This window comes from Chelonia mydas, chromosome 3 (genome assembly GCF_015237465.2).
Source record: "Chelonia mydas isolate rCheMyd1 chromosome 3, rCheMyd1.pri.v2, whole genome shotgun sequence".
NCBI lineage: Eukaryota > Metazoa > Chordata > Testudines > Cheloniidae > Chelonia > Chelonia mydas.
Genome location: NC_057851.1, coordinates 87321170 through 88387680, shown reverse-complemented (window position 1 = coordinate 88387680; position 1066511 = coordinate 87321170). Strand labels below are relative to the sequence as shown.

The 1066511-nt window shown below is 42.2% G+C and overlaps 8 protein-coding genes and 3 long non-coding RNA genes across 39 annotated transcripts; 5 read left to right on the top strand and 6 right to left on the bottom strand.

Moving 5' to 3' along the window:
* The first annotated feature begins 14454 nt into the window (after positions 1 to 14454).
* MCM9 (minichromosome maintenance 9 homologous recombination repair factor) lies at positions 14455 to 83918 on the top strand. Of its 9 annotated transcripts, XM_043542850.1 has the most exons (14): positions 14795 to 14956; positions 14994 to 15005; positions 16815 to 17133; positions 25631 to 25947; positions 32572 to 32653; positions 34968 to 35168; positions 37542 to 37667; positions 38936 to 39055; positions 64850 to 65024; positions 69785 to 69987; positions 71897 to 72100; positions 73970 to 74052; positions 79349 to 79494; positions 81695 to 83918. In XM_043542850.1, exons 3-14 carry the CDS (start codon positions 16824 to 16826, stop codon positions 83313 to 83315), a joined length of 3588 nt encoding a protein of 1195 aa, XP_043398785.1. In that variant the 5' UTR covers positions 14795 to 14956; positions 14994 to 15005; positions 16815 to 16823; the 3' UTR covers positions 83316 to 83918. The 9 variants fall into 9 exon arrangements, with proteins under 9 accessions (XP_043398786.1, XP_037750632.1, XP_037750633.1 ...); XM_043542851.1 differs by lacking the exons at positions 14795 to 14956; positions 14994 to 15005 and adding an exon at positions 14455 to 14485 and having other exon boundaries at positions 16817 to 17133; XM_037894700.2 differs by lacking the exon at positions 14994 to 15005 and having other exon boundaries at positions 14796 to 14960; positions 16817 to 17133.
* ASF1A (anti-silencing function 1A histone chaperone) lies at positions 44699 to 60834 on the bottom strand. The gene is made up of 4 exons (XM_007069682.4): positions 60489 to 60834; positions 55644 to 55759; positions 48218 to 48394; positions 44699 to 45167 (listed from the first exon to the last, which is right to left on the bottom strand). The coding sequence occupies exons 1-4, from the start codon at positions 60595 to 60597 to the stop codon at positions 44955 to 44957; spliced, it is 615 nt and encodes a 204-aa protein (XP_007069744.2). The 5' UTR covers positions 60598 to 60834; the 3' UTR covers positions 44699 to 44954.
* A 72415-nt stretch (positions 83919 to 156333) lies between the features above and the next one.
* CEP85L (centrosomal protein 85 like) lies at positions 156334 to 471386 on the top strand. Of its 5 annotated transcripts, XM_027819166.3 has the most exons (14): positions 156334 to 156368; positions 181157 to 181193; positions 245741 to 245902; positions 298023 to 298807; positions 347410 to 347531; positions 368632 to 368749; positions 371461 to 371637; positions 378383 to 378535; positions 380060 to 380214; positions 381965 to 382082; positions 382579 to 382629; positions 390310 to 390417; positions 390890 to 391103; positions 392439 to 395529. In XM_027819166.3, exons 4-14 carry the CDS (start codon positions 298097 to 298099, stop codon positions 392600 to 392602), a joined length of 2091 nt encoding a protein of 696 aa, XP_027674967.2. In that variant the 5' UTR covers positions 156334 to 156368; positions 181157 to 181193; positions 245741 to 245902; positions 298023 to 298096; the 3' UTR covers positions 392603 to 395529. The 5 variants fall into 5 exon arrangements, with proteins under 5 accessions (XP_027674967.2, XP_043398783.1, XP_043398780.1 ...); XM_043542845.1 differs by lacking the exons at positions 156334 to 156368; positions 181157 to 181193; positions 392439 to 395529 and adding exons at positions 220135 to 220500; positions 470799 to 471386; XM_037894695.2 differs by lacking the exons at positions 156334 to 156368; positions 181157 to 181193 and adding an exon at positions 220136 to 220500.
* On the bottom strand, positions 296788 to 322062 carry PLN (phospholamban). 10 transcript variants are annotated; one of them, XR_005224682.2, is made up of 4 exons: positions 321911 to 322053; positions 320276 to 320347; positions 304767 to 304891; positions 296788 to 296967 (listed from the first exon to the last, which is right to left on the bottom strand). XR_005224682.2 is itself a non-coding variant. In XM_037894697.2 (3 exons), exon 3 carries the CDS (start codon positions 312393 to 312395, stop codon positions 312237 to 312239), a length of 159 nt encoding a protein of 52 aa, XP_037750625.1. In that variant the 5' UTR covers positions 312396 to 312520; positions 320276 to 320347; positions 321911 to 322053; the 3' UTR covers positions 311138 to 312236. The 10 variants fall into 10 exon arrangements, 2 of the variants coding, with proteins under 2 accessions (XP_037750625.1, XP_037750626.1); XR_006289561.1 differs by lacking the exon at positions 296788 to 296967 and adding an exon at positions 310078 to 312520 and having other exon boundaries at positions 300366 to 304891; XR_006289563.1 differs by lacking the exons at positions 296788 to 296967; positions 320276 to 320347; positions 321911 to 322053 and adding exons at positions 310078 to 312520; positions 316732 to 316863; positions 319529 to 319590 and having other exon boundaries at positions 300366 to 304891.
* Positions 471145 to 855750, bottom strand: SLC35F1 (solute carrier family 35 member F1). The gene is made up of 8 exons (XM_037894694.2): positions 854737 to 855750; positions 623705 to 623880; positions 533528 to 533655; positions 522281 to 522440; positions 518410 to 518566; positions 508019 to 508071; positions 503379 to 503533; positions 471145 to 475596 (listed from the first exon to the last, which is right to left on the bottom strand). The coding sequence occupies exons 1-8, from the start codon at positions 854907 to 854909 to the stop codon at positions 475372 to 475374; spliced, it is 1227 nt and encodes a 408-aa protein (XP_037750622.1). The 5' UTR covers positions 854910 to 855750; the 3' UTR covers positions 471145 to 475371.
* LOC122465037 lies at positions 698178 to 720923 on the top strand. The gene is made up of 5 exons (XR_006289566.1): positions 698178 to 698229; positions 698480 to 698484; positions 707636 to 707802; positions 710507 to 710621; positions 719528 to 720923. It is a non-coding gene; the product is annotated as an uncharacterized LOC122465037 (long non-coding RNA).
* Positions 730803 to 734112, top strand: LOC122465036. The gene is made up of 2 exons (XR_006289565.1): positions 730803 to 730879; positions 733993 to 734112. It is a non-coding gene; the product is annotated as an uncharacterized LOC122465036 (long non-coding RNA).
* A 38514-nt stretch (positions 855751 to 894264) lies between the features above and the next one.
* On the bottom strand, positions 894265 to 915796 carry LOC122464816. Of its 2 annotated transcripts, none has more exons than XR_006289208.1 (3): positions 915609 to 915796; positions 909255 to 909365; positions 894265 to 894387 (listed from the first exon to the last, which is right to left on the bottom strand). It is a non-coding gene; the product is annotated as an uncharacterized LOC122464816 (long non-coding RNA). The 2 variants fall into 2 exon arrangements; XR_006289207.1 differs by lacking the exon at positions 894265 to 894387 and adding an exon at positions 902528 to 902777.
* Positions 915797 to 943463: 27667 nt separating this feature from the next.
* NUS1 (NUS1 dehydrodolichyl diphosphate synthase subunit) lies at positions 943464 to 969378 on the bottom strand. 4 transcript variants are annotated; one of them, XR_005224680.2, is made up of 6 exons: positions 968736 to 969366; positions 958217 to 958339; positions 951396 to 951548; positions 947772 to 947871; positions 946009 to 946301; positions 943464 to 944304 (listed from the first exon to the last, which is right to left on the bottom strand). XR_005224680.2 is itself a non-coding variant. In XM_037894691.2 (5 exons), exons 1-5 carry the CDS (start codon positions 969121 to 969123, stop codon positions 946211 to 946213), a joined length of 855 nt encoding a protein of 284 aa, XP_037750619.1. In that variant the 5' UTR covers positions 969124 to 969366; the 3' UTR covers positions 943464 to 946210. The 4 variants fall into 4 exon arrangements, 3 of the variants coding, with proteins under 3 accessions (XP_037750619.1, XP_037750621.1, XP_037750620.1); XM_037894691.2 differs by having other exon boundaries at positions 943464 to 946301; XM_037894693.2 differs by lacking the exon at positions 951396 to 951548 and having other exon boundaries at positions 943464 to 946301; positions 968736 to 969378.
* Positions 969379 to 973423: 4045 nt separating this feature from the next.
* Positions 973424 to 997831, bottom strand: LOC102936416 (nephrocan). Its single transcript, XM_007056777.2, has 4 exons — positions 997759 to 997831; positions 989455 to 989590; positions 982317 to 983218; positions 973424 to 976023 (listed from the first exon to the last, which is right to left on the bottom strand). Exons 1-4 carry the CDS (start codon positions 997803 to 997805, stop codon positions 975576 to 975578), a joined length of 1533 nt encoding a protein of 510 aa, XP_007056839.2. The 5' UTR covers positions 997806 to 997831; the 3' UTR covers positions 973424 to 975575.
* Positions 997832 to 1007869: 10038 nt separating this feature from the next.
* GOPC (golgi associated PDZ and coiled-coil motif containing) lies at positions 1007870 to 1061563 on the top strand. 4 transcript variants are annotated; one of them, XM_043542844.1, is made up of 9 exons: positions 1007988 to 1008366; positions 1026591 to 1026755; positions 1029432 to 1029455; positions 1041367 to 1041542; positions 1043037 to 1043202; positions 1055414 to 1055509; positions 1056702 to 1056866; positions 1057598 to 1057778; positions 1058293 to 1061563. In XM_043542844.1, exons 1-9 carry the CDS (start codon positions 1008172 to 1008174, stop codon positions 1058409 to 1058411), a joined length of 1287 nt encoding a protein of 428 aa, XP_043398779.1. In that variant the 5' UTR covers positions 1007988 to 1008171; the 3' UTR covers positions 1058412 to 1061563. The 4 variants fall into 4 exon arrangements, with proteins under 4 accessions (XP_027674968.2, XP_043398779.1, XP_043398778.1 ...); XM_037894690.2 differs by having other exon boundaries at positions 1008254 to 1008746; XM_027819167.3 differs by lacking the exon at positions 1029432 to 1029455 and having other exon boundaries at positions 1007870 to 1008746.
* The last annotated feature ends 4948 nt before the right edge of the window (positions 1061564 to 1066511 follow it).

Sequence of the window (1066511 nt, the reverse complement as noted above, 5' to 3'; positions counted from 1 at the left end):
TCCAGAATACTTGATGCAAACTTTATTCCACATTATTTTTACTGTCTTTCATGTTCGATTCACATAGGAACCTGCATTACCAGATTAGACCATTGTTCCATCTAGACTTGTGTCCTACTTCTTGTAGTTTGTGATGCTTTAGAGAGAGAATGAGAGAAAACTCCTTTATGCCACTGGTTAAGAGCCCAGTCCTGCAAACCCTTTCTCTCACATGTAGTCTTTCCTCACATAACCTTCTTACCCTCATATTAGTTCCATGGGAATACTCTTACAAGGGAAGATTTTCAGAATCGGGACCTATTTGTGTAGTACTGTTTATGGGACTGGGCAAATTCCTTCTTAGCTCCCATGAGTGACATTTTAGCATTTTGATGCATGAGATTAGCTTATCTGTATCATTGTAGCTTGTCCAAATATAAATGTTGTTAATGGTAATAAAATTGACTATCCCTTTTGTTGTTAAAATTCTATCAAGAAAGTTTGGGGTTGTTATGTATCAACATTAAATGTTCAAATAAATTAACAAGTAGCAAAGTACACAGGCAAACACAAAGAGACACTTTAACACTATACGCTTGGTCAAAAGCATAGCAAAACTATGGTTTAGTCAATATTACACTTCTCCAGAGAGAGTGACATGATAAGGGAATGAAGTTCAGTGATGAACTGCATTTGACATCATGGAAAAATGTAAAGAAATCCCATGAACAATCACAAGGTTGTCTTAAAATTCAGCCACAGGGTCACATTCTCTTCTTCAAGCTGGACCCTTTTTTCACTCTTGTGGTACAAAAGAGCTAGAAAACTGATGGATATCCCCAGTTGGCAGAAAACTGTTGTGGCTGACTCTTCCACCAGTCCCCTTGTAACCTACCAGCAGAGGGGACATGGAAGTGTGGGTCATGGCAGCTCTGGTCAGCACTGCCGACTGGGCTATTAAAAGTCCCGTCAGCGGTGTTGCCCGGCTAAGGCAGGCTAGTGCCTACCTATTCTGACACCGCACTGCACCCCGGAAGCGGGCAGCAGCAGGTCCGGCTCCTAGGCGAAGGGGCCACAGGGCTCTGTGTGCTGCCCCTGCCCTGAGCACTGGCTCCGCACTCCCATTGGCCAGAAACCATGGCCAATGCGAGGTGGAGGCAGTGCCTATGGGCGAGAATCGCGCAGAGCCGCTTGCGTGCCTCTGCCTAGGAGCCGAACCTCCTGCTGGCCGCTTTCAGTGCGCAGCGCAGTCCGCGGTGCCATGACAGGCAGGAAGCCTGCCTTAGCACCTCCACTGCGCCACTGACCAGGAGCCACCAGAGGTAACCACAGCCCCAACCCTGCACTCCAATCCTCTGCCCCAGCCCTGAACCCTCTCCTATTCCCCAAACCCGGCCCCACTCCAGACCCTGCACCCCCAGCCCAAAGCCTGGACCCCCTCCTGCACCCCAGCCCAGAGCACCCTCCAACACCCTGAACATGGCCCTACCCCACAGCCCTCACTCCCACACCCCAATCCCTCATCCCCAGCTCCATTGGGCATGGACACCAACAATTTTCTTCAACTGGGTCACCAGAAAAAAAGTTTGAAAACCACTGCTCTATTCTCCCCCTGGGGGCCAGAGCCAGCTGGTGTACTTTTAAAACATCCCCAAGGCTATTCAAATTATGCTGGGCCCACGGCAGGCACAGAACAGGCCCTGGGATCAGCTGACTCCTTTCCCCTACATACTTTAAGCTACCCCTAGCAGATATTGGACATAGCTGAGAATTTGGCCCACAGTTCAGTATTTGCTTTGGTGACTCTTAGCGGTAACAGATTCCACAAGTTGATTATATATGCTGTATAAAGAAATATTTTTGTGTTCTATATTTACTGATTTAACTTGTTCTTTTGTCCCTCATGTTCTGTTATTATGGGACAAATAGCTCAAACAGATCAGTTTTCACTATTTTTGTTATTTATATGATTATTTTCACATTCATTTACAAGTATAAATAAACCTTAATTTATTGTAGAAATTGTAGAAATCTTGGGACACCCAAAACATAAAATCAGGAACATGTAAAAGATGGAGAAAGTATACAAAAGCATTTTTACATTCACTTTTTTTAAGATCAGTGTTTACTTGTTCATCAGTTAAATCCTATTTAACTCTGCTTTCCAAGGTAAACAATCCTAGTCTTAGGTTTCAGAGTAACAGCCGTGTTAGTCTGTATTTGCAAAAAGAAAAGGAGTACTTGTGGCACCTTAGAGACTAACCAGTTTATTTGAGCATGAACTTTCGTGAGCTATGAAGTGAGCTGTAGCTCACGAAAGCTCATGCTCAAATAAATTGGTTAGTCTCTAAGGTGCCACAAGTACTCCTTTTCTTTTTGCGAATCCTAGTCTTAATTTCTCATTTTGTATAAACTTCTAGCCATCTTTGTTTCCATTCTTAATGGATTATATAATTTTCTTCATTGTTAGGTTGGGATTTTAAGTTAGACAGCTAGGCATTATGCCTTTTGTCACGTACTGACCATTATTTCTTGCATTTTGAGGTTAGAGCAACAGCTGGGTGAAGTTTTTGAGAAAAATAGTTTATTCACTGAAAAATACAGTTTAAGGTCAACTGAAACTATTTGCAAATTTGATAGACATTTAATGAATAGTATCAGCCAAAAAATAGTTTTTAGGGCTAGATTTGTTCTTAGCTGCCATTCATAGAAGAACTGCAGGCCCCGCCCAGCCCTTTATCACCCCATGGCTAGAGCACTCACTTGGGATGTGAGAAACCTGGATTCAAGCCTCTCCTCCCCCATTCAGAGCAGGGAGTTGAACATGGGTCTCCCAAATCTATGGTTAGTACCCTAACCACTGGGTTATAGGCTATTCTGGGGTGAGTCTAAAACTTTCCTGTTGAATCTATTCTACTTTGTATAAAATAATTAAATAGTGATTGGCCCAGAGAGAGATAATGATGCCATACCCTGCTGCTGGAGGGACTCCCATGGATTCCAGTCCCTGCTCCAATTAATATTTATTTATATAAAGTCGAACAGCTTCAACAGAGAATCTGAGACAACTGCACGCCAGAATATTCTATGGTCTAGTGGTTGGAGCACTTTCCTGGAATGTGGGAGAGCCAACTTACAAGTAAAGCAGAGTAGAGATTTGAACCCAGTTCCCTGACATCCCAGGTGAGTGCTTTAACTATGGGGCTAGTGTATAATCAGCTTGTCTGCCTTTTCTAGTTTTATGAATGCTGATTCCAAATTTCCTTTGCTTTTAATGTAAAAATTAAAAAAAAAGAACAGCAGTAAAATAATGCCAGAAAACTAAATGTTTCATTGAGTTGATCCAAAACAATTTTTTTCTGGTTTTTTCATTGAGAAAAATTGATTATCCACCCAGCTGCCAGGGGTCTGTTTTGATGGTTTACACTTGAAGACTGATGGAACCAAAGTCATCAAAGGAATTTTTGGTTCATCTAGCTGACCACTCTGGGATTTTGACTTACAGGGTGTACTGCAAAGCTCATTTGTTCACCAAGGCAACTGAAGAGATTGGAGCTTGATGGGATAATTGTTGATGGGGGATGCAGGTTTGGTGAGGAAGTTTTGCTAGAGCTTTTTCTTAGGGTTGCTGTTGGTTTTGTTGTATTGTTATTTTTCAAAATGTCAAAAGTATCCAGAATAGTAGTTGGACACCTTCTTATCTGTTACTTAGCAATTTATTTATTATTATTTATAAGTGTAGGATAACTAAACCTGTTTTTCCTTACAGGAGCTGTTGATGTGTCCCCATTAAGTTATATTTACTCAAGCATTATATTATTACTCTCTCCTTAATCAAACTCTCAATCAGTTTTCCTAGGATTTTGGTTAACTACTTTTTTGAAGTTTGGCACTGCAGTAATTCCTGTTTTTATTTAAAGCAATTTGCAGGCAAAAGCTTTAAAATGGAGTTTAGGTTGAGAGGAAAGAAAAAACAACTCTCTCCTTCTCTGAAAGACAAAATCTTCACTGACTGGTGTTCTTTTCTCCAAACCACTAAAAACAATTAGTTTGGAAATCAAAGCATCACTTTTAATTTAAAAAGGTTCATTGCAGGGTGATTTGCATAAGTGCACATGTAATTATATGCACAGATATGCATTCAAGCCCATAACTAATTTGCCTTTCAATTTACAGTACTGTGATTGTGCATACACAAAGCCATTTGTGCACTTTATGATAACTGCATGCACAAATTAGGCAACTGCACACACGCACATGTGCATGCACAACTAAGCAGGTGTATTTTTGAAAATCAGGTAACCAGCGTCACCCATGCGGCCTTATTTCTGTCTCTGTATCACCATCCTTTCAATGTGAACTTAGGGACAATATAATGCTTAAACAGTACAAGGTTTTATATTACCAATAACTCCTGAAATTAAGAACATCTCTTTGCAGGCATCTTAACCTGAATTTTAGTTGTTATACACTGTTACATCTGTATTATTTATGTATACAGAACTCAAACAGCAAATAAATACTTGACATAGGCCCTTCTCCAAAGAGTTTTAAACCTAATTTTACAGGTGACAGAATAGAAGAGACCGTAAGAGGGACAACTTTCCTGTAATGTCTTACACTTTAATCCTGCACTGAGCTCCACCCAGGTGCATGCCTGAGCTCACCTGGAGTACCAATTAGTCTCACAGAAAAGTTAATACTGGGCCTATCACCATGACAATTTGGGGTTATTTGCAGAATTGAACACAACATAGAAAGCTACTCACAACAAGAGGAAGCGTTAATACAATTAAAAACACTTCTGCTGGAAATATTTGTATCTATGCTGATAGGAAACAAACACATCAACCAAAAGCTAAGGCAATAACAAATAGGTCTAGCATCGTTCCCTAAAGCTCACTAAAACCTGACTCTGTCCCAAAGGTGAAAGCTCATGGAGATCACTAGGTTGGATTGTCCTGACAAGAGGAATACAGAATTGGAATAGAGTGCTGATATTTAGGCTGTTTTAAGTGGATAGTACTACTGTTTGTATTATTTCCCCCTCCCCACTTTCTTCCTGCCCTTAACTATGCACGGTGAGAGTCTCATATACTAAGCAAAAATGAAGAGCAAGCCGTATTTATACCCTAGTTGGGTGAGATTCCATTTTCCAATCTCAGTTGCAGGCAGATGGATTGAGCTGAGCTGGTTGGAACCTTCCTTTTATGTTTGAGGGTGAGATTCACGCAGTGGGGGATTGGAAACTGCGCTGTGGATAGCCAAGGAGGCTGCATGGCTAGTATGGAAAAGGAGACCTCAGGGAGGTCTATGGTGAGATATTTTGTTTACCTATTTCCATAGCATGTGGTTGGAATTCAACTGGTTAGTATCTCCATCCTATTTAGGTCTTTAGAGACTATGTAAATTGGGTTGAGGAAATTACCAGTGAAGGTGAATGTTGTTTGTGATAGGAAACCAATGAAGTTGACTGGTAGGGATGGTGTGTGAAAGTTTCTTCAATAATCCCTTCTCTAGATCCCATGAATTGGTTCACCACTCTTAACTTGCAGGATGCTTACTACCATGTGTTTGTTCATCCTGCATACCGAAAGCATCTGCATTTTATCACCAGTTTAGAGTCCTACCATTTGGCTTGTGAACAATTCCAAGGATTTTTACCAAATGTCTTTTGGTGGTAGCAACTCATCTGAAGTGACGCGTGATATATACCAGTATTTCAAAAACTGAGTGATAGATGGCCACTCACTGCAGCAAGTCACAAATTACATTCAAACCGTTCTCCATCCATTCTCCTGGGTAGGCCTGAGGACTAGCCGAGACAAATGTACTCTTACCCCTATTCAATCAGTAAAGATTATGGAGCAATACTAGAATATTGGAATCCACATCAGCACACCATCCTCAAAGAAAGTTTGGCACAATATGTCATCTCATTTCCAACCTTCATTCTCAGCCAAGAATTTCAGTGAGAATCTGCCACGCTTGCTATGACACACAGCTGCTTGTACTTAGATCCCCCCTCCCCTTCATAGATTCATAGATATTTAGGTCAGAAGGGACCATTATGATCATCTAGTCTGACCTCCTGCACAACGCAGGCCACAGAATTTCACCCACCACTTCTACAAAAAAACCTCACACCTATATCTGTGCTATTGAAGTCCTCAAATCGTAGTTTAAAGACTTCAAGGAGCAGAGAATCCTCCAGGTCTTTGCCCTCTTGAAATCTGTTTACCAACTGGTTAGACATAGCATGGACTTATCTATAGTGGTCCCTCCACAAGTGCTGACATCTCTGTTTTGGAGGCCAAAAACTCAAAATGCCAGCTAACCTGTAGTGTTTCAATCATCCTACCCCTGCCAAAGACTCTTGTTACAGATTGCGCCAGCATGGTTGGGGTGCACATCTCGACAAACTTCAAACACAGAGACTGTGGTCCAGGACAGAGTCTCAGTTGGACATAATTGTACTAGAACTCAGAGCTGTTCACTTAGCCTGAAAGGCTTTTGTACCTTTCCTGCAAATCACAATCATCCAAGTCCTGGCAGACAGTATTACGGGAATGTATTACATAAACTGACTCGAAGAAGCAAAATCATCCCCCTTATGTGAGGAAACTATCTACCTGTTGGACTGGTGCATCATTCATCAGATCAACCTAACAGCCCTACACTTACTAGACAGCCAAAAAAATGTAGTGGATAAGATCAACAGGAAGGGCTCCTCTACACACAAATGGATTCTCAAAGATTTGGTTCCTTTTACAATGGGGGATCCCCACTATAGACTTCTTTCCTACCTATGTCAATGCAAAGTACTTTATATTTTCCTCCCAGGGAGGAGAGGGTCCAAACTCTCTGGCAGATGTATTCCTGATCCAGCAGGAATCCTATATCCTTTTCTTCCATCCCAGAGGGGATATTTCCAGTGCTCTCAAGAAGATACAACAGCATATGGCTGAGATGGTGGTGATAGCTCTGGCCTGGGCTTATCAATTCTGGTACTCCAACTTGTTGCACCTGTCAAGCCAACTATCTCCTCTTCCACTTCAAAACCATCCAGATATCATTTCACAGAACCAAGGTTTCATGTTATATCTTGACCCAATTTTTCTACATCTGATAGAATAGAGGCTAGTTGACTAAATTCTGTTGATAGGACTGTCAGTGGTAGCACAGGACATTTTGATCCAGAGCAGAAAGGCTTCTACAGGATTGACATACAAAGCTAAGTGGAAGTGTTTTTCATTGGGTTCCATTCAGAGACACCTTCAATCTTTGGAATCTTCTGCTCCTGTTAGCTTGGATTATTTATTGTCTTTGAAACACCCAGGTCTGTTGATTAGTTCTTTTAGAGAGCACTAAGCTGCTATCTCTGCCTATCATCCGTCTTTTGAGAGTCAATCAGTGTTTTCCCATCCCACTGTATCAGTGTTTCTAAGAGCCTGTTTCTTGTTGTTCCACGCAGTCAAGAACCTCTTTCCTTGCAGGAACTTGAATGTGGTGCTTCTATCATTGATGAAATCTCCTTTTGAACCCACATCATCATGTTCATTATACTACTTTTCTATTAACACAGCATTTTTGGTGGCTATTATTTTGGCTTATAGAGTGGATGTAATCCAGGCTTTGATGGCAGGCCTTATATACATTATATTCTACAAGGACAAGGTTACTCAGACCACATCCAAAGTTTTTGTCAAAGAGGTTTTGGATTTTCTGATTAATCAGTTTATATACTTGTCTGTGTCTTTTCCTAAACCTTATGAATCTCCTGAAGCAGTTATGCTTCATACACTCAGTGTTTTCTTTTTGCCTGTTTAGAACAAAAGCTGCTTCTTAAACCATCAAGGCTTTTTGTAATTTTTGGAGACAAACCTAAGGGGTTGGCTATTTCCTCAGAAAGGCTCTGTGATGGTGTCTATCAGGCCTTTGCTGCCTGACAGACATCCTATACTATTCCTAAGGCCTGGTCTACACTGGGGGGAGGGGCATGAGCTAAGTCGGTCTAAGTTACACAACTTCAGCTATGAAAATAGCGTAGCTGAAGTCAACGTACTTAGAGCTACTTACCGCAGTGTCTTCACTGCGGTAGGTCAACTGCTGACGCTCCCCCATCGACTCAACCTACACTTCTCGCTCCGGCGGAGTACCAGAGTCGATGGGAGAGCACTTGGTGGTTGATTTATCACATCTTCACTAGACTCAATGAATCGACCCCCTCTGGATCAATCGCTCCGGAGGTAAGTGTAGACAGAAGCTGCAGCCATGAACGACTAGATACTTCACCATCAGGAAAGAATACTTTGTCATCAATTGGGCTGTAGCGGTAATACATTATCTTTCAAGGGTTCCCTTTGACTTAATACTGGAGCATGCACCCCTTAAATGGAGTAATGAAGTACACTAATCCTCCCCTTATTCAAGGGTATATGATACTGCAAGCACATGGCTTTTGTGTATGACATTGACCGGATACACAGAAATAGAATACACACTTCTCTTTCCAGATGGTGGGATTATTGCAGAAGGGAGAGATCGGACCCTCAGATCCATTCTCCAGGGGGAAGTGTGTGTTGGAATCTATCAGGCCGTCTCTGCCCCCTGTGAAGGTGTTAGTGCCCTGACACACCCTGCTCAGGCCAGGTTGACAAAAAGACATAATTGTTTAGAGCCCTAAAAGGGTCACGGGAGCAAGGAGGCCAGTTAAGAAGGCTTGCCTGCTTCTTCTCAGGGCAGTGTGGGGGTGAGACTAGGACAGAGAATTCCTACACATTAAACAAACTACCTCCTTCCTCTTGGATTAGGAAGCACACTGCTACAGCTCAAACAACATCCACAGCATGTTTATGGGGAGTCCCTATTTCAAAAATTTGTAGCATAGCTACTTAGAATTCTATTGATACATTCTCCATTCATACTCCATTGTGGCAGCTTCTACAACAGATGTCCAGGTTGGCAGGGCTGTTCTGGGGTCATTATTTAGATAGGGGTCCTATTCTCATTCTCCACTAGGGGGTGACTGCTAGCCATTCATTTGAATCCATGTGTACAAATGCTGGAATAAATATGGTTATTTACAAGGTCTGTCGAGCTGTTAAAAAATTAATTGCAATTAATCGTGATTTTTTAAAAATCATGATTAATCGAGCAATTAATCACGATGTTCATAATAGAATACGTTTATGTATTTTTGGATGTGTTCTATATTTTCAAATATATTGATTTCCATTGCAACACAGAATACAAAGTGTACAGTGCTCACTATATTTATTTTGATTGCAAATATTTGCACTGTAAAAAACAAAAGAAATAGTATTTTTCAATTTCCCTAATACAAGTACTGTAGTGCAATCTCTTTATCATGAAAATTGAACTTAGAAATGTAGAATTATGTACCAAAAAATAACTGCATTCAAAAATAAAACAATATAAAACTTTAGAGCATATAAGTCCACTCAGTCCTACTTCTTGTTCAGCCAATCGCTCAAACAAATTTGTTTACATTTGCAAGAGATAATGCTGCCTGTTTCTTATTCACAGTGTTACCTGAAGTATGCCCGTTCATGCTTCAAACACCATTCCAGAGGCCATGGATCCATGCTAATAACGGGTTCTGCTCAATAACAGTCCAAACCAGTGCGGACCGACACATGTGCATTTTCATCATCTGAGTCAGATGCCACCAGCAGGTTGATTTTGTGTGTGTGTGTGTGTGTGTGGTAGTTCAGGTTCTGTAGTTTTCGCATCGGAGTGTTGCTCTTTTAAGACTTCTGACGGCATGCTCCACACCTCATCCCTCTCAGATTTTGGAAGGCACTTCAGATTCTTAAACCTTGGGTCAAGTGCCGTAGCTATCTTTAGAAATCTCATATTGGTACCTTTGCATTTTGTCAAATCTGCAATGAAAGTGTTCTTAAAACACACAACATATGCTGGGTTGTCATCTGAGACTGCTATAACATGAAATATATGGTAAAATGCAGGTAAAACAGAGCAGAAGACATACAGTTCTCCCCCAAGGAGTTCATTTTCTCAAATTTAACTAATGCATTATTTTTTTAAGGAGCGTCAGCATGGAAGTATGTCCTCTGGAATGGTGGCTGAAGCATTGGGCATACAAATGTTTAGCATATCTGGCACGTAAATACCTTGCTTTCAGGTGACATTGTAAATAAGAAGCGGGCAGCATTATCTCCCGTAAATATAAACAAACTTGTTTCTCTTAGCAATTGGCTCAAGAAATAGGACTGAGTAGATTTGTAGGTTCTAAAGTTTTACATTGTTTTGTTTTTGAATGCAGTTATGTAACAAAAAAAATCTACATTTGTAAATTGCACTTTCATGATAAAGAGATTGCACTACAGTACTTATATAAGGTGTATTGAAAAATGCTATTTCTTCTATAATTTTTACAGTGCAGTATTTGTAATAAAATATAAAGTGAGCACTGTACACTTTGTATTGTAATTGAAATTATATTTGAAAATGTACAAAAACATCCAAAAATATTTAATACATTTCAATTGATATTCTATTGTTTAACAGTGTGATTAAAACTGCAATTAATCATGATTAATTTTAATTGCACTTAATTTGAGTTAATCCCGTGAGTTGACTGCAATTAATCAACAGCCCTATTATTTACCTTTCAATAACTATGGCTCTTCAAGGTGCTTTTGCCCTCACATATCCTATGATCCACTCGCCTTCCCTACTGATATGAAATCTTTTAATAGTAGAATTCTATTTTGATGAAGGAACTGAGTAGTGATTGGAGCTGCTCTGCCCTTTATGACCTCAGAGGGGCGATAGCAGCGCACATGCACAGCCCCAGTGGACTCTGAGCTCATGCACATGGGGCACACATAGTGGGATCTGTGAGGACAAAAGCTTCTTCAAGAACCCATTACGGTAAGTTAAATAACTTTTTAAATTTGTGTACATAGGTCTGGTTTGTATCTTTATTCCAAATTACCTGCATGGAAGTGGGGGCTAGCAGTAAAACAATTCATTGCCACCTCATGTGGTGCTTCCCCAGTGATTTGCAAGGTAACATGGGGGGCCGGGGGATAAATACTGGGCTTGAAATAAATATCTAACTCTGCTACAGTAACCACAGCAGTCTATATAGTTAAGATCACTGTATTATTTAAAATAAGTAAAAAAAAAAAAAAAAAACCACTGAAATTAATGGACTACTCATGTAAGTAAGGCAAGCAAAATACTGTTTTGATGTATGTGAATTAAATAACCTGAAAGTACAAATTCTTTTCCTACAAATCCTTTTTGTAATCCTTTGTTTCGCATGTGTTGACTTTTCTCCATGTATTTCAAATTAAGTTACAATTAAAGGTTTTCATTTCCTTTCTTGTGCACTTTTCTCACAGACTATTTTAGCGCAGCCCTGGTAATAGTGTTGTGTCTGGTGCCTTTGCAACCTTAGATTACTGAAGGAGAATTATACACATTTTTTTTGTGAAGATCTTACACTAGCAACTGTTTGGGGGATACAGGTTGTTTCTATTTTAATTTTGCACCAGTTAATCATTCATCAACTGCCAACAGCATCCAAAACACCATTGAATGCAAGGTCTCTGCAATGAGCATCTTACACTAGAAGGCTCAGATCCTGCAAACACTTATGCAGATGGGTAGTCCCCTAGGGTAAGTGGATCTACTCACATGCATAAAGTTCTTTTTCCTTTATGCCACTTTTTCTGGTGAGGATGACAGCAACAGCATGGAGAGTAGGAAGGACCACATCTCCTTTTCCTCCACAACAGGTTCTAGTTCCTCATGGGGGATTCTCCAGCATGCCTAGTAGAGTTCCAACAGAAGCCTCCCAAGGGGCATCCTTATCAGGTGCCTGAACCACCTCAACTAACTCCTCTAGATCCAGAGGAGTAGCATCTCTACTCGATGGCCGTCCCATATAGCCGAGCTCCTCCCCCAATCTCGGAGTAAGTCCAGTCACCCTGCAGAGAAAGCAGTTGCAGGACTGGGGCACAATCAAACAACAAAAAGAAGACACACACACTCAGTGATACGAGTTTATCTTTGGCCCTGATCATCCATCCCTTGAAGTCAACAGAAGCAGGATTAGGATTTAAGAGCAGAGCATTTAAAATGTTGTTGGTGGATAACAGCACTTTTAATGATATAGGAAAGTAGTTGTGGGCTAAATGAACGTTAGAGGAGAAATCTGACTGAAGAGTGGATAGGGGCCTAGTGCATGGGGATTGGAATGGAATGTCAGGCATGGGGAAGTATGTGAGGTTTTGCTTTTTAATTTTAAAATGTAGTAAAAAGATTTAACTGAAGTATTACAACTAGTTAAATACATAAACATTTTTTCTCCCCTTTACAAGCTAAATGGAACACATCACAAATACTCAGATGAAAAGGAAACTTATGTTTAACACCTCCCACTCCCACCAAACAAACAAAAAAACAACTTGTGGCTGTGTCCCAGTCCCTGCAGCATAAAGAAGAGAAAACTGGCTTGCCTATCAGCCTGACTGGCTTTAGAGACCAAAATTCAGAAGACCTCGAGGTATCTGTCCAACTATGGGGATAGGGGACATGAGCCTAACTAAGCTTCAGTTAATTGGGAGTTTTATTTAAATGGAGCACTACTACAATTGCATTTTCTCCTTTATCTATAACTATCTGTAGTTCTCACAGCTTGCCTGAAAGGTAAGTAACTGTAGTATCCTCATTGTACGGATGAGGAAACAATCACAAACAACAAACTTCCCTGAGCTCAAGCAAGATGGCTGTAGAAGAACTGCAAATTGCATTTGGATCTGCTAACACGAAGGTCTTTTTGGCATTGCTGACAGTGAAAAATCAAAAACTTCTGTAGACAAAGTCTTCCGTTACAATAGACAATTAGTCTGATCAAAAAGAAAAGGAGTACGTGTGGCACCTTAGAGACTAACCAATTTATCTGAGCATAAGCTTTCGTGAACTACGGCTCACTTCATCAGATGCATTCAGTGGAAAATACAATGAGGAGATTTATATACACCCAGAACATGAAAAAATGGGTGTTATCATACACACTGTAAGGAGAGTGATCACTTAAGATGAGCTATTACCAGCAGGGGAGCGGGGAGCAGGGGGAGAAAACCTTTTGTAGTGATAATCAAGGTGGGCTATTTCCAGCAGTTAACAGGAACCTCTGAGGAACAGTGGTGGGTGGAGGGGGGAAATAAACATGGGGAAATAGTTTTACTTTGTGTAATGACCCATCCACTCCCAGTCTCTAGTCAAGCCTAAATTAATTGTATCCTGTTTGCAAATTAATTCCAATTCAGCAGTCTCTCTTGGAGTCTGTTTTTGAAGTCTTTTTGTTGTAATATTGCGACCTTTAGGTCTGTAATCGAGTGACCAGAGAGATTGAAGTGTTCTTCGACTGGTTTATGAATGTTTCAGAATAGCAACCGTGTTAGTCTGTATTCGCAAAAAGAAAAGGAGTACTAGTGGCACCTTAGACACTAACCAATTTATTTGAGCATAAACTTTCATTGGATGAAGTGAGCTTATGCTCAAATAAATTGGTTAGTCTCTAAGGTACCACTAATACTCCTTTTCTTTTTATGAATATTATAATTCTTGACATCTGATTTGTGTCCATTTATTCTTTTACGTAGAGACTGTCCAGTTTGACCAAATCAGTTTGACCAGACTGACCAACTGGACAGTCTCTACGTAAAAGACTAAATGATGATCTGACTGGGGAGGCTCTGGGGCTCTACACTTTGGCTGGTGAGAACATCTACTTTAAAAGTTCCAAACCTGCTAAAAGAACAGGAGCACTAACAAATTTAATTGAGCATAAGCGTTCGTGGGCTACAGCCCACTTCACTGGCTGCATAGAATGGAATATATAGTAAGATTTATATATCTACACACACACAGAGATAAGTTGGAAAAAGAAAAGGAGTACTTGTGGCACCTTAGAGACTAACATACAGATAAGGTGGAAGTTAACTAATTAGCCTCTCACAGTTTGTATGGTAACTTCCACCTTATCTGTATGTGTATATATGTAGATCTTACTATATGTTCCATTCTATGCTCAAATAAATGTTAGTAATAAATGTTAGTCTCTAAATTAGCCACAAGTCCTCCTGTTCTTTTTGCGGATACAGACTAACACGACTGCTACTCTGAAAACTGCTAAAACTGACGGTTACTTGCTGTTGGGGACAAGTTTAAAACATTTTAAGCAGAACTGTTAAAATTCATTTAAAACGATATTTTTTAAAAAACCCACATGTAATCCTGCTTCTTGCCCTCTATTCCTTTACCGACTATCATGATTGCCTCTGCTGGACATCTCGTTCTTCCTTCAATTCCCGCCCCCCACGGGTCTCCTCTTCTTATCCCAGCACGACAGCTCGGATTATTTTTATTTCCACAACGGTTCAGATTACTACCCTCCGTGCAATCGGAGGAGAGCCTGGCTCCTGGGGGGGAGGAATGAACAGGGGTAAAAGGCACCGGCTGAAAGATCGGGGGGGGAACAGAGAGAAGCGATGCGCATCGGTGGCTTGCCCTGGCAGGGCTCAGCACCCGCTCACCCCGCGGCCCGGGGAAGAGCCCAGGGCCGCCCGAGAGGCCCAGCGCGGCTCCCCCTCCAGCTCCCCGGCTAGTAGCACAAACTGCCCCCTGGCAGAATCCCCTCTCTGGGCTGCAGCCTGTGCCTCTACCCCGGCCCCGCGGGCCGCTCCCGGGCTCGCTCTGCTCCGCCTGCTGGGGGAGGCTCTCTCCTTCTCACGCTGCTCCCAGGCACGTTTCCGGCTCGCTGGGCCCCGCTCGCCGGCAGCCGGCCCGGGCGGGGAGCGGAGGGGGCGGGACGGAGCCGCTTCTCCTGCCGGGTGAGGGTGGCCGCTCAGGGTCGCTGCCTCGGTGCAGCGCGGCGGCTGCCTGCGAGAGCCCGGCTCGGGAGGCGGCGGCGGCGGCAGGTAACCCCGGCGGGGTCGGAGAGCGAGCGGCCCGCGGGGGCAGGCGCTGGAGCAGGGGCCCTGGGCTCAGCCCCAGTGAGGGGCATTGCCCGCGCCGCAGGAGCTGCGGGGAGAAACTTTGCGGCTGGGAGTTCCCCGCTCCCCGGAGCTGGCCCGGCCCGGCGCCACGTGCCGCGCTCCGCGGCCCCAGCCCCCCAGGGGCCGGCGGGATTGGCTGCCCTGGCCCAGGGAGGTGGGGCTGCGAGGTTCCCGCGCCGCCGCCGCCGACTTGTGCCCCCTGCCTGCGGCGGGGGAGGCGCCCCTCAGGCCTCGCTGCCTCTTCGGCCCCTTTCTCTCACGTTTGTGTGTGTGTGTGTGTGTGTGCCCGTGCCTGCGCCCGCGCCCGCAATGCGCTAGGCGCTGCGCAGACACAAAGGCAGGCCTGCCCCCTTCCCCCTCCCCCGGGGCGGGGGTAAGGCTGCCTCGCTTCTTCAGCCCCTGCTTTTCCATTTCCCTGGTAACGGTAGTCACAGCTGGACAGGCCTGAGCGGGCTGGGGCTCTTGACTCCCCGGTGATGGCACTTAGGGGTTGCACACTTTGTAGCTTCTGTGGGCTGAGCTCATTGCACATACCAGCGGTTCCTTGTGTCTCTTCATTTGCCCCCTACAAGTTTCATGTGTGCCACCCTCCCATCCCCCGCTATGTCATGGACTCCCTGCACCCCCGCTTCACACACACCCCCACTTTAGAGCTCTGTGTGGCCCCTATTTCATCTTCCCCATACCAGCATCCCCCATTCTTGCCCCCCTTACTAGGGTCTCTGTGTGCCCTCCATTCCCCCCCCCCATTTGCCCCTTCCCCCTATGTCAGTGGCTCTTTGTGTGACCCCATTTGCTCTCATGGCAGGACCCTTCATTCCTCCTCCCATAGCAGGGGCTCTGTGTGCATTCTCTATGCACCCACCCACCCCCCATTCTGATTGGATGTGGCATTCAAAAGTTATCACTTTACACATTCACAGAGAAATGCCATCATGCTGAATGGAGGACCTCACTACACTCAGCCAATCAAAGAACATATTTATGTTACATATGTTCTGTCCATTAGGAAGTTTAGAAATAGGAATGTCACAGGAACCACAGACCACCTGGTCTTTACAAAAAAAAAAAAAAAAGTTTTGATTAGTTGTTAGTTTGTTGGTTGCCCAAAAGTCATTTATACTTAAGCAAACAAAAACTCGCTGATATTTGTTCCATTCACACTGACTCAAAGGCAAACATTCCAAGTTCTAAACTTCATAGATGTTAAACTTGAGCAAGAGAAGGTTCCTGCTTCTTTGCAAGTTGCTGCTATAACAGGTTTATTATGTAATTATAGTTTATTATTTATATTTCAGTAGCACCCAGAATGTGTTAGGCATTATCTACAAATATAGGGAAGACGAATATAGTCACAGCCCTGAGGAAGTCAATCCGGCAAACGTGCCCATGCTTGACTTTATGCATGCGAATAGTCCCATTGTAGTTAAGTTTGTAAAAGGCCCTAGGACTAATGAGAGGCACTTAATAGAAATTGAAATAAATATCTTAAATTTTCATTGATGTCAATGAGAGTTTTCACTGAGTAAGGTGTGTGAACTAAGACTCTTAGCTAAAGATAATATGCATGATTGCCATATGGTATTTTTTATTCATAATTTTCAAAGCAAACTATCTTTATCCCAGTTTAACAATTTTTTGTCATGGCATATAATGTACTTAGTGTAAAATAGTTTACATTGTTCACTTGTGACCCTAACAAAAATATTCTTTAAAAAAAAACCTGATTTTTAGTTTTTGAGATCTTTAATTAAGTTTTTTCCCTTTTACAATTATAGGTTCAATATGCTATTAAATGCTGACCAAGTAAACCTAACTGGACAAGTGTTTGAATCCTATGTTTTGGAACATCACAGGAATGACATCTTGCGTATCTTAAGGGAAAGAGATGATGAGGGACATTACCCAGTCGTTGTTGATGCCCTCACCCTTTTTGAGACCAACATGGAGATTGGAGAATATTTCAATGCATTTCCAAATGAAGTGCTCCCTATTTTTGATAATGCATTGCGCAGGGCAGCCATGACAGCTCTGCAGTCTGCTTCCCAGGCTCATGATTTTAGCATTAAGCAGAATCTTCATGCCAGAATATCAGGTGAGTCATTGAGGTGTGTAATTCCATGAGATGTTGTGGATTAATGTTTTATTAACAAAGGGTAGTATTTACAAGAGAATTGGGTGCCGCCTAATCCTGTAGGCATCTAAAGTTCCTAAAGACTGAGCAGTCCACTGGTTAGGGCTCAGAGACCCATGTTCCATTCTCTCTGCTTCCCATCAGGCAGAGCGGGGATTTGAACCTAGGTCCACACCTCCTGGGTGAGTGCCATAACCAATGGGCCAAGGATTATACGGGGGCACCAGCACTACTTCCTCTTCCTCAGTTTCTCTTGTCTTGTCAAACAAACCTGATTTCATTCTTGGATGAGATTACTAGTTTGATAAAGGTAACTACATAGTTGTAATATACTTTATATTTCTGTAAGGTGATTGACTTAATACTTATGACATTCTAATTAAAATTAGCACTATAAAGTGTCAATAGAACACATATTAAATGATTATGAACTGGCTAATTGACAGATCTCAGTAGTTGTTAACAGGGAAACATCATCAAATGGTGTTGCTAGTGAGCTTCTGTAGGGATCAGTATGAGGCTTGACATGGTTTGAGATTTTCATCAGTGATCTGTAAGTAAATATAAAATCATTGCTGATTAAATTTGCAGATGACACGAAGATTGATAGGATGGTGAATAATGGTGGGAACGGGTCAGTGCAGAGTGATCCGTATGCTGGGCCCATTCAAACAAAACACATTTTAATATAGCCAAAGGCAAAGTTACACATCTCAGAACAAGGAATGCAGGCCATAACAACAGCATGGGGGATTGTATCCTGGAAAGCAGTGACTCTGGAAAGGATTTACTGGACTTACTGAACATGAGCTCCCAGTGTGATGCTATGGCAAAAAGGCCTAATGCAATCCTTGGATGTGTAAACAGAGAAATAGCAAGTAGGAATCGGGTGGTGATTTTACCTCCGTATATGAAAATTGTGCAACTGATATTGGAATACTCTCTACAGTTCTGGTATCCACATTTTAAAAAGGATGTTGAAAAACTGGAGAAGGGTGTAGAAAAGAGCCACAAACATTATGTCAGGGCTGGAGAAAATGCCTAGCAGTGAGTAACTTAAAGAGTTCAGTCTGTTTAGTGTAGCTACAAGAAGCTTCAGAGATGACTTAATTATGGTGTATAAATTCCTTCATGGGGAGAAAACACTAGGTACTAAAGGGTTCTTTAATCTAACAGAGAAAGGAATAACAAGAATCAGTAGCTGGAAGTTGAAGCCAGACAAATTCAAATTGGAAATAAATTTTTAACAGTGAGGGTAATTAACCATTGGCGCAAACTACCAACGGAATTGGTGAATTCTCCATCTCCTGATGTCTTCAGATCAAGAATGGACGCCTTTCTGGAAGATATGCCTTAGCCAAACACAAGTTATGCTTTAGTCAAACACACGTTACTGCGCTCAGTGCAGGGGTAATTGGAGGAAATGTAATGTCCTGTAATCTACAGGAGGTCAGACTAGATGATCTAATAATCCCTTCTGGCCTTAAACTCTGTGAATCTATGAGAGTCAACAGAGAACTGCTGTTTGTCTAAGAAAAGCCGAAAATGTAGTCCTCATTAACAAAGCCAAAGAAACCCCCAACACAATTTGCAACAAACTAGTGCTGCCTCTATAAAGCCCTGCATGAGAGAACAGAAAACTTTCACGAGATAAAAGGCTTGGTTACAATTAAAGGAGCATTATTTGAAATTCTCAAGACCAGTGCAGAGAAAGAAAGTTGTTATAATTACGGTTTTTTATTTGTGTTACAGTTATAATATTAAACTTGATTTAGGTAAAATTATATTAATACATATAAAATCTCTTGGAAAAAAATTACATTACTTGAACTACTGAATTATAAAGACAAATGTACTGTATCAAATACAATATGGTCTACAACAGCTAGTAAGATGGAGGTGGGGATGGAAACTGAGGAACAGATGAGTATAATGATAATCTAAGGTCTTAATGTGTGGAGCTCATTTTAGGATCAGGGCTTAAACCAAAACTTGTGTATTTATTTGTAGTACTGGGACAGGCGAGTCTAGGCTGACCCATAATTAAAGGCCTGCCCCTTCAATTGAAAGTGAGGAACCAATAAGTCCTGGCTGATATTTATTGCTGGGAACAACAAAGGATAAAACAGAACAGGAGTGAGGATAAAGGTTGAAAATCAGGGTTTCAGAGGGGGACACCAAACAGAGAACCTAGAACAGCACTCTCCGCTACTGCTCCTCAAAGGTGTCTGAGGAGTCAATGGATGCTGCCCAGAGGAGCTGTGCCCAGAGGCCTGAGCAGACAAGGGACTAGTAATATACCCTACAGTTGCAGAGCACCCTCCTGTCTAGTATCGTCCTCCTGGTATGATGGATGGCCATCTTGGCCAGTGCCAGGATGAAGTTGACAAGAAGGTCCCGCAACATTGTGGGACCACAGATGGGGTATGCAAACATCAGGGAGGTGCAAAGAAAAGTGCAACCAGAACCTCAGTAGGAGAGGAGGGTGCATCCTGGTGCACTATGTGTTCTCTCGCCGCAGAAGGGACAGATATTTAGGGAGTCTGTGAACTGTGCCAGGTACATGCCCATGCTCATGGCTCCATGGAGGAGCTTGCAACTAATATCCCCAGTGGGTCATAGAACCAGAGTGAAGTACAGACTGGCCCACCAGAGTTCCTCTCCCTCTTCAGGCAGTAACAGGTCTCTCCATTTGGTGAGGAGGTGAGACACAAGGGTGAGGAAGTGGATGGTTTGAAGAACGAGTGTGTACAGATGTTTTCTGGCATGTCTTGGAGGCAAACTGGCTAAATGTCATTCAGGCAACTCAGGCGGCCTGTTGGGGGTGACCGGGGAAGCTTGCAGTCCCGATGCTGAGTTGTGGAGGGCCAGGAGCAAAGAATGGGCGGGGAGCACCATGCCGCAGGACCTTCTTGAGGAAAGTGAGAGAAGCAAGAGGCAAGGCTGTCCTCGCCTACTGCAACAAATGACAGCAGACACACAGGGTGGGCAGCCCCACGTGCTGGCCACGCACCACAAGGTCCACCCAGTCCTTCAGATCATAGTCCAGAAGGTCTCTGGTTCTGGTGTCACCAGCCAGGACTGTCCTCTGACACCAATCAAGACTCCATCCCCTGCACATTTATATGGGGGTTATGTAGCAGGGGGTCTGTGAGCAGGTCCTCCACCTCAGTGGCCACTATGGACCTGGTTGCTGACACTAGCTGCCAGGTCCTGAGGAGGTCCTGGTATAAGACTTGCAGCTCAGAGAGGTCTCAGGGGAGAAAGGTGCAAGCCCAAAAAGAGCAGTGGACCCACACCCCACCGGACAACATGGTGCATGGGTGAAAGGGAGACTGCCTGCCACCTGTCCTCAACCATCAGACCACAGCTCTTAACCCAGTTGTCTAAGGCAGAGGAAGCTGCTGAACAGATGGTTTGACAAGCCTCCACCCACAGCAGGTCTCTCAGGTCTTGGGTCACAAGGAGCACATTGTCAGCATACGCCAAAAGGCCCACCCACAAGTCTGTCTCCCAAAGCATCAACCCTGTCATCCTGTTGCAGAGGAGGCAGAGGAAGGGCTCAATAGTGATGGTATAGACCTGCTCAGACAGTGAGCAGCCCTGGTGCACCTCGCAACGAAAGGTGACAGGTTCAGTGAAGCCCCAGTTGAGCTTGACCAGACACTCCACAGAGGCCTACAGCACCTGTAGAAACCCCATGAAGTGGGGTCTGAAGCCAAACGCCAGCAGAGTACCTGTGAGATATCTGTGATCCATCCTGTCTGACGCCTTCTCTGGTCCAGGGACAGGAGGGTGAGTGACAGACCATCCCTGAGTGCTAGCTGGAGTAGGTCCCAGACCAGATAGTTTGTCAAAAATAATCCAGCCGGGGATGGTCTAGGTCTGGTCAGGGTGGTTTGTTCCTGCTAGCATAGACCCCAACTGCAGTGAGATGGCTTTGACTATGACTTTGTTGTCTGTGCTGATGAGCGAAACTGGGAGCCAATTCCTGAGGTCGTGGAGGTCCCTCTGTTTAGGCAACAGGGTGACCATAGCCTGCCTACACTACAGGGAGAGAACCCCACTCCCCAAGGACTCAGCCCAGATAGTTGCGAGGTCTGGGCTGATCACTTCCCAGAATGTGTGGTAGAACTCCAGAGTCAGCCCGTCAGTCCCTGGAGATTTGTTGGTGGGGATCAGACAGAGGGCCTCCAAGAACTCGACCAGAGTGAGAGGTTACTCTAACCAAACCTGGTCCCCTGCACTGACTGTAGAGAGTTCATCCCAGAGGCATCAGCATCTATTGGATGCAGGGAGAAAAGGCTGACATAAAAGGCCTTGGCCCTTCCCCGCATCTCAATCGACCCTATGAGACTCTGTGAGAGGTGTGCCTTCGTCCACCAGGAGGCTCGTGGAATGCTTTTTGGCTCCCCTCTTTTTCTCCAGGGTATAGAAGAAGCAGGAGTTGCAATCCATTTCCTGAAGATACTTGATGCAGGATCAAACAGAGGCACCCAGGGCCCTGAGCTCATCACATTTTTCCTGACACTCTTTGCAGAGGGATGGATTCCTGGGGCAAAAGGCCAAGTGCCTCTTCAGTTCTAAAACCTCCTGCTCCAACTGTTCTAATGCCACATCCCACCGCCGGCTGGCCCCTCGGGTGTAGTCATGGCAGAAGAGCTGGTCACATACCTTCCCCACATCCCAGCATTTCTGTGCTGAGGGAAAGGCATGCCTCTGGCTCCTCCAGGCCAGCCAGAACTCCTGGAAGGATGCTGCGAAGCCCACATTCTCCAACAGACTGTTAATTGCAATGCCAGTAGGCTGGCTCCAGCTGGTCAGGTGTTAGCGAAGCCATTATGTCCACCAGATGGTGGTCCAAGAATGGGTCCAGCCTGATGCTGGAGGTATGGACCCAGCAAGATGTGAAATCAAGAAATGTAAATGCAGTCCAACTGGGAGTGGCACAATTGAATATCCTTGACCCATACATAAGTGAAGGTGGTGGAGTTGTCCGGGTGGTAGCCTAACCAGGGAGTGATGGTTGACAATCTCTCTGAGAACGTCCAAGGTGGCCTAGCACTTCTCTGTCCCGAGGTGGTCCTGTGCTTCCACGGTAGTGTTAAAATTTACGTTCAGGATCAGGCACTTATGAAGATCCAGAGAGCTGAGGAAGGCAGATGCCTGCTGATAGAACTGCAGTGGCTCTGGGCCCATTATGTTAACCAAGAAAAGCCTGTGTAGGAGTCAGGAAATTCCATGAGTATGCACCTAGTTTCAGATGCATTCTTTCATTGGTGTGGGGAAGCATTGCACCTCAACCCTTTATGAAAGTAGCAGGGTGTACAGCAGAGAGTGGTTAGTTGATACTACTACTTCATTCCTCTCTAGCCCTTCAGCAGCATGGCTATTGCAGGTGCTTTAGTACAATTCAGGTACATGGTTAAAAGATGGTTGGGGCTACAAGACAGAGTTATATTTTAATCAATTTGGGGATAGTTTATCTGCATTGTAACTCGTCTGACACTATTGATTTTTGTAGTGCAGATGGGATCTTATCTAAACTGCTCACTTTAAAAGCAGAATACATTGTTGGAAGAAATTATCAGTAATAAAAGAACATTTCATCCTTTTTGTCACAATGTACTGTCCTTTCTATTGACACTAAATTTGTTGTCAAGGTGTTGATATTGAAAGCAATGCCATGCATGATTACTTGAAGTTGGTTACTCCTAGAAGCCAGGAGTTAGTGGTTTTCTATGCTGGCCAAGTGTGATTGCAGCTTTTCCAAAAGTTACTAAAATATTAGTGTTCTGCCTCGAGAACTCCTGGCCTTTGAGCTAAGGGTTTCAGTTTCCCATTACACAGAGTGATATCAGGCCTGAGGTGCTTATGATAGTTTCCAAGAAGATATCACTCTGATATAAATATATACTGTACTAAAATCCATCAATTTCTTAATATAAGATTTTGAATGTTGGTTTATTTCTTAATAAAAAATTGCTGAAGCATTTATCAGCTGTTAGTAGTATCAGACAGAGTTAAAGTTTATTAATTAATATGTTGTTATATAAACCTATGTCCCTGGATTTTGAGGGTATATGTTTACTTAATCTTTCAGTAGTGTCAAGTTAGAAGAATCAGTTATACAATATACAGTATCTGGTGTTTCACCCCACTAAACCTTGTTTCAAAAAGTTATCATCATTATACACACATGCATTCAGGAATGTAATCTGAATTGTGATTCTGTCTTTCATAATCCTAGCAAAAAATAAAACAATTTGCCACCCATTTTACAATTTATGCAGACTTTATGCAACTATTAATTTTGTGATATAAAAGGGATGCATGGCCTCTTTCTTACCAGTTCAAAGTCATGAAATGTGATGTAGCTTCCTTTTTCTAAACCAATTTTCTGATTGCATTTGCACACCTCCTTTCTTTATAATGACCATCTTTTTTTACTTGTAGTGCTATGGGATTATAGATTACGCTACCAAAGAAGTAGTGGATGGTATAGGAGTCAAATAATTTTTGGATAGACCATACCTACAGAAAGGCTGATTATTGCTCTAGGAATAAAAATGATGGGCTACATGGATTAAAGATTCTTTCAGCCTAATTTCCTAAGGATGCTATCTTCCATTAAATGGGCATAAGGGACTAGAAACGTTTTGATTTGTGGGGTTTCTCTTCATTCTTCCAAAGTGGGTTAGTAGGGCACTGCCTTCCTCCCGCTATGGAAGGGGCAGGGGTTACAGCCCTGACCACAGTGGAGAATATAGTTTCTGATTTAACCAAAGAAATAAATGTTCTTGAATAGAAAAAGGATGTTTAGGAATCCAAAACTGGGTGAAAGCCTCTTTCTCTTTTGGATGGGGGAGGGGGTGAGAGCACCTTAGCATATGCACTGGTTTGGGTCAGGTGGGGTGAGAGAAGCTGCACTCAGCTGCACAGATCCCCTCTGCTTTAGGGGGAATTAAAAGATAAGCTTGTCTATCTGAAGTTTTGCATTTTGCAACTATGAATGCATAAGATTTCCTTTCACTGCAAATCTGTTCATGGATGAGGGAGTTTTTGCTTAATTACCATTAGCCTAAACACCAGTATGTGCTCAGTAGCAAAGCATATATGTAAAGTTGAACCTATAATGTTATTACTAACGCACTAAAACCTACTCAAGGACACATGTATACCTCAGGCAAAGAGTTTGGGAAACAAAGTAAAATGAATGGATTGGAGTCTCTGTATTGCTCAAAATACATTAATTTCCTTCCAAATCTAGTCTCTCTCTCTCTCTCTGCCCCACTGATGCTCACTCAGACAGTCATGCCACAAAGATGTACAGTAGCCAGCTGAAGTGCTACAGCTTTCTCCCTGGTGACAGATGTGCTATGCTTTATGAAGGTTATAGAATTCATGCCCGTTACTGGAAAAAATTATGCCAAAGGCAAAATTATAAGGAAATACATTGCTCTCCAGTGTTCCAAAGAAGCGGGGAGGGGAAATTCTGTCACAGTTACACAATAATTACTCACTTTACTGTGTAATATTAAAGAAAATAGTAACTTCCTAGGAGGCAGCTATTAGTGTTATCACATATCAAGTATTATAAAGTGCATTTATTTTTGTAAAGGAGTTGTAGGCTGTTGAGGTACATTAATCTTCCTAGCTAAGGATTTTGTCCTGCATGGTTCTGAATGCCTTATGGCAATTGAATGGAGGGCTCAGCGTCGGCTCTTAGGGTAGAACTAGAGCAGGGCAAATACTGCAAAAAATGTACTATGACTGTTCATTTGAATTGATAAGTGAACATGCTTCAGGTGTGTTCATAACTCCTTTGTATTTGTTTTCTGTCAGCTTTCCTGAAAGTGAGTTTTACTAGTATTGATCCTAGAGGAAAGAGAATTTTAAGGTCAGATGCTCAGGATGTGAATTTTAAATTTGCGTATCTTGAGGATTCACACCAGATTATGAGTTATGCTGGTTTAACCAGGAAAACAATACCATATGATTTATATGGCTGATCACGGATAAGCAGCAAATTTGATATTTCAAATAGGAAGTCATAGAAGGTGATAAATGAAAGTCATAGAGTAAATGAAACTCACTAAAAGGTCATCAAATAATTTCAGTTAATAAATTCATTTGAGAAAAAGCCATGAACAGGAGAAAGAAAAAACCCTCAAATCAGTCACAATAAATTACTGCTTAGCTTTTGGTCAGAATAGGATTGTAATGCTGTTATATTTTCTCTCCGTGTTAATTCTCTTATGTGTTTTGATATTTGTGACTAGTATGTCAGATTAATGAAATGTCCATGGATGCTATTCGTATCTGTCTTTCTCTCCTTTTCCAGTTGAGAAAACATCTTTGTACCATACACTGCTAGTGGAGATACATTTCATGTTTATAAACTTAGACTTGGGGTCTTAATAATGGTCTTAATAATGTCTGTATTTTTATTTAACAGGTTTGCCTGTTTGCCCTGAGCTAACCAGAGAACGTATCCCTAAAACCAGAGATGTGGGTCACTTTTTGTCCATTACTGGAACTGTTATTCGTACCAGTCTAGTGAAAGTCCTGGAGTTTGAACGGGATTACATGTGTAACAAGTGCAAGCATGTTTTTGTGGTCAAAGCAGATTTTGAGCAGTACTATGCTTTCTTCCGTCCATCAACTTGCCCTAATGGAGAAGGCTGCAATTCATCTAAATTCACTTGTCTCTCAGGAACATCCTCTGTTCCCACCAGCTGCAGAGACTATCAAGAAATCAAAATTCAGGAACAGGTAAACAGAAAAATAGAGGGAAGAGGAGGAATAAAATAAATGAATCATGTGGCAAAATAAATTATGCTAGTTAAAGTACTACGGCCTTTGTTGCTAGTGTAAGCAAGTGCAACCCTAATAGAGCTATACCTGCTTATGCCAGTGATGAATTGTTTCCTTGTAACTAATAAAAGATTTGTTAACATGCTACTGTAAGTGGAAAAGCTGTATAAACCCTTTACTGTTATTTAGAACAATTGCCCGGGTGAGAGGAAAGCTACCAGACACCTTTATCCTGTAATTCCAAAAGTTCAAGCTTAAGAGCTAGAAAAATGAATATCCACAGAAACACGCATGCAAGTTTATTCCATTTGCTATATGATTGTTATTTGAAGTCATTTTTATGCATCATAAGAAATACTTACAGCCAATGCGTGGATTAAATTAGGGTGTTCATAAATTAAGTACTAAGTGTGTGTAGTCCATCGGTTCGACGGTGACGTTTTCATGCTCTCTCGTTGTGGATTCTGGAGTGACTCTGAAGTCCAAAGCGTGACGCGCATGCTCACGAGCAGATCGGGCAGACAAAGTCATTGGTGAGTGTCTGGGTAGCTATAGCAGTAATATGGCGCTTTTCCCTTGCAGCTAACAATCGGTTATTTCTGTCCTCTTCAAAGACTTGAAAAGCTCTGAATGCTGTGTGTTGCCAGGCTGATCTATTTAATGCAGCCTTCTCCAGATAATCTGGTTTTATTGCACCAGAGCGTGTGCTGTTCTTGGTGCTGTCCTTGTAGCGCTTTCTGGGGCAGCCTTGATTCCGGTGTCCTTGTACTGATTCTCCATAGAAAACTTTTCTGGGGAGTCGATATTCAGGCATCCTAATGATGTGTCTAACCCAGCGTAGTTGGGCTTTTATCAGCGTGGCCTCGATGCTTACGGCATTTGACTTTTGGAAAACCTCCAGGTTGGTGATTTTGTCCTGCCAACGGATCCCCATAATGGTGCGCAGAGATCGCATATGGAAAGCCTCCAGCTGTTTGATATGCCATTTGTATGATGTCCAGGTCTCACAGCCGTAGAGGAGAGATGTGAGCACAAAAGAAATATAAAGTTTTATTTTTGTTGAGAGCGTTATGTTGTGGGATTTCAGGACTTTGTTACGTAACTTTCCTAAGTACTGAGAAGCTTTCTGTATCCTGTTCGTGATCTTTGTAAAGAGATCAATCACTGGAGATGTTGCTGCCGAGATAGGTAAAACTGCCAACTTGCTTTAGTTGGATTCCACTAATGGATATGCTAGGGGATATGGCACAGAACGGTGAAGATGATTGGTGCAACACCAGTTTTCTTCAGGCTGATTGTGAGGCCAAACAATTTTGATGCTTCAGCAAAGCAATCTACGATACATTGGAGATCTCCCTCTGTGTGTGCTAGAAGGGCACAATCATCTGCAAAGAGTGCTTCTCTTATTAGTAGTTCTGTTACTTTTGTTTTTGCTTTAAGCCTTGTGAGATTGAAGACTGAGCCATTGTGTCTGTATCTGATGTATATGCCTCTGTTGGGCCCATCTGTAGCATGGTTGAGAACTCGAGGGAAGAAGAGGTTGAACAGTACAGGGGCAATGACCTTGTTTGACTCCATATGAAATGGGAAAGGAGTCAGTAAGATCTCCGTTAAAAAGTACCTGACCTTGTATCGCCTCATGAAGTAAACGAGTGATCTTTACCAGTTTGGTGGGCAACCAAGTTTGCTGAGGATCATCCATAATCCTTCTCTATTGACTGTATCAAATGCTTTTGTCAGATCGATGAAAGCACTGACCAGATTCATGTTTTGTTCGATACATTTTTCTTGTATTTGCCTAATACTGAAAATCACGTCTATGGTGCTACGACCAGGTTTGAATCTGCACTGAGTCTCAGGTAGATTGGCTTCTGAGACAGATGAAATCAGTCGGTTCAGGAGGACATGAGCAAAGATTTTTCCAGCGACAGATAGGGGAGCTATCCCACGGTAGTTATCACAGACCACTTTGCTGCCTTTATTTTTAAATAAAGGAATAATTGTGGCATCTTTGAAGTCTTGTGGCATTTCTTCACTGTCCCAGATATCAGTAAGGATCTTCTAGAGCATTGTTACCAGTTTTGGACCCGCAGATTTATATATTTCTGCCAGTATTCCATCTCTGCCCCGAGGACTTTCCTGAGCTCATCAAACTGATTGTCTTTTCTATTTTTTCAAGTGAGGGTGGTAAATCAAGGTGGTGCTGAATAGGCTTTTGAAGTATTAGATTAATAGCACTTGTTTCAGCTGAGGATGGTGTGTTCTGTAACTGGCTGAAATGTTCAGCCCATCTCTGTTCCATGCCATGTTTGTCTTTGATGACTGTCCTGCCATCAGCCATCATGAGACAACCTGTGCCCACCTTTGAACGTCCATAAACTAGCTTCAAGGAATCAAAGAACTTCTTTGTTTCATTTGTTTCTGCATATATTTGAGTGTCTTCTGCTACCTTCTCCCACCATTTATCTTGTATCAAGCATAGTTGTCTTTGTGCCTTGTTTTGCAGGTGTTTAAATCTCTCTCTCTTTGAGGAGGACTGAATATCATTTTGCCAGATTTGGAAAGCCTCGTTTTTTTCTTTCAAGAGTATTGTGTTTTCCTCATCATTTTCATCAAACCAGTCCTGGTGAGCCCTTTTCTTCCATCCAGGGACGTCAGTTGCAGGCTTTCTATTGTCGCTCTAAATTCCTCCTATGAGACAGGGTTATCACCAAGGTTGGTTTCTAGTGCACTTTGTAGTTTGTCTTGATAGGATGTATAATTTAGTTTAACAATATCCTAACACCCCTTATGTCACATTGTCGGACAATGATGGAATCTATTAGATGCCATTGTTTGGATCTGGGATGGATCCATGTAGTTTTATATTTGTCTTCTTGTCTGAATATGGTATTTGTAATTGTCAGGCTATGCTCTGTACACTTGCTTAGGAGTAGGAGACCATTTTTGTTCATTTTTCCAATGCCGTTTTTCCCAGTGACACCTTGACAGTTGTTGTTATCTTTAGCTATTCTTGCATTAAAATCTCCTGGGATGATTAGTTTGTTACTTTATGGTATTGATGAGAGAGTCGAGATCAGAATAGAACCGTTCCTTAGCATCATCAGGGCGTGTTAAGGTGGTTGCATATGTACTGATGATGGTAGCAAATCATGACTTATTTAGTGGTAACTGGAGTTTCATGAGTCTTTGGTTAATGCCTATTTGAAGGTCTTCGAGACATTGCAATAGTTTGGTCTTAATGGCAATTCCCACTCCATGGATTCTGTCTTTGTCTGGTTATTTTCCCTTCCAAAAGAAGATGTAACGCCCAGCCGGTTCTATAATAATGCCCTCGCCTGCCAATCTAGTTTCACTGAGTGCTGCAATGTCAATGTCATACTGGGCTATCTCTTTGGAAAGGAGAACTGTTCTTTCAAATTGAGAGGTATCGTCTTTGTCTATCATTGCTGCTTGGAACATCAGGACTATCTGTAGTGTTTTTTGGTTATCTTTGGCTTTCGACTGCATTGGGGATGATCCACCAGCCACGGTAAGATGGCCGGATTTAATTTGGGCAGGCAGTGTTTGAGGCACCTTTTCTAGTCACTTCACTTAGAAAGGGAGAGCAGTGCAATCCTAAAAAGGGCTGCTCTGTCACCAGGGGTGTTGCCGAGCTCCCCTGCTGCTTTTGGGTCAGGGATGGGCGACCAATGTCCCAGGCCACCTGCATGCAGGCTTGTGGCTACAACTACCAGTAATCATGTTCACCTGTCGCTTTGCCACTCCCCCATCACCACAGGACTTTTGAAGAGAGATGGCCATGAATGACATGTGTGTGAAGTTGATTAAAATGGAAGAGTCGTTGCACTGGGACAGTCCCATTCTCTTGGCTGCTGAAGCTTTGCTCAGTGGCACAAAGACTGTTACAGCTGGAGGCGTCTTTAGCTGCAGTGGGTAACCATGACTTCTGTAGTGCCCCATTATGCCTTTCGCCTTCCACAATACGTTGCTGCATAATACAATACTAAATATATGTTGTCTATCTAAGGGCTTTGCTACACAAGGAGTTATTTCAGAATTGTTAAACCCGATTAACTCTTCTTGATTAACTCAGTATGTATACCCTCTTATTCTGAATGAGAGTACCTTATTCCAAATTAGCTTAATTCACATGGAGTTAATCAGAAATAGTTAATCTACTTTAAATTCCTACGCTATCCTATACTGGATTAATCTTCCTGTGTAGATAAACTCTAAACCAACTGTACGTTTGTTTTATATGTGATCATGATACTTGAGATGGCTCCCATGGAACCAATTTAGCCCAGTTATGGCAAATGCCGTCTCTATGGGTGCTGTTGCTGCAAGAGCAAATCTGCAGATCTCTACCACTGCCAGTCTGCAGCCACCTACAAAAATGGTCACTGAACATTTTGCTGTCCAAGGCAACATGCAGTCATTTGTATGATAGTCAGCCCGGAGGAGTGCCTATGATTGTTGCATAACTGGGGAAGTTATAATAAAAACTCAGTATAATGGGGACATACTTGGTCAGTGCCAAGTGGTTAAGAGATGCTTAACCAAGTAAAAAATAGGTGAAAAATTCTAAGTTCTACAAAATTTGAAAAAAAGAGAAATTTTAGTTAATATTTCTATTATTGTATTTTTGTTGAGTACAGTAACTTATTCAGACTTCTTTTAAGTGGCCTCTTCTCTTAATTGGGATGATTTGATGTCCAATTTAAGAGAGCTCTGAGATGTGTGTACGTATACATCATATATACAAAAATAGAACTGTGTAGAGTGAGAAATGAAAAATATTTTAACAAATTAAGGATAACCAATGACTGAAGAAGTTAAAATATTTCTGATAGCATGTTCCCTATGTTGCATATTCTCTTTCTGCTTATTTCAGATTTTTAGTTTTTATTAGAACTTTAATTTTTTCTTTTACTGTGTCGCAAATATCTGCACTGTAAGACAGTTTCATCAGTAGTATGAACCTATTAATATTAATGGAGTTACATCAGGGATTAAATTGACTCTGTATATACGATCTGTCCTGTTTAGTGCTGCCAGTAACAAATGTTTCTGCCACCAGTACCCACAGAGATGCGAGTTGCCTGTAGAAATAAAGTAATAGACAAAAATGCAGAAACAATTTCTAGGCGCTGGAGAATTAATTAACCTAAAATTGTAATATGGATGAGCATTTGCTACAAAAGAAGTAGGTACTTCAGATTACTATTCTGTCCGCAGAGTACAATTTAACAATTACAGCTGGGCTTTGTGAGTAACTAGAAAAGACGTGCTTTATATGGAAATCGCCTGTGACTAGATTGCATAGATTTTGCCTTGGAGGAAAAAAAATACGACAATTACTGATGTACTTGTCAATATGTATTCTCCTGGTTGTGTTTGATTTGCTTTTCACCTGCTGTTGGTTTAGTCTTTGGGATTTAAGTGTAAACTTCTTTCCGTCCCTGTCAAATCTTGATTAAATACCTTTAGTGAAGTGGCATCTTCCAATATATACAGTTAAGAGGAACTGTTTAATTTTTAAGCAGGCATCAGTGCCTACAGTAAACTTTGTTTATTGAAATCATGCCTAAAGTAATTCTCAATTAATGTAAAAAAAAGTTCATTTTTTTACAATTATCTTATTTTTGTAGGTTTCAGAGTAACAGCCGTGTTAGTCTATATCCGCAAAAAGTACAGGAGTAATTGTGGCACTTAGAGACTAACAAATTTATTAGAGCATAAGCTTTCATGGGCTACAGCCCACTTCATCAGATGCATAGAATGGAACATATAATAAGAAGATATATAAACATACAGAGAACATGAAAAGGTGAAAGTTGCCACACCAACTCTAAGAGGCTAATTAATTAAGATGAGCTATTACCAGCAGGAGAAAAAAAACTTTTGTAGTGATAATCAAGATGGCCCATTTCAGACAGTGTGAGGATACTTAACATGGGGAAATAGATTCAAGTTGTGTAATGACCAGCCACCCCCAGTCTCTATTCAAGCCCAAGTTAATGGTATCTAGTTTGCAAATTAATTCTGGTTCAGCAGTTTCTTGTTGGAGTCTGTTTTTGAAGCTTTTCTGTTGCAAAATTGCCACTTATATATATCTTCTTACTACATGTTCCATTCTATGCATCTGATGAAGTGGGCTGTAGCCCACGAAAGCTTATGCTCAAATAAATTTGTTAGTCTCTAAGGTGCCACAAGTACTCCTGTTCTTATTTTTGTAAAGCTTTATCCAGCAAGACGTTGAAGTTGTTCAGCACCTCCCAGAATACGGCCCCTAGAGATAATTTAAGGTCCAGTTCTGTTTCCATTGATGTCAGTGGCAAGATTCCCCTAACTTAATGAGAGCAGCTGCATGCTCGTTGTATGAGTTCTGTGAGAGAAACTAAGGAGATATTCCTTTGCAGGGAATGAAAAATAAAGTCTTTGGTGTGCAGAATAATGGTTCTGTTGCAAACCAGGCTGGCATGGTTTGGCCAGTTTGTAAACCAAAGCAACAGCATGTGGTGGTTTGATGGCACCTGCCTGTAATAAATGCATACACTTTTTCTTGCTGTCTACTAGATTCAAAGGCTATCTGTCGGAAGCATCCCTCGTTCTATGGTGGTTGTCCTGGAAGATGACTTAGTGGACAGTTGCAAGTCAGGTGAGGACAATGGAGTGTTCCCATGTAAAGTTATATGTAGTTTCAATTACACACATTTGTACCTCGGGTGTTTTCAAGTTTATATTTCATTTGAAAGAAGGCATCTCCAATAAGGGTGTCAGTTTTTAGGGCTTGTCTGGTGGGAAACGCTCATGTATCACTTTGTTGTTGTGCTAAGTCAGTGTGTTAACATGGCAAATTAATTCTGTTGCAGAAAAGACCATCCCCTTGTGTGACATCATAACATTTTGACAGAAAAACATTGCTATGCAATATTTCATGGGCTCCATAAGTTATTTTGAGACCTGTAAATGTCAGGATACTGAATCTCCTTTACTAAACTGGTGACAGTACTAACAGTTTAGTGTCCCTTTGGTGGTTTGGGAAACCATGTATCATAGCTTCCCGTCAAAGAAAGGTTGCAGGTAAAATGTCAGCTTAGTGTGCAGTGACCGTCAAAAAAGCAAACAGACCATTAGGATGTACAAAGAATGGGATAGAAAATAATATTCAGAATGTTATAAGTCCATTGTATAAATGGATAGTACCCCTTCCCCAGCAATACTGTGTTCACTACTGATCACCCACTCTCAAAATGATACAGAGGTCAAGGTTTACCAAAGTGGCTCTGGCCGCTGTTGTAGAAAGGAAACAAAAGCTAGATGGTATAATCCAATATAGCAGCTTCTATGTAATTGGCTGAGACTGATCCAATATATCAGCAAATAAGAATGAAGTGGGGGAAAGGAGGGCGCACAGAGCCCCTGGTGTGGGGGATGGGGGACCCTGGAATGAGGACAAAACACAGGCTCCTTGGGATATAGGGAATAGGGGACAGTGGTATGCTGGGAGAGGGACATGGGGAACACACGAGTCCCTTGGCATGTGGTGGATAGGAAATGGGAGGCACACAGAAACTATGGCGGGTGGAAGAATGGAGGACCTTGGTATGGAGGGGAGGTAAAAATGGGGGAGGCACACAATGTGGCATGGGGGAGAGAATGGAGGACAATGTTATGGGAGGGAGGAATGCACACACATTGCTGCTGGCACGGAGTAGGGCAGTGGTTCCCAAACTTGTTCCACCTCTTGTGCAAGGAAAGCCCCTGGCGGGCCGGGCCGGTTTGTTTACCTGCCGCGTCTGCAGGTTTGGCTGATCGTGGCTCCCACTGGCTGCGGTTTGCTGCTCCAGGCCAATGAGGGCTGCGGGAAGCGGCACGGGCCAAGGGACGTACTGGCCGCCGCTTCCAGCAGTTCCCATTGGCCTGGAGCAGTGAATCGCGGCCACTGGGAGCCGAGATCGGCCAAACCTGCGGACGCAGCAGGTAAACAAACCGGCCTGGCCCACCAGGGGCTTTCCCTGTACAAGCGGCGGAACAAGTCTGGGAACCACTGGAGTAGGGGGTTGGAGGAAGTCCCTGAAATAGAGAGGGATGGGGGAGGGTGCACACCTGGAGCTTGTGTGGGGGAATGGAGGAATGCAAGGAGCCCCTGATGTGTCCAATACATTCAACCTGCGGAAACAGCAAAGTGGTTGTATAGAGCTATGGCAACTTCTGAATGAAACCAATAGCATAATGCACAGAGTTCCACTTGTGATTTAGATGTCTGTATCAAAACAAAAGAGCAAGTGGAAGTTTTAGTATTTACAACAATAGAGGTTTTTGACTAATTATATCCGCAAATCAAAAGGCATGACAAGAATACAAAAAAACAGAGATGGAATTATTTAGTAAAACTATCAGATGAAATTTGGTCCAGTTTTAGGTTTAATAAGGCCCAGTGAAAATTTTCTATGAAATATTGCAGCGTTTTTATGAATGCATGAAACCTGAAAGTGAAATGGACTATAAACAAACCTTAGATTAAGTAGTCTTATTTTTATTGACTGAAGCAAAAGAGATGAAACAAGTAAATAAAGAGCATTAATAGTAGAAGTAAATAATATACTTTTTAGATGTCACTGTTGCTTATTAAATAGGTAAGGAATTTTTAAAGTAAGTTTTTTAACCTGATAGTTTTTCTTTATAACCCTTAAGACAGGTTATATTCATTTCTTTTGTTTGTTTTAGATTCACAATTTTTTAAAAAATGATTACAAAATATTAGTCCCAGTTTTTATTCATAGACATAAAAAAGGCTACATGATGTCACCTATTTTAGAGATGCAGTAATTAGAGTAAATTCTTTTTTCTAGCAATATCTGCTCTACAAAGGCCTAAACTGTCCTATTATGTTTAATTTAGCTGTTAATTTATGTATCTGCATATACTGAGCAGGATGTTATTGTGGCTAATTTTGTCCTTACTCGCAGGTGATGACATCACGGTGTATGGCGTGGTAATGCAGAGATGGAAACCCTTCCACCAGGATGTGCGCTGTGACGTAGAGATTGTTTTGAAAGCCAATTACATTCAAGTGAACAATGAACAACTGACAGGGGTTATAGTTGATGAGGAGGTTCAGAAGGAATTTGAAGACTTCTGGGAAAAACATAAGCGTGATCCCTTAGCAGGTTTGTAGATGAAAGTGAAAACAGGAACTGTGCTTGGATTTTTGCTGGAGACAACACTGAAAATTATATTATTGACAACGTTTTTATTTCATTCCCTTATCCTACACTCCTCCTTGGAAGCTATTGGCCCAGTTGTAGTGCACCTTCAGATCCCATTCACTTCAGGTGTGTTGTGCACTCAGCTCTCCTGCTGCTCAGACCATGTCTCAGTCTGTCAGAGCTTGTCTCAGGCAAACAAGACAAACCTCCAAGAACTTTGTTTTAAAACTGTGTAGAGCATGTGTTTGTGTGCTTGTTTGTCTTGTCATGGCAGTTTAAGGAATAATTTCTTGCTACCCAAAATTTCCAACAAAGGAATATAAAATTCTTACTTGAAATGAATTTAAAAATAGGACACACTTAATCCACACCAAAACTGTATTTCTGTGATTTTTCTTTTGAGCCTTATGCCATTGTAGTTGCTGCAGTGTTTTATGTAGCACTTAACAGGGAGTGAGCCTGAGTCAGAAATGGTAAGAATATTAGAAAAAACACAATGCTGTTATGTGCAACAAGAAAAAAAACACAATAGGTCAGTCGCAGCACTGTGAAGCGATCGTTTGGGTCAGATCTGGTTTAGTCAGCATTGCTCTGTTGACTATGTTAATAGCTTAAAAATATGGTTCTGTGTCTCTGTATCCCATACTTCTGTGAATTGAATTGGGATTTATTTATGTATTTATAACAAGTCACACACCTGAGTAATATTAAAACCAATCTGTTTCTATAACAGTTTTACATATTAAAAACACCTTTAATTCTTAAACTACAGTTCTTCATACAAGGTCTGTCCTGCTGGCATCTTCATAAAAGAAGCAAGATATAACTAGTCTTTGAGGGAAGACTTCATAGTCAGATAAATAAGCACACCAGGTAGCAAATACATTAGGCAATTATGTGCTGTCTTCTTCATGGCCACATACACATTACCTCACAGGAATGCAAACACTTTCATAAAATGTTATTTTTTCTCCCTTGTATTGTGGAGTGGGTTTTGGTGGGTTGTTTTTGTTTTAAATTTGAGCAGCTATGGTTAACTGATGATCTGTGTTGTATAAACTCTAACCGGCTACCAGAAGTTTTGTATGTGCTTCGTTTATACAGAGAGCCTGGTTTGCCATTGTGTCATTCTGGATTTACATTGTGGTCCCTCCCGTTGCCTTCATTGGCGTCATGCTGGCATAAAACTAGAGTAATGCAGTGGTGAATTATGCCCTGCATCTTAACCATGCTGCACAGCCCATAGGTATAGCACATCACATCTTACCCAAAGTGGGCCCCACCCTATCCTTAGTATCCTTACCTTCTACCTTTGTAATGGTAAATCCATTAATCTAACACACCGTGTCTTCACACACTTACTTCCAAGCAGGGCCGGCTCTACAGTTTTTGCCGCCCCAAGCAGTGAAGTAAACTGCCGCTGCAGACAGCAAAAGAGAGAAGCTGCCGCTGATTTGCGGCCGCGGCCAGCGGAACAGAGAAGCTGCCGCCAAATTGCCGCCGCGGCGGAAATACTGCTGCCCCTTTCTAACTGCCGCCCAAGCACCTGCTTGGAACACTGGTGCCTGGAGCCGGCCCTGCCTCCAAGTATAAAACATCCATTTTAGGGATTCACAGCACTTCCTTTTCTTTAAGGTTGGTTGCTCAGCTCTGTGTGCTAACAGTGAAGGGTAGTGTGTCGCCCCAGAATCTTGATCTCTGATGTGCTGCTAATGTCAGTGCTTCAGAGGGCAGAATTAATTCTATTACATCTGTTCACTGCCAGCAAAATCAGCTGAACAGATTAGAACATTTCAGTGCTTGAGAGAGTATATGGACAGTGAGGGAAAGACTACATAGAAAAGGGTGAGGAGATAGGGAGATTCAGTAAAATAAAAATAGAGAGAGATGAGCCAATTTTCTGCGTCATGTACAGTACAGTATATCTTGGCATTAAACGTTTTTTTTAAATCAGTGGAGCTATGCCAAATTACACCAGCTGTGTATCTGGCTCTCTGGTTCCTGTATGCACACAATGTACTAGCATTCAAGAGGATAAACTGAGGGGCTATAAGAACTTGTCTTCTGTGGTTTCATCTGTGAACTAAAGTATTCAGTTTTAGGACTTTGTACTGGTGCCCAGCATCCAAGTGCCTTCCACCTTAAACTGGCATAGCAAAGTCCTTATATTGATTTACATCAACTGAGGATCTGGTTTGATGGCATTTAGTCTTCAAAGTGAAAGATGTTTGGGTCTAACAGCTGCTTTGGGGGTTTGCCTGAGGAGAGTGTGTTAATTTGCATCAAATTTGACGTTAAAACAGTGCTGAATGCCTTTTTTCACTTCTTTTCTAGGGAGGAATGAAATTTTGGCTAGCTTGTGTCCCCAGGTTTTTGGATTATATCTGGTGAAGTTGGCTGTAGCCATGGTGCTTGCTGGGGGTGTCCAAAGGGCTGATGCTGCAGGAACTCGAGTGAGAGGTTAGTATTCTTGTTTCTAATAGTACATTTCTTCCCACCATACATACAAACATTCAAAATGAATATTAGAACAAATAAAGCTGCAGAAACATAATCGTTCTGGGTGAGAATGTTGTGTAATCAGCATTTGGGTTTCCTATTTTTAGTTTTATTTTTTAATTTCATTTTTCCAAAATAACTTGAGTGATAGAAACCAGTTTTCAATGCCCCATTGAATAAAGTATTAAAAGCAATCATTTTAGGTAAAACAGAGGCTCAGATAAAAAGTAGTTTTATAAATGACATTTTTAAATGATTTGGTAGTAGCACATCCCTAATGGTATTTGGCATCAGAGTGGAATATTAATATTTCCATCGTGTGAATCTCTATCCTGCATTGAAGGGAAAAAATAAGATTCCTAATGCCAGATTTTTCCATCTGTGATTGTCAGCACGTTTCTCTTAGAACTGATACTGTAAGCTATCTGCCTGCTGATTCTCCTTCTGTTGTTATTACATGACAAATGTGCCAGGTGGTATGTAGGTCATAGACTATGTAGTCTAAAATAATGTGTGTATATACAAGTACGGAATATATGTTTTTAAAAAATGCTTCAGCAGCCAAATCAAGTCATATATATCCTTAAAGTGAAGTCACTTTGTTTATATTGTTTATATAAGATAATTAAATCATTTTAGAAGTTTTTGATGAAGTACTTAATAACCAAAATATTTACTTTTGTAATTGCTTTGTATTTGGAAATTACTAAAATTCATGATTATTCAACTTCAATTATTATCTAAGAAGAAAAAAGGCTGACTTTATTGCTTATTTGTACAATAATTCAAGTAGTTAAATATTGGGATCATAACTAAGCAGTGGTTCCGATTCCCTTCATTACTCAAGGTGGGAGTGAAAAATTTACCATAGCTGGCGTCTGCAAAACTAGTCTATTAAAATATGAAAACTAGTAACTGGATGACCCTATAAGGCTGGATATGTGATTATTTTAAAGAATCTTTTATGATGAGAATTGAGTTTGAATGCTGCAATATGATTAGGTACTACTTGTGAATTATACAGTTTTATCACTGTCTGAGCAATGTTAGATATGACAATATTGCACCTGAATTATTTATTGTATCATATGTTAAGAGGTAAATTTTATATGAAGAATTACAATTATTATTTTAGTTAAAAACTTCTATGTCTTGTCTGTCTTTATAAATGTAGTAGTCAGTATGCCACCCAGGCAACCTCAAGCTTTGTGTATTTATTTTTTCCAAAGGTGAATCACATCTTTTGTTGGTTGGAGATCCTGGCACAGGGAAATCTCAATTTCTCAAATATGCAGTAAAGATTACACCACGATCTGTGCTTACTGCAGGAATTGGATCTACAAGTGCAGGTATCTGATGTTCCAGGTGTGCCAAGCAGGGTGTGCTCTTAATTTTTATTACAGTTTATCTGGGAGTCTGCATCTAAGCAGAGAGGGGTTTTATGTGTGAGCAATGATATAAGCTACTCTTGATTGTATTAATATAGTCTCTAGAAAAAATTACCATGGAACTGGACAAGTGAGGGCTGGGATGGCTCCATATAGATCATTGGGAATACATCAGCCATGTAGCTATTTCTCCTGTGGTGGTACAAACTTGCTTCACCCCAGCCCCTGCAGTGGGATGGTGTGGTAGGATCTCTGTCAGTGGATCCTCATGGACCCTCCCCCAAAGGATCATCCTACGGATGTTGCTTTTTGCCTTTTTTTTTTTCCCCCCTGCAGAAAATTATTCGGGCCTATATTTGTTCTTTTTCTGGCTTTTTCGATTCTTCCAGAATGAGTACACACTGTGTGGCTGTTACATGCAGTAGGATCATTCTCTTTCTGCTTAACTGAGACTCCTCCTCTTTTCTCTTCCTCTCCATGTTTTGGGTGGATGGCAGGCTGAGAGTCAGTTCCCTGCTGTGAGGCACTGCCTTGTGCTGCTGAAGCCTTATCTCGACTCTGGCCCATAAAGAAACATCTGAAGAGCAAGTTTTTTCTCCGTTAGTATGGCCCAGATGGCATCAAATGCCAGGGGTTGTTAAGAACTCTTCCTGAGGGACAGTACAAAGCCTTAGGTCCTTCTTCCACCCTTGCAAATTACTCAGTTTGAACAAAGTGCTGTACTATCAATATATGCAGGAATCCATATATACCTCAGGAGTAAAGTAAAGTACATCAGTGAGGCTCTTAAAAAGAAATGAAACCCCCATGCCCCCCAAATTCCACTGCAGGTACATCACTTTTCCAACTTTAAACTCTTATGGTAACGCCTGTTACCATAAGAGATAATGAGGCTCACATCTGGCTAGCTGTGCAAATTACTTCTACATTCACTTCAAAACCGCTTTACACTGCCAGTGTGGTGTCAAGGCACTTTAGTGTAATTGAGAATAAGACTCTTTTAACTGCTGAATGAATAGAATTACTGAATGAAGTTCCTTCAGTCTTGCTTTGGATCTTAGAAGCAATTTATTAAAAGAAATATTATCCTAAAAGCAATTTATTAAAAAAAACCACATTTATTGAGCTGTCCAAGTGTAACTTCCAAATGGAATGTATGAGGTAAAACTTCCTTTTGCTTTTGAAATTTTATGTTCAAATAGCTGGAATTTGTCAGGAAAAAGATCACCTTTGTAATAAGATCAAGCACTAAAAATGCTGTTCCTAAAAGACATGTTTGAGAGACATGCTCTGTTAAACTGAGAGAGTATAAAACTGAAATTGGTACTTTCCTTAACCATAATATATAATATGATAATTAAGCAATGTGCAGCCAGTATTTTAAAAATGGGTCTCCTCAAAAAAACTTGCCCTCTTTGCCTTGGGTAAACCCTGGGTATTAAAGAGAAATGGGGGTAAAATGGGGATTCTGTTAATTTACAAACAGTACAGATGCTTTCCAAAAGGCAAAGAGAAGGTAGTGGAAGAGTGCTTCCTGAATCAGAAAGAGGTGCTAAGCAAAATACGGATAGATGTTTGCTAAGTGACTCCTTGGAGAAGGGGCCCCCCCTATGCTTTTCTGGTGGCATATCTATTAAGATATTTAGTGGGCTAACAATGACGTGAAGTCAAGCATGTGCTTGAGACCTTGATCTTTAGCGTTCAGTTTGACTGGCTGAGGACTTGGAATGAGTACTCTTTTTTTGGCCACAGTGTTTTCTTTTTTTAAGTGCATTGTTTTTAGACTGTTTATACTTTTCTCCCTAAAACATTGACTTTATGAACTAATTTTTTATGCAGCAATTCAAATAGATGCTCAGAATGGTAATGTTTTGAGAGTTGTTAAATCAGGTTGCTTTCCTTGTTAATTATTTTACATGTATTATCCAGTTCCTGTTTTGTGTGAAGAAATAATTTCTAATTTGCAGGTTTTTTTCCAAGGTAGAAAGACCCAATCCAGGAATCCTATATTAAAAAGTAGTTGGTCACAATATAAAAAATGTGAGTCTCAATAAAAATATATAAATTGCTGACTGTTCATTGTAGGATTGAGAAATACTGCAGGGCAGTTACATGGGTACCTAAGGGTTTTCTATATGGTTACCACCCATTATTGTAGTAGTCAAGAGCTGCCCAAGAAAATGGTGAGCTTGCTGCTGGAGCAGTCAGTCTTCAGCTCTTTTCCGCTCTCTGGCAGAGGAGGATATCCATGCATTTTGTTTGTTTGTTTGTGGTCTCTTCTTCCACCTTTAATCTGGTGATTGTGAAAAAGCATTGTCATAGAGGAGGTTTTGAAGTATGTCCTGAAAGTGATCAGACTCTGAATCGGTCTGACTTCTTCTGGAAACTCGTTCAACAGCTGTTGCCCCATGTGTCAGAATGATATGTCCCCAGACTCTCTCATGCTTTATGGGGTTTTTGAGTGTGTTGTCTCATGCAAGAGAGTTGTTTGAGTGGGTCATGAATGCAGATGTGGTAGCTAATGTAGCTGGTCTTGATCTATTGATGACCTTGAAGATCAGGATTATCAATGGAAGTGGACTGGGTTGGATCACAGCAGCCTATCACAATGGGGGCGTGAATAACCATATTATGTATGATTTGGGGTCTCTACCTTCCTGCTATCTTCAGACCCAGATCCAATGAGTTGCAGTAATTCAGTTTGGAGATGATAAATGTATGGCTCACTGTGACCATGTCCTTGCCTAGGAGAGAGGGACAAAGCGTCCTAGCAAACTGGAAGGTGAAAGAGGACATTTTACTACAAGGTAATGCTACCTTGTCTGCTAGGACAACTCCTCTTCATACAAGAATCTCTATCAGGGATATGACACCCTTGCGATGGGGATTTGCTTCATCTGGAAAAGTAAATGCACAGCAAGGTGTCATCAGTTTATTTTTGATATAGGTCCTGTGTAGATATTGAGAAGGGAGGGGAACATAGAATTCATCCCTCTGGGAATCCACAGATGAGGGCTAGTGGTGGGAAGAGTAGCTCATCCCCTTATCACTCTTTTGGTCCTGAAATTGTAGTGCTGCATTGTCTACTCAAGCTATGTCATGTACAGGCAGTCCTCAGACTTACGACCACAACTGGTTCCTGAAAATTGCGTCATAAGTCAAAATGTCGTAACTTGGAACTGCAATCCACTCCATTGCGCGACCAAGCGTCGTAAAGTCTAAACCAATTGTCGTAAGTCGAATCAGGGTGTCAATTCAGAAATGTTGTAAGTCAAACATCGTAAAGTCGAGGACTGCCTGTATCAGGTTAGCTGTAATGAAAGTTTCAGAGAGGTCAGGTAGTATGAGCATGGAGAGAGAGAGCCTCAATTCATTGCCATATTGTTTAGTGCCACTAGGGCTGTCTCTGCACTGTGCCTTGGCCTGAAAATCAGTTGTGAAGAATCCATGATGTTGGCAGGTGCTACGTGATGTTGGAGTTTGGGTTCTAAATGATTTTGCCTAGAAGCGTGAGGTTGGAGGGGTGACCTGTGTCACGTGTTTGTATCTGGATGATCAGGCACTCTATTGCATTGTTCAGGAAGAAAGGAAAAGTTATTTCTCTGAAGGAGACTTTGAGAAGCTGTTAATAGTGGACATAATTTCTCTTCTCTGGCTTTCACCGTACATGAATTTGTTTTGCAAATGGTATTCCACTATTCGTAATGGATACTAGTATGTGATGGGGCCAGATTCTGTCAGGGCAGCGGGGTGATTAATGCCATCCAGTCCATCTTCAAGTGTACAGCCTCAGTGAGTTCCTCCTAAATACAGTTGATCTTTTCTGCAAATTAGGATAGGAGCTTTTCAGAGCACTCAGTGCTTGGGTCTAGTCTCTGGATCAGGGGTCCCCAGTGGGGTGCCCATGGGCACCATGGTGCTCACCGGGGCATTTTTATGCGCCCGCAGGACACCCCGCCGCCGAAATGCTGCCGAGAAGCATTGCCGGTTTTCAGCGCCGACGCTTCTTCCCGCTGCCACTTTTCGGCACTCGCCACAGTCTTCTGGGAATAGCAGTAGCAAGAAAGTTTGGGGACCACTGCTCTGGATGCTGCAGTCTGGGATGATTAGCTTGGTGGAATAGTTCTGTTGCCACTGTATTGTAGTTGTGATGGTGGTAGACCCAATTATTTAGTTTGTGAAAAGGGAAAAAATACCATTAGGCATTGAACTCTTACAGTCTTTCAGTGCGAATGGGGCACCTAATTGTCTGTTGTACCTTTGAAAAATCTACGACTGTATTTATTTGAAACGCTGAAGGGTTTTTGTTGTTGGTGTGTGTACACTGAGGAAATATTCACAAATTTTGAATCAGTTTATTCATTCAATGCACTTTCTGCCCTAGGTGGAAATTTGATCAAAAGTGTTTATTTAAAAATGAAGACAATCTCACAAATGCCCTGAAATAATAGAAATTCTTACTAGTTAGGGCACATGCATCCTTACTAAGCAATATTGGAGGATAAGAGAAAACGCTCCCTATTTTCTTTTAAGTGATCAATCATCATGGGGTTTACCTTCCTTGAAGAGAAATAAGTCTTGGAACGTAACAGGTTCACAGTGTCAATGGTTCTTGTCAGGCTGATTACAAATGTTATATCAGCTATAGGTGTGCATAATCTATTCACCTTTTTGCCTTGACTCACATAATAAGATTAATGAGAGGATTTGGAAGAACAGCTAAATCGTTAGTCTTATAATTATTAAATATCTCAAATCTGTGCAATTACTGCTTGGTCTTTAGCTTCAAGATCTTCAGGTCAGGTATTGTATGTGCACAGTGGTATCATAGTGGAGCCTGAATCTTAATTTGTACCTTTGGGTACTACTACAATACAAAGACAACAAAATTGTGTATTGAAATGTCTTAAACCCAAGATGTTTTATGAAGCTAAGGTAGGATGAAGCACTTGAACCTCTTATTAACTATCTAAACAGACTACATGAATAAAGAGGCTTTTAAAAAAGTGAATGTACCAGGCTGTGATTGTACATATAATCCCACAGAGAGCAATTTTTTTTCTTACTAAGTATTCATGCTATATCTTTTGAAGTTTAAATTTTGTAATTGCGTGAAACCTTTCAACCAATTGTGCAAGCCATTAACATAGTTGAAAGAGAGTTCTTCGCTGCGCCCACCTACTCCAAATGAAACATTGTTCTTAACAGACTATATAACACGACTTAATAGCAGCAGGAGAAGATTTTAAAAAAATCAAGTCCTAAAATCCCAGATAGCAGATGGCAGATCTCAAATTGCATGCTCTAAGTAACAAGTATGTGCCTTGAAAGGCATAGACGTTTGCACCTAAAATTATACTGTGCTGTTTTCACAGTAGAGAACATTTTAGGATTATTTTTTAGAGATAAAATGCAAAGAAAGGGGGGGAAAAAGTTATCAAAAAAGACAGCTTTGTTCCTAACCTATTATTAAAGGTCAATGAAATTGTATTCAGCATTATTGATATTAGGGATGAGGCCAAGTGGTCACTCTTCCATCTGTGCTTAAATATTTTTAACTTTCTGTTCTTTAGGTTTTTAATTGTATTTACAGAGAAAGAGAAAAATAACACATATGCTTTAATCAGATTAAGTTTAGAGCAAATAAAATAACACATTAGAGAAAAAAAACTACTTAAAAATAGTTGTATTTATATTCCACAATTCGCTCAAATACTGGTTTTTTCTTATAAACTTTCTACAGGATGTTTTAAAACAACTTCTTCACGTTGTTTCTTGACTATGTACTTAAGGAATTTCAGGCAAATAGTTCTGGTTGTTTTTACAGCTTAACACATGTACAGTATCAAAACGATGGTAGTCACATGCAGTCCATATGGGATTCTAACATGACATTTAATGAATTTTCTGATGTTGACCACCCCTTTGATGCTGAAGGTAGTGCATCTGTAGAAAGAAGTGACTGTAGATTTGGGTTACTGCTCTCTGCATCTTCCAGTTTTTCAGTGTTGTCCTCCCAGTTAATGTGGAATCTTGTGACTCTGGGGTTAGATGCCAAAATATTCCTTTGTAGCTGGAGGAGGAGAAAGTATATTAGTCGTGTGTGCATGCAAGATTTCTGTATAAATTTGTACAAACATAACTAATCTCTATGAATTTATGGCACTTGAACTTTAATCTACAGATGCTGCTTATGTATCAGGAATAGATGTTTACCATACAGAATCAATCCATCTAGTCCAATATCCTGCCTCAGTGGCCAAACTCGCTTCAGAGGATGACAGAGCCCTCATCTTGCACCAAGCTAAATGTACCATGCTCACCCGAAAGGGGTAGATTTCCTTCTTAACATCCCACCCTAAACATGAGATTTGAGTGTGTTTATCTTAGCTTGCATATATACAAATGTTCAGCACAGAATTAAATTATCCAGTCACAGTAAAAAAAAAAAAAAAAAAAAAATTCTAGTCACAGTCTGAGACACTAACCTGCAGCAGTGAATTACACAAACTGACTGATTATACAGTGTACAAAGTAGTACAGGTAATACTGTTTATTTGCTCTAATTACATCCATTGTCTTTGTTCTTGTCTGATCCTGCAATCCTTCCTCAGGTTTTTTTTTTCCCATAAGTGTGCTTTAGATCACATTTTGATCTTGACTTAATTGTATTTAATTTAATTCCTATTAAAAAAAAATATCTGTAAACTTACTTAGCTTTGGACCAAGAAGGTGAACTGGCCCCATTTAGATAGTATTGTTGACCCTTATTTTTCTTTTGACAAGATGACAGATGTGTGTGTATGGATATAGCCAAAAAATGGATTCATTTTTCACTGCCTCCTTTCTACTTTTTAATTAAGATACTTTGGAAAGTTTGTTGTTAACTATTGAAAATGTGCATATTACAGCAGGGTTTAAGACACCAGAATCTCCCATGTTGCAGAACCATCTGCCCTCATCGTGAAAGCTTAGCTTCCTTAGCAGTGTGAGTTCTGTGGCTCTGATTCTTGCACACACACACTCTTGCCAAATGGAAGGCAGCAATATACACCGTCCCTCAGAGTCACTGCATATGGATCACAGTACAATCAATTAATTATTAAACTAGTCATGGGAAAACTCTGTCCCGGAGCTAAAAACTGACCTTTTTCTCTAAAGAAAAAACGGTCATTGAGTAATTCCTCTTACCCAAATTGACAACTTTTTATTTTCAAACTTGATCTGCTTACTTCCCCTTCAATTATAATATGTTTTTAACCAATGCATCTTCAACTCAAACTAAATGTCTAAATTCTGCACAGAAGAATTCTAATTTAGCCAAGGATTCTGCACTTTCATCGTTTGCCCTGCCACCAAAATTGCTAGATAAAATTAAGAACCTCCTGGGGTATTGGTGAGTGAAAATAGTTCAAAAGAAGTTTGCTGCTTCTTTGTTAAAAGCAGAGTTAACTTTGCATAAACAAATGATACTAGATTATAGTAGTAGTTGAGGGTTTTTCTGTTTTGTTTTAGTTCAAGTATTTGTGAAGAAACTTGGATATTCAGAGGCCAGAACTTTAGCATTTACACCATAAAAAATGGCATAAAAGGAAATGATTATAAAGGCAAAAATAAAAAATGGGGGAAAGAGAGGAACATATTGTAGATTTAAGGTGAAGCTTTTCAAAAGTTAATAGCAACTTTGGGTGACCAACTCGAGGCCCCTTCAAGTGGCCTGATTTTCAGGAACTGCTATGCACCTGACCCCTGAAAATTAGACCCCCGTAGGGTGTCTCAGGGTAGGCACACCAAATCACTGGTCACTTCTGAAAATCATGGCCTTAAGTGTCTTTTAGTGATCCACAATTTAAGTGTAGTTATATCGGGTATCATTTTTTGGGAATGCATGGCTTTTCTCTGGCCTAATTATTGCAATACATGTATTATTCTGGTCCACTCTTCAGATTGTTTCCTATTATAGGTAAATGATAGGATGGTGTTACAGTTTTACCTCATTACCCTCTCCCATTAGCCTTTTAACATCAGTTTATATACATTACTTCCTTAAATTTCCATGCAATTAAAGGCCCTGACCCTGACAAGGTGTTCCATGGAGGCAGACCACTGTGCCCTCATAGAACCCCAATGACTTCCACGGGGGTCTGCCTATGTGGAACACTTCGCAGGTGAACAGATATGTGCCAATGCCCTCCCTCTGTGCGGTGCTGTGTTCCAAATAATTCTTATTTGACAAGTCATTTTAGTGCTAGTCCTGGTTTAGTTTGACAAAAAACAGACACTTTTTTTAAGCTCATGTTCTTAGTTTAGATTTTGTGTTTTGATTTTTTTAAGTCAAATATGTGACTTATCAACTACGTGTGATTATTCAACCAACTTTAATCAGAACAGTCTCCACAGCCCAAATTTGGCCCATCTCCAGTTTTTGTTAATATGAATATCAATTATGATATTTGTGATACGGATATTTGTCCATTAGGAAGTGGAAAGAGACCAACAACTCCTTTCACATAATCCATGTAAAATGGCAATAGCTTCCGATCACTACTGATCTGGGAAGGATTCTGGATGAAAGACCCTGTATCCCAATCCCCTTCAAAACTATGATAACTACGTGTCACCTTACATTTGTTTTCTAAGTCTTATTTTTGCTTGATTTGATGGCTAGTTTTGTATGGCTAAAGACAGTGATACTCAGACTGAGGCTCACAAGCCGCAAGTGGTTCTTTAATGTGTCTCCTGTTGGTCATTGCAGCACATGATATTAAAATACTGTGATTTAATTATTAACTTATCGGGATGCTTTTGCTATGTTATTAACCAATTGTAGTTGATAAAATAATAATAGTTGGTCAGTCATTTTGCTGTGAGAATTATATATATAAATTAAATATTTCCCCAGCATACTGTTTAAATACAAATATATAGTACTATAGTAAATGAAATGATGAATTCACACTACTGTGGCTCTTTTGGGTAATGCTGATTGCTAATTTGGTTCCTGAACCACTGAGATCTGAGTATCACTGGCTTAAGGAATTGTTTGGTTTTGTTTTTTAAGAAAGAAAGCCTATTATGTTAAACATTCTTTGGATACATGACCAGAATAAGAACATTCCTTACCTTAGAAAAGTCTGGTTTTACTGGAGGATTCTCTCTCAATTCTGTTTCAGTATATTCATTGTTTACATAATAGCCGACTCGAATAAATTCTTGGCCTCGGTAAGTGCATGTAATTAACACAACTGTTACACCAACTGCATCTGCATCTGGAATAAGTCCTGGATTAGGAGCGTCAGCCTAAAATGTAAAAGGAAAAGGTTATTGAAACAATACAGATTGATCTGCCTCATCTCCAGTTGTATGCCATATGGAGATCTAGCAGGGGGCCGTAGGGTTGTATGTCACATCCATCATGTGGTTTAAGCAATGGCTGTGCACAAATTTTAAATTGATGATTCATGCATAATTGGGAGATAGAGTGCAAGCACATCTACACTGCTCTCTCAGTAATTGCAACCTTGGATTTAGGGCACTACTCTCTAGAGATACATAGCAATTCAGTCTCCAGGGTTTATTTGTTTTTTGTTGCTTCTGAAACCTATATGAATAGTCACCTTTTGCGTCTTAAATGGGTTTTTTTGACCAGTTACCAAGTAATCTGTAGTTCGGGCAGGTGTGCTAATATCCCTCAAACCCTGTTGTGCCACTGTTCTCCACCCCAACCTTGAAAGATTATCCTTGCTGGTTTATTTTTCATGAGGTCTGTGAGGTTACATTGGGGTGCATATGTTGTCATAGCTGATAGATTAATCTGGTAAGGAAAAACTGAAAATCATACTTCAGCAAGAAGAGGGGACTGAATTGCAGTGAGGTTTGAGCTATTCCACAGGCTAATGAGAGAAGGAACCAGTATGTCTTTTGCCTTTAGGGTGTCCAAGTGCCCGGTTTTCAACTGGAAAGTCCGGTCGAAAAGGGGACCTGATAGTGTCTGGTCAGATCTACTGACCGAACACCTAGAGTCTAGTTATTGTATGGGGGGAGGTGCGGAGGTGCCGGTTCATCACCAACTTCAGCCCCCCACTCATCCAGGGCCACCTCCTACCTGCATTGGGCAGCTGCAGCTCCTGGCCCCAGCTCCGCAGGAAAGTCTCTCCTGACCCAGGCGGGCAGAAAAGGGGAAGAGCAGCGAGCAACGGGGGAGGGGGAGAAAGAGGAGCAAACGGATGACAGGACCTCAGAAGAAGAGGTGAGGCAGGGACCTTGGGGAGAAGGCGCAGACCAGGGGAGGTTCCGGCACTCTTGCTGGAGTGTCCGGTTTTTAAATATTACAAAGTTGGCAACCCTATTTGCCTCCCTCCCCATAACTAAATTTGTTACAGTGTGTGTTGTTAAGTGCAACTCTCTCGTCACTTGGAGAGAATTTCTGACGCATTTTCAACTAGTAACTCAGGCCTAATTAATATGCATTAATCTTTCTAAATGATCTAGCAGTGGCAGTCTAGTTGTTAATAAAAAAAATGTGCATCATAAAATGGGGCTCAACCTCAATCTTCTGAAATGCTTTTTGGCTGTAATTTATTGTTGAATTTTTTTGTTTCACCCTAGACCTAGGACTTGTAACAATGCATGTTTCTTCAAGGGATCATTGCTTAAACTGCTTCATATTTACAAATTTTAAAAAATTCAAAAGCAGCAATTAAGGACTTCACTATTGCTGGGAAAGTTACAGCCAAACATATTTCTAATATTTTATTATACATGCTAGTATAGTATAGTACTGTGGCCTATTGAGCTGCTTGATCATATGTCATTGGCTCCTGTTTCCTTGATTCTACAAGTATCCATAAACCAACCTAGACACCTTAACTAGGGTCTGTGGCTACTGAGCAGAAGGAAGAGATGTTACACCCCTTGGGGACCAGTGTGGTGGGGATAGCCACGCAGTATTATCCAAAATCAGGCAGGGACCAAGGCAGCCAGGCAGTATATCCAAAATTGAAAGACTATGACACAAAATGAGTTACACCTAGCAAGGGAAATAAAAGGGAGTAAGAAAAAATTATAAATACATAAGGAGCAAGAGAAAGATGAAGGAACATGTAGGTCTACTACTTAGCTGGGAAGGAGAGCTAACAGATCATATCAAGAACGTTGAGGTGTATAATGCCTGTTTTAAGTCCATCTTCACTAAAAAGATTAATGGTGACCAGATACTTTACACAATTATTATTAACAAGAAGGGGGCAGGAACACAAGCCAGAATAGGGAAAGAACAGGTTAAGTAATATTCAGGTGAGTTAGATATACTCAAGTGGACAAGACCTGATGAAATTCATCCCACAGCACTTAAGGAACTGTCTGAAGCAATGCCAGAACTGCTAGTTCTTATCTTCAAGAACTCATGGAGGACAGGTGAGGTTGCAGAGGACTGGAGAAGGGAAAATATAGCACCTATCTTTAAAAAGGGGAACAAAGAGGACCCAGGAATTATAGACCAGTCAACCTAACTTAGCTACTTGGAAAGATATTGGAACAAAAATATTAATCAATTTGTAAGCACCTAGAGGACAACAGGGTAATTAGCAATAGCCAACATGGATTTGTCAAGAACAAATCATGACAAACCAACCTAATTTCTTTCTTTCACAGATTACTGGCCTAATGGATCAGAGGGAAGAAGTAGATGTGATAGATCTTGATTTTAGTAAGGCTTTTGACACAGTCAGTTCTACATGATAATCTCATAAGCAAACTAGGGAAATGTGGTCTAGATGAAATTACTATAAGGTGGGTGCACAACTGGTTGAAAGACTAGTTATCAATGGTTTGATGTCCAAATGAAAGGACATATCTAGTGTAGTACTATAGGCGTCTGTCCTGGGTCCAGTGCTGTTCAATATTTTTAAAAATGACTTTGAGAATGGAATGGAGAGTATGCTTCAAAATCTGCAGATGAAATCAATGAGGGAAGGGCTGCTAGCACTTGGGAGGGCAGGATTAGAATTCAAAACGACCTTAAAAATGGAGAGTTGGTCTGAAATCAGTAAGATGCAATTCGGTAAAGACAAGTGCAAAGTTCTATTCTTAGGAAGGAAAAATCAAATGCACAACTACGAAATGAGGAATAACCAGCTACGTAATAGTGCTACTGAAAAGGATCTGGGGGTTATAGTGGAATATGAGCCAACAATATGATGCAGTTGTGAAAAAGGCATATATCATTCCAGGCTGTACGAATAAGAGTGTCATATGTAAGACATGGGAGGTAACTCTCCCATTGTACTTGGCATTGGAAAGGCCTCAGCTGGTGTACTGTCTCCAGGCCCTGGCACCACACAGAAAGACATGGATAAATTTGAGAAAGTCCAGAGGAGAGCAACAAAAATAATAAAAGGTTTAGAAAACCTGACCTAGGAGGAAAGGTTAAAAAGCTGGGCATTTTAGTCTTGGGAAGAGACGACTGAGGGGAGACCTGAGAACAGTCTTCAAGTATGTTAAAAGCTGTTATAAAGAGGATGGTAATCAATTGTTCTCCCTGTCCACTGACATAGAAAGTGGGACAAGAAGTAATGGGCTTAATCTGCAGTAAGGGAGATTTAGGTTAGATATTAGGAAAAACTTTCTAACCATGAGGGTAGTTGAGCGCTGGAATAGGCGTCCAAGGGAGTTTGTGGAATCCACGTCACTGGAGGTTCTGGCTTAACTCCACTTACTACAGTTATGCCACCAGAAAATTTGGCCCTATATGAAAATATACATACTTGTGCACATACAATAATTGCTTCTTCACCTGCCAATGAAATGCAGAGGCTTCTGGGGAGAGATTTAGCAACTCCATCGATGCACAACAACAGATTTATACAGAGTGTGAAAATAATGCCTTGAAACTGCAGGGAGCATTTAAATAGGCAGAATTTAATTAAGCAAATAGTGTTATAGAAAGGCATGGCCCCATCTAAACTAGGAGAACGAAGCGTTCAGCAAACATTTGAAGTCTTTAAACCACGATTTGAGGACTTCAATAGCTCAGAGATAGGTGAGAGGTTTTTTGCAGGAGTGGGTGGGTGAGATTCTGTGGCCTGCATTGTGCAGGAGGTCGGATCATAATAGTCCCTTCTGACCTTAATATCTATGAATCTGCGTTCTAGTCTGTTGCATTCTATATGGGTTCTTATATAGCACTCATCACCGCAGTATCTTAGTACCTTCCGGTAGTGCATTAAGTGATGCGACCCAAAACATCTGTCACATGTTGTGTGTTCTCTCAGTGTTGGTTAATGTGCATTAACACATTTTTAAAGCCACTTCGCACCTGGCATAGACAAAGACTAGTGACCTTTAAAACATGTTATCTGGTCATGGTCATTAGCTTGTCCCTTACTAGTAACCACAACCAGTTAACATCTTTTTTAAATGCCACTGTCTTCATCTATACTAGGTACAAAGCATTGTTTAACAATGTGTTAGTCAACATATTGACAGGTTTCAGAGTAACAACCGTGTTAGTCTGTATTTGCAAAAAGAAAAGGAGTACTTGTGGCACCTTAGAGACTAACCAATTTATTTGAGCATAAGCTTTCGTGAGCTACAGCTTATGCTCAAATAAATTGGTTAGTCTCTAAGGTGCCACAAGTACTCCTTTTCTTTTAGTCAACATATGTAAACTATTTAGATGTTTGCCAAACTCACCTAATTTTCCTAGTCTAAACAGCACCACCAAGTCACACTTTTGTGCAGAAAGTGCTGAGAGATCTTTAATGTCCACAGGTGTTCAGAACTTTGATTTTACATCGTATCAAAAGATTGCACCTTCAGCAACACAGCATCCTATGCTGGGGCGTTGGTTCAGTTACTGACTCAGAGGGAAGAAAATACTGCCTACTGAATCACCAGCATGACTTCCTGCAGTGCCCTGCTTTGTTCTTGGTAGCAGAGATGTTGACTTTCTAATGTGCAGGGCAGGGTGGGGGGATGCTCCCTGGGCTGCTCCCTGGCCCCCACCCCCACTCCACCCCTTCCCCCAAAGCCCCACCCCTGATCTGCCTCTTCCCGCCCTGTTCCACCCCCTCCCCCGAACGTTCTCACTCCTCCCCACTAGTGCCTCTTCCACGCCACGGAACAGCTGATCACGGGAGGCACTGGGGGGAAAGGGGAGGTGCCGATCGGCGGGGCCGCTGGCAGGTAGCAGGTACTGGGGGAAGGGGGAGCTGATTGGGGGGGCTGCCGGTCGGTGCTGAGCACCCATTTTTTTTCCATGGGTGCTCCAGGGCTGGAGCACCCATGGAGTTGCCACCTATGCTTGGTGGTCTCCCATTTAATTATTAACCAGGCCCAGGCCCTCTTATGAAATTTGATGATCAAAGTTTAATATACTTTGGGCTGCAGGTACTTTCCTAAAGAAAAAGGTAGGAGAACTTCACTGTGTTACAGGAGAGCTTGTACAGAATCTTGCACAGGATATATTCCAATATAACCAATGTTCTCTATGCTTAACTCCTAGTTTGGCTGAGATGAGATAAATATTCATAGTTGAAACATGATAAATGATTCCTTCCTTAGTAAATTTCATATCTGGGGGACATGTGAAGTCTGGACAATCAGGGTTACCTGTATAACATGACCAAAATGTGCCTCTTTAGATAACCAACATCAGCTCTTCCTCCTATCTCTCTCTACCACTAGCAACATTTATAACTTAAAAAATATTAATTGTAATTTTTAGTTTTAAAAATGAATCATGGAATCTTCACCCAAACTAATGTATCTTTAAAAACGCAGAGGCATAAATGCCAGCTAATCTTTTTGAGCATTGTACCACACTGCAACCTGTTTCCAAGGGCATCAGAAGGCTACAGACCACAGAAGTTACATAGTAAGTTTACACATTTACATAGTAAGTTATGACTAAAGGGTTAAAATCTGATAGAGGAAGAAATTGAAATAAGAGAAGTAATTTATCATACATCTGCTTTATTTGTAGTGGGGAGAAAATAGCCCCATTATTGAAACCTAATTAATAGGGAAGTGCATAAAGAATGATTTGTATATAAAAGGCTCTTAAATGTACCACCTTCCTGCTCTTATTGCTGTGCTTTTGACCTACCCTGTAAAATAAAGTTTTCCTTTATCCGAAAGTTTCAGATGTGCTCTGAAGCATTCGAATAATTGGGATTTACATGCTTATTCAAGATGCCTTAGACATTTTCTACACACACCATGACACCACCCTTAAAACAATTGTATAAACTGTCAGAAAGATAGAAGCTCATTCATGTCTTCAGTTATTTTCTTTAGTTATATGCGTGAACTCCAGTGTATCTTTGCCATAAAATCACAGCAAAGTGCAGTTCTCATGTGGGAGCAGAAGTACAGTTCTTCCGGAAGGAGCTAATTTTAGTTTTAGTCTGACACTTCTGGCAGTGCATTTTAGTCCCGTTTTACCCGACGAGGCTAGCATTGGATAAAAAGAGGCTGTGCTGAACTGAGGCTATGTCTACGCTACAGTAGCATACCTACAGTTGTGCTACTGTAGTGTAGTCACTTGTTTTCCGTCACTATAGTCAATCCACCTCCTCAAGAGGCAATAGCTAGGTCAATGGAAGAATTCTTCAGTCAACCTAGCTGTGTCTCTACTGAGGCTTAGGTCGGCTTAACAATGTCTCTCAGGGGTGTGTGAATTTTTCACACCCCTGAACGACATAGATAGGTTGACCTAAGTTTTAGGTGTAAATCAGCCCTAAGTTTTAGGTGTAGACCAGGTCTGAGTCATGGTTTTGTGATATGGAGAAAGCACCACTGAGAATTAAAGTGAGACTGAAACCAGACCAGTGCATAAAGCCACCTCACTGCCATTCTCTCCCCATTTTCCCTTAGGTACTGCCTTATTTGTAACTCTTTGGCTTTGTCAGTTGGTAGCTCTTAGGATTTCCAAACATCTGAAAATTTGTGGGTGAATCCTAATCTTCATGTGTCTCCCTGACGTGCTTCAACGCTACATTGAGAATCCCAAACTTATTTCAGGACTTGTGACATTGTGTTGCATCATGGCATGAAGATCCAAACATCACAATGCAATATTGTGTTGCTGAACAAAGATAAATAGATGGCTGTCCTGTTGAGTTTTACCATGAGCTGGTCACTGGGAGAAGGGGCCTAGACTAACCTTTTATACCCAAAGTTTCCCACAATTGCTACCCCCACCACAACCTCACCAGTGGTACAAATGTTGGGAAGTGCTATCAGAGACCAGCTAACTGGCATTTTTAACTACTGTGTTGTCTAACTTTGCCCTGTCTACACTAGCCCCCTCCTCCCATTCCCTCACTGATACCACAAGTGGAGCTGTAGCGGTAGGACATTTCAGGAAAAACAAGAGCTCATGCAGACAAGGCCTTAAAGTCAGGAACAGCAGATTTAAGAAGCTGACACAAAACGGTGTGTGCTAGGAAAAAAATATATTATTGAAATGCTGCTTTGCTTTAGGCTGTCCCCTTTAAACATCGAATTAACTCAATTGTTTTAGAAATATTGAAAATAATAAACTTACCTGAAATACAAACATGTGCCTTCCTGCAGGAACAGGTCCTACTAAAACGGAGTCTAAAACTTGATCATACTCCTCACTTTCTGCTGAACCCACATAAATTATTTTCCATTCCAAATCTACATTAAAACAAAAACAACATTTTTAAAAATGCCCACAACTTGCACATAATTTAATTGTCTCTCTTTGAACAAGTCAGTCCATAGCTCCAGCTGAGGGTCCCAGGTCTTGCTTATTTAGGACTTCAGTCCAAAACTGCCTCCATAGCTGCTGGTCCATAAAGACTAAAGGCTTGTCTACAAGGGGAAATTTACTAGCATAATTATACCACTTTAGTCATACCAATACAACTCGACATGAGCTTTCTAAGTTGTACAGCCTTTGCTGCCAACATTATTCAGAAATGGTATGCCCCCAGGAAAGGGCCATGACGTGCCATTTTTGGACATAGGCTTCTCATGGATGGAGAGAGAGGGACACTGGACATAGTGACAGTAGGGAATAGTGATGTGTGGAAAGTGAAGAGCTCATTTACATGAGGTAGCCATGACACACACCCACACAAAATTTATATTGTGATTACAGAATACTCTCAGTAAAGGTTTTGGTGTTTGGATGTAACTGAATCTTGAGCTGGAATTTATAACCATTTTATGTAAAATCTAATGTATTTTATTGTTTCATAATACAATTTAAAGAAACCAAATAATACTAACAGTTCATAGGTTTCCTGGCCCATTTGTATTGCTGTGCTTTCTCTCTGCCCCCACTCCCTGTTTAAAAACTGAAACTATCAACTACCATCCATTAGCTCTTACTTCTGCTTATTTTTAACTTTTACTTTCTGGTTAAAACACACACATGGCAGAACTAACCTGCCAGAATTCTTGCATTTTGAACAGACAATAAAAGGTCACTGATGGGTTTTTCTTCTTGAAAGATGCCATTTGTGATGATTTACTTTTTTTAAATTGGAACTTATTTGAAAATCTGTTTCAAAAGAGTGCCTTGAAAAAAAAACCCTAGTGTGACACATTTTCATCTTGTCTTTCAGTATGGAACAATGCCCTGATCATGCGTATACCATCATTAGCGCATACTCCTGTGCTATTCCATAGTCTTCAACAAGACGCACTGCACTGGTGCAAACAGGAGTCTATGCTAGGCATTCCTGATGCAGGAAGGTGCCTAGGGAGGTGGTAGAATCTCCTTCCTTAGAAGTTTTTAAGGTCAGGCTTGACAAAGCCCTGGCTGGGATGATTTAAATTGGGGATTGGTCCTAGATGACCTCCTGAGGTCCCTCCCAACCCTGATATTCTATGATTGGAGCCTAAGGGCTTGTCTACACTGGGAATTTACAGCACTGCAACTTTCTCGTTCAGGGTGTGTGAAAAAAACACCCCCCTGAACGCAGCACGTTTCAGCGCTGTAAAGCGCCTGTGTAGACAGTGCCCCAGTGCTGGCAGCCAGGACCACAGAAGCCACGTTAAAGCGCTGCCAGTGTAGACTAGCCCTAAGTAAGGAAGAAAATGCAACACTGTAACACAACTTTGCTGCTTTATGATTTGAGTCACTATTTTTCATCATTTAACACAGCTTTTTTTGTATGTTTATTTTTTATACGGCATAACTCATAGGATTCAGGAAGGCATTTCTCTCCCCTTGTATAGCACAGCATAATTTTCCAGGTTCTGGATGGGAATTATTTGCCTACCTTTGAAGTACCTGGTATTGGGTACTGCCAAGACAAGATATCAGACTAGACAGGCAAATGGTCGGATCCACTTCGGCAATTCCTATGTAAATATGCCACACATAATTGAGGAGTGTTGTGTAGGCCAGGAAAGTTCATAGCACATCCATTATAAGCCACTGTTCCAAAGCACTGTATAAGTCATTCTGTACTGATAGTTTACAACATCTCAGACTAGGCATAATATGGGAGGGGGGGGGCCAGAGGGAGTAAAAGCTACTTCATAAATTATATGCTAAAAAGATAACTATCAAATCCTACTGATGGGCACACAGTCCTAAACAAGTAACTTTTAAAATAGTTTTGACTAAATAAATGAAAGTTAAAAAATTTAATTGGCAAGGGATTGGTCTGATTTGGAGAGGAAAAAAATACAATGAATGATCAAGACATTAGTGTTTGAAAATTAAAGCAAGGATACACCTTTCTTCATAAAATGTATGAAGAAAAGAAGATTATCTGTAATAATAATAATTTTAATGACGTATATCAGGGATTCTCAAATTTCATTGCACTGTGACCGCCTTCTGACAACAAATTTAAGACATGACCCCAGCGGGAGGGGCGGAGCCAAAACCCCGCCACCCTGGGTGGGCAGAGCAGGGGCTAGAGCCCAAACCCCACTGCCCTGGGTGAGGGTGAAGCTCGGCCTTCAGCCCTGGCTCCCTGCAACTCTAATGCTGACCCTGGCGACCCTATTAGGGGTCCTGACCCACAGTTTGAGAACTGCTGACTTATATGAAAGATCAATATCTGTGGCCATGTGGAGGTGGACACACAGTGATTGGTGGTTATGCGAAACCTGTACTTCTCATTCTCAGTTGAAAACAGGGATAATAATGCAAAAAAAATTGAAGTAAGCCATCTTTATTTCTGCTCGTTTAGCCACTAATCAATCTGGCCCAACTTTTATTTAAATCCATCTAGTGTTGAGTGTGATGCACACAAATAGGAAGGGAGGGTTGAAGTCTTTGCAGCACTGGTGTAATCTGTGTCTTGTCTGGAGCACCACCAATTAAACAGGCTGCTGCATTCTGCACCAACTGTAGCATCCAAGTAGTCTGAAAGAGTAGCACCATGGCATAGATGCCTTGTTTACACTAGAGAAATCTTTAAAAAATTTCTCACCACCTCAGCACAGGTGTTTCCCACATACCTGTACAAACAATGGCAGCTGGCTTAAACTAACACTTCTACCACTGGTTTCAGAGTAGCAGCCGTGTTAGTCTGTATTCGCAAAAAGAAAAGGAGTACTAGTGGCACCTTAGAGACTAACCAATTTATTTGAGCGTAAGCTTTCGTGTAGCTCACGAAAGCTTATGCTCAAATAAATCGGTTAGTCTGTAAGGTGCCACTAATACTCCTTTTCTTTTTACTTCTACCACTGAGAAAACTGGTGAGCTGCAATAATGCTAGAGCAACAGTTAGAGAATTTAAAGAAAATCTTGAGTGTAGTCAGGGCCTCTACGGAGAGTACCAGCAAGTATGATCATTAGACCAAATGCATTTTGTGTAAGCCACCAACACATAGTAAAATAGCAGTGACTGAAAGTTACAGATCTGGGCTGGATTTGAACTGGTGACACAAAGGTACAAAACACTCCATATTATCCCATTACCAAAACTTTGAACTGTTTAGTCCCCCATAAAATGAAAACAAAAATAAGTATGTTCATTTCCCCCTACCCCTTAAATGTTGGGATCCCCATGTATCAGATGCCAGTGACAGTGGTGGGGTGACTAGCACCTATTGGATCTGTTGTCTTCACGGGGCACAGAGAGTGCAAGCTGCAAATCAGTTGTGGCCACAGGCACTCCCACTCCTCTCTCCAATACTTAAGTAACTCTCAGACAGGTCACTAATAGCTTGCTTCATTCACCTGTTGTGCCAGTGCTCCTGAGGGAAGCCAAAGGAAGCCCATTCCCAGTCCACAGTGGTGAGACCAGTGGTCCCAGAGGGCTCCTCTGGCCAGAAAAGAAACAGATTTTGCTTTCTGCTGTAAAAATCCTGCTTATTAACTTGCAGCACTGGCCCAGTACACGGTGGGGTCACTGCTGTGAACCCTTCTGGACGATTCCTGCAGAATGCTGTAGTATTTGGTGAGAGTAACCAGCATTGGAGGAGTCGCTGCTGAGCGATGCAAGAGGTTAAATGCCTAGTCCACCCTCTGTACCCGGCAGTGGGTGGGGACACTGCCGACCTCACTCCCTGCACAGTGCACCCCGCTCTGTATAGGCTGGGGAGCAAAAGACTAGGTGTGAAGACTGAACCGGAGATCCCCAGCTGGGAGGACATAGCATGGTACACCTGGACCCCCCCGGCCGCCAACAGCAACTTTCAAGTGAGTTCTAAAAATATTATTTCCTTCCCCCGCCCTCCCTCTCCGGGGGGTTTAGTACCCACAATACTACTAAATCTGTAAAGGGATCCAGTCGGCTACTTAGTATTTTACAAAATGTCTGAAAATAATCAAAGTGCTGCAGCTACCTCTGAATCTCTACTTTAAGCAACCCTCCCGCCGCCCCCTGAAAGATTTCCCCCCCCCAAAAAAATTCAAATCGAATGTCAAGACAATGAAAATATTTCCTGGGATGTGTTTTTCCTCACTTAGTGTAACGTTTCAGCAGCATATCACGTTGCTCTGCTCAGCAACAGTTCACCTCAGCAAAAGGGATGCATGCTGAGATGTGCTCGTTAACCCCTCGTACACACACCCTCCCTCCCCACACACACACCCACACACACAAAGCTGGCAACATGGCCACCACCACTCAAACAAGTTCCTGGCAACTTAAGCTTACGTTACAAAATGCAGTGTTTGGAGCCGAAATACAGCAGCACTCAACTCTGCAGCAGAGGACACAATCATCAACTTTCCCTTGCCTTTCAACCTAAACGCGCCAGCCTCAGACAGAGCATTGCTACACAGCGTTTATCAGATGCCTGCCAGCACATCCTTGCCTCTAGTCGCACCGAGGCAGAGAAGGAGAAACTGTTAAATAGTAGAAGCAGGCCTTTGCAAAGTTTAAACCTTGTAAAACCAGAAACCAGTAGTCCTGGGTTATAAAATCCGTACTGGGAAAAATCTACTCACCTTCAGACAGATCCTCTATGCACTCAAACGTGATTTCGAATTGAAAAGGATTGTAGAAAGGAGAAGGATTATCCAACACCACTACATTGTTCACCTGAACCTTTGCCATATTTTGAAAAAAATACAAACAATAGGAAGAGGGTGTTAATGCAGCACAATAAAGTCCAATGTGTTATTTTTCTGTGAAGCACAAACTCCAGGGCTAGTACTTGATCAAGCTTGTAGAGCTATGACTTGAGAAACTTTTTTTTTTTCTTTTATTTACACCAGGAACACTCCACACTGTTTTGCAGCTTTCCTATTTCACTAAACTACAGCCCATTCTGCTCTGTTAACTGGCAGCCCTGGCGCTGATTGGCTGCACACTGAGCTATGACCCTCCTCCTGAAGCTTCCTGAAAGAACAAGATGGGCTCCTTTGCTCTGAACGGGCTTGAAAATATCAGCTGCTGCTCCACCTGCTGGCCCAGAGTAGGGGAAAGGCTTAGAACAAAGTGGCATGACTGACTCTGGGAGGAATGGAAGAAGGAAGGGCGAGCTCATTTGACATTGCTGGAGCACTGAGCCCACAAAACGTGTGCAAGGGCATCCATGGCTCGAGTTGGCTGTTTTGTTTTTTCTTCCCCTTACTTTATTTAACCCCCTCCCTTTTTTTTCTTTTTTCTTTTTCTTTCCAAATCCAAAGTCTCTGTGTGGCTGGATGTTGAATAGAATTATTTCATAAGGAAAACAAAGATGTAGTTGCCGATTTTTTTTTTTCTTGTGCTAGTTTTAAATCTGTTAACCCCAGTGGCTTTACTCCTGATTTACAATGGTGCATCTGAAGTCATGAAACCCTGACATGAGTAGTCCTTACTGAGGGCTTGTCTACTCTTAAAATGCTGCAGCAGTGCAGCTGCACCACTGTAGTGCTTCAATGTAGATACTACCTACGCTTGATGGGAGGGCTTCTCCTGTCAGCGTAGGTAATCCACCTTCCCAAGAAGCAGTAGGGCTCGCTAGCCCTGGTCTAGACCAGGGGTTAGGTCAGGAGCCATGTCTCTCCGCGGTGTGGATTTTTCACACCCCGGAGAGATTTAGCTATACCAAAGTAAATTCCTACTGTAGACCAGAACTCATACAATTAAAGCCACTGAAGTCAATGGCACTGTTAACTTGACAAGTGAATAGGTGAAGAAGGGCTGTGGGCTCAAGCTTATGTTATGTTTGAGGGCATGCTTTCCATAAATGGCTTTTCAGTAAAAGGGATGCTAGATTATGAGGATGTGGAAGAATAATTATTATAGGCCCTGATCCCACAATGAGCTCCACCGTGGGCATAGGGGGCAGCCTGCACAGAGCTCACTGTGGGTTTGGAGCCTCAGTGTTTAAACAGTATTGATCCTCATTTAAGTACCTAAAGAAACGTCAGCTTTAGGAAAGCTATTGCACGAGCATTTTCTGCCAAAAGCAACCTTCATTCCCTACAACTCACCACCATGGCAAACTTAGATGTGTAGAAAAAAAATCAAAATGTTTTAAGGTGAAATCATAAATCAGGAAGTGAGGTACAATGGGCTTGTACATCCCATCAAGGTCCATGGAGAAGGGGCCTTCTGCATGAAGATCTCACTCTTTGCACATGGAGAATGGGGCAGTGACCCAGATCTGTGGCACCAGGCTCCTTATCTCCAGCCTCTGAAGAGAGCAACTGGCAGGGTCACGGATCTGTGGCTGGGGAGGGGACAAGATGGGCAGGGCTTGGGTGCAATGCTAATTGTCTCTCCCAACTCTATGGGGAACCTACCCACAAGTAAATACAGGCTCAGGCTGTATTAATTTCTGAATTGAGCCTTTGAGTGTACTAGAGTGTCTACGTAAGACAGTGTTTTGGGGGCTACTGCCTGCCTGGAAAGCCTGAGCTATGCTGACAAGGAGCCACAGCAGAGCTGTAGAGGGCTGGAGGGCAGTGCTGGGGCACAGAGATTCTGTGTGGAAGCCGTTGGTCTTCAGCAGATCCCTGAGGTCACAGTGAGTTTTCCTCTCAGATGGCTCCCTCCTGTACATTTTTCCAGTGCAGGGGGCAATCTTGGTCTGTATTTACAAAGAAATTATACTGTCCTGAATATGTGATCAGTGTTTACTAGTACTTTCTATACCAGGAGTGGGCAAACTTTTTGGCCTGAGGGCCACATGGGGGTATGGAAGTTGTATGGTGGGCTATGAATGCTCACAGAGTTGGAGGTAGGGTGCAGGAGGGGATGAGGGCTCTGGCTGGGGGTGCAGGCTCTGGGGTGGGGCCAGAAATGAGGAGTTCATGATGCAAGAGGGGGCTCTGGGTTAGGGTGGGGGGCTGAGGGCTCTGGAGTGGGGCTGGGGATGAGGGATTTGGGGTGCAGGAGGGTGCTCCACGCTTGGACCAGAGGGTTCAGAGGGCGGGAGGGGGATCAGGGATGGGGCAGGCTGTTGGGGCATGGGGGAAGGTGAGGGCTCTGGCTGGAGGTGCGGGCTCTGGAGTGGGGCTGGAGATGAGGGGCTTGGGGTACAAGAGAGGGCTCTGGGCTGGGATCGAGGCATTTGAAGGGTGGGAGGGGGTCAGGACTATGGCAGGGGATTGGGTGCAGGGTAGGCTCAGGGGTGCAGGCTCCAGGCAGCGATTACCACAAGCAGCTCCCTGAAACATGTCCCCCCTCTGGCTCCAAGGCATGGCCAGGCGGCTCTGCACGCTGCCCCGTCCACTGGCCGCGTTTCCCAACCAATGGGAGCTTTGGGGGCGGCACCTGCAGAACCGCCTGGCCACACCTCCACGTACTATGTAGCAGCCAGAGGGGGTCATGTCGGTGGCTTCCTGGGAGCTGCGCGGAGCGGGGCAAGCCCTCAACCCCGCTCCTTGGCTGGAGCACTGGAGCGGGGCAAAATCCTGACCTTGCTCCCCGGCAGGAGCTGAGGTCCGGATGTGGCCCATCCCTGTTCTATACCTATCTATCACAGTGCTAGAATTTATTTTGTTTTTTGTAATTCTGCTATTTAAACCAGCAAGGTGATGTACTGCCTACGTTGTCCTGCAGTTAGTACGGTGAATTAAAACCCAAGGGAACTAGGGAGGACGGTTCATCACAGTGAGTTTCCCTAAAAAGCATGCAATATGTCAGTAAGAAATTTCTATTTTCATTGACTCTTCACTGACTATTGGGAGTACAGAACTGCACTGACAAGAACTGTATACCCGCCAGAAGGTTGTGATTTCTGGTTCCAGTGCTCCATTAAGGTCCTTGGGCCCATTGCAGTCCTAGCGGGAGGATCTTTGGACTGGATGTGGCCCTAGCACTCCATAATATCTTTAGGAGCTATGGAGTGTGGGTTATAGGACCATTTGTGATTCAAGCAGTGATGGAGTGGAGAAAAAAGAGCTGGAGAGGGAGAACAGGGGGAACTAGACAGAAGAGGTAACAGATAGAAGAGAGATCAGGGGAAGGGAGAAGGAGAGTTGCAGATGTTTAAGGATGGGTGGCCATCCTAGTAGTTGGAGCTGCAACCCCAAATTCCCTCATGTTACATAAATACCTACTAGTACCATTGTCCTAAGGTTAACTCCTCTTCAGAACTAACTACTGTATGCGAGAAAAAAAACTGACTCACTGGAGAAAGTGAAAATTGAATAGTCTTGATATGTAAACAAGAAACAGGTCAGGCAGCAGTTCAAACTCTTCATGCACTCAGAGCTGTGAGGCTTAATTCCAGCAGTGTCACAATCATCAGTTTCCATTTGCAGATGCTTTGGAGAACTTTTTCTTTGGTTTTAGTTCCCATGTATTTCCACTCTCAGGTTTCACTTTAAATTTTATGTTCAAATGAACCCAAAAATCAAAGGGAAACTCTGTCAGAACAAGTTCAAAGTTTAGTCCATCACTTTTGTTTCGTGAACTGAGGAGTGGGTCTCTGTTAAAAGATATGTTGAAATATTTTTATTTTGCAGAGTTTGTTGCATGGCCTTTTGATGCTTATAGATGCTTTAAGTGTGGATAGTGGGTCAGACGTATTCCTGGTATAACTTTGCTAATATCATTGAGTTTGCTTGACTCGATGGATTTAGTCCTCTCATCCTAGTTCCTTTTGTAAATTTGTTCATATCATAAAACCATCACCTCAAAATTTGGCATGGTTGGCAGATTTTGCTCCACAGACCATTACCTGGGCTCTAATAGATGGGATGTCATACCAGTAGGTCTGAATTGAGGTGCTTTAGCAGAGCTATGCGTTGAAGCTTGCACATTGCCTGCATTCTCTCTTCCTGGCACTAGCTAGTGTATTTAATCCCTCCCTTTCACTCAAATGCACGCACACATTTTTGAAAAAGATTGAATTGAAATAAATATTCTTCAGGTTTGACGGTAACTGCGGTGAAGGATTCTGGAGAATGGAATTTGGAAGCTGGAGCCCTCGTGCTTGCAGATGGAGGTCTTTGTTGTATTGATGAGTTTAATAGCATCAAGGAACATGACAGAACCAGCATACATGAAGCGATGGAGCAACAAACCATCAGTGTAGCTAAGGCAGGGTAAGTGGCATTTAAATACATGTGATGAAATAACAAAATGTCTTTCCCCTGAATTCCAAAATATTAAAATGAATGTTAGATCTAGATTTGCCCCCTCACCAACTTAAATATTTCCTATACTGTACTATACATTTTTGTGTTAAAAGATACTCTTAGACTGTGAGTCAGAATTTCAAAGGAGGGTACAATGGACCAGTGGATGCATATAAATAAAATACTTATGGATCCCCTGCATCATCTTTGGAAAATCTGGCCATTGCATATAGAGAGGGCACTTCAAGAAGAGTGTTTTGGAGGGTGGGGTACTGTGGGGAGTGAAGCAATTTTTAAAATGTGAGTTGCAGTTCAGAAGCCAGGACTGAAAACACTTTTTTCTTTTCCCTTCATGAATAGCAAATAATTAGTCAAGCAGCAAAAGAAGAGGGAGCAATTCCTAGGCTGCTCGCTTTTATATGGTGGCCCATCTAATGAAAGAGACTACTGGCCACTAACCTGTGAAGAGGAAATAGTATATGCTACTTCTGAAAACTTGGATTTTTTAATTCTGTGGCAAGTGAAGCTACTGGCCAAATCCTCAGTCTGTCCACAAAGGAGACAGACAGCCTCCCTAATAGAACAGCTGGAGATTTCCCTAAGGTAGCAGAATCTCTGGCTGGCACAGAGCCAGCATAGCCAGTTCTATCCCACCCTCTCTGCAGTTCAGATGTGTCAAGGGTGGAAGGAGGTGGGCCCAGGGCAGTTTGCATGCCAGTGATCTTGGTCTAGCAGAAAGGCTTCAAAGGTGTTGTGACTGCCTGTGTAAGTTAGAGCAGTCTTGAGGCTGCTCTAAATTACACCAGGGACTGAATTGGCCCATAGCTGTCCTCAACTTTGGGGGGGATACAAAGCTGGTTTTAAGCCACCTTTGTCCCTGCCTCCTCTGGTCCTGCTATTATCCTAGCTTGCCAGAACTTGATGTTAAGGAGGTAGGTCTTCTTAAAGAGCCCACTCATAAATGAGTTATTTACATAACTAAAATCCATTAACTGGTTTATGAGGCACTAAGTTCTTAGCTATGTAGGAATGCCATTGTTTGACAAGACATGCAGACATACTGAAAGAGTGCATTTACCTCAAAATCTGAGGACTGCAGGGTGCTGCAGGAGTTAAATTTGAAGAATGACCTTGCAATTAAGTGACCTTGCTACCTGAGGTGACTGCACCAATTGATCTCCTTTGTAGACTCTGGTGCCAGCAGACTATGCGCAAAAAAAAAAAAAAAGTCAAACCTGGGTACCTAAAATTAGGTTCCTAAACCCTAAATTTAGGTACTTACATACAAATGGTCTGGTTTACGAAGGCATAGAGCCCCTGCACCGATAATCTGGTCTCCTGTCTTTCATCCAAAACTTTCCTCCCATTCTCTGTTACTGATGAATGTACCACCATTCCCCCTGTCACTGATGCTTGGAACCTGGGAGTCTTCAATTCCTCCCTTTCCCTTTACATCTAGACTGTGTCCAGTACCTCGCTGGTTTTTTCCTGCATAACATATATCTGAAATCAAACTTTTTCTTCCTGTCCAGTCACACACAACTCTTGTCCAGGCCCAAATCGTCTCCTGTGCTGATTGCTGTAATCTCCTCCTCTTTGGTATCCTGATATCCACATCTTCTTGGCCTTTCAAACTGACTCCCTATTTTGAATATCTCCACTGACTCTCCCTTTTCCACACACATCAAATTCAAGCTATTTGCTCTTCCCCCCGCCACACACACAAGGCACTTTATGCTCTGTCCCTCCCTCCTTATTTGCCCCTGTCTCTTTTTAGTTTTTCCTGCACCCCACATCCTCAGCCAATGACAACAGCTTTGAGACCCCATTCATCTGTTCCTTCCACAACCATCCCAGGGTTTTTTCCCACATTGCCGTATGCTGAATGGCCTTTCCTCATTTAAATCCCTCCTCAAGACTTGCTTCTTTCACAAAGGCTACAAGAAATTTGCCAAGTAAGCCACTGATCTCATTCAACTTACAAAAGCAAGCCAACAAACCTACTTCACCACCTGGTGCACTAACTTGCTCTGAGTTACTGAATCCCTAACAATATTGCCTTGGTCCTGATTGTGGATTTCTGCTAACCACCTCCCTTTTGGTTTAACCTTTGCCCATGTTGGAGTTTACAGCTCAGCTCACAGTTCTTTTCAGCATAACTGCAACTGCCTACTGTGCATACGGGGAAAATCACCTCAGAAGCGTTGTGCGGACACAGTTCACTAGGGGCAAGTCCCACTTTACATTAACCTTACACAGACACAACTGCCCACAGCGAACGTAACAAACATAGCAGAGAATAGATCCTTAGGTTTCTAGCCCAGACTGTTGCCTTCCAAATGTGAATCAAGTATAAAATGATTAATTTCTGTCTAAGCCTGGAAACAGACTGAAAAATATCTGTGAGATAAGATGGGTGAGGTAGCATCTTCTATTGGACCCAGGGCCGGCTCCAGGCAACAGCGTTCCAAGCAGGTGCTTGGGGCGGCAGTTTGAAAGGGGCGGCAGTGTTTCCGCTGCAGCAGCAATGCAGCGGCGGCTTCTCCATCCCACCGGCCGCGGCGGTAAATCGGCAGCAGCTTCTCCCTTTTTCCATCCGCAGCGGCAGGTTTTTTTCACTGCTTGGGGCGGCAAAAACGGTAGAGCCGACCCTGATTGGACCAACTTCTGTTGGTGGGAGAGACAAGCTTTTGAGCTACACAGAGCAGTTCTGGGAAAGGTCCTGAGAGTGTCACAGCTAAATACAAGATTAAACAGATAGTTTAGCATAGGTAATTAGCACTTGTTCTAAGGGACCATTCAAGGTAAAGTGGCCATTAACACCACTGTAGTCACAGGACAAAAAGGGGGGTTAGTGGGTAGAGACTGTTCTAATAAGCTCCCCCCCACCCCACCCCCAAAAAAAACACCTGTAAATCAGAACAGACAGCCCCATTCGCTTAAACTAGCCCTCTGAAACTCAATGAACTTAAATTTCAACACTGTTAACCACTTCACTGCACAATCATATAGCTAACTACCCTTATCTCACAATCCCAAACTGTGTTCCATGTTTTCTGGGGTCTTCTGCCAAGCTGCCAAAACCTCCAGAGTCCCCTCTAACAACTTCTCACAGGTAGCTGTGTGTTTGTTGTCAGTGCAAAAATCTGTAGCATAATGAACATTAAAACTTAGGAGCAGAGTAGAATAGAGTGAAATTAACTTTCAAAATACATAAACCAAGGGTACAGAGTGGCTCATTTCCATATTTAATTCAATATGAGCAACTCCAACCAGGTACAATGGCTGCTCCTTTTTGAGCAAGTCAGTAGAAGTCACCAGCGTCTAATAGTTAAGGTGTGCTGGGGCTCCCTCTCCTGCAGCCCTCTGCTCCAAACTGTGGGAGGGCTGGAGCGGAGGGGAAACCTGGCTCACCACTGTTGCTTTTTGGGGAGGGGGGTGCCCAGTCAACCTAAACAATTACACTCTTCAGAATGGTATTTAACGTAATCCAATGACCTAACACTGAATCTGTTTTCAACTTTTTCTTCATATTTACCTTTTTTATATGAGCAATTCGAATAAAGCAGGACACAATATCTCCAGTGTGCCAAGTATCCGCTCATGAAGGTGTTGCCTACAATGAATATGCAAGGCTGAAAGTGTGCCTTGTCCTCTTGTCCTGATGACCTATTCCAGCAGTATGGATGGGAACTCCCCATGTACTTGAACCATGCTAATGGCTTGGACTTGCTATGGTTTGATTCAATCTATGCTATTAAATAGATCCATGTTTTAACTGGGTCCCCTGATATAGCTGATTTTGTTTTGTAGAATGGAACTTAGAACACAGTTTTGCTCTCAGCACACAAAGCTTCAGTCACTTGCTTTACAAAGAACTGTATTTACTTTGGTATTTTTAAATAATTATAACATTACACAGAGAAGTAAATGTTGCTTTGTTCATTTAATCTCTCTTTGTACTGGCTGGGAACCAATGCTCTTTTCTTGTGGTGTGTACTGTAAATCAGAAAGCTAAGATTATTGGCGCTAACCTACATTCAGGTTCTGGACATGAGGTAGCAGCTAGCCTGGAGCTGACTGGAAATAGGTTGGTGATAAACCAAATTTAGAATAACTCTTCTGTTGCCTTAATGAAGGATTGTGCTATGACTACTGGGACAAAAGTGTCCCACTGCAACTAAAAACACAGGAGCCAAGACAACATGATTCAAGGAGAAAATACCTTTTTCACTGTAAAAAAATATGTAAAATGCTTAGCCATAGGAACAGTATATAATATATATATATATATATATATATATATATATATATATATATATATATATTTCTTTTTTTTAACCCTGAATTGAGATATCTGAGCTATTAGCGATTATCTTTGAAAAGTCAAAGAAGATGGGTGAGATTCCAGAGAACTGGAAAAGGGCAAATACAGTACCAATCTATAAAAAGGGGAATAAGGACAACCCAGAGAATTACAGACCAGTCAGCTTAACTTCAACACCTGAAAAGACTGATTAAGCAATCAATTTGCAGACGCCTAGAAGATAATAAGATAAGTAACAGTCAGCATGGATTTGTCAAGAACAAATTGTGTCAAACCAACGATTCTATGATTCTATGAATGGTGCTATGCAATCATAAAATATGATTATTTTATTTTACTCAAAAATTATTTTCTATATCCAATGACACGGAATAGTGATGTACATCATCTTTGTCTTTAGCTTAGTGTGCAAGCTGAACACAAGAACCACTATATTGGCAGCAACAAATCCAAAAGGCCAGTATGACCCTAATGAATCAATCTCTGTGAACATAGCCCTTGGCAGTCCTCTGTTGAGCAGATTTGACCTGGTCTTAGTATTGCTAGATACGAGAAATGAAGACTGGGATCGCATAATTTCTTCTTTCATATTGGAAAACAAAGGTAAGAATAGACTCTTTGAATGTATCTAAAGCTTCTCCTCCGCACTGACCTTTCCCAAATGTTCTACAGCCCAGTTTTGGAGTGACCAGTTTAGTGACTGAAAGGGTAGTTGAGTTGATTTTCATTTGATCCTTGATTTCATGCACGGTGCCAGTTGTGATGTGGTTGCCTGTCCATTAGGAATCGGACAGAGACCACCAATCCCTGTCACCTAGATCAGTGGTTCTCAACCAGGGGTCCGGGGGCCTCCTGGGGGGCCGCGAGCAGGTTTCAGGGGGTCCGCCAAGCAGGGTCAGTGTTAGACTTGCTGAGGCCCAAGGCAGAAAGCCGAAACCCTGTTATGTGGGACTGAAGCCTGGGACCCTGAGCCCTGCCATCTGGGGCTTAAGCTGAAGCCTGGGCAACTTAGTTTTGCAGGGTGCGTGGGGTTCCAGGCAATTGCCCTGCTTGCTATCCCCTAACGCCGGTGCTGACTTTTATATGCAGAAAAGAGTTGTTGTGGCACAGGCGGGCCGTAGAGTTTTTTTTGTAGCAGGGGGCCTCAGAAAGAAAGAGGTTGAGAACCCCTGACCTAGATTACTAAACACTTGTCAGATGGTGACAACTTTCAATCAGCCTCACTCCATGCCTGCCCCTTCTACCATGTCCTCCACACCCCCTTCCCTTCCCTTTCCATTTAGCTGACCCCCTACTAAGTAACATACCCTACAAAGTAAAAGTGGAACTAACATGACATTTGCTGCCCTCATATTGTTCACTCGGCTTGTTTGTTGCCCCTCTTCCTCTACCCTGTCTTGTCTAGTTAGACAATATTGTGTCTTGATTCCTTGTACTCCCCATGTGTCTGTACCATCAGTTGTGTCTCTTGTCCTATACTTAAGACTGTCAGCTCTTTGAGGGAAAGACTGTCTTTGTGTTCTGTGTTTGTACAGCATCTTGCACAATGAGGTCCAGGTCCATGCCTGGAGCTCTGAGGTGCTACACTAATAATAATGAATAAATAAATAAAAAGGTGAGGAAAATCTTCTTGCAGTCTCTCCTCCAGTGCACACCTGTGCCACATCTGGCACATAATGATTGGCCCTATAAAATATGTAAGACAGCTAGAGGAGATAATCATATATTTATGTGGTACTTTTCATCTCAAAGATACCTGGGTGTTTTGCAGACTGAACAAGCTGATAAACAGTGAGCCTGATCTTGCTCCCATTTAAATTGATAGGAGCTTTGCTGTTGACTTTACTAGGAGCAGGACTGGATGTTGGAGCCTGGGGTGAAACACAGCAATGTTACAAAACACTTCAGGGCAAGAACTTGCAGCAGAGCATGAGCAGTTTAAACAATGGGGAAATTAGGTAGGTAGTGTAGTCATAGAATCATGCTGGGCATGTGTAAACTTGCATGTAGCTTGATCTGAGTGCAAGGTTAAATTGTAAACAATGACATGACAGGTTGTGGACTGGAGACGATGTTTTGGGGCTAGGTAAGCGCGAACACCTTGAACTGATAAGCTTGAAATGTCATTAAGGTGAGGACATCAGCAATAAATCCTTACACAATCTGCAAAGCAGTTGGTTCTTACATGAACCCTATGATGTCCAAATCGATTCAATTAAAGAAGTATAGATGTTAGGAGCTAGGAAATAGAACACGAGTGACACGCTGGACAAGGTGTTCTGGATAAGCTGAGTGGAAAAGGTCTTGGAGAGAATCCCAACGGATAGAATGTAATAACCCACTCTGGAATTTGGCCAAATCATAGATGAGCTAAGAGAATGTTAGTCCCTTTCTGCCCAAAATGTAATAAAATCTCATTTTACGTTCATTCACCTATTTAACAGGAATTTTTAGGAAAGCATTTTATCTCTGTCATTGTTTTGAAGTTACTGACTGAGCACTTGTTATGCAGGATGCCCAAGCAAATCAGAAAACCTCTGGAGCATGGAAAAGATGAAAACCTACTTTTGTCTTATAAAGAATCTACAGCCAAAATTGTCTGATGAGAGCAACCTGATTCTTGTCCGTTATTACCAGATGCAGCGGCAGAGTGATTGCAGAAATGCTGCCCGAACTACCATTCGCTTATTAGAGAGTTTGATACGCTTAGCAGAAGGTGAGCCCGTGGCAGTTTTTGTTTTTCTGCCTAATAATTAACTTTTTTTTAAAAAAATGGACATGTTAGAAGTGCAATTATAGTTCATAGGTTAAGTAGTGACCTTACAGCTAAACTAGGGATGGATGAACCACCTGGAGTTTTAGCATTAGTGAATCTGTAGGTTTTGTGGGGTTTTTAGATATACAAAACTAGTTTGAATTTTAATTTATTATATTCCCTCCCAAAAAAATGTAAATCGGTGTAAGAAGTTAAGTTAGAGGGAAATGAGCAATGATTAATTACATCCAAAGGACCCAATACTGCAAACACCCGGCTCATGATGTCAGTTATCCCAATGAGCTCACAATGACTGGCTCCTTTATAAATCTAATAAAGCTGCATATGTCCATTGTAGCTAATTGTGTAAATATATTTCTGGGCAGAGATTTTTAAGCAAGAAATGTGGATTAATTAATTAGTTAATATTTGCACAGCACTCTAAAAAAGTAAAGGAGTACATAAATCACATTTTACTTAATGCCTGGCTCAGGGTTTATTTCTTTAATTTTGGGTCCAATCTTGCACATTTCAATCACATCCCACTCCTGCTCAATCTGAAGCCAGAGGGATTATTGCCTGAGGAAGGCATAAGAAAGGTGTAAGGATTTGGCCCTTATTATCCCATAACGTTACTAAAAATAAATATTTCATTTTAAATACCAAGAATGCAGTCCACATTGTGTACTAACGTGCTACAAAATTTCATTTTAAAATCAAAACTTTGAGTTTTAAGAACAAAAAATAAAGGAAGTGTTAAATATCTAGGGTAATGTTCTTTTATTCTTTAAAATGGCTTAACAGTTTTTGAAAATGAATCTTAAAAGAACATACAGTAACTTTGTATAACAAATTTTAGCCCAGAGTGATGTTTTATTTTGTCAAAGATGTCTCTCTTATTAGTCAGTTGTTCCTATTTGAATTTCTTTGTGTGTGTGTGTGTGTGTGTGTGTGTGTGTGTGCGTGTGTGTGTGTGTGGGCGGGGGCCAAGGGGGAAGATTGTTTTGTTTTGTAAACCTTCCTATCATTTAAAGTCTTTATCCTGCAGATACTTTCATGCTATTTATGTTATAAAGTCTTTTACATGAGTATGCATTTGCAATATTGGGGCGTTAACTAGAACTTTATATTTTCAAAGTGTTATGAAAAAGTACCATTTTTCTTGCTTAAAAATGACTGTCCAACAGCATAATTACACAACCAACCACAATGGCTTAGTATGGTGAATTATTTGCATTATATCCATTCATAAAATTAATTCTATTTGGGGTAATGGTGGTTATGGGAAGCAAAGCAGGAGAAAAAAAATATGGAAAAAGCATGTTTAAATAACATTAAGGCTGTGACACAGACCAACAAAAGAAAGGAAATGCAAAGTGCAGACTATTGTTCAAATCATGCCTTTTGTCACCCAGAATGAAAGGTTAGCTTTAATTTTAAATTTCCTTCTTTTTATTAGTTTGTGTTGCTATCAATACATTTGGATAGATAAATATTATTTTATACCACATTTATCATCATGGTATCTGAACATCTTACAGTTATTTAAATGTAGCCTTTTGCTTTTCTTTCTTCCAATTCCTTCAAACTGTCATTGAATCTCAAATCCAGAAGACACACCTCATTTCTAATTAGGGGAGTTAAGTTTTCCCAATTCTGCAGACACTTATGACAGTGAAGTCAATGGGACTATTTTTATGCTTAAAGTTAAACACATGCATAAATGTTTTCAGAATCAGGCCTGAATTTGTTAGCCTCTGGTTGCTAATACAAACAAATGCTTTTCAACGTCAATAACTTCTTTTTTTAATGCTCATTTATTTTTGCTAGCCCATGCTCGATTGATGTTTAGGGACACTGTAACTTTGGAAGATGCTATAACAGTGGTCTCAGTGATGGAATCGTCGATGCAGGTAAGCTTTCTTATAGGAAATGACACTACTACAATCCCATTCTATATGATTCGATCCATTTAAGGAGACTACTATGTATAACACTCTCCATCTCCTTGGAGAACAATCCATTTTAATATTCAGACATTGAAATATAATTGAGTTGAGAAACTGGGTTATCATAGATGGATGGATGAATGACACTTGTATTTTTTCAGTTAGACATTAGCTATTATATGTGAGAACCAAAAAAAGATTTGAGTTTTGAAAAAGTTTTAGAAAGATTAACAGGTGCCAGAGCAGTGTAAAGGGACTGAGCATAAATGAGAAGCAGGCCCAGAACATTTAGTCGTCATCATCATAGTTTGTCACTCCAAAATTGTAGCCAAGACGTGGTGGTGTCACTTATATCAAATAGTTCTTTGGGAGAACAAGGTATTGACAGGTAGCACTGCATCCGGCAGGATTCAAGTATTTGCCTAGACTTTCCACATTCATATTTGCAGCATTCCATTTTGTCATATTGTCACCATCTTTGCCACCCCAATTTGGAGTACATCATTGTTTTTGTTTGAAGTCAGTCCCTGGGGGGAGTTGTTCTATAGGAACCAGGTTCTCCCAGAGCATCAGCATTTCCTGCCATTTTGTTACTCTGTAGCCTTCCATGGTGGTATTTTGGGGTAAGGGATTTTCAGGGGCGAAGCTCTTTTTGGACTTCAGTCTCTAGTGTGGTGGAATGTGTCCGAACAGTGGATGTCTTGACACATGCACCTGTTTTTGTTTCTCCTTTTTACTGAAGACATCCCATCTTACAAATATTCGTGCAATTCATGTGAGGCAGTATAGTGACACCATGGGAGATGGTTTCAAAGTGCCTGTGATGATCCTACAGGATTGACTGAGTTCAATATCAGTTTTGTGTGCATGGCCCAAGCAAGACCATACTGATGTACAGTATTCTGCAGTCAAGTGACACAGACTGAGACGGATTGCTCGGAGTGTTTTTGGAATAGCTCCCCATTTTGTGTTGGCCAGTTTCAGGAGTATACAATGCCAGGAGTTCACTTTCTTTTTCAGCTTCTTTATGTGCTCTTTGAATGTCAGTATTCAGTCTAATGTGACCCAAGGTACACCAGATATTCATAGTGCTCAAGGATTGTACCATCCTGCAATATCTGGAAGTCTCACTTGACCTGGTGGTATTTCAGGTGGAAGGTGCACACTTGTGTCTTACTGGAGTTGGCATTTAGGAACCATGTGCAATCGTACTTTCCAGGCACCACTCAGGGAGCCAGTTAAAATGTGCTTAGTATCTTCAAATCTTTCCAATTGAGTGGCAATTCAAAGAGCATCAGCATACATTTAATCTTTGCACATGAGGGGATTCTGCTTGGTCATTTGTGTAGATATTAAACAGCAAGGGTGATAGCACTGAATCGTGGGGTAATCCACTCTGCAGAGTACATCATCAACTCTTCTGACCACCCATATCGACAAAGAAACATTGATTTTCGAGCAGGGAGGAGATGATGTGGACCTTCTTGCTATTTCTCAAAATTCTTGCTTATTTCACTAAAAGTGCATGATAGTTCACAGTGTTTAGTTCAGATAGGAGACGAATGAGAAGGGAACATAGTAAAATTTTGCAAAATAATGAATGGTATAGAGAATATAACTGGGCATTCCTATTTGTCATTTCTCATAATACAAAATCAAGGGGACATTCAATTAAAATGAAAGGCAACAGACTTAAAACCAATAAAAGGAAATATTTTTTACGCAATGCATAACTAACCCCTGGAACTCATTGTCAAAAGATATCATTCAGGCCAAGAGCTTATACTAGATAGGCTATTTGAAGGGATATAAATCCTTAGGGTTCAGGGCATAATCTAGCCACTAACAGAAGCTAGGAAGAAACATCCCCTATGAGTAGGTTATCCCCAAATTATCCGTGAGGGGTTTTTAGCACCTTCATCTGAAGTATGTGATACTGGCTCTATCTGATCTAATAGGACATTTCCCGTTTTCTTGTACAGGTTGGTATCTCAAGAATGAGAAACCATATATGCAAATGATACATTTTATGTAGCCCCTTTCAAGCAGAAAGACCTCAAAGCATTTTCATAGAATCATAGGACTGGAAGGGACCTCCCGAGGTCTTCTAGTCCAGTTCCCTGCACTAAAGGCAGGACTAAGTGTTCTCTAGACCATCCCTGACAGCTGTTTATCTAACCTGCTCTTAAAAAATCTCCAATGACAGAGATTCCACAACCTCTCTAGGCAATTTATTCCAATGCTTAGGAAGTTTTTCCTAATGTCCAACCTAACCTGCCCTTGCTACAATTTAAATCCATTGCTTCTTGTCCTATTCTCAGTAGTTAAGAACAATTTTTCTCCTTCCTTCTTGTAACAACCTTTTATGTAATTGAAGACTGCTATCATGTCACCCCTCAGTGTTCCCCTGACTAAACAAACCCAGTTTTTTCAGTCTTCCCTCATAGGTCATGTTTGCTAGACCTTTAATCATTTTTGTTGCTCTTCTCTGGACTTTCTCCAGTTTGTCCACATCTTTCCTGAAATGTGACATACAGAACAGGACACAGTACTCCAGCTGAGGCCTAATTAGCATGGATTAGAATAACTTTTTATGTCTTGCTTACAACACTCCTGCTAATACATCCCAGAATGATGTTTGCTTTTTTTGCAACAGTGTTACACTGTTGACTCATATTTAGCTTGTGATCCACTATGACCCTTAGACCTTTTTCTGGTGTACTCTTTCCTAGGCACTTGTTTCCTGTTTTGTATGTGTGCAACTGATTGTTCCTTCCTAAATGGAGTACTTTGCATTTATCCTTATTGAATTTCATCCTGTTTTCTTCAGACCATTTCTCCAGTTTGTCCAGATCATTTTGAATTTTATTCCTATCCTCCAAAGCACTTGCAACCTCTCCCAGCTTGGTATCATCCACAAACTTTATAAGTGTCCTCTCTATGTTATGATCTAAATCATTGATGAAGGTATTGAACAGAACCAGACCCAGAACTGATCCCATTTTATAGACTATGGCTGTGACCCTGCTGCTTTTTCTCAGACAAAGCTCAGAGAGGTAGATATCCAAAGGCACAAATGGCAGTTGGGCCTCTATGACCTGCCACTAACTTTTAATGTGAGTTAGGTGAGTAACTGGCACTTGTGCCTTTGAAAATGTGTCCCACAATTGCTTCAAATGGAATTTTGCTTCTTCAAGAATTACAGAATCTGACCCTATACAGCGTAGAAAGATTACTACAGTCTCTGCTGAAATGCAGCCACTAGAGGGTTGGAACAGGCCAGCTTTTTAGCAGCATGCAGCAACATTACACAAAGGGTAAGTTAAGAAGTGATGTAAAATAACATTTTCAAATAAAACTGCAGTGGGAAGTTAGTGAGACAGGATATAATTACCAGATTAGAATTTGACAGGATACTGGTTTTAAATCAGTACTGTTAAAAATCCTGCACACACTCTTGTATATACAAGACCATCTTTAATTACCGCCTTTTTTTTTTTTTTCAATTTGATGAAATAACAGACTTAAATTAATATACACATTACACTCAAATTTTCATCCTCTCAGAGTGTAGAAAGAAAGTAAAGTTGTTTGTTTCATAATTGTATATTACTCTTTTATTTATGCATAGCCCTATACTGTATGATTGACTGAGGGGGTTCTGAAATGCATAATTAGCACCTGTCTAGTGGGTGTCAGTGGGAGTTTTGCCTGAAGGATTGCAGGATTGGGCTTGACATTAGTTGTTATGCTCTTCATAATTACCCCAATATGCCGAATACCTGCGTACCTCAAGACCACTATGGGGGCCATGTGTTTTCAACCACTTGTGACGTGCGAATTTTCCCTTGTAACAGCTTTTTCTTGAAGGGGGCTCATTTATTTTTATTAAAAGATTTTTTTAAAACAAACAAGAAAAACTGTATTCATTCAGTACCTGAGATGGTTGAAATCTCTCACTCTGTCTCTCTGAGGACTTAGATGGCCCACAACACCATAGTATCTGAACATCTTTCTCTGTGTGCTAATCACTGGAAATGATTAGGGTTGCTTATAATTACAGTAGTTCATAGTTCCTTAGTATCTTGTTCTCTGCTTCCCTCTTTTTTTTTTTTTTTTCCCTTGGTTAACAACAGCATTTGCTACTTACTTTTTCAACCTGTTTTGTTGGGATTTCCTTTATTTTCTTCACTTTTGTCCATTGAATTTGGTGAGAGACCCATAGTTTCTCTCAAAAAGCTTTCTTATTTTCTCTCCAACTGTCAATTTTTAGAGTGTGGGAGGGTGATGGAAACAAACAGGTGTTTGAATAATTCTAGAGGGGCTGGCGGCTGCCACCTTTCGGCTTTGCAAAGACGGAATCAAGCCTTGCATTTGTAACTCCTACAATATCCTACCCCATCCAGTGCAAAACCAAGGGTCATGGTGTTTAGCTCAGTAGTCATGTATTTCTTCTGGTCCTCTTGAGCAGCTGACTGGCTGGTTGGCCTCTCTTGTTCTTACCTCTTTTTATTTCGTTGTCTTTACCTTTTATTCCACCTTTATTTTTCCCCTATTCCCTGTTGTCTATCTGCCTCCTCTTATCTCTCCTTCTTGATTCGTTCCGTTCCCTTGCTCTGTGTCCTCCTGTTGTCTTGCCTGTCCCTCTTTCCATCCCACATTTTACTCTCAGCCTTGATTTACTCCAAAGTTTGCTCTCTGACCTTCTTACCTCCATCTTTCATTCCATGATTTCCTCTCCTTATCCATCTCCTTCTCCTCTCCCTTGCTTTCGATTTGACCCTTGTACTTCTCATTTTCAGTCTCCTTTCCCAGCTCCTCAACCCTCACGTGCACATCGCTGTTCTCCAGTTGTTGGGAGCACTGCTAACTCCTTTGAGTGGCTGAGAACCTCTGGTGCTCTGCTTCTTGTTCTGCCTACATGTGTATCAAACAAAGAGCTAAATGCTGATCAGAAGTGTTGAACGTTTGGACTGGCCATGTGACAGCTGGATGGGCAGCACTCCTGTATTTTTTGTGTAAATCCAAATAATAATAATAAACAAAGAGTCTGACCTTGCAAACACTTATGCATGTACATAACTTTACCCATGTGAGTTGTCCCGTTGACTTCTATGGAATTACTTGTGTGAGTAAAGTTACTGGGTATTTGCCACATCAAGTGCTAAAATAGCCAATGGCAGGTTGTAGATAAAACTGTCTTTGGTGTTAAAATCTGATGCTGAGTAACCAAGATGTTTCCATTCTTTTGGTGGCACAGGGAGGTGCACTTCTTGGAGGCATCAATGCACTGCATACCTCATTTCCAGAAAACCCAATGGAGCAGTATCGAATGCAATGTGAACTCATCCTGGAGCGACTGGAGCTGCAGAATCTTCTGCATGAAGAATTCAAAAGACTTGACAGGTGATAATATGAAGATTAACAAAAGAATCCAATAGAGTAAAAGGATTGCTGACAATAACTGTACTAAGAGATTCAAAAAAATAGAATTTGACTTAGGAAAGCGACCTTCAGTGGAGTTGAAAAAGCAGGGGATTTTTAAAGTAGCATACTGAGATCATTACAATATCATTTTTCATTCTGGGATTATTGAATTTATGGAGGGCTAAATAACAATTTAATGATTTCTCAACATACATCCAGATAAATTTAATCTAATTCCAGTAAGGTCAGAAAGTTGCTCATTGTGGCTGAATGATTAATTTTATTAACCTTTTGATTCCTGTTTGTTAAAGTACAGCAAGCTTTGCTTTATTTTTTTTTTTAAAGGTTATTTTATGTTTGGCTGGTTGGGATCCCTTCCTTTGTGATAACAGGTGATAAGTCTGGATCAAAGTTATTTTTTTGGGTGATATATTTTTCTTGATACTGAAAATATTTTAGATTCTCACTGGATGGTCATCAACTTTTAGCTCATTGGTATCATCTTCGGAGAGTCTATTTGTTTTAATAATAGAAAACTCCTTTTAATTTATTGAGGCTGAGGCAATAATAATCTAAAGAAAAATAACTTTTGTCTCCTGAACTGACAGCAAGCTCCATAAGAAACACATACTTGTTTTTATTAAAGAAAGATAAAAGAATATTGTTTAAAGGAATAAAAGCAGCTGTGAAAATATGAATTTCCCTTGAAAAATTTTCAGCTCTGTTTTATAACACAGCGTAAGTCACATTCCAAATAAGCATACAGAGCAATAAAAGCAACTGAAATGAAGATGAAAGTGAGCTAGCTCCAAGAGACCAAAGCAAGTTTTAAAGTAAAAAAAAGTTCACATCATTTTTGCTGCTTTTTTTTTTTTTTTTAAGATCCTTTCTACCTTGGAGAAACCACATAATAATTAAATGCCTTACATTTATATAGCATCTTCTGTCTCAAAGGATACACAAGCCATATGTAGTACACAGGAATTATTTTACCCACCACTGAAATGCAGTCACTTCTGAGATGGAACATGGCTGTTGTTTATTAGTGCATAAAAATACTGATTTAGGACATGAAGTGAGGAAAAATAGCATCTCCAGTTAAAATGGGTGAGTTTATCCGGAATACAATTAACCAGACTGATATTTGGCCAGAACACTTCTGTTGTTTCGAAAAGAGCTATGGAAATGAAAACAACCACCATAAATGGTGAGAACCTGGTTTCACAGAGCATCCAGAAAACTTCACCTCGAGCACTATAGAGCTTCTTAACATGTTGGTTCCATAATCACTCTGAGGGAAGTGAATCATTTACTGAATCACCAACAACCACTTCTTCGTGCAGCATCTAAATTTTCTTTACCTGTCTCTCTTCTAAGGTTTGACCCTGCTTAGCATGAGATCTGATGAGATCATAGTTCTAGGAAGTGTCACTGCAGGGTGCATCACTCATAAGCACTACAGGCATTTGTGATTCTGTAAACCCATTTTTAAAAAATTGAAATCAAAGACCATAACTCTGGTTAACTTCTAGAACTTGTTGGTATATCTTGATGCAGGGTAATGATCAGGATACGTTATGTATCTACTCTTTAAAACAGTAACCTTTTTGCCTAACTCTAACTGTGTGTGTCACATGGTGAATAACCCAAAAAGAGAATATGCACATGCAGAAAAAAGGACTTAAGTAAATAATACTAAATATAAATTATATTGTCAAATGGAATAATATATATTTTCATACTAAAATCCACTTTTTGTTTGAACAAAGTACACAGGAAATTTGCAAGAGTGAACCAAATATGGCTGTAAATGCTAGTATTTAATAAGTATGGACCAACTTCTGCCACCCTTACTCATGCTAAGTAATGCCTTACTTCATAAATAGTTCTCCTCATGGAGAAAGGCACTCCTTACCATGAATAAGGCGGCCAGATTCTGCTACTTTAATGCAGGAATCTGCTGCAAGAGCAAAAGGAGATCAGACATTGCTGCACTACGTTCTATATGGGCCATAGTGATTCTATTATGCTGCTGGATTAATTTGCAGCCTCTCTACTCTTATTTTTATATAATATATAAATATATTTATATAATAGGAGCAGCTAAGGAGAAAAAGGAAGAAAAATGAAAAATTAACCTACTTACCTGTAAACATATTTTTTCCTCCTCATCCGACAGATCACAGAATGAAAATTCATGCCAGCTGCAGCCTGGAGAGACAAGCAAAAATACTACTCTTGGATCCTTAAGTGATGACACCTTTGGGCAGTCAGAGCAAATGTCCCAGACAGAACTGTCAGACCAACAAGGGAATAACTGCAAACAGCAAAATTCTTTGGTCAAAGGGAGAAGTAAAGCTGATACACATCTAGCGCGCTCAACTAGCCAGGCAGCTGGTAAAAACAGAGATACAAATTACCTGAGTAAACACAATGAGAGCAGCAATGATGGCAGCTTGACCTGGTTTGACAGCATGGTAGATGGCAACATGGATGCTGAAGAAAGTGTTCAGCAGTCCCTAATCCGCAAGAGACCTCTAGATAATTTGGCTTTGAAAACACTGAATGATGAATCCTGTTCTAAAGAAAAAAGTGATTCAAGACAAAGCAGGGAAACTGGGATGGGACAGTCACTGGCAATTGTGGACCTCAATGTTACTTTTAGACAGGATGTAGTTTCTGGTATTGATGAGAAAAGGACAAAAGGACATAAAAATCTTTATTCTGAGGCTAATATTAAAGATCCAGCCTCAGCAAGTGCTAGTGTGCCTGATTCCATGGTGACACAACAGGTCTCTAAGAAGTGGCAGAGATTGCGCACAGAGAGAGCTCACAATTTTTGTGCAAGTACACAAGACCCCAAAGTAGACACCCTTTCTTCTGGGTCAGCTGCTGACTGGAAAGACAATGGAGGAGTTCCTTCAGGCGATATGAATAATGTTTGTGCGATAGGAAAGAGTAGGAATAATGTGCCAGTAGTAGCTGAGAAGCTGGTAACTTCTATGAGAAAAAGAAATAAAGACCAAATTGTGAAGGAAGCAATGGCAACAGGTTCCCATGAGCCGGAAATCACTGAGACTGAAGGACCTCCAGTGGCTAAACTGGCTAAATTTTCATTCAGACAGAGGACAAAATTTGTTCATTCTTCTGAAAATATGAGCAATGCAGAATTGCCTCCCTCACAATCAGAGGCTGTTTTTAAGCCTCACAGGGTTTTGAGAACTGTAGCAGAAGGGCAAGAGCCAGAGGAAGAATGTTATTCCCCTGCGAAACACCAGAAAAAACTAACGAGTTTAGGAAACAATAGTTTGGAGAAGAGACCCCCTGATAATAAAAGAAAGGAGCAGCAGCAAAATGAAACCTTACAAAGAGAAATCAAAGAAGCTACAACTGGACACTCAGAGACCAAACAAATCGCAGATATTAGACACCATGCTGTGTTAACACCAACTGCCGGGAAGAGCAGGAAAGCAGAGGAAATGTCTGGTGGCCTGAGCCCAAAGAAGGTGTGTTCCAGCACATTAGCAAAACTAGCCAGGTTTTCCTTCATGTCACCTCCTGAATCAAAATCGGAAAATCCACCGTCACTTAATGTTACCAGCAACAGCAAGGAAAGCCAGGGACTACCTCTGAAGACCCACGCTGAGAGCACCAGCAGCAAAAGAAAGTGTTTTGGACTGGGAAATGCCAGCAATAAAAATGTGGTCACAGGAAAATCTCTCTTCTCAATAACAGATTTAGATGATGCCACGTTCGATTTTGATTGGGATGAAGAAATTAGGAAAAACCCAAGGTCATAAACCATACTACCTTTCCCCAGCCCCGATCCACCTGTCATTATCAATATATTACTGGGAAACAATATCACCCATATTAATTATTTCCAAAGCTTTCAGACAGCACCTCAGCTGGCATAAATCAAAATGTTTCTTTTAAATTATTGGAGCTATGTCAATTTACAGCAGCTGAGGATTTGACATACACCACAGGTCAGATGCTACCTTTACCTCTCTAATTGTTTACAAGACTGTTTATAATATCTGTTGACTGTTTCAGTTGACTTGATATAACTTGAAAACTCAAGTGATTTGTAATCATATTCAGAGTATAGTGGTACCTGCAAAAGAAGCAGGGTTAATTGACATTTTTTTTCTTAATTCATCTCATAAACCACACACCATTCTAACTGATCTTGTGTCCCATGTACCATTTATTTCAGTCTTTTGAGGACAGTGTTAGCAACATGGCGAAGCAAAAGCTAACCATGTAGTTATATTTTGTTCCTCCTTTACATGCCTTCTCCCTTGATGCATTTAGTGATATTGTGATATACTATAATGTTGTGATATGTGTTCCTGTGTTATCAATATAAAGAGAATTTTGCTCTGTCTGTGGTTACTGTGGTCCATTGTCCTTCTGATGTGTTGGGAATGCCTGCTTTTTTTATTTATTTTTTTAACCACTGGTCCAGGCACTTGTTAATAGGATCTTGCAGCATGCATCTTGTCCATGACACAGTGATGGCTTGTGCTGAGTACTAGGATTCTGTATGCATTTTGGTGTCACCAATGTCTATTTTTACCTCAGAATTACACCTCTCTTCTAGAAAATCCCCCTGAAGATAGATCAGTGGTTTTCAAACTTTTTTTCTCGCAACCGAGTTGAAGAAAATTCTTGATGCCCGCGACCCAACGCAGCTGGGGATGAGTGGTTTGGGGTGTGGGATGGGGCTCTGGGCTGGGGGTGCAGGTTCTGGGCTTGGACTGGGGATGAGGAGTTTGGTGTGTAGGATGGGGCTCCGGGTTTGGCGGGGGCTCAGGGCTGTGGCAGGGGGTTGGGGTGCGGGAGGGGGTCAGGGCTCAGGGCTGGGGATGCAGGAAGGGCTCTGGGTTTGGGGGGGGTTCAGGACTGGGGCAGGGGATTGGGGCACGGGGTTGGGGCATGGGCTTACCTCGGGCGGCTCCCAGTCAGTGGCGCAGCGGGGGTGCTAAGGCAGGCTGCCTGCCTGTCCTGGCACTGTGGACCGCACTGTGCCCCGGAAGCAGCCAGCAGCAGGTCTGGCTCCTAGATGGAGGCACGCAAGCGGCTCCGTGCGGCTCTTGCCCGCAGGCACCCCCCCACCCCAGCTCCCATTGGCCGGAGTGCAGAGCCGAAACTCAGGGCAGGGGGCAGTGTGCGGAGCCCCATGGCCTCCCCACCTAGGAGACGGACCTGCTACTGGCTGCTTCCAGGGTGCAGGGCATTGTCAGAATAGGTAGGGACTAGCCTGCCTTAGCCAGGCAGCACTGCCAACAGGACTTTTAATGGCCTGGTCAGCAGTGCTGACCAGAGCCGCTGCGACCCAGTGCCTTACATTCCGCGATCCAGTACTGGGTTGCAACCTGCAGTTTGAAAACCACTGAGACAGATGGCATTCTCCCAGTGGGATAGCACATACAGAAATGCTTGTTCTCACACTATGCTCATAGTTCACACCCTTTCATGCCCTGTGAGATTTGCAGAACTGTTAGACCCACAAGGGAATAATTACAAACAGCAAAATTCCTTAGTCAAAGGGAGAAGTAAAGCTTTTACACATCTAGTGCCCTCAACTAGTCAGGCAGCTGGTGATAACAGAGGTACACATTTCTTGAATAAACACAATGAAGGCAAAATCCCCCAAAGGGTGCCATAAATGTAGTCAGTTTAACACTTTCTTTGGCTAAAGGAATTTGCCAGAATCCTCTCCAGACATCTAGCTTAGAGAATACTGTAGATCCTTTCACTTTCAGGAGGAAGTCATTCAGTGTTGGGAGGATAGATTTTTCTCTCACAACTCCTTCATTAAGTCTTTTAAAATCTACACTGATTGCTATTTTCCATTTTGCTTTATAACTGATACCATTGGGGCACAACATATTGGCTCAGAGATTTTCTTGATTATGCCAATCCATTCCATTCTCTTTAACTCAGTTTCCACTTTATGAGATAAGAATCCGGTGAGGTGTACGTACAGTATATGGTTCACCACTGTCTCTTAAGGTTATTGGTACTGGATTTCTTTTCAAAAGTCCAATATCACCAAATATTCCATTGAGTTCTTCCACCTTTCTCATTAGGCCCATCAAGGTTGCCACACACTGGCTGAGAAGGCTGTTGGTCTCTGGTCCTTTGATTACATACATTATAAATACATAGCTTTTGTCTGTGTAAGTTGTTTCTGTGATAAACTGGTCCGTGCAGTTCAAAGTACCTCCAGGGCTAATCAGAGCTGTATCAGGTGACTTCAATGCTAGCGGGGGTGCCAGAATCAGGGGAGACCAGGGGGGCATGGCCCCCCACTTTTTAAAAATAGGAGGGGTATGCCTGCCCACTTTTTAACACTGGCATAGTTTGGGTGGCAGGAGGCCGTGTTGCCCCTCCAAACTGCAAGCCACCGGGAGTAGGGTTGCCAGGCATCCAGTTTTTGACCCTGGAGGCTCTGGTCAGCACTGCTGACACGGCCATTTAAAAGTCCAGTCAGCAGTGCAGCGGGGCTAAGGCAGGCTCCCTGCCTGCCCTGGCTCCGCACGGCTCCCGGAAGCAGCTGGCATGTCCTTGCCCCCGCCCCGAATGCCAGCTCCACAGCACCCATTGGCTGGGAACCGCAGACAATGGGAGAGGCAAGGGCAGGGACTACAGGCACGGGCAGCACACAGAGCTGCCTGACTGCCCCTGAGCCTGGGGCCACAGGGACAGGCCAGCCGCTTCCAGGAGCCACCTGAGTTAAGCGCCGGCCAGCTGGAGCCCGCACCCCAAACCTGCCCCAGCCCTGAGCCGCCTCCTGCACCCTAACTCCCTCCCACACCCCAAACCCCTCATCCCTAGCCCCGCCCCAGAACCCGTACTCCCAGTTGGAGCCCTCACCCCCTCCCAAACCACAGCCCGGAGCACCCTCCTACACCCCAAACCCCTCATTTCTGGTTCCATCCCAGAACCTGCACTCCCAGCCGGAGCCCTTACCCTCTCCCAAGCCCCAGCCTAAAGTCCCCTCCTACAATCCTAACCCCTCAACCCCACTCCCAGCCCAGAGCCCCCTCCTGCACCCAAGACCCCTCATCCCTGGCCCCACCCCAGAGCCCGCACCCCCAGCTGGAGCCCTCATCCCCTTCCGCACCCCAGACCGGTGAAAATGAGTGAGTGAGTGAGGGTGGGGGAGAGTGAGCGAGGGAGGGAGTGGGGACGGAGTGAGTGGGGGTAGGGGTTTGGAGAAGGGGCAGGGCCTCAGGAAGGGGCAGGAAGGGTGTTTGGTTTTCTACAATCAGAAAGTTGGCAACGCAATGAGGCAGGCACACAGCCCCTGCCCATGATGCCAGCCTCTTCCTGGTGCGGGGCTGAGATGGGTTTTAGCCGACCCCCCTCACCATGGGTCCTGCCCTTGCTCCTTTTCCCCCTGAGGCCCTGTCCATTGGCCTGGCCAAAAGCTGGAGCCGGGCCGTGGTAAGTGCCACCCAGGGAGCCCAGGCCACTGTGGTGAGCCCCGGACCCTCCACTTGTCCTGCTTGGAGGTCTGAGGAGCCCCAAAGCAGCCCCTGGCCTGTGTTCTGCCCCCCTCCTCCCCCAGGGCACGCCACCCAGAGCAGGTGGAGGGTCCAGGGCTCCCCACAACAGCCTGGGCTCCCTGGACGGCTCTTATCTCTGCCTGGCTCCAGCTTCCATCCTGGCCAGGGGATGGAGCCTCGTAGGAAGCGGAGGAGCAGGAGGCAAGACTACGACTCCCCCACTTCTACCGAGGGTTTGGTGCTCCAGATGGAAGGAGATTGTAAGTCCCTTCTGAGATGACTGAGACATCTGTCCTGAGTAAGTTTTAAAGTCAATAGTCTTGCCATGAATATTCAGTTTCACTCTCTAGGCAGGCTCTGTGACATCCTAAATAACAGACCCCAGAAACAATGGATCTTGATTTTCTGTAATACGAGTCGACTCCGACTGCTTTTATGTGGAAAACAACTGCAGAATGTCCATATTTCATGCATTTACTACACAGAATCATAGAATATCAGGGTTGGAAGGGACCTCAGGAGGTCATCTAGTCCAACCCCCTGCTCAAAGCAGGACCAATCCCCAACTAAACCATCCCAGCCAGGGCTTTGTCAAGCCTGACCTAAAAAACTTCTAAGGAAGGAGATTCCACCACCTCCCTAGGTAACGCATTCCAGTGTTTCACCATCCTCCTAGTGAAAAAGTTTTTCCTAATATCCAACCTAAACCTCCCCCACTGCAACTTGTGTGTCTCTGGCTGGACATGCATCATCTCTTGGGATATGACTTTTTCCATAACTTGGTCATGTAGTCTGGAATTTGTCCTTCTTAACCTGGGGATTCTCGCTCCTTGCTTCAGGGGTTTTATGATAACGACTTTTAACACGCAAGTGTCTGTTAATCTAATTTCAGGTTTTTCAAGTTGCTCCTGAATTTTTTGCTGTTTGTCTTGTTCAGACTGCTTTGCTTTCTGTACAGCTGTGGCTAGGGTTAAGTCTATCTTCAGTTATAGCTGCTGTGAAAGATTTTTATCTGTTAATCCAGTAAACTGCCTGTCTCTGATATTTTCATGTTTTGCAATCCCAGAATCACAGTTTTTAGCCAATACATGGAGAGCTCTTATAAACCATTAAGCATTTCCCCCAGTTTCTTGAATGCTCTGGTGGAAACATGCTCTTTCACAAACCACATTTCTCCTAAGTATAAAGTGTGCATCAAACATCACCGGTTTCACAGTTATCTTTGTGACTGTCTTCAGTAAAATCAAAGGATTTAAAGATATGCTCTGCCTGCTTTCCCATATCATAAATTAAAGAAGACACCTGTATATCTCCAGTTTTTTGTGGAGTTTGTTTGCAATGTGAAATCTTGCAAAATACCGGCTTCCAGTCTGTCCATTCTGAAGCTTTGTCAAAGCGGATGTTCTCTGGAGCATTGAAGAGTGGCATATTGATGAGATCCTGAAACCTTTATTGCTTTGGTCCTTCTGTGTGCAATCTTTGTTGCTGTTTTCCTTCTGTTTCTCTTCTTAGTTTACTTCTGGCACCATGTCATGTTCCTGTACCAGAAATGGACTGGCTAGATAGGTTCCTTCTTAGCGAGGTGCACACCAGATATGTTCATCATAAGATCCTTTGAGCTCTATTATAGTGGAGCTATATAAAAACTATATAATTGGGATCATTTAAGCACTCTAAAATCTGTGTAACCCATGGGGCAATGTGTTATGCTTTCAGACTTCCAGGCCCACTATTTCTTTTTATTTTTTTCTTTAACTAATTCTCTGTTTTGTTATCTCATAGTATGTCCATAATTTTTCAGTGCTTAGGGTTCATTCCATATATGGAACAATTTTTTTCTATGCTAAATGCAGCAAGGTTCTCATTATGGGAGGAATATAGAGCATAGGTTACCTTAAAGATGTTTAAAAGAAAGTCATAGGGGAGTACATTTGTTTGTAGCAGCAAATGCAGGCACCAAATCCTGTGAACACTTATGCACATGTGTAACATTACTGGTATACAGTTGCATTGAAATCACACGTGTGTGTATCTTTGCAGTATCAGAACCTAAATGTAGAAGCTACAGCAGAAGTAGAAAAGAGCAGGTATAGCAAAGCTTTCTGGCCCTTTAAAGTACATCTACCCTGCACGCTTCTTTCTGCAGAGTGTAGTGTACATACACATGTAGCCCTCCTAGCATGAGTATCAATAGCAGTGTGGATCATGAGTCATGGTTTAGGCAAGTAAAGACATGCCTGAGGGGTGAGGGTACGTACTAGAGTACATACCCTACATAGCTCTATTTACCCAAGTCATGCCTCCCCGTCTACATGCTGTTTTTAGCAGTGTGGTATCCCACAGCTGGAGCCTTTCCCTGCCACAGGAAAAGACTCAGGTACTGGCGGAAGGTTCCAGCAGTGGGGAAAGGCTCTGCTAGTTCCCCAACACTGCAGCCTTTCCCTGCAGCTCCCCATTGCTGGAGCCTTTCTCTGCTGCATTCCCCCTGCCAGAGCCTTTCCTGGCCACAGTAACCACTTAACCTTCTCTTTGTTAAGCTAAATAGATTGAGCTCTGTGAGTCTAGCACTATAAGGCACGTTTCTAATCCTTTAATCATACTCATGGCTCTTCTCTGTTGCTGCTATTCTCGCAGGAGCTCTTGCTAGAGATCAAATTGCACAATGGGTATAAAATGCTGCCAGGGCGGGGGCCTTCCAGCTTCTCCACCAACCCCCAAATGCCAATGAACTCTGTGGCCACCAGCCCCCCAATTAATTATGCATTACCCTCCATCCCCATATCCGTTCTGTGCCCCCTCATCGACTCATTTTGTGTCCCCAGACCTCAAAACTGCCCTTACCCCCATTGCAGCTCCACTCCTCCTGCAGCTGTGGAGGCTCAAGGTGTGGAGCAGAGGGGTAGAGAGAGAGGGCAGCTCCAGACCTGAGAGGAGAGAGAAGCAGAGAGCCATGGGGAGGGAGCCCTGAGCTGTTGGACTGTTTCCCCTCCCTCCTGTACTCATCCTTCCTGTGAAAATGATATTTCTTCACCTTGTCCCCCCTCCTTTATCCAAACACTTCTGGGTCTGTGGTGGGGGGGCTATACCTGCCTCCCACAGCAGCTCTGATCAGCTGTTCTTCCCCAGGAGGTGGGAAGTCAGCCAGTGAGGGCTGCTGGGCAAGGCTAGAAATCTCATGAAGGCTGGAGCTTCTCTCACCATTGCCCGACTGGCTCCAGCTGAACCAAAATTATGCTACTGCTGATGAAATTGTGATAGTTGGCCACACTGTGTCCTTGGGAACCCAGGAAGTGGCCTTGGGAGGGGGAAACAGGGAAGCTGACATTTGGGGGCAAACAGCTCATAGGGTAGAGGCCTGTAGAAGAAAGAGCACAGGCTGCAAGTGTGGTGCAAAGCTGCTATAATGCAGCCCAGTATTTGGCACATGTGTTTACCTAAGTACTTTAAATGATAATTAGTGTATTGTTAAATCTGACACACAATTGAGTCTCTGTGGCATACTTTATCCTGTGTTTGCTTGTCCAGTGGGAAATTTACTAATGCATTTACTAATGTTTACAGGTAAATGTGAATCCTAAATTACCTTCAGTGACTTGTTTGTTACAGTCCTCCTTGTAGCTGGATGCTCTGTAGAATCTTGTCTTTGTTATTTGCACAGTAAGCTGAGAATAGAGCTATTACGGAAGGCACAGCAAGTCCTTGGAGAGGCTCCATTGCACTTAGAAGGCCTGATTCTCTTTTCACTCGCTTAAATTAGGAGTAACTCCAATGAAACCAAGAGAGTTATTTTGGTGTAAATCTAGTGTGAGGAGACTCAGACCCACATGTTCTCACTGAGAACTAATAAAGGCAGAACAGCACTAATTATAGTATTCAACTAATAAGACATGGGGAAGGTAACAGCCAGAAAGCACTGACAAGACTTTTCTGAAAGAATGTAACCATAAGGTAAGATTCACTGCCCTGCTTCACTCCCTGTGCACTGTTCAGGCCATTCAAAGGAAGTGGAAAACACACACATTTCCAGCAAAGTGCTGAGCCAGCATATACCCACAACCCTGTTCTACATCCCTATAGCCCTGGTGTAAGGGGCATGGCAAGAGCACACTGTGCGTCTGTTATCCTCAGCATCTTGAATGGTTCCTAGAAGCTTCTGTAACTTACACCACTGCTATATCAGGGAGCTATAACCAACTCCCATCCCTGCCATGCCAGGAGGACTTCAGTGGCAACAGAATCTGCCCAATGTTATCGATATCATCCGGGAAATGGTATGTCACTGACTGAAATAAAATCAAAACACTAGCCTTGATTCTCCATTGCCTTGCACCTTGTTAATCATTTATATCTGTGCAAAGTGGATGCAAAGCTCTACCAAATCAGAGTTTTACATTCATGCTGGAGCTAGGGTGACCAGATGTCTCGATATTATGGGCTTTGTCTTATATAGGTGTAACCCTTCTGCCCGTCAGAGTTGGCAGCAACAAGGGCCGCGTTCAATATCTAGGGGATTCATTCCAATAACACAATGCAAACCGGCTCGAGCCCCCACCCAGTGACCTGGGACAAATATATACCACCCCCGCTGGGTGCCTCCAAGAGGCAATACTTCCCCTCTCGCAAGCACATAATCTGAGTGTAGCAAAAAGCCTTTTAATAACAGAGAGAAACAATGTGGCATTATGTTGGGGAACCACCACCAACAGGATTCGTAACACAACCCATGAGCAAAAAAAACCACCCCAAGCAAATTGGGGTGTGTCCTTTCCCTTTGGTTCTTGAGTCCAGCAACCCCAAATCACCCAAAGTCCCAAAAGTCCAATGACGCAAAAATCTCAGTCCCTGGTCAGGGCAGCCCCAGAGTTCGAAAGTTTATCTGCAGAGCTTTACCTCCCAACCTGGGTGGAGATGGGGCGGGGAGAGAGGTAAGGGGTACCTTACATGATCTGAAGCTGACCGCCCCACAGCTCCATAGGCCTTCGCTCCGCCAGCCGCCCCACGAACTGCTTCGCTCGGCTCCGCTCCTCCACTCCACCAGCCGGTCCACGAACTGCTCCGCTCCACGTCCCACAAGCAGCTCCCGCTGTCCTATGAACTGCTCCACCAGCCTGTCCACAAGGCACTCCAGCTGTCCCACAAACTGCTCCACAATATATCTTCAGGCTCCCCCACTACTTGACACAGTGCTCAGTGATTTCAGCTCTTTGGTGAATTCAGCTTGTAGTATGGGAGCCTCAGTGCTGGTGCACCATTAGTCCAAAGTGAGCTCAGCAGCCTGTAACTAGACTCCTAATGGAATCAAAATTAGCTCTGATATTCCACAGAGGAGGAAGTACAATTAGCATGTAAGGCCCTCACCCAGGAGCCCATGCCACCAAGTATTAATACTTATCCCCAGCCTCTCTCAATTCACAAGTTTGGAACCCATGCACTTGCGAGTGCCTAGCGAGTGCTACTTAGTTGATGGTGAGTCCCTCCATCATAACAAAAGGCCAAGGACAGTTCCACTGTCCTTGATTTCCATAATCAGGATAATAACAATTTATTCTTCCTGCCCCAATAACAGAGACACTGGGGATCCCACAGCAGCCAAAGTGACCATTTGGGCAGCTATGGCCTCATTCTAGGCGGGGTGGGTGTGCCTATGCAAATGAGATCGGCCCCTGAAGTTCTTTTCCACAACTTGCCACACCTCACCACCAGATATCAGGGTGGAGCTCATCCTGACACTGCTTACATAGGCAATTATACACACACACACAGGAAAAAAAAAAGTCCCAATTTTTCAGACTTACAATCTGCTCACCCTAGCTGCAGCTATCATTTTACATCCACTTTGCTTCCAGGCAATAGTGAATTACTAAACTGTCCAATCAAAACAGAACAAGTAACTCTGTCTTTAAAGACCAGAAGCCAGATTGTCCGCTAGTGTAAACTGATCTTGTTCCACTGAAATCAGTGGAGTTACACCCATTTGCACCAAATGAGGATCTGGTTCCAGGAACTTTAGGAATTTTCCTAAATCTAGTTGCAAGGAGTCTGGTTGATTCTCCCCTTGCACCACCTAAAATCAGAAGCACCTTGGTGGAAATCAGTGGAATTACAATAGGGTTAAATCAGCGGGGAATCAATATCAGACCCAAATTTCCTACATATTCCACATATTGCTGTGAAATTCAGAAGGTTCTGTTTCTACTATTCTATTTGCAGCAAGAGCGTTGCACGATAAATTCTATTAGGGTAAGAGGACTACAAAGTGAAATAGAGTGGTTGTATTTAAGGAAACGTGAAACACTGAAATACAGAGAGCACTGTATCCAACATGACTGTGATTTGCCTCCTAAAGGATTTGGCATCCCAATCCCTTAGGTGGCTTTGAAAATATTAACCTGTAAGTAGAGTATTGAAATAAAGTAAACAGCACAATAACAAAACCAAGTTATTTTTCACAAGTGAGGAATTTTTTCTGTTTTGGTAAAATTTTAAATGGAATTCATAATTAAATACAGTTTATGCCACAGCAGGAAGCCTTTTTTGTCCAAGAATATCAGGTTAATCATCTTGGTGGACCAACTCAGCCATCTCATTGACTAAACATCCCCAGATGCTTTATTACGTAATCAAGAATTCTCTTTCAAATGGTTAAAGCCTTCACTTGGCTCTTTGCTTGGCAAGTCTGCAGTTCTCTGGAGACACTATACAGACTTGTCAGTCAAGGCAGGCTGGGCATGGCCACAGCTCTGAAGGTCTAGCACAGGGGTTCTCAAACTTCATTGCACCAAGATCCCCTTCTGACAACAAAAATTACTTCACGACCCCCAGAGGGGTGACCGACCCTGAGCCATCCGAACACCACTGCCCCAAGTGGGGGTGGGTGGTGGGGCAAAGCCTGAGCCCCACCGCTCCAGGAAGGGGAGCCAAAGCTGAAGCTCAAGGGCTTCTGACTCAGGCTTCGGCCCTGGGCCCCAGCAAGTCTAAGCCAGCCCTGGTGACCCCATTCAAATGGAGAGAACTGCTGGTCTAGCAGAACAGCTAGTTCAAGCTGCCTTCAGCTGCTGCAGGCTCTAGCAGTCCTTTCGATGAGCAACCACACAACCAAAAGGGATGTCTCTAGTCTGAAACTTCAGCCAGTTAGATTGTAAGTTTGTGGTGCCTATTCTCATGTAGAGGAGCTCGCTGCAGCAGACCACTGCAGCTCGCCTGGGAAGGCCTCTCAGCAGAGATGAAAGTGGGCCAGTACAGCGTACCAGTAAGAAGTAGTCACTGGTACCGGCCCATACACAGCCAATGTTAAGCTGCCCCTTTTGCGCCCCGCCCCCCCGGCTGCCAATGTGCGGGGGGAGGGCAAAGGGGGACAGCTGCCTGGCGATTTAAAAGGGCCTGGGGCTTCTGGCCACCGCTACCGTGGCAGCGGCTGGAGTCCTGGGCCCTTTAAACCGCTGCCGAGGCCCCAGGCGGCGCGGGCTGGGCAGCATGGAAGGGCTGGCTGGGGGAGGCTGAACCCTAGCCCTGCCCCTTCCACCCGAGGCCCCGCCCCTTTCAGGGGCCTGGAGCCGGGCCTCCGCACCGGTAAGTCTTTTATCTTACTTTCACCCCTGCCTCTCAGGCACCCACCAAGCAGCAGAGAGAAAGAGAAAGATGCAGGGGAGGGTGCAAAAATGCTCAGGCTCCCTCTCAGCCTGTGGGCTGCCTCCCCAAGTGGCCCACCTGACCCCCATAGGTTGCCATTCCCCACCACTTTCTTACCCTCCCTTAAGCCTCTGGCTGTGTAGGGAGGAAGAGAGAGCGTTCCACCCATAGAGTAACAGACAGGTGGTTAAGGGGCTGTCGGTCACTGTTTACATTTATCCTTTTTTCTCTGCACCCTCTATAAAAGTGTGGGTCAGTGTGGCGGCGGGTGGAGCCCCCCCCTTTAGGGAGGCTAGCCTCAGGCTCCGCCCCTTCTGCCCACGTCCTCCCCATGGCCAGAGGCCAGAGCCCCGAGCCCCTCCCTCCCCAGAGCACACCCCACCCAGCCGCAGGAGCCCCGGGCTGGCTGAAGTCTAGAGTGCCCCTTCCCCCCTCAGCTGGAGGAGCCCCAGGTTGGCTGCAGCCCGGAATGCTCCTCCCCCGCCCCCAGCTGGCTGAAGCCGCGCCGTGCCTCCCCGCCCCAGACCCAAGCTGCGCAGGGGAAAAGTGTCTGTTACGGTGCTTTTGATATGCTCCATGCAGGTTCCGGGGCGGCTGAGGAGGCGGTATGTGCCTCCTCAGCTACCCCAGAGCCTGCATGGGGGATAATAAAACAAAACCTTCGTGGCCAAACCCCGCAACCAGGATTTCCGGCGGCCGTGGCCGCAGCAGCACCGGGCGAGGCAGAGCCTCCCCTGGCCTATTATACCCATCGCCTAGGCGTCAGCCCTTATCCAGCATCACCACCCACAAGCACTCAAAAATCATGAGTTGGGTCCCAAACTCAAAAGACTGGCTTAATAAATCCCATTTTTAAAAATATGTCTCTTTCATTGCCTCTGGGCTGTTGTACCTCTGGGGCTCACATTTTCAAGCTTTTCTCTGCCACTTCATTTTCCTCATGAAAATGAGAATTTTCAGGTAATCACATGACTCCAGGAGTTGGGATTTTAAGAAAAATACCAAATATTGTGAGACTTTCAGTAAAACTGTGCCAGTTGCTCTCTGGGCTTTTATGAGGCAAAATGGCTTCTGCTATGTGCAGGCCTTGCCTGCCACTTCACATTATCAGATGCTGTTTTTAGTTGCTCATAACTTTGACAAATTTTCACTGCATGGACTGAAATTTTCCATGCCAGGTGTCTGCCTTAGGCTGGACTTTTTTGGAAACTTTCATCCATAATAGTTCAGCTGTTTCCAAGAATGAGGCTAGGGAAAAATACATTGTTTTGCTCATATTGCATTCTGGTGACCTTTTCGGTGGGAAGCTCTAGTGCCTCAATACATTGGAGTTGAAATTTGATTGCGGGTGGCCTTTGTGTCAGGGATGTGGCTTTCGTGATCCCCATGAAAATCCACCCAAATTTGGCCAAGTTACAAGCCTTTGAAAAATTGCAGTTAGCAAAACGCTCAGTAGAGACTTCTTTGATTTTTTAGCTGCTAATTTCCCAAAAGATCCCATCTGTATGAGGCATGCTTCAGCGTGGGGCTAAGCAGAACTTTCCCTACAAATGCAGCTCCAGGCTGCTGTAAGCCAGGCACCAGAACTGAGATCAAAGAGCGTCTCTTCTGTGCTCCCAATGGTCCCCTACTGGTGCCCAGCAGCCCAGGAAGTGTGGAGGTGGAAGTTGCCTTATTTGACAGCAGAGGACCTGTGGGGGAATGAGATGGAGACAGGAATTGGGGGCTTGGGGGGAGGGGGGCAGGCAGAGACTGGGACTGGCTGGGCAAAGAGACTGAGACTGGAAGCTTGGGATGGAAACAGAAGTCAGTGGGACTGGGAGCCAGTGGGTGGAGCAGTGACTGAGTTCCGATGGGGAACTGGGGGGCGAGGGGGAGGGTGACTGGGACTAGCTGAATAAAGAGACCATGACTGGGATTCAGTGGGGCACAGAGATGGAGATAAAGGGGAGGCAGATCAAATAAGGAACCATGTGGGTGGAGGACTGGAACAAGGAGCTGTGGGGGAGGGAGGGTAGTGACATTGGGCAAGGAATGTAGGGTGAAAGGAATCTGGGACTGAGAGCCAATGAGGATGGGAAACATTGTGTGTGTGTGCGGGGGGGGTGACTGGAGGATGGGGCAGGATGGAAAGAAATGGATCAGATGAGGAACCAGGACAGGGGACATAAAACAATGCTCTCTCAAAATGACTGTAGACAATTATGCAGTGGTGGTGTAGCCATGTTGGTCCCAGGATATAGAAGTTGGTCCAATAAAAAAAAAAAAAATTAGCTCACCCAGCTTGTCTGTAAACATGTTAAAAGTGAATAAGATCATTTTAAAGACAACATAAAATAAACATATTATACTAATAGTATATACTGTATGAATCTGGTTCATCAAAACCAAATGTTTGCTACCACAAAAAAAAAAACAATAGCAGTTGAGTTGAACCTTAGTAATCACTGACCTTAGCAACACCTATCTGTTGAAGGTCCTATTTGTGCATAGGAATGAATCAGCGTTATTGGACACTTACTGATCCAGACACCATTTCAGCATAAGGTTGTCTTATTACCTTGGCTAGGGCCTGATCATGTAGCCGTTGAATGGTGCAGGATCAGACCTTTACTGAGCCACATACCCATGATCGTAGAGAAACCATTTTACAGATGACAAGGTGCACCATGGGCTAATGAAGTCACTAGAGCAGAGAGAGTCCCTGTGGACCTGATTTTGAGAGGAAGGTGGTTCCTACAGCTCCCATTGATATAAGTGAGAATTTCAAGTACACTGCATCTTCCAGGATCAGGCCCTATGAGATGAAAGTCTGTGGTGTTTGTTATCCCATGGGACTATTGATAACATGAACCCTATTATATTGTGATAGTAATCCTGCACTTACTTGTTTTAGCATCAGCACCAAACTCCCTTTCCCAGCTCTTAGCATAAGGAATAATACCAAGGTCTAGTATTATCTACAAGACATTAAAGCAATGCACTATTTCCTCTAAAGTAGCGACAATTATCACTGGAATTATGCCTTAAAACTCACTTCAACCTATTTTTATGAGCTACAGTAGGGAGATCATTAGGAATAGCATTTAGTCTCATTTTTTAAATAAATAAGATTTTACCTATTTTTCTTATGAATTTGGCCCCTTAACTTGTAATTGAGGACTCTGATCCTTTTTAAAGCTAGTGAGTATCTAAAATTGCAGGTGGAGGCGGTAGGATTGGTGGGTACTTAATACTTTTCAGGATCAGGACTTTATAATGGCAGTTCACTCTGATCCAGAGAGACAAGCTGGGTGAGATATTATAGGTATTACCTCATCCTTATCTCTCTAATTCCTGGAACCAACACAGCCACAACAACACTCTAATTGATCAATTCAATTACACTATATATATACATATACACACACATTTAATTCTATATAACTGATAACATGAATGATATACTGTAAAAATGATAAAACAAGCAAACATGGGACTAAATTATGGTATGTACCTGGATGCGACAAAGTTCCTGCTCTACCTTGGTGGGTCTTGCGCTTATTGGTGGATTTGCTCGCCTTGGAGCTTCATGGCAGCCCTCAGCTTGGCCGTTTTTCCTGAACCCACAGTCCAGGTCGACTCCTCCTGTGTCTGACCAGGAGTTGGGAGGTTTGGGGGGAACCCGGGCCTGCCCTCTACTCCGGGTTCCAGCCCAGGGCCCTGTGGAATGCAGCTGTCTAGACTGCCTCCTGGAACAGCTGTGAGACAGCTACAACTCCCTAGGCTACTTCCCCTTGGCCTCCTCCCAACACCTTCTTTATCCTCACCATAGGACCTTCCTCCTGGTGTCTGATCATGGTTGTATTCCTCAGTCCGCGTTCTCACTCTCAGTTCCTGGTGCCTCTTGCTCCTAGCTCCTCACACACACACCACAAACTGAAGTGAGCTCCTTTTTAAACCCCAGGGGCCCTGATTAGCCTGCCTTAATTGATTCTAGCAGCTTCTTGATTGGCTGCAGGTGTTCTAATCAGCCTGTCTTAATTGTCTCCAGAAGGTTCCTGATTGTTCTGAAACCTTCCCTGTTACCTTACCCAGGGAAAAGGGACCTACTTAGCCTGCTCTCCTACTGCTACCCTCTGGCCTGGGCTTTTCTTGCTTTTTACCCCTGCTTTCAGCTTCCCCCCCTGACCGGGCCAGACACTCTCTCCCTTTCTTTTCTTTTGTTGTTTTTTTTTCTTTCTCCGCTGTTGCTAGAGTGCTGGCCGGCTGCCGGCCGGCTGTTAGCCCCCCCGCCCGCCGTCGGACGCTGCTGCTGCTCCAGCTAAACCTCCGAGGGGGGGGCCTGCTGACCTGCTCCCAGAAGTGGGGGAGTGGAAGGACCCAGCCCCCAGACGCAGCCGCTTGCTGTTTGTCTGCGGACCCGTCTCCGGTTGAGAGGAATCTTATCACTTGTTCCAGCATTTCTGGAATGCAAAAAAGAAAACCTGGAACAGACAAAGAAACAGACGTCTACCAGAGGAACACTGCCGGGGGCCCAAGACTGAGTACCTTTCGAACTGTGCTCTCGTGTGGGGGGAGGCTTTGACTGTGTCATGACTGTGTTTGTAGGGACACAGGGGGTGTGGCACGGAGCTGCCCCCCGATCCATCTGTGTCCTCCCAACCCCCACACTACCATCTTCACAACTGCTTCCTCCACCGTCATTGCTGGCTGTTTAACATCTGCCTCTGGACTTAGCTGCTCGCCCTGATTCCACCGTGTGGGCCAGAAGCACCAGTCAACCAAACAGGACTCTCTGGACAAGCGTACGGTGGTTCATGTGCCCCCCCCCCAAACTGCCCATCCCACAGCCTGTCCCTTTTTACCTGACCCCAACTCCTGTTAACCACCTGCCACCACCCTCGCTGGGGCATCGGCAATGGAGGGCACCGGGGTGACCTCCGCCACTGCTATGCCCACCGCCTCCCAGACTCTCGGGGAGCCCCCCCAGCCGGCGGGAAAGGCCAGGGCAAGAAGAAGGGGAAGGGCCCCGCTAAAACTACCAGGCCCTCCGTGGCAGGGGCCACCCCCACTGCTGTGGCCCCGCCACCGACCATGGTGTCCCTCCCCGCTGCCCCCTTCACCAGCTCTGCGGGTGTCCCTCCCTCCCCCCAGGACGTATGCTCGGGCAGCAGCAGCCCTCCGACCTGCCGCCTCGTCATCTCTCCCACCCACCGCCTCCGCCACCATCAACAGCAGCCGGGGCCCCTTCCCCACCATGACAAGGAAGCACGGTGTCCGATGCCTGCTGGTGCCTGCCTCGCCCCACGTGGAGACCTACGTGCGGGCGTTGGCGAGGGTGGTGGGGCCCTCAGCCATTGTGGTGGCCTCCAAAATGTATAGGAAAGTCGTCTTCTTCTTAGCATCGGAGGCTGCCGCCTAGGAGGCGGTGGAGAGGGGCCTGGTGATGGGGGGGTGTTTGTCCCCCTAGAGCCGCTAGAGGACCTGGGCGTCTGCCTGGTCCTGACCTCTGTCCCTCCTTTTCTACCCAATGCTGCCCTGTTACCCGCCCTTTCCACCCTGGGGAAACCTGTTTCTGTCATCAGCCCTCTCCCGTTGGGCTGCAAGGACCCCACCCTCCGTCACATCTTTTCCTTCCACCGGCAAGTGCAGCTTCTACTGCCGTTGGCGGCGCGTGACAGAGAGGCGCTTGAGGGGTCCTTCCTAGTCCCCCACCAGGGGGCCCATTACCGGGTGTATTTCTCCACGGGGGAAGCCCGGTGCTACCTCTGCCGGGCGTCAGGGCATGTCCGGAGGGACTGCCCCTTAGCCCGGCAAGGAGGGGCATCTGGGATCCCCGAGACCCGGCAGGACATTGGCCCCATCATTGCCGACGCCCCTGGCCACCCGATACCTGAACCCGCCCCCGCTCCTCTTCGGACCACCACTTCTCCCGCTCAGGCCCAAGGGGCACCTCCCCTACAATGCCCAGACGAGCTCCTCCGCACGGACTACAAAATCGTAGCGAAAGCAATCTCGCTGCGGCTAGGGTCTGTGCTGGCAGACATGATCCACCCAGACCAGACCTACACTGTCCTGGACCGCAGTATCTTTGATAACCTATTTATGGTTCGGGACCTTTTGGAACTCGGGCGTAGAGATGGTCTGTCATTCGCCCTCCTGTCCCCAGATCAGGAGAAGGCGTTCGATAGGGTGGACCACGGGTACCTCCTGAGCACTCTGCAGGCGTTTGGCTTCTGACCCCAGTTTGTGGGTTTTCTCTGGGTGCTGTACACTTCCGCAGAGTGTCTGGTTAAGCTCAACTGGACCCTGACCGAACCATTTAGCATCGGGAGAGGAGTATGGCAGGGGTACCCCCTCTTGGGCCAACTGTACGCTCTGGCGATTGAACCCTTCCTTTGTCTCCTCCGCAGGAGGTTGACAGGGTTGGTGCTGCGGGAGCCGGAGCTGCAGCTAGTCCTGTCAGCGTACGCTGATGACATGCTCCTCGTGATCCAGGACCCCTGCGACTTGGCGCTGGTGGAGGCTTGCCAGGCCATCTATTCGGCAGCCTCCTCCGCCCAGGTTAACTGGGTCAAGAGCTCTGGCTTGGCGGTAGGAGACTGGCAGCAGGCAAGCTCCCTCCCACCCGCGCTTCAGACCATCCGGTGGAGCGCGGGTCCGCTGCTCTACCTCGGCGTTTACCTTTCTGCCACGCATCCCTCTCCGCCGGAAAACTGGGAAAATTTAGAGGACGGGGTGATAGAGCGGCTCCGGATATGGACGGGACTACTCCAATGTCTCTCCCTCCGAGGGAGAGCGCTGGTGCTTAATCAACTAGTCCTGTCCATGCTCTGGTACCGGCTCAACACCCTGGTCCCGGCCCCGGTTTTCCTGACCAACCTCCGGACATCGATTCTGGGGTTCATTTGGTCAAGAACGCACTGGGATCCTGTAGGGGTTCTTCATCTACCCCTGAAGGAAGGAGGATAGGGCCTGAAGTGTCTATGCACTCAGGTCCGTGTCTTCCGCCTCCAGGCCCTACAGAGGCTCCTCTATGGTGCAGGCAGTTCGGCGTGGAGCACACTGGCGCACGCCATCCTGCGCCGCATCCGAGGGCTCCGATATGACCGGCAGCTCTTTTATCTCCATCCGGGAGGTCTTCCGCGAGACCTCTCGGGGCTGCCGGTCTTCTACCAGGACCTCCTCCGGACTTGGAAACTGTTTTTAACGACCAGGTCCGTGGCGGCCACCAAGGGGGTAGATCTCCTCGTGGAGCCCCTGCTACACAACCCCCAGCTCCGTGTGCAGGTGGCAGAGTCCCGCTCGGTGTGCCAGAGCTTGATCCTGGCAGAAGTCATGAGAGTCGGAGACCTCCTGGACTACGACCGGGGAGACTGGCTGGATTCTCTGACTCTCGCCCGGCGCATGGGGCTCTCCAGACCTCGCACCCCCCGGCATGTACTTCAGGAGGCGAAGGCCGCTTTGCCGCCCGCTGCTCGAGCTTACTTCGACCGGGTCCTGCTCGAGGGCATGCCCCGCCCACCCTCTACCCCAGGCCCACCGGACCTTTTAATTGGACCCCTGCCCCGCAGACCCAATCGACCCCCTCACCCCTTCACTGCGAGCCGGCTGCATGAACTGCAGCCGGTATGCTTCCAAACCGCGCCAAGGAAACATCTATACACGCTCGTGCTCCACACCCTTCACGCCCTCACCCTAGTATCCCGCCCCGACACAAAGTGGCGAGACCTTCTTCCACCTTTGGAGGGTGAGCAGCCCCGGTGGGCCAGCCTATATTCCACCTTGGTTCCGAGGCCCGTCGGGGACATCAGTTGGCAGCTCCTTCATGGAGCTGTGAGCACGGGCAAGTACTTGGCGTGGTTCACCCCCGTCCCAGATACTTGACCCTTTTGTGGTGTGAGGGAAAACCCTGGCGCACGTATATTTGGAGTGTGCCAGGCTGCAGCCCCTGTTCCAGCTCTTCACAAATCTCCTATTACGTTTTTGGTTGCATTTTTCCCCTCACCTTTTTATTTATGCACTCCCCATCCGTGGCCTCACAAAGTCACGGGATCTCCTAGTTAACCTCCTCCTGGCCCTGGCTAAAATGGCCATCTATAAAACCAGAGAGAGGAGGTTGACCGATGGAGTTTCCTGTGACTGTGGGGCCGTTTTCCGATCCTTGGTCCGTTTACGTATCCGGGCGGAGTTCCTCTGGGCGGCATCCACCGACTACCTTGATGCTTTTGAGGAGCGGTGGGCGCTGTCCGAGATTCTCTGCTCGGTGTCCCCGTCCGGGTCCCTTTGTTTGACCCTTTGATTGGGGGAGAGAGTAAGGGACCCCAGTCCCAGCCATTGCTGCTGCAGACACCACCACCTTAGAGGGGTCCTTTCACATGTGAGTGCACTTGCCGCCCCCCCCCCCCGGATTGTCCAGCCCACAGCCTGCCCCTCTTGTTGGGTGCTTTCAGAGGAGGGAATTGTTGGTGACACTCGGGCATGGCGCCAGGTAACTCAAGGGGGTGGAAGACCACGAGAGTCGATGAAGCCCCTCGCTCTGGGCCAGCAGGTAACTCAGAAGGGTGGAAGACCACGAGAGTCGAGGAAGCCCCCCGCTCTGGGCCCAGGCAAGCTTGAACACTTCCCTCCCCTGAAGCTAATGAGAAAACAATTGTGATTGGTTGCTATGTTACACATTGCATATGCTGCTGTTTTTACTTTGTAAGTGTGTTATGCAAATAAAAAAATATCTTTTGCTTCAAAAAAAAAATTACTCTCCCATAGCCATCTGGCCCGACCCTGTCACATATCCCCCCCTCTGCTCAACACTACGGGGCTGGGCAACTTGGGATGTCAGGCAGTGTACTCGTGACAAGCCATCTGCATTGCCATGGTGGCTTCCAGCCCAGTGTTGTATAGTGAATTAGAAAGGTTTTAGGGTCAGGAACCATCTGATCACCCTTGCGTTCTTCTCTTTATTTCGCTGCATCCACTGGAGGGGTGCATGGTCGGTCACAAGGATAAACCGTCGTCCCAGAAGGTAATAACATAGTGTTTCCATGGCCCATTTCACAGCTAGGCACTCTCTTTCAACCATGGCATACTTCTGCTCTCTCGGGAGGAGTTTCCTGCTGAGGTAGAGGATTGAGTGTTCTTCATCTCCGACCATCTGTGATAAGACAGCTCCCAATCCTACTTCAGATGCATCTGTTTGTAAGATGAATTCTTTGTTGAAGTCTGGGGCTATAAGCACTGGGTTACTGCAGAGGGCTGTCTGTAGATCCATGAATGCTTTCTCTACGGCATCTGTCCACTTCACCATGTCTGGACCCTGGGCTTTTATAAGGTCTGTCAGGGGACTTGCTCTGGTAGCAAAATGGAGAATAAATCATCAGTAGTACCCCACCACACCCAGGAATGCCCGGACTTGCTTTTTCTGATTCAGCCGGGGCCAATTTTGGATAGCCTCTAGTTTGTTTAGTTGGGGCTTGACCATGCCTCTTCCTACAATGTAGCCAAGGTATTTAGCCTCGGCTAGCCCTATAGCACACTTGGCTGGGTTGGCTGTGAGGCCAGCCTCTCTTAGCATCTCCAGAACCGCTTCCACCTTTGCTAAGTGGGTTTCCCAGTTGGGGGTGTGAATAATCACATAATCCAGGTATGCCGCTGCATAACTGGTATGGGGCCGTAGGAGCTTGTCCATAAGACGCTGGAAGGTGGCAGGTGCCCCATGCAGTCCAAAAGGAAGAACAGTATAATGAAACAGACCCTCTGGTGTAGAGAATGCCATCTTTTCTTTCGCATCTTTGAAAAGGGGAATCTGCCAGTATCCCTTTGTTAAATCAAGGGTGGTCAAAAATCGGGTATTGCCCAGGCGGTCAACTAAGTCATCGATATGGGGTATGGGGTATGCATCGAATTTGAATATCTCATTCAGCCAGCGAAAGTCATTACAAAACCTAGTGGTGCCATCGGGTTTGGGCACCAACACAATCGGGCTTGACCACTGACTGTGGGACTCTTCGATGACTCCCAGCTCCAACATCCTTTTTACCTCTGCCTTGATCTCCTCCCTTTTTGCTGCTGGGACCCGACAGGGCCTTAAAGTTACCTTTGCCCCAGGGTCTGTGATAATGTGGTGATATGCTTCAGTTGTCCGGCCCGGTTTGGTTGAAAACATGTCCTGGTATCGGTTGATCATCTCAGTTACCTCCTTCTTCTGGTTTAGTGTCAGATCAGTGAATAGCCTGATCTGCTCCTGCATATTATTTCCCTGGATCGGGGTCTCTTGGGCCACTACACACGCCCCTCGTTGGTGCCAAGGCTTTAAGAGGTTAATGTAATTAATTTGTTCTTGTTTCCGGCGTCCTGGCTGCCGCACCTTGTAGGTTACTTCCCCCACAGGTTCAACCACCTCATAGGGCCCCTGCCTTTGGCCCAAAAGCTTGCTTTCTGCCATGGTTACCAACACCATCACCCGATCCCCTGGTTGGAACTGTCGAACTTTTGCCTGGAGATTGTAATGGGTTCACTGGGCCTCCTGCGCCTTTTCCAAATGTTCCTGTACAATAGGAGTGACCCGGGCTATCCGTTCTCGCATCTGCAACACATGGTCAATTATATTTCTCCCCTCATTGGGTTCCTCTTCCCAGATTTCTTTTGCAATATCTAGTATGCCACGGGGGTGGCGTCCCTATAATAATTCAAAAGGGGAAAACCCAGTTGAGGCCTGAGGTACCTCCCGGACTGCAAATATAAGGTAGCGTAGTAGGGTGTCCCAATCCTTTCCATCTCGACTTACCACTTTCCTTATCATTGCCTTGAGGGTTCGGTTAAACCTTTCTACCAGCCCATCGGTCTGCGGATGATGGACTGAAGTTCTCAGGGTATGTATATGGAGCAGCGTACAGAGGTCCTTCATTAGCTTCGACATAAATGGGGTACCTTGGTCTGTTAATATCTCCTTTGGTAGCCCCACTCGGGCAAAGATCTCCACCAACTCTTTAGCTATCGTTTTAGAGGCCATGTTCCGCAGGGGGACGGCTTCTGGGTAGCGAGAAGCATAATCCAGAACGACAAGTTTATAGTGGTGGCCCTGGGCTGTCTTCTCCAGGGGTCCCACTAGATCCATGGCTATTCGCTTGAAGGGGACCTCTATGATGGGAAGGGGTACTAAAGGTGCCCTCAAGTGGGAATGGGGACTGTGCAGCTGACACTCCGGGCAGGACGCACAGTACCTCCGCACTTCTTCACGGACTCCGGGCCAGAAGAATCGTCGCAGGACCTGTGCCGGGGTCTTCTCTACCCCCAAATGCCCCCCAAAAAGATGACTATGGGCCAGACTTAATACAGCATTTTGGTGTTTTTGAGGTACTAGGATCTGCTGTACCTTCTGCCCCTGTACTGGTGCAACCTGGTAGAAGACATTCTTCTTCATTATAAAGTAAGGTCCTGGTCCCTGGGTTTTCCTTTCCATGGGGACCCCATCTATTTCGGTCACCTCCTTCCTAATGTTGTTGTACCTTCGGTCTTCAGCCTGGTCCCGTCCAAAATTTCCTCTCCCGGGCCTAATCTGCCCGAGATCTAGGGGGCCAGTCTCTGTTGCCTCTATTGGTTCAGAGGCGTTAGGGTGTGGGTCAGACTCGGGTGCTTCTCCCTCCTGGGTGGCCTCCTACTTGGGTCCGCCTACCTACGAGAGCGACCCTCTGGCTTTGGGCCAGTAGTCGGGTTCCCAAGGCCTTAGCTGCCCTTTTTTCCCTATTCGTCTTTCTACGCTGTCTGGGAGTGGAGAACAAATCTGGGGATATTTCAGAGAAGGTTGGGGGTTGACAGTCTACTGTGGATGCCTTATACTTTCAGGGCTTCCCCCTTTCTCCAATTCTCCTACCGGGAGTAAGTCTCCAAACCCTGGGAAGTCCCTCCCTATGAGCACTGGGTATGGGAGTTTAGGGACTACACCTGCTGCTACCTCAGTAGTATTCCCCTGAATCTCGATTTTTACTGGGATGGTGGGGTAATAACCAACTTTCCCATGGACACATGTTATCGCTGTATGCTTAGCCCACAGCAGCTGACTACGCTTCACAAGCTTCCCCGAGACAAGCGTGATAGCACTCCCTGACTCAACCAGTGCTGTGGTCTCTACCCCATTTAGCTTCACTGGTCTAGTGTACATATGTGGGGTTAGTGAGACCCCCACAAGGTGGATTAGGGAGCATGGGTCTGCCCAGTTCCCCAGGTTCCCCAGGGAAAAGGGACCTACTTAGCCTGGGGCTAATATATTTGCCTTCTATTACTCTCCTATAGCCATCTGGCCCAACCCTGTCACAGCAAGCATACTGTTTCTCTCCTACCAATCAAATGAGTCTGTATATATCTTTAATGCATACCTATATTGTATTGTAGATGTAATTACCACCACTCATAGCCCCATGTACCTACTACAAGTATGAGCCATTCAGAGAACATACTTACATTAATAGCAATACCACTTTAATCCCTTTATCAACCCCCCGTAACATCCTTCAGTGGTTTCCGTGTTGCAGTTTTTCTGCAGAGCAGCCTCTTGTGTATTTGGGAGGGCAGGAGCCAGGGTTGTGGTAGCCATTCTATGCCACGTACTCCACCAATAGTTCAGGAACATATGCTGTTTTGCTGACATGGTCATATGTGCACTGTCAGCTAGAATCTGGTTATATTTTAATTAGACTTTAGATGCTTCTTTCAGTACTAAATAACTACATAGTTTAAAACTCTTTTAAATGGCTGAGGGTTTTTTTCTGTCCTGTTACTATCAGAACATCAGTCTGAATTTCATGATTATTGTGAAGTAACAAAGTGTTAAGTATTGCAATGTAATCCCCACAATTATTATAACAATAAATTAACTAAAAACCAAAGAAAGAAAGACAAAGTCTATAAAAGCAGAACTAGAATGGTTAATTAATGGATTAAACATGAAACAGATCTCCCAAGTGAGGTTAAGTACCATCCTATGCTATAGGGAATACAATTATTGATGGGCAGATGAGGTAAACGGAATATTAAGTGCTCAGCATTTCTTGTGAATGAGGTAATAGTTTCATTAATAATAAATGCTAATTGCTTCATGTCCCCTGGGTACCTGGTATTACCTGCATTATCAGTATTTAGAATAGTGCCTTCCTGTTATACAGAAGATTTAAAAGCTCCCGTGAATAATATTATTCTTTACTAAAAGAAAAGCACATTCAGTTCTCATGGTTTCATGCCACCAATTCAGCTTATTAAATAGTTGGTCAGTTGCTGACCAACTCACACAGAAGTGCTACAGCTGATGATCAGGCTGACCCTCTTTAATCGTACTTTCCCATCCCAAGCCTGGTCATGGACTGCCTCTAACTGCCATTCTTCATTCAGAAAGATAAACTGGAGAGAAATGAGTTTGGTTATTTATTATTATTAAATGTGCTCAGTGTCCTGCATGCACAGAAGACCCAATTCCTGGCCAAAAGAGGTTACAATTTAAATGAGAGACTGTACAGTTCAGAAATGTAATAGAGGTAAGCAGGGTCTGTGGGTGTTGAATCCTGGTCCACAGGCATCTTAAGCAGTAGTAGATGCCAACTTGCTACCCAGTGCATTGCTATAGTTAAGAAAGAAGCTGAACCCCAACATAGGACTCCAGTCAAGAAATCTGATTGGCAGAATGCTGGGTATCCTGATTGGTTCACAGCTTCTATATAAACCCAGCCGAGGAACAGGAAGTTGTTTATGCAACTGGAATCTATCTTGTTCTGGATCTTGTGCTTCCTGCCCCCCGGCTTTGTGGTTCTGCTCTCAAGTTTGTCTCCTGCTTCTAATCTCCTGGTAACCTTAACCTGCCTGTCTCCTGACACTCAGCTTTTGGTTTCCCATCTGGGCTGTCTTGGACTCTGACCTTTTGGTGTCTGACTCTATGCCTGCTGCGACTGAAAGGTCAGATTGCCCATGTCCTGGCCATGACAAGGGGAATATGGAACACATTTAAAACTATGCAGATATCTGAGAGAGCACCATCACAAGGCTTATTCAGCAGAATTATGCTTCCAGAGTGATTGTAAAGGGAAGACAATGGTCACTTGGTCCTTGAGAAGAAGGATGCGATTCCACGCATAAAGGATGGCTTGGGAAAAGGTGTGATGTGAGTAGAAATATACAAAAGGCTTGGCTAGGAAGGAGGCTTAGGAAGATCACTGGAAGGAAGAGGGAAGCTGGTTAAAATAGTCGTAACACAAAATAAAAGTAGCCTTGTTCCAGGAGAAGCCCTACTTACAAACTTGATGCAGGAATGCACTTAAGCATGTGCTTAAGTCCTTCGAAGACCCTAACGACTTGTCTGTAGTGGAGTTATTCCAGAATAGGTATTTCAGAATAACTCCATGTGTTCCAGAATAAGGCCAAGTCTAGCCTACAAATCTTTGCTGGCATAACTACATAAGGAGTGTGGAAAAACTCTTCCCCCTCCCATGATACTGCTGTACCAGGGAAAATCCTCCATGTACATATGGTTTATACAGGTAAGTCTTTTTGTTGGTATCACTTGCCTCATTTGAGGAGGTGGCTTAACTCTCCCAGTTATTCTCCCAAAAAATAATATTTTGCCAATATAAACTGATTCTGTACTAGGGGGGCTTTGCCCATATAGTCATATTGGCAAATTCTTTGTAATGTAGACTAACACTGACAATGTCAACACATGGAGTTACTCAAGAATAGCTAATGTGCTTTAAATTCACACCCTGCTTTCAGCCAAATGAACTTCCAAGTGTAGAGTAAGCCCTAAACCCATTGCACCTATCAGCAGCTTTAAGTAGCATCAAAATTAGGGCTGGTCTGAAGAAGCAGGAACTTGGAAGCTCTGAGATCCATTCCACATTCTTCTGTGCCACATTTTAAAACTCATATTAACTTCAGTGGGAATAGAATTAGGCCAGCACTGAGTGCTTTTGAAAATCCTACTTGTGGTTTGGTACTTATTTAGCACAGACCATATGCTAGGTGCAAAGCACAAATATAAACAATAAGATATTGTACATGGTAAACTAGTGGCCAAAATTGGTAAACAGGGGCCTAAAGCACAGCTCCTAAATCCGTATGTAGATGCTAAAGTGGCCTGATTTTCTAAGATGCTCAGAAGCCAGCAGCTCCAACTGAAGTCAGGTGCTCAGCACTTTTGAAAATCAGGCCACTTTAGCATCTACATACGGGTTTAGGTTTGTGCCTTTAGGCACAGGTTTTGACAAATCTTGGCCATTGTGTGTTACATTACAAATATTGCTCAGATATTTGTTAACCTGAATTTTTGTATCTGTAATGAGTGTTTGGTGAATATTGTCCTGGTAGTTGGAATGACTTCATTGTGAGTGTTTATGAATTTTTTTCTTCAAAATTGCAGCTTCTAAACACTTGCTGAAATGTATTTTTAGTGCTTAATAAAATTACTGATGACTTGACAGATCAACTATCATGATAGTCTGGTATAGTGCTTAAAACAGCAGGTTGCATTTGTTGTCATTGGTTTATCTTCCAATGTTATGTAGTGTTGTAGCTGTCTTGGTTCCAGGATATTAGACGCAAGGTGGGTGAGGTAATACCTTTTATTGGACTGACTTCTGTGACCTGAAGAAGAGCTCTATAGGTTGAAGTTTGTCTCTCTCACCAACAGAAGTTGGTCCAATAAAAGATATTCTCTCTCTCACTTTGTCCGATTTATCTTATCAGCTGGGGCCTGGCTTACAGAGAAGCAGACACATCCCTTTCTTTCTGTTTCTGTGATATCCATCTCTGTAAAGGGGTTTGGGGGATGTGTGTGTATAAAATGCTGATTTTTCTCTCAATGTCATGCCTAGATTATGAGAATTATATTTGGACTTTCCTTAATGGCTGCAGGTGGCAAATCAATGCAATACCTACAGAATTTTATCTTTGCAGATCTGTTTTCACAAGCCATGGATAGTCGGGGGAGAGGGGGAATGCAGTATTAGTTGCTCTGAAAGAGTTTATAGTGCTAGCATCTTCCATAGGAATGTTTTGTGTGTGGAGGAAAGACACAGAACTATAGTTGAACTTTTGATATATCTCGTTTTAATTGTTCAGAAAACCTTGCTGCTCTTCATAAAAATGTTAAATTCAGTTTTTATGGAAACTTACATGGTTGTGCTCAATATTTTCAGCTGCAGGAAAACACTACACCCAGTTCACCTGGATCCAGTTGGGGGCCCAGAGCTCTGATATGGGGGCCCCAGATTAGTTTGGGGAGCTCAAGTGAGGAGATGTGCAGTAGGGTAGGAGGAAAACTGCATCAATCGGAATGTTCCCTATCCTACTGCAAAAATGTCCAAGAATGGGGGTGTGGCCAAATTAAATGAGTTAATTGTATGCTACTTAAGTTTTTGGTGTCTTTTTGTTTTGGGATCAGTTGTTAACCATCTCCTCTCCTAAAATGTTATATTTTGCTGATGCAGGATGGCATTTGAATTCCATCACAGATCTCTCTAAATGGAGTCTATAACCAAATGTTTGGATACTTTGCTCCACGAATTACTATATAAATGTTGAACAGTAGCTGTTTGTGTTGTAGTATCACCCAAAGACACTAGCCTATATGGACCCAAATGCTCTCCCTGATCTAACCTACTGATCTGTAAAACCATTATCCAGACTTCCTTTAAACGCCTTCTTAAGAAGCCCAAGTAGGATGATGCCTAGGGGAAACTGATAATAGCAAGGTAGGTAACTATTGAGAATTAGACTGTGATTGGTAGTTAAATTCAAGCTGCTTTGTTATTCCTGCAGGAATTCTGTGCCAAAAAATTAAAAATTCTATGCATAATTTTAAATGATGGATATATTTATCAAAATAATACAATATAATCTCACCATTTCAATTATTTTGGTAATTTATTTCAAAATATCTGTCAACAAGTATGTCTGTATTGTTACAGACAACAAACAAGTTTCAGGAAATATTTTTTGTCAAACAGATTCCTTACTTGGCATATTAATACAGAACTTTGAGTAATACATTTCTGTATTTTAGTTTAAATGAATTTTTTTTCCTTACCCCTAAGAAGCAGCGCAAAGGTTTGGGCAATAGGGGGAACTGAGGGAGAGGGAAGTAATTGCTGGGAAAGAGCCTGGGAGTGAATCTGGAGTGGTATTGGGTGTGGGTGGAAGAAGTATGGAACAGGGTTTGGGGATGGGGAGGATTGTTAGGGAGTTGGTCAGCCAGGGTCTGCATGGTGGAGGCTCCCCACTAGCCTCTCCCATTCAGTCAGACACATCTGCCCCTGTTCTCATGTGGCCCTGCACCCCCACTAAACCACCCCCACTCTCCCTGTCCCCATGTCACCCTGCACTGTCACCCTGCACTGCCACTCCTATTCAGCCCCTGGCTCAGTGTTGTCACCCCACTAGCTCCTGTGCTCCTGCCCCAGTCTGTCCCACCCTCTAGCTCAGGGGTGGGCAATCTTTTTGGCCTGAGGGCCACATCTGGGTGGAGAAATTGCATGCAGGGCCAGGACAGGGGGTTGGGGTGCAGGAGGGAGTGTGGGGAGTGGGAGGGGGTGCAGTGAGGAAGGGGCTCAGGGCAAGGGATGCGGAGTGTAGCAGGGGGCTCAGGGCAGGGGGTTGGGGTGCAGGAGGGGTTCGGGATCTGGCCTAGTGCCATTTACCTGAAGAGGCTCCAGGGTGACAGCAGCACGTGCCAGGGCAGGCTCCCTGCCTGCCTGTCCTGGCCCTGCGCCACTCCCAGAAGCAGCCGGCACCTGAGGAGTGGGGGGGGGAGGGGCAGAGGGCTCCATGTGCTGCCCTTCCCTGTAGGCACCTCCCCCAAAGCTCCCATTGGCTGCAGTTCCCCATTCCCGGCCAATGAGTAGCTGCGGGGCGTGGTGCCTGGAGGCAAGGGCGGCACACAGAGCCCTCTGTGCCCTCCCCCGCCCGGGGCCGCAGGGATGTGCCGGCCACTTCCAGGAGCGGCGCAGGGCCCACAGCACCACAGGGGTGGCAATCCTGCAGGCAGGATTCAAAGCCCTGAGAGGCTGGATCTGGCCCGCAGGCCATAGTTTGCCCACCCTACTCTAGCCCTTCTGAACCCCAGTCTGTGTGATACCCCAGCAGCTCCATGGGCCCTGCTCTGTCCCCCACATATCCCATGCCACCTCACTTGGCCCTGTGAGGAAGGCAGCCTCCTCCCCCTCTCCATCTGGCTGCTCTGGTCTGTGAGCCGGCCACCCTTTCTTCTGGTGCCACATCAGCCCCTGGTGGGTGAAATGTCTAATTGCAGCATGACCCCTCTGTTTCCCTTCTCCTCCCCATCAGAATCAATTGTTTTGTGGGGGGGGCATTAACTCTGCACTTGCACAATGGTGCAGAATTCCCCCCAGGAGTGAACTGTCTCTGGTCCTGTCACTGCCATCCTTATCCTCCCCTTCATATCATTTCATACCCACATGTTACTACTTACTTTAAATTAGATTATAAACTTTTCAATGCAAGGATGACTTGTGTATAAGCACAACACCAAGCATAATGCTAGTCCTGCTTGGGGCCTCTGGGTGCAACTACAATGGAAATAGGGCTGGAAGTGAGGCTGACAGCAAAGGACTATGTGTTAGATTAATCAATCCACCCCAGTTACCTTTTCTCAGATAAGAAGCTCAATCTATTTAGTTGAAGTCTCTCATTGTAAGGCAAGTCTACAAAAGTCATTCTTGTAGTTCTCTTCTGAATCCTTTCCAGTTTGTCAATATCTTTATACATTGGGGACAAAATAGTCCAGTAAGGGTTTCACTAATGCCAAAGACAGAGGTGATATCTACCAACTCCCACTTGAAATTCCCCGGTTTATACATCTGAGGATCACACTGGCTCTTGTAGCCACTGCACAAGAGACAAAAAACAACTAACTTCAGTCACAACTTTGAAGTGCTACAGTTGGGCAAGAATAACTAAAACTACTGTTTGTCTCCTGCACTAAACCAAGGGATTTATTTTCTAGAGACAAAAGTGTCCAGGCTTTCAAATTTAGGAGGCAGTATGCAATTTAGTCTCATCCCTGAATTTAAGAAACTATAAACACAATAATGAAACACATTTGGGGACCTGAAGAAAAGATAGTTGGCTGTATATGTTGGTTTGGGTCTTGGAAACTAGAAATTTTTAAAATCCCTTGTACAAAGACATATGTAGTCAAAATGAGAAGAAGATAGTAATAGCAGTGACCTGTGTAAGATAGAAACTCTGTCCAGTGTATCTGTATTTCCTGTGGACCTTTAGTAGGTTGCTTTCTTTCCAAATCATGTTAAACTGTGGAGCCACTTTTTTCAGTTGGGGAATGGTCTCCTGTCAGAAAATCAGCTTCTTGAAAGACCTATATGTCTCACTGAGCCTTTCCATATAGTCTACCAGATCAGTCTGTCAACACTAGGAATGTTCCTTTCCTTGGCAATAGGACTGCCAGTTTGTCTTCAGCTTTTCTTAGGTCTGTTTGTGTTTACATCTCCAATTGAGAGTCTTGCATGTATTTAGCTAGCTGTGCTGCTAGTGATAGAAGCCCAAGATCCTAGAGGTATTTTAGTTATGATGTATTTACTACTTGTAAAAACTGTGGGAATGCGAGATGGGAGCTATTTCACAAGCATAAAGCAGAAGATAATCGCCACTTAAATGTCATGTATTAGCAAGGAGATGAATATCAACTTGGACAAACAATGAGAAAAATAAAAGGATTTTAGTATATTCATACACGTATGTGATTACCTGAGCCTATGGGTTTTATTTGTCATAGTGAGTGGCACAGATGTCATAAGGAACAAATGTGTTAACTGTGTGCCTATTTCATAACTCAAAAGAACATTGGTTCATAATCTAGATTCTTCAATAGTCAGATTAACGTTGTCCCTTTTGAAAATGGGACTTAGGCTCCTTAGTCACTTAAGATAATTTTTTGAGCTATTTAGTCATTTTAAGTACAATCCCCAGATTAGTTTAGTTAGAAATACATTGGAGAAGTAAAACAGTATCTGTTATGGTTATGTCAACTTAATTTATAATTCTTTCAGTTCAAGCATTTAATCTTAAAATATGAAGTCTAGAAATAGCTTATCTGATTTGGTAAGGGATTTCAGAACTTTAATCTAAATGCTGCAAAACTTTTCTTTTTAAACCCTGGCATATATAAAATCCATTATTCCTAACATTTAAAAACCTTTTTAACCTATTGTTCCACAATAACTTCTATTTAAAAGTCTTTAAACTTAGTAAAACAACAAAATTCAATTCTCTTCCTTTATGTACAACCCTGCCAAACTGATACTGCTGAGAGACTATCTCTCTACAATTTTCTACTTTTTTATCCAAACTGCCACTGTCAATGTCTCATCTATTATATCTGAGACTTGTGGGGTTTCTTTAAATTGGTTCTTATTACTGCCACAGAAAAGCCATTACCCTGGGCAAGGTGTGGGATTCTGGTTCCAAAAGTCTTAATTAGTTCAGTGTGTTGGTTTGACTTCAATAGTAGTATTGAACATGTACTAAATGCAACTGTCAGTTTCTAGAACTAGGTATGTTTTGGTTATTCAGGGTGAGGTTTTTCAAAAGTGTCTATAGGCTAGACTATCCTAAAAGGATTTAGGTGCCAGAACAGACAAGTGCTTAAATCCACCATGTGGTGCCACTGACATTTTCAAGTTACAGCTCAGGAACTGCCTAACCTTCTTTGGTGCCTACACTTTCATTGGTAGGCACTTTCAAAGCACCCTACGTGCTGCTGTTGCTGCCACTGCTCAAAGCTCTAGTTCAGGCTGAAGCCCCGAAGTGGGATTTTTAAAGTAGGTAAATTTGGAGGACCTATCTTGCCTGGTTGGAGGGGCAGCACTTTGCCCTGTGCCCCAGGACATATTTTGTGGGGACAAGTGCTCACTGTGTGTGTGTGTGTGTGTGTTGACTGCTTAGGTGCCTAACTCCAGAAGTGGGATTGTTACTGAGGATCTGAAGGGAAGGAAGGCAGGCATCTTTCTCTGGCCTGTCAGCCAAGTGCAACAAGTCAGTTGCTTAAGTGCCTAAGCACCTCTTCTCAGCACTCCAATGCTGGCTAACTTAGGAGGCTCACTGCTTGGCTGTCTTAAAATCCCATTCTTAGGTGCTTAACTATCCCCATGCACACTAAAGAGCCTAAATGGAATAGTGTGGCCTAACTTGGGGCTAAAAATTCTATTAGGCAGTGGGCTCATAGATATTAAGGTCAGAAGGGACCATTATGATCATCTAGTCTGACCTCCTGCACAATGCAGGCCACAGAATCTCACCCACCCACTCCTCCAGTAAACCTCTCACCTATGTCTGAGCTATTGAAGTCCGCAAATCATGGTTTAAAGACTTCAAGGTGCAGGGAATCGTCCAGCAAGTGACCTGTGCCCCATGCTGCAGAGGAAGGCGAAAACCCCCCAGGGCCTCTTCCAATCTGCCCTGGAGGAAAATTCCTTCCCGACCCCAAATATGGTGATCAGCTGAACCCTGAGCGTGTGGGCAAGACTCACCAGCCAGGTACTACAGAGAATTCTTTCCGGGGTAACTCGGATCCCACCCCATCTAACATCCCATCACAGACCATTGGGCCTATTTACCATGAATAGTTAACATGATTTTGGCAATTAATTGACCTGTATCCCATCATACCATCTCAGGCTCTCATGGGGTTAGGTTGTTCAGCTGAGCAATGATTAAATCCCTTTACAAATCTGGCTCCAAGTGACTTAACTTTCAATGGAACTTGTTTTCTTATCAGAATTTTGCTCCTAAATTACTTAACTTGAAAATACTAGCCTTAATTACTAACTTGTCTAGAGCCCATTGGTAAAGCAAATACAGAAAAGACTATTATAATCCAGACTGCCTTCCTGCAAAATACAGTCTGTAGATTCATGCAGTAATTCCTGTAGCTAGCCCAAAACTTGTGGTTGGACAAGAGCATCTTTTAGGAAAACATCAATCTTGATTTTTTGGAGACCTCGTGCTAGAGTATTCCCTTGGTAATCTGTTCCAATGGTTAATTACTTTTCCTGTTTAAATTTTTACCTTTCTTCCAATTTGAACATTGCTTACCTCAGTTTCCAGCCATTGGTTTTTGCTTTTTCGACCATAAGGGAAAGAGCCAAGATCTACAAAAAAGGAAAAATGAGTTTCCTGTGTTAATGCAGATAGCAAAGATGCCTACAGTGTCTTCCAGACAAAAAACCCCCAAACTCCCACATGCTGAAAACAGTAAGAAAGAGGAGCAAATGCAGAAAATCTGATCACCTCTGCCTTGATAGAGATTACATGTTATGCTTTAACAAGTTACTAAAGGACTGCAGTCATTTTTGACGTTTCAGAGTAACAGCCGTGTTAGTCTGTATTCGCAAAAAGAAAAGGAGTACTTGTGGCACCTTAGAGACTAACCAATTTATATGCTCAAATAAATTGGTTAGTCTCTAAGGTGCCACAAGTACTCCTTTTATTTTTGAGGTTGTATTTTGAATTCTACTGTGGATCTTTTTTTCCCCTCCAAGGATACCAAGGAATCTTTGATTCACTTGTCAACTAATTTGGAGGCAAAAGAATGAAGGAAATATTAATGAAAAGTATCAGTAATAGCTGAATGTCCATTCCAGAACCTCCAGAATTTAAAATTGTTTTCCATTTAAATAATGGTTTGTGCTTTGCTTCACAGTGATTACACAAGCAAGTCCATTGTATTGTGACACTAGTGAAGATTTAAAAGCTCCACTTTTGTGGAGTGGGGAGGCCACTAGGGAAGAAAAGGAATGTCCTTTTGCTTGGCACTTTCAGCCTTCAGCTTTACTGTGTCCTAAGAAATAATGTAACTAGTACAGCTAGCTTGGCTTCCAGTACGTTTCTGGATGCATTTCAAAATGTTGGCTTTGATCAACAAAGACCTATCTGCTTTGAGTCCTGATTATCTCAAAGCCTAACATCTCTTCTCCTGCACTATCCCAACAGTTGATATCAGCTTAGGAGCTCTGACAAGCACTCCCCAGCTTTAAACATGGGGAGTCTAGTGTGTAGGCCAGGCAGAGTAAAACCTTCCCCATGTAGTTCTCTTAATGTATTCTGTATAATCCCTGGCACCTGACTGAAAATAAAAATGTTCATGAAAAACCACTAGCCTAGTATCCAATTAAACTAAGAGCTTGAAAATCTTAGATCACTTCCTAGAGAAATCCCCTGAATCACTCTTCAGAAGATGGAGATTGGGAGGGCTGTGTGCACACATGCTTTATGTTGGGGTAATTAGAGGGATCTGAACATCTGAGACCCCTTTCTTATGCCTCCCTTGATCTTCAGAAGGAGAGAGACATTTCAGACTGATGGCTCCTGTGGGAGGGACCTTTGTGGTTGCTATTCTGAGCAATTTTCTTGACCTGCTGGACTGAGGTCTACAAGGGGGCATCCCAGGTTCTACATTTTAAGGGAGATTCCTGGATAGGGCCCACAGACAAGCTGACCCTACTCCATGGTGGGCACCAGGCTCCAATCCTGGACATTCAGAGGGAGTACTCCCAATGCCTCACATGGGCCAACACAGTGATGGACTGATATAGCTAATCCCAGCCAGCATTGAGCCATTGCATGTAGGAAAAGACTGGGCCCAAGGGTGCCTTACCAGGCTCTCCTTTCTCTGTCTCTAGATCCCTGCCACCGCAGCAGTAACAGAGGAGGGGCTCTGCAGCTGCTCTGCAGTCAAGAGATGTGGCTGAGCAGGAAGCTTCTCTGGCTCTTTGATACTGTGCTTCAATATACACTGCTTCCTGAGAGCTCTCCTGCTTCGGGAGGCTGCTAGAAAGCCTGTCCCTGTCTGAGCACTGGAGAGCAGCCTGGGTCTCCACAGAACAAGTACAGATCCCTCTGGATCCCTAGTTTTGAACCTGTGATCTTCACTCCTAACCCTGTTATTTCTTAGTTGTCACCCAAATTCAGCTGGTTCCTGGGTCCAGTGGTCCCTCCCGCAAGGCTGGAGGGGTCTTTAGACATGGGTGGGCTTGTGCCTGCCCACCTCCCAGGACTTCCAATAAGTCCTCACTCCAGAGACTGGCCAGTCTGCTCTGGCTGCCCTGCTGGCTAGAGCTGTCCCCCAGGCTGTTTTGGGGAAGGGCCCTGCTGGCCTGCCTATCCTCTGGAGAGGAGTGACTGACCCCATCACCACCATCCCTGGGTCTCCCCTGGCTGGCTAGCTACTACTGCTTTGGAGCCTGCTGCTGCTGTCGAGGATCACCCCTGCAGGACATTGTGGAGGGGGTTCTTGAACTGAGGGACTTTTAACATCTTCTCTCCTGGGGTGGTGGTAACTCCTGTTCTTGTTGTTTGAAGCAAGGGGGAGAGGCATGGAGCCCTCCCCTTCAGCCAGCTGCATTCCCCCCCCATTACTGCCAGACCTGCTCTTTGCCCCTTGACGTGGCTGTTCACTTCCCCCCTTTAATCACCTGGGACTGTTTGCAGCAGCAAGCAAAAAGACTGAGATACACAAGCGCACGTGGGCACATCTGCCCCCCCGCCCTCCCTCCGGACTTGCCTTCCCTTCCCCAGCTATGTTTGGCTTGGGGACAAAAAAAGAAGGAAGGGGAAAAAAAACAGGCACAGATCTCCATGCAGGCACCTAATCAGTGGGGAGGTGCATGAGACAAGGTCTGGTTTTCCTTCTGCCATGCTGAACTCAGCAAAGCGATTCCTAGCAACTGAGGAGAAATGGAACCCTCTTTACTGATAGACACTCCCTGACAGTCTGGAGATTTTAAGCCTTTTCCCCCCTAAATCTTGTGGTTCCTCAGAGATGGAGCCACGCCTCCCTGCCTCTGTGGACAGGTTTGGTCTGTCCGAACAGAGCAGAATACCTCAGTGTCAAAGATCTGTGGGCCTCGTTATGCCAAGAAAGCAAATGGTCAGCTATGACGTGGAGAAACTTTCCTAATCAGGCCCATTTTGAATTACAAGGTGTCATAAATATAAAGGGAAGGGTAACCACCTTTCTGTATACAGTGCTATAAAATCCCTCCTGGCCAGAGGCAACCTCTTGTTACCTGTAAAGGGTTAAGAAGCTCAGCTAACCTGGCTGGCACCTGACCCAAAGGACCAATAACGGGACAAGATACTTTCAAATCTTGGGGATAGGGGCAAGGCTTTTGTTTGTCCTCTTTGTTTACATGGTTGTTCTCTCTTGGGACTCAGAGAGGCCAGATAGAAATCCATCTTCTCCAACCCATCCTAATCCAAGTCTCCAATATTGCAACCAGTATATGTAAGCCAGGCAAGGCGGATTAGTTTATTTTGTTTTATGTGAATTTTCCCTGTGTTAAGAGGGGGGTTTATTCCTGTTTTCTGTAACTTTAAGGTTTTGCCCAGAGGGGGATCCTCTGTTTTGAATCTGAATACCCTGTATTTTCCATCCTGATTTTACAGGGATGATTTTTCCTTTCTCTTTTTTAAAAAAAATCCTCCTTATAAGAACCTGACTGATTTTTTTCATTGTTCCGAGATCCAGGGGTTTGGGTCTTTGATGATTTTGTAACCAATTGGTTAGGATATTATTCTCAAGCCTCCCCAGGAAAGGGGGTGTGTAGGGCTTGGGGGGGATATTTTGGGGGAAGACGTCTCCAAGTTCTCTTTCCCTGTTCTTTGTTTAAAACGCGCGGTGGTGGCAGCATACTGTTCAAGGACAAGGCAAAGTTTGTACCTTGGGGAAGTTTTTAACCTAAGCTGATAAGAATAAGCTTAGGGGGTCTTTCATGCTGGTCCCCACATCTGTACCCTAGAGTTCAGAGTTGGGAAGGAACCCTGACACGAGGCTATTAATTTAACAAGTTTGCAGAAGTGACTTGTGTTTAAGAGAACTAGAATTCAGTACACTTCCATGAAACAAGGATTAGAAAACCATCTAGCCTGGACTAGAAAAGCCCTCAGCAAAAGGGAAAGTCATAAGAAAAATAAAAGGGTTTGTGTATTCATAACACGAGATTATGCATGACTGAAGAGTTGGGATCACTTATATTAAGGGTGACAGAACACAGATGATGTGGGGCAAGGAATTTCAGCTTCTGATTATGTTGAAGTTCAACATCTCTTCTCCTGCTTCATCTTAACTGTTGAGATCAGCATGGATGCACTTGCTGGCAGTCCTCAGATTTGAATGCTGGGAGGCTGGTGGGCAAATAGGGTTTTCACTTGGAACGGGGACCCCTTCACCTTGAATTTGTTTCTACTGTAGCTGCAACACAGCTCAGGCTTGTGGACTCCCCAAAAGCAGACACTCCTACTTTCCTATAACATTCAAATGGTCATTGAAGGAGTTAAAAGATGCTTTTGTTCATGAGAACTATAGGAGCTGAATGAAGACCACCAAGTAGTGGTGGGATGATACCTTTCAGTCAGTCAGGTCCAATCTAGTTTGTATGGAAGTCAGTGGAAAAATTTCTGCTGACTTCAGTGGGAGTTGGATCATACTCTTATCAAGGTCTTTAGAGTCAAACCAGTGGGCTGGAGATGAAAAGCTCCTTATTCTATTATCAATCCCCTGAGTTAACAAGACTCCTAACTTTTATAAAACTTTTATTCACATCATCTGGAAGTAGAAGTTACCTCTTCTGTAGGTAAAGAGGGAAATTTAAGGGAGCATTTTTTAATTAGTGTAGTAATTTAAATGAGGGCTGTCAAGCAATTAAAAAATAATTGCACTGTTATAGAATAATAGAAAACATTCAAAAAATTTAAATTGTATTCTATATTTCAAATATATTGATTTACATTACCACCCAGAATACAAAGTGTACAGTGCTCACTTTATATTTTTATTACAAATATTTGCACAGTAAAAACAATAAATAGTATGTTTCAATTCACCTACAACAAATAATATGCCATCTCTTTATCATGAAAGTTGAACTTACAAATGTAGAATTATGTGTATTAAAAAAAACCTGCATTCAAAAATAGAACAATGTAAAACTTCAGAGCCTACAAGTCCATTCAGTCCTACTTCTTGTTCAGCCAATCACTCAGACAAACAAGTTTGTTTATATTTGTAGGGGGTAATGCTGCCCACTTCCTGTTTACAATGTCACCTGAAAGTGATAACATGTTTGCATGGCACTGTTGTAGCTAGCATCGCAAGATATTTATGTGCCAGATTTACTAAAGATTCAGATGTCCGTTCATGCTTCAACCACCATTCCAGAGGACATGCATCCATGCTGATGACAGGTTCTGCTCAATAATGATCCAAAGCAGTGTGGACCAACACAAATTTATTTTCATCAGTCAGATGCCACCAGCAGCCGCTTGATTATTTTATTTATTTAGGGTGGTGGTTCAGTTCTGTAGTTTCTGCATCAGAGTGTTGCTCTTTTAAGGCTTCTGAAAGCATATGCCAGTCCCCATCCTAATCAGATTTTGGAAGGCACTTCAGATTCATAAACCTTGGGTTTAGTGCTGTAGCTATCTTAAGAAATCTCACATTGGTACCCTCTTGTATTTTGTCAAATCTGCAGTGAAAGTGCTCTTAAAACAAACATGTGCTGGGTCATCATCTGAGACTGCTATACCATGAAATATATGGCAGAATGTGGGTAAAACACAGAGCAGGAGACATACAATGCTCCCCCAAGGAGTTCAGTCACAAATTTAATTAACGCTTTATTTTTTAACAAGCATCATCAGCATGGAAGCATGTCCTCTGGAATGGTGGCCAAAACAGAAAGGGGCATACTAAAATGTTTAGCATATCTGGCACATAAATACCTTGCAATGCCAGCTACAAAAGTGCCATGCGAATGCCTGTTCTCACTTTCAGGTGCCATAAATAAGAAGTGGGCAGCGTTATGTTCTGTTAATGTAAACAAACTTGTTTGTCTTAGCGATTGGCTGAACAAGATGTAGGACTGAGTGAACTTGTAGGCTCTAAAGTTTTACATTGTTTTTCTTGACTATTGTTATGTAACCAAAAAAATCCACGTTTGTAAGTTGCACTTTCATGATAAAGAGATTGCACTACAGTACTCATATGAGGTGAATTGAAAAATACTATTTCTTTTATCATTTGTACAGTGCAACTATTTGTAATCAAAAATAGTGAGCACTGTACATTTTGTATTCTGTTCATTGAAATAAATATATTTGAAAATGTAGAAAAATGTTCCAAAATATTTAATAAATTTCAATTGTTAATTGCACTGTTAAACAATAGATTACAAGCACAATTAATCGTGAGTTATTTTTGAGTTAATCACATTAGTTAACTGCAATTAATTGACAGCCCTTATTTAAATCAACTCCTTTAGAAACAGTTATGTTCCATCTCTAAGTTTTTGTGATGTCACTGAAATAACATTGTAATCCCATTAGTTTAATGTAATAATTAGAAGCAGAATGTTGGTCTATTAAGCATTATCTTGATTTAAACCACCATCTCTAAATGCATTGGTACTACTACCATTAATGTTTATATCAGCCCTGCTAATGCAATCATTGCTTGCAACTGAGCAGTTTTTTCTCTAGGCCAATAGCTTTCAAACTGGGGTATGCAAGCTCTCGTCAGGGGTATGCAAGGAAAAATCCTGTAATGACAGACAACACATTTTATTTAGTAAGACTTGGCAATCTAATCATAGATAGGGGTATGTGGTAGACTACATTTGGAAAGAGGTATGCAGCCTAAAGTTTGAAAACCACTGCTCTAGGCTAAAATTTACCATATGGGGTTTCAGATTAGGTTGAAATCTAAATACTAATGGGCTTATCCTTCTGTGATGAAAAGGAATCGAAGTTCTATCGTTTCGAAGATCTATCTGTCCATCTAGAAAACAAGAATTTTAAAAAATCCTTTCCATGCAGGCTTATGCTGGCTTTTTTGAAAACATCCCCACACAGGCCTTTAAGTGTAGATTTCCTATAACAGTGTGTGTGTGTGAGACTATCTATATATGTGGAATGTATATAAACATTTTGAAATGTATAGCATGTCAGATACCAGTTACTCTCCAGAACTATAAGCTCCATGGGGCAGAAGTATTTTTCTGCATTATGCCTAGCATATACAAGCTACTAATTTAAATTAATTTACATGTTTGTAATACGTTCCCAAGCCCTTAACACCTAAAACAAGCAAGTACAGATCTGGATAGCAAACAACTTAAACCTATTTCCTCAGTTTTACACACCTTTTTTGAACACAGTATGTTCAAAATGTGTCCCCCTTAATGTTTTGTTTTCTTTACTTTGTGGGACAGATTTTCATGTGTGCTTATGCATGAACAAAGTTATACATTTATGTCTGTAAATGCCATGACTGCATATCCAAATGAGCTATCCCTAGGCAGATAGCGAAGTGTCAATGAGTAGGTTCATCAGCAAGGAAAGGTAAATATGAAGTTCCTAAGTCAAATCACTTCAAATTTCTTTCTTCAGGTGTCATTTTATCACCAATTGAAAGATCCTAAAACAGAACAAAGCAACTCAGCCATCCACCTCTCCTGGATATTGTCTCAGTCCTCACCTCTCCTTATAGTGAGCTTAGGATATTCATTGGTCCCCCACAGGCTGATTGACTCAGACAGGATTCTCTGATCACATGACCTGTGGCTTCTCACTCCCTCCTGGGGAAACTTTCCCAGAATGCCTGCTCTCATAGAGCCCGAGAGTTGTAACAAGCACCCACTATCTGTATCCCAAGGCCCTGTACTCTTGTACAATGGCTGTCTGTGTATAGAATCATAGAATATCAGGGTTGGAAGGGACCTCAGGAGATCATCTAGTCCAACTCCCTGCTCAAAGCAGGACCAATCCCCAACTAAATAATCGCAGCCAGGGCTTTGTCAAGCCTGACCTTAAAAACCTCAAAGGAAGGAGATTCCAGCACCTCCCTAGGTAACGCATTCCAGTGATTCACCACCGTCCTAGTGAAATAGTTTTTTCTAATATCCAAGCTAAACCTCCCCCACTGCAACTTGAGACCATTACTCCTTGTTCTGTCAGGTGTAGGTAACTTGTGTGTATCAGTGTTACCAAATCTCATTTTATCATAAGACTTCATATTTGGTGTTTCTATTAAAGCCCCAGCTTTTGGAGTCATGTTACTAGGTGAGAATGTCATCTCTTTTTTTTTTTTTTTTTTTAAAGTGTCCATTTCTGGTCCTTATAGCTTAAAAAAGAGAGCTTGAAAATGTAGAACCTCCAAAGACTCAAACTAAGTCAAAATAAAAATCCAACATTTATATGTTAATCTTATGATTTTTAAGCTAGATTCATGATTTTTCAACGGTTGTGTTTAGCAATACTGTATTTGTGCGCATACACTAGCCATAGGTGTGAATCATAAGAAAGAGGTCTTTCCTAGAGGAACACCAGAGGAGTCCTCCCTGTAATCTCACACATGCAACTGAACTTTTTTTAATCATGTGCCAATACCTGGAATTATTTTGTCATGTGCTTAGGAGTTAGAGGGGGAAGAGTAAAGTAAAGATTAATTTTAGGCCAGCAGAGGGAGCTCCAAAGTGGGAATTCTTTTGTACGTTTCACTGTTGAAATTCCTGCTTGAGATGTTCTCTGGGAGAATGCTATTTTATTAATATTTGAACCCTTCAGTGGCTTTCATTCCCTTCTCTCAGTATTCCGACTCTTTGAACGCAAAATCTAGTGGCTGTGGTAGGTGCAGAAAGGTATTTAGGAAGCTGGTGGGGTCAGTCTGGGGTGGGAAGCAGGCACAGCTAGGTCTCCTAGCCTAGAGAGAAAGGGGTATGTTTGGGGGAGAGGAGGTGTGGCAGACAGGAACTGAACCAAACAGCCTTGCACTGACATAGTCACAAGGACCCTCTGCTAGTCGAACAATTTAAGGCTGCCTGGCAGAAGCTTCAGATTGTGTTAGGGCTACAGATGGCTCTGGTAATCAGGTAACTGAATCTGGCTTTTTGACATGTTCCCCCCCCCCGCCCCCTTCTCCTTTTGATTTTCAGAGGGGGTGAACACCCAACAGCTCCCACTGAAGTCACTGGGACCAACTGCATGTCTAACGCTTTTAAAAATCAAGCCGCTACTTTAAGTGCCTAAATATGGATTTAAGAGCCTAACTTCAGGCTCTTATTTTTTTTAATCTCTGCCATTGCATTCTAAATAATATCTGATAAAACTAGGGCTATCAAGTAATTTAAAAAAATTGTGCAATTACAAAGATTAATAGAATACCATTTATTTAAATATTGGATGTTTTCTACATTTTCAAATATATTGATTTCAATTACAACACAATACAAAGTGTACAGTGCTCACTTTAGATTTTTTGATTATGTGTATTTGCATTGTAAAAAGGACTTTTTTTTTTTTTTTTTTTTTACAATTCACCCTAATACGAGTACTGTAGTGGTGTAATCTCTTTATCATGAAAGTTGAACTTATAAATTTAGAATTATGTACAAAAAAACTGCATTCAAAAATAAAAGTTAAAATTTTAGAGCCTGCATGTCCACTCAGTCGTACTTCTTGTTCAGCCAATCGCTAAGACAAACAAGTTTGTTTCTATCTACAGGAGATAATGCTGCCCTCTTTTATTTACATCACCAGAAAGTGAACAGGCATTTGCATGGCACGTTTGTAACCAACATCGCCAGGTATTTATGTGCCTGATATGCTAAACATTTGTATACCCCTTCATGCTTAGGCCATCATTCCAGAGGACATGCTTCCATGCAAATGACACTCAGGGCTGGCCTTACCATGCGGCGAACTGAGGTGGCCGCCTCAGGTGCCAGACTGGGGTGGGGTGGGGGGGCACCACTAGGACCCAGAGTGTAGAAAATTGTGTCTGCTGCTGGTGCATATGTATTCTCTCTGCTGTAGATGCATAGAGATGGTGGAGTGCTGTGCTGGAGGAAGGAGGACACAAGAGACATAACAGGCAGGCAGGAGAAAAGGTGAGTGGGAATAATAGAAAGTATCAGGAGCTGCAAGGAGAGGGAGGAGGAGAAGGAGCCTCTTATGTACCTCTCTAGCACCCCCAGGAGCCTGGACTGATTAACACCAGCTTTTCAGGGAGCTTCCTGTTTCCTGCTGCTTCCCTGAACCCACTTGAGGAGAACAGGCAGTCAACTGAAGTAGTAGGAGCCAGTTAGGCCCTTAAGACGCTGATATCTTCCCTCACTCAGGCCCTGCTACCAGCCTGCTTATTTGTCCCCTTCAATTGAGTGTTGAGAGCCACTATAGCTGGCACAGAACAGCAGTCATGAGTGAAAGAAGAAAACGCCCCTCTGGGGCAGCATTCAGAAAAAAAAAAAAAAAGAAAACAAAGCAAGCTTTTCTATCTAAGCAGGAAGGAGCTCTCCTGAGATACATAGACACATGTTCACGGTGAGCCTTCCGGCCCCAGTGAGGATGTGAGTGGTGAGGAGATGCCTGATCTTCCAGTCAGTCAGAGTGCAGGTGACCTGGCAGCTACTGCAGCATCCTTATCTCCATCTCAAATGGATGAAACCATGCATATTCCTGAAGAAAAGTGTAGATCAGAGAAGAGTGTGGTGGAGGCGCAAGAAACAGCTGCTGCTGAGTTTAGTTCCTTAAGTCTAGATGATCCAGGACTGTGGACCCACTTGAGCAGTATCCTGAGGGACTTCCTTGTACTGCATGGGCCACAGCAAGTGAAAAACTTCATGTTCCCCAAAGACAATGAAAACAGAAGTTCCATCCAACACATTACTGGTGTGAAATCCCCAATGGTGACAAAGTGGAGAGGCCATGTTTTATGTACTCAAAACCCCAAAATGCTGCATACTGTTTTTGTTGCAAACTCTTCCAGTCTAATGTTCCAGCCACATTGGGTTCTACAGGAACAAAGGACTGGAAAAATCTGGCTAGAAATCTGGCATGCCATGAGAAGGCAGCAAATCACCAGAGAGCATTCCATAGGTGGAAAGAGCTTGAGATGAGACTAAGGTTAAAGGCCACCATAGATCAGCATCAAGAGAAGAGTGCATCAGACTCTCTTTACTGGCAAAATGTTCTGAAAAGGCTCATTGCCATTGTGAGAATGCTTGCTACTCAAAACCTAGCATTGCGTGGCACTTCAGATCAGCTGTATGTGCCAAACAATGGAAACTTCCTTAAAATTGATGGCTGAGTTTGATGCTGTACTCCAGGAGCATCTAAGTCACCACCCAAGAAATGTACACACACCACTACCTTGGAAAAACCATTCAAAATGAGATCATACAGTTACTGGCAACAAAAGTCAAACAGAAGATTGTGGCTGAAATGAAGTCAGCAAGATATTACTCTGTTGTTCTGGACTGCACACCTGACATCAGCCATACGGAACAAATTATTTTAACGGTGCGTGTTGTAACAGAACCTAGTGAAAATGTCCTGCAATGGTGACTGTCAGGGCATTTTCTAGAATTTATTGACATTTGATACTACAGGAGCTGATATGGCAAATGTTTTTCTTAAAAAGCTGGAAGATATGGGAATTCAAATAGCTGACCTGAGAGGTCAGGACTACAATAATGGTGCCAACATGAGAGGAAAGAACAGAGGAGTGCAGAGACGGATCCAAGAGTTAAACCCTTGAGCTTTTTTTTGTCCCATGCAGTTCTCATTCATTGAACTTGGTGGTCAGTGATGCAGCATCACCTTCTAGTGAGGTTGCTGAATTTTTTAAATGTAATTCAAAGCATCTATGTATTTTTCTCTGATTCAACTCATTGATGGCAAATTTTGAAGCAATGTCTGGGAACATTCTCTCTGACACTGAAACCACTGAGTGCCACACGATGGGAAAGTTGAGTGGAAGCGATTAAAGCCTATCAAACACCAAACTGGGAAGATAGACGATGCCATAGTTGCCATTATGGAGGATAATGTTATGACAGGAACTGTTCGTGGGAGAACAGTGGCAGAGGGAAATGGAATCAACAGAAACATACATAACTTCAAATTTCTGTGTGGCTTAGTGTTGTGGCATGACATACTGTTGGAAATGTTGTAAGCAAGAGACTCCAAGGTGTTGACCTTGATCTATCTGGAGCAATGGAACAACTGGACAAAACGTCATACCTACAGTCTTACCGGTCAGATGAGGGATTTCAAAATGTTCTGAAGAGTGCACAGAAGTTGGCAGAGGAACTTCACAGTGAAGCTATTTTCCCACCCATTCAAGAATACAAGAGTCACCGAAAAAGAAGACACTTTGATTACGAGGCATGGGATAATCCCATAAGAGACCCCAAACAACAATTCAAAGTTGAATGCTTTAACCAGGTGCTAGATGGTGCAATACAGTCAGTTGAACATTTCATGCAGCTCAAGGAACACAGCAGTATATTTGGGATGTTGTATGATATTCCAAAACTCCTCACTATACCTGAAGAAGACCTACATCAGCAATGCAGGGCACTAGAGACAGTGACACATGACATGCATGATATTGATGCGAGTGATTTAGGTGATGAACTGAAAGCCCTTTCAACATACATTTCAGCAGGATCAACTCCAAAGGCTGTTCTGGAATATATGTGCACAAATAAGATCACCACCCTCTTTCCAAATGTTTTTGTTGCTCTGTGCATACTTCTAACACTTCCTGAAACAGGTGCCAGTGGAGAACACAGCTTCTCCAAGCTGAAGTTAATAAAAACACATCTACGCTCCACAATGACACAGGATAGGCTGGTCGGCCTTGCAACCATCTCAATAGAGCACGAGCTGGCCCAGACTGTGGACCTTCAGCAGGAAGCAGTTCAAATCTTTGCAACCAAGAAGGCATGGAAAGCACCACTTTGTTTATCCGAACAGATAAAAATGCCAGTGTTTACTAAGCAGACAAGAAAATTACATTTGCTGTTCAGGCGTTTGAAAGTTAAGTGTTACTTAAAATGTTTGAACAAGGCATTTTAAGTTGTTAGTTCTCCTTTATTGGGGTAGGTAGCAGAGCAGTACCATGAGAGGAGCAGAACAGGAAGATAGCAGAACTGAGACCTTTCAAAGTTTTGGCCCAAGCAAGGGGGCATGGGGGCATCATTTGAGCTCCCCCGCCTCAGGTGCCAAAATGTTGTGGGCCGGCCCTGATGACACTCGTTAAAATAATGCATTAATTTAAATTTGTGACTGAACTCCTTGGGGGACAATTGTATGTTCCCTGCTCTGTTTTACTCTCAATCTGCCATATATTTTATTTTATAGCAGTCTTGGATGATAATGCAGCACATCTTGTTCATTTCAATTTCACTGCATATTTGACAAAACGCAAAGAAGGTACCAAAGTGAGATTTCTAAAGATAACTACAGCACTCAGCCCAAGGTTTAAGAATCTGAAGTACCTTCCAAAATGTGAGAGGGATGAGGTGTGGAGCATGCTTTCAGAAGCCTTAAAAGGGCAACGCTTTGATGCGGACACTACAGAACCTGAACCACCAAAATAGAAAATCAACCTTCTGCTGGCAGCCTGACCTCAGATAATGAAAATGAACATGCGTCAGTCTGCGCTGCTTTGAATTGTTATCGAGCAGAACTGGTCATCAGCATAGATGCATGCCCCCTGGAATGGTTGAAACATGAAGGGATATATGAATCTTTAGTGCATCATGCGATGCCAGCTACAACAGTGCCATGAGAACACCTGTTCTCACTTTCAGGTGACATTGCAAACAAGAAGTGGGTAGCATTATCTCCTGCAAATGTGAACAAACTTGTTTGTTTGAGCAATTGGCTGAACAAGAAGTAGGACTGAGTGGATATGCAGGCTCTGAAGTTTTACATAGCTGCACTCAAACAAAACAATGTCAGAAATCTACATTTGTAAATTTCACTTTCATGACAGATTGTACTACACTAGTTGTATGAGGTGAACTGAAAAAATAAGATTTTATTTTTACAGTGCAAATATTTGTAATATATACTTTGATTTCAGTTACAACACAGAATACAATATATAAGAATGTAGAAAACCATCCAAAATTAAATTTCAGTTGGTATTCAGTTGGTTTAACACTGAGATTAAAACTGCAATTTTTTTGAGTTAATCGCATGAGTTAACTGTGATAATCAACAGCCCTAGATAAAACATGAATTCTAGCAACTGCAATAAATGTTTAGTTAATTCACGTTCATTTACATGTCCTGGGTATTTTTAAATCACTTCATTTGGGGCATCATGATTAGTGGCTGTTTTTCTAAAGTAGGTACCCCCCCATTCTGTGGGAAAGACTGAGTTACCTTCATGGAAAAGGCTAACTCCTCAAATGGAGTCGTCTTCTGACACTGTGCCAAGCAGAGAGCTGTGAAGTCAGATCAAGTTATAATTTTATCAGCACTTTAAAACCACAGCAGAATTTCCCCTTCAAGTATTTTCCAGAGAGGCAGAGTTGTAATCACCAACCCTTCACATGGATTCTCCCTCATTTTAATGTTATGTCTTGCCTGGGTGAAGGAGTTCTTTATTAAATAAACTTAATTTTCGGGAAAAAACCTCAAATATTCCCCTCCCCAATGTGAATTTACTGTCAATTTAGAGGTGAAAAGTGTAGTAAACTTGTTTCCTGCATTAAACATTTCTTTCCTCTGCCTTCCTTTTAACATCATTCTGTGTCATAGTTTAACACTGCACCTAATTTTCCTCCCACTTACTGAGAGTTACTCTGGTTTTGTACAAGTGTATTACTAACCCCCAGCAGTGTGTTTATATTAAAAAAAAAAAAAAGTGATAATTCCCCCAAAACACAAGACTGGCTTAAATATCCTGAGACTTTAAAAAATAAAAATTTTTTAGATGTTTTGTCTGTCCTGGCTTTTGACCTCCCCCTGCCCATCTGTTTGATACTGAGGGTTGAAAATGCAACCTTAAATGCAAAGAGTGTGAACACAAACTATAGGCCCTGGATGCCCAGAGCACAACATCCCTAACTGTTGCCCTCCTACTCCCAACATTGGCCAGAGCTCTCTGGCTACCTTATCCTAGCAGGTTACTGCAGTCTACTGCTTCCCCCCCCTCTCCACCCTCTGAGCAAGCTGAAGCAACCCACCACTCCCACAAGGCAGGCTGCAGCAACCTCTCAACTTTGCCCACCCAAAACACTGCGTGCTGGCAGGATTCCACAGCCTCCCAGCAGGCTCCTGCAGTTGCCCCTGTGTCTAGGCTGCATCGGCGGAAAAGGAAGTGTGGGCCAGTGGTCAAAGTGCTTTCCTGGGACTCAGGGGAGTTGGGTTCTATTCTCTGCTGTACTATAGACGTCCTGTGTGACCTTAATCCACGTGTGCTTCAGTTCCCTATCTGTAAGAAGATTGAAGTGCTCAAATATCAGTCACAGGGCCATACAACTACCAAAGAGGGAGGAGGCTTCTCCTGGAGTTCTCCCTTGCTGCACTGGGGTGGTGGGAGGGGGATGGGGGGGGAGGCTGCTGCTCCCTAAATTGAGGCAGGGGGTGTGGAGTAGCTTTGCCCTACTCATTCCAAGAAGCACAGCAGTCTCTAATGACCAAAAAGGGAAACTGCAGGTGGCTCAGGCAAAATTCCTAAATTGTCTGTGTTTCAACATGAGATTACAAGAGCCCCTGGCCCCAAATTACAGTGCAGTATACTCACATTTATCTGAAAGGCTTTACCTAGTATCCAAGCCTCTGCATTATCTGAATCTCTTCCTTGTCCTCCACCATGGAGAGCTGAAAGTGCATTTTTGCATATTTCATGTGTATGTGACTTGTTCTGTCTTGAAGCGTGCTGAGGTTATACTAATGCAGCAAGTGAGAGAACACCAAACTTGTAGCAGTTTATAGTACTTTTTTCCCTCAAAATGTAAATAGCATCTGGTCTCATGTTAAAACACAGGATTTTGAGTCAGGCAAGGTAGGTTCCATTCCTTCTCCACTGACTGTGTATAAGTTTAGGAAAGTCATTTAGCTTATTTGCCTCAGGTTTCACATCTGTTAACTGAGGCAAAATAAAACTTCCTAAAATTGGCAACCTCCTAGGAGAACAGTGAGGCTTCACTAAATAATATTAGTAAAGTGCTTTGGGATTCGCAGGCTGAAGTAAAGTATTAGCACAATCATCAAGGAAGATGCCACCCTTCTGTTCTGAAAGCAAGGGATGGATTAATTGGTTTGTCCTTGTTGCTTCCTGTGACTTTCCCAAAACAGCTTTGTATCTGCTGGACAGTTAATACTGGTCAAAACATTAACTCATCCTCCCTGTCTTCTGCACTGATGTCGGAGGATGACTAATGGTACCCAGCTCCTAGAGAAGCCATGCTGCCACATGGAAGGGTAGCTGTCATCACAGCATGTCTACATCACAGAACATTGCCACCTTTCCTAGCATGACCTCTGGATGCAAGTTGTGTCCCAGCTGAGAAAGTTTGTCCTTTAAGAATCATCTTAACCTCTTACCATTTTGAGACCAGCTTCCTCAACAGGAGAGTTGGGGAAATCATTTCTGAGGTTAGCTTACTTTACAATGTCCTTATATCGTGTCTGAATCTGCCCCTCTCTGGTCCCCGAATTCAGCAATTCTTGCTACAAGACCCTTTACCATAGCAACAAGAGTCATGAGCTGCTTGCACAATGATGGTAGCTGGCCCTGAGCCAAGCAGTCTTATTTTGTGTTTTAAGCAGGGTGGGGACTATCCACTTTAAATCTACGACTGGTTTTCTGCCTCCATAGTTTCACTGAGGTTTTTATTCCAAGTACGTGCTGGCTTCCTCTAGGTCTTTGCTTTATTGTTAATTTTAGAAACTAAGGATTTTTAGTTTGTTTAAATTTAGTCCACTCACAAGTAATTAAGGAGCTTACTTCCCCCATGTGCTGAACTCCCATTCAGTCCAATCTCCCTTCTGTGCCTTGTCAGTGACTCCCTCAGCTTCAAAGGGACTCTTGCTTGCTAGCTAGCATTGTATTTCTATCTAACCAGCACAGTGCACAAGGAAGGTACCCAGTGATGAGCTGCCAAAATCTTAACAACGGGTTCCCTCCTCACCCCAGGAGGGGGTCGTTGCCCACCCCCGCCCCCCCCGGGACTCCTGCCCCATCCAACCCCTCCCCCACCCCCCGTGTTCCTTAATGACCTGGAAGAAAATATAAAATAAAAATGTTAAATAGTGCAGGGCAAGAACTGATCCTGGTGGACCATACTAGAAACACACCTGCTAGGTAATGGTTCCCCGTTTACAATTACATTTTGAGACTTATTGGTTTGCCAGCTTTAATCCATTTAATATGTGCCATGTTAATTTTTCATTCTATTTTTTAATCAAAATAGCATGCAGTACCAAGTCTCATACCTTACAGAAGTATTTTTATCAATTTATAATCTAACCTAGAAAAAATACCAATTTAGTTTGACAGGATCTATTTTCCATAAACCCATGTTGATTGGCATTAATTATACTGCCCTTCCTTAATCTTTATTAATACAGTCCCATATCAGCAACTCCATTATCTTGTACAGGATCAATGTCTAACTGATAGACCTATTACATGGGTCATCCCATTTACCCTTGTCAGGGTTCCTTCCCCACTCTGAACTCTAGGTTACAGATGTGGGGACCAGCATGAAAGACCCCCTAAGCTTATTCTTACCAGTTTAGGTTAAAAACTTTCCCAAGGTACAAACTTCGCCTTGTCCTTGAACCATATGCTGCCACTACCAAGCGTTTTTAAACAAAGAACAGGGAAAGAGACCACTTGGAGAAGTCTTCCCCCAAAATATACCCCCAAGCCTACACCCCCTTTCCTGGGGAGGCTTGAGAATAATATACTAACCAATTGGCTACAAAATCAAAGACCCAAACCCCTGGATCTTGGAACAATGGAAAAATCAGTCAGGTTCTTAAAAGAAGGATTTTATTTAAAAAAGAAAGAAAGAAAGAAAGGTAAAAATCATCTCTGTAAAATCAGGATGGAAAATACTTTACAGGGTATTCATATTCAAAACACAGAGGAGCCCCCTCTGGGCAAAATCTTAAAGTTACAGAAAACAGGAATAAACCTCCCTCTTAACACAGGGAAAATTCACATAAAACAAAATAAACTAATGCGCCTTGCCTGGCTTACCTATACTGGTTGCAATATTGGAGACTTGGATTAGGATGGGTTGAGAAGATGGATTTCTGTCTAGCCTCTCCGAGTCCCAAGAGAGAACAACCATGTAAACAAAGAGGACAAACAAAAGCCTTACCCTGCCCGCCCCCCCCAAGATTTGAAATTATCTTGTCCTGTTATTGGTCCTTTGGGTCAGGTGCCAGTCAGGTTAGCTGAGCTTCTTAACCCTTTACAGGTAACAGGATGTTGCCTCTGGCCAGGAGGGATTTTATAGCACTGTATACAGAAAGGTGGTTACCCTTCCCTTTATATTTATGACAACCCTTTTTTATAAATATTGGCACAACAGTAGCTTTCTTCCAGTTTTCTGGAACTTCTCCAGTATTCCAAAACTTATTGAAAATCAATATTATCAGGCTAGCAAGCTCCTCCAACAGCTCTTTTGAAACTGTTGGGTGCAAGTTACCTGGACTTGCTGGTCTAACTTTAGTAGCTGCTGTTTAACATTTTCCTGAGATAGTATTGAAATGGAAAGTGTGTGGTCATCCTAGACATCTATGTTTCCCCAAATACAGAACAGAAATATGTATTGAACACTTCTGCCTCTTTTGCATTATTATTATTGATAATTCTACCATTTCCATCTAATAATGAACCAATACCACTGTTAAAATTTTTATTCCTAATATACTTAACTCTATAGATTTCTCCTTGTGTCCCTTTCCTTCCCTTATCAATTTTCTACAATTCATACCTTCTGATCTGTATTCATTATCAACTTCTCGTTTCGTGTATGTGTGTTACATATATCTTCCTCTCTTTCCCTCTAAACCAGGTTGTGGGTGTGTGGTCTGGGTTTGTTTTGTTTTAAAACCAGTACTGCCTTCTTACTTGATTGTGGGGTTTGGGCATAGAGATAAAGGGCTGAAAGGGACCTTGAGACTTCATCTAGTCCACCCCCCTGTGCTGAAGCAGGACCAAGTATACGTACACCATTTTTGGCATGTGTTTGCCTAACCTGTTCTTAACCCCCAATGATAAGGATTCTACAACATCCCTTTAAAGCCTATTCCAGTGCTAACAATTCTTATAGTTAGAAGATTTTTCCTAACATCTGATCTAAATCTCCCTTGCTGCAGATTAAGCTGATTACTTCTTGTCCCACCTTCAATGGACATGGAGAACATTGATCATGGTCCTCGTTCTAACAGCCCTTAACATATTTGAAGACTATTGTCAGGTCCCCCCCCAGTTATCTTTTCTCAAAACTGAACATACTGAAAGGTTTTTTTAACCTTTCCCTCATAGGTCAGGTTTTCTAATGCTTTTATTAATTTTGTTGCTCTGCACTGGACAGTACTCCATCTGAGGTGGCCTTGCCAATGCTGAGTATAGTGGGACAATTACTTCCCGCATCATGCATATGATACTCTTGTTAATCCACAAATTTTATAAGCAGATGCTCAACTCCATTATCCAAGTAATTTAATGAAAATATTTACTATTGGACCCACAAGAGACCTCTGCAAGATCACTAGAAGCATCCTCCCAGTTTGACAGGAAACCATCTATAATAAAAAGAAAAGGAGTACTTGTGGCACCTTAGAGACTAACAAATTTATTTGAGCATAAGCTTTCGTGAGATACAGACTAACAAGGCTGCTACTCGGAAACCATCTATAATAAAGTGGCGTTTAAACAATTCCAAAGCTCATCTCCAGAGAGATTAATTGTGGAGTTACTTTGTTACTTATAAAGAGGCTCGTTTGTGCCTGGTGCTATGACTGCTAATCCTTTCCCCCAGCACAAGAGTCCAAACTTCTACATGTGCTATTGTGCCATTTTAAGAGGCCAGCTATCATCCTTGTCCCTTTTAAAGATCTTTCTCAGAAGCACAGACCAACCTTGTTCACGCTAGACTTCTCCCCACCATTGCTACTGCTGGTGGCTCTGCTGGGACAGCAATAGTAGGAACATTAACAGAGACACAATGCAGGTAGCTGATGGCATTTTAAACTGTGTCATCTAGACTTGCTCTAAAGTGGTTAAAATGCTTTAACCACTTTAGAGCCAGTTTACAACAGTGTTCCCACCATGGCTCCAATGAGTAGAGCTGAGCAACAGTTCTAACATACAGCCCTGGCATAAGATCCCTCAGTGACCTCAGGATAGAGGAGAACAGGGCATAGCAGAGTCCCTAGCCTGCCTCCAGTAGGCCTCTCTCCTCTTCCACCAAGGTGGTTAGGATGGCTTTCTACCTGTGGAGTGCTCCCCTGTGGAGGGGAATTCTCTTCCGCAGAGCTTTTATTCCTCTTTATGCTGCTTTGTGGATTTAGCAAACCAGGGAATCCAGCCACAAAAGTGTAGGTATAGCCATATTTCCTGAAAAAGTAAATTAGAAACATAAGGAGTGAATAGTGTTTGTGATCTCCAGGGCTGCTGTATTATATAGCTGCTCTTTCCTTCATACTCCCTCCCCGCCCCCTTATCACACACTTCCTAGCTCACACCTGCCAATCCAGTAGCACTCTTCATGGTGAGACTCTGTGCTCTACAAGGGATTGCAGTGTATGGCAATTGTTAACAGTGATATGTCATCTTAAAATCCACTTCTAAATCTGTGTGACTCAGATAATTCAGACCAAATGTTAGAATGTTTTGCTGCAGGAGCCACTTTTCATTAAGATCTGTCTGCGATGACTTTTCGAATGGATACATGTAAATTACTAGGAGAACATTTTGGGTTATTGCTCCTTCTCTTTTCCTTTGCAAAGGATTCCATTTGTAAGAACTAAGGGTATGTAACACTGAACTGTGCTCCTCCCAGTGAGCAGGTGAAGGGAAAGCAGTAAAGCAGAGGGAGATTGATCTTTGTAAAATCAAATTACTTCCCTTAAGTACTCAGTGGCTGGTGTATTTTTCTAGCATCACACTGTACATGTGATATTTCCTGACTTGTACTGTTAAATTGGAGAGGAGAAACACAGTCAATATTACAAGCTGATAGGAAAATTACATTGTTACCTGGCTATGTCTTTAATGGAAAGTTTCAACATATTTTGTACTTCCATAGCATCTTCTGCTGATCCCTTTTGGGGTGGGGGAGTTAAAATGTATTCTAGTTTCTTTCGACTATAGTAAATAATGCTCACAAAAGAACATTCACACAATAGATCAAATTCTGGTCTGCTGTAAATGTGTGTGACTATCTTTGAAGTCGACGGGGGATTGATGGACTCGCATACATACGGGCTGAATTTGGCTTAAAGTCTGCAGATTTCTCATCTCATTAGTTCAGGTTGCACAAAAGCCTTTTGGAGAATAACTCCAATGATCTGTGAGTAGCAGCAGCCATTTCAAATGCTGCTGTCTTAAACAGAAATCTAAAGCAGCAGGGGAGGCAGAGCTGAGAGGTCACACTTACTGACTCTTCAGTGACAAGATTAATATTAATGGATTAGAAATCAAATTAGCCACCCACTCTTCTTTTAGCAGAAGTTGGTATGTCAAGGGTTACTGCATCTCCAGGGAGTACTCGGGCTCAGGTGGCTGAAAAACCTGTCATGCCTTAATGCAAAATAAAATGTTGGCCCTATTTTTTCCCCTGATTTCATAAATCCTAAGGAAAAAAAATCCTATCACTTAGTACCAGTCCTCACATTATCCTAGCCAATTCCATCTGTAGAGATCCTTCCACCTTAATTGAACAGATTTCTTATCCAGATTGGTAGCCATCTGACAGATACTGTTATGTGACTGTCAGGAAATTGACTGCAAATCACTATTATATTTATTTAAATGAACCTTTTTCTCCATTCAATTTTCATTCATCTTCAAAAGCTCATGTGCCTCCTGGGGATATGGCTCAAGGTCAGCATTTGGACATAAAAAGTGTTGACTTTTTTTGGTTTTGGTTTTTATTTTTGAGGTTGTGGCTTTTTGGAGGATTTTTTTAATGCAGTTTCTTTTCTTATTTGGTCATGTTGCTTATTCATCTTTGTGGGGATTCATATACTTTTGGGAGGTACTCAGGAATCTTTGGATGTTTGAGAGCCACAATTATTATTTGTTAGATCAATAATGATCGGAAGGAATGTTAAGACCTGCATCCTGCCCCTGTTCTCCTTTGCAGCATTGCATAGGATTTGCCATACTGGATTAGACCATAAATCCATTACGTCTAGTATCCTGATTCTGGCAGCTTAGCCAACAACTGGTGTTCCAGAGGAAGGTGGATGTTTCCTAGAATGCCAATGATATAGGTTCCCTCCTACTCTACAACACAACCAGCTCACACTATTGTAATGGTGTGAAACTGTGCCTACGCAGCTGTTAACGGGGTTTCCAATTTTGTTTAGCTAAGTTGATTGGAAAGAAGCATCTTCTTCCATCGCATACATGGAGGCTAAGAGCTATATGCATTCTGGGGACCTTGCAGAGGCAAAGGACTCTGTACAGAAGGTCTTTGGTGGCAGCTGCCACACAACAATGGGTCCTTAGATTGTATTAACTTCTTGTGTGTTGAGGAAAGAGGAAAAATCTAGAGGAGTCTAGTTTTCCTTCTTCTATTCCACAGCAGGAAATCCATGAAGCGATTTCCAGGATGTTGAGGGAGAAGTGGAAAGTGTTTCACTCTTCTCCAGAGACAAGCCTCCCTCCATGCGTGGACATAGAGTGGAGTATGGGTAGATTCTTGTCTCAACTCTTTCCTGGTTCTCCAGCTTTTCAAGCGCTTTGGAGATGAACCAAATCGGTAATTTCAATGGTGTTATCTCTGCAGGGAGAGAATTTGAACTGGAGTCTTCAGGAGTGTTGCACTTGACAAATGCTGTTAAACAGCAAGGTCACGGAAGGGCTCAGCAATGGATTTTTCTATGACTAACCATTATCCATAAGGCCCAGAGCCACACAAGGGCTTAGTGATTGCAATGATCAGCATTGCAATGCCTAACTTTCAGGCACCTAGAAAATCACAAACAATAAGATTCACAAAGCCTTAGTTATGTACCTAGGCTCCCTGTCCAATGAGTGGGGAGAGAGAGAGTTGCCTTAGACTGGGAACCACAAAAGTCAGCACACTAGGCTCGGAGCGGTGTAAACTAGTCAATAATTGATGCAGACGAGAGGAATGTGTGCTAAGCTCTGCCCCTCTGAGGGTTAGGCACCTAAGCTCTGGCTGCAGGGAGACACCTGGTTTTGCTTGTGATCCACAGCTGGGAACCCTTCTCTTTGAGTCAGGTGTTTTAGGTGCCTAAGCAGTTCTTGTGAGAAGGAGTTACGCACCTGCCTAGCTCACCCAAACTGGCCAGAAGAGGAAAAGAAGAAGGTGGTGGTGCTGCGTCTGTGTAACTTTTAGCCCAGTGGTTAGAGCACTCATTCAGGATGAGGGAAACCCGGGCTCAATTCCCCCCTCTGACTGATGCAGGGAGAGGATTTGAACAGGGATTCTCTCAGGAGAGGGCCTTAATCGCTGGATTATGAGACATTCTGATGTGAGGTTTCTCTCAATCTCTCCTGTGGGAAGTTGTTTCACTTTGTATAATACTTAGATGGGGTCAACCAATATCATAACGAACCCTTGAGCAGAGTCCTTGCCTTTCCCCCTTCATGAGTGCTTTAGTAACTAATCAATTCTAAGTTTGTGAGCAATTTATGGGGACTCCCAAAGTGTCACTGGAGGAATTCTCGGTGGAAAGCTTAAGGAAATGAAGCTTTTGCTGGAGCTGTACTCCGCTCCCACCCTTGTTGATTATTAGATGGGGCAGAGAGCACCTCTGTACTGTTGAAGTTTTGGGTAAGTAGCTTATGCAGAGGAAGCAACACAGTGACCCTTCTTATCCCACTTCATCCAAGGATGGAAGCAGAGCATTCCTTACCCTCTAGACGAGATATAAGACTGGTTGCCTGAGTCTCAAGTACAGCTAACGTTTTGGTATTTCACAGGGGTGCTCTGAGGATTAATTCATTAACTTTTGACAAGTGTACATAAGGGATAGGTCAATCTATTTGGGTTAAATAAGAAACAACTCACAAAACCAAAGAACAAGTGAAATAAATAAAGCAAACCTTTTGGGGGTTTGAGAATTTTGCTTTCAACTTTCTCATGCCATTTGCTGGGTTCGGTTTCATTTCAGCAGCATTTTATAGGCTCAGGGTTCTGGTTGTTTGAATAAGGCCTCAATAAGTAGTCATCATTTTTGAATGCTTATCAGTATCAGTATCAAATTTCTGAAACTTTGGAGGTTTGACCCTCTGAAGTTTTTTTTAAACTGGATTCAGGAGTACAGACACATTTTAAGAAAAGTATGAGGATGTCAAATATTTTTGAGCTGTTATTAAAAAAAAAAGGCAAGACAACTCTGTATAATACTTTTCAGAAAGAGGCATTGCCACGTGGCACCATCCTCAACAATACTTAAAGCTTCTTTTATTCTTTTTCCTTTTGCTCACACTCCAACTACTCAAGGCAAAGCACAGAAGACTGAAAGCTGCAAGTTTGGAGTTTGACATTTTCTGAGTTCTGGCCATCCTAAAATCGAGGCGCTTAAGGGATTTGTTTTATGTTTGGCCAAGATTTACAGCACACACCCAGTCCTTCTCCCGCTGCAGTGAATAGGAGTATGCCATTGCTTTCAATGGGAGCAGGAGATGGCCTTTACTGGTTTTCCTCAAACTTAATAAATTAGAAGCCATTCAAAAGAAAGCTGTTATGTTATTTACAAATACGTATGCTAGAAACAAACCAGGTACCCAGTGCATGAAAGATTTGAATTTTTTAAAATTTATATTGATGGATCAGTAAGGTTAAATTTTCAGTTTCATAATAATTTCTCTAGCCTGGCTTTAAAAATACTCTGCTATTCAAACTGTTAATTATATATGCATGTTTGGAACACAAGGTAATGTTGGGTTATAAAAACCATGCTGATTCATTAAACAATTAGCTGAGACTGAGGCTTCATTGTACTAGGCATTGTGCCACGCATTATGGGAATGATTAAACTTTCAGCTGGGCGTGTAAATTCCCAACTCGAGGAGACATACTAGCTAGCTCTAATCAAACTCACATGCTAAAAATAGAGTGTAGCAGTGGCGGTGGAAGTGGTGGAGGAGGGGGCTAGCCACCCAAGTACATGCCTAGTTTCTCAGATGGGCACATACTCAGGGATGGCTGCTCCTCCTGCTGTTTATGCTACTGAGGCTCTGTTCTGTTTTTAGAGCACTAGCTCGATCAGAGCTAGCACAAGTAAGTCTCCATGAGCTCTAAAAATACCCTAAAAGAGACAGTCTTTGCACCAAACAGCTTATGTTCAAAACAGGCAAAGGGTGTGAGGGGAAAGGTAATTGAAGTAACACGCCCACTGTGACAGAGGTCAGTGGTAAAACACTGGGAATAGACCGAGTCTGCTGCTTCCTAGCCCAGTTGTCCTGTCTATTCTCTCACATTGCCTCCCATCAACTAAATGATTTATTGCTGGAGTTACTTACTTGTGTACCAGTTATACTCACTTTGGGAATCTGATTAATAAATATTTAGTGCCTCCCATTTGGTAATCAATTTATGTTACTATTTTTGCTCCCTATTAAAACCCCTGGAAAAGGATTGGTATGTTAAACATCTTTGTTGGTGAGTTCTATTTATGTACTTCAGTGCACCATAAACAGTGTAACACTGGTAACTGAACACTTCATTTTTGTTTTCATTAGGATTAATGGGGAGCTACACCTAAAATAAACCATTTTTTCAGACTGACATAGAACTAGAGGCCCTGATTCAGCATAGCACTAAAGCACACACTTAAAGTAAAGCATCGGTTTAAGTCCCACTGACTTGAAGTTAAGCATATGTTTTAAATGCTTTGCTGAAAAGGGATGGGCTTAAGCATATCCTTCAGTACCCTGCTGAACCAGGGCATCTGTTTCATTGCTTTGCTAAACTGAGGCCAAAGAATTGTTAGATGAGATGGATGGAAGGAATTAAAGCCTTTACCATGGAGTGAAATTCACCCTGTGCTGTTTTTAAAAAAAAAAAAAAATCATAAGATCTAGGCACCATTTAAACCCTCAAGCTAGGGCTTGTGCTGGCCTTCTGGACAGCAATGAATTTCATCCTATTTGAACAAGACATGACATTATTTGTCTCATCTCAGTAAAGTCAATGGTAATATTTTCATTGACTTTGATGGAAGCAGGAGCAGGCCCTTTATAGGGCTTTAGCATTCATCATGACATTTACACTGATTACATTCTGCCTATATTTTTGTAGTATACCCAAGAATGAAATAGTCTATACCCATGTCAGTTTTCAGACAGCAACATTCCAGGAAACCTTACTAAATATATCACTAGAACCCATCAGTTATATTTCTATAGTCTGTAATGTTTCTGGATGTTCAGACAACATAATAAAATAATAGCTATACAACTTAATATTGATGTGACCAAACAGTCACACACATACTGATATGATCAACAGTACTATCCAGTGCTAATCTGACTCTTTTGGAATATATGTCACTTCAAACATGCTAACCATATATTATGGAAAATAATAATAAATATTAGGTGCCACAAAATAATTCAAGGAACCTTTCTCCAGAGAATGTGGTAACAAACTGCCCCAATTCTGCTATTCTGACTAATACTGTCACTATAAAGGGCTTTGATGTGCATATTTTATATCCTAGATATTTAGGAATAGAAAATGGGTAGGGTGAAATTATCACAGTTCAAAGGGCCTATGCAGGTAATATGCTTCCAATCCTCCCCATATTTATATAGGAGCATCTCATTGCAGTCAGTGGGAGCTGTGAACGTGTTTGAGGGCAGAGTTCAGCTTTTGCAGGAGTGATGCATGGGACATGGGCCTCTGGTCTGGAGTGAATTATCCCAAACATTTCAAAGGAGAGATTTATCAAAATCATATGGACTGTAAACTGAAATGAGAAAGGAATGAAAGAAATCAAGGAAGCTCAGCCACTGCAAATCACATCTCCCAAAGCAGAAAACACTGAAGCCAGATAAGAAAGCAACCCAGGAAGATAAGCTGGGAGCCAAATGCTGTGCTTGTTAACAGGGAAAAAAAATCAATCGAGAGCTTGGTGTCTGTGTATGCAACTGCCAGACTTCACCCTTGAGCCCCCACTTCTCTATTGCAGAAGCATATGGAGACAGCATGTCATCAACTGGCAGGGTTAGATGCTGTGTCAGACCTAGCAGCAATTCTGAAAGGACTAAATTCTGCCCTTACTCAGAGAGGCAACTCGAGGCTTAGGCAATACTTAAATTCCACTTGAGCCCTCAGGGAGGAGTTCTATTGAAGCCATTGGGATTACTCTCCGGAATAAGGGTAGCGCGATTTAATCCAAACTGTCTGGGAACTTCAGAACAGCATTTTGTTTTGGTTTTTTCAAATGCTCCTGGTTTCTTCTATTCCAGGAATATGAGTGTTATGGTAAAGAGCTACCTGATGATGCTGACTGAACCAGTGTTAGTTTCATTTAATCACAGACTACTTGATGATGGTCTTGAAATATACATTATATATTCCTTGCCCATGTCTTCCAAAGATAGTGTAATATGCTGATGGATATTGAAAAAGAGCAGCTTGAGCTGTTATGGTTGCAATTAAACACAGTTATGTCAGACTCTTGCTGACTGTGCAGAAGGATACCTTGACTGGTGAACAACCATTTGTCAAATTTATGGCATGATATGTTTACTAAAACAGTGGGATTAACTCACAGAAGATGCTGTAAATGATACTTGTTATCCTAACCGGACTGTTGTACTAATACCATTGCACTTCTTAAATATCTTGGAAAAGCTATTGGTAAAATGTGTTTTCAAGCCCCATGAATGTCTGTTGTTCTTATAAAAAGAAAAGGAGGACTTGTGGCACCTTAGAGACTAACAAATTTACTTGAGCATAAGCTTTCAGAGCTACAGCTCACTTCATCGGATGCATTCCGTGGAAAATTTTCCATGGAATGTACCCGATGAAGTGAGCTGTAGCTCACGAAAGCTTATGCTCAAGTAAATTTGTTAGTCTCTAAGGTGCCACAAGTCCTCCTTTTCTTTTTGCTGATACAGACTAACACGGCTGCTACTCTGAAACCTGTTGTTCTTATGTTTGTTTAGAGTGAGTTTTAGTGCTAATGAAAAGTGGGTAATACACACTCCTAGCTAGAATCTTGAGTCATGAATAACTGGTAATGCAAGCTTCACTGTAGGTAATTTGGCTCGTATGTTCAATCCAGCAGCTTTCCAGCTGTTGCAGTCTTGAGTTTTTCCTGCGCAACATGGATGTCTTTATTTATAGGGAGGATTCTGATGTAGGGAAATGTTCAGTGGGTTGAGACCTCCAAACTCTTCACCTGTGACTGAAGCTAAGGCTTGCATCTTTGCCTCAGGATGTGCTAGCTCATTCTCAGCTGCTGTGCAGATTTGGATTGGCTTCCATGGGACACCATATATGAGTGACCTGGAAGCTAGTCTATGACTAGGCCCATAGCAGCTCCAGTGAGGGACACCTCCTTACAGAACCCCTGTTACACAACCTCCATCTCCATGTGCAGGTGGTGGAGTCCTCTGCCAGAGGACGGTCTTGGCTGATGCCATCAGAATTGGAGACCTCCTAAACCAGGGGTCAGCAACCTTCAGTATGTGGCCCATCAGGGTAATCCACTGGCGGGCCGTGAGATATTTTGTTTATGTTGCCCATCCGCAGGCATGCCTCCCTGCAGCTCGTAGTGGACGCAGTTTGCCATTCCTGGCCAATGGGAGTTGCGGGAAGCGGCAGCCAGCATGTCCTGTTGGCCCGCCGCTTTCCACAGGTCCCAGGCTGGGAATGGTGAACCACGGCCACTGGGAGTTGCAGGGGCCATACCTGCTGATAGTCAACGTAAACAAAATGTCTTGCAGCCCGCCAATGGATTACCCTGATGGGCCGTGTGCTGACGGTTGCTGACCCCTGTCGTAGGCGAATCGGAGGGAGTGGGTGGACCACATGGCACTCAGCCAGTACATGGGGTTGCCCACGCTGCACATTCCCTGTCATGTGCTTCAGGAGGTGAGGGTTGCCTTGCCTCCTGCTTTTATTGCTTTTCTAAAGAGGGTCCTGTGGGATGGTGCTCACCCCTGGCCTCTAGAACTTGTCATTGGACTCCTGCCCTGTGAACCACCCCATCTGCCCCTGATACGCAACTTGAGTCACTGCATGACATCCAGCTGGTTCTGTCTCCAAACTACACACAGAAACATCCACATGTGATCATGCTTCATCCCATCTACTCCCTTGCCTTCATGTCTCATACTGACACCAAGTGGCAGGAATGCTGCCGTCTAAGAGGGGCGAGGAACCCCAGTGGGCCAGTGTGTACTCCATCCTAGTTCCATAGCCCAGCAGGAACATCAGTTTGCAGCTCCTCCATGGAGCCATACACACAGGTGTGTACCTGGAGCTGTTCACATACTCCTCTGACAGCTGTTCTTTCTGCGTCAAGAGGGAGACCCTGGAACACATCTATGTAGAGTGGGCCAGGTTGCAGCCAGTCTTCAGGCTTCTCCAGAACCTCTTACTGAGACCGTCATGTCAGCCTCCTGGTGCTGGCCAAGATAGTCCTCCACCATACCAGGAAGAAGCTGGATAAGGGATGTGCTGTGTGACCATGGGGCCTCTTTCTGGGCCCTCATCCAATCACACCTCCAGGCAGAGTTCCTCTGGGTGCTGTCCACTGGCTCCTTAGACACCTTTTGAGGAGCAGAGAGCACTGTCGGTGATTTTCTGCTTGCTTTCCCCCTCTGCAGCTCTCTGATTTTTTTTAACCTTTAACCTTCACTTGTCATTTGTTGTCTGCAGCACTCGCTTGTGGCCTGGGTCCAATGGCTCCTCCCCCATTGGAGGGAGCAAACCTCTATCTTTGGGTGGGCCTAGATCCACCAACAAATAGTACACACTAGCAGATTACATTACAGGACTGGGGGCCTTTATTTGAACTCAGATATTAGAAATTAAAGATGAGTGCATCAATGATTATCTAAGAGTTAGCTGCAATTCATTTTTGTGATCTCGTCCTAATATGCACTATATAAATATATGGGTCTGTGCTTGGAGGTGCTGAAAAATGCATACTAGTAATGTGCTCATAATAAAAAGGGGGAAAATCTCCATTTTAATAGAGAGTTGCTGAAAATATTGCAATTTCCTTTTGAGTCTAAAAGCCCTAGCTAGGCCAATAGGGGTTTAATTGTCAAATTTTAGGCAGTATTACTGTATTCTGGTTTACAGCCATGCTATGCACAGTTTTGATTGTTGTTTTCATACCCTAATCTTTCTGGCTTTTAACCTCTCATGCCTCATTGCTCAGCAATGGATTTTGATTCCAACAGAGGATTTTACTACCCTCCATAAACAGAAGTTTGGGAATAACATTTTAAATTAAACAATTAATTATTGCAATGCTCAATTTATTGGCATTCCCACTCATTTGATCCATAGGCTACAATTTGGTACAAAATACAGCAGCTGAAGTCAGTGATTGTGACTCCGATTTTTCTCCTTTTGCACTGGTTACTAGTTAATTTTATAACTACCAGTAAACTTGAACATAAATCCCATAACAAAACAGGAACTAGTGTATCTTTATGAATCAGTGGCTTTTTATACTCTGTGCTGGATCAGCTGATACAAGGAGACCTGAATTTTTATTCCCAAAATGGGTTAACTTGGATGGTCCCTCATTTATCTGTTTGCACCTATACCATGGAAGTCATTGCCTATTACATTAGATATGCCTTTACTTTTCACTGGTTTATTAACAATAAATGACACCTGGTCTCTATAATGCCACTATCCCTGAAGCATTTCAAAGTACTTTGAGACTCAATCTTTGTAAACTTATAAACATAAATTGGACGGAAAGTTTAAGCAATTTGTCCAACATCCTATAGTGTTAGCTGAGACTACAACCCATAGTAGTGACTCTTCCTTTGCTGCTTTAATCACTGGAGCACACTGCCTCTTCATTTAAGATTAAGTGTTAAATGCATTTGTTTTCATGATCTTTCAACTCATTTACCTCTGCAAGAGAAATTCACTTTTAATTGACTCACTGACGATATGGGCAGGAAAACTTAGGTCAAATAAAACAAAACACTTCTTGACTTAGCAGGTCACACCGAGGAGTTCACTGGTGCAGGAGGTGAAGTCAAATGCTTTGACTGGGTATGAAAAACATCTGAATAATTGAGTATTTTTTGTCACCAACATTTGGAGATCTGATCGCTCCAATAATATGAGTGGTCAAATCAAAGGGCATAAGCTGATTGCTGGTGGGATATGGTCAGTTTTGTTTTTTGTTTTTTTTAAACTCATAAGTGCAAGATTTCACAATAATGGGGGTTTGAACTTTCTCTAAAACATAAGGTGTAATGGTTACTGTTGAACACAAGATACTGGCCTTGATGGTGCTAACCTGATGGCCTGATCGCATATTGCAAATGTTAGATTTCTAATTTTAAAGTTATAAAATTACTCAGCATAATGTTTTTGTTGATCTATTAAATACAGGAATATCCATTTAGATTTAGAGTGAAATTCACCTCTGTAGGGGGCCAGCAAAACACGAAGGGCTTGTCTACACAGTGCGGCAGTGAGATCTATGGGGGTTGTGAATTGTAGAGCGCTCTTATAGGTTGTGCTCCACGTGGACCCTGCTGGCATGAACTAAAAGGTACCTAGTGTGCTTTAATGTACCTCTGACCTATATCAACACGAACTAGGTCCCTTTTAGTTTGTACCAGCAGAGTCTACAGCAGTTTCTGCACAACACAACACAGTGGTCTATCAGGGTGCCAATTGAAAAGCACACTGCAGTGCCATGTACACAAGCTGTTCGGGTATGTCTATATGCTGCAGTCACAGCATGTGATTGCAGCTTGAGTAGGTATGCCTGAACTAGCTTTGATCTAGCTCGCTTGGGTCCCGGAGCAGAGACACTGCAGCAGTGTGAGCTTCAGCCCAGCCTAGTCCCACCAGTAATTATCCAGGGTTCTGGCCAGGCTTGTACAGTCCATGCTAAAGCATGAGCTGCCCATGGCTTCAGTGCTCTGGGACCTGAGCTAGGTAGAGCAAACCTAGCTCGAGTATACCTAGTCAAGCTGCAATCACCCACAGATTGCAATGTAGACACACCATTAGACAACCTCTAGCTCAGGGGTTCTCAACCTTTTTCTTTCTGAGGCCCCCCACAACATGCTATAAAAACTCCACAGCCCACCTGTGCCACAGTAACTGGTTTTCTGCATATAAAAGTCAGCATTGGTGTTAGGGGGTAGCAAGCCAGGCGATTGCCTGGGGTCCCATGCCACAGGGCCCCCCGCGAAGCTACATTGCTCAGGCTTTGGCTTCAGCCCCAGGTGGTGGGGCTCAGGGCCCTGGGCTTCAGCCCTATGCAGTGGGGCTTCAGCTTTCTACCCTGGGTCCCAGCAAGTCTAATGCTGGTCCTGTTTGGCGGCCCCCCTGAAACCTCTTGCAGCCCCACAGGGGGCCCCAGATCCCTGGTTGAGAACCACTGACTAGCCTTCATTTAAGCCCCTGCTGTAGAGTTCAAGTGGTGCGTAGGCCTTTTGCTGACCTCTGCACAAGGGTGAATTTCGCCCTTAGAGAATACTGGATCCTTATTCCATGGAATACAATATCTATTGAAATTTAACTATGTAGCAGAAAAGAACTTTAAAAGTTTTAGAAGTTCTCAGCATTTAGGCCTTTGTTCAGCAAAGCAGTGAAGCACATGTGTAATTTTAAGATTAGAAATAATCCCATCCCTTTTCAGCAAAGCACTTACTTGTTTAGATCTATTGACTTCAATGCATATATAATATTTCTTTTTCTTTTGGCTGAATAGAGGATGGGATACTCACCAGCCTGAAGTTAAGCACTTGACTTTCTGAAATGAGCATCCTTTTTGTCTTCAACTTTCTGTGTTTAGCTTTTGATTAAAGGTGATTTGTTTAAGTTTGAGCTAAAACTGGTTCAACCAATTTTAAGAATTGGGCACTTCATGGCTGGGGAAGGCATCCCCACTAGCAAAGCTCTTTATGTACCCAGGAAAATGGTTCTTCCTGAGATATGAAGGCGAGAGGCTCCATCCTGTAGACCCCCGAAGGTGCACAGGATAGGGTGTTCTGGTAGTGGTTAGCCAAACAACTCCAGAATTTCTGATATATCAGCAAAATATTGAAGTCCCGAAGGACTTTTTTTTTTTCTTTCCTAACTTTAAAAAAAAAAATCTAGGAAATTCCATAGGAAGAATGACCTTCAGAGAACAAGAAGACTGCACCAGTAAGCATTCGGATGTAAGGAGATGCTAAAGTTTCACACACAATCTTACTCAGCCCCTGTTGTGTATGTGGATAATGACACGGTTTTTAATTGCGTGATCACATACTATTTCTTAAACAATATACATTTTTTCTGCAAAGTGTAGCATTTTGTAGTACCCTACAGTGGTCTCTGAATGCCGAGCAGTGTCCTTGAAAGTCATTTCATTTAAATACAAAAAACCCCCACAGTGAATAGTATTTACTCAACACAATGCAGGTTTAGTATAACACAGAGTAATAGCGAAAAAGTTGCTAAGAGAGGCCACTCTAGTTTGCAGTTAGTTACTATCTTAGTTAATGGCTTCATCCTCTATATTGCATCTAAGGCAAGCTATACTGTGCATAGGTCAATTTGTGTAATAGTTTGTGTGGAATAATTTACTAATAACCATTTGTGATTTAATTAACATGCAGTGACTCTCTTATGAAATCTTTATTGGAAAGACTCATTTTAATGTGCATTCCAAACTCAGTTCAGACATTTGTTACACTCTAATTTGCACAGATAGTTATTTCTGATTTTTTTTTTTAGGATACATTTACATTTCAAACAACTAATTGGCAATTTTCGTACACTTTTTAGTGGGCAAGGGAGGCAGACATCTACTGCCAGAATTCTAAGTGACCTTTTTTTAAAATACGTAGTACGATCACGATTCATCATGCCATATTCAGCTTTGAAGAGGTATTCTCAACTGGTATGTAGAACGTCTAGTACCAGTGATGAAAAGGATGTTGCAGTGGAATAGTGATAAAAGTTAACAAGACAAACCTCTTTACCTTGTAGCAGAATATGATCCAGGTGGCGAGATTATATCTGTAGTTATCAGAAAAATAGCAGTTGTCATTGAGCAGGTCAGAACAGGAATTTGGACGTGATGAGTGCCCCTGGGGACAGTGCCATATTTTTAGAGAGCTTATAATGACTATTAAGTGTATAGGGGCTAATACATTGCCTTCCTAGTGGGCTAGGCTACGTATGAAGAGCTTGATCCCATTGAAATTCATGGCAAAAGGCCTATTGACTTCAGTAGGAGCAGGGTTGGTCTACAAATGAAAACTAATTAAAGATAAATCGTGGTAATCAATTCTAAGACCTAAAGCCCAGATTCTGCGACGATTTAGTCTAAGTGTTTGCAGGATCAGGTCCTCAGGTAGGAAATAAATTGTCACTAAAAGGAATGTATCATAACTGATTTTTTTCAATTTTTTTATTAGAAACACCTGTCACCTCTTTAAAATCTCCATTACTGTGAATGTGTCTGGTGTCTCTAAATGCTGCTATTCTATTGCTTCACCCCAGCAGGAAGTCCAGTCTGCTGACCTAGATTGTGATAAAGGAAGTGCTAATCAGCAGATTGGCCATGTAAGGGCTGAATTGGGAACATTGGAAACAGAATTGAGCAGTTTAATGGGAAACATACTTTAGTGGGGGATGATGGGGCAAATTAATGAATCAGGGGCAATTAGTATGCATGCATTTTTGCAGGTGCAAGTTTAAGTAACCACATTTCAAAATTTGCCGTTGGATTGCAAATCCTGTCCTTTTACAATACTATGGATCAATCCATTGGTAGTGGGATACTTTTATATTTTTCCACTTCTTTTAGTTAAAAATGCACTACTGGATTACTGCCAAATAGATGATTGTATCCCAGCTAGGTTAGTAAATATCCTGAAATGACTGTGTGAAATTAGGTGGCTATTTTTTTTTTAACTTGCTAAAAACCAATCAGCAGTTTGAAGAAGATGCATGTAATATTGATTCAGATATAGAACTTGCAAAGAACTATAAAATGTGCTGTAGGGGGGAAAAACCTGCCCCAGTGGTGGGGGAGGAGATGGACTAGACAATTGTGTTTAGCATGTGTTTTTAGCTCTTAGTCCAGTGCATCGTTACACTCTTGGTTTTCACACCTGAGCTCCAGAAAGTGAAATGCTGGTTTAGCAAATCAGATTATTCTGAGAACTGATGGAATCATTCCAAGTAGAAAACAATAAGATATGGCTACTCTGATTTGGTTGAAGGTGGAAAGCCTTATGTCCAAGTGAGATCTCTTGGGCAATTGCACAGGAAGTATTCAGCCTAGGAGGACAATGATCCAACACCTATCTCAAGGAAATCAATGATAGTAATAAACTGCTAACCTAGAACCATAAAGTTAGAAGGGACCACAAGGGTCATCTAGTCTAACTCCCTTGCCAAGATGCAGGGTTTGTTGTGTCTAAACCATCCAAGACAAAGGGCTATCCAGCCTCCTTTTGAAAACCTCCAGTGAAGTAGCTTCCACAACCTCCCATGGCAGTCTGTTCCATTGTCCTACTGTTCTTACAGTTAAGAAGCTTTTCCTGAGATTTAATCTAAATCTGCTGTGCTGTAGTTTTTACCCACTGCCTCTTGTCCTGCCCTCTGGGGCAAGAGAGAACAACTTCTCTCCACTTTTTTTTTTATAGCAGCCTTTCAAGTATTTGAAGACCGCTATCATGTCTTCCCCTTAATTTCTTCTTTTCCAAACGAAGAATACCCAGTTCCTTCAGCCTTTGTTCATATGGCTTGCATTCCCGCCTTTGATCATCTTTGTCACTTGCCTCTGGATCCTTTCCAGTTTCTCCACATCCTTTCTACACACTGGTGACCAAAACTGGACACAGTCCTATAGCTGAGGCCTAATCAGCACTGAGTAGAGTGGTACTTGCATGTTATGCCTCTGTTCTTGCAACCAAAAATTGCATTTGCTTTTTTTTGCAACAGCATCACCTTTCTGACTTATACTGAGGTTGTGATTCACCACAATTCCCAGATCCTGCTGCCAAGCCAGTTTATTTGTGCATTGGGAAGAAAAACAGAAGTGTAGCACCTTACATTTTGTCTTTGTTGAATTTCATTTTGTTGTGTCTAGATCAGTTCTCCAATTTACCAAGATCCCTCTGAATTTTAGCTCTAGATCAGTTCTCCAATTTATCAAGATCCCTCTGAATTTTAGCTCTAGTCTCCAAAGTGTTGGTACCACCCCACCCCCCCCCGCTTTGTGTCATCTGTAAATTTGATCAGTATGCTCTTTATTCCTAGATCCAGGTCCTTGTTAAAGATGTTAAACAACACTGGACCCAGAACAGATCCCTGTGGAACCCCACTTGAGACCGCTCTCCAATCTGATAGTTATTCTTTGTTTGTGGTTGTTGAAGTCTAGATATATTATGTCCACTGCATTCCCCTATGCACCAAACCAGTTACTCTGTCAAAGAAGGAAGCTGGTTTGGCGTGATTTGTTCTTGGTAAATCCATGCTGGTTGCTAGTGATCACCCCTTCATTCTCAAGGTACTCACAAATTGAATGTTTTATACATTGTTCTAGTAGCTTCCCAGGTATCAAAGGGTCTCCTTCGATGTCTGGGACCTGTTACAGTGCTGTTTGAACTGGTTTGTTAAAGCACACCATGACACCTTTGTGTGCACTAGCAAGGTCTACATAGCCCAATTAATGCACAACACATCAATGCACTTTAAAAATCCCACCCTCATAATGCACATTGCTGCACAGTGTAGACAAGCCCTTAGAAGTTTGCTTTGAGAGTTCTAGTGCCTAGCTTCTGTACCCCGTTCTTCCCACCTCCTCCTGTTCAGTTGATACACATGCAGTGAGATTGATTGGAAAGTGGTGATGGGGGGGGGGTGAGGAGGAGGGACTTGCATGAGAAGGAAATAGAATAATGTAGGCAAAGGAATTAGAGAGCAAAATGCGAGGTAAGAAGGAAATGGGGCTGGAGATGGAGAAGCTACAAGAGAACAGAAAGAAGAGAGACCCTAAAATACTGTAATAAGAAAAAGGGGATTGAAGGCAGGGAAAGGGAAAAGAAAGACAGATGCAACCAAGACACAGTAAGTTATGTTCTAAAATATATATTTATTAGAAACCTGGTTGAGCATGTTCCAGTTAAACACAGGAAAAACGGAAGTAAAGAATGGAAAACATAAAAGAGCAACTTGAGGGAAACCAGAGAAAGTAGAACTCGAGAGAATTTTCTTTTTAAATTAACACTTGGTCAGTTTTAGAAAGGCAGCACACTGACTGTTCTGGGAACTTTCATTCCACTGAAATCATCTAGTAATCACCTCTCTGTTCTTTCTAAGGCTATGTCTACCCTGCACTTTGTCGTTAAAACTTTTGTTGCTTGGGGCGTGAAAAAGACACGCCCCCCCCCCCACACACACACCCGAACAACAAAAGTTTTAATGCCGTAAAGCGCCAGTGTGGAGAGCACTTTGTTGGTGGGGGATGCTCTTCCGGCGACAAAGCTACGGCCCCTTGTGCAGGGTGGTTTTATTTTGTCGCCAGGACCATGCACCTTACAATGGCATGGCTGCAGAGGCACAGCTGCACCGTTGTAAGGTGCGCAGTGTAGACATAACCTCAGTCTGCCTCATTCAATGATAAGCTCTCCACCTCAGCTCCAGCTCCATTGTTTGTGCCTCAGTCCTGGTTAGACAGAACTACTTCCTTCTATCTGTGCACCCTAAGAGCCAACACCCCAGCAGATTTTGTCCGTACAGGTAATGATAGTGGGAGGTGGGAGCCACTAACTGGACTGGCAGGTACATCACAAAGTGGCTGTCAAGCTGCACAGAAGCCAGCATGGCAGGTGCACTAGGTGGTGTTGAGAGTTCTGTGAGCCCTCAAACTCATTTCTCACTGTGGGAGCCTCTCAAATCCTCAGACCACCTCTGATCACAATGGGGGAGTATTGGTATCACTCAATGGGGAGAAATAAGAAACACTGAGTGCTGTTTCACTGAAAGTAGGTAAAATGACTTCCATCTGTGATGCTCCAAGTTCTTTTACTTGTATTATATCACAGAGCACTGCTAATTAGCTTTAGTTCCTCCTACAGTTCCTTTTTTTATTTGCTTCTTCAGTGTGGTTCTGTTCTGAAACATGACTGTAAATAGGGCCTCAGTTTGATAAGTAGAAATTTTTCTGACCACTGGTCTTGCAAATGCAGCCTTGCATATGAAAGGGCATCTGTTCTTTCTGGCTTGTGCATTATCCCCAGGCCAGTAAGAGAGATTCTTAAGGCTAGTTTGTCCTCAATTAAATTTGTGTAACCTGTGTCTCCTAGTTCTGCCCTCTTTTACATCTGTGCCCACACCAAGATTGTGCAGGTGTCACAGGGGATGCGGGGAATTTGGCCCTGCACTTTGAATTTAGTAGTTAACGTTTCATTCACTTGCATGCATATTTCATGGCTGTGCTGCTAGAATGCATATGCCTTATCTGTCCAGCCATCTGACTGGATGCTAGCAGAGTTTGACAAAAATGTAGCTTTGAAAAATAATAAATCTTGATGAGGCAATCCAATGATTGAAGCATGCCACACTGCCTGTGCTTTATGCTGTTGTCTGAACCGTTCCATGGGATCACAGCCCTAGATACATATTTCTTTATGCTGGATATTATTGTAGATTATACGGGCCTGTAGTTTCAGGTGCCAAAACAGAGGGGAGGGTGCATCTCCTTATCAAGAGCTGTTGGAGGCTAGTACACTTCCTAGCAGGAGGACTGCCCTAACTTGTGTCCCTGTTGCAGTGGGTAATTTCAGGGGCACAGAATCATTGGGATGCAATTTTACCCCAGGCACACACCCCTCCTTCATACCATCTGCCTTCCCCTTCCACTGGCCTGGCCATACTCCCTGTGCCCAGGGCTGCTGTTGAGAGAGCTCTGCACCTGGTGTAGGGCCCTCTCCACAAGGGATAATCAATTTGGGGGCATACACCAGCCCTACAGCCCTTTCCACCAGACTATATATATCAGAGAACAGTGATTAATCTGGCCCTATATAAACAGCAAATAGTAAAAGGCTAGTAGTGCCTTTAAAAGCCTAAAGATAGCTGCTACCATGAATGTGGATGTTTTCCATTAATATGGATAATAAATAACAATGCATCTATGATGTGAGTCTCAAAGATCCTTAAAAAAGGTGAATATAGTTATCCTGAATAGATAGCTGTCATGAGCAGTACAGGCTTTCCACAGACAGGTCTCATACAAGTCTCAGAACAAGTAACTTTTCTCTGCATTCTGTCAGTTTTAGATTTGCATGTAAATTCTGTCACCCAGAAGGGTGACCGTCAGACTGTGACTTAACACCCCAAGGCTGACTCCCTCTGCAAATTGCAATGGGTGGTTTGTGCTACATTCTATAAGCTTACCCATGACCACCACAATTTCCTGTTACAATAATTTGAACAGAGGAAGTTATGCAGAAAACAAGTAAGTTTGCTGTCTTAATTTCTCTGTATTTGATTAAGAATTTTATCTTAATTAATGATGCTTGTTACAGTTTATACAGAGTGCTCCCTAAACTGCAGTATGGTTTGGAGGGGGAAGGGGCTTGTGAGTCAGACAAATACGCAAGCTAATTTCAGAAGCATTATAGTCTTCTCAGCATGTTGCTCACGAGCAGCTGTATAAGGTTCCAGGAGACTCTTTCATTTACAGTGCTGAAACTGAGGAAAGTAGCTTAAATATTCAGCTGCGAGATATTACTGCAGCTGGGATTTCTGATAAGCAAACTGAGCCTTTTGCCATTACTGTACGATTGTCAGTGTTCCTTAAAGGCAGTAACAAAAAAGCAATTCCACGTGATCCAAGCCAGAATGTTTTAAAAGTGACAGTTATTTATATCTTTTGTTGACCTCTTTATATACTACTGGGGTGCAAGCTGGAGACCGCTCTTAATGTTCATAAAACAAGTCATTCAATATAACGGATATCTGTACCTTTTTGCTAATAGTCATGGTTTCCTGCCTGTGTAAGAGGAAATGGGGTGGAGGGGAAAAGCAAGCAAGTCCTCCATCTGACACTCAGATAACCTGTTCAGAACGCACATGCATTCTGGTGCCGTTCATAAGAGACGTTCTTGGTATGTCTGTTTATCTGTCTCCTTTGCCATTGCAGCTACTGCACTGCAGTTAGAAGCTTAAATCCTCATTGCATATATAACTTTAGTTCCCAAACAAGAGGCCAAACTAGAGAGAGAATATTAGCTGCTGTATTTTTTCTGGACACACAATGCCTTTGTGAGGCATGTTGTGGGAAAATTTGGGTTGCTATGCAGTTGTTTTGCTGGTAATATGGGAACTGAGCCAAGCTAGAGCAAGACACGAAGACTGTTCTCATTAGTCCACGTAACAGAAATCCTCAGCAGTTATTTTGCTCTCTTCAGTTTTCCTTTATGTCTGTGCATTTCAGAAAACTGCAGCTCCCTGCTAGCTGTGTCGATGCTGCTGTTTGGGCCCGACAGGCCTTCTCAGAGAACTGCTGCTACATGCATTTCAGGCAAAATCATAGTCAGAGTTTTAGGCCAGAAGGGACCACTAGATCATCTAGTCTGATTTCCTGTACATCACAGGACACCAACACCCCCCTGCACCTGTACACTAAACCCAACACCTGAAATTAGACCAAAGCATTACAGCCCCTAAGAGATTAAACTATTATGCACCATAGGCAGAGAATAGGAAGGACTGAGGTGCCCCAGTGCTCAGGACCCCCGCAATACCAGGGAAATCCTGAGGTCTTTACTCAGTTTAATTCTATCTTACTCAGACAAAACTTCCACTGGCATCAATGGATATGAATGGTTTTAGAAAATGAAAACCAAGTAATGAACTAAAAATGTAGCAAATACTAAAGTTAGGGGTAAAAAAATTCTTGCTTAGGTCAGAGCAGAAAGGAAGGTAGAAAACAAATATTTATTAATATTAGTGCCATTTGCACTCACTTTGTCTTTATCTTCACTTTGTATACCCATTCAGCTAACTCTGCTTAAGATCAAACAGACTAGAACTGCTCTGAATGCCCACTGTATCCTAAATATACTAATTTAAATAATCTTTAGCTGCATATGTAGTGCTATGCAAAGGCCAAAGGAGACTCCTGGTAGTTTGTGTGATGACCTGCAAGCCCCTGAGTCTTGTAGAGGCAGCCTTGCTAATTGGAACTAATTTCAATTTCTGAGAGAACATAGAGGATAGGGTATAGCCATTGGGTAATAAACTACTGCATTTCAGTAAAGAGTGAGAGGGAATCTTAAGCACTTTAGTCATAGAATTAGAGATGCAACTCTAGCTGACAGCAAGACAGAGAGCAGCACCCTGGAAGACTCTCCAAATACTGCAAAGACACCCCAATTGTATAGAAATAGGATATTTTTAGCACCATTACTCAGCTTTTAAAGATTCTCCATTGTCCCCTTTGAGTCTGGGGAATATTTGTCACAAAAAATACCTTTACAATTGCCATTACTTGTCACCCTTACTGGCAGTGTCTAAGGACTGAATGGGCATGGAAAATGGACTAACCTCTCACTCTAACGGTATGTCAACATTGCAATTAAAAAACAGCAGCTGGCCCATGCCACCTGACTGAGTCTCGGGCTAAGGGGCTGTTTAATTGCAGTATAGCAGTTCAGGCTTGGGCAGCTGCCTGAAGTCTAGGACCCTCCCACCTCACAGGATCTCTGCAAACCCAAGTCAGCTAGCATGGGCCAGCCATGGGTTTTTAATTGCAGTGTAGACATACCCTAAGAGGTAGTCGGCCTGAAGCGTGGGGTAGATTTCACTCCCACTACACTTACTGTACATGTTCTTTGGATAAATCAATGTTTTTTGACTTCCAGAACTATCAACCAGGCACCTTTTACATACATTACATTCACATTTCTTTCTTGTCAGTGGCGGATTTAGAGTTAGTGGGGTCCTGTGCTCCGCTTCACTTTTGACCCCCCGCCCCCACCCGGGGACCCAGCCAAGAAAAAGAACATTCTCTCTTTTCTTTTTTTCTTCATCCTCCTCCTATTTTATAAGTAATAGGAAGTCAATGAAAATAAAGTGAGGTACCGTGATTGTTTTTGTAGTCTAACTTTTTTTCCACAGACCACCTGAAAATTGCTAAGGGACGAGGCAGACCACTTAATGATCTTTCCAAATATTGTTTGTACCGTTAGCTAACTATTGTAAAGTGCTTTGGATAAGAGCACTTTATAAAAAAACATTGGGGTGCGGGATCTGGCCAGGAGTTAGGATGTGGGAGGAGACGCAGGGCTAGGGCAGAGAGTAGGGGTGCAGAGTGCTTATCTGCGGCAGCTTCTGTTTGATGCGAGGGGTGCAGCTGGGGATGGGGGGTGGTGCAGGAGCTCCTGTTTGGCGCTCAGGGCAGTGGTAGGGATGCGGGGTGGCAGGAGTCAGGGTGGGGGGGGGCTGGGTTGGGGGGGTGCAGAGTCAGGGAGGTCAGGGGTTGGGGGTGCATGAGGGGGTGTGCAGGAATCAGGTCTGGGGGTTGTGGGGGGTGCAGGAGTGAGGACATAGGGGTGGACCAGGTGTGGGGGGGGGGCACCCCAACCACCTGCCCTGAGCGGCTCAGGGCAGGGGGTGGGGGGGCAGCGTATAGGGGATGGGAAGCTCTGGGCTGGGGCCGTCCCAGTCGCGGCCGCTGGGTTACCTTACCTGGCTGGCTGGTGGGTGCATCCCTGCCCTGCCGCTGCTCCTGTTCGCTGCCAAAGGGAGCTGCGGCGGCGGCAGCAGCTCATGAGAGGTGAGACCCCCTGGCCTGCAGCTCCCTTCCCCTGGCATTTTTCCAGGGGCACCAGCAGCAGGGCACGCCAGGGACTGCACCTGTGCTGCCCGGTGTCCACAGGAGCAGGGCAGGCACGGACAGACGCCCCATCAGGGGAACGCACGTGCCTCCCCTACAGCGCGCCCCCCAGCCAGCCCCTCACCTGGCTGCCTGCTGTGGGACGCGGGGCCGCCAGTGCCAGCCTGCGGGAAGAGGCCTGGAAGCCAGCAGGAGCTTAGCTCACCGGCTGGGAGAGAGCACGGCTCTTAAACGGCTCCCTCCCTGCTCTCCCTCACAGCTTCTGCCCCTGCAGCCATCCCGCCGCCCCTGCAGGTGGTGCTGGGCTGCCCGGCCCTGGGGCCCATGCCAGGGCACTGTGTGTTTCGTTGTAAATCCGCCTCTGCTTCTTGTTTTAATATGGGAGTTGTCACAAGTCAGACCCCCAAAATCGTGAGATTTTTTTTTAGATTTTTTTTAGATTTTTTAAAAAAGGATGATATTGTGGTTTTGGTTTGTCTTTTTATTTTTGATCTTCCCCCAGCCCATCCCAGTGTGGGTGTGTAACGGGTGTTACCTACTCTCCCAAATTTATTAAGGTGGTTTCTGGCCCCGTTGCAGGAGGTCTCACTCCCACATCTGCCAGTCCCCTGCCCACGAATTCATTCTGCCCCCAGCTCCCCATCAACTCTGCATTCATATCTTCCAACCCCACCCCCAGCCTGAGCTCTGCTCCTCCTACAGCTCCTGGGCTGGAAGAGTCTGCAGTTGGATCCTCTCCTCCCCCTTCCCAGGCGGGGTGCTGCAGGGAGAGGGAGGAGGGGAGCGGAGGTACTGTTCCTTCCCTGTTGCTCACAGGAAGGGATGGGAGAGGAAGCTGCAAAGCTGCCCTAAGATGTTGGACTCTTTAGCTCTGTCCAAGGTGGGGAGTGAGAACGGTCTTGGCTCCTCAGGAGATGGGGGAGAGCTCCGCCTGCTTCTCACAGCAGCTCTAATTGGCTTCTCTTCCACAGGTGGTGGGGCAGTGCGGAAAGGCAATCAGAGGAGTTTTTCTCCCAGTCAGAGCTTATATTCTTCTTGCGCCATTGCCAGACTGGCTCCAGCCCCAGCTGAACTCTCAAATAAATTGTGAGTTGGCAACACTATAATAGAATTGACAAGAACAATAGCCCTCCCTCAATGCTACTGCGTTCTTAGCTAGTATCTCCCAAGATGGTCAAGGTAAAAGATAACCTTCTACACACATGGCAAAACCTAACAAATCCAGCCTGTGACTAGGGCCAAGCAAGTTTCAAAGCCAAGAGCCCACAGAGAGAGCACCTTGCAGGCATCCCCTCCCTTTTAAAGAGAGGGGGCTCCAGCTTGACTGCTTTCCTGATCACAACCACGGCTGTGTGGTGGGAGAAAGTAGTGTCTCAGGTGGCCTCTAAATGTAAACCAGGCACTAGAGTTGAAAGGAACAAGCAGCTGGGTTTCATTTCTGCAGCAGGAGGCTGGGATGAACCTAAACATCCCCTGGCACATGCCTAAACACACTCTTTATGTTTGTCAGCCAGCTATGCACCAATGATGCTGTGGTGGTTTCAGGTTATATCTGGAGGAGGGAAAGGGAGAAAAAATTGCTTTTCAGGCCCACCTAAAAATGCTAGGACCAGCTCTGCTTGTTAAAATGTTTAGCCTTTTCTGAGGCTGGAACTGAAGCTGCTGCTAACACAGCCAGGCAACTGTCAGCCCATGGATGCCCCTGCTCTTGCTATGGCAGCTGTTATAAGGGGAACTCCTTTCCAGTGTCCCTCACCACTACCTCCAATAGTGTATTGGGGATGCACTACATACTTCCTGCACCACCCTGCTAGCTGCTCCACTTAGTGGGAGTTCCTGCTAGAAGCTGTGTTCCCTGGCCCAGCCAAGAGTTTGGGAGGGGTTAGAGCCTGATAAAGCCAAATCCTCTATATGAGCCTGGGGAGACCCGCTCCCTAACCCACCATCTAGGACAGACCTCCAGCAATCAGGGGAGACCCACCTATCTGAAGAACCAATCCAGCCACCCAACCACATGACCAGAGTGGACCCATCCACTCTATGAATCATAGAATCATAGATGAAATCTGATGAGGTTCAACAAGAACAAGTGCAGAGTCCTGCACTTAGGACGGAAGAATCCCATGCACCGCTACAGACAAGGGACTGAATGGCTCGGCAGCAGTTCGGCAGAAAAGGACCTAGGGGTTACAGTGGATGAGAAGCTGGATATGAGTCAACAGTGTGCCCTTGTTGCCAAGAAGGCCAATGGCATTTTGGGATGTATATGTAGAGGCATTGCCAGCAGATCGAGGGACGTCATCGTTCCCCTCTATTCGACATTGGTGAGGCCTCATCTGGAGTACTGTGTCCAGTTTTGGGCCCCACACTACAAGAAGGATGTGGAAAAATTGGAAAGAGTCCAGCGGAGGGCAACAAAAATGATTAGGGGACTGGAACACATGACTTATGAGGAGAGGCTGAGGAAACTGGGATTGTTTAGTCTGCGGAAGAGAAGAATGAGGGGGGATTTGATAGCTGCTTTCAACTACCTGAAAGGGGGTTCCAAAGAGGATGGCTCTAGACTGTTCTCAGTGGTAGCAGATGACAGAACAAGGAGTAATGGTCTCAAGTTGCAGGAGGGAAGGTTTAGGTTGGATATTAGGAAAAACTTTTTCACTAGGAGGGTGGTGAAACACTGGAATGCGTTACCTAGGGAGGTGGTGGAATCTCCTTCCTTAGATATTTTTAAGGTCAGACTTGACAAAGCCCAGGCTGGGATGATTTAGTTGGGGATTGGTCCTGCTTTGAGCAGATGAGCAGGACTAGATGACCTCCTGAGGTCCCTTCCAACCCTGATATTCTATGATTCTATGGTTCATCCCCATCCCCACCCACACCAACCACCACACAGCCAGAGGAGTGATGTACTTGCCACTATCACTGTTGCTGTGAGAAAAAATTGCCAGATAGGGTACCCGCCTGGGGAATGAGATCATGGTAGGTCAAGAGTTACTGGCTAAGGGTAGAGGATGAGGGGGAAGTATTGAATGATTTTTAACAGATAAAGAGTAGAGAACCAATGGCTTTGAGGGGAGAAATCATTTGATTTATTTTGGTTATTTAAAAGAAAGACTGGGATCAATGGACTCTTTTTTTGAAGGGAAGATGTGGTGGAAGGCAAAATATTTTACTCACAAATATCACATATATTGATGACTGATGGAAAAAAATTGGGGGAGCTTCTTGTTAAAATTTTGGCACCACATTGCTATCCATGTGGTAAGAATTATGTGCATACTTGCCAGTGATATAACTGGGAATTGCAGCAGAAGTGCATTCATTAAGAAAAGACAGATACATCTCTCATTGCTTTCATAATTTGCTAATATTTGCAGCAGCTGCTCTCCACAGAGTTCTAGAATCTTCCAAGTGAGCATTAAACCTTTAAGAAAATATCCTTAAGTATTGTTCTGCCTGTAATTTTAACTTGATGTTCATGTGCCACGTGTTGTGAGGAACGAGGATACAGAGCATTGCATGGTGACTATTTTAAATGTTATTAGCCTTCACACAGAATAAAATGACTCTAACGAAGTCACTGAGAGATTGTTAAAAGCTTGTCAACAGGTATCCATACAAAATATTGATGGAGAATCACATTTTGCAGTGAAATCCACCAGGGAGAAAAGCTACACGTTGCAAAGAATTCAGTAAAAGTGCCGGCAGTAAGTTGACATAATTGGCTACATTTAAGCTTTTTTCCCTGTTCCCCCCTTCTTTCATTTAAGTCAATAAATTACACATTCAACTAACTGCATCATGGTTATAATTGTTGTCTTGGAGTCTGCTTCAAACCAAGGATTAGGCCCTTCCCCTCCCCATCCACATGTATGTGTATACAGTCCTATTTTTTGCCAAATCCATTATCTCAGTCATCTGAGATAACAAAAGTAGCTACCCATAGAAAGTGGTGATGTGAAAGGTTCAAAAGCGTGGAGTTATTTTGATTTAGGGTGTTAGGCAATAGTAGAAATAACAGAGGAACCAGTGTTGAAGGGGAGTGGAGACATTTTGTAAAGCTGGGGATGGGATTTTTATTGCCTTCTCACTGCTGCAGTTGTAGAAATGTTTTTATAATGTTCCCCATTCCTTCAAAACAGCAAATTATAACATAAGATCAAGAGATAGTCAAATGAGCTGATTGGCTACTGTAAAGGCTTGTACATGCCAATTGTGGCTACATAATGCAGAAGAAAATCCATATGCTTTTTTTGGTTCCACTTTCAGTTTGTAATAGCAATAACCACGACCGTTCAGGCCATTTCCTGAGGATTCAACGATTGGCTGGAGTTAATATTCCTCACCTGGCCCTTGCTCCCAATCAGTCATTAATCTTCAGGAAATACCCTCCACTTCAATCATTATGATATTATAAAGGTCTGTAAAATCAAGAATGGCATGGAGAAAGTGAATAGGGAGCTGTTATTTATCCCTTCACGTAACACAAGAACCAAGGGTCACACAATGAAATGAATAGGCAGCAGATTTAAAACTAACATAAGGAAGTACTTCTTCACAAAGTCAACCTGTGGAACTCATTGCCAGGGGATGTTAAGGCCAAAAGTATAACTGGGTCCAAAAAAGAATTAGAGAAGTGCATGGAGGATAGGTCCATCAATAGCTGTTAACCAAGTTGGACAGAGACACAGCCCCATGCTCTGGGTGTCCCTAAACCTCTGACCAGAAGCTGGAACTGGATGACGGGATAGATCACTTGATAATTGGTCATTCCCTCTGAAGGATCTGGCACTGATCACTGTCAGAAAATGGGATAATGGGCTACGTAAACTATTGGTCTGGCCCAGTATGGCCATTCTTACGTTATTACCTAAATAATCTTCGTGCAGATCACTACACATGGTATTCCGATGTGAATAATACAGCATGGACAACAGATGGGGTGCGGCAATGTAAATGGGGAGGTGGCATTGAAGGGGAGGGCTGGGAGTCAGAAGACAGGAAATGAAGGGCTCATGAAACTACGGCACAGTCTCTGCAGAAAGGGGCAACATGTGCGCAGCACCTGGAGCTCAGCCACATGAGAAGGTATGTACCCTGGAGTTTACAAAGTAATGGGGCGGCGTCTCCTCCCCCTCTAGGGACAAAGGGGCTGAACCTAACATGGGTCTGATTGCCCTGCAGAGGGCGGGGGAATGCAGTGATATCCTAGGATGAAGAGTTGGAGACAGACATCTGGACACTGGGATGCCCAGAAGAGCAGTGACCTCCTCACAGCACTGAGACCTCAGTCCTGCCAGCTGATCCACTGGGGCTCTGAATGGACACAGGGGTCAGCATGCCCTGCAAGACCAGAGCCTAGGTTTCTAATATTGTAGTTTCAGAGTAACAGCCGTGTTAGTCTGTATTCGCAAAAAGAAAAGGAGGACTTGTGGCACCTTAGAGACTAACCAATTTATTTGAGCATGAGCTTTCGTGAGCTACAGCTCACTTCATCGGATGCATACTGTGGAAATCGCAGAAGACATTATATACACAGACACCATGAAACATTACTAGCAGGAGAGTGGGGTGGGAGGAGGTATTGTTTCATGGTGTCTGTGTATATAATGTCTTCTGCGATTTCCACAGTATGCATCCGATGAAGTGAGCTGTAGCTCACGAAAGCTCATGCTCAAATAAATTGGTTAGTCTCTAAGGTGCCACAAGTCCTCCTTTTCTTTTTGTTAATATTGTAGTATCCATCATTGTATCCCTCATTTCAAGTTGAGGGTCACTGGCCCTCATTTCAGAGTGATGGGATTGAGAGGTGTATGGTTAAATATGGCATTTCCTAACTTCAGAATGCTTGACCTAAATAATGTTCTTAGTATATTTATATTGTGATAGACCCAGGCCAGTTGGGTACAGCAGAGTAGTAGAAGGCAGATATACTGGCCACTGGATAAGCAGTTTTCTGTTCCCTGAGTGACCAGAGCAGGGGCTGCTCCAGGCTAGGGTGGACACATGACTCCAGTTAGCCTGCAAAGAGTCAGCTGAAGCCATTAGGCTAATGAGAACACCTGACTCCAATTAACCTGCAAAGAGTCAGGTGAGGCTGTTAAGCTAATGTGAACACCTGACTCTAATTAAGGCCTCTCTGGTACTATAAAAGGACTCACTCCAGTCAGGCTGAGGAGAGCCAGGGAGTGGAAGTGCAGTTGAAGGGCTGAGTAATGAAGATACCCTCAAGCCACTGGAAAGGGAGCCCTAAGGTAAGGGTGAAGAAGGTATTAACAGAGAGAAGCGGGGAAGCGGCCCAGGGAAATGTAGCAACTCTGGCAGTGAAAGGTCAGCTGTCAACAGCTGCTGCTATTAGGGTCCCTGGGCCGGAACCCGGAGTAGAGGGCAGGCCTGGGTTCCCTGCAACCCGCCACTACAGAAACACCTCCTAGGAGGGCAAGACAGGTCCCTGTCAAGACAGGAGGCTAAACTGTTCTGGAATAAGCTCATAAGGACAACAGAGACTGTGGGAGTTTTCTCACCAACCTCCTTGCTGTATTATGATGAAAAGAGCTCAGTAAACTGTACCCTGGCCCCAGAGAGAGAAGGGCTACATGGAGGGTCAGTGAGCCTCTGAGGCTAGCATAAACTGCCTGGAAGTGCGGGACCCACGGGGATGGGGTCGGAGCTCTGCCACTATATATATATATATGTAATATAAAATAGAGAGAGAGAGAGGAATATAAATTTGCAATTTTTGAGATTATAGGAAGGAAAAGCAAAATTCAGTTATCCCCAACTGCCACCTGGTGCCCTTGACAAATGTAAATGAGATGACTACTTGTCTACTTAAAATTCCCTTGTAATTTCCGTTGGATTTCAGTCTTCGCTTTGGGTATTAAAACTCTACTGTAGTATTCGGTGCCCTGTGACTATGGCTATTGCATCCAGTTACAGAAGTGACTGTATTGAAAGTGGGATGTGATCCATATGCTTTTGTGTATCACTATTTAGCTCTGTAAAAAGCCTTGAGTCTTTTGAAAGATGCTGTACCCAGGAATAAATTCCACTTCCTGTGCAGGGCCCATAGGGTCAATGTACCTGTATAAGGATATGTCTACACTACGAAATTAGGTTGATATTATAGAAGTTGATTTTTAGAAATTGATTTTATACAGTCGATTGCATATGTCCACACTAAGCACATTAAGTCGGAGTGCGTCCTCACTATCTTGGCTAGCATCGACTTCCAGAGCATTGCACTGTGGGTAGCTATCCCACAGTTCCTGCAGTCTCTGACACCCACTGGAATACTGGGTTAAGCTCCCAATGCCTGATGGGGCAAAAACATTGTTGCACGTGGTTTTGGGTACCTCGTCAGTGGCCCCTCCCTCCGTGAAAGCAACAGCAGACCATCGTTTTGTGCCTTTATTCCATGCAGATGCCATACAACGGCAAGTGTGCAGCTCACTCAACTCAGCTCGCCGCTGCTGTTGTGTCCTGGGTGCTGCTGGCAGCAGAAGATGCAGTAGGACTGCTAATCATCGTCATGCACTGCTTCCGCTGCAGCTCTGCTCTCCTGCTCTCATGAATCCACCTCACAGGTCTTCTTATCGTTCTCTATAAATATCTATTCTTGTGGCATCCATCATCAGCCACTGCTTCTGCTGCAACTCTGCTCTCCTGCAGTCGCCATATCACGACAAGCATGGAGCCCGCTCAGATCACCGCGGCAGTTATGAGCACTGTAAACACCTTGTGCATTATCCTGCAGTATGTGCAGAACCGGAACCCGCAAAAGCAGGCGAGGCGGTGACAGCAGCGCAGTGATGAGGACATGGACACAGACTTCTCTCAAAGCACGGCAATTTGGACATCCTGGTGGCAATGGGGCAGTCATGCCGTGGAATGCTGATTCTGGGCCCAGGAAACAAGCACAGACTGGTGGGACTGCATAGTGTTGCAGGTCTGGGATGATTCCCAGTGGCTGCAAAACTTTTGCATGCATAAGGGCACTTTCATGAAACTTTGTGACTTGCTTTCCCCTGCCCTGAAGCGCAAGAATACCAAGATGAGAGCAGCCCTCACAGTTCACAAGCAAGTGGCGATAGCCTTCTGGAAGCTTGCAATGCCAGACAGCTACTGGTCAGTCGGGAATCAATTTGGAGTGGGCAAATCTAGTGTGGGGGCTGCTGTGATCCAAGTAGCCAACGCAATCACTGAGCTGATGCTATCAAGAGTAGCGACTCTGTGAAATGTGCAGGTCATAGTGGATGGCTTTGCTGCACTGGGGTTCCCTAACTGTGATGGGGCCATAGACGGAACCCATATCCCTGTCTTGGGACCAGACCACCTTGGCAGCCAGTACATAAACCGCAAGGGGTACTTTTCAATGGGGCTGCAAGTACTGGTGGATCACAAGGGATGTTTCACCGACATCAACGTGGGATGGCTGGGAAAGGTACATGATGCTCGCATCTTCAGGAACTCTGGTCTGTTTCAAAAACTGCAGGAAGGGAATTACTTCCCAGACCAGAAAATAACTGTTGGGATGTTGAAATGCCTATAGTTATCCTTGGGACCCAGCCTACCCCTTAATGCCATGGCTCATGAAGCCATACACGCATCCTGGATAGTAGTAAGGAGCAGTTCAACTATAGGCTGAGCAAGTGCAGAATGGTGGTAGAATGTGCATTTGGACATTTAAAAGTGCGCTGGTGCAGTTTACTGACTCAGTTAGACCTCAGCGAAACCAATATTCCCATTGTTATTGCTGCTTGCTGTGTGCTCCACAATCTCTGTGAGAGTAAGGGGGAGACGTTTATGGCTGGGTGGGAGGTTGAGGCAAATCGCCTGGCCGCTGATTACGCACAGCCAGATAGCAGGGCGATTAGAAGAGCACAGCAGGGCATGCTGCACATCAGAGAAGCTTTGAAAACCTGTTTCATGACTGGCCAGGCTATGGTGTGATAATTGTTTGTTTTTTCTCCTTGATGAAAACCTGCTCCCTTGGTTCACTCTACTTCCCTGTAAGCCAACCGCCCTCCCTCCCTTCGATCACCGCTTGCAGAGGCAATAAAGTCATTGTTTCAAAATCATGCATTCTTTATTAATTCATCACACAAATAGGGGGATAACTGCCAAGACAGCCCAGGGGGTGCGGGAGGAGGGAAGCACCGGGTGGGGTGGTGGATGAGGGAAGGACAAGGCCACACTGCACTTCAAAACTTATTGAATGCCAGCCTTCTGTTGCTTGGGCAGTCCTCTGGGGTGGAGTGGTTGAGTGATCGGAGCCCCCTGCGTTCTTAGGCATCTGGGTGAGGAAGCTATGGAACTTGGGGAGGAGGGTGGGCGGTTACACAGGGGCTGCAGTGGCGGTCTGTGCTCCTACTGCCTTTCCTGCAGCTCCACCAGACGCCAGAGCATATCAGTTTGATTCCCCCAGTAGCCTCAGCATTGCATCCTGCCTTCTCTCATCACGCTGCCGTCACCTCTCATCTTGCTCCCACCACGTCTCATCTTGCTCGTCTCTCCTGTCTTCGCATTCATTTTCTGCTTTCCTGGACTCTGACATTGCTTGCCTCCGTGCATTCTGCTGAGCCCTTTCAGTGCGGGAGGACTGCATGAGCACAGAAAACATTTCATCGCGAGTGCGTTTTTTTTCGCTGCCTTATCTGCGCTAGCCTCTGTGACAGAGATGATAGGGGCAGCATTGAAACATTTACAGCTGCGGGAGGAAAAAAAGGGAGAGTAGTATTTAAAAAAACATTTTAGAGAATAATGGGTAGACTCTCTTTCACGGTGAACCAAGCTGTTAACATTACAAAGCACATGTGCTTTTGGTACAAGATCACATTTTGCCTCTTATATTGAGGGCCTGCCGGTTTGGTGTGAGAGATCACACACGCAGGGCTGGGGAACAGAATTCAGCTTGCAGGCAGCCATGATAAGCCAGTCTTTCAGCTTCTTCAACCTTCATAACATGTGGGAATGGTTTCCAACAGCAGCACCCTCCTTTCCCATACCAAGCACCCGTTGGGTTGGCCATTTAAAAGAAGGGGGTCTGTACTGGCCACGAATGCATCCCAAGTCTTCAGGGCAAATTTAATCATTAAACACGCTTGCTTTTAAATCATGTATTATATTTGCAAAGGTACACTTTGTAAAGCCGGAGAGGTGCCTTCTCCGGCTTCATAGGCCGGGAGCCCGCCTAGGGAGGGTATTGGCTCCAGGGTGATAAACAGTTCCTGGCTGTCGGGAAGAATGGTTTCTCCACTTGCCTGCTCTGCGCTATCCTCCTTTTCCCCAAAATCCTCATGCCTGTTGCATGAGACTCCCCTCTTGCAGGTGTCCACGAACAGAGGTGGGGTAGTAGTAGGGATCCCCCCTTAGAATTGCATGCAGCTCATCATAGAAGCAGCATGTCTGGGGCTCTGACCCGGAGCGGCCATTTGCCTCTTTGTTTAGTCTTTTTTGGTAGGCTTGCCTGAGCTCCTTAATTTTCACACGGCACTGCTGCAGGTCCCTGTTGTAGCCTCTGTCCATCATGCCCTTGGAGATTTTTGCAAATATTTTGGCATTTCTTCTTTTGGAACGGAGTTCTGATAGCACGGATTTGTCTCCCATACAGCGATCAGATCCAGTACCTCCCGTTCGGTCCATGCTGGAGCTCTTTTGCGATTCTGGGACTGCATGGTCACCTGTGCTGATGAGCTCACCACGCTGGCCAAACAGGAAATGAAAGTCAGAAGTTCGCGGGGCTTTTCCTGTGTACCTGGCTAGTGCATCTGAGTTGAAAGTGCTATCCAGAGCAGTCACAATGGAGCACTCTGGGATAACTCCCAGAGGCCAATGCTGTCGAATTGCGTTCATGCTACCCCAAATTCGACCCAACAATGTCGATTTCAGCGCTAATCCCCTTGTCGGGAAGGAGTACAGAAATCAATTTTAAGAGCCCTGTAAGTCAACAAAAATGGCTTTGTCATGTGGACGGGTGCAGAGTTAAATCAATCTAACGCTGCTAAATTTGACCTAAACTTGTAGTGTAGACCAGAGCTAAGTAGGACTTAAGTGATACATAGGCTTTGTGCAAGCCTCTGTATAGGAGTGAATTTCATCCTGTCTGGAAGAATCTTCTCTGATGCTTGTGCCTGCACCAATAGGAGGTGCTAGGCAACCAGGCTGCACACCAGAATGGGGTGGAGGAGGTTGCTTAGCAACAGGAAGCTACAAGTAGATGAGCTCTGTTGTGGGCTGCATGGGCATTCTGTTCTGAGCTATGCAAGGTGATCCAGAGATGAGAGTCTGAACCATAAAATGAGGGAGTTTCAGAACCAAAGACACACAAGTAGAATGAAAGAGAATAAAGAGACTAACAAAAGAATGTGAGTGATTAGCAAAAGAAGACAGGGACCTAGAGAGATGACACTGAGGCCTATAAGAGAAACTAAACAGAAAAACCAAGACCAAAGAGAACCATTCCAAAAAAGACACAAAATATGTACTCGAATGGAGGCCTTGCTGGTATGCATATGTGTATTTCAAATTATGCAGTATACCATTTTAAATGTTCTTATATCTGTTCATTAGATACTTTGCTTTAGAAATCAATTTTATTTATATTTGCACAAATAGGTGTTTGTGTGTGCATATTATTATTATTTGTATCCCAATAGCACTCACAGGCCCCAACCAAGAATGGGGCTCCATTGGGCTAGGCATCACAATAGCACAGAATAAGATGGTAAGCTCTTCAGAACCGAGACTATCTAAATAGATGAGAGACTTGGATGATGCTACAGTGTACAAGTATACATCCATCTGATTTTGTTGTATGTATCACCTTTCACTAAAACTTTTTTAATTTAGATTTAAGATGTTCAAATGTATTTCTTGTTAATGCAATCTCTGAAAATCAAGGAAATCCCCAGTTAAGACATTAACATGCAACCAGCCTCCATTCACATCTTATCAACTAAATAAAATTATCCTATTTTATGATTTCCTTGAGATTTAGTGATTGCATTGATAGTAAAAACTTTTTACCAACCTTAACTTTATATCAATCAAGCTTTTATGTTGGACATGTCTTTACTTTTTTTAAAGAGTATGTGGGCTAGTACAGGGAGTTGAGTGGGACATGAGTAGAAATGCAGAAAACAGAGGGTGCTAAGCTGGAGATGGCGGTAGGTGGTGATGATAATAGGAGAGGGCTGGGGTGTTGGTTGTGGACAGGAAGGTCAGTGGACTATGGCAGGTGGCATGGGAGGAGATGTGGTTTGCAGGTGAGGCTTAGGGGGAACAGGGCTGAGAGAGGGAATGGGACTACTGAAGAATTTACAACAGAAAAAGACCAAAAGCTCACAAAGGGGAGGGGAAAGGGCAAAAATAATCCTATCCCATGTGGTTAGGGAGGGTAGCAGAAGTCATTTGGACTATATTCCTCTGTTGAAGGCTAAACTGCAAAGTTATATTTTTTGTTCCTGCAAGATAGTAAAAAGAACAATGGTCTCTACTGTATTTTACAATCCATCCAAATTCACTGATTTTGTTTCACAATTTATATTTTTCATGTTCACCCAGCATACTAGCTGTGTGCATTCTTTCTTGGGCCATTACTGTAAACATTCTGGACTTCCTTTACTTAACAGCAATGTAATAGTTGAGGCCATTGTGCCTCTATCTTTAATACACTTGCTGGAAACTTTATTCTTCATCACCTTTATGAAGTTTACCATCCAGAATAGTGTCCTTGTCTTTATGGCAACTGCCCTCCATTTTTATACCTTTCTGTTTTGGCTGGGTCATTATCTCAGGCTTTGTTCAGATAAATATTAGTTTAATCCACTCATTCTTGTTAAATCTATCTTACTGAACAGGGATCTGCTGAAAGTTTCTTAATCATCCCTCTGGTTTTTTGTTCGTCTGTCTCTGTGTCAGTCTGAGTATGTGTATATATAGCATTTTAATTTTTTGTGTATTTTTTGTCTGTTACTCATTCACAATCCACATTTTCCAAAGATGGTTGCAAAAGCATTTCCACAAAAAAGCTTGCATGTGCAAAATCCCACATGTAAAAATCTGCACCAGAAGTGTGTTTCAGATTCCAATATATGTGTGGGTAGGAACCCCAAACTTCACATTTAGCAACATTTCAGGGGCGTGAAAATGTATTAAACAAATTGATGACCAATTTTGGAGTTAGTGTGGTCTAGTGGATGTGGCCCTAGCATGGGAATCAAGAGACATGGGTTCTATTCCCGGCTTTACCACTGACCTGCTGTGTGACCTTGGGCAAGTCATTTCACTGACCTTTGTTTCTGTTTGCCTCCTGCTCGTTAGTTTAGAAACCAGTTTAATTAAATTGGCACAGCTCTCATGTGGACGGTCTTATTTCAGTTCAATAATGCCTTAGGTCAATTCTTATTAAATTGGTAAGGAATCAAGAGTTACGCCAAAGTAAGTAAATTGGTTTCTAAGATTTAGTTAAATTGATTCCACTTTCTTCTGTGAATAAAGCCTACAGACTTAGCACACTTGGGTCCCAAGCTTGGCTGAGGCCTATAGGTGGTGGCATAAACCAAGTATTAAACTAAACTTCATTGACAAATCTTCCATCCGTTTCACCTCACTGTTGCAGATTTCCTTGGCACTGTCAGAACTAAGGGCTTTACCTTAAACTGCCTGGTGTCAAATAGCCACCCACATAGGCTCATCATCTACTAATGTCCCAAACTCATGTGGGGAGGGGCGGGTTATGGACAAAATTACAAAGGCCAAGGCATAAAACAAGATGAAACTAACTAAGGACATAATGGGTAACAAGAACATTTTAAAAAATACACTAAAAGCAAGTGGAAGACCAAGGACAGGGTAGGTCCATTTCTCAATGAGAGGGAAAGACAATAACAGAAAATGTAGAAATGGCGAAAGTATTAAATGCCCTTTTTTTGTTTCAATTTCCACTAGAAAAGCTTAGCAGAAAGCAGATGACTAACATAGTGAACATCTGTGTAAATGGGGTGGGATCTGAGGCTAACATAGGGAAAGAACAAGTTAGATGTCTTCAAGTGGCAGAGTCTGATGAAATACATCCTAGATCAGTGGCTCTCAACCTTTCCAGACTACTGTACCCCTTTCAGGAGTTCGATTTGTCTTGCATACCCCAAGTTTCAACTCACTTACAAACTGCTTGCTTACAAAATCAGACATAAAAATACAAAAGTGGTACAGCACAGTATTACTGAAATTGCGTACTTTCTCATTTTTACCATATTATAATCAATTGGAATATAAATATTGTACTTACATTTTAGTGTATAGTATATAGAGCAGTATAAACAAGCCATTGTATGTATGAAATTTTAGTTTGTACTGACTTTGCTAGTACTTTTTATGTAGCCTGTTGGAAAACTAGGCAGATATCTAGATGAGTTGATGTACCCACTGGAAGACCTCTGTGTACCCCCAGGGGTACACCTACGCCTGATTGAGAACCACTGTCCTAGACTAGTTTCAGACTAGCAGCTGTGTTAGTCTGTATTCGCAAAAAGAAAAGGAGTACTTGTGGCACCTTAGAGACTAACCAATTTATTTGAGCGTAAGCTTTCGTAAGCTACATCCGATTAGGTGAGCTGTAGCTCACGAAAGCTTATGCTCAAATAAATTGGTTAGTCTCTAAGGTGCCACTAGTACTCCTTTTCTTTTTGTCCTAGACTACTTAAGGAACTGGCTGAGGAGATCTCTGAGCCATTAGCGGTTTTCTTTGAGAACTCATGGAGGATGGGAGAGATCCCAGAGGACTGGAAAAGGGCAAATATAGCTCCTATCTATAAAAAGGGGAATAAAGACAACCCATAGAATTATAGACCAGTCAGCTTAACTTTGGTACCTGGAAATATAGTGGAGCAAAAAATCAAATCAGTTTAAGTACCTAGAAAATAACAAGGTGATAAGTAACAGCAGGGATTTGCAAAAAAGAAATAATGTTAAACCAACCTAAAAACCTTCTTTGACAGGGTAACAAGCCCTGTGGATGTCTGGGGAGCAGTAGATGTGATATCTCAACTTTAGTAAAGCTTTTGATACTGTTTCACATGACTCCCATGAGCAAAGTAGGGAACTATAGCATGAACTAACATACTATAATGTGGGTGCAAAACTGGTTGGAAATCCATACTCAGAGTAGTTATCAATGGATCAAAACTGGAAGGGCATATTGACTGGGGTCCCTCAGGGATCTGCCCTGGGTCCAGTTCTATTCAATATCTTCATAAATGATTTGGATAATGGCAGAGAGAGTACAACTATAAAGTTTGCAGATGATACCAAGCTTGGAGAGGCTGTAAGCGTTTTGGAGGACAGAAGTAGTATTCAAAATGATCTTGACAAACTGGAGAAATGGTCTGAAATAAAGAGGATGAATGAAATTCAATAAGGACAAATGCAAAGTACTCCACTGAGGAAGGAATAATCAACTGCACAAATACAAAATGGGAAATGATTGCCTAGGAAGGAGAACTACAGAAAAGGATTTGAGGGTTGTAGTGGATCACAAACTAAATATGAGTCAACAGTGTAATACTGTTGCAAAAAGACCAAACATCATTCTGGGATATATTAGCAAGGCTGTTGTAAGCACAATATGAGAAGTAATGCTTCATTTGGAGTATGGTGTCCAGTTGTGGGCACCACGCTTTGGGAAATATGTGGACAAATTAGGGAAAGTCTAGAGGACAGCACAAAAATGATTAACGGTCTAGAAAACGTGACCTATGAGGAAAGATTGGGGGAAAAAATTGAATTTGTTTAGTCTGGAGAAGAAAAGACTGAGGGGGGCATAGTAGTAACAGTCTTCAAGTCTGTAAAAGGTTGTTAATAAAGAGGAGGGTGATAATTTTTCTCCTTATCCACTGAGGACAAGAAGTAATGGGCTTAATTGCAGCAAAGGAGATTTAGGTTGGACATTAGGAAAAACTTCTTGAATGTAAGGGTAGTTAAGTACTGGAACAAATTACCTAGGGAGGCTGTGGAATCTCCATCATTGGAGGTTTTTAAGAACAGTTAGACAAGTGCCTGTCAGAGACAATCTAGATAAAATTTATTCCTGCCTCAGTGCAAGGGACTGGAGTAGATAATTGATTGAGGTCCCTTCCAGTCTTACATTTCTATGATTTTTTTTTCTTCTCCCCCATACCCTGTTGTAGAAGTTGCAACTCATTCATGGATACTCAAGTTCTAGTGCTTTGATAGTAGGTGTGTACCTTTCCTAAACCCTGCATATTTCTCAAAAGGCAAAGAGCTTTTACTTAGGCTTTGCTCAAGGGATCAGGACTTAGACTGTTTTTCTGAGGGAATATCTGTAGGGTCAGGGGATGAAATGTTGCATGCATCTCTGGCCTGTTAATGGTTTCCTTCTATATATGAATGCCAAGGCCAAACTAAAGAGACAAGGTACGTGAGGTAATCTCTTTTTATTTGACCAACTTTGGTTGTAGCCATGTCGGTCACAGGGACCGACATGGCTACAACTTCATTGCATAAAGCCAACCTAAACACGTTAGCAAAAGTAAGTGTTATAGGGAAGGCAGGAAAGTTGCATAGTATGCACTCGCAAAGTTCTATTAACATGATTTTATTTTTTGTCATAGTAAAGGACTAATAGAGCTTGAATTACTTTATTGGATGAATGTTGATGCTATGAAGCTACATCTGATCACCTTATTAATCAAGGGCTACATTTTGAGTGGTTCAGGAAAGGGGCATTTGTTTCAGCTTATCTTCTGCCACAGAAATCTCTGTTATTATGATTACAATTACATTATACATTTATGAATAAGTTAGTTTTGACTGGCTATTTTTTAAAAAAAATATCCTTAAATGTCAGCTGTCTAGCAACCTGACTGACAGGAACACATTCTGTGTGGTATCTTTAAGAGGTAATATCAGTGAAATGGAATCTTGTCACAAGATAATGGTCTCCTGCTGATACATGAATGCTCAGGCATTTATGGAAAATATATGCCAAGGCAAAGCCAAGATGTTTATTTTTGGAGCAGGAGATGCTAGTTCTGTGCTCTTGTTTGATTAAAAGAACGTTTCTGTTACACCCAGTGATCATGTCTCTGACGTAAAGTAGAATCAGACAGTCTGGTCTTGATTTTCATTTATGCCGAGGCCCTTTTTGCTCTGCTGAGGGGCCATAATATAATTTAAAATTAGACTGTTGGTGTAATGGCTGTTGATGAAGCCAAGTGATAGTTGATTTCTTTACCACTGTAGACCTGCTGCATTCTGATTGGGTTAGAGAATAGGACGCTCTTGTCTAATTGGTTAAAACACAAGCTTATCTATAAAAGCCATGATCCATAAAGGACCTTGTCTTACATTACAACTCTTCTAATTTTGCTCATCTACTGTGGCCACTGTTGGTGCAAGAGCCTTCTTATGCTCAAATACATTTGTTAGTCTCTAAGGTGCCACAAGTACTCCTTTTCTTTTTGCAAATACAGACTAACACGGCTGCTACTCTGAAACCTTCTTTACAGTTACTGCCATCCTCAGCAAGTTTTGTGCATCTGTGCTTCTGTCTAATCTTAATTAACATCACTGCTGAACTTATTTTTCTCCATTTGACCTATACCTTTTCAATATTCCACTCCCTCTGCTATTACCTGTCTCTGTAGTAGTGCTATTTAACTTAATAAAGTGATCTGGGATACAGTTTGTGTGAAAAATGCTAGATAAAATCAAGTGTACTCTAAAGTCAGATTAGAGTACTGTACTTTTTAGCAGAGTGCCTGATTGATTTACAAGACAATAATTGCACAGCCTTTCAGTAATCTGATCATAAAAAAAACCAACCCTGCTGCTACTGTGGATTTTAGGACAATGAACATATTATTTAACTGAATATGGCTTTAAAAGTGTCAGATGTTAATTTTAAAATATCCCAAACATTATTTTAATCAAGTTGATGGGCAGCCCTTTCCCTGAGTTGGTTTTAACCCCTTTCTGAGTGGAGCAGGGTGACCACCCTGATACACGGTGTTTGCGCATTCGCTCCGTAGGTGGACCCTACCAGTCTGTTCAGGAGACAGTTTCTGCTTTTGGTCTTTTCAGCTACCTTAGTGAGATGGTATTTGTACGTGGGTGTGGGATCTTCAGTGACCCCTAGATACACTGGGTTTAAATCATGAGCCAACAACTGATCACTCAAGATGTTAACCTCAAGTTAGCTCTGAGCATGGTGTAAGTGGAAGCATGTTGACATGTCTTTGATGTACTTGATTTCAGTCTCCATTTCTTGCAATACTCACCTAAGGCAGCCGTATCACTGTTCAGGTTCTCTTCAGTCTTTTGAAAATCTTGGTCCCTTGTGGCCAAGCAGTTATCGGCATACATAAACTGCCTGGAGATGGTGTTCAGTAGGTCATTGGTGAATACATTAAATAAAGTTGGTGGCAGCACCCAGCCTTGTGGGAGTCTGTTCTTCTGCAATCTCCATGTCCTGGTTTTGTGGCCCAGACCCACCTGAAAAGTCTACCTCAGAACATCAGCTCAGTTGTCATAGCAACCTATTAAGAGGAACTCTTAACAACTTATGCGGCAGACAAGTATGCCAGATGGTGTCATATACTGCTGTATGGTTAAAGACAGCTTCAAGTTATCATCTTCTCTTGAAATCTATTCTCAAATGTACATAGTTAGTGCTAACACTTAGTCACAGGTTCCTTAGTTTGGTCGGAAACCTGCCTGATTCTTACTCGAAACTTGTTCGGTCATGGGTGAAATTCTCTGTAGAATTATCCACTCCAGGAGTTTATGCCTACAACTCAGGAGTAATATTGGGTGATAGCTTGCTGCTAAAGAATGGTCTTTATCTGGCCTTGGTAAAGCTTTCACCTTAGATTTCTGCAATATCTTGGGTGTCATATTTTGACGTATGACATGGGACATGAAGATACACAACAAGTGTTTTGGCTTTTCTTCCCAAGATGTTGTAGTAATTCTGGTGAAAGCCACAGGCTTTCCCTGTTTTTATGGATCTCATTGCCAATTCTATTTCTTCTCTTGGGAATGTTTGGAAGTTTTCATCTTGGTTGAGCTGTGGAAATGGCTTGTAGTGATGCCACTCTTGTCTGACACCTCAAAATTGTACCTTTGTTTGTTGGTCAGGTATGTGGCAACACTGTTTGGAGAGATCTTCTGTCGCCATGTGTCTCATGGGTTTTGTGCTGCATTGAACTTCCTGATGAGTGTCCAAGCTTTTCTGCTGGATCTTGAAATGTCCATTTCTGAGAACTTTTCCAGTGGACTCTTCAAACTTCTTTCAGGCTATTTAGCGGAGCGTTGACTATTTCTGGATCACCAGATTTTTCATACTGTTTAAGGAATTCTGCACATTCTTCATCCAGACATGATCTTTAGATTTTTTTGGTAGCCATGGGATATGGACTTTGGCATAGACATAAAGATTGCTTTTGGTGCATCCTTGAATATGCTTGATCTATTGAGATGTTATGCAGGATACAGACTGTACACTGGTCAATGAGTTTAGTGTAATTGGCTCAGTCTGCCTTTCTGTAGTCCCACCATAGCCCTGGGCTAGTGGTCACTATAGGTATGGTAACCCCTATTTGGATTGGGAAAGGGCGATGCCAGCTGTGGGGGAAATTTCCAGATGGCTGGTACGGGGCAGTCTCCAGCTGAAGTGACACAACTGTGGTCGGGGGAGTAGCCCTCGTTCCAGCAGGAAAAGTAAAAAGTTGCTGGTCTGCTTAGGGTCACAAAGAAATTGTAGTTCATTGAGGGAGGTCCAGTTTGCAAGGTCCATCCCACTTTGATCAGATTCTCTATAGCCCCAGGTAGTGTGGTGGCTATTAAAGCCTCCAGCATAAATGGCAGGATACTGGAATGATGGTTGAACAGAAGAAAGCCATAACTGATTAAGGGGCTTGTAGACATTAGCCATTTTAAACTTACTGATCCTTATGATATCAGAGTAATCAGATGTAGCTGGTAAACTCTCCATCTCAGCTAAATTAGATCTTGCATAAGTGGCTCTGCTGTATTTTTCATGTAAAGTGTAGTTTATAAAGTCAAAACCAGACATTATGAACTGATTGGCAATAAGAGAATTAACCTGGGTTTCCTGAAGGCAGATGACATTGACATTGTGTTAGGAGGCAACATGTTCAAGAACAGAGGGTTTTGTAGCTGATAGTCCCTCGAAATTGCACTTTAGCATCTTGAGAAGGGCCAACATTTATAACATTTACATGAAATAAGTTTACACATACATTGTCAAGTCCCACCATGTTCTCCAGCAACAGGAATCCTCTGCAGAGGCTTCTCACAGCTCTAATCCTCTGGAATAGAAGGATTCTTAAGAATGACCATTCTCTTTGGTTTGGAAGGTAGAGGAAATCATTCCCAACCTTTTAGAAAAAAAGGGATACTTAAGAGTAGAAGGGATCATTGTGTATAGTCCACTCCTGCGCAGCTCCTCTAGAATAGGAAATATCCTCAGAGAGAACTACGCATGCCTATTCCCCCCCTCCCCCCCCAACCCCCTTACTCCAGAGTAATAGGGAGTCTTACTGGACCCATGCTCAGTGCATCTCCCACTTAAGAGAAGAATGACTGAGTGTGTGATGCTGACAGTCCAGTTCTCTACTCCTTCTGGAGCAACACTGAACTTTTGAGGCCTGGATTCTTTTCTGAACTACATGTGTTTTACTTCACTGTCTTCAGGGAGGGATCAGGCCTGCTTGTGAGTGGGAGTCTTGGCTGAATTTCTCCAAAGCGTGGGATTGTCACAGAAGCAACCTAGCATTTGTGGTTCAGGACATAGCTTATTTTTTCATGAGTTTTTCAGGTGTCGGGGAAAAAATAGAAGAGTTTATTATTATACCCTAATGGAAAAGTCCAATAGAATTGAATTGGGATAAAACTCTTAGGGTCCTATTAGAAACTTAGCGTTTTACAGAAACTACTAGAAATATTTATAGGGCTTGATTTGCCATTGCCCTGCACCTTGTATAGTCCTTTACACTTGTGCAAAGCAAGAAAATGGGCATAACATACTAGTATTTATTTGGTAGTATTTTTACACCCACTGTACACAGATGTAAGTTACTACACAGGTGCAGAGCAGTGGAAGATCAGGGCCATATAATGTAACAGGGTTTTGCTGGCTTTCATTAAACTCTGCTATAGAATCCTATAGCAGGGATGTAGTTCTCTTTAAATTTTATAAAATGGCTCAGAGCACACAAAGTTAATACTATTATTTTAAATTCCATGGGACATGAGGGAAACAACCTTGGTTGTGCTCTCTGTGTGTGTAATATGCATATATCAGACTTTTTTAAAAAAAGAAAGTTAATGTTTTGCTGGTTTTCTTTTCTTTTTTTTTTTAGAGGAACTACTTTTTGGTGGAAGAACTCTGTGATTGCGGTGAGTCAGACTGCATAATTACCACTACTGCCAGTATAACAAGGATTGTGATAGAATTTCTAAATTAAAATATATGTTCAATTTACATTACAAAATAGTTATTGATAAAGAACTGGAAAGAGAACAAGCTGGAGAATTTGATCATATACAAAGCTCCTGGTCTAGACTATTTAGTGGAGGTACTTCATGATTTTGTATTGTGTTTACATTTGTATTAAATATCTAGAACAGTTCTCAACTTTTTTTACCCAAGACCCCAAAAAACACTTGTTTCATGGTATGACCCACAATCACAATCATTTACAGCTGTAAATGACTCTTACTGGGGTAACAGCAAGAAACTAGTACTGGACTTGGGTGGTTGGTTGTTGTGAAGGGTTGAGAGTGTTTGGGTTGCTGGGATAAGACTGGTGGGTGCTAGGGTTTCTGGGTGGTGGTGTCTGAGGGCCCTCTAGGGGTACATGTTGTTGGGTGCACTAGATGCTTTTCCCTCATGGACTCCTTCTCTTCTTACCCACTCATAATCTACTCTGGAGTAACGTGCCATCTCAGAATGCTGTGCACATCAGGAAAAATGTCTTCACAGTGAGAACCACTGATCTGTAGAGAGACAAGATAGATGTTACCTCACCCACCTCGTCTCTCTCATATCCTGGGACCAACACTGCTACAATGACATTGCAAACATTAATCTGTAGAACAGTTTCCATGGGGAAGTGGTAGAAGCCCTATTGCTTGGCATATTTAAAATGAGACTTGGCAAAATAATGTACAGTAAGGAAAAATTCTGTTTTTGTAGGAAGATGGACTAGGTGACCAAACAGGTCTTTTCTATTTCTACTTGTTATGATTTGGTGAAATAGTAAATGGGATAAAAGAGTTGGTAACTTATAGATTTAAGAATCCATCTTTGGGTTCTAGTAATATTAGAAACTACTGAATAAAAGTGATGCTCAAGAAATTCTGTTAATTTTCATAGTTGGTGTGTTGCAGTTACCAGAAAGCTTATGTAACTGATGTCTTGATTTCTAACATGGTGTGCTCACTAAATTTCACAAATTTGAAGCTTGATTAGTGGCCCTACAGGACAAATTATTTATTCAGTTACTAATCTAGAGTAACTTCACTGAGTTCAATGGAGTTCAAATTTACACCAGTGTCACAAGGCGCCTCCGTTGCTACTTGATGAACCTCACTACCTGGCCAGTTCGGATGGTTTCACAGCCACAAACACACACCGGGCTGTGTATTTTTCACCAAGGTGTGCATTTTTTCCCTTCTTACATACTAATATTGTGCAAGACAGGCTTGCAGCAACTTTCCCTGCAGCCCTCACTCCCCAACCCAGGCTCATTCTCTGAACTTCCTTCTGAGCTGCCCTTTTTCTTGTTCCTCCCCTTATATCCTCCCCAGTTAACTTGTTAGCACAGCGATTGTCACCCTGGTGCTCACCGTCCCCCAGCAGAAAGTGTATAATTGCCCTGAGCTGGGCCTGCAGCAATGTCAGGGATCAGGGGGCTGCTGGTACCAATCTCACTTACCCTGGCTGTGACAGGGTGCTATCTGGCTTTATGATTTTAACTATCTTTACAGTTAAATTTGCCACTATGCAAATATTATGAGTATGTCTGCAATTTACTGAGTAATTTTTAGGAAACAACTCTAGGTGTTAACAGTGAAAAGAATAGAATCCTGAATATTTGATAGGCAAAGTTGAGAAGTTAGACAATACTTTTGGGCACAAATAAATGCTTTTTTCCCATTCTTAACACAAATTATAAAAGTGCATGCATTATGCAATGATTAGTGGACAGTTTTGTACATACAGATTGTTAGAACTGGCCTTGTAATTTCAACTTCTCTCTTCTTCGTTCTTTTCTTTCTGTTTTTAATTATCTGTTTTATCTTATTGGATTCTGAGGGCAAGACGATAAATCTTTTTAGAAATCAGAAGCTCTCAGTGAGAATCCATTCATTTAGTCCTTTGTGTCACCCAGGTGTGGCTTAGTGCTTGCAAAATCCTCCCATGCAATCTAAGGTTGGTATAAATCCTCCTGCATCAGAGTTTAAGATAATCTCTAGTTAGCTGGGCTGGTCTAAAAATGATGCTGTTTCATTGAAACCAAAATGTTTTGTGGAAACATGTCTGTTTGAATGAAAACTTCATTGGGAAGGTTTCTCAATCCGGGATGGAATTCCTGGAGACAGAGAGAGAGAGAGAGAACCCAGACTAGCTTGGTGTTTAGGGTTCTCTGCCTATCTCAGAGAGGGGACTTGAATCTGGCTCTCACACATCCCAGGTGATGCCTTAACTGCCAGGCTATTGAGCATTTTCTCTCTCCTCACATTGGAACAAAAATACATTTTGAAATCTTGAAATTTTTCATGAAATGGAATTGTTGTTGACTAGCCAGCCCTAGTCAGAGGGAAACTTGCCCTAGGGGCAGGTTATCCCATAACTGCCTACTGCAGGATTTCTTGTACCTTACTCTGAAGCAGTTGGTACTGACCACTATTGGTGACAGGATGTCAGACAAGATGGACCAGTATGTCTGATCCCAGATGGCAATTCTTGTATAACTTTTTAGGAGGATTAGAGAAAGTGCAAGAGACAGTGGAGAAGGATAATCACAACTGGAAACAAATAAAATATAAATCAGAGATGGACCTTAGCCAGAAAGTTTGTATTCAGATCTGGATCTGAACTTTCCCAAATTCAGGCGTATTCAAATCCTAAGTTTCCAACTGGCTCTTTAATAATAATAATAATTAATAATAATTTAAAAAAAAGTAAAACATAGGCCTAAAAAAAGAAAAACACAAAGCAATGGAGGAAGAAGAGTAAAAATAAAGGAGTGGGGGGGGGGGAAGAAGAATATGGAACAAATTTATCCATCCAGGAACTGTTATTCTCCCCTGGCCACATTACGCGTGTCTCTTTTCTGGCTTGTGGTACCTTAGAGACTAACAAATTTATTTGAGCATAAGCTTTCGTGAGCTACAACTCACTTCATCTGATGAAGTGAGCTGTAGCTCACGAAAGCTTATGCTCAAATAAATTTGTTAGTCTCTAAGGTGCCCCAAGTCCTCTTTTTCTTTTTGCGGATACAGACTAACATGGCTGCTACTCTGAAACCTGTCTCTTCTGGCTAGTGCCCCTATGGCTATTAAGGTAGGTATTCCTGCCACTTTCTGTTTCCCACAAACTACCTCCCAGCCAACTTTCTGTAGCTGGGGCTCTGTCCATGGACTCATGCTTGAAATGTTGGCTGAATCTGGCCCGAAGAATAAATGATCAGGTGATAGAGAGGTTTGTCCAGTGCTGATAATATTTTTGGAGATATTATGCTGCATACAATTAAAGACTATTTAAAAGGGTGGGTATTCCTGTTTAGTTGCTAATGACTATTTTTACAGACTCTGAATATGGGAGGGTGCACATGCTCTCTTGTCTCTTTTCCTGTAGAAATAATGTGGAACAGGAAAATAAAGATAGAAGCTGAAACATATGGGTAATTGTTGAACTAAGAGTGAAACTTAATGTGGAAAGTTAAACAATACAACTGGTTAATGGTCCAAACCATTGCCAAACATAATACCTTTTGAATGCTCTGAAAACAATTCATAAACATGTGACTGTTGAAAGTCTGTTTTTGTCTACTGTTTGTTTTTGTGACTTTTTGTTACAGATATGAGATTGCGTCAATGTATTTTCCATTAGTTCTCCAGTCTTTTACAAACGGAGCACACACATGTAGTTCGGCCAATAGACACATCACCTTTTGAAATCTGTGCTTTTTCTCCCTACCTATAAAATGTTCCTCCTGGGGAAAAAAACATTTTAATAATTAAAGAACAGTTTATTATTTACAGGCCAGATTGGGACTCTTAGGCACTGCTGTGCACTGGAGGCAAGGTGGAGCTGCATCCTCTTATGAGGACTTCTGTAGGCACAGTGCTTCAGGAAAGCGCACTGCCTCCTGGAGTTCCTTGGCACACGCTAAGGAGCATTCTCCCTGAGCTCTTTGTGGCTGGTGGAGACAAGGTGGGGACAGAGCTCCTTTGAGCTGCTTAATGCTCTAGAGGCTGCTAGTAGAGCTGGTCAAAGATTTACTGATGGAATGCCCTTCTCTCCGAAAATACAGATTTGACAGAACAGTTCCAGGGGAATGTATCAATCTTTTTTTTTCATCAAAATTTTTAGCAGAAACCAGGCACAGGGACAAGCAGCTCCCCAGCCACTCTGTTGGCGGGATCCTGGGTTCCCAGGCTCTCAGGTCAGCCACCTCCCCAAGCAGGTCAGGGGAAACCAGGGAAGCAGCTGCCCAGGGAGCCAAGAAGCCTGAGGAGCAAGCCAAAAACCCATTATTGTTCTCCCAAAATGGAATTTTTCACAATTTTTGCCTAGTGAACAATTTTGAATTTTTGACCTTTTCATCCTGATTGGGATGAAAGTTTCTTTCAGAAATTAATTTTTTTGCACAACGGAAATTGCCTTTTCTGGATAGCTCTAGTTACTAGTAAGGAGCAGCCCCTGAGCTTAGAAGAGTGCATGGACTACACTGAGCCCTCCTCACCTGCTCTCTGCAAGGCTCACTTCTTCAGGCCTCAGTCTGGCCCAGCATGTGCATCATAGTGTATTAATTTGTATCAGTTACTGTCAAACTTTTCTGGGGAATATTTACCATCCCCCAGGATCCCAAATTATTATTCCTGAATTTTGGTCCCGTCTGTGAAGCAGTCCTTTGGAGATCTGTGTCTGACAAATGGTTTCTGAATGGCCACTGGTGCTGTGTATTTAGCCAACATCCCCAATTAAATGTCCAGAAAAACCGTGCTGTTTCTTCCAGGTTTAACCATAACTTTGAAATCCAGATGTGTATTTCTCTGTATAAATTGTTTTGGGGGGGCAATTAACCCAAGTAACAGATCTTGCTGCTATGGATTTTTTGCTTTTAATCTTCTAATTGTGCACATATATTGGAAACGTATAAAATATAAAACAAAACCCCATATCCTAAAACCATGAGAAATTTAGCTCTGATTTAAGTATTCTGTGGGAATGCAAAAAGAAAAGGAGTACTTGTGGCACCTTAGAGACTAACCAATTTATTTGAGCATAAGCTTTCGTGAGCTACAGCTCACTTCATCGGATGCATACTGTGGAAACTGCAGAAGACACTATATACACAGAGACCATGAAACAATACCTCCTCCCACCCCACTCTCCTGCTGGTAATAGCTTATCTAAAGTGATCACTCTCCTTACAATGTGTATGATAATGAAGTTGGGCCATTTCCAGCACAAATCCAGGTTTTCTCACCTCCTTGTTTCACTCCCTCTCCCATTTCCGGGAGTGTACTATAGTGTAAAATCCTGAGCAGAACAGTTTTTTTTCCATTATGACATTGTCATAACACTATGTCAAGGAAAATAAGACTGGCCCCCCTGGCAATATCATTTCTGCTCTGCTGGTCTGCTGATGTAATTTTCTCTGACAGATTCTCCACACCCTGCACAGTAAGTTTGTAGTGCTCTGGAGAGGTTACATTGCAGCTGCGCATGCTGTAGCTGATTGATAATGATAATAATACTAATTGAAATCTGTTGTCCAAAAAGTACAAGTAATGGTGCAAGCTTCCCCACTAATATGCTTTAGTCTTCTTTTGCAGGGTGAGGGTATTCCATGCTAGAATTCGTCATCTATTGAACACTTGTTTCTCTACTGAGACTGACAACAATGATGCCAATTTTGTGGCATGGTCTTCTGGTATGGTGGGTGTCACGCTGTCTGGAGTGGCTCATGAGTGAGAATACCAACCTCAAGGCAAACTGCTATGAAGCAGGTCACAAACCCCAAACTGGTTGAGTTCTATACTTAGATTTCACCAACCAAATAACAAGTGTAAACTGCCCACTCTCTATGCAGCCTTAACATGGAGCCACAGACAGTCCCCTTTGGCATTCCCATCTATTGTGCCACCTAAGCAAGCTTGACTCTGTGATAGTGTCACTTTACACCAAAGATCACAAAATAGTCAGGTTTTTCCCAGTCCCAAAGGACCAGTCACTTACCTCAGGTCAGTTTGCACCTTAGATCTCTCACTGGACAACTCTTGTAGCCAATCCTGTAACAAACTAACTACAGGTTTATTAACTGGAAAAAGAAATAAGGGCTTGTCTACACTTACTGGAGGATTGACGCTGCGGCAATTGATGCATTGGCGGTCGATGTAGTGGGTCTAGTGAGGACCCGCTAAATCAACTGCCAATCTCTCTCCCATTGACTCCTGTACTCCACCTGATCGAGAAGAGTAAGAGGACTCGATGGGAAAGCATCTCCCATTGATGTCGCTTAGTGTGGACCTTGGGGTAAGTAGATCTAAGCTAAGTCCATTTGAGTTACACTATTCATGTACCTCAAATTGCGTATCTTTGATCGACTTTTTCCTTTATTGTAGACAAGTCCTAAGAGTTATTTACAAGATAAAGGCAGATAACATACACACACAATGAGTTACAGTCTTAAATTCCAAATGATGATAGAAATTTCTATAATATGCAAATTGTATATGTCTTTTAGGGTTAACCCACTACATGGTTGGGGACTACTTGCTTATGCTTAGAAATCCTCACCCCTCAGAGTCCAAGCAGCAAAGGAATAAAAGTTCTCCTTAGGAGGCATTTTTATTCCCTTCTCACAGAGTTCAAGCTGTGATGGGATGAGGGCTTGGGCATGTATCCTCTTCAGGGCTGTGGGGGAAGCAATCAACAAAGTCTTTGTTCCACCATGGCCTACTTGGATTCAATAGTCCTTCCTGAAGTGCAAGAGATAACACCTTCTGCAGGAAACCAGCAGTTTGCATTAGATCAGTAGTTCTCAAACTTTTTTTTTTAAGGACCACTTGAAAATTGCTGAAGGTCTCGGAGGACCACTTAATGATCTTTCCAAATGTTTGTACCGTTAGCTAACTATATGGAAAAAACCCCTTAATAATAATTTTTTTTTTGTTCTTCAAATAAAAGCACACAACTTACATTTTAATATCAGTCGTCTTACCTTTCTAATGCAATGGATGTGCCCTCTCTCCCCTGCCGCGGCAGCCCCCGAGCTGGGGCTGGGAAGGAGGGCCATGTCTCTCCAGCAGCTGCAGCCTTGGAGCTGGGGAAAGGCTCCTCTTTCTCTGGCCACCACAGCCCTGCACATCCCAAATTCCCCCCAACCCCTCTTCTCACCCCACCGCCTCCTCCCACCTACCCCCCTATTGCCCCCAAGGCCACCACCTCACCTTACATGTGCTTCTCCTCCAGGGTCCAGGCACCTAATTAGTGGAGCCACGCCTGCGTGGCTCCACTAATTAGGTGGTGGCCCTTCATTCTCTCATGTGTGGCTGCCCACGTGCGCACCATGGAGAGAATTATCCGTGGATCACCTGAATGGAGCTCAGACTAGTTTGAGAACCTCTGCATTAGATTAAATTTATTTTCGTGTTTGGTGAATTACAGAGTTTCAGAACAAACATCTTTGTTTGTATTACTTTATAGCAGGGATATAGAGGACATAAGTGAGATGAATGCTTGCAGCAACTCACAAGCATTTCATAAAGTGTAAATATTATACACACTGAAATAAGTCCCATACCTATCTTGACAATACTACACACAGGTGAAACAGACTGGTTTCCAGCTATGCCTTTGTGAGGCCTAAGGGCCTTGGCATGAGCGGGAACCTGGTCTGCCAGCATCACAGTGGATTTCACAGTATGGTCATTGGGAATCAAACAACCATAGCATGACCAAGTAATTTCACATAGACTAGTGACCATCTGTCAATGACAGAATCTTTTGTTTAATATTTATATCAAACATGATTCATGACTGTGTAACTCCAGTTCTACTGGTGCAACTCCATTGATTTCAGTGGAGTTGCACCAATATAAAACTAGTGAGTAATACTGTCATGATTCAGGCTTCTCAAATGGATTTATGTTGGTGAAAGATTTGTATCTCTTTTTATCTGACCCATGAGGCAGCTCGTTTCAAATACTCTACACTTTCTGTAGTGCATCCAGTTTAACAAGCTACCAGTTAACTGAAAGGCCCAGATTACAGTACTCCCCAAACAATTCTAGTGCATGGCAATGTTGATCATATTTAACTGCCTCACACCTCTTTGCCATGCAGTCATGTCAGTTAAACATTAATGGTCAGACAGAAACACTTATGAACACACATGCTACAAAGTGTGTGTGTTCCAGGCTAAATGCAATTTTCCAGTACACGTCAAGACCCATTCATTATGCAGCCAAATATTTTACCACAAAAGCATAAATCTTATACTCAACCATGAGATTTTATTTAAGAACCAAAGACATTTGTCATGATGATTTACTAGAAAATAAAATATTTGTCTCCTAGGACAAAAATATATATTTAACCATAAAATGTAACTAAGTGAAAGGGAAAGAGGACTTTATTGTTTTTCTTGCTCTAAAGAAATACAATTCCAATTTTTAGAAATGAAATCATTTCCATGAATAGCTTCCGGTCAGTGAAATCCTCTTTACAAAAAATTGACATGGACAAAAACAATTTCCAACAATAGCCACAGCTATTAAACATGCCTCGCAGTTGCAGACATATATTAGATTAGTCAAAAATTAAATTATTCTTGTAGAAATTGCAAACTTCTAAAAATTGACATTTTCTTTATCTACTGATGCCAGGATAGGTGCAGTAAATAATGGGTTCCACAACCAACATTTATACTGGAAGATATTGCAAGAAGGCAAAGGTTGGAGTGCCAACTTGGTTGGTTGGTTACATTAAAAATATTTGTTTTTCAGGATCCAAAATATGAATATAATTTCCATGTAGAGTTCTAAAGCTTATCTTGTCTTTTAGAGCATCATTCATTCTGGGGTTCAAAGGATTTACAAACCAACAATTAAGTCTCCCAGCACCCCTATGAGTTAGGGAAGTATTATCCCCATTTTGCAGATAAGGAAAGGAAAATTAAGCTTGTGCCCTGCCCTACCCAACCCCCACCTTTTTATTTATTTTTGCTCAGAAGAGTTACAAACCCTAGATTTAAAATATATATATATATATAGTGTGTGTGTATATATGTACATATACACACACATCCTCATTTTACTGATTTGTGCTTAGATATTGTGGTGATGCACACCCTACAGATACCTTGGATAGAAACTGAAGCAAAGAGAGGTTAAACGACTTGCCCAAGTCCCACATGGAGTTAATGGCAGAGCCAGGAATAACCCAGGTTTTCTAGTTTTCAGTTCCAGTAGACGACAGTACCCTCCAGTGTGCAGGCAACCTTTTCTTTTCGCAAATCAGTGCAGCCTAAAATAAGTCCTTCAAAACTGTCAAACTCTTCCACTGAACCCAAATGAAGAGCACCCCAAATTTTGACCCTCTATGAAGGAAACTGTATCCTCTCCATATAAAAGAAACTGTACTTGAACCAAGGCTTCACTTATTGTACAGAAGATTCTAATCAGCAGGCCTCAGAGTGGGACCCTTTATGCTTAAGGCCTGCATACAATTGTAGCTAGGATTTTTATTTACTTATTTTTTATGGCCTATCTGGAGCTGTGTGGACATTGAAATTCACAAAGCATGCTTTTTCTTTACAGTATTCCAGTATGTAGAATAACTAAGAGACCCAGAAACTCTGAAAAGATATCTTTCCATGGCTTATACTCAGACCTTCCATTTGTTACCAGACACATACAGCATTCATTTCTAACAGTAAATGTCATGCACACAGTAGCTCTGCTGTGGGTGTGAAAACTAGTTTCATTTCAGCTGTAGCCGTAACAGATCAGATTACATCCCTCTGTGCGAAACTGTACAGCCCAAAACATGTTTTGCAGGGGCGATTGAAAATCGCAGTTAAACTGACCTATATCTTAAGGATTTTCAGTTGTCTACCTGCATCTAATTAGAGGACAGGCTGACCAGATAGCAAGTGTCAAAAATCGGGACAGGAGGTAGGGGGTAATAGGTGCCTATGTGAGAAAAAGACCCCAAAATTGGGACTGTCCCTATAAAATTGGGACATCTGGTCACCCTATTAATAACTTATTTATCAAGCACCGAAAAGTGAGCACGGCCCTTCACAGTTATAAAGCAGGAGAGGTCTCTCTCCCAAAGTATTTGCAAACTAAATGAGAGCTTGCAGACTGAGGGCCAGATTGTGTCCCGTGCACAAGTGGACAGTGGTGCACAGTGATTAGGGAAGCCAAAAGGAGCCTTCTCTATCTTGTGTGGCCTGTGTAAGGGCTGGACAGAATCGTACAGGAGCTGCTCCATACCGACTCGAAAGGCTGTTTGGCAGACCTGAGATGTGTCATTGCTCCGCCCCTCCACCCCCCACCTCCATCGCCCTCCCACACTGAGCAGCCATGCAAAGTGGTGGGGAGTAAAGTTATACCCCCCCAGGGGAACAATAGCAGGCACCAACCTTCAGCACAAGGCTGTACCTAAATGGTACAATCAAGTCACAAATATGAGGTTAAGTAACTTGTCTGAGGTCATGCAGTGAGTTAGTGGCAGAGCCAGGAACAAAATCTAGTCTTCTGCCTTCCATTTTTTCTTTCAGTGCACTGTGCTGTATAGGACTGTTTCTAATACAGTGTGGGCTTAAATAGCCAAATGGTGATTACAAGAGATGGGTTGCTGTATGCCTGTTCACTTTGACAATATGGGCTAGTGCTCCATAGCAGTAAGCCAGCTCTGCACTGAATGAATACCCTGCACATCCCCAGTGGGATATGAATAACTCTCAGTTCCTTCACTGAAAACTCAGGTGTGCAGCACCTCTTTTAAAAAATAGGTCACTTATTTAAGTGCCTAAATATCGATTTAACCAAAGTAACTTACTATAGGCCATAGCCAGTGGGTGAGTACCTCTTTCTGACTGAGGTGGTTATTATAAAATTTTTACAGCCAGGTAAGCTATTTCATAGGATGGCTCAAATAGCCCAGTGATGGGCCCTGTATAAGTGTCCGGATAGACAGAGAACCTAGAAAGATCTTTATGAAGCTTAATTAATTAGTGTTTGTAAAGCACTTGAGATTCTTTGTTTAAATGTATTATAGAAGTGCAGTTCAATGTTTGTTCTACTCTTACTATTAACAAGAACTTCAGTATTAGGTTGCTTCTTTAAGAAATTGGGATATGCCATTTCAACTAGAATATCATAGAAAACTTTGTCTTATTGTCCTCCAATTTTAGTTAGAGAACTAACATTTTTGTTCAGTTTATATTACTGAATATGCTGGAAGACCTACATTTCTAGCAGTACTAAGCTACTACAAAACGGAAGAAAATAAAGCATTAATTTCTAAGACATGCATAAACCCTCAGACACATAGAAAAGCAACAGAAAGAGAACAAGATTAAATTCAAGTCACTCATGACAAATTTTTGGTATCTTTGGTATCTTATAATTAGGCAAGGACTAAATGAAACCCTAGACCAAACTTTGGGTGATTGGAAGGGAGGTTGGAATCTGAATTTGGATCCTGATCTGAATTTCACAACCTTCTTCTGTAATGGACTGAACAAAAACCCCAGAACCAAAACACACCTAAGTAAAATCCCGCATCTGAATTTTGTATCTCAGGCCCATCTCTGAACTTTCCCAACATATGGGATGTATGTTGAAATCCATGATTCTGGTTCAGGTCTGTCCCTAAAACTTCATAATTTGTGGTTAGTTTCCTATCAGCCTCATGAAACTAAAGGGAAAAAAGGGCCTGAGCCCTCTCCATCGACTTCAATGCCCTTTGGATTAAGACCTAACGGTACTGGCGAGAGCTAGGTATTGTCTGGTTAATGGCTGCACAAGCTCCTCCACGTAGTTCTGCCAAAGCAGCTCCTTCCTAAATGGTCCTTTTCTAGTGCTCAGCCTCATTTTAGCTGAGACTGCCACATGTGATTCATTAATTATGCCAATATTGGGTCATTTTGACAAAAGTCGGCAGAAGCCTAAGATGTGACTACCAAACTCATTTTCACTTGTGGGTTTGAATATAGGTCTTCAGAGAGGAAAGGTCAATGCACAGTGCCAGCTAGCCCTTTAATAAAAAAATAAATCATATGTATCAGGAGACCTTGTATGCTAAGTTTCAGTATGGAATGACTTTTTTTAGCGAAGTTGTAAACCTCTGGAAATGGTTTTATAATGGAAGCAGTGACAGGTCCTGAGCTATGGTAACTCAAGTAAGTGTGATTGTAATAATACCCAGAAGGAAATGTCCAGTATGTTGTGCTGCTGCTTTCTGTTGGGTCCTCCACACATCCAGCAATGAATTAAATGCAGGAAAGGAGAGCAGAGGACTGCGTATGTGCAGGGGGGAGGGAAGAAGGAAGGAAGGGAGAGTGGAGTTTTTAGAGCCGTGCTCTTTTGCTTTCAGAATAGCTCGTCATTGTTTTTCCTGTTTCTTAGAAATCTGCAGTGTAGCCAATGATCAGAATCAGCTGTTGTGCTTTGAATCTATCTGTGTCTGTTTACTGTGAGCACAAAAAGAAGTCATTAGCTTGTGAGCACACTGAAAAGCATTGAGCAATGATGTGTTTTGAAAGAAGGGGACAGCTGAGCCTTCTGGAGGCCACAGTGAAAATGCAGCATGCCAGTTATAATGGGTCTCCTGATTACTGTTGCTTACGATCATCTACACAGACAGTTTTTGTTTACATATTTGATTTTATGGTTCAATCCTTTTCAAAATATAATAATAAAATGTTGCCCCCCACAAAAAAGATTTTCAGAATTTTTCTGACCAAAACTGTATTATCAAAGAGCTAAAAAAACTACCTTGTATGGTTACCAGACCAAGCCAATATTCCTCCACCTAACATCTGCTATCAGAATACAGCCAGTAAACTGATCACCAATGTACAGAAAATCCAATACTTGCCACATTTCAGGGATATATGGAATGCGCCCTATCTGGACCGTGCCACACACTTTCCATCCAGCTAATAGCATCATTAGCTCACTGTAGCGTAGTGGTTCTCAATCAGTGGTACACGTACCCAGAGGTCTTCCAGGGGGTACATCAACTCATCTAGATATTTGTCTAGTTTTACAACAGGCTACATAAAAAGCACTAGTCAAGTCAGTAAAAACTAAAATTTCATACAGAGAATGACTTGTTTATACTGCTTTATCTACTATACACTGAAATGTGCGTACAATATTTATATTTCAATTGATTTATTTTGTAATTATATGGCCAAAATGAGACAGTAAGCAATTTTTCAGTAATAGTGGACTGTGACACTTTCGTATTTTTGTCTGATTTTGCAAGCAAGTAGCTTTTCAGTGAGGTAAAACTTGGGGGTACGCAAGACAAATCAGACTCCTGAAAGGGGAACAGTAGTCTGGAAAGGTTGAGAGCCACTGCTGTGGTGGACAGAATGGGAGGGAGCCTTTGCCACTACTAGGAACTCCATCATCATCATCAGGCTGGATGAATGGCTACCTGGCATTGGGCTTCCACACTGCCTCTGGAGCCAGCTCAATTGGTTCAGGTGTGGTGTGGTTCACACCGCCAAGACTAATCTCGCCTGGGGCATGCAGGAGCCCCTGTGCATCTGTAGTGCTGTGGAGGATGCTGCACACATGCTGGATGGTTGCTCTTTTTGTGTTTCCCTAGAGGTCTTCTCAAACTGAACACTGCTGGTTCAGAGGCCACTGACTGGCTCAAGGCCAATTAGTTGGTTTTTTGTTTTCTTTACCCTTGTCTTACTTGTTTTGCCCCCATGCAATATATCCCCTCAGGGATCACTTTCTTCCAGAAACCCATACCCTTTAGACTAGTTGACTGCTCAGAGTCAGATCTCTTTTCTGAAAACTTGAACTCCAAGACAGCTAGTGATTTACCTGGAGTATCATGATGGGGGTCCTGATGATCCTAGAGAAGTTACTGGGCATTTTGCCGTTGACTTGATTTGGAACAGGATTGGGCCCCAGGATGGATTGAAAGGATTGACTGCCCAGATTGAATGAAAACAGGAGAAGGGGGAGGGAGAGAGTAGGCATCAAGCTGCTTGTTTCTTATGTATCTGCCTCAGCTTTACATAAAAAACTGACTTCAGGATATGGAAGTGCCAAAAGTTACTACTAATAAATTTATAAAATGGCATTGCTTGATGGTAATAGATAAATGTCTCTTCAGCCAAAGGAGTTATATTTAAGTTTGTTATTGTTTGTGCTATACAAGTCACACATAAACTTTCAGAACCTCCTGGGAGGTGCCTGTGTTTTATATCTGTGAAGCTAAAGGGGCTTTAATTATGGTTTGGAAATTAGCTTCTTTTTAGTTGTCTTCTTAATTCCCATCATTCCTATCCTGCAGATTGTGGGAAACTACCAATTTTTCTGTAACTGTGTCCCTTACCATTTGCTCTAAGCCCTAGCATGATCTCACCATTTTCATTTCATCCTTCAACTTTCTAGCTCCCTGCCTCTCCTTCCCCCACCAAGAACAAAAAACAGAAAGAAAACCTACTGAACCACTTCCACTGTTATAATATAGAGCTCCTTTCAGGGTTATACATCAACACTGCTGCCTAGGTCAGCCAGGAAGACTTATCATTCCTATGGTACATCTTATATCCTTATCTTCTTTCTGGAGAAAAACACACTATTTTCACCAGGCAAATTGACATTCTGCTAGCCAGGACTAACTCACTAGGTTTGAATAATGAAACGTACTTTTAGTTTCTATAAAGCCTCTACACTTACTAATACAGCTTCTCTACATATCAGCAGCTTATCAGAGTGCTTGGAAGACAGGGTTCAGAGTGATTCTAGGATCAGTGATTCTCTTCAGAGGGGCAGGTATTTTAAACATCATCACCCATACTTTTTCACTTTAGCTAATATAGAAATCAGAAGCTCAAAGAATGTGCGAAACAGAGATAATTAAAGCTGCTTATGCTCTCCCAGTATGTATTCACCAGAATTATTTTTGGACAATAGGTTTGGTAGGCACACACTGATTAGTCATAATTATGTAACTGTTGCAACGGAACCAATTTTTTATATGAAACTTGTTCAGATCAGTAAGCTACACATAAGAAAATTTTACATCTAGCCGATCTGTTTAGCATGGTTCAGAGAATAAGACCCAGGACTGAGGTCCGGGTTCTCTTCCCAGCTCTGCCTAGACTTTTGTGCCCCTCATTTTCATCATTTGTGAAATGGGTATAATGATACTTACTCTCTTTTGTGAGGTACTCTGAGATGAATGGATAAAAAGTGCTATGAAAGTGCAGAGTTTTATTATTTAGTTTCTAATCAAAGGAGATAACCAAATGAGTATGGAAGAAATTTTAGGCCATTATGCCGTTATGGCCTTACTTGGAGTAGGAGCCCCTGGGGAAGAAAGTCTTTTGAGTCTTGAGTCACAGTGCCTCACAGAACTCCTGGGGAGCACACCTACAAGGTATGGAGAGGGAGAAAGGATGGTCCAATGGATAGGGAACTGTTCTAGGACCTCAGGGGCCTGGGTTCAATTTACTGCTCTGCCACACACATTCTGTGTGACTTTGAGCATGTCACTGTGCCTCAGTTTTCCACCTGTAAAATAGAAATTTAGGACTAGGAGGGACCTTATGAAGTCATCTAGTCCAGCCACTGTGCTGAGACAGGACCAGCTACACCTAGAGTGTCCCTACCAGGTGTTTGTCTAACCTGTTCTGAAAAACCTCCAGTCATGGAGATTCCACAGCATCCCTTGGAAGTCTATTCCAGTGCTTAACTGTCCTTACAGTTAGCTACACGCCATCACAGCAGCCTATTCTAAACCAGCCCTGAAAGGGTTAACTGTGCTTTGCAGGCTGAGGAAGGCCCGCCCCTCTGACTGTACTGGGCATGCTCAGCAGAGTATAAAAGGAAGCAGCCCAACTCAGCCTGGGTAGGCTGCTGGAGGGGGAGGATGCAGATTGTAGGCCCTGTCCAGGGAGCTGCTACAGGCCCTGACTACAAAGCCACAGCATGCAGAGCTCCAGATAGACTCCAGGCTTCCTGCTGAGCCCAGAGAAGAGACCGCACCGGCAGGAACTACACCACTTGAGGACCCCAGAGCCCCATGGGAACCATGGAGCATCGCTGAGGGAGAAAGGGTAGGAAGCAGCCCAGGGGACTTAGACTTTTCTCTGGTGAATGAACTGGGGAACCAGTCAGTATGGTTTGGGAGGATCTCTGCTGACTCAGTGGTGAGCATTCCCACCACTGCCAGGGCCCTGGGCTGGGACTCAGAGGAGTAGGGAGGGCCCCACTCCTCCTGCCTTGGGTGCCCCACTTCCCCAATGAGCCAATAGGCCACACAGTACCCCAGAAGTGGGTGCACTTATTGACTCCGGCCATTAGGTCATGCTGCCTTGAGTGGAAGAGTTGCTTTACTGACTCCAGCCATTAGGACAAGCTGCTCTGAGAGGAATGGCCGCTTTATTGCCTCAATGGCCTGCAGGGATTGGGCCGGGGAACTACTTTGTGGAACTGCCAGTGCGTCTCACTGAGATGGGGCCTGGTGATGAACCTGAGGTGTTCCTCATCACCTTTCAGTGGGTTGCGATGGCTGCCCATTGGCCCCCAGAACACTGGACCACCCTGCTGGCCCCCTATCTGACTGGTCAGGTGCAGAATGCTTACTGCAACCTTGATCCTCACAAAGCCTTGGATTACTTCTGAGTAAAAGCTGACAGATTACACTGGCATTCGCCTGGAGACCTACCGCCAGTGGTTGCGCAAAGAACGTTACCTGCCTGAAGCCTGACCACAGGCTGTGGCCCAGCAGTTGTAGGACTATTACTGGAGATGGCTAAGCCCTGAGAACTTAACCGGGCCCCAGATAGCAGAAGCCGTAGCCCTAGCACAATTCATGCAAATACTGCCGGCAGGGGGAAAAGAGTGGGGGCCATGCCATTGCCCCACTATCCTGTCCAAAGCTGTCTTGCTAATGGAGGATTACCTGGCCATGGAAGGATCAGAGTGACAAATCCCTAAACCAGAGTGTACAGTGGGGTGGAGACAGAACCCTGATCACAAGCAATTGAGGCCTGAAGTAGCAAGATCTCGGAACAAACTTAACATCACTCGGCCCCCACTGACCACTAGTGGGAGCTGGGCAACGCATCCTACCCTAAGGGGGGAAGCGTCTTCCCCCAGTACATCGGAGACTCCCACCCAGCCTGCGCACTGGAATGCCTACGGGCCACTGCTATGAGTGTGGGCAAGAGGGGCACTTTTGGAGAGAATGTCCCTTTATGGATTGTGCCTATGGACAGGTGTGGACAGCAAACCTCTAGGCTTGGAAAAAGGGTGTGGCTAAACTCCTGGTGCCCGTATGGGTAAATTGTATTGACTCTGGCCATGGGGCCATACTGACACATTTTATAGTCAGGGTCACAAACACAGGACCTAACTGACTGCTATATAGTTTCCCCTCCCACTTCTTCTCACCCTACTGTTGTAACAACCAGGCAAGGTACTAACAAACTTCAACAGGACTTTATTTTTAAAGTGGAAACCTCTTTACCAAGCTGCTGCTGCACTCTTGGTAGCTCACCCAGCCTCCTCAACCTCTCCCCCCTTCCTGTTTCCTGTCCTTTCAGACTCCCAACAGCCAGTGCTCCCAGTTCTAATAATTACAAGCAGCATCTAAACACCACACCTATGTGACCTGGCACATGGGACAGACTGTACCTACCCCACGACCACTAGATACTAAGAAAAACTTTATAACTAAGTGAGAATAATTCTTCCCTGCTTCACATGGGTGTCGTGAGGATAAATACATTAAAAGATTGGGAAGCACTTTGGAATTTACTGATGAAAAGCTATTTACTATTATAAATAGTATGTATTATTTTTACTACCCCATTTCTTTGGAGGTTGCAGTATGCACACATGCCTTCATGGCCAGCTAGCTCCACAACGTCCTCACCTACTACCTGTCTTTTTTGTAGTGACAACAGGATCGCTAGCCCTAAGGAGTCCTTTCATTCAGGGTAGTTCAAGGGGCTTCAACTGTTGCCAGTCTCTGCATGGAAGACAAAAGGAGAAGAAAGGCTTTTTGCTTCTCTCACTCTGGAGAAGCAGGAGCAGGCCATGATGTGCAGATTCCACTTCCCGGAGTCACTAGTGCCTTAATTCATGCCACACTTACCTTGATCTAGCTGATTTCAGCAATTAAAAGTAAACATAGCCAAGTCTACTGCTCTGTTGCTAAATCTACATCAAAATAAGTGTCCAGATTTTCAAAAGAGCTCCTTTGAAGTTAAGCTCCTTTTTAAAACTTGGCCTGGTGTGTTAGTGGCTCTAATTATACAATTGTTCCTGTCATCCTATCATGGCTTCTTATATTATACATACCCCAAACCCTTCTTTGTGGGTAGTATCACTGGAGACACATGGATCAATAGAATTCACGTTTCAAGCCAGTACATTTCCAGTAAGGGCCTTGATGGTCTGGTAGTTGGCTATGCACCACTGTCAGATACAGTTTAAATCCCACCCACTTTACCAGTATCCATGGTGATTTGGAGGGCAGTTATAGATTAGATTGGGGAGGACTGGTTTGTGATGGTTCGTCTGCAGTGCCATGGAGGAGAGAGTTCCAGTGACCAGCCTCTAACTTTCCAGGCTGGGAATGGCTATAACTGTCAGTAGACAAGAGTTTGCCACTCTTCAATCTTGTCATATGGGCCCTCTTGAATGTTTTGTATACATCATGTAAAACTATGAACCTGGTAGAAAATGTGACATCTTTTATTCCACATGAAGTAAATTATAATGAATGACCTTCAGCCCAGAAAGTTGCATTTGGACTTTTTTGGTTTGTGGATTAGAATTTGTCAGACCAATACATGTTGTTCCACTCTCTATCTTGTCCTTTTATTTCCCCCAAGAACAAAGCTACAGATGTTTTCTGCTGTTCATTTAGTGCCATCTTTCCTGAACATTCAGTGGACTGTATTTTTCTGTTGTTCCTATGCATCCCTCATATCAGTGTGGTGGCCCAAGTGCAAATGGGAGCTGAATTTGTCCCATTATTCCCTTCTGATCTGATCCAAAGCCCTTTGAGGTAATGGAAAGACTACCTCTGATTTCAGTGGGTTTGGTTTCAAACCATTATTTTGCTATGTGATTATCTACTTATTGTGGTCCCAATTCTGCACTCATATACAAAGGAAACACCCTTTGACTCCAGTGGGAGGTTTGCTTGTACAGCAATGCAGGATCTAAACCTGTATTTGGAACGGAGCATAGAGTCAGTGGATAATGATAGATAAACTTCAAAAGGTTCATGTGAGGTAAACAACTAAACTTCTGGTGGTTCATCTGAATTATTGAATCTCCTGGCTCTGCAAAATTGGTCTGAAAATCTTACAAGGCAAGCTTTGTTGTGAGATTTCTGTTACTTTATGGTTCCATTCGGGCCACAGACTCTGTATTTCTCCTCATGGTAGACTGATACTTCTGCAGAGGCAGCTGGGGATATGAAAAATAATAAAATAAAAAAACACAGTTTTCTGGACTTTTTCAAGCCACAGAGAATGTTCAGTTTGGATTTTGGTAACATGGTTGGTTGTGTTACTTAATCAAGATCAATTTTTCAATCTCTACTTAATGGGCTGTTTTTTTAACTTAGCCTGAAAGTGTAAAGTTAGGGCTGGAAAACACTACAGAGTATTTTTAATTTAGATTCTGCATTTAGAACCCATGACTTAATGCTTTAACATTGCCTAGCATATTACTGGCAGTACCAGAAAATAATAAATAAATATTAACATGACAAATTGTGCTGTTTTCAAAGACATGTAAGAACATAATTTTAATATGTGGGTCAATTTTCCCTTTTTTGCATTTACTCTTGATCAGCATCCCTGGTACATTAGGAATTGTATCTCGTTTTTTCCTAATTGCTTAGATAAGAGTCAATATTTTGTGGATTCACATCATTGTCCTTGTATCTAACAGTGGAAGATGATCACTTACTGCAGTTATTTTGTCTGCTTCTTGTTTGTGCCCTCTTCTGCCCCCTTCCTCCCCCCCCCAACCCCCCCCCCCCCCCCCCGCAATACTTTGTGCTAAGTAAAGGCCATGACATGGTGACTGCTGGGAATGCATTCCAGCAGGGACAATATTATGAAAGGCTCAAATAACATAACTCCAGTGGAGTTTTCAACAAGGGCTTCCATGAATGAGTTGTCCTTACTGAGAGCCCATTGAAATAGTCTGCAGATTGGAATGTTGTGCATAACTGGCCCTTACATTCTCTTATTACTTGTCTGTTACTATCTCTTGTAGCTTCTTAAAGTTGCAGTTTCCTGTTTAGTCACCATAGTTTTCTCATTGTCAAATTCACATCAGGGAGCATATCTACAAAACTGTTTATAAGTATATGTCCAATCATCTGGAGAGGTTAATGACTAGAAGAGTTGAAACGGAGGAAGATGTAGAAGAATTTAAGCAAAAAACACAAAACAAGGTATTATTTGATCATCCATTTCTTTTCACCTTAAATATACTTGCCATATGAATCAATGGTAATGAATCTGTTCTTCAAAACTAAGGATGCTGCTCCCATACTCTGATTTTCTCAGGCAGATCAAATAAAAATCTAATCACTTGCTGGAAAGAGGCCAATAGCGGTGAAGAGAACTTAACTTTCGACCTTTCAACGAGTAATACAGGAAACCATCAAATCTTTTCTGTATCTACCAATACACATTAATTGGAAGAATTAGTATTCCTTCGTTTCACTTTGCATTGATTTACTCAGATGTCCTTATTTGGGATGTCCGAGTGAAAAAGCACCATTCAAACAATGTAAAACTGAGAGCTCTACAATGCCTAGAATTGATAGGATATTTCCCTACTGTTTAAGTTCCACTTACAACTTTTAACGTTTTTCTGTGTTTCTTTGTAATGGGTGCACTCACCTCTTGAGCACCTCTTAGCAGCTGGGTGGGATACCACCATCCTTTTGTCACCCCGCAGCATACTCTGTAGTCTGCCAGCTGACCATGGTGGGTTTTCCATGGCTTGGCCCTCCAGCCAAGTCACAAAGTCCAAATGAACCCCTTCTGGGGTAGTAAAGAGTCCAATAAGTGAACTGTTCTGATGCTCTTGCTAGGGTCTTCAGCCCCACTCTGGGCCCTTTAAATTCAACCCTTTGTTCAGGCTCTCAAATAAGTCCTGTCTCCTTCTTCGGGTTTATGCCACTGTAGCCAGTAAGGGAACCCAGGCTTGCTTACTACTCCAGGTTCCAGCCTAGGGACCATATAAACAGCAGCTATGCCCTGCTCACTTTCATTTCATTGCAACTTCTTCACTGGGGCTCATCCTAACAGGCCTTTTTTAGTTTTACCCCTAACTCAAGGCTGAGGTGCTTGCGCCCTCTCTCTCTCCCTGCAAACTGAGCTTAAACAAATGCAGCTAAAAACAAATCCTCAAGTTCTTTTTGGCCAGAAGGGAACTCCCCTGCAGCTCCTTTTATCTGAGCCTGCTGGACTCTGATTTGTTGCTTCTGTGAGGCCTCACTAGGCAGGCCTGGAAGACCCACCTTTGCTGCTCCTTTCCTGTCACTTTGATGCTTCCTGGGGTGGCGTGTAATAGAACTGTGGGGCCTCCTGTAGAGAGCCACAAAGGCCAAATACACCCTGTCACATTCCTCAACCCCTTAAATCTTAATCTTTCCTACAGTTGAATTTTATCTTGATTTCCTGTGACATCACAGAAATACATTTAATATTCATATGGATTGATCCATGTTTCCCCTTGGTAACTTAGCAATAGTTTACTGAAACTTGCAGTGAAATGACATCAATTTTTTTTCATTCTTGCTTTACCTCCTTTTAATTAAATAATTCCTTGATGTTTAGTAGTTTGATCTCTCTCTCTCTCTCTCTCTCTCTCTCTCTCTCTCTCTCTCTCTCTCTCATATTTATCTTAAATTGTCTTGCCACAGATTGTGAAGCAAATTTATCAGAAAGGCTTTCTTCCCAATTAGAACTCTTAAGCAATATGTTAAAAGTAGAATACTGGAGAGTCAGCTCTGCAGCCAACTGAGAGACCAGTCTACTTTTAATAAACACACTCTTGTCCTGGCTAAATTTAACAAGCAAGTCGGCACCAACGCAGTATAATTATATTGTTGGGTGTATGTGTACAGCATGTGTACAGCCCCTGTGCCTGGTGAGATAAATCCAGTTGGCTGTGAGGCAGCACTGAATATTATAGTCCTAATTTTGCTTGTCATAGTCAGATACCTTGTTTTGGCTAAACACAAATGGGGCCTGTCTAGAGGATTTGTATTTGTTTACCAATTTATTTTGAAGTTGCTTTAAGAAGGCTGAAGTATTCATACGTGTAGTTCAAGTTATAAGTACTGTGCTTTGCAGTCTCAGTGATAATAAGACTGGCTAGAGAGAAGTATTCAATAATAGAAAATCCTGTCCTTTGCTGGGTACCTTCCATGCTGTGGAGAAAAGTGACCAGTGTGGTTCCTCTGTGCAAAAAATAAGGTAGGTTTTGGGAACTATGCATCCTGATCTGTGGTGGGTTTTGACCTAAAAAGGTCTGGAGGATTTAGCCCATCAGCATATACATATAATCATTTCAGGCACAAACCAGGCCATTGCACAACAGCACAAGTTGGACAAGGAATGAGATATTATGGAAAGGATATTGGGTAAATGCCTACACTTAGGCAAAGAACTATGGGATCTTTGAGTAGATAGGACCTTTTTTTAACATCTCATGTGAAAGACCCCTCTCTCTTTTTTATATATATATGAAAGACTGGACTTATCTGAGAGCCTGAACAAGGGGTTGAATATACATATGAAATTTATTATCCTGAAAGTATGATGGCTAAGTTAATAATATTGCTGGAATTTCAGCAAGTGGGTAAAGCATTTAGGAATTTCAGACCTCCATGTTAACACAACTAACTATCCCCACCAATAATGACTTAAAGTCTCTGATCTATTATGAGCCATCACAGATCCCTCTACTAGACACTCGTAAATCAGTTTGTGTTACCTTTTGGTCACAAATCCATACGTTCTTTCAATGTAATAGACACATGTAGAGCCTGATTCTCCTCTCAGTTACACCAGTATAAATCAGAAGTAACATCAGTAGTCAATATGGTTGCATTACTGTATTTAAGATTATGAAAGGCATATTAAACACTGATCTGTCATTCCATTTTATATTGTCCAGTAATACGAGACCAAGTTGTGGTGGAGACTTGATAAAGTTCCTGGCATTTATATTTAAAACAAGTTGAAGGAAATACTTCCTAATCAGTAATTGGCCCATTTAATTTACTGTCCACAGAGAACAGAGTTAATAGGTCAAATTCAGAGCTAGTGTAAGCTCCATTGACTTCAGTGATGCAGCAAGATTGGTTTTGGCTCAAATACAAGTGGCTGGATAACTCTCTGACAACTAAAATTTGTACCAGAGCGGTAGCTGTGTTAGTCTGTATCCACAAAAACAACGAGGAGTCTGGTGGCACCTTAAAGACTAACAAAATTTATGCCCAAATAAATGTTAGTCTTTAAGGTCAACAGACTAATATTTGTAGTTATTTTGTCTAGGTTTGGGGTAAACAAATCCCCATGCTTCAGGCTATAAAGCTGATAGTGACAGGCATTCAGAAAGAATTTCTACTCTGATGTATTAGTACATGATAATACCTGCCAGCTGCATTACGGTATTTTTCTTGCCTTCCTCTGAAGGATCACTTAGTGTTGCTTGGCCTCTCAAATGTCCATAGAGTTCTATGACCGTTTTGGGTGGAACAAAGAAAACACGTTCCGTCTCTTAACGTCCACTCTCAGAAACAGAAAAGCAACTGACCGGATTAATGATCTGATCCTCTGTTTCAATTTATAAAACCAGGAAGTGTGTGCTGTAGGTTTGATTTTAAAAATCAAGATTTTAAATACAAAATGTTAAACCCTTAGCCTTTGCTATTTTAAGCCCCTAATATGAAAGTTGTTCCATGTGGGTGCAGAGGTTCCACCTTTTGTAGAGCACTTGCAACATCAGAGTTTTGCAATATGAAGGCACTCACTCTCCATTGGCTTGTCCTTTTGTGAGTCATTTTTACCTGTGTGAAGTAAATGCAAACCAGCTCATGCAGAAGTAATACTGCATCTCATCCAATTTAAAATCCAAACATTTCCAGTGATTAGAGCTGGTCAAAAATGAGAATTTTGACCTCCCAAGGAAACGCTGATAAATTAACATCTGTTTTCATCCTGAATCAGGGCAAAAAGCTGAAATATCAGAATTTTTATTTTTTCATATAACATTCCAGAATTGAAACGTTTCGTTTTGGCTCAGTTTGACATTGAACTGTGTCCGCCTGGGCTGGTGTGGTGCCTCGTGAGAGTTGTAGTTTGTGTGTCTCATGGCTTCATTCTCCTCAGTTGGCAAAGGTAGCTGACTGAACTACGTCTCCTATGAGGCACCGTGGTCTCATCTCTGGTTGAACCACTATGGTATACTATGGGAGCCTCATGACCACAATGCATATGAATGACAACTCCCCTGAGGTAATACAGCAGCACAGGTGGACCCAGATTAATGTCACAGTAAGTGACCCAAAACAAAAGGTTTCAATGTGGTGTGTGAAGGTATCAGGGATACCATTCCTCTGGGATCAGAGGCCTGCTGCTGATTAACCCCACCTGCTGCACCTGAGAAAAGAGCTAAACTTAAGTAGCTGATCCCTATAAAAGAAGGCAGCAGGACATAGGTGCTGAAACTAGGAGTGCTGCAGCACCCATTAACTTGAAATGGTTTCCATTATATACAGACTTTATAGTTGGTTCAGTGGCTCTCAGCTCCACCACAATAAAAATTGTTCCAGCACCCCTGCAGCAGGAAATGGAGTGGGGAGCCTGTAACACCCTCCAGAAAGCCAAGGGGCTGTGCTCCCAATGGACTGCTACTAGAGTTACTGCAGAGAGGAATTGCTCCAGAAACCGAATAGATAGTAGGGAGACTGTGTAGTTCTTTATTACAAAAGCAAGAACCAGGGACTTTTGGGTTGCTGAAGTTATTGGTGCGAGGGAAAGATTTGGGGAAGGGACTATTCAGCCTGCAAAGACTTTTGAGGGAAAAGTCTGAGAGGATTTGATTGTTTTGTTAAGGCGGGTTAAAATAAAACAACTAACCATACTGGAAATTGCTTTCCTGGATTCTGAGAGAGAGCTCAGACAGAGTTTTATCCTAGGGTGTGAGTGGCTCAGCAAAAGCAAAACCTGTGCCAATAGGAGGAGGGTGCTGTAAGATAGGCCCTGCCCCCCTACCCCCCCATACTTTATAGAGTGAGTGAATCTAAACATTTTTGGTCATCTGACTTGAAATGAAATATGTTTTGATTTGCCCAATATAAAATCAAAAATCTGCAAAATATGGATTTTCTTGCTGTTGAAAGAACGAGGAGTACTTGTGGCACCTTGGAGACTTACAAATTTATTTGAGCATAAGATTTTGTGGGCTAAAACCCACTTCATCGGATGCATGCAGTGGAAAATACAGTAGGAAGATAGATAGATATACACACACACACACACAGACACACACAGAACATGAAAAAATGGGTGTTGCCATACCCACTATAACGAGAGTGATCAGTTAAGGTAAGCTATTATCAGCAAGAGGGGAAAAAACCCTTTTGTAGTGATAATCAGGATGGCCCATTTCCAGCAGTTGACAAGAAGGTGTGAGTAACAGTAGGGGGGAAAATAAGCATGGGAAAATAGTTTTACTTTGTGTAATGACCCATCCACTCCCAGTCTTTATTCAAGCCTAATTTAATGGGGTCCAGTTTGTAAATTAATTCCAATTCAGCAGTTTCTCGTTGGAGTTGGTTTTTGAAGCTTTTTTTGTTGTAGTATTACCACTTTTAGGTCTGTAATCGAGTGACCAGGGAGATTGACGTGTTCTCCAACTAGTTTTTGAATGTTATAATTCTTGACCACTGATTTGTGTCAATTTATTTTTTTCGGTAGAGACTGTCCGGTTTGGCCAATGTACATGGCAGAGGGGTATTGCTGGCACATGATGGCATATATCACATTGGTAGATGTGCAGGTGAACGAGCCTCTGATCATGTGGCTGATGTGATTAGGCCCTATGATGGTGTCCCCTGAATAGATATGTGGGCACAGTTGGCAACGGGCTTTGTTGCAAGGATAGGTTCCTGGGTTAGTGTTTTTGTTGTGTGGTTGCTGGTGAGTATTTGCTTCAGGTTGGGGGGCTGTCTGTAAGCAAGGACTGGCCTGTCTCCCAAGATCTGTGAGAGTGATGGGTCGTCCTTCAGGATAGGTTGTAGATCCTTGATGATGCATTGGAGAGGTTTTAGTTGGGGGCTGAAGGTGACGGCTAGTGGCATTCTGTTACTTTCTTTGTTGGGCCTGTCCAGTAGTAGGTGACTTCTGGGTACTCTTCTGGCTCTGTCAATCTGTTTCTTCACTTCCGCAGGTGGGTATTGTAGTTGTAAGAATGCTTGATAGAGATCTTGTAGGTGTTTGCCTCTGTCTGAGGGGTTGGAGCAAATGCGGTCGTATCTTAGAGCTTGGCTGTAGACAATGGATCATGTGGTGTGGTCTGGATGAAAGCTTGAGGCATGTAGGTAAGTATAGCGGTCAGCAGGTTTCCGGTATAGGGTGGTGGTTATATGACCGTGGACACTACAGTGCTAATAAGCGATGAAGTGGATCTCTTGTGTGGACTGGTCCAGGCTGAGGTTGATGGTGGGATGGAAATTGTTGAAATCATGGTGGAATTCCTCAAGGACTTCTTTTCCATGGATCCAAATGATGAAGATGCCATCAATGTAGTGCAAGTAGAGTAGGGGCATTAGGGAACGAGAGCTGAGGAAGTGTTGTTCTAAGTCCGCCATAAAAAATGTTGGCATACTGTGGGGCCATGCGGGTACCCATAGCAGTGCCGCTGACTTGAAGGTATACATTGTCCCCAAATGTGAAATAGTTATGGGTGAGTACAAAATTACAACCACCAAAATTACAACAAAGTTTAGCCACCACGTTTGCCATGATATTATCGGGGATACTGTTCCTGACAGCTTGTAGTCCATCTTTGTGTGGAATGTTGGTGTAGAGGGCTTCTACATCTATAGTGGCCAGGAAGGTGTTTTCTGGAAGATCACCAATGGGTTGTAGTTTCCTCAGGAAGTCAGTGGTGTCTCGAAGATAGCTGGGAGTGCTGGTAGCGTAGGGCCTGAGGAGAGAGTCTACATAGCCAAACAATCCTGCTGTCAGGATGCCAATGCCTGAGATGATGGGGCATCCAGGTTTATGGATCTTGGGTAGCAGATAGAATACCCCTGGTCGGGGAGGGGTGTGTCTGTGAAGATTTGTTCTTGTGCTTTTTCAGGGTGTTTCTTGAGCAGATGCTGTAGTTGCTTTTGGTAACCCTCAGTGGGATCAGAGGGTAATGGCTTGTAGAATGTGGTGTTAGAGAGCTGCCTAGCAGCCTCTTGTTCATATTCCGACCTATTCATGACGACGACAGTACCTCCTTTGTCAGCCTTTTTGATTATGATGTCAGAGTTGTTTCTGAGGCTGTGGATGGCATTGTGTTCTGCATGGCTGAGGTTATGGGGCAAGTGATGCTGCTTTTCCACAATTTCAGCCCGTGCATGTCGGTGGAAGCACTCTGTGTAGAAGTCCAGTCAGTAGTTTTGACCTTCAGGAGGAGTCCACCCAGAATTCTTCTTTTTGTAGTGTTGGTAGGAAAGTCTCTGTGGGTTAGTATGCTGTTCAGAGGTGTGTTGGAAATATTCCTTGAGTCAGAGACATCAAAAATAGGATACATTTGATGGGAAATTCCTGACCAGCTGTACTAATTACTTTCCCGATCGAGACTCCTCATTCTAAAGCAAACACATTCTCCCTTGTCTTGCAGTACCAATGCTCCTGTCATAAAGCCCATGAGCCTGTTACTTAAATATTTTTCCATGTAATGTTTGAATTCATGACACTGGAATTCCGTTTAGACTGAATCTAAAATCTTGTGACTTAGAATCCAAAGGTGTTTTTTTTATTTTTTATTTGTTTTCTGGCAATGCTTTTAAGGTTCACATTTTCAAGGTTTTTTCTGCAACCATGAGAACTAGAAAGTTACTAAAAAAAAAAAAAACCTAGAGAACCTGAAATCTGAGATTCCTATCTAATAACCTGATTCTGGGAGTTTAAGAAAAACACCAAATATTGTGTCACTACTGACAAATCCTGAGCTCTGGCAACATGGAAATTCTGAATTTTTATACCCAATTTGTACTGGTGTAAATGACTACATAAGATGAAGGGCAAAGGAGAACTAGGCCATAAGAATGTCCACACTGAGTCAGACCAAAGGTCCTTCTAGCCCAGTATCCTGTCTTCCGACAGTGGCCAATACCAGATGCTTCAAAGGACAATCATCAAGTGATCCATCCCCTGTCGGGCAGTCCCAGCATCTGACACTCAGAAGCTTAGGGACACCCAGAACATGGGGTTGCATGCCTGACCATCTTGGCTAATAGTCACAGAGGATAAGTCCATCAATGAACTTACTAATTCTTTTTTTTTGAATGCAGGTATAATTTTGGCCTTCACAACATCCTCTGACAATAAGTTCCACAGGTTGGCTGTGCATTGTGTGAAGAAGTATTTCCTTTTGTGTGTTTAAAACTGCTGCCTATTAATTTCATTGGGTGACCCCTGGTCCTTGTGTTATGTGAAGGGTAAATAATGCTTCCTTATTCACTTTTTCCACACTGTTAATGATTTTATAGACCTCTATCATATCTTCCCCTTTGTTGTCTCTTTTGCAAGCTGAACAGTTCGTCTTTTTAATCTCTCCTCATATGGAAGCTGTTCCGTACCCAAAATCATTTTTGTTGCCCTTCTCTGTACCTTTTGCATTTCTAATATATCTTTTTTTGAGATGGGGCGACCAGAACTGCATGCAGTATTCCAGGTGTGGGTGTACCATGGATTTATATTGGGGCATTATATTGTCTGTATTTTAACTATCCCTTTTTTAATGGTTCCTAACATTCTGTTAGCTGCTTTGACACAAATAGATAGGTCCAATATATTTGTGTTTTTCATACTGTTATGAGCTGAGTTAAATCTTGTTATGGATTGAGTTAAAACCTCATTGAAACTGATGTGTGAACATGCCCTTCACTTAAAAATAGTTATGAGAGACAGTTAAGGGGCCCCATCTAAAAGAAGGCCTAATAGATTCTGCCCAGAAATCAGAATGGTATGGGTAGGGGAGGTCTACTAGTTATTGTTCTGACCAGGAGGGTGTGTCTGTGAAAAAGACAAGTAGTGGGGGTTGAAAGGGAGAATTGGAAGGGGGACAGACAAGAAATTGAGAGACTGAGGGTATGTCTATTGGGACTATAGTGGCATATATACAGTGCCATAGGAGTGCTGGCATAACCTCCGAGTGAAGATGCAGCCTAGAGTGATGGAAGGGTTTTTTCCATCACTGTAATAACATCATTTTCCTAAATGATGGTAGCTAGTCAGTGGAAGCAATCTTCCATCAACCTAGCAGTGTCTACACTGGAGGTTAGGTTGCCACAGCTATTGAGCTCAGGGATGTGGATTTGTCTCACCCCTGATTGATTTCTACATCAACCTAAATTAAGGAAAAGCAAGAAATTAAGCCAAGCAGGAGCCTGGAAGCACGATGTGACCCTAAGAGAAGCCTGGGTCTGGTGCTGGCTAAAGAGGCTAGGGCCCACAAGCAAGATACTATCCCCTGGTTGTGGTTCCTCTTACATTCAGAGAAGCAGGACTTTGTACATTCCTTGTAAATAAAAAAAGATTGCATCAAAGAAAATACCAGACTCAATTGTCAATTTCTTCTCCCAATTGCAACTACCTTCAAAGCCCCAAACTTCAAGTAGGTGCTTGGGTTTAAATAGGGGTAACAATATGTAAGATATCCAGTTCAATTTCCTTATAGAAAAAGTCAGAACAATTATGTAAACACCTTTTTCCACAATGCACATTTTGTCAATATGGGTTGATGCAGCTTGCTGTTGGTGCAGTACAGCACACAGAGTGGACCCAGTGGAGTGATTCAGCCTTTCACAGGCCAATCTCTGTTTATTTCTGTTGGGATGTGTTTACTGGGTGAGCTAGTTTGTTTTTAATTATAATCCCACCTGTACTGGGTTAAATATATCACTTTGTATTTGAATCACTTTTCTCTAAACCAGAAATAATTTGCTTTTGGGTTTCTATGATGGTGTGAAGGTCAGACTTAAAATTTTGTACACTACTCAAATAGTCCACTTGAGAAAGTTGTACTCTTGGGGGGAAAAACTTATGTTGTTCACATAGAATCATAGAATATCAGGGTTGGAAGGGACCTCAGGAGGTCATCTAGTCCAATCCCCTGCTCAAAGCAGGACCGATCCCCAATTAAATCATCCCAGCCAGGGCTTTGTCAAGCCTGACCTTAAAAACTTCTAAGGAAGGAGATTCCACCACCTCCCTAGGTAACACATTCCAGTGTTTCACCACCCTCCTAGTGAAAAAGTTTTTCCTAATATCCAACCTATATCTCCCCCACTGCAACTTGAGACCATTACTCCTTGTTCTGTCATCTGCTACCACCGAGAACAGTCTAGAGCCATCCTCTTTGGAACCCCCTTTCAGGTAGTTGAAAGCAGCTATCAAATCCCCCCTCATTCTTCTCTTCCGTAGACTAAACATCCCCAGTTCCCTCAGCCTCTCCTCATAAGTCATGTGGTCCAGTCCCCTAATTATTTTTGTTGCCCTCCGCTGGACTCTTTCCAATTTTTCCACATCCTTCTTGTAGTGTGGGGCCCAAAACTGGACACAGTACTCCAGATGAGGCCTCACCAATGTCGAATAGAGGGGAACGATCACATCCCTCGATCTGCTGGCAATGCCCCTACTTATACATCCCAGAATGCCATTGGCCTTCTTGGCAACCAGGGCACACTGTTGACTCATATCCAGCTTCTTGTCCACTGTAACCCCTAGGTCCTTTTCTGCAGAACTGCTGCCTAGCCATTCGGTCCCTTGTCTGTAGCGGTGCATTGGATTCTTCCGTCCTAAGTGCAGGACTCTGCACTTATCCTTGTTGAACTTCATCAGATTTCTTTTGGCCCAATCCTCCAATTTGTCTAGGTCCCTCTGTATCCTATCCCTACCCTCCAGCGTATTTACCTCTCCTCCTAGTTTAGTGTCATCTGCAAACTTGCTGAGGGTGCAATCCACACCATCCTCCAGATCATTAATGAAGATATTGAACAAAACCGGCCCCAGGACCGAGCCTTGGGGCACTCACTTGATACCAGCTGCCAACTAGACATGGAGCCATTGATCACTACCCGTTGAGCCTGACAATCTAGCCAGCTTTCTATCCACCTTATAGTCCATTCATCCAGCCCATACTTCTTTAACTTGCTGGCAAGAATACTGTGGGAGACCGTGTCAAAAGTTTTGTTAAAGTCAAGGAACAACATGTCCACTGCTTTCCCTTCATCCACAGAGCCAGTTATCTCGTCATAGAAGGCTATTAGATTAGTCAGGCATGACTTGTCTTTGGTGAATCCATGCTGACTGTTCCTGATCACTTTCCTCTCCTCTACGTGCTTCAGAATTGATTCCTTGAGGACCTGCTCCATGATTTTTCCAGGGACTGAGGTGAGGCTGACTGGCCTGTAGTTCCCAGGATCCTCCTTCTTCCCTTTTTTTAAAGATGGGCACTACATTAGCCTTTTTCCAGTTGTCCGGGACCTCCCCCGATCGCCATGAGTTTTCAGAGATAATGGCCAATGGCTCTGCAATCACATCCGCCAACTCCTTTAGCACTCTCGGATGCAACACATCCGGCCCCAGGGACTTGTGCATGTCCAGCTTTTCTAAATAGTCCCGAACCACTTCTTTCTCCACAGAGGGCTGGTCACCTCCTCCCCAGGCTGTGCTGCCCAGTGCAGTAGTCTGGGAGCTGACCTTGTTTGTGAAGACAGAGGCAAAAAAAGCATTGAGTACATTAGCTTTTTCCACATCCTCTTTCACTAGGTTGCCTCCCTCATTCAGTAAGGGGCCCACACTTTCCTTGACTGACTTCTTGTTGCCAACATACCTGAAGAAACCCTTCTTGTTACTCTTAACATCTCTTGTTAGCTGCAACTCCAGGTGTGATTTGGCCTTCCTGATTTCACTCCTGCATGCCCGAGCAATATTTTTATACTCATCCCTGGTCATTTGTCCAATCTTCCACTTCTTGTAAGCTTCTTTTTTGTATTTAAGATCAGCAAGGATTTCACTGTTAAGCCAAGCCGGTCGCCTGCCATATTTACTATTCTTTCTACACATCGGGGTGGTTTGTCCCTGTAACCTCAATAAGGATTCTTTAAAATACAGCCAGCTCTCCTGGACTCCTTTCCCCCTCATGTTATTCTCCTAGGAGATCTTGCCCATCAGCTCCCTGAGGGAGTCAAAGTCTGCTTTTCTGAAGTCCAGGGTCTGTATTCTGCTGCTTTCCTTTCTTCCTTGTGTCAGGATCCTGAGCTTGACCATGTCATGGTCACTACCTCCCAGGTTCCCATCCACTTTTGCTTCCCCTACTAATTCTTCCCGGTTTGTGAGCAGCAGGTCAAGAAGAGCTCTGCCCCTAGTTGGTTCCTCCAGTACTTGCACCAGGAAATTGTCCCCTACATTGTCCAAAAACTTCCTGGATTGTCTGTGCACCGCTGTATTGCTCTCATAGAAAAACACAGAAAAGAAGTAACTGAGGAATAGAAAAACAAATTGTCATTTTAATGTCAATCATTCCCAGTATAGACTTTTTGCAGAAATAGTGCTGTCTGTCGCTTTTGACAGAATATAAAGGAGTTTCACGGCCTAATACAATACTAGAAATAATCTGTATTCTGGTTGAACAATAGCTAGGTATTTAGCATTGGCTTGTTAAAGAAGATAATTCTATTGGATTTGGAAGCAAGTATGTAGAATTAATGCACAGCAGATGAAGGGTTTTACTAAAAGAAAAGTGCTGCTGTTACTTGTCAGATTGCAGTTTGACAGTTTTATAACATTCTGTCTCTATTCAGGAAAAAAAATCAAGTATGGGATGTGTGAATCCACTTACAAATCAGTTTAATACGATATTAGTGGAGTAACATCTCCTTAGCACCAGCACTTCACTGTTGTTTTCTACGATTGTTTCTCTTGTTTTCTGCCACAAAGGAGGAGGTTTTTGGTCACAAAATCCTGGAGCAGGGGTAGGGAGGAGGTTTTCAGTTCCAGATCATAAGAAGTCAGGCCCATTCATTGTCTGTAGCAGTACATTCCACAACAATTATACTTGGACTGGGCCTGCTTCCACCCCTACATAAGTCAGTAATAGGGTTACATCTTTTTCTTTCACACTCATTACACATATTGTTTTATACTCCACTTGAGTTGGTGAATAAACTGCACTCAGGGCAACCCTGAGGTAGGCAAAATTTTAACTGAATTTAATGGGAGTTCAAGGCTGGAGCCCCTTTATAATACTGCTCTATATTTTATTCCTTAGAGAAACAAAAAATGTGAAGACAAAAGTTAAAATCTATAGATGGTCCCAAAACCCTAGATCTGAATTCTGATACTTTGGGATGTGCAAAAATCCAGATGTGGATTTTAGGCTTTTAGAAACTGACAAAGTGCTGGTCATTAAACTGCTTTATGCTTTTTTTAACATTTTATTTAGATTTTACATTTTAAGATAGAAATGTACAACTTTTCCCTACAGCACCATTGTCAAGCAAGCTGGGAAATGAAACAAGAATATTTTAGGAGGACTTGTGGCATCTGATGAAGTGAGCTGTAGTTCACAATAGCTTATGCTCAAATTTTTTAGTCTCTAAGGTGCCACAAGTCCTCCTTTTCTTTTTGCGGATACAGACTAACACGGCTGCTACTCTGAAACCAGGAATATTTTAGTTGACCTAAATATAATATGGATTGGTATTTTACTTGAAGCAATAGTATGTTGTAATCTAGCAAACAAAAGTCTTCATGGTACATAAGCACATAAGAATGGCCATATTGGGTCAGACCAAAGGTCCATCTAGCCCAGTATCCTGTCTTCCTACAGTGGCCAATGCCAGGTGCTTCAGAGGGAATGAACAGAACAGTTAATCATAAAGTGATCCATCCCCTGTTGCCCATTCCCAGCTTCTGGCAAACAGTAGCATTTTTAAAAAAAATGCTATTCTACCTTTGGTCCCAAGCACCCTCTGTGGGCCTATGTTCACTAGAAGAAATGGGTCTTCTTAATAGGTGTTAGCTAACTCATTTTAAAAACTTACTATAGACAGCGCAAGGGGTATTTTAACATATCAGCTGATTGTTTTGTAACCAAGGAGGGAGCATAAGGTCCCCACTATAACATGTATTAGCTGATCAATACAACTTTCCCTGTCTACAGTAAGTTTTAATGTATTAACAAACATGTTTTTAAAAAGGCCACATTTATCCTTGCATGGACAGGCCCTGTGAGATATACAGAGGAGCAAATGAAAATAAACATACCAGAGCCCACACAGCATATTCTCCTTCTAGCCCATGAGCTCTGCAGTTATGGCTATGTGGGATGATGGGGATGGGCCTGCTAAGAATGAGGGGAGTTGGGATGCATCCCTACTTAATGGCATAGTGTCCTGAAGACTCCAAACATTTCCAAGCTGAAATCTGTGTGGGAGTTCATGCTGGCTTTAACCGCATTAACTAACTCAGCCTCCCCTCTGCAGGAGGTTCAATCAATTTAGCAGCATAGGTTTTCTATGAAGTTTTTGAGAACTTAAAAAAATAATTTATTTTGAGACCTTGTATTATGGTACAGAGTATCCAGGACTGTGTGTATGCAGCAAAGAGGAAAACAGACTTTATTAGGGAGTGAGTAATGGATTACGGAGCGAAATCTATGCACTGACTTTAATTTGGCTTAGTTTCTAGACTGATATTCTCAGATAAGTAGTAAAAGAGGCACTGGTAATTAAATTCAGTGACTATAAATCAGAATGTTGTCAAAAGGATCCTAATGACTCAGGTGATAGCAGGTTAATGCTTAATTCCAAATATGTACAATTATACTGTTTCCCCCTCACACACCAAGAAAAAAAAGTACAGATGCACCAACTCAGATACCTCAAAACATGGGAAAACACTTTGAGCCTAATACTCAAACTCCGACTGAAGTGAATGAAGTCAATCCAGTGGTGTGTCTTGTACCACCTTTACTATTCCTTCTTACAGCTCCTTTTCTATGATCTGCTCAGGATTCTGAGAAGCTACTGTTAAAGGGAAGTAAATAACAGATTCACAAAAGCACCTTATACATATGTCATGATATGAAAGAACGGACATCACACCTTTTCCCAGTCATATTTCCACCTGGTCAAAAAGTCTTTGGGCCTCTGTATTGTGTTGTAGGGTCAGAAACTTTCAAGCTTCACTCCAGTTTGGTATCTTTCTTCTCCTATGGGAGATTTTTCTTCCACAGTCTTTACTTGATGTTAAAAAAAATAGCCTGTTTAAAACCCACGTTGCCTTCTTCTAACTGAGTTAAGTACAAGTGCTGAACCAAAGTACAGAACATACAGATAAAAACATTAGTTGTTCTCTCAAAGGCAGTATGTAGAAAAGTCTTTTAAGAGCATTTGAATCAGTGCCACTGCATAATTTTGGGTCTTGTATGTATTAGAAAGCAGCTTGCTACTTATGCACCATCCCAACATTTAAGATTACCTATAATGCTCTTGTAACTGTCCTTTGACTTGAACACAGGAGTAAGGCTAGGGGTGGGAGATAGGACATTCTTATGGTTTGATGGTAGGTCCAGGATTTAGCTTCCCTCATAGATCTGCCCAAACCCAAGTTTGTTGCCTTTCAAGGCTGCAAAGCTTATCAGTATTGTATCACTCAGAACTTTACTGAAGGGAGGTGATTTGAGTGTATTCAGGAGTTCTTTTTGAGTTAGACATCTGCCAATTTTAGTATTTGCACTTTAAATGATTTGGATAATGGCATAGAGAGTACACTTGTAAAGTTTGCATATGGTACCATACTGGGAGGGATTGCAAGCACTTTGGAGGACAGGATGAGAATTCAAAATGATCTGGACAAACTGGAGAAATGGTCTGAAATAAAGAGGATGAAATTCAATAAGGCCAAATGTGAAGTATTCACTTAGGAAAGAATAATCAATTGCACAAATACAAAATGGAAATGACTTCCTAGGAAGGAGTACTGCAGAAAAGGATCTGGGGGTTATAGTGGATCACAAACAAAGTATGAGTCACCAATATAATACTCTTGGAAAAAAACCGAACATCATTCTGGGATATATTAACAAGAGTGTTGTAAGCAAGACATGAGAAGTAATTCTTCCAGTGGAGACAGTCCAAAGGAGAGCAACAAAAAATGATTAAAGGTCTACAAAATATGACCTATGAGGAAAGACTTAAAAAAATGGGTTTGTTTAGTCTGGAGAAGAGAAGACTGAGGGAGGACATAACAGTCTTCCAGCGCATAAAAGGCGCTTATAAAGAGGAGAGTGATTAAATTGTTCTCCTTAACCATTGAGGACGGACAACAGGTAATGGGCTTAAATTGCAACATGGAAGATTTTAGGTTAGACATGAGGAAAAACTTCCTAACTGTAAGGGTACTTAAGCACTGGAACAAAACTACCTAAGGAGATTGTGGAACCTCCCTCTCTGGAGGTTTTAGAGAACAGGTTAGACAAAGACCTGCCAGGGAGGGTCTAGATAATACTTAGACCTGCCTCAGTGCAATGGACTGGAGTAGGTGACCTAATGAAGTCCCTTTCAGTCCTACATTTCTGTGATTCTATCTGTTGTTTGTTAGCCAATGTACACTTGCCCAGAAGCCTCTACCTAGAATGAATGCTTAGAAACTATTTTGTGATACATGCATTACAGACACCTAGAGAGATAGATCAATGTGTTTTTGCTGAAGTCCAATCTATAACCATTAGATTCCCCATAATGGGTTAAAATAAGAAAATAAAAGATAATTTGTGTTAATCAGCTTACCATTTAAAAACAAACAAACAATTCACTGGATCAGCAAGAAGTTACATAAGGACAGGGTTTGTTGCTTGCTTGAATGTCTCCAATGAATACATACTGTAGCGTTCGATCTGACCCTTTGTTTAGGCTACTACGCGTTTATACTGTGCTCATCACAGGGTATAGCGTCTGAATCCGTCACTTCCATTGTCTGGATTGTAGTGGTCTACTGTTGTGAGAATGGGTACAATAAAGCATGTACACTGGTTTTAGCAAAATATTTTTTCTCAGCCACAATCTATGCATCCTTATTTATTGACATGTATTTCCGTTGGAGGTCAGGTTAAATTTTTTTCCAGAGGTACATTTAAAGAAGGGCCAACTGAGACACAGTTACTCTAACATCTCCTGCAAACCAATAACAATGGAATGAATATGCCAACCAGTTGGTGAAGAATTCTGACAGGGGTTTGGGGGCAGGCAGAAGCTGTGTTCTGGGGACGTAGCTGTTTCCCTTTTTTTGATTTATTTCAGGGAGAGCTAATTCATTATTTGCATTTTTTTTCTGCTGGATGGTCATAATTTGTGATTGTTAGGGTACTTAGCGATTTTTGTGAGGGCCTCTTTAGTGTTCTTAAAATAAATACAAATTAGTTGCAATTCTTATTGCTCTTCATCTTTTTTTCTTCTGCTATTTGAAGCAGAAAAGTAGATGGTAATCATGTATTATTATCATAAACTCTTCTAAGTGTTTAGGGGTTGGATTCAAGTGTATTGTGAATATTGTAGCTTTCTTTCATTTGGCAGCTGAAATGTCTTTCTAGTGCAAGCTTGTGAATGAACCCAACGTAGGTTCTTGTCATCATAACACAGATCCTTTTTCTGTACATTTATTGTTATTTATACATGATATTAGGTAGTAGGGAGGAGATGTAGGCTCCTCTGCTTTGTGCTGGGCAGTAGCTAGTCATGGTGGACTTTTTGGAGGGGTTACAGGTCTGCCTGTATTAGCTGTAGGTGGAAGGGGGCTCAAGGAGTGACAAAGGCAATGTCTGATACATTGGTGCACCCTCACACTGCAAATGAGTCATTAGCCTCTCCCACTATCATCCCAAATTTTTACTGCTACTCTCTCTATGCACCTGGCAAGGTTCTTCTGGTAACTAGTTTGGGAAGTTACAGGAGGGAATCAGTTTTCAGATCCCTCTGTATTCAGATTTCACCCATGCGGCTGTCCTTTTAATTCTCCCTGATCCTGTATTAACTATGTGAGGAATATAGATGGGATCTTTGGGGCAGAAGGCAGTGGAAATGCTTGGGGAGTGGGAGGAAGGATTGGGAATATACAGTCCTGGATTCTCCCAGTTCTCTTTGTCCTCTAAGGTAAATTAAATTGAATAATTTTGAGGTCTTGTAAAAAACAAAAAGACAACCGCTCCATGAAACGCAGCTGGGATTTTAAGGCTCCCAGGCTGCAGATATGAAATCCAGCAGTGGACATGGGGGAAGGCACAGAGAGGAGATAAGGGGTAGCTGAGTGGCTACAGCGGGTATCCTAGGCGGGGAAAGCTAGAGGGGCAGATATGTATTGGCGGGGGCGGGGTACCAGCTGGGAGGGGCGGACACAGCCCCAGCCCCCCAGTCGATGGGCGCAGGACTCCCCGCGGCCGCTGGGCTGCTCCGCCGGCGCCCCCTCCCCCTGGGCCGGGCTCGGCGAGCGGCTCCGCGCCCGAGACGCGGCAGCATCTGCTGGGCTCCCGCCCCTGGCCCCGCCCCGCTGCCGGCCGCGCAGGAGGAGGCGGCGGCGGCGGCGGCCCCGGCATAAAGCAAGTTTTGTCCCCGCTGCTCCAGCCGCTGCTGCGCCCCGCGAGGAGGCGGCGCGAGCCCGAGCCCCGCCCGCGCCATGGCCGCGGCTGCCCCCGGGCCGGAGCGGGGAGACAGCGCGGCCACAGCAGCCCGGTAACCGCCCGGCCGCAGCGCCTGGCGCCTTCGCCCCGCCTGCCCGGCCGCGTCCGCCCGCGGCTGGCCGGGCCCCGCGGCGCAAGGCGGGGAAGCTCGCGGTGCTGCTGGGCTCGGGGCCCGGCACCATGTGGGGCAGCGGGATTCTCCCTGAGCTCGGGGACGGCGGCGGCTTGCGCAGCTACAAAGCCGGTAAGGAGCCCGCCCGCCGCGCATCCATCCCTGCCTCCCTCCGGCCGGGACCCTGCCTCCCCCTGCCCCGCTCCCTTCCTGGGCGGCCCCTGTCCAGCGGGAACGCCGCGCTGCCTGGGGACACCTGGGCACCGCGCTGGGTTTGCAGAGAGCGACCCATTTCCAGACCCCGCTTCTCTCCCCGCTCCCGGCTTTAAACAGATGGCCGGGAGATTGGTCTCCATGCCCCAAGTCTGGCTTTGGGGCAGACCCGGCCCCACAACCAATCGGTTCTGTGTAGTGCTTCAAAAACAGTCGCAAAAGGATGGGGGTGGAGGGGAGAATAATAGTTTTGGGGAGGTGGCAGAAGGTCAGGGCAACTCATTTGTGGTGGTGCGTTTGCAGACAGGCTGCTCTGTGTAGAGGGGCATTTAAGGGAGCCATTTGAGCTGAGGAAATGCAATTAGCTCGGGCCTATATTTAGGGTTGATCATAATTACTTTTAAATCTGCGACTGAAAAAAAAACCCTCCCCCACCAGACACCTCACTTGTTTCTCTGCAAAGGGAGAGAGACAAGTTTGGGGTTGGAGGAAGAGTCCTCATTGCACGTCTGTGCTTCTTTTGCACATGGCAAGAAGAGATCTAGTTAATGAATCTTTAGTCACTGGGTATAATTGACGCAGCACTGGTACAGTGACTGGAAACATAGTGATAGCTCTGGGTCAATTGTTGTTTTTTCGGTAGTGTAACTTTTCAGGATATATGGTATCTTGGCCAAATTCATCACTGGTGTAATTCAATTGAAAATGTTTCTAGAATGTGAAAGGATAAAAGGATGAGAATAAGGGAAGGCCAGTTTTCTTGAAATCAATGGATTTCCACCAGAGAAGAAGCTGGCTCATTGTGTTTAGATGTGTTGTGTATATCTCTATTTGTAATTAAACAATGCACTATGTGATCCCCTTGATTCTTCTTGCGCTGATTGCTGAAATGACATTGTGTTATATCCAGTAAAGTACCCATCTTTTATTATTAATGTGGAACAGTTTGGTCACAGTGCTGGGAACTCACTGTATGTGGCTGTAGGCACTTGAAAATACTATCATTCTTTTGCAACATTAGTAGTTATTTTATATCTCCAATTAGCTGGATTTAGAGATAAAAATATAAACTGCCCACAGTTGCAGGAGAACTAACTGTTATAGATTATACAGATGTAGTTTTCAAATACCCCTTTTTTGTATCATTTGCTATTTAGTTAGCTGGAACATAGAGGTGGTGACAACCTGATTTTTATCTAAATAATCTGCTTTTCCTTAATTCATCCTAGAGGATGGAGGACCTAAATGATAGACGTCATTGCCCGTATGCGTGGTTCTTGTTTCAGATTTGGACTACGACCAATGTTTTAGTCAGGTTTTTTTAACATTGTTTTGGACCTTTAATTTTAGTGTAACTTTTATAACTGTTTCTGGCCTGCATTTGAACTCTGAGTTTCTACAATTGGCAAGACTTTTTCAGATTGATATTTAGAATTGAATTTTTAGAGACGATTTTGTAATGTATCGATCTCATGAATAGGACAACTCATGGGAGCAAGAGCTTTCAGGATTGGGCCCTCTGTGGCAAATAAAATAAATGGACTGACTGCAGAGCGCTTTAGACAGTTTTCTAGAAGGGGGAGCAATATCATGCAGTTCTTTTTCAAGCAAAGCTCTCATGATTTTGCTCCCTAGTCTAGACTAATACATCATTGTCAAAGTGTAGGGCTAAATTCTGCTTTCTACTACTCTGGTGTAAACTGGAAGTAATGTCATTGAAATCAGCCTACTGTGTTAGTTTTGAAACTGAGATGCATAGTTTTAATTTTGGAGTTGCAACATGGTTGCAAAACATCTGTCTCTTTCATTAAATGGTATATAAATAGTTGGCATAGTTAAATGGCAATATTGTTTGCTTTTGAGCTGACATGTTTTTGCTTGAAAATATAAGATATTTCTAGCAACTGCCTGAACCTCCACAAATAGTCCAATGTGTGCTCACGGTAATCTGAAAGAAGATGCTGTTGTTTCTATACTGGTAGCAAGAATTATTAATCTTTTAAAAGTATGTATAACATAATTTGCTAAGGCTTAGTTATTCTTTTGTCTAGTTATCTATTCTTTTGATAGGAAAAGTTGTCATATCCTACATAAAATCAAAGGAGAAAACTGCCTGGGGCCTAAATTTTTGGAAGGTCTAAGTGCCTGTGGATTCCTTTGGAACTGCAGGAACTTGGCAGCTTTGAGAAAGTGGCCATAATTATTTGAAATCTGGTGGTACAAACAACAGTACTTGGGCAGTGTATAATATCAGTTGTTACGATCACTAAACTTAGAGCCAGATACAAAACCTTTTCATGTTAATGGGAGTCTTTCCATTCACTTCAGTGGGCTTTGGATCAGGCCCTTACTGGCTATGTGAACACTGCAGTCTAATCCCAGGATTCAAACTCAGGCTCAAACTTCACCCCCCTTCTGTCTATACACAAATCGTACTAAGCCAGGGCTCAGGAGTGACTGGGAGTGAAGGGTCTGAGCCTAAGTGAAGCTGGGACCCAGGGTTCAAACTCTATAGCTTTGCAATAGAGACTTGTGCTTTGGGAGTCTGCCAAAAGTATTCCACTATCTCACAGGCTGGATTTCATTGTCCTTTTCCCCGGGGACATCCCTTCTACATTAAATTGGTATATTTGGAGGGCTAGCCAACTGTTCTTTTTTAGTCCTGAAAAGGGCGGTTTGAGGAAGTATAATCATTGCTATGTTCACTGGAAGGGAGGTGGGTATATTCTGCAGCTGAATATTGTACGCCAGTGTGGTCTCTCAGCAGTCACACTAAACTCCTTGATACTCAAGGATCACTAATAGGATGCGCATAGTGTCAGTGATGCTCAAATCTGCTCCAGTTGACTGGCTCCCGGTCCTATCGCCCATCCAGCCTACACAGATTAGAAGAGCTTCTCAGACATCTCGCTTTCTGAACCATGTTAATGCAAACGCGAGGATCCCGCTGCACGATGACCTGCAGAACCTGCCAAAGACAAGATTAAAATCCCGCAACCCTCTATGGAACCGTATCAAGACCCTTACACCCAACTTCAATGCTGAGGCTCAATGGAGAGTCACTTGGAACATTTCAACTGCTCAAAACAAACCGCTCATTGATCCTGTTGAGGAACCACCGGATCTCGATTTATGTCAGAAAGACTGGTGCAGATTGAATTGCATAAGGACATCTCATGGGAGATGTGGACAAATCCTCTTTAAATGGAAATGAGGCAAACACCTGTATGCAACTGTGGTCACCAGGCACAAATGATGGAGCACATCATATCTGAGTGTCCCCTTCGTTCTTTTGCTGGGGGCCTGACGGACATTCACCAGTTCACTGCTGTGGCAATGTGCTGGCTATCAAACTCAGATGTAAATTTGTAGTTGTTGCTACCTACCCAAGCCATACAAAAAAGGAATTTCCTTGTCCTCTGAACAATCAAGTTTTCCCACGCTGCGCCACAAACCAAGGGCTGGAGCAGCCTCGTTTTGGGAGGGTGCTAGGAAATCTGGGATATGGGTGGTTGGACTCGGGGCTGCATAATGCAGTGTAGACCCTGGGTCCCCTGGTTCGGGACCCAGAATTCAACAATTCCTAACCTGGGGTTACAAATGAGTGTAAAATGTTCAAGCCCTAGGTTAGCAAACCCAGGGTCTGCTAACTTGAGTTCTACTCATCCTGATCTTACGTTGCGTTGTAAACATACCCACTGTGTCTGCACTGGGAAGTCATTTGGTTTAGGCTAAACTTAAACTGTATGTTCTTTTTCTGCGTTTGAATCAACCGTCACGTGTCCCTTAGTCCATGAATGGATGAAGGGTTTACTCATGTTTGTTCAGCAAATCTCAGTTCTGATAATCTTTATCTCAGCAGTGTCTGCAATATTCTATAAATTACTTCCCTGTCTGATTTCCATCCTCCTTTTCCACCCCCTCCCCCTCAGTAGTGTTGTTCTTTTGGAATAAAATGAGTTGAATAAAAAGGGACTTTGCATTTCATATACTATAAGAGGCAAATGTGTAGTTTGGCACAACACAGAATTACAGAAGCATGGTTAGTTAGAAAGTGAACAGAAGATAAAGGTCAAGTGTAACCTTTGAGTTCTGATCTCTGAAAAAATATTTCCATCACAGACTGAAGAAACTGCTGCAGTTAAGTGTGTCCATAAATAGTATTGAGTAGCAAATGAAAGGAGTGTAGTTAGAGGTGCACAGCCATTCTGATTCGAAATTGATAATGAATGCCAACGCACTTTGCTGTTAGCAGATCTGATATTGTTTGTATTGATACAAGGAATAAAACTGAGACTATTGAAACGGTATGGTGTCGTAAGATAATGGTCTCTTACTGGCAAACAAAAGTTAAAGCATTATTTTCAAAGTTGGAGATTTTTGTCTTATGACAGTGTGCCCCCCTCATCCCCCCAGTTATATATCTCTCTTGGACCAAGTGATTGGTATAGATTTTTATATCTTTTTGTCTGTTGCACATTGGTGCAGTAGAGTTTTGAAGACTGCAACATTATTGATCAGCTGTTATTACATTTTGATTGGTTGACACACACAATAGATCTTCTCATTAAATCAGTCAGAATAGTTTATCCATGAAAACATAATATTTTGTTAGAAGTATATTCTATATACGTGGAAAAATTCTTCTTTAGTAAAGTACGTTGATGGGTAATACCATCCCCTTTTTTCATGAAAAATCTCATGGTCTACTTAAAAACTTAGATACAGAGTGTGGAACCCTATCACTTTTTATATAACTGGATCATGAGATTTTTTTTCTGTGAAAGATATAAATTCATTTTAACTTTCTTAAAACACAATGGGACAGATCAGTTCCTGGAATGTACACCACGGAGTAATTTGGCCCTTGTATTAAATGTTCAGGTATAACCTAGATAAGTTATTCTGTTTCCTTTCATATTTATTTTCTGGAACCAGTAAAGTAATTGTCTTTATAGGTAAACTGCAGTGATACACAACATAAATACCCAGAATGCTTCGGAAAATTTCGAAAGTCTAGCTGTCTTTGAAGTCTTCACTCACATCCTGTTTTGTTTCCAAATTGTTTTCATTCTGCAGTTTAAGGGAATTTTGCATTCTGAAATGAAGGTAGACATTAGCTTGTGCACAAATTTATGTTCCCCTTTATATCCAAGGATTAAATGATAAACATTTACACCATGGCAAATAGAGCTGCCAAGCTAAAATCAGTCTAAGGTCTGTTAACACTTGTCTATTGTTTGAAAATCGAATAATAATTTTTTTTAGAATTTAAGTTGGTCACTTTCAGACCTCTTTGCAAAAATTATTACTCATAAAGACCTTGTAAGTTAGATAAGTAATTTCTCTTGCATCTCAGTTTACCCCTCTGTAAAATAAAGAGTTTTTAGTAACTTGCTGAAGACCACACAGGGAGTTTTGAAAACTGACTCCCAGCCCCAAGCTCAAGCCTCTAGACTGTAGTTTGAATTGGGTAGGCAATTGATGACACACTTCAGGCTGTGAAAATGTTCATCTGCATCAACAGTATCCACCAGACAAACAATCATTCCCTTAGACTGTGTGTGTTCAGTATGATATAAATGGCTGCAGGGACTTAGACAACTGCTTAATGATTTATTTGTAGTGTGTTTATTACCTTAAATAAATGGGACCATCTGTGTTCATACTGTAGTTAGCAACCAAAACTGGATTGTTGTGGCCATGGGGCTCTGTATGTGAGGAAGGTGTATAAGGTTTGGCTACGTTCTCAACAAACTTGAAATAAGGAAGCTCCTAAGGGTGTGATTAACATCGTAAAGAAACAACTTCCTGAGTCTTGTGACTTGTAATACATTAGGAATGTGATTAGTTCATATCCACAGACCCCTGAGCTGCCTTGTTTCTCTTACTTAAACCATAGACATAAGCTAGTATGTGTAAGAGTTAGACAGCCTACTTAGTGATGTCATAATTAAAATTGTGATAAGGTTGCAACTCATTGTGAGCTTTGCTGGTGTTATAACTTTCTGAACACAACTGCCTAGTGGCACTAATGAAACTTTGGTGCTTAGTTTGTACCAAAGAGAGAGAAGTACTTGGGAAAACTTAACTTAGTTCTTTTTGGGGGTGGGGAGGCTGGGGTGGGGGAAAAGATCCAGTCATTTCATTTCTGTAACAAGTTTTGCTCATCAGTAATTCAAGTTCAGCTGCTGAGGATGAGATGGTCCTCTAAGCCTGCAAGGAGGCAGGCTTATCTTTGCATGCTGGGCAATAAATGGTGAGTTAATGTCACCCTATAGAGTGGGCATCATATACATATTTATTCCAGACAAATAAAATCGTCATATTACGGAATGAATGATTATCGGTGTTTACAAACTCAGTATGACAATTATGGGAATGGACATTGAGGCGATCTCTTTACTCTCCCTCAGTAATGATGAGGTAAACTGAGATTCCTTGTTGGAATGGTAGTTACTGATAACTCCTTACATCTCTCCACAAAGCTATAGCTTTTCAAAACATTAATTTTAAAGCTGTGTATATTCAAGTGAATTTGTACTACAAAACAGCAATGTCTTAAGAGGTTGAGTGCAAAGAATTAGTGGTTCTACAAAATGCAAAAGTATAAGAGCAGTAATACTCTCTTACTCAGTGGCATTTAAGGAAGGCTGAAATCTTTTCAATTGTATACTCTCACTAAAAACTCCTGATCTGACAGTGGACTACTTTAGATAGGATTACCAAAAAAAAAAAAGTGACTCTTTAAGATACTCTGCTCAGAAGCATTGAATTAAGTAATAATAAAGTGAAGTCATCTCACAATACAAATCAGAACTATATATTAATGGTTTGCCCTGGGCAGCTATGTCTAGAGTAAGAAAAGTCTGTCTGTCTATCTGTTTAAACAGGTGTTTATTAACTCATGTTAACTACTAACATGTTAAAATCATGGAATAGACTAATCAGGCAAACTGTAGTTTTAACAAATGTTAGCTAGTGAAAGCAAATCTTAACTGGCATCTTAAGATTTACCTCAGCCAGCTAGTACATGTTAAAACTGCACTTACCTGGTCTATATTAGGATATTAAAATTTAACATGAGTGAGCTAGTGTGTTAAAAGTCCACTTTTTTTTTAATAGTATGGATAAAGCTTATGTGTCTGCCAAACATAGTGATAACCTGTCTTGAAAGCACAAATGAAAAAGATTTGTAAATCTAATGGTTCTGGAAGGACTTGAAGTTGTAGGAACAAATGGTTGTGCTGCCATTGTTGGAAGCAGATTATGTATGTTGTGGATAGGTTATTATAGGAAGAGGAATAATTCTACACTTGTCTCCAGTATCAACTGTTCTGCCTTCCACATTCTTTAGAAGCCTGTCTCTGCATTGCAACCTGCCTGAGGCTTAACAGTGGAGGAGTTAAAACCACTTGTTAATTCTTATGGTGGCCCACTTTGTACAGCTGTAGTTAAGAAGAATTTTTTTGCACTCTGCCCTTTGTTGTAAAGTGTTTGGTGACACACAACTGTGCTGTGAACTGAAAGTTTACACTAAAAACTCTTACACATGCCACGGCGAGGGAGAGGGGGAGAGACTCCCCTTCTTCCCAGCCCCAGCTCCAGGCTTGGAAAGAGGGCCATCTCTCCCCAGCAGCCGCAGCCCTGGAGCTGGGGAAAGTCTCCTCTTTCTCTGGCTGCCGCTGTCCCTTCCCACCTACCCCCTATTCTCCCCAAGGCCACCACCTCACCTTACATGTGTGTCTTCTCCAGGGTCCAGCCACCTAATTAGTGGAGCCACGCCTGCACAGCTCCGCTAATTAGGTGGGTGGTCCTTCATTCTCTCGTGTGCAGCCACCCAGGCGCATGCCTTAGAGGGAACTATCTGTGGACCACAGTTTGAGAACCTCTGATATAAGTTATTAGAAAATATGCAGAACCTAATCTTGAGGGGTGTAGAGGCTCCTTACTTCTCTGTAGGGGAGATTTTTGCTAATCTGGTGGTCTGGCTAATTTAAGGATGGTCAAGACTGGCCAGGAGGAGCTGCAAAGCATTTGCTCAGCCACTCAATCACTGGAACCTATAAAGGCTCAGAAGTAGGGGGTTGAAGAATTCATGCAAATTTACTTAGAGCTGTGACCAGCCTTGTATGGGTCCTGGCCGTTTGCTCTTCTACACCCGACAATTAATTACCCCGCAGAGCTGCCTGTGAAAGGTTAGGCTGAAGGATCTAAGGATTTGGGGTCCAAGGTAACATTCTCCAAAATAGCTGATTGTCTGTCAGCTGGCTCTGCTGCCAGAATATTCAGCATCCTACTGATTTTCCAGCATTTGTCAATTGAGTAGCCCCCAGAGGCATGACCTGGGAGGTGCTGCTTCTTCCTGATGTCATTCCCCTGTGATCTCTGCTGCCATGTGGCAAGCATGTGGACAGTGTAGAAAGTGCAATAGTGCATACGCTACCTGTCCTCCCTGGGAAGAATTTCCTTTGTTGAGGTGCACTAGTCCCTCAAGTTTCACCTGGTGCACAAACTCCTGTAGCAAGAAGGAGGATGAATCAAATTTTACAACTACATGAGTCTTTCCAATAGCCTCTTCACACCGATTTGGTTCACCACTACAGTCCATCTGGTGACTTTAGGAAGTAGATCTTCAGCTGCAGACTCCCACATGGAGGTCAAGGAGAATGAGGAGAGAGGAGCAGTAGAAAGAAGGATCATGATGTTAACTCCAGGGAGTAAGCAGCTTTAATGGCACTGGCAGATTGGAATTGGTCCAGAATAGTATTGTATGAATGGGGGTTAAAGTGATAAGGGAAGACAAACCCTTGGCTGAGAAAAGGCAGGCTAAAGACTGAGTGGCACTAATGTCCTGATCAAGGGAAGGATTTTTTTAAGAAGGGGCTGTACAGCAGGTAGTAGAGAGCTGGGAAGTTACCAGAGAAAGAAGAGTGGCTTGTGATGTTAATCACTTTCTCTTCTGCAGCTGTCCGTGTAATCCCAAACCCTTGTGTATCTTTGAAAACTAGCCAGCCATGGAGTGACTGAGCACTTGCTCCCCTCCTGCACATTTAGTGACAGAGGCTGTGAAATTTCCAAATGCAAATTCATTTATAATGCATGGAAGCTTGTGGTAGGCTTATAAATTAGCATTTTGTTCAATACTTAGATTATATCATATAAGAACTGTCAATGTTCCAATAAGCAAAAAGGATTTTTGTTAGAAACATAATTTTCATCTTTTAATTAAAGAGTCTTAATGTGCAGTATCCAAGCAAGAATCATTCCTAAGTCACTCAGAAACCTTGTCTGAGACTTTATCATCAGTTATCCAGTTTTTAGTGTCTGGTTCACCCTTTTTACAATAGGGCATGTCCAGATGGTGTTGGAAGTCGCAACTTTTTCAAATATGTTTCAGGGTAAATTGGGCATCTTTTCAAGATTGTTTTTCTTTAAAAATGGCAGCTCTTCTTGGATGCCTGCTCTGCAACAAAGTTATCCGTAAGTATGGACAATCCTGATCCTTAGGAGACTTGTTTTATAGTTGAGAATTAATACAAAAGAGACTTAACTTTATACAGAATTCTATGACTCATATTAATCAAAGGATGAAAGTGTCTGTGAGTAGAAGCTCAAAGGGATGGTGACCTAGCTACACATCCAACAGGGTGGTAATATTTACCACTTTATTTTTTAAAAAATCTCTCTAGTAAAACTGATATGGAAAATAGGGCTAACATTTGTACTCTTATATTCATGATGTTCTGTAACTTCATGCACCACTTCTTTTGATGTAACTAGAAAAAGGACTTGGTAAGATCATTGTACCAGAAGAATCATAATTAAATCATATAGAAGATTTTACTGTATATAAAGCCATTAAACAGTTGAGAAAGAAGTAGCTGTTGGTAGCCTGGGTGGGGTTAAGGGGAATATTTGCCATCAAAAGTAAGCAAACCCTTTGACGCTGTTATTCAAAGGAAAACTGAATGTTTATCTCAGCTCTGTGGGGGCTTCCAAGATGCTGGCATGCAGTGGATTTGGAGGGGAGCTGCTGAGTCAGAGGTCCTAACTTGACAAAAAGTGCGTGTGTTTAAATCATCTTAGTTGAACACAGTTGGAATACCCAGTTAAAGTGCTGCTAACGTGTTTTGAAGATGTGTTAGCTGGCTGTGTTGTAGCCTCGTTTTCCCCTGTGTCTTAACAGGACTGTTCAGTCCTGTTAAGCTAATGTGATTGAAAAATGCACCTTTTATTGCCTGTCTGGACTTGCCCACAGAGGATACATCAGTTATTGGGGTGGAGTGGGAGTCCTGAAATGATTCTGTTCCTGCTCTGTAGCTTGGGAGCATTTCTTCATGCATGTCCCCTTTCCCCCTTTGAAATTTCCTAGTGGCCAGCTCACTTACTCTGGCTAAGTGCTGGGGAAAGGATTTCATTCCAAATGCACCATAGCAAGTGTAAAGAAAATTGGTGTTTTTGTTAAAATTGTAGGGTGAAATTCTGGCCCCATTCAAGTCAATCTCAAAGCTCCAAGTGACTTGAAAGGGACCAGGATTTTGCCCCTTGCACTCAGGTGTAGAAGTTGAAAAATGTGGAAATTCTTTCATGTTTCAATAGAAATACCTGATATTTGAAGATTACTGACCAATTGTAATACACTTCCTACATCCCATTTTTACATGGCTGTTCTTTACAGTCAAGGTTATTTATAGGCCTTTGTTTATAATGAAGACGACGGGTGTTTTTATTCTGTTTTTCCCCAAGTCCAGAGCACCAGCTTGGCAAGAGTTCTTCTGTGATTCACTCTGTTAGCAAGTGTGAGAACCTTCTATAAAGCTACTGAAGTTTTGTTGACTGACTCGTAGTAGACATGACTACTCACTCCACCCTGTATATAGGGAGGTGGGACTGGCTCTTTAAAGAGGAGGAATTAGGGTGCTAGGACGAAGGAGGTTCTGGAGGGAAACCCTAGGAATGGCCAGGCTGTGAGAGGGCACTTGGGCACAGGTTTATGTTGTGGTGGTGTTTTTGAGTTTCTCAGTAAAGCCAAGCCCTGGGAAAGGGCTAAATTTGTACACTGACTTGGGGGTCTGAGTGGTCTTTTGATGGTGGGGAAGGGGTTCTGCTGTTCACGTACAATATGTCTCATTTAATTGACTTCAGCAATTGGCTGCATACCCAGAGGGCCCAGTGTAGGAAGTGTACACAAATACAGTGTAAAACAAAATCTAAAACATTTTTTATTATTAATGCTATGAAAAGAGAGGTGTCTAGTAAAGCCATTTTTAACTGATAGGCTCTCTGAATTTAAAAGGAAGACTCCCAGTCTGCAGTAATCAGATTGAATTGAGAGCAAAAGTGGAACAGTGGGGTAAAGAGTGCATTGAATATGAAGACAAGGAAGCGAGCCAGCATAGCAGACATGAGGTAATTTATGGAGTCTTTTGTGCCAAATGTAAAATAAGAAACATCTGTAGTCTACATTTCTAAATTTTGCTGTGTGCTAATAGGCTGTATCTGGAAGAAAGAAAGGAACCCATATAAATGTGATCAGCAAGTGAGATAAAATCTCGGCTCTACTAAAGTAAACGGCAAAATTCTCATGGACTTCGGTGCGGCCAGGATTTTACCTGTGATTGATAGGATGAAAGCAAATCTTTATAGTTGTGTGTGGGGTGTATATATTCACAGATTATAAGGCCAGAAGTGACACTATGATCATCTGGTCTGTCATTCTGCATAACGCTGGCTAGAGGACTTCCCTTAATTCCTGTTTGCAGTAAAGCATATCTTTTTTTTTTTTTTTTTTTTTTTTGAAAAACATCCAGTCTGGATTTAAAAAATTTCCATGTAAGGTAAATCCACTGCAACCTTAGTAAGCTGTTTCAGGGGTGGTTAACCCACAGTGAAGAAACTAATGAGTAAATAAAATTTTTAAAAATTGCACCTTATTTCAAGTTTTGTGTGTATAATTTTATATATATGACTTGGTTGTAAGCTAGAATGTGACATCTCACAAATGGAACCTAATGCCTTCGTATAATCTTTATATGTCTGTCTGTCTTTGTTTTGTTTGTCTGTGCTTGTGCCTTTAGATTGATATGATCTCCACCAGAAAGGGCTTGAAAACTTGTCACTGACCTAGTATTGTACAGTGGCTTATGCATTTACAAAGCCATGTAAATGATGACTCTGTCTTGGATGCTATTTTAAGATCAAAGTCAAACCATTGTATTTTGTATTACTCCTCCCCTCTTCTCCCCAGAGGGTTTTTCTCTTCTCTGGAAACACGAATAGCTTAAAATCTTTCATAATTTGTGAAGTTCATAATTAGATGTTCCATGTTATTACAAAGAGAGTTATATATTTGGAAATGGCTTCTGGGGATATGTAAAGAATACTGTACCTGTAGCCATCTGTATGCAATATGGCTTAATTGCATTAAAGGGTTCTAGAGACAACATGAGAGCTAAATTTTAAGTAGATTATTCATATCACCAAATCACAGAAGAAATTACATGAATTTATAGTAATTTTGGGTTATAATATTAAATGTAATTGGTCTAGAATACTGTTCTAGTTGAGTAGTAGTGATTTAAAGCTGCAAGTGTGGGAGTTCAATTAGGTAAGACTTCATGCTTTCACCCTCTACTCTCCTGGATTCCTTACTCTCCTGGGTTTCTCTTCTCCTCTCTACTTTGTCATTCTTCCTTCCCTTCTCACATCTTATCTCTGTTCACTTGCTTGCATTATGTGAGGGTCTTCTATTACATGATCAAAAAACTGGGAAATAGAATATATTAATGTGTGAATGTGTAACTCATCGATTAAAACAAACAAGATACAGGTACGGGCCTTTTGTATACAGAGGGCGATATGTTATCGGTTTACATGGGTAAAATTGCTAGAGTTTCCCTACAAAGTTTTTCCAATTGTAAAAGGGTTTTATAAAGAGTGCTGTCTTACCTCTATCTACAACTCTGTAAGCTCCGTGCTAAAATACATAAAAGATTATCCTCCCTTTTGTCTCAGTAGTCTTCCCCTTCCCACTCCTCTTTCTTGTTTTTCCCTTCCTTCATCTTATTTACTATTTATCCATTTTCTCTCCTTCTTATTTATAGTAACCTTTTAGAGCAGTAGTGCGCAAACTACAGCCTGTGGGCTGGATCTGGCCCGTCAGGATTTTGGATTGGCCCATGGGATAGCCACCGCCGTGGGCCCCGCACCACTCCTGGAAGCGGCTGGCACCACGTCCCTACAGCGCCTGTATGAATGGTGGGGGGTGGGGGCAGAGGCACAGTGTGCTGCTCTTTCAGGCAGGCACTACCCCCCACAGCTCCCATTGGCCGGGAATGGGGAACCGCAGCCAATGGGAGTTTTGGGGGAGTACCTGCAGGCGAGGGCAGCACATGGAGCCCCCCCTCCCCCCCGCCCCGGGGACATGGTGCTGGCTGCTTCTGGGAATGGCACGGCATGGGGCCAGGGCAGGCAAGGAGCCTGCCTTAGCCCCGCTGCGTGCCACTGTCGCTCCGGAGCCGCTCAAGGTAAGCAGCGCCGGGCCAGAGCCTGCACCCGAACCCCCAACCCTTTGCCCTGAGCCCCTTCCTGCACACCTCACACTCCCTCCCACACCTCACACTCCCTCTGCACCCCTGTCCCAGCCATACATTTATGGCCCTGCATGCAATTTCCCCACCCAGATGTGGCCCTCAGGCCAGAAAGTTTGCCCACCCCTGTTTTAGAGTATAAGGCCAGAGGGGACCACCAGATCATCTAGTTTGACCTCCTCTATAGTACAGACCACCAGCACCTGTACACAAAAGCCAACAACCAAAATTAGACCCCAGTATTGTAGCCCACAGGAGACTAGACTATTATGTACCGTTGACAGAGATTAGGAGGGACTGAGATTCACCAGTGCCTGAGGTCCCTGCAATAGCAGGCAAATGATTAAGTGAGAGAGACCCAGATAATCCTGGCAAGTGACTCATACCCACAAGCTGCAGAGGAAGGCAAAACCCCTTAAGGTCAGTGCCAATCTGACCTGGGGGAAATTCCTTCACAGCCCCACATATGACGATCAGTTAAACCCTGAGCATGTGAGCAAGAACCAGCCAGCCAAGCACTGACAGATAAACTGTTCAGTGCCACCTCATAGTCCTGGCCTTTCTCCTCCAGTGTCCCATCTCCAGCCATGGCCATCTTTCAGAGGAAGGAGATTTAAAAAAAAAAATTAGGTCCTAATTGAAGTACTGCAGAAGCCTTGTTAAATAAAATAAATGTGTTGAAATAACAAAAGATAAAAATCTAGTTACCATTGCTGAATGTTTATTGCTTGAAGCCTGTCCTAATGCCTTTTCCAGAGTGCATGAACATAGTGACTTTGCCATGCATTGCTGGTCACCTGACATGCATAAACCACCCCTCCCATGCTTCCTGATAATTTGTCCATCATAAGCAGAGAAAAACCTTCAGAAGCAGACAGACTAGAGCAGCCAAAGTAACACTGTGGCTCAGTAGTGCTTTATTAATGAAGCTAACCACAGAGGTAATCTGAGTAATCCATGTGACTTTTAGTCAATTTCCCTCTTGCCCGATGGTGACTTAATGCAGAAGAATTCTGTTTAGCTCTTCATATATAAATCTATAGCTTGTCGTCTGCTAATGCTGCAAAGATCAATACTGTGTGTGTGCGCACGTGCACACACACACGAGAGAGAGAGAGAGAGAGAATCCTAAAAGGGGGGGAACAAAACCTGTAAAGAAAAATAAGACAGAAAATGCAGTAAAAAGGAAGGACTAAATTGTTCCTTCCACACACAAAGCTTCAGGAAGGGACTTTGCAGAGATTTCATAGACTCTTTCTTTGCAGAGATTTCCCCACATCTCCCTGTTGTGGGCAGTGAGATGAGAAGTCACTCCCTAACCTGGAGGATGACCAGCGATCCAGGGAGGCATTCAGGGCCATCTGCATGTAGACCCTGTACTTCCACAGCAACTTCAGATCCTAGCATGCTCTCCCTTCCCCCAGTTTTCTCTTTTAGGAGCTGAATGACCCCAGGCTCCTTTTTGTCGATGGTGGCCATCAGGGACATCCTTGGAAAGGTTATTACAGCCTAGAGCTGTGCTAGCTTCTGCAGAGTGTGTGGGGACGATTTCTTCGAGTACTGTACAAACATATTAAAAGACACAGTCCAAATTCCTTTATCCTGAAAGATGATCATCACCTTCAAATTCAATTGAGATCCGTAGGAATTGAGGACTCCTATCAACCTGCAGGGTTTGATTCTATTAAAGCTAATAAATTTATTCTTTTTGTTACTTTACAAGGTCATATTTTGCTATGTGTAAGATGTTTTGGGGCCTGATTGTGCTGAAGTTAATGGAAGTTTTGCCACTCATTGCATTGTGAGTTTGAACAGGTCTATAAATCATAATAGATGGCTGCCAGTGAGTTATAAGAAAACAATTTATGGAGTGGAGGGTTTCTGGTGCTATAGTAAACCACGAGCTTTTCTCTTATGGTGTGGGATCCCACCAGAATCCTTAGATGGATTGTTTATAAAATTGCATTAATATACTATATATGGATTTGCCATTGTTTCTTCACCAAATTGGGATTTAATGTTGTGCAGAAATGTACCTTGTTTCTGTAGTTAGAAGTGAAGTAGTGCTTCCCTAATAATTTTCAACCCCCTTTAATTTGAGAGGAGTAGAGGACTAAACAATATCTTATCAGTTTTGAGGCAAATTGTAACTTGCTTGAAACACAGTTTTACTGATATGCAAACTTTTTTGGCTTTAGAATAATATTAATCTGTTTTATCTATGAAGAATGGTGTTTTTATAGACATGTCTCAGACCTGAAACGTTATGCACACCTCTTCTGAAGTATACATAGAAGGACACAGGTCTTATTGTATTTCTTTTTGTATATTTTCTTAACTTGTACATGTAATCTGTTAATTTATATGACTACTCTTGTTGAGTGAGCTCTATTTCTGCACAAGGAACAAGAACTTCTCTGCTGAATGTCACCTTAAAAGACATGTTGGAGGGGAGCTCCCAGCCTGCAGACTATAAATATATATAGGAGGGGCTTCTCCACAGTTGCTGACCATATAGGGCCAGTAGGGTAGGAGATACCTGCCAGCACTTTCTGAAGGTGTGCAGAATGGGAGCTTAGTTCCTGCTTGATTTGTCTGAAGTGGAGTTCTTAACCCTCGGCTTCTCAGAAATTGTGCATGTTGCAAGCTCTGCTGTTACAAACATTGTAAACTGCACAGGCCAGTTCCAGTGCAGTATTGGCCGCTCGATGGTATTGATAGTATTGTCAGCAAAAAGTGGAAACAGCAACTCTGTACATATATCCTAAATTATTATGGTGGAAAAGTGGTGGACATTCCCAAACAAATCTTTCTTAAAGAAAAGTTGTTTGAATGCTGATTCCACTACCTCGCTGTGCGAGCACCAAAGAAGCCGCAATCTTTTCTAAAACAAACAAAAATCTACATACAAATAGTTTCTAGAACCTGAAACTTCAGTAAAGTGTAGTTAAGATATTTAGCTAATTTCACATTGCCATCCCAACTTGTTCACTTACGCTTCAAACCAGCTGCATCATCCACCCAAGCTTAATTTTATGTGGTTTCTCTTTCTATAGAGGAGCAGAAAGATTTGTAACAAAGTATACTGCATAGTGATTTTTGGATAGACGATAAGCATAGAAAGAACCTGCTCCCAGGACATTCAGTCTATTCTTAGTAGCAGCAGAAAACCCTCTACATGGAAATGCTATACTGCTTACCTCCTGAGACATTTGAAAATCCCATTCATCCTGGAATATCCTCTCTTTCAGACAGACTTGAAGTCTTCAATCAGTTCTGTAAGATATGCTTGGCAGCTGTTGATGCGTTCCATCTCCCTGTTGAGGGCTGCTCAGTCTTTACCCATCCCGTGACTATGAAGCTCCGGAAGGACATCATAAAGAGAGACCCTCCAGTTTCTAAACTGATCTCTGTCTGAGCATTGTCCCCCCTGCACTCATCAGGCTATCTTTTGGCTTCCTGTTCCCACCTGCACCTCTCTTGGAAGGTGGCCTTCCTTAAGGTTATGACCTCCACTAGGAGGGTAAGGCAGGTTGGGGCAAACCCACTAGACACAGGCTTTCACAGGTACAAAGTTTCTTTGAGACTCCATCCCGAACTAATCCCTAAGGTGCCTTCTGAATTTCACCTTAACCAGACTGTTTGCCTTCTAGAGTTCTACTCAAGGCCTCACCTTAGCACTGAAGAAGTCAAGCTTAATTCTCCGGATGTATGCAGGGCCCTGGCCTTCTGTTTGTGCCAGACAAGACCCTTTAGGAAGTCTCTGAGATTATTTGTTGCTGTCGCTGTCAGAATGAAAGGAGAAGCTATATCTTTGAGCAGCTACTTGCGATTCTGTACACACCTTTGCCAAGCATTGTGCTCTGTTTCAAACTTCAGCTTCAGACGCTTCTTTTGGCTCTGGTATCCTCTGCTGTGTAGTACAGAGTGCTTCCTCACACCTCCTCCTCAGTGAGCACTGGGAGTCATCCATAGGAATCAGCACTTAAAGAAGAAAGGAAGGTTGCTTACCTTTCCTAGTAACTGGAATTCTTCAAGATGTGTAGCGCCTGTGGATGTTCATGATCCTCCTTCCTTCCCCGCTGCTTGGGTCCTCTTTGGATTCATGGTAGAGCAGGGACTAGAGAGGTGACTGACAGTTGGTCTGCACTGCCCCTTGTGCCCTCTATTTGGAGCAGGAGGCGGCACTGGCACAGATCAATGGATGCAGCTCTTGAAGTGTTTCTGGTTCTGGGCTCATGGAGCACATGTGCACCCACAGTGAATACTCATAAGGATCCACACATCTTGAACTCCAGTTACCCTAAGGTAACTAATCTTCCTTTCTTTGTAACCATTCACTGTTCCTCCACAGGAGTATTTGAATCGAAAGTCACTCCAGCTATCGTATTTACAGTCCAATGTATAAAGCAAATGAACTTTTGAAGAAAGACTAACTATGACAAATTAGGGCATGGTCATGTTTAATTTCAGCATAGCAAGGTTCCTCTTAAACTGTCAAAGAATGTTAAAATTAATGTTGGCTGTCCAAGCTGACTCATTTCTGGTCACAGTTTTGAAATTGCTGTGTCAAAAGCCGTGTCAAGGACCGAAAATCTGGTATTCTATAGTTTACAATATAACTTACCCATTTCAGTATTTTACCAATTTCATAACAAGGGTGGAAGACTTCAGCTGTTGCTTGTAGTTTAGTGTCTAAGTTCATTAACTCCTTTATTGTTCTTATTGTAAAAGCAACTTTTTATCAAACTCACTAAACTGGGATTCTAAAACCTTTCTTGTGAAGGTTATTCTGTTATATACATGCATAAATTTATGCACAATTATATTAAAATCTACACCTGCTGCTAAAATAAAGTGCTGATGCAGCCAAAAAGCTGGCTAGCTGTCTGTCTGGTATCTGAATACTTTATATGTGACTCTTTCTGTAGAAAGGTTAAATTTTATACAAAAGAAGGCAATGAATGTTGAGCTAATCTGTCTCAGTAAATACTAGTCCACTTCTGCCTCTGTATACACTTGGCTGTCTACTGATTTTATATTTAAAATTATTTTTATATTATATATAAACACTCATGGTGGTAAGACAGCATCTTATCTTTCATTTATTTTGTCTGTTCAGCCTTAGAGAGCAATAATTAACAGCTCTTGATAAACTAAGCCTATTCTAGACATAGAATCCTGGGAGTGTTTGTTTTTTGCTCATTGGAAGGAATTGCTACCTGATCTGGCCATAATTCTGATCTTTCTGGAACAGATTTTTAGTGCACTTATTTGTAAATCAGATCATCTTCATGAGATAAAACTGGTCAAACTGTAAAATATTGCATTGATGTCTGACTGGTGTGATACTTGCTGGTGTTGTGTGTGTCTCACCCTCCTCCTCCAATTAGGCAAGATTGGCAATTTATGTTGATTGGCTGGTTTAAGATAAGAACAGCAGGGTAACACAGGTGCACTGGCAGAGCAGTGTGGAGAAGCTTGCGTATCATCTGCCCATATTAAGCTTGGCTCAGTTACATTAGTCCCTCACTCTTATATATATATATATATATCACAAATTCACAAAGTAGTGTTGAAGAGGAGGTGGGGGCTATGAGACAGTGTATGTGGTGATTGTCATGCAATTTTATTTTAAATACTCCAAGCTAATGAATTTTAAATAATGAACTGAATTAATTCAGCCTGCAAGGATTTTTGTTTGTTTGTTTTGTTTTGCTTTCTTAACTGCCTTAGTTTAGAACTGGGGCTTTGTATCTTTACACTTTAAATTTGTATTGGTTACAATTTTAACTTTCAGCTCTTGAGACAAATTTTTTCTCGGGACTCAGTTTAATAAACTGGAGTGTCTTATTGCATTCTGCTTTTTTTTTTTAAACAATTTATGGCAGTGGAGTAAATTAACTATGAAAAGCTACCACATGTGTACAGTACTTACTCTGCATAATAGTTTTCATCTACAAAATGCACCAGTGGGATAGTAAGAGGAAATAGGTTTCAGAGTACCAGCCGTGTTAGTCTGTATTCGCAAAAAGAAAAGGAGTACTTGTGGCACCTTAGAGACTAAGGTGCCACAAGTACTCCTTTTCTTTTTAAGATAAAATAGTAATTTTCATTTTTTCATGGCTAAGACCCTTTGTTTTCAGTTTTTACTGATTTTTACCAAAAATATTGAAATCTGGGTTTTACAAAACTGTTACTTTGGTTTATATTGATTTTTTTTCTCTCTAATTTTGGATCACTCAAATACATTGGTGACCATAATATAATTAAATTTAACATCCCTGTGGTGGGGAAAACACCATAGCAGCCCACCACGGTAGCATTTAATTTCAGAAAGGGGGACTACACAAAAATGAGGAAGTTAAAACAGAAATTAAAAGGTACAGTGCCTAAAGTGAAATCCCTGCAAGCTGCATGGAAACTTTTTAAAGATACCATAATAGAGGCTCAACTTAAATGTATACCCCAAATTAAAAAAAACACAGTAAGAGAACCAAAAAAGTGCCACTGTGGCTAAACAACAAAGTAAAAGAAGCAGTCAGAGGCAAAAAGGCATCCTTTTAAAAGTGGAAGCTAAATTGTAATAGAAAAGAGCATAAACTCTGGCAAGTGAAGTGTAAAGATATAATTAGGAAGGCCAAAAAAGAATTTGAAGAACAGCTAGCCAAAGACTCAAAAAGTAATAGCAAAACCATTTTTTTATGTACGCAGAAGCCGGAAACCTGCCAAACACCCAGTGGGGCCACTAGACTATCGAGATGCTTAAGGAGAACTTAAGGACAATAAAGCCATTGCAGAGAAACTAAATGAATTTTTTGCATTGGTCTTCACAGCTGAGGATGTGAGGGAGATTCCCAAACCTGAGCCATTCTTTTTAGGTGACATATCTGAGGAACTGTCCCAGATTGAGGTGTCACTGGAGCAGGTTTTGTAACAAACTGATAAAATAAACAGTAATAAGTCACCAGGACCAGATGGTATTCACCCAAGAGTTCTGAAGGAACTCAAATGTGAAATTGAAGAACTACTAACTGTGGTTTGTAACCTATCCTTTAAATCTGCTTCTGTACCAAATGACTGGAGGATAGCTAATGTGATGCCAAGTTTTGAAAAGGGCTCCAGAGGTGATCCTGGCAGTTACAGGCTGGTAAGCCTAACTTCAGTACCAGGCAAACTGGTTGAAACTATAATAAAGAACAGAATTGTCAGACACATAGATGAACATAATTTGTTGGGGAAGATTCAGCATGGTTTTTGACGATGCATGATTTTCCTTTACAGTCTACTAGAATTCTTTGAGGGGGTCAACAAGTATGTGGACAAGGGGGTTCCAGTGGATATAGTGTACTTAGATTTTCCGAAAGCCTTTGACAAGGTCCCTCACCAAAGGCTCTTAAGCAAAATAAGCCGTCATGGGATAAGCGGGAAGGTCCTCTCATGGATCAGTAACTGGTTAAAAGATAGGAAACAAAGGGTAGGAATAAATGGTCCGTTCTCAGAATGGAGAGAGGTAAATAGTGATGCCCCCCAGGGATCTGTACTGGGACCAGTGTTGTTCAACATATTCATAAATGATCTGGGAAAAGGGGTAAACAGTGAGATGGCAAAATTTGCAGATGATACAAAACTACTCAAGATAGTGAAGTCCAAAGCAGACTGAAGAGTTACAAAGGGATCTCTCAAAACTGGGTGACTGGACAACAAAATGGCAGATGAAATTTGATGTTGATAAATGCAAAGTAATGCACATTGGAAAACATAATCCCAGCTATACATATAAAATCATGGGGTCTAAATTAGCTGTTACCATGCAAGAGAGAGATCTTGGAGTCATTGTGGATAGTTCTCTGAAAACATCCACTCAATGTGCAGGGGCAGTCAAAAAAGCTAAAAATGTCAGGAATCATTAAGAAAGGGATGGATAATAACACAGAAAATATCACACTGCCTCTATATAAATCCATGGTACACTCACATCTTGAATACTGCATGCAGATGTGGTTGCCCCATCTCAAAAAAGATATATGGGAATTGGGAAAAGGTTCAGAAAAGGGCAACAAAAATAATCAGGGGTATGGAACAGTTTCCGTATGAGGAGAGATTAATAAATTTGGGACTTTTAATCTTGGAAAAGAGACAATGAAGCAGGAATATGATAGAGGTCTATAAAATCCGTGTCTGGTGTGGAGAAAGTAAATAAGGAAGTGTTATTTACTCCTTCTCATAACACAATAACTAGGGGTCACCAGATGAAATTAATAGGCAGTAGGTTTAAAACAAACAAAAGGAAGTATTTCTTCACACAACACACAATTAACCTGTGGAACTCTTTGCCAGAGGGTGTTGTGAAGGCCAAGACTTTAATAGGGTTCAAAAAAGAACTAGATAAATTCATGGAGGATAGGTCCATCAATGGCTATTAGCCAGGATGGGCAAGGATGGGGTCCCAAGCGTCTGTTTGCCAGAAGCTGGGAATGGGCAATGGGATTGATCACTTGATTACCTGTTCTGTTTATTCCCTCTGGAGCACCTGGCATTGGCCACTGTCGGAAGACAGGATACTGGGCTAGATGGACCGTTGGTCTGACCCAGTATGGCCGTTCTTATGAAAATACTGATTAAGAAAATCCAGTCCATTACCTTAGGTAGCTGTGTTTTGTTAATAATCAGTTAGTCTAAGTGTAAATGCAAGGCTGTCTGTGAAAGCAAGACAATAGTAGAAAATGTATATACCTACACACGTGTGTGCATATGTGTACGTACTGTTTAATGTACAGTTCATGCAATAAACTACATCATTAAACGTCTTTTTACTTTCAGTACGCTTACATTTTCTCTTTGTTGCTTTTTTTTCTGTCATCCCGTCCCCCTCTATCAAACCCGATAAAACTGGGGTGGTGATTTTTTGCACCAATTGTTTCATCCATGTAAAAATTTTGAAATGGAAACACTGATAAATTCCCAGATAATTTAAACAAAAATGTAGGGCCTTGTTTATGGCACACCTGACAGTTTAGACACCTGGAATTACATCATTTAGATGTGCTGCATTCCTTAGTGGCCAGACTGTACCTGGCCCCTGCTATGGTATGTAAAGAAAAAAGAAGCTTTCTTCCCTCCATCCCCCATATTCTGTCTCCTGCAAGTAGGCCAACTGCAGTTGCAATCACTGGGCATGTCCAGAGCGGGGAAAATAGGTGGTTCTAATCTAGATTGCTTCTTGTATAAGCTTTGCATTGGGCATAAAGGTGGTGTGTACTTAGTTTATGACTGGGATTTTTCTTCAGTTCATATGTTTTTGTGTGTTAGGCTGCAATATCAACAAGAAACTTTTGTATTACTTTTTTGGTATTTGTATCTCTTTTCTGTAACTTCTGCTTTGTTAAAAGAGGAAATAAAATGCAAATCTTTAGCAGGATGTTAATTACCATGAGCAGCAAGAGAGATGGGCAGTGTAGCGAATTGCTGGGAATGAACTGAAGGAAGGATATAACGGTAATTCTCCCTATCACTGCTGTGAGGATGTTTTGTGGCTGGTGGGGGGACAGGACAATATATGTAGTGGTTTGGGCAGGCAGAGGTGTTTGAGTTTGGGGGGAAGACAGAAAATGTAGAGGAAGAGGGTAAAGAACACTGTGGAGAAAGAGAAGGAAATGACAGACTCCGACAACAACATAGGAAAAAGATACACAATTATCTTTTATTAAGAGGGAAAAATGGGAGGTAACCAGGAAGGGACTGGTGGTGTAAGAAAAACGAGAGATATGTTCAGTTACAAATTCTGAAAATGTATTAAATAGTTGACATTGTTACAATTAACTACTGTATCCCGGAAACAGTATCCAGCTGTCGTATTCCTTAAATCACTAGTTCTCAAACCAGGGGTCCGTGAACCCCTAGCGGTATGCAGGGGTCTTCCAGGGGGTACATCAATTCATCTAGATATTTGCCTTGTTTTACAACAGGCTACATTAAAAAGCACGATCAAAATCAATACAAACTAAAATGTCACACAGACAATGACTTTTTTATACTGCTCTATATACTGTACGCTGAAACGTAAGTACTGTACAATATTTATATTCCGGTTGATTTATTTTATAATTATATGGCCAAAATGAGACACTAAGCAATTTTTTTCAGTAATAGTCTACTGTGACACTTTTGTATTTTTATGTCTGATTTTGTAACCATGTAGTTTTTAAATGAGGTGAAACTTGGGGGGTGGTACACAAAACAAATCAGACTCCTGAAAGGATTACAGTAGTCTGAAAATGTTGAGAGCCACTGCCTTAAATTGCAGGAGGTAGGGCATTTTAGAGGCATGGTGGTATACGTGTTTTCGCTGTGGCTAGTAGGCTTGTTAGATGGGTATATTTTACTGTCAAAAACTACTTTATCAATTCATTAGCTGCATTCTCGTTTCTGTGAACGACAGATCACTGTGGTTTGGGGTGTTGTAATGAACTCAAAAATTGTTAAATGACCTGAAAATACCTGTGAGTGGCATGTGAGAATGGTTACTGAATGTGGGACTAACCTTTTGATGATCACTTACTATTGAAAATGTGGTGTGTAGTTAATTGCTAGGTCAGCATATAACAAGACCTATGCTGTGCACTGCTTTTCAGTTTTTAATGTCTGACTTCTAAGTAGACGTACAAATCTGGTTGTCAATATTCTACCTGGAAATATGCTTAACTAGACTATGTTGGTTACTGAAAGTTACTTTCTGATGGACATCTGGGTTAGCATACACCAGGTATGCATTTGATCATCCTTATAAAGTGTATACTCTGGGGACTAATTTTGTTAGCATGGCCGCGTACTCTGCATAATCTGTTTCATAATTTCTGCAGAACTGTGCTTTACAATCCAATCTTTGTTTCTTTAAAAAAGAAAATCTTAGATCCTGTGATTGTGAAAGAAACCTTCCAAATTTAAACAGTGCATTGATATTTTCCTGAGCCTGTAGCCAGCTTGAAATGGTAGTTTTGAGAGATCTGAGCTGCCCCATTTATCTGTCTTTTTAAACTTTGAAACTTAGTGTTGACCAGTTAGATGTCAGTGTTAAGTGTTCCAGTAATGATTCATTTTAGCAAAAACATTCAAGCAGCTTGATTATCATACAGCTTGAAACTACTGTACCTTCCTTGCATTCAAGTACCAAAGGCTTCCACCACCTTCTACCCAGCTTCCATCTTCTCCTCTTACAGCTTCCTCAGCGCAACACAGTTCTGCGGCGTGTTGATGAGTGAATTTAAGGCAGGCAACGTACAATAATTTTAAATCTCTTGCTACAATCAGTGCAGTTTTGTTGGTTGTTCATGTTCAAATTTAAACCAGTAAAAGAGTGTATTTTTATGTTTACCTGAAATGGTTGGGGAATTTCTAGTCTGCTACTTTAAACTGCCACAGTTAACTGTTGCTACAGAACCATTTAGGCAAACCTTGCCAAAGAGTACACAGAGCCCTGATTGTAACTTTATTCCTAACCAGATAGTCACTATTGACTTCACTGGTCTGTATCGGGAATGACAGACTTCTGACTTCCTTCTCTGTAGGCCCAGATTACTCCTCTGCGGGATGGTTATCTGGTACTGAATCACTGTGGCAGGCCACAACCATTCCATCGAGCAGCCGAAGTAACCATATCAGAAGACACAGTATAGCTTCTGACAGCGGGGACACAGGCATTGGTACCTCCTGTTCTGATAGTGTGGAAGGTGAGTGAAGATTTCTTAAATTCTGAAGTTAATCAGTCTTGGTGAGAGAAAAAGAGATGAACTAAGAAGTTTTAAAGGCCAAATGTGTCTTAAAATACTTATTTTTCCAATATTGTTAAAGAACATGAAATTGCCAATTTTTATGATGGGTTGAGAAATTGGTTTGGTTAGATCTGATTAATTTGCATTGTATGGGCCTTAACTTCTCTGTATCAAAGGTTGTCTTCTGTTGCGTGGGAGTAAAGATAGATAGATAAGTCACAGGACTGGGAAAAAGATGGAGAAAGGTCTTATGTCTTTTTTTTGCCTTCTGTTCAGGGGAATACAAATTGCATTTTAATATGGGGCATCACATGAACTGGCAAAATTCATTAAGATTATCCAAAAATATCTAGAGAGGGATAAAACTAAGTTTGGGCCATATCATTTCCCCAAGATTCCTCGAACTTGCTGCCATCACAGAAGATGTATAAGGGGTTTAGCCACTACAACAGTAGTATCCCTATTCCCCCTGCATGGAGGGCTCTCCCTGGAGTTCGGAATTGCACTGGGGCAGCGAATGGGACAAGAATGGGTTAAGCCTGTGTTGAGCAGTGATAGGCCACAGGGATGCATGGTCCCCTTACCCTAGAAAACCCTGTTGGAGGAAAGGAAATACAGGTTGGGGCTATGTTACTTTTTTTCTGCAGGGCCTTTCTGTGCTTGGATCTCTTTAAAAGGAATCCTGGGACCACTGAACCCTGGGAGAAGGGAGATAGCATGGGAGCCCTTGAGTCAATATAGAGGCATGGGTCTCTGTATGACTGCTCCTGGCCTCCTGAAGATGGCCTTGGATCCGCAGGGTTTGAGGCTGTAATGCCTCATTGCAAAGGGGGGCAGTCCTTTCTTACCCATCCCGCCACCCCCCATGCTGATTTGAAGAGGAGCTCTGGAAAGGAATTCTCTCCATCTCCTTATTCCCTTCCTGTGGGTTTAGCTGTAAGAAGGGGTAATCTGGTGCTATATTAAGAGACTCGGAGGTGATAACTGCTGTACAAAGAAGACATGTTTTCTGTTGGCTAATTGCAATGGATTTGTACTCTGATCAGTGTGCATTCTTAACTCTGCTTTGTGTCAGAGCTTGTTGGAGAAATCCTCTGTAATAATTGGGCCTATGTATTTACCCTAATTGTCAGCTCAACTGTAAAAAGTAAGTAAAAGTTTCTAAAAGGTCACAACTATTAATGGGGGAAAGCTTTAAAAGAGACAAAGATTAAATTAGTCAAAATAAAAAGGCCAATTAATATAATTCAAGAACTGTGTTAAAATTCTGCTTGGTAAGCAAGACAGTGTAAAACCCAAAATCAATAAACCAAAATTGGCTCGTTTAAAAACTAGGCCTAATTTGTAAACCAGATAATAAAGGGATTAACTATTTCACCCATCATTCCCTTTTGAGTTCCTTAAAGAGAGATTGTTTTGGGGCGAAAAATTGGAATGAGTTTCACCATTATGGTTGCTGCTACTCCCTGCGTCTCCTGGGACCCCAAGCATTTGTCATCTTGATGTCAAATGTCATCTTGATGTCAGGAGATGTCCTGACCAGAGAGGGACCCAAATGACATCTCCACCTCTGCCAGCTCTGCAATATCCCAAACGCCTCCTGGGTTGTGAGACTTTGTATCTCTGTTACCCATCTGAGTGTGTCCTTTTCCTTCCCCACCTTATTTCTTCTTTTTTCTATCTCTCACCTTTTTCCTTTTGTCTAATAACAGTCCAGCTTAGCCAGGCAAGACTATATTTTGCAAGACTACTGTAAGTCTGTGACTAGGAAAAGACAACTGAAAGCAATACCCTAAATAGCCCAGTGCTGGTACAAGTTTTCCAGGTCTCAGAATGGCTTATAAGACTATGTGCTGTGCTTGTGTTTCTCCAGCACTGAGGTTGCAATTGAAAGTAAGCACCAGAGACAGAAGCTGCATTTTCTCTGTTTTTCTTTTCTTTCCCTGTTTGTGGGGTTTTTTGTCTTGTCTTCTTCTAAAATACAAAATCCAAGTCTCACAACACCAGTAATGCAAGCTCCAGCTGATCTACTAATTTCTTCCCCCTCCCCCCCCCCCCCCAAAATTACCATTTTTGGTACCCTCTAAAAATCTGTCAGGCAAGGGTGGAGGGTTTCTTCTAAAAACTCGCTGTAGGTTAAAACAAACAAGCCCTATGGAATACTTTGACATTTCAAATGCTTTAACTGTTCTCTCCCCCCTTCCCTCTTTTCTGTATTTTTTGATAAAAGGTTAAAGTAATGTTTAATGGTGTGTTTGCCATGGTACTAAGCAAGCTAAGGTCTCTGTATACCAAACCCCGAACTTTGTTTAGCACTGTTTAAGCGTAAACAGTAATAGGGTCTTGTTAACTCCTTTAACCTTTGAGCCTATATATTCCATCTAAATTAATACACTTCCTTTCTTATTTTTCCAAATACTTATTTGTAAAATATGGTAGGGTTATGTAAAACAGATTATTCATTAGCTAGTCTATGAAGAAATATAGTTCAGAAAAAAATTCAGTAACCTAGATGATAGTTCTGCAGTACTGGGATTTTATTTGATTTTTTTAATTTGCCTTTTCAAACCTTCTTTATTGATTCTTGCAAATGTAATTGCAGTAATACTGAAATAATGCTTAGTTATGCAGCATTAGGGTTCTAGCCACACCCCTTACTCAGGCAAAGCTCCCATGAAATTCTGTGGGATCCTTGCCTGAGTAAAATGTGTGGATAGAGTCCAGAAGTATTACTGGCCCATAAGACCAGAAGAAGAGGTATTGTGTATGCTTGAAAGCTTGTCTCTCTCATCAATAGAAGTTGGTCTAGTAAAAGGTATTACCTCACCTGCCTTAGCCCGTAATTTTGCTTTCTGATCCACCCATTGTATTTCTCTTTGCTTATACACAGATACAGGCATTGCAGAATAGTGAGTCAAGATCCAGGCTTGGATAAAAGCACTTTTTTCTTTTTCTTGTTGGCTTCCCCATTTGAGGGGCAGATGGGAAAGAGAGGGGATGAAAAAGCAACTACTGTAAAACTTGATTTAAGGGGTATTATCACTTTAAGAGCTACCTTATATATCTCTGGTTTTGACCTACTGTTACAAGAAACATCTCTTATTTTCAGTTACAGCAATCACATAACATCTCTATATTTTTTCAGTTTGTATATTTTGTGCATTTGGTGGTGATTTACATACAGTCAGTTTCACTGTTTCCCTTAGTCCCCTGGCTTGTTAGCTGTTTGAAAACTTGCATGACAGTGCAGAGGAAAACAGGAAAAATGTGGTTGTAAAATACAAGTTGGCAGGAGGACTGAGGGGATAAGTAGTACCTGAACGTACTTCTTTGTAACTGACTAAATTTAAAGTTGACTGTGTTTTTTTCAGGAACAAATTAGAATGGCTGATGCAATTTCGATAAGCTTGCCAGGGCCGGCTTGTAGTTATAGACTCTCTACTCTAGCCATCTGTTTTCAATGTGGGTGCTAGGGAAATAGCCCTTAGGGAACAGACTCAGCAGAAAAGATTATTGTCTTTGGACAACTCAGCAAATCATTATAACATCTAGCAATTCAAGAAGACTGAAATGTGAGTTTCTCGCTTTTTCTGAAGCTACTAACAATCTATTCTTAACTTTAGAATTACAAAAATGCATTTTGTTAATGTTAACAATATCCTTGAATTTTTTATAAATAAAAGATTTGTTCAGAGCTGTAGTTATTAGTAAATGCAGTAATATGTTGTCTGATGCAAAGACTGAAATTCAAGTCAGTTTTTTTAAAGAAGATCTGTTTTTCTCTTTCACTATTACGTTTTAATAATTTCTTTAAAAGGTGGTAAAATCAAATTTAAATATTTATTTAAACTAGTTCGGGAGCATTCTTCTTTCATTCTGGAATTGTAGAGTTTAAAGGGATAGTCCCAAGTAATTTTTTTTAGACTCAGAATTAATTTCAGATTGGGGGCAGAAAGTTTTTATAATGCCCAAGAGGAAGAGAAAATATCACTTAATGTGTAGTTGTCCTCCTGCAGGATTGGGAGCCCAATCATAGTATTGTGCTAGTATATGAAAACCAGGAAACTGACCGGTCTAGTTTCATTGTTCACGTTGAGCAAAGTGTGTATAGGGGAAAGTAAAGACTCTTATGTGTTGAAAAGCTAACAGGATTTAAAATCTGTTCTGCGATAATCATCTGATATTAGTAAAGATTTGTATTAACTGTATTTATCGTTACTCAGAGTATCCTTTTAATCTTTCTGCCAACAAGTGGTGATGGACATGAACTTGTTCGCTGATTCAAATCCTTGTTCAGAAGTTTTTTTTGTTTGTTTGTTTGTTTGTTTTTTTACCAAATGTACATTGTGGCCAAATTCTTAATAATATTTCTACTTGGAGCAGGAGAAAAAATTCCAGAGGTGGGTGCCCCATCACCTGTGAGCTGAATAATATGCATCTGATGAAGTGAGCTGTAGCTCACGAAAGCTTATGCTCTAATAAATTTGTTAGTCTCTAAGGTGCCACAAGTACTCCTGTTCTTTTTGCGGATACAGACTAACATGGCTGCTACTCTGAAACCAATAAATATATTATATAAGTCTGGCTTTATTTTAAAAAAATAGCTATCCCTCCTGACTTTATGTAGTAGCTAACTCTCCAGCAAAGATTTGTGTGAGCTTATTAACAAGAAACCTTTTTTCTCATGGAATGATTTTCTTTAGAGTTAGGGTGACCCGATAGCAAGTGTAAAAAATCGGGACAGGGAGCCGGGGGGGGGGGGGGGGGGGGAGAATAGGTGCCTATATAAGAAAAAGCCCCCAAAATCGGGACTGTCCCTATAAAATTGGGACATCTGGTCACCCTATTTAGAGTTCATGTACTTTCTGAAAAGGGCGGGAGGGGATTTTAGGATATTCTTCTTTATAAGCACTGTAGATTCTATAGAGGCCTGTGAAGATGATTCCTTGCATTTCTTTTGGTGAGTATAGGAGGCAGTTTCCTCGAAGAACTGCATAGAAGAAGAGGTTTTAGTGGGAGACAGTGCTGGAAATCAGCTGATCAGCACCTCATGGTTGGCTGAGGCTCTCAGCTCCATGACAGGTGGGGTGAGGAGAGAGAACCAGGAGAGAGGATACCCTCTGGTTACCAGAACATGAGGCTGAAGGCAAGCAGGCAGACCCTGTGGAGCCCCTCAGGGTGGGAGATGATCCTACTTGGTAGCTACCGGAGGCCAGAGTACCCCAGTGTGAAGCCTAACCAGATGGTTTGTGTTCTTTTTTGCATACTTTTCTTGTTGTTTGTGAAGACAAGAGAGCCCTGAATAAAGGGACAGAAATTTAACCTGGGTGTGGCTGACTATCTATCCATCCCCAGCTGGTGACTAGGGCCACTAGCATACAAAGGGTTACAACACAGCTGGTCCCAAATGGCATCTCAATATGAGTCAATGTCTACGTGCAGCATTGTGTTAACATTTTAGAAGCCATGGTGTATTTTACCATCTTGTGCCACAGGATGTATCCTAATGAATGTGGTCAATTCATACAGTCAGGAGTTCAAACTCACTGGAGCTTCCAAAAAATGCTAATGTGGAGGGAGACAACTTTTTGGGTGGCATCATGGTGAATGTTGCTGCATAACAATTCAAACAAGATGTATGTTCATGCCCATAAAACGTGATCTGAAGATGTGATCTCTAACCCTTTTTTTTTTTTCTTCAGAGATAGTTAGTTACTGATTTAAAGATGTAAAATAGGATCGCCATTTACCTACAGTAATGAATAGTGTGACCTGGTTTTATATACCCACGCTACTGCCTAAGTCTCCCTTGCTGGGAACTCATTACCATCATTCTTTTCTAGCTACTATATCTTGACAATATGTTCTTTCAAAACCTAATATAACTTAGGTTTCCCTAGCAATTTTGTTTAAATCCTACTAAAGAATAAATATGTCTCCAAGCATTAAGTACTTACTTCTGTTCCCTCAAGAAAAAACACTTTTACCTAGCAAGTGGTGACAGCATCTCCTTTTAAAGAAAACAGTTTATTGTAAATTTAGGTGAAACACATTCCTGACTGTCAAGATAGATAATATCTATCCAACAAAATGGAGCTTACTCACAGGAGCAGAGCATTGCTTTTCAAAGGAAGGAAACCCAGAAAAGAAAGGCTCTAATACGCTTCCCCCCCCCCCCACTCCTGGCTTCCCTGTTCAGTCATGGAACTGCTCCATCAATTTCTGTCTGTGACCTGCCAGGATCCAAAGGCTCAGGGATTGACTGTTTAACTTGGGATAGTACACAGATTTCAGCCTCCAGCTTTGCTTATTGCTTAGCTGGAAACTAAGGATGCAATACATTCTGAAATTAGAGTACCCTGACGACAGTGGGAGCTAATGACATTTGCCAGCTCAAAGGAGGTTCTCCTCATCTCCCAAGATTCAGGCCTCTGTGCTCTTACAGTACGTCATCTTGAATTACATCAAGATGGATGGCTACTCTATGACTAAGATTTGGAGGTGTTGGTAGTTGAAAACACCACCCCCCAACTACCTCTTTTTAAATAAATAAAAAAAGCTTCAGTCTTTAGACTACACTATTAACTTTGTCAGATCAAACTTATTTCCTAACCCTGCACTAAGCTACGGTAAGCAAATACATTCATTAAGTCATCCTTCAGTCATATAAAGAAAAGGGAGGAAGGGTAGAAATAAGGCAAAGAAACTGCTTGAGAAAGAAGAGAAGAGGAAGTTTTGAAATAATGGAAATCATAATTTCACAGCCGCTGCAGGCTGTGGCACATCCCCCATGTGTACAAGGAAATGTTGCTATCAAGTTAAGCTAATTAGATGTAATAGTGATACAGAAAAGTTCAGCTCAGAATGTGAGGCGAGATTCCTTTGGACCGCAAATCATCCTTTAAAACGAGCTCCTATTCTATAGTTTAATATTCCGAAGAATCCAACTTTGTGCGAAGAATAGTGACAGTACATCTCACGTTAAATCTCATCCTTTGAACAAAGCAACATTTAATTAAAACAGAGTAATGTATATCTGTATTGTTTTTTCTGGATAATGCATCTTTTTTAAAGTTCAGCAGTAAAGGTCAAAAAATGGAGAGGTTGTTCCGCTTGCTAGAATTGTGACACTCCTCCCAAAGGCCACTTCCACAGATAACTAAGGACCGTATTTTCAAAGTGCACACGCACAGAGAAACATTGACTCAGATTTGTATACAACAATAAGAAGGGGCATCTATCTAATGCTCAAGTGTTTCTACTGGAAAGTATTCAAAAGCAAAAATAAAGTTATTCAGCAGAACATGTCTCCCCTTCCCAACATACGTCTTCAGAACTTGTGCATGCTCATGCCTATATGCATTACAACCCAACTTGCATGCATACGATTGTGCTCTAAGATTTAGATCAGAATTACCCAGTTTATAAATATGTTTCTGCCATACAGGAAGTCCTTTTGTAGAACAAGATGTGTCAGCCTGCCAAAGCCTGGAACCCTATGAATCACCACTTTAATACCTACTTCATGTACCCCTCGTATTTAGATGGTAGAAGTCTGTTTCTGAATTGCGTAGGTGTGTCGGTGCAACATTGGGGAATAACCTTGTTCAAGTTGACAGATGCCTGAAAAAAGATTACCTTGGTTTCTCACAAAAAGCCTGACCCCAAAATTTATCAAGAAACTTAATTTGAAGCTGAGTTTGAAAATGCTTAAAGTGGTAACAGACTTTAAGGCTTCCCAGTGGCTTCTGTTAAAATAGATGTATATTGGAATAGTCAATACATAAGATAACAGATATCAAGTGACACAATGTGGTATTAGACTGATGGATAGAGAGAGTGATCAAAAGTGGGGATAATGCTGATATTGTTTGTGGGGAGAGAGAATATTATTATGGTTTTGTATGGACACTATGGATTTGTATTTTTAATGTCTTATTTTTTGCAATTCTACGTGTTAAATTCCTATAGAAGCACTTAAAACCCGGTACAGGTACTTCAGTTTAGATAGAGGAGAGAAACTATAACCTGCAAGTTTACCATTGTGTTTCATGCAGCAGAGGGCTCCTAAAGACTTATTCAAAGGCTTGTTTTCGCAATCCTTTTCTGTTTGCAAGCTTACATAGATTTCAGTGACAGCTGTGCAAAGGTAGGAAATGCAGGATCAGGCCCTCTAAACCTCGCAGAGTCCTGGAGCTGGGGCTCCAGCCAGAGTTTGTACATGTACACTGCAATTAAACAGCCCCACAGCCTGCAAGCCCAAGTCTGCTGGCACAGTCCAGCCGTGGGTTTTTAAGTGCAGCATAGACATACTCTGAGAGACCAGCTTGCACAGAACTACACCAGAATTAGGGGTGGGGGAAGTGAGCTTTAAGGTACTTTGTGTACACTGCAGGTATCTGGAATAACCACGTTAACCTCTTGGTTGTGTATAATTACATAATTTTAAATATGGCTTGCAGCCTTACTTGAACTAATCATATGACTTCTTTTAATTCCTTGCATTATAATCAAGGTACTGCAGCTAGCAGTAGAGTGAATATAATCATTTGTGTTATAGGAAATGATTTTCTTTCTGCTAAGCATGAGAAGCATTGTTGATGATGGCTGAAGTTTCAGCTCTTAATTTTACAGAGAAGACGTCAAAGCCTTTGTAGATGGCTTTGCAATCATTGCTTTATCACGCTAAATTTACACTGCTGGCAGACTACTTGACTTCCTCCTTTTTATTTTGGTCATGTGAACAGATCTCTGTTATCACTGTAGAGCTGAACTAATTATGATGGAATACTCCATTGTATTGAATGTAGCTTAAATAGTGTGTTCTATATATCCTTGATTTTAATTATGATTTTTATTAAATTAAAAAGTTGCTTGGAAACAAAGGCTCTGATTCTGAGCTTTCACCCATGTAAATAGAAGGGTGACTCCACCAAAGTCGTGCATAAAAACTGCTCTGATAATAGAATCTGTCCCAAAGCCTTGCTTCGGAATTGCATATTACTCTATACTTTCTCGATAACCATAGGTACAGACTTCTTTTAGATGGGTCTCATCAGTGGTGAAGAAATTAGCTTGTAAATGCAACGTTCACAGATTATTCCATTTTTTTACACTAATAGAGAGGTAAATGCTCTTTCTTCCCCTCAAAACCCTGCAGAGGAGGAGGTAGGTGTGTGTGTGTGATGCAGAAATTATATACGTAGAACAGTGAAGGAAAATTAAAATAGCCCAGGTTTAGGGGGAGGGGAATGGTTTGACAATCTGAGATGCTTGAAATTAAAAAAAAAAAAAAGGAAAAACACTTGGGCACCTGCTTATTGGATGCTAAATTTGCGGAACCGAAATGATTAGAAGCAATAGCTCGATCAAGTTCTGTTTTGATTAGCTTTTCCATACAGAATAGAAAGGACTGTGGCAGTTACTATGTAGAGAGCTATGACTAAAGTTCTGTGCCTATTATTTTTAAATACTTTTTTTTTTATATTGTCACTGTATTTATTTCCTACTCCCCCTGCTGTAAAAAGCTTTTACAGACTCAGGCCACTTGTTGTAAGGAAAATTTCTTTATACTTGAAGTACAGTGTGTGTGTGTGTGTGTGTGTGAAGTAGTGAAATGGAAAGGTTTGCTATGATGACTGCGTGTGTGTCAGCTGCAGTAATATAAATCTGCATTGCAGAAATCTAGTCCGTTACAGAGACATAGCTTCTAGCTTCCAGTATTGTGGAGGAAAAAAGAAGTCCTACGTTGTAGAAATCTGCATTTGAATGTGTACCTGGCTAGTTGTAACCTACTCCATGAAACATGCAAATTAAGAGCATGATCACTGAGGGTTTATTCATGTTCTTTCATACATTTATCCTGGAAGTTCAAATATATTTATTTAATCATAAATACAAACACTAGGACAAATCTCAATAATCAGATGTTTAATTTTCCAGTTCCCCTTCATTTTTCTCTGTGCCACATTGCTGTTTACTACTGCTATATATTCCTCATGGATTGAGACTGGGCAGAGGACTAGAAAATTTAATTTGTAATGAGCAGCCCATTCAAGGGTGGTGATGGACATGAGAGAGAGAGAGCCTAGCAGGAATTTTTAATAGCTGTCAGATATTCTCTTACAGACAATATTTATTTTTATAAATCAGTACATTTTTCATTTTCTCATGAACATTGTTCTACAAACTAAAGGTGAAATCCTCTTTCTCTGTGCAGTCTGAGCAAACACGCCTTGTGCTTGGGGTTAAGAAGGTGTGAGGGACATGGAATCATGGATTAAGTGCCACCTGTGTTCCACAGTGTTTGTGGTCAGTGGGTCTTTGAAATTCCTGGATCTGCTGGGCATGCCCACCCCTCTCTCCCAGTATAACTATAACCATGTCTCTCAGCTACGAAGAGACCCACTAGCTTGTCTTCACAGTGGACAGGGGCAATGAAGCCCTCCAGGGGTTCATGTAGCAGGACCACAGTGGTCCCTCCTTTTTTTGCCATTCTTCAGTTTTGGAGAATTGCCCCTGAAGGGCTTGAGTCTTGATTTCAGATAAATGTATTTTTAATAGCTGATTTTTTTTTTAACAAGGTAGTTGGTGGTGATGCAGCTGTAGCTCCTGCCCAGTGTCTAGCAGTCAGAGAATGCTTCCTAGTGTAAAAATGAAACACAACTTTCTCCTAAGCTACAGAACTGTAACAATACTTTCAGTATCCCATGTGATATGTCAGTACTGTATCATAGGAAGTGTTTGATATCTGATGAATAGAGCTGAGTTTAGTTTCTAATCCTTGTAATTTAGCTATCTTAATGTAAACTTTTCAGCAGGGGAAAGTATTCTGGCAGATTTTTACATTAGAATCACACTGCAATTTACAAATCTCTGCACCTTCTTTATGTGCATTCCTGAGATCTCTCATAACTTTGCTATCATTACACTCTAGTATTTTTTCCATAGCTCTGAGTTTTAGAGCTGAGGTGTTAGAGAAGTTCTTATTTCAAATTCTAACTATGTTCGAGAGGCACCAGTGCCAGTTAATGTTGGGGAGAGGAACAGAGATTCCACTTCAAGTACATGTTCTTAAATTTGTTTTATATTTGAAATTTTGAAACTTATGGCTATTGTCCATTTTGGTTTAAGCTGATGTAGTCATTCTGGTACAATCTGTCATTGTGAAAGCGCAGGGAAAACTCCTCATCCATCTTTTTGTGGGTACTTTTTTAAAAGTTACTGTGTTCTTTGAGGATATGCCAGATAGACCCATGTGACCTGGTTTGAGCAGCAACAGTTGATGATTGGGTACAGAACAGGGCTGAATGAAACTTGTTGCTTAAGATTTGTCTTCTCATAGCTCTTTTGCAAACAGACAATATCAGCGGTATAAACGCTGCTGAAAAAAACAGAGCAAAATTCATGAGGCTTTCTGTTTCCTGGTGACTGGAGAATCGTCAGTGAAATGTCCCAGGAACTCTTCTGATGATGGGAAAAGGGTTAAATCCTGATAGACTTTGAAGAAAAATTAAACTACTTTAAAAAGAAATTTTTTTGTCAAATTTTTAACATTTTATTGAAGAGGAATAATGGAAAAATTGTATAGACCCAAGATAAGTCTGAATACTCTTAAAGTTTAAGGTCTGTTGCTAACAGATTTTTAAGCCTTTATGATGTCTCAAACATTTAAAAAATATGTACACTGAAATTTTTTTTAATTCTTAAAGACACAGGGTTGTAAGGCAAATATTTTTATTTGGCATTAAATCGGGATTATGTCTTCGTGTGATGGGCTATGCATACGTCGTCTTGGGGCACATGACTGAACTGCTTGTATTTTTCTGTTTGTTTTTAAGATGTAACTTAGTTGGAATTATTCTTTTCTTGTCCGCGTGCAGGTTTTGAGTCCAATATTCTTTCTTCACTCCGAGCCGAACTTGCATAGGGAGAACAGAATATCAAAGTTGCAGTGGAGCAAGTGGACAGGAAAACAGAATCTTGCCCTCTGAGAGAGACCTTGTGTAAAAAAATCTTCTCATTACTGTGAAATCCTTAAATGCTCCCCTACCTCCACACCTCTGACAAATCTCCTATGATTAGGTGATCATATGCAGGCTACATAGAGGTTTATTGGCTTATTTTAAGACCCTTTATTGAACTGCAGATGGTCAGAATCTTTTAAAGTGCTTACTTCTCTATTTGGAAATTGCCTGATGTGAAGGGGGGAAAAAACACTTAAAAAGATATTTTTGTATTGAGATTTTCTGCTCTTTTGCTGTTAGAGTAATACTATGTGTTTAGCCAGATGTATTATAATTTGGTTATGAAAACAGATATTTGTGAAAGATGCCATGCATAGCTTTTTAGATCATACAAACATTATTTCACATTTTCTTCTCCAGAAAAAAGTGGTGGTTCATAATCTTACGAGTAATAGCCTTTCCCAAAATTTTTGGTTGTGCAAATCAGAAAAATAATAAGTGATAGTTAACCAGAAAATTCCTTTCTGGTTTAGCCATTTTGTGGTCATAGTAGGTAGCTGAGACATTAAAAATTAAAAAATAAATCCACCCCAATTCCTGGATGCACATAAAAAACCAGTCAGAAATGTATTCTTTTTTTGGGGGGGGGGGGGCGGAGAATAACCTGAGGGAAGAAACTACCTAAATAAAGTATTTGACTTCTTCCTAGACAGTAATGTATTCTTTGTTTTATAAGTTAGTTTAGTCTTCCCTGATGCTTAATTTTATGTTGAACGATGCTGCCTGGAACCTGGCAATTTAGTGAAGGAAGCAATAGGATTTCTTTTTGAAATTTTAGTTATAGTCAACCTGAGGTCTTAAGAGAAATCTATTTTGTTTTGTAAGTGAAGCTGTGATTACAAAGCAGCCCACCTACTTACCATTCTGCTGACAAGGATCCATTCTCTATTGCAGAAATCATACTCAGGGCCCAGTTCTATTTCCATTGAAACAATGGGAGCTTTGATGTTCACTTGAATGAAAATAGGACTGAGCCCTAATTTTGGCTCACAGTTTGCTTTCTCTTTGCTTAGTGAACATCCAGTACTCCAGCAAAGTGCAGATAGTCTTCTGTGTGTTTTTGTTTTGTTTTTTGTTTTTTTTTTCCCACTGGCAGAGTGGAGACGAGGAAATGTGAAGTATATTTGCTGACAGCTGTCTTTTGTTTGTTGCTTTTATAAATTCCAGATCCTTACATTTGTACCATCTTCCCCCTTATTCCGTGCACGTCCTTCAAGATTTATTTTTTCCCAGCAGCTATCTTTTTTTTTTTTCTTCTTTTTCTTCTTCCTCTTCTGGGTTTGAACAGACAGGGCGTAAAGAGGTTGCTAACATGCTAGGCAGCCCACGAAAGCTTGTAGACTGGATTCCTAACCAGGTGCACAAGGGGTTGCAGAAATTCTTCTCCCCCTGTTCCCCACTGCCTCTTCATGCCCCTGGAAAGAGTACATTCCCATTTGGAAGCAGAGGCTCTTCTCCCATTCCACCACCATTGCAGCAAGCAATAACTACCTAAAAGGGAACAGGGCAGAATGAAGGTGGAGCTCTGGCCCCAAATCCTGCTGCACGAGGACATGGCATAAATCCCTTTAAATATGTGTTGGACCTAGCACTGAGCGCCGAGAAGGAATTCTGGGTGAGTCACTCATTCTTCTTCGGGTCCTTGCTGTAGGCCACCTGTCTGTACCTCATCTGGCATATTCCATGCCTTAAATGCCACAATCAGGCTCAATATCTCAAATGAAAACACGTAGTAAATTTACACATTAGTGTAAGTTGCTCCCCAATATGTCTAAGGTGCATACTTCTAAACTGCATTATCCAAAATTAGCACAATTTCTCTCAACATCTGAGAAGGAAATTGTATGAGAAACTTTTATGTTTATTCACTTAAGTATTTATTTTTGATATTTCTACCCAAAATTATGCATGGCTCAACAGTCTAGCATTATCTTCTATGTCTGTAACGTCTAGATTGCTAAAGAGCTGGCCAGAGGACACGTTTTATGTAATGGCTCTTGCTGTGTAGAACAAATACACTTCCTTGTATTTGGGCTGCCACTGCTAAAACAGAGCACAATTTATTATTTTTGATATGGGCCCATGAATCATAAGCGTAAACATCCTGTGTATGTTTAGTGGATTATGGGAAACATGGATAGACTATTAATGGTACATCCTTTTTGCACCAGGTTCAGCCCATCACTATCAGAGGCTAAAAATAATTCGTATTTTCATATACAGAACGGTTCTTGTAGACTGACATTACGAGTTAGTTTGTTTTCAATTCAGAATAAGATTTTCAGCTTTCTTATTATCTCTTTCTTATTATTTTATTGCAGGATCACCCCAGAGATCCCAGTTAGTATTGTGGCCCTTTATGGAAGGTGCTGTACAAGCAGATACCCTTTAACCTTTTTAACTGGGTGAAAAAGGCATTTTAAAGTAGTGTTACTCTGAAAAGCAACACTGTAAAAGTGTTGCCTTCTTAAGCAACAGATGGGCTTCCTGTATGTAGTAAGAGTTCTCTCTGCTGATAGTGTCAAAAAAGGTTTTACTCTTGTTAGCATTGCAGAGCTAGCACAATGAGTGAGTGATCTGGATTCTGTTCCTCCTTGTGCATCATCGGTAGAGCTGTTTTTTCAGGGGACCTACAATTCGAAATTGGTTACTGTTGTGCAACCATATTCTCATCTGTTTGTTTTGCACAGGTGTGAGTGAAAGGTTGGTTTGGCCAGCAGAAACTTTTATTGTTAAAGATGAGTGTGAGGAAAAGAATCCAACTGGATTTGCAGTGTCCAGCTTGAATTTGTAGTACTGTCAATAAGAAAAAAAAATCTTTACTTGTAAACTGAGTATGTTTGATTGAGAAGTGATGGCATGCCTATGTCAAAAGTCAGTGATGTGAATACTTACAAAACAGGGCTTATTTCTGAATTCCCAAAGAGAACTCTGAGACAGATTTGACTGTGTGTAAGTGGGAGAGAGGGATTTTAAACTCCATTATTGATATGTATCAAAGCAATCGTTCGAAAAGCATCAGCTTTTACGGGCCATTAATAAGTACTGAATCTGTGCTACAGGAGAGATCTTATTATGCGTAAACTACTTCTGTTCTAACGTACATGAAACCCTAGAAATGAAAATTGGGGGTTTGAATTTTAATGGACAGTTAAAACTAACTTGTGAATTTGGCCAATCTTTAGATTCGAAGAGGTGGCAGGCATAATTATAACAGACACTAAAAGCATTATTAGTTCTGTGGCCTACAGTTGAGAATCAGAAGGCAGCTGGCTCAATGCCACAGCTGCAAGTAGTTCTGTTTTGGCAAGAGTCCTGGATTTTGAGCTTGTGAACTGGGTTCCCAGTGAGCATCCAGAACTTTTGTGCCTGGCAGGCTCCTCGCTCTCTGCTTCGCTCTTCCAGAGGTGGTCCTGGTGAGCCTTGCCAAACCAGTTGCTTATTCCTTTACCCAGCACAGCTGCTGGAAAGACTTAGGTGCTGATGGTTATTTTTTATGAGGGGAATGAAGTGGGAGAGAGAGCGCTGGGTTGTACTAACAGTGGTCGCTACACTTAGCGTTGGAGGAGAGGGAAGACAGCTGCCGATGCCGCTTTTGCAATCAGGAAGATGGAAGTGAGGAACAGAGTGACTGAGCTGCAGGATGGGGGAGCTGGGAGGCCATGGACACCTCATCAGTATCAGGGAAGCACGGGGGCAGCAGCAGAAGCAAAGGAGCCCTGAAAAGCGTTTGTGGAAGGAGGTAGAGAGGGGAAGGTGCAGAAGAATTTACTGACTTGCGTAAATGATATAAGAATTACTTTCAAAATGTCTCAATTTGCTGGAACAGTAGGGCCGAATCTGAACAGAATGGATGAATTCTTTCATCTTTCCAAGACATGTAAATTGCAAACCATGGAATTTACGTGTGTGTGTGTGTGTGTGTGTGTGTATGTGTGTATATGTATGTATAAAACCATAAGAGTGAGGCCCTGTTTGCACTGCATGGACACAAAAGCCCACCTTTCTATAGAGACCTACTTATGTGTGTAATTATGGGACTGAAATTTGGAAGGTCAGTTGCATGAATTGGGTATTTGCTTACTATTTTGCTGCTTTCCCTATACCTCAAATATCTAGCTTTTTTTGAATTGTCCCTGGAAAAATGTTTGACATGTTGACAGCTATATCCAGTGGTCATACAAGCACATGGATTTATGCTGATCCTTCAAAACTGGATCTAACATTTGGTTCTAATTCTAGCTTTCATTTCATAAGATTAATGCCGCTGTTTATGGTCTTTAGCTGGTTTCTTTCTATTCAGAAAAACATTGCATTTGCTGTCAGAATTAAATTAGAAGGTAAAGTTATGAAAAATGCTCAGTTACTGAATATTGAATTCAGGCTTACATCTTGGCTTTAATCAGAAAAGCTATGCTAAAAATCATGCTTCATTCTTCTGCTACTTATAGGGTTGCCACATGTCCGGTTTTCACTTGGACAGTCTGGGTTTCAGCTTGTGTATCCGGGTGTCACTTGACAAGCCTGGATGTCTGGTTTTTGTTTTTTTTTTTAATCTGTGGAAAAGATGGCAACCTTAAGGAGAAGGAAGGAGGCAGCGCAGCAGCAGCCTCTGCCTACGGGTCCAGGTTGCTTATGCGGCTTGCAGCGGTGCATGACTCTGTGCAGCCCACAGGTGGCAAGCAGGGTGGCCTTGGCTGTGCTGGTGAAGGTCCTGTGAGCGACTGGCAGGGCCTTAGGGGGAAGAGACTGAGCAGGGGCAAGGCCTCATTGAGTCCGGTTACCAGCCATTAGAAAGGTGGCAATCTTAGCTGATTAATTTTTTTTGTTTGTTTTGTTTTTTTGTTTAAACCAAGCAAACTGTATAATCAAACTATTTAATCTAGCCAAACCAGTGCATTTCTTCTCTGCATAAGGGAGCAACAGCAGAGATCCCTTGCAGGGAAGCTCTGCAGGGAGGCTCTGCAGCCTCCTGGTTATAACAGTAGATTTAAGGAGGAGAAGTGGGTATGTTTCCCACACTTGAGAGCATACCGAATAGATCCACAAATAGGCCCCATTCCTTTTAGTGAGTGCTGCAGAGGAAGACTCGCACACAGCCCTATTTTAACTAATTTGGCTCCATGCAGGCACACAGGTAGGCTTATGTAGTGCTTGCTACAGGATTAGGGCCATGGTATGGATCCATATGACCAAAACACTGCAAAAGATGGGTTGAGAAGGCTGTATTGTTCCAGCAGGAGCCTGAAGGGAGACAGCTCTGCAGGTATGTAGGGCCTGTGACGCCTTTTAGTCTTCAAGCTGCCTGCCTTTTACTGCACTGTTGCAGACCACTTTCATGCAGGGAAAGCATTCTTACTCTGCTCACATTATTCAAGATAGAATCTTATGTGGTCTGTGATGTTTAAAAAAAACAAACACAAACAAATCCTTTTGACGTGAACACAGAAGACATAAAAATGGAATTATGGAAAATAGTCAGCCCTGTGCATTTATCTCAGTAGAGATGCTAACGCTACTTTGGAAATAAATGACAAATTGCTGATTATTGGATCTGAAAAGTAATTCTTTAATTTTATCACAGAAGTAATAGATTGCAGATTACTAACTACTTCTAGAGTTCTTCTGCATGCAGCTTAGTCTGTAACTATACTGGGGACTTGAATGCTCTCAGGAAAGGAGTAACAATATTGATTAAAAATTAAGCGGATGAGCTAGGGAACATCTTTCATTACTTCTCAATTTGAAAGTGATGAATTTTTGGGAACTTTTGGGCCTATCATGAGCTCTTGCATGATTGTAGGGAGTTAAGAGTACCGGAACTTGCATGATCAGGCTCCCTATTGCTTTAAAAGGTAAATTGATAGCCTGGGTCTAAGTAATGGTCATCAGTTACTTAAACCCATTCTCTAGCCATACATTATTCATACGATATGTCAGCACTTCTGAATTCACTGATTTAAAAATGGGATCTCAAAAGGAGTCCAGTTAAGGAGCTGGAGGAAAGTGGAGTACTCTACCATAGATTGGTTTCAGAGTAGCAGCCGTGTTAGTCTGTCTCTAAGGTGCCACAAGTACTCCTTTTCTTTCTACCATAGATTAAAATTCCCAGGAGAAAAAGAAAGTTGTTGAAACTAAAGCAAAGACCAGAGAGTGCAGCCTGGTTACATGCTAGGTGATGCAGTTGTCTTCCGTGACTGCATGTCCTATTGATTTCTGGTTTGGAGACTGCAAGCGTTTAAGATTCTGTCACAGATGACTGCAATTAGTCATCTCTAATCTCTGTATAGATAAATCTCCCCATTGTATTTTCCACTGAATGCATCCGATGAAGTGAGCTGCAGCTCACGAAAGCTTATGCTCAAATACATTTGTTAGTCTCTAAGGTGCCACAATTACTCCTTTTCTTTTTGCGGATACAGAGTAACACAGCTGCTACTCTGAAACCTGCAATTAGAGGGAAAACAGGCTGGCTGGAAATTAAAAATTTCTTTGTAGCCCAGCCTGCTTATTTTGTTTTGGACTGGAGTTCGGAAAAGAAGCTTCTAATTTTTGTATTATACTTTCTTGGCAACAGTTAAAAGTATTCTACAGAATAGCACCATGACGTGCTTACTCCTTATCAAAGTTAAACTTATAGGGCTTTTGTTACACAGGAGACAGAACATAGGAAAGCAATTTGTGAGCAGGTATAATGTCACTCCTTGCATGACAAAAATCTAATACTAATCTTACTTATTAAAAAGGTATAAAATAGCGATAAGCGTATTGGGCTGGCCCTCTGTTCTTGAGGTAGTGCCCTACACTCACTGGTCCATGCAGATCAGTTTTTACTTTGTGATCCTGGTCTCTGTAGACTGGGAGGAGAGGGTAATGTATTCAGTTTCTAGTGGATGCAATGGAATAGCAATATCTTAGTGAGCAGGAGTGTGCACAGAGGTGACACTTCAGATGACTTATGGAGAATTGTTGACCAGTTCAGAAGAATGTTTGATAGTTACACTGGGGAAAATCCTTAAGTCCCATTAAGGATATAGAGGGCACTTGTGTGGTGAGAACTTAAAGTGCATGACTTAGATTATTTGTACTAACTATTAATGGTAAAAGGATGCTTGAAAATGAAGTCCAGTGATTGCTAATAAATACGATAATGCAATGTTGTGGTAGCTATGTTGATTCCAGGATATTAGAGAGACAAGCTGGGTGAGGTAATATCTTTTATTGGGCCAACTTCTGTTGGTGAGAGAAACAAGCTTTCAAGCCACACACAGCTTGAAAGAGAACAGAAGTTGGTCCAATAAAAGATATTACCTCACCTACCTTGTCAAGTAAAGTTACTCCAGTCTGAGTTACTCAGCATTGCCTGTCTTAATTATCTGGATATTTAATTAACAGCTGTGGTAACTTTTCCAAAATAGGATTATTTGTGCTCTACAGTAGATCACTAGGTCTTGTCCAGACTCATATTATATTTTGCTACAAGCTTAGTGATGGCCCTGAAAATTAAAGGTCATTGGTTTATTTACAAAATATTTTTGTTACTAGTGTATCCTTAGCACTATAGCTTAGTAACCTTAGTAAGATGATGCAGTTGGTTGATCTGAGTGAGAAAGTCTCAACAGTTGTATGTCCAAGTTCTTTATATGGAAGTTAATGGTGCTCCTAACTTGTCAGATCACCTAAGAGGAAACAGTTGTTGAGTTTGTAGTGTTAACAAGTGGAATTTTCTACTGTTGTTGCTGTCTTATCATGACATTGGGGTGTTTTTTGTTACTATACAACATTAACCTGAAAATAAACGCAATGGAATGAATTACCTAGTCCACTAAGTTTGCTTTGCAACCAGTAAGTGGCATAAAGCAGCCTTAGAGTGCAGAAGATAGCCAGTGGAGAATTCACCCTGTACAGAGTCACTCTCTGCTAGTTTAAAACTGGCAGAGGCAATCCTACCGCCTCTTACACCAGCCCCTGTCCTCCTATCCCTAGCAAAAGCCCCATTTCTATCTTGCTTCTGAGACCATGTTAATTTTCAGTCAAGACTGGTACTGTCTACTCCGAGCAAGTGTTCTGCAGAAAAGTAGTTAGACTAGACAGCACCTTTTGTCAGCATGCAGGAAATTATTTGAAAGAACATGTGAAACAAGTTAATATACAAGAATTCTAGCTCTCTGGAATTTAAAATTTCTACTTTTTTTTTATTATTTTTTTTCATATAAACTAATATTATTATTAGACTCCACAAGCACCGTTTTCTATTTGAAATTAACAACGGACTTGGTGGTATTTGACCAGATTCTGATACATGCATTTTCCAGTACAAAGCTTCAAAAAGCAAACCTGTAATTATTTTCAGATAGCAGCGTTTAGAATGGCAATTGGAAAAGGAGTGAATGCTTGCTTGTGAGTAAATGAACACAGAAAACAGGTAAGGCCCAGAGTTTGGCATACACATGGGTGATATTGCCCAAACAAGAAGGTAAACAAACTAGTCTTGTTGGCTCTTATTGCAGTGAGAATAAAGGAGGCGGGGTAAGGGAAGGAAATCAATTATCAGATTGAGCAAGGAAAGTTTAATAGTACATGAGATTATTTTCAAGTCTGTGTTGACCTGATCCTGTAGTCCTTAACTTGGGCCAAACTGCCATTGAAGACCATGGGAATTGTAAGTAAGGTCAATAGAAGCAGGTCCTGAGAAGGAACAAGCAGTTGTGACCCTCTTCAAAATCTGGAAACTTAGGCTATGTCTACATACAGACCTTATAGCGGCACAGCTGTACCACTGCAGCTGCGCCTCTGTAAGGGTCTCCCATGTAGGTGCTCTGTGCGAATGGGAGAGAGCTCTCCTGTCGGCATAAGCAAACAATCCCTCACAAGTGGGGGTGGCTATGTCGGCGGGAGAGAGTCTTCTGCTGACGTAGCACTATCCACACCAGTGCTTCTGTCAGTGAAACTTATGTCGGTCAGGGGTGTATGTTTTCACACCCATGACCGACAAGTTTTACCGACAAAAGTGGTAGTGTAGACATAGCCGTAGTCTTTGTGTGGAAAAACACCACAAATTTGTTCTTTTGGTTCGTGTTACTGTTAGGGGGAAAAACACTCATGAATAAAGCACAGAATAGCGCTTTTTATGGTGCTCATTTGCATTATTTATAAACGTTTGCAATCTATTGTCTAATCTAGCTTCCAGATAACTCATTAATGTGGTGATTGATGGCTTCTGTAGGACTGGATGGTCCTTGTTCCTGTAATGTGGGCAGAATATTCAACATTCTTTTACCATGTCACCTCCTCTAATCTTCACATTCTATGAAACCTACTTACATACCAACTCTGCAGATTAGCTGGCAGATTCACTGTTTGTTCCTATTGTTTAGTTAGAATTGGAGTCAAGATGACTTGTGTGGTCCATTCAAACAGGTTAATTGTACACTGTGGAACTTAGAAGTCCATAATCTATGTGGGACAGTTGACTACATAATTTCATTTCCATAATGATGCTGCAAAGCAGGAAGTAGCAGGACTATCATGTACCATGGCCAAAAGAGGATTACAGATGTCAAATAATTTATCTAGAACTGCTGCTGGGATTCCAAAGGTGATGAAGACACCTTACAGGTGGAAGGATGCAAGAAATAGTCCCAATAATATTTAAAAAACAAAACTTTAACATTCCTAAAATAGGTTTTCAACAATAGTGATGTGTATAGAATACATGGACACTACTTTTTTAACATTAATATTGCAATAGAGCCTAAATGCCTCAACCAGATCAGAGCCTGGTTGTGCTGGGCCCTGTGCAAACACACATTAAATGACAGACTGGGCCTTGGCATGAAGGTTTTCACAGCATTTGTTTGAGATGATCTGCATAACTTTCAATCCTGGCTCACTACCCATGAATAATATGAGCATCCCAAACCTGTGCTAGTGAAACACTTCCAGGATGCACACCAATATGTATTGCCTAATATTGTGTGTCCATGCTACAGAAATTGTTAATATCGTAATGTTTTTTAAGTTAACTAACTGACTAGATTTTAAATTGGATTTACATATTGATGTAATACCTCCTGTATTTGTTTGCTTTGCCCTCTGCAGAAAATTGTACAAACTATCAGCAGTTTGGTGCTTATAACTCTGTGCATTTAACAATAACAGAAAATGTGGAAACAGCAGAAGTGCTAAATGACTTTTTTGTTTCAATTTTCACCAAAAAGTTTAGTAGCAGTTAGACATCTAACTTAATGAATGCCAGTGAAAACGAGGCAGGATCAGAGGCTAAAATAGGGAAAGAGCAAGTTAAAAATTACTTAGACAAGTTACAGAGTAGCAGCTGTGTTAGTCTGTATCCGCGAAAGTACTTGTGGCACCTTAGGGACTAACAAATTTATTACAGCATAAGCTTTCGTGGGCTATGCCTCACTTCATCGGATGCACAGAATGGAACATATAGTAAGAAGATAACTTAAGTTTTTTATCTATATCTATATCTATATCTATATCTATATATATATTCACACACACAAATATACGTACAGATAACTTAACTTTATATATATATCTTCTTACTATGTGTTCCATTCTATGCATCCAGTGAAGTGAGATGTAGCCCATGAAAGCTTATGCTCTAATAAATTTGTTTGCCTCTAAGGTGCCACAAGTACTCCTGTTCTTTTAGACAGGTTAGGTGTCTTCAAGTCACCAGGGCCTGATTAAATACATCCTAGAATCAGGGTTGGCATTAGGGGTGGGTCATCCAGGGGGACCACCCAGGGCGCTGTGGTCAAGGGGGGTGCCATCTGGCAGTGTAGAGTCAGAAACTACTCCCGGTTGGCAGGGGAGTGCTGCAAAATCAGAGGTGTTGCATGGTAGGGGTGTCCAGGTTTCTCCCTGCTTCCTCCTGGCTGAGGAATGATGGGGAGTGGGGGAAGTGATGACTCATACTGCTCGCCCGTGCTCCCCGAGGGGTCTATAAGAGGGGAAGTGAAGAGCAATGTCAGGCGCTCCCTGAATCCAGGTCACTTTCCCCACCTGTGCTGTGAGGCTAGCATCAGGAGCTGCTGCTATCCTGCTCTCCCCTTATGCAAAATGATAAGGACAAACTGGAGAAATGGTCTGAAGTATATAGGATGAAATTCAATAAGGACAAATACAAAGTATTCCACTTATGGAGGAACAATCAGCTGCACGCATACAAAATGGAAAATGACTGCCTAGGAAGGAGTACTGCAGAAAGGGATCTGGGGGGGTCATAGTGGACCACAAGCTAAATGAGTCAACAGTGTAATACTGTTGCAAAAAAAGCAGCCATCGTTCTGGGGTTTATTAGCAGGAGTGTTGTAAACAAGATACAAGAAGTAATTCTTCCTCTCTGCTCCATGCTGATTAGGCCTCAACTGGAGTATTGTGTCCAGTTCTGGGTGCCGTGTTTCAGGAAGGATGTGGACAAATTGGAGAGAATCCAGAGAAGAGCGACAAAAATGATTAAAGGTCTAGAAAACATTACTATGGGGGAAGAATGAAAAAATTGGGTTTGTTTAATCTGGAAGAGAGAAGACTGAGAGGGGACATAACAGTTTTCAAGTACGTAAAAGGTTGTTACAAGGAGGAGGGAGAAAAATTGTTCTCTTTAACCTCTGAGGATAGGACAAGAAACAATAGGCTTAAATTGCAGCAAGGGTGGTTTAGGTTGGACATTAGGAAAAGCTTCCGAACTGTCAGAGTGGTTAAGCCCTGGAATAAATTGATTGGGGAGGTTGTGGAATCTCTCCAAATGGAGATTTTGAAGAGCAGGTTAGACAAAACCTGTCAGGGATTGTCTAGATAATACTTAATCCTGCCATGGGTGCAGGGGACTGGACTAGAAGACCTCTCAAGGTCCCTTTCAGCTCTGTGATTCTATCTATATATGTAATGTTTGGCATAATTTTTATGTAATTTACTTATGAGTAAAAACAAAAGTAGATAAAACACCATGGTAAAAATGTTAACTATATATCTATTTTTAAAAAGAATATTTTGTATGTTCAATATTCAGATTTCTCACCAGACAAGTTTTGTGTTTTTACACCTGCCCTATATTTCCTGGCTGGGATGATTTAACTGGGACTTGGTCCTGCTTCGAGCAGGGGGTTGGACTAGATGACCTTCTGAGGTCCCTTCCATCCCTGATATTCTATGATTCTATGATTTCACCATTTCAGTTATGCTATTTTCTGTCAATTTAAAGTGAGGTTAATTTCTCAGAATTTAGAAGGATTTTATAGAATGTGAAGCACATTGCTTCAATTTATCAAGAGTCATTTGTGTCCTTCTCTCTTCTGCCCTTAAGCTGAAGTGTATCAGGAGCCCATTACCTCCTCTGTTTCCTGAGCAATGATGTAAAGCTCTTTCTCTGGCTTCTAAAATTGCTATCCTGTGCTAAGTTTCAGATTTCACCCTTGTAGCTTGGATGTGGGCCGAATGCCATTACAATTGCTGTGTTAGGGGTTTGCTGCTACTCTTAGGTAACACAAGAAAATACATTAGAGACTGCATTGCGCAAAATGGCTCTTTTTTTCCCTGTGGTGCAAGAATTCTTCTAATTATTAATGTCACTAGAACAGAATGAACATCATTTTTTTTTAACTAATCATAGCAAGGTGACTGTCTAAAATGTTTCTGTACTGGTGACCAGAGGGTTTGACTTCATTTTAGAACTAGAATTTAGGTTGTGGGTCTGTATCTTCTTTTCTCCCACACATATATTGTGCATTGAACAGTTCATGTTCATTGTGTGATTCTTTTTTAGTGAAATTTTATTTCTAATTTTGGGAAAATACTGTGCTTGTAGAAACAGATTTTTGAGGTGTTCCTTGGTGGGATGTTGAGCAGAAAAGAAATTTTGTTATGTATTTTTGGGTAGCATAAACTACTTGGAATAAGGTGCTTGGATACCATGGTGCTGAGTAAGGCAACGATTGTCACAGAGATCACGGAATCCGTGACTTCCTGAGATCTCTGTGATATTGGGGGGTGGGGGGGAGGGGCCCTGCGACTGACTGGCTGCCGCTGCCGATAGGAATCCCTGAGCTGCCCGAGTGCCGCTGCTGGCAGGCCCCCTCTCCGACCCCCCATCCGCAGCTCTGAGCAGCAGGATTCCAGAGCTGCTTAGCTGCCACTGGGGGGGGGGTGGACTCCTACAGCTCCCAGCCACAGTGGGGACCTTGAGCTGCCCAGCCACCGCTGCTGGCAGGGGTGCCCCCCCTCCGCAGCTCTCCAGTCGCCGACCATGTCAATGTTGTTTAAAGATTGTGAGTAGTTTGAAACAGTCTTAAGGCTGCTCAGAAGACATAGGATATAATCCTGCTCTCAATGAAAGCTGGGAGCTTTGGACTTGACTTCAGTGGAAGAAATATCAGACCTTTACATTGGTCTCTGAGTTCATTGGCACAGCTCTTTTCTAAATGGCTATCCATTTTATTCCGACATAGTCTAGAACTGAAATCATATTAGCCTTTCTGTGTTTATCGTTAATGCAGTGCCTGTTTAGTCTTCACTTCTCCTTTCCTTGTAGTAGACTTTTTGATTTTTCCAGGCAGATTTCAGACAATCTGCTCTTTTGGGGACAGAAGTTTGTGCTGGCCTTTCCTGTAATTGGGAGTGTCAATATCCGAGCATGTCTAACTAATTGACTTACAGATACAAACAGGTAGCTAGATGTCTAACTACTACTATTAATGCAGAAAAATTGATGCAGCCACAACTATTTGCAGGTGAAAAACTGCCTGCAAAAGTGGAAGAAATCCTTGAAAATCAAGCTCTATAGATTGCTTACACGTCTGAATTTTTCCGATTGTAGTAAATATGCAAGTCTTTAGCAAGCTTTCTACAAATGTTTTATCACAAGATTATTTTTGAAGGTGAAGGGTAGAAAAGGAAGCAGCCATGGCACCTGAGCCCTCTCCAGATTGTAAATCCCATCAACTTAAGTGGGAGGAGGATTTAGCCGTAAGAATAGCACGAGCATTAAGGCCACTAAATCTTTCCATTGGTATGAGCGTTTTATTTGTATTTGTTGAAGCAATTGGCTGACCTTTCCTGGAAAAGCTTAGTTCAGCCTTCAGTTTTTCTAACAGGATCATAGAAATTTTGAGTCCATTCTCTTAATGGAAGTCTCCTAGACAAGAGGATGTACTGCATGTTAAACTGATACTGCCTTAATATTGTATTGTAGATCCACAGCAAAGAGAAAACCACTGTAGACCAATAACGGAATGCTGAAAACACACATGGATCATGGGTCTAGTCATCATATTTGCATTTTTTACCCCCCAGAACAAACCAAAACTCTAGGCAGGGCTTGAGGTGTGAGTATAAAAACTGATAGTGCCTGCCTGCCTCCGTGTTGCTAATTTGTAAACCATTGAAGAGTTTTAGCATTATTTTTAAGGAATACTGTGCTGTGGAAATGACGACTCTTGCAGCAAAAGAGCAATTTTAAAATGTTTTTGTAGGTTTTTTTATTAGCCATCTTAGAAATTGGAATTGAGAGAGAGAGAGAGAGAGAGAGAGAGTGTGTGTGTGTGTGTGTTTTCCCATCTCCCATTTTGAACTTGTTAAATAGTAGATCTGTGGTCCATTTCCTCCAGTGCCCTGTCTCCAACGGCGGCCAGCACTAGATGCTTCAGAGGAAGATGCAAGAACCCTCACAGGGAGCAAATGTGGAGTAATCTTTTATAGATTAATAGATTTGTTTGGCCATAAGCTTTACCCACAAAAGCTTATGACCAAATGAATCTGTTAGTCTTAAAGATGCCACTGGGCTCCTTGTTGTTTTTGTGGATACAAACTAACACGGCTACCCCTCTGATACTTTTAGAGATTGTAATAAAGATTGTCTTCAATCCTGAAACATAAGAAAAGAAACCCTCTCTCCCTTCCCATACCTTTTAATTATCATTAACTATTATTGCTTGGGATGTACTTGTTATCCATATAATTGTCACTTCCCTCTTTTTGAATCTTGATGGTAAGTTTTTGGTCCCGACATCATCCTGTGATAACAAATTCCACAGACTAATTTTGTATTGTGTGAAAAATGTTTCCTTTTTATCAATTTTTGAGTTTATCAACTTTAAATTTCATTGAATCTCTCTCTCTTGTTCTTGTGATATGAGACAGAGAGAACTGATGCTCCTGGTCTTCTAGACCATCCGCTATTTTATATACTTTTATCATGTCCCCTCTTATTTGAAGGGTAAACAATCCTCTTCTCTTTAATCTCTCATCATATGAGAGGTTTTTCCATCCCAATAGTCTCTTTAAATCCTCTGTGCCTTCTAAAATGCAGTTTCTTTGGAAAATCAATGTTTCATTTGCTTTTGAGGTATTTTCAGATCTTAATATTTCTTATTGGTGCCTTGCTCCATACTCTTTTATGGGTCTCCCCCACTTAACTGAGACCAGTCAGACTACAGTTGAGGCAAGATTACTTGGTTTGGTTAGAAATATTAGGGATGAATTTTTCCTTCGTGTTTCTATAATTATTACTGTTTGTAGACTTTGGGGTTGGTCCCAGAAGATGGCTGCACATTCAGTGAATGAATTTCAAGAGTTGCTGGTAAAAGTAATCACAGTATTAATTTTTAGGCAGCTTTCCAAGTAAACAAGATAGGCATTGCAAAATAAAATTGTTCATGGGATTAGAGGATGCTGCTGTTCTTTTTGTGTCTTTGGTTTAAGAATATATACTTCTTTACATTTTAAGGGTACCCCTAAAATTGCTTCCTAATGTACATTATAGCTCAGGCCATGTTGTGCTTTCTTTAAAATTGCCAACCATGCCTGGGAAGAATTTGTTCTACTATAAACATGTGTGTTCCTCTCTAGAATGGCTCATCAGGATATAGGATTTCGTGCTATCTTCCCTTTGGCTAAAGCTGGGTATATGGTCAATCGCAGAACCCACACTTCATTATCATACAGAAAAGAGAGTTTGTTGCATAAATAAACTGGGCAATTTTTTCATCAGTTACCTCTTTTTATAATCTACTGGTTCTTATTACAAACTTATCTATGGTTGTTTCTGGATGATGGAAATTTTTTTTCCTTTTTGCTACAGGTGATATTACTGTGGCTATCTGACATACATGATGTGACTGAAACACTCTAATTGGCAGATAACTCTGAAACTGTGGAAAATGATGGTGATCTTGAAGGTGGATAGTCTTCAGAATCCTGTATGTTAAGGATGGATTCTCCTAAACAAAATATGTCAATGAAGTTATTTAATTATTATTACCGTACTGCTCATTTAGTATTACTCATTGCATTCACGGACACTCAGTACTACTTTAAAGGTGAAATTGTAAAAGGAAGATCTGCCAGTTTCAGCTATTTATTTTTTATCACAACTGCATCTAAAATGATAGTACCATAGAGTAACAACTATATTTTTTGCTCAAATATGAGAATTCAAGAATAGTCCAGAAGGAAGACAGGCAGTCCTTAAGAAAGAAGTATGAAATAAAAAAGTTTACCCATCTGAAGATCCTGCATGTTCAGACATGTTCCTTTCATCGTCTTCAAGGCAGCTTCCTCCTGAGAAGGAAACTTACCATGATGTTGTTTCATCGGGCTAGCAGGCCTTGCATTTCTTTGTTGCACTGTTTGCATTTTGCATACATGTCTTACCCAAAGGTTGAGGAACTTCATTAAAATATTCCCAAACTGGGTCTTTTTTATGACTTGCTGCCATTATAGATTTCCCTTCTAGTGAGAGAATGGTATGGTAGATCTCAAATCAATGAAAGCTACACTCAGAAAGATCTCAAGACTTCTGGAATATGCTGCTCAAACAGTTTCAGTTTTGTTTCTACTACCTGTCACTCTCTTGACATGTTTATCTCCAGACTTCTTCTCCTTGTCTAGATTTATTCTGCCTCCAACAATCTTCTGTTCATTGAACTTGTTGAAACTTTTCACTTTTAGAGAGACGTAAGGGATTGACTCTGTGTACACCGATTTGCAGAGGAACAATAGGATTGAGGTCTGTTATTTCTCACCTCTATATATTTATTTATTTAAAAACATTTTTGCTGTTAACAAGCATGTTCTCTCTGGAGAGACATATCCACAGTTTGAGAACTGCAAAACTAAGCATCTCTGATGGTATCTTCTGGACTGAGCACTGAGTCCCACTGGGTAGATCGAAAGATTAGCCTAAATAATCTATACAGAAGCTCCTGGAACCCCATAAGATTGGGTCCCTAATCCATGAACCAATGGAACTCATTTACAAAACTTTTCTTTAACATTACATGAATATATTGTCTCATACTATAGAATTAGAATGTATAGTCCCTATTTCATGATGATATAACTTTGAGCTATAATGTATCTAAATTAAAACTATCTTTAGATAGGTTTTTTCCCTCAAAAAGAATTTATAAAAAAAATCTGATTTAAATACGATTTTTTTTTAACCATTGATTTTTATCCACCCTGCAGGCAGATAAATCTATGATCTTTTGGAAAGGTCTAGTGCTCAACAGACCATCTACATACTTTTCTTCCTCAGCATTTCATTATTGCCAGAATCCTATTATTCACTTCCCAAATGCACACAATCTTTCTGCAGGTAACACTAAAGAATTGCTAGCTTCTCATATGACTTCAGTTAAGTAGGGTCAGACTGCAGTGACTGATTGTCTGCCATATTAAGGTTTCAGATAATACCATTTTAGAATATTTGTTCATTTTTGTTTGTTTTATAGCTATATTTGTGCCCTCAATAAGAGACTATGCCCTAACATCTACCTATAATGTCACATGCAGAAATGTGCATTTCTTATGGAAAACTGCAGTGAATCATTGTGTAATTCATGGAAGCAAAGCCACCCAAATGGGTCTTGAAGCTTTGGATGAGATGAATGATAGCACATGGGAATATTTTTAGCAAATCACCATGCGAAACACAGCATGTATAGATGGGGGTAAATGCATTTTCTGGGGGGGGGGGTGTGTGTGTGGGGGGGAAATGTTAGCCTCCTATTTACTCCTTGGTATCTTTCTCCTGTTCACATATTTGTACTATCTTCCCTGTTGCCCTTTTCCCTTGGAATGGTTACCAAGGGAAAAGGGAAGCATGGGTGTGTCATTCTTCCCTAGCCACTTCTTCTCACTCTCGGTTAATTGTAACACTAAAAGCGGGGAGCAGATCATTGTTGGGAAGGGGTGAGGGTGCCTTCTCAGGCTTCACCTCACTTTTAATACATTTATGTTCTGTTCTATATAGATTTTGATACAATGCTTATCACCGTAGTATCTGAGCGCCTTCCAGTATTGCATCAAGCAACATGCCAACGCATCTTTCACATGTTGTTTGTTCTCCCATTCCTGGTTATATGACTTCTCCTTAGAGTATTGCTTTTTTAATTTTTTGAGATAAAGGGACACTGTTAATCTAAAAATCACCTATCTTTCTGAAAGTTGTATATCTACTGTTTAAAAATAATCCTCAAAATTACTGGAACAGAAGGAGATTAGGAGTGGGGAGGGAGTTATCATTTGTCTCTGTTTTTTCTGTATTTCTTTCTGCTTCCGATAGGATTTTGTGTGTAGTAATTTTTACTGTTTTTCTTGTTGTTGGTCATTTGCACCACACTCCTGCATTGATCTTGTGGGTGCTCCGAACTCTGCAGGAGTTTGTATATCAGTTAACTATTGGAGCACCAACACTGATGCTGAAACTGAAGAGGCAGTAGGCAAGGGAGTGAATAGAGAGAACGAGGGGAGGAGAAAGTGTGAACAAGTGTCTCTTGTGGCACGGTATCACTCTTGGGTTGATCCAAAAGACCCTTATAAACCAAAGAAGGGAACAGGACAAAAGGGTGCTTGGTCACAAAATTTACTTTTAAAAAATTAGTCATTTTAAAAAAAATCAAGTTGACAACATTCCTTAGTGTGTTGCTGTACCGGAATTACACTTAACTAATTCTTAGTGTGGATGTTTGGTTTTTTTTGACGGGAAAACCAGAAAAAGAAAAAGTAACACACTGATCTATAAATAGTGTTCACAGTGTACTAGTGAGATCAATTTACCCATCGATGGTGTAGCTTTATTTAAACATGTTTTTTAATTTACTTGCTGAAATACATTTTAAGATATACATAAGGTTATGTTTAAACTAGACTTATCGTGTGCGTATGAGCTGGATGAACAGATCAGAGCAGCAGCCCTGCTTTCACTTCAAACGGCCATCACATAGTTAGACTCAGAGGTTATTTATAACTTGTTTCCACTGACTGCGCGATAAGTGAAACTTACTTTTGGACTTGCTTGATATTTTCTTTGGTTTCTCTTTGATCAGGTACAGGGATATGAAATTTTTTCTACGACTGTAAAGAAAGAGATGGTATAGTATCTATCCTCTCTCACAATGTGCAATGGATGCTTTTTAAAATAATTCTGCCATTCATGTCCCTGATTAAAACCTCCCTTTTAGATAAACAGCTGGATAAATCCAATTAATAAGAAAAACACAATACAATTATGATGGATTCCCTGGGGTGCAACCTGGAATTGGGGTACTACTTTGTCCACTGGCTTTCCAGCCTGGACTCCCTTTCACACTGTGGTGTTGTGACAGGCTACAAACCACTCCATGTACTGCACTTACACAACCATCCACAGGCAGGGATACAGCCAGTTGAGTTACATGAATGCTTCTCCTAGCCAATCATGAACTAGCAACACAGAGGCTTCAGCCAGTTTTCCCGGCCTAGGACCTCAGGGCTGTACCATCTTGCCCTGGACAGAAGCCTGACCAGTGTAAGTTTATTACCCAGTCCACCCCTCCCTTAATGTGGAGAGGACTTGCACCAGCCCTTGTAACCAGAGCAGATTTCCCAAGCACTTCAGCCAAAATGCACTGTTTTAGATAAAATATAAAACAGATTTATTAGCTACAGAAAAATAGATTTTAAATGATTATAAATAATAAGCATGCAGATCAAAGTTGGTTACCTAGAAATAAAAATTGCGATCTGAGTTCTATAAACAAAACAGGATTTAAATCAAGAAGTTTCCCCCGGATAGATAATACAGGCAGGTTACAGATCTTCACTACACAGGCTGGGACTCTACTTCAGATTGGGACCACCTCCCCGGTTCAGTCTTTGTTCTCCAGATGTGTTTCAAGGTGTAGAGTTGTGTGGGAGTGAGGGCCAGTGATGATGTCACTTCCTCTCTTTTATAGTTTTTTTTTTTCCAGCTTGCTCGAAAGATCCTTTGCTATGATTGTGACTCAAGCAGTCTCCATTGTCCATGTGCTATCTCTGTGAAGTCTCCATTGTATACAGTTCCTGGGATAGTCCTTGGGAGCGTGGATTCATTTAATGGGCCATCAGCAGCATCTGGCTGCTCCATTGTTGTACCTGAAAGGCTGGTTGTGGGTGTTCCCAACCTCACAACATATTTCAGTAACACACACATAGCAAAACATGGTAACTCCACATACAATGACAGCAGATGCAATCAAACATTAAAATCCTGTAAACAGATCAAGACTTTTAAAATGATACCTGTCATAAATATAGAGGGAAGGGTAAACACCTTTAAAATCCCTCCTGGCCAGAGGAAAAACCCTTTCACTTGTAAAGGATTAAGAAGCTAGGATAACCTCGCTGGCACCTGACCACAATGACCAATGAGGAGACAAGATACTTTCAAAGCTGGAGAGAGGGGAGAAACAAAGGGTCTGGGTCTGTCTGTGTGATGCTTTTGCTGGGGACAGAACAGGAATGGAATCTTAGAACTTAGTAAGTAATCTAGCTAGATATGCGTTAGATTCTGTTTGTTTAAATGGCTGAGAAAATAAGCTGTGCTGAATGGAATGGATATTCCTGTCTGTCTCTCTTAAGGTTTTGCCTAGAGGGATTCTCTGTGTTTTGAATCTGATTACCCTGTAAGGTATTTACCATCCTGATTTTACAGAGGTGATTCTTTTTACTTTTTACTTCTATAAAAATTCTTCTTTTAAGAACCTGATTGATTTTTCATTGTTCTTAAGATCCAAGGGTTTGGGTCTGTGTTCACCTATGCAAATTGGTGAGGATTTTTATCAAGCCTTCCCCAGGAAGCGGGGTGTAAGGTTTTGGTGAGGATTTTGGGGGGAAACGAACTTTCCCAATAATAAATACCGGTTAGACGTTCGGTGGTGGCAGCGAAAGTCCGAGGGCAAAAGGTAAAATAGTCTGTACCTTGGGGAAGTTTTAACCTAAGCTGGTAAAAGTAAGCTTAGGAGGTTTTCATGCAGGTCCCCACATCTGTACCCTAGAGTTCAGAGTGGGGAAGGAACCTTGAAAATACCTCACAAGGCAGACTTTGTACACAACATATCATAATTATATGGCAGTGGTGAACATGGGGGTTTCAGGGTACTGCTTTGAAGCACAGCATGCCACACACACCCTCCTTTAGTTTAGAATCATAGAATATCAGGGTTGGAAGGGACCTCAGGAGGTCATCTAGTCCAACCCCCTGCTCAAAGCAGGACCAATCCCCAATTAAATCATCCCAGCCAGGGCTTTGTCAAGCCTGACCTTAAAAACTTCTAAGGAAGGAGATTCTACCACCTCCCTAGGTAACGCATTCCAGTATTTCACCACCCTCCTAGTGAAAAAGTTTTTCCTAATATCCAAGCTAAACCTCCCCCTCTGCAACTTGAGACCATTACTCCTTGTCCTGTCCTCTTCTACCACTGAGAATAGTCTAGAACCATCCTCTCTGGAACCACCTCTCAGGTAGTTGAAAGCAGCTATCAAATCCCCCCTCATTCTTCTCTTCTGCAGATTAAACAATCCCAGTTACCTCAGCCCTCATAAGTCATGTGTTCCAGACCCCTAATCATTTTTGTTGCCCTTTGCTGGACTCTCTCCAATTTATCCACATCCTTCTTGTAGTGTGGGGCCCAGAACTGGACACAGTACTCCAGATGAGGCCTCACCAATGTCGAATAGAGGGGAACGATCACGTCCCTCGATCTGCTCGCTATGCCCCTACTTATACATCCCAAAATGCCATTGGCCTTCTTGGCAACAAGGGCACACTGCTGACTCATATCCAGCTTCTCGTCAACTGTCACCCCTAGGTCCTTTTCCGCAGAACTGCTGCCTAGCCATTCGGTCCCTAGTCTGTAGCGGTGCATTGGATTCTTCCGTCCTAAGTGCAGGACCCTGCACTTATCCTTATTGAACCTCATCAGATTTCTTTTGGCCCAATCCTCCAATTTGTCTAGGTCCCTCTGTATCCTATCCCTGCCCTTCAGCGTATCTACCACTCCTCCTAGTTTAGTATCATCTGCAAATTTGCTGAGAGTGCAATCCACACCATCCTCCAGATCATTTATGAAGATATTGAACAAAACCGGCCCGAGGACCGACCCCTGGGGCACTCCACTTGACACCGGCTGCCAGCTAGACATGGAGCCATTGATCACTACCCGTTGAGCCCGACAATCTAGCCAACTTTCTACCCACCTTATAGTGCATTCATCCAGCCCATACTTCTTTAACTTGCTGACAAGAATACTGTGGGAGACCGTGTCAAAAGCTTTGCTAAGGTCAAGAAACAATACATCCACTGCTTTCCCTTCATCCAGAGAACCAGTAATCTCATCATAGAAGGCGATTAGATTAGTCAGGCATGACCTTCCCTTGGTGAATCCATGCTGAGGCATATTTTGCACAAAACAGATCAGAATTATATGACAGTGGTGAATATGGGGGTGCCAGGGTGCTGCCTTGAAGCACAGTTTACCACAATAGTCTCTTAATTTTCCAAATACTGAATTCTACATAGCTATTTTTACTTTCCTCTGAATAGCCTACCTTTGTGGAGCAGGCATTCTGGAGTACATCTATTTGTTCAAGTGCTTCCTGATGTCGATTCCATTCTAGGTGTGTGCGTGGCCATGTGTACGGTTGTCAGATATTTTTGCCTTGGCAGTATCTGTACGGTTGGCTGCGGTACTCTCTTGAGTGCCACGCTCATGTGCTGGTACATTAGGTGCTGCTGACCCTACGCCCTCTCAGTTCCTTCTTACTGCCCGTGACGATTGGTTGGAGCACCTCATCTTGCATTGCAAGAACATTCGTGGTTCTTTACAGCCCATTGTCTATCTTCATTGTATATAGTTTTAGGTACTTAGCCATTAAGTTAAATGTTAGGTAGTTTGGTAGTTAGTCTCGGCTGGGACTTCACCCTGGAGTGGGGCATGCCCCGTTCTCCTGGCTTCAAACCATGCTTGTCATGCAATGGGCCAATGCCTATTAGCGACCCCCATGACAACTGCTTGAAGTGCTTAGGGGAGTCCCATAGAAAGTACAAGTACAGAATCTGTAAAAGCTTTCGCCCTAGAACCCAGAAGGAGCGGGATATCCATTTGAGGGCCCATGTCATGGAGGCTGCACTTTGTCCTGCGTCAGAGCCCCCGAACGCATCACCGGCACTGGGCTCTGCCCAGCACTGATCCCCCTCGCTAGTGCCTAAGAAGCTGCAAAAGAAGAAGAGCACCCTGGCACCAGAGGGAAAAGGGGCTTTGGGTAAAGGACCTATGTCAGGCCATGTGCCCGCTCTGGGGCTTCATGGGGGTACTGCTGTGTTCGGACCACCCAGCCAGACCAGGGATCCAACTCCCGGGAGTGGCAGGGGACTCGGTCTTCTCCTAGCGCCTTTGTTGCCCGAAGCAGCGCTGGCAGCTAAGGAACAAGCAGGCTGACTGTCACAGCAGTCGCCACGCCAGGCACCAGACTCAGCTAAGACCCCAGCACCTAAGGACGAGCCAGTCATGGGACTGCCCCATAGGGCAGTGAAGCACCCTCCATCCCCAGACCGCAGGCATTGATCCCCATCTCCAGAGCCTAGGACCCTGGCACCGTACCCTCGGTCTTTGGTCAGAAGGCCCAGATCCATGACATTGTGCTCCCTCCTCTCCCCCATGGGGCATGGGACACCGGAGTCAAGGCACTGGTCCCTGTATCCTTGGTACAGGTGAGCTTCCCACCAAAGATTGCCACGGCGCAGGTCACCTTTGCCTAGATGGTCTCCCAGACATAGGTTCCCACTGGGGCGGGATCACTCCCCATCACAACACCGGTCTTCACCTCCCCCTTATCACCCCCTGGCCAGGCACCGATCCTTGCCCTCCTCTCACTGATCGCTGCCCTGGGTCAATCAGCAAACTCAGGCCTCAGTGGCCCCGCCTTGGTTGCTGGTAGGGCAATGGTCTGAGTCGGAGCGGGAGTTCAGCCCCTCACCAAAGAGGGGTGAATTAATGCTGACTTGTGAGACCGGTGTGGCATCTGCAGCAGTGTGGCAGCACAGACAGGTGGCCCGCTCAATGGCCATATCAGATCCCGTGGTGCGTGCCCGTAATGTCAGTCCCATATTCCCACCAGTCTTCCACGGCCGCCTCAGAAAAGCCTCCTCCGGGACCAGAGTTGGAACACTGCACTGAATATGATGTGGGGGCATCGCAGCAGGCTCCAACACCTAAGGAGCCATCCCCGGAGAAGGAAGGGGAACTTGCCCCTCCCCCGGCAGTGCAATCATCGTCGTCATTGTCTCCAGATGAAACAGTGGCTGGTCCCTCCCAAACGGGCAGTCCCCCCTGACAATTTCAAGGATCACCAGGTCCCCCTTAAAAGGGTGGCTACCAATTCGAACTTAAATATTGAGGAGTTTGCAGAGGAGTCCGACGACCTCTTTAATGTTATATCCTCCTCCACCCTGGCCCGGGTTGCCACTTAAGATTGCCAAATCGCTGTGGCAGACCCCCCTCTTCCATTCCGCCTACTTCTAAGAAGGCGGAAAAGAAGTATTTTATGTCCCTGCAAAAGGGTTCAAATATTTGTACACGCACCCTCCAGCGGCATCACTGGTCATGTCTGCTGTTAATGAAAGGGACAGGCAGGGCCATGTCAGTGGCATGCCAAAAAATAAAGATGCCAAGAGATTGGATTTGTTTGTCAAAAAAGTTGATTCCACGAGCAGCCTACAATTTCATGTGTCTAACCACCAGGCCCTGTTAGGCAGGTACAGTTTTAATATGTACAAATTCAAGGAGGCCCTCCCACAGGACCAAGCTTAGGAGTTCACCGCTTTAGTAGAAGGCGGCACAACGGTGGCGAGAGGGGCGCTCCAGATGGCCTGGGATGCTACAGACTCTCCTCTGAGCTCACGGACTCAAGGCTCCATAGCCTTGAAGGCCCCCGTGCCACCCTCCACTCCTTGGGCCTTTATACTCCTCAGCGGGCGAGGAAGCTGTTCCATCCTCCATCTCCTCCGCCTCCCCAGTCTAGGTCCTGGGGGCCTCCCCAGCTGAGCACCTATAGGAGAAAGGGTAGAGATGAGGGGTCAATGCGACAGCACCCATCGTCTTCCTGTTGGTCTACTCAGCCTGTTCGGCCCGCCCGCCCTCCCCGAACCAAGGAGGCTAGAAGCAGACATGGTGTGCTCGAGAACGGCGACCCAGTCACTTCCCAGGATCCACCCTCCCGCTTTTCCCTTGACCACCTGTCCCCCTTCCGGTCAGCCTGGTCTCAGCTGACCTCAGACCATTGGGTGCTTGAAATAATATCTTCAGGTTACACCCTGCAGTTCATGGCCATCCCTTCCTCTGATCCCCCTTCCCCGTCCCTCTTCAGGGACCCTTCTCAAAAGCAACTTCTCTTCCAAGAGGTCGAGAACCTCCTGCACCTGGGGGTGGTGGAGGAGGTCCTTCAGGACATGAAAGGAAAGGTGTTCTGCTCCCGCTACTTCCTAATCCCGAAAGCAAAAGGGGGCCTCAGACCCACTTTGGTTCTGGTTCAGCACGTTGCTGGACTTCTCAGTGGCTGCTCTGTTACAGCTACTGCTCAGGCCGGACCTGCTGTCCCAAAACCATGGCAGTCTTCTGCATCCAAACCTGACAGCGCTGCACCTAACGGCTTGGCTGCTGCATGGTTAATGCAGAGGAGCAGGAGTGCTCGGTCAGTGTCCAACAGGTCCTGTTGGGCAGCAGAAAGCCCTCCACCAGAGCAGCCTACCTGGCCAAATGGAAGTGGTTTGCTTGTTGGACCTCTGATAAAGGCATTCGGCCTGAGTGGGCCTCACTGCAGTTAATCCTGGACTACCTTCTGCATCTCAAGCTCCAAGGCCTGTCCCTTTCATCGATCAGGGTCCACTTGGCTGCTGTCTCGGCCTTCCATTCACTGCTTGAGGGTAGGTCGGTTTTCACCCAGGACGTGACTGCCAGGTTCCCCAAGGGCCTCGAGTGCCTCTGCCTGCTCGTCAGGGACCCTGTCCCTCTTTGGGACCTGAATGTCCACCTGGTTGTCCGTCCACATGTTCATGTCCCATTACGCACTTACCCAGCAGGTCCAGGACGATGCTGGCTTCGGTAGAGCAGTACTGCAAGCTACCAGACCAGGGGTTCTCAAACTTCATTGCACTGCGACCCCCTTCTAACAACAAAAATTACTACACGACCCCAGAAGCAGGGACTGAAGCCTGAGCCCGCCTGAGCCCCGCTGCCCTGGGCTGGGGGGCTGAGCCCTGCTACCTGAGCCCAAGGGCTTCAGCCCCAGGCAGGGGGCCTGTAACCTGAGCCCCGCCATCCAGGGCTGAAGCTGTTGCGCTCGGGCTTTGGCCTCAGCCTCAGAAAATCTAACGCCAGCCCTGGTGACCCCATTATCCACCGTCCTGCCCTTCTGTCGGAGTTGCTGGCAAAAAGGAACTGAGAGAATGTAGGGTCATCTGCGCCTAATATACCAGCACATGAGCGCGGCCCTCAAGGGGGCACCACAGCCAACTCTACGGATATTGCTAAGAAAAAAATCTTTGACAACTGTGCACATAGGCGTGCACACACATTCCTTGAATGGAATGGACATGTGCAACACATCTCTAAGAACAACAATTACGAAAGGTAGTAACTTTTTCCTTTATAGTCTTTTGACTACCCCAGGTTATTGTTCAATAAATGACAGCTGTCTGATTTGCCTCTGACTGCTGTGTCCTGCCTCCACCACAGAAGCCACTTTTAGATGACCTTCCAGTTGTATGCATAATACGTAGGCCCTTAATTCAGACACAAAACATAATTTGTCCTTCGGTATCAAGGGCCTCTTAAAAATTACAGTAACCATCCTTTCGTTGAATTTTCTTGAAAAATAAATCTTAACTAAAACAGCAAGTGTGGAGGTTGGATATGTTGATTTGTAAAAGAAAATATTTAACGGGGGAAAAATAAGCAACAAAATTAGAGTGGGAATCGTATTGAAATTCTTAAATTACAAATTTTAAATGTATATATTTTCAGAATGGGGGCCCAGAGTTTCTTTATGCTGAGGCCATTTAGTGTTGCACTGTCTCTGCAACGCAGGTGTAAGGCCATTATCATAGGTGCCGACTCCAGGGGTGTTCCAGGGCTAGAGCACCCATGGAAAAAAATTAGCACCCATCGGCAGCCAGCTCCCCCCTCTCCCCCCCCAGTGCCTCCCGCATTCTGGCAGCCCTGCCGATCAACTCCTCCGCCTCCCGCGCCGCTGCAATCAGCTGTTCTGCGGCATGCAGGAGGCCCTGAGAGGGAGGGAAGGGGGAAAAGCGGGGGATGGGGTGCACTTGGGGGAGGGGATGGAATTGGGTTGGAAGAGGTGGGGCGGGAAGAGGTGGGGTCAGGGTGCGGGCTTGGAGGAGGGATGGGGTGGGGGCAGGAAGAGGTGGGGTGAGGGTTTGGGTGAAGGAGGCGGGTAGAGGCGGGGTCTGGGGTGGAGTGGGGGGTTGAGCACCCCCAGGGCCCAGAGGAAGCCAGTGCCTATGGCCATTATAACTGGCAACAAGCAGATCACCTTGCCTAGGGGAATCCTATGAATAGAGTACAGCCAGTGTTAGCAGCTACCCACTGGCTCCTGAACTGGAGGCATGGCTGGGGCTTCCCTGTGCACTTGGGATCCATAGCTGCCATAAAAACTTCTTGGGGACATTGATAACCAGTATGATTTAGAGCAGCCTTCCAGTTGCCCTTGACCTATGCTAAGGGACCAGCCTGATGCACAACTGGCCTCAGACTCAGGGACTGCAAAGATGGGTTAAAGGCATCTTTGGATCCACCCTTCTCCTGAATTGCACTGTGTACTCCTCCGTTGCAGCTGAAGATCAGGAGGCTTGGCCCGGTTTAGTGGTAGGTAGGGCCCTACCAAATTCACGGTCATAGGATTTTAAAAATGATAAATTTCATTATTTCAGATATTTAAATCTAAAATTTCATGGTGGTATAACTGTAGGGATCCTGACCCAAAAAGGGGTTGTGAGGTGGGCGGAGAGGTTGCAAGGTTATTATGTGGGGGTGGGGTCACGGTATTGTCACCCTTACTTCTGCACTGCTGCTGGTGGCGGTGCTGCCTTCAGAGCTGGGCAGCTGGCCAGCAGCCGCTGCGCTCCGGCTATCCAGTTCTGAAGGCCGTCCAGAAGTAAGGGTGTTAATACCGTGACTCCTCCCCAGTAACCTTGCAACCCCCCCAATATCCTCTTTTGTGTCGGGACCCCCAGTTTGAGAAATGCTGGTGAAATCTGTGTAGTACAGGGTAAAAGCACACAAAAGACCAGATTTCACGTGTGAGACCAGATTTCACGGTCCATGACCCATTTTTCGCAGCTGTGAATTTCGTAGGGCCCTGCTCCATAGGATATGTCTACACTGCATTTGAATATCTGTAGCTGGACCCTTGTCAGTGGGCTCAAGCTTGTGGGGCTTGGGCTCTGGGGCAGTAAAATTGTGGTGTAGGTGTTTGGGCTGGAGCCTGAGCTCTGGGACCCTATGAGGAGGGTCCCAAAGCCTGGCCTCCAGCCTGAATGTCTACACTGCAGTTTTACAGCCTCTCAGCCCAAGTCTGCTGACCTGGGCCAGCCATGGGTGTTCAGTTGCAATGTAGACATATCCTATGAGTTTACAGGCGGAAGGGACCACCAAATCATCTAGTTTCTACTGCTGTATATCATAGGCCACTAAATGGCAAACAGCCAAAATTATACCAGACCATTGCAGCCCTTGAGAGGCTAAACCAGTGTGGGCAACAGGGAGAGTACGGGAATGATTGAGGTGTACTGGTTCAGGCAGTTTAAAAGTAAGATGAGCCTTCACCCTTATCTCACATCAGATCCTTACTGAACCTTTTTTCAGGTTCAAATCCCCTATTTGCTGTTCTCATTTTCTTCCAGAAGCAGCATGCAGACAGTTTCAGGAAGACGGAGGCGATCACTTCTTTCCTCACTCGCTAACTGATGGGTTTTATCTTCAATAAGAACTTACTGGGGAGCTTTCAGAGGTTGGGATATGTATCCATTGCTTATCCTACTGAACCTTGAAACCTTTTTTGAGCATTGTCACTAATCTGGGTAGGCAGTTACTATAATGTTTTATGTCTTGCTTAAAAACACCCTCAAGGAGCAGCTTTGATTGATATATATTCCCCCCCCTCCCCAGAATGTATATGAGAGTGCCTTTTGAAAAGTCAGCTTTCCCATGCTGAATCCTGGGAGTTCTGCCTGTACTTCTCAAATGGCTCTGAATTTTTTGTTTAATCAAAAATTCTCTTTGCAGCGTCTGCCTGGTCCTGTCCCTCTGAGACTAGGGTTTGCAGAGCACAAAATATTGTTAGGTTTACATTTTATAGTTGATCATTCCTTTTTAAAAGGTTTATTTGTTCAAATCCACTGAAATGTTTTTTTGCTTCTTGAGATTTGCTTTATTTTTTCCAAGAGCCCCTATTTTTTCCTTTTAATGAGCAGAAAGTGAAAGACTTTATGCTTGATCCTTTCAACATATATGTACTGCATATTTAAAATGGAGTATTAATGTGATGTAATTTGGATGTACATCATGTTAGATCACCCAGTTTCATCTTCACTTGGAGCATAACTTCAGACCATATTTGTAATGAACCATGTGTATGCAGGAGAATGAGTATCTCAACCAGGCGTGTCTCTTCTCAGTGTCTTTTTTTGTTTTGTTTTGTTTTTTTTATGTATTCGGTGCAGTACTCCTGAATTGAGAGGGTGTCTGTTTGCATTTTGCAAGCTAGTTAGGTAATGGCTTCTAAAGATCAAAGTAGAGGGTTCTTCCCCTCTCCCATGACATGCTTCAGCATGCCCAAATGGCAGCAGTGTTTCCACAATGTGACCATACATTTATGTCCATGCTTAAGAGGTCTTAAGAGATGTGATTCTGAGAGAGCCATCTTTTTCTTTGCCCCATTACTTTAAAGAAACAATTCTAGATTACAGCAACCAAGGCTATAATATCACCTCAGGAAAAACGTGGTGTAAAATTGAAGGTTATGTGGGGATGAATCCTGAAGCACAATAATGATGGTTTTAAATAAGTCCCTGGTGATGATGCTTTGTGGCATTCTGCACAGCATGTGTGAATGCCAGGGGTTGGGAGATTTTATGAAGAGAATGGACTTTAAAAAAGAGAAATACCACCATTTAACATCCTAACATTACCGTTTAAGATGAGTGCAACACTGTTACAAATACTAAGAAAGTAAACTTTCTACAGCATGTCCTCTGCCAATAGTGTGTGTTTTGAGGGGGAAGGGTAGATCTGAACGTAGCAAGGGAGCTTGTATGTACTGAAAGCAAGACCTACGCAGAAGGAAGACAGAGGTGAGTGATTTAACTAGTCAATCTGTGTGATATTGGAGTGAATAAAATCTGATTTGCCTAACTAATCAGTTATGACTTTCAGCTTAATTCAATGAAATTTTACTTCATGTACTTAATTTAGAAATAAAAGGGGTAGGTATTTGAGTTTTGAGGTAAGGACTGAAGAGTAAAGCTGAGTGTAACTGGGATCCTTGCCATCTGGCCAAACACAATGCCATATAGCTGATAACCTAGCAGGAGGAATTGTGGGAAATGGGTGAGGAGTGACTTTTGGCAAGAAGGGAAGTGGGGGAGGGGTGCATACCAGGCATTTGCTGCTCCCCTCTGTAGGACGAATACTCATTGGTTCCACCAGCAGCTACTGAGTGTTGGTGGCAGTACTAATATTTCAGCGTATGTATGACTTCGATACATCTGTAGGTAGATGGAATTTCAAGGGAAATAAAAACAAATGTAACAATCATCCTAGTTGTGATTTTTTTCACCATATCTGAGCAGCAACGTGAATTACAGGCCCTGAGCAGCTGTTGATAAGCTTGACTTTAGGACTTTTGTTTTTGTGTGTCTTGTGAATTGTGTGTGCTTTGAATGACTTGCCTACCAAAACAAACCAAATTGTGATTTAAAAAAAAAAAAAAAAATCACCACTTAAAAATGACAGAAACATTGTAGACTACATCCAATATTCTAGGGAGCAGTTTAGAATAATGTGATGTATTGATTCTGATTTGTTTGCAGTCCATTGCTTAGGTAGACAAATTCTGGTCAGCACAATGACTATGTAATTACTTACTCGCTACCAGCAGTGCTTCATTTTCTTAATTCGCTTTTAGAAATGGCCCTTATCAAAACTGCTTCCTATCTCAAGCGATCATGTAAAGACCTAGAATGTGACGTGTTTAAATATTGCAGCGATAAGCACTATGGTACCGTTTTTCTTTTTGCTTTCCCTCTTCCCCCCCCCGCTCTTTTCTTAGTAGTAGTAGTCGTCGTCGTCGTATTTTACATGTAGAGTATACATTTTAAAAACGTTTTTCCCTAAAAAGTCAAGACACGATTCACTTTGTTTTTAAAAAAGCTTCTATATTTAGCAGCTAGACAAGGAGTTCAGACTTGCTGCCTATAACCTTTGGTGAACATGCCCTCAGATACAAGGGAACTCTCATGCAGGATCAGATTCTTTGTCCATCTAGTTCAATATGTTGGTTCTGACAGGGGACAATATAAAATGTTTTAAAGGAGCGTTCATGAAAACCCATAATGGACCTATACAGAATGTCCAGGCCATAGGAGAAATTTCTTTTTAATTCCCATTAGTTAGTAATAGGTTTGTGCTATTAATCATTTTAATCTGATCTAATGAAAGTCATTATCCATATAAATGTATAATCCTTTTTCAGATCTTGCTGATCTGTTGCCCTCAATGAGTTCCACCAGTTTATTATGTTGTATTTTAAAAACTTCACATAAATACCCCTTCTTATCAATTTGAAACATTTTGCCTTTCAACGTCTTTGGCTGTGCCCTCGTTTTTTATGATGGTAAGTAAAAGTGCCAGTTTAGTTCTTCTTTACCAGTTGTTACTTGCTGTATCTTTTGTCTCTTCTCTTAACTAAGTAGTCCTTATTGTTTCAAATTATCCTTGTACAGAAGTCGTTACACACTTTAGTTTTTCTCTTCTGTGTCTGGACTCGTATTTTTATTATATAAAGATAGATAGCTAATATCTCTGTCTGTTTATATTTTTGGGAGATACTTGTTTGAAGGAATATGTTTATTTTCCTGCAGTAATTACAAGTAAATCATCCTTTTAATGTTTTTGGCATGCTAAAATTTGAAAGTAGTACAGAGAGACTCCAAAGGATGTGTGGTGAAGTACATATGTAAATCATCATAGTGGTATCACCGTTGGCAGCTTTTTGTTGAATCATGCAAATGCATTTTTGCTTTTAGAGAATGGTAAATCAGCCTTTTCAGTGGTCTTTTTTTGTTTGGACTGGTTATTTGCTTGTCCAGTTTAAGGTCCTCCAACTGCTTTGCAGTGGCTTATCCCCTCTACATCAAGGCTTCCCAGTCCAGCCATAATCGTCAGATAGATGGAAACAAAGGAAAACACATGGCTTGTGGCTGCAGCGCTAAAAACTTTCTTGACAGGGCCCCAAATCTTCAATTTTGATTAAATCCTCATCCCTAGCTCAAATTCTCATTGTTCTCAGCAACTGTTTAGAGAAGGCTTGCACAGGCTCCCACCCCCTCATGAGCCAGATGTGATGATTTATTGCAGAGAATGTGTGAGTCATGATTTGGCTGGTTTTAAATCACTTGTGGCTGTGTCACAGAGGTCTAACTAAGAGTTGCAGCAAGCATTGTTTGGAGAATCATTCTGAAAAGATGACGTGCAGCTGAGCACAGAACTTCTGTGCACCCCAATTTAAGGGCTTTTTTAGCAAGCTCTTAGGATAGGAACGTCTGCCTTCTCTAAACCTTCTGATTGCTAAGAATATTTTTATTTCTGTAATAAGTACTTTCTTGGATCAGAGAGGTAGTTTAAAGTTTTTTGCCTACTTTTTAATACCTGCATTTTCTTCAGTGATCAGGACTTCCTAATTATAGCCCAGATAAAATGCCAGACTTGAAAGCCTCTGATACTAGGAAAGCCCACTGATTTCAGCAGCACTGGGGATGTACGTGCCACACAGTATTGCTCTTATTAAAACTGCGCAAATGAGTTAAGTGGTTGCTCTGGCTTTCTGAGAGAAGAAAACACTTTGGTACCGATGGGGAAACTGTGATAAATAGGATGCATCCGATGAAGTGTGAGCTGTAGCTCACGAAAGCTTATGCTCAAATAAATTTGTTAGTCTCTAATGTGCCACAAGTCCTCCTTTTCTTTTTGCACATACAGACTAACACGGCTGCTACTCTGAAACCTGTGATAAATAGTGCCACACTTACTCATAAATGAGGTCTCTTAAGCAACTAGTTTCACTTTACCTCTAAAATGGCAAATTCAAGTTCAATAATGTAGGATTTTGTATACTAACCAGTATAGTATTATCAAAGCACCACATATATAATTTGTAGCCTAATTACTACATCTAGTGAATTTTAAAACAAAATAATATGGTGGTAGACAGGGTGGTTTTGATTTTAAATCACTAGCCAGGAAGACTCAATTTAATCATGGATTTCTACATAAAAGTGCATTCTTGTTGGTTGTTATAACCTTAATACATATTCTTCACAGGTAGAGGAACTTCATTTAAAATATTCCCAAACTGGGTCTCTTTTATGGCCTACTGCCATTGTAGGTTTTCCCTTCTAGTGAGAGAATGGTACGGTAGATCTCAAATCAATGAAGGCTACACTCAGACCTCAAGACTTATGGAATATGCTGCTCAAACAGTTTCACTTTTGTTTCTCTTTCCTGTCCCTCCCTTCTCACATTTATCTCCAGACTTCTTGTCCAGATCTATTCTGCCCCCAACAATCTTCTATTCATTGAATTTTTTTGAAACTTTGCACTTTTAGAGAGAGGTAAGGGATTGACTCTGTACACAAATCTGCAGAGGGACAATAGGGTTGAGGTCTGTTATTTCTCACCTCTATTTATTTATTTACTTATTTATTTATTTAAAAACATTTTTGCTGTTAACAAGCATGTTGTATCTGGAGACACAAATCCACAGTTTGAGAACTGCAAAACTAAGAATCTCTGATGGTATCTTCTAGACTGAGCACTGAGTCCCATTGGGTAGATCGAAAGGTTAACCTAAATCTATACAGAAGCCCCTGGTACCCCATAAGATTGGGTCCTAATCCATGAACCAATGCAACTCATTTACAAAACTTTTCTTAAATATTACATGAATATATTCTCATACTATAGAATTAGAATTTATAATCCCTATTCCATGATGAGATACATTATAGCTCAAATATATCTTTATCTTTAGATAGGTTTTTTTCCTCAAAAGCATTTTATCAAAAAAGTCTGATTTTAAAAAAAAATCCAATTTTTTTTTTAATCATTGATTTTTTTTTTATCCACCCTGGTGGTAGATGAGTCTTTCTTTCCTTAACTAAGTCCCAGATTTTTCTGTTTTCCCTGTTAAAAATGTGCTCACAAACACCTAATATGGTATAAGGAAGATGCATAGTTCAGCTCCCTGTCCTGCTTTAGATGTTAGGATTATTGGACATACCAGGAAAAACACAGAAACCTGAACATAGATTTAGCAGGTAAAGAATTGAAGTTCTTCTTTAAAGGTAAATAGTTTGGGACAACTTCAGTTTTTATTCACTAAATAGATAAATTAAAAATGTATTAGTAAACACAAGTTTTTAATTATATAAACATTCCTATGTGGTTGGTGATGGAGAGAGCAAGCAGAGGGAGTACAGTGTTGGAAGCACTGGGATACTGTATAACAACCAAAAAATGTTGTTTTTTGCCAGTTTCAATCTTGCTGCATACTATCCAAGACACGTGGAAAGCACTAATTCATTGGTATCACTGAAGTCAGAATTTGGCCCATATTTCCCCTCTTGCAAGTCTCCCTCCCTCCAGAAAGTGAGTTGGATAAGACTTTCTAGCCACTCCATCCCCGGGCCATAATTTAATATATGTGATGTATCTGACTCAGAAAGTGACCCAGGAGGTTCCCTTAGTTATTTTAAATCAGTATTTTGATTCGCCTAAAGGGACAATATCAATGTTAAAAATAATGTTTTCTGATGTTGTGTTATAAACTTTATTGAAGAGACAAGGAATAAATTGAGCATGTAGGAGGATAAAAAATGATCTGGGCCTTCTCTCAAATGAGAATTCTGCCTTTTTTTTTTTTTTTTTTTTTAAATGGGACCAGGATTGAGGCTGTTCCCTTTGATTTCATCCCAGCAGTGCAGTGCTGAGAATAAACTAATTCAGAAGTATAATACACTAAGTAATAACTAGCACATATAAAATATACCCCTGTCTAGTAGCTGGTTGTACTCTTTTGACGTATATAAAGAAATTGTACAATTTATTAAGGCGTAATTCCGGAGATTCCAAATTATCTGTCTATTTGACTTGTTGGTTTGGGCAATAATTGTTTGTCACGAAAATGTTGTACATGTTAGCTAGGTATTTTAGGGAATTTTATGGCGGGGGGTTAAGAAAATAGGATAATTGGAAAAGCAGTTCATTTTATTATATACCATAGGATATGATTATGATGTAGTCTTAGAGGAAACCCAGGAATAACTTCCTCCATTTTTTTCTGCTTTTTTTTAAATTTTATTACCAAGAAGATTGTTTAACAGAATTTTAAGAACCTTGAGCCAGTAAGGCAGCATCAATAATAATGCCTGTAAACTTTACATGAAAACTGATTCAATAAAATGGAGCCTATTTGATGAGAAATGCTGAATTCTGAATGTTGTGTGGGTTCCAAATTTGGTCTTGTTGTTGGATGAAGTAGTGCTTTAATTCCTACCCTTACTCCTGACTTTTTGTAAGGAAAAATTTGTGTTTTGGATTAAGTCCTTTTTCTTGGTTGGTTATGGCTAAATGGAACAGTTTCATTGCCACAGGAGAAATATCACAATTTAGGGTCTTTCTGATACTTTTTCTGGGTGATTCTCTTTTTTTCTCATGTGGGTTTTTTTATTTATTTTATTTTTTTTTAAACCCCATGCAGATTTGGGCTGTTCCATTTTTAAGGTTCTTTCCATAAAATCATTGCCCCATTTGCATAGCCTGTGGCATGGGTCCCTGAACTTCCTGGGCTCCGTAGTAATGGAGGCTCCAGCCTATTCCAAGGGTTTACTTTCCTATTGGAAAAAAGCCGCATAAGAACTTATGTGGCTGCCTTGTCCTGTTCCTCTTCCACTCTCTGACTTATTCCGTTGCCAGGTATGATGTCTGTACAGAACAGACTACACCAGCATTTTACCAGTGCATGTGATTTCTTCTTGAAATCACTGCTAGCTGGGGTTTTAAATGGGTAGCACAGCTCAACATGTCTTCCTGGTTCACTGCTCTGAAAATGGATTTCAGCCAAGAGAGGCAGGCACTAGGCAGAATATTTCTTCCTCCAAAAAAGAGTGGAAGTGGGATGGGGAGGCAATTTCTTTTCTGTCCCAACACCAGTGCAGGGAATGGGATATCACAAAGATTAGTGATGGGAGTGGGGAGACAGAGATCCCCAAACCGTAGGTGTTCTCCTCTACCCAAGTTTCTTTCCCCCCCTGCCCCCCTTTTTTTTTAATCCTGCAGGGCCCAACCTGCTTTCCATGGTAAAGCCATGCAAGGAAGTTACTCTAGCCCTGTGGATGTTGTCTTTTTCATATTTTCTTACATAGGTGTGCGGGAACAATGAGAGTTGAGAGAATTGTGCCTGTGAATGGGGAGTAGGAGTGTTGAGGAATTGGGTGCTCCTTGTTATTTAGGTTTGTAGTAAAAGAAAGTGTCTTTCCCAAAGCTCAGTCACCCCCACAAGCAGCATCTGCAGAGTGCTGGTTCATGTTAATTGATTTGCCCTTGAACCCTGATCATGACTGGGCTAGTTTTGTGGCTCCCCAGGAACTCTGGTACTAATTGTAAGGATTTTGAGGAGAAAAAACAGTAAAGACTTTTTTTTTTTTGTCAAAAATGTAACCAAAAAGTCTCATGGAATTTAATTTGCAGATGGTTGAGTAAGTAATAACGCTTTAATGAGCTTCAGAGTGGAACAACATGAGATCACGGGTAAGGTTAAGCCATGTGACTTAATGGAAGCTGGTGAGAGGATTAGCTGCTTACTTCTGGTTGTCTACAGGCTCTGATGCTAAGCAGCAGTTGCTGGCTATGGGAGAGCTGTCAGTCGGATCCCAGTAACCTCTGCCTCACCTTTTTGTTATTTTCGCTTACCAGTCTCTCTCTGAACAGTGTCTCCCTGATGTCCTCTGTGTACATTTTCATATTTCCGCTTGGGGTTGGAGATGCAGGCATAAGTGCAAGAAATGACAGTATGATCCTTTGATTGTATAGATACCCATTTAAGTAGCTATATATCTATATACAGTAACCCCCTTAGAAAAAACTCCACTTAACTTTAGAGTGAAGTTGGCTAAACTGTATAGTCCGCCAACTCAGACTGTAAAAAGCAAGGAAACAGTTAAGTTATTCACCACCTCGTGTACACTCTATCAATCAGTTCTCCTTCTCAGTCTCTGCTGCCCTCCTTTTACAACGCAGAGCCTGAGCATCTTCACCTACATCACAAACAGCTAATGGGTATCCTCACACTGTAGCTATGTGTCTTGATTATTTGTTTAGGCTTGGTGTGGCCTCCCTAAATTATGCTGTATGCAGATCTATGTGGTTTTGTGTCGGTAATAAGCAAAATGTAGTGGCTGCAATGTTTGTTTTTTTCCCCTGTAATATTTAGGGAAAATTTCCTCAATGGGTATCTGGTGTTAGTATTTGTTTTTAAAATTTATTATTTATTTTTATGTAGAAATTTCAGAATTGAAATGTGTTTGTTTTTATATATATAGCATGTTCAGCAGGGGTGTGTGCAGGAATAAAAATTGATCCCTTTTGGGGTGACAAGTTCTGTGTTTTCCTCCCTGCAGCCTCAGGGCCGGAGGAGCTCCCCACTCATGCTCAACCCCTCATGCGGTACCAGTGCCCCCCTCTTGACCAATCTTTGTTGCCTGCTCTGCTCACTGCCACACTACTATTGGTTAGGAGGATTGTCACTCCGTATCATCTCAGCAGAAAATTGGTGGAGACAGAGAAGAGGGTGGGGTGGGTGAGCTCTGGAGAATGCAGGCTCCTGGCAGAGGGGAGGGATCTGGCTGCCCAGTGCTGTAGCTAAGAGCTCTGCGTGGGCATGCACTGCAGTACAAAACATGGGGGGCAGGTGTCTTTCCCGCCCCCCCTCCACCCCAGACCCAGGGTTGGAGGGCTTTCTCTCCCCCTGGGGCCAGAGGAGTTCTGTGCCCCAACCTATTACACGGATGGAGAGGCTGTGCCCCTGCTTGCCCCAGTTTGTGCATGCCCCTGATGCTAAGTGTTAAGCATGTAGTACAACGTGTTACATGGACATTGGACTTGACCTTCACAGCATCACTGATCCTTTACAGCTCCATTTTCTCCTCCATAGTGTGCGTGTACACACTTGCACAGCTCTTTTGCTGATCAGCCTGCTTCCTTGTCTTCACAGGATGTCTGGTGAATCAGGGATGGTTGTTGACAGTGAGAGAGAATGGCAGTAGCTAGCAGAACTTGGCTGTTTCATTGCAGAATCTTAGCGTAACTCAATTATTTTAACCTAAATAAAGGGAATAATTGTTTGTGGTTTAATTTGAAAATGTCATAAGTGGCTTATTTCAAATACATTGCCTGTATGTATGAGGTTCAGAGAGAGAGAAATTTGGAATGACTGATTGTTTAACTAGAGGAACCAAAAAAAAATGCACATTTCAAAAAGGGAGCACTTCAAATTGTTTCCTCTGCAAAATTTAATAAATATATTGCAAACAATATAATGCATAGAAATTCATTTTTTCTTGAAAATTTATTATTTCATATTTGGAGACTAAGTATGATTGATATGTGGCTGAGGGAATTTTTAAACCTGCTTTAATTAAAAATTTCAGTGCAGTCTTAATTATAGAGTTGCTACTGATATCTCTGTAATATGCAAACAATCAAAAATATTTTTCCCACATTTAAGAGAGTCTCTACAGCCTACCACTTATGTCGGCAAAAGTTATGTCGCTCAGGGGTATGGGGGGAAAAAAAACATTCCTGAGCGACATAAGTTTCGCTGGCATAAGTGGTAATGTACCGAGCAGTATGTCAGAAGCTCTCCCACCGACGTAGCTACTGCTGCTCGTTTGGAGTGGTTTAATTATGTTGATGGGAGAGCTCTTGCCTGTCAGCATAGAGCAGCTAAGAGAGATCTTACAGTGGCACAGCTACATTGGTACAGATGTGTCGCTGTAATGTAGTGTAGTGTAGACATAGTCTAAATAGAAATCTTGGCAACTTTATGACAGTGTTTAGATGAAAACATTCCCCTGAAACACTGGCAACCCAAAAGAAAAAATAGTAGTGAAACTGGCCAGTGTACACCATTTTCTTTGTCCTAACTTTGCAACATTCACAGAAAGGAAACAAATGTTTTTTATATGGGTTTCAGATTTATCAGTTTTAATAACTCTGTTTCATGGAATGTGTTTTTAATATGACTGTGTCCCATTAAGAAATTACTAGAGGATATGCCTGCTGCTTTAGCATTTCGTCCTGAGTTTGACATTTGATCAGTATTGCTGGCACAGCTTGTGTTGCGTTTATTTACTTGATAAATCTTTTTTTTCCCAGATCATTCAACGTCAAGTGGTACTTCCTTGTTTAAGCCCAGCCGATCACTGGTCTCTATTCCCACTGCCCATGTGATGCCGTCTAATGCCAGCTCTTCACTTTCCAAACACAGGGAAGCTCTGAAGTCTGACTGCTCACAATGGAGTACAAACCTTTTACGGTCAGGAGGAAGTCGAAATCTGGACATAGTGGACAACTCTCTTGACATGAAGGATGTGAGGCCTGTAAGGAAATGGTCATCCTTGTCTAAACTCAGCACACCAGATAGCTGCAGTCAGGATGAAAGTGTCCTTTCAGGGGACTCCAGGTCTAGTACTGACAGATCAGGGAGAGACAAGACCATCTCACCACAATTAAGAACAAATGGGCCAAGTTGTTTGCATAATAGCATGGAGTTGCTAAAAGTTGAGGACAAAGAAACTGGGAAAAAACGATCTTCTACGTTGGATTGCAAATACAAATTTGAAAGTTGCAGCAAGGAAGACTTTGGTGTTTCAGACACCTCAAATAGGAGACATGTCTTTGACATGACCTACAGTGCCTTACCTGAAAGCAAGCCCAACTCAGCCAGCTGTGAGGCTTTGGGGCATCGATATGCAACGCTGGGGCAGCAGGCTATGAACGGGGTACCCATTCAGCCTTCAGTGAGGACTCAGATGTGGCTTACAGAACAGTTGCATGCAAATCCTCTGGACTGTAGGACTGCTGAAGAGACATATGGTTTGGCAGCTTGGCAACTGCAGCAGCTTGAAGATCTTACAACGGGAAGTGAGCACCCGATGCAGGTAAGAATAGAAATTTGGTGTTTGCTGCCATCAGGTGGGCAGCAAGAGACACCGCATCCAGCATGTTTTTATTAAATGTTTCAGGTGGGGAAAGTATTCTTATCTCATCCAGTGCTATTGTTAGTTTTTAAACTTTTAAGCTGTTTGTATAATTTAATGAAAAACTGACTGCACTAGAGCTTCATTATTATCTGAGTGCCAGCAAAGTGTGCTCCAGTTAATTTTTACAGCTCCTGGCAGTTAATTATACCAGACAATTTACCCAATCTATATGAGAGCAGCATCTATACTTTCTGCAACTGTGTAATATATAGGGTATATCTAGTCACATTTTTGTGTCATTTTAAAAGAACCTTCAGTTGAAATGGTGTGATATATGCTTGAATGGACTTCATAATCTGAATTGATTTATAAGGAAGCGCCATTTCTTTTTTACTTGAAACAGATTCATAGTAGACAATGACCCTCACATACTGCAAGGTTAGTTACTTCATAAATGTTCCTAATAGCCTCATTTATAAACCACACTCTGATTATTAGTGTTGACATGTTATAACTTTCTAATCTCTTCTGTTTTTCTAAAAAAATCTAAGCATTCAAGATTGTCCCCCTCTATTTTGTATGAAGGTAAAATTTAACATGGTTTAACAAAAATAAAGCATTACATATATTAGAATTATTATTTCAAAACATATCCACTTATATGCATGTCTCTTTGCAAATACTGCCGTCAACACAGCTCAGAATAATTTGTGTTCAAGGGCAGAACAAGGACAGGGAAAACAAACAACAGTTTTTATCACTTTGGCTAAGCTCAGTGATGCTTCTGCTCTTCTAATTTTCAAGATTGTAACAAATCTAAGACACGATTTTGTTTAAAACCTTTTGTATGTTGTCTTTAAAATTTTTTGGAGTCCATTTCTCTCCAACTGTTTAAAAATTCAGTTCCCTTTATCAGGCTGTAGCTTTAGGGGAAGTGTTCCGAACTGTCATGCAGGAGACCAGCATTCGATTGCTGAGCTACTTAGCCCTGGTCTACACTACAAACTTATGTTGGGCTTCTCCCATCGGCATATTTACCAAGAGGTGGAGTACCTAAGGCGACGGGAGAAGCTCTCTCCCATCAGCATAGGTACTGTCTTCACTAAGCACTACAGCCGTGCAGATGCACTGCTCTAAGTGTAGACAAGTCCTTACTCTGACATTTGAGGCTAGCATAGGGTGGGAATACTGAGGAACTGTGCACAATTGTTTGGAGTACAGTGGGAGCATTGCTTAACAACAGCAGAAGCATTTATGCGGCTGATTAATGAGTGATGTCTATAGAGCACATTTCAAAGCCTACCTGGTCTCCTTCAAGTGAGAGGTTGGGGTTGTGGCTCACATGAGGAACACTTGAAGAATGGGGAAATGTGGGTAGGGGAGCATTTGCAATGGCTCAAAGCCTTTTAGAAGCAATGTAGCAGTGTTTGAAGGAGGGAGAACAGTTTCCTTCTTTTAACGCTTCAGTGAGAACTTGGTGCTGTTTTAAAATCATCTTATTGCAACAACCTTAAAATGTTTCTGCAATAAAATTTATTTATTTGTAATGCTTTTTACATATTGAATACTGTCCAAACAGTAGAATCTCCTGAAATTGATTTGCTACTGTTTCTGAAATTTAAAAAATCTTAGTTACTTTTATTTAAAAAAAAAAATAGTAAAGCAGTGATACTGTGTAGAATACAATAACAGGATGATAAACTTTATTTTCCTTTTCAGAGTAAGGAATTTCATTTCATGACACTAGAGATCATTTTTGCTGATGGTGACAATCTTTTAACAGTGGAATAAGAAATGTGCCATCTGCTTGGAAGTATGTGTACTGATTGAAATGCAGTGATTTTCAGAACAGGCAGAGAGAACCCACATATGCTGTTTCTACACTAAAGAAAACACAATTATAACCAAATTTATCTTTGACTAAGAATGTAGATAGAACAATGATAACTTGCCCTGAACATTACATCAGAAAGTATGTGCAGAAAAGTTGGCCAATTAAACACATTCTGTACTCAACTTCAGGCTATGTGGAAAGCATCTTTATATTGAAACTGTAAACAAAATAAAATAAAAAAGAGTGAAGTGGATCAACAGATTATATCTTCTTCAAAGGAGATGCATATTGCTTTGAAGAGATTACAAGATATTCACCTGAAGCTATAATATCTACACATGTGTTGTGAAACAAATTTCAGGGGAGGTTACTAGTTTCTAAGTGTGTCTCTGATATTCTGTAACATCATGGGAGTGTTCTTGAGGTTGCGTTCACCAACATGTGCTGTTTTGAGGGCATGTCTATCATCAAATCCTTTAAGGTATAAACAGACCTTCAAGAAGCAGATATTTTTTTAAACATAAGGTTGTTTTCTTAGTGAACTAGGAAGATCCACACACTATTCTCCTGCCATCAGGCATTACGCTTAGTTATTCCCTACTTATGCCTAATGTTCCAGCACACAAAAATCCCATTTTTTAGGTAACTTTTTCCACAGGACAGTGCTGCAGGATTAGGCCCTTGTTAGGGCAAAATTTTAGCCTCAGATGCACGACCAAGGCTCCCATTGATTTAATTGGAAACCAGGCATAAAATTTGGAGTGGAGAATATGCCCCATAAGGCTGTGAAAGGTTTGACCACGAGTATTTGTGAATAGTAGTTTCTCAAACCTTGATACTGTTCATATAGAGCTGAATGCTGTACAGCAGCACTAGAAATAAGATTTAAAATGAAAATACTTTGTCTTGAAAACTGCAGGAGGGCATACAGTAAGAAATGTTTCAGAAAGTTGCAAACCTGTGTATTAGTACTATGTACTAGGTGTCTTTGGAAGAATTATACCTTCCTTCTCTTTTAATATACAGTATGTTTGTATACTTGGTGAGAAGAGGCTTCTTTAGACTACCCTGACTTGCATCTGACTCTAGTATTGATATAATAGGTGGAAGCCATGGTGGCTTTAGCAGGGGTTCATGGGTTGAGTTGGACCCACAGAAATCTTGAAACCAAGGATGCAGAAACATCCTGCAGGAATAACTGGAGGAGCCATGTTTGCTCCTTTGCACAAGAAACCACATGCAGCTCCATAGGCTGAGTCCTGGCCACATCACTGCATGAAGAGGTCAGAGCTACAGAGGACCAAAGGGAACTCTGGGGTGGGGTTGGTTCTCCAGGCACTTTGTGGGGCAGGGTTGGATGCTGGTTCATGCTGGCTTTCTCCCCATTCTGAGCAGCTGGGTTTGGATGATGAGTGGAGCCCCCTCCCCCACCATTTCCTGGGCAGGGTCTCACTGCCTTGAGTAAACTGGGACTGGCCCCAGGGCAGCTGTGTGCAGTGAAGCTGGCCCTATGCTGAGGCCAGGCCTATGTCCTCACCACACACCCAACAGCCACCCCCAGTGCTCTCATTGTATCATGCTCTTTTCGTGTTTATTTTTTTGTTTTGTTTCATTCCGCAATTACACTTGAGTTTAGTAATTCATCTGGGAGGCTACATCTGTGCTGGATGGAAGTTACTTTGTAGTCTGGCTTTCCCCTTAATTTGTCTGTTTGCCATCTTCCATTAACGAGGTGCTTAGCCCATATCTCTGTTTAAAGTACGCATAGGTTAATATTAGAGCTGTTCGGGAAATGAGACTTTCGTCTTTTGGAAAATTTAGACAATTCAGAATTGATTTGCATTCCAAATCAGAATGGAAAGTCAAAATATCAAAACATTTTGCAAATCAAAATATTTCAACTTGTGAATTGGAAGTATTCAACTAAATGTCTATATTTATGAGCAAAACAATCTGACATGTTGAAACGACACCACCACTCTTCCGATGGACATTTTGAAATGTGAAAAGTAGTTTCATTTTGAAATGTCAACTCATAATATTTTTACCGTGGTCCCATCTGTTCAAAAAATTGAAGTCTTTTCTCAAAATCAACATTTCTCCACAGAAAATTTTCAATTTTTAATTAAATGGTATTTTCAGAGAATTTTTCGTGCTAAAAACTTCAGTCTCTTTTAGTTTAATCAACATTCATTGTTGTACCTCACTGAAGTTGCTTTTTATATACTGTTCATTGCGAAGTAGGTAGTCTTGGGATTTGACAACTAGGGATTCATCTTAATACAATAAATGATTTTGAATACGTGCTGATGGCTGATGTGTAAATCCAATCTTGACCATTTTTGATTATTAAAAATATTATGCCTCTGTTTGCTGCAGAAGACGTGTTACTCCCAGTAGCTCATACAAATTTATATTCTGTATTTTAAAGATGTATGTTTTACTATCTGTCTCAAACTTGTGCAGTGTCACTGTTTAGTTGATAAACAGTTGTTGCATTCCTCCCCAGAGGTAGCTACACATTAGCGCAGGATGGTGAGATTCTTGTATGCTTTGTTTGTAAAGTGATTTGGGATAAAGAGTGAAATATAAATACAACCCACAGAGTCACCGTTTTTTTTTATGTTTTTTTTCTCCAAATTGTCTCTCTTGGTAGCTGTAGTTTATATATACACAGTACATTCTAAAGCGGTCTACGCAGCATACCTGTGAATAGGCATGTCATTAGAAAATTATAGCATGGTGGTTCCTTTTGACTGCAGTGGGCTTTTTGTTTGGATTTGGTATACTTCATGTTATCGTAATGTGTCTGCACAGTGAGACTCTAAAAGGGTTAATTGAAACATTAAACAAGCATTGCTATAATTTAGATCTCTTGTATATGAATGTACAGACATTTTATAACAGCAGAATATCCTCCAAAATATCAATCAAAATGTGATAAAGTGCTTATAATGAAGTAGCTGGGTAACTTTTTGTCTTTGAAACATACATTGACAATCAATACAGAAATTGACAATAGAGTATCAACATAGAATTTACAGTTTTACAGCTTGTTGCTATAGATGTCTTTTTTTGGTTTTTGGAAAGGCTGTTTAAATACCTATTGCACATACATCATTCGTAGACAGGTGTGAAAAGCTTTAATTGTAAGTATCCAGTCGGTCCCATCTACTATTGCGTGAAACTTTCAGAAAACTTCAGAGAGACTGAAGTAGAGTATGGAAACTTGATAGTGTTTTTTCTATTTTATATTACCTCGTTGTTGCTCAAAATTTTAAGCTTAACAGCTGATGGTTGGTGAAATTCTTTCAATACTGATGCATAATAGAACTGCTTGCTGGTTTTTTGTTTTTGTTTTTTCAAATGCTGCAGTGGATGGTACGCCTTTTAAAAAGCTGCAGTTAATATTGTGTTATATTTGAACATGCATGACAAATCCTGTAATCAGCTGGTGGGGTTTGCTTTTGAATAGCCACAACAGCATTTTTGTTTTTCTTTTCTGTATGTAATCTGATACTTGCCATCAATCAGCTTCAGGCATCTCTCTTGTCCTTTTTCAGGCCTGTGTTTCAGTTTTCTTCAGAGAGGCCTCTCTATGAAGATTTCATTTTTTGTTATTTCTGTTATCCTCTTCGCAGAACTTGTGCTCCTAGGAGACTGCCACCTTTGATTCTTAGTTGTTTAAATACAAGTAATCAGTTTATTATACCAGTGGCAAGAGAACTGTGTATTCTTAGATACAGTGACCTTTTATAGCCAGCATGGAACTATACACTTTTCTTAGCCTTTGGCAAGTATGTTGATTGTTTTGCTTTTAAGCTATTTTGCTGTAGAGTAGATACATGAGCATGTAATATTCTTACAGTTTATAGACCCTTCTCTAGCTTATGCAGTCTTTACATCTTATGTTCAGATAGTTTGAAGTGTTAAGTTATCATTGCAAAAACAGAACCTCAAGGAGATTCACATGAGTTTAACAAGGATAAACATGAGCACCAGAACCATAACAATAAGCAGGAAATTAAGTAGCAAGTTGAGGCCTCTGTTGTTAGCAAGATCCATACTCTGCACTAGACTGACCTCTTGTGCTTGCAGCTGAATTCTTGATTGTAGCTTCTGCCGGTTCAGTTGCAGTAGTAAGAAATTGGGATTCGCATGTATTTCATCCTGTTCTTAGTTTTCTACCTGTCCTCAGTTTTTGCCACCTAAGAGAAAATGGTTTGTTCACAATAACTAATAACTTATACTCTTATGACTGGTAATGTTAATCCTCTACTTTCTGAGAAGAGCAGCTAGTTTGGAAAGATAACTTGTTTGACTTACTGATATCTCCTATTTTGCTACTGCTCTTCTAAGGAACAGACCCATAGTAGAAGAAATGGGGATTATGTAGCAATTCTATTTAAAAACAAAAAATGTCTGTGGTACTGTCCAGGCAAAGCTCTTGTCAAGGTCATTTATGGAATGTATGGGTAATAGTAATGGGGCTGAAACTTCCTTTAAGGCCCATTATATTTCAAAAAACTGGAAGCTTAAAACTTTTTGGAAGAACACTAAAGTTTCAAAAAGTGTAAAATTTCCTAACGTGGGTCAAATGCATCTTTGCAAATAGGGAAATTTCCTGCCCTTCTAAGGTTTTCAGCATTGTGTGGCACAGCGAGCAACACCCTCTTATTTTTGCCAGCAATGTGTTATATAAGATTTATTGCAGCCTTGCAAAAGCCTTTTTAAGAGCCTCGTTTGAGTTGGCACAGGCTACATCTTTACTGCTTTTAATAAACATATACGCAATAGTTTATTTAAAAATGTAATAACTTAGCAATTGTAAAAACAAAACATTAGACAAATAGGACTGCTCAACGCTATGTACTAAATCAGGGTGGGCAAACTTTTTGGCCCAAGGGCCACATCTGGGTATGTAAATTGTATGGTGGGACATGAATGCCCACAAAATTGGTGGCTTGGGTGCGGGATGGGATGAGGGCTCCGACTGGGGGTGCGGGCTCTGGGGTGGGGTCAGGAATGAGGAGTTCAGTGTGCAGGAGGGGGCTCCAGACTGAGGCAGTGGGGTTGGGATCCAGGGGGGGATGTGAGGGCTCTGGCTGGGGGTGTGGGCTTGGGGTGGGGCCTGGGATGAGGGGCTGGGAGTCCAGAAGGGTGCTCTGGGCTGGGACTGAGGGGTTCAGCGGGCAGGAGGGGGGATTAGGGCTGGGGCAGGGGATTGGGGCACAGGAGGGGGTCAGAGGTGCAGGCTCTGGAAAGCGCTTACCTCAAGCAGCTCCCAGAAGCCACAACATGTCCCGCCTCCGGCTCTGTGCGCTGCCCTGTCCGCAGGCACTGTCCCACAACTCCCATTGCCTGGGGTTCCTGGCCAATGGGAGCTGCGGGGGCAGTGCTTGGGCAGTGTGCGGAGCTCCCTGGCTTTCCCTACACGTAGGAGCTGGAGTGGGGCATGCTGCTGCTTCTGGGAGCAGCGCGGAGTGGGGCAAGCCCCTGACCCCGTTCCCTGGCTGGAGCGCGGAGTGGGGCAAGCCCCTGACCCTGCTCCCCGGCGGGAGCTTGAGGGCCGGATTAAAACTTCTGGAGGGCTGGATGCAGCCCCTGGGCTGTAGTTTGCCCACCTCTGTACTAAATGCTGCTAAAACTTCGTTTAGATGGCAAGCCATTTGGGGGGTGGGAGGGGGATTGTTTATGGTTGTCAAATACATAAAGCTAGTAGCTTTTTGGCATTTTTGTACCTTTTAAAAAAATAGTGATCTGATTTTTATAAAATAAAGTATGTGTAAGAGTTATGGTCCGGATATTAAAAAGAAATATTTGAGCCTCTTTTAAACCATTACAAATACTTTAGGTGATTGTTTAATGAGAACACTGATCTTGACAAAAGTCTCTATACGTATGCCATCATACTTCGTTTTTGCACTGTGGGCATAAAAATATGTTGCCGTACCTCCTTCTGCTCCCAAGAAATGCATTTTAATTTACTGGTTTTAATGACAAGCTTTTGATTTATTTATTTATATATAAAGAGAGAGTGTTCCACTACTACCTACAGCATTGCTAAAGTATGACATCTTTAAAAACGTGAAACTTCATTATAAACTTTAGGGATGGGGCAGACTGAAGATACAAAACGCTACATAGAAATATGGTTATCCGTGTTTTTCAGACCATTTACAAACATTTTCTGACTTAAGAGCTAGTCTCGTAAGTACTATTTAGTGAGAATATGAATATCAGAATCTGGCACCAACATGCCACAGGCCGAATTCAGTGTGTGTGTGTGTGTGTGTAAATAGCTATGTGCGTATTGGTGCATCCACAAGTAGGTGGAGCCTGGCTTACACCAGACACCCATGCACTGTGGATTATTCTGCATTGTGAGACAGTGGTGGTTATGCACCTTTGCAAGAACAGTGTCATTTAGTCCTTTTCCACATTAGGTTCTCTCTCCCCTAGTGGCAACAGCAGCCACTGGCAGAACTAGCCTAGAAAAGGTGAAAGTACTGGTGCCCTTTTTAATTATCCAAGGTTTAACTGCCTCATGGTTTAGACTTGGTCTGAGCAGAACAGATAATGCTGAAATGGGTCAGATCTTCAGCGGGTGTAAAACGGTAACATCAGTTTACACCAGCTGATGATCTGGCCTAAAGGCTGTAAACAGGGAATCTTACTATATAGTTTTTTAAAAAAGCATAATTCTGATCCTGACTAAATTCTTTCCTGGGATGGAACTTCTGCTGATTATAGTGGAGTCATGCTAGAGTTAAGAGTTCTTGACTCTTGAGTTTTCATTTTTTTTTTTCCCCAAGGGCTGATCCAAGATTATTGCTATATATTTTTTTCTCCTTACCTATGTGTAAGATAAACTAGAAAAAAATTGCCATTGCTTTACTGCAATCTACCTAATCGATTGAGTACAGAAATGAAAACTCCCAAAATCAAAAGCCACCTAAGGTATTTGGAATTCTTATTCTTACAGAGTGAACTGTAGTGTCGTTTAATTAAACTCACTAGATTGCTTGTATACCCTGAGTGAATTAAATCTATTTAAAATTCATTTAGGCATAATAAAGTAAGCAAATAGCGCTAGTCAAAACAAACAGCACTATAAAGAATAAAAAAATTTTACATTGCTTAGTTCTTTCACATGACTTTATATAAGTAGTTAGAATTAACTCTTCTAAACTGGAGTGTATTTGAACATTCCTTGCTTTTGTATTAATATTTTATCTTCAAATGTTGATTTTAATAAGTAGAAGTACAATAAAATGCTTATTTTAAAGGTCCGATAACTATACAAAGAGAAAGGTCTTATGTACCCAAATTTGAAAAAAAAAGTTTTATTTATCTTTGGATTCCACTGATATTTACGGTATAAAGTATGATAGAAATGTTATCGTATTTTCTTCATATCAACAGAATCCCAAGACACACATGTATACATTATAGATTTACATTGGTTCAAAATGCTAATAGTGTTTCAGTTTAAATTCATTTTTTCTTGTTTAAGGTTTTTTGAATTTGTATGAAGAAAATTCTATTTGTACTGGGGTTTGCCTTCTAATGTAAAAAAACTGACTCCTCTGAAGCCTGTTATCCCAACAAGGAGTTCCCTGAATGTATGAGTTCCTCTTGAGAGCAAACTAAAACTGGAAACCCTATATCCAAAAAAAATCAAAGACTTGTAGCTTTGGCTTTTCCCACTTCTTCTGAAGGGACATCCCAACATGTTACAGGCAGATCTTTTAAATGGTTACTATACAGTTACTAGAATCTCCTCACGAATTTGTGGGGCAGAATTGAAAGATGTGGAATAGATCATAAGATCACTTAAACATTTTAATTATGAAGAATAGTCTTATATTCACATTAAATTGTATGTGATAGCACATCTTTGTTTTTAAATTCATTGAAATTCTACCTAGACATTTCAATAAACAATTTTTAAATAACAGTAACAGTTTTTGCAAGCAAGAATTATAAGGGTATTTGTTTCAAACTGTACTCCACTGCATTTACAGTTTCACCAAAAATAAGGCATTCGTGCCTGGTTTTAACAGCGGGATTAGGCTGAGGGGACACACATGCTTTTATGTGAACCTAGTATTTATAAATGCCTTTTGAAACAGGGATTCTTTTACCAGTCTTCAGTGGTGCATTCAGGATTCTGATATGTGCTTGAGATGCAAGAGGCAGTATTGACTACTGTCTTTCAAAACAAAGGAAGTTGAAGGATAGCTGAATCCATCAGTGCCTGAATTGGCCAATGTATAGAAGCTATCTTTTTATTGCCTGTAGTTACCAACTTCATTCTATCCTGCTGACCTGTGTATCTATCTGCTTTATCTAGGTAGGGCATCACCTTAATATGGGTATGCAGGCTTGCACCAAACCAAATATTAGGCTAGTTCCTCATTCTGTTTGACTTCCCATATTTTCACTGTCATCAACCATGGTCTTGTAACCTTAATTCCTGGGGCAAGTTATTCTCCCTTGATGTTTGCATGAAACTCCCTTTGACATCAAATATAAATTGCACACACAGAATACAGTAGAATGGAGTCCTTTAAATATGAATGCTTTTTGACTGATACACTAGATTCTTGTTTTTCCTTCCTTTTAAATGCTGCTGGAATAGATCTTCTGAATATTAAAGATAGGCAAAAAGTGGGGAGAGGGAACTGTAATCTAACGCATAATAATCCTTGTCAATTTCTAGTGACCTTCAGTATGAAACTGATATTTAACTTCAGTATTTCGAAGTCTTGCTGAACCAAATAGACTTCAATTGAAGGTTTTGCTCTTGAGAGATCAATAAATTCTCGAATTCAGAAGTTCTCAAACTCTTTTATTGTGCGACCTATCTGTTAATAGGTAATTATGCAAACTGCTTCCCTTCCTATCCAGGATAAAGTGGGCCACCTCCTTTGCAATCACACAATGTCCCTTTGGAAAACTGGTACTAGGAAAATATTTGTGTGTTTAGCTGTTCCTTAATGTGCTTTGACTGCTGGAAACAAGAAGAGCTAGCACTGTGTGAACTGCCAGCTCTCTGCAGACCATTAGCAAGAGCTCCATAGATTGCCATGATCCATGGACTAGTTTGGGAACCACTGCTTTATTTTGTTCTTGATGCCTGCAAAATATACCTTCCCTGGGAAAAGGTATGGTATAAAATTTACAACATAATGACAGATGGGTAGCTTTTCATTCTAGACAATCACATTAGAAACACATCCCTAGTCATCAGCTAGCTGGGAGCAGGCCTATGTTTTGTTTTTCTGACTGATTTCTGACCATCTTGATCTCACTAGAAGGTGAATTTGGTTCAAATACTATACTGATGAGCTGCCTCAAATAGAAAGGGTTTGGATAAGCAGTGAGTTACCTTTAAAAGAAAAGCATTATTTTTTCTTGTACTGTATCCAGCTTGGGTAAGTTTGATCAGAATAATGGAAATGACCTGGCTGCAGAATAAAAAACCCAAATTTACTTTTACTTTATTATACCAAACACAAAAGCCTCTCTGACATAGATAAATGCTGAATTTCCTGTATTCAAGTTTCTTAATGTAAAGGAAATTACATTTCTTTGTGCAAATTATGGTACATGTAAAGTGCGGTAGATAATAATTTGCTGCTAAAGCTATGTAAAACAAAAGGATCTTGAGATGTCAAGGCTAGGGTTCCCAACCCTCCTGGTTTCGCCAGGAGTCTGCTGGATTCAGACTCTATCTCCCGGAGGCTACTGAAGCCAAACCAGGAGATTTTAGGCGCTAAAAGTCCAGCAGCTCAGGGGGGCTAATGCAGGTCTTTCTGCCTGCCCTGGCCCCATGCCACTCCCAGAAGCGGCTGGCATGACCCTGCGGGGGCGAGTGGGGTCTCCGTGTGCTGCCTGTGCCCCGAGCTCCGACTCCACAACTCCCATTGGTCTGGAAATGTGGCCAGTGGGAGCTGTGGGGGTGGTGCCTGCAGGCAGAGGCAGTGCATGGAGCCCCCTGCTGTCTCACAGGGGCCGCAGGGACGTGCTGGCCGCTTCCAGGAGTGGCGCGCAGAGGGACCAGCGTACGGACCCCGTAGCCTTGCTTACCTCGGGTGGCTCCCGGTCGGTGGCGCAGCAGGGCTAAGTCAGGCTCCGCCCCCACAGCTCTCATTGGCCGCACTTCATGACCAGCGGGAGCTGCAGAGTTGGCACTCGGGGTGTGGGCAATGCGCAGAGACCCCTGCCCTCCCCCAGGGCCGCAGGGACGTGCCAGCCACTTTCAGGAGCAGCAGGGAGCCTGCCGCCTGAGGTAAGTGCTGCCCGGCTGGAGTCTGCACCCCTTCCCCCCTCTCACATCCTAATCCCCTGCCCCAGGCCTGAGCCCCTTCCTGCACCCAGACTCCCTCCCCGAGTTTGCACACTGCTCCCCTTCCTCCCTCCCCTACCCCAGGCTCATCCCCAGCCCAGAGCCTGCATCCCCTGCCCCAGCCCAGTGAAAGTGAGTGAGGGTGGGGGTGAGCGAGCAACAGAGAGTGGGGAAATGGAGTGAGCAGGATGGGGCCTCAGAGAAGGGGAGGGGCAGGGGTGTTTGGGTTTGTGTGACTAGACAATTGGCAACCCTATTCAAGGCACACTTTTGGCTGCTGCTTGTTTTGTTAGCCAACTGAACATGAGTGAATGCTGTTCTCTTAATAGGGTGGTTGTTTCTTGATATACCTTGAAAAGCAAATTAAAACTCTCTTTGCAAATGCCAGTTTGCTTCAATACACATCTTTTTAAAACTGAGTCACAAGTCACGTGAAAAGATATCAGACAGAATTGAAGTTTTGGTATTACTTTTCTTCCCATTAATCAGTCCTAAATCCCTTCCTCAAATAGGAAAAAAGAAAAAGACAATTTTATATCTGGGAAAAGGTTTCTTTAAAATAGCTTCTACTTCATTTTTCAGGGTTCTAATCATAAACTATTAGAGCAAGTTAAATAATTTCAATCAACAGTGTAACATTGTAGCATCTTGAAGTGGAACAGAAAATTTTCTGGAACACGTTGAAATCTAAATGTGCCTGTGCATCATTTTGGATTGATCTGGACTTCTATAAGATATTAAAATATATATCCAATATCTAAAAAGATTTACAGTGAAATTTTTAAAGCATGCAGGCCCAAAAGAGAGAGGTGATTGTTTTTAATATTGTAGTTGACTTGGCTGAAACACTAACTGAATAACACAATTAATGCCCTTCCTTACTTCCATGAAAAAGGCACAGATTTTCCAACATTCACATGAGATGCCTCTTAGCAAGGTGAACAAACAAGTTAGCTCATGGACAGCTTTGTACCAGTAGGTTTTAAATCACTGTTCAATACAGAAGAGCTTTTTAATGTGTTTACAATGGCTAGTCCGAAAATGGTGCCGTGGGGTTGACGAGACTGTTTTAGTCCAACTGCTTGACCTGCTCACATGGGTGTTCTTGCCTTGGGAGTTTCTTGTTTAGTTCTTTTTTTCCCTTTTGTTCTGGCTTTCTTATAGGATAGTGCAATGGGAAGCAAAGATGGTGTGGAACTTCAGAGAAGCATCACAAGGATACAGATAAGCAAGAGGCATATTAAAATAAGACAAAAATTTATAAAGAGCTCCTGGAGCTTTTGGCGTGTGTGTGGGTTCACCTCAATAGTTGAGGCTCTCCTCATGGCAGAGCGGGTTATGTGCTGAACCTTCTCCATGGCAACAGGAAAGCAGAGAGCACAAGTCAGGTTTTAGAAGAAGTGCAGGTAAAAAACAGAAGTTGTCAGGAACAGTGCAAAGTGGTTATTATCTTCTGTTTTTGGTTTAGAGAATCTGTGTGGAGCTGGGAAAGCAGGAAAGTGAAGAGTTAGAAACACAAAAGTAAAGTGTTTTGATCAGTGCAAGTGCAGATTGTATTCGTTATAATAGTGCCTGAAAGAAAAAGTGAAGTTACTTTCCACAGTCTGCTACACATTATTTTCACTTACAAAAAAAAAAAAAAGATTTTCAAGACAGATAAGACTTAGTGGAATTGCACATGCAACCTTATGAGTGAGTTATTGAGTGCCTGCAAATCCAAGGTGCAGGCCCATTTATGAGATAGAACTTGTGGATGCTCAGCACTTCTCAGAATCGGTCCAGCAGGGCCTAATCTGATTCCCTTCAGAGTCTATGCAAAGATTCCCCTTGTCTTCAGTGGGAGTTGGTTCTGGCCAATTAAGAGGCAGGATGGTCTTGTGGATAAAAGCCACAGAACATGGAGTCAGGAAATTCTGATTCTTTTTCTGGTTGTGTCACTGACTACTTATGTGACCTTGGACAAATCATTTAGCTTCTCAATGCCTCATTTTGGAGGGGGAGCGGAAAAACTAGTCTTGTTAATGAATTTCTTTCCAAGTAGAAAGAATTTCAAGTGTAAGCAAATGCTGTGGCAGCATCTAATACGTATCAGTGATATGGGGAATTTCTAGTAAAATTATCTTGAAGGACTGGCAGTCTGAGACATGAGACTTTTCTTCTCTGAAAGTACTAACGTGCACTAAAAATTCCATGCCCAAAGGCAGAGAGATGATGCTGCAATAAATGCATGGGAAAATACAACTTTTTAATTTGTTAGTGATAGATAGTGTTGCTTGAAGTGCTTTTTATAAGAAATGGGGATGCAGTGCTTTTAGGAATGCAAGTTATATTGAATTTTAAAAAAAAAAACCCAGAACACGCTGTAAGCTCTTCAGGGCAAGGGGCTGTCCTTTTGTTATGTGTCTGTTCAGGGCCTAGTACAATAAGGGCTTGATCCATGGCTGGGGCTGGTAGGCACTACAACAGTACAAGTAATTGATGATAATGATGGTAACTGCAAGCTGCCCTTGGATAAATACATTTATTCACCATAAATTTTTATCCTAGCAGAGAATTTGCCTCTCTATGTTTTATATTACATTTATCTCTATGTATGCAGTGTAGCTGTAGCCTTATCGGTCCCAGGATATTACAGAGACACGGTGGGTGAGGTAATCGCTTTTATTGGACCAACTTCTGTTGGTGAGAGAGACAAGCTTTCAAGCCATACAGAGCTCTTCTTCAGCTCTGGGAAAGGTTCTCCCAGTGTCACAATAAAATGCAAGGTGGAACAGATCGTTTAGCATAAGCAGATATTGTAAGGGACCATTCCAGGCTGCCAACTACTTATGCCAAAGCAGTGATTCTCAAACTTTTGTACTGGTGACCCCTTTCACATAGCAAGCCTCTGAGTGTGACCCCCCCCTTTATAAAATTAAAAACACTTGTTTATATATTTAACACCATTATAAAAGCTGGAGGCAAAGCAGGGTTTGGGGTGGAGGCTGGCAGCTCATGACCCCCCACATAATAGCCTCACAACCCCTGACTGGTCCCAACCCCCAGTTTGAGAACCCCTGTGCTAAACAATCAGTTCCACCTTGCATTTTGCTGTGTTTCTGGGAGCATAAGAAGGGCTCTGTGTAGCTTGAAAGCTTGTCGCTTACCACCAGAAGTTGGTCCAATAAAAGATATTACCTTGCCTGCCTTGTCTCTCTCTGTGGCAGATATACTTTCTCTACTCCTGACCCAAATAAGTTTATTCATAACAGCTATATTTTAAGATACATAGACTCCTGCCATCGCATCCACGTAGAGTGGGGGAAGACAAATCCTTAGCAGTGACCATCCCACAAATGGCATCATAATTGCTGTGTGAACCGTCCTGACTGTAAAAGGGGGTAAATGGAGAGCAGCATAAAGAGGCTTTCGTTACACATGGATGCTTCCAGATCCATGAGCTTGCTTGCCGATCTGGCTAAAAGGATTCATAAGAAATATCATAAAGTGAACTTCATGAAAACTGTCAACCTATCTTTTTTCTCTTCTCAAAAATCTGTCAACAGGAGAGGAGGATAAGGGGCTGTTAGTTCATATCCACTATTATTGTATGCCGTGACAGGGATCTGTTTTCAGCATCGAAGACTTAAATAGCATTTCAAAAACTGACACAAAAATCAAATTGCACCTAGATATATTAATAGCTTTGGTTGGTTGAATGTGGTGACATCTTTTCCTAAACTTAGATTCTACAATTTTGGTATATGACATCAAGAGCTTATTTTTAGTTGCCACTTTAATTTTTCAGCTTAGTTTGACTCTAGATAGATGAAAGCAGGTATAGCATAAAGACTTAAAGTACTTGCCGGCATATTCTTTTCAGTTATTTGTCTGGTCTGTGTCTCTCTTGTGTAAGTGCAATAAAAGCAAGACAGACGTGCCAGAATTCTCAGGTGACTTGACTGAAAGTTTATCCATTCGCCTAGCCTAGTAGGGGCTGAGATACACTAAAATGTTTATTCTGTTCCAGATGAGGTATGATAGTTCAAGCACTAACCTGTTTATACTGACACAAACAAGTTTGTTCAAGCAGTGCATAAGTTGATACTTCAGACGACCATATTTGCTGGGAATTAGTTCATCACAACCTTCTGTGCTATTATTTAATGGCCACCAAAATTCAGAGAAGGCCCATCATTTAGTACGGTCATATTAAAAAAAGTTAATGGTGATTTTTTTTTTTTTTTTTTAAACCTTTGGAAGGAGAGAGGAAATGTTGTTAGTGAAATAGTCATTGGGCTTGATTCTCATATACCACTCTGGCTGTGTAAAGGAGCCTTAAAGTGAGATAGTGGCATAAATGAAAATAGGTACCTTTGTGTTTAAAAGATTCATATTTTGAATGCTCTGGAAGAACCAGATGTAAGGAGTTCAGAATTCAGTAATTAGTGTTGCTGTGCTAGAGAACCTATGTGAAGTTCTTAAAGAAGCACCAGCAGGGTTTCAGAAGCAATTTTGAGTGCTCCTGTCTTCTCCCTACCTAACATGTCTCCGTTTGGGAGAGGTTTTCTCATCTACATATAGATTTATATGTCTAGACTTCAATACGTGTTTCGCTACAAGGTGCTTGGTTTCAGCTAGCAAATGCACGTTTTGCTTGTTAATCTTCCCTGGATGTGCATTAAGAGAAATAGACTCATTAACACAGCTGTGTGTGGATAACAAACAAGGTCAAAAGGCACAGTCCAATATTATATCACGAAGAATCATTTAATTAAAATGAAGGCCTATTCTTGCCATATATCATAACAGCATAGAAATGCCCAAGTTTAGATCTGGTGCTAATGTTTTAGGTCAATACTATGATGAAGCCTTGCACACACAAAAATGTATCTCAAAAGCCAAAAGTGGGAGTTTCAGCAGGAGGGCAAATTATATTTGAGTTCTTATGTGCCAAGTGATATTGTGTCATGTGCAGTACTTTCCCGCGTTGCCCAAGAAACAAACCTTTGGCTCTGTCATTCAATGGGTGTGTTCACTCATCTGGAAGAGATGTAGTGTCCACACTTCATTGTTTCAGGAAAAGGCCACATTGCCGATCCTACATGTGTGTAAAGGTTACTTTATAGTTGCTGTCTTACAGTGGTTCAACAGATCAGTGACTGTTCTCCTAGCTGACAAGTAATTATTGTAGTGATTGCGTGTGGTTATTTTTATCCATTTCTGAGTACCCTTCATACTGAGAGGAGGTGTGTGAACAAAGTTCAAAACTGTAGGCCAAATTCATTCCAGGTATAAGTATATTGACTTCACTTGGGTCACACAGGATAAATTTGGCTCCATTGGAAACAGTGATTTTAGACACAGTTTACTCATTTCCTGTCATATGTTTACTAAATGTGGAGTTATATCTGTGAAATAAAAGGGATTTGACATGCATGCATGATTTACTATCTTTCCATAAAACCAAACTAACTTGTGGCATGGAATAGTAAGACAGGCACAGGAAATGAACAGTAAGTAATGAAGTATTTCACAGTAATTTCATTTTGGTAGCATGGCACAAAAAGCAGTAATCCTAGTTGCTTCCTTTTGAAAATGAACAATTTAGTGACCATCAGTACCTCAGAGCAAAAATGCTAGTGAGTTATGCGATCTGTGGTTTATGTATATTTTTGGAAGCTATTATCTAAAATAATCCAGCATACAACATACTTTTGGATTAATTGTTGTTCCTTTGGTCTTTCTACATGAAATCCCATTAATCCTAGTTGAGATGAGATGCTCTCTATAAATTCAGGTGAGGAAGAACTAAAAGGTCACGGTTTGACAGTGGGAACTCAGCACCTCAAAAGCAAAAGAGAGCTAGTTAAGTATCTAGGATTAAACACTGAACATTAGCTGTGGGAGTGTAGTTCTGGAGCCCCCAATTACAGTTAGATGCGCAGCGTGCAGATCCAAGAGTAAGATTGAGAATACAATTTGCTACTCTGCTCATGCATAGAAATCTATAGGCAGTGCAGAGATCTGCCTGTTGATATTCCCTCCCTGACAGGATTTTGCTCTATTTATAGTTCCTTAAAAATATGTCTAATCCCAGCATATGTAACCTCCTTTTCAGCCAGTGACTGTATTGATCCATTTAATTTTTGAAAACCTACTATGTCCTTCTGAAGTCTCCTTTTTTTCAGTCTAGGAAGAAGGGGGAACATTAACTCATTAGACCACTAGAGGTCCTGTGTCTACTGTTTATGCTCCAGTTAGTTCAATAAAACAAGTGTTTATAAAAAAAAACAAAAAAAAAAACAGGACTAGATCATAGGTGGTGGGTGCTGGAGAGGCTCATAATGGCATCTAGCAATTTTCTGAAGTGGAGCAATGCTCTGCCAATGGTCCACTGGTTCTTTGGTCACTAGCTGGATGTCTGTATATCCACCCACAGCATAAGAGCTTTCCTGTATCGCTATTCAAGTCTTGTAGAACCTCTGGTCGGAATTCTTTCTTGTTCTGATTCAAGTGTTTCAACTAGAGAAGAGTTCTGATCAAAGCAGGCCACTGTAGGAAAGGACTAGCACTGTGGGCACAATAAGTTGTTCCCACACCATGAGAAGGGCAGTCATCTGATGGGAGCAACCTGAACATCAAAAAAGGGAAGCTGAATTGGGGGAAGAGAATGGATAGAACTGTGTAAAGGATGGAGACTAGAGAAAAATAGATGTCATGGTAGGGGGAGATGGAACACAGAAATAGAGTATGGGGAGAGGAGAAATGGAGCGGGAGATCAAAGGAATGAAGGGGCCAAAATCTACAGAGAGGGAAAGAGAAACAAGGGAAAAGGCGGGTGTAAAGAAACAAGAAGAGACAAACTGAAGCTGGAGTACAGAAAACAGTTCATGAAACAGTAGACTGAATCCATCTTGCCAGAAATAGCAAGGACCAAATTTTTAAAATTGTTTGGGGTCGCTTTTTGTTATACATTATTCTTACACTTTGATTTAATGATGGATGAAGGGGATACTTAATTTTTATATTTACACACACACGCACATATAATAGTCTTCTGATGATAATATTGGAGGATCTTAACTGAATTTTCCTGCCTGGTATTAAGAATCTTTTGTGCAATGGCATTTAAATCAGACTAATGGATTCAGTGGTTAAGATGTCATAAAACAGGCTAAGTTCAGCTATTTCGTTGGCCATTTTCAGGGGCTCGGTGAATTCCCCCCACCACCCTCCTTATTTTGATTAATTTTGCTGCTGCTCTTGTTTCAGAGGCAAAATAGCTATCAATGAGATAGAGCTTCTTCCTAAATCATAAGTTGCTGAGGACCAACAGAGGCTAAAGTCTAAATATTACACTGATTGGGTCCTGTAAATACCTAACAGATATATATTTTAATGTAATTACTCACTCAATGTCTGCAACAGTTCTAGCTGTGCATACATAGCTTAGATTCTTGTTTCTGAAAGTCACCCAGCATGTCTCGAATGGCTATACTGATCATCATTGAATAAAATTAGTAATGATATTGGTATGATATTGAGTTGTCATACTCATGATATGATATTGAGTCATTAGAATGGTTTTGTGGTTGACTCAAATCTGAGTTAAATTCCTAGCTCTGCCATAGACTTCCTGTGTGATCTTGGGCAAGTCCCTCAATCTCTCTATGTATCAATTCCCAAACCTAAAAACTAGGGAATAATACCACTTGCTTTTTTCCAACTTGTTTGTTTGACTTGTCAGTTTAGACCAGCAGATCTTTGAGAATGGAGCTCTCTCTTAATGTGTGCATGTACAGCATCTAGTACAGTGGGTCTCCAGTCTCAGCTGGGGTTCTAGTTGCTCCTGTAGTACTAATAATTGATAACAGAAATAGAAAGCACGTAAGTGAAAATAGAATTGAGGCAAAGATAAAGCAACGAGAAACAATTTTTCCTTCATAATCTTCTTAAGAATGGTTTTGGGATAGGGTAGGGGGTGAATTCAAGTGGTTAAAAAGTGATTTGATGTGCGGACAAGTCCCCAAAAGCATACATATATCGCTGACTCTGTTTTCCAAAGCTCGGTCCTCAACTGGCATACATTTATTGTTCGATCAAATGCCATTAAAAACAAACAAAACAAGGTGTTTATTCCTATGTGGATGTGTTGGGAGCATTTGTCACTTGCTGCTGATCTAAAAGGCACAGTAATAAGCACATTTTTGCTCTCTGTAATTATGGGCCCATCTTAATGAGCTTCACATTTACCGCTAATCCTACATTGAGGAAGTTCTATTCCTAGCTTTCCTGCAGAACAAGAAATAAAGTTCTATTGGAACACCTTGCCAGAGGATGTTGTGAAGGCCAAGACCATAACAGGGTTTAAAAAAAAAAGAACTAGATAAATTCATGGAGGATAAGTCCATCAATGGCTATTAGCCAGGTTGGGCAGGAATGATGTCCCTAGCCTCTATTTGCCAGAAGCTGGGAATGAGCGACTGGAGAGGGATCACTTGATGATTACCTGTTCAGTTCATTCACTCTGGGGCACCTGGTGCTGGCCAGTCGGAAGACAGGATACTGGGCTAGATGGATCTTTCGTCTGACCCAGTAGGGCCGTTCTTATGTTCTAAAGCATCCAAAGTAACAAATTTTAGAGCAATGATCTACTACGTAGGCTGTAACTTGTCTCTAGACATCTATGAAACACTCAATTTTTCCTTCTGCAGTATTTACAAAACTGTCTCTAAATATTAATAAGGTATCAGACAATTAAACAAATAGATAGTTGCTGTTAACTGTAAGTCAAATGTAGAATATTACATCTGTTTAAAAACATTGTTTTCATTATCACCAATACTTTTGTTGTTACTCAGCATTCTTGGACATCTACAAAATGTGTTATTACCCATGCAAGCTTTGGGATTATGTAGAGATGATAGTCACATTCTAACCTAATGTAAATCAGCATAACTCCACTGAAGCCAGTGGAGCTATATTAATTTACATCAGGCAAGAATCTCACCTGATATAGCCATGGATGTATTTTTATAAAGAACTTAATAATACAGGGCAGCTAAGTGCTATTGCTCTGTCTCTGTGTGTGTGTGTGTGTGTGTATTATATACACAGTATAATAACTCACATTTCTTGTTTATTTCTTAAATATAATTACTGTAACTTAGTTTGAGCAAATCCCTATCTTTGTATGAAAAGACAAAATATTTGGTTTTAAATAAAAATATTTAAAAGGAAAATAAAATGCTGTTACCTAAATGTCCCGAGACAAATGCCTCTTGCAGGCAAAATGAGAAGTACTACTGCTTCCTTCTGGAAACAACTCCTATAACAGAATTACATAGTCTTCAACTAGTTATATGATGCAAAGTTCACCATATGAACATCAGTGTGTTCCAGGAATAGAGTTCTAACTGTTCCCTGTTCGCACATGGATGATGCATCCAAATACAAATATCTGGGTATATTCTTGATGAATACATTGCACACACAATGTTAATGGAATTGCATGCAGGCACTCCTAAGAGTGTTGGGAGAATATACTTCTAAATACAAAATATACAGTAGAACTCTCTGGTATTCATGGATCTTATCCTAAAATGTAAACATGCATATATGAGGTATGTATCGATAGAAATACAGTGCTACTCTTAGAACAGATATAGGTTTAGAATGTACTTAGTCCATTTTTGTGTTTTGCAGTCTCCTGACGTCTTAAAAAAATGATAGATTTCTCCCTCTTATTTAGGAAAATTCTTATCAGATTCCTAGACTTATGCAGTCATGGTTCTTTGGATTTCTTAACAAAATAAATTAACATGAAAATACAAAAACAAATGTAAGAAGTGACAAAAAAAGTTTCTGTTTACCAGACATGGTCCCTTATTTTACTCATTTCCTTTAATTAATAAAGTGTATTTTTGCTCTATATGTTCATTATAAAAGGGTCAGATTTTAAACAGCTAAAACTTTTTCATGTGGGTTTTTTTTGTTTGTTTTGTACAGTGCCCAAACACTTGATGGATGGAAGGATACTTTATTTATAAAAATTACTTTTGATGTTTGAGAATCTTAGCTGTATTTTCCTGCTAGGTATTAAGAATCTTTTGTGCCAGTGTATTTCAATGAGACTAATGGATTCAGAAGCTAGTGTAGCCTAAAAAAAGGTTTTAAGTTCAGGTTATATTGGCCATCAGAAAAAAAAAAAAAAAAAGAAGCCTTAAAAAGATTTCAGAATTGAGACATAGTACATTAAAATTTGAATACTGCAAAATGACTAAGGATCAGCATTTTAACACTTCTTTATAATCAAAATAGGGGTCTCTATACATCACAGGTTAATTTAAAAAATGTCTATGTGCTATATAAGTGAATCCGTTTTTCTGACTTAAGAATAGGAAGGTGAACTTTCCTTATGTTGGGTTGCTCGTGGGCAACTAAACCAAAAGTAGAAACCCTCAAAACCAAAAAACAGTAATGTAAACTCTTGAATTAAAACTTACTTTTTGATGAGAACAGAAAAATTCGGTTTGAATTTTAAAACAAAAGCAACAATAGCCAACAAAAACCTGAGTAGAGGTATGGGAGGAAATCATTAAGACTTCTGGTGGTGTGATGTTTGCTTAACCCATTCCCCAAGGAAAATATAGCTTCATATTAAAAAGAAGCTGATGATTTTTAAAAACAAAACTATCATCCTGTTTTTTCCATTGCAGTATTTTTTTGGCTTGGAACAGTCGTGCCTAAAATCTCTCTACTTTTTAAAAAAGCAGCTGTAAGGGTTGGGTTTTATTTTAAATAAGCATTTATAATACAGACTGCTAATTTTGCGTAGAGCGGTTTAGTTTGGAAAACTAAAATATAATTGTAATAAGAAGAGATCCCTTACCTCTGCTGATGATTGTTAGTGAATTATAGGATAATGTGTTCTGAGCTGTGGGAAACTTTGCCTGGACTTCTCTGGCAACTTGTCTGAGTCTGTCACCAAGTTTGTAGGAACAATTGAAGAAGGTGGAGGGAAAAAATAACAAAAGTTTGAGGCAGGGCTCATGATGTCATGCAGGAATTCAGAAGTTGTGATTGGTTACAACATGGCCTTCCAATACAGGGAAGTTGCTCATCTAAACTCATTGTAGCAGTAATGTTAGCACTGGGGAAAGGGGTTTGTTTTGTTTTGTTTTTGCCACATTCTTTAAGAAAGTGGACAGGAGGAAAGCAGTCTGCATGGCAATGAACTGAAGAACCTGAGCAGTGATATGATCCAGTGTTTGGAAATGTGGAGATGAGGCTGCATGCAAATATGTAGTATTTTTAGTAACTTATATAAGATTGTGATTAATTAAGAAAATGCTAGAAAAATCTTCAAGATGGTGAATTTGCTACAACAATGATGAAATATTTTCCCATAATAAAATCCCCCTTTGACTATTTTGCTTTCGTATTAATTCTTTTTTTTTATGGGTCTTGAGCATCTTCACAAGCTTTGAACCATTTTCATTTGTTAAAAGGGGTTTACTAAGCTATGTGGTGTGTATCGCTTTTAGTGTGGTTATGCACCTGGTTATGCACCTGACCTCTTTACGTCACAGTATGAGTATCCCTATTGTGTTCTCCAAAACTTTCCTTCCCTACCCCAGAGGAACTGATGCAGTTTGTGCTTCATTTCATCTCCACACCCACAGACTTGATGTGGGGCAGGATTTTGCCCCAGATAAACTGAGATGCTTTTAGCTCTCCGCATATGCTTAAAATAGTTACTTCTCTTGCCCTGTACCTCAAACCAAATTATATTGTGGTCAGATATGATCATTTTTTATAAGAAAGCACAGAGCGGATTTGGCAATATAGTAAACAGAGGAAGATATGCTCCCTGCTCTATAAACCATGCAGCTTAAATAGACAGAACACAAACCAGACACACAATGTGCTGAGAAAAGGATTCTGTCTTGCTGCATTTTTTTAAAAATATAGTGTTTGCATTACTTTTTTTGCACTGTTTTGATGAGCTTCTCTTGACTTTACCTTTAGTTAAGTGAAGTCAGATCCTGTAAAAGTGTTACAATAACTTTAACACAACCAGAGCTTGAAGCTTTTATCCTAATATAGTAAATTTGACAGTTTTCTATTGCCCTTTAGTATCAGGAACAGAAAATTTAAGGTTACATGTTTCAGTTTAAAGTTAATTGAATGTCTCCTCAGTGAATGGTGGTGGTTTTTTACTTGTGCTTAAGACCTCATAATTCACTTGTAGTGGCAATGTTAGTATTATGGATCTCTGACATCTCAGGAGAAATGTATTTGCCCTTTATAAAGGAAAGCATCCTATATTTATCACAGGATGCGGTCCTGCAAAAAGTTCATTTACCATTGATGGGTACATTATGGTGCTGTTCTTTTTACTTGAGGCAAAATGAACCACTTTTAGCAAAAGTACTTTCTTTAACTTAGTCAGCTGCTTCAATTCTGACTTTAAAGTGAAATGTCCACTGTTAAAATGATTAGTGTTTGACTACAACACCCAGCATAACATTAACTATAATTTAAATCCATACCTTGTACAGATGGGCATAGCAAAAGTGGTGTTTTGCACTTATTCATTCCCAGATTTTTAACTTGTCTTTGTTGATTTTGCTGCATTGGTCTGTTACTGCCACTTTAGGGGTGTGTCTGTGTATGCTTCATAAGGATTGTTTTTTTCATATATGGTGTTGTGACATGTTGTTGGGAAGAAAAAAATTGCCTTCAGTCTAGTAGTTTCATCTGTTTTATTAAAATTTGATACTTTTTTTGTTGTGTTTAATTTATGACCAGGAAATAAATGAGAGAGTAGTACAAACAATTAAAAGGTGCCTTCAGAGGAATTTAATGAATCTCCTCTGTGTATTTCTAAAACCATTTTAGGACTCTCTACTCCAGAACCATTTAAAATATCTGAATACATAGTACAGTTTCAGACTAAGTGAATGCTATGAGTATATCCACTGTGAATCTTGTGTCGATCATACCGATTGTAGACCGATTGGTTTTAGATTAGACAAGTTGTCACTGTAGAACTTTGTTAAACTTCAGTCTGAAATTTCCTTTTGTGTCACATGAAACCTGGAAGAGGGGGCTCAGTTATCTGTGTAGTCTTCTGAAAATATCTGAGGTGCTTCCTGCTGACCTACTAGTGCAGTAAGGCCACCAGTTGTACTTAAATGCATACTGCATTCTTCTGATTAACTCTTCTGTGTCTGTATTACAAGGTGCTCAGCCACAAATGAACTAATTTGGGACATGAGAAAAGCAAAGGTTTAAAAAAGGAATACGTGTTGGAGGCTTTGGCGTGGCTTCGTTTTCTTCTCGGGAACAAAAATGTGCAGCTGCTGCTTGCCTGACCTTAAATGGAGAAGAGCTGGACTCTCTCCAGGGGGATTAGAAATCCACCCCCAGAGCATGTTTGTGCTCTTGTATTTAGCGATCCGGTTGCTCTTTGGGATAATATCCAAAGAGCAGAGGCATTTTACACTTGGTGTAGCAGCTCCTTATTTAACTAATAATAAAAATTTCCTTGAGGTTATTTTGTCTTTTCTGTGTGTGTGTGTGTGTGTGTTTAAAATTCTAGATACAGACGTCAGTCACCTGTACTATCTTGGTAAAAACTCTGAGATGTTGGTGTTTGTTTTCTATAATCTATGGTGATGGATAGAAGTGAACTAAAATATATTATATAATGCAAGCATAGTCTGGTTTTGTGGTTTTAAAGTAATCAGAGAAATTCAGCACTAAAACCGAATGCCAATGCTGAGGCCTTCGCACAGTTGTGCCACTTTTTTCTCTAATAATATTTGGTAAATTTAAAATGTATCTTTACTCTGCCTCTGTAAAAAGGGCATAATTGAGAGTCCAGATCTCTCTAGGATTTCAGTATAACATGTTCAGTTATTATATTTTTGTTTTTGTTTTTTTCCTGTCAGTGATGCAAACTCACCTTGAGAACTCAGTCTGAGTTCCTTTGTTTTTGTGTCTTGTCACCAGTGTAACACATGATCGACAAGCCAAATGCTGTTCTTGTTAACCTCACTGTTTGTGTGTTTGCACAGGTGTCACTGATGGTAATTTAGGAAACACTTTTGTTGATATCTGGTGTTTTTTTACTTCGGTTAGTCCTGTAGTGCAAACAGTGATGAAAACTTTTTTGTTACTGAACGTGGCAGATACGATTCTGAAAGCATAGAAAGAGCTAGTTCTTCAACTGCTGTAAATCCGCCTAGTCCCATTAAAGCCAATGTCCGTATACAGATTTACACCGGCTAAAGATCTGGCCCAAAAGCAGATGTGGTAAGCAGGTGTCACTTTACTTAGTAGTTTAACAACAGAATTGCACTTTAAGACAGTTTCCTGTCTATGAATTTTTCTTGCTTGATTTTGGTGGTGAGGTTTAAGAATACTGTCCTGACTTCAGTGGGTCTCATGTCAGATTCTACTTCTTTTAACTGGGGGGGGGGGGGTGTTCAGGCTTTGTTTGTTTGTTTAACTTAATGTATTAGTGAAGCATCTAGTGAAACATGCAGTAGCAACATAACCAGAGTTCATGCTTCAGGAATAACAAAAAGATCAAAGTTATGATGTTAACATATAATCCTACAGAGTCTGATTTTAGTGTTTTTGTTTGTTTTTAATCACAAAAGCTATATAAATAGGTTGTACTCCATAGCCTGCGGGGTAATTTAATTAGTCATTTGCTTTGAAGATAATTAGCAGTATTCTGAATTTTCTTCCATTGCTCCATTGCCCTTCACCACATCACTCTGGGATATTCTTTTTTTACCCTATCTCTTTGTTGTTCCCCTACCTCGTGCTGCTTTCAGACTATTGTTACAACATGCTGTATCCAAGTTAAAGGAGACAGAACAGTCACAGAGAGTCCTCTCTAAGAGAGTCACCTTTCCTGCTTCATAGATTGGCTTACAGGGAATTGTGTGGAGTGTTGTGGAGGAGTCCTTCCTTCCTCACACCTGTGCCCTGAAGATCAAGGCCCGTCATCTTAGCATCACATTTATTGTCCTCTGGTAAAAAGGGTGAAAGTTCTTAATGATTTCATAAAATTGGAATGTCATTAAAGTGCTGGCTTTATTTTTATTTTTAAATGTTACTCTGTCATCGATAATAGCAAGGTAAAATGATAAGTCTTTGGCTTTGTACCTGTTTTCTTAAGTATACATAAGCATATGGGTTTAAAATCTTATGGAACGTAACTGAATAGAAAAGTCTCTCGTCATCGGAGCTGCAGCATCACACATCTCTCTGGGACTTTTTTTCTCTTGGAATGCTAAAGGCTCTAACAGTATTGATTGTCAGCTTTGTTACTAACAGAAGACCGTTTCTGAAAAGGTCAGCTCTAATATTTACATTACCTTCAGTCTTATGGGCATGAACTTTTAACAAGTGCAGTAGATTACAGTGTTAACAAGTATAATGGCACCTGTTATGTTCTTTGATACTTTGACCAATTGGTAGGATAGAGGAAGAGGATCAAAGAAGATTTTTGGCTGGGTCTTGTAGTATGTATTCATAGTGGTTTCCCAGACCTCCAAAATATACAATTTATTTTCCTTAGACAGTGCATATTTGACATAAATTGTACCCAGGTAATACCTTATTTTTACAATAAATGTTAGCACCATAAAAATCTATATTCTGTAAAACGTTTGGTTCCTTTTGTATCAACACATTTTTTGACTATTTAAGTCATGGTCAGTTTATTTAACCTGTAAATTAAGAGAACAATTACACCTGCCTTGCTGCCAGAAAGCAACATGATACAGCAGAGAACGTTCAAGGAAAAAAGAGATTTGCTTCAGTGCTTTTGGTTAACACAGTGCTTGTTTTTTTGTTTTTGTTTTTTAATAATTACAAAATCTTCAAACGCATTGTAATTTTGAAGTTTTAGTCCTCTCAGTTGATTAGCTTAGTTTATTTGCATGAAGTGATGTGCTGAGATACTTGTAACAAAGAAACCGTGTTGAGTGTCTTTCAGATAAACTGTTCCAGGAAGCACAGAGATTAGTTGTGTTATTTGACATGGTATGAGTGATGGATGAACATAGGGACAAAGGCATATGAAGGAGAGATAAGACTTGAAGGCCATGTTTCATTTGCCAAGTGTGGTGGCACTGGATTATCTCCACTTTAACAGCAATTATAGAATGGAGGCCAGAGATTGTGTTTTGGACTTCAGCTGCTACATATCTTCAGTAGTAGATTGTCTTTACCAGGGGGGTGCTCAAACTTTTCCAACACATTAGCAATACTCAGGAGCTTGAGAGTCATATCACAGAGAATACTGTAGTAGCTAGTTTCATCCTAATATGCAGTAGTACTCATGGAGGGCATGGGTGCCCTCATGCAATGCTCCATCTGGCTCCAAGGGGCACTTCATTCAGATTAAGATGGAGGTGGCATAAAGAGGTCTTTTAGCTTCCATGGATTTACTCCTCAGACGGAAATGGCTGTATTTGGCTTGCAGGCTACTTGTTTAGTCACCCCTGCTTTACCAGGTGCATATGTGAAATATTGAACTCGGAAATTTTAACACTTTTTCCAAGTTGAAGAAATTGTCATTTACTCCCCTCTCTTTTCCTCCCCCACTATCTTCATCTCGGTTTAGTATGGGGTGGTGATACAAAGATGAGCGAAAAGCTCTTGGTGGATTACCAGCCATTAGCCATTTCTCTTTTTGTTTCACAAATAGTTATAAATAAAATATTTGGTTAGTTTTTACAGTTTCACTTTTTATACAGAATTTCTCCAGCTAAATAATAATTGTTGACTTCTTGCCATTCATTTCACATGTACATGGGCAAGAAAAAATACTGAAGACTCTATTTGAAATATAGCTGCTTCCTGTGAGGTGTTCTGGTAACACCTAAGGGAGGGAAAAAAGCCCAGCTCCTCCTACCGCCCTACCCCTGAATACTTGTGAGTTTGAAATTGAAACTTGTGAGTTTGAAATTTCTCTGAGCCAAAGTGTTCAAAACTTTGGAGTATTTGGATGCACCATTATAGAAAGTGTCAAACTGTGAACTTTAATCTGGGACTCTAGTTTGGATCCATCTCTAAGCAGTCAGAACAGATTCCAATGGAAGCCTGATAGTACTGTTTGTTTTATTACATGTATACTGCTTCCTATCACTCAGCGAACTGGGAAAGTACGCTGTATAGAGTCTAGCGAATCCTTGTACTGTTTGAAATGAAGGGGAGTTTTCTTTTTCTTTTATAATTATTTAGGTTATCACCAAAATTCTTTGGCTCTCCATCATTGAGGCTTTTCTGTTGAATCATTTGAGAGAAATAGTGGATCAGATATGTGATTTGCATTCCTTCATATCACTTGGGTATTTGAAAAGCTGCTATCCTCTGCTTTGATTGCTCCTATTAAATGACAAATTGGAAAAAAATAATTAAAAGCTGTGATTTTCTTAATCTTGAAAAAGGTCTATAGCTTCTGGACCATGTTAGCTCTTCTGCCCCAAACTTGAGTATCTGCAGCACTATACAAGCCACCTTCTTCGGCTGTTTTATTTACAGGAGAATATCCTTATTCTCACTGTAGATTGGAAATTGTAGAATTTTTCAGAGAAATTAGTCACTTTTAGCTTTCTAATGATAAATCGTAGTATATTAGTAAAATGTGCTAACTATACTATATTCTTGGAAATAATAAAACTTCATTGCAGCAGCGATTATTAAGGGCCTCTACATGCTATTGTAATACAAATAAATAATAATGTGTGTGTGTGGGTGTGGATTACAAGTTTCACAGAGTTCATCCAAATGCTGATTGGCTTGATTTGTGGCAGTTAGTTTACAGTGGTAGCCAGTATATTACCCCTGGGGGAATTCTGCACCACTGCGCACATGCAGAACTCATGTCCCCTGCAGATTTCTTTGCCTCCCTGGAGAAAAATGACTTTCTGACAGGGAAACAAAGGGAAGCGGCAAGAGCAGTCTCACCCCCTCCCCAGCAGCCAGGTTTTTGTTCTGTGCACTCAGAACAGCTGGTGGAGAGGGAAATCACTGTGGGGGGAGAGGGAGCTGGGCTGTCGACACACTGGCCGGTGGCTCCTAACCTGTGCTGGGCTCAGTTGCTAGTCCTGGCTGGGCTGGGGGCAGGGGAGGATGGGACTTCCTCTTCCCCAGCAAGGAGCGGCTGGACCCAGGTCAGACCAAAAACCTCCCCTGGCTACAGAAAGCTCCGCACCCCCACCTCCTGCCCCCATTGCTCCTCAGTTGCAGGGGGGTGGGCGTCATTGTACGGGGAGCTGCTCGCCATACTTGGATCCCCCAAACAGAGACTTCCCTGCCAAACCTCATCCCCACCCTCTTGCAGCCTGAACCCCCTGCACATGAAACCCCACCCTGCCAAGCCTCACCCCCCCTGCATCTGGAGCCCTCCTGTACCCAAGCCTCACCTCCCTGCATCTGGAGCCCTCCTGCACCCAAGCCCCACCTCCCTGCATCTGGACACCCACACCTTAACCCAGACTACCCCCCACTGAGCTCCCCACACTCCAACCCACACCCTGACAAGCCCCATCCCCCCTGCACCTGGACCACCCCGATGAGCCCTCCAGATCTCCAACCCACTGAGCTCCAACCAGCTGCATTCAGACCTCACACTGCATCGAGACCCACTCTCCCAGCACCCAGATCCCACCACTGGGTCCCCTAACTAACACACCCTTGCTGAGCCCCAACCACCTTCACCTGGTCCCCCCTGCAGAATCCCTTTCCCCATGAACCTGTAACCCCTCAATGAGCCTTTGTATATCCACCCCCCCGACCTGCCTGCCCGCAGATTGCCCCACACAGAACCCTCTTGCCCCATATCTGGATCCCCCCACACTAAGCCCCTGCACACTAGGATCCTGTCAGGCTGAGCCTGCCTGCCTCACACCTGGATTCGGGGCCAGGGCTTGACATGCATGCAAGAATCTGTCCCTCTCACTTGCTATCTTGGTGCCTCTGGCATGGAGGGGAAGGGCACCGTGTTTCTGGGGCAGGCCCAGCCTTTGCGCAGTGTCAGGGTCGGGTGCAGCCTTACCACCAAGTCTGTCCTGGGGCGGGAGGGCTGCCCACCTCCGTGCAGCCAGTGGCCTTTGCTCCGCACTGCTGTGCTGGAGCCTCCACATTTATTTATTGACAAATAAAATTTGCAGAATTTTAAAATATTGTATGCAGAATTTTTATTTTTTTGGCACAGAATTCTCCCAAGAGTAGTATATTAAGTACATGAGTATGTTTGTGCATGTGTTTTGGTATGTGGCAATCTCTTTTTTTTTTAAAAAAAAATCCTAAATTCAGGAGACTGATGATGGGTTTCAAACCTGTTGGATGCAGGCATGCTTATAGAGCATTCATATCCAGATTACTAAAAGTTCCAAAGTGAACAGTTGAGCATACTTCCTTCGCAGCTGATAGCTGTGCTTGTGCTTAGTTCTGTCATTGGGGAATTTGTGTGGTATCCCTTCATGGTTTATCAATCAATAGAAATACTCAAGAGGCAGAAGGATCCAGAGAATTTTATACAGATTATTTGGATCTCCAAATTTCCATATAAATCTACCTGGCTCCCAGCTGTTCCTCTCCGCACGTTAAGAATTTAGTGATCTTGCTTAGATATCTTCTCACCTTTCTTAGTGGGAAGAGTGTAGCAAAGTAAGACAGGTATCACAAAGGACTGTTAAAAATATTTTGCCTGTTGGCTGCAATAATTTTCCCAAGTAGCATGTTGTTCCCTGGTATAAAACATCCTCCACGCATCCTGAGGTTTCAAGTATGCGCGTATTACAATTGTATAAAATAAATGTATTTAAAAAACAAAAACCCTTTATAACCTCTGTAGTGTCTTTTTAAAAAAAAGTTTTAATTCATTCCTTCGTCTTAAACCATCCTTACTTGACTGCCAAAGACATACAGAAGGGTTCGCACTTGGGGAACTGGCCTGTCTGTGCCAAGTATTGCTTCCTTTCCAATGAATAACATTACATAAATAAGGAAATTGGTCCAGATAGTGATCAGGAGGATGTGTATTCCAGTGGGTAGGACACTGGACTGGGATTCAGGAGACCTGAGTTCGATTCCCATCTCTGCTCCAAGTCTGCTGTGTGACTTTGGGCAAGTTGCTTTACTTTTTTGTGCCTTAGTGTCCTGATCTGTAAAATGGGGATAATATGCCTAGCTCTTGTCTAAAGTTCTTTGAGATCCACTGGTGAAGAGCACTATATAATGGGTAGTAGGTATCATGCATTAGGAAGTGGAAATTATTAGAATCTTTCTCCTTGCCTTAAGAAGCCTTCAGGGCCTGAATTTTGGTATTATCCAACTAGACCTTCCTGCCTCTGACGTCTCTTGCAAGGAAGGAAAACACTTTCACAGACAGACAGGATTGCCCTCAGATGGACCCACATATCGAACTGCTAGTTTTGTTAGAGACAAGTGTGTCTCAAGTACCCCTCATAATGTCAAGTGGAAGAGGTTTGCTATGTGAAGTGAAGCCAAACAGTTAGAAACTTTCACTTATTCCACACACAATCTGCTTAACTCTATTCCACACTTGTCAGAGTCCTAGTTGTATGGATTTTCTGTCAGAGGCCAAATTGGTTGCAATTTTTAGTCCATTATGAACCTGTGAAAGATTCAGACCAGAATTTTCAAGTGTCCTCTGATTTTGAGACATCTTAGCCTTGATTTTTTTAGAAGTGCTGAGCACCCAAAACTCCAGCTGATGTTAATGGGAGAGGTGGATGCTCAGCAACTCAGAAAAATCATGCCCAAGGTGGGTATAAAATAGTCTAGAAATTCTGGCCTAATTTCTAGGAGAAATTCTTGAATAATTGCTATTTGTGTAGTGCTGTAGGCTATACATGGCACTGTACAGAAATGAAATACAGTCCCTGCCCCGTGGAACTTGTAGTTTAACGATGTTCCTAGGATACTAAACTGTTTGGCTGGTAGTCTGAGGCCCAGATTGTTCCCCTATATGGTAATACCCTCTGCCCATCCCTGGCAGCAGGGTCAACTGCAGAGATAAGTAGTGACTAATTATTACATGTGCTAGATAAATTAGGGATGTGGAGATATTGACCGCACATACTTATCCCCTAACTGGATATAGTTCTGTTCAGATCTTGTTTAAAGATGGCTGTGTTTAGGAGATGACACCTGATAAATGAATTTACAGGCACTGGGAATTTTTGGCAGTTCTTTTGCCAGGACTGTTATTTATTATGCTAATCATAATGGTTTCATGGATTATCTTATGCTCCCACTCATTCACTTGTTTTAGCCATCTATTGTCTCTATCATAGGTATAGACTGGAAAATCTTTGGGGCAGAGATTCTTTATATTTTGTATGTACAATGCCTAAAACAATGGGGCCCTGATCCCTTATTGGGGTCTTTATGTGCTACTCCAGTGTTCAAAACTACTTATGGTAAATCAGCTATAACTCTTTCCTGACCTTTTTGAGTGCATGATTTTTTGGTCTTAATGTTTGTGCTTGCTTTTCACAATGAATAACTATATTTACATTTTTTGTGGTTATGCTGCTTTCTAGCTCAGAAGAGTGGATTGAAGAAATCATTTTAGCAACTTGTATCATACACAGCTTCAGAGAATAAAGAAAAAAAATCACAGCCGTTCACCCAGTAAAGCCCCTTTTGTCTCCAGAGTGTTTCAATAAAAAATGTTTGAATTTAAATGTAATGGGAAGATAATATGATCACTTAATAAAACAAGTGCTTCTATACTTAGGAAAGACAAACTTGTTATCTGTGGAAAATTCCAGGCACTATTGGTCTTCACATCCTATTAAGTGGCACCTAGAAGTGTGTTGTGCTCATAACATTTGCCAGAATATAAATGGAAGGGGTATCTGAACAAATTAATATTGGTGTTGGCTCAGACTTTAAAGGAATGACATCTCTCTTGCGTTTGTGTGTCATGGTTTTATTGTTAGGAGGTCAATATGCAGAAGGAGGTATATAATCAAGTCCACAACTCCGGGAATTCCTCTTTCGCGATGTAAGAGTGTGCTGGCTCAGAAGTGGCATAGATGAGAAAGTTGTGGAGCATAACGGAGTGCCTGACACCATGCCACAAATGAGACAACATTCTTGTGCCATGACAGAGTTACCCGTGACAGTGTGTATCTGTTATGTACCTTGCAAAACTGTATTGTCAGAGTTAATATTCTTTTCACTTGTTGGTTAGGTTTTTTTTTAGAGATCTTGTTATTGGTAAGAACACCACTGGTGCCATTCTTACAGTAGAACATGCCATGAGAGGAAAACTAATGTTCTCACCACCCACGTGGGTATCCGTAGCTCCAAGTGATACCTTTTTATCTAGGTATTCATACTGAACTCAGTACCATCGTGATGTGTGCAGCGTAAACACACAGATATGTAGATTAGTGGATGGATAGATTCTGAGCAAAATAAAAATTACTTGGATTATACACTGTATGGGGCAGCAGAGACCATCCTCATTATCTTTGCATAGTGTGTAGCACAATGGGGTGGGGACCACTATGTGCTGTTGTAACCCATGCCTGCTTGGTGTTACAGTCAGTCCCCTTCTAGTGGCACCTAGCCCAGCTAGAGATTGATGAATCTGCTATATTCTTGGTTAAGAGTCATGTGGCTTTTAGCTCATGCAGAAGTCCTACGGTCGATCCTGCCTGCCGACAACCAGGGTCTGTAGTGATACAAAAACTCAATAATAAGAATATTTTGAAAAATCAAAAATACTTTGAGTGGTCTCTGGATATCATTTTTATGTAAACACTTTTATTTTAAATGTTTCTGGGACATCAGAAATATTCAGCTATCACTCATCCGGCCTGGTAAGGAATATGGGATCAATATGCCAAGATAATTATTTGCAAATGGATGGTATGACGGGTTTTTCTGAAACCTTGGTCAAAACAATCAAACACGTAAGCCAAAACTTCCAGCACCCAATTCTAAACCAGAAATGCCAAAGATGCCCTTCAGTCCATTTTCTAGTAGAAACTAGCCAAAGGGATAGCTTTTGTGCAGTGAAAGTTAGGATCCATTTGCAGTTTAGTGTTCACCGATTCTTACAATCGGGAGCTGACCCCTACTTGTGGCTATCCAGACACTTTTGAGCAAGATGCTGTTATAGGGAGAACTCATTTCAGTGCAAGGGCTCCCTATGCACCCAGCTGTGCTTAGAGTTCAGATAGCTCATAGGGCCTTGCACAGGTCTCTTCACCGGGTAGGTTTACTCGGTTTATCGGGGGATTGCCTAATTCAACACAGCGAGGCCTAGCTGTATTTCCCTCCTGAGCAGTTCTTCACGTGGTTGCACACATCTATTCCAAAATGCCAGAGCCAGAGAATTTTTTGCAGCAGTATTTGTCGAGGAGACACATGTATCTTGCACCTCCTTATGGCCTCTTCGGAGGCTATATCAGGTCAGTGCCTTCCTGACCCGCTGACTTCCTTCTCACTGCTCATTGCCTGTGTCAGAGCCCACTGTGAGGATTACCTCATGGGTTTTCTTCTGTGTAGGTAGCTAATTAAGGAGAAAGCTAACCTGTCAACAGTTAGTTAGCAGTTCACACTTGTTAAGTGTTTTTTAATTCTTATTTTATACTTTCAAGTTTGTTTTAATAGTTGGTTTCGATGGTAGGCACCGGTGGTAGGAAGCACTCACTAGGCTTGAGGCACTGCTTATCGTGTGGGGTGTCTGTCGCTAATAGTGACCTCCATACATGGTACCTTTTATGCCTCTGTGAAGGGCACATTAAGATGTGAATGGCAGTGAAAATATTCGGGGGGGAGGGCGCGGTAGGGGACTGAATCTGCCCCTCACTTCCCCTGTGCAGCTGCTTCTGTCCTGTGGGGCTGGGCCTAGCTCTCTGCTCCGCAGCCCGTTGGCTCCAGGCACTTGTAGATTTGAAGGAGCCTACCGCAGTGTCATTTGCCACATGCAAATGCATGCAGGTGGGGCTCAGTCCTGCTGCTACTGGATGCAGGGTCTCAGGATCACTCCCTCCATAACATAAATGGGTTCATTGGCCTCACGTAGTCATGGAGCTGTTCGTGGTAGTGAGTACTATGTCCAGTAATAGGTGCCAGCAGTGTCAGACCCTAAGGGTATGTCTACACTATGAAATTAGGTCGAATTTATAGAAGTCGGTTTTTTAGAAATCGGTTTTATATATTCGAGTGTGTGTGTCCCCACAGAAAATGCTCTAAGTGCATTAAGTGCATTAACTCAGCAGAGTGCTTCCACAGTACCGAGGCTAGAGTCGACTTCCGGAGTGTTGCACTGTGGGTAGCTATCCCACAGTTCCCGCAGTCTCCGCTGCCCATTGGAATTCTGGGTTGAGATCCCAATGCCTGATGGGGCTAAAACATTGTCGCGGGTGGTTCTGGGTACATATCATCAGGCCCCCGTTCCCTCCCTCCCTCCCTCCGTGAAAGCAAGGGCAGACAATCGTTTTGCGCCTTTTTTCCTGAGTTACCTGTGCAGACGCCATATCATGGCAAGCATGGAGCCCGCTCAGCTCACTGTCACCGTATGTCTCCTGGGTGCTGGTAGACGCGGTACTGCATTGCTACACAGCAGCAGCAACCCATTGCCTTGTGGCAGCAGACGGTGCAATAGGACTGGTAGCCGTCATCGTCATGTCCGAGGTGCTCCTGGTCGCCTGTGTGAGGTCGATCAGGAGCGCCTGGGCAGACATGGGTGCAGGGACTAAATCTGGAGTGACTTGATCAAGTCATTCTCTTTAGTCCTGCAGTCAGTCCTATTGAACCATCTTATGGTGATCAGGCAGGTGATACGGATTGCTAGCAGTCCTATTGCATCATCTTCTGCCAAGCAGCCATGAGATGTGGATGGCATGCAGTCCTTCTGCACCGTCTGCTGCCAGCCAAAGATGTAAAAGATAGATGGAGTGTATCAAAACAAGAAATAGACCAGATTTGTTTTGTACTCATTTGCAAACCCCCGCCCCCCGTCTAGGGGACTCATTCCTCTAGGTCACACTGCAGTCACTCACAGAGAAGGTGCAGCGAGATAAATCTAGCCATGTATCAATCAGAGGCCAGACTAATCTCCTTGTTCCAATAAGAACAGTAACTTAGGTGCGCCATTTCTTATTGGAACCCTCCGTGAAGTCCTGCCTGAAATACTCCACCCCCTTTGTTGATTTTAGCTCCCTGTAAGCCAACCCTGTAAGCTGTGTCGTCAGTCGCCCCTCCCTGCGTCAGAGCAATGGCAAACAATCGTGCATCTGAGTTGAGAGTGCTGTCCAGAGCAGTCACAATGGAGCACTCTGGGATAGCTCCCGGAGGCCAATACCGTCGAATTGTGTCCACAGTACCCCAAATTCGACCTGGCAAGGCCGATTTAAGCGCTAATCCACTTGTCGGGGTGGAGTAAGAGCCCTTTAAGTCGAAATAAAGAGCTTCATCTTGTGGACAGGTGCAGGTTTACATCGATTTAACGCTGCTAAATTCGACCTAAAGTCCTAGTGTAGACCAGGGCTAAGATTGCATACATTGCAACTGTAATGGAGTGCTAAACTGTATTGTACAGATCAACCATTAGGTGATGCTGTGTGTCACATACCTCCTTAAAGCTCACAGTAGCTATTCCTGGCAGTGCATTAAAGAGTCTTATAGGGTTTACATCTGGTCGGTCTCTCTCTCTCTGGGAAGGAAGCTCTGTAGACAGTCCATATCTGGTACAGAAGCCAGGACTGCTAGTAGCAACCTACCGTGTACAAGGTGTACATGCAAAAAGAAAAGGAGGACTTGTGGCACCTTAGAGATTAACAAATTTATTTGAGCATAAGCTTTCGTGAGCTACAGTCCACTCCATCGTTGTACATGGTGACAACAACCCATTACACTCACTTAAAGCAAATGCCCATTTTGAGCTCTTTCTTGTACTCTTTAATTGGTGCATTTAGTGCAATACAACTAACCTTCAGAGATCCTAAGCCCTTACAGATGACTTGATTGATAAGTTGATATTTCCCTCTGTATTCCCCCTCATTTGGCTCATGTATCTAAAAATTTAAAAAGTTCAAAGTCCTACTGGTGAACATGTCTGTTAAGCCTCTAATTATTTTATGTCTCCTCTTCTTCCACTGTTGTTGTTCTGAAAATAAAGTATGGCTAAGCAAGTGAAAGTTAATTTCATCTTAATGAAAACAAAATAGTTTGTATGTTTCCGTCCTGTTACTTCGTACAATATATTTTTATATTTTCTCTCTCCTGGTTCTTTTCTTTCACTTTTATATTCTGAAATAAATCAGTGTGAATCATGTCTTATGCTTAATATACCATTCCAGTTCATGTCTAGGTAAAACATTAGTACTAAAAAAATTTCACTGAATGTTTTGGAAGAAATGTTGCTTTTACAATGCAATATAGTGTTGTGTACATTGTTACCTTTTCATATTTTTTTTCTATTCAAAGCCTTATTCTATTAGTTATTGAGTTGCTCACAAAAACAGCAATAGTAGCATTGTTGGTCACAAGCTGACCTAAGTAGCATTTTTCTTTTTAATATATATTTTTATTGAATAATGTTAAACAATTATACAATGGAATTCAAGAATATAGGTCCATATAATAGAGGCAAATTTGACCAACCTATCAAAGCAAAACAACTATTTATCACTATTAAATCTAAACAACAACTACAAAGACAGGACAAGAGGGAGGAAAAATACTTTAAACAGTATTTTATGTACTACTTTCTAAACTATATCACTTTAGAATCTGTTATGTACAGTCATACGAGATTAGTGCTCAAAACAATGTAACACTTAAAACTGGGAAATTAAACTTGTATTGTTTTTTGCCAACTTTAGACTCCAAATTGCCAGTGCTAATTTTGACTTCTGTGAAGTGGGGTACCAATTAATGCAGCTGTCATTCTAGCCTTTTGTTCTGCAGAAATCCCTTGTGTGCACATTCATATGGACCCTTTTGTAATTATTAGTGGGCATGTTTTACAGTATATGTGCTCCTTAAGTAGACACTTCGGTAGACACAGTGGGGTGAATTCTGCCCACAGCTACACCTGTACAATCCCAATCATAGACATTAGGAAGAAAAAGACCTATTAAGTCATCCTCACCATCTCTCTGCTAGGACAAGCTTATTCTCTATTTTCTCTAGAGTTTTTTGTCCAACGTAGTTTAAAAAAAAAAAAAATTAAGTGATTTGGTTTCCAGCACTTTCTTTGGGAGACTTTTGCACTACCTATTATATCTCACTGTCATTAGGTTTTTCCTGGTGTTAGCCTACATTTTCGCTTCTGTAATTTCATCACACTACTTAGTTGTGCATGGTGCATGCACCAATTAAATAATTTCCTTCTTTCCATGGAAATAGTTACAGACTGTTACGTCTCTCCAAACTATGCATGTGGTCTCTTAATCCTTCCTCATAAATCAGTCCTTTCGGGTCCCAGATCTTTTTGGTTGCCTTTCTCCAAACTCCCTTCAGTACCTCAATATCTTTCTGTTATGTGGTGCCCAGAACTGAACATAGTATTCCACATGGGTTCACACCAGAGCTATATATAAAGAGGTTATCCTCTTCTTCTCTCCTCCATAATGTGATGATTTTGTGTATGGAGCCCAAAACTGCATTAACCTTTTTTTGCAGCCACATTATATTGCAAATGTGTCTAATTTTTATTGTCCATTTTTAACCCACGATCTCTCTCATAGCTGCTTTCCAGGTTACATCCTCACATCAAGTATACGCATTTCCCAAGTTGTATTAGGGCGCATTTTTCCAAGCTGAATTTCATTATTTCCTGTTGCTGTTTTCTGATCTTTTGGATGACTCACTTTTCTTCTTCACTTAATAAAGATGTTAAAGAAGACTGGACTTAACAGCAGTCTCTGCAGAGCTCCACTAGATACTATTGACTTCAGTAGGGTTGCATGGTTATAATTTAGGACAAACTGTGACCCAGAGTGTGCTGGATTTGCAGAGGCATTAACAGATTTTATCACCCCTTAGGGTTTGTATACATGGAACATACACTAGAGGGATGTGATTTGCATGTTGCATGTTAACTGGCCCATATAGGTCCTGCTAGTATAAACTAAAAGTTCCCTAGTGTGCACTGATATGGTGCTGTTTGAAATAGCAGTGAAGAGTGGTGGCACAGACTTCAAGTCGGGCAGTACACACACACACGGGATTCTGAGTACATACTTGCATTGCTAGCTCCACATCTACGCTGCTAATTTTAGCAGTGCTAGTGCAGGTAAAGCCATGTAGGTATGTCTGCTTGAGCTACAGTCACACCTCAGATTGCAGTGTAGACATACCCCTAGTCTTTCCTGTTAAGAATTTAACAAATATGTTGCTAAGTGGCGGCACATTTATCCTTGTATAGCAAAGGCGCTAGGTTCAGTGAAATAGTAGTTGGTTAGAATTCAAACACTGCAAGTCAGGATTATTGCATTCTGCTCCTCGTTCGGTCACTGACTTCTGTGTGACTTTGGGTGTAAGTCTCTGAACTTCTCTGTGCTTCATTTTACCCATCAGCAAAATAGGTATAGTAGTTCTCTACATTACAGTGGTGTTGTGTTAAAGAGCAATTCCACTCCTATATGCTTAGCCTGAGTAAATGGATCGATCATAGAATATCAGGGTTGGAAGGGACCTCAGGAGGTCATCTAGTCCAACTCCCTGCTCAAAGGAGGAACTATCCCCAATTTTTTGCCCCAGATCCCTAAATGGCCCCCTCAAGGATTGAACTCACAACCCTGGGTTTGGCAGGCCAATGCTCAAACCACTGTGCTCTCCCTCCCATGGCTGAGAAGAGGTATGGGCAGGTGACAGGCGGAATGGTGTTAAAGAAATCCCCGCACGCTTTTTGCTTCAGACTATGGAGCAGCCACGGAGCGGAGCTAAATCAAATCCACTACCAAAGCCCTAACCTTACCCTGCCCAGAGGAGGAGAGAACAGAAGTGTCTCTCTGCAGGAATAGAGCTTCCAGCCTTACTTCCCTCCCCCCCGCCCACTCTAACCCTTTTAGGTTGATATGGGAACTGTTGTGGAGTTGAGGTGCATGCCACACAGGTTTATGGTTTGCTCCTCCTCCTAACTCCTACACCACCCCCTCCTTACCTCCCTCCCCCTCCAAAAAAAAAAAAAAAAAAAAAAAAAAGAAAAAGAAAAATCCTGCTACTCTTGTGCAGCAGAGCTGCACCGGTTCCATCACCTTGGCCCCTCTGCAGAGGGGGGTATCATGCCCTTACATGATGATGTCTGTAAATTACATTGTTACAGAGGGGCTATGTACAGTCCATAAAAAGTGTAGGGTTTTGAAACAGCTGTTTGGACTGCAAGCAACTGGTCAGAAGTGTCATTCACTTAAACAATATAATTTTGGCTTCTTGCTGGTTGTGCGAAACAGTAGTGGGCAGCTGGAAACTTTACTGTTGTAAAGTAGAACTTACTTATTAAAATACAACTTTCAGGGAAGATTATATGAAAAATCATTAACTTTTTTTTCAGCATAGGCCCTCAGCATTTTGGCCCCATCTAATTATATGTGCTGAGCTACTCAGTGCTTTCTGAGGCAAAAAGCATGAGCATGGTTGAGGAGGAGATTTTAATATTGTCATTGAAAACTGGACCCCAAATACTGCTTGGTTAAATTATCTGAATGTTAATATCTTGGGAGTCTAGAGAGAAATTCTTTTCCCACTGTTAGAAAACATGATGGTATCGGTCAGTAATTTGTGTCCGAGCAATAAATATTTTGCATATAAGCCAGTACAGCAAAGATTTTTTTTTTTCCAGCAACTAGCTGTGTCTCAGCTGTGACTTGAAGGATTGCCAGGTCCTGAAAGTCAAGGCCAAGCCCTTGTTCAAAAACAAGCTAGTGGGGCTTTGGATGTCCGTGTGCAAAGGATACTGTTTTAACTGAACAGATGTTTTCAATCTGAGTTAGATATGCTTGGAAGAGGTGCCAGCTAGCAAAAATAGTCATGTTTTCTAGGGGCAGTTGGAAATGAATGCTGGGTGTTTCAGACGGGCATCTTTTCTCGTTGCAGTGGAGGGTGACGGTGTTTGAAGTGGGAACGTGTTGTTGGCTTTACTGGATATGCTGTTAAAAACAAACTGTATTCTCATTACATGGTTTGAGGGCTTGAAAGGACAAAAAGTTCTCAAATGTAATTGGACCACCTGTGTTTCTATCATGGCACAATTCAAACTATTTAGAAAGCTGTTGAGAGTATTCAACACCATGTGCTCTAAATGAGTGAAGTGAACCTTTGTTATTCTGGGCCCTATTAAAGTATTTATAGCACAGAACAAAAAGGATACAAGAAATGGAAAAATAATTTGTCAGTTTGGAATGACCAGTAAAAACACCTAGGTTTGATAGGTTTCATAGAAAATTATGATGCTCTCTAAACATTGTGTACATCTATGAGAATGGATATGTTCCAATAGCAGAAAGTTTGTTTGTGAAAGTCCTGTAAATAGACCTTTGGTACTGTATGTACATATATTGACACATCCCCCATTATATAGCAATTATTTGGCAAATCATTAATCATTATATATTTAACTTTCCAGTGTGTATTCTGTCTTGTTTTCAAGTGGCATTGACAGGTCACTGACAGACGCTGCACATGGTCGTTTTACTCTGTGAAGTAGATTTTGTGTTGCTTTTTGCTTGCACATTACTACATTATTTTGTAAAGCTATTTTTGCAGTGGATTTATGTAGTGGACTTGTTTTGAAATATTCAGCTAGAAAAATATATGGAAGCTTCCATATAATTTTCAAATAAAAGGGGCAGGATTTAAATTACTTACTTTAATCTCTGCCTCCCCCCCCCCCCCCCCCCCCTTTTAGGTGCTTTTCTAAAGAGTAGGGAGTTGCACGCTTTGTAGCTTGTGTAATCTTAGCTCATTGCACACACCAGGTGCTCCTTGCATTTCTCCATTCCTCTCCCACAAGCTCACTGTGCCAACATCTCTTTTCAGGGACTCCCTGCAACTCTCCCATACCAGGGTCCCTCATCCCTCCCCCATAGTAGCATCTCTGTGTGCCCCTCCATCCTTGCTTTTCCCCATACCTTCCATTCCCCTCTATGCCAGAGGGCTCTGTGTGCCTGTTTCCTCCCATAGTAGAATTTTCCATCTTCCCTGCCCCCCATGGCAGAGACTCTATGTAATCCTTCATTAAACCTTAACTCCTTCATCCCCATGCCGGGGTCCCCCAACATCCCTCACCCACCAGGAGTTCTCCATGTATGCCTCCATTCCCTCTCCCCCCTCCACCAGATATCTTTTTTCTCTCTGGGAAAGGAATAAAAATATGAGACGGGAGTATTGTTATGCTATAAAGTGTAATGGGTGCCATCAACCACTTCTTTGATCTATAGACAATTGGAGATGTGCTTGAGGCTTGGTGTGCTAAAGACCTGGCAGAAAATTCATGTGCCCCCATTTCACCCTTTTCAGGTTTTTGATTTCTCCTGGGATCAATAGGGTGCTGGTCATTGGTGCCTAGAACATTCCCTGAAATTTCGGACTTGATTGGATGTGGCATTCAAAAGTTACCTCATTACGGGCAGACAGACAAACTGAAATGCCATTGAGTTGTGCATAAGGCTGTCTAAATTTGGCCAACATGTTCATTCTCATTGGTCAGTATAAGAGCCAGAACTTGCCTTGTTCAAGCAATGATATGACATTTATATTCATTTACAGTCTTAATTTATATATAGTCATTTCATTATGCAAAATATTTTAGGAGAGAAACTGAAGAATAGTTTTGCTAGTTGAAAGTACAAGAGGAACTTTATGTAAAATTGCCCTCGTTGGAATCTGGTCAGCATACCCATTCCCTTGTAAAAAGTGTTTTAAGATCTTTGACTGCAGTTGCTCAGAGTCTTTTTGTTTTATGTCTCCTTTGGAAGATATGCCCAACAATTTAAATAATGATCATTATACCTAGCTCTTACGTAGCATTTTTCATCAGTAGATCTCAAAGTGTAGATCTTCACAGTAGATCTTCACAAATTCTGTGTCATGCCTATTGCTTATGGGGCCAGATTCGAACTAGCAGGGCTCATCTACACCAAGAAGTTAATTCGGATTAAGGTAGGGTACAAATGAAAATTGCATAGCTATTCCAGATAAACTTCAGGTTATTTTATTCCAAAATAAGAGAATCCACACAGGGAGTTAATCTGGAATATCTATTTCAGAATAATTCCCCATGCAGACAAGCCCTTAACTCTTTTGATGATGCCAGACCCTGCCATCCTGTGACAGAATATGCAGACAGGAAGTTGCCTCCATTCAACTTCCCTTCCTTTTACTCAGACACTCAAGGGAACATCTGTAGACTGGCTGTTTTGGAGACAGGAGGGAGAGAATGCCTTTGGGAAGGCTAGACTCCATACCATAGGCGTCGACTCTGTGGGTGCTCCAGGGCTGGAGCATTCATGGAAAAAAATGTGCAGGTGCTAAGCACCCACTGGCAGCCAGACCCCTCGCCCCCGCCAGCACCTCCTGCCCGCTGGTGGCCCCGCTGATCAACTCCTCCCACTCACTCTCAGCGCTTCCTGCCCGCCATGGTGAACAGTTTTGCGGCATGCAGGAGGCTCTGGGAGGAAGGAAGAAAAGTGGGGATGGGGCATGTTCAGGGGAGGGGGTGGAACTGGCCGGGAAGACATGGGGTGTGGGTGGGGACTTGGGGGAGGGTATGGTGGGGGCGGAGCTGGGGGTTGAGCACCTCGTGGGCCCAGAGGAAGCTGGCACCTGTGCTCCACACCCATGTCATGTGACTGGATTGAACCTCAAACTTTGGAGAATCTGTTAACACTTATTTTCTGCTTATATTAACTTATTTTTGCTTTCTTTTTATAAACCTTGTCCCTCAAGCAAAAGACCTTGCTGACTGCAACTGTATTTTTTGTTCCAACGATTTATTCCACCAGTTGACACACTGTCATTAATGAAATAGGCTGCTGTATCACACAGCAAGAGTTGTGATCTCAGCGTTGACAATTTCATAGCTATGCAGTGCGTGGGACACTGAATCAAGATATCAAACTAATGAGTTTTCTTAGGAAGGCAGAGAATCCCTGGCTCTGAGAGGCAGGGAAAGGTGCTAAAATAGGGAATCTGATCTGGTAAGATTCAAGATTGTTTCCTCTCTCTGTCTGATTGTAGCCTAAAAGGGTCCAGTAGCTGGGGTAGGAGGCAGGCAGCTCTGTAATGGGAGAACCAGCAAAGGAAATGCTATATGCCACCAAATATGGCCACCTTTTACTGATTTTTATTATGCAATCCAGCCTCTTGTCATTGGTACAACTAAGTTTTGTAAGGCATGCTTTGTTTGACCATGCAAAACAGATTCTGTTAGTGTTTTTGCATTGGGCATAACATCCCCTGCACCAGACCTGGAAAAAAATTGTTGGAGGGGATGATGGGACAGTGATTTTAGGATCTTGTGAGAAGCAAAGACTAATGAGAGGGAGCTGGTCTGACTTAGATTGAAAGGCCAATATCCACCCAGGGCCTCAAAGATTCTTGACTTTTGTAACTTATCAAAATAAATGTGTCTCAGTACCTTTTTAAAAATTTTATTAAGCCACTTGAAAATAAAATCAAGAAAACACATCACCAAAATGAATATTACTAATAATAAATCAAACTAAAAAGAAAACAATGCAACTTTCAAATCAATACCAAATCAACTAGTTAAATCATCAAATTAAATACTAAAATTTGCTAATCTTTGTCACAGGTCCTAATGAGCACCCCTCTCAGCCACGCACTAGGACTGATGGGAGGACAATCCAGCCCTCTGTGTGCTGAATTTAAACCCAATTTATATATATTTTAAAGGTACATATATTCATGGGGATTACATAATTTTTTTCATGCAATTCATTGGAGGTGAAATCTAGTGGTTGGCTGAAGGATGATAAAATGATATTTGAAGATCTCAAGATGCCAAGGGCTAGATTCACACAGGGGATTTAGGCCTTGAAACACTTAACTCCAAGGTGCCCGGCTGCCTAGTGAGAGTCATAGCTCCTAAGCAGGCACCCAGGCTCCCATATGTTTTATGAGGAGAGTTAGACACCTAAGAAAGGGATCCACAGAAGCCAGCAAGTTGAATGGGGAGCCTCCGAAGATAGCAGAGCGAAATGCAGAGGAAAGGAGCAGGACTTAGGGCCCAGATCCACAAAGGTACTTAGGCACCTACATAGCTGCTGGAACTAGGGCTGCTGGGGGTATGTGGAAGCACCCCCTGGCTTGAAGTGGTTTCCGTCGTGTACAGAGTTTTTACAGTTTGGTTCAATTGCTCTCAGCACCCCCACTATACAAATTGGTCGAGCACCCTTGGGCACCTAACTCCCTTTGATCTGGTACCTGACTAACAGGCCAGAAGGAGGCACCCGTCTCCACTCTGGATTCCCAGCCATGAACCCTCTCCTGGAGTTAGGTACTTAAGCCAGTTCAGCCCTTTTTTGAGAGGTGGGGAGAGAAAGATACTTTCTCTCCCTGTTGTAGCCAATAGCCCAGTGGCTAGGCACTCCCCTGGTATGGGGAAGAACTGTTTTCAAACCCCTGCTATGTCTGATTTGGAGCAGGGATTTCACCCCAGGTCTCCCACATTCCAGCCAAGTGCCCTAACCACCAGCCTATTGGGCATTCTGGAACACGGTCTCTCTCCTGTTGGAGTTGTTCCTCTATATAAATATTCATTGGGCCAGAGAGAGAGAGAAAGTGAGAGACTGACTCTATAGTCTGGCAGTTAGGGCATTTCCTGGGATATGGGAGAGTAAGGTTCAAGTCTCTGCTTCAGTGAATATTTAACTATTTATACAAATTATACAGCTTCATCAGGAGAGAGAGAGATACCCCAGAATACTCAATAGCCTGGGGCACTCACCTGCATGCAGGAGACCTCGGTTCAAGTCCGTGCTTCAAATCAGGCAGTATGCAAATTCAAACCTTGGTCTCCCACCTCTCCCATAGGAGCATACCCTAACCACTGGAGCTATTGGGTACACCGCAACACATACTCCTACCTGCCCTCAACATTGCCAACGTGCACATCCCCACAGCCACAGAAATTCCCAAACTGCTCACCCCCAGCAGGCTTCTGTGCAGGTTAGGCATGCTCAGAGCATGTCTGGGATTGGCTCTGCTGGGGAGATCGGTGGGGAAATGCCTAGTTTGAGGATCTCACCAGGGCTTAAGCTGCGCATCAGGACTTGTGCAGCTTTTTGTGCATGTACACCAGAGGGAATGTTGGGTGCCTACGGGGTTAGGTGGCAGCTGATCAATGATTTTGTGAGTGTTAGTGGTGCCTAAAATGTTGGAGTCAGGCACCTAAGTACCTTTGTGAATCTAGTGCCAAGTGCTCTAATACAGTGGTTCTCAACCAGAGGTACACAGAGGTCTTCTGGGGTACTCAACTCATCTAGATCAGTTTTTCTCAACCTGTGGGTTCCAACCCCCAGGGGGATCATGGGATAGGTTTAGGGGGCTCCCGAGTGCAGGGCCGGCATTAAGAGATGGCAAGCAGGGCAATTGCCCAGGGCCCCACGCCACAGGGGGCCTTGCAAAGGTAAGTTATATGCTTCAGCCCCGCTGCCTGGGGCTCGGGCTTCAGACAAGGCTCACAAATGAAAAACAGGCTCAATTATCACACTGAAATGTAAATACAATATTTATATTGCAATCAGTTTATTTTATAATTATATGGTAAAAATGAGAAAGGAAGCAATTTTTCCTTAATAGTGTGCTATGACACTTTTTTGTATTTTTATGTCTCATTTTGTAAGCAAGCAGTTTAAGTGAAGTGAAACTTGGGATATGCAAGATAAGGGGTTACAGTAGTCTGGAAAGGTTGAGAACCACTGCTCTAATACCATCAGGAAATCTTTTGATTCTGCTCAAAAAAACTGCAGCAAGTGCATAAAAATGTGTATCAAATTTTCAACAGTATTTCCCTTAACCACAATATTTGATCTCTTAATGGCCTTTTTTCCTCCAGCTCTAGTTTCAGAGGATATTGCCTTAACAATACTTTCAGAGTAATCTAAGATGAGTTTGAAAATGGGATCTTTTGGATCAAAGTTTCTTTGCTTTTTTAAAAAAAGTTAACTTTACTGTATGCTTAATTCTTTGCTCAGTTTTCCTTTAAGTAAAACTGCAAAATTAAATACAAGAATGTTTTATGTTTCAGAAAGAACTTTACAGTTGAAACTCATAGAACACGGAAAAAATTCTTACAATTACTGTTCTTTGAACTAATCTATATCATTTTTTAAAATGCAGGTTCTGACTGGGTCGTCTCGTCAAGGTTACACAGGTACAGGCTATCAGGATTTCAGTAATTGGGAATCCCTTATGAAAATCAAAGAAGGGTTGCTAAGACAGAAAGAAATTGTGATTGATCGGTGAGTAATCCTTTCTTGTCTTCAATTGCTGTGTTAAGTAATAGACCAGATTATTGACATAGAAAGTACTATAGATGTTGACTTTCAGAACGACCTGGTTCAAAGAAGGTTTTTAGGACTCAGTCGTGCAAAGACTCATGTACAAACGGGACTAGTCAGTGTGTGCAGTTGTGTGCGCGTGCGTGCCTTTGCAGGATCAGGGACATAGTGTAATTTGTCTGTCTTTTCATTGACATTGGTTGAGAGAAAGGCAAATGAGATCATTGTCTAGGACTGTTGCCCCTAAGATTACAAAAAACAGATCTTTAAGAAGCTGTCTGTAAAACCTTAATTTTCCTTTTTTCAGGCTGAACAATTCCTTGAAAATGACTTGGAGGACAAAAATTGGTTATTTGTAACCCATTCTTGAGATTTTTCCCTATAAAAAGTTAAAGGGGGGGTGAATGCTACAGTTGTTCAATGATATAATCAAACCAAGCTCTTAAAGATTTGAGAAATTGGCACCATAGAGTTATGCAAATGGTAAAAGTGCATTCAAACATTCCTATGTGTTATTCAGAGAATGATAAATCCAGAATAAATGTCTAGATAAACACTTCCTTATAATCAGTGGTATGAAACAATCAGAAGAGGACCGTGATCAAGACAGGGTGGGTGAGGTAATATATTTTATTGGACAAACTTCTGTTGTTGGGAGAGACAAGCTTTTGAGCTTACACAGAGCTCTTCAGGTGTGAGAGACTAAGGCCTGGTCTACACTACACGGTTAAATTGGTGTAAGCTACCTTGTGTTGATCTAGCTGTGAAAGTGTCTTCACTTAAATTTGGCTCCCACCGACATAAGTGCCTCTCTATACTGATTTAGTAACAGCACCTCTCCAAATAGCGTAGAGTCATAGTTGATGTAATTAGGTCAATGCAGTGTCAGTGTTGACACCGTATTGTTTACATTGACTGTTGGTGGGCTTTCAGGAGCTGTCCCACAATGCCCGACACTGACATTACAGTCGATACAAGTGTTCCTGGTGAGGACATGCGCTGCCGACACAAGAAGCCAAGTGTGCATACACACAAGCGATTGAATAACTGCGTTGGTTGTGTGTCAGCGTCAGCTGGGTTGACATAATTTTGTAGTGTAGACATGGGCTAATTCAAAGTGTCACTGCTAAATACAAGAAGAACAGGAGTACTTGTGGCACCTTAGAGACTAACCAATTTATTTGAGCATAAGCTTTCGTGGGCTACAGCCCACTGCATGCAGTGGAAAATATAGTAGGAAGATTTTATATACACAGAGAACATGAAACAATGGGTGTTATCAGACACACTATAACGAGAGTGATCAATTAAGGTGAGCTATTACCAGCAGGAGAGAAAAAAAACCTTTTGTAGTGATAATCAGGATGGGCCATTTCAAGCAGTTGACAAGAATGTGTCAACTGCTTGAAATGGCCCATCTTGATTATCACTACAAAAGGTTTTTTTCCTCTCCTGCTGGTAATAGCTCACCTTAATTGATCACTCTCGTTATAGTGTGTCTGATAACACCCATTGTTTCATGTTCTCTGTGTATATAAAATCTTCCTACTATGTGGCACCTTAGAGTCTATTTTTCACTGCATGCATCCAATGAAGTGAGCTGTAGCTCACGAAAGCTTATGCTCAAATAAATTGGTTAGTCTCTAAGGTGCCACAAGTACTCCTGTTCTTTTTGCAGATACAGACTAGCACGGCTGTTACTCTGAAACCTGGTAAATATAAGGTTTGAACAGATTGTTTAGTGTAAATAGTTAACACATTTGAAGGGACCATTCAAAGTGAAGTGGCCTGTTAACACCTCTCTAGTCATAGAGAGAAAAGGAGAGGGGGAAAAGCAGCTAGGGTGGTGGTGGTGGTGGGTTACAGATTTGTAATAAGCCATAAATCCAGTGTGTCTATTCAGACCATGATTTTTAGTATCTAGGAAAGTTATGAGTTTAAGCTACCAGGCTCCTCATTTGACAGTGTTGTGCAGGTTTCGTTTGAGGATGAGGACTGATAGCTCAGATGCAGAGTGATCACTTTGTGAAAGGTTTCAGGGGGTAGCCGTGTTAGTCTGTATCAGCAAAAACGACGAGGAGTACTTGTGGCACCTTAGAGACTAACCAATTTATTTGGGCATAAGCTTTTGTAGGCTAAAACCCAAGGTGTTCACCTATAGGTGATATGGACGTTTTATAACTTTTATAATTTTTCTGAGACAGTTTATTCAAGAGCATAGTGATTGTCTGGTTTCACTCATGTAGTTGCTAATGGGGCATTTAGTGCATGGGAGGAGGTACACCACATGTTGTGATATGCATGTGTAGGGCCCGTGAATCTTGAAAGGTGTGTTGTGGGGGTTGTTGATCATTGTAGCCGTGGAGAAATGTCTGCAGATTTTGCATCTGTTGTTTTGACAGTGTCTGGTTCCTCTTTGCGTTGGTGTGCAGCAATCTGCAGTTGAATGTTACCTTCTAGGTTTGTAGCAGTTTCTGAAGTTTTTGATGTTTGGCTGAATGAAGCTTTGAAAGACAAAATGTGCTTTTAGGGAAAAATCTAAGTTTAATGAAGCTCATGTTAAAGGAACAGATGTGAGCTTGAGTCATGAAGTTTGGATCTGAATGTCAAAGAGCATTTGGATACTGGGTTTTTGGTTTTTGTCCATCTCTAATAATGGACTCTTGCCTCTGAGGAGCTGGTAAAGGTGTGTAGGCTATCCTAATTGTGAAGTGTTTGAAACCTCGCATTAACAATTGGTGTACAGAACATAGATAATTATATAAGATAGAGATTGGCCAACTACAGGAATGATGGATGTTTGTTATGGAATATTTTACTGCTCTGTTATTTAATGCCAATGACTCTTTTCTTCTAATGCATTTGTGTAGCTCAGCTGGACACAACTTTTTGAACCCAATAGAATTATGTCCCATACGTAATCTGTTCAAGTGGGCTGACTCATTTTAGTCTTTGACTGCTACAAAGAGGAAAATAGTATGTACCATTTTCTTTGAGCCACTATCCTCGTTAATAGAATATGATAGTTTAGATTACAGCATGTAGTATCGTTCCTGGAGCAGCTTCTGTGTCGCACCTCCAAGAGGCACAGCACAGAACTCTCAGCCAGGGGAAGGGGTGGGCTAAGGTGGCTTTAAGCCACCCTGGCATCTTCCTGATTCGGGCCTATTCCAGTGGCTGGAGAGGCCCTGGGCATAATTTACATAAGCCTGGGGGAGGGGAGCAGGGTCCGTCTAAATTATGGCTGTCTCTCCAGTTCGCTCTATGTTCAGCTCCATTTCTGCAGTGCTATGTGCTACAGCCCCTCACCTGACATGCTCTTCCTCCTTCCAGTGCACCTTCTACCTCAGCGCTTGTGAGGGTGTCTATGGAGCACAGTCTATAGCTGTCTCTCAGTTCCAGTGACAGAGGATTTTTTCCCAGCCAGATTAGGGGTTTACTCCACTGTGGCCATTTTAGCTGGCATCTCACCTTATGTGTTTGGATTTTAGAGGATGGCAGCTAACATGGTTTTCATGTTTCTACATTTCTTCATTCCCCTTCTGTTAAACATTTCATGATTACAACTGATCATGAACTTCTATTCGACTAAAATGACTTTTTGAATTCTAACTATCTGATTTTGTTCCTTTTTTTCTTGGGATGGCCATCAAGTATTTTTGCCTGGCAAAAAAAGCATTTTTACCTGGCATTTTGAATGGCAAAAAGTCTGACTACTGTAATTCTCAGCCCTTTTCCCTCTGTAGCAGTGTTTAATTTAGTTCTCCTCCTCCATGTTCTGTTTGCAATGATGACAGGAAATACAGGTCCTTGTGCATCTCTCAGAAAAGTCTGTTACGCTGATTACTTCTTATTCAGCTAAATGTGGTAGAATGCATAATGGAAGCTATTAAAGGTGCACAACAAAACCTTAGTGACCTCACATTCATTTGCTTTAAGTAGATACTCAGCACTAGTGTTAAGCATGTAGTGAATTACCATCATGCAGCTTAATAACACTATGCAGGAAGGATTTCCTCCTGAGTAGCAATCCTTCATTTTGGCGAAGTGCTTGCTTTAAAACAATCTGTAAATCATTATTTTTAAAGCCAATGATTTGAGATATTTTTAAATAATCTAACACTTATATTTTTGTGACGTTTAAAGTTGAGAATTAAAACCGGCTTTCTTTTAACAGTTTTTACAAGTTTTGACAGTTACAAAACTAACCAAAAACAGTATATAACACTGGCTCTTTTAATGTAGCAAACAAGGTTAGGTTCCTGTTTCATAGTGCAGAAATATGGCACTATTGATCATAATTGGTGTTTTGCACTCCATGTGAAATCCTGTGAGGTGCCTTTGGTTCATAATATTTATCTCTAATAATATCTTTCATCTACAGATTTCAAAGCACTTGCACAGGTAGGCATTATCCTGGTTTTGCTAGTGGTAGGCATTATCCAGGTTTTGCCAGTGAGGAAACTAAGGCAAAGAGGGACATGGGGAACCAAGGGTAGAGTTAGGAATAGAACCTACATCTCCTGACTCAGCCCTATATTATTCTGCCTGCAGGACCGTACTTTTAACTCATTTTTGGAAGGATGTGTTTACACTGGGTATTAAAAAACAAAACCAGTCATTGTTAGCACTGGTGTTCTATGGCCAAATTGCCCACAGTTCAAGTTGATTCTTAAATTGCAGACTCTGTGCTTAGGGAAAAGGAGGAAAAACTCATTTTGTTTCTTGTAGTTTTGATTGTAGATGCTTGGGGGAGACAACTTTTTATGTGTTTTATGGAGGCCTGTGAGGTTGTTGGGGTCTCTCTTTTAAACCGTGGTTGACATTGAGCTAATGTAAAATCCAGTTGGTAACAAACTGGTAACTTGACAACACCAGAAAGCTAGTTTAATACAAATGCTTTTTCTAAAACACCTCTTTCCTCATCTATCTGGAAATCAGAGCAATGCTATAGTGCTGGCCTTCCACATAATGGGCTGGATTTTCTTCCCCGGTGCTCTCATCCATCCCACCTGTTCCCTGCTGCCCAATACAGGACATAAATAAAAAGGAGCATGGCTGGGACATATCGATCCTACACCAATCTCTGGCTTCTGTTTCAGTGCTGGGGACATTCATAACAGAGTAAGTTGTTTTTAAATGTTGCACTTACATTGTTCTGACAGTGCTAGGGATTGACCCTGCAACGGTTGTCTAGAATTGGGAGAGATATAAATCACCTTTGCACCTCCCACCCAAATCTACAGCATGTGCACTTTGGTCTAATGATGTGCAGACAATGGATGTTTTAGATTTAAAATCGCTTTGGATAATTCAATGTTACTTTACTGTTTAAAAAAAAAAGAAAAGAAAAAAAACAACCCTGCCACCTCCTTCCACCTGAGAAGAAGCAAAAAACAAGCACTCTGGATCAGAAAACTGGACAAACATCCTTTTCTGTGTCTTAAGCATTTGAAATATAGTAAAAGCTGGATAGCTGAAATCAAACCAGTTTCAAGTTGTCTTAAAAGTACTTCAGTGAATAGTGCTCAGTATGCACAAAAGTGCATTTTGGTAGTTTCCTGTCAGTGGAAAGCTAAATATTTGAGTAGAATTTAAAAAAAAAAAAAAAAAAACCCACCTGGTTCCATTTGTAATAAAAAAATTGGTTCACTTTTTATTCCAGTTATATGTTGACAGGTTTCAGAGTAGCATTCGATGAAGTGAGTTGTAGCTCACAAAAGCTTATGCTCAAATAAATTGGTTAGTCTTTAAGGTGCCACAAGTACTCCTTTTCTTTTTACCATCGTGAGCAGCAGATTTACTAAGTGAGTAGTTCAAAATCAGTTGGAGTCCCATTCTGTAGATCAGCTTGAAAGCTGAGCACATATGAACACAATAGTATCAATAAGTAGATAAAAGGCAATTATTTTCATTTGGAGTATTGAAAAGGTACTTCTTAATGCCTCAGAGACTGAGATCAGTTTTTATTCAGCCATGAAGACAGAGTAAAAACTGGTCCAGATCCATCTCCTCTTCTGAGGAAAATGCATGAGAGGCTATGAGTGCATGCACACACAACCAGTGAGAGAGATGTACATGGTCTTTCCCCTCCACACACAGGTTCATGAGGAATGATCGAGCCCTGGATTAGGATTTGCCTTAAGAGCAGATGTGCTGCTGCTATTGTAATGTTTACAAGCTGAATGCTCTACTAGGCACAGTACAAAGTAGCTTGAAAACATAGCCAAACCTGGATTGTTTTCACTTTATTGTGTTATTTCTCAAGGATTTTGTTTTGACATGTGACATCATCTTATTTTTAACACTAGAGGGAGCAGCGAGTTCTTCTATTGATTTGGTAAATGCCAGTGTCGCATTTGAATTCTGCAAGCTTCTGTTTTGCTTTGTATATTAAAAATGTTAAAATTATAACCTTGTTTTATAATATTTGGAGTGGTTCTGAATTTGACCAACCATTACAACCAATGCATCCGATGAAGTGAGCTGCAGCTCACGAAAGCTTATGCTCAAATAAATTTGTTAGTCTGTAAGGTGCCACAAGTCCTCCTTTTCTCATTACATCTAGGCATTTGCAATACAAAGTTAGGCAATACTGGCACTAATTGTCTGGCAGGAACTATGTGTAACGGTTGTATGAGTAAATGCCAAATATTTGAACATATGACATAAGCTACTGAAAATACCACTGCACTCGGCAATGATTGCAGTGTTCTCTTCCAAACAGCTTAGGGGCATCCAACAGCTTATTTTTAAGGAAAGGTAAATGTAAAGGTTAGAATTTTAGTGACTAGCTTTCATTCCTCAGGGTATAATAACGTTTAGATTCTTAGAACAGCTGCTAAATCATTGGCTTCATACCCCTAGCTGAATTGTGTTTAGAGCTTTCATTTAGACGGCTGAATTAGATCCATTTTCTTTCCTTTTGTGAAATTATTTTGTCTTGATTTGTTGACATCATACTGTGTGTGATTGGATCATGTGCATGTTACTGCCAGTATCCATTATTCAGTGCTTAATTGTAGCTCTCTTGATTTGAGTATTTTGTCAAGGTCTACAGTATTACTGTGTGCATAGAAATGGCATTTTGAAATAGTAATTTTTGCAGTGATTTGAGAAAGGGAGGGTAGTGAATTCATGAATGGCCTGTTCAGAGGCATATACTCCTTTAGATATGAATGTGCAACAGTCTGTGATGTAAATGGGAGTTCCATGCATTAGATCAAGACCAATATATTTATGGCCCACTGGGAGCATGTTATAAAATTTTACTCACCCACACAGTCAGAATAATGCATTTTTGGAAAGCAACTGAGTAAAATATAATTGGCTTTTTCCTTATCCTAGATCATTTTTCATAAGAGATGAGTGTGAAGGTTTTGTACCTTGACTAGTAAACTTTCATGGTGATTTTGTCATTTAAAAAAAAAAAAAATCATGTAAGCTCAACCTTTCCACAAGTGGCTACAACTTAGATCAATACAATGGAAATGAAGATATTAAAAAGTCTTTCTCCACATTTTCATAGGCTACATAGTAGATTTAAACTTGGTGTGAGATTTGAAGTATGCTGTATCTTTTTTTTAAACCTCTAGTTTTTTTAGCACAAGACCAATGTGAAACAGCACTTCTCACCCTTCCACTGATGTCTGTACTCTTCTTTAGAAAACTACAGAACTCCCACAATGTTGTGGAGGAACCAGCCCTTTTTCTGAGCAGACAACTCTGTGTATCTTTCTCCCTTTCCACCTTCTATATATTCCCTGTGGTAGTTATAGCCATGTGATAAATAGCAAAGCCGTGTGATAAAAAACAGTTGTTGTGTATACCTTTGACTGCCTCACCTGCACTCTCACCACTAACCATTTCCTTTGGGCCTTATTCTAACACTCATATTTCTAGGCTGCTCTAAAAAGCAGCCATGTAAAAAAAAAAAAAACATTCCAGATAAATGTTTCCTCCTAACTTCCAAATGTGGTATTCCTTTCTCCATGCCAAAATTAAATTCTCCAGAGGACCAGGAATGAGCAGTGTTCAGTTTGAACCAATGGCAGGTTTAAGGTAGCTCATGAAGAAACCGGGGCTTTATTTCATTACAAATGAGGACCTTCTCCACTGCCATCCCTTATCAGTGATCAGAGCTTTAGGATTTGGTACTTGGAGGTCTTGAGATACTGGACTTGAGAGACATGATACTTTTGGGTATGAAAAACTTACTTTACATCATTTTTAGAACTTTCTAAAATGTATTACTTACCATTTTCCTCCCTCTCAGTGCTCTGTGCATTTGGACTCATCGTCCCAAGAGAACCCAGCTTTACCAGCAAAGGGATATGAAATATTGTATCCATTTTAAAAAATCTCTATAACAGTTTCTCTGAAACAGGGAGGCGATACATTATATAAAAATTATTGGCCCTCCTTTCAAAATTACCTGCATAATTCACTCATGGCTTTAGCATTCCTGAGTAATGAGGCCACATTATTCTATCATGTATATCCTGATCTTAACGGGCTTTTGTGTGCTATCCCAATACAACAATAAATAATAATATAATGCATCTATTTCTCAGTAACTTGTGACATTCCAGTTGCCATTTGATCTGTTATAAAATTGGTAATATCCCTGGCCAATGGATAAAGCTCCTATTCCTAAGTTTTGAAATTCTCTAAGGTACTGGACCTTAAACCTGACACTGGTGTAGAACTAAATATTCCGATGAAGAGACTCGGACATAAATTTGAAAGCGAAGACGGAAATATTTTTCTGGGAGGCTGATTTAAAAGAATGAAATACCCATCCCCCCAGCTCTTTGAGGCTATTAGTAATGTTAGGACAATCTCCCTCAGGATTTAGATTAGGGGTGAGAAAGCAGGTGAGCTGGTTAAAGGTGCATGATGAATGCAATTTATTACATAGATATCACCTCCAGTTATGGGGTGGTGTGCATGCTCTGTATGCATACATGGATATATGTAAAAGGTGTGTGGCTTTAATTAGCCAGCCTCAAGGAGACTGGTATGTTTTGAACGTGAGAAAGCGACGTTCGTGTCCATTCTGTCCTCCTAACATTTTGGGAGAGAGTCAGAAAGAATTTTTATCTTAAACAGGCCTGTTTATTAATACTGGTCACTGGAGACAATCCAAGATCGCTCACATCCTGATGAATTCCACTCTGAAAATAATGTGCAGTGCCCTTTGTGCCATGTGGAATATTAGCTACTAATGTGAGATTTTCCGGTGAGATCTTTATTTAAGCAAAAGAGATGAGGTGCAAATGAAATGCAAAATCAGCATTTCCCGGCACTTCATAGATATTAAGGTCATAATGGTCAGAAGGGACCATTATGATCATCTAGTCTGACCTCCTGCACAATGCAGGCCACAGAATCTCACCCACCCACTCCTGTGAAAAACCTCTCACCTATGTGTGAGCTACTGAAGTCCTCAAATCGTGGTTTAAAGACTTCAAGCATGACAAGTGAGAATGAGGATATGGAGGTAGATATTACCATATCTGAGGTAGAAGTGAAACTCGAACAGCTTAATGGGACTAAATCGGGGGGGCCCAGATAATCTTCATCCAAGAATATTAAAGGAATTGGCACACGAAATTACCAGCCCATTAGCAAGAATTTTTAATGAATCTGTAAACTCAGGGGTTGTACTGTATGATTGGAGAATTGCTAACATAGTTCCTATTTTTAAGAAAGTGAAAAAAAGTGATCTGGGTAACTACAAACCTATTAGTTTGACATCTGTAGCATGCAAGGTCTTGGAAAAAATTTTGAAGGAGAAAGTAGTTAAGGACATTGAGGTTAATGGTAAATGGGACAAAATACAACATGGTTTTACAAAAGGTAGATCATGCCAAACCAACCTGATCGCCTTCTTTGAGAAAGTAACAGATTTTTTTAGACAAAGGAAATGCAGTGGATCTAATTTACCTAGATTTCAGTAAGGTGTTTGATACCATGCCACATGGGGAATTATTAGTTAAATTGGAAAAGATGGGGATCAATATGAAAATTGAAAGGTGGATAAGGAAATGGTTAACAGGGAGACTACAGCGGGTCCTACTGAAAGGTGAACTGTCAAGCTGGAGGGAGGTTACCAGTGGAGTTCCTCAGGGATCAGTTTTGGGACCAGTCTTATTTAATCTTTTTATTACTGACCTTGGCACAAAAAGTGGGAGTGTGCTAATAAAGTTTGGGAGGTATTTCCAATTTAGAGAGAGACCGGGATATCATACAGGAAGATTTGGATGACCTTGTAAACTGGAGTAATAGTAATAGGATGAAATTTAATAGTGAGAAGTGTAAGATTATGCATTTCGGGATTAATAAGAAGAATTTTAGTTACAAGCTGGGGACGCATCAATTAGAAGTAACAGAGGAGGAGAAGGACCTTGGAGTATTGGTTGATCATAGGATGACGATGAGCTGCCAATGTGATATGGCCGTGAAAAAAGCTAATGCGGTCTTGGGATGCATCAGGCGAGGTATTTTCAGTAGAGATAAGGAGGTTTTAGTACTGTTATACAAGGTACTGGTGAGACCTCACCTGGAATACTGTGTGCAGTTCTGGTCTCCCATGTTTAAAAAGGATGAATTCAAACTGGAACAGGTACAGAGAAGGGCTACTAGGATGATCCGAGGAATGGAAAACCTGTCTTCTGAAAGGAGACTCCAGGAGCTTGGCTTGTTTAACCTAACTAAAAGAAGGTTGAGGAGAGATGATTACTCTCTATAAATATATCAGAGGGATAAATACCAGAGAGGGAGAGGAATTATTTAAGCTCAGTACCAATGTGGACACAAGAACAAATGGATATAAACTGATCATTGGGAAGTTTAGACTTGAAATTAGACAAAGGTTTCTAGCCATCAGAGGAGTGAAGTTTTGGAATAGCCTTCCAAGGGAAGCAGTGGGGGCAAAAGACCTATCTGGCTTTACGATTAAACTTGATAAGTTTATGGAGGAGATGGTATGATGGGATAACATGATTTTGGCAATTAATTGACCTTTAAATATGCATGGTAAATAGGCCCAATGGCCTGTGATGGGATGTTACATGGGGTGGGATCTGAGTTACCCAGGAAAGAATTCTCTGTGGTATCTGGCTGGTGAATCTTGCCCATATGCTCAGGGTTTAGCTGATCACCATATTTGGGGTCAGGAAGGAATTTTCCTCCAGGGCAGATTGGAAGAGGCCCTGGAGGTTTTACGCCTTCCTCTGTAGCATGGGGCACGGGTCACTTGCTGGAGGATTCTCTGCTCCTTGAAGTGTTTAAACCACTTGTCTCTTTCATAACTCTAGCTGTCCTTTACTGTTCGCCATATTAATTAAAACTGGCATACTCAGAACAGATTCTTCCCTATGGTCTCTAGCATGCCCCTTAGACAGAGTCACACCAGCCATCTTGTCAGATGGAGGGAGTGTGCCTGCTGTTCCATGTTTTCATGGGGAGTGGCATGCTACCTTTTGCATAGCAGGCCTGCTTTGAAGACTGGTGCAAGGGGAATGATGTATGCATCGAGAAGGAACGGTCCCTGCCATCTCTGGAGTCCCTGCACTCCAGATAGGCCCTTACTTGAGGGGCACAAGGGGAAGCTGGTGCATTAGCTCCCACATATACACAGCTCCTGTGCACCTGCATAAGGTATAAGGATTGTCAGAATATGGCCCTAAATTACAATGTCCCTGTGGGATTAGGCTGCTGTGAGTGAGACCTGGATTGGCACAGTATATTAAATGCTGTACGTATCTGTCCTGGGGTGCACCACTCCCCACTGGTCTGGTTCCTCCTCCTGGTCGCTCTGGGTATTAGTTCTTGAGACAGACGCCCCCATCCGCAATTTGCATGCTGTCAGTCCAATTCTGGTCTGCAGCTCCTCTCGCTCCAGAACCCTCGCTCCAGGACAGGGGTGGGCAAACTTTTTGGCCTGAGGGCCACACTGGGGTTCCAAAACTGTATGGAGGTCTGGGTAGGAAAGCTGTGCCTCCCCAAACCGCCTGGCCCCCTCCCACTTCCTGCCCCCTGACTGCCCCCCTCAAACTCCCCAAACATCCAACTCCCCCTGCTCCTTGTCCCCTGACCGCCCCCCCGAGACCCCACCCCCTATCCGACCCCCCCCCAGCTCCCTGTCTGACCCGCCCCCATCCACACCCCTGCGCCCTGACTACCCCGCCCCCGGCACTCCCACACCTATCCAACCTCCCCCCTCCCCTGTTCGCTGACTGCTCCCTCCCGGGACCTTCTGCCCCTTATCCAACCCCCCAACCCCCTTACCATGTTGCTCAGAGCAGCATGTCTGGCAGCCGCACCGCCCGGCAGGAGGCTGCGGGGGAAGGGGGAACAGCGGGGGGAGGGGGGCACTAGGCTCCCCAGCCGGGAGCTCAGGGGCTGGGTTGGACGATCCCATGGTCCGGATGTGGCCCGCAAGCCATAGTTTGCCCACCTCTGCTCCAGAGCCCTTCATGACTTAGCCCTCTGGAGTACAGTTCATCAGCAGTCCTAGGTAGTCTTCCCATTCACTGCCTTAGTTATTCCATGCCCTCAGGGAACCCAGGCCCACCCTATTCTCCATGTTCCAGTCCAGGGACCCTCAGCTCAGCAGTTCAGGGTTTCCTCCCTCTGCCGTCACTGCTCCTTCCCTGGACTGCTTCCTACCACCCTGGTTCCCCTTCTCTCTCTGGGAATACCAGCTCCAAACCTCCTCTCTCTTCCCAGTGAGAGACTGCCCTTTCCCAGCTGCCCCCATCAGTTTCCAGCTACTTGGCTTTATAGGCTTGGCCTGTTCCTGCACAAGGTGGGCCTGCTCACAATCACTTCATTCCCTGTTCCCTGGCTCCTCCGGGTGTCTGGAGTTAATTGGCCTGCCTGGCTACCTTAACCTCTTCCAAACCTGTGTGGGGTGGACATCCTATCACAGTATCCTTTCTTGCATCAAGCTGCATTTAACAGGAAACCCTCTCAACTGTGCAGCATTTTTTAGCTACCACTCTGTCACATCACCTCTGTGAGGCCAGGGACAAAGCCAAATGACTTCGAAAAGACAGTTCTTTCATAGGCTGTGAGCAGACCTGGGAATGAAGACCATCATAAACCTCATCTCCTTCCATTCCAAGTGCAAGACATATTTTTTAACCTTGCCTTTGCTGATGTGAATACACAGCAGTGGGTACATTTAAAAGCAAGAACAAAAAAGCCTTAAAAACGAATTTCTACCAAAATAAAACATTGCACGGTGCACACAATTCTTCCTCGAAGAGAGGGAAAGAGAATGATTGATACATGACAGATGTTAGCATGTCACTTAATGCATGATTGTGAGGCAATCAGCTTCTGTGGTTATGACATCAGTATAAGAACCTTTATAGAACAGAACCAGTTCTCACAAAATGCCAGCCAATCATCGTGAACCTACATTACCTCGCTCTGTGAATCTTCCCAGAGATGCCGCTGAGCACAACTTCAGGCAAAAGGTAAATGGCACCGTGGAAACTGAAAACTGCTCTACCAGTGCTGAACTGGGCCTACAGACGTCTGTAGCTCATGGTTTCAGAGTAACAGCCGTGTTAGTCTGTATTCGCAAAAAGAAAAGGAGTACTTGTGGCACTAAGTACTTGAGTACTTAGAGACTAACCAATTTATTTGAGCATAAGCTTTCGTGAGCTACAGCTCACTTCATCGGATGCATACTGTGGAAAGTACAGAAGATCTTTTTACACACACAAACCATGAAAAAAATGGGTGTTTACCACTACAAAAGGTTTTCTCTCCTCCCACCCCACTCTCCAGCTGGTAATAGCTTATCTAAAGTGATCACTCTCCTTACAATGTGTATGATAATCAAGTTGGGCCATTTCCAGCACAAATCCAGGGTTTAACAAGAACATCGGGGGGGGGGGGAGGAAAAAACAAGGGGAAATAGGTTACCTTGCATAATAACTTAGCCACTCCCAGTCTCTATTCAAGCCTAAGTTAATTGTATCCAATTTGCAAATGAATTCCAATTCAACAGTCTCTCACTGGAGTCTGGTTTTGAAGTTTTTCTGTTGTAATATCGCAACTTTCATGTCTGTAATCGCGTGACCAGAGAGATTGAAGTGTTCTCCGACTGGTTTATGAATGTTATAATTCTTGACATCTGATTTGTGTCCATTTATTCTTTTACGTAGAGACTGTCCAGTTTGACCAATGTACGTGGCAGAGGGGCATTGCTGGCACATGGTGGCATATATCACATTGGTGGATGTGCAGGTGAACGAGCCTCTGATAGTGTGGCTGATGTGATTAGGCCCTGTGATGGTATCCCCTGAATAGATATGTGGGCACAGTTGGCAACGGGCTTTGTTGCAAGGATAGGTTCCTGGGTTAGTGGTTCTGTTGTGTGGTATGTGGTTGTTGGTGAGTATTTGCTTCAGGCTGGGGGGGCTGTCTGTAGGCAAGGACTGGCCTGTCTCCCAAGATTTGTGAGAGTGTTGGGTCATCCTTCAGGATAGGTTGTAGATCCTTAATAATGCATTGGAGGGGTTTTAGTTGGGGGCTGAAGGTGACGGCTAGTGGCATTCTGTTATTTTCTTTGTTAGGCCTGTCCTGTAGTAGGTGACTTCTGGGAACTCTTCTGGCTCTATCAATCTGTTTCTTCACTTCCGCAGGTGGGTATTGTAGTTGTAAGAATGCTTGATAGAGATCTTGTAGGTGTTTGTCTCTGTCTGAGGGGTTGGAGCAAATGCGGTTGTATCGCAGAGCTTGGCTGTAGACAATGGATCGTGTGGTGTGGTCAGGGTGAAAGCTGGAGGCATGTAGGTAGGAAAAGTGGTCAGTAGGTTTCCGGTATAGGGTGGTGTTTATGTGACCATCATTTATTAGCACTGTAGTGTCCAGGAAGAGGATCTCTTGTGTGGACTGGACCAGGATGAGGTTGATGGTGGGATAGAAATTGTTGAAATCATGGTGGAATTCCGCAAGGGCTTCTTTTCCATGGGTCCAGATGATGAAGATGTCATCAATATAGCGCAAGTAGAGTAGAGGCGTTAGGGGACGAGAGCTGAGGAAGTGTTGTTCTAAGTTAGCCATAAAAATGTTGGCATACTGTGGGGCTATGCGGGTACCCATAGCAGTGCCGCTGATTTGAAGGTATACATTGTCCCCAAATGTAAAATAGTTATGGGGAAGGACAAAGTCACAAAGTTCAGCCACCAGGTTAGCTGTGACATTATCGGGGATAGTGTTCTTTGTGTGGAATGTTGGTGTAGAGGGCTTCTACACAGGTGGCCAAGTTCTGTGAGGTGTGGGAAACGTTTCCAGAGCTCTGCCATGTGTCAGAACTGGTGGCCCCAGCTCTTGGCTGTTCTGCCTGCTCGAAGCATGAATGCAGGCAGGCAGAATGTAAAGAGAAGCAGCTGATCTTTTGAGACGAGTCCTCCTCCTACCACATACTTTGATATCAGATAGATTAGTCCTAAGGGTTATGAAGAAGTCTTAATATTGGCATGTGTGTTAGCGTAGGTTGATGAAGACAAGATAGTGCTATGTATAGTACAGTCTCCAATTTCTGAAACACATTATTATCTGACATAGGGTTATCTCCTTTAACATCTGTTAAATGCATTGAATAAATTTGTACAAAGGAAAATTTTAGCTAATAGGGAAATTTCAGTGTCCCGCATGACATTTGAATAACTATGGCTGTATTGTATATTCCTTCCTCATTGTATAGTATTAAGTAGAAGTATTTCTTTTATGTAACCTGCATATACTGTTATAAGTAATTTTTTTTCTTTAAGTTGGATTCAGATGCACTTTAAGACATATTAACTGTAGCCTCTAATTAGCTAAAACAACATTTGGTATTGTCGGGCTGAGTATTATTATAATGTGTCCAGATAAAACCAGGTCTTTATATGAACATCCGTGGCTAGTGTTCCCTCCCCTACACCGTCAAGCACCACTGATCCACAGGAATTAAGACATTGTTGATGCCTGAAAGTGATTTGCAAAAATGAAAGGTATTTGGTGGAGAAATGGCAAAGAGAAAAGGATTTTACAAAAGACTTGCAGATTGTACAAAAGGTGGAAATAGAAGGGAACACATCTTTTCATGAAAAGTAAAAGGGTTTACTGTAGGTATATCAGGATCTTGCATGTGGCATTTGGGACTTGGGAATCTAATATGTAGGAACCAGGTGTAGTCTGATGCACGCGTTGGGTAACCCCTCTGACTTCAGTTGGGTTGCACGCTGGACATATCAAGATTGAATGTGGCTTTTGAGATTTATAATGATGGTTGGTGTTTTTAAAAAAAAAATTGGGAGGGGGAGGTAAGGGGACCAACAAAGAACATACCCTCAGGATACTGATTTGAAATTTTGTAGGAGATCAAGGGAAGAGAAAGATATTGCTATAATCAGAATATAACAAGCAGATCATGTCTGAGAAGAAAAACACATTTTAAAATTCATTTTACCCCCCAAAAATGAAACTGCCACACTGCAGAATTTTTCTGTGGAAATTGAATATGGTATTCTGGGTACAACAGGATCTTTCATGTTGTTAAAGAGAAGCTTCAAAGCTTTCTCTTCTGCTCCTGGATCAGAGCTTTCTTTATGCCTTGAGGAAAAGGTGAAAAGATTTGAGATGTCTTGCAGACTAAAATCTTTTTGAAAAGCAACTTCAATGTTATATTTGTATCAATTATTTGGCAACAAAAGTAGACCGTAATACCTCCTTTTAATGAAGATTCCTTCATAGGTATCACATATATACACATATATAAAATATAAAACACTGCTCCCAAAAAGGGTGCTTTCATTTCTCAGTGTTTGTTTTATATAAAAACATAGCTTTGCTTCCCTTGAATGCAGCTCCTTTAACTGGCACTTTAGAGGTATGCAAGTCATTTCTGCTCACCCCCTTTCCTCAGGCTGACCCTGCTGGCATACACAAGAAGCCAAGTCTGAGATTTAAAAAACAAACAAACCAACCCCAAAACTCTTTTTTAATTATCTTCTGGCTCACAGTAGAGAAACTGAGCTGAAGTAACTAAAAGTCCATGTATTAAAAGTAACGTTGTTGGTGTCCTTTCTTTTTTCCTACACTCAGTATTGAATTTTGAGAGATGGCCTTTCATGAGAGAATGGTGGTCCTGTAAATGAATGAGATTGTTTTTTCAAATTGCATTTTTCAGCCAACTATAGCTAAAATGTATGTCTGACTGCAATGAAAACAAACAAACAAGGAAAAAAAAAACATGACCACAGAAGATAATTTGGGGATAGGGGTGTGAATTTGAATTTTTTTTTCCCAAACATCAATTTCAAAACAAAAAATATCAGAGAGCTCTAGTTTTGTCCTTTATGAAGACAGAGCACACTGTTAAGGTGATTAATATTAAAGCTGACCTAGTCTAATAATAGCTCCGTCTGGAAGGTGAAACTAGCTATCTGTTTCAAGGTTGGTTAATTGTTTTGGCCTACCAACCTTGATATTAAACTTTGCCATTTATCTGAGCAGAGGTTTGAAAAGAGCCTAAAGAGTCTTCTTGAAAGTGCTAGAATTATTAGCTGAAGACAGGCAGGCTGTCAGGTATAGTATTTCCACTGCCATGCATAGGCTATATTTGTGAGGTCATCTGAACCTCTTACACACACTTTTTTTTAAACAAAGCCCTCGCAGCCTGTGGTTATATAGTGGATTAGTCGTAACAGCTGTGGGGTAACAAAGGATTAAAACTATCCTAGCATATGACAACATCAGCAATGAAATGCACGTGGTGTGAGGTCTTTCATTGTCAGAGAACTCCAAAGACTTATAGGATTATATGCATATAGTGAATATATTTCTATAACGTTTGTTTTTCATTCTTTGTTCATGAATAGCCATCAATTTTCATAGTTTTGTTTTCCTATGGCCTGAAGTTAGTTTACTGTAGAGAGTTCATCTTCAGGAAGACAGTTGCACAAGAATTACATCATCTATGAAAACCTTTCCTTGATGTCTTTCGTTGACAAGGTTTTAGGATGGCAGATAAATTCTAACTACGCTTTGCAGGCTGAACAGAAAAATATTGAGACAAATTCAATCCACTGTAGTCATTTACACCAGGGATTAATTTGGCTCATTTTATCTTCCTCTGGGGATTAGTGGGAAGAGAATTGGTTTAAAAAAAAAAAAGTGATGTATTTTGAAGTTCAGTGGTATTTTTAAATGCTCAGTTCAACTGTTTAGTATCTGTTCAGGAATGCAAATGTAAAGCAAATGTTGAGATATGATCAACCAAAAGAATAGGAGAGTGCAGTTGCTTCAACAGTTGAGTCATGGTTACTTACATAATTTAAATCAGACTTGGTGAAAATGTTCTAATTAAATACGTATGCACAATAATGACTGTTCACCTTTTATCGTCCTACTTTGACCTCAGGTTAAGAGGTCTCATATTAAATGAGTTTGCTGAACTTGGTTCTGCCCATCCTTTGTGATTGTGACCAAGAACACAACAGAATTTATGAAGACCTCATCATCTCTTTCGTAATGTTGTGTGTCTCTTTCGAGTAAAGATCACATACTCTCTACGTTCAAATCCTCTCCCTCCATGCCAGGATTTGCAGCTCTTGTTATTACTATTATTTGAAATGCAATAGTGCATAAAGACCCAAATCGAAATTGTTTATTGTAGCATTCCCCCTCTTTTAGAGCAAATTTATTTTTTCCAGTGTTACTCATTCCTTCTTAACTGGGCTCATTCCTTCCACATAGGCTGGGAAGGAGGAGGAGAAGTGGCTAAAAAAATATTGTTTCATTGTATCATAGGACATCTTGAAATGTATTTATTCTTATGAATTATATTTAATGAATGGTCTTAATATGCTGTACAGTTAAGCCTTTCTTATATGTTTTCCATACATTCCAATACATGTATAATATGTACCACACCGTATGCAACAAACATTTTTTGGGACACGTAAATTTACCTTTTTTTAAGCAGCAAATCCCTCTTTGAGGTGGAATAAATGGGACACAGTCTGTTCATGGCCAGCTGGGTGAATTTTCCTGGCTAAAAAAAAATCCCTCTAAGTGGGCTTTTGTGTGTGTGGTTTTACTTTTTTTTTCTCCCATGATTTGGCCTCAGAGACTCCTTACCTAACTAATCAAGGATTCCTTTCCCTAACCAACTTTTCATGTTTTTTCCATTTCTTGCTGTTTTACTTTTATTAAAAGCTTTTGATGCCTCCTGGGAATATTTGGAAGACATTCAGTTTAGAAACCACTCTGGTTATGGATTATAATTTTTATGGGTGTTTTTTTTAAGCTGTTTTGCTCAAAGGTGGATCTCTTTCCTTAGAAATTAATCTGCTCCTGCTGTTTATCCCCACTCACCGCAGGATATAATCTCCAAAGAATTTAATTGTGATGTCACAAATAGGTTTGTGAATTTAGATGATGTATAAGCAGCAGGAACAGATGAATACTTAATCAATGATCCTGTTCCCCAGCAAATCCCTTCTAGTATAATAAAACAAAACCAATCAACCAACCAAAGAAAACCAACCAACCAAAAACACCACAGAACAATACAAAAAGGGTGGAGGGGAGAAAAAAATGGAGGAGAAATACAAAGAATGAGAGAGATGCAGAATTTTTATTGTTTCTAAATAATGTCCCACCAAGGTATCTGTGTCCCTTTAAGGTTTTCACCGGCCAGTGTGACAAAGCTGATTGTAGTTGACCATAGGAAGCCCTGTCTCTGAGGAAAGAGATTAGTGGACTTCTTGGGCCATATGTATCTCTGATGTAACTCCATCGACTTGTAAATTGACATCCAGGGTTGTGTTTGGCCCTCTAACCATAGTAGTTCAAATCCAGTTATTTTATAAATAGTGGTATAATTTATGCCTCTGGTGTAAACTGGTGGGAAGATTGGTGCAAGCAATAAAGTAGTTTAACTTGTACAACTTTGATATCTAGTGCTGTGTAAACTTAAATGCACTATAGCTCATTTGTCAAGTAGTCAGAAGAGAAAATAGTAAGCAGAAAAAGGAACTAAAAGGAGGACCTTAGGTTAAACACTGCCATCCTTATTTTATGGTCATGGCTTTTCCTTTTAAACTTTCTTCTGCCCCCTGTTGGTGTGTAAATTTCAGTTATGTGAAAAAAGCATAACATGCAACCAGAGGAGCAAAAGCAGGTGTAGCCCTGCCCCTTTTCTAACCCCTGGTATAAAAGACATCTCTATTTGTCAAATTCATGGTGGTCTCAAGACACACTTCCATAGGAGTTCCACCTGGATTCTCCAGGCTGAATTTAGCTCATTTTGTATATGCTTTATGGGGAATATATGTGACCATGTATCTTAGCAGAAGTTGGATAGGGGGTGGGGTCCTAGGAATGGGGGGACAGGGAGCAGAGGGGGTTGGATGGGGTGCGGTCCCGGGGGGCAGTTAGGGACGGGGGTCCCGGGAGGGGGTGATCAGGGGACAAGGGGGGGGTTGGATGGGTTGTGGGTCCTGAGGGGCCTGCCAGGGGCCGGGGGTGTGGATGGGGTCGGGGCAGTCAGGGGACAGGGAGCAGGGGGGGATGGTTGGATAGGGGGTGGGGCTCCGGGAGGTCAGGGGACAAGGAGCAGGGGGGGTTGGATGGGTCGGGGGTTCTAAGGGGGGCGGGACGTGGGAAGGGTCAGATAGGGGACGGGAGCCAGGCTGTTTGGGGAGGCACAGCCTTCCCTACCCGGCCCTCCATACCATTTCGCAACCCCGATATGGCCCTCGGGCCAAAAAGTTTGCCCACCCCTGGCCTAGTGGAACTCCAGTTCTGGCCCTAATCTGGATTAATTTCAGATAGGCTGTTGTGGGAAATCCCAGGGTTACTATAGATTCATTATGGTGAAACATCTAACTTTGGCCAAGTGGAGCCTATAGTTTTCTGTTTCACATGCCCAAAGTAAGTTGAAGGTTGGTCTTTATTGCTAGAGTGTTATGAAATATAAATCTTCAAGATTCATGGTTTTCTCTCCATCTCCCCACCCCCCAAAGTAATCTGACTTTATGTATTACAGGCAGAAGCAACAAATTAACAGTTTACATCAGAAGATACGGGAGAATGAATTACGGGCTCAACATGCCAGGCTGAGCCATCTTGTGAATTGTGAAGAATCTTACGTGACTAATTTACAGGTAAAATGGTTATCTTTGTTTAGGTATTTCAATATATATTAACTGAACGCATCAGAAATACCTGAGGGCATGTTCACAGTTCACTGCAGGCCAAAAACTAAAATTGTTTAAATTGTTTGTCTGTAATAATGCCTAATACTCATACTTTGCATCCATTTCAGAATGTTCTGTTAAATGTCCTTTTCTCCAGTAATTGCAGAAGTGTTTAAATTAAGTATTTTTATAGTAAGTAAATTTTGTGCTTAACATTAATTTTACTATTGTGTGTGTGTTTGAAATCTGAAAAAAAAAAAGTGTGTTGTGAAGACTGAGGTTAGAGCCATCATAGTATTCAGCCAGCAGAGGGATCTCTAAGACAGGGTGCAGGGTAATGTTAGAGATGAAGTTAAATGAGGAAGAGATATAAAAAAGAAGAGGTTGAACAAAAGTAACATTACAATGTTCGCTATAGTGTCAGAAGTTCAGCACCTTAAAATAAATGGAAAAGATGTAGAAGCCTGGGCTGTGATGGTCAAGCAAGGGACCAATGGAGTAACTTTGCATGGCAGAACAAGACAACAAATTTGGCAGGGACACTTAAATAGGACCTGGGATAGTAGCCAAAGATGCATCTAGAGGGAAGGTGGTGGTTGGGGCGGGGAATGACAATGGCAAGCGTAGACAAAATATTCTCCTATCCTGTATCACCTTAACCTTTTTGTTGTTACAATCAATGGACCAGATCCTCAGTTCATGTACTTAAGCATAACTCCAGTTATGTCATTGGAGCTATAGTGATGTACCCCAGCTGAAGACCTGGCCCAGTGTATGTATAAGCCCATAGAAAGAGGAATCTGAATGCCTGATCATTGGCTTTTTGGGGCAGAGAATTTAGCATGCCTGTAAGCTAACAAATGTATTGACTGAAATGGAAACACCATGCATTGTTAATTATTTAGGGAAAGATTTTCAGGTGCCTCAGGGATTTAGGTGCTTAATCCCAGCTGTAGGCACTTTTGCAAAATCTCCTTATTTTGTAAAATTATTTTAAAATTGTAAACATGCTTTTCTATACTGAAATAGTTACCTACTAGAGATTGGATGGATGTGAGTTTGAAGAAAAAAGTATTGACTTTTTTTTCTACATGAAAGGGGCAGTGACCCCAAAACCTGCAAGGATGTTCTGGGTTGGTTTTATTTATTTTTTTAGCAAAAGGGTGTTGCACACAATTGTATATATAATCATGTAAATAATAAACTTTATGTAAAATGTTAATGAAGGCTTTTCATAATTAATAGCATTTTTAAAATCAAGCCTCAGAGGATTTCTGCTTTAATTGGTTTATTCAGCATCTATTCCTGGGAGTTATTTTTCTTAACTGTATTCCTCATACATAGTTTAATCTTTGAAAAGATTTTAAAAATTATTCTGAATATTTTGTCCGTTTTGTTAAAGGGACGTTGTTAGCTCAAAAATCATGTCTTTTAACAAAATCAAATTGCCTCATAAATTCCAGTGTAGATTATGGAAAGGGAAAGATTTTTTTTTAAAAAAAACGCAATTTACTTTTCATCACTCATGCTACCTGGCTCCATTTTGTGCTTCTCTCACCATGGACAGTGAAAACAGAAATGTAATTTTCACTCCTGTGAAATGAGGAAGCAGCTTGGTGCAGTAGATAGAGCAGCAGATATGAAACATAGGTTCTGTTCTTGGCTCTGCCACTTCTGTGATCTTGGGCAAGTCACTCCACCTTTCTGTACCTCAGTTTCTCCATCTGAAATATAGGGATAATCATGCTTACCCTCTTTCAAAAAGCTTCTAAAGATGTAAGCACCATTGCAATATTTTGGTTTGTTCATAGTCATTTGTAGTCTGGCTTGCTTTTTGGGTTATAGTGCAGTGTTTGGGGTTGGAAACACTACAGATGTCTTGCCTTCTGTAAAAGAAAAACATAAATTTGGAGCCAAATTTGACATGACCTTGTCCCTTTAAACATGTTATGGAGATCATCATAATTTTTCATTTTAAGGTCTGATTGCCAAATTCAGATATTCTCCTGCTCCACAAAGTATAACTTCCAGAAATTCATGGTGTATTAGCTTATTTTTTGACAGGTTTCAGAGTAGCAGCCATGTTAGTCTGTATTCGCAAAAAGAAAAGGAGTACTTGTGGCACCTTAGAGACTAACCAATTTATTTGAGCATAAGCTTTCGTGAGCTACAGCTCACTTCATCGGATGCATCACTTGCATCCAGTGAAGTGAGCTGTAGGTCACGAAAGCTTATGCTCAAATAAATTGGTTAGCTTATTTTTTGATGCTTATAAATAGCTCAGACATCCGATATTGACTGAAAATTAAGTCCCACTCTATCTGCGTACAAAAAAACGTGGTGTTGTATAAGAGTATGCCTTCCCTATGAGCTTAAGTTGCGATTCCCCTGTTTGTGCTATTTACAGCCGTGCTAGCTTGCTGAGAGCTGGCATGAGTATGTGTACGTGAGCAGGGGAGTCACTGGGCTTGTAGTGTAGATGTAGCCTAATGAACACCAGTGCAGTTATTTTTCGTAGCTTGTGCTGTGTCACCTCTCCTCAGTAAACATGTTGTAGCATGTGTGCATTTTCTTTGTAAGCCAGGCACTGTATTTTTAAATCTACCAAGTGAGAGGGTTTTCTCGAAGAGCTAATGTCAGCTGTACTTTAACTATACTTTTTTTTCTTGTTTTTAAAGCATCCACAATATGAGATCACATCATTGCAAGCTCCGTTTTCAGAAAGATCGGTATCCCACTGTGAGGAGCTTGAGCAAAAGCTTGCATCAGTTGAGAATAAGGAAATGCAACTCAATGAGTTTCTCAAGCAAATTTCAAACAAATCCAGTGAAGAGAAAAAGAAGATGGAAGAGAAAGTAAGTGGCTTTCATGTTTAGATTTCACCTTTTGTGCCCTGGTGTATCAGAACTTTTTAAGTAGAAAGCAACTAATGTGTAGGCTCTAATTTATCCTGTGGTGTCTATAGCCAGTCCACAATATGGCATTTAAACATGCCGGGCCTGATTCACCACTTGTTCCAGTGTTACATGGTATTATGCAATTACTTGATTTCAGTGGCGCTGCACTGCGTGAAACTGGAGTATCACAGTGTGACTCATGCCCAGTAGAAGTGTACCAAACTTCAATCCTGTCAATAGAGTGGCAGCATGATTTCCCTGTCCAGGGTGAAAAGGGCTTTTGGTTTTTCATTTTAAAAAAACCCTCTTGGACAGGGGCAGTCTTGCTATTTGTATGTGTGTTCAGTGCCTACTGCAGTGAAGCCCTAGGTGTGACTGTAATACAGGTAACAAATAATAATAGCCAAACAGATGCTATATACTGCCACAGGTACCATAGCCTGTAGCAGTTTTTTAACATGGCTGCCACATGGATTGGAACTTGTTAATATGGATGTAACTCTGGAAACCTTTTTTTAAAAATGCCTGTGTTGCTAGTCCTCCCTGTCAAGGTTCCTTCCCCTACTCTGAACTCTAGGGTACAGATGTGGGAACCCGCATGAAAGACCCCCTAAGCTTATTTCTACCAGCTTAGGTTAAAACTTCCCCAAGGCACAAAGTCTTTGCCCTTGCATTAGGTAAAACGCTGCCACCACCAAGTGATTTAACAAACAATCAGGCAAAGGACCACTTGGAGTTCCTCTTTCCCCAAAATATCCCCCAAGCCCTTACACCCCCTTTCCTGGGGAGGCTTAAGAATAAACAAGATGAGCACAAATCAGCCTTAGATTTTTAAGACCCAAAAAACCCAGTCAGATTCTTAAAAAACAGAACTTTATTAGAAGAACAAAAAAGATAAGAGAACAACACTGTAAGATCAGAATGGAAGATAATCTTACAGGCAGTCAGATTCAAAACATAGAGAATCCCTCTAGGCAAAACCTTAAGTTAGAAAGAGACACAAAAACAGGAAAACGCATTTCCTCCAGCACAGCAAATTTACAAGCCAAAACAAATAAAACCTAACGCATTTTCTAGCTAGATTACTTACTAACTTTACAGAAGTTGAAGGGCTTGCATCCTTGATCTGTTCCCGGCAAAGGTATCACACAGTCAGACAAAAGCCTTTTTTCCCCCCTCCACATTTGAAAGTATCTTGTCCCCTCATTGGTCATTTTGCTTCAGGTGCCAGCGAGATTACCTTAGCTTCTTAACCCTTTACAGGTGAAAGGATTTTGCCTCTGGCCAGGAGGGATTTTATAGCACTGTATACAGAAAGGTGGTTACCCTTCCCTTTATATTTGACACTCCCTAAAGTGGAACATTCAGAACAGGGGCGAGAGAATGCTGGCTGAGGGAGCAGTAAAAACAACTCACTAAGATAGCATTAGCCTCTCCTGGAGGGATGAGAAAACTATAGGCAGCTTCATTGGTGTTAGCCCGAATGTAGATGGCTTTCTCTGTTCCAGCTGCCATTTTCAGCACCATATTAATTAAGCTTGCTCCCTGCAAGCATATATGACCTGGTGCTAAAATCACCCATCTTCATTATGGGTTTTGTGGTTACTAAGGCGAATGGAGCCAAAGAGGGACATTTTCTGTTAAAATTCCATGGTGTCAAGAAGGCGGTAGGTTTGTAAGCACAAAGGCTTGTAACAGTGTGTTGAAATCTTAATTTTTGTTTCTTTATTACTTTCAGTTGAGCACGTTCCCTTAGAAGGAACATCGCCTCCTCTGAGCAATCCTGGATACATCTTAAAATACGCTACACCAGTGGTTTTCAAACTTTTTTATTGGTGACCCCTTTCACATAGCAAGCCTTTGAGTGCAACTCCCTTTATAAATTAAAAACACTTTTTAATATATTTAACACCATTATAAATGCTGGAGGCAAAGTGGGGTTGGGGTGGAAGTTGACAGCTTGCGACCCCCTGAGGGGTCCCAACCCCCAGTTTGAGAACCACTGCGCCACAGAAACTGACAACTCAGTTTATTTTCAAAACTCCATTAAATCATGTCTACAATAGAAAAATTACCATTGCTGATAAGTGTCAGCAGAATGGATCTGAACCTCTCTTGAATGTTTGAATGGTATTCAGAAACCAGTTAAAACCTGTCGCTGACACTGTTTTCAGCTCATGTCAATTAAGTTTGCTCAGGGTGTCGCTTTCAAGGAAAATGGTATCCATGTGCCTCAGCAGTCTGAAAATTCATGTGATTTGAAGCACTTGTTAACGTGAATAAACGAACATATTTTTTTAAAAAATACCGTGGAAAGTTTGGCACTAGAACTGCTGTGTCTAATACAGCAGACACAAGTCTCATATAAAGAAAAGGAGTACTTGTGGCACCTTAGAGACTAACCAATTTATTTGAGCATGAGCTTTCGTGAGCTACAGCTCACTTCATCGGATTGGTTAGTCTCTAAGGCGCCACAAGTACTCCTTTTCTTTTTGCGAATACAGACTAACACGGCTGTTACTCTAAAGTCTCATATACTCATTCTGCCTTCCAGAGTGAATATGCCAAACCCATGAGTGAAAAGCTGCTGCCTCCTCTCGGAGAGGTGCAGCGTAGAAATTACAGTGCAAGACAAGGACGGCTCCCGATTCTGGGCTGTTCTGGGAGTTGGGCAGAATCTCTGCAGCCTAATTCTCTACACAACCATGACTTATTCCCTAAGCCTTATCCAGCCTGTGGACTGAATGAGGCAAGGATCCTGTGGAAAAAATATGTGATCATGTAATTAAATGAATGCATTAAAGTAGGATGGGATTGTAATCGTAGAAAGGAGGGAATACAGGGCCAGAAAGGGCATGTGCTGCTGTAGGGACACAGCTGACATGCGGTCTGAACTCTAGACTGGGGACTAAGTCTAGGAGGCAGCCTATCTGCATGACCTTTGTGCCCCTGATCAGTGACTGAGGGATTGATGCTGGGGGTATGGAAATTATTTTGCTCATCTAGGGATGATAAAGTTGATCGTTACTGAGAAAGGTGTTGAAGTGATTTCTGGTTGAATTCCTCCTCCCCAAAGGCTGTGGAAGGGATCTCCATTCCAAGGCAAGGGGTGGGGGATTGAAACAAACTACTAGTAAGGGAAACCTCTTCTCCCCCTGCTGCATACAAGAGGACCAAATTAAGGTTTCATGGGCCACCTTAATACTGACAATTAACACTAACTTTTGAGGGCCGACCTTTACAGGAAAAATAATTCTCAAGGAAGCGGGGAGAGGACACTGGGGATGTGGAGATGGAAGGAAGGGGAATATCAGTGGCTGACAATCCAGCTAATAGAGGGAGAGAAGCTACAGACTGTGATTGCAGGAGAGGACCTCAGGTTGTGGGTGCAAGAGGGAAAGGGAGATGTGGAGAAGGCCATTATATCTGTCCCTGAAAATGCAGGAGGATTTTAGTGGGCCAAACAGTTGTGCAAAACCTCACTGAAGAAAGCACAAGCCCAGCATCCCCTAAAGGAAGTATGTCAGAGGAGCAAAGGCATTTTGGAAGGTCATAGGTTTGGATGTATCTCCAAATACTTTGGGGTTTTATCTGGTAAGAAATACCTTAGAACAGCCTGAATGCTGTATTAGTTTTTGAGGCCCTGATAATTAAGAGATTCATATCAAAACTACCGTAATCTTAAAACGTCACAGAATGTGTATATAGCCCTCCCGTAGCCCCCAGGATCCTGACTTGTTTAGAAAATTGTCCCTAAAAAAGCTTTTCCGATGTTGTCAGCTACTAAGCACTTTTATAGACTCCATCATTAGACTCTGACATTGCCAGTGTCACACATAACATTTGTTTTTCAGCAAGATGAATGTTTCCAGCACTAGACACAGAAACACCAATTGTATTTGATATTTTAAAGGGTTACATTTGACACTTATTCATAGTGACACATGTTTCTAATCCTGTAAATTGCTAATCTGTTGATCTGAGCAATATGGGTAGAGTTTTCATTAAATCAGATCCTGAGTTTGAAGACAGGTTTTGAGCAGTCTTTTTTTTTTTTAAGTCCTTGTTAATAAAGCAAGCGCCAGGAATGCGTGTATGCGTACTGATCTTGGCTATCAAACATAGCAAAGAAATTATTTTGCAGGCTGAGGGTGAATTAAGATTCCTGTAGAAAGTCAGCCTTAACAAAGCTGCTATTTCATTGTGATGTCCTCTGATGTAGTTGTTGGACTGTGTCAAGGTCAATTTTTTGGCTCAGATTCCTATTGGGTTTAGTCCTGATAGTTATGTATTTGAAGCTGTTTTTTAATTCCTGTAGCTGTTGCACAAAATAATATCCAAAACAAAACATTTAGGACATCTGTCTTGAGAAGATGTTATCTGGCCACCTATTTATATTGTGTGTATATTATAAAATGAGAGTTGAAATAACATTTTGTAACTCAAGAAGAGTATCATGAGTAAACCTCTGTTACTGGCGTAGTGGGTAGAGCATTGGACTCAGGAAACCTGGGATCTGTTCCTGGCTCTGCCACTGGCCTGGTGGGTTACCGTGGACAAGTCACTTGACCTTTGTGCCTCATTTGCCCCTCTGTAAAATGGGCCTAATGATAGTAACTTCCTTTGTAAAGCACTTTGAGATCTAATGATGAAAAGCACTGTTTAAGAGCTAGGTATTATTATCACTGCACTACCTTTAGGCACCACATGAATCAGGACTCCATTGTGCTTGGCAAGCACATACAAACGGTCCCTGCCGGAAAAACAAGACAGACAAAGGACAGGAGGGGAAACAGGCACAGGGATGTGAAGTGACTGCCCAGTGCCACACAGCAGGTCAGTGGCAGAAGCAGGAATAGAACCAAGTCTCTTGACCCCCAGTCCACTGCCCTATCTGAGGCCATGCAGTTTGTTGTGTACATGGCTTCAAAACACAGTATTTACCCAAGAACTCAGAAGCATGTATGTGTTATAAGTTTTTGGGTTGTGTTGTTTTTAAGTAGGGCCGAATGCTCTAGTGGCTAATGTGTCACAGATCAAAGAAAGCTATCTCAATTTATACAGAATAAAAAAGCTCAAGAACTAGGAGTCAAAGTGGCTATGTTGTGTGATGCTATATGACTCAAACACACAAAAACAGAGCTGTTGCCCCTTGGCTGAGTAGCAAAAATTCAGGGTCTTGCAGAGAGGTTTCCATTTGGATGAAAAATTGGTGGCATAGTATGAGGGTATTTTCTTAGTGCAGTGGTCACCAAGCGGTCAGTCGCGATCAACTGGTCGATCCTAGAGGATCTCCCAGTCTATCACGATCTCCAGTGGCATAGCATGGCTGCCGCTAAGGCAGACTCCCTACCCCGGCCCCACGCCACTCCTGGAAGCGGCCAGCATGGCCACAGGGGCAGGGGTCTTCCTCTGCTCGCTACCCTTGCCTGCAAGCACCTTCCCCGCAGCCCCCATTGGTTGGGAGAGCTGCGGGGGTGGTGCTTGCAGAGAGGGGCAGCATGCAGAGCCACGTGCCCCCACCCCCCAGCAGGGGTGCGTTGGCCCCTTCCGGGAGCAGCGTGGGGCCAGGGTAGGCAGGGAGTCTGCCTTAGCACCCAGCCATGCTACACTGCCGACCAGGAGCTGCCAGAGGTAAGTGCTGCCTGGCGGGAGGCTGCACCCCAGCCCTGAGCCCCCCTCCCAGAGCTCACACCCCAAACTCCCTCCTGTATCCTGCACCCCAACACTCTGCCCTGGCCCGGAGCCCCCTCCTGCACCCAAACTCCCTCCTAGAGCTTGCACCCCAACCCCCTTCCCCAGGCTCAGCCTAGAGCCCCCTCTCACATTGCGAACCCTTCAGCCCAGAGCCCGCGCCCCCTTCTGACCTCCTACCCCAGCCCGGTGAAAGTGAGTGAGGGTTGGGGAGAGCGAGTGATGGGGTGGGGGTAGATGGAGTGAACAGGGCGGGTCTTTGGGGAAGGGGCGGGGCAGATCCTGGGTTGCCCTTAGATTCAAGAAGTGATCTTGGGCATAAAAAAGTTGGAGACCACTGTCTTAGTGTAATATGTTTGTAAATAAACATATTACACTAAAAGTACACTAATCTTGTCTGCCTGGATAGCAGTAGGAACAAAGTAGCACATAGACAGCTCTTCTACAGTAGCCTCATACCAGGCTTTGCATTATCCCAAGAAAGAATTCTCTGCCTCTGTGTTTTTTCTCTTCAAGGACTCTCATAGACTTGCAGCAAAATGCAGACTCTCTGTTGACTGTCCACACAGTAATTTTGTTCCAGTTCTCCCACTCCTAATATTTTTCATGTCTCTGACCACCAGGCATGCACACAGAGCAAGCCAAAAGAGTGAGAAACTTCCTAACACTGTGGGTAATTGACATAAAAAAAGAATGTGTTAAATAAGGATGTTTTCAATTCTGAAGCAGTGGGTCATATAAACTGAGGTAAAACAATTGTAGCTTCACATATGTTTGATATAACGCAAATATTTAAAGATGGTAATTGTTCTGGGTAGGAGATACTGGATTTAAGCAAAATAAGTGACTCTTTGGTGTAATTTTCTGTAATAACTAACCTTTACTTCTGGCTAAGAATGTAGTTTCTAAAGATCTGCTGAGTTTTGAGAATTTGGAAATAGATTCTTCATTATCTTGTACTGGTTTATTTTCTACCACAATAAATTATGTAATCTTATTACTCTTTTAGCTTAAAACCAGAGACAGATACATAAATAGCCTGAAAAAGAAATGCCAGAAAGAGTCTGAACAAAATAAAGACAAACAGAGACGAATTGAAACCCTAGAAAAATACCTGGCTGACCTGCCAACGCTGGATGATGTAGAAAGGCAGAGTAAGCAGGTAAGGGAGAAGTATCTGGTTTTAATAATACATAAAAGGAGAGTTACAGATATAAATATATTCTGTGACATGCATTTGTGACTGGGGTCCCAGGGGAGCCACACTGAGGTTATTCAATTAGGGCAAACTGTAAAGAATGGGGCAGACAATCCCTAAAGCTGGTGGATATTCCAATACTTCGATTTACCAAGCCAGCACAAAACAGCTTCTGTAATACCTTACTGGTTACCCAGAAGCCAAAACATAGTTCCCTTAAAGCAACCCAGCCTTGGGCTTCCACCCAGATGCCCAAGTCAGATATGATGAGGATTACTGAACATTTTATTCATCATAGAAGAAAGTTATACCAATCCCTAATGATTGGACAAATTAACTTCCAAGGTAATGAATATTTCAGATCTTACCCATATACATGCTTACAGCCAATTCTTCTTAACTAAACTAAAATGTATTTAAAAAGAAAAGAGTGAGTATTGGTTAAAAGATACATACAGACATGAGTACAGTTCTGAGATCAGTTTTATAGTAGAGATGGTGAGCTTTGTAGTTGCAAAGAGTTCTTTCAGAATCTGTCCATAGGATACAGTCCAATGTTCATATTCAGGGTGATCCAGGTGGGACTGGAGATCTCAGACTTAGGACTCAAGCTTCTGTGTAAAGCATCAAGCAGATCTGAAATAAAAAGGATAATAACCCAATGTTTTTTTTATACAGTTCCAGGCCTTCTCTTGACAGCTCAGCGTTCTTAAGTGAACAATAGGCAAGCACTGAGACTTTGAAGTAGACATATTTCCTAAGCATCACCAGTAATTAGCTATATGGATTAACACAAGGCAATTGCCCATTTTCAACCATTTGCAGATGATTTGTTATACATTTCAAAGAGAAATGAATAAAGTGATATCACTATATTTACAAAAAGAAAGGGAGTACTTGTGGCACCTTAGAGACTCACGAAAGCTTATGCTCAAATAAATTTGTTAGTGTCTAAGGTGCCACAAGTCCTCCTGTTCTTTTTGCGAATGCAGACTAACACGGCTGCTACTCTAAAACCTGCCACTATATTTACACTTCATTTAAATGTTAAGATCTCCTTTTGATCTCTGAATTAACAGAATACAGCATAGACAGGAAGAGTTTGGTTACATTGTTAACCTCCAACAATATATACGTAAACACACGCAAAAACACAAACATTATCTACCAATATGTTTCTAAAGGGTTGAATTCAGGTCATTTATCTTGCGAGATGCTTTACCCTTTCTGGCCATGTGTCACACCATTATTGATTGTTTTGCAATTCCTCTTTACTGAATTGCAATGTGGATCACATTTTTTCCTCACCTGATTAGAAGACAAATATTTAAAGTGTTAAAAGGTGTTTTAACACTGTAACAAGGATAATTGTAATAGAGTTTAGTGCACTGTAGTTGGAAACAGTCAAAACGAGGCTAAAAGTATATTCAGAAGATAAGTGTAAAGCTGGGGCCTGTAGTATCTGACTATTTGGATGTATTGTCTTAGCTGCATATTCTAGAAGAGAAGAACAAGCAACTCCAAGAAACAGTGACCGATTTGGAGAAGAAGCTTGGAGAGACTAGAACACAGTGTAGAGAGAAAGAGCTGCAACTCATGTGTCAGAAAAAGAAAGAAAAAGACCTGGTCACCACAGTGCAGAGGTATGAATACCTACTTGATACTCTGGGACTGTTTCAGCGTGCTTGTTGTTTCAAGCTGCCGAATTCTTTGCAGCTTTACTCCAGTACGGTGTCAATGACTTTTGTGTCACACTGGAACGTATTACCACACAGAGGGTGACAGTGTGACACAAAAGTCATTGACACTGTACTGGAAATATGATGAGATTTCCTTTGTATCATGTTACAAATGATACGATAACAGAGGAGGGGCTGACTCTCACCAGTGTCTTTCTGAGCTGGCAGCATGGAATAGTGCCTGGTGGGGGTTGGGTAGAATAAGCGTGTGCAGCAAAAGAGCATTGTTCAGAGACTCCCAGCATTCCAAACTAATAAATAAGCCTGTACTGGACTGTAGGAAAGCTCAGAAGAAATTAGTTGAGGGGTAAGCTAAGCGTGGGTCAAAGGGTCAAAGATTTAAAAATCCTGCATCCATGTCCTAATGGGGAGGTATTTGTTCTGAAGTGGGAGGATATTTACAGGGACATTTAACTGCAGCTTGTGCCCTATTGCTGGCCTTACATAATCATAAAAGAACAAATTGGGCAGATTTCCATGGAAAAATTCCAGATGGATGATTGAATGAGACAATGTTGTTATGGTGTATGTTACATTCTTTATACTACTTAAAGGCATAATTTTAAAAGGAAAAATATCAATTGGAGTTATGTGATGAAGACCGCCAAAAGAGAGAGGTTATGGAAAGCATAATTTCTCATAATTTGGGGTGGATGTCACTTTAGTTCAGGGCCCCTCACTTGCCTAAATGTACATGCCAGTAGCAGTCTAAAAGTGTGTTACTGATGAAAGGCTAGCCAGTTGGGACATCTAGTCAGGCAGATCACTGGGCACATTGTTTCCATCTTACAGCTGATGCACCCTTTTATTTGTGCCCGTGTAATCTACCGTGGTGGTTTTTGTCTTTCCTGAAAGCCTACAAATATTTGAAATGATCTCTGGCTTCTATATTGGAAAACAGGATTGTCACTGTAATAAAATACACTTATTTTTGAGAGCTGCTGAGGGGGAAAGCTCTGGCAGCATATAGGGGCTTTAAATGAACTGCAGGGGGCTGGGAACATTCCTGTGGTGCGTAAACAGTGTAATGGCTGAGATTTGTGGCTTTATGCTGCCCATCATAGGGGGCAGGAATGACAGACCATAGTGCTTGGCACTGTGGGCAATTCTGGACTGCAGTGGAGCTCATAGGGACCCCATAGGCAAATTGAGTAAAGCTGCTGTAAGAACAACCCCCAGGACTGCTCTGACTAATGCTGGAGCGGTTTCAGCCCCCACAGCAGCCCATAAAATGGGCAGCACAAAGGTGTTTTAAAGTCACATTTGTTCCCCTCCCTCTGGGTGCACCTCTGGTGCCATGCCTCAAGAGATGCAACACAGAATCTGGTCCAGGATTTATTTTTTTAACCAGGCAACAAAGTATTAAAAAGGTGCAGTATATATTGGATTAGTAATAAAACTTTCCTGTGTATTTAGATTGATCTGTTCTTGTTAGTGACATGGTGACTTGAAGAAATCCAGGATTTACACCTGTCGGTTTACTTATACATGAAGCTGGAATCTACTTGTAAAGTCTTGGTGGGTTTGGTGAGAGACTGGGTGATGTTGCTTATGGTGGTTTTTAAACCCTCCACTAGAACATTTTGCAGTTTTGTTTCCTTGTTTTCCCAATACATTGACTAGTTGCTTTTCCATTCTTATCTCTGAATTGCAGTTTGCAACAGAAAGTAGAAAAATGCCTGGAAGATGGTATCCGCCTCCCCATGTTGGACACAAAACAGCTTCAGAGTGAGAATGAATGCCTCAAAGAAAAGAACGAGAGAGCCCACAAGGTCAGTCCATGAAACTGATTAGATGAACTGTCAGCAGCGTCCACAGAATGTCCAGTTGTGTTCCTTTGTCTTCTTTTTCTCTCACTCAATTTTTCAAGTGTATTGCTGATTCCGGTTTTTTTTCAACACGTGTTTTATGGGTTAGTGCATTTGTTTTGCATGAATCTCAGTTGCACAAGAAAATGTAAACCATTTTTGGTCAAATAAAATACAGAGAGACTTTGTTTTTACCAAGAAACTGGCAGTAAGTTAATTGTGATTGTGTAATTAGTAATTTCATGATGAAGATTGCTGTGAGTGTTAAGCAGTATTTCTCTCTCTCTTTTTTTTTTATTATTTACTTCTTCGAGGATAGGTCATTTGAGTTAGGGTTTAGACATTTATTAAAAAAAGAGGGTTGCTAGATCAGAAATTATAGAGATTATTCTACTTAAAACTCACAGGGTCTATCATCTTTTTGAATGTGGCACTTAGTCATATTTCCCTTTTTTTATAGGTTATAGACAATCAACAAAATCAGATAGCTGGGATGATTTTAGAAATTCAGGTAAGGAAATGTATATATTTTGCCATTGGTTTAGTCAGCTGCAGTTTATGATAATGTGCTATTAAAACACAGATATACAATATCTGTCCAGATAGGAGCTTGGAGTAGAAACATCTCCTTAACCTTAATTCAACCTTAACTACAGTTACCTGCATTCCATCGTAGCATCCTAATTTATTCATTATTGATGTTTTACAAAGTTTCTTTGCATTGGCCATATAATTTGGTGGAAAAAACATTAAACAATAAATGCAAATCTGTGAAGTAGTATGTGGTTTCGCTAACTTCATAACTGAATTTAAATTTCAAGTGTGAGCAAAATGAAATTGGGCAACTGAAAGTCCTAATATTTATTAATCAGTAAAAATAAGCTTTTTAGCACTTTGCAGATAGAAACAAATTGGATTCCCAGCATAAGGTGGAAAACTGCCTCCCTCCAAGCTGCCTTATGCTGATGGTCTAAAGGATGTCATGTCAGATATCCTCAGAGTGGATTATATCACTTTTGGTGCTATTGATATGACTGCACACTCTTTAACAATGCGTCATGGGACAGGCACAAATTGTAGTCAGATAAGAAAAAGAAATGCACATTAAACACCTAAATATTGAACACTAGCAGTTGCTCTAAGGCTGCAGTCTTGAATGCATGGAAATCTAACAGGAATGGGTTTGAAATAAAAGCCACTACTGATGAGTTGCTATAGTATGAATGATCTGGCATACCTATTAACAAAAATAAGTAAGTTTCCTTCACTTACTTTCATAAAATAACTGATTAATTTTACCCATCAGTTGGACTGACTGTTTAGTAGCTTAACACACTTATGCCATCACGATGTATTCCTGGATCTCTCCAGTTCCCCTATAGTTTTAACCTCCTCATTCCATCTACTTCCCTGGTGCTGGATAAATCGGTGGATCTCATTAATATATGTTGAGGGTCTTACGCTGAGTCAGATTGTGTGTTGAGGTGGATTAGGACCAGTGGCTAGAAGCTCTGCTTCATTTATTGGTACCAAGGCAAGCATTGCCCTAACCTGAGCCCCAGTAACCATTCTATGTCCATTGTCAGAGCTTGCTGCTGTTGACAACCTATTTTTAAACAGTATCTTCAGCACAGGATGTTTGTACAGTTAAGAGGTGGAAAAAGGAAAGCTTGCATACCTGACACTTGTGCCCAGTGTTCTGTCAGCTGTAGCTGACAGGCTGGTTCTGTTCTCACACCATCATAAGTCAGGTCTGACTCCACTGAAGGCAGTGGAGTTACACAGGCAAAAATTGGTTTTACATGAAAGGAGAATCTGACTTCTTATCTCCATAATGTTGCTGAAGATGCTGTCAGTTTGTTACCTGCTGCATAAGTACTGGGTGTGCAATGTAGAAAACTTTCACCCTTAGAAAATAAGTGAGGGTCATAATGAGTTTAAAACCAAACTAGGTATGAGGACCAGGATCTCAGGTGCAATGGGGTACCCGTCAGCACACCCTCAGGGCTGACAACAGCGGGGACAGCCAGATTGCAGCATGCTCCACACATACTCCTGGTTTGGGAGTCCTGGAAAAGGATGGTGGAGAACTAGCTACGCCAGCTCTATGCCAACAAAGGATTTGGCATGCCTGGGGAATCCTCAGCTGTCTATTTAGGGCAGCTTTAAGTTGCCTTTTTACTCCCAGAGCGGTGCAAAGAGGACTCTGTGAGACCAGGAATCTTGCTCTCTCCATTAAAACTTCTCTATTTTTAAATTGGGATCTCTTTCTTGTCTTCCTGTTTGTAAGAGAGGTGCTTGCCCCTGAATCGCGTCTGCTTCCAGTTTCCTGTAAGCAGCTCTTCAGTGCCCCGTTTGGTGGCAACCCAAATAATACTCTCTCTTCCCATTAGAAGACTCCTAGATACAGAGCACCAGCACTTGCATCCATGGAGATCCATAAACACCCCCCAGAAAGATCCACAGTGAGCCTTAGGGACCAGGTGGTAAGCACTAATGGCCTGCTGCAAATGGGAGGCTTTCAATTGATTTCAGTGGGTTTTGGATCAAGGCCCAGCAGACCACCCCCAAAAGAACAAAAATTGAACTTTAGAAGCGGAGAAGCTCTCTAGCCTATTTCTCTATGGAGTCAGCCCCCCAGAGCACCCAGATTCCCCTCTATAGACCTGCTTGATGCCTCGTGTGCTCCTCCATTGTCATTTTGTGCTTCTGTTGAGAGAGGAAGGGAGAGAAGAAATATGGCTGTTTCACCAGCCCCGTTCCTCCCCAGCCTGTTCCAGAATAGGGAGTCATAGGCCGCTCCAAAGGGGGATCAGCAATTTCAGGCTTGTTGACTTCACAGCTGAGTAACCCACATATCTTGGCAGGACTGTTTTTTCTTTTTCCTTCTCCCCTCCCCTGCCATCTTGATATTTTTGTGGGGGTGGAGAAGAACGTTTCAGTGATTGTTCCTGGCCACCAGGGTTCCATATTTACTTGACCTCTGACCTCATCAGTCATTATGTAGCACTTGTTCTCCTGTCTCCTGCTCCCGCTGGGAGTTTAAAGGAAATTGCAGGTGAATTGTTAACATCACTAGAAGAGGGAGGATTTCTTTCCAGAACCAGGAAGCACAGAATGTGGTTAAGCAAAAACCAGACTAATAATACCTTTTTGAATTTTACTTATTTACTCAGTGAGTTCATCCACAATTTAAAATTATGCTTTATACGTGTATTTTCAGTTCAGTATTTTCTTTAAAAAGTAGCCCCTCAAATATTATTTTTGATATTTGCCTCCTGGAAGTATCAGCTGAAATGAAAACAAATCCTGCTCCAAACAACAATTTGTGACCATTTTAATTTCCTGTTTATTTGTAATGGTTTTGATCTTCCTATTTTTTTTTTTATTGTGAGAGATTAATGTCTTGGTTACTTTTGAGATGTTGTTTTGCATGCCGAACATCTTCAAAAATAGAAAATGTAGATGGCAGTTGCTTTTTTAAAATTCCGGTTCAGATGATTAAAGTAGATTGTCACAGAACTAACATTTCCTTTAGGAAAAAATAAAAATTAAAAAGGATAGAAAAGCCAGATTGTACAGGGCACTCGTTATCTAACGCATATCTGGCATTCCTATTGTTGGTGCTATTTGTGTATCATGACTGATGGGATTAACACAACTGAATTTTAGCTTCATACAGAAAATGTATAAAGTAAATCACACAGCGAGAGGGGAAGGGAAAACCTATAGTACTGTGTGTCTGGGATGGTAAGCCAGTGGGCTTGTATGTGAGTGGGCACTTAGACATGAAGCTCCTACCCAAAGTAGGATTAATAATTAATACAAGTTTCCAATTTTAGTGATCCCTGGCAAATGCCAGTGACTCATGAGCTGATGACATACATATGATTCAGTAAAAAGAAAAGAAGTCCTTGTGGCACCTTAGAGACTAACAAATTTATTTGAGGTGCCACAAGGACTCCTTTTCTTTTTTGCGGATACAGACTAACACGGCTGCTACTCTGAAACATGTGATTCAGTGTAATATAGAATTGTATGTGAAATTATTTCCAGACTATTCATTGGTGGAGTGTGACTACAGTTATACATAAGACAAATGACAGAGAGAATTTTGAAAATCAAATGGGAAAACTGAATAGTTCCTTTGGACATGTCTTTTTTTAAAAAAAAACAAACTTGTAATGTGCATAGATGGGATGAACATAAAACAAAGAATGTAAACATACATTCAGTGTGACTGTTGAATGTAAAAACCTCTTTTGGTTGATATAAATGAACAATATCTGGGGGGTCTACATCAGGGATGGGCAAACTTTTTGGCCCGAGGGCCACATCGGGGTTGCGAAACTCTATGGAGGGCCGGGTAGGGAAGGCTGTGCCTCCACAAACAGTCTGGCCCCCACCCCCTCCCGCTTCCCGCCCCCCTCAGAACCTCCAACTCCCCCGCTCCTTGTCCCCTGACTGCCCCCTCCCAGCCCCACCCCATCCAACGGCCCCCTGTCCCCTGACTGCCCCCCAGAACTCCCTGCCCCTTATCCAACCCCCCCGCTCCCCAACCCCTTACCATGCCGCCCAGAGCAGTAGGAGCTCGCAGCCACGCCACCGTGCTCCCTGGCAGGAGCGGTGGCCCAGAGCGCTGGCACACAGCGAGCTGAGGCTGTGGGGGAGGGAGGACAGTAGGGGAGGGGCCGGGGGCTAGCCTCCCTGACCGGGAGCTCAAAGGCCGGGCAGGACGGTTTGCGCACCTCTGCTCTACATGGTGATTTAGCACACCACTGAATAAATTCTCTTATTATTCACCTTTTAGAAGTTAAAATGTAAATGTAATAGGGAAGACAAATCCTCTGTATTTGGTTCTGGTGTGTCAGAATAGGGAAGCAGCAGCACCATTCTTCATTACTTTCAGGTTAATGCATTTGGAAAAGCTCTATGCTATTGGGAGTCAAATGGGCAGTGGGTTAGTGCATTAGCCTTTGAATGCAACTCTCAGAGTAATTTCATATTCAGTCATAAAAGGAATTAGTTGATCCTAAAACTTCATGGGCATTTTTCTGTGCCCCAAAAGCACTGTACAGTTTGGAACAATTCAGCACAATTTGCCATGGCTGCTTCAGTTATTGCTCTTCTTTTCCTTGAGTTCTTCATATCCTCAAGAAAAACTATTAGAGAATTGGGATGAAACCATAAGGTTCCTATTGAAATTGAACTATAGAACTTAATAAAGAACGATTAATCTTACTTTTTTTTAACCATCTTCTTAAAATTCTCTGAGAGAGAAGTGATTCTCTATTACATTTTACAGGACCTTTCCAGGAGTCCACATAAGAAAATATTCTTCTGAGCCAATGCCATTCCATACATGGGCTAGCATTGTGTAGTAAGCAGTAATCTATGGAGAACCCATTTTAATTCTTGCAACACGACCTTGAGTTCCACTGGCCTGGAAAGGTTAAATCAAAATAGTTCCACCAGCGAAGAAGTATGCAGCACTGCCACGTATGCTCCTACTGTATTTTGAGCAAGATAGGAGTTGATTGACATCAAATAATTGGAACTGGCAACAGGTTTTACATATTAATGTGCTGATCAAAGGATATAAAGGAACCTTTGGGTGCACTGCGAGAGCATATCACTGGGCTTTGAGAGCAATAACATTACCAACATGAAAAAAAAATCCCTTTTTGAAGCTTTGCAAGAGTCTGTGGTTTAGAGCCTTAGGAGTTTATATAAGCAGTAGCTCAGCTTTATTAATATTCTGAGTGAGGCAGTTTGACTGCTTCTCTTTCTGGATTTGAGCCAAATAATCCTGCAAAGCATATAAACATAGATAAGGGAAATCATCAAGTGGTGAAATAAGTCTGCATGATACTGACAAAGATAACTAAGGTCATACTGAATTGCAATATATATCCAAGTGGAACTATGTATGTGGAGGTGTCTCTTGGAACCCAGAAGTAATCTCTGTAAGCGGGAACTAGAAACCCACTACACCAGCAAAAGATGACGCATGCACTTAATCTGAAATATTAATATTATTTAGTGATGTACGTTTTCAGAACTATACAAACATTAACAAATTCCACATATTTGTGGAGAGCAGGATTATCCGTATTTTCGAAAAGGAGAACATGGAATATTACGTCACAGTGACATACAATAAGTACAGATAAGTGTTTTAGATGAATGGAGTTTGACAAATGTTTATAGTCTGATTTTATATATATATATAAAAAGCTAGGCAAAGGAAATAAAGCAATGGTGTGAATTTCTCATGAGATCAAGGTCATTGTCTCAGATGAGCTGATATTGCAAAAACTTTGACCCAATTAGGGGTGAAATTTGTCCTGTATCTGTTTTCCACAACTTTAAGAAGCTTTATAAAATGGATTTATTGTTGTTTAAGCATTAAGCTGTCAAAAAGACAGTGAGGTGAGACCACTAAAGCACACTCACGAGCCGTTGACTCAGCACCATTGGAGGAGTTGATCATAGAATCATAGAATATCAGGGTTGGAAGGGACCTCAGGAGGTTATCTAGTCCAACCCCCTGCTCAAAGCAGGACCAATCCCCAATTAAATCATCCCAGCCAGGGCTTTGTCAAGCCTGACCTTAAAAACTTCTAAGGAAGGAGATTCTACCACCTCCCTAGGTAACGCATTCCAGTATTTCATCACCCTCCTAGTGAAAAAGTTTTTCCTAATATCCAACCTAAACCTCCCCCACTGCAACTTGAGACCATTACTCCTTGTCCTGTCATCTTCTACCACTGAGAATAGTCTAGAACCATCCTCTTTGAAACCACCTCTCAGGTAGTTGAAAGCAGCTATCAAATCCCCCCTCATTCTTCTCTTCTGCAGACTAAACAATCCCAGTTCCCTCAGCCTCTCCTCATAAGTCATGTGTTCCAGACCCCTAATCATTTTTGTTGCCCTTCGCTGGACTCTCTCCAATTTATCCACATCCTTCTTGTAGTGTGGGGCCCAAAACTGGACACAGTACTCCAGATGAGGCCTCACCAATGTCGAATAGAGGGAAACGATCACGTCCCTCGATCTGCTGGCTATGTCCCTATTTATACATCCCAAAATGCCATTGGCCTTCTTGGCAACAAGGGCACACTGTTGACTCATATCCAGCTTCTCGTCCACTGTCACCCCTAGGTCCTTTTCCGCAGAACTGCTGCCTAGCCATTCGGTCCCTAGTCTGTAGCGGTGCATTGGATTCTTCCGTCCTAAGTGCAGGACCCTGCACTTATCCTTGTTGAACCTCATCAGATTTCTTTTGGCCCAATCCTCCAATTTGTATTGATCTTTTTGGTCAATGTAGGAATCAAATCTGAGAAGCTGAGAATTTATTAGCAATAGGTTCATAGAAAGTTATTGCTGGTTTGTAACTGCTAGGATAATCATTTGGACAGCTGAAGTGACCCAAAAGCTATTAAATTATTTTACTTTGCAGCCACTTGTTTAATCAGGATTCTTTCACACACCCCCCCCCCCTCCCTACTGCACAGTTCAGGTATTTTAAAAATAATTTTCTAAAAAATTACAGTAACTGCACTATATCAAGAGTGGTCATCAAAGGCCAAAAAAGGCCTTTGATCTGAATTTAGCATCAAATTCTGATAGTATTCTAAGGAGGGGTTGTCTCCATAGTCTTAAAAATGGAAAAAGAAAGGTGAAAAGAACTTCATCTTGTTAGTGACAATGAAATTAGCACAAAATTGACACTTAGTGGGCGTTAAGACATTCCTCGTATAAAAAGGAAATAGCTGCTTGGAATTAATTATAGTGAATAGTAATTTTAGACTCCATGCATTTTCCCCTACTTAAAATCCACAGGTATTTGTGTTTATTAAGAAGACACTTATTTTAAAGGTTTTTCTGAGGTTTCTGATATTACTGTAGAAATCTACCATGATAACTTAAAATTTTCTCTGACTAGAAATAGTCCGTATCCTACAGAGATTTGCTCCCCAACTGACTGCTAGAGGAAGCTGTTCCTATCGCTAAATGCCAAGTCATTTAACGCTGATGGGAAGGTGGTGAAATAAATAGATGATTTACTGTACTTGTTATGTTTGGATTTACTTGTTCCTCAACAAAATTTATCCCAATGGACCACAATATACCCCAACTGACAAGATACAAGAATTAAGGCACTTATTCCTGTTTTTATTCTATCTAGTCTATGGAAGAAAAGCTTTTGCAAGGGAAACTGACAATGCAGAAGATGACAAATGAGATGGAAGAAAAAGAAAGGCATATACAGCAGTTAAATAAAACTCTGCTTGAAGTAAGTAATTAGAAACCCGTGATAAAAATATTTCTACTGCAGTAGGGCTTTAGATCCCAGTCAGGGCCCCACTGTGGTAGGTGCTCTGTAGGTATGTAGTAAAGAGACAGTACCTGCCCTGAAGAGCTTACTATTTCAGTTAATGACAAGACATGATAAATGAATGAAACAGACAAATGGGTGGGGATTTATTGCCATTCACACTTTGAGTGAGTGCTCTAGCCTGGAAGCTTTGATATGGATGGTTTATTTTTAATTTTTAAAATCAGATTAGGCCCTAAATCTGCCATTTAATAAATGCCGTCATTTATCTAAGTCCATTCAGTTTAATTCATATTGTTCACTGTTTGAAACCAAAAACATGCTGCTTTTTTATATGGTGAATGTTTTGAGATGTCTACAACTGGTGTGGGCTAGTATTAGATGACAAAAATGACACAGCCCTTTTCTTTCTTTATTTATTTTCACAAAGAACCAAAGACTAATGGAAGAGAATGCCTTTTTGAGGGAGCAGATACGCCAGATGGAACAGTCCAGACAGCCAGTGTCTGAAAAGATGCCAGTGGCTGACCAGTTGTTCAAAGAAATGTCTCATTGTTTGTTTGACTTGAAAGCACTATGCAGCATTCTTACCCAGAGAGCTCAGGGCAAGGAGCCTAACCTCTCCTTACTGCTGGGAATCAGATGTAAGTGATATTATCATACAATATTTATACTGTACTTTGACATTGAGAAACCCCAGTCTATAGCAATGGAATCTAGTTTGGGCTGGCTGAGACCTGTACTTTCTGGTCACCATGTAAAAAACTAAACATCACTCTTTCTATAGTTTTCAAGTGTTCTTGGTCATGCCGTTACTATTCCAGGCTATTAAGTATTTCCTGTTAATGTCCTTCAGGTTATAAGATATACAGGAGGGGCAGAACTCAGCCTGATAAAATGTAGTAATTCCCCATGTGCTTCTTACCACAAAGATCCCAAAGCTCTTTTCAAATGTATATGATATGACCAAATCATAATCAGGAACCACTTTATAGAGCAGTGCCATCTTCTCTAAGGTGAAATGCAGCAGCTGTTTGACAGCACACAACATACCCAATAGGTTAGGAGAAGAAGTGGAGAAAATTATATATGTTAGCATACTTCCAGATGAGCCAGTATACTGGCATTAATGCACATAATTTTACAGTGCCATGTGATCTTGAATAAGTATAAGTAGTCAAGACTCCAAAAGGGATGCTTTCAGTAAAACAGGTTTACTACTAATAGAAACCACTTCCTGAAGCAAATAGGTATTGCACTGAGATCTCCCAACTGATTATTAATCTGACTTGATTTTGTGAGCTCCAGTAGGATCACAACATGAGATGGTATAAATTAAAGAAAATACTCTAGGACCTCACTAATTCTCATTAACAGAGAGCTGTTGCAGACCAGCCATGGTTATGGACTAGTGAGTGTTGGGGCAGGAATCGACACATGTGTAGTTCTCATTTCTGTTACCTACGCAGCATTTGAAGGGGTTGGCCGAATGGTGGTTTTACTCTGTGAGGTCCCAAGGGAGCGTTAATTGCATCTCTGTTTGAGATACCTACTCTTGCTATTCCAGGCTTCAGGAAGGACACATCCTGCATGCATTGCCCTCCACCAGGTTGCCCAGACCCGTGTTTACCTGCTTTTGGGCTGTGCCCCAGACTCCTGGGGAGAAAGTTGTGCTGCCACCGCCCCTCCATCCCACCCAGCACGCTTTCTATTGGCAGGAGCCCCCCCGGAAATTGTGGAGTCAATCTGGCCTTTAGGATTTTCCATAGCCACTTTGAAAGAGCTACAGTAGATTCAAAAATTGAATAGTGTATGGTTTTAAGTGCACTAAGTACTGCATGTGGATGGCTTTTCATTATATTGAAGCAGTTTTTGTCCTGGTATCACTAAAAACCAAAGGTGCCCTCTTCGAAGTGAATGAATGCGTAAGCTTTCATGTGGTTGCAAGGTAAGCTCTAGCTGTGTCTTGTTTTTCACAGCAATGAGCTGTTCAGCTGAAGAGAATGAGAATTACCACAGCACAGAAACTCTCACCAAGAAACTCTCAGAGGTGTGTCAGTTACGGAAGGATATTGATGAACTGAGGACTCTAATATCAGACCGTTATGCTCAGGACATGGGAGACAACTGCATTACCCAATGATAACATTTTGGTCTCACAGCAATGACTACATTATTAAATGCTGCTGTGTTACAGATCTTTGCATTTCTATGAAGGAGCCCTATGGGAAGACTGCATACTGTATAGGAGCTGCACATGGGTGTCTCTGCTGGATCTGAGGGTTGTGCATAATTAATTTGGGGGATGGTGGGGAAATCATAATTTGAAGAGTGGTACAGATCTCAATAAAATCTGTGTTCTCCAAGCTACTGAATGTAGGACCAAGCTGTGAAGAATGTTCCCATTAGAGATGTAAGATTTTATTTCCTCCCTCGTGGCTCAGTTAAACAATTTGTATGGTTATATTGTTTTCTGGAGTCAAAGCAAAGTCTCAGAAAAAGGCACTGTTGTTACTACTGTACTTACTTTCCTTCATCAGCGGTTGGAATTGCACTGTCAGAATTGAAAGGCTGGAGTGACAGGTTCAAGCACCCAAAGGTGTAGAGAAAAAATGGACAGTGGAGCCAGATGCTTCTGCAAAACACATCATGTTGGAAACGGCAAATTGGGGTGGTCTTAGACGATAACAAAAGGTGGTTGCTCTTTTTATAATTGCCTCGTGAATTAGGTAAGGGAAAGAAGGGGTAGTTTTAGCAGCTGATCCTGTTGATTATTAGAGTTTTTATTTTATCCAGCAACAGTCTAGGCAGACAAACTGTATGTGAATGTGGTCCCATCAGATTTAGATGTTAACCTTCTTCATATCGCCATCTTTTAACATGTTGCTTAAAAACTTTGTTTCAGTAATATGAAGACTTCGTGACACAAACCCACGAAAGCCAGCAGCTGTAAGTCTTAAGACTGGCTTTCTGTCAAAAAAAAATGACACTGGAGACATCTCATGGTGTGTGTACTGTAGTTATTTTCTATCTACAGCCTCTGTTTTAAATGTGTTCAGCCTCTATATCAAAGGCCCAATCCTGCAGGCCTCCTGAAGGTAATGAACACCCTAAATCCAGTGGGTCAAGAAGAGTGGTTGGCACCGTGCAGCATCTGGGCCCCATACACAATATTTTCTGCCTCTCAGTGCTGAAAGCTCAGAATGCTATCCACAGACTCTCTCATTTTGTGTGGTGTGCAGGACTTGTAGATTTTTCCAGTCCTGTAGGAAAGGATTACTTTTTAAAAAATAAAGGAACACATCGTTATCCAGTACAAGACTGCCCTGCAGGATAGATAGAATATTAGCACTCCCGCAAAAAGCTTCTGTGATCAGAATTTAGCTGGGTAACTGTAAAACAAGGATACCGCTATTTCACTGGAGACAAACACAGCAAATAAATTCTGCCTTCAAATGCTGACCTGGCCAAAATGGCTGTCAAGCTGCATTATTAATGTTAAACAGACAATGAGAAATGATCATAAAAGACTACAAACGCATTTAAAATTGAAAAAGTTTTGAGAGCAAATAGCTGCAGCTTGCTTGTGCAGTTATTACAGCTGACAGTACAGTGCTGACAGCATTAGATATCTTTTGTTAGTAAGCTTATGGGCAATGACAAAGTAGGCTGGAAGACAGCAAACTGTAGTAAAGGAATGGCTATTTTCAGTTTTTCTGACATTAATATCTATATTTAATTTTCACTATTTGTTTAAAACAGAAAAAATAGCTTAAGAATAACGTGGATTGACATTGCTGATTTTAATGTTGACATTTTCAGCTTTCTGTTTTGTGTTACAAAGTGTTAAAATGTCATTGTTATGAACTTAGAAAAGACTGACCAGAAGATTTTTAAATGACTAACTATTACATGGGTTTATTTATTCAACAGGTCTTGCTTGCTAAACTGTCCCTACACCTGGACTAGTTCTGTGAAAATCTATTTTAGTGTTTATATTAATGGTTCTCAGTATTTTTCAAGTGCAGATTTACTCAGATTGAAGCAGCAACTTTGGGAGCATTAAGTCTTCCATCCTTACAACTGAACAGCCTAATCTTTACATTTTAAAAAAATCAGCCTATGAAAGGGAAATGTATTCCTGTTTTAAATCGCGTGGGCACATATTGGAGGGATAGCGTAGTGTTAGAGAAGGGAACAGCAGGTTTTTATCTGTGCCAGGTCCTCCCTGTGTGATGCTCAGCAGGTCATTTAATCTCTGTACCTCAGTTTCCCCATCTCAAAAATGGGGATACTGCACTGGGGAGTTTTGATTAATGTTTATAAAGCACTTAGAGATCCTTGGAAAGAAGTTGCTATGATTCAAAAGTATTATAGAAAGTTCTCCCAGTATGAAAGTCTTGATTTTTTTTTTTTTTTTTTTTAGTTGCACTATTGTGAATGATACTGTAATTCTGCATCTTTTCTCTTTGGTATATTAGAGCGCCAATTGTATTTACATTAAAATACAGAGCACTTGATTTTTAAAGTAACACACTGAGTTTATCTGCCTCAGTCAAATTAAAGCAGGGAGAGAAATGGCAGATGTGATGAGCCAAAGATACAAATTACTGATAAGGTTAGAATTAAGTGCCCACAAGAATAAGTATTTTTCCTTTTCTTTGATTTCTTAAAATTGGGCCTGCTGTTGTAGGAGCTATTGCTATATATGCATCAGTTTACAGATGTCTCCAAACAGAATAAGCTTTGTCTGAGTAAGATATGCATGATTGTTTAACTGGTTAAAAAGTAGAGCGTGTGTGGTCTCATTTGACATATTTAATATGATATGGTTGATTAACAAATGTTAACAGTGGCATTACTGAAACTGATTTAGTCATGACAACTTTTTGCCATAACTTAGAGACAATCTCAAGGGCTAAAAAAAGTCTGAGTGGATACTGTACCATTTTGTCTATTAGTGGACTTTCAGAGAAACAAGTACAGTAATTTTTGTATAGTTTGTCTAATTTCTACAATCCTTTAAGTGATACTTACAGTAAATAACTACTGTATTCAAGAATGTATTTTGAAAATGGCATAGAAAGGAGTTGTCTTTGGGCAAGCTATAGAAGATGCTATGTATTTACTGTTTATAAGTAGTTCAGCTCAATTGTGTAAACTTAACTTAGATTCTTAACCTCAGATGTGTAGGTTTGTAGTGATGTGGTTCTGTAATTTATTGAGGTTGCTGTAACCACCAACTCAGGCGACAACATTTTAAAACTGCCAGTAGAGTAGCTGTAAGAGCCAAAGTTATTTTGCTCTGCTCATCTCTGAAGATTTCTTACCACTTTTAGTTAGAGGGGAAAATAATCCTGCTTTCTACTTTAAAGATAAGAGGGTGCAAGGAAGGATGGAAATCTCTCTTCAGGTACCTGACACCTGAATTTTGCCCTCACTTATGTCCATGTACCCTCAATGACATAAGTGGGGTTGCATGGGCATAACTGGAATTAGAGTTTGGTTGTTTTAATAGAACAGGTTTTTCTGCTGCGTGGGGAAATATTTAGATTGTTTGAATCAATCAACCAACATTTTTAAAATATGAAAACAAAACAGTGGCTATTGACAATTATATAAACGGATTTTATATGACTAGCTGATCAGCAGTATTAAGTCCACTGCTGCATACCTTTGTGCCTTTTGTTGCCTACAGTAAATGTATATAGTCCCAATGAATTTTACTTGAGCTAGAAGAATGTCAATAATTATTGCACCTTGTTTGCTTGAACTACGGATCTTTTGTTTTTAAGTTTTGATAGTAAGGAGTCTCTTACATAATATCTAGAAATATGTACTAAATGCTATAGGTACTAAGCCTACATCTTGTAAGTTAGATGATTTTTAGCAGTCCAGTTTTTCTGTACAGGAAGAGTGAGAGGGAAATTCAATCAGAATGATAATTTTGTATATATTAACGACAATATATCATTGGTAATCGGTGGGGAGGGGGAGCTGAGGCTACCTTTTAAAAGCACAGCTGACACATGTACTGGCTCAGTCCCCAAAGGCTGGTAGTTATGTAAATTGGGTTCTGTTTTTGAACCGCCCAGAATACCTCATGTGTAAATAGAGTTGTCATGACTTAATCAAAACGCATTCAGTGTAAAAAGTAAAGGAGCCACTGGGTGGCTCACCTTTAGCTCTGTTGTTGTTGCCTCTTTTTGTAATTTTTTTATAGTAGGGTTTACAGCTAGAATTTTGAATGCCAAAGTTCTATTTATTAAATAATAAGTTTTCATTGTTAATGGCTAGTATTTTTCCACTGGAATTTTGTTTGTTGTTTGGGATTTGTATCTACAGAGCAAAAATAAATTTTGTTACAAAATTACTGTTTTTAATCATAATTTATACTGTGGTAACACCCGGCTAGGATTGATGCCTCACTGTGGTAGGCACTATACAAAACAGGAGCCAGACATGGTCCCTCCACTGAAAGGCCAGCAACATAAAAGTAAAAGTAGAGAGAAAAGATACCAGTACATACCAACTGTGACACATACTTAGACAGAAGGAAGAAAATTACTCACCCATAATACTTTTTTTAAATAGTTCTCTCTTCTCCTATCCTACACCAAAAACAGCCTAACACACAGAAAATCCATTCCACCTACCAGGAAGCAAGCTGGCACAACAGTTGTCACTCTTGGACACCAAATACGCATCTTCACCATTGCTATTCATATACAAAACCCCCACTCAGCTGCCACCTAACCCTGTAAGTGCCTAGATTCACTTGGAGCTTAAACTTTTTGCAGTAAAAGTGCCCATGTTTCTGCCTCTGAACAGGTGTGCTACTGCCCCACTCCAGGTGTCCAGGTGCCTAAGCCCTAGTGCCATTCATAAACTTGGGGGAATAGGCAGCCTCTGAGCATACCTACCATATCAGGCCCTGCAGACAGGCTCATAACTCCACACAAAATGCCTATTCGGGTCGGGGGAGGGAATGAGAAACTAGGACTTCCTTCATTACCTTTAGCTTAGTAGTTAAGGTACTTGCATGCAATGTGGGAGACCCCTGGTATTGGTATTTTTATCTAGAATGGGGCGGGGGGGCATGCTCATTTGCTATCATACAAGGCCTTTGAAATCTTACTTTTTGCCTAGCTGTTAAGGAATCTTAACATAAGGAGGCTCCTTGTGCTTCTAGCAGATATTTGGGCTGCTCTGAAGTCCTTCATCCCCTAGCCTAGGAGATATTCTGGCTGCTACAGAGCCCAGCCAGCAGGCGGAAGAATCTATGCGCTATTCTGGCTAAGAGTCCAGAGGTGGAAAGGTGTAAGAGAACATGCAGGCCAATGAGCAATAGCAAAGGGGGGGGGGGTGTTAAGATGACTCTGTGCAGAGAGGTAAAAGGATTGGCCAGTTGTTGAAGATCATTCCCAAATGGGTCATGATCTGGGTCCTACATCTCAAAGTTGCTCAGAGCTCCAAGCTGCATCCATTAATACAGGTCCTGTCACAGGACTCAACCATGTGGAGTTAATCAAAGAGAGATTTGTTTGTCCCCACTTAACACAGGTTCATAACCAGTACAGCCAGACACTACTTAAACACATGAAGCCGCAGACAAGCCAAAGGAGAATGACCAACTCCAAATGGCTTGTTGCCTAAAGCAAAGTAAAGAGAGAGTGTTTGTTTATATTCACCTCCTGGATCCTTGCAACTCCCTGTAAGAACTCTTCTCCCTCCCTTCTCTTTGGTCTTGGCTTTGGACTTTGTGTGAATCTTTCCCTCAGAGACAACCTCTCAGTCAGCCACCATCTCACTTCCCAGAGCTTGCACAGAAATTTTTTGTTATGCCTACCTGCCAGAGACACCACAAAATTCACCTCTAATATAATTAGCCAGTGTGTTATACACATTTCACATCACTGGGAGTTCTCTAGCCCTCTCTCTGGACTGCTAATGAGGTGGTACTCATTAAATGAAACCCCCTCTGTCTTCTGTATTAACTATGTGCTGGGCAACATATATCCCACTTTTCCATAAGGCTGAGCAGTTCATAAAAGATTAACTTCAGGAGAATGTGATGAATAAATCTGTTAAAGCAATTTTAATACTTAAAAACCCCCATTTTCCTCAGTCTAAATATAGTACTGCTAGTGTACACCACAAAAACACTACAGGTCCAAACATGGTGAGTGGTTTTTCTGTTTTGTGTATTTTTTACAAAACACACACCTCAACTGTGACAGCTAAACCTGCAATAGATTTTGCAGTGGTTCACTATGGCTGAAGAGTCATTTGGTCTGTAAACAAATGACAGCAGTGTGAGCTGGTGTATGTGAAGGTGTGGGGAAGGAGATAGAGAATTCTATGATACTCAGTTCGTGTGTGTGTGTGTTACTGTGGCAAAGCTTAGTAAAATTCATCTTTCTCTCCTTGTGCTTTATTTGACTTTTGCCCAATTGTTTGGGGCTGCTTTTCTAATTTTTCCTCTTGCCAGGACTTTACCCAATATTCTCTTGAAGTCAATAACTTGAAAAGTCTACCGGGACACCTTTTAGAAAATTCAATATTTTCAGCTAATACACCTGGAATGTTTTATAAACAGCTTGGCAGGGTTAGCAAACATGGGCAGTAATGGACCTGAGAGTTAACTGGATTTGTTTGTCTCGCCCCTCTGAAAGCTATTACCTAGAGGGATGGCCAAGAAAAAAAGATGCTGAAGGAAAGAAGCACATGACTAAGGAGAGGCAGAGTTCATTTGTTCCTGCTTTTTTAAAAAAAAAAAAAAAAATTCCTCTGGCTTAGTCCCAGAATTAATACTTGTGATGATGCTAAAGGTTTGCACTGAAATAGTTACTTTACATTATGAACAGCTCCTTTAATATAAGAAAATTGAAATTTTTAATATCAAAATCTCATTTTTATATATATTAAAAACCACAGTAATCCAGTTTCTTGTCTAATAAAATCTGGCAAATTAACACAATACTACATGAAACTCAATTGCACAAAGCACTCATATATATGCTGTAGAGCAGTGGTTCTCAACCAGGGATACGCATACCCCTGTGGGTACACAAAGGTCTTCCAGGGGATTCATCAACTCATCTAGATGTTTGCCTAGTTTTACAACAGGCTACATCAAACACACTGGCAAAGTCAGTGCAAACTAAAATTTCATACAATGACTCGTTTATATACTGCTCTGTATACCATACGCTGAAATAAAGTACAATCTTTATATTCCAGTTGATGAACGTTATAATTATATGGTAAAAATGAGAAAGGAAGCAATTTTTCAGTACTAGTTCACTGGACACTTGTATTTTATGTCTGATTTTCCAAGGAAGTAGTTTTTAAGTGAGGTGAAACTTGGGGGAATGCAAGACAAATCAAACTCCTGAAAGGGATGCAATAGTCTAGAGCCACTGCAGTAGAGAATAATTTGTGACTGGCAGAGAGATGCACCAGATAGCAATAATGTGAGATGGTTATGATTCAAGAGAGATGACTACAGTCACAGTTGCAGAAAAGTTAGCTTTACAGTTGGCCACCGGCTCCAAAATATATAACCTAGCGAAACAGTTCTGTAACATTTCAAAGGCTGAACCAAAACTCTATTTCCACCTGCTGAAGCCTCAATTAGTAGAAAGAGGTTCTCCAAGTGACACTGGCCATGCATCTACATTTGCAAAGGCAGCTAGGTGGCATGACAATTCAATGTATTAGCATTGCTTCTGTTTGAGGTCTGAATTCATATCTGGCACTGTACAACTGAGCTCTATACAACTTGACTGACTTTTGTGTACTGCCTCTTCTTAAATTTGCAAGGGAGCAGCAGCCATTTTATGAGGCAGAGCTGATCATAGAATATCAGAGTTGGAAGGGACCTCAGGAGGTCATCTAATCCAATCCCCTGCTCAAAGGATCAATCCCTAACTAAATCATCTCAGCCAGGGCTTTGTCAAGCCTGACCTTAAAAACCTCTAAGGAAGGAGATTCCACCACCTCCCTAGGTAACCCATTCTAGTGCTTCACCACCCTCCTAGTGAAAAAGTTTTTCCTAATATCCAACCTAGACCTCCCCCACTGCAACCTGAGACCATTACTCCTCGTTCTGTCATCTGCTACCACTAAGAACAGTCTACATCAGTGGTTCTCAAAGCCAGTCCGCCGCTTGTTCAGGGAAAGCCCCTGGCGGGCCGGAGCAGTTTGTTTACCTGCCACGTCCGCAGGTTGGGCTGATCGCAGCTCCCACTGGCCGCAGATCGTCGCTCAAGGCCAATGGGGGCTGCAGGAAGCGGCGCGGGCCAAGTGACGTGCTGGCCACCCTTCCCGCAGCCCCCATTGGCCCGGAGCGGCAAACCGCGGCCAGTGGGAGCCAAGATCGGCCGAACCTGTGGACGCAGCAGGTAAACAACTGCTCCAGCCTGCCAGGGGCTTTCCCTGAACAAGCGGCAGACCGGCTTTGAGAACCACTGGTCTAGATCCATTCTCTTTCGAACCCCCTTTCAGGTAGCTGAAAGCAGCTATCAAATCCCCCCTCATTCTTCTCTTCTGCAGACTAAATAATCCCAGTTCCCTCAGCCTCTCCTCATAAATCATGTGCTCCAGCCCCCTAATAATTTTTGTTGGCCTCTGCTGGGCTTTTTCCATGTCTTTCTTGTAGTTTGGGGCCCAAAACTGGACGCAATACTCCACATAAGGCCTCACCAGTGCCGAATAGAGGGGAATGATCACATCCCTTGATCTGCTGCCAGTGCTCCTACTTATTCAGCCCAAAATGCTGTTAGCCTTCTTGGCAACAAGGGCACACTGTTGACTCATATCCAGCTTCTTGTCCACTGTAACCCCTAGGTCCTTTTCTGCAGAACTGCTGCCTAGCCATTCGGTCCCTAGTCTGTAGCGGTACATGGGATTCTTCTGTCCTAAGTGGAGGACTCTGCACTTGAACCTCATCAGATTTCTTTTGGCCCAGTCCTCTAATTTGTCTAGGTCCCTCTGTATCCTCTCCCTACCCTCCAGCGTATCTACCTCTCCTCCCAGTTTAGTGTCATCTGCAAACTTGCTGAGGGTTCAATCCATGCCATCCTCCAGATCATTAATGATATTGCATGTTAGAGGATTGCAAAGTTATGCTCCGTCATGGAGACTTAAGGAGAGAGAACAAAATTAAAGTACATTTACTGATAAAATATCTTTCCTAATGTTGATTTTACTGTATACACAAACTATTATTTATTATTAATGGAATTAGTTTATCAAAATTTACAAATAGGCAAAGTAAGAAAAATGCTGTTTGAGAACAAGTCTGATTTAAACATTGTCAATATCACATCAAAATATACAAAGCAAATATCTTTAACAGTTAACTTCTTGAGTCTCCACGTCTGTCATTAAATTGTCTAAGCCACCATAATTTCCCACAACTGTGAATATTTAAATAAAAAGAAAAAAAATTAAAAATAAGCGTTATTATCCACTAAAAAAAAATTTTTTTTCAAAGTAAAAATTGAATTTAGCCAAGCCTAAAAAATAAGTTATTTCAGGCTGAACACACAGGGCTGTTCTCTGGATTTTTATTTTATTTTTTTTAAATCCGTAACATGAAAATGGAACGAATTCAAATAAAAAAAAAAAGTCACCACACAATTTGGCCCAGCTAGCATCTTATGTCAGTCCTTGAACACTGAATATAACAGCGAGGGTAATGCAGATGAGACTAGAAGTGCACTGAAAGAATTGTGTACGGCTATTTTTCTAGACCCCACCTACCTTCTCAATGTCTGACTCTTTCACACAATAATATTAAAGAAAAAACTAAAAATAAAAACCATTTGAGTGATAACCAATAATAATAAAATCTGCTGGAAAACATCACGCACTATGTGGCGCTGCTGGTGAGCTGCACAGAGCAGGCTCTATGCTAGTTTGTTTTGGACTTTCTAAGACAAAACTCTGAACCAAAGAACCACATTCTAGCCTCAGATACCGACGGTCCTGCGGTTCCATCAGTTACACACACACACACACAATCCCATGAAGGGCTGAATGAGGTTACAAATGGTTCGGCTTTTCTTACCTTTCTGTCTAATGTTTTGATTTTTCACTAACTTGCTAGCTGTTTCTCTTTGGAACCCTACATGTAGAAATCCAGTCTGCTAATTAAAATTTGCATGCAGATACTGAATATAGCTGGTTACTTGAAATATGTGCAGATACCAGGCAATCTATTGCCCCTTACTTGAAGCATACTACTGATCTCCCAAGGTAGACAAGTCATTTCACACACTATGATCACAGACACAGTGGGTGCAGTTACATCATCAAACTAGCAGGAGGATAATAAAGCTCCTCATGAAGAACATACAAAAGGTTGCCTTGAGGAAATAAAATGTGTAGGTCGTATTGTGTATAGTATAGGACTGGCTACAGCTATGAAGTTGTACACAGAATTGTTTTGGTGAGCTAAGATGGAAAACATCAAAGCTCTTTACATACCTTTGTACACAACAGAAATGGTAGATTGTGGATTTGGATAGAGACCTGATCCTGTTCTAAGGACTCCAGTGGAAGCAGCAGAAAAAAAAAATCCCAATTTCAGTTCCTAGAGAAAGAAAAGAGAATCTGCACTAGAAACAAGTCAGACCTATGAACAGGAAACAAAACCACTTTCTCCGATGCCTAAGAATTCCTTACACGTTAATCCCAATAGTATACTTTTAGAAAGCATTATCATCTTTTTAATAAATTTTAAACATATCACTGACATTTTTTTGGTTCAGGCTACCTCCTACAATATTGATTCAGTGATGACACAAATTAATTGCTATGCTCCTTTCCATGACTTCTGTATTTATGATTTCAGTGCTGTAGAGACATATTATAGAAATCAATTTGTCTGTGAGCTTTGAACAGGTAATATGGGTAATACATTACTTTATGGTCATTCTATAGACCATTTAATCATATTCACAATCATTAATTTACCAAATGCACTTCACATGACAACACCTTCACTTTTTTTTTTAATTCAATGTACTCCTAAAGGTATATAAATTAGACTCATTAGAATTAGGAATGGAAAAGACCTATTCATCTATCTGGGTTCATTCATTTATAACGGCAGGATATGTTAGGAGTTGCCAAAATGACCAAAGTTCTATGTAGTCCAGGATCTCCAACAATGGCCATAATTTCTTTTGGCCCCTTAAATTTCTCTCGTCTATGATCAATAGGTGTTTCCCATGTGTTTGTCAGTACACGGCCCACCAAGTGCCCTACTTGAACAGAGGGTCCCAAGTAGGGTAGGTACCAAGCTCACTGACTTCATCTCAGGGGATAGGAACTGTTTCACCTCATAGGATTGTTTGAGAATTTTGCACAACTCATATAAAAGACTCAAATGGTCCAAGTACACAGAGAGAGGGGAAAAAATCAGTCGAAAGACTAACAACCAAAAGCTGTAGCATCTAGCCTTACACTCTGCACAAAGACAGGATATATCTTAGTTACAGGGAACTAAGCCACCCCACATTTTGTCCAGAATGCATTTTTTCACTCCCCTCTGAGTCTTCTGGCTGTGCAGTCTGTTAGAGACACATAGTTTTGGTTCTTTGCCCCCTGCTCCCAGCAAGGAGTTTTGTACCTTTCAGGTTTCTTTGATTATGGTACAGCCTCATAGCAGTCTCGCCACCTCTTCTCAGGGTGGTGGACTCCTTTTGGCCTGTTCCCATATGCATTCAGGACTGTACTCCATGGTTTGGTTAAATAGCGGAGGGCCAACAACTAGCCTAACCATACTCAAGGGCAGCCAAGAATTCTCTCTGCTGCAGGAGATTCCTTGGGTGGCACAGTACAGCATAGGACAGACAGTAGTGGTGGAGTGCATTGTGCTCTGCTTAATCCTTTGCTAGTAAAGTGGTCACTATGGGTATCCTTATACAAGTGCCTGGTTTGGACACAAGGTGGCCCAGGTTGGTCGAAACAGACAAGTGTCTTAAAGCCACCTTTGCTCCTCTGTCCCCAGACCTTTCCCCTACCTTCCAATGAAGACTGAGCATCAGTGCCTGTTCCTTTGCATCTGCTCACCCCAAATATCGCTTTGATGGTATATTCACATAACCGGAAGTGTTCAGCTCATACTTGCAACCTCTTATCTGAGTGCTGGGCTGCTTGTTTTGGGAGAATATTCGAAGTGCTAGTCTAGCTGCCAGCTTGTTGTCTTCTTTGCATCTGTGGCTAACATAGCAGGACTCAGTTCCTACACTGTTGTCTTACTAATAATTCTATGTCCAATATAAATGATTGGCAGAATCCAGCCATTACTTCACAAATGGTAGTAACAGGTCTACAAAAACCCTCCCTGGAAAATTATTTAAAAAAACCAAACAAACGAACAAAAAAAAAACCCACCAAAAACATGCCCCAAGAGGATGTTTTTCTACACTCAGGCAGATGCTGGTGGGCTTTTGCCCTGACTCATGAGCGTTTATATCTTTTACTGAAAAAAATATTAAGCTAGTACAACTCAAGGACCTGTCCCTGCTGTCTAGAGGTCTGCTAAGCAATGAAACATTATGAAGTGACTTAGATTGATGGCATACTCTGTATGGCTTGGAGACATGCTATATACATAATACCGTGACAATCAGTTCATTAGTGACATTATCCTCCATTATTTTAATCAGTCCATGAAAGAGTGAAGACAAGTAATGGGATGGTTAGTTTAATTATTGTTTAAACATTTCATTAAAACTGATTATATCAGCCTTAAACATTTCTAGCCTCCCACTCAAACTTTGGTAAGAAGTGAGCGAGTGTATTTTTGCATATGAGGTAGTACAATTTCAGAGGCCTGGATTCTGTTTGCAGCATTCAAGACGATGTCTGAGGTGGAAAGCAGCCTTCAAGACAATGGATGTGGCTCAGTCTAAGCCATCATGGTGTGCAATGCTGTCCATTTGAGTAGAAGCCAGCCTCTTCGCAAAAGCTGATATGTCAGCGACAGCTGTTTCTATGATGTGGCAGTGGGAGGTGGGGGGGAGCTGAAGACTTTAAAGCTTTTCTCCAATTTAAAAAGAAAATTGTTTTCTTGAAATCCTGGCATTGCAGAAAATACTGGATTCTCCCCAAGCTGCGGCTGTTGCTCCAGCTTTGAAGGTCAGCACGTAGAACAGCTTGAAATAGTTGATTGTCTGAACTGCAAAAGGCTTAAAAGATCCTACTAGGCCATAAAACCCAGATGTCTGTTCATACTGATTTTAAAATAGAGAACAAAATAATTAAATTTAAAATAAATCCTGTATTAAAAAAATAGGGAGCAAATTAAAGCCTAAATATGGCCGTGACCTACACCTCCTGTAGCCCTATTCATTTCATTACGGTTGTATACCTGGTAAATCAAGACAGAATTTGACATAAAAGCCCAAATCAAGAGAGGTGCTTGTTTCTGTCATGGGTTATTTTTCTGTGTACCCACCCACTGTGCATGAAGGAGAAATAATTCTATGATGAAGTATGAGTATTCAAAATATGTAAGTAACTAACATGTCAACTAACGGTGAGGGAGAGTAGCTAATGATAAATGTGAACCCATTTAATAGCGATCACTGTACTTCTGAAAGTTGCTTTGTTTTCCCCTTCTCTCGGTCTACTCACATGCCACACTTCACTGTAGCATCTGAATACCTTACTGTCCTGTTGTTCAGGAATTCTTTGATTGGGATTGGCAAAGAGCTGATGTCCTGCTGCCTTTCCCCTATGTTTCCACCTTCTAACCTACATTTTTGTTTTAAAAAAAATGCATTAAATACTTTCCTAATATTACATTTCCATGCCAACTGTTGGTGCTGATAACTAATGCTGGACCACAAGGGCCATTGGTCTGATCTAGTATGGCACTTCCTATGTCCCCTCTGCCGTGCCACAGAGATGATATGATCTCAAATATGACAGGATGTGTTCCCCAAGACCAACCTCTCTATTAAGACATGGTCCACGTTAGGAAGAAGTTTGAGAACCCTTGTTCTAATACATATAATAATTTCAGCCTCTTTCTAAGCTTGTGGCATAGCTGGGGTGACTATCTCCTGAGCCACTCTGTTCAGTTTTTAAGAGAACAAATAAATATTCAGCACAATGAGATCTCAAACAAAAAAACTAGATGAAAAATCCCCATTTTTTGCAGTCTCAGAGAATCAAAAGGACCAAACTGCCATGAAGACTAAACTAACCATCCCTCCTGTGCTGTGCAGAAATCTGGACTAAACAGTGTAGTATCTAAGTGCTAGATAAGCACTGACAACCTCCCCCCCCCCCCCCCCATGGGTATTTTTATTTTTTTTTCATTGGATTTTTTTTGTTTTGTTTTTATTCATGCAACATAGAATTGAAAAACAAATGCCCGCAGCTTCCATCAATGAAATGATTGGATCAAAATATACATGAAATTATGCCATGGTGGGGGGGACGACCCAAACTTACTATACCACTGGATAAGTCTTGTTGGGGCAGGCAACACACCTAGACAGAGGAAAACTCCAATTTCAAACCAAAACGTGTCAGGCTTGGACAGCCAACCTGTAAAGCTCGTCCAATAGATGTGATTGTGTGAACCACATAGGACTAATGCGTTCCCTGCAAGCAGCATACAACAGTCTTGTCTGACTGTGGCAAGGGCTGCTAAAGTTAAAGAAGGGAGTTAGTAAGCTGGAATGTAGGAACGTTGATTTGAAGAAGTTTGGAGCGATGTGAAGTCTCGAAGAGAAAATAGTGCCCGTGTACAAGAGACCAGATGGAAAGGTTGCAAAGCCAAGATACCGATAGAGGTTACAAAATTCAGGAGGTTCAACCTTCTGAAAGGACATTGGCATTATGATGGATGAAACCATGCAGCGGCATAGGATAGTGGTTACCAGAATGTCAGACCAATTGCTGACTGTAAAACTGTGTTGCAAAGAGGTAACTATCCATACAGTAAGTGGGAGAGGATCAAAAGGTAAAAGAGGGTGTGTTTTGATGAGTTGTTGTGCCTTACCAGAAATACACTATCCAATCAGAAGGTAATTATTGGAGCAGATGTCTATACTACCGCTTAGGTAGATGTAAGTTGCGTCGCTCAGGGGTGTCAAAAACCCACCCCCTTGAGCAACATAACTTACATCGACAGAGTCTTATCACGTCTTCACTGACGCTGATTTAGTGCAGTAGTGAAAAGCCCCTACCTGCATACGTTGGAACTGTGAAGGTGGACATGAAACAGTCCATGGAGGGCATGACCTTGGAACTGGAAACTTAGAGGGGGAAATAACCCTATAGCCTTGTCAATTTCAAACACACACTTTCAGAAGAGGGAAAGCCATCTCAACAAGTCCCAAATTGAGTTCCTTTTAATCATAAATAATAATAGTAATAATTAACAACAACAGAGAGATCAGGAATAATCAATTGTAAGATAATAGTTGGCAAGTGCATTGTGAGACAGCACAGAATTCTCCTTGTGGTATTCAGAATGCAGAGACTTTGGAAGCACCTGAACTCCTGGGCACTGGAAAAGCCTAAGTGGTGGAAACTTAAAGATGAGAATGAAAAAAAAAAAAACAACCCTTCAAAGAAGGAGCAATGTGTAGATTTCCTGACTGCACACCGGAATGCATGGAGGACAATTGGTTCAAACTCAAGTCAACTTTGCTGAAAACGGCATATGAAGTCCTAGGAGTGATTAAACCAATGCCAGAAAGGATAAGAGGGGAGATTTGGTGGTGAATCCACTGAGGAAAAAAAGGTAATCTTAAAAAAAAAATGGCAGGCCAGTAGCAGTGATAAGATGGCATATACAGGAGCACAAAAGGAGCCTAAAAGATGTTGTGACAGCCAGAAGTATAGGCTGTGATGACTATATAACCCACCAGGAGGCCATGAGGGAGAGACTCACCAAGTCAAGAAAGAAAATGAGGGATGTGAAAGAGTTTGCTTACATTAGAAATGAATTTGGTAAATTGCAAACAAATGATGAATCAATGTTTGGAGTGATAATTTTGAAAGAGTGATGAATGAGGAGAACCGAAGGAAACCAAACTGGTGCATGGCAGATAAAGGAAGAGGTTACAGAGGCACTTAAGCATCTGGGCCAAATTAAGTACCACAGGAGCCGGTGAAATTGAGAAGGGAAGAAATCAAGTATCTTACAAGTTTGTCCAACAGTATTCTTCAGAAAGGAACAAAGCCAGATGAATGTGTAAAAGCTTGGTGGTGCCTATTTTTAAAATCAAACAAGATATTACACTGTGTGCTAATTATCATCCAATTAAGCGGATGTCCCATGTTATGAAAGTATAGGAGAAGATTACTGAAGAGCATCTATATAGAACTGTTGAAATTTGGAAAGGTATAGATTCATGCTGGGAAGAGCACAATTGATGCCATATTTGCATTATGGATCCTCAGAGAAGTTTATAGAAAAGAGATGGCAACCGGGTATGGTCTTTGTGAATTTGGAGAAGGCATACAATCATGTACCAAGAGAACTAGTTTAGTGGGATTTCTGATGGAGAGGTGTGCCAGGAAGATATATCCATCTTATCCAGGATATGTATGCTGGAGTGACTACTGCACTCAAAACTAAATGGGGCTACAGTTAGAGAATTTCCAGTAAACGTTAGCCTACATCGGGGAAAGCAGTTTTTTGTTTGCAGTTGTCATGGGTGCAATAAGTGAGACTATACAAAAGGAAACACCTTGGAACATGCTGTTCATGATGACTTAGTCAGATATATGTGGAAGATTAAGACCCAGCAAGCCAATTGCAACATAGCTCTGAGTGGGCTGGACTTTGAGTGAACACTGGTAAGACCAAGCCGATGATAACAGAGAGGAGGACTCACTATATAGCATATCACAGGCAGAGAGCTTAGAAGAGAGTGAAAGAATTTAAATACCTAAGGTCAATTGCTGTGGATGATGCTGTCCTCCCGAGTGATGTCAAGCATCGTAAAAAAGCTGTGTGGTTCAAAAGGAGGGAGCTGACTCCAGTTCTCTGTGACAAACAAATGCCTATACAGTTAAAAGGAAAAGTGTAAAAACCTGTAGTTTGACCCATCTTAACGTTCTAAACAAAGACTTGGCCAGCCATAAGAAAGAAAATCAGTGTACTTTCTGCCATGGAAACGAAGACAGGGTCAGAGGTTGGACACTTCATGATAGGAAAATAAATTAGGTTGTTTGTGGCCGAATGTGGCTTGGTCCAATGTATGACAAGTCGAAGGAGGCTAGGCTACACTGGTAAGGGTATATCCAGCAGAGACTGGAGAGCGGAGATGTTGGTAGGGTGGCTATGGATTGCGGATGGAAGATGACCAAATGGCAGACCAAAGACTTGGGGCATCAGTGGACCTCAGAAAGACCTATCTGCATGACAGTGTAGTGTACAATCATGAGTTTTGAAAGAAGGCTATAAAAGCCACCAACCCCAAATAGGGAAATGGCTGGAAAGAAAAAGAAACCACCCTTGGAAGAGGCCATTTACCAAAGCAACAGACCAAGTCAGAGACTTTGATCAAATGTGGCTCCCTTCTACCGATCATGTGGGGGAAAGAACTGCTTGGACCAAGGATTGAATCTATTACTCTCCCCTAAATAAGTGAGAAATTATACTGCACTGAATCTAAATGGGTCTTTAGCTAGCTCTGTTCCCTCTGGGTGGGATGCAATTAGTCAGTCACGCCCAGATGCAAAGCATCACTCTACTTGCTTTTCCCCCTTCTCTAGAAGGTGATGGGGGGAGGGGTGTAACCCCATCACACATACCCATGTCAGAACTGCAGTTTTATCAGTAGAAGGGTAACATGATCACACACTTGACTGAGACAATCCATCTTGTAGAGGGCAGTGATACAAACTGTGGGAGACCAGTCAGAGAAACGTTGTGTATTAGCTAATCTAAGGATGGGCACCAATTTCAAAAATCAGATTTGGCCTTAGCATTTGGGAGTGTTTAGAACTGAGGTTTTGAGTCAGGCCCAGCTTTGAACCTGACTGCAGCTTTACCATCACTTACTAAAATGGGTAAGAGTATTTGGAAGTTGACAAGGAAGGGTTGGATTCACAAAAGGACTTGAGGTACCTAAATCCCAGAAGCAAGTCCCAGTGAGATTCAGAAACCCCCCACTCAGCTGCCCCCTGAATCCCTTAGGTGCCTAAAATTGCTTGGTGTCTAAATTTTTGCAGTAAAAGTTCTCTAGGCACATATGTTTCGGCCTCACTGCACGTGCATGGCATCCCCATGCCAGGCATCTGGTCACCTAAGCCTCAGAGTAATACATAAACTGGGGGGGAAACTAGGTGGCCTGCCACCTAACTCACCTCCAGGCCTGATCTGGTTGGCATGAGCCGACCCTACTTACCAGATTGGGTCCCTGTAGGCAAACTTACACAAGACAAGACAAGACATGTGGGAGGAGGAAAAGAAGATCTCCCTCATAACTTTTAGCATAATGGTTAGGTTACTCACCTGAGATCTTGGAGACCGTTGGTTTAAGTCCTCCCCTCCCCTCCTTTGGGCCAGAGATCTGCCACCACTTCACGGATGAGTGCCCTAATTACTGGGCTATGGGATATTCTGCTGAAGTTGTTCCTTTGTGGATAACTAGCTAGCAGTCACTGGAGTTGGAACCGGGTCCTGGGTCTCCCACCTCCCAGGTGAATACTCTAACCACCAGGCTAGAGACATTCCCATGTGCATAAATTCACTTTCTCGCTGGCCCAGTGGTGAAGCTGCTACGCTGTGGATAAGTAATGAAAGAACCATTGGTTTCTTCCTCTTCCTTTCATCCACCCCCATCTTCCTACAAAAATGGCACAGGAATCTGACTCCCAGAGAGGGTTTGCACCTATTGAAGCACTGGGGATGGGCGGGTGTGGGCTTGCCCACATCTGAAGCCCCCCACCCCCACCTCCAGCCTAAGGGAGGAGTCACCAGACCCAGGCATCAACTAAGCACGGGAGACAACTAATGAACAAAAAAAAAAAAAAAAAAAAAAAAGGGACAGGAGTGAGAGTCACAGTAGGACACCGAGCAGAGAGCCCCCAGACAGCGCATACTGCTCCTCAAAGGTGTCCAGTGGGGATGGGAATAGTGTTTAAAAAAGTAACCGTTTAAACTATTACAATTGTATCGTTTAATCATTAGTGAGTTCATAATCTACCCCACGTATACATTATCTTTGTCAAGTGTCTTTACTAACAACATAACCAGACAGTCCTGTGTGTAAAACCCACTTTTTTGTTTAACTTTTACCTAATATCCGTGAGCTGCCCCAACCCACAAAAAGTCCAATTAGAATTTCAACTCTACTGCTGATTTTTGTTAATTTTTCTTAACATGTTTACATGCTCTGGTGTCAGTCTTGTGTGCAGCTGATTATTGGGTTAGGCGACACCATCTGCAACTGGATCAGATGGTGTCGCCTAACCCAAAGCTGTGTTTGTTTTCTTTCGAGTGCTTTTTCAGCTACGGTGCTTTGGTGCAAATGTGCAACTAGTCTACTTGCAGCTGCAACAGCATGATCCACACTACTTGAAGAAAACCCATCATTTATGGCTAGCTGCAAAGTATAGGCAAAACAATTGACAGATTCCTATGTAATATACCTGGCGAGCACAATGTTGCTTGCATTATTGTGTACACACGCCAAGACATGGCTTGCCAGACCCCATCTTTCCACTACAGTGTTTAATTTTTCAGCAAGGTTTTCTGCTGTGTCGTTCTGCCATACTTTCGGTTTGTAGAACTGCAGATCGAAGCTCTCAAATTTCAATATAATGGTAAGTGACAGTCATGTAACTTTCTGTAGTTAATGCCGTCCGGCAGCCAGTGGTGAAAGCAACTTTAACAGCATTTTCCCAATTTTTCCCAGACAGACTTTACACAGTCTTCATCGCACTTCTCTAGTCGCGAGGTTATAGTCGGTCTCACAGGCATACGGTATTCAGATTCTACAAAACTCATCAATGCACAAAAACCTGTGCCCTCAACAACACTTATAGGCAGCATATCTGTAGTGATCATGGTTAAGGCTACGTTTTAGTCATGAGTATTTTTAGTAAAAGTCATGGACAGGTCACGGGCAGTAAACAAAAATTCACGGCCCGTGATCTGTCCATGACTTGTACTATATAAGCTGACTAAAACTTGGGGGGGGGGGGGGGAACGCAGGTGCTCTGTGAGGGATGGTCCAGTGGCACCGCAGGTGCCGGGGCACGTGGCCCGGGACCCCCACCGGTGCTGGGGATAGGGAGCCGGGCGGTGGCATGTGGCCCAGGACCCCTGCTGGGGGTGGGGTTGGTAGGGCTGGCAGGCTCCTTAGCCAGCTCCGCATGTCCGTGCAGCTCCTAGCAGGGAGGGAAGGCCGGAGGGGGGGGGTGCTCCCTGCGCTGCCCCCACCCCGAGCTCTGACACTGCAGCTCCCGTTGGCCAGGAACTGCAGCCAATGGGAGCTGCAGGGGCAGCACCTGTAAGCGTGGGCAGCGTGCAGGGCCCCCTTGCTCTTCCGCCTAGGAGCTGCAGGGACATGCCAGCTGCTTCCGGGGAGCCACCCCCAATCCCGAGGTGAGCGCTGCCCCACACCCAAACCCCCTGCCCAGACCCTGAGCCCCCTCCCACATCCAAACTGCCCCAGTAATGGCCAGTGCTTCTGGCCCAAGGGCTGCCTGATCTGTTCGGGCAGCCCCAGAGCAAGCCACACTGGCTGGTGCAGAAGTCACAGAGGTCACGGAATCTGTGACTTCCATGACCTCCATGACAGACACACAGCCTTAACCATGGTGCACAACAACTCCATTAGTTCAAGAAAATGCAACATGTGAAAAAAACTGTCAGAAACAAATGTTGTCAGCATCGTTTGATTTTTGCCTTCTTTTTCCACAGGAAACAGGGATGTTTCAGCTTCAAATGGTTCAGCATTGCTCCGGTGCTGTTTGCATACCTTAGCTCGGTCTTACACAGTTTACATTTAACGGTGTCTTCTGTTATTTTTGTGAAATGATTCCAGGCATTACTCCTTTTCGATTGCTCCACCTTCACTGTGGAAGAATAGTTACCAAAAATCGCGATAACCTACATGATGTTGTTTGAAGGTTTAATGCTACCAAAGTGTGATGTCAGTTCCATAGCAACAGTCCTAACACTGCGGAACTTAGTTCTGTTTACACCAGTGGTTCTCAAACTATTGCTGCTACTTGTTCAGGGAAAGCCCCTGGTGGGCCAGGCCAGTTTGTTTACCTGCCGCGTCTGCGGGTTCGGCCGATCATGGCTCCCACTGGCCGCAGATCACCGCTCCAGGCCAATGGGGGCTGCGGGAAGCGGCGTGGGCCAAGGGATGTGCTGGCCACCCTTCCTGCAGCCCCCATTGGCCTGGAGCGGCGAACCACAGCCAGTGGGAGCCACGATCGGCCGAACCTGCGGATGCGGCACGTAAACAAACCGGCCCAGCCCGCCAGGGGCTTTCCCCGAACAAGCGGTGGCCCTAGTTTGAGAACCACTGGCATACGCTATGAAATGGAATTGCTGTGGCATTTTGAATGTGCACATTAGGTATTACAATGTCACAAAATTAAATTTATCAATCTGTTTTAAACATTTACTGAATACATTAATAGTAAGACTGATGTTTATCAGCTAACTGTTTAATATTTTATATCCCGGGAGACAGTGGACACTGCACAGAGAAACATGGCCCAGAGATGTGACTTAAGGGAGGATCTGAAGTAAGGGTGCTCTGCAACTATGGGGCTCCCATCCACCTTCTTCCTCCTGGCATGCTGGACGGCCATATGGCTGGTGCCAGGAGGAGGCCCCATGACTTTGTGGCCCCACAAATAAGGTGTATATAAATAAGGAGATGCAGGGAAAAGTACAGCCAAAATTTGAGGAGGAGGAGCTGGAAAAGGGGCTGCAATCAATGTGTGCCAGGGTCTCCCTCTCACCACAGAAGAAGAAGGTGTTAGGAGAGGTTGTGAACTGCACTAAGTATACGCCTGTGCTTACGGCTCCGTGAAGGAGCCTCCAACTATTATCTCCAGAGGGGGTTTGCAGCTGAAAATCTCAAGCAGAGGGAGGTGCCTTCCTGTAGCCTGGACCTAGATGCCTACCTCTGAAAAGGGGCAGGGCTTTGCACACCACGCTTGGCTTGGCACATCCTAGTAGCTAGTTTAGGTGACAAACCACCTAGCATGCTGGCTTTTGTGAATCCCATTCTGAGGCACCTCTCCCTCCCCATTCACTGTAAAGAGAGCTAGGCAACAAACTCAGGCTTTGTGAATCACCATGATTTTCTAGACCCCCTAGAAGTTAGGTGTGGTGACGCATAGTGACACCATGCCTAAATGTCTTTGTGAATCTAAGCTCACAGAGGAAAAAACTTGTCATTTTCTCTCTAGGTACAGTAGGTTGTTTCAAATTTAAAAAAAAAAAAAATCAGGGAAATAATATGCGTCACTTTAGATCTGACATTAATTTGCCAATAAGTGTAAAACTGACATCAATATCATTACAAATATGGGAAACGAAACAGGAATCTGGTTAAGTATGAAGGCAACTTACTTTGGATTAATATTAAAACATTGTTTCTTTAAAATAAAAAAAAGATTAAATTAGGAAAAGATGGCCAGAGACAGTTGTTAAAAATTCATCATATTAAATTCAACTGGAAATAAAATGAATTCACTGGGGAATAAAGACTGAATGTCAGAACAATACCAAATATCCCCTTGTGCCAAGAAAACCTAAACTTCTTGCCTGTGCTTCATAATTCAAAGAGAAGAAAGTACATTCCATCAAAGTCTTTCTAACAAGCAGATCCTGTTCCTTTTCCAAAGGGAGATCAGGGAAAGGCTAGAGAAGTTTCATCAAAAGCTTTGCTAACTCAGAGCCAAACTGTTTGATACCTTATCAAAACCTCGCATTCCTATAAGCTTCACTAAGACACACAGAGTGCTCCAAAGACATAGGCCATAATCAGACGCCCCCGTCACTGACGAAGACAGAAGCCATTAATGAATATGTTTGGGGGAGGGATGAGAACAGAGAAATAAACATATCTGAAAGCCCCAGAGTGAAACTATATAAGTTATGGCCCAATTTTGACAAGCCTGGGCCACTCTGATGAATGTATATGGATGCAGCAATGAACCTGCACCTTGTCTTGTCACATGAATGCACAACTACACATCGCATTGTGCAAATATTAGCACATGCCAAGGCAGAGGTTTATGATTAAGTGCACAAACATTTGAAATACAGCCCTCTAGCTGCAGTAGCTGTATGTAGATCACTTATTGCCCAGTAAAGTATAATGCAGTATATGACCTGCAAAGTGGGAGCCTAGTAAGTCTGGAGCACCATAAGCATGAGAAAACATGGCATTATCATACTTCAGATGCGGTAATTCTCAGTGCTATCATCAATCATTAGGGCCCTACCAAAATTCACGGCCACGGAAAACGCATCATGGTCTGAAATCTGGTCTCCCCCTGTGAAATCTGGTCTTGTGTATATATAGTATAGCTTTTACCCTATACTATACAGATTTCACGGAGGAAACCAGCATTTCTCAAATTGGGGGTCCTGACCCAAAAGAGAGTTGCAGGAGGGTCGCAAGGTTACTTTAGGGGGGTTGCGGTATAGCCACTCTTACTTCTGTGCTGCCTTCGGACCTGGGTGGCCGGAGAGAGGGAATTGCTGACCGGGCACCCAGTTCTGAAGGCGGCACCCCGCCTGCAGCAGCACAGAAGTAAGGGAGGCAACACCATGCCAGGCCACCCTTACTTCTGCGCTGCTGCTGGCGGCAGCTCTGCCTTCAGAGCAGGGTGCCTGGCCAGCAGCCACCGCTCTCCAGCTGCCCAGGTCCGAAGGCAGCGCTGCTGCCAGCAGCGGCACAGAAGAAAGAGCAGCAGCTCCGCAACGCCCCCGCCAATAGCCTTGCGACTCCCCACAACTCTTTTTTGGGTCAGGACTCCTACAATTGCAACACTGTGAAAATTCAGATTTAGATAGCTGAAATCATGACATTCATGATTTTTAAAATCCTTTGACCAAAATGGACGGAATTTGGTAGGGCCCTATCAATAACAGTCAGACTCCTCTAAAAGAGAGCTTCAGGGAGGGCACTGGAGTGAATGGAAACATGCCTCTTGAAAAGGGACTTTCACACTGAGGCAAACTTGGAAAGTCATTTATACAATAAACTATTTCCTTTGACTGTAATTTTCTGTCTCTACTTTGTTCTCACAGCAGATCTGGGTGTTTAAGAGTGTTGTTCTTCCTTATACTGTAGGTTCTCATTCTGGTTAAGTCTCTAGTTAAGCGAGACCCTCTGGAGTGATAGGCAGTCTCAAAAGATTTGGCAAAGCAGTTTGGGAAATTTAAACCCTTATTTAAAACAAAGCCCTCTGCCAGCCTACTGGAGTGCGGTTTGGAGCCTATGAGCAACCTGCAGCCATTCCAACCTCTCCACAATAGACTCTCAGGACCTTGCATCATTTTCTTTGATCCTCTAATCCACCAGGCTCCTGGTGCTCATTGGCCCTCCCTCTCATGAACTTCCCCCACAAGCCCTCACTATTTCACAAGCCATCGTCCCCCTTGGACAGGCTCCTAGTGATTATTCCAAGTAGCATCAGAGAATTGTGCCAAGTTTATCAAGACTCCTTGCTTCCTGTAAATCTTATTTCCTGTCCATGTTTCCCCACTTCATGCCCCAAGAAACTACCCAGCGCACAGTCCAGCTTCTTAGACTCTACAGTATGGGAATGATTAGAAGGCCTTTAAGTAATTAAATTTATCATTACAGATAATTTAGTCTAGTGACTGCAATGTCAGCTTAATTATTCATGTGATCACTGATCTGGTTACTCCAAAAACTATTCTATTTCTCTTGCAAGAAGTAGTGTTTATAAATTAGCCATTGGTCTTAGTTTTAATTTACCACCATGAGAACAGCTGCAAGCTTGCCTACCCTGACACTAATACATTTGTACAACCAAGCCAGTTGTCTAGCCTGTAACCCTTCCCATTCTGATACTGATCTCTGATACAAGGCAAAAGAGACCAGACTGACATAAATAAAGCTTCTTTATGATAAGAAGAAATCAACAGCTGAACAGCTATTGGGGTCAATGGTAAAATTCCCATTGAGTTCAGAGGGAACATGGTCAGTCCTTCTATCAAGGAGAATAAGAGGAGTGAGTGACTCATACGCTTATCATTATTTTTTAATTTATAAAGACATTGAGAGTGACCAGGTTTGGACAAATTCCTTACAAGAAAGTGCTACAGTATCCTGGAGTGAAGGTCCATGCTGTTACCTTGCAGCAGGGATAATGCAGTGTTTTGGGCCATTACAGTTTGTTGAATTAAAGGGTGTGTAATGAGATTAGTTTGCAATATTGCAATGCTCGGCATTTAGTAACAGGTGTCTATTAGTAACAGATGTCTATTGATAGATCAGGGATGCCATTTGCCAATCTGAGAAAAAGGCCACATCAAACTTGGTACCTTAGAGACTAACAAATTTATTTGAGCATAAGCTTTCGTGAGCTACAGTTCATGAAAGCTTATGCTCAAATAAACTGGTTAGTCTCTAAGGTGCCACAAGTACTCCTTTTCTTTTTGCGAATACAGACTAACACAGCTGCTACTCTGAAACCTGCCAAACTTGGTGTATCCCAGAGGATCCATGAGAGGCCAGGGCCATGCACGCAGAGGCCCTATGGTTCTGGAAGCTACCCTCCATCCTGGCTCCATTACACCTGTGCTACCAACTATTTGCGCCTGCTCAGATGACCCCAGAATGTGGGGTGTTCCCACAGAAAGGATAAATTAGTCCCAATCTGTATCACCTTTCCCAGGAATTTTTCTTTAGGGCTGGAGGGGCAATAATTCCACCCCTCAAGTCCTGCCCCCTCCCATTTCCTCTCCCTGGGCCACCCATTCTCTTTGAATGGAAAGGTAATTATTCAGACAAATGTGCTGATTATGGAAATTCACATTCTTTTCTTTGTAGAGTTAGATTAACAAGAACGTGTACATTGCATAGGCTAGTATTTGGGTAACTGACTCCAGCTCCTTCTCATTAGGTTTTTAGGGCCCTCTTATGAGAGGCAGGATAAAGAACACTGATGAACTACAGAGAAGAGTTCTTTCCATGGGGAACAGTAAGTTGCTCTGTTCTTTGAGAAAAGTCAACAGTTGCGTTGAATTACTCAGATTTCTTTCTTTTAAAAAATATGCATGAGACTTTAATCTTTTCTGAGACAAGACTGAGTTCAGAGCAACCAGAGATGACCCGTACCTGTTGGGGGGGGGAGGGGGAGAAACAGAGTGAGGGCAACAGCTTCAGATGATGTTACTGAGCATGCTCACTACATGCCAAGCAGCAACTCAGGGGGTTGACCCTGCGTGCCCTCCCATGCGTCACCTGATAGAGCAACCCAGCTACCTTTATACTAAGAGACATTCGACATGTGTCATGTGAAGATATTTATAAAGTAATCTATACACTAAACAAAGTAGTCACTGAAAAGCACAATCAAAACAAAAAGATTAGGTACTTTGATAACTAATCAAGTTCATACAATATTTCACAATCTTCCTAAGTTCAAAAAGATGCTAAAACAGTAATACATTTCAGAAGTTTAGTTAAAAGCAAGTTTAGTTAAAAAATTACTACACAATAAGTAAATAAACTCTTCATCATGGATGTTCCTGACAATCTCCAAACCCCATTGTTCTCAGAGTTCAGTGAGACAGGAATTTCAGATTTCTCAACAATGGAGTTACTCCACATATACACCTGCGTAATGGAGTCAGATTCTGGCCCCATGTATCTTGCTAAATTAATAAGGCAATTTTTAAACTCACAGTAGTGCCATATTTTATAAAATAACTTGTTCCAGGCAAAGCACACAACCTCTGGAGAGCATCAAAATCTTCGAGCACTTTAGCTTCTGGATGATAAAACTGGTACCTCAAATATAAGAAGTTAATTGCCACTTAGAGACTTTCTTGTTCAATGTATTCTATTTGAATTACACATCTTTCAGAGCAACATGTATTATTCATCTAATGGACTTTTACACGGAACACAATTGTAGAATAACCTTTCTAAGACCTTTCACGTTTGCAAGAACCTTAGAAAAAGGAATTGTAACTAGTATCTTTTGCTACACATTTTTTAGACATTGGAGTATTAAATACATTTTAAAAAAAGTCATCAGAGCGAACCCTCACGTATAAATATAGCCAGGAACAGCAAATAAGGTCTTGATTCTTCCCCGCACCCCATAATGCAACAGAAATCAGCAGCAGGTTAGTTAGTAAAGGTCAGACCAGCACTTCAAAGATCACAGTGAAAAAAAAGATACTGCAAAGCCCTGACAGATATTTTATGCAATATACACACGGTATAATGGCAAGGATAACCTGAAATAATTTCTCATTTAAAACAGTAAAATATCAGCTTATGACAGAATCCACAGATTTCTGGCAACATATAAAAAGATGCTTTGGTTTCTACATGAAAGACATTCCCTATTTGGATATTGGAGTGTTCTGTATTATTTATGCAAATTCATGTCAATTTTTTTTCTTTTGTTTCAAGATCTGCTCCTAAAACACTGTTATGGAAATTCTCACATGCTAACTCTACATGCATATCCCTGAAAGGACAGCAGCACCATTACAGAAGCCAGCTCAGAAAAGCTGCTAGCCAGAGAGCCCACTGTCATGTTATTTATATTTTGATAGCACCTAGTAGTGCCCGCCAAGGTTGGGGTCCCATTGTGCTAGTTGCTGTACAAACACATAAGAGACAGCCCCTGCCCAGAACCGCTTCCAATCTAAATAGATAAGATAGACTGAACGGGGAGAAGGGGAGTATTACAATCCTAAATTTTAAATATGGAACTGAAGCACAAAAGATGAAGAAGATTCCTTGCCCAAAATCATACAGGAAGTTTACACAGACCTGGGAGTTGAACCCGGAGCTTGATGCCCAAGCTAATGCATTAACCACAACACCATCCTTCCTTTGCTAGTCAAGATAATTTACTTTAATTGTGTCCTTCATACAGAATATCTCAACACTTTGCAGATAGTAAAATTGTGAGCCAAAGAGAAAAGGCAAGCTTTAAGATGAAATTTAAAGAGCAAACTAGTCCAGGGCTGCCCAGAGGATTCAGGATTTGGCGGCGGGGGGTCCTTCCGCTCCGGGTCTTCGGGGCATCTCGCCGAAGACATGGAACGGAAGGACCCCCACCGCTGAATTTCCGGAGCAGAAGAAGTGGCGGCGGGTCCTTCACTCTGGGTGTGTTCAGTGGCACTGAAGGATCTGCTGCCGAAGTGCCGCCGAAAACTCTCGTGAGGGCCCCTGTAGGGCCCAGGGCCTGGGGCAAATTCCCCCCCCCCCCTCCTTTGGGCAGCCCTGAACTCGTCAGTGTCCAGGAAAGGGGATAACGTGTTGAAGAATGAAGAAAAGGAAAAATTCTGACTGAGATTTATTAGATTAGGAAATAATCTCCCACAGAAAGTGGTGGAAACCTGTTATTTAGGACTTTTAAAGTAGGCTAAACTAAGCACAAGAAAATGTAGGATAGTAAGCAAATTCGCACTAACAAGTGAATGGACTAGATCAGCAGTTCTCAAACTGGGGTCTGAGAGTCATGGCCAGGGCTGCTGGCCTCATTGATCAACTCCTCCCCCTCCCTCCCAGCGCCTCCTGCAGGCTGTGGAACAGCTGTTCAGCAGCATGGGAGAGGTGTGGGGGAGGAGCGGGGATGGGCACGCTTGGGACAAGGGGTGGAAAGAGGCAGAGGTGGAGTGGGGGCAGGGCCAGGGGCTGAGCACCCCTGAGGAAAATTAGAAGCCAGCTTGGGGGGTCCACGAAAAATTTAAAATCAAAATGGGGTCCTGAGGGTGCTACAGTTTGAGAACCGTTGAACTAGATCATCCCATAAAATGTCTTTCCTATCTCTAATTTCTGTGAAAGAGTTCTAGATAAAAAAAAGAGACACAGCAAATGTGAAAGAACAATCTCAGTCCCTGAAGACCAAGATGCAGCAATCTTACTTTATGGAAGAGGAGTCCTGTAGAACTGAAGAGAGATTAAACCAATAGGGTTCTACAGAATTTTTTCTAATTTAAAAGAGACTATGCTTTCATTAGAATTGTTAAAGCTGTAGAATTAAAGAGAATTATGAGCCTAATCAAAGCTCATTGAAACCAACAGAAAGACTATTGAAGTCAATAGGAGTCTATCTTTCCCATCTCATGAAATGTACATGTTAGATAGTCATTCTCCATTACATTCCTTAGGGCTGGGTCATAAGGCTATTTTCAAGCCTGAGTGAAAGTTCTGCCTCAAGGCACTTTCACTGGTTCTTTCCCAGAATTATTTGACATGAACTATGTGAAATAGACTGGGCCTAATTTATCCATGGTGTAATTCCATTGATTTTAGAGGACTTACATTAGGAGAAGAATTGGCTCGTTGATGAGTTTTTAAACTATTTTCAAATATTGTCAAATTATGAAAAAGTTTCAGGGAGATTTAACCCCCCCTCCCCCTTTTGCTCCCTTTCCTACCCTTTTGTTTTGAAAAAGGGAAGTGCGTTTCTAGTGACACAAGAACACAGGAATTGCCACACTGGGTCAGACCTGAGGGCCCTCAACTCCAGGATAGGAGAGTGGCCAGAATCAGGTGCATCAGAGAAAGGTGTAGGGACCTTGCAATACGCAGATGTAGGATAACCTCCCCTTCTCACAATTAGGCCTCATCTCAAACTCCGACAGTTAAGAGACTGACTGAAGCAGGAGGATTAACGGCCCTTCCAAATTAACTATTATAATGGTGGATATTCTAATAGTTAATGCTAACAAATTTTGGCCTTTTTGGCTATCAAATTTCTAGCCCTTATGTCTGTGGAGATACTTCAAAAATATGAGCGGAATGTAAACTGATGCAGTGACTCCCGTCTGTATCTGCAGACAACCTGAAACAGCGGCTCTAAAATGTATAAGCTGTCCTATTAATCGCAACCAAGAGGAGGCTATGAATCTGTGGCCATGGGATCCTGCATTTTTTCTCATACCACAAAATGGAGCATATTTGCCATGGAATTAGTCATTTTTCTGTAGTCTGTCCCCATGTTCTTTTTTCTGTCTTCCTGCCCTGCAACTTTCCCCTCAGTGGGCATTTAACTGGATTACAGTACATGCTCACTACACTGTTCCATGAAGCTAGGTAGCAGGGCAGTCCAAACAACCTCCCCTTTCTGCAGTCTTCTGTGGCTCTGCCCCTTGCAGCCTGACTTTCCTGTCTTGTGGACTCAGACCCACACATGCACCACAGTACTTAAAAGGAGTTGTTGCAGCAGCTGGCAAAGGATTCTGTGGCATGTATATGACCATTAGAGGGAGGGAGCTCAGAGACATTTGGAGACCAAATGTGCTTTGGAACTTTGAACATTCAATTCTTTCAGACAAGTTGGATTGGTGTCACTATATTGCGCCACTGGCGGTGTCCAGACCGTGACAGGCAAACACTGGGGCTTTATGACTAGAATACGGCCTTTTTCACTCTATGCCATTTAGCTACAGTATTCTGGTCAACGCACCAGGAGAATTTGGTGGCAGAGAAGAGGACAGTAGAATTGAAAAAGATATTTGATGAGGTTGTAAAAATGGTGAATTTGATTAAATAAATTGTGACATTTATTAAAGGTAAACCCAATGCATGCCTCTCTCCTATTTTATGTGAAGAAATGAGCTCTCAATACCAGTAGCTCCTCTTACAAACAGAATGAAATAAATTGGTTTTCACACGGCAAAGTTTTGAATCATGTATTTGAGCTCAGAAAAGAGAGTGAAGGATTTTCCTTATTGAAATGTAACTCTGCCCATGCAGAATACTAACCAGCATTGGCTTGCTCGGAATGCTTACATACAGGGGCAGAATAAAACATGGGTTCTCAACCTGGAAGTTGCAATCTGATGTCTGGGAATTGCAGCCACCCTGCCTTTCCCATGGGGCTAAAAAGAAATGGAGGTGGGTTCTGGGACATTCCCAGTATGAAAAGGTTGAGAACCAGCATTCTAGGAACCAATGTTTATTCACACACATTTACAGATTTTAATAGATCCATTCTTGTGTGTATTGGTTGCACATTTGCAGTGCGGTTTTTAAAACCAGTAAGTCATGGCTTAACTCTGCTCCCAATGAAATCAATGGGAGTTTTACCACTAACTTCACAAGAACATTTAGGCCAATGCTGAGTGCTTTTGAAAATCCTTTATTTCTGCCAGATTCAAAGAATAGTGCTCAGCACTTATTGAAATCTGCAGATAAAAAAGCATTCTGTGCAAAAGGGGAGTACATATGATTTTCTCCATTTTACAGTTGGAGAAACTGATGCAAAGAAAGATTAAGTGATTTGCCCAAAGTCAGACAAGGGAAGAACTGGGAACAGAGCCCAAGTCTCCTAATTTCAAGTCTGCTCTATCCTCTGAACCACACTGCTTCCTACTGGAAAAAAACAATTTGTAGATGTGATGTTTTATGTTATCTTTTTTAAAATCTGGATTGCAGTTAGATGCTACAGTGGTCTTGAGGCATTTAGGAGCTGGAGTGTATGCATGTACCTTTTGTTAGGTGTTTGGATTTTTTTTTTTTTAATTTTTTAGACTACTAAGATAGAAGTCAGTTAATCAATCATGAATCAAATATTAACAAACGGACTTGGGCAGAGACATTTCATTCCAGCCCCTCTCTCCATATTGTGTCAGAAGCAAGCACAGAGAAGGCAGAAAAGAAGAAGGGAGAAGGTTAGAAGAAGAGCCATTCTGATTATTCCTTCTACAGGCAACCTAATCCAGAAGATGTCACCAGAACAAAAGGAGTGCTTAGTACTCATAGAATAAGGAACATTCATGAAAGGATTTATAATTAGATAAAAACTGCAAACAGATCATAAAGTAGGTCTGAGAAACTGTTAAATAAAAGCCACTATTCTTGAGAGCAGATAATAAGCTCTTACGACAGCAAGAATTTTGGTATACTATTAAACCATTAAAACTGTCAACTGACAGGAAGTTGCCTAAAAAGCTCATGCTGATAAAATGGTTAGAAGAATATTGTTTCAAAAAGTTGGGAACAGACTATTTTTACAGGGTCACTGGGTTCTTGTCTTTCAGTAAGTAATAAAACACAGGTACAGTAACCAAAGAACTGGATTCTTTATTTTTTCACCATCGTTAACTTCTCTCACTACTTTAGGCTTCTCTGTTTCCTTCTTACTGATAAATCACTTCAAATCAGAGTACGCAGATATTTAAAAGGTATATTAACAATCTGCTACAAATGTAGCTTTTGTATCTATAGTATCTTATGAGCAATATATCTATATTTACAAACAGAGGAATAGTTTCAACACTTATTAGCAATGTTCCAGCAATCTGCTTCACGGTCTTAACAGCTCGTGTTCACTGACTCTAGCAGTAGACTCAGGTTACAGTTGTATAGTAGCCTTAGAAGATAAAAATGACCCTGTGATTACACAGTTCCTTAGGACTAACTGGGAAAATCTGCAATGGAAAGACAAGGGTGATCAGGGATGTCCATAATTCAAAAGGAAACTAAGACAACAAAATGTTAGTTTCCATCTGAAGGAGACGTACCCTGGATAATGCCTTCATCGTTGTATAGGAATCAAGACAACAACAGAAGATGAGGTTTGATTTGTTTGAGGCCAACTCAGATCTAGGGTGTGTTTGGATTTGATGGTACCAAAATTTCTCAATCTGTGCTTTCAAGATTTTGCCCAAAGATGGCAACAATTTTGCCACATGAACTAATATCATACTATTTCCACCATCCTGAATGATGAAATCTCAAAAGAACGTCTGTTCCTATGAAATTTCCACCTTTGTAGGATGAAATTTCCTAACAGTTGTTCCTGTTCAATTTTGTTTAATATAAGTATCTATCAATACATGCAAAATGCACTCCTCACATAGAGCCAAAGAGCTTTAGCTTATCCTCAACCGGAAATGGAAAAGGTGTCCCTTCTGATTTTGCACGGAGACAGAATCAAAACCATAGGAACGGGTCTAGATTCATGGATTTGAACATGAACTACCCTGAAATTCAAAGATGTTGGGATACAAGGTTCCAGATTTGGCACATTTTTTGTCAAAATTTCAGCAAAATAATACAGAATCTATTACTCTATCAGAAAACAGTCCATTTTCTAAAATTGCTTTTTATCCTTCTGCTGCACAGTCAGTCTCCAGAGCCATATTGAAATACTCCTCCACTATATACAAAATATGTTTATATGTACAAACTTCAAGATACCTAAACACCTTCTAGTGCATTGTTGCACAAGAAAAATCATGTGTTTGAGACCATTTGCTCTTACAAGGCTTTAATATGTAATGTCATAAATATCAATCAATCCATCAGGAATGACTTGGAACCAGAGCTCTTGAGAAGAATGTATTTACTTTGGTGTCAAGAAGTGCATAGTACAGATCTTGGCCAGGGAACTTTAAAAAGTAGGCAAAGGATCGTAAGAGCTAATGAACTTTTGAATTAATACATTCAGTCAAGACATGAAAGAAAGCAAGGCTCGCTGACTAAAAGAGCCTAGTTTGGATTCAGAAGAAGAGGAGCAGTTTCTCCAACAATTACCATGAAATAATTAAAAAAAAAAGAAAAAAAGTTTAAAAGAAAGGGTTTCCATCATATATTGGTCTTCAAGAATCTGTTTCATTGTATATTTTAAATTCCAGGCTAGGACTAACAGGTAAAAGTCAGCATCTTAGATATAGCCTCAAGCTTTCCATATTCAAATGGTCCTGCTGGCAAAACAAGTCAGGAAGTTACCTGCAATCATTCAAGAATCATAGAATATCAGGGTTGGAAGGGACCTCAGGAAGTCATCTAGTCCAACCCCCTACTCAAAGCAGGACCAATCCCCAATTTTTGCCCCATATCCCTAAATGGCCCCCTCAAGGATTGAACTCAACCCTGGGTATAGCAGGCCAAAGCTCAAACCACTGAGCTATCCCTCACCCCCCCACCCCCCACCCCAGAAGTCAATGGTGGTATACTTGATAACACCAGGGCATAAGTTGCCCCAGTATTTACAATGGGCTGCTTATTTCCTGCAACTATTCAAGTATCGGACTGGTTTAGAAAGTCCAGGACAAGGTGGCTGAGGTATATCAAATTTTGCCATCTGAAATGGAAACTATAATATTCTGGGACCAACATGGCTACAACAACACTGCATACAAAGTCTGTTTCAGTCATTTCTGCTACTCTGTCTATACCCCAAATGACAATTTTTGAATGGAAAAAGAAACATTCAGAATGTTTTAAACTGAAACAAGCACCGGAGAGCAGGTGAGGGATGAAGTTATAGGAAGGCTGTCCCTGGTAACTGAGGAAAAAATTCTGCCTGTGGTTACACATACATGTGATTACATGAATGTAAATGGAGGCACAAGTTGGCTCTAAGTACCTTTCTACATTTCATGTCGGGAGGTCAGATTGAATGAAAGGTCACTTGCCTTGCCAAGAGGTGCACATCCAGGATTTCAGCCATACACAAGCTCTTGTCTTGCAAATCCACTAGTCAATGAAGCACAGAGAACGTAGACGTATTTATATGCCAGAGAAGCGATCCTGCTTTACTCACAAAATCATTTCTCTTTCCCCTTTCCACAGGCTAGGAGACAGCACTAAGCACATTTCTATTTACTTTTAATTACTATTACTATTTATTACTTTTAAAAAATACACTGCAGTTTGGGCAACATTCTCTCTCTTCTTCATCAGCAGTATCAGGTATCACTAAACAAGACAAGGCACTAGAGAATAAACTATAGATAGAGGACAAACCAGCAGGGTGATCAACGAGATCTTTTCCATTTTCCCATCTCTATTATTGTTGGTACACACAGACCTCTACAAGCAGAGCTACTGCTGCACAGAGATGAGAATACACTGATATCAATGTTCTATAGTAAGGCTCAACCTCTGCTCTTATCTTTCATTAGATTTCCAATCCCATTCTCAGTAGGTGTTACTGCTCCGTTTGCTGTTGGACTTTGGACAGTGAATATACCATCCTGTTCCACGATTTGCAGATAAGCGTAGAACTCTTGAATGATGCATCTGTGAGCAAGGTGTTCTACTGGTTACCTTTTGCTTCGCACAGAGAATGTTTCTTCAGTATTTCTGACCAGCTAACCCCCATCCCTGGGTGGGCGAAATACGGTCCTGCTAACAGCACACTCTGTCTCTGTCCAATCCCTGGCTAGCCTGTCAGCTCTCTCTGATACTCTCTAGGAAGCCTCCAGCCACTTGATCAACTCTACCCTTTTCTAAACCCTGGGGTTTCTCAGCTCTGGCAAAATAGCTATGTCTCTGGGGTTGGGCAGCCCTTCATTGCTATAAAACTGACTACTGCATTTGAAGGATTGCTGGGATGCTCCTTATCTGAGCCATTGCTTTACCTTTTCTGCTTGGTTCTTCTAACAACCCCTTTTGATTTAACTGCATGACACGTACGTAACCCATCATAAACTGACACAGAGGAGTACACCATATTCATACAAAATAATACAGCTACTTCCCAGTTTGTCGCAGGTGGAGAGTTTTGTGATGTGGAATCTTCTCCACTAAGAAATAGACTGAACCAGCACCAATTCATCATCTCACATACATAGTAATAGAGTGTCTTGAGATGTTGTTAATGTGCTGTTACATAAATCTTGTCTGGATTTGAATGGGTGACAGACGAATAGCAGTGCATTACAGAACCTATTTCCTGAGTAACCTCAGGTGAGGCATCTTAATTTTCTCCAGATAAACTGGATTTCCAGCTATCATGCAGATATTATGGAAGAAAAGAAGCATATATAATACTGCTAGCATTTGCTACCTCCTCTCTCCCAATAATTCACTTCATTGATCAACTCTCACACACACACACACACACACACACACACACACAATGCCTTTCTGAATGTTTGTTTAATTTGGGAAAAGTTTTAAAAAGCACAACTGCATTGACATTTACACAATACTATAAAAACATTCAAGCTGTGATGGCAAATTTATATTCTTCCATGTTAGCATTATCTTCACTATAAATACACCTACAAAACATCATGGGACATTGCTCAGTGGTATCTGAAAACAGTTTTTTCAGGAATTCTTCATTTAGGGTTGATGTAAAGAAGAATGTAGAATAGTCATAGAACAGTGTGCATTCTCTCATCTTTCCTCTCTCTGCTTTTATTATTTACCTCTATTTTGATTATGACAACGGCTCTTATTAATGGAAGAGAACATCCATCAACTCCTAGGTTATGTCTACACTATGGAATTAGGTCGAATTTATAGAAGTCGGTTTTTTAGAAATCGGTTTTATATATTCGAGTGTGTGTGTCCCCACAGAAAATGCTCTAAGTGCATTAACTCGGCGGAGTGCTTCCACAGTGCCGAGGCAAGCGTCGACTTCCGGAGCGTTGCACTGTGGGTGGCTATCCCACAGTTCCCGCAGTCTCCGCTGCCAATTGGAATTCTGGGTTGAGATCCCAATGCCTGATGGGGCTAAAACATTGTTGCGGGTGGTTCTGGGTACATATCGTCAGGCCCCCGGTCCCTCCCTCCCTCCGGGAAAGCAAGGGCAGACAATCGTTTCGCGCCTTTTTTCCTGAGTTACCTGTGCAGACGCCATACTACGGCAACCATGAAGCCCACTCAGGTAACCGTCACCGTATGTCTCCTGGGTGCTGGCAGACGCGGTACTGCATTGCTACACAGTAGCAGCAACCCCTTGCCTTGTGGCAGCAGACGGTGCAATACGACTGGTAGCCGTCATCGTCATGTCCGAGGTGCTCCTGGCCACGTCAGCCGGGAGTGCCTGGACAGACATGGGCGCAGGGACTAAATTTGGAGTGACTTGACCAGGTCATTCTCTTTAGTCCTTCAGTCAGTCCTATTGAACCGTCTTATGGTGAGCAGGCAGGCGATACGGATTGCTAGCAGTCGTACTGTACCATCTTCTGCCGGGCAAGCAAGAGATGAGGATGGCTAGCAGTCGTATTGCATCATCTTCTGCCGGGCAGCTATGAGATGTGGATGGCATGCAGTCCTTCTGCACCGTCTGCTGCCAGCCAAAGATGTAAAAGATAGATGGAGTGTATCAAAACAAGAAATAGACCAGATTTGTTTTGTACTCATTTGCTTCCCCCCTCCCCTGTCTAGGAGACTCATTCCTCTAGGTCACACTGTAGTCACTCACAGGGAAGGTGCAGCAAGGTAAATCTAGCCACGTATCAATCAGAGGCCAGACTAACCTCCTTGTTCCAATAAGAACAATAACTTAGGTGCACCATTTCTTATTGGAACCCTCCGTGAAGTCCTGCCTGAAATACTCCTTGATGTAAAGCCACCCCCTTTGTTGATTTTAGCTCCCTGAAGCCAACCCTGTAAGCCGTGTCGTCAGTCGCCCCTCCCTCCGTCAGAGCAACGGCAGACAATCGTTCCGCGCCCTTTTTCTATGCGGACGCCATACCAAGGCAAGTATGGAGGCTGCTCAGCTCACTTTGGCAATTAGGAGCACATTAAACACCACACATATTATCCAGCAGTATATGCAGCACCAGAACCTGGCAGAGCGATACCGGGCGAGGAGGCGACGTCAGCGCGGTCACGTGAGTGATCAGGACATGGACACAGATTTCTCTGAAAGCACGGGCCCTGCCAATGCATGCATCATGGTGCCAATGGGGCAGGTTCATGCCGTGGAACGCCGATTCTGGGCTCGGGAAACAAGCACAGACTGGTGGGACTACATAGTGTTGCGGGTCTGGGACGATTTCCAGTGGCTGCGAAACTTTCGCTTGCTTAAGGGCACTTTCATGGAACTTTGTGACTTGCTTTCCCCTGCCCTGAAGCGCATGAATACCAAGATGAGAGCAGCCCTCACAGCTGAGAAGCGAGTGGCAATAGCCCTGTGGAAGCTTGCAATGCCAGACAGCTACTGGTCAGTTGGGAATCAATTTGGAGTGGGCAAATCTACTGTGGGGGCTGCTGTGATGCAAGTAGCCCACGCAATCAAAGATCTGCTGATATCAAGGGTAGTGACCCTGGGAAATGTGCAGGTCATAGTGAATGGCTTTGCTGCAATGGGATTCCCTAACTGTGGTGGGGCCATAGACGGAACCCATATCCCTATCTTGGCACCGGAGCACCAAGCCGGCGAGTACATAAACCGCAAGGGGTACTTTTCAATAGTGCTGCAAGCACTGGTGGATCACAAGGGACGTTTCACCAACATCAACGTGGGATGGCCGGGAAAGGTACATGACGCTCGCATCTTCAGGAACTCTGGTCTGTTTCAAAAGCTGCAGGAAGGGACTTTATTCCCAGACCAGAAAATAACTGTTGGGGACTTTGAAATGCCTATATGTATCCTTGGGGACCCAGCCTACCCCTTAATGCCATGGCTCATGAAGCCGTACACAGGCAGCCTGGACAGTAGTCAGGAGCTGTTCAACTACAGGCTGAGCAAGTGCAGAATGGTGGTAGAATGTGCATTTGGACGTTTAAAGGCGCGCTGGCGCAGTTTACTGACTCGCTTACACTTCAGCGAAACCAATATTCCCACTGTTATTACTGCTTGCTGTGTGCTCCACAATATCTGTGAGAGTAAGGGGGAGACGTTTATGGCGGGGTGGGAGGTTGAGGCAAATCACCTAGCTGCTGGTTACGCGCAGCCAGACACCAGGGCGGTTAGAAGAGCACAGGAGGGCGCGGCACACATCAGAGAAGCTTTGAAAACCAGTTTCATGACTGGCCAGGCTACGGTGTGAAAGTTCTCTTTGTTTCTCCTTGATGAAACCCCCTGCCCCTTGGTTCACTCTACTTCCCTGTAAGCTAACCACCCTCCCCTCCTCATTCGATCATTGCTTGCAGAGGCAATAAAGTCATTGTTGCTTCACATTCATGCATTCTTTATTCATTCATCACACAAATAGGGGGATGACTACCAAGGTAGCCCAGGAGGGGTGGTGGAGGAGGGAAGGAAAATGCCACACAGCACTTTAAAAGTTTACAACTTTAAAATTTATTGAATGACAGCCTTCTTCTTTTTGGGCAATCCTCTGTGGCAGAGTGGCTGGTTGGCCGGTGGCCCCCCCCACGGCGTTCTTGGGCGTCTGGGTGTGGAGGCTATGGAACTTGGGGAGGAGGGCGGTTGGTTACACAGGGGCTGTAGTTGCAGTCTGTGCTCCAGCTGCCTTTGCTGCAGCTCAACTATACACTGGAGCATACTGGTTTGGTCCTCCAGCAGCCTCAGCACTGGATCCTGCCTCCTCTCATCACGCTGCAGCCACATTTGAGCTTCAGCCCTGTCTTCAGCCTGCCACTTCTCCTCCCGGTCATTTTGTGCTTTCCTGCACTCTGACATTATTTGCCTCCACGTATTCGTCTGTGCTCTGTCAGTGTGGGAGGACAGCATGAGCTCAGAGAACATTTCATCACGAGTGCGTTTTTTTTTCTTTCTAATCTTCACTAGCCTCTGGAAAGGAGAAGATCCTGTGATCATTGAAACACATGCAGCTGGTGGAGAAAAAAAAAAGGGACAGCGGTATTTAAAAAGACACATTTTATAAAACAATGGCTACACTCTTTCAGGGTAAACCTTGCTGTTAACATTACATACACAGCACATGTGCTTTCGTTACAAGGTCGCATTTTGCCTCCCCCCACCGCGTGGCTACCCCCTCAACCCTCCCCCCTCCCCGTGGCTGACAGCAGGGAACATTTCTGTTCAGCCACAGGCAAACAGCCCAGCAGGAACGGGCTCCTCTGAGTGTCCCCTGAAGAAAAGCACCCTATTTCAACCAGGTGACCATGAATGATATCTCACTCTCCTGAGGATAACACAGAGAGATAAAGAACGGATGTTGTTTGAATGCCAGCAAACATACACTGCAATGCTTTGTTGTACAATGATTCCCGAGTACGTGTTACTGGCCTGGAGTGGTAAAGTGTCCTACCATGAAGGACGCAATAAGGCTGCCCTCCCCAGAAACCTTTTGCAAAGGCTTTGGGAGTACACCCAGGAGAGCCGCGAATGCCAGGGCAAAGTAATCCTTTCACATGCTTGCTTTTAAACCATGTATAGTATTTTAAAAGGTACACTCACCGGAGGTCCTTTCTCCGCCTGCCGGGTCCAGGAGGCAGCCTTGGGTGGGTTTGGGGGGTACTGGCTCCAGGTCCAGGGTGAGAAACAGTTCCTGGCTGTTGGGAAAAGCGGTTTCTCTGCTTGCTTGCTGTGAGCTATCTACAACCTCATCATCATCTTCTTCATCCCCAAAACCTGCTTCCGTTTTGCCTCCATCTCCGTGGAAGGAGTCAAACAACACGGATGGGGTAGTGGTGGCTGAACCCCCTAAAATGGCATGCAGCTCATCATAGAAGTGGCACGTTTGGGGCTCTGACCTGGAGCAGCCATTCGCCTCTCTGGTTTTCTGGTAGGCTTGCCTCAGCTCCTGAAGTTTCACGCGGCACTGGTTTGGGTCCCTGTTATGGTCTCTGTCCTTCATGCCCTGGGAGATTTTGACAAAGGTTTTGGCATTTCGAAAACTGGAACGGAGTTCTGATAGCACGGATTCCTCTCCCCATACAGCGATCAGATCCCGTACCTCCCGTTCAGTCCATGCTGGAGCTCTTTTGCGATTCTGGGACTCCATCATGGTCACCTCTGCTGATGAGCTCTGCATGGTTACCTGCAGCTTGCCACGCTGGCCAAACAGGAAATGAGATTCAAAAGTTCGCAGTTCTTTTCCTGTCTACCTGGCCAGTTCATCTGAGTTGAGAGTGCTGTCCAGAGCGGTCACAATGGAGCACTCTGGGATAGCTCCCGGAGGCCAATACCATCGAATTGTGTCCACAGTACCCCAAATTCGACCCGGCAAGGCCGATTTAAGCGCTAATCCACTTGTCAGGGGTGGAGTAAGGAAATCGATTTTAAGAGCCCTTTAAGTCGAAATAAAGGGCTTCATCGTGTGGACGGGTGCAGGTTTACATCGATTTAACGCTGCTAAATTCGACCTAAAGTCCTAGTGTAGACCAGGGCCTACATAGCCAGTTTATTCCAGAGCCCTCCCATGCCTCAGTCTAAATGGAATTAGTGTTTGACATGCCTCCTGAACGGCTACAATTACTCCTGTGCTATACTCTCCCCTCATCCAAGATGATTGGAGAGTTCACTGCTTTATTGGCAGACATGATTCCCCCAAGTCCATCTGGAAAGATTTCACCAGCTTCCTCTCTTTCTCTTATTGGGGAAGATGAATTAAATATTAAGTGTACTAAAAACACATCTAACTCTGAAGCACCCCGTTTCAGTTTCATCCTTCCCCCTATGCAATGAAGTTATGTGAAAAACCAGACCGAGTGTTTGAAAATCACTGAATTATGATTATGGAAAGCAGACACTGGAGGTTATACTCATTATATTGCTCTAGTTCTGACTACTATATCAGAGTTGGGTAATTTCTACATTTTCTTACATAAATGATTAAATACCAGTATTAAAAGACTCTTAAGGGCTTCTTACAAGCCTCCTTTGTCAACAGCCTAAATCAAATAACTTCTTTTTTTAAAAAAAAAATGAAAAGACACTGACTTTTTATTGAGCAGTTTAAGGTTTGGGTTTTGCTCTTCATTTTCATTGTGAGAGCGAACATAAAGTTACTCATCTGCACTGATAGCCCTTTTCAATTTAGCAAAAAACTATTTTTCCCTTGCATTTTGACCAGAACTAAAATTAACATGGCAGTTTTTAAACAGAAATATACCTTATTGTACCAGGATCTTTTAAAAATGAAGCATAGTTCTGGGAACAGGGTTTGTTAGTTAGTTACTTCTCAAATGACAGAACAGAGATCACAAAAAATTGCTCCTATGGGCTACATTTTCTGATGACTGAGTAGAAAATTTAAAACAAGAACTGCTTGAATCCACAGGACTCTGTATATCAGCCCAAAAACAGTACATTTTTAAAATGGGATAAGTAACTAGGTACATACTGCAGCTGTTCAGGTTATCTGTTTTCCATTAGAATCCATGCAATCCCGTTTAAAATATATCAGATAGCAGGTGAGGGCAGTCAGCGATGTTTTGAACATTCAGAAAAACTACCTTCAGTAAAGACACAGAGTCAGAATAAACCCACAGCTGACATCATTTATAGCAGTCTTGCTATTGGGGCTTTGGCTGCCTGCCAGAACTGTTTCAGTGATTATCAAAACCCACATTTCTGATTTCAGCAATCTGTATAGCATGCCAATTAAGTCTTCATAGACTTGGGAGTCAGATCTTGTGAGTGCCCAGCTCAGGGACAGACAAGGCATACTAAGCATGAAATCTCAAACATTTCTATTATTTTTCACTATGTAGGTTTAACCTTGCAGTATGAGGAGTCTAGAAGAGTCTTTTGTATTAAGCTCGCAGTCTGTTCACCTAATCTCACTAGATGTTCAGATAGCTTGATCTTGCATAATGCACAGTCTCTTGGCAAAATTTGCACTACTAGGAATTCTTACTTTATTTTCTATTCCAGAGGGAGGGGAGGTTTGACCACAAAAATGGGCCTCTGGAATTCCTCAGTTCTAAATCTTGCCTCTGACATAGCCCCCTCTGTGACTTTAGGAAAGCAAATAAGGTAATTATGTATTTCAAAGGGTATTTGAGAATTAATCAGTTTGATCTCAGCTGTAAGTGACAAATAGCACCCTGTGTTACACCTCCTCTCTGAGAGACAAAATGCCTCCTGCAGCTTCTTGGTGCATAGTAGAGGTGTGCCCACCTGCTACATCTCTTAAAGGTGGCCACTGTGTGTAGGTGAGAGCAGTGCCCCAGTAAGACAGAGAGAGAGGAAGCTGGTAAACTCTTTCCAGATGGATTTGGGGGAATCATGCCTGCCGATAAAGCAGTGAACTCCCCAGTCATTTTGGATGAGGGGAGAGTATGGCACAGAAGTAACTGTGCTGTTCAGGAGGCATGTCAAACGCTAATTGCATTTAGAAGGAGGAATGGGAAAGCTCTGGGATAAACTGGGTATGTAGGAGTTGATGGCTGTTCTCTTCCATTAATAAGAGCAGTTGTCATACTTCCCACCTCCATTGGTGTGGCTTGCCCCAAAGAAGGGCAATAGCAGGGAGCCATTCCTGTGCTGGGGGTGTGGGGGGCTAGGGTAAGCATCAGGGGTATAAACATGCCTGGCAGCTGAATTGGACTGGCTTTTTCCATGCCTTGGCACATCTGCATAGAGGCCATTCGCAATCTGGCTTCTGCTGTTTTTTCATGAGCTTGGAAAATAAAAACCACTCGACATTATTTTCATACCCAAAGATTTAAAAAAAAAAAAAAACTACACAACTGTTTGGCTTGTTAGAGTTAATGAAGTGATTGACAGAACTGCAGAGCTCTCTACTGAAAGAGAGGTTCTGATGTTAACAGTGTAGTGTTGCTTCTCATCATCCATGCTTCAGTCAACAGCCATACCATTCATTGTACCACCCAGTGATTGATACCACCCAGTGCTTGACAGATTTGGTCCACTTGGACTAAGCCAAGACCATCAAACTTATTTGACTCAGAAGCAAAGTGTAAAACTGCAGATGCAGAAAATTGGACTTAAAAACTACTCAACTCTGTGAAGAGATCATAAACGCAAGATTAAAGCTTTAAAATAAATGCAAAAGCCATCTCCTGTATTACGTATTTCTCAGTTATGCCGTTTTAAATTCTCACACAACAACAACAGAACAGGCCATGTCTGTATGTTGATGCACTAACCTATGCTGAAGCTCAGCAAGTAATTAAAAAAAACCCTCTAGAATGGAAAACCAGATACCAGCATCTAATACTGAGTTGGGAATCAATATTTCCTTCCAAGAAACTACTACAATAGAATGTTACTAATTTGTAATAATTACTATTGTCAATCCAGTTTAGCATTTTGGCTCATCCTACCTCAAAAATATAACCTCTACTTGCTCTTCATTAATATACAACTATGTACAGGGGGAATTAAGTGGAGGAAGTACCTGGGGGACAACCATTTTGAACTTGATTCTAACGGAGGAATTAGTTGTGAATCGATGGCTGAAGGCAATTCGGGTGCAAGTGATCATGAAATAATGATTTCATGATTCTAAGGAAAGGAAGGAGTGAGAGCAGCAGGATAAGGACAATGGACTTCAAAAAAGAGGACATTAACAAACTCAGGGCGTATCTACACATGAAGAACTGCAGCTGTACCGCTACAGCGTGTCTGATGAAGATGTTTTATGCCGACAGGACAGAGCTCTCCCATCGGCATAATAAAACCACCTCCACGAGCAGCAGTAGCTAGGTCAGTGAGAGAACCTCCCCCACCAACATAGCACTGTCCATACACCAACATAAGTGCTGGTGTAGCTCATGTCACTCATGGGGGTGGATTAGTCACACCCCTGAGTGACATAAAAGTTATGCCGACATAAGCTCGGGTGTAGACATAACCTCAGAGAACTGGTAGGTAAGGTCCCATGGGATGAAAACCTAAGGGAAAAAAGTTCAGGAGAGCTGGCAGTTTCTCAAAAAGACAACAGTAAAGGTGCAACAGCAAGCTATGCTGATATGAAAGAAAGATAGGAAGAACAGTGAGAAGCCAATCTGGCTCCATCAGGAGGTCTTTAGTGACCTGGAAGTCAAAAAGGAATCCTACAAAAAGTGAAAACATGGACAGATTGCTAAGGATGAGAATAAAAGAATAGCACAAGCATATAGAAATATCAGAAAGTTTAAGGCACAAAATGAGTTACACCTAGCAAAGGACATAGAAAGCAATAAGAGTTTCTATAAATACATTAGGAACAAGAGAAACAAAGAAAAGTGCACGTCCTCTATTTAATGAGCATCTATTTGATGCTAATAATGAATGATGTCAAGAAGGCCAAGATGTTTAATGCTTATTTTGCTTCAGTCTTCATTAAAAAAGTTAATGGTGACCAGTTACTTAACACAATTAATATTAACAACAAGAGGGAAAGAACACAAGCCAAAACAGGGAAACAACAGGTTAAAGAATATTTAGAGAAGTTAGATATATTCAAATCTGCATGGCCTTCAAGCACTTAAGGAACTCTCTGAAGCAATCTTGGAACCGTTAGTGGAAGAGTAATCTGAGAATTGATTTAGGGCTTGTCTACCCTTACAGCACGCAGGTGCACTGCTGTAGCTGCACCGCTGTAGCTATGTAGTGAAGGCTCTACCTATGCCGACGGGAGAAGCTCTACCATCAGCACTCCACCTTCCTGGGAGGTGGTAGTTATGTCTACGAGAGAAGCCCTCCCGTTGATATAGCGCTGTTTACATCAGGCGTTCGGCTGGTATAACTGCGTCACTCAGAGGTGTGGATTTTCCACACCCCTGAGCAACATAGTTTGTAGTATAGACTAGGGGTAAGTCTCTTAAATATTTGCTGAAAAGTAGAAGTAGGCCGAGACATCTGGGTTTTCAGTTAGAATCAGTAGGTTGAGGATTACTGACCTGGAATTAGTGAGTTCTAAGGTGCTACTGAATAAGAAAGCAAAGACTTTTTTTTCTTTTATGCACACCATTTAAGGTTGTTTAAACCCAGAACCTAAATTCTTAACCAAACTCTGGGCGATACATATACATTAGCCATCTCCTTCCAACTCCAGGGTTATTGATCTTGAAATAATTCATGCCCCTGCTTTTTGCACAGGTAACTCACACAGTACCTGTATATGCCCACTACTTTAGCTATTTGTTGTTGTTTTTGGAATAAGCAGAATCGTTTAGGTAAAAGTTCCATCATTTTCTTTTTCAAATGGCTTAGTTATCTGGCATTAAGCCTGACATCTTTTGAAGCCTTGTTATCTTGTAAAACCAGAACAGCAACACACATGGTACAATTTCCCAGCACGCAAGTCACAAGATTCACAACTCAGAGTTATAAATGGCAAAAGACCGTTGAAATCCTTTTTTAAATTATAATGAAATTATCAATGCTTACAACAAAAAGGTCCTTTTACTTACTAATTCACAGGCTCTGGGAATAGTGTTTGTTAGTTAACTACTTTCTGCAGAACATGCTATTTTTGATGTGACCTCTAAAAAGGGGAAGCGGAGAACAGAACAGCCATCAACCCTCCTGACTTTAGCCTTCTAAAAAAATTGATTTTTGGGAGTGTAGTGAATTAAAAACAAAATAAGACCAGATATTTGCCACCCATGCACAACTGTTTTGAAATATACAGAGTGTGAGAGAGAAGTTACTTGACAGTGTCCCCTTTTGTGTCTGAACATCTTTAAACTATAGTTCTCCAGTAACCCATTGCCTAGTATAGCCTATTTTAATGAAAGTTTTAGTATGGGCACCAGCTCACTGATCCAATAGCTGTTATGCTAGGGAGCAGGATTTGATCCCTCACCACCTAGATAGCAGGGGCTGAAGAAGATTGCAGAGCCATCTAGCTCAGCTCCCGGGAAAGGGAGAGCTTGATGTCACTATGTCACTTTAGCAATTCCCTTTCATGGATTTGTGGAGTAGCAGTGAAAAACTCCAGAGGAAGCTGCATCTTTTCCAACAAGTGGGGTGATATGCCAAAAAGCCTTTGCTGTTGGGTGTGGTCAACAGTTTAATACTCCTTTCTCACCCCCAACCAAAATTTTAAAATAAGAGTAGGATCAAGATCTGTCCCACAGTGCATTACCCTTTGTCTTTTTAATCTTCTCTAGTTATGCTCCAGAATCAATGCAAGAGAAGATTCACACATGAAGAAGCTGTGTTGTATTGTCTGGATCTCTAAATACACAAATAGCAGATATCAAACTTTTCCGTCTGACAGGCCTGAATCATTCCCTCATGGGTTACATACAGTTAGGTCTCCATACTATACAACACCATAGAGATTCTGCAAAATAAAGTGGCAATTTCACAGATTGTCACTATAATTGCCATGTCAGAATACAAACAATTTAAAGTCCTAAAGGGTGAATGCAATCTACATGTGCTTGAATAAATCAATTAATAATGCACTGAAATGATAACCAGGTTTCCACATAACAAACTTGATTATCCACTTCCAAAGTCTGAGCGCTACAGTAGCCAAAGCCAATTTAGAGCCTTAAGTCACCATCCTATACAATCACACCACCACAAGAGAGCACTTGTTCTGAAAACTGGACTTAGTTAAGCTTTTCTTTGCTGGACAGGTACTTGTTGGAACAGTTCATTTCCAAAACTTCTGCACACTTTCATTCTAAAAAAAATTACAATCACCTTGAAACAAAACATCAGTGAGAAAAGCAAAAGTTCGCACAGATTTAATTTTTGTTGCAGTGCAGTGGCCACAAATCATGGCAACGTTAGCCTTACCCAGTGGAGAAACCATGTTAGAGAAAAATGTAGGAGCTCTCTCTACAGCATTCCTACTCCTTGCCAGTCTGGGGAGCTCACTGACTTGTGTGACAATATATGCCACTTACCATCAAGCTAGCTACCCAGATTTGTCATTTTAAGAAGTGCTTTTTTTTCCTTTCTAGTCCAACCACACTATGGGTAGAGCCCTTCAAATGCACGGGTATCTGCCTTATATCCGTGGACCATTTTTGAGGATGGCAGCTCGGATGCGGATACAAATTTTGTATCTGCGCAGGGCTGTGCGGCACACACTGACCAGAAAGGAGCAGGTGTCACCCACCCTGCAGGCTCCAGCTTGGCTCTCTGAATCATGCAGCAACGGGGATAGCCTGCTGGGCATTCTGAGAGTTGTAGTCCCCAGCTTGCTTGGATGGAAGAGGTAAACTACAACTCCCAGAAGGGAGTGAGCCAAGCGCCATTTTGAAAGAGGTGTGGTTGTAATTTAAACTAGCGGGCGGCAAGGACATGTGCTTTGAAGAGAGTAGTTACCACCACTCTTGGCCCGAGCTGGGGCTGCATGCATTACAGCCCCCACAGCTGCATAGGGGAGTCTGAGTCCACCCCCACCACCGCCACTGGGAGGGCACAGCTCAACACAAGGGCTCAGGATTGTAGCCTTCCTATGCAGAATGAGAACGGAGGTACTGTGGGGGCAGAGCAGGCGGCGGGGCAGGAGGTCTCTGGGGAGAAGTGTGGGGGGGTTGGGGATTGAGAGCTTAGCACAGCCCTGCATCACTGCTGCGCAGTGACCTGTGGAGCTGTTTGGAGCCCTGAAAATCCACGGATATCTGCAGCCGCGGAGGTGGATATCCACGGACAACTTTTACGGATTGGATGCGGATACACATTTTTGTCTCCACGCAGGGCTCTGGGATCAATTCTGCAAATGCTGAGCACCCTCAATTTTCAATAACTTCACTAAGAGTTGGGAGAGCTCAGCTGCTCACAGGACTGATCAGCAACCATCTCTGGAGCCCTACATATCTATTTGTCATCTTTAGAACATGAGGTGCCTTATATTCCTGTGAAGAAATTTACACCAGCTCCAGAGGGCATGGGAGAAGAGATCAGCTTTGCTTAGGGCTGAAAACTCTGCCACAACAGTCCTAAAAACAAATGAAGCATTCTGCTTATTTACGGCCTAGATGCTTCTTTCTGTCTGCAATATATTGGATTTTGTTTTACCCAGGTTCTCGACCCCTTTGGCCAATCTTCCATTCGAGAAACGGTCTGTAACATGAAGAAAAAAAAAAGATATTGAACATCACAGCCTGTACTTCCCTAGCAGGAAACTTTACATTTGGTGCATGTTAGCCACTAAAGACAGATTATCTGCAGATGTCTGGTACATGTATGAAAGATTCACCAAGAGGTAGGGAAATAGCTACAGGAGTCTGAATTTGCAGTGCTGACAATGCAGCCAGGCCATCCCTTCATGGCCTTATTATTAAAGAGATTAGCATGCAGAAATCAAACTGATACACTGAGCCGCTTCAATATTTTTTTCATTTCACAGCAGAAAGTTATTTTCTGCTAGTACCTTACAATGCATTCAGTAAGTGAGGGGAGGGATACCTTCCTCCACAACTCTGTCAGTTACTCCATCATTATTCCACTTACCAAGGCATACCACCAAGGCATCATACTTTGCTCCTCTCTCCATTCCCTCCCCAAAATTCTAGCAATTGCCAAATCCTGTTCATTGTTCTTCCTCAACATTGCGAAAATCTGCCTTTCCTTGTCTACATCCAAAAAACTTGGCCATGTCTTGGTCATTTCCCACCTCAGCTACTGAAATCTGCCTCCCTCTTGCCTGTAACTTCTTAATTCACTCCACGCCAGCCCATCCAAAATCCTGCTGGCAAAGCAATCTTCACCACTACTCTGACCATGCAGCTCTCCTCATCAAATCCCTTCACCCCTGTTCATAATCTTCTGTATCAGGTTAAAAGAGAGTTGCTCTTTTGGGTAGTTTGATCGTTCTCTGTGTATCTGGGCCATGTAGCTGCGCCGTGGGCCCCTAAGTAAGCAGCTGAGACAGGTTTGTTTGTTGGTGTCTTGGTAAGGGCCACTTGACTCTGATCTTTGGACTTTTAATTAACCCTGCTGTTTAAAATCTCTGAGTGGTCAATTGCTCCCTCATCATGAGGGGCAGAGCTGAGCTAAGCAGGGAGACTTGGTATAAAAAGTTACTTGCTAGAAGAACTTGAGAGCAGCAAACAAAGGCAGCTAACAGGAGAGTTTTAAATGGAGATTGGAAAGGGAGCACGAGAGGCTTTCCTTCCAGGTCCAGCTCTATATTCAACTCCATAATGACCAGCAATGAAACAGTGGTTGAGACCTGCAATGCATGTGCCATGTTTTCTTTCGTGCTTGAGGGCAGAAGGGACTTTCCTGTATATGAATGCAAGTTAGCAGGAGCGCTGCAAGAAAAGATTTGTGGAGTGGAAAGGCAGGCGGAGATGCTGTAGAGAAGCTGAGCAGTTCCTAGACAATCAGGGTTTGGGAAACATCAATACCCCAGGTTCAAGGAAGAATAAAACTGGCCACCAAGAAGTAGGAGAGAGAGGAACTCAGAAAGGAGGCTGGGCAGTTTGTAACCACCAGAGCCAAGGGGTCAAGGAAGAATTCTACGTGTCTGGAGACAGATGAAAATAGGCAGGCTGGGGCCACCAGAGCAGGGCCACCAGAGAGGAGAGGATCAGGAGGAATTCCAAACTGCTAGAAGTTTCCAATCAATACCAAGTCCTCAACATAGAAACTATGGAAGGTCTCTCTGAAGATCCACCTGATCCAAGGGCCCAGAGAGATGTACAAGGCACATCTGTGGATGGCTCCTCAGCCTAACCTGTAAGAAAATCAAGCTTACCCACAAAGAGACCTCCAACGAGCCATGGATGATAGATGATCCTTGCTGGGGATTCTACACTAAGCAGAATGAAACAAACATTTTGCAAGAGACAGAAAGACAACATGGTGTACTGTGTTCCTGGAGCTGAGACATGACACATCACTCTAAGATTGGATAGGCTTTTGAAGTTGACAGGCCAGTATGTACTGGGGATTATTCATATAGGTAATAATGACACTGTGTCATGGGATCTCTTACAGATAATAGACAACTTCTGGGTACTCAGAAGGGTGCTGAAAAAGAACATCCAAGGGAGCTTCTTGGAGATCCTTCGTGTCCCACAAGCAAAGGAAGACAGAAGGCAGAAGATTCTGGAAGTGAACCACTGGCTAGGTAAGTGGTACAGGTTGGAGGATTTGGGTTTTGTGGAATGTTGGTCCACCAGCTATGGGGAGAGAGGCACTGTAGTTTGGATGGCCTCCATCTCAGTAGAAGGGAACAAAACTTCTAGGCGACAGACCAACTAGCGTAGTGAGAAGGGTGTTAAACTAATAAAAGGAGAGGGTAAAAAGAGGGAAGAAATGAGTACTCAGCACAAAAATCTAGATGTTGAGAATAAAATTAATCAAGGAACCAAATGACATGCAGAGAATAAATTCTTTAGGTGCCTATACACTATTGGTAGAAGCCTGGGTAACAAACAAGTGGAATTGGATTTACTCATTTATAAGCATAAATTCAATCTACTTGATATTACTGAAACCTAGAGGGATGATTCATATGACTGGAATGTTTATAATGAATGGTTACAACCTATTTAGCAAGGATCAAGTGGGCAAAGGGGGAAGTGGGGCACTTTATGCAAAAAATGGCCTGTTCCCAAGTCACTGCTAACTTTGAAGAAAATTATCTTGAAAGCTTTATGGATCGTTGTCCTAACTGATAAAGTACCAAGCATTAGCTGGTGTCTGCTACAGGCCACGAAAGCACACAAAGGAACAGGTCTCATGCTGACAGCACTAAAACAACCTTGGATTTTCTAAATATTACAGATAATATAGTCTCAAAAAGCATTGCATCTAACATGGAGGAATTCTGTATCTGACTTGTCTTGACAGATAAAGAGGAGGTGATCACAGAACTAAACATTAGTGCTAATTTAGGTGCAAGTGATCATAACTTGATCACATCTGTTATATATATACACACACACACCCCACACACATACTTGGGACTTTAAAAGGGCCAATTTCACAAAGCTGAAAACAATTATAAGCTAAATCAATTGGGAGGAAGAATTTAGATCAGAAAAGTGTGTATTATAATTGAAAATTGTTTAAGAACACTTTTGTTGCCCAAAAAGCCACAAACTGAGGAAGAAGACCATACTATTTACAAAAACTAACCTGCTTAGAGGGAAAAGTAATTGGTATTGGCCAATTACTACATAGAAATAGTAGAATTATCAATATAGAATAATAGAATTATCAATAATGATGCAGAAAAGGCAGAAGTGTTCAATAAATATTTCAGTTCTGTATTTGGGAGAACAGCCAGATGATGTAGTCATATCATATGATAATTACAATCTTTCCATTCCACTTATATCTCAGGAAGATGATAAACAACAGCTACTGAAGTTAGACATTTTTAAATCAGCAAGTGCAGATGACTTGCATCCAAGAGTTTTAAAAGAGCTGTCTGATATCGTTGGACTGTTAGTGTTGATTTTCAGTAAGTCTTGGAACACTGGAGAAGTCCCAGAATACTGGAAGAAAGTTAACGGTATGCCAATATTTTAAAAGGGTAAATGGGATGATGCAGCTAATTACAGGCTCAACTGTCTGACATTGAGCCTGAGCAAGATAATGAAGCGGCTGATACAGGACTCAAAGAATTAAAGGAAAGTAATATAATTAATGCTAATAAACATGGGTTTATGGAAAATAGATATCATACTAACTTGATATCTTTTCACCCCCATAGATTCCAAAACCAGAAGGGACCACTGTGATCATCTAGTGTATCTTGTATAATACAGGCCATAGAACTTCTCCAAAATAATTCCTTTTGAACTAGAGCATATCTTTTAGATAATCTTGATTTAAATATTGCCACTGTTGGAGAAGCCACCACCCTTGGTAAATTGTTCCAAAGGTTAATTACTCTCACTGTTAAAAATTTACACATTATTTTCGGTCTGAATTTGTCTAGCTTCAACTTCCAGCTATTGGATCATGTTATACCTTTCTCTGCTAGATTGAAGAGCCCATTATTAAATATTTACTTATATTTAATACTTATAGACTCTAATCAAGTTATCCTTTAACCTTCTCTTTGTTAAGCTAAACAGATAGAGCTCCTTGAGTCTATTACTATAAGGAATGTTTTCTAATCTTTAATCATTCTCATGGCTTTTCTCAGAAACCTCTCCAATTTCTCAACAGCCTTCTTGAATTTTTGTGGACACTAGAACTAGGCACAATTTTTCAGATGCAGTTACACCACTGCCAAATACAGAGGTAAAATAACTTATCTGCTTCTACTCCAGATTCCAGTTTATGCAGCCAAGGATTACATTAGCCCTTTTGAGCACCCCACTGGGAGCTCATATTCAGATGATTATCTACCATGATCCCAAATCTTTTTTGGAATCACTGCTTCCCAGGATAGTGTCCCCCATGTAAGTATGGCCTACATTCTTTGTTTCTAGATGTATATGCTTACATTTAGCCATATTAAAATGCATGTTGGGAAGCTGGATGCAAGCAATGTGATCCAGATTGCTCTGCATCAATGACCTGTCTTTGTCATTATTTTCCACTCCCCAAATTTTTGAATCATCTGCAAACTTTATGAGTGATGATGTTATGTCTTCTTCCAGGTCACTGATAAAATGTTAAATAGCATAAGACCAAGAGCAGATCACTGCAAGACCCATTAGATACACACCCGCTCGATAATGGTTTCCCATTTTACAATTACATTGAGAGCTGTCAGTTAGCAAGCTTTTAGTCCATTTAATCAGGATTGGATGTTGTTCTGAAAGATATACTGTAATACAAAAGGAATTATTTTGGGGAAGTTCTATGGCCAGTGTTATGCAGGAGGTCAGACGAGATTATCTCAATGGTCTTTACTGGACTTGGAAACTACGACTCTTGAAAAACTTTGCATATTTCTGCTCCTGCTAACAGCTCCGCTTTTTTCTTGTCTTTCTTGCTCCCTTTGCTTCCCCCAAGACCGCTGTCTAACTATTCCCTGTGTATTGTTCTCCCACTGTAATCATCCTTCCACACCATCCACTTTCTCTTCAATCCAGCTCCTATTTACAATGTTTCTTCCATGAACTCCTTGGAGAGCACCCTTTTAAGGCTTATGATAAATCATAATATTAAAATGAAAGTTGTTCCATCTTATCTGTGTTCTATGATAATACTCTACAAACAAAATGGACAAAGTTATCAGTCTAATTTAGACTGTAAATTCCTTGGGGCACATTAATAAACAAAATAATAAGCAACAGACTATGAGAACACTCATATTACTGGGTGCCATAATTGTTATGGCTTATTTATACCAATAGAGTTAAATTTAAGTAAATTGCTAAACATGAAGAAAATGGTTATCAGTAACCAGATATCTATTCAGAAGCACTACTTTTAAAAGAGACTATCCTAGACTTTAGAGAGACCAGGTGGGTGAGGTAATATCTTTTATTGGACCAATTTCTGTTGGTAAATGAGGCATGTTTCCAAACTACACAGAGCTCTTCTTTGGGTCTGGAAAAATCCTAGTCTTTGTCCATTTCACAATGGGTAGGCGTCAACATCACCAAACCACTTCCGTACTACAAATGGCAGATTTGTTGACAATGTCAGCAGAAAGGTCAAAGGCTGAATGGTTACAGAAGTTAAACTACCATCTCACCCCTAGCAATGGTACTTTCAGGTCAAGATTGCCGCATGTTGGTGTAATGGGGCTAGGGGTATCGTAAAATGGGACACTATCCCACCCTGTTATCTCGATGGGACAAGAAGCAACCCATCTCTCACTGCCCCCGGTTTTATCCAGAGGAACAGACTGGTACTGGTATAGTTCTCTGCTTGTGGGAAGGGGTGGTACACTAGTAACTCCAGAGACTTTCCTTCCCCCAATCTACCTAGGGAGGCTTGCCTACTGGGTACCCAAAACACACTGGGATTTGGTGTAAGGCTACAACTCAATTACTCTTCCTTTTGGGGGACCTCACAGATGCTCATGAGACCCCGGGACTGAGCCTGAACACTGAAGACAATGGCGAAGGAGCTTCCAAATCACCTCACCCTCCTCTCCAGTTGCTCCTCTTATTCACATCAGATCCATCTGTGAGGTGGAGTGTTCCCACTCTGTTACTAGATAGGAAAGGGGTGGGCAAACTTTTTGGCCTGAGGGCCACATCTGGGTGGGGAAATTGCATGCAGGACCATGAATGTAGGGCTGGGGCAGGGGGTTGGGGTGCAGAAGGGAGTGCGGGGAGTGGGTCTGGTGTGCGGGAAGGGGCTCAGGGCAAGGGGTTGGGGCGCAGGGTGTACAAGGGGACTCAGGGCAGGGGGTTGCGGTGCAGGAGGGGTGCAGGGCAAGGGGTTGGGGGCTCAGGGCAGGGAGCTGAGGTGCAGGAGGGATGCGACGGGGCTCAGGTACAGGAGGAGGCTCAGGGCAGGGGGCTAGGGTGCGGCAGGGGGCTCAGGGCAGGGGGTTGGGGTGCAGGAGAGGTGCGGCAGGGGGCTCAGGGCAGGGGGTTGGGGTGCAGAATAGATTCGGGGTGCAGGCTGCAGCCTGGCACCACTTACCTTCAGCGGCTCCAGAGTGGCAGCGGCGCGCAACGAGGCTAAGGCATGCTCCTTGGCTGCCCTGGTCCGGCGCCATTCCCGGAAGTGGCCGGCATCACAGCCCTGCGGCCCCTGGGTGGGGGGGCAGAGGGCTCCGTGTACTGCCTTCGCCTGCGGGTACCTCCCCCGAAGCGCCCACTGGCAGCAGTGCCCCATTCCTGGCCAGTGGGAGCTGTGGGGGGCAGTGCCTGCAGGCGAGGGCAGCGCCTGCAGGCGAGGGCAGCACGCAGAGCCTTCTGCTCCCCCTCTACTCCTCCTTCCTCTCCCAGGGGCCGCAGGGACACAGTGCCGGATGCTTCCAGAAGCAGCAGGGGTCCAGGGCAGGCAGGGAGCCTGCCTTAGCCCCGCAGCTACACAGGGGTGGCAATCCCGCAGGCTGGATCCAAAGCCCTGATGGGCCGGATCTGGCCCATGGGCCATAGTTTGCCCACCCCTGAGATAGGGTTATGTTATTTATTGAAAATCTAACTGGGGTAGTAACTTTATCTAAAACAAAACTGTTAAAATGGGCATGCACACAAAACACCAGATCAAATCAAACATGTATCTTTATCAGGAAGAGCCTGAAAATGGGAGAAAAATTGTTAGCAGTTTTCAAAATATACTAAGCCGTTCAAAGGTTTTAAAATATACTAAAGCAATCTTTACACTACTTCCTATACCCAGACGAAAAGACACACCAGACTATGTACTCTACATGTATACATACAAAAACCCCCACTTTAAACAGTAACAGTCTCTTTTGTGGGGTGGGGACACTTGGCTCCTCGGTTTGATAGCCCCAGAAGAGGTGTGCGATGAGGACAATTCCCCACCCACCAAGTTATGGTGGTCACTCAGAGCTCCACACAAATTACCCCAGCAGTGTCCAGACCTCACCTTTTTCCTCTTTTTGTGCAAGCCCCAAATGCTCCCCTACAACAGAAACAACTGGTTTGAAAGGTCTCCAGATGCTGTTCCCCAGGTTTTAATGAATGAAGACGACCCAACTCTCAAGCAGGTGAATGCTATGGCTGAGTACACTGCACCATCCCACCCCATTCCCTGTAGTCAAAGGTTGACTGAAAATGATTAAAAGAAAAAAAATCCTCCTCTGAGCCCCCAACTCCCTTGACTGCTGGGAGGTGGAGGCCACTGTTGTCTGGGCTGTGCACAACTCACACAGGTCTTTGCCCCAGGACTGGACCAGAAACACACACCCCCCCATGTCCCGTAGAACTGGCTGAAGTTACCACACAGGACTTGCTGCTTTCTCTTTTATTTAACTTTTTTTAAATGCTCTTTTTTTTTACTCTTTAATAACATTCCAAACTAGGTCTTTAAAATCATCTCTCCTGTCTAAACGTAACCAAAAATCTCTTTTCTTTAATAACTTACCTCTATTCTTTCAAACTAACCCTTTAAAAACAAAAATCTATAATTTTTCTTTAAGTTCTCTCCTTCTATTCTTTAATAACATTCCAAACTAGTCCTTTAAAATCATCTCTCCTTACTAAACCTTTCTTTCCTTTCTTCCTCTAAACCTAACCAAATCTTTTTTTTAAAATTCCTTTCCTTTGAGCTCTCTCACTTATTCTTTCAACTTTTCTCCCTAATCAACCAACCAAACATATCAAAAGACAAGCACGCAACATTCCCCTGACCAAACAAATTTTTTTTTAATTTCAAAATGGCTGACAGCGCCAAACCTCGACACCAATGGAAACGGGAATGAAGGGCGGGATATAAACCCAAAATGGGGCGTGGAAACCTGTCAAAAATACATGGTGATGAATGCTATCAAAGTATATACTACAAATGTTCAGTAGATACAAAGCTGGGACAAGTGAATTTCTGGAGATGGACAAGCATACCCATGCCCTTGGCCTGACTATTCATAACATCAAGGCTTCCTAAAAAGGGATTTTTGATATAGAGTCAGATGTGCATTTCACATGCAGAAATGTAGATCTTCATGAGACAAAACAAAATAATGATCAGGATTTATTTGTACTACCTGTTGCTAACAACAGAATACAAAGCCTATCACCTCTACATTCCTGCCCAGACTGGTAATGGCAGAAAGTCTTTACCTGTTGGCTTTCTTATCCCTAGAGGTGGGCTAAGGTATGAGTCCAGGCTGACACTTATCCAGCCTTGTCTCTTATCACATAACTCTCCCATCAACCCCTTTGTTAATGATGGCTGTCGCTTGGAAACAACTCTTTCTTCGCTTCTCCCACAACAGCATTTTTTTCATCGTTATGCATCTTCCAAATGGAGTGTGTTCCCTGAGCTAGTCCACAAAGCCCCTAGTCTCTTCAAGATCCACTGACTACAAGAAACTACCACAACTAAGGGAATTAAGGATCATCTACTTTATTTTTTTTTTTTTTTAAAAGATGAGAGAGTGAGGAAATCTTGTATTGTGCTGTATCTCTGCTGTACCTGTGGCCTCTTGGGAGCACCAACACTATGATGAAAATGTTTGTTCCAGATTTCCAACAGCATTTTTAAGGTTTGTTTAATTTTCAAATTCTTTGCGAGTTTAAATAAAGCCATAGCCCTTCTCAGCACTCTCAATATGCTAAGCCACTTTAAAAAGAGCAGAAAAACATTTCACAGAAAATCCTACTAGGTATTTAACACTTAGAAACTGTAAAACTACTAAGCTAATTTCCTTGAAACTTGGGCTGTTCTCTACATCTCTGTGATGTCTATACAACAACACAGGCTTGAACAAATTCCATTCAAGCCATTGTTGAGTTGTACAGGAACAAATTCTCTCTTTTGAACACATCGACCAGATGTTTGGTTTTGCCTTTGTTTTTACACCCTGGCTTAACTGACTTTGCTGAAACCTTCCAAAACTATCTGCCTCAGACAGGGTACTAAGCATGTGACTGAAAAAGGGGGATGATGGGAGCTGTATTTCAATCAATCATCACCACTATAGTACCCACAGAGGGGTAAACTATCTCCCTAACTGGGGACTGGAGATTTTTTTTATGTTATAGTCTTTTTAGAAATATCCCACTCCTCACACAAACCTTGAAAAATCTGTTAACAATAGCCAGGGTTAAATTTTACCACATGATGCTCCACAATGTGCTGCTTATTGAGGAGGGTCATAAAACTAGCCCCCAAATTACAGCCCTGTTTAACAAATACATTCAAAATTGAATTTCTAAAGACAATACATTATATGCTGCGATATGAGCACCAAGGCTGTACTCCAATGAGATACTCATACTAATGAGAAAACTAACAAAATAAACTATTATACAGGGTCAGATTTTGCCCCCCCCCCTTACTCACATGAGGAAGGCCTTACTCCACAAGTAGTTGCATCAATCTAGCCCTAAAATATTTAGATTTCTAGTCTCAGTGCACAGAATATGTTGAACCAGTCAGTGGGCGCACTGAAGGCAGCTTTTCTGAAGAAGTTTGTACATTTTAAGGTCCTAGAGCATACTCACATTAGTTGAATTCATGGTTGGAGACAAATTTTCCCTTTTGTGCTGTACTAGATGTAGGTTACATACCAATCAGGTAGTTAGGGATTATGCCATTAACTGTAACAGGAGCAAAACTGGGCCCTAGTAATAATTTTATCCTCCAGGAGTGGCTGTATATATTAAAATGTCATTTGCTAGACATGGACTTGTACTCTTCCTGCACTTTTTGTTATAGTTCGTTATTGGCAAAGTAATGTGAGACTGCTGACATGGAAGCATAAATATTTTATTAACACATGAAATATGTTGTACATCATGCACACAAGCTAAGACTTACAGCTCACTGCTGACTCCTAATGAGTTTTTGCACATATGCCAGGCGAGGTTTCACAAGCAAGGGGGGTTCTAATCAGATCTGTTAATCATTCACTAATATATAAAATGACTATAGGAGAGAGCTTCTTAAAGCTCTAATTTTGTAATATGGTTTTACAGATGCAGTCTTGAGATGAACTATAAAAAGTGAACATTAAACATAACTCAGTATAATTAACAGCTATAATTTCCATTTTGTATTAATACAAAACTATTCCAAACCTACAACTGCAAACAAGCATCTATGAACCTTTTTGCAAGTCAATCCTGAAGTAGGACTTAGTAGTAACTGTACCTCACCATTTTTGGATATATTCTGTCTTGTGACCTGATCCAACTCCTAGTGAAGTCCATGGAGAGACTCATCAATTTCACTGTAAATAGGATGGGGCCATCATTATTGGTGGAGAAAAAAAAGTAGTCTAATCCTTTCACATTTTAAGCAAGATCATCAGTATGTATGCCGTAGGCCCAATCTACTCCCATTAACATCAATGGGAAAAGCATTAACATCAATGGGAGAAGGATTGGGACCTATGAAAGATATCTTAATATAGCTATTTTTTATTACATGAATACTGCTAAACAGAAATCAAAGAAATTAGAGATCATAAATAACTGATAGATCATCAAAACCATCCATCTAATCAAAGAACTCATATATACTGTTCTTTATGTATATTCTTAAGTACTTTTCCTAGTGTAGGTTTAAACATCTCAAGCAACATGTTTTCTCACACTGCCCTTGGAAAACTATTTTACAGTTTGATAGATCTCACTCTGAGCAACTTAATATGTAATCTAACGTTTCTTTTGCTCAATTTCATCCCACTACTTCTAATTATATCCCCAACCACTCCTTGGAACTTAAAACTTCCAGATTCTCAGGGAGCGTTCTAACATCCCTCCATAGTTGTAATTTAGCCTATCTATAATTTTAAAATCCTCTCTCATCACAAATCATTCTTTCCAGTCCCTTACTAACATTTCCCCTTCCTCTCTGCATTTTCTCAAATTTGTCAACATCTTTCTGGTACTTAGGGTTGGAATCTACTCTTCATGCAGTTGCACCAAAGCAGAATTTGGCCCATACGGTTTAACTTTATAAAGCATTAAATTCAGGCTCAGATGATTGAAAGACTTAAGGCTTGTAGCTGAACCAACCCACTTTGTCAGAGTAATGCCTCCCACAGAGAAAAGGGATTTTCATTATTTCTAACATAATGAAATTGAACTCCAAACATATACACTCCACAACCATGTGTGAAGTTGTCTGTAATAGAAGTTGAGTCTGAAGACTGTGTGTGCATGTGTGTAGAACAGCCAAGCATCAGCAGTGTACAGTGAGTTTTCAAACACCATGACCAATATACCTGGTTACATATATAATCAGATATCCTAGATAGCAGCACAGGCCTTGGGTTAGAACAGTCTGTAAGGGTAGTGGTAAAGAATGATTTGTCAAGTGTTTCAAATGAGAAGAAAGAAACCACAACAGTAATACTAATAGCTACTGATAAATTTTTGGCTTCAGGGATTGATAGAAAATGATAATATATTGTAGACACTCTAAATCAAAATCAAAGCCTTTGGTAGCCTTTAAGAGACAATGGAATCTATGCATATGGGATAAATTAAGCTTTATGTAATAAACCTGTATTATGGGCATAGGGATATATTAAATAACGTTTATTTGACTAGTATGGGGCAACTATTGAGGTATTGGGCAAGCCATTAGCATTTTGCAAAATAATTCAGAAAGCAAAGAACTCAGAATGGTCTGTGCAGCAAAAAGTTTGCACAATTCACAGTATCAAGCACAGTGTACTGGCTTCTGTAGCTGTTCCCAAACTTAGTGATGGAGTCCTCTGTGTGACAAAGTGGCGGATAAGCAGGCCGCTACTGCTTGCCTTCTATCATCCCATTACACCACAGTTCTGCTTTTTTTCTGTCCAGTCTTCCTCTTCTCCATTTCTACCTCCATCTTTTTTTTCTTTCAATGTATTTGCATTCATTTTTATCCTCATCCCTAAGTACTCCCCGACAGAGGCAGATTAGGTTTCCTGGGGCCCTGGGCCAGAGCAAGTCAGGCGCCCCTCCCCACTCCTTCTGCCTGCAGCCCCACTCCCATTTCGCCCCCTCCGCCTGCGGTCTGCCCACAGACCCACCCCTTTCTGCCCCTTCCTGGGTCCCCCCAATTCCTCGCCCCACTGCAGCCCCACAACCCCTTTTGCTCCTTTCTGCCTTCCCCTTCCCCCCGCACTGCAGCCCCAAGACCGGAGAAGCTTTGTCCAAGCCACAGGCACAGCGCGGAGTGAGAGCTCCTCCAGTCCCAGGGCTACAGTGGGGCCTTCCCCTGCCACCCCCTGTGCTTGTGCCGGGGACAGGTTGGGGACTGCTGGTGGCGGGCTTCCCCCACCTGCTGGCTGCTGCCTCAGAGCAGGGTCAGGGGGCCACTGGAGAGAGGCTTCCCCAGCCCAGCGCTGCTGCCATGGAGCGGTGTCTTCCCCGCCCTGCCCCGCCCCCAGCAGCCAGGGCTCTGGGCTTCCGCTGATTGTGGATTTTTTCCTGGGCCCCCCAGTTGGCATGGGCCCCATTGGCCCAGTGGCTAATCTGCCACTGCTCCCCAACTCCATTCCCTCACTCAGCAGGCTACATGCTGTTTGAGGTATGTAGCCATGTTCACATGAGCTGTTCCTGTTGTCAGCTGTATAAAGGACTGCTACAGGGGCAGAGGTGCGGGGAGGCGGAGAACGATGCTCTCTGTGAAGAATTGGGCTGAATATAGGGCTATGTAACTTTCCCCAACCTCAATGCTCTTCTTCCTTGTTTTGCATTTCACTTCTAGTCCACATCACCTCTGGATTAGTCCAATCATGTGCCCCTTTAGACTGGGAAATGTTAGGCTGTGACCATGTACCACCCACCCCCTACTGGAAGGGATTCTAAGTCTGCCAGAGGCTTTATCATTTTGCCTCTAGTAGCCAGCCTGAAGAGAATGCAAGTTCCACTACTAATTTTAGTTTGATGAATTGCTGAGTTTTGTTTTGTTTTTAAATTCTATCATAGATGTGTAAAGTATACAAAATGGGCATCTGTTGTATAACTCACATTTTTCTTTGGTATGAACTTTTCCATTTAACTGTAAAAGGGTAATAAAATAGACTCAATATTTGGGTTGTGTTACTAAAATAAAATTGAAAGGATTTTGTTAACCTTTTAACAGATGCCTGAAAAGAGAGAGAGTAAATCCAGCGCAGGTTCTTATTTAACTGGTAGATTTATTTACATCTGCGGCATAAACACTAGAAACCCTGTGTTTCTAACTCTATAATAAGAAACATTTAACCACATTTTCAAGAACTGTTTTAATAGTCTGAAGTGTTCTTACACATTTGAACTCAGCCAGGAAAATTAAAAGGGAAGATTTGTGTTAAATCATTTCTGTTGACCCTCCATAATATCTGCACAGTGATTTGTCAGAGTAGCTCTAGCCATTCAGTCCATTAAGAAAAGATTTGACACTTACATATTTAAGCCTTCCAGTATATTTGCATTAAAAGCAGTTGTATCTACTGGACACCCAGGCATTCTATTCATAAGCTACTTTTGAAACAAATCCTGTGTTTGAATAATCACAAATGAAAAGTTAAATCCTGAAATTTAATCGCATTCTAAATTTTCACTGCTGTCACTTTGGTTTAATGGACTGAACATGGGGGAGGGGGGAACCCTACACAGCAATAAAATCCCCAGGGAAAGAGAGAAATTCAGATACAGCAAAGAGTTTCTCTCAAACAATTAAATATATTTTTGTAGGAGTCCTTTAATCTTAAATTATAACCCTGCACAGTTGTTAGATACTTTGGCAAAATGAACTGTATTTTCAAAGTGTATTAATCCCCAGACAAAGAATCACCCTGTGAAAACTCAAATTACAAAAATAATAATAATAAATAATAATAATAAAATAATAATAATGTAAAACTATTTTTTATCCCATCATAAGAAAAGCCTCATCATAACTAATGTGTGGCCATTAATAAGAAGTAAGCTTACAGTACGTATCATATTTTATTCTTTGTGATGATCTCTTAATCCATTTCCAACCTTGGATCTTTGCAGATTTTGAATTGTTTATATCTAGTAGTTTACAGAGAGCGCCTGTTAATCTTCAAGCATATCTTCAACATAGAAATATGGTACTTTCAAATGGGAAGGAGGAGATAGGGGAGGATAGCTGAATATGGAATTATGTGAGCTAGAATCTAGTGGCAATCTCTTTATGTGGGGGAATGGGAGGAAAAAAGGGTAAGTGTATTTTGGACCAAGTAATTGTATGAGAAGAAATTCTCAAAATCCAACTACAGATAAATGTGGAATCTCCATCACTGGAGGTTCTTAAGAACAGATTAGACCAGTGGTTCCCAAACTTTAACAACCCGTGAACCCCTTTCACTAAAATGTCAAGTCTCGTGAATCCCCTCCTAAAAACAAATATTTCCAGGGATTTTCTCCCTTACCTCAGCATAAGTTATAAAAGCAGTGATCTTGGAAATATAAAATTTGTTTTTATGACATGCTTATTACACGCTATTTAATTATTAATCATTACAATATTTTTATTACATTATGAAAACAGCAACACTCTTCCAAGATCTAACTTTTATAGCTTGTATCACTTTTGATTAAGCCTGTTATAAGACAAGGCTCCTATCAGAGGTGCCAGGAGGAAAAAAAAAAAAAAAAAAAAGAGGTGGAGGGGCAAAGCCCCCGGGCACCCTGAGGCCTGGGGGGCACCACCAAAAAAAAGGGGGGGGCGCCACAGGGGCCGCCAGAAAAAAAGGGGAGGGACCTGTGGGGGGGGGCCACTGACGCAGGGGAGGCATGTGACCCTCGTCGCTCCCCCATCCTGGTGCCTCTGGCTCCTATGTTTCATCAAGGAGTATCAGATGTGAAACAGCATGAAGGTATTTAAGAAGCCAACTCAAAGAATTCCTCCGACACAAGCATTCAGGTCTTGAGCAGTCCAGGCAAACAATGCATGTTACAACAAAGCTTAAACTTGTTCTTCATAATAATTTAAAAACAGTAGCAGCCTATTTAATTTTAAAAACAGCAAAAAATATCCACCTCCCTTCCTATTTCGTATAGGGCGTCTTGAAGTTTAAATCTCCTCAGTGTGATAGATATTGCTTGCTTTGATCTGCTTAGCTCTTGGAAGTCCCCAAGGATCCGGGCTGTGGGCCCCATACTGTCCAAGGTCCCTATGGACAGCTCTGTCCGCCATTAGGGAATTTTCCCCCAAGGACCCCCTGTAACATTTCATGAACCCAGGGCTGGCTTTACCATGAGGTAAACTGAGGCGGCAGCTCAGGTGCCAGACTGGGGGGGGGGGCGCCACTAGGACCCAGAGTGTAGAAAATTGTGTCTGCTGCTGGTGCATATGTATTCTCTCTGCTCTAGATGCACAGAGATGGTGGAGTGCTGTGCTGGAGGAAAGAGGGCACAAGAGACATAACAGGCTTGTTTTTAAAATAAAAAACAAGTATCTAGTAAAGGATAGTTAAGTGTTACTTAAAGTTTTGAACAAGGCATTTTAAGTTGTTAGTTCTCCTTTATTGGGGTAGGTAGCAGAGCAGTAGAACAGGAAGAAGGCAGAATTTGAAACTTTTTCAAAGTTTCGTCCCAAGCAATGGGGGTATGGGGGCGTCATTTGAGCTCCCCGCCTCAAGTGCCAAAATGTGGTGGGCCGGCCCACCAACGGTTCATGAACCCCAGTTTGGGAACCACTGAATTAGATGAACACCTGTCAGGAATGGGATAGTTCTGTCCTACATTTGTAGGATTCTATGAATATAATATACAAACACCATTTAAGGAACAGTACCGACAGATCTTGTCTAAGCCCTGGTCTACACGCAAATAGCGTAGCTGAAGTTGGCGTATCTAAGGTCAACTTACCTGGCCATGAGGACGGCGGCGAGTCGACCGCTGCCACTCCCTCGTCAACTCCACTTCTGCCTCTCATGAGCTGGAGTCGATGGGGAGCGCGTTCAGGGATCGTCTAGATAAATCGATCCCTGATAGATCGATCACTACCCACCGATCCAGCGGGTAGTGAAGACCTGCCCTTAGTGTGTTTTTTAAAATAAAATGTACAAGGGAACGAGTTATGTCCAATGAAGAATTAGTGTGGACTTGTCAGGCAGAAAAAATGTGCAGAGAGGCAAGACCTTGTGTATACCTCATTAAACCTCCTCTTGAAGTGTGGGATGTTTGAAATCTCGGGGTTTTATGGCTGCTGGGGGATTAATAGTTCAGTCTGACTGGGATACCAGTGAGAGCTGCACGAGCAGCACAGAGCTATGGTAAGTTCTTACAAACCAATAAGAAAAAGTAAGTTGAGGGGAGAGGGCTCAGGAGGCTGATGCGATTGAGAAAGGTGAAAAAGGGCAAGTTTAATCAGATTTGTGATAAAAGGGACAAAATCCCCCAGGTTTTACTACTTCACTGGATTTCGGTTTGTGTTTTTAACTTGAATTTCAGCTGGGGTTTCAGTGTGAGACAAGCTCTAGATAAAAATTTGGGTCATCAAACCAAACCTGACTTCCCAGAGCCCTATTTGGGATAAGGGCAGGAAACGGCACATCTAAAGCTTGCTAACACAACAAAGTGGGCCTTAAAACAGCCTCTCAATCTAGCCCTTTAAAAGCTGCAAAGCCACAGTGCTTGTTTTTAAAATAAAATAAAAACCAAGTATCTGGTAAAGGAGAAGACCGAGTTCTGTGAATTAGCAAAAGTGCAAAGCAGGACTGTCACAGAGAAAGAAGAGGTCTAGAATGTGTGTTTTATATCAGGAGAGTGGCTTCTATTGTTTGGTTATTAACGGGAAGGATAAGTTCAGAACCCAGGTAGTGTTTCCCCACCAATTATTAATACTGTACACAAAGGTGTATTAGATGACATTATGAGAACAAAAGAGGTTCTCAAAATACATCTGTGATCTGTGTTTTTGTTTCTGATAGTGAACAGTTCACCTCCTTGAAATAACATGCCAAACTGGGTATACCTCATAGCTTGCCACAAGAAAAAAAAAATCAGCCATAGTAATTTAGTTTACAAAAGCACTTTTTATATTCACCTAGCACATGGAATCAGCTCCATTCCACCGTGATCATGTAACTATGTAGTGGGATGGCCTGAGAATTCTGTAAGGTGAGCAAATTTTGGGGGGAGGGACATGAAAGGAGGTAAACAAGACAAATGACTCATCTAATACAAACTGTGTGTAGTGAGGACTTCATTTCTACTGTAGCACGGAGGGTTGGGGTAGGAATGGAGTTCAGCTGCTTGTGCTGGGGTCCATGTATTGTGTTCCCACCTTTCAAAATGTTTTGTGAGGGATGAGGGCCAATAGGCCCCATCATTAATGGGGAGCCGAGTGTGCACTGTAGTGAATGTTAGCACTTACACAGTACTCTACAGACATTAATTGTCACAACACTTGTTTGAGATGCCTTGTATTATTTCCCCTTTCTTACAGATACAAAGGCAGAGAGATTAAGTGCCTTCATATGCAGGAGCACCTTGTGCTTAGTATGCTGCGTCGTACCCTATTCAGCTGCCTTCCTTCCTGCCAGAGTTCAAAATGGCTATCACTGGTGGGAAAATGGCAGCCGTCATGCCATCAGTGGCAGTTTGAGTAGCCCTGTCCTCAATAGCTGCAAACTTGAGATGGGGTCCTCTCTCTCCTTCTAACACCTATACCCACAAAAAAAGGAATCTATGGTCTTAGTGTCAACAGAGCCCAAAGCACAGCCCATTGTGATTGTAAAGAGAGCAAAATAACGCATTATCTCAAAAAAAAAAACACCTTTGAGCCCTAACTCGGTATACATTAATTTTCAAGGCTCTCTCTACAAAAAAGGGCTGGAAATTAGAAAAATATATTCTGAGATTAGCCATGATAATTAGTGTCCCTCAAATGAGAAGCCAGAGATGGGATGAAGGAAAGAATGAGTTTCATATGTCAGCTCTGACCACAAAGCTGTGATCCTCTGGAGATCCCCCTTCCTGATTTTAGATGAGAACTGTGGGATAGCCAGAGAACGTGGGAACGGCATATTTCCTAGGTTTACCACCCAAGTTCAGTGCATGCTGGGGCAGAATTTAGGAAGTTTAGTCAGTGTTGTGTGAATACTTAATTCATATACATCTAAGCTATCCCTCATGTCAAGGGGCATCCCACATTCTATTCCCAAAGGTAACTACGTACTATACAATATAAGTGTCCCTTCACTTTTATATTTGAAAAGAATCATGAAACTTAGGTTACAGAAAAAATTATTTACACTAAAAGAAATTACTCTCACAGCATTTTAATTTTCCTGTATGAACAGTTTTTTTAGTGTTCCTCATTTTGGGTCTTTGTCACACATTGCATCCCTCGTTCAGGCTGTAGCAAATTGGGAAGCATGCTCAGAGAGGGCAGACCAAAAAAAAAAAAATCAGTTAAAGTCTACACAGATATTTTATGTACCTCAATATCAAGTCTGAGTGCCTTGATTTAAGGTTTAGTCAAGTAACTTGCTGCCTAAAAAAGGCAAGATGACAAAATTAATCAATCAAAATTAAGAAATTTGATATAATTTTATAACTGAGGTACAGATGAATATTCCATTTGCAATGAAAGGCAAAGCGGCCTGGCCAGTGCTAAGGAAAGCCTTAAAAACATCCTCCCAGGACTACTTTATACCACTCAAATACAGAACACTTTAGTGGCTAGCAGCAGGAAATCTTAGCTGTTGGGGTCAGGTGGGCTAATTACATCTTTTTCCAACCAGCAATGAGAGACAAGACTGGAATTGGTCTCTCAATTGCTATATACCATCATGTCCAAGAACAAGCCTTTTAAGGAGGAACTATTATGGACTAGGATGAGCAGCAGCATTTGTTCAGGCCAGGAACTCTTCAGTGCATGTGCAGAATACGCTCCACGTCAGAGGGCATTTGAGTATAATGTCCACAGTGGAATTACAAAATTCTACAGCTGCAAAGTTTTGGATTCAAAACTTTAGTAAGCAAGTTACACAGTTTTCAGACACTGGTTTTCCTAACATGTTCTCTTTGTTTCTGAAGTGAAATAGTCTTTTGTCAAGAAAATGAGTTATTTGAGCAAGTAGCTCATTTTGAACATATTGGAGAAACAAAAAGAACACAAACAAAGGCCACCAAGGAGAACTTCCTAGAAACTGGGGAGAAAACAGCAGAATCCCACTGTGACATCTTCTATAGACAATTGCCAAGCAGGTCTAATTTACCTTGGTCTTCTCTTAAACACTATAGAGACGGGAGCTATAGAAATACCCAAAATGATTGATTAGATACTTTCTGATTCATGTATTTTATACACCTTATAAAGAACAGACAGTAGTTACCAACCTTGATGTGTTTCATCAACATATTCTTTATTCATTCCTTAAATCTTATTTATCATCTTGAAACTGGATAAGAGGAAAAAGGGATCATCAACCAAATCAGTGTTTGCATATTAGAGTTCCAGAAAAGGTCAAAAACTGCAGCTGTCTACTGTAAGATAACATTTTATACAGATTGCTCCATATGTACAGGTGCCCAAAGGCATCCTTAAGGGTGAGAGCCGCACAGGAATTATTAAAATCCAAACTGAGACAGAGCAGTTAAAGGGAAACATCTAGTTGACGTCAAAAGTGCAATGCATCATTTCAAGAATCCTCTTTGTTTATGTATTCTCAGTGGTTACCCTTTCTCTCTAAATGCAAAATCCATTAGGCTGCTCCTATTTTTAAAAATAGAAGCAACAGATATAAATGTGCAAAAGATTCAAGTATCCCTGGCAAAAGCAATTCAATGCTTGCATTTGTTTTATGTAAAAGAATATAAGAATACCCATAGTGGATCAAACCAGTGGTCCATCTAGCCCAGTGTCCTTTTTTCTGACAATGGCCAGCACCAGATGCTTCAAAAGGAATGAACGGAACAGGGCAATTATCAAGTGATCCATCCCGTCATCCAGTCCCAGATTCTGGCAGTTCGAGGTTTAGGGACACTCAGACCATGGGGCTCCATCCCTGACCACCTTGGCTAATAGCTATTGATAGCCTATCCTCCATGAACTTATCTAACTCCTTTTTGAACCCAATTATACTTTTGGCATTCACAACATTCCCCAGCACTGAGCTCCATAGTTTGATTGTGCGTTATGTGAAGAAGTAATTCCTTAAGTTGTTTTAAACCTGCTGCTTTTTAATTTCATTGGGTGACCACCACCACCACCCCCGGTTCTTGTATTATGTGAAGGGGTAAATAAGACTTCCTTATTCACTTTCTCCACACAAGCCATGATTTTATAGACCACTGTCATATCCCTACCCCCAGTCATCTCTTTTCTAAACTTAGCATTCCTAGTCTTTTTAATCTCTCCTCAGATAGAAGCTGGTCCATGCTTATCATTTTTGTTGTACCTTCTCTGATTCCCATACATCTTTTTTGAGATGGGGTGACCAGAACTGCACACAGTATTCATCAGTGTGTTTAAAAATTAATAGCTAGGCTATACAAAATGCGGCAAAGGAACTACGTATCTCAAATACTTTCTCACCATTATTTTAAACTGCATTTATTTAATGGCTTTTAGATGTTGAGTAGTATCAAATATATCCAACTAAAAAAAAACCAAACAAATAATTTGGAAGATTTTTATATAAACTCGGGTTGATAGCAACTGAAGACTGTTACCACAGTGGGTTGGCTATCCCACGATCGCCCCTCTTTCCCCAGAAATAGCACTGTTGCCACTAATTAGCTGTCTCAGAAGACAGAGCAAAGACTGAGTTGATCTGCTGTAGGTGTCATCCACAAAATGAAGTGAGCTAACAGCAGGCCTGGTGTAGTTATAAGAAATATATGTTTTTAATATCACGGGGACTAAGACTATAAGTTTAAAGGCGCAGTATAGAAACCAAATTATTTGGTGTGGAGCCCTTCTCTGTTTAAATGTTTGTGATATCAAGTCAATTTTTCAAAATTGAAAAGGCATTTTGTACCCTAAATCCTATTGAGTTTCAGTTAGGCCATCAACTATATGTTTTGGCAGATTGAAACTCCTTTCTGTCCATATTTAATATACTATTATTTGTAAGTATATATCTTGAAAATCAACTTTACACACACAAAGCCCAAATAGCTATCTTTGAGCAGGGAACTAAGCTGGGGGGAGGGAGAAGGGCTAGGAATTAAACTCTCTACCACAACCCCTGAACAGGCCAAAAGTTGCAAGTGACTATAATTTCATTGTGAACTTTGAACAGATGATGCTAAGAAGTGAAAGTATTACTATTGCTTCCTTTCAAGCAAGAGGAACTACAAAAATGTGCATTTTGTGAGGTGGATACTATGGTCTTAAAAGTAGAAACTGCCAAGGAAGACAGCCTTAGTGCTCACAATGGATGGAAATGGTGAATGGTGATACTTCAGCACAGAAATCGTTCTCCATTATACTATTATACTTTTTCTGGTGTATGCGGTTATGTAAGTGTCTGGGTCTTTTTCCTGTGTACTGCACCTTTACATTTATAAAGATCAGAATACTCAAGCTTTTATTTCTGTTGTTCACAGATAAATACTGTGCAGAGTATGGATGTGAATAGAAACTTTCAACATTAGTAGTCACAATCCTTCCTTTAGTGTACATTCATATATATCGCAACCAGGGCTTTGGAGTAGAGTCCGGAACTGGAGTGCGGAGCAGCTCCAGAGCAGCGAAGCTGCAGGTTTTTGCCTGGAGCTGAAGCAGAGCCGGAGCACAGCTCCAAAGCCCCAGTTGCAACGTGTGCTTTACTTCCACCTGACCCGATATAGCAAAGTATATCCCATATGTAGAGCCATCAGAAGCTCTACAGGTGGAAAGGGGAAACAACTGAATCAATGCACTGTGAATCACATGGATACAGAGATGGAGCTTTCCTAGTGCAGGGTTGAAAAGCCCCACAACTCCGCCATCCCTTCAAAAAAAACAAAACAAAAAAAAAATCACCTGCTACTTTGAGATTTTACCTTCCTGTCCCTCTTTCCCTTGGCCTACTGCCAGCCAAATAAAACTCAGGTCAGAAAGAGAACATTAAACATGGAGACTGGGAATTACCTATTCCGCAAAATGTTAACATGACCAGGTGCAGTTTCATACATTTTTGAAGATTTTAAAACATTTTCAAACAAAAAAAAATGTAGGTAACAAAAGTAAGCCTGCCTATACTATCTGGAACTCTAAACTAGAATAAAATGCCACTTTCAAATCCCCATACAACCCAACCATAGGATCCCAAACACTCTCACTAATTTCCCATCAAATTATTTTAAAAAGAAAAGTCCATAAGCCACCATGAATATCATAAAACAAACACTAACCCAAACAGACTATCCCTTCCCCTGTAAGCAGGAACACCTCTCTCATTCACAGTCAACATCATCTCTTCAAGGCTGCCCTACAGAATATATTCCCTGCGGCTCCTATCTAAAAACCAAAGGTTTATATTTAGTGGGCAAGGAATTCAGCACTAGAGTCAGTTTGGGGGGGATTCATTTTTAAAAATTATTTATTTATTAATCCCTTTTTTGGGCTGAAAACTCTTGCTTTTAATATATATTTATGTAAGCACCCAAAGAGACAAGCATTATATACAGTCAAAGAGTACTGTGTGAAGGACTGGAATTACAGTAAGAGAGGTCCAGTTCAGGAGAAGTCTGAAGCAATTATAGGACAATGTGTCAAAGACTAGGTACATTAGCTCAGTAAGAGCTAGAGGGAATAACATTATGATGTGAAAGGGCAGGTAACGTTACAATGTCATTAGAAACTGATGGGAATTATGTTACAATATGAATAAAAGTCTCCACTTTATGAGGTTAATAGAAGTAAATGGAAATTACATTATGACGTGAAGGAGACCTGTTACCTTACAATGTCAGAAGCAGAATCAAAGAAAATTGCAGCGAAGAAGAACATGCCCCTTACTACATCTATAGAAGTTAAGGCAAAATGTGTTTTCTTTCATTCAAGCTTAATCCTGTTGAGGGCAATCAGCACCTCATGTCCATGAACCTCAGCACCTTGCAGGCTGTAACTTTGCCTGAAAAGTTTGGGGACGGGTGCTGGGGACAACTCCCTTCCCCACATATTATAAGGTCCCAATTCCATGGGGCTGCTAGGTTCCCACTAGCCTCTCTCTCGCCTATCTCTGAAACAACCCACATCCTCTCTTCCCTACACCATGAACTCCCCTCATCACTTCTCTTCCTCTCCTCCCTGACACCCTTCTGCCATTTCCCCTTTTTCCTCCCAGAATCCCCTAATTCTCTCATCTTCCTCTCCCAAGCCCATACTCTTCTCCTTCATTCCCTGAAAGACCCCACCTCACCCATTTCTCCCCCAGTGCCCTGCTTCTTCCAATATCCCTCTACCAGCAAGATGTCACAGAAACCTGGACCCACTCTGTCCCCAAGATACCACTTATCACTCCAATTACTGCTCTCTTCTTCCCAAGGTCCCCAATTATCCCTCTCCCTGATTTCCCAGCTCTCCCAGTCAAGTCTCTGGCTCCCTCTCCCTACCCCCCAGCTCTCCCCTCTTCTGTCCCCAAGGTCCCACTCTTGTTGCTCCCTTCGCAAGGCAGCTGCATGCCCCCAGCTCTCCTTTGCACATATCCACAAGGTTCCCCTTGTCCTCTCACAGGCTCCCCCTCCCCAAGAATTCCCCTAGAATGGCCCCAGTTTCCAAGAGGCCATGCAGATCTCTCCTTCCCCCGCCTCAGGTTCCCCTTCTCCCCTTGCCCCCATGCCTGCTCTTCCACCCACAGGGTTCCTATCCCCAGCCCAAGTGCCTCCTCCAGGTGTCCCCTCCCAAGGAGCAAACGCCCAAGGCACCCTAGGCTGTCTGCTAAAAGGGAGGAGAAGCTGCTGCTGGGTGGGCAGCCAGTGGCTTTAACTCCTGCCTCCCCTGCTCTCAAGCCCTGTGAGCCAGGAGGGGAGAGGCCCTGGCAAGACAGAGAGAGGCACAGGCCAGCTGTGGAGAGAATCTCTCTGCAGGTTCCTGCAGGCCCAGGGAGGCTCCTACTCAGCTGGCCTGGGACTGGGGCATTCCTTCCTGAGCACCCACTTCCCAAAGCAGCAGCCCCAGCTTAATATCTGTTCTTTCTGGTCCATCCCTACCCTCCTAATTTGGCCAAAACCAGTGGGAAGAGGGAAAGACATTGTTGTCCCCCCGAAGCTGAAAGCTGGGGGAGGGAGAAATGCCCTCTTTCTATCTCCCTTATAATTGGGCCTATGTAGCTCCCCCCACCCCCCCATCTACTGGCCCAGTATGAGGTTGTTCAAGCTAGGGTAAGGCTGCCTTGTGGGCAGAGGGGACTTTGTATCAAACAACCCCCTTACAACCACGTCCTAACTCCCACAATAACTAACCCCCAAACAAAGAAGCCAGTGTTCTCCTGTGGTGTCATTTAAACCCCGCTCAGGGTGCTCTTGAAACCCTTTTTGTCCTACCTGTAAAGAAACACTGAACAGGATTACAGTCCAGCAGCCTCCACTCTGCTTGCCTGCCTCCTGCTCCCAGCTTCAGCCAGTGCTGAAACTTCCTGCTGGGAGGGGCAGGGGGGACTTCCTTTCTGGCAGGAACCAGGGAGTTTTTCCAGCATGCCGCCATTTGTAGTCCACAACTTGTAGTTCCCCTGGCAGCTGTTGAAGCACACTGGACCTTGGGCTAGACATCTGTATTAGTGTCTCAAACTCCCTTTTACATCCTGCCCTGCAGCAGCCCACAGTGCTCCACATAGCTTCTGATTGTCCCACTTCTGAAGCTGGAATCAGTTGCAAATCCCCTCATTTGCGGCCTATGTGCTGGCCTGTCCCTGGTACATAAGCACAGTACTGTGATTACTGATACTGCCATGTCAGGACTGGGGGCCCATTTTTCTGGGTGCTGTACAAACATACACAAGACTAAAAACCATTTGCATGAGAAGTTTCAAGTAAGTGGATCAGGCGGGCCACATTAGTAAAATGGAGGCAGCAGAGAATAAAGTGCTATCAGTGGAAAAGTAAGGAAAGGCAGCATTGTCAAGGGCCTTGAAGTGAAAGCAAGTAGTTTGAACTTGAGGAAGTCAAGCAAAGGGAGCCAGTGTAGCGATTCAAAAGAGGCCGTGAGTGGTGTGATGTGGTCAGTGACACGGGCAAAGAAGACGGTCTTAGCCAGTGTCATTGGCTGAGTAGAGGAAGGTAATGCGGGTGTTAGGAAAGAAAACCAGGCAACTCTAAAAAAGCAGCTACCTGATAGTCAAAGAAGTGAGGTGCCAGAAACCTAATTGTTAGAGGGCTGGATCACAGCCTTCTGGTTTATATAAAGCCATATTTCCTTTTGTTACATGCTGTATGCAACGTAAACCTCAGGAATAAAACTAGAGAGAGAAAAGTTGTTCATTGAAAGATTTTTTGTGTGTGCCTTTGTTGGCTGGGGTGCCAGGGCCACTCGCATACCTGTTGTCCCATCACCAGTGTGAGCCCCCAATTGGAACCTATGTCTGCCAACATGTCTAGGTCACTATGTGAAAGCAAGTAGCTTTGCTCTTTCAAGGCACCTCATCAGCTTGACCAGTAATTGAATCCTAAATGCAGAGTAAAGTGTGGTAAATCTGAATTTTAACATAGACTTAACTGACTAAAGTTGTCATCCTGTTTTGTGAGGCTTCTGTTAATTTTAATGAAAAAGAAAAGAGAAGTAGTCTTGGGGACATGCAAGAGTGATGAAATCCATCCAACCAGTTACATGTATGTGTGACAGATCTATTTAGCTTCAAAAAAATCTATTTAATGCCAAAAACTACATTAGAGAATTCAAACAAAAGCTCCTGGGGAGCCATGTAATGAGACTACTTTGATTATTCTTGTGATTAGTCCATTCCCCCTTCCCCCTCAGGACTTTCATTTAGAAAAGTAGTCTTTTTAAGAGTATGCACATTTGGATTGCTAGTTTGCTGTGCAACTGGCAAGAGGCCAGCCTTCTGCGAAACTTGATGGTATCCGAGGAAACAACTAGCTGAGTTAAATATGTGCAGTCCAGCATGATTTTGATCCAGTGCCATAGATTTCCAGAAATTCTACATGTATAATATCCAGTCCCATCTACTATCAGGTTAATTATTCTGGATGTGAAGTGTCTCTAATATAATGTCATGATCCCACAGATCGGTGGTTCTCAAACTGTGGGTTGGGAACCCAAAGTGGGTAGCGACTCTATTTTAACTGGGACACTAGGGCTGGTGTTAGACTTCCTGGGGCCGAAGTGAAGCCAGAGCCCCACCACCCAGGACTGAAGCTGAAGCCCGAGGACTTCAGCTTTGTCACCCCCCGTGCTGTGCAACTGGGACCAGGCTTTGGCTTTGGGCCCCCCTGCTCTGGGCAATGGGGCTCGGGCTTTGGCCCCCCCCACCTGGTGCATCAGGGCTCAGGAGAGCTTAAGCTTTGGTCCCCCTCTTGGGGTCATGTAGTAATTTTTGTTGTCAGAAGGGGGTCGCTGTGCAATGAAGTTTGAGAACCCCTGCCATAGATCTTGAAGCTGAATACACAGGGTTCCCACTCAGCTGTTAGCTTCCATGTTCACACTCAGCAGCTTGCTACTAATCAACCAAGCAGGAGAGACCATGTAACCTGAAGTAAGATCAGGAAGGGCTTCCCTGGGCCTGATTGGAGGAACACCATGAAGTCTGATTGGTCAGGACTTCCTATTTAAACTCCATGAGACTCTGGCCAACTGGGTTTCACTGGGTTGCTACATTGGACCCTGCTTTCCTCTCTGATGCCTGAACCCTGCCATGCTACTCATCCTTGCCCCTGGTCTCTGAATCTGGCTCTGACCCTTGCCCTGAATCCTGACTATGATTCTGGCTTCAACCACTAGACCTGTTCACCTATGTCCTGACCCTGACACACTGTAATTAAATTACTTACGACTTTAGTGCTCAGTGATCTTGTAGACTCAAGTAGATGTCCATTACCCCCAACCCCCTCTATTTTGGCAAGGGCTTGAGTAGAAGTCAATGTGTTATCCATGGAAAATCCAGTACTTTGTCCCTGACAGGTGTATACACATCCTTCAAATGAAGGATAGAAAATGGCCTTGTATTGACATTGACAGCAGCATGACATTTATATTAAAATTGCATGAGCCTACTCTGACTAAGAATGTGGGGAATAAAAAGCAATATTTTTAATAAATATATTTGACAGTTAAGTATTAATTGATGTTGGTAGCAATAGACAATTGCCTGTGGGACACTGCACATAATCAGTAGCCACTAAAATGTTGACTGTAACTCAAGGTTGTGAAGTGAAATCATAAAATACACTATTCTGAGAAAATGACATGAACATTTTTTGAATCTAAAAAATGTTAGCCTATACACAAAGGGCCAGATTCTGAGCTCATTTATGCTAGGGGAAATCCAGAGTAATGCCATACTATTTTTTTTTTTCATTTAGAAACTAACTTTAAGGGAATACTGTTAAGATGAGAAAAAAAGTAAATAAAGTATTTAAAAGAAAATGATAGCACTACCTTAGCCTATTAAAACGGGATGCATTTTAAAAATGCGATTAAAAATGAGAATGCATTTCAAAAATGGGCCTGATTCTTTACTTCTTTCAATTTCGCCCAGATTTTGGCTCCTGTTCTGACTACTTGACACCACTGGGGATTCCCCATTATGTGAGGAGAATCTCCAGGGGACATAGAACAGCCATAGCATCTATGCTTCTCCTTTCCTAGCCTCTGGCCTACGGAATGGTTCCAGAGGAGGAGGGCATGGCTAGAATGCCTCTATACGCTAGCTATCCCACACTGCTGGAATGAACCTCTTGGGGCTATGGGCTGTTTTATCTTATGCCGGAGACTGTACTCATCCCTAAAAAGCTCCAGGAGCCATAAAGGCATCATAAAGTTTTCTCTACCTGCCCTCAGCTCCCCAATCTGATCTTGTGCCAAGCACAGGTTGGCTGGACCAAAGAATTTGGACCTTGCACGGTCACTTTATAATTGTATAAACTGCATTGAAAGTGAGTGTAAAACATGACCATTCTGCTTTGTTAGCATTTTATACCCATTTTGCACTCACTATCCACAGCTATAAATAGCTACGCGATGCAGAGGAGAATCAACCCTCTTAGTTACATTTTTGCATTTCTTTAAGCTTAAACAGTGAAACTAGGGTGGTCTACTTAGTTGCCCTTTCTATTTGCAGATAATATCACTTCCTGATTCTCATGCATTGGCACCTTTCTATGAAGCAGTTGGCTTTGGATTTCTGCCATTGTAGGGTACTGTTGAAATAAAAACAAAACAAACAAACAATAATTACTTGTTTTCCCTGAGAAAAGTGATACTAATGAAAATGTTTCCTGTCATTAGGTTTTGACTAAATTTTTAAATAAAACATTATATATGTTACTTAATAGTGTTCCTTTCATACTGAAGCATGTGTGATATCATTCATGTGAAAATACTTCCAAGTAAACAATTATTTATAGAGTAATTCCAAGCAATCGCTATTATTAGGATTCATACAGGCAGAGGTCAAGTTCCAGCCAGAAGGAGAAGAGAGATTTTTAATGTGGTGGATGCAGGGATATGCAGGAGTGGAGGAAAATATATAGCAATTATTAGCACACTCAAACCACACACACTTACCCATTACTTAAAGACACGATAAAATGCACAAATTTACACTTGCTAATCTGGCACTGAATAAAAGCATGCATTAGCCCAGAATCTCTGGCTTTATGATCTGTGGAACTCCATCCATCTGCAATTGGGCTGATGTGAGAAGAGGGTGTGAAATGGCATCAGGTCACCAGTTTCTAGCCATTTGCATTCCCAGCACAGCGGCAGGAGATGGCGGGAATCTGGTGGTGGATTTTCTTACAGGAATGCCATGCAAATAAAACTGGGCAGACACACATCCTGACAAGTATCCTTGAAAGCTTTGAGTGCACACTCTAGGGTTTCTTCTCTTCCTTCTTCCCAGTCTTCTCTGAAGAATCTCCAGTCTTATCTTCCCCCCCTCTGCCTGAGGCTCCCTCCCCCAACCCAGGCTCTTTTCCCCTCTGATATCTAATTTCCTTCACCTTTTTTCCTTCCCCCCATCTCAGGAGCTTTCCTGGAACATGGCTGCAGTATAGAAACTGGAAGCAGAGCACCAAAGAAGGAAGCCAGGAGAGATGGCTGCAGCTGCCTAGCAACAGAAGCACCAGGGGCCCCTGACACAGGAATAATACTGCTCCTAATGAATTCCGGATAGTTATAAGTGATTTCATGAAGATGGCTAAAGTCAGGCTTGTGTAGACATGGCTGTGTAGCAAAGATATGCTGCCTACACTTGAAAATCATCCAGGGATTTTAATTTTAGAGCGCCTCCTGCTAAATATTCATATTTCAAGAAAGTCATGTCAGGTTATTTCACAGGCAAGGAACCAGGCAAAGAAACTAATAACTCTGTTTCATAAAGCATTTATTTTTTATTTGAAAACATTATACAGGCATTACATTGCCACAGCCAGTCCATATAGGAGCATGCAAATATCAAAACAGAGAAAGGTTTGTTCAGCTTAGTGCAGGAGTTTGGGGACGGAGTGTTTTTGTTTGATTGGTTTTGGTTCACATTTCCATTTGCAGTGCCAAAATTAGTGTGCTTAATTATGACATTTAACAATAAAATCCTACCCATGGGGTAAAATTTATATTTGTAGCTAGCTTGGGAATACTAATTTTTTTTTAAAAGAGAAAGAAAACAATACTACACGCTTGTCAAAATGTTAATAGCACAAGTTAGCAATATCTAAACTATACATTGAAACTTTTCCATATGACACAGTGGTGCAAAATTTTCAATTGCTTTGTCTATTGTTGTGTATTTTAAAAGTTTATAGCTGGAAAAAAAGACAAGTTCTGACTCCCAGTGCAGGTCTCCATCCAGTAGCAGAAAATTACATCAGCCTTGCTAAGAACCCCTCACCGCCAATGGGTAGCAGAGCTTCAGTTTGTTCAAGAAAAAGATATACACAGAGCTGGTGAAGTCCTAATTCAACCAGTAGAGTTGCTGCCAGTCGGATAGCTGAACCTTGCTGGTGTCCACTGAGGTCTGGAATTGCAGGAAATTAAACATCTAGAAATAATAGTTTTCCCTGCTGGACCTCAGCTTTCATTCAACAGCGTATTTGTAAAGCTATACTACTCTTTTCCTTTGAGGTCCATCCATTATTGGCAAATTGGAACAATTCAACACATCCTCTTTAGCTGGAGACAAAAAAACAAAATAAAAATAAAAATAAAAAAAATCAACCCCATACTAAATTATCCCAATACCACGAATCTCTTCATGTGCAAGAACACACAGGATGGTTGTTGAGTGCACAGTGCATATGTGAACAGTTGCAATTTATTTCCATACAATTAAGTCATTTAAGATATCCCATAACAATTGTTTCAGATGGCACCTCTTAGCCATCAGTTGATTTCAAACCCTTATATGCATAAACTCCTGGGTCAGTGAGCTGACCTGGATATGCCTTCGATCCAGTTGTTCCTAGTAAGACTTTAATAAACATCTACAAATTATTGTAATAAAAATGAGAGAAGAGAGAGAAAAAGACTAAAAACATTTGGCTTAGAAAATAAATACTAAGAATGAAGTAAACCAAAATAATTATGCAAAATGAAGGAATGTAAACATGAAACAAACATGCACACAAACACTCCCAGTCTTCAGAGGTCTCAAGACTAACATGGGAATAATGCGCAGAGAAAGGTATTTAATTGGTATAAAAGGTAGCAAAAAGACTGGGAGATGACAGGTGCCCACCAATGCTCTTTAGGGTACCTGAGAGAACAATGACAGTTGTAACGAGAACATATTGCAGGGGCTTGAACTGTACAGTGACTACACAAAGCCCATGCACCAGTTAAGCCCTGATTTGAGGACTTCAGTGGTTCCTTGGTCTTGTGCTGGCCCTCTGCACAAGGATGAATTGACGGGTCACCTATGTCCCACTTAAAACCTATTTTGAGGTCTTAACTGGGAATGGAGAGGTCAAACAAACAGAGATGAATGTGAAAAATCTCGGTGTCACCAACTCTTGTAATTTTAGAGTGTGAACCTCACTATATTTGCAGTTTTCAGAGTAACAGCCGTGTTAGTCTGTATTCGCAAAAAGAAAAGGCGTACTTGTGGCACCTTAGAGACTAACCAATTTATTTGAGCATGAGCTTTCGTGAGCTACAGCTCACTTCTCTTAAAGCCCCAGATCCTGGAGTCATATTATATGAAAACCTCAGCTTTTTTTTTCTTCTTCTTTTTAAGGTTTCCAGCCCTTATGGTTGCAGGGGAAAGCCTGAAAACATGACCACTAAAAGCTCCCAACCAGAAGCAAAATAAAAAGAACCCAACTTTTTTTTTAAAAAATCTCATGATTTCTGAACATGTGTGTGTGGGGGGGGGGGGGGGGGGGGTTGACAATATTACAATCCCCTCTTCCCCTCTTTTTCAACTGCAGTGGGATCATAGAAGGCAGCATAATCATGATGAGACGGACTGTGTCTCTCTTCCTCATCAACAGGAAGAACGAGATTAAACAGATAGTCAGTAATTTATTAGCATATTGGCACGTCGCCATTTTTATACTTGTATGCAAACTTCCCTCAGGCTGCTTCAGAGAAGTCCTTTTTATAGCTTTGCAGAACAAGACTATAAGACAATTGTTACTTCAGCAGAAATCCATCCTGCTTGGTTGATTTGCCTGGCCTTTTCCAATCTCAAGAGTGTACAGTTTCTTTTTCTCATAGAAATAGGTGAGTTGTATTTTTTTTTACAGAAAGCCCTACATTTTCATTTAAAACTGACTTCTTCAGAGTAATGTCATTCAACTAAAATACATTTCATATGCCCACCAGCAGAAAATGCAGCAATTTACCACAACCTTGCTGCAAACCCTGTTTTCCAATACAATGAATATATAAAAGCTATTATAATAATATGTCCTACTTCCTTGGCTCCTTCTTTCTGAAGATCTTAAAGCACTTTAAAAAAAATTTAGACCTGTGAGGGAGGTAAAAATACTCCTGTGAGGGAGGTAAAGAATTACTATCCCTGTATATACAGATTAGGAAACTAAGCCACACAGAGGTTAAATGACATGTCTAAGATCACACAAGAGGTCTGTGGCAGATCTGTGAATAAAACTGAGTTCTCTTGAATCTCTATCCTGTCCTTTAAACACAAGACTATCCTTCCTTTCCTTAATTTTAAGAGGAAAATGGACTGATGATGTATGAAGCAATGACTTTTGTCTTTCACTCTGCTCTTAAAAGGGCAAAAAAAATCAAGACAGGTTATAGATTTGCAGTATTCTGCTTCAGATTCCATAGAAGTGTTTTAAATGCTCCACATTTCTGATGAGTTTCCTGCAGCAGAAGTACAGTGGTAGAGCACACCCTTATTTTAGAGGGACTGTCATATTCCCTGGTGAATATCAGAACACTGCTAAATTCTTCTACTTTTGTAGATAAATGAAAAATAATTGGCTATACCTCTCTGGCATGAATACCATCATGCTGCTGCAGTACCACCAGCAGATGGGTCGGTCTTATTCTTAATATTCATGAGTTCACTACATTATCATACTAATATTTATGATTGTGGCACAAGAAGGTTCTGATGAAAAATTTACATATTTCCAGATTAGCATGGTTAGGAAAAGGAAGTCAAAGCCTCCTGTACCACAGGACTGAGAGAACTGGAATAGTAGAAGGCTCCTGAATATGCACTGAGCATTGAAAATAAATGCCCTGGTCTGACTGATATATCATTACCAATGAGAGCTACAATATCTAGGAAAATAGAAAATGAAAATTTGTTACAGATTTAATTTTAAAAGTAAGAAATGTGTTCTGTTTTTGTTTCTGCAGGTTAGACAGAGCTACAGAAATGTAATTCCCGTGTCACCTGGTACAGAACCTCAGCCACCAGGAAATCCTCCATGAAACATAAAAAGGTCAATGCTTCAGTAATTCACTTCTGTAAAATATAGAAAGGCTAAAATGCTCATTTTACACCTATTCCTAGAATAGAGACTGATATTGTAAATTGTCCCTCCCCTGCACTCATAGCAGAGATTACATATAAGGTGGGCTACCAGATAGATAGTACAGCTGAACTCATTAATCCTTTCTCCCAAAAGATCCAGGTGCCACCAAAAATGCATCAGGGTGTAGCTACCAGAAGTATCCCACTTATTTGTGCAAAACAAATACATTTTAAAAAGAGAGAAAATAACAGTGACTGTACAAGTGGACTTGCTGTAAAAATGTGGCTTTTCCACAACTCTGTGTGGCCTTGGCAAAGTATCACACAATAGGTGCAAAAATACCCTTTTGATTTCTGTGTAATTTCAGCTTGCATTTTGAATATCTTCACAGGTAGTTTGATAGTGAGCGATTCACATAGAGCATTCTGTTGAGGCCAGCATAGTACTAAATAAGGGACTGGCACCCCTTCGCAATGTACACCCAGTGACAATTAGTTTCTAACTTTTACAGGCTTTCCCTATTTGCTACCTTGAAGCTCACCTGTGTAACCGTACCCAGTAAATACCTTTCTCTATGTACAATACAGGGATCATGGATATACAAACTCTACTGAAATCATCAGTGGGAGACAAGTGCCTGGGATTAGGCAACTCTGACATGAGGTTCCTCTTCTGTCTCCTGGCTTAGACTGGTATACGTTACTGAAGGTTCCAGCTGTCCGGTTGCTGGCAAGTCTACAACAGGTCCTGAAGGGTTTCGAAACTGCTTGTACACCCGTGGATCCTGGGCTACGTACGTGGAGGTGGAGGAGTACAGCACCAGCCCAACAAGGATAGTAAAGAATGACAGCAGATAAAGTCCTGAAAACTAAACATAAATAAGGGTTAAGTCATTAGAAAGTTGCACTGATTATTTGTGCTCACAAGGGCTAGTGGAAAATTGCAGGCACAGATCCTTGTTTTTATATGCACAGCATAGAGCACTGTTAGTCATTCCTTGTTTCACTGTAGATTTTGAGGAGATACTCTTGCTGGAAGTTTGTTTCCATTACTCATGCCTCCTATTTTATCAAAAATATGAGTGCAATTCTCCTATGGCCCTAGCAATAGGTAAATATGAGACTGTTAACTGGAACTCAGAAGATCTGGGTTTTGTTCTCAGCTCTGACACTTATCAGCTTTATGACTTTGCCCAAGTCACTTCCCCTCTCTGGAGTTCAGTTTCTCCCTCCACAAAACAGGGATAATGCTATTTACCAATATTTGTAAAATGTTTTGAGATCTATGGATGAAAGGTGCAGTTCAAGTCTGAGGTTTTATTGTTTTCAAACCATGTGTCTTTAAAGTATAAGACACACAGTCGGTGCTATATAAATAGCAATGATATCATAAATTTTAAAAAGCATTTAAAAAGTACCCTTAGAAAATATATTTTTAGGTTCTTTTGACATTTACTTCACCATATATTCGTGCCTGGTGGTACATCAGTTTTTATTCACCTGGATGAAAGCCCAAGGTAGTTCACTTGCAGCAATAAATATTTTGTGTGTAAGCTGAATTCAGAAAGCAGATAATAGGGCTGCACATGCTTTAATGTGATTTCAGAAAAGTCAGGGATTATAGCTTTAAGATGCCCTGGGCTGGCTTCAAAAGGTTGGAATGTACACACAGAAGATCAGATGTTTATCCAAAGCTTGAGTCTGCATAATCTGATAGGCAATTTCACAAGACCAGACCTTCTTTTGAGTTTTCTGATATATCCTGCTTCAGGTTGGGCTGGAAATATCACACAAATAGACTTTCTGGCAATATTTCAGCACTTGTCGGTGAGGTAGAGGCAGGAACCCAGAAGTCCATAGGAATTAGAAATAAAGTATTTGATCTTTAGTCCCCTGTAAGGTCACTGTATGCTGCTCGAACAGCACAAAGTGACCTTAAAGCGGCCCTAAAGGGGCAGCTGAGAATTTCCTTAGCAATGGAAGAACGTTTTGATGGTGGAAAGGTGGCATAAACAGCTTTATGTTGTTTGCTTCTCCCACATCAGCAGAAGGAGTGTGAATTATACCGGAGCCGGAGCACAATGTACTCCGCTAATTTCCAGCCAGTGGAATGGTCCCTAGTGGGCCATTCTAATTGGCATAAGTCAGAGCAACCATGTGGCCACTCCAGCTTATCTAGGATCAAAAGAGAAGTAAATGGGGCTTAAAGTCACCTTTACGCTCATCCTAAGCTGTACCAACCATGAACCCAATAAAGGAAGAAAAATTAACTTTCAGAATCTTTAAACAGTACACTTGTAGAAATGGGCAAAGATGTGAGGTGAGGGTTCATGCACACCCCTAATCAACTTCCCTACTGGGAAGCCCCCTCTCACAAAGCAATCAAAAGTGATCTGAATTCAAGACTCACCAGAGGACAAACCGCATGGCGCAACTTGGTAGGTCAAAGGACATAGAACTGATTTTGTATTTAGCAAGAGTTCTAAAAGTGCAAGTGTTCAGCTGTGGTCAGGAATACAAGAATGAATGAAAATGCCAACAGCTAACTACAATCGTGTAACCAATTATGGGCTACCTTCTGAACAAAAGGGAGACACAAATCTGTTCTCTAATCCTAGCTGATTATGGAACTTTGACAGGTGCCAAATGTGTTTCTCTTGGTTCATTTAGATGCAGTGCTAGAAGGCCAGACTGAGTTAAATTATTCACGCAAGAGCTTCAGCAGTTCTGCCCCACTTCTTTATGCTTGTAAGGAAATAATTTTGTCAAATACAAGTTTTCTTTAAAGGTGCTAACTTTTTGCTGTTATTAATTTGCTATCACAGCACTGAGCTACACAGCTTGTGTCCAACATTTCTGCTTGTGGTTAATCCTACTGCATTTGGCATTTTTCAGAAATAGCCCCTTTGAGGGCTTTTGAAAATGCTAGAAGCATAACCCCGATGATAAGTCTGTATCTGCTTTCATTTTCCACAGTGAGAGTGTAACAAATACACTTCAGAAGGGAATGCACCATAATGGGGAAAGTTTAAAGCATGTCAGAAGGACTGTAGATGGAAAGAAGGCAGGGCTCTGCTTTTCGTCAGTCATTAATTGCTTTTTTCCAAGCATGTCACCAGGTCTTCACGTGTCATCTGGCAGTGTGATCTGATGTAATCACCCAGCCAAAAACACAATGCAGAATGCGAGAGCAAATCTGCTGAAAGATTCCTTCCATGAGTCACAAGCTTGCAAGGAGTGGTTGGGCAGAGATCTCCCCCCTGCGGTAATTAAACCCCAAGTCAATCGATCCAATGTCTTTTTCCTCTCTGTTTCATTTTAATTTTCACTCCCTGTGGACACCTCAATTCTCTCCTTTTCTCCTCATACATGAATTCTGGCACCTCTTGGCTGTAGTAGAGGGTCTGCTTTTCAGTGGACCCTTCTGTCTACAAATAAGCCCAAACTAAAACCCCAGGCACAAACTTTCCAATAACCATCCAGACTTCAGGAGTTTTACTTTGGGTTGGCAGTTGAATTTCATTTCTGTTGCTGCAAGCTAAGTCAAGACACCCCTGAGCACCAGAAACTGAAGAAGGTAGGCAGTGGGGAGGACAGACCTGCATGCTCCGAACCCCATATTCTGCAAGGGCCTATAAGTCCCCTACCCACTGCCAAATGCCTGGCTCCTTCACTGAGTTGCCAGGACAATTGCCAGTCACAGGGATAGTGGGGAAAAGCAGCTCAGGGAGCAACAGCATCATACAGCTTCAGCAGCCTTAAAAAAATGGAGCTGAGCACAAAACTGTTTTGGGGTGAGAACCCACACCGAGAACTCATCCCTACACTATGGAAGCTGTGGGGTACAGATATCCAGGAGTAAGCAGGGAGAGACAAAGAGGACGAGGGGAGAGATGACAGAGAGAGAGAAGACAGCCAGGGGTGGAGGCAGGAAAGGAAAGGTAACAAGGGAAAGGGGAGAGAACAGGGAATTTTGAAAATTACATAATATTTACAAAAATAAAGCCTATTTTGACTGCATCCCTCTCCCCACTTTCACATTGTTGTCTGGGGACAGGATGAGGGGAAAAAACTAACAAGATGTGCCTCTCCTTCTCTGGATACTTTGTTTATATGCGGTTATCCTCTCCCCCTGCCCTTTGTCTGCTTTTGTCATTTGAAAATGGTAAGCTCTTCGGGGCCAGGGTTATCTCTGAGGCTATGTTTACACTGCACCACAGCACAGACTATAGGGGTATGAATTGCAGAGCATACCAAGTGTTGCGCACTAACTTCCTCATGAGGACACTGCTGGTGCAAACTAAAAGGTACCTTGTTCAGGTTAACACAGTCTTGTTGAAAGAGGACTATGTTAACATGAACTAGGTACCTTTTAGGTCACACCAGCAGTGCCGACACGGGACAGTTAGCCCTCAAGACTTTGGTGTGCGCTGCAATTCAGAGCCCTGTAGCCCACACTGTGGCAGAGCGTACAAAGCTCTGAATGTCTAGATTACTTAGTGCAATTAGGCGTTACAACAACAAAATATAACGATAATCTTTAACACATTCCTAGTTGGAAACAAGAAGTTACAGGCTGGAGCTGCATTTGTTTCTTTTCTCTCTTTTCTATCATAATCACTTTCTTAGAAGTTTAGTCTCTGGCTCTCTGCAGTGCTAAGGTGGTAAGAGTAGTTAATAGCATTGCTGGAGTTTCAGCCTATTTCATTCAATGGAGGTAAAGCATATATATATAGCAGGCCAGTGAGGGAGAGCAGTCATTGATTATCAGATAGTTTCTCCAGCAGCTTTTGGGTCTCATCCAAAGCCCATTGAAATCAATGGGAATCTTTCCATTGATTTCATGGGCTTTGAAATCAGCACTCTGAAGAGATTAAGACATACTATGTTAACCAAATGAAAATTGACTACAAATGCTATTCACTGTACAGAGTTTGTTAGATTCCCCAAATAAAATTTTTTTGTTTTACTGAAACTTGTATACATTGAAGTGCTCTACTGCTGTATCTGTGTAAGGAATTTTTATCTTGACCCGCAAACCTCATTCCCTTTAGATTCAGTATTAATAGACAGTAAAAGAAACAACTTCAAAAACAGCTGTTCCATAAACTACTCTAAGAAATGGAGTTTGAGTGCATCACTTTGTATTGCTACCCTACATATAACTGAACTACTGGACTGTAAGTTCTCATAGGTTATGTAATTACTCTTTTTGGGTGAACCATTGCTTGAAAAAGATATTGCTCTTCATTTTTCTAACTTATCTCTCTTTTTCTACAGTCAGATATGACTCAGAAGCCCAGCAAAAAATATAAAAATTAGGGCTGTTGATTAATCACAGTTAACTCGCACAATTAACTCAAAAAAAATTAATCACACAGTTAAACAATAGAATACCCATTGAAATTTATTAAATATTTGTGGATGTTTGCTGCATTTTCAAATATATTGATTTCTGTTACAACACAGAATACAAACTGTACAGTGCTCACTTTAGATTATTATTTTTGATTACAAATATTTGCACGGTAAAAATGATAAACAAAAGAAATAGTATTTTTCAAGTCACCTCCAACAAGTACTGTAGTGCAATCTTTTTTATCGTGAAAGTGTAACTTACACATGTAGATTTTTTTTGTTGCATAACTGCACTCAAAAACAACGTAAAACTTTAAAGCCTACAAGTCCACGCAGTCTTACTTCTTGTTCAACCAATCGCTAAGACAAACAAGTTTGTTTAAATTTACAGGAGATACTGTTTCTTATTTACAATGTCATGTGAAAGTGAGAACAGGCGTTTGGATGACACTTTTGTAGCCGCTATTGCAAGGCATTTATGTGCCAGATATGCTAAAAATTCTTATGCCTCTTCATGCTTTGGCCACCATTCCAGATGACATGCTTCCATGCTGATGATCCTCATTCAAAAAAATGTGTTAATTACATTTGTGACTGAACTCCTTGGGGGGAGAATTGTATGTCTCCTGTTCTGTTTTACCCGCATTTCATGTTATAGCAGTCTTGGATGATGACCCAGCACATGTTCGTTTTAAGAACACTTTCACAGCAGATTTGACAAAACACAAAGAAGGTACCAATGTGAGATTTCTAAAAATAGGTACAGCACTCGACCCAAGGTTTAAGAATCTGAAGTGCCATCCAAAAGTTGAGAGGGATGAGGTATGGAGCATGCTATCAGAAATCTTAAAAGAGCAACACTCCCATGCGGAAACTACAGAACATGAACCACCAAAAAAAAAATCAACCTTCTGCTGGTGGCACCTAACTAGGATGATGAAAATGAACATGCGTCAGTCCACTCTGCTTTGGATCATTATCAAGCAGAACCTGTCATCAGCATGGACGCATGTCCTCTGGAATGGTGGTTGAAGAATGTCCATATGAATCTTTAGCGTATCTGGCACGTAAATATCTTGCAACGCCGGCTACAACAGTGCCATGTGAATGCCTGTTTTAACTTTCAGGTGACATTGCAATCCAGAAGCGGGCAGCATTATCTCCTGCAAATTGTAATCAAACTTGTTTGTCTGAGTCATTGGCTGAACAAGAAGTAGGACTGAGTGGACTTGTAGGATCTAAAGTTTTACGTTGTTTTATTTTTGAATGCAGTTATTTTTTGTACATAATTCTACATTTGTAAGTTCAACTTTTATGATAAAGAGATTGCACTACAGTACTTGTATTAGGTGAACTGAAAAATACTATTTCTTTTGTTTTTTACAGTGCAAATATTTGTAATAAAAATAAATATAAAGTGAGCACTTTACACTTTGTATTCTGTGTTGTAATTGAAATCAATTTATTTGAAAATGTAGAATAGATCCAAATATATTTAAATACATGGTATTCTATTATTGTTTAACAGCATGATTAATTGTGCGATTAATCACAATTATTTTTAATCGTGTGATTAATCACAATTAGTTTTTTAAATGATGTGATTAATCACGATTAATTTTTGTAATCGCTTGACAGACCTAATAAAAATACTCTAGACTTGTAGATCTCGCTGAGACCCATTTCCATCCATACTAAACAGGATAAAAATGGAACATTAAAAATGGAATATGGCAAAAAATTCTGTAGTTCTAGTTAGTTAAATATTTATAGGTGGAACCCCCCCAGAACCTTGGCAACTGGACACCTGACAGCAATGAACACAAAATTCACCCAAATTAATATAACCAGTGGCAACATCATCTCATGGAGAGGAAGGATGATCTCCCATAGTTCTTGGATGATCTAAGTCACTTAATCTCTCTGTGCCTCAGTTCCTCATTAATAAAACAGGAACAATAATACTTACCTTCTCCCACCATCTGTCTGCCTTCTCTGTTTGGATTGCAAGGTCTATGGAGCAGGGACTGCCTCTTAATGTGTGTTTGTATAGGATCTAGCACAGTGTGGCCCTGTTCTAAGTTGGGCCCTTTTAGGAGCTATTGTTTATTTAGGAGGTAAATAAACATGAACAACAATTAAGTCAGGGAAGCAACTAAGCCTTGCCCTGCCTTCTGGAACTTCCTAAATCTGGGTTTTAATAGGCAAGAGGGAGCGAGTTAGAAAGGAGGAATCTCTCTACCGAGAACACCCTGCCACTGATCCTGCAATGTTCAAGCAGAAGAACAGCAAATGATCCAGTCATTTGTAACTGCGGTGATGGGCCAGCAAGAGGGAGACAATCCCCCAGATAGTTAGCTCTTTAATCAAATTATTTGTTTTAAGCAGGTGCCTCACAACTGGCATTCTGCCCTTCCACAGGGAAGCATTAGCAATCTCTGTCTATAATGAGCTCAAAACTTCTCTGCTGTCCTTGACCAGTGCAAAGATCTATCTCAGTGGTGGTGGACCACAATTTCCCTTGAACAGTGGTTCTCATCTCATTTTTCATACTGCCCCCCCCTTCCAAATGTGAGAAGAACCAGGGGGGCAGGACCCCTAGGCTGAGAACACTTGCCTTAGTTGACCTAAGACCACACTTAACAAAAAACAGAATGAAACTCAGCAACAGAAGGTCGTATATTTATAATCTCCAGCCCTGATACTGAATCCACAGCACTGGCCAAATCAGTCAGGAGAAGCTAGCTGTTTTTCAGTGCAGTAGATGGAAATTTCCTTACAGTGAGAAAAGGAACTCTGAAACAGAGCTAAAGCCAGCTGGAATCACCACGCTGCCTATTTTTGCTAGGGGGACCTTTGCTGATACTATGGCAGATAAATGATGGAGGATTAAAATGAACTTCTCTGTGTATTCTCATAGATAGGTCAGAACCCTCCATGGGGTTAATGGTAATTACATGGATGAGGGTAGCACCTAGAGATCTCAACCAAGCCAGGCTCCATCCATTATGCTGGGAGCTACATATACACACACGAAAAAGAGACAGTTCCTGTCCTGAACAATTGATTTCCAGCCTGAATTGGAGCTGTAAATGCTGTAATGTAGTCAGGCTGAATGAATGCTTCATGTTGCTCAGTATTGACCACTTCTACCAATTAATGAGCAGTGCTGGTGGGTTTCTAAGGACTCTCATCCAGACTTCTTTAATCTGAAAAAGGATGACAGGCACAGCATGGGCCTTCATGACATAAAGACATGGAAACATAGAAATATCCTGCTGGATCTGATAAGGATGCAGAGATCTCTTCTATAGAGAAAGAAACTAAATACCACTGTTATAGTTACCTTCCTACTCTCATCATCATAATGAACATTTATGACATTCCCCAAAACATGTGAACTAGTCAGCACTAAATCAGTCTATACATCACAGCCTGACAGCTGCGCTTGACAGCAGTTAGTAGAGGATCTATCTAAATCTCAGCCTAATCCAAGCCCTCAGTGTAGATTACTTGATGTTACTGAAATTTGCAAAATATTAGAAAGCCATAAAGATTACTTCTCCTCACCTTATTCAGTACCTGCAGTGAAAATAAAAACTATACAACTAACACTTTTAAATTTTTGATTTATAAAAAGTGTATTTTATGTGCTTGTCACACTGAAGATAATCATACAAAACAAGGCCTAGATAACATGTATGACATGACATGCTCGGAATATGCAGCAAACCTACTGATTTTGAGTGGCTGGATGTTTCTGCTATATATCCTAGGGATGTTCCATAGGGAATTGATGCCAGAATACATTCACCCAGTCACGGTTAGTGGAAAAGATAACATCATATGATTTAGCTGCATGACCAGGGGTTCTAGGCAATAGTTCTGATGTGTGGTTACTATAGGCTCCTGCCAGGACACTGGTGAAGCACTATGATCTCTAGTTATGGGTGGAAATGAAAGTTCCTAAAAACTCTGTGAAAGTCTGTTCTTGCAATATATCTTTCCCATCTGGATCCATGAAACTAGACATTTTGTGGAAAAGCCTGATAGTGCAAGTTTTCCAAATTAACTGAGGTTTGGATAAAAGCATCTGAAGTTCTGGGTGCTTATCCAGAATGAACCTCTAAACCTTTCAAAGTTTGTTCTTATCCCCACTTGATATCCTTGTGCCTCAAAACAGTGTTTCTAAACCCTTTTGATACTAGGGGTCAGCTTGCAAACTTCCTAAACTGTGTCAGGGAGATCTCAGGGACTGGCGCTGGTCCATACAGATCAGTCACTGAGGAACACTGCCTCAAAATAATCCAGTTGAGAAACTGGGTGCAAAGGCGGGTTCTTGCCGAGGAGCAAATAGTGCTTTGGATTTCATCTTTCCTGAATAACTACAAAAAAAGTAGATGAAAATAAAAGGAAAAACTATTAAAAGGAGGAAAATACATTTCTGGGTCTGACGAGAACAAGTCATTCTGCATATATCATGAAGTTAGAAGGGAAATCAGAACAAAAGGAAATAAAAGTGTGTTTGCAGTGCAGCTAAGGGAATTTCTGCTCCAAGAGGGAATTTGCAGACAAGTGCTTCTGCCTGTTACTGCTGAACAGAGCCACATTGTTGCTGGCACTGGGGCAAAAAAATAGCGTAAATGACAAAGACAGACAGATGTGCTTCTGCAGAAAAGCCCACACAAACAAAGAAACTCAGTGATTTGCTAATTTTGGTTTTGCACTAAACCATCATGATAATGATCATCACCATTATTTTTTATGGTTATGAAAATGCAAATTCTCTTTTATCCAGCCCATTGAACTGGAAATAACCTGCAAGAGCAGTGCAGATTTTTCCGATGGGGTTCTCCAATTACAATTTCATTTCATAAGAATAGCGGCAGTCTAAGCCTCTTAGGGACTGATATGAAACATCAGACTACCAGCTGATGGCAACCTAACTGTGTTTCTTAAGTCTTGAGATGAGAAAATGTCTATTAGATGACTAGCTGAAGTCAGAAAACTTGGAGATATTATCTGCCTCATATTAAATGATAAGCATCTGAAATGTAAGAACTGCTACCTTTTTTCCTCTCCAGTTGGGAAACGGTGGAGAAGCAAATCATTTCAACAAGAATTAACAATCAAACCAGGCCAATTAATCCATGAAATGTTAACCCTTTTAAAGGAGTAACCTCCTGAGAACATGCTGATGAAGAGCAACAAAATCTACACAAAGCCTTTCAGTGGAGCACAGTTCATGTCATTCCATATTCCTCTTTACATGCTTGATGCTGTCAGGACAGTCAGTCCCCAGCGGTGCTTTATTCTAATCAGCAATCCTGTGTAGTTTGGTGAGGCCCTCTGTTTTCAAAACTAACTCATTTTGCAGCATAATCTGCACAGCCGATCAAATCAGAGGCCAATGAGTTCCCCCTTGGGTAATTTCACACATGAGTACATTAACTGACTGAGCTAACAGAACTAAAAACAAATTTCTCTCATTATCTTTATATGGCAGACAGACATTTCCACTTGGGTTGATGAAATGATCGAGAGTCTGAGCTTGTTTGTGCGCTGCTTTCTATTTTCATCTCAAATACAGCAAATGAACTGCACTATGACAAAATCCAGAAGTTGCATGGAATGAGTTTTCTCTGTGGGATGCAAGTCTAGTCAGTAAGAATACCTGTTACAGCTGAAGGTTCAGATATCTGGAGGTTTTACATAAATGGCCTAATGACCTAATTTGCATATCCGAGAATTATGCATTATCTTATTTACATGAATGACAGCAAATGTCCTAATTAACAGCATTTAAGCCTGACAAGGCTGCAGCTTGGAATGAGCTCTAGGAACATAGCAGTTCCTGTCTTTCTCTGGCATCTCCCTGGGTTCGTGTTCAGCTCCTTCAGGCTCTGCCCCTGTCTGTCCCTTGCACTGGACTGGATGGAGGGCTGTGGTTGCGTGGCTATCCCCCAGTGCTGGCTGCTGCCGTCCTGGCCTTGGAGGAGGATCTGGCTGCTTCCTGTCATTGGCTAAGGTTGCTCTGGCTGGGCTTCTGGTCCCTAGCTGCCCCTTGGCAGGGGAAAATTTTTTCTGTCCCTGCCTGCTGTTCCCTAATTTGGGAGGTGGGAAGCTATGGCCATGGCCCTGAGCTGTGGTGGGCTCTGGCTCCTAATTTCTGGTAACTGGTCAGGCTAGGAACACCATCTCTGTCCATCCCGGCTAACAGCCATTGATGGACCTATCCTCCACGAACTTATCTAGTTTTTTTTGAACGCTGTTATAGTCTCTGGCAAGGAGTCTCTGACTGTGCGTTGTGTGAAGAAATACTTCATTTGTTTTAAATCTGCTGCCTATTAATTTCATTTTGTGACCTCTAGTTCTTATATTATGAGAAGGAGTAAATAACACTTCCTTATTTACTGTCTCCACACCAGTCGTGATTTTATAGACCTCTATCATATCCCCACTTAGTCGTCTCTTTTCCAAGCTGAAAAGTCCCAGTCTTATTAATCTCCCTCGTATGGCAGCTGTTCCATACCCCTAATCATTAGTGTTGCCCTTTTCTGAAGCTTTTACAGTATATCTTTTTTGAGATGGGGCGACCACATCTGCATTCAAGCTGTGGGCATCCCATGAATTTAATAAGGCAATATGTGGGCATACCATGGACTTATATAAAGGCAGTATGATATTTTCTGTCTTATCTATCCCTTTCTTAATGATTCCCAACATTCTGTTCACCTTTTTGACTGCCACTGCACATTGAGTGGATTCATAGATTCATAGATTCATAGATATTTAGGTCAGAAGGGACCATTATGATCATCTAGTCTGACCTCCTGCACAACGCAGGCCACAGAATTTCACCCACCACTCCTACAAAAAAAAAACCTCACACCTATATCTGTGCTATTGAAGTCCTCAAATTGTAGTTTAAAGACCTCAAGGAGCAGAGAATCCTCCAGCAAGTGACCCGTGCCCCATGCTACAGAGGAAGGCGAAAAACCTCCAGGGCCTCTTCCAATCTGCCCTGGAGGAAAATTCCTTCCCGACCCCAAATATGGCGATGTTTTCAGAGAACTATCCACAATGACTCCAAGATCTTTTCCTTGAGTGGAAACAGCTAATTCAGACCCCACCATTTTATATGTATTTAAAATGAACTAAGTTCTAGGCTGTGTCACGATAAAGAATCATCCCAGTTGAGGCTTTATAGGTCCTCCTATGTCCTCTGTGACTTTAATCATTGATATCCTGCCCAAACCATAGAGATACAGCCGGGATCGTGCCCTCAACTCTGCAAGTCAGATTTCAGATTTCACAGATGATGTCATTACAAAGATCCTACTGTGCAGGTTCCTTCCCAAATACTTACCTCCTAGGACTGTGTGTTTATGTGAGAGAGCTCCACTCTCATCCTATCTTCTTTTCTTTTCTTCTTCCTTTCCTGGGAGTTGAGTAGGCGATAAGGTTAAGAAGACAACTTTCTCTCCTCTGCTCCCTTCTTCCAGCACATCACAGGAATTGTGAGAAATGAGTCTGTGTTTAGTACATCTGAGGTGGCCACCACACTGTCTAATTCAAATACATCAGGCAGAAGGCGCCTGAAAACAATGTATTTACTCACACTCTCTATAGGGTTGTTTGCACAGGAGAGGGTTTTTTTCTGTAAAACCTAAGATATGATTTTAAACTGGTATAGCTAAGCCAGCATGATTCCCTGAGAGGACACTCTTACTTCAGTATATGAGGACCCCTTTCTGGTATAGCTTGTGTTGCTTGGGAAGGGTTTTAAGATTAACTGGAAAAAGCCACAGAGGGAAGATGTGTATATATACACACATCTGTATAACAAAAACTGGTAAAACTTTTCCCATGTAGACAAGGCCTAAGACCAGGCAGAGTGCTCTGAATGGTTCACAACCATTAGATACAACAGGGAAAGCTCTTGTAAAGTTTTTTTCATTTCTTAGAGGCAGAGCAAGTGGAGTGCTGATCCATGGGACTATGTGGTGGGGAAGCAGAACTCTCAGAATCAGAATAAAAGCAAGAGGATCACCCGAATGAACTCCAAAGATCTTAGTTTGAAAACAACTTACTGTGTAGCTAGAAGATGATTTTACTGTAATACATCAAGATACCTATAGGTGTGCAAACTCTTTTACATTGATAAGAATGGGAAAGAAACTTGCATATGTAACCCATGCTTCTGTCACTGTCCCTTTTAAACAGCAGTAGTCAGATGATATTTATTTTTGCCAGAAGAGTGGAGCAACTGTCCATGGACTCCAGCTAATCTGGGACTAGCAGGTAATCAAAGGAAAATGTTCAGGAGCCCTTGCAGCATGCTCAGTAGGGTATCTCGAAGGGTGGAGGCCATTTCCACTCCCAAGAGTAAAGTAAAAAAGGCACCCAACTATTCAGTTGTTTCAACCAGACCCAGAGCGAGATAGCCATATCAGAGGGGAGGTGAAGATCTCTGTCCTGAGGGCTGATGCTTACAGGGCTGTTTCACTAACTGCAGCAAGAAGATAACCATAAGGAGAAGGATACCAGCCAAGTCAAAGAAATGGATGCTTGCTGCCTGTTCAGCTCAGGATGGTGCAGGGACAGTAATACCAAATCAGGGGTGCATGTTTTAAATGCGTAGGATTTGTGGCCGGTGTACGTTTTGGTACTGAAGAAATCTATATGTTTGATACTTTTTGTTATTTCCATAGTATTTGCTGTATTAATGTAATAATAAGATTGCATTTAGATTCATGAGGAGTCCTAGTTAACCCTCAAAACTGACTTCTTATAAATTTGAAGATTTTTTTTAAGTTTGAGTAACGCTACTACATGCATTATGGTGTTTTTGTTCCAAACCGGAGCAACTCAGGGTATGGGCATCCATGACTGTTCAAATCTGCAATTTTTTCTTATGTGTTATTATCCACAGGTAGAAGTTCTGCTGTCAGAACAGACTGAACCAGCTCATTATTCCTACAGTAAAATGGAATTATAGTAACCACGTGTTTATTCAAAGGTTAGTTGGTTACACATAAGCTCCAGGTACCTATAGTACTGACCTTCTGAGACAAAGCCCACTAAACCAAATTAGCACACAAAGAAAATCAAACAAAATAGATATTTAAATGCTCATAATACTATGGGAATAAGCACCATAGAAATGCTTCTGAATAACATATACTCCCCTCCCGTACCAATTAATTTTTTAATATTTTCCAGTGATTCATTTTATCAGCTGTCAGTTATCATGAGCGCTTTTTGTTTGTGTGCCTAAGAATTTAATAATGCACCAGCTGCCTGCAGTAATCAATTCTATATAGCTGTATTTGAGGCTAATGGTGTTCAAAAGCAAGGTTACTGCAATTGATTCTTCTTGGGGCCTTTGTTTATACGTTTTCTGCTGAGTGTTACAATACGTGCATCGAGCATGGCTTCATTAGAATGGCATTCTTTATCTCAGTTGTACAACTGGAGAATATTCCCACACTGACACAAAGAACCTGCAGCTGCAATTCATTACCTTCAGTGTAAGTTACTGTAAATCACCTGGGGTAGGGGGATGGGGGGAGGGAGGGAATACGATGCCATGTTTTCTCATTAGGATTCTAAGAGTTTGGTGTGTTTGCTCCTGAGGACATGACTGAAAATGTCAGACCCTCCCAAAGCCTTGAACTGAGTCAACTCAAACATATTCTGCCACTCTTGCTTGTTCCCTCTTCTTTTCTTGCCCTGCATCTGAATCTTTTCCGCACCATCAAATCTCTCTTAGGGCACAAACGAGGTTCTGCCACCCCTATCATAGGCTACTCTTTGGTGTCATTATGTTGTTGAGTCCCATAAATCCCCCCTCTCTGAATACTGTTTGACAGAGGAATTCTTTCAGTTAGCCCTGTTTGTGTGTTCCTCAAGCTGCCCGATGAAATGCCTGCCGGGGCAAATGCTCTGGCTTCATTCTTAATGCACGTCCCAGATAGTTCCATCTTCTATTCTGGATAACTTTAGTGATCCAGGGTGTTGAATTCTCTGATGAATCCCAGCATTTTTGACAAATTCCATAAAATACTGAATATTTTCCTAAGGCATTTGCTTTCAAAGGCATTTAGACATCCGTCTATACCCTTTGTGGATTTCCAACTTTATCATCCATATAAAAAGGCTGAAAAAACATTTGAATTGAAGATTCACAGTTTGGTCTTTAAGTGACAGATTTTTTGATGACCAGATCTTGTTGGTCAGCTGCCTCTTGGCCAATTTGTGACATTATTTCCTTCTGGATAGTTCCACTGGCTTGCATGTGAATACCAAGGGGTGAGAATTGACCTACCTTTCATATCCCTTTGCCTTCTAATGTACTGTTAAATCATGCAATGTTTTTGTTGTATCTGTCTACACTTTTTCTCATGAAGTCAATGGCAATGCCAAACAGGAGAAGTGAGAGACTTCATCTTTGTTTGTCACCAGTGTCTATGTAAAACCATTCTCATGAATTGCTGTGTGAAATTTAGTTGACTTGCTTTCCAGAAATTCATGCAAATCTTTTTCTTTGATTCTATTTGCATGTATTTGCATTAGCCCAACCCCTAAAATTTCACAAATAAATCTGAAAACAAACTGAAATTGAGCAAAAAGGTCTACTAAGCTTTGCCTGGTTTTGGGTGGAAACTGCTGAATTTCAAATGGCTTCCATCCAAAAACTGGCCCATCTATACTGGAAATTCAGCTCATGTTCACTGACACTTTTACACACCCCACCCAATTCCATCTGCAAGAATTAATTACTCTGAATAGGTCAAGATCCATAGAGGTGGGATGGATCAAGAAAATGCAGATGGATAGAAAAGCAGCATGACCATGAAAAGGTCAGTATGGGCAGGCTGAGCCCAGGGGACTGAGCCCAGGACCTGGCCAGACCAGGCGAGGGTACCGAGATGGGCCCTGCTGGTCTGGTTAAAGATTGAACGTAGGGAGGACTGCTGAAAGGAGACCAGCTGAGGGTACCAAGGTGGGCCCCAGTTGGGGTGTTGAAGAAGGTATTGCTTCTGGGAAGAGGCCTTAGGGCTACGGCCCCATACCAAGGCCAGGAAAAGACTGTATACCCCAGAAGGTGGGGAACAGCATATGTGGCTTGGCTGGAGGGCTGAGTCGCTGAAGACCCACCAAGAGAACCATCAACTGGTGGGTGCCCACAAGAGACAGGTGCCACCCCACTGAAAGAACTAAAATCAAAAACAGGCTCACACCCAACCAACCAAAAGGGGGCTGTCCAGGAAAGGTGGGTGCCACCCTGAAAAAAGACTGTGATTGCAGGCATATCAGTCAGAGAAAGGGGGTGCCCATGAGAGGTGAGTGCCGACCCCATTACAAGGACAAACTATGAAGTAGGCAATGTCAGTCCTTTTTCCATTCTCCAGGAAATACTGCAACAGATGAGCTGCATTTTGAAAACTGAAGTGAAGAGTCAAGTAGAAAGTGGAGGAGAGCAGCTCATAGTTTCTACTGAATGTGAAAGTGCAGCTATTAGCTGGCATCATAGAATCACAGGACTGGAAGGGACCTCGAGAGGTCATTTACTCCAGTCTCGTGGCAGGACTAAGTATTATCTAGACCATGCCTGACAGGTGTTGTCGAACGTGCTCTTAAAAAGGAGGATTTGCTGCAGGGATTGGTTATCCCTGAAGAACGTCTAGATTTCCCCTTGGAAATCTGTCTGGGTGTTAATACAGCTTGGATTCTTGGGTTTCTGAGTCTTCTGTGAAGCTGAAAGGGACATAGCCACACGGTGCTAGGGGAGAAATGGGCAGTGGATCTGTGTGGAGGTTCAGTCAGCCTTGCTGATAGCTTCTATTTCAGTGGAGTTGAGGAGTCCTTTCTTGGAGGATCCTCAAGTCTGCAGGGTGAGGAGCTTTACTCTTTCCCACCTCCACACCTCACCAATCCCTTCTGCTTTAGGTGATAGTTTACAGCTAAATCTGTAAGATCAACCTCTTGGAGTTTTGCTTCAGTTCTGTCCCATTTCTCCAGGCTTCTTTCTAGGATTAGGTAATCAAATGCACAGTCAAATAGAAGTAAGGTAAGTAAGCAAGGTAAGAAGTAAGGTAACCTAACTGTGAGAACCTGTTTTATGTAGAGAAAAAAATATTGACTAAGATCCTGGGGTTCATCTTTGTATCTTTTAAATAAATACCATAAGACCAATAGGTTCTATTAGGACACTTGCAACCTTGGTTCAAAATTTCATCTGGAAATCAGTACCTCTTGGACTAAAAGGACACGATTTTGGCAATGTACCTTCCTTCCCAGAAGATAATTGTTTTGAGAATGTAAATCTTTCAGCTCAAGTAAATCTGAGCAAACAATTGGACAATGGACAACACAGCTAATTTAGATTTTTTTCCTCTTCCCAAATTGTCCATGAACAGACTGATTTTACACATTTGTTTGCTACTTGTACCTCTTCAATTCATTTTCATTGCAAATATTCTTTTGAAGTAGTCAGTATCTGCAATGTGATATTTGAGATGTCTGACTGGTCAGATAAGTCACATGCTATTGCTTCTTTACCCTGACTGGATAGATTCACCTTCAAACTATTTCTGCTTCAACCTAAAATTAATGTTGTTTCACCGCAAATTTCATTTTTGATTAAATGAATTTCAGTTAATTCAAAATTCCTGTGAATATCTGTATGAACAAAACTGCACTTGAACAAATGATCATGAAAAGTGTTTATTTTAAAAGGAGTGCAAATGTATTTAAGTTGAACTATTTACTATTCTCCCATCTTTCAGATCATCCACAGTCTTGCTTAAAAATTAAGATTACTAAATTACACAAGTTGGACTCACCAAATAGCACTTCAGCATCTCTGATGCTATTATATTCTCTACAGTACCCTTTTGGGATAAACATAGTTAAAGAATTCCTTCTGGTGATAGGGATATGCAGTTCAACACAGACACACACACACACTACTTCAACAAGGCAGTAATACCTCTGCAGGGTGTAGGTCCGGGGTGTAATAAGGTTTTGTGTCCATTTTTAACATACTAGAGAAGCAGCATCTTTCTCTCTTTCAGAGGACAGCAGGTTAAAAAAAGCTACTCTGGCCAATGATCTACTGATGCTCAAAAAGAAAAGGAGGACTTGTGGCACCTTAGAGACTAACCAATGTATTTGAGCATGAGCTTTCGTGAGCTACAGCTCACTTCATCGGATGCATACTGTGGAAATTGTAGAATATCATTTCCACAGTATGCATCCGATGAAGTGAGCTGTAGCTCACGAAAGCTCATGCTCAAATAAATTGGTTAGTCTCTAAGGTGCCACAAGTACTCCTTTTCTTTTTGCGAATACAGACTAACACGGCTGTTACTCTGAAACCTGATGCTCAAAAGTAAGGCCCATAGTAGAGACATCACTACAATTTGATATACAATTTTGGAGTATTAAAGTACAGAACACTGCTGTCATCCTTAGTCTTTATCAATCGTATACTCAATCTAGAATAATAAGAGGTCTAAATCATGGAGTCAACATACCATTAATCTTGTATCAGAAAAAAGGCAGATGTAGCACCCTGACCAGGAAGTAGATGCAATCAAAGGCTTGGTGTTGTGTTACACTAATTGTGAACAGTCTTTTTAAAACTAAAATCCAAAAATCCAAATTGAAACAATTCATTAAAACATTATTTTAGCCTATGGCAATTGATGTTTATGAAGTAACAGCATCTGAAAAAGTGATTTATTGGAACTGAAACCTCCATATTACCTTCTGCGTTAACAGTTGCAGCCTATTATGCAATGCATTTTGATGGCCAGAAAATGGCAGTTATAAATTATTTCACAATTCATTGGTTTATGATTTATGAATAATACATTTAAATACAAGATAGCATGCAAAAGAAGGAGCAGTCCCTTGATAATGCAAGTTTCTCAGAGAACTAGCATCTCAGTGCAAAGTTGCGAACAATCTACGGTCAGACTATGAAATGTCTTGTTAGGGAGCATGTTATTTTCCATTTTGCGCCCTCCCCTGAAGTTCACCTTAGAATTTTATACTATGAGTTAGTGCTCTATAGAGTCATACTAGAGGATAACCTGGTATGGTACTACCAAAACTAGCTCCTGTGTCCTTCCAATGAAGAGAGACCAAAGAATGACCAGGGGCTCTCATTCAACTAAAAACACCTCTAACTCTTTTGAATTGCAGCCCAGTTTTTCAAATTTGATTTTTCTCTAGAATTGGTCTCTAATTGACTAAAAAAATTTTCAGGCATTGATTTGGAACTCTGTCTGCTCAGATGGAAGGCACCCTAACAGCACAATTTCACCGTGTTGCTTAATAGTAACTGCATTATTGAGGGAGAGTTACAGTAAGTGGAATTTCATAGTTTGTAAGAGAAAGTAAAAGTAATATAAACTATCAGGCTGCTATATATCGTCAATAGCTTGAATCACTAATAATGGTATTTGTCATTAGCATAATTATTATGAAATATTTGTAGTGGTAGTGCCCAGAGGCCCTTATCAGGATAGGGGCCCCATTGTTTTAGATTCTGTTCAAGCTCATAGATAGACATAGTCCCTAGCTCAAAGAGCTTGTAGTATAAACTTATCCATAGAGAAAATATCCTGAAATACAGGTTCTTGACATTTGAAAAATTGGTGGATAACTGTAAACAAATGTTTGGAGTTATAATAATTTGGCTGCGATAGAAATGGAATTGTGAAAGCTTGCCTGTTCTCAGTAGTAACATCTGACCCACACACCTGTATTCATTTATAATCCCATTTCTTGTCTCTGCTGGCCCTTATCCCTTGCACTATCTGCTTAGCCTTCCCTGACTCCCACTCAGCCTAGAATAATGGACCAGAGGCAGAGCACCTGTCAGATCTTGAAATTTAGTGCTCAATCCATTGGCAACTGAAAGGAAAGAAAAATCTCCCATTGACTTAAATCAGCCTTGGTCCAGGCCCTTAGTGCGGCAGAGGAGAAAGCAACTTGTCAATTGGTTCAAACCTTTTCTCCTACTCTGGTTTACAAAAAAAAAAAAAAAAACCCACCCCAAAAAGCAACACCTTTTTCTGAAGCTGTTTGGTCACTCTCCGATGTTTAGGACATTCTTTCAAATGATCAATTTGACTGACTATTGCTAGGGGAAAAAATAGACAATATAACCATCTTTTGTGAACAGAAGAAAAAAGGGTGTTTGAACTCTTTGTTGTAAAGTACTTTGAGGTTTCTTATTGAAAAAGTGAAGGCTGAAGAATTCCAGTGTTTTTAACCATGCTAGCGCCTAACTGCTTCATTTATATTCTTCATATGTTAAAATGGAGCATATATGGGGGGTCATAAGGCAGCCTTCTCTATAGTCCTTAAGTTACCAAGTACTTTTAGATTTCCTTCTCAAGTATCAGATTTTACCAATTTAGGATGTGACCCCAAAGTCCATTGAAGTCGACTGAAAGACTCTTATTGACTTCATGGGCCTTGGCTCAGACATTTAGAGACTTTTTTTTTAACTGAAGCTCCTAATTCTTTTGTTGCAATTCTAGGGGGTTTTGGGGGTTTTTTTTTTAAAATAGCTTCTTACTCGGGGCCAGATTGCTCAGTTAAGCCAATGTATATCCAGAGCTCATTGGGGTTACTTTGGATTGACACTGGCATAAATGAGATCAGAATCTAGCACTCTGTTTGTACTTTTTTATCATGTTAGAAAAATAGCTTTTTATTGTTTTATTTAGGTTCCTTGAACTCTCTATGAAATACCCGTCCACAGTCTTCAACAGAGAAACTCTGATATTAGAGCTAATATGAATTATGTCCTCTTCTGAACCTATAACACTTACAACGCTCTAGTACTAAAAGGGTTTTGAATGTCAAATGTTTATTTGTGCATTCTTGATTCCTTTGTAATCCCTATTTGATTAGCTTTTACAGCAGGATTTGTGACTTTTTTGGTTATCCACGTAATAGCCAAATTGTCCCGATTCATAAATTGTTGCTATGTCCAGAATATCTGAATTTTCATGGCTAAATCTTGGATAAAACAGAATTTGCCAATTCAGAATATAATTTATTGTGGTTGGCTTGCTAGGTAATGATATAATATAGTGTGACTGGGCCTGCTGATGCAGAACATAATCAGCATGCATGGTCTAGCTAGTGGAAAATGTAAAATAAACTGCTTAGATTATTTAGTGAGAATACAATTTACTTAAAATAACTAAAGTACAACATATGGCTTGAAAATGAAGAGCATGAAATTTTAAAAGCTGACATTAACATTAAATTAAGGCTGAGACAAAAAAAAATACCAAACTATAAAAAAGCCAAACAAAAAACCAGGAGAAATAATAAACCCAGGGATATCATATATTAATTTCCTGGCATTGATGGTACTGGTGCATCAGTGACAGCCAGAGAATACTGTATTCTACAGTTGGGAAATTAATGGTTTGATGGAAATAGCCTTTGTCTAATAAAACTGATTTAATCCTTTGAGGAGATTACTAATTTTGTTCATAAAGGTAACTTGATCAAGGGTAAGCAAACAATGGCCCGCAGGCTGCATCCAGCCTGCAAGCTTTGAAGAGGTTTTAAGCCGCCTGTGAGCTCCCGCTGGGGAGCGGAATCTGGGGCTTGCCCTGCTCCGGGAACTTCAGCTGGGGCTCAGGGTCGGGGAGCCGCATCAAGCAGCTCCTGGAAGCTGCCGCATGACCCTGCTCTGGCACTCCAGCCTGTGTGCAGGGTCGGGGGCTGCATCACATGGCTCCCGGAAGCAGTTGGATGTCCCCGCTCTGGCGCTCCAGCTGGGGCGCAGGGCCGGGGGGCGCACCATGCGGCTCCCAGAAGCTGCGGCATGACCCCCCCGGCTCATACGCACGCCAATGCCCCCTGCAGCGCTCCAATGGGAGCTGCAGGAGTGGTGCCTGTGGACGGGGCAATATGCAGAGCCAGCTGGCCACGCCGCCGTGTAGGAGCCAGAGAAGGGACATGCCACTGTTCAACATGTTCTTCAGTGATCTGGAAGTAAATATAAAATCACTGATGATAAAATTTGCAGATGACACAAAGACTAATGGTGTGGTAAATAATTATAAGAACAGGGCAGTCACATAGAGCGATCCAGATTGCTTGGTAATCTAAGCCTATTCAAACAAAACACATTTTAATACAGCCAAACGCAGTCATACATCTATGAACATGAAATGCAGGCCATACCTACCAAATTGAGGACTGTATCCTGGAAAGCAATGACTCTGAAAAGGATTTAGGGGTTACAGTATACAAACAACTCTCAACTTGAGCTCCCAACGTGATGCTGTAGAAAAAGGGCTAATGCGATTCTTGGATGTATGTACAAAGGAACGGTGAGGAGGAGTATGGAGGTGCTTTTACCTCTATGTGGCACTGGTGGGATGGATACTGGATTACTCTGTACAGTTCTGGTGTCCACCTTTTAGAAAGGATGTTGAAACATTGGACAAAGCACAGAAAAGAGTCACAAAAATGATTCAAGGGCTAAAGAAAATGCCTTACAGTGAGTGACTCACAGAGCTCAATCCGTTTATTTTATCAAAAAGAAGATTGAGAGGTAACTTGATTACAGCATGTAAGTAAGTACTGTCATGGGGAGGAAATACTGGGTGCTATAGGGTTCTTTAATCTAGCAGAGAAAGGCATAATGAGACCCAATTGCTGGAAGCTGAAGCCAGACAAATTCAGATTGGAAGAAAGGCACAATTTTTTTAACAGTGAGGTTGATAAACCACAGGAACAAACTACTGAGGGAAGTGATATAATCTCCATCTCTTGATCTTCTTAAATCAAGACTGGATGCCTTTCTATATATATAGGAGGTCCATTATAGCCTTTAACTCTATGAATCTCTTAAATTATACTTTCCAGGGTCATGTGACTAAGGCTACCTTGATGTCCTTATTTCAGCCCATAGTATGCCTAGGCATTGCAATACCGGTATAGTATAAAAATATCTTGCATTTATTTAGCATCTTCCATTCTGGCTGATCTCAAAGCACTTTCCAAATCTTGGATATGGAAAACATCTCCAAAACAGAGCTAGCTTAGTGTGGAAGGTGAAAGCTTTTTAAGAGACTACAGCAATATGACACAACAGCTTAGGGCAGGAGATGAAGAACTAAAACTGCAAGATGAAGGCAGAATGTAATGCAAAGTAAATAACATCCCGTCTACCGGTGCTTCATACTAACGGGCTACCTGTGCTGCAGGACATTGATAAAATGCATGTGACTCTGAGGGGGCATAGCTCACTCTATTGTTGCCTTCACTGTTTGATGTCCATACATTTTCTTTTATATAGTTTAAAAAAAATTAAAATTCCTTATATATAAATTGTAGTTAGTCTGAAATATAGCAGCAACCTTGACACTATAATGAAACTAAGGGACAGAATGTGGCTGGCCCTGCACAAGTGTGAATGGCAGGAGAGAGGGCAAGAACTTACTCTCCCGTTACACACTTGCATAGGGGACAGACATAATCCCAGTGTGAATTGCAAGAACAGGGGAAGTATTAGCTTCACAGACATTTCCACACAGGAAGAGACAAGTAACTTGGAATGAAAATGAAGGCTTTACTATAAGACCAGAGACCTGATTCTCTCTCTTCTCTGTTCCCATCTCTGATCCAAGTAACTTCCATTAAAGTACTGTATATGGGAATTACTCATATCTAAGGCCCTGTTTTAGTCATGGGTATTTTTAGTAAAAGCCATGGACAGGTCACAGGCAATAAACAAAAACTCATGGCCCATGACCTGTTCATGACTTGTACTATATACTCCTGACTAAATCTTGGGGAGTGGGGCGGTCTGGAGGTGCCATGGGTGCTGGGAGGGAGACCCAGGGGGGTGTTGCGGGTACTCAAAGGGCAGCCTGGGGGGGGACTGTGGATGCTCAGGGGGGCCCGGTGCTGTGGGGAGTGGGTGGTGGTGCACGGCCTGGGACCCATGCTGGTGCTGGGGTGGGGCGGGGGGCGGGGTTTGGCAGGGCTGGCAGGCTCCCTACCAGGCTCCACGCCTCCCCAGAAGCAGCGACATCCCTCAGGGGAACCACAGTCAATGGGAGCTGTGGGGGCAGTGTCTGCAGGCAGAGGCAGCGCACAGAACCCCGTGGCCGTACCTCCCCCTAGGAGCCGAGGGATATCTCTGCTTCCGGGGAGCCCCCCACAAGGTAAGAACCACCCAGAGCCCTCATACCCTCCCATGCCCCAACCCCCATCCCCCCATCCAAACTCCTGTTGCTGCTGGGGACGGGGAGCAGTGGCCCGAGACTGCCCAGCAGCAGCTGGTGCAGCTGGCCACTGCAGAAGTCATGGAGGTCACTGAAAGTCACGGAATCCATAACTTCCATGACCTCCATGACAAACTTGCAGCCTTGCTCATATCCAGTGGGAATGGGACAAGGTGACAAGGTCCTGTTTTGATATGGTGTTGTTGAAGGGGAGGTGCAGCCTAGCCTGCCCTCTACTGGAAGTTTCAGCTTGGGACCTGAAATGGAAGCAGGCACCCACTCCAAGCATCAAGCCTTCTCTGCTTCCTGACTCAGGCCACTTAGTTCCACTGCTTCCCTCTCTTCCTTGGGGTGTATGTATGTTACCCAGTCTTTGTGGCTCTTTATATCTGGTCCTCCAGTCAAATGAAGCCACCCATACTTGGTGTACCATCCCACAATACAACTGACCACTTAGGCCAGACTGATCTGTTCACTCACTGCAAGAGGTAAAGTAAGCCAGGGTCATGTAACAAAAAAATCAAAAGAAATGAAGTCCAAACAAACTGCCTCCTCAGTCTCCACCATGGGGACTCCTCAGACTGGAAGGAGAGAGGCAGGCTGTTTCCCTGCGCACCCCCAAGTTGCTACCTCTTCCTGCTTAAGTATGTACTCTGATGTGCAGGCTGAGTAAAATCCACAGGTTATAATAGGACCTCTGCCTGGCTCTGTTTGGTGGGAATTAAGCCTTTCCCTGGCTGTGTTAGCATGGAATTTACCCACCACATCACAGCCTATATAGCACTCATTTTCCCTGCCACCACCAATGTATTTCACAAAAGCTAAAAAACAAGAGAGAGAGACCTAGAGAGAGACCAGAAGAGTGTATGGCCTGATTCAATATGATAGAAATAGGAAAACCAAACAACTCCTTTAATTCCTTGTTTTAATTCTGTTTTAGGATCCTGATGGACCTTATTTTTCAAGTAGGGAGATGGCTAGATCACTCTTGAGAGACAGGTCAAAGGGTTGCACCTGGGCCAGAAGAGTCAGAAGGCAGGGGGATAAATGGAATGAAAATTTATGCTGTGCTTAAGATGTTAATTCAGTAAGGAGAATTATGCAGCTACTTGACAGGGCATTGATAAATATCTTTCTCTCACAAGCAGAACATTTGGACTCAGTTACTGATTTAAAAAAAAAAAAAAGACTTCCAGAGCATTTAGTTGGCAGAATTCGAATAGTTTGATTTGTTTTTTAAAAAGAACTGCAATTTGCATACTCAGTTAGAAATCTATCTCAAGTTGCAAGCCACAAATAATTATATTTTATTAATATATAAAAGTCACTTCTTACATTATTAATCCTCCATTAGAGTTGAGTCTGAGATACATGTTATATTTTTTGTTTACTACAGACTAACATTTGGGGACTGGCCAATATAATACAGAGACACTAGCATATGGGGTGCATATAATACCTATAGATGCTGGTTTATTTATAAGCATACTGTCCTGTATATCAAGATAGCATGAGTCGTTGTTGTAAGAAGATAAAATATTAAGAAATCAAAACACTTCAAATATAATCTCTTCTTCACTTTGGTTTCTGAGGCTGTAAGCCCAGTAAAACTCATTTCCTGTATTTTCCACGGATTTTCATAGATTTACTGCTGTAGGTGCAATAAAGCTGTCAGGCGATAAAAGTAGTGGCACAGGGAAAAATCATAACTGTTTCTTGAAAGCCTCATAAAATTATATTCTGTAAGGGGCACTAAACCACTCAGATGATTCTAATTTAGCATAAAGCCATTTGCTGTGGAGTGGGGCTTCACCCATTGGTCAGCACAGCAATAAACAGAAAGAACCGTGCATCAGAAGAAGAGGTACAGATGGGCTGGGAACAGAACAGCTTTTCTGAAACTAGAAAACATGCACTCCTAGAAGGGGAATTAATTTAGGTCATTTAATGCATATGTATGAGATTTCATTATTTCATGCAGGGAGCCCGCTTTACAGCTCTCCTTCATATAAAAATCATACCTGAGAGTAAACCAGAGAAAAAGACCAGAATAAGGATCAGAACAAGAGAAATTAATTTGATATGTAAAAAATATTCAGACAGCTAGAGCTGGAATTTTAATCCAGTTCTTTTACCAATCCCTTTTCCTCTTTTTAAATTTTCCTCCCCAGTGATCATGAAGATTGTGAAAGGAGACAGATTGGCAGCACTGAGATTGGTACTGCATTGGTGTAGAGGCAGGGCAAACTTCTCCACACTTCCCAACGGGGCTTCCAACTGCAGGGATTATTTTACTATTGTTATTAATTATATCTCTCCTGGTAGCAATCACCATCTCTGAGTGGAGACCAAGGCCCCATTGTGCTAGGCACTGCACATATGCATATAACAGAAAATGCATGCCCCCAAGAGCTTATGAATGTGGGTCATTCTTCATGATAATTCAGTCCTCAAAGTCTGGGCTGGGACTGCTGGCAACGATATCAATTGATTATTTTTTTTTAAATTTATTTTATAGAAATGAAACAAAAATGGAACCATTTATCCATCCCGTGCACTTTAGGGTTCAGGTAAAACTGGACCAAGATCCAGCACCAGGGTTTGTTTTGCAAAACCAAAATCACACATCTTTTTGTCCATCTCTATCTGGAGCAAACATGGGCCAAAACTAAAATCACATGTCCAATTCTTGCTACCCTGCGGAATTATAATGATTTGGACAAAATGGGACCTGGATCTGATTCTCCTGTTGTGGAATATGGATGGCTTTGCTAAGGCAAAATGACCAATGACATTGTGAAAGCAAATCCACCCTGGGTTTGTCCATCTCTGTTTTTTGTGATGTGGCTACTTGTCCTCAAGAAACTGGACTGACACAACTAAGCACATTTCACTATACGACTCCAAGCAGCCATCAGATAGGAGCACTTTTCAGTCACTAGTGATTTGAACTGGTGATCTAGAAGTAAGGGACTCCATATCCCTTAATCAGTCCTGTGGTCCAGCAAGTGCCCTCTACAGTGTGTTTTTAATTTAGTTTTGGATTCCATATGCATCTTCATTTGGTATCTGCAATGCTGTTGAAGAGTCATTAGCATGAAATAATAGGCAAATAAGAAATTTTGTTCTTGGGTTGGGCCCTGAAGTTTTGCATGTGGACATTTCCTCACCATTCATATACATTAAACCCTTACTCTGGATTGTTTGCCAGGCCAGCATCATCAGGCTTTCATTTTCCTCCACTAGTTTCCAGGCCACCATTTTCCCCATTAAGTCACCTCCCTTTTCTGAATAAATCACGGCTACACAGCAATCGCCTCCAAGAGCATAATGCCATTTTTAAGATGGCCACCCAGGGAGGGTTGTGAATAGTGTGACATAATCCCTTGCAACTGGAGGCCTAGAGTGTGGCCTTTGCCATGTTCTAAATATCAGATGGCTTGAGAGCTAGAGGTTTGACTTTATCATAAGTCTCCTTCACATTCTGATACACTAACAGCCAAGCCATTGGGACAGCTGACAAAAAGGACATTTTTGCAGCTATGTTTTGGACAGCTAAGAGACATCATGCAAAAATAATTCAACAGTTAAAACTATTTCAGATACAGTATGAAACAAAAAACAAGCTCATCACCTTGCAAAAATATGTTAAGGGATCTGTTAATGGTTTATAAAGTGACTTTCCCCTCACACACCAGTTTGGCTCCTGTCAAGGATGGGGGTGAGGGATTAAGTAGGCATGGAGACTGAATTAGCTTCTCCCTCAGAGTGGTAATTTCAGAACAAAGGAGAAGCACACAAAAAGTGGTTTACATTGGGGGAAAGGAAAGTACTGGGAAGACTGCACTTTTAATAAGTAATAACAGATACATCAAAAGTTCTCCACTTCACTGCATAGACCCATCAAAAAAACAGCAGTTCTCGTTGTGGTCCTTAGACTGATTCATTTCTCTGCACTGACACTACTTCAGACAGAGTCATCATTCAAATACATAATCTATTCAATTTACCTTGTAGTTAAAGAGGAATAATCCACAGAATAGGCTGTACAGGTCGGCTGTGAGCAGGGAGAGGTTGACTGCAGTAGCACTGGTTTTCTTAATGACCACTGGCATGAAGCTGTAGAGGCCAAACATACAGGCACTAAAGCCAACATACAGCAACCCTGGGGGAAGAGGAACAAGATAAAATGATCTACCACAGTCTATCCAAAGGTCCAATATTGCCTGAATTTGTGTGGTGAGAAAGAAGAAAGCCACACTGTTTAAAAAAGAATTAAGAATATTTTTTTCAAAGAACATTTATTTAAATTATTAACCTGTGTATATATTTATAGACATACTTGGAGCATTAATATAAATATGTACTATACCAGTGGAAATGTAAAATTCTCTAATAAATCATGCAATCGCTACGAATGTCTAAATCACACAGGACCAGATCCCCAGCTGATATAAGCTGTTACAGCTCCATTGAAGTCAGTGAGCTACATCAATTTAAATCAACTGAGAATATGACTGATTAAATATGAGAAATGTGTACCAAAACCTGTGTACTAAGAACTGTTTTGCAGATATCTTGCCTGGTGTGGTATAAATAGCGTAAGTCATCATGGCAGACTACAGGTTTTTCATTCATTAGGACAATCACACAATCAATAGAACTTGGTGTCTAATTCATAATGAATTATTTATTGAACAAATTACACCTGTTCTTCTGTTTTTGAATTGTCTGTGAGCTCATCACAATTTATTCAAATGTGCTGGATATTCAAAATTATTCAAATAATACATTCTGTGAATAATTTTTGGCCTGTAGCTTGTTTGACAGGGGTTTGCTGTGAATATTCTAAATTAGAAATTCATGCTGTTTTGATTGGGCACATAGTTCGTATGCTGCCCGCTGGATGCCCATGTTTTTGTGCCCTGACTGGATGAATGCAATTCTTCAGTGCTGCTACACCTTGACATCAGATGCTATGGTTGGATAGCCCATCTGGGTTGTTGTCAGGCAGTCTGCATTGAGACACTGAAGTTTCTCCATGACATTTAGAGCACCAGTCACTCAAGCAGGTTTTCATCAAAACTCTCTTCACTCATTCAGAAGATCACCAGGTGACTGTGTGTGGCTGGCTTCATTTTTACATAAGAGAATATTTCCATCCCCTCTTAGACATGTTAAGCAGCTATGCTGTGTGTCTTGCAGATGCCACTGCCATTGAGCAAGAAGCAAGCAAACTACCCATCCCAGTGCAGATATTGCCTTTTCAACATTTTGGACCAGTCCAATAACACAAAGTGTTTTGTAGTTCCCATGAGAATAGCTTTACTATTAAAATAGTATCTTCTATTAATTGTGAATTCCTCTTAATGGGAAATGAAACAGTGTGTTTTGGGGCATCCCCCAAACTGGACCTAATCCTTTAAGGTGCTGAACATGCTCAGTTCCCACTGAATTCAACAGGAGTTGAGAGCATTCAGCACATTGCAGGATTAGACCCATAAAATGGATTATACTGCACTTGCAGATAAAGAACTGTCCAATGGACAGGGCACTGGGCTGGGAATAAAGAGACCTGCAGTCTGTTCCTGGCTCTGCCACTGATCTTTCATGTGACCTTGGGCAAATCCCTGTACAACTCTGTGCCTCTATTTACTCTCCCATCCTTCATCTGTCTTGTCTATTTAAATTGCATGCTTTTCAGGACAAGGACTGTCTCCTACTATGTGTCTGTACAGTTCCTAACACAGTGGAACATCTAGGCACTGATGTAATATAAATAATACATTCTATTAAAAAAGTAATTTCACTTAAAAAAAACATCTGAAGCCCTACCAGGGAAGAATTCACAACAGCAATTATTTGGTGGTAAATCCCAAAGCAAGGTTTTTTTTTTTTAAAACTCAACTTCTCCACTCATCTGCACTCAAGCAAATGATAATTCCACTGCTACTGGATGTTGCAATGTGTGCATGAACTAAATTTAGACTCATGCTAGCCCTTCAGAGGCATTGACTTAAAACTGCAGAGAATCTGATACCCAGAGCCTTGAAAGTACAAAATAAGGAATTAACTGATAATAACAATGGATAAAGTCCTGCTGATTTTGTATCTTTTTTTTAAAAAAGCTACCCAGCAAACAAATGCTACCATAATACTCATGGTTTGGATCTCATAGAAGCAGTTCAACAGAAGTATACCTTTGTATAAAACATATATAGTGGTCATCCTAAAATATCAGCAAATGCCCATAGTTACCACACATTGGTATCTGAGATATCACAGTTTCAGTCTATACTTAGAATATGAAATCACTGTTGTGAATGTTGTATGGTAGGTGGCAAGAGGCCATCTTTCATTATTTATTAGGTTGCCTGCTATGACTTTATCACTACCATTCAAAGGGCTGAAGATTTAACTGTGCTAGGCCACAGGTTTAAATCTGCTGCACAGGATAACTATTTAGGACAAGCAAGGTTGTGTCCTCCTTGATATAGTCTTGTCAATCACTACTTGACAAACTTACAATGCTGCCAACACAATGGGAAATGCACCAAGTACAGTAGAAGCCAGGGAAGAATTCAAAACTATACAAAGTTATCATCATTTTATCCATGTTCTTTGGCAACTCAACCACATTTCGAATTATTGCACTCACAAAACAAGTACAGCTGTACACCATTCTTGGCAGGTTGATTTCCTCCTTCTACTCTTACAAATTGTGACTAACTTGGGAAGACATTTTAATGGCACTGGAGACCACCAAGTGTGACTTTATTTTAAGGGCACACTTAACTAATCCTGAATTACAACAGAACTCTTGTGTAGCTACACATGACATCCACATAACTCGGAGATGAATTCACTATGATGATTGCTAGTACCATCAGTTACAAATTAATTCATGATCATAGGCTTCTTAACATGAAGAGTTACCAAGCTCTGCTAGAGTTTTGTTAAGGATCTCAGACGAATGAAAGCAAATGAATCTACAATCTGCAGCATGGTTTGTTCCTCAGCTGATACTTTAACTGATTTGTCATTTAGTTTTCAATCTCGTGTAAAATTTCCAAGACTTGTAGTGACAATGCTTCATGACAGATGCATTGCTCTGTTAAGGTTTAGGATAACTAGAGGAAATGGTGACTAAAGCAGTAAAGAAAGGAACAAACTACCATGTTACTTATCACTCCACTTCTCAGAGATTCCCTATATAACCAGCTGATTTCCATACTTCTGAGGTGATACCTTGATGCTCATTTTGAAACTAGATTAACAAGATGCTGTTGCTGTATAATCAAAGCCTGATCTCCTGCTCAGTATTTCAACCTCTTGCACAGAATGTGGTATTGTGTGTTATCAGCATTCAACTAAATGCTTCTATTGTCACAGATGCCAACCGTGATGTTTTAGGAACTATCTGTCCCTAAATGTTGATTTTTCAAAAAGGGGAAATAATTTGCTTGAGTTACCAGAACAAAATCTTAGACTCAAACTCATTTTCCAACTTGAAAAGGGAATAAGCCACCCAGTGTGCAAAGTGAATCACTACAAGTTTCATAGTCCAGCTATGCTGGAAGGACAGGTGGCATTGGATGTGGTTTAATCAGGCCACAACTTTATTCTTAACTGTTTGGGAGTAGTTGGCAGATAAATGTATAAAGTGCAGGTTGTCATATATACTTGGGGGGGCTTCCAACAGCCCTCCCCCTTACCCATCCTGCACCCCAGCCGACCTGCTGTTGGAACCTCGCCATCTCCGCTCCTCGAAGGAGGGGGAGTTGGCTCCCTGCTGTGCAGTAATAAGAGCCCCGAATCCCCCATGTTTCTGCTTCTTTAACAAATACCTCCTTTAAATCCTTTACCAATCCATTTTATCTGGTCCAAATAAAAGAGGGCTTTTCCTGACTGGCATGGACCTCTATAGTACCCCTTCTCTTCTGGTCACCTGGAAGGAGGGATGGGTCAATGTTCCCACACGGACATGCTCTGCAGCATCTGTAAAAGTTGCTCCATTCCTCTCTAGCCCCTTAATGAGGTACACACCTTCCTCCAACAAGCCAAACAATGGTGCCCCCACCTCCCTCTTAATATGCAGTATCGTCATTGTGATTAATGCTACCAAAAACTTACTTGAAATACATGTCTGTTACAACTCACCAAGTTCACTTGGAGGGCAATTAACTATCTGCATGCAGAAATGCTCCTCTGAGAAAAGGTTTTATGGACCTGCGAAATCCAGTGCAGGCAATTTTCTTTTACAGTTTTTTGTTAAGTTCTGTTTTCTTTCCTTTGCACTGAGTGTAAAATGTTGGCTTTTAACAACCACTATGGTTATTTGTCTCAGTGCTGCACTGAATCTTGGAATGAGAAGCCTGTTATTGGTGAGGTCACCCTGCTACCAGAGTGATTTACTTACGACATTCACATGCTTCTTCTCTGCCTAAAGCCTAATGGTGCAGGGAATATATAATATGGCAGTGGGAGAAGTGGGGGCATAGATCATTTCAAAAGGTTATGAGACATGGAGTTCCAACCTTTGACAGTAGCTTGCTTGAATATAGCAAACCTTGCCTCCTTTAGCCCTCCCACACTCCTCCCTGTTGCTTTCTTCAGCAACAGTCTTCAATGAAGTGAATTATCTTCTTACCTATTTGCCAATCCCAGGGAACTTTTAACAACTCCTTGTGTTCCATTATTGCACTGGAAAAGAAAAGAAGGCAAAGTTTGATGGGAAGGAACAGAACTTAAATTACTTCCACTCATGCAATTCATATGGTGGACAACACAAAATGAATAGCCTTATAACAACAGACTCTGGAAACAGCTATACAGATCAAATGCAGTCGGACCTAGATAACCCACTTTGGTTTTATCCCTATATCTGTGTGTTGGAAAGATCTTTGTGCAGTTATCAGATTTTATAGCATGTGATTTGCCCTGGTTTATCTCCAAATCTCTGGCTGTTAATCCAGAACTGCCCACCCCCCACCTCCCCCTGCACTTTCATACCGACCTGACCTTTGGGACTTAATATTCTTAAAGCTCTTGAACTTTAAGGATTGATAATGTATCTGCATGAGTTATACACTCTTCAAAGCTCCTCTGCAGTGTAGAATAAATACAATGATGAGTAAATCACAGACTTGAGGTGGCAGATTTCATAGAATGGTCTTGAGGAAAACATCCAGTGCTACAATTTGTCAAACGTTAAGAGAGAAACCACGTAATCATCGCAATAAAACTCAAGAAACAAAACTAAGGGTGGGCCAAACTGAAGGAGTCCATTCAGGATTTAGTTTCAAGGTTAACTGAATTTTAGAAGCCCATTAACACGAAGACCCTTATTATTTGTGTTATTGTAGTGCATAGGAGTCCCTGCTATGGACCAAGACCCCATTGTGCTAGGCACAGACACAGAACAAAAAAGCGGTCCCTGCCCCAAAGAATTTATAAAGACAAAAGACAAGAGATGGATACGAATAGACGGGGGAGTATAAGGAAATAGTGAGGTGCCAATAAGGCCCCCCATGCTCTAATGATGGGATCCTACAGGTCAGGACTCCTCCTCGCTAGTTCGCCACTCAACTAGCCTTCTCTGGCCTGTGATTTGGGGATGAAACCCTGCTGTGCAGGGCTCTTATGAGTTTTTGATTCTTAAAGTGAAGATCCCCCTTTCCTCTCATTTACAGAGAGGCTTAAAATAATTCTGAAACAATTTTCAAAAAGCATAATATGCAGCTACCACTTTTCTTTATTATTATTATGAGTTTCCAGCTGCACTCACCAGGCACAAGACAAAAGGAGGCACGGTTCCTGTCCCAAAGAGCTTGCACTCCAAAAAATACAAAACAAAGAGAGAGATGCATGGGAAAAGAAAGGGGACCCACAAACAAGTGATAGAACACACTATGTATGCTTCAGAGTTTTCATGACAATACTTTTGCTTAGCTTTCTAATATATAAATATTTAAGAATATAAGAATGTCCATACTGGGTCAGACCAATTGTGCATCTAGCCCAGTGTCCTATCTTCTGACAGTGGCCAATGCCAGATTCTTCAAGAGGGAATGAACAGAATAGGGCAATTTCGAGTGATCCATTCCCTGTCATTCAGTCCCAGTTTCTGGAAGTTGGAGGTTTAGGGACAACCGCAGCATGGGGTTGTGTTTCTGACCATCTTGGCTAATTGGCATTGTTGGACTTATCTTCCATGAACTTATTTAATTATTTTGTTAACCCAGTTATACTTTTGGCCTTCACAACATCCCCCGGCAACAAGTTCTACAGGATGACTGTGTGTTTGTGAAGAAGTATTTCCTTTTGTTTGTTTTAAACCTGCTGCCTATTAATTTCATTGGAAATTTAATTTTCCCTACTTCTTGTGTTACATGAACGGGTAAATAACATTCTTTCTATACCATTCTTGATTTTATACACCTCTATCATACCTCTCTTAGTTGTCTCTTTCTTAAGCTGAACAGTTCCACGCTTTTAAACTTCGCCTTGTATGGAAGGTGCGGGGGTACCATGGATTTATATAGTGGCATTATGTTATTTTCTGGCTTATTATCTAGCCCTTTCCTAATGGTTTCTAACATTCAGTTTTTTGTTTTTTTTACTCCTGCTGCATACTGAACAGATGTTTTCAGAGAACTATCCACATTGACTCCAAAATCTTTCTTGAATGGTAACAGCTAATTTAGACTCCACCATTTTGTAGGTATAGTTGGGATTATGTTTTCCAATGTGCATAACTTTACACTTATCAACAGTGAATTTCAGCTGCCACTTTGTTGCCAAGTTTAGTGAGATGCCTTTGAAACTCTTCACAGTCACTTTTGAACTTAACTATCGCGAGTAATTTTGTATTGCCTTCAAATTTTGCCACCTCAGTGTTAACCCCCTTTCCCAGATTATTTATGAATATGGTGAACAGTTCAGAACCTTGGGACCTATTTATTTACCTTCATCTGAAAACTAACCATTTATTTCTATCCTTTGTTTCCTACCTTTTAACCAGTTACTAATCCATGAGAGGACCTTACCTCTTATTCCATGACTACTTAGTTTTCTTAAGAGCCTTTGATGAGGTACCTAGTCAAAGGCTTTCTGAAAGTCCAAGTCCACTATATCTACTGGATCACCCTGGTTGATACCCACAAAGAATTCTAATAGATTGGTGAAGCATGATTTCCCTTTATAAAAGCCATGTTGGCTCCACCCCAACATACCATGTTTATCTATGTGTTTGATAATTTTGTTCTTTACTATAATATCAGCCACTTGCCCTAGTACTGAAGTTAGGCTTACTCACCTGTAATTGCCAGAATCACTTCTGGAGGCTTTTTAAAAAATGGGTGTTACATTAGCTACCCTCCAATCATCTACAGAGGCTGATTTAAGTTAGTAGTTCTGCAATTTCATATTTGAATGTCTTCAGAACTCTTGGGTGAATACCATCAGGTCCTGGTGACTCACTACTGTTTAATGTGTCAGTTTGTGCCAAAGCCTCCTCTACTGACACCTCAATATGGGACAGTCCCTCAGATTTGTCACCAAAAAAAAACAAAAAAACCCCAGCTCAAGTGCAGGAATTTCTCTCTTCCTCTGCAGTGAAGACTGATGCAAAGAATTCACTTAGTTTCTCCTCAACGGCCTTGTCTTCCTTAAGTGCTCCTTTAGCAGCACCCTGACTGTCCAATGGCCCCACAGACTCTTTAGCAGCTTCCTGCTTCTTATGTACTTAAAAAAAAATTCTGTTAGTTTTTGTGTCTTTTGGTGTTTGCTCTTTCAAATTCTTTCTTGGCCTGGTTTATTACACTTTTACATCTGACATGCCAGAGTTTATGCTCCTTTCTGTTTTCCTCACTAGGATTTTACTTCCAATTTTTAATGAAAGTCTTTTTGCCTCTAACCACCTGTTTTATTCTGCTGTTTAGCCATGTGGCATTTTTGGTCCTCCATTTTTTTTATTTGGGGTATACATTTACTGTAAGCCTCTATTATGGTGTTTTTACAGAGTTTCCATGCCGTTTGCAGGCATTTCACTCATTTCACTTGTGACTGTTGCTTTTACTTTCTGTTTAGCTAGCTTCCTCATTTTTGCACAATTTTCCTTTTTGATGTTAAATGCTGCAGTGGTAGGTGTCTTTGGCACTTCCCCCCCACCCACAAGGATATTAAATTTAATTACACCATGGTCGCTATTATTGAACCATTCAGTTATATTCACCTCTTGGACCAAATCGTGTGCTCCGCTCAGGACTAAATCTAAAATGGCGTCTCCCCTTGTGGGTTCCAGGACAAGTTGCTCCAAGAAGCAGTCATTAATGTTGTCCAGAAGTTTTATCTCTACATCCCTTCCTGAGGTGACATATACCCAGCCAATATGAGGATAGTTGAAATCCGTCATTATTATTGTGTTTTCTGTCTGTAATCTCCTTGAGCATTTCACAATTACTGTCACCATCCTGGTCAGGGGGTCAGTAGTATATTCCTACTGCAACACTCTTATTGTTGAAGTATGGAATTTCTATCCATAGAGATTCTATAGCACAGTTTTATTCATTTAAGATTTTTACTTTATTTGACTCTATGCTTTCTTTCACATATAGTGCCACTCCCCCACCAGTGCAATCTACTCTATTGTTTATATATATTTTGAACCCTGATATTACCATGTCCTGTTGATTATCATCATTCTAATACGTTTCTGCTGTGCCTTATTATATCACTATCCTCATTTAATGTCAGGCACTACTGTTCATCCATCTTCGTATTTAGACTTCTAGCATTTGTATATAAACACTTGTACATTTTGCCAGTAATCAGTTGCTTGCCTTTGTGTGTTATATTTAAATGGGACTCTTATGTTTGACTGTTCCTCACTAATTCCTACCTGTATTTTATCAACTTCTTTCCTATCCACTTTACTAGGATATAGAGTTTCCCCTTTAATAAACTCTTCCCTAAGGGATGTCTCCACCCGAATTGTGTGCTCCATCACACCTGTGAACTTTACTCCAGCCCTTAATTTTAAAAAATCTTCTACAACCTTTTCATTTTACATGCCAGCAGGCTAGTTCTGTTTTGGTTTAGGTGGAGCCCATCTTTCCTGTATAGGCTCCCACTTTCCCAAAAGGTTCTCCAGTTCCTAATAAACCTAAAACCCTCCTCTCAACACAGTTATCTCATCCACACTTTGAGACCCCACAGTTCCACCTGTCTTTCTGGCCCTGTGCATGGAACAGGAGTATTTTAGAGAACACTACCATGGAGGTCCTAGACTTTAATCTCTAACCTAGCAGCCTAAATTTGGCCTCCAGGAGCTCTCTTTTACTTTTCCGTATGTCACTGATACTTACATGTACCATGACCATCAGCTCCTCCCCAGGACTGCACATAAGTCTACCTAGATGTCTCATGAGATCTGCAACCTTTGCATCTAGAGGGTAATTCACCATGCGGTTCTCCTGTCATCATAAACCCAACTATTCATATTTCTAGTAAGCAAATCTCCCATCACTGTTACCTGGCTCTTCTTAATAATGGGGGTTTCCTCCCCAGAAGGAAACCATGATGTCTCTAGAAGGAAGTTCCAAATATAGAATCATTTCCCTATGCTCCGGCTTGATGTTCTCCCTTCCCTGAGATTTTTATCCTTTTCAACAGCACAGACGCTGTCAAACTGGGGGTGGGACCACTCTATTGTGTTTCCTGAAAGTCCCTTCTATGTACCTCTCTGTCTCCCTTAGCTCCTTCAGTTCCGCCACTCTAGCCTCAAGAGCTCATATTGTGTCTCTTTGGCCATGAGTTTCTTGCATCAAATGCACATATATACCATGTGCCCATTCTGCATTCACTGCAATAAACTGGAGAGCATCCACTCTGTGATGGACTTCTGCCTGCATTCTTTTTACTTTTGCAGGAGTGGTTTTGGGGTTTTATTTATTTATTTTTTTTGGGGGGGTGGAGTTATTGGCCTAAGTTTAGAGTATGTTTGCTAGGTGTCTTCCTCCTCTCCCCCTTTCTCTCATACTCATTTCCCTTTTTCCCTTACCTCCTGTGTGTTTTTTTTCAAGAGGGCTTTCTGACGCTCTTCTAGTAGTTATGTTATAGTCCCTCAGCCACCTCTCCCTCCTACTGAACTCTCCCTACCTAACCTTGGTATCTCACTCTGTCTTATGCTCTCACACTCTGTCATGGAACTCTCTCTGCTTGAGAGCTGGACCTGAAAGGAATGTCTTTCAAACTCCCTCACAAAACTTCCCTGTTCACTAGCTTCTCTGATTGCTGTGGAGCTGGCTCTTTAAACCCTTGTTCTACCTGAGTTAGCCCCGCCCCCTTATCAAGGCATCCTAAGGAGGTTAGGAATCAAGAGATCGCAGTTAGTAAGCTCATTAGTAAGCTCTCAGCCTAGCCTAGCAGGCCACTTGGCTCAGCACAGAGCCCCCCAAAACAGACCATATTATAATCTTCAAGCAAGCAAGCAATATTTAAAGAAAGAGAGACAAATTACTCTACGTTTAGTCATTGCAGTAGAGGTGTGTCTCCAGGAGGGGTTTCAACAAGGAGAAGGCTGTGATTTTGTGGACTAGCTCAGGAAGGGCATCCCATGTATAGAGGGCAGCATACATAGAATAAGGCAAGGCAATGATTGTTGAAGAAGCAAATGGTGCCTCAAAGCTGCAGAGCAAACAAGGAGATGAGGGTAGGGAGACAAGAGGCTAAGTGGCCCAGTACTCTGGAAGTTCAAGTGTAGAGGATGAGGGTGGGAGACAATGATGAGAGGAAGACAGAGAGCTAGGTGTCAAAATCAGAAGGGGAAGTTAGTTGGTGAGAAGAGGCCTGTTCATGATCTATAACAACTACATGGTAAATGAGGGGGACATACAACCTAATGGAGTGTTGTTCCACAGAACATAATTTACTGCCATATACTTCTTCTGTATTGCCGTTTCCTGACCTGGGGCCTTGCAGCAAAGTTCTTAGATTTAACTTCATTTAAATTGTTGCTCAGCAGGGTAACCTCATGAGTCGCAGCATTTTGTTTTCAAGACAATCCTGGGGGACAGCCCGTAAACAGAGACATACGTCTCATGCATACAAAGGCACGTATAATTCCATTCTTTTATAGACAAACTGATCTCATTATTTTATGCACAGCATTAGATTTACAAATATATCAATAGCAAACAAATACATTTTCTTCCTCCTTTCCCTGCCCCCCCCCCCCCCGTCCTCAGGATGCAACTCTCCAGACAAGAGTAAGCTAGAATGAAATATTGCAGCTTTACTATCAAACTCACTCTTCCTCACACTAGGTTTTGTAGTAGATGCTTCATTTTTCAGTCTGTTTTATGTTTCCTCACTACGGTGCCCAGATTAGCATCCATTAATTTCTATCCCAGCACCCACGGATGCCAGCAAAATAGGTGCTGCTGCTGACGTGCTGGGCAACTGTCTAATTTCCAAGTCAGATTCCTTCTCCAGACTAGAACAGGAGGACTTGTGGCACCTTAGAGACTAACCAATTTATTTGAGCATAAGCTTTCGTGAGCTACAGCTCACTTCATCGGATGCATACTGTGGAAAGTGTAGAAGATCTTTTTATATACACACAAAGCATGAAAAAATACGTCCTCCCACCCCACTCTCCTGCTGCTAATAGCTTATCTAAAGTGATTACTCTCCTTACAATGTGTATGATAATCAAGTTGGGCCATTTCCAGCACAAATCCAGGTTTTCTCACCCGCCCCCCCCCACAGAAACCCACACTCCTGCTGGTAATAGCTTATCTAAAGTGACCACTCTCCTTACAATGTGTATGACTTTGTCCTTACCCATAACTATTTTACATTTGGGGACAATGTATACCTTCAGATCAGCGGCACTGCTATGGGTACCCGCATGGCCCCACAGTATGCCAACATTTTTATGGCTGACTTAGAACAACGCTTCCTCAGCTCTCGTCCCCTAACGCCCCTACTCTACTTGCGCTATTTTGATGACATCTTCATCTTTTGGACCCATGGAAAAGAAGCCCTTGCGGAATTCCACCATGATTTCAACAATTTCCATCCCACCATCAACCTCAGCCTGGTCCAGTCCACACAAGAGATCCACTTCCTGGACACTACAGTGCTAATAAACGATGGTCACATAAACACCACCCTATACCGGAAACCTACTGACCGCTATTCCTACCTACATGCCTCCAGCTTTCACCCTGACCACACCACACGATCCATCGTCTACAGCCAAGCTCTGCGATACAACCGCATTTGCTCCAACCCTTCAGACAGAGACAAACACCTACAAGAGCTCTATCAAGCATTCTTACAACTACAATACCCACCTGCGGAAGTGAAGAAACAGATTGATAGAGCCAGAAGAGTTCCCAGAAGTCTCCTACTACAGGACAGGCCTAACAAAGAAAATAACAAAACGCCACTAGCCGTCACCTTCAGCCCCCAACTAAAACTCCTCCAACGCATTATTAAGGATCTACAACCTATCCTGAAGGATGACCCAACACTCTCACAAATCTTGGGAGACAGGCCAGTCCTTGCCTACAGACAGCCCCCCAACCTGAAGCAAATACAGACAGCCCCCCAGCAACCACATACCGCACAACAGAACCACTAACCCAGGAACCTATCCTTGCAACAAAGCCCGTTGCCAACTGTGCCCACATATCTATTCAGGGGACACCATCACAGGGCCTAATAACATCAGCCACACTATCAGAGGCTCGTTCACCTGCACATCCACCAATGTGATATATGCCATCATGTGTCAGCAATGCCTCTCTGCCATGTACATTGGTCAAACTGGACAGTCTCTACGTAAAAGAATAAATGGACACAAATCAGATGTCAAGAATTATAACATTCATAAACCAGTCGGAGAACACTTCAATCTCTCTGGTCACGCGATTACAGACATGAAAGTTGTGATATTACAACAAAAAAACTTCAAATCCAGACTCCAGCGAGAAACTGTTGAATTGGAATTCATTTGCAAATTGGATACAATTAACTTAGGCTTGAATAGAGATTGGGAGTGGCTAAGTCATTATGCAAGGTAACCTATTTCCCCTTGTTTTTTCCTACCCCCCCCCCACCTCCTCAGATGTTCTTGTTAAACCCTAGATTTGTGCTGGAAATGGCCCACCTTGATTATCATACACATTGTAAGGAGAGTGGTCACTTTAGATAAGCTATTACCAGCAGGAGAGTGGGTTTGTGTGTGTGTGGAGGGGGGGGTGAGAAAACCTGGATTTGTGCTGGAAATGGCCCAACTTGATTATCATACACATTGTAAGGAGAGTAATCACTTTAGATAAGCTATTAGCAGCAGGAGAGTGGGGTGGGAGGACGTATTTTTTCATGCTTTGTGTGTATATAAAAAGATCTTCTACACTTTCCACAGTATGCATCCGATGAAGTGAGCTTTAGCTCACGAAAGCTTATGCTCAAATAAATTGGTTAGTCTCTAAGGTGCCACAAGTACTCCTTTTCTTTTTGCAAATACAGACTAACATGGCTGTTACTCTGAAACTTCTCCAGACTGTTCCCAGCTATTTTAGATCCTCATTGCACTGAAGTAGCTAATAATCACCCACAGCTTTTCAAGCTATGCTTATATCAATGTAATGCAGAAAACTCAAATGGTGTATCGTATTATTATTTTAATACAATATATCGTGCTTTTCATCCATAGGTTTTAAAGCAATTTATAAAGGAGGTCACAGTATCAGTACCCCCATTTTACAAATGGTACAGATGTAAAGTGAGCTCCCAAAGGCAAGCAGCAGAGCTGGGACCAGAACCCCACTCTCCTGAGTCACAGCCCAGTGCAGTCTCCATCAGGCAACACTGCCTCCTAGATGTGTCTAAGTTGACATACACTTAGTAAGACTCCACATTGACTGTCTTCAGTATCATTACCTATTGCTGACCATGTATAGCTAGGCAATAAAAATGATTTTCCCCAAGCAAATCAGACATTTTTACCAGTTCTTACTTCCTTAATGAACTTTACTTGTGCAGCGAGCAGTTGATTTCAAACACTTAAGTTGTGCCCAGATGCCACAACAATGGGTATACAAAAATAATAAACGAGCCTACTAAACAAATGCAGTTGGTTCAGTGGGACTCAATAGGGATTTATTGCTGATCATTCTCTATACTTGGAGTCTGGGCAAATCAGCTGTGCAGATAAACCACCAGTTTTGATTAATAATTACAAGTTATTTTGGGCACAACAATAATCAGATCTGCATAAAATTTAGCAATATTACCTAGTGATGGTTTGGGGTGGTATTTTCCTTTACCAGACACATTTTCAAAGGCTGGAACCTACTCTCCCGCTACAAAGCCTGCATCTGGAGTGCAAAATGGACACTTGTGCACATCACTACCCATTTGTGTGAATATATGTGGCTTTATGGGGGCAGTGGGTATGCCTGCAATTCATGAGCCAATCTTTTGAACATTTGGCCCTTTCTGTGTTATCACTGCAAAGGAACTGTTTCTGTGTTTTCTTTCATAGTTTTCTAAATATCATAAATAATTTACATGGAGTAAAATTATTAATGAAATACCTTCTGGAAGAGCCAGTGTTTCCATCTGCTTATAATTCTAGGTGACTTTTTATAAACATGAATCACAATTACAGATAGGCGTAGCCTGCATCATTCCTAATATAGCTCAAGATGCTAAACTGCCATTTGTCTTGAAATAACAAATTGATAGATGTAAAATAGTATCCACCTGTTTACATGTGGTTCTTCTAGAACACAATTCACTGTAGTGCCTCAGTGCAAATTTAGATAATTATTTAGATCATTGCTGAAATTTACTGACCTGACAGGAAATATTAAAACTGACCAAGTAAAGACTTAAAACACAAGAGTTTAAACAGTCTACTCTCCACAGTAAATGTCTGGCTAAGAAGAAAGGGGAATGAAACGAAGAAAAAGCTAACTGGTGAATTAAGTTCAATAGGCTCAAACCGCAAACCCTCTCACTTACAGCTGAATTCCACTGAAGAAGGAGCCAAACAGCCCAATCATGCCCAAGAACTCCACCCGACTCATGTTTCGGACAATGTACTCCTCACAAACATTGGAGATGCCGTAGAGTGTTGCTCCACCTAGTACTAAGAGATCCCCTATCAGCTTATTTTCACCTAGGAATAAATGGAGAAAAAACACAGGAGGCTTCAAAATAATGATCATTTGCCTAGAACTATTGCAAGCTCTTCCCCACAGACTCGAGACCTAGCAAAATAGCCCACATCTTTGTAAACAACCTGCATGCAAATATACTGTTGTTTACCCATTTGCATTCAAAATGTAAAGGAAACCTAGCAGAGACAGAGGGAGAGATTTAATTGTTTTGTGAAGGAGAAAAACTGGAGGAGAAGATGACTTTGTAAAGCCCAGAAACAAAATAGCACATTTCAGAGACTAACCTTTTTTTGGTTTTTGTTGTGGAGTATAGAGCAGTGATAATGGAGATTTTTACACTGTATTTAACAACTGTAGTGCTGTCTAATGTACCGGACACAGGGAAAAACATACCTGCCTGATGTGTATTGCCACCGAAGTACTGGCATTCTCAAAGAGCGTTTGAAACCTCCTTAACTCTTGGAGGCTTTTATTTTTATTTTAGCAGAGAGCTTTCAGGTAGGTTTATTCAAGTTCCAGCTATTCCAGAAACCTTAGGCACTGATCCTGCAAAGACTTATGAGTGTGATTAACTTAAACCATGTGACTAATCCAGATTATTTCATTAGGACTATTGGCTGGACCACGTTGAAGAGATTTCAAAAGAACCGTGTTCCATCAAAATATGCAGTTCTGTCAACAATGAAATAATTTGCAAAATAGAGTAGATTTTGTCAGAATTTCATTTTGGAAGAAAATGGAGAGGAAAAGAGTTCCAACAATGTCAAAACATCCCATTTTAACACTTTTGCAACAACACAGTTTGATTTTTCATTTTGAAATGACTTTTCATTTTGAAGTATTTTTTTATTTGCATTATAGTGTGAAACAGCACTATGTTAAAGTGCATTAAAGAACTGCTAGTTCATGCCAGCAGAGTCTATACAGACCAACTGACCTGCAACACTTTAGAACCCTTTAGAAATCACACATCTTTAGAGTGCATTACCCCGCCATGTAGACAAGCCCTTAGGCACCTAGGTAACTTTACTCACATGAGTTCAATGACCCAGAAGTCCTAAGTCTTCGTAGGATCAAGCCCTATGTTGTTATAAACACAATTTCTCATTCAGCAGATGCCTAGCACATTTTGGGAGACTGTTAACATAGTAAATAATATCTTTATGAGAGACTATGCTACAGTGATATCAGGTATGTCCTGTAAGTGTATAAGTTCACTGCCCTTGAACCTAAACAGTTTGTGCACAGGAGGAGAAGGGATTTATTGATAAACAATAGAAGTGTACTTGTTTCTGGTTCATCCCCTTCTTTTGTTTGCCTAGCCATGGAAAATATCCTATAAACAATGCAGCACTCTTTAGTGAAGAGCCTCCTGAAGCCTTTTATTTCACCGCCAGCATTTATTTATTTATTTATTTAGAGTCTGTCTTGACCGCTTTACATAAATAGAACGAGCTCATTCATTTTACTTCATTAAAGGGGACACGTAACATAGAAGTCATTCCCTGAATTTTAATAAAGTCATTTTACAATTTTAAAAGGGCTGTGATACTTGACATGAAAGGCAGATGCTTGTGGTTGAATTTCTTCTCCTTGCATACCAATAAACACAGATACTGACAGTCCTTCAGGTCCAAGTCTGCATTAGAAGCAGGCAATAATGCATGAGTACAGAATGTTCTGGGATCAAAATACCTAGAAGCCTTATCTTTATAGTACCAATGAATACGACAAATAATACCTGCTTCTTGCCAGTAACCTGCCAAGTGACTACTTCAATCTAATGGCTTACTCTAGTTAGTATGGGACTATCTCTAACTTTTTCTTTCCCTAAATAGAACAAGTGAAGTCAAATGAACTAATTAAAGTTGCTAGGGAGGAAGGGCACATAATGGATTCCACAAAAATTTAGTTTCAATTTAAAAGTTTCCTCACATTCCTCCAGGCTCCTGTTTCCAAGTTTCCTGAACAGCAATCTCTATAGCTGCACACCTGCTAAGGAGCAAAGGATAGAACCCCTGTTCCCTGGCTCCTTTACCTCAAAGGCAGATCTTTTAGTACCTTCCTAAGGAGCTTGGAACCCCACTGGACAGACTCCTTTTGTGTACGGTTCTCCCTCCTTCCCGCCATTTCTCACAGCTGCTTCACTGGTCCCTGAATCTCTGCATGCCCTCTCTACCCTGGTCCACAGCCCTGTAAGTTCCCAGTGAGCCACAGCCCATCCACCCAGTGAGGAGCAGGTAAATTGGTAGCCAGCATGTTTCCTTTGGTGCCTGAGGGTGAAATCCTGACCTTGCTGATGTCAACAGGTGTTTTGCCCTAGACTTCAATGGGGCATTGTGTACAGCAGTTGCGGAATATCTCTTGAGAAATGTTTAAGGATCACAGAGGGGAGCGCTGCTCTGGTGCATCTGAGCTCAAATATTTAAGTCATTAAAGATATACTGGACCATTATGACAATGAAAACTGCTTAAGTAAAAGGAATGAAAAAAATTGCAAGACACTATAGGTGTTTCTGTAAGAATGTAGAAGCATTGTATAATATTGTATTGTATTAACTAAGAAACAGACTATAATCTTGTAACTAAGATTACAATCCATTACACACATGCCCATGCAACCTTAATTTTGGCCTTTCCTGACTTTTGAGTGTAGGCAATACTGCTGTTTTCTGAATGTAACTTTATATTTTGTATAGAGTTTTTCTTAATGCAGCTCTGATTTGCTGATTCATGGGACAGAACAGATCTTCTTTTTTGTAACTGGGACAGAGGTGCTTCTTGGGTAGGGAGATGAAGTGAAAGTCTTCAGGACAGGAAAAGAGAAAGTGACGGGACAACACAGGCTGGTCTGCTCTCTATAAACCTGCTCAGTTTTTGTTCAGTAGCATCTTGGCAAGTGCAGTTTTCCCTGCACTTACATTTGTATTCAGAACACTGACTTTAAAATCCCAGTGCATTATGCTCAGCTCAAAATTCAGTACTTATAATTTAGAATGAAAACGGCATCCAAATGACAATTTTTGAAAAGAACTTGTTCTCTTCCCACATCAGTTGGGCTGGCACTAGAAAAATCAATGTGACAGAAGATATTGATTGATGAAATGTAGTCCCTTCCATACTGCCCATCAGTGTGCTATTATTGTGGCTAAACACACATTATTCATATAATCCACAAAAAAGCATGTTTTACATATAAACAAGTCATTTCAGGTATGATGCAGGCATCTCCACAATTAACCATTATTTCAGGTTTGGTGCAGCACACGATGGAGATTGTTAATTTGTGGGTTGGATGTGTCTGAGTATGTGACCAGTGAAGTAGGCTGTGTGCAGAAAGTGAGCAAAAGGGAACAGAAGTGAGAAAACAACCTGGAGGGGCTGAGAGAGAATAGGGGGCTGTAGCTCAAAGATGCAGCCAAAGAGCTGAGCAAGACTGCTGCTGAGGCTTGAAGTAAAAGTGTTTCAAGTCATCTCCCTAAGTGGCACTGACCCTCATTAGTTGGGGTCATTTTATTCTATGGCTCCTGCCCTCAATGAATGGATGTTGAGCCATTGAGATGGCTGAAAACTCAGAAACACATTTAAACCCACACATGATCTCTTGGGGCCTTTCCCCTCTTTGCCCCCTTCCTACCCTCTCGGATCACCTCAGTGTTACATAGCTTTCCTTGAATGAAAAGCCAATCACACAAATGTATCCAAAGACTCACCTGCTCCTTGTTGTCTCCCGACAAGGACGTCTGCTCCTGCCATGCAGCCCATGCCCAGAATGCAGACCACAATTCCAATGAAATGAACTGCCTTGTATCGGACCAGCAGGAAGAACCAGGACAGTAATATCACCACTGGGATAACAAAACAATCTAGGAGCTGTCAAGGAGGAGGAGAACAACAACAAAAGAGCATTGCTGCACAAGTTACTCTAAAAACACTAACCTATTAACGATTAAAGGAGCAGAACAGAGGACTATTTACTGATAGTTTTGCTTTCCAGAAACAGTGTGATCTAGTGGTTAAAACACAAGACAGGGAGCAAGGAATACTGCATTTGATTCCTGGCTGTGCCACTGACTCACCATGTGACCTTGGTAAGATCATCCAAGGCCAGATTGTCGGTAGTGTTCACCATCCACGATTTGGGCCACATTTTGAAAATCTGGGCACAAGTGTCACAGTGAGAGCTGAGCACTTTTCAAAATCTAGCCCTTATTATGGATGATGAGCACTCGAAAAATCAAGCTCTGAGCTCTTCTAAAGAAAAAAAATCAGACCATTAATGCATTTCAGTTTTCTCATCCATAAAATCTGGATAGTACCTCTTTCGAAGGAGTCTTGTAAGAATTAATCATTAATTGGCCTGATTTCCAGAGAGATCTACCAGCTAAGAAAATCAGATCAAATGTTTGTAAAAGAGCTACCAGCATGTCATTGAGAGCCAAAGACTTTGAGCAAAATATTTGTAACTTAGAAGCCTAAGTCCCATTTTCAAGAGTGATTTAGGCCCAGATCCTCAAAGGAACTCAGGTGTTTAACTCCCATTGGAAACAATGAGAGTTATGTATCCAAATCCCTTTGAGAATCTGGGCCTTACTCATATAGAAGCTTAAATCCCATTAATTTACTCCTTAATACTCAAGTAACTTTTGAAAATGGGACTTAAGCTCCTAAATCACTTAGCTGCTTTTGAAAATTTTTAGGAGAAAGTATAATGGACTTTACATGAAACTGGTTGTCCGACTTAAGTGATGGGTTTTCTGCTTCCATAAAAAGGTATGTATCCGATGAAGTGAGCTGTAGCTCACGAAAGCTTATGCTCTAATAAATTTGTTAGTCTCTAAGGTCCCACAAGTACTCCTTTCCTTTTTTCATAAAAACAGTGGCTCACAGTACAGTTAATCAGTAAAATGAAAAGGTAAAAGGTATGTCTACACTATGGAGACCGTACTGGAATAGCTATGCCAACACAGTTCCATAGTACAGACTTAGTCTACACTAATAGACGTATCCCGCCCCCCCATCAGAGGAACACCATCCCTGAACAATGTTAGCTATGTTGATTGAAGCATTCTTTCAGTGACCTGGCTGTGTCTACACTGGGGGTCGGGGTGGGATCTGTTGGCATTGCAATGTTGATGAGGGGTATGGTTTTAACCCACCCTTCACCAATGTAGCAATGCTGATTTTGAAAGACATGAAGTGGAGTTTGGTACCCAGTGCCACTAAATTTCAGTGAGAGCTGGTGCTGAGTCCCACTTTGTGACTTTCAGAATCTCTCCCTGAGTGTTTAATTGCAAGTTATATGGTTGTAAGGCAAGGTATTTCACTATCTCGCTTATCCTTAAAGAAATTTATTACTTAGGGCTCCAGTATATGTAGATTGTCTGTGAAACACTGGGAAGTTTTATTCTATGTATTTCTCTACACGTTATTCCCTTAATTTTTTAAATTTGGGGGGATGCAGGGTGGCTTTTTTCCATTGGAGTAATGGGCCTAGCATCTGTACGTGTCTGCATTCTATTCGCTCAGTGTCGATAACCATTAAACTTAGAAAATATTACTGAATAATTACTATATCCCACTAAACTTTTGCTGCCACATCATGGAATTAGCAAAATATAATTTCTGACTGGGAATGGAATCCTGGATAGTTTTCAAAGAATTTCAGTGGCTAAAAATGTTTCCTTATAATATAGGTACCTATGCATTCAGCACATCCATTGGTACTTCACTTTGGGATGAAGGAATAAAAGAGTCAATTTTTTAATTTAGATCAAAAAATATTCTCTCTAGCCTAGTCAAAGAAACAAGAGCATGCAATACAATAACATTAATTTCAAAGGCTTCCGATTCAGGAGTATCAGCACCATTTTGAAAGAGAAAAACATCAGAAGTGGTACATACAGCGACAAGGATATGTGGCTCAAACTGCTCCCCAAAATACTGGGGAGCAGAATCAGAAATTCTATTACAAACATATATTAGATTAATACACAGCTACAGCTGGACCAATTAAGGACAGAATTTCAGCCTAAAAACGTTGACTAAAAAGCAAAATAAAATGCCAAGATGTGTTTCCGTTGCTCGGCTGCACTTGCAATTTTTATTATGCTTCTGAATTCATGTACTAGGATGAACAATAGCACAAGCATGAGCTTAACAATTCAAAATGATATGTGAATATGACACTGGAGGATTTTATTGATCTCCTTACTTATGGTTTCAAAGTGGAAAGTAAGCTTAAAAGAAGGTGAGGCTGTTTCTCTAAGTACCATGTGCCATGAGGATTCAGATTTACACAAGAGAACAGGCATTTCCTGATCTGTCACATTAGAAATGACCAAAGGGGAACTGCCAATTAGAAGAGTGGAGGCGGGGGCAGAGAAATCCCTCTCCACATTCTACAGTACCTCAGGGCCAGTCACTGACAGGTGGCAGCTGTGAGGGGAAGCTCTCACCACATGATTTGCTTGAGGGCATTGCTAATGAGGAGCCCTAACACAAGGAAGGGAGTGTGTAATTGGCAGAAAATTCAATGAATGTTTGGAAAGGAAGAATCAGCTCAGCTGTTTCTTGCTGTTCTCCACTGGGAGTTTGCTGACCAGCACTTTTTCCTTTTGATATTGATACAGATCAGCAATTACTCCTGCACGTTAGTGACCTTATTTCTAAGGCTTTCTCTCTCCCCTTTTCCAGAGACTTACAATACATTCCAGCTACATCCACGCACGCACACTGGGTTTGCACACATAGGAGAATAGATGTCACTGTCAGCAAGAAGGTATATGTTCGCAATTCACAAATCTGATAACATACAGTAATTGTTAAAAATGTTATCATCAGTGGGGGAAAAAAATTTCTCTCAAATGTCTGTTATCAACCTTGGCTCAGAGGCAGTGCAATGTCTTTCAATCATCAACCACCTACAGAAATTTTATTAACATAAGAATATTAACATATTGACATAATATTAACATAAGAATATAAGATTTACCATTACCACACCAGAACTAACTGATTCGTTAGTCTGGTAACCTGTCTCTCAAAATGGTTTAAATCAGAATTGTCACTAGAGGAACCCACAGAAGGGGATAGCAGGGTCTAGGTAAATTGAACCCAACCTCTATCTCAGTATCATGTGCAAGGAATGTTTAAATTGTGTGCACCGTATTTGATGACAAGTTTACCATCTTCCCATGACAAAAAGAGAAATTTTATTTGATGATGTCTGACCTGATTGTACCCTGGGTTTGGGCTTCTTTATAACATTTTAAATTAATTTTCCCATTGTATGCACATTTAAAAATTAAACAAAAAATCAACTGCATCCTGGAAATGGAAAAATTAGGATGACAAGGTACGTGCTTGTCAAATATCAACCCAGGACCAACTTCACACATTTCACGATAATCATTTGTTTTAAAAAAAGCATACAGTGATTAGAACTTCCTGAAGATAATGACGATAATGTGTCCCTTTGGATTAAGTTTGATAATGTAGAGACATTTCCCTGGCAACAAAGAGACAAAATGTAGAAAATTATACCAAATGGGCTATACTGTAGTCAGTCAAACTGCTGTCTGATGACTGACCCTTATTTACTAATAATAAGTTAAATACCATAACTGAAATATGAGTGAGGCATAAGTCATCTTGTCACAATAAGTACTTCATATTCAGGAAAACAACATTTGTGCTTTTAGAGGTACCCGATTTTCTTAATGATTGGAGTAAACAACTATTCTGGTCTGTAAATCAATCATAATGATTTATTTTACAGTGACAAATCTTGATATTGAAAGACAGGAAGCTTTTAGGGAGGTATGATGACTGGGTGAAAACTGCTCATTATACTCAACATAATTTGCTCGTTCTCTTTTGCATCACAGTTAATTGACCAACAAAAAGAGCCAGGCAGCAAGCAATACACAGCTTCACAGTGTATTTTATCTGCAGGAATCAGGAATTATGTTCATTTTTCTCTTTTACCAAATAGGTTTATTTTTAAAAAAAAGGACACCCTTTTTCCCATGCAAAAATAAACCTGAACAACTGCTTGGCAACATGCACTAATCGCATGCTAAATTAATTAATCACAATCTGTTCTGTCCTCTAATTACAGATGTAAAATCAGCATAATTCCTGGGGAAAATATGCAATGTAAGGAATATTACATGCATTGACTATGTGCTGACTGATGCTGCTCCAGTGTAATTAAGACTGCTGGGTTTGCACTGTTCTAGTTAATAATTTATGGGTCAGATCCTGAACTACTGATGTAAGAGTTTTGCTATTGACTTCAGTGGCATCAGTATCAGACTTTATGGGTGAGATCCATCAATAGACTTAGGCACTGCAACACGGAGTGTCACAGAGCCTAACTTCCTGGTGCCTGGAAGAATCGCACGAACAAGACTGCGATCCACAAATCCGAGTTAGGCATTTAGATTCCTTATACAATGAATGGGGAGAGAGAGGTGCCTAAGAATGCGATCTACAAAAGCCAGCATGCTAGGCAGGGAGCCACCTAACCTAGCCTATGGGAGATGCTGAGGAGAGGAGTGTCCTAAACCCTGCCCCCCTTTTGGAGATGGGTGCCTAAGTCAGGGCTGCAAGGAGGCACCTATCTTTGCTTATCAAGTCACAAATGGGAACTACAGAGTAATTCTTTCTCTCTCTCTCTCGCCCTATGACTGTTCCACTGTGGATAAATACTTAAATAGTCATTGGGCCAGAAAAAGAGAAAAAGAATGATTCTGTAGTCCAGTGGTTAGGACACCCACATGGGAGGTGGGAGACCCCAGGTATCGTCCCCCTGCTCCAATGACTCATTATTTATACACAGTGGAACAGCTTCACCAGGAGAGACTGAGGGAGCCCACAACAGAATATCTCAAAGCTCAGTAGTTGGAGCACTCTCATGAGACCCCCTATTCAAGTCCTTTCTCCCCCTCTGCTAGAGATAGGGGGATTGAATCTGGGTAACCCACATCCCTGGTGAGTGCTCTCACCACTGGGCTAAAAGTTACAAGGTGCGCACCATCTGTTCCTCTAGCCACATTTTGAATGGGAACCAATCTAGTAGGTGTGCTCAGAGTCTCCGGGATTAGACTCTGCACACGAGATAAGAGGACAAATGCCCATCATCTCCTGGTTCATGATTCATTCTGGTGCTTGGGCAGCAGTTAGGCATCCACAAGCATGATCAGGGGCAGAAACACAGACACAGAGGGGACTTAGGCACCAAGTAAGTTTAGGCCCCTACAGGGTGAGGCAGCAATTTTGTGGGTTACAGAGGAGCCAAAACACGGACAGAGGTGTGTATACCCAAGACGTAGACCCCTAAGGTTGAGGCATCTAAATACCTTTGTGGATCCTACCCTATGTGCCTATTGTAATGTAACAAGGGTCTAACCTGTTTCTACTGTTTTAATGCTGAAAGGAGGCATATGTTTGTACACAATAGCATAGACATGTTTAAATATATACAGAATTTCAGCCTAAAAAGTGGCTTGTTATGCTTTTCATTACCATCTCCACTTCAGTTTGCACATCTCTCCTCATAAAAGCACATATACGCAATTTCAACTATATATCACACACACAAATTGATAATGAAAGCATCTCTTAATGAGTTATGACTGTGTCCCATCCTCCTCTCCCCCTCTCCCCCTGCCTTGAGCAGAACCATCAGCACTTCACATTGGATGGAACTGGGAAGAGATCTGCATCCATGTGGTCCAAGGTAAGACAAATCTTTCAAAGTACCTCATTGTTCAGCTCCTACTTGTGGTCCTGGTGGAAGTGTCTTCTCAGAGAATCTGCTACTGTGTTCTGCAGTTCTGGCAGGTAATCCACTGAGATCTCTATGTGTGAGATATGCACCAATTCCATAGTTTTATGGATTCTGCACATAAGGTCATAGAATCATAGGGTTAGAAGGGACAGCAAGGGTCATCTAGTGTAACCCCCTACCAAGATGCAGGATTTGTTGTATCTAAACCATCCAAGACAGATGTCTATCCAGCCTCCTTTTGAAAACCTCCAGTGAAGGAGCTTCCACCACCTCCCGAGGCAGTCCGTTGTATTGTCCTACTGTTCTTACAGTTAAGACTTTTTTTCTGAGATTTAATCTAAATCTGCTGTGATGTAGTTTGAACCTATTGCTTGTCATCCTGCCTCTGTGGCAAGAGAGAACAACTTTTCTCCATCTTGTTCCTCCTTGATGATTTATATATAATACATTGCTTCTCTGTTGTCCAGCATTGCTCTGATCAAGTGGCCCCGATGTGGGGTAAGAAATGATGGTAGGCACAATGGACTGCCCTGATATGGAGGGTGGTTTCCTGGTGGATCCATTTGCCTTGAGCTGTGAAGTCCTGCAAATATGCACCCCAGCCCAGCAGGAAGTCATCTGTTGTGATGATTTTTGCAGGAGGGTGGGGATGCAGGAATGGAAGTCCCACATAGATCTTTTGGGGATTCTTCTACCAATTGAAACAGTTGAGGACCCTTTGAGGTATTGACACCTGCTTGGATAGACTTTGTTTGTTGGATGCCTAGACTGTTCTCAGCCAAGTTTGAAGATAGCAGGAGTGTAGTCTTGCCACAAAGATATTACAAATGTACAGGCTGCCATGTTGCCCAGGAGTTGAAGCAAGCCCTCACTGTGGCTTGTGGGCTCTACTGTATTGTGGAAATAAGGCTGGGAATTGTAGCAAACCTGTGTGTGTAAGTGTGGGTAAGTATGCTCTGGTGGTAGTGAAGGCCACAATGGGCCCAATTAAGGCAATTCATTGTGTAAGTGTGAGAGCTGACATTTCCAAGCTGAAGCCCAAGTAGAAGAATAGGGGTAGGATCTTGTTGCTTGCTGAGAAATGAGTGACCCTTTACAAGCCAGTCATCCAGGCAGGGAAAGATAATTATTTCCATCTGGCAGAGATGGGCTGCTGTGGCTGAAAGGATCTTGGTAAAGACCCTGGGGTAGTGGAGAGGCCTAAAAGTAGGACACCATATTGGTAGTGGTCTCTGCCAATGACAAAGCATAGAAAATGTCTGTGGGAGAGGTGTATGGCTATAAAAAACAAACCAGGCATCCTGAAGATCAAGGGAGACAAACCAATCTCCGATTTCCAAAGAGGAAATTATATCTGGCAGGGTTACCATTCTGAACTGTTGAGAGAGGATGAAGGTGTTCAAAGTCCTGAGGTCCAGAATTGGTCTCCAACTCCAGGACACAGCCCCAAAATCAGAGCTGCCAGACCTCCACACCCTGCCAATGACACTATGCAGAAGCGGGAGTTCCCCAGATGACCTGATCCTGACTATCCATCAAGAAATGTTCATCTGCCTTATTGGGAGTGGTGAGCATTGTCTGCTTAGCAGGTGCATTCTGTTTTGATAATTGTTAATAAATAGAGGTTAAGTAGGATATTACTGTGTAAGGCTCTTTCACTGGCAAAAAACCCGTAAACCTGTAAAAGATTAAGCCTTCAGTCCACAAGGAATGGGTGCTTGCTCTGAGCCCGTGGAGGAGCAGAGCCCAGAGAGGAGTAAAGTTAGGTGCCTTTTGCCTGGAACCTTAGAAACTGGGAAAGGGTGGGGTGCCTAAGTCGACCGGGTTACGCCTTGAGCCCTAGGAACTAGGTAGCAGTGGAAGCCTTGAGCCCTAGGAACTAGGTAGAGGTGGGATGTCCTAGAGTGTGCGGGCAACAAATTTAGGTTAAAATTGGGTGCCTTACAGTGTGTGTAATAGAGAATTTTGTGCAGGTAACACTCCAGAGGCACTGGGTCTGGTACTGACAGTAAAACTACTTGAGGTTGCTTACTAGAAGGCTTCTCAGTATGCGGCGTGGTCTTTTTAGTCAGTGCCAGATCTCAGTACTAGAGGAGATAGAAGCATCAGTGGCACACATGCCAGGTCATTTAGTCTCCTTGGTTCCAGTTTGAGAGGTGACTTAGCCCTTCTCTTGGTTTCTTCCTCTGGAGAATGGGGTCTCTTTTTTTAAATGTCCAGACAACTCTGAAGGATCCCCAGGGTCTTTGCTTACCAAAGCAAAAATATTCACAGAGGTGCACTGGGCAGTAAAGCCAAAATATGGGGGTGGAGAGATTTGGACCCTGTGGGTCTCAGAAAATGCTCTATAAGATAGAGTTATAGTTGGTCCTTCCTCCATTTTCTGCATCTGCTTTTGAATCCAGAGCGGCCCTTACATTTGGAAGGGATGTGAGTCTCTCCAAGGCAGTGGAGGCAGATAGAATGCCTGTTGCTGCAGGGCAAAGACCTGGTCAGGGTTTGAAGTCCAGACTTTTGGGCATAACAGTTTAGGAAAGCTAGAGGCGGATGAGTCAGAATGCTGTCCCAACAGGGCAAAAAAAGGAGGAAAGGGGGAACCCCTCCGCCCAAGCACACATTTTTGCTAAATAACCAAAAATAAAGAAAAGCTAAGGAAAAAAGAAAGAGAACAATTAAGAGAAGAAAACAGCAAGCTGCATGGACAGCTAAAATGGACATTGTGACATTCCACATCAAGCCACAGGCAATTGAGAAGGAATGGGAGCCACAGTGGGCCTGCCCTTCATATATATTTATCCTCGCTCTGGAGCACAAGAATGTGCAAGGCACAATGGCAGACTAATGGACACTGCTGACAAAATCTCTGACCAACAGTGCACGGACGCACGCACATCCTGAAGTGGAAGCACCCACAGGGAAAATAACTCAAAGAACATACTTTTATTGTTGGTCTCCAGATGTCTACAAATCTGAGGTTTTACTATCTTCGTTTTTATCATGCCAGTCAAAGGCTTGAGTGCCCAAAGAATAAATTACCATATAAATCACCATTTAGAAAAATGGCTCTCCCTTCTGCAATGGTCTCTTTTTGATGGCTCCGTATGCATACACTATAGTACTGCGGCACAGAGCTTTGAAGAAGCAGCCTAAAGAGTTGTTTGATGTGAAATAAGGAAAACAATTAGTACCAAATACTACAGCAGAACAGCATGTACTGCACTGCATGTAGATAAGAATCAGAGACTAATCAGGGCTAGCCTAAGTGGTGAGATTGTGTTTGGCTGCTGTGCTGAAGACCTGGATTTTGGAAATGAATGTGAGTTTCTCAGTCTTTAGACATTTAGGTCCAAATTTTCAAAAGAGCTCAAAGCCAGACTTTCAAATGTTCAGCACCCATGTATTCAAAGTTTGTTTCCTGCCAGCATCATGAAGCACATAAACATTTACAGAGATCGATGCTCTACCATCTCGGAGAAAGATAGAGTGTTATTCTGAGGCCAACCAGATTGGAAAGGGTATTTCATCTAATGAAACAGAGCCAGATCCCTTACTCATGGTGAACTACACCAAACTCTGCAAGCAATCTCATTGAAACTCAAGTGTGAGTAAACGGAGAGAGGGAACAGAATCTGTCTCATAATGCTATTTGACAAAACGGGGAAGAACCGAGCTGGAAGGCAAAGTTATGTATGTTTGTATCACACACAATACGTTTAATAGAAAACTTTATAACACTGGTAAGATGAGCATGATGTAATATCTTGTAAATACAGTACCGGGAAACTGAAGTTCAAAAAAATATACTGTATGTGAATATTGAGTCTAGACCTAAACAACAAAGTAATTAATTTGACAACAGTCATGATATTTGAATTAATTATTTTAGTTACTTACCCAGTTTTTAGAACTGGAAAAATAATTCACAAACCAGGCTGCTGAAGCACATTTGTGTGAGTGGATGAGAAAGGTAGAAACATAGACAGATACAAAGACCTATAAAGACCAAGTACAGGGGGTTGTGTGCCTCTATAAGTAGTGTAGAAGCTTGCTCAGGGAGATCTATACAAAAATAGTAATACTGATTTTGGTTTTATTATGATAGATTTTTCCATTCCACTAGGTATAAAATAACAGAGTTATTTGTGTGTTGGGGGGGAGGGGTTGTTATTAGGTTCTCCTTTGAAAAGGTGCTACAGGTAATTTTAAATATGTATTTGTGTTTCAAAGAAGTCTGAAAGCCAAATTCTGGCAACAGAAGCACTTATAGTTACTCACATTGATTTCAAGTGTTTCATATAATCCTTAAAACTGCAGTTTTCCCCCATTCTTGCTTCTTATTCAGGCAAAATTCAGTTTTTTCCCCCAGCACTGCTCACTCAACCATGAAAGAGATATGTTCATAATTATCTCTGCTTTTTCAGGACACTAACCGCTGCTTATTTATTTTACTGGCTTTATAGCAAGTTTCAGGCAAGTAAGGTATAAATACGATCAGAATATCTAAGGGTGCCAGGCTATTTAGACATTATATAGAGTGCAAATGTGTTTTATTTCTGAATGATCAACATCAATTTGTGTAGCCATGTCCAGAGATATACATTTTCCATTATGAATTTCTATTACTTTTTCTCTCCTACAATGGAAAAACCTAAATCTTTAAAATTTACAGGCTATACCTTTAAAGAAGACTGTTCCTATTGTGTGTGTGTGTTGGGGGGAGAATTATGGGGTTTTGTCTTGGGATTTTTTGGTGATTTTTGGACACGGCAAACTGTGCCTGAAAGAAATGCATGTGATTGCTTGATTGAGGGCATTGACAAAAATGTGGTTGTAATTTTCCAATTGCAAACTGAGTCTACACAAATGGGTATTTACTCTTTAAAATATATTATTAAAGGACCAAGCCAAGTAGCTTAGCCCCAAAATGTGAGAATGCGTAATTTACACAACATTTTATTTTTCTACAGCTTGCAGAATGGTCAGCATTAAAATTAGCAAAAGATTAAAACAAAAAAGACATCATTTTATGAGTGTGAGACATTGTAAAGAGGAGGACAAAGAAGGAATTGGGTTCCTGATCCTGCCGTGTTGAAGTGAATGGGGACTGTACCATTGACTTGGTGCAGAATCAAACCCTGAGAGAGGAAATAATTTGAGTACTTACCTGTACACTAGTAAGAGTGGTGTATTGGTAAGCTTTGACTACCAGGTAATTGGCTTCTATATCTATTATCCCCAGGATCATGTACTTCCACCATCTCCGTTTCAAAATTGCCAGCAAGTTTTCTTCTCCTGTGTCGGTAGATAAAAACAAAGAAACAATTACATATAAAGAGTTAGAAACACACGCACAACAAGCTATATCTCATGAGAGATTATATCTTATGCAATCAAATTAGTGGATAGATTCAATAGAACATAAATCCAGATTGTGACTTAAATATAGTTAAAACTGAAATATTTACAAGGTATTTTAGGTAGGTAAAAACTAACACATTGTTTGTCTTGCAATTCAAATCAGTCAACACCACAAAGCAAGGTGGTTGTCTGGGTTTTCAGTTCACTTGGGTTTTAAAAACTTACCAAGAAAAATGATTTGAGCTTCAACAATTTTTGGTAATATTTCCTAAGAATATTTTGTTGTTCAGTGTATGTATGCAAGCAGGGCCAGCCCACAACATTTTGGCACCTAAGGCGGTGAGCTCAAATGATGCCCCCATGTCCCCTTGCTTGGGCCAAAACTTTGAAAGGTCTCAGTTCTGCCTTCTTCCTGTTCTACTCCTCTCATGGTACTGCTTTGCTACCTACCCCAATAAAGGAGAACTAACAACTTAAAATGCCTTGTTCAAAAATTTTAAGTAACACTTAACTTTCAAACGCCTGAACAGTAAAGGTAACTTTTCTTGTCTGATTAGTAAACACTGGCATTTTTATCTGTTCAAATAATCAAAGTGGTGCTTTCTGTGCCTTTTTTTAAAAAAGATTTGAACTGCTTCCTGCTGAAGGTCCACAGTCTGGGCCAGCTCATGCTCTATTGAGATGGTTGCAAGGCCGACCAGCCTCTCCTGTGTTACTGTGGAGCGTAGATGTGTTTTTATTAACTTCAGCTTGGAGAAGCTGCGTTCTCCACTCGCAAATGTTACAGGAAGTGTTAGAAGTATGCGCAGAGCAACAAAAGCATTTGGAAAGAGGGTGGTGATCTTATTTGTGCACATATATTCTAGAACAACCTTTGGAGTTGATCCTGCTGAAATGTATCTTGAAAGGGCTTTCAGTTCATCACCTAAATCACTCGCATCAATATCGCGCATGTCATCATGTGTCAACACTGTCTCAAGTGCCCTGCATTGCTGATGTAGGTCTTCTTCAGGTATAGTGAGGAGTTTTGGAATATCATACAACATCCCAGATATACTGCTGTGTTCCTTGAGCTGCATGAAACGTTCTTCAACTGACTCTATTGCACAATCTAGCACCTGGTTAAAGCATTCAACTTTGAATTGTTGTTTGGGGTCTCTTACGGGATTACCCCATGCCTCGTAATCAAAATGTCTTCTTCTTCGGTGACTCTTGTATTCTTGAATGGGTGGGAAATAGCTTCAGTGTGAAATTCCTCTGCCAACTTCTGTGCACTCTTCAGAACGTTTTGAAATCCCTCATCTCACCGGTAAGACTGTAGGTATGACTTTGCTTTGTCCAGTTGTTCCATTGCTTCAGATATAGCAAAGTCAACACCTTGGAGTCTCTTGCTTACAACATTTATTTCAAACAGTATGTCATGCCACAACACTAAGCCACATAGAAATTTGAAGTTATGTATGTTTCTGATGATTCCATTTCCCTCTGCCACTGTTCTCCCACGAACAGGTCCCGTCATAGCATTATCCTCCATAATGGCAACTATGGCATTATCTGTCTTCCCAATCTGGTGTTTGATAGGCTTTAATCGCCTCCACTTGACTTTCCCATCATGTAGCCCTCAGTGGTTTTAGTGTCAGATAGGATGTTCCCAGATATTGCTTCAAAATTTGCCATTGATGAGTTGATGCAGACAAAAATACATAGATGCTTTGAATTACATTAAAAAATTCAGCAACCTCACTAGAAGCTTATGCTGCATCACTGACCACCAAGTTCAATGAATGAGAACTGCATGCGACAAAAAAAGCTCAAGGGTTTAACTCTCGGATCCGAGTCTGCATTCCTCTGTTCTTTCCTCTCATGTTGGCACCATTATCATAGCCCTGACCTCTCATGTCAGCTATCGCAATTCCTGTATCTTCCAGCTTTTTAAGAAGCACATTTGTCATACCAGCTCCTGTAGTATCATCAATGTCAATAAATTCTAGAAAATGCTCTGACAGTCACCATTGCAGGGACATTTTCACTAGGTTCTGTTGTGGTTATAAAACACACCATTAAAGTCATTTGTTCCATATGGCTGATGTCAGGTGTGCAGTCCAGAATGACAGAGTAATATCTTGCTGACTTCAGATCTGCCACAATCCTCTGTTTGACTTTTGTTGCCAGTACCTGTATGATCTCATTTTGAATTGTTTTTCCAAGGTAGTGGTGTGTGTACATTTCTTGGGTGGTGACTCTTCTTAGATGCTTCTGGAGTACAGCATCAAACTCAGTCATCAGCTCCACAATTTTAAGGAAGTTTCCATTGTTTGGCACATACAGCTGATCTGAAGTGCCATGCAGCGCTAGGTTTTGGGTAGCAAGCATTCTCACAATGGCAATGAGCCTTTTCAGAACATTTTGCCAGTAAAGAGACTCTGATGAAATCTTCTCTTGATGCTGATCATCTATGGTGGCCTTTAACCTTAGTCTCATCTCAAGCTCTTTCCACTTATGGAATGCTCTCTGGTGATTTGCTGCTTTCTCATGGAATGCCAGATTTCTAGCCAGATTTTTTCCAGTCCTTTGTTCCTGTAGAACCCAATGTGGCTGGAACATTAGACTGGAAGAGTTTGCAACAAAAACAGTACGCAGCATTCTGGGTTTTTGAGTACATAAAACATGGCCTCTCCACTTTGTCACCATTGGGGATTTCACGCCAGTAATGTGTTGGGTGGAAACTTCTATTTTCATTGTCTTTGGGGAACATGAAGTTTTTCGCTTGCTGTGGCCCATGCAGTACAAGGGAGTCCCTCAGGCTACTGCTCAAGTGGGTCCACAGTCCTGGATCATCTAGACTTAAGGAACTAAACTCAGCAGCAGCTGTTTCTTGCGCCTCCACCACACTCTTCTCTGATCTACACTTTTCTTCAGGAATGTGCATGGTTTCATCCATTTGAGATGGAGATATGGATGCTGCAGTAGCTGCCAGGTCACCTGCACTCTGACTAACTGGAAGATCAGACATCTCCTCAACACGCACATCCTCACTAGGGCCAGAAGGGTCAGCGCGAACATTTGTGTCTATGTGTCTCAGGAGAGCTCCTTCCTGCTTAGATAGAAAAGCTTCCTTTGCTTTCTTTCTTTTTCTGAATGCTGCCCCAGAGGGGCGTTTTTTTCTTTCACTCATGACTGCTGTTCTGTGCCAGCTATAGTGGCTCTCAAGACTCAACTGAAGGGGACAAATAAGCAGGCTGGTAGCAGGGCCTGAGTGAGGGAAGATATCAGCGTCTTAAGGGCCTAACTGGCTCCTACTACTTCAGCTGACTGCCTGTTCTCCTCAAGTGGGTTCAGGGAAGCAGCAGGAAACAGAAAACTCCCTGAGAAGCTGAGGTTAATCAGTCCAGGCTCCTGGGGGTGCTAGAGAGGTACATAAGAGGCTCCTCCTCCTCTCTCTCTCCCTGCGGCTCCTGCTGCTTTCTGTTATTCCCTCTCACCTTTTCTCCTGCCTGCCTGTTATGTCTCTTGGGCCCTCCTTCCTCCAGCACAGCACTCCACCATCTCTGTGCATCTAGAGCAGAGAGAATACATGTGCACCAGTGGCAGACACAATTTTCTACACTCTGGATCCTAGTGGCACCCCCCCACAGTCTGGTCCTAGCGGCGCCTCAGTTCGCCTCATGGTAAGGCCAGACCTGTATGCAAGTCCTGACTACAGAATATAAATATGATGTAAAACTTGATGCAAGAGGGTCTCACTTAAAATAGGAGAGCAACAGCATTTAAGGGTATCAGAGTAACCAAGCAGAACAGTAACAGAATAATCAGACTTATTATAAATTTAAAGGAAAGTTATTGTGATCTTAGGTGCAGATTCAAAAATTTTGGACTAGTTTAGAGAAAGGTTGCACTGAGACAAAAACAGAGTTTTCATGACTGGTAGCTTTGCTTCCAGAATCAATTTTTGCGCTACCAGATTTGTTCTGCAATGCCCTGGCAATGGAATTCAGTCACACAATACTTAATTTCTACTCTTTGAAGACTGTCAGCACAACATGGCTTGCAGATCAAATCCATGATTTCAGAAAGGTCAGACAGTTCTAATGCTGGGCCAAGGATTATTACTGTTCTCAGTTCAAAAGAAACCAAACACACATTCACTGGGGACAGTTAACCCTCTTATTTATGTGCAATGTGGAAGCACCTGCAGGGCCTCAATCATGACTGGGACCCCCTTGTGTGAGGAGTTGTACAAACCCATCATAAGTGACAGCCACTGCCCTAAAGAGCTTACAGTCTAAATATGGATATTAGAGCTGACCTGAACCGCTGTCAAAAAGCTTGACCTGAGCAGGAACCATTTGGGAAGTTAGAAAAAGTTCCATCAATTTAATATTTTTGTGTGTCTCCACATATCCTTTTAGTGTCAGCTGTAATCACAATTACCAATGGGCAAAATAGGATAAAAGATAAACTGAACATTATTCCAAACGGACACCAAAACTTTTAAAAGGTTTGAAAAAGCTTCATCGGCTTTCCCAACTGCACCCCCATTATTCTTCATCGTCATGCGTGCCCATGCATTTCTAGGGTCCAGCTGAAACTGGTAACAGATGTGCTACCATCTCCTAGGAAAAGCTGGCCTTTTGGCATTTCTGGAACAAGCTGGAGGAGGACTCTCTGAAATCTCATGAGAATTCTAACCTACCATTGCGGATGAAAGAGGCAAATACTTCAGATACTCATCCAAAAGCTTGGACGTGAAATCCTGGCTTAACTGGAATCTATAGGAGTGGTGCTATTGACTTCAATGGGGCCAGGATTTCATCCTGAGCATTTTCCCCAATCAAACCTGTGATTCATAGGACTTTTGCTCATTAAGAAATACACTCAAATGTACTCTTTGCAATGAGGGTACCATGAGGCAGCATCCTAATTATTTGCTGTACTGGCAGTGACATTGAGAATATAACTTTTGGTAGGTTAAGACCAGACTTTGTTTACTTGCAGAAAGAAGCACAGAAACAGCAGGAGTCAGGAATGTGATTACTTTGGCCAGATGACATCCAATAAGTAATTTAAGAATCTGGATTCGAATAAGTTGGTCCCTTCTACTACATCAGACATTTCCATTAACCTTTATGCTTTAAGTGATTTGGGCCGCAAAAACATTCTGGTTTATGATGCTGCATAGCACAATATATTTGAAACATGCTATAACTTTAGGCCTCTGTGTTGATTTGCGGATGCAAAAGAGAGTAACTTTTTCCTTTGAGTCTGCTTATTTTTTGAACATGAAAGTGATGAATTTTCAAAGCAGCACTTGGGGATTTAGCCACGTGATTAACATCAGTGCAAGTCACGCAGGTAAATCGTTTCCCAGGATTTTGAAAATATATCCCCAAAAGTTACAGTGCCAAAATTATTTGACATACCCTTAAAACACCGCATTGAAAAGTGCCAGTGTAACGAAAAAGCATATTAAAGCTTTGAAGTAATATTTTTCCTTACTTTTAAAGAGAGTTTAAAAATAAAGAAATCAAATTCTGGAATGTTGTTGGGTTCACTGAATCATGTACTATGCTGCAGTATTAGTGGGGGAATTAATGCTGATCCTTGTCAATATTAAAGTTCTGTTTCAGCAAAGCACTTAAGCACCTGCAAGGCCAGCCCTAGATGTGGTACCCCCAGAAGTTGGCACTCAGGACAACCATACTCCTGTGCCTGCTCTTAAGGGTGGCCCTGAACACTTGCTTAAATCCATGCCTATCCAGGGGAGCACATAAGCATGAAGTTAACTTTGAGAAGATGTCGAAATCTCATTGCACATGCCTCAACTGTTTTCTGAATTGGGGCTTAATTCCTGTGCTCCAAATAGATATGGGGTGCTCGAAATAGAACGAAAGAAAAGACCAACGCAGAAAAAAGTGGTTTAGATTGAAAGATCAAGACTCTCTTAAAATATGAAGTGCTTCAGTAACTTTAGATTGCTAAATTTAGGGCAAAGTTATTTACAATTACATTAGGGCCCTCTTTCTCTTTTATAAATTGTACTATTGGGAAGCGAGTTGCGCATCAGGGGAGTTGACACCACACTGAACTAATTTAAACGTGAAGGGTCTATTGTCTTATAAATGCAGAGGGGAGGAAAGTTTACACAGCTGACTACTATCAATGCTACCGGGAGTTCAGTCATAGATCGCCCCGCACCAACTGCAGAACTTGTGAAATTAATGGAAAATTACACTAAAGGCTGAAATAAAGAATCTTAAGAAGTAAAAAAAGTATTAGCTTGCACTGGGAAGTCACGAACAGCAAATCATTTGCTCTGAAACAAACCAAAGTGAGGCAGGTATCGTGAAATAGATTACCATGGCTTTAAATAATTACATTTACATATCAGATAAGACAGATACTCATAATCTGACCAGGATGGCTTAAATTATAGTACAACACAATATAGCCTATCTTTACCAAACGGACCCCCAATGAACCAATGGGAACATGTTTTCTCCTTTCTTCCTCTTTTTTTGTGATTTAATGTGTATTGTCTTGATTTAAGGAGTACTTGTGGCACCTTAGATACTAACAGCTCACGAAAGCTTATGCTCAAATAAATTTGTTAGTGTCTAAGGTGCCACAAGTCCTCCTGTTCTCTTTGCGAATACAGACTAACACGGCTGCTACTCTGAAACCTGTCTTGATTTAGTATCACAAACTGAGAAGAGGAAGTTAAACAGAGAATAATCTATAATACAAGACTTTGTGTTTATAATCCTGCATGTAACATACACAATCATTTTGAAAAAAAGGAAACACATTAAGAAAACAATGAAAGAACAGCAAAGGTCACCACAGAACCCAAGTTCAGGAAAAGCAGAAATAAGACAGAGAAGATTAAATGAGTAAATAGACTAGAAATATCTACACCATTGCTGGGTAACAAAAGGTGTAGATCAACAATACTGTACACTATATATCATATTACTTGCAACTCTACTATCAATCGCTAACATAATAAACGGCGACCACAAGAGTCCCAAGGTTCATTTCTCTTTCAAATGCCAGAGGTTCATGAGGTGTCAGTTCTGACAGACTATATTACCAGTTCTCACTTTGCTCCTGGCTAGACCTTCACCTTTGGAGAGACAATCATCTGGCCATGAGATCAGTCCACAGAAACAGGTTCTGGTGTTTACACAGCTATTTGTTAAAACTAAGGCGAGCCGGGAAGAATATTTCTGGTTTTCACACCAAGTCTTATATCTAAAATAAAGCTTCTCCTTGTGCGCACATTATTCCAAAAGACTCTCTTTTTAGGGAATTCTACACGAAGGTAATAGAGATGTTGGGGTGCCTCCCCATTGCCAACAGTTCTCATTATTACTTTAAAAAAAGCTAAGAGGGCCCCAATGCATGTAAAGGCTAAGTTGTGCTACATAGTCAATAAATGTAAATTGAAAAGGTGATTTTTTTTCCATATTGTGCCTTCTACTCTGCACTTAAGCACATCAACAGAAATTTCCAAATCTACATCCCAGTCAGCCCCCAGACTGTCCAAACTCACTTCTGAAACTGTAGGGCTTTTATTATTACTTTAGCTTGCCCTTGTCTCAAACATTGTGAGTCCATATGTGAACCCCCCATGTAGAAATAAAACCTCTGGCAGCTCCAAGCCTGGATGTTAACCTCTGCAAAGTGTTCCCTACATGAGATGGACTGGTTGTAATCTAAGGGTATGTCTACACTACGAAATTAGGTCAATTTTATAGAAGTTGAGTTTTAGAAATCGATTGTATACAGTCGATTGTGTATGTCCCCACTAAGCGCATTAAGTCAGCGGAGTGCGTCCTCAATACCGTGGCTAGCATCGACTTACAGAGCGGTGCACTGTGGGTAGCTATCCCACAGTTTCCGCAGTCTCCGCTGCCCATTGGAATTCTGGGTTAAGCTCCCAATGACTGATGGGGCAAAAACATTGTCGTGGGTGGTTTTAGGTACATGTTGTCAGTCAACCCTCCCTCCCTCTCTCCGTGAAAGCATCGGCGGACAATCGTTTCGCGCCTTTTTTCCTGGGTTACCCGTGCAGACACCATACCACGGCAAGCATGGAGCCCGCTCAGCTCACCGCTGCTGTTGTGAGCACTGTAAACACCTCGCACATTATCCTGGAGTATGTGCAGAACCAGGCTAAGAGACGCCAGCACGAGGACGATTGTGATGAGGACATAGACACAGACGTTCCTGAAAGCACGGGCTGTGGCAATTGAGACATCATGATGGCAGTGGGGCTGGTTGATACAGTGGAACGCCGGTTCTGGCAAACAAGCACAGACTGGTGGGACCGCATACTGTTGCAGGTATGGGATGATTCACAGTGGCTCCAAAACTTTTGCATGCTTAAGGCCACTTTCCTTGAACTTTGTGAGTTGCTTTCCCCTGAAAGCGCAGGAATACCAAGGGGACAGCTGCCCTGACAGTTGAGAAGCAAGTGGCAATAACCCTGTGGAAGCTTGCAATGCCTGACTGCTACCGGTCAGTTGGGAATCAATTTGGAGTGGGCATGTCTACTGTGGGGACTGCGGTGATCCAAGTAGCTAATGCAATCACTGATGTTCTGTTATCAAGGGTAGTGACTCTGGAAAATGTGCAGATCACACTGGATGGCTTTGCTGCAATGGGGTTCTCTGTGGTGGGGTGATAGACGGAACGCATATCTCTATCTTGGCACCGGACCACCGTGCCAACCAGTACATAAACCACAAGGGGTACTTCTCAATGGTGCTGCAAGCACTGGTGAATCACAAGAAACATTTCACCAACATCAACGTGGGATGGCCGGGAAAGGTTCATGACACTCATGTCTTCAGGAACTCTGGTCTGTTTAAATGGCTGCAGGAAGGGATTTACTTCCCAGACCAGAAAATAACTGTTGGGGATGTTGAAATGCCTATAGGTATCCTTGGGGACCCAGCCTACCCCTTGCTCCCATGGCTCATGAAGCCGTACACACGCAGCCTGGACAGTAGTAAGGAGCAGTTCAACAATAGGCTGAGCAAGTGCAGAATGGTGGTAGAATGTTTAAAAGCTGGCTGGCGCTGTTTGCTGACTAGGTTATAACTCAGCGCAACCAACATTTGCATTGTTATTGCTGCTTGCTGCGTGCTCCATAATACCTGTGAGAGTAAAGGGGAGACGTTTATGGTGGGGCGGGAGGTTGAGGCAAATTGCCTGGCAGCCGATTTTGAGCAGCCAGACACCAGGGCGATTAGAAGAGCACAGCTAGACACACTGTGCATCAGAGAGGTTTTGAAAACCAGTTTCATGACTGCCCAGGCTATGGTGTGACAGTTGTGTGTATTTCTCCTTGCTACAAACCCTCCCCCTTTGTTGATTTTAATTCCCTGTAAGCCAACAACCCTCCCCCCTTCAATCACAGCTGGCAAAGGAAATAAAGTAACTATTGTTTTGAAACCATGCATTCTTTCTTTCTTAATTAAAAAAAGAGTGAGATAACTGACAAGGTAGCCCGGATGGGGTGGGATGTGGGAGGAGGGAAGGACAAGGCCACATTGCTTATTGTAGCCACACTACAAATCAGAACTGCTTGAATGACAGCCTTCTGTTGCTTGGGCCATCCTCTGGAGTGGAGTGGCTGGGTGCCCGGAGCCTCCCCCACTGCGTTCTTGGGCGTCTGGGCGAGGAGGATATGGAACTTGGGGAGGAGGGCAGGAGTTTTACAATGGATGCAGCGGGGGTCTGTGCTCTTGTTGGCTTTCCTGCAGCTCCAAGAGACGCTTCATCATGTCCGTTTGCTCCCCCATTAGCTTCAGCACCGCCTCCTGCCTCTGCTCTTTGCGCTCACTTAATGCTTTCCTGGCCTCTGCCACTGAATGCCTTCATGCATTAAGCTGTGCCCTATCAGTGTGGGAGGACTGCATGAGCTCGGAAAACATGTCATCATGAGTGCTTTTTTTTCGCCATCTAATCTGCGATAACCTCAGGGACGGAGATGATAGGGGGAGCATAGAAACATTTGCATTTGGGGGGAGATAAAAAGGGAGAGCAAAATTTAAGATGATACATTTCTGAGAACAAAAGGGAGACTCTTTCACAGTGAATCAAGCAATTCACAGCAGACAGCATATGTGCTTTAGGTACAAGGTCGCATTTTGCCTTTTATATTGAGCGCCTGCCAGTATGGTGACACATCACAAACAGCTGAGCAACAGAATTCAATTTCCAGGCAGCCATGGTAAGCCTACTGGTACGCGGGGTTGGCTTCTTACGCCTTCATAACATGTGGGAATGGTTTCAAACTGCAGTGCCATCCTTTCCCATAGCAAACAATGCCGGTTGGGTTTCACATTTAAAAGGAGGGGCTGAGGTTTTCGGGTGGATGTGCAGCACACGCCTCCCCCCCCCCCCCCCGCGTGGCTATTCTTTGGGATGATCCCTTCATCCCTCCCCGCGCTGCGTGGCTATTCTCCAGGATGATCCCTTTTAGCCAAGCGCAAACAACCCAGCATGAACGGGGTCCTTTTACTGTTCCCTGACAAAAATTCCTCTATTTCAACCACGTGCCCATGAATGATATCACTCTCCTGAGGCTAACACAGAAAGATATAGACCGAATGTTGCTTGAACGCAACCAAAACCCAGGACAATTCACTGCCATTCTTTGTGCTGCAATGATTCCAGACTACTTGCTACTGGCTTGGCGTGGTAAAGTGTCCTACCGTGGAGAACGAACTAAGGCAGCCCTTCCCAGAAACCTTCTGCAAAGGCTTTCAGAGTACCTCCAGGAGAGCTTCATGGAGATGTCCCTGGAGGATTCCCGCTCCATCCCCAGACATGTTAACAGACTTTTCCAGTAGCTGTACTGGTCGCGAATGCATCCCAATTCTTCAGGGCAAATCAAACATTAAACACTATTGCTTTTAAACCCTGTTCTGTAGTTACAAATGTACACTCACCAGAGCTGCCTTCTCCGGCTTCAGGGTCGGGGTTCCCGCCTTGGGCGGGTATTGGCTCCAGGGTGATGAAAAGGTCCTGGCTGCTGGGGAGAACGGATTCGCCGCTTGCCTACTGCACATTCTCCTCCACCTCCTCCTCATCCACAAAATCCTCCTCTCTGTTGCATGAGACTCCCCCCTTGCAGGTGTCCATGGACAGTGGTGGGGTAGTGGTAGGGTCCACCCCCAGAATGCTGTGCAGCTGATCATAGAAGCGGCATGTATGGGGCTCTGACCCAGAGCGACCGTTTGCCTCCTTTGTCTTTTGGTAGGCTTGCCTGAGCTCCTTAACTTTCACGCGACACTGCTGTGTGTCCCTGTTGTAGCCTCTCTCCACCAAGCCCTTTGCGATAATGGCATATATATTAGCATTTCTTCTTTTTGATCGGAGTTCAGTCTGCACAGATTCTTCTCCCCATACAGCAATCAGATCCAGTGTCTCCCTTTCAGTCCATGCTGGAGCTCATTTGTGATTCTGGGGGGAACTGCATGGTCACCTGTGCTGCTGAGCTCACCACGCTGACCAAACAGGACATGAAATTCAAAATTTCCCGGGGCTTTTCCTATGTACCTGGCTAGTGCATCGGAGTTCAAAGTGCTGTCCTGACCAGTCACATTGGAGCACTCTGGGATAGCTCCGGAGGCCAATACCGTCAAATTGTGTCTGCACTACCCCAAATTTGACCCAGCAAGGTCGATTTTAGCACTACTCCCCTCACTGGGGAGGAGTACAGAATTCGATTTCAAAACCCCTTTAGGAATGGGGTTGGTTGTGTAGACGCATTCATTTTTAAATCGACTAAATGCAGCTAAATTCGACCTAACCCTGTAGTGTAGACCAGGGCTTAATCTCAGTATCCTCTGACATGCATTTCTTCAAGGCCAGGACTCATGGACATCTGCTTGTCATTCATATTCTACACTTGCTGAGGGTTATGTAAGAGTTTTCGGTTTTTGGTCAATCTTTTGGGGAAGAAATTTACCTATCCTTCTGACACCTCTCTGAAGTGGAAGATGAGGAAGTTGACTAAGATCTCCCAAAAGAACCATTCTGTAATCCACAAGAATAGCAATCCATAGCGGGACCTCCTCTTAGAGCACCATTGTTCTTCATTGCCTCCCCTGGAAGTCTGTATTTTCCTCCTCATTGTATTCACCCTAACCTGAGAAAAATAACTGCCTTACTTTGAGACTTCCTAAGACTATATTCTTCTCTGTGTTCAGAGAAGCAGAGTCCATTCCTTGACTGGGTATTCTCAGACAGAAATTGTGGATACCCCAGTTGGTGGTAGGCCGTACATCAGGTTGTTTTAGTTAGTCTGGGAATTCCAGAATTTTGGAGACTGATCTCAGTCAATGCTCAATGGGCTAAGTCTTGATCTCTCTGGTGTTCCAATTAGGCCTGAGACTGAAAACATCCTCCTTCTCCAGTCAGTGCATTACAAGCAGACATGTCCAGAGCAGAAAAATGGGACTACAGCTTGTGTTTCAGCATGTGGAGTACAGACTTCATTGGAGGGTTGATCTGTTTTAATTAGCTCTGTACTCCAAGGTTTCTGAATATGTTAGTGAGCATGAGAACTCGCAGGTCCCTAACAATAGGATACCCTATAACAATATGCAACTTGTTTACTTTTTGGGGTGGAAGAGGTACAAAAGTTATTGGAGACATCTATATTTTCTCTTTCTCATTTTTTCTTTAAAAAACTTTAAGCAGTTTAAAATCCAGAATACTGAAACACTTTGCAAAGGACTTCAGTAACACAGATAGACTGCATAACCAATGATGAGATGGGCAGATTGATTAAATAATGGAGTGGTAGATCCATAGCCCAAGATGAACAGATATATCTATCCTCTGTTTGTAACCAAACACACAGATTTTTTATCAAGTTGGCATTGACTGAAGAAATGCCTGTCATGCCCAGAATCAGCTGCATCAATTGCTAAAGACATGTGTTTGCAATTATAAGAATGTCCAAGACCAATTACTGTAGGTTTTCTTCATGGAATATTGATCATTCATTGAGAATCAGCAGCACAGAATCCTTTCATCATGTGTAAAGACTTTATAAATGGACTAGAGACATCACTAAAGGAATCCCCTTGCCAGTGAGGCTTTGGCGATGTGTTTGTTACTAGCTTCAGCTTCCAATCATAAATTACTCTGTCTGTGGTGCTCAATCAAACCTAGCCAGAGTACATTCCCTTAAAAAACAAATCTACGGACATGACATCTGACTGAATAGCATACAGACAAAGCGATGTTTGGATGGAAATAAAACCAGCTACACTTTTAGCTGATATTCTCAGTTGTTGTTATGCTTTCTCTGTTTCTTTTGCTTTCACCATCCTTTCTGGACTAATGACAGAACTTAACACAAAAGAAAACAAAACAAAAATGCTTATTTTGAGAGTGGTGTTTAACCTCAGATACAAGCTCTATCTTTTCCAGAGATATTCCAAACTGCAAAACACCAGGTTCAAGTGGGAAGGCTCTGCGCAGTGAACAGCAGTGATGAAAGGAATTTATGAAGCAATTGTACAGCAGGGCTGGAGCTTGGTTTGGATTCACTGTGGGTGTCAGTCTCCCCCTGGCAACTTGGGCAGTGTATAGAGATTCAGCAGGACTGAAATACTGAATTTATTCCTGACAAAAATCTCCTGATTAAACCGCATTTTCCTTCATGCAATACTTTTTTGCTTTCATTCACATGCTGCATTTCCTGCTATTTGGTTTGCCAGACTGGACTGCCTTCAGATCATGGAAACCACTTGGCATTCAATAATTATTTATTATATACAATATACACACCAAGGCAGTCACATTTAGCACTTGTCTTAATTTCATGATTTTTGTTTGATTTTTCCCCCCAGTATGATCATCTATTTTACTAACATTTCCTTGATACGCTAGTTCTTTACACATGTTGTTTATTAATCCTGACTAAATTGATCACCAAGAAAGAAATCTTCTCTAAGTATATGTGAGATAGCTATTTTCTACAAGTATTTTCATGAGATAGCACCTGAGCTGGCCAAGCACTTGGGGCAGTGAGCTACTTCCCCTGCTTCCCTCTCTGCTGTCCTTTCCAGGCATGCCAAGGAGTGCCAGGAGGAATGCGGGGTGAATTTGATTCTACATGCACCCTCGTGATGGCCTGTGTATCATGGTACTGTGACAAGCACTAATAGTAGTACCCTGGTCTCTGACGTGGCTGCAGCCTGAGGGAGGCTGCAGGCTCAGCTATGACCAATTGAACACTTTCTGTTGGGGGATTATGAGAACCTGGGTGGTAATCACTGGGCTAATGATGTAATTGGGAGGATATAAGTGGAAAGAACTGGAAGCAAGGGGGAGCTTAGAAGGTGAAACTGGGCTGAGGAGTGAAGGCTGTGGGGAAAGCACCTCTTGCTGTAATCTGGCAGTACATTATTATACTTTGCAAGGAAGAAATAAATACACACACGATGAGCAGGGTAACAACTGGGTGTGTGTTTGTGACAATGAGACCACGTGAACTGGCCAGACAGTGAAGTAGCAACCAAGGGGCCCTGTGACATGTCGGGGCTTATCTGGGATCATTAACCCTCTCAGCTGAGAGAAGGAGACTTGAGGGGTGACCTGTGCGAAGGCAGGAGATCCGGGCACAATGGATGAGATGCTGTGCTGGCTAGTGGAACAACAAAAGGAGATGCAGAAAACACAGCTGGCGGAGAGGCAAATACTTCTATTGTATTTACTGGCAGTAAATTTACTGGTAGTAAATACTGGCAGGCAAAGCAGCAACAAATGTTACAAGAATTCATCAAGGAGCAGACCCAGGTACACCAACAGCTCCTGCAGAGGCTGGTGAGTTCCATTCAGGGGACTGGAAATCTAACAGTGAGCCTTAGGCTATGTAAGATGGTTTCAGGGGATGGCCCCATTGCCTTTTTACTAACCTTTGAGTGGGTGGCCACTAGCACTGGATGGGACAAGGATGCATAGGCACTTCGACTAGCCTCCTATCTGGCCGGTGAGGCTCAGGTGGTCTATATGCCCTGAGTGAGCACCAGGCCAAGGATTATGATACACTGAGGGCCACTATTTTACACAGGGTGGACCTGTCCACAGAGAAATACCACCAAAAATTCAGAGCAGCCAGATAGAACAGCGGGATACATCACAGAGCCTTTGCACAGAAGCTGTCAGACTGGGCCACTTGATGGTTACAGCCAGATAGATAGGACACTGAGTCCCTAATGGACTCTGTTATTCTGTAACAGTTTACACAGAGTATCCCTGAGATTACAAGGGTCTACATAGATATTAAGGTCAGAAGGGACCATTATGATCATCTAGTGTGACCTCCTGCACAATGCAGGCCACAGAATCTCACCCAGCCACTCCTGCAATAAACCTCTCACCTATGTCTGAGCTTACTGAAGTCCTCAAATCCTAGTTTAAAGACTTCAAGGAGCAGAGAATCCTCCAGCAAGTGAACCGTGCCCCATGCTACAGAGGAAGGAGAAAAACCGCCAGGACCTCTTCCAATCTGCCCTGGGGGAAAGTTCCTTCCCGACCCCAAATAAGGAGATCAGCTGAACCCTGAGCATATGGGCAAGATTCAACAGCCAGATACCCAGGAAAGAATTCTCTGTAGTAATTCAGATCCCACCCCATCTAACATCCCATCACAGGCCATTGGGCCTATTTACCATGAATATTTAAAGATCAATTAATTACCAAAATCATGTTATCCCATCGTACCATCTCCTCCATAAACTTATCGAGTTTAATCTAGGTTTGGAGGCATCAGCCAGAATCATTAGAGGCAGAGGTAACATTAACAGGAGTATGCGGAGGCAGACTTTCCATGGAAAGAGCTCCATACCCCTATGACCAAGGACAGGGGAAAGAAGGTTGAAGAACCTCATGCAGTGAAGCTCAGGAAACGGATACAAGGGGCAAACAAGGGTGCCCCAGCTGCCCACACACCAGCTTGCTATCAGTGCAGGGGCAAAGGGCATGTGAAGAGAGAGACTGCCCCCTCATGGACTGCAGGTTTTCAGAGTTCTGTGGGTGGACAGGTGTAAAAGGGGGATGAGAGGGGCTGGGATAAGGATGATCCCCGTCAAAGTTGACCAAAAAATGACAATGGCATTGTAGATCCAGCGGCAGCATGTTCCCTCATACAGAGCAACCTGGTTAGGCTGCAGAGGTGACAAGAGGGGGCAAAAGAAACTATGCACACATGGGGGGGAAAGAGCACTTATCCAGTGGTGGCTATCCCCTTGGCAGTAGAAGGAAAGTTTAGATGGCCGTGCGTAGGGATAGTAAAGTCATTGCCTGACTTGGTAATGTTAGGAACAGACCAGCTCTCATTCCCTTTATGTAAAAAGGGTAGACAATGGGGGAAAGGGATCCCAACTGGTGGGTTTAAGAGTAGCAGCTGTGTTGGTCTGTATCAGCAAAAAGAACAAGGAGGACTTGTGGCACTTTAGAGACTAACACATTTATTTGAGCATAAGCTTTCGTGGGCTAAAACCCACTTCATCGGATGCATGCAGTGGAAAATACCTACATATGTAAGTACCTACTGTATTTTCCACTGCATGCATCCGATGAAGTGGGTTTTAGCCCACAAAAGCTTATGCTCAAATAAATTTTAGTCTCTAAGGTGCCACAAGTACTCCTCGTTCTTTTAACCACATATGTGTTTGTGACTGAGACCACGTGAACTGGCCAGGCAGTGAAGAACGCTGCATAGCAACCGAGGTGCTCTTTGACAGGCACCACTAAGTCCTAATTAAGAAATGAAGTGATTTTTGACAAAGTGTGCTTAAAATGTTGTGTTGGGTTTTGTTAGCAGCTATTTAATTCAAACATTCTGTAAGCAGGTGTAAGAAAATGTATTCTTATTAATGACTCAACTCCATTTCTAAGGATGCAGTCAGCTCCCAATCCACTTTTCTGGACCCACAACAGAAACAGGAAAGGTAAGACATTGTGACATTTCCAGATAAGACAAAGCAGAAAAAAATTGGTTGCTTGTTTGCAGGGGGGATGTTTCATGCGCTCTGTTCACTATAAACAAACAAAAAGAGGCACAAATCTACTTTGTTCCTATGCATGTTGCCTTTAGAATGAAAATCTAGAATTTCATTGTACAAATATATTTAGATTGTATGATCTTGGATGGGGGCCAATCTGTTTTTTGGTCTGTGTTTGTACAGCACCTACCACTATTTGACCCCTGGGGGTCCTAGGCACAAATAATAATAATTTGAAAACCAGAAGATGCAAAGTCTAGTTTAATAAGAGCAACATTTTCAAAGAATCCATGGGACATGCAGTGGTGCTTGTGGGGATGTACTTGTGTGAGAGCACAGATTAATGCCTACTTTTGCACGCTCTTGGGTGGAGGTGTGGGACCATCTATTTTTGTTCTATGTTTGTCTAGAGTACTATTACTACAGAACTGAGTCCCTTTAAGAAGGATGAGTTTAGGGCCTATATTCCCCCACACACATTTTCATAAGTGATTTACCTACAGTTTTGCAGTGTTTTCCTTACACATACTCTGAAGCCTATATGCAGAAGTTCTCCTAGTGTATGAAAGCTGCACTCTTGCCACTGTTGGCTCCAATCAACAAGTAGGCTGCTTTGTAAGAGAAATGATTTTTACATCACAAAGAAGGATTTACCCCCAGGAGATTACAAAATTAAGAGGTCTTATCTGTGCAATGCCTATCAAAACCACACATGGACATGTAGAATCCTTCTCACATTCATTTCCACAGCTGCAGAGGAGTCTTTGACAAAAAACAGATTTAATTCTTTGTGCGTGGATTTGGTATCTGGGTAGAATAATGGATCTGATAGGCTTCAGAGTTTAAACATATTGCCCTTCCTCTTCTCATCTGCCATAGCCATCCAATTTATTTCACTGCAATCTGGATAACAGCTTGCTATTTAAGTGAACGTCACCAGAAGCCCTATGCTCCCCTTCCGCTATACATCATGGAATAGAGCAAAAGGGACCTCAATGCACAGAATAGTATTGCTTGGAGGAGTACGGCTACATAATGATGTTTCTCCCCTGCCCCACCTGCTGCGTGGGAGCGGAGCATCATGTAGATGAGAGAGTGGCCACAGGAGATGGGGGTTGGAACCAGGATCATCCAGTCAAAATGGCAGGTTTCTTTAGATGGCAATCTCAGGGTAGTGACTATGACTACCTACCTATAAGGGTACTATGAAAGTGATAGTACCCTTTCTCTCAATGGTTTTCACGTATTTCAGAGGGTTTGGACACATACCTGTCTTGGGATTTAGCCAATAATAGAATAACATCTGTGTTAGCTAAGCTGCCATTCCAGCTGGTGGGGAGATAAGGGAGGGACTGTGTAGCAGCTATGTGGAACTTCACCTCCATATTATAACCTGAACTCTAAAAGATCTGAGTCATTCCTGTGTATTCCTGTGGCTATCATACATGGAAAAAAATTCTGGCCTGCTTCCTGCCAGCCCACTGGACCCAATGGGATGATGCAGCAGGCTTGTGGCTCTTCAAAAACTGCACAGCTATGGAGGTCTGTGGTCTTATTCTGAGAGGGTTTTTTTATATATATATGGCCCCATGATGCTTGTTTACTCCTTCATAGTTATTTGTATTATTGATGGGTCAACAACAACTGCTGTTTGTTTTATTGGACTAAAGATAACACACTGTCACCAAATTATTCATGGTCATAGAGGAAAAAGTCATCTCCTTACAGGGCTGTTCTGTTCTTGCTTTTCAAAACACTCAAGTGTATTCTGTTTAATGTATTCATGACTATTTTATTCTGTTCTGCTTTCATTATGTACCACACTTTCTTTAAGCCTTTTAGGAGAGCACAGAACTTCTCAACTTGTTTTCTCCAACACCAGTACTTATTCAACTCTCTCTCACATTTCACTTGCTTGCTGCCTCCACTAAAGAGGCCAAGGTAGACTAAGGTTGAACTTTTGTGTGTGGCCTTTCTCAGTTACAGGGAGACACCTCTCTAAACACACACTTGTTATGTATTCTTGTAGTCATTATTGTATGCCACTTCTGTGGAAGAATCTGGCCACCTATGTGGCATGAGAAGGTATTGAAGAAATGAATTATCCAAAATGGACTATAAGAAAGGTTGTAGGCCAAATCCTTTTTAGACTGTTAGGACAGAAAAGTGCTTGTAGTGCACTTAAAAAAACAGAACCCATATCTTGATTGGGACTTCTGGCAGTTACAGTAATATTGGTATTAAATAACCAGATAGCAGCAGCCTCCCCCCTGCATATGTTCATCATGAGGAAGCACCTCTCGGGAAACAAGGGGTGGCCTTCCACTACCTTCTATCCTCGGTAGTCATGTATACCTGTGTAGCATGGTTGTAAAATGCTCCCTTTCTGACTGGTATGTGTATCCACTTTGCCCAGGTATGACTATGAAAGGAGCAAGGAAATGGATAATCGTGGCCTGAGAAATGAAGGCATGTGTGGATGGACATGGCAATAAGCAATGGCATAACCATATGCTAGAGTGCAACATATTGTAATTCACACCACCCCCTGGAGACCTCCAAGTGCAGTCGCACAAACATCACTCAAATGTGGATGTGCAACAATGGACTAACTCTATGTATGAAGTGCCAGACATATTTCCAGTCAATCAGTGATAGCGTGGCTTTACTCAACAACTAGCCCATTTGACAGTAACTTCAGATGAGTGCGTATATATACACACACTAGTCACATTGGTTTGTAACTATTTTGTTGAGTGGAATATAAATAGTTCATTATTTGGACCTCATAACAAGCCAACTCATAAGTTAGGACACATCTCGACTGGCATAGTACTTGTACATTCATACAGTGGTACACTTTCTCTTCTTCCTAAAGCCAGCTTTCAGTAGCACTGCTGGTTGAACTAGCACATGAGTGCAGTCCATCACACCAAGAAGGTTGGGGAATTATGCATACTGATAGAGTCTAGCTTTTACAAAGTTATGCTCCTTGTACAACATGGGAAATCTAATTAAATGCTCAGTGTGGATTAGCTTAATTTTATTACAGTGGTAAAGGCAGCTTGGTACTAGGAACTGGTGTACACCTAGCCTACCTCTACCCACCTACAGCAAGAATTCCTGTAACTGGTACAGTGATACATGGCTTCCCCTGCCTGTAGAAGGTCTTGCTATCTGCCTAAATCTTGTCTGCAGGATGGGTGCAAGCAGATCACAAAGAGCTATTCAGATTCATCTTCCAATCCTGAAGTAGTCAATACACTAAGTATCTGTCATCTCCAAAAACCTACAATGTGTTCTGTAAATTCTCACAATTAACGTGATAGTGCAGCTGTACCATGTCACCTTGCACAGGGGGCACAAGGATATAAAATATTTCCCATACCCACTACAAGAATCAAGAAAGCATGAGTCTTAACATACTGGGACACCTAGAAGTAGAACCCGTACAATGGTAAAGCACATTTATACCTTCCTTTTTCCACCTAGTCTTCATGAGACCTAAAAATAGGGGGCCACAAATAAACAGTGATACTAGCAGTGAGCAACCTTATTACCAAAAAAAAAACTTTAGTTAAAAGAAATTTGCAGAATGCCTCCTGGTTGTTTATCATATCATGCTTTCTGTTTCTCAGCAGGAATTAACCACAGTATCCTTTCCATAATACTGATGATTTCTCACTCACTTAGAAATACACACTCTTGTATCAACAGAAAATACAGCACCATTACAAAATCTATTTGACTGACAACTGCAGGAGAAAGCCCTATGATATGGTACTGTAGATGTAAGAGGCAGAATGGTCCCGCTTTTGTGGGGAACTTTCCTGGCTTCTGCACTACCCCCGTGATGTGGGATAGCGAAAGGATCTGAATCCTCGCTCCCATTTCCTTTACTCAGAGGCTTCCCTACCTGTGAGGCCTCCCCTTCCATGTCTGGCAGAGTCCTCGTAACCCCAACAAGGCTTGGCCAAGGTTTCCTGGGGGGCTAGACCCCCAACCCTGCTGCGGTCACCTAGGACAGGGGCTAGGGTTTCCCCACTCCAGGATACTCTCTCTGCACTGGGCACTTCTCTGACCCTCTGATTATTACATACAATTTAAAGCAAATGCAAGTTATTTAATCAACAATTAATTAAAAAAAGAATAAGGAAAAATGGGAAAGGTGAAAGGAAAACACATCACCCTGCTTTGTGGCTGGAAACATCACAAACAGTGTCTCTGGAACATCAGGGCAGTTCACAGTCTGTTCCTTGTAGATCCCAGGCCTCCTTCTCAGGCCCTGGCTGTGCTGCAGGGATGCTGAGGGTTGGACACTTGCTCGGGTGGTGGCCACACACGTCCAGGATTTGGGTGGTGAGACCCTTCTTCCCAGCGTCAGCCCCCCATCGGGTTAAGATCCCCCTCCCAGTCTGGCCTGCAAGGACCCTTGGCTGGGGGTGTCTTTCTGCGCTGGGCCCTTTGTCCAGGGTCCCCCCTTGGCTGGCCCCAGTTGCTCACCACACCTGGCTCTGTGGCTGCCGCTCTGCTCCTAGCATAGGATCTGCTCTCCCTGGGCTGCTTCTGTGACTCTGCTCCCAACTCTGACCTGCTTCCTGGACTGCTTTTCTGGCCTTTCTGTATCTGGCACAGCTCTGCTCCCCAGCTCAGCTTGGGCCCCTGCTTTCTCCTTAGCTCCGCCCTGCTCTGTCTGACTCAGGCAATTCCAGCTCACACGGAGGAGGGGACCCCCCGGCCTCCTGACTCCCTGATTAGCCTGCCCACCCTGTCAATCAGGCTGACCTGGAGCATTGGCCTCTCCCCATTGTTCCTGGGGACTGTCAGTCTCAGGGTCCTGATTTCCCATGGACCCTTCCCCTTTTAGTACTGGAAGCTAGCAACTAAAATACCCCCACTGAATGTTAGTAAGGGGGAAACAGTCCCCTCACATAGAGTTAGAGTAGTAGGGAGCTCACATCATGCAACGAAGATGAAGGAAAGCACAGGTCCGTTACTTAGCAGGGAAGAAGAGCTAATAACAGATGACACCAAGAAGGCTGAGGTGTTTAATGTATATTTTGCTTCAGTCTTCACTAAAAAAGTTAATTGTGACCACATGCTTAACACAATATTAACAAGGGAGAAATAATGTTAACGAATATTTAAATACGTTAGATGTATTCAAGTTGTCAGGACCTGATTAAATTCACCATAGGCTACTTAAGGAACTAGCTTTGTAAACACCTAGAGGATAGCAGTGATAAGCAATAACCAACATAGATTTCTCAAGAATAAATCATGTCAAACCAACCTAATTTCCTTCTTTGCCTCATAGGTAGTAGTTATCAATGTTTCACTGTCAAATTAGGAGGAGGTAACTTGTGTAGTTCTCCAGGAGTCTGTCCTGCATCAGGTACTATTCAATATTTTCATTAATGACTTGGATAATGGAGAGTATGCTTATAAAATTTGCAGATGACACTAAGTTGGGAGGGGATGAAAGTATTTTGAAGGCCAGAATTAGAATTCAAAATGACCTTGACAAATTGGATGAACAAGGTAGAATTCAATAAGACAAGTGCAAAGTATTACACTTTAAAACGAAAAAAATTAAAGGCACAGCTACAAAATAGGGACTAATTGGCTACATGGTAATACTGCTGAAAAGGATCTGGGAATCTTAGTGAATCACAAATTGAATATGAGTCAACAATGTGATGCAGTTGCTAAAAAAGGCTAATATTCTGTGGTGTATTAACAAGAGTGTCATATGTAAGACATGGGAGGTAATTGTCCTGCTCTACTTGACCCTGGTGAGGCATCACCTGGAATACTGTGTCCAGATCTGGACATCACACTTCAGGAATGATGTGGACAAATTGGAGAGAGTCCAGAAAAGAACGTTAATTATCAAAGGTTTAGAAAACCTGACCTATGAGGAAAGGTTAAAAAAACTGGGCATGTTTAGTCTTGAGAAAAGATGACCTGTAAACAGTGTTCAAATATGTTAACGGTTGTTATAAAGAGTACAGTGAGTGATCAATTGTTCTCTATGTCCACTGAAGGTAGCATAGCTGGGACAGAGGGACGCTCAGGCATAGTCTGTATAACTATTACACCCCTCTGCTTCCTGCACATCAGCTTAACTCTTTGCTAAAGCACAGGTCAGAATTCTGTCCTTTCAGAAAACAGTACACAAAGTTAAATCTTGGCTATTGTATGTAAATACCTGATAAACAGATGTTAATAGTTCCCAGTCAATTTCAGAGACAGAAAACCATACACTTTCTTTGTAAAAACAAACAATTAATGCACACAGAACACATTGTAAAAAGTATAAAACATTGTAAGTAGTACTGGGAATACTATGAATAAACACAGTAAATCTTCTGGTGTTCCTTATACAGATTTTCCCTCCTTTTGTTTCTGTTATAAGTATTCAAATATGAGGTTTCAATATAACATTTTCTGTACTCTAGCACATGCATCAAAACATATTCCCCTCTCATCCTCTCTGAGATGACTTTCAGTCTTTACAGTCTGACCGTAGAATGCAGTGGGTGTCACCTGGACTCTTCAGAACTTGTAGAATGGCAGCATCTCCAGTTACGTCTACATTGTAGCTGGGAGTGAGCCTCACAGCTAGGTAGACAGACTCCTGCTAGCTAGGCTCAAGCTAGTACTAAAAATAGCACTGTGGATATTATGGCTCTGGTGGAGACTTGGGCTATCCACCCAAGCTCAGACCCAGGGGTCTGCAGCTGCCCAAGCTGCAGCAACATCTATACTGCTATTTTTAGTGTATTAGCTCAAGCCAAACTAGCAGGAGTCTGTCTACCTGGGCTAGGAGGATCACTCCCAGCTGCAGTATAGACAGACCCTTCAGAACCCTGTCAGCAAACAAACAGTCTGGGACCCTCCACAACGAGCAGCTTTCCAGTCCTTGGGTTAATAGTTGACTGGTCCTCTCTGTAGCTGGTGAAATAGAAACCTGTAGCCTGTATCCAGAGTGGTACAGAAAATGGGACCGAGCCCTCACAGTGAAAACTATTCTTGGTTCTGAATCAATCAGTTGCTGACTGGGTCCACAAGGCTCTTCTGAACTCTACTTATAACCTTCACCACCCCTTGCTCTCTGATTTGCTCAGTGCTCAAAGGGTGACGAGCATATGATCTACCAGGTGGGTTGCCCAGAATGGAAACTTCCTATATGGTTTTAGAACAGCTACTTAAAATATCTAGTAACTACCACACTCTGTTCTGTAAGTTTCTGTGTCTTTTTGATTTGCCCTGTTCTGCTCTTTGCACATGTGTGAAGACAGTATCCAGCCAAGATCTACGTCTCCTCCCCTGAAGAAATAAAATAAAATGCTGCAGTATAAAGCATGTGGGTTTACATTAGGACAAGAAGTAATTAGCCTAATCTGCAGCAAGGGAGGTTTAGGTTATAGTTAGAAAGTTTTTTCTAACATCTAAGGATGGTTAAGCTCTGGAATAGGCTTCCAAGGGAGGCTGTGGAATCCCCAATAATGGAGATTTTTAAGAACAGTTTAGACGAAAGCCTGTCATCAGGGATGGTCTAGGTTTATTTGGTCCTGCCTAAGCGAGGGGGATGAACTAGATATGTCGACATCCCTTTCAGTCCTACTTTTCTATCATTCTGTGTGCACTTTAATATTAAAAGAGTAGAGATCAATCATCTGATGAGGTAATCAGGCATTATTTAGTGAATTATAAGCATAGAAAACCATTACAGGCTCCCCTTTTAAGCATTTAGCATCACCAACAAAGACTTTACTGTTTAACTATCCATTAGGTTTCAGAGTAGCAGCCGTGTTAGTCTGTAACCGCAGGAGTACTTGTGGCACCTTAGAGACTAACAAATTTACTAGAGCATAAGCTTTTGTGGGCTATAGCCCACTTCATCGGATGCATAGAATGGAACATATAGTAATATATATATATATATATATACACACACACACATACAGATAAGTTGGAAGTTACCATACAAACTATGAGAGGCTAATTAGTTAAGATGAGCTATTATCAGCAGGAGAAAAAAACTTTTGTAGTGATAATCAAGATGGCCCATTTAGACAGTTGACAAGAAGGTGTGAGGATACTTAACTTAAGGAAATAGATTTTACTGTTTAACCATCCATCAGTTTGCTCAGTAGAACATTTTCTTATGGTCACTAATGTGTCCAATTCAGTCACTGCAGAGATTTCATAATTCTTTCATTATTTCACTCAATAGTCACACCTGTGAATTTATCCTCATCTGCTTACCCATCTATATCATGGTCAAAGCCTGGAATTAGATCAGTCATGCACCAATTACTCAGCACATGAAAAACAGAGTCAGTGCACCTTCCCTCAACATGCAGCTGCTAAAAGTGACTGATATTAAGTAGACTAAACAAAAGGGACAGAGCATTTTCATTATTTTATAAGGCAGATAGTTATGTTGGTATGTCTAGCTCTGAGCACCATTTCAATACAATGCCTAAGGCAACTGAAACCCAATCTAGATGATCCAATAGATTCCACCCTACCCATTCCAGTAAAGCAGGGTGCACTGTGTTTACACAAGCCAACTCACCAACAGAGCAGAGTCTCAGGCAGAGTGAAACTACATAATGCAGGATCAGGCAGTCAAAAACTAAGGATGCTGTTGACCTCTCACAGAGGAGGCATAATCTCAATTTCAGTGCTGAGGAATCAAACATCATGGTAGACACAGTGCTGGAGAATTCTGAAATCCTGTTTGCCAAGGACAATAAAGCAGCCCCACAGGCTGTGAGATGAGCTGAAAAGTGAACTATTAGGAATGCAGTAGAGACCATTCCCATAGATCACTGTGTGACATTCAACATCACTGCAGGAAAAAAAGCTTCCTGATATGAAGAAAAACTAGGTGGCAATTATATGGCTGCAAAAGCCCAGATGATGAACCTCCACGTGAATTGATGCTCCCTTGATGGAAGGAGATGGCAACAGATGTTGATCACAGTACTATCCAGGGGAAAGCCCAAGGAACTGAAATCCCGTCTAAGAAGTATTAAGGTACAGTTGTATGTTCAGTGTGTGTTCATGTTCTTGTATCTGCTATAGAAAACCTCACCAATACTTTTAAAACATCTCATTGTGTTTCTCTGTTGCCTTGCACCCTGTGAATGCAAACTGGGTGTAAAACTATTGGGTCTGAATGGCAGAGATTGACACCTGCTTTGCACATGTGTGAACAATTACACAAGGTGCAAGTCAGAGGAGACTAAAGCCTTCTGTGGTCATTTAGTGACATGGCCAATACTAGACCAGGCTGCCCCACATCACTTTGCATCCTTAAGAGTAGATTTTTAACGTGAAATGTCCACTTACTGTAAAGGTTCAGCACCTTCAACCAACTTTTATTACCACTGACAAGTACTTCAATGTGCATACAAACCACATTTATGGAGGGAAGCTCAGTTGGATCAATGTCTGCTTGGAAGTCCATTCAAACAATACCAGCAGCACAATCCTGACCTGTATCAGTGGCTGAATAAATGATTGTGGTTAGCACTTTTATACTTTTCACTCTCACCCCTCAAACTACTTAAAGTACCTTGGTATTTATCTCAGTAGCAGTATGAGTAGTGGGTGGGTTTTCAATTCTAAGCATCTGCTTAGGCTTTTGTGTCTCTCAACTTGGATTCAGTGTGAAAGTCACTGTGCTAAAATGGAATCTGATCATTGCACTGCTCATCTGTGCTGTGGTCAGAAGCCATCTGGATAAGTAAATATTACTGGAGCCATACTCCATCCACACCATCACTATTCTGCTCACGCCTTCTCATCTCCCTGGCATCTAGGAACACCATACATTCACCAATTTAAGCCCCAATGCAATGACATGTATATTATCTCAATGATGGGACTGTGTTTCTCTCCACCTGTTAAGTGTGGCACTTAGTTTAGGCAAAAGCTAAAAGCCAGAGTATGTTCTTCTGTGAACTAATGAGATTAACAGAACTCCCAACATGATATAAACTAGAGAGCAACAGAGGAGGTGATTGTAAACCAATTACAGCCACAGACAGACTTATGGGAGAGTCAATACATTCTTTCCCTGCATGCAATTACATTATTCTGTTTTTTTTTCTTTCCCTGTCCCACAGCCTTTTTGTGGAATGCCCTAGTGGTCCTTCCATGGCTTTGACACATTCCCCCCCCCCCGCAAAAAAAATTGCATAACCACAGCCCCCTTTCTACATGAAGCAGTAGCTGTCCTGTTCCACATACACTTCTTCGGCTACTTTACCTTGGGAACATGCAGCATTAGCACTTCCTGATACTTTGCTTCTGAGTAAATTCTGAGTCCCCTCACTTTCTACACTACATTTTACTTGGAATGATCTGGTCCTTAGTTATGAGTTTAATAATTACTTTATTCCATTTTGAGGTTCATAAGGGTTTCTTTGAAGGCAGGAATAAGTAACAAATTGTTCTTAGTTCAAGAAAAGGGACCCACCAGTTCTGAACCTCATGTTGTGACAGCACATGATTGCAGTGCTATCATAACCTCCTCTTCTATTTTTCTGTCCCTTGTTACACCTTGGTCTGTTTTATGTAACTGATGTGGAATTTGTAATACTTATGCATAAAAACATACAAAACCTCCCACAGGATATGAAATATTACCTCAGATGGAATGTCTTAGTGTGGTTAATTACATCAAAGGCGTTGATCTCAAACAAAGATACATGTATGATATTTACCTTGCTCCCATCCCCCCTCATGGAGTCTATGCCCGTGAAACAGGGAAAAAAAACTGTACTGGACTAGAGAGGGAGTCCATGATGGGTAAGTAGTCTCTCAGCAAATCAATGTTAGAAGTGGAGTAGTCCCTGCCACCCTGAGCAGCCCACTTACGCACTGGAAGTGATATACAAATGGCCTGCTAACATGTTATTTTATTTATTATTACTAGTACAGTTTCAATTTATATGCATGGTGATACACGTATTCCAAGTGGAGGTAACTTGCATGGAGGGACTTCAGAACACCAGTAGGTAAAGTCCAACATAGTCAGACAGTTTACTTCACCCATGAGGTGACCAGTCATTCTCCTTACGCAGTTACAAACTCAGGGCATGTAACATTCCTGACTTCAAACTGAAGGAGATAAAAGTCAGACCATTAGCTATAAACTTCACTACCTCAGTTGCCAACCCCAGTGCAATACAAGATGCAAACAGTGTCCACTCACAAGTACTGAGTCAGAAAACAACTGGGTAGGTCCATGGTTGCCATTGTGGCCATAAGATCTTTGGAAAACACTGAGAAACTATCATCCACAAGGATGCTGAACTGACATAAAATAAGAAACCCAGGTAAGGATCAGATTGGGGAAAAATGTGGTGGCACTATTTCAAGCTCCACCCACAAATATGAGCTTGTCTGCATGGGGAGTTATTCTGGAATAGCTGTTCCTGATAATCTATACATGAAAATTAATCTGGACTAAGGTAGGGGGATGCATTTAAAGCAGATTAAATATTCTTAATTCTACGTGTAGACACTTTTCTGTATTTGTTTAATCCACTTCCAAAATGGACTACAATAATTCAGAATAAGGCACTCTTACATACATACAAATGTATGGAATAAGAGCAGAGACTGAATCGGGAATAGTTAATCTGCTTTAAAATTCACACCCTACCTTATTTCAGATTAAATTTTCATGTGTAGACAAACCCTAACCTTCATGTAAATCATCAATGCTGCTCACAGTAGATTATGCAAGTACCCAAAATATGATCACACAAAGAAAGAAGTAGTGGGACTGCTAAACACTGAGGATGGGATGGAGATTAACGATAATCTAGACATGGCCCAACACCTAAAGAAATAATTTGCCTCAGTGTTTAATGGGGATAATGAGGATCGTAGGGGCAGTGGCAGGGTGGGTAATGGAAATGAGGATATAGAAATAGAAATGACCACATCAGAGGAAATCAAACACAAACAGTTTAATGGGACTAAATCAGGGGGCCTGGATAATCTCCATCCAAGAATATTACAGGAACTAACACATGAAATTGCAAACCCAGCACAGCAAGGATTTTTAATGAATCTGTAAACTCAGGGGTCATACCCTGTAACTGGAGAATTGCTAAAATAGCTCCCATTTTAAAGAAAGGGGGGAAAAGTGACCCGGGAAACTACAGGCCTGTTAGTTTGACCTCAATTGTATGCAAGGTCTTGGAACAAATTTTGAAAGAGAAAGTTAAAGGCTTAAAGGTAAATGGTAGTTGGGATAAAATACAACACGGGTTTTACAAAAGGTAGATTGTGCCAGACTAACCTGATCTCCTTCTTTGAGAAGATCACAGAATCATAGAATCATAGACTTTAAGGTCAGAAAGGACCATTATGATTGTCTAGAATGACCTCCTGCACACTGCAGGCCACAGAATCTCACCCACCCACTCCTGTAACAAACCCCTAACCTATGTCTGAGCTATTCAAGTCCTCAAATTGTGGTTTAAAGACTTCAAGGTGCAGAGAATCCTTCAGCAAGTGATCCGTGCCCCACACTGCAGAGGAAGGCGAAAAACCCCCAGGGCCTCTGCCAATCTGCCCTGGAGGAAAATTCCTTCCTGACCCCAAATATGGTGATTAGCTAAACCCTGAGCGTGTGGGCAAGACTCACCAGCCAGACACCCAGGAAAGAATTCTCTGTAGTAACTCAGATCCCACCCCATCTAACATCCCATCACAGGCCATTGGGCATATTTACCATTAATAGTCAAAGATCAATTAATTGCCAAAATTAGGCTTTCCCATCATACCATCCCCTCTATAAACGTATTAAGCTTAGTCTTGAAGCCAGATATGTCTTTTTCCCCCACTGGTCCCCTTGGAAGGCTGTTCCGAACTTCACTCCTCTGGTGGTTAGAAACCTTCATCTAATTTCAAGTCTAAACTTCCTGATGGCCAGTTTATATCCATTTGTTCTTGTGTCCACATTGGTACTGAGCTTAAATAATTCCTCTCCTTCCCTGGTATTTATCCCTCTGATATATTTATAGAGAGCAATCCTATCTCCCCTCAGCCTTCCTTTGGTTAGGCTAAACAAGCCAAGCTCTTTGAGTCTCCTTTCATAAGACAGGTTTTCCATTCCTCGGATCATCCTAGTAGCCCTTCTCTGTACCTGTTCCAGTTTGAATTCATCCTTCTTAAACATGGGAGACCAGAACTGCACACAGTATTCCAGGTGAGGTCTCACCAGTGCCCTGTATAACAGTACTAACACCTCCTTATCTCTACTGGAAATACCTCGCCTGATGCATCTCAAGACCCCACTAGCTTTTTTTCACAGCCATATCACATTGGTGGCTCATAGTCATCCTGTGATCAACCAATACTCTGAGGTCCTTCTCCTCCTCTGTTACTTCCAAGTGATGCGTCCCCATCTTATAACAAAAATTCTTGTTATTAATCCCTAACTGCATGACCTTGCACTTTTCACTATTAAATTTCATCCTATTAAATTTCATCCTATCAAGATAACTGATTTTGTAGAAAGGAAATGCATAGATCTAATCTATCTGGATTTCAGTAAGGCATTTGATACAGTTCCACATGGGAAATTATTAGTTATATTGAAGAAGATGGGGCTTAATATGAGAACTGAAAAATAGATAAGGAACTGGCTAAAGGGGAGACTAAAACAGATCATAATGAAAGGTGAACTGTCAGGCTGGAGGGAGGTTACTGATGAAGTTCCTCAGGGATTGGTCTTGGGACCAATCTTATTTAACATTTTTATTAAACACCTTGGCATAAAAAGTGGAAGTGTGCTAATAAAATTTGTGGATGACACGAAGTTGGGAGGTATACCAATATGGAGGAGGACTGGAATATCATACAAGATGATCTGGATGACCTTGTAAACTGGAGTAATAGAAATGGGATGAAATTTAATAGTGCAAAGTGCAAGATCATGCACTTAAAGACTAACAACAAGAATTTTTACTATAAGTTGGGGATGTATCAGTTGGAGGTGACAGAGGAAGAGAAAGACCTGGATGTATTGGCTGATCACAGGATGACTATGAGCTGCCAATGTGATGTGGCTGTAAAAAAGGCTAACACAATCCTAGGATGCATCAGGCAAGGTGTTTCCAGTGGAGATAGGGAAGTGTTAGTACTATTATACAAGGAACTGGTGAAACCTCATCTGGAATACTGTGTGCAATTCTGGTCTCCCATGTTTAAGAAAAATGAATTCAAACTGAAAGAGGTGCAGCGAAGGGCTGCTAGGGTAATCAGAGGAATGGAAAACATACCTTATGAGAGAAGACTCCAAGAGCTTGGCTTGTTTAGCCTAACCAAAAGAAGGCTGAGGGGAGATAGGATTGCTCTCTATAAATACATCTGAGGGTAAATACCAGGGAGGGAGAGGAGTTATTTAAGCTAAGTACCAATGTGGACACAAGAACAATGGATATAAACTGGCCATCAACAAGTTTAGGCTTGAAATTAGACGAAGGTTTCTAACCATCAGAGGAGTGATATGAAGGATTGAGACAATCCTAGTAGAACTCAAGCCTCTGGTTATAGGGAGTCTTTAGTAGGGGGATTAAATGAAACCTGATGGCTACACCACCATAGTGTTCCTTATTATGTGCGACAGTTTTTTTTTTTACAGTGTTATTTTCTGATACTTATTTTGTGCTGTTGCACAAGCTCTAGTGATAGGTAAAATTTGAGTCAAGATATCAGAAAAGATTCTGTTGTCCTTCATCCCAGATTTGGTAAAGACAGGGGACTGATCCCAATAGATGCTTAACCACTCTTTGGATTAGGACATGGATAGATTAGCCTCTTGGAACTTGAAAATATACATGCACATCTTCCCAAGTGTCAATTTGGCTGGCAATCTGGAAGATGCCAGTATTTAAATGGTTAAACACAGATGCTGTAGTAGACAGAAGGGGCGGGGGGGAATCAACAGCTATCAACACCACATTCTGTTCTATTTGCATTTCCTTTCTATGGTACAGTGTAGCTCAACCTTGTCTGACTAACCTGTTGTGCTGGGTATGACATACGTGTAGGTACTAAGATGGATGTCCCTGTGTCATGCCTTCGGGTCAGCCTGCAGCAATTCAGGATAGGACCTTTTGTCATACTTTTGACTGTGCTCACCAAGTGGCAAGAGTCCTGAGGCAGCCCTTACATTCTGCGTCATTAGTTATCACCCAGTTCTGTGCTGAAGCTCACAAAATTGACAGATTCATATGCAGCGATCAGGAAACATCAGGGCGAATTACTGGGAACTTCCGAGCAACAAGCACGGTCACTCCTCACTTATATGGAAGGGAAAAGAGGCAATTGTTCTGTGTCATTAAAAAGAACAAATACAATTTTCTCCAGGCTACTTTACCCTTTACAGAGGGAAAGTTTAATACAAATATATTTTTCTTTCTACTCCCCTTTAAACCATATTGAATCAGATTACTTTGCCCTTATCTTAGCACACAATAGCAATTATGCTGTAAATAGGTTGATATTAACGATATCACAAAATTTGATTATTTTGATTATTTTGTCCATTACATCCTACACAGACACATTCAAAGTAATCGACCCACACATACATACAAACAAAATAATCATATCCTGCTCCTTTTCACCATGCTGCTGTGATCCTAGTTGGATATTTAAGGTGGTACAATCCATGCCTTCTCTTACTCCATCTACTCTATCAAGGTATATATAATACAGCAGTCTCCTCCCATGGCTGGTATTCCTCCTCTTAGGGCTTGTCTAAATGAACACTTTAGGCAAGCTGGAGTATGAATCTGCACTAGCTTGCTGCACACTAGCTAAGTGTGCATGTAGCGGGGCGAGCACCCAGCTCTGGAGAGAAAGGGGTTATACCAGCTCTGGGAAAGGGCTGCCCCAAGGAGCCAGTCAGGCAAAGGCAGGTAGCAGCCAGTCCAGGCCTGGGAGGGCTAGTATAAAACAGGCTGCGAGTTAGGAGGCAGGCAGTCTCACTCCAGCCTTGGGGTGGGAAGGACCGGGTTGCCTGGGAGCAAGGATACCTTCAACAGAGCAGTGCTGGGGAAGGGGCAGGCTGAGCTGGGGAACTCAGGCCTGGCGACCTCCCAGGTTGAAGCCTCACAGGAAGACCTCAGGAGGTACTGGGGCTGCAGGGAAAGGCAGCGGGTCCAACCCCCTAGCCAATGATGAGTGGCCACTGCAGACTACAGTTTGCCCCTGAGTAAAGAGGCTAGATGAGGACTGGCAGTGGGTCACTGAGGCGAGGTGGGCTCAGGGGAGTGGGGTTCCCTGCGTGAGGGGCAGTACCCCAAGGTAAGGGGCACCGTGGTCCGGGAGGGGCATGGGACCTATATGTGGTGGAAATAAAGGGACTGCAGAGGGATAGGTAACAGAGGGAGAGACACCGGCCCATAGAGGGCACTCCAGGGCTGAGAGAGCTAATTCCCAGACAACCAGCAGGAGGCGCTACGCCAGTGAGTCAGCCCAATTTGCTACACAGAGCTTTTGAACTACCCTGCTTTGAAATGGGAGTGGATTAAAAGGCACAAGGCTCCAACAGATTTACTCTGGATGTATACCTGTGTAATTCAAAACAGGACTGGGCCATTATTCTTTCCCCACTGAGTGTGTGTTTCCCTTTCCCTTCAGGAAGAAAATCTAAAAAGACAAAGAAATCATAGGATTTTCAGTTCACAGCTGGGACTGGTGTGTCCAACAGTCAAGAGAGTAAAGGATTCCTGCACTAAACCAAAAGAGAATTCAAACTCTAATCCACTGAGCTGCCATTAACATTTTTCTTCTGTACATTTTTACTTTAGGGAAAGAAAAGGATCTTTCTTTTTCACTTGACTGCTTTGTTTCAAACACTGAAAATAGTTTGGTTTCTGGTCTGAATTTTATTGAGATGGCAGTGATTGGGTGTCAAGGATAACACCAGAGATCTGAAAGGTGCTTGGAGTGAGGCCTACTCAGTATGCTGACAGCAGAGACAGGTATCTCCCACTACACAGAGAGACTACATTTGCATATTAACTGCATTGCATATTAACAACACTTTGCTTTGAGAGCCTCAGTTGAAAGGCCCTATGCACGTGACAAACTTTATCTGTGAAAGGACGAATTCATTAATTATCCCCATTTCAGAGATGCGGAAACTAAGGCAACAGGGTCTTGCCCAAGGTCCCCCATCAGACACCTGGAAAGCCAGAAGTCCTGACTTCCAGGTTTGTGTCCTAACCCTTAAGACCCTTCTCTTTTGGTAAACGTATGGATATCAACATGTGAATGGCCAGTCCCCAATAAGAGGAAATGCACACTGTCAAATCTCCCTTAACAGCGAGTTACACTGTGGCCACCTGAGAGTGTTATTTCTGAATAAACTCATTCTAGTTGTTTCCGAGCCCTGGATTGGCTGTGTGTTCATTTCCATTCTGACACAACAGCTACCCTTGTGGAAATCTATCCCTACCACGCATAGAGGAAAAGTGGTTGGTGCAAAAACATCAACCTAGAGTCTCGGTCATGTAAGGTTTGCTAGTTAATGCGACAGGCAGAACTCTGACACAAGATTGCCAACCAGGTTCTTATCATGAGAAGAATTTATTCAGAAAGTCTCTACTATTCCTCTTTCATGGCCCACTACTGCCTGTATGTCTCTGATGCCGAGCAACATGCCTCATCTTTGCTGTGCAAGCAAATAACCTTTCATGTGTATTCTCTCTGGTGTTTTCATTATTACAAACTCAAAAAATGCCCTTTTCTCATATGCATGTTTAATTTCTCCCTTTTTGAGATTCCAGGCAGCCCAGCAAAATTTAGACTGCTGTATTCTGAGCTTTCATACCTCATCTACCTCAATGTCTGGCACTCTAGCAAAATATAGAGAACCTAGAAAGGGAACAAGTGCTTTGCCAAATAATGCATTGCCTCCTTTAATTTTATTTTAACTTTAATTGACCACTTCTGACCATCAACCTGTGCCGCAAAGCACAATTTTGATACATTGCTGGCACTCACATACTACTTCCCAGTATCACTTAGCTACTTGTGAAAGAAAGAAAGATCGAACGAAACAGCCAGCTGTAACCATAGGATCAAAGTCATACTAACAAGAGGAAGAGGGGAAAGATTATGATGAATGTTAGCTGGCAAAGGCATCTTTCCTAAATAACTGTAAACATTGTAAATATTGATCTTACAGAAACAGTGTTTTGAACTTTTAAATTCTCACCAAGGATATTACTGAACAGTGTTTGCAAAGTTTGAGTAGTTCATAGTATGTCTAATTATCTTTCAAGGTGGAAGGAAAAAAAGTATTTAATAAGGGATCATCCACTACTACTTCGCTTTTGACCCAGTACTTTTATGAGGGGCCTACATCTTCATAACAGTGTAGAATTTTTTTTCTCAATTGCCTTTTTTCCTTCAGTGCACAGCAACAATGATATGTGCAAGTATTGTAGCTGTAGAAACATTGATCTTGTTTAAGATATTAGACTGTTTGCTCCAGCTGTCTTGACCAATCATCCACCCATCCACAGACAGCGTGAAAGCTGCTGCAAATGTGCATAACATACATAACATACTGGATCAGTCATCAACAGCATTTTAATATTTGGTCCATTATATCCTAATGTGAAAGCATGTGCTTCTGCACACATCTGGCAGCTGGGCTGGAATACAATTCTTGGTGATGTTTTCACACCCAGGTTAGGTTTATTAGCACAGACCTCAGAGTGATACATGTGTCTCTTCTGAAGAATGCTCAGCTGAAATCTTGGAAACATCCATGATCTGCTTGCTGCCTACCAGCAGCCAGGACAATGCAGGGGGCTCGAGCTGCCTGCAGTAGTGTTCATTGGTACTGTGGACAGTTGTTTAAGCAGTGCAAATTAAATCTGTAGGAGAGGACCACATTGTAGACAGATGCTTGATATTTGCCTCCCCGCCCAACAGAAATAATCAATTACTACACTGAAGACAATTAACAGCCTCACTTTGAGTTTTATGGAAAACAACTTAATCTTGCAAAATTATTACAAAAGCACACACTGTAATATTTGTAATGAAGATTGAGTGAAGAACATAGGACATTTATCTAGTTAATTCGATAGAATTAACTGCCAGATTGTAATGAATAAATATGTACACAAACACTGAGCTCAAGTTTCCCTGGACACAGTGAATTTATTATTACTACTACTATTCTACAATGGCATGCGTCTGATTGGCAGGGATTTCCAGCCTTTTTGGGCCACCGTTCTAGTTTATCTGACGAGCTTGGCAATGGCAGCTAGTGCCCACCCACGTTTCTTTCAGTAGTGTGAAGTGCAATATGATTCAACAGAGGCTTATCATGAAGAAAAATGTGGGGGCAATCAAGTGTACAGCTGAGACAACCAGTCACATAGTCTCAAATATCAGTCTAGCTACACATACAAATGGCTGGAAGCCACAAAGTAGAGAATATACTAAACCAACTATAATAGTATCATCTTAGTACCATACAAGCTGAAGCGTGGTGCCTGTCTTCCACATTACAGCACCTTTTACAAACTAGCTTTCCTAATACTCTTAGCAATCAGCACAAAGCATAGAATTAGTGGTACTTATGCCATTATAAAAATACTTATAAAAAAGGATTTAGGCAGAAATGGTCCCTTTCTCAAAGAGCTATTTACACTGATGTCATACGAGAGAATCTGGCCCGTGACAAAGTAGGCATGAACCCTTTAAAGCATGGTAGGGTGCTTGAATGTGCAGCACTGTGGCAATGTATATTACACAACAGTGTGTGATAACCTTGGATTAACTTGTAATTACTACCATGAATTTATTGTAGCATTTGTAAAAATCCTGCCTTTATTTGGCTGTACTGCTCTGGGGCTGGGAGTGTGCCATTGGATGGTGTGTCCCAGAACAATCTGCTAGTGTATCACAAGATAACTCAGGGCTTCCTGGGGAACAGGGGTGGAACATGCAGTAGGATGCACTTTACCACTGCTCTGGTAAGGATAATCATGTACCCTGGACTAATACACAGCAACGTACGTGTTGGGGGTCTGATCATATCCCCTGACCAATGAACATCACTTTATGGATGTTGTGCGGTACCAAGGAAGCCCCCACCCCTTAGTATGTTCAACTGCTAGATTAAAATCCTGCCTTGTGCTGCATAGACACTCCATGCACACCCTTCATTCCACCCCTTCCGAGCACTCACATGCACGAATAAGGAACTGTCCCTATGCTGGACCCATACTAGGAATTAAGTAAACTGAAACATGAAAAATTTATCTGATGATTTGTATGTGAATTTCATTTCTACTGTCAGGCGTTTTTAAATCTTTTCTATTTTTTCAAATTTAAAAAGGGAGGCAAATGTGTCAACATATTTACATCTATGAGGCCAAACTCTCCCTTCCACAAAACCAACAACCTGGGTGCCAGGTATTGTGCTGGTTCTCACAGAAGGCAAAATTTATGTTAAACCCCCACCCACCAGCCACTCAGTTCTGCAGCATCTGAATGGCTAAATCCCTAGAACTGCTTTTTTGCCAGATTTTGGTACTGTCCTGCTGCTGCTCTCCTTTAGGAAAATACAGAGGTTGTCTAGCTGACAGCGCAACTAAGGCCCCTCTTTAGACCTTATCTGGCCGAATCTTAACATGAAAACTTTTACAGCTGATTTATTTCCAAAGGAATGTGTAACCCCATTCAGGACAAGTAAGAAAAAGAGCAAACAAACAAACAAAAAAAAAGACAGAGGTAAAGAATCTGAGTTATTTCAAGGAAACAAAAACCCAACTGGCTCCTTCTTTATTTTTGATTTGCTTCTTCACAGTTTGCACTTCCAGGTCTTCAGGCTGCTCAGCAAACTGCACAGCACTTAAGCATCATGAACTTCTTCCATGTATAATGAATGACTCATGCTAATAAAAGCTGAAGTTCTGAAGAACGCCCAACAGATTGGTAATGGATACAGTGTTTTTCATCTATGCCACAAGTTCATAGCTAGCCCAGGTGAGTAGTGATAAAAAATAATTACCATCTGGCTGGCTTTTTGTAGCCTGTATGGAATGAGTTTCAGTCCAGTTCTTAGCAGGACTGGTGTCCACCTCAGAAAAAAACACCACCACCACCACAGGCAGCGAGTAAAGCTGGTCTCATATTTTAGACACTGAGGAGGGACCCAAGAAATGAGAGTTCATTTCCTGGCTCTACCACAAACTCCGTGTGGGACTTTGGACAGTTCTTAATCTCTGCATACCTCAGTTCCCCATCTATAAAAACAGGAAAAATTCTTCCTTGCTTTCATCCTGTGCATGTCTTGTCTCTTCAGACTGAGACAGATAGTGTCCCTTATTCTGCGTATGTATAGCCTCTAGGTGGTTGGGGTCTCCAGATGCCACTATAATACAAATAGTTATTAATAATAAATAGTTTCAGAATGCCAAAGAATGAATGGAATGGGAATTAAACCATCCACCAACCCCTCCATATCGTCTCTCCAAATCAAGACTGAAGCATATTTGCTAGCTGAGGTCACAGGAGCGGCCAACCTGAGCCTGAGAAGGAACCAAAATTTACCAGTGTACATTGCCAAAGAGCCACAGTACTATGTCAGCAGACCCAATCAGCTCCCTCCACTCCAACCCATAGGTCCTCCTGCCTGCCAGCAGCCCCGGCAATCAGCGCCTCCCCCACCCTCCTCACACTTCCCGCCTGCTGTGATCAGCTGTTTCATGGTGCACAGGAAGCTCTGATGGGGAGGGGGGAAGAGCGAGGGCATGGCAGGCTCGGGGGAAGGGGTGGAGTGGGGGCAGGGCCTGGGGCAGCGCAGGAGGTTGAGCACTGAGCAGCCCCCGGGACACTGGAAAGTTAGCATCTGTAGCTCCAGCCCCAGAGTCAGCACCTGAGCAAGGAGCCACATATTAACCTATGAAGAGCTGGATGCGGCTCCGGAGTCACAGGCTGGCCACGCCTAGATGAGGAGATGTCAGTGTAAGGAATCTTACACTGCTGCTGCCAATGACAAAGTTCAAAAGAAATAAAGGACTTCCGTGTATAAAGAACTGCAGTCTCCAGTACTGTCAACCTGGCACCTTTCACTTGCACTGAAGTCACTTAAGAAAGAAACTGTAGTTATCCTCACAGCACTTCTGAGAGGTAGGGAAATGTTATACCTGATTTTCAGATAGGGAACTGTGTCACAAAGAGACTAAAAACTTTCCCAAAGTCACACAGAAAATAGGTGGTGGATCAGGGACTTAAACCCGGGTCTCCCAACTCCTAACCATTGAATCATCCTTCCTCAATGATTACGAGCTAAGCAGTGGTTACTGGAGTGTAATGCAATGTTTTACATAGTGTGCACTCAAACACCTAGTGCATATGAGCTTCTGGATCCAGTCCTGGTCCCATCCAAATCACTGCGTCTCATTGACTCTAATAGTGCAGGATGAGGACCCTTACGAGATATGTTCTAAATAAACTAAAAATAAAATAATCGTATGCTTGTGCAAGTCCTGGCTTTGGCTGGGGTAGACATCTCATGAAGCAGAGTGCTTTAGTGATTTTGGTGGTGACCTGATTGAATACAGACAATCCTAGAAGTCTTGAAAGAAAATCTGTGATCTCAGAGAGCAACTGCCATCCCCAAGAGAGTTATTTCAGATCTGAACTCCACCACCATAGATGTGCAACTCTTGGTCATACTGCTTTTTATACTACTGCATTTGTCAGGCTTATAGCTGGACATTCCAGTACTTATCAGAAATATTCTGATATTGACTAGGGACTTAAGGATTGGATCCTCAGAGCTGGTGAAGTCTCTCTCTTTCTTTCATACAGTATCATACACAAAATCCATTTCAAGTAGGCATGAGTGAGCTGATCATAACATTTTCAAATGATAAAGTTTGTTTGGTCAGGGAGACGGTCTTTTCAGTCTAATTATCTGCAAATAAAAAGGAGGAAAACCTGAACCAGATCTCACTATAAATTGACAATGGATTCTTGCTGTATCCCTGTTACTGTGATCTTGTATCAACTACAAGCCTGGATTCTGTAACACCAGGCAGTGCTGAGAGCGACCCCTTTCCACAATGTTACACATCTTGGTTTAACTTACTTTCCAGTCTAGTTGTCTTGTCATTACCACATACTGCAGCCTGTCAATATAAGTGCTGGAAGGCCTTACAATCCAAGATTTATGCCAACAGTGCTATTGGTATAATGATTCAAATTGCTTCAGGAGCGGTCTTGTTGGTGATCAATATGAAAAGATGTATCATCTTTTGTGAGTGAATTCATCTGGGAAAGGCAGATCGCTCATCAGAAAAAGGCCAGTTGTGTGTTGCTATAAAGCCCTATAGCTATTTATTCTCACGCAATCTTACCGTCCCATATCTTTGTGCATTGGTTCGTTGCACATTTTGGGTGTTGAACAAAGTTTTGGCAGCTACAACATGTTACTTCTTGTAGATAAGGCAGTGATGAGCTGCCAACATCTTAACAACGGGTTCCCTCCTCACCCCACGAGGGGGTCATTGCCCACCCCCGCCCCCCAGGACTCCTGCCCCATCCAACCCCCCCGTGTTTCTTGATGCCCCCCTAGGACCCTTGCCCCATCCACCCCCCTCCCCTGTCCCCTGACTGCCCCCAGAACCGGGCAGGAGGGTCTCGTGGGCCACCGTAGTGGGTGCCCACCCCACCCCCAAGAGCCAGAGGGACCTGCCGGGGGGCAAGGTGGGGAGTTCCGGAGGTGCTTACCTGGGGCAGCTTCTAAGAAGCATCTGGGAGGTCCTTCTGGCTCCTAGGGGTCGGGGAGCGTAGCTGGGGGGGAACAACCGCTCCCCCACTGCTCACATCAAAAGTAGCACCTTAGGCGCCGACTCCCTGGGTGCTCCAGGGCTGAAGCACCCACGGGGAAAATTTGGTGGGTGCAGAGCCACCACCGGCAGCTCCCCACCCCGCGCATGGACCCAGATCACCTCACCTCCGCTCCGCCTCCTCCGCTGAACGCGCTGCCCCGCTCTGCTTCTCCGCTCCCCCCTTCCCGCGAATCAGCTGTTCGGCGGGAAGCAGGGGAGGGCAGAGAAGCAGGCCGCAGCGTCACACTCAGGCTGAGGGAGGCGGAGGTGAGCTGGGGAGGGGAGTGGTTCCCCTGCGCCCCCCCGCCCCCAGGTTACCTGCTGCAGTGCGGGCAGCCCTCCTCGCACCCCCCTGCCCCAGCTCACCTCTGCCTCCCTGGGCCTGAGCAGGAAGCTGTGGCCTGCTTCTCAGCCTGCCCCAGCTTCCTGCGCGAACAGCTGATTTGCGGGAAGCCTGCGGGGGCGGAGAAGCAGAGCGGGGCGGCGCATTCAGGGGAGGAGGCAGAGGCGGAGCGGAGGTGAGCTGGGGCTGGGAGTGGGGCGGGGAGCTGCCGGTGGGTGCTCTGCACCCACCAAATTTTCCCCTTGGGTGCTCCAGCACCCATGGAGTTGGCGCCTAAGGCACCACTTTTGGACGGTTAAATTTAGAAGCCCTTTTAGAACCGGTTGTCCCTCATGGAACAACCGGTTCTAAAAGGGCTTCTAAATTTAACAACCGGTTCTAGCGAACCAGTGTGAACCGGCTCCAGCTCACCACTGAGATAAGGTAATACATGCAAATTATGCATAGGAAGAACAGCTTAAACATTGTGAGGTGCTCAGATACTATGGTAATGGAAAACATAAAAACTTTGGATAGACTTATGATGAAAGAAGTGCCTTAGAATTTAAACTTGCTGAACAGCTAAGCCAATGACTCTCAAGCCTGTTTTGTATACCCCAATTACTCAACTCTGAGCCTGTTTCTGGACCAAGTCCTGTAGTTCTTACTCAGGTAAAGCTCCCAATGAAACCGGCAGTGTAGAATTTGGTCCTGTAGTAGTTTTATGTTGTGTCCCCATTTTGCAAATGAGCGGACACAGGCACAGAGAGGTTACACAACTTGCACAAGGTCAAACAAAACAGGCATTTAGATATTGTGTTAGTGATGGAGGGGGCCATGTAAACACCTCGATACAGAAAATGGCAAATCTCCAAGATTTCACCCAGAAAGTTTGTGTCTCCCTTTTTTTGGGTCCTGGGCTTTAACCATAAGTCTGTCCTTTCTTGCACTGGTGTTGAAGTAATAAGTTAGAGAAGAAACAAAATAATCCAGAACAGAAAAATGATAAAACTCTACAATTGTTTATCTTACAGAAATCTCAGGAAGGATGATCTCAGATCATGTAAAATTTGCTGAGTAAGGGTCTTGTCCTTCAAATAGTTTCTCCAAGCCTATTATTCAATGGAAATACACACAGTATTAGGTGTGTGCATCAGAGTAACTATCACCAAGACTGGCCCATTAGCTAATGAAACTGAACAGTTATTAAATGAATGCCTGTACAATCCCTATAATTATAATTATGACTGCATTACCTGGCCTTGTCTGTTCTAGGCCCTGAACATTAATACAAGGATTCCAATTAAGAGTTAAGTGAACAAAATGGCTCAGAACTGATAAGCAATGCAATTCCTGGAAAAGGACTGGTGCACCCCATATGAATATCTGAACAAAAAGAATTCTTCACTCTGTTTAACTTAATCAAATTGTTTGTCTCTCTTTTTTAAGATCCTTGTCAGAGGAGCCAATTTGAAATAATTAATTCTGGACTGACTTCAAGACAATAGATAATGTAAGTATATAGTCATCTGCACATGAACAGAAAGAAGAGGGGGTCAAAATAGTGAAGAAGAGGAAAGTGGGCTATTGGGTAAAAGATAATAAGGACAACAGGAAAGGGTTACACAAACTGATGACAATAGAAACAGAAGTAAACAAAGGAAAACCAGGAAATGCTTAATAAAAAAGGCTATGTGGTCAAATTCAGGATCAGGAGCTTAGGCTTCAAACTTATATTGTGTAGTGTGTAGGTAGACTGCTTCACATGCCACACAACATAGGATCGGAGACCTTGGTTGTAGTTTGTTTGGGGCACAGACTTTGTTTTCTTGTGTGTACATAGCCTATTAAATCTAAAATATAATAAGAATCTTCAAAATACCAAAGATGGAACAGTTCCTTTTTACAATTGATGGAAGGTCTCCCATGCATTTTCAAACAGCAAAGTGAAGCGTTCAGCAAGAATTTATTATTATAATCCAGATTTTGTCTCTGTTTTAAATACTTCAAAACAAACAAAAACAGATGATACTCTAAGGAAAAAGCATTGAGCAGATATGCTCTAATAGTACATCTTTTCCAGCTCTAAATGATCTTATTCTATTATTAGATGAAAAATAAGCTTTTCTTTACATTTGCCAACAGATAAACCACCTAATCGGTGTTGCTTCTGAGTTTATTTGCAGTTTTCTATGCAATATTTACTCCCTTTTTAAGATTGCTTTAGTACTGCTGGCAGGTTTATGTGTATTTGTTACACTGTATGCTATTGGGCTGATAGCTGAATAACTCCCTCCCAGGGATGGTGATCGACACAAATCAAGAGGCAGAAGGGAAGGTTAGCCTGCAGCAGAAATCATAGACACAAAAAACCTCCATGGTGGGAAGTGAGAGAGCTGCCCAGGAGGAGGAGAACTCACACAAATGGACTTCCTGTTGCACAACAACAATACCTGTTCAGGAGATATTTATAGTTTTCTGGGAGAAAGAGGGATCTTGTGCTTTCTAAGATTTTGAGAGTTCATGATGCATTCTAAGGCATAAATTATATGGGGAAGCCCTGGACTAGGAAGGAATGGGAACAGTGGGCTCTGCTGATAGGATGTCAAGTCTTTCTTTGGCCTAGGCAGCCCAGTTGACCCCTCAAATGGAGTCTTGGTACTGAATAGGCATATCTGCCCTCTGCAGATATGATAAGGACCAACTTGGCATCCCTTCTGGACTTCATAAATCCACACATAAGAGTCTAAATTAATGAAGAATTACATCTTCTTTAACAGGATCAGTTCAATGGCTAATTATTTTCTAACGTCTGTTATCACAGCCATCACATTCCACAATAATTACAACACTCTGCACTTATCTCAAAGGATCTCAAAGAACTTAACACACGATTTAAGCCTCACAACAATTATGAATTCAATTTTCTCCTCTGAGGAACAGAGAGATTAAAGGCAAAATTCTCAGAAGTGGCCACAGATTTCAGGTGTCTCTATTTTTCAGTGCCTGGGAATAAGCATGGATATGTTTAGGTCAACAGGAGGAAATTTTGGACATAACTATGAGGGGTTGAAACTGAGGCTTAGAATAGGACCTTGACTTTAACATTAAGTATGGAACCACTACTAAGTAACTCAATAAGATACAGGGTCAGATTGTGCCTCATTCTTTTCCAGGTTGATGGAGAAAATGCTAGGGCTTTCCTTTTGTGGTCTGCATAAGGGCCAGGTATACTTGCAGTCCTTTCACCCAGGGGTGCTCTTGGACTGCTCTCTCTGTACTCTCCTTGGGACTACACATTGCTCAGAGTGGGGCCAATGTGCCTGGGAGAATATACACCCAATAAAATGGTGTAGCAATGGGAATGACCCTCCTATGCACAGGGAAGACATTGGGAGGCAAAAAATCTCTCAGTGCTGTCCCTAGGTGAGGTGCCTTCCCAATGTGAGGCTGTGCCTTAAAGATGCAATTGAGCCCATAGTTTATTAGCTGACAAAGTGCTTCGAGATCATGCAAGATGCCACAGTTGTGCCGGGCCACATCACAGAACCACAAATGGCAAAATGTTTCTCCAGGTTTGCAGACGAGTGAAGCACAGAGACGAGGTTCCAGTGCTGGCTGGCTGTAAGGCTAGTGAATGTCCCACTTCCCACCAGCCAGTGAGGGAACAGCAGCACTTTATCCTCCTTTTGCCCCAGCACTCACGTAAGGTCTCAAACAGAACTACATACATTGGTGCCAACTCCTGCTGCTGCTCAGGGCGCTAGGCCAGGCAGTCACAACTCTCATGATACTGCAAGTGCCTCATGCATGAGGTGGAACCTGTTTTCTCTTGAGCAGTACTGGATGGTATGTAGGAAGGACACCCTTCTCCTCAGCTGCAGCTCTTTGGAGAGCAACTAGGAAGAGGAGCTAGCTGTGACATACCCAGGGTACGAACCAGACTAACAAGTAGCTGTGTCACCCCTACCCTCTTACCTGGGGTTTCCTTTACAGTGCTTTGTTGCTGTAACCTCCAGCCTGGACTCCTCACAAACAGCCTCCAGTATGCAAGTCACTCCCAGCTCTGTGTGTGTTTGTGTGTGCGCACGTGCTCTAAAGCCAGCCAGCCACACCTTGGCTCTTCCCAGCCTTGCTTATACTGCACTGTGACCCTCAAAACACTCCCAGTCTTAGATTTTACTCCAGAAATGTATATCCTGTCCTGCCCAGCTCTCTCCTGGTCAAGAGCAGTTCATATAAAGCCTGTATTTCTTTAAGCTGGGAATGGGTGACAGGGAATGGATCGCTTGATGATGTTCTTTTCATTCCCTCTCAAGCACCTGGCATTGGCCACTGTTGGAAGACAGGATACTGGGCAGATGGACCATTGGTCTGACCCAATATTGCCGTTCTTATGTAATAAAAATAATATGAACACATCTTGTTACCCCAAGTGGAGTTTCACAGACTTTTCAATTTACAGACTGGATTAGATAAAACAAGTAACAACTACAAAAGGGATAGATTCTAAGTGAGTACAAGTAATAAGGTATAGAAATCAGAAATGGTTACAAGACAAATAAAGATGAAATGCAACTGGTGCCTAATTTAACAAGCTACATTAAATTCAAAGCAAAGTTTTTCTCATCACATGCTCTCAGAAGTGTTACTGACCAAATTTCTTAGGCCAGGATCCCTTCTCCAGTTCAATGGCTGTTTCCTTTGTCCCTTCTAGTGCACTGAATCGATGGACAGAGAGAGAGGGAGGAGAGGTGCCTTGGAGTGTTTGTCCCTCTTTTTTATAGTGTCAGTCCCCCTCTTGGAAAACATTTCCAGCTGAGATTCTGGAGACAAAAAGTCTATGGAGAAGGATGTTCCTTTCTGCTTTTCATCACCTGTTTGATGTTTCTTTGTCTACCCTTCCTGCTTGATGACTCTGTTTACTGCTTAAATGCAAATAAAGCAGAGCACACATTCCTTTGTTTAAGACAGACCTATTAATATAACCATACAGTGGAGTCATAGAACTTTACATATAACATTGCCACACATATTTTATTAGGACAATATTGACCAGCAAATTATGAGTTTTCAAATGATATCTTACAAAGCATACTTTGTACAAAGATTATTACAACAGTTTTTAGGCTGTGGACACAGGGGTACATTCCGTCACCAGTATGTTCTGTCATTTGTACAAATAGCCCTGTTTCGGAGCTCCAGTAAGCATCCATGCTGATTCTACTACATCTATCAGTGGCTCTTCAGGTTCACTTACTATTTGTGAGGTCCTGGAAGATAGTGCTGGGGAAGAGTAAACAGGGAGCAACTCCTCTAAAGTTAATGGAGTTAGATCAGTGAGATCAGAATTGGTCCAATATTTCTACAACTGACAATACTCCTATCCACAGCTCAGGTTGCTTATTAGATGCATTTACAAATACTGATCTAGTCTTTCAGCTACTAGTGTAGGTCCTACAAGGTTACGCCAATTAAATAAAATTCTCTTTACGGTAAATGACAGGCTTCTCTCTGCTCACCTGATGATAATGAAAACATCAGGCAATATAATCAAACTCAGGAGGATTTCTCCACACAAAGTGACCTGCTCTACCCAATCTATCATTCCAGACAAACAAACAGACCCAGAGACTGTTTTCATGACTAATGTAATTACTCTGTAGGATCTGTTGTTTGTGTAGTGTAATGGTTCTTTCACCTGTATTAAAAATAAATTACTGTAGGTCCGCATTCTGCCAAGTCAATAATGACAACGTATCATCAATTCTCTTATCATGCAATGAGACAAAACTGTTTGGAATTAGAGACCGCATTAGAAACATAGTGCATTAAAAAAACAAGCATGAGAAGTTTCTGTTTCAGTATTTTCCTTCATCTTCTCCTTACCATCCCAATCGCCTTCTGTTTCTGGACAAAATGCAAACTGGAACACTATGAATGGCAATAATAGGGTTGAAGTCTCGTGTGTGGCCATCAAAATTTAATTTGGAATGCTGCTGATTTCTTTGATTTCTTTGTTTCGTAAGGGTACAAAGTCCCAATTGAACACATGCCTCCTCTGAGTGAGCCAGAAAGTTAGTTTAGCCAGGCCACGTACAACAGCCAGATGCATGCTATTTAAAGGGATATTTTTCTTGCACAGCCAGGTGGGGATCTTATTGGCATTCAGACTTTGCAGCACTTCACGGTGGGAAAGAGGTCTTCTGCAGTCATTACTCTGCTACGGTGTCTGTTACTGACAGCACTTTCTACTGGCTCTGATGGAGAATCAAAATGTCTCTCCCTGTAGCATCATTCACTTCCCCCTTTGTTGCTTATGGTTTCTGTTCTTCATCCAATCCACATGTGCAGCCACACAAAGCAATCACGCAGAGGATTGCTAAGAGTTAGTGGCCTCTTCTGAATATGCAATAGATATTCAGAGTGTTGGTTTTGCTTTGTTGCTGTGGAATAGGGGAGGGAAGTGGCTCAGTGAAACACTGGCTTGATCAGCATTTTGCTCATGAAAGGCTTGTGATCTGTTAGCCCACAGATGGTCAACTTCTGACTGGCATATAGAACTGATGTTTAGTCACATGAATGATTTTGATAGCGGAGAGTTAAAACTAATGAGACACTGCTTCTCAAATAACGTGCACCTGCACTTAGCTTGAGAAATGACTGAGTATCTTCCAAACCAATGTGCACTACAGTATTTAGCTCATGTGTAAGGGAGCTTAATGTTACCCACAACATGTTTAGAGTTTAACCCTTTCAGGTATGGCAGTTGTGATTTCTCATGGCTGAGGTGCCCCAAACACCAGCTGAGGGCATCCTGGAGATCCAGATTTCCAGCATTAGGAGGTAAATATTTTGGATGTTTTGTTTTTGAGTACAGTTATGTAAGAAAATAATAATTCTACATTTGTAAGTTGCACTTCCATGATAAAGAGATTGCAGTACTTGTATGAGGGGAATTTAAAAATACTATTTCTTTTGTTTCTTTTTTACAGTGCAAATATTTGTAATAAAAAATAATTTAAAGTGAGCACTGTACACTTTATATTCTGTGCTGTAATTGAAATCTATTTGAAAATGTAGAAAATATCCAAAATTTATAATAAATGTAAATTGGTATTCTATTATTGTTTAACAGTGCAATTAAAACAGTGATTAATCGTGACTTTTTAAAAATCTAGTTAATTTATTTTTCATTAATCGCATGCATTAACTGCAATTCATTGACAGCTCTAGACAATACCAAATATCACAAGACTCGCGATAACATTCTGAGAGTTGGCAACACTGCAGGATATGTGGATCTGATGAAGAGCACAGATCGGTTATGGCCCCTTGTGTGCTCTTGTGCATGGTGGTGCATGGAATGAAGAATGGGGTGATGCCAATGGATCTCCTTTTACATGCATCTCCCAACCATTATCCTCTGCATAGGTGCCACTGGAGCTACTGTAGGGAGGATTCTTTTCTCCACTAGCCCTACAAAGACCTGAATAAACAATGCAATAACCTGGGCTATGTGTTTGGGGAAGGATTTGCTTCTAGGGCATAAGATCACAGATAAGAACTCAATGAGTAACAGATCATATTTTATAAGGAAGCCAACACGCCAGTTAAATATTTGAGAAGATGATATTTTCATATTCAAGAATCATGCTCTGTCTTCCTTCTTGTGGGGTTCTTGTGGCTTCTGACATCATCTTTATACTTTCATTTATCCCTACATATTTTTAGGGGCATTCACGTTTTATTAGGTAGATCTTATTTATATACACATTTTGCTTAACAAATTCATATTCTTTGTTGACCACCAGTCTTTTAGCTGTTCTGTCTGCAGGAGTATTTTCAGAACATTACAGTCATCATCATCATGTGCCTCGGATAAGCAGAGCTATGAAGACTTCACTCAACCTTTTGGAATTGTGCTACTGATTACATGAAACATGAAGTTTAAACACTAAGGTTCAGGTTCTCAACTGGTGTAAATCAATCAATGCAGCTCTAATGAAGTCCCCAGGGCTATGCTGATTTATGCTACCTGAATATCTGGTCTCCTAAATATGAATTATTTTATAATCTTCCAGAATAACATAAAACTGCCACATTGTGCAAACCTTCAGAAGCCTTGAAAAATTATCCATGTTTCCATTGCATCTTGCAGGTAGTTATTGTTGAATCAGGACCTTGGAGCTTTTGTAAAGACCATGCATTAAAAATGAACAAGATTGGCAAAGCAAATCATAGCACACGGGTAAAGCATCAGAGACCATCACTGGAGAGTATGATGCTGGGGCAGCACTTAGCAGAGGCTTGAGGGGGCTCAGTGGGAGAGGCTCTGTTGAGGAAAGGAAAGAGAAAGAGGAAAGGATAGTGGTGCCTGGGACAGATATAGCAACTGCACACAATATTTTTGGGGACCTTACTCTATTAAGTGTATGAATGGTTTATGTATCACTGCAGGCCAGGGACTGTATGTAACTTCAGGGGGCAGGGAGGGGTGCCATACCTCTGGCAGGGACTAAGAACAGCGGGAGGTGATATAGGTGAATCACTCAGGTTGTAAAAAGAAAAGGAGTACTTGTGGCACCTTAGAGACTAATTGGTTAAGGTGCCACAAGTACTCCTTTTCTTTTTGCGAATACAGACTAACACGGCTAGTACTCTGAAACCTGTCAGGTTGTAAACACTTCCAACAGGTACCTCTCCTGGGGAGGCTTGTACACAGAGGTTCAAACTGGATTTTTGCAGAGACCAACAGACAAAGAGGATATTTAGCATAATAAGGCTGTGTTTAAACTGACTCAAGGTCACCCTTTCGATTCAGCAAATGGACAGGAACTCTGGAGCATGGGGCATGGGTCACTTTCAGGTTTAAACTACTGTAAATGGTGGATTCTCTGTAACTTGAAGTATTTAAATCAGGATTTGAGGACTCCAGTAACTCATCCAGAGGTTAGGGGTCTACTACAGGCATCAGTGGTGAGGTTCTGTGGCCTGCAATATGCAGAAGGTCAGACTAGATTATCATGATGTTCCCGTCTGATCTTAAGGTCTATAAATCTATGACCTCTGTCCAAGGCGCCCCAACCCTTGCAGAAGGGTTGGAAAATCTTTGGCCTTCTAGGGCCCCATAAGACTGGTGGATGACATCTGATAAGCTTTCAACAGGTATATAGGAACTTTTATTGGTTTTTTTACATGTTTTCTCTATAATGTGTTATCTTTAAGAATAAAGGTGCTTGCTTAGAAAGCTGTGTGGTGACTTGTAACTTCTGGCCAGACACTGGTCATAACCTTCTGAGAGAAAGCAAAATACTGGTGCTGGTTGTTAAGCAAACTGGCTTTCTATGATATCACAGCATAAGACAGAGTGCAGTACAGTCTTAATACAGTCAGGAGAGAGATGTGAGTCTCAGCCCAAGCAGGGCCATCCTTAGGATTTATGGGGCCTTATGCAGTATTATTAAACAGGTGCCCCTATGCCCGATGGCACCCAGGCTCACATGTGTATTTTAGATAAGGGTAGTCTTTTGAAGGATTTATTTAAAAAACTATATGTCTGAAGATCCAAGCATTTAAGGCTAAAGATGAATATTCAGATTGCACATCTAAATATTTATGCAAGGATTTTTTTAGAGATGTGACTTTATACTCTTCTGCAACATACTAATGAAATATTTTAAAGCAAATTTTAAACTAAAGCCCTGTAGACTAACATGTTCTGAGTAAATATTATAGTAATGCAAAATGACAGGTTTCAGAGTAGCAGCCGTGTTTGTCTGTATCTGCAAAAAGAAAAGGAGGACTTGTGGCACCTTAGAGCCTAACAAATTTATTTGAGCATAAGCTACAGCTCACTTCATCGGATGCATTCAGTGGAAACTGTTTTTTCAGTAAATTCTGAAACTGACAGTATATACCTTGGGGGTGGGGGGGTGGCAAATACCTGTTAAATGGCTTCATTATCACTTGAATAATGACAGGTTTCAGAGTAGCAGCCGTGTTAGTCTGTATTCGCAAAAAGAAAAGGAGTACTTGTGGCACCTTAGAGACTAACCAATTTATTTGAGCATAAACTTTCGTGAGCTACAGCTCACTTCATCGGATGCTGTAGCTCACGAAAGCTTATGCTCAAATAAATTGGTTAGTCTCTAAGGTGCCACAAGTCCTCCTTTTCTTATCACTTGAATGGCTCTTTAACAGTTTCAATGTTGTGCTAATAGATCTGGCAGGCTGGAAGGCTTTTTCAAGTTTTAAGTACTAGATCGGCTCTGGAGGAAGACTCACCAGGCTGCAGCAGTCAGCTGTGGTGGGAGCCTGCAGGAAGGGTCAGAACAGGGATAGGAAGAGGTGGGAGGGTGGACACTAAGACCCACGGGTGCCCCAAATTTTCAGGTGTCCTACGCAGCTGCATACGCTGCGTATGCCTAAGGATGGCCCTGTGCCCAAGAGAGGTGATGTTGGCTAGGAGCCAGAAACTTTAAGTGTGTGGTCCCTTGGGGGCACTTACAGGGAATACAGATGGAGTTACCCTGACAGTGCCCACATTCTCTCTCCCTTGCTTTTGTGCAAGTCTCCTGTTGCAAGGCCACCTGGGCAGTGACATCTGAGTGTGTCAGGGAATGAGAGCAGAGGTAGTGAGAAGCAGTGAGATTTAGATGGTCAGACAGCTATCAGCCATCTGGCCATCAACCCACCATCTCAAAAAAGATATACTGGCATTACAAAAGGTTCGGAAAAGGGCAACTAAAATGATTAGGGGTTAGAACGGGTCCCATATGAGGAGAGATTAAAGAGGCTAGGACCTTTTCATCTTGGAAAAGAGGAGACTAAGGGGGGATATGATAGAGGTATATAAAATCCTGAGTGGTGTGGAGAAAGTGAATAAGGAAAAGTTATTTGCTTGTTCCCATAATATAAGAACTAGGGGGAACCAAATGAAATTAGTGGGCAGCAGGTTTAAAACAAATAAAAGGAAGTTCTTCTTCACTCAGCGCACAGTCAACCTGTGGAACTCCTTGCCTGCGGAGGTTGTGAAGGCTAGGACTATAACAGGGTTTAGAAGAGAACTGGATAAATTCATGGAGGCTAAGTCCATTAATGGCTATTAGCCAGGATGGGTAAGGAATGGTGTCCCTAGTCTCTGTTTGTCAGAGGGTGGATATAGATGGCAGGAGAGAGATAACTTGATCATTACCTGTTAGGTTCACTCGCTCTGGGGCACCTGGCATTGGCCACTGTCGGTAGTCAGGATATTGGGCTCGATGGATCTTTGGTCTGACCCAGTATGGCCATTCTTATGTTCTTATGTTCAGTTTCTTCCCGCTCATCCTGATTATTTGTACCCAACCCTATGAAGAGGGCAGTAGGGGTTGAAGAGGAAGGATGCTCAGCCACAGATCCCATGCTGTTGGCACCCTTGGAAGAAAAAAGGACTTGCCCCTCTAATCCTGTACCTCCACACCTAGATAAGAGAAAGTGTTTTACTACTGATGACCTCTGATCCAGGCCTTGGGAGAGAGCAGAAAGTGATTTGCTTCTGTACCACCCCCTGCTTTGGTCCTCGGGAGAAGAAAAATTCCCTGCTGCAAACCCTTCCTTCCCCACATTGCTGCGTGAAGGAGAGAGAATCATTGTTTAGAATACTTGGGACAGTCTAGTTTGTGAGAGGACAAGGTTTAGGAGGTGGGGCCATAGAGAAGCCTGCAAGGGAGAAATTGGGAGCTGCTGGGTAGGACAGTGTTTTGAAGTGTAAGTCCCTCCATCGCAAAATGTCAGGTCAGCGACAGCCTACTAATACAGTCAATCACCAACAAACCTATAGGTCAAATTTTGAAACCTGGCCTCTAATACTCCCCCACAAAATGGAATGGCTACTTGTTTGCATGCATAAAGCTGTATTTGTCAGGCATAGCAGATGCAGATAAGTTCAGTATTAGAAGCTATTGTTGAAAGACACTGGAGTTTGGGGGTGGGAACCAAAACAAATAAAAACTACAGACTTTGTAGACTGTTCATAGAACTCCTATACATTTATCCAAATACGAATATTGAGAAAAATCTTTAACTTTGAACAGAGTTCTGAGTACATTTTAAGCATTACAATTTATACTGGCTTAAAAACTGTTGTGACATTATAGTCATGTTCCATTTTTATTTTGCTTTGTACTGGCACTCGTTTGTTAGTTCTGAGTTCCGTAAGCAATCACTGAGACATGAGAAGGAATGAAATAATGCATGCCTCAGGAATGAATAACGTATTATTAGGCATGAGATTGAAAAGTAAATGATGTCACAATATGCATGATTACAGAGCACACAGTATGATGGTGTAGGCTTGCAATTTATGATTGGTTAAAATAATTACAATGAAATTACAATTACAAAATTATTACAATGAAATAACAGCTTTTAAAACAATTATTTCCTTCTGACACACTTTACTGCACTTAGGGTTGCCACCTCTGGAGGTATAAAAAAAGCAGGCTATCCAGAATGATCCTGAGCCTATAAATTTGTACTGAGCATCCTTACTGACTTTCCAGGATAGCTATGTTAAAAAAAAAAAAAAAAGGATCCTGCGAAAACTTGGCCAGGTGGAAACCTAATTGCAGTGCTGCCAACTCCTGCAATTTTGTCATAAATTTTGTGATACAAATATTCCTCTTAAGGCCCCAGTTCCTGGAGTCAAGTGATTACATGAAAATCTCAGCTTTCATTTAAAAAACAAGTCCTCAAGTTTTCAGAGAAAAGCTTGAACATGTGACCCAAATATATCCTAAAGGTTCAAAAACAGGGTGTCAAAAAAAAAAAAAGAACAAAAAATGTATAATCTCTAAAAATCTAGGTTTTAAGCCAATTTCACAGGACCTGACTCACGATTTCTGAATGCTTGCTGTTGGCAGTATGGTTACTGGGAACACAAAAGGAAAATAAATTCCCTGCATAGCCACAATATACAGTAAGTGCTACAATATACACAAAGGTTTGTATTAGATTGTATTAGGTTTATACAATATACTATAAGGTTTGTATTAGAAGGAGGCCTGAACCAAATTCCTAGAATTTGGAAACTGCGAATGCTTGAGCCTAGCTCCAACCTTTGTGCTAGTCAGCATCTCTGTAGTTAGCTAAACAAAAACCCGATATCCAAACATCCTTGGACTTTGAAGAAGTTCGCAGATTTGTTCTGCATCTATATTTAAACATCAGAACTTAGTTAAGTAAATACCAAATCTACACAAAAACCTAAAACCCAATCTAAAAACCAAACGAAAAAAACCCAAACAGATCTACAAAATACTTTCTATGATACAGTTTAGCCCTTTGTTTCTGTTGTGCAGTCAGTAGTCCCTTACATGATTACTTTTGTTTAGGTCAGAAGTTAGGTGGACTGTGTGTACTGAGCCAGAGAAAACCACTGAGTACATCTGTGATCAGTAAGCTCAATTTCATCGAATATAATGGGATTCTTTATTAAATCCCGGTCTCTTCTCTGCCATGAGAGACACCTTCCATGAACAAACGAATATTGGAACCCAAAATATACTTTGCAAAAGCTATCTAGCCACCACTTATACGTGATTGAGGGGTTCGGAACATGTCAAACCAGGCTAGATATTAGCCCTGGTACTGTGGAAATGGGGAGTCAAATGTAGGACCCTCACACACACAGATCCAGCAAAAGCTGAGGAGACTTCCATAGGAAGGGAAATCTCAGTTCACCCCAGTCCCAGTGCATGAAGAAACAGGTTGGCAACAGGAGAGGTAGAAAAATGATTACTCTGATGAGGGAAGGTCTATGCCACAATCCAGGCACTTTCATCCCACCTTCCTATCTTGGGCAGTGGCTGATACACCTGCATATCCTAATTTATGAACGCTATTAAGAAAATTGAGAAGTTTGAGGTGGGTTCATCCTGAGAGCTAGCAGTCTTGGCACCAAAATTCCAGCTGACAAATCAGTCCACCTATGCGCATCAAGTGAAGTGCAGATCATTAGCCCCAGACAGAGAGCCTGAAGCAGATATATGTAATTTCAGGAGTATTATCAACACTAGCCTGGCTGTTGTTAGGATTACCCAAGAGTAAATGAATACTAGGATAATTTAAATACAATTAGCATAACTTGAGGTGAACATGAGTGGTCATGACAATTTAGGGCAGGCAATAGCCATGTTCCCAAGCCAAGTTTCTGTACAGGTTCACTGATGAAACAAACCATATAAAAAGTTGATTCTGTAGGCAAATGCATATTTTATTGACAAACATTAGAGACAATGAGCAGATGGAGAGCGTACTCTTCATGGCAAAATGCCAGGTAACTTTTTTTTTTAATGTGACATTTTTGGACTCAAATCTCTACTGTCCTCAGCTGCTCTCCACTGGTCACAGTTTTAGCTGCACAATATGGAAGTGCTTTCTGAATCAGTATTAGAGAGGCTATGAAGTGCAACCTTTGTTCATTATTTACTTGCACTGCATAAATCTGCACTTCACGGACAAAGTTCAAAGTATTTTGGTGCATTGTTGCAGTTTTTTTCTAGTAATTTTTTCAGTTATACTTGCACTCCGATCAATTAGACTGCCTCGTATTAATGATTTGTTTTTTAATAAGATCATTCCAATTCACTTGGTCAAATAAGCACTCTGGATACTTTTATTGAAAATTTAACTCTTCATTCTCCCTTGTCTTACTATGTTAAATTGACAACATTTTTTAGACACTAAGGGTCTAAATTTTAAGATGTCACTAGTAGTTTTGGTTGCCTCTGCTTTTGGAGGCCCAACTTGAGACACAGAGGTCTGATTTTCAGAGGGTGGGTGCTCAACACTTCCTGACAATCAGGCCTTCTAGAGCGATGTCAAACTGGGTACACAAAAACAGAGGCAACCAGAATAACTAGTTACTTTGGAAAATGGAGGCCTGTTGTTTCTAAACTACTGACAGAGGTTTGGAACAGATGCTAAATTAGGCTTGTTGGTCTATGAACAACATGGCCAAAACTCAGCTAAAGTAAGTTCACTTTTTATATCTCATAAATATTATCTATAGCTGGGTATGGTATGGCAGTTCTGACCTCCTTGTTGTTCTTGTACACTTCAAGAAGGACTGCTGAAAATAGTAAATAACCAAAAACAGGCTAGCAAAGGAACCACCTGACCATATAAAACTTGATAGCTACTGAAGCAGCTGGCTAACACAAAAGGACAGTCATTTAAATAATCAGTTTACACAGGCATTGTTAAAACTAATGTGGTTCCCTTCCTCAGTTTATAGCTCCAATATATTATTTGGGGCCAGATCAATCCTAATTCCATCTGGATTATTTTAAATAAAAGGTGCTGGTTGACTGATCTGGAAATGGATAAATTGCTGCTTTGGGGGCAGGGGGGAAGTCTCTTGTGTATGGTCTGTTTGCTCCAGTAGCAAACATTGATGAAATTAACAAGGCCTCAGTTTGCCCCTTTCTATTGTGTCATCTAGGAGATAAGTAAAATACTCATAATAACCCCTTAAATGGTATTTTTCCACCTGTAAACCTCAGAGCACTCTACACAGCTAGATAAATATTATAAATATTATTAACCCTATTTTACTGTTGCAGAAATGGAACCAAAAAAGAAGGTATGTGAATTGTCTAAGGTCAAACAGCAGCCTAATGGCAGACCTGGGGATAGAACCTAGATCTGATTCTCAGTCAGTGCACTGTCCACTGAACCGTGCTGGCTTCCACGAGGAAAGACACACAGTCTCCTTTATTCATGGCGCTAATGGCTCTGTTTTTTGGGAACAAGCAAGTGGAGAAAATTCTTCCTCAAGGTTAGGCGTAGGAGTGGGAGGTTTGAAATAATCTGTATTTCATTCCCAATTGGTGTTTGTGTTGTCATCGTTGGCTCTCTTTAGTTTTAAACATCCAACAAATTGATGTATTTGCCAGTGTTTATTGTTTAGTTAAGAGACCATCACTTTCTTTCATCTGGTGTGTTCCTTGCCATTGGGAGTTCACATACATTGCTCTCTTAGCATACGTTTTATGAGAGCATGTTTCATAGCAACCGCTTTTTCGGATGCCTCCTCCATAAATTCCTTCTTTTCAAAGAAGTATTTGTGGGGATCATCACAAATTTGAGACAGAACTAGAAAAGATGAAGTGCTTTAGGCCAGAATCACAATCTACAGTCCCTTCTTCATCAGCAAAGAAAAGTCCTGTCAATACTGGACAATAGCAGTATTTCTTTACATTTCTGTAATTCATCACAAAGCTTCCAGTCTCAAGAATCTAAGGCAGTCAAGAATGCAGTCTATCTAATTAACTGACCAATTCAAAGGCCTGGTCTACAGTACGAGTTTATGTCAGATTTAGCAGCGTTAAATTAAATTAACCCTGCACCCGTCCACACAACGAAGCCATTTTTTTTTTTTTTACATAAAGGGCTCTTAAAATCGATTTCTGTACTTCTCCCCAACAAGGGGATTAGCGCTGAAATCGACATTGCCATTTCAAATTAGGGTTAGTGTGGACGCAATTTGAAGGTATTGGCCTCCGGGAGCTATCCCACAGTGCACCATTGTGACCGCTCTGGACAGCACTCTGAACTCGGATGCACTGGCTAGGTGTACAGGAAAAGCCCTGGGAACTTTTGAATCTCATTTCCTGTTTGGCTAGGTGAGCTCATCAGCACAGGTGACGATGCGGCGCTCATCAGCACAGGTCACCATGCACTCCCAGAATCGAAAAAGAGCTCCAGCATGGACCAAACAGGAGGTACTGGATCTGATCGTTGTATGGGGAGAGGAATCTGTGCTTTCAGAACTACGTTCCAAAAGATGAAATGCCAAAACATTTCAAAAAATCTCCGAGGCCATGAGGGACAAAGGCTACAGCAGGGACGCAACACAGTGCCGCGTGAAACTTAAGGAGCTCAGACAAGCGTACCAGAAAACCAAAGAATCAAACAGACGCTCCGGGACAGAACCCAAGACATGCCGCTTATACGCTGAACTACATGCAATTCTAGGGGGGGGCCGCCATGACTACCCCACCCCTGTCCGTGGACTCCGATGATGGGGTACTGTCCGCCATGCCTGAGGATTTTGCTGATGGGGAAGATGAGGAGGAGGAGGACGAGCTTGAGGAGAGCACACAGCACACCGTTCTCCCCGACAGCCAGGATTTTTTTATCACCCTGACTGAAATACCCTCCCAACCCAACGAAGCCGGAGAAGGGACCTCTGGTGAGTTCACCTTTTTGAATATAATGCATGTTATAAAAGCAAGCATTTTTTAATGATTAAGTAGCCCTGAGGACTTGGGATGCATTCGTGGCCAGTACAGCTACTGGAAAAGTCTGTTAACGTGTCTGGGGATGGAGTGGACATCCTCCAGGGACATCTCCATGAAGCTCTCCTGGAGGTACTCTAAAAGCCTTTGCAGAAGGTTTCTGGGGAGAGCAGCCTTATTCCATCCTCCACGGTAGGACACTTTACCACGCCATGCTAGTAGCAAGTAATCTGGTATCATTGCATGACAAAGGCTGGCAGCATATGGTCCCGGTGTTTGTTGGCATTCAAGCAACATCTGTTCTTTATCTCTCTGTGTTATCCTCAGGAGAGTGATATCGTTCATGGTAACCTGGTTGAAAAGGGGAATTTAATTAAGGAAACATTCAGAGGTGGCCGTTCCTACTGGGCTGTTTACCTGTGGCTGAAAAGAAATCCTCCCTGCAGTTAGCCACGTGCTCGGAGGGAGGGGTAAAATGATCATCCCAGAGAATTGAGTGGGGGGGAGGGTTAGTTTGGTTTCTGCTGCTGCACGTTAACAGGAAAACCACAGCACTAACTGGCCAACTCAACGTGCTTTGCTTGGTATGGAAGAGGAGGGTGCTGCCGTTATGAAGATTGCAGAAGCCGAAAGACTATGGCTTACCATGGCTGCCTGCAGGCCGAATTCTGCTGCCCAGAACTGTGTGTGTGACCTCTAACACCAAAGCCGCAGGCACTCAATATAAGATGCAAAATGCAACCTTGTACCAAAATCACATGTGCTATGTAATGTGAATAGTGTTGTTCACTGTGAAAGAGTATAGCCATTGTTCTGTAAAATGTATCTTTTTAAATACGTCACTCCCCCTCCAGCAGCTGCAAATGTTTCAAGCCTCCCTCCTCCGTCTCAAAGGCTATCTCAGATAAGGCGGCGAAAAAAAAGCACGCGATGAAATGTTCTCTGAGATCATGCAGTCGTCCGGCACTGACAGAGCTCAGCAGAATATGAGAAGGGACACAATAGCAGAGTACCGGAAAGTGGCCGATGAAGGTGAGGAGAGGTGGCGGCAGGAAGATCAGAGGAGGCATGAGGCAAAGCTGGGGCTACTGAGGGATCAAACGGACAAACTCCGGCGTCTGGTGGAGGTTCATGAATGGCAGCAGGATCACAGACTGCTGCTGCAGCCCCTGTTTAACCGCCCTCCCTCCTCCCCAAGTTCCATAGCCTCCTCACCCAGATGCCCAAGAATGTGGGGGGGGGGTAGAGGGGGTAGGCTCCGGGCACCCAACCACTCCACCCCAGTGGACAGCCCAAGCAACAGAAGGCTGTCATTCAAGAAGTTTTAAAGTGGCCTTTTCCTTCCCTCCTACCCTCCTCCCACACCCCACCCGGGCTACTTTGTGAGTTATCTGCCCTTTTTTATAATCAATTAATAAAGAATACATGTTTTTTAAACAATAGTGACTTTATTTCCTTTGCAAGCAAGCTGTGATCGAAGGGGGGGAGGGCAGGTGGCTTACAGGGAATTTAGAGGCAACCAAGGGGGCGGGTTTTCATCAAGGAGAAACAAACAGAACTGTCACACAGTACCCTGGCCAGTCATGAAACTGGTTTTCAAAGCTTCTCTGATGCGCAGCGCTTCCTGCTGTGCTCTTTTAACTGCCCTGGTGTCTGGCTGCGCATATTCAGTGGCCAGGCGATTTGCCTCAACCTCCCACCTCGCCAAAAATATCTCCCCCTTACTCTCACAGAGATTGTGGAGCACACAGCAAGCAGCAATAACAATGCAAATGTTGGTTGCGCTGAGGTCTGAGCGAGCCAGTAAACTGCACCAGCGACCCTTTAAACGTCCAAATGCACACTCTACCACCATTCTGCACTTGCTCAGCCTATAGTTGAACAGCTCCTTACTACTGTCCAGGGTGCCTGTGTATGGCTTCATGAGCCAGGGCATCAAGGGGTAGGCTGGGTCCCCAAGGATAACTATTGGCATTTCAACATCCCCAACAGTTATTTTCTGGTCTGGGAAGTAAATCCCTTCCTGCAGCCATTTAAACAGACCAGAGTTCCTGAAGACATGAGTGTCATGAACCTTTCCCGGCCATCCCACGTTGATGTTGGTGAAACATTTCTTGTGATCCACCAGTGCTTGCAGCACCATTGAGAAGTACCCCTTGCGGTTTACGTGCTGGCTGCCCGGGTAGTCCAGTCCCAAGATAGGGATATGCGTTCCATCTATAGCCCCACCACAGTTAGGAAATCCCATTGCAGCAAAGCCATCTAGTATGACCTGGCCATTTCCCAGAGTCACTACTTTTGATAGCAGCAGCTCAATGATTGCGTTGGCTACTTGCATCACAGCTACCCCCACTATAGATTTGCCCACTCCAAATTGATTACCGACAGACCGGTAGCTGTCTGGAGTTGCAAGCTTCCAGAGGGCTATTGCCACTCACTTGTGAACTGTGAGGGCTGCTCTCATCTTGGTATTCTTGCACTTCAGGGCAGGGAAAAGCAAGTCACAAAGTTCCATGAAAGTGCCCTTACGCATGCGAAAGTTTCGGAGCCACTGGGAATCATCCCAAACCTGCAACACTATGCGGTCCCACCACCCTGTGCTTGTTTCCCATGCCCAGAATCGGCGTTCCACGGCATGAGCCTGCCCCAGTAACACCAGGATCTCCAAATTGCTGGGGACCGCAATTTTAGAGAAATCTGTGTTCATGTCCTCATCACCACGCTGCCGTCGCCTCCTCGCCTGGTTTTTCAGGTGCTGGTTCTGCATAAACTGCACGATAATGCGCGAGGTGTTTACAATGGTCATAACTGCTGCGGTGAGCTGAACGGGCTCCATGCTTGCTGTGCTATGGCGTCTGCTCAGGCAATCCAGGGAACAGGGCATGAAATAACTGTCTGCTGTTGCTTTCATGGAGGGAGGGTTGACTGACAACATTTACCCATAACCACCCGCAACAAATTTTTGGCCCCATCAGGCATTGGGAGCTCAGCCCAGAATTCCAGTGGGCAGCGGGGACTGCAGGAAGGGTGGGATAGCTACCCACAGTGCACCACTCGGAATGTCGACGCTTGCCACGGTACTGTGGACGCACACAGCCGAATTAATGTGCTTAGTGTGGATGCATGCACTCAACTTTATACAGTCTGTTCCCAAAAATCAACTTCTGTAAAACTGAAGTACTTTCGTAGTGTAGACATGGCCAAAGACTGGTTAGCTTCGAAGAAAAAAACAACTCATTCTAGGAAGCTTATTATACCTAGCTGGGATAAAGAAGCCAAATGAGCCACTGGACTGAGGAACAGAAAACACTGTTTCATGGTGCCAGTCTAATAGGACTTGCCCCTATCTAGACCTACCAAGCATGAGTAGTTGCATTAACTAGTTATTTTGGAGTTGGACTCCAAAAAGAATGGGCAGAGTGTAAACTCAAGAGTTTGACAGCAGAGGTTCTCAGATTTTTTCCACAGCATGGGCCACATCTTTATAGACATTGTCTTATGGAACACTGCCCTTCAAATTTGCAATTGGGAACACCTCCATTCCCAGTCATGATTGCATCACATCCCTGTGTCAACTACAGCAATTGGTTCCACAGGAAAGTAATTGTGTATTGTTAGTTGCCTGGAATGAGATGGGCATTTTGTAATTTTTGACAAAAAAAAGTTAATCATGATTATCCAGTTTTGCTCTTCATTTCACCTCCTCTGCTTGATCTGCTCAATTCCTCTCAGCAGTACAGAGGAGTGCTTATACCAGGCGACCAGCCAACTCTCCACAGACTGCAGTTTGTTGACCTCTGTACTAGAGGACATGAAGAATCTCTGCCAGAACTGGCTGAAAACCCTGAACAATTAGGACATCAGCTAAATCAAGAGGCCCCTGAGGAACTACAAGATAGCTTAGTGTAAGACCAATTTATAAATTCTTAACTTTGTAATGAACCATAAATTGAAGATAAAACAAATCTACTATATTTCCTAAAGAACAAAGTAGTCTATGATTAAAAAAACTTGTTTCACCAAGAATTCTATAAATTGTTATAGAATTAAATGTTGCCATTGTGAACAAGAAAGCCAAAAATCAGGAAGAGAATAAAGCACTGCATCTCCATTCAAGAACAACCAGCATTTCACTAAGGCAGAAGATTCTAATTAACTATGTTTGAGGAGCGTAGTTTTGTACTCTAAAGCATACAGTGGTCCTAACTGCATAACAAAAACTTGTAAAATCTACAACATTGAAGGAAGCTCAAGCAGAGATTGTAAAACAGAAGCTATACAATGCACTTCTACAGTGGAAACAGGAACAAACATCAAACAAATATGTTTAAACCAAAAGATTTCTGTTTCACTCATACAATCTATTAAAAATATTAAATACTGAAGAAACTACTCTACTGCTATAATAGAAATTGATTGTGATGTTTGGGTGGCCAATATCATATGGATCAATGTATTTTGGAATTTTATTTTCTACTTGTGTGATGCAAATAGCAACTCATGATCTGAAGAGATGTACTTCCAACAAATATTAGTATTAGTTCTGCATATCCAAGCGATGGATGGTTGTTGGCTGTTCTCCACATCTATTGGAGTCAAAAAGAGAGGCAATACTACCAATAGAGTTTGTTACACAAACTACATTACAGGAGAATCAGGGAGTCCTGGAACCTTTTCAAGAATCAAATATTAGTAGTTGGAATCTGTTTGTAAAAAGCATTAGTAGAATTAAAATAGTAACTGTTACCCAGTGAATCATGAATCTAACAGAAAGATGAACACTTATTGAGTTCCCTGATCTTAAAATTTATCACCATCATATGCAAAGCACTATAACAAATGGTGGTTAAAATGTAATAGAAGTTGAGCTTCAGCATAGGTTAGATCTATCTATGCACTAGATCTAATATTCTTATAGGAGATTTAAAAGTAACCCAAAGGGCCTATGGCAGAGACTGTTAAATGAGTGGCTCTATATAAAAGACTGCTTGCTTGTTTGTTCACAGATCTACATTTGACTAAACTTTCTTTAAATAAGACTTTCTTAATAGTTTTTGCCTTTGCAGTTTCCAGTAGAGCTAATAGGAAAAGCTGAGAAGTTCAGTGACAATATTCAAATGCACTTTTAGCTTTAAATAGATTAAATAGAGAAAATCATTAGAGACCATTCATATTTTCAAGACATAGTATCCTCAAACAGAGATAAAATTAGGTCTTCAAGGTAACCTCATTTGTTGAATAAATTTGAGTTCTGTATGAAATATTGTCTTACCCCAAGTTTTTAGTTAAACACAGTAAAATAACCTGGTTGTTTAGAGAGTTCTGAGTGAGGTTCTTATCAGGGCCGGCTCTAGGTTTTTTACCACCCCAAGCAAAAAATTTGCTGCCCCAAGCTCCGAGAGTGCAACTGCCCAAGCAAAAAAAAAAAAGGGGGGGGGCGCCGGAATGCCGCCCCTGGAATTGTGCCGCCCCAAGCACATCCTTGCTTTGCTGGTGCCTAGAGCCGGTCCTGGTTCTGATCTCTCTCTGGGGTATTTTTTACATTTTCAGCCAGAGGAAAGCTCAGAATGGACTACACTATGCTTTGTAAACATAGCTCTGAGTTGGTGGCAATGCAAAGGCAGTGAGCTTCCTTATGCACAGTGAAGAATGCAAACTGATACCACCTTTTAAAGCATGCAACATATGCCACGATGGCCACTAGCTGCACTGTTCAGTGCATAGGGTGGCAATGGTGCTTTCATTCCACCTACCCTTTGCCCTTTCGTGTCCCCTTTAGGATGCTTGGTTTCCTTGGAGAATTAATGAGAGCAGCTTCTAAGCTCCCTTGAGCACAGGGACTGCTATTCTGCCCAGTCCTTAACTAGACTATGCAAGGGAAAGCTCCTTACTTCCTGACCCTCACTGCTCCCCATCAGTGTGTATCGGCAGAACGGCATGGCAGAATCCAGCCTCCATATAGCAAATGTAGACCTTTATATAAAATGGGCCTTTTAATTTTCCTCTTAAATGGAAACTGTCAGCTTAAAAAACACATTTAAAAAAATTTCCTTACAAATTTCCTTTGTTCTACAAGTACTACTTTAAATTATTAACACAGAAAGAATGTTTAAAATTGATTTACAGTTCCACTCTGTGCTATTTGTTTAATTATCACATTTTACATTCTGGTTGGTCAATGAAAATAGATTAGTCAGTATCACCATTTATAGTTACCTTCTAGTCTATTACACTGCTCTCAAGTTTTCATGCACTAGTACAATGCTGCAGCTTTGGGTTACTCCAAGAACATATATTTTAAAAACAAACCCAAGCCACCAATTGGTAAACCCATGTTCCAAGGTTAATTGGACTGTACTTTCTCAAACCCAAGGGCATGGCACTTCTCTATAGTCACATGATACTATAAATGAAAAACAAAACAAGGCACACCCCAAAACACAAAGAATCACCCCAAGCCCCATAAGAAAAACAAAACAAAAAACGCAACTGAATTGCAACTTCTCTCCCTCAATACCTAGAAACTAATAATAATTCCATCAACAGCATGAAAATACAAGGCAAAATTATAATCTGAATAGTCTCCCATATAGAATACCATAAAACGTGTAGGGACACACATACACACCTTTGAATTTCAGAAACAGATGACAGAATAACATTTCTAAAAAACACTGGGCTCAGTTCTCCTCTTGCAAATTCTGGTATAAACCAGAAATAACAGCACTGGAATAGATGGATTTACACAGATTTAAGACTGATGTAAGCAAAAGAAGATCAGACCTGATCTTTTTTTCTGTTAGGAAAAAATCAGTAAGGAAAACAACTAAGTAAGTGTCACCCACCAGACTGTGTGCATGTGTGGTGGTGGGTGGGGGGACTCCAGGGGCCCCTGCTTTTCTCCACAGAGATGCTGCTTAAGCTCTAGCTCAACTGACTGAAATACCTTGGCTTACAGGTGCCCTTAAGCATTATTGCTGATGTCATTTGTATGATTACAAGCTGTGTTCACAGCAATAAAATAAAGCTAAGCTTGGGTAGTATTAATGGCCCTACTAATTACACTGCTATAAAAAGTTTATGGGTGATATAAATTTCAATATTATTACTATCATGCTATGGTACTGGCTTTAACTATAGGAAAACTGCTTCAAAGCTGATCTCCATTTGCACTAATCCACAAGACTGGCTGAAGACTAAGTGGATGGAGTGGATGGCAGTTGTAACTCTGCAGCAGTAGATCATGTACCAAAGTGATGTCTCAATAGTATGGCATAAGCTTGGCTAGCAGGGAGGGCAAGACAGCCCATCTCACTTCTCAGTGCACCAGTAGGCAAACTACGGTGACTGTGTTAGTCACCTCTGAGATGGGCTTAGTCAGCAGCGTTAGTCAACCTGCTATTTCCCCGGGTCTGCCACCACTCTCTCCTGTTCCACTATGGCCAGGTAAAGCACATTTCTCCTTCTTTGGAGCAGCAACAAGGCAAACTGCTGGGCACATTGATCCCCTATGCCATCCTATTCTCAGTATAGCTGCTGAGCAGACTGATCGTCTATGTCCTCATCGTCAGTATTGGCAGCCATAAAAATTCAAAAATCAGGAGTCAGACCCCAAAATTCACGAGATTAATTTAAAAATCATGAGAGCTGAAAATACTAACATTTCAGATTCTTTCTATTTGCTTTTGGTATTTGAGCCTTTAGGTTTCATGTTTACAAGCTTTTCTCTACAATCATGCTAGAAATATACTTCTTTTTAAAATAAATGAAAGCTGAGATTTTCACATGACTTCAAGATCTGGGGCTTTAAGAAAAACACCAAATCTAATAAGATGCATGATAAAACTGTAGAGGTGGCAATGCTGTGCTCTACACCAGTAGATAATTCCTTGGCCCTTGTCTTCAACATGCTCTGTTTCCCCAGCTGCCCATGATAGAAGACAAAGATGAAAAATTTGCGCTACATGACTTGACCAATGTTACAAGTGAGTTGGCAACTGAGAATAGTAGCCTTGGGACCTGAAATGTGCTACTTTATAAATTAGAACATACAGAGTCTAAACAGGATCCTAAGGATTCCCTTGCCTTCAGATTAAAAGGCCTGGAAATGCACTCAATTACCATGAGAGGGATGCATACTTCTGATGTGACTTGTTGTCAGTATGGAACTCTCATTCTACAACACTGAAACCAAAAACTGTGCAAAACTCTTTACCAGAATTTCCTATCCACAAGGGATTATTCTTTCAAAGAAAAATGTATTGGCTTTGTTTCCATGGCAGCAGTCAGGAAAATGTTATCTCACCTGGAGAAACTATACCAGTGTTCAAGGTGAAATACTTAATACATCAAAGTTATATACATTATTATTTCCTTACTTATATTTTAATTCCAAAGGTTGAGCTATAACTTCCATTTGCTTTGGTAGAGCACAAGGACTCTAAAGCAAATCATAATTTTCCACATTAATGAATTTCCTGACTGAAAAAGGGTATTTTTCCCCTCCAACTTTACCTATATGAAATTCTTTTTATAGCTTATGCATAAATCAAAGCTCGTGCTGCTGGGGTAATTTCATTTGTGATACAGAGATCACCTCTTGCTGATGTAGTGAGAAGGCAATTTCAGAACAGAAATAATGCACTCGTCTAAAATACAGCACAGCTTTCTGTCTCTCTCTTACTCCCCCCACACCCTCCTGCCCAAGACAAATATTTGACCCAGTCCTGATATTCTTAGTCAGGCAAAACTCCCACTGATTCATTCAGTCAAAGGGACACCATCAGGATTGGGCACTATGGTGCTATGGCTGTTAGTTTACAAAAGTGCTCTAGTGTGGTGCCATCCTTCACCAGGTCATTCCTTCCAGAGGATTTCAACTGTTCCCCCTAGAAATAATAAGCAAACTGTGTGTGTGTGCGGGGGTGGAGGGGAGAGATTACAATGCACATTTTTACTGACATGGCAGAGGCGGAATGAGTAGGGAAGGAGCTACGGTCTAACTCAAAAGCAGAAGCAGTGCTTGAGGAAGGATTCAAAAGGAGCATCTCTCAGGTCAGTTAGGGAGGGCTTCCGTAGGGGACTGCATGGAAGAAAGCGCAAAGATAGCTATGGATAAAGCAGGCAAACAGGAGGTTGAGGCTGACATTACTGGAGGGTCAGAGGGAAAGGGGTCTGAGTAAGAAACAAAACCAGAGAAGTAGGAAGGGGCAGAGTTATGAAAGGTCTTGGCAGTGAGGACAAGAAGCATAAACTTGATGTGATGGAACGAGTGGAGTCAGTGGAGGAAGCCATTGATCCTCGATTTAAATTAACACCTTCATATTAAGCAGGCAGGGAAAGGAGAGCTGTGCATATGATCATGCTGCTAGCCTGTTCAGTACTTTACCTATTTGATGGTCCAGTTTCCACATCACACTGAGAACCCTAGCTTTGTTCCAGCTGACGTTGAGGTCTTAGTCTCACTTGCTATTGCTCCTAGTCTCAATTTGTTATTTTTTACTTTATTTGTTCTGTTTGTCCGTGTGTCCATGCAAATCAACTCAATGGGTTTAGGGAGGAAAAACCTTAATTAGTGTGCCTGCAAAGTTATGCAGAGGGGACAGTGCAAATCATTCTAATATGTACCACTGCTTGACACGGGTGCAAAAAATTAAATCATTTTCTGCTCCACTTCACTTTTTGGAAGGTATATTCAAATTAAAGCACAATTCTAAATTCCTTCAACATACCAGGCCACTTCTGTGTGCCCCTTAATTAGAATGGAAAGACACTTGTGCCTACATTTCCACCATGTCCTCAGATAAGAGTAGATACTGCCAGTGCAGGAGGAAGCCCAGTTTCTCTGCTGAGTAGAAGGATGTCCTAATGGTGAGGGAGGTAATACTATAGCAGTTCTCTGAAGGAGAAGTCATGAGGGAGGAGTCATGAGCCTTGTCTTTAAGACGTGTTACAGAGGTAGTACATCACATATCTGTGATATTGCTTGGGACATTCTGCCTTTATAATAATGGTGAAACCACACTACATGCCCAGAAACCATGCAAGTATCTAGAGTCTATGTCTTCCACAAGCTCAGACCTCTTGAGAACGAGGGATCTCCCTAGCTGGTTTGCCAATGTGTCTGTGATTAGGTGATTTTGCATCATGGACAATCTGCAGATTGATGGAATGGAACCCCTTCTTGTTCCTGTAGGCCACGGTGATGGTATACATCCCTGTATTCACACCCTGTACACTACTGTAATAATCTTTGTACAAAGTATGCCTTTTAAGGTATCATTTGAAAACTCATAATTTGCTGGTCAGTACTGTCCTGATAAAATACGTGTGGTTACACTGTATGTGAAGCTGTAAGATTCCCCTGTATGAGGTTATTAACACAGGTTTCAAACCCCACAGCCCTGCCCAGGCAGAAGTCAGGTCTGTCCTAAACAAAGGTAGGAATGTGTGCTTGCCTTAATTTGCATTTAAGCAGCGTCATCAAGCAGGAAGATAAAAAAAGGAAGGTCAAACAGGTGAGGGAAAAAACAGCAGGGAATATCCTTCCACATAGACTGTCTCCTGGGTCTCAGGTGCAAATGTTTTTCAAGAGGGGGGCTAAAACTACAAAAAGAAGGGACAAACACCCCAAGACACCCTCCTCTCTCTTCCTGTCTGTCTCTGACACCTAAAAAGACAAGGAAAACTGCTGTTTCACTCTTGGGGTGGGGAGGGTTTCCTTACCTGAGAGTTTGGTCAGTAATCTGCTGAAAGAAAAACTTGTGGTAAGAAAAACTTGGCTCAATTCTTATATAGTTTGTTAAATTAGGCATTGGTAAGCATTTTATCTTTATTTTTTTTTTGTAACCACTTCTAACTTTTATGCCTCATTAGTTGTACTCATTTAAAATCTCTCTTTGTAGTTAATAAACTTGTTTTACTGTTTTATCTAATTCAGCTTGTTTAAATTGGAGTACTCTGTTTAATATAAACTGGCATATTATTCCCTTAAAGGAATAGCAGACTTCATTTATTTGTACTGTCCAGGAATAGGCTGCGTAGTACAGGACATACATTTCTGGGGGGAAGATCTGGGACTGCGGGTGTGTTGGGGTCACCCTGAAGCATAACCAAAGCTGACAAGAGCCAGGGTGTTGCTGGCAGGCTACAGTTACACACAGACACTCAGGGTGTGATTTGCATGCTGGAAGACTGTTTATAAGCAGCCCAGGTGGGAGCTACTACAGCAAGGCATTGTAAAGCACCCAATGTTGCAGGGCTTGGGTAACAGCCCCCCACTAGTCTGGACTGTGCCCCAGTATGTCACAGCCACCTCATTGCCTGGGAAGCCTGGACTGAAGGGAACAAGCGCACTTCTTAGCACTCAGGACCGGACATGAGAACTATTTGGAGTCATGAAACTCTCTCATGACCTTGATGCTGTCCAGACTCAGAGGAATTTATTAAAATAAACCCTCCTGAGAATGGCACTCAGGAAGTACTCCGGGCAGACAGAAGTAGCCGACTGGCTTTTTGAGTTTTCCACAACGATTCCCTAAAAGGGACCTGTTTCTGTGGACTGTTGAACAGAGGCACCGACTTCCCGAGCTGCCAGGGGGTTCTCGTCCCCCGTTCCATCCCAGAACCTGCCCCCACTCCACTCCTTCCTCCAGTCCTCCCTGCCCCACCTCTTCCCACCCCCACTCCGCCTCACCCCACCTCTTCCCACCCCACCCCTGCCCTGTTCCACCCCCTCTGCACCTCTTCCTGCCCCTGCTCCTCCACCTCCTGAATGCTGCTGAATAGCTGATTGCGGCGGGCAGGAGGCACAGCAAGGGAGTGGGAGGAGCTGATCCGCGGGGCCCGCTGGTGGGAGGGCTGTGGGGGGAGGAGAGGGAGCTGATCTGTGGGGCTGAGCACCCAGTACTTTTTTCCCCTGGGTGCTCCAGTCCCAAAGCACCCACGGGGTTGGCACTTATGCTGTTGAACTTTTGTCACCAACCACCCAAGGTTTAGAGAACATGGTTACCAGGAATGACTCACTCTCCAGATCCTCTTCCCAGAGATTCACGACAGATTGTATATTACATCTGTACCTGGGAACACTTGTTCTACTGGCAAATAGGAGAGAGCTAACTCCTGGCCTCTATTGCCTATAGTGGGGATAATGCGGGGCTCTATGATGTCCCCAGTGCACACAGGCCTTCTTTTTTTCTCCTCGCTGAGCCACATGTTGGTAACAATGTGGGCAAAGGAGTGCCAGAGAATACTGTCAAGTGAATATCTGTCAGTCTTTTGGGACTCTGGATAAATTGAGCGCCTAATAAGGCAACATGGGGGAGCTGGTATGGTCTGCTCCCCGGTGCAGGTGCATTTTCTGGTGCAAAATATGTGAACTTCATGGGCCCTTCCACTTATGTGAGCTACTTTGAAAATTTATTTGCAGGAGCATTTTCTGGCCAGGCCCCCCAGAAGCTTCCCTTCCCAGGCTTAACATTTTGGGCCCACATTCTAATTATACTTAGGGCTTTCTTGGACATGACCTCTTTTTGGTCCTCTGATCTCTGTCTGGGTGGATTTTTAAAATATGAACAAATGTCCATTAATTTTCCTCACTCATCCTTTCCCCCCGACTCCAACATTGATTCTTGTAGAACTACAGTTCCCAGTGTTCCCTAATAGCAGCGTGCATGTTTACTGGATTTGCCACCTTACTTCTGAGCTGCTGGTGCTGGTGGCGCTGCCTTCAGAGCTGGGTGGCTGGAGAGAGGCAGCTGTTGGCTGGGTGCCCAGCTCTGAAGGCAGCACCACCGCTGCCAGCAGCAGCACAGAAGTAAGAGTGGAATGGCATGGTATTGCCATGGAAACTGTAATCCCCTCCCCCTCCCTTTGGCAGTGTCTTCTATTTGGGAACTTGAAATACGGTAGCCCTAAATATACCCAACTGGCACCTTCCTCTGAAAAAGTGGTATGGGCACAAATACCACTTGTTCCTGGTTACTGCTCTTGTAATGGTTCAATTTGGTGGCACAATGTTTGGAAGTTGAGCTCAAGAGGTCTTCTTAATTTCTATGATAGTATAATTGTCCCAACCATAAGCAATTCAGGAAGAGAAAAAAAAACCTCTCAGTTCTCAATCATTTGAGGCTCTGAAGTGTACACTATTAAGAAATGTATAATCTCTACTTTTAAAAGGACAATATTAATACATAATAGAAATAATTCTTACTTAAGGAATTAATTTATCATGTTCCTTACATGGAAATAGTGTATTCAAAAATACAAATTTTCTGTTTTCCTTCTCACACTGAATGAGTTTTCAATTCAAAATTTACCATCAATATCTAGCTTAAATGTCTGCAATAAAGATGCTCAGTTTAGTTTCCACAGCTAGACAATTCTACCCTAACAAATGTGAAGGCCACTAAGCAAAATTGCAAAAAGCAGTGCAGATATCTAGAACCTGCTAATTTAGATATGTTTTCTTCACAAGTAGTCAATACAGTTTGACGCTGGTTTGTTCTTCCTATGGAGTGATGACTGCAGAGAAGTAGTATTGTAACTTAGTGCACTACATAACAACATTGATTTTTCATCTTATTGATCTGGAAGAGACAACATACAGGTAATTATTTCTGTTGTTTTGCAATTCCACACCTTTCTAGTGGTACCAGTCATTCCTCTCCTTGTTCCCAATTTTTGATTGAAAACAACTGTTTTGGGGCTTCTCAAACTGCTGTTTTCTTGTGTATCCATGATTCTAACAATCCCACTAAACAATGCTCAGTCCACCACAGGCTAATCCCTGAAAAACTAGTGTGCACCATTCAGAGATGCTCAGAACAAAACCAACAGTAATATATCCTGCAGAGCCTGTCAGAGAAGCTTCACTGACTACCTTTCAATGGTGAAATTCACAGGACACAAGCAGTCCCTCGAACACACAACTTGTGATCACAAAGTGGAAATAGAAACAGAGAGACACAGGGAAACACAAGGCACATTGAAAATCCAAGGAGAAATGACTCTAATGAATTTGACAGAAGAAACTGAAAATGAATAATTATTTCTATTTCACTGTTCAAAATATTAAGAAATATGGAAAAGACACTTTCTCAGACTCCTGACAAAATGAAATCTATTAAAAAGTATGGAAGAAAAACTGAGCATTTTGAGAGAAGTGAGAGACAGCAATAAAGTCTTACTGAGCCAGAGCCATTAATGTAAGCCTTTCTGTGTTCGCTATAATTTTAAAAACAGCACCGTTTACTTCTTAGAGTTCTATGCCTATTTCCACCTTGAGGATTACCCCTGACTTCCCTTGAAGAATATGACACAGTTATCCTGATAAATTGGTGGTGATCCATTGTTTTTTAATCTAGAGAATATTGACTCTCAAATAATTCCATCACCCAAAAAGACAACACCTCTCTCTATAGACTTGCTCACAGACACAATCCCCATAAAACAAGAACTGAAAGATACATAGGCATTAAAAATACAACATATGTTATCTAAGTCAGTCTACCTGGCATGTATTTCTGTGGTCAAAACAAAATGATTCTTCTATAGGGTCTACAGGAGCCATTTTCTCCTCTACAATTATGCACTATTTCTATTGATGTTAATGGTAACAGTGGTGTACCCAATGGAAAAGTTGTGGATAAGCACTCTAACTTTTGGAGGTTCAACTATGCCTAACTGTTAGCATCATGATGCTGTAATGTGGAAAGCACTTGATAAGTGAGATCTCTATTTTAAAAGAAAAAGAATCTTTCATTGGCAAAAACACTATAGTACATTCCATGGTTATCTGTGTATCTTTGAGAATGCTGAAGACGATATTGTTCTGAGAGCCTGACTTGAATTCTTATCTTGAAACAATCATACATTATTTTTCTTTGCTGTGTCATTTTCCTTTAAAGAATCATGTATGTGCTATTTTCTTTTTCTGTGTCAGTTTTGTCTTACTTCACTGTCATATTGTAGAGAAATCTCCTCCTGATAAGTACAGATCACTGTTTTCTAGAAATAAAAATAAAAACCCAAACCCATAGCTATACAAAATCCACACTAAATCAACCATGACTAGATTACATTTTTTTAATTTGCATTCAAAAATTTCAAATACAAGGGGAAAAAAGTAGGCATTTCTCAGAGTGCTGATGATCTCAGCCCATCACATGCTACCTGTCAATATCCATGCACAAGTATTGCCAGTCACATAAAGGAAGCACACAGTAACCACTGACATTTTAGCAAGTCTGATGCTGCAGCTGTAATGTAGGGCAGGAAGTTTTCTAATGCCACTTTTGTTTCGTTACTTTCAGTCAGACACATAGCTGGCCCCACTGAAGATAATGGCAAAACTCCCACATGTTTCAGTGAGGTGAGGATTTCACCCAGACTGAACAATTATCACTTTAGGATAGGTAAAGTGTACCACTCTCAAAAACTGCACGTAAGTCCTTGGTATTCTATAACTGTCAAAAGCAATGCAGTTACATTAGTAATGGTAAAAACCATTACTCCTCATAGTATAGTTTTTTCCCCTTCCCACTAAATATTTATTAAAATACAACAAATTGATGTAAGGAGAAAAGGTGTAACTCACAACCCAGTGGGAAAGGGAGGCTATTGTGATTGCAAGCCACCTTTGTGCCCTTCAGCTCACCGACTGCTCCAGGGATCGGAGAGGCCCTTGGCATAACTTAAACCGGCTCCCAGGACTCTTAGGGCAGCCTGGGGAGGCAGCTCTAACTTAAAGCTGCAGCACTGTCTGGAATCTCAGTAGGGCTGCATGCTACAGCCATCCTTGATGTGCTCCTCCCACCCCGCACTCCACCCCCAACATACCCTTTACCAGGACTTGTGAAGGGCTCCTCAGAGTGCAGCTTTATGGCTGTCTCCTACTGAGCCTCCTTGCTTGGTGAATCCTCCCCTAGCCAAAACTGGGGGCCCTTTATGTCACTCCTGTCCTTTTACCTGGTGTAAAGGGGTGGGGAGGATCTCACCCAAAAGGTCTTTGGTGCAAGAACCTGTTTCGTAGTATGTGCTTACACAGTGCTTAGCACAATAGACTATTATGTTTAATGGTGTTTCTAGGTGCTACAGTAACAGAAATTAATAATAAATACTACTAATACTTATTTACTGAAGTTACCTATGCATCAAGGGAAGGCATTCTAGAGCCAGATCCTCAGCTGTGGTAAACCACTGTAGATCCATTGAAATAAACAGAGTTACACAAATTTACACCAGCTAAGGGTCTGGCCTCTATATTAAAGGAGGAAATATTTAGAACATCCCATTCATTATATTTGCTCAGATTTTCTCTCTAGCTAGCCCCAAAGAATGACAGCACTGCACATTCTGTCATCTCAAACCATGGAGAATGAGCAGTCTAACCCATACTGTGACACTCAAGCAAAAAAGAACCAAACACCAATGAAAAACAAATAAACAAAAGAAACACACACGTTACAACATTATCCTACACACACTAAAGAGACACCAGCGGAGGCTAAGTAAGTCAGTAGAGCTATGCCAATTTACATCTACTGAGGGTCTGGCTCTGATTTTAAAATCTCCTTTAAAAACAGATAATCAGTTTGTTAGATGAAGAATCACCAACACATGCACCAGTTTTATTTTGTAAAAATTCTATTACCTCACCAAGATCATTAGGTTGAATAATATCTCCTATTTAACTTTAAAATGGTACTGCTGTAGCTTGATTTCAACCTCTATTTGCTGTATTTCTGGAATCAGTGCCAAAAATGCATCTCTGACAAGTGATGGTCACCTGCATTAGGTGTGGAAAAGCTAAGGACCCAGTTGTTTCCCCTAGATTTGCACACATTCTCCCTCTCCTGAATTGCCCTGGGGTGCTGAGGCCCACACCTGGGTTCTTCCCTTCCCCATGGAGGACTCTCTCCACTGGTCTGTGGATCTCTGCAGTGGGAGAGATAGGCTGGGGAGAGAGGTGGATTTGCATTGTACTTCTGCTGGCCCTGTCATGCTAAGGCTGGAAAGATAATACACACCTAGAGGTTGTATTACTTTTCTTTGGCCTCTTCTCTGCTGCTGGGAACCTACCTCCCCCACAGTAGAGATCTTGGGGGTAGTTGCTACAAGCAGAAGCTTTGAAAATTATGGAGCCACACTACCAGAGACCCAGGGCTGGCACAGAGCATCCACACTGAAGGTCCTAGCCTCCCCTTCTCACCCCTTCCCCCCATCAATATATACTAGGATCTGCATGGATCCCAAGGGATCTGTGAAGTTTGTGAAAACAGCCCATGTGCTGTTTGACAGGGCAATGCCATGCACCCAACAGAACAATTTGGGAGAAATCTCCGAGAGAACACCCTTTTTCCTCCTCAGCTCCCTACCACAGGTCTTCCTACAGACTATCACTTCAGAATTATGAGGTAAAATCAGTTGTCTTGAATGACCCTATTGGATAAAACCACAGTGCCTTTTTGTTTATGAGTCTGATCCAACTCCCATTGAAGTCAATGGAAGGACTCCACTTGACAGCAGCGATCAGGCCCTACAAGAAAGGCTAGATGTGAGCAAAGAGCTAGGCCCAAGGAATTCCCTAGTTCTAATTGTGACTCAGACATTGACTCCCTCTGTGCTTTTGGGGAAGCCTCAGCTTCTCTGTTTCAGTCGTCTAATTGGCAAAATTGGGATAATAGTTATTGTATTTCATTCACAGGTATTTTGTAAGTATGAGCACTTAAATGTTTATAAACATTTTAAAGATGAAAAGCTTAATTATTGTCATAGCACTGGCACCCAGAAATGTGACAGGACCATAAAGGGATCACGCTTTAATGGCTCACAGAAGAGCCAAAATAGAACAGAAGAAAAATGAATGTCTCTATAAAAAGACTGAAAAACTCTTAACACACTGATTTACAGAATATTTGTAAGTTTCTGTCCTGAAGATGCATTTATTGTATAACTGTTGTTACAAGATTACGTTGATAATAATGCAGTTAAAGGAGGAGGAAATTGCCATTTGTGTCATTGCTCGGCAGAAAATGTGTCATTACAATGAATGGGAAATTGTGAAATAAATCTAAGCCCTTATCAGCTGCCATAGCTTTCTCTTCCATTGGTTCATACGATCTTTTATGATGCTTTTTCTAGGTGAAAGAGGGTAAAGTACTTTGGTTTGCGTTAAGCAAAGTTACTCCCAGTAGCACCACAAGTACTCTTTATATCACTAGCATCTTGTCAACAGAAGACAATGAAATTAGAAGAAGAAAAGAAGCAAGTAGGCTGTTTCCCATGTAAGATAAACACATTTTACTTCCAAGCCTGCACAAAAAAATATGATCTGCATAGGGGCTCTACTGCGGGTCTTGTGTACTGCCTGCAATTGGGGTCTACAAAACTGGATGCTGCTGAGTCTTTGATTTAATGAAAACATAGGGAGGCAATTCAATTCACTGCAGGGACCACTTTGTTCTTTCATTATGATTCTTTTTTAATGAGAAAGACGATTGCAAAGATAAACTCTATTCCTCTGAATTTTTACACTAATTATATACAAAGCACCATTCTGGCAGAGCGGGACTTATCTCCTTCAGGCAATATAGTTATCATCTTGTAACCACACTTCAAATCTCCTGTATGAACACTAAAGCTACGTGCAGGGAATGTGCATTGCCCTATGCTTGCTAGCAGCTTGAATTGATGAATATTTAAAGATTTCCATAAATTGCAGGCAAAGACTGATGCTGGATAAAATGGGAGGCAACAGTGGCCTGGCATTTAGATTACAGCAATAGAATCAGAGGTGCATTATTTTAGCAAAACCATTAACTATTCTCAATAGGGTGGGAAAAGATGGTCCTTGCTGTAAAAACAACAGCACTTGAAATGTTTATGTAGCCGAAGAAAAAGAGATGGAGCCATGCACTAACGCTATAAAGGACAGTTATCCCTTAATTGCAAAGGAGACATACTGTTTGGAGTTGTACTATATTTGTGATTGAGCCTCCACCTCTAAAAAACGAACAGTTTATTGTAGGATAGAGTAGGGCAGTCTTGCAAAGCTAGTGAACCACTTTATCCTCAAATGAAATCCCAGAGAGTCACAAAATCATCTCAGCACAATTTTCTATTCTGTTCATGTCCTTATACTATACCTGTCAGTGGGGTACCCAAGTGTTTTCCACACATGCCTTAAGTGACACGAGTAGCATCTGGCTTGTAGCATTTTCAAAAGTGTAGCCTCTTTGACCTGCAAAATCTGTGACTACCTGCCTGAGACCATGTCATAAATATAAAGGGAAGGGTAAACACCTTTAAAACCCCTTCTGGCCAGAGGAAAAACCCTTTCACCTGTAAAGGGTTAAGAAGCTAGGATAACCTCGCTGGCACCTGACCAAAATGACCAATGAGGAGACAAGATACTTTCAAAGCTGGAGGGGGGGGGAGAAAAAAAGGTTCTCTCTGTCTGTGTGATGTTTTTGCCGGGAACAGAAAGGAATGGAGTCTTAGAACTTAGTAAGCAATCTAGCTAGATATGCGTTAGATTCTGTTTTGTTTAAATGGCTGATAAAATAAGCTGTGCTGAATGGAATGTATATTCCTGTTTTTGTGTCTTTTTGTAACTTCAGGTTTTGCCTATAGGGATTCTCTGTGTTTTGAATCTGATTACCCTGTAAGGTATTTACCATCCTGATTTTACAGAGGTGAGTCTTTTACTTTTTCTTCTATTAAAATTCTTCTTTTAAGAACCTGATTGATTTTTCATTGTTCTTAAGATTGGGTCTGTGGTCACCTATGCAAATTGGTGAGGATTTTTATCAAGCCTTCCCCAGGAAAGGGGGTGTAGAGTTTGGGAGGATTTTGGGGGGAAAGACGTTTCCAAGAGGGCTCTTTCCCTGTTATATATTTGTTAGACGCTTGGTGGTGGCAGCAATAAAGTCCAAGGGCAAAAGGTAAAACAGTTTGTACCTTGGGGAAGTTTTAACCTAAGCTGGTAAAAATAAGCGTAGGGGGGTTTTCATGCAGGTCCCCACATCTGTACCCTAGAGTTTAGAGTGGGAAAGGAACCTTGACAGACCACAAATCCTGTAGTTAGTGGCACAAGCATTCGGACTGCACCCACATTGTGAACTGCAGGCTCAGTCTAACCACTGAGGATGTGTGTCCTCAACCAGGTTGTCACTGAGGATTTGTGACCTCGATCAGGCAGTCACAGGTGCAAATATTGAGATTTTCCCCACAGTTCAAAGGCTGGCACATTTTACAGGTTGGCTGAAAACCTGGGCCTATCTGATCATGTTTGCACCATGATGTAGCTCTGTCATCACAACTTGAACTAGCATCAGGACAAAAACATGACAGCACAGTGTTATGCCAGGATTATATTTTAGTTCTCCGCAACTCCATCAGACACATTAGAATCTCCCTCTTCCTCCTAACTTACATCTCTGGATGGCAGAGGCAAGTGGGAGGGTGTGTTAGTCCTTTCCCCCCACTCCTCTTCTTTTCCTGACAGCTGAGATGGAAGGAGGGACCTTGGTAGTGCTTCTCCACTTGTTCAACTCTTCCTTGCAGCCTCCCTTGCATCAGACCGTGCTCCTTTCAGCAGCTTTCCACTCACCCTGACAGAGATCAAGTGAAACAAGAGCACTGGTCTCCATGTGATCTATATGCAGGACCCCACAGAAGAAGCGTAACTGATACTGGGAAAACACCACCATGGTCAGATCTTGGCTCTATTCCTTGGGGATCATCATGGGTATTTGAGCATTTGTACCATTATTGCATGGCACACAGCATTCAGACACACCATTACTGTTCATACATAACTGCTGCAACCAGAATCAAAGAGGAGTCCTTTCAATATTTACTACTATCTGTATCACATGATGTTTGTTACACCAATGATTTACTCAAATAATATGATGCAACAGGATGGAAATGCTATGGTGTGCCACCATCTCTAGGATCAAAGGGAAAAAACCACTTTTTTTTAAAAAAGATGGGACGCAGGACATGGATTTAGACAGCAGGTGTGTGTAAGCTAAGACTCAGGGGGATACCATCTTCAAATCAAAGTGATAAAAAGAAGGTAGGTAAAGCAGCTCAAAATCATCAACACCTATGCCTAATGTCTAGGACCAGTATTCCTCTCTGTAAGTGCATATTTATAATCTACTAAATCTGCTAGCAGAGCAAAAGGCACCTGATGAAAACTGACTAGAGCCCTGAGATGTTTGGTCCCTCATGTGGGTGAAAAGAATGCAGAGGCCTATGTAGTCTTAGTTTGTGTATCTTGGTGGAATAAAGGCAGTTGACAAATGACAAACCCTCAGGGTAAAAGAAAACTCCCAACTGAGAGGAGGCAAAAATAAAAGACACTCAAAAAACCAACCAGTCAAAATAAAACAGGAGAAAGGTCAGGGCTAATGTGTTTACCCGCTCCTCTCACATATGGTGTGGAATAAATCTTGTTCCATTGAAATCACATCATTTTCTGTTCTGCGGGTGAAGAAAATTAATAAAAGATATCTTTCCATTTATGGGAAGGGAAATTTTCTACGGTAATTAGAAAAGTATCTCAAAGGAATAGAATCTGCAAGTCCTTTACAAACTATACATACAGGAATCATTTCATCCACCACTGAACTGCAGCCACTGCTTGAGTGGAACAGAAATTTTTTTATACAACACACAGCAACATTATTCAACAACTTAAGGCGGGAAATGAAAAAAAGGTACCTTATTCAATTGAAACTACAGGGAAAATTTAAGCAGCCACAATGTAATTATCCAAATTGGATTGGATAGGAAACTGGATCTATTATTACTATTGTTTAGATTGCAGAAGTGCTTACAGCATTCCAAACAGAGAAAGACAGTTCTTGTCCCCAAAAGAGTATAAACTAAATGACAACTCTTACTCCTGGCAAAAAGATCCATGGAGCTTTAAACTATAAATTGTCAGGAATCAGAATTGCAGTTTTATTTCTCATCCACTAACTGAATTTTATCTGAATAAGATCAGGGATCTTCAACTTATAGCCAAAGAGACTCATAGAATCACAGAATATTAGAGTTGGAAGAGACCTCAGGAGGTCATCTAGTCCAATCCCCTGCTCAAAGCAGGACCAACACCAACTAAATCATCCCAGCCAAGGCTTTGTCAAGCCAGGCCTTAAATACCTCTAAGGGCGGAGATTCCACCACGTCCCTAGGTAAACCATTCCAGTGCTTCACCACCCTCCTAGTGAAATCGTGTTTCCTAATATCCAACCTAGACCTCCCCCACTGCAATTTGAGACCATTGCTTCTTGTTCTGTCACCTGCCATGACTGAGAACAGCTTAGCTCCATCCTCTTTGGAACCTCCCTTCAGGTAGTTGAAGGCTGCTATCAAATCCCCTCACTCTTTTCTTCTGCAGACTAAATAACCCCAGTTCCCTCCGCCTCTCCTTGTAAGTCATGTGCCCAGCCCCCTAATCATTTTCGTTGCCTTCCACTGGACTCTCTCCAATTTGTCCACATCCTTTCCGTAGTGGGGGGATCAAAACTGGACGCAATACTCCAGGTGTGGCCTCACCAGTGCCTAACAGAAGTGAATAATCACTTCCCTCGATCTGCTGGCAATGCGCCTGCTAATACAGCTCAATATGCCAGAGGCCTTCTTGGCAACGAGGGCACACTGCTGACTCATATCCAGCTTCTCCTCCACTATAATCCCCAGGTCCTTTTCCACAGAACTGCTGCTTAGCCAGTCAGTCCCCAGCCTGTAGCGGTGCATGGGATTCTTCCTTCCTAAGTGCAGGACTCTGCACTTGTCCTTGTTGAACCTCATCAGATTTCTTTTGGCCCAATCCTCCCATTTGTCTGGGTCACTCTGGACTCTATCACTACCCTCCAGCATATCTACCTCTCCCCCCATCTTAGTGTCATCTGTGAACTTGCTGAGGGTGCAATTCATCCCATCATCCAGATCATTGATAAAGATGTTGAACAAAACCGGCCGCAGAGTGCCAACTGGCATACTGAATAAATGTATCCCATACAATTTGGCATTCATGGTTGAAAGACTAGTGAAGTTACAGGAAGTGCACTATCCACTGATAGCTACAAAGTAACACACAGTAGGGGCAACATGAAATTTTGTTATGAGAATTCCAAATGCTAAAATGCCATTTTGGTGCTGATCCCAAGTGGTAATGCATGCATTGGCTGTTTATTTTTCAAAATACAGGGTTAGGCTGTGATTTTAAGCACCTAGCCTTGCGTTGGGGTAGGTGGAAGGGACCCTCTGCAGTGGGAGCTCCAGAAAGAATCCTGGGCCTCGAGGGCAGTGCTTGCTTCTGTGGGAACTCTGCTAACCTTTAGGACGTCTGTTGGCCTGTGTGAGGTCTGGGTCATGGCCCCAGGCTCACCCTGCCCCCACAGGGAGGTCAATACTGCTGCTCTCACAAGTAGAGTTGTTTGGAGGACCAAAACTCCATTTTGTAATAACTGTTGAGGTTTTTGCAAAAAGAAAAGGAGTACTTGTGGCACCTTAGAGACTAACCAGTTTATTTGAGCATAAGCTTTCGTGAGCTACAGCTCGCTTCATTGGATGCATACTGTGGAAAATACAGAAGATGTTTTTATACACCCAAACCATGAAAAAATGGGTGTTTATCACTACAAAAGGTTTTTTCTCCCCCCACCCTACTCTCCTGCTGGTAATAGCTTATCTAAAGTGATCACTCTCCTTACAATGTGTATGATAATCAAGGTGGGCCACTTCCAGCACAAATCCAGGTTCCCTCCCCCGCCCCCAACAAACCCACTCTCCTGTTTTGTAATTTGTTTGCATTCTGCACTGGAATCAAATCAAAACCTTTTGAATATTTTGTGCAAAACCAACGTGCATTGAAACATTTGTTTCCAAATTGAAAATCAGACTTCTTCAACTTGGATCTCTCACTCTTTCCCATCAGAAGTGATTAGAAAGTCCTGGACTGCACAAACCTTCCCACTGAAAACTTTAGCCAAATCAATATGCCTCCACAAAATGTTTTGGCTTTGACAAAAACAGCCTATTTAGACAAAACCACATTTTATTGATAATGTTCCTGCATGTCCCAGCCACATTATTATGTGTGACCCAAACACAGAGGTGCCAACTGTGGGGAAAGCTCCTTAGATATCTAGTGGGGTAGCCTATGCAATCCAAGCTATAGGATCTGGCCCTTAAGAAATTAAAAGATAAATGCAGTTTTACTACTAGAATAAAATTGACCAATAGAAGACATAGTTGTTTTGACTGATCACCAAAGGGCAGAGGTACAGTACAGTGAAATAGAGCAACTCCTGTAAAGGTTGTCTTTTCATTCAAACACACTGTAGAAGAACCCATATGAGTAGCAGATAAATTAGGAATGCACATATTAAGACACTGAGGTTATAGGTCAAATCCAAGAAGGAAATCGATATAAAATAAACCTTCCAATAACACGTGGCATGACTTCAGCTGCTAACAGTCTCACAGGAGGCTAAAACTCATCTTCCATGGCACAGGTCAAATCTGGTTATATGCCAAATCTAAGACATTACAGTGCCTCTAGGAAGAATTATATTTCCATTGACGTTTGGCATGACCTCATCACTTAGCGCTGTAGAAGGAGGATTCATCCAGCTTTATATACATTCAGACAACCCCTCTGAATCAGCAAGTTATTGCCCTGATTTTTCCACCCCTATGCATGCTAGGCAGGACATACTGAGCAAGTTGTCTTATTTAAATCATCACAGAGTAAGGCGCTACTCAGTATGAGTAAAGGCAGAATCTGGGCCCCTGAGATTGATTTTTTTTTCCTTTCTGTTCAAAATAGATACCTACTTTCTCTCATCCCTTAATTATTTTACAGTGTTATTATATGTGTTATATTCACTTATAACATACTTGGTGGCTTTTAGAAAGGATTCATTTTTGCCTACAAGCTGCTGATGCCTCCACCACAATGTTGACTGCTGACAATTAACACCTCTTGGGCCACTATGCACAGTTTCCCATTTATTGCTTTTTCAGGTGCTAAAGCTGATCTCCCCAGGTTTCTTTTCCATCGCTCCACTTCACTGACAGAAGGATGATTACATCTCTCTCTTGTCCTCATTGTGTAGTCACCTCGAACACAAATGAGTATCCACAAGTGTCATGACAGGATCCCTCTAAGCAGATTCCTTTGCAGATTAGGGGGCAGAGCTGTGATAAGATGAGGTACAATCTTTTTCCTCGACACAGAGGACAAAAAATAGGTTTTGGCACAACAGTGAACAAAATAAAAATGGGCTTGACAGCAAGTTACCCAGGAAGGAAGTGCTACATGCTGTAGATTTCATTAATATTTATCACAGTTTTGGAAAAATCAGTTAGATTATACATAATGATATTTAGTCATTTTATGATATTGCATTAACAACATTTATTGTTATAACATTGATTTAGCTACATGCACACAAAGAAATTGAAAGGAAAAATTTAGAACTTAATACTTCAATACTGGTACTTCAGTAAGGGTATGCTAATGTTAGCTGTTGTGTGTGTGCATTCTAAATAACTAATAAGCTTAAAGTTGGTCTCTTGTGGAAAATGGAAGGCTGACTTGTATGATTTTGTGAAAAAAAGATTCCTAAGCTAACAAAAAATCCCCCAAACAAAATAATTGAGATAGTCAAGAATTTTCCCATCAGAATGTCATTCTGATGGAAAATACAGTTTCTTCAGAATTGAAATTTTGCATAGGAAACTCTTGATTTTACTGAAAATATTTGATTTTCCTGATAGAAAAATCAAAATGAAATATTTCATTTTGAGACACTGATCCAAATCAGAATATTTCATTTTGTCAAACTGATCCAAATTATTTTGTTTCAAAGCATTTCAACAAAAAAATAAACTGCCTTTCCATATCACGGTGTTGCCTTATAGGAGTTGTAGCCATGTGTCTATTCACATAGTCAAAGTTAAATAGATGCTTAAAGTGCTTTGCTGGACTGGGGCCTGAGTATTCAGCATTTTGTAGGATTAGGCCCTATCAAGGTTCCTTCCCCACTCTGAACTCTAGGGTACAGATGTGGGGACCCGCATGAAAGACCCCCTAAGCTTATTTCTACCAGTTTAGGTTAAAAACTTCCCCAAGGTACAAATTTTGCCTTGTCCTTGAACCCTATGCTGCCACCACCAAGCATTTTAAACAAAGAACAGGGAAAGAGCCCACTTGGAAATGTCTTCCCCAAAAATATCCCCCCAAGCCCTACACCCCCTTTCCTGGGGAAGGCTTGATAAGAATCCTCACCAATTTGTACAGGTGAACACAGACCCAAACTCTTGGATCTTAAGAACAATGAAAAATCAATCAGGTTCTTAAAAGAAGAATTTTAATTAAAGAAAAGGTAAAAGACTCACCTCTGTAAAATCAGGATGGTAAATACCTTACGGGGTAATCAGATTCCCTGTAAATACCTTACAGGTAATCTGGAGTACTGTGTCCAGTTTTGGGCCCCACACTACAAGAAGGATGTGGAAAAATTGGAAAGAGTCCAGCGGAGGGCAACAAAAATGATTAGGGGACTGGAACACATGACTTATGAGGAGAGGCTGAGGGAACTGGGATTGTTTAGTCTGCGGAAGAGAAGAATGAGGGAGGATTTGATAGCTGCTTTCAACTACCTGAAAGGGGGTTCCAAAGAGGATGGCTCTAGACTGTTCTCAGTGATAGCTGATGACAGAACAAGGAGTAATGGTCTCAAGTTGCAGTGGGGGAGGTTTAGGTTGGATATTAGGAAAAACTTTTTCACTAGGAGGGTGGTGAAACACTGGAATGCGTTACCTAGGGAGGTGGTGGAATCTCCTTCCTTAGATATTTTTAAGGTCAGGCTTGACAAAGCCCTGGCTGGGATGATTTAGCTGGGGATTGGTCCTGCTTTGAGCAGAGGGTTGGACTAGATGACCTCCTGAGGTCCCTTCCAACCCTGATATTCTATGATTCTATTATTCAAAACATAGAGAATCCCTCTAGGCAAAACCTTAAGTTATAAAAAGACACAAAAACAGGAATACACATTCCCTCCAGCACAGCTTATTTTACAAGCCATTAAACAAAAGAAAATCTAACACATTTTTTAGCTAGATTACTTACTAACTTTACAGGAGTTGGAAGGCTTGCATTCCTGATCTGTTCCCGGCAAAAGCATTGCACAGACAGCCCAAACCCTTTGTCGTCCCCCGCTCCAGATTTGAAAGAATCTTGTCCCCTCATTGGCCATTTTGGGTCAGGTGCCAGCGGGGTTACCTTAGCGTCTTAACCCTTTACAGGTGAAAGGATTTTGCCTCTGGCCAGGAGGGATTTTATAGCACTGTATACAGAAAGGCGGTTACCCTTTCCTTTATATTTATGACAGGCCCATAAGAAGTTTTAAGAATAGATAGGGAATTCCTTGGTTGGGAGGATCTCCAAGCCTGAGCAGCCATACCCAGTTACGGAAAGAACTGACTCAGATAGATTATACTTTAAGCAAATTTGAAATACTGCATTTGGTACCCAGATATGAAGGTGTTGGACATCCTATAAAAACCTAAGACTGACAGACAGCTAGATCCTTAAACATGTCCAGAAGGAGAGTGGAGGAGCTCATGACTTTTCCTTCTACAGGAAATCAGTATTTTTCCTCTTTCTAGATTGATGCAGATATCTAGCATGCTAGAAAGCACAATTCTAACTGTTCATGCTAACTGCTGTTGTGAAAACGTAGGGCCATGGAGCATGAGGCCACATTTATGGTGTTGTTTTACTATGTAGTAGCAGGGACAGATTTTCAGCTGGAATAAGTTGGTGTAGCTCCATTGTCTTCAATATAGCTATGCTGATTTACCCAAGGTGAGGATCTAGCCCTGAGTATTTTACACAAAGTTAAAATAAGCAATACAGTGGAGCTATTTATTGTGGCTAAACTAGCTGTGCCACTCTAAGAGGTAAGAGGGAACAGGAAGGCTGATCTGGAAAGATGGGGGTGGGTGGAGGGAAGGAAGTGAACACAGGTGCTAGCAAGACTGGAGATAGAAGTGGGCTATTCAATATGGCAGGGGGGAATTTTCCCCTTTACTGGAAAGATGGTGGACAGTCAGAGAAGGCCAGTCCACACGGGATTCAGGACAAATCTAGATTTGGAAGAGTTCAGTAAAGAAAGGGGAGTCCCACGCAGGGAAGTTAAGGATGCCCCCAAAGAAGTTACTGGAAGCAAGTGTTGCAGTTCCTCAGTGAAATTCTGTTTAGTTTCTCAAGTGAATGCCTCTATATATGCCTATATATTCCTCCCAATCCATTCAGAAAGCAAAAAAAAAAAAAAAAATAGGGATGATGTTATTTTTGACTTTTACAAATGTTTTCATGGTTTGTTTTCTGAAAGAGAAAGATGGGGTCATTTAAGAAATCTTAAATTTTGCATATGAAATAGAAGAAGCTAAGCTAGAAAGAAGTTTTCTGATGTGCCCGGCACTTGGAATTGAATCAGTCTGTACAAAACTAATACAATTACTATGTGGTTTTCATCTGTTAATGATGCCAAACAATTAGAGCTGCTAGAAAAACTGTTCTAGTCTAACACACAAATAAAGAATTGAAATAAATACACAAGCAAAAAACCCAATGTGGTGATTCTTGGGAGCAAAGCCATATTTAGGCCTGACAGAAGCCTGCTGTGGATTTTAAGAGTCTGTTCTGATAATGTTTAACAGCATATGTATAAGTAGAACTATGTATGTGTAAGAAATTCCAGAGTATGTGAGAAGAAAAGAAACTAACTGAAAAAAGCTAGAAAAGACTGGATTGAACTAACACTATACCTGTACTGGTCAGGAAGGAGAGTTAACATGGGAATGAGAGACTAATTCATATGTCTAAAAAAAGATAACAAAAACTTATTTCAGCTTGTGTAACAAAGGGAGGTTGAAGCTGTACTATCCAGTGCTGAAGGTGACTGTGATGAGTTTGTCCTAATGAGCTTCCCACTTGTAAGTAATTGATCACTACTTGCTGAGTGTTTTGCCTTAATAGATATTTATTAGACCCATCTGCTGAGTAAGTGAATCCCAATCCAACAGGGTTTTGTCACATGGCAGTATTAAATGGGCAATAAATGAAATGGCCATGTGCTGCTGTAGTGCTCTGTAGGAATTGTATGGAATGTGCTTGGATTACCGCTCTCCCTTCTTCTCTGTCCATTCCTTGTCCAGGATTTTTCTGGGCATCCTGCCAATTCCAGACATTCCCTTCTGGTAGCCTCTGCTCCAGGCTATTCAGTGGGTGCCCTCCAACTCTTGCTGTCATTCTTCTCTGGACCAACTTTAAATAGCAGCCTAATTTAAACACCTTCCATGACCACTGTCCCTCTGGGTCATGCTACCTCAACACCTATGTCCTCTCGTCTAGAATAATTGTGCATATGGCACCAAGTCCTACCCACTCCCAACTTACTTCATGAAGGCTCTTCCCACTGCCACCTAAGTGAAGGAAATGAGGATGCATTCAAATCCCACTACATCAGGACTTGCAAGGTTTGGCTTAACTCCCCAGCTCTGCTACAGATTTCCAGTATTACCTTGGGCAAATAACTTAATCTTTCTGTGCCTCAGTTGCTCATCAGGCAATATTAGCATCCCCATTTTACATTCTCCCAGCCTTTGTCTATCTTGTTTACTCAGCTGTTAGCCCTGCAGGGCAGGGACAGTCTCCTACTGGATGATCGTTCCTGGTCATGGTGCATTAAGTGTTGGTTTGTGTACCAACAGTCTAATCCACAAAGTTAATCCTTCTTTCTTTCATTTTATACTAGATACCTGTCCATCTGTGGATGGGCCAATTACCAAATTTTCATACCTCAGGCAAAACCATATATTTTTGGCACATTATTTTCAAATTGTGTTAGGATCTTCTGGGGAATTACGTATTACGTATTGCTCTTCATAGAAAGTTTTAAACAGTTTCAAAACTCAGTGTATGATAGATACGATAATAGTGTTCTAAATCTAAATGTGGAATGGCATCACAGGATATGTCCCAACATAGGGCAACATTTAAAATAAAAAAGATATTACCTCGCCCACCTTGTCTCTGCAGTATTTGGTAACATTTTCAAAAACACTTAAGTGCCTTGAGAGCCCAAATCTCATTGAAAGTCCTTACTCACTTAGGAGCCTAAGTCCCGAGTTACTTTTGAAAATGAGACTTTTAGGCTATAACAATTCTGTAAACTGTTTGGTAACAGTTGTGCAAGATCTACACTTGCACTTTCCAGCACAACAGTTTAACCACGGTTTTCCAGAGAGCCTTTGATAATGTTTCCCCAACCCAAACTGAACTGGGAAGGCAAAGAAAGGCTGAGCAGCAACTTCCTGGAGAGAATTCCTAAGGATTGACATTCTCAGAGATCAGCATTCACCAGTTCTGAACATTTTTAATAGATACCAAGTTTTAGAACACTCCGAAACTTTCCAACTTGCAATCTAGACCTAAATGAAGTATAGGAAACAGGAAGAAAGGAGCAGGAAGAATGTTCACATGGAAATAATCAGGCAGAAAGGATACAGATTTTTCTTTCACACAACACTACTGTATTTGTTATTTATTAAAATAGTCCTTTCTAATGAAAGTTTTTTTCCCTTTCATCCAGAAAGTATATAATTTTTAATGTGTTGTGGAAAAAAGGATCAGTTGATATACATAGAATAAGAATGTCATTAGATGCTTTTGGAAATTTTACACTTTAGCCATTCAAGAGCCTAAGTTCCATTTTTAGGAGCCCAAAGCTCATTTTAAAAAAGGATTTATGAAAATAGCTTTGGGCTCCTAAATCATTTAGGTGTTGCAACGCTAAGCACGGCAATGCCTAAATACCTTTTAAAAAATCTGGGCCTAAGTCGAATTGAATGAAAGGCAATGGAACTTAGGCTCCTGAGTGAGTTAGATGCTTTTAAAAAACAGGATTTGAGTGCTTTGGAAAATGTTGTCCACAGTGACTAGATCAGAGGTCCTCTACCTGTGGGGTGCACCCCCCTAGAAGGGTGTGGAGGAATGTTCAGTGGGGCATGGCTGGGGCCTGGGCCAGCCCCCATGGGGGGCAGGGAGGGAGCACCACGCAGCTCCGCTCCTGGCCCTGGCCGCTGGGGCACCAGAGGCTGGCACCAACCCCCCGGGGGGAGGCTCCGCTCCCACCCCCACCTCTGGCCCTAGCCTTGGCCCCCTTACCCCTGTCTGTGTCCCTCCCTCCCAGAGCTGTGGCCCTGCTCCTGGGCCCGGCTCCAGGGAGCGGGACGGGGGGGGTGGGATAAGTAAAAAGTTTGGGGATCACTGGACTAGATTCTACAAAATAGCTTACAGAAGCTACCTCCCTTCCAAAGAATGGTACTTACCTTGTCTGACAGCTAGTGTAGTGGTGTAGACCAAAAACAGGAGGATGTAATTGAGGAAGCTCTGAAAAACAGGAGTGTTGGCATGGAAATCCTCTGACAAATACTTGCTGGTCAGGCCAATGCCACAGATAAGAAGGGACAAAACCTGGCCAAGAGCCACAGACAGCAAGAGCTCCCTAAAAGAAACAAGAAAAAACACAGACATAAAACACTCAGCCTCTCAGCCATCCAAGAAATTCTTATCCTCCTCCGAGGAGCGTAAATCCAAATGAAAGTGTTAAAACATGGGAAGAAACATGATGGCCTTGATCTGTAATGTACCTGGTAGGAGTTGTCTAATAAATATTACCATCTCTTTCCTCAGCATTTACTGAAATACTTACCAAACACACTGGCTTTTGTTCATGTATTATAAAAACCTCTTGATTATGGAAGAATAACAGTGAAATTTCATGCACACAACACAAGGGGAAGATTTGGTGGATATAGGCCCATATAGTCTTAAAACTTCCTCGCCCCTTTCCCCAGGTTTGCTTGTGTGTGTCTCAAAGGAAAGGCCCAGGAGTATAATTTCACATTTGCAATACAATGGAAGTGTATAGCTGTCCCAGTATTTAGTATGTGTCTCTCTGTATACAAAACCAAATAGAGAAAAAAACCCATTTTATCATGTTTCTAGATCTACATTTTTATAAAATAAAATGTATGAATGTACTGGCTTCCTTCGTTTGTTCTTTCATCTCATTTCCATTTTGCTTTCATTTCTTTCCTTCTACTGTATATCTTTTCTTCAATCTTTTTCACCTTCTTGTTTCTCTCCTCCACTCTTTACTTTTCTGTGGATTTTTCCTCTTTGAAAAAATTCTTTTCATCACTTCTTTTACTCCAAAAAACTTCCTTATCTGAACTGGCTTCTTGCTTCAGTTTATCCTTCCATTCCTCATCCCCACCATTTGCCTTTTTCTTCCTCCATATTCCTTCTTTCTTCTGCCTCCCCCTCTCCTGTCCAATACTCCGCCCTCTTCCCTCCTCCCCGCCCCGCCATGTTCTCCCTCAGCATCCTCATCAATTTCTCCTTCCTGCCCGTCCAGTCCTGTTTCTTTGTTATCTCTTTGCACCACAGTTCATTTCAACCCAGATAAAGAACATTCAAGTGTTACTTGCTTGTGCTTCCAGCTTTGTTACAGGATATTTTACACGTGCAACATGGGCATCATTTTTTGAAAAATGTACCCTTGAGACGAATTTACTGAGACCATACCCAGACACTATTTTGTCCCTACAGTTGTGCTGATGCCAAGTCTATTCCATGTCTGTGTCCTGCTCAGGGTGGGGGTGGGGGTGAAGCAGGGGGGACAGGCAAGGCAGCACGTCAGTGTGGAACACTGTTCATCTGTGATGAAAATCTTTTTCGTACACCACCATCTCCAAATATTAAAAATCTTTCAATGTTGTTTCCCTCTCCCTGCCATATCTCCCTCAGAGTGACTGAATATTTGGCAGCTGTGAAGAGCTAGGCTACAAAGACCCCTTTCTTAGTAACCTCAGGTGTCAGATTTGTTTCCCCCTTTCTCAAGCAATCCTCCTTCTACTGTGTCTTGGTGCCAGTCATGGTATGAAACAACCAAACAGGCCCAGGGAAGCACAAGCTGTTGTATAGCACCTTCTCCCCCTTTCCCCTGCCCATCTCCCTCTCCCACACCAAAAAAACCCAAGCAATCTGACAGAGAGAGAACAACCTTCACTGTGCTAGATCCTGCACTCTTCAGGAAGTTTTTGGATTGGTGGAATCTAAGATCATGTGACGTTGCACTCCATATGCTTTATGAAAATATGCTTATGAATGTGAGTATGATGTAACTGGAATATGCTTTATGCAAAAAGTGTCTTGTAAGGTATCATTACAAAGCTTATAATCTACTGAGTGTGTTCATCTTATTTGTTTGCATGTATTATTTCTATGTCTGGAGTTAAGAAAATAAGATATAAATTTGTATCACTGATGTAAACATATTAAGTGGAGGCCATGAAGGGTGCTTCAGAAACAATCAGTTATAAATGGCCTTAGTTACTTGAAAGCCTTCCTGTGTACGTTTGGGCCAGCCCATCGGGAATAGAGACTTGGGTGTAACAGTGATATGTGACCATGTCACCTGATAATGAAATCCATCTTAAATCTGGTACTTTTCCATTTAGAAGGAGGGATGGGGACCCAGAGAGACAAAGGATTCCCACCTTGTGCCAAAGCTATAAAAGGGGGTGGAGCAGGACAAAGGCGGCTGTCAGTCATGAGAAAACCCCTTCTTTCCACCTAAGATGTGAGTATGATGCTGGAACTAACAAGGACTATACCAGGGGAAAGAATAGGACCCAGATTAGGAAGAAGTCTAGTCTGTAAAAGAAGCTTATTGGAACATCTCTGAGAGTGAGCTATTACCTGTAATCAGTTTCTTAATGTATATGGGGAAAGCAGTGGATGTGATCTATCATGACTTTAGCAAAGCTTTTGATATGGTCTCCCACTGTATTCTTGCCAGCAAGTTAAAGAAGCATGAATTGGATGAATTGACTATAAGGTGGACAGAAAGTTGGCTAGATTGTCGGGCTCAACAGGTAGTGATCAACGGCTCGATGTCTAGTTGGCAGACGGTATCAAGCGGAGTACCCCAGGGGTCGGTCCTGGGGCTGGTTTTGTTCAACATCATTATCAATGATCTGGATGATGGGATGAATTGCACCCTCAGCAAGTTCGCAGATGACACGAAGATGGGGGGAGAGGTAGATAAGCAGGAGGGTAGGGATAGGGTCCAGAGTGACCGAGACAAATTGGAGGATTGGGCCAAAAGAAATCTGATGAGGTTCAACAAGGACAAGTGCAGAGTCCTGCACTTAGGAAGGAAGAATCCCATGCACCACTACAGGTTGGGGACTGACTGTCTAAGCAGCAGTTCTGCAGAAAAGGATGTGGGGATTACAGTGAACGAGAAGCTGGATATGAGTCAGCTAGTGTGTGCCCTCATTGCCAAGAAGGCCACCAGCATATTGGGCTATATTAATAGGAGCATGCCAGCAGATCAGGAGAAGTGATTATTCCCTTCTATTTGGTACTGGTGAGGCCACACCTGGAGTATTGTGTCCAGTTTTGGTCCCACCACTACAGAAGGGACGTGGACAAATTGGAGAGAGTCCAGCAGAGGGCAATGAAAATGATTAGGGGGCTGGGGCACAAGACTTACAAGGAGAGGCGGAGGGAACTGGGGTTATTTAGTCTGCAGAAGAGAAGAGTGAGGGGGGATTTGATAGCAGCCTTCAACTACCTGAAGGGGGGTTCTAAAAAGGATGGGGCTAAGCTGTTCTCAGTGGTGGCAGCTGACAGAACAAGAAGCAATGGTCTCAAGCTGCGGTGAGGGAGGTCTAGGTTGGATATTAAGAAACACTATTTCACTAGGAGGGTGGTGAAGCACTGGAATGGTTTACCTAGAGAGGTGGTAGAATCTCCATCCTTATAGGTTTTTAAGGCCTGGCTTGACAAAGCCCTGGTTGGGATGATTTAGTTCAGGGGTGGCCAACCTGAGCCTGAGAAGGAGCCAGAATTTACCAATGTACATTGCCAAAGAGCCACAGTAATACATCAGCAGCCCCCCATCTGCTCTGCCCCCCCCACTCCCAGCACCTCCCGCCCACCGGCAGCCCCGCCGATCTGCGACTCCGCCTCCTTCCCCGCACCTCCTGATCAGCTGTTTTGTGGCGTGCAGGAGGCTCTGGGGGGGAAGGGTAGAGGAATGAGGGCATGGCAGGCTGAGGGGACAGGGCAGAAAGGGGTGGAGTGGAGGGGGGCGGCAGGGCCTGTGGTAGAGCCAGAGGTTTAGCAGTGAGCAGCCCCCGGCACATTGGAAAGTTGGCACCTGTAGTTCCAGCCCCGGAGTTGGTGCCTATACAAGGAGCTGCATATTAACTTCTAAAGAGCCGCATATGGCTCCGGAGCCACAGGTTGGCTACCCCTAATTTAGCTGATGTTGGTCAGGGGATTGGTCTAGATGACCTCCTGAGGTCTCTTCCAACCCTAAAATTCTATGATTCTAGGCTTAGACTTGCGTGTTTTGTTTTATTTTGCTTTGTGACTTACTTTGTTCTGTTATTACTTGAAACCATTTAAATCCTACTTTTATACTTAATAAAATCACTTCTGTTTATTAATAAACCCAGAATAAGTGATTAATGCCTGGGGGGAGCAAACAGCTGTGCATACCTCTCTATCACTGTTATAGAGGGTGGGCAATTTATGAGTTTACCCTGTATAAGCCTTATACAGAGTAAAACGGATGTATTTGGGGTTTGGGTGTCTGGGTGCCGGAGAGGTAACCTGCTGGGCTGTTTTTGGTTAAAGTCTGTAGCTTTGGGGGCGTGGCCCAGACCCTGAGTCTGTGTTGCAGCAGGCTAACATGTCTCGCTCAACAAGGCAGGGTTCTGGAGTCTCAAGCTGGCAGGGAAAACAGGCTCAGAGGTAATTTCAGCACATCAGGTGGCAGTCCCAAGGGGGTCTCTGTGACTGGACCCATCACACATATAACCACTCCTTCCACCCTTACATCTTTCACTCAGATACAAAACACGCCTCTGTGAAATAAAGACATCCAACTGGGATGGTGTCACAGGATGGCTGGGCCTTGTAATTAAAAACAGATCCAGATCCCCTGTTCTAGAACAGGTGCTCACAGTCGAGCCAGTTAAGGGGACAGGGCTGCACCTGGGCTATAGCAGTCAGAGGGAGCACACTGAAGACAGAGCTACAAGGAACTGTGCAGTAAAGATGCAGGAAGAGAGGGTCTCTGAATAAGGGACTGGGGCTGGTTAAGAAGACCCAGATGGAAGGTGTGTTTATCCTTTGGAGAAGGCAGGCCGGGCTTTGGACCTTCTCCAGCTGCTTAGACAGCAGAAAGAGACAGTGCTTTGGGGGCTTTGCCCAGTTTAAGACTGGGTTGAAGATTTTTTTAAAATTATTATTAATAGAAAACTCCACACCCAAGAAGGGCTGTGAGTGGATGAGCAAAACTGCAGGCAGTTCTATTTAAGGAGCCCTGAAGAAGGGAAAACTGAGGCAGACACTGTAGCGGCACTCCTGGCCACGAGAGGGTGCTTGGGCGGTGGCCACCATGTTAAAGATGCCAACAGAAGAGACTAGTATTAGTGCTAAAGAAACCACATATCCATAATCCTTGCTACTGCTGCCCATTGATGAGATACTGTAAATGTGAAGACTCACTGAAATTTAGGCAGATCCATCTCCTAGACACTTGTAGTCCTTTTTTATCCATTTAGATGCTGCTTCAATTACTGTCTTTTCTCTAAAATGGAGGTTCATGCAGCAGCATCCTCTTGTTACTCTATGCTAGGGACCTTTATAGGTGGTGCTTGAATTGCGGAGTTAAATGCATGACATATTCCATATATGGCCATTGGCAAGCATCACATAGATACATAACACATCTACAATAGAACTATTGTGGAGGCAAGTGCCTCAGTTTTTATTCTCTTACTCAGAAAAGTGGACACACTCATTTTATCACTCATGGAAGGAGGTTAGCAATAGTGTTTTTTGCTCCACATGGTGGTCCACTGCTGGACACCACTAATCTTGGCAGATCCTTCTTTTATTGAGAGGCATGATGATGTGGCCCTCATGAGCAGTGTGTGGATAAAGTCAGACCTTGGTTCTCTTCCTCTCCAATTTCTGTCACCTTGGATTGATAGGCTATCCCAAATCTCACATAGAAAGTAACTGGTTAATTTGGCAGGGCTTTATGTCAGAATCATTGCCATCCACAGGATAAGCTTCAGGTCTGCCAACAGTCATTTCTGTCTAAGTAGAAGTGAAATATTTTCCAACAGCTGGTTCATTAACATTTCATCCTGCATGATACCAAATTCACAAGTGAGAATTCTTCTCTTAAGACACCTATACAACTGCCTACAGTCCTATTTATAGGATGTCCTCTACTTCTAAATGTAACATTTGGTAACAATATTAATGGTTACTTAGCAGTTCTGCTGATTTTTTCAGTGCAATTGCATATTCTGTGTTGGTCTTTGTAGCTACAGATGGGTCAGTGTTCAGTTAATTCTTTGTCCTCAGCCCCTCGGTGATGCAGTAGAATAGCTTTTCATCTCTGCTAAATATTCAACTCTTGCATTTGCTATTAATAGGGTTGCCAACCCTACAGGATTCCTGGAGTCTTCAGGAATTACAGATTAATCTTTAATTAAAGATTGTCATGTGATGAAATCTCCAGGAATACATCCAGCCAAAATTGGCAACTCTAGCTATTAAACATCCTTAAATCAGCTCTTACTATTGCCTCCACAGTATGGCTGGAATTCCCAATGGAGACAGAAAAGCAGTTAAAAGTGCAATAGAATTAGAGAGGGGCAAGAATCAAGACTCCTCCTCTGAAAGTACACAAATTTTCGGAACAGTTTGGATGTGGATCAGAATATTATCTCTAAACAGAATTCACCTTTTGAATATAACCAATGTAAACAAAACCCATGTCCCTAGAGTCACTGAATCCCTTAAAGCACTTAACAAAAAAGTATCTTAAAATTAGTGCTACAGAACAACAGAAAGTTCTTCTCTAACCTAGGAAGTGAAGACTAAAATCATATAGCCACACCCTGTTGCAATATATCATGCACTCAGAAACAACATGGTCAAGCCCTACTGTTTTTGCTTCCCTCCCTCTGGCATATTCCATCTCCAAAGTAAGAGTTCTACTGAATAAGGTGGCTCAAGGGAGAAAGGCTGAAGTCTCTTAGCCTCCTAATTGCCATTGATCCTCTTTATAGTCCAGCTTCCTTTTTTACGTCCCACCTTTCTTTTGTTTGAGTCTTGCTTCTGAGCTTGATCACATAGCTTTCTGACTATACAGTACTGCACGGGTTGGAAGGTAGGGGAAGGTGTGGGAAGGTGTCCTATAAGGTCTTTTCCATCTTTCATTTCTATTATTTTCTATTTAGAGCGTCAGCTTTTCTGTGCAGGGACTCTCTTCTACAGCAATGAACATAGTGTTAACGTTTAACAAAGTATTATGAATGATTAAATGGTCATGCATTTATTGGAAATAGAAAAAATTCATGTAGTCCTTAAATTGCATCAGCACTCAAAATACTGGACTGTACAAACTCAAGATGGGATTAGAAAATTATATTGTGTGCTTCCTCCAGTCAGAACTTGGTTTATGATTTTGTGGATGGCATGTGAGGCAGAATGGAACTCAGCCTGCTCTTTGATAGCTGCTCTGTCTCTGCAGCATAAACATTAATCAATACTTATATTTAATAATATGCAGAAATGGCTCAAACGAACACGGAATGCAGATCTCCTGAGTAGGGAAGGCCATTCTATACAGGGCCGGCTCTAGGCACCAACAAAACAAGCAGGTGCTTGGGGCGGCACATTTCTAGGGGCGGCACTCCAGCACAGGCCATGCCGCCCCTTGAAATGTGTCCCTGCCGCCCCAGCTCGCCTCCGCCTGCTCCCCTGAGTGCGCCACCGCCGCTCGGCTTCTCCCCCTTCCCTCCCAGGCTTGCAGCGTGCCAAACAGCTTTGGACAGACTCAGTAACATCTCTTTCAGTTTTAGGGTAATACTTAAACTGTGGAAAACTGGGAAATATTTTTATAAATATCATATGCCCCTCAGTGTGTGTGTGATACTACCCTGCCTTAAAGCATAATTAGATCAATAATTAGATTTGTCAGAAGCTGGGAATGGGTGACAGGAGATGGATCACTTGATGATTACCTGTTCTGTTCACTTGCTCTGAAGGACCTGGCATTGGCCACAGTCGGAAGACAGGATACTGGGCTAGACGGACCCAATATGGCCATTTTTATGTTCTAAAAAGGTTAAAGAAACCAGGCAGAAAAGGTAAAAGCACAGTGACCTAGATAAGGAGTGTCCCCTCAAACACAATAGCCAGTTTTACAGCCATGAGGAGTCCTGGCAACAGGGCTGTTTGCCAAGGCTGAGAATCTGAAGAGATCAAAAGACACTGGTCACTGAAAGGACCTACCCTACAGAAAAGGACGAAGTTGTCTTTGGCTACAGACTGACACAGAAACACTGACTGTGAATTAGAGGTTTGCAGTGGGGAAGCTGTAACTTGGTCACCAAGAGAAAGGAGTATACAAAGGCTAAGTCATCTCTACCCAGGGGCCTGAAGGAGTCACCAAGTGTAAGAAAGCATTATTTATTTATTTTAAATCCATTTCTTGAGGGCTGTGTACTTTTTCGCATATAAATCATACTTTGTTTTGAAGAATCTGCTTCTGTTCTCCTTCATACTGTTACTGTCCTGAAGGGAACTCATACAGGTGCCAAGTCCATTGGACCTGCTGTGTCACATGGTTGGCAACTAGGGTGGTGTGACCAAATGTCCAGTTGGATCACAGGGTCCCACCCCAAAGAGAAGTAGAGGCATGGGCCTGCCACTTGAAAGTGGACTGAAAAGTGTCTCTGAAGGGGCAGCCTACCCAGAGACTGTGGCACAACCATTGAAAAGAAATTAGTTCTTTGGCTGTGGAAAACCTATTGCTTTCTTCAGAAAAACCACCACCAAACAAATCCAACGATTACTTAAATCCGTTCTCTGAGTACAATGAGTCCTTTTTTAAAGTCTCACAGTGTGGCTGAAACATGCAATATTTCAGAAACCCTGTGTTTTAACTGCAATATTTTTCTAAGTCCTTTTTGATGCTTCCAGCCATACATACAGAGTATGTCACAAAGAGAATGACTTCTTCTGTTAGCCATCCGTAGTACACGTCCATTAAGCAAGTGCGACTCATTCATAAGATGAAGAAAAGTAATAGTTTTTGATTGGGGGGCCTCAGTATACAGCATCAAAGAGAGACTCACTACAAAAATGTTAAAGATGGAAAAGGGGCTTTCGGTGTGTTTCCCCAGTTTCGGAGCCTACTCTTACTATTTGTGTTTTCTGTTTCTCTACCCCTTATCCCATTTACAAGTCATAATAGAGCAAGCCACCATAAGCTCTTTCCCTTTTCCCACTCAGGCAAAGGGGGGCACCTCATTCTCCACTGGTCCACATTAAGACTTTAGAATTCAAAACAATTTGAACATTTTCTACTCTCCTGTTGAATAGCTCACACTGATGATTCTCCTCCAATGATGCTTGGAAGAGGAAAGTTAGGACCTACTTCTTTGATATCTTGTGGCCCATTGAATTCAGTGCTGTATTATAATCATAACTCCCTCTAGATGCAGCATAAATCCATTTCAATCTAACCAACACTGGCAATTTATTGGTACCAGTTTTACTCAAGGTGTGGCAGCAGTAGCTTGAGTAGTGTGACAGAAAGCCAGAATTACACCCAAGCCATTTAGTGGAGGCAGCTAGCCGTAAATACACTGAGTTTGATTTATGGTGTTTTGAAAGAGATACAAGCAAATAATTCTTTATAAACTCTATCCTCATCCCAGGATAATCTCAATATCCTGCCATTCTGAAATTTTAGTACAATTGCAGCTCAGCATCATCTCATCCTCTAAACTCTAAGCACTGCACTACCGTTTGGAAAGCTAAAAAAGCCACACATTGTGTTAGAACTCCCAGAAGAAGATGAAAGCTGTGAGACAATATCAGAATGGCTTATAAAGTAGAATAATTCACAAGGGGCCTGATTCTGATCTCTCTTACACCAGTGTAAAGGAGTTAATGCTACTAAAGTCAAGGGAGTTACAGCAGTGTAAAACCAGTGTGAGAGGAGAAGGCAGTCCAAGCCTGGAACAGGAAGCCATTTTATTCTGCTTAAAACTTCTGTGCTTGCAGTTGGTATGTGCTGGTTTTTTTCTTTGCTACTTTGACATACTGGTGTTTCTATAATTGTTCCCCCCCCCCCCAGTTATCAGTCATGTGGACATTGGAAACCCTAAAGGCAGAAATTCCCATAACAAACCACTCTAAGGTTAGCTTCTCAGCACCTGGCACGTACACCCTACATGACATATAGCTGTTAGATTTCCTCAGGTTCTCATACAATTCAAAGTTTCATATCGTTACAGTTTCCCAGTTTATTCTGCTTTGTGCGGCTTGTTTGGCAGAAGAATTTTGCAGCAGTACATTCAGGGTGCCAGCCATTGTGTCCTGTAGCTGCGGTACTCAGCAGGCAAGACAATAGATGGACAACCCACATCAGTAACTGGATTCCCAGAGACCACAAGCGACTGCTGGGCAGAACGAAAATGCGCTGGGCTGATATCATGACAAAACTTTGGCCAGAAATGGAAAGAACGTGCTTTCAAAACAAACAAAACAGAATGGTATGGCATTGGCTTGCATTGGTGGAGGGAAGGACAAGGACAAGCCTGACAAAGGTGATACCGTTACAGCATTCAGTTTGAACACCAGACCAGTACAACTCTTCTCCATAATAGTAAAATGCCTTTTATGACCCAACATCAAAGTGGGATTACATTCTGAACTGCTTATAGGGGCAGCATACAATGCTAGTGATATCAGACCTTTTTTTGCTGAACCAATGACCTACAAAGGTGGCTGAAGGGCAATGTTCCCTCTAATTTTTGACAGGCCGTGTGCGCAAAAAATTTCTTCTGTGCAATTTGTTGTGCTTCTGTGCAAATTTTTGTGTGCGCGGTGTTTCGCTGTGTGTGCGGGGTTGGGGATCTGTGTGTGCGCGCACATGCGCACAGCTTAGAGGGAACAGTGTGAAGGGTTTGAATACTCAACCCTGATTATTTGGTTTGGGAAATGCTTACTTCCATTGGGTTATTGACAATTCTATTTTGAGCACCATCCAGGTCAATTTCCTTGTTAACAGATTCCCCTCTTCTCGTTTTTACTTGGCCCCATTTCATTGCTAGGTCCTCATTGCATCACTTACAACATACCTTAAAGGGTGAAATCTCCTGGTACTTTTAATCTCCAGAGATTGGAAAAGTACCAGTCCCTCAACATAACTCAATCTCTGCCAGACAGGGTCTGAGCCTGGCAGATTGTCTCCTGACCCGAGTCTTTACCAGGTGAGCAGCAGTCTATATAATAGTTTCATAGTATGGTGTAAGAACAGGCATAGAGGTAGAAATATACTTCAGAGACTGAGTTATTTATCAAAATATTATACGGATGTATTTTGAAAGGAAAGAAGGATCTCATTTGGAGACTGGTTACTGTTAACCCAGATTAAAATTGATGAGGGCCTGTATTTCATTTGAGTGCATGGTTTTACCAAACTACCTTTGAGGGCATTTTAATGTATTAATATAAACAGCAAAAGAAAAGAGATCACTATCTCAAAAATTTTAGTCTGAGTTCATTAGGAATTTCATGTTCCTCTGTGACTATCAGACCAGCTTTATTTGAAATTTTTGAATATGGATGTGGCACCCTAACTTTAGGTACCCATCGTTAATTTTGACTTTTCTGTCACTTTCTATCTCAGGAAGAAAGGGAAAGAAGTATGAACATAAGAATGGCCCTACTGGGTCAGACTAAAGGTCCATCTAGCCCAGTATGCGGTCTTCCAACAGTGGCCAGTGCCAGGGAATGAACAGAAGAGGTAATCATCAAGTGATCCATCCCCTGTTGCTCATTCCCAGCTTCGGGCAAACAGAGGCTAGGGATACTATTCCTGCCCATCCTGGCTAATAGCCATTGGTGGAACTATCCTCCATGATTTTATCTAGTTCTTTTTTGAACCCTGTTATGGCCTTCACAACATCCTCTGACAAGGAGCTCCACGGGTTGACTGTGTGTTGTGTGAAGCAATACTTCCTTTTATTTGTTTTAAACCTGCTGCCTATTAATTTCATTTGCTGACCCCTAGTTCTTGTGTTATGAGAAGTAGTAAACAATACTTCCTTATCTACTTTCTCTACATCAGTCACAATTTTATAGACCTCAATCATATCTCCCCTTAGCCGTCTCTTTTCCAAGCTGAAAAGTCCCAGTCTTATTAATCTCTCCTCATATGGAAGCCGTTCCATACCCCTAACCATTTTTGTTGCCCTTTTCTGTACCTTTTCCAATTCCAAGTATGGTTTGAACCCAAATGTCAACACAAAAATAGGACCCTGCTGCTGCAGTATGGAAAAGCTCTTAGGGACACACCAGGAAAATGGACATCACTACAGTATGTTGCCACATTCACCTTACACGTATATAAGCGGCACTGAGAAGTTTAATTGATAGGCTGCTTCTAAAACCTTCTTCATGCCAACTAAAGCATCTGGCCGGTTATCTTTGAAAGCTGGGGCTACAGATTTCTAATAATTTTCAGTCTGGCACACAGGAAAGCCTCTCAGCTGTTCTGTTTGATTTGATACTGCCTCTACCTAAAGGGAGAGAGACAGAGATTTTGTATGTATTTAGTAAGTGTTTTTCCCTGTTCATTCTCACTTTTACTCCATTCTTATGTGTTCACTACACAGGGAAGAAATCCTGCAAGATGGCACATACAAGCCTCTCAGCCGGCACACCTCTCCCAGCAAGACAAGTTTTAATAGCAGAAATCTTCAGTTAATACATTAAAGCATCTGTATCAGCTTATGACAGTTTACATAAGTGATCACGACTTCCAAAAATAAAACGTTGAAAGCAATGAAGAGCAAGCAGATTTCTGTGCACAAGTGCTGTTAGCAGTTAATGGAGTTGGCACCTAAACTACATGTATGATATTAATCAACTATTCTCATCATGTTAATTCTCAATGATTACATTAGGCAATGCCCTGTGTAATTGTAACTGTTATAAGATTAACATTTAAAGGCCTCTTTTACTTTTTACAGTGGCACAAATAAACCTTTCAGAGCTGCAGAATCATAGGTAATAGCCATCACTGGACAGTGAAATAGCAAAGCTTGGATCCCACCTAATACCATAAGAATTTTACTCAAATATTTACATAAAACTCAATGAGTAAAGTTCACCCCTGTGGAGAAGGTCAATACAAGGCCTCTCCATCACTTAAGTCCTACTGAATCCTTATTTTGAGGTCTTACGTGGAATTTAAGTGGTACCTAGGCTTTATGCTGGTCCCCTGCACAGGGGTGAAATTCACACACTAAGTATTACTGACCACTTGCAACTCCCTCGGACTTCAATGATGCAAGTGGTCAGCAGCACTCCTTAGGGTTTTGAAAAATTAAACATCAACTTATTAATACTCATAACTGGGCAACATAATGAACTTCTGGCACTTTGATCAACAAGATGACCTGAAAAACTTTAGGCCTCGAATCACAGACTAAAGTTTAAGGAAAAGCAACAAAGTTACAGTGGGAAATTGCTATTAGAATAAAGCGTTGGCCATGAGGTTTTAGTCTTCTGTTTTCTACTATATATTATCTAAATTAGGAAGGATTTTCCAAATGGTTTGAGCTCTTCTGTGAAGGTCAGAGGTGGGTCAGCAATTTCCTTTTCACAGCACTGGTTGTTCTGTCCCCTCCTGCCACCACTTTCTCCAGGTCATCCTCTTCTCCTTCCTGTCACCTTAGCTTTGGACAAGGAGAACTGAATCTTAGAAACACTTCATTCCTTCATCAGTGCATTGAAACCTGTCTTAAATGACCACCCACTGACAAAAAAAAATTAACTGCTGAACAGAGGTGACCTTGTTATAGAGATGGAACAGAAATGTGTACTTCAATATGCTTGGGGAATCTTTAGGACAATCTCTTAAGACCGGAGATTTCCTAAATGTTTCCTTTTTCTTGTATGTTTCACTATGCTGTAATTCTTATAAACGGACTTCCACTAGTGAGCTTTTATCTAAACAAGTTTGTGTTTTTTCTCTCTTTCACACACACAAGTAAATGGTCTAAGGCTGTTCGCTGAAAACATAGATCTTGCTCCTCCCCTTTCATACAGTTGCAGTGCATTGCCATGGCACTGGGGGAGTCTGCTGCTGTGATTGCAAACACAAACAGCACTTTTCATCATTATGTTTTTTTAAACTAGAAGCATGTTGAAAAACAGTAAAAGAAAACACAAGGAGAAGCCCTCAGGGCTCTTATTTAGACTGCCCCTGAATTCAGTCTATTCTAGGCAGAATCAGACATTTTTTAAAGTAACTTGTCAACAGACATCCTACCAATGAGCTCTTCACGGGAAAAAGGTAAGTTATTCCTAAAACCCATAATACTTTCAGTTTTAAAACTGACGGTTGTCTGTCAATTAGAGACGTACTGTAGATTAGGCTATCTAGAGACCAGAGCAGGACTACTTCCAAAGCATGTGAGAACCAATTTAGTGGAGGTGTATTTACATATGGTTCTTGGTAGTTTATCTGGTGGTGAATGATGCAAAGTTGTAGACCTTTTGTCCAGCACAATGATGTTTTTCTTTTCTGGAGGTCAGTTAGTCTCCTAGATCTCAATGTAACTCAAAGATCTATGGTGCAACCTTCAATTGTCCTCCTAGTATTGACGTAGAAGTCTGCCCACTGCAACCACAGATTCCACATCAAAATCTCCATCTTAATGGGAATAACTAACATTATCATTTGCTTTTCCAGTCATGGATCTTGAAATGCTTTATAATCAGTAAAGAATACTTTTTTTAAATAGGTAACATTCATTTTACAGATGGGTCAGCAGAGGAATGGAAAGGTTACATGACTTCCCTAATTTGTAGTTTCTCCATACCAAAGATAAGAGTGGCTGAAATTTTATCGAAAATAGGTACACCCTTGGGCTTCAGACAATATACTACCAGCCCCCTTAGATGGGCAGAGTTTGAGCACCCCTGTATTACAACTAAAAAAAAACCCAGCACACATACTTATGTTGGGTTGTTAACATTAGCTTTACTCTTTTGTAAATGAACTAGTTTGAGCTGTTAGCTCTTAAGGGAAAATAGCGTGTAAAGTGACTGATGGCTATCTGCCTCTTGGAGGAAATAAAGCTCTGTCACTTTCCATTGGTTCATCTCACTATCAGCAACTTTTATGCCTGAAGCTCAGGACATTATAAATACAGCAAAGTGGTAAAACTGGATTTCACCAAGTGATGAATGTCTTTGGATAAAATGAGAAATAGTTTTAAAAGTTTCCAAACAGCTAAGATCGACAGCTGCCATTTTTCTAGGAGGTACACAGCATCAGTAACAGGTGTGGGTAATTCCCAGAGGTAAGGGGGAGGAGAGGGGGGAAAGCTCACCAGCGCCCTTACAAGTATATCTTTTACTGTTTCCCCTTTGCCACAACTGCATAATGGGCTAGTGCAGTTTAAAATTGTGGAGCAGCAGGTCCACAGACTTATTCCTACAAATATTAAGGGACAGCAGGTAGTGAAGGAGGCAAGCAGCATCACAGAGAGACACTCATCACCTATAAAAACAATTCCAATTTGGGACTCAGATGGGAAGAAAGCTGGAATGTGACTGATTCATCAGGCAGAGAAGGTACATATGACCTAATTTATTGTGGTCCTAGAAAATTACATAGTAACCCTAGAAAAAGAATACTCCTGCTGGAATTCTGCGACACTGTGCAATGCAGAATTTGTGCAGAATTAATGTATCCCGCAAAATTTTATTTTTTCACACAGAATTTGTGATTTCCACCAAAATGCTCCCTTTTCCGGTTTTGCGTGTTTCAAATGTATTAGTTATGTGTATATGCAATGTCTTTGCCCACACATGAGCTTGAACGCACCCCCTTCCCTTAGCTTCCACCTAACACTGCACCCCCCCCCCACGCCCCGAGCACACCTACCTGCACCTGGCAAGGGGCATGCCTACCACCTCTGGAGATGCAGGGGCGTTGACTTGCGAACTATGTACACAACCCAACCCAACCCAACCCAACCACACACACACACTACGCTGGGTCTCCCTTCCTCATGCTAACCACCCTCTATCCTACAACTAAACTACCACTAACCCTCACCAACCCTCCTCCCACTACAGTGGCGTGACCTAAAAATCTTACAATACACATAAAAGCTTGAACAAGACATGACAGATAGACACAAAAGTGTCCTTAAGGACGCTACCACCCTTTTAGGCTAGGTTGTTACAATACTTTTGTATAACGACTTTGCTTAAATGAAATATTGAATTTCACTGAAACAGAAGATAAGTGTCAACAAAGATACATCAAATTCTGTATTAATATGCCTAGAAAGGAATCTAGTGTCAAAAAACATTTCCTGAATCTTCTTTATTGTCTGTATTGTTACAGACATATTTGCTGACAGGTATTTTGAAATATATTACCAAAATAATTGAAACCGGTGTGATTATATTGTGCACAACATTTTAATTATTTTGGCACAGAATTCCCCCCAGGAGTAAAAGAAACATCACAGTGATTATGTGTAATTTCAGATCTCAATAAAAAAGTTTTGTAGTGACTCTTCCCAGCTCTAAGAACTGTCTCACACATCTCCTATACTTCCCCAAATATGAGTGAGTCAGAATATTTTGACCTTACACAAACCATTCTCTCATAAATTAAAAAGAACAGGAGATGTCACCCTTTCAGAAAGGAAAAGATCAAAAGCACTGCAAGGAGGTGTGTGTATATGCCAAGGAGAAAAAAATTACATGAAGTAGTTAGTCATAGAACCGAGAGAAAATTTCACTTAATTACATAAGCTGCATAGCAACATAGTGAAGGAAATTTTCAGATGTGCTGAGCCCTGGTCACAATCTTTGCTGGTGCAACTTGCAGTTGCAAATGTTGTGCCTGAATTTTCTTAAAATGTAAAATGAAGTCTAAGCACAAGCACTTCTAATGAGCTGATACCTACCCACAACCAAGTAGTTGAAGGGGTATGTAAAGGACTGGGGTCTATCTTATAACACCCTCTTCCCGCTGGACCCAGGTTTACTCTTGCTAAGCCAGCTCCCTCACTGGGGAAATTCTGTCTGGAGCCCTCTCACAGAATCCAGGGATCCATTAATTCCTCCCCCCATTTATTTCAAGTCTTCTTAAGAAAACAAGATCAAAGCTTCACAGACTCTTCCCTCAGAGTCTGTACAGGGTAAGTAATCCCTTCCCCAAATCTGTCCTTCACCCCCTAAGTGCATCAACTCAAAATTTCCTGGTTCTTGCCTCAGAGCCTTAGTAATTACAGGACTTCCCACAGTCTCCCTTCTGCCCATTTGTTTCTTGGAGCAGTTCCTCACTGTGATTGCTCTAGCCACAGCCCCTGGTCCCTCAGCTTTCTATCAAGTATTCCAACTCCCCCCTCCGTTTCCTGCTGCCTTCTTTTATGAGGATCAGCCAATTAAGTTGCGGGTCTTTTCCCCAGGTACAAATTGCATAGGTGCAAGTTTTCACTTAATAAAGAAGTGGCTGACTTTTAGAAAATTAGAGCTAATAAGTAACTTAACAAAGAGGAATTTTTATATTAACAAATACACTGTGTTTGGTGTTTTTGTTATTAATTATTAATTATTATTATTATTAGTTTGCAGTAAAATAGCACCAAAGGACTACTGATCTGGAAGGTATAATTTTCAGCTCAAGGAAACATGCCTGTGGTAGCTCTGATGAGCTGTAGCACCAAAAAATAGAAGTATAGCTGTAGGGGAGGGACCAGCTGCCTCGAAAAGATATGTACTTGGAGGGGCCAGCTGCCATTCAAGACAATAGGTATGTACTTGGAGGAGCCAGCTGCCATCCAAGACAATAGGTATGTACTTGGGGTGGCTAGCCTCTCCTGCTCATCCTTCCACCCTGCAGCGACACTATTTTTAGCACAGTAGCTAAATCAGAGCTAGCATGAGTATGTCTATTCAAGCTGGAATTTATACCTTCCAGCTCCAGTACAGACATACCCTAAGAGATTATTCTTGCCTCAAAGAGTTCACAATCTAAATAGACAAAAAAACATAAGGAATAGGGGGAAGGATATAATGTGTAAGTGGAGCAAACAGTATGGTTGCTTGCAAATATCCATCTAATGTAATGATCTGATTGTTGTTACATCTGTCTTTTGCCTGACTAGCGGAAAGTATTTTTAATGTTTATGATAATTATTACACTCTTTTGGGAAGCTACTGATAGTGTTTTTATTTATATTTATTTCAAATCTATAACCAATGGAGTCAAAATCTGCTCCAAGATACGCATATGCAACTGACACTGGCTTCAAACTTCTTTCCAGCAAATTTCTGCCACCAGCCATATGCTAAAAATAGGTAAAAACTTGCGGGAGGGGGCAGGGGGAATCCTTAAATTGCACCCTGAAAGTTTGTCCCTTAACTGTACCACTGCACACTGAAAGACCTAAGAGATAGTCACATTACAATTTCACTGAAGTCTGGTCTACAGAGGGTCCCAGTTTGGTAATAAGCAGCATTTGCTGCTACATCTTTCCCCAGTCACTAATCACTTCAAAGGAGATATTTGTACACCTGTGGCTAATTCTGACCTAGCCTCTTCAGGGCCCTGCTTCCATGTCTCCCTTCACTATTTCCTACTTTTGGCTGCTATTTCAGAAGGTTCATTTCTCTGCAGCCTCTCAGAAGGGAATAATCCTCAAAGTTGTTGCCTCATGAAGCTTGTGGGGAACACAAGATATCAAGTGTAGATTGGTTACAACTTTCAGACGTTTGGATGCCTAAAGTGTATCCAAATGATCTGAATCTTTAAGGCCTGTCACTGCTCAGGTTTGTTTCTGGGGCAAAATTTTGATTCTCAGGGTCTTCTTGGATCACCTGCTGTTCTGAACACTCAGATGACAGAAGTGGCCAACAGTCTATCTGCACTGAGCAAAAAGGTCATATCTTTCCTTTTCAGATGGGAACCTCACCAGTTATTCCTACCTTTTTCACATCAAGGCTGGATTACTACAATGCAACACCTGAAGACAAATTAAAAACCTGAGCTAGTGCGGAACATGGCTTCTTGGTTTGCCTAGTGGTATTGCTCTCAGGGAGCACATTACGCTTAGGCTTTTTGTACTGTACTGGCTTTGAATTTGTTTTCATGTGCAATTCAATGATTTTCATGATTTTGATCATGGAACCCCTAAATGGTTCAGGTTTCTGTTACCTTAGAGACCTCAGCCAACATTTAAAAATAATGACTAGTGATTTGGATTTTGTCCAACTTGAGGCACCTTAAAGGAGCCTTATTTTCACAGAGTGGGTGCTCAGCCCTTCAAAGTGGTCTCAAGTTGGGCACCCAAAATCACTAGCTGCTGTGGAAAATTGTGGCCCTCCTTTCTGCTTCTGTGACACTGTGTGTAGTGAGCCTTCAAGAAGTGCAGCATATAAACTGATCCTACATTTCTAAAGAAAGGGACTAATGCAAAATATTGCTTCCCAAATAAAAATGAAGTGTGGATGATGGTAGACTACATGTTTTTACTGTTTGCACCACAAGATCGGCATGTCCTTTCCTCACAACATATACTAAAGACAGTCATTATATTGCAGAAACCATTAACAAGAGTATAATAACGGGAAGTCCACAGTCAGGATTTTGTGTTTAAATTCCTATTTTATGGAAAAATTGAAAAAAGTATTGTGAGCAGGAACCAGAATTGCAGATAATTTGTCTATTACTAAAAATAAGTCCTGCTCTCTTAATAAGGAGAGCCCTTCAATTTTAGGTACAAGTTAAGAATGAAACAGGTCTAGTTTATTGCTTTCCCCTTCAGCTCCAAGATAAATCTCTCCCTTTCTCCCTGCCTTTCAATAAAGTGAGACAGCATGACTCTTTCTGACAGCTTTGAAAATGTATTACAGACTTGACACACGTTGATGGAACACACATTAAAAAAAAATAGGGCACTGATCTCATTTTGCTGCTTTTAATAGAGTTTAAAATTGCAATGTGTCTTAAAGGGTTTATTCTTAGTATACATATAAAGTTCGAAGGTGACAGAGGAAGGTGTCAGCTGCAGATTTCTGGAGGGTAACTCAGAGTAACTCCTGGCCTGTGGGACAGTGCTGTGGTGATAAACATACCAAAGCCTCAGATGACCCAAGAGATGATCATGACGACTCACTTAAAATAAAATGAAATCTCTGAAGAAATAAGATGTATACGGTCTTCATGTAGGAGATAAACCAAGTCTGTGCTTTTGATAGAGTATTTATTTATCTACATTCACTACTTTCCAGCTGGTTTTACTGCAATTCCTCCACAAGTCCTCCCACTTGGGACATGGGAGTGACAAAAAATGTGCTTTAAAGTGGCAGCCGAGGATTCCCCCAGGTGGATGAATCTTTGAGTGGTGTAAAAATGCTTTACATTTCTCACTCCCTCTGCGGTGTAGATGGCATGATGTGGATGGGTGGTGGGCCAGAGGCCAATGTCCTCTTAGGATCCTGGAACAGTAGAATGGATCATAAAGAAGATGTTTCTATTGCTGTAAATTAGAACAGCCCTCAGGCTGCACTAACTTATCATGGGAGCTGAATCAGGCTCATGGTGATCCTGGGATTATGGTGGACAGAGAGGTGTCATTACACCACCTTTGCTTCCTTACACATCAGGTATGCCAACCTCCACTCCAGAACACCTGAGGATTTAGTATATATGTTGTCCGGGCCCCACTGCAGCAGTATATAGGCACTTCAGAAACACAGAAATAGACATGGTCCTGCCCAAAAAGTTTACAAAGCCTTCCTCTATGGTGTCTGAGCATGGGCCAGTGGCATAAATCAGAATAATATGACGAATTATCTTAAATTCCACTACAAGACACCTGCTTTAAATTGCTCAAAATTGTTTGTCATACATCTCCAAAACCTAATAAAAGCTCACTGAAAAACAGAGATGCATCCTGATCACTAAACACATTTCTCTCAAGCAAAGCTTCTTTTGCCTTTCAGTCACACACACAGACACATACAAATGCTTTCACTAGCATCAGCATCATCTGACTAGTTTGCTTTTTTCCTCCTAGCTTCTCAGACTGAGCCCGAATCTATTTTCTGTGGTGGAGAGAGCAGAAGGAAGGCATGTTAGTCCAGCAACAGCAGAGTAGGTTGTCAGCTGGACAGAGGAGAAAATGGGAGGAAAGAAACGGAGGTGCAATTGGGGAGTGCAAGCAAGGGGAAAAGTGGTTGTATGCCTTGCCTATTTAGAATGTAAGCTCTTCCGGGTAGGGACTGTGTCATCAATTGTGTTTGTACAGTGCCTAGCACACTTTAGTCACCAGCGTAACAAATTAATAATAATAATAATTATTATTATTATTATAGCATCAATGCTCAGTAACACCTACGGGTAGTATCTTTTAAAAAAGAAACAGGAACACAATATTATTCAATAGAGTTTACCCTGCATTCAAGGATGTTGGCAAGAGGGACTTGAAAACTTTTAACAGTGAGACTGTAGCAAGCAAAAGGATACACTGGAGGGCTGCTTTGCATGAGTCAAAGAGGCTGAAGGGAGGTGGTTCAGAGAGAGGATGTGATGAGAGCGAAGAGGAAAGAGCAGGCCTCAAGTGCTAGTAGTGTGCTGGCTTCATCCTCTGGCCCTGCACCTTACGCCTGCATTATCTGTGGCAAAGACACAGGAATTCGAGAGAGAACACGGGTGAGGTAATATCTTTTATTGAACCAACCTCTGTTGCTGAAAGAGACAAGCTTTCGAGCCACACAGAGTTCTTCTTCAGGTCTGCAAGATGAACTGGACTTTTTAGCCACTCATGAATGACACACAGTAACTGAACTTCTTTGGCACTTACACTGTCATCTTTCAAGACAAAAATCTGCCATTATTATCTTGCAGGACAGGAGATCCCCTTTGGGAAAGGAGGAATTTAAAGGCTCTACTTATAACCAAAGGATGGAACATCAGCCTCAACTCTGAAGTTCCTTGCCTTTCTGAGCTTGTCAGACCATTAAATGTGATTTGAATATAATATTATACGTTTAGTTTCCTATTGATTTAGTCTTTCATAGTTTAAGAGAGACAAGAAAATAAAGAAGGGAAGAAACACTCCTCTGAGAGGTGAGAGAATTAAATGATACCACTTATCACATGCAGCACACACATTACTTAAGAGATTATGTTCAATAGATTATATTTGCTATGTGTTGGTATGCAACCTACATTTGGTTCTTTATTCCAGAAGATTGGTTAGTTAATGCATGAAATAGATTATCTTGGAATGAGCATATAGAACTGTAGAACAACTTAATTGCTTTTTTTTAAAATCGGTGAAGCACATTAGTTTTGCATATTGTGCCATGGTTTACTTGTCAATTATGCTGATATTTAATTGAACTGTAATTAAATTACTCTACCACAAATAGTTTTGTTGAAGTTTGAGACAAACTTTTGTTCAATCAGTTTTGTTTGGCTCAGTCTTCTTGTACAGCAGATTTTTTTGGGTGGAGGGGGAAAGCAGAGGGTAAAGGAGGGTTAAGCAAAAAGGTTTTGCAGATGCAATTCAGATATGAAAACCATCTGACATGGCTAAAGTTAGATACAAATAAATCAAATATTTAGTTTTTTCAAGACACAGGTGCAACATAGTCTTTTTCCAGTTTTGTCAGTAGTGACAGGGTTTTCCCCTATACACCTCTCTCCTTTGGGTCAAATTCTGTTCTCCTTTTCATCTGTGCAACCACCTTAATGCCAGTAGGATTGCACAGGGGTAAGGATCTGATCCAAAGCTGACTGAAGTCAGTGGGCATCTTTTGCTATCTTTGAACATCAGATCAGACCCTAACTGAGAAGTGAATTTCCACTGTGTCTACTTTTTGGAACACAAAAGATTATTTATAAAGTGTGTATATATTTCTATATATACATACCATGCACAGAACTGAGCATGCAAAAATAGAAGTCAAGTTGAAGCCTGGATAAAAATTGGGCCCTAAATATTATAACACAGGTTTGTTGATTTCTAGTACATATTAAAGGGAAATATCAGACTTCACCAAGGAGTGCAACAGAATCATCTGATGTGCAGAATAAGTTCAGTGCTGTGTTATGGTACTTAAAAATGTTTACTTCTTTTGCTAATACTTGTTATGTACATTCAAGGATGTTTGAGAGCTATCAACAGAGGAGATGAGACATTAATCTTATAACTAACTGTGTGCTTGTGTTTAATTTATATGGTTTTATTATTTAGTACCTATGTCAATCACTTTATTTGCCTGCAAATCATTTTCTCATACAATTTTAATGAAAGATGCTATGCAGAAATCCATCAAATTATTGAAATTAGAGCTGGGAAAGGCCCATTTTATCATCTATTCCATCCTCTAGTAGTTTAAAATAGATCAAGAGATGGAGCTTCCACCATTTCCCTAAAGAGACTGTTCCAGCCTGAGAGGTAGCATGCTCGTCTAGAGAGAATAGGGCACTACACTGTGAAGCAGGAAACCTATGGACAGATCCTCAGCTGGTGTACATTGTCATAACCAAGGATCTGCCCCTGCATTCTGTTTCCGCCTCTGCCACTAACCTACTGTGTGACCTTAGACTACCTAAGCTCTCTGTGCCCCTGTTTATTCTCCAGTCTCTGGCTGTTTGTCTATTTAGGCTGTAAACTACTTGAGGCAGGGACCATCTTATTATGTGTAGTACTTTGTACGTTGGGGCTTCTAGGCATGAATCTGATACATATAATACTAAAACTCACTGTCCAGAAACCTCTCCTGATATTTAGTCTACACTTTCTTTTTGTACTTTAACTTTATGTACCCTCTCAGTTATCACTTAGCTTTGTTTTGTGTTTAGGATTATTTTTCTCAGCATATAATTACTGATGTTTTCGCCAAGAGAATTCTAACTTTCTTATTTCCTGCCTGTGTTCCTAATCTTTCATGGTCCTTTTGCAATATTTCGGTGTCCTGCCACCACAAATATCATTAATTTATATGTAAATTACACAACTAGAGGTAGGTAAAGCCCTTACTTAAGGCATGTGATTTGGGATTCTCATGCTAAAAGGACATACAGGCTACACTCTATTTTAACCCTCCTATGTTCCTAATAAATGATCATCTTGTTTCCTCTACCTCTGCAGATGTAGTGACAAGAAAAGCAATTTGATCCAGGGCCTGGGGGCACAGACAGGGAAAGCACTTTTATTACAAAAAGACAAAAATCTCAAAACAACCAAAGGGTTAATTGAAAGTGGAAGGAGTAGAAGGGAAAGTTAAAAGAAGAGGCTTTAACAAATTAAGGAAAATCATCACAAAACAAACTATATGTTCTTACACCGAAGGAGGGGGAGAGGAGAGGGAGAGAAACTATAACCATTCTTTCTTAAGGGTAAGAGGGGTTTTCCCCTTTCACCCACAGTGGTATTGGGGATTCAGGCACCAAAAGCAGTGAATGCCAGAGCTATTCATGCAGAGGCCTTCTACCTCCACAATGCCTCCTAGTTACCGACTGCTCCCTATGGCAGTATGACTGCCTCTGGAGCTGTGTAGTCTGGGGTTCACGGTTGCCGGTCAGTGCCCATGGAATTCTCTCTCAGGAGGCATTTCACTGTAATTGCTGGGTAGCCAATTCCAATGAGACGCCTCATATCCCACTAGGGTTACCAACTCTGACTGAAGCTATTCCAGGAGATTTTTTTTCCCCAAAATGACATAGTGTCATTTTCTTAAAATATCCTATTAAAATCTCCTGGATAGTTTTCAACAGTAACCAGCAGATTGATGCTGATTCTGGGAGACTCCAGGCCAATCCTGGAGGGTTGGCAACCCTATGTCCCACTGCTGTGGCTCCAGCCCGACCCTCTCTCTACCCCCAAAGTCCGATCCCCCTGGAGGGGTTTCTGCCAAGGCAGGGAAAGGAGCACTTCCATTGCCCTGATTTCCTGTTTTATGCATCTTTGTGTTTTCTCTCTTTTAAGGCTTCACTGGCACAGCTTATGCCAACCCTCACACTCCATTCTCTCTGCTGCTGACTGAGAAAACAACAGTAATGGGATATAACCTCATCAGGCATTTGAAAATGATGTCCATTTATCACAGATCTCTCCCTTTTTGTCCATTCTTTTCAGCTCTCCAACCCTCCTTCTGGCCTTTCAGGCAAATTCCTGAATATACTGCAGAAAATGTGTGTTAAAAGAAAACATTCACTTTAGTAAAAAGAAAAGGAGGACTTGTGGCACCTTAGAGACTAACCAATTTATTTGAGCATAAGCTTTCGTGAGCTACAGCTCACTTCATCGGATGCACGAAAGCTTATGCTCAAATAAATTGGTTAGTCTCTAAGGTGCCACAAGTCCTCCTTTTCTTTTTGCGAAGACAGACTAACACGGCTGCTACTCTGAAACGACTTACTTTAGTGAATTTGTCCTGCAGATACAATTATGTGGCTATAGTTGTGATCTATCTGCATGGGGCTTTCCCGTTATTATTAATATACACATGAATCCCCAGGTCCTGAGACCAAAATAATCCACACGGGACAAATTTACATGATAAGAAATCAATGGAGTTGTGGCTAATTATGGCACCAGTGAAACTGACTCTATCTCTCCATTTCCAAACACTCACCAGCCAACTGACAGGGCTCTGACTGAATAATAAAACAGGACAAAAAGGGACCAGGATTTTTAAAAAATGAATTCTATTATAAGGTCTTCATGTGATGGAGAATTCACACATTCCTCGGTAAATTATTCCAATGGTTAATTAATTTTGTTGTAAAAAATTTGCACCTTATTTCTAGTCTGAACGTGTGTAACGTCAGCTTCTAGTCATTGGACCTTTTTATTCCTTTGTCAACTAGATTAAAAAGCCCTCTATTATGCAGAAGAAAGAAAGAAAAAGAAAGAAAAATCCCTCTATTAACTTGCAGAATAACTGGAAAAATGAAAAAAAAAAGAAGTTCAGTTACCATGCAAGAAAATCGGCTTTTCACTAAAACTCATAATTCACGGAGGATATGTAGCTTGATGACACCATAGCCAATTGTGCTCAGTGATATCTGGAGACAGCTTAACAAGAATGCCAATCAGGAAAGCACTCAGAAAAGCTCCTTGCTGAAAGAGGTTTTTCCCGTGAAGCTGTATGTTAACACTATAGTTAAAATGTATTAAAAGAAAATGGAAGTGAAAAGAATCACTCTAAGGACTTAGTCTAACTTTTTTTTTCTTTTAACTAGTTTGTGCTCCTTGGCATTTCCATTAAAAAACACAGATTCATAAATTATATAAAACCAGAATGGACCACTGTAATCTGACGTCCTGTACAACACATCATAGAATGTTCCTGAATTAATTCCTCTTTGAAATAGAGCATATCTTTTAGGAAAGCATCTAATCTTGCTTTACAAATTTCCAGGTATGGAGAATTTACCACAACCCTTGGTAAGTTGTTGCAATGGTTAATTACCCTCATTATACATTTTTACCTTATTTCTATTCTGAATTTGTTTAGCTTCAACCTCAAGTCATTGGATCTTGTTATACCTTTAACTGCTCATTGAAGAGCCCTCCATTTATCAGATTTCTATTCCCCATGTAGGTACTTACAGATTGTGATCAAGTCAGCACTTAACACTTTCTTTGTTAAACTAAACAGATATAAGCTCCTTCAGTGTTTCACTGTAAGGCATATTTTCCAATCCTTAATCATTCTTGTGGCTCTTCTCTGTGCCCTCTCCAATTTATCAACATCTTTATTCAATTGTGGACACCAGAACTGGACACAGTATTCCAGTGGCCAGAAACAGTGTCCTAATATAACCTTTCTACTCAGACTCAATAGTCCCCTGTTTATACATCCAAGGATTGCATCAGCCCTTCTGGCCACAATGTTGCACTGGGAGCTCATGTTCAGCTGATTGTTCACCACGATCCCCAGGTTCTTTTTAGAGGCCTACATTCTTTGTTCCTAGAGGTATAACTTAATGTTTGGCCATATTAAAAGGCATATTATTTGTTTGCGCCCAGCTCACCAAATGATTGAGGTTGCTCAGTATCAGTGACCTGTCCTCTTCATTATTAACCACCCCCCCCAATCTTTGTGTCCTCTATCAGTAATGTTTTCTACCAGGTCATGGATAAAAATGTTAAATAGTATAGGGCCCAGGACTAATCCCTGTGGGACCACACTAGAAACACACTAGCTCAGTGATGATGTCGTTTACATTTACATTTTGAGACCTATCAGAGTTAGCCAGTTTTTAATCCATTAAATGTGAACCATGTTGATTTTGATTAAAAAACTAGGATGATACAAAATATCATGTGGCACTAAGTAAAATGTCTTACAAAAATCTAAGTATATTCCATCAACTCTATAAACTTTGTCAACCAAACTTGCAATCTCATTAAAAAAAGATATCAAATTAGTTTGACAGGATCTATTTAAAAAAAACCACACCTTTTGAGTGGCGTCATTTATATTCTTCTTCTTTAATTCTTTATTAATTAAGTCCCTAATCAGTTGGTTCCATTATTTTGGCTGGGATCGATGTCAAGCTGGCAGGCCTATAATTATCCAGGTTTACACTTCTATGTTACACTTTTTTATAATATTGAAACATTAGCTTTCTTCCAGTCGTCTGGAATTTCCAAAGTGTTCCACGATTTATAGAAAATCATCATTAATGGTTGAGAGAGCTCCTCCACCAGCTCTTTTAAAACTCTTGGATGCAAGTTATCTGGACCTGCAGATTTTAAAATGTTTATCTACAGTAGTTGCTGTTTATCATCATCCTTAGTTACCGTTAGCATGGAAAGTATTCCATCATCATAATATAACTATATCTGGATTTTTTCCAACAAAACAGAAATTTGTACTGAACTCTTCTGCCTTTTCTGCATTATTATTGACAGTTTTACTATATCCATCTAGTAATATACCAATACCGTTGTTAGTGTTACTTTTGTTCCTAATATACTTGAAAAAAATCCTTCTTATTGTCCATAACTCTGCTGGTCACGGATTTCTTCTTGTGTCCTTTTGTTTCCCTTATAAATTTTCTACAATTCTTAGTCTCTGCTTTATATTCAGCTCCATCAACTTTCTCTTTTTTTTCCATTTGTTGCATATGGTCAAACTTTGAGGCTCTATTCAAATACACAAGTCTTGAAAACATGGCTGACTGGAAGGTAGAAGATTTTAGGTGTTCTTTTGGAAATGTTAAGAAACGTCTTTTTAAGAAACCATATTGTTAAACACCAAAGAGAGAAACTCACCAGAGTGCCGGAGAAATGTCCAAATAAAATTTAAACTTAATGCAGTGAACTCCACTGAAGATGAAAAAATGTTGGGACCTACTTTATTTCTTCAAATGTCAATAAACTTCCTTTCCTAAGGAGATATGGCTTTATGATAATTTAATGGAACTTTGGTTTTACTGTTATCTGCCTGTAGTGATCTTTCAGCTCGTGGAACAAATATTGCTTTCCAAAAGCCAATTCTCATGTGTGGTGATGCTTTGCTTACATTGATCGGTAGGGATTTTGCTTCGGAGATTGGAAATTTATATTTTCATTGTCTTCCAAGATAGGAGAGAATATCACATCACATTTTTTAATGCTTCTTGTTTGCGGGTTAAGAATGTTACCAATGTGTGAAAGTTTATTAGAGATACAGATAATCTGATAGTCCTGCCTTGGAAATTAAACACCTGAATGCTCAAGATGCTCATTCTCTTATTAATCTGTTACATATGATGAAATTCACCACTAATCAGAGGGCCAGCATAATACACCATTTAAAATCCTGTTTAAGACACCAGAATAGGGTTTTAAGTGGAAATTAATTACTGCATAGGCCTTGTGCAGGCCCTTCGCATCACAGGTTAAATAAAGGCTGGTTCCACTGAAATGACCTGGAATTTTGTCATTAACTTCAATGGGGCCAGGATTACACTCATTACTATGATTCTTTGACTACAACATTCCATCTCTTTACTATGGCCCTCATACCAATTCAAACTTCCCTTGTGGCAACCATAGAATCTTCAGCCTTTATTTCTTAGTATAAGAACTGACCTGAAGTTACAATTAAATTGTTCTTTAGTGACTTTATGGAATAAACCCCTTCCCCATTACTTATAAGGACATCATTAATCAATTAGAATCAAAACATGGGTTTTTTTCACATATCATGGCTATTAGCCTTGGTCCTTGAGAAAGAAAACGCCAAAGAAAAGCATCCATTATACATCCTTACAGGGAAAGTCCTACCACGACCTTTCATGCTGACTGCCTCTCATTTCAGCTCAGCCCACGGTTAGACCTAGAGATGTAAAGAGAACTATAGCAGTACTCTCACTTGTATGCTAACGAAATGATCCCATGAGGCACTGCTTGGCATCTCCTCTAATACACTAAGTTCCCTCAACTTCCATTGAAGTCAATGGGAGTTAAAAGGACTCAACAACTGGCAGGAGATGCTCAGCACCTTTCAGGATTGGTTCCTACATGCCTTCTCCTGAATCAGCAGTATGTGTTAAGCCTGAATAATGTCACTGAAGAAGAAGTTACTCACCTTGTGCAGTAACAATGTTTCTGCAAGTGGTGTCCCTGTGGGTGCTCCACTCTAGGTGTTGGTGCATCCCTGTGCCGGAGATTTTTTGCAGCAGTACTCGGTCAGGGGAAGGGTGCACACAGGAGCTGTCTCATGCAGGTGTTGGTGACTCTTGTAGCATGCACACCCCCAACCGTCCCCTCTGTTCCTTCTGTACTGCAGAGCTTGGCTGTGTGAATGCCGAAGTAGAGGGGAGAAAGGTGGGTAGTGGAGCACCCACAGGGACACACATCTCGAAGAACCATCATTACTGCACAAGGTGAGTAACTTCTTCTTCTTCGAGTGGTGTCCCTGTGCGTGCTCCACTCTAGGTGCTTGTAGTGCAGTGCCCCACCAGGGATGGCCACGGTTTGGAATATGTATAAGCGTTTGATGAGAGCACTGTTAGGCCAATGATAGAATCTGAGACAAGGCCTTGGGTGATAGCTTAATGCTTCACAAAAGTGTGCTCTGACCAATTCCTGATTTCACAGCCCCAGGAGAAGCATTTCCCTTCTTGACACTATTAGCACTTTGAGAGGACAGACATGTATACAGCAAATCCAGTCTTCTCAGTCCAGGTCTGTGTCATGTCTACCTCGTTGCCTAGACTAACCACCTGCTGCTACATTTTCAAATAAACATGTTTCTTCTGATACTCCACAAAATCTAGCACCAAAGCCGGAGATAGCAAAGCAACCAAATGAAGTGTGAAAATCTTAATATACTTTACAAATGGGTGTTGAAAGGCAATGTAACAAGTGTTATAAAAGAACACAAAAAAGAATGTGAAAAGAGGGTCAGATTATATAACCTCTACTACATAACTCACTAGAGCTATATAACTAGGAAGGGGTGAACTGGGTTGGAGGAATACAATAAACTCTAATTCCAGTTTTCTCTTATCCCTATGGACTGAACTGTTCCAAAACATTTTTCATTTGGATACATCCCTTTCACTTAACCCATCCAACTATGAAAGTGAACATGGTCCCTTTTTCTAAACAATCATCCAAACTGCTCCCTGTTTTCTCTTACTATCCTGAGATTCCTTAGAGACTAACCAGTTTATTTGAGCATGAGCTTTCGTGAGCTACAGCTCACTTCATCGGATGCATAGCATATCGTGGAAACTGCAGAAGACTTCTGCAGTTTCCACGATATGCTATGCATCCGATGAAGTGAGCTGTAGCTCACGAAAGCTCATGCTCAAATAAACTGGTTAGTCTCTAAGGTGCCACAAGTACTCCTTTTCTTTTTACGAATACAGACTAACACGGCTGTTACTCTGAAACCTATCCTGAGATTATACATATCTGTAAAAGCAGATACTGAGTTTAAATAGACTGGTTTAAATCCTGAAGTATACGTATCATATCCCTTCCAAATTCTTTGTTTGCCTTAACTGTTACAACTCTGGATATTCTTATTATTTATATAAATGTCCAATCCTTTTGTGAATCTCACTAAATTCTTGGCCTTGGTGACATCATATAGGTTATAAAACCAGAAGGGACTATTACGGTCATCTAGTCTGACCTCCTGTATAACACAGGCCATAGGATTTCCTGAATTAATTACTATTTGAACTAAAACATATGTTAGAAAAACATTGAATCTTAACTTTAAAATTGCCAGTGATGGTAAATCCACCACAGCCCATGGTAAATTGTGCCAATGGTTAATTACCCTCACTGTTAACAATTTGTGTCTTTTTTCTAATCTGAATTCGTTAACTTCAACTTCCAACAATTGGACCTTATTATACTTTGTCTGCTAACTTGAAGAGCCCTCTATTGTCAAACTTCTGTTTCCTATCCCTATGTAAATACTTACAGATTGTGTCAATTCAAAACAAATTGAGCTCCTTGAGTGCATCATTATAAGGCATATTTTCTAATTCTTTGATTGTTCTTGTGGCTCTTCTCTGAACCCTCTGCAATTAATCAGCATCCTTCTTGAATTCTGGAACTAGAATCAGACAAACTATTCCAGCAGCAATCTGTGGGAATGTGGCAAAGAGTACCCCAGTCTAATTATGCACTGAGTTGAAAAATATTCCTTTTATCAGTTTTGAATTTGCTACTTTTCAATTTCTTGTTATGTTGTGAAATGGAGAACAGAAGCTCCTGATCTTCCTTCTCAATTGCATTCATTATTTTATATATTATCATGCCCAGTCTTATCCATTTCCTTTCTAAACTGTCATAGTACTATAACTTTTACAGTAATGTCACTGCAACTTTAAAAGTCTGCATTTTTGGCTTCCAAGAATAGCACTTTTATCGCAAAGGATCACAAAATGCTTTACAAACAATATTTGATGGACAAATAAATAGATATTAATCACTTCATCAATTAAAACGCAGCCCCCCTCTAGGGCGAACTATGGCAGCTATTTAACAGAACATAGGAACACTACAAAACAATTTAGGACTGGAAATGATAAAACCACAGTCCACTAAAACTACTTGAGAATTTAGCAAGGTGGAATGAAGTTAATAACTCTATTTTCTTAGTTTAATCTCTGTGCATTATTTAGGGATAGTGGAGCTTGTGCAATGCTTCAAACTGGGACACATAAAATGTCTGCCTATATGTTGCAGATGTTCTTTAATGACCATCTTTACCTTATACTGAATCTTTTTATAGCACTATGTATAGCACAATCAGCTACTGGGAATGAAGCTGTCATGTTGTTTTAATAGTCACCACAGCTGAGTTATACCAGTACCAGCTAACAATAGCAGTTTACATTCTAATAGTGTCATACTTCAATTTTCTGTGCATGAAAGAAAAAATAAATGAAGAAACTGGTGGAAAATTGCACTTACCAAATAAATTTAACATACTACATTATTTTTTATAATACACAGTTACAGAATAATTTCCTCTCAAATGTGACACCAAATAAAATATCACTGTGTGGCATTCTATAAGGAAAAGTAGTTCATTTTATTGGCTTCATATTTCCTTAGGGTATTTCCACTGTGAAAAGCCTACTTTGAAATGGGATCTTTCTCTTCCTCACAAGTTCTGATGGAAACAGTAAATCAGTTTTACAGACGTGTAAGTTGAATTCCCAAAGGCCTTGGAGTCAGCTCAGGATACGCTACAGGGTACAATAGCATATTTTTAAAAAGTTCTTAAAATACTGATTCTGGCAGGCATCCAACAGTAAATACCACACACTGTCTCTCCAAAAATGCCATCACAATATGAGCACATTAAATAACAGGATGGAAAATAACAAAATGCAAAGGTGGAATGAGCATTGACAACAGAGCAAAGATTTAGACCCAATGTCCATACTGAATGGAGATTTTTTATATTTCACATAACTGTGGAACTATTATTTCAAAATATTTACGCTTAAATCAATCAGGGCCAGATTCTGATCGCTTACTTATTGTGATGGCACCATTAGTCCCACTGATGTCAGTTTTGATACCTTTATTCTTTCTTGACTATTTTTGGAGTAGGGTACTACTTGACTTGAATAACGCTATCCAAATTTGACCATCAATTAATTTGAAGGAATAAGGTTTCTTCTCAGTGGTTTGTGGGTTTTATTTGATAGGCTGGTTTTCCTAAAAGTATTTTCATCACAACTATGGAAAATTATTAATAAATAAGGTCATTTGGACCACATTTGCTAAGTACCATTAGTCTATGGGCTAAGTATATTTCTTCTGCCAGGATCTGTACTGATGATTTTAAATGGCCTGTCCTTGGTTTCTTACTATGGAAACATAGGCATACTTTGACTTCTATATTCGCGGGCAGCTCCAGTCAGGCCAAAGGGGCCACGTGTGTGTGTATGGGGGGAACATGCCTCCCTCCTACAGGGGCACCATTTCAGATGTGGGGGGGGCCCACAATTTTACCATGATTCCAGGGGCTACTTAGGCAACTGAAAACTCTAGTGTTTTTGCAGATAATAACTTAGAAATATCTGACAGGAGCATTGTGTCTAATTCCTATATCAAGAAAGAAAACTAAATAAATATTAGACCCACTCAGCTCTAATACTAACATTTTCTGACATCTAGTGGCAATAGGGTAACCAGACAGAAAGTGTGAAAAATCAGGACAAGGGGTGAGGGATAATAGGCACCTATATAAGAAAAAGCCCCAAATATCGGGACTGTCCCTATAAAATCGGTTTCAGAGTAACAGCCGTGTTAGTCTGTATTCGCAAAAAGAAAAGGAGTACTTGTGGCACCTTATAGACTAACCAATTTATTTGAGCATAAGCTTTCGTGAGCTGCATCCGATGAAGTGAGCTGTAGCTCACGAAAGCTTATGCTCAAATAAATTGGTTAGTCTCTAAGGTGCCACAAGTACTCCTTTTCTTCTTCCTATAAAATCGGGACATCTGGTCACCGTCTGTGGCAAGTCACTTATGGGACACTGGTTAGGTTTAAAATTGTAATGTAATTCTTACTCAGATACTCTTAGTGAAGTCAGAAGGGACCATCGTGTTCATCGAGTCTGACCTCCTGCACATTGCAGGCCACAGAACCTCACCTATCCACTCCTGTAACAGACTGCTAACCCCTGGCTGAGTTACTGAAGTCCTCAATTCAAGGTTTAAAGACTTCAAGTTACAGAGAATTCACCATTTTCTCTAGTTTAAACCTACAAGTGACCCTATGTCACATGCTTCAGAAGAAGGTGAAAAATTACCACAGCCTCTGCCAATCTGACCTGTGGGAAAATTCCTTCCTGACCCCAAATATGATGATCAGTTAGACCCTGAGCATGTGGGCAAGACTCACCAGATGGACACCTGGGAAAGAATTCTCTGTAGTAACTTAAAGCCCTCCCCATTTAGTGTCCCATCTCCAGTCTTTGGGGATTTTTGCTACAGGCAGTCGCCAATAAGCCACACACCATTTAGGCAGTCCTGTCATACCATGTCCTCCATAAACTTATCAAGCTCAGTCTTGAAGCCAGTTAGGTTTTTTGCACCCACTGCTCCCCTAGGAAGGCTACTCCAGAACTTCACTCCTCTGATGGATAGAAACCTTTGCTTAATTTCAAGCCTAAACTTATTGATGGCCAATTTATATGCATTTGTTCTGGGGTCCACATTGATGCTTAACTTAAATAACTGTTCTCCCTCCCTGGTATTTATCCCTCTGATGTATTTATACAGAGTAATCATATCTCCTCTCAGTCTTCTATTGGTTAGACTAAACAAGCCAAGCTCTTTGAGTCTCTTTTCATAAGATAGGTTTTCCATTCCTCATATCATCCTAGTAGCCCTTCCCTGCACCTGTTCCAGTTTGAATTCGTCTTTCTTACACATGGGAGACTAGAATTGCACACAGTATTCCAGACGAGGTCTCACCAGTGCCTTCTATAATTTTACTAACACTTCCCTGTCTCTACTGGAAATACCTTTCCTGATGTACCCCAGGACCGCATTAGCCTTTTCACGGCTGCATTACATTGATGGCTTATAGTCATCCTGTGATTAACCAATAGCCCCAGCTCTTTCTGCTCCACTGTTACTTCCAACTGATAAATCCCAGGCTTATAGCAAAAATTCTTCTTAGTTCCTAAATGCATGATCTTGCACTTTGCACTATTAAATATCATCCCATTTCTATTACTCTATTTTACAAGGTCATGCTGATCTTCTTGTATGGTATTCCAGTCCTCCTCTGTACTGGCAATATCTCCTAACTTTGTGTCATCCGCAAATTTTATTAGCACACTCCCCCCAAAAGACAAAAGTTGTGCCACGACAAGTGCCAGTGTGAACTGCGCGTTCTCGGCAGGAGCACTCTCCTGCTGACAATGCAAATGCCGCTTGTTGGGGGTAGAAGTTTTTTGTTGGCAGGGGAGCCGACAAACAGTGGCTACACTGCGCAACTTTTAGCAGCAGGGCTGTGGTGACAAAGCCATGTCGCTAAAAGCTGTGTAGTGTAGACATAGCCTAACTAATAATTTCTCATGTGGAACTGTATCAAATGCCATCCAGGTAGATTAGAGCTACTGCATTTCCTTTGTCTAAAAAATCAGTTATCTTCTCAAAGAAACATATTAGTAACTTTGTTACCACTTCTTGAATACAACAACTGAAAGAATTGTAGAAAAATCTACAATAACTTTCTATTATTTAGGCTACTTACTTTTTGCAGTTCACCAAGCTTGGAACAGATCATTTAACTTTAGGAAACATTCTAACAGCACTTTCTCATCTTAATCACCTGTTAATCACTCTGTTGATAAACAAATTGCTGAATACCCTGCCTCAGGTAAGCAAACTCCTGTCTTCTCTGCAGAACTCATTGCACTGCACACTGAGGCTGCCTTCCCCTGAGGCTTGCAGTTTTTTTTGGGTGGGGGAGCAACTCCCAACCTTGCCCCCCTCAAACTCTGTGTATGTATGGAAACTAGGATACTGGGTATGTGTTATATTCGCCTTACTGTTTAATAAAATGTTACCTTCTCTATGGTCCACTCAGGACATTTTGGAAATGGATTTCACTGGACAGTTGCATTCCTATCAGTGTTTAGCAGACTTTTTAAATACCAGGCTTTTCTTTCACAATTCACGAAGTAAAACACAGGAGGCCAGATTGTTAGGTTTCAGATTATTCAGTGTGTGTAAGTGAACCACTCCATTAGCTGCATTATCTCAACTTCAACCAACTTGAAAATTACACTTTCCTACTTTAGTTGACAGAATAATTGGCCTTGAGAGATATCATTTATACTATGGGTTCAGAAAAGATAAATATAATTATATATTTGCCTGTTTTCACATAAAACAGAATGCATGTGTGTGTGTTTTGAAGAACTGTAAATTGTACTAGACTTCTAGCCTGTTTGTCACCAGGGTATATTTCTTTTGCTCACTGTTGGCATCTTACTTAAAGGTCATAGACCCCAAATCAAATTTCCACTTGATAACAATGATAAGCACTCACCTTTATGTGCCTATGGTGTAAAGAGTTCATGATTTAAAATTGAAAGACTCTAAAAAATTCATGCCCTTAATGTTACTCATCTTTTTCTCTTATAATAGCATGGCAAGGTTTTCCTGATGACCCACCCCATTAGCAGGTGGTCGGAACCTTGCATTAAGCTACAGAAGTTCTACAGACTCATTGTGGCAGAACTCTACCCTTGACATAAGGAAGGTAGCATGAGTGGTGGGTATAGTAGGCCAGGGAATGCTCTGCCTCTCCTGGTGCTGCTGTGGCTGTAAGATCCCTGGTTGTGAGGTTTTGGGGGGGAGTTTTTGATTTATTTTGCTGCATGCAGGTTCCGGGGTGGCTGAGGAGGCAGTTTGTGCTATTCAGCTTCCTGGGTTCATCAGTAATCTTCCTGGACTCCAGGGAGATTATTGATGAACCCAGGAAGCTGAGTAGCAAATACTGCCTCCTCAGCCTCCCTGGAACCTACATGGGGTATAACAAAGCTTCTTCCGGACCAGAGACGTTTTTCCCTAGCCTGCCTGGGGTCTTGGGAGAGGAGGTGCGGTGCGGCTGCAGCTGGCCTGAGGCTCCTCCGGCTGAGGGGTGTGTGTGTGCTTGTAGCTCCTCCATTTCGGGGGTGTCTTGGGGCTCTGGACATGGGGGAAGGGAAGAATGTGGAGAGCCGGGGCTAGCCTCCCCAAAGGGGGGCTCCATCCACTGCCCATGGAAGATAGGGGTGACCTTAGGAGAGGCAGTTAGGAGGTCTTGGATGAAACTCCTATGGACTGCCAAGTTCTAGGAGGAGATGACACCACACAACAAGAGCTTAGGATTTTCGTGGTCTGGTAAGAATAATATTTGTTCACAATCCCTTTGCCTGGTGCACTTACATTTATCTGTGTCTGGGTTCTGAGGGTGAGATAAGAGAAGCATCAGATGCTTCTGGAAGTTTCTTCTACTTATATACCTTTCAGTATATGGCAAAGGGCACACACCCAATCTTTTTTACTAAGAAGTTGTACTGGGCTTCTTATGAAACGCTCTACTTCCTTGGAAACATGCCCTGACCCATCCTACCTTCCACTTGTCATAACAATGGCATGCATATAGTGTCCCTATCACCAGGTTACTGACATCCAACCTCTCCACAGATGTGCAGCACAACCTCAAGACATATGTAGCACCCCGTCAGCTCACTCTGCTTCTGGGACTACAATAAGACACTGTTTTCCCTCCCTCCTCCTGAATATATGTCCCATTCTGGCCCACCTTCAAGGAACTGGAGCACACTCTGTCCTCTAACTCTCCAGTTTGCCTCCCCCTCCCAATGGCAACAACTGTGTCTCCTTTTCACGTCTCAGCTTTCCACCCCACTCCAATGAAGCTCAGAGACAAAGTGCTGATATTTTGGAAGAACTTGCTAAATACCCTGAGCAGCAGGGGAACTTGAATTTTGGCCAGCATAGCTGGTACACTATGCAGCACTAAAGCAGTTAATCAGATTTGGAGACCCAGGGTAAAATAATTAGCTCTGTGAACGACATGTACAGCCAGTCTGGAATATAAATATAGGAGAGGAGGATTTCATTTAATTAATCCAGCACTTTGACACTTCTATACGGTAGACTCATTTAGTTAACTTTTTAACTGACAATTTTGTCTAATCTGTGCTCCTTTGTTTGTTTGTTTTCTGAAAATGTCTAGTTTCACTAAGTTGAAGCTGAGCACCAAAAGTTCATTTTATATCTAACCTTATATTGATCTAAATCAAAGACTAATTCTGCTTCCACTGTGTTACTTCTTCTGGAAGATCTTCCACAGATATATAATAATTAAGCATTACGACATGGCAGGGAGTGTATATATCACACCACAGGTTGTATTATAAAATATTAAATTTTAACCACCCAAAGAGTGCAGTAATTGCCCAGAGATGCTGTCTATGATGTCTTTTGCTATTACTGTGAAATGGAAATTACAATATACTGAAAAAAATTAGGAAGACTATTTCACGTGTATTTATTGGTAATTGTACACTGGGCCTGTATTTTCCAGAGTAACTACTAGTGATTTTGGGTGGCCCCATTTTGGGGTACCCAAATTAAGACACCCACCCTCTGAAAATCAGGTTCCTGAAAGTTATGTCAAGTTGGGTACCAAAAAATTGAAGCATTTAAAATCACCAGTCATAATGTTTGAAAATTAAGTCCATGAACTGTGGATATAGTATTAATGATGGCCAATAAAAAAACTTCAGTTTTGTCTAGAATTCTGCTTTGCTTTGGCCATACAGTACTTGGTTTATGCCGCTTGTGTATTCTGTTACGTTAGCATTCCCGTTTCAGGTTTGGAGAATGCTGCTGATTTAGAAGCAAAGCAGAATTAATAGTGCTCTGAATTATGGTACGATAGCAGAGACTTCACAAGAAGCTGAAAATTAGGTCCAATTAAGGGAACCAGAGAAGAGCTCCTGACTGAGATGAAATCTCTTAACAATAGAAACAATTTAGCAAAAACTAAACAAGGAAGAAAAACTGCACTTTGACCAGTGCACAGAGGCCACAGCTGACTGCCGACAGTCAGCCCAAGGTTTTGGTTTTTTTTAAAGACAGTCCTTTTACAAAGCCCTTTATATGGTGACAATAATGATATTATAATGGACAGTGTGTGCCACATTCTGTTTTATTTGTACAAGAGAGTTTCCATTTCCACTTTTGAAATTGTTCATATTTTCACACCCACAGTGCGGCAACACAACTAATGAGCAATCCTAAGACATGCTGTCTCACAAGAGGCCTGTGAGAGCAGACAAGCAGTGTAGGCACTCAATTGTCACAGTTGCTAGACTAATAGATTTTTTTTTACAAGATAAAGAAAGGATTTTAGTTTAATCTTCATCTAACGTGGGAACGGAGTCACTAAGTCATCCCACCCCAAATTCTAGCATGTTTCTTCTCTCACAAGACCCCTGAGCAAGACAGCTCACCCTTGGCCCAGACACATTCTTTTTCTGGTACACTGGTTCTTGTTTCCTGATGGAGATTCGTCTCCAGTTACAGTTTTGGATTTCATCTGCCCTTTACTGCCGTTTTAATGTTTAATATCCTGAATCCAAAATTTTCCGGATCTTGAATCCCAAGTTCTCCCAAACCATACGTGCTGAGGCCCATACACATTCCTGCTATCCAGAACAGGCTTTAAAAAGGGTCTGTTGTATATATACTTTAACAATTGTGTAGCTGAGCAACTGAAGGCTGCTTCATTCCCTTCTACCACCTGGTGGGCTATGGTTGCAACTGCAGCAGCATTCAAACTTGTACCTCAATATGACAACCTAATCTATTTATTGTGACATGCTGAATTTCCTCTCAGCATCCCCAAAAGAAGATCTTGCAATAGCACAGAAGATCACGCTTGTCAATAATTCCACTTGTCCTGGCTCATCACAAAGGACAGAGATGGCTGTGATGGAGGGAACTTTGATAGTTTTCCTCAGTCCCAATAAAGTTTTCCTTTATGGAGTCTTAAATCCAGCAAGATTCATAGATTCCAAGGCCAGATGATTGTGATCATCTACTCTGACCCCTGTATAGCATAGCATAGGCCACAGAAATGCCCCAAAATAATTTCTATACTGTATCTTTTAGAAAAACATCCAATCTTAATTTAAAAATTGTCAGTGATGGAGAATCCACCACTATCCTTGGTACATTGTTCCAATGGTTAGTTACTCTTACTGTTAAAATTTTACACCTATTTCCAGTCTGAGTTTGTCTAGATTCAACTTCTAGCCATTGGATCGTGTTATACCTTTCTCTGCTAGATTGTAGAGCCCATTATTAAATATTTGTTACCCATGAAGATACTTATAGATTGTAATCAAATCACCCTTTAACTGTCTCGTTGTTAAGCTAAATAGACTGAGCTCCTTGTGTCTATCACTATAAAGCAGGTTTTCAAACCCTTTAATCATTCTCATGGTTCTTCTCTGAGCCAAGTGTGAAGGTGATGAAGCTCAGATCTCCCTGATAGGCAAAGCAGGAAATATAATCACAGAATCATAGGACTGGAAGGGACCTCAAGAGGTCATCTAGTCCAGTCCCCTGCACTCATGGCAGGGCTAAATATTACCTAGACCAGGGATCGACAACCTTTGGCATGCGGCCAGTCAGGGAAAGCCGCTGGCGGGGCGGGCTGGTTTGTTTACCTGCAACGTCCGCAGATTCGGCCGATTGCAGCTCCCACTGGCCGCAGTTCGCCAGGCCAATGGGGGCTGCGAGAAGCGGTGGCCAGCACATCCCTCGGCCCGCGCCGCTTCACGCGCCCCCATTGGCCCGGAGTTGCGAACTGTAGCCAGTGGGAGCTGCGATTGGCCGAACCTGTGGATGCTACAGGTAAACAAACCATCCTGGTCTGCCAGCAGCTTTCCCTGACGGGCCACGTGCCAAAGGTTGCCAATCCCTGATCGAGACCATCCCCGACAGGCAGTGATGAGCTGCCAAAATCTTAACAACTGGTTCCCTATAAAAAGTTCTGGTTTAAGGGATGTGCCACAGTATGTATTTTTTGTACCAGAAGGGTTACCATATGTCCGTATTTTCCCGGGAGGAATTTTTAAAATTTAAATTTAAAATTTAAAAATTCCTCCCGGACGGCGATTTAACACCAGAAAGTATGACATGTGCGGGAAAATACGGATGTATGTTAATCCTACCTAAAGTTTTTTTTTAAAAAGATGGGCCTGAACTAGAAATGAGCTCCGTTTCACAGGTGTGGGTCCCTGCCACTCCGTGGGGGTGTGCTAGGGTGACCAGATGTCCTGATTTTATAGGGACAGTCCCGATTTTGGAGTCTTTTTCTTATATAGGCTCCTATTACCCCCCACCCCCTGTCCTGATTTTTCACACTTGCTGTCTGGTCACCCTAGAGTGTGCAAATGTGTGGGTCCCAGCTGCTCCCTGCCCCCCTCATTGAAGCAGGTGTGCAGGGTTACTGCCCTGGGAACTGCAGGGCACCAGTGGACGTGGAGCTAGCTGCAGACAGGGGCGAAGGGCAGGGCTAGCTGGAGGCTGGGGGTGCAGGGCTGGCTGTGGGCAGAACAGGGGGTGCGCAGCTGGCTGCAGACAGGACGGTGCGGGCTTGGCTGGAGGCAGGGCAGGGACTGACTGGAGGTAGGGGCTGGCTGGAGGCAGGGCAGGGGGGGTGCGGGGCTGGCTGGAGACAGGAGGGTGTGGGGTTGGCTGGCTTCGGGCAGGGCTGCAGGGGGGTGCGGCACGGGTTGGCTGGAGACGGGGGGTGTGGGGCTGGCTAGCTTCGGGCAGTGGGGTGGGGGGCTGGCTGGAGACAGGAGCGTGCGGCAGGGGCTGGCTGGAGACAGGGCAGGGGGTGTGTGTGGCAGGGGTTGGCTGGAGACGGGGCAGGGGGGCAGCAGGGGCTGGCTGTGGGCATGGGGTGCAGGGGTGGCTGGAGACAGGGGCTGGCTGCGGGCAGGGTGGTGGGTACTCCCGGGGAGAGCGGCTCGGAGCAGCCCGAGCAACAGGATGCAGTCCAGGCCCAGCAGAGCAGCCGGGGACCCACCAGGCAGCAGCGGGAGCCCCAGGATCATGGGAGCAGCAGCAGCAGCAGCAACAGGGCTTGTGTCCAGGGCCAGGCGGCAGCCCACATGGCTCCCGCAGCCCAGCGCCCCCCGGCGGCTGGAGGAAGAATTACATCACTTCTCGGCTGGAGCCCATCAAAGCCTCAGCAGGGAAGCGGGTTAACAACTGGTTCTAAAACTGCTTCAAAATTTAACAAAAAGAAAAGGAGGACTTGTGGCACCTTAGAGACTAACCAATTTATTTGAGCATGAGCTTTCGTGAGCTACAGCTCACTTCATTGGATGCAAGTGAGCTGTAGCTCACGAAAGCTCATGCTCAAATAAACTGGTTAGTCTCTAAGGTGCCACAAGTCCTCCTTTTCTTTTTGTGAATACAGACTAACACGGCTGTTACTCTGAAACCTGTCAAAATTTAACAACTGATTCGTGCGAACTGGCTCCAGCTCACCACTGCTGACAGGTATTTGTCTAACCTGCTCTTAAAAATCTCCAATGGTGGAGATTCCACAACCTCCCTAGACAATTTATTCCAGTGCTTAACCATCATGACAGTTAGGAAGTTTTTCCTCATGTTCAAACTAACCCGCCCTTGCTGCAATTTAAACCCATTGCTTCTTGTCCTAGCCTCAGAGGCTAAGAACAATTTTTCTCCCTCCTCCTTGTAATAACCTTTTATGTACTTGAAAACTATTATCATGTCCCCCCTCAGTCTTCTCTTTTCCAGACTAAATAAACCCAATTTCTTCAATCTTCCCTTGTACGTCATGTTTTCTAGTCCTTTAATCATTTTTGTTGCTCTTCTCTGGACTTTCTCTAATTTGTCCCCACCTTTCCTGAAATGTGGCACCCAGAACTGGACACAACACTCCAGTTGAGGCCTAATCAGTGCGGAGTAGAGTGGAAGAATTACTTCTCATGTCCTGCTTACAATACTCCTGCTAATACATCCCAGAATAATGTTAGCTTTTTTTGACTCATATTTAGCTTACGGTTCACTATGACCCGAGATCCCTTTCTGCAGTATTCCTTCCTAAGCAGTCATTTCCCATTTTGTATGTGTACAACTGATTGTTCCTTCCTAACTGGAATACTTTGCATATGTCCTTATTGAATTTCATCCTATTTACTTAAGACCATTTCATCAGTTTGTCCAGATCATTTTGAATTATAATCCTAGCCTCCAAAGCACTTGCAACCCCCTCCAGCTTGGTATCGTCCACAAACTTTATAAGTGTACTTTATAATTGTATCAGGGCAGCCCTAACTAGTTGCAAGGACCCATCATTCCTCTGAGGTTAAAAAAAAGGCATGCAGGGGAAATGTTAGATACAGAAAAAGCCCTGCAAAGAAGGTGCACTACCTACCTCCAGCCATCATCCTGATAGGTATCCAAAGAGATATGTATGTGGCAAGGGTTGGGAAAGGCCCTCAGTGTACAGCATCCCTATGTGTGGGAATATAGATGTTGACAGTCCAACAACCAGTCTTGGTATAGTAAGCAACCGAGTTACCATTCCAGTGAATCAAATACTGCACAACACCCACCGTGACAGAGGATAGTGAAAATGAAAAAAATTCTATTCAAATTATTAAGTCCAACAGCAGGTGACTGACCAGAAACAGCAGGGATAAGAGGAAAAGAAAAAATGATGTTCAGATAGATGATAGGCAACTAGATATGAGCTACAATGTAAACACCCCAAGCTTTTCACACAATATATACTAGCCTTTATCAGCATTAATACATGTGACAGAGGGCCACTTGCATAGTGGAAGCCATTTGGGTAGGATCACAGCAGGGTGTCAGTGGACAAACTAAAAGCCATGAGGTCAGTAGGTGTGTTGTCTCAGACAGTGGTATCCATTCAGTAAAGAGCAACAGAAACAAAGGAACCATAAAAACCATTCAGCTCCAGGGTAGTCATGACAGTAATTTACACTGAACACTAACAGTTTGTGTCATCACAAAGGAGAACACTGTAGTTTAGCAGTGATCTCTCTACTGAACCTAGCCTTCAGGAGTGCAGGACTTATGACATAGTACTGCTGACATAACAAATATGAGAGGTACTCCAACAGCGGTGTCTTTGCTCTCTCCCACTATACTATCAAAACTGCGTAAAGTAAAGCTGCCCTGGGCTTCTGCACTCTTTGCTCTCCTAGCACCTTTTCACAATTTTCTTTTCCTGGAGGAGCCTGTGGGGCATCTGAGTTTCTTCTGGCCATACTTCCTGCTTAATTAAATCATGTTCATAAAAAGCCTGTTCCACACGTATTACAAGATTCTCTACTCACTTTACGGCAATTTTACATTGCTCAGGTGGTGTAAAGGATCTAATCTGGCTGTAAATTCCCCTCACAAATTCCCTCGGCATAAGGGAACTCTCTATTCAGTATGTGTGTGCCAGTTCTGGGTCTGTGCCTTTGCCTCTATTTCCCTTCACTGTAAACACAGTCCTTTAAGAGCCATTTGTCCTGATTCTCCACTTCCTTACATTGTTTCACACTGATATAATTCTATTGACTTCAATAGAGTTACTTCAGATCTGCAAAAAGGTAAGTCAGAGGCGAATCAGTTCCCCACTTTTAATAAAAACCCATTACTTACTCCTGGGGGAATTCTGCACCAAAAAATTAAAAATTCTGCACACAATATTTTAAAATTCCGCAAAATTCTGAATATTTTATTTGTCAAAATAATACAATATAATCATGTAAATTTCAATTATTTTGGTAATTTATTTCAAAATACATGTCGGCAACTATGTCTGTAAGAATACAGACACACACAGAAATTTCCCCAGGAGTAGAGAGTTAAAGAAACGCCTACGACAGCCCAGTTCCTGTTTCTCTGCCCCCTTCCCCCCAGAGGCCAGCTGCAGGCCCCCACCCTGGTCCAGACACCTGCACCTCCTCCCCCCAGACCTCCGAGACCAGCTGCAGGGCCTCCCCAGCCCAGACACTTGCACTCACTACCCAGCAGAACCCAGCCGCAGGGCATCCTCACAGCCCAGACACCCGCACCCCCTCCCCCCAGAGCCCAGCTGTGGGGCACGCCCCCCCCCAAGCCCAGAAACCCATACCCCCTACCCCCAGAGATCCAGATTGAGAAACAGCCTGATGCTGGGTCCAGGGCTGGTATGGAGTTTCCTGCATGCTGCCTTCTTCCTTCAGGGTGTACCAGGAGCTGCAGCTGCTGGGAACCCTCCAGCTCCATCCCCCTTCCCCCCCGGCAGTGTTTTCTATTTATGAGCTGGGGTCTGCTGGGTCCAGCAGCCCCTAATGACAGCCAGCAGCTCTCCAGTCCATTTCTGCAGAGTTAAAAGGAAATTCTGCACAGAACATTAATTCTGTGCAAATTCTGCATCGCACAGTGGTGCAGAATTCCCCCAGGAGTAATTACTGACCAAATTATCTGCTGATGTAAACGCCACCAATGTTAACGGAGCTACATCCAATTACACTAGCAGTGAATCTGGCCCTATATATCTGAAAGATTTTAGTCAAATATTTAGTCTGACTTTAATAGGCTTTGGATCAGGTTCTTTCAGCACTGAACAACACTGATCCAGTCTGCAATCTTCTTACCACTTCAAATACAGTGAACTTCTAATTTTCTAGCTGCCAGAAAAGCCAACAGGCACTGGAGATTAATTTCTCAGGAATCAGAGAAATGTTCCTTCTGAACGATTCTGTCTCACACTTTCTTATATTCAGACAGCCACTTCATTTGCCTTAATATCCCCCTTGCTTTGTGCTTTAAAAATTTGGGGTGTGGGGCAAAGAAGGTGGTTAAAATAGCAGAGTAAGTGGGTATTATAAAACAAACGTGGAAGTCATTAAGCAGTGTACATTCAACAGCATGATAAAATTCCTGCAGTCTTACTGAGAAAGAAAACCAAAATACATAAATAAAAACAATACCCTGCCTTCCCCCTCAGAATTCCCTGTCAATAATGGCTGACAACTTGCCTTACTTGTTAGGAGTGGTTGGTATTTTCACAGATCAGTGGGCACATTCTAGAGTTTAGTTCTGCCTGGCATTTTTTTCTTCTCATGATGCTTGTACTACAAGGAAATCTAACATCTGCCATTCTTGGATTCTCTTGTGGCTTAAGATGGATGGAATCAGAATGACCACAATCAGACCCAGTGCTGTACCTCTGACTTATTGAAATGATGAGAAGATAGCAGCTCCCTCATGCGTGATTGTGTGTGTTTTTAGCAAGTAACAGATTCCATCTTTAATGAAGAAAACAGGGCTAAACTTCACTTTGCAAGAAATAAATATTTCTACATTAGTCACAAGAACCAGAAAAGTGGCAGAATGCTTGAATGGTGCAGCATATGTAGTATGTGCAGTTGCTTGCAAAAACAGGAAGAAAAACCTGCTTGCACATATTGAGAAAGGGACTCAGAACTTAAGCGGGTTTTTTTTCTCATCTTAATTAACTGCAGTCAACAATACTGAGCAAACCAGGTAGAATCACCCTTCTGCCTACTTCCCTCTGCCTCTGTGTTAGCATTTCAGGTGCAGGAATTTGTAGGTGCAATGGTAAGAGAGATAACCATGAGGTGAAGTTGTGCAGAGAGTGAAAAGAATTCAGCAAGAAAGTGACGATGATGAGATCTTGCAGTACAGCTGTGGCCATTATTCTATATGTGAGGCTGGATCTCATTCAGGACTTCAAAAAAATCATGGTTCAGTGCACAAATATATATCTTTTGAAATCTGTGTATTTCTACCAGAGCGTGTTACACTCCCAACCAGGAACAATTTTATAACTGGAGCTGAATTAAACCTAGCGTAAAATCAAACAAACAGAGCTTGCACAAGAAGCCTCCTCGCTGCTCAGTCCAATCAGAGCACACAAAACTCCGCAGCTGCAACTAGAACATCCCCTTTAACTCCCTTAGAAGACCTACAATCCTTAAAGGTAAATGCAACCCTGACATCCCCTTATGAGTAAAACACTCCCTCCTCGTAAATGTAACATCATCCTGACATTTCTAAGAACAAATTATAACATACAGTCCATTCATTTGACTTACTAGCAATAGCCCATGAGTTTCATAAACTCATAACTATCATTCTCAACTGAGTCTTTAGGTCTCTCTTGTTTCTCAAGTTCTGGTACTGGTGGCGGAAAATTCTGAGTCTCTCTTCAGTTTATTTCACATTAAGCAGGAAGTTTCTGTGGCAATTTTAGTTCTTCTATCCAACAGAATAGCCATTTCTGAGCAGCTTAAATTTCCAAAGATATTCCTTTCTTGTGAAATAACAATTCCTATATGATCAATGGTATAACCATTGTAACTCCAAATCACTGAGCATATGGCAAGCTATTTAGGAAAACATCTATTAAATTAACATAATAATAAACTATTCTGAACTATAAAACACTTTGTTCAGAACAATATCCATACCATAAGTCAATATCACATCATTTACAAATATTACTTCAGCTTGGATAGAATGCAGGATAAAGTATAGGAATAGGTACTTGGTATTGCATGTTACAAACATGGGGGCAACCCCATGTTTCATTCACCTGTCCAACAGTTGGATTTAGACATGGATAAGCATGCCTAACTATTCACAGATCACTATCTGTGGGGCTCTTTTCTCTCTAGTTGGGCAACCTCGTGTGTCAGTGGATTGTTCTGGTGATCTGTCCTCTTGCACGCTACTGATTTCAAATTCCATGGTCACATTTGACTTTCATGTCTTTCAACAGCTGGTGTGAATATCACATCAATCTCATCAGCAGTTTCCAAGTTTTACAGGATATACGCTCATTTCCCAGATACGGATAGAATGTTTCTGCCTTTGGATTCAGAGTCTTTGTGCCATAGACAGCATACAGTAACATCCGATCATGTAATTCATCTTTACTCTCACCATCAGATCACTGGGGTCCAAATTCTTGTCTTCGTTCTGATTTCTTATTGTGCTAGTTAGCCTTGTTTTCTATGTCTTCCGCTGTGTAGGTTTAGAGGGTGGTTTTATATCTAATGGTAACAAGTCACAGTGAAGTAAAAGATTGCCTGCCAAATGATTAAGTAAGATATAGCTAGATAATCCTGGCAAGTGGTCCACATCCACATACCGCAGAGGATGGTGAAAAACCCCAAGGTCACTGCCAATCTGACCTGAGGGAAAATTCCTTCCCACCTCACATAGGGTGATCAGTTAGATGCTGATCTAAGCAGCCAGACAAGTACCTGAGATAGAATTATTGGTACCACCTCACAGCCCTTGCCCACCCTACCCAATGTCCTATCTCCAGCCATGGCCATTCCTGGTGCTTCAGAGAAAGGAGATTAAAAACAACCCTCCCAGAATACATTGGGGAGAATATCTTCCTGACTTCTGGATGTGGGTGGCTGAAATGCTGAAGCATGAGCATTTAGGAATGTAAGACATAAACTGGAAGTGAGCCCCAGGGCTGTTGAGCCCTGCCCCCTACCATCACAAGTAATCCCATCATACAAGCACACTCATAAATTTGTCCAGCTCTCTTCAAACTAATTAAGTTGTTTGCCCCACAATTTCTCTCCTATCAGGCCAAAATCCCCTAGAAACTCTACTGCTATCTGTTAGCTGTTCACTCTGCTCCTAAATATCCCATCTCTTCATGTAGTTCTTGATATGCCTGCCTTTTGTAATTTTCAGGTAATAACAGTTGATTTCATAAGTTGGTTTTCAATAAAGTATTCCATCTGTACCCAAATGCAACTGATACCATTCATACATAAGAGTGGTGATCTTACACATCCTTCTATGTTCTCTTGGTTATTTGGTTTGTGCCCCAAGAACTTATAACAAAAAATTATATAAAATCGCTGGATCTTCCTTCTTAGCTGCCAAAATGTCTCCCCATGTAATAGGCTTTATGGTGTATTTAATGCCCACAGAGAAGTCTTCTACAGCCAAAGAATTTGCATGTATAGCTGCTAACCAAGATACCTTGACATTTCTTCATACACCCAATGACTGTAAGACAGCATTAACAACAGTTTTGGTGGTCTCTTCTGTGCACTCTGTCATATATTTTTAATATGAAAGGGCATTCCAGATAGAACATCTACATTATATTTCCCTGGATGATCTCTAACTTTGCAGTAAGAGACAGCTAATTCTGATGTAAACCAGTGGGCAATGCTGTTCAACCTGGCAGGGGTGAATACAGGTCAGCGGGTTATCACTGTAAACCATAAAGGATTGTGCATAGCAGAGGGAGTCACAAATTTTGTCAATTACAGCCCATATCACAGCTAGAAACTTCAGCTTTCTTAAGTTAAGATAATTCTTCTGAGATCTAGTTAGTGTCCTTGACCCATAAGCAATGACTCTTTGTTTACCTTCCTAACATTGTTACAAGACCCAGCCCCTTATTGGAAGCATTTACTTGAAGGATAAAGGGTAAGGCAAAATCAGAACAGACTATTATTGGTGACTGTACCAGGCAGTCAATCAGCTGGTTTAAAACTTTGATGTTGCTCAAGCCAGGTAACAGGCCATTTGGAAAGTATCTGTCCAGATCCCTTTTCTTGCCTTTTGGCATCTTCTTTTTCCAAGTCCACTTTTGATGGTGTTGTGGGTCAGATTCTATTGTCAACAAATCATAGAAGAGCTTTGCTATCTGCAAAAGTTTTGAATGTACATTTGATAGTAGGTGAGGAACCCAGCAGGTTGTGAGTGCTTACTGGTGGTGCTTACTGGTTTCTCTGCAAAAGCACAAACTGCCAAGATGACATCAGGATCCACCTTGTAACCTTCGGCAAGGTAATGTACCTCTTAAAGAGGTCATGTTTAAAAGCGTTCAGCTTCATTCCATGCTTCTGTAACTGTTTCATTAGTCTCCTTACATTCTCCATGAGTTCTTCATAAATGCCACTGTAAACAAGGACATCATCCAGGTTTGGAGTATACTCCTCATCCCTAAGTTCCGCAAAGCAATCTTCCAAACCCTGCTGGAAGGCAGCAGGTGCATTTGTTAAACCAAATGGAATTGTAAATCATTTTATACAGGCTCAAGGAGTAATGTGAGGTGACAGCTTTGCCTAGCCATGGAACCCTGAGGATAGGCCTCCCTTGATCTAAGATAGAAAACCAACATTTAATTCATTCAGAACATCTTCGAGTCCAGGGATGGACTGTCTCTCTCGTATTATTTTACTATTCAATTCCTGATAATCTACACAGTCTTATACTACAATGCCTTTTCTGAACATGTAACACAGGTGAGGAATAGGATGACTTTGATTTTGTGATCCATACCCTGATTAGAAAATCTTGCAGATATTCATTTACTTTTTTATACAGTGGATAAAGTACTTAGATGCAAGTCTTCTGTACATGTTGCTGGTTGTTGATATGCATTTGCAGACTAGGGATCTCTCCCATATCACCATCATGTCAGGAGAAAGCTTTAAAATCCTCCTTCAGTATTTGCTGCACCATTTTCCTTTGCATCTCTTTATGGCTCAGGTTCACTGCCACTTCAAACAGATCTCAATCATCCCCTCTACCTAGAGGCAGTTCTCACTTTGCTGGTTTCCTTGACCCTTGGTATTACCACTTCTCTCTTTTGATACACTTGCCACCTATAAGGTTTTTATTTTTTGAGCATCCACTGGAATTTCAGATTTAATCTGCTGTAAATTTCCAAGCACAATTCATCCTTTCACAATGATGTCACATTTTGATGGGTTATTCACAGAGATATTTATCTGGCAAAATAATCCTTTTAGGTGTTTAGACTAGTGTTTCTTTTCTGTCCAAATCCTCAGTCCATTGAGCAGCAAGATCTGGCTCAAACATTGCTGTTAAATTTTCAATATCCAGGCTTGTGTGAGCCCAGCATATTACAGTAGAGGTTTATCCTTTGGGGATAATTATATCCCTCCTCCCCACTTTTAAGCATGCACAGATTTTCTGAATTTTGCTTCTGATGGCGTTCTCAAGAGCTTCCACTTTTTCCAGGCCATCATAAGGAAATACTGGTGCCTCATCAGGTGTATTGTAGCAGTGGTGTTTGACTATCTCCTCAATAATATTGTAGGCAATGATCAAAGCCTCTAATTTATGTGGACTCACCAGCACAGCAACAGTCAAATTGTCATTATCTTTGCTTAATTAGAACTGGATTGCAATCTATCCTTTATAAGGGACGTTTGTTCCATTGGAAGCTTTAAAATCAAGCCTATCCTCTAGCTCCAGTAATTCTTCAAGATCCCTATGGTGTGTCCCTGAGAGATTATCTTGCACCCACTGAATTGAGACCATGCACATTTGTGCCCCAGGGTCCCATAGCATTTGAGTTTGTACTTTATTGAGAAAACACCACACCACAGGTCTCTTTCCAACTCAATTAGCTACTCTGGTTTGCTGCTTGGATGTTAGATGGCGAAAGTAGACTGCTCCTGGTGAACCAGATGCAGTGTAAGCTTTGTCCCGGCTCTCTTGTGATTTGCTGGCACAGGATCCTGACTGGTAGTGTTCTTTACTGGCCTCTCCTAGATTGCTTGCAGCTACCATGTCCTCTTCCCTCGGGTTGCCTGTCTGCATGTCTGCTCCTACCATTATAGGCACTTTTGACACACTCCTAGACAGCTTCTTTAATATATTAATTTCAGCATTCACATCTTTGAATTCATCAATAGTGCCCAGTAGTTCCCTTGTCTCATTCATCAATGAGTCACCTTTGGAGACTTCTTTTCCCTCCAGAGGAGGTCCTACTTTACTCTTTGACCTGTGCTCTTTGTAAGGTGACTGCACAGAATTACACGCTACTGCCTTAGCATGTACTTCCTCCCCAGCTTCTGATGTGTCTCTACCTCATCGCTTACAGCAGCGTGCAGCTTCTCAAACAAGGTCTCATCTGCAACCCCGGTTATCTTTTTCATAAGGTCGTATCACAGACCAAATATTTTCATTCTGCAATCCTGTCAGGACTGAATGGAAGAATGTGTTTTGTACAAGGACAAGGTCATATCTCAGTTCAGAATCAACTTCTTGTGAGGCAAACAGTACTTTTGTCTCAAATCAAGTGCTTAGACTAGAAAATCCTCAGATGTCTCTTCTGGCTCTTGTGCTGCTCTTGAGAGCTGCAGGTAAAGTTCAGTTGCAACTTTTTCCTTAAGATGACCTCAGTTTTAGCAGGCTGAGATTAGTACCACCCCCCCCCCACCCCAAGAAGCTCCTGAGGCAAACTTCCCTAATCAAAACTTCCATTATCTCTTCCTCAGTATACCTCTTTCAAATCCCACTTTCAATGTGATAATCCAAACTGTTCAGGCTTAATTTAAAGAGACAAGGTGGGTGAGGTAATATTTTTTATTGGACCAACTTCTGTGAGTGAAAGAGACAAGCTTTTGAGCTACACAAAACTATTCTTCCGGTTGAGGAAAGATACTCAGCAATGTCACAACTAAATACAAGGTGGAACAAATTGTTTAGCATAATTTGTTACATATTTTAAGGGACCATTGAAGGTGAGGCGGTCCATTAACGCTCCTGCAGTCATAGGACAAAAGAAGGTGGGGTGACTGGGTTACAATTATTGTAATATGCCATAAATGCCGTCTTTATTAAGACCATGATTTTTAGTGTATAGCAAATTTATGAATTAAGATCATGGGTTCGTCTTTTGAAGGTGTTGCACAGGTTTCCTTTGGAGGATGAGTCTTAACTTGTCCTTTTGGTGGGACTCCCAATTTGTTCTGTTATTTTAAAGCCTTTCTTTAAATTTGGTTCTGCTTTCTGGGGCAGGGGTGACAGATTTTCTACCGTGGGTTAGCTTTTAATTTCTTTCATGCTTTTCTGAAATTGTATTCCAAGTCATTTTAATTTTTCAGCATACTGTTTCTGAATGGGCTCTACTTCAGTTATTTCAGTCTGCTCCTCTCTGATGTAGCAGTGAGGTGTAAAATCTTATCTTTTAATGCCAGCAATGTAGACAGCCCCGATCTTCCAAATCTTCCTTCTCATTTATGTGGGTGGCTTCCTATTTATTGGAATAAAACAAAACAGATATTTGTTGCTCTTTCACTGCAACTTGTCCCAGAAATTCTCAGAGAGACACAAACTGCTCTTAAATGCTCATCCTTTAGCTGAGAAGAATTTTTATAGATCTCCTTGTGAAGGTCCCTCTAATTCTCTCCGAGCCATAGTGCTTGCAAACAATTACATCTTCCCAGGCAGCTTTTTCTGGAACAATCTACAGCAGCTTCCGGGTAGGTTCATCTCTCAGAGAGGTAAGATCATGACAGTTCAGTCTCTCCTGCCCCAGCTTGCCAGGCATTACACTCCCAGACCAGGGAGAGTTTTAAAACTGGAGTTTTATAAAAACTAGTATTAAACAAACAAACAAACACAGCTTGCACAAACCCTCATTGCTATTCAGTCCTTTCAAATCACACATACAATTCTGCTGCCCCCAGAGCTGTCCTCTTTGACCTCTTCTGTAGATTTTCAGCCCTTAAAGGGACACTGGCATCCAGATGCTTCTTCATTTGTGCATCAAGTATCATCAAAAATATTTTCCTATGTTTCACATGTAAAGACTTTTAGGAGCCGTTATTGTAAGCAGCAATCTGATAATAGCTGAAGGGCTTGTAAAGACCTCAAAGGGATCAATCAGTTACCATAAAAATCCCATCAACCATATTCCATATAAAAACAAAAGAAACAACATACCAGTGTCAACCATCCCTTTTGCTTCAGCAGCAAGAGATGCTATTCAAGTAGATCTCACACAGGCTGTGTGGAAGGGGGAAGTACCGTACTTCCTGCACAGCATTGTGTCCTCTTTTACAACCCAGCAGATGCCCCACTATGAGGGCTCCAGAGGGATCTGATTTGTAGAGAGGGGACATGGTCGTCTTGCACCCAGAGACGGCAGATACCTACTCCGGTATCTGTGCCTAAGCTAATATTTATTTGAAGGAACATTCAACCTAGAGTCCTCTCCTGTACTCATTTCAGAGGAAGAGGGTTTCTGCAGGCTTGAAGTCACTGACTGAGGGAAGAGAGGCTGGAGGAACAGTGCGCAGAAGCCAGCCTTTTGCAGACTAGGGCTCACAGGCCTCCAATGCCAAAATCCACAGGATTTGGAGCTTTACCCGCTACTTCGTTTGAAGCTAACTGTGTTCCCTCCCCACTGTGTATATGTGTGCTAGCCGAGAGGAAATGGAGAGGAGCATGGATGAGAGTATCATGTATACTGTCTATTTAGGAGGAACGTTGCTTCCTTTCAGGGCCAGCTCAAGGATTTTTGACGCCCCAAGCAAAAAAATGTTTGGCTGCCCCCGCTTTTTTTCATGCCCCTCCGCCCCCGGCTCCGCCCCAACTCCACCCCTTCCCAACCCGTTCCCCAAATCCCCAGCCCCGCCTCCTCCCCCGGGCGTGCCGCATTTCCCCCCCCACATTCCTTCCTGCGGCTCCCCCCCCCCCCCCCCCCCCGCAACCCTCCGCCCTAGCTCACCTTCACTCCGCCTGCTCCCCTGAACATGCCGCCACTCCACTTCTCCCGCCTCCCTCTCAGGCGAGGGAGAGGCAGCGCGTTCAGGGGAGTAGGTGGAGTGGAGGTGAGCGGGGGTGGGAGCGCAGGAAGTAAGAGGAGGGGGGTAGAGGAACCGCTCCCTGCCCCAGCTCGCCTCCGCTCCACCGCCACCGCCTTCTCCAAGTGCACCGCTGCTCGGCTTCTCCCTCCCTCCCAGGCTTGCTGCAGCGAGGGGGGAGAAGCCGAGCGGCGGTGGCGCGCTCAGGGGAGCAGGCGGAAGCGGAGCGGAGGTGAGCTGGGGTGGCAGGGGCACATTTCTAGGGGCAGCATGGCTGGCGCCGGAATGCCGCCCCAAGCACCTGCTCGTTTTGCTGGTGCCTACAGCCGGCTCTGCTTCCTTTAGCTTAAGAACAAGATCTGTAAAACAACTCCACAGGGTCAACTGCCTGGAATTTACTGGCCCATTTATGCCTTTTCTGTCAGTATTTCCAGAGGACATGTTTGGCCCATAGATAATGAAGAGAAATCATTCAGACTGAAACATTCTGGGTCAAATCCTGCTCAGACTGAAGTTAATGGGAGAACTGCCACTGACTTCAGTAAGAGCAATGTCAGGTCCTCTGTGAATTTAAACACGTTGCCAAGGTAAGTTGTTTCCCTACAATTTCTGTGCTCATCTTGGACATGCTGAGTAAATATTTTAATATTTGAGCAAACCTTCAAACAACAGAAACAATCAGAATTTGATAATAATATGATGCAACATGCTCTTAGGGTAATATGCAAATATCGGTTCATAGCATTCCTATTTGCTCAGCAGCTTCCCTATTAAAAATGATTATGTGAACTCCCTACATGGGTAAGCACACCATGATACCCATCAGGATTATTTCATCATGTGAGCCTTACCTCTTTCAATGCATTGCAATTCACAATGTATTTGAATTTGACTAAGCACTGAAATCACAAATGGAGCAAGAGACTTTAATTTGCACCTTAGATGGATTCCTCAAATTTCCTCTTATCATTCCCACCATTTTTAGCTGACCCCATGTCTGAGAATGCCAATCTAAGGCCCTGTAGTTAGGCAGCTCTCTCTCCTTTACCACTTCAAATACTATTTGCACTGCTTACATGTAGGAAAGAAGGATGGAGAATAGCATTGCAGAGGATTGGAGTCAGGAAGTGGGGGTCAGATTTTGAGCTGCATCAGAGTAGTACTCAGTGCAGTTCAGCATGAGGAAGGGCAAGCTTTTTCACACCTCAGAGGCCTTAGGATTCTGGGGGTAGCATGAACTGGCCCACCATAAATTAAAGCAGTCCTGTCTTACACTTTGCTACTCACATGCCAAGGGGCTGTTCTGGCAGGCAGGAATACTTGGAATACAGAGTCACTCAAGCTACCCTTCTTCTTCCCCAGCTGTGCTAGACAATAGGAAGGGGGTGACTGAGAGCTCCTGTGCTGGCTCTGTGCCACACGGGGATTCCCATTACGCAAAGGGAATTCCCAGGTGGCAGTTTTGTGCACAGTTGGAGACAATGGGTCACACAGTAGTCCATATGACTTCTTATCCTGACTGTCAGCAAGGTTGAAACTCTTTGTCCATCTGAAATGGAGCTGCAAGCTACACATTGTTCAAAATGGTTGAGTTACATCAAATGTTTGAGGTATGACTTGCAGTTTTAACCCAATGCAACAACATTGCCCAGAAAAATTATAATTTTTCTGCTCTTCCAATAGAATTCATGCCTCTCCCGAATGTCCTCTCTGCCAACAGCGATGAATGTGCCTCAGAACCAGGGACTATGGCCATAACCAGTGAAAAACATCTTCCCTATACCCACTGTGAACATGACCATTTCAGACCTGCACTGTTTTGTATTCACTCCACTGTGTGAACTCATTTCCACATTCTGTCATTGCAGCAGATTTTACTGACTCCCAGCAGTTGAACAAATAAAATAAAATACTTAAACAGCAACAGATTTTATCGCTAGCTAGACCTCTTCTCACAGGCACCAGCTTCCAATTTTCCCCAGGGGTGCTCAACCCCGCTCAACCCCAAGCTCCACCCCCACTCCACCTCTTCCCCCACGCTACCATACCAAACCCGCCTCTTCCCACCCTACCCCTGCCCCACCTCTTTCCACCCAGTTCCACCCCCTCCCCCAAGTGTGCCCTGTCCCTGCTCCTCCCCTCAGCGCCTCCTGCATGCCATGGAACAGCTGATTGTGGAGGGCAGGAGGCGCTAGGAGGGAGTGGGAGGAGTTGATCAGCAGGGCTGCCAGTGGGCAGGAGGGCTGGGGGGGTGCTAAGCACCCACTAATTTTTTTCTGTGGGTGCAGCCCTGGAGCACCCATGGAGTTGAAGCATATGCCTCTTCTGAGGGGAAAACAACTGCAGAGTCAGGTCTTCTTTGAGGTCTAAATCAATTAATCAGAAAGTCTACCAGAACTGCACCTAAGGCCATACCTACACTATAGATTTCTGCCAGCATACCGATGTCAGTCAGAAGTGTGATTTCTGTGCTGGCAGAAGCCCCTCATGTGGATACACATATACCTGCAAAACTGCACTTTACCAGTATAGCTTGTTTCCCTCCAAGGGATGGGGAAGAAGGAGGAAGAGGAAGAGGAGGAGGAGGAGGAATAAGCTATGCCAGTAAAGCACAGTTTTGCTAGTGTAAGCTGAGTCCACACTGGGAGTACTTTGCCAGTACAGAGTACTAGTTCCTAAACTGGTAAAGTACTCCTAGTGTAGACATGGCCTCAGTTATGAAGGCTTCAGCAGTGATAGATGTCTGCATCTGAGCTCCTTCTCACACGGTGAGATCGGAGTTCAAGAGAATTCTAACAAATTGGTAATTTCAAGTCCTGTTTTTCATTGCCACTTGCCAATTTAAAAGCCTAGATGTTTCTTGAGCGAATTTTAAAACGAAGTTTACCCTGGTTACTGGGAGTCTCTATTTATTTTTGGCCTGTCATTGCTGTACACCTAGCAAAATGCCTCCTCTGCCATTGGATAACATTGATCTCCTTCCCTAGTGCACTTTTCTTGGTGTCAGATTTTTCCCCTAGAAGCTTGTACACAGTTTCCATTAATTGTAATGAGAGTTTCCATGCATGGAACAAAGGTAGAATGTGACATAGAGAATGAGGTTTTATATGACAGCAAAGTTTTTAGAACTAATTTTGAAGAAGTTACTGCAACTGGAAAAGGAGAAGTTTAATTTTGGCTGACTTGGGTCTTGCCTGAGATAAGAATTAGCAATACCTAGACATCAGGAACCAGCTTGGATTAGCTGGGTTTCAATATGCACTCTGGAATAATTACTGTGTAACTGGTAATTGTTTTGGATTGTTATTAAAGCTTTCAGCTGAATGTTACTTGTTTGTTTTATGGATTAGTGTGTTTTGTTTAATTGGTGTAAAGAATTACTGTTGTGGTGTTATCAGCTACTGCTGCTGCTTGCTTAAAAATTCTCTAAACGATATTTGTGATTTGAACAAACTCTCCCATACAAGTAAATCTACATACAAAAATGTCACTATTAAAGCCAGCCCAAGATAGTCTACACATGCATGTTATGTTTGATATTCAGGCCATCAATGGCTCTTGTCTCCAGACACAACTTTGCAAGAGAACTTGCAGTGGAGAATGTGTGTGTGCCGTTTCTTTAAATCAATAGTAGAACGCTGGGTAAAAGGAGGGCTAGGGAAGTTTCAAGGCAGACACTCTACTGTAAAGCAGAAGGAGAGAACCAGTAACTTTAGGAACTATACTGTTTTCCTTATTGTGACCTTTTCTGAGTTCTTTCCCATTATCACATGAGAAAGCTGTCATGCACCAGTTACCTTCTAAAAGGGTGGAAGGGAGTGAAACAAAATATTTTGAAAGTAAGTTTTGCTACCTTGATACCCTCTCTTAAAGGGACATGATCAATTAGAAATCTAATCAAGTACAAACAATGAGTTCAATGTGATTTCAGGCCCCTCTTGCTAGTGTTTGGTTACAATCACATTTCCATTTAAAAAATAAAAACCTCTTCCCTGCTGATGTGTGAAATACCAACACAAACAAAATGGGTTACTGACTATACAGTATAGTGAAAGCAACTACAACGCAAATGAGTGAAATTCACTCTGTGATGTTAACCCCATGTTTTTCATAGAAATATTGTTGTGATATGAATATGGCATACTAAGATATGTTTCATGCAAGATGGGTCATGTGAGATATCACTGGAAAGGTTATAATTTGCTGAATGTGATTATCCAATTTGTATACATGTATCATTTCTGTATCTGAGGTTAGGAATATTGTCTATGTTACAATTACAACTGTGCTTGCGTGTACTTGGGAAATGCCCACCAGACAGTAAACAATCAGCCTTAATGGGCCATTAGGAAAAGACAATGAATCTTCAAAGATGTGGATCTCCCTTCTTCCCTGGAGTACCTTCCTGTGGACATTGCAAATAAACCTTGTTTCATGGTTGCTTTGACACTGCAAAGTCAGGTGATAAAGTCACCTAGTACAAAATACCAGCTTGGACACTGCTGGTACTTTTCCACTGGAAACAAAGGCTTCCCACCTTATGTAAATTCTATTTAAGGCTGGGAAGGAAGGTATTCAGGGGTCTCCATTTGCTTCCCCACCCGAGAAGGAAGACTGCTGAAAGCTTCTGAAGAAACCAAGGAACTAAGCTAGGGGAAGGCAAGGGATGAGTCCGGGCTGAGAACAGGGATCTAACCTATAAAGAGACATAACTGGAACTCTGAGCTGCAGAAACTCTACGACCTGCCTAAACAACATTTAGGGTGAGAAATTACTATGTGTAATCTTTTTTTAGTGTATTAAGCTTAGTTTGCGTGTTTTGTTTTATTAGCTCAGTAATCCGCTTTGTTCTGTTTGCTATCCCTTATAATCACTTAATATTTACCTTTTGTAGTTAATAAACTTATTTCTTGTTTATAACGTAACCCACTTTGTGCAATTCATATCGAGGGGGGTGGCGGGCAAGAAGCTGTGCATATCTCTCTCCACATTGAGGGAGAGGGCAAATTTTTATGAGCTTGCATTGTGCAGATCTTTCTATACAGCGCAAGACATTATTATTTTGCGTTTACTTCCCAAAGGGAGTACTGTGTGAATCCCTGAGCTGATTCCTTCCAGACAGAGATGATCTCAGTGTCTCTGTGCCCATTTGCAGCTGAGCGTGTCCCTGTGTGTGTGCTGGAGAAAGCCTGAGGGCCTGGCACAGCTAGGACATCGTGAGGAAACCCAGGGCGGAACCAGTATGACCCCAGCACAACAGGTGGAATCCCAGAGAGGGGGTTCAATCCATCATACTCCAGTCAAAACAAGAGGTTACAATAAGTACTCCTACCAGACCATGCAGAACTGTATATTGCCCAACATGTCCCACTTACATACACAGGTGCTGAGTGATGGCTTTTCCATTTGTAGTTTCTGAATGTTTATTTTTATATTTCTAGTCAAATTGAAAAGCTGTCTGCTAGAATAATTCTGCTAAAATAAGGAACTAAACTGACATGAACAGAGCAGAGGAGGAAAGCAGCAGTGTGCTTTAGGAGGCTCCAAAAATGTGCAACTAACAAAGCTGTTGTTGATTCCAAAAAATCCTGGTAGACTTTGGTGAGAAATGTAAAAGACACGGTGCTGTTTGTCTCTGGCAAATCTATCACTAAAACATGACAGTCTATTTTCAGTAGACATAACTTTTTCATAAAATGCCTTCTTTATAGAATCAGGGCTAACCCCACATTTGCTGTACAATCTGTTCCAGATGATATCCAGCTAGCTCCTGTCAGAAGTGTCCCTTTGCCCCTTCCATGCACATTGGTTTTGATTTAAAAAAAAAATGACAGAGTGCTACCAAGAAATAGCAATACCAACACAGAATTCTTGAATTTATAACTGCTGTAGGCACCAATTCAAAGCATTTAAGCACTCGCTGAATTCATCTTTTTTCAGGAACGCACTTTACCGCATGTTTAACTTTAAGCATATACTCAAGTCCCACTCAATTTAAGAACATGCCTAAAGTTAAGCACATGCTTAAGTGCTCTGCTGAATGAGTGCCTTTTAATATTCGCAAATCACAACACAAAAGTTGCACATAAAAATGATTTGTACAGTTACTGCTGAACAATACGATAAACAAATGGTGAGTGGATCCTGAGCTGCTCCTGCAGAGTGGTGAACTCTACTGACATCTCATCACTTACAGACCTAACAGACTCTGTGTGTGTGTGTCTGTGTGTGTGTGTGTAAAGGAACTCCTTATTGGCCACACCGCCCAGTCTTTTGGACATCCAAGCATCATTCCCATTTCAACAGCAAACTAGCACCATTCTCTGTGTGGCTAAAGGACAGAGCTATGTGGTTTACAGCATAGGGGTAGCACAGTGCCAGTATTTGCAAATCTAACATTTTAGGGCCAACCTATGGCTGTGTCTGGACAGATGAACAAAGGAGAAGAAGGTATGAGAAGTCCTATTTTGTAGCACCCCATTTCAGAGAACAATCTCAGCCCTCATGCTTCCTATGTGCAAGGATTAAAAGAGCTCAGAGTTTGTGGTGGCAGCATATGGATAGGAATCATACCATATGCCCTGTTAAAGTGACTAACTTTTACATTAGGCTACCATCATGTTTTCCTGCATTGTGCCATTTTCTGTCAACGTATCTTCCCCCTAAGTGCCCTTGGTATGCAAGGGTGGAGTGGCTCAGCTGCTGCACATAACTCTTTCATTTATTCCAGGCTACAGTGCATTTCAGATATGCAGCCACCAGGAGTCCAAGCAAATCAGAGCGGACCATCTTCTCAATCACCATCTTCTCAATCACCATTTCAATCAACTCTGGCAAGCACCAGCATATGTTGCAAGCATTTTCATCCCATTTCAAACCTGGCTCACCCTCTAATAGCTCAATTAAGGACCAGAAAAGCCATTAAAAGTCAATAATCACATAAAATACCAGCATGGACTTCAACAGCACCCTCCAGCAGGCAGCCAATTTACTATACTTTGGATTGCTCACAGTTTGTAACACAGTGAGAGCATGGAGGCTAGAGGGAGAAAGACATACATAATACAAGCTTGCAATGCAAATAGAAAAATCATATTGCCTTCAGAATCATGTCCACATCTCTGCATTTGCTTACAGAGCATGAGCACCAGAATGGCTATGACAGAAATGCAAAAAAGTAAGTGTGGTCCTCTTATGTGACACATCTGTGGTGACCATGTGACAGGACTACCATAATTCACTGCAGCCACCAGTGTACAATTCTTTCTTTCTTTCTTTTGAGCTACTTTGTTGTTGCTTCTGTATAGATGCTCATTTTCAAATTTGCAGTCAATAACAAAGGTTCAAATATGGTTTTCAAAATGCAACCAACAACTCTGATAATTCCTTGCTCTTTGTTGTAATTTCATTCATTGATCAATCCATTTACATAGTCTTGCCTTATCTTTCTGAAGGCTGATTGTAGCATGGTTTCTGAGGGCAGACTGTAGCATGATTTCTGACCTTCTCCTATTGAATATAATGTAGTTCTCTCTTTTTGTGGTTAAATGAACATACCTAAAGAATATCACGTTCGGTTGCTGGCCTTAGAGGGGTTTTGATACATAACCATTTTATGTATACAAAGACAGACTTAACTTTTAAGATATCAGTGAAACCTAACTAAGCATTTTTGAATATTTGTTTTTGCCTGAGTCTTCTGCAGAGCTTCATTCAAACAAGGAAACCTGTTTTTCACTGCCCACCACTTTGCATTGGCCGAGTTGAAACTGACTACCAACCATAACTTTAAGTATGCTGCCAAGAGAAATTAATAAGCTAGAAAATTAAAATGTAGTCAAACTTCATGATAAATGGTTTGAAGTAATAAATTTATTGACTGAGAACAAAGTTATTATGAGTTTCACTTCTGTCAACTGTAATGTGAATATGTGTTTTCCATAAGTAACTCTTGCAAAGATTTGCATATAAGTATTCAGGCCCCAATTCAGCAAAGTAGTTAAACATGTGCCTACCTTAAAATATGTGAGTGGCCCCATTGAAATGAAAGGTATCACACCATACTTAACTGGGGCTTCAATGTATGCACAAGGCCTTTCAGTTTTTTTCTGAGCTATTATAACAATCAGTGCAGACAACAGCTCCACCAACAGATGGTGCTGTATCTTTATCTTAGTGTGAAGTTGCGATCTTGTATGTTATGATATTTCTGAGTTGACCTGGAGGGTTAGCGGGAAGTTCAGTTCGCCTGTGTGTGCTAGAATTGGTACTTGAAGTGTTCCAATAAATCCTTGTGATTCTATCAGCAAATATTACAACTGGTGGCAGTGGCTGCCAGATGGTAAAAGCACTTTTGCCTGAGACAAAATTTACTGGTTATGTAGATGACACTGGAATCTGTGAGTACTTGCCAGACTTCAAGCTGTTGCTCTCTGTGAGGAGTGGACTGATGAGAAAGCAGCACAGGTCTTTGCAGTGTTCTTGGATGACAAAGCATTTTACCAGTAACATCCCAGTGCAGATCATGGTTCTTACAGACTGTTACATAAACACTTATACAACTGCTATGAGGTGGGGGCTGCTCTTTTTGTAACACCAAAAGAAATGGAAGCCATGAGGCAGAAGGGACCTTAGTTATTTGTGTGCATTACAGTGACTGACTGATGGGGATTTCCCTGCACCACCCTGGCTGGGAGATGTCTTTATGAAGCAGAACCTACTCTGCTGAATCTGGAACTGATAATTAGGGTGCTACCATATTCATGGTCCATTTTGGTCAATTTCAGGTCATAAGATTTTAAAAATTGTAAATTTCATGATTTCAAATATTTAAATCTGAAATTTCACTATGTTGTAATTGTAGGGGTCCTGATCCAAAAAGGAGTTCTGGGATGAGATCTCAAGGTTATTGTAGGGGGGGTTGCGTGCTGCTACCCTTACTTCTGCGCTGCTGCTGGCAGTGGCCCTGCCCTCAGAGCTGGGCGGCCAGAGAGTGGCAGCTGCTGGCCAGGAGCCCAACTCCTCAGGCAGAGCCTCCGCCAGCCGCAGTGCAGAAGTAAGGGTGGTATGGTATTGTATTGCCACCCTAACTTCTGCACTGCTGCTGGCAGGGCGTTACCTTCAGAGCTGGGCGCCTGGCCAACAACTGCTGCTCTCCAGCCACCCAGCTCTGAAGGCAGTGCAGAAGTAAGGGTAGCAATACCGTGACCCCCCCCCACAATAACCTTGCGACACCCCCTGCAACTCCCTTTTGGGTCAGGACCCCCAATTTGAGAAACGCTGGTCTCCCCCACGAAATCTGTATAGTATAGAATAAAAGCACACAGAAGACCATATTTCACAGGGGGAGACTAGATTTCATGGTCCATGACACAATTTTAATGGCCATGAATTTGGTAGGGCCCTACTGATAATAGAGAGGGGGCCTTTGCCCAGTGGTAAGCTATGAGTCTTAAAGTTAAATGACAGTTTCTAACCATCAGAGAAGTGAAGTTCTGGAACAGCCTTCCAAGGGGAGTGGTGGGAGCAAATTCAAACTAACTTATTTCAAGACTGAGCTTGATAACTAGGGCTGTCAAGTGATTAAAAAACATTAGTCGCGATTAATCAGTGTTGATTGCACTGGATAAAAAGACAGTTATATGTATCTATTGCAAGGCTAAGTTCCAAGACCATCAAAGTACTTCAAGTCTGCAGTACAACTACACACTAAACATGCTTTTGCCTCCAGTTCTTGAGCTCCAGATAACCCACCAACAGCACATGAATCCCACAAGTCCTGACATAGTACAATTACAGAGTTTCAGGATCACTATAAGTCCATGGATCAAAGTACAACAGCTTAACTAATGCTATTGCATAGTGGATAGCTATGGACTGCAGACCACTCAACATTATAAATGACAGAGGGCTAAGAGATGCTATTCAAATTTCATCTTCCAATCAGTTATACACCTTCCTCTCCTGAGGAACCATTGCATCACAAATACATGACCTATATCACAACGACAAGACTACAAAGTGGAGCTTCTCAAAAATGCACTAGCTGTTGCTTTGACTGGTGATCACTGGACATCCTTGAGCAACCACAGGACTTAAGAACTGCATTCCAGAAGGTGGACGAACATATGAGCCGGAAATGAGCAGGTTAGGTACAAGATACCAGGAAAATGAAAAATGATGGCCCATACAGGAAGGAGAGAAGGCTTGGTATACAACTGGAAAATTCAGCCTAGAAAAAATCCCGAACTTACTCATTTTTTGATGGGACCTTACACTGTAATTAAAAAAATAACTAAACAACCTATCCTTGCTGATACACAAAGCAAGTGCTTGATTTTTTGTAGTGCACTGAGAACTGCATGGATTCACTGAAAGAAAGCGGATGGCAAACACTGAGGATGCTCAACAAACATCCCAGAGAAATGCAGAGGAGGATTTAGAGGTACCCTGGCAGGTGACTTGTAATGGGAGACTGACTGTGGAGGAGGAATCACCAGTCTGTCCTCAGGACCTCAACACACTTCAGTCTTCAGAGATAGTCTGTCCATAATGAACATGTCTAACCAAGAGGACATGAATCCTGCACTCAATGATGATCTAGATCCAACTACAAGTGATGTCTTATGACTCGGGCACGCAGAACCCACAGAGAAACCAGCATGCATGAAACACTATCTGGATCCCTAGGAGTTATTGTTATAAGCTCTTATTTAATCAGAGGGAGAAGCTGTAATGCAGTGCAGATAACACCTCCACCAATAGATGGTGCTGTATCTTTATGTTAGTGTTAATTTGGCTCTTGTACGTTATGATGTTGTTGTTGTGTCTGATCTGGAGGGTTTAGTAGAAAGTTAGGTCTTCCCTGTGTGTGCTGGAGTTAGTATTTGTGGTATTACAATAAAACTCTATAATTTTATAAGTGACTATTACACTCTCCATAGCTGAATCACTTGACTGGGCCTATTCCAGAACAAAACATGACTTATGACCATACGAGGTAAAGGAATTTTAAAGCAAGGTGGGATTCTTTGTGTGGTCAATTGCATATTAAATACCCAGAGTGCTCTGTGGTGTTCAAGGTACTGTGTAGCAATTTAAATCAAACTGTTATGACTTAATAGTGAGGTACATAACCTATGGGTTTTTACTGATCACATCTGTAATGTATGAGTATTCACACAGGCTCCTGGGTGCAAAATAATGTTATATTCAGCAATATCCTGGGGGAACAGCATCACACCATTAGGTTAAAAAATTAAAACCCGAATAAGATGTTGGGAGCTTCTTAGAATCATAGAATATTAGGGTTGGAAGAGACTTCAGGAGGTCATCTAGTCCAATCCCCTGCTCAAAGCAGGACCAACACCCACTAAATCATCCCAGCCAGGGCTTTATCAAGCCAGGCCTTAAAAACCTTCTTCTTACAGCCAAACCATAAACAAACATACAAATGCTTTATACATACATATGAACACTATATTATTTTGTGTTTCGTGGTTTGTCTTGTTTGCACACCTAATTATGCTATTAGTCATCTTAATATTTTCATTACTCTTCCTAATGCACATTGGATTGCAATCATGTAACTTGCATAGCTCCTGCAGGAGAAATGTGGTTTATGTGACTACAATCTCAGTGTAACTGTTTAATAAAGTTGAAAAGATACCAATATAAAATTAATGAAAGAATTTTTCATGGCGGGAACATTACATTTTCACTTGTAGTGGGGATTTAGCACTTATTTCACCATTATTACAGTATTGTAAAAACTAATATGCAGCTGCTCTTTCTCAGATTTGCAGGAGACTCCAGATTACTACCCTTACTAAAGACAGTTATATGTAGAAAATAAATATCTATTTGATAATGTGCCAGTTCTATTTCCTGACAGTTCGTGTTTCAGTCAGTGTAATGAAACCTCTCCTCACATTCTGAAGGGAAAGGATTCAGGAAGACTTTAGATCATTTCTGTTCAAAGAGAATCCTTCTGAACTCTATGATTCCAACTAACTGCAAACCATCAACTTTCTAAACAGAGCCAGGCTGCATCATCTACATACCTGGCATCCAGTGGCGGATTAGCCACTGGGCTGACAGGGCCTGTGCCGATAGGCCCTGGCCAACTGGGGGTCCCAGAAGAAATCTGCTGCTGGGCAGTGGGAGCCCTGACGCCAGTAGCAGCACTGGGTGGGGAAGCCCCCAAGCCCTGACCCTGCTCCCCAGAAGAAGCGCCAGGCAGGTGGGGCAGGGGAAGCCCCAGCATCCCGACCGCATCCCTGGCAGAAGCCACGAGGTGCATGGGAAGTCCCCGCATCTGACCCTGCACTCCGGCAGAAGTGCCGGCTGGGCAGGGCGGGAGACATCCCAGCACCCCGACCCTGGTCCCCTACAGAAGTGTGCGGGTGGCGGGGGAAGCCCCAGCACCCGGACGCCTGCTGTGGCCCTGAGACTGGAGGAGCCCTTACTACCTGCTGCGGCCTCAGTGCTGGGGGAGCTCTCACTCCCCACTGTGGCCTGGGACCATGGCAGGAGGACAGCGCTTCTCTGGTCTCGGGACCGCAGTGTGGGGATGGGACAGAAAGGAGCAAATGGGTTGCGGGGCTGCAGTGGGAAGTGGAATGGGTGGGGAAATCTGAGCAGAACGGGGCAAGCCCCAGGGAAGGGGAAGAAAGGGGTGGGGCCATAGGCAGAACAGGCAGAACGGGGCGGGACCTCAGGTGGAAGGGGTTGGGAGGGGCCCCCCGTTTACTCTGGCCCAGGGCCCTAGGAAACCTTAATCTGCCTCTGCCAGCATCATAAGAGTAATACATATCTACCCTGGTGCTTTCAATCACACAAAAAGTCAAAACTACAGAGTGCTGCAGTGAATTCCAAGGCTGGCTTTGCTATGGTGATTGCTCCTTCTAAAGGGCACGGCAATCTATTCTCACAGCAATAACAAAAAAGCCAGAAGGATCTTAGTAGGAAAATAATACTTTCAATTCTTCAGAAATACATCAGGCAAACATGTTTTGCATTTCTTCCATAGTTCCTATTATGATCTGCTGGATCTAAGAAACATTTTATGACCGTGCAACATTGTCTCTGCTATCCAAAATTTCATTTCTTGCACAATCCAGGAAAGGCCATGACAGTTTTGTAAACTGAGGATCCTTTTTATTGTTTTTTCCCTTAGGAGATGTCTACAGAGTGCAGCTGGGAGCATGTTTCTCAGTGTGAGTAGACGGACATGTACTAGCTCTGCTCAACCTAGCATGCTAAACATAGCAGTGCAGCTAGGTGCAGCACGCTCTGCAGCTGGGGCTAGCCACCTGAGTACAATCCCACTCAAAGCCCCTGGGTACATACTAGCTGGCCAGCCCGAGATGCTACCCATGCTACCCCCAACGACACTGCTATTTTTGCTCCAGAAGAGGTAATGCACGTCTGTCTACCCATGCTGGGAAGCAGCCCTGTCTTGGAGGAATTCCTCTCCTCCCCCTTGGCATGAAAATGTAATTCAGTCTCCATTCTGCTTGGCCTCTACAACCCCTGACTCTTCCATCTCAATCACTCTACGCATCCCAGCCTGTGCCCAATTTGTGCCACTTCTTTCTACATAACACCTCTAAAATACGTCCTTTTCTCTCTGTCCATATATCTACAGCTCCCATCCCGGCTGCCTTCTTCTCCCACCTTGATTACTGTAACCGCCACCTCCCTGGCCACCTCAATACCCACACCTACCACTTTACATTCATAAAAATGTATTTACTCTGATCATCTTCCTTGCCCATTGCTCTGATCACACTTTGAATCCTTCCACTAGTTCCCTTCTCCACCACATCACGCTCAACCTTTTTGTCCTTGTGTTAAAAGTAGGCTTGGCAGAATTCAATTTTTTAAAATAATTTCAACATATGATATTCATGTTTATTTTTAAGCATTCTTTCAATATTTTAGATTTAAAATGTTCACAATTTGAGGGAAATTATGGGGTGAGGTCAGACAATTATTTAATGGCAGCAGATGTTGAAATTCAAAAAGTTAAAAGCTTTATAACCATTAAAACATAATTTGTCAACATCACATGTCAAAATATACAAAGTAAAGAGCCTTAATACAAACTCTAATAGGTTCTCAAGCAGCACGTTTTTTTAACTTTGCCTATCTGTAAACCGCAATTATTATTGACGGAAGTATTTTTAGTTGTGTATGTATTTGGTGAAATTGCTGTTTACCGACATGTACTGATAAAAATCTAACCCTTCCAAGCCTACTTAAAAGGCCTTGCAATACATAAATAGAATATACCACTTTAAATGTCCTTTTTTGCTAGATCCTTTAGCTTTCTGTTAGAGAGCAATGACTGCTTTAGCAGTCTTTGTTCTCTCCTCATCCTGCACTTCAGCCAATTTTTGTGTTCTGCACAAGTAGCTTTAAGACAATATCTGTTTTCTCTTAGGAATGCACAACCTCCATCTCCTCCAATGACTGCAAAATCTACAAGATAGGCAAATCAATCATACTGCTTTAGCTTCTCCCACACACACCCTCCAAAAATAAAAAGTTTCCTTTCATTAAGTACAATAATTGGCTTTGTCACAGATACTGCTATCTGTGCTTCTGTCTCCATTCCCTCACCCCCCACTCCAGGGTTTAGCTCATTAAGATATCCTCAGACACTAAATATTGTGCCTAAAAGCCCCACTTCATGGCCAGGTAATATTGCTTTGTAACTACAACTGCTGTTGTGCAGCATTTGATTCAGATAATTGTAGAACCAAGCCTTCACCACAAATTCAAACTGAACCAGTTTTAGGGATTAAAATAGTTTAGTTAACCTCTCCCTCCACACTAAGCACAATTTTTTTTTTCATTTTTAGACTCCTCTGCCATTACTGGAAGCAGGAAATACAAGAAACCTCACAGGGAAGTCTATTCTCAAGTTGTTTCCAGCTCTGTTCCCTACTTCCACCACAAACTGCAGAAACTAGAATAATTCCTCTAAGCACCTTTGCAACTGAACCAAAACTATGTACCTTTGAAGTTCACCCATCACTAAATTCAGTTCTTTCTCTTGTTCCAGCTATTAGGATGAGTAACATTTATGTTGGTATCACCCTCTCTCAGGTGTATATCTGACTTTCTTATTTTATTTACTGTGTTAAGGTCAGTTGATGCGGCTGGAGAAGAATTCCAAAGAGATGTTAGAAGATTTAAACGACTATAGAAAAAAATATTCCTACAAGCAACTTTGCAGAGGTTTTACTTATTTCAGCACCATTTCTATGGATCCATCCAAGCAATAACACATGATTTCTCACCCATTCCATACTTACATTGACCTAATAGCTTTTCATACAGTTATTATGTGACTTCTTCCAGCCTTGCACACTGTATTTAATGACTTGCAGGTGTATTTGATGGATTAGAGTGATTTTTTAAACTTTGCTTTTATACATATAATTCTCGTTGGTACTGTATTTACAATCTGTGCACCTTTGAGTTACTAATCACATCAATTTATTACAATGTTATGGCCCAATCCAACACGTATTGGGGCCCAATCGCGTAAAAATATAAAAAATGACTTTACTGAAATTATTAATGCAATTAAATTATAAATAAAATAAAATAAAATTACCCACTCATATGAGTGTTTACATGATAGGCCCCTTAGGAGATGTCACAATACAACAACACTAATACTCTGTAATTTATGATAAAATATAAAGGTTTCTCTGAACAAAAGAAATTTGTTCTTCTGAAATTTACAGAAAAAAAAAAGAAAAGAACCTGAAAATAAAGATTGATAAGAAATATTTCTACACACCCTCCCCCTCCCCACTCTCTGCCTGGACATTGTGGGTATTTTTCTTGATTTAATCTAGGGGGTTGGTTGGTTGGTTTTTCGTGCCCTAAAATTCTTCCTCATTAAATCAGGCCTGCATGGAAGGGTCCTCAGTGCACTTCAATAGTTTGTGACTCTTATCCCTGTCCTAGAAGAGAAGGCCCTACTTGGGACACATACTCCAGATGATCAGACAATATTCTGAAGGTCTTAACTTTGTTTTAAATCCTTCAAACCTCTGTCCTTCTTCAGTGTGCTACAATTCTTCCTTGCTGTACAAGACCAATGTCAATGTTATTCTGAAACTTGCATGAAAGAGATGCTTGAGTATCTACCAAACATATTTCCTTAAAGCTAACCTAAGAAACAAGAGACCAAGTTACCGTCAAATTCTAATTGGAATTTTTCCTCTGATTTTTATCCAGTGGGTTTTGGATTACTCCCTTAATTCACCAGTGGGCAAGATCATTGGGGGTGGGGAGAGGGGGAAGTCCTTTGTCATGCCTGACAAGTACAATCAAATATCTGCGCAAGAAAAGAGACAGTGAGGTTAAACTAAATGTGTAGCCAACCCGATTCAACAGATATGTTGTCTTGCTTCAGATTTTCTTCTTTGAGAAATTAACGTTTTTATATCTGAATGGAAGAGAATCCCTCAGGCACTAGAGAAATTAACTATTGTTCATTTTTATTAAGTTATAAAAAGAAAATTAAAGGTTCTTTGCAGCTAATTCAAGATACTACAGACATGCTGTAAAGCAGAAGGTCCCTTGAGCTATTTCTTTGTCCAAGAGATCATTGGCTCGGTGTACTATTTTTCTTCACAGCGTGGCACATGTGTGACAAATGTGGAAATGTTGGTTATGATTCCTATGCTCACTTTAGTTTCCCTCTGTGATTTGTATTGCTATACACTGAGCATGAAGGGAAGGGACGAGGTGTTTGATGCACAAAGCAGCTCGACTGGAAACCAAAGTCATTAACAAACTGAAGAGAGCATATACATGTGACTGGAGGGTTTGGAAGAGAAAATGGAATTCCCAATGGCCAGCACATTCACACCTACTGACGAACAGCCAAGAGGAGATTCCCCACCCCACCCCCCCAACCCATCTGTAGGGAAGCAGAGTACAGGCCCCGAGCCACACAAATAAAGGGAAAGATGTTAGGTGGCTCTGGAAAGAGCCAAGCTCACAGAGACACAGGGCTCTCAACTAGGTGTAAGGGTTTATCTACACTTACAGTGCTGCAGTGGAGCAGCTGCACCGTAACATTTAGTGAAGACACTACCTAGGCCAACAGGCGATTTTCTCCCATCAGCATAGGTACTTCACCTCCCCAAGAAGTGGTAGCTATGTCGGTGGGAGAAGCCCTCCTATCAACATAACACTGTCTACACGGGGAGTTAGGTCTGTATAACGACATTGCTCAGGGATGTGGAAAATCCTGAGTGATGTAGTTATACTGTAATATACCGGTAGTGTAGACCAAGCTTAAGACAAAGGACCAGAGCCAGTGGAAGGAAGCAGAGATGGTTCCTACAGCAGCATGACTCAAGGGAGCCCTGGCTTTAGCCAGAATAGACTACCTCTTAGTCATTGCTTCTCTATGATAACCTAACAGCTTTCCGGTGCTGTATGCCTGGTGACTAATAAACTGTTACCTTTTTTAAAAGGCTGCCTCCTGTTACTGCAGATATTTACTCAGAACATTGTGACCTGAAGCCTCCCATGGGAGTCTGGCTTGTTTGGACTTGGTGCAAGGAGCCAGCACAGTTGTCACCAGTCCAGGTTTTCCCAGAATTGTCCCTTTTTTGAGGTAGCTGTCCTGGGAAATCTATAGGAGTGCTCAGTACACACTGCCAGTCATCCAGTTTTGTGGACTCAGGATCATCCCAGATGTCCTGTTTTTTGTACCTAAGAGGTGGAAACCCTAGTAGCCACAGAGAGACTAAGATTCTGCTGGCACTCGAAAACCCAGTTTTGGAGTCATGAAGACCACGGGCCTGTCCCTGTGGAACTGTGTGGATCCTTAGAGTCTGGCACACTAAAGTGTTCCTCCCAAGGAACTGGTTACAGGCTGGGGCATAGACCAGAACCTGTGACCCATGACAGCACAGACCTCAGATCCCTATTAATACTTCTTGTCTAAACAATAATGCTGTCTCTCCCTCACAACAGAGCCATTGGAAGTATAAAATCACTGCAGAAAGTGATAATTATCTAGCAGTTCTGTTATATTTTTTATGATGACTCAAAATCTACTCCCCAAACACCCCTCTCCCACCTGCCACACACGTTTCTGCTATAACATCAGACGGTTGTAATGTCCCTTAGAGATCCTGTAAAAATTGCAAGCAATGGGAGAGTGTTTTCAAACTTTATAGGTACAATGAGACTAAAAGGCAGTATAAAATGAGAGTAAGAATATAGCAACATAGAAATCTAGGACTGGAAGGGACCTTTAGATGTCATCTAGTCCAGCCCCCCTATGCTGAGACCAGAAAAAGTAAACCTAAACCCTACAGGTGTTTGTCTAACCTGTTCTTAAAACCTCCAGTGACGGATTCCACAACCTCTTTTGGAAGCTTATTCCAGTGCTTTACTATCCTTATAGTTGGAAACTGTTTCCTGCTATCTAACCTAAATCTCCCTTGCTGCAGATTAAGCCTATTATTTCTTATCCCACCTTCACTGTATATGAGGAACAATTCATCACCATCTTCTTTAACCTATTTGAAGACTGTTCTCAGATCTTTCCTCAGTCTTCTTTTTTCAGGACTAAACATGTCCAGTTTTTTAACCTTTCCTCATAGATCAGGTTTTCTAAACCTTTTTACATTTTCATTGATCTCCTCTGGACTCTCTCTAATTTGTCCACATCTTTCTTGAAGTGTGGTGCCTAGTACTCCAGCTGACACCTCACTTGTGCCAAGCAGAGCAGGACAATTACCTCATGTCTTACAATTAACACTCCTATTAATACACTCCAGAATTATATTATCCTCCTTTACAACTGCATCACATTGTTGATTCATATTCAATTTGTGACCCACTATAACCCCCAGATCCTTTTCAGCAGCATGGCGGATTAGCCAGTTATTCCCCATTTTGTAGTGCATTTGATTATTTCTTCCTAAGCATAGTACTTTGTACTTGTCTTTATTGAATTTCATTATGCTGATTTCAGCCCACTTCTCCAATTTGTCACGGTCATTTTGAATTTGAATCCTGTCCTCCAACATACTTGCAACTCCTCCTATTTGGTGTCATCTGCAAATTTTATAAGCAAATTCCCTACTCCATTATCCAAGTAATTAATGAAAATATAAAATAGCACCAATCCAAGGACCGAGCCCTGCAGGATCCCACTAGATACTTCCTCCCAGTTTAAGAGTGAACCATTGATAACTGCTCTTTGAGTATGGTCTTTTGACCAGTTGTACACCCATTTTACAGTAATTTAATCTAGACCACAATTTCCTAGTTTGCAAATGAGAATGTCGCACGGACTGTGTCAAAAGCTTTATTAAAAATCAAGATCCCTATCCACTAAGTGGTAATCCAGTCAATGAAGGAAATGACATTGATTTCGCATTATTTGTTCTTGACAAATCCATGTTGGGTATTACTTGTTACCATATTATCCTTTAGGTTCTTACAAATGGATTGTTTAATAATTTGTTCCAGTATCTTTCCAAGTATTGATGTTAGGCTGAGTGGTCTATAATCCCTCAGGTCTTCTTGTGCCTCTTGTTAAATATAAACACTCCAGTCCTCTGGAACCACACCAGTGGTGAGCTGGAGCCGGTTCGCACCAGTTCGCTAGAACCGGTTGTTAAATTTAGAAGCCCTTTTAGAGCCGATTGTTCCACGAGTGACAACCGCTTCTAAACTTAACCGGCCAAAAGTGGTGCCATAGGCGCCGACTCCACGGGTGGTCCAGGGGTGGTGCACCCAAGGGGAAAATTTGGTGGGTGCAGAGCACCCACCAGCTGCTCCCCGCCCCAGCTCACCTCTGCTCCGCCTCCGCCTCCTCCCCTGAACGCCCCTTGCCCAGCTTCCCGTGAATCAGCTGTTTGCGCGGGAAGTGGGGGCAAGCTGAGAAGCAGACTGTGGCTTCCCGCTCAGGCCCAGAGAGGCAGAGGTGAGCTGGGGCAGGGGAGCATGAGGAGGGCCGCCCGCACCACAGCAGGTAACCCGGGCGTGGGGAGGCACGCAGGGGAACTGCTTCCCGCCCCAGCTCACCTCCGCCACCCTCGGCCTGAGTGTGAAGCCGCCGCCTGCTTCTCAGCCCTCCCTGGCTTCCCGCCGAACAGCTGATTCACGGGAAGCTGGGGGAGGGGGTGGAGAAGCAGAGTGGAGCAGTGTGTTCAGGGGAGGAGGCAGAGGTGGAGCGGAGGTGAGCTGGGGCCGGGCGTGGAGCTGCCGGTGGGTGCTCTGCACCCACCAAATTTTCCCCGTGGGTGCTCCAGCCCCGGATGTGATCAGTGGGGGGAGTGGCCATTCCCCCTGCTCCCCACCTAGCTATGCTCCCCCACCCCTAGGAGCCAGAGGGACCTGCCGGATGCTTCCTGGGAGCTGCCCCAGGTAAGCACCTGTGGGACTCCCCACCTCACCCCCCGGCAGGTGCCTCTGGCTCTTAGGGGTGGGGTGGGCACCCACTACGGTGGCCCACCAGACCCTCCTGCCCGGTTCTGGGGGCAGTCAGGGGACAGGGGAGGATGGTGGATGGGGCAGGGGTCCTGAGGGGGGGGCATCAAGGAACGTGGGGGGAGTTGGATGGGGCAGGAGTCCCGGGGGGCGGGGGTGGGCAATGACCCCCTCGTGGGGTGAGGAGGGAACCCGTTGCTATGATTTTGGCAGCTCATCACTGAACCACACCCCTCTTCCATGAGTTCACAAAGATAATCGTGAATGATTCCAAGATTGCTAGTTCCTTAAGCATCTTTGGTGAATTTCATCAGGCCTTGCAGATCTAAATACATCTAACATTTAAATGTTCTTTAATCTGGTCCTTCCCTATTCTGGCTTGCGTTCCTTTTCCCTCGTTGTTAATATTGTATTAAGTATCTGGGCACAATTAACTTTTACGGTGAAGACAGAAGTAAAGGGCATTAAACACCTCAGCCTTCTTGATGTCATTCATTGTTAGCATACATAAACCCACCCAAGAGATAAGAATGACAATATAACACCCCCCCCATATATAAGTATAAGTATGCTTAAACTCAGAATTTATATATATATATATATATATATATATATACACACACACACACACACACACTACACTGAACACGTGATTCTCCCTCTGGGAAGAGGATGAGAAAATGAACAAGCCATGTATGACAGATGATAGTCATGTTGTTTAGTGCACAACTGGAATGTGCTCAGATACTATGATGATCACAGCAGTATAAGAGTTGTGTGGACATCAGCAGTTCTGAAAATTAAGCTGATGGGCTTGTCCACATGGAATGCAGCAAGTGGGAGTGTAAATCTACAGTGCACTAGCCTGCTGTACACTAACTGGTGGTGTGGTACCACACTCTAAAACTACTCTTTCAGCAGTAGGTTGAAGCACACTACAGAACTCTTTGCGTCCGATAGCAGGATCCACACAGCCAGTTAATGTGTGGCAGGCTAGTGCACTAAGCCTCCATGTGGACAAGCCCTAAGGTGTTTCAAGTTGTATCAGTGGCCACTTTTGAAAATTTGTCTTATGAGACTTGACCACAGTGGTAGAGTGAGTCACTGACAGTTAGGAATGCAACCCTGGCCTCATGAAGTCCCATTCCCTGCTCAACCCACTAGAGTATGTCTGTCTCAGCACACAGTGGAGTGGATGTCACTTCAGTACAGCTTTTATCAGTATAATTTTATCTTATTTGAAATTCCAAAGAAAGATGCCACTTGTGGCTAAAAGAAAAACTGGCTACTGGCTAAAATGTTTTATTTCTGCTATTTGTGCTGTTGTAAATGTTCATGCGTGTGCAAATTCCCTACATGATTCTTGGTTTTATAATCTAGTAATTCTACTTAAAAACTAAAGGCTTGAACAGAAGTCCCTTTACCAGCTTTGAACTAAAAAATGAATTCAGACAAACCTGTTGAGAGTTCTCATGAGTGTGTGATAGACTGGAGACTATCCAAAAGGTTTTCTTTTACCACTGTAGACATTTCTCATTCACCTTCACAATTGTGCAAAAAACCACCATCATACCTACATTACGTAACAGGCGACAATCATGAAATACATTATACCAAATCAGCCATCAACAACCTCATAAGACTGTTTTTTGCCCGTGTTACATGATCCAGTATTTGAGAATAATAATACAGGTGGCAGCAGCAAACATTACTTACCAAACATCTTACCCTGTCTAGGTCTACAATGATTATCTGATCAAAAAGGGTTCATTTATTAGTCAAAACAAAAATAGATGTGGGTAGCCGGGGTGGGAGAGGAGGATGAGGAGAGAACAATGTCCTTACTGTGAAACACTGCGTCAACTTTTACACAAGACTTCATTTGTGAAACAAAGATGTATTTTGTCACCAGACATTCAAGCTTAAAAAGCAAAGCCTTTGTAACTAATGTCATTTCCTATTGGAGGGCAATATACTTCTCAGTTTTGGGAGCAACTAGGGACTGGTCTACATATAGTTTTTTAACTGGTATAACTATTTCGGTTGGGGGGTGATTTTTCTTTTTTACCCCCAAATGGTACAACTGCTTGTATACACACAGGTATATTGGTATAAAGGTGCCTTACACAAGTGTAGCTTATCCCCATTCATCTGGTAATAGCTATAGCAGTATAAAATACCTTTATACCAGTGGCACCTTAGAGACTAACAAATTTGTTAGAGCATAAGCTTCCGTGGGCTACAGCCCACTTCATCAGATGCATAGAATGGAACATATAGTAAGATATATATATATATATATATATACACACAAACAGACAAGTTGGAAGTTACCATACAAACTGTGAGAGGCTAATTAGTTAAGAAGAGCTATTATCAGCAGGAGAAAAAAACTTTTGTAGTGATAATCAAGATGGCCCATTTAGACAGTTGACAAGACTCTCATTACAGTGTCTATGGTAACCCCATTGTTTCATGTTCTCTGTGTATATAAATCTCCCCATTGTATTTTTCACTGAATGCATGTGATGAAGTGAGCTGTAGCTCACAAAAGCTTATGCTCAAATAAATTTGTTAGTCTCTAAGGTGCCACAAGTACTCCTTTTCTTTTTGCGGATACAGACTAACACGGCTGCTACTCTGAAACCTGTCTTTATACCAGTGGTTCTCAAACTAGGGTCACTGCTTGTTCAGGGAAAGCCCCTGGTGGGCTGGGCCAGTTTGTTTACCTGCCGCGTCCGCAGGTTCAGCCGATTGCGGCTCCCACTGGCCGCGGTTCGCTGCTCCAGCCCAATGGGAGCTGCAGGAATCGGCGCGGGCCAAGGGATGTGCTGGCCACCCTTTCTGCAGCCCCCATTGGCCTGGAGCAGCCAGTAGGAGCTGCGATCAGCTGAACCTGTGGATGCGGCAGGTAAACAAACAGGCCGGCCCACCAGGGGCTTTCCCTGAACAAGCGGCGGCCCTAGTTTGAGAACCACTGCTTTATATCAATAAGGATACAAGGAGGATTGTACTATTTTAGCTGTACCAATAGAGTATAGATTTACTGTTACGATTTTAGGGTCATAGCTGCAATAATCAGGAATGAAACTATATCAGTACAGCTAAAGCAATACAACTGTTTACTCCTGTGGGAATTCTGTGCCAAAAAATTAAAAATTCTGCTCACAATATTTTAAAATTCTACATATTTTATTTGTCAAAATAACAATATATAATCATGACAGTTTCAATTATTCTGGTAATTTATTTCAAAATACCTGTCAGCAAGTATGTCTGTAACAATACAGACCAAAAAAAAAAAAAAGATTCGGGAAATGTTTTTTGACAAATAGTTTCTTTACTAGGCATATTAATAGAGAATGTTGAGTAATAATTCATTTAAATAACAGTACAGAAACATATTTCCCGCACCCCTCAGAAGCAGTCAAAGGCTTGGTGGAGTCAGGGGTAATGGAGGAGCAAAGGGGCAAGCCTTGGGGGAGCCAGGAGTAAGAGAGGAACTGAGGGACAGGGAAGTAATTGTTGGAAAGGAGCCTGGAGGGTTGTTGGGTGTAGGTGGGAGGTGTATGGAACAGATTGCGGGGGGGTGGGGAGGGAAGGATTTTTAGGGATTTGGAAACCCTGGCTGACCCCTAGCCTCTCTCAGTCAGGCACATCTACCCCTCTCCCCAGGTGTCCCAGTACCCCCACTCAGCCACTCCTTCTCCCCCATCCCATGTGTCCCTGCACCCTCCTTCCCCCCATCCCCATGTGTCCCTGCACCCCCCTCCCTCCTGTCCTTAAGTGGCCCTGCACGCCCTCCAATTCAGCCCCTGACTTAATGCTGTCACCCCACTAGCTCCTGTGCCCCCACCCCAGCCTGTCCCCCCACTAGTGCTTTTGAATCCCAGTCTATGTGACCCCCCCCAGCAGCCCATGTGCCCACTCTGTCTGTCCCCTCCCGTATCCTTTGTCTCTTCCCCTGGCCTCTGCCCCCTCGCTCTCCACGGATGGATGCTCCAGCCTGTGAGCCACTGCCCTCTCTTCTGACACCACAGCAGCCTCAGGTGGGCAAAAGATGCAATTGCAGCATCTCTCTGGCAAAAAAATCTTCAGGGGACATGATTTTCGTGCATGCACAGTGGGACAGAATTCCCCAGGAGTAACAACTCAGTGCGTAGACAAGGCCTGGGTGTCTGCAGTGAAGATCTGACAAATACAATCAGAGCACTATCCTGAAGGAGCCACTTTCCGACAAAAGTATTATCTGTAATAACTTGTCTCCCTATGTACATGTTTTTAGAAGGATGGGAGTGGGAGGAGATGTACTAACATGGCTTCCAAAATTGGTTAACCTTATATATTTCAGAGCCAAGTGAAAACCAATTAGCTGGACAGAACAATTCCAAAGTAAATGAAACAACAGACATCCCTGCTTATTTCCCTGTGTAATTCAGAGGAGATTTAACCCCATTGACCCACACAGCTGTTTTGGGATGGTAAAAAGAGTAGATATCCATATAAGGAACTGGATTCAATGTCCATATGGGACAGGACTTTAAACAGAAAGTCCTGCTCTTTTCTCTCAAAAGTTTTCTGTGATAACAAAATACCTGGAACTATGAACACACTCTGTAATATGGTAACGCCTGTTAGAGAGATCTGATGGTTTTATTATGTACAATGTTTCTCTAAACAAAAAAATATATAAGCTCACTGCTCTAACGATTAACATTTTATTTCTGATATTTACATGGCAGTGCTTTGTAAACCCACTAAAACTTCCTAAATAAATAAATAGTTATTTAAAAAAAAAAAAAAAAAAGAAAAATAACTCAGTCAAGACAGGAAACTTCTAAAATCGGTGTGTTACCTGAAATTCAGCTTTCAGCAAAATTTTAGATTTATTATGATTTTAGCTTCCCAACTACAATAATCAGGAATGAAATAGCCCATACTCAAGGGAAAAGCTATTGACTCCAGTTTGCTCTGCTTGTCTCCATTTACTGAGCCAACAAGCAAGCATTTTCTTCCGAAAAGCTAAAACCAATAAGAAAAAGCAGTTTATTAAAAAAAAACAAAAAACCAGGTTGTGGAATCTATTCCCTTAAAAATAATAAACAGAAGGTCTGTCAAAATGTCTGAGCTAGCAGCGTCCCTTCATTACATCTAATTGCTATGCAATGGCACTTTCAATTGATGCATGCAAAGAAAAGTAATTTTATGTTGATGATGTGAGCCTCCAGCCAGTCTAGAGTAGAAGGCCGATTCCCCTTCATCTATTTACACTCTGCTTTGGAATGTAAAAACTGTTAGTCGATAATATCAGCTTCCTAGTTCAACTTAGACTGAATTCCATACCGGTGGCAAATGAATATAACTTCCCTATGTGCTTTGCATTATAAAAGGTAAGCATTCTTTGATGGTACTTGGCCAAGTCCAGCACTTTGAGATCTTCTACCAGCTGCTGGTTGACGGTTCATGCACTGATCAGGTAGATTAGACAGAACTTTTTTATTTGAATAGAGATCTTTGCAAGCATCAGGGTGCTTTACAGAATACACGTACTGCATATTCCCAGAGAAAACTTAACTGTTAGCATAGAAATATGCTGTTCTTTAAAACAATGCTAATATAATTACATATTACATATACATATTATATATTACACATATATAAAGGAACCTTAAAGTTGCACAAGTGAGCACTAAAAAGTCAGGTAATAATGAAGTTGTAATTTTAATTCAGCATACTTGAGCATACAAATTATGATATAGCCCCCATTTCAGGAAAGTACCTCAGCATGTGCTTACATCCCATTGAAGATAATGGGAAGTAAGCACATGCTTAAGGTTAAGCATGTGCGTAAGCCCCCTTCCTACATAGAGATGCTGAATTGGGGGAATAATCTTAACTGTATGATTATATATTACGCCTCAGTTATCATCATAAATGGTTATTACAGGCTGATACACATCTTTTAGTAGTGTGCATTGTTCTGTGTAAGCAAGATAAACATAATTCACAAAAGGAACCTCTATGAAAAGTACACAGTAAATTGAACTTCCACAACATACTGCAGATGAATAAAAACAAAAAGCATTACTGAAATTTGGCTGCTATATATAGCCTGCTAAAGTTAATTTCATCTCGTGAATTTCACTTAAGGAGGCTGTGGTGATTCTATCTAAATCTATACACGGCCATCACTGTTGTATTTGAGCGACTCAGAATCTTTAATGAATTCTATCCTAAGAACACCCCCGTGAGGTTGAGAATTACACCAATTTTACAGATGGGGATCGGGGTGCTGGTAGATTAAGAGTTTGTCGACACTAGAAAGTTTTACCACCCAATCTGCCAGCATCCACTGTGAGACCTGGGCAGCAGAGTTCAAAAATTTGACCAGAGCGGTTGCTGCCATGGGGACAGGCATTATGGGCTTGGTGTTGGAGGACCGCTTATGTCAGTACGGGTACTTCAGCATCTACACAGGTCTTGTGCCAGTAGCACAGCTCCATTTAAGGGCTTATGTTGCTTGGGGAACTGATTTAACTTCACTGGCAAAAGTTCCAGGTTTTGTTGGCAAGCCTCAAAATTAAGAGTTGATACATGGAAGGTTGGCCAACAGCAAGCAAGTTTTGCTGGTAAAACTTTGTGTTGTAGATCAGGCTTAAATGCCTTGCACAAAAGCACAAAGACAGGTGCTGTATTAGCCAAGAATTGAACCCAGCTCTCCTGAGTCTCAGTCCGGGGAGGGAAGGGCGGTGTCATCCTTCCTACCCTCGATGAAAAGAAACTAGACAGCACATAGATTACGTAACAATTATTGTTAAAGTTATAAAAGGAAAAAAGAAGTTATCACCCTAGGAGTCTAAATATTCAAGATGATCAGGACAATTCATGCAAGGATAAAAGATAAATATTAGGGCAGCATGCATTAGCATTTCCATAAGGTTGTAAAAAATATTGTTAGATTGTCTGAGAAATAATATCTTGTCACACCACTAAAGAATGTATCATTATGCACAAAGGGGAGAGTTCACATTTTTTGTATATTTCTTGACTTCTGAGTGCTTAACTGTGCAACCTTAGGCCCTGACCCAGCAATTTGTTACAGGTGGAAAGACCCTTGCATGAGCCTGGAATCAGCTGCAAGATCAGAGCCTTAATGTTCTCTGCCGGGTTTTTTTACAATGTAATTTCCTGTGGGGTTATTTGGTGTGAGGATTGAGTGATAGGGTGGTTAAGAAAACAGAACACCCCCACCTTCCCCCATATCATATGCATTTTATAGGTAAGACTGACAGAAATATTGAAGGTGAGATGGGAGAGGGGGATTGCAAAATTTTGGAAAACTTTGAAAGCATATTTAGTTCAATCATTCTTCCATAGTGGTTCCAAAGGAATTTTCTGTGGAAATGTTTGTTTAAATTATACATTTTCCGAAACAATTGCCCATGTGACTAAGTTGAACGATCAAAATTAGCAGTACAAGCCTATGAAATAATAAAACAAAAGCAAATATAGATTTTGCTTAAACTTATTTAAAATTTCATGAAAATTTTGGAAAAAGGGGAACATTTTGAAAATTAAAAAAACTATGAAAAATTCTGTTTTCAAATCATAAAAAATTGAACTAGCTCTACTGATCTTTATCTTTGAAATGGAGACCCTTAAGTTTTGGTTCCCAATTATATGAATGACAGTAATATAGTTTTTCATAGTATAATGAGATGACCTACACTTATCCTACTAACAGGTGGGTTTCTATTAGGTATGAGCAGGTGCCTGGCAAATCCTTTCATTGTTGTGAACTGGTTCCACACTGGAAAGAGTCCTCAAATTTGTCTGCAGGTTAATGCACAACTGATTAGTGCTGGACCACTGTTACTGTCATTCCAACAAATCAGACTCAGGCTATGTCTACACTGCCTCTCAGCTCAGACTACAGGAGTGCAAATAGCAGTGCACGCCAAAGTGCTGCACTGTAACTCCCCCACGTGGATGCTGTGGGCATGAACTAAAAGGTTCCTAGTTCACATTAATGCAGCTCTGTTTGAAGAGAACTAAGTTAATGCAAACTAGGAACTTTTTAGTTCATGCCTGCAGTGTCCACATAGGGGAGGTACAGTGCAGCACTTTAGTGCACACTGCTAGTCACACTCCTGTAGTCTGAGCTGGGGGGCAGTGTAGACAACCCTGCAGACTGAGTGGGCAGAGGACCCACCTAAAATTTTATCATGTATCAATGTGCCACTGCCTTGGGAAGAGATGTCACCACCTGTTCCTCATCAGAAGGAGTAGAGCAGCATATGGATAATTTGTCATTGGCTGCTCTGTGCACAGAAGAATGGTGAAGATTCCAACTGCATTTTCCATGGGGGGGCTAAAGAGTCTACCCATCTCATGCCCTCCTATGTATATGTGCATTGATTCCATGAGGAGAAACATAGTTGCATTCACTCTTTGCTGTTTTTCCAGGGGAAATGTCAATACAAGGCTGCTTCTGAGCAGAATGGAAAGATGTTATTTCACTAGGAGGGTGGTGAAGCACTGGAATGGATTACACAGGGAGGTGGTGGAATCTCCATCCTCAGAGGTTTTTAAGGCCTAGCTTGACAAAGCCCTGGCAGGGATGATTTAGTTGGTGTTGGTCCTGCTTTGAGCAGGGGATTGGACTAGATGACCTCCTGAGGTCTCTTCCAACCCTAATATTCTATGATTCTATGGAGATCGGATTTCTCACACCCAGGGGCTTGGAGGTGAGGGAAGGTACTTTCCCATCCTCTTGTGGAGGGAGAATGGCACATCTCCCTCGTGCCCCCTTTGTCTTGGTGAACACAGTGCCTCCAGGACACATGCTATAAACAGGTGATCATCAATTGTTTTCTTTCTTTTATTCCTACCACAGGAAGCCAGTAACTCAGCTGTACATCTCCTCTGAAGGACAGCACCTCCGGCAGCACAATGTATCAAAACTTCATGTTGGAGAAGCAGTTTGACACTGATGGGAAGAGTGCTACTTAATCATCATCCCTACTTCCTGCAGCAACCTAGCCATTCCATGGAGATCTCCATCTAGGTACTGAGCATGGCCTTGCTTAGAATGTTAGAGTCACAGTTTAATGTGGTAGGACAGCAGGATCATGTTTCGGTCAAATAATGTTTTGGGTTTTCCTTTACTGATGTGCCTTTAAACTAAATTAAAAGCCACATGAGTATTTTCAGTCAGCTGTACCCAGGCTATCATTCCCAGTTTTAGTTTTGTATTGTCTGTCTTCTGCATTATGAACTGTAGCTTCCACTAGTCTGTCTCATTTTAGGGGCATGGCTGCCATTTTGGAAAATCCTAGAATGGTGCTAGCACACAAACCAAATTAGTCCCTCCAAAGCTGGGGTAAGAACACGAGGGACAGAAGCTTTTATTGTTTAAAAAAATAAATCAAATGAAAGACCATATGCCACCAAAAATGCCAGGACACCATAGCACTGTGCAAAACTGTCCAGTGACATTCCACTTCTGTTTGTTAGTATGTGACCGTTTACTGCAAAGGAGAATCGTGCCATAAACAAATCTTACCAAGCATTTGCTTATACCAATACAAATGGCAGGAGTAGGATTGAGCTGGTATGTGACAGATTTTTTCTAGGTCCCCAGCAGTTTCTGCACAATGTAAGCTTTTGTTTTAAGAATTGTTAAATAATGCTAAATTTGTAGCCCCTCTTTTATGGTTGTGAAGATGATTCTCCAAATATGAAACCAAATTGTTATCTGACTGTCTCTGCAAAGTGAAACAGTAGCTTTGACAGGTGTGAACTGCCTCCATTTATCAAAGAGACAAGGTGGGCAACTTAACATCTTTTATTGGACCAACTTCTGTTGGTGAGAGAGACAAGCTTTGGAGCCACATAGAGCTCTTCTTCAGGACTGGGAAAGATACTCCAAGCATCATAGCTAAATGCAAGGTGGAACAGATTGTTTAGCATCAGTAGTTAGCACATATTGTAAGGTTTCAGAGTAACAGCCGTGTTAGTCTGTATTCGCAAAAAGAAAATGAGTACTTGTGGCACCTTAGAGACTAACAAATTTATTTGAGCATAAGCTTTCGTGAGCTACAGCTCACTTCATCTTTAAGGTGCCACAAGTACTCCTTTTCTTTTCACATATTGTAAGAGACTATTCAAGGTAGAGTGGCCCGTTAATTATCCCTTAGAACATGTGCTAACTACTTATGCTTAACAACCTGTTCCACCTTGCATTTAGCAATGTGGCTCACAATGCCTTTCCCAGATCTTAAGAAGAGCTCTGTGTGGCTCCAAAGCTTGTCTCTCTCACCAACAGAAGTTGGGCCAATAAAAGACATTACCTCACCCACTTTACTTCTCTAATATCCTGGAACTGAGGGTGGCTACAGCTACACTCCATTCATCTCAGTCAAGTGTTAACTATTAAGCCTAATGATGGCTATGTAAATGTCAAAATTAACTACACTACTGAACCTTTTAGAACACTTAAGCATTGATTAATGCCGGATTCTCTGTAATTTGAAATCTTTAAATCATGATTTGAGGACTTCAGTAACTCAGCCAGAGGTTAGGGGGTTTATTACAGGAGTGGGTGGGTGAGGTTCTGTGGCCTGCAATGTGCAGGAGGTCAGACTAGATGATCATGATGGTCCCTTCTGACCATAAAGTCTATGAGCTAGTCTTAGAGTGTGGGAAGAGCTTGGAATTCTGTGTGGACAGCTTCGCTCCTCCCTCCCAATCAGACTATGGAACTGTGCCAAGAACAGTTCTAATCTGGGGCTGTTCTTTCTTATTCTGCAGTCATGTGTGAATGAGAACTGAACACAAAGAATGCTTTTATTGGCTTTGTTTCAGGATGCTGTAGTCTCTCTTTTGCCCCCTTATAAATTATTCTCCCCAAACAACCACCTCACTGCAGTTAACACAGTAATGCAACATATTACAAAATGAATATTTAAAAAGCTCAAAAAATAAATTCTGTGGGAACTAAAACGGTCTGTTTGAGTCCAAAGCTCAATAATAGACAAGCTAAAACTGTATAGAGAACAAAATAAATCAATCAGTGACACTAATAATGACAACCCCCAAAACCGCAATATCATGGCAATGGAAATCAACAGAGGCTCTAGGTAAGGTTCCAGTTTTTGGCAAATACCCTGAAATAGGAAAGTGGATTTTTGTCTCCTGAACTGAGCTCAGAAAAAGGGAACTGGACTTGATGATTAGATATCTCTAAGCAGCACTTATGGTCTGTGGCAAAGCCCTCTGAAATCAATGGGAGTCTTTAAGAGATTTTAATTAAGATCTCAAAGCACACTGGTAGACTGGTTATAAGAAATGAAGGGTATTGATATCACTTGAAGTCAATGGGAGCTGTAAGTGCATGGTACATCTGAAAATCAGATATTATGTCTAAAGTTGGACATGCAAAAATGGAAGCACTCAAAAATCAGAGAGGTCACATTTAAAAAATTGGGCCACTACATATCATTCCCAAGAACTGTACTATGTTATCTGGCATAAATAAATACATCACTTAACTTTTACACTTGCAGACCACTCAGTAAAAGCCGTTTGGTCTATATTGTTATTTCAAAAGGCTGAATATGACTTCTATATGCTGGCAGTGACTTTCCACGAATTGCATAGTCTGCAGTTCAGACTTTCATTACCTTTTCATTGCACTGAAATTATATTAAAACTGATCAAATGATAGCTAAGGATTACATTCTATTTTAAGAGGCTCCTCTTTCACTTAGAGCTACAATGACATATTGCCAGAGGCTGGCAGAAAAATAGCTAAGCAAGAACATGATTAAAAGGAAAGCATGATTACAAAGACAAATGGCACATTTTGTAAGTCGGTCATTAAAGGTACGTATAGTCTTCACAAAGTAAAACACTGATGTATTGAAAACGTGTTTTCCAGCCAGCCTGGTGGGTTGACAAAATATACTAATCTTGTTAAAGTGGCAGAATGTCTCTTCTGTAGGTATGGAATGTTATAGAGTGGCTTTGTACTGTACATGGCTGTCAATCAATCAAGACAGATATACAATCATAAAATGGTAGCCCTAGTTGAGATGTCAGATGCCACTTATCTTCCCACTTAACTCCTCATCTTAATTCCACTTGGGTTGGCCTAAATCTTGAGTCCGCACTTCTGTGATGTGATCTACTGTGCATGTACTGTAACCACTCTGATGAGTATTTGCATATTTTAAGGGCCATAAACGTTTTAGGTAACTAAATGATTTCTGGTTTCAGAGTAACAGCCGTGTTAGTCTGTATTCGCAAAAAGAAAAGGAGTACTTCATCGGATGAAGTGAGCTGTAGCTCACGAAAGCTTACGCTCAAATAAATTGGTTAGTCTCTAAGGTGCCACAAGTACTCCTTTTCTTTTTGTAAATGATTTCTGTATCAATATTTCTTATAGTAAATACAGGGAAATACAAAAGAATATTGCAGATAATTAGGTGATTTTATCTCAGTATCTTAAGCAGAACTGGCAAGTTTTTAAGGTCCCCACCAAATATGTTTTATTTCTATAACTGTTGTGACAAAGCTCTGTCCTTGCCTCCATGGGTCCCGCGTTTCCTGGCGGATTTCGCTAACCTCAGAGGTTCACTGTGACCCTCCACGTAAGCCTTCTTTCTCTAGAGACAAGGGTCACAGTCTGCTGAGCCATTTTCATCATAAGCCAGCAAGGGAGGTGAGGAGAAGTTATCCTTCCTTGCACAGTCTCTGTTGTCTCCCAGTCTCAGTGATTAATCAGGGGGCAAAGCTGGAGGGGGGGAGCCTGGGCTCACCCTCTAGTCTGGGCTCCAGCCCAGGGCCGCTAATAGTATCAGCTATGGTAGCTGACCTTTTAGAAACATGCCATGTACAATTCCCTGGGCTACTTCACCCACAGCAGCCCTCATTTCCTCAAGCTCCACTTCACCCTTACCTCAGGGCCTCCTTCCTTGTGCCTGATATGGTGTGTACTACTCAGCCTCTCCAATAGCACAACATCCTCCCACAGCTCCTGACATACACACCCACCTGACTGGCTGGGAAGCTTTTAACTAGTTTCAGCCAGCCCCTGATTGGCTTCAGGTGTCCCAATCAACCTAGCCTTCTCCCTGCCTTCTGGAAAGTTCTTAATTGGCCCCAGGTGTCTTAATTGTCCTGGAGCAGCTTCCATTTCACTTAACCTGGTCCTATTGGGATCCAGGAAGTGGGCGGGCAAAGCTCGCCCACCGCTAAAGGATCCCCCCCCAGCCTAAGGGGGAGATCCACAGGACCTGGAGGCCAAAAAATTACGGGGGACAACTAATGAAAAACAGGGACGGGAGTGCGGTCAAAGGGTCAAAAGAAGGGAACCGGACGGGGACACCGAGCAGAGAACCCCAGACAGCGCCCACCGCTCCTCAAAGGCGTCAAGGGAGTCGGTGGACGCCGCCCAGAGGAACTCTGCCTGGAGGCGTGAACGGACGGAGGATCGGAAATAGGCCCCGCAGTCGCAGGAGACTCCATCGGCCAACCTCCTCACCCTGGTTTTATAGATGGCCACTTTAGCCAGGGCCAGGAGGAGGTTGACCAGGAGGTCCCGCGACTTAGTGGGGCCACGGACAGGGAGTGCGTAGATAAGAAGGTGAGGAGAAAAGTGCAACCAAAACTTTAATAAAATATAGGTGAGGAGCCGGAATAGGGGCTGCAACCTGGCGCACTCCAGATAGACGTGCGCCAGGGTTTCCCTCACACCGCAAAAGGGGCAGGTGTCCGGGATTGGGGTAAACCGCGCCAAGTACACACCCGTGCTCACGGCCCCGTGGAGGAGCTTCACTTAACCTGGTACCAGGCTTTTGTTTAGCCTGGAGCTAATATATCTATCTCCCACTACTTTTCTATAGCCATCTGGCCTTGCCCTGTCACACTGTGCAAAACATTTTTTGTAACACACAAAACCCTTGGAAGCTCAGCTAGTTCTAGATTTCATGTCCAGTGCAAAACTCAGCCCAGGTTCATCAGAAGATTAGCTAAGGCTCATTGACTTTTTGAACAAACCTGGGCTGATTTATAGTTTTGTGGCAAAACATAAGAACTCAGCGATTTATGTGGCTAGAAAGCAAAGTCCAGTCAAAATTGTGGTTTTGACTCAGTTTTACTTTGAACTATGGTTCCATTTAAACCTGAAGCTCAAAATGGCTGTCAAGTTCCTTTCTCCCACCCTTTTCTTTGTCTGTGTGGGCCCCAATTCCAAAGTTACTTGAACATATCCTTAAACTTAAGCATGAGTAATCCATTTGAAATGAATGGGTGAAATCCTGGCCCTAGTGAAGTCAGTAGGAATTTTGCCATTGACTTCAATGAGGCTAGGATTTCTCCCAGTGAGACCACTACAATGGAACTACACACATGCTCACCATTAGGGACATGCTTAAGTACCTAGCTGAACCGGAGCCTCAGCTAGTAAGTTCTTCCCGGTAGGGATTGTCTCTTACTATGTGCTAGGGGCAATACATACCTAAACAGGGCCTGATCACATTTGGAGCTTGTAGGTATTACCATAATACTACCACTTCTGTGAAGGTGTGAATCTATATTTGCTGAAACCACCATGAAAATAGATTTTCACACAACCCCACGCATCACATTTATTTTTTAGTTCAGTGGACTTTACTTCCTAGTATCTTTCCTATCTTTCCAAAGAACATATCTTTGTTGATTAAGCATATAGTCCTTCTTCCATGCCCTCCTGGCCTCTGTTTCTTAAACTTCCTTTCCATTTTTTAAAATAATCAAAATATGGATACAGTTCTATTATTTGTTTGCTCAAGGGCTGTTTGACCAACAGGAACGTATTTCATACAATAAAATAATAAGAGATAATTTTACAGTGCCTTCCCTGGATGTTCTTAATAGGTTTTACATACAGTAATAAGATAAACCTCAAAACAACACTTAGAGGTGGCACCGTAAATATTTTTATCTCCTCTTTCAAAAAATGAGGAAACTGAGGCACACAATATTGCCAAGTTCACACTGAGAGTCAGGCGCAGAACCAGGAATAGAACCCAGTTCATCTGGCCCTCACTGCTGCAATTTAGCCACAATTATATCAGTTATTACAATAAAGAAAAGCTATTTATCTGAGTTTAGCTTTGTGTGCCATTACATAGAATCATAGAAATGTAGGACTGGAAGAAACTTTGAGAAGTCATCAAGTCCAGCCTCCTGAGCTATGGCAGGACCAAGTAAACCTAGACCGTCCCTGACAGGTGTTTCTCCAACCTGTTTCTAAAAACCTCCGATGATGGGGATTGCACAACCTCCCTTGGAAGCCTATTTCAGAGCTTAACTGCCCTTCTTATAGTTAGAAAGTTTTCCTAATATCTAATGTGGACTTTTTTATAATTTAAATTGAATTTAGTTATTTTGTATCAGCCTACTAAGGGTTCAGCTCCTGTTGCTACAGTTTCAAGCTCAACAGAGTGAAAATCACCTCTGGTGCTTTTTCCAAAATTAGAGACTCTAGGAACACATGAAGACCAAAGATAATGACCACAGACACAAAGATAATGACCACAGAGTACAAAGTCTTATCTGTAGTTTTAGTAAAGCAATAAGTGAAATTACAATTATCCATGCGTATATAAATCCTACAACAACCCATGCAGTGACTAAGACTGTAGTCATATTCACATCCTCAATGATATTCTAGGGTTTGATGGATCTCTCAGCAGATGATAATTGATAGAGAGATGGTTCCTGCTGGGATTTCTCATGGGGTTTTCCCACTTTTACCCAAACAGGGAACTGCTTTCATATGTTGTTCTGACCATGCCTAACATATGCATGAGGGATTCAACCCTCTTTTCTTTATCTGTACTTCCATACCCCAGGAATTTTGGGGTGTCCAGTTTTTTATAGGTTGTTTCTTAGTTCTCCTTATTCTCATTAACATATATACACATGTGTCCATGCTAACCTGCAGTTAAATCAGAACATTCCATGATGTTACAATCAGGTGTCTCATGGTCTTGGACAATACATTGCAGTCTACTGCAGTCAATTCTTCCATATTATCACCTATTGGCACTTTTTACAGTAATCTTATAAACTTACTGACATAGGGTTATTCCTAGGTCACGCACTCATGTCAAGCATTCTTAAACGTAGGTCATAATATAACTAAGCTCATCTGACAGGGCTAAGATTGTAGGCCTTGTATTCCCACATCCTTTCTCAGCCTTTTTGATTATAATGTTAGAGTTGTTTCTGAGGCTGTGGATGGCGTTGTGCTCTGCACGGCTGAGGTTATGGGGCAAGTGATGCTGCTTTTCCACAATTTCAGCTCGTGCACATAGGCAGAAGCACTCTATGTAGAAGTCCAGTCTGTTGTTTCGACCATCAGGAGGAGTCCATGCAGAATCCTTCTTCTTGTAGCATTGGTAGGAAGGTTTCTGTGGGTCAATGTGCTGTTCAGTGGTGTGGTGGAAATATTCCTTGAGTCGGAGATGGCAAAAGTAGGATTCCAGGTCACCGCAGAACTGGATCATGTTCATGGACAGGCTCAACAAAGAAAGTAACAGAATGCCACTAGCCATCACCTACAGCCCCCAACTAAGACTTCTCCTGTGCATCATCAAGGATCTACAACCTATCCTGGAAAACGATCCCTCTCTCTCACAGACTTTGGGAGACAGGCTAGTCCTCGCTTACAGACAGCCCCTCCCCCCCAACCTGAAGCAAATACTCACCAGCAACTACACACCACACAACAGAAACACTAATCCAGGAACCAATCCCTGCAACAAACCCCATTGGTAACTCTCTCCGCATATCTACTCAAGGGACACCATCATAGGACCTAACCACATCAGCCACACCATCAGGGGCTCATTCACCTGCACATCTACCAATGTGATATATGCCATCATGTACCAGCAATGCCCCTCTGCCATGTACATTGGCCAAACCAGACAGTCTCTATGCAAAAGAATAAATTGACACAAATCAGACGTCAAGAATTGTAACATTCAAAAACCAGTAGGAGAGTACTTCAATCTCCCTGGACACTCAATAACAGACTTAAAAGTGGTCATTCTTAATAAAAAAAACTACAAAACCAGACTTCAATGAGAAACTGCAGAACTGGAATTAATTTGCAAACTTGACACCATCAAATTAGGCCTGAATAAAGACTTGGAGTGGCTAGATCACTCCAAAAAATCATTTTCCCTCTGTTGATACTCACACCTTCTTGCCGACTGTTGGGAATGGGCCACATCCACCATCATTGAATTGGCCTTGTTAGCACTAGAAAAAGTAATTTTCCCTCTGTTGATATTCACCCCTTTCTGTCAACGGTTGGGAATGGGTCACATCCACCCTAATTGAACTGGCCTCAGTAGCACTGACCCCCAACTTGGTAAGGCAACTCCCATCTTTTCATGTGCTGTATATTTATTCCTGCTTACTGTATTTTTCACGCCATGCATCTGATGAAGTGGGTTATAGCCCACGAAAGCTTATGCCCAAATAAATGTGATAGTCTCTAAGGTGCCACAAGGACTCCTCATTAGATATTTTTGTTATTCGTTCTAGAAATGCTTCATCCACCCCTCATCCTGATTTGGTGGCCTATAGTAGATCCCCTACCATGACATCATCTCTATTTTGTACCCCTTTTATCTTTACCCAGAGACTCTCAGGTGGTTTGCCTGCCACCTCCTTTCTGGACCTCAGAACAAGTGTATATATATTTTTATGTATTACGCCATACTCTGCCTTTGCCTACACTCACACAACTCATGTCTATGTATATATGAAAAACCACCCACATACACTCTATGCCATGCAACCTCCACAGTGGTTTTATTACAAGATCAGGCCCAGGTGTAGGAAAATGTTTACATCAACTGCTTATTTATCCCAATTGTAAATTTCCTCTATTGCATGCCCAACTGGCACTCTTCACCTAATGTCACTGGGGCTGTTTGCTTGCTTGTTTGTTTGTTTTCTTAAGTGAATTAAGTGCTTTTGAAAGATGCCAGATTTACAGTCCTGGAAAACAAAGTCGTCTGTTTATCCAGAAAACAGGCACCAAGACCAGCAGCAATGCAAGCTTTCCCACATCACATCACCAGTGTGCCTCAGCCTTGACCTGAAGAGACTCAAGGAGGAATGAAAGAAGGCCAGGAAGCTCTTGACCTCTCTAAACAATCCCCCAACAAGAGTGCTAATGAGTACCAATTGTGATGGTAGATTTTGTCATTTGGACAACTGTTCACCGGGAATTGGACTGAAACCCACTCACTTAACACAGACCACCAAACAGCAGCCCAATAATAATGACTTGTGCTTAGTACTAGAGTAGGCTGGATTTGAACTAGTAATCTAAAGATTAAAAGATCCATATTAAATTACTAGTCCACTGAGACAGACTGCTTCCAGGTAATATTGTCAAAAACTTATGAGGAATAATAGAGAGCAGAACTGTGAACCTCTCTATAGGTTTCTGTTTAGGTAGCTTTGAATGCTTAACTAATTTAATTACTTCACTTCATTTGTCTCTGCCAATGTGCCATGTGATAGGATCACTTTAGAAGACAGTGCTGTTGGATATTGTAGATCTTATACATTACAAGAGGGCAATGTTAATCACTAGAAAATGCAATTACAACACTATTGCTAAATCCACACATATGAAAGAAATTGAACTCCAGCACAGGGAAGATGTGAAATATTTGACTCCCTGAATAATGTTAGGAACTTATATTTAATATCCTCAAAATCATTCCTAATTCTTTTTTTTTAAGTATGTCCTGTGAGCTTTACAAGAGGATTATTTTTCTGGTGCCACAACAATTTTTAATGTTGTGCTGAAAATCATTTACCATTAATTTTGCTTCTGACATCCTGCCTCTACTGAGGTCAATGACAGTTTTGTCATTAATGTCAATGAAGTCAATACTTCCCTCCTTGGTTTTTAAAGGAATGTGTAAATCTGCTATATGTGAAAACTCTTCCTGTGACTGGTCAACAGAGTGTGCTATAAGGACTGAATGTGACCCCAACACACCCCCAATCCCAGATTTCCCCCCAAAAATGTGCATCTTTTACTGCCCAGCCCTCTCTTGGACAATACAAGCTTATATAAAGTCTGTCATTTATTTAACAGAAATGATATGCACACATCCTGTTACCCCAAATGGAGTTTCCTGGACACTTTTTCAAATACGCTGGATTAGATAAAATAATGCAACAAGTTTATTAACTACAAAGATAGATTTTAAGTGAGTACAAGTAATGAGGCATAAAAGTCAGAAATGGTTACAAGAAAATAAAAGATAAAATGCAACTAATGCCTAACGTAACAAACTACGTTAAATTCAAAATAAAGTTTTTCTCACCTCATGCTCTCAACAATCTTACTGGCCAGACTTCTTAGGCCAGGATACATTCTTCTGTTTAATGGCTGCTCCCTTTGTTCTTTCTAGTGCAGTGAATTGAAGGCCAGAGAGAGAGGAAGGAGGAGGTGGTGCCCTTGGAGATTTCCCCTTTCTTTTTATAGTCCTCTCCCTCCTTCGACAAGCATCTCCAGCTGGGAGCATGGACAGGCAAATTGTGTGGAGGGGAATTCCATGCTGTTTCTTTGCGCAGATGTACATTTATTGCCCATGCCCCTTTTCCCTGCCAATGAATAGCCACTTAGCAGGTAATGGCCTACTGACCTTGTTTACAACACCTGACTGAGGCATCAGCTTTCCCATTGTCTTTGAGGAACTGGTTTGGCCACTCCCTAGACTTGGAACAGAATTTAGAAACACTATACAGGGGAATGTTATAACTTTACATACATTGTTGCCACACATATTTTACCAGGACAATAATGACCAGCAAATTATGAGATTTGAAATGATACCTCACAAGGCATACTTTGTACAACGATTACTACAATGGTGTGCAAGGGGTCAATACAGGGGTACACTCTGTCACAATAATATATTTAGTTTGAGTGGAAACGTGATTCCAAGGCTAGTGCACATAAATAAGGAGTTAGAACACAGACCCTGATCCAAATCCCTTTGAATTCCATGAGATTCTTCTCATTCACCCCAATGGGCTGTGGTTCAGGCCCATTGGATTGGATTTGTAGAGGTGCGAAGCATTCAAAAATTCAAATAAAATGAATTTTAGCTGCAGGTGCTCAGCACCTCTGAAAATCAAGCCCATACAGACTTGAAAAGTACTACTGGATGCATGTGGCTCTTCATTTACTTCTGAAAATAAAGAAGTTTTTGCATGTTTTGGTATGTAAAGGTGTATGTTACTATTACAGTTCTGATTTCATTGTACTGAAACTTTACTGTTCCAAGGAACCTCCTTGCCTCTCAGTTCTGAGTTCCTCCATTTTGGCTGTCAGTTTCAATTAATGAAGTCTGCTGTTATAGAGATCATCATGAACAGTGTCCCCTCTCATGGAAGCTTAACATTTATTCTTGCTTGTTTTATTATGTTCCTCAATCTAAGATTATGTTAATTCAGAATGAAAGTATATGATTTATTCTCATGTGTATGGAAAACATAACTTCCTAGCATGCCTAACTTCCTATGTCTGCACTCTTTGGAACTCATCTTCATACTCATTTTCATGTAAGAGATGTTAACAATAACAATAATGTTTCACCCCCATAGTGCAATATTTGTCCACCATGCTCTACAAACATTAACTAATTACCAAAACAACCCTGTGAGGAAGTGAAGTAAATCTTCATACCTTCATTTTTCAGATGGAGAAACTGAGCCAGAGAAGTGAAGTGACTTTCCCAATACCATAGAGGGAACTGATATCAGAACCAGGATTATAGCTCAGCAAGTCTTGAGCCCCAGCCCTGCACTTATTCTTCTGCATGATGCTGCCCTCTTTTTACTTGTCAAAGCATCACATTCAAAGTGTCAATCTCCCCAGGGTCTAAGCCCTAAATCCATGGCTAATTGCATGCTTCTGTTGCTTAGGGCTCATCTACACTGGGCGTGCTGCTTTAATTATACCAGGATAGCTACAGTGGCAAATTTCTCCTACTGTAGACAGTTATATCTATACAAAAGTGACTATACTGGTAAATTCTAGTTCAGGAAGTGGAATCCACTGCATCCACAGCAGGGCTTACACTACTCTAGCTATATTGGTAAATATATATATCTTGCACCGACATAGTTATACTGATAACTTTTCCAGTTCATATCAGTCCTTAGTTGGAATCACTTCTTATTCAAGAGCCAAAAAACAGGACATGCATTCAGACTAGTCCATGAGTCAAAAAGAGAAGCAACCTAGCTGCTTCATTAAATAAAGATTGTGGCTCAAAAACAAAATTTACTGTTCTCCATCATGCAGCCAATTACCATTAGTCTAGCACCCAAAAGGCTAACTTAGCAGGTATCAGGAACTCGAGCAGTCTTCATCTTTTACTAACAGTGGTATTGCTTCAGAGGCTCAGTGGGAGTCAGAGGTAAACTAAACATAATAGACTGCTGGAGATGTAGGACAATATTCAAATTTAGTGCTCATAAATGTGACGTAAATAAATCTATAGCTTTCTATTTTATAAGTTTCATAAGGGCACATAGTCTGGAGAACACATCCACTGCGCAAAGAGACAAGCAGATAAAATACTGCAAGAATGTTACTTTGTGATATCTGGCTAGCTAAGAAGATTCTGGGAAAGAGTTTTCTGCCAATATGTCACCACCAACCACTTTAATCAAGAGCAGACCAACTGCAACATTTGGCCTGGATTAAAAACTGCTCGTCTTCCTTAAATATGCAAACAATCAAGGTGACACGTTAACCTGGCCATATAAAAACACTCAGTGATTTGCAGTTCAAACATAGACAACTCAGGAAACACAATTATCTTTTTAATATTCAGAAACAAAACAAAATGCTTCTGCGTGCTTAATAAATCTTCAGACCCTGAAAAGTTAACATCCATTAACAACCACTGTCTTACTGGTTTTGCTTCAAGTTTTCAGATGTACCAATTTGTCTCTTCAAAGAGAAAAAACTGATAGAATCCAACGGAGTAGGCTGCTTTGCCAAAACTCCATAGCACTTATTACTGCATATAGTGGATGCTGCAATTGGTTTGGGTGGAAACACTTGGGTCAAATAGTGTCATAATGTGCAGAGCTTACTGTACAAACTACAGGATAAATCCTAAAGCCCTACTCTTATCTTACATGGGCAAAACTCCCATATGACTTCAGTGTAGGCTTTGCTCAGGTAAGGACTGGGCAAAGACTTCAGGATTTGTCCCTACTCAATTCACACCCAGCAATATGGCATATTAACTGGCTTATTTTCCAGGGATATTGTCGTGTGGTGTCAGAAAAGAGATAAACTTTATGAGTGAAAATATTAAGATGAAACAACAGTCATCACAAATGTGTCTCATACACTTGGAAGATTATTCAATAGTTATATTATTGAAATATACGATTCCTAAAAGACAGTTCTCCTTTATGGAGCAGGGTCATGGAAATCTACAACAGAACTTGGTAAGATCAACTCATTCCAAGCAAATACCTGCAGAAAATCTTCACAGTCCATTTGAATGAGTTTCTTGCAACGTCAGAAATTCTAAATAGAGTACACCAACCTAAAGCATCAAATAGAGTACACCAACCTAAAGCATCAAATATGGTTAGAACACATGATGGACAGACTCAGAATACACTTTAAGAATGCCACCAACACAACTTCCATGTCAAGTGATAATATGAACATCACCTGGAAAGAGAAAAAGAGGGCAACCTAAAGAAACATTATGCAGAGTAGAGAAAAGCCAAATCCTTCGACATGACACTCAGAAGCCTAAATTGACCAGCACAAGACCAAAACAAATGGCAGAAACTGGTGCCTGGCCTTATGCACCTGAGGGTTCAGGAGAATAAGGAAAAAGAAAAGACAGTCATTAAGGGCTTGGCTACACTTGCGAGTTACAGCGCATTAAAGGAGCCCAAGGCGCACAAGCTCACTAACCGTCCACACTGGCAAGGCACGTAGAGCACTCTGACTCCTTGGCTGGTCCGCTCCTTGTACTCCACCTCGGCGAGTGGAACATTTTGTGCGCCCCCGCTGGAGCGCCGTGGCGCCAGTGTGGACGCCCTGGTCTGTTAGTGCGCTCTGATTGGCCTCCAGAAGTGTCCCACAATGCCTGTTCTAGCCACTCTGGTCATCACTTTGAACTCTACTGCCCTGCCCTCAGGTGACCAACCATCAGACCCTGTGGGAATTTTGAAAATCCGCTTTGCTCAGCCAGGCGTGGAGTGCTCTCAGCGAATCTTTCCAGGTGACCATGCCTCCACACACCAGGCAATCCCCAGTATGGAGCAATGGTGAGGTGCTGGACCTCATCAGTGTTTGGGGGGAGGAAGCTGTCCAGTCCCAGCTGCGCTCCAGCCATAGGAATTACAATACCTTCAGGCAGATATCAAGGGACATGATAAAAATGGGCCATGACCGGGACGCACTGCAGTGCAGGGTTAAAGTGAAGGAGCTGCGGAATGCCTACCGCAAAGCCTGCGAGGCAAACAGCTGCTCCGGTGCTGCCCCTGCTACCTGCCGTTACTACAAAGAGCTGGACACGATACTTGGGGATGACCCCACCTCCACTCCGAGTACCACCATGGACACTTCAGAGCCCAGCTCAACAAGGCGGGAGGAGGAGGAGCAGCAAAGCAGGAGTGAGGGTGCTGAGGAGGAGGAAGACACCCTGGCATCCCTACACGCATGCAGCCAGGAGCTCTTCTCAAACCAGAAGGAAGGTAGCCAGTTGCGGCGGCCATTGCTTGGGGAAGGACAAACACCAGAGGCGGTTCCCGGTAAGCGGCTTTTATTTTGGGGAGGAAGTTATTCGGTGCAAGCTCTTGGGGTGAGAAGGGGTAGGGCTGCATGCATGCCTAGATGTGGAATAGGGCGTTGATGTGCTCTCTCACATCGTGGTAATTGGCCTCAGGGATCTCTTCAAAGGTCTCATCCAGAACTTGGGCAATGCGCTTGCACAGGTTTCTCAGGAGAGCCACTGTGTCCCTTGTCCCAGTAAGGCTAACTTGTCCACGCCACTGTGCCATGAGAAGTGGGGGGACCACTGCTGCACACAGGCAAGCTGCATATGGACCAGGGCGGAATTTCCATTGCAGTAGAAGACCCTCCCTTGCTTCCCAGGTCATCCTCAGCAGCAAGATATCTTCCAGGACGAACTCCTGTGGAAAATGAGTGGACAGTGTTCAGTATAGGGGCTCCCTGCCACTGTTGGCTCTCCCCAAGGCACAGAAACCCAGAGGACAGTACAGCTGTGAAACAGTCAGTCATGCTTGACCCTGTGCTTACTCACCATTTTGGGGCTCCCGTGGGTTATGTGCGCATGCTTTGGGACGGGCAAATTATGCTATTGTGTAGACTGTGCTTGCCCTTAAGTATTGGGGAATCGTTGCTCTGTCTGGTGTGAACAATGCTGCCTCTGTTAAGTGTTGCATTTTGCCTTTACAGATGCAACCTTGAGATCTCAGCCATCCGTGTTATCACTGGCCGAAAGACTCCAAAGAATCAGGAAGAGGCCACGTAGAAGCAAGGAAGACACGTTGCATAAAGTAATGCAGCATTCAAGTCATGAAAATCAAAAATGCAGGAGTGGCGGGACAGTGAAAGGACGATCTGCCAGCAGAATGAGGTGTGCCGGCACAAAAGCGCGGTGCTCCAGCAGCAAAGCACGGATCGGCTGATAAGCATAATGGAGCCCCAAGCGGACTCGATCCAGGTGCTTGTAGCCATGCAGGTGGAGCACGACCATGCCCGACCCCCCCTTGCAGCCATTGTCCCAAAAACTCTTTCCCTTGTGCCCCCATATCACCTCCAACCCACTTTCCCCAACATCCAGGTTCTTACCGCCACCAGCTGCCTCCAACACCTGCAGCTTCGCCACCCAGCCCTAAAACTATGACCCTTACTCCCTGCACTCAACCCCCACCACTATGCAGTACAGCCATCCTGAAGCGCAGCACTCATTGCACAGCACTCCAGACAGGAAGGCTAAGTATGATAACAGGACATATGCAAATCTGTGATTGTACCATTCCCCACCCCATCCCCTTGCCCTTTCTGTTCCCCAAGCAGTTGTGTTTCTTTTCAATAAATGGATTTCTTGGCTTTGAAAACATTCTTTATTATTGCGTAAAGTAAAAAAGATACCTTAGCCCAGAAAGAAACAGGCACAGCAAGTCAGAGTAGCAACACAGATTCCTACTAACATTAGAACCACTGCACTTCACTCCCACACAGGGCACCAGACATTACTGGTGGCTTTCAGCCTCAAATTGCTCCCTCAAGGCATCCCTAATCCTTGCAGCCCCACACTAGGCCCCTCTAATAGCCTTGCTCTCTGGCTGTTCAAAGTCAGCCTCCAGGTGTTGAACCTCCGAGTTCCATGCCTGAGTGAATCGTTCACCTTTCCCTTCACAAATATTATGGAGGGTACAGAACGCGGATATAACCGCCGGGATGCTGTCATTGGCCAGGTCCAGCTTCCCATACAGAGAGCGCCAGCGGCCCTTTAAATGGCCAAAAGCACACTCCACAGTCATTCTGCACCAGCTCAGCCTGTTGTTGAACTGCTCCTTGCTGCTGTCAAGGCTCCCTGTGTAGGGTTTCATGAGCCACAGCATTAAAGGGTAAGAGAGGTCTCCAAGGATCACAATGGGCATTTCGACTTCCCCTACGGTGATCTTCTGGTCTGGGAAAAGAGTCCCAGATTGCAGCTTCCTGAACAGGCCAGTGTTCCGAAAGATGCGTGCGTCATGCACCTTTCCGGGCCAGCCTGCGTTAATGTCAATGAAACGCCCATGGTGATCACCAAGCACCTGGAGAACCATAGAGAAATACCCCTTCCAATTAACGTACTCGGAGGCTGGGGGGGCTGGTGCCAGAATTGGAATATGTGTGCCATCTATCGCCCCTCCACAGTTAGGGAAACCCATTTGGGCAAAGCCAGCCACAATGTCATGCACGTTACCCGGAGTCACGGTTCTTCTGAGAAGGATGCAATTAATAGCCCTGCAAAATTGCATCAACACGAGTCCAACGGTCAATTTCCCCACTCCAAACTGGTTAGCGACCGAGTTGTCAGCTTTCAGATTGCAATAGCCACCCGATTCTCCACCGGCAGGGCAGCTCTCAATCTCGTGTCTGTGCCGCAGGGTGGGGGCGAGCTCCTCACACAGTCCCATGAAAGTGGCTTTTCTCATCTGAAAGTTCTCCAGCCACTGCTCGTCATCCCAGACTTGCATGACGATGTGATCCCACCACTCAGTGCTTGTTTCCCAAGCCCAAAAGCGGTGTTCCATGGTGGCGAGCATGTCCGTGAATGCCACAAGCAAACTTGTGTCATATGCGTTACTCGAGTCGATATCATTGTCAGAGCCCTCATTGTCACTTTGGATCATAAGGAATAACTCGACTGCCAAATGTGATGTGCTGGCGAGACTTGTCAGCAGACTCCTCAACAGTTCGGGCTCCATTCCCGCAGATCGAAAAGGGAAGACAGAGCGCACAGTACAAAAAACGTTGAACGATGGCGCCAAATGTGGACGGAAGCACAGGGATTGCTGGGATGCGACCTGATGCATCACAGGGCGTTCGGACAGGACCCAGAATGCCCCGCGCCCTCTGCCCCCTTACCACAAGCCACAATGCCAGAATGGGAAGAGGTGCTCTGTGGGATAGCTGCCCATAATGCACCGCTCCCAATGCTGCTGCAAGTGCCGCAAATGTGGCCACGCCAGTGGGCTTGTTCCTGTCAGTGTGGACAGACTGCAGTTCTTTCCCTACTGCGCTCTCCGAAGGCGGGTTTAACTCAAAGCGCTCTACATCTGCAAGTGTAGCCATGCCCTAAGTTTGCTACATTATCTGATTGTTCAAAATGCAGTATACATTTATACTGATCACTTCTACCCACAAATATTTTATGAACTGAAATCAAGAGCAAACAAAAACTCCAGCATAGACATTCTATAATTCTCAACATTGGTCATAATTGTAAATAGCTGTGAGTGGGGGAAAAGTGGTATCTACTCCTCCTTTTCACAGTAATTAATAAAATGTTCTCTATCAACCAGAACTGAAAACACAATCATGCAGACTTCTAATAAGCACCATTGATGAGTGTGACAGATATGGCAATTTTCTGAAATACCCTTAAGAGACCTTATTGTATTAAGTTTCTATATTATTTTAGGCTGGGATTGTATGTAACCTCTGGAGGAGGAAGATATGACACACGTGAGACCTGGGAGTCCAAAAACCTGAAATTGCGCCAGACAAGTATGGACTTTTGGGACAATAAATGTTAAGTGAATTTCCTGGGGAATCTCTGTGGAGAGGTTAATGCATATTCCTCAACTCCAGTTATGCAAAACACCAGACTTTTGAGGCTATGCCCTGAAAGGAAGGTCATTGTCTGCTGATAACCTGTTACAAAGAAGGCCAAGATCAAATGCCTGAGCTATATAAAGAAATGGCTGAGCTACCCAGTCTGGGTTCTGGATCCAAGATGGATGAACTTGTCACCACAGGAAAAACCCTGTTGTGTGTTTTGAAGGGCTAAAACCTATCACAGTTCTAAGTTGGAGTTGGGGGTGATCTCTAGTAAGCTTCTTAATAAGTGTGTTATTTCTTTTATTGTTTTAAAGTTTTCTCTTGTGATGGGGTGGACTAGGCCCAAAGGCCCCCTCCTGGAGGCCTCAGGATTCTGCCATACCTATCCCAGGAAGGGAGCAGTGGAGAGGTCCTCCAAGCGGCCTAGAGTGGTTGTGAGGAAGGAACCAATCAGAGGGGCTGCAGGAACGGCCAATATAAAAGGAACTTCAGAATAGAGCAGTAGTTAGTTGCTGCTTGGAGCTGCAGAGGAAAGGACTGTGTGCCTGGCTGGAAGAGCAACAGGACCACGACAGCTCAGTGTCGGCAGGCACTGGGGGAGCAAGAGAGCTCCTGGCTGGCTGCTGGGACTGAGTAAGGACTAAGCCCAGGGAGAGCCGCAGGAAGATAGTGTCTCCAGAAAGGAAGTCCTGGGGATATGTCCCCATACCAGGACCAAAATTACTTGAAGACTGAGCCCCGGCAAGGCTAGAGAGACACCACCAGAGGGGTACTGAGATAGCCCCTCAGTCGGCTCTGGTTCACAGGCAGACAGTGTGTGAGACTTGGCCAGAGGGCTGAGTCACTGAAAAAACTGCCTGAGAACCACTGAGAGGGGTCACGAGATCTGAAATAACACAGACACACTCAACCAGAGGGGGCGCTCATGAGAGGTGGGTGCCGACCTGGGTACATCCCTGTAGTGCTTTTCCCTTAAGAATAAATGGGCTTGCTTAGAAGGAGCTGCATTGTAACTTATCTATATGCAATATGCTGGTCATAGCCCCTGGAGAGAAAGCAAACTGCAGGTGCTGGCCTGTTTAGGCAGTCTGGCTTGCTGGGGACATCACAATGCAAGCAGGAAGCTGTGCAGCCTTAAAATCCTTGGTCAGAAAGGAGTGATACACAGGCCTCTGCCCAACAAAGGTGATGTCTGGGAGCTGGAAGCCAAAAATGGGTGAATTTGGTGGACCACAAAGGGGGAATACAGGTACAGTTGCCCTGAAACTGTGACAGTGAGATCCAACTGTAGTGAGATCACTAAACACAATATAAATGGTAACTTCATTTTAGCTTCACAAACCATATATCACTGTCACAGAAAGACAAGCAGTTTATAAGCTGCAGTGTAGAGAATAATGAAGCAAAAGTTATTAGTATCTGATATGGATCACAGCTGGGAAATAGAGGTCCTACATCAGAAGTAAGGTTTTAACTGACAGCCTTTTGATAAAACACATTTTCAATTTTGTAGAAATGTCCACTTTATTGAAACAAAGTAATAGAAAAGTTAGGATGAGCTGAATATATGTCTGTGTCTGTAATGGAAGACTGTGTTTCTACAGTAACAACAGTCCTAGTGGATGAGGTATCACAGAGTGTCAGTGGCATTTCCTGAGGACACAGTTTACAGTACATTCTTACCTGGAGGAGAGACTATTTCTCATATGAATTTTGTCCATTATGAAGTCTCCCTTCACTATAGTGTTATCTTTAAAGTGCCAGATGTCAGGGTAAGCACCGGGTCTGCAAGCAATACCAACCAATCAACTCAACAGGAACACGGGTGAAATACATGGGTGTTTTAGTTATCTGCACCGCACAATTCTTTAATAAAAAATACAAAACTAATAATAATACAGAATTCATCTTCAGCTGGTGCCAGCTTTAGCAGGTGTGAAAGGAGGAAGGGAATCTTGGCTGTAGATGAAAGTGAATCAATTATATCCTGCCATCCTGCTGAGCTAAGATGATATCTGTTTTACCTCAAAAGGTTCCACTTAGTCACTAGGCTGCTTGTACACAGCAGCAATGCTGTGACACTGCTTCAATCATGGTGCTACAGCTGAAGCAGTAGGATGAGAAAGGCTCAGTGTTGGGATGTAGATTAAACCAACCAATTATGAGGTGATTTATCAAACACAAAACATCACCAAATGTCTGAATGGGGGAGTGGGGGTGGAATCTAAAACACTCAGGGGTCTATTTATCTATTCTCTTCTCTGTGTGCACATACGTTAATTTTCATTAACAAGGGGAGTTTCATCTTTTTACATGAAAAATAAATCCAGTAGGCTGCACTGTCAAAGCCATAGTTTATTACTTCCCCCCTCCTTTATGAGCATCCTTCTAAACTTTTATTCTAAAACATATTTTTTATTTTATTGAATAACATTTATTGTATCGAACAACATGTTGAACTACTTCATACTGAATTTAATGCAAGGCAGCAAACAATACAAGCTTTCATATGTTCATAAAAGCACTGGAAATAACTCTAATTAGGAAAGGAAAACAGAAGAAATTGCCTAAAAACAAAACTTTCTGTTTGATTGTATCTCTAAAACATGGAACTGTCTCAACGGTAGCTCTGCTAGCTGATGTGAAAAAAGAAATAGGGACATAAGTCATCTTTCTGTCCCCTTTATGGTAGTCCTCCACTCTCATTTAAAGCCAAACAGGTGGCTGTGTGGTCTTACGACGAGGGCACTACCCAGGGAGTCAGGAGTTTTGGGTTCTAGTCCAGCTTCTGCCATGGACATGCTGTGGCCGTTAGGCAAATCACTTCTCTATGCCTCTGTTTTCTCTTCCACCTTTTGTTTTGACTATTTAAATTGTAAACTCCCTAGAGTGGGGACTATGTCTCACTATGCATTTGCACAATGTCAAGCATGTTGGGGCTTCTAGCCACAACTGTAATACAAATAGATAATAATGAAAGTGAAGCCACTTAAATTATACAAAAGATACAACATATCCAGTATTAATTAAATTCAACTTGTGCAGAGAGACTGTACAAAACACCATGCACTACTTAAATCTTGTGGCGCCTAAGTGGCCGCAGAGGGGGTATACAGGTTTTCGGCCTATGTATTTTTCTATATGAAAAGACAGGCTCATCCAACAAAAAGGATTAGTTATCTACTAAACCCTTACATAGACACACTCTATATCAAGATTACTTTATACCCGCTGTTCCAACCACACACATACTATAAACCACAATAATCCTATCCTTTCCCAATCTCATCAAAGGCTGTAACCATTTAATTGCAACATTTTAATTAATGGTTTGAGATATACTTTATTGGTTAACAAAGATAGAGACAGTAAGAGTATATACCCCAAATTATAAAGCATCCAATGAACAGAGGTTACAGTATCATTATGAGACTAAATATCTGGGACCTGACTCCGTTTTTTATTAACTCTTTCATACCAGAACCAACACAAAGCAAGCAAGCATTCCACATCCTCAGCATACTCACTTCATATGTCAGTACATCTATAAAGAACAATCTCCCTACACCTATTAGCCCTCTCAGTTCCCATCACCATCCTTCTGCATACACTCCAGTCCTGAAAGATCTCAAAAAACAGTATTTCAGAGTAAATTGTAGGAGCACTCCCACAACCATTTGTCCACAACTTTCTCCTGTTCTACTTGGAAGAGAATTCAGCTATGGCCTCAAACACACACAAAACACAATCTTTCACGTCATTTTATCCACCACCTCCCACAAGAGCAGAGTGTTAGCCAGATACAAGAGATTTAGCAACCTAGATTTCCAGTGAGAAGATGAAAGAGAGATTTTCCTGTGTCCAGCAGCCCCCCCCCCCACAAAGCTGGCCTTCATTGCTGTCCTGCTCTTCTTCCTTCTTAGAATAAATAGTTTGACAGGGCACTCAGATACTACAATGATGGGTGCCAGTACAAACCCCTAAAATAGATACTGGAGCCGGTCAAAACTGGGAAGTCATTTTTATGAAAATGTCATCCTTTTATTATCAAATTTGAAATTTCAGTGTGGAATTTTAGTAAAAATTTCTAATTCAAAAATTTTTCAGCTAGCTCTATAGCTGGTTGAAAAACAGGATGGAATTTTCATGGATGTTTTTCTTAAAACATTTGCCTCATTTTTTATTGAGATTCAAAGTGTTCATGAAAAGCTTGACAGTAAATGGAATTTTAGAAAATTTCAACCAGCTGTAACTGACACATAATAAATAAAATTTCTGTCCACAAAGAGACCCAAATTCATGCCCTGTCTTACTGCAGGTGAACAATTCCATTAACTGAATCACTCAGCAACACTAAGAATGGGAAATTATTGTACAGTTATTTTAGAGTTGTTTAATTGCTTTAGTCACATTCTAAAATAACTTAGGCCCAAAACCTGTTGACAGCTCCACCAGCAGTACAATCCGTGAGCCCCCCCCTCTTTGTATTTTCAATTTAGTGGGCTAGATCCAGCAAGCAACCTACTACAGAGACCTGGAGTGATATATACCCTATGAGCTATTTTATATATGAGTCTCCCAAATGTTTGTTGGATTTGGGCACAAGATAAGCTATTACCAGCAGGAGAGTGGGGTGGGAGGAGGTATTGTTTCATGGTCTCTGTGTATATAATGTCTTCTGCAGTTTCCACAGTATGCATCCGATGGAGTGAGCTGTAGCTCACGAAAGCTTATGCTCAAATAAATTGGTTAGTCTCTAAGGTGCCACAAGTACTCCTTTTCTTTTTGCGAATACAGACTAACACGGCTGTTACTCTGAAACCTGTCATTATGCAAGGCACTGCATTTAGCCGTATGGAGTGGAAATCTATCAACTGCATGAAAAACCTTGTACAGATACAGACAGACATCATCTTCCTTTCCAAATGCAAACAGATGGACATCGTACCAAAAGGACTGAAGGTAAAAAATCCATTACAATCTACATACCACACAGACTATGCTGATAGCTTGTGCCACACGCTCTCAAAGAAACTGCGGAATCACCTGATCAACATCCTCTACAGCAAACAGGGAAAGATTAAGAATGAGCTCTCAAAAATGGATACTCTCATAAAAAAACAACCTTCCACACAAACTTCCTCGCGGCTGGAATTTACTAAAACTAGACAAGCCATTTACAACGCACACTTTGCTTCTCTACAAAAGAAAAAAGGACACTAAACTTTCTAAACTACTACATGCTACAAGGGGCCACAGCAATGGTTCCCTCAACCCACCCAGCAATATTGTTAACCTATCCAACTATACTCTCAGCCCAGCAGAAGCAGCTGTCCTATCTCGGGGCCTCTCCTTCTGCCCCTCCACCCCCACGAACATGATACAGTTCTGTGGTGACCTAGAATCCTATTTTCGATGTCTCCGACTCAAGGAATATTTCCAAAATACCTCTGAACAACATACTAATCAACAGAGGCCTCCCTACCAACATTACAAAAAGAAGGATTCTAAGTGGACTCCTCCTGAAGGTCGAAACAGCAGACTGGACTTCTACATAGAGTGCTTCTGCCGACGTGCACGGGCTGAAATTGTGGAAAAGCAGCATCACTTGCCCCATAACCTCAGCCGTGCAGAACACAATGCCATCCACAGCCTCAGAAACAACTCTGGCATCATATTCAAAAAGGCTGACAAAGGAGGTGCTGTTGTCATCATGAATAGGTCGGAATATGAACAAGAGGCTGCTCGGCAGCTCTCCAACACCACTTTCTACAAGCCATTACCCTATGATCCCACTGAGAGTTACCAAAAGCAACTACAGCATTTGCTCAAGAAACTTCCTGAAAAAGCACAAGATCAAATCCGCACAGACACACCCCTGGAACCCCGACCTGGGATATTCTATCTACTACCCAAGATCCATAAACCTGGAAATCCTGGGCGCCCCATCATCTCAGGCATTGGCACCCTGACAGCAGGATTGTCTGGCTATGTAGACTCCCTCCTCAGGCCCTACGCTACCAGCACTCCCACCTACCTTCGAGACACCACTGACTTCCTGAGGAAACTACAATCCATCAGTGATCTTCCTGATAACACCATCCTGGCCACTATGGATGTAGAAGCCCTCTACACCAACATTCCACACAAAGATGGACTACAAGCCATCAAGAACACTATCCCCGATAATGTCACGGCTAACCTGGTGGCTGAACTTTGTGACTTTGTCCTTACCCATAACTATTTTACATTTGGGGACAATGTATACCTTCAGATCAGCGGCACTGCTATGGGTACCCGCATGGCCCCACAGTATGCCAACATTTTTATGGCTGATTTAGAACAACGCTTCCTCAGCTCTCGTCCCCTAACGCCCCTACTCTACTTGCGCTATATTGATGACATCTTCATCATCTGGACCCATGGAAAAGAAGCCCTTGAGGAATTCCACCATGATTTCAACAATTTCCATCCCACCATCAACCTCAGCCTGGACCAGTCCACACAAGAGATCCACTTCCTGGACACTACAGTGCTAATAAACGATGGTCACATAAACACCACCCTATACCGGAAACCTACTGACCGCTATTCCTACCTACATGCCTCCAGCTTTCACCCTGACCACACCACACGATCCATCATCTACAGCCAAGCTCTGCGATACAATCGCATTTGCTCCAACCCCTCAGACAGAGACAAACACCTACAGGATCTCTATCAAGTATTCTTACAACTACAATACCCACCTGCGGAAGTGAAGAAACAGATTGATAGAGCCAGAAGAGTTCCCAGAAGTCACCTACTACAGGACAGGCCTAACAAAGAAAATAACAGAACGCCACTAGCCGTCACCTTCAGCCCCCAACTAAAACCCCTCCAACGCATTATTAAGGATCTACAACCTATCCTGAAGGATGACCCAACACTCTCACAAATCTTGGGAGACAGGCCAGTCCTTGCCTACAGACAGCCCCCCCAACCTGAAGCAAATACTCACCAACAACCACATACCACACAACAGAACCACTAACCCAGGAACCTATCCTTGCAACAAAGCCCGTTGCCAACTGTGCCCACATATCTATTCAGGGGACACCATCACAGGGCCTAATAACATCAGCCACACTATCAGAGGCTCGTTCACCTGCACATCCACCAATGTGATATATGCCATCATGTGCCAGCAATGCCCCTCTGCCATGTACATTGGTCAAACTGGACAGTCTCTACGTAAAAGAATAAATGGACACAAATCAGATGTCAAGAATTATAACATTCATAAACCAGTCGGAGAACACTTCAATCTCTCTGGTCACGCAATTACAGACATGAAGGTCGCTATCTTACAACAAAAAAACTTCAAATCCAGACTCCAGCGAGAAACTGCTGAATTGGAATTCATTTGCAAATTGGATACTATTAATTTAGGCTTAAATAGAGACTGGGAGTGGCTAAGTCATTATGCAAGGTAGCCTATTTCCCCTTGTTTCCCCCCACCCCCCAGACGTTCTGGTTAAACTTGGATTTACGCTGGAAATGGCCCACCTTGATTATCATACACATTGTAAGGAGAGTGGTCAGTTTGGATGAGCTATTGCCAGCAGGAAAGTGAGTTTGTGTGTGTGTGGGGGGGGGGATGAGAAAACCTGGATTTGTGCTGGAAATGGCCCACCTTGATTATCATGCACATTGTAGGGAGAAAGAAGGGGAGTACTTGTGGCACCTTAGAGACTGACCGGTTTGTTTGAGCATGGGCTTTCATGGGCTGCAGCTCGCTTCATCGGATGCATACTGTTTCCACGGTGTGCGTCCGATGAGGTGGGCTGTGGCTCACGAGGGCTCATGCTCGGGTGAATTGGTTGGTCTCTGGGGTGCCACAAGCACTCCTTTTCTTTTTGCGAATACAGACTAACACGGCTGTTACTCTGAAACCTATCAGAGGGAATGGGACAAAACCCAAACATAAAACACAACCCAAGACAAAAAGATATGAATGCTCTCACACTCTCTGCATCTCGTTCTATGGTCCTGATGCTCCTCTGTGTGGCTCTCGGTAGTGGAGGGACCAGAGCAGGAAAGATGTTGTCTCCTGCTATGGTGAGGATTTATATTGATCAGCTATGCTTTGACTATAAACCAAAAAGTCTTTATTGCATAACTTCTGAGATGTTTATCGGAGTTTATGTCTCTCAGACTTAATGATCATCAGTTAGAAAGAATGAAGAGAAAGGGAGAAGGACACAATAGAAAAAAAATTGATTTTCCATCCTTTCACACAGTCTTCCTTCAATGTAACAGTTTGTTTTGTCCAGACTAAGCCATGTTCTTTACTCTGTCGGATAGTCTCCTCTGACCTTTCCTCCTGATGAGTGATAGTTAAAATACCTAATTGCTCTCTTCTCGCTATTAAGTGTCTTTTCTATCAAGTAAAAACCACAAGGAGTCCGGTGGCACCTTAAAGACTAACAGGTTTATTTGGGCATAAGCTTTCGTGGGCTAGAACCCACTTCATCGGATGCATGGAGTGAAAATGACAGATGCAGGCATTATTATACTGTGTATATATATATTATACACATGAAGAGAAGGGAGTTACCTCACAAGTGGAGAACCAGTGTTGACAGGGCCAATTCAATCAGGGTGGATGTAGTCCACTCCCAATAATAGATGAGGAGGTGTCAATTCCAGGAGAGGCAAAGCTGCTTTTGTAATGAGCCAGCCACTCCCAGTCCCTATTCAGGCCCAAATTAATGGTGTTAAATTTGCAAATGAATTTTAGTTCTGCTGTTTCTCTTTGAAGTCTGTTTCTGAAGTTTTTTGTCCAAGTATAGCTACTTTTAAATCTGTTATAGTATGTCCAGGAAGATTGAAGTGTTCTCTTACTGGCTTTTGTGTGTTACCTTTCCTGATGTCCAATCTGTGTCCATTTATTCTTTTACGTAGGGACTGTCCAGTTTGGCCAACGTACATGGCAGAGGGGCATTCCTGGCACATGATGGCATATATAACATTAGTAGACGAGCAGGTGAATGAGCCTCTGATGGTGTGGCTGATGTGATTGGGTCCTCTGATGGTGTCGCTAGAGTAGATATGGGGACAGAGTAGGCAATGAGGTTTGCTACAGGGGTTGGTTCCTGGGTTAGAGTTTCTGTGGTGTGGTGTGTAGTTGCTGGTGAGTATTTGCTTCAGACTGGGGGGCTGTCTGTAAGCGAGGACTGGCCTGACTCCCAAGGTCTGTGAGAGAGAAGGATCGTTTTCCAGGATAGGTTGTAGATCACTGATAATGTGCTGGAGAGGTTTTAGCTGGGGGCTGTAAGTGATGGCCAGTGGTGTTCTGTTATTTTCCTTGTTGGGCCTGTCCTGTAGTAGGCGACTTCTGGGAACCTGTCTCGCTCTGTCAATCTGTTTCCTCACTTCCCAGGTGGGTACTGTAGTTTTAAGAATGCTTGATAATGATCTTGTAGCTGTTTGTCTCTGTCTGAGGAATTGGAGCAAATTCGGCTGTATCTTAGGGCTTGGCTGTAGACAATGGATCGAGTGATATGTCCTGGATGGAAGCTGGAGGCATGTAGGTAAGTATAGCAGTCAGTATGTTTCCGGTATAGGGTGGTGTTTATGTGACCATCACTTATTTAGTTTCCAGGAATTGGAGCTCTTGTGTGGACTGGTCCAGGCTGAGGTTGATGGTGGGGTGGAAGTTGTTGAAATCCAGCTGGAATTTTTCAAGGGCCTCCTTCCTGTGGGTCCATATGATGAAGATGTCATCAATGTAGCACAAGTAGAGGAGGGGCACTAGGGGACAAGAGCTGAGAAAGCATTCTTCTAAGTTAGCCATAAAAATGTTGGCATACTGTGGGGCCATGCGGGTACCCATAGCAGTGCCACTGACTTGAAGGTATAAGTTGCCCCCAAATCTGAATGGTTGTGGGTGAGGACAAAGTCACAAAGCTCAGCCACCAGGTGTGCCGTGGCCTCATCAGGGATACTGTTCGTGACAGCTTGTAGTCCATCCTCGTGTGGAATATTGGTGTAAAGAGCATCTACATCCATGGTGGCCAGGATGGTGTTATCAGGAAGATCACCAATGCATTGTAGTTTCCTCAGGAAGTCGGTGGTGTCTCGAAGATAGCTAGGAGTGCTGGTAGCGTAGGGTCTGAGGAGAGAGTCCAAGTAGCCAGATAATCCTGCTGTAAGAGTGCCAATTCCTGAGATGATGGTGTGTCCAGGGTTTCCAGGTTTATGGATCTTGGGTAGCAGATAGAATACCCCTGGTCAGGGCTCTAGGGGTGTGTCCGCATAGATTTGTTCCCGTGCTGTAGCAGGGAGTTTCTTGAGCATCTGGTGTAGTTTCTTTTGGTACTCCTCAGTGAGATCAGAGGATAGTGGCTTGTAGAATGTGGTGTTGGAGAGTTGCCTGGCAGCCTCCTGTTCATAATCTGACCTGTTCATTATGACTATAGCACCTCCTTTGTCAACCCCTTTGATTATAATGTCAGAGTTGTTTCTGAGGTTGTGGATGACATTGTGTTCTGTACGGCTGAGGTTATGGGGCAAACGTAACTCCCTTCTCTTCGTGTTTCAGTATAATAATGCCTACATCTGTAATTTTCACTCCATGCATCCGATGAAGTGGGTTCTAGCCCACAAAAGCTTATGCCCAAATAAATCTGTTAGTCTTTAAGGTGCCACCGGATTCCTTGTTGTTTTTGTGGATACAGACTAACACGGGTACCTCCTGATACTCTTCTATCAAGTGTAGTTTCAAGAACTTTAGGTGACCTGAATAATCACACAAAATAATAGCATTTCTACTGCCTTTCAGGGATCACCATTAAAGCCGCCTGACCACCGTGGTAATAGCAAAGACATGTAATTTTGACTGGTTGTTCTCCACTGATTATTTTGGGGAAATAAGCACTGCAATCAATGTTAGTTAATAACTGAACAATCAACATAGGGAATTTATTCTAAAACTTTTCATCCAAAATTAAGCAATTTTGAAAGATTGTTAGGCTGAAAGAATAAAGACTATATAATACTGGAATATTAATCAAACAATAAGGCTTAAAAAAGAGAAAGCCTCTTAAAGGGTAATATGATCAAGAATTGTTACCAACCACCTTCCAAGATTCCTTGATACTTTGTCCTTTTAGCAATTGCCCCTGTGATACAGCCCAAATTCCTATGTGCCAAACATTTTGCTGAGTTGAGGACCTATGGAAAAAACAGCCTGCCTGGCTGCTACCATTCATATAAAGTAAATCTGTAAGACATCACATCTGAAAAGCTGTTCGATATTAGATGCAAAGGGAAATGCAGTGAAATGTCTCAATGAACAAGAAAAACAAGGTATAAGAAATCTGTAAAGCTGCATGTAAAACTCAAAATATAACAGTCATCTCCAAGTCATATGATATGAGGCTTTTTTTTTTCCTGGCAAACATTCAGAATTACAGTAGATTTTATCTAGACTATTACCTAAGTCTCCAGAATGCCGATAAATAAATGAGAATACCTGGAAGGGGAGGAAGAATGCTCCATCTCTTAGAGAGCTGGCCTGGGACTTAGGAGACCCATGTTCACTTCCCTGCCAGCTTCCTGAAGAAGTGGGTTTTTTACCCATGAAAGCTTATGCCCAAATAAATCTGTTAGTCTTTAAGGTGCCACCGACTCCTAGTTGTTTTTCCCAACTTCCTGAGTGACCTTTGCACCATCAATAAAATGGAGATGACAGTACTTCCTTACCTCCCAGGGGTATTAGGATAAATGCATTAGGAACTCTGTGAGGTGCTCAGATATATGGCAATAGGGGCCAGATAAGTTCCTAGTCATGTTCCTGTTCCTCTAGTCAGACAATGGAAGATTTAATATTTTTAAAGTACCTAGGAGCTTGTAAATACTTTATATTATTATTTTCCTTTCACTGTAACTATATATTTCATTTTAAATTCTGAAGTCACCCTACGGCTTTTGTTTCATAAATAAGAATTTTTTTTTAATTTTAATTTTGCTTGTGTGCTTTATTAGTATGAGGAAGAAATGGGAGACTTTAAACCTACAGGCAAAGAAACCACATTCAACCATGCTCATGAGAGAAACTCAAGATTCTGATCCCCTCACACTAAATAGTACTATATTCCACAAGCACTGTTCCCTCTAAGCTGTGCGCGTGTGCGCGCGCGCACAGATCCTAAACCCCGCGCACACGGCGAAACACTGGGCGCACAAAAATTTGCACAGAAGCACAATTTGCACAGAAGAAATTTTTTGCACACTCGGCCTGTCAAAAATTAGAGGGAACATTGTCCACAAGTGGTCCTACAGATTTCAAAAGGACCATTTGTGGAGTAAGGTACTATTCCGTGTGAATGAGGGATCAGAATTTGGCCCTAAGGTCCCAGTCCTGTAAACCCTACTTACACTGAAGTCCTGTAAGATTGTGAGAGGAAACCAAAAGGGAAAACTTGCTTCTAAACGGTGTGCTATATTGTGCAACTCATACTGGTGTACACTTACAGGGGTAGTTCCACTGGCATCAGTGGGACTACCGACCTAAATAAGTACTCATTACAGTTTCCATCCAAGTTTTCCTTTGGGTTTCCTTTCTCTCAATAAAGTCTCAATATTGATTTTCCTGCATTTACATTACTCTTCATTTTAGACGGTTTGTATCTAGATCCTAGATCTTAAATTTAACTTTCTATCTGGAACATTTACTGAAACCTGTTTATGTTTCCTGGTAAAATATTCCCAAGACATTCCAACAAGAGAGTAAAGCATGTACTCCACCATGTAGGAGTCTCTTATTCACAGACCAAATTCTCCACCAAGATATATATGTTCAGCCATCCTTTACTATAAAGTGAGCCTAGTGCATGTATCCAAAGGAGAAACAATGGCTGTCCCTTCTCCTTCTTTGTCTTAACACATCTTGTATTTTGGTGGACCGTCTGCCTTATTAACTTGATCCACTATTTCTGGAATATTATTCCATGGTGGCCATGGAAAAAAGTCCCTTAATATAAGAGATTATTTTAATGGTTCATTTATATCCAATGCTGTTCAATATGAAAAATACATATTTTTAAACTGTGTCCTATGAACCTATTAATTAATGGATGTTAAGAATATATAGATTTTTACCCTTAACAGCGTTGTTCTATAGTGTGAGTACTACTTAGATCAGATTTAAGATATATGTTATTGATCTGTGAGAACAAAGAGCCTCTGCAGAAAGTTCTTTAGTTTATTAGGTAAACTACATCTGAAAAACTATATTAAAAGAACGTTAGGATGGCAAATTCAAGTACTCAAACATCAGGAAATACCAGAATTCAGTGTTGCCCATTAAACCTTAATTTGTCCCCCTTGTGTATATGCACTATGATACGGTCTTTAATTCCATGAGTGCACACTTTTTTCCATGGGATCCATATCTCATTCAGTGCATAGATGGAAGCACTCCAATAATGAGCAGTTATTCCATGTTTTGTTTTCTTCTCATTGTTCAGTGTTTGGCCTTAAGCCATATTTACTTCACACTATTCAGACCCTGCTCTGAAGACAGAACTATTAATTCCTTCATGAGTTTTCCTATGGGGCTCATCATTGCAGCATTTGAGTGCTTCACAAACGTTAACAAATTTATTTTCAAAGCACCCATGAGGGAGGTGATGGGATGGTATTATCGCCATTTTACAGATGGAAAACTGCACAGAGACAATGTCAAAAGTGTCCGCTAATTTTGAGTGTCCAATCTGTGATGCCTATGGCCTTATTTTTCAAAGAACATTTTATTTGTTCAGAGAACAGCTCCCACTGACTTCAGCTGCCATTGTGAGTGCTCAACTCTACTGCAAATCCAACCACAGATGTCCCAAGTTGGGCCTCTTGAGAATGAGGAACACATAATTAGTGACCATTTGTCAAAAGTTTAGTTTAAGTAACTTGCCCAGCATCACACAGGAACTCTGTGGCAAAGGCAGGAATAAAATGCAGTTCTTCAGATTCGTATTCTACTGCTTTAAACATGAGACCCTCCTTTCTCTTCCTACAATCTCCTGCCTCATTCACTACACACCTTCCAACTTCTGCAACAAATGGAGTAGAGTGTGCTCTAGTGCAGTGGTTCTCAACATTTCCAGACTACTACACTCCTTTCAAGATTCTGATTTGTCTTGTGTACCCCCAATTTCACCTCACTTAAAAACTTACAAAATCAGACATAAAAATACAAGTGTCACAGCACACTATTACTGAAAAATTGCTTCATTTCTCATTTTTACCATATAGTTATAAAATAAATCAATTGGAATATAAATATCGTACTTACATTTCAGTGTATAGTATATAGAGAAGTATAAACAAATCATTGTCTGTATGAAATTTTAGTTTTTACTGACTTCGCTAGTGCTTTTTACGTAGCCTGTTGTAAAACTAGACAAATATCTAGATGAGTTGATGTACCCCCTGGAAGACCTCTGTGTGAGGGGTACGTGTACCCCGGGTTGAGAACCACTGGGCTAGTGAGCACAGACTCTTCTGCCCCTTTCCCCACATGTCTGAATCCTTTTGCCCTGGCCCCTATAGCCTGTCCTTGTCTTAGTCCTGGTCCCCCAACACCCATACTCCCTCATCGCCTTGTTCCAGTCCCAGTGTTCCCCCTGTGCTCTCTTGGCAACATCTCCCAGTCCTACCTGTCCCCCTAGGCTCCTGAATCCAATCCCAGTCCCCCCTAGATTTTCATCCCAGCCTCCCCACACACACACACACCCCACTTCTGGAGGCCCAGTTCTTCTCTGCATTCAACTCAAGCACATCCTTGCTTACTGGCTGGGCACAAGGAGGGGGAACACTAACAGTACTGGAAAGGCAGTTTCTGCTCTCAATTCCTGTGTCCAGCACCACAGACGCCTCTGGTAGCCAGGGGAAGTAATTGTAGAGAAAACCTTGCTCACCCCCTGCAGCCCCAGGCTCAAGCATGCTCAGTTCAGACAGAACCTTTGGAGAATTTAGCTGTCATACTCTACAGAGAACAAGCAAACTAAGATTTTCAGAGGTTCATAACTTGTCTGGTTTTTTGCAGATTTTCCCAGGGATGGCTAAAGGTAAACCCCTACCAAATTTCAAGATTCTAGTGCAAAGCATGCAGGCACTAGAGTTTCTCAACATAAAAATTGTAAGAATTTTTTTAACAAAACAAGGCAAAACAATTTATTTTCCCCTAACCTCAAACGGCTGCCCTGTTTTTGTTGAAATGTGGCAAAAATCTCAGCCTGAGTCAGATACCCAGTATGGGAAATTTCAGCCCAAATGGTAACAGTTGAGAAAGTTATAAGCAACTGAAAACAGGGTCTCATAATGAAAAGTGTTGAGCAACCTTAACTGTAGGTATTGCTACCTGTGCTGCCTATAATACATAGGACATCAGATTGTCAGCTGGGGTAAGTTAGCATAAATGCCAGTAACTTCAATGGAGCTACTTTGATTTACATAAGCCGATGATCTGACTGTATTTAGCAAAAATGTAAAGTATTATTTATCCAATATTCCACACATTTTTGTAGCCATTATAGACTGTCATATTAGGCAATTATCACAAGGTATATTGGAGTGCATAATAAAAATCCTTATGAAAAAGCGATAATTGCACATGAGCTCCCACTTTGCAAAGTTAAGCAACTTGTCCATTTGCATTTCCCTCATTCCCCCATAATAACAAAATGTCTAAATTATTATAGGTTATTCTTCCCTCAGTGCAAGCACATAAACAGAAGTTGCACACGAGTATCAAAGAGAGAATAAATCAATTAATGTGTTGAATTTCTAATTCATTTTATATTTATAGCATTTAAAAATGGACAAACGTATTGGAAGGACAGAAATCAACTTTCCCATTGGACTCACTTAATTCAAAGAGTCAACATCTAAGACAACAAGAAATTAGGTAAAAAAATCCAAAGTCTGAGGCCTCAAATTACTTGGGTTTTGTCCACGACTCCTACCCACACCTCAAAAAGAGATAAAAACATAAGAACATAAGAGTGGCCATACTGGGTTACACCAAAGGTCCATCGAGCCCAGTATCCTGTCTACCGACAGTGATCAATGCCAGGTGCCCCAGAGGGAGTGAACCTAACAAGTAATGATCGAGTGATCTCTCTCCTGCCATCCATCTCCACCCTCTGACAAACAGAGGCTAGGGACACCATTCCTTGCCATCCTGGCTAATAGTCATTAAGGACTTAACCTCCATGAATTTATCCAGTTCTCTTTTAAACTCTGTTACAGTCCTAGCCTTCACAACCTCCTCAGGCAAGGCGTTCCACAGGTTGACTGTGTGCTTAGTGAAGAAGAACTTCCTTTTATTTGTTTTAAACCTGCTGCCCACTAATTTCATTTGGTGGCCCCTAGTTCTTATATTATGGGAACAAGTAAATAACTTTTCCTTGTTCACTTTCTCCACACCACTCATGATTTTATATATCTCTATCATATCCCCCCTTAGTCTCCTCTTTTCCAAGCTAAAAGGTCCTAGCCTCTTTAATCTCTCCTCATATGGGACCCATTCCAAACCCCTAATCATTTTAGTTGCCCGTTTCTGAACCTTTTCTAATGCCAGTATATCTTTTTTGAGATGAGGGGATCACATCTGTACGCAGTATTCAAGATGTGGGCGTACCATGGATTTATATAAGGGCAATAAGATATTCTCCATCTTATTCTCTATCCTCTTTTTAATGATTCCTAACATCCTGTTTGCTTCTTTGACTGCCGCTGCACACTACGTGGACGTCTTCAGAGAACTATCCACGATGACTGCAAGATCTTTCTCCTGATTAGTTGTAGCTAAATTAGCCCCCATTATATTGTATGTATAGTTGGGGTTATTTTTTCCAATGTGCATTACTTTACATTTATCCACATTAAATTTCATTTGCCATTTTGTTGGCAGTATTTTAGTCACTGTTTCTTCATGTTCCTGTTTATCCTCCAGATTACTATCTGTGCAGCAAATTCAAGAGGCAGATGGGAATTGTTTATTTCCATAATTTGGGGGTTTTATCAGTGTTTTCTGTTTAACACTAACACAAGGAGTGGTTGAAGGGATTTTTTTTTTTGTTTTATTTTGTTTTGTTAGTTTTTTTCTGGAGCTGAAGGTAATTTTTTCTGTATGCTAGGAATCCTCTGCAGGGCAGTAACATTTTCAGGTGACATGGACCGTATCGGAAAAATTATCAAAGTCTTAAAACACCAGACTGTGTTTAAGTATTTTGTTTTAAAGCACGCGTGTGCTCCATGCTCTCTCTTTTGCATGCTAGGAGGTATTAGTGCTCATTAAAAACACAATAGGCATCAGTTCTAGAGAAGAGAACCTGACATTTAATCCGTCCAATAAAATCCTGCTAGTTCGCAGCATTTAGGTGAACCAATAAAGAGTCCTTTTTTTCTCCTTCACTGTCTGTAATTACTGCATACTTGTCAAGACCAAGAAGCACAAATCTTGCTCTGCACACACAATGGAGCAAATGGAGAAGGACTCAGTAAAGAAGACCTGGTTTAAAAGCAATCATCGAGATGGTGGCTGAAGGGAAAACGATTTATTGTAGGAGATCAGCAAAAGAGTGCTGCATTTGTTATTACACTGAACTAATTGGGTGCAGATCTTCATGACCGGTGATTCAAAGCTTTACTAAAAGTAGTTGCTTCGTAGCACCTTCTACGAGAGAGAGAGAGAGACCCTGCAGTAGCACATTATTATATTTTTACAGGTGTGATACCTCATGTACTAAATGGTTGCCAGTGCTGCTTCTTTAAGCACAGAACTTTTTAGAGAGGTACAGTACAGTTTCTTCAGAATTTTTCACTGTACACAGGCAGGATTTAAAATAAGAATGCTGACAGTGACTGAGGACAGAAACTAAACTAAAAACACTGAGTGGCATCGTTTAAAAACCCTAGCAATATCCTCAATCCCCTACTGTACAGGGAAACAAAATGTGCAATACCACAAACTGGGGGGATGTCACCTTTAAATATAGGCAAGGGCTATTACGTGTTTTGATAACACACATTTAAAAGATGGTGTCAACTTCTGACACTGCCATCAGTTTTGTTAAAGTGCAGCTTATTCTATTTGTGCCTCAACACAAAAATGCTAATACAATCTATTTCAACCTAGAGAAAGAAATTGGGTTAGTGTTATCTCTTTGTAAATCCCAGTGATTAATAGAAATTAAATTTGTAACAGTGTGTACAAGGGCTTTCAAGGTCCTAATGAGGGAATAACAAACACTCATCCTGTTTAGTATCATTGTACTTTGCTCACATAGACACAACAGGTATCCAGAAATCTGAATTTGACATATACAGGTCTATGATTCACCCTTGCAACTCAAAGGCACTCAAGGTCTAGACCAATCACAAGGTATTCTGAAGTGGATTCATTAACAGGCAGCATATTGACTCAGATACAAATTGTTACAACAATGTTTACAACTGTTTTCATTATCTGAAAGTATTTTAAACCTTTACTCCCTGATTCTAAGAAGTTAGAAGCCAGTGATAGGCTTTGCAGTTAGACGAGCCACCCGGTCATTTGGTAATAACTCAGGTTGAGATTTTAATATGAAAGCTACTTGAAACTAAACAATCTTTCTGAAAAACTCCCATTAAATAAAAATAAATGTACAGTACATAGGTGCCAGAAAAAGACACCACATAAGTAAGTGTTTGAATAAGCCCCAAGTTACTTGTAGCCAAAATTTCAGTAAAAAATCTATACAGGCGGAATCAGCAAATATTCAAATACCAGCTGACAGTCCTTCAATGACCATCATATCGCTAGCAATGTAACAAAAGACGAGTCCATATTGCTATGGCAGGAGTCATCAGGTGGCGCCATTACACATAATCTTCCAAGTTTTTTTTCTTAGTGTTAAAGCAAGTTTTGACCCTAGGAAAGATGTATGATGTTGTTAGTAGGGCTGGCCAGAAAACAAGCATTCCATTTTAGGAAATATTTTAAGGTTAAACAATAAGTCCTGGCGCCAGAGCCATGTGACTCAAGGTCTGCTGGCAGACAAGCCTTCCGAAGGCTATGAGCAGCAAGGATTTTCACTTGAGGTACTGCTTGTCTTTCTCCTCTTTGGTCTTTTCATCAGTAATGGATTGGACAACAACATACACTGAAATTCAGAGCAGGAGCATTTATATCACGACTGTCTTCCTGCAGGAGCACAGTAAGCACTTGGGGCTGACAACAGGAACTTAGGACTCCTGAAGATGTCAAGGAATCTGGATGTTAAATGCCTGCTTTTTACTCTTTGTCTTAATATACATAATACAACCCATCAGTGGCTCTTAAGGTTATGGGAAACTAACCTAAAAGTCACCTGAATCTTCTCTTACAAGTGAAGGGGCTCCATCTATTGCGATTTTTGGGGGCCAAATTAGCCTCTCGAGTCTTCAAACAATTTTAGATTCTGATTGCATGCAGAAATAAAGATGTGAATGTGTCATTCAGAGTTCCACGGAAGTGAGAACTAATAGTTTCAGGAACTTTTCCATCCACAATTTTAAATGCAAGAAGGATTGCAAGGTGGGGAGGGACGGGAGAGAGGGGAACAAAGATGACCTGAGACCTTTCAAAGGATGTCTCTTTGAGTTTTCTCAGATCAAATTAAAATTCTTGTTTTATAGTCGTGCATTATTCATGAGAAAATTTGTTCACGCTTTTAACTACCTCCTGGGTAACAACTCAGACTAAACTCCCTGTGCAGGTTTTCTACCAGGTTTCTGAGCATTTCTCTTTGATTTTTTTCCCTTCTAGTTAGCAACATGGGTGACAAGAACTGCAAAAAAGCTCTTAATGTACCTATAATTTAATTTCTGCATAGTCATCAATCAACTACCTGTTTTGCAAAAACCCCTAACAAACCAGTTGCATTAATCCATTTTTGTGGCTTCTCATGCTGAACAGCTCAGCGTGGGCCCGAGAGAGCTCCCAGTTCTCTTTGCTGAATTCTATCAAACATAGCATTTTAAGGATGCCTCCCTGAAATGTACCAGTCAAAAAATGATAAGTCGAGAGGTAGTCCCAACACAGTAAGGAGGATAAAATAATTTCAGATAAGTTTTACTCAGGGCCTTCAGGAAGATGCTGATTTTGAAAAAATATTTTTAAACATCTGTAAGATGGGCAATGGATTTATAATATGTTAGGAGTTAATAAGGGCATATAGTAACTGTGATCAGCAAAGTACACACTTTTACTCCGAGAAGAAAGTAAATTTTTTTAAAATACAGCATATGAAGAGATAAGTAACATATCGGTAGGCCCTAGGAGACAGAAAGAGAAAAAGATGGAGACAGAGAGCTAGCATGAGTGTTGCAGTAGAATATACCACATGGAGTATACCACATGGAGTAACACATGGAGTATACCACAAACGGGAATTAATTGCAGTTTTCCTATTTAACTAAAGAGGGGTAAAAATCTGACAGTTCAAGATAAGTAGCAACACATTCACATATATCATTGTACCTTTATTATTCAGTAAAATAACTGCACTGGTTACAATTACAAACAGAGAACACTGTAAAGCTTGTAACCTAACACTTATATATTATCAGAGGCGGATTAGGGGTTTGTTGGGCCCTGGGCCAGAACAAGTGGGGGCCCCTCCCCACCCCCTACACTGCAGTCCCCCCGGCACTCCTGCTGGGGAAATGGGGTTGGAACATGAGGGCCGTGCAGTTGGCCAGGATCCTGGGCACAGGCCCTGTTGGCCCAGTGGCTAATCTGCCACTGTATATGATCACTTTTTATCTGATTCTACAAAGAAAGCAATGTTAAAAGAGTATTAAGGTTTCAAAGAGAACCAATCAAAAATCAGAAAATGTCAAAAGTTTGTTTCAAATTTAGAAGCTCTATATATGTGCATTTTAACATTTGGCATTTCCTGGCTTTTGATTGCTTCACTGGAGAAGCATAGCGTTCTCTTAATGTAGGGTTTTTTTATTGGAATTTCTTAGGGCTTTTCTTTCTTTAAAGATGGCCATGAATATTCAGAGTGTATAAAGTCTTTCCAGGATCAGGTCCTTAATTTCTACTCAACTCTGAAATCATTGTTCTATTGACTCTCCTTAGCTGAAAAAATAAATATGGAAGTGGTCAGGCACACGGTCACTTCTTCTAGCTGTATACGGACCCTTCTTGGATTAAGATCCAACAATTTGGACAGATAAGTTCTATTTCCATCATTACTCTATTCTGTGTTCCAGTAGCTAGGATGGTTTTATCTGATAGATCAGAGGAAATTGCATTTATATTCCTTTTTATATAAAGGAATGACTGGCAAGGTTCCTGAATATTTGTTGATTTCTTTTAAAGAAGGGAAAGAAGGGAAACCTGAGAAACAACAATCTCTGTCAACACTGAAAAAGCTTGTGAGTTTAAAATTATTATTTCATGTATGGTGCCATCTGAGTGGAACAGTCTTCCATTAAACATGCTATGCTTTATTTTTATTCTTTGACTTATTGAATTTCAGGCCAGATCACCACAATAGTGAATGTTATTATTTTATGAGGCATGAAGTTTACAAAATAATTTCCATTATAACCCTCCATTTTCATATATTAACTTTAAAAAAAAATCAAGTTTCAGGTTGAAATTTCCTGTGCTTGTTCTCTGAAAAGGTTTTGTCCAAACTTTCAAAAATCTATTTTGGGCAAAATCTCTTCAATCACTTTTGAGTTCTGAGGATGAGGAAAAAACAAACATAAGGCCCCCATCGCCACCACCTCCACGTTTCACTTATTTTTAAAAAATTGCCACATTTTCACAAGCAACTCAAAATGGTCTGAATTTTGAAACTTGGCATTTGAAACTTACTCATTGATGGCCAAATCAGGATCCTTGTGGCATGCTTACAGCTGAGCCATCATGGAGGGAGAGGTAAGCCACATCAAGAAAAAGGTTAACGTTCATGTATCATGGAAAATTTTAAGTCAGGGTACTTGTACTTAGAGCTGCAAAGCTCACACTTAGTGCTAGTCTGAATTCAGAGTGGCTGCAACAGCCTTCAAGTGTCGTTTGGCAGCCCCTTCTTCCTAACCACACTAACACTCCCTATACCAGGATTATGTTGCCTCTACACCACCTGGTGATTTCTCTATGACAAAGGAATCTCAACCTCCTGGTTAAGATGGTTTTATGCATACTTAACACTGGTGAGGAAGTGCAAAGCATGTGGAACAGGAACTGGTATCAGGTCTAAGGTTACACAAACTCAATAAAGTGCCTCAATTCTAAATTCACACAACAGTTCAAGTGTTTATGCCACTTGGCTTATGCCACCCTATATTTTTAACATTATTTTAAGACTACATCATCTGAAGACCACAAGGTGACTTGCATTTTAAGGATTTACTGTGCCTCTATATGCAACGTCACACTAAGGATTTCAGGAAATTTTAGCTCTTGTGCCTCCATATGATAGTTTGAGCACTTATTCCAGGTCAAAATATTCAGATTGGTAAAAAGATCTCCCCCCCCCACACACACACTTAACATTTTAGTCATTTTAAGTGTTTATATTAACAAAGACTTTTTAAAATTTGGAAATTAAATAGAAAAAGTTACATTAATGCAACATCAAGTTTGCAAAATTAAAGTCAGCAAATGTCAGTGAATTCAAGTTAATTTTCCACAAGCACTGTTAACTCAGCCTCATTACACATATATTTAATATTTTCTAATCCTGGTTTTCTGGTTGATTATGTAGCTTAATGTGTTACTATTTTATGTCAAACATATACTGTAAAATATTCATGATGTGCATTAAGATTCTTGCTGGAAACTTTATGTTTTGATGACTTTGCCTATACAGCTTCTTTGTTGCATTAACACTGTTTTTTATATTGCTGCTGTTTTGGGACTTCTCCACTCCAGCTGTCTTTGGTAGGCTTAAGAAAGAACCCTGTTTTTGCTGGTTCAGAGAAGCAAAAATCTGTGTTAAATTTAGCAGCTTGAAAAAAAGTGGAAAATGAACATTCAAGAAAGAACCCCCATTGTCAGATGCAAAATTACAAGTTCTTTCTTCAGATTCACATGTGCAGCTCCCGTTTTGACCATTAGGAGCCAATCTCATGAAGTGCTGAGTGCTTCATAAGAGATGACTTCCATAGGAGTTAAGAGTGCTTGCCATCTAGTATGATAAAGCCTTTCAAAAGCCAGACCTTGATGCTGCAAATTTAACTTTTAGCCCTGCCTACAATGGGATTACTCAAAAAGTTAAGCACATATTTGCAAGACCAAACCCAAAAGGTAGTCTCAACTTTTAAAAATATGAGAATTGATTGGAAAGATAGTCAAAAATGTCAATTCTTTTTCATGTGAATTTTTAAATGAATTTTTAAGTGCAGTTTCTGTTTTCATTGAACAAAAATACAGTAAATGTTGACCAAAATCAAACCATCATTCAAGAAATTCCAAGAGATTCTTCAAAGATTTTTTTTTATACAATGTGCCCATAAAAGTGAGGTTTTTTTTTAAAAAGTGTTTAAGTTCAAAAGTAACCACTATAAAACAACACCAGGGATGATTTTGGAAGTCTAATAAAGCAACAAAAATAAAATCAGGGCTATCTGAACATCGGAGACAGGGGGTTAAATTTAAAAAGATCATTAGCATCGACAAAGTAAATGTGAACGTGGTATTATTGGAATAGCATGAAATGTAAAATGTCCACATATCTGAAATATGGAGTACTAGACTATTTTCCAAGGAAATCAAAAGAAGCATAGACATAAATCAAATGCATAGGTTGCTGATACATAATAATATGGGGAAAATGGAAAAAACAATCCATTAAGAAAAAATGGCCTGTAAAAAGTAGTATTTCCTGTATCTGTCATCTTCAAAAACGAAAATGAAACATTACAGTCTATTAATAAACATTCCAGTTTATCATTCAATGTGTGTATCCAGCCTTCTGGATTAATTAAGATTATTATAACAAATTTGTTTAACAGTTTTCAGAGTAGCAGCAGTGTTAGTCTGTATCCACAAAATGAAAAGGAGTACCTGTGGCATCTTAGAGACTAACAACTTTATTTGAGCATAAGCTCTCATGAGCTACAGCTCACTTCATCGGATGCATGCAGTGGAAAATACAGTGGGGAGATTTTATATACACAGAGAACATGAAACAATGGGTGTTACCATACACACTGTAACGAGAGTGATCAGGTAAGGTGAGCTATTACCAGCAGGAGAGAAAAAAAACCTTTTGTAGTAATAATCAGGGTGATTTCCAGCAGTTGACAAGTTGACAAGAATGTGTGAGGAACAGTAGGGAGAAAAAATAAACATGGGGAAATAGTTTTACTTTGTGTAATGACACATCCTCTCCCAGTCTTTATTCAAGCCTAATTTAATGGTGTCCAATTTGCAAATTAATTCCAATTCAGCAGTCTCTCATTGGAGTCTGTTTTTGAAGCTTTTTTGTTGTAATATTGCGACTTTTAGGTCTGTAATCGAATGACCAGAGAGATTGAAGTGTTCTCCGACTGGTTCCTGGGTTAGTGTTGGCAACCACACAACAAAAACACTAACCCAGGAACCTATCTTTGCAACAAAGCCCATTGCCAACTGTGTCCACATATCTATTCAGGGGACATCATAGGGCCTAATCACATCAGTCACACTATCAGAAGCTCATTCACCTCCACATCTACCAATGTGATATATGCCATCATGTGCCAGCAATACCCCTCTGCCATGTACATTGGCCAAACCGGACAGTCTCTACGTAAAAGAATAAATGGATACAAATCAGACATCAAGAATTATAACATTCAAAAACCAGTCGGAGAACACTTCAGTCTCTCTGGTCACTCGATTACAGACCTAAAAGTCACATTATTACAACAAAAAAACTTCAAAAACAGACTCCAACGAGAGAGTGCTGAATTGGAGTTAATTTGCAAACTGGACACCATTAACTTAGGGTTGAATAAAGACTGGGGGTGGATGTGTCATTATACAAAGTAAAACTATTTCCCCATGTTTATTTTTCCCCCTTACTGCTCCTCACATGTTCTTGTCAACCGCTGGAAATGGCCCACCTTGATTATCACTACAAAAGGTTTTTTTCTCTCTCCTGCTGGTAATAGCTCACCTTACCTGATCACTCTTGTTATGGTGTGTATGGTAACACCCATTGTTTCATGTTCTCTATGTATATAAAATCTCCCTACTGTATTTTCCACTGCATGCATCCGATGAAGTGAGCTGTAGCCCATGAAAGCCTATTCTCAAATAAATTTGTTAGTCTCCAAGGTGCCACAAGTACTCCTTTCCTTTTTGCTTAACAGTGTATTTCAGAGATTGGGTTCAATTCTAACTCTCCTATAGTGTTATCCAGTCTGATAAACATATATCTGCCTTTTATTTTAAAAGCCTCTGCTAAGACATGGAAGAGGAAACCTACACAGTCTATTCCTAACCCACTAAACTTTATCGTGGCTGTGCTGCAAAGTCACTTCTTAAAGTTTTAGAAGCTTAAACTCTTCTCCAATATTTAATCCACTAGCAGCAGCAAGATGGCTGATCCTGGATCTGATCCAAAGTCCACTGAAGTCAATGGGAGTCTTACTGTTGACTTCAATGGGCTTTGATTCAGGCCTGTTGTTGATATTGTGGCAGTGTCAAAAAGTAAAGATAGAACAACAAAAAAACCTTTCTACAGCCAGGTAGATATGCAGTCTCTCAGCACAGGAGTGCAGTTCTCAGAGCAATAAAGGGAGCACAAGATATTTCAGGTCCTGACAGAGAGCGATCATCTTGAGAGTACTACATTATCTTTATTTAAAAAAAAAAACTAATAAAAGGAAAAGACGTCAAAAAAGTCAACAACTTTGGAGAAAAACTTAAAACAAATAATGGTGTCCACTAATTAACTGTGAAACTGAACCCTCTGTAGTCCCAAACGGTGGCCCAAACAGCATTGTACTGAAAATGGCTAACAGGGAAAAGGGATTGCAAAAGCAAGAAACACATTTATAGCTATACAAATATTAGAGTCCTCGGCATTCCTAAAACCACTGACTGATTTCTTACATTAAAAACTTTATATCACCAGCCCTGAAAATTAATTTTAAAGAAAACTTTTTAAATCTACAGGTTTTCAGTGTGAAATACAGATAAGAACTCTACAGGCAAGAAAGCAACTGTGGTGGTTAATGTTTCAAATCTGAGGGGCATGGATTAAATCCTGTAGGCAGCATGAGCCAAATAAAAAAATCAAGTGCGAATGGAAGCAAAAATGCCCTTGTTTTCCCCACGAGTACTCAGATTACTCTGGCTGGTTTGTACCCAAGACAGGTGGCAGTGTCTGTTTGGAAAAAGGGGGCCCTCCCGATCCGGTTATCTCCACATTCCAGCTTTCCTTTTGAAGGCAGGCAACATCTGCCTGGAAGGTGAGAGGCTAGGACCCAGAGCAATTTCCTCAATAGTTCAAGGACAGGAGGCAGGACAGCTGTACCTTATTTTCAAAAAGCACAGTTAGAAAAGCTCCTGAAAAGGGTGCTGCTGCTGCCGCTAAGAAAATAAGTTACTCTCCGTTCTGTTAGGGGTTGCTACAAACACATGGACTTCTGTTTGCCCATTTTGCTTTGTGAATCCTGTTTGAATATGCATTTGGAGGAACTAAGCAACTTTATGAAGGGACTTCACTTTGCGTTTGTGCTAAAATATATAGCACATTATTTCTGTTACAAGAAGGGCTTCCTTTGGGGGAAACTTTGGAAATGGGCTCAGACACAAATCTTCCTAGGTGAATGTACTTAATCAATCACTCTTATCCCCACTCATGCTTCAGGCAACTTGCCAGGGGAAAATCTATGTTTTCACTTAAGAAGGTCAGTTATTAGAAGCCAACAGAGCTGCCCAGTAACTTGAGGACTTTGATGAACAGGAAGACTGTAATTTTTTGATCGAAATACAGCTATTTAACTTGTTGACTGCTGAGAAATACAAAAGAGCTATCATCGATGGCTGGATTTGTAAATCCCTTTTGTCCACCAGTATTCCCATTGGCCTCAGACCAACAAACTCATCCCCAGGAACTGAGGATGGACTAAAGTTACACTGTAAAAACAACTCTTGCCTTCCATTTTATTAAAAGCACGCCAGTCCCACAGTGCTCCAACCAGCAGCACTACAGGGATTCTTGCTAATCCACCACCTTGCCGCTAGTCCTATAGTAGAACTGCTTTCGTGGGCATTCTGTGCTAGCTGCAAGGGGCATGTAATGGAACTCTTGTGATTATAGTCACTACCTCTTTTTAAAATTACAATTTGCAGATCCATATATTGGGACCCATTGAAAATGTTAAGATATTATTGATGTTAATGAAACTAGAAAAGCTGCACAGTAGTAATTATAAATGTTACATTTGAGACCTAATTATCCTCTCAACATTAGGGCAGATGAACACCTGTCTAAAAATGGAAAGCCAATAAAAACAACTTTTAATAAAGCCTCTATAGCTTATTAGAAGTCTCGTTGCTGGTATCAACCTTATTTGAAGGAATAGCTAAATTTGCAGTGTCTGCGTAACCCACACACCTTTGGGGGTGTGGTGTTCTGTCCCATCTAGTGGCACCAAGAACACTTGGAGAAAGAGATAAAATGAACCTGCACTACAGCCTTAGCTAATAGCCAGTTGGCTTTTAGCTCATGTGGTAGAGGCTCATGCACTAAGCTCCCGAGGTCCCTGGTTCGATCCTGCCTGCCAACGACTGGGATCTGTTGGCGTTACATCTGCACTGTAACTGAGGAGTATCAGCTTGCTTACTCTCTGACCTCTATCTGGTTTTTCTGAGGTGCCTGTCATGGTAAGATCCAAGTGTATCAGAGAGTACATGGTCACATCAATAGAAATGCATATTGTTGAGTATAGTTTATACATAAGTGACACTAATTTGAACAGTTTGACCAAGAGATGGTATAGTAGAGTCCTTAAAGATCTCCTGGAAAAGATCTTTTAAAAATAGTCTTGTTAGAGAAGAGAAGAGAAGAGAAGAGAAGAGAAGAGAAGAGAAGAGAAGAGAAGAGAAGAGAAGAGAAGAGAAGAGAAGAAAGAAAAGAAAAGAAAAGAAAAGAAAAGAAAAGAAAAGAAGCTGTGATATGTTTCAGAGTAACAGCCATGTTAGTCTGTATTCGCAAAAAGAAAAGGAGTACTTGTGGCACCTTAGAGACTAACCAATTTATTTGAGCATAAGCTTTCGTGAGCTACAGCTCACTTCATTGGATGCATACTGTGGAAAGTGTAGATGATCTTTTTATACACACAAAGCATGAAAAAATACCTCCTCCCACCCCACTCTCCTGCTGCTAATAGCTTATTTAAAGTGATCACTCTCCTTACAATGTGCATGATAATCAAGTTGGGCCATTTCCAGCACAAATCCAGGTTTTCTCCCCCCCCTCCCCACAAACCCACTCTCCTGTTGGTAATAGCTTATCTAAAGTGACCACTCTCCTTACAATGTGTATGATAATCAAGGTGGGCCATTTCCAGCACAAATCCAGGGTTTAACAAGAACGTCTGTGGGGGGGGGGGGAGGTAGTAAAAAACAAGGGGAAATAGGTTACCTTGCATAATGACTTAGCCACTCCCAGTCTCTATTCAAGCCTAAGTTAATTGTATCCAATTTGCAAATGAATTCCCATTCAACAGTCTCTCGCTGGAGTCTGGATTTGAAGTTTTTTTGTTGTAATATCGCAACTTTCATATATACAGACTACCCGAAAAGAAACTTTTGCTTTAAAGGGGTTTATTTATTCTTGTTTTTTATTTCTCCTTAGGATCATTCACTCTGGTCGTCTCTGATTTTACATGGTAGACATGTTAGGGGGAATTTTGGAGAATGTATATTGTTTACACTCACCCACTATTTTCAGGAGAGGGGTTAGTTGCTCATCTTTTACAATTTGGAGAAAAAACATTTTTAAAAAAAATTGACAAGCCCTCTTCTCCCCACTCCCTCACACTTAGATGTGAGAGCTCAATGAGCTCTCTAGAAAACCTATGGAAGAATAGAGCTGACATTCCTTAGATTTTAAAAAAAATGGGAGAAGGGTTTGGGAAATGTTCACAACTTCTTTATACACTATAAAACAATATAAAAAAGATACAATCCTATTCTTTTCCCCTTGCAAGTCATCTTTAAGGCCAATTCCTCATACCATTAGAGACAATGGGAGCATTACCATGGACTTCAAAGACATCAGCATTTGGACATTAGTGAAGTTCTCCGATATAGTTGGAAAATTAAAGCAATATATTTCTCAATATAAGCTGAGGAAAAGAAGTTTAGTGAATCCTGGAGCCAAATGTTTTACTTGGCAGAAGTATGCTCTTCCCTTTTAGCCAACACAAATTATACTGCATGTGGGAATCTAAATAAACTGCGCACATCTTTCTAATGAATAGGTGGGGAAAACCTTAATGGTTTGAAAAAGAGCATAAACTAGCTTTAAAGCAGTAAAATTAAAAAGCTGGATCCTTAACATCATGCCTCCTAAAAGCAATATTCAGCTCATGACATCATCTTAATTTACTTGCTCCGTGCCTGTTTTAAAAGTCTCTCAGTCTTCAAATTTTCCATTACCACTGCTTTACAAGTGCCCTGTATAAATATGTAACAAAACAAAAAGCTTTAATGGCTATAGTTACTAAACTCATCAGATAACAACCACATCAGCAGAAATACTGGGCCAAATTATGGCTTTAAGCCACTGGCCATGGGAGTGGGAAGAGGATTGAGAAAGGGCTGCACAGCAGCTAGAGTCTTCAAAGGCATTCTGGCTGATTTAGCCAGAGTTTCTCTGGGGCAGTACACAGAATGGGAGCTCTATGACCTTGTACACAGTGCAGGGTCGCTTACATGGCCCTAAACACCAGCTGTTGTGGGGGATGGAACAAAAGCTCTTCTCTAACCCTCCCTGTCTCTTTCCCCCTCATCACCATGATTGTGGTTGACCCCCATTGGGGGGAAGAAACTGGGAACAGTGTCTGTGTGATGAGTGTGTGTTTGTCCGTTTGTGCACCTGTGTAGGGCTGATCACAATCTGAATTAAAATATGTTTATTAGAGTTGGCCACAAGTCAGGATTTTTCCTTTCTGAGAAAATTTTAAGATCTCAAGAATTTTGTTTCATTATGAATTGGACCAAAGCCAAATTTTGAAAAAATTTCTCGAGCCAGAAATCCCCTCAAAAACATTTGATTCGGAACCAGACACATGGCATTTCCAAAATGAAATACGCTCCCCAGGACCGGCAGCCACTGACTAAAATTGACATTCTTCTCAGTGTCACCACTGTACTGCATGGCGAGCTGCTCTGGGGCCATGGACCTTGAAATCCCTGTAGTTCCTGGCCCCAGGGCAGTCTGCATGGTCAGGCTGGCCTGGAGCCACGGAACCTGGAAGCCCAGGCTCCGCAGTGGCCCACCAGGCTATCTGGCAGGGAACTAGGCAAGTTTCCAGGGTTCCAAACCCCTGCCTTCGATCCGATGCACGTTCGAACCCAACTCAATTTCACACGACATTTTGGGTTCACCGAATCAGCATTTTCCAACCTAACTCTTTTGTTGGAAAATTTCTGACCAGCTCTAATGTTTATATAATGGACCAATGTGCAGAAAGGCAAATCTGCTGAACTCTCACATTTGTTGGTACAGTAAATGTTCAAAGAATCTGATGCTGGGCAGCAGGTTCAAGTATTTCCATGCACCTGTGAGACTGTCCCTCTGCCCCGACGTGTGTCAGAGTGTTTGTGCTGACTGCTGTAGTTGTGCTTCATTCAGAGCAAGAAATACAGCAGCCAGGGGGAACCAGAGTTCCCAAGTGAGCAGCATTCAGAGGATCACACCGGCATTTTGAACTGTGATCCTCCAGGATTGTCCTTGAGTCTCCAGGAATTAAAGATTAATCTTTAATTAAAGACTATGTCATATGATGAAATCTCCAGGAATTTGTCCAACCAAAGTTCGCAACCCTACACCACATACACACACAGAAAACCCCCAGAAAAAATAACAAAAGGGAAAGAATGTTTCATTCTATCTCCTCTGATTCAGCAGCATCATGAACCAAATGAATTTAGTATAAGAATCTACATTCTACTAGGTTTTAGACTACAATAGCCTGATCCTGTGAGATACTGGGTGACCGAAACACCCAGAACTCTCACTTCTTGTTGAAGTCAATGAGAATGGAAGACACTCACTACCTCACAGATCAGCGCCCCCCCCCTTCTTTTAGTGTGACCTCACAAACATTTATAAGGGCATATAAAAAAAAACCTATGTGCCTCAAAGCAGTAAAAAATTGTCTATATTAATATGTTTCTTTTCCACTGTTGTCTTTATTTGGTATTTGAAGGGAAAAAAAAGACATTTACAAAGAACCAGCTTTCCATTCGCACCCTTCCCTCCCACTCTACCAAGTCCTTCTGTCCTGGCCAATGGGACAATCTGAATCTTGCAACTAATAAAATGAAATGGTCCTTAATAGACACATTGAGGGGAAACTGGGTTGCCTGTAGAAAATGGAAATCCAGAACCCTGCCCACTTATTCTGATTGGTTAAGCAAGCTGGCCAATACACAACTAATAGAAAAACTGACTTTGCCTGCGTGAATTAACTAGAAGAAACAGAAATCTGTCCACATCAAAGAACAGCAAGATATCTCACTTTAGGCCTTGAATTAGTCATTATCTGTCTACGTTTAATTCCAGTTTTTGTTAAACATATGAAAGAAATACTGTAATTATTATTATAAACATTTATATTGCCATAGTGCTTATAGAACACAATGAGGTCAGGCTAATTGTGCTTAGAACTGTATATCTAAAAAAAAAACAGTCCCAACTGCAATTTCATCTGCATTCACCGTCATGAACATTTCAAATGGCTCCAATTGGGACATACAAGGAAAACGTACACCAAAAAAATTAAGGACCCCCTAAAAAAGTAATATGGAGGGATTCATAAAAAATAAAGGCCTCTTTTTGTATCCTCTCCTAAGCCCATCTTCCGTCCCACAATGCACTACAGAGTATGCTTCCTACACCTAGGTTTGCTGATATTGTAATGAGCTCCTTAGTTTATGATATTGCTGAGATTATAGTAGTTGCCTGGCCTAATATACAAAGCAGCTCTGAGAAATGGATGCTGGGATGTATGCTATATGTAGATATAAACTTTGTTAACAAAGAGATTTTTTTTTATTAAACATTATCACTAACAGCTATTTAATAGGGAAATTCAGGAAGCTTTAGTGTTACCTTAGGGGGACAACGGTGAAAAGAAGTCAGGTACCACAACTGCCACCAGATACACCATTCGTTCAGTAGTGGGACGGAATAAAGGAAGATATCAGCTGTTCAACACATGGATAAGCTTAGGCCTTGGTAACAGCTGTGTATCCAGGACGCACATGCCTTTATAATGGCGGCAATGAAATAAGCCTTATTACCATGACTGTCTGGGTTTGCCAAAGTTATTCTTCTCCAGATGGTATAATACAATTTTTAGCTACTGAAGGACAATTAGAAGTTGAACTGGATTATTATGTCATGCAGCACCTATTTGGAGACACTGTCACATTTAATTTAAGGAAAATTATCCTACAAAAATCATACATGCTCAAGCTACTTCAGAGTTAATTAAAATTCTACAAGTGCTCCTTTTGCCTAACTCTAGTGTGTTTTACTCCATTATTCATGGGCATCAACGTTCGCTTTAAATGTTCTATTAATTGAATGTCTAAGTATTCATTAAGGAAACTGTAATTTTGATTTATGTGTTGTGGGAAGTCACCAAATTTAATTCCAACAATGGTTCCAGCAGCAGAATAGACATGTTCCTTCATAAAGGTTTCTTGCTGTAAAAAAACCTGGAGTTTTGTTATTGCAAAAAGAATAAACTGATTTTAAAGAGAGAGGAATTTGCAAAGGCAAAACCACAAAAACAGCCTCTCTATATAAGAAAAGCAGCATTTGAGAAACATGCTTCTAGATCTGCACCATAAGATTAACAATCTGCAGTGAACCTTACTGCCACAACAATCATATAACTAAATCTGTGATGTATGGCTTCAGGCAAAGGAAGACCAGTACTTCTACTTAAGCATGCACAGCTGAATGCCCAAAGCCATTGCTTAAACAATGCATGGTGTGCCTTTTTTACCCAGAGTGTTTACTAGGGATGCTTTGTCATATTATTCCATTTCCCTCTCCACTACTCCAGTCGTTTGGAAAAGAAGAAATAATGTCCATGGTAATTAGATGCTGCATAGACATTAAAGCTTGTAACCATGAATCAGTCTGTATAATGACTAATTACATTAAAGCTTCTATCAAAGACAAGCAAACGTTATAACCCAATCTTAAGGCAGCCTTAGGCAGAGACTGCCTTCCTTGAGTGCCATATGTAAAAAGATATCACCAGAATAGTACCTGGATCAATGTGGTCATTAATCAGCAGTGCATTCCTAAATTTCTCTTCTCTGGCTATGGAGTGTCTCTGTACCTCATTCCTACTGCAAAAAGGGCAGCCTTGTTTCTGCTCAGTCAAGTGCAATGGGTTCAGATATGCTCAAGAACCCTATGTGCTAGTTCCTTTGAAGCATTACTGCAAACAATGTAAAGGATTCTGGGCCACGTTTAGCAACTAAAAGTGCCGACTATAAAGAGAGAAACACGCCAAAGAGAAACAAGCCGGCTGTTTGAAGGAAGAGCAGCACATGGAAACAGCAGAAATTCACCATGTTCTTAGCTTTATTGTCAGGGATTTCCATGCATACATGGGCCAAAAGAAAACTTTGTTTTAAAAACATTCAATTCCGCTTTTTGAAGAAATTTCATTTTTTAGTGAACATTTTCAGCTCTACCTTTTTTTAAAAAAACTGTCTCATAAAATTGAGTTTGGGGTCCTGCTACCATGGACTTGGTTTCCCTTGATGAACACAGCCAGTTATCAACCACAAAAAGAAAAGTATTCCTCCTTTCTATTTTCATAGGGTTTTTTATGTGGTAAAACTTTGCTTGACAGTCCCTCAGATGGTATTAAATGGGGGGAAAAGAGTGTCCGATTTAGTAGGTAATTCTTAAGCTTTGTTAAAGTCTGATCCTGTTAAGACAAACTCAGGCAAAGGAGGGAGTAAAGGGGAAAAAGAGCAAAACATGAAAATGCAGTTTCTGCTTCTGACGCTTGCTGTTCAGCTGCTAGAAAATCACAGCCACTGCACAAGATCCAAGTTCCCAGTCTAGGATGCCAGCTTTGCTTCCCTAGCTTGGGAAAACATTTGGCTAGATTGTTCTTATTTTCCTTTGGCCATTTTTTTTTAAATAAACAAAGATTGGACTGTTCATATCCAATTTTAGCTTGCCAGACTGGTACTGCAAAGCATTCATCGCAGGTTAAATTTGCCCTGCTTGGCTGAGTTCCACTCTTCTAAGACAGAAGGCAAAATGAGAAAGGTAGGAGGAATAAGGTGAGAGTGTAAATTGTCACACAGAGTCATTAGCAGGGATATTAGGTTCACATGGCAGGATTAGCTCAGAACAGAGCCACAGAGATAGAAATTTATCCAGTTGCCTCTCGTCTGATCTATTCAGAACATCTTTTAAGATGAGAAAGAAGGGCCGAGGACTGTGAACACTTCTACAGGCAATTGTGCAAGTGATGGTGCTCCAATCTCCTTTCTACCCTGAGCAGTGTAATTTTCTAAGTGTTCCCCAGAAAAGAAATGTCGAAGAAAAGTGGCAAATTTGCCTCATCAAATGTGACCAAAAAGATAAGTTTCCAATGGGCCTCTGATTTTAAGGATATTTTGGCCTGTCATACAAAAAAACATTGTAATCTCACCAGAAGCATGAAAAACTTCTAACCAACAGATCTTTTAGTTCAAACAAACCCAGTTCACACCATTTTTTTGACAGCTCAGTGGTTCCTTTCAGCAGTGGTACAAACCAGGATTGCAGGTTAAAATCATTTTCCTGCTACTTTTCACACACTTTGGGCAATTTATACCAGAGTATTGTTCAGCATGTTGAATACACACTTAAAGGCAATGGAGACACTATGGTAGATTGGAAACATATTGGGGGGAAGGGGAAGAAGGGCGCTGTAGACTGACTAGGTAGAAGAGGCAATTAATTAGGAGTGATATGGATAGGCAGGAGGGAGACAATGAAGACACACACATAAAGGTAGAAGTCTGAAGGTGCCCCTACCTTTATGCAAACAGGCTCCCAAGGGAGAAACCCTACACCAGGGTTTCTCAACCTGTGGTTCGGGACCCAAAATTGGGTCGCCAGAATGTTTCAAAGGGTTGTTTGGCAGTTCCTGTGGCTTCTGTCCCGCCAGGGCTGGCTGGGCTCGCCTCCCTGCTCCAGGCGCTGCCACCTCTGGGGTCCCAGCACCACTCAGGTTTAGCCCAGCTGTCATGATGATGGGAGTCTGGGTAGGCCAAATTTAAGTGAGTGGCACTGCAACCCCATGAGCCAGGTCACAACTCCACTCAAACAAATTCGTTCCAGTCGTGGGGGCGGGGCCAAACTGAGTGGTGCTGCAACCCCAGAGGTTGCGATGCCTGGAGCAGAGAGCCAAGCCCAACCAGTCTCATAGCACAGGAGCTGCAGGAGCCACCACTGTGGACTGAGTGCCAGGCAAGATCCAACCCCCTGTGGGGCATGATCCAACCAAAAATGCCCCAGGGCCTCTACCCCCAGACTATTTACAGGGTCGAGACAGACCATAAATGTTTACAAATGGGTGCTGAGCCACAAAAGGTTGAGAACCACTTCTCTACACCATCACTGATGCCTGGGAAAGGAAAAGCAGAGCTGCCACCTGTAGATATCTCCCCCTGAACACACCTGAGGAGTCCTTCCCTGAATGCCCCAGGGAGGACAGTCACAGCTAACGATCAGCCTACTGCGGAGAAGGACATTTTAGAACAGGGGAGGGCAAACTATGGCCTGCAGGCTGGATCTGGCCCGTCAGGGCTTTCAATCTGGCCTGCAGAATTGCCAGCCCCATGGCGCGGCAGGGCTAAGGTAGGCTCCCTGCCTGCCCTGGCCCTGTGCTGCTCCCGAAAGCGGCCGGCACCATGTCCCTGCGACCCCTGGGGGATGGGGTTAGAGTGCTTCATGCACTGCCCTCGCTTGCAGGCACCATCCCCCACAGCCCCTATTGGCTGGGAACAGGGAACCGTGGCCAATGGGAGCTTTGGGGGTGGTACCTGCAGGCGAGGGCAGGGTGCTGCGGAGCCGCCTGCCCCACCCCACCCCCAGGAACCACTGCTGGACATGCTGGCCACTTCCGGGAGAGGTGCGGGGCCAGGGCAGGCAGGCAGCCTGCATCCCGAACCCCTCCTGCACCGAGTCTCCTAACTCCCTGCCCTGTGCCCCCTGCTGCACCCCTCCTGCATCTCAACCCCCTGCCCTGAGCACCCTCCATCACCCCTCCTGCACCGCAACCCCTTGCCCTGAGCCCCTTCCTCCACACTGCATCCCCTCCCAGACTCCGCACTCCCTCCCGCACCCCAACCCCCCGCCCCAGCCCTACATTCATAGCCCTGCAGACAGTTTTCCCATGCAGGTGTGGCCCTTGGGCCAAAAAGTTTACCCACCCCTTTTTTAGAAACAGAAGATCATAGAGCGTCTTGGGACACATGAAGCTCCATAGATTCAGAGGAGTGTACAAACTCCTGATGTTTATCCAAACCCCAAAGCTTCTGCATCCCGGGATATGGATATTAAAACAACCTAGAATTTGCCTCAACTTGCCCTTCTGTGGCAGGGGACTCTTGGTTCCCAGATTATCTTGAGAACTGTCCCTGGAAAAAATATTAAACTGTTAACAATCATGATCTTCTACACACTCAGGTCTTTCTCTGCTCCTCTGCAATTTGATTCCTTTCCCTCCCTCCCTTCTGAAACACATGATCAGAGAAGGGAGCCAAGCATGCATCCTTGCTTTCCATCACACAGCAATGTTTCCTAGAGCAGTGTTCAGATCCCTGCTCTGACCATGTTTCAGACAGTGTGTGTGTGTGTGTGGTGCAAATGAACAGACTAAGTGCAGGAGAAGAGCAGATCAGCAGCTTGGAGGTACGTAGCATTCCCATGCTGCCAGGCAACATGTAGGGAGGTGAGGTGTAAGGGAGCTAGGGAGAGATAACAAAGAAAAAAAAAGGATGGTGGGGCAGGGAGAAAGTACAGCAGGAGAAACAAAGTTCAGGTTTCCCCTATTCCTGAAGAAGCACTGGCTAGCACTGCATAAATTTCCCTTTTCTTCTGGCAGCTGGGCAATTACTTCAGAATTGTACACATCTCATCAAAATCTATGTTTCTGAATAACCGTACAAGTGCATCACTAACTCCAGCAGATATGGCAGGAACCCTCTTTTAAAAAAATATTCTCTCCACCCTCCAATAAAAATAATCTCTGCCCCCGTCTATCCCAAACCTCAGCATAGAATAGAATCACAGAATATCAGGGTTGGAAGGGACCTCAGGAGGTCATCTAGTCCAACCCCCTGCTCAAAGCAGGACCAATCCCCAATTAAATCATCTACTTCTCTACCTCAGTAACCATGAAATATATGCAATACTGTGGAAGTAAATGGTCATACCAAACACTGTTATATTCTGCACTCTGAAATCGCTCAGACTGTTAAAGAAACATTTATATCTTTCGGATCATGTTGAATCCTCTCAGGATTATTCACAAAAAAGCAGATCAGAAATGCCAAAGGCATTTACAAAGTATTTTCTGTGAGTCATAAAACACCACACCTTGTATACATGCCCATATAGCCTACTACTGTGAAGGTACTTTATCTGAGCAGCCGCACCATTTTGTTTCTATTTTCATTACTCACAGGCCAAATATTGAGATCCTTACTGTGGTGGGGCAACTACCCCACACAGGGAAGAAGAGTTAAAGCAGGCCAGAGGGAGCTTGCACAGAACCCTCCAATTAGAGGAGGGCTCACTAGGTGAGCCAATTGGGTGGTGGCTTGTTGCAGTGGCCAATCAGGGCCAGCAGGGGCCATCTATAAAGGGCTGCTCAAGTGAGCAGAAGGAGTCTTTCCTTGGCTTGCTAGAAAGGACTAGCTACTTAGGAGCACCATGGCTAGAGCAGTGCTGGGCAGAGTAGAAAGAGCTTCTGGCTGGCCGTTGCCAGACTGAGGTCCTGGAGGAAGGACAGATAAGGTGCTAGAGCTCTGTGTTGTGTTTTCTCTGCTGCCCACCGCCCCCCCGCCCCCACACACACACTTGCCCTGAGGGAAGTAGCCAACAAAGACTGCAGTTGCCCCCCCAGAGCAAGGGACTAGACTGGTGACTATGCAGCTGGCTATTGAGGTGAGTGGCTGGACTATAGACTGCTGGTTCCCCCAAAAGAGGGGGAGACAGTAGAGCGGGGCACAGCCAGAGATCTGGGGAGGGACGCGGGTCCCAGAGTGGTGGAGATAGCAAAGCAGGAATAAGGGTGAGTGAGACACCACTGGAGTAGAGCATCCTGTGGAAAGAATTGAGATAATTCCAGAATGGCCAGCAGGACGCACCATGGTGGTAAGTCTCGCATTGCTACACTGCCTCATTCTGAATTTAGGCAAACTTCCCATTGACTTAAGACTAAATAGTTTGGCTCTATGTCAGCATTTTGATTTGCCATGGTTATTGCTGACTTTGCAGTCAGAAATGAAGTGCATTATAAACAACCCCTCCACCCTGAAAAATCAACCAAACTAATCTTGTCAACCAAACTGAGCGAGCGGATCAATGATCCAAGTATGAATGTTTCTGCTGGATGGAATTACCTCTTCAGTGCTACTTACTCCAATTCAAACAAGTCTAATTTTACTTAAGTACTGGTGCCAGGGGGCACCAGAACTTAGTCAAGCAACGAAGTGTAGCAAATTAGCTGTGTTAACATGTACTGTATCGAAAAGTTTAAAGTGATCCTTTACCATCTAAGAATAAAAGAGCACTCGAACTGTAATGGCGTGGTGTAACCTGACACATTCAATTAAAAAATTAGAAGAAGTTTTAACTATTAAAATATTCCACAGCTGAGTATTGCACTAAAACAGCAAAAGGGAGTGATGCAAATAGCATGAGTTTGCTGTGAGGTAAGAACAAAAGATATTTTCATATGCCCTCAATTTGTGTAAGACCTGGAAAACTTCTATTAAGGTCAAACAATCAATATGAGTATTGACTGCACTGTCTTGTAAATGCAATGATAGCACCATACAAACAGTAAAACAGTGACACACAACCATCTAAATTAACTTTTCAATCTTGGCAATTCACTGCTGCTGGTGGAAAATAATGTTTAAAAAAAAACCTACCATATTCTATAGTACTGGCCCAAATTACAACAATGTACAGAGGAATGCTACTGTAGCATTCTCCATCATTACTGTGGGATACTATAATTTTGCTAAAAGGGGCCACATAGAGTAATAGCAGGTAGAATGGATCAAGTTCAGAGATGATGTAACTCACATGTTCTTCAGTGGCTGTTAAAGTTTCTAATGGTTTAGGGCCCCATGTACTATGTTATTGTGAATTCATGGAATTGTCCAAGGAATCTGGCATTCTGCCACACTGCCAGGAAATTCCATTTTGGGGGTTCTGGAATCTACCATTTTGCCGCAGCCAGGGGCCCACCATTTATTTCCCTCTGCCCTGCCAGGACCTGGCTGCAGCTTCCACTCTTTGCTACCTTCACCACAAGGAGGAATGCAGGACAGAAGCACCACTTTTCCCCTGTCCATAAAAGAAGGAGCTAGAAAACAGGACAACTGTTCTGGCTCATCAGAGGGGCTGAACTGAGGCACCATGGACAAGAGACAGAGCTCTGTGGGGCTGCTCTTAAATTACATAACACATTTTTTGTGGGGGGGGGGGGGGGGTTCAAGACCCTCCCACCGTTTTATAACACAAACTAACTGACAATTAAGGAACATTCCCCCCACCCCCACCTAAATGTTATGTAATTTATAGACGGCCCCTATGCCTCCTGGGATGCAATGTGTGTAGGGCTAGGTTAAGGCAATCCAGGGCCTGAAGCGCACCAGGACATGACTCTTCAACTTTAAGGAAGTCTAAACTGGCACAATATAAATGTGGAGGCACTGGGAGAGAGGGCTGCAGCAACTGAAATAACTAACACAATTGTATAAGTTAAAGTAGCTCTCTCCCTGCAATTTTAAATGACACCTCTACATACTCTTGCAGCCTCGTGGTGTGTATATCACACCAGGTCAGATGCATAGGGTTCAGTTCTGGCATCACTTACAGTTGTGTACTTAGGGGCAGCCCTAAACCCTTTATAGCATAACTTTCATCCTCCCTCAGATAGGTATGCTCCCAGAAATTTTTTCCATGGTGAACACTGTCATTCCCTGCGGAGCTATCCCCTCTGCAGCTGCTGGCGCCAGCGGAATCCGCATCATGCTCAGCCCGTGTTCCAGCTCAGACCTGCCCCAGTGCAGTGTCACTCCCCATCCCTGAGCCCTGGTCTCTGCTACAGAATTACTTCAGTATAACGATGTCACTCAGGTGTGAATAACCCACACCCTTAGGTGAGATAGTTATACTGACCTAAGCACTGCTGTAGACAGCGCTATGTCAGTGGGACCGTTTCTTTCGCCGACATAGCTAGTGCCTCTCATGAAGGTAGATTAATTTAGCTAATGGGAGAGCTCTCTCCTATCCAGCTTACAGCATCTTCATTGAAGTGCTACAGCAGCGCAGCTGCACCGATGCAGCATTTTAAGTGTAGACCTGCCCTGAGAGGGAACACAGGCTGCTGAAAGCTGGGCAAGGTGGGGGAGGGAGGAAGCCGTGGTGCAGGAACCTGCCCCATAGCTGTGGCAAGGAGGAGCAGTACTGGCCAGTCCAGTGCCTGGTGTGCCCACTCAGGTTTGGCCCTGTAGCCTCTCAGCCTCAGTTAGACTACTTATACAGTGGAGTCGCATCATACGCACATTTAACTTACGCGAATTCAACTATACGTGCTCGGTAAAAAAAAAAAAGAAAAATAATAACTCACGGTAGTGGAGTACTGTTCAGGAGTTGACAGGAGAGCGCTCGGGGGTCAATTTATTGCTTCTAGATGCTATAAATTGACCCCCGCTGGATCGATTGCTTCCCGCCGATCCGGCAAGCATCTCACCGCGCTGAGTGTGATTCTAGTGTTTAAAGATATGTATTTTTTATACAACATGACCCCTAAACACAAGCCAACTACTTCATCTGGTGCTCAACTGAAGAAACTGCGATCTATTCCAACGCTGGAGGAAAAACTGGCAGTGTTGGACTTACTGAGAGATGGTATGTCGGTCTCCAACGTGTAGCGTAAATATGGCCGCAATGAATCTAGCATCTGTGCCATCAAGATTCAAGAGAGAGAAATTCGTCAAGCCGTGGCATCAAGTGCTCCAATAACTGCTAAGGTGATGAGCCAGGTGCGTGATAAGACTTTAGTGAAGACTGAAAAGGCATTAAACTTATGGCTGGAAGACATGAACCATAAACGTGTGCCTATCGATGGCAACATGTTGCAAGAAAAGGCTCTTAGCCTCTATGTGCTGTTCAAACCTCGCACCGAAGAGGGACAGCCTTCTGATGAGAAGGAATTCAAGGCCAGCCTAGGTTGGCTTAACAGTTTTAGGAACCGCTTCAACCTCAAAAACGTGCAGACTACTGGTGAAGCTGCATCTGCCAATGAAGAGGCAGCAAAAGCCTACCCCGAACAATTAAAGAAAATCACAGAAGGAAAAGGGCTATCTTCCAGAACAAGTTTTTAATGCTGACAAGACTGGGCTCTTTTGGGAAAAAAATGCCCAACCGCACTTACACTTTGAAATCAGAAAGACAAGCCCCTGGCTTCAAAGCAGCTAAAGACCGTGTGACTGTGTTGTTTTGTGGCAATGCGGCTGGGCATTTAATAAAGCCGGGCTGCAAATCCCCGTGCCCTAAAAGGCAAGAACAAAAATCTCCTGCCTATGTTCTGGCAATCAAATAAAAAGGCTTGGGTGACGGCAGCATTATTTCTGGATTGGTTCCACAAGTCTTTCATTCCGGAGGTCAAGCGGTACCTCGAAGAGAAAGGACTTGACTTTAAAGTGTTGCTGATCATAAACAAAGCCCCTGGGCATCCTGAGGCACTCCGGTTTGCACATAACGACGTTGAAGTCGTCTTTCTCCCTTTTTATTCTTTCAAGCTTCCGTCTTCTCTCTTTTTGACTATAGGCGATTTTCGCCTTATGCACTGACTTTAGAACCTAACTCCCATGTAAGATGCAACTCCACTGTACTCACTTACTGACCTGTAATTTACATCACTTTAACTATAAACCTCTGTCCCACTGCCTTATCTATTTCTGTATTTAACTGAGCTTGGCCTTGAATCTCACAGTGCAACTAGCCACTTGTTTCTTGCCATGGCTCGTATCCCTTTCATTTCTTCCCAGACTACAATGGCTTTAGCAAAACAACATAAAAAGGGCTTGATTTCAAGCACTTTAGTCAATGAGTACATTTACAGAAGTGCACTGAAATAATACCCCTAGGCTATTTCACATTAAGAGTAATACAAAAGCCTATTGTGGCTGAATGATAGAAACATAATTAGCAAGAGTTCCCATTGTTCCCAAGTTGCTATTATTTAGAAGAGCCCCCTCTCCCTGGAGTTAGGCTTTTGACCTACTCTGAATTTCAGAATCAGTAATAACTGAGGAATGAGTGTATTAGAAAAGCAAACAGGCATAGGATGAAATCATAACGATTTCATTAGTTGATAACACGGCAAGGCCCTACTGCTGCTAAGAGATTTGGCAGCCAGCAAGCTATGTTTATGACCTGAAGCACTGTAATGAAGGGGAGAGAATCTCACAGAAAGATCACTCTAATTTTTGCTCACATTTAACAATGTCGCTAAAGGGATGGCTCTGTACCTGGTAAACACAGGCTATTACTACTTCAGGGGATTCCGTATCAAATGTCCACCATCACCAACTGAGAATAAGCATAGGAGCACATCTCCAGAATCAGTATTGAGATTACCAATACTACACAATTTCATGGTTTACTGGTCACCGTGGCAAATAACCCCTTCAATAATATACACTGAGGGTGACAATGATGAAAATCTTCCCAAGAAGTAGTGAGCTTCAGAAGCAGGGTTAGACTAGAACTTCAGAGATACTTTTCATATGGGTTGTGATAGCATGGGACCTTGGAAAACACTGGCTTGCAGGTTTACTCCAACTGATTTCCAACGCTGGCAAAAAAGTTCATTACAAATATTGCAAGCAGCTCATGATGCTGTTTCACTAACCACATATCTTTGCTAATTAAACACAAATCATAACTCAAACACAGCATTACTAATGATTAGCTCCCCCACTTAAAAATGAAGGGAAACAAACAATACATTTCTTTCATTCCTTAGTCATGATTTTTCCGCTTCAGTAGCCTACACGGCCATACTGAATGTTCCCGACCTTTCCAATATCAGCTCTCCAGCCCAAATCCTGCAGTGAGTGCCATGTGAGCTCTGGGCTTCGTCGGTACGTATATCAGTGCAGGATCCAGACCTAATATCACTTCTCACCACTCAACAAGTTTACCAAGGAATCTTCTTTACAATCTGGGGATGGAGTCAGAGACCTCTTCAAATGGGACCGGACCCAGAGTCAACTGAAATCAATGCAAAAAACTCCAAGTTGACTTCAATGGGTTTTGGATCAGACCCAAGCTGAAGTATATTTTGGTTTAGCACAATTCAATTTTTATTTTTTTTTTATAATTTTGATGGATAATATCAGTTTATTTGAAGCATTTTTTCTCTTTAAATGTTCACCATTGTGGGACATTATAGGGGGGTGTTGTACATTATTTAATGACAGTAGATAGTGTGGTTCAAAAAGTTAAAGCTTTATAATCATTAACACAAATTGTCAACATCATCCTTAAATAAAACTAAGTTCCCAAGCAGCATTTTTTCTTTGCCTATCTGCAAATTTCAGTTATTAATAAATGGAAATATTTTGTCAGTTTGTGTGGACAGTGAAATTGATGTTTACTGACATTTACCAATAAAAATCTAATCCAAACCTAAGCATATATTGTAACGCATGCATTCCCAGGAGACTCTATAAATCTCTTCCACAATAAATTTCGTTTCCACCAGCTTGGGGAGACATCCACACACCCACACAAATTTGTTTTTCAGACCAGGGCCTTCATTTTCAAACTGGTATGGTAAGCTGGATGCCTAAATGATGCATTTAACCTCACAGAGAAACATTTAGGTGCTTAAATACCACTTTTAGGAACGTATATGCCCATATGAGCACCAAAATATGTGATTCCCAAGTTAGGTGTCCCATGTTTTGTGTCTGGCTGTAGAAAGTGGTGCCAATAAGCTTAGGAATTAGAAAAAGAGACTAGGTACTATGAGAACACTCATTGTTCCACTGGGTTAGAAAATTAGCCCTATCTTGAGAACGATTTTCTTCCTATCCCATGGTATGCCAGATGACATCTGTGGCATCCTTCCAGGTGAGAACAAAGACATCTTTATTTCCTGGTTGGTTTACCTGGGGTGATGGCAGGGACTGGGTTGGGAATTTGTTCTTATGGCAGTTCTACGATCTGTCTGATTCTTGGAACATGTTGCAATTTTGAAATTCTGGGTTTTATCTACACTTTTGTTAAAATGTCAGGGGTCTTCAGGTATGAATGCCTTATCAATTACATTTTTATCAGAAGTTTTCTTTGATGGTTTCCCTCCTGCTCACCCTCTCTGAAAAATTGCTCTAGGGTACTGGGTCAGTGTCTCATGCATTGGGCCTGCATCCTTTCTCCTAAAAAAAAGAGTTGTATTTTAAATCTGAAGCTGCTCCATGTAGGCTGGAATTTTACAGTGTTTTGCACTATGAACAAAGTTAAGGTAACATATTTTATTTGTCATATCTGAATAAAGGCTAATTCTTCTTTCACTTACACTTAGGGAAATCAGAAGTAGTGTTATTACAGTAAAAGTATTTATACTGAGGTTAACCCCTGCAAGTGAGATCAGAATCAAGCCCAATATGTTTTAATTTGTTTAACAAGCATTATACAGAATAAAAAAGTTCGAATGCTTTAAAAGCCTGTCCCTAGCAACTCCTGCTCTGTTGTGTTTTTCTCCCTTTCCTAAGGCTCAGAAAGTATTCTGAACATTTTCTTTGTTCTTCAGGAGTTCATTTTCTATTCTCTGCAGTGTCTTTTATTTCATAACATAAAAGATCTTATGAATGACCTCCTGAGGGGATAAACAAAAACCAGGTGTCCCATACTGTTTCTTTTAGATCTGTCAGCAGCCTTTGATACTGTTGCCTATGAAATTTCCACATGTGTGTGGACACTGGTAGAATCACTCCGTTTGCAGTCCTGTCTATCCCTATTATTTTTCTCTCCACAAGGACCCTGAATATCGGGCAATTGCTCAACTGAGACGACTCTCTTATGAAGGATATAAGAAGGATCTAGCTTGTCAACCCTTCTATTTGATGTGTACACAAGGCCCCTAGAGAGATGGTTTGCGTGAAGTATGATTAGTACACCTGCGATAATGAAAACTGGGAGGGAACAGAGCCCTTTCCACATTTTTGACAAAAAAGCAGAGTAACCAATACCTCAGGGGTCATGGCACTCACATGGAAGGTGGAAGACCCAAGTCCCTGCTCTGAATCCGGCAGAGCGAGGAGTTGGGTCTCCCACCTTGCATGTAGGTGCCCTAACTACCTTCCTATTGGCTATTCTCAGAGCTCTCTCTCTCAACCATCCTGGACCTGAGAGAGTTTTGTCGAAATCGGTACAATCCCATGAAAAGTTTCCATTTTGACAAATCAATGTCTTCTAACAAAAAATAGTTTCAAAAAATTTCCAACCAGCTCTCAGGATAACACTCATTAGCATTATGTTTATGTTTATTTCATCAGACCTTGCTGACTTTCCTAGTATCTGGTTAAGGAACAGACTCAGGTAAAAGTAGCGGTCTGAAGTTCATTCCGGATAAGACAGAGATAATGCTGGTGGACTGGAAAAAGCAACTTGAAGTAGTTGCAGTAATGTCAAACTGCACTATTGAACAGGCATGCCTGTCTTGCATTATCAAGTTTTGAACTCTAGGAGTCCTGTTGAAACCCAGGATACTTCTAGATCTCTACACTATGGAGGTAGCCATTAATTACTTTTTTCCATCTTCATTTGGCTAGGACTTTTGTCTTCAAATAGATTGCTGCAACACATTTTACTTGATACCTGAAGACCACTCACAGCTAAACTACTGCAGAATTTAGCTACTTCTTTTGTTTTGCAAGGAGAACGCATTATCCCAGCTCTTCAAAGATGGTATTAGGTTCCAATTTCTAACTGGGTGCAATTCAAGATATTTTGGTTCTCTGGTTAAATTTTGTGGTTTGGGTTATGGGTGTCTGTGAGGCCTTGCCTCTCAGTGCTTTTCTCTGACAGTGAAATAACCTGGAGGCATGAACTAACCGCTTCCAGATTTGAGCATTAAGGAGCCCTCAGTACTGGAATTTGCTCCCCCTACTGGCTGGTAGAGAGCAAACCCACTGACTTTTGGGGAATATTGCAGGGCTCAACTATAGTTCAAAAGGTGTATGTGGAAAGTGTTCTTACCTATGAACCACTAGGTAAGCTAACCTGCTGTAGCCAGTGCTTTACCTGTACTTATAATGGTTGATATTGCAAGAACTAGTAATATCTTAACTTTTTCCACAGGCTGCCATATGAGGAGAGATTAATAAGACTGGGCCTTTTCAGCTTGGAAAAGAGACTAAGGGGGGATATCATAGAGGTCTATAAAATCATCACTGGTGTGGAGAAAGTAAATAAGGAAGTGTTATTTATTCCTCCTCAAAACACAAGAACTAGGGGCCACCAAACGAAATTAATAGGCAGCAGGTTTAAAACAAAATATTTTTTCACACAATGCACAGTCAACCTGTGGAACTCCTTGCCAGAGGATGTTGTGAAGGCCAAGACTATAACAGGTCTAGATAAGTTCATGGAGGATAGGTTCATCAATGGCTATTAGCCAGGATGGACAGGGATGGTGCCCCTAGCCCAGGGGTGGGCAAACGTTTTGGCCCGTGGGCAACATTGGGGTTGTGAAACTGTATGGAGGGCTGGGTAGGGAAGTCTGTGCCTCCCCAAACAGCCTGGCCTCTGCCCCCTCCCACTTCCTGCCGCCCTCCACACCCCCTGTTCCTTGGCCCCTGACTACCCAGACCCCTATCCACACCCTTGCCCCCTGACAGGCCCCCTGGGACTCCCACGTCTATCCAACCCCCCTGTTCCCCGTCCCCTGACCACCACCCCCAGAACCACGGCCCCATCCAACCACTCCCTGACTGCCCCCTGGAACCCCCTGCCCTTTATCCAACCCCTGCTCCCTGCCCCCTTACCATGCTGCTCAGAGCAGCAGGAGCTCACAGCCCTGCTGCCTGGCCAGAGCCAGCCACGCCACCGCGCTGCTTGGCAGGAGCGGAGGGCCAGAGCGCTGGCGGCACAGTGAGCTGAGGCTGCGGGACAAGAGGAGACAGCAGGGTAGGGGCTGGGGGCTAGCCTCCCTGGCCGGGAGCTCAAGGGCCAGGCAGGATGGTCCTGCAGGCCAGATGTGGCCCACGGGCCGTAGTTTGCCCACCTCTGCCCTAGCCTCTGTTAGCCAGAAGCTGGTAATGGACAACAGGGGATGGATGACTTGATGATTACCTGTTCTGTTCATTCCCTCTGGGGCACCTGGCAGTGGCCACTGTCAGAGGACAGGATATTGGGCTAGATGGACCTTTGTCTGACCCAGTATGGCTGTTTTTATGTTATGTTCTTTTAAACACAACAGCTATATCTCACGCTTTTGTTTGTAGGACACTAGTGAAGTGTGTCGTATCTAATCTTTTAATTTGTAGCTGTGTTAAAGGCATTTATTGTCCTGTTTTTGATAAGTTATATATTTAAAATATTGCTGAGTCCACAGCAACAAGCAGCCCAGGACAGCCAGTGAGTGCTGCTCCTTCACACTGCTGCTCTGTTACATGAATGGTCATATGTGTAGTGGAATGACACATCTTCACAGCATTTCATGCCAGGACCTTCCTGAGAAAACAACAAAATCCCAGAGTAGGAACAAGGAGGATGTGTGGTGTGGAAAAGTTGGCAGCAACCTTTAATCTGAAATACACTGACTCTTGATAGATGTTTATGCCAGTAAAAACTGAAGCAATTTTGCAATTAAAAACCCCTCAACTTTTTTTTGTTTTTACTATATTGTGATAGGCTTCTTTTTTCTAAATTAGAATGTGATTGTCTTAGCTCTGTTAAAGATTACATTATTGGGAGGGGGTGGGCAGAAGGAAATGGTAATTATGACATTTTGCATACTATCTCACCCCATATGACCTTGGGATTTAAATGCCATGAATCAATATTTAATGCCCTGTTTAACATTTTATAAAGTTTTCCCTGGTATGTCACATATGCAAAAGCTGGCACCTGGACCAGCATCAAATTCTCCCAAATTGGGGCTTGGGTGAGCTCATCACATCATGGTAAAAACTAGTCTTTGTTCTCACTGTGACATCTTGCATTAATAGGAGATCATTTTCTCACAATCACCACCATTCATCCTGAGTGCAATGGGGTCTGCATCGAACAACTCCTCATTGAGCTGCAGAAAACAGGGAAATAACTGCCGAGCTTTCCTGGTTACGCTATTGATATTTAAGTGCTGTTCTCTGTGGGGACATAACAGCTTAACTCCAAAAGGGCTGTGACCTATTTTCATGATTACTGCTGCATTAATGAACAAATTGTTTCAGAAAAAGGCATGCTACCAAAGTTTCAAGAAAGATAGAGGCTACTGCAAGAGCAGGCTGGAATAGATAAAATATCTAGCTCATATACAGCTAGCTGCTGCAATCATGGGCTGAGCAACAAAGTAGACGTGTGTACAAATCTGCAAGCATATACAGGTTTACACACTGTCTCTGTATTCTAATTCTGAATTTTTTTATCTTTGAAGCTGTTTCAAAGACTCTTAGATTTGGGGGGGATATTTAAAAATACATCTTGTCCTCATGCCTAACTGTACTGTGGCAGCAGAGAATGATATAACAAGTCAGCAGCACTAAAATACACATTTTATTTTCATGAGTTTTGTGGGTTTTTTCCTAGGCAAGCACATATCAAAACAATATGTGGTTGTCATTAGGGTTCTCCATTTTTTACCTGTTATTTGGCAACAAGTTTGGCTGAGACACCAAGGTAGTACAGGAACAATTCCAGCTCAATAGCCACTTAGAAATTTCCAGTTTCGTGATGCTCTCCCACCAACATAGTCCTAACCACATCAGTGCTTAAGTCAATATAAGTTTATTGCTTATTGGTGGGGCGGGGGGTGTCTAATTAACACCTCTGCATGACATAACTTATGTCAACTTAAGCTGTAGTGTAGCCGTAGCCTAAACAAAGCAGTTACTTGTTGGGCCTAATGCTAATTTACACTAAGATCCCTTTATACTGGCAGAGGGGTGCCCATTAACTTTTCCTTTTTCACCTGTAGAACTTCTTAATGAATACGCAATCAAATTGCTAACCTTGAGCTTAATTGTTTTCAGAGTGTAACATCCTGTACACAAGGACAGTGAGCTAACACACACCTATGTTAATAATGGCCTTGTAACAAGGCCGGCAGCCTTCTCAGCACCTACTCATGGCCACAGGTCACTTTACAGCAAGCTGCCTGTTTTCCCCCCTCTTCAGAACCCGTTAAAACTCGCTCAGTCGAAAAATCACTCCCCTTCTGAGGGTCCAATTTATTTAGTACTCAGGTATGCACTGGCTCTCCAGGCCCCAACCCCACTGTGTCTTCCTCCTTAGACAGGGGGTTCTCACAATGAGTCCTAATTCAGAGATGCTCCTGGCTGGAGTTCAGCCTCCTGGCTCTGACTACTCAATTCCCCTAGTAATCAAGGCCTTCTCTGCAGGGGCTTTTCTCACTCCCTGACATTTTCTGAACTTCCCACCTTTCTGAATCTTCCAGGGGAAACAGCTGCCCTCGATCAGTCCCCATACGGCTGTTAACATGGCACAGGTGGGCTGGAGCAGTTCCTTCAGTAATCAGGGTTGCCTGGCCCCCAGGCCTTGAGCCCTTAAGGGGCAAACCTGTTAGAGACTTTACATCACTTTCTACAAAAGGAAATTCAGCCAGGGTGTGGATTTACTGGGAATGCCACAGGCAGAGTTATACTAGCTATAGTTCTATACTGTTCTCATTTTACACTCTCTGGGCACTAGAGAATGACTCCAAGTTCTGTTTAGCCTAGCCATGCCCTGCTCTTCCCTGTATTTGACTCCTAAAAGTGGAAGATATGGGCAAGTGTTATAAGTGCCCTTTTATTCATTACACATGACTGATTAATTAGGGGACCATACGTTATGGCCATCTGAGGAGTATTTCAGAATTACTCTCTAAACAAACAGTATACACAGAAGAAACTGGTCAAAAATTGCAAATCAATGTTTTTTTAATGACTTGTAACTCAAAAATAATTTTTAAAAATAGGGTTTTATATCTGAAGCTGGTTATAATCTCAATGACAGAAAAGCTACCATCTCTTCATAATTAGGGACAATGATCCATCAATGTCAGGAAATTGAAAATAAGGAGAGTGGCACCAAGTACCCCAAATGCACAATATAGGAGGAAATTCCCTCTAATGGATCCTCAGTCCTACTTATTAAGTGCACATAATCATTCTATATGTAATACATGAGCATGTGGTATATCTGTATACATTATTTGCTGTTACTGCTGGGGAAAAATATATTGCCTCCTAAGTCTGGCATAAAACTACATAATAGCAGACCTCTGTGTTGAAAAAAAGCATGTCTTTAAGAATTTCCAGATTCACTATTTTATCAGAAAAAACACATAAATTCCTAAATATTCAAACAGAAAATCATTGAGAAGGCCAACACTGATGTGAAAGCAGTATCTGTCCCCAACTGCAGCTTAAGGACTCCTCAGACTTATGTTGCTTAGATAAAAGAAACAAGTGCTTTAAAAATAAGCTGGTGGTATTTGCTAACAGGCTTTTATTTTTAGAATGTTGGTTGTGAACAGAATATATATCTATATTTCTTTTACTCTTTGCATAAATCTGTATCAGAGGCAGCATGGTTTAATAAGACACTGGACTGAGAATCAGGACTGTGGTGTTCCTGGTTCCACCACTGACTGGCTGTGAGACCTTGGGCAAATCACTTCACTTCTCTGTACTCTGGTTTCCCTGCCTACCCTATCTTGGTCATTCAGACTGTAAGTTCTTCATGGCAGGGAGTGTCTTCTCTATGTGCTTGCAAAGCATCTAGCACAATGGGTCCCCGATTTTGGTGCGGGCTGTAGATACTAATGTCATTGTAACATTCTATACTATGGGGAGCACCCTGTAATCCCCATATTCCTCATTTATATATAATTGTGATCTTGTATATAAAGCATGCCATGTGAGGTATCATTGGAAAGGTTGTGATCTGCTGAAACTCATTGTTTCATCTAAATATGTACATCATAATGCATATGAAGTTATGGGAATGTGCTGCATGGTTGTCAATAAAATATGCTGTGGGAGCACCCAGATACTTTCCTTAGCATTGTCTCTGGAGAGCTAGTAATCAACGCCCGGGCGGGTGCCAAACAACCCATCAACAGCCGTTGTCTAGCAAGGGAGTTACAAATCAATGACTCACCTGGACTTGTGTTCTCCAAGCACATGGACTAAGGGTATAAAACAGAACACAGTGGCCACATGCTGGGCCTTTCTCCTGCCCACAACTATGCTGCAAGCAACAAAGACAGAAGACTCCAACAGCGGACTGGCCCAGGTTTAAGGGATAAACCTGTATATTAGGACTGCAGTATAGAGTGGGATGAGAAAAATTGCTTAATCAAGATGTTGCCCAGTCTAATAGGGTTGAGAGTTTAGACTGCGTACTTATTTTATTTTGATAACTATAAGTAATAGGCAAAAAGTCAGCATAATCACTTAAAATCTATCTTTTTTAGTCAATAAATTTGTTTATCAGTGAGTTTGCCTGAAATGTGTGGTAAATCTACTCAGGTTTGCAAAGGCAGGTGTATGTCCACTTTCCATTGATGAAGTGATGAACCAATTAATAAATTTGCACTGCTCGTCTTGAGCAGTGCAAGGCGGTATATTCCTGAGGTACAGTGCGGGGAGCTGGGGGGGATTTGGCTGGTGCCTTTCTCTGGGTGATTCATGGGTGGCTCTGGGAGCATTCATGCAATCTAGCTGGGTGGGGGCCTCCACGTGTGATTGTGCTGAGTGATGACAGTGCCTGGAGGGGTTTGCTGCTTGCCACTAGCAAAAGCATTGTGAGATACAGCCCAGGCTTGAGAGTTTAAGTGGGCACAGTGGTCCCACAGTCCCAGGCTGCACCCTGGGGAGCTCACAGTCATCCAATACAAAACAATTGCTTTACAAACTGCAGATGCTAAACGGGTCATGCTGAAGCTCATAGCTTTCAATAAAGGCTCCTGAAGGCCACAGAATGCTTGATTTCAATATTCTTTTTATTAATAATAAATCAATTTCTTACTATTTGATTCTTTTCCTTGGGGGGGGGTCTGTGTGTAGAGAAAGCCAGTATATATGGCTAAGAAGTCCCTTGTTTGGAGAGGCTGGATCCATCCATAGTCACTTGATTGTTTCCTCAAGCCCACACATTTTATAATGCTTTACTATAGGCTATTGGTAAGGCTGTGTGTCTGTCACAGAAGTCACAGATTCCGTGACTTTCCATGACTTCTGCAGCAGCCAGTTCTTGGGCAGCCCCTTCGCCAGCAGCAGCAGTTTGTGTGTGTGTGGGGGGGGGCTCAGGGCTAGGGTGCATGGTGGTGCTTACCTGTAGGGGGGCTCCCTGGCTCCCATTGGCATATCCCTGTAGCTCCTAGGCAGAGCAGCTGGGGGGCTCTGCGTGCTGCCTGTGCCCACAGGTGCCACCCCTGCAGCTCCCATTGGCTGGGGTTCCCAGCCAGTGGGAGCTGCGGAGCCAGCGCTTGTGATGGGAGCAGCACACAGAGCCCCCCTGGCTGCCCCTCCCCCTAGGAGCTCCAGGGACATGCTGGTCGGAGCTGGGTAGGAAGCCTGCCTGCCCTGCCAACTCTTGCCCCCCCCCCCCCCCCCCCCGAGGACCAGCAGAGACCCCGGGCTGCGTGCTGCCGCCTGGCCCCCCACACCTCCCAGCACCAGCAGGGGTCCAGGACCGCACGCTGCCGCTCACTCCCGCTGCCCAGCACCCATGGTCCCCCCGGCCCAAGTTTTACTTAGGGGCATATAGTGAAAGTCATGGACAGCTCACAGGCCATGAAATTTGTTTACTGCCCGTGACCTGTCCATGACTTACTAAAAATACCCGTGACTAAAACATAGCCTTAGTTATTGGCCATCTTGTCTGATAATTAAACAATTTGCCATGTACCCTACCTCCTTATGACAATTTTCTGACCTCACGAATAGTATTTTTCCATTCAAAAGGGTGACTGATCAAAAAGCTCTTAAAGCCAGAAGAAATGCAGAGGGGTTTATGTTGTTTTCACATCTAACCTTGCTTAAAACAATGCTTCCCATTGTTACTGAGGCTTACCAATGCAGCCTGGATTTGCAACACACTCTTTCGACATAATAAATTGCTGGACAATAGTGATGCCTCATAATGGATCATAATCTCACGTAACTAATCTCTTTAATCTGTATCTGACCCCATTTTCCTGTGAATTACCATGCTGGAAATGACATTTGGGCTCAGAGCTAATGGATACAATGGCCTCAGTTTTCAAGAATGACTAGTGATTTTGGGAGCTCAACTTGAGACACTGTAAAAGGGCCTGATTTTTAGAGGTGTGAGGACCTGACCTCTGAAAATCCATTTAAAGGTGTCTTAAAACTGAGATGCACAAAATCATTAGTCACTTTTGAAAACTGAGAACATTAATTACCTTAGCCTCTGAAAGTTGGCATATGACAAAGAAATCTGTTCCTTGTTCTTTTCAGGCCCAATCCCAGCAGGTGCTGACATTGGTGAGACGTAAGGATGCTCAGCACCTCACAGGAACAGGATTTTGTTGCCCATTTGTTAAGAAATGTAGAAACACAATTTTAAATCTATTAATTTTGCTGCCAACATAATGAAAGAATCATGTTGATTCAGTACAACCAGGGAAGTTGTACTCAAAATATAAGCATGTTGTGGTCTCCCTCACCCTCTTTGATCCCACCTGTCTCTCCAATTTCCTTCTTCTGTTCACCTCTTAACTGAATTTGCAATTAGCCACCATTGCCCTGAGTTGCCAATTTCATCCGCTATTCCCTGCAATCTGGCACCACTCTCACCAAGCTCTAACAATTTCTTCATAGCCAAATCTCAGATCTATACTCAATATACACCCTCCTTGGCACCTCTATTGCTATTGACAGTTGATCATATCCTCATTTTCAAAATATTGTACTATATGGACTTACAAAAAACTCTGTCCTCTGCTTTTTCTCCTACCTCACTTTCAGCATCTCTTCCCCTCTCTATAGAGGTTCAGAGTCCCTGTGGTCCCCTCCACTCCATTTCTTCCTTTACACCCAATCTCTGAGTGATCTCATCGGCTCACATAGCTTCACCTATCATCTTTACTCCTGCGAATCACCAGTCTGCCTTTCTGCACCTGATATTCCGCCCTTGATCCAATCCCATGTCGGAGCCTGTCTCTGCCAATATTTCCTGGATGTCTCATCATTAATTTTTTGCATGGCCAAAACTTAAATTCTCTTCTCTTTCCCACCATTCTCTGGTACTGCTGACCTCCACTTTAAAATCCCTCCACAAGACTCACTTCTTCCATTATGCTTCAGATAATCTAGCTGACTAATAATGGCTAGGTAGAAGGGTAGATAGGCATGGCTGATTATATATAATATTACAGATATAATATGGTTTATCCATCTCCCACCACACTTTGTATATTACTCTTTGGGACAGAAGTTGTGTCTTTCTGTATATGGACAGTATCTAGTACATTGCAGGCACTACTGAAATACAAAAGAATAACCACAATTAATAATAGTTGTGTAGAATTTACTGTTTTTTCAGGGTACCGTGGCTCACTTCTTCTTACCCCCAAATCGGGCTAGGCATTCACAAGGGCAGTGAGGGTGAACTTTTTGACTTTGGCTCATCAGATTAATGCATAGGTGCTGAAGTAGGAGTGATGGGGGTGTGGTAGCACTTCTGGCTTGAAGTGGTTTCCATCACATATGGGGTTTACCGTTTGGTTCAAAGGCTCTTGGTACCCCTGCATTAATGGGGTGTGGACTGTTGCCTCCTGTAGCAGCACAACTTCTGAAGCTGTCTGAGGAAAGACTAATTCTTGCAGATCCAGTGTGACAAACAGGGCCCTTAGCTTTCTTTGCATGAGTGGATTCATTATGTGCAGATTTTTGGCGCACTTCTGCAAATTTTTACAGATGAACAAGTCACATCATTGTGTTATTTGACCAGAAATGAAGCATGGCCTAATGCCATCTGCAAAAATTCATGTCTTTTTGATTTAGAACCTCAGGCAAATCAGAGAGACAAAATGAACAGGAATATACCTGGAGATGCCAGATGACTCCTGCGATGAGTAACAATCTGAAAATAAACTGAATTCTTCATTACATTGTCTCTTTTGAATCCTTTAATCTGTTTTGGCAGTTTTTCATCAACAGCTTCCCTTGAACTGTACCCCAATAGATGCTTTCAAAGAAGAACAAAAATAAGACAAGCACAAAATATTTCACTGTACCATGAAAACAAGTACAACAACCATGGTATCTTGTGAATTCTATTTATGCCTCAGATTCAAAAATGACAACACATACTTACATGGGAAACTAGATAAAAGGGCTACCGTGCAATTATTAACTGACACCCATTTTTCCCAATTATGTGACAAAGTTCCTTAATTTTCAAATCTTATGTAGTTGGAATACAAAATCGTCTTTCCATGCTACTAGAACCCGGATAAGTTAGACAAACTATTGACTCTGAATTATCCCCATGCACTATAGGGAGTGCAAACCAACACTGGGGAACAAGCCCCAGGCTGGCTAATTTCAACAAGATACAGTCTAAACTGGAAAAATCTTATCCAAGCCCAGAGAAATCTCCAGTGTGGAAGAAGCAATTCTAGAGTGAAGTAGTTGAGGAAACACAGTCAGGCCTGAATAGCTGGTTAGTCAATATATTTTTGTTATAAAAGAGATACATCATCATCAGGAAAAGAAAGCAGCACTTCCTCCTTCCCTTGCCCTTACTGAGACTGACTGATAGACCCAAATATCATGGTTCACCAAAACAGAAAATTTCACATACATGTAAGATGAATTGGGCCAAATGCATCCTTGGTGTAACTCAGCTGACTTCATCTAGAGTTAAAAACAGGGACAAATTTTGTTCCCAGTATCTTCTATAATATATGGGTATTAATCAAAATATTTGCAAGAGCCAGTGGAATATTTTAACACTATTTATGTTCTAGCAGCATTGGCTTCCAACAAAGAATCTCTATAATAAACCATATCATGCTTCAAAATCTCAGACCTATACCTTCCCAGTTTTGAGGTCTCTGCCTTTATTCTGAATACACACTTCGTTCAAAGATGGACTGCTTACCAGAGGACAGCTAAGATTTTACTGTTAATAAGACAGCCATCCTTGAACACTTTGTTGAACCATGTTCTGGATAAAGAATCCATGGATATTATTCTCAAGGTCATTTCCATCCTTCATAATATTAAATTCCTTTCACTTACATTTGTGAGTCAATTTTTCTTCTGTAAACTGGCCAACCCGATTTTGCAAAGGGAGAGTTTTGCACAAGGCAACTGCAAGTTATGTGATAACAAGTTACAGGGTCTCTTTGTTTAAGCTGAATAATTCACTTATGCCCCAATCTGGGAAAGTGCTTAAGCATGTACATAGTTTTATGCACTTGAGTAACTCCATTGAAGGCAACTGATCTGATCAGACCACTTTTTTGCTTAAAGTTAAGAACATGTTTTAATGCTTTTCTGGACTGGGATCTTAGATATTAAAGTGATAAGTAAGAAAAGAGAGCGCGCGCGAGCGTGCGTAATAGAAGCCCCCTATATTCCAGCACAGAATATTTTTCTAAAACACCAGTGCTCTCTAAACAAGAGAACAGTAATAGCAATGACACCATCTCTATGAAGCAATATTTCCATCACGTAATGAAACTAAAGTGTTTATTCAAACACCAACATTTCAGTACTTGATACACATCTCTTCCACAAGTAGAGATGTTTTATTTATATTTCATGTATTACTACTCCGTGAACTTTTAAGATTGTGTCAGTCTAATACCAGCTATAAAATACATTATTCTACAGTTGCTGAAAAAATTACATTAAGCTCCTGTTGATGGTATGTTAGGATATAAACACAAAAGTTTTCTATTTGGATGTGAGGAGGTTGGGAGCAGGTTTAAACTCATTACTCAGTTTTTATTCAGTCCTCATTCATGTAAAAAATTTCCACTGAAATCAAAGAGTTTGCCTGAATAAGGACTGAGTAAAAAACCTCCAAAAATCAGAACCTCAGGATTTAGTTCTTTCTGTGCAGTGAGCTATGATCAGCTGTGATCCAATACAGGTAAATAGGGGGTTATCGGAGACTCATTTCTCAGTTTATGTTACTGCCATCAAAGCCATTTGGCTCAAGGATCCATCTGGGTTTTTTTGGTCAATAATATTTGGGGAATTAAAGGCTTACCAACCTGCACATGAATTATATGGGTGGGGGGAGGCGAGTAACAAGAGAAATGTACTAAGGAGGAAAAGGGGAGAGAGAAAAATGGAGGAACAGGGGCAGGATGAACATGGCTTATTTACCTCCAGTATCATCCCACTGAGGAGTGAAAAGAGGGTTGAGTGATGAGGAAGAAAGGAGGTATGATAATAGGCTGAGTTTATGACATCACAATCCGATCCAGAAGAATCCCAAATCCCATCATCCAACACTGAATTATTTATGAAGGAGAAGGGATGGAAATGGGGGGGAAAAATGATGAGAGAAGAGAAGATGGAAGAATATGTAGCAAAGCAGCAGAGAAGTACTGATCATGTTTATCTGGAGTTGGGCTGCTAGTATGGTGTGTTTTCCCCAGGACTCTAACCCCAAATTACTAATAAGCCAAGACTTTCCTATTGCAACTTACAGTTTTCATTATAGACTTGATGTAGGAACCACCTCATGAAATTCAATGGTCTGTGTTATGTAGCTCAGACTAGATGATTATAATGGTCTCTTCTGACCTTTAATGTCTGTGAACTTCTATAAAATCAATAATGCTATAATATACTGACAGTCTTTTCCTTTATAACTGGTGTTGCATGTAGGTGCATATTCTTACATGTATAATTAACTAGAATACGATGGCCACTGAAGCAGCAAGATGGAAATATGAGAAATTAATTTTAATCGTGTGTAGGCATAACACAATCTAACCAGATTTTTACAGGTAGCGATGACTAATTAAATAAATGTCACTGTCTACAAGAACATTTTGTTAACAGAAAAGTGTGTGTGTTCCTTCCCCACTCTGAACTCTAGGGTACGGATGTGGGGACCTGCATGAAAAGTCCCCTAAGCTTATTTTTACCAGCTTAGGTTAAAACTTCCCCAAGGTATAAACTATTTTACCTTTTGTCCCTGGACCTTATTGCTGCCACCACCAAGCGTCTAACAAAAACAACAGGGAAAGAGCCCACTAGGAAACGTCTTACCCCCAAAATCCCCCCCAAGCCCTACACCCCCTTTCCTGGGGAAGGCTTGATAAAAATCCTCACCAATTTGCATTGGTGAACACAGACCCAAACCCTTGGATCTTAAGAACAATGAAAAAGCAATCAGATTCTTAGAAGAATTTTAATTAAAGAAAAAGTAAAAGAATCACCTCTGTAAAATCAGGATGGTTAATATCTTACAGGATAATCAGATTCAAAACAGAGAATCCCCCTAGGCAAAACCTTAAGTTACAAAGGCACAAAAACAGGAATATACATTCCATTCAGCACAACTTATTTTATCAGCCATTTAAACAAAACAGAATCTAACGCATATCTAACTAGATTGCTTATTAACCCTTTACAGGAGTTCTGAACTGCATTCCTTCTCAGGTCCTGGCAAAAGCATCACACAGACAAAGAGAACCCTTTGTTCCCCCCCTCCCCGTTTGAAAGTAACTTGTCTCCTCATTGGTCATTTTGGTCAGGTGCCAGCAAGGTTATCTTAGCTTCTTAACCCTTTACAGGTGAAACGGTTTTTTCTCTGGCCAGGAGGGATTTAAAGGTGTTTACCCTTCCCTTTATATTTATGACAGAGAGAGAGAGAGAGAGAGAGAGAGAGAGAGAGTCACAGAAACTCAATTAACAGGCCTCAATTAAACATGTTTACCCCATGCTGCAAGCTCTGTAAAAATACAGTTCCAAGTCTTGTTAGGAATGTGGTGGTGGAAGGGGCTGAAGCTGGGGAGGAATGGACTGATTTACAGGAAAATGATTTAATCTCTTTAGATAAATGAGTTCTGCAGGACAGAAAGACTCACTAATAAATAGTTACTGATGTAACTGCAGATAAACTGTTTAACAATATAATACTATGAAGCTGGATGATTAACTTCTAATGAGGCACACATATTGACCTGAGAGGAAACATTGACTGAGGTGAAGTAGAGGTCAATATTAACCTTGAGACACATTCAGCTACCTTTGGCCTGTTCCTCCAAGCCCCACATGCATAGAAATCACCCTGTCGGAGTTCCAGACAGAGAGCTTAAAAGATCAGACCCTTGGTGTTCACCAAAACATTTTCAAAGGAGCATAAGGAAGTTAGGAGCCCACTGAATTTAAAAGGGAGTTGGGCACCTAACTCCCTTATGTGCTTTTGCAAATCCCAGCCAAAGTTTTTATATATATAGTTACACACACATTCTGAATGTCTTCATTGGAAATATGTGGACATCTGACCAGCATGGGTATAAATGTCTTAAATGTTCAAATGCTGAAAGCATTTAAGTCTGTAACCTCTTAAAAAAAACCCTAATATAAATATCAAACAAACTAAACAGGAGAGCTCTTATGTCTCCAGGGTTTCTGACCTGACTTCTGATCAGCAAAGTGCTCTTGTTCAGTAGATAATGATGAGTTTAGGATAAACTCATGTGATAACCAGTGAGATTATGCACATCAACTTCTTCGTTGTCTTGAGTGCAGTCAACAGCAGGTATCCAGCCCTCAGATATATCATACAATCTCTAGAATGTGAGGGCTGGATACCTGCTGTTGACTGCACTCAAGACAACGAAGAAGCTGATGTGCATAATCTCACTGGCTATCACATGAGTTTAGGATAAACTATCATTATCTACTGAATAGTCTTCAGGATGTAACATTTATGTATGCTGTCTGTTTAACACTTGGTGATCTCAAAATCATCAACCCTCTGAGGAGGAAAACAATACAAACTTCCTGACATATAAAAAAGCAAATGAGTTAGTTGTACGTAACAATAATATATGTTATCAGAGCGTCACACCTGTAACAGTTAGTGATATAGGAGCGGGAGATGGGGTCATTGTGACACAGGGCCACTGATGGTTTACTACTCTGTCAGCAATTTGTCAGACCTGACATACTCATTACACCTAACACTGTTGCCATTATATGTACCCATAAAGTAGCATATAATATATTGATGGAAAACTAATAATTCACTGATCATTAATATTCTTGTGTGATGTATGTATGTGTTGTGTACAAAGAGTTATGACTGTGCTAGAATTACGTTCTTAATATGTGTTTGGTAAGCAATGCAAAAGCACAGTCTGCCTTAGACAAAGGAAAGTGTATTTGCTATCCTGACAAGCCTGGCTGTCTGGTAGAGACAATGAGGGTATATTTACATAAAGGATAAACAAAGCCATCGAACTAGTGAGTGGGGGAGATTTTTTACTATAAAGACCAGAGGTCTGAACCTCAAATGATAAGCAATTGAATTGACTGATTAATACTGTAATATTGTATACAAAGTAATATATTGAGTAAGCTCTTTAATGAAAGCCTGTGTCACACTGGTGAGTAATATCATTGTGATAACATGTGCATTAAACACTGATGAGGAATTATGGATACTCATGGATATTATCCTTTATGGTCTTTGACCAAACACAGGGAGAAACGGGTTCTCTCCCAGACAGGTGGGAAGGAAGCTATCTACTTGCCTCCAGTGTAAATTAAACAGTGTGGAACCAAAACCTTGGAAGCCATATTTACATATGAATCAGGAGGGGAATGGAGACTACACCTCAGAAAGCTTTCTGGCCTTTTGAAGCACAGTTAGTGAACTTTGGGAAGACAGCATGGCATTTACATCCTGGCAGGAGAGAGAAGCTTGGTCTGGGCTTACTTTTCAAAGAATACATTTCAAAGGTTCACTAGGCAGTAAAAAGAAAGGAGAGAGAACCACATAGTTGTCCATCACTTGAGGGATTCAAGGAGCTCGAGCTCTTGAAAAAAATCACAGAGCACTGGATCCGCTTTGACCATGGGATATTGAAGTCTCTGGAAACTGAGTATAGGTGAGAAAACTGCTTAGGCAAAGACTGTAACTTGCTGAAATTAAATTTTAGTCTTGGAATTGTGTTTTTACTTTTGTTGGCTTGTAACGCTGTCTATCTTCATTCCTTATACCTGGTATCACTTAATCCTATGTCCTTTTTGTTAAATTTGTTTTACTTTTATAAAAAAACAATTCAGTGCTGTGATTGAAATAGGATTGTCAAACCCCAGTTAAATTAATGAGCAGCTCTTACTGTCTTTAAAGGAACAGCAAACTTATTAACATCTATGAGTGTTCCAGGAGAGAGGGATACCACATGGAGAAGTCTCTGGAGAATGGGGGAGTTGAGGTTTATTGCTTCTTACCTACAAGCCGAGGTTTGGTCTGGCAGAATCCTGAAGTGTTTGCTGGCAAGGCAGATAAACTGATGTGTCAGGGTGTTGTCACACAGCTTAGTAGTAGCAAAACTCACTTGGGGAGGATGAGAGGATAACTCACAATCCTGGGAACCCCAGCAGACTGTCACATTGGGAGATGATTCTGGGGAAATTTGGTGCTGCAAGGGCACTTTGCAAAAAAGAAAGCGCGTGGTGAAAGCCAGGGTGTGATCTGCTGGCTGTTGAGCTCCAGCAGCATAGCATTGAAAGCACCCAGAGTTGTGGGGCAGCCAGTGAAACAACCCCTTACTGGTCTGGGTTAAACCCCAAAACATCAGTCATAAGAGCAAAATATCAATGCAGCATAGAGAATTAGAAGAGGCTAGTCAGGTAGGGATCTCATTGAACTCTTCTCCCTTGTAAGCCAATAAGGGGGGCCAAATTCAGTTTTGGCATAAAGTGGGTGGTCAACTCCACTGTGTTTTTTCAAACAATGTTGTATACCACAGTCAACCACCCAAGAAGCTTCCAGCTCACTGCAACTTGCCCATGGACACTAAAATGTCAGCGGCCATTTTGACTTAGGTTAGGACATTCTTTGTGCCTAAATTTAAGTGCTTCCACTGTCACACCTTGAAAAACGAATCAGAGCTGAATTCTGAAGGGAAGAATCAGCTTAGGACAGCAGGGCCTATACAAAATGGGATGATTGTTCCTTTTCAGTCACAATATCGCTTGGAAACCCAAGGCTCCATGACTTAAAAGGATATAATGTGTTCATTCTGCACGGCTGGCCAGGTGAATTATTTCATAACAAAGCAAAATAAAATAATGCATTAAATTTTATTACCACCACCAATTATTCATCAATTCAACACCCTGGACTGATTTCAGTCTGGGTTTGGTCTGGTTGTAGCAATAAAGCTGTTAAGAGCCACCTCCTCTGTGTCTCTAACAGTCTACCTCTGTGTTAAAAGTATAAATTATTAATGATCATTACTGCTAAGTCAGATTGGGATCTAGCACAGAACCCTTGGGGTTTTCATAAGCAGTGCAAAAGAATCTTAACAATCACAAGCAGGCCTAACCTCAGCTTTACGTCTCATCTGAAAGATGGATAATATAAGATGCCCTCTTATAACAAGTACGCTATCACTCTGTTAAGGAAAGCACACAACAGAATCATGCATAGAGAAACACCTTTGCTGGTCCTGTGTCACAAAGAAACAAACCCTTATAAAGCAAGTGAAAACTAGAAACTTACAATTGTTAAAATCTGAACTTTTCAAAAAAGATGGTTATTAATAAATATTGAGGACCTAATTCTAACCTCCTTACATTGAGTGGTACCTGACTTTGTGAAGACGTTATAAAGAGCCATGCCAGGTATTTTGCAATATGAATAAGGGTGCCTGAATTGGGCCCCTTTTACAGTAGCACTGTAAATGTGCTTTGTGTTTTACCAAATATAGTAAGGTATGCTCCTTGGACTGCAGAGGTTAAAATTCAAAGGCCAGTTTGTGAACCCCTAATTCAGATTGGTGGACAGCTACTCACAGGATAGTCCTACTGACATCAGTGGAACTACTCATGAGAGTAACTGCTCACTAGTGTGAGAAATGGGTTCAAAAGATGGCAATAAAAGGACCAGAAAAATAAACACAAAAGAAAGCGCAAAGACTACTGTGTTCAGGAAAGAGACAATGGGAGGATCACTGATGAGGAGGGATTGTTTGAAGAGGAGGGATTTGAAAGAGAGAGATGGTGGGGCGCTTTTCTTGACCTGCTGCTCACAAACCAGGTAGAATTAGTAGGGGAAGCAAAAGTGGATGGGAATCTGGGAGGCAGTGACCATGAGTTGGTTGAGTTCAGGATCCTGACGCAGGGAAGAAAGGTAAGCAGCAGGATACGGACCCTGGACTTCAGGAAAGCAGACTTTGACTCCCTCAGGGAACAGATGGCCAGGATCCCCTGGGGGACTAACATGAAGGGGAAGGGAGTCCAGGAGAGCTGGCTGTATTTCAAGGAATCCCTGTTGAGGTTACAGGGACAAACCATCCCGATGAGTCGAAAGAATAGTAAATATGGCAGGCGACCAGCTTGGCTTAATGGTGAAATCCTAGCGGATCTTAAACATAAAAAAGAAGCTTACAAGGAGTGGAAGGTTGGACATATGACCAGGGAAGAGTATAAAAATATTGCTCGGGCATGTAGGAAAGATATCAGGAGGGCCAAATCGCACCTGGAGCTGCAGCTAGCAAGAGATGTCAAGAGTAACAAGAAGGGTTTCTTCAGGTATGTTGGCAACAAGAAGAAAGCCAAGGAAAGTGTGGGCCCCTTACTGAATGAGGGAGGCAACCTAGTGACAGAGGATGTGGAAAAAGCTAATGTACTCAATGCTTTTTTTGCCTCTGTTTTCACTAACAAGGTCAGCTCCCAGACTGCTGTGCTGGGCATCACAAAATGGGGAAGAGATGGCCAGCCCTCTGTAGAGATAGAGGTGGTTAGGGACTATTTAGAAAAGCTGGACGTGCACAGGTCCATGGGGCCGGACGAATTGCATCCGAGAGTGCTGAAGGAATTGGCGGCTGTGATTGCAGAGCCCTTGGCCATTATCTTTGAAAACTCGTGGCGAACGGGGGAAGTCCCGGATGACTGGAAAAAGGCTAATGTAGTGCCCATCTTTAAAAAAGGGAAGAAGGAGGATCCTGGGAACTACAGGCCAGTCAGCCTCACCTCAGTCCCTGGAAAAATCATGGAGCAGGTCCTCAAAGAATCAATCCTGAAGCACTTAGAGGAGAGGAAAGTGATCAGGAACAGTCAGCATGGATTCACCAAGGGAAGGTCATGCCTGACTAATCTAATCGCCTTTTATGATGAGATTACTGGTTCTGTGGATGAAGGGAAAGCAGTGGATGTATTGTTTCTTGACTTTAGCAAAGCTTTTGACACGGTCTCCCACAGCATTCTTGTCAGCAAGTTAAGGACGTATGGGCTGGATGAATGCACTATAAGGTGGGTAGAAAGCTGGCTAGATTGTCGGGCACAACGGGTAGTGATCAATGGCTCCATGTCTAGTTGGCAGCCGGTGTCAAGTGGAGTGCCCCAGGGGTCGGTCCTGGGGCCCGTTTTGTTCAATATCTTCATAAATGATCTGGAGGATGGTGTGGATTGCACTCTGAGCAAATTTGCGGATGATACTAAACTGGGAGGAGTGGTAGATACGCTGGAGGGGAGGGATAGGATACAGAAGGACCTAGACAAATTGGAGGATTGGGCCAAAAGAAATCTGATGAGGTTCAATAAGGATAAGTGCAGGGTCCTGCACTTAGGATGGAAGAATCCAACGCACCGCTACAGACTAGGGACCGAATGGCTAGGCAGCAGTTCTGCGGAAAAGGACCTAGGGGGGACAGTGGACGAGAAGCTGGATATGAGTCAGCAGTGTGCCCTTGTTGCCAAGAAGGCCAATGGCATTTTGGGATGTATAAGTAGGGCATAGCGAGCAGATCGAGGGACGTGATCGTTCCCCTCTATTCGACACTGGTGAGGCCTCATCTGGAGTACTGTGTCCAGTTTTGGGCCCCACACTACAAGAAGGATGTGGATAAATTGGAAAGAGTCCAGCGAAGGGCAACAAAAATGATTAGGGGTCTAGAGCACATGACTTATGAGGAGAGGCTGAGGGAGCTGGGATTGTTTAGTCTGCAGAAGAGAAGAATGAGGGGGGATTTGATAGCTGCTTTCAGCTACCTGAAAGGGGGTTCCAAAGAGGATGGCTCTAGACTGTTCTCAATGGTAGCAGATGACAGAACGAGGAGTAATGGTCTCAAGTTGCAATGGGGGAGGTTTAGATTGGATATTAGGAAAAACTTTTTCACTAAGAGAGTGGTGAAACACTGGAATGCATTACCTAGGGAGGTGGTAGAATCTCCTTCCTTAGAGGTTTTTAAGGTCAGGCTTGACAAAGCCCTGGCTGGGATGATTTAACTGGGACTTGGTCCTGCTTTGAGCAGGGGGTTGGACTAGATGACCTTCTGGGGTCCCTTCCAACCCTGATATTCTATGATTCTATGGTGGTTGGCAGGTAAGAGTCCACTCAGTGTTATGAAATTAGTACTTTAATTTTTTAAAAATCTGTTTAACCAATTGAAGTTCTGCAATAGTATAACACTAATCACCAGGTCTCTGTCAACCACATATCCCTGGCAGACAGGTATCTAGCTTTTGCCTATTTGTGTCACCAATGTTCTCTTTACCAACAGCATAGAAATAGAGAAGATGAAAAAGAACTGTGTATTTGCAAATACCCTCTCAGCCACTAACAAAGATGTGGAAAATTCTGCACTCTGCTTTTATCAACCATCTGTCATTCTCTGAACCACCCAATAGTTACTGCATGCAATTCTAGGTCACAACAATGGAAGTTTGTATGACTCTGAATATTGCTGTCAGCAGTGAGACTCAGAAAATTTTTATCTCCGGCAGTTTAGAGAATAGAAAGATAAAGACAGTCAAAGAAAAGGTAACAAACAATCTCTTATCACGGTCAATGCATAGAGTTTTCTTACCTATAAAGATATTACATTAAAAAGGCAGAGAACTAACAAGAGATGGTTTTTAAAATGTCCTCCCAATTTAAACAAAAGAGGGATCATGAGCAAAACCCAGCAACACTCTCCCTTTATATTCAGTATCAAGAAGGCCAGCAGTTCATTAAGGAAAAACATCCAGGGGACTGGAGACTAGGCACTCATACAATGGAGATAAATGAATAGGAGATAGAGGCTAATAATTAGAAAGGATAAGGAATAATTTTACCTTTCTCTGTGCACATCATATGCAAATTTTCTAATGTTTGTTTGTGGCAGTGTATTGGTTACCGCTAAAAGGAAAGAGGAAGTTAAATGGTTTTAATTATTGCTTATTTAAAAGGCCCAAGTCATACACATAACATTCAAAGCACTTATTTTCACTCTGCTTATTATCCTGCTGCGACTAAAACTCTTAGTCTGAATTCACACCAGGATGTTTGCACAGTGCTTAATATAGAAAGATCAAGTCAGTACATACTGCACTGCATTTTAAGTGAAATTTAGAGATCACTTTATTTGTCACAGTGGTAGATGGCGTAGGGTTCATCTACATGTGAAAAGCTACCAAAACAGCTATACTAGAATAATTTTTCTGGACTACTTCCCCATGAGGTCATGCTTATTCTGGAATAAAAGTGCCTTATTCTAATTTAACTTAATTACTAACATGGGAAATTATTCCAGAATTATCTGGAATAACTATTTAGGTAAATTTCCATGTGTAGACAATTGCATTTAGGCCCCAAAATAAGTGGCTAAATATTCAAAAGAACTCAGTCTAATGTATTGAACAGTTTTGCAAGTCTGTCTGTAAAGGTCACAGTGGGAAGGGTGGGATTTGAGAACTTGAAATGCTGCTTATTTTGACACCTAAATAAGAGCTGAGCTCTTTTGAAAATCTGGCCCCAACTGTGGATGCTAAGCGCTTGAAATCCGGCCATAGATAAATGGGTGTTAATAAAAGCCCTACTATATACAGACAGACAGGGTATGTCTACATGGCAATAAAAGACCAGCAGCAGAGCCATGGTTGGCCAAGATCAGCTGGCTCGCGCTCATAGGGTTTGGGCTGCAGGACTATAAAATAGCAATGTAGACATTTGGGCTCAGGCTTGAGCCTAGCTTTCAGCCCAAGGTCAAAAACCCACACTGCTATTTTATAGCCCTGCAGCCTGAGCCCCTTAACTCCATGTGTTTATTGCAGTGTAGATGTACCCATAGAGTCATCACTGGTGAGGAAATCAGCATAAAGTGGCTTTGTGAAATCAATTAGTTTTGAAGAGATTTGAACGAAGAGGAAAAAAGTATTTGGCTCAGAGGAAATTGGAGGCTGCTTAGAGAAGCTATCTCAAACCAAAAAAAAAAAAAAAAAAAAAAAGAGAAGTTTTTCTAGATGGCAAAATACCACTGAAAACTTTAGGATGAGATTGGTTTCCTTGAAACATGTTCTTAAACACGGTGTGGATATTACTGAAATTAGCTCAAATAAAACATTAAAATAATGAGAAACCCATGGAGGACACAAAATCTACAAAAGATGCAGAGGCACATGATGTGAAATTGTGTTCCATTACTTGTTCAAAGCTGCATTTTCCTAAACTATACAATAATAGTTTAGATGTTTACTCAGGCAGAAAAGTGACTTTCATTTCATGTGAAAAAGCAGCCTACATATAGATATTTTGCTTAGAAGGGCATAGAGGCAAAGACAAGGGGGACAAAATAAATCCAAGTGTTGGCTTCAGTTCTATTAAGTGGCTACTCTGGAATTGTGACACCTTAGAGACTAACAAATTTATCTAAGGTGCCACAAGTCCTCCTTTTCTTTTTGCAGATACAGACTAACACGGCTGCTAGTCTGGTACTCTGCACTTGTAGCTCTTCTTCTGCACTCAAAGGCAGACATGCAATGCAGCAAAGTATGAAAGATACTGTAATTGGAAAAGACTATTTCATCATATGACCTTTAATACAGGCCACTCCTTGCTCCAGAAAGGTGTAGGGGGATATTCATGTTATTTGTATAGTGTAAATAAAAGCCTCTTAGAATCATAGAATATCAGGGTTGGAAGGGACCTCAGGAGGTCATCTAGTCCAACCCCCTGCTCAAAAGCAGGACCAATCCCCAACTAAATCATCCTAGCCAGGGCTTTGTCAAGCCTAACGTTAAAAATATCTAAGGAAGGAGATTCCCTAGGTAACGCATTCCAGTGTTTCACCACCCTCCTAGTGAAAAAGTTTTTCCTAATATCCAACCTAAACCTCCCCCACTGCAACTTGAGACCATCACTCAATGTTCTGTCATCAGCTACCACTGAGAACAGTCTAGAGCCATCCTCTTTGGAACCCCCTTTCAGGTAGTCAAAAGCAGCTATCAAATCCCCCCTCATTCTTCTCTTCCGCAGACTAAACAATCCCAGTTCCCTCAGCCTCTCCTCATAAGTCATGTGTTCCAGTCCCCTACTCATTTTTGTTGCCCTTCGCTGGACTCTCTCCAATTTTTCCACATCCTTCTTGTAGTGTGGAGACCAAAACTGGACACAGTACTCCAGATGAGGCCTCACCAATGTCGAATAGAGGGGAACGATCACGTCCCTCGATCTGCTGGCAATGCCCCTACATATACATCCCAAAATGCCATTGGCCTTCTTGGCAACAAGGGCACACTGTTGACTCATATCCAGCTTCTCATCCACTGTAACCCCTAGGTCCTTTTCTGCAGAACTGCTGCTGAGCCATTCGGTCCCTAGTCTGTAGCGGTGCATGGGATTCTTCCGTCCTAAGTGCTCTTCTATTGGTGTATTATGGGAAAGCATGCAGTAATGTTGCAACAAGATTGTCTGTCATGGATTATAGCGTATGAACAATCAGCATGAAGCCACATGAAACCAAAGAGCATTAAAATAAGGATTTATTTCATGTCATTTTATATCATTTAAATGCCTAAGCAGTTACAAGAAATTGTGTGAACACACTGTTTATATAACTTTCCTCACTGTGCTGTGACTGATTAGGCCAAAAACCAGATTGAGGTAGCTGAAGATCAACTATCAAACAAAAAACCATGTTGGGTATGACCTCTTCCAATGTCTTTGGCTTACCATCCTTTGCAGATAGCCACAGAGAGGCAATAGCTATTATAGAGGAGACAAAAAGTTCCTTGAAATTTGGTAGGTCACACAATTTTCAACCTTCTTGCAAGCATGACATTTCTTTTATTCTGAAGTTCAACACAAATTTGGTGTCCCTCACTTATTGCAGAAAATTATATACACATGAGAAATAAAGAATCGTGAAACTGAGGTTACAGTGCTCTTTACACAAGCAGAACCGTCCCTCGGGTAGGGCGAATCAGGGCAACCACTCCAGGCCCTGCGCTTTGGGGTGCTCCACGCTTCAACATCACAGTATCAGATGGGGTGAGGACAGCAGCTGTCTGCCTCTGCCTTCTCTGCTCACTGCTCAAGGCAGCCAGCTTGCAGAAGGCAGGGTGGTATGTCTGGCCCTGCCTGCCTCCAGTGGCTCATACCATTTGGCATGGTGGGGGGGAGAAGAAGACTCGACAGGCCCAGGTCAGGGGTTTCTGGCTGCTGTGCAGACAGCTGGGCTGCCCTGTGGCACCTGTACACAGATCGCACAGCCCCTACCTCCTCCAGGGCAGCGCTGGCAGGAGGGTGCTGTGCATGCAGCTCCTTCGCCCTGTGCACCCACCCCAGCCCTACCATTTTTCAAATGTGGAGGCCGGGGAATGTGGGGGTCCCAGGCCATGCTGGGCAGGAGGCAGCACCAGAACCCAGTGGACGGGCACCCCTGACCACCAGTGGGTGCGCCTTGCTCCAATTAAGTTGCCTTGGCCATGCCCCATGGAGCAGCTGGAGCTTCATTGCCCCCACCAGCGTGCCCCCTGCCCCACCGAGCAGCTGGAGCTTCATTGCCCCACCAGTGTGCCCCCTGCCCCACCCCACCCCCACCAGTGCCCCCAGGGGAGACCCAGTGCGCCTCTGGCCCCATGGGGGACCCATACAGGCTGATTTGTCCTGGGCCCTGCACCCCACCCCTCATGGTCGGCCCTGTGGAAGAGAACTGAGAGAAACAAACCCCACAGCATTAAGTTTTCTGCATGAATTATTTTGTGTGCCCTACATTTTGGGTCTTTGTCACATATGTTCCTGTTACTCCTCTGGTGTTTAGGGCACTGACAAAGCTCCTCCACTCCTGTCTGTTTCTGGCAAGTCTTTCAATGGTTCCCCAGCTGTGCCCCAGGTTTTTCAAGTCGGCTTTCACAGCTCTTCGCCATGTTGCTTTTGGGTGGCCTTGTTTTCGCTTGCCTTCAAGTGTCCATCTTATTGCTACTCTGGTGATGGAATCAGTTTCCATCTGAAGCACATGGCCAATCCATCTCCAATGCATCCTGGCAATGATGGTGCTCAGATCCTCTTGGCTGTACTGTGTCAATAGATTTTGGTTTGAGATTGTTCTGGGCCAAAAGATAGAGGATTTTTCTGAGGCAGGTTGTATGGAATGAAGACAGTTTGGACATGTCCTACTTTTTCATTCCCCAGTATTCTGCACTATAAAGTAGTGTTGAAAATACACAGCTCTGATAAATCTTGAGTGTTTTTGGTGTTGTATTTTGATGATGTCCAGACTGTATTTAAGCTCCTGAAGGTGTTCCTGGCTTTACCAATTTTGTTACGGATGTCCAATAGCAAACTGCAAATGTAAGATGCAGTGGAATAGCTTCAGATAAAATACAAGCTGGATCCAAAACCACTCCTCCTGCTGCAAAGTGAAAAAGCAGCCCAGAAGGATTTACAAAAAATCAAACCTGCCTCCACTTTTGCCCATCTAGACAGGGCCCAAAACTTTGGTGGTTCGGATCAAATGGACCTGGGATATGAACAGCCCTGGTTTTGGACTTGCAAAGTAAAACTCAACTGTGAAAGTTTTTCCAAATATAAGCAATAACTAATAGATACTGATCTTATTATTCTCTTTTCTGAAAAATTGAAGAAAGAATTCAAAAGAATGATTTCTTTACTAGCATCTGTTCTTTAGATACATGAAAGATTTTCAAAGGCATGATGCCTTACTCCCAGTGAAAGTATCTAAATTGTTATTATGTTAAATTCTAATGAGAACGGAGGGCCTGATCATGTCATGCTGGAGCATCCTCGTATTCCTAACTGACTTCAGTGGGAGTTAGCAACTGCAGCACCTTGCAGGATCAGACCTTTAAACTCTATCAGTGCAAAAAGAACAAAACCAAGAAATTGTCATACCATGAAAAGGAAAACATTCTGTCATATAAGAGTCAATTCCTTGCATGGAAATTTAGTTATTGTGACTCAAAGTAGTAACATTCCTGCTCTGGTCAGAAGAATTCTCCTGCTCTCCCAGAATCAAGCACACTAACTGCAAGATACTATTTACTGACTGTAAAGTATAAGTCACCTGCCACTCTATAGAAATTGTATTATACATGGGTGTTCCTAGCAGCTAACAATGAGGCTTAGTGATTCATCCTGTGATAGTTCCAAACTATAGTAAAAGGAAAAAAGGAATGTATTACTGAACTCTGTTTTCAACCCTCACTCTCTCTCATTGCATGCAAACAAAAATAGCCAGCATTAGACCTTTGTCACTTTCTTTTTCTGACATCCTATGAGACAATCTCAGTGATTATGCTCTTGCACTAACATGCAGCCAACAGTGCCAGCTCTGAACCACATTCAATAGGCAGGCAGGCAACTCTAAAGTCCATGCACCAACCAATTTGGGATGCATGAACTCCTGGCAGCAAAATAATTATTTCCTCAGGTTCTTGTTGTCTTCACCATGCCATGAATTCTGTTTAAGTTAAATGTCAATTTATCGTTCTCCAGTACTTGCAGCAGCTGAAAGCCTAGGTGCAATTGTTAAATATGATGTAAATTTCTGCCCTTGTACTTTCAGATTTTTTTCTTCCTAAATAAGAACAGTGGAGGAGAGGTGGGAGAGAGCTTCGAACTTTCTGAAATCACAATGAGCATCTTGGGTAAAAAAGTGATATGCCTCTTCAACAAGCCTCTCAACTTGTCACGGCCATGATGTAGGGCAAAGACGCAAAATGAAGGACACAGAAAAATAAAGGAAACTTAGTAGACTTAAAATACTGTTCGATTCACTCCTTTATGGTAAAAAAACTGAGGGCTCAATCCTGCAAAGCGCTGAGCTTTCTAGTCATGATCCTGCAAAACACAACAGGACATCACGTGTTTAAAGTTAAACACATACTTAAGTGTTTTGCTGGATAAGGGTTCTCAGCATCTGGCAAGACTGAGCCCACTAATCTCAGTTTCATGATTCTTTTTTTTATTTCTGATGTAAATAATTTTCAATAGTGGATGCAACTTTGGGCCTAAAATAAGGGACTTTCCTCCAAATGAGGGACAGTTTACATAGAATGTTCCCTAGTGTCACTACCGCTTATTTCAATATCTTTCACGACCATATCTGTTAATAAATTTTTATCTCAAAAAGTTAACAGATATGGTCGTGAAAGATATTGAAATAAGCGGTAGTGACACTAGGGAACATACTGTATAAACTGTCCCTCATTTTAAAAGGTTAGAATTGTTAAAAATTCAACAAAAAATTTTTTTCCAGCAATTAAAAGACATAAGTAACAACCTTCAAGCAAATGTGCTTTTCTAGAGAACCCAAAAGTTCTGTACCTGGTGCTGAAAATCTTGCAATCCAATTCAGTGAGTGGAAATCTATTGAAACTGGTGCTAGGACACAAGCACATTCTCACAGCAATGAAGGGATTAAAGTAAGGACTAGAGCTGTGCAGAGAAAGGCAATTCCATTTTGCAAAGATTTCTAAATTTGGGTTTGTTCTGATTTAGGAATAAAAACCAAAAAATTCTCCATGAAAGGAAATGGATTGCAGGATCCAGGGCAGTCTGCTTGGTCGGGCTGCCCAAGAGCCAGAGATCCTGGAAGTCCTGGGGACCCCTGCTTCTAGGCAGTCTACCTGGTGGGTTGTCCCAGAGCTGCAGATGCTGGAAACCTGGACTGATGAGGAGCCTGGTGGGCAAGGTGTCGGGAAACCTGGGTTCTGTCAGAACTTCAATGACATGTTAATATTTCGCCTACTCTAAAAATATTTCATCAGAATTTTTTCAACCCCCTATGATAAGGAGACTAAAAACAATCACTGAACTTATATTACTATTTGCATTGACTCCCACCGTCTGCCAACATAACTTATACATGCCCTAGCCCAAATCCTTATAGGAAAGTACAGTGCCCAATGCAATAGGGCCTCAATCCTGGCTGAAGGCTTCCAAGGGGTACGTTAGTGCAAATCAGTTTTATTGGATTATTATATTTGTATCTATTTTTTTTTTTTAAACAGGGACTAACAACCTCTCTGTCAGTGGTGTTAAACCGACCTATAGAATTCTGTCGCAGAGATGTAATTCACTATTAAATTATATTGGTTGATATAAAACTTTGTATAGAAAGATATCAAGTCTGTTAAAGTCTATATATTTAGAGAGCAATTGCTATAGAAACTAAGTTTCTATGGAGTGCTAATGATTTCAAACCTCTTAACATTGGCTAGCACTTTGGCATAAAGCAGTGATTCCTAAACTTGGGGTCAGGTCCTAACTTCAGAAAGTTAGGTTGTGATCCCGATTGAAAGGTCCAACTCATGGCCTTCAGTCTAATCCAGCCTATGAGATGATTCCATCTGGTCCCCAACCTCATCCAGATCTTCTCTACAAAATGGTGTCCTACAAACTGTGGGACCTTGCATGCACTATAAGCACCATCCAATGGCTGTGCAAGCATCCAGTTGAGACCTGAACCCACATCCTTATCTGTGTGCAGCAGTCTTATCAAGAGAGCATCCTCTCTGCTAGAGATGGTAGAAGCCTGGGCTAGGCTTTTCTGAGATGGAAATCTGCAAAGGCTTGTAAGCTCCTTAAGTCAGGGTCTAGGTTTTCGTGCTTCATGTGTATAGCACTATGAGCATCTTGTTGGGCTGACACTAAAAGAATTATTGCAAGTCACTGACTCTTTGCATTGGGAAGCATATGGCTGTTCAGAAAGGTTTTGATGAACTCGGTCTTTAAGACTGCATAATTTGATGGTGAGTTTTCTTCTGGCCTCTGGTCCTCAAGTGACCAAGAGTGATTTTTTTGGTATCCAGTTAGCAATGGGCAAAAACCTATATGGAAAGAATAAAAGCCCTCATGTCATGTGTCTCATGATCGAGACTGGGATGCAGTGAATATGAATGGGATTCTTTACTGAGGCTGCAGGATACAGACAGACCCTGTAGTTCTCTCTGGCTCCCAGACTGATTAACATATCCTGTGTAGCCTAGTGTCACCACACAGGGCCTTCTTAAGTTCTGGCCTCATTTGCTTAAGAGCGAGTGTGCTAATTTTTACTGAGTTATCATAAATTCCTCATTCTGATTTGTAATACAAGAGGCACAGTTGACTCATTTTTACACAGAGCATCTGGTACAACCTCCAGTAGTGAGTCTAGTGATATAGTATAAATGAAAAACAAGAGTGCAAGAAACATGCTTGCAAATATGAGGTTTTCCTTGGTGAAGCCATGCTCAGTGTTTTTCATTATTGACAAAAAGGTCAAAATGCCTTCTGTATCACACAGAGATATCTAGTAAAAGCATGAAGCCTAAAAATCAATATTTGAAAACCCTTCACAAGGAACACATAGGGAAACCAAGATCATTTTTCCAGTTCTGGAAAGAAGAACTTTCATGTCAACAGGCGCAATGCAAGAGTGCCATGTCCGTCTCTGACTAAGCTCAGAAGGCATCATTTGAGGTGAGTGAGTTATTACATTGCACAGGCCAAGAAGCCTCACACAATTGAAAAAAGACTTTGATTATGCCCACTGCAATCAATATGGTGAAGATAGTGTGGGGAAACTGAGGCAAACAAATTCAACCCCATACCACTCTTCAACAATACAGTGAAGCAAATGGGTTGAGGCAATAGCAGCATATCAGGAAAACATGCTGCTGGAGTGTCTGAAAAACGTGGATGATTTTGCTTTTTAAATTGACATGAGCACATTTCTCCCCTTTTGCACAACACATATGAGATGGTGCAATTCCCAAAGACATTCTGTTCTGTCTCTCTTCCCAGACACAAGACAGCCCAAAGAATATTTGACGTGCTACATGGCTCCATGCATGACAAAAATATCCTGTGGGATTCCAGATGGAACTCAGTCTGTGGCAGGCCACAAAGCAGGTCTGCATGACTTTTGTCAAGAAAGGTGCCCTGTCTATTGTGTTGAATCACTGCATGATTCATAGGGACCAACTGGCACCTAAAGATCTGAGTCCAGAGCTATGTGAAGTCTTGCAGCAGGTATCATCTACTGCAAACTACATTAAGCCTCAGCCTGTTCACACAATTGTTTGCAAAACTGTGTGAAGAAATGGGGTCCGCTCATGACATGTTGTTCTACATTGAAGCTTTTTGCCTCTCAAGAGGAAAAGTACTGGGATGATTCTTTGAATTGAGAGACAAGCTGTGTGCCTAAGCAATGGACAGTAAAAACAGTGAATTTGTTGATTTTCAATGTGACCAAAAGAAGCTGTGCCTTCTTGTCTTTGTCACAGACATCTTTGGGACACTGAATAAATTGAATGCAAGTCTGCAAGGAAAGAACACCCACATTCTTCAGCTGAGTGACTGAATCACAGGATTCATGAAGAAAATTGTTTTCTGGCAGAATAATCTGTTCCAGACAAACTATGAATCCTTCCTGCAGCTTTTCAGGTTCATGGTTGACAATGAAATTATTCAGCCTTCCACACAGATGAGGGCTGAGCATCTCAGTTGGCTGGAGGAACACTTAGCATCCTTTTTCCCTGACTTGGATGTGATAATGTAAGATTGGGTGCAATACTCCTTGCGGTGCAAGCCTGATGCCATGGATTTTCCAGCAGCTGAAATCGAACAGTTCATTGAAATTTCCTGGAATTCTGGTTCAATGTCAAGAACAAATTTCCTGCCCTCTCAACACCAATCTTGGACTGATGGTGCCATTCATGAACATGTCCATCAAGTCTCAGCATTGATCTAACATTGATGTCACATCAGAGATTAGATGTCCAATTTCTATCACAAAGCTGGACTTCAAGAAGCTGTGTTGCAACATGCAAGCCCATGTGTCACATTAGAGATGGTGAGCTCACTAAACAATGTACAATTCCTTGAATTCATTGGTCACTATGTTGCTGCCTGGGGTCATGGGAATCAATAAGTCTCAAAAAGAGGTCATGTAGGCAAAAAAAGTGTGTGAACCTCTGCCCCAAAGGATGTCATAATAGAGTGACCATACCAAAGAAGTATATCTGAGCAGTTTTTGATCTGAGCGGCTAGTCAACGTTCAGGGCTTTGGGGATATTCCAGTTTGGAGTAGAAACGGACAATGGAGTCAGGTATTTTTGTTGATGCAGTCTTATTTACAAAGAACGTAAAAATCCAGTTTCTCTGAACATGCAAGGAACCAAACAGGACCGTGTCTTTTGCTCACAGTACCCAAAACACACTTTTCAGCCAACCCCCCAAAAACTCTCTCGACTTTTTCCAGGGTAGTTCCCAGCTACTTGTTCAGTGTTTCTTTCTTGTCTTTGACTAAAGGTGTGTGTGTATATATAAGAGAGACAAGGTGAATCAAACAATACCAGTTAGAACCGTCCACACACGGTGCAAATTTCTGGGCAGGCTCACATACCCCTTTGTCTGAGGTTGAAGCCTGTGATTAACTTATTTTAAATACAGAGTGGCGGGTGTGCTTGTAACAGTATGAAAAGTATTGATTAAAAAAACATTTTTTAAAAAGTAATACTGCTACACTGTGGCAAACTTGAATCCTGTTTTTAATCATCAAATCCCCATTTTTATTATTTTCTTCCTTAGCATGGCTCACAGCTGCCTCACGGTTTCTGTTAACAGAAACCATCTCCTTTTCAGTTTGTGACTCTTATCAGATACTTTCAGTAATAATGATTATATGTTTGTGATATCACAGTCTCATTCACTGAGATGACTGGACACTGGAATGATGATCACCAGGGAATGAATCAGGCTGAAGGAGCAGTCATCTTGTAAGGGAAGAAAGTGGCTATATACTCTGGTGCTATTTGTCCAGGTAGTCTGGAGAGACCACATGAAGAATCATAGAATATCAGGGTTGGAAGGGACCTCAGGAGGTCATCTAGTCCAACCCCCTGCTCAAAGCAGGACCAATCCCCAACTAAATCATCCCAGCCAGGGCTTTGTCAAATGTGACTTTAAAGACTTCTAAGGAAGGAGATTCCACCACCTCCCTAGGTAATTCCAGTGTTTCACCACCCTCCTAGTGAAAAAGTTTTTCCTAATATCCAACCTAAACCTCCCCCACTGCAACTTGAGACCATTACTCCTTGTTCTGTCATCTGCTACCACTGAGAACAGTCTAGAGCCATCCTCTTTGGAACCCCCTTTCAGGTAGTCAAAAGCAGCTATCAAATCCCCCCTCATTCTTCTCTTCTGCAGACTAAACAATCCCAGTTCCCTCAGCCTCTCCTCATAAGTCACGTGTTCCAGTCCCCTAATCATTTTTGTTGCCCTCCGCTGGACTCTCTCCAATTTTTCCACATCCTTCTTGTAGTGTGGAGACAAACTGGACACAGTACTCCAGATGAGGCCTCACCAATGTCGAATAGAGGGGAACGATCGTGTCGCTCGATCTGCTGGCAATGCCCCTACATATACATCCCAAAATGCCATTGGCCTTCTTGGCAACAAGGGCACACTGTTGACTCATATCCAGCTTCTTGTCCACTGTAACCCCTAGGTCCTTTTCTGCAGAACTGCTGCCAAAACAGATTCAGTTTTGAACACCCATGTACAAGAAAGATGTAGATAATGGTGGGTGTTCAGAGAACAGAGTACGGAAGAATTAGGGGCTTGTGACCCAAAGCACCCCTGTATTCATACCCTATACATTATTATAATCTTTGTACAAAATATGCCTTGAGTGGTATCATTTGAAAACTAATAATTTGCTGGTCAATATCATAGTGAAATGTATGTAGCAATGAAATGTATGCAGCAACATTATATGTGAAGTTATGAATTCCCCCATATGATGTTAGCACACGATCACACCCCACTCAGCATTGACTAGGCAAAAGCTGTTAAACAGATTGAATTTAAACAAAGGAATGTATGTTTACCTCAATTTAGATGCAAGTAGGAAAGAGGGTCCTTGAGACAACAGGAGGGGGAAATTGCAGGAGATAAGGCAAATTGACATTTCAGCATACACAGAGAAGAAAGAGCAAGGAGCCACCTTCACCAGTAGACTCCATGTCACTTTTACTGTTTGAATAAACTTTGATTTAAGGGGTAATCCTCGGAAGAATCCACTTCAAAGGGAGACTGGACTATAAAAGTGAGGGGCAAACACACCACAATGGATCTCTCCCTATTTCTGTCTCTCTTTCACCTAAAAAACCCCAAAGTTTTACTCCTGGGGGAATTCTGCAGCACTGCTCAAAGCAGAATTTGTGCAGAATTCTGTGTTTCCCCTACAGAATTAGGGCTGCAGAGTTGCTGGCCTCCACTGGAGGCTGCTGGACTCTGCAGAGGCCAGCTCACAGCGAGTGGAGTAGCCATTCCAGCGAGGATAGAGGCTGCGTGCTATTGGCTTGACCCTCATTCTCCCAGGGATCAGAGAGGACCCAGGAGACCCAGCTCTGGCAAAGGGTGAGGAAGGGCAGGGCTGCACCACACTGCATTCCCTAGCAGGTCAGTAAAAAAAGCTGTGGGTATGCAGGTGTCTTGGCAGAGGGTGCCCCATGGCTGGCCTCAGAGAAGTGGGGTGCTGGTGTATAGGCCAGGGGGTGCCCTGTGGCTGGGCTCTGGGAGGAGAGGATATGGGTGTCTGGGCTCTGAGGGTGCCCCACAGCTGGGCTCTGAGGGGAGGGGAGTATGGGTGTCTGGGCTCTGGGGCCCCCACTCAGCCCCCTCTAGTGCCCTCCAACTGGAACTGGGTTGTTGTAGGGGTTTCTTTAACTCTATTCCTGGGGGAATCTTTTTTGTTGTTGTGGGTATTGTGGACATACTTGTTCACAAGTATTTTGAAATAAATTACCAAAATAATTGAAACTGAAGTGATTATATTGTGTTATTTTGACAAACAGAATATTGCAGAATTTTAAAATATCATGTGTCGAATTTTTAGGCACAGAATTCCCCCAAGAGTAAACAAAGGAACCAACCTTTTGACTTTGGGAGGGATCCTGACCTGAGAATGTGGTCAGCAATGTTGCTGGGAACCTGTTGTAAGAATTTTACCTGAAATCAAGACTAGCTTGTTATCTTTATTTCTCTTATAACCATTTCTGACTTATATATTATACTGGTACTCACTTTAAAATCTCTTTATAGTTAAATAAACTTGTTTTATTTTTAAATCAAAACTAATCCAGTGTTATGTTTAAATGGAACAGTTTGTGTAACTCCAGTGGAGGTAGCAAACTGTTGACCCTTACAGGGGCAACAGACCTTTAATATCTGAACTGGACAGTGCAGAACACATGTTCTGGGGAAAATTCGGCACTGGGAGTGTGTTGGGGTCATCCTGCAAGTAATACCCAAAGCTGGTAGAAGCTAGCATGGGTTGGAGTGTTGCTGACAGAGTGCCAGGTTCAGAGCTGCTGGACCAGGGCTGTAGCTATACACAGACACTCTGAGTGTGACCTGCATACTGGGTCATAAACATAAACTAGGTTGTTTAGGAGAGGCCCATGTTGAGAGCTACAACAGTAAAGCACTGTGAGGCACCCAGGTTTAGGGGGAAGGTGTAACAATCTCTCACTGGTTTGCATTGCACCCTGGAATGTGACAGGGCTGGAAAGATCAGCTGTAAGGAAAGGTTAAAATTGTTCAATAGGCACTCATGCATCTGATGAAGTGAGCTGTAGCTCATGAAAGCTTATGCTCAAATAAATTGGTTAGTCTCTAAGGTGCCACAAGTACTCCTTTTCTTTTTTTATTAGATAAGATGTGACTCTGGACCCAGTTCTCTCACCCTTCCTTCTCAATGACTTGAGTAGCACCTTACTATTTAAGAAGTCCCCTTGGTAATTTTTTTCTCATTTATACTAGGGTTAATTGAGTAGTAATTAGCATGTTTAATTTAAGAAGAGCTACTTGGAATGTTTTTTTCCTATATATGTACTACTAAAAGGCTATGCTTCTGTACTACTGTATATTACATGCACAAAAACTACATTAGAATAACATTGTTAAGGGTGCAATGTCAACCCCTCAATTGTTATGAAATGCCAGAATTAATGTTGCATTCTGAGTGCTGGATGAGGTAAGGGTCATGTAGAAAAACTAGTATGTTATCATGTAATTAAAGACTATCATAGAGACAAACTTAATTCTGGTATTTCCTAACTTTTGATGCCTCACTGTACAACCTCTGTAATATTCTTTTGACATATTTTTGGTTTATAATTTCCTAGGTTTTTAAAAAAGCAAACTGAAAAATTCAGTACATAGTGTCATATTGACACTACATGCATGATCAGCAGAGTTGGAACCTTTAGATCCACTGCACAGACCTCTGCCATTTGAGCTAATAGAATACTGATAACAGCAGTAAGTTGCCACCCTATGGACCAGCACTTGAGGAGGACAGGACACTTTGCCAGTGGGTTTGCCAGACATATTGGCTGACAGCAGAAGAATGGTGAGACTCAGGAATCTTGGGTTCCATTCCAAATTCTGGAGAGGAGTATGCTGTAGTGGGCAGAGACACTTGTGCCCATTCCCTCTGTGTGACCCCTTCTGTCCCATTCCTCCAACCTGTCTCTTCCTGGCTGCTCATTCCAGTCCCAGTCCCTTCACATAGCTAGTCCCAGGCTCTATGAGAACCCTCAAGGCTTCTCATCCCACTCTCAGTCTCCTTGCCAGGCAGTCCTAGTTTCCCCCTTCTGATCTGTCTCTCTCCTCTACCTATTTCCTTATTATGGTCAGGGCTCCATGAATTCCACAATTCCTGGGCTGCAGTATTTGCCTTGCCACAGAATTGTGCTCAAGAATAAATAAATGGCACAGTTATGCATTAAAACTATGACCTACTGAAAATGAGGGGACAAAATAAAAATGTATTGATAAAAATGTATTGATAAAATTCAAAACAAACATTGTACTAATTGTATTATTCATTTTCATGTTCAACTAAAATCCTTTCATTTTTCAGTTTAAATTAAAGTTCTGCAGATTTTCCTTTCTGCCACACAATTCAGGGACCTTGTCTCAGCATTTAGGTCCAGCTTGCCACAAAGTTATGGTCAGGATCTGGATCTGTAGGAAATGGACCATGAAAAACTAAATTTACTTTTAGATGGGTTGACTTGGAGATACATATTTTGAAAGGATTTTGCATTCCAAATGAAACTTAAATTAAAAATAGATCAGCACATTTTTGGGCTTGATCTAATCTAGGACTTTTTTAAAAAAAGTAAAAATAAAGGCACTGTAATGTAAAAAGAGGGAAGAGAAAATCTGTACAAATCGGATCTTCACTGAATATTGATTTTTATCTCTTTTCCCATATATACTACACTTCGTGTATTTTATAGCCTTGTGTGGGAGAAAAAGGCATGAAGAAAAATAAAATACAAGGCATGCAATAAATCATAAAATATAGAAAATATATATTCTTGCAAAATGTATTGCTTCTCTTCTACAACAGCCATTGTCAGAAAGTTTGAAATGCTTCTGGTGCCTTTTTGAAGAATTTTATTAGTAACTTGCTCAGTTTGAAAAATTGCACACTAAATGGAAAAGCACTGAGAACATTTATCTAATATTTTTATTTTAACCTAAAAGGTGTGTGTGTGTCCAGAACTAACTGTAACAATGCAAATTGGCTCCTCTTGATGGATCTGTGTATGCCTTAGTCCATTACTTAAATGAATAAAGAAAGCTCTGGTCAGTAATTATGTTTACTGGGAAACCCCTATAGCACAACTTAGAAGAGTTCTCAGATTAAAGAAGTTGGATCTTTTTCATGTTCTGTTTTTTTAAAAAAAATCATAAAATGGGGGGAAATAGCAGCACAGAACATACCGAGTACAAAGAAAATTTCAGCCTGCATGGGTGTCTTAATGGCTAAAAGTACAAGCATTGTTCTAGGCAGGATTGTGAGACAGCTGACTACACCAAATTTCCATCATCTGTATTGCAGATAAAATGAAAAACCAAAATCCTGATTACTTACAATTAGGGTTGCCAGGTGTTTGGGTTTTTTTTAAACCCGAAAATCCTGTGGAAAAGGGACCTTGGCTGCTCCGGTCAGCACGGCTGACTAGGATGTTAAAAGTCTGGTTGACATGGGGCTGGCAGGCTCCCTACCTGGCTCTGCATGGCTCCCAGGAAGCGGCCACATGACCCTCTGGCTCCTAGGTGTAGGGATGGCCACAGGGGCTCTGCAAACTGCCCCATCCCAAGTGCTGCCTCTTCAGCTCCTATTGGCCAGGAACCGTGACCAATCAGAGCTAAGGGAGCAGCACCTGACAGTGGAAGCAGCATGCAGAGCCCCTGTGGCTGCCCCTATGCCTAGGCGCCAGAGGGAGATGTTGCTGCTTCCCCGGAGCTGACTGAGGTCAGTGCCACACGGAGCCTGCACCCCTCACCCCCTCCTGCACTCCACCCCCCTACCCCAGCTCAGAAACCCATCCTGCACCCAAAATCTCTCCTGGACCCTGCATCCCAACCTCCTGCCCCAGCTCTGAGCCCCCTCCTGCACTCCGCACTGCCACCCACACCCTAACCCCCCAACCCCCTCCCGCAACCTGAACCCCTCATCCCCAGCACCACCCCAGAGCCAGCACCCACAGCCCTCACCCCCCCACATACCCTCCAGCCCCCTGCCCCAGCCTGGTGAAAATGAGTGAGTGAGGGTGGGGGAGAGCGAGTGATGGAGGGAGGGGGGATGGAACGAGTGGGGGGCAGGCAGGGGTGAAAGTTAGAAGATTTACCGGTACGCCGAGTCCTGAGCAGGGGTCGTGGCCTCAACCGGAAGAGGCGTGGCCTCAAATCCCTGGAGCCCCCGAGCCCTGGGGCCACCTCTGCAGCTGGTAGCTTGGGTGTGATTTAAAGGGCCCAGGGCTCCAGCTGCCACTCCTGCAGCGGAGCCCTGAGCGCTTTAAATCACTGAGGAGCCCGGGGGGCTCCTGGCTGCCACCGCAACCCCGGGGCTCTGGCAGAGCTTTAAAGGGCCTGGGGCTCCTCTGTGGTAGCAGCTGCTGGAGCCCCGAGCCTTTAAATCCCCGCCTGAGCCCTGCTGCCCAAGCCCTGGGGTAGCGGCGGCGGGGCTCTGGCAGGGATTTAAAGGGCCCCGGGGCAGTTGCAGTGGCTGGAGCTCCGGGACCCCTTAAATCCCTGACAGAGCCCCGCTGCCGCTACCCCAGGGCTTGGGCAGCAGGGCTCAGGCTGGGATTTAAAGGGCCCCGGGGGTGGGGGGGGGGGGGGGGGGGGGTAGCAGTGGCTGGAGCTCCAGGGCCCTTTAAATCCCTGCCGCAGCCTCCCCAGGGCTTTAAACTGCCTCTTGGAAAGCTGGTCCTGGTAAGCTGCACCGGCTCTTACCGGTATGCCATACCGGGGCGTACCAGCTTACTTTCACCTCTGGGGGCAGGGCCTCAGAGCCGGGGCAGGGCCTAGGGAAGGGGTATGACAGGGGGCAAGGGTGTTCGGTTTTCTGTGGTTAAAAAAGTTGGCAACCCTACTTATGATTGTTAAAGACACCATGTAATTTTTTGTTTGAACAGGGGGATGGCCTGGTCTTCTGGCCAAATTCCAACTTCAGTAATTACTTTCAGGCACATCCTGTTGCCCTTAAGCGGCTTTGGGCAATTCTAACTTGCTTCCTCTTTGCTCCCTGCGATCTCAGATACTGTGGTGTAATTGTTTTATTGTGGTAGAGCTCTCAAAGGCTCCAAATCAGAATTGAAGCCCATCCTATTAGAATGATCACATGGAAAGACAGTCCCTGCTGCACAAAGTGTACAATCTAATCTATAAAACAATAAAATCTGGAGTAATCCCACCAAATAACTACATTTAAAGAGATAATCAGTCTTTCTTAATATGACAGACAATCATGTAGGCGTGACCAATCTCTCCAGACTATGGAGGTGGAGTCAAATCCATTTGATAGCCCTGGAATAATCTCAAACGAAAAATAAGTAGTTCTCTCACACGCAACAAAAGAAGCTCCATCAGAACAAACACTTTTAAACACATATTGGTGATATCTGAAATGCATTGCACGTCTGGGTTCACAATTAGCCAGGATACTTTACATCTATTGTCTCTATTATTTGTTTTACAGATCCCCAAAATGAGATAGACACTTTACAGAGCATACAGAAGACACAGTCCCTTTCCGAAAGAGGTTAACAAGCTAGACAAAGACATGACATAACAAATGGATGCAGGATGAACAAAGATATCAGGGAGTGAGGGGGATGAAAGCCAATGGTTACACATTGCCACAGGGATGTAAACAAGGCTGGGTGAGGGAGGCAGCCACCCAGGGTGCGAAGCCATGGGGCAGAAAATGGGGCACCATGGGGGGCATGCAGGGTCAAATGCCCCCCCCCCAGATTTCTGCCTTCCATTTATCATAGAGGTTTTCAATCTGTGGGGAGCATCCCCACCCCATGTAGCTCTGTTGCTGCCGTGCAGTTGCAAGTGAGTGCCTTGGGGAGCATCTCATGGCACCTGCAGGAAGGGTCTGGCTCCAGAGGGTGTTGCTGGCAGGTGCTGTGCTCCTTCAGGGGAGAGGCAAGAGTGTGTCAGTGGCACAGCATGGAGCTGTGATGCCCGCCCTGCCTGGAGAGCACCTGGCTGTGCAGAGGCGGCTTGACTTGGCAAGCAGGGAAGGGAGGGCTGCTGGACAGCCAGCCAGCGCCCCGACTCCCACAGCACGAAGAGCCAGGGGCCTGAGCAGGCGGGCTGGCTCCCACCAGCTTCCAAAACACCAGTTCTTGGCAGGAGGTGATGCTTTTCAAACTATGGGGTGTGCCCCCAAACGACTGTGCTAAATGGAAGGCAGAAATCTGGGGGGGGGACCCATGAACGTGTGTTCCCCCCCCACACACACCCCTCATTTCTAGTGTGTGCATATATGCTTGCTTGCCCCAAGCACTAAAATGCCTAGTTAGGGCTCTGCATTGACAGGCTATTTTTTATATCTATTTAACTACTTAGATTTTCTTTGTTGATGGTCATACTCAGTGAGTTCAAGTGGGGCTAAGGGATGATGGAAAATACAGTGGCGTGTAAGAGTATGAGGGAGAATTGAGTTAAAGGAAGAAGGAAACTGAAGGGGAGGAAGGAAGGAAGGGATCAAGGGGAAGGGAAGAGGGCAAGAAGCATAGTGTGCAGGAAAAGAGAGAATGGGCAGCAGTAGGAAATCAAGTTACACTGGTAGAAAAAGAACAGGATGAAGATGGCTAACAATCAAGTCCAGGACTTCACAAAGTGAGGGACACAAGGCTACTGTGACTTGAAAATAAGACACAGGCTGAACATGATGGTCCAGACTGAGGTAGGGGAAGAGAAGAGAACCTACCTCACCTCACTGCATTTCCCACAAATTGCCCCATCAGAAGGTTGGGTTCCCCTCACTCTGCAGTATGCAGATTTTAAGACCAAAAGGGACCATCATGATTATCTAGTCTTACCTCCTGCATAACATAGGCCAGAGAAATCCACCAAGTGATTGCTACATCAAACTCATAACTACTGGTTGAGCTAAAACATCAGTCATAGGAAGTTCTTTTCTCAAACTGAGAATCTTTTGAGGGATTTGCCAGAGGCACAAGACCATCAGTACAGAGATGCTGTGCCTCTGTACTGGCTTCTATGCACCTCAGAATTCCTCTGAGCTATTCTCACTATAGCTTTACATGAGCTGCACTGCCAGGGTAACCCCTCCCAAGTTTCCTCTAAATGGACTCCCCAGCAATGTTGAGACTCCATGGAGAAGCTCTTTCAGAGCTCAGCAGCAAAACATTTGCCAGTTTTTCCATTACAAATAATAAATAGAATTGTGATATTGATTCTGGGGTTTCTAAAATTTTGTTTTTCACAAAGCTTAAATCCTGCACTGCCAGAGGGATAGAAAAGCTGGTCCTTTCCATCTCTAATACCTAGGAGTCTACTCTTCCTATTCTAGAGTATAGAACACTTGAGTATTAATTCATCCAGCGTTTGACCCAAAGCCCAATGAAGTTAATGGAAAAACTACCACTGACTTCAGTGGGCTGTGGCTCAGGTCCACAGTATGTACTCTCCAGCTACTCTCTTTAAAAAACCAAACAAATCCTGCTTCTCACAGAATACATAGTTGGTTAATGAGAACTGTGTTCCTTTTTTTGGTTACTTCATGCATGGAAACTAGTCATACTGCTTTTTTTAAATTTCTTTGGGTGTTTAAGTTGAAAGATGTTTAGGTATTTTTACCTCGAACAAAAAGGAGATACAAGATCCCTTTTAAATTCACTCTGCTTTGAAACAGAACCACAGGGCATTGTATAATTAGCTGCTCACCCAGGGAGCAAATGCTGCTGTATACCTAGGCAAACAAATTTTTATGAAAAGGGCAACAATTTCGGGAAGATATTAACTATAATAAACCACCACTTCCTCTTTGCTCAGGCCAGTATTCAGGATGCCTCAAAGTCCTGAAGTAATGCTAGGGCCTGATCCAGCAAGGAGCTGAGCAACCTCAATTCTCAGTGTCTCTAATGACAGTTGATGAAGGCACTCAGCTCTGCATGGTGTGTGTAACCCCTTTAAAAAGGGTGCTCCTGAAATACTACACTGAGCCGCCAAGGGATTCACCCCTAGACTACAGCAGCAATGGCTCAGAGGCTCAGGAATCTGTTTCCCAGATTGCATCTGGTCCAGGGAAGACAGAACTGGTCAGCAGCACTACCAGAACCAATCATAAACCAAAACAGAGACAAAGGGGTTGGTTTTACTTTCACTTTGGACTCTGTTTTGGAATGTGTGTGGCAGGAAAAAAAAAAAGCATCACAGCCACGACGGCCCCTTCTGCCCTCCACATTCCTAGCCAAGGGAAGAGTCCTTTGGGGATTTCTGGGACATTGAACAGTATCATCTCAGCAGAGACCAGAAACCCAGGAGGCTAAGGAGAGTCATGGTTAGGCTACCCAGAGCCAGCCTAACTGCACACTGGAATCCAGACCAGAGAGCACAAGGACAATCTGTCCATCCTTGACATGGATACTTTGTCAGAACAGCAGTGTATTTATTTTGCTATTTTGTTTTAAGCCAGACACCAACTTCACTGCTGCACTACTCATCCAAGAGTGAGGCTAAACTCACTATGTGCCTAGGAAGGTTCTGGGAGGGAGCACAGCGGGGGTTGGTAGTGGTGCAGCGGTAAATGTTCAGAGGAGTAGAGTGTGTCATGTTTTTGTCTTTTATTATCTTAATCTCCTTTTCCATTGTCCCTTATCCTGAGCTCCCCATACATAATAAAGCCCCAGTTACAGTTTTATTACTCTAGGAATTGTGATAGCTATTTTATTGTGAGTGTTCTGGTTGACAATCCTGTGTAACAGATTGTGCATTAAGTATTTTTTCAAGGGACAAACTACAGCCTGCAGGCCACATCTGGCCCGTGGGACCATCCTGCCTGGCCCCTGAGCTCTCGGCCGGCGAGACTGTCCCTCTCCCCTGCAGCCTCAGCGTGCCACACCGCCAGAGCTCTGGCCCACCACTCTTGCCAGGCAGTGCAGTGGCGTGGCTGGCTCCAGCATGGTAAGGGGGTGGGGAGTCCCGGGGGGCAGTCAGAGGACAGGGAGCATGGGGCGGTTGGATGGGTCAGGGGTTCTGGTGGGGGCAGTCAGGGGACAGGGAGGAGGGTTTGGATAGGGGACGGAGTCCCAGGAGGGGGCAGTCAGGGGACAAGGAGCGGGGGGCAGAGGGGGTTGGATGGGTCAGGGATTCTGAGGAGGGCTGTCAGGGGGTGGGAAGTGGAAGGGGGCAGATAGGGGGTGGAGGCCAGGCTGTTTGGGGAGGCACAGCCTTCCCGACCCGGCCCTCCATATAGTTCTGCAACCCCGACGTGCCCCTTGGGCCAAAAAGTTTGCCCACCCCTGCTCCAGTCACACCTCAGGGCTACGTTAAAACTAGATAAGGCATATATAGTTTGGTACAGTGTGGTTTCAGGGAGCATTCAGTATTCTGGGGGTCACAGACACTGACTCTGGGTGCTCTGGGGCTCAAGCACCCACAGGAAAAAAAATGGTGGGTGCTTAGCACCCACCAACCACAGCTATTCACAGTGCCACCGATCAGCTGTTTGGTGGCTGGGGGAGGGACTTGAGGGAGGGCGGAGAGCAGTGAGTGGCAGGTGGGCAGAGGCCTCAGGGAGGGGGCAGAGCAGGGGCAGGAAGAAGCAGAGTGAGGGCAGGGCCTTGGGGAAGGGGAGGAGCAGGGGAAGGTCCTCAGGGTGGAGCATGGGTGGAACACCCCTGGGGAAAAATTTTAAAAAAAGTCAGCATGTATCCTGGGGGCTCCTGATTCATAATGCTTTCTTCTGAACTATTATTTCTAGTAGTGCCTAAAATGTGCTAAGCTCTTTCTAAACACAGAAACCATGGTCCCCTCCACTGAGAAGCTCAAATGTCTTCTCCTAATAAGTATATAAAAACCCAAAAATGCACATAATGTGAACTATGCTGGGGGAGAAAAATGAGTAATGCATTGCAAATTACTACATTCCACTGGCAGTGCTGGAGGGGGGTGGGGGGGGGAGTGTCTTATGTATTATGTATTTATTAACAGAGCCAGAGACATGGTGACTCGCTGATGTCAAAGACTCCACAAATACAGAATGTACAGCACCTATATATGTAGAGGTACTGTACATAGATAGACTGTATATATAATACAGAATTTACAGTACATATATACTCACTCTGCATACTATATGCACATCCAAAAGAACTACTGTACATATAATTGTAAGTACTGTATTTATCTCTCTTTAACATCAATGCATATATTTCATTCTGTTTTCCTCCCCCTCACATGGGAAGAGAGCAGTATTTCCTGTCTCCCACTGTAAAATATTAATTCTTTAAAACAGAAAAGCTCATTTTCCCCACTTCATCTGATACTACTGCTGTTCAAGCTCTTCTTGAGGAGCACTTCCTGTCTTTGAGCTCTGTATGCTGTCTCCCTCTTCCGTGCCAAGAAACCTGCTACAATGCCAGGGGACAGAATTACTTGCTCTTTCTGTCCAATTCACATAAAATTCAGCTGGAAACTACTTCTCTGCTACTTGTGGGTAACCACTTGGAAAGTGATAAAAAGGGGTGAAAGCTTCAATGGAAGGATTCTCTCCATTCCTGCCCAGCACTTTGAGGCAAAACAGCTGAAACATTTTTATTTCTAAGACTATATCCATTTCAGAGCTCGAACAATGTCACAGCTCTCTTTTACTAAACGCAGAGGATTGGGATGGACAGTTTTGTATGCTCTCAGCTGGGTATGCTGCTCTTAACATCTTTACATGATACTCACACATTGTCTCTTTGATGCTGCCACTCATGTCAATTTATCTGGATGGCATGATGCCAACTCATACAAGTTGGCCAAACTCCTGCCCTCCACCATAGGTGCCAGGCAGTGAGGCATCCTGAACAGCCCTGTGGATACCATTTAATTTGCAGGAATTCAATCCCATATGCCAGCACTAAAGCCTGGTAACATGCCTCTTTATGCATGGCCCACCTGTTTCACAAATGCCAAAAAAAGAATACATCAACAGAGAAAAAAAACAGAGTTCAAAGGCACATCTACTTGCCGCTTGTCTGGTCTATAGTACAGAAGGTGTCCTGGAACATGGGAACAGAGATTTATAACTTTCAGAAATAAACCCTCTAGGGGATGTCTACCTCCGAAGTGATAGTCTGGATTACTTAGGTTTGCTTGTGACATTTAGAATACAACATGTGTTTATGTGTATAGAGATGTGTCCACACATTTCCCTAGGGTCTCTACATGCCAGGCAACTGCAATGCATCAGTATTTCATGCAGAGGGAGTATCTTTTCATTTCAATAAACTATGAGGCAGCATAATCCATATTTTGTGCGTGAGGGGCTGAGGAGGCTGAGCTAAAAAATAAAAAAAACTCACTTTTTCCCCCCATATCACAGCTCTTCATCTGGAAATCCATTGAGCCCAATCAATGCAAATGTAGCATGCAAGCTGTGAAAATTCCTGTTAGGATTTATTAAAGCATATGGAGAGTTTCTGTACAGCAACTGAGATGCCATTTTTGATGCTTACTTCTGATCAGCCCTGCAGATCAAATATCTGAATGGAGTATTTCTAGAGTGGAATACTCTTCTCTCTGAACATGCCCACATGTCCCTTATGTTAAAACAGCCAAGTCAAGAAACACCTCTAAAACTCTCTCTGATAGGCAAAGAAGAGGATATTGCTCAATTGTCCACCATTGCAACAACCCAGAAAAGTCAATGGAAAACCATCAGAGACAAATGATAATCAAAATCATTTGGCAAGTAACAGGAACAATAGGACAGCAAGGGGATTCGGTATATCACACAATGGAGAAAGACACTCTGGATGCATTCACTGAGGAGGTACCTTGATGAGCATGGGTGCTTCATAAAAGACTGGGTCTTGGCTCCTTGGAGCTAGCAAGCATTGCAAAAGACTGAACTGTGGGGTGAGAATCTACTTTATTATGTGTAGGCTCTAGTTTTATATTTTACATTTGATTCCATCACTCACACTTGTGTCTATTTGAATCTCTATTCTCTCAAATAAGTTTCCTTTTGCTTTACTATAATTGAACTCAAGTACTGCACGTGACAAGAGCAGTGGGCTCAGGTAAAACTGGTAAACTGGGGTACCCTGTTCCTCTGTGGGTATCTAGTGATCAGGGTCTGGAAACCACAGGAGGACACTTGGAAGAGACTTGGGGGTGTATCTATCAACTGGCATAGCCCAGAGGGGAGTGCTTGAGTGGCTGACAGGCTAGCTGTGTCAGGGAGCTAACAACCAGCTGGCACAGGCAAGGCTCCCTCATGCTGGAGTCAGGTGGCAACAAGGTGGCTCACAGCCCTCTGGGCACCCAAAAGTATCACAAGCACTTCATTTTATTTCTTGTAAGAACATTAAACTATTAGAAAAATCTTTTGCTGAATTTATTTGATGAGATCATAAAACCTGATTAGAATTAGCTAAATTACAGCTGACAAAAGACAAGGCAGATGCTCTTTTCCCAAAATTTATAGTTTGATAATTGGGTATGTCAATTAAGATTTAGCCAAGATTTGGCAGGCAGTGTGCCAGGGTAATTATTTCAATGTCACTGAGGTAAAGATATGTGCCCTGGTTTCTCCAGAAGCGGTTATTCATTTTAACCTTTCTAAATGGTCATTTTGTACATCAGCTATCTGTCTTCTTTGTAGGACTTTGTTGTCTAGTTGCAAGGGAATGTACTTTAAATCAGCTGGAACTATGGCAGTGCTCTCACAGCTGCATCATGTTCTGGGAAATCTGAATTTCCTTCCTGATAAAAGCCATTGTACTGATAGGCAGTTTCCTTGTTTGGTCTTGACGATGCACATGGATGAGGACATTGATGGCGATTCTGTATAACTCCCTGGAAATTCACTTCCACATAATATAATGCCGAGCCTGCAATTTAACGAAAATTTACAGGCAGCTTCTGAAGTTCTTGGTAGAATATAAACTTCTGAGTTTTACAGGGATTGTTCCTATAGCATGTTTATCCAGTGCCTTGGCCCGTCTAGTTTTAAAATGTCACAAATTATGGCAAAGGAATAGACAATATGGCCCAACTGGTTTCATTCGCACTTTTAGTGCTGCACCAGTCAGAGATCTCTTTCAAATGACAAACCAAAGTTCCGGTTTAGGTCAAACAGATTTTTTTTTTATCTTAATCAGAAAATATTTTCTTAAAATTAACTTTAACACACAAATAAGAGCCCAATCCTGGAAAATGTTGAGTGCCCCTTAGCTCCCAGTGACTTCAGTGGGAGCTGAATGTGCACAACACCTCTCAGGAAGCACTCAGTCTCACTTGATTAGATGCTAAGTGTCTGTTAAATATCAGTGACAAGGTGGATTACAAATATGAGATTTGTGGGTTGTGAAGGGCACAGAATTAGCCACCACAGTTAGAAAGCGAGTCTAGGACTCATGATCTCCCAGGCCCCAGCACAGTGCATCCCCTGGGCCAAAGATTTGATGGGGGAAATGCAGAAGCAGGAGAGGAAGACCAATTCTGTCTGTGCTCTGTCTAGACGTTCTATGTTGTATATGAAGTACTGAAGGAAGAGGATGGGGTGGAGCATGTGCAATGATGATGGATTTTGGTGTGGGTGCCAAACACAAGCTGTGTTGTATGAAACCCACAGGCAGGAATGATTTTCCACAGCTTATAACGCAGCCAAATACAAACAGGTTTTTATGAAGGGAGCAAAAGACACCTCCCTGACCCCAAAACTATACTCCTGCCAAATTTCAAAGTCCTACTGCAAACCACAAAGCTGTAAAGTGCTAAAAAAAAGTTGCAAGTATTATCTTTAGAATGGAAAGTGTTAGCTAACGCCCTTTAATACACACACAATGAAAAATTATATCTCCACCATACAGTAGCTATTACCAGTGATGATCAGATTCCCATATTTTCCATAATTCTTCACTCACTGATTTTGCTACAGAATTACCCCTAACCCTACTTGCCCCAAATGTGGAACTTTCCTGTGCTGACCCCAATTAAGAGCCAGCCACTGGATTCTTTTTGCAACTCTCAGCAAGTTTATATCAGCTGCACCACAATCTACCAGTCCGATAACACCACATTAGTATACAGGGTCGAGATATGAAGTATAACTAAAGTAGAGTGGAAGGGAAGTTGATGGCTATTTAAAACAGCTTAATTGATATAGCTATAATAAGCAGCATTGTCATTTAAAAACCTTTCAAAGAGCTGTTCTCCTTTCCTTATAAATTGTCAGTGCTGAGCAGATTTATTAAAAGGCTTTTAAATGCTGCTGTTAAGAAAAGCAACATATTAATAAAATCAATTTAAAGTCTTTTATAAAAGCACCAATCTTCTCTCCCTTCTTCTGCCTCTGCCAGCCCCACACCATCCACTGAAAAGTAATACATTTAGGACCAACTCATGCTGCCACAGAAGAAAATGGGAATTTTGCCATTGACTTCAGTAGGACAAAGGCAAGGGACTACATTCTCATTCTTAGAGCATAACTCCAGGACTCCTCTCCTGGGTTCTATTTTTGGCACTGTAACAGAGATGTTGTGTGCCTTCATTTTATCTCACTGAACCCAGGTGTAAAATGGGTATGTTTACCTATCTTACAGGGGGGTTCTGAGTATTGTTCAATTAAAGTTTGAAAAGCATTTTTAGATCCCCAGAAAAAAATTGTGATGCATTTTAATTAACCATTTTAATAAAAAATACATTGTTATCAAATTTAATCAAATAAATGTCCATTAGGCCTGACATATGCAGGCAACACTTTAAGACATCTCAAGATGAGGAATAACTGCTGTCCTGGTTGGGCCCTGGGCCCAACCCACTGATCCCCCAGAATGGAAGTAGAAGACTCCCTATGACCTTCCAAGGAGGGGGTTGTAGGGAGAGGGCAGCTGAACTGAAAACAAAGCATCAGAGAAGCAGGGAGGCATATAGACTTTTTCCAGTAACTCTGTAATGTATGAGCCATCTAATGGCTGCTCCTTCCCTTTGCCCCTCACCCTCAGCCCCAAGCTTGAATCTATTTCTGAGGAGTAGGCAGGGTGGAAGAAGAGCATATTGAGTTAGCAATCATGCAGTACTGTGGCTGAGACACCTGGACAGACCATTGGACAGGGGCAGAAATGGTTGTGATTATTATTTTTTAGGATAAAAAACAAGATTTGTGGACTCATGCCTTTTTGGCTTGCAATGCAAAAGCTCAAAGACTTGGAGCTCTCCCCCGAAGATTGATGGCGAGCAAGGTGGAAGGACGCTAACGCCCTTTACAAACACCTCATCAAGGATCCAAAACAAACAACCCAATAGCTTTTCACTCAGAAAATACGGTCTGCTTTGAACCACATCGGCACATCACATGGCAGATGCGCCTACCTCCTTCATAACTGAGACGCAATCCAATCTATGACTACAAAAACAGACTTCAGACTATGGATCACCTCATTAACAAATGTCCCAAACAATCATATCCTGGTGGTAACTCTGCCATCCACTCCACGTCACCTGAAACAACCAATTAGACTGCCAACCTAGACTTGGATATCTAACATTGCTATTTTTAACCTATATGAAAGAAGAAGAAAAGTATTTTGTTTACATGTTGTTATCTGTTAATTACTGTTCATCTCTTTTCAATTTAGACTGTAAGCTCTCCAGGGCAGGGACCATGTCTTCTTGTCTATTTGTTCAGCACCTAGCTTAAGAGTGCCCTGATTCTGACTGGGGCCTTTGAGCGCTACCACAACATAAAAATTAAATCCCCGGAGTAAAACTACAGTAAACTGCCCACCTATCAATAAATTAAAGATAAAAAGATTATGTTGTAATTATCCCCAAAACAAATATTTACATTAGGAAAGACAGTGGCCCCCTTCATTAACAGAGGCCACTAAGCTCCTGGAGAGCAGCTTAGTTTCATCCCAACTGAAAACAACAGGATGCAATGGCAGTTTAGAAAGAGGCCATCTTTGCAAAGGGCTGTACTATAGCCTCATTCCCACTGAGAACAATATATGGCAGTGTCAGGGGGTCACTCACCACACTGGCACCTCCTGATAGCCATTTTGGGAATTAGCTCTGGTCAGCAGGTGTGCTCTCCGGTGGTGGCTCTCCCGTCCTCATCTCCAACTGCAGACCCACCGCAGTTTCAGTCTCACCCTCTGTTTTGTGCCACAGCCCTCCAGCCATGTCACAATCTGGGTTCCCCCTTCTGTGGGACTCCTTCCGCAACAGTCTAGCCACTCCTCGCAGCAGCTTGGCAGTCCATAGCCTGGCCACTTCTTCAGCAGCTAGGGTGGGTGCGGGGGAGACAACCCAGGCCCACCCACTGATCTGGGTCCCAGCTCAAGGACCCTGCAAACAACAGCTTCCCACTGCCCCTCCTTTCTTTCTCCACCAGTCTGTCTGTCTCAATTCCCTGGGCCACGTCCCCAAAGCCCCAGTCCCTTCAGCTCCTGCCTCTGACTCCTTCATCTCTTCCCAGGGCCTCGGGCCTGCAAGTACTAGCAGTCCTGTTCATGGTGTTAGTCTCTGTAGCCATCTAGGAAGCCAGTTTACTCCCTTGAGCTTCCTGAAGCATGCTCCCTTGCTTTGGCCTGCAGCTACCTTTTATAGGGGCCGGCTGGGCCCTGAATGGCTTGTCCAGCCACCACCCTAATTGGCTGCAGCCACTGCCCTAACTGGCTGTTTCCTTGCAGCCCTCCAGGCGTGGTTTTAACCCTATCAGAGCCAGTGTGGGGCAGACACCCCGTCACAGGCAGCCATTTTGAAAGAGGGTAGTTCTTTGTGGAATTCCCAGGACAAATTATCAAACAGCACCTGCTGAAGTAGAAACTTTCATTTATAAATAATAACAGCAAAATATTATCATGTCTTCAAAATTTCTTCAGAGTAGCCAATGCACAAGATTTCAGTGAGTTTTATATATAAGGAAAGTTTTAAGAGTCTACATTATTCTGCTATTAAGATCTTTCATGAGAAAAAAGGGGGTCAGACACTTAAATTTCCTAAATGATTCATTTTTAAATTAATTTTAAATAATAAACTAACAGATTTACTTGTAAATTCTCAAATAATACAGTCTGTACTGAAAGTGCTGTAAATTTTGGGAAGATATGATGTAACTCTCCATACATAACAAAGTGGTTAAATCCCTGCCTTAAGAAAAATACTCCACTCAGCCTTCATGAAAAAACTTTGACTAGCTCTTCTATTATAAATAATAACTATGGAGCAAACACAGAGCTGGTGGAAGCCAGTGCAACTACACTAAATCTATGGAGGTTCACTCATTTACTCTAGGTCTGAATTTGGACCTAAATTAGCAGACAGAGAACAGAGGTATATACTTTATAGTCAGTTTTTTGTTTTGTTAAGAGTAGGGAGCTGTTGGATCAGAGTCCTATGGAAATTTAAGTTATTTATGCTTCAAGAATAGCATATATAATGCTGCTTCCCCCTCCTCTAAGTAGCACCCCTCCAATGGCATTGATCTCAGCAATGGTTTCAAATGGTAAAGTTCTATGAAAAAATGTACACACACTCTATATTAGTAACACAACATGAGCCAAGCTCATGTGGCTTAAATAATATTTTGTGATCATGAAAATGTTAAATAAAACCTTAGAAACCTCAGTGTAGGCTCTAAAAACTGACTTTCCAATGGCTCAGATTAGGCAATGGCTGAATCAGATGGCAGAGTTTGGCAGTAGCCCATTAAAAAGGCCTGGATGCACTTACACAAAGGAATAATCATGCTTTCAGGCTCGAGTTTTATCAATGAACTGACCAGATTCCAGGCACTGTTCCCCCGTTGCCTAGTAAAGGGGCACTCATTGAGGATTTAATCACAGTTTACGTGCCACAAAGGAAGGAACCGGAATACTTCACCACACAATGCAGCTGAACAGCACATCAAAGAAAATAGAGCCATAGTTCTGCCCAAACTCATATATGTCCTCTTTTCTGTCTAAAGCAGGAAAAAAGAACAGTGCTGCTCTTCTCATGGGAAATACATGGGCACACATCGCCACCGCGAGCAGCCATTCTGGAAAGATGCAGCACTCATTCCAGTCACTAGTTCGAAATGAAGGGCTTGGGGTGCTCTACACTGTTAAAATTGGAACCCTGCTGTTCAGAATCTAATACCTGCTTGTGAACAGGGATGAAGTGTATTATAAATTATACCCCTATCTTGAATAAAACAATTAGAAAGTCGCATGTCATAATGATGTAACAAGCCAGGAATCTGATTTTAAATCCTTCATCCCTGTCTTTAATAACCCTGAAATTATAGCTTTGGTGAAGAGCTCAGAACCTTAGAAATTAGAGATGGTAAAAACTTTTTTGAGCATCTTTTCTCTCCCACTGCCACTGCAGAGTTGCTCCCTCCATATATGTTCTGAAAGTTCTTTTTGCAGCCTAGTTTTAGATGATTCCACTTCTTTCTAAAGGAGATTAGTCCAAACTATCAAATCTCACCATCAGGCTCTTTTCCTATATCCAGCTTTCATTTTGTTTATTTATCCCATTGTTCCTAATTATATCCTTTTGAACTACCCCAAACATTTCCGGAAATAAGTAGGGAGGCCAATATGTGCAGGAACTAAGCCAATACTTTTAGATTAAAAATTAACAGTAGATAGATTCTTTCTCAGATATTTAGAAAGGTAGGCTTCTAGAGTATCACATTTCATAGGCCATGCTGTTTCAGTTATTCAGTCTTATTACAACCCTTTAAGGACAATCTACCCTAAATTAAAATAATCCGTCTTTTAAGAAAAGAAGATGGTGCTAGGAGTTAAGAGAGAAGGATTTTAAGAATGATATTGCAGAAACTCCCAGGCAGGATAGCTAGAAGACAACTTGGTGCAAATTTAGTGAGTGACTATGGAATAAATTCATCTTCGATGTACCGTAAACAGATGCAATTCCCACTGAAAGCACAGTAGTGCTGAATCCGACCCTATATCACCTTTGCAAAATCCTATTCACTGAACCATTTACCAGTTCAGGCAAAATTAAGTGAGGTTTCCCAACATGGATATTAAAGCATTTAAAGATAAAATTCTCACTTGATTTTGTCACGCCCCTTAGCAATTTCACAGGATGGGCCTTTGATCTCTCCTATTTCTGTAGGTCCAAACTCTAGTCCTTACTTGGTCAAATTTCCTTTTATGATACACACTGCATTGACTTATTTTCTTTTTACTGAAGATAATCTGTTTCAAATAATTAGTCCCAAATTGGTAAATTAATATGCTTTAATTAATGATAGGCTGTCAACAGTTTACATTTCCTAGAAGCAAGTGTGTCGGCCCCCAGAATTCCGTACATCTAAATCTGATTTCTCCGCTATTCTGAATTACTTAGGGTCATGTCCCTTGGTCATTACTATTTGTCTGTTTTATTATGCATGAATCATATACAAATATATCAAGACATACCCATGCTATTGCATTTATAGAACGTTAACATACCAGTGAAATTAGGGGAACTTGTGCTCTGCTTTTAAACAAACTTTAAAAATTATTGATGACCCCAAGCCACAATCCTCAGATATGGATCAGAACTTTCCCAAAGTTTGCAGATAATTGTATAACCCATATGCACTATAGTTTACACTGCAGTATTTGATTTTGTTTGGCCCAAAGAATGTGAGAGAAGCAGTGGGGAGGAGACCTGGGTTTTAGTTTAGTATGCTGTGCCTCTGCAGAATGCAGGGCAGGGTGACTCAGCTAGAAGGGTCCAGAAACATCTGGAAATAGGGTGTGGCAGTTACTGGACTTGCTCAGTAGTTGTTTCTGAAGCTATATAGGAAGTTTTCATGGTAGGAAATCCATAAGTAGGAATTAAAAGCCCTGTGGGCTCGTGGCTGATCCATGCAGGACCAAGAGATGTGTCTGTTGTGAGAGCTGGGTCCCAATCCCCGTACCACTTTGGATACAGGCTCCAGATTTCAGTTTAACCAGGAACACAGAGAACAAATCAGCTATTAACCCAAAGGTTGGAAGCTGTGGAGATCCCCAGACTCTTTGATTGATGACAGGGTTCTGAAGTGTACGAAAGGACTGAAATGCTGCCATTCTCCTCGAGCTCTGAGGAGTCCAGGTTACACATACACACTACATACTATAGTCACACTATAAAGACTGAGAATCAGCTCTGAGAGAAGGTTAAAGGGGAGTGTGTTTATGTGTGTGCTAAAGTATAGAGGTATAAACTGTGACAGACATGGCAGCATCCTGCCATATCCCTTATTAATTAAGCTTAGATATCTTTGGGGGTCCATTGTATTAAATGAAAGGTTTATGTATTACTATGAGCTGGGAGTGTATGTAATGTCTCTGTCTCTCTCTGAGAATGGGGGGAGATATGATGTGAAGCCTGAGAGTTCAAAGGACTATACTGAAAATGTGCCAGACAAGAATGGAGGACAATAAGCATGAAGTGGATTTCCTGGGGAATCTCTAGGGAGAGGTTAATGCAAATGCTCCGACTCCATTTATGCAAAACACCTCCTTTTGAAGCTATGCTCTGAGGTGAGGGTCATTGTCTGCTGGTTTCCTGTTCCAGGAGGCTGGAGATCAATGGCCTAATGGGTACAAAGAAACAGCTGAACTGCCCAGCCTGGGTTCTGGTTCTGAATCTGAGACAGTAATGAACTTGTAACCATGAGGAAAACCCAGTTGTGGGTTTTGCAGGACTGACACCTACCCGAGCCCAAGGTTGAAGGTGCAGGGGGGGAAACCTCTGATGAGCTCTTTGGCATGTGTGTAGGTTCATTTATTGTTTTTAATACTTTTTTTTCTGTAATGCTTTTACCTGGAAGATAAATGTGCTTGCTCAGAAAGAGATGTGTGGTCACTTTTAACTGTGGGCAGTACACTGCTCATAGCCTTGAGAAAGACAGCAAAGTGCAGGTACTGGCCTGTTGCTGGGGATATCACAATGTAATTCAGGGAGCTGTGCAGCCTTAAAACTCTGGTCAGGAGGGAGAGAGACAAGGGTCTACATCCAAGAGAGGTGAAACTGGCAGAGACAATATGTTGAAATGTTATATGGGAATACATGTAACAACAACAGGGAGGCTGTTGGGGGAGAGTCTATACAAGGAACACCAGTATATTTACTGTCTAATAGCTTTTGTGTAAAAGTTATTCATAGTATTCCGGATGTTGCGTTACAATGTCATATGTGTGCATTAAATGTTTATTTAGTAAGAAACTGTCTAGTAATCTCTCTTTGTAGTTGACTATTAACACCTTCTTATCAGGATTTTACATACAATAGCTCTGAAGTTTAACTCTGTAATGCTTTCTGAAAAGTCCTGAAAAGACAGAACACTGGCTCCTGCAAAAAGTTATGTTGAGGTGCAGGAATAAGGAGAGTGTTAGAGGCATGCGTAATATACCCTTAGCATTTCCTGCATAGATATACTTGGATCTGGAGTTCTGGTTCAGCACGGCAGAGATACATACTAGCTATGAAGATTGCATCCAGATTTAGAACCAAGCTTCCCCCAGACATCATGGGTATTGGATGCAGACCAAGTTCTTTAAAAAATAAAGAGATCCAAAGAAATATCAGACTAATAATATACTCTGCTGCCGCTGAACTCTGCTTTTCAGTATAGACAGAAAATCTATGTAGGAGGCCATTCCTGTCATAACAGGCTACAATTGATTTACTGTAGGAAAATTGAAGAGGAACAGAAAATGGTGTCATTAATAGGAATGTTTTTCCCAGTTTTTTGTTAGTAAGTGTGCAGTTGGTTAATGCAAGCAACACATTTAATCCCAGGTGTGCCTGGAACACCTACTGCACCTTTCTCTCTCTCTGCTGCAACAGTCCTGACAGCTAAAGATGACAGAACAGAAATATATTTATACCCTGTCAAAATTATTCCTTAATAACTGTTGGGACACATGAGAACCTCCCTCTTCATGAGTGTTGAGAGATCCACCTCCACAGCCCCACGAGCACGAGATGGAACCTCACATCAAACCTCCCTGCATGGCAGCAGAGACTACTGTCAGAAAGGCAACATTTCTGAGCAAGGCCTACTTTCAAACAGCATTATCCTAATCACAAAACCAAGCCTGTTCTAGTTATTTATATTTTTAATTAGACACTTTCCTGAAGAGAGATGTGTTAACAAATTGGATCACCACCACACGGAAACAGAACTTGCTTGTGGCTGTTTCTCAAAGTTTCACCAACTCAAGTGTGCAACTTTATATACAGCCAAATGTCTTCTAAAGCGCAAAGTCTGTGGAAAGGGTAGGGGCCAGTGATTCCTCACAGCAGACACCAAGAAGCAGTTGGGTTGTTTCAGACACAAAGAACTGAACTACTCTGCCCAACAGGTTTGCCTTTTCTGCCCCGACCTAAGTATACTTTCCTCTTGAGAGAGAGAGACTGCAGTCTGTCTGGGAAGAGAGAAAAGAAAGTCATAGGGTAGAGAAGGCAAAAGGAATGGCACTACTTGCATTCATGGGGAACAGAGGAACAAGGATAACTGACCATTACTTAACAAAATGGAACACACACACAAAAAAAGTTGTTCACAAACACTGGCCCAACCCCCACCCTACACAAGCAACAGAGGGAGTGTGTGTCCATTGGAATGCAGATCACATCTCACAAGCTATTGTTCTGTCCAAAAAAGAGAGCGAGAGATTCATTCATTAAAGCTGCAGCAGATGGCTGTGCGGCAGACAGGGAGCAGCATGAAGTAGGGCCACCAGCTGGCAGCAACCACATGGGCAACATTCAGTCGCAGCTGCACTTTTACTATTCCTTTCAATCGTTCCGCATTCCTGAGAGAGATACTTAGCGGGGGATCCCTTGCTTTTAATAGGCACATTTAGGGACGGTCCAGTCGGCAAGTGAGACTGAGTTCCTCCCACTCCCGCTATCATCTCCCCCATCAATGCAGTTCAGCAAGGAGACATTAGTGTGGGGTTCCCAGTTCATTAACACAAAATCCCAATAGATTTACCCTCTCCCCCACATCTTCTCTAAAAGTTGGAAGGGGTGTGGCATTTTTATTCCCAAATTATACAATAACCCCCTTGCAGAGCAGACTGGTTTAAAGAAATTATGTCTCCATCCACAACCATGATTTCAAGTAACCAATGCATTTAAAACTGGCACATCTCTCTTCAGGCCCAAGACCTCCAGGACAGGCTAGGACTGCTCATTTAGGTTTTGTTGTTTTTGCTTTTCCTCCATTCCACCTATTGTCTCCTGGAACTTCCCATCACTGTGAGATGACATTGACATTTCTGGTCGTTGCACAAGGAAAGCAGCTGGGAATTACCAGGCCAACTGACAGGAATGGAAGTATTGTATCTGTAGCTCTCAAATGGCTTTGCAAGAGCAAGTTTCTTTTTGCCTCCGCTGGCAATACAACAAGCCTTACCTACATTCTGCCGTTGCAACAGATGTACGGCTACGAGGAGAACAAAAAATTCTCAAGACTTCTGCAGGAACACGTGATGACTGATGACTAAGATATGCCAAACAATACAGAACACATACAGTCTTACTGGCAAGCTCAAGACAAGCAAAACTATTGTACCTAGAGTGGTCACATCATCTTTGATAAAATGAAATTTTGGTGAAATCTGCTGTTTCATCATCAAAGCCAAAAACTGTTTGCAAAGATGTATCCATTTTAGTGATGTTTTCACTGGGAATGTGGGTTGGGGTTTTGGTGGGGGGTGGCTTTGAGAGAGAATTTCTCTCCATAGTCTATAGCCTAGTGATTAGGACAGTGACCTGAGATGTGGGAGAGCCAGATTCAAATCCCTGCTGTGCCTAATTCAGAGTGATCTGGGATAAAAAAACTCTGCTCTGAATCAAGCAGGGCCTTGAATGTACTTCCCTTCTACCCCCCACAGGAACACGCCCTGACCTTGGATCCATCTCCAATGTCCTCTAAGGGGGATCCCCACTGTGGAGGGGACATCCTGAGAGAGGCAGTACAGCTACAGACTTTCCCAGATAATAGCCATGGGGCAGTTGGGAGGAAGACGTGTGCTCCCCAACACTCTTCTCCACCTAACGTGGGGCCACCCACTTGCCCTCACCTCCACCTGACTGATCCTAATCTTGTAGAGAGCTTGCTGCGGGGTCTGGGAGACAGAGAAGTGAAAGGGGTAGGGAAAGTAGAAATGATGGTGTCCCAGAGTTGACTGTCCCTCCTTCTGCACGGGAAATCTACTCCTGCAAGGTTCCCTCCTGCACTTGATCGTGGAGGCACATTCTAACTGAACAAGATCTGTCCATCTTGTTCTAAAACAGATGTCTTAGACGCATATTCAGTTTGAGGCTCTATTCCTCTGCAGTGATTTTGAAATTAGCGCTCACTTGTAGGAATAGCGGCAGAATGTCATCTTATTACCTTCTTACAACAGAACTTCTGATCTGAAAAATGCTGAGCTTTGTAAAAACAAAAAAACAAAACAAAACAAAAATCACATGGCTTCAGGTCCAATCACAGTGGCTTGGGTCCACCTTCCATCTAGGAAGAATTTGCAATATACAGGTTGGAATAAGGACTCTAGGTTCATCTTCTTTGGTTATCAAACTTTTGCAGTAAGAAATAATACCTGATATTTCTGAGGAAAGTAAAAACCAACTTAGTAATATAGCTAGCCAATTGTGCAGTATTATATATAGGCTGGAGAAAATATTGGCACTACTAGTGATCAGCTTATGATGTGAAATATGACATTTAGCATACATTCTTAGTGTGCATAGCTACCATACCAATGTTATTGGTAGTCATGGAGTTACCCAGTCCTTTATTAAAATCCAGTCATGTATTTGACTCAGTGACCTACCATGTCAATGAATTCCACTTTATGATACATGATACATCTCATCTAATGTCTATAATAATTTGGAGAGAGATTTGGAAGAAACTAGTGATATAACAAAACTACAACTGTACCACCAATTTTGAGTTCTAATTTTCAAAAGCACTATATTTTCTAAATATAGTGAGCACAGTTTTGTATGTACAAGTTTTTCCTTATACAAATACTTGGGTATAAATCTATGCCCTGTGGGCATGTAGAATTGTGCCTACTCATTTAAAGGGTCGGATTGAAGTCTCTGATAATTTGACCCTCAAAGTCTAACATGTAGGGTTTATTTTTTCTTTTTCCGAAGACTATTATTAAAACTAAAAAGACAGTATGTTTTACACTTCTTAATGCTCCAAGAAATGCAGAGTGGACCTTAATGCCCTAAAGAAGCTGTCAAACTTATGGATAGATTTGCAATCAATTTTAACAAGGCACGGATGAAAACAGAACTGCCTTTAAAATGGATACATAACAATAGGCCTTAACCTCGAGTGAATGTGTTAAGATGACTTCTATTCTTATCACAGAATGACTACTGGTCCTCACTCTCTTGATTCATGAGTTCATAACTGCAGAGTCAGTCTCCCCTATTTCTCTCCCATTGCCCCTATCTGCATGTAACCATACAAACACTGAATGCAATTTTGCTGTAATTGTTGTAATTGGTTTCCATTCTGTTGTAAAACCTAGAAAAAAAAATTTCAGCAAATCATTTTGTGAACCAAGCTTGTTTCATTTCTAAGGTATGCACCGTTTCATATTTGCAAGAACTGGAGAATAAACACATGTATGGAACCCACCAAGTCCCAGTATATTTTGCAATTTGTTACTCACAAAAGTCCTCTTTGTCTGTATACAATGCCTAGCTAGTCTCTGCCACACCCACAAGAGGAGAAAGGACAAAAAGGGGATAAAGCTAGTCAAACACAGTACAAACTAAATATATTTCATCCCTTTCCATAAGAAGTAAAAAAGCATCGATCCTCCTATCTTTTTGGATAAAATCAAAAACAAAGGTGCCTAGAGGGCAGTTCTAACTAGTGTTCTGAGTAATTTACATGGATTTGTATTCTATACTATTCCTTAAAGGGGATGATTAATCACTATGGTAACCACTGTATCACACGAAACACACTTGCTCTGAAATACAGTGAATATAGTATACCCTCTTACTGAAACACGCATGTCAAAAGGGTAACACAAACTCCTCAAGGGTTCACATTGCTGGTTGCGGGGCGGGGGGAGAGAGGGGAGAGATTAATCCTTTATAATAGACCCTCTTCAACTGGGGTAGGGGATTCATTCCATAGCCCACTTCCTAAAAAAAAATTCTTGCCACTAAATTTCCTCTATATTTTGGGGGTGCAGAGGAAGGAAAGAGATGTTGGATATTCAGGAAAGAAAACAGGGTGTAAATACTTGGGGATCAGATGATTGCTGGTTGAAAGGCATTGTATGGTTCGGTCCTAGTCTGTGCAATGACTGTATTTAGTTTTACTGGCACTTTATGGCTCTTTCATACTAATGGGTCTGTCGTGCTCTACACAATAGGCAGGTGTGCATCACCATCATTTTGATTACAAAATCAGCTAAAATGCTTGCCATGTACCCACACATACACAGTGGCTAATTTAACAAGATACACAGAAATGGCTGCCAACCTATTACAAATCAGAACTGAACCATAATAATTACATACACATTACACAAAAGGCACGAGAACAGGTTTTCCCTTCCTGACAATCTATTCACATGCCACAGAAGCTTATTTTGGTTTCATTCCACCTATGAGCGCATATTTGGACGCAGAGACAAAAATAGAAGAAGACTTCATTGTATCGCACCTCTCCATTCCCAATACTTATAATTCAAACATGTAAGAAAGATCTGCTGTGGAAGCTTCTTCCCTTCCCTGCTTTTGACAGTTAATCCAGGATAGATACAGCAGCAACTGTACACTTTCATATAGAATCTGCACTTAGAAGAGACAGTTGTTTCGACCTTCCCAGTTTGAAAATGATATGTCAACATGCCTATGTGATGTGATACACAGAAAATCTTCTTGCCAATCATAGTCCAGTCTGCGTGGTACCCATTCACAAACTGTTAAAGCTTTAGCCTGGGGCAGATGTGCCCAGGAATCATTGGTTCTACATCAGGAGAGCCCAAACTTTTCCCAACCACAGTCAGCATTATCGAACTGCTAGGAGCCCATGAAATCGACAAGTGCTAATGTGCAATGCTTCCTCCTGACCGAAGTGTGTAGATCACATCAAGATCATGTATCATCACACTCAGAGGCTACAGGCCAAACCTTTTTTGAAAAAAGGAGCCCAAACTTTGTCATTATTTAGGTTAGTGGCATAATTTTGAAAAGTGCTGGAGTATCCAACAGCTCCAGTTGAAGTCAGTGGGGGATGCTGGGTGCACAGCACTGTATCTGACAGTACTCAGAACATTAGATGACCATCTGTTTTGCAGGAAGTAATTAGGCACCAGGCTCAGGAATAACCTGACCGGTCAGTTTCAACACATGTATAATTTCATAGGGGTGAAGACAAAGGAAAAAGGAAATTTGTCCGTGTTCCTTCTGCCTGTATGTGGAAAGCATATCTGATGGTAAAATCAGAGATAACTGGTTATTTATCTCCCAGACACAGCAGTCACACATGATTAGTAGTAGATCAGCACAAAAATTCCAGCCATATTGAGCTGGAGTCTGGCAACAACTGTGTTTCATTTTTTAGGAACTGCAGGGATGTTGTCAGAACTTCCCCCTACTCTGTACAGTATGTGATTGTCATAGATCTCATCGATAATATCCAGGATGATACAATTTATGGTGTCTATGTTCCATATACAAGCCAAGGGGGAAGACTGAGTTTGTGCCATACAATAATCCTGTGATTGGAAGGAAAATGAACCAAATGCAGCAAACTACAACTGCCTAATATTTAATACAAAGATGCAACCCAAAGGATCTATAAGTCCAGGGCCGGCTCCAAGCACCAGTGAAGGAAGCAGGTGCCTGGGGCGGCCAATAGAAAGGGGAGGCTTTCCGTCCGTCATCGGGGCAGCACGTCAAGGTCTTTGGCGGCAATTTGGCGGCGAGCCCTACAGTCCCTCTCTTCCTCTTCGCAGCACTTCGGCGGCAGCTCAACCAGGCTTGGTTTTGTTTTTTTTTCCTTCACCACTTGGGGCGGCAAAAAAGCTTGAGCTGGCCCTGTATAAGTCCCATTATGTAATGTTCCACTTGGAATAATATGGATCCAAATAAAGCACTACATATTGAGGCCAGTAGTCTTGATGCACTAGTTAGTCCATATTCAGAGTCCATATTTCTGATCAAGGTAGCTGTAGGCCACCTTGACAGACTCAGTAGGTCACACTTTCGGCACTTCATGCTGTAAGTGGCATGTATCTTCAGTTCAATATGTTTGTTATGTGCAATAACCTCCACTTGCCTCCCTATTCAACCTGCCTATGCTTTCATCAGAAACACCACTGATTTTACTTACTGTTGGGTTTGTGAAGAGTGGTTTTGTGAATAGATATATAGCAATGAGTGATCAGCCCTTGCTAACAAGTATTGGCAACCGAGATTAAAACAGAATGCTTTGGGCACATAGGATTGATTCAGAAAGCCAGAAGTAAAACTTGTACAAACTCTGTATAATAATATATATATGAATGCAATCTATGAATCTAGGCACCTAGAAGGAGCTCCTATGTGACCAATTCAACGGATGATCAATACTCTTTCCGCAATTCAAGTTATGGCCCTTCTGATCAGAGCACTCCTTCAAAGTGCTGGCTTTGCAGAATGGAAGTACATGGACATCTGCTCTTGGAAAAAATGGAAAAGGGAAAAAAATGCCAAGAAATGACCATGGGACTCAAAAAAAGCTAAACCATCTGCCCACTAAAAATAACTATTCACACAGGAAGGGAACAGTCTGAAAATAGTGTCTGACATCATAAATAACTTGATGAATCAATTCAGCAGCCATTGATCAATTTATTTCCTAATCAGTATCACAGAAATTACTACACAACTCTTTAGAGACACAGGAATGATTCATTGTGCACAGAGTGCCACTTGCACGAACTACATACAATAATTCAGACATCCTGAAAGAACTCTCATATATCTGTCATGGTAAAAATAAAATCTGTATAGGATAAGGCCCCTGCTCTGTTTCTGAGCAAAGACCAGATACACAGATTGTTTATACAAGATTTTGCATAATGTCAGTGCCTATTGAAATGAGGGAATTAAATAGTACTAGCTAAAAATAGGTATAATAGGGAGAAGTTCTATCCAGGCTTCCCTAAGTAGCTCAGTAATGCACTTCAGATAACATCTACAACATCCTTGCTATCTGTCAGGGTTACAGGGCTAGCTGTACCCATCGCCTCTCTGAATGTACCCCCTCAGATGTCAGGCCTCATACCTTTCTCTCTCCTGTGGTATAATCACATGATTTTTCCTCTTTAGACCAGACCCTGGACAACCAGGCCTTCCCAGCAGGTCTGACACCTGCCGTTCTTTCCTTTGGGAGTCTGTGAGCAGTGTCATACTGTAATCACACAGCCTTCTTAAAACCAAAGTACTGATTAATTTTAACAGTAGGAACAAAGCATTAAGAGAAAAAAGATTTTAAAATAACAGAGCCTATGCATGTCTGTCTTATGGGGTTACCATCCCTGATGGTAAACGAGGCAGACCAAACATCTTCAGACACCCCACTGGGTTCAGGCTCAGTTTGGTTTGGTTTCCTACACCAGCTCCTCAATTACCTGCCTTTTTGAAAGTCTTTGAGAGAGAGAATCCAGTCAGAGTTCCTTTGTTTTTGTCAGCTCTGAAGCTTTATCCTGGCTTGTATGAATAGAGTGACCAGACAGCAAATGTGAAAAATCAGGACAGGGGGTGGGGGGGTAATAGAAGCCTATATAAGAAAAAGACCCAAAAATCGGGACTGTCCCTATAAAATCGGGACATCTGGTCACCCTATGTATGAACCAATTCTTGTATGCAGTGTAGTCGTAGCCGTGTTGGTCCCAGGATATTAGCGACACAAGGTGGGGGAGGCAATATCTTTTATTGCAGTGGTTCTCAACATTTCCACACTACTGTACCCCTTTCAGGAGTCTGATTTGTCTTGTGTACCCCAAGTTTTACTTCACTTAAAAATTACTTGCTTACAAAATCAGACACAAAAATATAAAAGTGTCACAGCACACTTTTGCTGAAAAATTGCTTACTATCTCATTTTACCATATAAATTATAAAATAAGTCAATTGGAATATAAATATTGCACTTACATTTCAGTATTTAGTATACAGAGCAGTATAAACAAGTCTCTTGTTTCTCTGTATGAAATTTTAGTTTGTACTGACTTTGCTAGTGATTTTTATGTAGCCTATTGTAAAAATAGGTAAATATCTAGATGAGTTGATGTACCCCCTGGAAGACCTTTGTGTACCCCCAGGAGAACAGTATCCTTCGTTGAGAACCACTGTTTTATTGGACCAACTTCTGCTGGTCAGAGAGATAAGCTTTTGAGGGTCTGGAAGCAGAATCTTCACAGTTAATAGTTCAGATATTGTCTCTTAAAAATCCTTAGGTATTTACCCAGGATTGGCTTATCTTGAGTCATTGTTTCCTTCCTACCTGCTTTTTCTTTCTGCCTCCTATTAAACTAAACCAATATATTCATACAGGAAACATCCCAATAATCAGGTCACCATACAGTATTCATAAATTACAGAGGAACTCCAAATCTATCATACTGTGTTGTTCCTTTGTCCCTGTGACAAGGTGTTCACCCCACACTCACCCCAGAGGGATTAATAGAAGCCAGATGGACCAATTAACCTGTTAGGCTCAGCTGGGAGAACTAAGGCTAAGAGGAAAGCCCTAAATTAGGGGAAGCTCACCTATGCAGGAACAGGCAGGGCTTCTATAAAGCCCAGAAGCTGAGAGCAGCTAGGGGCTTCAGGTAGTAGTCTACAGTCACTCTCTGGGAGATGTGTTTGGTGTTACAGAGACAAGTGGCTTATAGTTACTCCCTAGGAGGATGGAGTTGTGAGGCCTGCAAACCCAGAGAGATGGGGAGAGCCAGAAGGTAGGGAAAGGGCTCAGGGAAAGGCAGCTCTGGGAGGGAACAGATGTTGGCTACTGAATAGAGGGTCCCTAAGATGAACTGGGGGTAGAGGGCTGGCCCAAGTTCCCCTACCAGCCACTGGGGAAGTGTCACCATAGAGGCAATGAATGGGAAGACTGACAGACTGTTGGTGAAAAGAGAATTAGATACCCTAGAAGTTGGGAAGTATGCATAGTGACCTGGCTGGTCAAGTTGTGAAAAAAGAGCATCTGGAATTGCAGAGGTGGGTGGAAAGACTGCTAGAGGAGGGCACAACACCTGGAAGGAGCTAATCCCCAGAGCAGCCAAGAGGAGGTGCACCTAGTAGTGAGTGGTCCCCATAATTCCCCCTATGAATGGACACTGGCATACAACCACAAAGCGTGTCGTAGTTTTTTGATGGGAATGGCTGTCTGCAAAGTTGTGGTTTTAATCTACCACACACATTTCCCTGGTAAGCTAAGCATAATTTGTCTTTAGTGAGACAGAAGAAAGTTAGTGCACTAACTCCTGTCATGCTCTCACCCCCAAAAGTGGGATTTTCAAAAGTGCCCAACACTGGCCTAGCTCAGCTTCCACTGATTTTAATGCTAGACCAATACTGAGATGTGTATGGCAGCACAGACTAGCCACCCAAGTACAAGCCTGCCTGACCCACTGGGGCCGTACTTGAGTGACTAAACCATGCTGCAATGTCCACACTGCTATTTCTATCATGCTAGCTGGAGCAGAGCTAGCATGCATGTGTCTCCCCAGGCTGGGAGGTGTAGATATACCCAAAGAGGTTAAAGGACTGGCCTAAAGCCACAAAGCATGACGGTGGCTGATCCAGGATTCTAAATATAGAGCTATAATCCCTTGCTATGTCCCCTAGACCACAAACCCCTTAGCTATAAGACCTTCTTCCCAAAAACAACAATGCTGTAATCATTTGCTGAGCTGTGATTTGTCCATAAAAGGTGTGATCCCAAAAACTTATAAAACCACCCCCCAAAAACTCTTTTAGCCAAGCACAATCAAAATGACACACATACTATATTTTTCATACCAGTCTAATACCCCAAAACTTCACCATTAAGGTACTCCCCACTTTCCCTGGTCCCCTTTGATGCTTGTTTCTAAAACACGTCTATGCAGTTGGATTTCTTTTCCCTTAAATTCGCTTGTCATCTGGTTGCTCTTTCTAGCTTGCAGACGTTTATTCCAATAGAGTCATTAGTATTCTGGCACTTGTAGCCTTAGCAGCAGGTACAGTAACTGTATGCAGTAATATATACAATAAGCACAAAGTACCCTGATTAGCTTAGCAGTACAGTACAGTGTGCTGGATGGATATGACAGCTTTCACTATGAAAGAACAAAGAAGCCCGTGGGGGTGGGAAAGGTTCAAAGCAGCCTCATCTTCCCTTAAAACCCACAGGTTGAAATAGTATCTCCTAGTACTTTTTTCCCCTTGAGATCTCACTTCAGAAAACTTTAGTGTGCTCTTTCCTTGGATTGGATTTAAAAGCTAGGCAGAGGTCAGTTTGTTTCCATAATTCCCTTCCCTGAGGTTACAGAACATTTCTAGTGCATCCAAATGAAGGGGGGATAATGTATCTAACTGCACTGTTATTGCGATTATACAAATAAGGTCAGAACAGTATAAGGATTAACTTGTAATTACAACCTGACCTATGCACCAGATATTTTGATGAACTGGCCATGGATGGACTAGATGACCTAAGAGTCTTTTTCACCTCTAACTGTTATGTGTCTCTGCCTCTCACCTCACTAGATCCCAATGCGCAACATCTGAGGGTTGTAAGTAGAAAAAGCAACCCTACCCATATCTTGCAGTTATCCATTTTGGCAAGGTTTTTTTCCACATACATACCTGCTTCTCAAATATTCTCTTCACACACGTACTTAGTACATTTGGCAAGTAACTTAGTTCTAAGTTAAATCTGTATCTTTGTTCCCCTTCTTGCCCTTGGGCCCTGCCACACAAAGCCAGCCAGAATGTAGCTCTGATTAGATATGATTCCATAGCTCCGACCCTGCAAAACACTTAGCAGACTGGTAATCCCAGTGTGATCAGTGGAATGATACTGACCTGCCTGAAGTTAAGAATATGCCTAAGTGTTTTGCTAGATTGACATCCACATGTCTGAAAAGAATAATCTAATGCCAAAAGAAAGACAATGTGAGAAGAACTAGATAGTTTATATACTCTAAAATAAATCACTGTGGAATAATATCAAACATAAGTATGCTTTGTTGGATACATTAAGACCATTCATAAAGATAATCTTCCACCAACTTTTATTCTTTAATTGGATTGACCTTTAGGGCTCCCCTTTTAAAATTTCTTTATTTTTTTCCAGGTGCTACAAAGTAAGAACAAGTCTAACATTAACTATTTATAACTGAATGACAGCTTCCATTCTCATGATGAGACTGACCAAAGCAACCAAGATTTTGTAAGTTAGAGATGCATGGACATTTACACATGCGTAATTTTAAATTCAAATACTCAAGGTGGGTGATAATATCAGTTACACGTTCATGTAGTCAGCTAGCCAGGTGCCTAATACCTGATTTGAACTAGGTATTGTAGCAAAGCTATACACAAACACATACACAATGGCACACGCTAAACTTTGAAAATCCAAGCCTTTTCAGAGAACTAGTCTGCCAGCTCTGCATCTGTGCAGCAGGGAGTGTGTTGTGATGGGCTCCTTGCTACATTTCCAGTTTAAAAGATCCAGGAAGAAGTATAGAAAACACCACAGGGAACCTTTAAAAAAAAAAAAAGGCAGAATTGCTTGATACTCTAGCATCTATGTCCTAGAATCTATCCAGAAGTTTTGTTAATGAACTGTTGATGACTGGCTTATCAAGATTATGCAGAACCATACGAAAGTGGTGCACTGCCAGCTGGTTTTGCCAAGGCTCAATCAGTGATGGAGTCAGAGTAATAATTATCCTGGGAGAGATTCTTCCCTTAATGTTAGGGAGAGAGGGAGGGGAAGGGAAGGCACATTACTCACAGTCAGTCAGAATTCCTGCTAGAGATTCCTGGGATGTCCACACTAGAGGAAGTGAGCTGTAGCTCACGAAAGCTTATGCTCAAATAAATTGGTTAGTCTCTAAGGTGCCACTAGTACTCCTTTTCTTTTTGCGAATACAGACTAACACGGCTGCTACTCTGAAACCACACTAGAGCAGTAGCTCTACCACTCTCAGAGAAGGTGCAGAATGCTCCCTGATCTGCACATCTGCAAGGGTTATACCAAGAAGTATGGACTGCACACCCTAAGAACACTGGTCTCTCCTTGTACAGAACACAAAGAGGTGGGGAAGTTTAACCCACACACCTTCTGGGTGTGGTGTTCTGTCCCATCAAGCTGGCACTGAGACCACTTAGAGAGAGAGAGTTAAATGAGTCTGTTCTACAGCCTTAGCTAACAGCCAGCTAACTTTTAGCTCATGCAGTAGAGGCTCATACACTAAGCTCCAGAGGTCCCCAGTTCAATCCAGTCCCCAACAAACAGGGTCTGTCAGCGTTACAGAAGTTCTCTGCAACCTCCCTACAACTTAGACAGTTACATAAGGACCAATCAGAATCTGGATTTCTATTGAGAGGATTCAGTAACCTCACTAGCTTTTAATGCAATGAGGAAGATCCTCAGTTGATATAATCAGCATAGTTCCATTGATTCTGAGCTATACTAGTTTAGACCAGACGACAATCTGGCCCAATATTTTAAAACTACTCTTAATCTCACCTATTCCGTTTCTCTGTTGCATCTCACCACACAAGTCTGTGCCTGGCTTTCCCCTCAAGACCCTAAAAGTTGGTGATACCACTGTGGTTTCATTTTCTACTCTACACTTTCCCTGCAACCTTCATTACACCTTTAACTCAATCAAAAGGAATACTGTAATACCCATCAGGTCCAACTGCTATGATAGTGCCCAGCATAGGTGTCCACTCCCCAGTTTGCCTCCGCCTTCTCCCCTGAGCGCGCCGCCACATCCTGCTTCTCCTCCCTCCCTCCCAGCGCTTGCTGCACGAAACAGCTGTTTCGCGGCATAAGCGCTGGAAGGGAGGGGGGAGGAGGAGGAGGAACACGGCACACTCAGGGAAGAGGCAAGGCCGGGGCAGGGATTTGGGGAAAGGTTCAATAGGGGCAGGGAAGGGCGGAGTCAAGTCAGGGCCGGGGGTGGGGGGGGCCAGCACCCACCTGTGCCAAGGAAAGTTGGCGCCTGTGGTGCCCAGCAAGAGGAGGGCAAAGGTGGCTTAAGGCAGTCAGTGCAGGCCCTGGCATCAATTAGAGCAGCATATTAGGGTGTTGCTCTAGCAGCTAACAGCCTCCAGAAGGCAGCCTATGTGCTGTATGGCAGCCCAAAATCTAGATTTTGCTATGTGCTATGGAGATACCCCCTCCCATTCACAGCATGTCTCCTATTCTGAGGCTCATGAGAGGAGCAGTGTAGTGTGCTGGCAAGAGGGCAATTTCCCCCCGAGGCGTTGTGGCACCTCTATGGTCCCTATATGTTGTCAGAATGGTGTATATGGGCCAGGTGAGGGGAGAGGACTATCTCCCATCATATTTTATTAAAATGTCCACACTTTTCTTACTCTGCAGTCTCCACTCAGAGCATCTAGCAACTTCTTCCTCCTTAACCCTTTAATAAAACCCTGTGAGGAAACTATGTGTATGTCTCCCCTTTTGCCTTTATATAAACGAATCACTAACTCTAGTGGTTCTACAGTCTAGTGGTTAGAGCAAAGAACTGGAGACCAGGAGGATACTGGATTCTAGTCCAAGCTGAACTACTGATCTGCAATTAAAGCTAACAATATAATTTTAAAATGCAGTGTGCCTTTTCTCTGCATGGCTCATTGTTACATAAAAGCCATTATAAAATGTGAACAAAAACAATAATTTTCAGATCCCCTATAAAACTCCTCTATCATTTCCAAATTCTTTATCTGTCTTTCATAAAAGCTACCAGGGGAGGGTGTGAGATTCTGATAACTTTCTTTCAAAAAGCAAAGTGCAAAAGAGCTGCCATCAAATAGCTCCTTAATCTATTTTCCAGTAAATGAAGAAAAATGTCAAGTCACAGTGAAATATTTTCCAGCTAGGACAAAGTAATGAAAAAGAATCCAACTCATAAAGCGGCATCATTTTTAAAATCAATGTAGCTTAATAATATATGGTCAAGCAGGCTTCTGGACATACACATGCCATTTTCTTTGACAAATGAACACCAAGCTCAGCGATCAAATGGCCATAGCTATAAATGTTTTAAATGATGCTTTCTTCCATCACCAGCTAATATTGGCTTACAGGTCACAATTAACTTTGGAGCTGGGGAGGCAATAATTATGGTCTTGTTACTGGACACAAATTAGCACATTTATCAGCATTAGAGCTGCAGCGATCTATTTGCCTCAGAATAGTATGCTCTGGCAAATAAGCTCCACAAAGCCTGCAATGCTTATTATCTTGTGAGCATAATGCCATTTGCTCATCAGCTCAACATTTTATTTTGGGGCTGAATGTGGCCACTAAAGGCTGCTGATGGAAGAGGGAGCCTAAGAAAACAACGGACCATCAAGCATGGGAGTGAATGGATCTGCTACAACAAGAAGCTGAGTTAAGAAGTAATTACTGCAGGTTACAATGTCATTTTGAAAGGAGTGGATACACCCTTGTGTTTGGATGCAGGAATATCCTTTCCCAGGAAATGATTTGGATAATACTTACTGTAGGGTGCAATGTGGTATGTCCCAAAAGTCAAAAACTTTCTTTAGAAGTAGAACTGGGAAGCAATAATACAAGTCATTGCAGCAGGGATGGTTCAGCAGCATCCAGACTGAGTGTGGGAAATAAACTCCCCAGGTGGGGAACACCCCTAATCCTCACTACCCATCACTCACGTTCAAACAGTTGGAAGATTTGATGTATGCATGTCAAACTCATGGCAGAATTGGCTGGCATCCAAGATAGAGGAAGATGACTAGGATGATAAGGGGGAAACATATATTGAGCATTGTGAAGGTGATGAAAGGGTTAATGTGGACAGGAGAGGCTAATTAACCTGGTTGAATCTGAAGGATGGGCCAGGCCCAATTAAAGATGAATCCTAGCTGGGGAGAATCTGGGTGGTTTAAATAAAAGGATGTCCAAATCCCAGGAAGAAGGACAACTGGAGGCCAGAGCCGCTATCAGCAGAGGCAGGGCTAGATAACAGAAGAGCTGCCATACCTAGCTACAAGGGGGCTCCCTAGGAGTGGTTGTTCTCTTCCCCAAGCTTCAAAATGCTGCATGTACTTTCTTCAGTCATGAGAGATACCAAGAGGGAAAGCAGAAAGCCTGAGCCTCAAAAGTAGCACTTTTTTCAAAGAAAAAGGAAACAGCGTGACAGAACTGAGCACATTACAGTGACTAGATAGCAAGTGTGAAAAATCGGGACAGGGCGTGGGGGGTAACAGGTACCTATATATGAAAAAGCTCCGAATATCGGGACTGTCCCTATAAAATTGGGACATCTGGTCACCCTAGAGTACATGGAAATTAAATTGTTCACATAACTAATTCTACAGCCACAAATACTTGTATCTTTCATATTTTAGTCGTTACGTTTTATGAGCCCCCATACAGCTAACTTTATCTTTTTTTATTTATTTATTTGCCTATAATGATTTTAGCTGAGCATGAACTCAACTCACAAGCCTGAGAAACCTGAAGAATAGTTTTAAGCTTCTTCACCAGGCACTTTTCCCCAAACTCTCTTGGTGATTGGCCCTAATCAGCATTCAGGTGTTGATTTGTAAGGCTAGATTTAAAGGAAGGGAACACCTCACTAATAGCCACAGTGTTTATCCCTGCCTGCAGCAGCAGCAATGAGAAGGACAGAGACTCCAGCCATCTCAGAAGACACAGCGTCACAAAGAACTCCTCTCATTACGGCTGGCATCTGGTCTTCCCCTCATTAGCACATTAAAGCGGCTCTGTCCATTTGATCAGAGCCACTCTGTGCAATCCACCAGAGTTCTCTATGGAGCCATTTACACTGCTACTCTTTTGAAACCGTGCCTCTCCTCCCCCAGTTCAAGAGGCACTAACCTCTTCCCAAAGCCTAAGTTACAACCCGTGTCAAAATTTCTTTCTTACAACAGGTACCCAGTAAGCACAGACTTTCTGAATGTCACAGTTCAACTGCAGAAACACACATAAGTTGTCTTTCAAATTACTCCATCTAAGAATAGCCTTTTTCCAATCAAGTATGTGAGATTTTTTGTATGTTAGAATGCAGGGCACTAGGCAGGCTTCTGCCCTAGTACATCACCACCCTTTGAACAATTCCTATTTCAGAATATGACTCTCAAGGCATACTCAATGTATGGTGCAAATTCTCAGGAAAAGAGAAAGACAAGGGCAACAGAGCACTAGGACATTAAATCTAAAAGGGCGAAGAACCTAGTGAGGGATGTGTTTTGTTGGCTCCCACGATGGGGAGAGGGAAAAAGGACAGGACAGACTGCATCCCATGAGATTTCCAGCTCACACAGGACTTCCGGAATAGGCTTGAGGTCTTGCAGGATTTGACTGATGACTTGGAGCCATCAGGTCTTGCAGGATTTGACATGAGATTTGGAGCCGTGACAAGATATGTGCTTAGAGCCACTTCCTGTTTGCTGGTTTCCAGCAGTCGGCCCACCCTCAGTCCCTTACGTAGGTTGCTGCAGGCTGTGCTAGTCGCCATTTTGAGGCTGGGAAAGAATTTTTCCCCATACCACCAGATTGGTCGAGGCTGGTTGGGTTTTTTCACCTTCCTTCAGTGAAACCTAGGGGTTGGGTTTGGGGCAATCAGAGGGCTGGAAATTCTCCCCCTCCCAGAGGGCACAGTTTGGATCTACTTGACAGTCACTTAGTTGCTGCAACTTTTGTCAGGCACCCAGTGCAGGAACTCCCTGATTTAGGCTCCAGATCCCACAAGGTAACATAGTGGGCATCCCTAGTGCATCAGCTTATGAGATGGGGCATCATGACTAGCCCCCAGAGGGCAAGTTCTAACCAGGAGCTGGGATGCTATTCGGTGGGACCGCCCTGCCAACGTGCTTAATGGCGGTACTGGCTGGAGGTCGAGGTCCCCTCCCACTTGAAACTCCAAAAGGGGGAGGGATGCTAGTGGGTGAGTGGAGGAACTCAGAGTCCCTCCTAATGTGATGACACACACACACACACACACACACGGTTAGTTCTGCATATTTAGAGATATCAGGCTGCATTCCAATAAACAAACATACTGAAGTACCCTTTTGAGGGGGGAAAGATACTAATATTATAATACTAACAGCCACATATTTCTCTTATTGCAACACAAATCACTGGGAACTATATCTTACCCAAGGGTGTGATTTGTTTTCAGAATGATGGCTACATGTGAAATAATGGGAATAGGGAACAGTAGAGAATTTCTGATCAGATATGTTTTGCATTGGTCCACTTTTCCAGATCTAACTATTTTTTTTCAGTCATAACATCTGGGTAGTGGAAGACAGTAGCACAAGCCCAAGATATAAAACTAACATAGCCAAAGACTGTTTTTAAAAACGGTCAGTCTCAAACACTAAATCAGGAACTGCAGTTTCAATAGCAAGCATTCCCCAAACAACACACCCACGCAGATATACAACACACACTCTGTTATGGTCAGATGCAAGTTTCTTCCCTGAAGAGCAAAATAATTTTTAAAAGGCTGCGAAAGAGCAAGTGTTTGCTTTATCTATGATCCAAAATGTGCATTTTCTTTGACTGCATGGAAATTTTGAATATTTTTTCTAAAGGTGAAGCAAAAGCTATGTGAAAAGGCGCCAGATCCATTCTTTTTCACCTGCCCTTATTCTAGGGGATCTTTAATAGCTGTTTGAATGTTTTAAAAATAAAAATGCCAAAGAAAGCTCATTCTTTTGTTTTGAACAAAAAAGCTTAGTTCTTTAGGGGACTCTAAAGGGGATTATATTTGATCTCCAAGTAGCTTTCATTAAAGTAGAAATGCCATAAATTATTTGGATTGTTGTTTGTGTCTCTAATCAGTCAACTGAATGATGTTATTGCTTTGGGGCAGTGAAATTGCCTTGGTTTTATTATTTCTAAATACATAAATATATACATACATATCTAATTTATCATAAGAGTACGCATTTTAGAAGATTATTTTTCTGGGATTATAGTTTTTGTGGGTTGCAATGTAGTTGTAGGGGCACATAACATTTTCATGCTCTTATCTCGAGAGCCCATAGCCTTGGCATACAGTCCAGGTTCAAAGTTATTGAGCAGTATTGAGCCCAATTCTTCCTCAACTCTAAAACGAGGAATGAATTCAGTCCATTATATATTGAAGGAAGCAGGGTTTTTCTCAGACTGTACCCAGACAGCTGTATTCCTTAACAAGAAGTATCAAAACAGACCTTATGTACAGACTTATGTATTTATTTTGGCAATAAAATTAGTTCTTTTCTAGCCTATCAGAATTGTCCTTTTTAATACAATTTCATTTTCTCTTTTTGTAATAAAGATCATGGTTTCTTCTGTAAGCATGAAATGCACCCATGTGCAGACAGACAGCACAAGTCATACCACGCCACTGTAAAGATACAACAAATGACATAGGATTCAGGGGTTGGTGGAAGGCCTAAACTACTCTCAACCCAATTTTTGATTTCAATTTGATAGTTTCTCTTTAACCTTAAAAAATGATTTTTAGGAACTTTCAAAGCCACAGAAGTACCATTCACAAAGAAAGAGAGAGCCTTGAAACAGAAATATAAACCATTGCTAGATTCTGCAACAAGTATTCATTTGTGAAAGTACCAGGAGATGGAGGAGAGTAAAACAAGAAACATTATGTACCATATCGATCTAGTTTGATGAGAAAGTTTTATATAACATTGAAAATTTACTTGGAGTATCTTGCAATGTTGTTATATCTCAGGACAACTTTTTTGTTTACAGAACTTAACCAGGAGATTGTAAAAATAATAAATAACAAGATACTCTAGAGAGAGACAAGGTGGGTGAGGTAATATCTTTTATTGGATCAAAGTCTGTTGGTGGAAGGGACAAGCTTTTGAACTTCACACAGTTCTTCCTCAGGGACCTCAGAGCTCTGTGAAGCTTGAAAGCATGTCCCTTCCATGACTAGAAGTCAGTCCAATAAAAGATATTATCTCACCCATCTTGTCTCACTCTGGAGTATTTTGTTATTTATTATTTTTACTATCTCCTGGTTAAGTTCTATAAAAACATTACTATATGCCTCAATTAAAAATGGAGATAAATAAAAATAAGCTTCACAGGTCAGAACAGACCCAGAAGCAAAAGGAGGAAATATATTAAGCCTTAAAAGTAAATACGTTTTTAGTAATTTCCTTCTCAGATGAAACTGTAACATCATCGTCCAATGCCTACCAGAGTGGTTCTTGGGTGTCACTCTGGAGTGCAGAGTGTTTTGGTCTTACTATTGTACTTTATGTTGCCCTGAATGACTTTGTTTACTTGAATGAAATACCATTGGTTAAACATAAGAACATAATGTAAGAACATAAGAGCTGCTATACTGGGTCAGGCCACGGTTCATCTTGCTCCCAATAATTGCCCTCCATCTTTCAGCAACGTTTATCTTTTTTTCAGCTCCTTTAAGGCTGTGGTGTTCCCCCTTTTCAGCCTGAGGCTGAAACATGTTTCAAAAAGATCAAAGATTTCCAATCAATACTTCCAAGGTGATTCTTTGCCCTGCTATGCTCCCTTTACACCACTCAGATGGTACAAAGGAAGTGGTGACCCACAAGTCCCATGCAGTGATGAGCTGCCAAAAGCTGAAGAACCGGTTCCTTCAGTCGCTCTGGGTCTTCAGCGGCACTTCGGCGGCAGGTCCTTCAGTCGCTCCGGGTCTTCGGCGGCACCAAAGGACCTGCCACCGAAGTGCCACCGAAGACCCGGAGCGCCGCCGGGTGAGTAAAAATTAAAAAGGAATTCTCAGGGGAGCCTCCCCACCCGAGAGCTCAGGCGGGCAGGACAGGATGGTCCCATGGGCCGAATGTGGCCTGCGGGCCGGAGTTTGCCCACCCCTTTAACAACCGGTTCTAAACCAGCTTCAAAATGTAACAACCGGTTTGCACGAACCGGTGCAAACCAGCTCCAGCTCACCACTGGTCTCATGCTGGAGGACTATATATACCTGGTGAAAGTTACAGCACCCCAGGCTAGGATTACCACATGTCCAGGTTTTTCCAGGAGCATCCATTTGTTGAGGTAGCTGTGCTGGGAAATCTATACAAGTGTCAGTACACACTGCCCAGCTGTTTAGTTCTATGGTCTCAGGATTCTCAGAACTGGCAACCCTACCCCAGACAGCTCTAAACTGCACCGGGGCCAGGCAGAGGATCAGGACATCACTACTGGTTGTTGATTTTCATCGTAGATACATAGATTCCAAGGCCAGAAAGTATCATTGTGATCATCTAGTGTGTCCTCCTGTACTACATAGGCAATAGAATTTCCCCAAAATAATTCCTAGAGTGTATCTATCAGAAAAACATCCAATCTTCATTTAAAATTGTCAGTGATGGAGAAGCCACCACCACCCTTGGTAAATTGTTCCCATGTTTAATTACCCTCACTGTAAAAAATGTGTGCCTTATTTCTAGCCTGAATTTGTCTAGCTTCAACTTCCAGCCATTCGATCATGTTATACCTTTCTCTGCTAGATTGTAGAGCCCATTATCAAATATTTGTTCCCCATGCAGGTGTAAGCAGTGTCAGGATGAGCTCTACCCTGACATCTGGTGGTGTGTTGTGGCGGGTTGTGGAAAAGAACTTCAGGGGCTGATCTCATTTGCATAGGCACACCCACCCCGCCTAGATGGTCACTTTGGCTGCTGTGGGATCCCCAGTTTCTCTGTTATTGAGGCAGGAAGAATAAAGTGTCATTATCCTGATTATGTGAATGAAGGACAGTGGAACTGTACTTGGCTTTTTGTTATGATGGAGGGACTCGCCATCAACTAAGTAGCACTTGCTAGGCAAGGGACATGGGTTCCAAAACTCAGTGAATATCACTGGGGATAGGTATTTGTACCTTGTAGCATGGGTCCCTTCTGAGGGCCCTAAATACCAACTACACCTTCTTCTCTCTCCACTGTATAATAACAGAGCTAATTTTGATTCTATTAGGAGCCTGGTAACAGATTGCAGAGCTGACTTTACTTTGGGCCAATGGTGCACCAGCACCGGGGCTCCCCTACTATGAGCTGAAATCACTGAGTACTGTGTTAAGTAGTAGGGAGCCTGAAGATATATTGATGAGCGGCTCACAGGACAGCTACTGGAGAGGAGCATCTGGTGGAGAGGAGCGGCTGGCAGTGAAGGCTGCAGCAGAAACCCACAGACAGGTGGGGCAGTTGGCCGTTGGAACATGTAAGGTGCCCCTTTACTCTCCACCCCATTTCCACGGGGGGTGTTAAAACTCTGCAGATTTACTTTTGAACTCTGGACTCACCAAGGACAGAGACTTTTGGGTTGCTGGACTTTGCGGTTGTTGGACTTTTGGGACTTTGGGGGACTTTGGGGTTGCTGGACTCAATAACCAAAGGGAAAGGACATGGCCCAATTTGCTTGGGGTGGGTTTTTGCTCATGGTTTGTGTTATGAATCCTGTTGGTGGTGTTTCCCCAACATAATGCCACATTGTTTCTCTCTGTTATTAAAAGGCATTTGCTACACTCAGACTCTGTGTTTGTGAGAGGGGAAGTATCGCCTCTTAGAGGTGCCCCACGGGGGGGGGGGGGGGGGGGGGGGGTGGTATATATTTGTCCCAGGTAACTAGGTGGGGGCTCGAGCCAGTTTTGCATTGTGTTATTGGACCGGAACCCCTAGATACTGAACCCGGCCCTTGTTGCTGCCAACTCTGATGGGCAGAGGGATAGACTGTAATAAAGTCACCTCTTAACCGTCTCTTTTCCTTCTCTTAACCTTAAATAGATTAAGCTCCTTGAGTTTGTCACTATAAGCCATGTTTTCCAATCTTTTAATCATTCCCGTGGCTCTCCTACGAACCCTCTCCTATTTTTCAACATCCTTCTTGAATGGTGGGCATCAGAAAGTTCCTCCTCCTCTCCTGTGCTTCCCTGGATGGCTGTAGGAGAGGGGAGCCATTGTTTACTAGGTGGTCCTCTAGGATCAGGCAGAGCCAGCTGAGTTCCAATCCTGGATCCCACAGCCCAGGAGAAAAGGAAGCACTGGAACAGCTAGAGCTACTCTCCTCCCTCCACTGCAATGCACCACATGGTCAGCAGGGGAGCTGCTAAGCAGTTGTAGCAGGAAAGGAACAGCAGCTGCTCAGAGCTCTCTCAGCTCACATGAATACCACTCTTCAGGCTGCAGGGCAAGCATGGAAGACAGTGGAGAATGGAATACCCCCCTTACAACCTCCTCATAACAATGGGCCCAGTTCAAACACTTCAGTTTAAAATTTGCAGGACATGAGTCAGGAACACATTTTCAGTTCAGGATCAAACACAATTTTCACCCTTAACACTATTGTCTTAAGAGCCACTCTCTCTGATACCACTGCTTTAACCATAACAGGGAGCTTGTTCAAAATATGGTAGATCATTTTCACCATTAATGGCAGCTCAGAATTTATGTTCAAAATAATTCCAGTAAACCTCTTTAATGCCGAGCATCCTCCAATTTTTAATTGTATACTTTGGTTTTCTGTTATTGCCCACCTTACACTAAGAAAGGCATTCTTAGTGATCGCTGAAATAGATTTTTAAAGTCATCCACTCCTGTTTTCAATACATCTCTTTCCTCTGTAACCATTTGGAGATTTTCTTCCACGGTGTCCACATTGCCTTCTAATCTGGGAACTTACTGGGGGAATGTTTCAACTTTGCCTTTCAACCTTTCCTCCATATGCTTTCACAACTTGTAAAGCAATTTTAAGAGAAACCTGGGAAGACAATTCCAGATTCAGCAGGTGTCTGAATTACTCTCTCTCTGGGAGAGAGAGACTTCACAGCTGCTAAGGGTGCCCTTCCCCTGCTGGCAGTTTCCTCCCCAATCAGGCCAATTCCAGACTGAAAATAAGTTTTTGGCAAACTCAGCTGGTGCCAGCCTGTTATTTTGTTTGTTTTAGGAGACATCTCTAAGCAGGAAAGAGAAGTCCAGCCCAAGTAAGTTCAAATAAATAACATTTCACAAATGTCCCAAACAAATGGTAGATAAAAGTCACAGATAAAATACAATGGGCATCACTTTTCCAACAGAGGAAAATTTATTGATGCAGAGCAATTAGTACTGGCTTCTGGTTTTGATATTTGTATTCCCTCCTTTCCCTTCTATATTTGCGTTTAACCTTTCATAGCACATGAAAGCACAAATGCTTTGTTAGGTTTCATGCAGAGATATTTGCACGAGTGCCATGACATTATACAAGCCTGAGCCCTTAGATTTTTCCTGTTTCAAAAGTGACTAAAACTCAGGTAAAATTTCCATTGATACTTACTGCAGGAAGGAGCTCCAGGTTATTCTAACCCAGGGGTTCTCAAACTGGGGGTCGGGATCCCTTGGGGTCACAAGGTTATTACATGGGGGTTGCGAGCTGTCAGCCTCCACACCAAACCCCGCTTTGCATCCAGCATTTATAATGGGGTTAAATATATAACAAGTGTTTTTAATTAATAAGGGGGGTTGCACACTCAGAGGCTTGCTATGTGAAAGGGGTCACCAGTACAAAAGTTTGAGAACTGCTGTTCTAACCTAAGAAAAGGCTATTTTTGACCTCCACAGAGATAACAACCCTTAATTTTTTTTGTATGGACTGTGTTTTAAAATAATCTCTCAGAAGTGCTAGAGCTTGGGATATTATCATTTTATTTAGGTATAAATTAAAATAAATAAAATATCAATTTGGTGCTTGATAAATGCACTAATGGGCAAGATTCACATACAAAACCCACATGTGAGCAGAAGAACTACATGGGCTGGAAGAACCAATCTAGTACCTCATGGTCATGGGCAGGGCAGAGTCCACTTGGAAGATCCTTTTGTGGTCACTATTCCTGTCCCCAGGCTGGAATAGGGGCGCATGTGGCTTATGTATCTGACCCACTGGTCACTTGAGCTGGTCAGAAAACAACAATACAACTTTTTGAAAAACATCAAGATTTCAAAATCTGTTCACATTACAGATTACAATGAAAAAGAGACCTTCTGAAATTTTCCATGGAAGAAAAAAAAAGAGATGCCCCTCACACCAAAATAGCAAATAGCATAGTGGTTAGGTCACTCAGCAGGGATGTGGGAAACTTAGGTTCAAAACTTGCTCAGAGTTTATGTTCAAAGTAATTCCAGTAAACCCCACCTTCCAGGTGAGTGCCCTGACCACCAAGCTATTGGCTGGCCTGAAGGCTTGCCCTCAATCTCTCCTGCTGGAGCTGCCCCATTTTATATAAATAATTAAATATTCATTGGGTTAGAAAGAGAGACTGAATCTATATTGTGATGGTACAGCACCTAGCCTGGAATATGGAAGACCCAGGTTCAAATCCCTGTTCCAAATTAGGTGAGTACCCTAGCTATTAGATTATTGGCTATTCTGGGGTGGGTGTGTTTCTCTCTCCCTCACACAAATGCTGGCCTGGAGAAACTTTTATTTTTGGGGGGGCAAAAAAAGTTTTCCCCTGGTCTCACAAACACCCCTCCACTGGTTTCCTCCCCTCACAAATTCCCATCTGCAGTGGCTTATGCAGAGTTACCAAAGAGCCCATCTCTATCAAGAAGGGGTGCAGAGTTCTGTGTGCCCACTGCCCATACAGCAGAATCATCATGGTTGAGCTGGATTGAAGCATCTGGAGAATGTGACATTGAGTCTCCCAGTCTGTGCAGATAAGATTCTATTTGTTTCAACTATTCTTCAATCTTCTACATGCTTGAATAACTAAGTACAACTATTTTCTCCTTAAGAAATCCTTTTAAGATCCTCCTAGAATTATCAGAGTTCATTAATCAAAAGTAACGGCAGGGTTCCCTGAGGAATCAGACAAATACCTTCAGAACTGATGATAACAATCATTGCTTCCAAATTTTTAAAAGCTTGGAAGAGTAAAGGCATTCTGTCTCCAAAAGCGGTACATTCAGAAGTGGGGACTGGGCTTTTTCTTAGCTGTTTACCCATGCTGCATTTGTGTGAAACTAATGTGGGTGTAATGTGAGATGTGAACATCCATACACACCTTCCCTCGGGTGTCAGCAGTGCTGCAGTTGCCCAGTAGGGCAAGTAAAACTGTGCATATGCAAAAGTGATAGCTTCACATGGCCTGCTAGAAAGGAGATGGTATGCTACTGAATTATTTATCTCCCATTCTTATGGGGAAATTTAACCACAGCCATTGTTTTTGATTAATTAAATATCACATATGTTAGTATCCAAAGTGGAAGAAACAAATAATTTGCAAAGAAAGAACATAAAAAATTAAACAAATTGATTTAATGTTTCATTGGATTCATTCTTCTTTTGGTGCATCATCTCACGCATTCTTCTTATGGTCATAATATCTTAGCATGCACAATTCTGAACCACATGCATAGGCAGATCTGCCCATTAGAATCTCACCAACAGTTCACTTCTGATGCCAGGGCACAAATCTTGACAATGCAAACTGGCTTAAGTAACCAGAAATCAGGCAACACCGAAACCAGACTCATTTAAAATCTCCTGAGGCATTAGACTTTGTTTGTTTGGGATATTATATGCACACACAGTAAACCCACACACAAATAATGACTAGCCAGATCACCTCAGCTATGACAATTTTATAGCTCTGTTTCTACATCCTCCCACTTCAAGCTCATAGCTCCACTCAGCTAAACTGCCGTAACTCCTTAGGGATTTCTCCATTAAAAATCAAAACTGCAGACCGTATAACATGGAGTCTACTGTTATTTCTTGTTGATTGCACACTGTGAATATGAGATTAACTAGCAAAATGTAAGCATTTGGAGGCTTATTCTATGGAGTTCTCCCCCTGATGGAGTCAGTCAGTATGTAAAAATTAGCTTCTTCCAGCTCTGAAAAGAGGGAGGGGGTGGGAAAAGGGAGTCCACAGTTAGACAGCACACGGTGCAAAGTCCCCTTCCACCAGTCAGCAGAGCGGTCCTGCGTTGAGAGCGAACAGGGAGGAGCAGTGGGGTTCTGAACCCTGTCCTTTCAGCCCTAAGCCCTGGCAGATAAGGTCACTTCCACCAGCTCCTCTCTCTTCTTAACACTTTCGTGCCTCTTTGGGGCACCCTTTGCTCGATCCCTCCCTCCCTGGTGTTGCTGCAGGGCGGCTTCGGCTGGCTGTGAGCCCCAGACGTAGCATCTGCCCTCCTAAGCCCGGGTCAGCAGCAGCGGCACCATCCCCCGCCCGCACCAGGAGGGGGCTTCCAGGACAGGACGGGCCGTCCTGCTGTTTAAAAAGCCCTAGGGCGCACACACACCCGGCTTCCTCCCTCTGCAAGGGGCAAAGCTGGGGAGCAAATGGTACCCGCTGCTCTGAGGGCTGGTGGGGGCCAGTGAGCTGGGCACCCCTGCCCCTCTCCTCGTCCCCACAAGCGGCTCCTCGCCGGGGATCCCAGCCCGCCGCTGCCCGGCCCCTAGCGGCGCTGCCTGCAGCGCGGAGCTCCCCGCCCGCCGCCCGGGGCCGGCCCCTCTCCTCACCTGTTCAGCACTTTGCGGAGCCGCTGGCGCACGCCCGGGGAGGAGGAGGCGGAGATGCTGCTCCTGCCGCTGCCGCCGGCGCCGCCCTCCGCCGGCAGGTTCTCGATGGTCGCGACAACATGGTTGGGCTGCGGCGGCTGCTCGGGGGAGATCATCGCGGCGGGGCTGGGCATCAGAAGGCAGCAGCCGGGCGCATGCTGCGCCGCGCGGCCGGCCGGGCGACCCTTGCGCGCGGGCGGCGGCTCGCTCGCTTCTTCCCCGCGCAGCGCCAGCTCCAGAGCCACGGCCACTGTGCCCCGCTCCTGCTCACTGCGCGGCCATGGAGCGAGGGGGCGGGCTGCTGCTGCCGCCCCCACCGCGCCTCGCCTCCTTCCCAGCAGCAAGGGCTGGTCACAGCCCCCGAAGTGGCCGCAGTTTGGAGCCGCCCCCCGCCCCTTTCCCTTCCCAGCGAGTGTCTGGTTCTCTCTGGATCAGAGGAAGCCGCTGCGGAGCTGGACTGAGCCGCTTTGTGTCCCCCTCGCGCGGCTCCTCTGGCTCCCTCACACCCACACACAGACACACAGACAGCGTGCGGCGCTCAGGTGCAGCGCGCGGCTCGGCGCCGGGCTCCGTCCCTCGGCCGTGTGTGCGGTGTCTGCCTCCCTCCGCGCGGGGGCTGGCTGGAAGCGAGTCAGAGGCAGGGAATGAACACAAGAGTGCAGCAGTGGGAGCCGAGACGGAGCCAGTGGGCAACAGCCCTCCCCTCCCCGCCCCAGCTATTCACACCCACCAGGGGGAGCACATGCAGCACCGAGAGCCCCCCAGCCGCCTGCCCCCCTCCCGGAGTGGGTCTGCCTGCCGGGAGTTGTAGTTTCCACCCTCAGGGGTCTCCCTCAGCCCCACGCCGCCTTCAGTACCAGCCACCCGCGGACAGCGGCAGGCGGCTGCCAAAAGTCCTAGGAAGTTTAAAGCCGCTGAGGTGGGACGTGGGGAGTCAGCACAACTAAGGCAGGCCGGAGACCCACAATCCCAGCTGTCAACAAACGTTAGGGTGTCCTTCCGCCTCAGAACAAAAACAAGACGAACAGTTTTTTACCAAAAAAGCAGCCACCCCCAAAGCAACCAAGCACCCAAAGGCCAGGGCGCTCCCCAAAACAACCAACTGCCTGATGGACAGGGCACCCCCCAAAAAGCAGCCAACCACTCAGTAACCAGGGCACCCTGTGACATACTGGGATACAATCCAGACCAGTGGGGGTCTGTGTCACCCTTGCCTTGCAACCTGGGGTGCCTTGCATTGTCTTACTGTTGTAGCTCCCAACCTGGACCTCTCACATACAACCACCAGCATGCAGGTCACTCCCAGATACGTTTGTGTAACTGCAGCCCATGAATCACACCCTGGCTCTCACCAGCCTTGTTATTATTGTAGGGTGCTGGTAACACACTCCCAGTCCCAGATTTCCCCCCATAAATGTATGTCTTGTACTGCCCAGCCCTCTGCTGGACAGTCCAAATATATTAAGTCTGTATGCTTTTAAGGGAATAATATACACACAATTGCCACCCTAAATGGAGTTACCCAGAGACTTCAAATTGAACACACTGGATTAGATGAAAAAACAAAGCAAGTTGATTAACTACAAAGAGATAGGTTTTAAGTGAGTATAGGTAATGAGGCATAAAAGTAAGAAATGGTTACAAGAAAATAAAGATAAAAATGCTTTCTAGTGCCTAGCTTAACAAATTATATTAGATTCAAATAAAGTTTCTGACCACATGCTTTCATTTCACTTAGGCTCCCCTGTATCTCTTTCTTATAATTCTTATAATCAAACTCTTCAGGTCAGGACCCACCTCCCTCGCTCCCAGAGTCCAATGACTCTTTTCCTTTGTTTTCTCAGCTGCAGAGAATGAGATGAGTAGGGAAAGAGAGGGGAGGTCTTGGGGTGTTTGCCTCCCTTTTTATAATTTCAGTCCCTCTTTGAAAAGTGTTTCCAACTGAGAGCCAAGAGGCGGAGGGGTTGGTGGAGGAAGGACTCCTTATGCTATTTCTTTGCTAAGATGCAGATCTATCTATGTCCCTGTCCCCAATTCTTGCCAAAGAATGGCCACTTGATAGGTGATGGCCCATCAGCTTTGTTGACACCTGGTTGGGGTGTCAGCTTGCCTTTTGAGAAACTGGTTTAGCCACTCCCCAGACTTATCTGGGAAACACACTATAGTCATGATTTCATCTTATGTTCATAACTTTATATATAATTTTGCTACATGCCTTTTACCAAGATATTACTGATCAGCAAGTTATGTGTTTTCAAATGATGCCTCACAAGGCATGCCCTGTACAAAAATTATTACAATAGTGTGCAATGTGTGAATACAGGCCCCAAAACTGCCCACCGCCCAGTGGGCAAAGGTGCCTGCCCCAAAAAACCGTGCACACTGGTGGCCAGGGCACCCCCTCCAAAACAGCCAACTGCCTGGTGGCCAGGATGCTCCCCAAAACAGGCAATTGCCCAGTGTCCATGATACCCACCACAAAAACAGCCAACCACTGGTGGCTAGAGCACCTCCCCCAAAACAGCCAACTGCCCGATGACTAGGGCATTCATTTGGGATATGGGAGAGTGCGTTGGTCTCTCTCTTCATTCCACCCTTGACCTGAGAAACCTTCCAGATGGAAATTTTGTCAGAACAGATATGTTTCTGCCAAAAGTTTTGGTTTAAAAAAATAAATCAGAATGTTTTGATAGTAACGCCAATCAGTTTTGTCAAAAATTTCCCAGTCGCTCTAACAAAAAATACCAACACCAGACCTTACACAAAGGGCAACTCTAGACAAGGACTGATGAAAGGGGGCTCTTGGGAGGGGTAGGAAGTTTCAGACACTGGATCAGATGTGAGATGGGGTGAACAAAAAAAAGGCTTCACCCACAAAATAATTAATTTTTGGTAATTTTTCTGCCATCAGCATCTGCATAATAAATGCTAATAACAATAATACTTTACCTCAATAGAGAACTTTTCAGAGAAAGAGCTCAATGTGCTTTAGAAAGAGCACTACACTAATATGCACAATATCCCAGTGAGGTGTCATCCCTATTTTATGGGTAGGCAGATTGAGTCATAAAGAGGGCAAGACCCTCATTTTCAAAAGGGCTCTCTCATTTTAGGTGCCCACAATTAGACACCCTGATTTTCCAAGGTGCTGAGCAAAGTTTGAGAAACTCAGAACTAAAGAGAACTTTTAAAAATGTGTCACTAAATAGCTTTCCCAAGGAGAGAGTGTGACAGTCAGGAACAGCACACAGGAGTCCTGACTACCAGACCCCTTCCCTAAATTTGAGGGGTGAAATCTTGGCCCCACTGAAGTTAATAGGAGCTTTGTCATTGCAGTGGGGCCAGGATTTTACCCTAGATGACATTATGTTAACACCTGGGGATTTAATCTATGTTAACTCATTACACTTACGCTCCCCTGTATCTCTTTCTTATAATTTGACATGTAGTGGATGTGGGCCAAAATAAGCTGTGAACATTTCAAGATACACATTAAGTAAAACACTCATTGGGTAGTATACATAAGAAGTTCCTTATAGTTGTATAAATAGAAGAATTTACATAACAAAGGAAGAAAAACATACAAGAAAACTGTCAAAAGAAACAGACATTAGCCACAAAACGTTACCTTATGTATGATTCTTCCTGCACCAAGCTGTGGAACTCTCCCAAGTAGTTCAGAGGCAGTCACTGTCAGGAGGCTGGAGCCCTGGCAACAAAGAGGAGCTGTCAAGGGCTTGCAGGAAGCCAGAGAAATGGGCAATATCACAGAGTCCAGGGGGCAGTTTGCACAAAAGCTATTTGCCTCTTGACATTTGCTAACAGCTGCACCTTTAAGAAGTGAATCTCCTAACCCCATGGAAGAATTCAAAGGAAACTGCACACTGAGGCCAAAAAACTCCATTCCCCTATATGGAAATGGTCCCCATAAAGGAGAACGAAGATATTCAGCAGAATGAAACATCCTTGATATTATTGCCCCTTCTTCCAACATCAGTATCCCATTCTGACATTAGCATTGCCCTTCTGCCAAGCAGTTACTGATGTCTGTGGCCTTAGAGATAGATTTTTCCAGTGGAGGAGAAATCAGTGATGCCGAGGCTGACAATATTCTAAGTGTAAATTGATTTTTTTACATAATATACACAAGTCCTAGAATAGAGGGGAGCAAAAAGCATGCAGGCCAATCCCTTCTATCAGGAATCTCATCCAACACCAATGTTCAAATCCCAGATAACAACTCTGCCTCAAGAATTAACTGTAATCAGAGACGAATGCAGAGAGCAAACTCTCCTCCAGCTCTCACATAGCTCCCTCTAAGTAATACTAACAGTACCACCACTATAGCATGTCTTCCCAAGACTGAACATTTGCTTGCAGAGTAAGAGAAAGAACATGGAAGACTCTGTGTAACAGTGCCACCCGGTGACATGTGCCATAGCAATATTTTATAATTGTGTTTGTTAGCTGTAGCTTTAAATGTGGGGAATACACTAAACTAATTATAACAAGTTTCTCATTCTTCCCTATGAGGGAAATATTTATACAACAATCACATACCATTGTGTCACAGAGACCAAGTGGCTGAGTCATCTTATGAAGAAATGGGTTATCCAGTCTAGACAGGGAGAAAGAAAATACAATTTACTAGATTCTTTCTCACCTTAGGGAAAAACAAATACATAATAAAGATTACTATAAATAACAGCATAAGGAATTTAGCTCACAATAATATGATGCTTATTAGCCAGCTCAGAATCTGAACTTCCTAGCCTAGCTCAATGTTTCCTGAAGAGTCTCCCTCTCTTGTTTTAAAAATCTCATGTCCTGTGCTTCTCTCTTTTGTCTTCTGCTGGGTTTGACTAATCTGTCTATCACAGTCATTCTGCAACTGCCATTAGCTTTTCCATGGGTGTATACATTTGCCTATTTGTCCTCTTCCTAGATCTGAGAAGAATGAATGAAGGAATGATGCAGAGATTAATAAAACAAGAAAAAAACCACCACAAGAATGTACTACCTTCCACACTTCATTCATAGTACAGTTGCTCACACACTCATCCCACTCAAAACACAAAAACCTGGGACAGGAAAGAGAACTGAATCTCAAAAGGTGGGGTGAGAGACAAGAAAGCTTGCGGTCAGTTGCAGAGGGAGACAGGCCATAGTCTCACACATTGAATTCAGTGCAAAAAGGCCAACGGAAAGGACTACTCTAACCTGCTGAAATAGAAAATACTGAACCCTGAATAGTTGTATGGTAGTGTTTTTGCTCAGCCCAGTAACAATTTCAATCTTCATGCTCTTTTCAATAATCCACATTACAATTACTCTTACTTTGTTTTATTGCACATGTCCTCTCCTTCTTCATTACACAATTAAATGTCAGCCTGAAGTACTTCTTAATTTAAAGGTGTCTCTACTTGTCCAGAATTAATAAGTTTCAAAAAAATGTTTTCCATGGAGCAATTATAACCCTTGCCAACCTGCTACTGTTCAGTAATCAGTGTGTATACAGATAACAAATAAAATACAGTCATCTTGGAATTAAGGAACAAGGATTGAGAAGTCCTGTAAATTTTTCAGGAAGAATTTTAATTTCAGTCATTTTAATATTGTTCAGAATTTACCTGTACTGTACACACCAAGAGTACTCAGTCTTGCAAACCATTTTCATTCACGTTGTCCTTATTTATACAATTAGTCTCACTGACATTAGTAGAACTACTCGTGTAAGCCACTGTTCAGTGTGCGGTATGAGCTTAGAAGAGCAGGATGAAGAGGAGCAGCCTTTTAACGAGAAGTTTTTTCTACCATTCCAATTGCATCATACAATTCTGCCCTTAAAAAGGCCTCTTTCTTCGCTTATTGTCCAGAGCCTCTCTAGATAACAAAGTATATAACATCAAACACAGGAGCGTGTACAAAGCTAGGGAGGAAGTGAAGAATAGATCTTAAAGTTTGCCAGAAACAATGCATTTAGTTTAAATACCTATCTGTAAAATACTTTTAAATACTGGAACGTGGGTGGGTAACAAATAGCACGAAAAAACAGCAACTTGTTACCATCTTCAGAACCCATCCCAACTGCCAAAACCTTTTTCCGATGCTTTGGTGAGTGTGATGGAAGTGGAGGAGAGAGGTAATAATATTATGAATCCTGTTGGAGCTGCTAAATAATCTAAGGAAGAGTTGTGACAATATTATGAACACTCTGATCTGGTAAGTGAGGGGCAGTTATTGTACATAAGACTATAAGACTTTCTTGTATGAACGGGTGTATAGGCTGGTTTATTGTTTTTAAGATGTATCCTCTTAAATGCTTTTGTTCCAATAAATAATAGTTTGCTTGAAGAAGGCTGTATTGTCTCTGATTACCATTGTCATTTCTCTCACAGGGAACAGAACTGCAGGGTCTGAGCCTAAATCAGACCTGCCGAGATAATCATGGCGAAGGCTTGAGGCCTGAGAGTAGGGTGCACACAGGGAGACCAAGAGGGGTCAGAGTCACTATGGCAGTGACCTCCTGACTAGACTATCAGTTGCCTCCTCTTTGGCTTACCTTCACATCTCCAGCTACCTAAAATCCTGCTACCAAACTCATCTTTCTCTCCTGCCACTGTGACCACATCAACCCCTCACTAGCTTTGTCTATCATTCCACATTGAATTCAAACTCCTCATGTCCTCGCTTTCCAGATTTTACACACCCCTTCCCTTGCCTGCATCTTGTTTCCTCTCATACTACTCCCAGCGCCTTTGCATCCTTCTTCCAGAAGTCCTGCTGCACATTCCTTCCATGCCTGAAATATCGCCCCTCATCCTGTACATCCCACAGCCTCCCTCCTTCGGACACATTGCTTTGGCCTGTCTCTCCAGTCCAGATCCACACTTCCATGAAAATGTAGGAACTTTAAAGTAGTTTTAAAAGTGGGGGAGGGGAAACTAATATGATTTGTACCCACTGAAACAAAAACCCTCCTAAACTTATTTTATGTAAGTCTCCCTCCTTCGTGCTTGATGAAATCTTTCACTTCATCTTTTTATGTCATGTCTGACATAGATTGTAAACTGTTGGGTCAGGGATCTGCTCTGGCTGAGCTGCACTCTGTGTAAGACCAGAGGGAGGGACAGCAAAGGTGGCTTTATACTGCCTTTATGACTCCCTAATCCTGGGGTCAACTGGGAGCCCCTCTGTTCTGATCAAGTTTACAATTATTCTGACAGTTGGGATACAGGCTCTAGCCACACCCCCTTTTCCCCAACTACAGCCCATATGCTAGAAGCCTAGGAGAGAATATGGCATAGAGCTCATATGCCAGCTCTACCACCCAGGGAAATCCTCAGGAGGCTGTGTAAAATGGCTTTACAGAGCAACACGAAGGGGCTGTATCCAGGCGGAGAGTCTGTAGTGACCTGCACACATACACCATTATATAGAAGTGCCCAATAAAATAGAAGCAAAGAAAGTAACAAAATACTTGTCCAAGATACATTCTGAATTACTCTATTCCTGAAAATGGCAGAGATATTGCCCTTTCTACAATCTTGCTAACTGCACGTTCAGTAGCTGCTAGGCTCGTCTGCTCAATCAAGACTCAAGTACATCAGACTTCTTTGCCATCAGACAAACGATCAGTTCAAATCGAATATATGTAACAGTAAAAAAAAAAGGCAAAAAACTCAGGATGCTTAAATTGGCTGCAGTACACCAGCTTTATTACTGAGATCCTTAAGTAAATGTCCAGCCAATCTCTTCACATTCAATACACTTGAAATGTTTTCATCTTTTTTCAATGAGGATTGGTCACCAAAAATTAGCAAGCTCTCTTTGTCAGAGCGAGAAGACCCTTTTCATGTCATTTTTAATCGTCATGCTGTTCCGCAGACACCATAGGCAGGGAAAGCAATATAATCACATACCTGAGTGACGACAGGGAGGAATGCCTGATTCAGGCAGAGTCATGCAGGAAGATTGACGTTTCCAAAGACAACAAGATGAACTAAATTTGTGTGGTAATGAAAACACATCTGGGGATTCTAGGCATCCACTCTGGAAATAATTTGATATTTTTTGGGGGAGGAAAAAGTCAGGTTCAGGTTCAAGGCTTTTATTTCTTAATCGTTCTTAATTAGTAAAATATTAGCATCAGACATGATTAATAAGGACAATCAGGTTTTGGAAGAGATCATCTAGCTAAGTCATTATGTCACCATCATTAGTGGCCTTCAAGAAAATGCTAGATAAATAGAGTGTAATTAGTTTAGTATTTTATCCTGCTTGATGCCAGGGGTTACACTTGATGATCTGAGAAGTTATTTCCCAGCATATCCTCTACATTACATTTTACACTCTAAGAATATTCTAATGGTAAAGGGTTCACTGAATGAACACATATATAGGAAATGAGCTGTGCTAGACAGGGTTCTTCGATTTATTCAATGCACCAAATTGACTTCTAGTGTAAACTCCATAGATTTCAGTGGAAACAGAGGAGGGTGGAGTGCTGCTTCATCGTACACCCTAATCAGTACAAGTTAAACTACTTCCCCTTTTAAGTAATTGATGGAAGTATCCCAGAGATTTATATGGGTGTTGCATTGGCTTTTACATCAGGGGTGAATTTGAACCTAGCACCTTAACTTGCTCTTTTAAAAATGAATTTCCTACTCTTTGCATGCCCAATTGCACCTTACTGCATAGTCTGAGCTCAATACTGCCCTGAGCAAGGATTGGCGGAGGGATGAAGATAGGAACCTTTTTCCCATGCGTAAACAGCAGTGCAAGATGCCTCCTTAACACACGAGAGTTGGTGAGCATACCAACGTATCACATCCCCAAATGGATAACATGTTACATGTGCTGTGAATACTTTAGTGTGCAGACACTGTCTCAGTAGCTTAGCTCAAAAATGCTGGAGGCAGAATAACAAAAGCAGGCTGGACATGCTACACATTTCACAGTACAGAGTATTCACAGACTCTAGGACTGATTCTTGCCAGCTGTGAGGTATTGACTCATGATTCATTATGTATACTACTGCCACCTACAGGCAAATGATAAACCTGCTCAGATATTACAGTGCTTTCTACCTGCTGAGCTAGTCAATCCTTTCCTTTGGCTCACCAAACACAGGCCACATTTGCAGATTCAGATTCAGTAATTTCCTTCATTGGCTACCCATAAGGCTAAAGTACTTTGAGCAGAAGGTGCCTGTAAAATCAATGCTATCATATGGCTATACGCCCAGATCCTCAAAGGTATTTGGGCACCTACAGTCCAATGAGAGTCCTTTCTGAAGTTTACGAAGACGTATGCTGATTTTCATATCAGGGAAGCTGCACAAAGACTGCAGTAGGCTAAAAGGTCTTCTGCCATTCTGCTAATATCAGCAAATTAGGTTACTCACAAGAATTACTTTGATTTTTCTATTTCCAAAGACAATCTTCCTTCCAAAAATATTGGGCTCAGTCCTCAGCTGGTGTAAATCAGCATTTACTTCAATGAAGTTATGTTGATTTATACCAGCTGAGGATTTGGCCATATCTCCTGGTTTACAAAAAACCCTGGAATTATAAGATTTGTGCCTCAAAGCCAGCCATCAGCAGGGGTACTCATGGCAAATCGTGTGCAAAGCTTTGAATGATTTAATATAATTGCAGGCACATGAAATAATATCACAACAGTCATGCCACCTCCACATGTTGATAATATGGACCAATCTTTGTAGCATAATAGAGTCTTGAATTGTTACAATCTGCCAATGTAGCTATTGGGATGCTGTGGCCTACATCTCTACTCACATTAATCTTTGGGTGAAATACACTACCCTACAGAGAACTAGCAAAAGGGCTCTGTACCAAAGTTCTACATAAGCCTTCAAAATATTGCTTAAGCGGAATGTAAACATCACATAGGCTTTGTGCTGCTGTCTTTATCGGGTTAGATTTCACCCACAGTTAGTAAGATATCACTTCCCTGCTTTGTAGGCCTCTTTAAAACTCCGAGGACGGGGTAGTCAATAGGCGGACCATGGACCAAATCCAGATGACCAGATGCTTTTGAACAAACTGCGAAATCTTTTGATTTACTTATTATTATCATCATTATTGTTATTGCGGTATGAAAAATGTTTCTCTGGAGTCTGGACTTTGACTATCCCTGGACCAAGAAATTTGGACCCTGACAAAAAATAATTGACTACCTCTGCTCTAGGCCTTCTCTCCTACATGCTAATGTTCAACACTTACAGAAGGTGTTAACTCTGAGTTGTTGGAAATGAGCCCTAAGGAGCTGGTAATACAAAAGTCAGCTGTGCACAGACAGAACAAGGAAGAAATGTTTAGAGGCCCATTATTAGCTGACTCTTCACAGATGTAAGGTTATCTGACACTCCAATGTAAGCAGCTGCTGCAACTCTTTTAAAGGTCTTAAATCATCAAGAGACACCTTATTGTGACAAAGCATACCCAGAAAATTGCAAGTGTGACCATTCTGTGCCCATTTTGCTGTTTTCAGGATGAAGTTTGGAGACAGAGAATGCAGTCTGGAAGCCCAGTTGTATTCGTTACAATTTTTACCATGCGCAAGAGTATCATCATTGCTGATATTTTTGACCCTGAAGACTCCTTGAAACACTTATATGGTGTTTTGAAACAAAAAGTTCAGTCTCCCCTAGCGCTGGAATTGTGTGTGGTGGAACTAATGATGAGATACGGCAGTTAAATGGACAGAGCTGATGAAATGGGACAAAATAATCCTATACCTTGTATCATAGATGTCAAGCTTCCTGCTTCAAGTAGAAACACCTTGTTATCAATTTTTCTCCCTCCTCATTATGTGCCTGTACTGGTTTGTTAGCTGCTGTTGCCTTTTTGGCTGGTTCTGTCCTTTGTTCCACAGTCTACTGTGCTCTTTTCATAGTGGAATTTCAAAATGAAACTTAATCTTAGCAAACTTCATTTTGCCACAGCACAGGGAAAAAGCTAGGCTCAGTTTTCTTCCCCTGTGCTGAGAGCTTAGCCAGCTCCAAGGCAAAGTGAAACTTACTAACAATGTGGCTTTGACTAAGTTAGAAAAATGAACTGGTTTAAAAAAATAAATCAGTTTTAATGACAGAAGCTAACCTGATGCAAGCTTAACTGAGAGGAGTATTGAGCAAAGAATATGGGGAATAAACAGAAAGAACTGAAAGTCTTAAAACATAAGCACAATTATGACTTAATTGGCATCACAGTGGGATAAATCTGTGTTTAGTTTAGGAGTTTAGTTTGTTCAGGAATTCTGACAAATTCAAAAGGAGAAGGTATTACATCAAGAATATATACACTTGTTCTGAGCTCCAGAAAGAGGTGAGAGGCAGGCTAGTTGAAAGCCTCTGGGTGAGAATAAAAGGGGAAGAACAGTGGTGATGTCATGTTAGGGGGCTACTAAAGACCACCAAATCAGAGGGAGGAAGTGCAGGAGGCATGGTTAGAACAAATAACAGAAATATTCAAAACACAAGACCTGGTAGTAGTGGGGGACGTTAATTACTCTGACATCTATTGGAAAAGTAATACAGAAAAACACAAAATTTCCAATAAGTTCTTGGAATGTGTTGGTGTTGAGGACAGCTTGTTTCAGAATCTGGAGGAATAAACTAGGGGGCAGCCATTTTAGACTTGATTATGACTAGCAGGGAGGAATTGATTGTGAATCTGAAGGTAAAAGGCAATTTGGGTGAGAGTGATCATGAAATGACAGATTTCATGATTCTAAGGAAAGGAAGGAGTGAGAGCAGCGGAATAAGGACAATTGACTTCAAAAAATCAGATTTTAACAGACTCAGAGAACTGGCAAGTTAAGTTCCATGGGATGAAAATCTTTGGTGAAAAGGGAATTCACGAGAGCTGGCAGTTTCTGAAAGATAAAATATTAAGATACAACAGCAAACTATCCCAACAAGAAGGAAATAGAGCAAGAATAGTAAGTAGCCCATCAGGAGCTCTTTAATGACCTGAAAATAAAAAAGGAATCCTACAAGAAGTAGAAACATGGACAAATTGCTAAGGAGGTGTACAGAAGACTAGCAGAAGCACATAGGGACAAAATCAGAAAGGCTAAGGCACAAAAGGAGTTACACCTAGCAAGGCACTGAAGAAGAGGTTCTATAAATACATTAAAAAAAACCAATGAGGAGTCCTTGTGGCATCTTAGAGACTAACAAATTTATTTGGGCATAAGCTTTCATGGGCTAAAACCCACTTCATCAGATGCATGGAGTGGAAAATACAGTAGCAGATATATATACACAGCACATGAAAAGATAGGAGTTGCCTTACCAAGTGGGGGGTGGTCAGTGCTAACGAGACAATTCAGTTAACAGTAGAATACCAAGGGAGGAAAAATCACTTTTGTAGTGGTAATGAGGGTGGCCCATTTCAAAGAGTGCTGGGGGCTGGACTTGATGACCTCTTGCAGTCCCTTTCAGCTCTGTATTTTTGTGATTCTACGAAATTTATATAAGCAAGGGTTAAACTAGCTTCAGTGTGTCTACAATAATGATTTACATGGTTTCGAGTCAATTTAATTAAACCAGTTCACTTTTCTAGTGTAGAAAAGGTCTTATATATTGTGCCAAATTTATCCCTGGAGTAACTCCATTGACAGAAGAAAAATAATAAAGAAAAGATTTGTTGCTGACTTTCAGCTGGTATTTTCTTTTATTTAGTTGAGAGTATATGTTCAAGATGATTCACCACTAACACTCGGGAAAGAACCCCAGGAAGAGAGTGAAGTTTGTCTGTAAAGAAGGAAAATTAACTGTGGTTAAAAGATTTTGTTCTCTAGTGGTAAGAGTAACTGGTGTTATTAATCTAAATCGCTGAACTCTGTATATTACCAAAGCCTCCAAGACCCTTGCATGTGTTGGAATGAAGTTCCAAACTGCGTGCCCAGAGTTACACTGGTCATTTTAACTTTTCTGTTACATTACAAATTCATGTACTGTGCTGTCTGGTAAGACTTAGTCTTTTTCTAAACTCTTTTTGAGATGTAATTGTCAGATCATGTTCTCCCACCTTCCCAATGGGACTGGGCAGGGTTGAGGTGCAGCACCATAAAAATTAATACAAGACTAGGGAATCCACAAAATTAATGCCAGTGTTTCCTGCAGAATCCGGTGGAAATGTACCTTCCAAGCTCCTCTACACCACCAACAAAATGCAGTTGTCACACTGACATTGGCTGACTGGTACCTGTGCTCTGTGTTCACTCCTGTGTAACACATAGTAATTGAGACAGTTAATATTACCCTGAGCAGCAGAGCAAATCCCTGATTTTTACATGTAGGAAGGATGGGATAACCCTGGTTTTTATGTGTAGGCCATATAAGAAGGGGAATATATTTTCCAGATTCTCCCCAACCTCCTTGGCAACTTCCCATTTTCCCTCACTACACAACCCATTGGCCGCATGTAATTGATATGGAGAAGATGGAGTAGATTATGCACATGGGACTATTTCTGCTGTTTTTCTTCCTCTGCACCACACAATGGGACTAGGAGCATAAGAGCATTGATCATTGGCATTCCCATGGATTGCAGACATGTTGTTTCTTGTTCTGGAAGTGACTAATAATAAACTTTCACTAGAAGTAGCAGGGAAGCATTTGATCTGTAAGTAGAGGTTTCATTGTTGGTAGCAGTAGCTTCAGAGTTCAGGGAAGCTACACTAGATGTATATAATGGTAATTGATTACCATGTTTAATTCACTAGAATCCAGAAAGTGTAGGGAAATTCACCAGTGCAAAATAATTTTGAAGTCTGTGCATCATCATACATTTGCACCTTAGTTAACATCTTTAAAGTGTTAGGTTTCAGAGTAGCAGCCGTGTTAGTCTGTATTCGCAAAAAGAAAAGGAGTACTTGTGGCACCTTAGAGACTAACCAATTTATTTGAGCATAAGCTTTCGATGCATCCGATGAAGTGAGCTTTAGCTCACGAAAGCTTATGCTCAAATAAATTGGTTAGTCTCTAAGGTGCCACAAGTACTTCTGTTAGTGAGCCCTGCTATTAAGAGCTATTGTATGCCCTGGGTTTATTTTTCCCCATACACCGCACATTTTGCCATTGACTGGAGAAAGAGCTCATGCATCCTGATGTGGGTAATTGTCCCATTGGGGATTGTATCTACTGCCTCTCTTCCTACTACAATATATGCTCTTCCCTCAGTATCTACTCTCTTAGTTTGCACTACATGAATGTGTAAACTGCATAAGGGTGTTGAGACCACTGTATTCCTATGTCTTACAGCTGAGATACTTCTCTGGATTATTTTATAGCCAACATTTTTGGTGTATCCTGTTAATTCCCTCACTGTTCATAGTGATGTACAGTTTAGGATAATCTGACTTTGTCTATCACTGGCAAAGTCACATGTAATTGCTGGCTGCCTGACTCGTATGTGAGATGCATTTAAAGTTGTTGCCAAGCTTTAGTCTGGAATGATAGAACACAGAGGTCTCATACTGAGTGTTTTCTGTTATTGAGAAATAATCTTTGAACTTGTGCAAGGCTCTCTTATAAAATTTGGTTCCCATTTGCATGTATTCTATCAAAAATGTTAGGTGGTTTAGGGCTGACAGAAATCTAGCTACACCGCGCAGATACGAGCATGACCTTTGGTAGCTCATGCAGCAATGCAATTCTTGAGTTTTGAATCCATTCCTTCACACTAAGCACAGGCGTAGAAAGTAATAAATGTTCAGAAGAGTTTACATATAGGAGAACAATATATCATGCATTGATTTCACTATGTGAGAAATAGGTCCAAATAGGAGGGCCTATTGACAATAGTTAAGATTTGGGGTGAAATTTAGCCCAGTGCAGAAGATCTTCACAGGGTTTAAATGGTGTGGGCTGTCTGCACTGGGCTGAATTTCACACTCGCGCCAAGACTTTCAAAGGGGAGTCCCTCAAGCTAGGGTCCTAGGGAGATTTTTAAATGTCACTGAGGCAGCTGGCTCACTTTGCAAGTCAGTGAGAGTTAAGCGCCGCTATGCTACTTGTGCTTTTGAAAGTCTCCCCCTTAAGATAATACATAGGCTCCTAAATAAGTGACCTGATACTCACAAGTACAGCTCCACCTGGCTTCACTCCTGGAACTAGGACCCTAATTTTTGGCATCCATTTCTGAAAGTCTTGGCCTAGATTCTTAGGCTTATGGAGCTTAGAGCAGCTGAAGTGGGATCTGTATAAAATTATCTAAGTGAGGAGAATTCAGGAGGCCAGGGTGCTCCCTGCCTATAGCATTCCTACTCTAATTTTCTTCTCTTTTGTTAAGCTCACAGGTGGAGGCAGCAATGAATTAATATGTACTTCTGTCGCTTAGAATCTAATATTAATTCATTGTATTTTATCCTTCCCTAGTAAGAAGTAAGGCTAGCAACATGCTGAGATTTCAGTGACTGCTTCAGTTGGCGCAGGGGTTCTAGCCGACTGTGCCAGCAAGCTATTTTGTGATGATGTGACATTTAAACTGTCTCAGCTTCCCCACGTATAAGATGACAATCACACTTATCCACCTTTCAAAAGTGACTTTAAATCTTCAGATGAAAGCTACTACATACAGTAAGTAATGAATTAATATTATTTTATTAAACTAACACTGACTAGGAGACTTTGGTTGCTTTTTTCCCGCTGCACCAAATACAGATTCCATAAAGGCCTTTGTGTTCTCAAAATATCTGCTAAAAGCACAGCACTGATAGCATGCTATAAATTCACAGCTCTAGCTGATCTTTTCCCCAGTGTCTTAAAATATATTAATTTAATTATTGACTAACCAGTATGTGAAACAGCTATTGAAGCATAGCCAGCTTACCACAGCACTTTGTCTAACCAGAGGCTGCCCTCGAGATGCTAAGAATTAAATTTTTTAAAAAAGTGATTTCCATGACTCAGTGATACAGGTTTATTGAGAATTACAGATTTATTTATTTTTTTTAGAATGACCACTGGGGTCAACAAACTAGGATTATAAAAGAGGGGCTGTACAGTCTAGCAAAAATCTAGACAAGACACACACAAATACATCACTTAGTTAAGCCTAAATACAAAAGCCTTAACATGAATTTTCTTATGTGGCATTTAAGGCATGGATTCTTATTGAGAGAATTCACTATAACAAACTGTCACTGTTCATTTTTATTATTCAATCAATCACTGTGGGCTAGATTCTAGTTAGCCCTTAATTGGGTGTGCTGTAGAGCTGAGGGATGGAGGGGAAGATGTTCATGACCTACCACCTATATGAGTCCAGTGTTAGGATCAGGGAGAGTTACAGTCCCAGTGTTCAGGACAACTCTGGGATTGCCCCCCAAATTATTCCCTCGGGGCAGAGAACACACAAAAGGGGATGGTGAGCAGGTGGAGCCATGGTCCTGTTTATCCCCAATCCTGCTCCATTAGTTAGTCATGCAGGAGGAGGGTGGGGGAAGATGCTGAACTCCTTAAAGGAGTAAAGGAGGGTAGCTGTTTGTGTGCTCCCCTACTCAGCAAAGACTTCCACAAGACATTTTATAAGGGAGAATGCCTCCCGCAGCTTCTCTGCACATGCTGAGACCGCCATGCCCTGTGTAGGACTGGGTCTAACTGGCACTACAGCCTCATATAGAATCATTGCTAACTATCAACAAATGCCTGCTGAAGCCTTCTGTTATCACCCTCACAGACTAACAAACTGTAAAGTCAGAACCAACAGACCTTCCTCAAGGTACATGGGAATGGTATAATAAAAGGAAACATTATTTTCCTCTTTTAGGGCTAGATCTGTCTCCTTTGCAATAAAGCTACCTTAAGTTGACAGCTGGGGATTCCCCCATTATGGGGCTATACCTACATAGTGTAGATCCCCAGCGGCAGAATGGCCCCTTGTAGTCTTCTGCAGAGAGGCGTAATTTGGAGCAGTGAACCTGTTCTTTGTTATGTCAGTCTAGCCTCTGGCAGTCACCTTTGTCCCCCTCAGCTGCACCAAGCGAAGCTCTGGTCCAGTTAAAGATCTGTGTCTTGGACTTTTGGAAACACTTTATCATTCCACCCCTACAAAAATAAATTCCAGCTGTTAGGAATGGCCCAAGGAATCAATTTAATATTCCCATTCATAAGGTAAAATGGTGAGAAATTACTGGAAGCTTTTAGTTTGGGGTTTGTTTGGTGTTTTTTAACATTTAAATTATTAATGATTAGCAAGTGGAAAATTTACTCATTGGGATGAAGGCTAAAGAAAACTAAATCTTGACATAATTCCTACAATGAACAAAACAGAATATACAAATCCTCCACTTTCATTCTAAGGCTCACTCTGACAGTAGATTCTTACGTATTTCATCCACCAACAAACTTTGACAGAGAACTCTATGGAACAATCTCCTCTAGAAATGACTTGCTGAGAGCAGCAGCTATTTTCCAGGGAAGAACTAGTTTTTGGGTTTTTTTTGTTTTGGGGTTTTTTTTTGCCAATTGCGCCTGAAGCCATGTGGCCACTCTGAACAATTACTAAACAGCTTTCATACTTACTTCAGCATTTCAAAACAACAGCAACTACATGGAGTTGAAAAGATTTATGGTAACAAACCAACTCATTGTTTTTATCAGTGCAAGCAGCGAGTGTGCATGCATGGTCGTTATTTTGAATGATCTGAGAATATTTCTTACAATCTCTATTCTGTGGCTTACGTGACTACATCTGGTGGGGGGAAAATAAGATGAATGAAGCTAAGTTTCATCTTCCTACAAGGTCATTTAAGAGAGTCCTTTAAAAGGCCAATTATACCAGAAGTAATTCTAGTTTGCCACTTACTGGTTACATTTCATATGATAATGTTCAGTTTTTATTTCTTACAAATAAAGACACTTAATAAAATGAACAAATAGTATTGATGAAACAAAAAGCCTGGATTCATGACTGCTCACACCAGAGTGTTCATGCTCATATATACTGCATCTCTTGTGCCAGAAGGGGCCACTGCACCCAGGAATAGATTGATACACTCCAATGGAAAGATGGCTGGTATTTGCATCACTGCCCTCCCTGGAGATGCTGCCTAGAAAGGACTGCTTTATACTTCAGCTATGGCTTCATAGGTGGCCTGAAAGCAGAGACTAAGCGGGAATGTACTGAATCAGTGACTACTGGCTACTCTACCTTTGTGCTCTCCTCAGCCAACACTGCAAATGTTTGGGGTTGCACTGACCTCAGTGCAAGAGAAGGTGTGTAAGCACCTGGCACTGCAACAACCCTGCTCCAGACAGACATTCTGCCATCACAGACTGTGTCTACACTGGTATGCATATTCAGTTACTAGACTGTGTACATGCTCACATGATCCGTATATCCACACTGAGTGTCCACATATGCTGTGCTGGACACAGGTATAACTTGATGTACATGCATATATCTGCAACCACACTGCCGCTGTTACGTGACATTAGCACTACCATTTCCAGGGCGGTATCCCAGGGTTCTATGCACCACAGAGAGAGACACTTCAAACCACTTTGCTGTGTGTTGTTGGTACTGTCCCATGCCTTCACACATCTGCCAACAGCAGTTCCTGCTCACCTCTCCCTCTTGCTAAACTGGGTAGAAGACATGGAGCAACTGAAGGATGATCTGGTTCTGCTTCTACTCCATCACATAAATAGTGAGACCAGTGAGATGTTGGATGGAGTTTGGGCAGAACTTTCTGACACGCCAAAGAGGACTGCACTTGAGGGGGAATGACAATCCAGTCTGTTCCCAGGTAGGGTTACTATATTTCAGTATCCCAAAAAGAGGACACTGCCAGAGGGAGGGCAGAGCAGGAAGAGTGGGAGAGGGAGCTGGGCAGGGGATATCTGTGGCAGGGGTGCTCACTGGAGGTCAGTGGCTGTGTTGCACCCTGTCACAGTGTCAGGGTGGCTGGCACAAGCCCAGGATGCAGCAATAGCCATCAGTCAGCACCTCCCTGCTGGACTCCCTCCCCAGGGCTGAAAGCTGGAGCCTGGGTGGGCAGGATCCAGCAGCTATGTCTGCAGGGGAATAGAACAGTCAGCTGTGGATGCAGGGGAGGGACCAACTGGGAAGTGGACCAACTGGGGCTCTTTCTGAGTTGCAATGTCTGCTCTGCAAAAATCCTGGACATTTCCTGTTATTTGAAAAATCCTCCCGGACAAAGGATGGAACCTCAAAAAACCTGGATGTATGGTAAGCCAACTCCCGTGGAATAACTATGGTGAATGCCAGTGTTGCCATGGTATGCTTCCCGGGTGGACTATTGCTTCTGATTCAGGACAACCAGCATGGGATGGCGGGATCACATCGTTTTGGAAACCTGGGATGACCAGCAGTGGCTTTAGAACATCGGAATGAGGAAAGAGACCTTCATGGAGCTGTGCAAGGAGCTTGTGTAATGCTGACAGATCCTGGTCATTGTCGGCCAGAATCAAACCTAGGACCCCTGGAGCTTAATGCACAAGCTGCTACTGCATGAGCTAAAAGACACATGTCTATTAGCCAAGGCTCATCAATTTCTAGCTGATCTAGCCGCCACTCGAGAGGGATAGAGTGCCACACCAAACAAGCACGAGTTACACTTGCACCAAACCTCCAGCACCAGAACACTGGATTCAGGGAAGCCATACCAGTAAAGAACAGGTGGATATTGCCCTGTAAGAGTTGGCAACACCAGACAGCTATCTGTGAGCTGCAAACCACCTTGGGTTTGGTAAGTCCACTATTGGGGTCAAGATTGTGCATATTTGTGAGGCAATTAACATTGATCTACCCACGGGTGAGTGTCAGAAGCAAAGTTCCAGAAATAACAGTTGGATTTCAGGGATGGGGTTTCCAAACTGTCCAAGGGACATTGATGGCACCCACATCCAAATACTTTTTCCACCAAAAGAAATGAATATGTGAACCAACAGGGGTTACTATTCACTTGTTCTGCAAGGCTTAGTGGACGACAGAGGCAGATTCATGAATACAAACATAAGGAACACTGGAACGATGCATGACATCAGGGTGATGAGGAGATCGGTATTGTACTTGAAGGGGAAGAGGGAGAATGAACTTTATTCCCCAGAAACAACATGGTTCTGTACAATGTGTCTGTGACTAATGTTATTTTGGGGACACTTTGCATACCTGCTCCTAAGTTGGCTCATGAAACCAGACCCCAACATCAGTGGGGGGAAAAGGAAATTAAATTACAAACTCAGTGGCTGCAGAATGGTCATGGAGTACATGTTTGATAGGCTGAAATCTTGTTGGCATTGCCTACGCACCCATCTGGATGCCAATGTGGTCAATGCTGTTCACATAATCACCACCTGCTGTGCACTGCAAAACATTTATGAGGCTAGAGGGGAAAGCTTCCATGCCAAGTGGGCACAGGCCAAGTCTGATTTACAAATGCTACATGCAGTTGGATCCCACCCAAATACACACTTGTTCTGGTTCCCAGCAGGCAAGAGCAATCAGGGACTCCATACGTTTACACATCTTGGAACAGCAAGGAGACAAAGGATGACAATTCCTGTGCCATGAGTCACCTTCATATCCTGTACAGCTGCTGGAAAAGCCCGTGACAGAACATTGGCATATAACAGTTGGGCTACATAGTCTTGTGAGGGTTTTGTTCTCTGGTTGTCGATGGTCATTTGCCATTTGTTCCTATGACAATTCACCCCTTACACAGTTCTAACAGGGCAGCTCCACTGGGTTTAGCCCTTCAGGTTGGGTTAGCGATATGAACGGTGCTGACAAAGTTGTAGCGTGGTCATTGTGCAATATTTTTGGCATAACTGTTCAGACTCACTTACAAACCTCTTCCTCCTCTTCCTGGGAGTGCTGAATTTCTCACCACCCTTTCAACATTTGGTTTGGCAGGTGCAGGTGCCCCAACTGTTCCATGTCTGCATTGTTAAATGCCCTTAGTGGTTGTTATGGAGCACTAGCCACAGCGTTGAAACTGGTCAATTTATTTTTGCGGGGGGGGATGGGGGGGACAGAGGGGCTGTTTAATCTCTGGGTAGCAGCAGATGCCTGTATTGTTACTTGAAGTGTGTTTTGTTTTTCTGCATACAAACTGTCAAGGTTCCTTCCCCACTCTGAACGCTAGGGTACAGATGTGGGGACCTGCATGAAAACCTCCTAAGCTTATCTTTACCAGCTTAGGTTAAAACTTCCCCAAGGTACAAAATATTCCACCCTTTGTCCTTGGATTGGCCGCTACCACCACCAAACAAATACTGGTTACTGGGGAAGAGCTGTTTGGAAACGTCTTTCCCCCCAAATACTTCCCAAAACCTTGCACCCCACTTCCTGGACAAGGTTTGGTAAAAAGCCTCACCAATTTGCATAGGTGACCACAGACCCAAACCCTTGGATCTGAGAACAATGAAAAAGCATTCAGTTTTCTTACAAGAAGACTTTTAATAGAAATAGGAGTAAATAGAAGTAAAGAAATCCCCTCTGTAAAATCAGGATGGTAGATACCTTACAGGGTAATTAGATTCAAAACATAGAGAATCCCTCTAGGCAAAACCTTAAGTTACAAAAAAGATACACAGACAGAAATAGTCATTCTATTCAGCACAATTCTTTTCTCAGCCATTTAAAGAAATCATAATCTAACGCATACCTAGCTAGATTACTTACTAAAAGTTCTAAGACTCCATTCCTGTTCTATCCCCGACAAAAGCAGCATATAGACAGACACAGAGACCCTTTGTTTCTCTCCCTCCTCCCAGCTTTTGAAAGTATCTTGTCTCCTCATTGGTCATTTTGGTCAGGTGCCAGCGAGGTTACCTTTAGCTTCTTAACCCTTTACAGGTGAGAGGAGTTTTCCTCTGGCCAGGAGGGATTTTAAAGGGGTTTACCCTTCCCTTTATACTTATGACACAAACCAAGCCCTAAAGAGGCTTATCTACCCATTTTATCTGTTGAGAGTTCTGCTGCTTTTAGAACGAGCAGTGCTTTCTGTAAGCACAAAACCCGAGATACATATTTCCCATCCTTCTGGTGTGTCCTTGGGATTTTGGTTCTCTCTTAGCTGAGGGAGGGTGGAAGAAAATGCATGATGGCACCAGACAGTTACATTCTCCCAATTCATGAGCTATGAATCATGGGGCCCAATCCTGAACCTGAAAACATCTTACATTTATCATACTTAGGAAGCAGGGGCCACATACAAGTCAAGGAAACTGTAACATTATTAAAGGAGAATATGGAATGCATACTTGAAATATTTTTAAAAAGAAATGTAAACCAACAAAACATAATGGAACTGAATCCATAAACAAAGGTTCAGAGACACTAACATTTGGCCAGTCTCCTTGCTGTGCCATTCCCTCTGACGAGGGGGAGGGGGGAAGAAACTGAAAAAAAAATTCTTGGGGACAACCAGGAACCTGTCCTGCACAGAGCTTATGGGTTGACATTTGGTGGGCTTCAGGGATTCCTGCAGGCTCATCATTCCCCTCCTGCATGCTCCGTTGCCGGGGGGGGGGGGGGGGGAACACCTCCTGTGAGGGGTTTCAGTGACAGTGGTGGGTGTGGTCCTGGGAGTCTGCAGGCTCCCCCATGTCATGGAGTCAGGGGTGGTTGGGTTCTCTGCAGCACCCAGAGGAGGAGATGGTCATTCACAGAAAGGTGAAGTAGCTATGGCAGCAGGCAGACCTCAAACTCATTCAACCCCCAGTTCTATCACCCTCTCTATTAGGGAATGCTTCCGTTCCCTAATGTGTACCTCTTGCTCCATGACCCGTTTCATCAGTCTCTCTTCCTGCTGAGGCACCTGATCCTCCCGTGCCCTGAAAAAAACTCAAACTGCTCTTGGTTCCTCTTGTCCATGCCAATGAACAAGTGTTCCAGGGTCCTCCTCCATCTGCCTCTGCTGCCTGTGGGATGCTGCTCCTGCCCTCCAGGTGGAATGGTTTCCTTCTTGGGAACCAAAGGTCCTGCCAGTTTGGAGACACGGGTAGCATTATATAGATAATTTTTTCCTTTGGAAGAACCCAAGAACTCCGCCTACACCTACATGCAACATAACTTTATTGAAGAAGCCCAAAATGTTGATACTTTTCAGCATTATAAGAATGACTATTAGAGAATCCTTGGTTCTCAGACAACTTTTGCAGCTCCCAAGGAAGGAGCAGAGTTTCCTAGTTGTAAGAAAAATGTACTAATGTGAAATTTTCATAGTGTCATAGGCTGAAGAGGGGAGTACTTGTGTTGCCCGTGGCTGGGAGAATCAGGGAGCTGATATGCCTCCCTCCACCCTATTCTGCACAGCTCCTGTTTGTAAGAGGTGGTAACATCGGCGGGGAGGGACGTGTGGGAGAAGCATTGAAACTCTGTAGTCTAAGGGACAAAAAAAAAAAAAAAAGACAGCTGTTACTAACAAATAAACAACTATAGTTTTCTACAACTGTCCCATCACCAACTGGAACTTTTTAAACTCAGCCCCAGGACCCTGGCTGCCTGCATGCTGGCATAGAAATGCAGACACGGGCAAAATGATTGAGTGTTAATCTCTTTTATATCATCTGCCACATGTAAAATAGTGGTTCATCAGAAAATCATTGATTTATAGCTGCCTCTTGCTTGGGAACCATGTAAGGGCTGAAGTGGAGTGGGGGCTGCATTTAAAAATCAGGAATGTAGCACCAGCACAAGATGGGATTTTGGTGGGGAGGGTGAGGATCCGTTGTAACTCGTCAGGCTGGTGTTTTGGATTCTGAAGGGTTCTCCTCAGGTTTGTCATGGGGGCGCTTCTTCAACCGGCTCCTCCGCAAACAGATCCAAAATTCACATGTTCCTTGTCCTCTAGGTCTTCCAGGGCATCCTTCATGGTGCCTGTTGCCTCCTCACACTGGCCCTCATCAACATCCCAAAGGACAGTGATACCAGCAGGATTGAGGAGGGGGTTGCAAGTCACTCCAAAGCTCTGTACTGAGAGGCCTTGAAACATCTGGTCCAGCTCATTGTAGAAGGGGCATGAACCACAAGGTATCCTGGAGTGACTGTTTGAGTTCTTGGCCTTTCTATACAGGAGCCTCTAGTGCTTTATGCATTCGTGGAGCTGGGTTGGAGTCCACTCAACACCCGCTTGCTCCGGCCTCCATGAAATTTCCCAATACAGATGTATGTTCCTGCTGCTCCAGGAGAAGTCGTGGAGAACGGTGCATTCTGACCTCACATTGATCAGCACCTGGGTGTGGTAGGGGGGCAAAGCAGCTGTTCTCAGAGCTGGATCCATTCTCACCTGTACTGATCTGTGAAGAGTGCAGCGGAAAGCTATGCTGATGTGGTGAGTGCAGCTTGCTAATGCTGGTAAAAATGGGGGAACAGAGGACCTTTACAGAGTGAGGATCAGGTAGAAAAGGGTTCATTGAATTGTGGGAATGAGGGTGGAGGACTACTGAAACTCAAGACTGGTACATGCCCCTTACCCCCATTCACTCTGCAGACTCGCACAGGTATGGGGCCATGCCACAACCTAAGGTGTGTACTTATCCTTAACCCTCAGGCATGCTAGTTTACTCACCCTCTACTCACCTTCAGACAGGTGTTTCTGGGGTTTAGTAGTGAACAGGGGAGTGTGGTACAGACGTGCATGGATGCGTGTAAATTCACTAGTGTGGGTGTAGCCATAGATCACTCCCACAAGAGCTGATGGAATCCAGCGCTGAATCAACCTTACAGCTTGTCTCATATCAAAAAGAGCTTTTGCAGGGAAGAATTCCAGTGTCTGTTCTGATGTTGTATAAATTTCCATAACACTTCAGTGCAAAACTCCAAATGGCAAAGGACATGAGTGCCAACAGGTTTGCAATTTTACATCTTGGCCTGCCTTCTTTTCGGGAAAATTAATAATATTACAGTAGCACTGAGAGACCCAAATGGAGATCAGGACCCTATCGTGCTAGGCACCAAACACACACATTGTAAGAAAACAGCCCTTGTCCTGAAGAGCTTACAATGCAAACAGACAAGAGGCTGGGAGGTCCAAAAAAGAGAGATGAAGTGACTTGCCCAAGGTTTCAAAACAGGTCATTGGCAGATCCAAGAATAAAACCCACATCTACTGCGTCCCAGGGTAGGTGCCCTATCCACTATCCCTATTTAAAAAAGATGAGTTGCACATTTTTCCATGCAGTAGCACAAACAGAGTCTATATGCTTGGTTTCCAGAAAATCCCCAAATCCTAGAAAGGCAGAGGCACAAAACAGTAAGTTGCCCTCTTAGTTATCTGTAATGGGGATGAGTAAGGATGCTGTTGTCAGTTATAACCAAACACTTGTTTTTCTGTGAAGAGTTTATTGTACTACCACATCTTTATCAGCTAGCCACATGCCCTGGTGTATATTGCGTGTGCTTCAGAAGGCTCGGGATTTGACAGTTCACTCATTTATAATAGTTATCACAATCTGATCCCACCTGGAACAAATGGAATCATAATGCTATTCAGCAATCACAGGTATCTCCTTAAACATCATTTCATGGAATATTAAGGGGATGATCGATCTTATTACATGAAAGAAAATATTGGCACGTCTCAAGAAACCTAGAGAAGATGTAGAGAGGGGTTTTTTTGGTTTGTTTTTGTTAAACAAAAACAAAAAGAACCAGGAAACTCACCTGTCTGACTTTGAGAATCCAGGACTTCAAAGAGGAATGCTATGAATGACAAATTACAACTGTCCTTTCTTACAAAAGGAAGGGACCTAGCTCTAATATTTCATACAAAATTAAAATCAAATTGTGGATGCCTTCAAAAATTAATTAGTAGCACTCAACTCTCTTAAAATTAAGCTTAATGACACTGAAGTCCCACAAGTAAATATTTTTGTCACATGTAGGGATGACCCAGATTTCTTTAACAAACCAGCTGCCTGGGTGTTAGCTTTTGGTATAACCCCTGTTATCCTTAGAACGATCTTTAACCTTGTTAATAAACCTTCTAACTGATAGATACTAGCAAAACCCATTCTGCATGCTTCCTAGATAGTCCTGCCCTGAAAGAACTTTTATCTAGTTTATGCCCACACATAAATCATGAAGCTGGCAACTAGAGAATTAGTGAACTGTAGAGGAGGAGTATTCTAGTGTCATATGTTCTCCCTCTTTCCCCCCAACCCCACCCCTTCTAGCTTCCCCAATCTCACCTATTTGTATAGAGAGGACAACAGCATCCAATACTGGAACAGTAGAAATCTGACCAGGAACCAGCCACCCTCCATATATTACATAAAGAAATGGTGACCAGCTATACAATTTAAGGACAAATTGAATCTCCCAAATCAGAACCCATATTTTCAACCTCTCTTATTATTAAGAGAAGTCAAAAAACTTTATAGGCTTGGAAGTATTAGATTTTTATTGGTAAGTGTCAGTAAACATCAGTTTCACTGTACACACACACACACAAACCAATGAAAATATATTTCCATCAATAATAGAAATTTACAGCTATGCCAAGAAAGAAAAATGCTGCTTAGAGAACTATGGTTTGATTTAAGCATATTTACTTAGCATATTTTAACATATGATAGACAGTTTGTTTTTTTACAGTTATAAAGCTTTAACTTTTTGAATTGCAATGTCAGTCATTAAATAACTGTCAAAACCCCCACATAAATTGTTCACAGTTGCAGGACATTAAGTTGATAAAAATAGAGAAAAGTGTTAACATAATATTATCAATCAAAAATTCTGCCAAGCCTACTTATTAAGAAACAAATGCCCACACAACTTCATTCACAGCTATATTTATGAAGAGACATCAAGGCTTACCTCTGAGGAGGTATATAATATTCATTCAGGAGAGGGGAAGAATATTAGGACAAGTTAAGTAGAATTGTCAAAGACTAAAACAATGGAATTAGAACTATGCTCCATCTCAGGAAGATATGTTGGAGCTTTTTAACACTAGACAAGATGCGAATAAAAAGTACAGACCTCTTTTGCCCTGTTCACACTTGGCAAGGTCCTTTCCCTTCTTTATTCATACTTATTACTTTAAAAAAAATTAAATCTCATATTTTAAAAAAATTCTTGAGACAAGAAGTGGAAGGAGCTTGAACATCCATGGCAAAGTTGTATCTCAAGGGGGAAGATTCCATGTTCCCATAATTAGAATATATTACAATTATTTCTTTCGAGACAAGCTTCCTAGTCGTACCCCCACATATTACACATAATATTGTGGTGTTGAACCATATAAAGCCATAACTACTTTTGCTGTCTAGGCTACATATGAGGGGTGTGTGTGTGTGTGTGTGTGTGTGTGGTGTAATCTAACAGTAAAAGTAAATTTCACATGCAAAATAAAACTAGAGTTTTCAGCAACACTAACGTTGTACAAGGCCATTCACAGTTTGAAAACCACATTTTCTAGGCAATCAAATATATTTGAAGTCCAGTGATGCCAAGGCTTCGATAAAAACACTTCTTAGTTGAAGCATGGACACCTACATTTCTGTGTTTTATATAAACCTTCATGGAGCAAACAGATCTAGATCATGTCCCTCTTCAGAACATTGATTATTTGTAGAAAGACTCACCCACAAGCTAATAAATCGGTAAACAAAAGCTATTCTTGTTTATCCCAACAAAGAGCCAAAGGTTTCCATTAACAGTGACATGGATTCGAGGTCAAAGAGTTGATCAGGTAGCTGTGAAAGAATAGTGAACAATTTCCTAATTTAATATCTCTGCCATGTTTGTAACCAAATCCACAACATGAATGGAAACAAATAGTATCTTTCTGGAGTTACAGCCTTTTGTTACATGATTCTGTACCTAAATTATTTTGACTCAGATTATCCCTTCTCCCTCATTGGGTAGAGAGAGCAGAACAACCACCCAAGAACCAAACCCCATAGATCATCATCAGTGGGGCTAGAATGGGAAGTACTGCCCCTACTGTATTGCTCTTTCCTTCTCCTGATCCTGTGCATGTCTTCTCTTGGGCTGGGAATCTGCACACTGGGAAAGGGTATGCTTGGGGGTGTGGAAATGATCTTGTCCATCCAGTTACCCTTCCCAATTTAACTCCATCCAGGGTTAACTTTGGGAGGCACCCCTGCCATGATGTGTAGCCCTCAATCCCTCCTTGAAGTTGATTAAGGCCAAGAAATTGACTGTGTGGGTGGGGGGCGGTCCTCAGTATAGAGTGTTGAGACATAAGCCTCTTGACAGCTGGCCTTTCAAGTTTACACACACACACACACACCTACCTCTCTCCCCCAAAATCATTGGTTTCACTTACAAAAACCACCAATACACAAGAACAGGCATACTGGGTCAGACCAATGGTATATCTAGCCCAGTATCTTGTCTTCCAACAGTGGCCAACACGAAGTGCTTCAGAGGGAATGAACAGAACAGGTAATCATCAAGTGACCATCCCCTGTTGCCCATTCCCAGCTTCTGGCCAACAGAGGCTAGGGACACCATCCCTGCCCATCCTGGCTAATAGTCATTGATGGACTTATCCTCCATGAATTTATCTAGTTCTTTTTTTAACCCTGTCATAGTCTTGGCCTTCACAACGTCCTCTGGCAAAGAATTCCACAGGTTGACTGTGCGTTGTGTGAAAAAATACTTCCTTCATTTGTTTTAAACCTGCTGCCTATTAATTTCTTTTGGTGACCCCTAGTTCTTGTGTTATGAGAAGCAGTAAATAACACTTTCTTATTTACTTTCTCCAAACCAGTCATGATTTTATAGACTTCTCTCATATTTCCCCTTAATCATCTCTCTTCCAAGCTGAAAAGTCCCAGTCTTATTAATCTCTCCTCATATGGAAGCTGTTCCATACCCCTAATCATTTTTGTTGCCCTTTTCTGTACCTCTCCCTATTCCAATGTATCTTTTTTGAGATGGGGACGACGACACACACCACATCTGCATGCAGTATTCAAGATGTAGGCGTAGCATGGATTTATATAGAGGCAGTATGATATTTTCTGCCTTATTATCGATCCCTTTCTTAATGATTCCCAACATTCTATTAGCTGTCACCCTGTTTTGTGAGATCGCTTTGTATCTCTTCACAGTCTGCCTTGAACTTAACTATCTTGAATAGTTTTGTATCATCTGCAAATTTTGCCACTTCAACATATTCATAAATGATCTGGAAAAAGTGGAAAACAGTGAATAGGACTGGTCCCAGTACAGAGCCCTGGGGGACACCACTATTTACCTCTCTCCATTCTGAAAACTGACCATTTATTCCTACCCTTTGTTTCCTATCTTTTAACCAGTTACTGATCCATAGGAGGACCCTCCCTCTTATCTCATGACAGTTGACTTGAGAGCCTTTGGTGAGGGACCTTCTGGAGGGTAGGGGGAAATTCCAACAACAATTTAAAGGAAACTCTACAGGAGTAGAAATATACAGAGAGAAACAACTAGCAATTTGAAAATGAGTTGAGATAGTTGAAAGGTAAGAACATTTAAAGGACAGGATTGACAGCATGATGGAAAAGCTGGTAAGTGCACAGACAGTGATTGCTGACAGAAGGTCATTTGTGATGTTATTCCCCATACTAGAGCCTCTAACCTAGGGTTCTCAAACTGAGTTGGGACCCCAAAACAGGGTCGCCAGGGCTGGCTTTAGACTTGCTGGGGCCCACGGCCGAAGCTAAAGACTGAGCCCCATCACCTGCGGCCGAAGCCCAAGGGCTTCAGCCCTGGGCGTGCTGGGCTCAGGCTTCAGCCCTAGGTGGTGGGGCTCAGGCTACAGGGGCTCCCGACCTGGGGCTGAAGTCCTTGGGCTTTAGCTTTGCGTCCCCCCCTCTCCCGGGGGCAGCAGGGCTCAGGTTTCAGTCCCACATTCTGGGATCATGAAGTAATTTTTGTTGTCAGAAGGGGGTCGTGGTACAATGAAGTTTGAGAACCCCTGCTCTAAACAACAAGTTTCGAGTACAGACCAACTGGGTCATAGAAAAACATGGCTGCTGAGTATAGCTGGCTAAAATCTTATTGAAAAAAAAGGATATAAAAAAAATTTAACTTGAATGTTCAGGTTTTGCTAAGAAGCTTGAACACTGTCACACAAGTTTCAGTTCCTAAAACCTGAACAATTTTGAAAAACCTAAAATTTTCCACAGAGAATGCTGAAGGGAAAAAAAAGTGAGGATTTCATCCAAAAATTCATGAGAAAAAGTAGCCTTTAAAGCAAATGTTCTGCTGAATCTGAATCTCAGACTCAATTCAGCTCCAATGTGTGCTGTACTGAATGTTACAGTACAGCTGAGAGAGAGAGAGAGAGAGAGAGAGATATCTTTCTTTGATACTGGGCAAATACTACATTCAGATAATGAAACCAGTGTTCAAATAAATTTGACATTGTTTAAAAAGAATAAACTGGCCATGAGGAAGTTTAGGCTGAATATTAGAAGGTTTCTAACCACCAGAGAAGTCAGGTTCTGGAATAGCCTTCAACAAGAGTAGTGAGGGCAAACACTTAACTAGTGTTAAGATGCAGCTTGATAAATTTATGAACAGGGATTATATGACAGGATTGCTTGTGATAGCAGAGGACTGGACTCAGTGACCCAGGTACTCCTTTCTAGTCATATGTTCCAGTTTAAGTACTTCTATTTTTAGTCAAATGCTATTTGTAGAATGACAATAATGTATCATTTAAAATATTAAATGAATAATTTTACCCAGGATTCAAGTAGCTCCATTGCAAACATACATCTGTGTACAGCTGAGGTTACACTTTACATTAGTGGGGTTGGTGTGGCAAAGAAATTAAATCAACTTGAATCTGTCATTGAGGGGAAAAGCTTGTATGAGTCACAGTCCAAAAACATCATTATGTGGTATTAAGGTTGACTTGCAGTATCTCGTACCTATCCAGAATCAGAGTTAAATTACACAGTACAATCAAACATTTATATTGTGGTAGCACCAAGAAGCCTGAAACAAAGGTAGGGTCCCATTGCAGTAGGCCCTGTACAAACAAATAGCAAGTGACAGATCCTGACCTAAATTGCTTTCAAATGTATTGTGCTATGCTACCCTTGAGCAGTACCCAGAAACTACAATACTGAAGCATGGGACCAGCTGTGTGGAGCTATCCTCAAAAGACTCCACTACTTTTTATTCATTTCTGGGTTGAATTCAAGGTTGATATTCATCTATCGATCCCTCAGGTAAGATTTTGCAGAAGTGACTAGTGATTTTAGGTGTCCAACTTGACAAACCATAAAGGGGACAATTTTCAGAAAGTGTAGAGCTGCCACTCTTGGAAAAATCTGACCCTTTTAAAGATGTCTCAGGTTGGGCATCCAAAGTCATTAGTTACTTCTGAAAATCTTGGCCCTACTCTGTATGGTTTATGTTTTAGCTACAGAAGAGATCTCCTCTCTCATCAAGATAGTCAAGATTACCTGGGGTTCTATTTCCCATAAATCCCTAAATATGAATTACTGGAGATTAGAGGCAGTGCATTCACAGTGAAAGACTCACAGGAGTTGGCTTCCCTCTGCTGGTTCAGAGCTCCCATTTGGTGACATCCAGCTATAGTGAAAGAGTAGTTTGTCTACTCAAACTTTTCGCTGAGGGAGGCAACAGCAGGGAATGGAGCACATTTTATCCTGGGACAGGAGACTTTTGGCTGACATTTATTTAAAAAAGTGTATGAATATTGCTTTAATGTACATATGGTTCAATGGATTAAAAAACCTTTTCCCATTAAAATAGTGGCTTTGCCCAAAGCATCATGGCTGTTCGGGACACAAGGTGATAATGCCCTTTGACCCACCTTCTTGCTTCAGCCTGTTGAGAATGAAGCCTAGGATAAGGAGACAGATTTCACAATCTAGTCTTGTAGCTTGGATATCTTGTGAGAAATATGAAACCGTGACTCTAAAGCCTTCAACCTCATGAGAGGTGAGCACATCCAAAATAACTGCACTTACAGTGTGGTAATGCTTTGATTACAATTGGCTAATGAACCCTGCTTATATCAGATACTAATGAGATTCCTCCTACCATAACTTGTTAATCAACATAGCATAACTGTCAGTCATAAAATGTATTTAAAAATAGCCCTACAAGTGTGTGCTTATTTATTATTTCTGTTACAAAAGCACTTTCAGGCCCCATTGTTCTATGCAGTGTTCCCCCCACCCCGCAGCATTTTTCTAAGTTGCTCGCTTAATAGAGCTCGACATTAAAACTCTTCCATCTCCAGGGTAGCTATTTTTTGCATAATATGATTTCATTGTCACTTTTTTCCCCCCTCAAAAATATAAGAAGTTTAAATAAGATTTTCAAATGACTAATTGATGTTTTTGTACTTATTTGCATAATCCACAACACTTTCAGGATTTGCTTTGCATAAGTCAAATTCATTAACTTCTTCTTCACCTCATCACTTCTAAGCGAGTTTTTCTGCCTTTACTGGAGTTGAATTAATCCTCTGGCAGTACCAGTATCAATGCCATGGCTAGCGTTGGGAAACAGCATAATGCCTTCAGTTTTTCCCATTTAAATGAGAACTCTAGAAGATCACTACTCATTAGCAGATTTTAGATCTTTCACTTCACTTAAAAGAGAGACAATCTTTTTATTATGTAAATTCTCTGAACAAAGATATCGGATTTAGGCAGCAGGATTGGCACCATTAGGAGAATAGGAATTAATTGCCATACTGAATGCCAGTGGCCCATGTAGTCTGGTCTCTATTGTCAGAGGCTAGTTTCAGAAGAAAGTAAAGTAATGGACCATTACTGAATCACCTGTGCTGAAGGGGAAGTTTCTTCCTTGCCCCGGGCATTCAATGGCTGGTTTATGCCCTGAAGTCTGAAAGCATTTCTCTTATTTATCCTATCTAACATTCTCCTTATCCATAGAAAAGGCCTTTTTAAAAATTTGCTATGCTTTTGGGCTCAGTGTTTTCTTGGGACGGTAAGTTCCACAGGGTAAAATTACATTGTAAAAAGAATGATGTTGGTGTCCAGGGCTTTACAGGAGGTCAAACTAGATGATCTGGTGGTAACTTCTGCCCTTAAAACTCAGTCTATTCCTAGTATCATTTTAAATTGTTCCCTTACACTTTCACTGATGTCACTATCTTCTTGTATGGTAAAACAGTGCTCTGATTTACCTCCCGTATACCATTTGTTATTTCATACACCGCTAATGCGCCCTCTTATTCAACTCCTTCTATAAACTAAACAATCCTATTATTTTTCCATCGTTCCCAGCATAGAAGTCTCTCCACACTGGTGACCATCTCTGAACCCTTTCTATGTCCATTATATTTTTTGAATTGGTGTCCAGAACTGAACCCAATATTCCAGAATACTGGAATTGATATGAGAGCATTCAGTGTTTTCTAGCCTGTTCTTTATATAGCCTAACATTTTGTTTTGATTGCTGCACAATGGGCAGATGCTTCCATTTAGCTATCCACAATGATGTACAATTCCCCTTTCCTGAGTGCTTCTAGTTCCCTTAGAACCAAACTACACAAGTAACTCAAATGATTCCTTCTGACAGGCACAACCTAGCTTTGGTCAACAATAAGTTTCATCTTCTACCATCATGATACTCAGTTGCCTAACTTGGTTAGGTCCCCCTTGAATTCCTCACAGTCTTCTTTAGCTTTGACTACCATCAGTGAGCCATGTGTAATTTTTGCAACCTTAGCTTAATATTGAGCATTTCTATTATAGTAGCACCAATAGGCCCCAGTCAGGTTGGGCCCCCAATTTACAAATATAGTTAACAGTACCTCTAAATGTGACCAGACATAAGTACTCAATAAAACAAACGAGTTGTTCATCCGCTTCCCTACCTCTGTTAATAAAGACAGAAAACATCACCCGTTCTAGTACAGAAGCAGAGGGAACACATCTTTGAATATTTGCTATACTGAAAGTTGACCATATTCCTAGTCTGTTTTCTGACTTTCAGACAGTTTCTGATTTGTGGCAGTATTTCACTGAAGTGTTGCAGGTGAGAAGTATTCCTAATAACCGCTTAGGGAGGACTTTATCCTAGGATTTTTGGAAATCCCAGTAGATAGTGTCACGCCCAGCCCCGTTTATCCACTCCTTTTGTGGACATGCTTGAAGAACTGTAGTGGACTAGAGAAACATGATTTTTTGTTACAGAAGCTGTGCTGATTTGGCCTTATCAGAATATGTTCACTGAAGAGTTTTTTATAATACTATTTTAAAATGATTGTTTCAACCAATTGACCTGGACTGAAGTGAGGCTCACTGTCCACCATTCTCAGGATCAGCCCCAGTGAGGCTTTTGGTTATTTTCCCTCTCCCTCCTCCAAGATTGGGACATTTGCTACCCTCCAGTCCTACTGTACAGTAATTGAATTTAATAACAGGTTTCAGAGGGATAGCTGTGTTAATCTGTATCAGCAAAAACAACGAGGAGTCCTTGTGGCACCTTAGAGACTAACAAATTTATTTGGGCATAAGCTTTCGTGGGTTAAAACCCACTTCATCAGTTTAATGAGTTATTGCAGATCAGATGAATCATTGCATGCTGGGACCTGCAGTCACCACAGGTCACATCTCAATTGAAAACAGTAAACATGATCTTTTTAGTTTAATGCAAATGAGGTGTGGCTTGTATGCTCTTGGCTAGTTTCCAATGTGGCTTTTCTTTGGGCAGAGCTTGAACACTATGACCTAGAGGCTCTTATGTACCTTTTGTACATGAATCAGCTACGTTTTTTCAGCCAGATCTATTGATGTGATAATTCTTCCAGATAATTGGTGTCACTTAACTTGATAGGAAAGAACAGAAAGGATAGTGTTTTCCCATATGATACAGTTCAATAACCATGCTTTCATTCTGATTGTCAAAGATATTCTATTTTACTTTCTTCATAAAGTCAAACTTCCTCTTGACTTTGTCATTTGGAACTCCCAGTGATTTCATTCTAAAATTCTAAAAAAACTGGGAACTAATGATACTTAGCCACCCTTTGTAAAATGTTTTGTGATCTATGGATGAAAAGCGCTATTTATGGGCTAAGTATTATTATAAGTTTAAAGAGCTCTTAAAAGCTTGCAAGAAAATGTTAGTGCATCCACACCTCCTGCATGCATGTGACTTTTTCAACCGTTTTTCTGGCTTTGACACTACACTGTTGCAGGAGGAACAAAACAGAATAAATTGAACACATGAAGCTTCTGGTAACAAAGGATATATTTCAGAGACAGCATTGAAAGTTGTATTTAATGTGATAACATTTGTAGAAGATGTTTTTTAAAAATTACTTACCTAGTTAGTATGTATTATTCCAAAACACAAGCTTTTGATTTTAGAAATTGTCAGAGGAAGTGAATATATTTCATTGCGATTGTTAAATGTCTTGCTTGGCAGTGCAGATATATAAAGCAAAAAACAAGAAAACAAATAATTTCTGCATAAAACAAGATTAAGTCTTAACAAGGTTTTCATGCCAACAGAGTGGAAGACAGTGATTTCTATACTGCAAGCATGAATATTAAAACAATGTTCATTCTTGACACATTGTAGAGTTCAAAGAATTTTTTTTTATTTCATTCCTCCCCCAACCACTCCAAAAAGCTTTGGTCTGTTAGAGACAGAAACCACATACACTAAGTATTATGAGCTTTTGACCCAGATCTCCATTATTTTTCTAGTTTATTTACCAGATAGTTCTCAGATGAAACACCTTGCTTAGTCACAAGTACACAGCTAGGATTAACTAATTCAATTCCTTTAACTGCCAAAGCAACTTTTCTGAGGCATGCCCATGTGTTCCAACTGGTAGGCTTGAGACATACATATTCATCGTCCTTTAACCTGAACACTCTCACAGATAAATCCCAAGATCTTACATATTTCTTGTGACTGCGTGGGTCTTTTTTTAAAAATTATTTATTACAGATAAAAGCAGGGAACAATTAGCAATGCATTTCTAGGATCAATACTCATCACCTGGCCTCCTTTCCACCATAATACCTGGATAGACAACAGGCAATAGCAAGTCAGGACATAGCTAGAGAGCAGCAACGGGGAATTAAAAAGGCCATACACCCCAATTTCAGCACAATGGTCCCAGATTTTCATATGACATCCTGATATCCCAAGAACTTTTGACCCACAGATCAACATTTTACAAAAGCAAATTTTATAAACAAGGTAAAGGAGGCAAAGCGATTTGCCTAAGACCGCATAATGAGTCAGTGTGCTCTGACTGCAAGTCTGTGCATGCTTTCTCTAGATATTTATATCACATCCCAGTGCTCTCTAGGCACAAAATTCATTATAGCACAACAGTCCTCTTAAAGACAGGTTTCAGAGTAACAGCCGTGTTAGTCTGTATTCGCAAAAAGAAAAGGAGGACTTGTGGCACCTTAGAGACTAACCAGTTTATTTGAGCATGAGCTTTCATGACCTCTTAAAGGATCTCTGCAAGGCTTATGAGCTCCATAAGAATCCATGCCGGAATTGGAGGCACATAGGGAATGTCTTACTGCAGAGTTAACTCAGGGTTTTAACTGGGGTTGCCCCTAACCCAGCTCCTGTCCACACACACAGATTTTGGGGATGCTTTCAGCCCAGGCTAGATGGCACAGATGGGGCTATAGACCAAAGCCAGAGTGATGGTTTCACTTGGCTGAAACCTGCCCACTCTGCAGTGACACAGGCTAAACTGCTCCAGAGCTAACAGTCCCCAGTGCCTTCCACCATTCTCCCTGTGTATCCCGGAGAACAGATAACTTCTCCCACAATTCACTAGGAAAGAATCAGAGCAGCTCAGCTGACTGCACTGCAAAGAAGCACAAGATATGCCTAGTACTGCCAACTCTCACAATTGTATTGTGACTCCAGGGATTTCGGGATGGGAGGGGTTTAATCTGTCTCATGAAAACATGAGAGATGCCAACTCACACATTTCCTGTATTCAAACTGGCCACCATCTCCTCTTACTGTCAGTGGAGCTGAAGCCAGTAAGATGTCCACCATTTCTCTACAGTCTATCTGTATGTGGAAGGGAGGTTGCCTGCCACCTCCCACTGTTTTCACTAAGAGTGAGATTGAAGCCAAGCCCACAGGCAAAATGGCTGCTCTTCTATGGTTCAGGGAGCTAGACAGGACACAGGGATTGAGAGAAACAGCACAGTCCCTTTGAAAGGTGGAGGAGGAGAGTGAGGAGGAGTAGGACGAAGATTTGGAGATTGCAGGGGACTTGGGAGCAGTGGGGAGGCTGAGAGCTGGTGCAGGGGACAGTGATTGAGGTGGAGGGATAGAATGGCAACTCTCCCAGCCTGGGGGCATGCAGGGCAAAGGGCATCCCCTCTAAGCAACCAGGGGACAACAATGTTGCCACCTCTTGCAAACTGAGTTGCAGAATTTTGGCACCTGTAGGAGGAGTTGTTGCAATGATGTGAGAAGCCCCTCTCTGATCCTGCAGTTTCTAGGCCTGGGCTCAACGCTGTGCAAGAGCCTTGGGACTGAGGGCAAACACCTGCCCTGTCTCTGAGTCCTGGCTTTAATATGAAATTGTCCTGGGACAATAGACAGGAGAGTCTGAGAAAAGTACTGCTGGGATCAGGGCCCCAGACCCAGCAGCAGCACTTCCCTCCTCCCACTTCCTGGGGATTTCTCTTCTACTTGGAATCCAGGCTGAAGAAGCCCTGGGGAGCTGGGGCACAGCTGCAAGGAGTCAGGGAGGTAGTGGAGAGAGGCTTTTTCAGTTGGGGATAGCAGAACCTTGGACCCCAACGATGTGGGGGAAAAGGCTACAAAGGCTGTTGCTGTGTTGAGGCCAGAAGAGTGGCTGTGGAGCAGCTCTGTTGCTTTTCTGCAACCTGTGGATTTCTCCTCTCCCTGTAGATCCCTAGCGTCCAGCCCATGTAGCTAATGTGGAGACTGCAAATAAGATTTACCTCCATAGTGCAAGCAGCTGTGGCAAACACATTTTTCCTTAGTTTAAGTTCTTCCTTGCTCCTAGACAGTTCTTCCCTGCCAGCTCCTGGCCAGAGTGATGTGGCTGTAATGGAGGATGAGAGGAAAACGGACCAGGAGAGAGAACAGTTTCTGAATAGAAGGGAGTCAGTTTCCGAAGGGAACCTGCTGTTCCTCCCTACATTCGTTGCATGGCCCTGCCTCCTATGCAATGTTCCTACTCACTCCCTCATGAAGGAATTAGTAGGAATTAGCCAGGTTCCTAAGAGTTAATGGGTTTGTAAAGCTCTTAAGAGAGATGAAAAGCACTATGCCTTCTTAAGGGTGTTTAATTTTTAACCACCACACTGGAAAGATAATCCTTAATTACATTATCAGCTATTTTGTTTGAAAGCATTGTGGTATCATGTTTTTACAGATTGCAGGCCTTTTTTCCCTGTGTGTTTACAATATTTTGCATAGTTGATTGGAAATGGAGGATTTTAATTAAGTACCTAGTTCGTACACAATTTTTGACTATTAGGGTCATGTATTGGGATAATCTTTTAAATTTAGCCAACTGAATACATAACATAAACACAAACCTGAAATAAAACCTTCTCTCAGGAAGCTTCACACCACACGTGCCATTGAACAAGTGATTTGTACAGACTAACAACATTTGATTTTATCAGTGCCATTTGACAGAGCAGGAACAAAGAAAAATCATTACAAGGATCAAAGACACTGAGCTCCTGACTGGCATTGAAGTCACGAGCCTTAAGTACGAGATGTGACATCCAGCCAGAAGGTGACTTTCTCCTGTGCTGTTCTGTGGCCACATCCTAAACAGCAACAGGAAGCAGCTTCGAATTCTAGGTTTAGTGATTACCAACAGGAGCAGGAATAGTCTTTGCTTCTGCAGCAAGGAGATAGGCTGCTAATTCCATAGTTTAAAGTTGCGTTTTGTATTAAGAGATTGCTACTAGTACCTACCTGTGGATTCTAAATTTCAGAGCCTGGGAGAGCCAATGCAGCAACTTCACACCAGCCCTGAATTCAGCCTCTCTTCCTTTTTCAGGAGACAGAAGAAACTGAACTCCCCCACCATCCCATCTCCTGGCTCTTCCCCTTCCCCCATTCTCCAAGAAATAATGGATTGGAACTAAGAGTAGAAACAGAGGAAGATATTTTATTAGGTGACACTGGAGACCAGAGAATATGAGCTAGCAAAATGGAATGGAAATCTCTTTCCCAGAAAGAGGTCCTTCAGCAGTTGGGAGTGCAGTGCACTGAATGTTACATGAGCATTTGACTGCATATATTTTAAGGCTTGCTTGCACATGGATAAGTGAATTCATCTGATGTCTAGATTAAGTTCGTGTGTATACACTGTAAGTACAGATTTAGTGGCTTTGTGCTAAGAAAACAAAGTGTGCTCAGCTAACTAGAAGCTTTAAAATGTTCTTTTTTCAGGGACCAAATCCCAAAATCTTCAATCATTACCCAGGCAAAACTCCCTTTGTATGAGTAAGGACAGCAGGATTTAGTCCATCAGCTCATAGCAACAGCGAGCATATTTCTTGGTCTGGCTTTCAGACCGCATGGCCCACCTCTGAAATAGTGATGCTCTGCCTGTAACACTGACTTTCTTCTCAGAAGGCGAGATCTGTCAAACAAACAAGCTCCTCAGGGTAAGGGCCTTGTCACCTTAACACATCCTTTTCTCAATTTAAGATTTTGTTTGCAAGAGCAGGGTAAGAACAGAGTTTACAAACAGGAACCATATCTATCTGTAGGTCTAGCCAGGCAATGGGCACAACAGGGCACATATCCTGATTGGAGGCTTTGGAAACTGATATAATAGAAATATTATACATAATAAATTACACACAAAAAAATTAAGGTTGCAAAATCAAGCAACAATTAAGGTACAGCCACTGTAGGCCTGTGATTACAGCTCCAGCTCCTGGAATCACTGTGACGTTGCACTCTATATCTTTATGGAAATATGCTTATAAGTGTAAATATAACATAACTGAACATGTTATTTTTAATATGTCGAGCTTTATGCTAGATATCCCATGTGACATATCTTTGCAAAGTTTATGATCTACTGAATATATTCATCCTATTTGTATGCATGTATCATTTTAGTATCTGAAGTCATGAGCATTGGCTCTATGCTTGTATTTGAAGTGTTTGCTGTAGGAAACGCATAAGGGAGGTTTGGCCAACATATTGTGAAGGGGCTATTCAAGTAACTGGGAGTACTTAACTAACAATGGACTGTGGGAGATGCCAATCCACATTTCAGCTTTCCTGGGAACGTTCAAACTAACGTGTAAACAAGGGCATCAGCCTGCAAAAAGCTGAATCATTCATGGACATATGACTTGCCCAGGTGGCTACAAACTCCGTCTTGTTGCCGTGATTTTGCACAGAAGAACAAAAGGGTTTCTGCCCACAAGAAAGAGAATATAAAAGGCCCTGTAAGCCTCTCCATTTTGTCTTCAGCTGGCTCAAGAGATGGCCTCTCCACCCTAAAGAGATGCCTGAAAGAAATTGGAACAAAGGACTGTAACTACGGGGGGTGGGGAGGGGAGAGTGATTGTTGGACCCAGGCCATACACTACAACATTGGTCTGAAAAGGATTGTACCAGAGATAACATCTAGGGTGAGGAGTTAGTATTTGTAACTAAATCCTTAGTATATTAAGTTAGCCTTGCGTATTTTGATTTATTTTACTTAGTAACTTACTTTGTTCTGTCAGTTATTATTTGAAACCACTTAAATCCTACTTTTTATACTTAACAAAATCACTTTTGTTTCTTAATTAACCCAAAGTAAGTAATTAATACCTTGGGGGAGCAAACAGCTGTGCATATCTCTCTATCATTGTTATAGAGGGTCTACAATTTATGAGTTTACTCTGTATAAGCTTTATACAGAGTAAAATGGATTCTTTTGGGGTTTGGATCCCATTGGGAGCTGGCTGTCTGGGTGCTGGAGACATGAGCACTTCTTAAGCTGTTTTCAGTTAAGTCTGTAGCTTTGGGGGCGTGGTTCAGACCTGGGTCTGTGTTGCAGCAGGCTTGCTTGTCTGGCTCAACAAGGCAGGGTTCTGGAGGCCCAAACTGGCAGAGAAAATGGGCTCAGAGGTCGTCTCAGCACATCAGGTGACAGTCCCAAGGGGGTCTCTGTGACCCAACCCGTCACAATCACATCATAGTATCAGATAATTTTTTAAAAAAGGTCTTCACACCTCATGCTTGTGGAGAAAGCCTTTTGCAACTATCTCTGTGCTGAGAGCCCTCAGATCTACTTCTGTACTCCAGACCTGTTTCCTTCTGTTCCAACTAAATTCTCAGCTTCTCTCTGACATCTCATCAGGGATATCTAGCCATCAGTACAAGCTCAACGTGGCTAGAACAAAGCTCCTAATACCCATCCCCTCCCCAAGTCCTCCCCACTACCTCCTTTTTCGATCAGTCATCCAGTTTACAGACTTGAGTATTATCTTGGACTTTGACCTTTCTCTGGGTCCTCACATCCAGGTGATGTCTAAATCTTGTCAATGCTTTCTGCAGAACATCTATAAGCTATGGCCTTTCTGATCCAACCACACAGCTAAAACTCATCTCGCATCTCCATTACTGAAACATCCTTCTCTCTGGTCTTGATAAATGCAGTCATGCCCCACTCATATCTATTCAGAATGCTGCTGAAAAGATCATTTTCCTAGCCCATCATTCTGGCCATGTCTCCCCTCTCTTTCAATCCCTCCACTGACTCCCACTTCTCTGTTGCATCAAATATAAGCTACTGGTCTTAACTTTTGAGGCCCTTCGTGGTCAATCCCTACCCTACCTATCATCTCTCACTCATTATTGAGTGGTTGATGCTCATCTCCGATGGGCCCATGACACCAGCCTCTATTGCCCACTTCATTTTTCAAACAAGCACTTTCATGCTTTCTCCCATGTTACCCGTTACACTTGGGAAGCACTCCCTGTAAACATCTACAAAGCTACCATCATTATCCACCTTCAGAACCCTCCTCCTAACTCTCCTTTGCCGAGATAGCTACAAAAAAAATTGACAACTGTTAGGCTGCTGGTGACCACAGCCTATAAACAATACACGTTATTTCCTTGTACTGGCCTGGCTGTATCCATCAGTTGTCTTTTGACTTATACTTAAATTGTAAGATCCTTGGGGCAGGGGCCAACGTTTTGTTGTGTGTTTGTACAGCACCTAGCACAGAGGGGTCCTGACCCATAACTAGGGCTTCTAAGTGCTATGACAATACAAATAACAACGTTACTCAAGTGTAACCAATGTAACAACATCAACCTGAGTCTACAGACAGCCAGAAACAATAGCTCCAACAGGTGCAAGCTGCCCTGTTTGTCTCTACTCGTTGCTTCCCTGGAGGAAGGTGGGCTTTCCTCACCACCCCAGTGGGAGTTTGTAGGTGGGTGAAAACCTTGCTGCTGCCAGCCCACTGAACGATTGCTGGGGTTATGTCAGCAGCAGCCCTCACACACAGTAGGTAGAGACAGAGACCTCCTTCCTCCAGGACAGAACCCAGCCTGTGTGAAGACAGAGGATGATGGTGTGGAGAGCTCCAGCCTGCCCAAATAGAAGTGATGGTGAGTCCCCACCAGACAGCCCATGTGTAGATGGCCCCTGCCACTGCAACCCCAAGAATGGGTAGCCTCACTATCCAAGGGGTGTGATCATGTGAAATGTGCCTTGGACCCTAAATCACCTTTATTCTGCCCTAGCGTAAGGGTTGTGAGGAGGACCCACCTCTTCATAGGAAGGGAAGGCTCTAGGAGCTAGGCAAGTTCATTGCCTCTATCCCCCAAAACATACAAGCTTTCCTCCTAGGACTATATGATCGTGAATTACTGTACAAAAAATAATGATCTGCAGAAGGGGGAGAGCATGCCAAAAACGTATTTATCATCCAAGCATTATAACATGGTTGATGATCAAACAACCTGTGCAGCTGAGATAATTTTCTTCATCTTCAAGTAGCCACTGGAAAGCCTCATTACATGCCTGAAGTTGCATTGCTTAGCAACATCATTTCAGAAATTCAAGTTATCAGCATGATCACTAATAAGACAGTACGCCACAAAAAAATTCTGCATAAACTTGATGCATTTGCATTTCAAAATAAAGTAGAGTAAATGTCAAGTTGATTTTTGGAGCATATCAGCTCTTCTTAACATAGATATCTTGAATTCTCTCTAACATTTTCACATTAGAAGCAAATCTGAAATGTTTCTAAAAAGTGTACAATATTTCTCTCTCACAGATATATAATATACCCACATGATTCCTCTAGGTTAACTTCAGCAGACTTCTTTAGCAGTCTGAAATACATGCTTTGAAAATATGGAAAATACAAGCAGATTTATAATAAAGTGATATTTTCCACAGAACTATCCTGTAATCAGATGTTTGCTGTAACAGTTAGCAGGCTGCAAGTCACTGAAACAATTTGAGGGACTCTCATTTTACTTAAATATACCTTTAAATGTTTTTCAAAACATAACAAAATATGCAAGCAAAAAAGAGTATTAAAGTACAGTTAAGGGTAGTAGTAAATAATCAAAGACCTGCCCATATAGAGCACATAAAAGAGCATTGTAGTTGCCAAAACAAAACAAACAAAAAAGCTTAGAAAGTCTAGAATCTGAGAATTTTGGTTAAACTGGAAGGAAATGTAAACATGGAAATGCACACTTAAAGTAAACCAAACAACCTTAACTCTGCTGCAGTAGTGAGACACTGAGATTCTCCTCTTTCCATAATATATTCATTTCATAAATGACAGAGAAGTAGAATACCTTACTTTCAAGCAGTTCATGGTTAAACTGAGTGCACCCTTTGTGACTGTAGGGAGTCTACACACAGGAAAGACAGACTCACTTTACCCCTTTCTTATAAAGCATAGCATACCGAAGGCAATCATCCCCTAGTCTTCATGAAGGTTCCGTGGGCTACAAATATTATAGTTATTTATGCATATAAACCCCATTTGGCCAAGACATGAAGTAATAATTCATATGCACAAGGGGGACAATTAAGGTTGCACAGACAACCTAAATTCTGCCATTTCCTTACTTCAGAGTCCTTGATTTTGCAACCTTAATGTTTCTTTAACCTACTTTGTGTGTGTGTGTGTGTGTGTGTGTATAATTTCCCTAGGTTTTTAAAATACACAAATTTAGAACAGAAATTCCATCATGTGGCATCACTGACACCCACATGATTCATTAGCAGGAGTGGAACCTTGAGATCCACTGCACAGACCTCTGCCATTTGAGCTAACAGAGTAATTGATAGCAGTAATAGGCTGTCGTCCTCTGTGTGAACCAGCACTACATGGGATGAGCCACACACTTTGCCAGTCGGTTTCACAGATATATGATGACAGCAGAGGAACAGAGAGCCTTGGGAAGCTTGGGGTCCATTCCAGGCTTTGGAAGGGAATGTGCTATAGTGGGCAGAGACCCTTTTACCCATTTTCCCAATCCTGACCGCTTCTGCCCCATCCCATTTAATCTGTCATTGTTCTAGTACTGTCTCTTCCCCGCCTCTGACTTTTCATCCCAACCCCAGTCTCCTTGCCTAGCCAGTGCTGGTCTCCCTCTCTGAGCCCCAATCTTCCCTTACTCCCAGTTCCAGTCAGTCCCCTTCCCCTCCCAGTTCCTTATCTAATCCTTCTCTCATTCATTCATCCCTCCACTGCCTCCTAGTCCCAGTCTCCCTCCCAGAGCCCCATATCCAGTCTCTATTCCTTGTCTTAGTCTCTTTGTCCAGCTAATCCTAGTTCTAGCCACACAACCCAGCTCCTCAGCATATGTCTTCCCCTCTCATTCCTTCCTCCCATCTAGGTCCTAATCCCAGTCCCAGCTCCCCCACCCGCTTCCAGCTGTACATCCAATTTCAGTCTTCTCCCCACCATTGGCTCCCAGTCTCCCTCTGTTTCTCTCCACAGTTCCTACTTCCAGTCTCCCCATCCCCACCCCCATCCACTCTAGCTCTTGTTCCTTCTGACTGGAGTCAGGTGGCTTTCTTCTCCATGCTGCCAGGGCCCAGCAGGGCAGCGCTGAGAGCATGTATCCCTGCTCTCCATTTCAATGCCTGGCCCCACTTGGCCCTCAACCGCCAGGAGCAGTAATTACGGGCAAAGTCCTGCTTAGTCCCTGCAGCCCTGTGCTGGAGCATGATAAGTGTGGATGGAAACTTCATGGAATTTAGCTGCTCCTACTGAGCACGTACAAACAGATTTTTCAAAAGTTTATAATTCCGTCAAATTTGAGAAAATTTTCAATGTAAAGGTAAAAGGCACATGCTGATAGAGGCCACCCCCTACCAAGTTTAGGAACAAATGGGAGCACTAGAGATTCTCAAAGAAAAGGTTGGCAGATTTTTTATTTTTAAAACATGGCAAATTGCATTTTTCTCTACTCTCAATTTTGGCAAGAGCTGAGCTGTTAAATTAGATGCAACTGAAAACAGGTTCTTATAATGGGAAGCATCAGGCAACCTTAACAGCTGGTACCACCAGACCTACCTGTAATACAAACTCCATTTGGGCCATGTAGGAAGTCACCACAGTTTCAGAGAGAGCAAAAATTAATTGAGTGACAAAGCATCATACATGGTATAAGAGCCATGTCCAAAATCAGTTTTTACAGTTCACCCCAAAAATGTGTGAGTAGATGGCTTTACTACCCTCCTCCCAAAAAAATCCGTACATACTGCACAGAGTCAAAACTTACCCCTAACCCCTTCCTGGGCTTAGGCTTTATTTGCAAACAGCTAACAATAAAACAAATTCAAGGCCAAACTTTCTTCCCAAGTTTGGTAACTACTAGCTCAGGGGTTCTCAGACTGGGGTTTGGGACCCCTCAGGGGAACATGAGGTTATTACATGGGGAGTCACAAGCTGTCAACCTCCAGCCCAACCCCGCTTTGCCTCCAGCATTTATAATTATGTTAAATATATAAAAAAGTGTTTTTAATTTATAAGGGGGTGGGGGTCTGCACTCAGAGGCTTGCTGTGTGAAAGGGGTCACCAGTATAAAAGTTTTAGAATCACTGTACTAGCCAGGCCCAGAACTCCTCCCTGAAGGCCGTTCAGCCTAGGGAACCACTCCCCTATAGCCAGGATGAAGTTAACAAGCACCACATGCTGCAATGAATGAACAGGAATCCATCAACATTTCCCTAAAGAGTTTCAACTCCTGCTAATAAGTGAGGACAGCAGAAGAACCATCAGATCCTAATTTAAAGCATCTCCTCCATATTTCAAATGCCCAGCCAGCTTCACAGCACAGGAGCCACCACTGTGGGGTCCATGCTGGGCAGGAGCCAACCCCTCTGGGGGACAGCATCTGACCGAAACCACCCCCAAGCCTTCACTCCCAGACTATTTACTGGGTCACGACAGGCCATGAACTTTTACAAGTGGTTCTGAGCCCAAAAATGTTTAGAACCAACAGTTGAGAGCACTCACCTGGGATGTGGGAGACCTAGGTTCATTCAATTCCTGCCTCTGCCAGAAGGGGAAAAGGGATTTGCACAGAAGTCTTTTCAGGAGAGCACTCTAACCACTGGGTTAAGGGATATTTTGATGTGGGGGGGGGGTCTCTCAGTCTCTTCTGTTGAAGCTGTTCCACTGTGGATAAATACTGAAAGAGTGATTGAAGCATGGAGACTAAACCCTGGATCTCCCACCTCCTAGCCCTAACGACGAGGCTCCAGAGTCATTCTCACTCTCTTTCTCTCTCACTGGCCCATGGCATCCGAGAGATGGGAGTTGAAATCCCTTCTCCCTTTCTGGCAAAACGGGGAACTGAAACTTGGTTCTCCCACATCCTGGGTGAGTGCTCTAACCACTGAGCTAAAAGTTAAAAACTGGCTACCTTCTCTTCCAGCTGGGTTTTTAATGGGACATGATCCAGTAGGTGACCTCAGAGCATGCCTACTGGATCAGGCTACACAAGTGACTTTTGTAGATGAATGCAGGCATTTCCCCTGGTTGATGAATCACCCTGGGACTTAGGTGGGAGATAGGCACCTGATGATAGGTACCTAGATGGAGGCAGCACTGTGAATGCCCCAGGGTCTAAAACTTAGGTGGCTAGGAAATTTTACAGTGGAAAGTTAGGTGCCTATAGAGTTAGGTGGCAGACAAAAGGGAACATTGTGGATCACAGTGGTGCCATGAACAGAGATGTAGGTGCCTAACTCTGGAGCACCTAAATTGCTTCATTGATCACACCCCTAAAGCCTTTAATCCCAAATAACCTCTGTTATAAAAGGGAAGATAGGAGGTGGGAATTACTAAGGGCACAGAGTTAAGGTTATTTGGCTGTCATAGGGGTGTGTTTCCATACTCTCAAAAGTTGGGTTTCTTTTAAGTTATAAAATGCTTTTTTCTTCTTAAAGTACAAAATTCTTGCCAGATTTTAATATTCAAGTTTATTTCAACCTGAAACTCTAGCATAAAGGTTCTCTTTTGCCTGGATGTGCTTAACTGTGTCACTATAACTTTTTTGGAAGAAGGTAAATACAAGAATGTAAAGTTAAAGATAGTTTTGTACAGTGCTGTAATTATAAAGGTGGTCAAGCCCCTCAGATTTCCACACACAGCTCTGCTGGTTCTGAAAGTTAGGTATTAATTTAAAAAGGCACATTATAAATTTGTGAACTTTAATACAGGAAATAAAATAAGCAAACAACCTTATTCTTTTAAATAATGGTTCTAGAGTCCCAGCAATATCACCCGTGACAATGTATTTTACAGTGGCAGTAAAAAATTAAGGGCTAGCATTTTAAAATAGGCAGGATAGCTAGCTGCCTTCCAACTCATTCACTGATAGGAACTTCAAACTGGGTTTGAATTGAGAACAAGGTACTCTATTTTTCTTCTGACCATAACTTAAATTTGTAGAGGTGGAATACATCTCATCGAGGAGGAAGACGTGTGATACTCAGGCTTCTGGGTCTTGTCTTGTGTGCATGTATGTCTGGAAAAAAAAATCACGAAGCACCTAATTGGACTTCCTTAGCCAAAATGCTTAAGTTTTAGAAGTAAGAGAAGTCAGCACAGCAGTGTAACCAGACTCCATTAGCTGCTCACAACACACTATTAACTGTGCAAACTCATACAGGTGCAAGCTATCACAGTTCTGGCAATGAATAATGTCCCAGGTGCTTCTAGTCAAACACAGCAGGCCCTAATGGTCTAATTAACCAGTTTACAGAAAGATAATTAACACTTTAATTGCTGGATTATCATTGGGGTGCAAAGCACATAATCAGACATCCTCTTATGTAAATCTCATATTGTACCCAATAAAGATATCTACCTTCATTTGAAAGGAATTATCAGGCAATCCTTGGGATAACTATCTTATTAGCAGCATATTCCTTCTGTCCTATGTTAAGTTTGAGGGCCAGATGCATTAAAGTGGCACATGGTGCTGAACCTGTCCTTTACTAAATGATTGAAAGAAACCCTCTAAAAAATAGTGAAAAGGCAAAACTTTCTTCATTTAATAGCATTTCCAAACTGTCAGTCTCTGATACCTGTAGGCTTGATGATCCTTTACAGTAACTGATTTATAGGTCTTGTACACTTGAGCCTATAATCACAAGAAGCTAAAGGACCAAGTCCCATTTTTATTACACTAGCTTCTGGTTTTTAGAAGAGAATACTTGCTCACAGTTTATTCTCATTCTGGCAGTTTTGATTTCTGGCTAGTTTTCCTGAAATTGTGTTACTCATTTGAGGTCTCAAGAAAGAAAAAAACTGGTTTAGAGGGCTGGTCTATACACAGACTTGCACCAATTTAACTTGAAGGGTTTCCTAAAACTGATTTAGCTATTTTGGTGCAAGTCTGTGTATGGACACTCATTTTGGAATAAAAAGACGAAAAGCAATTTAGCTAAAGTCTGTTTGCTACTGCCACTGAATTGACTTTATTAATTTAGATTTAAATAATAAAATAGAAACCTATACAAAGGCTTTAAGTGCCCTGATAGTTAACATTGCTAGGGGGTATTAACCATCTTGTAAATTTAACAACCAAATGTTCAGAAAGGAACAATTATTCAACTTGACTAGCCAGCCAAGCACAACATTTCTTATTCTGTAACAAGAGGGTCCACATGCAGACGTTGCACTGAAATAACTAACATCTGTTGTAATTCAAACCACTTGTTAATTCTGTGCAAACATGTGGGTAAGCCAGCCCTCAGATACTGTTTCAAAGCCAACCCGGTAGGAATTTTCAGCAAAGTTTTCCTGACTGGTGACATAGTCAAGAACAACTTTTTGCTATACAATGGCTCAGTGGTGTGCCTGAGTGGTTATCATTTTGTACATCTCTTGATCACTGGGAAAAGCCACCTGATTTGATGGAAGAGAGTAAGCAGCTGATTTCATATGTTTAATACCATTCCTCTTAGAGAGTGCCTGAAATGAGTGGCAGACCATTGACCAATGGATTATTTTCGGGAAGTCCATATGCAGCAAACATTTGTCAGAACTTTAGTGACTTTGATAGAGTTGGACCAGGTTATTGGGCGATGGGGGGATGTCATGGAGTTTAAGTTCTGTGAGCCTGATGAGCTGTTTTGGTCTTGAACTTTTTGTGAAACCTAAAGCTTTTACAAATGGGGAAACTGTACTCCAGTTGTCCCCACCATGCTACAAGAAGGAAGACAGTGAAGATCCCTGCCCTTCAGAGCCAGGAGAGGATAAATTGCCTGAGGAGGGGAAAGTCAAACTTCATCTCAAGGTTGAAGTGGAAGAAGGGTTCCAACCCCCACACAACTCTAGTATTTTTATGGTTGAGATGTAGTAAACCACCCAGAGTGAGGATTCCACTGATGTCACCTTACTTAGTACAATGGCATGAAAGGCATTGTGGCAATAAAGCAGGAGAGTGGTTTAGAATTCAGCTGCCAGGACCAGTGGGGCCCATTTTCATTTAGCTTGGCCGTAAGATCCCTGAACTATAGGCCGTGAAATAGGGCACAAAATTAATAACAGAAAAATTAATCAAATGATAAAACAGAAGATGACAAGTCCTGAAGGCAAATACAGCTAATATGTGAACTCTGCTATAGTGAATATTTTTGCATAAGTAAAATCCCCAAATACTTGTTAAGGTGCCTTCCTGTTTATCTAGTTCAATAAAGTCCTGGGCATCATGGATCACCTTGGCTTTTAACTCTAGCTAGCTACCTACCTTTGAAGTGTGGTAAGGGTGGGGCAGTGGCCTTTAAACCCTGTAGTGTTCAGACATCTCCTGGGAGATGGCTAGCCAGTTCTCCATTGTCCTGTCATATTAATTCTTCATGAGGCTGACAAACAGACCTTCCTGTAATTTCAATCTACAAATGCTAGACTCTTCAGAAGCCACCTCTCCTCTGCCCCCAAAATCTTGACTGAACTGATTCACAGTGAGATGTATGGGTGAGTGTACAGAGCTTTTATAGTAGGAAACCCCAGCCATTTAAGTTCACCCTACAGAATTTAACAGGGATGAAGCCAAGAGAGTGATATAATGGATTGGATAAGATTGTATAAAAATTACTCTAAGTACCTACAGAGTTGCATGGAAAATTATGTCTTTTTTACATTGTTAAAATTATCCTTGAGAATTATATCCCTGCTAGAGGGCTTGCTATTGAATTCTACTAGCTCAAACATTCTACAGAAAGGCTGTCATGTTCTAGCAAATTCACTTTTCAATAAAGGCAGAATGGCAGGTACCATGTGGGCCTATTGGTATTCACCAGACAGCGCATCCACCAGCTCTATATGTGGATCCAAACCTGACTACCAAAAATAGTTGGCTGCTGACAGTTTTCATTTTAGGAGTACTTGTGGCACCTTAGAGACTAACCAGTTTATTTGAGCATGAGCTTTCGTGAGCTACAGCTCACTTCATCGGATGCATAGCATATCGTGGAAACTGCAGAAGACATTATATACACACAGAGACCATGAAACAAAACTTCCTCCCACCCCACTCCCCCGCTGGCAACAGACTGGACCAGGCTGAGGTTGATGGTGGGATGGAAATTGTTGAAATCATGGTGGAATTCCTCAAGGGCTTCTTTTCCATGGGTTGCATTTGGAAAGGAAGATGATGTCTGTCTGTATCTGTACAAGTTTTTTCATGCAGTTGATAGATTTCCACTCCATGCGGCTAAATGCAGTGCCTTGCATAATGACAGGTTTCAGAGTAACAGCCGTGTTAGTCTGTATTCGTAAAAAGAAAAGGAGTACTTGTGGCACCTTAGAGACTAACCAGTTTATTTGAGCATGAGCTTTCGTGAGCTACAGCTCACTTCATCGGATGCATAGCATATCGTGGAAACTGCAGAAGACATTATATACACACAGAGACCATGAAACAAAACTTCCTCCCACCCCACTCCCCCGCTGGCAACAGACTGGACCTGCAGAAGACATTATATACACACAGAGACCATGGAGTGGAAATCTATCAACTGCATGAAAAAACTTGTACAGATACAGACAGACATCATCTTCCTTTCCAAATGCAACCCATGGAAAAGAAGCCCTTGAGGAATTCCACCATGATTTCAACAATTTCCATCCCACCATCAACCTCAGCCTGGTCCAGTCTGTTGCCAGCGGGGGAGTGGGGTGGGAGGAAGTTTTGTTTCATGGTCTCTGTGTGTATATAATGTCTTTTGCAGTTTCCACGATATGCTATGCATCCGATGAAGTGAGCTGTAGCTCACGAAAGCTCATGCTCAAATAAACTGGTTAGTCTCTAAGGTGCCACAAGTACTCCTTTTCTTTTTACGAATACAGACTAACACGGCTGTTACTCTGAAAGTTTTCATTTTAACTCTCATGCAGCTCTGTTAATAGGGCCTGCAAGGATTTTGGTGTCACTGCAAGGAAATTTTCCACAATACAGAGTACTGGACTTCTTAGTTAGCTTTTTTAGCCTGCATATGGCTCTAGTTAAAAATGAAACACATTCCCACTACACTCTAATATATGCAGCATTAAGTTTTTGAAGACTGGTCCTGTCTGCTTCCATTTGCCATTTCAGTTTCCGTAACTGGAAGTTCTTTTTAAAAAGTGCTGAAAATAGGACTTTGTTGGTGGATTTCACACCTAATGGTAACTGGGCTAACTCCTCCTCATTTCCCAGTTTTTCAGTTGGCTTACGCTGAATGTCAGTGTTTTGGCCATTGGGAAAAAGAAGAAGGAATAGGTCTTTTGTATGTGCTCACGTAAAAACTGCAACCAAACAAAACATAAAATAAAACCATTAACACTTCTGCGGCTTTTGCTCTTGTTCTGCTCAAATGGCTTTTTGCATTTCTCTCTCTAAAACAAAGCACATTTCTTTTAATTGCCATTGGATTTGTTATTGGGGAGAAGTTAGATAGAAACTTTCTGTAACACTTACTTGAGAGCAAGAGGAATAATTTCCGTGATATTTACTTTGGACTAAGCTTTTTTTCTCTCTAGGACAGGCTTTAACTTTTTCATATCAATTGTATGACTCAGATATGTCACCAGGGCCTGCAGTAAGGCACATTTACTCCTTATTCACTATAATCTAAAGTATTGTAACCATTTTAATAGACTCTGGATTTCTCAGATGAGCATCTATATTTTATAGCTGTGAGTATCTGAGCCAGATAATGAGTCACACCACAGCAAACCCTGTAATATTTTGCTTTCTGTATGCTGAAATATAGCTGGCCTGCCAGCCACTCACTTTTCAATAGAGAAAGAGGCCTATTGCTCCAGGGCAATGCCTTACACGTGTTAATGATGGCCTCTGAGACTCTTGAACGCCATCTGCTGGTACACTTGATACAAACCTACATTTTCCAAAAGAACTGTGCAAGCATCCCAGATTTTTAGGACTGGGTAGCAGTCCACATACAGGAAAGGATCATTCACCTCAGAGGCACCCAGAACCTCAGCTGGCATAAATCAGCATATTGTTGCTGAAGTCAATACTGCTATGCCAATTTACACCAGCTAAGTATCTGGCCTGTACTCTCTGGAAAAACAAACAATCCTACCTTTGTTGAAGAATACACACAATGGATACCATTCTTATCCTTAGAAAATCTCACCGATCACTTTGGTAACAAGTTCCTCCAATTACTTTCCTATTAACAATTGTATAGCACATGGTACAACTGTGGCCTTGCAAAGGTACTGCTTAGACTGTGCAACTAATCATTAGCATGCACACCTTTTACAAACCTAGTGCAAGCTCCGCGGATATTTTTCAAGTAAGCTTTCCAGTCCACTGAATACTTTTATTTACTTGGATTAATTCAGGTGTAAGTGATTACACCAGGGACAGCCAACTGTGAAAGACTGATGCCTTTTGCCTGAAGAGTCTGAGATAAAGTTTCAGATTGTACTTTTACCTTTATTTTCCTCCTCAAACAACTGACCTTCTGTACACACCATTTATTGTAAGTGCTACTTACTAAGTTTTTCTACATAGACTCTGAGATCAGAAATATTGCAGCCTCAGTGCCAGATGTGCTGGTTAAGTGGCAACCACCTGTGAGTACCAAGCACAAGACATCCTGGTGCTGTCTTTTCCGGAGTGAGAGCATAGTGGTTCAAACTGCCTACAACCCCCTGGTCCATCTGTACCCTGGACGCAGTGAGTGCAGCCCAGAAGGGGGCTAACCAGGACAGCCCAGAAATGCTCTGACTCAGCACAGCATCTATCTGCTTGGATCATGTGGGGTCCTGGAAGAACTTTCAAGCTACTCCCTCCATAGCATAACTCCCTGTGGAAGGGCAGTAGCACTACCTCTGCCTGCCCTCCTGTACAGGCAAGTGCCTTTTCTGTCATAGCTCCCCGCTGCAGATGCAGGGCCATGGTATTTGTGCATCCCTTGTTCCCATGGGGTGAGATACAGGAACAATACCATTTATAAGACTCAAACCTCCAAAAATGGAACCTTTGGGATTGCCAGGAGTTTTGTTCCCCTCCATCCTCCACGCTATTTATTTGTGGGCACTTTCTAGTTCTAACTAGGATCAGAACAGAAGTATCAAAATACCATGAGATCCACTTCTGGTACTCCTGAGATCTGACAGGAAACAAGAAGCATCAAGAACCTTGTGAGAGAGATGTACGAGACCCATTAGGTCATTGACTCCATCCCTCTGCAAAGGCAGAACAGTGCCCTGGTAAAGGTCTACCAATTGAAGAGTTTTTCGTACATCCACATGCAATATTAACCTTTTTCAGTACATTCTAATTATTACTGTGGTGCCTAGGGGCTCCAATCATGGGCCGAGGCCCCGTTATGCTAGGTACTGAACAAACACAGAAAAAAAAGTCACAGCTCCTGCCCAGAAGAGCTTACAATCTATGCTCAAGACAAGAGGCAATAATTGAATTCAACACAGAGGTGTGTGTGTGGAGGGGAAGGATACTGTATGAGACAATACTGCTTACCTTCGTATAACTAGGCTGGACAATCCATTCCTGAGTGTTTAAGGCAAGGTAAATCTCTCTCTTGAATATTCAACTTGTTTAGTGGCAGGGTAGGGGCAGGAGTGAATTTAACTGTAATAAAAGAAAAACGGAGACAATCATGTATTTACTTTCAGTCAGTGCCACCAGAGAGGAGCTTTATTTGTACTGTCAATCTAAGATGTTTTGATTCCTTGCTCCAATTCTAAAAAACAGTGCTTTAGCTGCCTTCATGCTAACAATAAAAAATTGATCTTACTTTCACTCACAAATTAATTCCAGGCTTTCTCTTTCAGTGACACCATTCTATAGGCATATTTTCAAAACATCTCCTCCGCCTCCTCCTCCTCCTCCCTCAACTCACATACACAACAACAGAAGGAGAACTAAAACGCTCTCTGAATTGAGCATTAAGACCCTGATCTGGGTCTGACAGGAAGAACCTGCATTCAGGACCTGAGCACGTTAAAATTTTAGCCAGAACGCAAAAATCAGGATACAAAGAGGATTCCATTGAGAATGCATTTCATTTAGAATAGATGTCTGTTGAATTTCTATGGGGAATGTTATTCTGATTTACTGTGATCTGCTGAATTGGAATTAATTTGCAAACTGGATACAATTAACTTAGGCTTGAATAAAGACTGGGAGTGGGTGTGTCATTACTCAAAGTAAAACTATTTCCCCTTGTTTATTTCCCCTCCTACTGTTCTTGTAAAGTGCTGGAAACGGCCCACCTTGATTATCACTACAAAAGGTCCCCCCTGCCCTTCCCTCTCCCCTCCTCTCTCTCCCCCCCCCCCCCCGCTTTCCTGCTGGTAATAGCTCACCTTTCCTGATCATTCTTGTTACAGCCTGTATGGTAACACCCATTGTTTCATGTTCTCTGTGTATATAAAATCTCCTCACTACATTTTCCACTGTATGCATCCGATGAAGTGAGCTGTAGCTCACGAAAGCTTATGCTCTAATAAATTTGTTAGTCTCTAATGTGCCACAAGTACTCCTTTTCTTTTTGTGATTAAATTGTCCCACGTTAGAGATCTGCAGAAACATGAGTGACAGTATCTGGAGTTTTCCCTGAAGGACTGGCTAAGAGGGGATTATTTTGTAAGCAATTAATTTGGCACACATACAAACACACACACAAAATCCAGTATTAAACAAAGCTGAGCTTTTATCTATATTGACAACTAATCCTTCTACTGTGAAGACTGCACTATTTTCTCCTGAGGGAAAATGGAAAAAGGAAATAATCTGTACTAGAGCCACACAATTTTAAAAAGATGGTTGTCAAGAGGCTAATGCAAGATACTATTACAAGTCTTATATCCAATCAACAGTGTCACGGGACCCATTCAAAAAACATGAGTTCCTCTCCTCCCTCTGGTATTTACTGAAAAAGGCAACCACATTAGTCTTCCCCTCCCTATCTGACGTATCCTCACATGATCAGCTGTAGTCTGCACTCTGCAAACTAAGCCAGCCTCCGTCTCCCCATTCTCTGCTTCTCTGAAAAGCCCTTTCCTTCTTTTACCCATGCTGTCCCTTAGGAGTGGGAAAAGCTCCTATGCAAAATCCAGGGAGCCATCACTTTGTCCTCTTTCAAGCTCCTCACCTCTGCTGAAGCGCGAACAATGAACCTGATAGCGACTAGACAGGTAGAGAGCTGTGGTCACTGCTACTGACTGGCTACTGTTATTGCCTAGGGCGCCTCCTATTAAATCTGTTACCCCATTTACCCCAGCTCACCCCAACCTGCTTCTTTGGCTCATTCACCTGTTCCATCTTGTCTTTTGGGCTACCAGGTCTTTGGGACAGGGACAGTCATTTATACTTGTACAGTGCCTAGCACAATGGGGTGCAGCCTGATTGCAGCCTTTAGGTGCTACCACACTATAAACATTGTTAATAACAGCACTTTCTTTTCTTCCCAGCTCTTACAGTACAGAATGGCAGGATAATATTTTCTCATTCATCCCTGAATAGTGATACCAAGCCCTTTTCTGAGTTCAGTCTTAACTTCATCAGCTAGTCTTGCTCAAATCTGTTTAACCAATTCCTGAACTTCTCACTCAGAAAGGTACTTTTCCTGGCTGTCACTGCAGTGTTCCTCACTTTCTTACCAAACAGTACTGAAAAGGGATCCCAAATGCCAGCAATTTCTTATGTAGGTTGAACTGAAGTCATTCCTGGAAAGGCAATTTTTTACTGAACACCAGCTTACATTATTACGTTTCTAATTCTATATTTCAGAAATCCTCCAAAGCATCTGTTTCTATCCTAGCAATAATACTGAAGTCTTACAGTAGAACCTCAGCATTACGAACACCACAGAAATGGAGGTTGTTCGTAACTCTGAACAAAATGTTATGTTCTTTCAAAAGTTTACAGCGGAACATTGACTTAATACAGCTTTAAAACTTTACTATGCAGAAGAAAAATGCTGCTTTCCTTTTTTTTCAGTAGTTTATGTTTAACAGTACTGTACTGTATTTGCCTTTTATTTGTTTTGTTTTGGTGGGTTTTTTTTTTTTTTTTTGGTCTCTGCTGCTGATTGTGTACCCTTGGTTCCAAATGAGGTGTGTGGTTGAATGGTCAGCTCATAACTCTGGGGTTCGTAACTCTGAAGTTTGACTGTATAATAAAAACTGCAATTCTCACTCTCAGCTCTGTAAAATGATTAGGCTCCCATCTTTCCCCCACTGCACAGAATCTGAGGGGCGGTTTGGAAGAATAGTGCCTAAGGGCAAGTGCAGTATTGCTGCTATTTTCCTCCACACAACATCTCTTCTGTGTGCAGCCTCCAGTGCTGTAGGCTTAAGTGCTGTGTCCCAATTTCTCATCCCTTCCCTCACCCCAAAGGAAAACTGCTCTGTGCTGTGCTAGGGTAGACAGTGGGGAAAAAAATGTCTTCTGAGGCCTATGAGTTTCTTTTCCTCTGTAATCCCAGAGGCTTACATTTACCTGGCAAACCGCTCTGTAGCAAAGATTATATTACTTACATTACTGACAATGAGTTTTGTGTTCCAGTGCCCTTGTGGTCTAGTATACTTCAAACACATCAAGAACAGTAGCAAGGTTTTGGTAAAGCAGACACTATCTACTCCCTGCAGAATGAGCCTGCCGGTGGCTGACCTTTTAAAAGCAAATGTGCCCACTACATGAGCGAGTCTAAAGTTTATCGGTAGTGAAAGGCGTAGCATTGGAATTGATGAAGGCAAACAGAGACAACTTGTTAGTTAAAAAGCAGACTCCCTGGATTTTAAATGTAATTCATGGATCTATTCCTTTGGCGGGATAATTAGCATCCATATATTTTGATTGGTGGACTTATGGAAAAATTTGGAGCCAGCTCCTCAGATGGTGTAAATCAACGTCACTCCAGTGGTTTCAATGGAGCTGTGCCGTCTGACACCAGCTGAGGGGCCAGCCCTCTGCACTGACAGAGACTGTGCGGCACAAAACACTCCTGTTTAATTTAACAATAAAAGCCAAGAGGTTTTAAAACAACAACAACAACAACAACAACCTCTGCTGGAAAGAACTATTTTGTGTGTGGGAGGTAGGGGAGGATTCCTCACATCCTGCTGCCCTCACCCTGCTTTCTCTCTGCCACAGGGCATGCTCCCTCACCTTGTATTTCTCTTTGCAAACAATTCGCACACACTCCCCTGTAGGTCCAACCTTTTGTGCTTGTCTAAGGCGTGGTCTGCGCTACAAAGTTAGGTCAATGTAACCTGCCTTACACCAACCTAGCTGTGCATCTGTCTACATTTATATTTGTCTCCCACCGATGTAAGCTCTCCATTGTGCTGACGTGGTAATAACACATCCTCCCCCAAAGGTTTCTAGGGGCAGAAGCCTGATTTCTGCCTCCGCAGTAGAACACTTTCCCACTGCACTCAGCAATAACTTCAGCAGGCACCATTGCAGTAAACAGGCTAGCAGCATATTGACTGGGAAGCTTTGAGACGCCAGCAGGAGCTGCACTGTCTGTGCCTTTGTTACACTCAGGAGTGAGGTATCAGTTAAAATCACCACCACCTGTGGAAAATGGTGCCCTTATTCAGTGCCATTGTCCTAGACTCATAGTTTCATGCAACCGAGCAATTCCCTCCTCATTTCTCTCACCCCTGATAGCCCATACTCCATACTGCTCTGAATGGTGCCATGCACAAGCACTCCAAAGCAGAAGTGCCAATAACCATGTCTTGTTTAAAACTTTAAGGAACAAGGGAAGGGAGTTCTGAGTCTTAACTTTGTGACTAGACTGATAATGGTACCTTTGTGTATTTTATCTCTTCCTGCTGCCACTGCTGCCTTGAGGGTTTCCCCCTCAACACGTGGGGAATGCCTGAGCCAGATAAGGAGGAGAAAGAAGATGACTTGGGATGACATGTTCAGGGAGATCCTGCAAGACTGTGAACACAGGGCCTGCAGACAGCCTGGAGAAGGAAAGAGCAGAGAGGAGAAAGGCCCAGGAGTCCCAGAAGGAAAAGGAGAGGGAGATGCACCAGAACATAATGAGGCTTCTCCAGCTGTAAACACAGGCGCTGCAGACTCTTGTAGACCGACAGGCTCAACATTCTCAGGCTCACCTCCCTTTGCACCCCCTGGAGAACTCCCTACCCCTCCTCCAACATTCCATGTGGCATTAGGAGCCACATCTGTACCCCTACCACTCCACACCAAGGACAACACAACTCACATACATTGACCTCTGAGAACCACAGTTGCTGTATGGGTAGCCAAAATGGACATGAATGTTTTTTCCCCTTCCTTAAGCTCTGTTCTATACATTTGTTAAGGTTTTTGTGTATTTGTTTTTAAACTTGTATACAATTTTTAAAGAGTTTTCTTTACTCCATAAAACTTGATTGTTTGGAAAATAATTCATTTGTATTAATTCCCAACATATGCTGCAGAATGCCTGGCGGCAGTGAAAGCACCCACCGACTTGTTATCGTACACTGTGACACAATTCGGAGGATCAGTGACAAACATAGCTTAGTAATCATAAATGTACAGAAAGCATCACAAAATTCATAGGTGTGTTGTCAGTGTTTTGTCCATAGATATGCACCAAGCATCACACAATTCCTACCAGGCCCCCAAACTGTAGGGCCAGGTAGAGCACAGTACACCACAACCTATTACTCTGGCTCATTGTTAAGGCGCTCTTTCAAATCCTCCGTCAGCCATATTGCTCTGCACTGAGCTCTTCTGATAGCTCTTGTGTCTGGCTGTTCAAACTCAGTGGGCAGCCGCTCCACTTCCACCCTCCACCTCAGCAGCAACTTTCCCCCTTTGCTTCATGGATATGATGCAGAACACAGCAGGCAGCTTTAACCACTGGGATATTTTTCTCATAGAGATGCAGTCCTGTGAGTAAACAATGCCCATGCCCCTTCACTCTGATAAAAACACAGTCACCTGTCATTCTGCACCTGCTGAGCTGATAACTGAATGTTTCCTCGGTGCTGTTGAGGCGGCCAACGTACGGCTTCATAAGCCAGGGGAGCAAGGGGTAGGCTGAGTCCCCCAGGATCACTATTGGCACTTCAGCATCACCAATGGTAATCCGCCAGTCGGGAAAGAAAGTCCCTGCTTGCAGCATTCTGACGGTCCTGTGTTCTTAAACATACAAGCATCACGCACCTTCCCTGACTAGCCAATGTGGATGTTGGTGAAGCGTGCCTGGTGATCCACCAGCGCTTGCCTAGAAGAGGAGACTTTTCTGTGGAGGTGCTCTGTGGCAAGGAGGTCAGATGCTGAGTCACCGCCCTGCACAGCAGGGGGCAATTAATGGCCCTGCACACTTGCATGACAATGGCTCCCACAGTGGATTTTCCAACTCCAAAATGATTTCCCACTGACCAGTACCACTCCGGCATTTCCAGTTTCCACAGTGCATTGCATGCTGTCTGGAGTGGCTCATGACTGTGCAGGACAGAGACCCCCCCTTCCCCCCCAAAACTGGTGGTGTGTTCTATAATTAGATTTCACCAACCCAGTAACAAGTGTGAACTCCTAAAGCACTATACCAGTCTTACCTTGGAGTCACAGACAGTCCCTTTGGGCATTCCAGTCTATCTTGCCACCCAGGCAAGTTGGACGTAGTGATAGATGGTTACTATACACCAAAGATCACAAAACATTCAGGCCGCTCCCAGACCCAAAAGACCAGTTTACTCCAGGTCAGTTTGTACCTTAGATCTCACACCAAAGACAATGCTTATAGCCAACCGTATAGTATTCTATCTAAGGATTTATAAAACTTAAGAAAAGAAATGAAAGTCTTATTACAAGGTTAAAGGAGGCAAACATATATACACAAATGAGTTGCAGTCTGTGGTTTCACAAGGTGACAGCGTTGTAGGAATCTGTCAGCTCTGAATGTCTTTCAGGGCTAACCCAGGTGATCTCTGCTTCTGCGTCATAGCTCTGGCCCTGTGAGAGGCAAAAGAGATGAACACATTTCTTGTTAGCTATTTTTATTTCCTTCTTCCAGAATTCAAAGTGATGGGATAAGCCTTTTGGCACACAGCCTCTTCATTGGTGCAAGTGGACAATTACATATCTCTCTCCCCCTGCACACAGGCTGGGCTACAACTTTTATATGTTATTATGATGCCACTATGCCTAATGCATATTCATTAGGGGTTTTCTCCCCTCTTCCTTATTTGTATTTCCTCACCCTATTAAGTTGGGGTGCCCTTCTCCTGTAGGTTAATATATTAATGATCTCAACTTATTATCATATACGTCAATTCGTTGCCATGGCACTCTTGTGGGTAGACATCTGCAGATGTTCCTATCCTAAAATCTCCAAAAAGCTGGTATTCGCTCATATTCCTGTGGTTGCCTGGGGTCGTTATATGCAAACTTCCCTCTTAAACACTCTACTCCCAGTTCCCCAAAACTTAGGGATGACCTGTGGGCCATTTATCCGTGCCAAAGTTCATAGACCTCAAACCTTATGCTAACTGCTGAAGCCAATGTCTTACAGAATACAGGCCTGTAGGTTCCTTACTTTACTGCTAAATAAAATAAATGCTAAAGCTAGTTCTATAGGCTCCAGTGTCCCCACAACATAAAGGTTTCCCCACACTTCTACCTACTCCCTAAGTACAAAGCAAGATGAAGGAGAGAGCTCTCATTTCTCTCTCAGATTCTGGGCTTCTTTGCCCTTCCTTCAAGCCTCCCCTTCTCCCTTCCTGTCTCCCTTTTAACCATTCTCAGCTGACAAGCTGAATCCCTTAGTAATTGATTAATAACCAGTCCTTAATCAACTATCTCCCCAATGTGTCCCCTGTGGAGAAGCTTACAGAATACCCAGAGTGGTGTTTCAGCCTTAGGCTACTCTCATCTGTCACACACACACACATGCCCCGCATTGTTAATCTCAAGCAAAGTGTAAGAATGTCTGGCGTTAAATCTCATTTCTCAGAATTGCAACATGAGCAGTTTCACTGGGTTCCTTTTAAACAGTTTTGTCCGGGGTTAAGACAAATTCATTTGCCAGTGGTATATGTTTCCTTGACAATAGAAAATATTAAATATGTTCATACATGATCAGAGAAAAATTCCATACCAACCAAATGAAACAGGTGTTTTTGGAGATTACCTTGACTACAAAAATTTATCATTTCAGAGTATGTCGGAGCCCAACCATTCTGGTAACATTTGCACTATTTTTTTTTCACTTGTTGGTGTGGGATAAAAACCTAAAATATGCACAACTCAGCTACTTAAAAAGTAAGGTGTAATCTAGTCAATTTAAAAAAATTAATTCAAAATTATTTCAAAATAATTTTAAATGTTGCACCTGCCCTCAGTTTCCCTGCCAATTTCAGCCATTTTGCAATCACATTTTCCTACGTTTTTAAAGCTTTTCCCTTCTGTTGCTCTGAGAGAGGTCCAAACTTCATGGAAAACTGATTAGTTGAAAACAAAAATGTAATTTAAATAAGAGTTCTGGTTGGAACTGTATTTCAGTGGAGTCCAGTTAACATACAAGAAACAACATTACTTGTTTACAAAAAAAGTCCTCCCTTTTTCAAAACCCACAAAGGTAAGTGTGTCTGGAAACCAGGATCCAGCCTATGCTCACTCCTATATAATCCTTCCCCTCAAACTACCAGCTGGCTTCCCCTCAAACTACTCCAGCTGACTTACAGCACCCACCCAACTTTAACATCACCCCCTAAAAATTGCCTAATATATGTCCAAGGTCAAAATAACAAATTTATAAGTCCCACCATGTGGGAAATACAATGTACTCTCAAAATAGAAAGATAACTGTTTTAAAAAGAAGATACAGACCTGGTCTGAGTTTTTAACCATCTCCTCAACAATTTGGGGATAGAATTCTCTTAAGGGATTAGAATGCTCATAAGAGACAATGAACTTTACAAACTACACAGAATGTAGCTCAAGACACTTTTCTGGATCTTATGGGACACTGAGCTTGTGCACAGATAGGCACATTCGGTGTCATACAACCTCCTTGGAGCAACACTTTAATGGGCCACTACAGAAAACCTTTTAGGTTGTACTATGTATGAATACATTGCTAGTTATCCAGGTACACTTGTTGTGTTAGTGATATGGTTTTTTAATGACCTACCTGGACTCCTTGGGATAGTATGGGTATTTCTGGGATATATGGGATAATGGGGGCGCAACAGCTTGATAATATGGGAACATACTTCAAATTGCCAGTTACAGTACATCTCTGACCATCAAAAAGGTGGTCTTGTGCACTGAAGTCACCTGCTTTGTTATATACAAATTTCCTGTAAAAGATAGCCAAGAAATAATAACTTGCACTTTCATTCATGGATCTGAACGTGCATTCCAAACACTACAATAACCCTAAGCTAGGAAAATAGTAATATACTCAGTTTATAAATGGATAAGCTGTGGCACAGAGAGATCAAGTGAATTTTCCACATTTGTACAGTGAGTCAGCATCAAAGCTAGATTAGAATCTAGAGGTCTAACCCCTCCCTCTCCTTTAACCACTGTATAGACAACATTCCAGGTAAGCTTCTTTTGAAAAATCAATTCAGGGAGTATGTGTATATGTTGTGATCTCTCTGCCATCTCCTTTTCCTAAAACAATTGACCTTATCTCCAAACGCTGGAAGCTAACAGCTAATTTGTGAAGTCAGGGCTTCTCCAGTGTGAAGAAGAAACACACAGCTAATGGATACCTTTCTTTGAGAAAAAGATCTTCTCCAGAAGTGCTGTGGCTGCAAATTTGGTAATAGGGGCATGGCAAAACAACCAGTTCTCTCATCCATCCATTTCCCTCCACACACACACCAATATCACATCCAGCTTTTCAAATTCAGCATAATGCAAGCTTATAACATTAAGGCCTGTAAGGTTAAAAAATAGATTAATCATATGACTTACCAAGATGGCTTGTTCTTCAACCCAAACTATTTTCCATAGTCTTGGAATTACAGAAGAGTGAACAAGCTACAATTATATGTTTCCCATCCTAACGTTTAGACCCTCCATAGAGCTAAACTGATCTATTGCCAAGACGGGTAAAGGTGATTAGTGAATTTGAGTGTCCAATTTGAGACACCAGAAAGGTCCTGATTTTCAAAAGGCAGGCACTCGACACTTCCTGGAAACCAGGCTTGTTTAAGAGGTCTCAAGCTGGGAGCCCAAAAGTCAGCTGGTAAATTCTGGCCTTATGTTTTTGCAAGTATTTTTTTAAATGCAAGCTCAGCATTATGTTGACCATAAAGAGAACATATCATGCACTGATCATGGCTAATCCTTGCTTGTCAGTTTTTTCTGCTTATTGGTTGTCAGTGTTGTAGCTTCAGTGTGACCAGGAAACTTGTATTCTTTTGTTATTCTAAATTACCTACACTTCTGACTTTCCTTCAAATGTAAAACTCTGCTGCAACCCACAAAAAAAAATCCTGATAATTTTTTGTTAAGGAGAAATAGTGTCACTAGCAATTTGCTGTGTAGCTGTTACTTCTCTTTTTAATGCTCTGAACATTTATTTTTGTATGCTTGTAGATTTTGAGGCGTAGGATGTTGTCCTGCTGCTCTTGTCTCTGCTGTGAAAGGCCTACTCCCATTCCTCTGCAGCTTGTAAACAGCAAAAAAGGCTTTAAGGAAAAAAAGGAAGAGGAAGCTGGATTCACTTTTTAATAATCAAAGGACTGGACAGCACCCCCCAGAATGGAATACTTTGACTAAAGAACCTGAGGGTGATTGAATACACTTAACACATTCACAAAGCTTTCTTGTTCCCACAGGAACAACATAAAGTGGAGTTTTAGGCCATATCTACACTTACTGTGGATCGATGCTGCAGTGATCAATCCACCGGGGATTGATTTAGCGGGTCTTCAAGACCCTCTAAATCGACCACAGATTGCTCTCCTGTCGACTCCGGTACTCCACCGGAACGAGAAGCATAAAGTAAGTCGATGGGAGACACCACGATAAGTCGACCTAAGCTATCTCAATTCCAGCTACATTATTCACTTAGCTGGAGTTGCGTAACTTAGGTTGACTTAACCCCGTAGTGTAGATCTGCCCTTAGGAACTGGTCAAAGACTGAGGAAAACACTATTCTAGTGTCCATAAGATATTCTTGCCTTCTATTTCTTCCCTGATTGCTACTTTCTTATGACAGATTTCTAACTTTTAATTTAACACACTTTACCTAAGACCCTACCCAATTCCCCCTTGATCAGTGCTGGAGTTAATATAGTATACAAGCCATTTACATCTTCTTTAAGCTAAGTTAACCCAAGACATGGTCATGTTCAAACATTTGGTCTTTTGGTATATGTCTTTGCAAGTTAAAGATTAAAGCTACAGACACCAGTCTCTAAGTAAATCATATTACAGATTGGAAGTTCCAGTGTTCTTTCATTACACTATGACTCAGTTTGTTGTAGACAGACTTTCTAGTGGTTACTCTTTGCAAAGGGATTCTGCATTTTTGTATTCACTTCAACCTGTGAAATTACTTTTCCCTCATTTTTCCTCATAAATGTGCATTTTTAGAAAGAATGATGCTTTCCTACGTCAAGCTGTGCTGCAAAATAATCAAAACAAATATTCAAAGCAATTTTCTAAAAAAAAACCACTTTTCTCTTTGGCACTACATGCACAATCTCCTTAGATCAATAATCTAATTTATTAAAGAAGAAAATGTTTCTACTGGGTTCAGAAATAATGCAATTCCACTTTAATGAAATTTAAGCCTTTTCTTCAGTTTTAAAAAATCAACACAAACATCTTGTTTTGAAAGTGTCTACTTGTGCTAAACCTATCAAGGAAGACTTACTTATTTACTCTGTAGGGTAGTAAAAGTTAAAGAAGACACAAGATGATACAGGCAGTGGAGGAGACAAAGACTGAAAGGCCAGGTGGTCTTTCCAGGTTAGCTTTTGAAGCAAATGGGCGGTCCAGTTGTGGGAAGCTTCTGGCGCTGTACATCCTGTGTGGATAACTAGGATTTCAGTTTCAAAAGCTTGTGTTGTCAATTATCTGTATATTTCACCCACACTGAATTTACTAAAAGCAATTAGATTTAAGAAGTTTGTGTTCCCAAACTGAAGAAATATACAAACCAATGACAAGACAAGTATTTGTCAAAAGCAGAGCTGCATTCATTTCTCTGGGGTCTAGGGACCAGATTTTTAAAGACATTTAGGCACCTAAAGATGCAGAGAGGTGCCTAGTGGGATTTTCAAAAGTGTCTAGGTGCCTATCTGCATCTTTAGGCACCTAAATATTTTTAAAAATTGGGCCCTTATTCTCTGTATCAATGTATGCACTAGAACATTTTGAACCTGTTTTTTCCTGCAGCAGTGTAAGTGCTAGTGTAGTGAGGGCTCAGGCACATTTATCACCATGTCTGCCCTGAGCAGATTTTCATGACTCACTGCTGAAAATATGTGAGCTCTATGGCAGTGCAGGCACCTTTACTAGCACTATTGTAGCTGCATGTTGCTGCAACGTGGGTGTAAAATCTCCTAGTGTAAACAAGGTCTATGATTCCACACCTTTTCAATAACTTTTCAGGGTGCAATGAAAAAGCTGATGGCATATGTGTAGTGCTGGCGATACAGTGACAAACACAGAAATAACCACAAGTGCACATGGGAGTCCTTTTCCTTTGGCATTTCTGTATATTGTCAGCCATATGCGAAGTCTTGACACATACGATCAGCCCACATAATTATTTGCATATCTTCTAACTTTACCACGCTGAAATGCATCTACCCTCCACTCTCTATGTGCTTTGACAATGCAAACTTTATTGTCTCCAAGAATGTAAAAATGTGTCTAAGGACCTCATATTTCAGAGACAATCACCTGTTTTAAGCAGCTGCTTTCATCCTTAAAGTTCTTAGTAACATTTGGATTGACCTTTATTTAAAAACTGCCTCCAAGTAACTGATCATTTTGCAGGTTCCCTAAGTGGTCACCTAAGACAGGTTTCATTGTTTGTGCAGTCTGGCACTTGCTGCTCTTGCTTATTTTTGGATGAGGACATCATAGGTAAAGCATACAGGTTCTTTTTGAAACCGTTTTTTCCCCACCTCCTTTGCTTCCTTTGTGTGCTAAAATGAGGCATTATCCTTCTGAATAAAATGTAAGAGATTCTTAGACTTGGAGCTTGTCTCTTTCTTGGAGATTAGCACTAAGCAGTTTACTGTGAACGTTACTGTAATGTGTAAATGGTGGTTTGCCTGGGTCTCAGAGCATCATTTTAAAGAGGGGTGTAAAAAATCTTCTACTTACCTTGGAGTGCGGATGTTTAACATAAAATATATGTCTCGCATATAACCTCCTGCCCTTGTAGTTCTGTACAGTTCTTAGAATACAACACAGCCCCATAGATAGCTGCTGGGGGTGATGTGCAAAACCTTCAGGTACAGATATGACACACTGTGCCACAAGGAGACACTCTGCACCCCATATTCACCCTGGTGATATAACTATGATATGTTTTGTACAAAGTATGCCTTGTGAGATATGCTAAAAGTCTTAATCCATTGAACATTAATATCCTGTTAAGTTGTATGTGCTATCATGGTATGTGAAGTTATAAAGTATTGCTATGTATGTGTTACTGAACCATGCTGTGGGGTTGGGAACACCCACAAGCAGCCTTTCAGGTACAACAATAAAAAGGCCAAACAATGTTGATGGCCTATTGAGGAAATACACACACTCACAAGGATTACCCCAGGAACTGTGAACAATGGAAACGTCTCTGAGATAGCACTACACAATGGAGACTGTTTCCAGGCCACAGCAAAAGATCTTTCCAGAAAGTTGGAAAAAAAAATATAAAAGGGGGGAGTGACATCATGACAGGGCCTCACACCCCTACACTGACAAAGTTACAGTGCCGGCAGTTACAGCACCGCTCAGCACCGCTACAGCACCGCTCAGAGAGTGCAGAAGGGAAACCGCTGTTGTGTGGTCACACTGACAGCTGCCTGTGCAATAGCATGTTCACACTTGCAGCACTTGCAACGCTATTTGGAGCGGTGCACTCTGGGCAGCTATCCCACAGAGCACCTCTTTCTCTTTTGCCACTAAGTGTTGTGGGAAGGCGGAGGGGGTCTCGGGGCATCCTGGGTCCTGTCTCAATGCCCCGTGACACATTGCTTCACAGCAATCCTTGTGCTTCTGTCCGCATTCAGTGCCATCTTTCAATGGTTTGTGTACTGCTCACCCTGCCTCTTTTGGGCTGCAGGAATGGATCCCGAACTGCTGACCAGTGTGGTGCTCGCTCTGACCAACACTTCAAGAGTGACAGTGGAGTTATTCCTTAAACTACAAAGGCAAGAGGAGTGTGACATTGATCTTGCCATGCATAGTAGCTACTACATGAGATTGCTTGTCGCATTCATGGAGGTGCATACCACAGTGGAATGCCACTTTGGGGCTTGGGAAACAAGCACTGAGAGGTGAGATCACATCGCGATGCACTTCTGGGATGACGAGCAGTGGCTGAAGAACTTTTGCACGAGGAAAGCCACATTCATGGAACTGTGTGATGAGCTCGTCCCAGCCCTGCGGTAAAAGGACACGAGAATGAGGGCTGCCCTGTCGCTGGAGAAGTGCATGGCGATTGCTACTCCAGACTGCTACCGATTGGTTGCTAACCAGTTCAGAGTGGGAAAGTCGACCGTTGGAGTTGTGTTGATGGAAGTGTGCAGGGCCATTAATCGCATCCTGCTCCAAAAGACCATGACTGTGGCAACATGCATAACATTGTGGATGGCTTTGAAAAAATGGGCTTCCCTAATTGTGGAGGGGCGATAGATGGCACACACATTCCAATTCTGGCACCAGACCACCTAGCCACCGAGTACATTAATTGGAAGTGGTATTTCTCTATGGTTCTCCAGGCGCTTGTGGATCACCGTGGGCGTTTCACAGACATTAAGGCAAGCTGGTCCGGAAAGGTGCATGACACACGCATCTTTTGGAACCCTGGACTGTTCAAGAAGCTGCAAGCAGGGATTTTCTTCCCGGACCAGAAGATCACTGTAGGGGAAGTCGAAATGCCCATTGTGATCCTGGGCGACCCCCACCTACCCCTTAATGCCGTGGCTTATGAAGCCATACATGGGGCAACTTGACAGCAGCATAGAGAGGTTCAACAACAGGCTGAGCCAGTGCAGAATGACTGCTGAGTTGTGCTTTTGGCTGTTTAAAGGCCCGCTGGCGCTGCCCCTATGGGAAGCTGGACCTGGCTGATGACAATATTCCTATGCTTACAGCCACATGCTGTACATTTCATAATATTTGTGAAGGGAGGGGTGAAAGCTTAACTCAGGGCTGGACCACAGAGGCTCAGCACCTGGAGGCTGAGTTTGAACAGCCAGAGACCAGGGCTATTAGAGGGGCACAGTGCGGGGCCATAAGGATCAGGGATGCCTTGAGGCAGCAATTTGAAGCTGAAAGCCACTAATATTTGTTGCTATGCTTGGGATTGCAGTGCTTGTAATGTTAGGAGGTGATTCGCGCACATGATGCAAGAAGGGGGCTTAACATAATTGTATGTTGATTTGCAGTGCTCTTTTTGCTTTCACTTAATCGAATAAAGATTGCTTTCAAACCAACACAATTCTTTTATTAAAAGACAACAACTGGAGGAGAGAGTCAAATGAAAAAATTCATCAGCCGGGAGGGAGATAGGAGATGGGGAAAGGGAAGGTCTCAAGAGGAGGAGGGGTCCTATCTTTCTGTAACTAATAAATATGTTTTATATTTTACCTAAAATCGTGTGGTTTGAGTGAAGTGTTTGGAAAAAATCTCAGCTCAGTTAACAAAGATTTTGTGCATATTCCTCTCCACAATGAGGGAGGGACAAATTTGGTAATTATTATCTTTACTGGTTGGGCTTTTTACCAGGGCAGGATGGTATAGCTCTGGGGTCCTAGGCTGGGGAACTGGGGGCATTTTGGCTGTAGCCTCTCTATTCTTGGTTCATGAGTAGCTGGCAGAGCAATCATGAACACAGCTGGGCATGGTCCCTGCCTGTGAATGTTGGTGTGAGTGCAAGCTTGGAGGGCTTTGCATCTTGCATAGTGTGAGAAGAAGCCCAAACTGGTAAGATAGAGGGTTCAGCTGTATCCCAGTTCCAGGTTGCACCCTGGGAGGGGCCCTTCACAACAGGCATTGCCATTATCCAGCCTTTGGTTGAAATGCTGCTGTGAATACCCTAGTTTATCTGTGTTTGGTTTCCCTGACCAGTCTAGACAGCTATTTTACTTCTATGAACCATGTTATAGAACCATCTGTAGGCTACCTGCAGGGAAAAGGGGAGGGGGAGAGAATGGCCAGCATGGCTCTGTAGGGGAAAAAACGCTTCTCACACTGGCAAAAAAGAATGGTGTTTAACAGCAAATATGTTTAAGCTTTGTGGTTATTATCAATTTCAGCAGTGGCGTGGGCAGGACCCCAATGCACATATGCAAATACACATCCTTCTAGTGACTCATAGACTTTAAGGTGAGAAGAGACCAACATGATCATCTAGTCTGACTTCCTACACATTGCAGGCCACAGAACCTCACCCACCCACTTCTGTAACAGACCCCTAACCTCTGGCTGAGTTACTGAAGTCCTCAAATAATGATTTAGAGACTTAAAGTTACAGAGAATCCATCATTTACATTAGTGGCTTGCTTCTCCCTTTTTGTAATTCCCCACTAGAGGCTCACATATGTAAGGAATGTGAAGAATAGTTGTACCCACTTTTGAAGATCTAGTCCTCTGTGGTTGAGGAAGAATGATGATAAAAGATCCCATTATGATAGCCTTTGATTTTTGCCTCTGATTTCATCCATTTCAAAGACAGTAGCAGAATTAGAGCATGTTTCAGATAGGGCATAGGATGGATGGATAAAGCTGATCAGTTCACTATATCATATAAATGCAACATAAGCTCTATACATGCAATATCCAGGTTGTGTATGAATTTATGTACCACCATCAGGAACTGGAAAAAGTTACAGCTCTCAGACATTTCATTGACTAGTCTGCACAAGTAATTGGATTACTCATCAAACCATTAAATGTTTATTTTATGTGCAATGTGGATGAGCTAATGGAACTATTAGAATTTGTACTTGTTCATCTGAAATGCATTCCAGTTCATACCAGTGAGACTGCATTAATATACATTTCCTATTTCCTTTCCTTTTTCTTTTTTAAAACCGCCTCTCCCTGAAGTATTGCTCTCACCACCCACCCAAGTGCATCGTATTTTAAAGCTCTACTATAAATAAAACCGTCTGGTTCTGTTTTTCAAATAAACCAGCCTATTAATTCACAATGAGATGAAGTTTGCTCCTTAGGAACCCTGCTCTCTTCTTGATTTTGAGCGCTGTGTGCTGGAGGTGCTTAGTGAGGGAAGCAGCTGCTGCATCCAGAAAAAACAGTTGCTGCCAGGCTCCCGGCGCCCAGGAAGGAAGCCTGCTATAGATAGAAGAGAAATTTCACACCTCTTCAATTCAAGACTCACAGCAGGAAGAGTGGATGGACTGTGTAAAGAAAGCTGGTCAGCACATGCTTATGACAAATGAGTTCAAGAGGTGAGAAGAGACAGGTGTTCCACAGCTGGGGCTGCTCCACTAACTAAATGAGCCGATGCTAAGACCCTCTTTACCAGAGAGGGTCACATATTCGGATCCTTGGTTTGCTGCTCCGGACGCTGGCAGGGACTAATACTTTGCACTGTTATAGCACCTTCTATCGGAAGCTCTCAAAATGCTTTACAAATAGCAGTTATTATTGTATTTACATTCATAGCGTGGTAGCACCTAAAAGCCCCAACCCCATTTTGCTAGCTAGGCGCTACACAAACATCACACAAGACTGTCCCTGTCCCAAAACACTTACAGATAAAATGGAACAGGTGGATGAGGCAAACAAGCAGGTCAGGGTGCAGGAAACAGGGCAACAAATTGAATAGGATGTGCACAATCCTTGGCCAGTCAGTAGCAGTGATCACTGTCTAGCCACTACAGGCTGCAGTTTACTGAATGCATTGCAGCAGAGTTGAGCATGGAGTGGGGACTTGAAGGACAAGTGGTAATAGTGTTACGGATTTTGGCCAGTAGATATCCCCACTTGGTGACATAAGAGAAAGCACAAAAATGCTTACTGAAGAAGTGTAGAATGGGAAGATGGAGGCTGGCATCAAATGCACAGTCTCGGTGGGAATTAACCTTGTAATAAGATAATAGATTGGATAGATGGGATGGGGCTAAATTGTGAAGGGCATAGTAAGCACAAACAAGAAATGTATTTGATGCATTGGGCATGAGGGAAACAATGGCGGGACCTAAAGATGGGGGTGTGACAACGAAGATGATCTGAGCAGCAGCCTTTTGAGTGGATTTGAGCAGGAAGAGCTTGCAGTCAGTTAGTCACACACAGACACAGGCAAAATGGATGCAAACTACTTTACTGTAAAAAAAGAACATTAATGGTCACCAGCACTCAGGAAAAGATGTGTTGCAGTGTTTTTCACACTGCCACCCAGTGACTACACCTTATAATGCAGTTTTAATTTTCCATACATTTTTCCCTTTTAATTTTTCTTTTCTGCATTTTAACAATTTTAACACTATAAGACTCTTTTTTTCAAACCAAAATTAAATTTCAACACGCGTCTGTCTGCTACTCACCCCTAAAACATACTGGTGTTTTTACAATATGGTCAGAATGATACCGGAGAAATTCCCCAGACTCCATTTTGCAACTGTAACTCCCATTTTGAATAAGCAAGAGTCATTTCATCATTGGAAGCTGGAAGTCACCTGGAATTTCTGAGCATGTGCAGTACAAAAGTAGGGGAAAGGTCAGGTGCGGTAATCATAACTCTGAGGTAAACAACAGCAGTGAACATGTGTGAAATATTTGGAATGTTGGCATGTGTTCACGAATGTTTGTTACTGAGCATGTGCAATATGAATGTAGGCTAAAGGTCACGAACATAGTAAACAACAGTGATTGACAGATAACAGTCATGGAAGTAGTGGACAACAATTGGAGGATAAAAATAAAATGCGCAGAGAGCCAATGAAATGCTGAGGCTAAAAATGGATAGTTTAAAAGAACTGACAGGTAGCACAATATAAAAGGCAGTGTGTCAGTGGACAGAAGTCAGTGAGGTGTGGCGCAGACGAGGAACTAATCGGAATAGATGGAGAAGATAGAGCAGGCAGTTAGTAGCAGAGCATCCTGTTCAGCAGTGGACCTGAACAAGCAACAGTAGCAGACCAGAAGAAGCAATGGTAGCAGCACCAACAGCCCTGAAGAAGCAGCAGGGGCAGCAACAGAAGGAGTCCTGCCACTGAAGCAAAGTCAGCAGATAGAGTAAGCCTGTCAGTTATAGTTATAGTGTGGCATAGCATCACATAATCTAGTATGTATGTGTGTAAGCCTGAGCTAATAGAGATGTATATTAAAGAAACACGTAAGATTAAAAGCATTTAGGAATTGCTGTCAGCAGTCTGTGATAGACAGGTCATCTGTGAGAGAGTGCAACCACTTAGAATCATCTCAGCTGTATGATATTGAGATTGGGGTGCTCTTTTACTTGTAAAGGATTTGTGTCTTATAACATCTATAAGGGATTTGTGTTTTAGATTATTATTGTATTAGGGATTATTATTTGCATCAATAAAAAGATATTTTGTTTTGGAAAGAATACTGCCTGTGTCAATCAGTCATTTATTGCAAGGCTGTATCCATGTCCTCCAAGTTTTTCCTTAGCTATCCTGGAGACCCATACCTTAGGAAGGACAGATTAAGAGGGCAAGAGGTGGACTATTCTAGGGGCACCCTAAAACTTGTCTTTTGGGGTAACAAGAATGGGTAACAACTTGGCAACTAAGCTGCCTTTGTTTGCAAGAGCTGTCTCTGACAGGTTTGGAATAAATGAACCTTCTCCTTCTGCATCTGCAATTTGTAGAGTTTGCTCATTTGGTTGTTCAGTCTCTGGAATGAACTGAACATGTCAATGGTTTCTGTTGAACTCCCCACTGTCTGTCTCAGTAGTGTATGATTTAGACAATGCGTTCTTTTTCTTTAACAACAGCTGGTGTTCTCCATCCTTTTCCTCCCTCCTGGTGGTGGTGACAAACATGGTCACCAGGCTCCAGATGAGGCAATTCTCTGTGATGTCGGTTATAAAAATGTTCATAAGCTCTTTTTGCCTTGATCTGATATGGCTGCTCATCTCAGTTGTGGCCTTTTGGGGGGGTAGATTGCTTTTCCAGGGATGGAACAGCAGTCTGGAGTTGCTGTCTGTGATGGTTCTTGGGTACCCAGGATTGTGAATCATCTTGTTACCTCCTTTCTCCAGACTGAGGGAATCTTGCTTGTGGTTACTGGGTGTTAGCTTCCTGACAGCACCAGTTTATCAGCCACTCAAGCACTCTCCTGCAGGCTACGCCAGCCCTGTCTTTACCTTGCAGTGGGCCTTCTGGCACAATGGTAGCATGTCTGATTCCTGATCAGAAGGTTCTCTGTTTGAATCACATGGGGTTCAGACTGTTGGATGCTACGCATGGTCTGGTTGCAGTCAGTGAGGAGCAGGACATTGGTGGTTCAGTGGTAGAATTCTCACCTGCCATGTAGGGGGTGTAGATTTGATTCCCAGCCTATGCAGTGGCTCTCTTCCCAGGGCCTCTGCTGTGGGTCTTCCTTCCTTTGGAGGAGCAGTGGTGAGGGACAGAAGCAGCTTGGTGAGAAGCGTGCTCTTTCAGGTGGGGTATTAAGCCCCTTCCCGCTCTTAAGCCAGGGCCACAGGATGTGCAAGCATGGCCTGGGAAAATTCCAGCCACCAGATCAACCCGTGTATGCTCAGGAACCTGCTTTGCCATGAGGAAAGAGCCTGAAGGACTGTTCCTCAGGCCCGTGGGCACAGTTCCCATCCCAGCAGCTTGCTTGCTCTCTAGCAGTGCCAAAAGGGCCTCCTTCGAGCTCCTGGCTTGATGGTGAGATCAGGGTGGGCGGGGATCATGAGAAAATATAGGGTGTTAAGAGAGCACTCTCCATTGGTGTGGCTGCACAGGACCAAAGGTACCACCTCTAGGCTTTTGTGCTGAAGCATACCACTGCAGCAATATGAAATGGAGATTGGGATCTGGAAATTCTGTGAGTAGACAGTGGTCAGGGGCTGGAGATCACATGGGATTGATTAAAAGAGATTGGGGATTTGGACACACTGTCAACTTGCAAGGTGAAAGAAGGCCAGAGGCGAGTGGCTAAAGGCCTGGTAGTGACAGGGAGCTGACACCCAGCTACCACAAGAAAGACCCCCTCCTGCTGGAGGCAGGGGGTCACAAGGTGCCTCTCAATCCTGGGGTACCCTGCAAAGCATCACAGGAAGATATGTTTCTCTCTCACAACTGCTTCATTAAGTTTTTTAAGATCCACACAGATTCGTATTTTCCGACTTTTTCTTTATACCAGGTACCATCCACATGCACCGTGTAGTTGGCTCAGAGCTTTTCTAAATCATGCCATCCTTTTCCATTCTCTTTACCTCAGTCTCTACTTTGTGAAGTAAGGGGTAGGAATTCTGCAGTAATATGGTACATACACTATATGGTATGATGGTTCAGCATTGTCTGTTAAGGTTATTTCTACTCGATCTCCTTTTAAAAGTCCAGTATCACCAAATATTCCATCAATGTCCACCTTTCTCACTAGACCCACCATGGCAACCACACTGCAATGGAGGAGAGTGCCAGCCTCCAGTCCTCTGATCACATACACATTCAAATTAAAACTTTTCTCTTGTATGTTGTGTCTGTGGAAAATTGTCCAATGCAGATCAAAATACCTCCAGGGCTATTTAGGACAGTAACTGCAGGTTTCAGCTCCAGGAGGGATTGAAGTGGATTATAAATCCCTTCTGAGATGACTATTACATCTGCACCTGATTCTATTTTTAAATTAATAGTCTTTCCACAAATATTGAGTTCCATGTCCAGGCTGGCTCTGTGTCGTTACTCATGACTGATCCCAGAAAAAAAGATTCTTGACTCTCAATGGTCATTTACAGCATTTGGCTCCTCTAGCTGGGTAATCCCCTCCTAGAGTGTGATCTTTCCTGCATCCTGTGCATCCAGTCTCAGAAGTGCTATATTTGGCCTGGGGCTTACCCCACATTTCTGTTGAGGCTTTATTATAACTGCTTTTTGCAGCTGTGTTAGATCTTCTATCATTACTATTTGTAAGTGACTTCCTCTACGTTTCTTTCTGGCAGGCACTGGCTTCTATTTTGTTTTTTAATCATCTTCAAATGTATTGACATTTCTATGGCGGTGTGAAGGGTTAAATCTCTCTTCATTTGCAGGTTCTCCGACAATCCCTTGTCTAAAATGTCAATCACTGCTCTGTCTCCAAAGTATGCTTCCTTTTTGGCTTCAAAATCCGTTTTCTGCCATGTCATACATATCTCATAAAAGATTCCACAGACTCCCTGGGTTTTTCAACACTTTGGTAGAAACATGCTTGCACATTATGCTGAGGTATAAAGAGCTCATCAAACATAATTCTTTTTATGGGTCTTCTCTCTAAAGGCAGAGGATTTAAAGACATGTTCAGCTTCCTGGCCCAGGGCATAGACTCGGGAACACACCTCCCCACTCCTCTTGTGGAAGTTAGTTGTGATGCAAAAATGTGCAAACCACTTCTTCCAGTCAAGCCAGTCTGATGCTGTCAAACTGAAGCTCTCTGGTGTGTGAAACTTCGGCATTTTTTATTAAAATTCAGCAGTTCCTATTGTTTCTCCTCTGACACTGTCTCAGGTTAGTCACACAGAGACAAAGGCAAAATGGACCCTAGCAACAACTGTTTTAGACTCCCCAGTGCTCGATTAAAGTGTGCTGCAGCATTCTTCACACAGAGCCACCTAGTGACTAAACATTATAATGCAATTTAAGCTTTCCATCACAGTTTCAGGCATCAGGGCTAGAGAACAGGACAGATTACTGTTGGCAAGGAGTGACAAATTACCAGGGCTTGGTCAAGGGTTTTTACATACAGAATTGGAAGATTTTGATGATGCATGCCTCTGCCTTTTTATGTCTGAGGAATAACTATGTATAGAAAGAGAATCACACAGAATCTATTGGGTTTCATTTAGAAAAACCTTTGTGGGAGGTTTTCATTAAAACACATTGCATTTATTTGAGTTAGGGGTGTGACAGTCTGTACCCTTATGTTCACCACTTTTGCAAAACTATGATAAATCTTGTACAAAGTATGCCTTGTGAGGTATCATTTGAAAATTCATAATTTGCTGATCATTAGTGTCCTGGTAAAATGTGTGTGGCAACTTTGTACATAAAGTTATAAGATTCTACTGTATGACATTGCTAAGACATGCTCCAGGTTTAGAAAGCAGGCCCAAACCAGTTCCTCAGAAACAAAAAGCAAACTGATGCCTCAGCCAGGTGTCAACAAAATCAAATGGACCATCACCTGGTTAAGCAGCCATTCTTTGGCAGGAAAAAGGGAATGAGCGAGAAATTTACATGTTGGCAAAATAGCAGCTGGAAGTTGCCATCCCACAAACTTCCTGATGCCTGAACTCCAGCTGGAGATGATTCTCACTGAAGAGAATTGCTATAAAAAAGGACCAAAAACTCCCCAGATACCCTGTCTCCCCTTATCTCTTCTCATGGCAGCAACAACACTGAAGAGACAAAAGAATCATCATTGAACTGGGGGACGGATCCTGGCAGAAAGAAATCCAGCCAGACTGCTGTAAGCAAGTGATGAGAGAAACCTATATGCTTAAAATTCACTTAGCTTGTTAAGTTAGGTATTAGTTTGCCTTTTACCTTTTATTTCTTTGTAACTGATTCTGACTTGTATGCCTCATTACTTGTGATCACTTAAAATCTATCTTTTAGTAGTTAATAAACTTGTTTTATTGTTTTATCTAAACCAGTGCATGTTTGAAGTGTTTGAGAAACTCCATTTGAGATAACAAGGTTTGTGCATATCATTCTTTATTAATGAAATGACGGACTTTCTATGAGCTTGTATTGTCCAGAAGGAAAGAGGTTGACAGTACAAGACACACATTTCTGGGGCCAAGTCTGGGACTGGGAATTTGCTGGTGTCACTCTGTAATATAATTCAGGAGTGGTTAGCTGTAGTACTCTTGTAGTATAGCTGGGAGTCATTTACATTCTGGAGGCAGTGTGTGAGCAGGCCAGAAGGGGTTGCTCTCACGGCGAAGCAGTGTAAAAGGCACCCCAACTTGGAGAATTGAGGGGACACAGCTGTTCAACAGACCAGATTGTCACAAGGGGTAAGTGAGAAAAAAAGTCACAAGAGTCCTATACCATAGTCATTCATGCCTCTGTCACCTCAAGACTGGATTAAAGCAATATAATCTTAAGGGGGCTAAAATCATCTGGAAGTTGCAGCTGTAGCAAGCAGTTTATTTAATAGTATTTCCCCTAGGGAGCACTTTAGCCCTATGTTCTATGATTAGCAGTCAGTGCCAACTAATATCTGAGTGAAATTAAAAGAGTTTACAATCTTAAAATGACTGAAATGGTATGGGCTAGCATGATTACCTTTGATCTATTGTGATCAAAGGTACTCATGCTAGCCCTTTAAATGAGAGAAGCCGCTGGCTGGGGATTCTCTGTGAGAGGCCCTTGATTCTAGAATTCATTCCTCCCTCTCCATTGCCAGTCTGCCATATAATTGATTTGATAGCTTTCAGAGTCCACTGCAAAGCCTGCTTTCTGAGGCTTGTTCTGGGCGGGGATGGTAGTGGGATGTTGAGTAAGGCAGTAGGATAGATAACTTGAGTCAGTCATTTTGGCATTGTTGTATGCAGTGTTGTGGTTGTTGTGTCAGTGCCGAGATATTAGAGAGACAAGGTGAATTAAGTAATATCTTTTATTGGATCAACTTCTCTTGCTGAGAGAGACAAGCTTTCGAGCCACACAGAGTTCTTCTTTGGGTCTGGGGAAGGTCCTTCCAGCATCACAGCTAAATACAAGAGCAAACAGATACTTTAGCACTGGGCAAATTTGTAAGTTTTACTTTCATTAGAACATTTTAGAAGTCTAATAAGTACTCTGTCACCAAATCCATAGTATGATCAAATTTTTCTTTTAAAAAGTGAACTTAGGTCATTACTATAAATTAGAACATTTTACTTGACCATTGTGGAAATTTGGTATTTATTGAGAAAGTGTCACTTTGCACAGTTACTTAAAGACTTAGAGTGGGGTTTTCAAAAGTTCTCATTATTGGCCTACCTCTGTTCCCATGGAAGTCATTGTTGAAACTCCCAGTGACTTCAGAGGGGACATAGGCCAACAAGTGCTTTTCAAAATCCTACCCTTAAGTTTTTCTTTTAGTATCTACATTGTCTACATCCATCACAGTATTCTGACTTTATTCAGCTATGATACCTACTCAACCATTATAGTAGCATGAGATTTTGTTTATAAATACTTAATGATATATTTCAACCAGATGAACGATACATGAAAGAAATCAAGTAAAAGGGCACCGCACAGCCAATTATAGACATTGGGCACTACTTAAAATACTTTAAAAAAATAAAGTTTCCTGATGCAAGCTTTGCCTTTTTATTCTCCAAATAAAGCACAAACAAGCATTCTTGTGGTAATGCCTTGGTGCAGATTTATAGGCAAAGTGAAAGAAGAAGGTTTTGACTTTGGTAACTGATTCAAAGCTTTCTCTGAAACAGATTACAATACACACCTCCACATGAACAAAGAAGAAGAGCTCTGTGGGGCTCAAAAGCTTGTCTTTCTCACCAACAGAAGTAGGTCCAATAAAAGATACTACCTCACCCACCTTGAAGTGACCTATTTACAAAACTGTCATTTTAGGCACTTACATTTTCCATCTAAACTTGTTGTCTAGTCATCAATCTATTAGGTTTGGGGTTTTGTTTTGTTTTTAAACGACATAGACAAAAAATAATAGTACTAAAAAAAACCCATTTGTAGACATGACAACATTAACCTTTGCGGGATAGGGAATATACATTCTTTTAATGCAGCAAAAGTTTGTCTGGGAAATAAAACAACCAGGGCATGTGTTGGTATTCAGCCAGTTAGCTTGGACAGAGAAAAACCTCAAGGCAAACAGTTTCATTAAATATTAATTTATGAAGGGCTTCAACATTGAGGCACCTTTACGTAAAGATACCTAACGTTATTCAGCCTCTAAGACTGTGGTTTCAGATGCAATTTAAGAACAATCTGAAGGCTCTCGATAGATTGAATCAATAGAATTCAATAAGGTCTTGCATCATTTAACACAGAAATGTGTAGCAAGGGAAGTGCTTACAAACATATCTTTTAAACTTAGCAGATCTGCAGTAATGGTTAGTGTATATTTAAAGTGTGGCCCTTGTTTAACTCATTTAAACTAACATTTCAATAGTTTCAGAGCAGCTCAGCTCTTGGCAGGCAGAGCCAGAAGTTGTTGGCATTCACTAGTAATACTCCTGTGATACAGATAAGGTATATAGCCACATGCTTAGAAACCTTGTTGTCTGTAAACCTCACATAGCATGAGGTAGAACTCCTTGTGCTCCAGCTGAGATGAAGGAGATTCTGCATTAGCTCTCAGGACCGGAGCTGGGAGCCTCAGTTCAGGAAAGCTGCAAGAGAGCAAAGCCATTACACTCGGCCCCCACTCCAAGTGCTGAGAGATCCCATCCAGTAGAGGGCAGTAGCACACAAGTCAGCATCCTGTAAAATGTTAGCAGTGAGGAAATAGATTTCTTCCCTTACACTCTTCTAGTGGTAAATGAATGCCTTTGTGAAACGCTGACTTGTCAGCATGTGACAATCCTGTGATGCAGTCCCTGCCAGCAAGATAAATTAAGAGTCCTATCTCGAAAATTATTATGAAGCTTGTAAACTAAAGCAACACAGATGGCACATCTGGTTTAAGCAGATGAAGACTGAAACCATCTGTATGCACATTTGAGTTACATAAACCAATCTATTTTAATTACAGAAAATCCTTAATTAATAGGAGAGAGATATTCATAGAACTATGAAGACTTACATTTAATTTCTTTTTTAAAGGAAAATCTTCCACAGCTAGCAAATCACTCTGGATCATTCAATGCAATCTTGATTTCATATAGAAACTGAAATTATGAAACATGAGGGAATCCCAACAGGTAGATTTAAAAATTAATATGTTTCATAAATGTTAGAGGACATTTAAAATAAGTTAAGTGACTTATTTCTCTTATGCTTACTGAGTTTTTCCTTTAAAGAACAGAGGTGGCTATGTTAATTGACATAATATATCCTTGTGCTTTCATCAAATGGAGACAATAATTAATTCTGGTATTACTTTGCACTTGCAGTTCCTTGGAAGCAGAACCAGACCTGTCAGTGAAGGCAGGCTGGGAGCAGCCACAACCCTGAAGACCCAGGCAGTTCCAGCTGCTTTGTAGAATGAATTCCTTTAATGAACAGGCTATAGAAAATAAAATTTAAAAATTTATATGAAACACTTCACAACCAGCTACAGGCAGGCAGACAAATACTGTGCATCAATGAGGAAACGGAGGAGAACTATGGTAGCATAAACCTTCCCTCAGAACGGCAATACTTATACTTGTGCTCGGTGGGATGGATCTGTGGACTGGACATTTTGGGGTAAGTTAAGAGAAGAAGTTTGAATGTTTGTCAACTTAGTGAAGATTGAAAGATAACCAGATGGCCCCCTACATGACCTCTGTATGTTGCATATGATCCTTTGAACCAGGAGGCTGCCATGGCTGAGTGAATGACAACAGCCATTCAGAGGAGATTTAGCCATTTTAACCCATTTTTTGTGGGGGAATGATGATGATACATGGTACAGAACAAGAACTAGATTTTCAAAGACTCGGTTTATTTATTTAAGGCAGGATGCAAAGACATTAGTATGGGTCTAGTCAAAGCAAGGGTAAAACTGGTGACCTTTTCCAACGTTGCTAGAAGCAGCATGTGAGAACAAGACATCATTTCATCTGGACGTCAGCGTTCTCAGAGTTGTTTCACAAATCAGGCTTAGGCTAATATGGAAATGCAGCCAGGGGACTAAAATCTAATACCAACTATCCTTTTTGATCCCTTAGTAATAGTGATTTTATATTCTTTCTAAAGGTTGTCTTCCTGGTGACAATCCCTTTTGGTAAGGAGACTTTTGGAGTTTGGTGCTTCATCAATAGACGTACTGGACACCTGAAGAGGGCAAAGGTGTGCAAAGAGTTAATACAACCTTTACCCCTACAATATGCTCTGTATTCTATAGGTCATAAGAATTCATTCCATCTTTTTGCCCACATACAAACCACATTTTGAGAACCTCTGGTATACTCTGGATGTGAAGAGAGCTCTAAAATTTTATAGTGAACATAGTAGGTGATTCAGAACAATGCGCTATTCATGGAGTACTTCTGGAACCTAAGAAAAGTGCTTATGCATATGTCTGAATAACCTATTTTAATTGGTGCCTCTCAAATACCAAGCAGGTAATTTCATTTTCTTTGGACCTGGCTGCTGAACTGATCCTTGTGAGAGCAGGTCTTTCCTGTGAGGGAAGAATACCAGAGTGATGGGTGCCATTTGAACTGGATCTGAGAGCCATGAAGAATGTGGAGCCATCAGCCTCACTTCTGCTGTCTTTTTCTGGTGAATAGTACTGGAGAGCACTATGAATGGTAATAAAACCCACAATAATGCTTTTGACAATGGGGGAAGCGCAAAACTGCAGCAATCCTTTATTCATTGCTATATCTGGAAGGAAAATTTCAGTACCTTTGTCTGGTCCCAAATGTAAACAGGTCAACTGATGGGTATACAGGGCCCCAAGTCTCCCCTAAAAGAGCTTGGGCTCCACTCTCCCAGGTCTATTCTTTACCAGCTTGACCTATCTTTCATGTTTAGCTCCCCTTTTGTGTAGATTCCTGTCTCCCCAAGAAGAATGGAGATTGGGCTCCTGTAGAAGGAGCAAGGATTTGGTACCTCTCTCTTGCTCATTGTTATAAGCCCCTGCTGAAAGCATTGTAAGATATCACAAGGATGCCTGTTGATCAGGATCGGAGCTGGGGTTGTTAGGGCATAATTGATCGCTCTGAGCTCAAGCCACTTGATATGGTGTTGGAGCTCAGTCAGGGAACATGAACAGACTGAGCTTCTGAAATGGCCACTGATTGTCACCACCAACCCTGACATTCTGTGTCCATCTGAGTACCTACCTTCTTCTAGCCACAGAGAGAGCGAACATGTTCTCTTTATGCTCCTTTGAGCACTAGGACTAGGGAGGACACAGACTGTGGGCTAAGGAAAATGAAAAACTTCTTGAGAGGAAGTACATAGAACTTCACCCACAGCAGTACATCAGTCCAGGAAGCCATCAGAGTCTTCAAGATGTAACTGGAGAATTGATGACATTTGTGGTATCTTGGGCACCAGCTCCAGCTAGAGAAAACAAAAAACAAAAGCCACTTTGAAAGTTGGCATCTAGGACTTCCCCAGATGTAATAAACTGTGTGGAGTCATATGACTCTTAGTAGCATTGACAAATCCATGTTGTTCCAGAACATGTGTAATAAGTGCTTTGTGAGTCTTCTCTAGGAAAGGTGCTCTGATGAACAGGTAATTTTATAATGGGAAGCTGGAAAGAGTTCATGTATAGAGGAAAACCAAAAAGATAAGTAGCACTTTGGTTAAACACTTTTAAAGAAGTAGGTAAACCAAAAAGTAAAAAGCAGGATACTGAGGAGGTTGTCTTTTGCACATGAAGTGGACAGATCTCTCTTGAGAAAGTTATAAAGTAGTATGTAGATAAAAATTCTCTGACTGGGAAATGGGTGGTCTCCCTCCTGATATTTTAGCTTTTGGAGGGAGAACTTCAGATTGAGTACTGCTTTGTTGTTGGAATGCTTGGATTAGAGTCCTAAACCTTAAGAGTCCCTGGGAACTCATTTGCTCCAAGCTGAAACCCAGTGATATATTGCTAATTACATATGGTGGTGTTTCAATTGGTTGGAGGAAGTAGATGGTGTCAGTAACATTGGATTTGAAGTTGCATTCATTTCTAAATAGTAATCCAAGTTGGATGTGTTTAAGACCCATGTGCCTGACATAATATGAATCCAAAACATGAACATTTCCTGCAGCATGCCCCTTTCGTGGGGGAATCACATATGACTGGGTCAGCGTATGGTCATGCTTGCTTGAAAGGGCAAGAAAATGCTTTGCATCTCTCTCTCTTTTTTTTTAAAAAAAAGGTACATTTGATTTTCTTGGTGGTTTGATAACCCTCCTGTAAGTCTTGGCTGATTGAAAGGTATGCCAGGACCCACAGCAGGGTCTATTTTCTTTTAATTATGAAGGTAAACAAGGTTTTTAGATTCCCCCCCCCCAAAGTTTCCATGGGATTTTTATCCATAGGGTCACAGAGCATTCATCCCAGTGCACTACACAGTGACCAGCACCTGCTCTCCACAGCTTTAGCCAGAGCTGGTGTTACGACACTGAATGATAACTCATTGCTCTTGCTGTCAACCTCAGATCAGCCAGAGAAGCACATATCATGAAAGGATTTTTAAACTAGAAGGGGACACGAACATGCCAGCATAGCTATAGTGGAAAATGTGGAGGCAGCAGATGCCTGAAAGGCTACTGAGCTGGCTGGCTGGCTTTATTTGTTATTGCCACATCTTTGGCGAGAAGGTGGCATCCATGTTTGGGAATGTAACCAGATCAAATTTACTTGTGCGTGGTATCATCTCTTTATCACATTTTCCAAGGTTACCAGACATTCCTATTTACCCTCCCTCATAATACAAAAGCAATGGGACATTCAATAGATAAATATTGTATAAGTAAAATACAAGCAGTCCCCTTAGGCCTTTGTTCTAGCTGTTCTCTCCCCTCACTGTTCACAAAAGTCAACTATCTGACTGAAAAGGCAGAATGGAGTCTGTGGGTATTGCTGAGAGTTGAGATTTGCACAATTAATGAGGATCCTTCCCCAATAGAATTCAGGAGGGATTCTATATTGTGCCAACCTCTACAAACATATGTCTTTATGAGTAGCCGCCTCTGCTCTTCAAGTAATAGTGGTATTCAGAAAAGCCAACTTTGAGTAAATCTACCATCTCTTTCCCTATAAATCCTAAGTATAACTGGTAAAAAAGAAAGAGCAAATTACAATATAACCAAAATCTTGTGGGGAGAGCCCTTATCTCCAAGTAGCTTGTGTCCATGTCCATCACTTTAAGTCTCCTCTGAAACCAAGTTACTCTCTCAGTTCTCTGGCTGTTTAAATTTTGGCACGTTAAGTATTTATAACCCAAGTCAGTTCTCATGAAAATTTTTGTACTGGTCAGCAAGGGGATAAAATGCCTGCAGCCCCAGAAGTACAGTATCCCCACAAGCAACTATCAGGCTTCAGCCCCCCAAACCAGAGAACCCAAGTAAGCATTAGCTCCTCCATGCATGAGCCACTGTGCTGAATGCCTAATTTGCCAATGCTTTGCTACCCTCCCCCCCCAAACCAGAGGTCCACACCAAGATGTGCAGAGTCTTAGGTTTTCCCAAATTTACCTCTCTTCAGATCCCATGCAGAGAGCTCACAATGGTCTCGGGTGACTTTGCAGCTCAATGATTTTCACAGCAGCAAGTAATTTAGAAAGCTAATATTAGCTAGGTATAAGAGTTTAGCTCAAAGAAAAAATATACTGATGTTCAGGGCTATGGTGTAGTTAACTTGCAGCAAGCGTTGGGTATTACATGAGAATGGACTTCCCATTATCACAGGCAGGTGTTATACAGGATGTCTGAAACAGGGAGTAGAGTGTGCGGGGGAAATCTAGAACAGGGCACTCACTTCCAAATGCAAGACACTTCACTGTGGGTCAGAGTTTAGGGGGCTTGATTAACTGGTGCAAAATACATAATGGCCATACTAGGTCAGACCAATGGTCCATTAGTTCAGTATCCTGTCTTTAGAGGTAATGAACAGAAAAGGGTAATCATCAAGTGATATATCCCCTGTCATCCAGTCCCAGTATCTGACAGTCAGAGGCTTAGAGAGACCCAAAGCAGGAGGTTGCATACCTAACCATCTTGTTCTAATAGCCACTGGTAGGCCTATCCTCCATGAATGTATCTAATTCTTTTTTGAACCCAGGTACAGTTTTGGCTCTCACAGCATCCCTTGGAACCAAGTTCCACAGGTTGATTACACACTGTGTGAAGTAGTACTTCCTTTTGTTTTAAAACCTACTGCCTATTAATTGCACTGGGTGAGCTCTGGTTCTTGTTATGTGAAAAGGTAAATAAGACCTCCATACTCGCTTTTACACAGCATTCATGATTTCGTGGACTTCTGTCAGGTCCCCCCACCTCCTTAGTCATCTCTTTTCCAAGCTGGACAGTCCTAGTCTTTTTATTCTCTCCTTGTATGGAAGCTGTTTCATATCCTTATTTTTGTTGCCCTTCTCTGTAACTTTTCCATTTGAGAGGGGGAGACCAGAAGTGTACACAGTATTCAGTGTGTGGGTGTACCATGGATTTATATAGGATTATGATATTTTCTGTCTTACCATCCCTTTCCTAATGGTTCCTAACATTGTTAGCTTTTTTGACTGCCACTGCACATAGAGGAGAAGTTTTCAGAGAACTATGTACAATGACCCCAAGATCCTTCTTGAGAGGTAACTGCTAATTTAGACCCCCATCATTTTGTCTGTGTAGTTGGGATTATGTTTTCCAGTGTGCATTACTTTGCATTTACCAACACTGAATTTCATCACTGTTGTCCAGTCACCCAGTTTTCTGAGATCCCTTTGTAACATTCCACTATCTGCTTTGGACTTATTTGGAGTAATTTTAGATCTGCAAGTTTTGCCACCTCACTGTTTACCCCCTTTTCCAGCTCATTTGTGAATGTTTAGCCTCACTGGTGTCAGTAAAGATTTCTGGGGGACTCCACTATTTACCCCTTTCCATTCTGAAAATGGACCATTTATTCCTACCTTTTGTTTCCTGTCTTTTAACCAACCAGTTATGGTCCATGACAGGACCTTCCATCTTAACCCATGACTGCTTAATTAGTTAAGAGCCTTTGGTGAAGGACTATGTCAAAGGCTTTCTGAAAGTCCAAGTATGCTATATTCACTAGATCACCCTTGTCCATGTTTGACCCTCTCAAACATACAATTTGTGGATTCTTCTCATTGTGAATACAAAGCTTTTACAAAATATCTCAGCTGGACCCTACCCACAGGGCTCAGTCCTGCTGCTCCAAAAAATCCTGACATCAACCCTTCTAAAATGCTTGACAAGACGGCTGTGTGTACATAGTGATATTGTTTATGATGGAGAAATCCCCTTTTCCACTAAGAGAAACTCAAGATCCTAGGAAGCAGCTTGGGATAAGTTTCCCAAGTTTCAGTCGTGTAAGCAGTTTCACAAAGTTATCACAAGAATATTTTGTAACCAAACCACAGAGGTTACCACCAGCACCTGTTATGATGAACTGAGACAACATTCCTTACATGTAAGGTCTCTAAGTTTAAGTGCTTTGTCACTACTGATAAAAACCAATCCAACTGTGCATCTACTCCCTCATTTTAAGGATCTTTAGTGTGAATCTTATCTTAAAATTTAAGAAAGTTGTTTATAGACCTTTCCCCATGAAAAGATGGTTTAGATCTACACTCTGAATACTAAATTATTAAGGTTGAAAATATGGGGAACCTACAACAGATCACGAGGTTATTCAGAGTTCAGTCATCTGTGGAGGCAGATCAGAGCTTGCCTCTGAGGCCCACTATTCAGTGATTCCTGATTTTGGAAGGAGACCTCAGCACAACTTGCAGTATGAAGTCATGCCTTTTAAACTCCACTAAATTAATCACAGACTTCACCCTAGCTGGCTATTGGCAGCTGAAGCTACTCCACAGCTGAATGGCTAATGTGATCACTGGGCTACAGAAAAGTAATTCTGAGAGGAATATTGGTTTAGTGGACTAAATACAGGGTAGATCAAGGCTTAGTACATTCTAATTCCAGCTCTAACAACTCTGATCACAAGCCACTTAAACCTTTTTTGTTCCCTCCTCTAAACTGGAGATTATGGAAGGAAGTATTACTCTTTAATGCCAAGAATCACTGGAACACAGACAAACCCCCGGGGGGGTGAGGGCTTAGCATCTCCTAGCTTGTTTACAGAAAAAATGTAAACAAAAACAAGCCCCAGAACAAGCATCTGGGTTCCCCTTCTACAATGGAAAGTTTAGATCCCTTTATATAAAAGGACTGAGTTAAGTTTCAGATTCTCCCCCCTTCCACCCCCATCCCCACACAATCTCATCAACTCTCTAGTGCAGATGCTCTACAGGATAATGTGAACACAATGGACATAATTGTTCAAAGAAAAAAATGGGGGACAGTCCACGAAAAATGTTTTGGAGGTTCACTCAAGAGGTAGGGTCTGCTTTGAGCAGGACACTCCAGAAGAGAAAAAAAAAGTGATACCATTCCACTGTGAGCCATATAAATTATCTCCCAATTCAAAAATCTAGAGAAAGTGTTCATATAACACCATAGCCTGTAGAAAGATTATATTTTTTATTGGTTTCTTGTTTTACAGATTCAGGTTTAACTTTCAATAATAAAGTTAAATAAATTGATTCCTTAATCATAAAAAAAACTTGCTTTACACATTATTTACATGTAGCCAGAGACTACAGCCACACGGAATGTCACAGCTATACAATGCACCTTCACACAGCGCAAGCCGGGGTGGGGGGAGCTAACTGCAATGACACATTCAAAGATCAAGTTGTGGATATACACAGTGTATTTGGCACAGCTCACTAAATCTTAAAGTCTGGCTCTGAAACAGGAAATACTAGCTTTAGTAAAGCTATTCAGGAATTTGTTAAGGGCCAAAAACAGCTCAGGTAATGCAAGTCTTTTTTGGCAGTCTGCAGATTGGTGAAAAGATCAAAAGAAACACAGAATTAAGTCTCATTTTCCTGTTTTATTTCTGTTTACTGCCAATACCAGAACTGCTTGACAACCTTTTTTACGTTTACATGAAGGTGGTCTCTGCCTCAAGAAAAATTTAATTCACAATACCCAAGATCTCTCTTCAACAGCAAGTCATTCATCCCATCCCCAAAAGCTAAATTTACAATGTTTAGTGGGGAATTACAGGGACCCAACCCCAAGTAGGCATTGCATGTTAAATTGTCCATCTTGTTTTATCATAGTAGAAACAGGGTGAACATCAAAAGCCAACCCCACAAATGAGATTAAATACACTGTACTGGCATTACAACCCATATGGAAGATCTTGACGTCCTTGAAAGGATCAGCTGAGAGCAGTGTCCCTTTGTCTCACAGAAGACATGAAATGAGGCAGTTCACATTATTATAGGTTCTTTTGGGACCTGTAATAGGATATTAAAGGAGGGAGAGGAAAACAACAAGTAAAAAATGCTGATGCTAACAAGTAATATCTCTGCAACCTGCACTGTAACATTATAGCTATTCATGACAAAGCATAGTGTGTTATTTTACAAAAAAACCATTAGTTTAAAACCTGACAGTTCCCTTTTTAAACTGAAATAAAGATTTTTCCCATGTAGTGCTTTGCCAAGCTTCCCACCTTCTTAAAGAGAAAGCAAAAGAGGACTAAATCTCTGAGGAGGGGGACAAATCTGAAACACTTGTTCAAGAACCGGCTAACGATTCTATAAAGTCAAGGACAAAATAAAGGATATAGTTTCAAAACGACAAACATTCAGCAAACAGTACAGCTCTCTTTTTATGTACTGCTTATTCTTTCATACTTAAAAGCATTTAGACAGATGACAATTTCAATTTAAGAGCTTTTATTTCAAGTGTATTTTCTATATTTAAATAATTTAATTAGGACATTCTGTGATGGAGGTTTTTTTCCCCCTATAACTGTCAGTTCCTTATGCAGATATTAACCTAATGCTGCACTTCTGGTTACATTGCTTCATTGTTCATGATCTCAAAACATGAAAAAATCATAATAAGAGCACTGTATGTTCACTAAATCCATTCCTTCTCTTCACTGCTATTTGCAGACTTCATAAACTCAGTCTTGAACATACCTAGTTCAGTATGTATACTGACATCTGACGGAGACTTCCCTGAAACGTACACAATTAAACACTGCCTTATGGCTAAACAGTAATAAGGAAAGCATACTGGCAATTTGTATTGTTCCTAAAATAGAGAATGAAAAATAGAATCAGCAACCCAAAATCTAAATTTAACTCAATCTGAGACTGCTTTATCCAGCTAGAGACTTAATTCACTTAAAAAGTTATTTTAAAAATAGTACCAGATCAGTGCAATATAAAAAGTCATTTATAATGTTAATTATGTTTTGGAAATCTCAATTTATGTCATCTCATCAACTATGGGTGCTCAATTCAGTGTCCATTGAACTCAACAGGAATTTGGCTTCGCTGGGTCCTAGGGAAGAAGGGAAGATCTCGGGCTATAGGTACATTTTTAGAAGGCTTTTGCTTTTAAACATCCTTGTCCCCTCCAAAAAAACCCACAACCCACCACCCACCCTGGATATTTCATAACAGACTGCTGCTTAATGCACTTACTCCAAAATAAGGTAATGAAAGAATCTGTGGCCTCTTCAGATTCCAGAAACTTATTACCTGTGCTTTTTATCCTATTAGATGCTTTGTCTTGTCAGCAGGTAAGCTGGAATCTTTTCATTTCATTTTTATGGTCACCAGAATAGTTACTGATATATGCAATACACAAACACACACCTAACATATTTGAAGATAACCAGGCCAACGGCTCTCAAGTGTTCATCTATGAGGAACACAGGGAGGATGAGGAATGGACGGGCATATAATGGCAGACAAGTCTCCACTTTTCCACTGAAAAGTACCTTCAATGTATGTGGCAACATCTTATATTGCCCTGTAGTTTTCACAATGATACTATGAATGTTGCCTCTTAGCAAAGAGCAACATTATTCTTACATAACATTTTGGTCACTGGAAGGAAAAAAAGACAAAGGTGGGGGGCATGAAGCATCTGATCAGCTCTGCTTAAAATGTATACAAGGTCATTTGCACAAATTAACAAACCTGTGCGTTTCCCCCTTTCTGCAGAAGGATTCTCACTCACTCACACGCACAGACTCTCTAGAAAGGTAAGACCACTTTATTGAGTTTGTTGATAAATTAAGAAAATTACTATGAACCAGACTTGTACAGATCACAGGATGCTTGTAAACAGAGATACTGGATCCTTTCCATGGAAAGCCTGACAAGAGTGCTTCGCAAGAAGTCATTTTCCCCAACGCTGCTCACAGGCTGCATAGTGATGGAGAGCAGAAAAAAAATCTTCATAGCTGATGTTCAGGTGTGAAGGCAAAGAACTGAGGAAACAAATTAGGAAGGAGCCATTAAGGCAACTATTTTATATAAAAGGAGTTTGCCCAGGCAAGGAAATGTAATTTCTGGTTAATTATCACAATCACAACAATGGTTAACTGAGCTGCAGAGTTCTGGTACCCCTCAAATAACCCTCATAATGAAGGGCTTATCTATACAGAAACTGCACTGAAAACGCTAATTTGGGTGTAATTAACCCGTTTTTTATTTTGGCGCAAGTTTGTCCATGGACACTTACAGAGCACTGTGAAATAAGTGAGAGACAGACAGACTTATGCCAAAATAAAAACCGTGTTAATTACAGACAGGTTAGCTATTTCAGTGTAAATATGGTAAATTAGTGTGTAGAAAAGCCTTAAGACACTACTTTTAAGCAACTTACGTAGTACCATTGCCATTCTATTGTCATGCCCTTTATTTTAGAGTTCTTCTACTGGCTTCTGAAGTAGCCCACAAATAGCACAAAGAGTTGCTGCTTCCCACAACACAGAAGTTTTCAAATATTTTCAAACCACAGAAGAAGAATTTAAATCTTCTGGGTGAAAGTATGATTGAGCCCTTTTTCTATTAAAGCACTCAAAGACAATTAATGAAGTGTCAGTAGGAGTCCTAAGGTCAGACACACTTCTGCCTTCATTCAGAGTGCTCCTGGACATGGAATAACCCCAACACATCCACAAAGAATGCCTCTGACCCCATAACATCTCTTCAGTTAAATCTAGAAGACAGACAAGTATATTTTAACAACCTCCATGTGTAGACAGAGGGCAACAGAGCCTTACATAAAACTCTAAGTGAAAAAGTAAGTATCAACAGCAAGGCACATGCTCCTGTTATGAGAAAAAGGTCAAACACATACAATTCAAAGACAACTTAATATAAGCTGATGCAAAACACTGTCACGTGAAACTGATGGCTTGATACCTTCTCAACTATGAAGCCAGTGGTCTATTTCAGATGCTACTTAATCTTTTCTGAAGAACCTATCAAACAGGGCATATAACAAAAGGATTCAGGATCCTCCTAACTGAACTGGTCATGACACTTTTTAGAAGTTTTTTTGCACACGATGGTCAGAAAAGGAACTGAGGTGCAACAATCAATTAACAGAGACACTGAAAACATATCTGTGCACATAACTCCTATCTGGGCTTCAAGAGACAAAAACCTCTAGAGCTAATGGAGTAAATGCTTCTTGTAGGAGACAAGCAAAGCCCAAAAGCGGGGAACCAATCAATATTATCTCTCTCTAATAGGAGACGGTAAAAACTGATGCACTGAACAGATACTTTCTGTACAATCACTATCTTCAAGCAGAACTTAGGACTTGCTTTGTGTCTGCTGGAGGGATTTCAATCTCTTTCTTTCTGCACTACTTTAAAATTAAAAAAAACTGTTAAGTTAAAGAATGAATATATTCCAATCCAGTTCACAATGATTTATAACCAACTCACATGATCTCTGTTAGTCTGATGTGCCAGGGAAGGAATCCTAATGTGCTGTCCACAGGACCAAACTTCAAAATTAAATCAGGGTCAGGGAAACCTTTATTACCTACAAAAAATAAATAAATTAAAAGAGAGAGGGAAATTAAGTAAATTTATAGGATTAGAGATTTAGATTCAGAATTAAGACTTATTTCACATGCAATATGCATGTGTTCATTTAAAATAAATACATAAAATAAAAAAAAGTAAAGTGTTAGAGAAGAGAGATCAGCCCTGCTCCTTTTTTCTAAAAAGTAACTGGAGTAAGAGGTTGAGGCCATCATTGGTAAGAGTGGGCTGCTATGTCTTGCACCAGCTATAGTTTGGTGACTTGATTATATAGAAGACGTTAGAATCCTACTGTGAAAAATCAAATTAGTTGACATATTGACCATGATATCACATAACATACATCACAGAACTCTCCACAAAAAGCCCCAATCACTGGGACACAGCTGAGAAAAGTTAATGATTTATTACACAGAGAACTTTAAAAAAAAAAAAAAGGCAGCCTGCTCTTAACATACAGGTTGACAGATTTTTTTTTACTATCTAGTGATCCCTGTGCTTTAAACACAAAAACAGGCATGAACTGCTTAATTTCTTGTACTTCGCCATTTGTTCTTAATGACTGTAGACAAGTAACAATACGTAGATCTAATAAAGTGTCAGTAGGAGTCCCAAGGTCAGATGTATTTCTGCCTTCATCCAGCCTCTGACGCCACAATGTCTCAGACAATACTTACCTCCTTTGAGATCAGTAGATGTTAAAAGGAGGGAAATATCAATACCCCCATTTTACAGATGAGAAAATGGAGGCACAGAAAGATGAAGTGACTTGCCAGAGTCCATTCTGCAAGCCACTGGCAGAACTGGGAATAGAATCCAAGTCACCAGAGACCCAGTCCAGTGCTCTATATAGGCCACACTGCAATCCAGCTCTGTGGATTATATTTGTAAACTAGACTAATTCCATTTTAAGATGTTTGATAAAGTTGTAATTGTGGTAGTTTAAAAAATGCAGGACTATTAGAAGCAGGCTTAGCAGGGTTGTGTGGTAACATTTAAACTCCTACCCACACTACGCACTTCAGGCTAAACTGTAATGCTTTGCCTACATCCATCTTGGACAACTCCCACATAGAGCCAACCATACTGTAGCTATGTCAGTCGTTTAACTAACTGAATGGCCCCATAGTAAGAAAATACCTAGGCTTGGGTTTTTTTGGTATTCAATGTGAGCCTGGAATCAAATTGCCTTCATTTTTGAGAGTAATTCCATGTACAGCAAGAATCGGATCTGCCTCTTTCAAATTAGACACATAAGAATCGTCTATGTGGAAAGTACGACACCTTAATTTCCTATTATGATGCTCTCCTGTTGTGTTAAGGGAGGAAACAGATGACCAAGTAGCTCAGTTTTTCTTGCAGAGCTGAAGCCCTGCACTTAACATTGACAGGCAAGTCCAGAAGAAAGACAACACCAAGCCATACTAAAAATCATTTCAAAACCTTCTGATGAGGGTAGAATCATCACTGGAGTATGGGTTGTTTGCCTACTCCATTCCTCTGGGATTATTCTGGTTTTTAGGATTGTGACACAGAACCTTAGGTATGAAAGTGGTTGACTGAGGCAAGCGTCCTAGCCTCTGGAAGAGTTAATCTCTGAAGGAAAAAAAGGGAACATTTCAGATTTAGAGCCATTGGGACTACATGGTGTTATACATAAGAAAGTCTTCTGTAGAGGGAGGGACAAGTCTGAGATATCTACTGAAATTATCTTGTGCTCCTGTTGAGTGTTTCCTTCTGCATTCCAGAGCCTGGAGAGAGAGTGTGGTGGCCTGATTAGCTGGACAGATTTTGCGTAGCAAAGGAATTGTAACTTCCAGCACACATCTTCTATAGCTGAGCCATTGATGTGGCCCATTAAAGAGAGTTCAGGATGGAGAGAAGCAGTAACTAAACTCAGTTCCTCCATGTACTCTAGGAAGTTGGCTAGGAAGGACATGCAAGTCAGTATAGGATACAGCAACAGAGATCAAGGATGGGGAGAAAGTGCTCAGTGGACATGATCCTAAAGGCATCCTTAGTTTTAACTCTGCCCTGTAATAATGCCATGCAGAAACCAAACAATTCTGATTGCACATCTGTGCTTGTAGTCATAGATTCAACTGATTTTTCATTTTTCTTTGCTCTTTCCACATTCCCTCTTGGTGTCATTACAGGGGAGAGTTGTTTAAGTGTCTTAACTGTACATTTTGCTACCTTAACATGTTTAGATTTCTTAAATTTAACCTAACCCCTTAGCATTCAGAATAACTAAACATAATTCAGAAATTCCTGGTTTTTACAGTGCTTGTGTTAGAGATAATTAAAGCTCTACCTGTAATGTTTTTTTATTTCAGATACGTACACAAACTTAATTCCTAGACAACTGAGTTAAATTAGAGTTATGTCAGAGGTATTATGATGTCAGCAGTAAGCATATTCAGTTTGGCCCTAAAAGTCAAACCTGTCTTGTGTCCATAAAAGCAACTGTGCATCTACACCAAATTTTCAGCACAATTCAAGAGTAAAGCTTGAATTTTCTTTAGTTTCAAAAAAAAAAAAAAAAAAAAAGTTTAGTTTCCAAGTTCTAGTCAGTTAAAACTTAAAAATTCACTCTCTGCATCATGATGTTATTCTGTAGTTTGGCTGCTCTCATCTGAGGTAAGTTAATTTGAAAGGCATTAATTTGAATGTGAAGACAGCCTTTAATACATTCAGCTGACTCAGTCGCACTTCTCTCCTTCCTTCAGAGGGAAAGTTGTTTGAGAATCCCATAAGACACACTGAGATATGAAGACTGGTGTTGGAGAGACTATACAGGACACAGACAGGAGGAAGGCTTGGAGGGGAGGAGTTAAATCAAGCTTTGAAGGCATAGAAGAAACTGACACAGAAGGTGAGAGGAAGCCGGTGGGATATAATGTTTTCAGAGTGGTCTGCAAAGAGTTTAGCAGCATCTTCAAATGGGGCAGAACTCGGTGAAATTTTTTTGACTAATAGAATTTTTTCCAAAAAACAAAAAACAAAAACAAAAACAACAACCCCTAAAAAACCCACCCCACCTTGGGGGGAGCGGGGGGGGGGGAGGGAGAGGAGAAGAAAGAGTGCGCTCTGAAGCTATTCTCAAATTTGGGAAATAGTTTAGGCTGAACAACACTAAAAAATTTTAAGTGTCCACATTTTTTTCAAAATGTCACTTTGAGTTGACATTTGAAAGGTTTTCAAGCTTTTGTTTAGTTGAGGGGAAAAAATGAAAATTCCATTTTGGTTTAAAATGAACCATTTTTTACTTCCAAACCCTGAAATAATTTTTAAAAAAATCAATTATTTGCTCAGTTCTGTGACAGGGACATGAAAAATGTTACGATTTAGGCTATATATTATCAAGATGTGGACAAAAGTTCTAGAATTGTCATCAGCGCTGAGCAGGAGATCAAATCCAGATGTAAATCCAGTGCCATTCTGATCCAAATATGCCTGTTACAAACTGACTTATTAGCACATAGTATTCCCTCCCTGCCCCAGGCACAATATAATACTTACTACTTAGTAAGTTGTCTAAGACATTCACATCCAGGTCTGTATATTTTCTTTGCTGTTGTGCTACCAACTGGCAGAAGTTCTGAGCAGCTCTCACTATGTCTGCCTTTCCATCTTCTGGGGACAGCACCTTCAATGTAGATTGGCAATTTAAAACTGCAGGTACAAAGCACAAAGTTGTTTTAAAAGCAAGTGATCTTTTGCAAGAAAGGTTATTTGTTTACAGTTCTAGGAGGTTGATGAAAACTAGTCAGAACAGGGACAGGGATGCAAGTTCTTGTATCAGTAACAAAGCTTGCACATCTTGAAATCTCACATTTTAAGAAGCAATGCACTAAGCATTTCTACACAGTGTATAAACATGTATATCACAACTACATCTTTTTAAAAGTTTATGGTGTTGATAGCCTCCAGGTTTGTTACCTTAACTTTGTATTTCCTACAGTTTGACCTTAGGACATCTTACAGGGATCTTGGAAGTGCCTAAAAGCCTACCACTCATAATTTAACGGTGTCATTAGTCTCAGGCCAGTTTCCAACCTGTGACGCTGGAGGCCAAGGCCACTCCAGAAGGCTGCATTGGCTCTTGCTGCACATGACTGCTGGAAGCACTCTGCCAGAAGGCTAGGACACTGGGGAGTGGGGTAGGGGAGAAAATGGAGGGATCACCTGGGCTCCAAATGGAGTGGCAAACAAGAGTGAAAAAATGGAACGCATACCAATAAAAAACAGAAGAAGGATAAGACAAATGAAAGAAAGAACAGACAAAAACAAGGAAGCAGCACAAAGAACAAAATAGGAGGCAGGATGTGACCATTCCAGACACAGCATAATGAGATATGGGTGAAAGGCACAGATGGGATCTTTAAGAAACTCATAATACATTTATGATTTTGAAGTATTTGGCTGCAAGTAACTGCTTTACAAGAGTCTTTGAAAAGGCTATAAACAGAGAAATTAAGAAACAGACAACAAGGATTATGAGGCTACTACGGAAGACAGCCACAAGTTTTTAAGTCTATATCACCAGACTAAGTAAATGGAAGAAATGAAGGCAGGGTACCCACAAGCTTCTTGCTAGTTGATGTACTTGTGGCCCATTTTTGAAAGAAGATGCACATTCCAGATTTCTTGTCCGAGGGTGAAGAAAGATATTCAGTCACAAGTTCATCCATGAGGGGCAAACTTTGTAGTGGGCCTCAACTGGCTACTTGCATCCAGTGCATTTACCTAAAGAACCAGGAATACAGCTCGGAATCATTAAATATGCTTTGTATGGTGTGTAACAGACCATGTTTATTATTTAGGTTCTCAGACTCAGCCACGGACTACAGAGCACTTGCTGGTAGTCCATGAAGAGTTATGTGGTCAGATAGCTCTGGCTCTCTTGGTTTTCAGCTGCTTTCAAGGATGGCCAGGTTCTTCTGTGAAAAGGAGAGCCTGGAGGCTTGCAGAAGCACCCGGAAACAAGATGGGACCAGCACAGCTATCCCAATATGGGCTGCTGCAGAATATACACATTTGAACCTTAAGAGAAACAGGATTACAACCATTGCTTGGCTGGACTTGTACTCTTTAGCACAAGGCATATTTCAATTCCCCTAGCTCTCAAAACCACATCTCTTGAAACATATACAGATGGTCCAAGACCATCGCTGGTGCTCCAGTACCCCTTGTCCAACATCTGATTTCAATTTCTTCATAAGAAGAAAGAGGTCCCCATAATTAAGGGGACGACACCCAGAGAATTTTTAGCAGAATGAGATGTGTACACTCCCAAGGACCTCAAGATAGCCCTGGAATCCTTGAAAGAGTGCACGGTGTCATCTGTCTTGTAGGAGAATAAGACTCACCCATCAAAGGGCAAGTTCTCAATGGCTTGCTGGATGTCCAGAGCAATCCCAGAGTTTTGCAACCAGGAATCCCTCCACATAGTTTCCACCGAGGCCATGACCCTGGACAAGGTAAAATCAAAAGTGGACTGCAGGGAAGTTTTGGCCACCAAACAGGCTATTGCAACAAATGCCTGGAACTCCTCACATGACACCTCGGGCAACTGGTCCTCAAATTTAGCCATGGCTGACAATTGAAGAAGTCATACTTGGCCAGCAAAGCTTGTTAATTAGCGATCCTCATCTATGCAGACAATGGGGTATAGATCTTCCTGCCCAGCAGATCCAACTGCCTGGAGTCTGTCCTTGGGTGGTAGACTTGAACGTACCCTGCCAGGCCCTGTCATTTACTGGCATTATGACCAGGAAATTCGGGGCCCGATAGGAATAGAACCCTTCAAATACCTGCATGGCAACAAAGTAGTGCTCTTCCATGCATTTCACCATCAGCAGTCCCAAGGCCGGTGTTCTCCACAGGGCTGTCACTGTCTCGAGGAGTGTATCATTGACTGGGAGGGCCATTCTTCCCGGGACAGCAGGGTGTAAAATGGCCAGTTTATGCATGTTCTCTTGGAGGAACTCTGCCTGGATGCCAAGGGATATGGCTATGCAGAGTAAAAGGTCCTGGTACATATTCAAGTTCTCCAGGATAGAAGGGGAGGACAAATCAAGCAGCACGGCATTGTCCAGCAATGAGGACGAAGGTCAAAATAAGCTTTTGCTCCTCCAGGACGGAGGACTCCAGCAATTCCGCAGGGAGGAAGACCGCCAATGCCTGGGCCTGCAGCTGATTCAAAGCCACCACTGTCAACCTGGCATGACTTTGGCTTCAATCAGGACGAAGAGCAGGATCTCTGAACAAGAAGCATCCTACTGAGTCCAAGGACATGGATATGGGTAGGGCACTGGTGGCCAGTAGGGGCCAGGCCAGGGACCATGGTCCCTGCCACAGGTCACACGCCAACCCTGGGAGTCAAACTGATCCATTGGCAGTCCCTTGAGTTCCTCAGGTGATGTGAAGTGGAAAGATAACTCCGAATTGGAATCGGAGCCCTAGAATCTCAGCAACATGGGTAGAGCGACGCACAAGGGAGCCAACAGGCGGTCCGATTCATCCGTCACGCAGAACGGGGAGGGAATCTGTGATGAAGACAGTACCATCTCTACTGAGCATGCTGGTGTCATAAGCAGTGTCAGTCCTGGTGCAAACATCAGTACGGAGAGCCCAAATGCGTCAATGCCAAGGGTGGCGAGAGCCATCATGGGAGCACTTGCAGCACCAAATGTGGTGGGGCTGAAGAGAGTCCCCAGTGCTGAGGTCCTGTTTCCCAATTCCAGTATAGGTGCCATCCCAACCACAGGAAGGGGAAGGTCTGGATGCAGTGGCAACAGACATGGAGGTTCAGCAGCTTGCTCAATTGGAGGGACCATAGGTGGTGCAGCCCTGGACCAATGGTCAGATTCAGAATGAAAGGCAGGAGAAGTCTGTAGCTGACTGATACAGACAACATGGACAGTCGACACCGGCATCTCCCTCAGCAGTACTGGACTCCAGGGGTGCCCAGAGGCCAGAGTCAACAGTACAGGGCTTCTGCCCTTCCCGCTCAGTATTGGGGAAGGGTCAGAGGTACCTGTGCCATCCTGCACACCAGAACCAGCCCCGTGCCAGTCTGTGCTTTTCCTGTGGGAGGCAGAGCAGTCACCCCATGACTTGGAGTGAGACCTCTTCCTTGGCGCCAATAATGGAGAACTTCTAGCTCTCTCTCTTTGATGAGGTGTCTGCACTGGAACGAGAGGCAGCAGCGCTCTCCAAGCCTGAGGGTGAGCTTTGGCCTGAGAAAGGCCTTGGTATGGGATCAGACCGCATGGCCGGTTCAAAAACTGCCTCAGGGAGCACCTAAGGTATAATGTCACCCGAGTCTCCTTTTTTGAAATGATTTACAGATCAAAACAGTGCTCTTTTAAGGTGGGCCTCTCAAACAAAGCAAGCACTGCCACCTCTTATAGCTGGGGAAGGGCCACAGCCACAAGCGTGGCCCTTCTATGGGTAATGATAGGGAAAAGTCTCTAGCTCTGGCGTGCAGGGCATGCGCACACCTAAGTGGAACAGATATCTGCATCTACTTGAAGAAGAATTAGCTGATCTCTAAAGATACTATACTGACTTGGACCAACATATTTTTAAAAACAGATGCCTAAGTTAGGCTCTTAAATAAGTGTACGCTTAGACACAAATCAGTGGCCTCATTTTCTGAAGTGCTGAACACTCAGCAGCTCCCCCTGACCCTGGGAGTCAAACTGATCCATTTAGTAATAGTCTAGTAATAGTCACAATTACTATTGTTTGAGAGGACAAAGGGACTGGCAGCTGGCCTAACTGAGGCTGACCTACCTTGGCCTAAAAGAGCCAAAACTCTTACAGCTAAAAGCCTGCCCTACATGAGGAAGCCAAGACAAGAGTAGGAATTCAGCCAATGATACCTACAGCAAGTCTACACTACAAAATTAAGTCTACCTAAGTTACGTTGACTTATAGCCATTGCAGTAATTAAACTGCTTTTGCATGTCCACATTGAGCTGTGTGTGTGTCAGCGGTGCATGTCCTCACCAGGAGCGCTTGCACCAATTTAACTACCAGTGGGGGGCACTGTGGGATGGATTCCAAAAGGCAGCAACAGTTGATGTAAGCAACACAATGTCTACACTGACACTGTGTTGACCAACCTACATCAACCTCTCGCAGAGGTGAAGTTATTATCTCAGCGTAGTGGGCAAGTTACATCAGTGGGAGCTGAATTTTAGTGTAGACATTTAGAGTTAGGTCAACATAGGGCAGCTCAAATCAATGTAACTCTGTAGTGTAGCTCAGGGCTTAGATAACATGTCTATATGTTGCCTAGTACAGTAGGGTCTCTGAATGTTACTTAATACAAATATTGCATTGAAAAGAGAGGAAACTGATGCTCTAGTCTGAAACCAAAATCCTCAGCAAGACTGACATGCTATCTACCAAGAGAAGGATAGCTAAGGGAGCAGGTGGAGAAGCAGCAGCATCTAGATGCATAGGGACAAGAGGAACATGACACTCATAGTTAGCATGTCTTCACTACTGGAAGAGATGGGCAACAAGACAGTCTTACACACTGAAAATTCAAGGAACCCCTGCTGAATGTACACTTTATTAATGTTGTATGGCACATAAAACATAGAAATTCATCCCAGAACTCTTGCAGTTGAGGAAGTGGAAAACTTTAAAATGTCTCTTTCAGAAGAACTGCCAATAAATAGAAACTTCTGCAGCAGATGCCAGCTGACACATTAAAAAGGAATATATCCCTTCTCTCAAGAAATCTTCTAAAGCAGTACTGCAAATCTAGTGAGAGAACCTTGTGAGTAGAGAACTGAATGACTCAGGCAGTAAAAGACTAATTTTAAAATTGAGTCTCTCACATTCACAATAATAAAACTTGATGACACTATTTTTAAAGTAACAATCTCTGTTTGGCAAATAGCATTGCTTGTAAGTACAGTATTTGTCTTTACAAATGCACTCCTTGAGTAACACAATAGCATGGTTAGTCTGGCACTATACTGGTAGAATACCAATGTTTGTAGCAGTTTACCCAGTGCCCTAAGAACACCTGCAGAGAAGTTTATACACTGAGGCCTTCAGTTACAGGCTGTCCCTCTTTCACATGGAGGTTGCTATCTTATCAAGAAAACAAATATGTTCAGGCATGTCAGCTAGTTAGCAGAGTCAGAAGAACTGATTCCTAGTGTCTTCCTGTTAACTGTGGAACAGGAACCATTCACTAGATTTGTTTGCGTATGCTAAATTGCAAAAGTAACCTTACTGTAGACATTCCTGCCCTTCCTGCCTGGGTCCCCACACGCTTCAGGAGGAAGCTACTGCTGCAGGCAGCAGTGTAAGAGCTTCTGTTCACTCTTCCCTTCTCCCCCCCAGGGGTACTGTGCACACTGCTACTATCATGGCAATACCTCCTCCGACATCCCTCTCCTACCCAGGACTAGTTAATTTCACATAAAGAGAAGAGGCTGGCCAGCATGCAAAAAAAAAAAAAAAAAGCCACACAAATAAAAAAACCTCAACCTCCCTCCCCCCACAAGCAAGAGTGAATATGCAGCTGCCTATGAAATAAGCTTATTCTGCATCTTCTATTGGGAAGTGTCCCCCTCATTTCTATAGCTAACTGTGAAGTGTTAGCACAATGATGGACATTTAAATTTAAGAGTATTTTCTTCCACTAATAATTCTCACACAGATTATGAGGACAATATGTCCCTTAGACCAGTGTTTCTCAACCAGAGGTACGTGTATCACTGGGAGTACGCAGAGGTCTTCCAGGGGGTACATCAACTCATCTAGCCATTTGCCTAGTTTTACAACAGGTATATAAAAAGCACTAGCAAAGGCTGTACAAACTAAAATTTCATACAATGACTTGTTAATACTGTTCTATATATTATACACTGAAATGTAAGTACAATATTTATATTCCAATAGATCTATTTTATAATTATATGGTAAAAAATGAGAAAGTATGCAATGATTCAGTAATAGTATGCTGTGGCACTTGACTTTTTATGTCTGATTTTGTAAGCAAGTAGTTTTTAAGTAAGATGAAACTCGGGGGTACACAAGACAGACTACTGAAAGGGGTACAGTAGTCTGGAAAGGTTAAGAGTCACTGCCTTAGATAACAGGATCCTTTGAGCAACTACCACAAAAACAACACTAGCCCAGGAAGGTTATAAACATTCTTTGTCACCCATTTTAATGAGGGGCTAAGGAAGAAACAGGGGAAGAAAAGAGGTAGCAGTGGGAGGGAGGAATGTACATATAGGAGGATACATAACCCTCAATGAACAAACCACTTAGTTTTCTCAGGGCCCTCCTCATCACAATCCTACCTTGGTCTGTTTTGTCTTGATTTGCAAATTCCACTGTATATTTGGAGCAATCTAGACCCAAGAGTTCCTGCTGCTGTTTTAAAATTTCATCCATCAGCCTTGCGTTATTCCTCTTGAAGATTCCTTAAAAAACCCATAACAAAACATAAAAGTCAGCTTCTGTACTTCAGTTTCCACTTTCAGAGAGAACAAACAGGCAGTAAACACTAGCTTTAAACTAGACTTGACAAGATCAATCAATAACTGAAGCAGATACTACATAAATGCGGCTTCATGATGACCTTGGAAGAGAATAAAATTAACTACATATAACTTTAAATCTGGTGTATGCTGCTATTGTTCTTGCATAGCTGAACCAGTAAGCAGTGACATCCGATAGTTCTTTGGAAAGCAGAACACTGCCACTTCACTGCTAGACTGCTCTAATTCTATGACCAATTTACCATTTACATGTCAGATGCAAGTTAGAGATGAAGATGTACAAACAAGCAGAAGCAAGGAATTCCCATATTCTAATGCTAGCCTTGCACCAGCTCCGTCTGTGAGCTAAGATGAATGAAACTTTGCATCAGGACTTCTCTAGGCAAATAGTAAGTGGCAAGCTGAGCCGTAAAGCTACAGTGCACAGCATAACCTCTTACATGTTTTTACCAGCTTTACAAGAATCAATGTTTGTAAAATACACTGTAGACTAAGTTATGTGAAGTGTAGCTAGGGCAGATGAACATTAGAGGCAACACGAACAATTATGACTTTTACAGTCAGATTTCATAGCCAATACTGACACTACAGGCCTGTATTTATTACAGCATATTTGGATCAACTCACTATTTGACACTTAGGAGAATAATATTGCTCATTTATTACAAAAATTCACTGCTCAAAGCTTCATTAGTACTTAAAGTTGACCACCGGTGCCTCATACACTTTATTTCTTGGTTTTCAGAGGTTTAAGAACACATCAACCTCAGCCCACTTTAACTCTGCTCCTAGGAGCTGGCAATCGCCACAAGGGATATAATGAAAGTATGTTTCAGCCAGGGCTACTCTACAATAAGCACACATGACTAAGGAATGATGAAGTAAGCATGCCACTTTATGTAATGTGGTATGCTCTACTGAATTGTATTCTTTCCTTCATCTGCATGCACTCCAACTGCTCTTCATTGTGTTAGGGACTGCTGCACAAAGTCTACCCCAGCCCTTGTTGAGGACATCAGTTTTCATATGCACAGTGAGATTATGTTAAAAATGAAAAGAAGCTCAATGTGATTGGTGTATGTTGATAATCCCTTGACCAAATTACACTAAATTTGTGTAATCACTTTGGGGTTTAGAGAGCATGGCCCCTTTAAATCTTTTCCCTAAGGCAGGAAGTGCCGATTGTTTCAGAAGGAGGAAGTATGATTGGGGGTGGGGGAGAGCAGAGAGAGAGGGGAAAGTGACAGGGTGTGTGTCTGGCACTCCAGACAGACGGCCAGCTGGCCCTCACAGAGTGAAGCAGCTGGTAACTTGCACGAAGCCTGGGAGGGACAGAGCAGCCCATTGGGGACACCCCAATACAGGAGCCAGGGCAGCACTGTGCCACGGAGAATTGCTTGAGAAGGACAAACCAGAGCTAGACCCAGTATCACTGTTGCCCAGAGCTGCGTGGGGCCATGAGCGCTGGGGCTTGTGACTTTGCAGTGGGAATAAGGAAGGAGGCTGTTAGCTTGTTAAGTGGGGAGGTTGCTCTTCTGTGCGGCTTTGCAGAGAGCAGCAGAAGAGGACTCCAAAGGAGATTGTTGGGGAAACTTTGTTAACACCAAAGATGACCAGGAGCATCCAAGACTCACCCCTGGACTGGAACTTTGCCCAGGATTCCTGAACTTTATGTGTGGACACATTGCTGGGTGGGGCCTTGTATTAAATGCAACCCTGTTTTACTGTTTCCCTGCCCCCATCCATCCCCATTATTTTTCTCCTTTCATCCCTCTGTAAAGAAATATTGCCCCTTTTCTATATTCATTGTAGTCTTCCCCTGGGTGGATGTTTACTTAGGGGGTGTTAGAACAGGTGCCCCTGTTGTAGGAGGGACTTTCACTGCTGCGTTCCTGCGCATGCCTTTTCTTGGTCAAAGCTGCCTGCAGAGTAGACTCCATTTAGGCCACGATGGTGCTAAAGTTACATTTGTACCACAAACTCTACCACGGCTAGGGTGAGCAAATAGCAACTGTGGAAAAAATGGGACAGGGAGTGGGGGGTAATAGGTGCTTATATAAGAAAAAAATCCCCCAAAACACGACTGTCCCTTTAACAGGACATCTGGTCACCCTAACCATGGCCCTTTATGTGACACATCAATACACTGGCAGGTATTAGCACCAACACAAGGTTAAAGAAGGGGTTTCATTTTAAGAGGGGTGGAAGTGATTTTCTCCAACTCATCAGCTTTGCTAGAGCCACATTGTAGATCCAACTTTTACTCTTAATACCTTTTGTCATAAAATGGTCCAGTACCACTCTCTGAACAGGCATTCCTCTGTTGCAAAGGGATCCAATCACTGAATCCCACCTGCTGCTAAGCTCACTGTTTCTGGGAAGTTACTGATCTCTGCTCCTAGCTCTGGACCGCTCAAGTGAGCTGTCAGGTGCGGATGCCAAGGTCTGACAACCTTTTCGAACAGTGGGACCATGCAGTCTGGCTGCTTCGGTCCTGAAGACAGTTCCTGGCTCTCTGAAGACACTCTGTTGTTTTGACATATTTCCCCCCGGAGTCTAGTTGACTGCAGGAGCTCTGGTTGTGTAGCTGCACCCTTCAAAAACAGTATGGAAGTAAGGAAATACAGGCTTAGCAAATGAATTCCTTAAACACGCACACACACTTTATACTAAAAGGTGAGAGTGTTACAGATCTGTGGAAAACAAACTCCTGAATGCTTTCCCTTAGGGACCGTCCACATGAAAAACGCTATGGCAGCACAGCTGCAGCGCTTCAGCATAGACACCATCTACACTGGCAGAAGGGGACTCTCCTTCAGAGTAGGTAATCCACCTCCCCAAGAGGCAAGGTCAATGCAAGAATTCTGATGACTTTGCACTGTCTACCACAGGTTAGGTCAGCTTAATTATGTTGGTGGGGGGAAGGTGGTAGATTTTTCACACTCCTGTGCAATGTAGATGGGTTCATCTAGCTATTTAGTGTAGACCAGGCTTTTGTCTGACCTCACTGCCTTTTGTGAAGGCTTGGGTTTGATCAACATGCTCAGGGAAGGTAAAGTCCCTATCTCCACTCTCTCTAGATTTGCAAAAAGAAAAGGAGTACTTGGGGCTACTCTGAAATCTCTCTAGATTGGTTCTCTGTTTCTGCTAATGAATTAGCTTCCTTCCCTTATGGAGCATTTTTCTTAAAATGCCTCTGGCACCTGTTCTGTCCATGCTCTTCCACAGAGGAATTTCTATGCTTCAACATCCCACCAACTTCAGGGCACAAATGTCATTCAAAGTCAATGGCCCTGCCAGTAGCAACCTCATTGTTCCACCAGGAGAGAGTCATTCACTGTTGATGGCCTTTGATTGCTCTGTGACAGTTTCCCAGACAGTCTCTGTACTCTGTGTCAAGTTCCTATTAGGGCTTTTCTACACATAAAGCACTGCAGTGGCACTCCTGCAGTGCATCTGGTGGAGACACTCTGCCACCAGGAGAGAGCTTTCTGTCGGCATAATAAAGCCACCTCTGAGAGCAGCAGAAGCTCTCCAGCTGACACAGCGCTGTGCACACTGGCGCTTATGTCAGCGTAACTTATGTCACTCAGGGGGTAGTTTATTCACACCTCAAGTGACATAAGTTATGCACACATAAGCTGCAGTGTAGACATGGCCTGAGAGAATGAATTCTGAAAGTTACACCAGAGTTTACAATCAAATGATGTTCACAAAGTAAAAAATGGAATAAGTTGACAATCATATCCCCCAAATCTTTCACACCCTTTAAAATATCGCTTCCTTAAAGGGGCAGCAGGTATGGGACTCTAGCTCAAAGTGGGTGATATATGTTTGAAGAGGATCAAGCCTGGTCTACAGCTAAACGTTATGTCAATCTAGTTCTTGAGGGCTGTGAGAATTTGATGGGTGTATGACACTTAAATCAACCTAACCCACACTGGAAATGCAGCTAGGTTGACCGAATAATTGTTCCCTTGACCTAGCTACTGCCTCTCAAGGGGATGGATTTACTGTAATGATGGAAAAAACCCCTTTCATCACTGTAGTAAATATAGTGCTGCAGCTCTAGCACTTGCAGTGTAGACATGCTCTCAGAGCCACAGTTTGACTGAGGTGCATGCAAAAAACCCCTAATTTTTATGCCATGTAATTTGGGAGGGGGGGAGGGAGGGAAACAGGAGGGCAGCTGTATCTTGGGAACCTCCTGTTCCAAATCTGGAGCTTGAAACAGATTCCAAATCAAGGTTGATAAAAATATTTTTTCTTTAAATGGATTTAAATACATTGCTTTGAAAAAAAAAAAACAAACAAGATTAATTTCGAAATTAAGACCTAAACATAGGTTGTCAAAATTTACTATAATCCATTAAAGTAGTCTAAATTAAAACAAATATTCAAGTGCTACTCGGTTGCTGCTGAAGTTATAAAGTCAGTCAGATCATGGAACTGGTGAAGTCACTGGTTAAGCACCCAGAACTAGAGTTTGTTGGAATGCTAAACCAGTTTTTGACATCTACAGCTTCTTCTGCAGGTGCAGAGAAAATACTCTCTTCATTTCATTTTATTCAACTAGTTCAGTTCAATGATTAGTTCATTCAAAATTAAGAAGCCAACTGGGAAAGCAAGAAAACTTGTTTATTTTTCCTTCTAACGTATGGGTTTAAAAACATGTGTGTGTATGAGAGGATGAGATCTACTAGTTCTGAAGTCTTGAGCTATTAAGCTAGAAACAGTTCAGTAGCTACAAATAGTACTCCCTTTGTTTATTAAACCAGTCAGTTTTAAATGCAAAAGAAAAAAGTTATAAGAATTTGCCAAAATGTTTTGCAGCCAGCACATTTAAGGTAGTTTTATTTAACTAAATTTGAAAATGTTTATGCATTTTTTAAATATTTCCCTTTGGACGTGTTAAGATACATCTAAGCAACGTATATTCCATGTATGGAATATCCTCCAGCTTCCTGTTTGCCATTTTCCAGAGTTATGAGTTTTAAATTATTCATTTAAAACTCATGACTTAGTGTCAGCACATTAGCTTTCTGTGGCAAAAGATCAGAATAGTTTTAGCAACACAGGAAACCTTTAGTAGAGGGTGAAAGATTTATACGATCTGAAGAGAAACAGCTGTACCAATCACAGCAGGTTTGGTGATAATATAGCTTCTATTCAATGCAGCCTATTTAGAAGTATATAAAATGCTGGTATTTTAGGCTTATTTCTTATAGGGGGAAAAAGATACTTTGACACAACTGAAGGCAAATTTAGTCAACGACAAATCCTCTGGACTCTTTGTAAGCTGCCTCAACCAGGTTTAAAACCTTTCATTTGTTTTTCAGAATGGGCTTAGTTTATAAACAAGCAATAGTCACACTGTACACATTTCCTAAATAGAAAGTTATTTTGTGCAATTTTTGCTAGGGTAAGCACTTGTGTTATGGAAACAAGAATTATACTTGGAGACATAACAGCGACTAGAAACTAGTATGGCAAGCAAACAGCAGCCGCAAGCTCAGTGATCTCTCTCTTCTACCTTATTATTCCTGTCTGGGCTTTTCTTCAGGGGAAGGTTAGCCTGTTAAATATTTGATGAAAACCTATCTGACCACCACACTAGATAGTCTTATTGAAGCGTTCTTGACTGAAATGTCTAAAACGAGAGGAAACATGGTACCATGCTTTCCCCAATTTGTTGAAAGTCCGCTTGCCAGAGGAATTCCCCAATATGGATAAGAATCTAAGTCACCATTTTCTACAATACACAAGTATTCATTTAAAAAAACCAAGATCCTAGCCTTCTATTTTAAATAGAAGATTACAAATGTAAACTGCAGGTAAAGTCATGCAGATTTTTCTGCCCTAGTCTGCAGAAAGATTGCTGATCAATGAAGTCTAGTTAAATTACCAAAACTGATCAGTGTCACAGCTATTCGTAGCCCTACTGGTAGCAGTGAACACAAGATTCTCATAGCCTGCAACAGTGTGAAATTGACAATCAGTGGCAGCAGGCATTTGAGTTGTGCAGAGATGAAGACACTCCCCCACCCCACCCCCAGCCCACAATAAGGGAAACAAGGGAGGGAGATAGCAGAGATCTATTCCAAACCCCCACACAACAACCAGAACACACTGGGATAAAGGAGACTTCTACCTTCCAGACAACTAGAAAGAGATGGAGCTTCAAGTGTATAAGACAGCTGCTTTGCTTGCTAGTCAACCAAATAGAAAGGCACTAAGCAGGGTTCAGGGTGGGTGGGTTTGTTTGTTTTTTTTTTTATTTAGGCAATCTCTCACTAGTAGGTGACTAAGGTCTGGTCTACACTAGAAAAGTAGGTAAGCATAGCTACATTACTCAGGGGTACAAAAAATCCACACCATTGAAAGACATAGTTAATCCAACCTAAGTTCCTGTGTAGACCGTGCTAGTTTGATGGAGGAATTCTTCTGCTGACCAGCTCTCAGTTACCGGCTCTCAGGGAGATGGATTACCTACTCTGACAGGAGGACCCCTCCCATCAGCGTAGGCAGTGTCTTCACTGAAGCACTACAGCAGTGCAGCTGCAGCAGCAGAGCTATGCCGCTGTAGCTTTTTAAGTGTAAAAAAGACCTAAGAAATTTATCAAGCCCTGAAAAACTAGCTGCTTAAATAGAGGTTCTTATAAGTCTTCATCCCACACTGAAGACAGTGAACTTGGTAAACTTTGGTTGAGAAAACACTGACCAGCAGTGCTAGGCTCTTTTGTAAGTTGCTACATCTTGCCCTTTGGGAACCAGATGCAGTCAGAGTGGCAGGGAGAGCAGCTCCCATTGGCCATGAACATGGAACCGCAGCCAATGGGAGCAGCACACAGATACCCTCTGCCCCTCCCCCTCCCCCGGGAGCTGCTGCTAGACATGTCTGCCGCTTTTTGGAGCAGCATGGGGCCACGGCAGGCAGGGAGCCTGCCTTAGCCCCACTGCACTGCCGCCAGCTGGGAGCTGCCCGAAATAAGGGGCGCCCGACCAGAGCCAGCATCACAAACCCCCAGACCTGAATCCCCTCCCACATCCCCTCCTGCACCCCAGACCCAGCCCAGAGCCCCCTCCTGCACTCCAACCCCCTGCCCCAGTCCCCTCCCAGAGCCTGCACCCCAAACTTCTGCCTGAGTCCCCTCCCCGAGCCAGCACCCCACACCGCCTCCTGGAGCCCAACCTCCTGCCCCAGCCCTGAGCTCCTTCCTGCACCCCAGCCTCCTGCACCAGAGTCAGCCTGGAGCCCCTCCCACACTCCAAACCCCTGGGCCACAGCCCAGAGCCTGCACCCCACCCCCCATCCCAGCCCAGTGAAAGTGAGTGAAGGTGGGGGGCGGGGAGAGAAGAGTGAGCGATGGAGGGAGGAGGGAATGGAGTGAGCAGGGTGGGGCCTTGGGGAAGGGGCGGGGCAGGAGCAGGAAAGGGGGCAGGGCAAGGGTGTTTGGGTTTGTGAGATTACTACTATTTCTACATTTTCTTTGAGGTAGATCCTGGGTTGCATTTAAATTCAAAAAGTGATCATGTGCTTAAAAAGGCTGGAGACCACTGATCTAGACCAACCCTGACAGGTTGTGGTCTAATCTGTCTCTTAAAAATCTTCAATGACTGAGATTCCACAACCTCCCTGCGCAATTTATTCCAGTGCTCAAACACCCTGCCAGATAGGAAGTTTTTCTGTCTGCCTTTTGTGGATGCTGTTATCTCCAAATGGCTAGATGACTCTGTCCTATCCTCGCAGATGACTTAGCTAGCGTTGGTAATAGCTGCCTATCACTTTCAAGCTGGACTAAAGTTATGCAGTCTAGCTGGGAACGAAACTATCAGACATCAAGAAACTAAGGCCTTGTCTACACTGCCACTTTACAGTGCTGCAACATTCTCGCTCACGGGTGTGGACCGATTTCCCCCCCCCCCCCCCCCCAAGTGTTGCAAGTGTCGGCACTGTAACATGGCAATGTAGACAGTGCACCAGCATTGGTAGCTACTGCCCTCGTGGAGGTGGTTTGTTATAGCTCTGGGACAGCTCTCTCCCAGCACTGGTGCCGCAACTACACAGCGCTTTAATGTTACTAATGAAGACATGCGCTCAGTAGTAGTGCTGTTTCTGTACAAGTCCTCAGCAACATGTGACAACATGAGCATATGTCCTCTGCTCACTGCACTGGCTTCCCATAAAATGAGAAATTCAAGATCTGTCCTTCTAGTCAAGAAACCCAATAATTTGGGCCCAGAATACCTAAAGATCATCTGTTCAACAGCTCCACTCCTTTGGCACAATAGATTTGTTTACTACAAGGGTAAAGCTCATCTATGTAGGAGACTAAACTTTTTTGAGGGGTGATCCAAGACTGGATCTTCTGCAGAATCTAAGACTTACACTAAATCTCAATGCTTTGTTCCAAGCTCAAGGTGCACTTCCTTGATCTTGCCTTCATCAATACAGAACATTACACTATTAAATTGTATTACCTGTAACATGTTAAGTTTAAATAAAAATTTACACATCTTTCCCTCTTGGAAGAGAAAAACATTTGAAAAAGAGACGCTAGTTACATTGCTTAAACTTCTGAAAGGTGCTCAGACAACAGTGATAAGTACAGAATAAGATTATAGAATAAAAACAGCAAACCAAACAAGCAAGTCATAGATATTAAGGTCAGAAGAAACATTATGATCAAGTCCATTTACCAGCAGTAAACCTGAACCTTTCCCTAGTGAGCAGTAAAGGCCTAAGCCACCAATTCCTACAGAATCTAAGTTCCCATTTAACTAACTTTAGTCATAGACCAAAGAGGTGAGCTGGCTGAGTGGTTCAGGCATTTGACTGCACTCCGAAAAGTTGTGGGTTTGAGTCCTGCTGGGTCTCACTCTGAAATGCCACCTCCAGTTCATCCAGCTGCAAAATGGGGACCTGATCCATCAGGCTAGGGCAGTGGAACCAGGCAGTTGGATGTGATGCTGGCTGTATGGGAGGAGGGACAGCTCAGTGGTTTGAGCATTGGCCTGCTAAACCCAATGTTGTGAGTTCAATCCTTGAGGGGGCCATTTAGGGATCTGGGGCAAAAATTGGGGATTGGTCCTGCTTTGAGCAGGGGGTTGGACTAGATGACCTCCTAAGGTCCCTTCCAACCCTGATAATCTATGATTAATCATAACCTCACGTGAATGACCGCCACCCTGCCCTCCTGAATTAGCAAGCAGACAGTTATGGGGACTCCACTGCTGCCTGGCACTTTCTCAGGCAGAACAGGGCCAAGGGGTCTCTGGTGGTTTCACAGGTGCTCTTAGAGCAGGGGTGACAAACTTTTTGCCCCGAGGGACGCACCTGGGTAGGGAAATTGTATAGCGGGCCATGAATGCTCACAAAATTGGGGGTTGGGGTGTGGGCTCCAGGGTGGGGCCAGAAATGAGGAGTTCAGGGAGTGGGAGGGGGCTCCGGGCTGGAGCAGGGTGTTGGGGGGGGAGAAGGGCTCCAGCTGGGGGTGCAGGCTCTGGGGTGGAGCTGGGGATGAGGGGAGGGTGCTCTGGGCTTGGACCAAGAGGTTCGGAGGGGGATCAGGGCTGGGGCAAGGGGCTGGAGCATGGGAGGGGTGCAGGCTCTGGGCAGCATTTATCTCAAGCAGCTCCCAGAAGCAGCAACATGTCAGTTTCCCCCCGCCCCCTTCCAGCTCCTACATGGAGAAGCAGCCAGGCGGCTCCACAGGCTGCCCTGTCCGCAGGCACTTGGGGCGGGGGCAGCATGCAAAGCCCCCTGGCTGCCCCTACATGTAGGAGCTGAAGGGGGAACATGCTGATGTTTCCAGGAGCCACACGGAGTGGGGTATGCCCCTAATCCCACTCCCCGGCTGGAGCACCAGGGCAGGGCAAGCCCCGGAGCCCACTCTCCAGTGAGAGCCTCAGGGGCTGATTAAAACATCAGGAGGGCCAGATGCAGCCCCCGAGCCGTAGTTTGCCCACCCCTGTCTTAGAGCCAGGCACACAGAGATGATGCTGGCAATCCCAGAACAGCGAAGACGACGAGCAGGCATGGAGTTATTCAGGCAGGAAAAAAGCTCAGTGGTAAGAGCCTCCCAGGGCACGCAGGGCCAGGCAGAGCCCCCCAGCCCGCAGGCAGTCCCTCTCCCCAGGCGGTGAAACGGGAGGGTGCGTTTCTCCAACAGCAACTAGCCAGGGGAGTCCCCTGACAGGACACAGCGGCCAGGGGCCGAGCCAACTGCCACCGCCCTGTATCCGCCCCGGGCCCGTTACCGAGCACGGGAAGGTGGCACCCAAGGTCCCTCTCTCCCCGCCAAGCCCCCGCGCTCACCGTGGTGGTCGTAGACGCTGACGTAGGAGATGCCCACCGCCATGCACCACACCACCAGGCTGGCCATGTCCGCGTAGCTCGGCTCCTCCTCGGTCACCACCAGCCCCATGTGCACCGGCAGCTTCTCCAGGGACCGCCCGTCCCAGCGCCACCGCCCGCGCCCGCCAGGCACCCGCCGCGCCGCGCCCGGCTTGTGGAAGGCGAAGGCCCCGGCGGCGGGCGCCAGGAGCGCGCAGGAGGCGGCGGCAGAGGCCGCGCGGCGCCACCAGCGCCAGAGCCACGAGCGGGGGCCGCTCCGCAGCCGCCCGCGGAGCCACGAGAGCAGCGCGCGCAGCAGACAGAGCAGGGCGTGCAGCAGGCGCCACACCAGCTCGCACGCGCCGCTCATGGAGAGGAGGGAGCGCGAGGCCGGGGCACCAGCTGAGAAGGGCGGGGGCGCGGGACGGCTAGAGGGCGCGAGGGATCCTCAGCCACAGCGCGCGCCACGCACCATCATCATCCCCACCCACGCCTCGCCTCGCCTAGCCTGGCCTCCTCAGTGACACGGCTTCACCGGCTCAGCCGCTGCCGCTAGCACCGCCATCTTTGTCTTCGCCTGCCCTTTGACCCCCACGCCGCGGAGCTCCTATTGGCTGAAATCCTAGCGATGGCGTCACTTCCTCGTGTAGGGCGAGAATGACGTGGCCCAGCAGGAAGCGCCTTTTCTTAACGGTCCGGGTGGGGTTGTTGCCCGCCGCGCCCAGGCGCAGGAGGCAGAGACCTGGGCACAGCGGCCCCTCGCGGGGTCCTGGGCAGCAAGCGGTAGCGCGGCCCGGCCTCGAGGAGCGGCGCTGCGTTTCGTGCCGGGGTCGCTGGGACCTGCGGGGCCAAGTACTTGAGCTTTACGGAGAGCCTGCGCCAGGCTCGGCCCGCTGCGGAATAGCCGCCCCCAGCATCGCTTGTAGCGGGTCCAGCGCCAGACCCCTCTTCAAATCCCCCTCTCCCAGCTCCAGGCAAAGGTGGGGAGCTGAACCTGGGGCTCTCAGGCGAGTGCTCTGACCACTCGGTTAAAAGGCTGGATGCAGCATTTTTCTCCCCACGCTCTTTTGATGGGTATGGCAATGGTAGCTGCTTAATTCATTGTCATAAGAAACCGCTTAGGTGTCTCATTTTGACAGGTTTCAGAGTCGCAGCCGTGTTAGTCTGTATCCGCAAAAAGAAAAGGAGTTCTTGTGGCACCTTAGAGACTAACCAATTTAGTCTCTAAGGTGCCACAAGTCCTCCTTTTCTTTTTAGGTGTCTCAGCTGCTTGATGCCAGAAGTGAGGCTCCCAGTTGTGGGTCACTGTCAGCCTTGAGTCAGGCACCTAACTCGGTGAGAGGAGCAAAGCTTGAGGGACACTCTTTCGTGGCTCCCAGTCTAGTATGTTCTCTCGTTCCAAGTGATTTTTAGGTGCCTAAAAGTTAGGTGTTGCAGTGCTGAGCATTGCAATGCATAAGCCCCTTTGTGGATCCAGGCTGAAAGATTTTGTTTCTTTGATGAAAATGTCACATCGTGTGTCAGTTTTTTGGAGAAACCATGTTACCCTCCCAACCCCCCAGTTTATTGAAAGTAAGATTTGTAAAGTCAGCCTCTTCCACCCCTCTCTGCTGCTTCTGTTTTTTCTTCGTTTCATTCTTAAATAACATGCAGTGCCCTGTACCTCATTGGTTACATCGGGCTGGGTAAACTTTTTGGCCCGAGGGCCACATCTGGGTTGCAAAACTTTATGGAGGACCAGGTAGGGAAGGCTGTGCCTCCTCAAACAGCCTGGCCCCCACCCCCTATCCGCTCCCTCCCACTTCCCGCCCCCGACTGCCCCCCCTCAGAATCATGGACCCATTCAACCCCCCTGCTCGTTGTCCCCTGATCACCCCCTCCCGGGAGCCCCACCCCTAACCACCCCCTAGGACTCCACTCACTAGCTAACCTCCCATGGTCCCTGTCCCCTGACTGCCCCGACCCCTGTCCACAACCCTGCCCCCTAACATGCCCCCCAGGACTCCCACGCCTATCCAACCCCCCCGTCCCCTGACTGCCCCAACCCCTATCCACACCCCTGCCCCCTGGGACCACACCTCCTAACCAACCACCCCTGTTCCCCATCCTCTGATTGCCCCCCCCCAGAAGCTCCGCCCTGTCCAACCGCCCCCTGCTCCCTGACTGCCCCGCGGGGCTCCCTGCCCCTTATCCAACCCCCTCCCCCTGCCCCCTTACCATGCCGCTCAGAGCATACCGCTCACAGTCCTGTTGCATGGCTGGAGCCTGCCCCACCACCGCGCTGCCCGGAGGGGAGGGGGGACAGCAGGGGAGGGGCCAGGTGCTAGCCTCCCCTGCCGGGAGCTCAAGGGCCAGGCAGGACGGTTCCGTGGGCCGGACGTGGCCCGCGGGCCATAGTTTGCCCGCCTCTGGGTTACATGCTATCTTCAACAATTCCATCAGGTTCTTAGCTAGTGTGGGCTAGAAGCAAGAACACTGGCGTGGTACCTAAGAGACCTGGGTTGTGTTCTTGCTGAGCAGAGCCAGGGTAACCTCAGACAAGTCACATCCTCTTGTTGTGCCTCAGTTTCCCCATCTGTAAAATGGGGGTAATGATAGTGACCTCCTTTGAAAAGCACTTTGAGAGCACAATGTAAAAACAAGGTATTACTATTTAAATATTTCAGTAGATGTTCCAACACATGTGCTTATGCAATTATCCCAACGCTCACTCAGGGTTAAAAAAAAATCACTTTTTAAAGAAAATGCATCAAAAGGGCTCCTTTTTAAAAATAGTAAAAACTTGTGGCTGCTGATTTATGTCCATCGTGCATGTTTTCCTCCTTCAAATCTTGTCCCAGGAAGCCTATGTAGACTGAGGATTGACAGTAAAAGTGTCTCAATTCAGACAGTGGGGAAGAAGTGTATTAAAAAAACGAGTCATGGAAAAAATGATAAGCTGGGAAGAGCTTTTAAAATTATTTTTAAAAAAGTAATTTTATTACCTCTCCGAGTGTGGTATTTTTAAATTGTAGGAAATTGAACATAGTATTACAACTGGACAACAAAACATTAATTAATATTCATATGTATTTCATCTTGAAAATGTGTTGCAATATTAGTAATTAATCTTATAACATCCTTGTAAATAGGTCAGTATCTCCATTTTACAGATGAGAAACTGAGGCAGAGTAACTTCCCCAAGACCATTGAGTCAGTGTTAGAGGTGGGATTATTAGAACTCAGAAGCTTCTCATTCTCAGGCTTGTGTTCAGTGAGGCCCTGATGCACAAAGGTACTTAGGTGCCTAACCCTAGATTTAGGCACCACTGCAATCCACAAAACTCCCACTTGACTACTGCCTAATCCTGTATGTGTCTAAACTTACTCTGTGTCTATATTTTCAGGGTAAAAGTTCCCTTGGTGCCTAAATTCCTGCCTCTAGGCATGTGCACTGCTGCCTCACTCAAGGCACCACCTGGATGCTTCTCTCCCAAGTAATCATGTAAGAGCAATCCACAAACCAAAGGAAGACAGGTGGAGGAGCATCTATCTTGCATGTGGGGCTTGATCCAGCAGGCATGCTCAGAAACTGTGTACCAGATCAGATCTGATTCAAAATTTGGTTGGTGGGGCTAGCAGCACCCATCTTATAACTTTAAGGCCAGATTCAATTCCCATCTCTTCCTGAGGGGTAGAAAAGATTTGAATAGCAGTCTCCTGAGAGGGCTTCAGTGGAACAGTTTCAACAGGAGACTAAGGCTCACAGATCCTCCCTTCAAAATACGTGATAGCTCAGTTGTTAAGAATACGTGCCTGAAATGTGGGAGACTCCTGTTCAAATCCTTTTTCCTCATCATGCAGACAGGAGTAAAACTGAACTTGGGTCTCCCACAGCCTAGCTTAGTGTGCTAACCACTTGGCTAACATTTATACGGTGGGCTGCTCCTCTTCCTCCTGTAGCTTTTTGAGTGAGGCAGGCATGTAACTCATTCTCACAAGAAACAACTTAGGCATCTAAGCCCCCAAGAGAGGGGTTCCTGATGGTGGATCGCTAACACAGATAAGCTCCTATGAGAGGGGGCAGGGGGCTTAGCTATCCCCCTGTTGTTGCCCTCTCCTATTGACTAGCTTAGGCAGGAAGTTGCCCTTTTGTGGATCACATTCTAAGGCACCTATCTCTCTCCCTTCATTGCATAGGGAGCTTAGGCACCTAACTCAAGCTTTATGGGTCACATTATTGTTCTTATAATTTTCTAGGCACTGAAAAGTCCGTTTGTGGATCCAGGCCAGATTCTATACCTTTTTTTGCTGCACTCAGCAACAGCTAAGTGAAGGGTATCTCCCACCCAGAATCAGAGATCAGCCTAATTTTTCTGATCCAAAGGCAAAAGGTGCAACTGAATTCAGTACTCTGGCACTATACCCCAGTTTGTATGAATAATGTCTGTCAAATGAAATCCCTGTCTACTGGATTCCTACAACCTGTGCTTGTAAAAATCTGTAGACTGCCTGTAATATATCTTGTATCTCTCAAAAGAGAGAGCAAGCTCCATCAAGTTAGTTCTTTGCTGTCAGACTGATACCTTCTGATAGTAAGACAGGCTGGGTGCCCTGAGGTAACACTAGACGGGCACTTAAAATAAATTGTTAAAAGAGTCTATCATTATAAACAATGGTTGAGAATTAGTGTAACATAAAAATAATTTTATTATGCAGAAAAAGTACTTTTGGACCTTTTTTTAATTAACACACAATCCAATATAAGCAGATAAAAGTCACCTAGTAACCACTAAGTTTGTGTGCCTAAACATATTGCTGCCATAAACATCTCTACCAAAAATATTTATTTGTCTGATATCTTGTTAAAAAAAAAGTTGAAAAACCCCAAATTCCTCATGTCACCGTATTTAATCATGTGACCATATAGCTCTAATTACAAATGCTATTGATACTTTCATAGATGACATAACCAAATAACTGAGCTCTGACACCTGAAAAAACAGACTTTATGAATGTGAGTGATTATTCAGTAACTGAATGGCACCAGAAAACAGTGGATAATTGAGACTGTTTGCTTTGGAAAGTAATTTGCTGCTATCACTTCTCAGTTATCAGTTGAGATTTATGAACTGGCAGGAAAGCCCTCAGCTTGTTGTTTGTAATTCACTGGTTTTTAGTGTTTGTGTATTTCTGTTCTGTTTGGTTTTCAAGTACTTTGGGAACTATTCAATAAGATCTGCACTTGTGTATATATCAGAGCTTGTGTTTATATCATAAAGCCCTTTTGTCTCAAATATTCTGGGACGCTCCCATCCATGAAAGGCCTCTCACCTTAATATAACTGAAGTAGCAAAATAGAATTTCTTCTTGATGCAGGAAAAACAGCCATATTAATTCTGATGTTTGTATTTTCTGTTCCCCCCAAATAACAGACATTTAAATAGTACACACCGTGTGAGAGAATATAACTTTTTCACCTAGGTGTTGAATTTAGCTATTAGAGACCAAATAGATGTGTAAACTGGTCAAATTTACATATCATAGGACCTAAAGAAAATGTAACAAGGTGTAAGATAAAATGGGTAGAGGGCATCTCATCTTAGAATCTTATCAAAGTGTAACTTACATCAATTCTGAATTTAGCCTTATGTTATTTAACCCAGCACTTTCAATCTTCCTTATTAAAAAAAAAGCCAATCTTTCTTTAAGAAATTTACACATTAATAACCCTGTGTTATCTTCTGTTAAATATTTTGATATTTCAGCTCTCTCCTATTACTAAGTTTAAATAATTTGTTGTCTCGTTTTCTTATTTTCCATTAGCATACTGGGTCTCTTACACTGGGTGACAGGATGTTTTTGTTTGCACCTTTTATTGCTGTACCTCTACAGACAGGAATAATACATAACCCCAAATACTTACATACAGCAACTTGTCCTGCATTATGGTCAAATAGTTGTTTGTCTATCGCACACCAAAGTCTCCCAATAATTTTGTCTGTCAAACTTAGCCTAATTTCTGGTGGTGGCAGTTCCTGTTCCCTAAGAAAGGGGTAAGCAGTGATCCTTTAAAGGGACACAGTTGAGTCACATTTGGTCCCAAACTTTTGGTTCATGGATACAAACCAAACTTAGAGCCAGTAAATAAATGTTACTGAACAATAAACAAGCTCCACTCACCTGTTCTCTTTGTTGTATTTGTTATAAAAATAGACAAGTGGATTACACCTGGAGATATGCCTCAACTAGTTCATCTTTAGACTAAGTGGTTTAAGTCAATTAAAGGGGACAAATAATTATTGAAAATTTAATTTCTCAAAGGCAATACTATGTGAACAGTACTGAATAACCATCTATATCAGTCTGAGAACACATAGAAAACCTTCCAACTTCAGGCCCCTTTTTCTGCAAATTACAACACTGCCATCTTAAATGGGTTGGGGAGTCTCAGATTCCCAGCCGTTGCATCTTGTGAGGTAGGTGTGGATTTTATTTACAGGATTTCCATGGAACTATTTGCATGCTTGACTGAGCCCTATGCAGAGCTAGCAGACTCAGTTAATTGCCACCATTTTGTCTGAATGTGCCAAACTTTTCTAGCTGCTAGCACTGGTACTCTTATTTTCTACACACATGTAATGTTAAACACAAAGCAGTTTTTAAAAAAAGAGGCATCTTACAATTTTCAAAACACCTTACATCCCCACCTGCCCCAAATTACTAAGTCTTGTAGTATAAAATAAAAGATGAAATGTCAGTGGTAGCCTAGCAGGCTCTTTGTCTGCAAAGATCATTGCGGGATTAAGACTGATAGCTCTAAGGCTCATCATAGTTACATGATTAATCTATTTCATAATCATAATAATCATCATCCGTGTTTACACCTTCACTGGAGAGGTCATCAGTCTTCATTTTTTTTCTGACCTCTTTGCCTCGTTCAGCTGAGGAGAGGTGGTCTTCACACTGCTGCAGAATCTTTTTGGAAGACATCCAGCTTTCTCCTTGGCTTTCTGCTGGTGCTGCACACTGTCCTCCTCTGACATCTGTCCCTTTGGCCATCAGCGCTCTTCTGGTTCTCAAAAGGTCGCATGTGCAATTCCAAGGGTTTCCATCCAAATACAGGTACCTGAGACGAGGCAAATTTTCCAGGACTTTGCAATCCAAGGCAGATATCTTGTTGTTCCGTAAATTTAAAACCTGGAGCTGTTTCAAGTCCTTTAGCTCTTGTTCTCCAACATCCTGTATGTCATTTCCTTTTAGATCCAACCTGGCTAGAGTATCTGGAAGTCTGAAAGAAACAAAACAAGGTGAATATATTTATCTTACTGATTCTGCTGGTGTGATTATGCAGGGAGGGAAGCTGAAGGTTAGTCGAAACACATAGATAATAGGCCATCAGTCTTTGTTATCCACCATTTAAAAATTAAGTAAATAATGTGACCCACTGCAGAAGAGGTGTGGCCCTGGAACATTCTTATGCATAATTTTGGGCTTTATTTGTCTGAACTTTTACTTTGGGGTGATTTGTTAATTTAAGCTGTGGAGCCACCATCTTTTTGCCTTTGAATTGTTTTCCCCAAAGTATTACAGTTCTAATGTATACTGAATGCATTTAATTAAAATAAACAGCTATTTTAGTCCTATTTGGAAAAAAGTATTTTATTCCAACTGGGCTTTGAATAAACTTAGAAGCAGATACATGGTGTCCCATGTCATAGACATGCATACGGCCAATTTATAGTAGTGCCAAACATAAAAAATCTAGAGAAGCCTAAGGACATGCTCCCCTAGCTCTTCTTTGGATGATTTTGGTTGAAAATGCATGCAATATGTTGCATAGATTAGAAAATTGGGGTGGAGGGAACGGGGTTTAGCATCAGCTTCAGAAATTGAGCACACCACGTAGGAAGAACCTGAAAAGAAATTGCCCATGTATATGACAATATATTTTATTTAAAAAAAAAAAGACAAGAAAAAATAGAAATGCCCCTTACCTGTTTTGTTAAAAAACACTTGAGTAACTGAACGAAATCTGATGGAGACAAGTTAGGTGAGGTAATATCTTTTATTGGACCAATTTCTCTCGGTGGAGGTACACACTTTCGAGCTACACAGAGCTCTTTTCAGGTCTGGGGAAGAACACTTTGCTTGCTTCCCCAAACCTTAAGAAGAGCTCTGTGCAGCTCACAAGTTTGTATCTTCCACCAACAGAAGTTGGTCCAATAAACAATATTACCTCATCTACCTTGTTTCTCTCATATCCTGTGACCAACGTAGCTACAACAACACTGCAAACAACTATGTATGAAATATGATTTACTTTTCACCATATATGTTGCTTATTTACTTTTGTACTCAGTCACCTTGGACATGAAACTAGACTGGTCAGTTTCATTTCTTTTTTTTATACATATTATACATATATGATATGACTAAAGCGCTTATATTTCAGAAGCTATACTATTCATTTTTTATCTTCTATTTTTATCCCACTCTGTTGGTGAAAACTTTTTAATAAAGAAGCAAGTTAATTTGGCATAGAATTTTTTTTAATTAAATCAATCCTAAATTAATCCAAAAGACAATATACTATTCTGGTGCCCAACCTGCTGAGGTGAAGAGTGGCAATATGAAATTTAAAGGAAGTCTGTTACATATCATTTCTTTGGGAATTATAAAGAATTTTAACCGGAATTATTTATAACTGAGCAGCAACTCTCCACTAACACCAAATGTTGATGTGATAGTATATTGTACTGCAGTGATCTATCATTGAAAATAACTGAGGAGGTACCACTGGGATATTCAGATATAGAAGTATTTATTTGTGAGAGGCTAAATATTATACCATGGGCCAAAACTTGCTGTCACACTGATGCAAATCTCCCCTTGACATCTGTGAGAATTTTGCATGAATAAGGCTGTAAAATGTGGTCTTATGGTGCTAAACGACCCAGATGATACAATAATGGATTATTCCATATGCTTTGTACTGGTAAGATTTCAATCTTACCTTTTGCTTGTGTTACCAGGATCAAAATATTTGGAAAAAACCCATGATTTATGCTGGTAGTTGGTATGCATGTTGCTTTGACATACAATAAAGATAATGTGGAGTGAAATCCAGGTCCCACTGAAACAATTTTGCCATTGAGAATTTTGCCATTGTCTTCAGTGGGACCAGGATTTCACTCAAGGTCCCTACCCCAAAGAGATTACAGTGTAGGGCACTGATCCAGCAAAGATTTAAACACATGCTTAATTTAAGTCACATTGAAGTCAGGTTGAGTTTTTGTGGCCATATTGTTTGGTCTTAAGTAGTGTTTATTTTAAAAGAGTAACTGTGTTCAAGTATCTAGCTGATCCTACTGCTATCAGGAGATCCACACAGCATCAAAGGCTGACTTTGACAGCTATGCTGCAGCTGGAAGTGATATCTGGCTAGTTCTAGCATTCCCACCCCTTCCTGCAAGAGCTGATGGGGGGTGGGAGATGGGGGGGTCTCATCCAGTGCTGTAGCACCAGCAGCAAGAGCCTTGGAGGTAGTTGTATATGTTATGGGTGCAACTGCTGCTTAGGGCAGTTTTATTCTTACTAACTTTTCCTCCCCTCCATCTGCAGGGAGTCTAGGGAGAGTTGGGAGTGTTCCCTTCTCCCTCATGTAGTCAAAGTCATGTTTCCTCCTCACCCATCAAACAGAGCAATGAACTGGTAGTATCCCTCCCCACTCTTGAGACTTGGTCAGGCAGGGGACAGAAACCCAGAGGCTTGCTCAATGAAAGTAACATTGCTGCTCTCAGGTGACCCATTTCAGAAAAGCATTTGTGCTTGGATCCACAAAGGGATGTAGGCATTGGAACACCTGGATTTTAGGTGCCTAGAAAATCACTGGAACAACATAGCAATCCACAAAGCCTGAGTGAGGCACCTAGGCTCCCTATACAATGCATGGGGAGACATAGGCCCCTAAGAATGGGATCCACCTAAGCTAGCTAATGGGAGATGCTGATGAGAGGGGTGTCTGAAGCCCCACCTCTCTCGCAGAGATAGGCACCTGGGTCTCTCCCTGCAGCCCAGACTTATCTCTGCTTGCTATTGAGATCTGGGCACGCATCTCCTGGAGTCAGGTGGCTTAGATAAGAATGAGTTAGGTATCTGCCTCACTCCACACAACATAGCTATGGGGAAGTAAGAGAGGCACAGTACCTCCCTTATGATCTTTAGCCCAGTAGTTAGGATACTCGTCTGGGATGTGGGAGACCCTCAATTCAAACCCTGCTTGATAAGAAGGAATTTGAAAAGGATCTGCTACCTCTCGGGTAAATGTTCTAACCACTAGACTATGGAGTGAGTCTCACTCTCTGACCCAATTAATATTTAATTAAAATTGAACAGCGTCAATATGAGAGATGGAGGGAGACCCATATAAGACTATCCATCCCATGGTCAAGGGGTTAGGACACTTACCTGGAATGTGAGAGCGCCCTAGCTCATGGCCCACAGCTGCCTGAGGAGAAAGGATCTGAACACAGATCAATCAACTCTCAGGTAAGTATCCTACTCACTGGGCTAAAGGCAGCTGTTTGTTTTCCCTTTCCTCTATTAGGCTATTTTGTGTGGAGTTAGCCCTCTGAGGACACCTACTTGATCAGCTCTGCATGTGAATTAAGTAGAGAATTGCCTATCTTCTGCTGGTTCCTGGATCTCAGTGTGACTTAGTTTTCAGAGTAGCAGCTGTGTTAGTCTGTATTCGCAAAAAGAAAAGGAGTACTTGTGGCACCTTAGAGACTAACAAATTTATTTGAACATAAGCTTTCGGTAGCTACAGCTCACTTCATCGGACGCATTCAGTGGAAAAAAAAATGCATCTGATGAAGTGAGCTATAGCTCATGAAAGCTTATGCTCAGATAAATTTGTTAGTCTCTAAGGTGCCAAAAGTACTCCTTTTCTTTTAGCGTGACTTAGGTGGAAGATTGGCCCATAGATGCTTAGATTGAGGCAGCTGAACACGTGCCCAGTGGTAGAAACGTAGGCCCTACCAAACTTTTACTATAAAATCTTTGATGCCAAGTGAGTTCAGGTGCCTATGGAGTTATCTGCTTAAGTGCCACCTATCTTATTATGGATTGCAGTAGCACCTAAAAATGGGAGTTATGCACCTAAGTACCTTTGTGCAGCTGGGCCTTAAGCAATTGCTTAAATCTCATTCAGCACATGCTACAGTATTGAACTGGGGCTATGGCCAGCTCTCTGCATAGTCAGACTTCCAGGATGGCAGCTGCTGTCATCCTATCACTGTAGTACCATCACAGTCTTATTTTCGTTTTTTGTACATACGCTCAGGTACCAAGTGATGGGTGCACAAAATTAAACAATTAAAATATAATTCTGCTCATCCTCCACTTCTGTGTTTTTAAAGTGCTCCCTTAGAATTTATGCTCACTGCAGAGTTAAAAATAAAAATTCCCAATATATCTTTAAAAAGTTATATTGTTAAAAGATTATAGAGTGCTCTTTCCTCTCCTTAAATTGTCTCTACTATATGTTGTAAAAATAAGATGGATTAGACAATATTGAATGCAATTACATAACTAGAAAGCAATAAACATTCCTATTAAGCTAGACTGAAATCAAACAAAGTAACATGCCACTAAATCACTAATTATAAAATTCCTACCAAATACCTTCCAGAAATTTGATGCTAAAGGAGCTCTGCTGCAAGCGAAGTTTCATTACATTGTTTACTTTGCCCTGTCCATAAAATATAAAATGAAATGTAGTAGTTTAGTGGTGTTAAAGAAACTGATATTACACAGTTACATTGGTATGGTTTATAACATTGTATTATACAGGTATTTAGAACATAGGAATTGCCATACTGGATCAGATCATGGTCCATCTAGGCCAATATCCTGTCTCTGACAATGGCCAGTACCAGATGCTTCAGAACAATGTGCAAAAACCCCAAAGTGGGACATTATGGAATATACTGCCCAGAAGGCAGTTCCTTCCTAAATTTTTCAATTAGAGGTTGGCTTATGCTTTGAAGCATGGGGGTTTATAAACCTTTGATGGTAATGGTCTCTTTCATTACTAACTGCTAGGTGACTCAAGATAATGACTGGACATTAAAGGCTCCCAAGCAATCTAGCCAGAACCAATAGTATGAGTCAGACAGTTCTCTTAAAGTTTTAAATAAATGAAATGCTAGTGTTTTTTCATGCACAGAACAACTACTGATGGCAATAGGAATTTTATGCAGACATCAGAGAAAGTAAGTTTCCATAAACTTCATTGTATCTTTTACTGTCTCTTTAACCACGTTCATGTGTACTAGCAGGACTGAATTTTGCTGTAAATAAAAATAAAATCTTTGTGAAGGTACTCTGGTGCAAAAAGGGCCAGATCTACAAGGGGATTTATGTGCCTCAATCTGAGGTTTAGGCACCTAAGTCCCATTTTTTAGGCACCACTGTGATCCACAAAATCAGCTGCCACTTAACACTGTAGGCACCTAACTCGGTGCCTATGTTTTCGGAATCAGAGTTCCCTAATTGCCTAAGTTTCTGCCCCTGGGCACATGCACTGCTGACTCAGACAGGCTCTGGGACACCTAAACCCCAGCGCAATCTGCAAACCATAGGAAGATGGGCAGAGAAATCCCACTCAGGTGGGCATGTTCTGAGCATGCCTCATTCTACACAAAAAGACCAGGGTGGAGAAGGAAGCCTCCCTCGTAACCTTTAGCCTAGTGGTTACTCACTTAAAATGTGGGAGACCCCTTGTTCAAGGACCCCCCTCTGCTTGAAAAAGAGAAGGGATTTGAACAGGTGTATCCTACCTCTCAGGTAAATGCCCTAACAACTAGACTATAGAGTCATTCTGATACTGTCGTAATAAAAAGTGGACTGGCTTCAACACGAAAGATTGCGAGAGACCCACAGCAGACTGTCCCATAGTCCAGCGGCTAGGGCACTCACCTGAGAGGTGACAAATTCTTGTTCAAATTCCTTTTCCTCATCAGGCAGAGAGGGGAATTCAACCAGGATCTCCCACATCCAGGGTGAGTACCCTGACTGCTGAACTAAAGGTTATGAGGGATCCACAGATCCCTGCCTAAATACCTACATAGGACCCAAGTAACTATTAACTTCAATTGATTAAGTTTGCTGCAGATCTTTTAGTTGTTAGGGAGAACGGTTTCCTTCCCACACCCACACACATCTGTGGAGCAGGCAGGGGGAGAGTTTAAGTGAACATATGGATGTCCCAAAATCAATGAGAAATGCCATGGACTTCAGGGCAATTAAGGAGAGTCCTGGAGGGGGTGACTGATGAGAGAGATCACCCACTGGGTCAGCCTTAACTCCAACAAAGAAGCCCTAGTAGCTTAGCAGGGGCATGATAGAGCAGCCTCGCATACTGATGGAGACCAAAAACTGCAAAATGGACGGCGGGGAGGCAGTAGAGCTGCTGCTCACCCAACTTCCACAATTGCAGTCCCATTTCTGCCAGGTTAGGGAGCATGCAGAGAGAGAGATGATGACTTTCATTTACCAGCTGTCTTCAGATTCACTTACCTTAATGGAATAGAAATAAGCAGGTTTTGTTCCAATGCTAGGTTAGATAGCTGTGCACATGCATGAAGCGCTCCAGCCTCGAACGTGCTGACAGTGTTATTGTCGAGAAACAAATGCTTGAGGTCTCGTAGATCCTGAAAGCCCTGGGCTGTCACTCTCTGAATGAAGTTATTGCTACAGTCAAGTTTCTGTAGTCTGGCTGATAGTTTGAGTGGCATGGTTTGGAGGTGATTCCTGGACAGCTCCAGGGTGGTTAAGTTAGGAAGAAGCTGAGCACCATCAACTGATGAGAGCTGATTTTCAGAGAGGAAAAGCTCAGATAGGTTTTCCAGGTGTTTCATGTCTCGAAATCTTATCATTTTGAGTTGGTTTCTCTCTAGTTTTAATGAAAGCAGGGACTTAGGCAGGTTAAGAGGGACCTTGGTCAGAAGGTTGCCAGTTAACCTGAGAAATTGTAAATGTTGGAGTGGTGCAAAGAAGCTGCCTGAGAAAGAATGTAGTTTGTTATTCTCCATACTCAGATACTTCAGTTTGGGAAGCTTAAGTGGCCCTGACACAGATTCCATATTATTACCATCCAAAGTCAGACTCTGTAAACTGCAAAGGGAGGAAAGTGTGCTGAAAGAGACTGCCAAAATCAAGTTGTTTTGAATGTCAAGCACCCTTAATTTCTTTAAACCTTCAAAGTCCGACTCATGCAGAACACTAATTGAATTGTCACCAAGTTTTAATACTTCAAGGCTGGATGGGAGGGAAGTGGGTATGCGCCTTAGTTTATTCTTCCAGAGTTCCAGGATCTTCAAGGTGCTCAGAGCTTTGAAGGTGTTATCTTCTACTGATTCTGTTCCACTGCAAGACAGGATAAGCTCTTCCAGGCAAGATATTCTGCTGAAGTCAGAGATCTTAAAGAAAAAAGAAAAAAACAGAACAAATTAATGTGATAATATATTATCCAGTTTATGGAACCTCCTTACTAGCTTTTACTTTTCTATATGATCTGACTATTGCTAATGTTTATTCCTACAATATGATTAATGATGAACTGCAGAGAAAGCAACAGACAATTCCACCATGATTTCAACAATTTCCATCCCACCATCAACCTCAGCCTGGTCCAGTCCAAACAAGAGATCCACTTCCTGGACACTACAGTGCTAATAAACAATGGTCACATAAACACCACCCTATACCGGAAACCTACTGACCGCTATTCCTACCTACATGCCTCCAGCTTTCATCCTGACCACACCACAAGATCCATCGTCTACAGCCAAGTTCTGCGATACAACCGCATTTGCTCCAACCCCTCAGACAGAGACAAACACCTACAAGATCTCTATCAAGCATTCTTACAACTACAATACCCACCTGCGGAACTGAAGAAACAGATTGATAGAGTCAGAAGAGTTCCCAGAAGTCACCTACTACAGGACAGGCCTAACAAAGAAAATAACAGAACGCCACTAGCCATCACCTTCAGCCCCCAACTAAAACCCCTCCAACGCATCATCAAGGATCTACAACCTATCCTGAAGGATGACCCAACACTCTCACAAATCTTGGGAGACAGGCCAGTCCTTGCCTACAGACAGCCCCCCAACCTGAAGCAAATACTCACCAACAACCACATACCACACAACAGAACCACTAACCCAGGAACCTATCCTTGCAACAAAGCCCGTTGCCAACTGTGCCCACATATCTATTCAGGGGACACCATCACAGGGCCTAATAACATCAGCCACACTATCAGAGGCTTGTTCACCTGCACATCCACCAATGTGATATATGCCATCATGTGCCAGCAATGCCCCTCTGCCATGTACATTGGTCAAACTGGACAGTCTCTACGTAAAAGAATAAATGGACACAAATCAGATGTCAAGAATTATAACATTCATAAACCAGTCGGAGAACATGAGAACAATCTCTCTGGTCACGCAATCAGAGACATGAAGGTCGCTATCTTACAACAAAAAAACTTCAAATCCAGAGTCCAGCGAGAAACTGCTGAATTGGAATTCATTTGCAAATTGGATACTATTAATTTAGGCTTAAATAGAGACTGGGAGTGGCTAAGTCATTATGCAAGGTAGCCTATTTCCCCTTGTTTTTTCCTTCCCCCCCCCCCCCCCCCCCCCAGACGTTCTGGTTAAACTTGGATTTATGCTGGAAGTGGCCCACCTTGATTGTCATGCACATTGTGGGGAGAGTGGTCAGTTTGGATGAGCTATTGCCAGCAGGAGAGTGAGTTTGTGTGTGTGTGTGTGTGTGTGTGCGGGGGGTGGGGGTGAGGGGTGAGAAAACCTGGATTTGTGCTGGAAATGGCCCACCTTGATTATCATGCACATTGTAGGGAGAGTGGTCACTTTGGATGAGCTATTACCAGCAGGAGAGTGAGTTTGTGTGTGTATGGGGGTGGGGGGTGAGAAAACCTGTATTTGTGCTGGAAATGGCCCACCTTGATTTTCATGCACGTTGTAAGGAGAGTGATCACTTTAGATAAGCTATTACCAGCAGGAGAGTGGGATGGGAGGAGGTATTGTTTCATGGTCTCTGTGTATATAATGTCTTCTGCAGTTTCCACAGTATGCATCCGATGAAGTGAGCTGTAGCTCACGAAAGCTTATGCTCAAATAAATTGGTTAATCTCTAAGGTGCCACAAGTACTCCTTTTCTTTTTGCGAATACAGACTAACACGGCTGTTACTCTGAAACAATAAATACAGATATTATTGTAGCCATGTACATTTCAACTGCTGTTTGTCTGCAGTTCTGGAATGCTACTTTATTATTTAGATCCAGTTTGTGGCTGGCTCTGTGCAGATGCACATGTTTGGGGCAATGGGAGATAAATAGCATTCCTTGCACTCCTGGATAGGGTAGTCCCGTGCATGTTCATGACTATCATCAGTATAGGCACAAGTCACTGTAATGGATGGGGTTAAGGTAGACCCCTGTCCCTCTCCCCCATTTGCTGGCCAGCAGAGCTGCCTGGTGCAGATAGAAGTGCATACTCCATCCTTTCCTAGAGCAGTGATGCTGTCTAGAAGCCGGAGGAGGAGATAAGTCTCATCACACACCTCCCTACCATGAGCTTTGGCTGTGAACCACAATCTAGCCCTCAGTGTTTCAATTTTATACAACTTACATTTTGAGATGGACCCAAAGCAAAACCCCAGATCCAAGCTCTCTGAACTTGAGGGCAATTTAGATTTGAAAATGAATGTTCCAGCTCGTGCTTATCTCTACTTCCACTGAATTTTCATAAGTCAGAAATAAACAGATGTTTATCAGTGGTAAATGAAGCTTAGATGCGGCTGTGAATTTCATAAATAGGATAATGCTGATTATTTTATTATTTTTCTTCTTTAGTGGAGATCTCTCATTTACAATGCTCTTTTTGTATGCTGAATTAACGAGACTTAAATTACTGTGGCAGTTCCCCTTAACATGGAGATATGAGAAGCAATTGAAAAAAATAATCCAGGAATTCTCAGAGAACACTGATTTCCTTAAGCCATGGTGCTGAGTAGCTTTAAAAGCTTGAGTAACACTACAATGCAACGTAAGGTGTTCGATTTTTAAGAATGAATTTAGTGGGATTAACCAAAAAACCCTTCAGACTAAGAACTACATCCTGCCCTAGTGTACAAGGGGGAAGTATGAGGATAGTTGTCTTTCTCCTCGCTCCACCCATGCACACAGCAGAGATCTCACTATAGTACTCAAGAGCACTAGAGAGAGGTGTCCGGCTAATTCTACACATGCACATCATTTTTCCAAATGACTCACTAGCTAGAGGCACACTTTGCTCCTACTCAGAGGAACAGCAAAACATGCTCCACAGCACATCCCCCTGACTCTTCCCTGTCAAATCCTGCCTTGGCCAATAGGAATTGTTTGCAGAGGATATACTGGATAGCATCTGTGCTGTCTCTTCTTTGAGCCTGCCAGGACAGGATACAGCCATACAGCTTCATTGTGAATCTTAAAGTAAAGCAGTTATCAGAAAAATGGCTGTAACCATGCACCATTTTACTCAATATATCTGATCCCTGTGTGTCCTTGAGTCATATCAGTTTACTTTACCTCCAAAATCCAAGTTTTACTTCTATTAACAACACTGAGTGACACTTTATACAGCTATGGAAGGGTGAGCCAGATTTTATATTGCCTCTGCATTCTCATCAAAATTGTCAACTAGCTTCTAACTGCTTAGGATTGACCTTCCAACTGTGTCTCTTGCAAAGTCATTCCTTGACTTTACAAATTTCATATGGAGTCATTGAAAAAGTATAAATACGGAACCTTTCCCATCAACCCCATTTTAATTTAGTGAGTATGTTACCACCACAAAATAGCCTGTTCCCTTAATCAAAAGGAGTACCATTGAAATAAATGGCATTACTTAGATGAGCAAGGACTACTTGTGTGTCATAAGGGTTTATGGAGGCCCTTCATACTGAGATCAAACTAAATCTGAACTTTCATAAATTTGACATATCTGGTCTGTTTGTCTGGTCCAAGTGAACTTTTTCCTGCTTTTGCTAAGTTGATTACTTTAGATCTCTAAGAGGCTTAATTTTCATCTTATTATGTGAGAGAGTTAAGTATTTTTTATTTCTTTTCAATGCACAGACCTTCATTCTCTGATGAAAGATTTATGGTTCTTAATATAGATTATTATAATTTATTTTGCATCCATTTAGTATGCTTTGGTAGTATCATTCTCTGTAGTTCTATTCCTGACACTTACACATGTATCCTTTTTTGCAGTCACCAAACAAATGAAAGTCAATAAGCCAAGACATATTTGAAATAATATAAGTTTCCTCTGGTACATGGTGCTTCTTATTGTTTAGCTAGGCAGACTTTAATTTGAAGTGACACCGTCAACAAGTTTGAGGTCAAAAATTTAGATCTTGTGAAAACAAGGATTTACAAAGCTTTATATGAATAAAAACATTTTCATTATTACTTTTATGTCAGTGGAAACAAATTCTTCTTAAACAATTCTGGGCAGTATGAGCCAAGAACAACATCATGCTAGTAGATGCAAACAATAAATTAATCTAATTAGAAATGGTCATAATTAAAATGAAAGCAATCAGTCTAGAGTCACTGTTCAAGCTGAGCAAAATGCAGAAGGTGAACAAACAGCATAAACGATTAAATGTACATTCAATTTTTAAAAAATTCTTTGTTTCAATAAAGTGAGAAAGATAAGGAATAAAAAAAAGTTAGCTTTCTTTTAAAGCTGCCATAGAAAAAAAGCATGTTTATTTTAAATATGGGAATTCAGACCCATATCCTGTAAACGCTTACATATGCGCCAAATGGGATTACTCACATATGTAACTTTACATATGTAAATTTAAGCACATGGGCATAAGTGCTTAGAGAATCAGGGCCTAAGTTTTAGTTTAAACAAAGTTTGTCACATGGAAAGAAAAGTGAAATATATACTGTATGTAGTAGCTCAGAGTAATCCTAATTAAAGAGCCCGGATAATTACAGCCTGATAGAATAAAGATATTTATACCATATTCATTGCAAACCTAATAGTAAATGTAAGGCATTCTGATTGTTCAGCTCAGGAAATTTATAAAAGGACAAAGGGCCTTATCAGATGGCTTCAGGTATAGTTTGCTGGCATTTATTTCATTACACTGCAACATAGTTGAGTGTCTTACCCGTTCACCGCAAACATTTAAATGTCTCATAAAAAATACCTGTGTTCTTGAAAGGCATAGTCCAAGTCTGCTTTGCTACTATTAAGTGAATACTAGTCGACAGAAATGGGCAATTAAACTGATAAAGAGCGATCAATTTTTCTTACTTGTCTTGAAATGTAAATACTATTTTTCTTTCACATGTATTTTGTTATATTTCTTAATAAAGAGCAAACAGACATGTTTGCAGAAGGAATTAATTAACTGGGCTATATCACTACAAAAGTATACAGGTAAGCTTTGACTCTTCTAGATATTGGAATTTGGGGGATTAATAATGGCTGGGAAACAGCAAAAGTGAACTGTATGATATGGCTAAACTGCAATATTACTCTCAAAATAGAGTTTATTTAACAGTCTGAGCAACAGGAATCCCAGACATTGCTCCAAAGAAATTATTAGCCCAGTTTATTGAATCCTGAGAATAAAAGCAAAATATGAACCTCAATAAAAATGTATCTTTTAAACAGACAATTTCTTAGGAAGTTATTCTTACACAATTGGCACATACAGCGTGTATAATGCAGATGGTTTTATTTCCCTATTTTCTATCCATGTAAGTTGGATTTATTATAGCAATATTTTTGCAGTGGGACTAAAGAGAAGCTACTCCAGAATGTGCCACAATAAGGCATCATGTGGTACTGACTTTTGTACAGAACTACCGGAAATCAGTAATGCCTAGTGAACCTCAGAATGAGCTGAGTCATACTCTTAACCTCTTACTGCTTATGACCACCACAAAAATTAATAGCAACTTCATTTTTAAATTGCTCTTGTTTAGTAAGATCATTTAGGGCCCAATTTTGCTTTTATTGACGTCAAATGCAAAAGTCATGATTGACTTCAGAAGTGCAGGATCAGGCCCTGAGTCATCAAACCCTCACTATGCCGTTTTTAATAGTAGATGTACTATTCACAGGAAAGTACTGCCGTTATATTCATCACAGAAATTTCTCTTATTTTGTTAAGCCTCTTGACTTAGCTAAAGAAGGAATTAATTGCATTTAAGAGAATGCCATTGCTACTAAGTGAAGATATAAGGTAGCTCTTGAAGTCAATGGGAGTTTGACTGTTTAAAAACTGATTAAGATTTGGCTCTCTTTTATTGATTATAAAATGTATATATGTAAGATCAACATCATTAATCACATAAATCAGCCAAGCAATACAAACAGGGGGTCAGATACCATGGTTATGGAAACAACAACAACATAATAATAATAATTAATAATTAGTAGTAGTAAAGAACAGGAAAAACAAATACAGACGTGGCACAATTGTACCTAACCATTAGCAGCTGGAATAAACCTCTCACTTTGAAGTCACCACCATGTAGAAGCATAATGGATCGTTTGATTTAAATTGAAAATGGAAGTTATTTAAACTGGGATTTATCCTACCTGGAGGTGTTTGATTTTGCTGTGGCTGATGTAAAGCCGCCTGGTGGTAGCAGGAATCTCTCTAGGTACCTGTAGGACCCTGTAGCATTGCACTGACTGTGTAGAGTCACAATTGCATCTTCTGGGGCAGGTGGTACTTAGACCATTGTAAAGAGGAAACAAAATGAGTAAAACATAAGACAAATGCATCTTCCAAAACAGGAACTCTGAAACCATCCCTGTTAACAGCAACACAGTGTGAATTTAGGTACCAGAAGTCCTTTTATACCATGAAATCTGATAAAAGGATATTATGACTGTGTGCTTTGTCTATGGGAGAAGGCAGCAAAAACAATACCTTAATTTGCCTGGGTTAAAGTGTTAGCAAGCATTACAAAGAGTGAGAGGCTTAAACAATGATAAGGGACCTTTATATTTGTAAGCCTGTGAAATTAGTGTTATTTATTGCCTGATGTCTAATCTGCAAACATCCATATTATCTGCAGTTTCCTAGTTTTGTTAAATGTGACACCATAGAATTAGTGGAAAAAAGATAAAGAGCTGTTTTATAGTGGGCTATAAAACCTCTGTATCTTCTGTGACCCTGTATTTAAAACATTAAAAAAAACACTCCACCCAAAACAGATACTGAAGCCTTTTTTTCCTTCCTTCACATTACTTACATGAAAACAAGTAGCTTTTTTTTTTTTTTTTTTTTAAAAACACACCAAATTAACTTCTGAACTTTTTGATGCAGTTCAGTGATGCTGGATGGTACAAGTTCTTTTAAAGTTTGATGAAAATAATATTTTTAATTACATTTTGGTTTGCATTAACTATAATGTGGAGAAAGTTGCCTCATTCTTTTGTGAAACATTTTAAAGCTTTTACCACATTTCCAGTGGTATAGGACCAAGAAAGTGTTCATAATTTAAGGCCCAGTTGTCTCATCGCAGGTGGATAGGAGCTAAAGAGGAAGACTCTGAGCTTCCTCGTATGGAGTTTTCTCCCCAGTTGTTCCGTGCTCCCTACAGAACAAGCTGTGAGGACAATTCAATAACTTTTGGCTCTGGGATCCCTAAGGAGCTGTGTTTTGAGTAGTATTGCATTCCTGCTTTGAGCTCTGTAGGCTGGTGCAAGTGAGGGGGAACAATTTGTAAGTCTTTCCCCCTGTTCTGAGAGCCAAGATCCATCCTTGGCCCATTCTCCCTCCACACAGAGGAGGGGAAAATCCATGTCTGGGATTCCCCTCTGTATGTGGATCTTGAGTGGGCATGATCAGGTCAATGGCGTATTCCTTAATTTACCTACTGTAAATTCTTCTTGTTCACAGCGGAAACCTCATCCTCATCTGTAACAGGGTCTTTGTTTTTTCTCTTGCCTCAGCATTACCCACAAAAGTCTTTATAAACTATAAAATGATAATGTTTGTGAGCGGTAATCCATTAACAGCCACAGAGACAAGTCTACAGAAAAAGTAGCACTCACGCAGTGACAATGCAAATTTCCTCACCCTGCTCCAGCCAGTATGGCTCAACTCTGTTTTTGGAGGGACTGTGGGCCCAATCCTGCTCTCACTGAATTCAGTAGCAAAATTTCCCTTTACTTCAATGGAAGTAAGGTCTAGAAGTGAGAAAGTCAGTCTCAATAGACAATTCAGTCCTTGGCTTCTCTCCTGAAGCTGCCAAACTGCTGTGTCAACTAAAAGTGTGTGAAGGGTTTAAAAATTTTGTGAAGAATTTCATTAATTTTTCATCCATTTTATTTCACCTGTTTTCAGCACTTCACAATATGGAGGCACACTTCACTCCAGACACACTGTCATATTATATTCCACATACTGACTGAGAAATTCCATTCAACTTTCTTATGCCCTTTTGACTGGGGTCAGCAGGTCACTGAGAACTCACTCACTGACTAGGAAATTGCCCTATATATTTATGTGTGCCACATACATTACAGTGCCAATGGCATGTTGGGAGACAGTTGATTATTTTATATATAAAAAACAAACATTGCAAATATAAGTATATTTTTAAACCCTTACAGTTTGACTAAATCACAGTGGGTTTTCACCAGGTCCCCACAAGGCATGTGTCTTACCTAAGAACTATCTTCCTGCCAATTTTTCATGTTTGTACCGCAAAGCAACGAGGCACTAGAACTTTATAAAAATGTCTACAAACAATTCTTATTATGAGAAAAGTGTATATATATTTACCCTTCACTTTGAAAAACAACTAGCCCATTTTTGCTCAAAATTACTGTTTTTTAAAAAGCATCCTCAGAAAGAGACCAGGCAGGACAATTTCAGCCCCAAAGTGAAAGTTTTTGGAAATTATACACAAATGAAACAGACCTGTTAGACTGGAAACATTCAACCTTAATTAAGATGAAAGAAAAAGACAGCAATTATTGCCTTTTATGCCCTGAGATATCTATGTTACTTTAGCTCCTTAGCACAGGTGTGTTCCACAATGTTAAGAGTTCACTACTTATTCAGTTTCTCTTTTAATTTTGGGGAGAAGGCAGAGGATGTGATAATTCTTTCAAAATGTTAACAGTGCAATTAATGCTGAAGAGTCTCACCAAGGTGTTGGTGTGTATATGTCTGTATACTGTAGTGTTTGTTCTGGATCGTTTCAGCTTGTGCTCTTAGTCTGTTAGTCCTTTGAAGAAGAATAAAAAACTGTTTATTTTTATCATACAGTGAGGACAATGCACACCTACACCAATATAAAAGTAAGAATACTAATTAAGGTTTATAGAACATTATCCAATCTCTAGCAATGATGTCATTGTCCTATGAACCACTGAAATGTATCGTCACATCCTGTTTATTTCCATGTTCAGAGCTTTCAGCAGTGATGGTAGAAATGCTATGTGTAGATTAGATCAAGGGAAAAATAAGGTAGCTGATTATATTCTCCTGTGGACATGTATGTATAAGTCCACACAGAGGGAATAAAAGGACATCCTTCGATGTATGTAAGTTATCCAGGAATCCTCTTGAAGATTCGGCAGGGAGATTAAGCAATTCTTGATAAAACTAAAGGGCTGCAAACTTAAACCAATAAAAGGAAATATTTCTTTCTGCCATACATAGCCTGTGGAATTCACTGCCACCTGGAAGCTGTTAAAACAGATGCCATACCTGGAGTTTTTAAAAGCTATTGATATTTTGACCATTAACAATTTCTGATGCTAAGTAAGCTAAATGATAGCTAAAAGGTATTAAATCTCATGCTTCAAGGATAATCTGATCATCTGAAGGGGTGAACTACCTTTCCCTATTCACATGTATACTGATAGGCCTAATTTTTTTCCAGACAGAAAATGACATCAGATTGATTTAGCCGCTTATAACTGGGAATGTCCATTTGATGGAGCTGGTGTTACATTGAACACATACTGGCCTTCCACAATTGCTACTGGAGACCTGAGGATCTTCCTACTTTACATCATCTCCACTTGAGGTGCTGAGTTGAAGCCAAGCACACTACCTTTAGGGCATTCCCAGCACCTACTAAACCCAGGGTCAGGAGATGAAATAAGCCTATTTCTAAAACAGGCATAAACATAAACTAGTTTATGCAGAAAGTCTTGCCTGACTTTTGCAATAGTGATTGATCAAACTAACAGCATCTTATTTGTCCATTGAAAGCTCTCCTTGGGTGAGTAGAATTTGCAAAGAAGTTTTAAGGCAATCATTCTAGCATATTTTGGTGCAGATTCTTGTTCCTTACTTTTCCTAAAAAGGTCAAAGAACCCTGGTAAAATAGTAAAACCTCTCTTTATAATGACGTACTTCAAGCATTTTTAGCAGGTGATACCCTTTCACTTCTGGTGAGTTAGTTCAAATATTGACATAGGTCACCATTGACAAGGATGTTTATGATCTGATATGAGTATTTGTCAACCTCAAAATATCATCCCAGTCTGGCACATATAATTTAACAATGCATGTTTCTGCTCAGGGATTCAGTGTTACTGGTGCTAATCAGAACTAAAGTAACTCCAATTAAGCTAGAGTTACACCACTGTAAAAACAGTGTGAAATATGAATAAGGTTCAAAGTTCTTGGCCTCTCACTTTCTTGTGCAGCAAATGTAATTCCTGCTACCCCAAATTAATAAAGGGAAACTTTAATGGTATATCATTAATTAATTTGATATTTATTGCAATGATTTAATCAAAAATAATTATTTTAGGTATTAATGTGAACTCTGCTTTCAGTAACTGGACTATTATTTAGATGTGCTACCTATCAAAGATGATCCTATGAAAGATCATTGTCATATCTGTTTTTCTCATGGAAGTCCAACATGTCTCCGCAAAAGCAAATACCTTTCTTTCTAAAAAAACTGTCACTTGATGTTTATCTCTCATCAGAATCAGGGCTAGGAGTCAGGGGACTGTACCTATAAGCCAAGCAGGAAGATGTGAGTTAAGCTAAAGGGTAAATAAACAGCTCAGAAATTTCTAATGTGTAAGTAACTCCACTGGCTCAGTAAATTGTGCAATTTTGTGATATCACATTAAGAAAGTAAATCAGTAGGGGCCATTTAATGCCAACAATTTTTATGCAGAACTCGAGATTGCTTTCAATGGGGAGTAAAACTGAAAGCATGATATTCCCCACACTGATGTTTCTGTTAAGAAGAATGACAGCACCCGTAAACTGTCATTATGTTCAGTCACAGGAAAATAGTACACAGTATGTGATTTAAATCAAAAACTAAAATTTTCAAATCAAAACCTGCTGACCACAGAAATCCAGTTCTGGCTCTTCATGTTGAATATTAAAAATAACTGTGTTTATAAAATATAATTGGGATGTGAAGGTTCATAGCCCTGTGCCAAATCAGGCATATCAGGGAGTTGAATGTGGCTTTCCATATCACTCTCCCTCCATCTGTTTTGGTTTGTTTATTTTTGTTTTTTATTTAAAAAAATTCAAAAGGTCTTGGTTTAATTCCTCATCTGACTGGAAAAAAATGTCAAAACCTCAAAATTTTTCATGAAACAGAATTCTTGTTCTCCAGCTAGCTCAGGGCTGAGGCATATTGGCATGTTGGCCTGGGGAGGTTGTGCAGCCACTGGCCAAGCTGTACCTGTTCTGTATGTAAAGAGAAGCCTTCTTTCTCCTAGGCTGTAAAAGCCAATGCCTTTTCCCGCTGCTAAATTAATTTAGAAGTTCAAATCAAAATGAGAGTCAAAGGTGGAAAAAGAAGTAAGTGAATGAAAGTAAAGGTATCCGTGTAAAGAAGTCTAGAAATGTACTGTAGGAAACATTTTTGAGAGAAAAAAGGTGGTCCTATCCTATGACTATGAAATTATGGAATTACCTCTGTGTAAAAAGAGACGCAAAAGTATTAAACATTTCTTCATAGAAGAAATAAATGTACTGTTACACCCAAGGAACTATCCAAGGTTAGCAAGTCAATAAAAGGGACTCAAATAAAGAATTCTCATTGAGTCCATAGATTGACAAGCATTTAAAATGTGAAAATCCACTAAGTCTCACTTTTGCAACAGAAGTTTTTGATAGCTACACCTTAAAATATATGGCCTCATAAATGTTCGTGTGGATGGAGGCATTTTCCCCCATAAAGTGCTTCACAGAAGCACATTTTCGTCACTTAGCCTAATTACATTTTTATGGTATGAAATTCTTGTTTTATCTTCTCAAGGTTTCTTCCATGTTGATAATGCCAGCACCCAATCTTTGCTTCCCCTTGAAGCTGGAATCAAGAGTCTGTACTCCTGCAACTGTACAACTACACACAATTAGAGTAAATGAACTGTTTCAGTAAGTTAGCAGTAACCACAAAGAAGGTGGTTTTGACATATGCATATGCTGCAGAGGCATCTACAGCTGGGCACTCAGCAATTACAAAAGTTTCCAGAGGAGCTGACCTCCATGTGAAAACACCATGGTCCTGATTCTATGCTGCCCTGCACCTTGGGTAGACATTTAAAGCTGAGAAAAGTGTGTGTAAACCTCTAAAAGCCTGCTATGGTCTATCTGAGCTAAGCTTTATGCAAGAATAGGGGAAGTAGGGGGGAGGAGAGAAAGTGGCTTTACATCACCTATGTACCCCTATATTATGGGGCTGTCCAGGAACCTGCTTGACCTCTGCAATACATTAAAGTAGCCACAGGGCTGCTGTAATTTATGTTTGTTTTCCCGCAGGCTCTTTAGTCTAGCAGAGAAATGTGTAACACAATCCTTTTTAAGTCCTTTAAAATTGACGTGCTGAATCAGATTTCTTTGAAATTTGGTGTGCCTCAGAAAGGTGCAGGGTAAGGTTAGTGACCTAATTTTTTGGATCAAATGAGCTAGGGGTTGTGGAGATATAAACTCTGAAAAAATTGTCATCTTTCAAAAAGTTTCCAGGTGATTTTTGTTTGTTTGCACAGAACTAGAGATAAAACTATTGATGTGATGTGGGTCAAAATGGTTTCAATCTGTCAAGCATTACTCAAGGGAGTGCATATAGTCCATTAAATCTTTGGGGGTCCCAAACCGAGAAGGTTTTCATGTTTTTCCTTGTGTAGATGTGCAGTCTGGATTACAATGCACGTGCACCAATAAAGAAAAAAAACCATGAGAGGATTTCCAGGCAGCCTCTTTATGCTTACACGGGTAGTTTGAGAGACTGTTCCAATGCCATTGCCTTTGGCAACACCCCACTACTGATGTTTCTATTCCGAACCTTTGTACACCAGTGCAATAAAGATATAATAACTCATGTTGCTTGCTACAAGTTGTCGCCATTATAATATAACATGTTTTGCGTTTATTTTGTTTGTTTGTTTTTGTGGGGAGGTTTACAATGAACACAGCAAAATAGTCAGCAGCCAACCAAAACCAGTCTAAACCAAATCTTTGTTGTATCAGGTCCGGAGGAGCCAGAGACAGAACTGTGGGGCAGAGGAGGACACAGATAGGGAAGAGGGTTGCAGCTGAGGAGGGGGCAGGAAATGAGGACAGGTGGCAGGTGAGCCTTGGATTGATTGTTCAAGAAAATCTGTATTTTATTAGCCCCTGGGGAGCCAGGGGTGTCAAGTGGCTACTGTTAGGGGTCTTATTCCTTCACCCACTTACTTCCCTGGTCCTTCTCGCATGAACAGAGAGCAACAATACCCGAAGTCCAAAGGTGCAAACAATTCCATGTTTATTGGGGTGAACTTCCAGCAAGCATAATTCCAGTTTCCTTCCTTAGTGTCCCCCTTCCCAGCTCTGACACCACAGAGCCTTACACCTATGTCCCTGTTCCCATTCCTGCCCTTAGCCAAACATGAATCCAATTTTCCTACCTCCATTCCCTGTTCCCATTTCCCCCTTTTAGCAAAACATGATTCCAATTTCCCCCCCACAAACCGCACTCACTTCCTGATGACTGCAGATTATATAGTAAAATTTGAGTTCTGCTTAGCTATACCTTAACCAATCATTTTCCTGAAATGTAACTAACCAATCCTGACATATTGTAACATGATTATGTAACCAATTATATCCCACCACCTTAATTAGTTTACACCCAGCAAAATTAATTATACAGTAGACAGAAACAATCACAGAACCAGACAGAGATTATACAGACAAACAATAGGGAAATGGGGACTACAATGATAGAACAACAAAGAAATGAGGATTTCACATCCCAGCTATTGATAAGTGAGTTCTTGCCAGACAGGATGCTATCAAACTAAAGGAGTACTTGTGGCACCTTAGAGACTAATTAATTTATTTGAGCATAAGCTTTCGTGAGCTACAGCTCAGCTTATGCTCAAATAAATTGGTTAGTCTCTAAGGTGCCCCAAGTACTCCTTTTCTTTTTGCGAATACAGACTAACACAGCTGTTACTCTGAAACCTATCAAACTAAGTTTCCTTTTACATCTTCTAGGCACTTCCCTTTCTCTGGAGGTGATAGGCACTATCAGGACAGGATTGTATTCCTAACAGCCCAATAGCATCTTATTTCAATGTGACTAGTTTGGAATGTGAGAATCTGACCATTTGCTTCCCAGCTTATGGCTGCGTCTGCTGCTTAGCCAAAGATCTTAGCCTAAGCACAGGGCCTCAGACTGTCACAGTAAGAGAAGGACCTTACACCGGCAGACAGTGATTTTGATTCTTTCTTTTATACCCCTAACTAGCCAAGTGATAAGAATACACTTAAATTCTTAGCGTATAGGCCTTTACAGACAGGCCTGAATATCTATATCCTAACAGCTACTTCCTGATCTTGTGGGAGGTTAATGTGGTGTATCCAAACACACTTAGTGCAGAAGTTTGGAATGACAATGCAGGTACCTTGACTGCTGAGGGAAAAGAAATCCGTGTGCTGCCATGCTTGCCATGGTGTGGATGCTGGGCGATTCCTTGAAAGATTGCAGGAGAGCAAGGAGTATACCATGATATGGGAGCTGCTGATTACAGGTTGATTTGAGTGAAGACAGGTGGCCTGCATTGGCATCATGTTTTGCCCACTCTGCAGCATCTACCTGGTGACTTAAGAGGTTTGTGATCTGCCAGACACTGTGGTGATTCACTCAGGCAGAAATTATCTGGGCCTAATTCCTGATGTACATGTCATATAATCTATGAGGTCAGAGTTGAACAGCATCAGAGATTTGTGTCCAGGAGCTGTTTTAGTTTTCTCTGATTTGGCTGAGCATCTGAATAATTACTGCAGCAAAAATATAAAAGTTATTAATATGTGTTGGAAGAACATTCTTTGGGAAACTGGAGGTTCATGGCTGACCAGAAAATGTGTACTGTATGCCATAGAAACATTATAAACTCTGATGCCTCACTGTTTCTCGGAGATGGGGTATATCTATTGGACAGGAGGCAGAGGATCTTTCTGTCAAACACAAAATACTCAATATTTTGGAACAGAAACCCTGTCTGTGATTTCTGCTACACACTCTACCCTCCCACCTATTCTAAAACACAACCAGAAACACTGTTCCACTGTAACATAATTGGCCTTTGCTCCAGGTACTGCATGTCAGTCCGGTTATGGGGAGGGGCGATCAGGTGGAAGGGGAAGTAACAGGAATAGAAATGTTTGTATACCAGGGAGTGAAGTGTTCGAGGAGATATGTTCCCTGCTTGCAGGCGGTGGTGGAGGTTGGATAAAGTAGAAGAGAGGGGGGCCAGGTGGAGGGGGAACTCAGTGAATGGGTCAGGGGCATGGCCGGGGAGGAGTGAAGAATCGGGGCTGGTGAGGCAAAGCTGGTGTATTGTGGGCATGTGAGGTGGTGTTGGCTGGCTCAGTATGCAAATTGTGGGACATGGTATGGAAAAAAAAAATCCAAATTAACATAGAGTTCAGGTTGCTTTGCAGTATGTCGCCCTCTTGCAGAATGCTGAGCTGGGTAAAACTCAAACGTCTGAAAACCAATAAATGTAGTTAAGTTTGTCCATGCAACATGAAAGGCAGGTATCACAGGCCTTAAGCCTCCCCAAACAGCCCCATGTGGCCCTGCCTATTCTCCGCCCCGAGGCCCCCTCCTGCTTGCTGCTTCCCCCTTGGCCCCAGGCCAGGCAGGCTGCTCCTTTTCCTGGAAATGGGCTGGGGCTAGGGCAGGCCAGCCTGCAACCAGAACTTGGGGCGGCTGGGGCTGCCCCGCACTGGGGGGAGCCCCCTGGCACTGGGAACGTGCCACCCGGCACTTCAGGGCTGGGAGCTCTGGGGCTGCCCGCCTGATGCTTAGGTCACCCAGCATTAGGGCTGCCCCGCACTCCGGGGCTGGGGCCGCAGTGCCCTGTGCTGGGGAGTGCTGGGGGGGACTGGGGCAGTGGGGCCAGCAGCTGCGGGTGGGGGCCCTTGGGGCTTCAGTAGGAGAGGAGGGGGGGCGGAAGGGTGGCAGGGCCTCGGGCAGAAGGGTGGGGTGGGGCTAGCCTCCCCAAACGGATGACTCACATGCTACCCATGCCATGCAACCTTAATTCTGCCCTCTTTCAGCAGTGCTGAAGTAACACACACACCTTTACGCTGCCAACCCCACCGTTGATGAAAAGTACAAGTTCTTCATCTTCTTTTGATAACCCATTCTCTCTCACCCACAGGATTGCATCTAACACAAAGTACAAAAAGGAAAAAGAGAGAGAGAGAGAGAGAGAATGATTCTATAGTTCAGTTGTTAGGGCACCCACATGGGAGGTGGAAGACCCTGGGTCAATCCCCCTGCTCCAATCACTCTTTCAATATTTATCCACAGTGGAACAGCTTCAACAGAGAGCCTGAGGGTGATGTGATCCACATCAGACTATCCCATAGCTCAATGATTAAAGTACTCTCCTAAGAGGTGGGAGACCCCTCCTCAAATCCTTTCTCTCTCTCTCTACCAGAGGGAGGGGAATTAAACCTGAGTCTCCACATTCCAGTCAAGTGCTCTAACCACTGAGCTACAAGTTATAAGGTGGGCCACCACCTCTGGCAAGATTTTGAATAGGACCCAATCCAGGGGTATGCTCAAAGGGCTCCTGTTGGATTGGACCCCACACACAAGATGAGCAGCCGAACACCTATCTGCTGTTTCATGATTCTCTCTGGAGTGTAGGTGGGAGATACGTGTCCAGACGTCTAGAAGGAGGCAGCAGTATGCATGCTCAGAGGCAGAAACGTAGGCATCGGGAACATTTACCCTGAAAACTTGGGCACTGAGTGAGTTTAGGCACCTACATGGTTCAGTGGGCGTTTTGTGGATTGCAGTGGAGCCAAAACTGGGATTTATAAGCCTAAACCCAAGACTTAGGTGCCTAAAGCTGGGCTTTACCTTTACCAAAGTACCTTTGTAGATCCCACCCTATTCCAATTATTTTCAGTTCAGCAAAGCACATACCTGTGGTTTAATACCACAGACTAATACTAATACAAACACATTTAACTTCCTAAGTGAAGGACTAATCTGTGAGAGTGCTTTGGGAGCAGGAGGAGCAAAAGGGAAACCTTGTCTGACCTGTGAAGTCTGATGACATGAGAAATAAATGTAGCACTGACAAGGGATGAAAGAAGTAAAATTAATGACTGGTAAACTCTGACACCATTGCAGATAATGCAGTTATAAGATAAAGCCAAGCCAAACCCCCAGCAAAGGGAAAAAGATCATCCAAATTCAAGAACAGGTGATACTCTATAAAGGGACAGATAGGCTGGTAGTTATACTGAGTTGTGTGAATTTAAAGACAATGTTTACTATAGGTATTTAACACAGTAAGTATGAAAAACCTCCTTGCCAGTTGTCAAGATAAGCTGATATCTTTTAATGCAAGATGAAGGTATGTTAGAATGAAGTTCTAACGCCTGGGTAGGAGGCATTATTTTGGCCTTTTTTTTTTTAAACAGACACAGCAGAAAGGAATGTAATTCCACATATATTTCTCCACTGTGACATTTACTGAAATCTGTTTTAAATCAAGGCTAAGAAAGAAAATTGAAACCCTAATTCAAATGGATAGACTAATGTTGTCATGTAACTGACCAAATTTAACATAATGACATTTTACTAGTCGGACACAATTAAATGCTTTGATTCTCCATCAGACTTTCCCCTGCAGAAATTGCAGCCAGCATTATATGCCTCATGCAGTTATTTGGATGGAGGTCAGACATGAGCTCAGTTAGGCTCAATTCCCACAGGGCATACAGGAGCATTTCAAACCAGTTTGGCTACAGTCAAATAGAGTTGTAGAACAGTTTGTAGCCACTCTAGTGTTGCAACTCTATTTAAATACTGTGGTAGAACCCTGCTGACAGCACCAGTGGTGGGGACAACTCATTCAACAAAGTTTTGGTGAACATAGTAGTTGTATTGCTTTTGGGGGGGGCGGAAGGCTTGAGAGCATACTGCCAAAAATGAAGAAGTGAAAAGGAACTTTTTTGTTGGTGTCTGTGTAAGGGGACTGTTGCCCCCTTACTATCATTCAGTGGGGATGTTTCAGTTGCTAGCTCCCAGTACTCAAAGGGAAAGGTCGATGGGGAATCCGGACCCTGAGACTGACAGTCCCCAGGAACAATGGGGAGAGGCCAAAGCTCTAGGTCAGCCTGAATGACAGGGCGGGCAGGCTAATCAGGGAGTCAGGAGGCCAGGGAGGTCCCGTCCTCCCTGTGAGCTGGAATTGCCTGGTCAGACAGGGTGGGGCCGAGCTAAGGAGAAAGCAGGGGCCTGAGTTTAGCTGGGGAGCAGAGCTGTGCCGGAAACAGAGAGAGCAGCCCCTGTCGTGGGAGCAGAGCTGCCGCCCCAAAGCCAGAGGCACAGCCCAGAGAGAGCAGACTTGCCCTGGGAGCAGAGCTGCAGCAACCAGAGCCAGAGGGGCCAGAAAAGCAGCCCATGAAGCAGGTCAGTGCTGGGAGCAGAGTCACAGAAGCAGCCTGCAGAGCAGCCCTGTCCTGGGAGCAGAGCTGTAGCATCCAGAGCCAGAGGGGCCAGAGAAGCAGCCCAGGGAGCTGGAGACAGAGCAGCAGCAGTGCTGAGACAGCGTGGAGCTGGAGCTAAGACAGAGTGGTGCTGGAGCTGGGGCTGGGACTGGAGCAGTCCAGAGCCGGGTGTCATGAACAGCTGGAGAGTGTGAGGGGGGACCTTGGGCTGTGGCCCCAACGCAGGGAGATGCCTCAGCCAGGAGGCTCTGCAGGCCAGACTCGAAGAAGGATTGGTAACTCTGACAGGGCGGAGGCAAAGCTGGGAAGAAGGGCCCTGCCATCTAGAGCCTGTGGCCACCACCAGAGCGAGTATCCAACCCACAGCATCCCTGCAGCACAGCCAGAGCCTGAGAAGGAGGCCTGGGACTTACAAGGAACAGACTGTGAACTGCCCTGACATTCCTCTGCTTACATCTGGTTGGCAGAGTTGCTGTCTGAATGATTATTTTAATGCTGCTGGGAGGTCTTGTTGTAAAACTAATTTGTGTTAAGGCTGAGCCTTGTCTTAGAACCTTGTATAGTGTTATAAGCTGAAACCATGCTAAAACAGTATTGGCTCTGAGTTAAAAACAGTTGTCAAGCATAGTGTTGCTTAGAAAGTGCTTGTAGATCTCAGTTTTTGCTCCAAGTATGGACAGGTCTTAGTAGCAGGAGGTGTGCTGTGGATTGCCCTTCAACACTAAATTAAGATGCAGTCAATCTGAATAATAAACAGCAAGTTACCTGAATTATGTACCTTCCAGTGGTTTGCAGTAATAGTCTTGCAGGCCTCTTGCTAACATTGTGATATCAGAAGGGGTTGTCCAGACATTGCATAAAGCAATAGGGGGTGATTGGGTCCTTAATTTGCATGTTTGTTTCAGTGCTACAAAGTGTTACTGGGGGTAGATGAGTCTTGAAAATCACAAAAAAGTGTATTGTGGAATTTACTGACAGCCCTGAAGATCCTTGGGGAAGGACTGTGGCACCTAGTCCTTAATGGGACGGAGTTGATTTTTCCCCAATTCTTCAGGAAGTCTTTGTCAACTGACTACCCTGACTCTGAAGCTTAATGACTTAATTGTCAACATTGCCAACTATTTCACTGCTGATCAAATCACACAAGATAGAGGGCCAATGAACAGCTGATGTCATTTGTATGCAGAGCATGCAAGAAAAGAAATGATAATTATTCTGTACAATTTGCTGAGAGTGATGACTTTGGGGCATCTTAAGTAGACAGGGCTTGGTTGAACCAACTCATAAGCACTGCCTTATTGGACCAGACCAATGGTCCATCAAGCCCATATCCTGTTTTGTGACAGTGACTGGTGTCAGTTGCTTCAGAGAGAATGAACCGAACAGGGTAATTACTGAGTGATCCATCCCATCATCCAGTCCCAGCTTCTGGCAGTTAGAGGTTTAGGGACATCCAGACAATGAGGTTGTGTTTATGACCATCTTGGCTAATAACCATTTATGTACCTACCCTCCATGAACATGTCCAGTTCTTTTTTTAACCCACTTTTATCCTTCACAGCATTCCCTTGCAATAAACTCCACAGGTTGATGTGTGTTGTGTGAAGAAATATTGCCTTATGTGTGTTTTGCTGCCTATTATGGGTGACCCCTGGTTCTTGCGTTAATTGAAGGGGTACGTAAGACTTCCTTATTCACATTCACCACACCATTCATAACTTTATAGACCTCTATCATACCCCTAGCCCCTTAGTCATCTCTTTTTAAAGCTGAACAGTCTGTCTTTTTAATTTCTCCTCATACAGAAATTGTTCCATACCCTTAATGATGTTTTTTTTGCTCTCTTGGTGACTTTTCCAATTCCAGTATCTTTTCTGAGATGCGGCAACCAGAACTGCACTCCGTATTCAAGTTGTGTGCGTACCATGAATGCATATAGTGGCATTATGATATTTTTGTCCTATTAGCTATCCCTTTCCTAATGGTTCCTAACATTCTGTTAGCTTTTTTGACTGACATTGCACATTGAGCAGATTGTGACATATTATACCTTGGGGGAGTGTCTTGTAACCCCCATATTCCTCATTTGTATATAACTGTAATATTGAATATAAAGTGTGCCATGTGAGGTATCAGGGAAAAGGTTATGATTGGCTGAATGTCACTGTTCTATCTAAATATGTATATCATTAGTGTATATGAAGTTATGACAACGTGTTGTATGGTTGCCACGAAAATATGCTGTGGGTTTGGGAAGTACTCAGACACTAGCTCTCCAGAGACAATGACAAGGGAGGTAACCAACACCCAGGGGGGGTGCTGAATAGTAATCACCAGCCATTGTCCAGCAAGGGAGCTACAATGCAATGATTCACCTGCATAAGGCCACACCAGGGGAATTGCTCAGCCTTGCTTGGGGACTCAGCAATGCCCACCAGATATGCCTGGACTTGTGTTCTCGAAGCACATGGACTAAGGGTATAAAACAGAACACAGTGGCCACATGCTGGGCCTTTCTCCTGTCCCCACCTATGCTGCAAGCAACAAGGACACTCAGAAGACTGAAGACTTTAACAGAGGAGAATAAGATGGGTGAGAAACACCAATTCCCTATGCTCAGTGCAACCCCTGAACAATAACTAAAGAAAGAACTAAAGAGATAAGGTGTGTTCTGGTATTGAGAGAGACTAGCTTTTGGACTTACACAGAGCTCTTCACCGCCTGGGAGTCATATGGAAGGATAAAACCAAGTGTCCCCATCACAAGGCAAACAGAAGATACATCACAGAGCACAGATAAGAAAAGCAACTCTTTGATCAGAATAATATTCCAAATACAGTTATCAAAAAACGCCACACTCCCTCTCCCGATATACACTCCCAGGCAGGCTGGACTAGAGTCACGTTCAGAGAAACCAAAAATGATCTCATTAGCTCTTTCCTCTATCTTGTCTTTCCCTCAGTGAGGTATGAAGAGTCTCTCCTTCATGAGATTTCCAAATAGTTTGTAAACTCCAGTTAGAGTGTGTGTGGAGAGCTGGGGTGGGAGAGCACCAACTGCAGCCAGGTAGCCTTTGGGCTTTTCCTTCTCTCACAGAAGACTGGCCATTTGTTCAATTTATCAAATGGATGAGTTGTGAAAAATAGCCTTTTTCCTTCCTTCCTTCCTCCTAGGCAGGAATTCCTAGGTTCACTGGGCCCAGTTTCATCTAAACTTAAAAAAAGAAAAAGATCTCTGCTTTCGCAAGTGTGGCCAACTTTGTGAGGCCTATTTACCCCCTTTTATTTTCTGTCACCCTCCAGATTATTTCTTTTAGCTAGACAGCCCTTCCTCCAGATTTGAAGTTTCTGGCAGGTTTTGCAGGGTGGAGCCACGTGCGGTATCTGTCTGAAGGCCAAACCAGTAAACTCTGCCTGTTCTAGCCTGGTGTGGAGTTTATACACTCTTGTGAAATTTCAGAAAAATACACTTGGAGCTTTTCCCCACATTTCTTCTGTGGATTTTTCAATACACATCCCCAAAACAGTGCAAGTGCTGAGCCAATATGTCATTTAACCACTCGAGTGTCCTGGAATCTAGGAAGCAGAGTGGGAGGCAGGAACAACCTAGCATTCACCTGCTAGGGTTATAGACAGCAGTAAAGCATGTATTCTCTATTTAAAGATACAAGGTGGGTGAGGTAATATCTTTTACTGAATGAACTTATGTTTGTGAGAGAGCCAAGCTTCCAAGATACACAGAGCTCTTCTTCAGGTCTCTGTATAGCTCGAAAGCTTCTCTCTCTCACTAACAAATAAAAGATCCCATAAAAGATATTACCTCACCCACCTTGTCTCTCTAATATCCTGGGACTGACACGGCTACAACTATGCTTCATATTCTCTATATAGTCATCCTCTCTCTGCTGTTAGAAGAGAAAATGTCAAAATTAATTAATCTAACAATTATTCAAGTGAATAACTCAGATTCTGAAGTGTGAACAGTTTAGCGGAACTAGAATAGACTTTGGCTTACCATGGCAAGGTGCTCTTATGAATGCAATTTACAGTAGGAAAGCTTTGACTCAGAGTGGAATTTCCACTACACCATAATGCTCACTCATTGGAGAATCTAATGATTATTTTCATCCTTGATTGTTGGGATTAAGACAGAATTGTGGTCTTAATCAAACCTGTCTGGGAGAGAAAAGAGAAGCATTCTCCCCTTTAAAACATGTTCTATTAGTAAAAAACAGATCTAACTGGGCATCTCAGGCATTTCCCCTCAGATCATGTACTCAAGTTTATTTATGGATGAAGATTCACAGTAAATACAGTACTTTTTCAAAATCAAATTTCTCACCAATACACGTCTCATTCTGGAAAAAAAAAAAGCAAGATTTGGAGGAATTCTAAAAATGGGAAGTAGCACAAGAATCAAATGCAATGATAAGTCAATTTTCTCTGCAGAGATCTGTGTTTGGCTAGGGTGCACCAGAAGTCAGTTATTTCTTTTAAATTATTGTCCAGTTGTTTACAAAAAGGTCAACAGTGGGAAGTCTCACCATTACATTAGCAAGGGGGGAAAGGTATCAATTTTTGAATCAATGGAATAATTGCCCCCTTTCCCTGCCCCCGCGCACTGGATTTACTTTAATTACAGTTCAGAGACTGACTATATCTTAAATCTCAGTTCTGAAAATAGTTGCAATACATGCCTTTAGTTTTGGCCACCAACAGATGGCAGCACTTGAATATCAAAGTCCTCATCTGAGACCGGATCTTCAGTCCTTCCAAAACCAAAATTCTCCCTTTAGCTCAGGAACCTGATTGTGGAGTCTGCACTCAGCAAAAAAAACCTCCCTATTGAAGTCAAGTTTTGCCTGAATATGGATTGCAGAATTAGGTCTTTGAATTGGCTGGTTGTTGACAATTGGTAATAACCAGACAACAATAACAACATTATAATACTAAGCATTTGCTCTTCTTCAGCAGCATTTATCCAAGGATCTCAAAATACTTTACAAACATTAATTCCTCCTATGAGGTAATTATTAATCAGAGTATTTTACAGATGTGGAAACTGAGGCACAGAAAAGGCATAACTGGCAAGTGTTGTGTTCAGGTGTGACATTTTATGCAACTTACAAATATGTGGTATGGCTCATTAAGTAAATTGCACATTTACAAGTAATTTGTGTACGACCATAGCCCTGGCTTCATCTTAAAGTCAACGTACTCTCCCTCAAACAGTGGTAGGGGCAGGACATGGAACTGCACAAAATTTGTCAGCTGTGACAGGTGGCTGTATGGTGAAGGGCACCAGGGAAGGTGGTGGGGTGCTGTGTGGGGAGGAAGATGGGTTTGTGTGGAAGATGGTGGTGTCTGGGAACTGGCAGAGTAGAGATGGGGGGAGCAATGGGAGGAGTATCTGAGGGAAGGTTTCAGAGTAACAGCCACGTTAGTCTGTATTAGCAAAAAGAAGAGGAGTACTTGTGGCACCTTACAGACTAACCAATTTATTTGAGCATGAGCTTTCGTGAGCTACAGCTCACTTCATCGGATGAAGTTGGATTTGTGGGGGTTTCTGGGGACAGCTGGATAACTTAGGGGAGAAGCTTGGGCCAGCTCGTTTTCTGGGGGACGTCGAGGGGGAAAGGCTGGGGTCACGATATGCAAAAAACTGGAGGTTTTGGCCAGGGGGAAGACGGGGCCGGCTGGGGTTGCCAGGGCTGGGAGGAAGAGCTGTGGGGACTGACTGGATTCAAACATTTGAGGGGCTCGCTCGCTGGAGGGGATGGGGAAGGAGCCTAGGACCCCTATTGCCCCTGCCCCTCCCCCTCCTCTGGGCTACTTTCCCTGCGCGGGCCCAGCCGGGGGCACGATGAGACTGGCCACTTGGCTACTGCCCCCCAGCAGATGCTACAACAGGTGCTGGTGGCCGCAGCGCCGGGGGGGGTCGGAGGCGCCAGCAGCAAGCCCGGCCGCCCAGGCGCTGACGTCCCGCGAGCGCGAGGCTCCGAGAGACGCAGGCCCGCGGCAGCCTGGCCCCAGGCAGAGGCGGTTGGTGCGGGTCTCCCGCGGGCCGTTGTCTAAGCGCCAACCCGGCCTCTGACCGGCACCAACGACTCTGGGGCTGCGGGGAAGCCCCCAAGCGGCGCTGCTCTGCGGTGAGCAAGGTCTGGGGCCGCCCGCAGCGCAGGGGTGGAGAAGGGTCAGGGGCGACGAGCGCTGCCCGGAACTGCAGCGACCCCCTCCCACCGCGGCCTGAACAGCGCGCAGAGCAGGCAGCGCCTGCGCAGTGTGAGCGGTGCAACGGCGCTGAGATCGCTGAGGTGGGGCTCGGCCACGCTCCCTGAGATGCGGTCTCAGTTGTGGCAGGCAGCACAAGTCAATCGACGATCTCAGTCCACCGACGGAGCGCCGCCTCGGAACCTGTTTCAGTATCCTAGCGCATGCGCCGTAGCGACGCGTCGCTCCTCTCACAGCCACTGTCACCAGGGAGGAGGGTACTGCCGCCGCGTCCTGCGGGCGTTGAGGGGCGGGCGCGCGCAGGTGTGTGTTGGGTACCGCGCGGGCGTTGTGGAGAGGGGCGCGCGCGCACGGGGTGTCTCGCAGGCCGCGGGGGGGGGGGTGTCAACATGTCCGGTATGGGGGCTGGTTCGTGCGGCTCCGGCTCCGGGGCCTGTGGCGGGGGGGTCGCCGCCGCCGCCTCCTCCCCGGGCGGGGGGGTGTCGATGTTCCGCTGGCTGGAGGTGCTGGAGAAGGAGTTCGATAAGGCCTTCGTGGACGTGGACTTGCTGCTGGGGGAGATCGACCCCGACCAAGCGGACATCACCTACGAGGGGCGGCAGAAAATGACCAGCCTCAGCTCCTGCTTCGCCCAGCTCTGCCACAAGGCGCAGACCGTGTCCCAGATCAACCACAAGCTGGAGGTGAGGGGGGAAGGGTTAGGGACGTGAAAAGGACGGGGCATGAAGGGGGTGGAGCTGCGGGGCCGGGGGTTGAGTTGTTAGGGGAGGTGGGAAGTAAAAGGGCTTGACAGACCGAGGGGTACTTTCCCCGCAGTGCTCTGATTGCTGCACTGGCCTCCCATTGGATAGACTGGGATTCAAAGTGTCTGTTCTGCTGTTCAAAGTCCTCCCTGCTCTTGGGACACCTCTTGCTCGCCTCAGCTGGAGCTTGGCTTCCCATGGCAGCTATGGGCTCCTAGTCTAATTAATCCGTGGACTAGTACAAAAACACACGACTTCAGCGTAGCTTTCTTAGAATATTCTTTTCACAACTCAAAAACCAAAAAGCCACCTAACCAGATGAACACATTCAAGAATCTATAACCAAAAAAGCACTGTTACCTACAGAAGGAAGTGGGGAAGAGTATATTGTAAAAACTGAAGGCACTCAGGTATTATGGTGATGTGCACTGTGTAAGAACCTGGATGGGTAGTAGTTAGATTGACCACCAACTCTAGCTCTCTCATTCCTCTGAATGATTCATAAGTAACTTAAATTGCCTTTAATGTGATCACCCCCTTACGAGTAAGCTACAGCGTGGCCTATTGCAGAAATAGTTGACTGTGGGAAGAAAATACCTTGGCCTTGGTTTTAATCCTGTTTTTTCCTGGCAGCAAGACATGGGTGTGCAAAATATCCCTTGGGTATTAGTAACACAGTAGCCGAGATGGAAAATATTTCAAAGTAGAGTACAAATGAATTCAGTAGATAACTTTGCTCATTACAAACAAATGTGATCTTGTATCTCACAGGAGTGCTTTCCAGACTGATGTTTATGGTATTATTTATGTGTGTGTTGCTGTACATTCGATATAACAAGGTTCCTGCTTGACAAATTTAATGTATATAGTTATAATATGGTGGTTTACTGAGTAGTTACAATAGACAAAATCAACATGGATAGCATGTTATGGAAGTAGTATTCCGTTTTATTGTACCCTGTGAAACAGGTGGGTTTTATGAGCTATTTGAAAGGGAAGGAAGATGCATGGCAAATATTGATTTGGAAAGTTGTTCCATGTATAATTACTGGGGAAAACAAACATTAAATTTTGAATGAGGGAGAGAAAAAGGGAACATTTTGAGAGAGATGCTTCAGTGGAGCATGTGGAGTGGGACTGAGACAGGCTATAAGAAGCAATGAAGACTGAAGATGATATTGGAATTGTGGAGTGAACAGAGACAATGCTCTTGATAGTGGGGGCACAATTTAAAGCAATGGTTTTCAACCTTTTTGAGCTGAGCCCGCTCACCCCAATTTAAGTTACAATTTTTGGTTGCACCTCCCCCCAAACCAGACAAAAGGTGAGTCAAGGGGTGGAGGTAATGCTCCCTCCTGAACGTGTGAGGCTGAACTGCAAGGCGATGCTGCTTATCCTCCCCCTCTCTCTCCCCCGAATGTTCCTCCATGGCCCTCAGTTTGAAAACCTCTGATTTAATGGTTCTGGTAGTATATAGTGAGGTTCATGGTGGGGCATATAAACCCTGACAGAAATCTGGGTGTACACCATGACCCTGCATGCCCGCCCCCCACATACATGCACCTCATCTCTGGGAGTGAGTGCTTGAAAAGTGAGGATAAGCTTTTTCATGTTAGTGAAATAATTTTCCATTGAGCAATTACTTTTAATACATATTTGATGTATACAGGGTTTTTTTTGGTCTTTTAAAAATATCCATTTAAATGATTAACTTGTGCATTGTAGTTTTCATGATATCCATTTTGAGAAACCTTAAGTTTTAGAGGCATATATTTGAAATGGAAACTGCTTATTTGAAGGTGCTTATGATACAGTTACAAGCTATGATGAGAATAAGTTCTTTGTCTTTATTACAGACCTTTAATCAAAAGAACTGGTGCTCAACATGAAGGATACAGTTACAAATTTTGAAACAACTCACCTGGGTCAATATTGGTACTTGGAACATGATCAGTAGACTCACTGCAGTTTAAAATTCATGTTACTCTCTTTTATATAGTAATTAAAATGACAACCATTACCTAGTAGCTGGCTACAAGGATTTAAAAGCACCTGCATATTTTAGTTTGAAGCCTTCATTAGGGTCATGAAACTGCAGCGAAAGTCTGTTTGGTGAGGGTACCAACATTTACTCAGAGGGACAAGGTGGGTGAGATAATATCTTTTATTGGACCAACTTTTGTTGGTGAGAGAGACAAGCTTTCGAGCTTGTAGGCAGAGCTGTTTTGAAAGCTTGTCTCTCTCACCAACAGAAGTTGGTCCAATAAAAGATATTATCTCACCCACTGTCTCTCTCTAATACCCTGGGACCATTATAGCTACAACAGCACTGCCTATAACATTTACTCAGGTCACTTGCTTCAACTGTCATCTTAATTTTTACGTAAGCTGTTAGTAGTATCAGAAAACAAATCATGAATTCTGTTTTTATCTGGATGAGTAAGATACGTTGACTTTAAGACATTGAAGTACTACTGATTATCTGAAACGAAGGTCCCCCAATTCGGTAGATTCTTGTATGTGAGTTGTCTTACTGGATTTGATGAGACTGTTTGTTTATATTTTTGTCTGTGCCCATCACCATAGTATCTGTGTAATGGTATATATGTGCAGAAGTGTTTGCAGGACTGTGGGCCAACTGTATAGAAAGGGTTGCTCTGTGAAGGTAGAAGGTGCTAGTAGTGGTGCCAAAGTGCTACTTCTCTTCCTCCTCTCTATATTTTCCAAAGGGTTTTCAAAGCATTTCTAAATTTATTTATTTTTTAAAATTCTCTTGAAATGTCAGTATTTTAGCATTGCATCTTAAACACAGGTCAGTAGTCTATTTACATACTATTTTGAAGAGTATAAGCAAATAAATAAGTAATGCCTGTATCATGTTCTTTTGTTTTGTTTTTTTGTTTGTTTGTTTTAAATCAGAACTCCCCTGTAGAGCTGTAGTGGTCATGTTATTGCATTGCAGACAGGCAAATAGAGAAGTGCTGTTGAATTAAGTGTAAGATCTTGGTTTGTTCGGCAAATTAAATACACATTTTCTTGTCAAGGAAGTTGCCCTTGAGGGCCACAGTTTAGTGCCTTGTGGGCCATGGATTGGACACTCCTGCTCTAAGGAGTTTGGTACTTAAAAATGTTTGTATATTGTCAGCACTTAGATATTACTACAGTGAACGGCAGCAATATAAAACTTTAAGATAGTCAGTAATTTAAGGATAAAAAACATTCCAGGGATGCTGTAGTAAAATTGGTATTGCAGACCCAGGAAATTCAGGTTATGATTACATTTAAAAGAAATCCAAACGGAGATGCATAGTTAAGACACCCAGACAACCTTAACTCTTCCCTGTAGTGACAACATGCAATAGGTGTACAGTTACGATTAGTCCATAATAGTGTCTGTAGTCCCACATTAGTTTAATCTGATTTGTAAAGGCATATTAGATTTGTTTTCATTGTTTTTCTTCATGTCAGTACAGGGTAGAGTTCAGGTTAAGCAGATTAAGTAAGCCTCCTATTGCTACAATCTTTCTGGAAGTCATCTTGGCTTCACTCTTATTGGGAAAAATGGACAATGGTGGTGGTTTTGAAAGAGGGCATCTTGACTGTGAATGCATGAGGCCTCGAGCCCATTGAGAACAATAGGAGATGACAGCCATTTTGAAATAGTTCAAGAAATTCCCTATAGTACATTATTTATCAGTCTCTTCTGAAAAAGAAATTGTTGTGAAAAATAACGGGGGAAATGACCATTACTTGTTTAAAAAAAAAAAAAAAAAACAACAAAAACCAATATTTTACTGTAGTCCATGCATGAAATTTCAGTGAATTTTAGCTTGTAGGACGTTTCAAATGTGTGTTATTCCACTGTTAAGATCATTCTGGATGAAAAGTGGCCTGAGATAGGGTGTTACATTTATTAAAGGATCTTTGTTTAATTAGGCTAATGGATTTATTTATAAATTCTTAAAATTTATTCTGTACTCAGAGTAAATGTTGCGATTTTGGAGGTTACACTCTATTCTTTGTGTGTAACAAACTGTTTGAATACCTGCGCTTCCAGTACAAAGCTGAACTCATCCTTAACTATGAGACTGTGACTTGCATTTCCATAAACTGTCTTTAAAGAGGCCACACCAAAACCTCTAAGGTGCCCTGACAATCAATTGTACTTAAAGTAACAGAGGCTGCAATTCAGCAAAAACACGTAAGTGTTTAACTTTAAACACACGAATACTGTAGCCTCCCATGCTTTCTTATAGGCTTAAGTACTTTGCTGAATCAGGCCCATTATGATAACTGCTCAGCATCTTAAATACTCATATACAATTAACTTGTTAACTCAGCTGGCCGGGAGCATTAAATAATCATGTATAGGTAACAGTAAGGTTTCTGTCTTACCAAAAAAAAACCCAAAACAAACATGCAGGTGGAACCCTGTATCCGTACAGAGCCCCATTTGTTTCTGTACAAGTGTGAAGTCCAGATTAAGATTAAATTACAGGTTTGGGGTCTTACTCAGCTAACAGTAAATCAAGGAACCATGTCTAAAATGTTTATTTTTGTATTTTCAGTGCAACCTAATAAAGAGATCTAAAAATGTTGCCAGCATACATTCTTTTGAAATGTGGTTCTAAGTTTTCTCATTATTTAAAGAGACCATTTTAGATAAATCAGCGCTCAGCTTTACTCCTAGCTCTCTGTGTATGTTGGCATGGAAGTGTTGGTACTGAATGTGATCTAGTCTTTTGGAACATCCACTGGATCAGATTTGGTCCAGTTAACTTTATATCCAGGGATGTGACCTTATTTTGTGATGTGGGAAGTGGAGGTGACGATATGCCTGTATTCTTAAATATCATTGATATAAATCCAGGTTCATAAGGGTCATCAGAAGTATGCATGTTTAAGTTTATAAGTTTCTCATCCATCTTCATGGCTTGTAGGAAGGGATTGGCTGCATTTAATCCATATTCTCATGTTTCTGAAATCCTAGAATTTTGTCTAAGAAGTTTTGATTACCTGACTTGTACTTCAGAAATCAGTGTGTGTAAAAGACAAGACAAAAAAAGAAAAGTTGAACTTCCAAAGAGTAAATGCTAGCGTGCTAGTGTTTTGTTTTTAAATTGTATTCACTGAATTATAAAATTTGTATAGTTAATAACACTCTTAAAATAATGACATCAATAATAAGGAGCATAACAGTTTTTAGAAGGTATGGGTATTCTTGGTATACAATTAAAACATATATGCAACTTGAAAAAATACTCCTGTGATACAGACATAATATTGAAATTGCCAGCAAGAGTTACAGTAGATTAAAAAGGAATTCTGAACTGTATTTTTTTAAATAAGTACAAATAATATAAGTCAAGTCCAGAGTAAAACTACAATTATATACAAAACAATGATAGCAATCAGTACATAAAACAAAATAAAAACACAACGATAATAGCTCGCAGCAGGAACAGGTATTTCCATTCTAACAGTAGAGATGGAAAATATTTATTATAAATATGAATATTAAATGATATCTCACTTATATCCAACCAAAACAACTCCTTGTGAAGTTTATATTTATTGTTAGCTTGTTAGTTATTAGTTTACTACAAGGGAAAAAGAGTGAAAACTTGCAAAAAGTCATGTGTCCAGAGTGGGCTTCAGCACAACAGACAAAGCAGATGCTGTTTGTTGCTTTAGTCCTCCAACCAATGTTTCAGCATGTTTCATCCGGACTTTCATCTTGACCTGAGGAACAAGCAAATCAGTACTAGTTGTCACGTACCATTTTTCATTGTGTATGGAAATATATTTAAATTGCGCCAAAGTGAGTCAGAAGTTAAGGGTGTGTTCACTACTATCTGCTAAATTTGTATGAAATACTTTTACTTAAATGTTATTAAAGTTAAGGGACAATTCAGTTCAACTTTCTTTGTTTTGTTTGGATTATAGCATTAATTTAGGTCCTTAATATTTAGCTGCGGTGGTCTCAAATATTTGTATTTAATACAACTGTTTGTATCAGCATAGCATGTTCTTTATGTTCTTCTCGGGGTTACAAGAATGGTGGAGCTCCTGTGTTAAACTTTACCTGAATGTTTTAACAGTTAGAAATCACTGAAACACGATAGTAAAATAAAGTTTGTCCTATTGTTTTATGTGGTTGTGATAATCAGGACACAAATGTTATTTATAAATGTCATATTGTGTAAATCGGAGCTTGAAAAAATCCTTTCACTCATTCACGTAAGAGCATAAGAATGGCCATACTGGATCAGACCAAAGGTCCATCCAGCCCAGTATCTTGTCTACTGACAGTGACCAATGCCAGGTGCCCCAGAGGGAGTGAACCTAACAGGTAATGATCGAGTGATCTCTCTCCTGCCATCCATCTCCACCCTCTGACAAACAGAGGCTAGGGACACCATTCCTTACCCATGCTGGCTAATAGCCATTAATGGACTTAACCTCCATGAATTTATCCAGTTCTCTTTTAAACCCTGTTATAGTCCTAGTCTTCACATTTATACACCCCATCACAACTATGTTAAAGTGCACTAGGGAACATTATAAAGAGATTATTCATAGAAAGTCCTGAATATTACATAGAACTCAACAATTGCTAAAAATAAATTGTGATAAATGAAATAACCCCCGAAAAACAGAAGCTGTAGACATGGCTTTAAGATTTCTTTTTTCACACTCAGGAAGACAGTACTTTATATTAGTTTACACTTGGTTCATGTTTGGAGGGTGTATTTTCTAACTGCAAGACTAGAAATATTCTTAAATGAAAAATAAGTTTCTGCAGAAATTGGTGGATGAGTCCTCACCCTTCAGTTTCTGGGAAAAGTTTAATTCTTGCTGTTGGGATATGGAATAGAGGATTTGTTAAGCCATGCTTATATTATAGAAACACTAGTTTTAACAATTTCCATCCCAACATCAACCTCAGCCTGGACCAGTCCACACAAGAGATCCACTTCCTGGACACTACGGTGCTAATAAGCGATGGTCACATAAACCCCACCCTATACCAGAAACCTGCTGACCGCTATTCCTACCTACATGCCTCCAGCTTTCACCCAGACCGCACCACACGATCCATCGTCTACAGCCAAGCTCTACGATACAACCGCCTTTGCTCCAACCCCTCGGACAGAGACAGACACCTTCAGCATCTCTATCAAGCATTCTTACAATTACAATACCCACCTGCTGAAGTGAAGAAACAAATTGACAGAGCCAGAAGAGTTCCCAGAAGTCACCTACTACAGGACAGTCCCAACAAAGAAAATAACAGAACGCCACTAGCCATCACCTTCAGCCCCCAACTAAAACCTCTCCAACGCATCATCAAGGATCTACAACCTATCCTGAAGGACGACCCATCACTCTCACAAATCTTGGGAGACAGGCCAGTCCGCGCCTACAGACAGACCCCCAACCTGAAGCAAATACTCACCAGCAACCACACAACAGAACCACTAACCCAGGAACCTATCCTTGCAACAAAGCCCGTTGCCAACAGTGTCCACATATCTATTCAGGGGACACCATCATAGGGCCTAATAACATCAGCCACACTATCAGAGGCTCGTTCACCTGCACATCTGCCAATGTGATATATGCCATCATGTGCCAGCAATACCCCTCTGCCATGTACATTGGTCAAACCGGACAGTCTCTACGTAAAAGAATAAATGGACACAAATCAGATGTCAAGAATTATAACATTCATAAACCAGTCAGAGAACACTTCAATCTCTCTGGTCACTCGATTTCAGACCTAAAGGTCGCAATATTAGAACAAAAAGACTTCAAAAACAGATTCCAACAAGAGACTGCTGAATTGGAATTAATTTGCAAACTGGGTACAATTAACTTAGGCTTGAATAGAGACTGGGAGTGGATGTGTCATTACACAAAGTAAAACTATTTCCTCATGTTTATTTCCCCCACCCCCCACTGCTCCTCGGACGTTCCTGTTAACTGCTGGAAATGGCCCACCCTGATTATCACTACAAAAGGTTTTCTCTCCTCCGCTCTCCTGCTGGTAATAGCTCATCTTAAGTGATCACTCTCCTTACAGTGTGTATGATAACACCCATTTTTTCATGTTCTGTGTGTATATAAATCTCCTCACTGTATTTTCCACTGAATGCATCCGATGAAGTGAGCTGTAGCTCACGAAAGCTTATGCTCAAATAAATTGGTTAGTCTCCAAGGTGCCACTAGTACTCCTTTTAGTTTTTAGTAAGATACAAGTAGTGTCAGCAGCCTGCAGACCAGAAGACTAATAGCCAAAATCAGGTGTGGAATTGTAAACTATGTATTAGTTAATGGAGACTTGATATAAGTTACATGAGGAGAGGCTACTGTTGTGAAAAACAGTAACCCCCCACCCCTCCACTCACACACATCTTAAGTGTTTAACTACATTCCAACAGATGTGTGTCCTGATCGTGCAAAGAAGTCCACATATATGGACCCCTGTATCTGCATGAAGCATTTTTGAAGTAATGTACGGTGCCTTTTTTTAACAGTGTCAAGCACACTATTGGTGGTTAACTAATAAAACTGAAAAAAAAATTTGTTTTTTGTCTGATCATGGTCTCTTTTATCCAATAAAAGTTTCTCCTTTTTTAATATATGTTTGTTTTGGTCATGTTCACAGTACTTCTGTAATAAATTAAATGTCTTAACGTGAGTTACCCTTACAATGATACGAGAGCTCAGTGGTTACAAACTTCACAAAAGCATTAAGAAATGCATCTTAGTCACTTTGATATAGTTTGTGGTTATGTTCAGAAGTTTGGTGTGAGAATAGGAGTTAATGTATGGCATGAATTGTCAAGGTAGAACAAAGCCAACTTCCCTGTGTCCTTGGAAGCCTTCCAGTATTCCCTTCCCAACTTTCTGTGGGGTTCCACAGAGCTGTCCTATGTTCCCTTCTCCCTCTACATCCTATCTCTGGGTAGTGTCATCTACCTGAATTCAACTACCATCTCTATGATGACGACACTCAGATCTACCTCTCTTTTCCAGACTTGTCTCCGCTTGGCCTGTGTCTTTGACTCTCCTCATGGATGTCTCGCCATCAGCTGAAGTTTAGTGTGGTTAAAACAGAGCTCCTAATCTTCCCCAAAGCCCTCCTCATTTCCTCCTTTCTTGATCACTGTGGATAACATCACCATCCTGCCTGTCGCTCAGGCCCATAACCTGCATGTCATATTTGACCTTTCTAGGTTCTCAAATCCAGGTTATATCTGAATCTTGCAGATTCTTTCTGCATAACTTCTATAAGATATGACCTTTCTTATGCATCCATACTGCTAAAACTCTTGTCCAAGCTCTCATCATCTTGTGTCTTGATTACTGCAACTTTCTTCTCTTTGGGCTTGACCAATGCAATCTTGACCTTCTCATATCCATTCAGAATGGTGCTGCAAAGATCATTTCCCTAGCCTATTGCTTTGATTGTGATACCCCTTTGCATCTCTCCACTGGCTTCCTCTTCTCTGTCACATCAAAAATAAGCTGTTTATAAACACTTTCAAGGCCCATCACAGTCAATCCCCACCCTATCTATTATCTCATTTGGTATTGAGCTGTTGACTCCCACCTCCAATGTACATATGATGTCACCTCCATTGCTCGCTTGTTAAGTTTTCAAACAGATACCTGTGTGCTTTCTCCCATGCTGCCCCTCACACTTGTGAGGCATTCCCCATAAACATCCTAAAAGCTATCTCTTTATCTGCCTTCAAATCCCTCCTTAAAACTCATTTGCTGGGATGCCTACAAAAAACTTGACATCAGTTAGGCTGCTTGTGTACTGAGACCACTGTGTATCATGCTGACCAATATTGTTTCATTGTTTTCTTGTACTTCCCTGTCTGCATCCATCTGTTGTCTTTTATCTAATGCTAAGGCCAGGTCTACACTGACAAGTTAGGTGACCCAGCTACATTGCTTGGGGGTGTGAAGAATCTACACCCCTGAGCTATGTAGCTAAACCAACGAAACTCCTGATGTATACAGTGCTGGGTTGATGAAAGAATCCTGTCAGGGAGGTGGATTAACTACAGCAAGGGGAGAATCCCTCCTATTGCTATAGTGAGTGTCTACTCTGAAGCGCCACAGTGGCGCAACTGCTTCTGTAGCAGTTTAAGTGTACACATAGTCCTAGGGCTAGTCTGCACTGGCAACGTTAATGCGCTGCCAGAGCAGTGCTTTAACATGGCTTGTATAGTCATGGCAGAGTGCTGGGATAGAGCTCTCCCAGCACTCTCTTAAAAAAACACCTCCACGAGGGGCGTAGCTGCCAGCACTGGTGCACTGTGTACACTGATGCTTTACAACTCTGAAACTTGCTGCGCTCAGGGGCATGTTTTTTTTTCACACCCCCAAGCAAGAAAGTTGTAGTGCTGTAAAGTACCAGTGTAGACAAAACCTTAGATTGTAAGTTCTCTGTCTTGTGCTAGATGCTGTGCAAAATACAATGGGGATTTGTCCGTAACTAGGGCTCCTACGTGCTATGGTAATACAAATAAGTAATAATTTTCAGTCAAGCTTCATTGTTTTGGCACTTACCTTGCTAGGAAAAAATGAATAAGTAGACTGGGTGCTCCTAAATTGATCTTCTGGGAAGTCTAGATATGAGGAGCTGACGCAGGATATCCAATAATAAATCAAAAAAGAACTGCATTGTTGACTGAATAATGCTAGCATTTTTATAAAGCCCCACCTCCTTTCCTGGTAAAATGCTTATGGAACTATACAACAACTTGAAATATAATCATCACAGAAATTAAAACAATTTAATTAGAACATTGGCAGTTTGACTATTTTTCCACGTCAGAGAATGCATTTATACTAAGATGATTTGTTGATGTTATCTTATAAATGTTTGAAAGTTAGTAAATAAAGAAACCCATTTAATAAAAAATAGAACAATTTCTGTCTAGAGAAGCAGGCTTTGAATTTTTCCAACAATATTTTTGAATCCTTTGCAAAATAGCTCAGAATGTATTTAAACAATAGAATTTTAATTCTGAGATTATGTTGTTCCCTATGCACAACAGGCAAAATTGTGATGTTTAAAATTTTAAGGATATGTTCAATGGGAGAAATTTTCATTTATATCTTGTAGCTGTAAATGCCTTTTTAAGAAGTACTACTTAATTTCTGGCAAATAGTAAAAGTATATCCCCTCTTTCTCTTCCCCTCCCCCCCCCCCCCCCCCCCCCCCCCAAAAAAAAAAGTAGACTTACCAGAAACTAACTAAAATTTTTCTTCTTCTGGGTCATTGCCTTATTGCAGAGTCAAGACCATTCCATTGTTGATGATGATGATGATGTGGACCTGCAGTTTAACTAAAATAGGATACTTGCATTTCAGGGTTAAAAAGTAGCTTGATATTGGTCAAAGTGATGACAGTGATTAAAGCAGTAACTCATTCTGAAACAGAATGTTGCTCACAGATGCTTTAGAAAGCTGTAACCTTGCAGAGGCATAAGTTCTTTGGGATAACAGTTAAAGTGAATGTGTAAAGGATTATACTTGGGACAGTGAGTCAAAGGAGATGAAGAAAAATGTGAATATATGTGGTAAAAAGTTGGAGAGCCTCACTTGATGGACCAAATGCACATTGGAAAAAGAGGCCCTTTTGTTGGTTATGTCTTCCTTTCTTCTTAGTCTATTCCATAGATAGTTATAACTTCACAATATTTTCTTTTAGAGGTCCCCATCAAACCGAAACACATACAATTTTCATAGTTCAGAAATTTCCTTTGTCTACTAATGGCAGATGTTCTTCCTTGAGCCCTTGAACGTCATTAAATCTCTGTCAACACTAATAACAGTATACTTAGCCCTTTCTACCCATGGATCTCAAAATACTTGTAGTATCATTTCCATTTTGAAGTTGGGGAAACCGAGGCACAGAGAGGTTAAAGGCCTCATGAATTGCCCACTGAAGTAAGTGAGACATTTTGATTTATTTCAGTGAAGTTAGGGCCTGAGCCAAAATAGCCTATCCAAGTTTACACAGTGAGTCAATAGCAGAGCTGAGAATAGACCTCAAAAGTGATTTTTTCCCCGTCTTCTTCTTTTCTTCAAAAGAGCTCAGCATTTGGCCTAACTTGATCCCATTGAAGGCAGTGGTAAAACTACCATTGATTTCACTGGGAACCAAGTTAGTCCAGTACTGAGTGTCCAGTGCCCAATCCAATAGACCCCACTGTCTTCCTTCCGTGCTTTCTGTAATAGTGCTAAACATTGGTTGTGTCCTGTTTACAATAGCTGTCAGACTTTTTATTGCTCCAATTCAGCATGAACCACTGCTGATAAGTGCTGGAAGAAGTGAGTCAGTTTCGTAGTGTAAATAGTATTCAGAGTGGCGCCTCCCATCACTTGCATGGCATGTTAGCCCTTATTAATATTGTTGCCATTTTAATTTTTATTGACTGCCTCTAGTATTGATGGATTGCAGCACTACACATATTTGTTTCTCGGCTGGATCAGCAGTATTAGACCTCTGAATATTTCTTCCAGTTGGTTTGGTTCATTGTAATTAGTTCATTGTTGGTTTTTTTAACTAACAGTTGTTGCTGGGACCTATGCTGCCTGACTACCTTGATAATAGCTTGCTATGATACATATATTATGTTGTCTTTAATAAGGTTAAAATAGTGGAAAGTTTTAGTATCCTTTAAAAATGTTTGATTTTTCTGTCCGATAGGTTATATATTTTTAGGCAGTGTGTTTGTCAAGGGTGAAAATGATACCAAGTGAAAAATTGCTTAGCCATGCTTGTTTGCTTTAAGAGGTGTGCTCTCCATATTCCTGAGCTCCTATTGCTATGAAAGAGAAACCGATACCAGGCAAAATATTGCTAATAAATTGTCCTGTAATTTTTTTAAGGCTGTGATATGCCTATTTTGTGCCACAGTGTACTTCATTGGTTTCCTTTATACATTCTTCAGTTTAGTTGGGATTACACAAGTTTACTTCATAGAGAGGAAACCACAACAGTTCGTACTGTGACAAGCTAAAAGAACTTTAACAAACAGAAGACAGGTTTATTCCTGTAAATCTGCAGTTAGAAAATATGCAGCAGGATATTTGTTAATACATCAAAATACAGGTACTTAATGCCTCTCATTAACTGCATTGTGCACCCAAGGAAGTTAATGGGATTTCTTGATGCACAAAAATACACTATACTTGCAGTACATTTGCAATTTAAGGAAAATAAAGATTTGGAAGTGGAATTCCCAATCATTTAGAGCTCTTCCCTGTGGATGAATCAACAGATTACATAAAGGATATGATATGATTAATAAATATATAAAGTAGCCCCTTCATAGTGACTCCAGGGCCAAACCTGCTGTTTTACCATTATAGCTGTTCAAATGGCTTCTCCCAAACTGTTTTGATCTTAAAACTAAACATTCTGTTTTTCAATGCTGCTTCTCCTGATTGGTTCCTCTGAAAATTCCATGACAGTCATGGGTGCCTCTCATAACATGATATGACACTTTTCCTTTGTCTTGTAATTTCTAATACATATTTTTAAAAAACGATATTAAAAGATTGGTAAGGTTGTGCATGTAAGCTTAACTCAGCCCCTTTGTGTATATGCATTCTGATACAGCCTTTAATTACAAGATCGTTGCAATTTCAGAGTAACTGCACTTGTATTCCCCCTCTGTGGTCCACCCAGGGCACCCACTTAAAAGTTTCTGGCTCCCCTGCTGTCATGTCTCGTTGGCGGAGACCCATGTCTCTCTCTCCCTCTTGACCAGGATTTTTCTAGGCTGCACGGTTCCCTGCTTACACTGTGTTATTCCCAGCAAGCCAGATGGCCTAAACAGCCAGTGTCTGCACTGGGGGGCGATAAACTGTGTTATTGCCCACCGTAGTTTACTCACAACATTTTCTAAGCAAGCACATTTACTCTTAAAGTAAAAGCATTACAAAGGAAACATTAAAAAAATAAAAGAACCTACACGAATGATAATGAGCTTATCAGAGATCACCTCCAGCTCCAAAAAGGGATCTGGTAGGCATTCAGTCCTTCAGATCCCACATGGGTTTTTCTGTGGTTGCATGTTTATAACAAGAACACATGAATAAGTCAGTTTCTTCTTTATATAGCTTCAATCTTTGATATTCAGATGCCAGGAACAGGTTCCCTCCTCAGGACGTAGCTTCAAAAGGTTGGGTTTGGAGGTAGGAATTTGAAATCACCTCCCTCTAGATATTTAATAGGAAACGCACTTAACTTTGACCCAGAAGTTCCTTCTTGTTGGGCACATTGTTTAAAATAGTCCTTTTGAAGCTTCCCAAGGTTTGTATTGACCATGTCTCCACCCTACCCCCTGAACCTCCCCAGAAGTTACCTCCAGTCCTGCAGTAACACATGTCTATTGCATTGAATGCAAAGTTTTTCTTAAGGTTTCTCAAAGATATTGTGGGAAACTGAACTATTTATCACAATGATCAAATGCTATTTTTCCACAGAACGCCATCCTCGTTGGGATGAACAGTGCTCACTTAATCAGTAGCTATTTAATATTTTTTTTTCTTCTCATTCAGTGTGTGGTCATGCATTATTTACTGCCCACCATTATTTACTACCCTTTATCCAAACTCTGCCCTGAATACAGAATTATTAATTTCTTCATGGGATTTTCTGTAGTAGTCTCATAATATTGTAGGAGTTGGCAATGCTATGGATAAAGGGCACTAGCTACTAGGACTAATATATAATGCAGGGATCGGCAACCTTTGGCACGCGGCACGTCAGGGAAATCTGCCAGCGGGCCGGACAGTTTGTTTACCTGCAGCGTCCGCAAGTTCGGCCGATCGCAGCTTCCACTGGCCGCGGTTCGCTGTTCCAGGCCAATGGGGGCTGTGGGAAGCGGCGCGGGCTGAGGGATTTGCTGGCGACCACTTTCCCGTAGCCCCCATTGGCCTGGAACAGCAAACCATAGCCAGTGGGAGCTGCGATCAGCTGAACCTGCGGATGCTGCAGGTAAACAAACCGTCCCGGCCCGCCGGTGGATTTCCCTGACAGGCCACGTGCCAAAGATTGCCGATCCCTGATATAATGTTTAGTGGCAAAAAAACCCCTACATTAACCCAAAGTTAAGGTTGCTGGGTGGTCTCCCTGCAGAAAGTTGAGGTGAGCAAAACCAGAAAATGCAGTTAAATTTGTCCATGTAATCTTAATTCTGCCCTCTTTCAGCAGTATCTCAATATGCCCCTTTAACGCACATACCTTTATTCTTCCAGCCCCACAGTTGCTGAAATGTACAAGCTCTTCATCTCTTTTTAAAATCCATTCACTCTCATCCCCAGAGTCGGGCATTGTGGGACAGTTTCTGCAGCAACAGTCAATGTCAGCAACTCAGTGTGTTACACTGACACTGCATCGATTAACTACATCAACTTAAGCGCTACGCCTCTAGCGGAGGTGGAGTTATTAAGTCGGTGTAGTGGGCAAGTTACATTGGTGGGAGCTACATTTCAGTGTAGATGCTTACAGAGTTAGGTCCGTGTAAGCTGTGTTACATTGTCCAAACTCTGTAGTGTAGACCAGGCCTACATATTGGAGGAAATAATTGAGCCTGCTTGGTAAAGGTGTGTTTTTGATTTGAGGACATACGTGAATTACTTTGAGCTGTGTGATAGAGCTGTGATTATGATAAGATCTATGTTTTGCACCCTCTGTGTGTGAGCAAAGGAGAGAGGACACAATATGCAGCATTTTAATGCAGAATTGTGTAGGTTATGTCAGTAGCAGGGCACAGGGCTTTTATTACAAAGGCCATTGTAAGATGGAATATGAGAGGATTCTAGTGCTTTATGTGAAAGTGTAGTTGTAGAAGGTGTCCTGGGAGTTGTGTAAAGTGTAAGAGTTGTAAATGGCTATGAAGTGGTTATTAAATTGTACACATGGTATTGTTTCTGGGGAGTTGGCTAAGTTGACCCCAAATGTGGGTCACTAACCCTATCTGGCACCCTCCTGATGCACACTAAATTTCAAAGGGATCTGACTTACCATGTTGATTTTAGCTTAGAAAGGTCAACCTTTAAATAGAAGTTGTTGACACAACTTAACTGTAGTGGCACAGCCACTTCACTATAATAAACTGCCATCATTCCTTGTTGGAGTGGAAATATCTTACAGTATTGGAAATCAATTTATCTATTGGATATATTATTTTGATTCTTAGAATTGAGGAGGCTGCCTGATCTGAAAAAGGTGACATATCAGTGAAATTATTTAGATGAGTTTAGAGCTTTGTGGTCAGCTTTCTTAAAAGCGTATGATTGTATGACGGACTAAAGGTTTAGGATTTTTTATTTTCAGTACAGTATTTGTGATATGCCACCAGTTATATTACCTTCTGTGTGTCACCCTTGGGTCTGAATACTTATGTTTGTGATACTGTGATATATGAGATGGAATTATGAATTTATCATGTGTATGTGAATAGGTTACTTCCTTCTCTCTTCACTTTATCTCATGTGTGTATTAGAGCAGCTCCATTTATTTATTTGTTTTTATACTTTAAAAATAGATTGTGTGTTTGGCATATGTGAATGAGTTTGGTCTCAGTATGGTTCCCAAAGGACTTATATCCACATCACAGAACCAATAGCCACAATTCTTACTGATTGGCAATCTGAACAGAGAAGCCAAGGATTTAATAGATTGTATGAGCTAACCTCGTGCTGTTAGAATTGTATTTTATAGATCAAGTGCAGCATTTGTGGCTGGACAGTGGTGGAGCAATATATGAAGTTTTTACTATTTATGATTTGCCTGTTTTTGAATAAATAGGACTTCAGTCTTAGAGTTAAAATGCAAAAGAATATTTTAAACATACATTTTATTACGTTAGTAGTTAGGATACATTAAAAAGGAGTATGGTGTAGGCAAATGTCACTGAGGTAAAGCCCAACCCTGCTTCTCTATGTTTATGGCAAAATTGTGAGGGTAGCTATATTGTGCTCTTTGATGTTAAGACCTTAAAAAAGAAATCTGCTCAGTAGTACATCACCTTGAGTATTGATGGTGTCTTTTAAACATCTTGTTCAACTATTATTTTTTCTGTTTGAGAGTAGAGTATTTACAACAGAGACATCAATAATGCCTTTATTAGAGAGGGTGATATGGTTTTGCAAATAAATCACAAACTTTTTATTTAGAAAAGGATTTTAAAAACCACTTGATTGTAGAAGTAGATTTCTTTTGTAGAAGCCTATTCATCCTAAAACAAGTTTTCAAAAATTACTCGGGTTTCCTTGGCATTTAGGGCAAATTCTGGCTTACCCTATCAACAGATATTTTCTGTTGAAGGCAGGGAAGCTGTGATTTGTCCTATAATTCGAAATTTTCAGTATCAGAAGAAATCTGTGTAGTCTTACTAAGATCTCTGTGGATATGTGCTTTTAATTCATGGGAGTCTATATAGGAATTTATGCAGAGGCTTCATTTTCTTTGTTGTTAACGTGTAATGGATTATGAAGAAAGTTCCATTCACTCTTCAGAAGAGTGGTTGTGTTTGTGTGCTGGGAGTTAGAGAAGAAAATATGTTGTAAATGAAGGAATACTTAGAGGGGTATGAGAGACCCATGGAAAGAATCCAATTCCATCTTTATTTTACCTGTACGTCTGAAACCTTTATAGTGTAGAATGTGACTCCATTTTATAATAGTGAGAAACAAAATTTTAATAATTGCACTCCTTGTTGGACTCCTGATATCTTCCAGGCGCAGCTGGTGGATCTGAAATCTGAACTGACAGAAACTCAGGCTGAGAAAGTAGTATTGGAAAAAGAGGTGCATGATCAGCTTTTGCAACTCCATGCCGTTCAACTTCAGTTGCATGCCAAAACTGGCCAGAGTGTTGATTCTGGGGCAATTAAAGCAAAATTGGTGAGTATCATAGATTAAAGGAAAAAGTTCAAACTACACTTTTTTATTGACTGTGTAAGTGGTGAAATGTTAATGTTGCTGGCACAAACTTACCTGAACACCAGTTTTAAAATAAACAAGTATATGTTACCTAGATTTCTTATACTATTTCTTGTGGAGACTGCTAAAATGATGAGTTAGTAACCTACTATAGCTGGAAAAGTACAGTAGAGAGAAACAGAGGAGTCCCAAACAGATGTCTATTAACATTCAGGGTTGTAGGCTGTTTGCTTTGAAATACGTACATAATAATTTCAAAGAAATTGTATTAAAGTTCTGCAGTGGGAAAAAAATTAAGATTGTGCTTTTTTGTTTTTGTAATATAAATAAGCTCTGAGAGTTGGTGTTTTAACTTTTGAAATATTGGAAATATTAATTTTTTGTGAAGGTTTTCTGTGGAGAATGAAGAGAAGTTGATAGGCAGTTTTCTTAATTGAAGAGTTTTCCTGGGGTAGAAAAGATCTTTGAACGTCTAATGTGAAAAGTAAGCATATCTTACAAAAAATAACCAGGGCTTCGTTTTGCATTGTGAAAAAGAGGAGACACCCATTCCTCTCCCTCCCTCTCCACTCCACTCTAGGGTAGTGGGGGGGGGGGGGGAGTTGTGGTGTGGGTAACTACTAGAGATAAGACTGAAACTTTTTCAGTGGTCCTCCTTTTTTCGTATTTCCAGACTGGGCCACCTCCCATCTCAGTCTTATTGTTTAATTCAACAGATCATCAGGAAAGACTCCATTTACCACTGGTGATTTGTAAAACACATTTTGAGGAACTATTTGACAAATGCCACCAAACAGCCTTTTTTTTTTTTTTCTGTTAGCGTTCTCTGGATTTTAACTGGTGATCTAAACAAGAAACATTCTTTCTCATTACTAATCACAGCTAGCATGGTTTCAGGGTCCAGCATGAACAGAATTTTAATAAATAAAATAAAAATCATTCTGTATAGGCTATCTGAGTTGCAGGACTCTGACCTGGTTTCTGAACATTGTTTACACACTTTATAATTCTTACAACTCTTAAGCCATGTTTGTCTGTGACCATGTTGAAGATTTTTTCTCTACCAAGTTCAAGTTGTGAAGCCTCAACATACATGGAAAGTTTTCCTGTTACCTTAATGTGTATTAAAATACAGAAATCCCGAAGACAGAGTAAAGCAAACTCAGAAGATACGCCTAGATTTTTAATGAGTACAGTTTCAACATAGATAAATCCCTAAACAATATGTGGAAAGTTTACTCCTTAGTTTTAACTTTAAAGACAGACATTTTTGTGGCTTTAGCACAGAACTATAATATTTTTCCATTTGGTTCAGGTAGTTTTTCTTTTAAATAGACAAGCTTCAGGATTTATCTATGTTGAAATTGTACTCATTAAAAATCTAGGCTGACATTTTGTCTTTAATTCAGTATGGTGCCTTGCCTCTTCCCCTTTCTTATAAACCACAAGGCTTATCTTTTGAATTTGCTTTACTCTGTCTTCTGGGATTTCATAGAATTTTAGTGGAGAGAAACTGTCCTTTAAACTGTTTTAGATATAGAAACTACAAAGGCTGAAGAGCTTGAGCAAGCAAAATTGGAGCTACTTTGATGACAACAAAAATTGAAAATCTGAGTTTTAGGCTAAAAAGAGCTTTAGTGGTGACCTTCTATCAGTCTGAATCTGCCCAGGGGAGGCATTTTGAAGGGAGACCGTGTCAACATGTTACTGAAAAATATAATGCTGCATATGTTAACCTTCCTCCCTCTGTGCCCAGTATACAACTTCTCTTACTAGAGCATGGGGGAAGGTTGATATGCAGTTTACCATTAATGCATATTTGACAAACTCCAAATTATGCAAAACGTTGGTGAATTAAAACATATTTAAACATTCAAGGTTGCTCAACAGTTGACTACATGCAGTTTACTCTACAAATGTCTTTCAGATACGATCTCTTTTTTTTAACATCCAGTCTGTGCTGCATGGACATGAAAGCTCTTTTGGTACTTTTTGTAAGAGTTTATAAGAGTTTGACCAAAGTGACTTTGGTCAAAAATGTATCTCCTGCTCCCGTTTTGCAGTGCATTATATATATATATATTTGCTGCTTATGTACATACGTCCCATAAGTGGCTGAATATCAGATGTGTAGTATATAGCTTGAAAAGTATTTTATGATGCTATGTAAATCTAAATTATAATTTAACTATCAGGTAAAACCCTTAGTTTAGGTTCAAAAAGGCTTAGAAGCAAACCTGTATTTTATTGTTCTTTGAAAAGCAATGATCTCTTCCCCAACAAAATGTGGAAATCTTCATAGCAATCTTACTGTATTTCAAGCTTTTGTAGATCTTCGCAATACTTATGTTTTATAAGGAGATTAATGTATGTAATTTTCTAACAAAGTTAAGCATTTTAATGATTTATTCCTTACAATGCATACTTTGATGCAGAAATTAGTACAACATAGACTTTTTTGTTTTAATACCATACTTATTTTTGTGTCCTTTATTAATAAACCTAGTACATTTCATTAATAGTGTTCTGATAGAATAAGACTGATATTTGCATTTATTTTATGGCATTTTCTAGAAGTTCACTTTGCCAGTGTTTGTCAGTTTTTCTGATTATGGAACTGTTTTCTTCTTTCTTAAGTCTATCCTTTCTGTGGATGAGTTGGTAAGTATGCTAGTTGCCTTCATCTGTATTTAAGTCAGTGCTTTTGTTTTGTGTGGCAGTATACATATTGGCCTCTGAGACTAGAAAAACAGATCTGGCTGGCTTTCTTCCCTGCTGGTTGGCCACATATCTGATATTGTTGACAATTTTTAGTTTTGGTGCCTGTTATCCCAAGCCTGTGCATGTCTGTATTTGTTTATATTTCTGGTTTCTGCAACTGTTTTGGGATGATATGGTCTGGTAACTTATGAAATTCTGAAGGTTGTCTGATCTTGCTACACAGAAACAAAATCTGAAACTGTTTAAGTATTTATTTAAAAATAACAATATTCAGCATGTTATGAGCAATAATTTTTGTACATTATCAATTTTCTCTGGTAAGATGTCAGTTTTCATACTTCCCCCCCTCTCCTCAATTCCCTTTTTGTGAGTGTGTTGTTTTTAATGTAACTTTCCTATTTATTAACAGTCCTATGGTCCCTAGATATGTAAGCTTAGTAGTGTACTTATATGGGGGTGTTTGGTCGTGGTTCAGACTTGAGACTTTCACCTCTTAAACTTTGCAAGTGATAGACTTAAAGATTTTTAAATAATGTCACTATTTTCATAGAATTATGGACCATATAGCTACTATTAAAAATTGTTTTTATCTATTGAAAAATCATTAAGTAATTGAGATCTGTTATTCTTGAGTAAAACTTTGTATTTTAATGTTGTCTGTATTAAGCATAATTTTTCTGCTTTAGGGAATGTTAGTCATGATATAAAAACTAGAAAGCAATATCTGCTTATATAGGCATAATATAATGGATTTGGGAAAAGGCTGAGGTATTTTTACATATTAGGACACTAGCCTGTCATGCCATATTAACTCAGTACATTTTATGTTAAGAATTAGCCATTTTCTAATGATTTGCTGTAATCTGTGGTTAGATTTTTTTTTTTTTTTTTTTTTTTTTACAGCAGTAAGGAAATATCATTCACTGTTGTAATGGTAAATGTTGTTTTATGCTGTATGTGAACTTTTAGTGCCAACAATTGTAAGTGTAAATTCTTACATGCCACTTAAAGAATGGACAGTGTTAGAATGCGACTTAAAGAATGGATAGTGGATAGCACTGTGTATGTTTAAGGTTCAGTTCCAACTTTCATTTTAACCCCACCTGTTTCAATTGCGTATAACTTTGTCTCACTAACTGGTCCTGGAATGTAATTTTCCAGCCTTTGACAGAGGCCAGAGGAGAAATTTTGGGGTGGAAAATTTGAGCAAATTTTTTTGCTTATGTTTGAGTTCCATTATTCCTTGTTTCTTCTGGAAAGAAATATTTCACAAAGATATCTGAACAATGGCTCAAGTTAGAAACATCAGACTTGATTTGTTTTGTAAATTTAATTAGAATATAAGGAATAAGCCACATTTGAAGAAAATCAGTGGTATAGCTTTACACTTATGATCGTTTAAAGTGGATCACTTCACACATGAACAGTAGAATTCTGCTATTTGGTTTTTTAGTTGATCTAAAAATTCTAGATCACTTTAGAAAGTTAGCTTGTGGTAGGTGAGACTCAGAAGGTTGGAATTATGAGCTTCTTTCAAGAGCTGTCAAACCAAAATCTTTGGATCAAGGAAATTACACATTCTAGAAGCTCTTAATCTTTTCTCAGCTAAAACCAAACCAAAAAGACCCCAGGAAACTCTATGCAAAAAAATACCGTTAGTATAAGTTAGGGTTCAGAAACTAAACAAAAACGTCAGGTAATGCAGAGCTCTGTGCAGTATTGTAGCTGAGTCAGTACCAGGATACTGGAGAGACAAGATGGGTGAGGTAACATCTTTCATTGGACCAACTTCTGTGGGTGAGAAAGAGAAGCTTTTGAAATAATGCAGAGTGAAGATTGAATGTTCAACCTTTAATCTCTTCCTTCATGCATAAGCCTTAAACTGTGGCCTCTTTCTGACATTTTATATGTACAGGGTAGCCTACAAATTGAGAATAAATTGTATAATCAGTGGACATATACTAGCTCAGATCTTTGGGAGTGTTGGTGTGCCTTTGTGCCATCTTGGTAGTGCATAGGAACCCTAAAGCCAGCCTGATGGCTACATGAAGATCATGCTTGCATATTACACTCCCCTGGGGTAGAGTTGCCTGTGATGGGTTGGGTCACAGAAACCCCTTTGGGGCTGCCAACTGATGTGCCAAGACTACTTCTGCCCCTGCTTTTCCTGCCAATTTGGGACTCCAGAACCCTGCCTGGTTGTGCCAGACATGCTTTCTGGCTACAAACACAGACCCAGGTCTGAACCATGTCCCACAAACTGCAGGTTTAACTGAAAGCAGGTTAATCATAGAATATCAGGGTTTGGAAGGGACCTCAGGAGGTCATCTAGTCCTACCTCCTGCTCAAAGCAGGACCAATCCCCAACTAAATCATCCCAGCCAGGGCTTTGTCAAGCCTGACCTTAAAAACTTCTAAGGAAGGCGATTCCACCACCTCCCTAGGTAACGCATTCCAGTGTTTCACCACCCTCCTAGTGAAAAAGTTTTTCCTAATATCCAACCTAAACCTCCCCCACTGCAACTTGAGACCATTACTCCTTGTTCTGTCATCTGCTATCACTGAGAACAGTCTAGATCCATCTTCTTTGGAACTAGATCCGTCTTCTTTGGAACCCCCTTTCAGGTAGTTGAAAGCAGCTATCAAAATCCCCTCTCATTCTTCTCTTCCGCAGACTAAACAATCCCAGTTCCCTCAGCCTCTCCTCATAAGTCGTGTTCCAGTCCCCTAATCATTTTTGTTGCCCTCCGCTGGACGCTTTCCAATTTTTCCACATCCTTCTTGTAGTGTGGGGCCCAAAATTGGACACAGTACTCCAGATGAGGCCTCACCAATGTCGAATAGAGGGGAACGATCACGTCCCTCGATCTGCTGGCAATGCCCCTACTTATACATCCCAAAATGCCATTGGCCTTCTTGGCAACAAGGGCACGCTGTTGACTCATAGCCAGCTTCTCGTCCACTGTAACCCGTAGGTCCTTTTCTGCAGAACTGCTGCCTAGCCATTCGGTCCCTAGTCTGTAGCGGTCCATGGGATTCTTCCGTCCTAAGTGCAGGACTCTGCACTTGTCTTTGTTGAACCTCATCAGATTTCTTTTGGCCCAGTCCTCTAATTTGTCTAGGGCCCTCTGTATCCTATCCCTACCCTCCAGCATATCTACCTCTCCTCCCAGTTTAGTGTCATCTACAAACTTGCTGAGGGTGCAATCCACACCATCCTCCAGATCATTTATGAAGATATTGAACAAAACCGGCCCCAGGACCGACCCTTGGGGCACTCCACTTGATACCGGCTGCCAACTAGACATGGAGCCATTGATCACTACCCGTTGAGCCCGACAATCTAGCCAGCTTTCTATCCACCTTATAGTCCATTCATCCAGCTCATACTTCTTTAACTTGCTGGCAAGAATACTGTGGGAGACGATGTCAAAAGCTTTGCTAAAGTCAAGGAACAACACGTCCACTGCTTTCCCCTCATCCACAGAGCCAGTTATCTCATCATAGAAGGCAATTAGATTAGTCAGGCATGACTTGCCCTTGGTGAATCCATGCTGACTGTTCCTTATCACTTCCTCTCCTCTAAGTGCTTCAGAATTGATTCCTTGAGGACCTGCTCCATGATTTTTCCAGGGACTGAGGTGAGGCTGACTGGCCTGTGGTTCCCAGGATCCTCCTCCTTCCTTTTTTTAAAGATGGGCACTACATTAGCCTTTTTCCAGTCGTCCGGGACTTCCCCCGATCGCCATGAGTTTTCAAAGATAATGGCCAGTGGCTCTGCAATCACATCTGCCAACTCCTTTAGCACTCTCGGATGCAGCGCATCCGGCCCCATGGACTTGTGCTTGTCCAGCTTTTCTAAATAGTCCTGAACCACTTCTTTCTCCACAGAGGGCTGGTCACCTCCTCCCCATGCTGTGCTGCCCAGTGCAGTAGTCTGTGAGCTGACCTTGTTCATGTTCTTGTCTCTAACACTCAGATGCCCAGCTCCCAATGGGGTCAAAACCCCAAATAAATCCGTTTTACCCTGTATAGAGCTTATGCAGGGTAAACTCATAAATTGTTCACCCTCTATAACACTGATAGAGAGATATGCACAGCTTTTTGCCCGCCCCGCCCCCCAGGTATTAATAAATACTTTGGGTTAATTAATCAATAAAAAGTGATTTTATTAAATACAAAACGTAGGATTTAAGTGGTTCCAAGTAATAACAGACAGAACAAAGTGACTTATCAAGTAAAATAAAATACAGTAAGACATGCAAATCTAAACCTAATACAATGAGAAAACTGAATACAGATAAAATCTCACCCTCAGAGATGTTTCAATAAGCTTCTATCACAGACTGGACACCTTCCTAGTCTGGGCACAATCCTTTCCCCTGGTACAGCCCTTGTTCCAGCTCAGGTGGTAGCTAGGGGATTTCTCGTGATTGCCGCCCCCTTTGTTCTGTTTCACCTCCTTATATGGCTTTGCACAAGGCAGGAATTCTTTGTCTCTCTGGGTCCCCACCCCCCCTTCTAAATGGAAAAGCACCAGGTTTAAGATGGATTTCAGTACCAGGTGACATGGTCACATGTCCTGTGAGACCCCAAGCCTTCATTCCTCCCAGGCTGACTCACAGGAAGGCCTGCAAGCAAACAGAGCTATCCACAGTCAATTGTTCTGGTTGATGGGAGCCATCAAGATTCCAAACCACCATTAATGGCCCACACTTTGCATAATTACAATAGGCCCTCAGAGTTATATTTTATATTTTTAGTTTGATACAAGAATGATACATACATACAAATAGGATGACCACACTCAGTAGATTATAAATTATAGATTATAATTATAATATATCTTATTATAAATTATAAGATTACAAGAGACCTTTTGCATGAAGCATATTCCAGTTACTTTATATTCACACTCATTAGCATTTTTCATAAAATCATATAGAGTGCAATGTCACATTGCCATAATACAACAAGGGCATGTCCTATAAGGGATGTTGCTAGGGCATCCCTGCACTCTGGTAATTCCTGTAATTGCCCCATGGCCATGGGGAGGAAGTAAATTAGACCAGCCTACACGCCAATATATGACCTTTGGAATGGGAAGGCTAGCAAGTATTATGCCTCACATTTAGAGGATAGATCTGTCAATGGCTATTAGCCAGGATGGTCAGGGACACAAGCCCAGCCTCCAACTGTCAGAAGCTGGGACTGGAAACAGGAATGGATCACTTGAAATTCCCCTGTTCTGTTCGTTCCCTCTGAAGCACCTGGCACTGGCCACTGTCAGAGACAGAATACTGGGCTAGATGGACCATTGGTCTGACCCAGTATGGCCATTCTTATCCCCTAACTTATTTATTTTAAATGCAGAACCCGTATTATACCAAAAGTACACATAGTGCATACGGTATCTTCAATTCTTTGGTGAAGCTGGGGAGGGTGTATTCTACAGCTCAGGATGGGGAGACATAAAGGAAATTTTAAGCCAAAATTGTTGTCACTGTATTCTGCGCCTCTTCTCCCCTCCAGTCCTTCTGACCCTGGGCTGACTGTGACTGTGTGCCAGGTTGATCTAATTTGCACCTGGGAATCAACCCAGCATATACCCAGCTGGATCAGGAGGGTTATGATACAAAGGTCACAAAGGTGACTTAAAACTACCTTTCTGCCTCCCCATCCTGAGCTGTGCCATGCATTTCTCAGTCATATTTAAGGTTTGGGGCCAATATATGTACTATGCTGTACTAGTGTGTAATACAATCTCTTTATTCAACTACATAACATGCCAATTTAGGAGATGAGAAATATACTAATCTTCATCATATGGGAAGCTCACCATTCTGACAATTGTCTATGGCCATACCACTATGACAATAGCTGTGGCTGGAAGCTGGTTGGGCCAAATCCTGTCTAACTTCCTAGATGAGATTAGTTTCATAGGACAATGCAGGGTTAGTAGGCAGCAGGTGTGTTACAAATTGTTATGAACTATAAAATGGGGGTGTCAGCTCAGTCCATGGTTTTTAGTGTCCAGCAGAGTTATAAAATTATTTTGTTTTCAGATATTTAAAATTCAACTTGACATTAGCATCAATTACACTGGGTTGTAATTATCTGATGATACACTCTATTGGTACCAGGATGGGATAGTAGGTAACAACTAGGGTGGTGCAGTTGTTTGGATTTTTCTTTCCCATACAGGAATGCGCATGGGGTATCATCAAACATTTACAACCAATATTTGATGGGGACCACATGCTGAAAGAAATTTTCCCTGAACCCTCTTCAAACAATCTCCCAACCTCATCATCAGAAGCAAGCTCCCCACAGACTAGAACACACCAACTCAAAGCTGCACCAGATTCTGCCAGAACAATAGATGCAAAACCTGAAGATGTATCTTCAATGCTATGATGATCAATACCTTCTACAACAGTAGTTCTCAGACTAGGGGCGCTGCTTGTTCAGGGAAGGCCCCTGGCGGGCCGGGCCGGTTTGTTTACTTGCCATGTCCGCAGGTTTGGCCGATCGCAGCTCCCACTGGTTACGGTTCGCCGCGCTAGGTCAATGGGGGCTGTGGGAAGCGGCATGGACCGAGGGATGTGCTGGCCGCCCTTCCCACAGCCCCCATTGTCCTGGAGCAGCGAACCGTGGCCAGTGGGAGCCGCGATCGGCCGAACCTGCGGACGCTGCAGGTAAACAAACCGGCCCGGCCCACCAGGGGCTTTCCCTGAACAAGTGGCGCCCCTAGTCTGAGACCCACTGCTCTACAACACACCTTTCAAGATCCAAGGGTCCTATAAATGTGTATCATGATCTGTGTACCTCATCCAGAGCATCAAATGCCCCAGCACCGCCTCTGCAGGTAACACCAAACAAGCACTAAGCTCTCAAATGAACTCACACTGAAAAATGATAAAAGACAAAAACAACCTGTTACACATAGGCAAATACTTTTCACGAAGAGATCACTCACCTACCATTCCAATACGGGGTATGTTCAGATAGTTACAACCCAGTGTAATTGATGCTAATATCAAGTTGTATTTTAAATATCTGACAACAAAATATGTACGTTTTAGTGAAATTTATATAGGTATTGCAGTAAAAAATTACCAAAGGAAATAGTAGTAAATGTAGTGGACCCTAACCTTTTACTGTTCTACCTTTCTGCTATGATTTTTTTCATTATGTGTAAGTAATCATAAAGTGCCTTCATCTTGAAGTGATTCTCTAAAATAATAGCAATCAGAGTTGAGCAAATTACAGCCCATATCTGTGCTCTGGGTCTCGGAAAAGATAATTATATATTTTCTCTGCATTCAGATTGAGCATTGTACAGTAATTTGAGTTTTCATAATTGTTTTAATCATGAGGAATGGAGAAATACGGGATAATAAGATACTCTTTTAAGTTTTAAAAATGGAGCAGCCTCATATTAAATAAATCTCTTTCGTACTAAATAATGTAGATCTCCTCATATCTGGAAAACTCAGTCTTTTTGCTGAATTCTCTGCATAAAGTTGCACATTTAGGCACCAATCCTGCAAGATGCTCCACAAGTGAGGACCCTTGCATGGGCCCTTTTGGTTTCATTAGGGCTTTGCATGATGAGCAATCCTTTTGTGTTGAGCAGTTTTCAGGATAAGGGCCTGTGGTCTTAAAGGAACACTGTCAACTTGAAGTCTAGTCACTTTTTTTAAAAGTAGTTTCAGGTACAACACTTGTCCGTGAGTCCCCCTGTAAGAAGTTGTTTTACAATGCTATTTCTCTCTCCTGCTGGGTGAAAGATCCGTATGAACAGCAGTCGAAACTGACAACATGCCCAAGCGTAGGAAACAGTGACACTAAGTATACACGGAATGCTGTCAAATGTCCAAAGTAAATAAACTGAGAAAAATATTTGTGTTTAATGTTTCAGTAAAGTTTAGGTGTCACTTATAACAGTAGTGGGGGGGGGGTGATTTTTATTTTTATTTTTTAATTCCATATGTTTGGTGCCCATTATATGCTTAGGTGTTTTCTAGACAGACAGACATACCCTGAATCAAGAAATTCACAATCTAAGGACAGACAGAGGTTAGGGGAATGACATACCTTTAAAGTTCTTTTTACTCAATGGACAGACAAGTTATTTTTAATTTTATGCTGTTGCTGTTTTTATTAACAGGCTTGTGTAAGCCATAGACACCAATAGGCACATTTACGATATTTTGGAAGAGCCATTGAGGACGTTTACCCCAAATCCAATCTTAATTGACTGTGAATGAAAATGGTATCACTACCAACAGTTTCTTTTGCTGTAAGAATATGTAGAACTCTATACATAATTTTCAGCTGTTGGTAATTTTCTTTCAAGAGAAATAAGTGATCTATGTGAGGCTGGCACTTGTGGATCAGTTTGGACATGCAATCTTTCTGTCTGATTTCAAGTCCAGGCTCTCTCTCTTCCTGTTCTCCCAATTTCCCACACTTAGGGCTGGTCTACACTAAGTTATACTACTTCGGTTATGTAACTGAAGTCGACGTAACTTAGGACTTAGTGTGGTGTCTATGGACCGACTCCCATTGAGATAGCTTCCACCTTTCGGGAAGGTGGAGTACAGATGTTGACAGGAGAGCATTCTCCCATCAGCTTAGCGTGTCTTCACCAGTCCTGCTAAAACGACACTGCTGCATCAATTGCAGCAGTGCCAATTTAACCAGTAATGTAGACATGGCCTTATCCATGTTGACTTCAACTTCCATTTTGATGATCTGTTTGACCCCTTAGCTACGTGTTTCCTTTCCTTTGAACCTTCATTTGACCTGCAGTCCTGGTTCAACTCTCCCACTCACCAAAAGAGCTGTGCGCTTGACTTAGTTTTCATTAAGCACTGGGCTCTCTCTCTCTCTCTCTTCCAAATTTCCCCTCTGCCCCCTTCCCTGGATCACCCTCAGTATCCGTTTCTTCCTTTCCTGCTCTTGCACAGTGGAGCAACTTTGATGGAAATCCCATGACCAATCTGACTTCTTCCACTACCGATTTGTTCTCTTCTCCTTCAGGTTTGCCATCTTTCTTGCTAAACAGCTTGAGTTCTCAGACTTATTGAATCACATACCTGCAACCCCATCTGCCTTTCTGCCACCTTTGACTCACTCCTTAAACTCTTCCCTCCCCCTTCCTCCGCAAGATCTTGCCTGTTTCATCCAAGAGAAAATTTGACAAAATATGATATGACACTCTCCCTCCCGTCAACTTGCCTTCCCTTCCTACAACTCTTGCCTCCTTCCCCTCATCATAGAGACAGAATTTTCTTATCTGCTCTCTTCCTCTAACCTTTCTACTTGCCCCATCACATCCCATCTCATGATCTCCTCTCCCTTACTCCTCAGCTTAACCTCTGCTTGTCTCTGGCTCTTTCCCCTTACAATACAAATATGCTGTAGTTTCTCCCACCCTTGAGCACACTTTCTTTTCCAACTACTACCAAATTTCCCTTCTCCCTTTATCACTATGCTTATTGAGCTTGTAGTCTACAATCTTTCTGGGGTCTCTCTTTGTCAGTTCCATCCTAGACCCTATCCAGTCCAGCTCTGCCTCTTGCATACCACTGTATCCACACTCAACAAAATCTCTAATACTACAGCTCAAAACTAGTACTCTGTCCTCATCCTTCTTGACCTGTTAGCTGCCTCTGACACAGATGACTATGTTCTTCTTGAAATCTTGTCCTCTCTTGGCTTCTGTGGCTCTGTCCTCTTCTGGTTCTCGTCTTACCTCTCTAATTGCTCCTTCAGTATGTCCGTGGGAGAATCCTCCTTATCCACTCACTAACTTTTTGTAGGGTTTGACAAGGTTCTGTACTTGGACCCTTCTCTTCTCCCTCTACACCTTATCTCTGGGTAATCTCATCTGCAAACACAAATTCACTACCATCTCTATGCTACTACTTAACTATGTTTGTCTCTACCCCAGACTGTCTCCTTATGACCAAGCTAAAATTGTGGCCTGTCTCTCTGACATCTCCTCATGGATGTCTCCCCTTCAGCTCAAGCTCAACATGACTAAAACAGAGATGCTAATCTCCACCCACCCTGCTACCTCTTCTCTTGAGCACTCTGGACTACATCAACAACCTGCCTGTCATTCAGGCCCATAATCTGGGTGTCATCTTTGAGTTGGACCTCTGTCTAAGTCCTCACATCCAGGCTATATCTAAACCTTGCCAATTCTTTCTGCATAACATCTTTAAGATCCGACCTTTTGTATCAATGAACACAGTTAAAACTCTTTCCAAAGTTCTCACCCTCTCTTGTCTCAATTACTGCAAAATCCTTTTCTCTGGTCTTGACCAATACAATCTTGCCCCACTCATCCATTGCAAATATCATTTTCTTAGGCCATTGCTTTGACCGTGTTACTTTCCTCTTTGCATCCCTCCACTGGCTCCCCTTCTCTATTGCATCAAACATAAGCTGCTTGTACTCACTTTCAAAGCCCTTCACAGTCAATCCCCACCCTACCTATCATCTTTCATTAGGTATTGAGTTGTTGACATCTACCTCTGATTGGCCCATGATGCCAGCCTCCATCACCCACTTATTACATTTTCAAACAAGCACTGTGTGCTTTCTTGCATACTGCACCACAAGCTTGGGAAGTGCTCCCCATAAACATCCTCAAAGTTCCCTTGCCATGATGCCTACAAAAAACTGGACAACAGTTAGGCAGTGGTCTGTACACCAGCAGTCCTGTCACCCTGACCAATATTGTCTCCTTGTTTCCTTGTATTTCCCCATCTGCCTAAATCCATCTGTTGTCTCTTGTCTTCTACTTAGATTGTAAACTCCTTGGGGCAGGGACTGTACTTTAGTTCTGTGTTTGTCGAGTGCTAGCACAGTAGGGTCCCAATGTATGGCTACGGCTCCTGTGTACTATGGCAATATAAATAACAAATAGTAGTAAAATAGTGTGTAGCATATTACTAACATTGGAAATTAAACTCCAAATAATTTCCAAAGCTAGGCAGGTCTTAACCCTAGCAAGGCATTACAACCAGTTTTTTTCAGAGATATTATCACATAGATATCGTCACCCATGTGCGTTTGGCATATATTTTAAAGGCCTTGTTTGACTGTCTCTTAAATTTACCACACATTTGATAGCATACAGATAATTTGATGATAAGACTTAATTTGTTAATGAAGTGGTAACTAATTTTATTTTTAATTTTTTTTTTTAAATTGATGACTATATTACATAATGTTTTGTCTAGACGTCTTTAGTATTGGTGGTGTTTAGGGGAGAGATTTTCAAAGGCACAAATAGAAATTAGGTGCCTGGCTTCTACTTACTTTCATAGAATCATAGAATATCAGGGTTGGGAGGGACCTCAGAAGGTCATCTAGTCCAACCCCCTGCTTAAATCAGGATTAATCCCCAGTTTTTGCCCCAGATCCGTAAATGGCCCCTCAAGGATTGAACTCACAACCCTGGGTTTAGCAGGCCCATGCTCAAACCACTGAGCTATCCCTGCCCCCTCCGCCCCATAGAGTTGAGCACATAATTGCCATTTATGCCTTTTGAAACCTTCCTCTATGTCTTTTATTTAAAGGAAAAGAATCCTATGATGTAAGGAAAGTTAATCCCGATGGAAGACAATTTTATGGCTCTTTTGTAAGAGTCTTTATAATAAAGGAACTATAGCTTCAATACCACAATACTTTCTAGAGGGAGTAATGCATTATGTAATGCTGCAGTTATTGCATGTTTACTTGCAGAAATGTTAAATTAGCACTGTTCCTGAAATAACTTAAGTAAAAACAACCAATTTTTTTCTTTTTCTTTCTTTTTTTTTTTTTTTAGGAGAGAGAGCTTGAAGCCAACAAGAAAGAAAAGGTGAAAGAAGCTCAACTTGAAGCCGAGGTGAAGTTACTGAGGAAGGAAAACGAGGCACTGCGTCGACACATAGCTGTGCTTCAGGCAGAGGTTTATGGGGCAAGACTGGCAGCCAAATACTTAGATAAAGAACTAGCTGGAAGGTTTGTACAAGTAATTTCAGGTCCACACCATGATAATTTTGCTATTTTGGGCAGTTACCATCTTTTTGTTCTGTTCATACAGTGCCTAGTACAATAGGGTCCATGAGTTGGAATCCTAGGGCTACAATAATACAAATAATAAAAAATAATTGTATATGAGAGTCAGAATTATGGAAGGATTAGGATATGTTTAACCTTAGGTCCTCTGTTCCTCCTGCTATTGAAAATAAACCAGACTTTCACTATGTCCATTGCTAACTATAACCAGCAGCTTGGAAGCATCTTTTAGGAATATGCATACTTCTGCCTCAGCCTTGAGCTGACTATTTCAGGTCAGGTTCCTGCCCCATGTAAGAAAAGCAAATGTCTGTTCTTCAGGGAGAGATAAAAGAACCCCTTCCATCTCTCCCCATAGAATAAAAATTTGTTTTCCTTAGCTCCATGAATGTCCTAAGGTGACTACCTCAATAATAGCCTAATTCCAAAGGTATGTTTAAAGAACCAGTATTTATTCCAAAATAAAAAGGGAAATTAAATGTAAAATCACAGCTTATTTATATTGTGGTAAATGTAAAGGCTCCACTCGGGGACAGGACCCCATTTTGTTTACCTCTGTGTAAGCATATAGAAAGACACTGTCCCTAGTTCAAAGAGCTTAAAATCTAAAAAGACAAAAATCCAGTGAAAGGTGTGGGAAGGGGATTGAACAGATGATCAGTAGTGAGAGTGATGATAGGGACACGTTGTTAGTTCCTTTTATCTTTCAAAATGTTTAAAACTATCCCTAACTGCCCCTATACAAAGCAATCGTTAGTTCTTTTTTTTGCATTTTATTTTTTACCCCTTGTCTATTTTTTATTTTCCCAGTTCTTTGATTTTAAAAGGATATTAAATTATCCTCTGGCCAGAGTACCCCTCTGGTATGATTTCACCCACTGTCCATCCACTGAGACAGTACTCCAAGGCTGCCTTCCGAAACAATTTGGGCCTCTTGGATTGCAGGGGACCCCAGGCAGTTTCTTTCTCTGCCGTTACTACATTTCCAGCTGTTGCCAGACAATGTTTCTTGCCCAATACCCACGGAAATGGTTGGAGGTTTCTATCCCAAATGGTTGCCTCCAGTGGGGGTTTGGGCCTCTGAGGCAGGGTCCAGAGTTGGAGGGGTTGAGGGAAAGAGAGGATTTCACTAGACAGGGAAAATCTTGCAGTTGATTTAAGCAAAACCCCTCACCTTACAAGCCATATGCACCTGCTTCAAGGAGCTGTGCTGTATACTGTAAGGTAGGTATGTACAGCAATCTACAGTCCTGAAACTTTCAGTGAGTGCTGTGTGTGTACATGCTCAGCACTGTTGCAGTTGTGCTGGTTCAAGCACATGGGTGCAAGTTACAACACTGCAGTTCACTAAAGCAGATAAATTGAGAGTATTGGAATACCTCAATTTTCAGTTGTGATGTATTGTACACACTTTTTTTTTTCTTCCTCATTTTGTAGGGTCCAGCAGATTCAGTTACTAGGTCGAGATATGAAGGGTCCTGCTCATGATAAACTTTGGAACCAGCTAGAAGCAGAAATACACCTGCATCGTCACAAAACTGTTATTAGAGCATGTCGGGGTCGTAATGACCTGAAACGACCAATGCAAGCACCACCAGGGCATGTAAGATGAACTCTGATATTTCTTATCTTAATGAGCCTGCCTTCCCATATTTTCTCCACCAGTCCTTCACAGCTTTTATAATATGTATAATCCTCCCTTCTTCTTCGAGTGATTGCTCATGTGTATTCCACAGTAGGTGTGCGTGCTCGCCAAGTGCAGCGGTGCTGGAAGTTTTTCCCTTAGCAGTACCTGTATGGGGGGAGCACCGCCTCTATATCGTGTTATAAGGGGAGCTGCGCACTCCCCCCACCTTCAGTTCCTTCTTGCCGCCAGTGAAGGTGTGTTTGAACTTCTTGCTCCAGCTCTGCTACAGCCTTTCCAGTTGATCTTAGTGGTACCTTTAGCTAGTGTTAGTAGCTCGTAGAAAGTAGTTTTCAGTTGTTAGAGTGGGCTCAGGGCATGCCCCGTGCCCAAGGCTTCAAGTTGTGCGACTCCTGTCGCCATTCCATGCCAGGGAGTGATCCGCATGCCGAGTGTCTCCGCTGCTTGGGCGAAACTCAGGTGAGTGAACGCTGCAAGATCTGCCAGTCCTTCAAGCCGCGAACTAAGAAGGAGAGGGACATCAGGCATTGCGCTCTCCTTATGGAATCAGCGCTGGTCCCAATTCTGGCGCGCCGAGCAGACTTGGCGCCTGGCACCGCATCATTGGTGCGCAGCAAAGCCCCCTCCACCAGCCGGCCCCGCTCCCCCTCCAAGAAGCAGGGGAAGGGCTCCACCTCGCAGCGGCGCTGAGAGAAGGAAAGGGGAGAGGCTGGTCCCCTGTTGGGCAGCCCTCGGTCCCTGTCCCATCCCCCCCCTCCCCGGGCCCAAAACCTCCGACTCATGCTGAGCGGATGCTCTAAAGGCCACATGAGACATTCTGAGCTTGCCGGTACCCTGTGGGTGCTCGTCAGACCTCCCCGGCATGGCACAGCTTCCACTCCGAGGACCACTCCCTGCCTTGTTCGACATGCAGTGACCAGTCAACTTGCAGCTCGTTTCTGCCACCCTCGACACCAGCCAGACTACCCGGTTTGACACCATCCAGGCAGGAGTCTTTCCACGCCGTGCGGTAGCGGGCACAGGCACCGAGACAAGTGAGTATCGGAGCAGCACTTCCAGCGGGCCCTCAACATGGACACGGCCTCTCTATCCCGCAGGAAGATTTCAAGGTGCATCAAGACCTGCTAAAGTGGGTGGCGTCCAGCCTCTAGCTGCAGGCTGAGGAGATGGAGGGCCCGTCCAACTCCCTCTTTAATGTACGGTCTTCCTCGATGCCGGGCCGCGTGGCTCTTCCCCTCCACCAAGGAGTAGCCAACATCTCCAACACCTTGTGGCAAACTCCCGCCTCCTTGGCCCCAATTTCCAAGAAGGTTGAGAGGAAGTACTTCGTGCCGGCCAAGAACCACGAGTACCTCTATTCTCACCCAGCACCTAACTCTCTGGTGGTGGAATCGGTGAACCACCGGGAGCGACAGGGCCAGCCCGCACCCACCCCCCAAGAACAAAGATGCCAGGAGACTGGACTCCTTTGGTAGGAAATTTTATTCCTCATCAAGTTTCAAGCTCAGGGTGGCCAATCATCAGGCCTTGCTGAGCCGATATGACTTTAACCTATGGGAGTCCCTGCCAAAGTTCGAACCACTCCTCCCGGAGCGGGACAGAAAGGACTTTAAGGCTCTAGTGGACGAGGGGGCGATGGTGGCTAAAGCGGCCCTTCAGGCAACGTCAGACGCGGCCGATACAGCAGCTTGCTTGATGGGTTCCGCGATCTCTATGCACAGGGCTTCGTGGCTCCTCCTGTCCAGGCTATCGGCGGAGGCCCAGTCCCTCATGCAGGACCTGCCGTTCGATGAGAAAGCCCTGTTTTCAGAGCAGATGGATGTCAGGCTGCATGGGATGAAGGACTCCCGTACCACTTCGCAGACCTTGGGCCTCTATGTCCCTCCGGCTAAGGACAAGGCCAAACCGCAAACGTCAGCTCAACCTGCGCGGAGCAGATATGAGCCCCTGTACAAGAGGCCAAGAGACCAAAAGCGCTGGCCTCAGCAACAGTCCCGCTCTGCCCCACAGCCCGGGCCCTCTAAGGGCAAGAGGCAGGGAAAGAGGCAGTTTTGACTATTTGCAGGGAGGCACCAGGGCAGTTGCCAGGGAAAACCCCGTATTAATAAAGTTTGTGTTCTGCAACCAATTGTCTGTCTTCCAGGTGGCATGGTCCCGTATAACATCAGACCAATGGGTCTTCCAAACCATTTCCAAGGGCTACACGTTGCAGTTCAGTTCACCCCTGCCCTACCACCCCCCGTCCCTGGTGGGCCCAGGGGACCCGAAGCATGCCCACCTCCTAGGGCAGGAGGTGGAGCGACTACTACACCTGGGGGCCGTGGAAAGAGTACCAGTAGAATTCCGGTGCAGGGGCTTCTATGCCCGATATTTCCTGATCCCAAAGGTGAAAGGGGGTCTCAGGCCCATCCTGGACCTGCGGGATGTCAACCGGTCACTCCAAGTTCCGCATGGTGTCCCTGGCCTCTATTATCCCCTCCCTGGACCTGGGAGATTGGTAAGCGGCCTTGGATCTTCAGGACGCGTATTTCCACATCCATATTTTCGAGGGGCACAGGCGCTTCCTCCATTTCCTGGTGGGGCTAGACCACTACCAGTTTACGGTCCTCCCATTTGGCCTATCCACAGTGCCCAGGGTTTTCATGAAGTGCATGGTGGTGGTAGCGGCCCACCTGAGATGGGAGAGCATGCAGATCTTTCCATACTTGGACGATTGGCTTCTCAAGGGCAACTCTTGGTCTCAGGTAAGGGCCCATGTGGAACTGCTCCTGTCCACATGCGCCGATCTCGGCCTAGTGGTGAACAAGACCAAATCAACGTTAGTTCCGGTGCAGCGCATAGAGTTCACAGGGGCACTACTGGACTCCGTAAGGGCCACAGCCTCTCTCCCACTGAGCAGGTTCGAGACCCTCAAAGATCTCATCGCCTCGGTCACGGCCTTTCCGGTGATAACGACAAGAGCGTGCCTTCAGATCCTGGGGCACATTGCGACATGCACGTATGTGATCCGCTATGCCAGGCTCTGAATGAGGCCTCTCCAGCTCTGGCTAGCCTCCCAGTTCTCCCAGGCCCGGGACGGGCTGGACAAGGTTCTCACGGTACCGTCCCTGGTAGTTGCCTCCCTACAATGGTGGTCTTACCCGAGCAACATGCTGCAAGGGGTTCTTTTTCGGGAAGTGACTCCATCATAAGACCTGGTGTCCAATGCATGGGACTTGGGCTGGGAAGTTCACACAGGGAACATGCAAATCCAAGGGATGTGGTCAACCTCAGACCTGTCCCTCCATATAAATGTCAGGGAGCTCAGGGCGAGTGTTGTTTTCAATATGCACCTTTGCCGCAAGGTGGTCAGACAGCACCGCTGCAATGTACTACATCAACAGGCAAGGTGGGACATGTTCCTCGGCCCTCTGCCGGGAAGCCCATAGCCTGTGGGAGTTCTGTATAGCCCACGATATCTCCCTGAGGGCTTTCCACCTACCAGGCATCCGCAGTACACAAGCCGATCGCCTCAGCAGGTTTTTCTCCCCCCAGTACAAGTGATTGCTCCACTCAGAGGTCACTCACCGGCTCTTCCGAGAGTGGGCGGTTCCCCATGTAGACCTGTTCGCAACCCGCCAGAACCGGTGTTACCCCCGGTTCTGCTCTGGAGAGGGGTGCGATCTCGGATGCCTTCCTCCTGCAGTGGTCGGGTCAGCTTTTCTGTGCTTTCCCACCATTTCCTCACATCGGCAAAATGCTGCAAAAAGTAAAAAAAGGACAAAGCATGTATCCTTATCGCCCCAGCATGGGCCGCCAACACTGGTATGGGACCCTTCTGGACCTATTGGCGGCCCCTCCGAGGAGGTTCCTGCTTCACCCGGACCTCCTCTCCCAGGACGGGGGCTGCCTCCTCCATCTCAGTCTGGCCGCTCTCCACCTGACAGCGTGGCTGCTCAGTGGCTAGACGAGGAGGAGAGGAGGTGTTCAGAGGAAGTCAGGTGGGTCCTCATAGAGAGTAGGAAGCCGTCCACACGCCGGATGTACCTGGCGAAGTGGTCCGGATTTTCCAAGTGGGAGGAGGGGCAGGGAGTCTCCCCATCGTTGGCACCGCTCCAACTTATCCTCGACTACCTCCTGTCCCTTAGGACCCAAGGGCTGGCACCCACCTCTGTCAGGGTACACTTGGCGACCATATCAGCCTTCCACCCGCCAGTACAAGGGCACTCGGTCTTCTCCCATACTGCGACCACCCGCTTCCTGAGAGGCCTTGACTGCTCATTCCCGTATGCCAGATCCCCTGTACCGCAATGGGACCTAAACCTGGTGTTGTCCCGCCTCACGGGACCTCCCTTTGAACCCCTGGCCACGTGTTCCTCGTCTCACCTCTCATGGAAGGTAGCCTTCCATGTAGCAATCACGTCGGCCCGACGTGTCTCAGAGCTCAGGGCCTTGACCTCGGAAGCCCCATATACAGTCTTCCATAGGGATAAAGTCCAGCTTCGCCCACTTCTGGCATTCCTCCCAAAGGTGGTCTCCGCCATCCATATGGAACAGGACATCTTTCTTCCCGTGCTCTGTCCCAAGCCCCATTCCTCCAACGAGGAACACCGCCTTCACACGCTCGATGTGTGTAGGGCGCTGGCTTTCTGTCTGGATCGGACCAAGCCATTGGGGAAATCCTTGCAACTTTTTGTTGCGTCGGCCAAGCGTGTGAAGGGGCAACCAATTTCCACCCAGCGCCTTTCTCTCTGGATCACCTCGTGCATACACGCATGCTATGATCTTGCAGGGGTTCCCCCGCCTCCGATCGTTTAGGGCACACTCAACGAGGGCTCAGGCCTCGTCAGCTGCATGTGTAGCCCATGTCCCAATCCAAGACATCTGTAGGGCTGCCACTTGCCAGTTGACATGTTTACTTCGCATTATGCGATCGTCTCCCAAGCTAGGGATGACGCCGGGTTCGGCAGGGCGGTACTGCGTCCTGGGAACTCATGAACTCCTACCCACCTCCAACAGATATAGCTTGGAATCACCTACTGTGGAATACACATGAGCAATCACTCGAAGAAGAAAAGACAGTTACCTGTTCCGTAACTGGTGTTCTTCGAGATGTGTTGCTCATGTCTATTCCACATCCCGCCCTCCTTCCCCTCTGTTGGAGTTGTCCAGCAAGAAGGAACCGAGGGTAGGGGGAGTACGCAGCTCCCCTTATAGCGCAAAATAGAGGCGCCACTCCAGGGGTTGCAGCGGTGCTCCCCCCGTACAGGTACTGCTAAGGGAAAAACTTCCAGTACCGATGCACATGGTGAGCACGCACACCAACTATGGAATAGACATAGTCAACACATCTCGAAGAACACCAGTTACGGAACAGGTAACTGTCTTTTTTCATGCTTGTTCTGATGTAGTTTGTATTCCCTTGTATGTGGTGATATAATCTTGAATCATTATGGTGTTACATATATTACAGTGGATAAAAGTGTGGTTCTATCTTGTGCACCTGCAGCTTCCATTGATTTCCCTGGCAGTGATGGGTGCTCAGCCCTTCTGAAAACCAGACTACTTCTGTTTAGGTGCCAACTTATGGATTTAGGAGTCTAACTTCAGGCACATAGGTTTCAAAATGTTGGGCTTAATCATGTTGATTGTCAAAACCATCTTTATTAGGGGCTGTGAAGCTATTAAAAATATTAATCGTGCGATTAATAATAGAATACCGTTTATTTAAATATTTTTGGTTGTTTTCTACATTTTCAAATATATTGATTTCAATTACAACACAATACAAAGTGTACAATGCTCACTTTTTATATGCTTTTTATTACAAATATTTGCACTGTAAAAATGATAAAAGAAATAGTATTTTTCAGTTCACCTCATACAAATACTGTAGTGCAATCTCTTTATCAAGAAAGTGAAATTTACAAATGTAGAATTATGTACAAAAAATAACTGCATTCAAAAATGTAACACTGTAAAACTTTAGAGCCTACAAGTCCACTCAGTCCTACTTCAGCCAATCGCTCAGGCAAACAAGTTTGTTTACATTTGCAGGAGATAATGCTGCCCGATTCTTGTTTACATCACCTGAAAGTGAGAACAGGCAGTCTCATGGCACTGTTGTAGCTGGCATCACAAGATATTTACATGCCAGATGCGCTAAAGATTCATATGTCCCTTCCTGCTTCAACTGCCATTCAAGAGGACATGCTGATGACGGGTTCTGCTCGATAATAATCCAAAGCAGTGCGGACTGACACATGTTCATTTTCATCGTCTGAATCAGATGCCAACAGCTGAAGTACGCTAACCCCACTCTAAGTACATTGCCTTTTTAAGTAGATTAGCAAGTTGAGACAGCAGCTGCTGCCAGCAAGCTCCCTCTGTCCTGAGCCCTGTCATGTCCCCCCTGCTCTGTGGAGTTAAGGTACAGAAGTGCGGGGGAGACAGGGATGGACACACCCTGACATTAGCATCCCTCTTCCCCCAATCTCTCCACAGCAAGCAGGAGGCTCCTGGAAGCAGCTCCAAGGCAGAAGGGAGGAGCAGCACATGGCAGTGGGGGGAGGGACAGCTGAACTACCCGGCAATTGATAGCCTGATGGGGAGCTGCTACACAGGGAACTTAGGGGAGCAGGGCGCTGATAGGGGGACTGCCAGTCCACCCTGGTTCCAAGCCCCCACCAGCTAGCTCCCACGGGCTGCTCTTTCTGCAAGCAGTGGACAAAGCAGGCGGCTGCCAAACAAGTGTTATAAGGGAGCATTGTGCAACTTTAAACAAGCATGTTCTCTAATTGATCAGCAACGAAACAACATTAACCGGGACGACTTTAAGTGAGGAGTTACTGGAAAGTTACAGCAGTTGTGATGTGCCGAGGTTCATGGCTCTTGTCCTCTTCCTTTCCCCGGGAGGTCCAGAGTACCACTGAGGATCTCCCCTTCGATGGTGACAAACTATTTGCCTCCACTACGAATGACGTACTCCACTCCATGAAGGACTCCAGGGCAACTCTCTGGTCTCTAGGAAATCAAACCCCTATGACCAGAAGGCAACAGTATAGATACCAGCCTTACCAGCGACCATGCTACCCCCCAAACACCCAGCAATTCCATAGATCTCACGAGCAACAGCAGCAACTCCAGAGACCCAGATACCAACGCCGCCGTCCCAACTCTTCGGCAGCGTCTCAACCCCATCCAACCAACAAGCAAATATGAAGCCTTGGTCAAGGGTGTGGAAAACAATATTCCTACTTCAGCGCTTACACCGCCTGCCCCTATTTTTGGTCACCACCTACGCCCATTCTCCCATCAATGGCGAAATATTACCACCGACAAGTGGGCTTTAGACGTCGTCACAGTTAGCTATTCCATCCCTTTCCTCTCCCCGCTTCCCACACACCCACCCTCCCCGTCCCTCTTCAGGGACCCCTCTCACAAGCAACTGCTCCTCCAAGAGATACATGATCTCCTTCAATTGGGGGCAGTGGAAATCGTGCCCGAACAACACAGAGGGAAGTATTTCTATTCCCATTACTTCTTAACAGAAAAGAAAACGGGGGGATGGCAACCAATCCTTGACCTCAGGCGGCAAAACAAATTTATCAAAAAGCAAAAGTTCAAAATGGTTACCCTCACCACCATAATCCCAGCGCCGGAGCAGGGCGATTGGTTTTCAGCCCTCGACCTACAGGACGCCTATTTTCATGTGACTATTCACCCAGCCCACAGACGTTTTCTTCATTTTACCCTCAGTTCGACACATTTTCAATGCAGAGTGTTGCCCTTTGGCCTATCTACCGCCCTACCGCCCAAACTCCTAGCTGGGGTCACTGCCCACCTCAGGAAACGGGGTTATAATATTTCCTTACCTCGACGATTGTCTCCTCAAAGCCTCAATGCTTGACGAAGCTCTTCGATCCACACAGCTTACCGTCGCTTGCTTCCTTTCCCTTGGCCTACAAATACACAAAAACAAGTCCACCTTATCTTCTACCCAACAACTGGAGTTCATAGGAGCACACCTCGATTCCCAAACAGGAATAGCGTCTCTCCTGCTCAATTGTTTCAACACCATAAAACTCCTGGTTACAAAACTTTGTGCAACTATTAGGCCACATGGCCTCGTGTATTTTTGTGGTCAAAATGCACACCTATACATGAGGTGCTTCCAAGCTTGATTGCCCACGGTTTACAGACCGAATGTACACCCTCTATACAAGCCTCTAACCCTACCCTTCAGAGTCAAAGACTCCCTCTGATGGTGGACAGTTCCTTCCAACCTCTGCTCAGGAGTCCCTTTTCTCCAGGATGCTCCATCACTCATAATGACTACCGATGCATCCCTCACAGGATGGGGAGCACACATGTCCCACCACACAGCCCAGAGGCAATGGTCTTCCACCGAAGCCTCCCCACACATAAACATCTTAGAACTGCGAACCATACGCAATGCCTGCCGTCACTTCCTCCCATTCATTTGGAACCATTTTGGATAATGACAGACAACACTGCATGCATGTTCTATCTCAACAGGCCGGGAGGGGCTCGATCTCACTCGCTTTGCACAGAAGCCATGAAACTCTGGAACTGGTGCCTCGCGAACAACATCCAGATATCAGCCGCCTATCCTCGCGGGGCCCTGAATACCACCGCAGATGAATTAAGCAGACATTTTCCCTGGGATCATGAATGGGAGCTAAACAACATGATCATATGTAATATATTCCATGTTCGGGGCTATCCAACCCTGGACCTCTTCGCGACTGTGAAGAACAAGAAATGTCCTGAATTTTGCTCCAGAGTGGGGTTGGGCAAACATTCCCTAGGAGAATGTTCCTCATCTCATGGGCTCAACACTTAATGTATGCTTTTCCCCCAATACCGGTTTTCCACAGAGTTCTGACAAAGGTACGAACAGATTGTGCCACAGTAATTTTGATTGCCTTGTCGTGGCCCAGACAACCATAGTATCTGTTCCTCACCAGAATTCCACCGATTTCGTTGCCTCTCATTCTGAACCTCCTATCACAGCAACACGGCTGATTTCTTCGCCCCATCCTATCCATACTTCACCTCAAAGCTTGGTTCCTCCATGGTTCTCACAAAGAAAACTAGCATGCTCTGAACAGGTTCAAAGGGTACTCTTACGTAGCAGAACACAATCTACTTGCACCACATATCTCCAAAAGTGGAAACGATTCACACATTGGTGCTCGAACAACCAAATTCTTCCCACTTCTGCACCTCTTGTGGCCATACTTGATTACCTATTAGACCTTAAGCAATCTGGCCTCTTTTCAGCTCCATCAAAGTCCACTTAGCTGCTATTACAACTTTTCACGACAAGATGGACGGTACTTTTGTTTTTGCTCATCCAATCACCAAGCGCTTTCTGAAAGGGCTCCAATCCCTATACCCGGACATTAAACCTCCTATTCCTCAGTGAGACCTTCACTTTAGTATTAACATGTTTAATGCAACAACCTTTCGAATCCCTAGCCACTTGCTCCCTTTCTATGAAAACAGCATTCTTAGTGGCAGTCATCTCCTACAGACAAGCAGGGAGAAATAGCAGCTCTCATGGCGGACCCACCCTACACAATATTTTTTAATTTTAATTTTAAGGTTACCCTCTGATTGCACCACAAATTTCTTCCAAAGGTACATTCGTCATTCCACATCAACGGCCTGTACACCTACCAACCTTCTTTCCTAAACCGCATGCAAACTCCTTTGAATCCACAATGCATACATTGGATGTACACAGGGTTTTGACCTTTTATTTGGATAGAACCAGATCCTTTAGGAACACTTTCAGACTCTTTGTCTCCATTGCAGAATGATCCAAGGGGACACCTGTTTCCACCCAGAGACTTTCCAACTGGATCTCTGCTTGTATCCGTCTGTGCTATCAATTAAAGCAGTGGTTCTCAAACTAGGGGCGCTGCTTGTTCAGGGAAAGCCCCCAGTGGGCTGGGCCGGTTTGTTTACCTGCCACGTCCACAGGTTTGGCCGATCGCAGCTCCCACTGGCCGCGGTTCGCCATTCCAGGCCAATGGGGGCTGCAGAAAGTGGTGTGGGCCGAGGGATGTGCTGGCCACCCTTCCCGCAGCCCCCATTTGCCTGGAGTGGCGAACCGTGGCCAGTGGGAGCCGCGATCGGCTAAACCTGCGGATGCGGCAGGTAAACAAACCAGCCCAGCCCGCCGGGGGCTTTCCCTGAACAAGCAGCGCCCCTAGTTTGAGAACCACTGAATTAAAGGAGACAATTCCTCCAGCCTGCATCAGGACTCACTCCACTAGATCTGTAGCTACCTCCGTGGCTTTTCTACGCAGAGTTCCTCTGGCTGACCTCTTGAAAGCTGCCACTCGGTCCTCCGAATACACATTTGTTAAGCATTATACCCTTACTGATACACGATTGGGCAGAGCTGTATTATCTACCGCATTCCTACCAGATCTGAAGTCCCTACCTCCTTGAGATACACTACTTTTAAGTCATCTGGAGTGGAGAACCCACAAGGACCTTTCGAAGAAGGGGAGGTTACTCACCTTTGCAGTAACTGACGTTCTTTGAGATGAGTGTCCCTGTTGTTGCTCCACTACCCACCCTTCTCCCTTCTACTTCGGAGTTGGGGTAGCCTCCGTTGTAGAGAAGGAACTGAGGAGACCAGTCGCACACACGTACTGTTCAAGCACACTCACCGCGTGAGGCAGGCTCTGCGCATGTACAACTGGTACAAGTACTGCTGTCAAAATCTCCAAGTGAAGGTGCAGGGATGCACCAACACCTGGAGTGGAGCACCCACACGGACACTCATCTCGAAGAACGTCCATTACTGCACAAGTGAGAAACCTCCTCTTCTCACTTTTTGGTGACATTGTAAATAAGAAGTGGGCAGCATTATCTCCTGTAAATGTAAACAAACTTGTTTGTCTTAGCGATTGGCTGAATGACAAGTAGGACTGAGTGGACTTGTAGGCTCTAAAGTTTAGCATTGTAACAAAAAATATCTACATTTGTAAGTTGCACTTTCACGATAAAGAGATTGCAGAATAGTACTTGTATGAGGTGAACTGAAAAATACGGTTTCTTTTGTTTATCATTTTTACAGTGCAAATATTTGTAATAAAAAATAAAATATAAAGTGAGTAGTGTACGCTTTGTATTCTGTGTTGTAACTGAAATCAATATATTTGAAAATGTAGAAAAAACAGCCAAAATATTTAATAAATTTCAATTGGTATTCTGTTGTTTAACAATGCGATTAAAACTGCTATTAATTGCGATAGATTTTTTAAATTGTGATTAATTTTTTGAGTTAATCACGTGAGTTAACTGTGATTAATCAACAGCCCCATCTTTATAAAAAATCTGAATAACAAACTTAGAGTTCGGGGTGAACTCAAATTCATGGTCAAAATTTTCAAAAGCGGCTAGTGATTTTGGGTGCCCCAACTGGATACACCTTAAAGAATCCTGGTTTTTATAGAAAATGCTCATTGAAATAAAGCCTCTTAAAAGCATCTCAACTAAGTCACCTAAAACACTCATTACTTCTAAAAATATTGGGCCCTGTAGATTTTCTGTGCAGTTGCTTCTTTCTTTTTTTTTTATAATGTGTGATAGCAACAACAAATTTTACAAAATATAACAGAAAAAGAAATATCTTGATATATTCTGCTTTGGTGAGATTTTGAGATGGACTTTTGTTGTTGTTTCTTATATCCTGCTGGAAAAAATGATCAGAAATGCTTGGGATTGTATACTGAATGTATTAACTAGATCACTGTAATAATTAAGGGACGGTTTCATAAGTTTTTTAATTTCACCTGTTATCAAAATATAGTTTCTAATATTGAGTGGTAGACCCAACTAGCTTTCCAAATGTGACTTTTATGTGGTCTGCCTCTTCTTTCTGGGACTGAATTTTGTCTCATCCATCTCTTGCTACTACAGGAATGCTACCTCCAATCAGGAGTGTAAGATGAGTGTTCTCTCTTGTTTCCATCATCAATTCTTCTTCACAGTTTGTCTGGCAAAGAATATTCTACGTTTTGGTTGGCTTGTACTAATGTAACTTTGCTGCTGCTGTTTATACTCTCCTTCTGCATGTGAAAAAAACAGCCATAAAAGTACCTTTTAGTTCATATGTTTATATTTATTCTTTTTTGTGTTAAACTAGGAACCAGACTCCTTAAAGAAGAGTCAAGGCGTTGGTCCAATCAGAAAAGTTCTCCTTGTTAAAGAAGACCATGAAGGACTAGGCATTTCAATCACAGTAATAAATACTTAAACCTATTTTCCACCTTTTGTCCTCATTTACAGTTAACTTTTAGTTCATTGCTATAGCTGAGGGAGAATAGTTTAGGTGATACTGTAGCATGCAGTGATGCCAATTTTTGACATTTGGAAAGATTGGAGTATTACAAGTTAAGTAGTAATCTACTGGAAAAAACACTTAAATGGAACTGTTTTTATGCACTTTTGTCTATGAACAACAAAAAGTAGTTTGTACTATCACCGTTCGGGTATTATTCAGTGTAAGAATTGCTGTTGGAAATGTACAGAAATATTAACTTGAAATGTGAAGATGTTAAACGTAGCAGGATTATTTTTATAAAATATAAGGAACAATGAGTCTACTGCTTTTAATGCCATCATCATTAGGCTGCATGTATAAATTAATGCAAAACATTTTGAGTTCTAGAATGTGCAAGATAGCTGAAAAACTTCTGAAACTTCTAATTTTTTTTTAAACTTCTCACTTCAGAAACATGCATTTAAAAAACCCAATAATATTGAATTTCTGGGCCTAGGCTTTATATGCAGGTTAGTTAGTGGCAAATTCTGACAACCAATTAATATAATCTTGGCAAGCAAAGAGGAAAGTGAGGGTTTATAATAGAAATGCCTCAAAGAATCTTGGCATAGGCCAGCTTCTTCAAATTTTGGTGTCAACTTCATACATCCAAATAATAGTGGGCTGATTTTCAAAGGCTAACTTAGTGAGTGCAGCAGGTGCCCAGTATCTTTGAAAGTCAGGTCACTTCGATTTAGATATCTAACTTTTAATCAAGTGAGCTTGAAAATTCTGGCCATAGTGCCTATATTTTATTGCATCCTGCAAGTAGCTGTTAAGTAAGTGGCACAGTGTCTGATATATAAAAACATGTTTTTACTTTTACAATCTTGTTTCATCAATTTGTATATCTGATTTAAGTATTTTGTTTTCTGTTAATAATCAGAATTACCACCATTCACTCTTTGAGTATATAGCTCAGATTTGTTCACTTGTCTGGGGGAGGAGAGGGGAAATTAAAGGAATCATTAAATTCATTATTTTCACCAAAGGTATACTATCTAATTTTCTATTGTAAAAACTGAAACAAAAACTTAGAAGCTATCAGGACATTGCTTTCCTGCTAACAGACATTTAAATAAACCCATCTTTTTCTTTTTTGTGGTGATAGGGTGGGAAGGAGCACGGCGTTCCAATACTAATCTCTGAAATCCACCCTGGTCAACCTGCTGACCGATGTGGAGGTCTGCATGTTGGAGATGCCATTCTGGCAGTAAATGGAGTGAATCTGAGAGATGCCAAACATAAAGAAGCAGTAACTATTCTTTCCCAGCAGGTAATTTATATTATCTATCATTATGTGCTTATGTCTTCTTTTTTCTTACCTATTCGGTTGCTTGGCATTTTTAAATTTTCTTTCAACCCCAGCACTTGTGTTTAGATAGTGTTTCCTGCAGCTGTTGTTCACCTTAAGTTTTGATGCTCTTAGATATTGCTTTGATGCAGTTAGATAGGCTGGGTCAGTACTTAGATTGGAGCCTTCCATCTAAATGTGTAAAGAAGCATCATTGATTATTCTTCTCTCAGTCAGTACTAAACTGAAACCATATTTTGTCCGAAACCTGAAATATTTCTTTTATTGGAAATGTTGCCATGATGTCTCATGAAAATTGTAGGTTAGTCATCTCATGTCCCCGTTCTCTGTGGGCTGGACTACATCTCCCTTGATGCACCATGGCCTCCCTTGATGCACTTGCCTTTCCTCTCCAAATAATTAATAGATCTACTTAAATTCTTGGTAAACTCGTTCTTCACTAAAGCATAAGTTTTGCAAACTTGGGGATCATACACTATTATTCATGCATAGCAAAAATGTTTATTCACTACTTTAGTGCAGATTTCAATGCAATTTAAACTATAGAACTATGCACTTTGATGAGTATGTGGTTAATTCATATATTTTCCCAAAGCATTTCAGATAGTCAACAAAATATACTTGTTAGTAGTCTAGTTTAACCCTATCCATTTTGTGAAATAAGTAACATGATAATCTTTATTGTATTCTAGAGAGGGGAGATTGAATTTGAAGTGGTGTATGTTGCGCCGGAGGTAGACTCAGATGACGAAAATGTAGAATATGAAGATGAAAGTGGACATCGCTATCGCTTATATCTTGATGAATTGGAGGAAGGTGGAAATTCAGGTTCTAATAGGAAAAATGCAAGTGCAGATGTCAAACCATCAGAAGGTAAAACTTCTTTTGCCTAAATGTTAAAGGTTGAAACTTCATTATACAAACCTGTTTGAGTGGAATTAAGAATTTTTAATGAATTTCGTATGCCATCGTGCAGCCAGCTCACCTGGCTTTGTTAGGTCCCTCTGAAGTTCCCCATTCAGTCACCTTGGCTAGCCTAGATAAATTTGTATTATCTGCAGATTTTCACTTCCTCTTAACCATGTTCCCATGAGAAAATAGGCTATTCCTACTTTTTGTTTTCTGACTCTTGGCCAGTCCTAATACATTGCCAATTGGTTCTTCTTTTTCCGCTGTTTTGTAGATGTGTTCAAATATTTCTTCTAGATTAGAGAAGCATGATTTTCCTTTACAGAAGCAGTGCAGATTTTCCTATCATATTATGTTTATCTAGAAGTCTTTATAGTTCTTTTTTTTAGTTATTTCCAGTTTCTGAAGTAAAGCTCATTGGTTTAATTCCTCGGATCACCTCAGCACCTGTTAAAAAAGAATTATTTTTAATTTGCAGTGTTTGATAAGAAACCGAGTGTTGATGGACATGAAAATGGAGACCTAGGAAATTCAGTTCAAACTCCCTTAGAAGAGACTGCACCCAAACTAGCTGATTCTGCTGAGTCCTTGTCCTAAAGAAATCGACTGGCCTGATCGCTTCTTCAGGAAAGATTGATAATCAGTATAGACTGTTCCAAATTTTATATACCATAGTAGGTTGTAAAAGGACTATTAAAAATCAAAGGAAACCTGTATTACTGTTGCCTGGAAAAAATGGCGGTTACCTCAGGGCTTCTTTGTGAGCAATTCATAATGTGTAAAACTCTGTTCCTCTGTGACACACATTAGTTAACATATTGCATGTAAAATGGATTTTCCTTGAACTGTAAGCACCAAAGCATGTGGTTTCCAGAAGATAATCTTAATGCATTCAACTTTGGATCCTATTGATGTCCTTGAAGGGTGTAGAATGAAATTGTAGCCAGCTTTATTTTGTTCCTTTGTCACTGAGTAAAAGCAAAGAATGAACAGCACTTTGATCCAAACTAACCTTTAACTGTTAAAAAGGGGAGAAGTGAATATTTACCACTGCATCCCTGAATTTTCCATTTAGGTTTTTTGAACTGCAATTAAAAAAGGGGGTGAGGGGGAAGGGGACAGAAAAATGCCATGACTCAGATTTTCACACATTATAGCAAAAAGCAAATGTTTTAGTTTAAGAAAACAAAAGTGGAAAGAACAACTGTTGAGTATTGTAAATTCTGATCTCCCAATACACAATCATTTTACATGAGAGGAGATTTAATTTCTTTAAACAATTTGTCAATCAATGCTTCACTTAAAATATTCTCCAAAAGTATTTAAACAGACTACTGTTCTATTTGTTTTTTAAATGCAAAATTAGTGTAAAAATGGCTTAATACTTGTTCAGAATTATGTCTGCCCTTGTGCATTGTATCTGAGCATCATACAGTCAGTATTCGTTACTGAATGGAAACTGTTAGAACTGATATAAAGTAGTTTTATACATTGAGTTGTTCATCATGGGCTTGATCCTATGAGACGCTGAGTACTTTTGGGTGGATACTGAACATGCTCGATTCCCACTGAAATCATCTGTAAATCAAAGGGAGTTGAAGACACGCCATATCTTGCAGCAGGTGCTCAGGGCCATGAAGTATCTGGTCCTAAATGTGTTATAGTATGACAGTCCTGTTAACCTATTGCATTTTAATTGTTACTGTTTAAATTAAATACTGTTGCCTTCCAAGAGCAGTTATATCCTAAAATAGATAATTGATGTACATCTAAAGGCCCAAGGTATGTTTGGAAAACAGTAAAGTTAATGGTGCTTTTCTTGGCTAGTTTCTCATACTGTATCTATAGAAATTTTAGTGAAACACAATATGCTCCATACGCAAACTATAAAAAGTGTAATAGCTTTTATTAACCCAGGATAAAGCACGAAATGCCTGCTCTCCTGTTTACTGCTATGCAGACTGTTAAACTGTAATGTGAAAAGATGAGATTTTATATTTTGAGAGTGAAACTAATGTGAAATAACAGCTTTGCAAATGTTACTGTATTGATGTACATAAATAGAGAAAAAATCTCTAAGGCCTTTAGAGGAATATCAATTAATCTAATGTTTAATGTTCAAAACTTTTTATGTAGAACACAGTTACTTATCCCTCTTAGGAACACTATATATATATGTTTATAGAGATATCTTTAAAATGTATATACTTTAATTCAAAGATTTTGCTATTTATAAAACCTTTAACTGTTGCTCTTTTCATGAATTTTTGTGCATGGTTCCATTCATTCAAAAAGCTGTTTCATTTACAGACAGTTTTTTTTGTGGTAAAGCATATTAAAATACTCTATAATATTGCCTCTAAGCATATGTTGTTAATTAAAAAATAGAGCTGAATGCATAAGAAACATATCACCAGTTGCTTATGAAGGCATCTCTCTACGCATCTGAAGCTCCATGTATCATATGAATTGTTCAGGTGCATTTTAGCAGATGAATTCATTGCTGTAATGTTGCATCCAGACATTCATTGTGTCACATCTACTGTCATTCGGTGTACTCTGAATCTGAGTGTAGCATGGAGTATTTCTCTGTCAGAGAAGGGAGTTCAGTTTTCATTTTTCTGGAATTCCCTCTCTGTTTGAAGATGTTAGACATGTCTAGGGAAGCTGTGTAGGGATATTTATCTGTGGGAAAGAGAAAGTCCCTTCACCCCCTTGAAGCACCTAGAATCTTCCATTTCAAATACTTTTGGCCACGTCCAGTTTGAGGTTGGAAGGGTTGCTAAATTCGTTTTCCTTCCATCATCACTCTGTTTGCCTGCTGCTTTGATCATCCTGTAGGTGAGATCAGTAATAGAAGTGGGGTACTGGCTGGGAAGATGACCAGCACTGACAAATTAATGCCAAAATTTCCCCCCACGTCAGTTTTTCTGACCTTTGTTTGGGAAGCTCTGAGTCGGACAATGTTGCTAGGACTTTCTATGAAAGGATAGTGTAGTTGTACTCCATACTTCCTGCTATAACAATGCAGATTTATTGTTGCGATAGTGAAACTATTAGAAGTTCTTTTTTAAGGTGACAGTAGTTACCAAGTTAACAAGTTGCGATATCTAAATGCAATCTATAAATACATGTTACTCTGTTTTGCCAATAACTGGAACACTCAAACCCGCTGGTTCCCAGGGGTTGATTGAGTTTGACATGAAGAGTTTCCAAGGAAAGTAAGATTTTCATTTTTTATTTTAAAAAAAAGTATAGAACATTGTTTACTTGTATATATTTTACTTCCGCTAATAAAACAAAGCTCTTAAGAGAATAGAATGCAGCTTTGTGTGGATAATTCCTTGGCCATATTTTTAAAATCTTCAGTGGAATAGCTATCTCTTGGTTTTTTAAAGGTGAATGGAGTTTGAAGGGATGTGGGACCACTGCTTACTAAGAAACAAACTTGATGGCAGTAAATTAACTTGTGTCATAAATTGTTTCATATTTCCATGGTAGAATTGTATTTACTACAGTGGAGAGGGTTTGTATGTATCTCAAACTTACCACAGATGTGTTGATAATGGATATGGTGAGCAATATTCAGATGTTATTTATTGTATAATCTGCCCAAACACCCTTCCATCTTGGGTTGGTCTCATATCTGTGGAAGGTGTAACATTGTGCAACAATTGTATTATACCTAGTTAAGCTGAGTTTCATATTTTTTTATTAGCCTGTAAATAAAGATGGGATCTTATGCATTACAACAGTTTCTGTTCCTAATTTACAATTAACATTTCAGGTTTTCTTTGTTTTATAAATAAAACGTGAATAGGCAGCAAACACCATACGTGATCTGCTTCTGCTAAATTTATTGTTGTACTCTGTATTTGGATGTATCAAGCACAAAAGACATTGACAAAAATCAAACTCCTTAACGTAAACATTAAAGCTAATCCAATCTTGGTCAGTGAGATGTAACAGCAAATTAAAGAAAATAAAAAGGGAGATGGAGGTGTAGGAGATCTCTCAAAAATAATTAAATTTGGGAGCTGTTTCTTGTTGCAGTTTTTCTATATGGGGATGGGGGAACAATCTAACAAACACAAGGTGTTTGGGTTATAATGCTATAAACATCTCGTAGCCATCAGCCAAAAAGAGCTGCAAAGATCCAGACCATTGAAAACCAGTCAAAGGATTAAATCTTAGGGCACCATTGAAAACATAAGTATATCCTCCTCTTCTATTTGATATGGTAAAAGAATAATAGGTGTGGGGTGTGTGTGTGTGTGTGTGTTTGGTTTTTATACTATGGGGATACAGTAGGTGCCATCCTTTGGAACATTGGTAATTTCTAGTAATCACTTAAAATTAATTTGTATTAAAGCTTTTCAGTTCACATTTGAAGAGCCCCTAACTAATATTTGCTTTATTACAAAACAGTTCTATTATAAAAACAGTATTTTAAATTTCCTTTTACTTATCTTTGAGTTCAAGCTCTTCTGTTTCCCCTGTAAGAGCTGATATCCACAAGAACCTGAAACAGCATCTTTCTGTGTGCTCTACACCGCTTTAAGTTTTATTACTGTAATGTCTAAGAACCAATCAAAAATAGGGCCCCATTGTACCAAGCACTGCACAAACAGAAGTAAATAGTCTCTGTTCCAGAGAGCTTACAATCTAAATAAAGCGGATAGACACAGGATGGGCAAAGGGATAGAACACATCAGCAGAGTGAACAATGTGATGGCACAAAACATATTAGTTCCACGGGAGAAGCAGAGGAGAAGAGACCGAGGGAGCAAGAGGGTTGGATTGGCAAATAGCCAGTCAGCATATAGCAAAGAAAGTACAAACTGCAGAAAGTTGTCTGAAGGTCCCTGCTTTGGCTGCTTCTGCAGCTGCCCTCTCAGTTGGAGTCTTTGGCTGGTTCCTCCTTATAGTTGTGTCCCAAGCCCACATGGCAGGGGCAGATAGGAAGTATCACTTGGGTCCTAGTTTCTCTAGATTGGTGCGGGGGATCTCCCCTACATACTTCTGGGCCTCGGAGGTGCTGGGAGAAAGGGTGGCTCTAGCTGGACCCCATTTTACCCCGGCCCCCCGCAGTGCAGGAGTCCCTGCTTTGACTTCTGCAGCTGCTTCTACTGGCTGGAGTATTTGGCTTGTTCCTCTGCAATTTTTTCCTCAAGGCAGCATGGCAGTGGCGGTGAGGCACAATCTAGGTCCTACTTTCCTCTGGGAGGAGGGATGCATGGAGGATCAACTCTTGCAGAGAAAGCTGGACTGTAAGCTTGAAAAGATGATGTGATTTTCAAATAGTTCTAACTTTTTTCCTTAGGCCCTTTATGTTCTGGACCTGTCTTTGCGCACACACAGAAATTGAGGGCTGGTAATGTAGCAGGCCTGTTTGTAGGATGGGGATGGTATATTTTGCAGACTGAAAATCTGAGTAAGGATGCTACAGTATGTGCGCTGTGGTGAATCTTTAATATTACAGGAATGCAAGTTACTGGTAAACTTATTGCTGCCTTTAACAGAAAAGCCTTAGTTCAATTTCTTTTCCCTCCCTTCCCCCTTTGGCAAGTTGTGGCCATGTCATGTGAAGTCATTATTTTCCTAGAAGGATCCATGCTAGCAGCCCTGTCATCTCTGTGCTCGGTTTGCCCCAGCCATAAAAGCAGCATTGCGTCTGTTCCTGACCTTCCCTGCATCTGCCCGTGTGGAGACCTGCGCTGGAAGCAGGCAGAGCTCCTAGCCCAGATCTCTAATAGTGCTAATAGTCTCTGGGGTAAAATTTTCAAAAACACTTAAGTCCCATTTTCAAAAGTGACAGTCACTTAGGAGCCCATTTTTGAAAATGAAACTTAAGTTCCTAAGTCATTTAGGAGCTTTCAAAAATGTTACCCATGAGCTTTAGCTTTCTCAGACATCATATAGTTATTAGAGGGACAAGGTGGGTGAGGTAATATCTTTTATTGGACCAACTTCTGTTGGTGAGAGAGATAAGCTTTTGAACTTACACACAGTTCTTCTTCAGAACCTGGTAGGATCGATGCTGGCAGCCCTGTCATCTCTGAAGAAGAGGAGGAGCTCTGTGTAAGCTCAAAAGCTTCTTTCTCTCACCAACAGAAATTGGTCTAATAAAAGATATTACCTCGCCACCTTGTATTTCTAATATCTTGGAACCAACATGGCTACACCAACACTGCATTCCCTATGGTTATGCCAGCCTTATTCACAGAGCACTGAGGACAAGGGTATCTGTTCTCAGTGTATTGTACTGAGGAAAAGCAGCACGGATGCCAATGTTTGGAAGACTATTTATAGGACATTCCAAAGGCATGTCTGCAGTCCCTATTGAAATATGTGAGAATAGCTGGATTTTTAATGAAATAATGCAAAAATGCTAACGTTTTTTAAACCATCCTCTCAAACAGGGATGATTTGTATCAGAGACCATACTCAGGTCCTCCCCTCTCCCACCACACTGATTGTCTTCCCAGCTTCATGACCCTTCTTCAACCTTCCTTCTCCCCCCCCATCAAGCACCCTAACCCAGCCCTCCACAGTTGCTTACCCTCCTCCTAGCCTGATAGCCACTTTCACTTGCCTACCTCCTCACTGCAATCACTTCCAGATCCCTGCTGGTTCACTTCATCAATCACATGGCCATGAGTGCTCAGCTGACTGCTTGCCAACTGCTGGTTCTCTGCCAATAGGTTAACAACCAGCAATGAAGAAGCAGAGCTTTTTTATAAGCGCGTTTATAAGTGATTACAAGGCACTTCAGGTATTTCAATAGACACCTTTTGATCAATCAAAATAAGTGCCAGGGATCAGGGAGGGTCTCTTGGCAGGGAGACATCTGGTGACTTGCCTGTTTAAGGAAGATTAACAAACTTGTTACTAAATATATCTGTAAATCTTGGCAGGTCCTTGCTGGATTAAATCTTAATCTTCCTGGTAATGGCATATTAGTGAGTGCACGTAAACTAGCATATCATGGTGGGGGTGTCCTGTGAAGGTTGACATCTAAGGGTACTTCCCTTCTCACTGGCTAAGCTTTAATGTGTTTTAGGATCAGTTTGCCTAAGGGAAGGGAAACTTTAACCTTGAGGACACTGAATGTAAGTAGATTTGTCCTCAACCCTCTGTATATACGAGCATATTTGCATTGGTAACTCCTCTCCTAACACAAGGCTTGCTTCAGTTCACTTCCTCTTGACTCCCCCGCTTTGGTGAGTGTTTGCAGTGGCCTGTCCTTTCTCCCTCATAGTGGGTGGAGAGTTTTGGGTTTGTTTTGTACATGTCCTACTTTGCTTCCTGCTAGCTACTCCCCTTCTTAGTCTTTGGTGACACAGCTGCCTCCTCCCTGATACTTGTGGCATGAGGTGGAGTAGCATGAGAGGGAGCAGGCCAGAGCAGAAAAGATGCATCCCTAGGAGTGTAGAGATGTGGATGTTCTGGACTCAAAGACACACAGAAACCCTCTCCTCCCTGGCACAAACATCTCCTATTGGACACCAGGTGACATCTACCCAGGGATTTGCTAGCTTTGTGAAGGCCGAGACAACACACATGGTGTATTTAATTGTTCAGGCTATCAGTGGGCTGAAAAAGGTATCCCTTGTTATCCCTTAGTTACACAGGGTGCTTAGGCGATCTCTTGAGGGATACAGTCTAATTACCACATTCATATTTTTGAGTTGCTAGATGCTACGATGAGTGCCATCGAAATAACTACAAATAAATAATAGGTGTGGGTGCATCTCAGATTATGAACATGGAGGCTATTCCTTCCAAACTGGAAGGTGAAGCTACAAAGCATCTAGCCACAGGATCGAAGTACCAATGCATTCAGAGTGTGGGCCCTGATCTTGCAATCGGCTCCACATAGGTGCAAGGGACTGCCTAAGTGGAACCAATTATTGGATCAGGGCCTCAGTACTTAGCACTCGCAGTTTTGGACTTGAGAGTACAGATGAGGTGGACTTTCTGGAAACTATCACCTGAACTAAAGATTTCTACGTAGGCAGGCGTGTGAAAATAGCATTGTTCATTCACATGAAGCATGTAAGTTTTACCTGAATGCTCAGCTCTTCCTTCCTCATAAAATGAATGAGGGTAGGGGAAAATTTGACAGTTTTGTTTGGTCCTAAAATTGTTTTTTCTTCCAGATAATCTTAAATCCAGGCAAAACATGTCTGAATTGATTTTAGCTTTTTTTGAGAGAGAGGCAAGCTGTGTTCTGTTAAGAAGATCCATATGCATTAAGGTAACCTAATGTGGTGGTTCTAACCGCTTGAGAGAGTTGATTAAATAGGAAAAGGGCAACTTTATTTTATGCTACCTCCATGGATTGGAGCAAAAGCAAAACTCGTTGATTTCTGTAAGCAAATAATTGGAATTTGTCATCAGAATCATAAATATATGTTAATGCTGGGCAACATAATCTCAATGCTAATATGCGAAGAACTTGATGTTTTAATGTAGTATCACCAGGGGGCAGCAAGTTCCTTTAATATCCTTTAAGATAACTTGGTTTAAAGGATTTTTTTAAATGCAAATAAATATACCACCAACTTTTTTTTTTTTAATTTAAAAATTTTAAACAAAGCTCATCCTTCAGAAATTGTTCCAGTAATGCAGAGTGTTTGGAAAGAACACAGGCTTTTTGGCTGATAGCCCGTGGCAAGCATTTGGGGTACAAGA

Coding starts and splice junctions, on each gene's coding strand:
- NUS1 (XM_037894691.2), bottom strand. CDS start 969,123: ATGAGCGGCGCGTGCGAGCTGGTGTGGCGCCTGCTGCACGCCCTGCTC. Junction 947,872..951,395: donor CTTAGACAACTTACTAAGTA/GTAAGTATTATA, acceptor TATTTTTTGTAG/GTAATAAAGGTTTCCCTGAC. Junction 946,302..947,771: donor ATCAGACTAACAGAGATCAT/GTGAGTTGGTTA, acceptor TTGTTTCCTCAG/TTCTTTGCCTTCACACCTGA.
- SLC35F1 (XM_037894694.2), bottom strand. CDS start 854,909: ATGCCCAGCCCCGCCGCGATGATCTCCCCCGAGCAGCCGCCGCAGCCC. Junction 518,567..522,280: donor CGGGAGACAACAAGGAGCAG/GTGAGTCTTTGG, acceptor ATTTATTCCTAG/GTGAAAATAAGCTGATAGGG. Junction 503,534..508,018: donor TCCCTGGGATTGGCAAATAG/GTAAGAAGATAA, acceptor CTCTTCCCCCAG/GGTTGCTGTATGTTGGCTTT.
- LOC102936416 (XM_007056777.2), bottom strand. CDS start 997,805: ATGGCAAGCATGGCAGCACACGGATTTCTTTTCCCTCAGCAGTCAAG. Junction 989,591..997,758: donor CTTTTCCCTCAGCAGTCAAG/GTACCTGCATTG, acceptor CAATGGTCTAAG/TACCACCTGCCCCAGAAGAT. Junction 976,024..982,316: donor CTTATTTCTATTCCATTAAG/GTAAGTGAATCT, acceptor TGTTTCTTTCAG/ACTTCCAGATACTCTAGCCA.
- MCM9 (XM_043542851.1), top strand. CDS start 16,824: ATGCTATTAAATGCTGACCAAGTAAACCTAACTGGACAAGTGTTTGAA. Junction 35,169..37,541: donor TAAGCGTGATCCCTTAGCAG/GTTTGTAGATGA, acceptor CTTCTTTTCTAG/GGAGGAATGAAATTTTGGCT. Junction 72,101..73,969: donor TTTGATACGCTTAGCAGAAG/GTGAGCCCGTGG, acceptor TATTTTTGCTAG/CCCATGCTCGATTGATGTTT.
- CEP85L (XM_037894695.2), top strand. CDS start 220,437: ATGTGGGGCAGCGGGATTCTCCCTGAGCTCGGGGACGGCGGCGGCTTG. Junction 380,215..381,964: donor CTGGTCACCACAGTGCAGAG/GTATGAATACCT, acceptor TCTGAATTGCAG/TTTGCAACAGAAAGTAGAAA. Junction 382,083..382,578: donor AGAACGAGAGAGCCCACAAG/GTCAGTCCATGA, acceptor CTTTTTTTATAG/GTTATAGACAATCAACAAAA.
- PLN (XM_037894697.2), bottom strand. CDS start 312,395: ATGGAGAAGGTTCAGCACATAACCCGCTCTGCCATGAGGAGAGCCTCA.
- ASF1A (XM_007069682.4), bottom strand. CDS start 60,597: ATGGCAAAGGTTCAGGTGAACAATGTAGTGGTGTTGGATAATCCTTCT. Junction 55,760..60,488: donor CATAGAGGATCTGTCTGAAG/GTGAGTAGATTT, acceptor GTTTTAATGTAG/ATTTGGAATGGAAAATAATT. Junction 45,168..48,217: donor TAAAACCAGACTTTTCTAAG/GTAAGGAATGTT, acceptor CTCCTCCTCCAG/CTACAAAGGAATATTTTGGC.
- GOPC (XM_037894690.2), top strand. CDS start 1,008,267: ATGCGCCGTAGCGACGCGTCGCTCCTCTCACAGCCACTGTCACCAGGG. Junction 1,008,747..1,026,590: donor AGATCAACCACAAGCTGGAG/GTGAGGGGGGAA, acceptor GATATCTTCCAG/GCGCAGCTGGTGGATCTGAA. Junction 1,056,867..1,057,597: donor TAACTATTCTTTCCCAGCAG/GTAATTTATATT, acceptor ATTGTATTCTAG/AGAGGGGAGATTGAATTTGA.